Genomic DNA, 1,153,433 nt, shown 5'->3' with positions numbered 1-1,153,433 from the left:
TCTCCTTGAGGGAAGTACCATATCGGGGCATAGGTTTTGGTCTCTGCTGTAGGCAGTTTTGATATTCAGCTACAACAATAATAGAGTTGAGTAGGGCCCAAATCATAGGGCCTTTGGGTAGTCTATGTCCCTATTAACCTTGGTTACTCCAATCCTGCTGTCATTATGCCAGTACTGAAGACTGATAAGAAAAGCTGGCTGGTAAAGTCCTTCTGTTTTCATGGTAGTTTTGTGCCTCTTCCGTATATATAACATACAATATAAAGATCATCAAAGTTTGTGAAGCCTATCCATGTGCCTTTTCTCCAGATTTCTTTGTCTCTAGCATTACAGGCTGCTTCCAACAGTCCAATAAACCAACCAAATATTCATGAGTTTGGAAGTATGTATCCTTAGATCTGGGCCACCTCTTTTTAAACAAAAAATTGATGACAAGGAAAATGACCTAAAGATCTGACCACTGGGAGGATTATGTCTAGCCATTTCCCTTCAGTGCCGCACATATATGGACTATAGTGTTTGTTTGCAATCACTGAGTCAAACCATCTCCTAACCAAGGGTAACATATATCCTCCTCAATCCATTGGTCATAAAAGATACCTACCTCCTTATCTGGCCATAAGTGTGAGCTAGGGGAAAGTCAGAACATTCTCACTTTCGTTCCTGGGCTTGTATCTTAAGATGGGTTGCTGCTGGGTAGTAGATTTGGTGGGTTTAATAGAATTCAAGCCATGAAAGATTTCCAGTTGCATATTCACCTAATGTCACATAGGTGTTTTTCCTCTCCCCAAATTCAGTAGCACTCCAGTAACTGTTTGTGACTAGGTATAATGCAAATAATTTAGGTCTGCTGCATGGACCCTTTCTTGCTCCTAGAGTCGCTCAAAGCTGGCAGCCTCTATATCACTTAAAAAAAAAATGTGTTGAATCTATATTCCCAAGTGTGGAATTGCCATTGTAATCTTGCTGCTATAATTTGGCACTCATTACATTAATTACACTCCAACTCCATTGCTTTTAATAATTAAGCATTAGCATGAGCCCTGTGATATTTTGGGAACCTTTCATTCCCATTGCTATCTGGAACCCCAGATAGCATCATCTACTCTCAGCTCTGACTTGCTGAGAAAACCCAACACCGAGTTTCTCTGCGATGCTTTGCTTCTTTCTCCAGTACAGTGCCTACTGCTTTGATAAAGTCAAACCACTCTCAGAATCCAGGGAACATGGTCAGTTGGTGAGTGTTCAGACCTTAGTTAAAATATCCACCCTTTTCTCTGAATCTTTTGATCTTTTCTTTCATGTTTACCAAGGTACTTCTCTCATTTCTACATAGTGGCAGTCACCACATTTTCCAGGCTTCCAAAAATCATTCTAGTAATGTGTAAGCAGTTTCTTGGGGGGTCTTAACATGGTAGTAATGCCTCTATCTAGGATAGTAATCCCAGATCAATAAACTCTTCTTGCTATAACTTTATATTCTGCTGCCTCATGATCCAGCACCTCAGAATCCAGTCCACTGCATACTCTCCAGGCTGCTGTTGGTACATATTGATTAGTTCCTAAAATTCTTTTGAAATATAGTTTCTTTTATATCTTTAAAAAAACTAAGTTTATTTACTTTGAGAGAGATAGAGAGAGTGTGAGCAGAGAGGGAGAGAGAATCCCAAGCAGGATTCACACTGTCAGTGCAGAGCCTGATGCAGGGCTCTATCCCATGAACCTTGAGATTATAACCAGAGATGAAATGAAGATTCAGGCTCTTAACCTACTGATCCACCCAGGCACCCTTTGTTTCTTTTCTCTCTCAACAGGTCCAGCATTTCTCTAGGAAGATGGGAAGTGTTGTCATCTGCCAACACTCTCAGCAGTTGGGGGATGTATGCCTGGGTAGAGGATCTATGTGGTACATCATGGCCAATTAACTCTAGTTATTCTGATGTCCTGGAGGTGAAATAGGAGCAGATTGTGAATGGAGTGCTCATCTCTTGCAAGTTAGGGGCTATGGTAACATTTCCTTCAAGAAGGGGAGTACAAGGCTTTAAGAGAAAATGGTGTGCACTCTTTCCCACCTGGAGAGCTCACAAGGATACAGGAATTTAAGGTTTTCCAGTGTCCCCACACCATTTCTGAGGGTGTCATTCTTTCTCAATCAGGGTCTTAATCTCTGTGTAACCAACTTGCTGTAGTTGAGAATTCCCCCTCCTCTGGAGCTCTGTTATCCTTATAATTAAGTTCCTAGCCTTCAATTTTTTCTGCCCTCTGGCCACAGAAGACGAGACTCTTACATGTTGCCAAAAGAGACGTCTTGTTTTCAGATTTAGCTTTAATTTCACACCCTAAGCCTTTCATTTTCTTTCTCCTTTGACCCAGCAACAGCCAACCAATTCCATAGTCCTACAATAAAGACTTCCTCCTAACTTCTCAAATGACTGTGGTATTGCTCCCACCAATGCATTATCTTTGACTAGTTTCCTATCAGGATCACCACAGGGATAATAACCACCTACCAACAATTTTGATCTTTTTATTGCCAGTCAGACATTAGATGATTAACTTCAAAAATCTAATTTTAGAGTCTACTTCTTTGGACTACTTCTGACATCAATTATCTTGGGTCAAGTTTCCAGGGATTAAACTCTGAGATACAGATTAGTATGCAGGAAATTATTAGGGGCACCCTAGTAATCATCACCCATGGGAAAATGAAGGAACTATGATTAGGCAGAAAGAGGAATTAAACTGTGAAACAGTCATAGCACAAAAATCTTAGTTGACCTTCAGGGAAATCTGGAGCTGTGCCCGCCCTTTGGAATTGTCCAACACTGAAGAAATGTAGCTGGGCCTCTATATTCTTCCACATGGACTGGCCTCTATATTTCTGCCAAAGAATACAGGCTGAACATGGGGTACAGGGTGATATTGGCTGCTACATTGGGATACAGCTTCATTTGGCTGAGGCAAATTTTGGAAGCTCATTTGATAGTGGTCATCTGCCAACACTCTTGGCAGTTGGGGGACGTATGCTTGGGTAGAGGATCTATGTGGTACATCATAGCTTCCATCCTAATATTCTAGCATTCTTATTTAGATTATTCATCATGTGCAATATATTGTCTTTTTCTTATGCACGCACATGCACACACACACACACACACACACAAAGACATGTACATGCATACACACTCACACACATTGGCCTTGACTATGCCCTAAAAACACCATATAACAGAATATCTCAGACTACCTATTTCTTCATCTCTATGCTCCTAATTTCAGGACTTATTTTACTCTGTTAGGTTCCTGATACTTCCTGCTAACACAATCTCCATTTCTGGCACAATTAAAAAGGCCTAGCTCAATATGATCTTAGATTGTAAGGATATTTAAGTAAACCCATGAACTGTTTTATTCACAATTTTATAATGACATTTTTATAAATACTCTTTTATCCCTTAATGATTTCTCATTCCAAAATTAGAAAAATGGAATGTTTATATAGAATTTAAGAAAATATTAAAGCTGAAAACAAGAATATTTAGTACATAAAAGATTTTCTTGGGCTTATCAGGATTTCAGAGCCTCAGAATGTATGTGCCTTCAAAGAGTTACAACAAATCCTTCCTGTTTTATTAAAGACATTTGCATGAACAGAAGACATTGTTTTTAACAGTTCACAAGCTTCTGCTGTTTTTATAGTATCTGAAGGCTGTATCATCTTTTAATGTCAATGCAGTTGGTTGCCATAGAAATTATAATGATGTCACTCACTATTTAAGTCTAGAAATAAACAGCAGGAACAGATGGGCATTTAAGAATGAAGGGCAGAGTTTTAATGCAAATGATCTCGAAAACAAACAAAAAAAAGGCATGTTAAAAATCACATGCAAAAATAAAGCTACCTTGTGCAACATTAAACATTAGGATGTTTCTCCATAATTAGCTATCTGGGTTGCTGGACTGAGATCAGGGTGTAAGAGCAGAAGGAGCAGGAAAGACATCAGAGCAAAGACTGAAACAGAATCCTGTGTAAACAGGGTTAAGACTGGATCATAGTCACAATACACGGATACAAATGCCCAGTAATCCCCACCAGGATGGGACTGAGACAGACTGAAGAGAAATGTGAATTTAGTGTCACAGACGTTAGGGCGGGTGTGATGACAGCTAAAAAACAAAACTAAACTAAAACAAAAGCAAAAACAACAAAATAGTAATATGTATGAGAACACATAGAAACATGTTTGCCATTCAAATCCAGGAAATCAAAGAAGTACATGTATCTAGGTCTAAAAAGCAACTAGAATTGTTTTAAATAGGCATTATTCTACAATTGTCGCACCATTTACTTAGAGAAGATGTACAGCTAGGTCTATTATTATTATTTTTTTTTTATTTTTAATGTGTATTTATTTTTGAGAGACAGAGAGACAGAGCATAGGCGGGAGGAACAGAGAGAGAGGGAGACACAGAATCTGAAGCAGGCTCCAGGCTCTGAGATGTGAGCACAGAGTCCAATGCGGGACTCGAAGTCACAAACCATGAGATCATGACCTGAGCCAAAGTCAGACACTTAACTCCCTGAGCCACCCAGGTGCCCCTAAATCTATTATTATATTCTTTGTCAAAAAATTCTCACCCTGACGTATAATATTGACAAATTACTCAAAATATAACTGTGGGCACCAGTATATAGGAGGTCACACTAAAATCAAACTGGGTAAGTCAGCCAAAAAAAAAAAAAAAAAAGAAAAAGAAAAAGAATACCTTTTCGATACATTGTTTTTAAAATATAGATTAAGGATTGTAAAAAGTCTAAAGATGTTTTCATCTTCAAGTCTTTGTTCTGTTTAGTTCTGTTTATCCGGCTAGAAAATTTTATTCAATGGTCACTAATTATACAATTAGAAAATAAGAACTGAGGGAAAAAGAAAAAACAACTACCTGCTTAAGAGACACATTGAGTTAATTCAAAGTGGAAATCTCCATGAAAATGCAATACAAAAGTTATTTGGAAGACTATTTAAAAACAATTTTACCCTGCACTGATTTTCATTACCTGATCTTTTAAAGTTTGTACTCATGTTTTTTCAGCAGAGGCCATCTGAGTCCTAAGCCTATGGCAACAAGCATCTCTGACAGGTAATCACAGAATGGGGGTGGTTAAGTGTCCTCGGAGTAAACTTGGTCACCATTGTAGCTTTGTTTCTGGTGGTGAATATTACCCCTTCCATTTATTCTTAACAGATGATACGTTTGTGTAAGGAGTGACACACACATACAGCCTGACTGCCATATTGAGGTGTGGGTTTCTAAGAAAAGCTCAGGAATATGAACTCTCAAAATGAGTTGGGTATTTTGAGTTCACCTCTCCTTAATGATTTCAAAGTGTTTTTGTATTACAAAATTAAAAACATGTTAAAGATTTTCTTAGAGACTGAATATTTGTGTTTGCCCAAAATTCATATGTTGAAACCCTATTCACCAATGTGATGGTATTAAGAAATAAGCCTTTATTAGGAGATAATCGGGATTAGATGAGATGAGGGCTGAGTCCTCATGAATGGTCTTAGTGTCCTGAGAAAACAAAAATTGGAATAAAAGTACAGTATTTACTTCCTGATACATAAAATGTCTCCTAATATCTCTTATGTGAAACTAAAGGGCTATGTTTAGATTAATAATTTTTATTTTTTCCTTGATTATGATCTGATGAGGTGAATTCGAGGGTAATTTTCACATTATTGAAAGATGCAAGTTAATTTATAGGTGGCTAGTGTACATACTAAAAGCTATTAAAACGTAGGCACTGAGCATCTGGCACCTAATTTTGCTGATAATACAGTAAGACTGAATATAGGTAAATCATTAGACAATGATATTCAAAATACTGGAATGAGATTTTGAATATTATAATTCTTTAGTTTTCTCTTTTGAACATTTGTCAAAAAGAGATATCCATCTGTCTGAAAAGGTGTAACATCCATTCTTACCCTTTTCCAAATAAAAGGTCAGGTCTAATCTCTTGCTGACTTTCTTTCTTTTTTTTTTTTTTTTTTTCCACGTTTATTTATTTTTGGGACAGAGACAGACAGAGCATGAACGGGGGAGGGGCAGAGAGAGAGGGAAACACAGAATCGGAAACAGGCTCCAGGCTCTGAGCCATCAGCCCAGAGCCGACGTGGGGCTCGAACTCACGGACCGCGAGATCGTGACCTGGCTGAAGTCGGACGCTTAACCGACTGAGCCACCCAGGCGCCCTCTCTTGCTGACTTTCAATGCCATCCATAAATTGCCCTCACCCTACCAAAATACACAATTTTTATTTTTAAATTCACAAATACATTGGTTGATTGATTCATAAACTATTAAAAAATCAGCTTAGGTTGTTTTGCATAGTTTTTGTCCTTATTTTACATTTCATTAGATATTGTGTGATACACTTACTTCTTCGTTTTTGAAATAAGAATTTTCTTCCTTCACTTAAAATCTCTCTTCCTGCCTTGCCTCTCCTTGGCTTCCAATCTACTCTTAGTAGAAAAGGTAGATTACAATTACACTTTCCAGTTCCTAATATCTCATTCACTCTTCCTCCATTTACATTTTTGATAATGACCTGCCACAGACACTACACTTCCCTAGATCTCCAATGGTTCTTCTAAGGATAAATTGATGAGATACCTCAGAGACTGTGATGTACTTTATATTTGTTTCTGTGACATTATTCTGCACTTCTGACATTTTAAAATTCTCTTCCCTTGGATTCTAAGCAAAAAGTTTAGTTTTCTTCCAACTCCTCTTCTCACTATTTCTCAGTTTCTCTTCTCTGTTTTTCAGGCTCTTTCTCCTGACCTTCCCACAAAATGAGAGTCTTTTTCAGGTTCCATCTTTAAAGATGGCTCTACAGACCCACACACTTGTTACCCTCCTAAACTTTCCTTGGCTTTGTCACTCATATCATCATGTTCAGCTAACACAGAGAGGCTAATGACACCAAGTCATTCCCTTGTTCACTCATGTCAGGGAGTTTCCCTTAGGTGCCTCATACATATCTGTTATTATATAGGCTTACATTCAACTCTCACTCCCCTATTAGCCCCCTCCCCCATACCATCTTCTGTTCTCCTAGCTCTTGCATCAGTTGTCTAGCCAGTCATACCTGAATCATGGAAATCACCTGAGACCGCCATTCTCTAGTGGATGAGACATCATTCCCTTTCCCTCATTGCTCTTTATCTGATTGGTCAAAAAAGCACTGCTACTGTATTTTCTAAAATTTTCTTCATGCTGTTTCTTCTTTTCCATCCCATCATTGCCTATTTCTCCCTTTCCATGTCCATATATTTTATATTTCTAAAAAGCAGTCTGATCTCATTTTAGTCTAATTACTAAAGCTTTAAAGTGTCATAAAAGACCCTTTCCAGTTTCACATCATGTACTTAAGTTTGTTTCACTATATCATGCTCATTCACATCTTCTTGTCTCTGCATATTTTTTCCCTCAGAATATGTCAGTTGCTGACATATCTTTGATCTTAGCTAGTATGTGTCCCTATGAAATTTACTTATTCTGTAAGATTCACATAAACAGATTTTTTGAAAGAAAAATACTCCATTTTCCCCACTATCCAGTGTGACTAGATCATATGTTCCCCTCTTTGCCCAGTTAAATCCATACTATTATTTGATAGGTTTGTCATATTCATATCTATTCATTTATTTTTCTGTGAACTTCATGGAGGCAGGCATTGTGCACCTTACAGCTGTGTCCTAACTTGAAGGACTTGCAAACAGGTTGAATAATGAATGAATGAGTAAAGCTCAGAAATTATGGATAATGAAAGAATACAAGTATTTTATTGTATGATTTGGATCTGTTCATCTTACTCATAGGTCTTTTAAATGGGCTAGAAATACATGTGTAAACACATGGTAGATATACTTTTAATCTAAGCACTGCATTCAACCTACTACCAAGATAATTATACTTATTTCTTGCCTCCTATACCCATCTGCCATGCACACATCCTTTCACTTATCTCTCAAACTTGAATGTATCTCTTTTCTACTTCCTTTTGTTCATCTCATATCCTCTGTACTATCCACCTGTACACATTTTTAGCTGCATGTAAAAAAAAAATTCTGCCTTTGAAGAGTTTATGAACTCATGACACAAAGGACTGTATGTAATGACTTAGATTTATTAATCTATAAAAATATATCTGAAATGAGATGCCATGTGGGGTTGAGTGATTTAGCCAAGAATCCTCAGTGTGCTACAATGTTTGGGGGATATAAAAGTCCCATTAATTATTTAGGAAAATTATATAATAGATGTAAGATTTATAGTATGCCAACAGATGTTAGATCATGGAAATTTGGAATCTTGAGAAAGGAATGGTCAAAAGATTTATTGAGCATTCGTTATCATCCATGATATTTTTCTATGAGTAGCCTTACCTCAAACACTGAATAGAATTCATATACTTGGGAGTAACAGACATCTAAGACCAAGTCTCTGTGCCAATTCAAGTATGGTAATTGTTCCCAGGAGAGTAAGTATAGCCTTTGATACAGGAGCCAATTTTACCTATCCTATAATGTGTACTGAGGCATTTGGGGATGGTAATAACTATAAATCAGAGGATAGAAAACTTGTAGACAACACTAGTCATTGTGAATTTTCTTTCAGAGAATAATCAACTCTTTGGGATTATCTGTTCATTCCTACAGTCCCACTCTCATCCCATATATATTATAAAAATCATCATTTTAAGAATCTTTGTAGTTGGGAAAGTGGATTGGATGGATTCCAAAATGTGTTGATGGAAAAGAGATATTAGCATTCTCAGAATTGAATAGCTGAGAAACAAAAAGATGTGTAAATTAGTTTACTGGCAAATTAAATAACTTTTAATTAAGTTTTTTTTCCAGGTTAAAAAGTTGTAACAGCAGACTTGAATATCAAATGTAATGTACCAGTATTAATAAACGCTAACACACACGTGCATGTGTGCACATACAGTAAGCATGAAATAAAACAGGTAATAAAAAACAGGAAGAGCAAAAACCAGCTACATATATAGATATCTATTAGATGGGTCAACCAAGCCATGAGTTAGTTCTTTCAAAAGAGAAACACACTGCTAACAGTCTGGTGGTGTTGGCCAAGAAAAAAAAAAATGATGTAGCACAAACAATGAACAGACTGATTTGAAAAGTGGAAATCACTTCGTAACTAATAAAATTAACAAGATAATTAAAATAAATTATGAATAATAGGAAAATAAATAGGCAAATTACTAGAAACAATATACTGTGCTAATGACTATTAGCTAATCTTCCTAATCAGTCCTTCTTTTTGGACAAACAGCTAAATCAGATATGCAGTGTGGAAGGGCTATGTGACTGAATCCCAGTAAATCAACCATGATGAAAGTATTTCATTTCCAGGTTGATCTCATAGTTTCAGTCCTCAACCATTTATGGTTTCACAGAATCTCGCTCCATACACTATTGGTAGCAAAGCCATAGGAAAAGAGGCCTGGGTCCATGAAATCAATTATTGGAAGAGAACCACCTGAAAACTAATGACTTCCATTCACAATTTTACACAAACATGAAATTTACTTGTATTTTATTAAGATGTTGAGATTCTGATATTTAATTCTTAAACAGCTATTATACATCAACGATGCACTTTAATATATTTTAATTATATTATTACCAAAAACTTTTTGTGAAGTAAATAGCATGCCTGAACAGAACAGTAGGAAATTATTGCATGCAGAAGACAAAAAATTGAGAAAAAAAACTCCAAAATCACTTTTCTTTACTAGTAAATTCCACCGAACACTCAAGAAAAAATTTATAATAGTACATAAAAAACTAGAGAGAATAAAATACATATTATACTCTCCAATTTGTTCTATGAGGCCAGGAAAACTTTGATAAAATAATATCCAATATGAATACTACCCGCTAAGAAAATTATAGTCTAATATCATTTGTGAACATAAATATAACACCTTTAAAAAACAAATATACCTTACTGGTAAACTAAAAATGAAAGTCAATTTAGATAAAATTATAAAGATATCTACTAGAAATTTGCAGTGACCATCATATTTAATGGTGAGCTATTAAATGAGTTGAGGGCGTGTTAATTAACTTAATTGTGGTAATCTTTTCACAATGTGGACATATATTAAATCATCATTTTGTACTCAATCAATCAGTGAATCAATACTTCCCCTCCGAAATTGAGAAGAAGGTAAAGAGATTCACTAAAATTACATTTTCTTCAGAACTAAGTCAGAAGTTTTAGTACAAAAGAAAAAGAAAAGGTATATATCTATAATGATCGTAAAGGAAGGTAATATGATGTTGCTTATAGAAAACTCAGAGGACCAAAAGATGAATTTTGAAGAATTACTAACAGTTTATCAAATTTATCAACATAAATAAATATACCCAATGTTTCATTTCCACATATCAACTAAAACAGAAAAAGAGTCATTGAATAAATAAAATAGCACCTGACAAGGAATGTTTAGGAATAAATATAAAAAATGTACTCAAGGCATATATGAAAAATTTATAACACTGATTCAGTTTATTTTATTGAAAGAAATTACAAAAGACCTAAATATTTCATTGAAAGGCATTAAAGAGCCTTAAATAAATGAAGTTTATATCATAGTCATAGATGATTATGTCTCAGTGTTGTAAAAATTGTCAACTATCCCTATATTGTTCTACACATGTAATATTCAAAGTCCCAATAAGATTTTTGAAATCTCTAAAAATTGACTTTAAGAGTTAAAAGAAAAATATAATGGCTTTATATAGTCAAGATAAGAACAATAAGAAGGAAAGATTTTCATTATCAACATTTATAATAGAGCTATAGTAAATAAGTCACTTTAGTATTGGTGCATGTCTAAAAATAGAGAAATGGAACTAAAATATAAATATAATCATTATAAATGTTACTTGGTAAGTTATTTATAACAAGATGGATATTCAATAAAGTGGAAAACAATGCTTTTTTTCCATGAGTGGTGTTGGAAACAGGATATCGGTGTATAAAATATGAAACATGGATCCCTACCTCTACTATATTAAAATATTAAGTGTAGATAGATTATAAAACTAAGTGAAAAAGCAAATTAAATAAATAAGTAAATTACTATAAAGTGAGACTGTGAAAATATAATCCTTGAGAATATTTTCATAACCACAAAGTATAAAGATATTTTTATAATGTATAAATTTTATTGATCATTAAGGAAAATAGAACAGTGAAAATTAATTTAAGAAATTGTGTCTATTGAAAGGTACCTTTAAGAACATGAGAAAATAAGGCAGAAAATATAAGCTAATATTTATAATTCTTCTAGGCATCAAGGGACTTATATATAGAAAATACAAAAAGGAGGAGATAGACATTGCAAAAATAAAATAAGAAGAAGAAATGAGACAGTTTGTTAAAATATTTATTCAAATTGCCAATAAGTATACTAAAACATGCTTAAATTCATAGATAATAAAAAAAAATGATTAGAAACTATGCCTACTAGAATGTCTAAAATTACTTCTGACTGTATCAATTGTGGGCAAAATGTGGAGCTACAAGAACTCTAATGATATCATAACTGATAAAAATATTTTCGGAAATAAATTATTTCTTAGTAATATACCTTATAATAAAGATGTAATATACACAGCAGTGAGTTATGTGAACATATTCATGAAAACTATATATAAGAATATTTAAAGCTACTTTGTAATAGCTCATAACTAGAAACAATCCAAATATCCTTGAACACTAGAATGAAAGAGTAAACGGCAGTGCAGTCAAATAATGGAATATTATACAAAAGAGAAAAGGAATGTGCTAGTGCTATAGTCAACAAACATGAATCTATAAAACATAATGATATGAAATATAAATAAGGCATAAAAGAATACTTGTTATATGGTTTCATTTATAGAAGCGTTCACATTCAGGCAACAGAAAATAATTTACATTTTAAGATGGAATGCATTTTCAGTTGAAAAACTAAGAAGACAAACAAGGAAGCAAGCATTTATTTTTGGGTAAGTGCAAAAGAACAACTTGATGAATCTAGATAATCCATAAATAATCCATAATATAAATCTCAGAAATGTAGAAGCTGTGAAAAGAGTTGGTGTGGTCAATCACATCATTTTAGTGTAGAACTAGTCTGGATGATGGTGGAAATTCAGTTTTTTTTTGTTTTATAAACAGAATATAAGAGCATGAATCTTAAAAATATAAAATAATAACATACCTAAGAGAAGTGGCATAAAATAGAAGTAGTAAGTATTTGGTGATACTTTTCTCATTTCTTAAAAATAGATAACTCTATTTTTAATTTTTGAGGAAGTGGCAACCTATTTTTCAGAGAGGCTGCTCCAATTAAAAACAGAATTACTATATGATCCAGTAATTCCACTATTGGGTCTTTCTTTACTCAAAGTAAATGAAAACACTAATTCAAAAAGATATAGACATCCCTATGCATATCTCAGCATTATTTATAATAGCCAAATTAAGAAGCAACCCAAGTGTCCATAAGAGATGAATGGATAAAGAATGTGACATATATCAGCTATAATACTGCTCAGTATTATAATAATTATACGTAATGTTATATATAATATACTAATATATAATCTATATAATGAAATAATAATATATTATAACTAATATATAATTATATATTATAAATGACAATAATTATAATTATGATTAAATATAATAATTACATATAATGAAATATTGTTGAGCCGTAAAAAAAATTAATCTTGCCATTTACAACAATATGGACAGATATAGAGAGTATAATGGTAAGTGAAATAAGTCAGTCAGAGAAAGACAAATACCGTATAATTTCACTCGTATGTGTAATTTTAGAAACGAAACAAGTGAGCAATTGAAGGAAAAAAAACCAAAATAATAGTAAACTCTTAAATACAGAGAACAAACTTGTGGTTAGTAGATAGGATGTGGGGAGGAGGGGGGGAAAGATAAAGGGGATTAAGACTACATTTATCTTGCTGAACACTGAGAAATGTATAGAATTGTTGAATCATATTATACACTTCACATTAATATAATACTGTTAATTATACTTGAATTAAAAACCAGTAGACATAAATGCTAATAAATATTGTAATTGGTATACAAAAAATCTATTAAACTTCGAAATACATAATACCATGAAGATAAACATAGAAGATAAAAAAGAAAAAATAAACGGCAAAGCAAAAAAAAAAAAAAAAGTGAAAGAGCAAGTAAAAACAAATGTGGTCATTCCTATAAAATATACAAATAAATATACATAGGATGAATATATCCAGTTAAATTTTAAAAATAGATTTAAAATATTTGTAATATTACAGACATATATAACACAGAGTAACTCAAAATGATGGAAATTAAATGTTCAGCCAAATATATGACAAATGCATGGGGAAAAAAACCAAAGTTTGATTTCAAAGCAAAAGCAATAGATAAAAAAAAGAAAGGGGATACTAAAATATTATGATCATGAATATACAGTAACCATAAAATTGAACATGAAAGCCTTTTAAGAAATAAATGGAGAAATAGAGTAAAATATAAGAGAGATAACAGATCAACTGGATAAATTTTTAAAGTGTATAGAGAACCTCATCATCAAAATAAGTCTGATCTAATAGATTAATTTAAACTCCGTATGAATTGAAAACAGAGGCTATTATTCTCTTTAAGAGTGCATGGAAATATTGTAAAAATTACCCATATGTTAGGACAAATAGAAAATGTCAATATTTACAGAAAATAACATCACATTCCCTTATGAAAATTAAAAAAAAATGTGTTTAATAGTAAAAAGAAAAAAAAAAAACAACCAATAAAATTCAAGAGAAATTTAAACACAAATTGCAGAATACAGATAATAACTGTAAAGAACAGGCTATTTCCCCCAACTATGGCAAAGGATGGCTAAAGATAGCTGTTTGGCTAATAATAGCTAAAGATATGTTTAAAGAGTTAAAAAGTCTTATATTCCTAAACCAGAAAAGGAAAATGCTGTGTATTGAATAAAAGTGACAGTAAATAATAATAAAATTAATGTAAGAAAAACAGAAAAATAATGTAATAAAAACTAATAAACTAGAAAAATAATAAAATGGTAAACTGTTTATTTTACAAAGAAATACCTAAATTGTTAAAAATGTAACACAGATACGCCACCAACTAACCTAATCAAGAAAAAAATACCCTCCATGTACCAAATTGAAAAAATTACAAATGAAAAAGAAAAAGTAAACACAAAGAGAAATTGGGTGAGTGAAGAGATGATAATTTGAAAGAAAACTGACATGTGAAAAGGCCAGTACATTTTCAATGCAATGCGTGATCTCTCTCTCACACACCCATCCCCACCCCCGCCACACACACACAACACAAGGCACAAGATATTTCAAGAGTAAATTAAAATATAATTTCTCAAAATAGATAATGCCAATTATCCATTTAAAATGTGCTACGGAACCTTCTATTAAAGCTGTAGTCTTAGACTAGCAGCTTTGGCCTCAGTAGGCAGCTTGCTTGATAGACCTGCTTAGACTCTTCAGTTTCAATACGACATCCTGGTAATTTGTATGCACGTGACTGTCTGAGAAGTCCTGTGTTAAAGCAGTGGTTCTCTGCGCTGTTTACACATGAGAATCCCCGGAAAAGTTGTATAACAAACAAACAAGCAAACAAGCAAGCAAAAAACAGGGTAATAGGTTCTCAAACCTAAGATTATGAAATCTCTATGGTGTAGCTCCCAGGCAACAATTTAAAAAAAAATATTGTTCTAGTTTGGAGAACCAGATTTTGGCATACATGTCAGGTATGAGTTGTGTATAAACATAAAATATTTTTGTTTTTGTTAATAAATGATATCAACATCATGTGCTACGACCATATGGCCTGATAGTTGTGGGGAAATTTTTAAGTTACCAATTAACATATCTCATCCTTTGTGATATGTGAATTTAGTATTATCTGGTGATTTTCTAATGTAATTCAATTACAAAAAATTTAGTCACTAGATCATTTTTGATTTCAATAGTAGAGTTTCCTTGTACCATGGGGTTATTTCCCTGCCTCTTTTTCCAGGCACAAAGTTCCCCTGAGTCTAACATTCAATTGTGGGAGGAAGGAGAAAAGAGGAAAGTTGGTGATAAGTTTATGAAGGTTACTAACTACCAACAGTTTTTGAAGAGTTTGGATCTTCCTTCTGAGACTGCCTGCTGGTGGCATCACCATGTTCCTGCATCCATAGCTCCCAGACACCCTTCTTGAGCTCTGTCCACCTTCCTGGTAGCCATTGCCTTTTTCTCTCCTCACCCCATAGCAGCAAGGCTGTTCCTTGGGCAGCTGTGAAGGGTGCTGGCAAGCAGGCTGGAGCCATGCCTACTTCAGCTATACTTTCCATAGCCCAGATACATGCCAGAACCCTGTCCATGCAAGCAGAGAGTGCAAGCTGTCCCCTGGCATCTCTTGCCCTGGCCTCCTTCACTTTGAGTTATGAAATTCTGGCAGTTCTCTAGACCAGGAAGTTTTGAATGGATACTAAAACAATCTATTTTAATGGGTCTCTATGGGAACATGAAACTCTGTGATAGAAACCATACCTTGCCGATGAATGTAGAAGGACATTATTAAAATCCGGAACTCTTGTCTCCCATGGAGAACCTATTTCCCTCATCTAATCACTTCTTTATATGGCAATGAGGCAGGGGACAGAGGTATTGCCACTCAGACTGTGCACTGCAATTCCTGCAGTGTGGTTTCTACTGTTTGAGTGGGCTTTGCTGGAATTTAGAAACTAAATTTTGTCAGTTAGCACCAGAGCAAGTAATCTCAGTCAAAAACAGGATTAATCATAAAACAAATAAAATACTAAGTTGTGATGTTGGAAGTTTTTCACAAGCATATATAATTTATATTACCCCATTGCCCATGAATCTTAATCTTTTAACAAGGTTATTCTAAGATCATGTTTAATATTTCTCCACCAAAAATATGCTAAACATACTTATGAGCAACACAAGCACATACCACTCCTGTTAAGTTTGTCTAAGCAAATTTGACCAAAGGAAAAGAAATAAACCTATATTTTGAAAACAAACAAACAACAATGTTAATATCAATAGGTGATACACCTGTAGAAAATTTAAAGATAATTTAAAACTGAAATATTATGGGCACAATATTAAAATTCAGTTAAGGGCACCTGGGTAGCTTTGTCAGTTAAGTATCAACCTCTTGATCTTGCCTCAGGTCCTAATCTCACTGTTCAGGGGTTCCAGCCCGACATGGGGACTCTGGGCTGACGGGCTCCCGAGAGCCTGCTTGGGATTCTCTCTCCTTGTCTCTCTGCCCCTCTCACATTCACTCTCTACCTCTCAAAATAAATAAATAAACTTAAAAATAAAATAAAATAAAATTCACTTAAATGGCTGGTTACAAAACTGTAAGTATGAGTACTATAGCCGCATAAAAGCAGCAAGTAGCTAGATAATAGAAGGTAAGAGTAGATAGCAATTTCGGTAGCCAAATAAATGAAAATAACATCAGCAAATTCATCAATAGAAATTATAAAAAGCTAATAGGAAGAAAAGGTTGTTTCTAAGGAGTGATCCAAAGAAGGACTTCATGAATGAAACCCAAACTTGTCTTGGATAGGAAAACACAAGTATATGAAGATGTCAAGTTAAAATATCATATAGATACTTTTGAAACTTGACTAAATTTTCCTAAATTTCATATTAGAGAACAAACATTCCGAGTGACCAAAAAATTTTGAACAAACAGCATACTTCCATATATTAACCATTTCAAATGTATAATAGTAAAATATATTTATATCTAACTATATATCATGACAGGAATACACATATCAATAGAAAATAGTAGAGCCTTTTGTTAAATGGCAAATGTGGTTCTTCATATTAGTAAGGAAATTATTAATTATAAAATGATTTTTTTAACAATTAGGTAGTCATGTAAAATAAAAAAGTTTACATTTTCCATTACACCAAGATAAAATACAGGTGAAATTCATATTTATATGTTTTTTAAAAAGTGGATACCATAAAAGTACTACAAAGGAATATGAGAATTTTAAAATACAATATATTGGAGTAGAGAAGGCTTTTATAAGCAAGATTTGAATTTTGGCAATCAAAATTTAAATAACAGATGACTACATTAATGTAAATTTTTATCTCTTAGCAAGAGTAAATTTTTCTGTAAACAAATTGAATTCTGGGACACCTGGGTGGCTCAGTCAGTTAGGCATAATACTCTTGATTTTGGCTCAGGTTATGATCTCGTAAGTCCTGAGACTGAGCCCTTCTTCTGGCTCTGTGCTGATACCACAAGGCCTGCTTGAGAGTTTCTCTCTCTCTCCCTCTCTTTCTGCCCCTTCCCGCTCATGTGTGCATGCAGGTACTCTCTCAAAATAAATAAATAAAATTAAAAAAATAAAATAAAATAAAAATTAGAGAAACCACATTTATAATAATGATCAAGGAATCAGTCCTACAATATACATATTGCTTTAATACGATGAGAAAATTTTAACAGAAGAAAAACAGTGAAAGTTATGAATAGGTACAGCAGAAGAAACAAATGAAAATATTTAAAATATGTGACCTCTAGCTTAAAAAAATACATTTACGTAGCAATCAATACTATGTCATTTTCAGAACTTAGCTTGTCAAAGACTTAGAACAAATTAATTAATATAAATTTTTGATAATGTGTGTGAAACTTTAATGTTACACATTATTATTAGGAACACAAACTATCAGGAAACTTTGTATCAATTATTTATCAATATAAAAATTCACATCTTTATTTTATCAATTCCATTTTATGAGGTATATGGTACCTACATGAAGATATACTCACAGACATGCAGAAATACTGATACATAAAATATTTTTAGAACTGGTTTAATAGAAAAAATTTAGAGCAAGAAAATATCTACACTTATACACCTGGAAAACCTGTTTCTGCAAAGAGAAAATAGTATGAATTTAATAGGAGATAGATAATGTAATTATTTCATGTTAGGATTAAATTGATCACTAATTCTGCCTTTATAACAGAAATGTTCTCATGTCTGTTTTATTTAATTACATTTCACTACTAGTTTTAAAGATATATTTTTCTTGGTCCTATCAGAATATTTTTATTTCAAAAACATCACCCAGGAATAGTCATAATAATTGTTCATAAAGAATCTCTTGGTCTTCACTCTGCCTTATTTACCCCAGTACCTAGATGGCCAATGAGGAAAATAGGCCTTAGACACGATGGGTAGAGAATATGTAGAAACTCTGACTAGTTTCATATTGTCCCAGGACTAGTTAGAGAATGAGTGAGAAGTCCATTTCTTTGTAATTTGTTAATACCACACATTATATAGGACCTTAGTAAACTAATATAAGCTTTTATTAAGTAAAAAGATTTTCGATAATGCATTTCTCATATATAGACATAGACAGTAATATAAAACTACACCCTACTTCAGATGTCTGAACACTCTAGGATGCTGAAGATGAGATGAGTTACTTTAAATATTGAATTTCTCCAATGATTCAAAGTTCACAGATTATCGCAATTCTTATAAAATGAACATTTGAAAGGTTGAGAAAATTACTGATGGCTCCTGGAAGACATTGTGGCATCCTAAAGGCCACTATCTATCTGACAACTGTGATCACCAGGCCACTTCTTGGCTGCACAGAATATACCACTGGGCCCTCTTGCCTGTTCTGCCAGCGATGAGAGTTAACACATTTTCAACAAATGCTGAACTCTAATTGGGTAGAACAAAGTCAGAGTCAGAGTGCAAGGGTTTTAATAAATTTGAAGGGCACATCAATTTACTGTTCTGCATATGGAGGGAAATTGCTAATCAAGGGATTTCCTGAATATTCACTAAAGAAAACTGCTGTTTATGTGTGGGCAGTGACATTATGTCACACCTACTGAGACACATGTCCCTAAAATGCCTCATGACCACCTCAAATTTTACAATTTTGAAGACAAAATGGTCCGAAAAGATCCTCATACCTTAAATGTGTAATAACTTTGGCCCACAGACCTGGAGCTGGATGTGGATTGCGGCTGAGACATATAAACTTTCTGCAACATTCGTTCTATCATAAGTCATAATAACTTCAAAATTCAGGTAGATAATGTATCTGATACTCTGGCTTCACAATTCCTTCACTTCCTCTCCTCCAGTGACCATCACCTCATCCCTTGCTTATTACCTACCCTTGTCAATATCAACAGCTGGCTACTATAATTTCAATGTCAACACTATTCTTTGGACACCACCTCCATCTTTCCAGCTGACTCATTTTAGTATCCCATCTCTAATAACTCTTAGACACCACTGGAATGTTTTATTCATTGATTCAGCTACATTTGTAATGTCTAGAGCCTCTGATGTCTTTACTCCTCCCTTAACACAGGCTAAATTCTATCTTCCATCATTGACCTACTCCCTTGTATACCATCTCAATTTCTCTACAACTCTCTCCTTTCATCATATGCACTTGATGCAACTACAATATTTAGTTTAACCTAAACCCTACCTATACCCCACTTGCAAACCCAATCCTGAACATGGCTGCCTGAAGGTTTTAATTTAAATTCATGACCATTCAACTCAGCAACTATTTCATGTACTCTCTCTTCTTAAATTACCAAGACCCACTCTCTAATTGCCAGTTAACTGGTAATCCTACTTTTAGTTTCCCACTGAGAAAATTGAAGGCATGAGAAGGGAAATTCTTGATCTCCTGAGTATATGAATCTCCTTGCGTGGGAAACACATACTCTGCCTTCTGGATGAATAGTTATTGGCATTACCTAAGGCCTTCTCTTTCACCTCTGTTTCAATTTTTTTTTTTTCAACGTTTATTTATTTTTGGGACAGAGAGAGACAGAGCATGAACGGGGGAGGGGCAGAGAGAGAGGGAGACACAGAATCGGAAACAGGCTCCAGGCTCCGAGCCATCAGCCCAGACCCTGACGCGGGGCTCAAACTCACCCAGACCCTGACGCGGGGCTCGAACTCACGGACCGCGAGATCGTGACCTGGCTGAAGTCGGACGCTTAACCGACTGCGCCACCCAGGCGCCCCTCTTTCACCTCTGTTTTAAATCTTTTCCCCTCCCCTCTAATGAAATCCCCTCAGTGACTGACATCAACTTTATGTTATTCATCAATTTAAAACAGTGGTTATAAACATAGGAAAATGCTATATAATTCTAATCTTTAAAAAAAAAAAAAAACACTTTTAATACCACCTTCACTTCCTGCCTCATTTTTCCTCACTATCCATCACAAAAATCCATAAGGGGGCTTCCATTAGGCCTTGGTTTAGGTGTAGGTCCAAGGATCCCTCTCCTCCACTCTCTTATGAATATCCTTCAATCTGCATTTTGACCACTGTGCCCAGACTCTAAGTACCTCCTATCATATCCCCTTTGCCCAATCCTGTGACCAATTGTTAGAACTGGAAATATTCCCATTGTCAGTATCATTTAGTATCTTTGATCACTTTATCTTTAACCAAAATAATACTTTCTATCCCGTGAGAGTTTTAGTATCTTATTTTGTGAGGCCTTCTCTGATCTCCAAGGCAAGAGGAGTCCCTGCCACTACATGCTTCCATAAAACGTCTTTTTTCATATTCTCTTGGTGTATCATTTGCATGCTGCATGAATTTCCTACCACCATCTTAAGAATAAAATCATGTCTGTTTATAGTACGGTAATTCCAATGCTTAACACACTGCTTACATACAGCAGTTTCTCAATAAATACGTTGAAATGAAGAAATGAATGCATATATATTTTATAAGATATATCCTGTTTATTTTCTCTTGTACTTCTGACACCCTATCAGTTTTATTCTGATAAAAGAGAATAAAGATCTCCAGAAATGTTTCATATATTGTGTCATCCCATGTCTAACCATGGCATTAAATAACAGAGGGATCCAAAATAATACCTAGTTACTTTGCTTATGGAGTAGGGATAAAAAGAGTAATACTAAAATAACATTTCAGGGTAGTATATGCTCTTGTATAGGTTAGGGGTTATAAATGTGTCAGACAGAAAATTTGAAATATTACTCAATAATTCTGTTTATAAAATAAATCTATATTGATTAGTTCAGCTAGTACTCACTTTGGTGATATTTCCATCAAGAGAAGATTGACATTAAGACACTATTATAATCTGTGATTCCAGATCTTCTTGTTCTTTCTTGAACAGCCAGGTCAAATTGAGAATCTGGGTTTTTACACATTCCTATGTCTGGTACTCTTTTTTTTTTTTTTTTTCCTATGTCTGGGACTATTTACACAGGTCTCTGTCTGATTTGTACTTTCATTTCCTTTGGTCTTTGCTCAAATAAAAATTATGTCCTCTCCCTAATAATTCCTTGCCAGCTTTATTTACTTCATAGTATTTATTATCAACTAACATACTGTGTATCTGACTCGTTTATTTTTTTCTTTGCCTCTTCTCTCCATTAGAGTGTAATCATAACATGCGCAAGGATTTCTGTTTCCTTTATTCACTGTGATATATATAGTGACTTAAAATCATCTGGCACAGAAAAGCACTCAATATATTCTGAATATATTCTGACTGGAATTAACGAGCTTATCTTCAAGTATCATTCCTCAAAAAGCAACACAACAGAGAAACCTGTTTAGGCCACTTTTTCCTCATAAATTAAGCTTATGCCAATTATAGTAACATTATATTAAGTTCACTTTCAGTTAGTTAAGGTTCATCTGCCTGGGGATGGTTGCATCCTCATCTCAAGGTAACTGTGAACTTAAAGGGGGTAACAGGTTTGCATGATTATCTTTATCCTTCTAGAAGTTTTTCACCTAAGTTTGTTCAGTTTAGGTTTGACTCCATCACTCAATGATTTTCCCTTTGATTCTTACCTGAACACAACTATCAATACGGCACTGTCTTTGATCTTTACCAAGCAAAAACATAATATTTGTGACAATTTTTTTTATTTATGACAATTCTTGCATGTGACTAGTATACTTTACTAAACTTGTAATAGAATACATTATTCCATTATTATCCATGTATTCCATTTTAATGGAATACTTTTCTGGAATACATCACAGAAATGCTAATAACCAATTATATAGTGATCATTCTTGCTCTTAAAAGTACCCCAACTGGAGTTCTCCTCAGGTGGGCATAGTGGACACCCAGGACTCCACAATGATGTCATCTGTACCAGTGAATGAGAAGAAGCTCCTGGATTTCAAACTAGGAGAGCTGTCAAGCTGGATACTGATGTGGAATTTTTCCCCGAAAGCCATTGCTGGAACATTTCAAAGAGGTTACTAGAGGTATTATGACAAGTATGTCAATGTGAAGAAAGGGGGCCTTGCTGGGATTTCTGTGGTGCTGGCATCTTATGGGCTTTTCAACTACTGTCATTCTTAAAAAGAACTCAAACATGAGCAGCTACACAAATACCACTGAAGAGGGCCAGTGCGGAGGCACATTCTGCATTTGTGACCTTGACCTTTGCTTGGCATCCTTGAATCCTTTCATATCCTAATTGAGAATTAACACTCACAAAAAGATGACTGGTACACAGGGAAAAAAATAGGACCCCAACTCATTTCTCTAACACAATTTCCAGGTCCTTGCCATATTGTCTCATCCTTCTCTAGCCCCTCTCTCGATGCTCTCTACCCTCTCCTTAATCCCAGACCCACATTTCTATTTATATATATTAAACAAAGCATTTTAAGGGTTTTAATTTTTTTTTGTCTTTAGTCAGTACAAACCCTCACATTTAGTTTCAGTAAAGTAGTTTATCAAGACACACTGTTAACAAAGTCACTTCTTACCCCAAGAGGAAATCTGGTAAACATCGTATTTACTCAGTATAAATTAAAAAAAAAATAGCACATAGTCGTGTAACACCAAGTCAATCAATGTGGGCTGTTTTGCTTTTTTCAATTGTGCTTCCCCTTAAAATACATACACTCACTTTGCTGAAACCACCAAGAGGCAGCTGTGTGGACAGATGGCCTGTGTTGACTACAGTGTAATAAACTATATTAAATGCAATTAACACATTTTCTTACTTCTAACAGGAAGTAGTTGAGTGTCATCTATTTCAGACCAAACTACCTTTTGGGTGTACACATGTACTCATAAATCCTCAGAAGCCATGCGTTTTTTAAGTGAGCACTTCTGTCAGCATTTATAAAAATGTCTAAACTTCTTGATGATAATTATTGCTAGTTATAAAAAATTAGAGAAAAAATATCCACACTGGCCATAATGATTTGATCAGGATGCTGGTTCAATGATGGTTTTACTTTAATAATTCATAGCTATTTAGAGTTTTTGTTAAATGGTCTTTGAGTAAAAAGATGTTTACTAAAGAAGCAACTAAATTTAATTTATGAGACAATTATGACAAAGGAAAAATAAATTTTCTTTTTTCCAGAAAATTTCTATCAATAAGGTCAAGTAAAATTTACAAAAATATAAAATGATAGGTTAATGTAAATCTCAGTGTGATAAAATACTATATGTTCTAAAATAATTAATGAGTTTTCTCACTAAATACTAGTTCATGAGAATGTGCTCTGAAAGTTTCAGTTTTGAATGACAAGTTATTGATAATATATTAGAAATTATTGAAAATTAAAAAATCCAAATAAATACGATAACAATAAAAACTTGTTGAATATTCGCTACATCATTAAAAAAGATAAGCATATCACCAGTGTATCTACTATTACTGTCCTTACTCTGTAAAGGAGAAACCTAGATACAGAGAGAGTGAATAAATTGCCCAGGATTATAGTTTGAGTGTTTTGGGCTTCAGTTCTCAGCAATCTGAATCCAAATCACAAGCTCTTAACACCATGCTACAAAGCCTGCCAATATGAGTTCCAACTGTCTTTTGGATGTAAGACTGAAACCAGCCACTAAAGAGTTTGAAAAGCATTTGTTGATTACCTGAATTGTAACCTTTTCCTTTGTATGAAATGAATATTTTTCATAGTAACCCAGATGAACATTCAAATATTGCTTATAATATTACCTAAAATAAAAAGCAAATAAAATCTATACATGTTGAACCTAAAGCCTCCAGTTTGAAAATTAATGTGCAATATAAATACTTATAATCTATGTTTTATGTGGCATTTAGAGGGGAATAATACAATTTCTAAATCATTTTTAGTAAAGATTTAAAATTATAATAAAAAGTATAACAATTTAAAATAATATAATTGAATCCTTAATAATTTACATGATGAAATTGTTCCAAATTAATGGACATTATTATGTATACAATTCCATTTTCCACAAGATCCATAATTTTCATACTTTTCTGTTTAGTATTATGTATATTTGAAAGCTGGACATCATTAAACCGTCTAACTATACATGGAAATCTGTATTACTGAAGTGACTTATTGTATATTTGTATAAATAAATACAAACCGTTTCAAGACATAGAATTCTCTGGAAGAGCTATCACTAGCTTTTACTTTTTAATATGTCCCTATTGAAGTTGTAATCTATAGCTTTGATATAAATTTGGTAACAACAGAAACTTTAAAGTTAAACAATTATCTATAATATATCATGGAAGAGGACTAAAGCATTCTGGATTATAACACATGAAGAGCATATTTTACAGATTTAAATGCAGCACCTTTATAAAGACTACCTCTTTAATACAAAAGTCAAAAATATCTATATCAATTTTCCATTCTCACTTATATTTATAAAATGTCAAAGGGAATCTATTTTGGATTTAAAATTCCTTTGATGTAGGGTGCCTAGGTGGCTCAGTTGGCTAAGTGTCTGATTCTTGGTTTCGCCTCAGGTCATGATCTCACAGTTCATGAGTTCAAGCCCCATATCAGGCTTTGCTCTGACAGAGCTATCTCTCTCCTCTCTCTGCTTCTCTCTGTTTCAAAAAAAAAATAAAATAAATAAAAAAATAAAAAAATAAAAAACCTTAAAGAAATAAAATAAATAAATGGAATTAAAAATAAATATATAAATAAAATTACTTTGAAGTTTCTTCATGTGAAGAAATGGTATGGAATATGTGTTCTGAGATCAATCATGAAGCATCAAGGTTACTGAGCATTTGATGCCATCATTTTCAGTACTACTTTTTGAATATAAATGAACCATAAAGTAAATTACTGCAATCTCATATCCGAAGGTTGGAATTCATCTAATGCATCCTCAGCATTGTGGTAATAACAATAGAGGTACTAGAAAAAGCAGGCTGCAGTGAAAAAGACTGACACACATGGACAAATAGCAAAAAAATACGAGAAAAAAATAGCGGTGCCTGAGTGGCTCGGTTAGTTAAATGGCCCACTCTTGATTTCCTGTCAGGTCATTATCTCATAGTTTGTGGGATTGAGCCCTGCATCAGGCTCTGCAATGACAGCACAGAGCCTGCTTGGGATTCTCTCTCTCCCTTTCTCTCTGCCCCTCCTTGCCTCTCTCAAAATAAATAAATAACTCTTTTAAAAACTTTGAGAAAAGATATACATGAAAGGTTAACAGTCAGTTACAAATTACGGTTGCTATAGGGATTGTAAGGAAATGTCCTTGGTAACAATTTATGGTGATAGATGTTAATTAGACTTATTGTGGTGACCATTTTGCAAAATATACCAATATTAAATTATTATGTTGTATACCCGAAACTAGTATTATATATTAATTATATCTAAATTGAAAAAAAATTTGGGGGCGCTTGGGTGGCTGAGTCGATTAAGTGTCCAGCTTTGGCTCAGGTCATGATCTCAAGGTTTGTGAGTTTGAACCCTGCATCTGGCTTTGTGTTGACAGCTCAGAGCCTACAACCTGCTTTGGATCCTGTGTCGCCCCCTCTCTCTCTACCCCACCACCGCTCACACTCTTTCTCTCTCTCTGTCTCTCTCTCTCTCAAAAATAAATAAAGATTAAAAAAGAATAAAAAAAATATTTTTCTAGACTTTGTTCATGATGGTGTTTGTACACTTATTCTTCTTTTTGCTCCTGGTGGATAATTTTTCCACCTTCATTCAGTTTATCACTTAAAATCATATGGATCCATTTTCAAACATCTCAGCTTCTGTCTTGACCTTCAAAAAAACAAGGTAAATGATGTAATCTTCCTTCTACTATTTGCAATGTATTTCTGTATAGCCACATTAAATTCTGTGTTCTTGTTTCTGTTATGTTACTATATATCTATTATCTTCAATGTTCCTTAATTTCATAAACGATAAACATACATCTTTGTCCATGGCCCTTTCTTGGCATAAAATGCAGATAATTCTATGAAGAATGCTCATACATATTTTAATTGGTCTTTAAAAAGTAATATTTTCCCTTAAAACATAGGGGGATTTAATTTAATAAAATGACCATTTTAATTTTACAAAACATCTCTTTCTTTATTCAGTGCTGTCTTTTCTAAAATATAGATTTAAGGTTTCATTTAACTTTCAGAGACTTTCTACAATATTTGGATTGAGTTTAAGAGATACTTTCCTAGAAACAACAACAAACAAAAATAGTCCAGGTCAAGGGAGATTAAAAGAGAAAGAGTCTTACCATTTGTATTTCCTACAAAGATCAAGCTGGAATAAAGATCTTAAATCCTCAAGGAATCTTTAATTGCATCACTATGAATCATCATCATCGTCATTTACTACTCATCGAGAATGAAATAAAGTTCATTATTTTTCATGAATTTCTTTGAAAAATATAATTGGAAAAATAACTTTAAATTTTATTTTATTTCTACCAATCTTTGGATGATTGCTACTGTTCATGATTACATTTCTTAAATATCATTAGTTATAAACTTAATTCAGACTCCCTAATTTATGCTATATACTGAGAAGATAGTATTATATGGAATAAAAACTCATAAAAAATGTCATTTTGAAGTTTTAGGATAATGATTAAAAGGTCTAGATAGTAGGGGGGCCTGGATGGCTCAGTCGGTTAAGCGTCTGACTTCGGCTCTGGTCCTGATCTTGCAGCCCGTGAGCTCGAGCCCTGCATCGGGCCCTGTGCTGACAGCTAAGAGCCTGGAGCCTACTTTGGATTCTGTGTCTCCCCCTATCCTCTGTCCCTGCCCTGCTCATGCTCTGTCTTTCTCTCTCTCTCTCAAAAATAAACATTAAAAAAATAAATAATAAAAAATAAAAATAAATAAAAAAGGTCTAGATAGTATTGTTTAGATTAACAAAGCAATATAAATTAAAATAATGTTTCAATGACCTCAATTTAACAAAATGTAAACATTGGCAATACTCAGTAATATTTTTGTAGGTTAGGAAGGAAAATTTAAACACTTTCCAAGGTGGTGTGGTCATATCTAACACAATTAAACTCGTCAATATCTGTTGATTCAGCAATTCCACACTAGGTATTAACCTTGTTGAAATACTCCCAAATCATTTCCCCATTTCAATTATTGTCAAAAAGATAATTTGTATCGGAATTATTTGGAATGTTAAAAATTCAGGAAATTAGTAAAGGAAAATATTTAAAGAAATTATGATTCACCAGCACAATTATATGTTATATAATTTATATTAAGCATATTCCAAATAATCTGTTAAAATAAAAATATAAAATTTAAGGGGCACCTGGATGGCTCAGTCGGTTGAACGTCCGACTTTGGCTCAGGTCATGATCTCGCGGTCTGTGAGTTCAAGCCCCTGTCGGGCTCTGTGCTGACAGCTCTGAGCCTGGAGCCTGCCTTGGATTCTGTGTCTCCCTCTCTCTCTGCCCCTCCCCCACTAATGCTCTGTCTCTCTCTGTCAAAAATAAACATTAAAAAAATTTTTTAATATAAAATTAAAAATTTTATTTTCATAAAAAGTCCAATTTAGTATATATGTATATGTAACAACATTGAAGTCCATGGATAAAAAAATTCTGGAAAGATAAATATAAAAAGTACAGAGGACATGACTAAAGAATGAGATATAGATAGGTATACATATAGGATTAGGAAAAGGTGTAGGTATACATATATATATTTCTATTTCTACATATTGTAATTTCAGATGGTATTTCAGTATTGGTGACTGCTAGAATCTACTCTGTTATTTGCTTGAGACAGCTAGCCAGAAATGAGAATCATATTCAACACAGTGATAGAGCATTTAAATGACTGAATTAGGCATTATTATGATGATCAGGATCAAAAATAGTTTTACTCTTTTAAAATCTAATTAAACATGGAAAATGAGATAGATATGTAAAATATGTAATTGAAATTTTAGGGGTCATTCATAACTCCTGATATTCAAATAAATACAGCTGATTTTTTTTTTAAATTAACGTTTATTTATTATTGAGAGACAGAGAGAGACAGAGCATGAGCATGGGAGGGGTAGAGAGAGGGGAGACACAGAATCTGAAGCAGATTCCAGGCTCTGAGCTGTCTGCACAGACCCTGACATGGGGCTCGAACTCACAAACCACGAGATCATGACCTGAGCCAAAGTCTGATACTTAACCGACTTAACCACCCAGGCACCCCTATAGCTGATTTTTAATAAGTTTTTAAATCCATTCAAGAAAGGACTTTAGTTAAAAAGGTAATGTGTACTTGATTTTAATTTTTTGTATAAAAATTAATGCACAAAAAAGATGTTTTAATTAAAATGAGAAATATACATGTAGGTGTTAATACAGTTTCAGGAAATAGTAGGTACTCAACATTTAGAAATCATTCATCTGATTTCTTCACATTTTTTGTATATCTTTTCTGCTAATTTTCTGACAGTTACTACTGAAAGCTTTTTGTCAAACTCCCAGTTTAGTCTTTCCATATGTTATATCCACAACTGTCATTACTCTCCACCCATCATTTATGAGAATGACTACTACTTAATTTTAAGGTCTTATTTTTAAACAACACTTATTCAGAGAAGTAGTTCCTAAACAGTAAAAGTAATAAGAAATTCCTGGTCAGTTTTCTTATTACATAGTTATGCGAAACATATTCAGATCAATTTGCAAGTTTGTGTTATCAAAGAATTGTATTTAATTATTTGTTTTCAATTGGTATTGATAGGGTCACTGACCCTATCTACTTCATTCAGCACAATGTGCCCAGTGTGAAACCCCATGACTCACAGAATAAGTACTCAATAAATTTCACCAAATGAATGAGATGGTTTTAATTATACTGTTTTGAGTTGCACCACATTCAGGCAAAATCCTGTATTCTTGATCAATTACTACATTTAAAATAATATTTTGAAACAGAAGTTATTATAAATTTAAATGCTTTTCATGAGGTCATAAGCCTATACAAAACCATCTTTGTGCCTACTAAGTATTCTGGTAAAACACCTGGAACTTAACAGCATTGACAAAGAAGCATCTGTCCCCTTGCTTGTGCACCTAGATTATGGGTTTCAAAGTGCAACTGGGAAAATACAAAGTTGTAAAGGACTTTTTGCCACCAAAAATTAAAAAAAAAATCATGTCTGCATCAGCATCATTGTTTTGTTCTTTGGAGCTTTTATAATTGCCTGACTCAGGCTTGCTACGCTTTGGCTTTCTCCTCATTACTGAAACTTCATGAACTGCCAAAAGTCTGAGAAAAAATAGGATTCGAAGAGGGAGACAGACAACTAAATATAATAGTCCTTAAAAACAGGTAGTTATTGGAGGCAGTCAAAATAGGAATCTGATAGAAGGAAAAGAAAACCTCACAAATACATTTCATCCAACTCACCCTCTTCAAGAGTATTCTTTGAATGTTGGTAACAAGAGAACACTACTGAGAAATTAGTCCCTCTATTCTACTCATCCTATAGCATCTCTGAAAGAAGACAGAAAACCTCTTGAGCTTTTAAGCTCTAATTAGAAGGGAAAACCAACCCTTTGGCCCTTTCACAAGGCCAAAAAGTGCTCATATGGCTATTACGAAGTGTAAACATTTGCTATCTTGAGTAAGAACATGTGTTTTATGGCAAAAAATGTGTAACAATGTTTCCAACTGCTTTATCAATTTCAAGCATATTTTAACCACCTTTTCCAAACCTTCAGCATATATGTCAATCGCTCAGGAATGCTGTTAAAAAACAGATTCTGAGTCAGTGTTCCTGAGGTTTTGTATTTTAAGAACCTCGAAGGTGATGTTAATGCAGTTAGCTTATAGGCCTCCATTTTGAATAACAAAGATGTTAGACTATAATAATTATTTTTTAATGGATTTAATTTTCACCAATAATATAATTTCATTGTCAACTATATTAGAGATTGTAAAAACTTTAAGATTCTTCTATCATCTACTCCTCCCAGAAATGTGGATATTTTAAATCTGTTATTACAATTCTTGTTTTACAGCTCATTTAGTCCTCCTTCTGCAGCGCATGGTTGAGAGGAAAAAGTGCATGCGTCTTTCCTTCATTCCTCCTTACTCACCCTTTCCCTTTGCATATAGGTATTTGGTTTGCTTCCTTCTTTTAGACAGCGCCTGGCTTATTTAGCCAAGTAATATCTCTTTTGTTGAGGAGCTATTGAAAGCTGCAGTAGCTTGTTTTTAGTTTTGTTGTTGAATTTGAGTAGAGACAGACCTTTTTTCTGTAGGTTCTATGAGGAGTGCAATTGTAAAACAAGAGCAAAGGCACTTCCTCCCACAACCTTACAGTAACCATACAGAATGAAAGCCCAGGGACATGCCATCGTTGCAATAGCTCAGATTTTTGTTCCTGTTTTGTTTTTTTGTTTTTTTTTTTTTTTTTGTTTTTTTTTAATTTGCACACCAGCTCTATTCTTTAGTAAAATTGTAAAAGGCAGCCATTATGGACATTAGGTATCCCAACATAACCATCTGGAGTGTGTCTAGTTTGTTCTTAATAGGACCAATTTTTATTTGTAGTTTCAGATTTTATATGAAGTTGCATTATTGTAGACTTGGCTGTTTTGTGATGAATTTTTTTTTTCATATGCATATAAAATGAACTGTTGCTATTGTGAGATGGGTTTTAACTGACCTATTAAAGGTTTCTTTCAAATGGCACTACTTTAGGGACATTCTAGTGTTTGCTTCTATTGTTTGGGCCTTATGGATAATGTATACATTCAAAAACAAATCTTGTTGCTGATTTTTCCATTTCCTTCCCTGCACTTTGTTACATCTAGGATATAGTCTAACTCATCTGATTTAATCCACATTTTAAAAAATGCCAAAACTATTAAGGACCTTGTTTACAGACAGATGAAATTAATTTGTGCCAACCAAAAAAAAAAAAAAAATCACAATCTAAGAGGTATGCCTTGTTAGTCATTTTATTATTTTATTCTATGCCATTTTAGAAGGTAAAAGTTCAAACAAGTTAAAACTGTACCATTATTCAGAATTCATTTATCCATATTATCTTTGATGTAGTCAAACTCAGGGCTGATTCCCTCCACAGCATAGACTTGGACAACTTTCTCTTATGTTTAAAAATAGAAAAGCATTTTACACTTTAGCACTGTAAAGTATAATATAATATAGTATAATATACATAATTATATTATGTATACACTAATATATATGATATAATATACATGATACTATATAATATACATGTGAAACATGTATATAATAATTTTAAATGCTGATACATATTTTACAATCTTGAATACTTACTGATTCTTCCTCACTTACAAAGGTAAGTCATTCAGCCAATATGTATTAAACAGAAAAAATAGAAAATAGTTACTTGGTACAGATCACTAAAATTAATTAAGACACATTCAAAGTATCTGTCTTGTTTTTATAGAAAATACTCTATGTTGTGGCAATATTAGGCAAACAGAAAAACGGGGTGTTCTATGAAAAACAGAGGCTATGGCTCTCCTGGCATTCCTTCTGCATCATTGCATATCAATTCTGGATAAGAAGAGCCTGTCAAATCATCAGGAGCTATGTATTTATGTGGAAAGCTATGTAGAAACAAGGAGGGAAGGACATGTGTGCTGTGTAGTCAGGTCTGAAAATCTGAACATTCCTAGAGTAGCTGTAGCCAATAGGAATAAGGTTGTCAGCAAAACTACTTGTCAGGGTAAAACCCTTATTCTTTTTTCTTAATAGAAAACAGTGCAATGAAAATAAAGAGTTTTAGTGTGAAGTTGGACTTTCAAAAAATTATATGACTTGATTTAGAAAGTTGTGCTCCTGGAAAAAATAAAAGCCTCTTGGACAAAGTCATTTTCATTTTGAAAATTTTTATTCTAGGTAGTTTATTTTTAAAATTCACTGTTTATCATCCTGACCCATGCAGTACTTGAGCTTTATAGATAAGTTTTAGGTACTGGCTCAGTTAAATTTTAAGAACTTTAAATTAGTATATTTCTTTAAAGAAAACATTGAATAGACTTGAGAAGATAGACTATTATTTTCATACATAATTATTTAAGAAATAAGCAGATAAAAGAGACTTCCTTTAAATTTTCATGGTTTATCTCAGATTATTAACAGGCACACACACAGAATAAAGTTTGTTTACATACGGTTGTTTTCAGCATAAGTTAATTTCACTCATAATTCGAGGAATGTAAGTTCAAGGAAGCAAAACTTTAAGTTTTATATTAAAATGCAATCTGCAGGGCATGTGAGTGGCTCAGTTGGTTAAGTGACCGACCTTGGCTCAGGTCATGATCTCACAGTTCTTGGGTTGAGCCCAGTGTCAAGCTCTGTGCTGACAGCTCAGAGCCTGGAGCCTGCTTCAGACTGTTTGTCTCCCTCTCTCTCTCTCTCTGCTCCTCCCCCACTCGAACTCTGTCTCTCTCTGTCTCTCAAAAATAAACAAACATTTAAAAAGCTTAAAAACATGCAAAAAAGTTAAAAAATGCAATCTGCAATATGAAAATGTTAAAATATAAATATGTGATATCAGAATATGAGTTCATACAAGATGGTAACAAGGAAAGTATGGGTTTCAAATCAATTCTTAAATCTTGAAGTAAGAATTTTTCTCTGATACCCAGGACCTCAACCTATAGATTAGAATTCAGTGTAGGAAGAATACTTATTGATACAATGTATAAAATGAATCCTAGTGCTGCCAGTGTTGCTATTGATCTAGACTTTCCTGATTGAATATTTAGTTTTGCTTTTTTCTAAGAATATAGATGATACAGTTGCATTATATCATTTTGGAATAATTTATTTTCTAATTTTTTAAAAAAAAATTTAATGTTTACTTATTTTTGAAAGAGAGAGGGGCAGACTGTGAGCAGGGGAGGGGCAGAGAGAGGGAGAGACAGAATCGGAAGCAGTCTCCAGGCTCTGAGCTGTCAGTACAGGGCCCTGATGTGGGACTCAAACCCACAAACCATGAGAACATGACCTGAGCTAAAGTTGGATGCTTAACCAACTAAGCTATCCAGGGTGCCCCAGGGTGATTTATTTTCTGACAAGAAGCTCTAACCATTCTTTCAAAATTTTTTCTAGTTCTTTGCAATTTTCTTCCCCAGGAGTTCTTCCAAATATTTAACTTCTTACATATTTAAATATGCTGGTCCTCTTCTTTTAAGCATATAATTAAAAATGTATCATTAAATTCTGTACATTTGGTGTTTCCTATGAATTTCACCCATCTTTATTTTAGGTAATATTTTCTTCTTAACCTTCTCTAGTTCCATCAATATTCTTCTTCCATTTCTGTTTGACATTAAAAATTTTCATCTGTAAGTGGTTTCCTCCTTTCATATAAGGCTATAGTCTCTTTATACACAAGTGCACTTCAAATGACCAATTAAATTAAGAACTCATTCCGGGAAATTGGGTGGAACTATTTTATTGAGTGGGAGGTTAATATCATGTCCTTGTTGAGAAAATGTCGGAGTTAAGCACATCCTTTTACCACCCTTATTTTGGTCAGCAACTCAGCATGCAATCCAAGTTCTGTTGATAAATATCTGCAGGTGACAGTAAAGAAACTGTCATTGGCACTGGCATAGAAAAGAGGCAAAATTGATCTTCCCTGCTCTTACCAGGATACTACCTTCTATGAAACAGGGATGGAAGTGATGAATACAACAATGTATTTACTCATTCAAAAATATTTATTTAACACTTTGGCCTGGGTTTCCATATTGTACACAGTTTATATGAATATTACATAGTTATGATATATAATATATTTAAAATATGACATAAATGTAATGTTCATATCATTTCAAGGTTTTTTTGGATTTTAAAGACATGCTAGTTCAACCCTTGTTTAAGGAATTGAATAAGACATACCTGACCATCTCAAATAATACTTGTTTCAAAGGCAGAAACAGTGGTAAAACTTGTTTTGTCATTTAGTTACAGCCGATCTTAATATTCTCAAGCTTACTTTCCAAGTCTTTGCATGTATTTTCATCATTTTCTATTAAGATGTTTTAAGTCTATTTTTAGTTTGTTTTTCTCTTTGATTGTATTTGCTTAACTACTCACTTTTACTCCATTTCTCTCTATATCATAAGCTCTTTTGTCTTTTGCATTTGTCACTAAAACAACATTCTTTTTAAGGGCTTAGACATTTTGGACAAGTCATTAGTTCAATATTTTGTGTTATGCCTTCTAATATTAGCGAAATTGTGACACCCTATTGTAAAAAAAAAAAGTTTTCAAAATCACTATTGATTATTCATATTCCATGGAGGCTTTACTAAGAGCTGACATCGTTTTAAATAAAGAGCTTTAATCTGGACAGAGGACTCTACAGTTACCTACCTTAAATAACCTCAGATTTTATCGTGTAGTTATCGAATGATCAGTGCCTATTCTTAATAATCATATATTTCATCCACCCATATGAATTTTTAAAAATACCATTATTTGAGTGAAGTCCTTATTAAAAAGTATAAGAAGAGATGCAATTTTAAATGAAATGATAGCCAGTAAAGAAAGATGGTACTGCCATTATGTCTATCAGACAAAATTAAGTAATACTGTCAACACTTAAAAGTAATGGCCACAGCATTTTGTGAAAGGGGACTGTCAATGTAAGCTTAATCAAATCATTGAAGTAGAAAACTCTGTGCAATTAATTTGACCGTGTTGGTTATTCAAACAATGAAAACGCTTCTTTGTGAAAGAACTTCACTACCTAGAGTTAACCCAATCCACCTTGTTTCGCATTTCCAGTTGATCAGTTAGCATTAACATTATATGACTTTTATCCTTATGCTTCGGTAAAATATAGACTTCTCTGAATCCTTAATCACGTGTCAAATTAATTCTGAGAAGCTTCTACAAATGATAAAAGTAACCTCATTTGTTCTCCTTATTGGCCCATTTGGTCTTTGGCAAAATAATCTCTTCTATTAATCATTAGAAAATTTTAACTTTCCTGGCAGAGTTGGCTTTAGAATATATAAACTATAAATATACAAGGGCATTTTGTGGAGAAGTGGGGAATGCAGAAGGAGGAAGTGTCATAAAGGAAGCAAAAGAATTCCTAGAAAAATGGAAAACAAGAGAATTGAGAACCATGCATCATTCAGCATGTATGAAGTAGCCCCGACATGAGAGGAGCTCATCAACCAAGGACCCATCATTCCAGGGCACACCAGTGAGATTTTGTCAAAATAATGTGTCAGAAAATACAAGAAAGGTAGCCCTAGTATAGAATATCTCCCAGCATTAGTCTGTCTAATTTGCATTTCTGGAAGTTCAACTACTTAGGACATTTACTGATAAACCTTTGAGACTAATATTTTTAATATGAGTTAAATAAATTAGTTAAAAGTGGTGTGCATATATGAACTATATAATTCATAAAATATTCATTTAAATTTAATGAAATTCGAAATAGCTTTTGTTAGGGTGCCTAGGTAGCTCAGTTGGTTAAGTGTCCAACTCTTGATTTTGGCTCAGGTCATGATCTCACAGTTTGTGGGTTCGAGCCCCATGTTGGGCTCTGTGCTGATAGCACATAACCTGCTTGAGATTCTCCCTCTCCCTCTCTCTCTACTCCTTCCCAGTGCTCTCTCTTTTTCTGTAAATAAATAAATAAATAAAATTTAAAAAATGTTTTTGTTAATTACTCTATCTTACATGATTGACTTCCTCAAGAATATGTATTAAATGAAAAAAAAAGAAAATGTATTACACTTAACATGTATCAAACATATACTGATTATCTAATAAATTTTTACTCTATGTAGAGTAGGAACAACAGCAATAAAATATAATGATGATGATAATAATAAAATAGTTAATATTGATTATTCCAACTGCCAGATATTCTTCTTAAGAACACAAATATATTAACACATTTAATCTTTTTTTTAACACATTTAATCTTGACAATGACTTTATAAAGGCACATGCTATCATGTTCTTTCTTTTACAGAAAGGGAGATACATAAAGGTTAAGTAGCATTTATATAACTAGCATATGTCTCTCACTCTTTCTCTCTCTTCCTCCCTCTCTTTCTCCTTCCCTCCCTTTCTCTCTCCCTCTCTCTCTCTCACACACACATACCCCTAAACATTGTCTTTTGAAAGTGAAGAGCAATTCAAGACACAACTTACTCTTAGAATTTTTAGAGCTTTTTTAAAGGTAAAAATGAATTAAAGAAAATAAATAATATTTCCCATGAACGAACATTAAGGAAAATTTTCATTATTAATTTTTTTTTAATTTTTTTTTCAACGTTTATTTATTTTTGGGACAGAGAGAGACAGAGTATGAACGGGGGAGGGGCAGAGAGAGAGGGAGACACAGAATCGGAAACAGGCTCCAGGCTCTGAGCCATCAGCCCAGAGCCTGACGCGGGGCTCGAACTCACGGACCGCGAGATCGTGACCTGGCTGAAGTCGGACGCTTAACCGACTGCACCACCCAGGCGCCCCCATTATTAATTTTTTTAAGAGAGGGCACAAATGACTGTGGGGCAGAGAGAAAGAGAGGGAGAGAGAAAGAGAAGCGGGGCTCACTGGGGCTCGTGTTTTACCAAAGCGGGGCTCAAGTTCACCCAAAGCGGGGCATGAGCTCACCTGAAGCAGGCTTGAAATCATGAACTGTAAGATTATGACCTGAGCTGAAGTCAAATGCTTAACAACTGAGCCACCCAGGTGCCCCACATTTTAATTGTTATTAATTCAATCAGTAACTATAATTAAATTCATTCAATTCTACTCTTAAGGTCATGAGAGAATGATAGGAAAGAGAGGGAGAGAAGAGGAGGGGAGAGGGAATGAGAGAGACTCAGAAAGAATGATTAATTCAGATTTCCTTCAGTCTAGAAATGTTTCTCTTTCATATAATTATCATAATACCATTTAATAAGTTATAGGTGCATTGATGCAATATAGTCTAAGGATCTGAAATATGCTAAATAATCTTTTCAAAAGTATCCTCCTTCTCAGATCCATTGCTGGACCTTCTTTCTCTAAAGGACATTCTGGGTCTCAATCGTCAGCTCTTCTTTTTTTTCCTCTTCTATAGCTTCCCTCAACATTCTATTTTCAGTTTCTCTTCAAGTGAACTTATTCAGGTCTCTGAGACAATTCCATCTACATACTGCATTTTATATCCTCACTTCTTACCTGTGCTAGAGCTCTAGATTAATGCAGATATATTACTTAGTATAGCAAATTTAATCTTCACTTAGATTTCATATAAAACATCTCAAACTTAACATCTCCAGTTTGAAAATATTGATGCCTTCCTGCCTCCCTACAATAATTTTCTTCAGCCTTCCTAATATCATATTTATAAAGATGTATAAATATTTTTATCTCCAAAACCTAGCAGTCATCCTTAATAATTGCATTTCCCTGATTTCTCCTCATCTAAATTAATCGCAATACTATTGATCATGTCTCCAAAGGATGATCCTTTCCCCCAACACTTGTGCGACTCCTTTAGTCCACTATTCTCTTTCTTCTTCCCTAAACTTCTATAATTAGAAGAACCTAACAAGTTTCCCTGCTGCACCTCTGGCCCATAAAGGACTGTCAGGATGCATTTCAAAGGGATTCAATGAGTATCCAATTCCTTGCCCAGAGTCTTTACTTTACACTTGACCAGCCTTCTACCTCAGACCTCCGTCAAAGCTGTGAATGTGCCTAGTTGCCAATGCTCCAGGCTCTTTCCTTTTTCTCTTCCATAATTTCCCCAAATTCTCTTCATCTTAGTTCTTAAACTGTATTTTCCTGTGCAAAATGTAATCTGTATAAGGAAGTTTATATGTCTAGCTGCTTTTTCCATTCAGATCTAATTAAAATATATCTTTTTCCAAGACTCCTTCACTACCCTGCCATTTAAGGAAACCCTCCCTTCCCCAAGTCACTCTCCTATAATCCTTTTTTGCTTCATTCAGAACACTGTTATTACTCTTGAAAATCACTTACTTCTGTTCATTGGTAAGAATTAACTGACCACTTTACCCTACTAACATCAGATCTAACTTATTCATCACATTTTCAGGGCTTGGAACAGTAGGTGGTGAATTTCTAGTGCTCTATATGTATGTATTCAATAAATGAACAAAATAATATATTAACCTCTGAACAAAAGGAATACAATAATATTAACTGTTGTACTGGATTACTTTATACAGTTTTGAATTGTTTAGCTATATATAAGGAGGAAAATATTTACTCAGAGAAAGATGATGGCAGAATCTGAGAAAATGGCCACAAGGCAGCTTTGCAGGTCACAGTATATTACCAAGTAATCATGCTGCTTTTCCAATGTTTGAAAATAAATTCAGAAAAATCCACAGAGAGCTTATTTTTGTTTTTCAAAAATGTGCAGAGCAGCTAAAAAAAGATGTTTGAATTGATAATAGAACTACGATAAGGAGCAGGGCACCCAGTGGCTCAGTAAGTTGAGCAATCCAATCTTGATTTCTCCTCAGATCATGAGCTCACAGTTGGTGGGTTTGAGCACTGTGAACCTTGGGATTCTCTTTCTCCTTCTCTCTTTCTTCCCCTCTCCTGTTTGTGCTCTTTCGCAAAATACATAAATAATTAGTTAATTAATTAATTAAATAAATAAGTGTACATTAAAAACAAAACTACTGTAAGGGGCAAGAATTTTAAATAGGAATATAATCTTACATGGACTTTTCTCAATAAATCCAAACTTTCCATCTACTTACCTATTGTGTTTTCCTGGAGGACTCTTCCTTGAGTCTACAGGCTTCAGTTGGAGGCAGCAAAAGAGCATGCTATGTACAAGTCTCTGTTACATGAAAATTACTTCCCTTCATCTCTGTAGTATACAAACTGGTATCTCTTTTCCAAATCAGAAAAACTTGTTTTCAGACAAGACCCCTTTGTATACTACAACTAGATCTATATTTAAAAATTAAAACTACGGTCTTTTATTTCACCTCTAACTTGTTGGAAAAATAAGCATATTTAATTCCCATTAGGAATTTTCAGTCTTTGTTTTTTTTGTAAGGGAGGGGAGACATCAATATTCTAAAGTAAGCATTCTAAAGTAAGATACATTATATATAACGTAATTAGTATTGAGATTATTATCTCCCTGCAGTTGAAATCTCATTTAACTGTGCCACTTCTAAGCTAAATTATTTATTTATACCAACTATTTGATTATTTCAAATACTTATTTACTTACCAGAGACACTTTTCCCAAAACACATGTATGACAGAAACTTTTTATTTTAGTTCAAAAGTCTTTTTTTAAGCACTTTTTTTTTTTCATTTCAGAGAGATACGGGCATGAGCAGGGGAGAAGAGCAGAGGGAGGGAGGAAGGGAGACAGAGAGAGAGAGAGAGAGAGAGAGAATCTTAAGCAGGCTCCAGGCTCAATGTGGAGCCCAACGCCTGGGATCATGACCTCAGCTGAAATCAAGAGTTGGATGCTCAACCAACTGAACCACCCAGGTACCCCTAGTTCAAAAGTCTTAATAGGCATTCACTTAGTCAAGTTTTCAAATGTTCATTTGCATCTTTTCAGATGTTGAGTCCCAAAACCAAGCATAAGATGCAGTTTTCCAATGTAGTTTAAAAAATATATGTGTTGTTCAAATTATAGCCTTAAACTATGAGGACTTTTCCTTCCCTGGGAGTTATTCTGGATATTAAACCACAGTGTTACAATGTCAAGAGGTTGTCCTACAGGGGATCTCTTTGAAGAAAAGAGAAAACGAAAAGAAAAAAAAAAAGTATCCAAGGGACTAAAGCCATGAAATCAAAGATATATAATATATGATAGCAAAACACAATCATAAATGTTAATATATTTGTTCAAGTTTCTCATCCATACAGTAAATATCTTCCTGTGATTTACTATAAATCAAATCTGTAGAAGGAAATTGAAACAGCTATTTATGAAGAGTGACTGCATCTTTTATATTTGGAACCAGCATTTGAGCACTCTTGGTATTGACAGGGCTAGAAAATTTACAAATGTTTTTTCCATCTGCAAAACACTTCCCAAAAGAAGATACCACAATTAACAATTAAAAGATGCTTATCCTTAAGTTTAAATAACTAATGATCATAAATAGTAGTCGGTAGGGTTGAAATACATATCAAGTTTAGTTTTACAGCCCATGCCTATTAAATAACTCATCCATTTTCATTTATCTTTTATCTTTATCCAGACAACTGTTTATCAGAAAGTAGTTACTCCTAAAAGTGTGATCTACTATAGGATATCTTTGCATTAGTTAGTGTAATTACAAGCTGCTGTTAAAGATTAAAAATCCACATCTCAGTGGAGTAGCACACTTTGTATCAGGAAGTAGTTCTTTTCCAAGTGCTTGTTTAGAATTAAGGCTTGTTCCACTTTGTGGCATGGCTCATTTCAATACGTAGCTCCCAGGTTTTTATTTTTGTTTTTCCTAGATTTTATTGACTTAAATCATGGAAGTGTTCTGAAAGTGAACCTTCTATCTTTTCACATTCCATTGGCTACAAATCAAACAGGTGACATTAAACTAAAAAAGCAGAGTGGGACAAGAGGTCTGGTTTTATGCCCAGGAAGCAAATAAAACACTTGAAGAGGTAGTTAGTCTCTTTCCAATAATCAAGAATCCATTTTACTCTTCCTCCTCTATCCTTTACTCTTCCTTTCTTTCTTCCTCTATTCTATACAGATAGAATATATTCAGCCTCTTCTAAAAGGAGGGCAAACCAAGTTATAGCTAATCACTTAATCCACCTAAATTGCCACATCCTTGCCATCTAAAAAAAAAAATTGTCTTATTTTAGGAGATAAATAAACCTTCATTTAAAATAAACTCTTATTGATCATGGTAGGAAAAGAAGCATAAAATGATCTTTTTTTTTTTTTTTTTTTACTATGATGCTCCAATTGATGATGGAGGTATGGTTGGTATCTGCTGGTTGGTGATGAAGAAATGGAATTCAAATGCATTTAACATCTAGCCTTGCTAAGTTCTATCATAATTAAGATGAAGAATATTATTTTTAATCGAAGAGCCAGATTCTATTCACAGTGAATGGGGAATCTAATTCACTGAAATGTTTACTCATGTAGCCGTTGTAACTTGTTCTTTAACTTTAAAAACACATGGAAACCACAGACTGTTCACTTTTCTTTTTCTATTTTGTTCTGTAGAAAATTTAAGTTTTGTTGAGAAATTTATCTTAGGCAGGAAAAACTTATGTTGCTTTTACATTTAACATTTCCTCAAGCATATAATTTCCTATTCTTTGTTCTCTGGAAACATTATGACAGGAAAAATGTGACTGCAAAAGAAATACAACAGGAAATAGAGGAACAGTTCAAGCAAATATTACTGAATCAATATATATGTGTATGTGTGCATGCTTTTTTTTTTTTTTTCCATACAATTCTCTGGAGGGAAGAAAAAAAATCCTTAAGTATGTTTGGGTTACTTTTTTTTTCTTTCTTTCTTTCTTTCTTTCTTTCTTTCTTTCTTTCTTTCTTTCTTCTTTCTCGGCTTGGCTTAATGTAGCTCTTGGGACAGTCATGTTTTTCAAACATTATGGTTTTTCACTATTTCCTTGAAATGTCCAAAGGTTTGTTTTTGTTTTTGTTTTAAGTGTCTCATGATAACTTTGCTCATTTTTCTGTAGTACTTACAAGAATTTAAATAAATACATTATTGTAATTTTCACCCCAAAACCTATTTCCAACAGATTCAGTCCTTACTGAAATGTGATTCAAATCTGCCAAATGATACTTCTGCCTATCCCCTTTATAACTTATATAAAATGATATTTTTTTGAACAAAGTATGCTTTATTCACTTATGCTATTATTTGCAGGAAGAGAAAGCAATAGGAAATGAAATTAAACTCATTGGGATATGGAATCATTTCTATAATCATTGTTATCTCAATTGCTCACTTTTTCTTAAAAATAATATTTTTGACCTATTTAGGGTTCTAGGTATTTATTATGGTTATTAAGGACTCATTTATTTTTCTTTCAGCTTAAAAAACAAGATCATTTAGCTTTGATCTTAAGTAGCAGAAAATAATTTGAGTGACAGAAAACAATCCAAATTTTATTAAAAAAATTTTTTAATGTTTATTTATTTTTGAGACAGAATGCGAGTGGGCTGGGGCAGAGAGAGAGGGAGGCACAGAATGTGAAGCAGGCTCCAGGCTCCCCTGTTAGCATAGAGCCTAATTCGGGGCTCGAAGCCACGAGCTGTGAGATCATGACCTGAGCCGAAGTGGGACACTCAACCGACTGAGCCACCCAGGCGCGCCTAATTCAAATTTTATTTCAGAGACTTGTTCTATCTTTTATGAATACATGACAAAAGATTTACCTGATCAAAATAAGAGAAAAAATTTAGTAAGCTATTGCCTGTCTTTGAAGTTTGAACATATTCCTTGAGATTTATAAATTTTTGAAAATTTGATATGTTGGTATTAAAAAAATCACATGCTTACTTCACTCCCTACTTGTTTGTAATGCCTGCTATCAGCTACATACTACTCCTCTGAAATGCAAAGAATGGTTGCCTAGAAATCATTCTGTGGGGAACCCCACTGAGGAACCTATACTGGGAGAAGAAGGGTATGTTAAGAAAGTAAACAAACTGTTTTGAGCCCTATGACAAAAAGGCAAAACGGTCATACAAGAGAGAGGTACATGTAAAAAGTATCATTGAGCTGCATTTGGAAAGAATTTATAACCTAACTTGAAAAGAGCTGAAAAGGTATGGCATGCAGAGTGGGAAAGTGTTAAGCAAAACCATAGGATCTGGGAAGAAAAAAAAAATGGGAGTGGGGGACAGGGAATAAGAAAGATGGAGGTCATCTAGGTATAGACTGTGGGAAGGTATGTGTAAGAGAGATTCTTAAATTGGTAGGCTGTGGCTCCTTTCCCTCTGGGTCTCCCCTGTACAGGTGCTCCTTCTGGCTTAGAGATGGTTATTGCTGTCCCACTCTCATATGTACATCCAGACTCTTCCAGGTTAGAGTTTACCACTCTATCTTCTCTCATTGCTTTGGGCCATATTTGACTCTACGTTAACAGCTGTGTGCTTTAATATTTTAATACATACATGTTCTCTTTCCTCCAATCCTTTAAACAGATTTTAACTGACTATACTTAATTTGTATTGCCACTGCAAAATGTTAAATACATAGCCGTGCTTTAATATGGTTTGATTGACTTTAATGACTTAGGTCTTGTTAAACCTTTCCTTCTTTTTATTTAAAAAAAAATTAAATTGTATTTATTTTTGAGAGAGGAAGAGAGACAGAGCATGAGCAGGGGAGGGGCAGAGAGAGACACACACACAAAATTCAAAGCAGGCTCCGGGCTGAGCTGTCAACACAGAGCCTGATGCAGTGCTCAAACTCACAGACTGGAAGATCATGACCTGAGCCAAAGTCAGACACTTAAATGACTGAGCCACCCAGGCGCCCCTAAACCTTTCTGATGCTAGAGTACAAGTAATAGTTATAGAACATCTGATTTTTTTTTTAGGAACTGTATTCACTTTATTACTATTGTAACAAGTTACCAACATAGCAGCTTAAAGCAACACAACTGTGTTATTTTACTGTTTTGGAGGTCAGAAGTCTGAATTTCACTGGGTTAAAATCAAGGTATTGGTAGGGATGCATATTTTTCTAGCAGTTCCCAGGGAGAATCTGTTTCCTTGCTTTTTCCAGATTCTAATGGGTGCTTGAAATCTTTGGTTAAAATCACCCTTCCTCTATTATCAGAGTTAGCAAGGGTGGGTCAAATTCTTTGCAAATGCATCACTGTAAACCTGCTTCCTTTGTTACATTTGCTTATCTGACTCCTCTGCTTCCCTCTTTCACTTTTAAAGACACTTGTAATTATATTAAGCCCATTCAAGTATTCCAGGATAAACTTCCTATCTTAAATTAAGCTGATTAGCAAACTTAATTCAAAATGCAACCTTAATTCTACTTTGTCCTGTAACCTAACATATTCACAGGCTCTGGGTATTAAGATATGGACATCTTTGACTAGCTGTTATTCTCCCTATAGTATATATCTATGTCATACATTTCTGTTAGTTTATATCTGATAGCAAAAACTTTCAAAGCAGATTCTCTTTGCTCCATCAGACTAATTCCCAGATATTTTAAATGATTACTCCCCTGTCTGCCCCTATAAAGCAATTCACTTAAGTGAGCCAGCCTTGTTTTTCATCTTGTCTGGACACTATAGATACACATACAGAGAAAATATGACTTTATTCTTAATAGATGATTTTTTTTTATATAGCCAGAGCTTATTTTCCTAATTCTTCCCCAAATTACCCAAGAAAGATAATATAATTCTTAGCACATGATACATTTCCAATATATTCCTAATGCATGACTGATTTGCCAAATCTAGTGATTTACATAAGCTATCTGTTTAAGGATGTTTTTTTTTTTTTCTCTTGGAGGAAGTTTATCAAAATCAAATTACAAGCTACTTAGCCAAACATTCAATGTTCTTATATTTTAGGTGTGCCTGCAGTACATAACATATAACTTCATTTTATGAGCTTTTAGAGAAATAGTCTGACAATCTTTGTCTTTTGATTGGGTAGTTTAACTTCCACTTATTAAATGTGGATATGCGTGGATTGATTGTAGTCATTTTATGTAAACGGTTTCTTCATTACATTTTTCCCATTTTTTTTATACTTTTGCATTCTTTGAAATGTTTGAATTATTTTCTTTCTCATATTCTCCCTGTTGCTGAGAGGTGAAGTGATAGTCAAAAAACAGTCTATTCATAAGATTTTGTTTTGTTTTTGCCTTTGTTTTGTTTTATTTAAAAAAAAAAGAAGGAAAACTCTCAGTTTTGAAATGCTTAGGTTGTATTTGGTATATACTACACTGTGAGTAAGACTGGTCTCATTACATCTTTTTAAATTTAATTTTCTTTGGATTGCATTTACTGAATTTGAGTAGCTTCCATTGAGTTTGGCAAATTTTTAGCTATCATCTCTCATTATTTTCATTACTGTCATAAGGTATATGTCAGAACTGCCACTTTTTTTCCTGTCTCTTATGCTTGCCTCCCCCTCCTCCCCATTTCTTTTCAGGGACCACTACACTCACTGTATGTGATGAGTACCCTTGCTGCATGTCCGTATCCAGCACTGCCTGCCTCTTTACAGCACTTTAGATAATCATTACACATGCCTCCAACTCATTAAAAACACCTTCCACTGTTTAAATATTCTCTTTTATATTTTTTCAATTATTACTTTTTTTTTAAAATTCTGGGTGACCCCTTCAATATATTTTTGGACCGGCTTGCTTATTTTTACACCTTTTATTTCTTCACATATTTTAATACCTACCTTTTGCTTTTTAATACATATTTCATATATTTACTTTATAATCAGTATTTGGTATTTCCAGCATGTGAATCTTTGCTGATCTCATTCATTTGGTCATTCTGGATTGTGAATTCTTATTCTTTTATTTTTGGGACAAAGGTCTGATTCGGATTGATGGTGATTTTCATTTTTTATAGCCCATGCCATGGTTTGATGGGCTCCCCCAACATAGCACACATTTACCATACTTTCAGAAAGTTTTCTCAGACCAGATTGTGAGAATTTCACCTGAAAAACAGCATGAGATCTAGTTTGTGGTTGTAATTTCTCAAGGGATAATACATTTGTCTTTCCACAGAGCCAAATTCAAGTCAGGTAATTTTCTTAATTTCACCTTCTCAGGAGTAGGTTTATTTCTAGTCCACCCATTCACTAAGAGTAGAAACAGTTTTACACAGACTCCTACTGGACTCCCACTTGGGGAGAAAACCCTAGGTTTTTCTATTGTTCACTATATGGGTGGTGGTTGAAACAGAAACTGAAGGCTCCAGGATTTGGAACCTGCTCAAAAGCAAAATCAGCTTGACTGCTTTCTTCTCAGGATTAGGAATTTCACTTTACATTTAGTTTCTGAGGATCCCATAAGTTTTTGCCAGCTCAGCTATGCATATATGATTTTATCTAGCATATTTGGTTTTTTGGTCACAAGATTAGTAGTGCAAGAAATCTAAATTCTCATAATGCTAGAAGTAGAAATCACCCTATAGCTTATATTGGTTGTATCAGAATTTGTATCATTATAAATTCTTCATAGCACCATCCTTTTTTTCTCTTTATCTTCACCAGTATACATATTCATTTTTAACAATCCATTCCAAAGGAGACTATAAGTATTAGAAGTCTGTGTAGAATTTCAGCTCTTATAACAAGAACACAGGGACCATTGTGTGTACTAACAACAAATATTTGAAATTTATACTACTTAAGGAGGCAGAATAAAAACTAAGAGTCACTAAACTCATAACTGGTATCCTAAGATCCTTTATTTTAATTTTTTTGCTTTAATTGACCTAAACAGCACTAATCTCTCCCCCTTTGGTTAGTCTAATCATCTACAACTAGGCCAAAATGGCATCCATGACTACAGGCTGCTAAAAATAGTGTATCTAGTTATGTTGTGTATCTTATCAACAGAACTAATTTGTCACATTATAATTTGCTTAATGATTGACCTAAAAATATCAATACTGGTGGATATTTATATTTTCTGACACACTAGTGGGGATATAATGGAAGTGCAGGTCTGTAACCTTATTATTTCTTGACTGAGAAAAGCAAGTAGCAAACAAAGAGCCAGAAATGTTAAATAGGTGAAGCAAGAAATCATTTATTTTGTATAAGTTTTATTTGTCTGTTGGTCTTAATACGGATTAGCTATTGACAACCATAATGCTTAACACTACTTATGTTAATTTTTTAAACATTCAACTTTGCTTAAATATTCAATCTTAAACAAACCAGTTCATTTTAATTGTTACTATAGAGTGGTCTATGTTGAAGCCAGTATCCTGGCAAATGCCCAAGGATTGAGAAATGTCATTCTCTAATGTGAGGGATATGTGTGCCAGGAATCTTCATCTTGCCCCTCCAATTTTGCTCTTCACTTTTCTTCATTTTGCTCTCTGCCCCAGGAGCTTGACCTTTATGCACTAGATCAACAAACCTCCCTACTTTCTAGATTCCAGGTGGATTCCATCAGTGAGAGCCCTAGAAAAAGCATGTAGTATAAAGGAGGTTGAGATCAAGGTGTGTATCTCCCTGGATCACTCCCTGAATGGTGTCCTTTGGCTGGAAGCATTACTCTGCGCAAAGTGGTCTTCTGCACAGGGCCATGTTTCCTGGTTCCATTAACTGTTCTGTAACACCTTTATAGAAGGAATCATACTAGTCTGTGCACTATTCTATGTGGTTTCTCTTTACCCCAGCCACACTGTGAATTTGCCTCTTTGTTAAACTGTTCTTTTTGAGGCCTGTGCATAAGGATGTATGGCTAGAACTACACTGATACCCATGGAGATAAAGAAACGATAATAAAAAAGATTTTCTTTTCTTTTTTTAAATTTTTTTTTAAGGTTTATTCATCTTTCAGAGACAGACAGAGCGTGAGCAGGGGAGGGGCAGAGAGAGGGAGACAGAATCTGAAACAGGCTCCAGGGTCTGAGCTGTCAGCACAGAGCCCGACGTGGGGTCCGAACCCACGGACAGAGAGATCATGACCTGAGCTGAAGTTGGATGCCCAAATGACTGAACCACCCAGTCGCCCCAAAGTTTTCTTTTCTTTTCTTTCTTTCCTTCTTTTTTTTTTTAAGTTAAAGATGTGTGCACTTGATATCTTGTTAACTGAGGGAAGGCAAAGGAAAAAGGAATCAGAGAAACATTTGAAATTTAAAGTCTCAAAGAATTCCTGCTTGAGTTCATTTTTAACATGAGAAAAAAATATATACAGAGAAACACACACACACACACACACACACACACACACTCCAAAGAGAAAGTATAGAATACTTGAAGACACCACTATAAAAGGAAATATGAATCATCTAGTAGGAAAAAAAAAAGCTCTATAATTATGATTTTCCAGTATGGTTAATTTCTTCATGAAACAGAAATAACAGAGACAGGAGGAAGGATGATCAAATGCCAATATTCTAGACCCAGAGAATCTGGATTCAAATGCAGTTTGGGCTGCTTAGTAGCTGTGACTATGGCCAAGTGACTTCACTGCTCTCTTCCTCAGCTTCCTCAGCTGTTAAATGGAAATGAGGGTAATACCTACTTATATAGCAGTTTTTTGTAAAGCATTTAGAACAGTACCTGATACACAGTAAGCACTCTAAAAATGTTTATTGTGTGAATATATGAAAAGGAATGAAACAAGAGAGAGTATTGGGGAAAAGCATAGATGACATTAATATGAAAGTGGATTTTATTCAAAAGAATATGGAGAAGCCCTTCAAATGGTTTTTTTAGGAAAGAGGTATTATCAGATCTGAAAATGTTGCAACAATCACTTGTGACTGATTGGTTTGATGAATCTGAAGAAGTTTGAAAATGTTCTCTATTTTGGAAATTACTACAGAAAGAGTGTGGTGACGAGGGATAGATTTTAAGTATGTTTAGAGAACAGAGCATATGACCTGGTAATTGACTAGCCACAGGAGATATAGAAAGAGAGGAGTAGTCTAAGAGGTCTCTAGGATGTTGGTGGGTGAACCTAAGTAGATGTTGGCATGACATTTATATACAGAATATCAGATTAAGGGCAAATCTAGCCTATCTATGAAGTTATGACAGGATATTGGGCCTCCAAATAATAAGGCAAGTCTTGTTATGACAGGATATTGGGCCTCCAAATAATAAGGCAAGTCTTCAACTGCATTAATTTATTCAAATTTACAGAATTAAAGCTTTATTAAAACATAAGTAAATTGTTGTTCTTTTTTTAAATTTAAGTTATTTTTTCAATGTATATCCAAGTTAGTTACCATATAGCGCAACAATGATTTCAGGAGTAGATTCCTTAGTGTCCCTTACCCATTTAGCCCATCCCCCCTCCCACAACCCCTCCAGTAACCTTCTGTTTGTTCTCCATATTTAAGAGTCTCTTATGTTTTGTCCCCCTCCCTGTTTTTATATTATTTTTGTTTCTCTTCCCTTAAGTTCATCTGTTTTGTATCATAAAGTCCTCATATGAGTGAAGTCATATGATATTTGTCTTTCTCTAACTAATTTCACTCAGCATAATACCCTCTAGTTCCATCCACATATTTTCAAATGGCAAGATTTCATTCTTTTTGATTGCAGAGTAATACTCCATTATATATAAAAGCTTTTACCACATCTTCTTCATCCATTCATCCATCAATGGTCATTTGGGCTGTTTCCATACTTTGGCTATTGTTGATAGTGCTGCTATAAACATGGGGGGGTGCATGTGTCCCTTCGAAACAACACACTTGTATCCGTTGGATAAATACCTAGTAGTGCTATTGCTGGGTGGTAGGGTGGTTCTATTTTAAATTTTTTAAGGAAGCTCCATACTGTTTTCCAGAGTGGCTGCATCAGTTTGCATTCCCACCAGCAGTGCAAAAGAGATCCTCTTTCTCCACATCCTCACCAACATCTGTTGTTGCCTGAGTTAATGTTAACCATTCTGAGGTGTGAGGTGGTATCTCATTGTGGTTTTGATTTGTATGTCCTTGATGATGAGCAATGTTAAGCATTTCAAAATATTGACCATTTCATAGAAAATAATCATTATTAAGTAGCTAAAGATTAACAAACTATAGGTGCAAAACATTAAGCTCTAGATATTTAGGAAATACACTCATGAATAAAAAGAGAGTATGTTAATTGGTCCTTGTTTTAAGCTATGGTAGATTTTTATTTTTAAGGTAATTTTTATTTTGTTGTACTCTCAAATTTTCATGGTCTTTGCTCATAATAATGGCAAATAAGAAAGTTATCATTTTGAAATCACAATTTTTGACAAGCCAAGTCAAAAATGAAAAGAGCTATTAATTTTAATAAGGCATTACTTTAAAAAAACAAATTAAAGTTCCAGATGTAAAGGTAAGCAAGAGAATTAATATTTAGCTTTGATTAATATTCCAACCTCTAGGTAGCAGCATTATAAAGATATTCTTTTAGACCCCATTCAGATATTCTCTTTGCCTTCAAGCACTCTACTTATTATTTTTCTTCTTTTGGTTACAGTTCTCCTTTCTTATTCTTCAGATTGACAGTTCTCCAAAAGAATGTGTTTACAATCAGATTGTTATATTTAACAATTATTAACAAAGATTCGAATTATTATATAATTATTTCTGGAAATTTATGTTAAAACGGGCATAGAAGGTGCAGAATTCTTGTAAGAGAAAGTTTATGATGTATATATAATATATATTAATATATAATGTACACAACTAATGTATATTTACACTATATATATATATATATATGTAAACTGATATTAACCACTAACTTATCTAAAATATAAAAACAGTGGTGATTGATGTAGACACATGCAACATATTCAAGAACGCATATGGCGGTCTAAAAGATTGGTTAATTTTTTTAAAAAAGATAATACATTTTCAAGTAGCAACAGATACACTTCACTGTTAAGGATATTTAATCATATTAGAATAGCTCTTGTTGGAAACCAAGTAGCTGGTGAGTCTACAGATCAGATGACACATTATATTGAGATATAGCCAGTTCTCACATTATTGCATATGACCCAAATATTGAGGAAATGTTTAATAATTCTGTGCTTATAGTGAAAACAGACATATTAGAAAAGTATTTCCTAAATGGAGCCATATTTTACAAATTAAGTCTTATAACTAGAATAAATTTGGAACTTTGACAGTCTTGCAAAAAGGGTATCTCGCAGCATCACACTTCTTGGAAACAGTCACAGAATAGTCTTTATATCATTCTATGACAAGCATAACACTGAAGTAAAGGTATAGAAAAGGTATTAAAGAAGTTAATCTTTTTCCTCATATTATACCTATATCCTGTATTCTAATTCAAAAGAGAAAATCATGATCTTAAAAAAAAGACATATACACATACACGCACATATGTGTGTGTGTATGTGTATATATATATATATATGTGTGTATATATATATACACATACACACATATATATGCACACACATATATATATATACACATACACACATATATATGCACACACATATATATTAATGTATATGTATATGTGTGTGTATTTATATTATATGTTTATATATATATATTTATATATATATTTATATGTATTTGTAATTCTGGTCAAGATAATAAAATTAATATACAGAAAAATCCAAACATAACAATACTTGTAAAATAAAAAGAAAATCTCTCTTGTTGACCTTATATGAAACAGATAAAGCGGATTGTGGAGGTAGAAACTAGAAGAGGAAATAGAAAATGGTGGCTTAAGACTTGGCCCAGATTCACTGTGTGAACCAAAGATTTAGAAAATGTGCCTACATTTTGTAGGCTGTTGCTCATAAAAGTAGCAGCTTTCTTAAAGTGACAGTATAGATCATACCCACCTCCCTATGAAATGGATAACAGGACATTGGCTTAAGGAATAAATTTGCAACATCCCTACAAGATATTACAATTAAATTACCAATATATGAATGTTTCTCTCCATAAGACTTTACTGGAAGGGCAGAGAGAAGGGAAGGATGAGAATAAAGTCACCAAATACAGAGAAGTAGTCAAGGAAAGAAAATGAAAAAAAAGGAAACTACCAGAAGAAACAAAATTGCAAGCTAAAAAAAAAAATTATTTTGAGAGAGAGAGGGCACAAGTGAGTGAGGGAAAGAGAGAGAATCCCATCAGGAGCAGAAAGGGGGAGAGAGACAAGTGGGAGTCTAGCTCACCCAAAGTGGGACGTGATCTCATAAATCCTGAGATCGTGACCTGAGCTGAAGTCCAATGCTTAACCAATTGAGCTACCCAGGCACCCCTACAAGCTAAACTGTTAAACCCAGGAAAAGAAATCTATACCATTTCCAACAAAGTCAATAAATTAAAGACTGTATTGCCGAGGAAATTACAATTATAATGCAATGGGAAAAGGGCACTTTATAAGTGTGTGTAAGTTTGTCAAATCTAAAGGAAGTTATTATCTCCATTACCAAAGACAAGAACTTGTGTGTGTGTGTGTGGGGGGGGGGGGGGGTCGTGGGGAGGAACTAATGATGTGAATAGAAAACATGTGAGTATGGAAGATATATAAATAATTATAAAACTTAGTTATTGAAACAAAAACAATGCATCAATAAATGAGATAAACTGTAGAATGAGCTCAGTAAGGAAAGCTTCAAGTACACATTTCATAGATAGTCTATAAGAAAAGTATATAGGAAATATTTATAGGACAATATTCAGTTACATATTATCTGGAATGTTTCTTAAATTCAGAAAGATATGAATCCTTAAATCAAAAAGACACATGAAGGAAAATAAGTATGGATGAATAGAAATAAACACTGAGAAGTAAAAAATATGAAGTAAATGACAAAATACTAATGACACCTAGAGAGAAAATTTAGAATTGTTTATGAACAATTACAATAGATTACTAAAGGCTTCCTATATTTAAAATCAGTTTCTGAAATACGTTAAAATACTACTTCATTTATTAGGGAAAATAAAATATATATCTTCTAAGACTTAAAGAAATATATAGAAATATTTTTAGGCATACCAATACAAATATATATCTCCTCTGAAACTGTTGGTGAAAGTATGTATCAGCTGAAACATAAGTGATCAAAGAGAGAATGGTTAGAAAATAATAAAATATGATCTTACATCTAATTAATTTTAAGCGGTAATGATCATTTTGCATGTGAGTGAAGAAAAGCAAATCTAAAATAGTACACAATAATAACAAATAAGATCCAGGAACACATTTCTGAGAAAATCTAAGACATGCCAAGTTCCTTATCTTGATCTGGGAAAGGATAAGTACATTAAACATCTTTGGGTGTAAAAAATATTTAAGGTAAATTATCAAAGAAGAAAACCATCATGGGAAAAAGCATATATTAATATCTATCTTTCAGTTAAAGATGAAAGGAAAAGAATATACATAGAGAAAGAATCGTAGGCAAAATACAAAGTGACATTTGGAAATGATTCAAATATTATATTATCAGAGTAATTTTTCATAAATTCATAATACCTATTACAAGACACAAACTGAGATTTTAAATAAGGCTATGACTGATCTATATGACTCTTAAAAGATAATTATCAGAAACAGACTATAACAGAAAGTTTTTGTAAATGATAAATGAAAATAGCTGGTACAGTAATATTGGTATACTTCAAATGATTTTTAAAAAAAATTAAAAAAAGGTTAAAGATAAATGGGAATGATAGTTACTGAAAGAAAGAAAACAATATCCTCCAAAACATTTTTTTATTCTTTTTGTTTAAAGGTTCAATTTTTTTTTCCTTCCAAGATTATATTTAAATTTAAGGTAGCTAACATAGTGTAGTATTGGAGTATACTCCATACTTAAATACTAAATTTAGTTAACATAGTATAGTATTGGAGTATTGGAGTATCAGGAGTATAATTCAGTGATTCATCACTTACCACACCCAGTGCTCCTCCCAACCATTGCCCTCCTTAAGGCCCATCTCCCATTTAGCCCATCCCTTTAACCACCTCGCACAACCCTGTTCTTTATAGTTAACAGTCTCTTATGGCTTGCCTCCCTCTGTTTTTCTTATTTTAGTTCTCCTCCCCTTCTCCTATGTCCAAAACATTATTAAAAAAAAAAAAAAAACTTGTTTGTGGGGAATCTTGATGCCTCAGTTGGTTGGGCTTCAGACTTCTTGATTTCAGCTTAAGTCATGACTCCAGGGTCCTGGGATTAGGCCTCATGTTGGGCTGCAAACTTTGTGTGGAGCTTGCCCCTCTCTCCAGCTCACACGTGTGTGCTCTCTTTCTCTCTCTCTAAAACAAAAACAAAAACAAAAAACAAGAAACAAACAAAAAAAAAACTTGCATGCACGTAACCTCATAGTATAAAAAAAAAAGCAGAAACTGATGTAAAATAAACAAGAACAATAATTTTAAGGATATAGAATGTGAAAAAAAACAGTAAAAGAGCTTGAAGTATTAGAGATAAAAATGAGACACACACACATATATAAATAGAGGGGGAGAGCCACAAGCAGAACCTGTCTGTACTCCCTTTTATATCCTATCCCTTGATGTCCCATAGTGTCCATTCTCTGTATTCTATTGGATAAGAGCTCAAAGTTCAGTCTCTGTCCAGACAGAAAGAACATAGATAGGTTTCGATGGAGGCAAAGTCATAGATGAGCTTCTTACAAAAAAGCTTCTGAAATAAAATATATATATAAAATATACAAAAAACATAAAATATATATATAATATATATATATATATATATATATATATATATATATAGTCTTGCCCATTGTGTGGCTTTCAAAATGTTTGACATATTTTCCTTAAACATGAGTCTGATCCTTCAATTCATATGGATGTGCTCCACGGATGTGCATAGTGTGTGTTTGTAAGCATGTGTATGAGTGTGTTTGTATTTGTACATGGTGCTATACACATAATGAGCTTAATTTATCTAAATCCATCCCAGTTTATGTTGGACCAGAAGTGCTAATATTAACTAAATTAATAAGGATCATAAAAATCACAATTAGAAATTTCCAATGTAAATTTAAATTTCTTGTTCTCTCTGAAGTTAAAAAAACTACTTAGATCATATTGTTCTCTTGGCTCATCTTATCTTTAACACAATATTGTTTAGAGGAAAATAAGAAAGCCAAGATAGTAACTTAAAAAAAAAGTATGAATATCCAGTGTGTAAAAAAGAAAGAGAAAAAGTAAAGTTTGAGCAATCACTTGTACAGAAATTTTCAGGTTTACTTTGTAACAGAATTTAGCACCTTGTGACTTTATTCTTTGCGGAAATTGGCTTGGAAGTATTAACTACAGCTTCATTTAAAGCCATGGTCACAACATTAATATCTCCACAGGAAGAATATGAGGCCAACCATATTGCTTTTTATCTTGCACCATAGCTCACCATTGTATGTATGTTCCATTTGTTTTTTAAGTTAAATTAATTGCCCTATTTATCGTGTAAAAATGTTGCTTTTATGAAGTACTCTAGTGACCTAAGAGTCCATATAGTTTTTCTGATAAGGCTATGTAGCCACGAATGACAGTGTAATATGTTGCAATTTTTCAATAAGGCAAGTGTATATGGGTATATAAGTTACCTTAAACAATACACTCTCTTGGCAGTTGTTTATATGTCTTAAAATGATGGAAATTTTGTAAAATTACATGACAGTTTCACGTAAATTGGGAATAATACTCAAATTATTGATTTATAGTATGTCCCATGGTCATTTTCCTGAAAGTACAGTGTTGTGTTCAGTTTAAACAATTTATATCATATAACATATATTAATAATAGTAGAAATGTCATATAATATACAAATACATAAAGCTATAGGAATCAAGGCTAACTAGATCTAAATTGTTAGTATCTTCTTTAATATGCATATGCTAGCAATATTTATACTACGCCTTATGGAACTAATCCTCAAAAGGTGGTCTCCAGGGAAGAAACATCAGCACCACTTGAGACATTATCACAGATGTGAATTATCAGGCTCCACTCCAGAGGTACTGATTCAGACACTCTGAAAGTAAATTAAAAATCCGTTTTTTATAAGTCTTCCAGGTAATTCTGGTATATGCTAAAATTTGAGAACCCTGAATTTATCCACTTGCTGGGCTTATTTATGTTAATACCAGTTAAACATTGGTCTTAACCAGAAAGCTCAGAGAGATCTCAGAAATGCATGCTACTGGAAGGCCTTATTCCCTGGCTTGAACAAATGCAACAAAACTTCAGCCTGTACATTTCAAGGTAGTATTGCCCAAAGATTATTTCCTACAAGGTAATTTATTTTTCCTAGGAAATGTTTTCCAATCACAATCATTACAGTTAAATAAATGAATAAATATCCTATGACTATTTTCTCAAATAACCTTGGGAGATAGTTCTCTTGAAATCAATGTTCTTTTTAAACCTTGAGTGGCTTCTGAAAATACCAATGCCAAAATGAGCTAAGATGGAAGTAGGGACATAGCGTATTATTGATAGATCCTCATAAATGTGGATGTTCTTTTTGTTGACAGATTTTTATTATCCCTTTGCTTCCATGTTTTCTCAGTACCCTTTACCTCTAAATGGACCTCTGTTTTACCTATGTACAGTTTTCTCTGAAAGATAAACACATATGTAACACCAAATTTAAACCTCTCCAAATGAGCAGAAAACTTTTTCTTGTGATCAGTCTAGCTCCAAGGTCTATATTTGAACTTGAAATTATAAAGACCTCGGGGCGCCTGGGTGGCTCAGTCGGTTAAGAGTCCGACTTCAGCTCAGGTCATTATCGACTTCAGCTCAGGTCATTATCTCACGGCTGGTGAGTTTGAGCCCTGCGTAGGGCTCTGTGCTGACGGCTCGGAGCTTGGAGCTGGCTTCTGATTCTGTGTCTCCCTCTCTCTCTGCCCCTTCCTCGCTCATGCTCTCTCTCTCTCTCTCTCTCGCTTGCTCTCTCTCTCACTTCTCTCAAGAATAAATAAAACATTAAAAAATTTAAAAAAATAAATTATAAAGACCCGATTACTACATTTTATGCCATTGGCTTAGTCTTTAGCATTTATGATAATTTATGACATCAATTCTTTTTCCTTAAATTTAATTTCCTAATTGTTTAATAATCATTCTCTATTATATCTTGGCCTATCAATGGTAGAGATGGATATAGTAAACTCATAAATGTCTGATTACTTAGACCTTTTTGATTTGCTGATTTAGTCTCTACCTTCCTCTTATTTATTGAGTTTTGTTAAAATTCATTTTTAACTTCCAGAGTCTTTCTATTTCCTTTACTGCAGTTACAATATGAAAGTAAATTAGATAAATATGTTAAGCACTACATAGCATCTCTACATGACCAGAATAAAGGAAAAGACTCTTCTGGAGCTTTACTCTCTATGATACAAAGTTCATTATCCTTATTTCAAAGATATTTGTATTAGACCCTAAAAATTTCTGTCTCGTGACTCCTGTGACTTCAAACAAGGTAAGGCAATAGACTGGCATGTTTACATTTTAATCTGAAAGTTGTCTTGCACTAATAGGGTTTTCTTTTAAGATATTAAAATGAGTTGAGAAGCATGTCTGCAGAGACCACACTGTGCACAGAATGAGACAAATCATCCTATTCCATTCAATTAGATATGGTAAGAAAGATAAACATAACAAATGAGCCTGTGGAATATGCAAATAGCTTTTTTTTAAGTTTTTTTTAATGTTTATTTTATTTTTGACAGAGAGAGACAGAGCATGAGCAGGGGAGGGGCAGAGAGAGAGGGGGACACAGAATCTGAAGCAGGCTCCAGGCTCTGAGCTGTCAGCACAGAGCCCAACGCGGGGCTCAAACTCATGGACCGCAAGATCATGACCTGAGCCGAAGTCGGACACTCAACGGACTGAGCCACCCAGGCGCCCCGGCAAATAGCTTTAAGGAAAAAAAAAAAAAATAGGAATGAGAAAACTGCTAAATGGTAAGCAAGCACTGGTACTTTGGCAAAAGATTTAAGTGACTTTTCCTTCAGACATTAAGAAAGTTATTATGTAAAGAGTACTATTTAATAGAGTCAAGCCATCAACTTACTCCAAGTGACATGAATAACTTTTTCCTTCCTAGGTGTTTAAAAAATCACTTTTGTATCCTGAAGTGTCACTTTGCTTAATGATTTATCTCTTATGTATCTCCTTTTGACCCACTCATGCTTAGGTTTTATTCATTTTAGTAGAAATAAAGTAGTATATATGTTTAGTGTAAAAGAAATAGGAAATAATAGAAAGATAGTGTTTTATTCAGAATTTCACCAAAAGTTTGGCTAAAAAGCATACGGTGATTGGAATAAGACAAGGATGCCCACTCTCCTAACTTCTACTCAACATTGTACTGAAAGTCCTACTCATAGAAATTAGTCCAGAATAAAAAACAAACAAACAAATAAACAAAAAAAATGCAAATTGGAAAGGAAGAAGTAAACTTGTTTTTGTTTGCAGATGGCATGATCTTATACTAGAAAATCCTAAAGACTCCACAGGAAAAACTGTTAGAACTAATAAATTTGGTAAAGTTGCAGGATGCAGAATCAATATAAAAACCAGTAATATTTTATATACTAATAATGAAATACCTGAAAGAGAAATTAAAAAAGCAATCCCATTTAAAATAGCATCGAAAACAATAAGGTACTTAGGAAAAAATTTAAGAAAGCAAAAGACTTAGTGATAACTGTAAGAAGACACAAATAAATGGAAAGAGATCCCATTCCTGGATAGCAAAAACTATATTATAAAAATTTCCATTGTACACAAAGCTATTGACAGAATCAATGCAATCTTTATCAAATTTCCAATGGCAGGTTTTTTTACAGAAAAAGAAAAAAAACTATCCTAAAATTTGTATGGAACCAGAAGGTTCTGAATAGCCAAGTCTATCTTGAGAAAGACGAACAAAGGCATCACATTTCCTGATTTCAAACTATATTATGAAGCTATAGTAATTAAAACAGTATGGTACTGGCATAAAAACAGACACATAGATCAATGGAACAGACTCGACAGCCCAGAAATAAATTCATGCATATGTGGTCAATTAATTACAGCAAAGAAGCCAAGAATGTGCAATTGGAAAAGGGTAGTCTTCAATAAATGATATTGGGAAAACCAGACAGCCAAATGCAAAAGAATGAAACTTGATCCATATTTTATGCCATATACAAAATTCAACTCAAAATAGATTAGAGACTTAAATGTAAGACCTGAAATCATGAAGCTCCTAGAAGAAAACATAGGGGAAAAAAAAGAAAACCTCCTTGACATTGGTTTTGGTAATGATTGTTTGGATATATCACCAAAAACACAAGCAACAAAACCTAAAATAAACAAGTGGGACTACATCTAACTTTGTACACAGAAAAGAAACAATCAATACATGAAAAGGTAACCTATGGAATTGGAGAAAATATTTTCAAACTATATACTGGATAAAGGGTTAATATCCAAAACATGTTTAAAAAAAAACCTTATACAACTGAATAGCAAAAATCAAGTTATTTAATTTAAAAAATTCATTAAAGAACCTAAATAGACATTTTTCAAGGAACATATACAAATGGCTAACAGATTCCTGAAGAGTGTTCAACCTCAGTAATTACTATGGAAGTGCAAATAAGGGCCACAATGAGATACCTGCTTCATACCTGCTAGGATGGTTATCATCAAAAAGATAAGAGATAACAAATGGTCATGAGGATGTAGAGAAAAAGGAAGGACATATACATTGTTGGTGACAATGTAAACTGGTATAGCCATTATGGAAACAGTATGGCTGTTCCTCAAAAAATTATATATAGAGCTGCCATATTATCCAGCAATGCCTATATATATATATATGCACTACATATATATATACATATATATATATGAAAGAAATAAATATATATGCACCACATATATATATATACATACATACATACATACATACATACATATATATATGAAGGAAATATAATCAGGAAATTGAGGAGATATTTGCACTCTCATGTTCATTGCAACATTATTCACAATAGGCAAGAGATGGAAATATCCTAAATGTCCTTCTATAGATGAATGGCTAAGAAAATGTGATGTTTTATATATATTGGAATCTTATTCATCCATAAAAAGAAGGAAATTCTGCCATTTATGACAAATGAGTAAACCCTGGGAGTATTATGATGAGGGAAATAACCAGAAAGAGAAAGACAAATACTGTATTATTTTATGGCATATCTTATATGTGGATGTAAAAAAAAAAATAGTTGTGGGGCAACTGTGTGGCTCAGTTGGTTAAGTGACCAACTTTGGCTCAGGTAGTGATCTCACGGTTCATGGGTTTGAACCTAGTGTTGGGCTCTGTCCTGACAGCTCAGAGCCTGGAACCTGCTTCGGATTCTCTGTCTCCCTCTATCTCTGCCCCTCCCACGCTCAAGCTCTTTCTCTATCTCTCTCAAAAATAAATAAACATTAAAAAAAATTTAAAAGTTTTCAAATACCTGTTATAATATGTTCAATAAAGGCAAGACTTTTTGTCTGTTTGTGTGTGTGTGTGTGTATGTGTGTGTGTGTGTGTGCATATATGTATGTGTATATATGGCTATGTGTGTGTATAAAGGGAAATGTATATGTGTATATCTATATGGATATATAATATCATATAAATTAATAAATATTTGTTGAGCTTATTTATTTATGGTGTGGTACCCTTAAAATAATTTTATTTTGACAACAGCATTTTTTCTGTTCTATCTTAATCATTTATAACCCTACCCAGAATAGAGAGCTTTGCGCATAGTACACATAATTAGTGAAGAAACGTTTATTAAGTAAATAAAGATATGCTGAGAAAAGGCTAACATTTTGGCTGATATAGTCTTCATTCAATTACAGATTTAAATATTTATAGTGGTGGTGAGTTAAGAAGAGAAGAGACAGCTGAGGAAGAGAGGGAGAGGGGAGAAGGGACAGAAGGAGCAGAGGGAGAAAACAAGGGTAAATAAGGTATATTGATTGAGTTTTGGTAACTCTTTTTCAAAGTTGATCCCACAGTTTCAAATGTTGGAAGTTAAAACAAACAGGCCTTTCAAAAATTAATAAAACTGATAGTACAAATCAAACAGCAACGGTTAAGTTTTATAGGTCTCAAATATGCACATCTAGTATGAATAATAACTTCTAAAACTATCCAAATATTATGTGTCATAAAATGTCAATTGAAATAAAATTTATAGTGACCCCATCCCTAATGAATTCAAGAAGAGCATTGTCACCATCAGTTTATGGGAATGAAAGGTAACTTGTTCTGGAAAACTAAGTTAAACAACTCAAAAATGGCTATAATGATAAAAAAGACAATCTTGTTTTTCAGTGCTTTTAATAGTATAAAAAACAAACAGAAAACCCTTTTGTTTGTGAATTTTGGTATTAAAATAGCAATACTTCTAAACATTTATATATATATATATATATATATATATATATATATATACACACATATATACATACATATATAACAGTAACTAATATGCTTAAATGTTTGCTGTGAAATGTTAAATTACTAAAAACTTCTATTATCAAACTGGACAAAAAGCTACTTGACAGAGTCTTCTCATTGGGGAAAGTGGAATTTTTCTTATACTTGAGGTATATTATATTTAGGCATTTATGGTACTCCAACTTTAGAAAACCTCTATTCCTATAGGTTTTCTGTAATGTTGCATTTTATTAGTGGGATGACATCCACTAAGATTAAATACCATTTAGGAAATTTTGATGATAAAAGAGTGATAGCCCCTATTCATGCCTTGTATTCATCATTTTGGTCTTTCTAGAATAAAGTTTTAAATTTTTAAAAGTGACTATATGTATTTACTTATCACAAGAATATTCCATCTGTGTGTGTTTCTAACAATGGTGGGAAACAATATTTGAATGTATCAGAACATATCTGATTAGGTTACTGAATGTACAGGATTCATATTAATTTCCTTTTGCTGTTTAAACTTGAGATCATGAAAATCATTGCACTATAAAAAAAGATAAAAACAGGAGAACTCTCAGATACCTTTGTCTTCTACACCTAGTCACTGCAAATACTACAGCTTTTTGGCCACAGCTATGTCTTAAGTAATATGTATAATATCAATATAATCTTAGACATTTAGGTTTAAGTTAGGTGTCAGTTAGGTTTATACTCTGATAATTTTGGTCCATAAGTATAAATATTTTAAAGGTGAATCTCTGATGTTTTTATATTTTTATTTTATTAATTTTTTTATATTTTATAGTTTCACGTTTTTATTTAAATTCCTATTAGTTAACATACCATGTAATATTGGTTTCAGATATGTACTTTAGTGATTTATCACTTACATGTAACATTCAGGGCTCATCACAATTAAGGAATATTAAATACAAAACCACCCGAGGGCCACCTGGGTGGCTCAGTTAATCCTCTGACTTCACAATCTCATGGTTCCTGAATTTGAGCCCTGCATGGGGCTCTCTGCTGTCAGTACAGACCCTGCTTTAGATCCTCTGTCCCTTTCTCTTTCTTCCCCTTCCCTGCTCGTGTGCTCTCTCCCTCTCTCTCTCTAAAATAAAAATAAAAATTAAAAATAAAAACACCTGAGAAATGTTGTTTTCGGTCTGACTTCAGTCACAAAGCCTGGACAATCTGATGGAGAAATTCTTATAGTTTTTCATAACTGCTCCATTTAAAAAAATAACAGGTCTATTCAAGAAAACACAAACCACTCTAATTTCTTCTGAACTATGTGTCATATTTACATTCTCATTTTATTTTTATTTTCTGAGGCATGGGATTAAAGGTGTTACTTCATGAAACCACACAGAATGAAATTGTCAGTGAGATATCTGATCTTCTAAATCTTTAAAGTCTCCGCACTCCCTTTTAAACCAATAGTCATGAGTTTCATTTCTACACAATTGGTCAGAATCTGTATTGTTTCTAGTTTGTCTCCACTCCTTCATCATTAAATTACTTGAAGACAGGACTTTTTCTGGTTATCAGTCCATTCGTTGAATTTTGTCATTGTGCATAACACATACTTAGAGCTTAATAAATACTTAATAAAGGACTCAGCAGATGAATGAAGGTGAAATTTATTAAGGTCTGTACATCAAACTTTTGTATATAATTTTTGATTATATATAAATAAAATTATGGTTCTTACCCACCGTGTTTACCCAGATCAGGTTTTCTTCACTATGTGGTTAACAGGGGAGGGGGAATAAGATGATCCAAATATTTTAATTTAGAAGCTGACAAAGTGTTTCTTGTTATATGGGTCACCAAAGTGAAAAAAACAAAAACAAAACAAAAACGATTTTGCAATATGAAAAATATTAGAAAAATTATACGATGGATTCTATATTAGGCTAGATTCAACATATATCACAGACAGTGCCCTAACCAGACCAAGAATAATTTACAAGTGCTATTGAAAATACCTAAGTTTTAAAGATCACTTGTAACATGAGGAAGTTTACTACTTAAATCTTACTAAACAAAATATCAGTTAGTTTGTGACTTTTCTTTTGCAAGAACCATAAATGTTATTCTCTGTGTATGGAAGAATTTTGACACGTAATATTAATAGCTTATGTTGCTTTCCCTACAAAATATTTTTATTGAAGTATAATTAACATACAGTGTTAATTTTAGTTCAGGGTACAATATAATGGATATCATCCCAGAACTATTTCTTTGTTATCCTGGGCTTGGTCTAAGGGACGGCAGGGGTTGAAATCTATTAAAGGTCATTCAGATTAACTTATAGGATTGATGTCTGAGGAAGAAATATTCAAACTTTGTCTTTCTTCTAATGTTTCTAAGCTTAGAGAACATAGGTTGCTAATATACAACAAGTTCACAGTACTGAAAAACTTTGCATTTAGACAAACAGCTTATAGATGGATTAAGAAGCTTGCTAGGATTCTTTGAGGTCCGGGATCCAATATTTCTTAAAACTAGAACCACATCTAATCTTCCCACGACAGTGAGCCAAAAATGATTTTTTTCTCAAATATCTTTAAGTTAGAAGTATGTCAGTTTAAAGAATCCAAGGGTTTTTTGTTTTGTTTCTTTGTTGTTTTGTTTTTAGTTTGTTTGTTTGTTTGTTTTTGATGACTCATGTTCTGTTTTGATTTCTATTGCCATTTCTCTTTCTATTAATTAGTGTTTTTTTTTTTTTAATGCAGTGATACAGGTAATTAGTTTATAGTCAAAGTTGGTACTATCTTGAGTAATATTTTGTCCCATTAATACAAATTACCATATCTGCGATGATCCCACATGTGTTAGCTTTATATTTGGTCTAGTAAAAAAGAATCCTATTTACTTCACTTTCAAATCTTTGCAGGCTATCCACTGTTGCTGCCAGGCATTCTTATGCACTCTTTCTTATGGTGTCCTAATTTTCAGTTCTAAATACGTACTTTACCAAAGCATAGAACAGATATTCTCCTCACTCTTTATAGGAATTTTCAAATTGATCATGTTCTTCTATGTATCCTTTACTGAGAGTGAAATCTGTATTTGTTCTACATTTAGTATGATATCATAGACCTTGGCCATGTGCTTTGCTTTCTTGGAGTTTTTTTTTTTTTTTTTTTTTTTTGCATATTGTCAGTTTCTCTTTTTAAATATTGTATAAAAATTTACTAAAATCCATAATTTAGATGGAGGATGGAAAGTGACAATGGCATCTATCAGTTGTACTTATTCAGTTTATACAAATTCTGTCAAACTCAAGACATTATCTCAGGAGAAGAGAAGTTCTCATCTGGGGCATACATTTAGACATCTATATAGTTAGGTTTAAAGTATCTCTTTATATCCTTATCTATGGGTTGGATAATTTGGAGTCAGTAAACATTGATACAACTAAAGAGAACAGTATAAATACTTCACAATTAAATTCAGAAAATATGTTTTACATAACTCATATGGATCTTAGTAAATTATGGTCACATTATCTACAATAAAACCTCAAATAGGTCAGATGAGTCCTTTATAAACAAAACGAGAAAGCGTATAATTGTGGTAGAACAAAAGTTTAAGTATGTGGCAGTAGGTGAATCTGAGGGCTGCTTTCTTCACATATGAAATGAACTTGAGTCCCATCCTTGTCTCTCTTCTTTTCTAGCTTGGCTGGTTTCTTATCTCAACCAAGCTTAATATGGTCCATCCTCAGCAGTAGAGGCACCTTTTCAGAACAGAATTGCAGTGCTTATCTAAACTGCTATGACTCCAGTAACAACTTGAAGTTTTTACCTTCAAATGTATGGCTTTTATTTCTACAGATAAAATTTTCAACAATGGTCTTGATTTGGTTCTAAATCAATGAAATGATAGTGGAAGCATGATAGAGTGTATTTGGATGAGGTTTTAGAAAGGGATCATTTTCTTCCAACTGTACATCTAGTAAAACCATGTAATAAATTCTTTTTTGCCTTGCTGACAGGGTCATCTTCCAGAAGATGGGGAACACAACCAAGGAACTTCAATTTTTACTTAATTTTAGCAGAAAGAAATTCTGCCTACTGACGAGTAGTGATGAGAAATTTGGAGAGAAAAGTATCAACTTTCTGGGTACAGTCATAAACACTATTCTACTACTATAGTAGGAGCATTATTCTACTATTTTGACCTGCTTAAAAGGAGATTTTAAAAAGTTTTAAGCTAATGGAACAATTCTGTGGTAATAAAATATAATAATACAGAGGATCCACATAGATCGGAGGTGATGTGGCAGAGTGATGAAGAGCACCTAATTCTACCCATAACACTTACTAATGATATAACCTTCTGCATTATTTGTAACATAAATATAATAATAGGACATAGTCTAAGGGTTTGTTGGGAAGCTCAAATGAATTGAAATATGTGACATGCTTTGAACAGTACCTGGCAGAGGATCTTATTGAGAGATTTTGATAATGAAATTTTATCATTTCAATAAATGAAGGATGAATAAAAAAAGCTAACAACAAGCAGTGTATCAGCTCTGTTATTTCCCTAATAAGGATACATGTATTTTTTTAATATGCAAAGAAAGGATATTTATCTATGGAAAAGTACATCACTAAAAGAAAATATAATAGTCCCATTGTGTCTATTATCAAAAATAAGCTGGCACTTGCAAAATATATAAAAAAGAACATGAACATTTATGAATATGGATATACTCACCATTTTAGGCAGATCTTAAAGAAACAAAAAGGACTACTAAATATAATACGTTTGCTTTTTCTCTGTCAAAGAGAACAATTTGCAAACTGGAAAGCGTTAGTGATTTATTGTTAAGGGACCTCTTGCCTAACACAAGTGAAGGAAACATTAAATGAATTAATATCTCTGACACTGAGGATTATAAATATGACTTGATAAATAATTTAGAGTGTGATTGTGCAATCATTGTTGGCCATCTATGAAGTATTACGAATAATAGGATTAGGGCCAGAATTTAAAAACAGGCAAATGTACTACACTTTTTGTAAATGAGAAAATGATGTATTCTGGAATCTACAGGGAAAATGCACTACATGCTGTCCTTGGCAAAGTTTGAGTATTAAATATAAACCAGGTGGTTTGTAAGCAAATTCGTAGTTGACAAAAGGCCACAATGTCAAGATTCTAACCCTTATCTTTCAAATCTCTTATTCTGTAACCCTAGTCAAGATACTTCATTTTCTTGATTTATGTTTTGTTACCTGAAAAATGAAAGATTATATTAGACAGTGCTTGAGATCTCTTTTAACTAGAACATTTTATAAACCTATGACTACGTGATTCTGTCATTGGCAAGGGCATTTGAAACAAATCATATTTTATTGTGTGTGCAAATCAAAAGTGATTAACATTAAAAGAAGCTGTGAACATTAGCATTGCCAAATAAAAACAAATCTGGACTTAGGAAAGGAGAGTGTCTCAAGTGTCAAGCAGAAAAAGGACTTTTATTTTATAAAGACAAATAAATGATGCTAGAAAAAAAAAAAGAGATATGAGAAAATTAGAAGAGTGCAGATGATGTGATATGAGAGTGGATCAGAGAATGTTTTACCCAGAGGTCAGCCTATTCTCTCTCTTAGGTTGTTAAAGAGGGTTTGCATGCTGGCTCAAAGTGAGGTGGGTCAAAGATCAGGAGCATGAAGGAAGAAGAGAAGTTGAAAGTTTGATCAAGTCAGATTGATGGGCACTTTGTTCTAACTGATCACTGGGGACAAATAGTTTAGCTAATTATTTATGAGACACATTACGGTGTGTTGGAAGGTCTATACCTGGCCCTGTCATAGGTAAACAAGGAGGAAATTTGTGAGACATATAGGAAAGAAGCCTTTTCCTAAAACTCAAAAGGGATTTTTTTTTTATTTTATTTTTTTAACGTTTATTTATTTTTGAGACAGAGAGAGACAGAGCATGAACGGAAGAGGGTCAGAGAAAGAGGGAGACACAGAATCCGAAACAGGCTCCAAGCTCTGAGCAGTCAGCACAGAGCCTGATGCGGGGCTTGAACTCACGGACCACGAGATCATGACCTGAGCCGAAGTCGGACGCTTAACCGACTGAGCCACCCAGGCGCCCCTCAAAAGGGATTTTTTAAGCACACCTATTTTCTTGCATCACAGGTCTCGGTAAAAAATTAACGTTTTCAATGTACATATCTTAGTGTAGAGGTGTTTTTCTTTTTCATTGATAATTAACTAGGAATGGAATCTCTGACCATATGGTATCAAAGAAAAACTGCACCAGACAAAATAAATGGGCAAAGGAAGACTTTATCTGAGGCTATTGCAATAGGGAAGAGAGATTAAACCCAATGCCACTGGATCAAAATGCAAGAGGGTTTTTGAACAATGATGTGAGCTAGTGGGAGAATGCTGGGGAAGTTAGTGGATGAGGTTGGTGGATGCCACTAGGCTATCTGTATTTGCTAATGGGTGTTTATTAAAGTTGGATTCCTACTGTCCCACAAAACCTGGGAGAGAGGGGCTCTATCTTTCATGATGATTACATTCCAAAGGGCTGCCTCCCAGGTCCTAGGGAAAGACATTCATTGGGTTCTAAAACTTCAAAGTCCAGAGAAGGCTTAAATCTCAAAAGATTTATTTACTCACTGTGTTTTAATATGATTGTTGGGAAGGAACAAAAAATTTCCTAGGATATTCATAAGTGATAACAAAATGTTCTCAAAGCTATTTAGTACATGGTGCTTTTTTAAAGTCTTGTAAACAAACTTCAACTTCAAAGCGTGTAAAACACCACAATGTTCAAATGATCTAAAGCAGATTTGTTGTAGGGAAAGGATTTTTTTCTACTTATGTAGTAAATGAACTTGAATAGCCTTGTTTTTACCTATACGATTATTATATAAATTGTCTAGTTTCTTTTGCTATTCTGACAAAAATCTCAGAAACCAAGTGTCTACTATTTCTCCCAGTGAGCTTGCAAAATAAATGTGACTATTGAAATTTAAACAGAAAAACAAGTGAAGCTTGATATCTTCCATAACAATCACTGGCCTACTTGATGAATAAATGGCTACGGAGAACATGTCTTAATTTCTATTGCAAGTTTTTAATTTATACCATGAGATCTTGTGGGCAAGATGAAGAAATATGTTATGGAAGAATGGTTAGGATTAATTGTTTAATCACACTGACATAAGGCTGATAATAGTGATAGGAATGGCAGCATACCATGGGAGTTGGTCTTTGTCTCTGTAATTAAAAATCTTTGTCACTGACTTCACTAGACATCTTGGTGATGCATCTGTCGTTAATCTGTTTCAAGACCTTTCCCTTTCCCCTTCCTCTAGTTCTGTCCAGTCCTCCAGAGGGCTGGTCCATCCCACTACATTTGCCAGATTTCCTCATCAATAGATGGCACTGGTAGAAAAGTACAAAGAAAGAGGAAAGGAGGAAAGGACGAAGGGAAAATAAAAGAAGCCAGCATATGTGTGCCTGTTCCTCTATGTTTTTGGAAGTATTTTCTTGATGTTTCAGTCCCTTCTTAGTCCCTCTTTCTGTGTTCACAGCTCTTGTTGGACAACACTTTTCATGTTTCCAGCTGCCTCCATACAGCCTCGCATTGGAGCTCAAGAATACCAGTAATCTTTAAGGATGCTTCCTAAATTTACTAATCTCTGAGTCTTCTCACTCCCACTTGTTTGGCTTTGTCTCTTTCAGGCCTTCGCAGTTATTTTCCCATATTAATTTCATGGCAAAGAACTACTTGTCACCAGCTTCTCTTTTGCCTTGCCCCTGATCCTCACTGATATAGTTGCCGTGTTCATTATAATTGTAGGTAGCATGAAAGCAGGAGAGTCAAAGAGGATGGAATAAAAGAACATCTTGACAAATGTATTTTTCATTTTATCAAGCTGTAATCTAATATCCCACAGTTTTTTAAGATTTAACTCTTACATTTGTGCCTGAGAATCTTTATATTTGTAGAAGAAGGCTTATAACTATAAGCTATAGGAAATGTTCAAAATAGAAGTTTATGAACTCATGCTGAGGATAAGATGGCCTGTGTTATAGGTTGGGTATTCTGGAAGAAGATACTAAGATGAAGTCTGTGATGCCCAGGAATTAACTGCTGTGAAAGAAAGAGAGAAGTAGATTTGGGCAGAGAAAGAGGCAAAAGTCAAAGGTAGTGTTAAGAAATCCACAGCAATTTGCAAGGGAATTCTGGAATGATTCTTGCCGTTTGGAGTGTTCTACATGGAGCCTAAATGGCCCAGCCCTTATATCCATGCTTTACTCACTAGATAAAAACTTCCCCAGGAAGAGTGGGTTTTCTGTAGTTGAGGCAGACCCAAAAGAAATTGGAAACTGAAGGCTATCTGTTTACGGACTGAATTCTCCCCACCTACCCACCTACACATATACTTCATGTCCCCTCTCCAACACAATAGCTGGATCACAGGTCTTTCCTTGAAGAGGGAAGTAAATGACATATTTTGAGATATTTCACAGTCTGGCTTTGAATCTTGGATCACACTTTTACATATTTTGTGATCTCAGACAAATTTAAAATTTCTCGTTGCCTCAGTTTATTCCTCTGTAAAATGGAATAATAGTAGTACCTATCCATGATCGTTAACTTAATGTATCAACCTAGCTAAGCGATTGTGCCCAGTTTTATGGTCAAACACTAGTTTATATGTTGGTGGGAAGCTATTTTTTAGATGTGATTAACATTTAAATCGGTAGACTTTGAGTAAAACAGATTGCCTTCCATACTGTGGGAGGTTATCATACAATCGACTGAAGGTCTTAAGAGAAAATACCTGAAAAGAAAAGAATTTTGTACTTAGGCTGCCTTCAGACTCAAATCTGCAACATCAATTCTTGATGGAATTTCTAGCCTGTAGTCCTACCTTTCAGATATCAGAATTGCCAGCCCTTACAATCATGTGAGCCAGTTCCTTAAAATAAATCTCTCTCTCATCATAAGTATACGTCCTATTGATTCCATTTCTCTGAACAATACTGACTAATATAATTCTGGAGAATGCTGACTAATATAACAAGGCTGTTATATGACTGAAATATATTGGGCTGTATACCATAGTGCCTGGTAAATAGGACACAATAAATATTGGCTCCTATTGTTTACCTAAATATTTTTATTCATTAGCAAATCAAGAAATTATGAATGGATTATCTTAATCATAAAAATAATGAATTCTAAATATATGAACCAACTAGATTTAGATTTGAATTATTCTTGAATATAGTAAAGTTCACCTAAAATTAAATGTACTCTCTTACATGAAAGAATATGTTCAATTTTACTATTTTTTATAGTAGTCCCTAGATACTTTGTTTTTCCCAGCAAGTCTCTGAAAATTTATCATGCAGATTACAGTATAATATTAACCACCTTTGAGTACTAGAAGACTGTAAAATGCACTCCATGGTGTTTCAGTGCATGAAGGTACTTTCAGAGTGTTTTATGTAGCATAATCCATTTACTAAAACTTGCGGTGCCCCTTGTTTTATGAGGTTCTACAAAGATGACAGATGTTCCTTAATGTTTCACCATGGGAATTCTCCCTCAAATAAAACTGTCTACATAGGAGACTATGAATATAGATTCAATTGTTTAGAGGATGGAAATTCTCCAATTATAATACTATTTATTATGAGTTTCACAAAAATATTTGCACTAAAACAAAATGTACTGGAGTAAGATGAGTAACTCAAATTGTTTCTTAATTGTCAGGCAAAAGGTTATTGCAAAACAGTTTTTCAACATATGGGTGTCAATGTCTGACCACCTGTGTACAGACGATTTGGAGCGATTGTTCAAACATAGATTTCTTCATTTTATCCATACCTACTGGATCAGAATCCACAGGGAAAAAGCTCCCCATATATCTATTGTAATAACAGATTCTATTTCTTATATGCACTATAGTTCAAAATCCACTAAGTATATACTCATAAAATGAACTTAAAATTAGAAAAAATTTCAGAATCAACTACATATTTAAAAATATAATTGAGTAAATAGCTTTTTAAAACCTTTTTAAAAAAACTTTAAACTCATAATTACCTGCTTTGTTTTTGTTGAGAACATAGTGGTTGGGTATGTTGCATGTATTTATACATATACACAATGTCAGAAATCAAATAATTTATCTTCAGCAAGAAGTTTATGTCACCTTACTATACTTAATCAATAGATTTTGACCTAAGGGAAACTGAGATCAACAACATACAGATGCTTTATTTTGGAAATTATTGAAAGATGTTGTAATATTTCAGACTCAATAACAAGTACTTAAATTAGAAATTTGATCATTTTGATGTCATCATATGAATTGCCAAAAACATTTTCATTGAATAATATTAATTACATGTATACAATTAGCTATTGTACACCTGCAGAACTACAAATCAACAGAAAAATATGATTCAATGTCACATTCCATTATGGATGAGAAAATAACTGATTTTTTTTTTCAAAATCCCTCTTAACACATACAATGATAAAAGAGCTGATTCATTTTTAGTTTGTCAATGTTTATTCAATACCTACTATCTACCAGGTACTATTTATTAATATTAGCCACATAGATTAATAAAATCCCCCATCTCATTAGGGGGTTAAAACATTAAGCTAAAATAATTTATCCTTATATCTTAACAATATCATTGTGCATTGCATTATTTAAGAATTATGCTCATTTACAAATAACAAGAATTCTGTTCCTTATTGCTGCTATAACACACTATCACAAACTTGGGACTTAAATCAATACAAATTAACTTTCTTATAGTTCTGGAGGACAGAAGTCCAAAATCAGTTTCCCTGGACTCAAGTTCAGGTGTCAGCAGAGATGAACTACTTTTGAAGATTCTAGGGGCGAATCTGTTTCCTCCTTCCTCCCCATCTCCCTGCTTCTAGAGGTGCATTTCTTGGCTCATGTCTCCTTCCTCATCTTCAAACCATAAACTCCAGTGTAGCATGTCTCTGTAATCAAATCTCTGTTTGCAAATCTCTTTCTTTTAAGGATCCTTTTGATTTAATTGACCTCGCCTCTGATAATCTAAGATTATCTTCCCTTTTCAAAAGTTTTAATTTGATCACATCTGCAAAATCGGTTTTGCTATACAGGGTATATTCACAGATTCCAGGCATTAGGACCTCCATATTCAGCCTACCACTCACCCCCAAAGAGTAACTCAAACACAAAGAAGAGTATTTTAGCATCCTAAAAATCAAAGTCCAAAATAGGAGACAAAAGGTAGAATGGCAGCACTACAGTGTTGCCAGAGAATCAGTTATCTTGTATACCACCCCTGAGATTATGACCCTTGTCCAAATGCCTGTATGATGCCTGTATTTCATGCATTAGGAAGAAGGGACAGAAGAACATAGAAATATAAATTAGTCATCTCCTCCTCTTTGGAGAACTTTTCCAGATCCCATCCAAGGACTTCAGGTCACTGCTCATTGGTTAGAACTCAGTCACATGGTCCCATTTAGCTGTAGAGAAGGCTTGGATGAAATCGTTTAGCTGCTCATATAAAATTGGATTTGGAAAAGGGATAATAGTAATTGAATGCTAGGGTCTGCTGTTATATGTCAATATTTATTATAAACCTATATTTTTGGCTTATCTATTATGAAAATACACGTGTGATTAAGCCAGTAATTATATTATCTCTTAGTAAGACCATTGCTTACATAGCAATATGTGAAATACATCATCTTTAAAATGGAGTTCTTTCCTTGGGTGTGTCTGGGGGAAAAAGGACTCAAATATGCTGCAGTTATGCTGTATCAAAAATATATAGTAGTTGTCACTGTGTCATGTGATGCAGTGTACAAACACTGAAATTGGAAAGAAAGTGCTGGCAAGGAAATGTTGGAGGAACTGTACATGAAGATGACTCATTTTGCTTGTCCTTTTGAAAGATGAGAGAATTATTCTGCCTGGATTTCTGGCTGAAATTTGAAGTTCTATCCTACTCAGCTCTGTCTCTTAATAAGGTAACGAAGACCTGAGTAATAAATTCCACATAGGCCTAGACAGAGGCATTTCCAATATATTTAATTTTTTTCCTAATAAAATATACTATTAAGATTAAAAGCATATTAAAACATTATGCTATAAGAAATACTATAGGAACTAAGAAAAATTTTGGCAAATTAAAAAAGATGTTGTTAGCTGTTAGTGTTTTAGATTTTTCTTAAAATATCCTGAAACCACTTTGTTCTCTTTCCCATATTGTCAGTGCTATTTATCCTGAGTCAGACATAAGTATACTCTTGTTTTTATATTTTATCCTTCTGGAGCTGTTTACACTAAAAATTGCATCCACACAGAATTGCTTCCCTGTGGCACAAACCACACTGTTTTGTTTTGAGATTTCAAACATCAGAAGTAACTTTGAAGTGTTCTGCTAAGTGCCTTGCACTCAATAATGTGGCACCACTCTCTCCTACCTCTCTACTATTTCACTTGCTCCTTCTCAGGTGACTTTGTGACATCCTCCCCTCTGACTCAGCTTAGATATTGGCATTTATCACAGCTATTTTCCTATCCCTTTAGTTGCTCTCCCTGGGAGATTTTATTGTCTTTATCTTGTTTATGACTTCTAAATCTGTATCCCCACACCAAATCTCTCCTGTAAGCTCCAGCCCTATAAGCTTAAATGTCCACTGAAGTTTTCCACTTAAATGCCCTACAAGCACCTACAACAAAGACTGTTCAAAGCTGAGTTATCCCCACCTTGATACAAATCTACCTTGCTCCTTCTATCAATGAAAGGGGACATCATCCACATAATAGCCGAGGTAGGAAACTGGGGATTACTACATGTCTTCTTCATGTCACTTGTGTTCCTCCTTCTTCAACCACAGCCATATTTAATCACTTTGCTCTGTAAACATCATTCCAAAATATCTCTAATATCTATACTCTATTCATCCAAATCCACTATAATCGCTTACACTAAGACCTGAACAGTTGCTATTCTGCATGAAGTGACAATTTTACAACTGGACTCAAGACCAATTATGTTTGGGTGCCTAGGTGGCTCAGTCAGTTGAGCATCTGACTCCTGCTCTGGGCTCAAGTCATGATCTCATGGTTCATGAGATCTAGCCCCATGTCAGGCTCCATGCTGACAGCACAGAGCCCACTTGAGATTCTCTCTCCCTCTCTTTCTACCTCTTCTCCTTTAAATAAATACAAATAAATAAATAAATAAACTTAAAAAAAGTAGACCAATTTTATTGATACACCCTCTTCCCAATCCCACCCCCGCATTGCCAACAGAACGCTATTCTGAAAGCTTATATCTCACTGTGTTTATGTCCACCTTAAAACCCTTGGGTTAAAGAGCAGTTTCCTCCAGATGACTACAAAAGTCTTTCTAACTCAGGTTCTGTTTTTCTCTCCAAGAACATGCCTTTTTCTAACTCTAAGCTCCATCTTTACTAAACATTTTCTTTAAATTCCTAAATATGCCATGTGCTGTCTTAATTCTATGTATTTAGTATAAACATAAGATACGTTCTTCTTAACTGAACATGCCTTTAATTAAAAATTTTTACTAGTGCTCTGGGTCTCATTTAAATTGTTTCATCCCTTCCTAATTTCTGCAATCAGTTAAAAAATACACACACACACGCACACACACACAGGCACACACATGCACCCACACACACACACACACACACACACACACACACATACATCCAACCTACTCCAATAATATTCCTTAATCTTTTCTGCTCTTCCTTTACACATAAAATTTCAAACTCGGTATCTGCATGCTTGTATAAATGAATGCTGTAAGCTTATGCTTACCTCTCATACTTTTAAGACATGATTAGTTTCTGAATTAATCTGTATAAAAATTATTTTAAGAAAATGAACTTCTCATACCTGAGAGCTGAGGTGCGTAGTGGGGAGCAATGATCATAAAGCGAAAAGATGTAAAGGTTCCCAAACTCCTCAACCTCAGAAAAGAGAAAGGCAGTATGTGTGTGAAATTCCTCAGACTGTGGTGGTTTGTTTGATGCAGGAAACACTCAGAGTGACCTTGAATGTGTGGTTTCATTTTGCGCTATTCCATGAAGTAGAAAACTCCCCCATACTTATTAGTTTACCTATCCTACATATATTTGGAATCATAATTGGTATTCATGATTGTCCCCAGGGATTTTTGAACTCTTCTTGATCTTGATTTAGTCTTCATAACATTCATTATTTTTGTCTAATGTCTTACATGGGGAATATCTCTCCTTTTTATATCTATTTTGTCATATAGCTTTTAAAGTATATGGATGCATTTTGATACATTAACCTCTATTAGGACAAAAATAATGACTCTTACAAAAGAAATTTATAGATTAAAAGAGACTAAAAGTACTAAATATAAGACAGGAAACCATCAAAATCCTAGAGTAGAAAACAGGCAGAAATATCTTTGACCTTGGCCACAGAACTTCTTACTAGACATGTGTCTGGAGGCAAGGAAAGCAAAAGCAAAAATGGGGACACCTGGGTGACTCAGTCGGTTAAGTGTACAACTTCAGCCTAGGTCATGATCTCATGGTTAATGAGTTTGAGCCCCACATCAAGCTGTCTGCTGTCAGCACAAAGCATGCTTTGGAACCTCTGCTCCCTCTTTCTCTGCCCCTCCCCCACTCTCTTGCGCTCTGTCTCAAAAATAAATAAACATTTAAAAAAAAAAAGGAAAAGTGAACTATTGGGAACTCATCAAGATAAAAAGCTTCCACACAGTGAAGGAAACAATCAATGAAACTAAAAGGCAACCGATGGAATGGGAGAAAATATTTACAAGTGACATATTGGAAAAAGGGTTAGGATCCAAAATTTATAAACAACTTATCAAACTCAACATCCAAAAAACAAATAATCCAGTGATTATTGGGAAGAAGACATGAATAGACACTTTCCCAAAGAAGACATCCAAATGGCTATCAGGCACATGAAAAAATGCTCAATATCACTAATCATCAGAGAATTACAAATCAAAACCACAATGAGATATGATCTTATACCTGTCAGAATGGCTAAAATGAATAACTCAGAAACAACAGATATTGGCAAGGATGTAAGAAAGGGGAACCAGCTTGCACTGTTGGTGGGAATGCAAACTGGTGCAGCCACTCTGGAAATCACTATGAAGTTTCCTCAAAAAAATAAAAATAGAACTACCCTACAACCCAGCAACTGCACTACTAGGTATTTATTTACACACTGTATGTTAGCCAATATGACAATACATTATATTTTTTTTAAAAAAAGAATAAAAAGTAGCAGATTCGAAGGGGCACATCCATGCCAAAGGTTATAGCAGTGTTATCAACAGTAGCCAAATTATGGAAAGACCCCAAATGTTCATCTAATGAATGGATAAAGAATATGTGGTATATCTATATAATACTGCTTGGCGATCAAAAAGAATGAAATCTTGTCATTTGCAACAATGTGGATGGAACTAGAGTGTATTATGCTAAGCGAAATAAGTCAGAGAAAGACAAATATCATATGATTTTTCCCATTAGGGAATTTAAGAAACACAACAGATGAACAAAGGGGAAGGGAAGAAAAATAAGACAAAACCAGAATGAGAGGCAAACCATAAGATACTCTTAAATACAGAAGATAAACTGAGGGTTGTAGGAGAGGTGTTGGGTAGGGAGATGGGCTAAATGGGTGATAGTATTATGTCACTTGTTCCGATGAGCATTGGGTGTCAGTGATGAATGACCAAATTCTACTCCTGAAATCAATACTAGGCTATATGTTAACTAACCTGGATTTAAAGAAAGAAAAAGAAAGAAAGAAAGAAAGAAAGAAAGAAAGAAAGAAAGAAAGAAAGAGAAAGAAAAAAAAACCACATTCTAAGGATCAGACTGGAATGAATCCACTTTAGTGAACCTAAATCGAGGAAATCATGGACAAAAAATTAATTAAGGCAATAATTTTAATAATAATAACTATAACAATACTAGAGATCACATTCTTTATCTTTTATCTTGCTATTTACAATTTACTCAGAAGGTCCAGAGCATGCTGAAACGTGAAAATATCCTACGAGAATTGTCTCTTAGCACATACCAGAAATGTGGACAGATTGGAGAAGGGAAGATACATGGATCATTATGAATTGATCAATGCATCACAGATGCATTTCAAGGTGGCACAATTATAATGGGTGAAATTGCAGTTCCAGCAGTGACCTGAGCACACATTCCTTAGAAACTCACATTCTTAACTTCTAAATTTAGCAACAGAAAAGATTGAATATACTAAAACAGAGTCAAGCAGTACAGTAATAGATTGAGTTCAAGTTGGAGAGAAGAGAAAATGCCTTCTAAGTGGGAGTATTCAATCAACTAAGAGAGTTTAACATGAATTTATTTTACAAATATTCCAAACTCCATGATTTAATATCTCTGCTAAAGGATATCACAAAGAGCAAAAACATTATTTTAATAATTAATTCAGCCAAGAAAACAAATCAGAAGATACTAAATCTAATGGACAAAGGCTTGACAAATAACAAAATATTTATATAATCTCCACACAAAGTACTTATTGATTACAAAAGGAAAAAATAGTAACTGCACAGTGGAGTCATAAGACACCTCCTTAGTCAAGAGGTCAATGTTAACATCATAAGTAATGAGGGAATTTAAATTGTGTGCCTGCCATGTAATGGATGCAATGAGAATACATCATTACTTCTCATTTTTATGATATTTTGCCAAAGATGCATTACCAGAATTGAGTCATAAGGAAACATCAAACAAACCCAAATAGAGGCCCATTCTTCAAAATAGCTGCTGGTAATCTTCAGAAGTTTCAACGTCATGAATGTCAATGCAAGACTGTGGAGTTGTTCCAGATTGAAGGGAATGAGAGATTAATAACTGAATGTTGCACATTATCATGAACTGAATCATTTTGCTATAAAGGACATTTTTGAAATAATTGGTGAATTATAAATGGTGAGGATGAATTAGATGATCCTAATATATCAGTTTTAATGTCCTGATTTTTTTGTGTATATATTTGTTTACCCAAGAGACTTTTGTTTTCTTGGTTTTTTTTGGTCTTGTTTTGTTTTTGTTTTTGTTTTGTTGTCTTTTTTTTTGTAAGCAATAAAGAAATATTCACTGAAGATTTTAGGATGATGGGGCATCCTGTCAGCAACTTATTCTCAAAAGTCTTGGGAAAAAAAAATGACTCTCTTATTATATTTACCACTTCACTATAAACTTGAAATTACCTCAAAATAAAAATAAAAGATAATATGTTAATTTATATTTATATTAAAAGTATCATGTTTCTATTTTATTATGAACTGTCTATTAGTTAATGTTTAATACTATTTTTTATTTTTATTACTTGTGAACATTTTTATGATGCACAAATAAATTGTCATCTATAATGTTTAAAATATCTTTTCCACAGTGTCTCAAGTTATTTGTGGCTGCTACTCAAAAAACCAGAATCCCAGAAACTTAAGTTATTAAGCATGCTCTTGAGTTCTAGTTTTTTGCTTGTTTGTTTTTTTTAATTAGAGTTAGAAGGGTGCCTCTTAAACTTGACTCCACATTAGACGCACTTGATGAAGTTTTTAAGTATTCGCAAGGTCACTACCAGAATTGAGAAATATCAGTCTAGAAAGGTTTGTAATGATGATCAGTGTTTTGCTTTCTGTTTTAGAATCTATTGTGAAAAGCATCTTTTTTTATACAAGGGAATTAGTAATAACACAACAATCAAATATAATAATTGTTTTATCTAACACATTGTTTCAGACATTGTTGATTTTTGAATTTTAGACAAGAAGTACTTACCTACTAAGTTTTATATAAAATCTGTGCAACATGGACACATTCATTCTGTGAAATGCTTTGTAATTCTTCATTTTCTTTTTTTTTTAATTTTTAGGTTTATTTATTTTGAGAGAGACAGACAGAGAGAGAGAGAGAGAGAGAGAGAGCGGGGGGAGGGGCAGAGAGAGGCAGAGAGAGATCCCAAGCAGGTTCTGCACTATCAACATGGAGCCCAATGCGGAACTCGAACTCATGAACCGTGAGATCATGACCTGAGCCGAAACCAAGAATCAGACACAATAGACTAAGCCATCCAGGGGCTCCTATAATTCTTCACTTTCAATAGGACCTAGCACAAACCAAAAAGGTTTATAATATTCCGAATAATTTAGAGCTTATTTACCAAAACAATTGCTTAGTAATGCATTCTGATTTATTAAAAACCAAATGACCACTTTGTTTCATCATATTTCAGTCTCTACTGATACAAATATTACCAATAATTTTCTTGTGTCTGCCTACACATCACTTTATAGTACATTCAAATGATGTAAATATAGGCCTTAAGGTCAGAGTTTAGGTTATATTCATGTCTATACACTTAGCTCCAAATAGAATGCCCAATCAAGTCAAGTGAATAAATGAATGAGAAATTCGGATGAAAATAGACATTTTTCTTTTTTTTCATTTGATCCTTCAAATTATAGTGTGGCTGTTCTTTATCCTTCCTCCTCATATATAAAGTTATTCCAACTGTTATATGTTATATTTTACATTTTTTTCTACAAAAAATGTTTTTAAATAAATTCTCAGTTTTTTCATATAGAAGGATAGCAAAGCAAGAGTAATTAGAATATTGCTTATAGGTTGTAGCTGGATGCTTCTATAATGAAAAGTATCAAAACATGACCACTCTCAGTAGAGGGGCTTTATGTATGCAATGACACTTAAATAAACTTGTCTGTATCAAGGTATACTGAACTTTTTAGTAGAAGAAATTACTCTACTTAATAGGGACCATTTGTATTTATGTAAATAAAAATGGGTAAGTGCAACTTATAAATTAAAGCTCTATTTTATAAACACTTTGTCTTTTTAGAGTATCAGCTTTCCTCTGATGCTAGTATCTTGCCCACCTTACTCTTTTCTACTGCTAAGTTGGTGAATTACAGTACACTGCAGTCTGGTTTTATGCCTTTACTTGCCCTTGGCATTCTCTTTGCCTCTTTATGGTAACGAGGCTAATCCTCTTTTCAGTGGGCTCCTGTGGGGCTGTAGCGTCAAGACTCTCAATAAAAAGCTGAACAGTTCAACAATTTTTATTGACTCTTTATTGAACAGCCCTTAGGGAGCTAAGCATAGAAAAGAAGAGATGGAGAAAAGTAGTGAAGAGTAGCGTCAGTCTAAGGACACATAGCACCAGTCCAAGATACCTGGCAATGTCAAAAATTTAACAGCTTTGCATCAGTGCACATCTCCTGATGCCAAATAATGAGGCACAGAGAATAGAAACAAAAGTGGCATTGAAGTTACGTTTTTCTTTTCTTTTCATCATGAAACACCTGAAATTATAGCAGAATTGTGAATGGTGAAAGTCATCTTTCTGTTTCTTTTTTTTTTTTTTTTAATTTTTTTTTTCAACGTTTATTTATTTTTGGGACAGAGAGAGACAGAGCATGAACGGGGGAGGGGCAGAGAGAGAGGGAGACACAGAATCGGAAACAGGCTCCAGGCTCTGAGCCATCAGCCCAGAGCCCGACGCGGGGCTCGAACTCCCGGACCGCGAGATCATGACCTGGCTGAAGTCGGACGCTTAACCGACTGCGCCACCCAGGCGCCCCTCTTTCTGTTTCTTTTAATTGAAATCCTAACTTTCAAAATATAAGAACTCATGTTACATAATAAAGATTGTAAAATCTGCTAACATTGAAGAAATTCCTTCACAACCACCTGGCCTTCTTCAGACCCTTCCAGTCCTGCTTTCACAGTGCTCATATCTCCTCTGTCAAGCTGACCGAAGAAGTCATAGGGCAATGAAAAAGAGCAGTTCCGTCCACAGAGGAGGAAAGAAGGCTATAAAGATGAACATGATTCTTAAAGGAGAATGTTTCTGGTAGTTTACAGACAGCAGGGACTGGGCACCACTGATATTTATTATTCCTTGAGGAGTCAAAAGAAGCCTTACTGAAGGCTCTTGAAGGTTTTTTGTTGTTCACTAAGATATGCATGTTGTGTAAAGCTGTTAAGGAAAACAACTTTCTATGGTCAAATAACTTGACCAAGTAGAAAAAAAAATAGTATTGAACTTTGTGGAATTCTCTGAATTATACAGTGTGGTAAATTTTCAAGCAAGGGAAAAATATGCAACATTTCCCAAATTAAATATTTACTCTTCAAAGCCTTTTGCACATAGAATATGAAAAAGGTAGAGAATAGAAAGGTAAGCTTATTTTATTTTTTTAAATTTTTTTAACATTCATTTTTGAGACTGAGAGACACAGAGCATGAGCAGGGACAGGCAGAGAGAGAGAGGGAGACACAGAATCCGAAGCAGGCTCCAGGCTCTGAGCTGTCAGCACAGAGCCCCATGCAGGGCTCAAACTCATGGACTGCGAGATCATGACCTGAGCTGAAGTCAGATGCCCAACTGACTGAGCCACCCGGGTGCCCCAAAAGGTAAGCTTATTTTAAATAACTCATTGGCATAAAACATCAAAGAGCACAAAACGTTTCCATCATATTGTAAATTAGTTTTGATAACGGTCCTGTGAATGAAATCAGACAATTATTATGCATAAACGTCTAAGAAATAAGGAAACTGAAGCTAAGGAAAGTGACACAATTAATGATATTATTGTATCAAAGACAAAAGTATGCATATATTTAGATTTCTTTCTTCCACTTAAAGTTTCCAAGAGAAACAACTCTAAATAGATTGGCCTGCAGAATAAGGATCCTTCAGGACTTACTCTTTTGACAATTTCAGCTATAGGGCTGTTTTTCCTCACTATAGATGTCATGGCATCAGTCAACTCTGCTGCCCAGTAAGGGATACTACAGGTTCTACATCTGGGAATTTATACCTAATTAAATCAGAATTACTGAAGAGTTTACCAAACATACACACACACACACACACACACACACACACACACACACACACACAAAGAGAGAGAGAGAGAGAGAGAGAGAGAGAGCAGTAGCTAATCAACTAGAAGAAACACGAGAGGCACCTTGCTCAGAGATCAGAACCAAAACACCAGACAAAGTAACTTGGTGGGTTTTGTCCCTCATGATAACACCCCACAGATGATGTAATGAGAGCCAGATGTCATAAACCTACATGTTTGGAAAGATCATCCTCTAGGAAAGGGACCTAAAAATACAAACATCTCCGCTTATATACAATCGTGAATATCTACTCTCCTAAGAGTAGAGGAGAGTCCTTGGGTCCTTACCTGTTAGAATGTAAACAGATTTCTCCAGGGAGAAGATAAGACTGTCTCTGAGTTTACCATCCAGGATGTTTTACCTTTTGAAATTGTAAATACATAGAAAGAAAATGTTCTACATCATTGGAGATCTGTGAGCGAGTCAGCCATCGTTTCCATTAACTCAATTAATATTTTAATATTTAATATTTTAAAAATATATAGGCATGTGAAATACATAGAACCCCAAGTCAAATTAGATCTTTTGTATAATCATATATTGAGTCATGGCCGCCCTTTTATCTAAGAGGAAATTGCATGGGAACAAATATAAACTGTTGGTTGGGAAGTACAAGATGTTCCATGTGAGAAACATGGATATACAGAAAATATCATGGCATTAACAATCTAATTGAAATAATTCTTGATGAATCATACATAAGATGGCCATGTTGTTTTCAATCAGTTTTGTATCCAACAGAGAATAAATACTATGCATGTTGATGGCAATTTGAGGGACTCAAAAAGACATTCAATACTTTCTTCTGCCACACAGGAAGCAGAGCTGTCAATTGATTTAAAACAATAAAACAGAATGAACATCCTGTTGTGACTCCCTGGGTTTTGGTGTGTTAGGCTGACCTCTCAAGTCCTCTCACACGATTTATGCCATAAGAGAGGCTACATCTTGTTCTAAAGACAAGAAGGACATATGGGGTGCCTGGGTGGCTTAGTTGATTGGGCATCTGACTTCAGCTCAGGTCATGATCTCACAGTCTGTGAGTTGAAGCCCCGCATCGGGTTCTGTGCTGACAGCTCAGAGCCTGGAGCCTGCTTTGGATTCTGTGTCTCCCTCTCTCTCTGCCCTTCCCCTACTTGTGTTCTGTCTGTCTGTCTGTCTCTCTCTCTCTCTCAAGAATAAATAAACATTAAAAAAACATTTTTTTAAGACAAGAAGGACATTGAATCATTCTGGATGACCATGAATGGTGTCATAGAATGCCTTTAATACACATTGATGTATAAAACTGATCAGTATATTATAAGATCAGGAAATTAGTATGATCTTTTAGTTAATAAAGGACAGGTTCATAAGTTAAGGAGTAGAATAATGCAGTTTTTTTTGCATAGTTTATTGATTTGATTTTTAAAATTATCATTTGAAAATAAATTTCACTATATCTACTTTATTCCATCCTATGTAAAATGAGAGAAAGACAAGTTACTAACAATATTATTTAGAAATTGAATTAAAAGAATAACAGGGGACAATTATTTTATTTTCTTTCACCATTTCAATTTTTTTCACATTTAGAAATCGAAAAAATGTGAATTGTACTTATCTAATCTCTTAAAAAGTATGTAGATCTTCTGTCAAATCTTTACAGAATAAGATAGGGAGACTCCAGGTCCAGAAAAGGCACCTGAGAGGGGAACTGAGTTTGAATATGTGGTTTTACTAAAGAAATATTGGGATCAATGTTATCCAAACAGCCAGGGTGTCAAATGGCCATTTGTCTTTATTTCCTACTAATGCCACAATGACACAGAATCTGACATTTTTTTCTTCTTTTTTCCTTTGTTGATTTTTTTTTTTTTTTTTTTTTTTTTTTTTTTTTGCTTTTTAGGAAAGTACAAATCCAAGTACAAATCTGAGGTCTAGTTAACACCACATGAGATGAAAAAGAATATGTTAAATTACATTTCTGTTTAAATTAGAGCAATATGATTCCAAAGAATTCATCTTAATCCAAGTCTTTATTTATGAGAAATATATTGGCCTATATTGACTCTAAAAACTTTGTAACTAAATTCACACAGTTTTGAATTTATGGAGATTTATAAGAGATCAAAATCTAATTCACTTTTCGGATGGAAAGCCAAGCAAACTGAAACAAATGAAAATATGTTACAAGCAGATCACACTTTGCATACTTTTTTTCCATTTCAACTTATTTTACAGATGTTTAACTTTCATCCTCTCATCTCCTAGCAAATTACATTCATGAATCCTGTCGAAGATACAAATTATAGTTTCCATATAAACAGTTCCCAAAGTCGTGTACCAAAGATGTGAAAGTTTTGATAGTAATATTCCATTTCTCAGTTGAATTTCAATACAGAAGAAAAATAAAATTAAGGTGAAAGCTGAGGCAAAAGTTGATATATTTATGTGGCTCTGTCTCTTCTACTTGGATATATTTAGGGATGTACATTACATTTGTTGGGGAAACTATTCCTGTCAAACAGAATGCATATAAATCTGCCCTTCAAGCAATAATAATTGGACATGCTGTCTGGGAAAAAAATAAGGTTTCCTGAGATGCTACAGGGTAGAATGGAAGCTGGAAAGATAGCATGGACAAATTCTCTGATACCTGCGTGTAGAGTATAGACTGGTGCTTACTGGAAAAAGCCTGAGAGTGGCTTCAGAGACAACAGCCAGAACTTTGAACTAGAGATTTTCCATTTGAGAGTCAATTACTAGCTTTCTATCAGACACTAATTGAAACTCACCCTATGGCCAGGACATCAAACAATCTTGAAACCTGAAACACGTATGATGTCTTGGATGATACTAGAAAAAAAAAAATTCCATCAGGGAAGGTAAGGCCCAGAATAGTTCTATAATAAAATGAAAATGGTTTATAGAGGATCATGCTACCAAGGTAATGTAAAGAGGAGACACTTAACAAGTATGGAGCCACTTTTCCCTTTGGACTGATTTTGGAACTATGTAAGGAGCTGCCAGATTCTATCATAGCTTGAACTGCACCCTGCAAACAACACTCAACTGACCAACAAAGAGCTGCTTGGTTTGTGGATGGCAGTTCCAAGGTAAATAGACAACAGCCTGTTTGGAAGTCCACCATTCTAATCAAAGAAGGTGGGCTAACTTGCATGCTTCTTGAAATGATGTCTTGATTTTTATAGCTCCAGGCAGGTGGCCAATGGCTCGGCCATATGGTCAGGCAGAAGGGCAATGGAAACAGCCCTGTAGAAATCACTACAGGAAATTGAAAGGTGTGTTCAAGTAGAACATGTCAATGTCCACCAGAAAAAAACCCCTACCAGTGCTGGAATGTGATTGGAATAATACAAATTATAGTTATCACATAAATACTTACCAACATTATGTACCAAAGACGTGAAAGCTTTCATAGTAATATTCAATTTTGAATTTAATTTTAATGTTCACGAAAAATAAAAGGATCCCATTTAAACATTAATTTTGTTTCAAATTTATGTTCTACTTCTACATTAGTTTTATTTACTTTAATTATACCATAATAGAACTTGAATCATTATTAAAGTTTCCTTTATTTAAAAAATATGTTTTTGGAATAGAGATGCATTTTATTTCAGAAATGTCATAATCATAACAATCCAGTTGTACCCATAGCCGAGGTTTTATTTATTTATTGGACAAGTCTTTTTGAGGGAAATAAATCAGGAAAATTCCCTGTTCTAGTGCAATCTTTCTTCTAGTAAAAATGAAAAAGAAAGAGACAACATGAATTCAGATGTTTATTAGGGCTGTGAAGGAAAATAACTATTAGGAGAAAATAAAGATAGAAAACAATTGGAAGAAGCCACGATTGAAAATTTTGTAGGTTCCCTGTGTGGCTCAGTCAGTTAAGTATTTGACTCTTGATTTTGGCTCAGGTCATGATCTCATGGTTGTGGAATGGAGCTCCACATTGAGAGCATGGATCCTGCTTGAGATTCTCTCTCTCTTTCTCTCTCCATTTCTCTGCCTCTCCTTCACTTGAGCTCGAGTGCACTCTGTCTTCAAAATAAATAAGTAAACATTAAAAAAAAGAAAAAGATGTATTTGTAGGCAATTCACTAGAGACACAAAAATGGAAACAGGGAGATCTGTTATAATATGATCCACATATGACTCTCAGGGAAACCTTGAGCAAAAAAGTGAGGTTTAGGGAAAACAGCAGTTTCCTGCTATGTATGGGGCACCACTCTTGGCACTGATGATTTATCATTAAATAAAACAAACTATCCTAATCTCATGGAGCTTACATTCTAGTGGGAAAGAGAGACAATAAATAAATACACAAATTAAAAGAGATGTTCAAATGAGTGAAGTAACAAAGAAAAATATAAAGCAAGGAAGTTGTGTCAGAGATTGGAGAGAGGTTGTCATTTGAATAACATGATGAAGGAAGTCCTCATTCATAATATTTGAGTAAGACATAAGGTAATGAAAGGATACATCCTGCAGATATCTAAAGGGAAAGCATTCCAGACACAGCAAGCAATCAGTGCAAAGGCTCAGAAGCAGAAGTATACCTGAAGTTTGAGAAACAGTGAGGAATACATGAGTCTGGATAAAAGAAAACCAAGAGTAACAGATAAACTCAGAAAGGTTATAAAGAGACAGATTGGTTACTTTAAATATTTAAGTTTTACTGTTAGTGATATGGTGTACAAATGGAGAGGTTTGAATAGAAATATTAGTATGTATTTTTTAATCAGTTTTAACTGGTTGTACCAATTTTTGAATACACTATAGAGGAAAAGAAAAGAAACAATAGGCTATAGCAATGATCTTGCCACAGGATAATGTTAACTTGGACCAGAGTGGTATCCATAAGGATAATAATGAGCACTTCAATTTTGTCTTTTAAAAAATAAATAAATCTGTCCTTATATCCTGACTAATTAGATGTAAACTTTAAGGTAAATCTTCATTTCAATTCAACATTTTTTGAGTAACTACAATACATTAAGCTTTTTTCTAAGTCATGGAGATACATCAGTGAACAAAAGAAACACAATTGCTTACCTCATGGAGCTTATTTTCTAGAATACTAGGATCAATTTTGACTTAGAGATATTTTTCCTGAATAACAGGATTGGTGGCAGGTCCACCAAGGAAGGTCCACTGAGATTGGGAGGGTTGTAGGTAGAGATCATTTGGAGAGGGAGCTTGGAATTTTGTTTTCAAACATATTAATTCTGAAATTCTGTGAAATGGGGAGGAGGCAGTTTAATATAAAATCTAGAAGCCTGAGTTGAAGAGAGAAGACTAAATTGAAGATTTACATTTATTTATTTTTGAGAAACAGAGAGAGACAGAGCACCGGTCGGGGAGGGATAGAGAGAGAGGGAGACGCAGAATCTGAAGCAGGCTTCAAGCTTCAGGCTCCGAGCTCCGAGCTGTCAGCACAGAGCCTGAGGCAGGGCTTGAACTCACAAACTGTGAGATTATGACCTGAGCTAAAGTCAGACCCTTAAGTGACTGAGCCACCCAGGCACCCCTAAATTGAAGATTTACATTCATGGGTCATTAGCTATAAATGACAAAGCCCTGAGACAGCATAAAAATACTAAAGAAGTGGGTGCAGGTAGAGAAAAGAAATTAGTTAACTGAGTCATAAGAAACTCTAACATTAGAGGTTTGGGAAATGAAGATACATCAGTAAACAAGGAAAAGAAGGAAACAGCAATGCAGCAGAAAGAACAAGACAGTGTTGGTTCCCAGTAGCCAAGTGAAGAAAGATTTAAAGAAAATGAAAGCAATCAAATCTATCAAATGCATCTGTAAAGTTAGACGAAAATTGAATATTGAGTGAATGGTTTCAGAAAAAAATAAGAAGAGAGAAATTATAGATTGTGAGAATAGACAAGTCCTTCAGTTTGGTGGTAAAATATACGAAGTAGATTGAAGGAGAAGTAGAGGCAGGAGAGTCCTTGGCTTATCTTTTATAACTATCTAGAATGTATCATCTGCAATGCTGCACTGCACTTTGCCAAATGTATATCTCTTCAGGGTTCTTCTTGGTTTAACCTCTCTTCATTGCCTCCCTGAGCAATCATCGCCTTCCAAAGAATGTTTGTAGCTCATTAGCAGAGGCTCTTCACAATATGTTCACTGTACGTTTCTCCAGTTTCATGTCTTAGTACTCACCCCACCCCACCCCACCACGATCATCAACACTTCATGTATTACAGCCAACAAATTATTAGCAATTGGCTCTGCTTTTTTTTCATTCCTCAGTGTGTTTTCTCATGCTATTTCTTTCAACCAAAATATTATTTTTCTTTCTTTTTTGGTTAAGCTAATTCTGTTTCAGTTTTTCAGGATAGCTGAAGAACAGGTAGCCTTCTCCATATCTTAGTATCAGTTTTTCTTTTCTGTGAGGTCATAGCACCAAGTGCAAATTTCTGTTATAATAAATATTGCATTATAAGGAAAATTCCCCTTCAAGTCTAATAAATCCCTTAATAAATTAAGCATCCCTTGATAAAAATGACTACATCTTCCGTATAGTTAATATAAGCATCTGGAGCACATAAGAGTTTAATAATGAAGAAAGGATGAATGAGAAGAGCTAAAAACTACTAAAGAAATCATTCTAGAAAGAATGTTAATTTATGACTACCCCAAAACCTTAATGATATATCCCAGAGCAGGAGAGCTGGGACTCTGAAACAGAATTCAAGGTTAGTTGGAATAGAATATTTTTCATTAAATCTGTGCATAATATATCAGAATATGATGGGTGGCACATGTAGATTAGTGAAAAAGGTATACAATTTTATCAAATTACAGGTATTTTAATGTTAGCATTAACATATATGAAGTGTAAAATAACATATATATGTATATATTTATATAGATAGATATATAATTTTCAGCATTCTATATGTATCTATTTCACTAACATATGTATCTATTTCATAACAACAGTTATGCTCAGTAAAAGACAATAGAAATATCAGAGTTGTAATATGTACCTTAAAATTGTAACTACATGGAAGAGAGAAAAGAACATACCTTGGATTACAAATATTGTGACAGTAAAGTAGGATAAAATACAATTTTATTTGCACTGATACAAAGTTTTCTAGATGGACTAATAATTTGGTGTCCTTCAGAACATATCTTATTTTTAAATAAAATGCTGATTTCTGTTTATGTAATTCATTTCCTCTCCATTTCATTTTTGGTTTTCCCAAATAATAAATTGTTAGGTTGCAGATTAAAATGTTTAAAATTTATAAAAGAAAATAAATCACCCATTCACTGTAAGAATCATTAAACCATGAAATATTTACTCTTAGAATTTTGTTGACTGGGAGCTACCAGCCCTCAAGATTCATAGATCTTCTTATAATTACATCAAGGTTTAGCATAGGTGATTATAGATTATTGGGTTTTTGCAAGTTTTATTATTGTTTTTAACTTTGGAAGACATTGTTTACTTCACTGGCATCAAGCTCACATAGAAATTTCTGGTCATGTAAGGAGCTACTTGTTGTAACTCGAGAGGACCGTCAACTTCCTTTTTGTTTCTATAGTTGTTGAAGGTTGTCTCATATCTTAACACCTCATGTGACTACCTGTCTCATCTAGAATGAATGGGCTTAAAAAGGAATCATAATTTAATTTTAGACAATAAATAAGAGAGAGCAAGATTTTTACAATCCTTCTGGAGGAAAGAAGGCTGAAACATTCATGAGAAAAAGAAAAAAAATGGGTAAAATCAGAAAAGAATGAATTTAGAAAAACAGAGAGAGATTGAAGATAGATTTCTTTTAAAATGGCCTAGATAGAACAAATCAGGAGACTATAGATGCTGGAGAGGATGTGGAGAAACAGGAACCCTCTTGCACTGTTGGTGGGAATGCAAACTGGTGCAGCCACTCTGGAAAACAGTGTGGAGGTTCCTCAAAAAATTAAAAATAGACCTACCCTATGACCCAGAAGTAGCACTGTTAGGAATTTACCCAAGGGATACAGGAGTACTAATACATGGGGGCACCCAAGGGATACAGGAGTACTGACACAATGTTTATAGCAGCACTCTCAACAATGGCCAAATTATGGAAAGAGCCTAAATGTCCACCAACTGATGAATGGATAAAGAAATTGTGGTTTATATACACAATGGAGTACCACGTGGCAATGAGAAAGAATGAAATATGGCCCTTTGTAGCAACGTGGATGGAACTGGAGAGTGTGATGCTAAGTGAAATAAGTCATACAGAGAAAGACAGATACCATATGTGTTCACTCTTATGTGGATCCTGAGAAACTTCACAGAAACCCATGGGGGAGGGGAAGAAAAAAAAAGAGGTTAGAGTGGGAGAGAGCCAAAGCATAAGACACCCTTAAAAACTGAGAACAAACTGAGGGTTGATGGGGGGTGGGAGGGAAGGGAGGGTGGGTGATGGATATTGAGGAGGGCACCTGTTGGGATGAGCACTGGGTGTTGTATGGAAACCAATTTGACAATAAATTTCATATATTTTAAAAAATAAAGTAGAATAAAATAAAATGGCCTAGATAGCATAACACTTTCCAGTTCCATCCACGTTGCTATAAAAGGCCATATTTCATTCTTTCTCATTGCCACATAGTATTCCATTGTGTAGATAAATAAGTCATACAGAGAAAGACAGATACCATATGTTTTCACTCTTATGTGTATCCTGAGAAACTTAACAGAAGACCATGGGGGAAGGGAAGGAACAAAAAAAGGTTAGAGAGGGAGGGAGCCAAAACATAAGAGACTCTTAAAAACTGAGAACAAACTGAGGGTTGATGGGGGGTGGGAGGGCGGGGTGGGTGGGTGATGGGCATTGAGGAGGACACCTGTTGGGATGAGCACTGGGTGTTGTATGGAAACCAATTTGACAATAAATTTTATATTAAAATAAATAAATAAAAATAAAATGGCGTAAATATTTTAAAAGTTTGGTGGTGGCAGGGGTGGGGGGAGTTCCTTGGTGGTCTAATCGGTTAAGCATCTGACTCTTGATTCTGGCTCAGGTCATGATCTCACAGTCTTGAGATACCGCCCAATGTTGAGCCTGGACAATGTTGAGCCTGGAGCCTGCTTGGGATTCTCTCTCTCTCTCTCTCTCTCTCTCTCTCTCTCTCTCTCTGCCCCTCCCCCACTTGCGTGCATACAGGCTCTCTCTGTCAAAATAAATTTAAAAAGCATTTAGAAAGATAAAATAAAATAAAATAAAATAAAATAAAATAAAATAAAAATACTCTAGGCACAGGTGTTCTGTGACTTCATCTATTGCATAATGGATTGTATTTCAGGTACAAGATCCATAGCAGGACTTGAAACAGCTTGGTGAGATTAGGACTATCAACAATTTAAGAGGAAATGTTTAATAGAAAAAACCTTGGTTTAAAAGAATTATTCAAACAAAATATTTTGTTGTAAACTACACAAAGTTTTAGAGGGATATAGAGAGAGTTATATATTAGCATTTTGATATATTATGTAGTCTAAAGCTTGTTGACTCAGATGAGAAGGGAATGGAAAAGTATTCAAGTGAATTTTTAAAAGAAAATAAATAAATTAAAAGATTATAGTCAATATAATCTGATGTTAGATAAAAGTTATGTTTTTTTTCCATCTAATTCTATAATTTTAGAAGAATATACCAGAAAAAAAATCTATCTTCTGGCATATGGACTTAGACAAGCCACTGCTGATCGGGTGTCATAACCCTATCTTTGATCTGAAACAACTGAGAGAATATTAGTATGTGGAAACACATAAATATGCACAAGATTAAACAATACCTGTGCTAGCAGTGCTCTGCTTCTCTTCCCTGGTTAAAGGATATGTCAAGTCTTGTCCCTCAGTCCATAGCTCACGATGCACAGAAACAGGGAAAGAAGTATGCCCGGGATCCTTGAACGGCCCCTTGTTCTCTGGATGATGAATGCAGCCCTAGACCAAATATCCCTTGTCCTCAATAGCATCGGTAAGCATCATTATCAGTTAATTCTGCACATCCGTGAGAGCTACTCAGAAGTAATATACCACATATTTATCTTTCTCCTTCAGGAGGATTAATCTCCTTGAAATAAAATCTGCAGTGACCCATGGCAAAAGATGCTTTCTATAGTAAAATAACCCAAAGCCATGACTCTTTTATGTAGTTGCAATCATTCAGAAAGAGGCCAGTGCCCTCTGCTCATCCATCAGAGGAAAATAAAGATGTTAAAATTACTTGTATCAACAATGAGGACATTTGATTTACCACCTGTGATATGTGTGGCCGAGAGACTGGGCGCTGCCTCACGGATGCTGTACTTGAGATGTTTCCTGAGTGTTTCTGAATAGACAGGCAGGAAGGCTGCTGAAGAGGGGTAGGAACAGCCACCACCATTCTCATGTAGATTAACGGTGCCAGTCTGTGTCAGCCCAAGAGAGCAATCAGAGAGGAAAGGAGTTTGTAAACCTCCCTACCATTTGTCTTTTTACTCTCTCTCTCTCTCATCTATCATCTATTTATAAATCATCTATCATTACCTGTATCCTGTTCTCTCTTTTCTCCCATCCCAGTTCTCTCTCTGTTTCTACTATTCCCTTCATATCTCTTTTGTATGACATCATTGTTAAGAGAGCAGACTCTGACTAGATGGCCCAGGATTAAGTCTAATAAGCTCCTACCTTAATAAATGTGTTTCCTTGTGCACATTATGGAACTTCACCGCCCTCAGTTTTCTCTTCTTTAAATTAGGATTAGTTAAGAGGCTTAAGTAAACATATTAGGTGCTTAGAGTTTTGTGAGTGTTGTGGAAATGTTTGCTATTCTTACCAGACTCCATTACTCATTGATACATAATGAATCACTACTTCTCTCATTCTTTTGTAGCATTACTACAATAAAGTTCAACCTTTATTCATTTATTTTTTTAAATGTTCATTTATGTATTTTGAGAGAGAGAGAGAGAGAGAGGGAGTGAGAGAGGCAGAGAGATAGGGAGAGAGAATACCAAGCAGGTTTCTCACGGTCAGCACAGAGCCCAGCATGGGGCTTGATCTCCCAAACCTTGAGATAATGACCTGAGGCAAAATCAAGATCCAGACCTTTAACTGCTTAACTGACTGAGTCACCCAGGCAACCCTATAATTCAACCTTTATAGATGGAGTAAATAATATCAGACTTATCATTAAATTTTGAAGACTGTAATTTGCAAGTAAAATGTGTATCATTAATGACTTTTTTAATATGAGTTCTAGATGTGCATGATTTTATTTCCATAAATGACTTTAAACATTCTTTACAAAATTCCTAAAAGGTACTTTTTAAAAAAATGTTTATTTTTGAAAGAGAGAGAGAGAACACGAACAGAGGAGGGGCAGAGAGAGAAAGAGACACAAGAGCTGAAGCAAACTCCAGGCTTTGAGCTGTCAGCACAGACCCTGATGCAGGGCTCAAACTTGGGAACCATGAGATTATGACCTCAGCTGAAGTTGGACACTTAAGTGACTGAGTTACCCGGGTGCCCTGATACAGTTAGCTTTTGACATCTATGTCATTCATATTTTTGCTCCTTAAAAATACAATTTTGGCAAAGAGTGGTGTAATTAAGATAAGCTCTAGGTGCTTGTCAACATTTTAAAAAATTTATTTACTGAATATACTTTCTTCTCGAGAGCACATGGAACATTCTCCAAGATAGATCATATACTGGGTCACAAAACAGCCCTTCATAAGTTTACAAGAATTGAAATCATACCATGCATACTTTCAGACCACAATGCTATGAAGCTTGAAATCAACCACAGAAAAAAGTCTGGAAAACCTCCAAAGGCATGGAGGTTAAAGAACACCCTACTAACGAATGAGTGGGTCAACCAGGCAATTAGAGAAGAAATTAAAAAAATATATGGAAACAAACGAAAATGAAAATACAACAATCCAAACGCTTTGGGACACAGCAAAGGCAGTCCTGAGAGGAAAATACATTGCAATCCAGGCCTATCTCAAGAAACAAGAAAAATCCCAAATACAAAATCTAACAGCACACCTAAAGGAAATAGAAGCAGAGCAGCAAAGGCAGCCTAAACCCAGCAGAAGAAGAGAAATCATAAAGATCAGAGCAGAAATAAATAATATAGAATCTAAAAAAACTGTAGAGCAGATCAACGAAACCAAGAGTTGGTTTTTTGAAAAAATAAACAAAATTGACAAACCTCTAGCCAGGCTTCTCAAAAAGAAAAGGGAGATGACCCAAATAGATAAAATCATGAATGAAAATGGAATTATTACAACCAATCCCTCAGAGATACAAACAATTATCAGGGAATACTATGAAAAATTATATGCCAACAACTTGGACAACCTGGAAGAAATGGACAAATTACTGAACACCCACACTCTTCCAAAACTCAATCAGGAGGAAATAGAAAGCTTGAACAGACCCATTACCAGTGAAGAAATTGAATCAGTCATCAAAAATCTCCCAACAAATAAGAGTCCAGGACCAGATGGCTTCCCAGGGGAGTTCTACCAGACGTTTAAAGCAGAGATAATACCTATCCTTCTCAAGCTACTCCAAAAAATAGAAATGGAAGGAAAACTTCAGACTCATTCTATGAAGCCAGTATTACTTTGATTCCTAAACCAGACAGAGACCCAGTAAAAAAAGAGAACTACAGGCCAATATCCCTGATGAATATGGATGCAAAAATTCTCAATAAGATACTAGCAAATCGAATTCAACGGCATATAAAAAGAATTATTCACCATGATCAAGTGGGATTCATTCCTGGGATGCAGGGCTGGTTCAACATTCGCAAATCAATCAACGTGATACATCACATTAACAAAAAAAAAAGAGAAGAACCATATGATCCTGTCAATCGATGCAGAAAAGGCCTTTGACAAAATCCAGCACCCTTTCTTAATAAAAACCCTTGAGAAAGTCGGGATAGAAGGAACATACTTAAAGATCATAAAAGCCATTTATGAAAAGCCCACAGCTAACATCATCCTCAACGGGGAAAAACTGAGAGCTATTTCCCTGAGATCAGGAACACGACAGGGATGCCCACTCTCACCGCTGTTGTTTAACATAGTGCTGGAAGTTCTAGCATCAGCAATCAGACAACAAAAGGAAATCAAAGGCATCAAAATTGGCAAAGATGAAGTCAAGCTTTCGCCTTTTGCAGATGACATGATATTATACATGGAAAATCCGATAGACTCCACCAAAAGTCTGCTAGAACTGATCCATGAATTCAGCAAAGTTGCAGGATACAAAATCAATGTACAGAAATCAGTTGCATTCTTATACACTAACAATGAAGCAACAGAAAGACAAATAAAGAAACTGATCCCATTCACAATTGCACCAAGAAGCATAAAATACCTAGGAATAAATCTAACCAAAGATGTAAAGGATCTGTATGCTGAAAACTATAGAAAGCTTATGAAGGTAATTGAAGAAGATTAAAAGAAATGGAAAGACATTCCCTGCTCATGGATTGGAAGAATAAATATTGTCAAAATGTCAATGCTACCCAAAGCTATCTACACATTCAATGCAATCCCAATCAAAATTGCACCAGCATTCTTCTCGAAACTAGAACAAGCAATCCTAAAATTCATATGGAACCACAAAAGGCCCCGAATAGCCAAAGTAATTTTGAAGAAGAAGACCAAAGCAGGAGGCATCACAATCCCAGACTTTAGCCTCTACTACAAAGCTGTCATCATCAAGACAGCATGGTATTGGCACAAAAACAGACACATAGACCAATGGAATAGAATAGAAACCCCAGAACTAGACCCACAAACGTATGGCCAACTCATCTTTGACAAAGCAGGAAAGAACATCCAATGGAAAAAAGACAGTCTCTTTAACAAATGGTGCTGGGAGAACTGGACAGCAACATGCAGAAGGTTGAAACTAGACCACTTTCTCACACCATTCACCAAAATAAACTCAAAATGGATAAAGGACCTGAATGTGAGACAGGAAACCATCCAAACCTTAGAGGAGAAAGCAGGAGAAGACCTCTCTGACCTCAGCCGTAGCAATCTTTTACTCGACACATCCCCAAAGGCAAGGGAATTAAAAGCAAAAGTGAATTACTGGGACCTTATGAAGATAAAACGCTTCTGCACAGCAAAGGAAACAACCAACAAAACTAAAAGGCAACCAACGGAATGGGAAAAGATATTTGCAAATGACATATCGGACAAAAGGCTAGTATCCAAAATCTATAAAGAGCTCACCAAACTCCACACCCGAAAAGCAAATAACCCAGTGAAGAAATGGGCAGAAAACATGAATAGACACTTCTCTAAAGAAGACATCCGGATGGCCAACAGGCACATGAAAAGATGTTCAGCGTCGCTCCTTATCAGGGAAATACAAATCAAAACCACACTCAGGTATCACCTCACGCCAGTCAGAGTGGCCAAAATGAACAAATCAGGAGACTATAGATGCTGGAGAGGATGTGGAGAAACGGGAACCCTCTTGCACTGTTGGTGGGAATGCAAATTGGTGCAGCCGCTCTGGAAAGCAGTGTGGAGGTTCCTCAGAAAATTAAAAATAGACCTACCCTATGACCCAGCAATAGCACTGCTAGGAATTTATCCAAGGGACACAGGAGTACTGATGCATAGGGGCACTTGTACCCCAATGTTCATAGCAGCACTCTCAACAATAGCCAAATTATGGAAAGAGCCTAAATGTCCATCAACTGATGAATGGATAAAGAAATTGTGGTTTATATACACAATGGAATACTATGTGGCAATGAGAAAAAATGAAATATGGCCTTTTGTAGCAACGTGGATGGAACTGGAGAGTGTGATGCTAAGTGAAATAAGCCATACAGAGAAAGACAGATACCATATGGTTTCACTCTTATGTGGATCCTGAGAAACTTAACAGGAACCCATGGGGGAGGGGAAGGAAAAAAAAAAAAAAAGAGGTTAGAGTGGGAGAGAACCAAAGCATAAGAGACTGTTGAGAACTGAGAACAAACTGAGGGTTGATGGGGGGTGGGAGGGAGGGGAGGGTGGGTGATGGGTATTGAGGAGGGCACCTTTTGGGATGAGCACTGGGTGTTGTATGGAAACCAATTTGACAATAAATTTCATATATAAAAAAAAAAATTTATTTACTATTCATCTCTTAACACTTTAATTCTATTGCAAACACATTTATAATATCTATTTTAAAATGGTACTGAATATAAACTGATATTATATCAATTTAGCATATCTGATTTATTAGCATATCTGCATTTAGTATTTACTTAATAAATTTGACTTTATTATATATATTATCTGTTAATTAAATTATCATAACAATTTTTGAACAAAATTTGTTTTATTTAAAAATCCAACATAATAACTGATACATTATAGGCTCACAAATATTTGTTTTCTTCTGAACAATATTACTCAAGGTATGTGATGCCCACATCTATTTTATTTTATTTATGTTTAAAACTTTTTTAATGTTTACTTATCTTTTAGAGAGAGACAGAGCGTGAGCTGGGGAGGGGCTCAGGGACACAGTCCAAAACAGGCTCAAGGCTCTGAGCTGTCAGCACAGAGTCCGATGCAGGGCTTGAACCCACAACTGTGAGATCATGACCTGAGCCAAAGTCTGGTGCTCAATCAACTGAGCCACCCAGGCACCCCCTGCCCACATCTATTTTAAATAGCATTTGAAACTATTTAAATGGTAGCATTAATCTGTAGCCCCATTCAGTAAAAAAAATAAGAAATTGAAAAAAAAGACCTGAAAATATTCTCCATGAAATCTTAGTTTATGTATTATTATACACATGGACAGGAAAACACACACACACACACACACACATAGACCAAAAAAGCCTCTAGCTAAACCTTTATTAAGTTATTACAACCTGAGAACAACTTTAAAACAACTGGTTTGCAGAAAGCAAAGAACTTAAAGATTTTCTAGCACAGATGGGAGAAATTTGGTCAGAGTATACCTGGTTCTGAAAATTGTTTGCTGGTGAATTTCTCAGAAGATATGGGGAAACTGAGGTTGTATTTGTCATGAGCCAAGATAAAAGACAGCAAGACTAGGGTCTTAGTTTAGTAGAAGTAGCTCAGGCAATATGAGGTTAACAAAAGTATTATAAATGAACAATTACGGGTTACCATGGAGTGGATATTTGTGTCTCCCCCCAAATTCCTATGTTGAAACCTTAAACCCCAATATGGTGGTAATTGGAGAGTGGGGCTTTGGGGAAGTAATGAGGTCATGAGGTCGAGCCCTCATTATGGAATTACTGCCCTTATGAAAAAGATACCAGAGAGCTTGCTTCTCCCTCTGCTCTCCTCCATGTGAAAAAAAAACAACAAAAAAAGAACCATCTGCGAAGCAGGAGGTGAGCTATTATCAGACACCAGATCTGTCAGCACCTTAATCTTGGACTTCTCAACCTCCAGAACTGTGAGAAATCAATTTCTATTATTTAACCCACACAATCCATGGTAGTTTTGTGATAGCAGACAGAACTAAGACAGTTCTTAAGGTTTAAGAACTGGGTTCTTAAGGGTTTAAGTCCTCCAAGGCTCAATGGGAAATTTTTGGTCCTTCAGGGTCTCAGTCTTTATTTTCATCCAGCATTGAGTTCAGGGACAACATACTTAAACAAAAGTCAGAATCCAAATTTTCACTGCTATTTAGTATTTATAAGTTTGAAAAACTTATAAGATCTACAAGCTTAGGAACAGTTGAGTTTTGAATGAGATCATTTTTGTGTGTGATTTCAAGTGCATGTGTGTGTGTGTGTGTGTGTGTGTGTGTGTGTGTATGTGTTGACTTCAATCACATTTTGGGTTAGTTGTTGTGTAGAAGCAGAACAAAATGCAACATAAGACTAAGATGCCAAGGATAGTTAGAAGTTGGTTTTCTAAAAGGCTCTAAAACACTTCCCTTAGCCACCCACCTATATTATGTGTTCCTAACAAAGAATACCAACTCCATCCTTCATTTGAGTTTGTTAACCAGATGACCCAGAAGTTGACATAGTCATCAGTTTTCCACGCTTAATTATATTTTGCTTTAATCTTTATCCTATTTGTCAGATGTTGACAAAATACCAAGGATTAGACTTTGAAAATCAAATCACAGAATTAAAGGTAAAACAAACTGAAAGTTCTATCATTGAACTTTCAATCTAAACTAGATAGAACTAGAAATCTAAACTATAAAAAATTAAAAAGATGCCTATAAAAAGGAGGAGATAGACACAGAGAAATTGTGTGATAGATAGTGGCTCCTGGCATTGTGGTGTCTTTGTCTGGGAATCTTAGGTGGAAGCTGTCTATATATGGAAGTCTGCTGCTTAATTTGAAGTTTTGGGGAAAGTTGTCTCCTTCATAATGCCATCTGTTCCCAAAGAATCTTGAGAGATCTTCAGTACAGTCATACCTCATTTTATTGCTCTTCACAGATATTGCATTTTTTTACAAATGAAGTTTCAGGACATCAGTGGAGGAAGTAAGTGCAGATGTGGTGGAAACAGCAAGAGAACTAGAATTAGAAGCAGCGCCTGAAGACGTGACTGAATTGCATGATAAATCCTTAATGGATGACGGAATTGCTTTTTATGGATGATCAAAGAAAGTGATTTCTTGAGATGGGATCTATTATTGGTGAAGATGCTGGGAAAGTCATTGGAAAGACAACGAAGGATTAAGAATATTACATAAACTCAGTTGATAAAGCAGAGTTTAAAGATGGTTTGAGAATGACATGGTGTGAGAGGATTGACTTCAATTTTAAAAGAAGTTCTACTATGCGTAAAATATTATCAAACAGCATCTTATGCTACAAAGAAATTATTCATGAAAGGAGGAATCAATCAATGTGGTCAACTTCATTATTTTATTTTACGAAATTGCCATAGCTACTCCAACCTTCAGCAACCATCGCCCTAATCAGTCAGCATCCATCAACATCAAGGCAGGACCCTCCATCAGGAAAAAAAGATTACAACCTTCTGAAAGTTCAGGTGATGGTTAACATTTTTTAGCAATAAAGTAGTTTTAAATTAAGGTATGCACATTGGATCTTTTTAGACATAATGCTACGACACACCAAATAGACTACAATATCATGAAGCATAATTTTTATATCCACTGGGAAACCAAAAAAATTCATTTGACTCTCTTACTGTGGTGGTCCGGAATCAAACCAGAAATACCTTTGAGTTATTCTTGTATTAAGCTGGTAAGCAATGAAGACATCATGTCATTGTATCATGTTTTTATAATTATGAAATGTGAATCCAAAGATCTTTGTTTTTAACTTACTTACTGGTTAACAGATGAGAGTTCCTGATATGGGTCATTGCAATAAAGTTCAACAGCAGACTAAGAGCTGGTGGCATGCAGGAGTGTTTGTACTTAAACATGAAACAAGCTGTCTACATCCCTAATAAAAAGTTTACATATATTGTTTCAATAACTTATAATAACTTGAAATAAACTTGCAAATTTGATTTTATGAAATCATTTGCTGTTTTAATTTTCACTGATGACCTACAATGATAAGGGCAATTCATTTCTGTATGGTGAGCAGTGTCTTAAAAAGCTTATTTGTCTTGGTGGCTATCAATGGGCAATTCTCTGGCTTAATAAGTTAGTTAGCATAATAGACATTGGGAACACAAATGTAGAAATTTTTTGTAAGTTTGTTTGCTTTTTTTGATTTCTAATTTATTTTTCTACTATTTATGCAGTTTTCTTTTGATGAGAAAATCTTCTAGCCATGCAAAATATGGACAGTCAATAGCAAGAACATATTCATATCCATTCAAGAGATCATTGTAAAAAATCCATCTGCAAATGTTTAAATAGATTTTAAGGCTTTAGTTCTTACCCATATCTCACTTTTATAGTTTGGCCAGGGTTGCAGGTTTGGCATCTGGGACCTGAGCCAGAGAGCCAGAACATCCTCAGCAATTTTGAGTAAAATAGCCCTAGCAATGTGAGTTTAAATTTGATGTCAATTAATCTCTACTATGAAGGTAAAACTAACAGCCTTGGGCGATAAATTAGGTTAGCCAAAATTATTAGAATGCAGGTGGAACACCCTCTCGGGACCTAACACAGTCAGTGTGTCGAGATTGAGTTCATGATGACCCAGTGAGGATATTAGCAATTTTTCAGTGACATTTAATTTATGCTGTAAAACATAAGACAATTGTCTCTTATCAAGTGACAGGTGCATTAAAATCCAGAAGTAAAAGAAATTTGGAGACAATTATTGTATTTTTAGATACCTATGTTAGTTTAAGTATATATCTTTAATTTAGAAAGAGAAAATTATATATATGCGTTATACACACATATAAACATATATAAATTATATATACACATATATGTATATATATGTGTATATATGTATATATGTGTACATATGCATGTATATATACATATATATGTGTATATATATGTATGTGTGTATATATATATATGTATGTGTGTATATATATATATGTATGTGTGTATATATATATGTGTGTGTGTGTGTGTGTGTGTATAGTGAAACTATGACGACTGGACTTTTAATATGTCCTTTTTATCATTTTTATTTTATTTTGTTAAACAAAGGATATTCACAATAGCTTTTAATTATTTATAACTTGGTGACTGCCTCAAACCTAATTAATTTTAATGTTCTTTCTTCTATAAAATAAAGAAGCAAATTATTGTGTTAACTAGTAGCCATTCCAAGCAACACAGAGATGGCTAAATGAGACTCTAACTTCCAGAAAAATTAAAATAGGAAATTTGGAAAATAAATAAATAAATAAATCTTATTTGTTTGTTTATTTATAAGTGTTCAGTTATTTTGAGATAGAGAGAGAGACAAAGAGAGAGAGAACAAGTGAGCAGAGGAGCAGCAGAGAGAAAAGGAGAGAGAGAATCCCAAGCAGGCTCTATGCTATGAGCGCTGAATACATTATGGGCCTCCACCCCTTGATACTTGAGATCATAACCTAAGCTGAAATCCAGAGTCTGATGTTCAAACGACTGAACCATCCAGGCGCCCTAGAAATTTGAAAAATTCAAACCACTAAATTTCCCCTAACACAGAACGGGCAAAACACAAAGAGTGGTAAGATTTTTCAGCAGGGGCAGCAATGGATGTCAGGGAGTCCCAACAAAACTCTCTTCCAGCATGTTTTTGCAACAGTGTGGGAGGGAACTAGCCAAAGAAGTTATCCTTGACCCAGTGGCTTACATAATCAGAGTAGGGAGGGCTACAAGAAGAATTGCCCAAAAGCTACAAATTTGTACAAAAGAGCTACAAATTTGTACCCAGGGCACCTGGGTAGCTCAGTTGGTTAAGCCTCCGACTTGGGCTCAGCTCTTAATCTCATGGTTAGTGAGTTTAAGCCACACATCTGGCTCTCCTCTGTAAGCACAAACCCTGCTTCAGATCTCTCTCTCTCCCTCTCCCTTTTTCTCTCAAAAATAAAGAAAAAGAGAAAACACATTTTAAAAAAAGAAAGAAAAGAGCCAATCTACACGATAAGAGAAAATAAATGAGGTCTTTGTTACTGTTCTAAACCTGCAAAAACCCAACAGTGCTTTATTTGTTGAGAGGTAAGGGAAATATTATCAAGATCATTCTAAAATTCATATGGAATAGTAAAAAAGTAGAAACAGGAACATGCTATAAAGGAAAAGTAAAGGAGGATGGCAGAATCTAAATTGGCCTGATAATAATATATTAGACCTTTTAGACATTTAGAAATGGACACTGATAGATCAGGCAGTATACAATATGATAAATTAGCATATCAAATTGCCAAGACAAAATGGGGTATTCAATAAATTGAGGTAGGATATCTTGGTAGCCACAGAGAAAAAAAAAATTCTATCTGCATCTCACACCTAGCATCAGGAATAATTTCAAATGGATTACATATTCAAATTTTTCCCCATTTTTGAAATTGAAATATTTTCCTACATATTACAAGTTCTGTCATAAAAATTAATGTCAGGTAAAAGCTCTTGTATTATGGAACTTACCCATCAAGGTAAACTGTACCATGAAAAAGGCAAAGTACATTTATAGAATGTACACAATAAATAGTAAGGAATTCTAACAGGCACTGTATGATTGTTAGATCTATAAAGTCTCTAAATTATAAAAGCAAAAATTTGAATGTTTTGTAAGTGAATAATAAGCCCAAAATATAAGAAAATAGGAAGTAATAAAAGCGGAAAAAGTTTAAAAAGGAAGAAAACACATTTTAGAAGAAATTTATGTATATGACGAATATAACTATTATATAACTAGTTTTGCATAATTTAGCATTAGGAAATTTTCAAGAGACCTAAATTTATGATCAGATTCCACATTTTACATATATATGTGAATATATACACATATACACTCCAGACACACATATATATATGCTTGCTGCTGTTATATTTAAAAAGATGATTATCACATATTGGGAGCTGATGTTTCCAAGTTTAATTTTACATGTTTTCCTCTGAAGGGGATGAGAGGGCATGAGCACACATGCTAGAGTGAGGAAATCAATGGGCCATAGAAGCTGAGTTAAGTAATTAAGAAAAGAAATGAGAACACGAGGAGAAGAATAATAGTAATAAGATAATAAAGTCAATGGATTAGAGAACCTGGTGGGATTTCTTTGTAGTAGAGAATGTAAAGTAAGTGAACTGGAATGAGAGGAGATAATGATCAAAGAAATGGAATGTTGAAATGGGTATACTTATCGCCAATGGCAAGGTCCATGGCATGATCTTGACATGTATGGCTGAGGTGAGGTAGGGGACAAAATTACTGAATGTGAATCATTATGAGCACAGGAAGTAAGAAATTAGGAACAGACTATGAAATTGGCACTTTTATAATTAAAAGGAGTTAGATAATTTGAAAAAAAATGTAAAGAATATATAATGGATTAATAAATTTTGAAAATACTAAAGCATTTCTATATGCTGAAATAATAAACAGAGGAAAACAGATAGCTGGAGAAAGAAAATCGGCAGAACACAGAAGCAGCAAAATATTTGAGAAGATGTGAGTGAATTGTACTTATAACACTTGGGGAGAGATTAAAGTTGCTTAAGAGTAGGCAAGGCTTTGAAGAGTAAAAAGGGGACAGTGGATAGAAGCAAGTAGCTTACATACATTTTGTGAAGGTAAGGAGTTGAGGAGGGTTCTGTTGATAAGAGAAGTATATAATCTAAAAGTGGACAATGAATTGGGGCTCCTGGGCAGCTCAGTCGGTTGAGAGCTGGACTCTTGATTTCAGCTCAGGTCATGGTCTTAGGGTCATGGGAGCTAGCCCATTGCTGGGCTCCATGCTGGGCTTGGGGCCTGCTTAAGATTCTCTCTTTCCCTCTTCCTCTGCCCCCCCCCCGCCCCCCCCCCCCCCCCGCTGTGTGTGTGCTCTCTCTGTCTCTCAAAAAAAAAGAAAAGTAAAGAAGAAGTGATTAAGAGAAACAATGTTATGTTTTCCTTAGAAGTGACCTTAAGTAATATTTGTAAAATATTGTTAGACAATTCTGAATTGTCATTTGAAAATTGTGAGTAACGTTATTAAAACCCTTTTGTACCATTGTCTTATCTTCTGTTTGCTGCAGACACTGAGATAGCAAATGTTTAGGTTCATTCAATGTTTAAGTAGGGCAGATGAAAAGGAAACAAAAGAGAGGTAAGGGAGTGAATATGTTACTAATATGTTGTATTTGAAATTATGTTGGATAATGAGTAAGTAGAGATGGGAGGGCTACAAATAGGATGAAAGAGGTAAAATCTGTCAATTAGTTGCAGTGGTTTAAACAGCATCTCCCCTCACCCCCAAATTTCTGTTCACCTAATCCTCAGAATATGACCTTATTTGGAAATATGGGTTTTTAGATGTCATTAGTTAAGATACGGTCTTCCATGATTACAGTGGGCCTTATATCTAATAACTAGGGTCCTTATAAGAAGAATAAAGTACACAGAGACACACATACAGGGAAGGACATGAGCTCACACAGGCAGACATTAGTGTGATGCTGTCACAAGTCAAGGAAACACAAGGAGCCATCCGAATCTGGAAGAGGCAAGTAAGGATTCTCTCCTAGGGCCTTTTAGAGAATGTGGCCATGCCAACACTGTGGTTTCAGACCTGTGTGGCTCCAAGAATGGGACAGAATCAATTTCTGTTATTTTAACCCATCCACATTGTGATAATTTTTTACAGCAGCCCTAGGAAATTAATAGAGTTGTTGTTATGGGGATGGCAATTTTGGCATTGGCGGCATGTTAGCAAGTATATGAATCAGAAGCTTGTAAACTTACAGTGATTTTTTTTAATGTAATTTCAGATTGGTGCAGTTTCTGATACTGTCCAGGTCCATGGTGAGGTGATGTTGAGGATATTACTGCAGAGCAGGAAAAAAAAAAAAAAAAAAAAGAAAAGAAAAACAGATGGTGACAGGTAGATGAAGAAACTGGTTGGAAAATCCAATAAGGATGAGTTTTCCAAGAATGGGTGGAAGAGTTAGTCTAGAGAGTTTGATAATGAAATAGGAAGGAAACACTTCCAAGAATGAAGAACAATTTTAAGCTCAATAAATGGAAACAAGAATAAGGAGCCATTTTATTCTTAGAAGAAGGAGAAATTGTTTAAAGATGCTTTTTTTAAATTTAAATTCCAGTTAGATCACATACAGTTTAATATTAGTTTCAGTGATTCAACACTTCCATATAACACCCAGTGCTCATTACAACAAGTACCTCCTTAGTCCCCATCATCAATTTCACCCATCCCCCCACCTTCCTGCCCTCTGGTAACCATCAGTTTGTTCTCTATAGTTAAGAGTCTGTTTCTTGGTTTGTAAAGATGGCATTTTCTACTTTCATCTTTCTTCAATAAATAAACACAGTGAAACAGTATCTCACCCAGTCAGAAAAACAGCTTCTTTCTTTTTCTTTTTCTTTTTTTTTTACTTTTCCTTGTTTCTAAAAAAATCTACAGGCTAAGTGTGGTTGATACATTTTTCCAAACACAGTGTTCTAGAGGCCTTAAAAAAATTTTTTTTCAACCTCCTTTGTTGGACACACTCTTCTTTTTGGCTGGGAATTTTGTTAACCCTTTCCAGCCTAGGACACAATTAGGTAAATTCAGTTAGGCGGTTTATTTTTCACTATTCTGTAAATTCATTTATGCTGCATTAAATTTGAAATATAATTAATGACAACACCAATAAAAAGACACTGAGTTCCACTCAACAGTATCATTTTCCCTTTTGAAAAATTTTGTTTTTTAGAAAACATTTATATACGTGACAACTCAATTATTAAGTATTGTTTGAGTATTCTTCACCTGGGATCATATATTTAGTGACGGTTATATAATGTGGCCATCCTAAGAATTATCAATTAAAAGATAACTAGGAAATAGTCCTTGTCTTGAGGTTGCTAACAGAAATAATACATGAAAACATATAAATAAGATTTGAAGTGCCAATGTTAATGACAATATGTACGAGAGATGTGAGAGCAGAGGAAAGATATGAGTCAAGCAATCTTCATGCTACTTGAGAAAAATGGCACAATCCTGAAAAAGGAGGGCTCCCTCAAAAAACTTTAGATTAGTTTTTCCTTAAGCTGGATAAACGGGAACTCAGAAAAGGAAAGAAATTAAATTGATTTGAAGGGAAACAAAACCCTGATATTTCTTATACACTTGAGATTTTGGACTAAAATACATATCCCCTTCTCAGTATTAGAGATCATGATTTTTCAGAGCATGTCTTTTTTTTTTTTGTCTATCTTCTGATTCTCTGAATTACTTCTCATACATTTCACTATATATCTGAAACAGTATTCTACTAATCTAGTTTTCTTTTTTCTTTTTTTTCTTCAGACATTGAATCAAAAGTAATCATTGAAATATTTTCCCTGTACCTGTTGTTTGTTAAGGTTCAGGTCCTGAGCAAAAACTACGTGGAAACGTTTTTAAAACCTCATTTGAAAACCAGTATTGACTTTAGTGGACTTGGTGATATTTGCAATCTTTGAATGTAAATCGCTCTAGTCACTAATCCTACACCTTTCTTATGCCCTATAGTAGGAAGGAAAACTGAGACTACAAGCACCGGCATCCTGAGCTCATTCCAACCCTGTGCATAGTTTGTTATTAGGCATTGGTGGCACAAAAGAAATACAGCCATTCCTTATCCCAGAAATCCTTAGTTGTTACCAAGATAAGCTGAGAATCCCAAATACTTAAGATTCAAATAGCAAAAGAACAAATGGGAAAATCTGACTTATACTGCAGTGTCCCAAAGTTTGCAATTCAAACGTAACTACTTCAGCTGGACATCTTCTAGATGGTGTTTAGCAAAATTTTCCATAAATATTGAAAGAAATCTTCAATCAAATGTGTTTTGAAATGCCAGTTTAGACAAAACTAAATAAGTTTGTTAATTAAATTACTTAGTTATATAGTTACAGAGAAATATACATATACATATATATATGCATATGTATTTAACATTTTTTAATTCATTTTGAGAGGGAGGAGGGGCAGAGAGAGAGGAAGAGAGAGAATCTCAAGCAGGCTCTGCTCTGTCAGTGCAGAGCCAGATGGAGTGCTTGATCCCATGAACCGTGAGATCATGACCTGAGTCACAATCGAGTCAGACACTTAATTGAGCCATGCAGCCACTCCATTGTACAAAGAAATACATTTATATGATACTAAATGCCAGGGTTGCTTCCACATTGTTTGTATTTTATTAACTTTTTATCCTGAGGTAATTCTAAATTCACATTCACTATAATAAATAATACAGATAACATCCATATAAACTTTATGGAGTCATCCCCAATAGTAACACCATACATAAACTTTACATAATATCACAAACAGGAATTTGAAGTAATAAGTTTATTTTCAAAGATGGCTCAGAGTCTGACAATCCAATGATTCTTGTGATGCTCTGGTAAGAGGGGCAGTAGTATGCAAAATGCCTAATTTTCCTTGCATGTATAACCTTTCATTGTTTTATATTTTTTTCCTTTAGTAAGCCATGCCATGACATCTGTATTTTATGGACTATGCTCTAGCAAGAGCTCCTCAAGCAATACTATAATGAGCTCACATCTTAAACTCATGTCCCATAGTTGATCCAATATGGTTAACAAGTTGAGTTTTCTGGATGAGAATGTAAGAGGTTGTCTAGATGTAAAAAGAGGTTGGTTAGGCACAAAAGAAATTGACAAAATGTAAAAGAAGTAAGTGATACATTAGTTTATGGTATTCAAAAAAGTGAGAATGTTCTGATTCTAAGGATGATAAAGTACACTAAAAGACAAAAAGAAATTTTGAACATAATATAACTCCAATATAATGTTATTTGATGAGCAGAATTCAAAATTATCTGTATTCTTATATTTTAGTATATATTTGACATTTTTAAAATACCCAAAATGTGTCAGACTTTTTGCTAGGGGCTAATGATACAACAATGAATAAGACTAGATTTAATCTCTGCCCTCAAAACACTCAAAGGCTAAATCAAAGTCATGTTCAAAAAGATAGTTTTAACAATTGCAGAGATACATGTAAAATTATTTTTTTCTATAGAAAATGTTCTTTTTGTTTTATCCACAAGCATGGAGTAATCATTTGACAGTTTTCCAGAATAGATTGTATTTAGTAGTCTCAATGATATCACTATGTTATCTACTCTAAGGAACTATTTTATAAAAAGAAATAAAAGGAGTTTGAGGCAAACAAATATTCAGACAGTGAAGCATAGGTCATTTCTACACGGAAAAATCCAGTGGCAAATTTACTGATATACAGCCGGCTATATAAATAAATAAATAAATAGCCCTGTTGAGATATTTATATAGCACAGAAGAGATCATGGGAGGTCTTCTGTAGGAAAAAGAAAAAATCTATATGACTCTTTAGCTAATTTTATTTTTTTTTATTTATTTTTTTTTTTCTTATTTATTTTTGGGACAGAGAGAGACAGAGCATGAACGGGGGAGGGGCAGAGAGAGAGGGAGACACAGAATCGGAAACAGGCTCCAGGCTCTGAGCCATCAGCCCAGAGCCCGACGCGGGGCTCGAACTCCCGGACCGCGAGATCGTGACCTGGCTGAAGTCGGACGCTTAACCGACTGCGCCACCCAGGCGCCCCCTTTAGCTAATTTTAAAATAACCGTACTCTATTAGGGTCCTGCTTCACAAGCATTTCTTTTTCTTTCTTTTTTTTTCATAACACCTTTATTGATATATAGTTCGCATACTATCAAATTCAGCGTTTTAAAGTATACACCAGTGGCTTTTTGCAACTGTCACCATTATCTAATTTTAGGTTATTTTGGTACCCCCCCAAAAATCCCAGTGTCCATTTAGCAGTCTCCCTATTTTCTCCTTCCCTAAATCCTGACAACTAATCTAATTATCTCCATGGATTTCTATTCTGCAGATTTCATTTAATGAAATCATTTTTTTTTAATTTAATGTTTATTTATTTTTGAGAGAGAGAGTCAGAGCATGAACAAGGTGGGGGCAAAGAGAGAAGGCACAGCCTGAAGCAGGCTCCAGGCTCTGAGCTGTCAGCACAGAACCTGACAAGGGGCTCTAACTCACAAACTGTGTGATCATGACCTGAGCCAAACCTACAGAGCCACTGAGGTGCCCCTCATTTAATGCAGTCATAAATATTGTATAATTTTGTGACTGGCTTCTTTACTTAACATATATCAGTACTTTATTCCTTTTATGTTGAATAATATTCCATTGTCTGTATATACCACATTGAATTTGCCCATTCATCAGTTAATGGACTTTTGTACTTCTTCCACTTTTTGGCTGTTATGATTCTTCCCAAACTTTTTAATGTATCTCTGCGTAGGCATTTTTATCCTAATATTTCAAATTTGAAACACTAGATTCTTCTCCCCCCGCCCTCTCAAATTCCTATAAAATATATTGTAGGAGAAGACCCTGGTGTGGTATGGTGCTTAGCTGGTAGCAGTATGTTGTGTTGCTCCAATACTTATGATTTCAAATTTACGTGGTATCTCCCAGCCTGATTTAGTTGTCACACCACTGTGTGTTTCAGACCAACTTGTTTATTTAATTGCATGCATGCCTCTAGAGGTCAACAAATTTTCAAGAAAAATAAAGTCTGACCCACATTGGAGAAGAAAATGCCATCTGAAATATGGAAGTGACTTCCTCTTTCATATATACTCTAAGTGCTGTTATTTGCACGGAATACTTTGGTGGCTTTTTGGTACAATTTGAGGACATCAGAAATAGTGCAGGAGGACCATTTCACTTGAATGCTATTTCCCTTGTTAGCCTAGGTTAGTTCAGGTTTACCATGCAAAAAAAGGCAGAAGGAAGGAACTTAGATACAGTCTTAAATTTTTCCAGTTACATTTGAATAAAGCTTGCAAGTCTAATTACACAAGGGTTTTTTGAGATAAAATGATAATAGAGTTCATTGTATTCAATCACTATCCGATAATTCAACCTATACCATTATGTCTCTAATGATATATTTATTTACTTATTTAGTCTTTTTTTTCCTTTTGTCAGGTAAATAAATATACACCGAGCTGATCTAGGCAATGAGATCATAACACAAATATGATTCTTACCTACAACAAATGTACATTTATGTGGGGAAAACTGATTAAGTAAATAAACAAATTGCTGGTTTTGATAGATACTTTTAAGAAATAAAGAATGACAGCATGGCTACGAAAGGCACATCAATGAGATCTTTTAGCTGATATGTGATGGATGAGAAATAACCAGCATTAGGAAGATCAGGGGAAAAGAATATCCGGCAGAGAGTAATTCCAATGAGGCTTCGTGGGAATGCGATAGGCATGCTGATAGTATAGAAAAAGTTGAATGTGGTTCAAGTGTAGTAGGAAAACAGCACAGAAATAAGATGAAGAAATGGTAGAGGATCATGCAAGGGCTTGTAGGGAGTTTGGGTTTTCTTCAAAGTGCACTTGAAACTATTGAAGTATGTTTATAAAGGGCTAAAATGAATCAACAACTTTGTAAAAGACCATTCTTGCTGCCATATGATAGATAGTTTAAATAATGGGATGTTTTTAGTGGCTTTTAGAGTCTTCCAAGCAGAAGTGATAATGGTTAACTCTAGGGATATAGTAGTGGAGATGAAAAGTAATAACTTCCAGCCTTTAGCTGACTACTCCTGGAAACAGTACCTCCAAAGTTTTCTTATTTATTTCAGAGATATTGGATTGTTAAAAGGCTTTCTTGGGGGAATAAGTTGGTTTTTTGCTTCATTATAAGTACTATCAAATCACAATAGCAACAGCAAACTTTATCTTTCTTCTTACTGATATGCAGGTCAGCTGTGACCTTGCTAGATTTGGATGGACTTGGCCCAAGAGTTTTTGCTGGGCCCAGGTTTGCTGTGTGCATTCCCAGTCTCTTTGGAACAGTGGCTACTCAGTATTCTCATGGTAGTTGCAAATATTACTAGAGGCCAAGGAAAACTCGTTAGTGTGTTTGAATCTTACCTCGGAACTGGAACCCTTGTCCCTTTAAGTCACTTATTTTCCAAAGCATGTCAAATGAACTTGATTAACATCAATGTGACAGGGAAATATACCATCTACTTTAAGTGTAAGGGTTGCATGGACACATGACTAAGGGTATGGATGTATAATTCTGATATAGAAAGTAAAGAATTAGAAGCAATATCCCAATCTACTATATCTAGTAGCTATAATTTTTGCCTCCTAGTTCCTAAATTTCTCTCTGCAGTCACACAAAAAGACCTATTTCTTTAACATAATAGATGTTCAATAATTAAAAATGAGCTTGACATACACAAAAAGACCTACATATTTTCCAAGAAAAAGTATTTAATGTCTTTAACTATATCTCTGGTGCTAAAGTAGTATTACAATACTTGACTTTCAGGCTCCAAATGTCCTTTCAAGTCTTATCTCCTGTCATGCTGAAGCTTTTGTCCATTTTTTCAATCACACAAGCTGATTCATGACTCCCTAAATGCATCATGAACTTTCAACTTGCCATGCATTTATTCTAGCTATTTCCTTTATCTAAAATATTCCACCTCCACCTTGTCATCCTGATAAAATTCTTTTTCTTTTTTTAATACCATATTCAAATATCAAATCTACTGTAAAGTCTCCCCTGATCCTGCAGGCAGGATTAATAGGTTCTTTATCTATGTATTATTGTATTCTTTTAATGCCATTCGTAATGTCCTTATTGGAGGTAGAATGTCTTTACTTCTCTCACCCTCTCAGCTGCCCAAAATATAGAAATTTCTTCTCACTTATGGCATTAGGAAGGATACATCTCTCAACATACTATCATTTTGCATTCACTGAAGAAAACAGACACTATTCTAGTATTTCAGTGAGAAAATGACATAATGGAAAGAAATAGATGCTTAGAAAGTGTTGGACATGCTGGAGGAGCCCAACTGATTAGGTATCCAGACACAATTCCAAAAACATCACAGAACTGATCTGCCAGAGGTTCCTTCTGCCCTATGAGGAAAGAAGGGAAGCATGAAGTTGCCACTGGATCCATTAGCTTAAGAATGCCCTGTTCTAGCTGGGTTTTGGGAAGGGTTGAGGGCAAGATGTTATCAGCTGTTCCCTCAACACCCACATACCGGAGCTTGGGTCTAGCAGTGTTGCTGCAGAAACTTCTACATCTCTGCAACCTGGCTTGCCAGCAAAAAAAACTGCAAAAAGCAGCAGGAATATTGCTTTCATCTATGTTCCACTTTTCAAAACCTGCATCAGTACATTTACTTGCGGAAGCTAATTTACATTCGTATACCTAATCAGGAGGGAGTCACAAAAATTGACTTTTTAGTTGTGGGAAGTAATGTTAAGTGTGAAATACACCATATATCTGATAGTTTATTCCATTCTTAGTCTTTCTGCACTTTAAGAGGAATAGCAAGTAGCTGATGGATGAGCTAGATCAAGTCTGACAAACATTGGTCCACATTTATCTGTCTGTGTAGACTCAAGGTATTAAAACAGTGAGAAAATAAGCCATCCTTCTTTTGTGCTTTTGAGTCTTCACTTAACAGGGTGTGAGGCAGCAGCTTCCCAGCTAAACACTCTTTCTGTATACAAGCCTCTTCCCTTGATCCAACTCCAAGTTCTGGTTCAGCAGAGAGTGTTCCAGAAACCCAATTCTGTTTTGCCTCAAATCTAAGCAGTTTTTTTTTCAATCCTGACTTATGGAGGGGACAAAAGGAAAAGAAAAAAACAAAGCAAAAGAAAACAACAAACAAAACAACAAAATCAAAGGGGAACAGATTAGGATTATATTATCATTCCTTAATTCCAGGATTTCTATGTTTGGAAGTCAGTCACCAGGGCAAGATCATAAACTATTCACTGTAAACAGTATTTTCAGGGCTTAGATTCTGGTAGGCTTTCAAATATTTTAATTAAATTTAAGAGAATATGAATCTCATTTAATAGTTTTTAATTTCATGTGTTAAAGAGACAACATAATAATGTCAGTAACCGTCATCGACAATCAGATAGGTGTAGGTTCAATCTCGGCTTTAGCTCTTAACAAATCTGTGACCATGACCCATTATCTCAGCTTCCTATATCTCTGTTTTTTTCACCTATAAATAATATACAGTATTACAGTATAAATAAATACAGTATTTTTCACTTATAAATAAGGTATAGTATCACCTATAAATAAGATTACAGTATTACCTACGCTATTGTAGGGCATATGCAAATATAAGTGGATAATGCTTATGAGAAAATGTGGTAATGACTAGATAACTAGTGAGAATCAGGTTTTTTAATTTTTGTTTTGTTTTGTTTTCCTTCAATTCCTTGTCTCTGCTGTCCTTAAAATTCTTGTCACTAGCCTCAGACAAGATCAGTGCATTATATTTCCTCTCAAGTGTGATGCCCAGAATTGAATGCAATACTCTAGGTGTGGTTCATCTAACACATCTATAGTGGGGAGATTACCACACTAATTTTAATTAGATGTACCTGACACATCATTAGATTATTTGAAAAACAATTTATGCTATTGATTTATATTGCATTTAATCAATCCTTTAGGTTTTCATACCTGCTGTTTTAGGAGCATGCTTACATTCTTATTGTACTCAAAGTAAAGAATATGCATAGTTTTGTATTATGTTTCATGTATTAAATGTAACCTATTGCCTCTTATTAACTTAGTGTCCAGATTCTTTTATGTTATTTGCTGCTTCTATGTACTTGTGATATTTTAAAACTTTGTCATTTGTTTATAATCCTTTTGCACACCATGACTAATCTCACCAAAGTATATATAAAAATTATTGGTTAGGAAAAGCCTGGTGCAGAAACTTGGATTGTTCACTAGAGATGTCAACTTTCCAGGTTGCCAACAACTTTATGAGTACCGATTACCTAGTTCATCAAATTATCAGCTTCCTTAATTATGCTCATTCTCCTCACATCCCTCAACTTATTGCACAAGGATGTCATGATATATTTTGTTAGATAATTTGAAGAAATAAAGATGCACTTTACATTATAAAATATAGCTATCATATTGTTTGGACGAAAGAAAAAATCCTATAACATCTTGATCAACAGAATATTTATTTGAATTTATTATCCACATGTCTTACATTTTTGATGCAGTACAGCATGGATCTTTATGAGGCAGCTATTGTGCTATGGTAATCAGAGTTATCCCTTTGATACATATCGTGCTTCTAGAGTTGAATTATTTAGCTGTTATTTTTTGAGCAAAGTACAATTCTTAGACTTTTTGATGTAACTCAGGCTATTAATAATTAAATAGAGCCACTTTGGTCATAATTATCATTATATGAAAATTGTTCAGCCATACAGGCAGTCCTGACTTACAGTAGCTCAACTTACTATTTTTTGACGTTACAGTGGCACAAAAGTGATACATATTTAGTAGAAAGTACTTTGAGTTTTGAATTTTGATTTTTTTCCAGGATAGATTGCTAGTCTGCAGTATGATGCTGTGAGCCACAACTCCCATTCAGCCACACAAACCAGAAGGTGAACAACCAATACACTTACGGCCATTTGCTGGCATACAACATCCTGTCTTTCAGTTTCAGTACACTATGCAAAAATGACATGAGATTTTCAATACTTCATTATAAAATGGGATTTGTGTTAGATGATTTTGCCAAACTGTAGACCAATGTACATGTTTTGGGCACACTTGAGGGAGACTAGGCTGGGATGCCTCAGTGGCTCAGTTGTTTAAGCATATGACTCCTGATTTTGGCTCACTTCATAATCTCAAGATTATGAGATCAAGCCCCTTGTGAGGCTCCAATGGAGCCTTCCTCCATCTCTGCCCCTGCCTTGCTCATGTGCACCCGTGCATGCACTCTGTCTCAAAAAAAAAAAAAAAAAAAAAAAAGGAAGGCTAGACTAATCTATGATATTCAGTAGGTTAGGTATATTAAATGCATTTTCAACTTAATGATAATTTCAATTTACTATGGGTTTATTGGGACGTAATCCATCGTAAGTCAAAGAAGATCTATGTTAAACCTTGAAAGACTAGAACTCTATGCTTGGATTTTAAAGTTGAACGAAACAAAATACTTACCCAAAGTAGCTTGCTATCAGTACTTAATCCTATAAAACAGTATGAAGAAAATCAGTAATAATTTCAAGAAAAATACAAACTTTCTAATAATTTTTTTTGAGTAGGCTTCATGCCCAGCACAGAGCCCAACATGGGGCTTGAACTCACGACCCTGAACTTAAGACCTGAGATTAAGACCTGAGCTGAGATCAAGTGTTGGATATGACTTAACTCAACTGAGCCACTCAGGAACCCTCCTAATAATTTTTAAATTAACCTAATTTTCTACTATAAACCCAAGTTTGGTTCACTGATCAAAGTCACATATCGCAATGTGTTTCTGATGAAATTAGGGGACAGGTTGACACTGAAGCATCTATTTCAGTAAATCAATTGTAAGAGTTTAAAGGTCTGTGTGCTAGAAGAAGGAAAGAGAAAGAGATTATTTTTCACTTGTGTCACCTCCCAGGCTCAGCCCTCCGACTCTTAACTGAACCCCATGGAGATCGAGCTAATGCAGAATCTGAAGTACTTTTCTCACACTGAACCCTTTTGTTTGCTGCTGCTTGGCTGCCATATTCTGTAATACAATGGTTGGTCTAATTTTGAACAGGCCCAGAAGTTTTAACATATTGAGTATGCCAAAAATGTAGTGACAATCTGCTACTTTTAGAGGTATGAGCATGGAGAAGCGCCACCTTTTATGGCCATCAGTGTTTATAACATTGACAAAAGTTGCAGCTAAAGGGTTGAGGACTTTACAGAATGAAACAGATTGAAATGAAAGACTGGAGCAAGAGATTAAGACCATGTTATATACTCTTGCTGTAGCTATAACCGTAAGTGTTCTTTGTGTGTACACATGAGACAACATTTGGGAATGTTCAGAAATAACTAAGATTTTTGAGGGTATCTGGAGATAATATATAAGTAGCTACAGCCAGAGATTAGCAACATTTTGAATAGTATTGTTAACATGATCTATTATTTATTCACAGGCTGTCAAGAGTAAAAGAAACTAGATTTTAATTGTGAATTATTATTTACTCTAAAATAAAGTTGCTATATAATTTTTGCTTTTACATTACACCCCCTGGTCCATTCCCTATTGCCCTTTAAATATTTAATGCATTTTGAATAGATGGAAAACAGTCTGACACATATTTTTTATCTTTTTCAGGACAGAGGGAATGTTTTATTCACTTTTTTTCAATCCTTACAATATTGTGGAATATAGTGTACATTCAGTAACACTTTTTTGTTATAAATATTGAATTTATGACAACATTTTGAATTGTTAAGCCATTGTGCTTTGGTTAAATTTCAATAAGTAACTCTATTTAAAATAAGCTAGTGAATTTTTCCTCTGAGTCTACTTTGAGATAAGCTATTTTGGATATATGAGATAATCCAAGCTTTCACACATCACAGAATCATCATATTTTAGAGACAATAAACATGTATAGTCAAAACTCTTTTAAAAACAAGCCAGTGGAAGCTGGTTTGCCAATAATACACAGCTCAAGTTTGAACTTTGAGATTTAAATTTCATAAAATAGTTTGCACCCTATGGAAAAAAAAATGTGAGTCTACAATGCTAAAGATACAGACAAAAATTATAAGAGGCAAGTAAAAGTAGAAGGCTCAGCTTTTATTAATAGTGTTTTTTTTTTGGTTGTTTGGTTGTTGTTTTTGTTTTGTTTTGTTTTGTTTTTTGTTTTGTTTTTTGTTTGTTTGTTTGTTTTTGTATGGATGGATCTTTCAGTAGTAAAACCCATATTGCCTCCTATCTGCGAATGTTGGTATGCTGGGTCAGTTCCTATGATCCTTTTCCTAGATATCTTGGAATAAAGAATTCCTCAAGTGCACACCAGTATTTCTCCATTGATTTCCTAATTGCCTTTCTCTTTTTATTAACAAAACAAAACAATTCTTTCAATTCCACTTTTTTTTTTCTTTTCCTTCAGTTGTTTTATGAAGTCACCTAGGAGGTCATTTTGCTAGAACAGTATTTTCCCAACTGGGCAAAATATTGTAAGGCTATATTATGTGACGAAAAGTAATAAATCCTCTACTTCCCTATCAGAATCTTAAGTTTTCTTCTTGGCCTTAGATCTCTCTCAGTTTTTCAGGACAAGTGACTCACCAAAAAAATAAATGTAAACAAACAAACACATACATACATACATGTACACATACATAAAATCCCAGAGAGGGGATTGTTTCTCAAAGTAACTTCTGTTCAGAATAACACTTTTAAATAAATAAAACATATGTTTACATAATATCAAACCATTTAAAATACATCTTGATCATAACAATAGGTTTTAAATAATATCTCAACAAATTCAATTTCATTTCTTGATACAAAAAATACATTAAAAAGTTTTCTAGAAGCTACTTACTCAAGGCAGATTAGTTTTTGAAGAACTTGTAGGTCTAATGGAAAGTCTAGTTAATGAAATATACCATCAGTGTGGCAATACTGGAAGTAAGAACAATTGAGAATCTGTCTGGGGTCCAATTTTAGATCTGCAAACACTTTATATGTGTGTGGATGATGTATTCAAACAACCAATCCATCTTTTCATATATAATTTCATTCTTTGATGAAAAATATGCAACTTTAATTAGCCCAAATTTACCTGATTGAATTTTAATATTATAGAAAATATTTGAGACGTAGTTTTTAAGGGTACAAGGAAATATCTTTTAAAATACTATAAATAATGCAATTTTAAAGTCAAGATTATAACACTAAAAGAAAAATTTGTTGCTAATAAATTCATGGAGATGTCATTATCAATGTTGTATGCAACAGTAAAGAAACATATTAACAGCTAAGCTATTTCATAAACAGGAAAACACTAGTTAACAGTGAAAATAATAAAATAGTCTGATTCTTCTTTGATTTAAAAATTATACATTGTATTTCATATACATTTTCAAGTAAAAAAAGATTTTATTTTTAAATTTTTTTTTTTTTTCAACGTTTATTTATTTTTGGGACAGAGAGAGACAGAGCATGAACGGGGGAGGGGCAGAGAGAGAGGGAGACACAGAATTGGAAACAGGCTCCAGGCTCTGAGCCATCAGCCCAGAACCTGACGCGGGGCTCGAACTCACGGACAGCGAGATCGTGACCTGGCTGAAGTCGGACGCTTAACCGACTGCGCCACCCAGGCGCCCCAAAAAGATTTTATTTTTAAAACATGCATGCTTTATGAAATATTCTTAAAATGTTGCTCATAAGTAATTTTGATTTAAATAGGATCTGATTTGGGGCATCTGAGTGGCTCAGTCTGTTAAGCGTCTGACTTTGATTCAGATCATGATCTCGTGGCTTGTGGGTTCAAGCCCTGTGCTGGGCTCTGTGCTGACAGCTCAGAGCTTGGAGCCTGCTTCAGATTCTGTGCCTCCCTCTCTCTGCCCACTCCCTGCCCCCTTCCTCATGCTCTCTCTCTCGAAAATAAACATTAAAAAAAATTAAAAAATAAATAAATAGGATCTGATTAATTCAAACTGATCCAATATAATTGTTTAATGTAAATATTAAAAGATCACCACTTTTTAATTTATTGAAGTTATAGTCAGGGTATTTGGGGCAGGATTAAAATATGAAAAAAAGTACTCTTTATATGACATTGAAAGCTGATGCCAGAAATTGTAAAGTTCAACTTCTAAAAAATATATCAAGAGATGTAGAAAAAAATCATATAAATATGTGAATCAGGTACAAGCTGTAAAGACAAATGGTCTTTGATGTTTTAATCCCATTACACTTTACCAATATTGTCTCACAAATGTACTATTCTTCAAATGTGACACAGATGAATTTGGAAATGAATTTGAAGAAAGGCAAAAAGACTTTGCTGCCAGGAACTCTAATAAGTAAAATGCTTTCCTAACTTGTCATAATTGCCAATAATTGTAATTCATGACTTACAGAGTTTACTCACTGAAAAACTAACAATAATGAATATTTTTAAGAAATAGTAATTAAGAAGCTAACAGAAAAGATGTACAAAAGCAGTAATTTCCATCTAATTTTAAAGTATTTCTTTCAAAAACTAGTCTTTCAGGCTAACAGATCCTGACCCAGGCTCCCCAGATTCACTGGGCCATGGTTTTCTACTCCATTCAACTGATGACACTTGTCAAAGATAAACAAAGATCAATACTAGTTAGAGTGGTAAGTACAGGTTTTAATCACCAATATTCTATTGCAATAGAAAATAGAATTCAGGGTAAACTGAACTCAACTTCAATTTTTACAAATTTGACAGAGAGTTTTGAAGGGAAGATGAAGGAATGAGAAGGGGGTTGATCAGGGGCTCAGTAAAGTCAGGGAAATGAAAAGCTACAAAAAGGGGGAAGGGGGTGGTGGCCCAGGTAAAAGCCACCTCGTTTTATTAATGGTGTTTATGGAAGTTAATCTCCTCTCCTCCCACAGAGACTGGGAGATAGGAGCCCACTATTTACCACAAACAGTAAATTCTTTTGGTAGCCTTGAGTTTTCTGAGGCAGGCACTTTGAGAAGGCCTGTGGTCATCTGAGTGATGTGGCTGCTAGAAACTATGTTAGTGTTTTGTTCAAGTCTTTATAGATCAAGGTTAAGGCTTAGTTGAGAATGCAGTTTAGAGGAGCCTGGCTAGACTTTGGTGAAGAATAGAATCTTTGTAACCCTCCAGGAAGATCACCTGGCAACCAATAACATTTGAGAAGGTTATGGCAGAGATGGCTTCATGCATGTCTGACCTGTGAAATCATACAGGGCTCTGCGCTCAGAAGGACCCTGTGCTGGGTCAATGTTCTACTGTGCTGTTATGAAAATCTTAATTTTTGAACAAGAGGTCCATGTTTTCATTTCACACTGGTCTGAACAAATTATATAGTCATTCTTGGGCCATGAAGTGGAAGTTTGGATTTCCACTAGAGAGGTGTATTGCGTTCCGTTACTGCCTTTAGCCATCATGTGTTATAGCTCTTCTGCCACCCTCAGAGCTTCTCTATTTTCATGAAGGTGAACTTTAAGGGAATCAGAGAGTGCAATGGTGGATATATTCTTCTCCCTTCTTGGATGCTGAGGGAATGATTTCAGACATAGTGTTTCTAAATGACTCTTAGAACAGCTTCCTTTGACAACCAACAGATGTGTTTTCTGATGTAGCTAAGGTTTGGTAACACACTTGCATTTGTTATTTTCCTTCCTTCCCTGCCTAAGTCCCCTTTTCCCTCACTCTAGGATTAGTCTGTGTTTCTGCCTGTTGCAATAAAGCAATTGCACACATATTTGGCTTCAAGCTAGTTTTCGAAGGTACCCAAATGAAGATATTCAGGCACAGTGAAAATGTCCACATATTTTTTCTTCTTTCTAAATGAAATATTTAGGCATTAATAAGAATTATTAAAAAATAATAAAAGAATGATTTCTAATCACCACTACCAGTTGGTTATGGAAACAAATGAAATATTTTTCTGGGAGTTAATTGAGACCAGTTTCTGAAACATTAGCTCTTTTCTAAGTTGTTCCCTTGGACATATCCCTAATACTTTTTTTTAAAGTTGATTTATTTATTTTGAGAGAGAGAGAGGAAGGCAGGGGCAGAAAGAGAGGGAGAGAGAGAATCCCAAGCAGGCTCCATACTGTCAGCACAGAATCTGATTTAGGGCTCAATCCCATGCCCCTGGGATCATGACCTGAACTGAAATCAAGGTTGGATGGTTAACCAGCTTAGCCACCTAGGCACTCCAGACATATCCCTGATACTTCTAACCATTCAAACATATTTAACAAAAGACAAACATTAATTATATGCCATAATTTAAAATATTTTCCATAAGTTACATGGCATTTAATTAATATTTTAAAAATACTAAGTAATTGAACAATTTAGATATGTAAAGTACTGAGTTAATGCGGCAAAGTCTATTTATGTTAACTTTGAACATATGGTCTTTCTGAAAAAAAATTCCGAGAAATGTCCATTTTATTTATTTATTTTTAAATTTTTTAAAAGTTTACTTATTATTGATAAACAGAGAGACACAGAGCATGAGCAGGGAACGGGTAGAGAGAGAGGGAAGACACAATCTGAAGCAGGCTCTAGGTTCTGAGCTGTTAGCACAGAGCCCGACCCGGGCTCGAACTCACGAACCGTGAGCCAAACTCGGTTGCCTAACCAACTGAGCCACCCAGGTGCCCCAAGAAATGTTGATTTTAAACAAGTATGTAAAAGAGTAAAAATCAGTTTAAAATTGGAACTTAATGTCTTAAGAATATGCATATATATTGTGGTTAATATTGACTATGCTTACGTTTATCATTTCATCTATGCTAATTGGCATTATTCCCTAAAGAAGAGTATTCTCTACTCTGTCTCATAACTTTATTTTAAGTAGTACCATGGTGTTTTTTTTTTAACTCAATATGTCAAAATTTTCACCACTGTTAGTCCTTTTGGTTTCAAAGTTGCACCAAAATTGAGAATAAAGTCCAGCTCTTAATGTACATTTGAATTGTTCCTATTTGTCTCTGAGCATTACTTTGATTTTTAAACAATAGGATGTTCCAGGCTCATTTTGAAGTTTCCCTGCCTCAGATCTAGGACCATTTCATAGAGAATGGTATTTAAAAGTCAAATCCTAACTATTGAGGCAACTATAGTTTCATTATTTTTAATTTCTTTTGGTGGGTAGAGTTGAAATATATGTACATTTCATCAGGAAATAAATCGTATAATTTCATTAAAACTAATATCACAAGGATCTTCCTCATATTTTCTATTTCATTACTTCATATTTCATTTTCTCTATTTCATATTTCTGTCTCTTCATCATAGTTTGCCCTTTAAGGTGATAAAATGGAAATGTAATGTATATTTTAGTATTTCTACCTATAACTTGAATCTAGTAATTAGGACACAATCCAGATAGTTGCCTGAACTCTTGTCCATAGCAAGAATTTTACTAAAAGAAATGTTAAACAACTTTATTAATCATGTCAACCAGTAATTAATTGATCAATTGCCAAAATTTCAGAAGAAAAGTCAAAATCTGAGGATTATATACACAACAATGAAAAAACCCTACATGACATAAACAAACTATAGGATGTCAACCTTAAATGTTTATTTATAATTTATGACAGTTGCTGATTGTTTACTCAAAATCTATCCTCTCTCTCTTTTTGTGTACAAGTTCACCTATGTAGAGACCACACCTATGAGTCTTTCTTACATTTAAATGTACTCACATTAACACATTTTTACCTATGCTCTGTAAACCCAGGAGCACCCAGCTAGTTCTTTGAAATCAGGACAAAAGTTTCCCTGGAATGAAGTTGAATCTGTACTTTAAACAGTCTGTAATATTCTTCCTTACATAAGCCATGAAAACAGCTGCTATGATTACACATTTCTTGTGTATTTTACGGAATCATGGCAAATGCAACCTCAAATCGATTCCATTGGTGCACTGGGAGAAACTTCAATGGATTGTGTTTTGAATAAATATTAGAAAGCTTATGAGATACTCTGAAGCTATGAATATCAGTTAAAAAAGCCAACAGAAAAATCTTACCAGAGGTCATATAAAATATACAGCAATTGACTTAAGATCATCCAAAGAAATAAGGAAAAAATATATTTAAGAGGCCATGAAATAAATATGTGAAAATGTGAAAAAGAACAAATCCAAAATTTCAGGAATGAAAATACAGACATGTTATTTTTGTAAAATGAATAGTTTGCCTTAATAAAACTATAGACTGGAGGAAGGAGAAAAGAGAGTATCTAACTGTAAGAACTGTGGAAAATTTTCTGAACTTGGTAGAGAGAAAAAGAGGTAAAACATTTGAATGTTACTCCAAATAAATCACAGATAATCTCCAAAATATATTTTATTGTCTTCCAATAAGAGAAGAGAGAGAATTTGCCTATGAAAACTCTGAGATGAATAGCATTTATGAGTCTCTTTTATTTCCCAAAGTCTAATTTGTTTTATTAACTTCACAATGTGTGTTCAATGACAGATACCTCATTAGGTCCTAAAAGTATTTTACCTTGACCAGATAATTTCATCACCAACCTCTCCACTCCTGATACCAGAGAAGTTTTACTGAATTAACCAAATTATCTGTATCTACAATTAACCTATGTAAAATAGGAATTTTTAAGTTGAATTATTTTTGTGTAGTTACAAACATGTGTATGGGTCATTGTTAAATATGTAAGTCAAGATGTTTGACTAATAGGTTATAACTCTTATGCTATTGTTTTTTTTATCTGCAAAATATTGAAGTACAACATTCCTTTTTTAACCCCAGGAATGCAGACTTGTATAAGGGTACACGCAAAGAATGTGAATTTTACGACTTAAATGTGGTCCTAACTACTCAGAAGACGCTGGCAATTTTTATTTACATTGTGGGTGTATGTGGACTGGGCAAAGTCCATTCAAGTTATCTCAGAAAACTCAAAATCACAGTCATCCTTAGATGTGTCCACAGTGGATTGTGTCTGGCTCTTCTGAATGAAATAGGTGGTTTACAATCTATTGTTCTTGTTTGGGAATTTAAAAGTGACTATACTTTATCTACAAAATTTAACTGAGAGAATAGTTTTAAAAATTAAAATACAGTCTTCACTAGATTCTTATTACATCACCTACTGCAAAATAATTAATTTGTAAACTACATTTGGTCTTTACTCTCAAGATTTAAATAGATATCTTTCTTGAAGTTCTAAGATATGCATTAATCAATTGCCTAATAGATTTTGAGATAATGTTAAAAATACCTAATAGATTTGGCCCAGTGGGCCACATCCCGTACATATGGGCCAGAGCATGTTATAAAATGGTATTGTCTCTGGAAATTCACCAGGCCCCTTGGTCTCCCTGTCACACTGTTCCCATCTACTGTTCTTTCCCTGCAATCTTGCCATCTTCTGTGCGCCATCATTAGGAACCCCTGTCCATCTGCTGCAAAGTCCACCCTGTTTCCTCTACTTGGCCAGCAGAGAGACTATGCAATGTCAGATATCAAGCATTTCCTCACAAGCAGGCACAGATTCCACCATACCTGGAGTGTCTATTTTCACTTTTTCTTATTCTGGAGTGATTGTGATATTCTCAAGGTGAAATCTTCACCATGTGGCCAATGCTCTGTGACTTCATGAAAGACATTTGAGTTTCTAACAAGAAGCATGTTAGATACTGCTGGCTTCACTTCACTGGCTTTGCTTTTTATGCCTTGCTTGTTTGATGCTCTGTTTCTTTGGCTTGACATTCTTTTTCAACTTAATCTTAATTAAATAGGAGGATTGAATAGATAATACTCTAGACTGCATTTTTGGCTCATTTAGCAAAAGTGTACCTAAGTAATATATCCTTGGATGGGAGTAAAAACAGAATTTTTTTTCCATTATTTTCATGATACCTTTCCAATTAATGAGTCTAATTAAGCAATTCATAAATCTTCCAAACTGAATGCTACGCCTATTGTCTGTGAATGTGAAATATCATGTGGTCTGCCTTTGGAAGGCAAAACTCAGAAACATGTCAAGAGCAAGAACATTATAGGAAAAAAACAGACTGAAAAAATTCATGTGTCAAATTTGTTGACATTTGTCAAATTTGTTGTTCTTATAAAAAGGGGTGACATGATACAGATTATTGAGGTCAACAAGAGAGATTCTTGACAGATAAAGAACTCTGATTGACTTAACTCTAGACTTTCTAATACAAGTATATTTCATAATCTTTGCTAGATATGCCAGAAGACTTATGGTTTAAATATTCTTCTATTTAACTTACTTTGTATTTTCAAAGTTATTTCTCAGAAAACACAGAACGTATCTAGTTGTATGTATTTAACAATTTTTTTATATTAGAACCAACATTTTTCTTCTATTGGAACCATCTCAAAATTTACCATCCACCAATACCAACTTTCTTTCTCTCTTTTTCTTTTGGAATACATAAATTGAAATACTAATGAAATCTGTATTCCTGAAATCGACTCATGAGATTATATAAAATGAAACTATTTTTCCTTCCTAGCCTACTACCACTACCAAATGTTTCCAGTTTAAAGAAGTAAGACACACTCTGAATTTCCTTGACTATTAGGTGTCATGTAGAGCTTTGCGTTTAGCAGGTGTTCTAGTAATCATATGCAAAACTTGACAGCACATTGAAAAAAATGTTAATCAAATGTTTTTACAGGTTTTATTGGCTAATTACGCAATCAGAAAATTCACGCCTTGTTTTCAGTGTTAGACTTAAAAGAATGAAACAAGCTGGGATGAATAGAAAGGGTAGGATAGTGAGTAAGGACAATGCTCTCAGCCTTGTTTGTGGCAAGTAACCTTTCACTAATGAGGAGAATTTGCCCCAAGAATTGATTCATTTTTAAAAGCATGCACACTTTCTTAGAAAAAATGTCATACTTCATTAAAAACATACACAGTTAATATATCTGGCAATAAAGAACAATGAATATTGCACTTGGCAGAGTTCACAATTAACAAAAATTTTAATTCTCCTCCTTGGTAATTGTGTTGATACTTAGAACTTTATACTGATATTGGAGTAGTTTTTCAGTACCTAAGATTTTTGAAAAGCAGGGGAAAATCTACCTCTAAAAAGAAAATAACAAACCAAAAATCAGAATATATTTCTTATTAACTTTAACTGTGGAAGGAAAACAGATGGTTGGAAAATTAAAGCCTTATTCATATCTGTTCACTGGAAAAGCTCAAAGCAAATTCTAAGTAAATGTACCAGCATCCACGTCCTTCAATGTAATAACAGCTTTAGGAGAGTGATTCAGAGCACCTGAGGGAAGTGAACCAAAGATCCTCTTGACTTTTATTTATTACACAGTGGAGAATGACCACAGATGTAAAAAGAGAAACAAGTCTTTCCGGCAGGATAAAGAATGAAAAAGGCAGATAATTTATTAATCTTCCACAAGACCAATAGTTAGCATTAAAATTTGGCCAACATGAATCTCATAATATAAGAGAACAGAATTTGACCACTTAACAAAAGTGCACACACACACACACGCACACACACACTCCCAAAACTGAGCAAGACAATGTTTCTTTTCAATTCTTAAAGCTTTATGTTTTGGTAAAGTTTATTTTTGTTGATTTAATAAATGTTGAATAAATGAATACATTCACAAAGACTAAAGAGAAATGCTTATGGTACAAAAGATCCAATTTTTATTTTTAAAGATATCACAGTTCCCAAATATAGGCATGATCTGTAATTTCTTACACATTTTTATTTAAATTAACTTATGTCTTACCCTGTGTTCCCAATGCACCGAGTTTATGAGATTTTAAACTCAGACATTTTTAGACATTGCCACCTAGTATGACAGGATTTCAATCTTAACTAAGTCATAAAGCAGCTAGGAAGAACCACTGACTACATTCCATTGCTCCACTCCAGTATAACTTGAGATAGCCACTCTTCTGCCTTCTGGTTCCTTCAGATCAGGTAACCCAGTGTTGATGTGTGGTCATTATAGGGACCTCAGACTCTTTTGTAAGTCTGAGTCATTCACTGCCTAGAATACTTTTCCTTGGGTGTTAAATTTAGTCAATACTCTCTGAGGACTCTGGTGCTTCTGTCTTCCCAGTTTGAGAGTTCTCTAAAAAACATAAACACTTCAGAACATCTTTTAAATCAAAGTTCCTAGAAATTTGTGCACCAAAGACACTTTTGATATTCTGATTATGCATATGGATCCATCCTCAGAAAAATGTATTTAAAGAAAACAAATGAAAAGACAACCGATTATATTGGAATACATTATCAAAATATTCTAAAAATATTGTGATATGATAATACCTGAGTACCTTCATTAACATATTAACAAGTGTTATCAATATATAGATGATTCTTATTATTATAATGATTTTGAAGCAGCAATAACCATCAAAATTATTTTGACATATATGTAACAAGTATGACACGATATAAAATATATATAATTTGTATTGGTAACAAGGTCCCAGGTAACTGTTAGTATTGTTGAGATTTGTTTTCACATTAATAATTGAAAAAAAATGCTAAATTGTAGTTGGGGCTAATCGGGAAAAAAATGAAAAAGGTTTTAATGTTTTACATTTACAGAACCCCTAAGTTCTCATCTATGGGTCCCCAATTAAGAATTCCCTCTTTTGGGGCGCCTGGGTGGCGCAGTCGGTTAAGCGTCCAACTTCAGCCAGGTCACGATCTCGCGGTCCGGGAGTTCGAGCCCCACGTCAGGCTCTGGGCTGATGGCTCAGAGCCTGGAACCTGTTTCCGATTCTGTGTCTCCCTCTCTCTCTGCCCCTCCCCCGTTCATGCTCTGTCTTTCTCTGTCCCAAAAATAAATAAACGTTGAAAAAAATTAAAAAAAAAGAATTCCCTCTTTATATAATTTAGGTTTTACAAAATTCAGCAAGTATCAGAAACTTCCTGTTGTTTTATCTTGCCACTCTTGATGCTATTACCTGAGACAAGGTATCACAAAGCCTGGCTTTCTGATTAATCAGTAAAAAGAGAATTTCAATGAAGACAAAATCAATTTAATAGTTTGCTATATAATTTTGCCATATATATTTTTTCATAGGATTAAGATCCAATCTGCTTACCCCTCTCAAAAAGTAATCCTTCTGTTGTATGGCTCTAAATTCTGAAATATGCCAGACTCAATACAGAGGAAAATACAGCTTTAGAAATAGTCAAGGAAACAAGCAATGTTCAACAATCCTCACCCAGCACAGCACTGCTGCATAAATCCACAAAAATCCCATGGCTCTTCAATTTCTCCAAGTGCCTATTTCTCACATGCTTCACACCTGGTTTTTATAAACTATACTTTGCCTCTACTGCCAGAATCCTTGTCACCTGCTCCATGTTATTTTCTCTGCACGTATATGTCTCTCTGACCAGAGGGGTTACCACAGAGGAAGACTTTAATTCCATTAGGGGTTTGGCACTAGCAGGGTCCAGGTTTAGCCTCAGGGAAGCTTTCCTTTTTAGTCTTACCATTCTAATTACACCTCAACTGCCTTCAAATTTGGGCAGGTTTCTAAAATTTACTGTGAGGTCCTGAAATAACAGTGGCTCTTGGAATTAAATTTGCGGCTTGCACTATAAGCATGGTAATAGCTTTGAATGTTCAGAACCTTCATTCTCATCATGGTGTTCTATTTTCTCCATAATAATCACTTAGGCTCTGTTTCTTCATAGAACCAATCCCTAGTTAGCTATATGGATGGGCTGAGAGTTGTCACTATCCAGCTTTAAATTTGTAGAGTTCCCAGTGAGAGGTCTCCACATCCATTCTTCTATCCTAGATGAAATGTTGGTTTAATTTACTATTTTAATTAGCATTTCGTGAGAGCTGTATAATTTTATCTGAAATGTAATTAGGAGTTGGGTTTGATGTGAAGTAGAGTGAAGTGGGTACTATGGATTGGGCAAGAAAGACAGAATGAAGATGTCAGAGCTAAGAATATTCAAGCCAAGTTTACGTTGCTCTACCAAATATAACTGTAAAGAAATAGAGAATTGATGTTAGGGATATTTTTTTAGTGAGTCAGATGTTGACTCATTTCTTGTTATATCTACTGGCTTGAAACTATCACAAAATCAACAGTGGAGAAAAATTTTAAAAACATTTTAAGTGCTTTTTCTGTTAGAAAATGGAACGTTTTTCCAAAAATAATAGTAGAACCAAGGAATGTGCATGATAATTAACTGCCACTGAATGAGGAAAATGACTTCAATGTAGAAGTACTAGATGTGAAAAAATAAAATACATGAAGACATGGAATTACTGATTGTTCTACACAGAGTAAGCAAAACTGAATATCTTCATCTTTAGAGACTTCTTTCCTATTTTCTATAGAATAATTTTCTTTCTTACCCTTTACACTCACACTAGTTTTGACTTACTCAGGTGTAAAGGAACTTAGTTCTACATATAAGCTTTATTAACTGCAGTCCAAGCAGACAAGAGGAGATATAGGGTCTCTCACAGATGTATTTGATGGTTTGTTTAAGTCGTGTCTCCATGATACACAGTAGTCCTCCTTATCTGTAGTTTTGCTTTACATGGTTTCAGTTACCCATGGTCAATTGCAGTCCAGAAGCATAATATCATCCTTCTAACATATCATCAAGTGGTCAATAGTAGCCTAACACATTGTCCCAATGCCTCTGTCATTCACCTCACTTCATCTCATCACGTAGGCATTTTATCATCTCATTTTATCCCAAGAAGAAAGGTGAGTACAGCAAAATAAGATATTTTGAGAGAGACCACATTCACATAATTTTTATTACAGTATATTGTTTTGATTGTTCTATTTTATTATTGGTTATTGCTGTTAATCCCTTGCTGTGCCTAACTTATAATTAAACTCTATCATATATGTATAGGAAAAAACATGTAGGTTTATGTATATGTATATGTATATGTATATGTATATGTATATGTATATGTAGGTTTCAATACTATCTTCAATTTCAGGTATCCACTGAGGGTCTTGAAATGTATCCCCTGTGGATGAGGGGAAATACTGTCTGTGCAGTGCTATCCCCAAACCTGCCAGTGAGGCATAAAACAGTCTGCACTTTCTATTTCATAAAACAGACATGATAGATGTGGACAATCTCATTCACAAATTTTGCCTTTGATTTTTTTAATAACAAAACAATGTCGGAAATAGAATAAAAGGAAGTGAAAGAGAGCAGTATTTGTAGGCAAATTTGGATGTTCTGAGGTGATTATGATTCATCAGTCAGAAAGCAGAGTGTCCAAGAAACTGTCACAAATAGCAGCATCCTATGGAAAAAGATCCCTAGAGGTCAAAGACATGTCTTCTGCCTCCAAGTTGTTTACTCCACTCAGCCTGTAATGGTTCCACCAATCTGTATATAACTGAACAAATCTAAAAAATGAAACTTGATAATGGCTACAATTTATAGCTATTTAAATTGCTAGAAATAATGACATTTTAAGTGATGACAATGATACTGTAACAATTTTTTGTTTTAGAATTTTTTTTTAAATTATACTTAGGTAAAATGCCCAGAGCTAATACAAGGATATAAAGAACAATTTCATTATCAGTCAATGCAATCAAAATAAAGAAAACTAAAAAGAGTTATCAGTGTGAGGGGAAAATGAAATACTTCATGAGTCCTACACAGGCTCCATTGGTTTAAATGAAAAGGAAAAAATACAATGGATTAAAATGTCCGTCTTTAGTTTTTAATAAGTTCTGGAAATCACATGCTTAATATTTGCTAATAAATAGTGGTTTTAGTACCTCTAAAATGGACATTTGTAATAGCAGAGTAATCTTAAAAGTATTTTACATATATGGAAGTAAATAGTGTTCATTTGTGATATTCATCAGTAAAATTGTATCAAATGTTATAATTTTCAAAATATAGGCATGATATTTTGCAAATAAATGTGTGAGATATGCTATGTAGGAACTAAGCACATACTAAGATAAGATGGTAAAGAATCTGTGGTATATCTGACTTTTTTTTATTTCTTTCCACCTTCTTTTTTCCTTCCTACATCCATTTTTCTTTCCTTCCATGTTCCCCATTTCTTCTATCTTTCTTTTTATTTTTAATTCAGAATTCATTGATCACTTTTATCAGTCCAGACTCTGGACTAGTGATTCAGAGCAACATAAAATATAGTGCTCAATTCGGAATAACTCAATATTTTGGTGGAGAAAGGCTTACAGAAGAGTATATTTTATGAAATGCTGTGTGCTATATCATAGCTCTCTGCAGGAAGCTGTTGGACACAGAAAATGAAAGAATGATGAAGTCTGAAAATTTCAGAAAATTGGTAAGTTTGAAGTAAGATTGCATTATTTAGATAATTACAAAGAGTTCAGCATGTTGAAGTTATTGTGTGATCAACAAAGATGTGAAGGGAGAGATAGGCTGCATAACATCTGGAGGAGAACTGAGTAAGTTTAAAGAGTTTTAGAGAGAGAAATTCATCCATTGACTAAATTAAGTCAATGAATCCATTAGAAACTCAATTTAGTAAAAATTATTTTGGGTCCCTCTTAGGTCATTTTCCCATTTTTTTTCCTTATTTCACAAAATGTGATTATGTGTTCAATATTCATCTGCTTATTAAATGATAGACTATAATTGAGTTTATTCTTTTAGTAAAAATGGGAATATATTTATATTATGATTGCTATAGTACCAATACCAATCACAGTGCCTATCACAGGATAGGTGATCAATATTATTTACTAAATGAATAAACAGATGATTTTAGTCTAGTCTATGAGGAATTTATAGTTACATACTTTGTAGGTATTATTGTTAGAATAATGTGGAAGGAGGAATTATAATGATACCTCCAAGATTTCTGTTCTCTGGTTATTCAGTCAAATGCTAATCTTAAGTCTGTGAATGGACTTTATAGGTATAATTAAGGCAACTAACTAGATAAACTTAAGATTTGGGAGATTGTTCTGGGTTATCCAGGGAAGCTAAAGGTAATCACGTGAATCCTTAAAAGCAAAAGAAGACAGAAAAGTCAAATGGAGAGATGTAGTGGAGGAGAAATCTTAGAGATTCAAAGCATGAATGGGAATCAACATACAGGTATCAAAGGGAGGCCGCATGGAAAATATGAGAAATAATATGAGCCCTCTCTAGGTTCAAAGTCTGCCCTGGCTGATAGCCTAGAAGGAAACAGAGACCTCAGTCCTACAATTGCCAAGAAACTGAATCGGGTCATTAACCTGAATGAGCTTAGGAGGAGATTCATCTCCAGAGTCTACAGGAAGGAATGCCCTGTTAACATCTTGGTTTTAGTCTTGTGAAATCCAGAATAAAGGACCCAGCTAAGTCATACCATGTCCAGAACTGTGACTCATGGAACTGTGAGATAATAAATGGATGTTAATTTAAACTTCTAAATTTGTGGTAATTTGTTATAACTCCTAAAACAAGCAGTAATAATATTCTTTCCTTAAAATAAATATTATGAGAAAGAAAACTTTGAATAATGTCTCAAATATTCAAACTTTGCTTCATTTTAAGGCACACTAAATAAAGATCTATTATGTTTCCAACATGATACTTTTCAAAGCGAGAGAGAAGAAAATATTTGAGTGAGAATTATACTGTCAGAACTCAGGGGTCATTACTATCATCCCTCTCAAGCATCCTGAGTACTGTATCCTATTACAGGCTTACAAGTGCAATGACTATGGAAAAGAAAGGGATGGGGTATCTATTTAATGTGAAAGGAGAGTGAAGAGAGAGGATTTGTCTGTTGGTCTCAGTAGTCTCAGCGAAGTACAAGATTTCGTGCAAGTATGAAGCAGTCAGGATTAAGTGTGGAATTTAAGCAGAATCTGAGAAAATAATTGAACCATGACACATTATAAAGGTTGCTGGGAGTTCCAAAGAATAAGATGGTGACAAAGTATTTACCGTTTTACTTGTTGCACCTCACTCATCCCAGAAAACTCAGGCCAGGTCATTCGAAGAATTTTCTGCAAATCATGAGTTGTTGGGTTTTGTTTGTTTGTTTTTTAATTTCTGCTTCTGTTTTGTTTTGTTTTGTTTTGGCAAAAAGATGGATATGCTCTTTTAGAAAGAGAAGATAACTTAGATTTTCTATGTTGATTTAAATTGGTTAGATCAATAAATAGCCCGAACAAGCATGAAACTGGGATTCAACTCCTAATGCTTAACATATGAAAAAGTATTGAACCAAATCAAATTTACTAAAATCTATAAATATTATGTAAAACAAAATCAGTGTAAATTAATGGCAAACTTGATGTGACCGATCATGTTGTTTTGCGGAATGAAACAATTTACCATGAGATGAAGTTGGCACCCATGGCTTTGGAGTTTTGGCGTTCATCCTGACATGCATTTCCATGTGTTCAGTCATTCTCTGCAGATTTGCAAAAGCTACATGGGCCTTTCCCTGCCTTAAATACAAGTAATTTATTTACAAGTAATCTTGTCATTTTATTATTCTCTTATTATCCTATCATAATTAAATACAGACTGCTTTATACCAACATATTTCTAAAGGTATAGGCATTATATTATCCACATATTCTAAATATGCTTATATTAATTTTAAAATCAAATACTATGTATTTTATTTCAGGATAAATTAATAATGAATATATGTATATGATTAAATAAATGATTAAACAAATAAGCAACATAATGATTATAGACTGACAGATAAATCTTCCTCCTGCTGATCCCCCAGTCCTTCATCCCCCACATTGAGTCAAATATTGTAATTCTTATCATTCTAGAAATCACTTGTTTATGTATATGTATGTTGCAAGTGTGTGCATGTACAATTAATATACACACATCCCTTTATTATACAAGTGAAAGCGGCTCTGGATCTTGTTATCTCCACATAATAAGAAGTCTTTAACATTTTCTCTTATCAGTTCCTGAAGATTTACTTGATTGTTCTAGCAGCTATAGAGTATTCTGTTTGTTTTACAACAGTGTTTATTTTTTTTTAATTTATTTATTTATTTTGAGAGGGGGCTTGCAGAAAGAGAGAAGGAAAGAGAGAGAGAATCCCAAGCAGGCTCCACACTAACAGCATGGAGCCTGAAGCAGGCTGGATCTCACAAACCACGTTGAAGAATTTTATGAGGGCATTTATCCACTGACATAGTATCATACAGAATATTTTCACTGCTCTAAAAATCCTCTTGCTCCACCTATTCATCCTATATTAATTTGCAGGCCATCTACAGAATGAAAAGGTACGGAACACTGAAGTAGTGCCCTGGAAAGGAGTTTGTGAAATACTTTTCTAGAGGTTCTATAGTGGGTGAAGTGAAATTTCACTTTAAATTTATGAGACTTATATTGTTCCAGAGCAAACTGACAATCACTGTGCTTCCTTACATAGCAGAGAATGGGGAGAGAAGTGAGTATGCAGAACTGCCAAAAACAAAAACCTTGGGTTTCCCCATAGACTGGTGGACCCCGTTGAGATCTCATGGTCTACAATAATCAGGGAGAAAAATAAAGCATGTACAACTGCTCTTTCATGGAAAACACCAATGAAGACAGAAACGTTATTTATTTAGAGGATTTCGTTTAACATAAATGATTGAGGAAAGGAGTTGGAAGAAGATTGAATTAAAAAAAAGAGGATGAAGAAAGGTAATTTTTTTTTTTTTTAAGTAAGAAATGGCAGGAGAAGGGAGAAAGCTAAATAAAGAAATGTAGAGGAAAGACACAAAAACTGGGTAAGAAAATTAAATTCAGGGTCAGAGTCTTGGAATTTAATAGTAATAAAAAAAAAGAAGCAATAGCAGAACATTGGCCAGATTTTAATATTCAGACAGCATCAAAATAGTTTTCACTTACACTTTTCATAAAAGTTATGGTTTGAATTCAATATCTTCTATAATTTGGCTGCAACAGTGTGGAGTTTTTAAATTTCCATTTCATTTACAGGTTTTAAAGTTGGCTGCAAAAATCTGTTCCCAAACAAAACTCAGACCTACCAAAAGAATTAAACATATTTTATGTACTTTCAAGACAGTCGTATCTCTCCCCCCCAAAAAAATTAAAAAATAAAAGTGTAATATTACCAGTCTCCTACTCTTACACATGGCTAAGATAGGAAAAGATTTTGATGTCAAGCATTATATATGCCATTTACCCTTCAGTAAAATAAAATAAACATTTAACCACATTGAGATAGTGATGTTTATAAAGAGCCTCATATATGCTGGTATTTTTAGATGTGTTTTATGATGTATTCATAAATAATGGATCTATAACATGCAAATATATTGCTGAAATGTATTTCTAACATGCTTGGAAAGAGATGCTGTGCTTTGAAAGCACATGTTTTGAATTTTATTAACAATAACACAACATGTGGTTAGCCTTTTATTATCTGCTTTATAGAGGGCACTTACTAGAGATATTTTATTCATACTTTATTGTCACATAAAAAATTAAGTTTGTGCACAAGAAATAGTCTAGCAGGTTATCTTATATCATTATGTCAGGTTAAAACAAAAATCTATATCTTTATTCCTTAAGAAACACTAATGGAAGATATTGATAGGTAAATGATAGGCAGATAAAGATACATAGATACATTTAAGAATTGATTAATATATACAACATATGGTTCAGATTACACAAAATTGATCATATTTAGCAATGTTCATTCAGTTATTATGATTCTTTATTAAAACAGTTATAATTATTACATCACAATTTTATTTACAATAGGGACCTTATTTATATCCTTGTAAAATTTCTGAAGTCTAGTAGGAACTATATTAATAAATCCTTAAAAATTAAAATAATAAAATATATGCTAATATTAAGTCTTCCAAATTATGCTATTCTTGTTAATTCATAAACCATTTATTATTGAAGAATACAGTAGAGTCTAAACACCTGGTAAATGAATTTTCATTGAATAAATAGATAATTATAAAATAACATAATATAAAGTCAAGGTGTCCTTAATTCATACCGGTTCAATATAATTAACATTCTGTATTATTTTTCATTATAAAACATATTTTATTTTTTTTTTTCAACGTTTTTTTATTTTTTTTTTATTTTTGGGACAGAGAGAGACAGAGCATGAACGGGGGAGGGGCAGAGAGAGAGGGAGACACAGAGTCGGAAACAGGCTCCAGGCTCCGAGCCATCAGCCCAGAGCCTGACGCGGGGCTCGAACTCACGGACCGCGAGATCGTGACCTGGCTGAAGTCGGACGCTTAACCGACTGCGCCACCCAGGCGCCCCATAAAACATATTTTAAATGCAAAATATATATTAATTAATTAAGTTTCATCTTGTAATTAATGTTTTATACTGTACTTCAATAAAGGGACAATATTTTATGAGTACCTTTTGATCATTGACTTAGCTGACCATAGCTATTATGTGTTATGGCTTGTATATAATTAAATGTATGGATTCATACAAGGCAGTAAAATGCCAGAAAATTAAGAATATTTTTCAGATGATTTTCATTGTATTAAAAGTATTCTCATCTCTTCTCTCTTTTGTTTATTTAGGCAAGGGAGTATGCCTTCCTCCAAACAGATAAGGAGTTTGAATTACCTCAAACATGGTGGAACTCCTCCATACCTGTGGGCCTATGTGCACTGATCCAGTATTTCCCATGTAGTTTTGTATCCTCTTTGGTGAATGAAATAACTTTTTGTGTTATATCATATATGTGTGTGTATATATATATATATATATATATACATATATATATGTGTATATATATATCATATGCTTTAAAAATATAACCAAATTGACCACATTTTGATAACCTCTGCTTTAATAATTCAAAACAAAATAATGATCTATGTAATGTTTGAATGAGGGATTTTTCTTTATTTTTTGTTTTTTGTAATTATTCACAAATCAAGTATTGTCAAAATATAACCAGTAATATATTTCAAAGATTACTTTTTATTTTTATTACAAATATATACATGAGTAGCACATAATCCATGTAAAATCTAAAGATAAAAAAAATGGAAGAAGGAAAAAAAGTGATAACCCACAAAAACCCCAAATATAATTAACATTGTGGTTATATGCCATTCTTAATTATATGTTTTTTTTCATGCTTTTAAGTAAGGTTGAAGTCCCACTACCTTTGACAATAATGTATAATTCTTTTGAATCATATAATGGAATCATAAAGGGTTTTATCTCAAAGATATCAAAGTTAATGAAATATTCTTATTTTAAATATGAATACACATACCTAAAAGTAGAATATCTCATACAGTAATTATTATAAAATAAAGTTTAATGTGTGGTCATCTCCAGAATTAAGCAGGCCTACATATTTTAAATTTTTCTGATTTGATCATTGAAACCTTTATTTTATTGCAATTACAAAATGATTTTTTTATAGTGATGTGAATAATTTCCTGTGAGTTTTAACCAATGGCATTTAACTTATGTGACTTGCTCACATGGTTTTGCCAAAATACTTTTTGAAAGAAAATGGATGAAGGAACCAAATCAACATAAAAAAAGTGCTCAAGATCACTAATCATCAGGGATATCACGTCACACCTGTTAGGATGGCTATTATCAAAAAAAAAAAAAAAAGATAAAAATTGCTGGTGAGAATGTGAAGGGAAAGAAACCTGTACACTGTTGGTGGGAATGTAAACTGGTGCATTCACCATGGAAAACAGTATGGAGACTCCTCAAAAAAATGAAAAATAGTAGATCATATAATCCAGCAATCCCACCTCTAGGTATGTTTTTTGATTAATTTTGTTTATAATATCTTCTTTAATTCTCCTCAGAACACACATTAATTGAAAAAAATACCATATCATGCAGAAGTAAAATGAATAATTGAAAAATAACCCATCTATAACAGCATCCTAAAGAACAAAGCTATTTTTTTTTTTTAATTTTTTTTTTCAATGTTTATTTATTTTTGGGACAGAGAGAGACAGAGCATGAACGGGGGAGGGGCAGAGAGAGAGGGAGACACAGAATCGGAAACAGGCTCCAGGCTCTGAGCCATCAGCCCAGAGCCTGACGCGGGGCTCGAACTCACGGACCGCGAGATCGTGACCTGGCTGAAGTCGGACGCCCAACCGACTGCGCCACCCAGGTGCCCCCAAAGCTATTATTTTTTAGTAAAGCCTGAGACTAGGTTCAGTCAGTGGTGGGATATGCCCATATCAGTATGCCTCTTTTAAAAAATTTAATTAGACATACTTGCTCCACAGAATGTTATTTGATGTTTTCTCATCAACCTTAATTACAAAGATAGTGTTCTAAAGTACCTCAACAATATTGTTTTCTTAATTCTTTCATATATAATAATTTTGTTGTTTTGTGATCCTTTTTTCATTATAAATTCTAGCTGATTATTATTACCATATAGAAATACAATTAATTATAATTGATTAATTAATTATAACTTCTTTATTTTGTAACCAACCACTATACTGAGCTTTCTTATTAGCGTCAATATGTCATGTCATTACCAAAAATGATAAAACTGCCTCTTCCTTTCCATTATTTTATAATGCACAAGTATATTTCTTAACTTCTTGCATTATTCAGAACTTCTATATAATTGTGAAATAACATTAAGAGAAAAGATATTTGTATTGTCACTATGTCTAATGCTGATTCCCTTGGGTATTCAACACTAAATTTGACCATGCAGATTGATTTTAAATAATATTTACCATGCTAAATACATATCTTCAATTACTAATTTTCTTTAAAAACTATCATTTTTCAAATCAGGAGAAAATTCAAAGTTTTTATTTAACACATTTTGTAATATATTACAAATGACCAATTGGTTTTGTTCATTTAACCGGTAGATTTAAGGTATTAGATTATTAGACTCCCCAGTGCTTATATGTCCTTTTTGTTATATTGTCTCTGATAACTTACATTTGCTGTTATTTCTCATATATTTTATGTTGTTATTTTTCACACTAATTTTATAATATGTTATCGGAATTTTTTCCATCTGTATTCACAGATTTTTACTTATAAGTGTACTTTCTGACACTCTTCATATGCTATGATATATAGATGTGTTAAATTTTTAAATATATAGCATTTAAATTACTAATATCATTGAGATTTCTAAATACTTTAGTATATATTTTATCTAGTACTTTATACTACCATTTTATATTCATATTTATACAATATCTATATCATTCCTAATATAGGTCTTTATGTTTTCCCTATATTTCTCTATATTGTTATCATATTATTCTCTGTATTGTTATACACTTTTACTATTTATGATTGTGGTGTATGTTTATTACTATTATCTAAGAATGATAATGCTCTATGATTCATATCCACATATCTTCTATCCACCATTTAAGCAGATATTTATATTTTTGTGAAGTTATAATACCTATTAGAAAAACTAATTGCAGTAAATTTGTTCTTAAAGTATAGCATACTTGTGTATATATAAAACCATTTATGTTTGAATTTTTAGAGGATTTATAATTTATTAAGACAGAAATAATTCTTAAATGAACAGTAGTATATATAAGTCTTCTGTAAATTTATGATTTTTCTTTTGGATATATTAATGGAAGTAATAGATGGCTCAATTATAATAATGAACACTTAAGGGTCTTCATACACATTACAAACTGACTTCCAAAATAAGTTAAATAAAGCAAAGCCTAAGAGTTTCCCTTAAATCATTTCATTACATTTTATTACTGTTACAAAAATGTCTGCAAATTGAAAATATCAATGAGAATTTTTTCCCACTTAGTATTACATCAATTATCAATGAGATTAAAAATGGCTTCTTAAGATTTTCCATTTATCCCCTTTTGAAAATGTATTCTTCACCTTAATTGACCTTTTGTTAGTTATGCATATGTAGTGTACTATCTTTAGGAACTAGTCCGTTCTTTTTAGCATGACATTCATAGAAGCTTGAAAGTAGATTCATGCCCCATTTCTGGAAAGCACACCTGCAGTACTCTGCAGAATACATTGCTCTGTGTAGTGGAGAGTGGGAACCTGTTATGAAACAGGGCCAGTCAAAACTGATCCCTGTAATCAACATAATGTTGATAATATAAGGACTTCTTAGGGGTTACTAAGCCCAAAGGGGTAAAATTTGGTACTTTTTATACTCAAGTTTCAAGATCAAGTGGAGAAGGCTAAATGTACTATGAGAAAGTGAGGGCGACACAGAGAAGGAAGCAAAGCTAAGAGAGGGAAAAGGAGAAGAGTTAGCAGAAAAGGTAGGGGAACAGAGAAGAATGAGAGACAGAGTCTTGATTCCATTATGTAAGCTTTGCGTTCTTCTGCACATGAGGTTGCATCTGTTGTTGGAGTAGTTAATATAGATCAATAAAGTTCCTTCTGTCTTGAACTGGTTTGACCTCAATATCTTATCTGTGTACAGAAACATACAGACATTGATAGCATAAGCCGAATATTTTAACAGCAAACTATTGTAGAATCAACAAATTCAAGTTCTGAGAAGTAGCAGAAAGTATTTCCAGTTTGATTGGAATTTGATAATACTTTTTATATAGCCACAAATAAGCTGCTTAAATTGCTTCCTTTCTCATCTTTAAGTTTTTGTTGCTGTTGTTGGTTTGTTTTTACTTTAGAGAGAGAAAGCACAAGTGGGGAATAGGGAGAGAGAGAATCTTAAGGAGGCTCCACCCTCAGTGTGGAGCCCAGAGAGGGGCTCAATCTCAAGACCCTGGGATCATGACCTGGGCCAAAGTCAAGAGTCAGACACTCAACCAACGGAGCCACACAGGCATCCTCTTTTACAGCCTTAAATTTTGATGATACTAAAGGTCTTCTTTCTCCCATTCTTCCCCCTCCTCCTCTTCCTTCTTCTGGATTATAGTTGACACACAATGTCACATTAATTTCAGGCGTGTGCTTGGTGATCCTATTTTCATTCAACCATCTAAAATGGGTAGGTTAATTCTAGTTAAGAGTAGTAACACCATGGGGTGCCTACGGCGCTCAGTGTATTAAGTGTCTGAATTCGGTTCAGGTCATGACCTTACAGCTCGTGAGTTCAAGCCCCGTGTAGGCCTCTGTGCTGAAACCTCAGAGTCTGGAGCCTGCCTTGGATTCTGTCTTCCTCTGTCTCTCTCTGCCCCTCCCCCGTCTGTGCATGCACTCACACACGCTCGCTCGCTCTCAAAAATAAATAAACATTAAAAAAAAAATTTAAGAGTGATAACACCTTGATACTTAAGAGCATTACCAGAAAATGGGAGTTTGATGCAAGAACTGAGGTGCATATTTTTGAAGGGGGGTAAATTTTCATCTCTTTTTTTTTTCTTTTTTAACAATGGGCAGTAGCATTACAATAGACATAGCTATTTTTGAAATTATATTTAAGGGAAAAAGAGCCCATTGCCAAAGGAAGGATTTTCTTTGAGACCAGGATTTCCTCAAATCTATGTGACCCTACTAGAATTTTCAGCCATATAAGAGCATGCTCTGTACACAGAAATCAGGGGTGGACATATAATTGAAGTTTTCCCCACTTTATAATACTCCCTGCCCCTGCAAGAATGATAGTTTCTAGCAGTGATCACAGTACATAATAATATCTTTCATTAGAATATACAAAAATTGAAGGTCAAAAGAAATTGCTCTGCTGAGGATGTAAAAATTGGATCTTATACCTTATGCATTATCCTCATATTTTATTGGAGCATTCCTATTATTATTACTCATTTCATGTGAACATTATATTTTAAACAGAAAACTTTATTTTGTTTCATTTTTTTATTAGTTCCAACATCTAAGAGTTAGTTTCAAAAATTTTATAAAATATCAACATTTTTAAAATTTTCTTGGTACTTTGAAATTTTATAACTGTGTGATCATATAATTCATATAATGTGAAATCATAATCATGTAATCATACAAATTATGATTCACATGTTACATATACATTTCTCTTTTGAAAGATGAATTTTTTTGAAATAGAATAAAATCTATAAGCGCTCTTGAAATAATTACAAAGCTTATACTTAAAGCTTATACAGATAAATAAACTGTAGTATATCAAGTCAATGGAACTTTATCCAGTACTAAAAAAATGACCTATCAAGCTATGAAAATACATGGAAGAATCTTAGATGCCTATTACTAAGAAACAAGCCAATCTGTAAAGGGTACATACTGTATATGATTCCAACTACATGATATTTTGGAAAAGGCAAAATATAGAAAGAGCACAGAGATCAGTAGTTTCCAGGGGTTGAGTTGGAAAAGAATGAATAAGTGGAGCACAGAGGATTGTGGACAGGAAAATACTCTATATGATACCATAATGATGGATACATGGCATTATACATTTGCTAAACCCATAGAAGGTACAACTATAAGATAAACTATGGACATTGTTTTCATGGTTAAAAGCATTTTTTAAAAGATAACTCATTGACAGTAAAAAGAATATAGTGAAACAAATCAATTGGTAGTATGTTTACAGCTGTTCATAAGACTGATTTCCTAAATTCCTATATCTGACAAGATAGCAAAGTAATGCTATCTGGAGTAACTTGGGGATGTGTCAGCTGTCTATTCTTGAAGACTATGCTTCAATGAAGTGTTGAAGAGCACTCTGCCACCCAAGCACTTAGAATTAGGAATGCAAATATTCTTTTCTCAAGACGTAGATAGCTTCCATTTTACATACTAAAACTACGTTTAGTTCTATGTGTGATTCCTGAAGAGTTTGGCTAATATCATTTTATTACCAAGTCGAGAGAGCAATATACTGAAGTGTTTAAACACGTATATTTTGGTGGGATAAACCTTGGTTTTGAATCTCAGATACATATGTCATTAATTCTATTGTCATTCTATATTTGTTCATCTTTAAATGATGACAGTAATTGTATCTACCTTCTAGGAATACTTTTTAAAATGAAAGTCTCATGTTTTCAGCAAAATGGCTGGCTCACAATAGCATCTCAATAATGAATATTGGTTTCCATTACTTCTCAATTTTTTGGCATAGTTAATATGAGGGTCTCTGGATGTACTGAGGTACCTAAAAACAAGGTCTGTCAAGCTAAGGGTTCAACCCTAAATTGTAATAAATGCTCTAAATAAGTGACTGGAAGATCTTTTGAAAGACACTCTGATCACTGAGCCTGCAAGTATGTGTTTGAGGAATTTAAACACTAATGCTATATTCAAAATTCTGAGTAACATCAAGTTTCTGTGAAGATAAAGCAGATCATTGATTTAGTGTTTTGGCAGTTAATATGGTAACTTGTACTGACTTTACTCTTGTATAAAGAGGTAGCTTCTGGGTGCTAGTTCAGTTTTACAACCTTAGAAACAAAACTGCTATTTCAATAACAATACCCAGGGAACTGAAGCGTGGAGAGTTTAGCTAACTTGCCTTAGTTTACAATGCTAATAAGACTATTAGCCACATATTTTTGCTGCCACAACAAGAAAATAGGGGTGCCTGGGTGACTCGGTCGGTTAAGCATACAACTCTTGATTTCAGCTCGGTCATGATCTCACTGTTTATGAGATTGAGCCCTGCTTTGAGCATGGAGCCTGTTTGGGATGCTCCCTCTCCCTCTCTCTGCCTATACCCTGCTTGTGTTCTTTCTCTCTCTCTCCCAAAATAAATAAATAAAATAAATTAAAAAAAATAGACAGCCATATATATTTTGTTTATTTTTCAAATAAAATCTACTAGAGCTAAATGTTATATTTGTTGTTTTGTTTTATTTCACTAAGAGGCATGCTAAGGTCTTTATCATAGATTAAACTCTTTGTTGTTTGGGATTTTACAAAGAGGTACCAATAGGATTTGCTAAATTGTGAAAAACAACATGCTTTATCATTTGTGTCTATTGAGTCTATACAGGAAAATTCTTATTCTATACAATTAATGGCATTTTAGAATACATAACATAGTGTTCTCTACTGTACTTGTCTACTGTACCAACAGATAAAATGTTTCTACCTATAGGAAGCCTATTTTTAGTTGCATTACCAAAAAATGTTAAGCTACATACTTAAGCTACAAACACTGTATCTGAAAATGGTATTATCATCTTTTTTGGTCCTGCAGCAACATTACCACTATATAACTTTTTAATTTGGACCTTATTCCTCATGAATGGTTGTGACCTCACTGAAGAATGCCAAGCAGCACAGTTCAAATAAAAATAATCAGTAGGATTGACATGAGTCAAAGGTTTGTCTATTAAACTAAAGTTTGCTCTCAGGTATACCACAGACACACGATTTCTGTATGAAGTATATATATGAAATACATATATTTATAAATATAAATATCTAATATAAATATATAAGTATATAATTTATAAATAATTGTATACTTATTTTAAATATTTATAAATAAATTTATATATAATATATAAAATAAATAAATATATAACTATATAAATATAATATAAATATAGATATTTATAAATACAAATGTTTTGTTATATTTGTATAAATATATATTCAGATTTAACCATAGAAATATTTATCAAAACAAAACATTTAATTAGGAAAATTAAATATTAGAAAATTAGTTATTAGATAAAAATTATTAAAGACTGAACTTTCTTTAGCAATTATGTGGAAGAATTATTTTTAAAAGAATAATGTCTTGATGAAAATTGGAAAACTGGGATCTAGATCAGGATTCAGCCTAAATCATACACTTTTGTTTACTAACTGGTATAACTTCTGAAATACAAGGAATGGAAAAGGGGAGAGAAGTGGTTCTTGCTTTCACGAATTTTGATATATAAGAGAAATGAGTCGGCAAATGATTATAACTTAACCAGAGCCAGAAGATAATTTCAACTAAAGTTCTATTCACATTGAAATTCTATTAAATTGGCAGTCCCTGGGGAAGATTTTTATGAATGATGTGATATTTGGTTTTTTTTTTTTTTTTTTTTTCAACGTTTTTATTTATTTTTGGGACAGAGAGAGACAGAGCATGAACGGGGGAGGGGCAGAGAGAGAGGGAGACACAGAATCGGAAACAGGCTCCAGGCTCTGAGCCATCAGCCCAGAGCCTGACGCGGGGCTCGAACTCACGGACCGAGAGATCGTGACCTGGCTGAAGCCGGACGCTTAACCTACTGCGCCACCCAGGCGCCCCATGAATGATGTGATATTTGAAAAGCAGCCTGTGAGCAAGATTAAGAAAGGAAGAGACAAAGGTAGAAGGAAGAGACAGAGCAAGAGAATTAGTTCTATAGGAAGAGATCTCACATAGCAAGAGTGATTGAAATGAAAAAGGAAGAAATTAAAAGAATCAAATGCTTGACAGGCCTAAGCTACTGGGAAGGCCTTGCTAAGTGTGCAGAGCATGGCCTTTACATAACTCATTTATTTCTTTCACATTTTCTAAAATATCTTGCTAACTAATCCCACAAGAGATTTTCTGATAAACCAAAATGTCCATCCATTAAATCTGTTAAATAGATCTAAATATCTAACCTGCTTGAAAAATACATTTTCATCATCACTTAATTTTTTTTAGGAAATCAAATTAACTTACAAATATTATTGATGACTTAAAATTAAATTAAATACTGTGTCTTAGACATTTGAAAACACTATTATGTAACATCCAAACCAGATACATGGGCCTCATTGCAAGATAAACCTCTGGACTGAAATGCTCTTACTGATATGTCACTAACTAGTATCCTGTCTCTTGGTAATTTCAAGAATTGTTTTTAATGATTCTAATTTTGGGGGATTAAAAATGTCTTTCCTAAGTATCCATTTCATATATTATTGCTCCAGAAAAGTGATTTTCAATTTTTTTTCAATTCTAATATTTATTTATTTTGAAAGAGAGAGAGCGCGCATGTTCACGCATGGAAGTGGGGGAGAGGCAGAGAGAGAGAGAGAGATAGAAGGAGAATCCCAAATAGGCCTCACACTGTCAGCCCAGTGTGAGCTGGGCTCACACAGAGCTCAGTGCAAGGATCAATGCAAGAACCTTGAGATCATAACCTATGCTGAAATCAAGAGTCTGACGCTCAACTGACTGGTGCCCCAGAAAAGTGATTTTTATATACCAACTTACCTCACTTTTCAAAATTCCAATTTTTCTATAACATATTTTATATACAAAAATATAATCAATTAATAAAATACTAAGCAATGCAGGAGAAGATGTTTATATAGTACAACACTGAAATTAAAATAGGAATACTATTGAAGCTACTGGGTCTACACTCCAATGGAAACACTCTCAGTCCTAATGCCAAAAGTATTTACCACTCTGTATTTTGTACTCATTTCCCCCTTCTTGGCAGTACAGTTTTACGTGTCTTTATATACATGTTTCTTTAAACAATGCATTATGAAGTTTTTAGTACTTTGGAAATTTGTACACGATATTATAATGCATATGTTCTTCTGAACTTCTTTGCTTACTTAATGTCATGTTTGTGAACTTTGCTATATTGATGTGTGCAACTTTATTTCATTCACTTCCATCTCTGACAAATGTCTCCTTAAAATATACTACAGTTTATTCATACTTTCTTCTATCAAGGTACATAGAGTTAATTTTAACCTGTTATATTTTTCTATTAGAAAGTAAGCTGCTATAAACATTCTTATATGCATGTCTAGAATATCTAAGCTTACTTGGAAAATAATTTTCCTAGGACATTTGTCCAGGAATGGAATTTTGGAGATTGTATCTTTATGAATTTAATATTTTTTTTTTATTTTATGCATCAGAAAAAGCTTTTCAAAGTGTATGGCTTATTGTTAATTTTTTCATAGTCTCTTTTGATGGTAAGCACAAGTTTTACATTTTAACATAGTAGAATTTAGTGGGGTTTTTTGCTTTTTGTTTTGTTTTGTTTTTTAGTTTGAGATTTTTTTTTTAAAGAAATGTTTCCTTTGTATAAGGTCATAAAAATAATCTACTATAATCTCTTCTAACCATTTAAAGTTTTATTCTCACTAATTTTGCAATAGTCATCAAATTGTTTTTACAAATGAGGAAGATATAAAATTTATTTTTTAACTGGTGGTGGCCAATGAAATCACATGCAATTTATGTCCTCATGATTTTCCCATAGATTTCAGTGACCATTCAGCTGTGTACCCATTTCTAAATACAACTGTTTCATTATGTGTAGATGATGTAGTTACACATCTGCCTACTCACACAAAAAAGCACATATTCTTGGTGCTATCATGAGAATTCATGTACATATGCAGGGCAGCAAAAAATTTGAGATACCCTATATGAAAACTCCCAGCTGAAGTTGAGGAAGGTGATGCATTGCCTTTTTACAACTCTTATACTGTAAAAGAGAGTCATTTTTAGGCTTTTTAGAGAGATTTATTTTGAATTTAGGTGGGGTGGGGGTTAATGGTAAATTTGCTGTTTAATATAGCCCCCAAGCATAGGGTTGAAATGCTGCCCAGTATGACAAAGTGTAAGATAAGAAGTCTGGGATGTGCCTTATGGAGAAAAAAATATGTGTTCGATAAGCTTTGTTCAGGAATGAGTTCTGGTTGTTCTGGCCATGAGTTAAATGTTAATGAATCAACAATTATATTAAATGAAGTGCCTTTAAGCAGAAACACACATAAAACAAGGTTATGTATTGATTGACTGATGAAATGTGATCAGGGGTCCTCAGGAACCTAATCCTCTAATACCCCTAGGAGCTGTGGTTTAGCATTTACTAATTGAGTGTTTGCAGATTATTTATTGTAACATTACTGTGCAGAATGTGAATCAATTTAAGGTCTTGTTCTTTTCCCATACTCTCTATTGTACTATCTTGGTCTGTTTTCATATTCCTGTACCAATTTTATACTTAGCCTATAATTGCTTTGAAATAGATATAGAAACTTCATGGGTCACATTCCTCTCTGTGTTCCTCTTCTTCTTCAGTAATATGTTATCTGTAGTCCTTTGTATTTCAGCATATATTTTATGTTCTGCTTGTCAAGTCCAAGGTATCCATCCAATTGATGGCATGACATTGGATATATAGACTTAATTGGGGAAATATTTTTTGTATCTTAAGGATAGTGATCCTTTCAGTTGATGCTTTTGATTTATCTCTTTAGTTTTGTCTTTTTTAATGTATCCTCAATAAAATTTTCTATGTATACATACTTCACATTTTTCATAGACTTAATCTAACATAACATAGTTTTGTTTTCAATTTGGTCATTTTACAAACACATGATTTTAGCTTTGCTTATGTTTAGGATTACGATTGATTTTTGTATGTTGATTTTACAGTTTTTCTAAACTCTACTCTTTTTTTCCAATATTTGGGCCCTAGATTCTTTTGGTTTATCAATGGATACAATATATTATCTCTGAAAGATGAGAGAGTTTTCTTCCTTTTACTTTTTTTTTAATCACTCAATCCTTATATTTTTTTCTTACTGTATTAGCTCATATTACAGTGATACAGTGATATTTACCATGCTTATTTACGTTTTGATATTTATAAAATTATAATATTCAACTTAATTATGAAGCAAGTTATAGATTACTTTTGTATATACGTTTAATCAACTTTAGAAAGTTATCGTTAATACATAATTTAGAACTTTTGTCATGAATGGCTGTTGAATTTTATCAAAGGTTTTTATTTTTGCAGTTAAGTAAATCCCATGGTTTGCTCCTTCCTTATCAAAACATTATAAATTCCATTTTTGCTTCACTACACTTCTACACATTTAGCTTTATGAGTGCCTTTTATTATGGCTGTTTTTTGATTTATTGTTTTTGTTTTGAGCATTTAAAAAAACATTTTGCATAAATATGGACATATGAGGATAATATTTCTACCATGTCTGCTATTGATATTTAACATTAATTCTGGAAAATTATCATCAATTTCCTTTTAAGTATTGGTTTTTTAGCCAGTCTCTTAATTCTCTCCCTCTCTGTCTCTTTTTTTTTAAAAATTTTATTAGATATATGTTGAGCTTTAGTAGTCTATCTTCCATATCCCTTATCCTCCCTCATATTTTCTATTTCTTTCTGTAATATATTCCAGATAATAATTTCCTCAGTGATATCCCTTATTTTGTTTTATTTGTATTCAACTGGGTAATAATATAATAATAATATAACCAATATAACCAATATAACCAATCTTTTAAGTTTTGCTGCTAGCTAGTCTTTTAATTATCAGGTTTTTTCTCCCCATTTCTAGAAGTTCTATTTGGTTCTTTCATATCTGCTTTATAATTTTTATTTTTTGTTTTCTATGTTTAAGCATTGAATGTACAATCATTTTATATTTCCTATATGTTCATTTCGACATACTTGAGATTTAGGATCTTTTGCTTATTTCAGCTAATTCATGGTCATGGTGTCTTGATTTTTTTCGTATATGGTAATCTTTACTGGGACCTTATATTTGACTGAGCTTACATTTGAGAGCCCTTTAAGTGCTGTATTTCAGATGCTTATCTCCAGACATGATTTTAGAATGTAGACGCTTATAATTTCCAAAATTATCAAGTATTAGTTTCATTATAATTACCACTTATTCTCTTAACTTTCCCTCTATCTTTCCCTTAACATTTCACAATAAGTAGTAAAAAGAAACGAGGTTACACCTTCAACAGGTTCCTTGGAAACTACATTAACTAAATATTGCCTAGAAATTTTCTTTTCCTTGCAATTGTAGGAAACAAATCCATGGTAGATAAAGCCAGTGTTTTCTTCAATAATAGATATAGTCATTGAATAGAAACATTAAAGGTACTTCCAGTGAGGCCTGAAAAGTAAACAAGAAACATATTCTTGGAAACTGAAGGAAAGATGATCCTTATTATTATATGAGACTAATTGATTTTTTAAATTTTTTAAAAAAAAGTTTGTTTATTTCTGAGACAGAGAGAGAGAGAGAGAGAGAGAGAGAGCATTTGAGCAGGGGAGAGGCAGAGAGAGAGGGTAACAGAGGATCCAGAGCAGGCTCTGCACTGACAGCAGAGAGTCTGATGCAGGATGAGATCATTACCTGAGCAGAAGTTGGATGCTTAACCACTGAGCCACCCAGGTGCACCAAGACTAATTTAAAATGATTCTTGTTGGGGGCACTTGTGTCGCTCAGTCAGTTGAGGCTTCAACTTTGGCTCAGGTCATGATCTCCGGTTTGTGAGGTCGAGCCCCCTTCGAGCCCCGTGCGGGCTCTGTGCTGACACCTCAGAGCTTGGAGCCTGGAGCCTGCTTCGGATTCTGTGTCTCCTTCTCTCTCTGCCCCTCCCCGACTTGTGCTCTGTCTCTATCAAAAATATATAAATGTAAAAAAGAAAAAAAAATTAAATGATTCCTGTTGAGGTGCCTGGATGGCTCAGTGGATTGAGCAACCAACACTTGATTTTGGCTTAGGTCTTGATCTCAGGGTCATGGAATCAAGCCTTGGGTCAGGCTCTGCTCTGAGTGTGGAGCCTGCTTATGATTCTCTCTCTCTCCCTCTTCCCCTCTCCAATGCTCATGCTCTCTTCTCTCTAAATAAATAAATTAATAAAATTAAATATAAAATTAAATAATATAAATAAAATAAAAAGCTTCTTGTTTAATCATTCCCTTTAATGGTACCAAACAAAACTATTTTAAAATTAAAGTGCTGGATTATGCTATGCCAGAAAATGAACTTTTGTTACATACAAGTGAGCTAATACAGGGATTACTTTTTAAAATGTCTCTGTAATGAATCTATCTGGTCATTCACTAGTTACGCAAACAGAAAATAAGCGTAATGTACCATGCTATGTCATGTAAATTTGAGGGATACACCTGAAAATAAGATCATTATCTTAGTCAAGGAGTTTACAGTTAAATTTAGCTGTCTCAAATTTTCTTCTCATTCTTTACATAAGTGGGCGGGAACTCATGTCTCTGAATATACAGGCTTGGCACAGTATTTGTAATTCCACACCTTTCTGTCTCACTCAAAAGACCATTGGAATACAACAGGAGAATGAAGTTATATTTGAGATAAAATTGAATGCCTCTTATAATGACAAAATTACAAAATAACAATAACATAGATACCCAATTATTAGTATTAGCAAATTAATTGGGAATGCCTTATGGTAATCACAACCTACTGGTGAGTTATAACCCTATGAGAATTTCTGGTATATGCATTAATTTTTGTTTGTTTGTTTTAATTTTAGGGAGAGAGAGAGATCAGAAGAGAGAGGGAGAGGGGCTGTGAGACAGTAAGAGGATCTTAAGCAGACTGCACCCTCAGCATGGAGCCCAACATGAGGCTTGATCTCACAATGCTGGAATGTGAGCCAAAATCAAGAGTCAGGTGCTCAACTGATCTAGCCACCCAGGCACGAATAGTAATTAGTGGTAAAATTATTAAAGAACTAGAGACTTTGAATATTTTAACCATCTTACATATATATATGATATATATTTATTTATATATATAGATTCTGAAGAATATTTATTTAACACAATATGGCTCTGATTTGCTTATCACAGAATTTTAGAGCTGCTAGATAAACTCTATCACTTTAGAAATAAAGAAACGAAGGCTCAGAGATGTGCATCTGAAATTCACAGCTTTGTCCTCTGCAACTTTTATCCAAAAGATTTTTATTAAAATAAAGAAGTCATATTTATCAATTTCATAGATGACAAAAAAAAGAGGAAGATATAACATGATAGATGGCAAAATTAAGTTCAGGCAGTTCTTGACAGAGTGGATTGATGTACAGAATTCAAGGGTATTGTACTAACAAGAATAAATATAAATTAATGCATGTATGTTAAAAGTACAAGAAATGATGAGAATTGGATCCACTACAGTACTCGTTAACAACCTTTAAAAAAATCTTTTGCTGGGGCACCTGGATGGCTCAGTTAAGTGTCTGACTTTGGCTCAGGTCATGATCTCGTGGTTTGTGATTTTGGTTTGAGAGTTTGAGCCCTGCACGGGGCTCTGTGCTGATAGCTCAGAGCCTGGAGCCTGCTGTAATTCTGTGTCTCCCTCTCTCTCTGCCTCTCTACCGCTTGCACTGTGTGTCTATCTCTCAAAAATAAATAAACATTAAAAATTTTTTTTTTAATCTTTTGCTGAGAGGCACCAGGGTGGTTCAGTTGGTTAAGCATGTGACTCTTGGTTTTGGCTCAAGTATCTCATGGTTTCATGAGATGGAGCCCCACTGTGCTGACAGCAAAGAGCCTGCTTAGGATTTTCTCTCTCCCTCTCTCTCTGTCCCTCCCCTGCTCATGCTGTCTTTGTCTCTCTCAAATTAAATAAATAAACTTTAAAAAATAAAATAAATATTTTGCTGAATATGAACCAGTAAAGTTATGTGGCTTTTAAATGAGTGTATGGATTGACACAGTGCCCAACAGAAGAAAGATAAGTACTGAGATCGATCCTATATAAACCATGTAAGAATAGTGTGCATTTCTTGACCCATACCAGAAGCTCTGATATATTGGTTTCTTTTCTGAGAAGAGTATCAAGAATCTTTAGAGGGGCACTTGGGTGGCTCAGTCGGTTAAGCCTCCGGCTTCAGCTCAGGTCATGATCTCACGGTTCGTGAGTTTGAGCCCCGCATAGGGCTCTGTGCTAACAGCTCAGAGCCTGCAGCCTGTTTGAATTCTCCCTCTCTATCCCTCTCCCACTCACGCTGTGTCTCTCTCTGTCTCTCAAAAATAAATAAATGTTAAAAAAATTTAAAAAAGAATCTTGAGAAATTAGGTGATTTAAGGATATTCAGATAATTGAAGGAGGAATGTACACTGGGTCTTCATTGTAGAGTTGTCATGAGGGATGTGTCAATCAAGAAGATTCATGTGCTAAGGAACTTTAATATAGTCTTTTATTATTTAAGAAAAAAAAAGGCTGAAAAGGTTAATAGGGAATTTTGCTGCAGAGTGTAGGGTAAAATGAATCCTGATTAAAAACCAGAAAGCCTGAGGGTATGTCTCAGCTAAAAATTATTAGATATAACATCCTGAAAATGCTACAACCACTTTCTCAACCACAGTTTTGTCTATAAGCTGGTGATAGTAAGACCACCTTGTCTATTTCATAGGTCATGATTAAAGCAAAAGAAAATTATGGATGGAAGTGTTTTGCAAGTAATGACTATACATATACCAAGTTTGTAGTAACTTTGGTTCAACAAAGGTGAAATGAGAATTGCTGTCTTCAATAAAACACCATGGTACCCTCTAGATGCTTTAAAACAGAAGCCAAAACTCACATGTCCAGGATCTTTTAAAAGGGAAGTCTTCTTCAGAAAATACAATGTATTAGAGGGATGTGAGATCACTGATAACTCTAAGAATCTAATTTCTGAAAGGAAGAATTACACCTTATACAAAATAATTAAAATATTTTATTCTTGATGAATTATTTTTTGGTAAGTAATCCTAGGTATCCACCCAGAATTCTCATTTCAAATAAATTTGATTGTTCTCCACTTGTTTTGGAAGGATGGTAGTTCTTGTGACATAATTTTCTGTTTATATGTGAAGACCAGTATTCATATAAATCCAATTGCTGATATTGGTAGTAAAATGAAAATGGAGAGAGAAGTCACTTCTTTGAAATGGGTGGCTCTTAGCTATCAAAAACATCTGGATTGAGAGTAGATTATCAAGTTTGGAAGTTGGCAATTACTTACCATGTAAATAGATGAATCATATTCTCTATTCAGAAACAATCACACATAGTAGTTTCTAAAAAAAATTTTGTATGTCTTTAAACACCTCAAGGACGGTCGGTCTGTGTTATTGTTTATAATTTGTATATTTTGAAGCCATGAGACCTATTTCCTAAGAAATGTCAAAGTCTATTGTATTCAGAACTAAAGCCAGAAAGTCCAACAATATTTCTTTGAGTATTTCCACAGTGGGTCTGTCACTGCTGTTCTCTTATAGCAGATGTGTATCTATCACTGAGATGTTTAAGAATTTGTTCACCATTCCTTGAAAGGACTGTCTCAGCTGAAATACTGTACATTTGTACCTTATAAGTTACCAGTCATAATACACTAAATTTTAAAAGAAATTGAATATTCAACTCTGCAGAAAAATATAATGTATAAAGTAAAACAAAAAAACAAAAAAACAAAAACAAGCAAACTGTGAAGTAGCCTTTGTTATCCATTCAATAAGCCATACTAATGAATTGCACTGATTCTTTTACTGAAATGTATTGAGCTTCTTCAATTATTGAAAGCAACAATGCATACTCTGTGAATAGAAAAAAAATACCTTCATATCAACAAAATTCAATGTAAAGCCATTTGACCTCCTATAGCCAGATTATTAGTGCAATTTAAAATGTGGCTTACTCTAAGTCTCAGTAGGGACATTTCCATATTTTTTGGTCTTTTTAATGATGAAATTTACATTTTTATAAGAAAAATACAGTATTATATTAAAATTACCTATTCTGACTCTACTTTCCCTGCCACTATATGCTGTATTTTTTCTTTCTTTCCTTCCCTATGTTTCCTACCTTCCATCCTCCCTTCCTTCTTGCTTCCCTCACTTCTTTCTTTCTTTTGTAAGAGTTTTGATTATTGAAACACTGAATTATGTAAGAATATTGATCCTGTAGGTACCCAATTACAATGAAAAACTGTGGTTACCTTTCCCAAACCAGCTTAGACTAGCTCAATGAATAAGAAGACGATTTATTTCCTTTCTCTTTTTTTTTCCTTTGAAAAGATTCACATTTGATCTTATATATAAAAAAGTGATTCTAAAATAACCTCTCAGAAATAGGTTTTGGTGGCTAACATTATTTTGATATAAAAAGATAATATTTACAAAGCAATATCCTACAACTAAATTGCTTATGTAAAAGCCACTGCTTTGCTTGTATATTTTCAGCAATTTTTATGATTATTATTATTATGTTTCACCTAGTGGTTTTACTTGCTGATTTGGCTTTCTCTAGATATAGCTAGAGATGTTTGTTCCATATATGATTTCTTAAGTTTTGGTCATTGTATACTTCCAACCATTATGAAAAAAAAAAAAAAAAAAAAAAAAAAAGGGAGAGTATCCTAGCATAATCAGCAAAAAAAACACTATGACCATAGAAAATTTAACATTTTGGAGAAATGAGCTTTAAAATAAAACAAATTAGGGGTGCCTGGGTGGCTCAGTTGTTAAGCATTTGACTCTTGATTTTGGCTCAGGTCATGATCTCACAGTTGGTGAGTTCAAGTCCCGCATCAGGCTCTGCATTGACAGCGTGGAGCCTATTTTGAATTCTCTCTCTCTCTCTCTCTCTCTCTCCTCCTCCTCCTCCTCCTCCCCCATTCACACACACTCTCTCTCTCTTTCTCAAAATAAATAAATAAACATAAAAATAAAACAAATTATATATGTAAATATATAATATATATATATTATATATATTTGTCTAGAAGAGTGTTATCACCTACTTTACATTCTTTTAAATGCTTATTTATTTTAAGAGAGAGAGAGAGAGACCATGAAAGCAGGGAAGGACAGAGAGAGGTTCCCATTCAGGCTCCGCAATGTCAGTGCAGAGCCTGATGCAGGGCTCGAATTCAGGAACTGTGAGATCATGACCTGAGCCATAATCAAAAGTCAGACGCTTAACCAACTGAGCCACCCATGGGCCCCAACTACTTCACATTTTGAAACATATAAGTAAACTCATAAAGAAAATAGATTATGTATTCTTAATTATTTGAGTAAAATTTATATTTATTCAAAATGTTAATTCATTTATGTGTTCTTTACAGAATTACTTTTATTATTTGCACCTTTTTATTTATTAATAATATTATATGTTAATATTGGCAAAAAAGTTAAATTTTTGAAAATATTGTAAACTAATTTCATTGTTGCTGTGACACACATAGGTGGAAACATGAAGAAAAGACTACAAAAGTCATTTGTGGACTAAATGAATCCCATGTGCAAAATGGATTCCACTCAGGATCAAAGTTTGGGGACACTGAGATTCTAAACCATTTAGAGAAAGTTGCAAGAGTTGACTAATATGGGTAATAGGGAGAGAATGTTGAGACATGAAAGAAAGAAAAAAAAGAAAATAGGAAAAAATTAAGAAGAAATAATACTCTATACTCTGAGACACTTAATTATGTAACGACACTGCTGCCCTTAGGTAAACTGCCAAGTCCCTGATCTTCTCTGCTGACAACTGCACTTACCTGAAATAACAAAGCTCCCTCCCACCCCATTTCTTATAGGTTTATTTGGCTTGATGTACTTCACAGATTAGTAGGAGTGTGTTTAAGAAAAAGTAAAAGGGAATAAGAACTTCGAAAATTATCTACCGTCTGATTATCTACCCTTCTTATGATAAGGCTAATATTGAATACTTAGCACTGTGCTAAATATTTCAGATATCCTCAATCTAATTTTACACAAATCTATTTGGCAAATTCTGTTATTATCCTCACTCTATGAATCTAAAAATGGACCTTTAATAGAATGTTACACAAGTTCACAAACTAGTTAGTTTTACGGATCTGTGACATGAAGCCATGTTTTTTGGCTTGCAAACCTGTGCTGTACTGTGCTTTGCATTCTCTGAATGGTCAAATGTCATTTCAGTCTGTGAAAGATATTGCAGGTGAACAGGTGAAATCTTCTATCATTTAACAATAGTATATAGATTGCTTCTCCAGTTGCTGATTATTGCAACAGGCCCAGCCAAGTAGTATTAAATGTGGGGTTTGAAAGGATAACTTGCAAAGCAAGACTATCTTGGTCCCAATCTTCACTCCCTCACTTACTAGCAATTGATTTATTTTTCTGTGTTCCATCTCTTCCTATGCACAATGAAGTAAAAATAGTACATGCAGCTGAAAATACTTTGGAGAATATGAAGAATTAATGTACGTAAAGCAGTATCTAAGCCTAATCATACCATAATATTTTAAATGTTTATTTAACACTTGTTAAATAACCTATAGTTTTTAAACTTACAAATTGGGCCCCAGAAAAATACTAGTATCGATAAACTTTGGTGGTGGTGCGGAACCCTATTCTTAATAAAAGTTACAATGCAGTAACTTAAAGATCTGTAAGTATTACAGATTGACCTCACCCTAAAGGAGGTAATCATCTGAGGTTGTCTAAATGTTAATGGTTCCAAGAAGTAGCTAATTCAATTCAGTACTTGCAAGTTATTTTGACTGAGGAGTGCAATCAGAGCCTGGCTGACATCTGGCTTCATTCCCTATAATCAATAACATCCCTAGGGATACAGAACACATTGCAAGGTTTAAATAATTGCACACAATTGTTTATTAAGTTTTGTAAGTTCGTATATGTAAATGATGACACATTCTGTCATTACTGAAGGCCTTGTTTGATCATAATGTGTCACTGTAATAACCATTTAAAGTATAAAATAATGGTTGAAGTACATAAAACATTATGTTCAAGTTTAGAATAGGATTTAGATCCTAAGTCTATATACTAAAGCCTACCAGATTTAATGGTCCAATTGCTAGCTGTCATTCTTACTCCAGTAGGTAATTATTAACTGCACCTTTTTTGCATGATTCTAAAATACACACTTAAAAATAGCAAATAAATCTTGAGATTTAACAGTGTCCAAAATTCCCTTTTGAGTTTCATAAAAATATTTATCAGTACTTACTTAAAATATAGAAATTAAATGATGATATGAGATATGAATAAGGCATAAACATGATAGTAAAAATCAAATAAGCTATATATTTTTTAAAAGTTTGAGTCAAATGAAATATTAAAAAGTGAGGCCAGTGTGCTAAAACAAAAAAGAAATACCAAAGGTCTAAGATAAGACTTCTACCTATGACAGTGAAAGTACTTTAGCCTCCAAAATGCAAAATAAAATGCATAATTGAGGAAGTTTTAATTTTTATTATGAACTCACTCTAGTCTCAGGTTCTGGACATTTATGCTGAATATAAGTTTCTTAAAAGAGTGAATTATTACTTTCTCATATTTTATATCTTATAATACTTAGAAAATAAGTGTGCATAGCCATTGCTTAGCAATTATTAAATTGAATTCAAGGATTTTTGACTGGCTATGATAATATATCTTCTCATTTATCAAATCTGTTTCTTGAAAATCATAAATTTTCTAGCTTCTGGTAACTTCAGTGTTGTTATAGTGAATGGAAACATGAACTAGTATACCTACTCCTGGATCTCACACATTTCTTGTTAATATAGGATGAGTTCAGTAACCTGGTTAGCCTGTGAAAAAACACTGAAGAGAAATCCTTGATTTTCCATTTCCAAATGTAATTTCTTCCAACTCTTGTGATTTTGAGATTGCTGAAAACACATAGGAAGGCAACGTAAAAACTAAAGTCTAAATTGTTTTTATTTTCATAATATTTCTCAGGTATTCAGGCTAATTACTGTGTGCTTGGACTATATTAATTATTCAGCAACTATTAATATTGTAGTATAAATTGATATAAATTTTATAATGTAATGGCTGCATTATTGTCATTGCCACAATAATAAATATTAAGGAAAATGATTGATTATAACAATTTTTCTCAGAAAAATTATAGATAATATTTGCTAATGAGATATTCCTTCCAGAAATCTGAAAATAATGAAATGGCATGAATGTTCCAAATTTTTTTCACTCACATCTCTCCGAAACAAGGAAGCAACATAAACTAATATTTTTCTTTTGAGAAGTAAGTACCTGGGATTCCTTTACTTGTAAGGTTTGTGTTTGTTAGATTAAAATTCTATATTGTCTCCATTGTCAATGTCAAACAGAATCTTCTTGTTTTCTTACTGGGGTTGTTCAATTTAAAGATTAGCATGATTAAAGGAATTATTAACTTTCTAATTTTATCAAATAACATTTTGGTGTGATATCAATACCAACTAGATACACATTTTTTTTAATGCATTGGATAATCTTTGAACTTGAGCACTACATACTAATTTACAAAGGATTCTCTTTTTGAAATATGTGCTAAATAACAAGGTATCAAAAACAATGGGTCCATTCCTAATTGAGACATACATTTTGCAATGATCATAATACCTGCATGAAGGGTGTTTAAAATTCACAAAATGTTTCTGCATGTACTGCTTTGTTCATTCCTTAAGACAGATTTATCAGATAGGCCTTATTACATTTTGCAAAAGTAGAATCTTAGGGAGACTGCAGGTTTAGCCAGCCTTTTACAACGAAGAAATAACAAGTCTTGTGGGTTCTATATCCTATCATGAAACTTATGCTTCAAAACTTGGACACTTCATAATACAAAGCATGTCTTAGAGAAACAAATGTGATGAGAAAGCAAAATGGATTGTAGATGTTAGATGGATCATGAGTATTAGAAATATTGTCATAAGCATATTAAACAAATGATTACTATTTTTATAGTCTTTGAAAGCTATTGTAACAAAGAAGGAAAACGTACCCTTAAAATTTTATATTAAATATAATTCACATAAAGGAAATACTGAAGATATAACTTTCTGAATTATATGTTTTAAGTTTGCATGTGAAAATAAATTGCCATACTACTAGTAAGACATAATAGACATATTAAAGAGAATTCAGAAATCCCATTTACTTTGTTCATATATAAATTTCCATAGTCTTATTATAATAGAAAACTATGACAACACCCCTATAGCTCTGTATCTTCAATTTTTTTCCTTTTTGGGCAGGAGGGGAAAGAATATTATGCTTGTTCCTGGCAAAAAAAAAAAAATTAAAATTTTACTTTTAGCAAAGGCTGTTTGCATTATTTTTTCCATTATGTTAGTGTCTAAGAAAGTTGATTAATGATCAAGACAAAAAACTAGCTGGGGAAAATGAATTTGAGTTAACACTGAAGGGTAAGACTGCAAATGCAATTCACTTTTTTTTCCCCTCACTTATTAAATGCCATTGCTTCTCAAGGGGCATTTTAAAGTGCTCTACACTAAAACTAAAACAAACAAACAGAAAAAGTCAACCAAATGTACCTAATAGTCTCTGAGTGGTTATTCAAAATAAGAAATAAAAAATCACACATTTTGAGTATATAAAAATACTATATATGTTGTATACCTGAAGCTAATATAACATTGTATGTTAATTATACTTCAATCAGAAAAATATTATAACCCATTTGATGTATTACATGTACACATAGAACTTTATTTTCCTATCATTGAGTCTGGAATTGTAATTGCCCTCATTCCATTGAGCTCTGTAGTGAGCTTTTTTCTCTTATTTCTCCCAAATCACCATGTCTGTGCTAGAGATACCCCCATGGAAATCACCATTTGGTATTAGAGATACTCACAGAGGTAGGGTAATGGAAGGCATTCTCACACTAAAGTAGATTTGAGAAAAATGAGAAAGCTTTGTTTAGATTCTCCATGTCTGAATATCCATTCTCAGATCCTTCCGTACCCATTTAATGGGCCAGCAGTTCATGCCATATGTCTTCAACTCCCTGTCTTTCTATCATCATTTTACTCAAATAAGTGCTTTGTTTACATTTAACAGTTTTTCAAACAATACCTTTCTGAATAGGAGATTCAAAATAGGAGATTTTGAAGAGTAAGCCACTGCATAAGTAATCATAATGAACTGCTGTAACTATAATTCTTTTAACTTTGCAAATGGCATAGATAGATAGAAATTTAATTCACTATATTAATTTTTATACTCCAAATTTTGAAGTTTCAATTATATACCTCTAACAAATTTAAGAACATATTGAAGGGTCAAAATTTCTTTTAAATATTGAAACTGTTATATAAAAATCTACATTTAATATTTTAAAGCAAGGCCAGCAGCCTCCTCCCCACTTTTGTAAAGAACCAATAGTAAGTACTTTAAGCTTAGCTGTCTATAAGGTTTTGGTCACAAGTACTGTACTTTGCTGTTGTAAGGCAAAGCAGCCACAGTCTGAAAATAAACGAATGGGAGGGGACAGTTCAGGCTCATAGGTTAAACAGTTTGCCAACTTCTGCTTTAAATCATAAGTGCAGATGAGAGAGATATACAAATTTTAAACCAACATTCCTGACAAACTATTTTCTTTGCATGAAAATACTCTCTCATGTAATCTTAGGCAAGTATTATTAATCATAGCTGTTTATTTTCTTATTTTTTTTTTAATTTTTTTTTCAACGTTTATTTATTTTTGGGACAGAGAGAGACAGAGCATGAATGGGGGAGGGGCAGAGAGAGAGGGAGACACAGAATCGGAAACAGGCTCCAGGCTCTGAGCCATCAGCCCAGGGCCTGACGCGGGGCTCGAACTCACGGACGGCGAGATCGTGACCTGGTTGAAGTCGGACGGTTAACCGACTGCGCCACCCAGGCTCCCCTAATCATAGCTGTTTAAAGTACTCTTTTGTTGCAATTGTGTATGAAATAGAATTGCATTTATTTTTTAAGTAAGAACTTTGTTTCAATGTAAGTGGTTTATTGTTCCATATTAGAAGTCTTATTTCTCTTTTCTTTTCTATAATAGTGAGAAATTGTTCCATTAAAATATTTATATTTAGAGTTAACAGTTGCATGCTTACAAAACAAGCACCATCAATAATTTTCACTTTGATGCTTTTTATGATAATACACAGTAATTGGATTCAGCAGTAAATCCAAACACAGCTCTCAGGCATTGATTTTCCAAACAGTTCTGTCAAAATTATGCAGGAAGAAATGAAGCAGTGGCTTGATGAGGCATACCATGAAATGATTTTAAAACATGCTTATTGAGCAAAAGATACAAAGATGTAGATAGTTTGCTTCTTTCAACAATCTTGGCAATAGCACCCAGGTTGTTAACAAGAGTAGCTGTCATTTCTTTATTGATCATGATCCTGATTTACCTTACCTAAGTTTAAGCAAAAAAGTGATCAAACCATGTTACCAGAAAATTACAAAATGTCGTGAGTCTTAAATAATATTTTTTCTGTGACTATCTATCCATGCTATACACTATTTCATGCAGAGTAGAAAAATATAATTAATTTCTTGAATTTTGTTTAGTTTGTCAGGATTGTGGATGCTTCTTCAATTGGTTCACTCTTTGCTGTATTTAATACAAGAACTTGGCTATTTAACATCCCAAATATCCTTAAAATTTTTTTTTTCATTTTTTGTTTATCTATTTTTGAAAGGGAGAAAGAGCATGAGCAAGGGAGGGGCAGACAGGGAGGAAGACAGAGGACCAGAAGTGGGCTCTGTGCTGACAACAGAATCTGACATGGGGCTCAAACTCACGAACTGTGAGATCATGACCAGACCCAAAGTTGGTTGCTTAACCGACTGAGCCACACAGGTGCCCCTCCTTAATGGATGTTTAAAAATCTCCTGGTCAATTCAATTAATAACTAATATCAAATATGTACAACTTAAATTTGAGTGAAAACAAGCAGTCATTTTTTAAGATGACCTATGTTGACTAACTTCATTGACACCCCTATCCACTATAAAATTAAAAAAAAATTAAGCATGAAAATTTTCTTTGATTATCCTAAGATAACAATTACATTATTTATGAATAAAATATGTAAGTTAATAATCACATTTCCATAAAATTTAGCCTCCAATAGGCTCATTACAATTTTGCTTATAACATTGAAAAGTTGAAAGCAATCACATTATTTGAAATAAACAATTGATTAAATAAGTTATGATCCCATTGTGTTCTACTATGTAATAGTACTAAAGAAGAAAAATCATTGGCCTGAAAAATGTGAAAGATTCAATACAAAACAAAAAATTGTATACATAAAAAAGTATGGTAGGATAGAGAACAATATTTTCTATACTACATTGTTAGAAGAAAAAAATTCCAAGTTACTTAAATTTATGTGACTGGCACCTAATAAGTGCTAAACCACATATTTAGTATCAAGGTCTTAAAAGTTGGAAAAAGAGAGCCATTAAAAATCCCCAATCTTTTATGTATCCAAACCCCTATGAAGAACTCGGAGGTTAAGATATTATATAAATAATAAAAGATATTTGCAAAATGTTTGCAAAGTGTTACTATCCATGTAATCATTTCACCAACCATATGAAAAGTACTATTCTCTTTATTGCATAAATAAGGGAACTAAATCTTAGAGATGTTACTAAACTTACCAAAAGTCTCCTGGTTGTAAACTCAGAGCCTAGACTTAAACTTAAATTCAAAATTCCTATTTTTTTCAGCTGTTGAAACATACCTCACCTCTTTATCACCTCTTTTCAATGTCATTAGAAATCCCATTCTAGTAACTTTTGATAATTTGCAATAGTAAGGAAGAAATGGGATTTCTTTTAGTCTAGTTTAACTTATAAACTGTATTATTCAATATTCACTTGTGAAAAGGGAAGTTACTCTAGATATTTTAAGCAGACAGGCATTTAACAGAGCCCATTGCTCATAGTTATTAATTTATTAAAATTTCTGTACAATATTAATATTTTTATAATCTCAGTATAATAATTATTAATATATGCATTTTTTAACTCAATTCACAATTTTACTTAAAAATATTTCAGAAGGGCGACACCTGTGTGGTTCAGTCAGTTGAACATCCTACTCTTGATTTCAGTTCATGTCATGATCCCAGGGTCATAGGATGAAGCCGTGTTAGGCTGTTGCTGAGCATGGAGCCTGCTTAAGATTCTTCCCCTGTTTCTCCCTCTGCCCCTCTCACCACCCCCGACTTGTGTTCACTCTCTAAAATAAAATTTTTTAAAAAGTGCTGCTAACAGTACATAGATTTTTTTTTTTTCTTTTTACTGTTGTCTTTCTGTCTGTCTCTGTCTCTTTTCCCTCTCCTGATTTGTCATGGTGGTTTTATTTTCTACATAATCCCATTCTAAGTAAAGAAAAAATAAAATGTTTAATTACTAGCATCAGTTCTATTTCATGGCTCATCTCTGGAGGCTGCCTCAAATTGGTGAAAGAGAGGGATGTAAACCACACTCATTTGTAAGAAGGAAAGAAGGATCTATCCAAGCAAGTAACCCAGCTGGCCTAGGGACCACTCATGTGCACAGGAATACTTACAGGAGGGCATTACTCAAGAATGGTTAAGCCTCTGCACTGGCATGTGCTCCATACCTGAACTGGGTGGGTAAGAGCTTCCATCCCACAGAGAAGTTGCCTTCAGCCTTTTGCTCACCAAATGTCCTATGAAGCTGCCAGCCTGGGGCCACCACCTCTGCTATACCACTTCTCAAGACAGTTGGTTTGCAACCTTGGGAGCTTCTGGAGTGAAATCTAGGAACTGTACCCATACATGGAGGACAAGTGAAGACTAAAAAAAGGGGCACAGCATTCCAGAACGGTAGGGGGCAATTTTAATAAGCAAGAAAATTGACACGTAAAGCTTGTCTTGGGTGGCTGCAAGATAAAAAATCTCACTCACTCATCAAATGTTAAAAGTTATATAGAGGCCTTAACTGGGTTCATTCATGTGTACTATCCAGAGGCTTTTAACAACACATTACTCTTTCAAGGCTGTGTGCTTGAAAATAGCTCTTGCTGTAGGAACAGTGGGTAGAAAATATGTTCTAAGGACAGGGGAGGAGGTGAGGAACCTCCAATTGTCCAGGTTCAACTCACAAGTCACCCAATGGTCATGTCTTCTCAATGACCTACTCCAACAAAGACCTCAAGTGGTGTGCTAATCTAACCCTGCTTCTGCTTACATATATACATAGGGACACTCCTACACCCAGGAAGGCCAGGATAGATCCCATGGTGGTCACTGGTACATGTCCATGGTGTCATCAGACTCCACTTAAAAAACATAAGTGCAGTGATAAAATTTTTAAGAATCAAAACAGCAACTACAGAGCATTCAGCCTCAAGGGCAGTACCCCTTTGAGCTCAGGATCTTGTACAATTGCACTGGTTGGACGCCCAGGAAGAAGAGTTGACAGCAAGTCACCAGGGACATATATGGGATAGCCAGACATGAAATACCTGGATCTACAAGATGAAATTGTGAGAAGATATAGAAACCTAAAGATGGAAAATCTGGAATGGATATTGGGAATCTAAGGCAAAGAATTTCAGGTAATGGGTGGTAGTAACTGAAGAACCGGTAGGGCCTAAGGAAAGATGATAGAAAAGGGGACTGAAATATAATAACAGGGCATTGACCTACAGATAAGCTAAGTGTTAGGGAAAAAGACCTGGCAGGGGAAACAGCAGGAGAGAGGAAATGAGGGCTATTGGAGGGAAGGTCAAGGGAATACAGACATGATACTGAAGGATGGGTGGAACCAAAGAAGTATAACGAAATAGTTACACATTGCAAGGGATTCTGAGGTATGAAATGAGTTGGACCTTCAGTGGGGAAAGAGACATAAAAGTAGAATGAAATGGTCAAAGAGAACTTGGCTCCACCACTAATTATTAATATTGTAGCACTATGGGCTCAAACATTCAGGAAACAACTAGGAGGTAAAATCAATGTCTTTTGAATACCAGAAGTATATATACCCAAAAGGATAAAGAGAGCCCTTGTTCAATTCTGAACCATCTTCTATTCTCAGATGAAGACAACAGTTCCTACATAAGATACGTTTTTTAAAAAAATCACACAAATAATAGCTGTTTTTTCTGCTTGCTTAGCATTCTTTCAGTCTACTAGGCATCCTATGCCCTATCTTTGAGTCCAGTAGGCATCCTGTCCTAAAATGCCTAGTGAAGCTTGTGAACCAAAGTAGTCACCCTGATGAGCTCTGAATTGTCTTCACATAAGTTTTCCCTTTTAAAATTTTTTTTCAAGTTTATTTATTTATGAGAGAGAGAGACCGACAGAGTATGAGTGGGGGAGGGCAGCGAGAGAGGGAGACACAGAATCCAAGGCAGACTCCAGGCTCTGAGCTGTCAGCACAGAGCCTGACACAGGGCTTGAACCCGCTAACTGTGAGATCATGGCCTGAGCCACCTAGCTTAGCAGACTGAGCCACCTAGGTGCCCCTAACGTTTCCTTGTTCTTCAAGAATAGATTTCCAGATAAAAGTCTCAATCATCCAGTCCTGTCAAATCCAAGACACCTTGCAGTCATTCTTCATTTTGTCTCATCTCTACCCCTTCAGTTAAATATAAGCCCACAAACTTTTTATCAAATGGTTGTTCAGCCACACCCTTCATGATCTCTTCAGAACAAGCTTTATTACTTCTTGCAATATGGACAGGCTGAGCAATTCCCAAACCCTCAACTTCTGGTTCATTTTGCTTAACAATTCCTCCTTCAACTCATTTCTTGACTTTTTCAGGAAGAACCAAACCACTCCTTCAATACTTTACTTAGAAATATCTTCAACTAGGGGCACCTGGGTGGCTCAGTTGGTTAAGTGGCTGACTTTTGATTTTGACTCAGGTCACCATCTCCCAGTAGTGACATCAAGTTCCATGTCAGGCTCTGCACCGGGTGTGGAGTCTGTTTTAGATTCTCTCTCTCCTTCTCCCTCTGCCCCTTCCCTGCTGGCGTGCACATGCGCGCTCTCTCTCTCTGTCTCTCTCCCTTAAAAAAACAAAACAAACAAACAAACAAACAAAAATAAGACAGGTAAAAAAGGGGGATCCCTGGGTGGCTCAGTCAGTTAAGCGTCTGACTTCAGCTTAGGTCATGATCTCTCAGTTCGTGGGTTTGAGCCCTGCATCAGGCTCTGTGCTGACAGCTCAGAGCAGGGAGCCTGTTTCAGATTCTGTGTCTCCCTCTCTCTCTGACCCTCCCCCACTCATGCTTTGTCTCTCTCTCTCCTTCAAAAATAAAAACCATTAAAAAATTAAACATATCCCCTCAACTAAAATATCCATTTGCATTACTCACAGGTTCTAACTTCCACAAGCACTAGAATACACCTCAGCCAAGTTCTTTGCCACTTTGTAACAAGGACATTTTTCCTCTAGTTTCTAGTAACGTGCTTCTCATTTCCATCTGAAACTTCACCAGAATCACTCTTAATGTCCATATTTCTAGCACGTATCTCAATACTCACCAGCCTTCACCCATTACCCTGTTCCAAAGCTACTTTCACATGTTTGGTATTTGATATAGCAGCACCCCACTTTTTAATACCACATCTTGGGCTGCTATTAACAAAACACCATAGACCAAGTGGGTGAAACAAAGGAAATTTTTTTTTCACATTCAGGAGGTTGAAAATATGAGGTCAGGGTGCTAGTATGGCCAGGTTCTGATGAGAGCTCTCTTCTTGGCTTCCAGATGGCCACCTTCTTACTGTATCCTCACATGACAGAGAGAGCTGTTCTCTGCTCTCCATTCATATAAATCTCACCATAAGGGTCCCACCAACTTTATATCATCTTCTAAGTATCTCTCCAAAATCTTACCTGCAATTTCCATCATATTGGGGATTAGGACTTCAACATATGAAAATTTGGGGAGACATAAAACAGTCTATAGCAAGCACTGTGCCGATATTTTTTGTGTCTACAACTACAAAGTGAGATTTCAAAAAAGTGTATCTCTAGAGAACTCTTTTATATTGTCACCCAGCATCTAAACCAAACTCAAGGTGGTTAAAAGCAAATAATATTTTTTTTAGAAAAAGTCCCTAACAAAAAAAAAAAAGGAAGAAAGAAATAAGACTCTAGCACAAGTAACTGACAAACATGCTTCTTTTTCACCTATTTGTCATTACAATGTTCATGAACAGTGAGCATATTTGATCACTTTCTGATTCCTCTTGAACAAACAGCTCATCAGTCTCTTTCTAGTGAAGCAGAAGGCAGCTTTCAGATTGTGTCTTTAGAAATCCATTTTCATGCCTTTACATCTAGGACAATAAATTTACTTGAGCCTCTTGGGGCACTTGGGAGGCTCAGTCGGTTGGGCGTCCGACTTCAGCTCAGGTCATGATCTCTCAGTTTGAGGGTTCAAGCCCTATGTCGGGCTCTGTGTTAACAGCTCAGAACCTGGAGCCTGCTTTGGATTCTGTGCCTCCCTCTCTCTCTGCCCCTCCCCTGCTCACGCTCTCTCTCTCAAAAATAAATGAACATTAAAAAAAATTACATGAGCTTCTTGTCTGACTCAGCTAGCTTGATTTTGATTATTCATTTAATTTAGCAATACCTAGCATACTGTAAAGCTATACTGGGGCTTTGGGATTTCCTTTTTTGTGGACCACACATAAATGAATGAGAGTCTCTGACTGCTTATATTTTCCACATGTGTTCTTTCCTCAACTGGAGGAAAATCTTCCAAACAGCATCTTTATAAACCTTTAAGTTTTCCCTTCCATTTTTCCCTTGATTGAATCATTAGTTCAGTTTTTAAATTTTACAATTGCTATAATACTGTCATTCTGAAACAAAAGCAGTATAGCAAAGTGTTTAAGGGTTCACACTATATAGACTGTTTAAATTTTGAATCTGGCTCCTTGATTTATTTCTTGTGGTTCTGTGATCTTGACAAAGTTACTTAAACACTCTCTCCCTCCATTTTATCACTTGTAAAATAGGGATAATTCTTCTGTGTAACTGATAAGATCGTGGTAAGTATGAAAATGACTTATATGTAAAACCTTAGAAAAATCCTGGCACAAAAAAAAAAAAAAAAGTCATATGAAGTGTGCTGTAATAATTGTGAAAGTAGATTCATTATTTTAATGATAATATCTTGTTTTGTCATTAAAATTCATAGTCAAAATTTGGTCAAATGGTTCACAAATGGTACTAACTTATCCTATCAGTGATCATTTAAAAATATTATAAATTGTCACATAGTTTGAAGTATTATTTCTTTCAGAATTATATGTATTTTAGCTGCTAATCAAAAAAACAGTCAATCAAAGTACATGAACTTGTCATGGAGTAAATGTGTCACCAGATTTTGACTCATTAGCTTGATGTTAAGAAAGCTTGTTAAAAATGAGGAATCTCAGGGGTCCTTGGGTGGGTCAGTCAGTAAGTCTCATGGCCCTCAGTTTTGGCCCACCCTCTTTGGATCTTCTGTCTCTCTCTCTCTCTCTCTCTCTCTCTGCCCTTCCCCAATCTTGCTCTCTCTCAAAAATAAATAAGCATTTTCAAAAAATCATAAAAAATGCAGAGTCTCAGGTTCCACCAAGATGCTCAAGTGTTTCATTGGCATGCTAAAATTTGGGAACCACTGCTTTAAGTCACCTTGCAGAAATAATTCCCTTCCTCATTTGTAACTAAGAAGGGAACAAATGAATCTGTTTAACTAGTGAGCACACATATGGAACTGAGCATATAATTAAAGTTGACTTGTTTTATGATGGTTATCTTGTCTTCAACAAACTGGTTTTTTGTAATGTATATTCAAATTATTGCCAAATGAATAGCTGAAAATACATTGTTATATTTTATGTACTTGTGTTTAAGAAGATATAATGACTTGGAGTTCACACTGGGTTTAATAAAGCTTTAAAAGAGATTACACTATTCAAATGACTTGTAATTTCATTTAAAAATATCATCTAGGAATTTTTGTTCACCCAAAATGATTGATCATCTCAATGGTATATCTCAAAAAGATGGTTAGCTATAATTGGAAAGAAAATTTTAAATATTCCATCTCGACCATCAGACTATCTCTTCCAGCTTTTCATTATTCAGACCAAGCATTGTCATGAAAATGAATTCATCAATGTAACAGAGATAAATGAGCCAACACAGAACAGACAGAACTATCTTCCGGTTCTTAGGAGGGAAATTGTCTCATTGCCCTATTATATCAGTGACAAAGATGTCTGGACTTTATGAGCATCTCTTTCCATTTAGTCTTTTTTAAATATTAATGACACAATGATTTAACCTCAAAAGTAGGTTCAAGAAAGTGCTTAGAAAGTACTTCCAAGGTTGAAGCCTGAAGATAAAACTAATCAAATTATCTGAAAGATTTGGACAGTTGATGCATGCTGAAGAATATTATTAATGTTAACTTGAAAAATGTAATTTAAATAAAGCAACCTAATGAGTCACAATATTCATATTTTACACATAAAATACCTTCTAGGGAAACATCTAGCAATATAATCAAACATGTACTGTCTTATATACATAATTCATTATAGAGGGTATTTTAGCTTGAGGCCAAACTCTATTAGCCATTCAGATTCAGGCATCCATAGGCAGAACTGAGAAATAGTGCATTGAAACCATATAGATTCTACTTTCATAAAGGATTGATGTGCTTTCTGGAAGAAAACTTAAATTTAAAGGAAGTTGAATACGTATTCAAGGAGTTTGTTTTATTATCAAAGTCTTGATTGTCAGAAGGGAGGAATGATTCTTAGTGTAGCAAGGCTTCTGTCACTAACATACATCACCTGTCTGGTATATGGAAGTATGTTTAAATCATATAGAAAGGTCTTTTTAAAGAGAACATTTACACAAAGGTTAGTAAAACACTTAAGGAAAACCAGCAATGTATTGCAACACATATAACAGTACAATTCAGAAGTAAGGGAACCATAGAACATGTTGGCAGTGTAGTAGTCTGAAGTTTCCAGATCAGTAGGATATTCATAGTGGAGAATGGTCAGAGACAGTGGTGAAAAGTTAAAAAAAAAAAAACACTGTTCCTTGTGACAAGGAGATAGTAATACTTCTGAAAAAAGCATTGTGGTAGCTGCTTGGACTTGTACATCAGAATCAGTAAGGGAAAGATTTGGACTGTGTTCAGTATGAGGAAGTAGAATCAACAGGGAATAAATACCATAGTTATCAGTAACGTGATCAAATTTTGCCCTCAGGTTAGTTAGACCACTGGGAATAATTAAAATAACACCATACTATTAAAGAAATAAGCTGGGGCCTAGGCCATTAATGAAAAAGCATATTTATTTCTGAGTGGGTGACACTATTATTATTATGGTGATATCTGACTAAAAGGAAACAGAGAGAGACATAATAACTTGTGCTTGCTTACTTTTCATAATCACATCTCTAACACACACAATAATACACACTCACAGAGGTATAAACACAGAGTGAGCGAATTAACAATCAACAGCACAATTCTCAGGGCACCTGGGTGGCTCAGTTAGTTAAGAGTCCAACTCTTGGTTTCAGCTCAGGTCATGACCTCATGGTTCGTGGGCTTGACCCCCACATCAGCCTCTGCACTGACGGTATGGAGCCTGCTTGGGACTCTCTCTCCCCCTCTCTCTCTGCCCCTCCCCTGCTCACTCGTTCACTCTCTCTCTCTCTCTCTCTCTCTCTGTTTCTCAAAATAAATAAACTTAAAAAAGAGAGAGAGCACAATTCTCAAGATAAATGTGAGCTGCCTATTACTGTCCTCCCTCTCTAACTACAACACATTGAATAAACTGACAGGGTAGAGATATTCCTAATAACAAATGGACATTGCTGAAAACACATGCAAAATATGAGAACAATGTAAATTCAGTAGTTTGGGCATGAACACAGAGAAGATATAAAAACTGGCCCACTGAATTCCACACCCAGAATGCTAAAAGAGAAATGTTTAAAAGGAAATAACATTCTATTTTCTTTTTCCCTTTTTGGTCTGCCTTCCGAAACTAGAAAAGTCTATTGTTATTGGCCTGATGCAACCAAGTAGAGACATGTAAATTTTAAAAAAAGTCCTATATTTATATTTATCCTTTCAATGAGTTATGAAAACCTCTTGCTCAACCCTAAAAGGTGGGATGCTGGAAACTGAGGGGCAATGAATAACCAGATTAGCAAATAAAGCTAATATATCACACACAAAAAATTTTTTTAATATGATTAAAGCCTCCAGATGCTTTTGTTCATTTCTCCAACTATTGACACCATGTTTTTCAGCATATGGAAAGACCAGGATTTAACTGTTCCCATTGAATAAACATACAATAAATATCATATAATTTATGCATACTGACTATCTACAAAACAGAAAATGAACATACAAAAATCCAAGAAGGATTTTATATATCAGAATAAAAGATTCCATGTTCTCAGGAAATTAAAGAGTAAAAAAAGACCCCGAAAAAATATTCTAAATTGAGATACAAGAAAGCAAAAGATAGATGAAATTTAGCTCATGAGATCAGCTAAAGCTAATCATATTTCTCATATGTGTTATGCTTCAGAAAATGAATAGAAGAAAGGACAAAATTGAAAGCCATATAGAAATAACAAATTTGAACATTGTGTACTGAGAACACAATCTTCCATATGAGCAAATCAGAGAAAATTAACTAGAAAATAATAAAGATTATGGAGATTAGAGAGAAGAGCAAATCATCACCATCTGCTTCATTTGTGTTGGCTGAGGCTCTACAGGCAGGAAAGGCAACCTAAGAAGGAAGGGTCTCAATGTAGTTGACTTGCCATCAAGTGGCTTTTAATTCCCCATGGAATAACACTGTTCTGGAGGTTCAGTATAGGGGTCCTTTGCTTTCAGGTTGGTTATTCAGAGGTCGCAGTAAAATAGCTGATATTGCTAAGGGACAGTCCATGCTGTTTGGCCCATATATAGCTTCAGTCTGCCACCATGACTATTCTGTTCTTGGGTCCATTCAGAGGTGGATGTTTAAGTGGCTACATTGTTTAGCCAATTTGTTTGGTGCCTCTTTCATGAGGGAAGCTTTCTGGTGAGAATTAACATGTGATGAAAGACATCACACTTCATGCTCCTTCTGATCTGTTTATTGAAATACCTCCACCCAGACCCTTGTGTCTTCAATTTCTCAGATCATTTTCTTCTGGAAACCTTATCACATAATTAGACCATTGGCATTGCCTAGGAATCAGTATGTACTTTTTCTCCAGGCCACTTTTTCTGCACAGTGTAGATAACAAAGTGTCCAACCTGCAGGTGGGAAGATTTTCTCTCTCCATTGACCTCTAAAGTCACCCCTGAACATGGCTAAAATATGGCTACTGTCCATTTTCACCTTGGAACTATATCCAGGCACTAATCTAATTTTTTCCTCCATATTAAACTTGTTATACAGGACCTTTTGTAGGGCACTAGGTGTAAACTGGGGGAGGAATGCATGCTAGTTTCATGTGGCTGATGAAACAAATTATCATAATCTTGGTTGCTTAAAACAAAAGAAATTGATTCCCTCACAGTTTTGGAGGCCAAAAATCCAAAATCAATTTCACTAGGATGAAATCCAGCTGTTAGCAGGACCATACTTCCACTGGAAGCTCTAGAGGATAATCCATTCTCTGCTTCTTCTAGCTTCTGATGGCTATTTTACTCCTTGGCTCATGTCCACATCACTCCAATATCTGCCTCCTGGGTTGATTTGCCTCCTATTCTTCGTCAAGCTTTTCTCTGTCTCTCTCTTAAAAGGACATGTTATATAAAATATAACAATGTGTCTTTTTCTCTCCATTTGCTAATAATTAGAATATACATTACAAAAACATTCTATTGTGAGAAAGGTTACCTATAATTTATAAAACAAAATTTTATTACCTGCTTATTTCCACATATTCTCACTAGTTAACAAGTTCTTCAGTCTCATTTTTAGAAGTGAGGTAGATAATTGTAGATAAAGGCACAGAGATTACAAGATGAAAAACAAGTACAGAAATTGGGCTCATTTTATAGGAGCAAAATTATGTGTGTTTTGTTCAGTAATTGCCACTTAAACAATGTACAGCTCTAAATGCAAGGACACACAATAGTGAACAAAGTATATCACGTACCTTTAAAGAATATATTGTAATTGATTATATATCAGGGAGTAATGAGTAATAAATAATGGTTCCTGACTTTTTAAATTTTTTAATGTTTTTTTTTAATTTTTATTATTATTATTTTTTATTTTGAGAGTGAGAGAGAACAAGATAGGGTCAGAAAGAGAAGAAGAGAGAGAGAATCCCAAGCAAGTTCCACGCTCAGTGCAGAGGCCAACAAGGGGCCTGATCTCACCAACCATGAGATCATGACCTGAGCTGAAACCAAGAGTCAGATGCTTAACTCACTGAGCCATCCAGGTACCCCAGTTCCTGATTGTTTTTGTGATTAAATATTTTACTTTATTTTTTGGGAAAAATTATCTTTAAACTTTATTTTAATTCCAGTGTACTTAACATATGGTGTCATATTAATTTCAGATATAAATGATTTCAGAATATAGTGATTCTGCAATCCCATATATTCCTCAGTGCTCATCAAGATAAGTGTACTCTTAATCCCCTTCACCGTTTTACTCATCCTCCTCACTACCTCACCTCTGGCAACCATCTGTTTTTCTCTCTAGTTAAGAGTCTGTTTTATTTTATTTTTATTTTTTTGGTTTCTCTCTCTTTTTTTCTTCCTTTGTTTTGCTTCTTAAATTCCACATATGAGTGAAATCATATGGCATTTGTCGTTCTCCAACTGGCTTATTTTGCTTAGCACTATACTCCCTAGATGACAAATAGCAAGACTTCATTTTTTATGGCTAATTAATATTACATGATATAAATATACTCCACATCTTCTTCATCTATTCATCTATTGATGGATACTTGGACTGCTTCCATAATCTGGCTACTGTATATATTGCTGCAGTAAACATAGGGGTATATATGTCCCTACAAATTTGTGTTTTCATATTCTTTGGGACAATACCCAGAAGTGCAATTACTGGATCATATGGTAATTCTATTTTTAATTTTTTAAGGAACTTCCATATTGTCCTCTACAATGGCTGCACCAGTTTGCATTCCCACCAACAGTCCATAGGGTTCCTTTTTCTCCACATCCTCACCAAAACTTGTGGTTTCTTGTGTTGTTGACTTTAGCCATTCTGACTCATGTGAGGTGATATTTCATTGCAGTTTTGATTTACATTTCCCTGATGGTGAGTGATGCTGAGCATATTTTCATGTGTCTGTTGGCCATCTATATGTCTTCTTTGGACAAATGTCTGTTCACATCTTCTCACTTTTAAATTGGATTATTTGGTTTTTCTGTGTTTTGAGTTGTGTAAGTTCTTTATACATTTGGATACTAACCCTTCATCAGATATGTAACTTGCAAATATCCTCTCTGATTCAGTATGTTGTCTTTTAGTTTTTCTGGTTGTTTCCTTCCCTGTGAAAGTTTTATTTTGATTTAGTCCCAATAATTTATTTTTGCTTTTGTTCCCCATGCCTCTGGAGAAAATATCTAGAAAGATGTTACGGCTAATATCAGAGAAATTACTGCCTGGGTTCTCTTCTAGGATTTTTATGGTTTCAGGTCTCACACTTAGGTCTCTCATCCATTTCTGTTTATTTTTGTGTCTGGTTTAAGAAAGTGTTCCAGTTTCATTCTCTTGTGTGTAGCTGTCCAGTTTTCCCAACATTTGTTGAAGGGATTGTCTTTTTCCCATTGCATATTTGTTGAGGATTATTTCTGTGCACTCTATTCTGTTTCACTGATCTGATATTTTGAATTATCCTGGGCTCCATCATTTTTAAGCAGACACCCAAGCCACAAGTATAGAATAGAAATTAAGCAGTAAAGTTCTTTCTAAGCACAAGTTATATACACAGTTTTGTATCAGCCATGTTAGAATCTGACTCATACATATGCTCAAACCTTCATATTACCAGACATCACTGCATACCTTAGAGAACATAGCCTGTCCGTAGTAGTTCCGGACACAGTGACCAAAATATGTGTGTGTGTGGTGGGGGGGGGGGGGGGGAATGTGCACGCATGTATGTACATGTGCATGGGGCATGGGTAAAGACAATAAAAAATGAATTATACATGTGTCAGAAGGTCTCAAAGAATTTTAAACAATTTTCAAAGCTATTTATTTTAAAGAGTAACTGGCAAACTGTTAGTTTGATTTCTAAATTATGTCTTTTAAGTCCTGTCTAGTTTGTCTATCTTAGTTAGTAAATTAGTTGGTAAGTCCTTATTTAGTTTGTCATCACTTTAAAATATATTAAATGTAAAAATAACAATTTTAATAATATATAAGAAAGAATATTAGAAGTATGTTATATATATTCGATTCACTATTAATAATACCGTATTATGGTCTGCAACTTGACAATAACTCAGGAAAAATTCTTTATATTTTTATTTCAAAAACATAATGATAGTTTTGTGTTTTTTTTGGCCTGGGTGTATTTAAAACCAGATACGTGAAATGATTTAAAACAATAAAAATAGGGCTATAAGTTTAATGTATTCTTTATATTGCTAGTCACATCCTGCCAAGTAGAATGAAAAAAAAAGACAATAAATTATTTTAATTTTTAGTTGACAGTGAAGCATGCTGCATAAGTTAAGCATTTAATGTTGCCTCAGAAATATTTGACATATACTTCAGCTGCAATTACCAAGATTTCTTTACCATTATTTGAATTCATTTGTTCACATATCATTTATTGAATAATATCTGACACCACAGTGCTAAAGAAGCTACTCATGCATGGAGTTAAAGAAAATGTTGTTTTTCTTATCCTTTAATAATGGGTGATAATGAAAAAATCATCTAAATTTTCTTTAATACATCTGACAAAAACATAAGAAAGTTATTTTCATAATATTCACAGATGCTAGAGTTGCTGTAAAGGATTTTGTTTACATGCTTTGTATTTGTATACCTTAAAGCTATACATATAACTTATTTCCTATAGCATAAAAAGTAGAAGACTAATATAATAATAATTAATCTTTTTAAATATTTATTTATTTATTTATTTATTTATTTATTTATTTAGAGGGAGAGAGAGTGAGAGAGGACGAGGAAGAGAAAGGAGACAGACCAAGCAGGCTGCACGCTCACAGCAGATTCACCACTGTGAGATCATGACCTGAGCCAAAACCAAAAGTCACTGCTTAACTGACTGAGCCACCTCATGTGCCTCAATAATAATTAATCTTAATTGAAAAGGTATTGTGTACCTAATATATGCTTAATACTTCACATGTGTTATCATTAATACTTCCATCAATTTTATGCAGCAGATATTATTTAATATTCTCATTTTTCAAATAAGGTTCAAATTAATTAAATTCCCAGAATATGTATATATTTCATTACCAGAGACAGGATTTAACACAGGCCCAACAACAAAGCCTAGGTTCTTTCCATTATCCCATACTGCTTCTCACATGATTAAGACTGTGTGTTTGTGTTTATGTGTGTGTGCATATAAACAAATAATGCTTTTAGTTAATTTCTTTCAGACTGAATGTTTGAAAGAATATTTCAAAGAAAGGAAGATGTTGATCTGTGTTATATCCTGTTTATTTCAAATGTACATTAGAAATCCAATGTAGTCCTATTACAGATTAATTAAAATAGCAAGTAGAATTATTGAAATTATTTTGTTTATTGGTTGATTTTTTAATTTATTATAAATAAAACTTTTCCTGGTTAATTAGTCAGAATTGTTCATGACTGTAGACAATGGCTCTTTGTAACTGATTATATAATATATAAAATTCTGCATTTCACTAAGCATTTATGCTATTCTCTATCAATGATATGCATTGAGTCTATATTCATATTTCTTCTCTCAGCATAAAGTTATCTATATATGCTTTCTCCCCTTTTTATCCTTTTAAATTAGTTTTTAAACCATATTTTCTTGCAGTTGGATTTACTTATTAAAATTTTACTAAATTTTAGAAATTGCCTTTAAAACAAAATAAGAAACTCAAAAATAATGCTTTGATATTTCAGGATCAATGTATAGCAATTTGATGATACCTATTCCCAATGAAAGAAAACATCCTGAACAATATGAACATGAAAAACAAAAATTAACACAGACTCAGTGTATTGACCACCATCTTGTTCATAGGTGTTAAGGCCGGATCACGGTGACTAATGTTCAACACACCATCTTCCTTCTCAATTATTCTGATAGCCTCGTTCTGGCTTCTTGCTGTTCACTGCAATCCCCAAGTATTCTCCAATCTCAGGACTTTGTAATATGCTACCTTCTTTAACTGGGTCATTCTTATCTTGGATATACAGTTTTTGTTTTGTTTTTTTTTTCATTTACCTCAGCTTCCTGCTCATGACACCTTTGGAGAGAGACTTTCTCTACTATAAAACAGCAAGTTCTTAACTGTCTCCAGGATTCTCTACTTATTTCAGTCTGTTTTATTTTATTCATAACACATGTAACTACAGGACATATTACATATTTATATTTTATTGTTTTATTGTCTGGTTCCCTCCATATTACAGCAGGCTGCAAAGCAGATATTCTACTACTTTTCACTAATATATAGCCATTGTCTATAATAGTGTCTAGTTTATACGTGCAGAGCCATTATGCATTTTTAATTAATTAGTTAATTAATTAACTATACCTTAATTTTTAAATTTTACCACTTGTACTTATTAACTTTTAGATTTTTCAATTCCCCCCAAATGAGGTGTTTTTGTAAATAATATCTAATTGTGATACATGCAAAATATATCACAATTTAATATACACACTTGCACATAATGTGTTATTTTCTGAGCACTTGTGGTTTTCAAACTAATCTTATTTTCTGCATTTTTGAAAACTTGAATTAAATCTAGAGAAAAAGACGTAGTATTTTCTGTAGAATAAAAACAAGTTTTATCCCAAGTACATTTTTCTTTCAGATCACCTTAAAACAAATTACTTTTTAAATTCTCTTTAAAATTACAAAGAACATCTTCCTAATTACATCATTATTTTATTTTGGCACACTAATGAAATATTTATTTTAGTGGCTCTTGAGTAATTTTAACTTAATAGTGATTTATGTTAAATTAATTGTCTTAAAATACCTATTAATTTTTATACTTTAGGCATAAATTAGCAATGGATATACTAATGATTTACATAAGTGACACTGTTGATTTAGAGGAGATCATTTAGCTTTAAAGATAAAAATCTCCATTTTCCTCATAATTGTTATAGAATTACTTTTATATTTGAGAAAGAAAAACATTTGTCTCAAATCAATAATAATTTAGCCTGTTGTTTTAACTTTAAATTTTTAGATTTATATTGACAATGTATCCCATTTAATCTGGCTTACTTTTCTATTGACTGATATCAGAATGTTTGGACAAAAACAGGAGTGCCATGGAAATACAATCCAGATGACAGAATCCATGACATGAAAGAGGCATAGTACCCAATACAGTTCTTAATGATACTGACCACTGCCAAAGTTTGCAAATCTCATAGCTGGGCTTTCCATCCTCTGCTGAAACGTGGCAGTAAAGATACTAGGTTCTGATTTGATGATACTATAGTCCCAACACTTAAATAGAATTTATTGAGAATTATAATTGAAGCCCGGAGGCTGCAATTACTGTGAGGAAACTGTGAGACTAGGGACTCTGCTAAGAGCCGGTTCCATGCGGGTAGATTCAGTGTCAGAGAAGCTGCCGCACACATAGAGAAACACACAACCTTCCACTGGTTCTCTTCAGAGGTGAAATCTAGCTAGAGGTCAACTGACAGGGAAGCCTGGGAAATAGCCCTACTGCATCAGCCCCTACGCATTAAAGACTAGAGCAGAGGAATGGCAAAGAAAAAAAAAAAATGTCTTTGGGACTGCAGGTCCAGGAAGGTACAATCGATCTTTGTTTTCACTCTGTGCACATTGTTTCTTTCTTTTTTGAATATTTACTTGTCTCAAAAAACCTTCTTACTTCCGCCTAATATAAAACAGTGATCCCTCACATAAACAAAGGATCTTTCACTTTCTAACCAGTGATGTGGGGAAGACCCATGAACTAAATGTCAAGTCAAACCCAATCAATACTCTTCATACAAAGTAACAAAGGAAAGATAAGAGAAAAAAAGAATGTACACATAGTTGCTACAGTACTAATATTTAAACCTGAATACAGAGTTTCAGCCAATTTATTTCCTTTTTTCAATACCCGTATCATTTAGCCCTTATCATCAGTTAATATCGCAGTTCATTGTTTTGTCTTACTTTTTTATCTGGTAGTAAAACATTATTCATTAAACATCTGAATTTGTAGTGATTCTGCTTTTAGTATTTTGCTCTAACATTCCAGCCACCTAAATTGTCTGAGGTCTAGATATTGACTTCCTTGAAAAGAACAGCCAACTGCACGGTAGTCTTCCCATCATTGAGAGGTGGTCCGCCATCACTTTATCCTTACTTCACTGAGTATATAATTTCAGAGTAATAAAGATTTTTTAAAAAACTGTTTGAAATGTATTTTTTAAAATTAAAGAGATTAGGGGTGCCTGGGTTGCTCAGTCAGTTGAGCATCTGACTTCAGCTCAAGTCATGATGTCTTGGTTTGTGAATTCGAGCCCTGCAACCGGGATTGCTGCTGTCAGCACAGAGCCCACTTTGGGTCTTCTGTCCCCCTCTGTCTCTGCCCTTCCCCTGCTTGTGTTTCTCTCTCTCTCTCTCCCTCTCTCAAAAATATACGTTTAGAAAAAAATATAAATAAATAAAAGTCAGAGAAATTATATTAATTAATTAATTAATTAATTAATTAATTATATTAATTACAACAAATAAAGCTAAATTGTTTCATTATAAAATTTGCCAGAATGGAAGAATTCTACCTACTTTTTTTCCAAAGGCTTTTTGAAAAGTTAGCTTTTGATAGAACACAATGTTAAACCACAACAAAGAGTAGCACTTGTAAGTGTGCTCAATCTCTCTCATCCAGAGATAATATTTATCTTAGTTTCTATATACTTGATATTTTCTTTGCATATTTTCCTTAAAAAAACCTTATCAATCATGAATTCATTTTAAAAATATAATACCCACACATATAATTCTCATTGGGTACAGACTCTTATTCTTCTAATTTGTTTAAGTCAAAAATTGAATTGAAATGACAGGAATTTCAAGCAGCCCATCAATTAGAGATTGGCTTAGCCCAATCTCTAAGCCCATCTTAGAGATTTAACAAAATCTCTAAGAAATAGATAATGATATTTGAAGCAAATGAAGTGCTGTTTTACCTCCCTACCATGAACTATAATTAAAATAACAGTAACAGGGTGATATCAATATTTGGCCCAGATGATGACTTTAATCTAACAGTCAACTTAATTTTCAAATATTATGTTCTGCTAAAGATTTTCAGAGAAACTTCCTCTATATTTTCATTACTTCTAATGAAAATACTTTTTTCCTGCCCAATATTTTACATTATTCTAGTGAATTAAGTTCCTGTCATGTTTGCTGCACTTCCTATAATTTTTTACATAGAATATAATTTATCACATTAAAAAGTATCAGTACCTATTACACATAGCCTTCAACTAATTTTTTATGTTATAACTAAAATTAAGTGTAAGCATTTATAAATCTAGTTTTATGTCTAAAGAAAGAGCTAATGTCTTTCAAATAGTCATGCTTAAATATAAACTTACAAACAGGATGTGAGAATTAGCATTCTCTAGAGGAACAGAACTAATAGAGGGTGTGTGTGTGTGTTTGTGTGTACATATCACATGTGTATGTACATCTATATGTAGTGTAGCTATCTATTTACTTATCTATCTATCTATCTATCTATCTACCTATATATCTATCATCTATCTAGAATGAGAGAGTTAGGGTGAAAGAGTAAGAGAGAGAATGCTTGTATGTGAGAGAAATTGATTAGTTGATTGAGTGATTATAAGGAAGTTTCATCCGATTGTGGAGGCTAGCAAGTCCAAAATGTGCAAGGTAGGCCAGCAGGCTAGAGACCCAGGAAAGAGTTGATGTTGCAGCTCAAACCCAAAATCATTCTGTTAGAATTCCTTCCTCTTTGGGAGAGTTCATTATTCCTCTCTTTTTTTTTTTTTTTTTTTTTCAACGTTTTATTTTTTATTTTTGGGATAGAGAGAGACAGAGCATGAACAGGGGAGGGGCAGAGAGAGAGGGAGACACAGAATCGGAAACAGGCTCCAGGCTCCGAGCCATCAGCCCAGAGCCCGACGCGGGGCTCGAACCCACGGACCGCGAGATCGTGACCTGGCTGAAGTCGGACGCCCAACCGACTGCGCCACCCAGGCGCCCCTATTCCTCTCTTTCTTAAGGGCTTCAACTTATTGGATAAGGCTCACCCATATTATGGAAGATTATCTGCTTTTCTCAAAATTTATGGAATTAAATGTGAACCTCATTTTTTAAAAAAAACTTTACAGAAATATAAAGGTATGTTTTATTAAATATATGGGTTCCATTGCCTAGCAAGGTTGACACATAAAATTAACCATCATAAAGTGACAAAAAGAAATGGTTGTTTTTGAAACTATAAGGTACTTGTATTTCTCTTGATTAATTTATGTACTCTTCTTTTTTAAATTAAGTTTATTTATTTTTGAGAGAGAGAGAGAGAGAGAGCAGCGGAGAGAAAGAGAAAGAGGGAGAGAGAGAATCCCAAATGAGTTCCGTGCTATTTGCACACAGCCAGAAGTGGGGCTCAAACTCACAAACCATTAGATCATAAACTTAGCCAAAAACAAGTTGGATGCTTAACCCACTGGACCACCCTGGTGCCCCTATATACTCTTTCTTCTAAGTGGTATCTATCTATCTATCTACCTATCTTTCTTTCTTTCTGGTCACCTCTTAAGAACCAGGAAAAAAAAAATGTGATCCCTACAAGAAAACTTCTATAGAACACAAATCATTGTTTGTCATGTTCCCATTATCTGCTATTAGAAATCACATACACTAATATGTATTATTGTTCAGATTCTTTATATAATTTCATCATTAATTCATTAAGAACACTTTTACTGGGAAAGCTCTTTTCTTTCCTTAAGGTGCTGACAATCAAATGAAGGATACTGAAAAATACGAATATTATAATATGCTATTGCAATGTGACAGTAATTGGAGAGTATAGAAAAGAAGCATATAAGCCAGTATTAATGGGTTCATAATGGAATTACTTCTACAAAAGGAGACTTAACATGATTAAAGATACCCAAAGAGTGAGGCATAACGCAGTCTTAGAGAATCAATTTTCAAAAGGAAATACCCATCAACTGTGATTCCTACAGAAAGTGGTCTATTGAAAGGAAGGCATAGAAATTGGCCTTTAAATGTGGCAAATAGTAGAGCCTTTTTTTTTTTTTTTTTTTGAGAATTGCAAGGGACTGATGTCATAATGAACTTCACAGAGAAATACTAAATGAAAGATGAAGTAAATATCATTCATGAATAAAATTCTTTGAATATATCGGGTAAGAATCATGATGGTAAAAAGCATATATTTGACTAGAGTAGTTTTTCATTTAAATAGTGCTTAGATAGACCTTAGATAATTTATGACATTTTGTCAAAAAAAGTAAAGGAGATTTGTCAGCTTCAGAAGAAAAATATGGCTAAAAATATTACTGTCATATGTTTCCAAAGTTTGGAACATTTTTTTTTTTAATTTGTATATCTTTGCAGACATTTCATTGTGATCTTATTGATATTTGAAGTTTTGGGGGTTTGTTTATGTGACACAAGAAATGCATACACTTTCTAGTCTAAATTTAGTTAACATTTAGTTAGGTGGGTTTAGATTATTTTGACAAAAGTATTTTCCCAGTTTTTTTATGTTAACAAGTTAACAATTGACAGTTTTGTAATTTTTACAGCATCATTGTAATATGTTATATACCTAATTGACACAATGGATCTGGCATGAAAGAGGGTTAATTGAAAGCATACAATTATCAAAATTATAGACATACATATTGCATGAATATATACTTCCATTTATTTAATATTTATTAAAAATACTTATTAAGTTCTTATCTGTTTCTCTTTCTAGAAATATTAAGGAGAAAACTAATAAAATGATATTCTAGTTGCACTGAAAGATTTAATCTTCTGTGGTAAGGATTCATACACGCAACCAACATTTAAAAGCTTAAATGAAGTCTGGACTTCGATTTTATTACATTGGTGACTGTTTTGACCTAATTCTCATCACATTTCATTTTTTTAATTGGGTTTAAATTCACATACAGTGAAATGAGTAAATCTTTTTTTTTTTATTTTTTTTTAATTTTTTTTTTTCAACGTTTATTTATTTTTGGGACAGAGAGAGACAGAGCATGAACGGGGGAGGGGCAGAGAGAGAGGGAGACACAGAATCGGAAACAGGCTCCAGGCTCTGAGCCATCAGCCCAGAGCCTGACGCTGGGCTCGAACTCACGGACCGTGAGATCGTGACCTGGCTAAGTCGGACGCTTAACCGACTGCGCCACCCAGGCGCCCCTGAAATGAGTAAATCTTAAGAATATCATTTGCTTAGTTTTTATGTTTGTACATACCCAAATAACCAACAATCTGATCAACATACCAAAATTTTTCATCTCCTCAGAGTATTTTCTTCTCACCCTTCCTTGTCATTCTTTATCTCAATAGGAAACCAATCTTCTATTTCTATCACTATAAATTAGTTTCATGCTTTCTTGATCTTCATATAAATGGAATAATTCAATATGTTTTTGAGATTCATCTACATTGTTGTGAATGTCAGTAGTTAATTCTTTGTATCTTGTTCAGTAGTTATTCATTAGTTGAAATACCACATTTGTTCTTCAATTATCCAGTTAATGAACAAATTTGTCAGTTATCCGGGTGGGTTGTTTAAGTTTTGATCTCCTAAGAAGCTGATATAAATATTATTTTTTAAATCTTTTTTTGTCTGAAAATAATTTTTCATATCTCCTGTATGAGTACTTAAGACTAGACTTGAATAAAAATGTACATGCATGTTTAATTTTATAAATAAGTGTTTAAGAGTTTTCCAAGGTGTAAAATTTTATATCCCTCCAGCAAAGAATAAAAGTTCCAGTCATTCTACATCCTCACCAACATTTGATTTTGCCAATGATGTTACTATTAGTTATTTAAGTAATTGTCAAATTTAATGTGACATCTAATTTTCCAGACAATAATACTGTTGGCCAATGTTCTTATTCCAAATGATGACTATGGAGTTACTCAAAGTTTAAATTTGATGAATTCTAAAAAACATTCTCCCCTCCCCCTTGCCTAGAAATCTTTGCTTACCTCAATGTTGTGACTATATTATTTTATGTTTCCTTAATATTTCAGGTTAATTTTTGCATTTTATATGTGTTGATACATTTATCAAGTTATTTCTGCACTGTTTGCTGAACAGATTTTCCCTTTTGTATCGAACTGTCTTGGTACCTTTTTAAAAAATGAATTCAGATTCTTTTACCTAAGGTATAAATCCCAGAATTTTTAATATTAATAATGATATTTCAGTATTTCTTGGAAGGCCAAACTGATACAGATGACATAATCATTGAGAATTTGGCACTTCTTGAATTCTTGAGATTTCATATGATTTGGAAAGCAAATCATAAATGTCATTGGTAAATTTAATAAGTATATCCATAAGATAAAAAATATTTTTCAGAGCTTTATCTAACCAAATGTAGTCATTGAATTGCCACTACCCAAACATATTCACTATTCTACATTTGAAAATAACTACACACTTCCCAGAGCACTGAAATACTCTGTGTAAGGGTAGAAATTAAAAATACTAAATAGTTTGGCTCAGCTTTTCAAAATTATAGCTGACGCTAAAAGGCAAATGTTTCAGTGTCTCTGAATAAGACAGCTTGATCGTATAAAAGTATAAGTATTTTGAGTATATAATCATATTTTATAGAAAACAAAAAATAGAAATCTGACAGATATTTACAAGTTAGATATATGGAAAAACAAAAATGTTTATTAAATCCAGATTAGAGTTAGTATTATTTAAGTAGTATTTGTATTTGTGATATCATTTCATCATCAAAGTACATTTGCTTAAGTTTATTTGTAAGAAGCCCTCTTTTGACATTGCTGCATTTAACTCTAACATATTTAGTATTTATTACTCTATTTTCAAATGTCTGTTTATTTAAATATTGGTCATGGAAATTTTTATTTACTTATTACAAATTTTTGTAGAAAATAGTGTTTGCTAACATATAACTCACTATATAGGACCATATTAATTTCATTTGTTTACCTCACATGTATGTAAATGACTTGACTTCATAGACAGAAAAAAATGTTTTTATTGTGTGTTATAAAGTTATCCTTACATGCCTTTTTGGAAACACAAATTTTGTGACTCTAACAGATTCATTTCCAAGAAGCAATGCAAAGTGAGTTTTCCCTGACAAGTGAGAAATCTCTTCATAATTTTTGGATCCATTTTCAATCTAAATATCTTAAATTGCCTGACAAAATCATCGAACGCTTCCTGCCATTCCAAATGAATGATAATTATAAGTTAGAATATTCTAATTTATTGTATGTAATGAGTAAGCAAATAAACCTAATACAGGTCAAGCCAGATGAATGTTTTAAGCCATTCATTAACAATGTAGACATAAAGAGCCTGGAGAAGATTACCAACAACATTAACTCCCTCATCCATTGAAACTATTGATAGTTCTTTTCATTTTTGATTGTTATATTTTATTTTCATAATTTAAACACTGTGATATTTTTAATTTACATGAGATTTGTTGTCTGCCTCTGTGTCAAATCCCTAATAGACTTTGAAAGTTGCAGACATTTTGGAAAATACCAGCGAATAATATCCAGTAAAACTAATTATAAAATGACGATGAAGTAGACATAAACATATTTACAAATTGAGAGAAATGGTCATTAAAAGTAGACGATGGGAGGTTGCTGAACAGAGAGATAAGAGGGATATGTTTTGAACTCTGAAATTAGAGTTCACTACAGAAGAAGATGGAATGCATTTGTTTTTGAGGGATTTTCCTGTTGATTTAATATTCTATGGTTTTTGTTGTTGCTGTTGTGTTTTGTTTTGGTTTTTGGTTTTTGTTTATTTTATTTTAGAGAGAGAGAGAGTGAGAGTGGGGAAGAGAGGCAGAAGGAGAGGAAAAATCTCAAGCAGGCTCCACGCTCAGTTCAGAGCCTGACATGGGGCTCAATCCCATGATCCTGGGCTCACAACCTGAGCCAAAATCAAGAATCAGATGCTCAACTGACTGTGATTAAAAGTGGCTGAACAAAGGAGTAACAAGCAGAGCTATAGACCCAGGGAAATTAGAGATTATTGTGATTTTTTTTGCCAGTTATCAAAATACAGTCATGCGGTTGATAATGTTTACCTCTACAACACCAATTAATAGCATCAAATGAATAAAACAGGAGTTGGGTGTAATAATTTTTTTTGGAACCACTATATGCAAATGAGTTGTGAAGGAGTCAGAAATTTAATCATACAGCTGATTTTGTCATTAAGATAATGAAAATTAGATTTTGAAATGACAATTTACCATTAAACACAGTTCATGCAGGTTACCAAAATATCTACTGACATTCTGATCTCATAATGTATACACGTTTTTATATTTCATGACCAAAAAGAATCCTACCAGAATTTTAATTCCTTCAGAGAAAGAAATATGTTCTTATATCCTCATACTTATTACAAACATACAGTACAATGCCCAGCACACGGAAACTACTAAAAAATAAAAGTATGATGGGGCTCTTGGGTGGCTCAGTCTATTAAGTGTCCAACTCTTGATTTAGGCTCAGGTCATGATCTCACAGTTCGGGGGTTTGGGCGCTGGGTAGGCTCTGCATTGACAGTGCAGAGACTGCTTGGAATTCTCTCTCTGCTCCTCCCCCCCCCCCTTTCAAAGTACATAAACAAACTTAATTTTTTTTTTAAATATAAAATAATAAAAGAATGAGAATTCACAGTATGGTCCTTTCTTGTCACTCTTGATACACATTCACACCATTAAAATGAACAATAATAATAGAAACAACTATTTTCCAAAGTCTAAGTTATTTTAGTAAATTGAAAATCTCCTTTTAAGTTATTTTATCCCTAAAATATTAGATGTGGGAAAGATTCCAAAGAGAAGACTTATATGTGTATGTATTTTCCTATACCTGTTACTGAACCTAGTTTAATTATCTTTTCCAAGTACCCTTTGACTCTTACTCAGACAATCAAGCCACCTTTGATAAATTAATATCACTTAGGGTCTCCTCATTTCTACAAAGCATGATTTCACTCCTCCAATTAAACTTTTAGAGCTGCTGTTCTCTGCTGGAAACCAACCAAGTTGGTAATATTTTGGAGGAAAAAAAAAAAAGAAGCATGTATTTTCTCTCCAAAACTAAAAGAGCAAAAGAATTAGGATGAACATGTATCATGGGAGAAAATATGCAATAAGACAGGGCAGATCCAAAAATCCGCTGTGCTAGTGTAACAAAAGTTCCACTGTGATGATAATTCAGAAAAGCAGAGATTAGAAAAAGGATTAGAAAACGACTATAAGTTTTTATTAAAATCTTGAAAAATTCTCGGTAATGTTGTAAACTATGATGGTGCACTGGAGAACAGGAAATCTGACTCTAGGTTACCCTTGCCTCCTATGGTTGCACTAATTTTACATCTCGGCATAACTGATGACTATGTCCAATGTCTAGTGGACTTTGGTGCATACAGCGGGGATATATGATGTCATTAATGTCAATGCCAGTGCCTAGTATGGGCCAGCATTGTTCATGATGAAAGAGTCATAAATATCAATAAGACATATTACTTACTTTAAAAAGGACACAGACTGAACAGTTTTCTAAGTGTCTGACCTGATGAACAAATACACACGGCTGATATGGAATCTCTAGAATCATAGAAATATCAGACCATCTAACTTATCTCTGCATTTCAAATTTCTAGACAATTTAAGGGAAGAACATTCAAATAACTTATTATGTATTCATTATGTTATGTGTTAGCTATCTTCAAACATCCAAATGGATCCTCATTAAAAGAGAACACAACCAGAAAAATGATTAAAAAGGAGAAGGGTTTCTATTGCTGAAGATAAGGAAAAAATTCTTCAAATTTTGCATTTAATATCTACCTCTAAACATATAGAAAACGAGTTAATTTACACCTTGAAAAGTTAACAATATAAGTTTTAATGTAAAACTGAACTTAACGGTATCTAGATGATAAGATCTGCTAATGAGGGGTTTGACAGTGAAATAAAATATAAAACATTAGAAAATGTCCAAAATGAAAACACCAGAATAATTAATAAAAGTAAGTAACTTAAAAATATATGTGTTTTTTAAATGTAAAATATACAGAGACATTTATGGTGTTAATAGCATCATTATGGCAAGAAGAGATTTAGTAAAATGTAACTCTTTTGTGGAGTGGCATTACTGCAGGCCATGGCTACTACAGATCGTTTCTACAGGTGCTATGGGAGTGCTATTGGGTAGCTTCACGTCTTTTATGTTAAAAACATTCAACTGTGGGTGTTTATTTTCTTGTTCTCCGCAGTAGAGAAGACTTTTCTGGTATCATTATTGCCCAAAGACTTTGTTTCTATCTTTGTAATTTCAAGCTGATTTGTAACTAGAGGATTGCCCATTCTTAATATCACCTATGACCTTTATGTAGATGATTCTCCAGTCAATATTTCCAGCCTTTTCCTGTCTCCCAAGAAACAGCCACAAGAATCTAGCTTTTTTTTTTTTTTTTAATCAAAACCATGGAGGCTGTAAACATTTTTATCTAGCCTAAGTACTTAACTACTATCTATATGTGGATGACTCCCAAATTCTCTCTCTAGCTTTTTCCACATTCTGATCACCAGATATGAATATCTAACAACCAGAAAGAAACATCTCAACTAACATCTTGAAAATCAAACTCCTGATTTTCTCCACAAACTTTCTACTCTCTGATCTAGGTCATTTAGCTGAAGGGCAGTTCCACCTTTTCAGTGACTCAAGCTATAAATCCTAGAATCACCACTGCATTTCTGTTACTTTACAACCCACATCCAATTATTTAGTGAATTCTGTAGTCTTTACCCTCAGAATACACTCAAAATAAAACCAGTTTTTCACCTCAACCAGTGCTAACACCATGACCCAAGCTCCTTCTTCACTCTTACATAGTTTATTATAATAATTTCCTGAAGTATCTCTTTATTTACCTTTATTTCTTTTAGTCTATTCTTACAACACCAGTCCTTTTAAAATGTGAGTTAGGGGGCGCCTGGGTGGCGCAGTCGGTTAAGCGTCCGACTTCAGCCAGGTCACGATCTCGAGGTCCGTGAGTTCGAGCCCCGCGTCAGGCTCTGGGCTGATGGCTCAGAGCCTGGAGCCTGTTTCCGATTCTGTGTCTCCCTCTCTCTCTGCCCCTCCCCCGTTCATGCTCTGTCTCTCTCTGTCCCAAAAATAAATAAACGTTGAAAAAAAAAAAAAAAAAAAAAAAAAAACGTGAGTTAGATCATGTCCTTTTTTGCTACAAATCCTCCAATTTAGGTTAAATTCCTGTTCTCTGTTACCTTTCTGACTTTCCTTCACACCCCTCATGTCCAATCCCCAGTTAAACTGGTTTTCTTGATATCCCTCAAAATCTGTAATCATTTTCTCCATAAAAGCTTTGCACCTGCTCTTTTCTTTAACTTTAACATTCTTTCCTGACTTCTTTCAGGTCTTGGCCTGAATCATCTTATCAGAGATATCTTTCCTAATCACTTTATTTAAAATATCAGTGTATTTAAAATGCCACCATCTCTCAGAAGCTTCTTACTCTATTTGGATTTACTTTATAGCCCATATAGCCACTTGACATATATGGAGTTCTTTCTCCCGTTTCCTCCTATGAGAATGTAATCTCCAGTAGGACAAAGTCTTCGTTTTGTTCACTAATGTATCATTACCAGCTAGCACAGAGCCTTGTATATTGCAGAAATGTAACAAATAACTGTCTAATGAACAGATTATGAATAACAATTTAACAACAAATTACCAGTGAGCACATATAAGAATGGCTGCTTAAGGGTGCCTGGTGGCTCATTCGGTTAAGTGTCAGACTTTTGATTTCAGCTCAGGTCATGATCTCATGGTTCGTGAAATCCAGCCCCATGTCAGGCTCTGTGCTGACAGTAAGGAGCCTGCTTGGGATTCTCTCTTTCTCCCTCTTTCTGCTTCTGCCCCGCTCATGCTCTATCTCTCTCAAAATAAATTAATACACTTAAAAAAAAGATGGTTGCTGATTTTAGGTATTTCTAATAATATGTTTTAATTTCAATCTCACATTCAATTTATTCTATAAAAAATGTATCATTTTCTTTGATTCTCTGCTTCACTAACATTATCAAAGATATCCTGATTATCTTTGTTATGTATAATCAAGTAATTTTTGGTTTACTCCTGAGCTTAAACCTCTCTATCCAGTCAGTTTCCCAGTATTCGCAGGATCTAAGGCACACAATAATTTTGGTGGAAACTTCCGTGCTAACATTCTTTAAATGCTTGTATTAACACAATTTCAATAATCATTTGTTCTTATTCATTCTCTCCTCTAGATAGTCAAGGTGAATGAAGTAAGACTCTTTATGTATTACCCATAATGAAGGAAATTATGAACTAAACTCTCTTATTAAATTCATTTGTTTAGGGAGCCTGGGTGGCTCAGTCAGTTAAGTGTCATGACTTTGGCTCAAGTCATGATCTCATGGTTCCTGGGTTCAAGCCCCATGTCTGGCTCTGCATATCTGGCTATGCAGTGCATAGCCTGCTCAGGATTCTCTCTGCCCCGACCACTCTCTCTCTCTCTCTCAAAATCAATAAAATAAAATATATTAAAAAAAAAAAAACCACATTAGTTTATCCTTGAAAATAAAGATTACTTTTATGTTTAAAAATATATTTATAAAACTATAAAATAAATACAAATAAATATATTTATGTAAAATATCATAAAACGAAGTAAAATTTATGAAAATACATATAAATACAAATATAATAAATAGAAAAATTAAATATATTTCTGAGTGGATTTTTAGGAGTTAAAACATCATGTGGACAGTTTTATCCATGTATTATTTTACAGTCTAGAACCCTCAATATTTAATCTAGGAGGTAGGAAATACAGCAATAGCTTGGGCATTCACTGTGAGTCCAATTTAGAAGCAAAGGATCAATTACAGAAGAAACAGAAGGTATTGTTTCTTCACAGTGTGTATTTTAAATAGGTGCTTGAAGCCAGCACCTATTTGGTATTAACCTCCCTTTTGGAGCAAGAAAATATTTCAAAATACCTCAAAACGAAAGTCACTCAGACTTTGTCTAGCATTTTCAGTTACAGATGAATCACTATTGCAGAGCATTAATCATTAACAAGCATTTTTTTTTTTTGGTCTTCTATCAGGTACCAGAATTTGTTCTAAGTTGTATGGTTTCATCTTTAAATGAGACCAAGGAAGGAACTGTATTTTGAAACTCACATAATACTAAGAAAAGACAAACATTAAGCACAAAACAAGAAATAAGATAATTTTAGATTGTTGTTGTGAGATGACAGGGAGAAACCAGGAGTTAACTTTAGAACAGTTGTTAAAAACAGGGCTCTCTGAGAGGTGACTTACAAGCTGAGAACAAAGAAGATGAAATGAGCCAGGAGAAATTTGGAAGAAAAGTGTTCCAGTAAATGTGAAATGAAGGTGCAAATTTTCAATATGTTCGAAGAACAACAAAAATGTTCAGTGTGCCTTGAGAAAAGTGGGAGTGAAAAGAGAGTTTTCTAAGTGGTGAGTTGAGTTGGAGAGAGAACATAGCTGGATCCAGTGCTGTGCAGGGTCCCTACTGGAGATAGAGGCAAAAATCAAAACACCAGTGATATTGATTTTGTCCTTATGTAACATTTTGCTACTTTGTTCATCCTGGCTTTTTAAATGATTTGATTTATTTATTTATTTTTATTTTTTTTTTAAGGAAGACAATGAGGACAGGATGAGGATGAGTAAGAAGAGGACAGGAGGAGGAGGAGGAGGAGGAAGAGGAAGACACTGCCATGGGCCAGGCCCAGGAGGAGCCCTAGGGATTACACCAGAACATCCAGGACTGCACTGAGGCCCAAGAGCTCCTGCCACAGAGGCAGCCATGACAAATAAGGTCTCTAGGAGACTGGAGAACTTTCATTTTTTCTAGGCAGGTTCTAATTTGGGATGGATTTTGGTTTTGCCCTCTCCCCTCTTTTTATCTTTAAACTAGTTTTTTATCTCATTCGCCTTTAGCCCTCAGCCCTCATTTTTCTTGATTGACACCTTTGCCTTCTTTCTCTTCCCTCTCCAGATCGCTTAGTTCCTCTCCAACCTGTGAGCACAGGGGTGTGAAGGAGAAGCCCCGGACTTGAGATTCCATTTGCTTTCCTTCTTGGATCCCAGAAGAAGGCAGGAGAAGAGTATGGCCTTCCTCTGAGGCCATCATTGGCTACATTATTATTTATCTTGATTAACAAATTTCTGCCTGAGGCAAGTACCTCATTGGCCTTAAACTAGTCATGGCCCTGCTACATCCTTGTCAATATTCAAAACTATGTTTGGGGGCTCCTGGCTGGTTCAGTCAGTAGAACAAGTGGCTCTTGATCTTGGGGTTGTGAGTGCAAGCCTCATGCTGGGTGTGGAGACTACCTTAATTTTTTTTTTTTTTTTTTTTTTTTTTAGCATTTTAGTTTTGAAGGAGAGAGAGACAGAGCTTGAGTGGGGGAGGGACAGAAAGAGAGGGAGACACAGAATCCAAAGCAGGCTCCAGGCTCTGAGCCATCAGCACAGAGCCCAATGCAGGGCTCAAACCCATGAACTGTGAGATCATGACCTGGTCCGAAGTCAGACGCTTAACCAACTAAGCCACCCAGGGCTCCCTGAGACTACTTTAAAAATAAAATCTTAACGACAACAACAACATCAACAACAACACAAAACTATGTTCAAATATCACCTTCTTAATGTGCTCTTTCCCAACAAGCCATGTAGGTGGTGCATAATCATCTTTCCTCTGCTTTCTGAATCAGTTCAGGTAGATCTACTAATTAGCATTTGAATTACATCCCCAGCAAACAACACTTTATTTACATTATCTAATTTAGGATTTTCCATGTTGCTGTTGTTGTTATTCAGAATGGAGATCTCAGAAAATTATAATCATGATATCTCTATTTAGTCAAATGCAACTTCAAAATTTTCTGAGATATATTATGGGTCAGTAGGGCTAAATTTAGACTTTGGGGAAATGGAAGCTTTTATAATTTAGGGGCCTTCTTTAATGAAAAAAAAATAAAATTATAAATATATAATCTGCTGTGAAAGTAACTATTTAATTATGACAAAAAAAAAAAAAAAAAAAAAAACTAACTCAATTACCTGAGCATTAGAGATATAGATCTCTTTCTTCTGAAATTTCTCTAGGCTGTTTTTCAGAAATTTTACCAAGTAATGCTTCCTGATTACCACCTGTATTTACCTCTCCACCTAGAATAGTCTACAATATCTAGTAATTTCAGGGCCACCAGGGGCTTGTAGAAGTGTAGGCTCTGAAGCTTAAAGATCATTAATTAGTTTAATGGCAAATCCATTTCAGCATCTCAAACAGAGTTCCAGCAGGAAACCAATGGAGACAATTCAATATTACACGCCAGAGGTGAGAGCAGTACTAAAAGCCCACAAAGTGATGTAAGGCACTCAGGTATCAGAAACAAGAAATTCTCACCATCACCACACTTAGGTGAGGGAAGGACAAAGTTCAACAGATGCTCAAAAGTACGGGAACCCATTGAGGCCAAGTGGAGAGGGAAACTGTTCCCTGATCCCAGGCCACTGTCTCTTCTGTGATGAACCCAAAAGAAAGTAAGGCAAAGGAACCTAGATGATGCAGTGCATAGAGATTGGTGTCTTGCCTAAACAAGAGTAGAGTGAAAAATGGAACTGGAGGGACAAACTGAGAACATCCAGCCCATGTGTTATTTGACTGTTTTCACATCTACTAAGATTGATTACTCTTGGGGCACCTGGGCTGCTCATTTGGTTAAGCATCCAACCCTTGATTTCTACTCAGGTCATGATCTCACAGTTTGTGAGTTTGAGCTGGCATCGGGCTCTGTGCTGACAGTGCAGAGACTGCCTGAGATTCTCTCCCTCTTTCTCTCTCTCCCCCTCCAGCTTCAAAAAAAAAAGATATATATATATATATATATATATATATATATATATATATATATGACTGATTATTCTTTGTATTTGTGTGTGTGTGTGTGTATATATATATATATATATATATATATATATATGACTGATTATTCTTTGTATTACATGAATCATTGCCTGGGGCATTTTACCTCTTATCTGGCAATAGTTTGACAATACAAAGTGACTTAAAAGTAAATTTTGTGAAAGAACCCAAAAACATTGAGTCAAATTTCCTAGCTTGGAGAAGAAAAAAGTTGTGCGGGCTTCTCTAAAGACAACATAGAATAGATATAATTAGAAGATAATAAAATTTAAAAGAATGAAAGTACCTTTTATATAAACCACACTATTTCTATGGGCAACCAATATAACAACTCATTTCTTCTGTGGCTTATTAAGAATTTTAGTCTTAATCTCTTTTTTTCAAAAATGTTCATTTTTGAGAGGAAGCATGAGTGAGGGAGGGACAGAGCAGGGGTGGAGAGAGAGACTCCCAAGCAGGCTCCATGCTATCAGCACAGAGCTCAATGCAGGGATCCGTCTCCCCAACCATGAGATCATGATCTGAGCTGAAATCAAGAGTTGGGTGCTCAACCAACTGAGTTACCCATACACCCCTAGTTCTTCATTTCCTATTTTCTCCATGATTCAGTATAGAAATCCTCAGCTTCATGAAAGTTTATTGTTTTGTGAAGTTTATCACTAATGTGTAATGGTGGATTGTGGCTATCGGAGACATTTAGGGGTGGGTACTTAGTAGTTTCAATTATTTTAATTTACTTATGAAACAACTAAACTGATCACTAGTTTAAACACTGTATTTATTTTGATAGAGGTGTAAACCTATTACATAAAAGAATGCAAGTTTTAGTAATCACTTAAAAATATCCTCATAAAAATAAACCATCAAGTCCATACCTTCATCAAAGTTTGTTACAAATAACACTCTTATTTTAAAAAATAAGATTTCTGAAAGATGAGATTAAATTTTCTACATTATGAATTGAACAGAATTCATCGGATGTATAGGAAGGCCAATTAATAACTAGGGCAAGTATTTATAAGTAGAAATACATAATATGGTAGCTCCTGCCCCTTTGTCCGCTTCAAATGACCAAAGGATATTTTGGTATCTACTCTCAGTTTTAAGGTTGACAAAGGATAAAGTACTCAATTAATGGGCCTTGATTGCACCAAAATGATCAATTAGAGGGACGTGACTCATTTTTGGAGAGAGCCAGGTCCAAATCTGAAGAAGGGTATGAAATGTTCATAAAGAAATACACTTGGGAAAATCTGAGATTTGATACAATTCTTTAAATCACACACACACACACACACACACACACACACACACACACACCCTTTACATCCCCTTAGTAAATAAGTTAGTAAGCATCAAGAAAAATTTGAATTTAAGAATTTAGTAGTAGAATATGTGTTGACCCTTTTGGCCGACTGATGGGCAGATGGGGAGGGAGGAGTGCTGGTTCCGCCCATTATATATCTTAGAATCTCAACCCATGAGAATAATAACAGAGAGCCAGCTAGCTGTTCACCAAATTTTGTTTCTACCTGGGTAAATAACTTTATGCTATTTCCAGTTCTATCATGTGACTTCACCTATGAGTTAGAATAGAAGTGAAGCATGACACGTTTGGACAAAGCTTCTAAGAAAGAGTGTTACCTCAGCTAAGACCACATTCTTCTTCAGCTGAAAAACTGTGGAAGACAAGGTGGCCAAAGGAATGGCAAAGATACAGGATAGAATAATAAATAGATTTGGACCTTGACTCACTACACATAAGAGAACCACCGACCAACAATGTCCACCATCATCTATTGCCTGAGTGTGAAATAAAATTGAATCATATGCAAACCATTTTATACTGTATATTTCTTTAATTTATCCTAATACAGATATACACCTAAATCATTCAAAACCAATTTGAATTATTTATCAATGGTCAAAAAAATTTGTAGGTGAGATAATCCAATGAAGTCTTTTGGATATTGCTTTCTCCCTAACTCTGATTCAATTAGAAATACAGAAATTTAGATGATTATTTTTCCTCTAAAGATGAAATCTTTAAAAAGTATATTTTTACAAAATACCTTAAGACATTTGGGAAACCAGGGGGAAAATGTAGTTAATAACTCCAGGAAAACACTTTCATCACATTCACCCCTATGAGAAATTGTTCTTCACATTCTACATATAAATTTATGATTTGTAAATAATGAAGCTAAGAGCCCTTGTGAAATAACATGAAAACAAACTCATTCATTTAAGTGAAGGATTTTGTTTACAAGAAGTACATTATCAAGGATGCATTATCATTGCTCATGTTGGTTAGCTAAGGTTCAGTTAACTGAAATAAATAATCTTTGTTATCAAAAGAAAAGTGAAAGATATCAGTTGTAGCTGACAGGGAAGAAATTGATTTAGCAGTGTTTGGAACTTTTTGTGAATACTCATAATAGTTATAATGCAGCATTGCAAAATATAGCTCAAAGATAATTGTCTCTATTTTATTCAAGCTCCTAGTAGGGTAAGACAAGCAAAATAACTGAAGATAAAGAAAAATGTGAAAAAAATTCTATAGTAAAATATTAATTTCAAATCACAGTTTTAATAAGAAAGGATCTAGACTAAATACAAAATTAACTTGACCTAGAAATTGATATAAAAATTGTTTTAAATCAATTAAAAGCACCTTATAGGCAAGAAGTCTTTTAAAATTAGCCCTATAATGACAAGAAAACTATAAATTACAAGTATAGTTAATCCAAAATTTCTACTGAACATTTACATATATTTCTGTATTTTCATAAAGTAAATCTGGTAGTTGAGATTTTATAATACTCAAATAATAAAAAATACCTATTAAGCAGTCATTTCTTTTTTAAACAAAATATGACAGTCAATTGGATTTATTTATGCTGACTGAATTAACTGGATTGATTTTGTGTGCATGTGGGCTGTAGATTTAACCTTGGAGTCAAGGTAGAGTCACACACACTGTAACTAACAAATGTGTGTGCTTTCAAACCTCTTATGTGACTTTGTTTCTGATACACAATAATGCAATCAGATGAAGATAGATAAGTATGATTTTATTCAATGAAGTGAAATGAAAAGATTTTCGGTGAAAACCTGCAAGTCAGTATAAAGGTAGCAACTCTCCTAATTTTAGTTATTCTCCAGAGAATTTTCTTTCCCGCATTCTATGCTTAGCACAAAATCCAAGCAAATTATTTCAAGACTGGAGGCATGTATATGTGCAAGGAGAATAGCATGAAATATTCTCTTTCATCTTCATGTAATTTAAAAGATCAGATATGGCATCACCTTCGTGATGTGGATACTCCTCGATATGGAAACCAGTGGGACAGAATAAATCAGAAAAGAAAAGGGAAAACAAACAAACAAACAAAAAAACATGATGAGTAAGACAACATAGTATAATTAAAACTTGGGGATTTAGTGGTTAATTTTGGCCAATGTACATGAATATGGTTTAGTGGTAACACTGGAAGTCCAGTTCAAAGTAATGATATGCTATACATAATTTACATTTTTTCAAAACTTATTCTCATGTTATTCAATTTCCATAGTAGTTTCTAAAGTTAGACAAAAATTACTCACTTTGCAATTGAACCCAGAAGAGATGTTATAAAGTGGTAGGGAAAATTAAAGATATAATAAAGACAAAAATCCTACATTTTCACATTCTTACACCCCAACCTTTAACTTGTAATATTAAAAATATTATAGATCCATGTTAGATACATTTGCCTTCCAATTTCAACTTAGAAAGGAGTCTCAGATATTTGCAATGGTCATCAATAGAAGAGAACAGAAAACAGCATTTTCCTTGTGTTTTTCCTACCCAAGCCAGTCTAATGAAAGTATGTGTATGGACATGTGGGTATATGTATATGCAAATATGCACACGTATGCCACTAGCCTATAGAGTATCTTCAAGCAAATTTGAAAAGGGTGATCTCTTTTAGTGGATACAGTCCTACAGGAGCATATCTTAATGAATAGACGAAGCCATTTTTCAAAGAAGAAAATGTCCCTGCATTTACATAAACAGTAGCACATTATGCCGGACCTCAGTCATCCCCTCAGCTAGGTACCTTTATGGAGTGCACAAATTGCACTATCATAGGCAGACACACAGATACAATAGTATGAAGATCAGTCAGATGTTTATTTCAGGGCCAAAACTATGATACTAACTGTCAAGAAAGGACAGAGTGGGGTGGGGAACTATAAAGTCAGGGTGTTTTCCCAGTACAGCTAACTGGTATTTGCACAAGAGCAAGTTACTATTTGGCAGTAGCAATATTCCTGTGTATATGTTCCTGCAGTTAGCAGTTTGGCCTTGGCTGTGTTAGCAATTCCACTCACCTTTCTCCTTGACTTGACAGCTAGACTCTTTGCTAATTGTTCTTATCTCGCTTTCCCCTCATTATCCCCACCCTATGTCTTTCTCAATTTTAACTATTTAGGGTTGAGTACAAGGAGGGGCCTTTTGATCATTACGTTGGAAAAGAGAAAGGCCATGAAAGTGACTTCTGTTCAAGCTGACCGTTTGCTTATTTGAGGGGAAAGTCACTCTAAGACATAGAGCTATAGCTAGTGAAATAGCTCTGTTTATACCTCTAGACATATTTTCCTCAGATAATTTGAACTGATAAAAATTTACTTTTCCAGTGGTTGCCTTATTGTGGTAAAAATGTCTCCTTTCTGAACTAGTGTTTCACAATAAAGGTCTGCTTTTTAATAGCTTTTAGAGGAGCCATACAGAATGTTTCCTTTCTAATACTTACTTGTTTATTGTTTGCTTCCGAGGCAAAGCATTCCCTTCACTTCTCTATTGGATCCTATGATGACCTTCAGAGAGACACAACTATTTCAGCCAGTTCTACTGTGTGCTGCATTCACTAACTGGCCACTAACTAGCCACCTGGGAGATGGCCTACATAGAATACTGGCCAGTCTTAAGATAAAGAAGATAATAATGGGTCACACTTCTAGTGTTCTCTACATGGATCTACTAGGCTTTTCAACTTCAGAAACTGAGTGCTAAGACTGACTTAAAAAAAAAAAAAAACAAACAAACAGAGAGAAGATGCAAAGAACTGAAGTCAGAAATTATAGCACGGACATCACTATCAACCTACAGAAATCACAATGAATACTAGAAATTCTAGTATTAGAAATACTATGAATAATTTTACATCAACAAATTAAATAACCTAGATTAAATGAACACATTTCTTGGAAACACACAAATTACCGAACTGACTCAAGAAGAAATGGAAAATCTCAACAAATCGAAAACAGACAAATTGAATCAGTAATCAAAAACCTCCCAAAAAAAGAATAGCCCAGGGCCAGATAGCTTCACTAGTGAATTCTACCAAATATTTAAAAATAAAATAAAATAAACACCAACCCTGAGTGATACTCATTACTCTGATATCAAAGCTAGACACATCATAAGAAGGGAAAACTGGGCCGCCTGGGTGGCTCAGTTGGTTAAGCATCTGACTTTGGCTTAAGTCATGATCTCATGGTTTGTGGGTTTGGGCCCTGCGTCGGGCTCTGTGCTGACAGCTCAAAGCTTGGAGTTTGCTTCGGATTCTGTGTCTCCCTCTCTCTGCCCCTCCCCTGCACATGCTCTTTCTCTCTCTGTCTCTTGAAAATAAATAAAAACATTACAAACAATTTTATAAAATAGAAGGGAAAACTATACATCAACACTTCTTATGAAAATAAATGCAAATATCTTCTAAACAATACTAGCAAACTGAATCAAACAGCATATTAAAAGGGTTATATACCATGACAAAGTTGAATATATCCCAGCACTGAGATTTAGAATCCCTGTGTTTCTAAATAAGATAATCAATCACTATACCACACGTTAGTATAATGAAATAAAGAAGTCACGTGGTCATCTCAATTGATGCATAGAAATCATTTGACAAAATATATCACCTTTTCATAACAAAAAATTTCAGAAACCTAGAAAGAGAGGGAAACATTCCCAAAGAGAAAAAGAACATTTATGAAAAACCCACAGCCAACATCATACTCAATGCTGAAAGACAGAAGGCTTTTTCCCTAGTATCAGGAACCAGACAAGGATATTTTACCACTGCTATCCAATATTGTATTTGAAGTTCCAGCCATAGCAAGACACATAAGAGGAAATGAAAAGTATCCAGAGAATATCTACGTGACATTGAATTAGGTAAAAGTTTCTTAAATGTGACATCAAAGTCATGACTCATAAAAGAACAACTTGGAAGAGTTGACTCCATAAAAATAAAACAAGCAACAAATCTAGTCTTCAAAAGACACTGTTAAGGGAATTTATGGACAACATATAAACTGGGAAAATATTTTTCAAATTATATATCCGGTGAAGAAAGCAAATATACATACAAAAATGTGTACACAAATGTTTACAGCCTCTTTATTTGTAATAGTCCTAAACTAGAACTATTTAAATATCCATCAAAAGGTGAATGGTGTCAAGAACTGTAAAGAGTATGAATTTTTAATGTACTTTCTATTTTTAATGTTTAGTTCTTTATTTTGAGAGAGCATGAGCATGAGGAGGAGATGGGCAGAGAGGAAGAGATAGAATCCCAAGCAGGCTCCACTCTGTCATCACAGAGCCTTACGATGGGACTTGATCTCACAATCCAATCTGTGAGATCATGACTAACAGAAAACAAGAATCAGTCGCTTAACCAACTGAGCCACCCAGGCGCACCAACATTTAACCTACTTTCAACCTAAAAATGAACTTGCCACAATTTCATGGCAAAAGACGTGAAACTTCTGGGTCAGAGAAAATGGACATTATAACCCAGAGCACAGCAATCAACACAAGTGTCATGTTCATACTTGTTTTCAAGATGCAAATTTAACTTACTTTTTTTTTTTTTTTTTAAGTGAGCTAGATGTTATCACTGGCAACAAAGAGTCTAATACAGCACTAGGAAAGGCATGTTGAAGTCAGGTTTCCTGATGTAAATTGAGTGGGCTTATTTAGGGAATATTAGGATCAATGAAATTCCTTCATCATGATTAGGAATTTGTAGTCATTGATTTTTGTTTTGCTAGCTTTTTTTTTTTTTTGAAATCAGAGCACTTTAGTACTGTTATTACTTACAAATGGGAAACCTATGCAAAGAAAGTGTAAAGTTTTACTGTCTTCTTATAGTATGTCTTACAAGATTATGTTGCAATAATTTAGAACAGAAATAGCAAAGAAAGCAAAAACACACTGCTAAATGATATATTAGCCACTAGACAACTGAAACCTAAGACATGAACTTAATATTACCAACAAAAAACTTCTGTCATTGGTCAAAGTGGAATATGGAAGTGTAAAATGAAGGTCTCCAATGGAGATCTAACACTGAGGAGCATAAGAGAATGTCATTGGCTGTGTATCATGTAAAGATCCTGTAGGCATATATGTAGTGAGAAATAGGGGAAAATAAGCAGACTAATAGAATATGGTGTACTACAGGTCTCTGACAACTTCTGAAATGTCCACCTATTCACTAACGGATAGTTCAAATATTTCATAATCTTGCTATAATCTTGCTTCAGGGTAGATTTATATGCTTATAGAATAAGATAATTTTAGATAGTTATCCCTTTCAGCCAGTCCCACCTCTTCAATATTCTATTCCAGTGCTTGCAATCATAAATATATGAACATCATAAACTTTCCATCTAACTGGGGAAATGAAAATATTTTGTAGCTTTAAAGATGATATTAAAAATAAAGAATCAAAAAGGAGGATAAAAGTAATATTCAGAAATGATAGCATCTCTAAAGCACTGAGGAAAGCATATTGGATATAACCCTCAGTATTTCAGTAGAAAGAAGCCATAGTTATATTCTTTAATTTTATTATCTGTATTTCAAAGAATAATTGTCTTACCAGTCAACTCCTACTCAGGATTATTCAATAATTAACTTACATTCATTTAAAACACATGAACTGATACTTAGGAGATGTTCCTCAGAAGTATACTGGATGAGATCGAAAGAATCCATTGTGAGATTGAATACTTACTGTGGAAGAATATGTATGCTTGTTGGTATACCTTGATTTATAAAACATAGAATGATGATTTCGTATAGGTCTCCCTTAGTGCAATTAAAAAAAAACACTTGAAATTATTTTCATAAGATTAATTCATAAGGTTCTCCCTGAAGCTGATATATTTATGGAGATTTGGCATAGGTAGAAGATGAAAGAACAGGATAAGAAGAAAAGAGGATTACATTCAAGGTGCATGTAAGCCAGACATTTTATTTTGAAAATCCAGTCTCATAAGTAATATTTCTTGACATCACCATCATTCCATCCTCCTGAGCTTTATACATACAAATCAACATTGTTTCTTCTCCATTTTTTACTTGCTCTTTTTCTACTTGCTCTTTCCTATTTCCTGTTTCCCTCCACGTCCCAGTTTTCACCAGTTCAATTATATTCCCACACAGCTGCTACCCTGGTTTGTGCTCTCATTACTATACAGCTAGACAATTATTTTAACTCTAACTGATTCCCATGTTGCTAGATTCTCCTCTCTTCCCAATCTGGCTGACAGATTACCTTTTTGGACTTCTCCCCTACTGCTTTTTTCTTAAAACATTTGTAAAATCTAGCTGCATGAAGTTAAAAATAAGCTTTGTTTATTTTTTAAAAATGGTAATAAATAAGATCTATGTACCTGTAATAGATAAAGTGATAATGAAAAATGCTTCTCCAAGGCAGTCTAGGAATTTATGACAAAAATTATATCAAATTTCTTATAAATGATACACATTTTTGTACTTATCTTTACACTTGTCTCACACTATCTTCATACAATTTTTAATAAACTCATAAATCTTCATACTATCTTTACATTCATTTATGAAAACTGAGATCTAAATATATTTCTAGAAAAAATAAGAAACAATAAGGATTGTATATTTTCAAATTGTTGATTGAAATGTCATTTGTATAATTAAAAAATACATGACAGGGGCGCCTGGGTGGCTCAGTTGGTTGAGAGTCCTACTTCAGCTCAGGCCAACATCTCACAGTCCATGAGTTCGAGCCCCGTGTCGGGCCCTGTGCTGACAGCTCAGAGCCTGGAGCCTGCTTCCGATTCTGTGTCTCCCTCTCTCTCTCTGTCCCTACCCTGCTTGTGCTCTGTCTCTCTCTGTCTCAAAGATAAGTAAACATTAAAAGTATTTTTTAAAAACACATGACGTATTTTCTATAACAGAGTATTAAATAATATCAAGGTGCATCCAACAGAAGGAATATTTACTGCCACCACAAAAATGTATTTCCCAGATTTTAATTGATATTAATATATTTTGAGTAAAAAATGTAAACATTCAAAAGTGAGTCTACATTGTGTATGCTGTATTTAATTTACATTTAGCAATTATATTTAATGTACTGAAGAGGATAAGAACCTCTAGTTCCTAGAGCCTGGTTGCCCATGTGCAAATATGGGCTAAACTGCCTATGAGTCCTGAACAACCTACTTAACCTTTCAATATTTCCATTTCCTTGTAAAATATATATAAAACACATAATAAGAGCATCAATATCATGGATGTGCTATGAAGGTTTAGTGAGTTAATACTACTAACTCTTTATAATACAGATCCTAACACCAATGGCTTATATATTTCTTCATGGATTTCTGCATTCCCAACTTTTCTGAAGTGATCAGAGATATTTTTGTTATAATTGGCATAAATATACTATGTATTTGTTATGTCTTACAAATATTGGGATTATTAGCATACTATTATTTTATTCATCCATTTTACAGATGAAAAACAGCAGATAAGTATTTTCAAAATATAACTCCAAAGTTTATGTTTAGGAAGTCACTCAGTGAGGATTGGCATCTTATCATAAATCTTATCTTAAATCATATCTCTAAATCTTATGTTTTTCTTATTGTGTCATTCTGCTTTTCCAAACCTGGGCAGGAAGAGGAAAACGATATAATAATTGAATGCTTAAAATTAAAGATAAAAAAAGTAAATGGCACCACCTCTGAAATGTGTAATTTTTATACTTCACTCTCAATTTTCAAAAGGGAAATCTTTTGAGCTCACTTGTTGCAATTTCTTCATCATTCTTTTCTATGTCTTATAAGGTCATGATACCATTTTCTTCTCAAGATCTCTCAGCAGTACCACTCTCCTTTTCTACTTTTTCATCTTAGATTACTTAGGACACCATTATAATTAGTCTACTGAAGATACTATAAAATATCTCCACCCTCTTATGATCCATGGCCAAACCCTAGCCCCTCATAGGATCATGCTTTTATTCTCTGGGCCTACAAAAGAGGAGTTCATGATTGTGGGTAAAAATTACACACTTGGCTAAAGTAGTTTTATTATACTTTTTTTTTTTTTTTTGAAGAGAGAGAGAGAGAGGGGGAGTGGGGAAGGGGCAGAGGGAGAGGGACAGAGAGAATTTTGAACAGTGCAGCATGGAGCCCAATGTGGGGCTCAATCTCACAATTGTGAGATCATGACCTGAACCAAAATTAAGAGTCAGATGCTTAACAACTGAGCAAACCAGACACCCCTAAAATAGTCTATTTTAAAATTTGAGATATGAAACTTAAAACTCCACTTTGCCACAAATACCACTGCATTTTTCTTATAGGCCACATCAGCCAGCATCTGCAAATTCCAAACTCTGTGTTCTTCCAGGTATTTTCACTATTCTGCTTCAGGTTGTAGAAGTTGTTGAGGCTTTACTTCTCAATATCATGATGCCTTTTTACATATCTCTCATCCTCCTTGGGCTATCTAGGGTTAGTTCTTGTTAAGATGTTGACGAAGGAACAAAAGGTCAAATGTAAAATTGCAGGACATCTTGTGGCTTAGGATCAGAACTGACATACTATATCCACCTAAATTCGATTGGCCAAAGCAAGTTACACGATTGGAGCCAAAGAAAAGGAGAAGGGCACATACTCATTCCACCACTGAGACACGCAAAGTGTGAACGCACACAGGAGTGACAACATGGAGGCAATAAGGAAACCTACTTAAATGTGTGGTATTTAGCAGTATTTCCTTTTGTGTCTGTAGGGGATGGGGGGGGTGGCAGTTTGTTTCAGAGGCTATAGGAAGCTAACCGATCCAGAAGGTTTAGTATTTTATAGTACATTTTCCAGAGACTGAATTATTTCATTTTAATCACCAATTAAATGCTATGTCCCCAAATGAATTCATGATACTTTCTTTTTTTTCTTTCTTTCTTTCTTTCTTCCTTCTTTCTTTCTTTCTTTCCTTTTTTTTTTTTTTTTTTAATTTTATCTTTTGTTGTCCTTTGTTGTTTTCTCATAAGATCAACAAATTAGGCTTCAGGCTATTTTCCAGACTTTACTCCATTTTTCATTATGAAGAAACATTGGTCAAACAAACAAACAAAAAACCTCTGCAATTTTCAGAATTGTATAAAACCAGCTTCATTGCATTATTCTGTTTTCACAAATATTTAATGTAGTAAGCACAAGCCACCGAGCATTTCAGTTTGAGGCAGTAAATGATAAAAACGATTTCAACACAAATCCCCTACCAAAACAATTACCTCGGCCTCACTCTTTGTCTTTGGTTATTCTAGGTGAAACTGTCTTCCTCTCTACTAATTTCTGTTTTGGAGTAGTTTTTTTTCCTGCTGAGATGTCAGGGCTGAAAGGCTAACTGGGCTAAGGTTTACATGTTACTTCTCCTTCCCAACATGATTCTCAGGAATAATGTCCCAAAACCATCTCTGTTGAATGTATGACAAATAACACAGAAATAAATGGAATACTTGAATTTTTTAATGTTTATTTATTTTTGAGAGAAAGAGACAGTATGAGCAGGGGAGGGTCAGAGAGAGCAGGAGACACAGAATCCGAAGCAGGCTCCAGGCTCTGAGCTGTCAGCACACAGCCCAACGCGGGGCTCGAACTCAGGAACTTTGAGATCATGACCTGAGCCGAAGTCAGACGCTTAATGGACTGAGCCACCCAGGCACCCCTAAAGGTTTATTTTTGAGAGAGAGAGACAGAAAGACCGTGAGCAGGGGAAGCACAGAGAGAGGGAGACAGAGGATCTGAAACAGGCTCTGAGTTTGTCAGCCCCGATGCAGGGCTCAAACTCATAAACTGTGAGATCATGACCTAAGCCAAAATTGGATGCTCAACCAACTGAGCCACCCAGGTGCCCCAGAAATAAATGAAATACTTTAAAAATTCTTAGCTGTGGGGCGCGTGGGTGGCTCAGTCATTTAAGTCTCCTGCTCTTGGTTTTAGCTCAGGTTATGATCGCATGCTTTGTGAGTTCTATGCCTGTGTAGGGCTCTGAAGAGCCTGCTTGAATTCTCTCTCTCTGCCCCTCCCCCACTTGCATGCAGCTCTCTCTCTCAAAAAAAAAAAAACACAAAAAAAAACAAAAACAAAAAACAAAACAAAAAACCCATAAACTTAAAAAGAAATAAAAAATAAATAGAAAAATAAAAAGTCATAGCTGTGGGGCACCTGGGTGGCTCAGTCGGTTGAGCATCTGACTTCGGCTCAGGTCATGATCTCACGATCTGTGAGTTCGAGCCCCGCGTCAGGCTCTGTGCTGACAGCTCGAAGCCTGGAGCCTGCTTTGGATTCTGTGTCTCCCTCTCTCTCTGCCCCTCTCCTGCTCATGCTCTGTCTCCCTCTGTCTCAAAAATAAATAAAAACATTAAAAAAAAAAGTCATAGCTGCTCCTTTTATTTCTGTAATGTTTTCAATTTGTCAGTTTATTTAAAAATAGTTGAAAAGATGAGCCACTTACATTGAAGTTTCTTCCACTGATCTATTTTTAAAATAATTGTTGTTCATTAAAATACCCATACTGAGAAAATGCTTTTAAATTTGAAGTTATAAAGAGCATATTCATTATTCCCAGTTAATTTTCATACACTATAAAATGAGTGTAGAGTAAAAATTCACATTTATCTAATTTTCATATGCTGTGAGTTAAAATCAGCTAAATATTTGAGACTCTCATGGAAGAAGACAAAGAGAAAAAAATAGAAATATTATGGTCAAGGATGATACCTGAGAAGCAGGCTGAAGGAAGGATTTGAGAAAAAGCCTATTTTTAGATGATAAAATGACATCATACTTTGCAAAAATAGAGTACAGATTGGAAAATAAGGAGTAAACATTGCAATTATTTCATATATTTTGAATTTCTCTAACATACCATTGATATACTTTGGCAAAATGCCAAAAAAGTTAGCATTCAGGCAGATCGTCTTTATATCCATCCCTCAAATATATGCTGGACCATTTGCACCATCTGCTGTGTAAGCTTCTGCAGAGAGAAGGACAATAGAGATTTCTGGACATTCGTGTTAAAATGCAATTCAAGGGGATATACTATATCAAAGTGAAAGAAACCAAAATAAATAGAGTGGAAAAAAGGTTTTAGTTCAGAACAGGACAGAAGAGGAATGAAAGCTAAATCTTTTCATCATACCTTGTTTTTGGTGTGTTTGGAAATATTTATATAAAAAGTTAATATTCCATATTAATATCAAGTAAAATAAATTTTTATCAAGCTATTCTTGAGAATAACGAATAGATTGAGAAATATATTCTTGGGGCCACACTCATTAATTGAATGCACTGTGGACATCCCCACATTGCAGGGAATGAAAATTGATTTTTAAAAAAGTATTTTTGTGTTAATTTATTTAAATATTTGTGGAAAAAGTGTACAAGTATCAAACTGTTATAAAATATGTACTACCTTCTCTCAATACAGACATTTTGTTATCGAGTTATTTATGGCCTGAATCCAAGGTTGGATTTAGATAACTGTACATTAATAATATTCTGGTTTGAGGGCACCTGGCTGGCTCAGTCGGTTGAGCATCTGACTTCAGCACAGGTTATGATCTCTAGTCAGTTCGAGCCGCACATGGAGATCTGTGCTGACAGCTCAGAGCCCAGAGCCTGCTTTGGATTCTGTGTCTCCCTCTCTTTCTGCCCCGCTCCCCCTGCTCACACTCTGTCTCACTCTCAAAAATAAATAAACATTAAATAATAATAACAATAACAATAATATTCTGGTTTCAGGGGCACCTGGATGGCTCAGTCAGTTATGTGTGAGACTTCAGCTCAGGCCATGATCTCACAGTTCTTGGTTTGGAGCCCTGCATTGGGCTCTGTGCTGACAGCTCAGAGCCTGGAACCTGCTTTGGATTCTGTGTTTCCCGCTCTCTCTGCCCCTCCCCCATTCATGCTCTTTCTTTCTCTCAAAAGTGAATAAAAACATAAAAAAATAAAAAAAAGTAGTATTCTGGTTTCAGATAGTGGTCTCTTTCTTAATAAACTCAACTTTCTTTCTTAGGCAAATGTCAATTCCTAGGTCAGTAACACACACACACACACACACACACACACACACACACACATACACACCTCCTTCTGAAGGAAAATACCAATTTCTCCTTTTCTTTTCCAGGAAGGTACTTTCTCTTCAGCTACTTCTCAGCTGACTTTAGTACATGACTGTGAAACTCATCATCAGGAAGAGTTACAAGATCTCTAGCTGAGCTCATTAACTCTTATCCTGGACTCATTAATTCCAATGTTCTCTCATGGAAACTAAAATCCATTTCTTCAATTTCTTATTTAGATTTTTTAAGATTATTTTTATTTAAGAAAGCCAACAAATTGGGGCGCCCGGGTGGCGCAGTCGGTTAAGCGCCGGACTTCAGCCAGGTCACGATCTCGCGGTCCGTGAGTTCGAGCCCCGCGTCGGGCTCTGGGCTGATGGCTCAGAGCCTGACTCCTGTTTCCGATTCTGTGTCTCCCTCTCTCTCTGCCCCTCCCCCGTTCATGCTCTGTCTCTCCCTGTCCCCCAAAAAATAAAATAAACGTTGAAAAAAAAATTAAAAAAAAAAAAGAAAGCCAACAAAATATGGATTTCTCTGACCATATGAAAATAAAAAGTATCAAACTATTATAATAATTTGGGTTAAAATATTCATGCTTTCACCATCCAAAATATTTGTATTTGTGCTTTAAATATACTATAAAGGACTCTAGGCCTTTGTTTTTAACTATGAATATTCAGACACACAGGCATATATATACCTTTAATGAGCTTACTGGTAGCCCTCCACAAGATATTTCTGCATCCTGATCCCAAGAATCTGTGACTATTACCTTGGATGGCAAAAACTATGATTAAGTTAAGAATTTTGATAGGAGGAAGTTATCCTGGCATTTTACAAATGGGCCCTATCCAATGACCCTCCTCATATTAGTAAGACAGAGGGTAATTTCATAGAGACACAGATGGAAGCAATATGACCACAATGTTAGAAATTGGAATGATATGGCTGTATGTCAAGGAAAGACTATAGCCAATGGAAGCTGGAGAAGGTAAAGAACATATTCTTCCCTATAGCACCCCCCCCCCCCCAGAGAGAGGGTACCCTTGTCAGATCACAAAATTTTAGCTTCCAGAATTGTGATAGAATAAATTTCTGTTGGTTAAAGCCACCATTTTTGTGGTAATTTGTTACAGCAGCCTCAGGAAAGTACTACAGTGCACTTGGAAAATGAAAATGAAAAAAAGACTGTGGAATTTTCACACATCTGGAAATAATAGTGTAGAATTAAAGAATAGAAGGATACTCGGGGCGCCTGGGTGGCGCAGTCGGTTAAGCGTCCGACTTCAGCCAGGTCACGATCTCGCGGTCCGTGAGTTCGAGCCCCGCGTCAGGCTCTGGGCTGATGGCTCGGAGCCTGGAGCCTGTTTCCGATTCTGTGTCTCCCTCTCTCTCTGCCCCTCCCCCGTTCGTGCTCTGTCTCTCTCTGTCCCAAAAATAAATAAACGTTGAAAAAAAAAAAATTAAAAAAAAAAAAAAAAAAAAAAAAAAAAGAATAGAAGGATACTAAAAAGTTCAACAATTAGTATTTACAACTCACATTTATTGAATTGATGTCATCTACCAAGCTCTATGATAGCTATCACAAAGATAAATAAACATGATCTCTTCTCTTCAGGATCTTATGATGTAGTGGCATGACCCATCTATACCTTATGTAAAAATTAGCTAGAAGGCCAAACATCAAGATTTAATGGCATAAAAGGCAAACAATAATATATGCAAATCCATTGCAACAGGTTTCTAGGCGGTGCGGTGTGATGGAAAAAAATATGAAGCTTAAACCCAAGCTCTTTGTGTCTATAATTGGCTGACCATAGACTAGAAAACTGTTGTTGTTTGTTTTTGTTTTAGCTCATGTATTCTCATCTTTAAAAATGATTAAGACAGTACTTAGGTCTAAAGTTGGTGTAAGAAAAAATGGGTTAATCTATATATAGCAAATATCATTTGTCTTACTATCCCTTATTCATGTGCCACCAGATTACTATACCTCCCATCTGAAAACTCTCCAGTGGTTTATTTTGGGGTGGGCAACTCATTTTACTTTTCATAGAACTTACTTCGTTTTGGGGCACCTGGCTGGGTCAGTCAGTAGACCATGCAACTCTTGATCTCAGGGTCGTGAGTTCAACCCCCATGTTGGATGTAGAGATTACTTAAAAAAAAATCTTAAAAAAAAAAGAGAAATTACCAAGTTATAGCACTAAATGTCCCATTTAAAACTAAATGTTTTTATAATCCTAGAAAAACTGGAACAGTTGGTTCATTCTTTTTTTTTTTTTTTTTTTTTTTTTTTTTTTTTATGGTCACCCAAAACATGGCCTATGGTGAATGATGTTCCTGGTATTCATGCCCTAGTGTATCCTAGTGAATCTGAACTGGCTATTGACTTGACTCACCAATAGAAGGCAGTCAAATAAATGGTCTGTGACTTCTAAACTTAAGCATTTAGAGCCTGTAAGCATTTGCATTTGTGTTTTCTGGAAACCCAGAACTGCAAGAAACCTGGCCACTGCTGGAGAAACTATAAGGAGAGGGGGCATAGATAGATGTATAGTCAGTGAGGCCTTGAGACTACATGAAGAATGAGAAAATTCCAACCAATACAGTGTTTCTGTTGAGCTTTCAAATGACGCCATGCTGAGCAACCAGTTAACTGCAAGTAGCAAAGAAATCCCAAGTGAGATCAGTAGGACTACTCAGCTGAATCCAGTTCAGCTCATGAAAGGGGTAAGAGATAATGCAAGGGGTATTTGTTTTTTTACCACTAAATTATGTGATTATTTGTTTGGGGGTGAAGTCACAGATAAGTGAAGAAGTCACAAATCGTTTGCTTTTCACTTGTACACAAACCAATTACCTATGACAATCCTCTTGTAGCATTTGCTCTTTTTTTCCTTTCTTATGCTAGCCCCCAGACTGACTTAAAACTAATTGCCCATAATAGAGTTAAAAAATATTTGCTGCTGTTTGTTGATGTTTTTTGCAGAGATATTCCATTGATTCTGAACATATTAAAAATAACATCTGGCCTATGCTTTAGGCACCAAAACAAACCTGAATTCTAAGCAGAGCCAGAATTCCTTCTTCTTTCCTATTCCATAAAGTATCGAAATAGCTGAGAACTCAAAGATTTGTGGTTTGCCTTGAGCCATATGTTTTAATCATGTTGCCAACCTATTCACTTCCCTTCTAATAGGAGCTCAGTCTACCAGATCACACAGGAAACACATACCACACCATACATTCTCTTTGTCATCTTTTACTCCCAAATCTGTCATCCATCAAAAATCCTCTATCATTTCTGGTGTGCCTGGGTGGCTCAGTTGGTTAATTGTCTGACTCTTGATCTTGGCTTAGGTCATGATCTCACAGCTTGTGAGACTGAGCCCCAGGTCAGGCTGTGCACTGACAGCATGGAGCCTGCTTGGGATTCTCTCTCTTTACTTCTCTTGGCCCTTCCCTATTCATGCTTGCTCTCTCTCTCTCTCTCTCTCTTTTTTTCTCTCTCCCTCTCTCTCTCAAAATAAATAAATAAAACTTAAAAAAAAAAAAAGTCCTCTATGGAGCGCCTGGGTGGCTCAGTCCATTGAGCGTCCAACTTCGGCTCAGGTCATGATCTCATGGTTCATGAGTTCGAGCCCCCCATCAGGCTCTGTGCTGACAGCTCAGAGCCTGGAGCCTGCTTCAGATTCTGTGCCCCCCTCTCTCTCCTCCCCACCCCTGCTTGTGCTCTGTCTCTCTCTGTCTTTCAAAAATGAATAAACATAAAAAATAAATTAAAATAAATTAAAAAATTCCTCTACCATTTCACAAGTCACAAAAGGAAAGCTCCTAGGCACAACAGTGAAAAGAAACAATATGAGTATGTTATTATAGCTAATGGTTCCTTAAATAGGTCCATTTCCTAATCCCTGAAGCTACGAATGTAACCTCATAGTTTTTTTACATGTGGTTACCTCAAGGACTTTGAGATGGGGAGATTATCCTGTTGGGCCTGATCCATAACAATCACCATAGTCCCGGTCCTCATAAAAGGGATGAAAGATAAATCAGAGTCAGAAGGGAAGATGATGTGATAATAAATTAGAGTGATAACCTTTGAAGATTGAAGAAGGGGCCCCAAGCCAATAGACATCAGAAGCTGAAAAAGGCAAGGGAATGAATTCTCCCTGCCAGAGACTCCAGAAAGATTCAGCCCTACAGATACATTGACTTTTACCTAATAACCTGATTTTAGACTTCTGATGTCCAGAACAAGATAACAAATTTGTGTTGTTTCGAGTTTGTAATCATTTACTACAGAAGGAATGGGAAACCAATATAGTAATAGTTGGAATGATTACAGGTTGAAGACTATACTACAAATAGCAAATCTAAAAGTGTTGTGCTCTACCTACATAAAAGCACCTGACCCATGACACAGAGTAGCGAGTCAATACCTTTTAATATTAAATTTTATACTCTTGGCAGCTACTAAAAGAAATCTGATTGTCTGTGTGAATATCTTTGCTTCCTTGAGTCAGCCTATGGCCAGGTGTTTGTTTCTCATTTTCAAAGGCAAGCCAAATATTAACATTTTTATTTTTTGCCTCACTTTCTTAGTGTAAGAAATTGGCTTTGTTACCCAGTAAGCAGTCAGACTATGTAAATTCCAGCTCGTATAATCAGGAGCTCAAATATGTGTTTTGCTCAGACTTTGCCCACCCTTTGTACAGCCTTTGCAGGAGGTATTGCTTGGGTTCTTTATATTCAGTTTTGGCTGCCCCGCACAATAGGCAAGTAGCCAGGAGCTCAGAAACATGGTGCTCAGTGTCCTGGCAGAGGCATTGCTTCACCTCTTTAAAGAAGCCTATGAAGGCTTATGTTTTTGGTAAATAAGGCTGATTGTACAAAAACACAATATTTTGATACAAAGAAAGCTGCCTCTTGCCAGAGAGACCAGCTTATCTCATGAAAAGGAGAGAATTAGTTCATTCCTCTTAATATGTTAATTGAAATTAATTTAAAATTACATTTTAAAGGGTAATTATATCCAGCTACAGTAAACATTATCACACTGTTTACCAAGTTCTGTATTCTATTAGACCATGAGCTAAGGTTTAACATGTATTATGCAATGCCATGCAGATTTTCAAAATCTATATATCCTCTAAAGTACTTCCAAGAAGAAATGGAGGGAGGAGAGGGTACTGGTTATATCCCAGGAGGCAGATGCCTTGGGTTCAGTCTTCACTGCCGTGTATTCATTGTGTGATCTTTAGCAATCTACTTAGCCAGTGCCTTATGTCTTCACTTGTAACATCAGGCCAATAACACTATCTGTTTCATAAGATTGTTACAAAATTATTTTAATTCATAACTGTAAAGGGATTAGACCAGCGCCTGACCCCTGGGAAATGCTCAAATCTGCATTAAAAATAAATAAAGCCCGAAAAAAGTAAAAACATAACAAGGTGGAAATTACAAAAAAAGAGATCAGAATTATAGAGGTTAGTTGGAATAAAAAAGTTGAGTTGGTTATTTATTAGAGGCCATTTGGTTGCAAGAAATAGAAACCGTTAGTTAACTACTTCAATCCACAATGGGATATCCCACAAAATCAAATGGCAAAAAATATATAGTCAAGAGAGGCGTACATAAGAATTGGAAGATTGGGAGTCAAAATATTTTTGCTGAAATTTTATGAATTTTTGTCTTTGGCTCTTTTAAGCTTGTTTTCTCTCTCTCTTTTTCTTTTTCCCCCCCTCCTCAGCAGACTAACTTTGCTTTGGCGTATCCTTACAGAAAATTACTACTCAGTTTCCAGCTCCGCATGGCTCTGCAGCACCCAAAACAGAATAAACATGACTATTTTGCAAGAAAGAACTTATACTGCTGTAGCTTTGGTCATATTTTCACTTCAGTTTCATTAAAGTCTGTGTGCAATGGGAAGACAGGCAGGAAAGCCATACCTGCAATATCTACAATAATTTATTATTTACTGTCATAAAGAGTTGGTTTTTTTTTTTTCATTTTTTAATGTTCATTTATTTTTTTAGAGACAGAGCACCAGTCTGGGAGGAGCACAGAGAGAAGAAGACAGAATCCAAAGGAAGTTCAATGTTCTGAGCTGTCAACACAGAGCCCGACGCGGGGCTTGAACCCACTAACCATGAGATCATGACATGAGCCAAAGTTGGACACTCAACCGACTGACCCACCCAGGCGCCCCAGAGGTTGGCTTTTGAATGTAACTTCTGTTTGTTCTAAGGAAACTTCCAACTTGATTCTCTAATCTGGAGGAGAATTTAAAACTATGAAGCTTTCCATGTATTTAATATATTTAATCATTTTCAATTCATATAAAATATGTAGGTGTTTGAAATGATGATGTACAAGCATGGGCTTAGCCTATGGTATATTTAAATAAGAATAAGACATTTATATTTTTCAAAAAAGATCTTCCTTCATGAAATCAAAATATCAATTATGTGAATTAATAAAAAAGGAACAGACAAATTGAGAAAAATGGCTAATGTAAATATGGATTTGGAGTCTATAAAAGAATGTTTGATATTCTTGGAGTGTTCACTGTTTGCTAACATAGAAGGTCTTATGAACTTGACTTCTGCTGTCACTAAATTTCCCCTTCTCCTGTAATCTGAATTGTTTGAAAGAATTATCATCTGTTGGTGTTAGTGTAAATCTCAGCATGTGACTCATATTTTATCTGTATTTAAGGGAAGGAATAAGTTGTTATTATTATTATTATTATTATATTTTAAAAATACTTCTATAAATAGTATGATTAATATATCTGTTCATCAGCAAAAGTTTATATAATGTTACTGTGTGCAGTCTGCTGGTCCATAAAACTATCTGTGATTTTTGCCCTCAAAGATTCACAGATGACTAAGACAGATGGAAAGTCATAGCATTCTCAGATGGAGGTAAATAATAGCTGCTAGAGGTTGAATATCTAGGAGATCACCACACTCAGAGTTGCTGATGCCAGAATTATCCTAAGGAGAGCAATGTGAGATATATTGTTGTAGGGGAGAAAAAGTTAAAGCTAGAGAATATGCAATAGATAGTTTAGCGTGGTCGAAATATTGAAGTCAAGGGTAGGATGTGACCAAAATACACCCAGGAAACAAGCAGGAGTAGGTCATGGAGTGTCTTACTCCACCTAATAAGGGTTTTAGGTTTTAGGCCATAGACAATAAAACTTTGGAAAAATTTGAAGCAGAAAATTAGCAAAATTAGATTCCATTTTATAAACGAATCCCTGGTTCGTTTTTCTGGTTCAGTAACGTCAACAGGGTATCTTTCATTTGGGTAAGAATTAGAATTTGAGTGTCAGACGCAGAGGAGAGAGTAGCAATAGAAAACATGTTTCTGAACCAGATGATGGAGTTAGAGGTGGGTATTATGCAGTCATTTACTAAAGTGAGTTATACAGAATGTGAAGCAATTTTAAGGGGAAATATGATCTTTTTCTTCAGTTTGGACACATTGAGCTTGACACAATTATATATCCTGCTTGATAAGTGCATAAACACACTGGAATTCAAGAGCAATATCTTCTCACAGAAGCTTGATCTCATTCTGCCTCCCTCCTGTTAGGCCGCTTAGATTTCCTTACATGGGAACGCATCAGAGAGAAAAGTGTCAACAACTTTGCATGCATAGCATTTCCATATTTCCATTGTCTTTCTTCAAAAATTACTGATAAATATACACATTATCGTCTTGTAGAAAAAACTTGTTGTAGTTATACCTTTATATTTCCTATTGAAGTCTTGCAATACCTTTATATATTGCCCCACTGTTCTTTCCATGTAGCATACATAAGGTACATGTGTATCTTCTATAATTCATTTATCAGTGAAGGTACATCACTTGATTTCACAAGCTTTCTTTTTTTTAAGTTTATTTATTTATTTTGAGAGACAGAGGCAGGGAGAATGGGGAAGGGGCAGAGGGGGAGGTAGGGAGACAGAGAGAGAAAGAGAAAGAAAGAGAGAGAGAGAGAGAGAGAGAGAGAGAGAGAGAGAGAGAGAGAATCCTGAGCAGGCTCCAGGCTGTTGGGGCTCCAAAGCACAAAACACGAGATCATGATCTGACCTGAAATCAAGAGTTGGACACTTAACCTACTGAGCCCCTCACATATTTTCTGTATATCCCTTCACATGTGGAAACAGGCTCCTTTGAATTTCACTTGTAGGCAGTGGTGTGGAAGGAAATGTTTAACCACCAGTTCTCCAGAGAGAATGAATTCTGTTTTGCAGCATTTGCCAGTCTCTGTGAGGGAAGTGCCCCACCATTGTTAATTTCAAGTTTCCAATGAGATATCAATGACATAGCACAGACTTGGGAAGAGATGTGTACGATCAGCTCCCGCAATCCGGTGTAAGCCTGCTCCAATGTTCCATAGGTTTTAGGCCAGTAACATTCTCTTGGACAGAAAACCAAGTTATAGTACAAAAAAGCATAAAGGGAAGACTTCTCCTATCTTGCAGACAAGCAGTATGAATTCCTCAGGTGGAAGTGAAAAATGAACAAAAGTGTTACAACAGAAATTTGAACAAAAATTGAAGAACAACAGAAATTTGAAAAAAAATGAACATCTATGTATTAAAGGTAAAATTTAATGTTCTAGTATATTTTTCTAGTATATACATATCTACACATTAATTTTTAAAAGTTTATACTTGAATATAAATCAAGCTTATACTTTTCTCCCAGGAATATAGTTTAAAAATGTACAATAAATAAATCACTTTAGACTCTTGATAAAATATAATTGACATAAGATATCAAGTCTGTAAGCCTCCTTCAACTATTTTTAGCTAAAAGAAAAATAAAGCTACTGTCATATTGAAAGGATATATATATTGTTAATAATTCTAATGTTACTTTCACTTGAATGAAACTTTACAGTCTACAAAGCCCTTGCATTTGTGACATTGTGTTATGATGTAACCAAGACTTCTCAAGGCAGTCAGGCTATGTAATTAATATTAAACTTGCCTTACACTTCTGCCAAGGAGCACTTTCAATGCTCTCAAAACTAAAATTAATAGTTTGTACTGAGTGGTTTTTCTAAGGATTTTAGAATGTTTTATGCATTTGTATCATTAATTCTCTTAAAATGTTTGGAGGTTGGAAGAAAATTGTACCATCTCTGCATGTTGGAATAATAAGTTCAAAGAAGAGTTGTGACTAGCCGTGGGTTTTACATTGTGATACTCAAAAGACGATTCTCATTACTTTTGCCAAAATCTAGGGGCCTTAGGTAGGCCAAAAACAGATGGATCTAATAGCAAACACTACGAATAATCTATTAAGCTATCTAGCTAATGTCCTTTCTATCCATCTCACATCTATCCACCTAACATCTATTTGTTTCTATAATCTGATGAAAAACTATTCTAGAATAAGTTTTCCTTTAATTAGCTGAATAGACAAGAAAACAAGCAGGCAAGGAAGCAAATGAAGAAACAGACAAAAATGACTCTGGCAGCTTTTAAATATACAAATTCCCCAGGCCACCCCTCACAATCATCCCACAATGTACTTGAACCAGCATCCAGAAATTTTCTATAGAGAAAAAGAAGACAGTGGTTACCCAACCGCATTCATTTTAACTCTCAAAGTATGCCACACATATGCAGATATTCATTAATGTTATGCATTTGAAAATTGCCTCACTAAGTACTGATCTGTATTTTTGAGCCTGAATTCTAGAAGTATTAACTTGAAGACATGTAAGAGCACTTATTCCAAATTGTATGTTCCTTCTTTCAAAAGTGAGATATTAAGTGCATCCTGCCTGGTACTGTTGAATATCTGTTCATATTTCTTAAAAGAAAGGTATTTACATTAATATATTCATTTGAAGCTGTCATTACTGAAGAGCATTTTCCATCTTATATTTAACCTCTTACAAAAGAAGACTAAGATTTAGTTCCATATAGACGAACTTCCCTTTGATACAATGAGGGGAAATAATGAATGGCAGATATTTATGCATAAAAGCAGGTAGCTGTGCTTGTGAATTAACAGTTTTTGGTGACAATTGCAGCAATGAACACAGTAAATCCTCAGGAGCTGTCATGCTCCACTAGGTGAATAATCTGCTTTTGATGCCTCCCTAAATATGTATTTACATGAATGATTGTAATGGCTATGAAGAGGCAATTATATCAAGCAAGTCAATAATATTCTTTTTTAAGAGTCTTAATCTGGTAGAATGTATTTTGTCAGTTTCCAAATGACAAGTTTCAATGATGCTTTCAAATAGGAAATGTTCTAAATTTGAACAAATGAACTTAAGAGTCCATTAGTTGTTTAGTTATATCAGATATATTAGTAACAGTATCCATTATCTGGAAAAAACACTATTTGGTGCTCTATTAATGCTCCATTGTTAGTTTAGAATATTATACCAGTTATCTATTTTACTTTGTCTTTGTAGTTATAGTTTAAGTATTATTTTTATAAGAACTAATAATAGTAAGCAAATTTATAAAAATAGTGTCGATCAATTCCTATTTTAAAACCATGAAAAGAGCTTCAGAATTGATATCTCGAGTGGATGAATGGATTTATAGACCCATAATTGGAAACATGTATATTTTGGGTCTACTTTCAGACTTCTTAAAAATAACACCCTTGTGCCCATCCTGCTTCTATATATTGTATGAAGCCCTAAATGTGAGCCTTATATTTGGAAAGAAAATAAGCAGGCTATGCACTTAGCTTTGCCTATTATGAACATATTTGCATATATATATTTGGCAACAGGCGCTAACCCTCAGAACCTTAGCTGAACTTTTTTACAAACACAACTTTTGATAGCTTTTATATCTGTGTTCATAGTTATTTTTTTCATAATTGCTGTTAATACTTAAAACATGATGAAGTAATGTTCAGTGCCTATTGTACCAAATGGTACATAGTAGATAATCTATATTCATATTTCCATTTCTATTCCTATTTTTATATCTGTTATAGATCCCAGAATAGTTGCATTGATTTAGCCAAAAGTATTATAGAATTATAAATACAGAAAACTAAAACTGTCTTCAAAATAAAAAAAAAAATATTGACCCTAACTACTATTACTACTAATAATGAAAGTCTAAAAGTAATCCATTATATCATATAATTCTCATAGGCTTGTGATGACATCATTATCCCCATGTCATACATGAGATATTTAGAGCTCAGGAAGTTAAGGTAGATTGTGTACATCAAGTAGTCAGTAAGTTATCACTTCAGCTAAGGTCTCTGACTTCCAAATGGTTGCTTCTTCAAATATGGCCAATAGGATCTTTATAACCTTTATAACCAAAAACTTTTTAATTGAGTAATTTGTTAATAAATGAATTAAATTGTCCCATCCAAGTAAAGTGATTAGGTTTATCTCTGACAAACTCCAATCATCTTCATCAGATCAACCTTGTAAAACACCAGTTAACAGTATAACTAATTACTCAGTGCTAAGATTTTTGTAGAGTATAATTTTCATCTTCAAGGAATATATCTATTTCTATAACCTACTCATCATAGATCTTTCCCTAAGTGATTTTTACCACTTGTAAACTTTTAAGTTTAAACATATTTTTCATTTATGTATCACCATTTTCTCATGATAGTTGGCCTGAATCAACAAATTTAAAAGAAGAAAGTAGTAGCCATCTCAAGGTAAGTAAGTCCATCATGAGGCTTTCCTGTAAAGCAGCTGAGAGCATTTGTAAAACTTGAATATAATTTTAATAATTGAGAGATGAGCAAACCACACAATAGACCTTGAAGTTGAGTAATTGATTATATTTACCTAAAATTACTATTTTCTTACTATAAATGCCTACCGTACACCACATATGCAGTTTATGTCAAAATAATATTTCCAATTAACACTTGAAAGAAAACTTGAAAGAAAATATTTGTGTGAGGAATATTCCTTTAGGATTTTGTTTGTTTGTCTGTTTGTTTGTTTATAAAGAAGTACTGAAGCAATTACCATCCTTTGGTCTGGAACACTATCTGAATTGGGTGGAGTCATGTTATCACAGAATATAGTCTTGGAACTGGAAATCATTTCTGGTTTGTGCTTTCCCACATAAGTTGCCATTTGTAATCATTTTCACACTTGGCAGTTTTGTATCCTGCCTTGCCTGAAAGTCTTCATTCAGAATTTTCTTGGCTTTTTTCCAGAGAGGAAATAAAATCTAATTTCTGTTCTACTTTAAATGCTTCCCCTCATATACATGCATATCTGTGATAGTAGGACTGATTTTTCACTTTCTAGGCCAATGATCTGGGCCTCTCTGTCAGTCAGATCCGTTTGAATGTGGGGAACACTGATTCACACAGCAGACGCACTCATCTGAAGTTTTCCCATTCTGCTAATACTCAGCTTTTAACTGACATCAGCATCATGTGGCAAAATTGCTTCCAACCTCATTTAAACAGCTGCACATTGCAATGGATTTTAGTAAGTTGGTGAAGCGTAACTGTGGGGATGTATAAATCAACCTGGACAAAGTCAGCTTTCAGAAATCTGGTTCCTGTTTATCTATCTATCTGTCTATCATCTATCCCTCTACATTAAAATATAGATATTATTTAAAATATAAGATAGGGGTGCCTGTGTGGCTCAATTAAGTGACTCTTGGTTTCAGCTCAGGTCAAAATCTCACGGCTTGTGGGTTCCAACCCCACATTGGTATCTGCGCTGACAGCATGGAGACTGTGTGGAATTCTCTACCTCTCTCTCTCTCTGCCCCTCCTTTGCTCTGTCTCTCAAAATGATTAAACTTAAAAAAATTAAAATATAAGATAAAGCATAGATATCTATAGATACATGAAGACAATGCATTAAAAATGGAGACTGATAAATGGTGCATAACATGCTGTTCTTCAATTCTGTGGCTTGAACCTGTAGACCCTGACTCTCTGCCTTTTCCATTGTGACTGACCCTCTCAGGTCTAGGCAAGTGAAATAACTCTTTGCTACACTATTCTTATTTTCTGAGCCATGCAGTAACAGCGAAGCATTTATTGCTGCTTCCTTTTCATCAATGTACAATCGTTTCTCTTTCTCTTCTTTTTTTCCTGTCACCAGTGCCAACTCATACAGGCTCCATTATTTTTTTTTTTTAATTGCCATTATATAATGTTAATAGTAGTGGTATTTCTTTGCTCTCAATGCCTCACAATAACACAATTGTATTAGAATATATGTCAAGTCAGACAAAATTACAAATACGACTGAAAAGTCCATTTAGAACATCACTGCAATTTTTATTTTTATAAAGTCTGATCATTCAGCTTGTGTATCATTTTGGGTAGCCTAAAATTAATTCTTGACTATAAAATAATCACATAGTGTTTAGGTGACTTTGAGATAACTCAATAAAACTTCAGAAAAGTGTTCTTCCCCTCACACTTTTTATGTCTTTTCCCTTTACACTGTATTTAACACACAACAACAACGCGGAGTTTTCTTCAAGAGTTCTCTGCAGTGCTAAATGCTCCATCTAGTGGCATAATTGAGCCCTGGCAAAACTTAAAATATAGTAAGTTTGCATATGTTATGTATTCAGTGAGCTTTGTTGGTGAGACAATTGCTGAGAAATACAGTTACAAAATATATAAAATTGATATATATATTTTTTAATATTTTGGTTGAAAATTCAACATTTTACATTACAGAATTATACTATAAATTTATTTAATGCTTTAAAGGAGAGTTATCATGTATTTCTACTAGTAACTTAAAAGAACTCACACAATGGAAGTAGTAGATATTGTATAACATTTATATTTATTTAAAATCTGAGAATGAGTTAATCCAAACCTTTTAGAAACTTCAGGTAATTTAAATATAATATATGCCATATATCTTTAGTCTTTTTTAAACTGAACTGTTTTATAAAACATAAATATAATTAAAGATAGTCACTAGTTTAATCTTGTTCCTAAATTTGATATATACTTATCTAAATCAGGAGTCAGCAATTTTTTTGTCACAAAAAGACAGTAAATATTTTTGACTATGTGTTAAAGTATATCCTCTCCCCAACCTCCAAATCCTTCCAGTGGTTGTTGTTTTACACCTTTAAAAATGTAATTAAGTTAAAACAAAAACAAAAACAAACAAAAAACAACAAACAAAAAGCAGTCTTAGCTCTTGGACTGTAAACACAGACAGTGGATCAGATTTGGCCCACAGGACACACAGTGTGCCAACTCTTAATCTAGATATTACATTTACAGAATACAAACATTTTTCTGAATCTTCAAACAGATAATGACAAAGTGATATAACCTTTGTCTTTTGTTTAGTTACTGTTTGGAAAATCACTGTTTGATGAATATGTAGTCAGTGATCTTATAATAGAAAATTTTAAAATTACATTCAACAGGGTATCTAATTATTATTATTATTATTATTATTATTATTATTTTTAATTTAGTATACCACAATGTTATGTTGGGTAGCATAAAAGAAAACTGCCAAATCTGAAAGAAAACTAAAGCAGATCCCAGTAGAGCTTAAGATAATACCACCATATTACAGGGATTAGAAGTCTTGTGACCAAAAACCAAATAGACGTTTTTTTGTTTTTTGTTTTTTTAAGAAATGATGGTTTTGTGAGAATCATGAGAAGAGGGTTTTTCATCTCTTTATAAATAGAACATGTTCATGTATTTTGTTGTGAATTCTGTAAAGGAAATAATAATAATTCCTAGTTTTTCTGAGCCATTGGGGATAGCATTTTCATGACCTTGAAGTCAAGCATGGCTACATGCATTGCTTTCTGTAATGAAAAATGAGAATTGAAATAGGCCAATTCTAAATATAAACAAAAACAGTAGAATAACAAACAAATCCAGCTACAGTAAGGAGTAAATAAGACAATTCACAAAAGTTATTGCAAGGGTCTCCATAGTGAAGGGTAATTATTGAGATAGGGAAAACATTTAGAACGTAAGATACGGAAATGCCTATAGTGTTAGGCAAAAAGGATCATTTTTCTTTTACAGGAAGGAGTAAACAAGGCAAAAAGTAACTGACTGTGGGGCAATAGGATGAATAGAAGTGGTATGATTAGATAGAAGATCAGAGAATGTTTTATCTGGAGGCCAGTTTATTCTCTTGAGTGGCATTTAAGGAAAGGCAATATCCTAACTTAGGCCAAGGGTGGCCAAAGTTCAGGAGCCTGATGGAAGGAAAAGATCTTAAATAAAATTTGGTTAACAAGCATTTTGTTCCAATTGATCACTGGGGGCAAGCAGTTCAGCTAATCACTTATGAGGTGAAAAAGGGGAATCTGGAGGGTTCATGTCTAGCCTGGTCATAGCTAAACAAGAGGGCATCTGTGAGTCTCATCTAAATCATGTGGGAAAGATGTTTATTTATAGTGGAAGTGGACTGTTTCCTGGAACAAAATGGAGATTTCTTCAACTGTGGATGTTTTCTAGGATCACAGATCTGGATAAAATTCAACATTGTTAAAGCATCTAATTACCAGTGCCATAATAATTGTTAAAAGAAAATTTTCCACAGACAATTTACTGATCTAGTAGGCTCTTATTCAATGATTCATGAATCAGGTAGCATCCAGTCCAGCAATTAGAAAGGAACACTGAAGAGCTGAACCAGATGAGAGATTTTTACAAATCTCACAGTGAACAGGAATAAGGAAGTTATACTTGGCATTTCCTGATTCGTTAAAGCAGGGTTACTTTCCCTACATAGAGCAAAGGGAAGTCTTGGAATTAGGTTGCTTACTCCTGCTGAGTAGGAAAGTGCTGAGTGGTTGACCTAGGCCTTTCTTTTCTGGGAGAGCCAGGGATAGAAACTCAGTTGAGTTTGGGTTTGCTGATGTGGGGCTTAGCATGAGTGACTCCATCTGGGACCTACTCTGGTTAGTTTAACATAAAGCTTTGTTACATTGGTTCTAAAAGATTGGAAATGTCAGACATGCTGAGGCAACACCTGAAGCAGCATGCCTTAGTTTTCTAGGCAAGTTATAGACTCTAGGTGAGAGTGTAGTAAACCTTTATTGTTCCAAGACATTGAAACTTTGGGTTTTTCTTCTTATCTCCAGGTTTATGTATGCCAGATTAATGGAATTTAACATAATCTAGCTGATACACTCTGTTCCAATACTTAAAAGTCAGTTAGGGGTAGGGGCACTGGGTGGCGCAGTCGGTTAAGCGTCCGACTTCAGCCAGGTCACGATCTCGCGCTCCGTGAGTTAGATCCCCGCGTGGGCTCTGGGCTGATGGCTCAGAGCCTGGAGACTGTTTCCTATTCTGTGTCTCCCTCTCTCTCTGCCTCTCCCCTGTTCATGCTCTGTCTCTCTCTGTCCCAAAAATAAATAAACGTTGAAAAAAAAAATTAAAAAACAAAAAAGGCAGGGGGCAATCAAGGGACAAATGAGTTGCTAACTATTTGCTATTATAATTACAAAAATTTTGATATTTACTAGTTGGTTGGCCATTTACCTGATTTCCTTCTGATTCTTGGATAAGGGAAGATTTGTTTATAAAAATAAATAAATAGGGGCCCCTGGGTGGCTCCATCAGTTACACGTCTGACTCTTGGTTTCCACTCAAGATTCAGTTACACGTCTGACTCTTGGATTCGACTCAGGTCATGATCTCACGGTTTCGTAGTTTCGAGCCCCATATCAAGCTCTACACCAACAGTGCAAAGCCTGCTTGGGATTCTCTCTCCCTCTCTCTCTGCCCCTCCTCCACTTGTGCTGTGTTTGTTTCTCTCAAAATATATAAATAAACTTAAAAAATATGAATAAGTAAATAGGTAAGCAAATAAATACATAAATAAAACTTAGATCCCAAAATGTATTGGGTAGGTTTGAGAATAAAATCTGAAAATGAATAGAAAGTGCTCAAGAATTTCTTCTTTTCCCCTTTTTCCTTTTAAAGCAAAAGCAGTAAATAAGTGCATTTGACAGAAGTTGCGATTATCCAAAGAAACTATGGCTCAAAATTAAACAATGATTCACTGAATTAATGTGTGGGAATTATAGCTTATCTAAAATTTTAAAAATAGCAAGGGATGGAGGTTTCCATCCTATTTAATTTTGCGTCACTGGCACAGTCTAATGGCCTCCTTTTGTTTTTAATGTAGCATTTACAAACATGGTTATATATGTGTGCTGATGAGGAACTTATAATAATTTTAAGAATGAGAAATAATTAAAATGTAAGCACCTTGGCCTTCTTTTAGATGGAGGATTTAATAGCCAAAACACACATCTACACATACTTTCCTTTTATGGGAGAATATCAGTATAAAATTATGTTTAATGTTCATGAAATAGCAGTATTTACCCAAATGATTTTTGGAGTGTATACATTATATTAAAAAGTTGAACAAAGAGGACACAATTTAGGCATAATCCTAATATTGACATTCTTTGCATTGTTCTTTTTGAACTCAAAGCTATACATAATATCTCTATATATTGAAAATGAAGCAATTAATTTTACGTATGATAGTAAAAGATATCTGAATATGTTACAAATCATTTCTTGTGTTTTTATACAGGTTATGTAATTCAAAACTCTAGTACATGCTTATCTGAGAAGTTCATAAAATGAAGAAAACTATTTTAAATAACATATAAATTACAAATAATATGCTAAGATAAATATTAATAAATGTGTAATTTAAGTATGCAGTTATTGTTATATAAGATAATCTGAAAAATCACTACAATAAGATAAAAATAAAATACTTATTCTAGAAAACACTTGAAAAATGCACTTTCAAAATTATATTGATGGCCTCGCCTAGATAAGAAACTGTACCACATACTGTCTTCTCCATAAGTGGGGTAGTTTAAACTTCACCTAATTTCCATTATGGTTGAGTACAATTTATTGCATTAGGAGAACACTTTCTGTGTGAAGCTAACTGGCTTCCTGTAGAGATTGAAATCAAAATTTTGACTTCATTAACTATGCACACAAATCAACAAAATTAAGTGGTTCAGATTTGCCAAAGAAGAACAACTGTCACAGTAGTTTTTTAAACTTAGTATTTATGTTGGGAAACTTAGTCTATCAAAACCAAAGTGGTAGGGAGTCTCCCCAGTGTCACCTACATGTAACAGAGTGAAGATAGAATCTTGGACTTGGTATTTTTCCCATGATTGCTTACATTTTCTGGTGACTAAATTGGCCATAAATTAATGTATTGAAATTCAATTCTATTTTCTGTATGTCTAACAGAGCTGTTAAAGAGCATCATAATCCTTTCTTCCAGGATTTAGTAGCAAGTATGTGCTATAATTTACTGCTCATGAGTGATGTCTGTTTTCTGCCATGTATTCTGGCTCGTTTTGACTAGGCAGCAATCTCATTCACCTTGTGCCAGGACATAGCTTTGTCTTCTGGAGTGTGAATTGTCACAAAAGAATAATGATTGTGTAATTCCATGTAGATATGAATTAGTTTCCAGACACATAAAATGAATCAATACTGTGAATCCACTAGAGATTCTATGCTTTGAGGTTGAAGTTTTGCAAATGATTGCTCTGATAGAAGTATGGTTTAAAAAGATTTTCCCTTTAATTAGTCTTTTCTCAATATTTGACATATTATAAGGCAGATGTCAGGCCGTCTCACAGATGTACTGAAAAAATCTAAAATTTTCCCAGTTGTGAAAACCAGACTTCTTTGCACATAAAAGATTTTAAAGTGGCCGATGTTTTGCATTGAGGAATTAATTACATGCATGTCTTTAGGATTTATCCAATATAAAATGATTAGAACCTGAGGACAAGCGTTGACTGATCATAATCTTTAAAAGATACATCAGATGACTTCTTACAGTAGAATATTTAAAGGTAAGGTCAACATTTTACTTTATTGTTTTATTAAATGTCTTCTGAACCATGCTAGATGTTACAGTAACATGTTAGGAGTAAGACCTTACCTTCAAGAAACCTTAGTTTCCAGCTAATGAAGGAAATAATATAGATTCCCACCAGAAGACAATATAGGGCACCATCACTAATGTGCTTAAAACTCATCAATGGATCACTATACCAGATAAATTCAAGTTTTGGAACAAGTTATTCAAGGGTCAGTGTGACTTGACATATACCTATTTCTGCAGTGTCCTATCTAGATTTATACTTTAAAATGCTTAATGGATTGTGGTTCCTTCACACACCTATTACTATTTTACACATATGTTTCTTTTCATCACAATCTTACCTCTGCCTAAAATGCTCTTCCCACAAACCTTGGACAAATTTTTCCATATATCCTTAGGCCTTATCTCTGTCTTCATCACTTCAGGGAAAACCTTTGAAACAGCCTGTTTTTATTCTGTGTTGCAATGGGGTTCTCTACATAGTCTGAGCAGGTTGTTGTAATGGAATACCATAGACTGGATGGCTCATAAACCACAAAAATTATTCCTTACAGTTCTCGAAAGTTGGAAGTCCAAGATCAGGTGCTGGTAGATTTAATGTCTGGTGAGAGCCCACTTCCTGGTTCATAGAGAGCTGCCTTCTGGCTGTGTTTATATGACAGAAGGAGTGAGGGCGCTCTGCTTTATAAAGAGCATTAATTCCATTCTTAAGGGCTACCATCATGGCCTAACTACCTCCCAAAGGCTCTACTTCCAAATACCAGCATGTTGAGAATTGGGTTTCAACATATGAATGCAGCAAGAGCACAAACATTCAGTTTATAGAACTACATAATAACATAAGCTATTACATTGAAATTTCTGTGTATACATTTGCTTTTCTTCCTAGATTATCAATGCTAGTTTATGCATCTTCATTCCTCTGTCTTTTCGCAAAGTGGTTGGCACAATATTGAGGGTCAAATATTGGTTAAAATGATTTTGAAAATTAGATAAATTTAGGGAGCGATAAAAGTCACTTTGCTTTATAGTAAAATGTAATTATATGACTATAAAATACGCTATGTCTTGATTATTCTTTAGGCATGTTTGTTTCCTATTTCAACTTTAGGAAAGAATGAGCGACTAGAGAAGAGAAAGAGGCTTTAAGAAACCAGACTCATGTGTGCAACTAAAAATTGGTGGCGTTAGAATGATTTACTGGATTTAGGAGTGATGATGTTATCCAATGAGATCCCCCGCGTTGTTTTGTTTGTTTGTTTTTTATGGCCAAACCTGTTTTAGAAGTCCTGCGACTACTATCTATATATGATTATAAAGACAATATTTCTAAAGCAATCAAGGCTATGGAATGATGGAAAAGATGCATACTCTCTAATTTTTGATCTAGACCAAACTGGAGTACCTCTCTTACAAAAATATATCAGAATGGAAACAGTATTCATAGTTAGCTGTATATAAATAGCTGCTGAGAGTTGTATTATTTAATCTGATAACTAGAGGATTCAATTCAAATATAAATTGGCTTTAATTATTTTAACAGCAGTGATTTGGAAGAAGTTTCAAGCTTATAACTACAAAAGGAAGAAAAATGAGTCAAAGATAAAGAGAGATTGTTTTAGAAGAGTGTACTAATATTTAGAATTTATTTACTCTCAAGGAATTTCCCCACAGAAGTGGTTAATTTACTGTCCCTGGAGATATTCAATGTTAGCTGGACAACAGCTGTCAAAGTCTCCATAGATAGGACCCAAGAATATGCTGATGGTTGAAGTACCTGACATTTAAAGAAAATATCTATGAACCCTGATAATATAGGGTGTTTTTCATGCTTTTCTCACCCATTTTGTGATCCAAGGAATAGCATAAGGATGACAGGTTGTTTGTTGAAGCATAATAATCCTGTGGTCCTTTCAAAGAATTCTAATGGAAAATGTCTCCCCGAATGTTACTATCCTTTTTTTTAAGCACATCTAGTTCAACACTTAATAGACTACACATTATGGAAAATATGAGAGTTGTCATGACAACTAGATGAAAAATTTAGTTGATGTAATTCATTCCATATAATGTAGCATTCTCTTCCTTCCTGTTTATTTAAAAAATAATTCCATGCAAAGTCCATAGTCTGCACTGAAATAGCCTGCAGTATGTCTGAAAATATATACTGCAGAGTTAAATAAGACCTTAAAGAAAATTTATTTCATCCTGTCAGATTCTGCCAGTATTGTCCTGGTTCCACCTCTTTCTCCCTCAAGTCAATTTAGTGCCCTGAACACTGAATGTAGTATGCATACCCCCAGGCTTAAATTGAGCTCAGGAGGAATTTTTTCTTGACTTAGAGTTTGGTGAGCATAAAAAGTAGGTTAATTTTATAGAAAAGATTCAGAAGCAAATTTGAGATATCAAAGTGAAGCATATAATTCCATTTACAATGTACACAGAGGGCAGACTGAGTCACCAGGCAATTGAATGAAAGCCTGGAGAATTAGACCACAGCCAGGGTCATAGAGAGTGAATGTTATGAAAATATTTAATGAGATAAATCATTTGGATTTCAGTTTAAAATAATCTTATTCTACTTGTTTCCTAGGAAAATAATGTACCAAGTAGAATCTCATCACATTCACATCATATCACCTCATGTAAATATAGTGACTATATTAATGGAACCAATATTGTTTTGTACATTTTCCTAGCACTATTGAATATTTCTAATAGTAGAAATAAGAGGAAATGTAGATAATGACCAAATATAACTTCTAGTATATAGGCATTCCTTTTACTTCTTCCTCTAGTGAGTGGAATACAAAAACTCAGTGCACCAGGAATGTAGACATACTCACATATACCTCAGCTATTCCTTAAAGGAAAAATTAAAATTTTAGTTATACAATTAGGTGGCTCTTGTAATAAATTTATATTTAATTATTTATGAAAAACTGAGAAGTACAAGACTCTCCACAATCTGTTCCAAACTTTTCACTTACTCTATCATAGTTTTCTTCTTCCTGCCTTTTTTGGATTAGAGAAATAAATAAATAAATTTAATGAAGTATACTGGCATCTGACAAGAAAGAAAATATATATATATATATATATATATATATATATATATATATAGGTTTTTATTAAAAATTTTGAGACATTTAAATTTCAGTGGTATATTATTAAATAGTACAGAGTCATTTAAAAATTGGACATTGTATTTTATAGTGTTCATAGTAAATTTGTTAGGTTTTATTAGAAGTGAAAAGTTAAGAAGAAATATCATTAGTCTTCATGGAGTGTTTTGCTTTTGTTTTTGTTTTCCTAAAGAAATCATTTAATTTAGTGTGAAATCCCAGACTCCCAAGCTAACTGGCTGGGTTTAAATGCTGGTTCAATTATCAGCTATATATTATCTCTGTCAAATTATATATCTTTGTATATCAATTTCTTCTTTGGCCAATATATTAATATCTATCTCAGAATGTTTTGAAGATTAAATGAGCTGATATATTTAAAGCACTTGGGAAAGATCTCAAGGCAGTAAAATAAGAGTGGATTTTCATATTTATCTTTATTATGTGCTTTACATCAATACTATATGCCTTGAAGACAGGAATTAGAAAGGCTTTCATTTACAAATCCTGATCATGTTTTAAATCTTAAGGGTATTTATATTTTTCTTAACTAAATTTCTAAAACAGACTATCCAGGGGTGCCTGAGTTGCTCAGTCGGTTAAGCGTCTGACTTCAGCTCAGGTCATGATCCCACAGTTTGTGTGTTCGAGCCCCATGTCAGGCTCTATGCTGACAGCTCAGAGCCTGGAGCCTGCTTCTGATTCTGTGTCTCCCTTTCTCTTTGCTCCTCCCCTGCTCACTTGAAAATAAATAAATGTTAAAAAAATAAATACATAAAACAGACTATCCAAAGTTTCATTTAGTGCCTTATAAATTTCATTAAGAACGGAGGTGATTTCCACAAGTCTATTTCACATCTACAGAGTAATGGTTGTAAAAAGGCATCAGAAGCCACACCAGTATCCAAAAAGTAAGTGGTATCACAGAAACAAAGCCTTCTTCTGCCACTCTTTTTTAATAGGTATGATAATCTTTCCAGAAGCTAAAGAAGAAATCTTCTATCACATTGCCCAATGGAATAGAATAACCCATACATATTTAGACCAATGATGAGTTGGGGGTTAAGTGATTTAACTTCCTTAACATCAATATATCACCACTTGATTCCTAAACAAAAGAAAGGTCATTTTCGCAGGAAAGAAGACAAGAAAATGATCTTTGTGTCAGCAAATAGCTTCACAATAATCTTCCTCACTGAAATGAGTAGATTGGTCAACAGGTTCTTGCCTCCACCACTGCAGCTCCCTCTCCCACCAATGCTTTTGTATGGGTCCATCATGTTTTTAAAGCACATATATATTGAACTATTTGTACTTACTGTGGCAACATTTAAAAGAATAATTTAAAGAGGGCAATGTTTAGTAGAGAAATAGTGCATAACATTTTAAATTTAAATGGATTTCATGAATTGAATGTGAAAACAATGCCTCAGAAAAGTCTAGGAAGGAAGGAAGGAAAGAAGGAAGGAAAGGCAAGGGAGGGAGGGAGAGAGAGAAAGAAGCAGAGAGGAAAGAAAAAGAAACAAACAAAGAAACAAAGAAACAAAGAAAGAAGCAGAGAGAGAGAAAGAGAGAGAGGAAGAGGGAGGAGGAGGGAAGGAGGGAGGGAGGAAGGAAATAAACTAGGTTAAAGATTTTCACTCATTTTACCTATTTCTCTCAATCAATTATATACAGTGTTGGGTTTGTTTAGATATTCTGGTCAAGTTCATTTTTTACTCTAAAAATAGCCTCTCAATCATACATTTTATAATTGCATAAAAATAATGAGGCACTCGGGAGTCAAGTGGTTGGCAGAAAGTTAGAGTCTATGCCAGTAGTCCTTGACTTGCATGCTGCAAAACACTGTGGACATTGCCAAAGGCAGATTTGTGTGTAAAATTAATTTTTGTTACAGCTGAATACATATACACTTAAGGTACTGTTGGTCAAATTGTATATTTAGATGAATGGTTTTAGGATGCAGTATAACGCATGACTCACCCTGCTACATGCAAACCCTTCACGACATATTATGATTTGTGCTGTGTGAATGTGTGTGCATGCATGTTATACTTTGGATGCTCTTCGAATCTGGCAAGCTGAAGAAAAAAGGCAAATCTTTCATTCACTCAAATAAGAGCTGGTCACAAGTCCACACCTAGATACCAGTTTAGCTAGGAAACAGAATCATTAGCTAGGAAGTCACATTCCAGGACAACTTTGAATTAAGGATTAAAGGGATGTACGAATTTTGTAAGTACAATAGCTATTTTGCCACAGTGCACGTTCAAGTCTTTTCCTGCAACGTGCTGGTAATTGCTACTTGGGACCTTTTCAGATAGCTATACCATTAGGTCCAGACTTGATATGACTCCCCAATATTAGTGAACACCAAGTACTTTTTCATAAAATCAACAAATCTGTTATGTGTCACCAAGCATGTATTAGGCTAAGTACATAAAAGTGAATAGCATATCTATCATGATGTCCAAGAACTTACAGTCTAGTATAAGCGATGGTAAACTTGCTTGGAATAGCTAGGTTGTAAGTATTTTAGGTTTTGTGGGGTGACCTATGGACTTTGTTGCATCTTCTTCTTTGTTTTAGGTTTGTTTTATTTGTGCTTTCTTACCACCTTTAAAAATGTAAAACACATTCTTAGCTTGAGGTTCATGCTAAAAAATGTGTTACAAGTATTTAGCTCTAGTTTTCTAGTTTGCTGAATCCTGCCTTAATTAAATTTAAAAAAAGAAAGACTAGACAAAATGCACAGAAATTTGGAGACAATGATTTACTAAATGCTCTTCACTGATTAAGAACAAGCAATGACAAGCTTTTTGTTTATATTTGATAAGTTTTTAAAATAGTTCACTAGGTCGGTCAAAGCTTACATCATTAATAAATTTAATTAATAAATTAATATTCAAGTTTGGTTTGATTTCTTTATTATTCGAAGACTATAGTAATTTGGTGGAATTTTCTAGCACTTTACTATTCCAAGGGAGAAAATATATAACTTCTGCTCAATTTTGTTTCAGTGTTAATGAAACCCCAAATCTGAATAATATGTTATCATTACATTGGTTTGAAAAGCATCATAGAATTTTAGTACCGAATCAATTTAACTTTACCCTTCATAATCTTTAATGGGCACTAAATTGGTGTGAAAAAAGTAAGATAAGCTTAGTATTCTTGTTTCTTGCACTTGGGTTTCACAAAATATTCTCATACCACATTCGGTATGTCATTTTTCTTAAACTTGGGATCGTTATTTCTGTTATAGAACAATATCACTTTTCTTTGGACAAATAGGCATTTTTTGACCCCTCCAGACAGTTTATGATTAATCTACTAACCATATTTTAACAATATTATGGTTTAAATATGACTGTCCTGAAGTTGCTATGTAAGGACAAGAAGAAATCAGGAGGGAAAAAAAAAAAAAAAAAAAAAAAAACCTCCAGATATTAAAAAAATCAAATTGGCAAGGAGTGTTCAAATCCTAATAGTATTCAGAAATCCATTCACTAGCATGTTTCTTTTTCCTGAAATATAATTTATTAATGCATTAATATATATTTTGTAACTATAATTCATCAAATTAGTACACTAATATAGTTATTTCTCAGGATGTTCCATTGTTCTTTTCAGAGCAAAGATAGGCCTTTACAATAACTTTTTAAAACTCCCATAGACTCATATACATTCTCTTACTCATTGCTGTGGATTTGTATTGGGTCAACTGACTTAATTAAGCTGGTACTATTTTCCAACTCCGTATTTCTAGATCATCAGGGGCCACGGGAGACATTCTGCATGGGATTTGGAAGACAAAAGTGAACCAGCGGCCAAGTTCTTTTTAGGCTTAGAAGGGCAGTGCCGAATGAGGCGCAGTCGTAGTGCACACATACTGTAGCAGATTTGCTGGCTCACCTTGTTGGCCTGGGATAGCAGCCAGGCCCAGAGCTTCTTCACTGCCCGCCAGATCTTCCTCATTTTCTGCAGTCCCTGGGCATTAGTGTCTCTTGCATTTCCCCTTCATCATCAAAACTGGAGACTGTGAGAGACCAGTGCAGATTCCTGCTGGTCTTCATGGGCTCCAGTTTACTCTCCTCCCTTTCACACCTGTCTTCCCTTACTGACAGACCGCCCTGTTCTTCAGGACCAACACCAAAAACAGAGCCAACAGTGTACATAAAATGGAACCAGTACCTATAATCGTACAAATTTAAACCTTTTGTGTAAATTCTATACTCTCTATCATTTCTAGTGGTTCTACTTTCATGACTGAATCTTGCATGGTACACTATCTCGAATATTAATTGCTGTTGTTCTCAGTTATTCGGCAACATTTAAATTTGCCACGTAATGTTGTGAAACATATTTTTCCTTTAAAATGTTTTACTTAGCTTTACATTTTATGCTGAAGAGCAAAGTAATGAATAGTTCATTAGTCAGTGGGTGAACTTTTCACAATATAAACAATTTTTAAAATAAAATGCAATGGACTTTGCATTTCAAAATGTAAAATGTATAATGGAAAGCCTAAGATGTTACTCTTAACATTTTATTATATTGTGTGCAATAAAAGAGTCAGAAGAGTACCTTTCCAAAAGCAATGTGAATAAAGTGGCTGCTGGGAAGGTGCAGCCTAAAAACATATCCCTGATTCCTTCCCATAGTGTTACCTCCTTTCAAATAACACAGCAAAACATATAGTGCTTGTTTAGCTTACGTAATATGCAAAAGGTTCTTTTATTCAGGTACATTTCAGGGAATGGCTCTCGTTCTCTACTGTATAATGAGAGAACTGGAAAGCCACGAACAAAAGGTTTGCCTCTCTTCTACATCATGGAGATCTGTGTATTTCATGGCAAAATACGGAGATCCATCTGTAGTATCCACATGAATGACCTCTGGAGGCTATCCTCAGTCCTGCTGAGATTAGAATTCCAAGGTACTCAGTACTGAGACAGAATTACTCAGTCTATAAGCAAAGAAGCTGATGGCCTCTTACATCCAGAGAGGGCTGTTACCAAGACTTTTCCTGTGCATTATAGCTCAGAGGAAACCATTTCCTAGCCCTTGTAATGTTGCACTCAACAAACATATGCCTCCCCCTATTGGCGTATTTACTAGTGTCTTAAGGACTCTAATGGACTGATCTGGAACTATGGAAAAACAAACAAACAAGTAGCTAATGAAGTAAATTAGTTATAACTTCTTTGAAACAAATTAGTAATATGAAAGAACAAGACGATGCTGAACAACATTGAAAGAATACCAAATCTAGAGACATGAGAATATTAATTGAAAATAATGACAATCCTCTGAAGAGTTTCTGAAGAATGAAAAAACTTTCTATAATTAAGCCTTGACTTCTAAATTTAAAAAAGAATTCATAATACTTAATAGGTTGCTACTACTGAGATATATGATCAAATTGAATATTTCACAAAACAGAGCAGAGATGCAAAGAGAAATAATCATGAGACAAGCCATATGAACAGAACCCACACAAAAATAATAATCTCAAAAAAAAGCAAAGTGAAATATCGAAGAAAATAAACACGTAATCCAGGTAAGTTAAAAACATTAAAACCAAAGACTGGGGATCCAGACTGTCTGGCTGTATTACTTATCAGATATGACTTGGGTTTATGCCTCAGTTACTTCCACTCTAAAATTGGGAGAATCATACCAATAGCACTTATTTTATGGAATATTACTCTCTCCTTTTTTTTTGTTATGAAACCCACAATAATTTTTATTGACTCTCTAATCATGAAGGTTAGTGTGCCATTATTTGGGAAATATGTAGAACAGAAGTGAGCACTGCATTTGTGGGATCTAAGAGTAGGCGTTTCTTCTTATTATTAAGCCAGGCTTAAAAAGCTAATGAGCTATTTTGAATGGATAACATTAAACTTGACAATTTATACGAAACCAACAATTTCCTATAAAATAAAAAAGAAATTACCAAACCTTCTTTAAGAAGGACCAGAAAGCTTGAACAATTCTACTAAAAGAGAAATTACAGTAAGATACTCTTTACCATGATATTGTGATAATCAATTATTCATTAGGAAAGTCACAAAAACTGAATGATAGAACAGGAAAATGAAAAGATTTATGACTCACCAAGTGACATAAAGAGGAAGAAATAGACATTTATCTACCCAAAATTTAACAAGAAACAAGGAAAACACATCAGAAGTTAAGTAATCTGACTGACAGTTTATTAGCTAGCTGTGGAATGACTTAGAATACTGTGAAAAACTTGTGTATAATGGTTACCAATTAGATGAATAATATGGCCAATGGAATGCATATATCATGGACTTTCACATCATGAATCTTTTAGAACATAAAAGTTACTATTACCAGAAAAAAAACTGGAGGCCTAAATCATTTATTTACTCGTGGTTGGGGTAAAATAAAATAAATGCACTCTACTCTTTCTTTCCTACTGAAGGTAATTATAAAATCTAGACAGAATGCATGGATCATGTGTGAGGACTTTGAAAAAAAATAGCAGGAATTTTGGAGAAAAAGACCAGAATTCTGAATGCCACAGAGCCAGCAGTAACTTTGCCATTTTTCTCGTATTAGAAAAAAAAAAAAAAAATCCCTAGCTAGAATGCAAAAACAGTCTGAAATCCCAAAGTGGACATGAGCATGGATAGAGAACATTCCAGGACAACCCGACTAGTTCTGGCTATATACTAGAGACAGTGCATAACTACCTCTGCCCTCTTTTTTCTCCTTTCTTCATTTGCATGCCCTAGCCACCAAACAATCTCTTGGCAATGTTGCCTTAAATTTCTGTGTAATGGAAATCTATAGGAGCCAAAACCTCAAGGGAGAGAAAACTGAAAAAAATGGTGTTCTGATCTCATGAGTATGGGGCAAAACCTTGGTTTTGCTTTCTCTCTCTCTCTCCTTCTCTCTCTCCTTCTCTCTCTATCTCACTGCTTCATCTTGAATGCTGGGGATGCTGTAGAAATGTGCATCAGAGTGGGATAATTAAAGCCTCAGCTTTCTGGCTTTCTGGAGAAACAAAGGGGAGATATGTCTGCAAGAATCTGGCACTAACTGGCAAGCCAAAGATTTTGAGATCTTAGCTCATAGAGACTACCGCTCAGGTCTCAGAGTCAGTGGGAACCACACACCAGGGACAGCTTCAAATGGCACTGCAAAGTCTTTGAAAACTAAACTTACATTGGACCTATAGTGTACAGAAATTGGGTTGAAATTTGCAGCATGAAGCTAATCAGGTCAATTGCACAATTAAAGAAAAGGTATTAACAATTCCCATATGATTTAAACAAGATCAGAAATTTTATAACACAATATCCAAAATGTATAGCATACTATCCAAAACTATTTAGTGGATAAAGAACCAGGAAACTCAACTGGCATGGAGCAAGACAATCAAGAGAGAAAAGGGCCAAAATAAAAAATTGTTGAAATTAACCGGCAAAGATTTTTTTTTTTTTTTTTTTTTAAATTTTTTTTTCAACGTTTATTTTTATTTTTGGGACAGAGAGAGACAGAGCATGAACGGGGGAGGGGCAGAGAGAGAGGGAGACACAGAATCGGAAACAGGCTCCAGGCTCTGAGCCATCAGCCCAGAGCCCGACGCGGGGCTCGAACTCCCGGACCGCGAGATCGTGACCTGGCTGAAGTCGGACGCTTAACCGACTGCGCCACCCAGGCGTAACCGGCAAAGATTTTTAAGCTGCTCTCTTACAGAAAGGTTTCAATAAGCAATTGTGAACACTCTTGAAACAAATATAAAATATAGATTTAGCCAGAGAATAGAATATATAAAGAAACAAAGAAATATAACAATAATAACAAACAATCACACAGGATGGTTTCAATAGTCCTTTGGAGATGACATAGAAAATAACATAGATAGAACAATAGAAATTATCTAATCTTGGAAAAGGAAAAAATTTTTAAAGATTAGAAAAAAATAGAGACTCAGGGATTCTGGAAATATAATAAAAGAATTAACATGCATGTCAATATATTCCAAGGAGAAGAGAAAGTCTTTAATAATATTTAAAGAAATAATGCCTAAATATTTCCTGAGTTTTGTGAAAATATACAACAGATTCAAGGAACACAAAAAAAAATTTGAAAAATGATAAACTAAAAAAAAAAAAAAAAAGGGTCAGTCATATCACAAACAGTTTGAATAGAAATAATCTTCAAAACAGCCAGAGGTAATCAAAGCATTATTTATAGGAGAATAATGATTAAAATGACTAGATATTTCATCAGAATCCATGCAGGCCACAAGGAGGTGGAAAAATACATTGTTAATGTACAGAAAGAATCATGTATGCAGAATTTTATACCAATGGAAACAACATTTGGAGAGGAAGGTAAAATAAAGACATTCTCAGATAAAAGTAACCTAAAAGAATTTGTTGCCATTAGACTTACTCTAAAAAAAATTGCCACATTGTATTTGTTGGTTGCAATAAAATTTTATAACTGACATGGCTTTTATGTAAGACAACTATAATATTAAAAAGAGATTAAAGGGATGTGTACAGTAGTAAGATTTCTAAATTCCACTTTCAGTGGTAGAACATTGACTCTAGGTAGATTGTGAAGCAAGCAATAAAATTACATTAAAAGATGTAATGAAAAATGAAAAAATTAAAATGGAATACTAAAATATGGCTAGTATCTCAAAAGAAAGCAGGAGAGAGTAAATATAGGAACAAAAAAAAGAGGAAAGAAAACAAAAGACAAATAAAAATATAGTAGATCAAATTCCAAACATGTTAATGAATAAGTGTATGGTCATAAACACATTAATTAAAAGACAAGGATTGCCAGATGTATAAAAAGAAGCAAACAAACAAAAGCCCATTGCCTTATAATAATGTTTCCTAGAAATTCACTTTAAATGGAATTCTATCAATGTGTTTAATGTAAAAAATTTTAAAAAATATCCCATTCAAGCATTAATCAAAAACAGCTGCAGTGGTTATAAATCAGACAAAATAGATGTAGGAACAAAGAAAATTGCCAGATACAAAAATAGACATTTCATATTGATAAAATAATCAATTCTTGTAGAAGGACTAATGATCTTAAACGGATATGGCCCCTAATAGTAGAAATTCCAAACATATATAGCAAAAATTGACAGAAGTGAATGAAAAATAGTAGCTGGCTTCTTTCACTTACCATGTTTTAAGGTTCATCTATGCTGTATAGTATGTATCAGTATTTCATCCCTTTTTGGTTTACTGCATTGCATATGGATTTTTTTCCAAAATGTATCCAAAATGTGTTTACTCATTTATCTGCTGATGTATATGTGGGCGGTTTCCACTTATTAGCTACTGTGAATAGTGCTGCTATGAACTTGTAAGTACATATACTTATTTAAATAACTGTCCTCAATCCTTTTGGGTATATTCCTAGGAGTGTAAGTGTAGAGTAATGATTCCATATTTAGCTTTTTGAGGAACTGCCAAACTATTTTCCACATCTGAACCATTTACATTCTCACAAGCAATGTATGTGGGTTTAGATTTCTCCATTATTCTTTTTGGCCAACACTTGTTTTTGTTTTTGTTTTTTTTAAATAAATAATTTTTATTATAGTTGTCCTATTTGGTGGGAAGTGGTACTTCATTATGGCTTTTATTTGTATTTCCTTAATTACTAAGTTTAATGATGTTAATTACTGATGTCAAATTGTCTGCACATGTTTTTTGGTCATTTGAATATATCATTTGAGGAAATTATTTACTCAAGTGCTTTGCGCATGATTTAATTGGAGTGCTTCTCTTTTTTGTTGTTGAGTTTTAAAAGTTCTTTATGACAAAATGAGAAATGATTGCGAATCAATGTAAAATACTGAATTTACAAAACTCCATGAGTGCAGTGTAATGCACAAATAGAAAATGAGAAAATAAAATTTGAAAGAAAAAAAAGTGAAAAAGAAGAAAAGAACAAGTGAAGAGGGGAGGGAGGGAAGAAGAAAGCAAGCTCATCAGTCATTACTAGAATTGATTGCTATCCTAACCCTTTACCCTAAAAAAAAAAAGAAAGAAAGAAAGAAAGAAAGAAAGAAAGAAAGAAAGAAAGAAAGAAAGAAAGAAAAAAGGATAATTAAAAGGAAGACATTTAATAGTTACATTTTTTAAAGGGTGAACTCTTCTTTGTCTCCAATTCTTGAAAGAACCATTTTCTTCACGAGATAATAAATGAACAATTAGTGAGTAATATAATTAGAAAATAGTTCTGTCTTCCCTCAATATATAAATGCTCTATTATTAAGAATTGTGAGGGGAAAAGCAATATGACAAAGTTAATGTAACAGCTACAACAAATAAACCTGGAACTATCTCCTCTCTACAAATCATTGCATACCTACTACCTATAATATAGAATACCATACTATAGCTGCAATGTGGCAATGTTTCTGTATATGTGATTTGGTGGGGGGGTGGGGTGGGGTTACTTGCAAGGTACTTCTAAAAACATTATATTTACATAAAACTTGGAACTAAGTGCAGATACAAAACAGCCTCAAACTATTGCTACTCTGTCCTTTCATCCAAATCTAGTACAATTAAAATGTGTAATATCAAGGTAGATTGAGCTTTCATTTAGTTACTATCCCCTGCTTAATTTTTACTCAGTAAAGCTCTTTGAAACTCTTAGCATTTTAAAATGTACAAATGTGTATGCAGGACAGTAAAGATTAGAGTCCCCTGTTGCTCTCCAAACAATTGAAAGGAAAGATTTTGTTCCCTCAAAAATGTATTTAGTATGAGTGTGTAGGGCATTTTGAATTCCTTTGGAGGACATAGTAAATACTGAAACACATACACACATATCATTTTATTCATTTCTATTTATAATAAAGCTTTGAATGTGGCATACTTCTGTTTACTCCTATTTTACATTCTCATTTTACACATCTGTTTAAAAAAGTCAAAGAATGTGACAAATTAACAAATGTAATAAGGATTTTTAAAATGAATTACTTCATTTCCTTTCAGAAGCTTAGACTATTATTTTTGTTTCCATCACCTGTGCCATTCATGTTCCACCACTTGATTCTCTCCTCATCCATCTTCATGGACCCTTCAGTTCCCAGGTGCTAACATAGCCATGTGCATGCTGCCTAGTGCACAGCAGTGAACAGAGCCATCATGTTGGAGAGCATCATCTTTGAATATTGCATTGGCACATGTTTCAGAAAAGAAGAAATATTTTCCAGATGCCTCCCACTGTTATTAATGTGTGACTTTCTTCTCAATCTTTTCCTCAAGACACCAAAGTTCTGAGTTTAGTTTGCTCATAATAAGACATTCATTTCCTTAATGCTTATCTCTATATCCATCATTATTTGGACCACAAAATTTTGCTACTTTAATTGAAATTTTCCCAAATATAAATTATATGAATGTGAACAGAATTTGGGGAGTGAGGGGAACACAATTACTTACAAATAGTTATTCATGGCATTGCAAAATGTTTCAAATTGTAGAAAACAAGGGAATTTTCATTGTTTTCATAGAAAACAATAGGGAATTTTCATACCTTATATTATGAAGGTACAAGATACATTTTACTTATTCCAGTGAATTATCTTCATTTCCTATGAGTAAAATATTAAATCTGTTTATAAAAAATATACAGATATTAGGAATTTAGATTTAGATCACAAGCTTATGAAAAATCTGGTTTTATAATCAAACAGAATTAAAAGGAAAAACTGAAATAACTATTTGGATTATTCAGCTAGTTGGATTTTGTACTACTTGTAGGTAATTTCAGATTTAATTATATGCATTGTAAACAGGGAGTTTGACACTTATCATCACCTGTATGATACATCTGTTCATATACAGACACATATATATTTATAACAAAGAGCCAAGTTAGATAACCTATGTGAGGCAGGGTACATTTATTGTAAAATTTATTTCATATCATCACCATCAATTCTATGTTTTTAGAGCTGTTCATAATTTCTCTGGATCATAGTTTATTTCTCCTTAAAGGGATATATTTCACCAATTTAAAAGATTCATTTTTAATGGTTTCACAAAAATTCATCCAATGAGTTGAAGTCATAAACAAATAATCCTTGACCCTTTACAAAGAAAGCTTTATAATACCTAAAACTAAAAAATGATGGTCTAGCATATTTTGTTGGCAGGGAAAGTCTCTTGACCAGAATTATCCAAGTAGTATGAATAATAGTGATTAGCAATTATATCTCTTTACTGTGTACACAATGGCCAGTTGGTATGTTATTTCATTTTATAAATGATAATTACTAAATCCAGGCAGACAGATAGATAGATCACTTGGTTGGTAAGTCGTCTGAACTCACATTGCTTGGTGATTCAATAAATCCAAGATTTATTTGGTTGTTGCATTTGTCTGCCATGACCCTGATTCAGGAATCACACAAAGTCAGTGACTGCACTAAGCCTCTAAGTTTTATTTCTTAACTTCTATAGAAACTCTTATCCAATGCCTGAATATCTATTACCACTATTTTAGAAAAAGATAAAGACTTTATCTTCAAAAGAAAAGTTTAAGCAAAAAAAAAAAATTGATAAGACATCCAAAGGAAAAGTTTTTCAGAAGCCATTTAAGTTAATATTTTTTGATAGGTCCTAAGAACTGTAAATCACATAAAAAATGTCATGGTTTGGGAGGAATATATATGGAGAGATGATAATTGGTGATGTAGAAGTGGGTAAGGAAGCAGGAAATGAGAATAGGTAATTTAGGCTTTTATAATAAAGAACCCTCATAGATTGAGAATTTTACTTTTATTTTGCAGGAAACTGGAAAAGCATAATCACACTTAAAGAAAAAGAAGTGAGGCATTTTTCAATGGACAGAGACAGCAATTTTCTTTATCCAAAACCATTGAAGATATAATTCAGAAATAATTCAGACAGCAGAGAACCACAGTGTAAGGCTTTAACTATTGATGCATACATTAAAAAAATACCTTGACTTCCAGATGGTGTGTTCATTCTGCAAAATCACTTTTACTGCCTTCTGTCATATTAAACACGTATTTGGTAAAGAAAGTCAAGGATAATTGTTTGAAGCCAATAAGGACAATATTGTAACCTGAAGTCAAAGTTGACTCATTTTGACCACACCTATAAGTCCCCATTAAGAATTTTGATTATTTACAGGAGTGAATGGAGTATTAGCATTGTTGGGAAAGGTATGGGTTGTAGGTATGTGTCCTTTTCTTATTGATATAGTATTTGATTGCCTGGGTTTATATTTTTTACCCCAAAATTGATTCTATGAATTATTATTTCTAATCATGATTTTATGAATTGTTTTTAAACTATATCACTTTCTATAATTGTAATGATACTTACTATTTAAAAAATATTACTAGAGGGGCGCCTGGGTGGCGCAGTCGGTTAAGCGTCCGACTTCAGCCAGGTCACGATCTCGCACCCCGTGAGTTCGAGCCCCGCGTCGAGCCCCGCGTCGGGCTCTGGGCTGATGGCTCGGAGCCTGGAGCCTGTTTCAGATGCTGTGTCTCCCTCTCTCTCTGCCCCTCCCCCGTTCATGCTCTGTCTCTCTCTGTCCCAAAAATAAATAAACGTTGAAAAAAAAAATAAAAATAAAAATAAAAAATATTACTAGATGTCTTCAATGAAAAGCTATATATGCATTTTTTAATGTTTTTTTATTATTTTTGAGAAAGACAGAAAGAGACAGAGTGCAAGTGGGGGAGGGGCAGAGAGCAAGGGAGACAGAATCCGAAGCAGGCTCCATCCAAGCTCTGAGTTGTAAGCATAGAGCCTGATGTAGGGCTTGAACCCATGAACTGTGAGACCATGACCTGAGCTGAAGTGGGACACTTAACTGACTGAGCCACCCAGGAGCCTGTATATATGCATTTTTTAGAGCTTACCATTTCAGGTTACCTGATCTTAGCATTTTGATGCCTTTAAACTAATTTATACTTCTCCAAATTATAAATAATAGCAATGCATAAGTATTTTCTATCGATGTGAAAATGAAACCGGTTTGGTGAAATTTCAGTAACTATACCCCCTGTAAAAAAAAAAGTCAGTTTGGTGTTCATGTTATAAATTATTTCAGCAGTTTTTACTACATATTAGTTTTTGTTTCTTTGACTTCTCCTTTGCACTTGTTGAAACATCTCACTTGTTTCCTCACTGATAATGAGTTGAACTCTTAAAACATGGTCATTTTATCTTTGTATAAGTGACCATTTCACCTTTCAAAAAATCTTTTAACACATGAAGAAGAAAATTTAGTTATACAATGAAAAGGAATTGTTCAATACTTTAATACACATACAGCTACACATACACATACACATAAAACCACATACAGCTCTGGTACAAAGCGGCAACACTGGCTCAGACCCATGTCACACATACATCACTTTAGCCCCATTTCCCTTCAGAAACCGAACTTACGATAATCACTGGAATCTAGACCCATTTGGCCCAGGGATTCCAGAACAATCACTTCTTTTTTAGACTAACCAAGCAGGTCTAAATGATTCTCTCAGAGTAAACTTTAGACAGATTTCTTCCTGCCTCTAGGTCTCTGACTTCAGTCTTACCCGGGCCCTTACAGAATCCAGATGATCAAACTATAAAAGTCCTTACTCTCTTTTCTTATGGCAATTACTTTCAAAATCTTGTCATTGAAATTCTTTATAGGTCCTCTTTGAAATGTAAATATTTTTAAAAGCCTCTTGCCAGTTTTACAATCCTGGACTACCTTTCTCAAGGAATGGAGAGCCAGCCCTATGAAATGTAAGCATCAACGATGATAGCGCCCTCTATCTCCCAGTCCCTGTTGGGAGAGTACCAGTTTACATCCAGGGACTCCTAGCTCTAAATTGTAAAACTATCTCCACTCCCTGGAGATACAAGAGTTTACTTTTCCATTGTGAGGTCAATTAGCAAATACTCAAGGCTCTGAATGTACTCATCTCTATTTCAGTTAGCTTTTAAAGACTCTCTAGGTCTTTGTTTTATTAGAATTGAAGTCAGAGGACATTCTGATTTCTCTTCCCTATTGCCTTGAATAGTCTTCATTGCCTGTTTAACTTTGTCTGTTGCCATTTTTACCTTCACAAAGCCTAAGGATGTTTGATTTTATTTTTGAACCCGGATAAGTTTTTTGTTTTTGTTTTGTTTTTACATATTTCGAGGCGATTCATGGATGAATATACTACACTGTCTTGACCAAAAGTTCTTAATTTTTCTTTAAAAAGAAAAAAAGATTCAAGGCATATGCTTAAAATTCAGATAAGTTATACAAACTATTTTGTATTTATGAAGAATAAACTACAAATTCAACTTCTTTAGGAGATATTTCTTCAAGAGTGCAACACAAATCATCAAATGAAGACAGCTCTGAATAAAATGAATTGTCATTAATAGATCTTTGCAATGGAAATTAGGTTTGATAGTTGGCTAAGGGTTTATCATGAGATCTATGAGTCATCCAAAGCTCTCAATTCGTTTCCAAGGAATGAAAACCAGTGCTAAAATAAAGATCATTACTCATCTACCCTCACTGAAGAAAATAGTCCTTGGACTCATTTTCCTCTGGGATAAGAAAAGAGACTAATCAATCAATCAGAGGCTCTTTTAGTCCATGGTAGGAAATTCGTTAGCTATCTTTTCCAAAAGACAATGCATTTGTTTTTCAAACATTTTACTAAGAGTATGATGATTTTTTTTTAAATTAATGGTCGGATTGAAACAGCTTTATCTTGACACAGCTCATAGAGCAGTGGGAGGAAATGTTAGCTCTTTGTTTCCATATATTTGTGGGAGTCTCTTGTTTCAAATACTGTAATCTGAAGACAGAGAAAAGAAATTAAGGGGATGTTTACCTTGAGATGTGTGTCAACTCTGTTCAATTCATCCTAATTTTCAAAATCAATAGACTAAGTGCAACAGAGTTTTGTTTTTTGAAATAGTTTTAAACATTTTGCATTGAAACTATCATGGATAAAAATTCAAAATTCATATGAAGTTTAAAGCTTGTACCCCAGATTTTGCCATATCTTTGAGTTTAGGATGGGTATCTTTAGGCAAAGTCCCTAATTTGCTCTAGGGAAAAGGTGAGTTTTCTCTGCTGATAGGTATATTACCCAGGAAGAATTTGAGCAAATATGTGCTACATGGGTCTCTTCTATCTACCTGTTTACATTTGAAGAAGGGAATGTTGGCATTTGGAAATCTTGTCTTAAAATTTACTTGTCAGTTTTTAGATATAGAACCACACTTTAATATACAAATATCTAAAAACCTGGTTAAGTAATGCAAAAGGCAAAAAAATATAATCATCAGTGAATGATGTCTTGTTTCTCAGAAGGCATCGAGGGAATACTGACTGTTGACTGAAACTATGCCATGGATTTTAGTAAATTTCTAACTATCATTTAATTATATAAATGAAACAATATTCATTTGCCAAATGGGACTAAGCACTCAATATTTACATAATCTCTTCATTAACAGCTCTGCTTACAAACAAAATAACATGCACTCTTACATGTCCTTAGATATGGAATTACACAGTAAGAAGATATAAAATAAGGATCCAGGACCAGTTGGGTTTGAGTCCAAGTCTTGAACTTGGTAGATGTGGACCTTATGCAAGCTTCTCATTCCCATTGATCTTCCATATCTAAAGATGGTAAAATGTGAATATTATCTCCTTACTATTTTGTGCTAAAGAAGAAATGACCTAATGAGTGCAAAAGCCTAGCACAGTGCCTGATATATAATACAATTTCAATGAAAGTTAGTCTGATTTTTCTCATTCATGGATGACTTACAGTTGCTCTGTGGGAGAATAAATACCATTTCATATTTCTCATCATTCATGACTTGTGCTAATATAACGGCCAACATAAAGTCTGGGCCTGTAGTTCCGAAACTGTTCTAAGCAGCACAGTTTCCCAAGAACTATTCATAGGTGTTTTGAGGGACTTACTTGATCAGAAAACTTCACGGTATACTGAATATTATGCACCTTCCATTTGGAGAACCCTATGCATATGAGCATATATTATATTATTTAAAATTTCCTAATGTTAAAAAATCATAAAATTGCTCAATTTTATAGGATTATACATGCTATTTTAAGAAAACCTATTGCAGTAGTACTGGCAGTCGTTTCTCCCACCTTGGGGCAAAGTATGAAATGATGTTTCATGTGAATTGTGCTGGCGGAGGACTTGCAAGTGTGTGACCAAATCTGGCACATGAAGGAGAATAAATAAGGAGAAAATTGAAACAGGCCAACAACTTTCTACTGGGAAACAAATACTATGAAATATTTATTGTACTAGTTTTCTGTGTTACATAACAGATGACCACAGTCTTGGCAGCTTAATACCAAACACATTTACTATCTCACAGGTTCTATTAGTCAGGAGTCTGGATGAGGCTTAGTTGGGTCCTCTGACTAGAGTATCACAAGGCCAAAGTTCTGGGTTTTCATCTGAAGTTTGCCCAGTGAAGGATCTGCTACTAATATCTCCAAAGTTGTTAGCAGAATTTGTTTCCGTGTAGCTGTAGGATTATAACACAAGTCTTCCGCATTCAATCTGTAGTGTATCCTTTCTAATATGACTTCCAGTCAATTTCTTGATCTTTTCTGTGTCATTATCTTATGAATTACCTTCATGTCTTTTTTTTTTATGGTAGTATCCCAATTTCTTTGGTTCCTCTTTTATTACATAGTTGTCATTTTTGAGGAGCACATAAATCTTCAGCTACCAGAGACCTTGTGGATCTGAAAAGGACTTTACTCTACCCTTCAATTATATTTTACTTATTTGTTAATATTCATTTGTTTGTTACTCTCTGGAAGCTTTTAGGTCTGTAAACTGGTGCACGAAGGCTTACTTCTGCTTGTTCTACTGGACATTTAATGACTCATATGTCTTGTCATTCAGTTCCAGGAAATTTCTAATATTATTACTTTAATCATTTCTTTTCTTTCAATGTTTATTGTATATTTGGCTGGAATTTGTATTATTTGAATATTGAGCTTCTTAGTCTAATCACTTACTACAATAGACACACATATATACACACACATGTTCCATCTTTTTACCTTTTGATTTTTTGTTTTCTAGAGAATTTCCTCCACTTTATCTTCCAGTGCCTGTATTGATTTTGTTTCTGTTTACATTATTTTATCTCTCAAAGGATATTAATTATACTTGTAAGCAAAGAAAATTCTTCTACTCCTTCATTGGTTCTTTTTATGCTGTGTTTTCATTCTTAGTTTTGATGTATTGTTTTCTCAACCCATTTCATTTAAGAATCTACCTTCAAATGTCTGATAATATTCTTGTATAAATACATGTATGAGTATATTTAGAAATATCATATATGTGTACAGATTCATATATGTGTACATATCTGTGAACATGTATGTGTATATGTATGTATATAGAGAAATCAAATTTTAACTGAGGAATAACATAAAAATAGGCAAATATACAAATCAAATGGTACAGTTCACAATATTTTCACAAATTCAGCAAATTTATTGTAGCCACTACTCAGACTGAGAAATAGAACTTTACCAGCACCCTTGAAACTATCCTCATCTTTATATAATCAGAATCATACAATATGTAATTTTTCTGTGTCTGTCTTCTTTTGTTGAACACTTTATTTATTAGTTCCATTTGTACCCATACATATAATTCTAGTATGTTTGTTCTCATTGCTATAGTAATGTATAAATAAACTACCATTATTTTATCTATTTAGTTGATGACTGGAATATAGACAGATTCCATTTAGGGACTAATACAAATAGTTCTGTTATCAAAATATGTCTTTTTTGTGTGTACATATGCACATGTTTTTATTGGTTTCCTAGGAGTAGTTTTGCTGGGTCATATGACATACATACTGCTAGTTATTTAAAGTAGTTGCAACAATTTAGACTCAGCATTAATGTACGAGAGTCATTTTTATTCCGTATCCTTGCCAATACTTCCCAATTCTAGCCTGGCTTACTGCAAACTCCATAAGGCACAAGTCTATGATGCAAATGGAAGCTGGGCTAAGCATTAACCTTGTGTTCTGAGAACTAAGAATTGGATAGCAAGTGGAAATCTTACAGTTTATTATAATAGAACTTCTTTCATTGATTGGTTTTAGGAAAGCACTCCTACTTCTCTGTGCGCTTGGTGTCTCCAAAGGCAAAGTCCCTCTACTACAACAACTTCAAAAATATGAATTGATATCGATATTCTCTTATGGGAGACAAGTGTTCTAATAGCAACGTGCATTTGAAGGAAAAAGATCTGGGCTTCTAAATGCTATCTACGCAGGACTTTCAACAAGTAATTATAATCCCAAACCCTTACTGCTCCATTCCAACTTTTAATGTTCCTGATTGTGCTAATTTTCTAAACCTAGAGTTTCACAGGTAAATACTTGTTTCTGGTTTTCTTCTTGCAGCAATGAATTTCAGCCTTTTCCATGAGATAAGGAAATGAATTCACTTTTTTCTTTTTTGTCTTTAAAATTATGTTGTTCTCACTCCATGCTTGTGTCTTTCTTCTTTTATTTGTTGTCCTTGCAGTTTCGTGCCTTCCTTTAAGTTTGTTCCCTGTTGTTCTGGTAGTGGTGGTGATGGTTCACCTTTTTTTGTTTGTTTGGTTTTTGTAATTGGCTAAGGCTTAAAGGGAAAAGGAGGGATCTCCTTTATGTTTTGTGATATTTCCATAAACAGGAAGGTTGCCATTTTTAAATTGTGTCTCATCCATACCTAGGTACCTAAACCATTATGTTAATTAATAGCAGGCATTTCTTATTATCTCCACATGTACATATTTATTAGTTAGATGCTGATTAAATATCACACTCTAAATTACAGTTTTCATTTCCATCCAGAAATAACTTTAATATAATAATATTATGTTAATATGTCAACATACTAATAATTCAAATTGCATTATAATGTATAAATTGCAAATATATATAATTAATATATAATACAATATAATATAATATAATATAATATAATATAATATAATATAATATATAAATTATAATTTTTGATACAAGTTGCAGAATACACCCATGGAGGTATAAGGAAACCTCTGCCTATTCTTTTCACATTAAGATATCCAGAGCATCTTTAGTTACCATTTTTCTGCATGAAAGCATAGAAATCTTTCTACTTTAAAGTTAATTCTTCAAATATTCTGTAAGAATAAATGTCAATATGCAAAAGAATTTTCAAAACATGAAAAAATCCAATTGACAATTATTTTAATGACTGTGATATTACAGAAAGATACTTGATATAATACAATAAATAAATTATTTTAAGAAATAACTCCAATGATGTCTCTAAAAATGTTAAATATTTCATATCAAAAAGATTTATTTGGGACCTCTTTTCTTATCTGTATAATTAACATCAAGTTTTATTTATAAATGCAATGAGAGTGAAAGGCATATTAGAGATTCTTATTTACATTTATTCCAGTATTTACTTTGAAGCCATTTCAAACTACTGCATACCTCACATGAAGTATAAAACCTCTTTTTTTTTATACTTGTTTTTTTTAAACTTGTTTTATTTTTTATTTTTTTAAATTTACATCCAAATTAGTTAGCATATAGTGCAACAATGATTTCAGGAGTAGATTCCTTAGTGTCCCTTACCCATTTAGCCCATCCCCCATCCCACAACCCCACCTGTAACCCTCAGTGTGTTCTCCATATTTATGAGTCTCTTCTGTAAAACCTCTTTTTTAATGACCACTTAAAATCTGTTTGAAGACACTAAATATGCTCTTGAGTAACCAATGGAAGAGGCAGCATCATACCTTTATATGTAACAGTTTTTCTTCATTCACACTAATTGCTTGTACATATCCATATTAATTATTATGGATATTCATTATGTTTATTTATTGTATGAATTGTATATATTTATTATGGTCATTTCCCTTGCCCTTCCAGAACTCTTATAATGTAATTAATGACAAGGTAGGATAGATAAATCCTAAAGTTGGAATAAGCATAGCATAAAAGAAAGATCACACGACTGAGTGAGGTGCCCTTGAACCTGGTACTGGATCCTCCATGTTTTCATGTGTCATAGACTGTTAGTTAAAATCATCTTCCCCCCTCTCCCACCACAAAGAGTCATGTTAACATGAGCCCTGAGGTTCCATAGGTCTAAATAGTGTGACCATTCTGAACATAGCTACAATAGAAGGTAACTACTCAAGACACAGTCTTTGTAAAATTTTAATCTTTAAGAAGTGTGCAGAGAAATGGAGACAAGAAAGATTGTAAATGGGATATATATCCTTGTCAATTAAAACAAAGGTTGCAACTATGATGCTTGCAAGGAAAATGGAAAATAGAAATAATAGACATCGTGAAGGAAGTATCAACATATTTGCTTAATTAATTAAGACAATAATAGTTTTATGTCAGGTCATCTTTTGCCAATGTGATTTACACTTTAAACATGAGTAAATGATGTTTGTCATATTTACTGGTGCAATAATTTGACTATCCTTAACAGTTTATCGTCCTAAATTATTCCAAATACAGTTTTGAGCTTTTCTATCCTAGTTGACAATATTTGTTGTAACACTTCCAAATCAATTTTTAGAATCATTTTTCTTGTTTTTGGAAGGAGCACTAAACTAGAATGTCTCATTGTTGGTGGTTTTTGAATAATGTGTCAGGTTTAGCATACTCTAATGGTTTCTAATCAATGTAAAGTATTAGTCAAATAAAACATTTATTTGTAAATGTAAACAATGTAAAGTATTAGTCAAATAAAACATCTATTATAAAGAAATCTAAAGAAATTTCCCTTTCAAGTTTAGCATTTGGAGACATTACATGCTCACCTTCTCAGACAACTGTGTGCTTTTGGGCTTGTCATTTGAATTCCCATAGGCTTAGTTTCTTCCCCTGAAAAATGGGAATAGCAATAAATTCCTTCCTAGGATTGTTGTGTTCATTGTATCAGAGAATCTATTCAAAGTACTGAACACATAGAGGTGCCTGTGTGCTTCAGTCAGTTAAGTGTCCAATTCTTGATTTCAGCTCAGGGCATGATCTCATGGTTGGTAAGTTCAAGCTCCACATCAGGCTTTGTGCTAACAGCACGTAGCCTGCTTGGGATTCTCTCTCTCCCTCTCTCTCAGCTCCTTCCCCACTTGTGCACTTGCTCCCTTTCTCAAAATAAATAAATAAGCATTAAAAAAAAGAAAAGAAAAAAAATTCAACACATCCTCATAGCACATAAGTTTGTTAATTACCTAAATGGCGTATTACTACTGATCATCTATATATATATTCCATAACAACATTTCAAAGAGTTTTCACACAGAATATTGATACAAATATAAGAACATGATTTTTAAAAAAAATTCCATAGGGTACCTGACAAGCTCAGTCCATAGAGCATGTGATTCTTGATCTCAGGGTCATAAGTTCAAGCCCCACATTGGCTATGGAGTCTATTTAAAATTTAAAAAAATAATAATAACATTTATTTCATTTTTGAGAGGCAGATAGACAGAAAACAAGGTGGGGAGGGGCAGAGAGAGAGGGAGACACAGAATCTGAAGCAGGCTTCAGGCTCTGAGTTGTCAGCACAGAGCCTGATGCAGGGCTCGAACCCACAAACCGTGAGATCATGACCTGAGCCTAAGTCAGACGTTTAATCAACAGAGCCACCCAAGCTCCCAAACCTACTTAAAATTAAAAAAACAACAACTTTTGGTGGCCTGGGTGGCTGAGTCAGTTGAACATCTGATTCTTGGTTTCTGCCCAAGTCATGATCTCATGGTTTGTGAGTTCAAGCCCCACATCAGCCTCCGCTCTGTGTGTGGGATTCTTGGGATTCTCTCTCTCTCCCTGTCTCTGCCCCCATCCTCTCTCTCTCTTAAAATAAATAAATAAACATAAAAAGAAAGAAAATTGACATCCTTGTTTACTACTTTCTTGATAAATCTAGTTCACAGATAATTTTCATCATTTTAAAAATGTATTATTTTAAGACAGTTGAAATAGAGACAATATAATATTATATAATATATATAAACTAATTCTGATTCCCAATTAGAATTATATATTGAATAGTTTTATTAGGAAAAACCTTAAAATGATCTCATTGTTCACTTTAAATGTGTTCATTTGATCATGTGAACACTTTTAACGTTTCAACCTTATTTCAAACCTCAAAACCATTTCCTTTTTATATGAGCACTGAAAGAGTTGCAATGAAATCACACTGTTAAAACCAAGACCCAATAATAAATTCTAAAGTGCTTAATTTGTCAAATAAAAGCAGCCATTTAACCTATAAAAACATAACTAAACAAAGATGAATTAACTTAGTTGTGAAGAAGTTTCTTGGGGGCAGGAAAGTGATTATGATGTTAAGTCAGCATTTCAAATATAAATAATTTATGGGAATCTTCCACAAAACAATAAAAATAACTCATTCTCAAGAAAAATGTGCAATTTTTAAAATGCTGATATAGTGCCTTGTACTTAGCCCAAAAATTGTTCCTTAAGGCAAGTTTTTTTTCTTTTGTAATGCAAAGTTCTTGCTTGAAAAAAGAAGAAGAAAAGGGGGGGGGGCGTGCCTTGGTGGCTCAGGTGGTTAAGCATCTGACTTTGGTTCAGGTCATGATCTCAGGGTTTGGGAGTATGAGCCTTGAATCAGGCCTCTGCTGGCTTTCAGTGTGGAGCCCACTTTGGATCCTGTCTCCCTCTCTCTCTGCCCCTCTCCTGCTCACACATGTGCATGCTCCTTCTCTCTCTCTGAAATTGAAAAAAAAAAAGTTAAAAACTAACCAGTTTTAATTCTATATTCTCCACCATTTACAAATCCATGTGTCCTTCCCATTTTATCTAATCTCTAAATATTTTAGTTCCTGATTTTTAAATCTGGGAAGACTAATAGCATGTATCCCATAGAGTGTTTAGGAGGTTTAAATGAGGTAATTTAAGAATATGCCTTACAAATTCCTGTTATATTTCTGAAAAAATGTTCTTCAGGGAAAGAATGGACATATACATATCGTTTTTAAATTAAATTAAAGTGTTTAGACCTTTGACTTAAAAATTGTGTTTATGAAGAGGAGTGCCTTGGTGGCTCAGTCTGTTTAGGCTCTGACTTTGATGTCTGCTCAGGTCATGATCTTATGTTTGTGGGATCAAGACCCACATCAGGCAATGTGCTGACATCATGGAGCCTGCTTGGGATTCTCTCTCTCTCTCTGTCTCTCTCTGTCTCTCTCTCTGCCCCTCCCCCACTCACACACTCTCTCTCAAAATAAATAAATATATATATTTTTAAAGTGTGTTTATGAAGAGAGGTCAATTTTTTTAAAAAGTAATTGAATAACTGTCTATGTTAGTGAAAAAGAAGTATAGATTTTTTGTTTTGTTGGTCAGATATCAACATTTTGGTTGAAAGCGGAAAGTTGTAAACCAAAAAGAAAGTCTTATTTATGTTAACTGTATAAAATTTTTTGGAAGAATATATTTAAGTATTTTTACTAAGCTAATTTTGTTCATGTTTAGATTTGTCTTTGAACTATTTAACTGTTTTGTTTTTAAAGTTTACTTATTTATTTTGAGAGAGAGAGAATGCAAAGGAGGGGGATAGAGAGATGGAGAGAGAATCCCAAGCAAATTTTGCACTGTCAGGACAGAGCCCAATGTGGGGCTCAATCTCACAAACCAAGAGATCATGACCTGAGCTGAAATCAACAGTTGGACACTTAACAAACTGAGCCACCCAAGCACCCCTGAATTGTTTAACTGTTAAAGAGTGAATAGTTGAGTGATTCACCATTCAAGTCAAAGAGAATACTTGATTAAGTAGAAGTCTGGGAGATTAGATTAAAAAACAATCATTCTCATCTTATATTTTCCATTTTTGGTTTAATATATTACATACCTATTCTGCTTATTTTGTGTTTATTATATTTTTATTGTAAAAATATATGAGCAATGTCACTATGTGAAACAAAAACTGTTTCAATAAAAATTAACTATAAATATTTAACTAAATATATATATATATCAATAATTAGTATTTTTAAAAGAGAAAATTATGTAAATTCTCCATGCTAACAATACCATGTTTATGTTAACTGCATGTTTATTTAAAGTGAATTTAGTTAGATAAAAAATACTGTTAATTTGAATTTTGTAATACCTTTCTATTTCAGTTATCCAGCAGGTTGGTCAAGGAGGAGCTTAGTAATTATTTTTGTTATTGTTTTTTCCAATACAAAGGATTATTTTGAAAGCCCATTTTTAAAAAATGTCAGTGTAAGGGCACATAGGTGGCTCAGTTGGTTAAGCAACCTCTTGATTTCAGTTCAGGTCAGGATCTCACTTTCATGAGACCAAGCCCCAAGTTGGGCTCTGTGCTGAGCATGCAGCCTGCTTAAGATTCTCTCTCTCCCTCTCCCTCTGCCCTTCTCCTGCTTGTGTGCTCTCTCTCTCTCTCAAAAATAAATAAATAAATAAATAAATAAATAAATAAATAAATAAATGTTTTTAAGTATATTTGAAATTTTCTATGAGAAGAGGAATATATTTTAATATGTTGATAGAATGCATCATCAATTTTTTACTTGTGTTATTCCTCTTCTTTAGGTAACTGGATGCAACTATAATTTTAATGCAATTTTTTCCTAAAATGTTGGTATTTTCATAATTGGTGTTTTTCAAATTGTACTCCGAATGCTTGCTACTATAGCCTTTCACACCTGTGTCCTTTAGTGGAGGGTGACAGATGTCATGCATATTAGGTTTTTATGTGCATGTCCAAAATTCAAAAGCTAATCTAGGCTCTTTTAGATCTCTATTTAGTGAAGCAGGCACATTTTTTAATCAGAAACAATCATGCTTTTACAAACAGGTATCTTTGAAGCCACAAAATATCCCAAAGAGAAACAACTTACATAATTAATTATAATCTCACATCTTTTATTCAGTCATAATCTAACGTGGTTGAAAACTTTTTTTAGTATCAGATCCATGGTTTCCACTTAGATATGTTTGAGAACTGGAAGACATTTACTAATTTAAATAGACTTAAAACGTTAAAAGTTCTCAGTGCCTGCAAATTTTTAAATCTGAATTTTTAAAATTTTCAGTATAATATTACCTATGCTGAATCTCTGATTCAGAAGCAAAAACAAATAAAAGGTCAATACCACCATTTTCACTTAATGGCCAGTTCCTCAATATGCAATGGATAAATAAACCAAGTGTTCCCACAACAGTGTAGTTCAGCAGCTGACATCGTTACGGATGTGAGGAAATGTATGGAAATACAAAATTTAATTCACTGAAATTCCTTTCTTTGAGGCTATCACCATGAACACTCTGGTTCCAATTCTCTCCACATTTGGAAATCTCTTAGAAATTAAGATCTGAGCCCTCAAACAGGTCTACATGTTCAGTACTCCTGACACTCCTTTAAAAAATCAATTCAGGGGCGCCTGGGTGGCTCAGTCAGTTGGGCGTCCGACTTCGGCTCAGGCCACGGATCTCGCGATCCGTGAGTTTGAGCCCCGCGACGGGCTCTGTGCTGACTGCTCAGAGCCTGGAGCCTGTTTCACATTCTGTGTCTCCCTCTCTCTCTGACCCTCCCCCGTTCATGCTCTGTCTCTCTCTGTCTCAAAAATAAATAAACCTTAAAAAAAAATAAAAAAATAAAAAATCAATTAAAAAAAAAAAAAAAAAAAGGTTAGAGAGGGAGGGAACCAAAACATAACAGACTCTTAAAAACTGAGAACAAACTGAGGGTTGTTGGGGGGGTGGGAGGGAGGGAGGGGTGGGTGGGTGATGGGTGTTGAGGAGGGCACCTATTGGGATGACCACTGGGTGTTGTATGGAAACCAATTTGACAATAAATTTCATATTTAAAAAAAAAATCAATTCATGTCTGTGTGTGTGTGTGTGTGTGTGTGTGTGTGTGCGCGCGCGCGCACGTGTGTGAGAGACAGAGAGAGAGAAAGAGAGAGACAAAGAAAGAGGGGGGGAAGAGAGGAAAAATCTCTCTTCTCTCGTCTTGGAACTATCTTTTTTCCTTCAGTACTCTCTATTTGAGAAACTCTTACTTATCTTTCACAGCTCATTTCTAACATTATTTCCCTCTGGAGCTCCTTTCTCACCTTCCCCATGGATATTTAGTCTCCTGCAGTAGTTTCCTTTGCATTTTGTTTGTAACTACTGTATTACTTAGCATGCTGAATATTAATGATCTGTTTTACAGGCAGATTTCCCACCCACACCCCTAAAGGATGCTTGCATTGAAAATATGGATTGTACTTTGCTCTTTATTTTCATTTCTATATCATTTTAGTACAGTGCCTGATACACAGTTAACACACAAACTTTATTTGCTGCAGAAGAAATCAAGCATTCATATATTCTGTGATGTTTGGTTTATACTAGCTTTATTTGAAGTGGATTCCTTCAAAGAGAATTTTTTTTCAACCAGTTTGATGATATTCTCCATATCTTTTTCATTTTGTTTTGTTTTGTTTTATTGGAGAGCTGCAAAAAAAGTCAACTGCAGTGTAAATTGAGTCTTGTTCCCAACAGCATCAGAAATCAAACTCCACTTTTTCATAGTTAGTGTGGGGGGAATTCTTTTTTTTTTTTTTTTTCAACGTTTATTTATTTTTGGGACAGAGAGAGACAGAGCATGAATGGGGGAGGGGCAGAGAGGGAGGGAGACACAGAATCGGAAACAGGCTCCAGGCTCTGAGCCATCAGCCCAGAGCCCGACGCGGGGCTCGAACTCACGAACCGCGAGATCGTGACCTGGCTGAAGTCGGACGCTTAACCGACTGCGCCACCCAGGGGCCCCTATGTGGGGGGAATTCTTAATGATCATTTAATTAATATACAACTCAAAGAAGAAAATGAAGTATAAATATTCTAGATGTTTATAGATCATAAAATTTTAACAGAATAGTATAAAGACAATGGATGTAATCAGATTAATTCATAAATATGAATATTTTGGAGGAATAGTGTTATTTAGTGTTAATGAAATGGCAATGAACACTTAAAAAATGCCTCATGAGCAGTTATACTGCTTTTCTTCTTATGGTCCTTTACACTTAGGACCTTTCATCCAAATATACTAACATGAAGCATCAGACTTGATCACTGTTAATGGCCCATTACTTTCTGTAATCTCATTGATCAATAAGCTATTTATGTCATTACTAAAGAATTCCAACCTGGATATTGTCAAGGAGCAAGAATTCCTGTCCCCTTCAAGTCCTTCTAGCCAGACTAAGAATCAAATTAACATGAGACAGATTAATAGGAAAAAATCAAATCTAATTGCATATGTACAGGAAACCCACAATGACATGGAAATTCCAATGGTAGTAAAGCAAAATGAGGTATATTTGTCATCCTGAACTAAGGAAAAGGGAGTAGGGGTCGGGTACTTAAAAGGAAGGAATGCATTCCTCAGAAAGAATGAGAAAACAAATGTAGTAAACAAATGTTTGGCCACACATAAACAATGGGACAAAGAGAGAATTTTGATCACACAGGACTTGCTGGATTCCTCCCTACCAAACATAGTTGAAATCATAAAGTAGTTATCTGTGGCGATAGCTCTGTTCCTGGAGCAGATCCTCTATCTAGATTAGTTTTAGGCAGTTGAAAGGGAGACAAAGAGCTCTTCTTGAATCTGCTGGGTTTTGATTATTTTTTAAGTCAAAATAATCTTCATGCCAGAATCTTGGAACAGCCTGCCATTTACCCCCACAATATCAATTCTAAAGATAGTAGTATGGATAGAGAGTAGAAGAATCTTATAATAGTTGCACAATTTGGTATCAGCTTTAAGTTTTTGTTTCTCTTTTACTATGTTGTTGTTATACTGCTAGATAAATAACATTTGTATTATTTAAACATATTTATTTATTTTGAGAGGGAGAGCATGAACAGGGGAGGGGCAGAGGGAGGGAGTGAGAGAGAATCCCAGGCAGGCTCTAACCTTAGCACAGAGTCTGACAAGGGGCTTGATCGCTGGGTCACAAGATCACCACCTGAGCTGATATAAAGAGTTGTATTCTCAACAAACTGAGCCACCCAGGCACTCCTGTGCTATTTTTAAATACATGACTTCTCAGTCAAGTCAGTCATCTCTGTGACTCTAATCAGAAGAAAAATTAGATTTCTGTCATTGATGTATACAAAAGGTCCCTCAATGTCTCTCCTTCTCTTCATCCCCTGAAAATCTGAAAGCCCCAAATTTTTTGGATGTGCTAACAATTTTATAATCACAGTTCTACAGCATGTGTAGTATCTTGTGTCACAGTTATACAGCTGATAATATCCGTTCTTTTTAATTTTACTAGCTGCTTGTTTCTTGGTCCAGTGTTTCCTTCAAATTTGTATCATTAGCAAACTAACAGTATTTATAATTGGTTCATTCTAATAGTAATTGAATTAGGGAGAGCAGATCATTTAGCATAGGAAACATAACATTATTTACTGTTTCTTTAGCCCAAGATAATGTCTATGGATTCAGTTTAATATTTACTTTATTGGAAAATTTCATTCACTCCAAGAGACTTACTAGTGATAGTGCAATGTGGAATTTTAATCTAAAATATATGATACATTTTTAAAATTAATCTCTAATATCAATCTGATGATATTTTATATAAAAATCCAATATTATGAGAAATATAGTATATCACTATTAAAGTGTCAGTGATTTACTGTTCATCTATATTATGCTTTGAGATTTTGGAGCAATTTTTGCTCTAGAACTTTCATGGGATTTATTTTAGTAAGTAAGCTATTGAATTATATTTATCAAGGGCCAATTCTATTGAACACTGAACTGGTTGAAAAAACAGTGCTCAATAAAGTAGAAGATACAAAAATGAATGAGTAGATTCAGGCAAGAATAGAAAAAAAAATCACAGAATAGTTTACTTTGCTGAATTATAACCTGTGGAACAATGAAAAGTACTTTAAGGGTAAATTAAAATTATTTTCTCCATTTATAAAAGGCAAATAAATTGTCTTCATCTCTTGTTTTAAAGAATGTTTCTTTAGAGATAGTAAGAAACTGAGCTTTTATTTTAATTTTTTATTAGAGATAAATCTATCTAGGGATATGCTTTGCCTCCAGTTTTTACAATGAAGAGATCTCTCCAAGGGATATCTAGATATTCTAGAGGTTATCTCTAATAACCTTTAGACTTGCAAAAACCTACCTTTGGAATTAACTCAGGGGTCTTTTAGATTTACAGATTATGGTCACAAAGGGAAGCCGCTTTTGTTTGTCAAAAATAAGGAAATCACTGTTCTTTCTCCTGTTTTTCCCTACATTTTGCCCTAACTTTGTAGTCATTTTTATGCCAATTTATATGCATACACATTTGTTAAGACTAACCCAGTAATTATGTTTTTTCTGTCTTCCATATCGGTCTAGAATGGTTTTCTGTTAGCAGTATTGTTTTATTTATGCAGCATACATACTTACACACATACACACACATATGCACACATGCATGCAGATTAGGACATAAAGAGAGATTCAGAGTAAATTTTAAATCTAAATATTTAAAATTGCATGTGTATTCGTTAAAAGAACACAGATTATGTGTACATAGATTTAAATCAGCAGTTCTCAAATTGTGAGCCCTGAGATGAGGAAAGCTAAAGAACTCCCACAGTCAAATTATTTGCGGGGGGGAGGGGGGAACTACTTGTTTGCTTCCTTTTCTTCTATTTTAATTTTTTATGATACATATTAATATATTATGCTTTTGCAATAAAAATACTTATGCATTTGTTATATTTATGAATATGTTCCTTGCTGATATTTTTTTTTATAAGGTACACAATCTACAGACACTAAGACTACTACACTAAGGTGCACAATCTACAGACAACTTCCTTTGGAATAATTTTTTTTGTGAAAAGTTAATCTTAATATATTAAATGAAGGAAGACAGATGACCATAGGGAAACTTAGAGAGTTTGATTACTGGAAAATGTATGAGGATAGCAAATAGATGTGATAGAGAATTGTAGAAAGACATAAAGCTAATATCGTAGTTGGGAGGATGCAACAAAAAAAAATGTATGAGCCAATATGTATAGTGGATATTATGTTATATATATTTATATTATATTGTTCTGTTCTATTCTATTCTATTCTATTCTATCATATTGTATATCATAATAGAAGTATCTGAGAAAATCAAATTATAATAAGTGAGGAAAAAGTAGAAAGAAGAAAATTCATGATGAATTCATGAAGAAAATTGATGAAAGAAAATGTAATAAAGGGATATTCCAAATTTATTTGCAATGCTGGTGACAATGTCACCAGACACTCAAAAAGAAAATTCTAGGGGCTCCTGGGGGGCTGAGTTGGCTGAGAATCCAACTTTTGATTTTACTTTAGGTCATGATCTCATGATTTGTGAGATCGAACCCTGTGTCTGTCTCCATGCTGACAGTGTGGAGTCTGCTCTCTCCCTCTCTCCTCCTCTCTCTCTTTTCCCCTGCCATGCTCACACTCTTTCTCTCAAAATAAATAAATAAACATTAAAAAAGAGAATTCTATAAATTTAGATAACAGTCTATGTTAACATGGTATTATTTTTTTCAATCATAGTCTAATTTAATATAATAAGCAAAAATGGATACCGTAGAGAACTGTGGACTCATGCATTTACTCTACAAAGAAGTAAAGCATTTATTAAGAGATCTCTTTTTAAATTTTGTTTAATTTTTATTTATTTTTGAAAGAGGGAGAAAGAGAAAGAGAGAGAGGGGCAGAAAGGGGCAGAGAGAGATGGAGACATAGAATCCAAAGCAGGCTCCAAGCTCTGATCTGTCAGCACAGAGCCTGACATGGGCTCAAACTCATGAACTGTGAGATCATGACCTGAACTGAAGTCAGATGCTTAACCGACTGAGCCACCCAGGCTTCCCTAGAGATCTCTTTTTTTGATTGTAGCAAGAACACTTAATTGGAAAACTGTCCCCTTAACAATTTTTTAAGTGAACAATCTAGTACATTCAAATACTGAACAATAGAGGCACAATGTGTATAGCAGGTCTTAGAAATTAGTATTCTTAGAAATCTGAAACTTTATACCCATTTAACAGTGACCTCTTATTTTCTGTCCCCTGACAACCATTATTCTACTTTCTGTTTGCAGGGCTTTGACTATCTTAAATATGTCATTTAAATGAGATTATGAAGTATTTGTCCTGTGACTGATTTATCTCACTTAATGTAATGTCCTTTAGTTTCATTCATGTTTTATGTGTGTGCAGCAGGATTTTCTTCTTTTTTTTAAGGCTGACATATTACCCATTTTATGTATATACCATATTTTTTATTTGTTTGTCTGTCAGTGAACATTTCAATATCTTAGCAGTTGCAAATAAAACTTCAATGACTATGAGAAGTTAGATATATCCTTGAGATTTTAATTTCAGTTATTTTGGATATATACCTGAAAGTGGGATTGCATTCAGCAGGATCTGAGGATCTGAAGCAGACTCCATGTTGACAGCAGAAAGCCCCAATGTGGGACTCCAACTCACAAACCATGAGATCATGACCTGAGCTGAAATTGATTGAACCACCCAAGCACCCTCTGGGCTTTGTATTCTATTCCATTGGTCTATGTTTGTTTGTTTGTTTGTTTTGCCAGTATCATCCTGTTATGGTTACTGTACCTTTGTATTACATTTGAAATCAGAAAGCATAGTGCTTTTTCTTTCCCAAGTTTCTGGGGTCTTTTGTGATTTCATATAAACTTTAGGATGTTTTCTCTGTGAAAAGTGTCATGGGATTTTAATAGGGATTACATTGATTTTTTTTTTTTAATTTTGGTACATAAGATATTTTAACACTATTAAATCCTTCAATCCATGAACATGGGCTGTCTATTTATTTGTGTCCACTTTAATTTCTGTCATTAATGTTTTATAGTTTTCAATGTACAAGTATTTTGCCTTTTTTGTTAAGTTTAATCATATTTATTGTTTTTGATGGCTATTATAAGTGATTGTTTTTCGTTAATTCTTTTTTCAAAAACTTTGTTAAATTTGTAGAAATGCCATTGATTTTTATACATTGACTTTATATCCTGCAACTTTACCAGGTGTAGAATGAATTTATCTCAACATAATAATGTCCATATATGAGAAGCCCACAGCTAACATCATATTCAATAGTAAAAATCTGATAATCTCTGTCGGCAGGTGATATTATATATAAAAAACTCCAAGACTACACACCCAAACACACACAAACATACACACACACACACACACACACACACACACTATTAGAATAAGAAACTTCTTATTCTGAATACTTTGCTTCTTTGCATGCCTTATTTAAGACAAACAGGGAGGTGATCATTTGTGTGTGATTAGAAATTGGTATCATAAACCCCATTACAAATAGGGATGTGGATCAGTCAGTCCAAAGAGCAGATAAGTTAGTTATTAGACTTACTGTTATAATAAAAATCTCCCATTGTAAAAATCTCTAAGGTTTCTGTTAGTTGCTCCCAAAACAAATGAAATTGAAATTAGGTCAATATATGGTTAAAAAAAAATTAAAGAACTCATCAATATATTTAATTAGGTCCTTTTTACCTTTTATTTATTATCTTTTTTAAGTGTTTATTTATTTTTGAGAGAGAGAGCATGAGCAGGGGAGAAGCAGAGAGGGAGTGGGAAGAGAATCCAAAGTAGGTTCCATGTTGTCAATAGCCTGATATGGAGCTCGAACTCACAACTGTGAGATCATGACTTGAGCCAAAGTTGGACATTTAACGCACTGAGCCACTTGGGCACTCCCCTTTTATTTTTCTATAAGCGTTTCATTATTTAAGGGCACCTGGATGGCCCAGTTACACGTCCTGACTCTTGATTTTGGCTCAGGTTATGATCTCACCCTCATGACATCAAGCCTCACCTTACGGTCCATGCTGATTGTAGAGTCTGCTTCAGATTCTCTTTCTCCCTCTCTTCCCCTTCCCCTGTCTCTCTCTTTATATATACATACAAATGTATATCTCAGAACAATTTGCAATTTAGATTGACTTAATTTGTAGTCACTAATTTTGGAAAAGTACATTTTATGTAAATTTGACTACTATATTTAAAGTAATTGAAATTCATATACTCATGTATTACTAAATATTAATATATATCTTTATTTTATTTTTTATTTTTTTTATTTTTTATTTTTTTTTATTTATATATGAAATTTATTGTCAAATTGGTTTCCATACAACACCCAGTGCTCATCCCAAAAGGTGCCCTCCTCAATACCCATCACCCACCCTCTCCTCCCTCCCACCCCCCATCAACCCTCAGTTTGCTCTCAGTTCTCAACAGTCTCTTATGCTTTGGCTCTCTCCCACTCTAACCTCTTTTTTTTCCTTCCCCTCCCCATGGGTTCCTGTTAAGTTTCTCAGGATCCACATAAGAGTGAAACCATATGGTATCTGTCTTTCTCTGTATGGCTTATTTCACTTAGCATCACACTCTCCAGTTCCATCCACGTTGCTACAAAAGGCCATATTTCATTTTTTCTCATTGCCACGTAGTATTCCATTGTGTATATAAACCACAATTTCTTTATCCATTCATCAGTTGATGGACATTTAGGCTCTTTCCATAATTTGGCTATTGTTGAGAGTGCTGCTATGAACATTGGGGTACAAGTGCCCCTATGCATCAGTACTCCTGTGTCCCTTGGATAAATTCCTAACAGTGCTATTGCTGGGTCATAGGGTAGGTCTATTTTTAATTTTCTGAGGAACCTCCACACTGCTTTCCAGAGCGGCTGCACCAATTTGCATTCCCACCAACTGTGCAAGAGGGTTCCCGTTTCTCCACATCCTCGCCAGCATCTATAGTCTCCTGATTTGTTCATTTTGGCCACTCTGACTGGCGTGAGGTGATACCTGAGTGTGGTTTTGATTTGTATTTCCCTGATAAGGAGCGACGCTGAACATCTTTTCATGTGCCTGTTGGCCATCCGGATGTCTTCTTTAGAGAAGTGTCTATTCATGTTTTCTGCCCATTTCTTCACTGGGTTATTTGCTTTTCGGGTGTGGAGTTTGGTGAGCTCTTTATAGATTTTGGATACTAGCCCTTTGTCCGATATGTCATTTGCAAATCTCTTTTCCCATTCCGTTGGTTGCCTTTTAGTTTTGTTGGTTGTTTCCTTTGCTGTGCAGAAGCTTTTGATCTTCATAAGGTCCCAGTAATTCACTTTTGCTTTTAATTCCCTTGCCTTTGGGGATGTGTCGAGTAAGAGATTGCTACGGCTGAGGTCAGAGAGGTCTTTTCCTGCTTTCTCCTCTAAGGTTTGGATGGTTTCCTGTCTCACATTCAGGTCCTTTATCCATTTTGAGTTTATTTTGGTGAATGGTGTGAGAAAGTGGTCTAGTTTCAACCTTCTGCATGTTGCTGTCCAGTTCTCCCAGCACCATTGGTTAAAGAGACTGTCTTTTTTCCATTGGATGTTCTTTCCTGCTTTGTCAAAGATGAGTTGGCCATACGTTTGTGGGTCTAGTTCTGGGGTTTCTATTCTATTCCATTGGTCTATGTGTCTGTTTTTGTGCCAATACCATGCTGTCTTGATGATGACAGCTTTGGAGTAGAGGCTAAAGTCTGGGATTGTGATGCCTCCTGCTTTGGTCTTCTTCTTCAAAATTACTTTGGCTATTCGGGGCCTTTTGTGGTTCCATAGGAATTTTAGGATTGCTTGTTCTAGTTTCGAGAAGAATGCTGGTGCAATTTTGATTGGGATTGCATTGAATGTGTAGATAGCTTTGGGTAGCATTGACATTTTGACAATATTTATTCTTCCAATCCATGAGCAGGGAATGTCTTTCCATTTCTTTAAATCTTCTTCAATTACCTTCATAAGCTTTCTATAGTTTTCAGCATACAGATCCTTTACATCTTTGGTTAGATTTATTCCTAGGTATTTTATGCTTCTTGGTGCAATTGTGAATGGGATCAGTTTCTTTACTTGTCTTTCTGTTGCTTCATTGTTAGTGTATAAGAATGCAACTGATTTCTGTACATTGATTTTGTATCCTGCAACTTTGCTGAATTCATGTATCAGTTCTAGCAGACTTTTGGTGGAGTCTATCGGATTTTCCACGTATAATATCATGTCATCTGCAAAAAGCGAAAGCTTGACTTCATCTTTGCCAATTTTGATGCCTTTGATTTCCTTTTGTTGTCTGATTGCTGATGCTAGAACTTCCAGCACTATGTTAAACAACAGCGGTGAGAGTGGGCATCCCTGTCGTGTTCCTGATCTCAGGGAAAAAGCTCTCAGTTTTTCCCCATTGAGGATGATGTTAGCTGTGGGCTTTTCATAAATGGCTTTTATGATCTTTAAGTATGTTCCTTCTATCCCGACTTTCTCAAGGGTTTTTATTAAGAAAGTGTGCTGGATTTTGTCAAAGGCCTTTTCTGCATCGATTGACAGGATCATATGGTTCTTCTCTTTTTTTTTTGTTAATGTGATGTATCACGTTGATTGATTTGCGAATGTTGAACCAGCCCTGCATCCCAGGAATGAATCCCACTTGATCATGGTGAATAATTCCTTTTATATGCCGTTGAATTCGATTTGCTAGTATCTTATTGAGAATTTTTGCATCCATATTCATCAGGGATATTGGCCTGTAGTTCTCTTTTTTTACTGGGTCTCTGTCTGGTTTAGGAATCAAAGTAATACTGGCTTCATAGAATGAGTCTGGAAGTTTTCCTTCCCTTTCTATTTCTTGGAATAGCTTGAGAAGGATAGGTATTATCTCTGCTTTAAACGTCTGGTAGAACTCCCTGGGAAGCCATCTGGTCCTGGACTCTTATTTGTTGGGAGATTTTTGATAACCGATTCAATTTCTTCGCTGGTGATGGGTCTGTTCAAGCTTTCTATTTCCTCCTGATTGAGTTTTGGAAGAGTGTGGGTGTTCAGGAATTTGTCCATTTCTTCCAGGTTGTCCAATTTGTTGGCATATAATTTTTCATAGTATTCCCTGATAATTGTTTGTATCTCTGAGGGATTGGTTGTAATAATTCCATTTTCATTCATGATTTTATCTATTTGGGTCATCTCCCTTTTCTTTTTGAGAAGCCTGGCTAGAGGTTTGTCAATTTTGTTTATTTTTTCAAAAAACCAACTCTTGGTTTCGTTGATCTGCTCTACAGTTTTTTTAGATTCTATATTGTTTATTTCTGCTCTGATCTTTATTATTTCTCTTCTTCTGCTGGGTTTAGGCTGCCTTTGCTGTTCTGCTTCTAATTCCTTTAGGTGTGCTGTTAGATTTTGTATTTGGGATTTTTCTTGTTTCTTGAGATAGGCCTGGATTGCGATGTATTTTCCTCTCAGGACTGCCTTCGCTGCGTCCCAAAGCGTTTGGATTGTTGTATTTTCATTTTCGTTTGTTTCCATATATTTTTTAATTTCTTCTCTAATTGCCTGGTTGACCCACTTATCTTTATTTTATCATATGGTTTTTTTAGTTTTTTAATGTCTATTTATTTATTTATTTATTTATTTATTTATTTATTAATGTCTATTTATTTTTGACAGAAAGAGATACAGGTGTGAGCTGGTGAAGGGCAGAGAGAGGGAGACCAGAATCTGAAGGAGGATCCAGGATGTGAGTTGTCAGCACACAGCCCCACGAGAGGCTCTAACTCAAGAACTGTGAGACCACAACCTTAGCCAAAGTCGGATGCTTAACCAACTGAGCCACCCAGGCACCCCTATTTCATCATATATTCTTAATAAATTTTTATAAATATGAAATTAGATATTCCTCAAAATTATTTGTTATTTCAATTTATCAAAGTAGGAGTATTATGACACTTTTAATGCTTTCAATCAACCAACCAGCATTCAATAAAGATTGAATGTTTTCTAGTACATAAAAGCAAGGTAAATGCTATTAGATTTAAAAGCTTATTGGTTAATGGTAAAATGCATTTTACAATCTGTTTTTAAAATAATTGCTCACTAATGGGTGTCATTATTCATTTGTGATGAGTGCTTGGAACAATGTTTTAAAATAGGTGCAGTTTTAATTCAGTTTCCATATCTACTTATTCTGTAATTTACTCCTTTGCCCCCTTTTTTGTACCCAGCTCACTAAGTACTCTCTCATGCTGCCCTTAATGCTTCCTGTCGGCAAACCAATTGATTCCACATTGACTTGCTATTTATTCTTCTATTCTTCTCAAGATTATTTCTACTTTAAAACTTGCCCAGCAAAGGGGTCACACAGGACATTTCAGGGAGCAGGAAGAAGAAATATCTAAATGTAAAATTGAAGATACCAATAATAAGTTATTGAAAAAGAATTTTGGAGATATTTCAGGAGTTTTAGTTCCTTTTAGATTACTGGCTGCATGCAGAGTGCCACCATATCTACCAAAAGTTATGTGTCTGTTTCAGATCTGGGGGAAAAGAATAAAGGAAACTATAGTCAAAGCAACCACATTTTAAGTGGCCTAATCCTCATGTTGAAGTGTTTAGTAAGTTCCCACCTGCTTGAAATTTTCTTTCACAGTAGATACGCACCATTGCCCTTGATTATCTCTCCTGAAATTCTTTGATTAGAATTACTCCTCAGGGCTAAAGCATGAATGCATACACCCACTTAGTTGTTAAAAGCCTCCAAAAACAAACAAACAAACAAAGCAGAAATCTGCTTGCTCATAGTACAGGAATTATGCCAGAACTTTGCTAAATAAATAATTGCCTGACTAGTGAGGATATGGACACAAATATTCCTCAAACAACATCTCTTTATAAATGCCCTTAAGACTAATTCACATCTGGAAGATAGCCTTGTTGTGGACTGGTTAATTAGAAACCTAATTTCTTCTTCATATGCATGTTTCTACATACAAGTCATAGTAGTGGTCTAAAGCAATTAATGTAAAACTGTACTGCAGAGACACTCATTAAATACTTGAATAATATGTGCAATTTTTTTTATACAGAGGTCAGAATGATTAAAAGAACAACTAGAAATTCATTGACTGAGCTAATATCATTATTTTTAGGATAAAAGTTTAAAGTGCTATATAAGAAAGTGGTCATTTGAGTGTGATACTAACTGCAGAAGACATTCCCCTCAGAGTTCTGGCAGAATGCCTAGTATTTTAGAAGACATTTAGCTTTGACTCAAACTTTTGAAGAAAAAAATGGAATAGTTCTTTATTTTTTCAAATATGCTTCATAACTATGGTTATTATCTTAAGAATGATTTACTCGTATAACAGAACACATTTTAGTAGCAAACTGATTGATCTGAAGAGATGTTCTTTCAATCTTAATGCAACATGGTTTATTCATTGCTTGTGGAATATTTCAATAACAAATTGAGGAGAATATTTAGACATTATGTCTAAAACCTAGCTTAGAATCATAGCATATTAAAAACAGAAGGAGAGATAAAGATTTAAGCATTTCAATTTTATAATTGGACTGTAATACTTAATATTGTAAAGGTAATAAGTAAAATTAATGGCAATCTACCAAAATACACATAAATGAAATTCTCAATCTAAGATCTGTGTAGTAATAGTAAAATGCTCTGAAACTGAAAGCATCTTATTCACAACCCCACAGTAGTGAATGGACTCTCTCTTTAAAGTGTAGATAGGAGAAAGACTATATAGTAGTATTCATATTTTTGTCTCCAAATGAATTATACTCTGAAAATGGAGGATACATTTAAAATGTTGAAGAATTTTGGAGATTACAAAATTATAGCATTTGAGGGGGTGGGGCAAGCTTTAAAGATCGAAGATACATGTGAATTCAGGATTGCTGCTATTGTTTTATAAAAATATCAGAATGCAAGTGTTGGAGGTATATAATAAATTTTAAATTCTCTCTCTCTCTTTTTCCTTAGAAGAGTTTTTTTCTATATACAAAAAGTGGAAGATATCATGCTTTGCCACTACACACAGTCACACACACATATTCATACACACTCACCTACAGGCATAACTTCTTCAAAATGTTAGTTTTGTTTTCCTTATAAAATGATTTGCAAGTTGTTTTTAACTAGTCTCAGTGTAAGCTTAAAATAACATATATTGACTTTATATTCCTAACCATATCACCTGGAGAAAGGTGATCAAATTTGAAGGAATACTAATATTGTATATTATTGTATATACAGCTAGTAGCAATCATGCTAACTAAAATAGTTAACCTAAATAAGGTTAAATGTGCACATGATGCATTGTACACTTATATTTACAATGCGAAAAACATGTGCCTCCCTCTGCCTGCCCCATATAAGTTGTCCTCCATTTGAAACTACAAAGGCAGACTTGCAACATTTCTCCAAAATGGAAATTTAGGAGTCCCAGCAAATGAAAATAAAACAATATCAGGCCTGGCTTTAACCAGGACCCTGTTAGAGTCTATATGACAAAATAAGTTCTATATGTCCAAATCCACATAAACAAATCAAAACACCAACTGGTTACAGAGCAGGGAGTTTTCTTGACAGCCTTCCCTTGTTTAAAAGACATAATACCAAAGCAATCATATTGCTTATTAGTATCACAAAGTTTATTACAAGTTTGTAAGTCAGTTTTCAATCATGGGCTGACTTTTACTTTGGGGTATTTGAGAGTTTCCATAAATTTTAACTAATATTCATTTAATAACATTTTTTCTCACATTATAGTGTACTTTATTCTCTGGTTTCCAGTCTGCAATGGTGCTACACAGGCTAAGCATGAAAGAAGTCTATGTCCTTGACTAAGTTAAACTTTGGCATGTTTTAAAATGTAGAATTTTCCTAGGGTAGAGTGAGTCAGAACCTGGTATCTTACTATTGCTAGGACTGAGAGCTACAGGTGAGCATTTGTTTGTTTGTTTGTTTGTTTGTTTGTTTTTTTCATTAAAGCAGTAAGAAATAGAATAAAAGGGGTCTTCCAGTTTACCTCAGAATAAATCTAGAGACCACACACATTTATGCATATCTAACTTCTTTACCTCTGGGTCATCCATACTCACCATCAGTCTCAAGTCATCAAGACAAAGTAAAGTAAACATACTACTTGTGACTTTAAACCCTCTTTGCAGCTGCAAAGACGTTAATTAATGATGTTAATTCTAATCAAATAACTCAAATTTCATATGTATGGATATGTGTGTGTGTGGGGGGGTGTGTGTGTGTGTGTGTGTACAATCTATCTACACTCTGTATCTGTCTATTTCCATTTATGATTCACCAGGTTTGATGATGAATATATGGGAGGAACAGTTAGGGAAGCACAGATTGAGTGATTAATCTTACATCTTGCATCTTTAAGCCAGTTAGGAATAATCCTGTCTAGCTGTGTTTGTAAAGGAAGGTAATTGGTTTACATTTTATTTAGTCTCCACTTCAAAAACCTCTTTCACCTTCTAGTAATGCTTTTTAAAAGATATTTTTCTTTCTTTTGCTCATGTTCTTTCCTAGCTGGAGCTAAGATAAATCCCACATCTTCTTAAGAGCCAACTAATTCTTCCAGAATTATATTACGTGATTAATGATCTGATCTTCTCCTAGTCTATATGAAAATATTAACCTCAAAATCAGACATTTTGAAATGACTGCATCACAGAAAGTGGCTTTGCAATTTAGATATCACTTAAATTTTTTATGCATATTTTCTGGGCAACTACTTAGCCCATTTTGTGTTAAAGTAAAATATGTTAATGTTAATGGTGGCACAATGTCTCAATTTTATCCATTTTACTTCCCCTAAAATAAGGCAACGGATTATGGTTGTTAGAGTATGTAAAATCCATAAAAGATACAAAAAGTCAGTATCACAGTAAAGTGGAAAGACAACTGGAAAGGGGCATTAGATATAACAGTTCCACCATCTCATTTTTTTTCCCTCATAGATACTAAATTTCAAAAAAAATTTGAGAAAAGAAGAACTATTAAATATTTATTGACAATTCATCTGTCTCAAATGGTTTAAGGGCATATCTGGTTGAATTTTAAATTTAACAAAATTACTCTTCAATATATCTTCAACATTATGAGTTTCCAGAATAGGAACAAATGCAAATGTGTCAAATTCTCAAGTTACAGAACCTAAACTTCCTCAAGAAAGTTATTAAAATGATTACTATTAAAATTACAAACACATATGGAACTATTAATGAAGGAACAGAATTAAACTTCGTCTTCATATTGAACTTTCATTTGTTTCTAATTCTTAGTTTGCTTAATCATTTTCTTTATTTTTATAAGAACCTAGCTCCCTTGTATAATCAGTATAGGCTAACTCACACAGATTGAAATCACATTACTGAAGAAATATTTTTATTTCCTCTTAAAAATAAGCAGGTTGGGATGTATTCATTTTACATTGAAGCATTTTTCAATTTAACATATTTTCAACTTCATTGCAAAGCAGGGAATGAAGAATAACTTTACAGAAAATAAAGAACATCCAGTATAGTAATTATATTACTCAATGACAGAGAAATAGAGGAGTGGTGGAAAATGTATGATACTAGGAAGGCTAGTAATTGCTAGGGTATGTTGATTTCTGTATATTTATTTGCTCAGATACACCGAGTAAAATATAATCTAGTTATCAAAGGACGGGTCTACATTTTAAAGTGCTTTAAGTCAACATAACACATTTTATGCATTCAGCCCTCACTTATTTTTCTCTCATTGTAACAGAGCTTCAAATTGACATATCCACGGGGCATATCCAGCAAAGAAGAAAAGATATTTTACTAACTTTGTCAACTAAAATGATTTTGCTCCTCAATCTCCAATCTGATATATTATAAATCTAACATGTTTGGGCATCTTTTTTTTTCTTTACTTCATTATGATTCTTTTGAGGGTGGATGTATTTTCAATGTCCAAGAAAATTCATTAAGTATATTTGATTTGTTTATTGTGTACTTTTGAGTAATTCATGATAATTTTGCAGAAGTGGAAATTATAGAATCTTAAGGGAAAATAGGTAACCATAAAAACTTGAAACTGTATATTCACATGCAAAATAATTAGTGTGTGTGTGTGTGTGTGTGTGTGTGTGTGTGTGTGTGGTATTCTCTAAAAACCAAATTTGATTTTATAGAACTTTCTCTTGTTTTTTTTTTTTTCAGTATATTGTCCTCTCTGACATTTTTTATTTCATTTATTCTCCTTGCCATTAGTTTTATTTCTTCTTTTTTAGTTTTTTTTAAGATGTTAGTTGAGGTGAAATACCTTTCTTCTTTCAAGATGATTTTGTTTCTTTGGAGTATTTTAAGTGCCTATAGCAATATGTGCATTTATGTGTGGTGTGTGTGTGTGTGTGTGAGAGAGAGAGAGAGAGAGAGAGAGATCCAGAATTATAGAACATTACTGGTGAACTCTACCAAATATTTCATGAAGAAATAGTATAAACCCAGCACAATTTCTTCTAAAAAATTGAACAAAGAGGATGCACTTCCCAACACACTCACTGTACGAAGGTACTATTTATTCTGATGCCAAAACTAGATAAAGACATTATAAGGAAAGAAAACACAGACCATTATTTTTCACGAAAAAAACGTAAATATTCTAAACAAAATTTAAGCTATCAAATCCAAAAATGTGTAAAAAAGACAATTCATCATGACCAAGTGGGCTTTACATTAAGAATGAAAGGGTGGTTTACACAGAAAGAGACACAGAGAGTAAGATAAAATGAAGAGACAGAAGAATATGTCTCAACTAAAAGAACAGGACAAAATCACAGCAAGAGACCTAAGGGAAATGGTGCTAAGTAATATGCTGGATAGAGAATTTAAAGTAATGATCACAAAATACTCACTGGATTTGAGAAAATAGTGGAGGACAGCAGTGAGGTTTTTTACCTTAACACAGGTAAAAAAAAGGACCAGTAAGAGGTGAAGAACACAATAAATAAAATAAACAATACACTGGATGGAATGAATAGTAGACTAGACTATTAAGAGACAACATGATCATTTATAACAGGAAAAATGATATAATCTACTAAAATGTTACTAGAACCTCATCTACTTTACCAAAATTGCTGTATATAAAATTGATATACCAAAAAAATAAATCATTTGAATGTTTTCAACTTGAAATAAACAGTTAGAAATTGAATTTAAAAAGTATTTCCATCTTAAGATCGCATCCAAAATGTAAAATACTTAGGGATAAATCAGAACGAAGATATATAAGACCTTTACATTGAGTAATGCAGGGTATTAATGAAAGAGAATTATAAGAGAATTAAATAAACTGAGAGAAAAACCATGTTCATAGTTCGGAAGACTTAATATAGTTAAGATGTCAATTTTCCTAAAATAATCTAAAGATTCAGTGCATTCCCAATTAAAACACAAGCAGGTATTTTTGGCAGAAATTGACAGCCTGACTATAATAGTCATATGAATATACAAGGAATCTAGAATAGACAAAGTAACTTTGAAGGAGAACAAAGTTGAATGACTAACACTATCTAATTTCGTGAATTATTATAAAGCTACAGCTACCCAAAAAGTGGGGTACTCATATCTTTTTATTTTTTTATTTTTTTTAACGTTTACTTACTTTTGAGACAGAGAGACAGAGCATGAGCAGGGGAGGGGCAGAGAGAGAGGGAGACACAGAATCGTAAACAGGCTCCAGGCTCTGAGCCGTCAGCACAGAGCCCGACGCGGGGCTCGAACTCACAGAGTGCGAGATCGTGACCTGAGTCGAAGTCAGACGCTTAACTGACCGAGCCACCCAGGCACCCCTGGGGAACATATCAAAACAGATGTGTAGATCAATGGAGCAGGATACAGATTCCAGAAATAGACCCACATATATTTCCACAATGGATTTCTTAAAAAAATTTTTTTTTCAACGTTTATTTATTTTTGGGACAGAGAGAGACAGAGCATGAACGGGGGAGGGGCAGAGAGAGAGGGAGACACAGAATCGGAAACAGGCTCCAGGCTCTGAGCCATCAGCCCAGAGCCCGACGCGGGGCTCGAACTCACGGACCGCGAGATCGTGACCTGGCTGAAGTCGGACGCTTAACCGACTGCACCACCCAGGCGCCCCTCACAATGGATTTCTAATGAAGGTGGAAAGACAAGTACTACAGTCTAACCTCTTCAGCAAATGATGCTGGAGCAATTGGATATAAAACAAAACAAAACAGGGGCGCCTGGGTGGCGCAGTCGGTTAAGCGTCCGACTTCAGCCAGGTCACGATCTCGCGGTCCGTGAGTTCGAGCCCCGCGTCGGGCTCTGGGCTGATGGCTCAGAGCCTGGAGCCTGTTTCCGATTCTGTGTCTCCCTCTCTCTCTGCCGCTCCCCCGTTCATGCTCTGTCTCTTTCTGTCCCAAAAATAAATAAACGTTGAAAACAAAAAACAAAAAAACAAAACGAAACAAAACTTGGACTGTAATTTTCCATTATGTATAGAAATTATCTTAGAATGAACCTGAGTCCTAAATTTAAGAACTAAAGCTATAAAACTTCTAGAAAAAGGCATAAGAGAAACTGTTTGTGACCAGAATTAGGAGGCTATAGCTTAGATACACCAATAAAACCATGATACATAATAGAAAAGCATGATAAAAGTCACTGTTAAAAGAATGACAGTATAAAAGAATGTGAGAAAATATTTATGAATCATATAGGTGATAAAGTAGTTTTATCCAGAATATTTGTTTCAAAACCCAATAAAATAAAACAAAGAGCCAAATAAAAATGGGCAAAAGTCTTTGACAGTTATCTCACCAAATGTGACTTGCAGATGCAAATTAGCAGAAGATGATATACTCTAGAACACTACTTATCAGAAAAAAGCAAATGAAAATCACAATGAAATAACACAAATACCTATTAGAAAGTGGAACAGGAAAGACTGATCGTTCCCTATGCTAACAAGAATGTAGAGTTACTGGAACAATAACATAATGGTGGGAATGTAAAATAGTACAAGTATAATTTGAGAGTTCTTAGTACATGTGCTGCTGAAGTGAGCACTTGAGAGTTCTTAATAAGTTAAACATATAGCAATCATATGGTTGGAGCATTGCATTCCTAGGTGTTTGTGAAAGAGAAAATAAGGCATATGTCCACACAGAGACTTGTATATAAATATTAACACCAACATTATTTATAATAGCTCCAAAATTGGAAACAAACCAAAGTTTATCAGCAGGGAAATTGATAAACTGTAATATGTCCATGTAATAGGATGCTACATGGGATAGAACAGAAAGAAAGAAAAGAAAAGAAAAGAAAAAAAAAGAAAAGAAAAGAAAAGAAAAGAAAAGGAAAGAAAAAAGAAAAGAATGGAAATAAAAAAAAATTTACTAATGATATATGTAACAATGTTGATGAATCACAAAATAATTGCTGAATAAATAAAGCCAGGCAAAAGAGACTGAACAATGTATGATTCCATTTCTTACAGTTCTAGAAAATGAAAAGTAATCTACTGTGACAGAAAGCACAGTAGTGATTGCCTACAAATGCGGCAGGAAAGGCAAACAGAAAAATGGAGTGATTAAAAGGAACAAAGGAAACTTTTGGGATTGATGGATATATTCAGTATCTTCACTGTGGTGATGATTTTATTGTTGTACACATGTGTCAAAATTTACCAAATTGCACAATTTATATATGTGCTGTTTATTATATGTTAGTTATCAAATAGCTGTTAAAATTTAATGTACATACTAAATGCATAGAAATTTGTTAAAATACAGATTTGGACTAGTAGGTCAGGATTGGGCCCGGAAATTCTGTGTTTCTAACATGCTCCCAGGGGTTGCTAAAAATGCTAGTTTGAATACTGTACTTTGAGTAGCAAAATCATATTTTAGTGCCTCACAAACTATCTGTGTGAAAGACCAGGTGTTGTGTTTTTTTTTTTTTTTTTTTTAGTCCTTTTCGAACTCTTGTACATGGTTATATTTTTTAAAAAATATATCATTATAAAAGTAAAAATACAAACAAAGATAAAAATGAGTCCATTTTATTACATTCAACAGACTTAATTTGTCAAACTGCCATTAAAGTTTCTAATTGCTTGCTCTAAATGTATGTAGTAAAGTTATGTAGAAAGCTAACAGTTTGTGGTTGGATGCTAGCCCAGAGATCACACTGTGAACGTTGCTGCTTTATTGAGTACTCAGAATAATGGCAGTTATAGCACTTTTTTTTTTTTTTTTTCTGAAATGAATCTCTATTCACTGTAAGGTTAGAAAGCTTGTGATGGTGCTATATGTTTTATGTTTCATGTTTTAGGTTTTATCAGTAGGACATTCATATCTGGCTGGTTCACAAAACTAGCACTTGTCTTGCTGATCATTCATTAAATAAAACACTGTTGAAATATTAACATTACACAGTGCTAGGGTCTGATATTTAATGACTTTTGTCAATAACTATGTTTCCAAGGTTGAATGGGACCAGAAAACTAATGGAAATATATGACTATTCAAATGCATATTTGAAGGCAGCTGGATGCTACTTAGAATAATATATAGTAGGTTTGCCTTGCCTAAGTAAGTTGGATCCTAGGGTGACAGCGCAAGAGGGCATGGATGGTCCAGTGTGGACCCAGCACTATTACTACAACAAGAAAATGTATGACATATTCTAATTCTTATTGTGGCTCTTGAAATATACTCATTTCATTTTGGTTTTTCTGATTATTCACAAAGCATTGAAAGGAGCACTGGTGGTATATGTGTATGTAACTGATTTGCTGCCCCAGGTAGGAATGGTTTTCGTTAGCAGAGATGCGTTGATAGATGCAGGGAATAATTATTTGCAAAAGTAAATAATCACATTCGGCATAGGCATTTCACATTTTTAGAACCTATCTGTTCCTTTTTTTCTGTGAATATGAATGTTTCTATTTCACTTGTCTTTCTTTTCTTATGATTCCCATTTTCAATTTCCATGGTGATATTTTCCATCTTCCAGTTATTTTCAGTCTTTCTTTTAATAATAATAACTACCATCACTTTTTTGAGAATTACTATATTTCAGAAACTGCTAAGTGCTTTAAATATATCATCTCTGTGACCTGGTATTTTTTTTTAATAATTTTCAGAGGCATTGCACAAACTGCCCTAGATGTCACTACAAGTAAAGGAAAGAACTGGGTTTCAAACTAAAATCTATTTGACTTCAAAACTCAACTCTTAGCTACAATACTGCCTTAATAATAATGCAGGGCATATCATGAAAACACAATAGATTTTGCAAAGGACAACCTTACTATGATACTTTTCTCCTGCCCTAACTGCTCAAAATATTTCCAACTCAATATAGAGAAAACAGATGTCTATTCTATAAAACATTAAATAGCAGGTACATATTTATAAAAGTGACAATGGAAAAGGATCCTTGTATCTGGCAACACATAGTCATTAGTCAAGATTTTAAAATATGAAAGGAAAAGAAATGTACAGTTTCCCTTTGGTGAATATGTTCTGTAGAAATATATCAAAGAATATGAGGTAGTACTTTTATTTCACAGACATCATGGACTGGATACTGAAACTGACAAGCACCCTAGGCTTTATAGAAATCTGATGAGTTAGTGTCAGTTGGGGAAAGCAAAGTGAGAAGAGGTTCAGATTTTCTTTGTCCACACACCATTTACACTTTCCAGATAAGAGGATTTAATTGGGTAGGTTTGCCTCCATTCAATCTGCAGTGACCTTATTGTGTAGAATTAAATCCATAATCTCTGTTCTTTTACATGGTGGCCATTGACCCTAGCAAATTAATTCTTGGTTGCAGTCAGTTACAGGTAGAGTAATAGGACGGGTTTTATTTTTTTAAGTGGCATAAGCAATGATTTCTAGGGATCAATGAACCATTTCAAGGCCAGTTTTGGTACATTTGTTTGTTGTTTTTCAAAGAGTGATGTCATGTGACAGACATGGACTCTGAAAGTTCATGAACTTCTGCAACATATACAGGTACACAATGATATACCTCAACTCTAAATTTAATAGTAACAATGAAAACAAAAGACATTTGTTTTACCCCAGCCCCATGAAAATCAGTTACCAGAAAAATACATATAAAAATTGCATGTGTCTGATTTGTTACCTTTTCTACCATGTAATGAATACATGATACTAAATGTCAAAAATGGCCAAAGAGAAAGCAAAATGAGAAGAGAGAATGATGAATACAGATATTTCATTTTTAACATTTGAGCAATTAAGGATATGTTCAATAAAATATTGTGGGGTTGTTTCAGTTTGACACAAACATCTAAATGTGAAAAATATGAAAGTAAATTTCTATTATTTTCCTTCTAGACAAAATGTGGGTATATTTTTTAAAAATTTATTTATTTTGAGAGGCAGTGAGAGACTGCTAGAGCAAGTGGGGGGAGGGGCAGAGAGAGAAAAAGAGAGAGAGAGGGAGAGAGTCCCAAGCAGGCTCCTTGGTGTCAGCACAGAGCCTCATGTAGGGCTCAAATTCATGAACCGTGAGATCATGACCTGAGCCTGAATCAAGAGTCAGACACTTAAGTGACTGAGCCACGCAGGCACCCCAAAATGTGAGTATCTTAATTCATCATCATATCTATTTTACAAACATAAGAGGTATATTTTCCGGTTTCCTTAAATAGTGAAGTTGATCTTCAGCAAGTGAATTTAGGAAATGTGTGTGTTCAAAGGAATGTGAGGTGGAAAAAGATAAACTGACACAAATAAAAATGGTTTAAATTTATGATTTCCCACATGTCCTATTAATCATCCCTGATATGGATTGTATCTCACAATATTTTTGAATTCCACCTTTTTTTGGTACATACCCTGAAATATGTATTTACCCCTAACTACGACTTTGATTTTCTGTAACACTGTTCTTTCTGCATTTCCTTACCTATGGAATTGCTCTGTTGTAAGCTGACCAACAGTGTAACAAAATGCCATTTTGTTGCTGGAATTTATTTTTCCTTTTGTCACTTTATAAAGACAATAGGTGACTTTATTATTTTTTAAATGTTTTATTTATTTTTGAGAGAGAAAGAGACAGAGTGCAAGCAGGGGAGGGGCAGAGAGAGGGAGACCCAGAATCCAAAGCAGGCTCCAGGCTCTGAGCAATCAGCACAGAGCCCAATGTGGGGCTCAAACGCACCAACTGTGAGATGACCTGAGCTAAAGTCGGATGCTTAACTGACTGAGCCACCCAGACGCCCCAAACAATAGGTGACGTTAAAAAGTCAAGATGATGGAGAGAAGAGTCAATGATGTTCTTCAGCTGTTATTCCTCAAAGAATTATACGTCATAAATATATTAATTTAATTGATTTACTATCTTGTGGCAAGAAGGGAACTGTAGAAAATCTTGCATTTTTATATAAAGACAAATAAAATGTAGTTAATCAATCTTTGTCTTACTTCACGATACCGAACCTTGGAAATTGTGGGTAAATATATCATGAAACTGGCATTACACACTTTATATTGAAAGTGATATTATTAAATAACTCAAAAGCATACCTGTTGTTTCAGACAATTTCAAATTCTTCCTCGGGTTGAAATAATTAACAAAATCCTATTTCAGAAATTGAATAGGATAGTTTGATTGATTAAATATCAGCGATAGCTACTTCTTACTCACATATATATTATTTTTTAAAATATCTTTAATCTTCTTTTAAAGTTTATTTATTTACTCTGAGAGAGAGGGGAAGAGAGAAAAATCTCAAGCAGGCTCCGTGCTGTCAGTGCAGAGCCTGACGTGGGGCTAGATCCCGCAGACATGAGATCATGAGGTAAGCTGAAATCAAGAGTCAGACGCTTAATAGACTCAGACACCCAGCTGCCTCACTCACTGGGATTCTTACTGGGATCATTTTGTATCATTAATGTTTAAAATCAATGCACAATTTGATGAAAACGTTTTACTAGTAACTTTGTAACTATTTCCATATTGAAGATTTGAAACGTGTAGTTATGGTTAAATAGTATTTCTAATAATTAGCAGCTAAAAACACATGAAAGCTGTTGTGTTCATGAGTGGACTGTGAAGATGAATTGTGAAATGATGTACAACATTAGGAAATTCAAAATGCCTATTGCACATGCAATAGTTTTGGAGGGTCACATTATTTTTCTACAATACAGTAGACATTTCTGTGTGCACCAAATTTCCCTTCCTTTGAAAACCTTCCTTTGTGAATCTGCATAACTGAAAATGTCTTCTCTTTCACTATATATTCTTCAGATTTTCATCATTTCTTAACAAGTTACACCATTTAATTTACATATGATATAATAATTTTAAATATTTTAATTTTGAAATAAATGAAGCTATAAAGAATATAATCCACTAATCATGTAAATAGCCACAATTATTGAACGTAAATATGCATTGTATTAGCGTCAGATTTTTTAACAAATAGGAAAAAAATAGAAATTCCCTCCATTACTCTTTTTGGACAATTTTCATCTCCCCTCCTTTCAAATTTATTGCCAATATATCTAATTATATGGAAAATTTGAAATAGTTGTCTATAAGCTTACATAAATTATTATTACATAGTTGTACTGTCTCATTTGTCTTTAGATATTTATATACACATTGATACAGACATTTCATTTACTCATTTCAATGGCTAGATTATGATTCATTTTATTAATATACCTCCCTTTATATATCTACATACCATTAGAAGGGATTTTGGTTTTTTTCCAGTTTCCTTCTTTACAAAGAGGAATACAATAAACAACCATATAAAAGTTTTCTACTGAGTATTTGTAAACATTCATGTAGGTGATATATCTAGTGCGGTAAGCTAATTGATATATTAAAACATTTTTAAAAATTTTTAAATTTGTATCCTTCATTTTCTAATTTTTAAATTATTTTTAAAACATTTAAAATGTTTAGATATTCTCTAACACACTACATAGTAGTCATACTAATTTATCCTCTTTCCAATAAAGTTTGAGGGTTTCTGTTTCTCCAAAACCTTCCCAATATGTACTCTGTTGTCTGTCTTTTTTTACCATATTTTTGTCTTTAATGGGTATAAATTTGTATAACATATCTCTCCCCCCATTTTTCTGATTACCAATATGATTGAACACCTTTTAATATATTCATTTTCTGTTCCTTTTTATTTCATATCATGTGACATTTGTCTATTGGATGGCTTATTGTTAATGATGTATTGGAGTGCTTTATGCAGTTCTTTTTAGGGATTTTCTTGGATATTAGTTCAATATATCTCATGTGACATGACTATGTTAAGAGTCAGCTGCTTACCTTTTAACAAAGATTAAAATGGAGTCTTCATTAAACATACTTCCAAGGTCTAGCTACTGCTTTTCCTAATTGGATTTTAAAGAAATCCAGAAATATTACTTTGCTGTCCTTCACAAAGCTTTCGTCAAAATTTCACCAACATTTCCTGGATGTGCAGGAATGGATTAGTTCTTTGTGTGCTAAATCTTTGCTCTACATCCTGTCTGTGCTCAGCTCTGCAGTTGTAGTAGGAGGAATCTGAGTTAAGAGTTGTGGGAAGAAAATAGTTTAGAGGTTACCTAGAAAAAAGTCTCCCCCACTGGGCAGAAGTAATTGATTGTATGTCAGTTGTTTAATGACACTCTAAGGCATGCACCCTACCAACAACCCAGCTGTAATAACCTGGAACTTTGCTACCCAACTTTTTCATGTCCACTATGTATGGACCACATAATTTTCTTCAGTGATGTTTCCTAGTTATTTTAAATGCTTTTGTGAATGCTTGAATTTTACTGAAGCAGAATTACTAATACTTTCAATATAGAATTCTTCATGATCCATTTGCCACGTTGTTATAGCCTTAAACTTACAGAACAAAAATGAAGAAAACATACCTAGTAATTGAAACTTGACTCATCTACAGAAGTGTGTAAAGTTCTGTGTGTTTCTCATTTACCACTCACAGAGCACTGCTGACATCTCTAGGGTTAAAGAAGGAATTATTCAACTCTTGTTAAAGATGGTAAGGCAGACTTTATTCAGGACTGTCGTGATAAAAATAAGAACGACTGCAATGAGATTTTACAGCGGGAGAGAGATTAGGTTCAAATGCAAAAACAGCATGAGCAAGTGGGAATTTATAGTTGAGGCACAGGGTGGGGGTCATTGAATGGAAAATTACTAAGAGGAAACATAAGGAGTAAGAGGGATTCTGCTAAACCAGCCTACCAGGATTCTTGCTGAAGCCAGGCCTGAGGGATGGTGGAGGATGAACAGTCTTACCAAATATCAAGGGTGATCAGATATAAGGAGTGTGTGTGTGTCTGGGGTGGGAGGGGTTGTTTCTGGTTAAACTGACTTATCAGGGTTCTTGCTAAAACTGGAATCTGCACAGTGCACAGATTGGCCTAACAGGAGGTTGAAGAGCCTGACTAAAGTTTGGCCAAACAAAGAATTTTTGTCACTGGTAACCAATGGGTTTTTTCCTATACCAAGCAATTCTCCATGATACCAGTTGGGTGTCCTATAATCCAACTATATATTTTTTTAATTTTCTTAATGTTTATTTATTTTTGAGAAAGAGACAGAGCACGAATGGGGGAGGGAGAGGGAGACACAGAATCTGAAACAGGCTCCAGGCTCCGAGTTGTCAGCACAGAGCCCGACGCAGGGCTCGAACTCACAGACTGTGAGATCATGACCTGAGCCGAAGTCAGAGGCTCAACCAACTGAGCCACCCAGGTGCCCCTAATTCAACTATATTTTGACATTATCTACATGGAGTTAATGTCAGATCTCACAAGTTAAGGGCTCAGTCCCACATAGTGCCCCCAATTTTATCAATTTAACATTTAATCTATTTCCCTTTTCTTTCAAAGAATTTTCTTTGCTAAACAATATATTATAAATGTTAAAACAATTTCACAAAAATTACTTTTACACATTGTGAAATAATAAGAAATATTATATTTCCTATTAAACTGAAGTCCCGGGTTGTCACCTGTACTTCTGACCTACTGGCTATAAATCAGTATTCTCATGAGCCTCTCCTTGGGTTCAATAGTTTGTTAAAATGACTCACAGAACTGAGGGGGAAACACTAACTTACTTCTACCAGTTTATGATATAATAAAGGATACAGATGAAAAGCCAGATGAAGAGATACATAGAGCGGGGCTGAAAGTCCCAAGATTCTGATCATGGCTTGATCTTTCTGGTGACCAGACCCAATCTAGAAGCCACCTGAGTCACCTTATTAAAACAAAAGTGTTCCTACACCCAAGAGATTCCAAGAGATTTAGGAGTTCAGATTTAGATGCTCCTATTACAAAGTCTTTGCAGTTCTGTGTCAAGAACTGGGGTCAAAGACTAAATGTTAGAACAGAAGAGTTTCCTACTATCCCTTATTTTCAAGGGTTTTTGGAGATTTGTATCAGGACCGGGGGACATACACACACATATATATATCCAAGGCATGCATATATATATATATATATATATATATATATATATATATATATGTATATATATATATATATATATATATATATGTATATATATATATATATATATATATATGTATATATATATACATACATATATATGTAAATATATATATGTGTGTGTGTGTATAAAACTCACAATGTGTGAAAGCAATTTTTGTAAATTCCCCTAATATCTGTAATACAATATATTGTTTGGCAAATAAAATTCTTTATATAATATAAGGGAAATAGATCAAATGCTGAATTGACATAACATAGTTTCTCAATTTTATCTGTTTTCTGACACATATGTAATAATTTGAAAAAAGTATTATGAAGTATTCTTTTAGAACATTTACTAAAGAAATTATCTACTTTGTGAAAAGAAAACGTGATGTGAATGTAGAGGTTACTATTTTATTTCTTGTGTGAAGATTTTCCTTGATAAGTTATGTACAGAGACTTTCATCCTCAGGGGTATGCTAGCCTTTCACCCTTCCAGGAGCCTCATCATCACCATCTTCTTCCTTGTCCCAGATTTCCTACAAAAGTCGTGCTCAAACTGAATTACAACTTGAGAATCAGTCAACCAGAACGTGACAATGTGGCTGCACTGATTTCAGACAAAAGAGTTAAGATATTCTGCAGTGTGTTTTGTGCTGTCAAACCAGAGCCAAATGTTCCAGGGAGTTAAAAAATCCATAGCTAAGTTGAAAGGGATTTGTCCTCTAACTTCTCCTTAACAATCTCAAACTACTTGGTCATTTCACTATATATAGAGTTATAGTATGGTTAATAGTGTATTCATTCCAGAGCTGTTCAGATGACTTCCCCATCATGCTTTGGGGCATAAAATAGCTGAATGAAAAGAGCATATACTATTTCTTCTTTATTATAGAACAATTATATGTATAAGCTTTCCAATAAAGGAGGAGGTGGAAGAGAATGTCACAGCCAGCATCCTGTTGGCAACAAGTATGTATTAAAAACTACAAATATCCAAATTTGCTTTTGACTTTATTATACAAAGTTAGTGTTTCCAACTCATTATTATAACAATTATTCATTTATTTCTGAACCTTGAAATAGACTACTGAATCTTAAAACAGGCATTTGTTCTGCTCTTTTGTTGTGTTTTTCACTTGCTGCATCACTGACTACATATTTTTCAGTGACTTTTTAGTAAGCATTATTTCTCTATGCTTAGATCTAGATAATCATACACCCATCTAAAATTATCTTACACATACTGAAAAATATAAGCAGATATGATATAATGAGAATTTGTCATCTGCTTATTTAATAATTTCCATAGTTTAAACATTAAGTCTAACCATTTTCATGCTTTTTACAATTGATCTTCAGTGCTTTTAGTTTAATAAAGAAAGTCAATGTTCTTTTAAAAAGACATTTTCCTCAGCATAGACTGGGATAGCTTCCTATTTTATATCTATATTACTGTATACAAAAAAAATACATAAAACTAAATGATAACAGCAGGAAAATCCTAAGAGATCAAATTGCACAAGCTTTAGCATATTAAGTATCTTGAGATTTACCTACTTTTCATGACTAGTTCAAGTGAATAATTTGTCTGTAAATTTACAAGTGTACTATGCAGGAAAACATGAAAATTAACATAAGAATACATGACATTTTTGTTTAGATCTAAAATATATAAGTTGACATTCATAACTAACATAATTGTGGGAGGCTATATGTTAGAATATACAGTTTGCATAAGAAGGATTCTAGGGGCACCTGAGTGGCTCAGTCAGTTAAGCGTCCAACTCTTGATTTCAGCTCAGGTCATGATCTCATGATTTCATGAGATGCAGCCCTGCATTAGGTAGTGCAGAGCCTGCTTGGGATTCTCTCTCTCCTTCTCTCTCTGTTCCTCCCCCACTCACATTATCTCTGTCTCTCTCAAAAAATAAATAAACTTTAAAAAAGAAGGATTCTATTATGATATTATTCTATTCTATTATCTGTTATCAGAGGTTTGGTTGGTTAAGTGTCTAACTCTAGATTTCAGCTCAGGTCATGAATTCTCAATTCATGAGACTGAGCCCAGGTTTGGGATTCTCTCTCTCTGCCCTTCCTCTGCTTGCATTCTCATGCTCTATCAAAATAAATAAATAAACATTAACTTCAACAACAACAAAAGGATTCTATTATATTTATTTCAAAACTTCAATAAATTAAATTTATTGGTGATTTCAAATTTCATGTCTAAAAAGTGGATTAATACTTAAATTACAAAACAAATTAAATGCAGAATTTCTTCTTGTATTTTAAAACACATGGTTATGCTCATTCATTTGATTTTTTTAGTAACTGATGTTATCACATCTTTTATCACATTCAAAATATTTTTATATAAAAAACTCAAATTTTCTTCCTTATAAGTCTTTGGTTTGTATGACCCAATTAAAACCTGTAACAAGTTCAACTGGTAGAAACAGTTTTGGCTATTAGTACAGCTGAATCTTGATAATATTAAATATAGGTCTTGAGGTCTTGTAAGTACATTTAAAAAGCACACAAACGACAACAACAAAAACAAAAACAAACTTGCTACAAGTGTGCAACTTCCTGTAGGCACTGGCAATATGCAACACAGAGACTTTAAGATGTGTGATAATTTGTAGGGAAGTTAATAATAATTCCTTGAGTATAATACTCAGATAAAAATGTATTACTAGTCTCATGAGTGGTATTTTTCTCCCAGTCATCAACAATTAATGGAATTAGAATTTCTTGTTGGAACAATTTAAATATTTCAAATAGTGACTGGATTTAGTAAATATTTTCTACTAGGTCAGCAGTCCCAGAATGTTGCTCACAAATGTTCTACCTTGTTTTAGAAAAATTAGAAGTCCCTGTTCTACTCTCAGCAATTGACACTGACTGAAATCCTTGGTCCCTGGGTGAGCACTTTCAAGAAGGCCAAAAGACTCTGGGGAATTTCAAGAAGGCCAAAAGAGTTGCCTACTCTTAAAGCCCAGAGTAACCACAATGTCACATTTGAACCATTGCTCTATATCTTATATAAACCTTTACACTGTCATGCTGTCATGAACTGCTTGCTCAACAATAGCTTTCTCCAGGGTTAGGACAAATGGGAGATGCTTCAGAACATATTTTCACATAAGTCTAGGAATAGTAAAATGTCACATCAGTCAAGCGCTTGGTAAAGGAAGATGTAAAGTTTACCTTTGAAAATTAAATTCTTTGGAAATCAATTTTCCTAGTCTTTAACAGCCAGTGGATAAAATGATGCTATATTACTAATAACCTACATTTTATAGGCTGTCGCCCCAAGTTGTTCGTGTTTATCCTCAACACAACAGTCTCAAAGTACTTCTGGGCATACCAAGGGATTTCTTAGACCTACTCGTGAAGAATTCTAGTCAATCATTGCTGAAAGTAAGTCAGGCTTGACTATGATATCCTCCTGGCTACCACATCTTCCACGGCTTCAGCACAGCCTCTTGCCAGGCATCTGTATCCATTATATGTCCCTGACAGTCCTAAAACCCTCACTTCCCAACAGAACTGGTTTAGGGGGGAAATTAGGGGAAATTTCTCATCCCCACTATTATATTCTCCTACTCTATTATCAAACAGTGCAGTTTTTGCTCCAATGTCTTACAAAAAGGGTTTAAGAAAATCTTTCAATTTTTACATACAGCTCTCTATCTCCATAGGATTAAAACATTAATCAATTCAGAGGCTGAACACAGAGACAATCCAAATAACATACAGCATATCTTGCTGAGAACTGGCCCTTTATGAATGGATTAGGCTTAAAAGCAAAATGAGTGTCACGTAGGCAAAAAATTGGCACATCACTTTAAGACATCAGGCCATAGATATTCCAGCCACATTAATAATGATGTCCCCAGTGTGAAGATAGATACATCAGGCTCCTTTATCTTGATGCTATTAAAATTTCACTTTATTTCTTATGACTTTTGTATAATATTATTTCAAAATAAAATGCTAAAAATTTAGAAGTATTTATCGACACAGACTTAGTCATGGCTATCTGCTCATATAGCCAATTTTAAATTATATTTGGCTTCATGTTGATTTATTAAAGAAGGAAGAGATTTTTTGTCTAAGTGTTCTAATTAAGCACATGCCAAATTTTCTGATTACAAACTCTTAGAGGCTTGGGGACAAACCCTAAATTGTGCTAAATTGGCCAAAGACCGACATGAAAAGATTCTTGGGAATTAATCAGTGTTTGTCAAATCTAACGTAATGGTTCTATTAATGTAACTCTTCTAATAACAGGCTTCTTTCTCTCTGTTTAAATTATGAACTTTACCTGGACCTACCCTGTTGGAAATGTAGAAGTCCTACTTCCCATTTACCTGCTTCCTTAATAGACTCACCCCTTATGCTTCCATTAAGTAGTCTTATACCTTTGTGGGCCTGGGGAGGGCAAAGGCTCTGTCAATTGTCATTTGCCTTTGTGAAGTTTATTAGTGAGTATGCTGCTCTCTACTTAAAAATTCCTGAGAGTGGGGCGCCTGGGTGGCGCAGTCGGTTAAGCGTCCGACTTCAGCCAGGTCACGATCTCGCGGTCCGGGAGTTCGAGCCCCGCGTCGGGCTCTGGGCTGATGGCTCAGAGCCTGGAGCCTGTTTCCGATTCTGTGTCTCCCTCTCTCTCTGCCCCTCCCCCGTTCATGCTCTGTCTCTCTCTGTCCCAAAAATAAAATAAAACGTTGAAAAAAAAAAATTAAAAAAAAAAAAAATTCCTGAGAGCATTCTTTTGGAAGGTTGGGCAGGTAATTATACGGAGACTCTTTTCTCTGGTGATCCTGGGTCCAGATGCTACACTGAGCATGTGGGTTCAGATAGATAGCAACATCTGGACCTGCCATATAGTGGTTCCCCCACATCTGTCCAGTGAAGGCTCCTAAACTATTATATCTGTTTCTAATAGCTGAAAACCCTGTTTTCTATTTTCTCACTTGATTAATTATATCTCCTGAGAAAGAATCTGATTTCCATAAAAATTATATGAGTTCTAACTTCCTGAATAAACTCAAGATTTTGAATATACAAAAAAGCCACATTAAAAATAATTGGTCTTGATTTTAGCCTAAACAAAGCCTAAAAGATAAATGTCTAAAGGCTAAAAGATACTTGCTACATTTGGAGTCAGGAGACCTAGGTTCCAACTCTGCTATTAACAAACTATTTGATTCTAGAAAGTCACTTTGACTCTCTAGAACTCAGTGAATTCATCTGAAATAGGGTTGGGTTGGATCAGTATTTTTCAAGTCAAATTGTATTTCAGAGTGGTAAATGTTTTAAATTATATAACAGAGTCCCTACGAGACAAGTAGAAAAGAAATGGAGAGAAAAGGGAAAAACAATTTGCTTTGGTTAGTCCACAGACAATAGTTTGGACCATATGGTTTGCTCAGTCTTTTATATGTGTAAATTTGAATTCTGTGTCAGTACTGACCCATTATCAGCCTATCATTCTTGATAAATGACATGAAGGGTTATATTGATTTATCTGCATTTTCTCAGAATGTCTTTTTTTAGACAAAGAAAGCCTTTGAAAAAGAGCTTTTGAAAATGCCAGTAATAAAGTTTGTAACTACATAACAGAATAAAGTTCACATTGGTTTCATATTCATGACCTTGTTCTCCTAAACAACGTGCCTTAGATAAATTGGTTAATAGAAAGGCAGCAAAACTCTATTATTTATATCATATTTCAGAGGTATTATTAAAAAGTACATTGTCATTCATCATTTTGTTCTCATATTGTTCAAGGCACCACAAATTGAAAACACTTATTAAAATTTAACTACAGTATATCAATATTTCCACAAGATACCATGGTGCAGACATACTAGTGATTTTGGGATAAGACTGAAACAAAGGCTTAGAAGCACACAGCCAAAGAAATATTTATGACAATTACAGTGTCACCTATATATCTATATCTATTATATCTATATCTATATCTATCTGTATATATAGTGCGTATTGTGTATATATATATAGTGATATATATCTATATATATATGCACATACATACAATTGTATATATAACATTTTTTATACATAAACATTTTTCTCTCTCTCTCAACTGATGTTTATTAGGTTGGCCTATTAAAATCTAAGTATATTTATGCATGCTACTTTACCTCACAGAAACATTCTTAATGTCATGGGTGCTGATTTATAATCTCCTTAATTCACTGATCTTTTTCTAACTTTTCTATCTGTATCATAAAGATACAGTTGAAGAAGCAATATAAGCTGTAATTTTGCTCTCAAGAGAGTATACCTTGTCCAATTGTTTGAAATTCTAATTGATTATTTCACTGTGTATGCAATTCATTCTTAGTCAAATAGACATTCATGGAGACATCCCCAAGGAATTATTGGTATGACAGTGTCACCAGGGTAGTTCATTGATTGGGCCCTTTGCTAATTGGCACTTGTAGGGATTTTGGTTCTTGAACGAATTACTTTGAGTCCCTCTGTCACAGACTGTACCTGTAAACATTGCCAGTCAAGGTCACTGGAGCATAGCATTACTCACAAAAGATCAGAAAAATGCACATGGATAGGTCAGCAAAAATCTATCTGTGCTGCTAGAAAAGAGAATGCAATGTATATAGACTTTGAGCACTGGAAAGGGCTTTGTTGACCAACAACCGCTTCATTATACAGATGAGAAAACTCAAATTCAGAGACACCGTGATGCTCTTGGTCAGACAGCTAATTAGTGGCAACACTAAGATGAAAACCTTAGTTTCCTGATTGTTAGTTCATTTCTTTTCCATTTCACCTGCTATACATTCTCCTGATAGCAGGTCAAAAGTTAAGTCTTGCTGTGTGAAGTAGCACCTTACAATTACCCATGACCATTTCATTTTCTTCTATTCCTTATAAACATCATTAAAGAAAACAAAGCTTTGATGTTGTTTACAAACTAAATCACATGGAAAGATTGGGGATAGCCTTTTCTAAGTATGTAGGCTGTCAGTTGTAAATAAAATCCGATTGTCCATTCAAGAATACGTAATTACCTATGAACTTAGTCAAATAGTTTCAGTGAACCTAACATAACAGCTTACTGCAGGGTGCATCTCTCTCTCCCTCCTATTACATTCTGCTCTTTGCTAAATCTCACAGACATGTTGAAATAAAAAAAAAATAGTGCAGCGTTTCCCCTTTTGTCATACTGTTTCTTCCCTGTTGTTGCTGCCTCCCTAGCATTAAGCTTTTAACCTACTTCCTATCCTCATATTCATGAGCAAGCCCTGCAAGAGAATCACAGCTGGTGAACTTCCCAAAACTCTTCCCATTGACATTGCTGCAAACTTTGAAATGCGTGCAGGTAGAGTATATGTTCTTTCCTGGCCTCCTAATTCTAAGGAAAATTATTCTCAGAAAGTCCATAATGACTCTTTGACATGTTATGCCCTTCATTCACCCATTTAAGGATGAGCATAAAGAGCCCTTGCTTGAAGTCTCATTTATGTTCTACCTTAGTACAAAATAATTTTTTGACTGAAAATTTGAAACAAATTGATTTGAAAATGCTTTTCCTTAGAAAATAATTACTCCTGGTTACCTAATAGAAAGGTCTACAAATTGAAAAATGACAGGTGACAAAGTTGTAATAATTTTCTGAACCCAAGGCACTGCAAAATAAGAAAGAAGCTTACCTTTTAAGGCACTTTTAATCTGAGTAAACTAGATTAAACTATTAAATCGTCATTAAGTCTGTGGGAAAATTTCAGATATGTAAACTTTTAAAATTTTGTTTCCTATTGTGGCGTCTGGGTGGCTCAGTTGGTAAGTGGCAAATTTGAGTTAAAGTCATGATCTCACAGCTGGTGAGTTCAAGCCCCACATCAGGCTCTGTGCTGACAGCTCAGCTTCCTCTCTCTCTGCTCCTCTCCCACTCATACCCTGTCTCTCTCAAAAATAAACATTTTTAAAAAATTAAAAATAAAATAAACTTTTGTTTCCTTTTAATTATTTTCCTGTATTCCTTTTTTTTTTTTTTTCAACGTTTATTTATTTTTGGGACAGAGAGAGACAGAGCACGAACGGGGGAGGGGCAGAGAGAGAGGGAGACACAGAATCGGAAACAGGCTCCAGGCTCTGAGCCATCAGCCCAGAGCCCGACGCGGGGCTCGAACTCACGGACCGCGAGATCGTGACCTGGCTGAAGTTTGACGCCCAACCGACTGCGCCACCCAGGCGCCCCCCTGTATTCCTTTTTTTAATGTCTGTTTCAGTTTCTTAGGCAACAAATATACAGAATATTAAATTCTGTATTAAATATAAAATTATCCAGAATATTAAATACCAGTAATCCTATATTTGATAGACAATTTATTGTGATATTTTTCCTTATATTTCTTCTAATTTATTGCCCTCCTCTCTTTGCCACTTTATGTCCTTCTCCTGGTTTCTTCTGTCCTTTTTCACCTTATTTCCTGTCTGCTCTCTCTCTTTAATCACTTCCATTCGTTTTTTTTTCCTTTGAACTTACAAGATTTTGATTAATGTAGATGGAGGGAAAAAACTATACCAGTTGTGAAAAAAAATGTACTGGCCCACCCTGGATAGTCTTTATGGAAACATTTCATAGGATGGATTTAGCAAAAATGATGAGAGGAATTATATACATATTTTTTATTTTTTTAATGTTTATTTTTGAGACAGAGACAGAGCATGAGTGGGGGAGGGACAGAGAGAGAGGGAGATACAGAATCCAAAGCAGGTTCCAGGCTCTGAGCTGTCAGCACAGAAACCGATGTGTGGCTGGAACTCACAGGCAGTGAGATCATGACCTGAGCCGAAGTCAGAAGCTCAACTGACTGAGCCACCCAGGGGCCCAGGAATTATATTTTTAATAAACCTGAAAATGAACTCTAAAATTATTAAGAAAAGGTTTTAAATAATATTCAAGTTGTTTATAAAATTGCAATTGGTGTTTTCAGCTCTCTGAAACGTGTTCTCCATAGCCTCTTCAAAGATGGCTAGGTTTTCTTGCAGCAAGGTGTACTGAAACCCTAGCAATGTATGCATAATATACCAAATTAAAATAAAAAATAGAGTATGAATATCCATACGATCATATACAGCTATCTAATTTGCTTTCTGAAAGATGGTATGATACAGTCCAAGCAGTGTAAAATATCTGTAATAATAAAAGAGATATGCATGCATAAGTATACAAAGTCAAACAGAAGTAAGTCTCAGGAGTTTATCCTTAGGAAGTTAAAAGAATTCTATTTTCTATTCATTCATTGCACGATTTATTATAACCGTTCTATAGAGCAGAACCCAGCAGAGAAGCTATAGTTAAACCTGGCTTGCTGTTTCCATCATAAATCCCCCTTCTTCAATGATTTATAACTTGGCTGTTTTTATTTGCTTTTCTCTGAAACTTGGCATATAAGTACTTAAACTTTGAAGCATCATTTCCCGAAATTTAATTTAAATCAGTTTAGCTCTTTCCCTTTCCTTCATCAAGAGGAGAAGCACAAAATATGTCACATGGGACATCACAACCTCTGTTTCTGAAATAGGGCAGCTGCCAACAGGAAGCAGATAATAATTATCATCTTAGCATCCTTTTTAAAATCCCTGCTGGACAAAATAAGTATGTAGAATGTGCAGGGTAATTCAGCCCTTTTTCAAAAAACAGCTTCTTATTTAAGTGAATGGAGTAGAGTTCCAAATAAAATATGCCGTGCTGCAACCATAATTTAAGACATCAAGAACTATAAAAAAATCAAATGTAATATTAGTTATGTGTCTTGAAGAAACCTGAGTGAATTGTGACTTGCTCAAAGATGGGTTTAATTAGTATTATTTACTTTGTTTTGAAAATCTTTCTTATTTTTCCCTTTGGAAAAAATACATCTTACATTTAGGATCATGAAGAAAACAAATATGATGATACAACTTTCTTTAAATGACATATTATCTTACTTTCTACTAAAGCTTAATATTTCTGTAAATAATTGTCAAGTGTATAAACATATCCATGGAAGGTAGTTTTTATATAAATACAAATACATAAGCTAAAATGTTTAATTATATTTTTTTAACTTTATGGAAAATGTATGTAGCATACTTTTACATACAAACAATTGGTAGCTATATAGTGTGCTGGAAGACATGCATTCCCTTCCTACTCTCGAATCACCCCTACTTACTCTCTCTACCTACTATGTTCCATATGTATGTTTCTTTTTTGGAGTTTTTTTTTTTTTTTTTTTATTCAGTTGTCTTTAATGTAAGTCTTTTATTTGTTTGTTTTAAATGTTTAGTTATTTTTGTAGAAAGAGATAGCAAGGGAGAGAGGGGGGGGGGGGGGGGAGAAAGAGAGAGGAGGACAGAAGATCCAAAGTAGGCTCCACGCTGACAGCACAGAGCCCAATGCAGGATTCGAACTCACAAATCGTGAGATCATGACCTGAGCCCAAGTCTGACACTCAACTAACTAGCCACCCAGACACCCCTCTCAGGGTTGTTTTTTACATTTTTATTTCATTTTAATTCCAGTGTAGTTAATATAGTGTGTTATGTTAGCTTCAACTGTACAGTTTAGTGATTCAACAATTCCATTCATCCCCCAGTGCTCATCACAACACACACACTCCTTAATCCTTATCGTATATTTTGCCAATTCCCCCACCAAACTCCTCTCTGGTAACCAACAGTTTGTTCTCTGTATTTAAGAGTCTGTTTCTTGGCTTGTCTCTCTCTATTTTTCTTTCGCTCATTTGTTTTGTTTAATGTGTTCTTCTTCATCTAACGGATCTTACTGAACAAACTCATACTGTCTCCTGATTTTGCTTACCATATGTGTTGATGACTCTTGACTTTATGACTCCTTTTCACTCCATACTACTGTACCATGTGGCTTAATATGCACACATATCTGAGGTCTGAAACCAACTGGGCCAGACTTACCTAATTCTTTACCTTTGTTTTAAGTTTCCCTCACCTTTTTTGGTTCTGCCTATTCTCAGTGAATGTCATAATCCTGTATCCTTTCCCTCAAGTCATTAACCTGAGTGCTTTTCTTTTTGGGTACATATTCAATCACTACAACATAAAACAAAACATTTCTAGAAAAAAAATGTATGTGATCCTCTAGCACACTGCATAAACCTCAGTATATTATCTCATAACTGAATCTTTAGTTGTCTATATTCTTATATTCCTAAAAATATTCTGATACCTCTAAAGTACTCAGCAAATAGGTAGGATAGAATAGAATAGAATAGAATAGAATAGAATAGAATAGAATAGAATAGAATAGAATAGAATAGAAAGAATAGAATATGTTCAAGATGTTTCTTGGATGAAATCATTTATTTATTTATTTTTTTTTTTAAATTTTTTTTCAACGTTTATGTATTTTTGGGACAGAGAGAGACAGAGCATGAACGGGGGAGGGGCAGAGAGAGAGGGAGACACAGAATCAGAAACAGGCTCCAGGCTCTGAGCCATCAGCCCAGAGCCCGACGCGGGGCTCGAACTCACGGACCGCGAGATCGTGACCTGGCTGAAGCCGGACGCCTAACCGACTGCGCCACCCAGGCGCCCCGGATGAAAGCATTTAATATAAACACATCCTAATAGATTTAAAATTTTTATATTTATTTATTTTTGAGAAAGACACAGACAGCGTGAGTGGGGTAGGGGCAGAGAGACAGAGACAGAGACAGAGAGAGAGAATATCCCACGCAGGCTCTGTGCTGTTAGCATATAGCCTGATGTGGGGCTCAAACTCATGAAACCATGAGATCATGACCTGAACCAAAACCAAGAGTCATACACTTAACTGAGTGAGTTACCCAGCCACCCCAAACACATCCAAAGAGATTTACTGTATGTTGAGTCCTTGCCTTTGTTTCAACCATTTTTTACCAGATTCAATGTTTATCTATATGATTTATTAGAACTACTTTTAATACTTTACTAAATGTCAGTGATATTTATGTTCTATTGCATAACAGAAAGGAAGTCATGTAAGTTGTGACTTAACTCAAATCTATAAATTATTTCTTTAGTTCCCAAAAAGAGCAATGGCATTTTACTCCACTTTCCCCATTGGTTTATTCAAACTCTGCAAATGTTCTAAACTGTGTTCATTCCTCTTCCAGACTAGAAATCTATTCCTGATCATTGCAACCAAAAATAATCTCCTCTTCATTTGATGTATATTTTTACAAATATATTTTATTTTACTCAGCTGAAATATCTATTCTGTAAATGACTATTTCATAAATAGATCGTATGTTCATTGAGAATAGGATTCAAGAAGTCTTAATTTCTTTGTGTACTCTAAACTTTTTCTGTGTATACCAACTTGCATGATATACAGATTAAGGACCAAGTAGGGTAAATGATTTAATTAATTATTAAAAATACTACATTCATGTGGTTACTATTATAAATATTTTTCTAAAAATGTCTTTTTTTTTTTGTTTTGGATGTGATCAGGTGGTGCCAAATTACTAAAATAAGGTAATAAATTTAATTTAGTCAAATCAAACATTTGGTTTTGGGTAAAAATTAACCAATTAAACATTTAATTGTTCACATTCTGATGCTTAAAAATTTAGTAAGTTTAAAAATATTAAACTGTGAATGCTAACATTGAACTTATTTGTTGCTTTTGGTATAATAACTATATATCACTGTATCATATCTATTTTAATTAATTTCCAGAAAAATGCTTATTTTTTCCTGGGTAGCATATTGCTTCAATGACACCAACATGTTAAAATATTGAAAGATTTTATAGATTTAGTAAGGTATAAAATGAGATAGAATATAAATTTTACATAGAATAAATTATACTTAATACAGTGTGTAATTTGATGAGATTTGACACATGCATAGACCCATGAAACAATCATCCAAATAAAGATAATGAACACATCCATTACCCTCCAAAGTATTATTAAGATCCTTAATAATCTTTCTCTGTCTGTCCACTCTGTCCCATACAACTCCCAGATAAACAGAGCCAGGCTTTTTGCAATTATTGGTTAGTTTACAATTTATTAAATTTTATGTAAAAGAAAATCATTTGTATGTTTTCTATACTGTTTGGCTTCTTTTATTCAGCATAACTGTTTTGATATTTATCTGTGTGGTTGTGTATATCAGTGTTTCGTTCTGTTTTAGAAATGAACAGTATTTCATTGTATGGATATCCTGGATTTGTTTATTCAATTGAACTATTACCAGTCTTAACTATCAAAAATAGTGACGAAGATTCATGTTCATAGCATTTCACATTCCTGTGAGAAGCGTATGAAAGTGCCAACTGCTCCATGTGCTTACTACACTTGGCATGGGAAATAATTTTATTACAAACATTCTAATGGTTGTGGAATAATGTTTCCTCGTGCTTTTAAAGTGCATTATTCTAACTGTGTGCTGTTGCCTTTTCTTTCATCTTCTACTTCATCATCTGAATATTATTCCTGGTGAATTTTCTCTTCAGATACTTTGTCAATTTTTAGAATCAGCTTCTTTACTTATCTTTGAATTTTGATAGGTATTTTCTATGTTCTAGACAGAAGTCCTTTAATGGATATGTGGTTCGCAAATATTTTCTCCTAGTTTGCTGATTGTCTTCTAATTTTCTTAACAGTGTCTTCTAAAGAGCACAAACTTTAAGTTCATTTTATCAATGTGATTTTTTTTTTTATGGATAATGCTTGGGAATTGTATCTAAAAGACCTTTGTCTAATCTAAGGTCACAAAATGTTTCTCCTGTATTTTATTTTAAAAGTTTTATAGGTTAAGGTTTTACACTTATTTCTATGATCACTGAAAGTTAATTTTTATATTTTACATTTCCACATGTTCTTTATTTTATTTTTTAAATGTTTATTTTGAGAGGAGAGAGTGTGAGTTGTGAAGGGACAGAGAGAGAGGGAGACATAGGCTCCAAAGTGGGCTCTGTGCTGACAGCAGAGAGCCCAATGCGGGGCTCAAACTCATGATCCATGAGATCACAACCTGAGCTGAAGTCAGATGCTTAACGCACCGAGCCATCCAAATGCCCCATTTATTTTATTTTTTTAAGTTTATTTATTTTGAGAGAGAAATAGAGCATGAGCAGGAGAGGGGCAGAGACAGAGTGAGAGAGAGAGAGAATCCCAAGTAGGTTCTATGCCCAGCACTGAGCCCAACGCAGGGGTCAGTCTTATGACCAGGATATCATGACCTGAGCCAAAATCAAGAGTTAGATGCTTAATATACTGAGCCACCCAGGCACCCCTCCATATGCTTTTTTAGTATCAGCTTATCAATTTCTATAAAATTATCTGTTGCAATATTAACTGAACCCCTCTCAGGCGCCAGAACTCCTTTGCCAGTGTGGATTCCTCAAGTTGGGACTGTGATTAGATTGCATAATAAAGCAATTGCAGTTATTTATTTTTATTTTTATTTTTTACTGCTTTTTGTCCCCAAAATAATTTGTGGTGTGCATTTGTAGTTGAACACACATAGTAGGGCAAAGTGTTGTGCACACAACTATTTTAGGAAAATTGACATATAGCAATATTACATCTTCTGACTCATGACATGGTATATCTCTACATTTATTTAGTTTTTCTCTAATTTTTCTCAGTACCATGCTGTAGTTTTCACTGCACAGATCTTTTATGTCTATCAGGTTTTTGATTTCATATTATTTTATGTTACTATAAATGTTATTGTTTTAATAATTTCATTTTCTAATTATTTCCTTATAGTCATCTTGAATCCTCCAACCTTGTTCAATTCACTTAGTTCTAGTAGCTGTTTTGTAGATATCTACAGATTTTCCAGAAGACTATGCTGTAAAGATTGTATTGTCTGCAAAGACTGATCCTTCTAATCTTGAATATGAGTAACTCTTAATTCTTCTTTGTCATGACATTGTATTATATAGTTTCCCTAGTGTAATATTGAATATAAGTAGAGAGAGTGGACATCCTTGTCTTTTCTTTTTAAATTAAGGAGGTATATATTCAGGTTTTTACAAGTAAGAATGATATTAACTGTAGGATTTTTATCAGGTCAAGGAAATCCACTTCTATTCCTAATTAACTGAAAGTTCATATCACGGATAGAAGTTAGATTTTCAAAATGTTTTCTCTTTATCTATACAGATAATCATTAGGTTATAGTTTTTTGTTTTGTAGTATGTTCAATTACATTGAACAAAACTTGCATTCTTAGGATAAAACACCTTTGGTTTTTATTCTTTTATTATTAATAAAAAGATTTGTATTATCTTTTATTATTGTTGGATACAATTACTTTATGTTGTGTTTAGAATTTTTACATTTATGTTTAGGAGGTATGTTGATGTAATCTGATTCTCTTGCACGGTCTTTGTCTGCTGTTAGTATCAAGATAAAGATGATGTCTTAAAATGAACTGGGAGATATTCCATCATCTTTACATTAATGGAAAAGTTTACATATAATTTATAATATTTCTTCTGTAAATATTTGATAGTATTTACCAATGAAGTCATTTGGAGTTTTCTTTCCAGGAAAGCTTTAAAGAGCAAAGTACTTTTCTTTAATATGAGGCTATTTCAGGTTATCCCCACTTTTTTGTGTGCGCTTTGGATGTCTTTGTACCTTTGTACCTTTCCATTTATTCTAAGTTTTATAATTAAATGCTTATCATAAAATTGTTCAAAGCATTCCTTTATTATTCATTTAATACCTAAAGAATCTAGAATTATTTTGCCTCTCTCATTCTTGAAATCAGGAATATGTTCTCTCTCTCTCTTGTTCTCCTCTAATCAGTCTCCCTAGAAGTGCATCAATTTTATATATCTTCTCCAAGTATCACTCTTGACTTTCATTGAATTTCCTCAACTATTTTTGTTTCCAATTTAAAAATTTCTGTTCTAGTCATTATTATTCCTTTTCTTCTGTTTACCTTGATTTTATTTGCTCTCATTTTTCTAGTTCCCTTAGGTTGAAATTTAGGTCACTAATTTGGTTACCTTTCATTTCTTATTTTCTAACAGAGTTATTAAATGCTATAAAATTTTCCATAAGTACTGCTTTAGCAGAATCCCACAAATTTTGATATATCGTTCCTTCATTTTCATTCAATATGAATGAAACATACTTTCTAATTATCTTTTGCATCTATTTTTCTCCCCCATAGGTTATTTAGAAGAATTTTTTGTTTCCAGCTATACATATACATTTATTTTCCAGAGATCTTAACTCAATTTAATTTAATTCCATTTTGATCAGAGGAGAGAATTTGTATTATTTATTTAAGCTTTTATTTAAACTCCACCTAGTTAACATACAGTTGTAGTTTTGGTTTCAAGTGTACAATTTAGTGATTCAACACTTACATACGACGTAAGTGCCCTCCTTAATCTCCATCACCTATTTAACCGGTTTCCCCACCTAGTTCCCCTCTGCTAACCATCAGTTTGCTCTCTATAGTTAAGAGTCTGTTTCTTAGTTTGCCTCTTCTCTTTTTTTCTCTGTGCAAGTTTGTTTTTCTTAATTTCCACATATGAATTAAATCATATGGTATTTGTCTTTGACTGACTTATTTTGCTTAGCATAAAACTCACTAGCTCAATGTTGCACATGGCAAGATTTAATTCTTTTTTGTCTTTTCATGCATTGAGAATTGTATAATTTAAATCATTTAAAATTTATTGAGATTTGGTTTATGGTCCAAAATATATCCATTTATGGTAAATGTTCCATATGCAATTGAAAGGAATATGTTTTATACTGTATTTGACTGGCATGTTTTACACATGACTAGTCAAACTGGTCCATAGTGTTCTCAAAGTCATCTATATCATGCTGATTTTATGCCTATTTGTTCTGTTGATTATTGAAGGAAAGGTATTAATTGTAATCGCACAATGTTTTGTTTTTTATTTTTTTTTGATTTGTCTATTTCTCCTTGCTGTTCTCTGTTGTTGCTTCATATCATTTGAAGCTATGTTATTAGATCATAAACATTTAGTATTGCTGTATCCTCTTACTGAATTACCCCCTTTATCATCATGAAATGCTTTTTTCTTTATTACAGGTAATATTCTTACCTTTACTTCTGAAAGTAGTACCTGAAGCTTATTTTGATTGATATTAACACAAGCATTCTAGCTTTACTTTATTTGGTATTAAAATGTATCATTTTCCAACCTTCAATTTAAACCTATTTGTGTCTTTACATTTAAACCATATGTAGGCAACATATAATTTTTGCTTTATTAATCATTTTGACAATATTTGCCTTTATTGTGTAGTGTTTAGGCCATTTGCATTTAATGTGATTATTGATATAGTAGCTTAAGTTTATCATCTTGCTGAGTTTTTTTAACTTTTTTAATTTTAATTTTAGAGAGAGCAAGATTGTGCATGCATGGGGGAGGGCAGAGGGAGAGCAAGTGAGCAAGAGAGAAAGAGAGAGAGAGAGAGAGAGAATCCCAAGCAGGCTCCATGCTCAGAACATGTCACACTCTTTGAGTCTGGAGTTCTCTCTTGTCCAGCAAGACTGTGGACACAGAATTAAATGTGAGAGAGCGTAATGGCTGGGATGAGACAAGAGCCCCGAGTAAGGGTCCTTGCTCCATTTTTATTAGGATCAGAAGGCTTACAAACATGATAGATGTGCAGAAAGAGACAATGAAACAGTGAACACTAATTCATGTGTGAGAGATAAAGGGGGGTTTGAAGATATCCAATGTGAGGGGCTTGGGTCAATACAAAACAAAATCCCGGGCCTGAGCAGATGGTTGTTTAGGAGCAGATGGTTGTTTATGGCAGGCATGAGGTGCCATGTCTGTTTATCTTAACTTGCCTAGGGAATAAGATAGATAGAGCCTGTTACCTCAGGGTCAACAAGAAACCTTTCTTTTGTTAATTAGTTCCACTCTAGGCAATTTCACCCTGCTATGGTTGTCTGTTTACCTGTTTACCTATTCTGGAGCTGCTTTTGTACTATGCTAGGGGTTATTTAACCCTGTTTACCTACCTTGGATGTTTTCATCCTGTGGCTTCCTATTCCTATGCTTTTGTTCTATGCTGGGGGTACTTTTGCTCTGTTTACTTAATCTTGGATGCTTTAATCCTAAACCTTGTTAACTCATTAGTGCAGGCTCAGGGAATTCCTAAATTTATTCCCCATAAGCACTGAGACTGATGACTTGAGATCCCATGACCCTGGGATAATGACCTGAGCTGAAATCAAGAGTCATTCACTCAACTGACTGAGCCACCCATGCACCCCTAATCTTGCTATTTTTAATTTGGCTGTGCTTTGGAAAATGAGAAAGCCCATAGGAAGAATGTCTCTCATAATTCTACCATCCAGTGAAAACTACGTTTAGTGCTATCATTTCATTCCTTGAGTGTATGCATATAGGAAAAAACATATTTTATTTCTGGTATATTATAGCATCATTCTATTTTTATGCAATATCTTTTTAAGAATTGTATATTATACTAAAACACTTTGAAAATATCAAATTTTAAAATATTGATATTGAAAATATTAAATGAAATCATAAGTTCACACTTTATATTATATCTGGCACAAACATGCATAAAACTATATATCTTTGTATTACTTTTTATTCATTTAAATTACATCCAAACTTCATAAGTATTACAAAGAAACTTCTTCCACAAAATTCACCCCTTTCATATCTTTTTTTTTTTTAATTTTTTGTTTTTTCAACGTTTATTTATTTTTGGGACAGAGAGAGACAGAGCATGAACGGGGGAGGGGCAGAGAGAGAGGGAGACACAGAATCGGAAACAGGCTCCAGGCTCTGAGCCATCAGCCCAGAGCCTGACGCGGGGCTCAAACTCACAGACCGCGAGATCGTGACCTGGCTGAAGTCCGACGCTTAACCGACTGCGCCACCCAGGCGCCCCAGATATCTTTGTATTTCTGTAGGATAAATTCCTAAGTGCTAAGTTACTAGTCAAATCTTTGAACTTTCTATACTGCCCAGGGTTTTATTTATTAAACATAAAGAAAAAAAAAAATCTTAGGACCTTTGAGAGATGAAAATATTGAATTTTATTGTAAAGTCAGAAAAAAGAATTAGGAGAGCAGGTCACTGCTTTGAATACAAAGCAGAAAAAAGAAACAAAAAATTGAACTCTCACTTCCTGAGTCTCTCTCTACAGTGAAGACCAATGACTAGCCAATCCCTGATCTATGTCAGAGTCAAAAGCTGGCATCAGGACAGTTGTTACACTCCATGGACACTTTCTAAACATTGTTTGACTTATTTTTAAGTTTACTGTTACTTTGCAATGTATATTTTCTCACATTCTTTTTTTCCCAACGTTTATTTATTTTTGGGACAGAGAGAGACAGAGCATGAACGGGGGAGGGGCAGAGAGAGAGGGAGACACAGAATCGGAAACAGGCTCCAGGCTCCGAGCCATCAGCCCAGAGCCTGACGCGGGGCTCGAACTCACGGACCGCGAGATCGTGACCTGGCTGAAGTCGGACGCTTAACCGACTGCGCCACCCAGGCGCCCCTATTTTCTCACATTCTTGAATCCATAATTTAATAGTAGTAGCCTGCTTACACCACAACATTCACCTAGAAACTGACTGAACTCTGTTCTTGCCTTTCATCACGATTTAGTTCAACTTCTAGGGCTTGAGTCATTTTATTGTTCATAGTGATTACCTATTTAAAGCCCTTTCATCACATTTTCTTTATTCCTTCAACTCCAGTGCCCAACTATAGGGCTACGTTTTGCATATTGTTAAAGATCTAGAACCAATGTAAGTCTAGATCTATGAAAGTACTTCCATATCCTCAGCTCCAAACAGTTATCTCTTAATATTTTTCTCTCTAGACTTATTTTTCAAAGTGACTTAAATCTCCTTTATTTTCTTTCATGGTAACTGCTTCTATTACATTTTCTTCCCTTTCTATTCATTCTTCTCTATCTTCTGACATGAGTCTTAGCCATACCAGCATCCTGGAATCACTTTTTCTTCCACTGTCTATCTCAGAAACACAGCAGAATTCCTGCCCTGAAACCATGTTAAAACACCACTCTTTGTCTCCTCTGTTCGTATATGATGTGGAAATGCAGCCAAATGGATAGATTGATTCTTCCATAAAGGCACAGTCTCAAACCTCAGCAGAACCTTCAAGGCCAATCAGCAACCTATTTACTTTTCCATGATCAGCTCTAATGTGCTTTCCTCTTGAGGATTATTCTAAATCATAATGAATCTTCATAAGTGCCATACTCAATCTCCACTCTATCATTCACAGCAGACAATTGTGCTTCTTATTATATGGAGAAAATTAAGACTATTGATGTGTTTTTCTTTAATGTCCCTCCTCCTACCTACAGAAAAGTATTAATTCTACAGGCCTGTTGCTAACCCACTCCTGAGTAGGCCTTTTCTCTGCTTTATTGGTAATCTATGAGGAAATGGAAATCATATTTCTGTGGATGATGTGAAATAGCCTATAGTTTATGTATTAGAATTGAAATATGGAAAATAAAGTATAATGAATATACTGCTAACAGTATTCTGACTGTGCCCTTACCTATAGTTGAATACACATTTTATGGTTTCATAACCACTGCCAATCTCATTTCTTCTAAATAATTGTGAAAAAGATGTAATTTTAGTTACAGAGCAGTCAGGAGCAATAAATTTAGCTTGGCCACCTTATAGAGCTACTGCAGATGACAGATAATGGCTCATGCCCAACCCTCTGGCATGGTAACATTCAGCAGGAACAATGAACCATTCCCTTTCCTGTGTCTATGGATAGGCGCTTCCAAAAAACTTTTTTCCCCTCAAATCTGGATTTTACTAATTATACTGGGAGCTGGATTCTGAAGAAAATGATGAATACTTAACTACTGTTACCAATTTACATCATTTTTCTTCATTCTTAGAATTTTTCTGTAATGGTGAATGAGAGCTAACCAAAATCCAAACTCACAGAGGTCAGTGGTCTTATGTTTTAACTTATAGTAAATAAAATTAGGTTCTGAACGAAAATGCAGTTTCAGGTTTACATTAATTTTTCATGCAGGTATTTGGATAATTCTACTGATTCACTAGGTATTTTATATAGTTATACCTTATTCATAAATAAAAGAAAATGAAAGCCTCAGGGACTAGCATTATCTTAACTACAGCACATGCAAATAGATGTTTATTTTTTGTGTGGCTTTATTTTTAATCTGATTCATTTATCAAACACAAAACAACAGATTTCTTATCCTATTTTCAAAGTAAACTGAAACCAATGATAACTCTTATTGAAAGAGAAAGTTGGGTAGTGCCTTTTTCAGAAATTTTGCCTGTGTATTCTGGTCTCTGCTATATCACCAACCAGCCATTACCTTGAGTAAGTCAACTAATCTCTAAAGTACTTGGGTTCTTTATGAACAAATGGGAAAGTTGGCCTGGATAATCTCTGAGGTCCTATTCAGTTCTAATATTTCATGACTATATTTACTTTAATGTTTCCTGTGTGACAGTACCATCAATACACAAAAGGCACTGACATGATTACCTATTTTTATATGGAAAAAGCAAGCATATTTTTACTGGAATTCCAACCAAATCCGTGGTGTAACCAGGAACACTGCAGAAGTTTCAACTATACACAAACACTTCTGTTTCAGTGTTAAAGTTTCTCATTTTCTTTGATCTTTGATGCTGCGATAGTGACATAAACTCCCATAAATTATTTATTATGTTATGCATTATTTAAAGGAGCAATTTTCTTTTTTTTCTGTTTAAGAACATAAAATCTGAAAAATACTACCCATAATACTTAAGCACCAGTAGGAAATACCTAAAGTCAAGTCACAGATACTATGTTTTTATTAAAGTAAACTTAACAAATTCTAAGATCTAATTCCTCAGCATATTAATAATTTCCCAATATTCAATGAATAACTCTCTTAATGTATGTAATAAAAATTCAATATTTAGAATATTTGTATAACTTTTCCAAACGATCATGTCATGATGTTATAATGTACATGGCTAAAAGATGCATTCAAACTGCATAGATAGATAGATAGATAGATAGATAAATGGATTTTAATATAAGAGAGTATGAAAAGGTTATGGGTGGGGTTTCAGAATGCACACTGCAACCAACTATCACTTGTCAGTGTTGGTTTAGTAACAAAGATAAATATTCCCAATTATGTGAAAATGTGAAAATATAACTCCGTTTTCCTTCTTATCTGGATAAAAATGAATATTCTTCATATTATTCAGCCAAATATCATATTGAAACATATTTGAATGCAGAAGCAGATATGTGAACCTAGCTGTTTTTGTCAAGCCACACATTTAAGAGATTTACAAAAACTGAGACAATGCCATGAAAAATATGACTTATTTATATTAACATGAAAAAAGGTTATTATTATCTTAAAATGAATTTGCTAAGATGTATTTTGTATTTTCTCAGGTTTTTTATAACATGTTATCAATATATATGATACAAAAGCTTTTTTACATTCTAAAAAAATTAATATAAAGAAATCTTGAAACCAAGAATTTCAGAACCACTAACTTTCAGTCTAAAAGAATATTTTGTATAATTTGATATAGTATTTAATATGCAGAGGGTATAACAAAGAGCCTGACATTTACATAAATATGGCATGCATACTAGCTATAATTATGTGCCATATATGATAGGTGTGTGACTAGAAATGCAGTAAAACATTGATATTTGCAAGAAGAACTGCCACAAACAGAAATCTCACACTACTTGGTGAGCCATGCCTAATGAAGTCATCTCTGACCAGGCGTTCCAGATCTCTTGCAGAAGCCATATGACTAACTTTTCACAGTCAGGCTAACTTTTCACTCACAGGTATAGTAAATTCTCTCATACCTTTCAATGGTCTCAATAGTGGTTTCCATCTTTTCATTTAAATACTTAGATATATTTAGAATAGCTACTTTAAAGGCTATATCTGCTACTTCCAATGTCTCTGTCAAACTCTGACTCTGTTTTTGCTGACTTCTTCCAGTGGTATGGTTACAATTTCCTACTTCTCTTGTCTATAGTTTGTAGATGTTATATTATTAAGAGTTTTATTTTATTGTTCCGTTGTCTTTTTTGAATGTATATGGAGGTTTTTGTGGGAGTTTTTGTTTTATTTTGTTTTGTTTTGTTTTGTTTTTTGTTTTCCTCCAGAGGAAAACTAATTTACTATGGATTACCTCAATCCTGTCATATTTTGTTTATGCCCATCCTCTGAAAACAGTGGCCTTCTGGAGTCTCTTGTATGCTGGGGAGATCAGTTAGGTCTTTACTCTGACTTGTTAGAACTCAAATGTTGGTGAGCACCATGCAGCTTTTAGAATCTCTACTCAGCTCAGAAGCCTGCATTGCCCTTTTCTGCTAGGCTTATCGCAGGATCTAGTGCTAAGCATGCATAATTTAATAGTCTGTCAAACAGTCACAGACATCATCGTATTGATGCTTGGTTCCCCTTTTGTGCAGTATTCTCCTCACTGGTGCCCAGTTCTACAAATTAGTCTTTTGAACTGCTCCAAACTCCTACTTCAGTTTCCTATATTTAATAAGTCTGTTGCTCACTGTTTGGGCACCACTCACCTGTTTTGTCATTTGGAAACTGACCTTTAGGCAGGAAAGTATGACTTTGGAGTTCACTCCATGTGCTATTCATCTCCTGATTATGGCAATCCTGCACTGTCTATTGTCTAATTCCTGAAAATAATTAACATCTATTTTTTTCCATTTCTAAAAATTTGATCTGAAGATGGTTATTTCCAATTGTTATCCAGTCATTGCTGGAGTGGATTCAATTTTTCATTGTAAAATTGTATATTGTTTTCAATTAAAAATAGTTTTCAGGATTCTAGTTTCTAGATTACTATGATTGACTTATTTTTAAACATCTATATCAAATGTAATAAACTTCCCAAAGATAAATCAACTGGGATTAAATAGAACCTTTATTTTTTCTATGACCTAATGGTATAAAAATATATCTATTAATTCATACATATATACATATACATATATACATGTGTATATATATACACATATATAATATACATGTGTATATATATACACATATATAATATACATATGTGTATATATATATATATATATATATATATATATATATATTCTCTTCCAAGTTTTTATTTAAATTCCAGTTCGTTAACATACAATGCATTATCAGTTTCAGGAGTAGAATTTAGTGATCTAGTGATTCATCTCTTACATACAACACCCAGTGCTCATCACTACAAGTGCCCTCCTTAATACTTATCACCCTAATGTCATACTTAATAGATGTTAAAGGCCTTTTAGCTGAGGCATGAAAATATGTTTCCAAAAACCCACATATAAACATTTTGAAGCTCACATTTTTGCAATATACTATTATAAGAACAATTTTGAAACAATCATAAAATAGAATAAACTTATCAAACATATTGGGCCAATTACAACAGCTTTAGATGAATAATTTTATATTTAGCTACTAGAGACGACACTTACTAGCATTCACAAATATCCCGTTTTCAACACAGAAAGATATTAATCAACCAACTTCAACCATAGAAATAAGAACATTCCATGAAAAATTACTGGGAAAAAAAGGAAGAAAAAAACCACCACAAACACTTAGCTATTCTCTGATGGCCAGGTCAAGATCCATTCTGGGAAGAAGAGACTACTGTTCTCATTGCTTAGCTATGCACAGAATGGAGAGGTAATTTTCAAGATACATGATATATATAAGGTCATGTGGATGGGGGAATGATGCCAGGAATAGAAACCATTTTAACTCTGATACCAACACTGTGGCTTAATCCACTACAGACAAACATCCAATGTTGCTTCCTCTCTGAGACTAGGATCAACAATGCAAAATGAAATTGCAAATTATTTGAAATTAACAATTTTCTAAAGAAGATATTTTCTTGCTGTCCTTAAGGTGTAAAGACAGTTAAATTGTAAATATTTGGGGGGTCCCGAAATATTGCAAAAATATATACTATTTATTTACAACTCCATTAGCTGATGTTGCTGTGTAATAAAATGGCACAATTCATTGTGAATAGAGATAAAAAAGAGTATTAATGGTTTTAAAATGTACAAAAGATTTTGTTTCATTTAAAAAACAAATAGGAGTATCTAAATATACATTTACTTGAGTGTTATTACAAAATTAGATTTAAAATCTATCAAGCATTTCTCTTTCTTTCTTTCTTTTTTTAAATTTTTTTAGCAGCAGAACTCAAAATGGAAGAATAAGTGCCATGGAAAGAATCAGCAAAATGGCTAAGTTGTATAAATCTGGACAGTGGTGGGGCGCCTGGGTGGTGCAGTCGGTTAAGCGTCCGACTTCAGCCAGGTCACGATCTCGCGGTCCGTGAGTTCGAGCCCCGCGTCGGGCTCTAGGCTGATGGCGCAGAGCCTGGAGCCTGTTTCCGATTCTGTGTCTCCCTCTCTCTCTGCCCCTCCCCCGTTCATGCTCTGTCTCTCTCTGTCCCAAAAATAAATAAACGTGGAAAAAAAAAAAAATCTGGACAGTGGTTGAAATGTCCACAAGTAGGATGTAGGTTACACAGCAAAGTGGTCATTCCAGACTCAGGTATTGAAAAATTTGGGGTCTGGGTGGTTTACTTGGTTAAGCATCTGATTTGGGCTCAGGTTATCATCTCGTAGTTCATGAGTTCAAGCTTGGCATTGGACTCTGTGCTGTCAGCTCAGAGCCTAGAGCCTGCTTCAGATTCTGTCTCCCTCTCTCTCTGCTCCTCTCTCACTCACACGCTGTCTCTGTCTCTGTCTCTGTCTCTCTCTCAAAAATAAATAAACATTAAAAAACCTCTAAGAGTAGCTGTGTCTTCATCTCCAGAGGCAAGGGAAACAGAAGCAAAAATGAACTATTGGGACCTCATCAAAATAAAAATCTTCTGCAGAGCAAAGGAAACAATCAACAAAACTAAAAGGCAACCGACAGAATGGGAGAAGATATTTGCAAATGACATATCAGATAAAGGGTTAGTATCCGGAATCTATAAAGAGCTTATCAAACTCAACACCCAAAAACCAAATAATCTTTTGCCATGGGCCAAAAAAATAATCTTTTGCCATGGGCAAAAGACATGAAGAGACACTTCTCCAAAGAAGACATCCAGATGGCCAACCGACACATGAAAAAATGCTCAATTTCACTCATCATCAGGGAAATACAAATCAAAACCACAATGAGATACCACCTTACACCTGCCAGAATGGCTAACATTAACAACTCAGGCAACAACAGATGTTGGTGAGGATGTGGAGAAAGAGGATCTCTTTTACAGTGCTGGTGGGAATGCAAATTAGTGCAGCCACTCTGGAAAACAGTATGGAGGGCTTGTATAGCTTGAAAACCAACACAACCTGTTCTGCAGCTCCTGGAAAGAGCTTAGAGCCACAGGACCCCCGGGCCAGGAGGAAGATGGCGGCGTAGGAGGACGCTGGGCTCACCGCGCGTCCTGCTGATCACTTAGATTCCACCTACACCTGCCTAAATAACCCAGAAAACCACCAGAGGATTAGCAGAACGGAGTCGCCGGAGCCAAGCGCAGACGAGAGGCCCACGGAAGAGGGGCCCCTCCTGAAGTGGATCACCTAAGGAGAAGCAAGCTAAGCCTGCCCCTCCTGCCCCTGTGCACCTTGCCTACCCACCCCAGCTAAGACGCCAGATCCCCAGCATCACAAGCCTGGCAGTGTGCAAGTAGCCCAGACAGACCACCCCACCCCACAGTGAATCCCGCCCCTAGGAGAGGGGAAGAGAAGGCACGCACCAGTCTGACTGTGGCCCCAGCGGTGGGCTGGGAGCAGACATCAGGTCTGACTGCGGCTCCGCCCACCAACTCCAGTTATACACCACAGCACAGGGGAAGTGCCCTGCAGGTCCTCACCAAGCCAGGGACTATCCAAAATGACCAAGCGGAAGAATTCCCCTCAGAAGAATCTCCAGGAAATAACAACAGCTAATGAGCTGATCAAAAAGGATTTAAATAATATAACAGAAAGTGAATTTAGAATAATAGTCATAAAATTAATCGCTGGGCTTGAAAACAGTATAGCTGACAGCAGAGAATCTCTTGCTACAGAGATCAAGGGACTAAGGAACAGTCACGAGGAGCTGAAAAACGCTTTAAACGAAATGCATAACAAAATGGAAACCACCACGGCTCGGATTGAAGAGGCAGAGGAGAGAATAGGTGAACTAGAAGATAAAGTTATGGAAAAAGAGGAAGCTGAGAAAAAGAGGGATAAAAAAATCCAGGAATATGAGGGGAAAATTAGAGAACTAAGTGATACACTAAAAAGAAATAATATACGCATCATTGGTATCCCAGAGGAGGAAGAGAGAGGGAAAGGTGCTGAAGGGGTACTTGAAGAAATCATAGCTGAGAACTTCCCTGAACTGGGGAAGGAAAAAGGCATTGAAATCCAAGAGGCACAGAGAACTCCCTTCAGACGTAACTTGAATCGATCTTCTGCACGACATATCATAGTGAAACTGGCAAAATACAAGGATAAAGAGAAAATTCTGAAAGCAGCAAGGGGTAAACGTGCCCTCACATATAAAGGGAGACCTATAAGACTCGTGACTGATCTCTCTTTTGAAACTTGGCAGGCCAGAAAGAATTGGCACGAGATTTTCAGTGTGCTAGACAGAAAAAATATGCAGCCGAGAATCCTTTATCCAGCAAGTCTGTCATTTAGAATAGAAGGAGAGATAAAGGTCTTCCCAAACAAACAAAAACTGAAGGAATTTGTCACCACTAAACCAGCCCTACAAGAGATCCTAAGGGGGACCCTGTGAGACAAAGTACCAGAGACATCACTACAAGCATAAAACATACAGACATCACAATGACTCTAAACCCATATCTTTCTATAATAACACTGAATGTAAATGGACTAAATGCGCCAACCAAAAAACATAGGGTATCAGAATGGATAAAAAAACAAGACCCAACTATTTGCTGTCTACAAGAGACTCATTTTAGACCTGAGGACACCTTTAGATTGAGAGTGAGGGGATGGAGAACTATTTATCATGCTACTGGAAGCCAAAAGAAAGCTGGAGTAGCCATACTTATATCAGACAAACTAGACTTTAAATTAAAGGCTGTAACAAGAGATGAAGAAGGACATTATATAATAGTGACAGGGTCTATCCATCAGGAAGAGCTAACAATTATAAATGTCTATGCGCCGAATACCGGAGCGCCCAAATATATAAAACAATTACTCATAAACATAAGCAACCTTATTGAGAAGAATGTGGTAATTGCAGGGGACTTTAACACCCCACTTACAGAAATGGATAGATCATCTAGACACACGATCAATAAAGAAACAAGGGCCCTGAATGAGACATTGGATCAGATGGACTTGACAGATATATTTAGAACTCTGCATCCCAAAGCAACAGAATATACTTTCTTCTCGAGTGCACATGGAACATTCTCCAAGATAGATCATATACTGGGTCACAAAACAGCCCTTCATAAGTTTACAAGAATTGAAATCATACCATGCATACTTTCAGACCACAACGCTATGAAGCTTGAAATCAACCACAGAAAAAAGTCTGGAAAACCTCCAAAAGCATGGAGGTTAAAGAACACCCTACTAACGAATGAGTGGGTCAACCAGGCAATTAGAGAAGAAATTAAAAAATATATGGAAACAAACGAAAATGAAAATACAACAATCCAAACGCTTTGGGACGCAGCGAAGGCAGTCCTGAGAGGAAAATACATTGCAATCCAGGCCTATCTCAAGAAACAAGAAAAATCCCAAATACAAAATCTAACAGCACACCTAAAGGAAATAGAAGCAGAACAGCAAAGGCAGCCTAAACCCAGCAGAAGAAGAGAAATAATAAAGATCAGAGCAGAAATAAACAATATAGAATCTAAAAAAACTGTAGAGCAGATCAACGAAACCAAGAGTTGGTTTTTTGAAAAAATAAACAAAATTGACAAACCTCTAGCCAGCCTTCTCAAAAAGAAAAGGGAGATGACCCAAATAGATAAAATCATGAATGAAAATGGAATTATTACAACCAATCCCTCAGAGATACAAACAATTATCAGGGAATACTATGAAAAATTATATGCCAACAAATTGGACAACCTAGAAGAAATGGACAAATTCCTGAACACCCACACTCTTCCAAAACTCAATCAGGAGGAAATAGAAAGCTTGAACAGACCCATCACCAGCGAAGAAATTGAATCGGTTATCAAAAATCTCCCAACAAATAAGAGTCCAGGACCAGATGGCTTCCCAGGGGAGTTCTACCAGACGTTTAAAGCAGAGATAATACCTATCCTTCTCAAGCTATTCCAAGAAATAGAAAGGGAAGGAAAACTTCCAGACTCATTCTATGAAGCCAGTATTACTTTGATTCCTAAACCAGACAGAGACCCAGTAAAAAAAGAGAACTACCGGCCAATATCCCTGATGAATATGGATGCAAAAATTCTCAATAAGATACTAGCAAATCGAATTCAACGGCATATAAAAAGAATTATTCACCATGATCAAGTGGGATTCATTCCTGGGATGCAGGGCTGGTTCAACATTCGCAAATCAATCAACGTGATACATCACATTAACAAAAAAAAAGAGAAGAACCATATGATCCTGTCAATCGATGCAGAAAAGGCCTTTGACAAAATCCAGCACCCTTTCTTAATAAAAACTCTTGAGAAAGTCGGGATAAAAGGAACATACTTAAAGATCATAAAAGCCATTTATGAAAAGCCCACAGCTAACATCATCCTCAACGGGGAAAAACTGAGAGCTTTTTCCCTGAGATCAGGAACACGACAGGGATGCCCACTCTCACCGCTGTTGTTTAACATAGTGCTGGAAGTTCTAGCATCAGCAATCAGACAACAAAAGGAAATCAAAGGCGTCAAAATTGGCAAAGATGAAGTCAAGCTTTCGCTCTTTGCAGATGACATGATATTATACATGGAAAATCCGATAGACTCCACCAAAAGTCTGCTAGAACTGATACATGAATTCAGCAAAGTTGCAGGATACAAAATCAATGTACAGAAATCACTTGCATTCTTATACACTAACAATGAAGCAACAGAAAGACAAATAAAGAAACTGATCCCATTCACAATTGCACCAAGAAGCATAAAATACCTAGGAATCAATCTAACCAAAGATGTAAAGGATCTGTATGCTGAAAACTATAGAAAGCTTATGAAGGTAATTGAAGAAGATTTAAAGAAATGGAAAGACATTCCCTGCTCATGGATTGGAAGAATAAATATTGTCAAAATGTCAATACTACCCAAAGCTATCTACACATTCAATGCAATCCCAATCAAAATTGCACCAGCATTCTTCTCGAAACTAGAACAAGCAATCCTAAAATTCATATGGAACCACAAAAGGCCCCGAATAGCCAAAGTAATTTTGAAGAAGAAGACCAAAGCAGGAGGCATCACAATCCCAGACTTTAGCCTCTACTACAAAGCTGTCATCATCAAGACAGCATGGTATTGGCACCAAAACAGACACATAGACCAATGGAATAGAATAGAAACCCCGGAACTAGACCCACAAACGTACGGCCAACTCATCTTTGACAAAGCAGGAAAGAACATCCAATGGAAAAAAGACAGTCTCTTCAACAAATGGTGCTGGGAGAACTGGACAGCAACATGCAGAAGGTTGAAACTAGACCACTTTCTCACACCATTCACAAAAATAAACTCAAAATGGATAAAGGACCTGAATGTGAGACAGGAAACCATCCAAACCTTAGAGGAGAAAGCAGGAAAAGACCTCTCTGACCTCAGCCGTAGCAATCTCTTACTCGACACATCCCCAAAGGCAAGGGAATTAAAAGCAAAAGTGAATTACTGGGACCTTATGAAGATAAAAAGCTTCTGCACAGCAAAGGAAACAACCAACAAAACTAAAAGGCAACCAACGGAATGGGAAAAGATATTTGCAAATGACATATCGGACAAAGGGCTAGTATCCAAAATCTATAAAGAGCTCACCAAACTCCACACCCGAAAAGCAAATAACCCAGTGAAGAAATGGGCAGAAAACATGAATAGACACTTCTCTAAAGAAGACATCCGGATGGCCAACAGGCACATGAAAAGATGTTCAGCGTCGCTCCTTATCAGGGAAATACAAATCAAAACCACACTCAGATATCACCTCACGCCGGTCAGAGTGGCCAAAATGAACAAATCAGGAGGCTATAGATGCTGGAGAGGATGTGGAGAAACGGGAACCCTCTTGCACTGTTGGTGGGAATGCAAATTGGTGCAGCCGCTCTGGAAAGCAGTGTGGAGGTTCCTCAGAAAATTAAAAATAGACCTACCCTATGACCCAGCAATAGCACTGCTAGGAATTTATCCAAGGGACACAGCAGTACTGATGCATAGGGGCACTTGTACCCCAATGTTCATAGCAGCACTCTCAACAATAGCCAAATTATGGAAAGAGCCTAAATGTCCATCAACTGATGAATGGATAAAGAAATTGTGGTTTATATACACAATGGAGTACTACGTGGCAATGAGAAAAAATGAAATATGGCCTTTTGTAGCAACGTGGATGGAACTGGAGAGTGTGATGCTAAGTGAAATAAGCCATACAGAGAAAGACAGATATCATATGGTTTCACTCTTATGTGGATCCTGAGAAACTTAAGAGAAACCCATGGGGGAGGGGAACAAAAAAAAAAAAAAAAAAGAGGTTAGAGTGGGAGAGAGCCAAAGCATAAGAGACTGTTGAGAACTGAGAACAAACTAAGGGTTGATGGGGGGTGGGAGGGAGGAGAGGGTGGGTGATGGGTACTGAGGAGGGCACCTTTTGGGATGAGCACTGGGTGTTGTATGGAAACCAATTTGACAATAAATTTCATATATAAATAAAAAAAAAAAAAAAAAAAAAAAGAAAACAGTATGGAGGTTTCTCAAAAAATTAAAAATAGAACTATCCTATGAACCAGCAATTGCACTACTAGGAATTTATCCAAGGGACACAGGTGTGCTGTTTCGAAGGGACACATGCACCCTGATGTTTATAGCAGTACTATCAACAATAGCCAAAGTATGGAAGGAGCCCAAATGTCCATCAATAGATGAATGGATAAAGAAGATGTGGTATATATATATACAATGAAGTATTACTTGGCAATCAAAAAGAATGAAATCTTGCCATTTGCAACTACGTGGATGGAACTGGAGGGTATTATGCTAAGTGAAATTAGTCAGAGAAAGACAAATATCATGACTTCACTCATATGAGGACTTTAAGACACAGAACAGATGAACATAAGGGAAGGGAAGCAAAACTAATGTGAAAACAGGGAGGGGAACAAAACATAAGAGACTCTTATATATGGAGAACAAACAGAGGGTTGTGGGAGGGGGGATGGGCTAAATGGGTAAGGGGCATCAAGGAATCTACCCCTGAAATTATTGTTGCACTATATGCTGACTAACTTGGATGTAAATTTAAAACAAACAGACAAACAAACAAACAAACAGAATAGCTGTGTCTTTAAAAAAAAAAGAAAGAAAATTTATTGAATAATTTAGAGTACAAAATAAAAAAGTGTGATTATTAGATTTTACAGGTACTCAAAACAATGAAAATTGAGGTATTTGGTGATGTCGATGATGATGATGATAGTAACTACTGTTTATTACATGCTTCTGTGGCAGGCATTATACCAAGTGCTTTATGTGAATGTTCTATTTTAATACTCACGATGACTCTGTGGCATAGTTGCTAACATCAAAAACATTGTATAGTTGTGGAAATTTAAAAACTTTCCCCAGCAAGTGGTGAAACAAGGACCGCAATCCAGAAACTCTCTCTTTTAAGATCCCAGACTCCAAAGGGCACTGCCTGCTGTGGCATATGCTTTTGGAAAGCTAAGACTGGAAAATAGGGGAAATAACAACCGTTAAAAAGAAGAACACGGACCCAAAATAGAGTTACTTATGTTAAGGCCCCAAGTCAACAAACAAAACTTAATACCTAACTTAACTGTAATTTCAACCCCAACCTCACACCCCAAGTATGCAATCTCTAACCAGTCAATATGTAATTTCCTAGTCTTCACTAGGATATGTATTGATAGCCCCTTTCCATTCCCATTAGGAGGGTAACCTTGCCTAAAAATACGCATTTTGTTTTGCTAATAATTTCCTTTTTTTTCCTTTCAATCTCAGCTTTAATAACTTTCTTTTTTCTGCAGCTCCATAGAGTTCCTTTCTATTGGCTAGAAGATATGCTGCGGGATTCATGAATGGTTCAATAAAGCCAATTTTATCTGTTAACCTACTCAGCTGGATTTTTTTGTTGTTTAATAATAACCAATCATCAAAAAAAATTTAAAAGTGGATAGTAAAAACAAATCCAGCTTAATAAACCAGGGAGAGAACCTACAAAAAATTAAGAGGACAAATTTTGCAGAAGTACAGCATACAAAACTCAAAAGATATAATAGACCACAAACATCAAAAATCAAATTATTTAGGCTTAAGTTTCCTAAACTGAGTAAATGGATATAGATCAGAGTGTTCATGTATCTCTTGAAATTTTTTGTAAAACACAATGTAGGTGGGTAATACTTAAAAATTTTCAGAAGTAAAAATTTTGTAGCTCTCATCAGTTTCTGAAAAAAATACTATAGCATAAAATAGATAAGTAATCTAACAATTTTTATTTTTCTTTAAAAATGGCTAATGTAAAGAATGGAATATGGGAAACAGAATAAAATAAAATTTTAAGAGAATGTAACAAAAAAAACACAATAAATGTTGATCTTTAAGCTATTATTATACCCATGTGCCTGGAAATAATTATTTGAATGTCATAAGTCAGCTACTTAGACATAAAAACATCAAGAATATCTGACTCATTTTTTTGTGTGTCGTTTTATTTCAAAGGATGGAGATTTTTTTTCTTTAAAATAATTATATAATGGAATGGTGATTGGCCAAAGTGCTTTTAATTTTTTTTTTTTTTTCCTCAGGTTTGTAGACTAATGGGAGAAATATCTATCTTGGGCTCTTTTTAGTAGTTTTTGCTTGGTTTTCTGGTTTATGTTATATGATGCAGTAACGATTATCACTCTAAAATTGTGATATTTGTGCCTACATGTGACATGAATGCATTTCTCCAAAGGCTAACACAAAATATATTTATAAACTATGTAATTTCTAGTTCTCTAACATTTTTCTATGAAAAAAATTATATATACATACAAAAAGAAATTAGTCATGCAATAAATGTATTAAGATACACACAGTTTCCAAAATTTCTTCCAAAGATGAACATGTGCATTTTAAAGTTTTTAACTGGTCTCTATTCTCATTAATTCGATAGTTTTATTTAATACTATATTTTTAATTTTTTTTAACGCTTATTTATTATTGAGAGACAGAGAGAGACAGAGCGTGAGCAGGGGAGGGGCAGAGAGAGAGGGAGACACAGTATCTGAAGCAGGTTCCAGGCTCTGAGCTGTCAGCACAGAGCCCTACGCAGGGCTCAAACTTACAAACTGCGAGATCATGACCTGAGCTGAAGTCGGTCGCTTAACCGACTAAGCCACCCAGGCGCCCCTACTTAATACTATATTTAAATTGGCAAATATGTATATACTTCCTAGGTCCTTAAGTTTCACTGAATAAAATTTAAATTCAAAAATAAACCAGGGGTAAAATATGGGAATAACTAATACCCATAATTTATTTTTCTATATTATTCCCTTTTCAAGAGTTTTCAAATAGGTCTTTCTGTGTTATTTACTTTGTTCTGCGTTAATTCTGCACCTGTGCTTTTCATTATCAATTTGCTAGCTTTAATTTATGTTTTGAAAATTGTGTAATTGAATTTAAACTTCATGACTATATAAAATAAGTTATTCAGATTGACTGCGAATATAGCTATATATTCATGAAAATAAATGTAAAGAAACATTTGATTGTTCAAACCTTAATTCTTTGAAATGTGGTGATTTGATTTCCCAAAGTAATATTTCCTGAATATTTTATGATATACAATTTTTAGATCTGTAAAGCTTAAGTAAATTATCTATGAAAGTGCCTTAAAAACTGGACTGGCAATGGAGAAGTTCATACACTAAATAACTCATTTTCTCGTTGATCATATTAGCCAGATATCTGTCAAGTTTCTGCTTTACTTTGAACTCTTTAGACACAGCAATGCTGATTCATCATGCAAGGAATAAATATTAAATGCATTTCTTCTCTGCCGCAAGGCATTAGGAATAGCCAATTACATGCCATACAGATTAATGCAAATCAAAATTACAGGATGGATGTAACACTCAACTGATTTTATTTCAGTGCATATATGGAAATAAAGCATTTCAGTGATTTCAGATGCCTTACCTACAAATATTCTAAATGCTTAACAGAATAGGGTGGGTGGAAAACGCTCACTATGAATATTAGATGAAAAGGGTTGTCTCTATTGTGGCTGTGATCATATTAGGTCCTGGAGGATATGCAAACACAACTTTCAGGGGAATTAAAAGGCCATTGATAACTAAACAAGGATTGTATTACTACTGCTACATTCCTTCTGCATTCCCTTGATCTTTCTAGATCTTTTAGCAATAATCGAAAGTGGGGGAAAAAAACTTGTTGTTAATTAAGAAATGATGGCAGGAGAAAAGAAGACTTTTTGATGTTTAACTAAAAAGACTGTACTAAGTGGGAAGGCCAGATGCTATAGATTAAGCATACAGCTACACTAAATCAACAATTCTCTTTGTTAAAATACCTTTTCTTTTCTGAGCCCATTTGGTAATGCTTGTCAAAACCCCCTGATGTTAACATTTTTGAATAGATAATTATTTTACAGATTTCATGCTTGTAATTTATTTAGGTGACTCTGTCACAGATGGAAGGGTTCTGATTTTGTACAAAGATATCTTTTTGTTGATTGATAGTAACACAGAAACTTGATTAGTTCTTTTTTTGTTTTTTGTTTTGTTTTGTTTGGGTTTGTTTTTTGTCCTTTTTCATCGAAAGTAATGTCAAGACATCTAATCTTTCTCTAAGAAAATGCAGAGGGTGGACAGTAGTAATTATGATTCAGATCACACTTCCTTCTTGGCTTATTTAAAATCTTCAATTTCTGACGTATTTACTAAAATTTCTCCTCTCTTTTAGTTCGCTAATTACTAAGGACTGCTAGGTTGGCAGAGCTTTACTGTGATCGAAAGATTGTATTCAGTGGCAAGAAACAAACCAGGCAAGAAAAAGCTAGGTTTTGCTGCAGCAGGCATTATTTAATTTAGCTCTCTGGGGCTTCCAGAAAATCCTCCTCATTCTGGGCTGTTGTAAAGATTACCCTTCTGGAAACAAGAGAGAGAAGGGAGGAAATTTCAGATGTGGTTGTTTAGCTTTTCACACAAAAAAGTTACCTGCACTTTGCTCTTGTCTTCCTTTGCTTGATTATGTGGCTCTTAGGTTAGTGGTTTGATCTAAGCCTCTTTGATCTGATGGCTTTTTATTATTGATTATATTCAAAACACACCTGTAATGTCATTGAATTAATTCATATAAGGAGGGATAGAAGACAGAAATAATTTCAGTGTTGTAAAATATCATATAAAAAGAAATAAAAATATGAGGTGAATTCTTATAATTTTTTAAAATTTTAAAAAAATTTTTTCAATATATGAAATTTATTGTCAAATTGGTTTCCATACAACACCCAGTGCTCATCCCAAAAGGTGCCCTCCTCAATACCCATCACCCACCCACCCCTCCCTCCCACCCCCCATCAACCCTCAGTTTGTTCTCAGTTTTTAAGACTCTCTTATGCTTTGGCTCTCTCCCACTGTAACCTCTTTTTTATTTTTTCCTTCCCCTCCCCCATGGGTTTCTGTGAAGTTTCTCAGGATCCACATAAGAGTGAAAACATATGGTTTTCTTTCTCTGTACGACTTATTTCACTTAGCATCACACTCTCCAGTTCCATCCACGTTGCTACAAAGGGCCATATTTCATTCTTTCTCATTGCCACATAGTACTCCATGGTGTATATAAACCACGATTTCTTTATCCATTCATCAGTTGATGGACATTTAGGCTCTTTCCATAATTTGGCTATTGTTGAGAGTGCTGCTATGAACATTGGGGTACAAGTGCCCCTATGCATCAGCACTTCTGTATCCCTTGGGTAAATTCCTAGCAGTGCTATTGCTGGGTCATAGGGTAGATCTATTTTTAATTTTTTGAGGATCCTCCACACTGTTTTCCAGAACAGCTGTACCAGTTTGCATCCCCACCAACAGTGCAAGAGGGTTCCCGTTTCTCCACATCCTCTCCAGCATCTATAGTCTCCTGATTTGTTCATTTTGGCCACTCTGACCGGCGTGAGGTGATATCTGAGTGTGGTTTTGATTTGTATTTCCCTGATGAGGAGCGACGTTGAGCATCTTTTCATGTGCCTGTTGGCCATCCGGATGTCTTCTTTAGAGAAGTATCTATTTATGTTTTCTGCCTATTTCTTCACTGGGTTATTTGTTTTTCGGGTGAGGAGTTTAGTAAGCTCTTTATAGATTTTGGATACTAGCCCTTTGTCTGATATGTCATTTGCAAATATTTTTTCCCATTCTGTTGGTTGCCTTTTAGTTTTGCTGGTTGTTTCCTTTGCTGTGCAGAAGCTTTTTATCTTCATAAGGTCCCAGTAGTTCATTTTTGCTTTTAATTCCCTTGCCTTTGGGGATGTGTCAAGTAAGAAATTGCTACGGCTGAGGTCAGAGAGGTCTTTTCCTGCTTTCTCCTCTAGGGTTTTGATGGTTTCCTGTCTCACATTCAGGTCCTTTATGCATTTTGAGTTTATTTTTGTGAGTGGTGTGAGAAAGTGGTCTAGTTTCAATCTCCTGCATGTTGCTGTCCAATTCTCCCAGCACCATTTGTTAAAGAGACTGTCTTTTTTCCATTGGATGTTCTTTCCTGCTTTGTCAAAGATGAGTTGGCCATACGTTTGTGGGTCTAGTTCTGGGGTTTCTATTCTATTCCATTGGTCTATGTGTCTGTTTTTGTGCCAATACCATGCTGTCTTGATGATGACAGCTTTGTAGTAGAAGCTAAAGTCTGGGATTGTGATGCCTCCTGCTTTGAGGTGAATCCTTATGTAACCTAAGAAGCAGAATGACAATTGCTTCCTATAAAGGGAAGGGAGTGCAGACAAGAGTTGTATTTCTAGAGTTATAGTATTATTTAGACTAGAGTTATAGTATTATATATACTATATATAGAGTTATATATATCTATATAGAGAGAGAGAGTTTCTAGAGTTATAGTATTATTTAGAGTTATAGTATTATATAGACTTCTTTGTGTGGAAAACTGAGCCACTAACAGATATCTGAAGTCAAAAAAATGGGGCACTTGGGTAGCTCAGATGGTTAAGTGTCTGACTTCGGCTCCTGTCATGATCTCACATTTCATGAGTTTGAGCCCAGCATCAGGCTTTTCTGCTGTCTGCACAGAGCCCACTTTGGATCCTCTTTTCCCCTCTCTCACTGTCCCTACCCTCCTCCTGTGTGCTCTCTCTCTCTCTCAAAAATAAAATAAACATTAAAAAAAATCAAGAGAGAGGAGAATAAACATGTTAGCTAGAATTGTAGGCATAATGGCCAAAGTAGACAAAAACACAACTATTCAAAAGAAATAAAGAGTAAAGAAGGACAGATTTGTATGCTATAACATTTTCCTTAATCTGTTTATTCTTTTACAAATACCACACCATCTGAATTACTGTAGTTTTATAAAAAGGCTTGAAATCAACTAGTGTAAGTCCCTCTATTTTTTTTAGTATTTTATTGATTATTCAAAGTCATTTACCTTTCCATAAAAACATTTGAATCATTTCACTGATATTTACAAAATAGTTTACTGAAATTTTGATTGGAGTTGCATTGAATCCATAGATTAAGTTTGGAGAAACTGAGATCTTGACAATATTGAATCTTCCAATCCACAAATGTGTATTTCTCCATTTGTTGAGATCTTGATTTTTTTCCCCCACCGGAGTTTTGTAGCTTTCTGCATATAGATCCTATACATATTTGGTAGATTTGTACCCATTATTTCATTTTTCTTGGTGTTATAATTTGGAAAGTCAAATCCCAGATGTTCCTTGCTGGCATATAAAAAAGCAATTGACTTCTGTATACTAGCCTGCATTCTGACACTATTCTCTGGAGATTTTTATCAATTCTTTGAGATTTCTTATATAGACAGTTATGTCATCTGTGAACAAAAATAGCTTGATTTCTCCTGCCCAATCTGTGTACTTTCTGTTTCATATTGCACGAGATGAGATTTCTTCTATGATGTTGAAGAACAGTAGTAAGAGGACACACCCTTGCCTTGTTCCTGATCTAAGAGGGAAGCATCCGATTTCTCACTACTAAGTATGGTTACCAGGTCACTCGGTTTTGGTTCTTGTCCTAGATGCACCAAATGATTGAAGATCCCAGACCAGAATGGGGGAATAGAGTTTACTGAGTAGATAAGTGTAGTATGCTTTCAAGAGTGGGAAGTGAGCCACTGCTGGAGCAAGAGTGGCAATAGCCCCAAGAAGCTCTAGCTGCATCCTCTTAAACCTGCTTTCTGCATATGTAAATTTGGTTTTGATTGACATTTTTGATCAACAGCAGGTGGTTATATAACATTTTGGCTTATGCACATGTGCTTACCCATGATGCATTCTGTTATAATTGCATTTGTTTATGTATTGTATATTTATGTGTTTTTAATGAGCTTTTGCTGTGACCTTAAGGGTAAGTTGCACATTTTGTGTCTATGCTCAGCTCTCGAAAGTCCTCATGTAGCTTTTGAGCAAGTTCTGCGGCTAGACCTTTCTTGTTCTGTTAGCCCTTAGAGGTGTCTCTGAAGGTTGTGACTATTAACCCTGGGTGGGGTGGGGCCGGGGGGGGGTGGCTCTGGTGTGTGGCCAGCATCTGCTTTATCCCTCCTTCCTCATACCTAACTAACAGTATATGATGTTACCTGTGGGCTTTTCATAGATGCCCTTTATCAGGTTAAGGAAGTTCCCCCTACTCCTAGTTTGCTGAGGGTTTTTATTTAGAATGTACAAATGTATGTTGGATCTTGCCAAGTGTAAGATGTATTAGAGCATTCTCATTTAAAATGATTACTGATAGTTGTATTATCATCTATTCTGTTAGTTGCATTTGTTCTTTGTTTTCTTTTTCTCACTCTTTCCACATTCTCATTTTAATTATTTATATGATGACATTTTATCTCTCATTTTTTTCTTACTCAAATATAATTAACATGAAGTGTTATATTAGTTTCGGGTGTATAATATAATTATTCAACATTTCTATGCATTACTCAGTGTTCTTCACAATAAGTGTACTCTAAATTCCCTTCATTTCACCCATTCCTCCCACCTCCCTCTGGTAACCACCAGTTTATTCTCTCTTTTATTTTGTTTCTGTTTTTAAAAAATATATTTGTCCTAAAGTTTTCAATACATATTTATAGCTAATATAAGTTCTCCTTCAAGTAATATTATATCACTTTACACATAGTAAAGGTACCTTACAACAGTATTCCCACACCCTCCATTCCATCTCTTATGACATTGTTTTGTATTTATTTTAGTTATTTATATAATTACCCAATGCATTGTCATTATTATTAATTTAAACAAACTGTTAACAATCAATTAAGAATAAGAAAATACCGCCTCATACCCACAAGAATGGTTACTATCAAGTATAAAACAAAAACCAGAACAAACACTGACAAGGATGTGGAAAATTTGGAATCCTTGTGCGTGGCTGGTGAGAATATAAAATGGTGCAGCTGCTATGGAAAACAGTATTGCAGTTACTCAAAAACTTAAAAATAGAATTACCATATGTTCCAGCATTTTTACTTCTGATATGTACCCAAAGGAATGGAAAGCAAGGAAATAAACAGATATTTGTACACTCATTTTCATAGCAGTATTATTCACAATAGCCAAAAAAGTGAAAGCAACCCAGGTACTCATTGATAGATGAATGAATAAACAATGTGTGGTATATGCATACATACAATGAAATATTAGCCTTAAAAAGAAAAGAAATGCTGACATGTACTACAACATAGAAGAATCTTGTGGATATTATACTAAGTGAAATAATCCAGGCACAAAAAGACAAGTACTATATGATTCTACTTATTTAGGGAACCACCTAGAGTAGTTCAAATTTATACAGATGAAAAGTAGAGTTGTGGTTGTCTACTTGTGAGGCCAATGAGACTGAGAAGTTATTGTTTAATGGATGGATATAGAGTTTCAATTTTACAAAATGAAGTGAGTTCTAAAGATTGGTTATACAACAATGTGAATGTACTTACTACTACTGAATTGTACACTTAAAAATTTTTAGAAAATTTTATGTTATTATATTTTGCTACCATTTAAGCTTTTTAAAAAAGAATAAGAAAATAAAATATTTTATTTAATTGTTATTTATTCCTTCTCTGATGCTCTTCTTTTATAATAATAGGCCTGAATCTTTTACCTATATCATTTTTCTTTCGTACCTGAAGAATTTTCTCCCATACCTGAAGAACTTGTAGTGTCTTTTGCAGGGTAGCTCTGCTGGTAATAAATTGTAATAGTTTTGATTCACGAAGAGATTATTTATTTCTCCATCATTTCGAAGGATAATTTCACTGTAATTACAATTATAGATTGCAGTCCTTTTTTTAATCTTCTTTCAACTCTTTAAGTATCTTATTCCATTCTGTTCTTATTTGCATGGCTTCTGATGACAGTCATCTGCAATTCTTATCCTTGTTCCCCTACAAGTTAATTTTTTTGACTCCTTTGGTTTCCTCCAAGACTTTTTCTTTGCATTTGATTTTCTGCAGTTTGCATATTATATGCATGGGTACAGATTTATTTGTTTAGTATTTATCCTGCATGCTCTTCTCTAAAATTCCTGGTTTTGAGATATTGTTTCTGTCATTAATTTTGAAAACATTTTTGGTCATTAATATTTCACGGATTTCTTCTCTTCCCTCTTCTTCTGGTATTTCAATTATATATATGTTAAACATTTTGAAATTGCCCAAGAGTCCTTGGATATTCTGTTCTTTTTCTTGTGCACTCTTGTTTCTCCTTGCATTTTGGTTTGCATACTTTCCAGTGATGTACCTTTAAGCTTACTGATTCTTTCCTTGACTGTGCCCAGTCTATAGATGAGCCCACCAAAGACATTCTTCATATATGTTACAGTTTTTTTTTCTAGTATTATATTTGGATTGGTTTTGAGTTTTCATCTTTGCTTACATTTGCCCATGTATTCTGGCATGTTGTCTGCAGTTATCATTATAAGCCTTAACATATTAATCATAGTTGTTTTATTTTTTAATTATTTTGAAATCATAGTTGTTTTAAATTTCTGATATAATATTCCCCCAGGTTTCATAGTTGAGTCTTATTCTCCAGTCTGTGCTTTTTTCATGTCTTTTGGTATGCCGTGTGTGTGTGTGTGTGTGTGTGTGTGTGTGTGTGTGTGTGTAAATATTTCTGTTGTGAAAAGTCAGATATGATGTAATAGATAACAGGAACTGAGGTAAACAGAACTTTAATGTAAGATTTTATGTTAATCTGACCAGGAATTAGGCTGTGTTTAATATTTGCTGTAGCTCCAGGTACCAAATAATTCAAATCCTTCCAGTGTTTTTATTTTTGTCTCCATGATTTTCTTGGGCATCCCCTAAGAACTCCTCTTTAGATAAGGTCTGTCTTACAGGTCTTTTAGCTGTAACCCACTGTTATTATATAGAAGCCCTTTGAGGTGGTGGTATGGTGCAGGGGAGGGAAAATGATCCCTTATGTTATGATTATATCTCAGTTTTTAGTAGACCTGTGCCCTTGGGCTGTGTCTCTCAGTAGCCCCCTATCTGCCCCCACCCTTAGGTGAGATAGGAAGGCTAGAGGAGGCTGGATTCTTGCAACTGCCTTTCATTTAGATAGGTTAAATCTTTGGCAAGATTTTACCAAGGAGAGTAAGCTACTGTTATTGGTGTATTTCAAAATCCTTATTTTTTTCTCCTTCCTTTTGCTAGAGCCATAAGGGAATATTTCTTGGCTCTTCAACATGACAACTGGTAGGGTCTCTGGATGTAAAAGCCATGAATGTGTGGGGACCCCTAAGACTACAGTCTCTATGAGTTTCATATTTTCTTGCTAGTTCACACTCAGTTTCCAGCAATTTGTCAAAATTTCCATATAAATCTTCCTGCCAATTAATGGCACCAGTGGTCTCTGGTCCAGGTTCAGGAATGTTGATTGTGACTCTCTGTATTCACCTGTCTTTTCAGATATTGGAGTGGTGGTTTGCCTTGTGATATCAGTTCTCTGGTGCATCCAAGTCAGTGGTTTCCATTTTGTTCAGCTTGTGGTGTATGAATGGTAGTGATTTCTTTCAAGATCTTTACTGAGCTGAAACAAGAAGTCTTGATATAACTTTAGATCCTTTTAGACTACCTGATTTGTTATGATAATCCTTTGTCAAAAAAGTTGAGAGAGAATAAAGGTACCTAGTGGAGTAACAGATGATATAACAGAGTGAAACAGATGGTGTGACAGAGAGAAAATCATATGAAGAACTATTGATCATTTATTTTTTTTCCCCTCAGCTTTTCTGTGTTATGGGAAATATACATTCCAGTGTTAATTCTTCTACTGGCTCTCTGTATGAATTTCAGCAAGTTACATAATCTATCCTGAACTCAGTTTTCTCATGTATAAAATGAGTCACTTTTATTAAAGGACTCTAAGATGTATCCTAGCTATAATACTCTAGGTTCTTTAATATATAAGAGTCATCACCTGCAAAGTGGATTTATTTCTTTATTCAATCATTCATTCAACAAGTATTTATTGATTTTCAATTCTGTGCCAAGATAAACATCACAGTTAAGGTTCCTGTTTAGTACAATGTATATTCTATTGTGGAAAGATTGCACATAAAGTAAAAATTAAAAAAAAAAAAAAACAACACATGAGAATGTAAGAGAGTTACATCATTACCAAAATAGTAAAGAATTAACATGAAGCAATTGGGCTTATAGGAATGAGGATGTGGACAGTAGTTGGTAGGTGGAGCAGTCAAAAAGCTATTCCAGGTCACATGTGAGCTGAAGCCTGCCATGGCAAGAAAGGACTAGCCAAGCAAAGTTAGAAACAGAGCATCTGTGACAGAAAGATCAAGAAGGGTAAGACTATGTATTAGAAGTAAGTTTAATACATTTTTTGTAAAAGAGTAAAAACAACAAACAAATGAACAAAAAACAAAAACTCATGTGGCTAAGAGTGGCAGGAAATGTGTGAAGAGAAAAAGCAGGAGCCAGTTTATATATAGAGAAGACAAATTTGGATTTAAATTCACATACAGTGGGAATTTTTTGGAACAACAACAACAAAAAAAGCAGCTATGCTATTGCAATTTGGGCCCGAGAGATAGTGGAATGAACTGGAGAGTAGAAACAAAGGCAGCTCAAGGTGAATGGTGCTGACATTTATTTTAGAATTAAAGGACATGGAAGTTTTGCATGTAAGTGATGAGAAAAGAAGTGATAAATGGCTTCTAAGTTTTGTCTTGAGCAGTTAGGTGGATTGAGGTGCCATTTAGTGAGATGTCAAGGCAGAATGAGGAGTAAGTTCAGGAGGAAATAGACTTTTATTTGAGCTATGTTAGGTTTGTGATTCCTTTCAACACTAAGAAAAAAAAAGTGAGAGATGTGAGGAAAATTGCAAAGACATCAGCAGCCCCTTTGCTAGGTGAGAATGCGTAGGGTGAAAACATCAGTGAGCAACAAAGGGGAGAAGATTGTGATCGAAATGTGAGGATGCCTACTGCAAAAACATTTTAAATAAAGTAAATGTGGGGAAAATTTAAAAGAATAAAAACCTATTTCGAGCGTTCCCTTCTAGAGAAGTGAACTATAGGGCAGAAATGGTAATTATGAATGAGCGCAGCTTAGATATCTGTGAAAATTATATGAAAATCAGAACTGAAGGACCTAAAACAAACTTAGAGACTAAACAGGAAGTGGTAAAGGTTCTGTGTATCTCCTCTGGGACAAATATGTTAAAGTTTAATGCAATTGGCATATAACCAACTCCAAAAAATGAAAGAAAACAAGGGACCAAATAGGAAAAATTTACAAAAGCAGGCATGAAGCCATTGCTTTCACGGCATCCCAGCTGTCCTTTTTGCTTCTTCAGATGACTAAAGAGGCAGAAGCTGCAGCAGCCCTGGATCTTAACGGAAAGAACCATGCGAGCCATTTATGGGGAATTAGTCAGCCTTTGTGGGAAGGACACCTGCACCAAGACCTCTGTGTTAACATTTGTTAAGCCAAATCAATACTTTCCATTCCTAAAAATAACACTTGAGGCCCAATATTGTTTCTTGCTAATTGTCATTCATTTAGATGAATGTAATTTTTCTTCTTAATTATAAATAAACAAATTTGGAATGTACATTTAAGACAATTCACTGAAACACCCTAATTTTTTTTTTAAACTAGCTGAGGTGCAACAAAAGAGCTGTACTAAAGCCACAGAGCTACTTACCAGGTAACTTTAATTCAGAATATAGGATTTCTAAACACCATGTTGGGATTTTTGAAAATGTGTGGCCTTTCATTACAGGGAAATTCAGAAAGATTAAGAATATATATCTGTCCTTTATAGCCAACATTTTTATATGACTCATTCATCAAATTTGTTTTATAAATGATTTTTTTATTAAACCATAGAAAATTAATATATATATTTTTTCTTTGATTAAATGTGAATATTTAAACAATGCGACTTGAGAAAATGAGTGGCTTAATATTGTTGTCAGTTACTGGCAATGTACTTTACAGGGCTTTATTTTCAAAACTATTTTTTTATGTATACTGCTATTTTAGAGAGAAACATATATTTTCCAAGTCATCTTCTTTGGAGGGTGGCTAGTGTAATAAATCAATTAAATGAGGTCACTCTTGATCTCTGCTTTGGGAAATACTTGTTTAAGGCTGCTATTTCTTCTAGATTTAATATTCATCAATAGTTTGTAAAAAGATGTATATATCCAAGGCTTTCAAGATGTGATCAATGCAAAGCTTTTCCTGAAGCAAACACCAATCTTATAAAAAAAAAAAAAATGATGTGAGACAGATTTTTATCCTAACCCTGTGAAGCCGAGAAGATAGGTTTTTCTCAAACATTTCACCACACAGAGCCTGCATCATATAATTTTCATGGTTAGTAATGTAGGAAATGGTTCATGCTGCCAAATCTAATGAGTTATTTTCTAGAAATGGCATGCCTATGTCAGGTTTTCAACTACAGCATACCTAAGAGTTGGAAATGTTTAATCCATGCAGCCTTTATAATACAAGGAGAATTGTGAGCATGCCTTGTAAATTCTGCTTCTCAATACTCAGCATAGCAGAGATGGAGTAATTAACTCTGCCTTTTACGTATATTTTCTTTCGCATCTGAGTCAGTATCACGTTAATGTTTCTGTCTTAATGAGTTATAGCCTTTCTCCTGATAAATATGACTCTGGTTGCTCAGAGTATTTGAGATTGGTTAAGCTGAAGCTCATCCAGTGCTCCCGTATTTTTTTAGAAAATCAGTTATTAGTATGGTGGTCCAAAATACTTAAGGTGAATACATTCCATATAATTCACATAGTTTCTGGGGAATAAGAGATCCCCGGCATTGGTGATATTATTTAAAATATGAAGGCCTTTCTTTTACTGTGGAATTTATAAACCTGAGCCTATATTTATGTTGGCAAATAAGTTTCTTTAACATGACAATAACAACAAGTTACGCTTTTATTATAACTGTATGTTAATTCTATAATATTAATGTGATATTAACTTATTGCAAAAGGAGTTATTGAAGACACTCCATTTAAAGTCACACAGAGATTGCATAGGAAAGCAAAATAGCAGAGGTAAGGTAAATAAAAAAGTAACATATATCAATAATTTAGGGTATTTGTAGGTGTGTTGCCGTTTTGAGCACATACATTAGAGTATGTTGTGGTCTCCAAAGATTTCTGGGAGGTAGATTAAGCAACTAAGAAAGTGATGTTTAAGTGTCAGGAGACCAGATTCTAGCACTACCCTACCATTAATTTATATTGCACTGAGAACATATTTATGTTCATCTGAAAAATGAAAAATAAATAAAAATGGTCTAGCACATGTCTAAGTTCCATTTTTTAATCTGAAATTTTGTAAATTAAAAAAAATCTGCATCTTTAAATCTCAACAAAAAGTGAATTACTTCCAGGAACCAATCATTTCTTTGAAAAAAACATCTATTGACCACTTTGGTTAGATACTGTATACATAGTGGTTCCAAACAAGGGTGAAATTTCAACTCTCAGGCAGCTTATAATCCTTACTGGAAACATCACCACATAGGTAATAATCCAATTATAATTGTGGGCAGTGCTTTTCACTTTTTCTCATTTCCCAGATATATAGTGAGTGTATATTATGTGCCAGAATCTGTGGTAGATGCTGGAAATAAAATGGTAAGCAAAAGAAAAATAGACAAGCAAGAAGACAAAGACATAAACATGGCTCTTATTTTCATTGACAAAAAGGATTTCTGGATGAGAAACACATTAACCAGATCATTACACAAATAAGTACAAAAGGACAAAGTGAGACAGGTGTTCTGAGTAAAAGGAACCCACTTATTTATGGTGGCATATTAAGAACAATAAAAATGAAGCTGTGGTCCTAAGAAAGTTTTCTTAAAGGAAGTGAGATAGGCTATGAGTAGACATTAAGACAAAAAATGGGGCAGTTATCAGAATTTGATAGAGCATGAGCGAAGGTCTTGTGATGAACAGTAACACAGCACATTGGAGAAACAGATAAAATGACACTGGAATTGACAGCAAGCAATTTTTTAAAAATGGCTCAAAAAGATATCAGAGAGCAAAACTAACCTAGTGTACTGCATTGGGAGGGAGTCACTTTAAATCGGTTATAAAATAAGTAAGAGTACAGAAAGAACATACCAGGAAGAATACAACAATTTTAGAAGATTTGGGGGAGAGAAGAAAGAAGAGCATTGTTATTAATATATAAAAGGATAAGGATATACCTAGAGTAGTCGTTTTCAACTATAGTGATTTGACCCTGATGGGACATTTGACAATATCTGGGGATATTTTTTCACAACTAGGGCAATGCCACTAGAATCTAGTGAGTAGGAGACAGAGATGCCACTAAATATAATGCCAAGACAATTTATCACAACAAGAAAAATATGGTACAAAATGCCAATACAAGAGCTAGAATGCTGACAGCTATGAGGATAAAGATATGAATTATGGTTTGAAATTTAGGAAGTAACCATGTTATTTTAGAATTTATAAGAAAGTCAATGTGTAACTATTGAATTTTCTGTAAAAGAGTGACAGTGAGAATTACACTTTTAAAATATTATTTTGACTAATATGATGAACAGATTATAGCAGGAGAAGATGAATTCAGAAATCATTACAGAAAGTTTCAATAATCCTAGTGAAAGGTAATGTTAAATCCATCAAAATTAGCCAAGTAATGTGGAGGAAAGTGGACAGATTTGAGAGATATTTTTGAAAGGTCTCTGTGATGGACCAGACATGTGTTTCAAAGTAGGGAGTGTCTTCCATATTTCGGATTTGAGCAGCATGACACCTGGTGGTGACATTTCTTGAAGAGTTCTTAGAAGCTTGTATAAATGTTTTAGGGTAATTCTGCCTGTTTATGTTCTCTTCCAGAAAACCAGGATGGAAGAAATAAAGTAAAATTCTATAGAAACAGATGCAGACATAGGGCACAACTAAGAATTCTGACAAAAATATCCCAATTTAAGTTGTCACTCTTGATTTCAAAGATATAGAAAACCACTAGTTTTCAGAAAAGAGGGGAATTAATTCAAATAACATGAAATGAATTTAAGAACTCGTAACCTTGCTTTTCCTGTTTCTATCCACACAAAATATCAGATTGCTGCTCCCCTAACTCCCAAGTTTGTATGTCTACAGGTTAAGTAATTAATAGGAAAAGTTTAATATCTGTGAACCTGAAATACAAATTCGCAAAATACAATCTTACTGGTTAATTGTAAATAACTTATTCAGTCTTCACCTGGTCAACTATGGCTAGAATGGTTGGGTCATGCAGATGACATGTGGTTTCTGTAACACATGTCGTATAACACAACACATACATAGAGTAACATCCATTGATGCCACTATAGGTCTCATAAGGAAAAATTGTAGGTTGAGTAGATTGCACAAGTTGTCCAGAAGAGTTGATCCATTGTTTTTACAGTCAACACTTTTTGACTTCTAGAGATGATTTGAACCTAATATAACCAAACTATTTCCTGTATAATTAAAAAATCTCCCTTCTCTAGTGTGACCTCTAGATACTGTATGTGGATTCAATGCTAGGAGATAGTATATGCAGATTACACCACTAAATAATGCCCATTTCTTCCCTTGTTGATAGATTTCAAGACAAATGTGACTATTCATAATTTCACAAACTTTGTGTATAGGATTCCTCTTTTGTAACATTTCAGATTATCATGGTCTCACCTCTTTATTCCTATTCCCACTCATGCTGAAATGACTACTGTGAAGGCACAGACTAGCTACATGGAGTTTTGATATGACAGCACATTAACTCACATGCACTCTCAGAATTTGTAATCAGAGTGATCAACATCGCTAACACTCAATTCCACATTTCTAGCAGAAAATATCTATTTGCAATACAATATGGACTGGATTTTATAGCATACCAGGATTTCTGAGGCTTCTACATTTGGAAGCAGTGGGTAGGGGTGATAGGGACAATAAATTTCTCAATACGTTAAAGAAGGAATCGTTAGCTGAGAAAGGCACCCAAGAATAAACCTTTAATACCCCAGAATGTGAGAACTATTATAAAATTTTATTCTCTTAAACAGGAAATATATTCATGATATCAAATATTAAAACATGCTTTGTTCCCAAATAAGTGAATACTGATTAGAAGATATAGTTTCCTACTTGTTTAAAGAAAAAAAAAAATGTAAAACCTGATTTAGGACATTTAGACACATATAAGATTCTACTTATTTTTTAATTTTTTTTTAATTTTAATTTCAGGATAGTTAACATATAGTGCTATATTAGTTTCAGGTGGACAATATAGTGATTCAACAGTTCCATATATTACTCAGGGTTCATAATGATAAGTGTAATCCTAATCCTCTTCACCTATTTCACCCAGCGCCCCACCCACTTCAGCTCTGATAACCATCTGTTTCTTCTCTATAGTTAAGAATCTGTTTTTTGGTTTCTGTCTCTTTCCCCCTTGTTCATTTTATTTTTATTTCCACAGATGAGTGCAATCATATGGTATTTGCCTTTCTGACTGACTCATTTTGCCTAGTGTTATACTGTCTAGATCCATGCATGGCATTCCAAATGGCAACATTTTGTTCATTTTTATGGCTGTAACATTCCATTGTATATATATACCACTTCTTCTTTATCCATTTATCTATCAGTGGACACTTGGGCTGTTTCCATAGTTTGACTATTGTAAATAATGCTGCAATAAGCGTAGGGGTGGATATATCCCTTCAAATTAGTGTTTCTGCGTTCTTTGGGTAAATACCCAGTACTGTGATTCCTGGATTATAGGGTAGTTTTATCTTTAATTTTTTAAGGAACCTCCATACTCTTTTCCAGAGTGGCTGCCCCAGTTTGCATTTACACCAAGATGAGGTTCCATCTTCTCCATGTCCTTTGCAACACTTGTTGTTTCTGGTTTGTTTTATTTTAGCCACTCTGACAGGTGTGAGGTGATATCTCATTGTGGTTTTGATTTACATTTCCTGATTGTGAGTGATGTTGAGAATCTTTCATGTGTCTGTTGGCCATCTTTGGAGAGATGTCTGTTCATGTCTTCTACTCATTTTTAATTGTATTATTTGTGTTTTGTTGCCTGTTGTGCTGTTTTGTTGTGTTGTATTGTGTGTTTGTTCCGTATAGATTTTGAATAGTAACCCTCTATCAGATATGTCATTTGCGAATTTCTAATCCCATAGGTTGTCTTTTAGTTTTGATGGTTGTTTCCTTTGCTCTACAGAAGCTTTATATTTTAATGTAGTCCTAATGGTTTTTTGGTTATTTATTTTCCCTTGCCTCAAAAGACATATCTAGAAGGAAGTTGGTATGACCAATGTTAGAGAAATTGTTGCCTGTGCTCTCTTATAGGACTCTTATGGTTTGAGTTCTCACATTTAGTTCCTTAATCCATATTGAGTTTACTTTTTTTTTTTTTTAGGACATTTAGGCACTTATGTATATTTCTACTTACTTTGGAAAATTTTCCATACCTACAAATGAAAAAATCAATTATGTATGCATTATCAAAATACCGTAATATAGGTAATTGTATATTTTTTAACCTAAAAAAGATTTCTGAGCACCATATTTTCACTTGTTATAAGAAAAAACTAATGAGGAATGTCAGTAATTTTCAAAAGAAAGGGACTAATGCAAAAACTAAATAATGTTTTACAAGCTGGATATTTGGAACTCCTTTTCTCTCATCATTTTTATTTGTATTATATTATTCTCATGCATAAGTCAATAATTCATAAGTAGTTCTGGCATCATAAAAATTTCAGTTTTCATACAAACTACCTGCTTAGTGCATGTTGATAACAGAATTCTATAATCATCTCCCATAAATTTGCTTTCTGACATCTGAGTTAAAGTAACAAGTTGATGAAAGTTTTAGTTTCACTATGTACACCAAATTTGATGAAATATTTAACTGATAGAACTAATTGTTTTGTCTAGATTATGTCAAATTTTAGACTAATCTTACTATATAGACTTGATTTAATTGGCTTCATTCAGTCCATCAACTTTAAACTCCAGAAAATCAAATTACACCTTCTATATTATAAGAGTACAGCAAAAGCAATTATAAATTGCTTCTAGCTTGGAAGAGTTAACACAATTTTCACACTGTATTACTTCAACCAAATTTTTTTTAATGGTAATACTGTTTTTGTTTTGTTTCTGTAGTCTCATTACTGTTTTCTTAGCTGAATTTGTTTTAAGCATAACACCAGTTAATTTTAACTTAATAAATGTTACTATAGAAAGAAAGACAAAAATAGGAAGAAAGATCAAGCAAGGATGAATTGCCTTTTCTGCTGAACTCAGAGAAAAAGCACAAGAGAAAAGATCTTTGGAGTCAAGAGAAGCAATTTGAAAATGCCTTTGTATTTTATAAACCAGTACAAACAGCAAGATTCTCTGTGATTTTACTGAGATTATGATTCAAAACACAAATACCTAAAGAGGTCAGGTGTGCATAAAATTGTCAAATCTGGGAAATACACATGTGAGACAGAAATAGCTAACAGCTTCTATGGAGTCATGAAAAGTGCTGGCCAGTGCCAAGGATCAGCTGGCAGCTTCTTTGTTTCTTCCATTTGTTGACCTTGGAATGGCCAGCTGTTTCAATGTTATCAAGATAAGACAGGAATTTAAATTTTTCTATAATATTTCTATATTCTAAATGTTGGCAAATGATTCTCTTCTCTTCCTCTCCCTTCTGTTTCCTTCTTTCCCTTCACTGCTTCTTTCTTTTCCTTTCCTTCTTTTCATTTCTTTTCTTTTCCCTTTCCCTTCATCTTCCCTTTCCCTTTCCCTTCCTTCCTTCTTCCCACATCCCTCATACCCTCCCTCCCTTTTTTCCTCCCTCCCTCCTTCCCAACATTCCCTTCTTTCCTCCTTCCCTCCTTCCTCTCTTTCTCTTTCTTTCTTTTTTCTCTCTATTATTAATATTACTAATATTTTCCAGACCAAATACAAAAAAATGCAGACTACAAAGTAGATGGAATAATATTCCATACAATTTCATGTAACCATTGAGAAAATTCAATGTTGGATCATTAAAATAATGAGACATTTACTTAACTAATTACTCATACAATTGAGTTAAAGGCTGTGATAATGACAGTAAACACCAATAAGTATATTATATGGCTTGAAAGTTTAGACATCATGCTGGCCTTCAGTAATGACACTAACAAACAATCACTATGTATTACGCTAGTCTTGATCACTACTTTGTTCTCAAATTATTTCTTTTTCATTCCATCATCTATTCTTCCCTTCTACCCAAATAGGAACAAGATTGAATAAACAGTGTTTAATTATATATATCCCAATTAGTTATTTGCAAATACCTCTGCTTAGAATAAGCTTAAGGACAGACACAGAAATCAAATTTCCCAGTCTCACCATAGACTTACTGGAGTAGAATTCCCAGGGTTGGGGTCAACCCTGGAAATTCGAAAGGGCTGGATAGGCACCCTTTCTAAAGGTCATAAGGAGAATTATATGTGTAAACGGTTGTGGCATCCCTTGTTAGAACAATGTATTATTTTAGTTTTCTATTGATGAGTCATGTTTTAAAATGAAAATAAACAGTAACAAAATATTTATATTTTGGTACTAATATGTCTAAAAATTTTAATTAAAATAAATACTTTTTATTTTTTTAACTGTTTTAAATGTTCATTTATTTTGAAAGAGAGAGACAGACAGACAGACAGACAGCAGAGGAGGGGCAGAGAGAGAGGGAGACACAGAACCCAAAACACAATCTAGGCTCTGAGCTGTCACCACAGAGCCCAATGTGGGATTCAAATTCACAAACTGTGAGATCATACCCGAGTCAAAGTCAGACTTAATTTACTGAGCCACTCAGGTGGCCCCAAATAAATACTTTTTAAAGAAAACAACAATAAAAAATGAAATTGCAAAAGTAAATCAAAATGCAAAATAATGTTTATTTTATATATGTGTGTGTGTGTGTGTGTGTGTGTGTATATTTCTAAGGTTTATAAAGTTTTGAAATTATAAGAATTCAAACTTTAAATGCAGAGATCCTAAATAGCCAAAGCAACCTTTAAAAAGAAAAACTAAGTGGAGGACTCACACTTCCTGATTTCAACAATTATTACAAAGCTACAGTAATCAGAACAATATGGTATTGGCATAAAGTCAGACCTACAGACCAAAGTAACAGAATAGAAAGCTTAGGTTTAAACCCTCACATACAGGTGTGCCTGGGTGGTGCAGTCGGTTAAGCGTCCGACTTCAGCCAGGTCACGATCTTGCGGTCCGTGAGTTCGAGCCCCGCGTCAGGCTCTGGGCTGATGGCTCAGAGCCTGGAGCCTGTTTCCGATTCTGTGTCTCCCTCTCTCTCTGCCCCTCCCCCGTTCATGCTCTGTCTCTCTCTGTCCCAAAAGTAAATAAACGTTGGAAAAAAATTAAAAAAAAAAAAACCCTCACATACATAGTCAAAGAATTTTTGATAAAAAAAGCATTATTAAATGACAAATGGACAGCTTTTCAACAATTAAGTTGGGAAAACTAGATACATATAAAAGAATGAAGTTGGACCTTGTCATATGCCATATACAAAAATTGAAATAGATCAAAGAAATAAACATAAGAGCTAAAACTGTAAAACTCTTATAAGAAAATATAGGGGAAAGGTCCAATCCATGTCCAGTCCATGACATTGGATTCAACAATGATTTCTTGGATATGACACCAAAAGCATAGGAAAAAAGAAAGAAAAAAAATTAATGAAGCTACATCAGAATTGAAAACTTTAGACACCAAAGGACACAACAGAGTAAAAAGACAACCCATGGAATGGAATAAAATACTTATAAATCATATGTTTGCTAAGAGTTTAATATCCAAAATAAATAAAAACTCCTATAAATCAACAACAACAACAACAACAACAACAACAAAATATTAAAAAAATAGATTAAGGTCTGAATAAAATTTCTCCAAATGATCAATAAGCACATGAAAGATATTTAACACTATTAATTATTAGGGCAATTCAAATCAAAATCACATTGAGATATCACTTGATATCCAACAGGATGGCTGTTATTTAAAAAAAAATTAGAAAATAACAAGTGTTGGTAAGGAATTAGAACACTTGTGACCTATTGGTGGGATGCCAATTGGTGCAGGTGCTGTGGAAAATAGTATGATAGCTACTCAAAACGTTAAAAATAGAATTATCAAATGATCCCGCAATTTACTTCTGGTGTGTGCCCCAAATAATATAATATGGGGAATTTAACAGACATTTGTATAGTCATGTTCATAGCAGCATGATTCACAACAGCTAAAAGATGGAAGCAATCCATGTAATCATCAACAGATGAATGGATAAACCAAGTCTGGAATACACATACAATGGAATATTATTCAGCTTTTAAAAGGAAGGAGATTCTGACACATGCTACATGAATGAAATTTGAAGACATATAAGGGAAATAAGCCAATCATCAAAGGACAAATATTGTATGATTCCACCTGCATGAATGAGGTAACTAGAGTTGTCACATGCATAGAGACAAAGTAGAACAGTGGTTGTCAGGAAATGGGGAGAAAGAAAAATAAAAAGTAGATGTTTAATGAATACAGAGTTTCAGTTTTGCAATAGTAAAAGAATTCTGGAGATGGATGATGTTGATGGTTGTAGAACAATATGAGTGTACTCAATGTTACTGAACACTACATAAATAAATGGTTAAAATCAAATTTTATGTGATGTGAATTTTACAAAAATTTAAATATACAAAAATTAAATTAAAAATGCATATTTAAGTAGAACAGTGAAAATGAAGCATTGCAAATAAAAATATATGCTAAATATCCCTGATGAACACAGATGCAAAAATCCTCAATGAGATATTAGCAAATAAAATTTAACAGTACATTAAAAGAATTATTCACCATGTTCAAGTGGGATTTATTCTTGGGCTACAAGGGAATGGTTCAATATTTGCAAGTCAATGTGTTACACCACATTAATAAAAGAAAATATAAGAACAATACAATCCTTGGGCATGCAAGCTGGTGCAACCACTCTGGAAAACAGTATGGAGGTTCCTTAAAAAACTAAAAATAGAACTACCCTACAACTCAGCAATTGCACTACTAGCCATTTTTCCAAGGGATACAGGAGTGCTGCTTCAAAGGGACACATGCACCCCCATGTTTATAGCAACACTATCAACAATAGCCAAAGTATGGAAAGAGCCCAAATGTCCATCGATTGATGAATGGATAAAGAAAATGTGGTATATATATACAATGGAGTATTACTCAGCAATCAAAAAGAATCAAATCTTGCCATTTGCAAAAATGTGGATGGAACTGAAGGATATTATGCTAAGTGAAATTAGTCAGAGAAAGACAAAAATCATATGACTTCACTCATATGAGGACTTTAAAAGACAAAGCAGATGAACATAAGGGAAGGGAAGCAAAAATAATATAAAAACAGGGAGGGGGACAAAACAGAAGAGACTCATAAATATGGAGAACAAACTGAGGGTTACAGGAGGGGTTATGGGAGGGGAGATGTGCTAAATGGGTAAGGGGCACTAAGGAATCTACTCCTGAAATCATTGTTGCACTATATGCTAACTAATTTGAATGTAAATTTTAAAAAAAAAAAAAAAAAAAAAGAACCAAAGGATCCTCTCAATACATGCAGGAAAACATTTGAAAAAAATACAGCACCCATTATTGATAAAAACCATCAACAAAGTACGGTTAGAGGGAACATATTTCAGCATGATAAAGGCCATATATGAAAGACCCACAGCCAATATTATCCTCAATGGGGAAAAATTAAGAGCTTTTCCTCTACAGTCAGGAACAAAACAGGGATATTCACTCTCCCCATTTTTATTTAACATAGTACTGGAAGTTTTAGCCTCAGCAATCAAACAACAACAACAACAAAGTAAAAGAAACCAAATCAGCAAGGAAGAAGTCAAATTTTCAATATTTGTAGAGGACAGGATACACTGTGTAGAAAACCTGAAAACTCCACCAGAATATTACTGGAACTGATACACAAATTCAGGAAAGTCTCAGGATATAAAAATCAACGTACAGAAGTTTGTTGCATTTATACACACCAATGATGAACAGCAGAAAAAGAAATCAAGGAATCACTCCCAGTTGCAAGTGCACCAAAAACCATAATGTACCTAGGAATGAACCTAACTAAAGAAGTAAAATATCTGAAATATTTTGAATATTTGAAAACTATAGAACTCTTCTGAAAGAAATTGAAGAAGACACAAAGAAATGGAAAAACATTCCATGCACATAGATTAGAAGAACAAATATTGCTCTCCAAATATTACTTTCCGAAGCAAACTACACATTTAATGCAATCCCTATCAAAATGCTACCAGCATTGTTCAGAGAGTTAGGACAATCCTAAAATTTGTATGGAACCACAGAAGACCTGAAATAGCCAAAGCAATCTTGGAAAAGCAAAGCAAATCTGGAGGTATCATTATTATGGACTGTAAGCTATATTACAAAGCTATATTCATCAAGACAGTATGATACTGGAACAAAAACAGATACATGGATCAATGGAACAGAAGATAAAACCCAGAAATAGACCTACAACTATATGGTCAACTAATCTTTGACAGAACAAGAAAGACTATCCAATACAAAAAAAAAAAAAAAAAAACTGTCTTCAACAAATGGTGTTGGGAAACTGGACAGCAACATGCAAAAGAACGAAATTGGACCACTTTATTAAACCATACACAAAAATAAATTCAAAATGGATGAAAGACCTAAATGTGAGACAGGAAACCATCAAAATCCTATTGGGGAACACAGGCAGAAATATCTCTGATCTTGGCCAGAGCAACTTCTTACTAGACATGTCTCTGGAGGCAAGGGACATAAAAGCAAGCAAAAGTGAACTATTGGGACTTCATCAAGATAAAAATCTTCTGCAGCAAAGGAAACAATCAACAAAATTAAAAAGCAGACTATGGAATGGGAGAAGATATTTGCACATGGCCTATCTGATAAAAGGTTATTATCCAAAATCTATAAATAACTTATCAAACTGAACACCCAAAAAACATGTAATCCAGTTAACAAATGGGCAGAAAGGATACCTGGGTGGCTCAGTTGGTTAGAAGTCCGACTCTTGGTTTCAGCTCAGGTCATGATCTTACTGTGTGCTGACAGTGCAGAGCCTGCTTAGGATTTTCTCTCTCACCCTCTCCTTTCCCCTCCCCTGCTCACTCTCTTTCTCTCTCTCTCTCTCAAAATAAATAAGCATTAAAAACAAACAAACAAAAAATAAATGACATGAACAGACACTTTTCCAAGGAAGACATACAGATGGCTAACAGACACATGAAAAGATGTTCAACGTCACTCATCATCAGGGAAATACAAATCAAAACCACAATGAGATACCATCTGACACCTGTTAGAAAGGTTAAAATTAACAACACAGGAAACAACAGATGTTGGTGAGAATGCAGAGAAAGGGGAACACTTTTACACTGTTGGTGGGAATACAAACTGGTGCAGCCACTCTGGAAAACATTATGAAGTTTCCTCAAAAGGTTAAAAATAGAACTACCTTATGACCCTCAATTGCACTACTAGGTATTTACCCAAAGGTCACAAAAATACTGACTCAGAGGCATATTCATCCCAATGTTTAACAGCATTATCAACGATAGCCAAACTATGGAAAGAGCCAAAATATCCGCTGACTGATGAATGGATAAAGAAAAATTGGTGTGTGTGTGTGTGTGTGTCTGTGTGTGTATAAAATGAGAGGGGCATATGTATATATGCTCCTCTCTCCTATTCCCACTCTCTCTTTAAAATAAACAAAATAAAAGAAATTAAAAAATAATTATTTTAGAAAATATAATTAGAAATATCATTTCCAAACAACTATACCTAATCATATGAAAATTATAGTAATGAAGGTATCATAACTTTATGACCATGTTGATTTGGATAATTACAATAGTTTTCAGTTACGATTGAATGTTATTTTGTAAAAGACAAAAAATTTCAACCTCAGTTGACTCGAGTTGTTTTGTTAAGAATTGTGGATAAACTTTTTGTTGTCTGAATATACATGTAATGGAATATTAATGGCATCAAAGTGGTTAACCTCTTTTAAGCAGTTAGGTTAAACTCTTTTAAACTGTTCCTTTAACACTTCACCTTAAATTCTGAATTTCTTAAGCATCATAATAAAATAGAACTAATGAGCATGGGTTTTGTAGATGAATGTGATTTTGAATCCTGGATATGCACTTTTTTAGTTTATTTATTTTAAGAGAGAGGAAGAGAGCATGTGCACATGCAGCACACAAGCGGGGGAGGGGCAGGAGAGAAAGAGAACCCAGAGGCTCTGCACTGTCAGCATCAATGTGTGGCTCCATCTCACCAACCATGAGATTATAACCTGAGCCAAAATCAAGAGTCAGATGCTTAACCAACTGAGCCATGTAGGCGCCTCCTGGATATGCTTATTAGTGATCTTCAGCCAGTCGTTCACAGGTTCTGAAACTCATATTCTCATTCTTTCTCTCTCTCAATATACCTACCTTGAAGATTTACAAGAAATAAAGTGATTGTGTTAAAAATGTCTAACATAGCACTTGGCTAATGGCCAGTGCTAAATAAATGGAAGCTGGTGGTAGTGAGGACAAAGAAGATGTTAGTGATGGTAATAATAATGACAGTGGTGATTGTTAATTGACTTGCTTACAGTGTTTTTCAAATCTATTAATACAAATTTAAAGTTGCAAAATCATTGATAGCTACATAATTACCAAGGGCTTGTTACACATATACTAAATATTAGCCCCATCTCCTCAGAATTCAAGAGACAACAGGGTAGGGAATAATAGGGTGAAAAATCAGAACTTTTATTAGCTAAAGAAAGATTCTTAAAATACACCAAAATTAAGTCAGGTCATTTTTAAGAAAAAAGTCACTTAAAGTCAGGGTAGAGATCATGGTGGGGTCAAGTTGATATTCTTGAGATAAGCAGATTTTAAAAAAGAAAGTTGAAAATAGGATCCAGGATTCAGAAAGCCAGAAGAAAGGAGTAGGAGGTAATTAATTTAATGTGTATTTATCCTGTATCTGCCATTCAAAATAGTTTAATAGTAGTCTATGAGAAATATAGTGGGGAAAAATAAGTAACACTTGATTATAAGGAGCTAACACCACAATATAGAAGAAAGGCCAGATCAAGTTCTTTAGCCTACAGTTTGAGAGATATAGAAGCAGAAACTTGGACAGATGGTTTAAATGACAAGCAAAAGATCAGACTTGGGAAAATGAGTGAAGGGCAGGGAGCATCAGTGAGCCAGTGGAGCACAGCATTTAATACATTGCTCTTCTTTCCATGCACATAAAGAGTTATAGTTTAGAGTACCTTAGGCTATGTGAAATTTGAGTAGGTTAAATAAAAGACAGTATCTTTTACCCAAGAAAACAATTGTTCACAGTATTTTTAATCTTGTTTCTGATACATACATTCACATGGAGAGAGAGAGAGAGAGAGAGAGAGAGAGAGAGAGAGAGAATATCTTCAAATAAATTGGATCATTCATTCTAACTTAGATACCAAGAATGTTTTTCCTCTGAGATTTTATTGAAAACCTTAGAAGACTAAAGTATCTTCAGTTAACTTGTTAATCTTGTTTCTGTATACCTTTTAAAAAATTAGATTACCAAATGGAATGAAATATATATCTATTAAATCAGGTCCCTATAGCCATCCTTGTAAATTTCCCTCTATGACCTAAATTTCTATATGTATTCTGTTCTCCAATGTGAATTTCTACTCTGAAAATGATAGCTGTACAGTCCAAATGAATCTATGATTCGGTTGAAATAAAATAAAACAAAAAATGAAATAAAATTTAAGTTAATAAGCATATATTTTTTTCAAGGAAATAAACTTTCTTCTTCCATTTAGTTTATTATTTTTTAAGAAAAGATTTCTAAAATATTAGTATATTCTATATATTATGTACATTTGAAGACTTTTCTTCTGCTGATCACTTTGTTTATGAATGTCATTTAAAAATTTTATGTATACATGTATATATTTACATGTTTGTATGTATTTTTGCCTTGTTTCAGAGTGCCATGTGTAAAATAATTGGCAGCTGCTTCTGCCAACTCTGAATTTTTTGCCCTGTCCCTGTCTCAAGCACTAGGAGGATACTCTCCTACTTTTATTCTATTAATCACAGTCTGAAGGTATTATCTTATGCACCTTTCAAGTAAAGATATCATCCCAGTTATTAGTCTAATGATTCTCCAGAGAGAGTTCAAAAATAATTTGAAATCTTATTTAAAACTTACTATTCAGCTATAACATAGTGACTTTTTTATTGAAACATAAATATAAAATTGTACTATAAAGCATTGATAAGCTCTGTTAACTTCAAGATTGCAGTGAACTATGTATAACTGTAAATCATGACTTCTGCTATAATATCTGCGAACATGGAGGTATTCTTTGATTTGGTTTCACAGAGCTTTCCATATCATCTTTAATATTCAAAAAATATAACAAATTCCCAATCCTAGCCATACAAATTTGATGCATGTTTATTTTTTATATTTTTTCCCAATCACACTGATATATGTTTAATACATAGAGTCTAATTAGTTTTTTTAAAGAAAAAACAACATATGACATAAATGGCTTCAACCATATTCAACTTCATTTTATTCTTTTTAATACAGTTTTAAAAGCATTTGTAGTTAAACACATATAAATAGACATATACCTACTTACCAAGGTAAATGTACATTTATTAATTTTATTGATCTCGAATGTAGCTACATTTCTGCTAGAGTAACATTTAATAATCTGCATATTCAATGGATATGTCAAAATTTTATATTCAAATTTATCTTGGTCACCACCAATTTTTATAACATATGTTTGTAACAAAAATGCTAATCAACTGTGCTCATTTTTTCACTGAAGAAAGCACAAGAGAAAATCAACATATGTTAGAAAAGAAAAACATCAGAGAACACATGAGGAACATTTTGTGAGGAAGATTAGAATTGGATTCTTAAATGCTTGTGGAAACTATACTCTGGAATTCTTTAAAATAAAATTAAAATTCTTATTTATTTTAATAAATAACATACTTTCCTAAGAAAGGCAACCATGTATAATTTTATACTTGGCATAGACATTTTCTTCTGCCTTTCGAAAGTTTACCTTATGCATTTCACTTTTACAAAAGACCGACATTTGTATCTGCTTTTGCTAACCGTAAGAAATCTGGAGTATTTTTGTGTTCATGATAAAAGGTGAAAAGCAAAAATATCATTTAGCATTTGCTTTTCCTTCGGCCATTGTAGTAGCAGCACACACTCTGAGCAGTGAGAGTGGTACCACCAAGCTCCTTCCCTATGAACTCCACTAATCAACTCAGCACCAAGCCTCTGCAGCTTTGAATGGTTTCTGTGAGCATCTGTGCTTTATTTCCATTTTTTGTGTGTGTGCATCTGTAAGCAGGATGTGTCCTGAGGTAACAAAAAAGTCTAAAAGAAATTTTTGGGGAGTCTGGAACCATTCAAAAAATATTGGTAATTATTTCTTTACTTAACACCATTTTGTCTCATGAAAGCCTTCACAGAAATGCTTTCCTTTCAGATAGTGAGGGAAACCTGTATATAGTTCACAGACACCATTTCATTGGGCCTGTCCACGGCGATGTGGGGCAGGAAGCTCAGAGTATTTGGGGATTTTTAAGGCTGTGCACTGACCTATGTAAGGTTGTGACCTATGAACGTAGGCTAATACTAAAGCAGGACCTAGAAATAATTTTTGTGTAAGTGCTGAGTGATGTTTCCATTTCTTAGACACTTCAAGGAGAGAGAAAAAATGTAAATAAATAATTCATCTCTTGGATTGTTCCCAGTAAGAGGAGCTAACTAAAATAACTTGACTTTCTATCTACTGCAAATTCTCATTTAATTTGGCCTCCTAAATGGCTCTTGGATCTGCACACTTCTCCCACAGTTTCACTCATCTTGTTGCATTACCATATTTGGATTACTATGAAGTCCTCCTAACCTGACCTTGGTGGTGGTTTTCTCCCCTTTTGTTAATATATTCTTCACATTCTAGACACAGCTATTTCAACATCTATTGAAATGTCAATTCAATAGATGTTCCTCATTGTTGTTGTGAAAAAATGCAATCACTGCCTAAATTTCTGAAAATGAAATTTCCTTTTAGACACATTGAACGTTGACAGTGTGTGTACTGTCTCCTTTGAAAGCAGTGGTGCTATGATTCTTTGGTATGAGATTTTTTTTCAGCAAGTTATAAAGGACAAGCCATAAAACTGAAGTTAATTCAAACTATTTATTTCCTCTGAATAGGAAAAAATAATTTAGAAAGGACAGAGCACTATAATTTCATATAAAATGTTAAATTTGTCAACACTGAAGAAAAACACCTCATAGTTTTTAATTTTAATTTCTAGTTATATCACATCACTTAGATTTATAGAACACATTTATATTTACTGTATTATGCTAAATATAAACAGCAATTAAAAATCATTTAAATGGTAATTGTAAATATTTGATTGACTATGCAAAATCTTTTGTGACACATACAAGTACTGTAGCAATGATACACTGGTAAATCTTTGCAGCAGTTGAATTCACTATGCATGAAATAACACAATCTTATTTTTGAAAATTTGGAGCAAACTACAATGATCAATAAATTATTTCCAGCCACAAAAGAACACAATAAATCTCTGTTGAATGATGTAGTGCATGATATTTTGCATTGTTTTCCTTCAGGGACTCAAGTGTGAGTTGCACAAATGAAAAATGAACTGTTCTGTAGCATCTTTCTGCTACAGAAATACTACTATAGTTATTAATTTGTAAATCAACACAGTCCACCAAGAAAGGGGAAATAAGCTGAAAATAAAGACTGAGCTATTTGTCCCTCATAAACTTTTATGGAATAAAAGAAATAACGTGAAAATAAACACCTAAGCAAATGAATAATTACAGAAGTAAAATTGACTTTTCAACAGAAGAATATTTCTTATTGTATCTAGCCAAAATAAATCTAATTTCATGTTGGTCTACGGAATAAATGGAGAAACAATTTTAAGTTTTAGGCAAAGCCATTTGGGCCCTTTCCTTACCCCTTTTCCCTAGGAAGATCTGTCACATAAACTTGTGTAGTGAACAATATGATGTGTCAACCAGATCACAATTCAGGAACCACACACCCAGCTGTTGTAAGGGCAGCCTCAGCTGTCAGCCCCTTCCAATATAAATGAAGACAATGACCTTGCCCAAGGTGGTGTCCCCTTCCTGGGATAGTTTGCATTCAATGAGAGATTAATGTTGGGATATGAAGCCCCAGCATCAGAGCTCCCAATGACAGCTGAGGACTTTGTGTGCCTGTGCTGTAGCAATACTTCTCCCCATTTTCAATCCTGTTTTCTTCCTGTCCCTTTCAGAGGTGTTTACACCAGTAGTCCCTAATACATTGCCTGCATATTAACCTCCAACTCACAGGCTGCTTTGTAGGAGTTCAACCAAGAAAATGTCCATTTTGTACATTCCAATACATTATAGTCTTGGTATATATAATTTAAAGAATATATGTTTTGAAATGAGCTAGTCCTCTGTGGTCTGATCTTTGGAGAGCACTATAGTTATAGATAGTTGCTAGCCTCAGGGATGCCAAAAGTAACAAAGTATGTTTTTTCTATCAGACAAAACATAATGCAGATTGCCTAAGGAATTATTATTACTATTATTATTATTATTCTCCAATGCATTATAGATCTGCTTTTAAGTACTTGAAAACCAATCCATTAAGCCAATTAATGCTTTGCTAAAATTATCAGGATGAATAAGGTACTAAGGAAATCAGACAAAAATGGTTCTAATTATGGGTTTGTTACTAACTGAATGTGTGACCTTAGGCAAGTCACTTAATTGCTCTGGGTTTCAATGTTCTCTTCAATAAAATGAGCATTCTAACCAAGACAGTATACATCCTGTTTCAAGAAGGATTAACAAGGAAAGGATAATCCAGAAGAAAGAGGTAAATACGTAAAATATATCTGCATATTCAGTCAAATAATAGAATGTTTATCCAAATGCCATGAAAAAGGACTTTGAGGTGGTTACTGAGGGGGCAAAAGGCTTTGAGGGTGGTGGGGAACAAATTCTTACATGTGCACTGTAATGGATATCCTATAATGTAACGCCATCACTGGAAAGCATTGCCTAGTTTCAGAACCAAATTCTCCAGTCTTTGGGTACCCAGGTTAGCTATGGAAGTGAATTTTCTCTGAGGGAAAATAACCAGATTTTAAGAAGTTGTTGCACTTTCTCCAAATGTTGTCTTCCTTTCTCCTGGCTTGATAAAGAGAATAGGAAGGTGTTAGGGGATTGTGGAAGCACAAAATGAAAAGAGTTGGGATATCTGAATCACTGTGTGGATAAAGGCAGACTGCCAACCAGAGACACTGCCATTGTACCACTATTCCACTAATAATCATTACTCAAAGTCTAAAATTATTTTTTTCAAAATTCGTTCCTCAACTCCTACTCTTCTTGTTCTACCATGAGGGACAATTATATAAAAGAAAATAACTCATTAATTATGTGTAAGCCTTCAAATAAGGCTTTATTCTTTTATCTTCTTTTATTTTCTGTTATTGACTTTTTTCTTTTCTACTCATGACAAAAATTGGAGCCATCTTGATTTGATTGTATCACATGTAACATGTTTAGTTCTATATACAATTTTGTAACAGTACTTTTATTTCATTACTTCCTAAATAATGTTCTTTGTCAAAATATAAACTACGTAAAAATGAAATATTTGTATATTTTTCTATTCTGTAGATTTATCATAATTTATTAAATAAATCTTTGAGAATGAATTTTCAGGTCATTTTTAATTATTAGTTATGTATATTATCTTGAGATTAAGTTTCTTGAACAACTTTAAAGCAAAATCTGATCACAGCTTATCAGTAGGTTGAATAGCAATTTGAATATTACATAAGTCTGACAAAATTGATTTTTATTTTGCTTTGGAATCAGAACATTCAACAACATAAATACAATTTCCTTTAGATAAATTGTCTAACCTTAAGTATCTCTTGTTTTCTCTGTTTTTGAACAACTACTCATAGCTTACCCAAATAATACACAAAGTGTTCAACTCTTAAATACAATTGATATATAGTCACAGGAAAAAATGTAGCCATTGTATTTTATTCAGTAAACTTTCACTGTTAATTAATAGATGTATTTATAATGTATGGGATGCCATTAACGATTAAGGATTTTTAGGCAACTTACTATACTGAAATATCTAAATACAGAAAAGAACAAAAATCTAGGAGAGAAAACAATTTGTGAGTCTAAAAAAATAGAAACAAATTAATAATGTTACAAGGAACAAAGGGTGCTAACATGACTGAATTTAATATTTAAAATGTGCCTATGTTTCCACGTAGCCAGGGTAAAAAAAAAAAAGCTAAATCATAAATCTCACTACTTTTCATGAAGAACGTAGGCAAGATTATCTAGATAGGCAATTTTCACTGTAAATTTTAGTGAAAATTTTTATTTATAATTTTATTCTTATATAGGAATCATTGAGAAACAATAGAAAAACCTCGGCTACTCTGATATTCTCTGGAGGTATATATTCCTATTATGACGCCTGTGGATAATCAACACCGAAGTATATTTACATTTCAACCAAATACTTTTAAAATTCAAAGACAGTAATTTATACTCAGAGTCATTTTTTAGCAATTAATATAAACTGATCTTTTGGGAAGATCATTTGAGCAAAGGGACTAAGACATGGCTATCTCCTTACTAACATATTCTTTTGTCTACAGGAGTACATACTTTATGCAAAGATCACTCCCATGGTTAATGAATAATGGAAGTAAGCTACCTCAGAAGAGATAAAGATAATTAGTAGATTATGGAGTCTTGGTATTTCATTATTTTGAATATATCTAAGGTCAGCTACATGAATCTATGTGGAAATCCAAATGGAATAAATGAGAAGGGGGTAGAGATTTTTGTTTGTTTAGAAAATAATTTTGGACCTTTAAAATTAACCAGAAACTTTTAAAATAGTACTATAATATATAGTACAATTAAAATTTATGCCATTTATTAGTTTGCCACTTAAAAATAAGTCATTAATAATACTCTACTTTCTAAGCATTATATCCAGTGAAAAGGTAAGATTATAAATATAAATTAAATATAAGTGGATATAAATATAAATATATAATAAAGGTATAAAACTCAAGGTGATAAATTATTAATCATTTAATTTAACATCAACAATGTAGAGCTATTATGAAAAGAAAGAATATAGTCAAGATTCTCAGATGCAAGTATAAAGTATAAATATAGAGGCACCATGCAATGCAATTGTCCTTATCTCCTGTCAAATATTTTTTAGACTGTTGATTTTCATCTGAGATGTACATATTAAAGTGGATGTAATGAATTAGCAGAGATATCACTAAAAATATATACCAAGATTATCAAATAGCTGAGAAATAAAACCAGTAGAACATGCTTGAGGAATTAGATTTTGTTCAAACCAATTGGGAGAAAAGACTGACAGGAGATTAAATATACTATCTAATGATACAACAGATCTGGTAAACATGAATGGACAGTGAAGTTTGATTTGCTGAGCCCTCTGCCTTTACAAATAAAAACAGTTGGAGTTGGTGTTAACTAACTCTTAGGTTTTAGAAATTATTCATTCCTTCTTTTAACAAAGAATATCTACTATATCAAACACAGTAATTATCACTTGGAGAATAAAAATTATTAAACTTGGCCCCTAAACATATATGGCTCCCATTCTAAAAAGAGATACAGAAATAAGCTTACAATTGGAACCAAGGGCTATAGGTTGTTGAGAAAACAAATATGGGGCATCCAGCCTCTCCTTTCTTTACTCCTTATCTATATGTCCCAATCCATTCTTCAGATTTACATTATTAAGAGTTAGTCACCTCCTATGGTACCCTTGTATTGCATCCTCTAATTATTAGTATCGAATTTTTCTCATTGCATTTAGAATAAATTCAATACCGCTTTTCCTTTCCTGACAGCCTCATGGGATTTCCTTCTGCATAAGTCTCCCTCCTCACCTGACACTATTCTTCCCTTTGCCTTCTAGACACATTGGGTTTCTTTTGCTGTTTCCAGATACATCAGACATCTCTTAGGCCCTCTGGAATTGTTCTCTCTGCCTGCACCTTCATTGCTCAGATTGTCCCATGGCCACCTCCCACTAACAATTCAGGTGGAGCACCTGGCTGGCTCAGTCAGTTAAGAGGCCGACTCTTGATTTCAGCTCAGGTCATTTTCTCATGGTTAGTGAGATGGAGCCCTATGTCAGGCTCTGCACTGGCAGTGCAAATCCTGCTTGGGATTCTCTCTACCTCTCTCTCGGCTCATCCCTGCCCCTCTCAAAATAAAAAAAAAAAAAAATAAATAAAAATGGTTTAAAAAAATTCAGGTGCAATTCAGGTGATGCTGCACAGAAGGATTTATACAGATCATCCCCTCCAAAGTTGTCCAGTTTTCTAATGACTAATGTATTTTTATGACTTTGTTTTCTTTGTAGCACTTATTAGTATATGAAATGATATTTGTATGCATTCATTTACTTCTTTGTGATTTGACTCTCTCCATTAAAATTTAATTTTCTTGATAGCTTAGACCTGGTATGTCTGTTTCACTATCTTGTCCTCAGCTATTAAAACAATTTTGGGCATATATATAAAGCACTTAATAAAAATAATGTTGAAGTATTCAGTGAATGAGTGAGGACAAATACAAAGCCCACATGAGGCATGAGCTGAGTTTCAAAGAATGAGTAGAATTTAACCAAAAATACAATTAACTAAATCCTTAGTTAATTATAATATTATATCAATATCAGTTCATTGAATGTTACAAATGCATAATACTAACATAAAATGTTAATGACAGGAAATTGGGTGTGGGACATATGCGAACTCTCTGTACTGTCTTTTCAATTTTTCTGTATATCTAAAAGTGTCTAAACAATAAAGTCTACATAAAACAAAGCCATATACACATGCAAAAAAGTGGTGGAAATACCGTGTCTTGGCAAAAGGTCAAATGATGTTGAGAGTGTCTCCAACCATTTCAATATAAAATCTTGTGGTTTTACTCAGAAAGATAAGGATATAATCAGTTTCAGTTTGGATTACCCAGAAGAAAATCCTGAGGTAAGCTTTCATGTGATAAGTAGTAGGAATTAGTCCTACTGGAATAACTGGTGGGGAGGAGAGAAGTCAAACTAGGAAGAAAAAAATGAGCACATGGGCCTCCTGAGCAAAATCTCATGGAAAGTACCTTGGTGCCACAGGAGAGACCCAGAGACAGTGTGAGTCATCTTTTAGAATATCTTTAGGAAAACCAAGATAGATGGAGCATTTACACACCACTGTTATTGGTTATACCTGCTCAAGGTAAAATCAGGTTCTCCAAATTTCCATAAATGTGACACTATGATGAGGCAGACAAGTTTGGGCAGCTTGAATGCTACCTTCAGACAAAAACACAGGTGCTGGCTATTGAGAGTGCAAAAAGGCCTAAGGAGGCTTATGGAACACTGACACTGATTTGATTGTAAAGATTAACATCTTTGAACTACCTACTTAAATCCTACTAGTCTACATACCTAGATTATTTCAGAAGAAAGATTCCTAGTGAAAGCAATCTTATAGGTCCAATTGGCTTTACCATCTGAATTACCTTACGTGGCTAATTGCAGTAGTACATTTTTCTTCTTCTATGTTAATCACTGTCAAACGTTAGAATACATCACATTGCTGTGCTTGCCCCTGGAGTTTCTGATTCAGTAGGTTCGAAGTGGGGCTTAGAGTTTGTATTTATGAAATTCTCAGGTGACACTGACACTGCTAATCTGAAGAATCACCATTCTCTTGTTATGGATTCCAAAACTATTATTAATGGTTATTTTGAGTACTAATGAGTATTATAAGCTATGAATGCGCTTGTTTTGTATTAAAGAACAATATTGGTTTTAGTAATTTAATTTTAATTTAATTTTAAATTTAATTTAATGATTGGAATATATTTTATAATTTTGTAATATATCCTATTAAGATAAATGATTGCATGGCTTTTTTGTTTGTTTCATTTTTACAAATACCTTGCTAGTATGTAAGAAATATAAGAGATTGCAAATGCAGTAGCTAAATGTGTATTGAAATAAATCATATGTTTACTGATAAAAGCTACTAACTCTTGGATTATAATAGGTTAAATAGTACACATGCAAAAAAAATATGAAACCAACCAGAGATACATTGTAAGAAAATGCAAGACCAAACAATTACATATTTTATTCCTTAGTGGAATCTCAATAGATTGTCAATTTTTGGTGGCTCTAGTAGGGAATACATTTTCTATAAATTCTTAAATTAGGAGAATTAGTAGGTTAATGTAGCATTTTACTTTCACTTGAAATACTGGGTAAACTTCTATTTCAGGTCAAAAATAAATTAATTCAGTAAACGGTATTTTGAGTATTAGAAAAATATGTGCATTAACCAAACTGCCTAAAAATAAGTTTCTACTTTTACAAACCCTAGGCTTCAAAGATAAGACCCCAGAGTTACTTATAAATAATTACTCTGAAAAATTATAGTTTCTTTTAGACAAAAACTAGCTATAGTGAAATCATCCATAAATATTATTACAACAAAGCTGCCATAGAGCAAAATCTTACATAGTGCTTTGCATGAATAAAGGATTTTTTAAGTATTGGGCTTCTTTATTACTCATTTAAGAATGTGTTTTAGGGGCGCCTGGGTGGCTCAGTTGGTCAAGCATCTGAGTTAGTTTTGGCTCAGGTCATGATCTCACAGTTTCTGAGTTTGACCTCCATCCACATCAGGCTCCATGCTGACAGTGTGGAGCCTGCTTGGGATTCTCTCTCCCTCTCTCTCTCTGCCCCTCCCCTGCTTGCTCTGTCTCTCTCTTGCTCAAAAATAAATAAGCAAACTTTTAAAAAATTGTGTTTTATAGTAGTCTCCTTGTTCTTTTAATTATCTGACTCTTTGTACCATTTGAATCTTCAGCTGCAGACTTGACCGTGCGGTGTAACCTCAGTTTGGCAGTAGGCCTTTGTTACCTTTTTTTTTTTTCTCGTCCACGAGCAAGTGAATACAAATATTTGTTCAATATTTCAAGAAGTTTTATTAATGCTTATTATACAATAATACATATTATTAACTCTACTATATACCATTTGAATATATTAGAATTGAGGTAAGGTTGCATTTTTAACAATAATTCCAAGTTTAATGGCAACTTTAAGGGATTCCCTCTTAACTCATGAATTAATATTGATTCATGGGGGGCGTGACAGCTATTCAACATTCTCCATAGGCAGAAATAAATACAATTTGAGCAAAATTCTGTGAACTACAAGGAATATTAGAAATATATAATTAAGATCAGAATCCTAATCACTCTATAGAATAAACTATTTAAAATCTCCACTACTTACATGCCATTTCTCCCATATACTTCAGCTTTTTTTTTTTAAGAAAAATGAAGGTAGGAAAAAATAAAAACATAGATCTCCGAAGACCCAGGTCCACCGTACCAGAAGTAATACAATGAACCTCAGCTACTTTAAGCTCATCTCTTGTTAAGAGCATCAGCTCACTTTCCTTAAGTGTGCCCAGGCAGGCACAAGGATTGAGGGATTGAAAACATGCATAAATCAGCAGAGCATCTCAGGGACTCTACAGAGCTCGCTTAGCTGCCGACAGTTTGCAGACTTTACTTGACTAATGTTTATTACCAGCACAGTGACTTAATCAGAACCTACTGTCCCCACTGGGAAGTTTCCAATCACATAATACTCTTTGTTTCCCTGAAAGATGGGAATTACCTTTAACATAAAAATATACATCGTGAATCCTGCATAGGGATGTATAGAGAAAATCATCCCCTATCCACTTTGGCAGTCACACATTTGGGCACCTTGAATTGCAATATTCTCTGATACATTCCCACCTCAACACTTTGAACTTCAGATTTCATTTTTTTCCAGGAATAACCAATAGAAATACATTTTTAACATCCCACATCCTCATTCTTTCTGAATCTCTTCTTTACACTTAGTGTCAGTTTAAACCCACTTGTTTTCAATTTACTCTTCTAATTCCTGACCCTTCTTCTATTGTCAATATGTATGCCTAGGTCAACCTTGCTCTGACACCTGGGATTGCTCTCCCCATTCAATTTCATCACTCATTAGCCAATTGCTACCTGTTCCTCATTAGCATTTTTGACATGATGCAAACTGGATTATAGAGAAATAAAAAATATATATATTAGCTTTGACTGGGTTAGAGAGAAGTATGTGAGGATAGGAGGCTTCCTAAGGCCAATTGGAGACTGGTCTATGTGAATATGGGTTTAAAATGAAAACAAATGGATGAAAAGAAACAAACTATACAGAAAAAAAAATAGTGCTAATATTGAGGTGCCTACATTATACGGTTTTGATAGTTATTTCTTATTTAAATTAATCCTTTTGGAATTACAATAAAATTATAATAGAAAAACATGGCCTTTTTTTCTCATGAATAATCACAGTTAATAGTTCCTTTTCTTCCCTTGAGAAATATTACAGGAGTAAACAATCTTTATTCTTAATAGAAATATACATGGGATTATAAACACATAATGTTAAGTATATTTTTTCATACCTAAAGAATATTTCCATAGTAACACATAAAGTTGTATCCCATCATATTGAATGACTACCATGTATTCCACAATACTACTATGTGATTCATAATTATTGATCCAGTTCCAAATTAATAAAAATTGAGCATTTCAAGTATTTCACCCTCTCAAGAATGTAAATTCTCCATTGAAGATTATTGTACTTGAGAATACCCATAGAATAAATTCCTAAAAGTTGATTTGCTGGGGCCAATGATTATATGTCTTGGGTCTATCCCCCTTAAATTTTCTCATGGGTGGTTTCTTGACATGCAGGTCTCAGTCAAATGTCATCCTCTAAGGCCTGCATGGACAACATGATAACTGTCTCTCCTATCTGTTTTATTTCCATCACTGCACTTATTGCTAGGTGACATAACATCTTATTAGTCATTGTTGGGTGACTTCTTTGCTCTCTACCCCTAGAATGCAAGTGTTCTGAGAACAGAGACTGTTTATGACTCATTCATCATTGTATATTGAGCCCAGAGTAAACAGGTCAACAAATAGTTGTTAAATAAATAAAATGATTACTACTAATGCCATGTTAACATATCACAATATTTTATTTGCTACTAAGAGATAATAAACAGAAATAAGCATGTTGAGTGTTTTGAGTTTCAGTCCTTGTGTCTCTTCCCATTATTCACTGTGTAGGTGACCTCAAGTAATTTTATGGCTTTAAATATGATTTATACACAAATGACTCCTAAATGCACATTACTGGCTCAAATACAAACTTCAAAGTCATATAATGCACTCTGTAAAACAACTACTCCACCTGGACACTGAGTAGGCACCTCAAAATTAACATATCTAAAAGCAAACTACTACTTATTATGTTGCCATCTGTTCCTCCCACAAGCTTTCCCGTGTCAGTAAATGACAACCTCATTCTTCTTGTTGCTCAGGATAAAATCCTTGGTAATGTCCTTGTCTCCTCATATATAAGCCATCAGCAAATCCTGCTGGTATTCCTTCAAGAATCCATGAAAAATTCATTCTGGAATCTGTGCCACCACTTATCACCTCCATTAACCAGCATCCCTGTACAAACCACAATCATCTTCCATATGAATTAACACAAAAGCCTCTTAACTGGTCTCTCTGCTATGCCCTTGTTCCCCTACAAGTTCTCAAACAAGTAGTCAGCAGATAGTTTTTAAACCTAGGTCAGGTCATATCAATCCTCTGCTAAATATGAAGATTAACATCACACCAATAATAACTCCAGCCAATATCTGTTTCCCTGAATAGGATACTACGAGAAGGACACATCACCTTTCTAGTATTTTCTCCAAAATTCATAACCTCAGTCTAATCATGAGAAAACATCAAACAGAAATTGAGTGACATTCTACAAATTACCTGTATGGTATTTTTCAAACATGTCAAGGTCATGAAAGAAAATGAAGAACAGTCACTTACCACAGATTGGATGAGACATCACCAGCACATGGTATACTGGATTGCATCCTGAAACAGAAAAAGTGCATTAGTAAAGCAAATGGGGAAATCTGAATGAAGTCTGTAGTTTAAAGTGTATAGCTGACAGCATTGTCCCAATGATAATTTTTTAACTTTGATAAAAGTATCATGCTTATTTAAGTTGTTAACATTAGAGGAAACTGGGGAAATGTATATGGAAATAATTTTATCTTTACAATTTTTCTGAAAATCTAAATTTATTTTAAAATTAAAAGTTAAGAAAATCTTTTGGGAACTTCACATCCCACTTAAAAAACAAACAGGAAAGATATTTTAGGGTACCTACACATTTGGCCTCTCTTCACTTGCCTTTTCCCAGCACCTCTTACCACAGCTTTTGCTTATTTCTCTTCATACATCCAATTACTCTGCTCAAGGAATAGCCTTGATTTTTTTAAAATTTTTTTTTTTCAACGTTTATTTATTTTTGGGACAGAGAGAGACAGAGCATGAACGGGCGAGGGGCAGAGAGAGAGGGAGACACAGAATCGGAAACAGGCTCCAGGCTCTGAGCCATCAGCCCAGAGCCCGACGCGGGGCTTGAACTCCCGGACCGCGAGATCGTGACCTGGCTGAAGTCGGACGCTTAACCGACTGCGCCACCCAGGCGCCCCTAGCCTTGATTTTTTTAAACCATCAAGAAATTCAGGCTTCAGGTCATTTACAGTTTTGGAATTTCTTCCCTTAATTATTCACAAACCTCTCTTCCTCATACCTCTCAGGGAGGTCTCTGCTCAAATGTAACCTTAAGACTGAAACCTTTCCTGACCATTGTTCAAAACCTCCCTATTCCTCAAAAACCTCACTAGCAGTCACTATTCTATTTACTCCACTTTATTCTTCTTCATGGCACCAGTCAATATCTAAGTAGGAATTTATTTATGTGTGTCTTCATTATTCTCTCCTGCTACTCTGGGAGACCAAGAGCTTGTTTTATTCACTCTTATATATTTTCAGTTTTTACAATTCTCTCTGTCATGTAATAGACAATCAATAAAGATTTGTTGTTACTGTAAGTCTCACTTATACATGGGAAGTCAAACGCATAGAAACAGAGAATAGAATGGTGGTTACCAGAAAGTAGGAGGTAGGGAGAAATGAGGAGATGTTGGTCAAAGCGTACATACACACTTTCAGTTACAAGATGAATAAGTTCTGGGGATCTGATGTGCTGCACAGTGACTACAGTTAAACTGTATTGTATGCTTGGAAGTTGCTAAAAGAGTAGATCTTAAAAGTTCCTTACCATCCCCACCGTCCCATCACACACAAGATAACTGTGAGGTGAGGGATGTGTTAACAAACCTTGTTGTGGTAATAAGGTAATAATCTTATTTTGATAATCTTATGTAGTAATTTTGCAATACATACATACATTAAATCACCACACCGTATACCTTAAACTTATATAATGTCATATGTCAATAATAGTTCAATAAAGCCAAAAGATAAATATTTGTTGAATGTATAAGTGAAAGAAACAAATGAGTTGATTTGGCTGGAAAATTACAAAAAAAAAAAAAACAAAAAAACAAAAAAAAACAGAATGATTTCAAACCTAAAAATTATAATTATACTAATTTATTTTCCATTTGTATATATTAATATATGTACCATGTTATATATATGTGTGTGTGTATACACATATATATATATATATATGTTCTTTAAGACATTTATATATAACATGTTCTCTAAGACAACTACAATTGAAGAGTCCAAACTAGCATCTGTATTATCATACACCTTTAATAATTTGTAGGAAAAATGAGTACATGGACACATGAATGAAAAATATGGGTCCAATTTCTCTTCTTGTACTCACAAGAGTTTAATTATGTGCAATTATTCATTTTATGTAGAGTTCCAAGTGACAGGCACATTTCAAAATGAGGTAATTAAATTCAATAGCAATATAAGAAAAAAATCATCCCTCATCAATAGCTGTTTTATTTCAGTTACTCATAGAATGCTTTCAAAAGAATGCTTTTCAGAACATTAGTAACTTTTAAGAATAATAATTGCATGTGTAAATGAACCAAATAATGAATTGTTTTACTAAATTCCCTAGTTTTTGCTCTATGATTCTGCAGGGAAGTTCTACGGCATGCTGAAAAACAGTCGTTGAAGAGGATTTCAGTAATGTAAAATTACACTGTGAAGTAAAAGCGTATCATATCGGTATGAAGTTTTAGTGTACTCTGGAGTTACCTCAGAATCACAAAGCAATTAGCCAAAAATGTTAAAAAGTTATGCCTAATTTAACTAATGGTTAATGGAGCCTAGTAAAACTGTCAGAGTTGATGAGCCCAGGGAGATTTTGTTCAGGAACACACATTAAAGTCAGGGCCCTTTATCTCCTTTCAGAGTTTAATCAGTATCTGGAATGATAGGCTTTTGTAGAGATATGCCAAAAATATGGGTTTTGTTTTTAATCTTTATGAAATTTATGTGTGAATAGGAACTAAAAAGAAGGCAGAGATTTGCCACTAAGTACATTGTATAGGTCACAAAACCATGCTTAGGCAGTCTCTAAGAAAACATAGTTTTCTATGACTACTAGAAGCTTTAATAGATATAAATAAGATCCTTATCTCCTTTACAGTTTGAAAATACAGCAATAACTATACTTGTGATTTATTGAATGACAATGAAATGCAATTAAATAAAAGAGTGTTTGAAGTGATATGAAAGGGAATATAGAGGAGATAGATTTGCAGAACTAAGTCTTTCAAACAGGCTAGAAAAAAATGGCAGTGTCTTCTAGACAATAGTTTTGAAGTCCCTGGCTAAAGGGCAATGCACCGTTCTTTACGAGCTTCATGTTTTATTCATTAAATGGTTTGAGCTTGTAGAAGAAGTTATGTGTTTTCACAAAGTTTATGTTATAGATCCTTTACTCCAGGAAAACTCCGCTCCCTACTGTGAGAAATTCACTTGTTTCCAAAGTACCAAATTTAAGTAATGCATGAGAATGTGGACTTATGTACCAAAGAGAGAGGAAAAAATTCTACACAAGGAACTGAAAAAGACAGTCTTTAAAGAAATGCACCAATTAGCTAAAATATATCAGCAAAGTTTTGGAACATTCTAGTTCACTGCTAAAAGAAAATTCCACTTGTTCCTTGTCTTCTATCAAGAACTTTTTATAGGTTCTGATAAAACTTCTGTGACAAATTGATTGCATGTGAAGATATTGAGAGCAATTGTGATAACCAGCACATTTGAAATAACAAAAGGATTAACTTGGTTCCCAGTTTCTACCATAAAAACACACTGCACCAAAAGTTCAATTTAATATAGAAATAGAGACAATATTATCAATGACGTGGCAGGAATCAAATTATTAATAGTAAAGAAATCAGAATTTCTTTAATTTCATAATAAAGACTTCTAAAATCTAATAGCATTAGCCAAAATAATTTTATGAATAATTCAAAATACAAATACATTATTAATTTCCACATGAAAAATTATGTATCTATGTATATTGAACTTCAGTGAGTATGTACAATCTGCAAAGGTCTATGTGTATCACTGTGGCGAGGTGAACAAAAATGTTTGTGGTTTGTATTCTGAATGAGTAAAAAAATTTACATATATATTTTTAAAAGTCAGACTGTAAGAAGTCTTAGTACAGTCAGACTGTAATAATTGCTAGTGTGGATTCTAAATTTATTGTGATTATAGTTAAAGAGAGGTTGATTCTAACAAAGAAATCTATGGTCTCAATGTATTTATGTCCCTCCAAAATTCATATGTTGAAATCCTACCCCCAAAAGGTGATAGTATTAGTATATGGGGGCTTTAAGAGATGATTAGTTCATGAAGGTGGGGCCCTCATGCATGGAATTAGTCTCTTTATAAAAGAGCCCCTGAGATGGGGCGCCTGGGTGGCGCAGTCGGTTAAGCGTCCGACTTCAGCCAGGTCACGATCTCACGGTCCGTGAGTTCGAGCCCTGCGTCAGGCTCTGGGCTGATGGCTCAGAGCCTGGAGCCAGCTTCCGATTCTGTCTCCCTCTCTCTCTGCCCCTCCCCCGTTCATGCTCTGTCTCTCTCTGTCCCAAAAATAAATAAACGTTGAAAAAAAAAATTTAAAAAAAATAAAAAATAAAATAAAAGAGCCCCTGAGGGAGTTTGCTCACTCCTTCTAATGTATAAGTAAGTACCCAGTGAGAAATCTTTGACTGGGAGAGGGCCCTCACCTGACCATACCAGCACCCTAATCTCGACTTCTAGTCCGCGGTACTGTGAGTGACAAATTCTTGCGGTTGTAAGATACGTAGTCTGTGGTATTTTATTCGGCAGTGGAATGGACTGCAATATGGAGAAACTGCAAAGCCTTAAGGAACTTAAAGAAGGTAGAGTCTGGGTAGAATTTCAGAAGGTGAATGTGATGAGAAAAAATATATTAAGCCATTTTGTTAACAGCAACTCATCTATTCATTCATTTAATAAGACAAATAAGAAATAACCTGTTTCACAGGCAGCACATTGTGCACTGGAGATGCAAAAACAAGTAAATTAGACAAGGTATTTGCACTTAAGATGATCACAGTTTAGAGAGAATAGCAGACAAATTGAAAATAAGCAATATAACATTTTCACTTCAGCCATAAAAGTACAAATGATTTATTATTAATGGATAGGGGTGAAGCTCATAGCCAAGCTTGAGGTTGTCAAATTAGCTTTTCAGAGGATTAATAAGAGTTATAAAAGTTAAATAAATTTAGTCACACAACAGACAGAGGGAAGTTATAGGTAAAGACACAGTATACTAGGGTATACTGTGGTATATGGTAAGCAACAACATAAGAAGCCTAAGATATTAATGGAGCAGAGATTACAAGTCATGTTGCTTTGAGAGAAGATGAGAGGGGAAGGTGTGGAAAACACAATCCTACAGCCGCTGGTAGGTCAGAAAGTGAAATGCATAGGCATACAAGGCTCACTTAACTTGAGAAGGGACACAAGTTAGCTATTTAAGGGAAATGCTCCACTTGGAGGTAGAGCACATAGAACCTTCCCAGGACCTTCTTTTTCCATCTAGATGACACTGTTAGGATTGTTGAGCTTGTGTCGCCTTATGGATAGGAAAGGGGCTACCCAGGAGGCCTTCTGAGCCTACTCAAATTTGGGCTTTTACTCTAGCCATGTCGCTAACATCCTGATCTCAAATTCTGCCCTTACACAACAATGCTACTGGCATCCCTCCAGTTTCCCACACTTGGAATGGAATTATTTACTCATCTCCTCCAACTTTCCCAATGTGTCCCCAGATATAAAGTTACCAAGTCTTATCAATCTTGTTTCTTAAACATTTCTCTAAACGCTCCACTTACTTACCAGCATCTCTATAGTTTTTGCCATCCTCACCTTTCCTGTGACTTTCATTCCCTGCTGACTCATTTCTGTGTCTTAAATCTTAATTCTTTAAATTTATTTTGCACCATATAGCCAGAGTAATTTTTCTAAAACACAAAATTGAATATGATAATCCCACACACAAATCTTTTGATTAAATGTGCCTTAATCTTAGCTGGGTCACCTCGAAGAAGGTGCTTTTGAAGGCTTGGATCTTCTGAACAAGTAAGAAGAAAATACGTACAAGCCATAATTTTTCATATAAAAATTCAGGAAATTCACAGAACTGATGCTCATACATTGATGTATTATGATGGGTATATGACCTCCATACTAAAAAAACACTTTTTCAGTGACTTGCCATGGCTCAGGATAAAATCAGGACCATACAGTTTGCCTTAAGAAGTCCCCAATTCTATCCTGATTCATCTCTCACTACTTTCCTTTGCATTTATATGAGCCTTACGCTAAGTTCACAAAATACTCATAATTTTCCCAAACTCTGTAATTTTATTCCAACATCAGAACCTACCTACACTTTGGTAAGGCCTTTGTTTAAAAGTTCTCCCTAGACTATTTCTGTTCTAATTTTCCTGTCTGATCCACATAGCAGCTGTCATTATATTTAATTGATTATTACATGTCTTCTAAGCCTTAAGCTCTACTTTTGTATCCACTGTCATGCATAGTGTCTCGTGCTCTATAGGTTATCAATACTATTTGTAAAATAAATGAATATTGGTATAATAAAGGGTAATGCATTAGTTAGTGTTACCTTCCAAACTGCAATATAACAAATAGTTCCAAATTGCAATGGCCTACAATAAAATATTATTTCACAATCTTGGGGCTATTTGTCAGCTAGGATTTAACAAGTCTTATCTGTCTTGGATAGGCAAGCCTGGACTCCTGGCTTAAGGTTGGGTTTAAAGTATGCATTTCCAGTGGAAGTGATGTCCACTCACTGGGGTAAAAATTGGCTCTTGATATGTGTATGGGATTTTAGATATTATGATGATCTGTGTTCGTCCAAATGGCTACAATATAGAAACAAAAATAGTATACTTGTGGTATTAGGATTTGTGATATTATGATTTCATGAGTGGGAGGAGGCATTTAGGGAAAAAATATCTAAAGAGTTTCCTTAATAATATAATAAAGGTGGACATATACTAGTTTAGGTTTTTCTGTGTGTTTTCATTATACAATCCATGGTGAATGGGAAACAGTAGCATATTTCTCTTTAAGACAGAGACCAGAAGCTCCAAAAAGTCAAGCCAAATCACTCATACACATTCAAAGTCTCCGTGTGCATTATTTTTGCTCAAATTCTATTGAAGAGAGCAAATCACAAACCCAATATTTAAAGGGGCAATAAAGTTTACTCTGAGTATTCTAGAAGGAAGGTCTGTAAATTCACTAAGCAAAGGGCATGGACTTACAATTACCTTATAAACATGAATGGAGAATTAGATACAATAATCCAATCTACCACATATGAATTCTGGAATTCTAGAATGAATATAAACAATTTTAAAAGCTGTCAGTCTTGGGCACAAGTATTTGAGATGGGAACATATAAAAAAAAATAGGGCTGAAATTTGCAAAACAAAAAATTTCCTTCTGTCACCTTTGTTTTCTTCTTGGACTAGCATTCTGACAGTCTGACTGTACAAAATCTTGTCAGTTGACAGTTTACAGTGTTTTGAATTTATTGAGCTTTCATATGAAATCTGAAGCATTTGCAAAATGTCTCCATTTTAAGCTACACTAAATAATTCAATAGTTAAATTATATAAATGAAAAATAATGGATCATGGAGCTTAATTTCATTTTCAGTTTTATCATTTAAAAACATTAACAGAAAACTTTTTAAAATGTTTTATTACTTTTTTAATTAAAAAAATTTATTTTGAGAGACAGTGTGTGTGAGCAGGTTAGGGGCAGAGAGAGAGGGAGAGAGAGAATCCCAAGCAGGCTTCACATTGTCAGAGCAGAGCCTGATGCAGGGCTCAAACTTACAAACCGTGAGATAATGACCTGAGCCAAAACCAAGAGTTGGAGACTTAAATGACTGAGCTACCCAGGCATTTTCCTGGGTAAAAAAGACTTCTATATAGCATGTCTTTATGACTGAAATAATCATGTCGGTATGCATAAATTACTATGACATGATATCATAGGTAAAGTTACTAGATGGTCTAGGTTATCCATCAATAGGGTGGAAATAGATACATCATAGACAATAAACTCAGACCAATCAAGACTTACACACTGAAAAAAACCAGCTTCTTAACTTCACATATACCATAAGAAGAGTACCAAAGTATTTTTTTAGGGACTTGGAAAAAGTCATTGATTATAAAAGTGAACACTTAAGCAATTCTAAATCAATGAATGATGATGATGATGATGATACATCCACAATACTAAAGTATCTTTGGGATTAAAATGAAGCCAAAAACTGGAACAAAAACTTTTGATTATTCCAGACAGATAACTATGTAAAGGAAATTTACAAAGTAAAACACATTTTGGAATCAAACACTGACTACAAGTTACAATGTGGCTAATGATGCAAACTCTAAAGTCAGTTGCCTGGGTTGTGTTCTAATTCTACTTAACTATTCATGGAAAGATTCCCTTTCCTCATCTAAAACTCAAGAGTAAGTATCCAACAAGTAGTATTTATTCTTATTTAATTACTAGATTTCATCCTCTAACCTCCTGGAGCAGTATGCACAAATTTTCTCTGTAAAGGGACACATGGCAAATATTTTCAACTTTGTGCAACATACTGTCTCTGTCACAACTACTCAGCTCTATCACTGTCCTGTGAAAACAGTCACAAAAAGTACATAATGAATCAGTGTAGCTGTGTTCAAAAGAACAATGGGAACAAAGTAGCAAATAAACAATCATACCTAAGAATTGTGTCTGGGAAAGAAAGACATGGACAAGGTAGAAATGTACCCTGCTTTAATGTTAAAACAATTAAGATTTAAAGATTTTTTCTTACCATAGTTTAACCAATTTATCCTTTCTACATACTCTATCTTAATAACTGGAAAGAAAAAAAAAATGACATGGAGACAGTTCGTGCTGTTTGTAAGAAAATAAGAAAGTCCTATTTTCACTTAGGAGGTGAAGTTATTTTTTAAGAATAAAGATTGAAGTTTTTGCTTGGAACATTTGAGGAGGGTAGAAAATATGAACATCTTTTTTTTTTTTTTTTGAAAATATGAACATTCTTACTGTTTAAGAGAAGAGACAGTTAAATGGAAATAATGAGACTCATGGCCAATTATTACTGAGTTAGTAGCTAGGCTATAATGCTACAGATTTGTGGAGATACTTTTATTTTTTAAGTTTATTTATTTATTTTGATAGAGGGAGAGACAGAGCGCAGGAGAGGCAGAGAGAGAGGGAGAGAGAGAGAATCCCAAGCAGGCTCTGCACTGTCCGTGTGGAGCCCAATGTGGGACTTGAACTCATGAACTGTGAGATCATGACCTCGGCTGAAATCAAGAGTCACACATGTAACCTACTGGGCCAGACAGGCACCCCAGAGATACCTTTATTTTAATGTGTGCATGTCAGTGTGTGTGTATAGCATGTGGGGTGTGTGTGTGTGTGTGTGTGTGTGTGTGTGTGTGTGTGTGTTTGTACTGAGTATTACTTATTAGCCCCAGTGTGAGCACACAAAATTCAAACATCTATTTGATTTAGTGTTGATGTCTCTCCAGGTCAACATGAGGAAATGACATGAGGTCATGGACAGGAGAGCAAGAAAGATTCCAAAACTGGCAAGAGAATGGTTTAAAATTTAATAATCCTAAAATTGAAACTAATAAGGATGGACAGGAAGCTCTGTAGGAATTTATAAATTAGTAAAATAAAAGTGGTCAATAATGTAAAAGGTAAATAGTGTATCTGATATAACAGAGGAATGGAAGGATGAAAGCTTGTAATCAGAAAGTGTTGGATGATTTCAGGTAAAGAACATCTCTTGAATGTTACTCAAGGGTATAAGTTTACGGATCTGAAAGTGGTTTTGAGCAGGGAGGAAGGCACCATTTCTTTCCTCTTTCAGACATGTGGGGCAAGGAAGGTTAAGCACCACTCGAAAGACTGAGGACTTTATTATTCTCCATCCAAGAACCCACTGGGTAGATAGCATAGAATTAAGAAAATTTCTCCTAGAAGAGAAATAAACAAGAGGCATTACACCAGATGAGTTATTTCCACAAATTCATGAAGTTCAGAGACATGTGAGAGCGTGTTGATTGATAGAAGATGGCATGAAAGATCATCTGCTCAAGAAAGTACTGCAGGGGCACCTGGGTGGCTTAGTTGGTTAAGCATTTGACTCTTCATTTCGGCTCAGCCCACGATCTCACAGTTTGTAGGTTCAAGCCCTGCATCAGGTTGTGTACTGACAGCTAGAAGCCTGCTCCAGATTCTCTCTCTCCCTCTCTCTCCACCCCTCCCCCACTCATGTTTTTTTTTTTTCTCTCTCTCTCTCAAAATAAATAAATAACTTCAAAATAAAAAAAGAAGGTACTGCAGTGGAGGTGAGCCAATCTTACTGAGAACTCAGGTGGACTCTGTTTTCAGAGTTCCTGGGTACATAAGATTGAGAGAAAAAAGCAGCTATAAATAGGGGTTTAAAAATGGGCATATCTGTCAGCTGTGAAATAGCCACATGATTGAACCAAAAACTGTTTTGAGAATAGTTACACTAGTCTGTCCCCTTCTCTGCCTACTTCCCTCCTCAACACTTGAGGACAGCAGCCAGGCGTTTGCATTTAACTATAAAAAACTTGAGGGTAATTTAAAGGAACTGTCAAGAGAGAACTCGGCTTTTTGGCAAAAAGTGATCACTCCCACACAAAGACATTCAAAGGGACCCAACAGCCATCTCTCCTTCAACACACCCAAAAGAAGAACGAAAGCCCTGCCAACCTTCTCTTTAGTCACAGATCCACTGCAGGAAAAGACATAAATATCAATGAAGTAAATCTATTAAGAATTAGTTATAGTAATTAGCATAGTATCTTGTTGTTTCAGATTGAAAAAAGTAACATTTAAGAGAAAAATGAGGATTATTTATTGACAAGTTTAAAAATCTAAATAGTCCAGAAGATATTGCCTCCAAAAAGCCAGTAAAATGTTAACAAGAAAAAAGTATATAGTTTAATCAGAGGGCAAGAAAAAGTTTTTAGACAGTAAAAATGTAAATGCAAAAAAAAAAAAAAGATGTGTTTTAAATGACTTATTTTAAAAAATGTATAGCTAATGAAGATGAGAATCTTCACCATGAAAGTACTCATGAAGTCCAATACAGGGCATCTGGGTGGCTCGGAGAGTTAAGCATCTGACTTGGGCTCAGGTCACGATCTCAGTTTGTGATTTGGAGGCCTGCCTGAGGCTCTGTGCTGACAGCTCAGAGCCTGGAGTCCGCTTTAAATCTGTGTCTCCATCTCTCTCTGCCCCTCCCCAGCTCAAAAATAAGTAAACATTCTCTCTCTCTCAAAAATAAATAAACATTAAAAAAAATACCAACATAGTATGAGAAACCAGACCAAACCAATGAATCACATCTAGCAACTTCCTTTGGATACTTCAGTCTTCATTTGGAGACTTCAAAAAGTTACAAAAGATTCTTTCATCTTTCAGAAAGAAAAAAAAAAAAAAGCAGGCCTCTTAGAAAGAAAGCACATGAGAATTCATTTATCTGAAAAATGTATGTTAGAGGAAAATGGAACATGAATTCCAGTGGAAAATTATTTTGATTGCAGAATTCAATACTCGGTAAATCAATGATAAAAACAGATATATTCCATTAATTATCAATAAAGATATTTGACGGATATACAGACTATCAGGAATGTTACTTTTTTTCTACCTTTTCTGGAATACATTAATTGAGGTAGTGTTCAGGAAAAGGAAGAGGAGAATAGGAGAGAAGTTATAGCTTCTATGATGCTCTTGCTCTAACTGGTGAGAATAGTGAACTGAGGCCTTAGTGTGATAGATCTTCAGTAGGGCTGAGAGAAAATCCTGAACAGATTATAGCTGAAAATTGTAAACTCCCTTGGGAAACTACCACCAGGAAGAAAACAATTCTGAATACTAAAGAGAATGCTAGAAATACTGATTACTGTTGAGACTGTGATGAAAGCTATAGCTTGTGCATCAAGAGAAGAGAAAGTCAAATGAAAACCTCAAGAGAAACAAGAGTTGCAAAAGCATACCATAGTCCAAGTAGAAAGCAAATTGAAATGTTGCATGATTTTGAACAAATATTATAGTGCTTAACGACTCAGGTTAGGCTAAACCAGGCTACACAGTTCATACACATCTGACATCTCAGGGGCTTAACAAATAGATTTATGTGCTATTATTCAGGGTTTGCCCTTGGGCTCATTGGTTCTATAGTGTGGTTGCTTTCCAAATGGTGGGTGACTCAGGGATTCACATTGCTTCACCTCACTATCATATCATCTAGAACACATGGGATGCAGATCACTGAAATGAGAGGAATGTGCTGGAGGGCTACAATAATGTTGTCCTATTCACTGGGAGTATCTGGTTTCATATTCCTAACTAAAAAATCTGGGACATGAAGGGAGCATATACACACTCAGTGAAGAGTAAATGCTTCTACCACAGAGTGTAGACTCTGAGTATCAATTTGACCTTGACACCAGAAAATTTCTTGTCTAAGTGCTACAGAGAATCTTGCTTTGGACCTGCAGAGAAGAAAATTAATCTCAGCATATTTATTGGATCTGTCACAGCCAGTATTATTGTAGCCATAATAAGATAAGCATTCTTTATTGCTTACACTGTAGCCCATAGAAAAATGGCTTATTTATAATTTTTAAGCAAAATGTAACATAAAAGTAGTTTTATGTTATAAAAGTAAAATCATAGTTGTCAAGATGGGAGTTAGCAGGGCGAGGTCAATAGAAGGAAAAATATTAATATCTACATTTCACAGTTTAGGGGATTAAAAATACTCCTGAAATTTAATGGAGCCAGAGATAAAAGATGTAAGTCAGGGGTAGAGATAACCAACTGAAAAACTACTGTAGAATGTGTGAACAATTTTAAGAACAAAGTAGGAATAAAGATGACAAGATATATGTTAAAAAAAACCTGAGTCCTTTCATTGTGGGGGACAATGGATGTTTTTTTAATGTGATTAAGAAAGATAAAAGATATTAAGTTACAGAAGAAAGCAAAAAAATTAAAAATGAAAATGTTTAAAAATCTTTTCTATAGCAAGTGAAACTGAAGGGCAAAAGGGTGAGTTTGAAGACTGTACTGTTTATTATGAATGTTTCTACAGCATTTAATTAAAACGGGGTGACTTGGGGCTTCTGTTATGCAGATGGATTTCTGAGGTCCTAAAGCGGAGGACAGTGAGTGGTAAGCACACATTCCTTTTCATGAGAATTATTACTCACCCACAAGGCCCACAGGATAGTTCTCTGATTTTTAGGTCATCACCCACTTTCTGGTTCTAAGAAAAACAGAATAAGTTCAAAAGTGAGGACCTGATACAGATATTTCGGTTCCCTGATATAAAGAGCTAGCATATTCTCTCCTTTCTTCAAGGGTAATGATGTTACCCTTCTGTCTGAAGTGAGACTTCAAGAGTATGACTCAAAAATTGTTGGTTTTGTGTTCTTTGGATGACTTGAAAAAATCCAGCTTTAGTAAAGGGCTGCAGCTGTAGTGAGGCAACTCCAGAAGAGAATGTTTTGTGAGTCGTGCCATCAAAGGAGGAATCAAGGGAAAGTCACAATAGAATAGTTTGCCCACTTCAGGGAATGGTGGAATTATTCTTTTACCCCATCTGGCAAGTCTCCCAGGAGCCAAAATCACCCTGTACAAGAAAAAGGCAGCATTTGAGTGTGTGTTGCTCAAGAGAGCACCCCTCCAGCATCATGTGTCAAATAAGACCTTGTTCTTTTCTTTTTATCTTTCTCCCTATTGTGTCCCTGGAGGAAATAGAAGCAGCTTGAATAACCAGGGGAGAGGAGTGAAAGAACAAGACAAAAGGACAGGTCTTGTGATATTCATTTTCATCATAAGTTAAGGAGTCAGGGTCAGTCCAGAGCAGAGAGATGGATGTGAAGATGTAACTGAGATATGAGATAAAAGTTTGATTTAGATTGGACTGGGTTTCTTCACACTTAAACAAGACCTAGAATTCTTTGATGGGGTACAGCTTCCTTGTCATCTTTAATTGGTGTTGGCAAAGAGGGAAACTGATATTAACAGTGGATGAGATAGGGTGTCATTCCCATTTCATATCAAGTAACCCTCCTTAGAATTTTATTTTTCCTTTGAAGATGAAGCAGCTTCTATATTTATAACCTTGACAATCTTAAGACTTGCATTTTGAATCCATATTTAGTTGTTTTGTTTCTTTTAAATGCTTTTTTAGAGGCTTTTGATGCCAAAAATATTATGCATTCTCTAGATGTTTTGAGGTAGGCTTTGTATTTTACCTTATTCATAGCATACCGATTGGTTGTTCATTTTTAAAAATTTTTACTATTTTTTTAATTAGCCAACTTCCCAGCTTTATCACTTATCAGAATAGAAATAAGTACACTGTCAATGCTGTATGTATATAAATATGTGTGTGTTTGTGCCTAATTGTAAAAATAATTCATATTTGGAAGAGTTTAGAGGACAAGAACACTGTACTAATCATTATTTCAACATAAATGTTTAGTTTTAACAATTGTATTTTTGATTTCTACAATACCAGAGTAGGAATGTTTTAAGATCTATTTTTATCCATTTGTTCAACAAACACTTAGTGAACTCATTGTTAGGCACACAGAATACCAGGCAAACCACAGACACATTTATTGCCCTCAGATAAATAACAGTCTAGGGTAAATAGGAATACTAAAATAAATACACAAATACTAATAATTGCAAACATATGTTTTAAAAAACACAAAGGAAAAGCACTGGGTGTCTTAAAGAGTAGTTATCAGCACTGTGACCTCATGCATGAATAAGATTAATGAGACAAGGGGTAAAAGTAGCAGAGGTATTTCATGAATGCATTCATTCTTTGTGCAGATATTCTGAGGTCAAAACATACATTTCACATGAGAGGAGCAGTAAGATTAGATTTCATAACTCTCTACCAAAATTAATACTTTCAAATGTGTTTCCCGACATTTCTATCATACATGAGCCCCATGTGTTTCTAGTTGTAATAAACAATACCCAGAGAGATTAATTCTGCTTCAAAAATAATATTTTTGTGATTTCATCTGAGCTTGATGGTTTTGGAAAATAAAACCCAGAGGCTGCTGGGTGGCTCGGTCAGTTACGTGTCCAACTCTTGGTTTTGGCTCAGGTCATGATCTCATGGTTCAGGGGGTAGAGTCCTACATCAGGTTCCACACTGACAATGCAGAGCCTGCTTGGGATTTTTCCTCTCTCTCTCTCTCTCTCTCCCTCTCTCTCTCTCTCTCTTTTTCTCTCTCTCCCCCTCTCTTTGCCGTTCCTCAGCTCACATTGTCTCTCTCACTCTCTTTCTGTCTCTCTCTTTCAAAATAAATAAATAAACTAAAAAAAAAAAAAAAGAAAAAGAAAAAGAAAAGAAAATCCAGAGAAATGAATATATCATGTTGAAGGTAGGACACATGTTTACATCAGAAATTTTGTGGCTAGGGTAATCTTTGGTCCTGACAATATAGACATGTTCATTTTCAACACACATTGATGCCTCAAAATAAGCTAGATGAAACTAGAAAAAATGTGACTGTGACTTTTTTCTCCTTTCTCTATTTATTCTCTATTTGGTTTAATGTGCTGGCAAAAGAGTGATTGCAAATATGCATTATTTACAACACTATGATAATCCTTGCTAAAGAGCATTACTAAAACCAGCTGAAAACAAATAAATTGAAAGAGCAAAAAGTAATCACATATATGATTTTTTAAATAAAATACTTGAACTAAGTACAATAAAGAGTATTTACATTTAACAGTATTAAAATTAAGAACTTTGAATTCAATCACCTTATTCTTGCAGGTAATATCAATGATCCAATTACTTATGGTAATAGTAAACCTTCTCCACTCTTTAGAGTTGTTTATATTTATAAGACTTGATCAAGTGGGTGTTAGTAAAGACCTTTGCATTCTATGTTGCACTTGAAGTTTCATTTGAACACATTTATAAGAAGCCTTTTAATGTACTTGCTATTAAGTTTATATATTCAAAGTCCAGATGAGGAATAAAAGGATGTCCTACATGCTTGAAGAAAACAGATTCTGTTTCTCTTAATCTTTTGGAAAGTTGAAAGAAAAAAAAGTAACACATGCCCGAATTTCCCAGATAGTGACTTGTACTGTTCATTTTACCTTTTTTTTTTCTTTTTCAAAATCATTGTTCAGTGGCCCCTGCTGTTTTTTTTTCTGTTTCTGAATGAATTTTTAATAATTTGTCATATATCTGCAGTAACAATTATCACGAAGGATATATTAGTGAGTAGAGCCAAACTTAGGTCTAGATTTATTATAATTTCAGCCCTAGTATTTTGTATGTTTCATCTGCATCACAGTAAAGGATACATAACTATCTGAAAGTCATAAGCAGAAAACCACACAAGTCTACCAAACTGTAGTCATTTCAATCACAGCTTATGAAACATTCAGAAAGCAGAGTTGCCAAATATTATCTTTTGAATTATAGAAACAAATACTACAGACATTTCCAAAATCTCTACTCTGGTTTGAATTGATTTAAAATTTATAGTGAGAAAAACTCCTCCAGTAATATACAGACTCTATGTAAAAAAATGTAAAAAGAAAGAAAAAAACAGCATCAAGTCTTATGTTTTGCTCTTTTTTTCTGTCTTTGAGCATAGTCTGCCAAATTGTTCTAATAATGTTCAATGATGATCATAAGTACTAAAATAGCATCTGTGGTCTTGACCATAGCTGGGACACAAGAAGGATATTTCTGGTTACCCCTATAAAATAAATACATATGGAAATTCTATGGTCAGCACACATGGTATTGCAAATACAGGCTAGATTAAGATTGAAAATTTCAAACCCAAAAGCGTCCTTGGAATGGATTGAACCTCCTGATTCTCCACATTCTATTTTTAGTATCAGTCTAATTATGTCTTTGATATCAATCTTTGTTTTCCCCTAAAAGAGTGAAGGAATCAGATCTTATTAACCATATAGAAAAAACACAAGAGGAAGAGGGCAGCAGAAGAGGAGGAGAGAAGGGGAAGGAGAGATCCCAGAAACAATGGCCTGATATCAGAGGAGTAATATCAGATATTCCTTAATGTTATTTGAACAGAATATAATTGTGCAGAGTAACTAACAAATACAAAAACTCAAAACGAAACAAAACAAAAACAAAAACAAAAACCTTTGACTCTAGGTGTCTTGGTACTAGAAATTTCTGCCTCTGTTCAAGCATAGAGTTAGCCCCGAGTTTGGTAAAAACTGAAAATCACCATGATGGCATAAGTAAGTAGAAATACTCAAGTTCTATACTTTCATATATGTATTTTTCTTTATGTATATTATGCTTCATTAAGTAGTAAAGAAAGGATACTGCTGTGCAGCATATTCTGTATAACAATATATTAATATTATTTTCTAATAGTGTATTTACAAATTCTCTCAATAATGCTAAATTTACATTGATTCTATAAGTGAATTTCTTTAAATTGACCAACAAAATGTATCCATATCTCTTTTTACTATTTAAACCCTATCTACTTGTCAGTGACTTGATTATCTTTATCTACTGGTCTGATGGCTGCAAAGCTTAAGTTCTCAAATGTGATTCATGTTAATAGGTATCCAGCATATTTTGCTAACTGCATTCTACACCTTAAAAGTTTGCTAATTTTAAATGATCATATGCATGCCTTTATCTCATTCATTTTTGCATATTTAATCATTGTTTAGACTACATTTTATCATTAGCCGTCTCCATGATTTGAGATGTCAGTGAGTTTCAAGTGTTCAAATACTATTACAAGAAAAAAATGAACTGCCGTTTTGTTACGGTAAGATGATAAATGATACAATGGAGATGTGCTCTAAAAATACAAGTGGTAAACAAAATATAGCAGAATTTGTTCTCACAGGTAAACTTTTAACATATGTATATATCAAATTTTATATATTTTAGTCATAGAGTACAGTTTCAAAATTTGGCAAAATAAGGCTAGGTTTTCAAACAATAGGTATAAATACGATTTTTTTTAAATCCAGACAAAAGGATTTATAATTTTTAATGACTATAGAAGAAAAATTTGACAAGCTAAAAAATATGTATATTAAACTGCTTCATTGCAAATTAAAAAACTATTGCACAATATTTGAATATTGTGCTAAAAATAGTATGCTCTAAGTTTTTAGAGAAAGTGTTAAACTGGTACAATAATTTTGAAAGAAATTTTAAATTTGGTGATATGTAATCATTTTTATATTTTCAACTAAAGACTCACAACAACTTGCTATTGTTTGTAACAAGTTGTGGCAGTATATTTTATGAGCTATGGAGTGGCTCTATGTTTTGACCCAATAATTTCATTGTGTCAAAATTTACTATTAGGAAGTTATATAATAAGCAGAAAAAGCTAAATAATTGAACATATTCATGGCAGTATGATTTATAATAACTAAAATTTAGAACACAAAGATATATGATAAAATGTATTTTTACATGAATTCAATATATATGTGTTTAGAAACTATGGGTTTCTAACTATATAGATAGAAATACGTGGTTAGAAACTGAATGTTGCAAAATAAGGACAATATTTAGGATATATTAAGTATAATCCTTAGACTACAATGACGCTATTATTATTGCAACAGCTAAGGACATACGCATAAACCCAGGTAAGGATAGGAAAAGAAGGTGAAAATATTATTTTGTGAGGTTCTTGATTTCCTTTTCTTCTATAATATTATATTGCAAATATCAGAGATAAAATTTATTGAGTGCTTGTATTTTACCAAGAGCTATATTTATGTTATTTTCTTGATGCTCAACTGAGGATTCATATTAAAATTATAATACAACCACTTTTTCCCTTCCTTTCTTAATGGTATACACAATAATGGTACATTTTCAATTGATGGGGATTTAGGCGTTATTAAATATTGCCTGTGGTATGGCTTTAAAAAAATTTTTTTTAATGTTTATTTATTTTTCAGAGAGAGAGAGAGTGCAAGCAGGGGAAGGGGCAGAGAGAAAGGGCGACATAGAATCCAAGGCAGGCTCCAGCTTCTGAGCTGTCAGCACAGAGCCCGATGCAGGGCTTGAACTCACAAACTGTGAAATCATGACCTGAGCTGATGTTGGTCACTTAACCAATTGAGCCACCCAGGCCCCCAGCCTGTGGTTTTATTTTTATTTTCTAGTAAGGCTCAGAGAGATTTACTATTTTGCTAAAGATCACATTGTCAATTATGTGGTTATGTAATTATGTAGCATGGTTACGTGAATCAAGTCATACTTAATTTCAAAGCCTTCTCTTTTTTCACCAAGAGGAAATGAGAAATAAATAAGTCCTACATACTATAGACTTTTCTATAAAGAAGACATGCAGGACCTGCCAACATATATCTGTGTCTATGATCTTTTACTTATAAGTCAAACAAGTATTTTTGTTCTCAACACACACACACACACATACACACACAACACATATACACACACATTTCATTCACTTTTGTGAATATTTTATATACGTATTTTAAAGGCAAATCAGGAGAAAGTACACCAGAAAGTGCTAGGCACATTCTTTTTTAAATTGTGTGATCCTAATTTATTTTATTCACTTCAAATCACATTTGCCCAAACTTCCATATTTTGATTTATAAATATTTTAATAAATTATGATATCTTTTTAAAAGATCGTCACTTCTTAACTAATGTATTATACTCTTGAACATTGATTTTCCTTTTTGTATTTGCTCCAAGAGCAAGCTTGGCTTATCTCTTCTAAGACACTTAACCAATATGAGCTGTAATGAGTAAACTGTCTACTTTTTTGGGGGGTGTGGGGTGTGGAGGGGTTGTTTCTTTGTGGGGAAAAGGAGCAGTGTGAACTCATCACCAAAGGTTATGGCAAAATAATGCTGCTCAATAAATGCATACAAGATGAAATAATAAATAGATGTTAAGCTCCCTAAAACTGTATGGTCTTATGCTTAGTTTCAGTATGATGTTATAGCCTGAACCAAATCTAAAACTAAATACAAAAAAAAAAAAAAAAATACTGAAACTTATGTCTTTGATGAAATCTCTTGAAGACAAGAAGGAAGATAATACAGCACAGCACACAGTAAGCCTTCTAAAAACACTGTTTTATATTTTCCCCTAAATTCTTTTTTTAATGTTTATTTATTTTTTAAGAGAGAGAGAAAGTGAATGGGGGAGGGGCAGAGAGAGAGGCAGACAGAGGATCTGAAGCAGGCTCTGTGCTGTCAGCAGAAAACCCAAGACAGGGCTTGAACCCATGAAATGTGAGATCTTGACCTGTGCTTAAGTCAGAGGCAAAACCGACTGAGCCACCCAGATGCCCCTCCTCTAAATTCTTATACAGCATGAGTACTCATACAAACCTCTCTTCTCTTAAACTCTTAACACTTGCTGAACTTTTCTCTCAAGCTAACTTAGTCTTCCTTACTCTATACCATTTTGTGTACTTTAAATATCCTATGTTTTTAAAGTGTAAATTAATCTAGTCTTTGTACCTGGACAATTTTATTCTTCATCCACTACCATGAACTGCACATCAAAAGTTCAGATATAAGTAGGTAGATAAGAAACAAAAACACTTAGTATGTATGGGAAAAATATATGCTAACAAGTTTTCATTTTGTCCAAGTCACAGAACACATGCAGAATGAACCAAGTTTGCTATATACCTTTTACTTTTTTCAATTCCCAGTCCCAATTTTAGGGATCCTTATGAGCTCAGGGAGAACTCTGGATATTTTTCTTTCCTCTAGTTGGGTGCCCAGTGAAGAAGAATAGTTTTATTCCTTTTATCAATGGAGTTGTTTATGAAGGAAAAAACTTGGGTAGTTTTGGGACTTACTCTGTTTTGGTAAAATTATACTTTAGAAACACAAAAACAAAGCAATCTGTTCTTGAAAAAAGTGTAATGTCATCTTAACCTGCAAGGTGAAAACGGAACTATCCATTGTTGTTTTTTTAGTAAAACAAACTGGGTTTGCATACAATTTCCCATATTAAAACATTAGAGGCAAGTTTCTCCCCAAAGCAGATTTAGATTGGAGGACTGGTTTCCCCAACATAAATTTAACTTCATTTGAAAAATTCAAACGTGTGGAAATTCACTCAAATTTTATGGTTGCTTTATTTGGAAAACTAAGTTTAGATCACATGATTGGATATAAGAATTTTCACACATGTATTTCGAATATAATTCTCTTTGTCTCCTGGTTGTTAGTACTGCCATTCTCTACTGCTATTTCTGCAAGATCTCAGATTGGAGGACAAGAGGACCCCTTAAACTTCTGAAGGTGGGTGCCACACAAATGAAATGATAAAAAGCCCTGGAGATTTTTTATGCTGGGGACTGAGCTAGTTCTCACATATGGGAATTCAATAGAAAATACTAAAATACATGACCCTAGGATTTTAGGGCCTTTTGGTGTGTTGGACCCTGGCAACTTAATGGGACTACATTCCCCCAATTTCACTTATCTGAATGCTTCTGGTTCAGAGTTGACTACAAAAGAAATTTGTGTGAGGTTTAGAAGGAAGGAGGTGACAGCCGTATGCTGTGAAGTTCATGGGCACAGGATGCCTCTGAAGTTTGCAGACACTGTCTCTGATATGCCAGCTTGCCTCGTTGGCACGGATGGGGCAGGCCCAGAAAATGCAACTATACCAGGTTGGACCAGCTCAATTATTTCATCTTCTCTGAGTCCTACTGATATGCATGTTCAGCCACATGACCAAGGACAGGAGTCTTGTGGCACTGAGAAGCAAATGTGAGTTTCAGTTTGTACTTGTGGGTTCCAGGGTCTCCTGGCTCTCCTCAATTCACATCTACCTTTTCTTTCCAAAGGCAGCCATGATAATTTTCAGCAAATTCAGGAGCAATAGCCTTTCGTGCACTTCTTTACATCCTCCTCTCTATTGTGGAAGGCTGAATCTCTCTACACTGTGTGCCTTATTCATCGTAAATGGTGTTTCGACAGTCCCTGAAACTGACTGGATATGTCTGTGGGCTAATAGAACAGGGAGCTGTGCTCATCACTCTTTATCTTTTATTCTCTCAGAAATCTTTACAGAGTTTTAAAACCCTTAATATGACCTTGATAAGAGAGGAAGTTAAGGGAAACAACTGGATTCATACAGGAAGTAAATAGGTACAAAGAGAGCTAATGGCCTGGAGTTAAAGCGTCAGAAGCTCTGTTAAGTGACTTGGTAGCTTCACCTGGAGAAGCAAGAGCAAATATGAAGATGGCTTTGCAGAGCTGGTAGTTGCTTATGTTAGTTTTATATCTATGCCATAACAAATCACCACAAATTTAGGGCTGTGTTCCTTCTGAAGACTTTAGGGGGAAATCAGCGCCCTTGCCTTTTTAAGCTTCTAAAGACTACCCACATTCCTTGGCAACATAACCCCCTTCCTTCATCTTCAAAGCCAGAAATGTTGCATCTTTCTCTGAGCTCAGCCTGAAAAAGCTCTTTCCTTTGAAGGATTCCTGCAATAAGACTGACCCATCTGGAGTCATCTTCCCATCATAAGGTCTTTACAAACCTAGTCACATCTGCAGTCTTTTTGTCACATAAGTTAATATACTGTCAGGTTGCAAGGACTGGGATGTGAACATCTTTGGGGGGGGGGCATTTTTCTGCGTCGTATAGTATTCAAAGATTTCACAGAAATTACTTCTAGAAAACTTTAGAGAAAAGCTATAGTTCCTATCAATTCAGTTCCTATATGTAGTTCCTATTTATCATTTGGATATATTTATTTGAATCCTAACAAAAATATGATCTTAGACATGAAACTGAAAAATGAAAATGAGTAAAACTTGTCTTGTTTGTTTTATTTTATTTATACTTTTGTTTTCAGAATAGTGGAGCAATTCATTGTCTTGTATTGTTCTGGTTTTTATTTTTAAGTACATAATACAGGATGGGGGATGGATTAAATCGGCGATGGGCATTAAGGAGGGCACATGTGATGAGCACTGGGTGTTATATGTAAGTGATAAATCATTCTACTCCTGAAACCAATACTACACTATATGTTAACTAATTTGAATTTAAATAAAATCATGGGTGAATAAAAAAGTACACAGTATAAGATATGCTCCAGTTCTCAAATGAGAGCATAAAATCAGGGAAGTAGAGGACTTGAGAAAAAGAGGTAAAAAATAATGTACCTATTTTCTTGTCAAACCCTGCATATGTATGCCAAAGAACAGAAGTTAGTGTACCTTTAACATTAATCTTTTTATATATCTCAATTACTTTCTTTTTTATAAACCTAGTCAGGGAAGCCTTTCATTAGTTATTCCAAATTCAAGAAAATCTATAGTTTTTTTTTTTTTTTTTTTTTTTTAATTTCTGGAGGGTTAGTCCTAACAAGGCTAATGCATTAATAATTAGCAGTTATTTTTCATAATCTTTTGAAAATCATAGTTTATCACCCTAAGGGGACATAAACATTGTTCTACCATGGAAATTTTAACAAATGTATCATTTCAAACTCAATAGTCTTTAGATAATAACTCTTGAAACTAATGTATTTCCCTCTTTAGTAAACAGAGACCAAAATGTAATTTCACAGTGAAGAAATGTGATTTTAATTCATTATTTAAAACATGATTTTAATTCAAATTTTAAAGTGAGTGACATGCCAATATCTTCTCATTTTTGTAGTAATCCAGGGGCACCTGAGTGGCTCGGTTGGTTAAGCATTCAACTCTTGATTTTGGCTCAGATCATGATCTCATGATTTGTGAGTTGGAGCCTCATGTTGGGAGGAACCTGTTTGGGATTCATTCTTTCTCCCTCTCTCTCTGCCTCTCTCGTGTTCTCTTTCTCTCAAAAATGAATAAACTTAAAAAAAAAAAAAGACTTAAAAAATAGTAGTCCTGTAGTCCGTTTCTGCAATCTCAAAAAATATTGAGGGGCATCTGGGTGGCCCAGTTAAGCATCTGACTTCAGCTCAAGTCATGATCTCACAGTTCGTGAGTTCAAGCAAGCCCCGAGTCAGGCCCTGTGCTGACTGCTGAGAGCCTGGAGCCTGTTTCAGATTCTGTGTCTCCCTCTCTGTCGGCCCTCCTCTGCTCACACTCTGTCTCTCTCTCTCTCTCTCTCAAAATAAATAAACATACAAAAAATTTTTTAATACATTGGGCCAAATTCTTCACTCAAAATTTCACTTTAAGGCCTATGATTTAAACTAACATTTTACATATGTCTAAAACAATGTGTTTGATACCTGTAATGTTTTTCCAAATACAAATTATCTTACTTATTTTTCCTAATGTAGGTATTAAATGCAACATTGTACAGATGATTGCTCTGAGACTCTTGAGTTGAATAACCCTGTTCAGATCCTGGACCCTAGTGACCCTGAATTTACACCATATGCCTTTCCTATCACACCAAGTCTCTTAATTTTTCTAAGCAGAAAGTTGTTGTGAGCTGTTGGTCTCTGTGTCCTGTGCCTGTACTGCTTCCCTTGTGGCAGCTTTTCTCATCCACTACCTAAAAGGCAAATATTTGCTTTCTATTTATAACATGTTACTCCTTTTATCCTAATATATTTCCTCATATCCAATTCACTAGTTGTCTGACTCCGGTCCTGTGGCCATCCATCAAAGCATGCTTTGTATTAGATTTTTTTCTTTTAATATTAATAGTCAATAAAATACTTTAAATATTTATATTTAACTAAAAATGTCTGCCAGGTGAATTTGTAATATGCTCCTGGCACTTGAATGAAAATCTTGCTATTCATCAAGGTGACTTCATTATTTCCTTTCTAGGAGATGCACAATGGCTTTATATTACATTGTTAAAAAAAGAGATGCAGCTACATTTTACAATTTTCAAAATCCATTAGTTTTTTTTTAAGTGTATTTATTATGAGAGAGAGGAAGAGAGGGGCAGAGAGAGAGGGAGAGAAAGAATCCCAAGCAGACTCTGTGCTGTAAGCACAGAGGCCCAGACAGGGATCGATCCTGCAATCATGAGATCATGACCAGAGCCAAAATCAGAAGTCAGACACTTAAATGACTGAACCAACCAGGCATCACTCTATTAGGTTTATAAGATAATATTTGATCTAAATTACTTTGAAGAAGTTGTCAAGCATTAAGATTATTTAAATTTTAAGGAATGTAAAATGTGGAAATAAACACATCAACAAGATACATCACAATAATCTATTTCAATTAACATGGTCACATTGAAGTTGTCTTGATTATTGTGCAAACTGGTCCTTCTTGAAATGCCCCAAATTTATTCATTGTGCAAGACTGTGATACTATAGTTAGGTTTTCCTTGATTAATATAAGAAGGAGAATACATTTTTTTGGTGGCCTTCTCCCTCGTTATTTTACTATATGCTATTGTCAAATTATTATTTTCCAAAGGTAAAACTATAACTCACATATAAATATAAGATAAACATGAATATGTTCATGAAAAATGAGCAAACCAATAAGATGCCACCTTGTTTCTCCACAGGCCGATTATTCTCCATGGGCCAAATCCAACCGCTTACAAATTTTTTTTAAATAAAGTTTTATTGGAACACAGCAACATTCTTCGATTATGTATTGTTTATAGCCACCTTTACACTACAATGATAAAGTAGTTGAGGCAGAGACATATCCTGCAAAACAGAAAATACTGATTATGCGAACCTATACAAGCAAAGCTTGCTGACCCTTCAGAAAGTCATTTAAGAGATAAAAAAGCAAAAGAATATGATGATACATGACAAACAAAACTGTTTTGCATCCTATGAGACAATAAAAGCACAACCTTTGTGGTTATCTTATCTATTAGGCTGCAGTCTGCAATTTAACATTGAACTTCATACCACCTGAGCTAAGAGTAAAATGCAATGTGGAATACTCCTATCTACTCCCAGATCATGAAATAGTCCTTCAGCATGCTTGTTAAACATCTCAATATGCCACTGAAAGGATATACTATACTCTCTTTTGATTTTTATGTTTGGGATAATTTTTCTTAATACCAGTAAAGAAAAAGAAAAGTCAATCCAATTCAATCTTCTGGTTTTCACTCTGTTATCTAATCATCTCAGCCCTGATTTCATTATACTTGGTTATGAAGGAGTTGCTAAGGCACATATAGAATGTACAAAATGTCATGCTTTTAAAATGTCCATAGAAATGATCTCTATTTATGATTTTATTTCTCTACCCCTTCAGCTATGACATTACTTTTATATCTTTGGCATTTATTATATTCTAGATAATAGTAAGTAGTTATTTGGTACACATGGGGCTCTCTTATTAGACTACAATTTCATAGCAGAGTCCATTGCTGTTACTAATTACTGTTTATTAAATTTGGTAGTTCTTTAATACAAATTGACTTAACTTTTATAGGATATTTTTAATTTTTTTTATAAGTATTCACATATCATATGAAACAGTATGAGGTTTTGTAATCAAGTAATATAGAGTTCTCTAGTATGTACCTTAGAATATGTTTAAAGTCAGGGTTACATTTATTTGGAAACTTTCAATATACTCCCAAGATATTGTTCTCCTATATCAACTGTAAGAAAATTTCATTGTTTTCTTGCTTCCCACTGAGCTATAGACATTCTAAAAGTGTCTATTTTTATTTTATCTCCTAAAGCAATAGAAATAATATTTGACCACATTTGTATCACTGAAGCAAATGCTACATTGGCGATTTGCTATTTTTAACTTATTTGGCGCTTGCTATGACATAAATTTACATATTAAATCATCTGTTGCTGCAAATAATATTATTCTGCTGATATATCTGGTCATTATTTCTATAAGCCATGCTAACTTCAGCAACACATTTAGGTAAGAAGACATTTGTTTTTGTCAAAATTTTTTTTTTCATATATCTTCATGATGTACTCAAATTGTGAACCATCAAAATATGATCTTAAATATCATAAAATAAATAGAGTGTAAATATTATATTTAGAATCTTAACCACCTGTATAAATACATAACATTGAACCTCAAATCTTAGTGTGCATAATTATATGGAAAGTTTGTCATCACACAGGTAACAGGAATCCTCCTTTAGAGATTTTAACATTAGAAGATTTTCAGATTCCAGTGTGTCCAGGAATCTGAATTGTACTCAGTACTTGAGAAGAATATGCCAGAGGTTGTCCGACCTAAAACTGATAAAAATGCTCTAAAGTATGCATTTTTACTGCTAGTCTCTTTAAAGAAATTTAGAATAGTATATAAACTACATTTGTTTCCTTATATTTAGCAGAGTGGTAAACATCTCTGGTTTTAGTCAATTTAAAATACTGAATCTCATCACATGTAGAACTGGTAAATCTTTAAGATGAATCTTCACAGGAATTTTATTTATTTGGGGGAGGGTAATTTAATATTTGAGTATAGTTGACACACAAAGTTGCATTAGTTTCAAGTAAACAACATAGTGACTCAACTTCTCTATACCTTAGGCTATGCTCACCACAAGCGTAGCTACCTTCTGGCACCATGACAATATCACTGACTGTACTACCTATGCTGTGCCTCTTATTCCCATGACTTATTGATTCTATAGCAATTTAAATAATTGGCCCAATGTATCTTCTTTAAGAGGGAGCCCATAAAGTGGAGTCACCTGTTCAGCTCTGTGGGTCAAAGAGGGAGAATCAGGAGATCTCATCTATCTTTCACGTGTGTCCCTGCTCACTGTCAATGGAGGATGAATATAAATATTAGATTCTTTCAGAGGTGTAATGTTAGGTCAAACTGTGTAGAAAGACTGGATGTGTTTGCCAAATAAGGACATATGTGAAATAAGAATTGGAAGTAAAATCAAGGCAATAAAGCAATAAAAACAGGTCCCAAGGCCCCACTGCCAGTGACTGTCAATGAATATGTCCAAAATAAGGGCCCAGCAACTTTAAAAACAATCCTAATTGATTATGACATAATCTGTTACCCCTCGTAAGAAAACAGTGCACTTCTAATCGTTCAAGGACCGTGTCTATTTTCTATCACATTTCCCCTAATTCCTACAGAACAAGCACTCAAAATTATTTATTAATTTTCAAAACTTCTCTTTAAATATTAACAGTAATGGAGACATAAAGAGAGGAGAGGGATTGAGGGAGAAAAAAGAGAGAGAGTGAGACAGACACTAAGATAGAGAGATACATGTACAAACAAGATTAAGTCTGTGGAGAAAAAAATCAATATCATAACTTCAACACACATTCGCCAACACCCCACTACCACCACCAATAAAAAAAAAAATAAAGAACAAGTGTTGACATGAAAAATGAAATTTCTGAGTTCCAGTATCACACACTAGGGAGCATAGAATCAAGACCTAAATGACCCTAAATTAACTGGCATTACTTATAAAAACAGTGTGCTATACCTGTCAGTAACAGTTAAAATAAAACTCAGAATGTTTCATGGAAATACTATAGTACATATATTTCTTCTGTAATTTAACCAGGAGTTATTTTTTTTCCTTATTTTTTTTGATTTGCTAATAACTATGTAGGGGAAATACAGAAGGAAAAGCTGTATATGAAAGCAGTAATATTTTAGCGAGGCTGAGATTTAACCAATAAGCACAATATTTAAATTATTATAATTTTAACCAAACTGAATTACCATGTATCTACAGAAATGTATCTCCCAGGCCATGCTAGATCCTCCCCTTTCAAAGTTCATCAGCACCTTGACCTTCCTTTCAGAACATTGTGTTCCCTTTAAAAAAAAAATTTTAATAGATGTGTTCTCTGACAAACTGCTAGTGAAATGTTTATAGAACACATAAATATTTCATTCACAACAGTATCTCCAGTTCCAACAGAGTTCTGGTACATAGTAAATCCTCAACAAATATTTGCTAAATGATTGACGAAGAAATGAATGAATGGTGTTCGTGATCAGAATTTTTAGTTTGTAAAAAGGAAGCCATAGAGCCTGCATGTGTACTAGATTGATTTCAATGAAAGTGACTTTCAGAATAATCCTAGAAGTGTTTGGCTATATTGGCTTCAGACTAGGCTTTAAAGGAAACCTTCAATGAGGCTCAGAAACTTAATTTAAATTTAGAAGTAACTTGTAGCCATTGGAACTTTTTAGAAGGTTTTGATGTGTCTATAAATACACATGGGAAATAATTTTGGCAGCATTATTAACTGACGACAAGAGGAATGAGGCAGAGAGATCGTCTGCCTGTTCATCTCAGGCTTCTGTGAATAAATTCATTTCCTCAGGCATGAGACAGAATAAAAGCCTAGCTATGGGAATCCTTTAGAGAGACCTGGAAATTTAGGTAATTTGGCAAACAATTGAGGGAAACTGGCTCAACCCTCTGTGGAAAGTAAAACAAATCTATCAAAAAGCTGTTGATAAATGGCCAAGGAGATCTGTGTGACAAAAGGGAAAAACCTTTATTACCATGCAGGAATGAAGCAGTAACTACCAGTTACAGACATGGTCATGGTTTAAGAATAACAGGGTCAGATATGTATTAAGTGACTAGTTTTCAGATCCATTTATTTGGAAAAACAAAAATAAAAACCAGTCAGCTCAGTATGGGTAAGAAACTGAATTAGATATGAAAAAAGAATTGAGTTGTATACTAATCAGTGGCATTAATTTTTTGTTCATAAAAATATATATATTTAAAAAACACAACTCAAGGTAAAGATACATATACCACAAAAAATTATAGGGTGCTTGGATAGCATTAAGTGTCTGATTCTTGATTTCAGCTCAGGTCATGATCTCATGGTTTCTGAGATGGGAATCTATGCTGACAGCATGGAGCCTGCTTTGATTCTCTCTCTCTCTCCCTCTCTCTCTGCCCCTCCCCTACATGCATGCTCTCTCTCTCTCTCTCTCTCTCTCTCTCTCTCTCTCTGTCTCAAAATAAATAAATAAACTTAAAAAAAAAAAGACAAGTATACATGGCCCTAAGGAGATCAAAACGAAAAGAATTATTGGTGCAGGTCAATCCATGTGTTCCTGAGTCAGCCACTCAGACACATCTTTCTGCTTCCTTTTCTGTTGTTACAGGGAACTGTGACAATATCATTCAAGCACCAATTTATAGATTCATAAAGGGTTATGGCAGGAATGCAACTTAGAAGTTACTTGCTTCAGCTTTCGGTTACAGATTTATCTGATATTAACAGCACACAAAAAAAGTATCCATTGAAAATGCCTTGGTCACTCAGCAGCTCTCATGCAGTGGGGGTATGATCGTTAAGAAACACATACATTCTACTACATACCTTTATGGGAAAGAGAATTTCAGCTAGGCAGTATAACTGGTATTGGGCAAAGAAAATTTGAGAGACTAAAATAATTTTGTATTAGCAATCTTATTTTTCCTTCCAACATTCAAAAGAAAGAGCAACAGGCATTCCCCACCTCTAAATACATGTCTCTGTGTTGGATATATTTTTAAATTGAAATTTAGAAATTACTATGTCATAGACAAGAGTGTTCTGGGACTTTTCCCTAAATCAGCCCAAGTTCCATGGTAGCAAATACTAATTGGCTTGAAATAGTTTGTGTAAGTGAATCTACACTATGTAATTTTTACTTTCTACTGCTAATGGGGGAAGGTATTTTGCTATTTTGAATACTGTGTATGATCAGTTTATTTTCTTTTAACTGAATTAAATTCTGAGAAACATGACTTATTTTCTTTCAAAATCATAATGGATATTTTGGATTTAAGAATGGGTGATTATTTTAAGCATTACTTCTTCATCTCATCACCAGGAAATGAATCATCTTATTACGTACAGAATAACTTTATGTTCTTGGACACAGTCATATTTTCAGGGAATCACTCTGTTGGTTCTTGTGTACGTAAATAGAGCACTTGAATTCCCGTGTCTGTAATACCTACCTCCTAAGATACCAGAGCAAAATCTGAGAAAGATGAGAACAAGTAAGTTCTTGAAATTACTTTCTGGGATTCACAATCTGCTTTCTTTGGGCGTGCATCAGGGAAAATAACAATTCTTTATTTGCTTTTTGTTCAACTCAGTACCATCTAGGAGTATCGGGAATTAAGAGTTTAAAATGTTCCCTTTTCTTCTTCAAGAACTCTGTTCTATGATAGCTTCTACAAGGATGTAACAGAGAGCAGTGTATCTATGAACACCATAGTCTATGGAGCAGGCATCTCAGTTTGGATCCTTCTCCTCCTTTGCATCCCCGCAAATACACCACAATTGAATTATTTTCAGCTTCTGCCTAAACCCCTTTGCAATATTATTCAAACTTTTTTTTCCCTGTGTACTTTCTAACTTTTATCTTTGTACATCTCCTAGAGACCATGAATTCCTTGGAATTAGGATTTGTGACTTATTTATAATTATACCCCTGGGTGTCTATCATAGCGACTGACATATAGCTCAAGAAAAATTTGTGCTGGTGAAAAAAAAAATACATGAATTTGTACGGCATGTTGCAGGCAGATTAATCTATCAATACTGCCAAATAGTTTATCATCTATTCCCGATCAGGTTCTTTTCTCTGCCTCTCCACACCTTTTCCTACTCCTCAAATATACAAATCCCTTCTTCCTGCTCACCTTCAGTGGTTATGATGCTACCCACTTCAAAGCTGAAATAGCATAAATAAAAGTAAAATTTCTTCCATTTTCTCCCACCCTGTGTATCTACAGAGATAAATTTGTTAAAACACAATTAAAACAGTGCCTTTCTTTCTGTCCGAGTTTACTCTGTCCCTATGTACTTTTTAATAAATTTTAATTGAGATAAAGTTGCCATGTAATGGTGTGAAGTTTGAGGTATTTTGGTCAGTAAGCATCTTTGTTTTATACTCCAGAAGTTTAGCTTTTGTGGTATTTTCCAGGTAGTAATATACCTTAAAACCACAGATTTAAGTAAATCCTGCTAAAAGCATACCATGTAGAGGGACTCTCCAGAAATAAATACCAATAAGTTTTTAAATTTTGTGTTTGCCAGGTTTGTCATTGACTTATTTTAAAAAAGATTTTACATTACTTGCCTTTCCCTTGGTCTTCTCCATATAAAGGAGATAATAAATTGCAGGCCTGCTGATAACCCTTCATCTACAACATTATAAGCTATGTCCATAAAAATAAGAGTACAATTATTGGCTATACAAATCCACACTTGGAAATGAGGCTGATCCTAGCAATAAGCCTTGAGAGTGAAGTGCACTATGATGATTTTCTCAGTGCTGTTTCAAGCCCAAATAAGTGTAAATATACACAACAATAATTTTTTTCTAGCAAATTTTAACCAGTATTTGTTTACTCAAAACAAGCATCTTCCCAGCAATCTGGAGAACGGTTCAGTACAAATTGGACCTAAAACCTCTAATAAGCAATTGAATAAAGACCAAAGAATTTCAAACAGCCCTAAACTAAAATGAGAAGCACTGATCATTTGTGCATGTCTGGTGTCCAATTTAAAATGAGAGATTGTTTTGGATCTTGTAGATATAGACTCAACCATGAATATAGCAGTTTTGCTCAATTGCCCTGAGAAAATGAAGAAATCCCTTGAAAAAATAAAAGATTAAGCCAGAGTGCTAGGAGCAAATTGTTAATAATTGTTATGGGACTTGATTGGCCCATAAATGCTTCACTCTATAATATTAACCACTTCCTTCTGAGGAAGGTACAAGTCCCACAAAATTGTTTTCATTCCTTTACTAGAGCTAGTAAGGAACAAGTGTGGGAAGACCAGATATCCTTGGGAAGAGAAGGGAAGCTTGTTTTATGTATATTCTCTAGAAAGAAGCAGCAGCAATAGAAGAAGAAAGAGGGATAGGTTTACAAGAAGAGAGGCATTTAGCACTACACTGTCTCTTGAATGGTAGGTGAGAGATAATAACTAGTAACAAACCTAGACTTTGGAGAATTTTTATGGTTACATTTTATTTTATTTTTTATTTTTTGTAATGTTTTTACTTATTTTTGAAGAAGAGAGAGAGAGACAGAGCATGAGTGGGGGAGGGGCAGAGAGCGAGGGAGACAGAATCTTAAGCAGGCTCCAGGCTCTCAGCACAGAGCCTGAGCGGGGTTGTAACCCAGCAACCGTGAGATCATGACCTGAGCCAAAGTCCGACTAAAGGACTGAGCCACCCAGGTGCCCCAGAGAGCAACATTACCTAAAATAGGAATCAAGATTATGAAGGTACCACCTTCTGCTGTCTTCTATTACATTATGAAATAAAAATTAAAGGCATTTCAGAACTACAGTGTCACTGGTTCTGGCTTGCTGGGGTCTTAGTAATGAGTACAGCACGTTGCCATAGTGTAAGATATTCAGTGTCCCAGCATATTACCTGCTCTATCACTTACCTGATGGGTAATGCCGAGCTAATTCCCTAACTGCTCTAATCCTCAGTTTCCTCAACTCCATAGAGGGACAATAATAATTCTTATAGCCTAAAGTTGTTATTAAATGAAATATTTATAAAAATTCCTGACATAAAGCACAAAATAAATGGTACTTAATATCATTGCTACTCAATTTCATTATCTAAGACATCATTAATTATAAGATTCATTTCAATATCTTAAATGGTAAAGTGAGAAAAATTGCTTTTAGATGAATATGAAAAGAATCAAAAGCAAGTTGGAAATAAAAATATGGTTCTAGATTAAGCAAACTGGCCTAAAATATTATGAAATTTGTAGGTATTAGTAAGCATGAAATATATACTTCTGTAACTGCACAATTATATATTTTAATGTTTTTCATTTTATAGTTAATATATTTCCCAAGTTGTTGGGTCACATTTTACAAAATACTTCTTACAGTCTAAAACAACTTTAGGGTGGAAAATATTGTTTATGCTACTAATATGGAAGAACAAATGGTTTATATTTGTTTGAAATGTACAGAAATATGCATGTTAAGCATAATAGAAACAAAATAAAAAATAGTTCTCATTAAAGACCTTAAGTACTTATATCACTTATCAAAGCATAGAGCTAGAAAAGAAGAAAAGGAACATAATTAGCATTATCTATTTGTTAGAATTTATAACTGCTTGTAAGATATTCCAAATTACAAACACCTTTTTAGAAAATGAATGAGATAGAGTGCTGTGTAGAGATTTTGAGAGTACTATTATATATGTAACTGACTTGTCTCACTGTGTCATTTTGGGATACTATTTCAGTTACAATGAGTGTAAAATCCCTGAGCCTAGATCAGCACAAGGTGCCAGACATTCTCACTCATTCCATTCTTCTTTCCCGACAGAAGAAGCCACATACTGTCCCTTGGTCAAAAACTGATATCTGAAAAGCCAGTCAAAATTATGTCACATAGCAGTTTGATGAAAGGCTCTTTGTTATGTCACTGGAGTCATTGTAATAGCTGTGTCATGGTAGAATATGGAAACCAGGAAGTCTTGTGATCCAGTATTTACTACAATGTTTCTGTACTTCACCTTTAAGAATTTATTTATTTATTTATTTATTTATTTATTTATTTATTATTTTTTTGAGAAAGACAGAGTGTTAGCAGGGGAGGGGCAGAGGAAAAGGGAGAATCTCAAGCAGGCTCTGTGCTATTAGCACAGAGCCTGACGTGGGGCTCAAATTCACTAAAGTGTGAGATCATGACCTGAGCTGAAATCAAGAGTCAGACACTTAACCAGATGAGCCGCCCAGGTGTCCCCCATGTTTCTGTACTTTTTTTTTTTTTTTTTAACAGAGGAAAGGTGCTATTTCCCTCAGAGTTATATACAATTAGCCTATTTCAGAGCAAACAGTACCATAGGGCTCCATGTGTGTAAAGTTTTACTGACCGTCTCTTCAAGGTCATAAACCTGTATCCATGTTCTTCAAGTCACACAAGTTGCCAAGCTGTGTCACAAGTTAGGAGGTATTTGAACATCAACTACATGCTTGACCTAGAAGCAGCTAGTCCTTACACAACCCACAGCCTAATGGTAACTCATTTAATATGCTTTTATATACTTGTATTTATAAGAATATAAATTTATATTCTTTTAATTATGCTGAACCCTTTGCTTTCTTGTTTTACTGATCTCAGTGAGGCTGAGGTCATAAGAATCCTCCTACAGTGTGGTGTTTCAGTCCTCTCCAAGGCTCCAATCATAGGTCTGAATATTCATTATAATCTTATTTTCAGAATGTTCCATGTTCAGAGAAACAGAAGATTGTAAGCAAAGAATGCCGTGGTGGATGCGATTGGTTTCCTCAGACAGAACTGCTTTGTAGCACCACTGCCACCCAAGAATTCTCTCTGCTTTGGGAGCTGCAACATTTTGTTATCTGAAATAGCCTATGTTATAAACCAAATTCCAGGATCCAAAGTTTAAAAAGAAACCTCAACAAACACTCTTCCCCTTATGTAGTTTCTTTTTACATGTACCCTCAACCTATAAACTGTACAGACTGCTCAGGTATAGGAATCCCTTATGGAAATACCCTCATTTTATCACCACACGTATTCAAAATTCTTTGCTTTTGTAATCTAAAGACTAACAATACAAGCTAATATGTATTTTGTCCTGTTATGAAAAATGATACTTATGGTTAATGTCCAAGAAGACAGAAGAAAAAATAAAAACCTTAAGTTAAACCAAGGAATGGTTATTTCATATAGCCTCTACATGTGGATGTGTGCCAAAAACGAAGAGCTAAGACTCCTCAAAGCACCGTTTTTTGAAAAGTCTGTTATGGTTGAAATGCATTTTCTGACATGAGGCAAATAGCACAGATTTTGGTGTTATTCTAGTATTCTGTTTACATCAGTTTCACCCATGTCCATTCTCAAAAGACTGGTATTTAGTGGTCTCTCTAATGATTCTTTTCTTGTCACACTGTTTTCACTTGTATATAGTTGGAACTATAAAATTCATAGCCCAAGCTAAACTTATTTTCTTTAATAAATTACATAACTACCTTTGAGGATTTTGAAGAAAGTGTGAAGTACAAAAGAGTATTTCCTCTTACCGTTTACATGCACACAGAGCTGACAAACATATTCTTTCATTAGTACGCTGTTAACCTGTTCTTTTTATTCTTTCTCCCACACTCATGCATATCGGCAATACGTTATGATTGCATCCTCAAAACTCATGGGTATAAAATTTTCTGCCTGGGGGCACCTGGGTGGCTCAGGCTTTGAACACCAGACTCTTGATTTTAACTTAGGTAATGATCCCATGTCATGGGATTGAGCCCCAAGTCAGGCTCCTCACTGAGCGTGGAGCCTACTTAAGATTCTCCCTCTCTTCCTCTGCCCCTCTCCCCAACTTGGGCTCTATCTCAAAACAAGGTGGGGGGGCACATGGGTGGCTCAGTCAACTGGGTGTCCAACTTTTGATTTCAGCTCAGGTCATGATCTCACAGTTAGTGGGATAGAGCCCCTTGTCTGGCTCTGTGCTAAGCTCATGGAAACCTGCTTGGGATTCTCTCTCTCCCTCCTTTTCTGACTCTCTCTCTCTCAAAATAATTAAACTTAAAAAAAAAAAACTTTAAAATATTTGTCTGTTTTTCAGCAACAATGTTGTTTTGTTTTTTTGTTTTTTATTTTGTTATATGCCCGCATCTCTAGTCTTTATTTTTTGATTAGTAGTGACTAGCTGTGCTGGCATTATTTCACTGATAAATATTTTTCCTTTATTCCACTGACTTCTTCCAGTTTTTTCCCCCCGTCTTTCATCCATAACTACTTTATCCTGTTTTGTTTTGTTTTGTTTTACTTTTCACCACAAAGGGTTAACTCGTGTGCATACCAAATCATAATATTTATTTTTACCTATGAAGGATTTTCATTATCATTATACCTTATCATATGTGATATTTGGGCTTCAGGCTTATTGGTTCCTTTTAATTGTTTAATTCTTTGCTCAAAAATTTCATTTTTAATTAAAAAGATCTTTTTTTTTTGGTTTGATTATTTTATTTTAAATTTTGAAGCTGGCACCAAAGAAATCTGAGTTTCCCAAAAGACTAGTCTCTGAATTAGAGATGCTTCACAAAAGAGCCTCAAGTATAACAAAAAATAAATGCATTTTCAGCATGATATAATCCATATTCATTTTCTGACTTGAGTATTCCTTTTCCTTTGATTAAATTGAAACAGGTGGTAACTTTAATCACTACTCATTATCTGATATTCATCACTTACTATTTTACTGAAATTCTTGTAAAATGTCATGATTAGAACTATTTCAGGTTTTTTTTGTTCACACTTCAATGTGTGATATCCATTATTGCTCAAGGAAATATTTAATCTAAGAACTGTATTACTCAATGAATAGATGAATGAGTCACAATTTTGTTCATCATAATTCATTTGTGCATACTTAGAAGTAGGAAAATAGACATATGCAGAGCAAAAGAATTACTTTGACATTGGAATACACAATCTAAACATGAAAAAATACAAATTATTTGGCTTTTATGTAGCATTTGAGTAGTTATATAAAGCATGGACATTAGGGTATATCACTTAAATAAAATTAGGAATCCAAAGTAACTAACAAACTCCTTATATGTATTTCCAAATGTAATTTCAGAAAAAGAAAGATTATTAGTTTGCATAAAACATTAGTTTTCCAAATAATAAGAAATTAAGAATTAACATTACAAGCATCATTTAAATAAACCTAATTCAATAAGTGAGCAGAAGAGCTTAACTATGATAATTATTTGTGAGGTGAGAGTAAAACAATGGAGATCTTTATTATGTGATAACTGAGTAACTTTCCTCAATATAAAAAATACAGGTGACTTCATTCTCCCACTTGTGTTTGGAAATAGGTTAAGATAATCTGACTTGATGATGTAGACAAGAAAGTGTAAGGGGACACCTAAAGAGGAAGAGAAAAAATGACCTCAATAATCCAACTGATTCCAAATTTAGGTCCCATTCCCAGATGATGGCTTAGGGGAAAAAAATCAATAGGAAAATGGGCAAACAGACATTTGATAGCAAACTCTTGATTATTAAATGCATTTTGTCCACTCAAAATATGAGAAAGTTTCATTTAATACAAAGAGGATTTTAAAGAGATATAATATAAATTCACCTTTTGCCAAGAAATGAAGTTTCATTGATCAGTCTGAGAACAAAGATTTTTTTGTTGAGTAGAATTTTAGTAAAACCTCATAAAGAAGTCAAATGGATTAAAAACATATCTGATTCATTAAGTAACAACTATGTCTACCAAGCCAGAGATACAAGAAAGAAAAGGCTTTTTCAGGAAAGCATCTTATGTGTTGGCTAATTAAAAACATCAGGGAAAAGGGATGCAATTTCCTTAAACAAGTGACTCTTGTAATGAATGGCTGACTTGATTATTTAGTGTAGGAACTAGAAATGGAAGCCAGGCAGAAAACAAATGAAGTGACAAATACATAATTTTACAGCAGGGTGAGATATCTATGGACTAGTGGCTGCAGGACATGTTATGTAAGAAATGCATTTTCATGTTGCCAGTGGAATGACAAGGTGAATGGTTCAATTAGATATATATATGAACAATAATCTCAAAATACCAAAGAATATTTTGTTGTAATTATTGGTGCAAGTTCATCAACTGGCTAGCCATTGGAGTATTAGGAAGATAGATGGTGAACATGCCGATCTACCCTAAAGAACAGATATGTCTAGCATTCGTGGGCTTCTGACACCATATTTGTGCTGTTAAGGACTTACAGATATGGTAATTTATGGAAGGTTGAGGTTTCCTTGCAACATTACTCTGCATATCTTAACATTTAATTTAAACTGATAGCCAAATGTCACAACGTGAAGGTAGCCCATGTGGAGAGGATAGCAGACAATGTGATTGCTCTAAGCTACAATAGCACTATGTGATATGCGAACTCTAATAGAGGAAGAAACAGTCAAATTCTCTGCTTCTCAGGGAAAACTAAATGCCAGATAACATTTATCTTGCAAAACCTCTTGTTGATGTGTGGCACAGAATTTAAGTTGCTCATTAGTCCTTTATTAGGGTAATCCAGTTCTTTTGCTACGGGGTACATAACAGGCTGCAGAAGTTTAAAAGACATTATTTTTCTAGCACTAATAGACAAACACTTAATACATAATGCACTTAACATTCTATGATTTACACAAATTACCCCCTGGTTTTGTTCCCAGGAGACATATCTTGGCATCTCATGGAAACAAAGATTGGAACATCTGTGCTATTATTGAACAAATCTCTTCCTAGAAGTTGTTCTGTAGCAATACCATATGGAGGAAATGCTTTCACATTTCTTTCATTCATTAGACATTGCAAGAGAAGATTTGTACAATTACTCAGAAAGAAACAGGATGGAATTAAACCACTAGTAACAGATTTATTATTAAAATATATTTTTATTTTCTTAGTGATAATATAATTTACACATGTATTGTTTATGAAGGAACACTTATTCTTTGTATTCATAAAAGATTGCAAAGTATAAAGATGAAAAGCTATGATGATGATGATGATGATATTATTATTATTATTATTATTATTATTGGCACTGATATCACATCTACTATGGGCAAGGCACTGTTCCAACCACTTTAAATATAGTAATCCATTCAACCAATACCTGAGGCAGGTACTACCCTTTCCTCAATTGTAAAGTTGTAGAAACTGAGAAATGGAGAGGCTAGGTAAGCTAACAAGTGGCAGGAATAGTCAGTGGAGTCTAAGTTCTTAACCTCAAAGCATTTGTTTCTGACAGAAAATAATTAAGCAATAAAATGGAACTCATGTTTTGATGAAAATAAAATTAATCACTTTGTTATTAACACTATAGATATATGGATTTGTGTTCAAATACATCATTCAATGAGTAAACTTTGCAAACCAATCCTTCATTCCAAATTGTCTCCCTATCATTAGCTCAAATTCGGATTTATTTTAAAATAGATGTATACACACATTGTTCCCAATGTTTGCAAGATATGTGAATATTTATTGATGGATTCTACCAAAAAACCTCTCATGATAACTTAAACAATAACCTCATAAAAGGTCTAAATATAGTATAGAATTTGTGCTTAATTTGGCTTCTTTAAAATAATGTACTTTCCCCCCATTTGAGATGAATGAATTTCAGGTACTAGAAACATCAAAATGAAGCTGTAAATTAGAATTCTGCCAACAATTTCTACCGTCTTTCTTTTGGTTTGTGAATTATATTTTCCTTTGTTCCATTCTCCACAAGTGAAAAGAGTAATTCAGGGCCGACTCCTGAACTTCCTATTCCATCTATAGAATTGGTTAGCCATCACCTATATCTGTGTATAGTTACATATGGGAAAGGAAGATGTGGCCTAAATCTGGATTTGACCTAATAATTAGAAGACAACTTGGAGAAAAATATTGCGCTCTCAAGTTTACTATTGAATGATATAATTTTTAACACAAATCCACAATCTCTTCTGATACATTTCCACACTGAACTTTTCCCAAGCAAGAAAGTATTTCTCTAAATAGTGTGAAGACCATGTTTCTTTTCTTTTTAACATTTAAAATGCTAAAAAAATAATTCATATACATCTGAAGTACTTAACACAAGACACAACTTATAAACTCTCATTCGATCCTAAACTAGCCGTTTTTTACAACCTGCCCAATTTCCTAAGATGTATTTTATAGACTGATACCTAAATAATATGGAGGTTTATATTTCAGACTTATTTACACAAACACTATAATAAAATAAAGAATTATTTCAGAGGGGTCCGAACCGAAGATTAAAAACAATTAACAAAAAAAAAAAAAATGCATTTGGAAACCAGGGTTTCTCATAATTCAGGAAAAACAACAATTAAGTGAGCATAATAATTATCTTTTAAAAATGCATAATACTGGGGCGCCTGGATGGCTCAGTCGGTTAAGCGGCCGACATCGGCTCAGGTCACGATCTCGCAGTCCGTGAGTTCGAGCCCCGCGTCGGGCTCTGTGCTGACAGCTCAGAGCCTGGAGCCTGTTTCGGATTCTGTGTCTCCCTCTCTCTGATCCTCCCCCGTTCATGCTCTGTCTCTCTCTGTCTCAAAAATAAATAAACTTTAAAAAAAATGCGTAATACTATGCTTACCATAGATCCTTAAAGTCATTGGATCAAAGAATTTGAAAATGTAACAAGCTTGCCAGGAGATTCTGATACATGTGGATCATGGACCACATTTTGTTAATACTTTCCTTAATCTGCTACCTCTCAATTTGTGTGACTCCTACTTCTCATTGTAATTATGCCCATATGCATTGCAAAGCCTGCAGTAGACTCTAGTTATTCCTTGACACTTGAAATTAAGCCCATAAAGGATTTCATTACTCCTTCACTCTTGATAGAATTTAGTAGAATATTACAGCATATGTTTAGTCTAAGAAGAAAGTGGCTAAGTGCTTTGCAGTTCTGCAAAAATTGTGTGCCAAACAACAATCAAGTCTATTGCATGATCAAGTTCAATGATCATAAACCTTCATGACCTTTTATTATGAAATATTTGATTTCTAACTTCCTTTCCTTCCTTTCCTGGGTTATACTCTGGTGGTCAATGGTGGGATTGAACTCTTGCCACTGTAAACCCAAACTAACTCTCTTGAGGTAGTGTGATACTCTCATTTTCACAAATATCTATTTTAAGTACATGAATCTCCTAAATGATATGTGTTTGACATTATTATTGTTGTTGTCATTATCATCACTGTTGATATTTAGGTATTGATAGGACTCAAAAACAAATTGACCTTGTTTCTGGAAGAGATGGGAGTAAATAAAATTCTGAGACGTATCCAGAGTCCAACTTGCCATCATGTTTGCCCATTTGTGAGAAATATAGTACAGGTTTGCTAGAGATGAACTAAAAAAAATCTTTAAAAAAAAAAAAAGAAGAAGAAAAAGAAAAGGGGCACCTTGGTGACTAAGTCCTTTAAACATCTGACTTCAGCTCAGGTTATGATCTCGCAGTTTGTGAGTTCGAGCCCCATGTTGGCCTCTGTGCTGACAGCTCAGAGCCTGGACCTGGCTTCTATGTCTCCCTCTCTCTGCCCCTCCCCTGTGCACTCTCTCTCTCTCTCTCAAAAATAAACATTAAAAAATAATAAAAATTTAAAAAAGAAAAAAAACACATATATATTTTTTAATTTTCAGAACTTGCATTTTGTAAGTGGCCTTTATTTAAAACAGAACTTTTCGGGGCGCCTGGGTGGCGCAGTCGGTTAAGCGTCCGACTTCAGCCAGGTCATGATCTCGCGGTCCGTGAGTTCGAGCCCCGCGTCAGGCTCTGGGCTGATGGCTCAGAGCCTGGAGCCTGCTTCCGATTCTGTGACTCCCTCTCTCTTTGCCCCTCCCCCCTTCATGCTCTGTCTCTCTCTGTCCCAAAAATAAATAAACGTTGAAAAAAAAATTAAAAAAAAAAATAAAACAACTTTTCTAGATAAGAGAACTACAATAGATACGTGTCAATTTTGAGAAAGAACATTTAAAATCCTATAAAAAATCCACAAAAAAATTAGAATTAGTAATATTAAAATGTAACCAAAGAAGTTCTTCATAATTTTCATCCTTATCAAAGTTAAGCCTAAATAGCTCTAAGTTTTAAGAAATCAATTAAGTATGTATGTATGTATGTATGTATGCATGTATGTATGTATACCTGAAGGTACATGTGCATCTGTCTATCATCTATCATCTATCTATTTATCTTTCTAACTTTCTACTCATGTTTGCCTTTTCCAGTTAATGTCATGAAAAGACAAGTTGTTCCTGGATGTCATAGAATATTTTCTTATTTTGGAAGGAAGTTGGGTTTCCTTAAGTCCATTCTAACATCAACATTCTTTGAGTTAATGACCCTTCCTGATTCATGAACATTCATCATTTTGGGTCTGCAAGAGTATCAGTTAAACAGAGTGGATCAGTTAAGCACAATTAAGCATAGTGGAGCTTTTACAACTTTCTAATTTTCTGCTCACCATCCAGGAATAAACATGATCAGAAAAAATAATTTCGCTCAGTCTCCCTGTCACTCTGTCTCTCCTTTCTTTCACTCTCTCTCCTTACATTTTTGCTTTAAAGGTGACCTGTATTAAAAGTCTTTTATTATATGTAAATATAGTATTAATTTCACCTAACAAAATCTTTAAAAATTCGGATAAAGAAAGTTAAACTTATACTCAAGATACCTTCTAGCACCTGCCCACCCTCACCTTCCCTTCAGGATTTTTTAATAGAGTTAAGAAAAGTCCTCAGCCCTTTTCACCCCATGGCTAGAGACTGTCTTGAAATAAAGTTATCTTTTGCAAAGCATGTAGCCTGTAGCCAAATGTTAACCTGGTTTTTCCCAGCACACAGGTATCTTTCAGTGAGATGAAACACTAAAGTTGAGTTATGTCTGTCACATAGAACTGCTACAGAAAACGTATATTCCCTGAAGTATGTTTTATTTATGCTGTATCACCATAATCAAACCCTAGATTCACTTTGTTACAGTCATGTGTGAATTTGTGTAGACACTGGGAAAAATGCCATACACTCACCCACAGTGAAATATATTAGTTTTTGGTGAAAGTGACATTAAAAATAGCAATACATGGGGCGCCTGGGTGGCGCACTCGGTTAAGCGTCCGACTTCAGCCAGGTCACGATCTCGCGGTCCGTGAGTTCGAGCCCCGCGTCGGGCTCTGGGCTGATGGCTCAGAGCCTGGAGCCTGTTTCCGATTCTGTGTCTCCCTCCCTCTCTGCCCCTCCCCCGTTCATGCTCTGTCTCTCTCTGTCCCAAAAATAAATAAACGTTGAAAAAAAAATTAAAAAAAATAGCAATACATTTCTGAATTATTATTATTATTATTATTATTATTATTATTATTATTTGCTATCTTGCTATTTTGCTGAGAGTAGGGGGTGAGGGGGTAAAGTAGTGAGTTCTGGCTTATACTTAAATGGTCCACCTGACTCAAATGGTCCACCTGACTCAAATCTGACTCCACCTGTCCCCAAAACAAGGATAGATCTGAACTACCCTTGAACTATAAATCTGAACTACTACGATATTTAGGAAGCTACAAACACTGTAAAATAATGAATCATGCCCTACAAATATTTGCTTTTCAACGGTAAAATAATTATATTATTTTTACCATGATTTCAGTGAATATTTCATTATTGAAATAGCCTAACATTCACTTCAGATTTGAAAAAGATAAACAGGAAGTTACAAAAAAGCCACCAGCTCTGCTTTAGGTCAAGCTTTATCTTTTCCCTGGATTATAGAAACATGACCCCCAACCTCAGACTTACATCCTTTCAATATACCCTCCATACAGTCTTCAGATCATCTTTTAGACATTGCCAGCATGATGATGATATTGCTGGGCTTAAAACTCAATCCTGAGTCTGTACGGTTTACAAGGTAAAGTGGAATTTTCAGATAATATACAATCCTTGCTCCATATGACCCTGCTGACTTTTCCAACCTCATTTCTCGGGTCCTTTCCTATCCCTTTGGTTCTAAGGAAAACCAGTTGTTGCCGTTCCATGAACACATTCCCTCTCACACTTGTTTCTTTGCACTTTATCCTCTCTTATGTTGGCTTCAAGAAAACTTTTCATCTTTTATATTTAGCTAGCTTACTGATAACCTCTTCTAAGCTGCAGCCTTTACTGTATTCTCGAGTGGAATGAATCACTCTCTCACTCACACCCCATTCTTTCTTGTACCTATTTTTGTAGGACCTCACTTCTTTATTACAAGGGGCTATATGCCTATCTTCCCCTCCTAGAAAGCTCTAAGATCTCTGATGACAGGAAACATGTGATGTTTCTCTGTATGTCCTCTGCACTGAACGCACTGCAGAGAAAATCAATATTCATCAAAGGAAAGAAGAAAGGAAGGAGGGGAAAGAGACAGAGGAAAGAATTGTTGAGTCACACTGGGAAAATTTGATAAGGCCCATTTCAAGAGGGGAGAAGATATATACCAACTGTAGTTGGTGTATATTGACTCAGGCTATGTAAAACATAGACATCATGTAAAACATACATAATTTTTAATTTTCTTTTAGGTTATTTTTGAGACAGAGAGAGACAGAACATGAATGGGGGAGGGTCAGAGAGAGGGAGACACATAATCTGAAACAGGCTCCAGGCTCTGAGCTGTCAGCACAGAGTCTGAAACGGGGCTTGAACTCATGGACCGCTAGATCATGACCTGAGCTAAAGTCAGCCGCTTAACAGACTGAGCCTCCCAGGTGCCCCCTTTTTTAAAATTTTTTTAACATTTATTTATTTTTGAGACAAAACATATATAATTTTTAAAAGACTATAAAGGCTCATTTCATTCATCCATTCATCCACAAAACACTAAGATTTCAAAATATCACTTTATTAGCTAGAACAATAGAAGGAAAACTGCAGATTCAAGTTAACATTACTTAATGTTTTGTCCTGTAAGATTCTGAAATCTTAAGAAAATCTTCTAACTTAATCCATATTTATTTTTTTGCAGTTGTACCCTTAGTCTCTATCACAGAAATTGGCACCTTAAAGTTAATAAGTAATGAATAATTGAATGAACACATAAATTTCAATTTTCTCTGAGTTTTAAATGGAGTGATTAAAAATGAAGCTAGATTGTTCTAGATGGAGAGATGTCTTCAATTCAGACATTAAATATTTCATAATGACCTGTGGTGATCACTCCTTTTTCACATATTAGGTAATTGGATTTTCTTTCTTTGTTTCTTTTTAAAAAATGTAATCTTGAGTTGTTTTTATTTTTTCTATATCAAAGGTAAGTTTTCTTTTTTTGTTACTTTTGCTTACACAAGAAGAAAAATATTGGATTTTCACTTTATTATCTCTTCTCAGAAAATATATTGAAATTCAGAGGTACTTATCACAATATAATCAAAGAATGAGTGGTTTGTACAGAGAAAATATAGTAATAAAGGAGTTAGATATGTTGACACCATATCCCTTACTTTTCAGACTCAGATTATTTCCCATCCAGTACTATCCCTTATAACTCCCAATGCTTACTCATTCTCTGTCAAACTTAATTCTTCTCCCTAAACATGACCTACTCTAGTTCAATTCCCAGTCTTCTTGTTGTTGAACTTATTGTGATAACCATCACACTTGTCTCAGATCTGACTTTCTGCCTTGTTATAAACACTTTCCTTCTGTAGTCTTTTAGACCTACCACTCTTAACATTTTCCCTGCTTTCTAATGTTTTACCTATGAGAGGCTTTCTTCTTTGTCTCTCCTGTCAATATCTATTTATGTTTTTGCTCGTTCATATCTGCCTTCAATTCCTATAGCTCATTCTCTTATTGAACACTGATAATCTGGCTATTGCCTGGTCCAAATCCCCTCTTGGTATTTAACTTATTTATCTGTGTTGAGCCATGATTCTTTGTAACATGAATCTGAGGTAACATGTCACTGACCTTTTATTCCTAAAAACAAAAATCATGAAGCTCTTGTAAGAATGAATTAGTTGGCCACTCAGACACACTGATTAGGGGGTGAAAATTTTAGTTTGAGTCATTCAAAAGAGACATTCAAATTTGTAAACTCAATGGATCAGAGTTAAAGAGGTTTAGGGGGAGAGGTCGGAGAAAAGATGGCGGCGTAGGAGGACGCTGGGCTCACCGCGCATCCTGCTGATCACTTAGATTCCACCTACACCTGCCTAAATAACCCAGAAAACCGCCAGAGGATTAGCAGAGATTGGCACCTTAAAGTTATGGAGCCAAGCGCAGGCGAGAGGCCCACGGAAGAGGGTAGGAAGGGCGGCGAGGCGGTGCGCGCTCCACGGACTGGCGGGAGGGAGCCGGGGCGGAGGGGCGGCTCGCCGGCCAAGCAGAGCCCCGAGTCTGGCTTGCAAAAAGCGGAGGGGCCTGACGGACTGTGTTCTGACAGCAAGCGGGACTTAGCGTCTGGGAGGTCATAAGTTAACAGCTCTGCTCAGAAAGCGGGAAGGCTGGAGGACAAAGGGAAGGAGAGCTGCTGAGCCCCCTGACGACAGAGCTCAGTTTGGTGGGGAACAAAGGCGCTCGCCAGCGCCATCTCCCCCACCCATCCCCCAGCCAAAATCCCAAAGAGAACCAGTTCCTGCCAGGGAAACTGCTCGCTCCACACAAACACCCAACTCTGCACTTCTGCGGAGCCAAACCTCCGGCAGCGGATCTGACTCCCTCCTGCTGCCACAGGGCCCCTCCTGAAGTGGATCACCTAAGGAGAAGCAAGCTAAGCCTGCCCCTCCTGCCCCTGTGCACCTTGCCTACCCACCCCAGCTAAGATGCCAGATCCCCAGCATCACAAGCCTGGCAGTGTGCAAGTAGCCCAGACAAGCCACCCCACCCCACAGTGAATCCCGCCCCTAGGAGAGGGGAAGAGAAGGCACGCACCAGTCTGACTGTGGCCCCAGCGGTGGGCTGGGGGCAGACATCAGGTCTGACTGCGGCTCCGCCCACCAACTCCAGTTATACACCACAGCACAGGGGAAGTGCCCTGCAGGTCCTCACCAGCCAGGGACTATCCAAAATGACCAAGCGGAAGAATTCCCCTCAGAAGAATCTCCAGGAAATAACAACAGCTAATGAGCTGATCAAAAAGGATTTAAATAATATAACAGAAAGTGAATTTAGAATAATAGTCATAAAACTAATCGCTGGGCTTGAAAACAGTATAGCTGACAGCAGAGAATCTCTTGCTACGGAGATCAAGGGACTAAGGAACAGTCACGAGGAGCTGAAAAATGCTTTAAACGAAATGCATAACAAAATGGAAACCACCACGGCTCGGATTGAAGAGGCAGAGGAGAGAATAGGTGAACTAGAAGATAAAGTTATGGAAAAAGAGGAAGCTGAGAAAAAGATAAAAAAATCCAGGAGTATGAGGGGAAAATTAGAGAACTAAGTGATACACTAAAAAGAAATAATCTATGCATAATTGGTATCCCAGAGGAGGAAGAGAGAGGGAAAGGTGCTGAAGGGGTACTTGAAGAAATAATAGCTGAGAACTTCCCTGAAGTGGGGAAGGAAAAAGGCATTGAAATCCAAGAGGCACAGAGAACTCCCTTCAGACGTAACTTGAATCGATCTTCTGCACGACATATCATAGTGAAACTGGCAAAATACAAGGATAAAGAGAAAATTCTGAAAGCACCAGGGGTAAACGTGCCCTCACATATAAAGGGAGACCTATAAGACTCGTGACTGACTCTCTTTTGAAACTTGGCAGGCCAGAAAGAATTGGCACGAGATTTTCAGTGTGCTAGACAGAAAAAATATGCAGCCGAGAATCCTTTATCCAGCAAGTCTGTCATTTAGAATAGAAGGAGAGATAAAGGTCTTCCCAAACAAACAAAAACTGAAGGAATTTGTCACCACTAAACCAGCCCTACAAGAGATCCTAACGGGGACCCTGTGAGACAAAGTACCAGAGACATCACTACAAGCATAAAACATACAGACATCACAATGACTCTAAACCCATATCTTTCTATAATAACACTGAATGTAAATGGATTAAATGCGCCAACCAAAAGACATAGGGTATCAGAATGGATAAAAAAAACAAGACCCATCTATTTGCTGTCTACAAGAGACTCATTTTAGACCTGAGGACACCTTTAGATTGAGAGTGAGGGGATGGAGAACTATTTATCATGCTACTGGAAGCCAAAAGAAAGCTGGAGTAGCCATACTTATATCAGACAAACTAGACTTTAAATTAAAGGCTGTAACAAGAGATGAAGAAGGACATTATATAATAGTGACAGGGTCTATCCATCAGGAAGAGCTAACAATTATAAATGTCTATGTGCCGAATACCGGAGCGCCCAAATATATAAAACAATTACTCATAAACATAAGCAACCTTATTGATAGGAATGTGGTAATTGCAGGGGACTTTAACACCCCACTTACAGAAATGGATAGATCATCTAGACACACGGTCAATAAAGAAACAAGGGCCCTGAATGACACATTGGATCAGATGGACTTGACAGATATATTTAGAACTCTGCATCCCAAAGCAACAGAATATACTTTCTTCTCGAGTGCACATGGAACATTCTCCAAGATAGATCATATACTGGGTCACAAAACAGCCCTTCATAAGTTTACAAGAATTGAAATCATACCATGCATACTTTCAGACCACAATGCTATGAAGCTTGAAATCAACCACAGAAAAAAGTCTGGAAAACCTCCAAAAGCATGGAGGTTAAAGAACACCCTACTAACGAATGAGTGGGTCAACCAGGCAATTAGAGAAGAAATTAAAAAATATATGGAAACAAACGAAAATGAAAATACAACAATCCAAACGCTTTGGGACGCAGCGAAGGCAGTCCTGAGAGGAAAATACATTGCAATCCAGGCCTATCTCAAGAAACAAGATAAATCCCAAATACAAAATCTAACAGCACACCTAAAGGAAATAGAAGCAGAACAGCAAAGGCAGCCTAAACCCAGCAGAAGAAGAGAAATAATAAAGATCAGAGCAGAAATAAACAATATAGAATCTAAAAAAACTGTAGAGCAGATCAATGAAACCAAGAGTTGGTTTTTTGAAAAAATAAACAAAATTGACAAACCTCTAGCCAGGCTTCTCAAAAAGAAAAGGGAGATGACCCAAATAGATAAAATCATGAATGAAAATGGAATTATTACAACCAATCCCTCAGAGATACAAACAATTATCAGAGAATACTATGAAAAATTATATGCCAACAAATTGGACAACCTGGAAGAAATGGACAAATTCCTGAACACCCACACTCTTCCAAAACTCAATCAGGAGGAAATAGAAAGCTTGAACAGACCCATCACCAGCGAAGAAATTGAATCGGTTATCAAAAATCTCCCAACAAATAAGAGTCCAGGACCAGATGGCTTCCCAGGGGAGTTCTACCAGACGTTTAAAGCAGAGATAATACCTATCCTTCTCAAGCTATTCCAAGAAATAGAAAGGGAAGGAAAACTTCCAGACTCATTCTATGAAGCCAGTATTACTTTGATTCCTAAACCAGACAGAGACCCAGTAAAAAAAGAGAACTACAGGCCAATATCCCTGATGAATATGGATGCCAAAATTCTCAATAAGATACTAGCAAATCGAATTCAACGGCATATAAAAAGAATTATTCACCATGATCAAGTGGGATTCATTCCTGGGATGCAGGGCTGGTTCAACATTCGCAAATCAATCAACGTGATACATCACATTAACAAAAAAAAAGAGAAAAACCATATGATCCTGTCAATCGATGCAGAAAAGGCCTTTGACAAAATCCAACACCCTTTCTTAATAAAAACCCTTGAGAAAGTCGGGATAGAAGGAACATACTTAAAGATCATAAAAGCCATTTATGAAAAGCCCACAGCTAACATCATCCTCAACGGGGAAAAACTGAGAGCTTTTTCCCTGAGATCAGGAACACGACAGGGATGCCCACTCTCACCGCTGTTGTTTAACATAGTGCTGGAAGTTCTAGCATCAGCAATCAGACAACAAAAGGAAATCAAAGGCATCAAAATTGGCAAAGATGAAGTCAAGCTTTCGCTTTTTGCAGATGACATGATGTTATACATGGAAAATCCGATAGACTCCACCAAAAGTCTGCTAGAACTGATACATGAATTCAGCAAAGTTGCAGGATACAAAATCAATGTATAGAAATCAGTTGCATTCTTATACACTAACAATGAAGCAACAGAAAGACAAATAAAGAAACTGATCCCATTCACAATTGCACCAAGAAGCATAAAATACCTAGGAATAAATCTAACCAAAGATGTAAAGGATCTGTATGCTGAAAACTATAGAAAGCTTATGAAGGTAATTGAAGAAGATTTAAAGAAATGGAAAGACATTCCCTGCTCATGGATTGGAAGAATAAATATTGTCAAAATGTCAATACTACCCAAAGCTATCTACACATTCAATGCAATCCCAATCAAAATTGCACCAGCATTCTTCTCGAAACTAGAACAAGCAATCCTAAAATTCATATGGAACCACAAAAGGCCCCGAATAGCCAAAGTAATTTTGAAGAAGAAGACCAAAGCAGGAGGCATCACAATCCCAGACTTTAGCCTCTACTCCAAAGCTGTCATCATCAAGACAGCATGGTATTGGCACAAAAACAGACACATAGACCAATGGAATAGAATAGAAACCCCAGAACTAGACCCACAAACGTATGGCCAACTCATCTTTGACAAAGCAGGAAAGAACATCCAATGGAAAAAAGACAGTCTCTTTAACAAATGGTGCTGGGAGAACTGGACAGCAACATGCAGAAGGTTGAAACTAGACCACTTTCTCACACCATTCACAAAAATAAACTCAAAATGGATAAAGGACCTGAATGTGAGACAGGAAACCATCCAAACCTTAGAGGAGAAAGCAGGAAAAGACCTCTCTGACCTCAGCCGTAGTAATCTCTTACTCGACACATCCCCAAAGGCAAGGGAATTAAAAGCAAAAGTGAATTACTGGGACCTTATGAAGATCAAAAGCTTCTGCACAGCAAAGGAAACAACCAACAAAACTAAAAGGCAACCAACGGAATGGGAAAAGATATTTGCAAATGACATATCGGACAAAGGGCTAGTATCCAAAATCTATAAAGAGCTCACCAAACTCCACACCCGAAAAGCAAATAACCCAGTGAAGAAATGGGCAGAAAACATGAATAGACACTTCTCTAAAGAAGACATCCGGATGGCCAACAGGCACATGAAAAGATGTTCAGCGTCGCTCCTTATCAGGGAAATACAAATCAAAACCACACTCAGGTATCACCTCACGCCAGTCAGAGTGGCCAAAATGAACAAATTAGGAGACTATAGATGCTGGAGAGGATGTGGAGAAACGGGAACCCTCTTGCACTGTTGGTGGGAATGCAAATTGGTGCAGCCGCTCTGGAAAACAGTGTGGAGGTTCCTCAGAAAATTAAAAATAGACCTACCCTATGACCCAGCAATAGCACTGCTAGGAATTTATCCAAGGGACACAGGAGTACTGATGCATAGGGGCACTTGTACCCCAATGTTCATAGCAGCACTCTCAACAATAGCCAAATTATGGAAAGAGCCTAAATGTCTATCAACTGATGAATGGATAAAGAAATTGTGGTTTATATACACTATGGAATACTACGTGGCAATGAGAAAAAATGAAATATGGCCTTTTGTAGCAACGTGGATGGAACTGGAGAGTGTGATGCTAAGTGAAATAAGCCAAACAGAGAAAGACAGATACCATATGGTTTCACTCTTATGTGGATCCTGAGAACCTTAACAGGAACCCATGGGGGAGGGGAAGGAAAAAAAAAAAAAAAGAGGTTAGAGTGGGAGAGAGCCAAAGCATAAGAGACTGTTGAGAACTGAGAACAAACTAAGGGTTGATGGGGGGTGGGAGGGAGGAGAGGGTGGGTGATGGGTATTGAGGAGGGCACCTTTTGGGATGAGCACTGGGTGTTGTATGGAAACCAATTTGACAATAAATTTCATATATAAATAAAAAAAAAATAAAAAAAAAAAAATAAAGAGGTTTAGGGGAACTGACTCATCAACCAGAAATACAATAGATGAATGTGTAAACCAGAAAGCCAAATTTATTAAGTTACAATGAGAAATATAACAGAGCAATAAACTAGACAATTTGTGTCTCTGTTTAGCTCATTGTCCTGACGGGAAAGTAAAAAGTTATTCAGAATATTTGATAACTGTAGAACCAGAGCAAGGTAAATGAACTGGAAAATCTTGATAAAAATTTCTCTCTTGCCAGCATAGTTTGATGTATGTACTTTTCTAATCGCATATACAGAACAAATTCTTGTCAACTTAGCAAAATCTCACTCTCTGATTGAAACAGAGATACATCAAGACCCTCTAGATTAAACATATACCCGGTATATTAACAAACTTGTCTCAAGTCATTGCAATAACATTGATTATGATAAATGGTGAAACAGTTGTCTGTTTATATATATGTAAAAAAAAGATGAAGACGTTATTATGAAAACAAGAGAGAGTGTTTCTGTCAGTAATTTGCATTTGGCTATCAATCAGTAAATGTTCCTGATTGCCATAAAAGAAAAGATGTAAGGAATGACCTAATATGATGAAAATTTAAAAAATGGAGGGAAGCATTTGGCTCCTTTTCCCTGAATACGTATTAAGATTTCACAGAGCTGTTTAGTCTCTGCCTACCAATTACACCCCACCTCAGTAGGTAAGAGGAATAAGTGAACAGAACAAAATACGCTCTCAGTAATATTACTGAGAACTTCAGGATTTTGAAGCTTTTGAGTTTGGGGGATTCATGCCTAAAGTATATAATTGCTTTAAGCAAATAAATTTATTCTTATTTTAGTGTATGCTCTGACTAATGTTTTATTTCTGTTATATGTCAGAGATCATGTGTTTGAGGTATATAATATTTCTGTTCATACCATTTTTTAGAAAAATACGTCACCTCATTTCTGTTATTAATTGAAAGATCAGAATGCAGATCAGGAATTAAAAGAAGTTGAAAAAAGCCTCATGTCCTAGTCATATTTTCAAACTACAGACATATGAGTGTCAGTAAAGCATGTACATATTGCTTTGAGATTGTATACTCATTTCACATGTATATTCCTTAATTTTATTCCCAGATCATCTTGTAAGTAAAATGATTTTTTCATTATTCTAGATTCAAGGATGAATAAACTGAGTTCCAAAACTTGAAATGGTTACCCACATTAACAAAACCAATTAGTGAAAATTCAAGAACTGGATGTCATTTTACTAATCATGGAACTATAATCTCTGGTTTCCCCAAATAAATTTAGAAAAGGTAATACCACTTTTTGTTAACAGCAATATTTAGGTCTCTTAATTTTTTTTTCAACGTTTATTTATTTTTGGGACAGAGAGAGACAGAGCATGAACAGGGGAGGGGCAGAGAGAGAGGGAGACACAGAATCGGAAACAGGCTCCAGGCTCTGAGCCATCAGCCCAGAGCCCCACGCGGGGCTCAAACTCACGGACCGCGAGATCGTGACCTGGCTGAAGTCGGACGCTTAACCGGCTGCGCCACCCAGGCGCCCCATAGATCTCTTAATTTTTAAGCCTCCCCCCTTCAAAATAAATCTTCTGGCAATGAAGAAACTACTTGATATGTATTCACAGTGTACTTCTGTTTACAGTAATGGTTTCCTACCACCATTGCAAATTAGAAATATCTTAAAATTTTCTTAAAAATACCAACACACATATCTCATCTTTAGATATTCTGATGTGTTTGGATTGGGTTCTGACCATTGGCATTTTTAAAGTTACATAGGTTCTTGAGGGGCGCCTGGGTGGCGCAGTCGGTTAAGCGTCCGACTTCAGCCAGGTCACGATCTCGCGGTCCGTGAGTTCGAGCCCCGCGTCGGGCTCTGGGCTGATGGCTCAGAGCCTGGAGCCTGTTTCCGATTCTGTGTCTCCCTCTCTGTCTGCCCCTCCCCCGTTCATGCTCTGTCTCTCTCTGTCCCAAAAATAAATAAACGTTGAAAAAGAAAATTTTTTAAAAAAAATAAAGTTACATAGGTTCTTAACTTTAATATGTAGAGAGAGATGAGAACTACTGGTTTAGGAATCAGAAGTTAAGATCAAACTCATTTCTAGAGAACACAGAAATGGACCCACAAACATATGGCCAACTAATCTTCGACAAGGCAGGAAAGAATATCCAATGGAATGAAGATAGTCTTTTCAGCAAGTAGTGCTGGGAAAACTGGACAGCCACATGTAGAAGAATGAACCTGGACCACTTTCTTACACCACACACAAAAATAAACACAAGATGGATGAAAGACCTAAATGTAAGACAGGAAGCCATCAAAATCCTTGAGGAGAAAGCAGGCAAAGCCTCTTTGATCTTGGCCATAGCAACTTCTTACTCAACACGTCTCTGGAGGCAAGGAAACAAAAGTAAAAATGAACTACTGGGACCTCATCAAAATAAAAAGCTTCTGCACAGCCAAGGAAACAATCAGCAAAACTAAAAGGCAACCAACAGAATGGGAGAAGATATTTGTGAATGACATATCAGATAAAGGTTCGCATCCAAAATCTATAAAGAGCATATCAAACTCAACACCCACAAAACAAATAATCCAGTGAAGAAATGGGCAAAAGACATGAATAGACACTTCTCCAATGAAGACATCCAGATGGCCAACGGACACATGAAAAAATGCTCAACATCCCTCATCATCAGGGAAATACAAATCAAAACCACAATGAGATACCATCTCACACCTGTCAGAATGGCTAACATTAACAACTCAGGCAACAACAGATATTGGTGAGGATGCAGAGAAAGAGGATCTCTTTTGCATTGCTGGTGGCATTGCTGGTGGTACAGCCACTCTGGAAAACAGTATGGAGGTTCCTCAAAAAACTAAAAATAGAACTACCCTATGACCCAGCATTTTCACTACTAGGCATTTATCCACAGGATACAGGAGTGTTGTTTCGAAAGGACACATGCACCCCATGTTTATAGCAGCACTATCAACAATAGCCAAAGTATGGAAGAACCCAAATGTCCATCGATGGATGAATGGATAAAGAAAATATGGTATATATATATACAATGGAGTATTACATGGCAATCAAAAAGAATAAAATCATGCCATTTGCAACTACATGGATGGAACTGGAGGGTATTATGCTAAGTGAAATTAGTCAGAGAAAGACAAAAATCATATGAATTCACTCATATGAGGACTTTAAGAGGAAAACAGATGAACATAAAGGAAGGGAAACAAAAATAATACAAAAACAGGGAGGGGGACAAAACAGAAGAGACTCATAAACATGGAGAACAACCTGTGGGTTATGGGAGGGGTTGTGGGAGGGGGGATAGGCTAAATGGGTAAGGGACACTAAGGAATCTACTCCTGAAATCATTGTTGCACTATATGCTAACTAATTTGGATGTGAATTAAAAAAAATCAAACTCATTTCTTCTTTTTTGACTCTCCCTACCTAGACACACCAATGGCCTCCACTCATGGCCAGTCCTGCCTCAATAAGCACTTATTTCCATGTGGGTGACAGAACACTAACTTTCATATTGTTTGATATAAATATATTTATTTTTTTCAACACAGGATGTATATGTATATGCCATTCTTATATAGTCTCATTCTCTTGCAAGGATTTGAAGATCAATTATTTGCCTCTAAGAGAGGGGAATTTCTTTTTTAGTTGTTTTTTTCTATTGATATCTATGTGCTTCATAATTTTGGCTTCAGTTTTGATAGTTTAAGTATATAAAGGCAAAAGAAATGAGAAAAACATATACCTGGGGGAAATTATGGAAGTATGGATATTAAATTATGGAGCAGGAGTAGTGGAGCACGTGACAAGGAAGCCCTAAAGACATAGATTACATTGGGGAGATTTGCTAAAGAGATAAGGCACGTTATTGGAAAAATTTGGTTACACTGGAGGCTATGGAGAAATCACAGCAGGGATCAGAGAATAATTACCTCACAATTGCTGAGCCTTTCTTAGAGAGACAATCCTATCTCTTGCCCAAGACCTATATTAGTGGACTCCCTTGTCTGTCTCATATAGAAAATTCACTTCCAACATCTAGTCCTTCAACATTGATTGCCAAATATGAGGCATATTTTCTCATTAAATATCACTGACATCCTGAAATGAACATATTATATACTCATTTTTTTGGATGAGAACCTGAAATTCTTAGGAGGGTTAAATTGCTGCAAAAGGTTACATCAGAGCTATGTTCTGATTATAAATTTATTTGGCTCTAAAGCCCACTGTCATTCAACTATATTAACATTTCTGAAAGTGTATTCATGGAACATCATTTTTGTGGGATGTTAATATATGGTTTTGGGGATTCTACAGTCAAAGAGTATGAAAAATTGTGCCTGTCATTTCACTGTTTTAGAGATTCACAAAATCCATAGCATAGCTATGACAAGTTCTGCAGTAAAAGGCTTCCTTAACTTTGCGTACACTTCAGTTTTTCAACTTACTTGACTGGATACTTTTTCACAGAGAAATGTTATGCTTTTAAGAAAGAGTTTGGGAAATGTTGCCTTTTGCAAGTGTCTTTGAGGAAAAGTGTTGCCCCAGTCTTCTTACTCCTAAAACAAGATGCTGTTCAAGTCAACTGCCTCAGAGAACCTGCCTAGTTTCTTTTACCTGGTATTGCATTCCATCCGTCTTTCTCCCCTGTGATTAAATCTATGCAGTAACCCCATAGTACATTTATGAGTGTTCTTGATATCCATTTAACCCCTGCTATCTCTTTTCACAGTGATTCCTGCCCACCCATGGAGAGCCTTGAGATAACTCCATTTACTGATTTTCAGCTGCTCATTGCTATGCTTTACGTGATAGGTGGCTCTTTACTCATTCCTTTACTTACCCATCCCAGGTGCTTGGAAAGACATTTGAAATAAAACAAACAAACACCCCAACATAATATCTAATCAATATAAAATGAAGAAAATTGAGTGGTAGAAACAGATCCACCAAAAACAATAAGAATGTAGGGCATCAATTCTGATTGAGGGTTAGAAAGCTCAGATGAAGGGGAACTCAAACAGAAGTTTAGGGGAGGGTTCCCTGAAGAAGTAATGATTGAAACTGAGTTTTGAAATATAAGGTGGAGCTCTAAGTTATGAGTATGGAGGATCTGGATAGAGAAAAGAGAATAGGAGAGAGGAAATGAGAGAGAAAAAGAAAAAAAAAAACAAGAAGGGGGATGGTAGGTAGATTTCATTATCATTTAAACAGAACATGGGGATATATTCTATGTCAATATCAGTATAGAGGTAATAGGAGGCATGAGGTTAAATTACAAGGGATCTTGTTGTCTTTTAAAGTGGAACTCTGAAATTTGTTTTTCTTGCACCCATTCTGTTTTTTTTTTTGATATCTACACCCATTTTTCTTTTAGATTCTCTGTCTCTCCATATACCAGGGTTATTCATTATAGAGTCTCACTCCTGCCCAGAGGACTCACATCATGCCAAACCGTTTTATAAGTAAAAGAGCCTTTCTACTTCTTCATAGATTGCAAAATATAAAGACGCTACCTCAGAGTGAACTATGGACATTATTCTTAAGACAGAACAAAACTCTGAAATAATGGCATCCAAAAATTTAGTATATTTTTCCATCATCATTTTTACAAAAGATAACTATAAAACCTATATTACCTGCATTACCTTAAATTTCTATTAGATTTATATTACTGGGAATTGATTGAATCCAGGAAAGTCCACTACATAAAAGAGTCCCACCTCCATTATGGAGACCATAGCAAGCTATGGATAGATTTGAAATGGGCAAAAACAAACAAGGTGAGAGTCACATTTTACAAAGAGTAATTTGCTGGCAGTGCACAGAATGGCTTAGAGGAGAGTAATCTATTGGCACAAAATCCATCTTGAGATTTGGAGTGGTAATACAGGTGATCTTTGGCAGACTAAACTAACATATTATGGAGCATTTTTTTAAAGGTAGATTTAGATAAAATCATGAGTAACTTCCATACAAAACCCCTCAGTGACCCCTCAGTATAAACCTGACACTTCTAAAATTCTTAACACTGCTTGCCAGGCTTGCATAATAGGTCTCCTGAATATTATCTTGCTTAATAGCAACTACTTTCTTTACACACTATTATTTAGCCCCATTTGACTGTTTGGTGGAAGGAAACATAAACCTTGGAATTTAACCTGGAAAACAAAGAAAAGCAGCTCCAGGTGACTAACAGGTCTCAGCTGTTTAGAATGGCTAAAAAGATTTTGTAATTGAAAGAAATAAGGAAACTATCAGGACTCTGTGTTGTGTCCTCATCCCCACAGACATCAGGGTGACTGCAGGTTATAGTAGATCATGGATTAGACAGTAAATTTGTAAACCAGGTGCCCAAATCCATCTGAAGCAGAAGATGGCTTCACACACTATATGGTGAGTACACTGAGTAAACTGAACTGTCTTGTGACACAGGATTGTCCCCAAAACCTTAACCACATCAATTCTATTGCCTTACTGTAAAAACCTTGAGGATTTGATTTCCAGTTACAATTTCTGTCCCTCAATCTGTCAGATTCCAGCTTAAGAATTCCATTCTCCTTAAGCAAAACCTGATTAAAGTAAGCAAATTTTGGTTTCCAGATTTCAAGGCAGAAACCCTCCATACCCAAATAATAGAAGTTTTCAAATAGCCAGGTATTTCTTCATTTAACATAATAAAATTGTGGAAGACAATGCATGAAAGATTATGGGAGAAACTTTGAAATAAAATGATTTAGTAGGTCTCAATGTTCATTTTCACTCTTCAATCCCCATTAACTAGCTCTGTTGCTGCTTCTACCAAGCCTGCATGGTCACTAAAGAGTAATATTCCCCTTACCCACTATACTACAATCTTTTTGATTAAAATAGCTAACAGAAGAATTTTAAAAGGGAGTTCACTTAGTTGTGGAGTTAGCTTCTTGACTTTTTGCTATTCTTTTAAAAAAACGTTAAAAGAAGCAGAAAGATTTGGATATATTATTCTTGACAACAATCAATTTATAATGATTATTTTTCCAGCAAAAGGAAGGATCAAGAGAGAATCAGATTAGTTTTTCCCCTTTTGCATGACGTACAATGGCTCATCTATATATGATAAGAAATTGAGATCATTGTCTTGTTTAATGTTAAAAACTCCATTGAAAGTTAGGAAGAATTCTGATTGTATTTCTCAGGTTAGATGACATATAACTACAAAGAAAACTGAGGGTAAAGAGAGCATTTTATTTATTTCTGAATCCCTACTTCTTAGTCAATGCATGGACCACACTGTTCAATATAAATTTATTGAATGACTTTTATATCAATATTAGGGAACAGTCTTATACATTATTTGTATTGTTCAAGCCTCCATGATGTGAATATAATTTCTGCACCATTTATTTCTGTGGGACTGTGCTTATTAACAATGATATTCAATTCAGTTTCCTATTAAATTGGTGCCTCAAAATTTGGTTTGCTCCTAGCTGTTCAGTTATTACATTAGAACTTTAAAACTCAGAATCCAGTTATGTTTGAATTCAATTTTTTCTATACAATATCATAAAACAGCATAGAGAAATTACATTTAAAAATTAAAAAGCATCAAAAGGCACCAAGAGACATGAAATTCTAGAAATAAGCAATAAAAATCCTTACTGAAGTGCAAATAATAGTAAATAATCTGTTTATATTATCATTTACAAAATGAAAAAAAATGAATTAAGTTGATGAATGAATTAAGTAGATGGCCAGAGGAAAACTTAAAGAGAACAAATACATTAACAAGACATAAAAGAACTTAATATTTCATATGGATATCTCTAGATTAAATGTTAACTCAGAACTGAAGAATTATGATTGGATAAACTGTACCATTCAAATAGATAATTATGATTAATTTCAAATCATGCTTGCATTCATGAAAATATTTTCTATGTTCTATAATATTTCAATTTTGATATTACTCCAATTCATATTGAAAAATACACACACACACACACACACACACACACACACATACACAAATCAGACTGGGTCTACCAAATTCAGAAAATTAATACTATTCAAAAGGTAGCCTTAAGTTTACTTCTCTTAAATTATAAACTCTAAAATAAAAGATTAAGTTCCTATATTCAGTCTTAATTATACATGGGTTCTGTATGTATGGCACCCAAACTATCTGGACTTTCACCTTATTCTGTCAATTTTAGGAACTTCTTATACTGATATATCTATATCACACAAAACAAGCTTAGTTACACTTATTCATAGCCTATTCAAATAATGGTGAAAAGAACTGGAGTGTTAGAATAAAATGCTGAATATGCTAGAGCAGGTCACCATCTCAGAAGTTTGTTCTCCTTACATAGGCTGGGTAATTATAATTATATATGCAGCAGTGACATCAAAAGAAGGACTTAATCTTACAGAATTTCACCAGCTATCAGAATGATAGCAGACAGTAGCTCTATGTATAAAGTGTTCAGAAATCATGAAGACCAAGAGGAAATCTGGGGTGGGGTTCCAATATTTGTGATGCCTAGATCAGGCTTAGATATATTGTCTTAGATGAGTGGTTTTCAACTATTTCATTCTCAAGATTCTTTTATACTCTTGAAAATTATTGAGGATTAGAGTGACTGGGTAGCTCAGTCTGTTAAGCATCTGACTCTTGATTTTGGCTCAGGTCATGATCTCATGGTTCTGGGATTGAGCCCTATGTTGGGATCTGTGTGCATCTGTGTGTTGGGATCAGTGCAGAGCCTGCTTGGGACTGGGACTCTCTCTCTCTCTCTCTCTCTCTCTCTTCCCCCCCCTCTATCCCTCCCCTACTCTCTCTCTTTCTCTCAAAATAAATAAATAAACATTTTTAAAAAAATTAAAAAGACATACATGGCCAGCCGACATCACTCATCATCAGGGAAATACAAATCAAAACCACAATGAGATACCACCTCACATCTGTCAGAATGGCTAACATAAACAACTCAGGCAACAACAGATGTTGGTGAGGATGTAGAGAAAGAGGATCTCTTTTGCACTGCTGGTGGGAATACAAACTGATGCAGCCCTCTGGAAAACAGTATGGAGGTTCCTCAAAAAATTAAAAACAGAACTACCCTACGACCCAGCAATTACACTACTAGGTATTTATCCAAGGGATACAGGTATGCAGTTTCCAAGGGGCACATAGACCCCAATGTTTATAGCAGCACTATCAACTATAGCCAAAGTATGGAAAGAGCCCAAATGCCCATTGATGGATGAATGGATAAAGAAAATGTGGTGTACATACATACATACAATGCATGTGTGTATACACACACACACACACATATATATATATACACACACATACATACAATGGAATATTACTCAGCAATCAAAAAAATGAAATCTTGCCATTTGCAACTATGTGGATGGAACTAGAGGGTATTATGCTAAGCGAAATTAGTCAGAAAAAGACAAATATCACATAACTTCACTCATAAGAGGACTTTAAGATACAAAACAGATGAACATAAGGGAAGGGAAGCAAAAATAATATAAAAACAGGGACGGGTAAAACATAAGAGACTCAAATATGGAGAACAAACAGGGTTACTGGGGGGGGGTTATGGGAGGGGATGGGCTAAATGGGTAAGGGGCATTAATAAATCTACTCCTGAAATTGTTGCACTATATGCTAACTAACTTTGATGTATATTAGGACAAAAATAAACAATAAAACATAAAATTTTAAAAAATTTTGAGGATCTTACAGAGAACAAACCAATGGCTACCAGAGAGTGGCAGTACGGGTTGGTATTGTAATAACGTTGTATGATGACAGATGGTAGCTACACTTGTGTTGAGCACAGCATAACATATAGACTTACCTAATCATACTATGTTGTCACCTGAAACTAATTTAATATTATGTGTCACCTATAGTTCAATTAAAAGAAATAAAAATATAAATTATTGAGGACCCTAAAGAACTTTTAAAAATATAGTTATATCAATAGTTTTTAAAATTAAAATTAAGAAATTTTAGCATTTATATACATTAATTCCTTTAAAAATAGAAGCAATAAGTCCATTGTATGTTTTATATTGCAATTTATGATTTACTAAATGTATTATATCATTTATCATAAATTTTCCAATAAAAATATCAAATTTTTCAAAACTAAAAATTAGTAAGGAAAGTGCCATTATTTTACATTTTTATAAATCTATTGTCCGTCTTAGTAAAAGACAGTGAGATAATTGTACCTGTTTCTGTATTCAATTTCTTGAGACACGGTACATGACTTAGCCTCTGGAAAACTCCATCTTACACTTGCAACATAATGAGAATAAAAATGGAAAATAAAATCTCAACATTAGCATAAAAATAGTTTTAAACTAGGTACTACTGCAAGCATCTAAGGAACCCTCCAGGAGTCTCTGGGCCGCAGTGAGATTTTGGATAATTGGTTCCCAACACTGACTGCCATGATAATCAATGGAAAGCCTTGAAGAGATATAGATGCCCCAAACCATCCGTCAGAAAGTCTGATTTAATTAGTCCGCAAAAAGATTTTGATATCAATAATTGTAAGTTTCTCATGTGTTTCTAATATGATTCTAGGGTTAAGAACTACTAGTTTTGATAAATTGTGCAATGAGACATATCTTCATCTTAATGTTTTCACATTTTATTAAATTTAGATAATCTTTAATTTCATTTTGTTGATTTTTTTTTGGTGGGATTGTAGATATTTAAAATATACGTGCCATTAACATAAAATTAGGTATTATCACAAATGCATATAAAATATTACTCCTATGACACAATTTTTCTCAGTAAATAAATAAGAGAAACCATGTTAGACTTTTTTACAGGGATATGAATGGATGATTTACCTAACAGTCAAATAAAATCTACAGTTTTGTTCCTTATGACCAGAAAAATAAGTTACACAAAGGTATCATTCTTTTTTTTATTATTTAAATTATAAGATTGTTTTCATGACAGGGAAATGACATGTAGCTGATAAAGATAATCATGTGCTAGCAGAATAAATCACAACAGAGGGGAGGGAAGAATAATATTAAATCCATGAGTTTCTGCTGTCCATCAGGGCTCATATTTTCATAGATATATTCTGACTTTGGAAAGACTAAGTCTTCTGAATAATCAGATATAAGCAAAATACAGTACACCCATGATTTCTCATTTTCTAAATATACAATAACTAAGTTACTCACAAGGTTTTAAAATGTATGCATAAAAACTGGAGCATCAGTATTGATGCTGAATGATTTCTGAATCTGAATATTCTATAATTTCTAAAATAGCATTGGTGACAATAATTTTCTGTTCTTAATTCAGACCCTGCTCCCTTGTAAAAGTGATTTCATTGCCTCAGGACTCTTACACTTCTCAAGTACATTAGATCAGTGAATCTCAATTGGGGTTGATTTTTTTTCCCCCAGGGATATTTGAGGATATTTTTGCTTGTCATAACTGGGGAAGGAGGCTGATACTGGTATTAAGAGGTTGTAGATATAGGTCAAGCTACTGCTGAACATCCCACAATGCACAGACCTGTCCCCCTCCAACAAATATGGCCCCAAATGTCAATAGTGGTAAGGTTGAGAAACTTGCATTAGATGACACACTAATAATTCATGTCTCACCAGTTCATTATGGACATATAAAACCACTATGGAAGTTTCACTAAGACACATAAAATTCAGTTCTAGTCATTTGTAACTGAGTGGAATAAATAAAATATACTATTTATTAGCAAATACTACTCATAGATTAACCAATAACTGTGAGCCTGAAGGAAACTGACCTATCTATAAATGATCATTCAAAGAAACCTTTTCTCACCATATGATTTTAACACTTGAGTTCTATTTAATAAATTTCTCCCTTTTTTTCCAAATAGCTGAATACTCTTATGTTATTAACTATTTTATAATAGTATTAAAATATTAAATAATGCATAATAGAGTCCTAGTGATATTTGATTTTTGATTGAACTCATTAACTCTCAAGATGAATTTGATGACAGCTAACTTCTACTAGAAGGACTGACTGAAAAGTACCTTTTGTACTATGATTGGAGGGACACTGCCAGAAGCATGTTTACAAGAAAACTATTTTCCCTGCAGTACTGTTCTAACTGTGACTATTCCACTATCTTTTAGGAAGTATTTAAAGGATCAAGCCTCTAGAAATGGCATATAACAGGTCAAGTACTCCTGAGAGAGGAAGCATGATTTGATTATCATTTTATGGCTGCCTAGTCATCCAGAAATGTCTTGAGGTAATGCGAAATAAGAGTTTTCCTAAATAAAAGCACAAGAACTCTAGTAAACTGAGCTAGGAAATATAGAAGTAGAGATGCATTGAAACTTTATTTCAAACCTTATCTCATAGCTTACTTTTTTCTATTTCAAAAGTTGGACTACTTTTCTCTTAAGAAAAAAAGAGGTTAGAGAGGGAGGGAGCCAAAACATAAGAGACCCTTAAAAACTAGAACAAACTGAGGGTTGATGGGGGGTGTGAGGGGGGTAGGTGGGTGATGGGTATTGAGGAGGGCACCTGTTGGGATGAGCACTGGGTGTTGTATGGAAACCAATTTGACAATAAATTTCACATTAAAAAAAAGAAAGAAAATAAATTGCTGCTTTTAATCAAATGATATATTTTTAAAAAAGAGTATACAAACTATGACTATTTGTTTTAGGAAAAAATCATGAAAATATAAACTAATTTGAAATGAAAACTAATTTGAAATGAAACCACTTAAAAATGCTCAAATATATCACAGTACCTTAGAAACCCTCTTATAGTATATGTATAGTACCAGCAGTTAGTACAAATAGTCAAAGTAGGAAATTATTAAAATTTGATAAATATTTATGCATTTTAAAAGAATCAATTAAAGTAAGAAAACATAAAAAATTGGTACATAATATAAATATTTCTTTAAATATTCAAATATGATCATTCCCTAATCTCTAATGTAGGACCAAATCTTTCTACTTGAATATGATTCAATCCTTAGGCCTTATTTCTTGTATAAGGCATATCTACATTTATTATATACAATTGCTATTTTGTTTCTTGCTTGTTTGTTTGTTTATATGGAATGAGAACTTAAAAACAAATGAGAGGCAACTTGAATGCAGTATTTTTCTATCTTTCCTCCAGGGTTATTTCTAATCATTTGTAATTGTCCAACAAAGCCTTCTGTTAACCAGTTATTTATTTTACTTTAGCTACCATTAGTGAACTTCTCACAATCTTCAACTCAGCTGTTATAGAAAAATGCTTTAATCCTCACTTCATTTTAAAAGTTTATCTAATAATTATTTTTAATTAAAATGAGTGGGAAAGTATAAATACCTTGGAGACCTACTAATTGATTCCCAGGAGGTAAGAGCTCAACTTATCTTCACAAAATTAGTGTATCTAATAGAATGAGGAGTTTGTATTACCTTTCAAATGAGTTAAACTGGAGGTGAGTTATATCATTTATGCACTAATTCTTAGAATATACAATATATTGAGTTATTTGTTATTATTTACTGTTTATAAATAATTATAAGTGTATACCATTTTCAGAGACTTCTTTTTCAAATACATCAATGGCCTTACACATGATTTGATCAATTCCCTAATGTCAATTCCAAAACGTTATAACTTTATTTAACTTTGATACTGATAAGCAATGTATGTTAGAGGTTTACAGCACATGTAAATAAACTAGAGATTGAAATTCTGACAGGATGTATAGAGGCAGATCTATGGCTGATTGTCGAGTGGAATTCTGTGGACCTGCAAAGAGAATTACACTCATGAGAGAAAAGAAGTGATACTTCCTCTCTCTTTTTTTTTTTTTTTTTATGTTTATTTATTCTTAAGACAGAGGGAGACAGGGCGTGAGTGGGGGAGGGGCAGAGAGAGTGGGAGCCACAGAATCCGAAACAGGCTCCAGGCTCCGAGCTGTCAGTGCAGAGCCCGATGCAGGGCTTGAACCTATGAACCGTGAGATCATGACCTGAGCCAAAGTCGAATGCTTAACCTACTGAGCCACCCAGGCGCCCCATTTCTCCTTCTTATACAGGAAGCCAACAGGGTGGAGGCTGAATACATTTTTCAAGATTACCACTCAGCAGAAATGTATGTTTCCATATTTCCATCTATAATTTCAGTTCTCATCCCTTCTACCCAGTCTTTAAAAAAAGACTAGGGCAGGGGCGCATGGGTGGCTCAGTTGGTTAGGCGTCCGACTTCGGCTCAGGTCATTGTCTCATGGTTCGTGGGTTCAAGTCCTGCAGCAGGCTCTGTGATGACAGCTCAGAGCCTGGAGCCTGCTCCAGATCTGTGTCTTCCTCTCTCTCTGCCCCTCCCCTGCTCATGTTCTGTCTCTCTCTGTCTCTCAAAGATAAATAAATGTTAAAAAATTTTTTTAAAAATTTTTAAAAAGCTAAGGGCATAACAGATTGGGTGAAACAAAATCTCTGGGGCTGTAATGTTTGAGATGAGAGAGAACATTATTCTCTTTTGAAGTTGAATTGGAATGGTTTAAGACTCACATGCAGAGACTAGAGATGCCTGTTGTGATGAATAACTGACATTAGTTTACTCTTTTAGATGGTCATTAAGTGGCCTATTCTGGTCTGCCTAGGTGTTATCATTGGAATGAAGCTAATTCTAAGAACAGAGTTGTTGAAGAAATTGACAAGTTCTCTGGAGGTGGAAACCTAAACATACAGATACTTGCTCCTATTACATAAGTTTTTGAAGCGAGAAGTCTTTTTAAAAAAATGTTTATTCATTTTGAGAAACAGAAAAAGAGCATGCCTACAAGTGGGGAAGGAGCATAGAGAGAGGGGTAGAGAGAGAATCTGAAGCAGGTTCAGTGGTGTCAGTACAGAGCCCAACATGAGGCTCTACCTCAGGAACCATGAGATCATGAGGTGAGCCAAGATCAAGTCAGACGCTTAAGTGACTGAGCCACCCAAGTACCCCTGCAGTGAGAAGGCTTTTAAAAGCAGCTGCCAGCAGAGGGAAAAGAAGGCCTGGTAATAAGTGTGTGAGGGAAGACTGGGCAGCCCTATGCCTCAAAACCTTTAGGAAGTTCAGAAGATGACCTCAGTATTTCCCTGTGCCTTCATATAAAGCATCACAGTGATTAAATAAGACAGGAAAACTATAAATGTCCATATAGTTTCCAATTGAAGAATTGCTTCTTCCAGAGAAAGGTTTGAGGTTATGCATCCTGCCTGAGATTAAATGCTCATTTGCCTGGCTCTCTTGAGAGTGTCTTTATCAAGGGCAAAAAAAAAAACAAAAAAAAAAAACAGAAAACAAAAAACTGAATACCAGTCCCTTACAAAACTGCCTAGCCCCTCTAAATAGGATCATGGTTTTAGTAGAGAATATCCATAAAAAGATTCAAGAAAGAGAGTAAAATCAGGAATGCACTCCCACCACAGTTAGCAAGAGACTTCACACTTCCAGTATCTTCTCCCCCTTTCCCTGAAGAAACCCCAAAACAGCTGGTGCCAGGGGAAGGCATGGGAACATAGGATAAGACATTTCAACTGGATTGTACAGCACTGGACTTCTCATACCCAAAATAACTGAGAAACTATGTGAACTCTTTAGCTTGCTGTGTGGGGATTGGAAAGAGTAATTTACTAGATGACAGGGAAAAGCAATAATTGTTAGAAAACAAAATAATTTTTATTTCCCCCCACTGAATTGAGAGTGCTCAGTTACTGATGCTAGGGTTAAGAGTTGCAGAAATTTTGAGTGTGTACATATTTGCAAATTCTCAGTTTATTAGTGAATATTTTTGTGTTATGGTAGCTTTAATTTCCCTCGGTAGTCTCATAACTCTGGGCACCTCATTAATATACACTTGAATAATATGAATCTCTTAGATACTTTGGGTTACTGTGTTTTATTCCTGTTGAACCAAATTGGAGTCAACATAATTATTCATATTTCCACTAAGCTGTTAAATTAACTTAAAATTTGAAGAAAACAACAGCCTTGAGAACCTTGATATATTATAGGGGGGGAAAAACTCTACTCTTTTGAGGTGAGTGGTGTTGAGCTGATTAAAGTTTTAAAAAATGTTCTTCAATCAGTGAACCTTAGGGTAGTCCCAAGTATGAGTGTTTATGTTCTCTAAATCAATATTGTTCTATAGGGCACTAATTCACAATTGTTTCTCAAGTGACACTTAAACTAGTGAAGTTTCTTTATAATTTTAAAAGTTCTTTGTGGTACATATCTTCCTATCACAAGCATGAAATTGTCATTAATCATCAACTATTTATTGAAAACCTACTATGTACCAGAAAGACACTGTTTCAACTAAAGGTAACATTTTTGCAAACATGGTGTTTATAAGTTTGAGGAGTCAGCAAAGTAATGAATCAAAAGATCATAGTTAACTAAGGGCTATGAGAAAAACATACTTTAAAAAAGCAAGGAGGAGATAGCTTGGAATTTTAGGCTCAGCCTTGAAAATTTAGGCTTTGAAGAAGAAATGATAATATTGCTCGGTTTTGAAAGAGGAAAAAAGTTTGAGAGACAAATCAGTCTGGAAAAGCATTTTCCAAGAAGCATGTATGAAGCTGATATCAGAAAGAGTTGTAAGTGTTTGCACCAGATATGCTTTTTGGTTGCTTGTGGATTGTGGTGAGCATTGAGGCCTGAAGTAAGGAAGGGGACAGCTCAGAAGGGGTATTGCCAGGTAGACTAAGTCTGTTCTGGTATGCGAAAGGAGATCCTAGATAGATCTTGAGAGAAATTTTAAAAAGCTTTATACACTTCTGAGAGTGCAGTAGAAAGAGACATTATTGACCCATACTCTCCTCAGCAATCAGTGGAACTGTTTTCAGTATGTGAGAATCTTGAGAATCTTTATGCAGTAAATTCCTGTTACCAGGCTTGGGAGGTTAGACACAATACTTTTTCTTTTTTAAGTAATAACCTGCATAGACATGCAATAGTCACCACTCTGTCTTTTATACCATGTGTTTTGTCTCTGAACAAACACTATTACATGGTAATAGCACCATGGACCAAATTCATCATGAACTACAGCCTGACCACCCATTGTTTCACATCAAAGTAGTAGTACAATAGAAAAGTACTTGTTCTAATATGATTTACACATTCAATAGAATATCAAATGTTAATATTATATACCTGGAAAACAGTAACAAATGTTGGAGATCTGAGCAATATAATTAATTGTGTGTATTTTTTTTTAATTCCAGTTAACACACTGTATTATATTAGTTTCAAGCATACAATATAGTGATTCAACATTTCCATAGAACATCTGGTGCTCATCATAAATGTGCTCCTTAATCCCCTAAGTATGTGTATTAATGAATAAAACACATATTATGATGTATAGTTTGCCAAACACAAAATTAAAACAAAAAAATAGAAAAGGGAAGAAAGACTGTCTTGTTATTTTTATGTAAAATAAACTCTAACTTATTTAGATAAAGTAAAAAGTTCTGTCCTTCATGACAAAGATAGCATTAATATATGTTTGCCAGATTTAGCAATTAAAAATACAGTACAAATATGACCCAGGTAATAAACACACTTTTCCTTTCCTTGTCAAGAGTACACCTTTTTTTTTTTTAATCTTTGTAAGCTGCATTACTTACAAACCATTTACAGCTTGAGATATTAAAAATAGAGTCATTCTTGGGAGGAGCCAAGATGACGGAACAGTATGGAAGTTTTTTGTGTCTCTCACATCCAGGAAATACAGCCAGACCAATACTAAACAATCCTACACAGCTAGAAAACTGATTGGAGGAGGATTAACACAATAATCTGCACAACCTGAACCACAGAATTCAGCAGGTATGTGGCACGGAGAGGTGAATTTGGGGAGCTAGAAGCCACTGAGGGTAGGGAACCATTTTTGCAGGCAGAGAGAGGACGGAGACTGGGGGAGGGGGAGAATATGGGAAAAGCACCCCTCCCCAAAAGCAGCTGGAAAGAAAGTGGAAAATCGGAAACAGTCGATTAAGTTTAGGGACTAAACTAAAAAGAGAGAAAGGAGAAAGGAGAAAGGAGAAAGGAGAAAGGAGAAAGGAGAAAGGAGAAAGGAGAGGGTTTAAATCACATTAAGACTGTAAACAAGGGGAGCACAAAGGCTGCAACTCCGCAGCTCGATACCTGGCGGTGCTCTGATGGGAAGAGCGAATCCTCAGGAGCAGAGTGGGGTGCGGGAGGTTCTCAGGCCACACGGGGAAGAGTGGCTCCACTGCTGGAAGGACATTTGGTAGAGACTGTTGAAGCCACCTGGTCCCAGCAGACCCAGGAAGGCAGCCACATTCACTGGTGCTGCGGCAATGTTGTTGAGGGTGAAGCCTGGCGCCAGGTGTGTGTTGCGATTTGCCATGGTCCCTGAAAAACTGCTGCTACACTATCTTGTGAACTTTTTCAGGGGCGGGCTGGCACCTGGCCATAGTCTCGGGGCACCGGAGGCAGCAGGGTCCAGCAAGCATTCCTGGGTGCAGCCGACATTCGGCCATTGCTCATTCGGCCATTGCTCGGTGAGACCCTCCTGCAGAGGGGTGGAACGGGTCAAAGCCGCAGTCCTTCAGAAGTAAGGGACCGGTGAAAACAGCAGCATCTGATTCAAAAATCTGGAAAGAGATACTGCCTGGGGCCTGGTCACGGAGAGTGAAAAAGCTGGGAGTAGACGAAAGCTGAAGAAAGAGGATGGGTGCCCGATTGCTGATCAGGGAGAACAGACTGGGTAGCTGGGTGTAGCAATTTTCATTGCTCCGGCGCATGAGCATAGGCACCTACCAGCACCGCAACAATCCACCCCAGTAGGATAGCAGCGCCATCTAGTGGAGAAGGGAGCCATTACACTGAGCCCTGCCCAACTGGGCCAACTTCACTCTTCAAAAACACAAGTCTCACTCCTGGCTTAGTTTATGGACTATAAAGCGCTACACAGACTGACTTCTAGGGGAAAACAAAGTAATTTCAGTCCTACATCAATCTGTCAGAAGGTTCATCTATCCAATTTTCTTTTTTTTTTCTTTTTCTCTTTTACACTTTTTTCTTGAATACAGAAAGAGAAGAAATTCATTTTTATTTTCAATTTTTATTAAAAATATTTTTCTTTCATTTTTATTACTATATTTTTTATTTTGAGTAATTTTTTTCAAATTCTATTTTACTTCCATCATTTTATTTTAGTCTACTTCAGTGTATTCACCTTTTCAAATTTTTAAACAATTTCCTTTTTATTTCTTTTTTTCTCTTTTTTTTCTCCTTTTCATTTCTTTTCTTTATGTTGAACATAGAAAGAGAAAAACTTCATTTTTACTTTCAATATCTATTAAAATATTTTTATTTATTTTTTTTGCTTTTATGTAAATTTTTAAAAATTCTATTTTACTTCCATCATTTTATTTTAGTCTACTACAGTGTATTCACCTTTTAAATTTTTCAAATGATTTCCTTTTTTCTTTTTTTTAATCTTTTTTCTCTTTTTAGTTTCTTTTCTTTTTTCCTGAATACAGAAAAAGAAAAAAAATCATATTTATTTTTAATTTTTATTAAAAATATTTTTCTTTATTTTTTTCTACTATTTTCTTTACTTTTGTGTATATTTTTTCAAATTTGTTTTACCCACATCATCTCATTTTAGTCTACTTCAGTGTATTCATTTTTTCAAATTCTCAAATGATTTCCTTTCCCTCCCCCCCTTTTTTTCTCTATTCTGTCAAACCACTTTAGACACGCAGAGCAAAACACACCTAGGATCTACCTCATCTATTTGATTTGTGTGCTTGTGTGTATTTTTACTTTTTAATTTTAATATTTTTTTAATTTTATTTTTTTTACTTGCAAGTTTTCTACCTCATTAATTCCTTTTCTCCCTTCAAAATGACAAAATGAAGGAATTCATCCCAAAAGAAAGAGCACGAAGAAACGACAGCCAGGGATTTAACCAACACAGATACAAGGAAGATGTCTGAACCAGAATTTAGAATCATGATGATAAGAATACTAGCTGGAGGCAAAATTAGATTAGAATCCCTTTCTGCAGAGATAAAAGAAGTAAAAAATAGAATGAAATCAAAAATGCTATAACTGAGCTGTAATCATGGATGGATGCAGTGGCAGCAAGGATGGATGAGGCAGAACAGAGAATCAGCAATATAAAGGACAAATTTATAGAGAATAATGAAGCAGAAAAGAAGAGGGAGAATTAGAGAAATCAGTGACTCAAAAACAGGAACAACATCAGAATCACAGGGGTCCCAGAAGAGGAAGAGAGAGAAATAGGGGTAGAAGGGTTATGTGAGGAAATCATACCAGAAAACTTTCCTAACCAGAGGAAAGACACAGGCATCAAAATCCAGGAAGCACAGAGGACCCCCATTAGATTCAACAAAAACTGACCATCAACAAGGCCTATCATAGTCAAATTTACAAAATACTCAGGCAAGGAGAGAATCATGAAAGCAGAGAGGGAAAAAAGTCCATAACCTACAAGGGAAGACAGATCAGGTTTGAAGCAGACCTATCCACAGAAACTTGAGAGGCCAGAAAGGAGTGGCAGGATATATTCAGTGTGCTGAATCAGAAAAATATGCAGCCAAGAATTCTTTATCCAGCAAGGCTGTCATTCAAAATAGAAGGAGAGATAAAAAGTTTCCCAGACAAACAAAAATTAAAGGAGTTTGTGACCATTAAACCAGCCCAGCAAAAAATTTTAAGGGGGACTCTCTGAGGGGAGAAAAGATGAAAAAATAAATACATAAATAAATAAAGACCAAAGCAACAAAATTAGAAAGGACCAGAGAATACCACCAAAAACTTTAACTCTATAAGCATCATAATGGCAATAAATTCTTATCTTTCAGTACTCACTCCAAACGTCAATGGACTCAATGCTCCAATCAAAAGACATAGGGTAACAGAATGGATAAGAAAACAAGATCCATCTACATGCTTTTTAAAGAGACCCACTTTACAACTAAATACACCTTCAGATTGAACATAAGGGGATGGAGAACCACCTATCATGCAAACGGTCAAAGAAAGCTGGAGTAGCCATACTTGTATCAGACAATCTAGACTTTTAAATAAAGACTGTATCAAGAGATGCATAAGGACATCACATCATAATCAAGGGGTCCATCCACCAAGAAGACCTAACAATTGTAAACATTTATGCACCAAATGTGGAGGCACACAAATATTTAAATCAGTTAATCACAAAAATAAAGAAACTCATTGATATTAATACCATAATAGTAGGAGACTTCAACACCCCACTCACAGCAATGGATAGATCACCTAATCAAAAAATCAATCAGGAAACAATGGCTTTGAATGACACACTGGACCAGATGGACTTAACAGATATATTCTGAACATTTCATCCTAAAGCAGCAGAATATACATTCTTCTCCAGTGCACATGGAACATTCTCCAGAATAGACCATATACTGGGACACAAATCAGCCCTAAGTAAGTACAAAAAGATCGAGATCATACTGTGCACATTTTTAGACCACAACGCTATGAAACTTGAAATCAACCACAAGAAAAAATTTGGAAAGGTAACAAATACTTGGAGACTGAAGAACATCCTACTAAAGAATGAGCGGACTAACCAAGAAGTTAAAGAGGAAATTGAAAAGTATATGAAGTCAATGAAAATGATAACTCCACAACCCAAAAACTCAGAGACGCAGCAAAGGTGGTCATAAGAGGAAAGTATATAGCAATCCAGGCCTTCCTAAAGAAGAAAGAAATATCTAAGATACACAACCTTATGCCTTAAGGAGCTGGAAAAAGAACAGCAAATAAAACCCCAAAACAGCAGAAGACAAGAAATAATAAAGATGAGAGCAGAAATTAATGTCATCAAAACCAAAAAATAAAACCAGTAGAACAGATCAATGAAACCAGAAGCTGGTTCTTTGAAAGAATTAAGAAAATTGATAAACCACTAGCAAGTTTGATCAAAAAGAAAAAGGAAAGGACCTAAGTAAATAAAATCAAGAATGAAAGAGGAGGGGCGCCTGGGTGGCGCAGTCGGTTAAGCGTCCGACTTCAGCCAGGTCACGATCTCGCGGTCCGTGGGTTCGAGCCCCGCGTCAGGCTCTGGGCTGATGGCTCAGAGCCTGGAGCCTGTTTCTGATTCTGTGTCTCCCTCTCTCTCTGCCCCTCCCCCGTTCATGCTCTGTCTCTCTCTGTCCCAAAAATAAATAAACGTTGAAAAAAAAATTTAAAAAAAAAAAAGAATGAAAGAGGAGAGATCACAACCAACACAACAGAAATAAAAACAATAAGAGAATATTATGAGCAATTATATGCCAATAAAATGGGTAATCTGGAAGAAATGGACAAATTCCTAGAAACATATACACTACCAAAACTGAAACAGGAAGAAATAGAAAATTGGAACAGCCCCATAACCAGTAAGGAAATCGAGTTCGTAATGAAAAATCTGCCAAAAACAAGAGTCCAGGGCCAGATGGCTTTCCAGGGGAATTCTACCAAACATTGAAGGAAGAGTTAACACCAAATCTCTTGAAAGTATTCCAAAAAAATAGAAATGGAAGGAAAACTTCCAAACTCTTTCTATGAAGCTAGCATTACCTTGATTCAAAACCAGACAGAGACCTCACTAAAAAGGAGAACTATACACCAATTTCCCTGATGAACATAGATGCAAAACTCCGCAACAAGATATTAGCCAACTGGATCCAACAATACATTAAAAAAATTATTCACCACGACCAAGTGGGATTTATACCTGGGATGCAGGGCTCGTTCAATATCCACAAAAGAATTATCATGATTCATCACATCAATAAAAGAAAGGACAAGAACCATATGATCCTCTCAATAGATACAGAGAAAACTTGACAAAATACAGCATCCTTTCTTGATAAAAACCCTCAAGAAAGTAGGGATAGAAGGAGCATACCTCAAGATCATAAAAGCCATAAATGAACGACCCAATGCTAATATCATCCACAGTGGGGAGAAACTGAGAGCTTTCCCCCTGAGGTCAGAAACAAGACAGGAATGTCCACTCTCACCACTGTTATTCAACATAGTATTGGAAGTCTTAGCCTCTGCAATCAGACAACACAAAGAAATAAAAGGCATCCAAATCAGCCAGGAGGAGGTCAAACTTTCACTCTTCACTGATGTTATGACACTCTATATGGAAAACCCAAAAGATTCCTCTAAAAAACTGCTAGAATTGATTCATGAATTCAGCAAAGTTGCAGGATATAAAATCAATGCACAGAAATCGGTTGCATTCCTATACACCAACAATGAAGCGACAGAGAAATCAAGGAATCGATCCCATTTACAGTAGCACAAAAAAAACATAAAATACCTAGGAATAAATCTAACCAAAGAGGTGAAAAATCTATACACTGAAAACTATAGCAAGCTTATGAAAGAAATTGAAGAAGACACAAAAAAATGGAAAAAGATTCCATGCCTCTGGATGGGAAGAACAAATATTGTTAAAATGTCAATACTACCCAAAGCAATCTACATATTCAATGCAATCCCTATCAAAATAACACCAGCATTCTTCATAGAGCTAGAACAAATAATCCTAAAATTTGTATAGAACCAGAAAAGACCCCGAATAGCCAAAGCGATCTTCAAAAAAAAAAAAAAAAACGAAAGCAGGAGTCATCACAATCCCAGACTTCAAGCTCTACTACAAAGCTGTAATCATTAAGACAGAATGGTAATGGCACAAGAACAGACACTCAGATCAATGGAACAGAATAGAGAACCCATAAATGGACCCACAAACTTATGGCCAACTAATCTTTGACAAAGCAGGAAAGAATATCTAATGGAATAAAGACAGTGTCTTCAGTAAGTGTTGCTGGGAAAACTGGACAGCCACATGCAGAAAAATGAACCTGGATCACTTTCTTACATCATACACAAAAATAAACACTAGATGGATGAAAGACCTCAATGTAAGACAGGAAGCCATCAAAATCCTCGAGGAGAAAGCAGGCAAAAACCTCTTTGATCTTGGCTGCAGCAACTTTTTACCCAACCCGTCTCTCGAGGCAAGGGAAACAAAAGCAAAAATGAACTACTGGGACCTCATCAAAATAAAAAGTTTCTGCACAGCAAAGGAAACAATCAGCAAAACTAAAAGGCAACCGACAGAATGGGAGAAGATATTTGCGAATGACATATCCAATAAAGGGTTAGTATCCAAGATCTATAAAGAACTTATCAAACTCAACACCCAAAAACAAATAATCCAGTGAAGAAATGGGCAAAAGACATGAATAGACACTTCTCCAAGGTAGACATCCAGATGGCCAACGGACACATGAAGAAATGCTCAACATCACTCATCATCAGGCAAATACAAATCAAAACCCCAATGAGATATCACCTCACACCTGTCAGAATGGCTAACATTAACAACTCAGGCAATAACAGATGTTGGTGAGGATGCAGAGAAAGAGGATCTCTTTTACATTGCTGGTGGCAATGCAAGCTGGTACAGCCACTCTGGAAAACAGTATGGAGGTTCCTCAAAAAACTAAAAATAGAACTACCCTATGACCCAGCAATTGCACCACTAGGCATTTATCCACGGGATAGAGGTGTGTGATTTTGAAGGGACACATGCATCCCCATGTTTATAGCAGCACTATCAACAATAGCCTAAGTATGGAAAGAGCCCAAATGTCCATTGATGGATGATTGGATAAAGAAGATGTGGTATATATATACAATGGAGTAGTACTTGGAAATCAAAAGGAGTGAAATCTTGCCATTTGCAACTTCGTGGATGGAACTGGAGGGCATTATGCTAAGTGAAATAGGTCAGTCAGAGAAAGACAAAAATAATATGACGTCACTCATATGAGGACTTTAAGAGACAAAACAGATGGACACAAGGGAAGGGAAACAAAAATAATATAAAAACAGGGAGCAGGACAAAACAGAAGAGACTCATAAATATGGAGAACAAACTGAGGGTTACTGGAGGGGTTGTGGGAGGGGGGATGGGCTAAATGGGTAAGTAGCACTAAGGAATCTACTCCTGAAATCATTGTTGCCCTATATGCTAACTAATTTGGATGTAAATTTTAAAAAATAAACAAAAATTAAAAATTAAAAAAAACAAAATAAATTAAGTAACTATTTTTTTGTAAATTTCTTTTAATGTTTATTTATTTTTGAGACAGACAGAGACAGAGCATGAACAGGGGAGGGTCAGAGAGAGAAACACAGAATCCAAAGCAGGCTCCAGGCTCTGAGCTGTCATCACAGAGCCCGACTGGGGCTCGAACTCACAGACCGTGAGATCATGACCTGAGCCGAAGTTGGAGGTTCAACCGATTGAGCCACCCAGGCGCCCCAACATTCAGTAACTTAAAAAAAAATAGCCATTCTTAATCCCAATAAATAAATATTCAAATTGAAACATTTTCCAAAATAAATATACATTTTCATATTTTCTATTTAGGAGTTCTTAGAGGTTTGAAAGACAAATACTTTAAAACAAACACCATAGGGTTATCTGGGTGGTTCAGTTGGTTAAGCATCCAATTCTTGATATGGACTCAGATCATGATCTCATGGTTCATGAGATTAAGCCCAGCATCGGGTTCTCCACTGACAGTGGGAAGGCCACTTGAGACTCTCGCTCTCTCTCTCTCTCTCTCTCTCTCTCCCTCTGCCCCTCCTCCCACTCATTCTTTCTCTCTCCTCTCAAAATAAATAAATAAACTTTATACAAACAAACAACAGTACAAAAATAATAGGTGGTTTTTAAATATCACATTTCACTGTTTTGGAGATACTTCTTTGCAAATACATCAATGTTGGATCCAGCAAGGATCCTTTGAGCAATCCAAGCTGTTAGAATCCTACATCTAGTGACTGTAAGACTATAGAATATCTACTACCATTGTTGATGACCCCCCCCACAAAGAAGAAATTAATTTTCTTTGCAACTCTATTTCTATCTTTTTTTTAAAAAGTAAACTCCATGCCCAACATGGGGCTCAACTCACTGACCCTAAGATCAAGAGTCACGTGTTCTACCCACTGAGTTAGCTAGGCACCCCTCTCCTATTATTCTTAAAATAATCTGCTTTGCCTGTATTTTCCACAATTCTGTTTATATTTAAATTTTTAATGTGTAAATTAGGAAAGATTAATTCAGAGGATTTTTGATACTAAATCAATAGGTCAAAATTAAAATTCATATGATACCCTCCCAAAAGTAAAATGAAATCTACTGGACCTATCCTATATTATTATTATTACATTTTCTATATCAAGCATTTTGTGTAGAGTCCATCACATTTGTGATTCAAAAAATAATGAAATCCCTCTGTTAGAAAGTGATGTTATGTGCATAAAGAAGTAAGGTTTCCAGGATGCCTGGGTGGCTCAGTTGGCTAAGCGTCTGACTTCAGCTCAACTCATGATCTCACAGTTCATGAGTCTGAGATCTGTATTGGGTTCTGCACTAACAGTGCAGAGTCTGCTTGGGATTCTCTCTCTCTCCCTCTCTCTCTCTCTACCCCTCCCCAGCTGTGAGCCCGCTCTCTCTCTCTGTCTCTCAAAATAAGTCAACATAAAAAAAATTAAAAGGTAGAGTTTTCAATATATATACATATAAATGAAAAAATATTTTTAAAACTACTTATTTTTAAAGCTGCTGCCTTCTATGCCAAAACAAACACACAAAACTAAATACAAAGATTTCATTCAGAGGTTAGAAATCTGAAATCCAAAAAAAAATGCAAAAGCAGAAAAAAATTTCATTTAGAAACTGTGATTCAGTATGTTAAGTTCAGTCATTTACGAAATAATATGTATGCTATAGAATTGGCCTTAGCATCTATCCCATCATGTTTTTCTTAAATCACCTAAAGCATATATTTTACTACAAGCTGAACTTATTTTCCCCAAATATCTTTTCTTTCTTCAAAATTTTTGACAAACACATGTTCAATGTCTCCATTGTAGTAACCATTATTTTAAACTTACATTTTTATGGTATTGTCTGTTTTAAACTTAAAGAACACCTGTCATTGCTGCTAAGAATAATCAAACAAAGCATTTTGGGGCTTCCAATCTCTTTCTCAAGAGTCAAACACTTAAGTTTCATTGAAGCCATGGAGGCTGTCCATCATTTAAGCCCTTCAGCAATATCTATGGAAGAATGATTTTCCCAAGCACAAGTTTTAGTGCAGCATAGAGATTAAAAGATTGAGATTAGAGACTAAAGATTGAGATTGAGATTAAAAGATTAAAGAGTTAGGAGATATTCATATCTATCTGCAACATAAAAAATAAATATAAATTAACCTTTAGGCCTCAAGTTATATCAAATGAGTAAAATCATTAAATAATTCTTGCAATAAAATAACCCAAATCTCTATGATATATGATATAGAAAAAAACAATTGAAAAAATATTATCTCTCAAAGATAGAAGATCCTATGTTATTAGAAGCAAATCAATGGATTTTAGTGTTTTAATTATTAAATAAAATGGTATGGATTTAAGTAGTACAAGGAGTTAGAAAAAGAAATCTGTCGAAATTAATAAAGCTAAGAGAAGGAATTTATAAGTCATAAACAGAAATAAAGTTGAGTTTATAACTGTAGTGAAGAGGTTTGTAAAAATCAGGTGCACCTGGGTGGTTGTCAGTTAAGCATCTGACTTTAGCTCAGGTCATGATCTCATAGTTCATGGGTTCAAGACATATATCAGGCTCCGACAGCTTGAAGCCTGGTGCCTGCTTCAGATTCTGTGTCTCCCCTCTCTTTCTCTGCCTCTCCCCAGCTTGCACTCTCTCTCTCTCTAAAAAATAAATAAAAATTAAAAAAAAATAAATAGAAGTTTGTAAAAATCAATAATAGTCAAATTTAGTTGCTAACCAAATGGAAATTTAATAAATATAGGGAGATTTAAAAATAACATTAAATAGAGAGCTCTATTCTAATGTATTTTAATTAAATAGATGTTTTTAAAAATATTTTGGCTCAGGGAGTGAGAAACTTACACAGAAATAAAACCACAGAAGGACTTAAAAAAAAAAAAACAAAAACACCATCTCAGTGAGTGCCTCTGAAGCAATGACCAGGCCTAGATTATTTAACATGAAAATGTTCTCTTTCCAATTAGAATAGTTGATTCTCATATCATAAAATAGATTTTAAGCTGAGAAAATGATGCATGGATAACAAATGTATTTTATTTTTTAAAATTGTTTATTTATTTATTCTGAGAAAGAGAAAAAGAGTGGCAAATGGTCAGAGAGAGAGGAACAGAGGGAATCCCAAACAGGCTCTGTACTGCCAGCTCAGAGACCTACATGGGCTCGAACTCACAAATCATGAGATCATGACCTGAGCTGAAATCAGGAATTGGACACTTACCCAATTGAGCCACCCAGGTGTCCCAAAAAACTTATTTTATAAAGCTGGCATAACACTAATCTCAGAAAACATGCATACATAATAGAAAATCACAAAATATGTTCCTTTACTAATAAAAGGGAAAACTCTTAAATAATGTCCTAGTATATTTAATATGCAGTATTTTAAAATTAAAATATATAAATATTAAGTATTTTTTATTCTAAAAAGATAAATTTTTTTGCTATCTTAAAATCTATTAATTTAACATAGCAATGGGTCACATTAAAAAAATAGACCTCTACTTTGCATGTGTGGAAATATTAAGGAATGCATTTATACTTCTTTAAACATGATAAATAAAATCTATTTCAACCCAAGAGCTTAAATACATCTACAGGTAAGTCCCAAGCAACTTACTTTATGAGAATTATGAGAATTAGCCATGTCTTAACTCACCCACATTTATAACAGGTTTATGAAAGTTCTAAACGTGATATATGAGCCTCTAAAAAAAAAAAAATATATATATATATATATATATATATAAGAAACAATCTCAACCCACTGAAAAGTGAAAAAAAAATATTAACAAATAATCCATAGAATTGGTCAATTAGTAGGCCACCTGGGTGGCTCACTTGATTAAGTGTCCAACTCTTGATTTCAGCTCAGGTCATGATCTCACAGTTTGTGAGTTCAAGCCCCATGCTAGGCTTTAGGCTGACAGTGAAGGGCCTGCTTGGGATACCCTCTCTCTTTCCCTCTCTGCCCCTGCCCCACACATGTGCATATTCTCTTGCTCTCTCTCAAAAAAAAAAAAAAAAAAAAAGTCAGTGAGTAGCAGCTTAAAGTATCTCAGTATCACCAATAATCATTAGATATAAATTAAAATAACAACATCCCACACACATAATTTTGTTAAAAATTTCAAATCTGACAATGAACTTCCAATATGACAAGAGGTTCAACGGGCAGTCTAAAATTCTCACGGAAATGTAGTTTATACATATCATCCTTAGGGAGGTGCATTATGCTCATGATCCAATTTGGATGAAACATACAAAGTAACTCTTAGAAGACCTTTGAGAGCAGCCAATTCATTACAGCATTTTAGAAGGAAGCATAATATTTTAATTAAAATTTAATATATTACCTTAAAGTCAATACTGACCCATCCTAGAGTTTAACTTTAGTACATGGAAGTGATCACCCTTGTCTTATGAAATAAAATAGAAAAAATAATTCAATATAATATAATATGGAGATTTATTTATGAATTAAAATTATTTACATTCCACTTCTGTATTTTTCAATATAATATGTACATATTCTTAATCATGAATGTTAATTCATTCTCTACTTCTCCATTTACATTTTGCTTTAATATCTAATAATGTAGTGCTTTCCATTTTAAATTTCCCTTAAGTAATACAATAATGGAAATATTAAAAATGCTGAATCATGAAGTTGAAGTTGTATTAACTTTTAATTAAAGAAATTAATCTCATATTTTCAATATAGTTATACTTAAATTTCTTGAGTTCTTTCATTTTAATATTATAGACCCTGTTTCAGATGTTATTATAGTTCCAATATTGCTATGCTTTGTGTAAGTAGTTTTGTTATAGAAATCATTGATTGCATTCTTTACATATTTCCATTTGAACTATTTTAATATAATTGCTCAAAACAGCTAATTTCTATCTTTAGATCAATAAGTTATATAAAAATACACAATTCATACCCAACAGGTATTATATATCCAATAGATGTTTTTTTTTTACATTTAATTAATTTGTACTTCCCCTTATTAACTAAATAATATAAAATATAGATTAACATTCACATCATTGAAGTGTTCTTGCTTATATAATATGAAACTGAGTGTATCATATAAGCATTTTATATTTTTCTTCATTAAATTAATACCAAATGAACACTGAAAAATCTATAACTCAATGAAATATATAAAGAAAAACAAAGATATTTTCTGCATAGGCTAAGGATTAACTTTTTTTTTGAAAAACACATTTTTAGAAAAAATCCTTTTCTTTCACTAAATGACTCAAGACCAAAATATGTTGTATATAGAATAACTAAATATACTTTTTAACGTAAATAAAAATTTAAATTTCTAGATTAATATTATATAAATAATTAAATCATAGAATTTGAAAGAGAAGTGTATGTGTACCCAATCTAACTTAAGATCTACTTAGTATTGTGATTCACAGTTATCTGGCTTTGCCCAGCAGACTGTTTAGGCTAACACAATTGGAGCTTACTGGATACTTCCAATTATAAAGAATATGTTAGACTCAGTATTTTAATGTCTAAATTGTTGCTGGGATGAGGAAAGTCTAAAAAAATCTAGCAACTGGGGCAAAGCAGAGCTCCTTATATAGACTCTTCTAAACTCATGTGTAAGGGTAGTAACATAATGTTAAACATGTTCATGAGACTAACATAATTGGGAAGCACTGTGACACAAGAAAGCCAGTACTGCTTCAGTATTCAGGTCTAAAGTGAAATAAAAACAGGAATGGATATCTATTTTGCCACAAAGGATCATACACGCATACACACACACATTTGTATGTCTTATATGTATGTGTATGTATATGTGTGTGCACAAACACCACCCCCCCCCACCCACACACACGATTAGAGGAAGTTTTGGCTTACATAACCTATAGCCAGTGTGCTTACAACAGTGTTGCTTCCATTTTACTGGTATTAATGAGATTTCAGATGCAGGGGTCCAAATCCTGTTGCCAGTGATGGCTTGTTGGGGCATGTGTTTCCTGTGAAATATGGGCATAAATGACCCTAAAGGCAGATATAAACAAAAGTAATTAGAGCAAAATATAAAGAGAACAAAATATACCATATGGTAGTTGGGAATACTTGCTCATGTAAAAATATCTGTGAACTCCTAAAAATAAGTTTAAGATTTTGGTATTCCCACAATAAAGAATAGAGAAGAAATTATAAAAACCATAGCTTTAAACATGAGTGTATGATTTGAAGTGATTGCTCTGTGATTAGGGAGTGTGTATCGATATTAATTAGTTCTATTTTTTTAATCTCTATTTTTAAGAGAGAGAGAGAGAGAGAGACAGAGTGTGAGTGGGGGAGGGTCAGAGAGAGAGGGAGACACAGAATCCAAAGCAGGCTCCAGGCTCTGAGCTGTCAGCACAGAGCCCAACGCAGGGCTCAAACTCACAAACTGTGAGACCATGACCTGAGCCGAAGTTGGCTGCTTAACCAATCGAGCCACCAAGGTGCCCCTTTATTAATTAATTCTAATTAATGAAGTAATTATAAAATTTATGTAATTGATTTCATAATTACATATGTGATTACATAATGAATATTATTTGTTTGCTTTGCTCATTAGTCTGTCATATATTCTATTTTTAAATATACAAACAGATAAATAATATGAATTATTTATAGTTGGAAATATGGACTTTGCAATATCTAAATGCCTTGAAATGTTGCACATTTAGTTAAGTTTGGAGAAACAATTCTCCTCACCTATACATGTAGAAGAGAAAAGCTTTATATCTCTACCAGAGATCTAGGAGAAAAAATAAATCCTCTCACAATTTGTAACTAAGAAACTATTTCAAATATAGATTTGGGTTTGAATTTACAATGCCCTTGTGACATAGGGACTATAAAGAAAATAAACTGAAAGTTATCTCTAGGGAAGTGATAACCCTGAATATGCAAAACAGAGAGAAAAATCATTGTGGTAGAAAACACATTCTAACCAAGCTGCACAAGATTTCCAGGAAAAACACTACTATAAATTAGATTCAGTTAAACATTAAAAAAATATACTGAGAAAATGTAAATTATGAGCAAGGTTTGAAAAAAGACAGGCTGATAGACTCTATGGATTAAGTAGACATACATAAGATATTTAAAAATTAAGTCCATAACAGAAATAAGACATTATGAAAAATAAATAGAAAAAAATGGAACAATTACCAATTAACACCAATGTGAAACTTCCTGAAGTTCACAAAAATAGAAGTATACAAATGGAAAGTCATGCCATTCTTGTATGGAGAATCTGATAACCTAATGATGCTCATTTTCCCTAAATTTATAAATATAATGTATTCCCAATGAAAATATTAAAACTCTTTTCTAGACAGGTTGATTCTCATGTTCATATAAAAATAAGTAAATAAAAATAAGGATAAAATTCTTAATGAGAAGTATAAGCTTTTGCACTGTTTGTGAGAATGCAAACTGGTGCAGCCACTCTAGAAAACAGTATGGAGCCTCCTCAAAAAGTTAAAAATAGAACTACCCTAAGATCCAGCAATTGCACTACAAGGTATTTACCCGAAGGATACAAACATACTAATTCAAAAGAATACATGCACACTTATGTTTACAGCAGTATTATTTACAATAGCCAAATTAAGGCAACAGCCCAAGTATCCTTCGACTGATGAATGGATAAAGAAGATGTGGTATGGGGCGCCTGGGTGGCGCAGTCGGTTAAGCGTCCGACTTCAGCCAGGTCACGATCTCGCGGTCCGTGAGTTCGAGCCCCGCGTCAGGCTCTGGGCTGATGGCTCAGAGCCTGGAGCCTGTTTCCGATTCTGTGTCTCCCTCTCTCTCTGCCCCTCCCCCGTTCATGCTCTGTCTCTCTCTGTCCCAAAAAATAAATAAACGTTGAAAAAAAAATTAAAAAAAAGAAGATGTGGTATATATAAACAATGGAATATTACTCAGCCATAAAAAGAATGAAATCTTGTCATTTGCAACGACATGGATGCAGCTAAAAAGTATTATTCTAACTGAAATAATTCCATCATAAAAAGACAAATACCATATGATTTCACTCATATGTTGTATTTAAGAAACAAAACAAACAAATAAGAAAAAATAAAGATACAGAGAGGCAAAACAAGAAACAGATGTTTAACTATAGAGAACACACTGATGGTTACCAGAGGGGACACAGGTGGAAGGATGGGTTAAATAGGAGGATGGGTTAAATAGGTGATGGGGAAGAAAGAGGGCACTTATGATGAGCACCAGGTATTGTATGGAAGTATTTAATCACTATATTATACATCAGACTTTACTATTACACTCTTTGTTAATGCACTGGAATTTAAATAAACAGTTAAAAAAGAAGTATGAGCAAACATAAGCTATACCTCATATAGAAATATAAAGCCTCAATACACAACAGTATAGTATTGGTTTATGTATAGGTAGGCCAATACTAAAGAAAAACAAAGTTCAGAAAGAGACCCCAAAATGTCTGACGATTCATTATTTTAATGAATCAGCACCTAAATACTGTAGAATAAAAGTGGAACATTTAATAGAGAAAGCTGGAGAACAACAGATATGAAAGAATTTTGTCAATTATGAAGCTTTATAAAATTGTTAATTCTGGTTGTACACAAATGATCTCATGAGTGTATCTATTATAATTTGATTAAAACAGAAATTATTTAAATGTTTCTTTTCTTTTTTTTTAATTAAAAAAAATTTTTTTAACGTTTATTTACTTTCAAGACAGAGTTAGACAGAGGATGAATGGGGGAGGGTCAGAGAGGGAGACACAGAATCTGAAGCAGGCTCCAGGCTCTGAGCTGTCAGCACAGAGCCCGACGCAGCTCGAACTCACGAGCCGTGAGATCATGACCTGGTTGAAGTCGGACGCTTAACCGACTGAGCCACCCAGGCGCCGCAAATGTTTTCTTTTCTATTGCCGTGTTAGTCACACCTCAGCAGTCACTAGAGCCAAATTTAAAACAAAAAAAAATAAACTTTTTTGAAAAAAAGTTAGCAATATCTACATTATTCTTTATGCTTCCATTTACTTACTGGGAAAGTGCAATATTTTATAAATATGATTTTGACACTAATTTCCTTAAACCACAGAAACTCTATCATCAGTTCACAGTATAGACGGAATATAGAACTTGCTAATCACCAACTGCTGAAAGCATTCAACTATTCTAGGGGTGCCTGGTTGGCTCAGTCAGTGGAGCATGCAACTCTTGATATGAGTTAGAACCCCACATTAGGTGTAGAGTTTACTTAAAAAAAAAAAACAACATTCAATTGTTCTAGATTTATGAGGTCAGTAATTTAATAAGCAATTGCTTATTTATGCATGCAGTGTAACATTTCAAGTGGCTAATATTTATACTGGTTTGGTGTAGTTTTAACTATCTTTTTTTCTTTTTTTGTTACAAGTTTTTACTTAAATTCTAGTTAGTTAGCATTACTGTAATATTGATTTCAAGAGTAAAATTTAGTGATTCATCACTTACATATAACACTCAGTGCTCATCTCAACAAGTGCCCCCTTAATACCCATCACCCATTTAGTCCATCTCCCCAACTACCTCCCCTCTAGCAACCCTCAGTTTATTCTCTATGGTTAAGAGTCTCCTAAGATTTGTCTCCCTTGTTTTTCTTTCCCCTATTATGTTCATCTGTTTTGTTTCTTAAAATCCACATGTGAGTGAAATCATATGGTATTTATAATTCTTTGACTGACTTATTTTGCTTAGTATTATATTCTCTAACTCCAGCCACATCATCGCAAATGGCAAGATTTCATTCTTTTTGATGGCTGAATAATATTCCACTGTGTGTGTGTGTGTGTGTGTGTGTGTGTGTGTGTGTGCGCGCGTTTATCATGTCTTCTCTACTCATTCATCACTTGATGTGTATTTTCATTCTTCTATTCTGAGTTTTTGTCTATTTAACTTGTAAATATCAAGTTGTGTTCGTTGAAAAAAATATTTTGAGGACTATGACATAAATATTATTTTTAAAGAATTCAATGTATTATCAACTGAATTGCATTAAAATTCCAGTAATTAGAAAAAAATCAATGATTTGAATGATTTATTTTGCCAAAACATCAGGAAGGAAATTTGAACAATGACAAAACAGCCATGATTGTAAAAAACAAACACTTTAACATATTTGATTAACTCTAATTTCACAAAGTTTAGAAATTAAAAATTAAATACTGAACTCTCTCAGAAAATATAAATGCTGTTTTCTATAGTCAAATGAGTAGTTATGTTGGCATGTCTAATTGACAAACATCTGCAGCTCTGAGCCTTCCAAATTAGGAATAAGTTCCTTAAAAGCAGTACATGTTTTGAGAAAAGATATCTTCCAATTTCTGATACCACAGCTTTGGGTCCTATATAAAAGAGATGGCATCCATTGAAGGCAGGCAGTCAGCCATTTAAAGGTTAGTTCTAGGGGCACCTGGTGACTCAGTTAGTTAAGCATATGGCCCTTGATTTCCTCTCAGGGCATGACATCATGGTTCCTGAGATCGAGCCCCCTGTCAGGCTCCAAGATGATGGCGCAGAGCCTGCTTGGGATTCTCTTTCTCCCTCTCTCCCTGCCCCTCCCCTGCTTGCATGTGTGTGCTCTCTCTCATTCTCTCAAAATAAGTAAATAAACTTAAAAAAATAAAAGTTAGTTCTAGCTTCCCAGTTTATTTCAATATGCTTATTAAGTTTAACTTAATACATTTTTATTATATTAATATTAATACAAGTACATTTGTACCTGTAATAGTCTCTACTCACAAGTCCTGTTAGAGTATGTGTACATGAAGTAATACCAAGTATTTTAATGATAAAAACAGGAAAAAAAATCATACAATATTATTGTGTGAGGATTATTCAAAATCACCTTGAAATTAAAACATTATTCAAAGTCCATTTTGAACTTAATCCTTTGAAGTTTCTTTCTGTATACAAATGATATTAGTGCCTGAAGGAAGATAAATAGGCTCTTTGAAACCCCTTTGCATCTGGTTTACTGTACTGTCAGCATTGGTGTTAAGTTGTACTTCAGGTTTGTTTTGATCACTGAAATAATTAGATGCAATCCAAATGTTCTTCTTATATTTCCCAACTTCTCCCATCCTTCAGTACCTAACACTAGTCACTTTACCTAAATAAGGCCATCATACGTGAAGTCCTTTATCAGCTGCCAGAAGGTACTTACCAAGCAGCGTCACTTAAGCAAGGAGTATACTCTCGAAAAGTATATTGATTATCAAAACCTAGATGGTTGAGATTCTGTCCTCATAGAAATATGATGACTTTGAAAAAAGCAATAAAAAATATAATTGCTATTTCAAATTATAGAAAGGGTTACATCTTAATGAAACCAAGTTGTCTGATTATGCTTCTGAATTCTCTTAAATCATAAGTAATATTGCTTTGATATATTTTTATGGCTAAATCAGATCATTTTACATAAGATGGACTTCTTGAAATGTTCCCTAGCTGGTCCTAACTTGTTTGATTTTTAATGTCTTTTGCAATTATGTTTTCTCATGTTTCAATTTCCATAGGCTCTGGAAAACAATTGTAAAACCACCTATTCAGTGCTTTAAGAAGTACTCTTTCTGGTTTAGTCTTCTACATATTCATGGAGAATGTGAAACATACACATGTATTGATTTTTGCGTGTATATGTATATACGTATATATATATGAATATATGTGCATATACATACAGAGAAAATAGTACATTATGATTTCTCTCTTGCCTGAACAAAGATTTACTAAGTATCGTCTATGCAATAGCTCCTACTCCAGATTCTACTCACAAAGCTTTGAATACAACAAACCAAATGCCCATCCTCATGGATCTTAGTCTAATGGAAGAAACAGAACTTACACAAAAAAATTTATAATTCATTGTCATGTAAAGTTTTATGAGGGAAAAGAGGAAAGAGAGTATAATAAATACAGATGACAGATTTAGCCAATAAGGATACACACACCTGGTTAAATGTGAATTTCAGATAAAAGGTTTTTTTTTTTTTTTTTTTTTTAGTATATGTAGACCCCATGCCATACAAAACCTTCAGAAAGTATTTTAGACTACTCATATTTAGAAAAGCTTATTATTTACCTAAACTTCACATTAAACTAGATGTCGTCTTTTATCTTGTAATCTTAATTCAATAACAGAACTAGAAGGTGCTATTTAAGAGGAAGGGTCTTAGAAGACTCTCTGAAGAGGTGACATCTGAACAGAAACCAAAATAAATTGAGGAAATGTGTGTGAATATTTCTGGGATAATAATACAAGTAGAGGGATCAGTATGTGTAAAAGTACCTGATATGGAACATCACTATTGTATTTTAGAATAAACAAAAAAGTCAGCATAGCTAAAATAGGGAACAAGTAGAAGGGTGGCATTAGATAGGGCCCATTACTCTCTGGTCTCTATTCCAGGTTTTATAGAAAACTATTGGGGTGTTGAGAAACAAGGAAATAGTATTATTACTGTGTTATATAAAATATAGACTTCAGAATTGCAAAAGTGGGGACATAAAGATGATGTAGAAATCTACTGGTAAGAATAGTTAAATCGCTATGTTGTATGCCTTAAACTAATGGAATCTTATGTGTCAACCAAGACAAAAAAAAAAAAAAAATTAAGGAGGCTATTGCAATAATCCAAGTAAGAGTTTTGTGTTGTGTTAATGTAATACTAATAGAAGAAGTGAGATATTGTACCCAGAATATGAATTCATGGAGGATCTTATAGGAAAAGATGATTTGGGTATGAAATAAGAAGAACCAGGGGCGCCTGGGTGGCGCAGTCGGTTAAGCGTCCGACTTCAGCCAGGTCACGATCTCGCGGTCCGTGAGTTCGAGCCCCGCGTCAGGCTCTGGGCTGATGGCTCGGAGCCTGGAGCCTGTTTCCGATTCTGTGTCTCCCTCTCTCTCTGCCCCTCCCCCGTTCATGCTCTGTCTCTCTCTGTCCCAAAAATAAATAAAAAAAAAAAAAAAAAAAAAAAGAAATAAGAAGAACCAAAGATGACCCCACATTTGGCATGAGTAAGGCAGTATGAAAGTGGTTCTATTTACTAAGATAGGGAAAAATGGTGAAGGACACATCTCTTTTTGAACTACCCATAGCCAATACAACATCATCTTTTAAAGGAGGTAGTATTAATTGACATGCTTCCTCATATATTATTGAAGTATAATTATGGAAGAGTGGATTTTTAAATCTGATATTTAAATAAAAAGCTCATTATCTCCAAGTTCTGTTTGATCTTTCCAACTTTAATAGTAATAAAGCAGTTGCTGGTAGTTACTAACATTTATTTACGTTTCTATCTCCACTCCAAATTATGAGTTTTAGGAGGAAAGGGTAATGATTGTCTGGCTTCATGCCCCCATTACTTAGGAGAGTGCCTAGCACATTCCATGTGTTCAAACAGGAGGAAACTGAAATTTCTATCTGTCAAAAATATGAAAAGAACATCAGGAATTTTCTGAGGTTAACCTAAAATGAACTGAATCCATGTTTGCCCAATAAATTGTTGTGTGACAAGAATACTTTGAAAGCAGTCAAATGTTTACAGTAATCTTTGAATTCACATACAGAAATTGCTTTGCAATTTAATCACTGTTTTTTGTTTTTCCAAATGTGTTGTGACATGTTATAATTGAATTAAGTTAATGCATATCATAAGAGACTAATTTATGAGGTAATGGGATCTGGGGAATGTTTGTATGGGGTAATAGCACTGGGAAATATTTACTTTAGCTTATAAATGGGGAAAAAAAACCAAGAAGGCTTATATACAGTCTTTGATAGCGGCTCTTTACTAGAATCTTTCTTCTACAGAAGGTTACTAAGTGTGGACCTAGACTAATATAAGTGAAAGAAAAGCTCTAGCACAAACTCAACATAGCTTTATTCATGACATGAAACTAATAAACTATTCTAAAGGTAGAAGACTGTACATGATTTGGGAAGGCTATGCTCAGGACAAAGCTGATAAATCATGTGAACACAAAATTCAGATTTATATTAGCACATTTTCCTTTGTGACAGAATTTCCAATCTTCCATTTGTCCTTATCTCTAATGTTGTGACTTAACTTCCTTGGATACTTACCTTACGTTATGAGTTTTTTGAACATTCTGATCTGTAACAACTGAAATATAAACTCTAGCTCTACTTTTAGCCTCTGTCATATGCTGCCAGCTTTGCTATGTCCAAGAGACACACAGACTCTTCACCATCCTTCTCACATCAATCTAGGCTATACTGCAAAGCACTGAGATGAAGCATTTGTGACCTCAACGTTCTAGACATTTCTTCCATAGAGTTTTTCTTCAAGGTAATGTCTATGTACATTTACTCTTTTTTCTGTCCTGAGCTTTAAATCTTAAGACCACTAGAAATCCTTAGAGTAATCAAATCCTTGTTTCTTTGGACTAGTCAGTAATTTCTACCTGTTCTATATTTATAAACACTGAAACGAAAGAAAGTCCACTTTGTATTATACTGTTAAACATGGGTAGTTAATATACTATATTCTTTTTCATTTAAAATTTGAATTTTAGATCATTATAGACTTACATTCATTTGTAAGAAATAATCCATAATGTTGCCAATTTTCTCCAATGTCTACATCTTATAAAAGTATAGATCATTAACACAACCAGGATGTTGATTGATACAACTAATATTGATATGATCCTCCAATCTTATTACTGATTTCTGCATGTTACTACTGTGCTGAATTTCTTGGTCCGTTCCAACAGTTTTTTAGTGGAGTCTTTATATTATTATCCATATATAAGTTCACATATTCTTTAAATAAAGAAAAATTTCCTTCTTTTTTGATTTGGATGCATTGTTTGGTTAGGACTTCCAATACTATGTTAAATAGGAGTGGTCAGAGTGGGCAGCACCCTGTCCTTTTCTGATCTTACAGGAAAGCTTTCAAAGTTTCACCAATGAGTATGATATTACCTGTGGTTTGTAATATATGGCCTTTATTTTGTTGAGGTATGTTCCTTCTATACCTAATCTATTGAGAGTCTGTATGATGAAAGGTATATTATTTAAATGCTTTTTCTGCATTTATTGAGATGATAATATAATTTTTATCTTTCATTCTACTAATGTGATGTATAATATTGATTGGTGAATGTTGAACCACCCTTGCACCACAGGGATAAATCCCACTCATTTGATCTTTTTAATGTGCTGTTGAATTTTCTTTGCTAATATTTTCTTGAGAATTTTTACATCTATATTCAATTTTTACATGTATATTCAATATTAGCCTCTAATTTTCTTTTCTTGCAGTGTCCTTATATGGCTTTGGTATCAAGGTAATTATGTGAGTTTTCCCACCTTTTTAATATTTTGGAAGAATTTGAGAAGGATTGGTTTTTAATTTTTTAAATATGTGGTAAAATTCACAAGGGAAACCATCTGGACCTGGGTGGTGGTGGTGGTGGTTGTTGATGTTGGGTGCTTTTGATTACTGATTTCATCTTTAGTTGTTATTAGTCTGTTAAGATTTTCTATTTCTTCGATTCAGTCTTGGCAGGCTATATATCTCTAGGAATTTATCTATTTATTCTTGGTCATCCAATTTGTTGGTGTATAATTTTCCATAGCTATCTTTTCCCCTTCTCCTCCTACCCATCCTCTCCGCCTCCCCCCCTTATCCTTCAGTTTTTATTTAAATTGCAGTTAGTTAACATACAGTGCGATATAGTTTCAAGTGTAAAATTTAGTAATTCAACACTTACATACAACCCCTGGTGCTCATTACAAGTGTACTCCTTAATCCCCATCAATAATTTAACCCCATCCCCCTCCCCACCTCCCCTATGGTAACCATCAGTTTGATCTCTATAGTTAAGAGTATGTTTTTTGGTTTTCCTCTCTTTTATTCCCATGTTCATTAGTTTTGTTTCTTAAATTCTACATGTTTTGTTTCTTAAATTCTACATGAGTGAAATCATATGGTGTTTGTCTTTCTCAGACTTATTTCATTTAACATACTCTAGCTCCATCCATGCTGTTGCAATCCATAGCAGCCTTTTATGATCCCCTGTATATCTGTAGTATCAGTGGTAATGTCTCTTCTTTCATTTCTAATTTTATTTATTGGGGTACTCTCTTTTTTCTTGGTGAAACTCACTCAAATTTGTCACAAATTTCTCTTTTCTTTTAAAAAAAATAACAGCTCTTAGTTTCACTGATCATTTCTACTGTCTTTTTAGTCTCTACTTCATATATTGTCAGTTCCTCCTGTGTACTAACTTTGAGCTTGTTTTGCTCTTCTTTTACTAGTTCCCTGATGTATAAGTTAGGTTTGTTTGAGATGTGTCTTTTTCCTTAATATGGGTGTTTATCACTATGAACTTCCCTCTTAGAAGTGATTTGCTTCATCCCATAACTTTTGGTATCTTGTATTTTCACTTTTATTTGTCTCAAGATTTTTTTTTTAATTTTACTTTTGATTTCTTTTTTGACCTATTGGTTGTTCAGGCACATATTGTGTAATTTCCACACATTTGTGTATTTTCCAGTTTCTTCCTGTTATTTCTAGTTTTATACCATTATGGTCAGAAAAGTAAATGATATGATTTCAGTACATTTTCTAAGGTTTATTTTGTGACCTAACATATGATCTCTTCTGGATAATGTTCCATGCGTGCTTGAGAAGGTTATATATCCTGCTGATATTGGATGGAAAGTTCTGTATAAATCTGTTAGTTCCATTTGGTCTGAAGTACAATCATTGTTGAAATTGGGATACCAAGTCCTCTACTATTATTATATTCTCCTCTATTTCTTCCTTCAGATCTATTAAAGTTTGCTTAATATATTTAGGTGCTCCAAGGTTGGATGCATATATACTTATGATTGTTATATCTTCTTGATGATCCCTTTATCATTATATAATAACCTTAGTTGCCCCTTTACAACTTTTGACTCAAAGACTATTTTACCTGATCTCTGGTTATCTCTTGGTTTCCACTTTCATAGAATACATTTTTCTATACCCTTTATATACTTTCTAGGGTATACTTTCTATACCCTTTATATTATTTAAACTTTTGTGTGTCCTTATATCTAAAGTGCATTTCTTGTAAGCAGTATTTAGTTGTGTGCATGCATGTGTGTGTGTGTGTGTGTGTGTGTGTGTGTGTGTGTATTCATCCAGCTACTATATGCCTCTTGATTTGAGAATTTAATCTGTTTACAATTAGATTAATTATTGATAGGACTTACCAATGCCATCTTATTGTTTTTAGACATTTTGCACTTAACCTTATTCCTTTCTACCCTCTTTCTGTCTTCCTTTATATATTGATGATTTTTTTTTGTAGTAGTATGCATTGATTCCTTTCTCTTTATCTGTTGTGTACCCACTATAGGTTTTGCTTTATGGTTTCCATGGGGCTTACATAAAATTCCCTACAGAAATAATAGCCTGTTTTATACTGGAACAATTTAACTTGTATTGCATACAAAAAAATTATCCTTTTATTCCTCCTCTTTTTATATTTGGATGTCACAATTTATTTTTTTATATTGTGTATTCATTAACAAGTTATTGTAGCTTTAGTTATTTTTAATACTTTGTCCTTTAACCTTTATACTAAAGTGGCTAATCATCACCATATTACAATATTAGAGTATTCTGAATCTGACTATATATTTACCTTTGCCAGGTTTTATAAACTTTCATATTACTAATTAGCATCCCTTCATTTCATCTTGAAGAACTCTTTTCATCATTTATTTTAAGGCAGGTCTAGTGATGAAATTCCTTAATTTTTGTTTATCTGGGGATGATTTTCTCTCTCTCCTTCATGTCTGAAGAACAATTTTAGCAGACAGAGTATTCGTGGTTGGTAGTTTTTGTTTGTTTCTTTTGGCTCTTTGAATATATCAGCCTACTCTCCTCCTGCCTGTAAGGTTTCTGTTGAGAAATATGCTGATAGACTTCTGAGGGGTTCCTTTGAAAGTTACGTACTTTTCTCTCTTGCTACTTTTAATATTCTCTCTTTTTCTTTTTGACACTGTTACTATAATGTATCTTGGAGAGGGTATCTTTAAGTTCAGTTTGTTGAGGGACAAATAAACTTCATGAACTTGGATATCTAAATCTCTCTCCAGATTTAGGAAGTTTTCTCAGCCATTATTTCTTTGAACAAGCTTTTTGACCCTCTCTTTTTTTCCTTTCAATACTCCAATAATTCACAGAGTGTTCTGCTTTTTGTTTTGTTTTGTTTGGTAGTATTGTATAGATCGTGTAGGCTTTCTTCACTCTTTTTTATTTTTTCTTCTTTGTTCTAATCTGAATAATTTCAAAGCCCCTGTCTTCTAATTCATAGATATTTCTTCTACTTGATCTATTCTGCTATTGATGCTTCTACTGAATTTATCATTCCAGTCACTGAATTATTCAGCTCTGAAATGTCTGGTTCTTTTTTTATGATTTCTCTTTGTTAAAGTTTTCTCTTTTTTTTTCTGCCTTGTTTTCCTGATTTTATTGAATTGTCTTCCTGTGTTTTCTTGTAGCTAAGCTTTTCAAAATAGCTATTTTCAATTCTTTATCAGCATATGGCAGATCTCCATAAGGTTGGTTTCTTAAAGATTATTGTGATTCTTTGGCAGTGTCATGTTTCCTTGATTTTTTTCATATTCCTTGATGCATTGTTGTCTTTGCATTTGAAGTAGGAGCCTCTTCCTACATTCTTTTCTGACTTTGGAAATAAAATACCTTCTATAAGCCTTGTTTGGGTTTCTGAAGGTTTCTCAGACTTTCTATGAATACACCTGTTCCATACTTCTTGCTCCCACTTGTGGAGGAATTCTTAAGCTTGTATGTCTTCTCTTGATCCTGAAATACACCAACCTGAATGTTGATAGTCTCTTTACCAAATATGGTCTCTTTACCAAACTCAAGTTTGGAGTCTGTCCTTGTCCACAGATTCTAGCCAGCTATCTGCACACACCCTCTATCTGTCTGCCAAAGCTCACTTTCACTGCCATCAGGGGTGCACACAGAAAGCATGCCACATGATGGAGGGGAGCAGAGGTAGAGGTAGAGGTAGAGTGAGGGTAAAATGCAGGAGTTCTAGAGCTGCCTATATACCAGTTGGGGGGATCTGTAGGCAAGGTGTCCCTAGTGGCTTATGGGCATCATTCTTGCTCTACCCTTGACATGAGTCTGAATGCCTTCAATGCCCTTTGAAAGTCCTATATGCTCTCTCCCAGGCTTTTATGCATCTACTACTTGTGCAGCTCATAACTCAGAACTCTGGATAGGGTGAGAGAAAAATAGGCCTCTGTGGCAGTATCCAATGGCAATCCAGGTGCTCACTCACATACTCTAACTTTCCCCTATGGGAGAAATCATAGGTGTTACTTGGCATTGATCTGTACCACCTTGGGAGAATGGTGACTTGGGTAAATTCAAAAAAAAGTTGGGCATTTTTTATGGGTCTATGTCTGGGTTTTTATTTTTTATTTTTTTGTTGATCTATGTATATGTCCTTTTGCCATTACCACATTGTCTTAATTACTGTAATTTAAGCTTAATATTTGATACAGTGATTTATTCCACTTTATTCTTATTCTTCAAGATAATTTCACCTATTTTAGGTTTTTTATTTTCTGATAAATTTTAGAATATGCTTACCTAATTCTACAAAAACAAACAAACAAACAAACAAACAAAAAACCTCTTGATAGAATTTTGTTAAGAATTGCATTATATCCATAGATAAATTTGGGGAGAACTGACATCTTTACTACATTTATCTTCCAATCCATGAAAAGGGCATGTTGCTTGATCAACTTAGGTCTTCCTTGATCCCTTTGATAGCATTTTATAGTTTTCATGACACAGATCCTTTACATATTGTGTTAGAATTGTAACAAATTTATAATTTTTAAATTGCTCATTAGAACAATTATAAATGATGATTTCTTTAATTTGGTTTCCATGTGTTTTTTGTTAGTATATACAAATTTAATTGAAATTTGTATGTTGATCATGTTTACCATGGCCTTGATGAATTTAAGTAATAGGCCTAAAAGATTGTTTTTGTAGATTTCTTGAGATTTTCTATGTAGACAATGTCATCTGTAAATGTAAATAGAGACAGTTTTTATTTCTTCCATTCTGATCAGTGTGTTCTTTCTTTCTTTTCTATTTATTTATTTATTTATTTAGTTAGTTAGTTAGTTAGTTATTTAAATAATATTTATTTATTTAAATAATTTAAATTTATTTATTTATTTATTTATTTATTTATTTATTTATTTATTTCTAAATTTATTTTTTGGTTTATTGAACTGTTTAGAAATTCCAGAACTACCTTGAAGAAGAGTGGTGAGAGCAGATACTTTTGTCTTCTTCCTGATCTTAGGAAGAACAGATATAGTTTTTCACTATTAAGTATAAACTGAGCCATAGGTTTTTATTACATGCTCTTTGTCCGAGTTAGTTCTCCTTTAATGCTAAATTACTTCAAGCTTTTATCATGTATGGGTATCGAGTTTTATTAAATATTTATTGTATATCAATTGATATGGTTATAGATTTATCTTCATTAGCCTGTTAATATAATCAATTACAAAGATTGATTTTCAAATGTTGAGCCAGACTTAAATATACTGAATAAATCACACTTGTGCAAAGTGTATAATTATTTTCACACATTGCAAAATTTGATTTGCTAATTAAAAATATATATATGCCATTTTGTAGTCAAGTTTTATTCTCTTCAAAAACAATTTACATCTGCATTCTGTTGTGAATATTTTTCATTCAATAAAAAATAGATTGGAGGGTGCCTGTGTGGTTCATTCAGTGAACTGTCTGACTCTTAATTTTGGCTCAGGTCATGATCTCATGGTTCATGGAATCAAGTCCCACATCAGACTCTGCACTGACAGCATGGAGCCTGCTTGGGTTTGTTTCTCCCAACCTCTCTTTCTGTCCCTTCCCTACTTATGCTCTCTCTCTCTATCAAAAAAGTAAATAAATAAATAAACATTTTAAAAATTAAAAAAATAGATTGATATTCTGGGTTTTATAATTTAGTGTACTTTTCTAGCTTTAATGTACATTTTTTAATGTTTATTTTTGAAGGAGACAGACACAGAGTATGAGTAAGGGAGGAGCAGAGATAAAGGGAGACACAGAATCCAAAGTGGGCTCCAGGCTCTGAGCTGTCAGCACAGAGCCCAACGTGGGACTTGAACTCACAAACCGTGAGATGATGACCTGAGCTGAAGTTGCACACTTAACCGACTGAGCCACCCAGGCACCCTAGCTTTAATGTACATTTTAGACTAAATCTTTGGTTTGTACTAGTATGGTATTATTTCTGGATATATAAAATGCTATGTTTTATGTTACATCTGAAATAACTAATTAAAGACACTCTTTCCACTTCCCTGCCTCCACTGGCTCTTGATAATCTCTCTCTTTGTCTCTCTCGCTTTTTTAGTTAAGTCACTTCTTTAATTCAAATTATTTATAAGGCTCACTGCATATGTAAGATCATCGCATGAGTAAATAGGAAGAAAACATGAATAAAACTATGGCAATTTAAAGTGAATCTAGAGATAAATCTATTTGTCTTGAAAAAAAAATTTACTCTCATTTGAAAATATTTGTATCCATTATGAGATTTCTGTCAGCAGGATGGCCCACAGAGAGCAAATGAATATATGATAAAATTTATAAGAAGAGACAGAAAGGCATAAGGATATTAATAGGCCAAAAATAAAATATCTTTTCCTTTCAGTCTCACATGGGCTACAGTCAGTCTGCTATAACTTAGGAATCAGACAAAAGGTACAGAGATTTTCAGTCTTGCTCCTAACGTGCCTCCATTTGCCCCAAGAAGTTCTGGCGTCAATTCTTCAGTGAAGACTAAATATGTGCCAAGTGTGAACTTTAAAAACAAAACTACTTTTCAGCTCTTCAAGTGTATTAAAACTGTCTGAACAATTTCTTAAAGTTCACCCTTAGATAACTCAAAATGACTTAATGGAATTTTACTAACCTTTCCAAATATTATACCTTGAAGCTGAGTGTAAGAATGAGAAATTTTGGCTTAAAGGGTAATATTTCAAAAAAAAGTATAAATGCTTGAAAGTAAGGGCTTTAAAATGTGTGTACGAGTGTTTTCTTTTTCAAACATAGCTGCAAATTTCTTTTCAGTAATATAATTATTGATTGACTGAATCCACAATTATATCATTAAACCTTTTTTTTAAATTTTTACATAAACAATTTATATGTTGTTCATATCATCAAACTTTTATAAATCATTTATTAGATGATATTGCCCAATAAAATATTAACAATGGTTCAGTGCAGTGATTTCTATTGCAATTATATATGAGAGTTCGCTATAACAGAGTATTTGTTAAAAATACTACTAATCGGGGTGCCTGAGGGGCTCATTTGGTTAAGCGTCTGACTCTAGATGTCAGCTCAGGTCAAGATCTCACAGTTTGTGGGTTCAAGTCCCACATTAGGCCCTGTGCTGATGGCCTGGAGCCTGCCTGGGATTCTGTCTCTCCATCTTTCCCTCATTTGTGCTCTCTCTCTCTCTCTCTCTCTCAAATCAACAAATAAAAAAAAAAAAAAAGACTACTACTCAATTAGGACATATAACTGACACAAATATGATGAAACTTCTCATATTATGCGATTAACTAAAAATAATATACAGTCATATTATACAATCTTAATTAATAACTCAATAAACATCATGTTAAAAATTTTAATATTCTTGTTATATTCACATATACTTGGAAATACACATTATGCAATTGAATCTCTTCATTATAAGGCATAATTATTTCCCATCCTCTATTTGTTAAAAACTGGGGCACAAAAATGGAAGATATTTATATTAGCATAGATATTTCCTTTTGTTCATTACAGTTGTCAAGAAATTTCTGCAAGTTTGAAGTTTATATTGTAAGAATTTTTTCTCCCAATGTATTTGAGAAAGACATAAATAGAACATGAAAGAAAAAGTATGGAATACTTTATAAAGTATATTTTGGGCTGGCAGCAGAAATTAAGAAGATCCTAGAAATATGATAAACAATAACAATAGGGAATTAAGACATGTATGATTTTTGTTTTCACTGGAATGATTATTTTAAAAGTATAGTCTTATCTTCAAAGCCCTTTTTAGTGAAGATAATTAAGTAAATGCCAGTTGTACCTGATTTAAAATAAATCTAATATTGATCAAACATTGCAATTCCATTAGTAAATCAAACTATTTTGCTGTATATGTGAATGTTTATGTTAAACTAACATTTTAAGCAACTTCTGATAAATTTTAATATTGTAATCAAGTTTCAATAGGATAAGGATATAGAATGAGAATAAAAGAATAGAGAAAGAGCCTATACATATGGGTGTATACATGTACACACACACAACATCACGTGCATTATCAAATACTTGAAAGAGCTGAAGTTTGGTGATTTACATGACTTGAGTTTAAATCATCACTCTATCACACACTAACATAAGCATGGAAGATACTCAGCTCTCCCTTTTGTGAAAGAGCAATATTATTATATGTGAATAGGATGGTTGGGAAGAATAAATAGGAGAATATATTCAAAGCCCTTGTGTGCCAAAATGCCAGCTGGTTTCAAAATTATTGTTTTCTCAATTCTTCTAACAACCAACAATATAGTATATCAACCTCCCAACTAACATAAAATATGCAACTAGAAAAATATAAGTCTTTTTAACATTTTTTTAATTGATACAAACATTTTCCACCCTATGGCACTTATCTTCTTCATCATTAGCTTTTGGTTATGTTAATAATAATCCTGCTGGTTTTTATTCTCTCTCCTGCAAAAAACATGAAAGGTATTGCTTTCAGTAAACCAAATCAAAAGAGGAAATAAATGGAAACAGCCTGTCATTATAATGAACATAGGAATCTGGAGGTGGTAATTAACAAATATGGTGGTCAGATATACATATATATTCCCAAACACACGTACTAACAAGAAATCTTGTACAGAATGCACTGGATTCAACCTCATGCTATGATCAATTCTTTAAAGCTATTACTGTACTGTAGATCTAGATTAACATTGCCATCAACTCAATAATTCAGAGCATTTTCACATATAAAAATCTCAATTTCTTACAACCTCTTTCTGAATAACATAATCATTTTTCTTATAAGGGAAAAAAATGTTTCCCTTATCAGAGCTTCAGGAGTGGAACTAGATAAGAACTGAAGTATCTCCTCTCTTTTAGCCTTAATATTTATTTTAAGAATTCATGTTCCAAGTGTATAATTGATCTCTATTGCCTTCCACATACCCAATTTTGATGTGTATAAAGAGCCCATTCAAACTCTACATAAACATACTGACATCAATTGCTAATGGATATTTTCTGTATACCCTTGGCACAATGACAATTTAATTTTCGCACAGGCAAGCAAATACCTAAGCTTGTCATACAAACATCCAGGCTTCTAATCAGCTGGTTCTTTGGGGTTGGGACATATTAGAGAAACAACATTTTATCTTGCATACCAGATGCTGTCTCCTACAAAAATATGACAGCATCATTCCTTAAACTCAGAAAACAGGTCAAGTTTCCAAAAATATCATCCTGGCTCTATATTACCTTTAGTAAATGTTTCTTTTTAACTGTACAACCTTAAATGATTAATCAATCTCCAGGTGATTACACTGGAATGTTGACACCTAATATAGATGATAGGTCATAGCTAAATGAAGGAAAGGGGAGATTGCATGTAGAATATTTCTCCTTGGAACGTAAATATTTATCTGAGATGTATTCTCTAGTCCCAAGAGTGAGTTTGTCTCTGTTTTTTCCTTATGTTGATTTTGATAACAACACAATAACTTTAAGTGACACAATTAAATGGTAGAGTCTTTGGGAGGGGTATTAGTTTAAATGTGATAATCGTGTGTCTGAAAAAGATTTAATTTAATTTTAATTTAATTTTATTTTAAATATTTTTCATTTATTTTTGAGGGAAGTAGTGAGGGGCAGAGAGAGAGGGAGAGAGAATCCCAAGCAGGTTCTGTACTAATTAGTGCACTAATAGTGCAGAGCCTGATGTGGGGTTTGAGCTCATGAACTGTGAGACCATGACCTGAACCTAAATCAAGAGTTGGACACTTAAACGACAGAATTATCCAGGTGTCTCAATGTCTGAATGAGATTTTAAAGCCTGAACATCCAGAGTCCCCTGATGCAAATCTAGATCTGCCTGAAAGTTCAGTTTAATTCTGCCTTTAATTCAGGTAAAAGGGTTCCTACTGGTGGAAGACATTAATTGTTCCAAGAGGTCTTCATCTTGGAAAACTGTTTTGGAAGTGAGAAATCAACATCTCCTCCCTCTTTTTTTTTTTGGCCAAGAATTTTATATATTTTATTCTTCTTTATTGAGATAATTAAAAAGGAAGGTGACAGAAGTAAACTCAGTGAGATCTCCTGTTGATTTCCCACAAAAGAAGCATGAATGTTTAAGGCTATACAATGTTCCAAAATATAATGGACAATTTTGTTTTTGATGAAATATTTTGTGAGAAAAAAAATTTAGTTATTTTCCAAACAGAACACTGTTTAAAGTTTGTTTAAACCCCTTTATTTTCAAGATGTAAATTTAGAAAATATTCGGATTACAAATGGTATTTCTATCAATAAAACTAAGGGAGATAATGTATATGTATACATATTAGAATATTTAGTAATGCAAAATTTAAGTTCATTTGATATTTGTTCATTTGATGTTTTGTGACCCAAATATTAGAATATTTAGTAATGCAAAATTTAAGTTCATTTGATATTGTAGAAATACAAATGGTATTTCTATCAATAAAACTAAGGGAGATAATGTATATGTATACATATTAGAATATTTAGTAATGCAAAATTTAAGTTCATTTGATATTTGTAGAGGCCCCTTTTAAACAACTCACTAGAACAATGGAAATTTGAATAAGGTAGAAAGGCCCTACTCTCTGGCTAAATACAAACAGGCCCATTGGGCGACTTACCTCAAAATATCCATAATCTCTAGCTGACCAATGGGTTACTTACACCCAGACACAGGTACCAAAGAAGGAAAATCCCATATGTTCCCATACCTCCTCACCTTCCCCCTTAACTACTGCCCCTACAATTTCCTATTAGCAGACAGTATCTCCCATGTGATCCTGCCCACTCCCTTGAGATCTATTCAGTAAACTTGTATCTCCTTTGTTCTGCCTTGGGTGAGTTCTTTCACCACCTGCGCCACCTGTCTCCATCCAATCAGATAACACCACATTTGTTGTCCCCCTTCATCTGATTGGGAGACCCCACAATATTGACTTGTCAAGATTTTAGGGATTTCAAGTATAATTTCCATTTGATAAATTGGTGTTTGAGGTAACAGATGAAACTAATAAAAAGAGGTGAATATACAATCTCTGTGGGGCTGTATATCTGGACAATTTTCACACCTATAAGAAACACAGAACATAGAAAATATGCTTGAGACATGTCTCAAGATGGCCATTTTTTCATTTTTATTGAGTTCCTACAATATGTCAGTCACCACACTGCACAAGTGCCAAGACTATGTAGTTGTGAAAATACAATGTCTCTAATGGTAGCTTGCACTCTGTTGAGGAAGGAGTGGATAATTAAGAAATAAAACAAATATATATTATATGTGTAGTGATAAGTGCTATTGAGTAAAATAAGATATGTTAACAAAACATGAAGTGCTATGGCAGACTTCTAACTAACGTAGGGTGATCCAGAAATTTAATAGTGATTAGCGTGGCATTTAATATGGAGAATGAAATAAAGAAGAAAGGATTATGAATTTCTGGTGAGAACACACACCAGACAAAGAAACACCACATAGGTCATTATATGGAAGAGAATGGTTGAGGTTGAGTTCAGAGAAATAGTCAGGGGATAGTATTGTGCTTTGTTCTATTGTAAGGCTGTGGGTCAGGGGTGATGGAGATGATACTGGGTAATATTGGGTGTCAATAGTGTGGAATTTATTTCACGTTCAAAATGATAACAATAAAAAGATTGTAAGTAAAGATCCAGGTTCCCTTCTGGAAAATGTTACTAAACACCTATAATCCCTGATTCAAGAACTGCCCCTTATTTTGCTGAATATGAAACAGGCAACACTAACACATAGGCCTGCCATGTAGTGAAGTCGCAGGAGTAGTGTCAGTGTAAGCAGTTAGTGGCAAGTATTGCTAAAGACCAGGATGTTTGCATGTAGTATTTTCATTTTCGTTTGTTTCCATATATTTTTTAATTTCTTCTCTAATTGCCTGGTTGACCCACTCATTAGTTAGTAGGGTGTTCTTTAACCTCCATGCTTTTGGGGGTTTTCCAGACTTTTTTCTGTGGTTGATTTCAAGCTTCATAGCATTGTGGTCTGAAAGGATGCATGGTATGATTTCAATTCTTGTAAACTTATGAAGGGCTGTTTTGTGACCCAGATTATGATCTATCTTGGAGAATGTTCCATGTGCACTCGAGAAGAAAGTATATTCTGTTGCTTTGGGATGCAGAGTTCTAAATATATCTGTCAAGTCCATCTGATCCAATGTCTCATTCAGGGCCCTTGTTTCTTTATTGACCATGTGTCTAGATGATCTATCCATTTCTGTAAGTGGGGTGTTAAAGTCCCCTGCAATTACCACATTCTTCTCAATAAGGTTGCTTATGTTTATGAGTAATTGTTTTATATATTTGGGCGCTCCGGTATTCGGCGCATAGACATTTATAATTGTTAGCTCTTCCTGATAGATAGACCCTGTCACTATTATATAATGTCCTTCTTCATCTCTTGTTACAGCCTTTAATTTAAAGTATAGTTTGTCTGATATAAGTATAGCTACTCCAGCTTTCTTTTGGCTTCCAGTAGCATGATAAATAGTTCTCCATCCCCTCACTCTCAATCTAAAGGTGTCCTCAGGTCTAAAATGAGTCTCTTGTAGACAGCAAATAGATGGGTCTTGTTTTTTTATCCATTCTGATACCCTATGTCTTTTGGTTGGCGCATTTAATCCATTTACATTCAGTGTTATTATAGAAAGATATGGGTTTAGAGTCATTGTGATGTCTGTATGTTTTATGCTTGTAGTGATGTCTCTGGTACTTTGTCTCACAGGGTCCCCCTTAGGATCTCTTGTAGGGCTGGTTTAGTGGTGACAAATTCCTTCAGTTTTTGTTTGTTTGGGGAGACCTTTATCTCTCCTTCTATTCTAAATGACAGACTTGCTGGATAAAGGATTCTCGGCTGCATATTTTTTCTGTCTAGCACACTGAAAATCTCGTGCCAATTCTTTCTGGCCTGCCAAGTTTCAAAAGAGAGATCAGTCACGAGTCTTATAGGTCTCCCTTTATATGTGAGGGCACGTTTACCCCTTGCTGCTTTCAGAATTTTCTCTTTATCCTTGTATTTTGCCAGTTTCACCATGATATGTCGTGCAGAAGATCGATTCAAGTTACGTCTGAAGGGAGTTCTCTGTGCCTCTTGGATTTCAATGCCTTTTTCCTTCCCCACTTCAGGGAAGTTCTCAGCTATTATTTCTTCAAGTACCCCTTCAGCACCTTTCCCTCCCTCTTCCTCCTCTGGGATACCAATTATGCGTAGATTATTTCTTTTTAGTGTATCACTTAGTTCTCTAATTTTCCCCTCATACTCCTGGATTTTTTTATCTCTCTTTTTCTCAGCTTCCTCTTTTTCCATAACTTTATCTTCTAGTTCACCTATTCTCTCCTCTGCCTCTTCAATCCGAGCCGTGGTGGTTTCCATTTTGTTATTCATTTCGTTTAAAGCGTTTTTCAGCTCCTCGTGACTGTTCCTTAGTCCCTTGATCTCTGTAGCAAGAGATTCTCTGCTGTCAGCTATACTGTTTTCAAGCCCAGCGATTAATTCTATGACTATTATTCTAAATTCACTTTCTGTTATATTAGTTAAATCCTTTTTGATCAGGTCATTAGCTGTTGTTATTTCCTGGAGATTCTTCTGAGGGGAATTCTTCCGCTTGGTCATTTTGGATAGTCCCTGGCGTGGTGAGGACCTGCAGGGCACTTCCCCTGTGCTGTGGTGTATAACTGGAGTTGGTGGGTGGGGCCGCAGTCCGACCTGATGTCTGCCCCCAGCCCACCGCTGGGGCCACAGTCAGACTGGTGCGTGCCTTCTCTTCCCCTCTCCTAGGGGCGGGATTCACTGTGGGGTGGGGTGGCCTGTCTGGGCTACTTGCACACTGCCAGGCTTGTGATGCTGGGGATCTGGCGTCTTAGCTGGGGTGGGTAGGCAAGGTGCACAGGGGCAGGAGGGGCAGGCTTAGCTTGCTTCTCCTTAGGTGATCCACTTCAGGAGGGGCCCTGTGGCAGCAGGAGGGAGTCAGATCCGCTGCTGGAGGTTTGGCTCCGCAGAAGCGCAGAGTTGGGTGTTTGCGCGCGGAGCCAGCAAATTCCCTGGCAGGAACTGGTTCTCTTTGGGATTTTGGCTGGGGGATGGGCGGGGGAGATGGCGCTGGCGAGCGCCTTTGTTCCCCACCAAACTGAGCTCTGTCGTCAGGGGGCTCAGCAGCTCTCCTTCCCTTTGTCCTCCAGCCTTCCCGCTTTCTGAGCAGAGCTGTTAGCTTATGACCTCCCAGCCGCTAAGTCGCGCTTGCTGTCGGAACACAGTCCGTCAGGCCCCTCCGCTTTTTGCAAGCCAGACTCGGGGGCTCTGCTTGGCCAGCGAGCCGCCCCTCGGCCCCAGCTCCCTCCTGCCAGTCCGTGGAGCGCGCACCGCCTCGCCGCCCTTCTTACCCTCTTCCGTGGGCCTCTCGTCTGCGCTTGGCTCCGGCGACTCCGTTCTGCTAATCCTCTGGCGGTTTTCTGGGTTATTTAGGCAGGTGTAGGTGGAATCTAAGTGATCAGCAGGACGCGTGATGAGCCCAGCGTCCTCCTACGCCGCCATCTTCCTCCTATCTCTCAGGATGTTCGCATGTAAAAGGTACGGTAAGTCTGTCAGGGTTGGGAAGAATAAAGGATCTCAGTGACTTCTTGAACTGGGCTCTAAAGACAAAGAACATGTTTTAGGCTGTTTCCTACTCTTAGGCTATCTCTTTATAAGTAGTGTTACAGGGAACAACAGGGGTTATTCATTTCATCACTATTGCAGATGTCATTCAACTTCACCTTTTTATTAATTGGGGCCTGGACTGAGAAGTCATTTCATTCCTAATGGTAATTTTTCATGAATAGCTCACTGTTATATGAAAACTCATACCAGCTATGGGCTAGGGAAAAAGGCAAGAGAGATAGCCATGCTAATATAAAGTTATAAGTCCCAATCCTAACAACACAGGAAGAAAATACTAATATAGATCGCAACTACAATGTCAACAGGCTCCCTATTACCCAGTCTATTTGCAAAGAATATTCCTCTCAGTTTCTATGATACTGTCCTTCCCTATTTCTCTCTTTATCTTAAAGCTGTATCTTTCTGGTATCCTATTTACTTATGATTTTGATAGTAATTCTGTTTGAGTATGATTCCTGCTGCTAGACACTTTTGGAATAGGCTGCCTATTCTGCCCATGAATGTGCCAGTTTTTTTCTAGTAAAGCTCATTAATGTTAGAAGTGGTAGTTTGGTAGTTTTCAAACATGAATTAAGAATATTTGTACACTCAATCTCTCTTCTACAACTAATTCCAATTAGTTGAAACCCAATAACAAGCATGGATCTAAAAATATACCAATATGAGTTTACAAATACAGAACATTGTGGTTAACATTATGATAAATATCTTTTATAAATGACTCATTCAAAATCATGCACAGTTTCTGCTCTAACATTTTCATGTCACCAAGTCATTATAACTGCCTCTTTAAGTATATGAAGTTCAAAATCATAACTAGTTTATTTTTAGAAAATAATATCAGATATAATTTTTTACTTCAATGAGATATTCTTGAAAACATTTGCATTCTTCTCCTTCACATTTCTTTCTCATCATTTCCTAAAGTCAGTGCAGACGTAGTAAAAAAAATAAGTCTTAGCTGCTAAAACTTTTCAAACATTTATTTCATTCAATTTGTTTATATAAAAGAATAAGGACTGACATCTTTTGAGGTGATGGCAAAAGCATGAGTGTAAAAGTTATGCTTCCACATTAAGTTGAACCTTGTGGTCCAACTATCTTTGACCTACAAAAACTATAATTTCATACAATTTAACTAAAATAGAACAAGATGTGGTGTCAATATTAATCTTATGCTTTTTAGTCTGGAATCCTATTTAAAATAAGACTTTAATTAAGTACTAATGTGGGTATTTTTAGATATATTTTATAGTTAGAGTATCTTTCAAAAGAATCGTACCTCCAAGACCAGTATCTATACAACAGTAAATGACACCTATCATTCCCACAAAAGGATCACCCTACAGCCTTGACCACCAAGATTTCTTTCTTCTCTTTACCCAGTAATAGTTGAGATGGTTCAGAGAAGACAGTGTGAAACAACTGCTCAAGTAAATTATCCCTATTATGTAATTAGTAAGTCTGAGGCCCTGAGGAATAAAATGAGTAGATCATATTAGTAAGACATATCACTGGCAGATTACGGAGTAAACTGCAAGTCTATGATTTGCGCACCAAACAGATGAATATAGCATACATAAAATTTAAATTCATCAAAAGAAGTTACCTCAGAGGAATCCAGAATTTTTGGTTTGTTACATACTTATATATCAGGGTTCCAGGACACAAAAATATTCTTGAAAGACCATGCATCTAGTTATGATTTGCATCATTGTATTCTCATGTTGCCTTTTGTCTGAGTGTTTGAGTCCATGTGCTCATTTTTATTATTTTTTTAAAAACCTGGAAGTGATTGAACAAGTGATGGTTTTGGAAGATGTATGGTGATTACACAGAATGTCATTTCAGGGAGAAGTGTAGTTAATCATTGCAGGAGTGGTTTACCAAAACATTTTTGGAAAGAATTGGCTTATACCACTAGGAATCACTGACAAAGACAATGGTATCTTGAGAACAGGTAGTTTAGAGCAAGGCATCAACACATTTTCCAATGAATTCCCTTAGGAATGAACAGCTTAAAAGAGGGCATGGGTATCATCCAAACCCAATCTGTGCATTGCATCAATTAACTTGGAAGACAAAATTCTAACATAGCTCTAAGGAAGTTAAAAGAAGAAACTGGCTTGGCTTCTAATCAAATGAGTTATCCTCTCATTAGAGGATAACTTAGAGGATAACACTTAGAGACCCACAATTGAAAATATTAATATTCTTTTCTAATTACATGAAAATAGCAAAAATTTTTAAAGCGTTTGTAAAACTAACAAACCTGTAACCAATTAAGACATCCTCATTATTTTCTCTTCTTCACTTCAAATTTCTCTCCCTCTTCAGATAGTTTGTAAGATCTACACTTTGGGTAAAGAAACTGAATATATGTCCAAACCACATTCTCAAATTCATTTTTATTGCAATAAATCTGATTCCTATACAGCTTCTGTATTGAGTTAAAAATTTTGTAAAGGTGTTGGAGTGAATGTGAGTGACTACACTATAGAATTCTCAGAATAGCAAGTGATCTGTCCTGTATTCTGATGTTTAACATCTCTTTCTCCCTCTGGAATGTCAATTCTATGTGGAAAGACTATGTAAAATTCCCTAACAATATTTTCCCTGAACAAGTAGATTCTAAAACACTTGGTTAATGAATGACTATTTACTGAGAAATGTGCTACAAATATGTTAAGTACCCAGGCTCTTTGCTGCCTTTCCTCTGTACTAGTAATTTTTTTTTAACTTAAACATAGAAAATAAAATTATCACAAACACAAAAAGAAGTTTTTGTGATCATCCAGGAAAATATCTTTTATTAACAGACTTCAAATTGAAGTGCCTTTAGTTTGAAATTCTTAGCTATGCATTACACCGTCCCCTGAAGACAGAGATGCCCATTGTAGTTGGAGCTTTGTGACCAACCCCTGCCAAACTCCTGTCCTAGTAGTCCCCACAGCCTTTGTTTTGAAGTCCTTGCACCCGACAGGCCATCATCCTGTTTGTTAGGACACTTTTAAATTGCTTTACAGGGTTCAACCTTGGCTATTTCTGCTTAGTTCAGGAGAAACACTAAGGCTACCTCTCTGCTTTCTTCTTTATTCTACCTTATGCTCCAGCCATCCTCCAGACTTTCATAAATGTGGGTACCAGCTACTCTCTGTACACTAGGAGGCTGTTTCTAAAATTCTATGTGGAGGAATAAATCAGATATTTTCTTTGTTTTGTTTTCAATTATAACAGACCATACTATGTAAAATGCAATAAATATAAATTAGAAAAATGAAAAATATTAAGACAAAATATATGTATTAATAGAAATCTAATTCTGTATTATTATTAGATATGATACACATCGGTAACTCTTAAATTACCAATGTTTATGATCACTTTCTCCACTTAAACTAGGGCCATACTAGGGACAGGTTGCTCTAGAAGACAAAGGTCAGGTCCTCCACTGAACTTTCTGAAGGCACAACACTCCAGTATTATATGCTAAAATAGGATTATAGAACTCTGCAGAGTAGAAATAAACCTGGAGGTAAGATAACAGTGTCCCTCTATTGTCCTCATTCTCAATGAATGCTTCTCACCCATTCTCCCCACTCCATCACAGCATATCCTACCAAATTGAAAACTTAATATTTTGCTGACTCTCAATTCCCTGTTTGAAATTCTGATCTTTTCTGATCACCCACCTTTGTAAGTGGGTGACAGGTGGGTAGTATAGCTATCCTTTAGAGAGTTTGGCGTACATCGTCCTAGTGACATTTTGTAAAGCAGTACTCCTCACCAATTTTCTTGAATTTGAGATGCAACTATTAATAATCACAAAATTGCAATCATGAATTCACTATTCTATTAAGACTAGCAAAACTGAAAACAATTTAAAAGTCTTCTCATCTGTCCCATCAGAACCTTTGCTTAACCTACATATTTGGCAAGTTAAAAAAAATCAAAGAAGGAAATCACAAAAAAAATGACAAATACATTTTCTAAAACCTTTACTTTAAATTTGAAATGTATGTGTGCATGCATTCGTTCACCACTCTTTTAACATATGACCATGGTCTAATCTTGGATTACACGGTCTACTGAGTGCCATTTTTTATCTTGTTTTCCATAAACCACAACCCTATTGCATTAGACATTTTCAAAATTTACTTTTTCTTTAAAGCAGAATAATAATCCAAAACATGTGAAAACAATGTGTCCAAATATTCCATAGTTTTATAAACTTTCTCATCTTTTCACTTTTTATAATTTTGCAACAGCTTAGTCCAAATGTTGCAACAGCTTTACGTAGCTTGATAATTTTGATTATTTCCAAAGCATTCAACCTAACTTTAAGTGAAAGAACTATTTTTCATCTTTCATTGGTTATTTAATATATTTATTTATAATGTGAAGATTGCTATAATCACAAGATTGAGAAACTAAATTTATTCTCAGATTAATATTCCACCCTAGGGGCAGTGCTATCCTGTATCCTATGTACAGAAAGGTTCACTTCAGTGTTCTATGGGTATTGCTTTTTTAAGATTGATTACTGAGAGAATAGAACAGTTGTTACTCTGCCTAATGATTTAATTAGAGATCAGTAACAGTATATTACTGGCTAAATATTGACAAAAATATTTATATAGTCTATGATATATCTGTCTCTATATATACATAAATATCCAAATTCCATTTGATAAAACTTGTATTACTAGGGAAGTTTTAACCTCATTATACTCTGTAAGATTTAATTGTATAATGTGAGTAAGGTATACATAACATAATGCACGGTATGTTGTAAGTAATTAGTAAAGGCTAAAATAAGGGTTGTTTATCCATGTCATGCTTTAGAACATTCTCTGGAAATAGACAAGGAAAAGGATATCTGTGTGCAGGAAAGCTGTTGTGTGCTCTGAGGAACAACACGTGACATGGATGAAGGATGGAGAATGAAGCACAATGAGAACTGAACTGGGAAGCAGTTGCAACAGAGGTCTCAGAGGATCTTCCGAGGAGCACTGGAGCTGGGATGGCCATTCTGTGTTGCCCCATTGAGGCACAGAAGCCAAGCTTGTGTAACTGCACTTTGACCCACCATTGATCACAGGTTACTGCATGGAGGAGGCATGGTCTTGTGTGAGGAAGCACCCTTCAGTAAAGGAAAATTCCCTTTCATTAGGCTGTGACCTCACAGCAGCCAAAATTCTTGGTAGTGGATGGCCTTTTCCTTGCTTTCTGGATTCTAGGATCAATGAGACTAAATTGATCTGGAGCAGCTATAGTTTAGTTTACTAGGAGTCTTACTGTGTCCCTTGGCAGAAATGTACTCTCTTCTGGGGAACTCTAGATGCAAAGAGCCTAAGGTTGCAAATTGAGAAAGTAGAAAGTGTGTCACTAGGTATAACAGAAATCAGAGTCATTCCTATCTCTCTTTTGTACCATCCTGTGTAGTATAGCTATTAGAAACCCATAACAATAAATTGGTCATTAATTAATGGTATGTAACATACCCTGGGGGATGGCACCCCATACTAACTGGGGATCTTTTCAAAGTTGTCTCCTTAGCTATTGCCTTCAAACACTATCTCATTTTTCTATCAGTAACTTCTGGATAGTACTTTATATAATAGCACCAGTGGATGCCACTGTTATGAGCCAGTCCATTGCTATATCTCCTTTACTAGAGATAGTTCCTTATTCTGAAATATTATATGGTATTATGTATTAAGAAACCAAATACTGAATTTTCTATAATAGTAATGTTGGATGAATCCCTTTAAGCAGAAAAAAACAAGTCCATACTCAAAATATATGCAATTTCCAATCAAAATGAATCACTACCTGTTCCAAGTTTTTCTGTAATGAACTTTACCAAGTGGATAGTTGTCTTCTTTAAGAATATGCCTAATTAAGGGTTCAGTGTTGATCTCTATTACTGGATAATTGGACATTCAGCAGCTACAGTACTTAGGCTACCCATGGTGAATGGATCATTGGTAGTTTGCCCTTGCCTAGGCTCCATCCCTGCCACCATATTTTAGAATGAAGATGGCTGATAAAAGAGGTTAATGTCAACAACAACAACAACAACACGTTTTAACACCTACTTGATTATTTAGCACCTCATCTAGGGTACATGATCTTTGATGTACATTTATATGCAATGTAAGAACTTCACACTTCATGCACACTCCCATAGGTCTATCTACAGGCCTTTTCCCCAGACCTCAAATCTTTCTCCTTAAATGCCTCTGACCAACCATCCAGGCCATTTGCTACTACAAATGAATCTATGTATATTCTTAACTAAGCCATTTTGCATTGTACACATAGTCGATACCATATTCCACTCTTAGCCCAAGAAAAGGAGGATTCCCTTACCCTGCAAATCCATCCTCCAGTACAATTATAGTATAATCAGTTAATTATTATCTTTTACATGCATACTTATCCAAATTATCTGAAAATTAAGCTCAACCTTTATTTCCTTTGTCATCTTGTCAAAAGGACACTTCTAATGTGGTCATAGTTTAAAAAGAGAGCCGTTTCTGCAAAAGTGATGATAATGTGGTGGTTAGAACCCTACTCCTGCAGCTTACATGTGCCCTCTTGTCTTTCTTGTGCCTGATCCCAGATATTATTTCAACCTCCAATCAAGTTCTGAAGGCCTATTCAACCTTCTAAACTGGTAGGTCTGTTCACTCAGTCCTGGCTCAGGATGAACAGGACTGCTCATATGGTCATATGATACCTTATGGTCAAATGCTCCATTGTACTAGGATCTGTAGCTGGCCAAGAACTCTTTCATGAAACTGTACAGTTCTCTAATGTAGAAACTTAGGACTTCTGCTATGATTCTCTCATGGGGACTTGCCACAAATACAACCTTGCATATTTACTATTTACCACAGTTACCTTAATACAGCAATTTTCAAACTCATTAATCCAGGACCTATTCACATTATGAAATTATAGACATATATAGATATAGATGTATTTACTATATTAGAAGTTAAAATTGAGGATTTTAAAAAAATCTTAAATAGTTAAAAATGATAATAAACATGTTAACATAAATAACATGTTTATTAAAAATAACTATAATTTCCAAAAGTATTTAGTGATATCATTGGCATTGTTTTATGGCTTTGCAAATATTTTAAATGTCTGCGTTAATAGATGATAGTTAGATTCTTGTATCAGCTTCTGATTCAATCTGTTGCTATGTGTTGATTTAGTTGGAGTATACAAAAAAATATTTAGTCTCACAAATACGTAGTTGGAAAGAGGAAGGATATTTTCATGACATTTTAATATAATTTTGGATATTTTCCTTTAATACTACACCAAAATCTAACAAGTGGTATCTTAGTAAAGTTCAGTTGCAATATGGAATATGATGCTTCATTAATGAGAGCTACAATAAAATCCTAACAGCCTTCTTGCAACTTTAAGCAGATTCTTCATTCATGCATGTTTCTATAAGGCCATCTATTGATCTCTCAGGAAATTAGATTCAGTGAGTTATTCAAAGAGATCTTCTAAATATTGAGACATTTTTTATTAATATCAAAAACTCACATTCACTAAGACCACCATCTATCTTATCAGAAAGTTTTTGAAGTGCTGGAAAACTGACAGGCTTATCGTTTCAGATACAATTTTTCCAAAATTCTGATTTGAGTTTGGAATCTTGAATGTTCAGTATTGATAATAAATAACATCAAGATGTTCTTTCAACTATGAAATTACCTCATGATAAAAGCAGATCATTCAAATGATTAAAAAGCAGTTCTAATACTGTATACATAAAACTAGTTATAAGGAATTATTACAGTATAAGCAACTACCAAATGTCTAATATTCTTGTTACATAATATTAAGAAGTCATCAAGCAGTTGATATAAAGTATATTTATTAGCAGTTGATATAAAGTATATTTACATGTATGAAAATAAAAATGCCCAATAAACATATATAATAGTTATGCCCACTAGTGAATTAAAAGATGTAAATTCAAAAATATTATGCATTTTTTAACTGTCCAAATTGTGATGTATTTTTTTTTTTAAGGAAAACAAACATGCTGGTTAGAATTTTGTAAAAATTTGCCTTACACATTTTTAGGAGATTAAAAATGGTTAAATTCTTCCAAAGGTATATTCAAAATTTGTGTCAAACTTTTAAACTATTTAATTTGACCCATTAATTATTTGACATAAAACTATATGCTAAAAATAAGACATTGACATAAAAGTTCAATATTAACAAGATAGAATACTACACAGACTTTAGAAATCTTATTTTTCAATAGGCAAATTTTTTATTACATTTGTATAAATGTATGGAAAATAAAGCACAGTATCAAACATCACCTCCTCTGAGAACCATTAGATATATATGTACTAGTTCACATTTTATATATATATATATATATATATATATATATATATACACACACACACACACATATATATACATATATGTATATATAAAAGTTACCCATAACCAGCCTTGTCATCTATTTTAACTTTCTTTTTGACAAAAAGTGCATGTTTCATTGCTTTGCTTTTTAAAAATATTTTGTCTCTTGATAAATTTTATCTATTTTTAATTTTGTTTTTTTAAGTATTTATTATTTATTTTGAGAGAAAGAAAGAGTGAGATAGAGGATCCTAAGCAGGCTCTGTGCTGTCAGCACAGAGCCTGATGCAGGGCTCAAACTCACAAACCATGAAATCATGATGAGCCGAAACCAAGGGCTGGATGCTTAACCAGCTGAGCCACCCAGGCACCCCTTGATAAATCTGAAGTTCCATGAGAAAAGATACTTTGTATTGTTCACCTCAGTATTAGCATATATGCAGAACCTGGTATGAGATAGGCTTTCATGAAACAATTGTCATATTAATGAAAAAATAAAATTAAATATATATAAATTTGGGAGTGAGAGACACTATATAGTTTTCTGAAGTGCTTTTTCTTTCAGCAAATTATTCTTAGGACAATCTTTCATATTGTAATCACAAAATTATATGTTTGGAAAAGGATAATCTTTTGAGAAGACATCTAGTATCTAAGGTTTTTGTTTGCTTTTTTTTTTTTATCAAATTGGAAATCCTTTTCTTATTCAATATAATGGATGTCTAATTCCTAATGCAGCTATTCCGTAATCACAGCATGAACTTTGTCTCTGTGTTTACTCAATATCTACCATGTTTTTGTTTTTGCTTTTATTTTTGTTTTACTTTTTACAGGAAACAATTCCTGTGCCATGGGGATAAGATTTTCTATACCTCTGGAATTGCCCTCCTGAGTATGCTTTCTGGAATGTCAATTTATTATTGATTGCTAAGACTGTGTTAGTGAATTTTGATGACCTAAAGCACCATTCCTTTTTACTGTACTGTGCTCTATGATGCTTCTACTTTGCTTAGCTGCAAATCCCAGATGGCACAGAAGCCTACTGTTAAATCTCTAACATGCTGTTACATAACAAATGAAATTTTATACAAAATAGCAAAGAATTTTTACTTTAATTGTGTGGTCAAAAAGAAAAAAAAATCAGCTTCACTTATTCTCTGCCATTACAGTTTCTTATTATTTTATAATTCTCATAAAAGTAAGATTCTACCTTGGATATCCAGAGCATAAAAAAAAAATATTTAAAGTTTATGCAATTGTGCCATTTTGACATTCAGATTTTATGATGTTACCTTCTTTAGTGTACTGTTTCCCCTCTCCCTAGAAACTCTAATTCTCCAGGTGCCTGGGTGGCTTGGTCGGTAAAGCGTCCGACTTCGGCTCAGGTCATGATCTCATGGTCCCTGAGTTCGAGCCCCGCGTCAGGCTCTGTGCTGACTGTTCAGAGCCTGGAGCCTGTTTCAGATTCTGTCTCCCTCTCTCTCTGCCCCTCCCCTGTTCATGCTCTGTCTCTCTCTGTCTCAAAAATAAACGTTAAAAAAATTAAAAAAAAAAAAAAAGAAACTCTAATTCTCTTGTGTGTTAAGCTGAGTGTGTGCGGATGCAGAAGATCAAAATACGCTAGTGGTCTGCCTCTTTCCTTGTAGAATTTCCATAGTTACAAGTAGATTTGTCTGGCTATTAAAAAAAAAAAAATGCCCTTGAGCTATGGGTTGTGTGGACAAAGATGCATGATGTAATTGTTAACAATTCTAGGCAATTGCTTTAGGGCAAGTTTTTTCAGCTCCCATTATATTAACATTTTTATCCAGATGGTTCTTTTTCTGTGGGGGCCTGTATGATGCATTGTAGGATACTAAGAAGCATCCCTGACTCCCATCCACTAGACACAGCTGCACTCCCAAACCCTCTGAATCACAGCCCAAAGTGACTCTAGATATTGTCAGATTTCCCATGGGTGGCAAAAATCTTATCCCACTCCAGTTGAGAATAGCTTTAGGTATTAAAACAAAACTTACAATGATAATAGCAACAACAATATTTCATAATCACCATGGTCTTAAAATTAAGGGCAAAATCAGTTGAAGGAGATGCTAACATTATTTCTTGACCAACAATCAATATTCCTCAAATCTAGGGCCAATTAGAGGCTCTAGGGTCCTGGTTTTTAAACCTTCATGTGTGTACAACTTTACATGGGTGGTGTTTTCATTTCTTTTTTAATGTTTATTTATTTTGAGGGAGAGAGAGAGAGAGAGAGAGAGAGGGAGGAAGGAAGCAGGGGAGGAGCAGAGAGAGGGAGAAAGAGAATTCCAAACAGGCTTTTCACTGTTGGTGCAGAACCCAACATGGGCTTAATCTCAGAAAACGTGAGATCTGACCTGAGCCCATATCAGGAGTAGGACGCTTAACTGACTGAACCACCCAGGGACCCCTATCTGGGTGTTGTTTTAGAATGAAGATCCCCAGACTCCCACTTCCAAGAAATTCTAAATCAATAGCTTTTCAATGGAGTCTATCAAATAAGGTACTTATTACTTAACCATGGGATCTACAGAATCACAGGCAAAATGAATTAATAAATGGAATGTTTAAGAAATTGGATGAGAGTTGATAAAAATCAAGATGAAAATTTGTGTGGTGAAAAAAAAAGGGGAGGCCAGAATGGAAGGTTCAGAGAAGAAATATCCTACTTTAGAGAGTACGAAGGTCTTTTTGTTTGTTTGCTTTTTCCTGTACATAAATAAGTCTCAACAAATAGGTTTTGCCTATTTTCCTTTCAATTAAATGCTTATCTAGGTCCTTGAGGTGATTTAGAAATAGAAGTCATGCACAAACAATGAAAAATATCTTTGTGGGGAAAATTGTGGTTATTACCTTGAGTGGTAAAATGTTCTATTGACCACATTTAAAGTAACAGATGGTGAATTGTCTTTTATACAAAACATTAGTTACAAGGCTATCTAGTCACTGAAATAGATTTTGATGTTGAAAAGATGTAACTGATTGCAGCACTTGCCAAGTTAGTTATTTTTCCATGGGACATGAAAAGAAACCTATGGAGGCTTTATATTGATTTTGTCTGGCCAGTCTCAGGAAAGAACTTATGCACTAGATCTGGAAGTATTCAGTGTTCCTTCTCAAACCTCTGCTGACACAATCTCATCAGTTCTTTGTAAACAGTGATTACCAGACACAATCATTTCTGTCAGCTGAATAAGGAGTTCTTTTAAAAGAAACATTACCCAAGCTGTTTCTTTCATGCTTCTTTTCCCAGCAAATAGTTACACTGAAATTTCAACAAAGACAACTAAGGCTACACTGAAGTGATTTTCTAAAAAAGATATTGGACAAAAACTGTAACAGATTATCTTATTCTTCAATTTGTTTTCAAATTCAAAAGGTTCCTTAAAAGGCAAACAGCATGAAGGTAGGGCTGCCATTAATGTGTTTTGTTCACTGCTGTGTCCCCAGCAGTTCAGAAATACCTAAGGCCTAGAAGGTGTTGAATAAAAATTTAATTAATGAATAAACAGAAACTCGGTGTGTTGAATCTGAAAGGAGAGAAGTAATCAAGCTTTCTCTCAAACTTCTGAGTGGACATGAATACAGATAAACACACTGTGCTTCTATCGAAGGCCAACCCTTTATTTTATGCTTATCTCCTCATCCATCCAAAACCTTAGATTTCCCCCTTCCTCTTGCATCACCATCAGTTTCCTTCTCTTGAGGACCATCCAGCTAATATACATGCAGACTGCATTACAAGCTTCTGGGGAAAGAAAAGGGGAGGGAGATATGATAAAAGGAGGAAAAAAACAAACAAACAACTCTGTCTTGGGCTTACTTCATTCTCCAATAATACTATTATTTATCTTTCTCTTTACAAAAAGTGTCATCTGCTCCCTCAGTTTTCATTCCTCCTACCTATTATCTCTTGTACCCTCTCTAATCATGTGTTTGCTCTTATGAATTTACTGAAAGTTCTGCTGTTAAGATCAGCAAATACCCATATGTTGCTAAATCCAATATTCAATTCCCATTCCTCATCCTCTTTGATCTAACAGAAGCATTTGATAAACTTCATTACTCGCTCCTTAAAACACTTCACTTGGTTCCTAGGATGGAGAATTCTTGCACCTCACCACTGACAATTTCTTCTCAGGATCTTTTCATGGTTCTCTTTATCTCCTCAACCCTTTACATTCAGAATGCCCAAGGCCTCACTCTTTTGATGTCTTTTCTTTATTTGCATTTACTACTTTAAAGCCTGGTTTTCAATATCACCTTTACATTGATGCCATTTACACATTCATTCTCAACAAAGACCTTCTCTATGAATTCCAGCCTGCCTCACTGGAATGCCCACAGACTCTGCCTAATTTCAGCTAAACTTTCAGACTTACAAAGCTGTCTCAGCCCTCAGACTAAGTCCTCCTTCACAGAAGGATATATGACAGCTACTGCAGCTTGCCTTGGGGAGTGGCTTTTCTGGGAACTCTTCAGATCCAAGTACCATTTCTTACAGCAGCTCAGGGGCAGGGAAACAGAATCCCTTCCAGGAGCTACATGATCCACTTAGTTTTTATAACCTCAGGTACCATGGGAGCTGTATTTCTGTAACAATTGAACAGGCATGGCTTCCACGGTCTCCATAAGGGTCATACCCAATTACCACACTCACTGCATTTAGGGAAGTACAAAGCTATGCCTTCCTTTAAAGTATGGTTCTCCCAGTCCAGATGCAGTTTACCAATCATGATTATTTTTGCCATAAGTAAAATCACTTTGTGTTAAAGTTTATATGCTAAAGCCCACCCACTGACACACCAATAGCTTAAAAAAAAAGTTTATGTTTTTGAGTTTGTTGCAACAAAGGGCACACTTTTGGGGAGGATTAGCAGGGTGTCTCAAAAAGGGGAAGTTAAAGAGAGGTACTTATAGGATTGTGAGATCTGGAATTAGTCATAGAATGTATTGGTAGGGATGTGTCAGTCTTTGCAAACTAGAATGGTTCTGGAGTAGTTAGTGGTCTTGACTTTAGAATATATGGTTCACTCAGGGCTCCTGGGTGACTCAGTCAGTTAAGCATCCAGCTCTTGATTTTGGCTCATGTCCTGATCTCACGGTTTGTGAGATTGAGCCCCACGTGGGGCTTTGCCCTGAGAGTGCAGAGCCTGCTTGGGATTCTCCCTCTCTCCCTCTCTCTCTCTGCCCCTCCACTGCTCACGCTCTCTCTAAATAAATAAAGAAATAAACTTACAAAAATATATCTATATGGTTCACAGAGAGTGACTGTTTATTCAATTTGTTCATGTTCTTATCTTGGAACATGGGTTTCTGAACGAGCCAGTGTTAAAGAGTTTGAGAATAGAGTTTGTGATGATCTTCATGATTTTGGTTTGGCGTATTTTCCTGTTTTGCGTGTCATACTGCAGTCTGTTTGGAACTAAATTAATTTTGGTTTCAACTCTCAGTTCCACCTACTGTCAGTATAGTAACTCTTTATCGTCAGTAACACCGTTAACATATTATTCATATCAGGTTTCGGGGAACACAAAAGTAGAAGGTGAAACAAAACTTAAATTCTAATACCCCGCTGGAAAAGGTCTGTTAGTCCTTTCTCACAATGTCAAACTGCCTACTTTACATTCCTTCATGGAGCTTGACCATATATAATAGCTTAAATTTAACGTTTCTGAATTGACCATTCCATCCTTCACCAAAGAAGAAAAGTATTAACAGCCAAACCAAACCAAAGATAAACAATTCACACCCTACTTCTTCTAAAGTCTTTCACACTGCATTCATGGAAAGTCTCACAAGTTAAAAACTTGAAGCCCATTTGTCTCACAACTCATATTCAGTTGACTATCATATTCTATTAGCTTTACTTTGTAAACAGAACAAGAATTCAGTGACTTCTCATAATTTCTATCTTGAATGGATAAGATTCTACCTGACCTCTCGATCCAATCCTTCCCCGTTAGTCTGTTGTGAATGACAGCAGCAGCGATTCTTTTAAAGTATAGTTGGAATACTGCTCTCCTCAGAAGTCTTCAGTTGCTTCCCACGTCACTCACAGTAAAAGCCAAAGTCCTTAAAATGACTTTCAAAACCCTAGAGAAAGTCACCTCCTAACTTCTTTACCTTGATCCGCCCTTTTCTGCCCTCTGCATTCCCCCTTCAGCCACACTGGCTTCCTGGCTTGTCTGGAATTTGCCAGGTACTCTTCTCCCTCATTCTCTTGCTCTACTTAGTACTTGGGGAATTCTTCCAGCTTTACATATGGCCTGTTACTTCACCTCCTTCAAGTCATTGATCACTGTTTTCCCACAGTCTCTCCCCATCTCTTCTCACAGCTGCTTTCTCCTACTTAGCACTTACATAATTTATTATTCATGCTGTTTATACTGTTTTTCTGCACTAAACTGTATCTCTATGAAGGCAGAAATTTTACTTTGGGTGTATTCATCCTATGCACACAGGACTTACCACACTGTCTGGAGCCCATTAAACAATAAATATCTGCTGAATGAATTGTTGAAACTAAAAGTGTGTGCACAGATGTTTATGGTATAAGGAAAATATAATAGCTTAAGCAGATTCATAGCTTTAAATGCCAGGTAATTTGAAGGGCTATTTATTATTATTATTATTATTATTATTATTATTACTATTATTATTATTTCAGATACATAACACAATCTTTATCACTGTCTTTATATATATGAACATGCACATAACATTAGTTATTATAATTATGTGTTGCATAACATTAGAACCACAATGGCCTATCCCTATCATATGTTACTGTCAGAGGAAAAGACAACGTCTTGATACAAAGGAAGACTATTTCTTAGCTCCCATTGAAGTTTCAATTTTTCTGGTTTCCAACGTAGATAGTAGACCCATGTTATGATAAAGTGTGTGGGCTTATGTGTGTGACTGTAGATGCATGTGTGAGCACAAATATGTGACAAAATTGTTGATGTAAGCATTCAAAGGGCAAAGGAAAAAGAAAGGGATCTACATAGGCAAGCAAGTTCTATTTCTGGCAATATGGCAGTATTTTTGGCAACTCATAACAGGGTTGTCTACAGCTATCTGAAACAGAAGAGCAACTAAGTACTCTGATCTGAAGCTTGATACCTTCATAATACATTTAATGATTTGTCTCTTCATCTGAACTTGGAATGTTTATGAGCATATTGAATATGCATTGTTGAGGGCCAAATTTGATCAAGAAGGGTCAGCAATGAAGCCTACATACCCGTATGGTCTATGAAAGCAATTTTTTTCTGGGCAAGCAGAGTGCTCTGCCTTCCAATCCAAAACTAGGTTTCCTTCTCACAACAGATTAATAGTGGTGTATCTATGGGCTTCCATAGAAACCATGACATATTATAAGCATGGGCTCCATTATTCTCTGGATATAGATCTTAATGAGCTATTGCTGCCAGAGAACATGATGCATCTGACAATCCAGCTAAGACCTGGATACACTGTGTATACTATATCATGGGCATTTTTTTTTGTGATACATAAACCTGGCCTTAGGCCATGCCTGTACAATAGAATTGTACCTCACTGAACAATTCACTTGGTATGATTTGTTGTGACCTGTCTACACAATTCTTGAGCAGTGGATATCTTAATGAGCCACAGCAAATTGGATGGGCCAATTCATAGCTGCTGTCACATACTGTAGCCACGACCTCAATTAAAGTTATAGATTGCTTCTAAGCATTGTTCATCGGTACTGACTCAAACAATAGCATAGAATGCTCTCATTAATCCCTTGATCAAATTGAGAACATACATATCAGACATTTCTGCACTAAAGGTATTACTATACCTACTGGGATATTGCATAATTTGATTGACAGTAATTGCTGCCATATGCTTCCAATTATCTAATTAGTAATTGCTGCCACATATGCTACCAATTATATAAAACTAGCACTGCTTTAGAGCCTCCATTCAAACTGTCACTGAATCTTAGAATGCCGTACTGTGTTTGCTTTGAAAAATGTTTCTTGAATATCTATGTATATGTGGCCTAGGATAAGTTTTATATTTGGTAATAAAAATATTTCTTAAGTTAATGTGTTTTTAGTTAACATAAAATTATTAAAAACAAAAACAGAAAAGCAAAAGGTGAAATAAAACATTAAAAATAAACTTTCAACCAATCTTAACATCAAATTAACAATCTGTAAAACTGAGGTTTCTGCCTCAGTTCTTTTAATTATGGAAAAGGATTAAGGAATTAGTAGAATGTCAACCTTTTAAAAATTCATTTATTTATTGAACAAATCTAATTAAGGATCATTGTATGTAAAGTATTAGATGTAAAAACCATGACAGAAAGATAAAAGGCAACTTTGACTACACTATAGAGGACATCAATGTATACAATCATAATGTTTCAAATCATGATGTAGTATTTTAAAAAGAAAGAAGCACTAAGCTCTATGCTCATTAGAGTGGAGATCAGCTTTAGCTCTATGAAGAAAAATACAATTAAACTGATGGTGCAAAATTGCAATTAATGCTTGAAGAATAGATAGGGTTTCATCTGGTAGAAACAGAGGCAGATGAAGGTTGCTCTACAAAGTGAGAATAGTATAAGCAAAGGTAATTTATTTATATATAATAAAGTGACAGTGAACTATACGTCCAGCCTAACATCTCAACATGTCATTCAAACAATGAAATTTCAACAGCCTGCAAATATAATGCTGATTGTTCGAAGGCTTTCTCTGTTCTGTTTCTATTGTGTCTTGGAAAAGTATCAAAAATATGTAGTTGACATTTCAAAGCAATATCCAGTACAATATATAATAAAAAACCTAAAGATTGTCAGAAATCTTTCAGAATAATGACACAGATTTTTTTCTAAGTTTTTTTGCTTGTTTTTCTTTATTATCGATACCATCAATATAATTCCAGTATATCATAGCTGTCCACTACATTTCTATCACTTCTCCATTATAATTCATATTTTATTTAACTTCTAGATTAACCTTTAAAAATAATTTATGCAGTTTCATTTATAGAACAGTTATGTACTGGTCACTTACTGTGTAGCAACTGGGAGAATCATGGCCCTTGAAGACCAAACATTTTGCAACTTACCATACCATTGTCCTACACATAAGACTAAAATGGCTTGTTCTTGCCTACTACAGCATTTCCCAATATTGATTCCATACTGAATCATAATATCCTGCAAATGTATATTTTAATAAATGCATTCGGTATTTTATTATAAGCATGCTGGTGAAAAATGCCTATTGGATCAAGTTCACTTACAGTTCTAAGTCAATATCACTTACTTGTAATATACATTTTCAAAATAATTTCCTCAAATCATTTTCAAGGAGTGAAACATACATATGTAAACCTAAATCAATCCAACCACCATAGACCTTATTCTTTCCTTCTCATATAAAATTACTACCTCGTTTTCAAAAGGCATCTCAGGTATAATCTCTTGCTAGTACTCTTCCTCATCTAAGGACAAGCTAGGCCTATGCAACTTTAGCCTCTTCTACAGAGTTGGATATGCCATTATATTGTACATATGAAATATATTAGTACAGTGCCAACTCTAATAGATAAAGTAAAAATAAGAAAAACTATTAGGGTATAAACTCCAGCTAAAGCTAAAAGTTGAGGCTAATAATGTTGAAGGTCTTCTGTAGATGGAATGACAGTGTTGAATAATTATTTGGACTTGCAACAAGTGAGTGTCTTATGACTCATAATGAATATGAAATGGCAACCTCAATTCCTATACGGGCCGATTGCTTCATCCACTGCAAGGCCAGGAGGGTGAAGCGGTACATAAGCACAAGTATACTGAATATAAGACAGGAGAAAAATAAACCCTTGCACACTGTTGATGGGAATACAAATGGGTGCAGCCACTGTGGAAGACAGTATGGAGGTTCCTCAAAAAAATAAAATAAAATAGAAATAGAGCTACCATTTGATCCAGTAATCACACTACTGTTTACCCAAAGAATATGAAAACGTTAATTCAAAGGGATATATGCACCTTTGTGTTTATTGCAGCATTATTTACAGTAGCCAAAATATGGAAGCAGCCCAAGTATCCATCAATAAATGAACGGATAAAGAAGATTTGACCATATAGAGTATTATTCCATATAGTATACTTTGATATATAATGGAATACTATTCAGCTATGAATAATAGTTGGACACTGGAATATGTCTGTGTGTGTGTGTGTGTGTGTGTGTGTGTGTGTGTGTGTGTGTCTACAACATCTCTATCCATTCATCAGGTGATGGACATTTGGGTTCTTTCTATAATTATCCATACTTTGTTGAGGGTTTTTTCAAGAATGGATGCTGTATTTTGACAAATGCTTTGTCTGCAACTATTGAGAGCATCATATGATTCTTATCCTTTATTAATGTGGTGTATCCTGTAGATTGATTCGCAAATATTGAACCAACCCTGCAGCCCAGAAATAAATCCTACCTAATCGTGAATAATTCTTTTAATGTACTGTTGGATTTGACTTGCTAGTATCTTGTTGGAATTTTTGCATCCATGTTCATCAGGGATATTTGCCTGTAATTCTCCTTTATGGTGGGGTCTTTGGTTTTGGAATCAAGGTAATGTTGGCCTCAGAATGAGTTTGGAAGCTTTCTTTCCATTTTTAGCTTGGGGAAGAATTTGAGAAAAATAGGTATTAACTCTTCTTTTTTAAAATTAATTTAATTAATTAATTTGAGACAGAGAAACAAAGAGAGAGGAGCAGAAATCGAGGGAGAGAGAATCCCAAGCAGACTCCGTCTGTCAGTGCAGAGCTGGACACAAAGCTTGAATTCATGAACTGTGAGATCACGACATGATCTTAAATCAAGAATTGGAGGCTTAAATGACTCAGCCACCCAGGCACCCCAAGTATTAATTCTTCTTTAAATGTCTGGTGTAAGTCCCCTGAGAAGCCATCTGGCCCTGGACTTTTGTTTGTTAGGAGATTTTTGATTATATATTCTATTTATTTTCTAGTTATGGAAGAGAGAGACACACTTTTAGATAAAAGCAAATGAGCCACAGAAAATCATGTTGTAAAGATACATCTTTAACACAAACCAAAACTAAACAAACAAAAAACAAAACAAAACAAAACAAAACCAAAAATTAGTGTATACATTAGTAACAGCAAGTAACATTTGCTGACTTAAGCTCATGAATGTACTGGAGGAAATTGCTAGAATCAAACATATTTGAATTTCCAGTGTTTTCATTTTTATTCCAAGGTGCCAACTACATATTACCACATTTGATCAAGTTGTAGTGCATTCAAATTGTAATTTATAGTTTGTTACTGAAGCATTTTAAGAAAGCACACAAATACTATTTCAAATACTTCAACAGTATTAGATTGCATTAGATTTTTAGTTTTACCTCTAAAAGAAAACAGATGTTTATTAAATTGTACCTAAAACTTAAGACTTCAAACATTGTGATTGTTGTTTTAGTTATTATAAAACTATTTTCAAAGGTTGTCACTGGGGATAAGTATTCTACATAATGACACCTACTAACTCACTACTTTTTTTTAAAATACAAAAGTGTAGCCTATGCTGAAAATCTTATGAAAATCCCCTGAAACTAAAGCACAAAATAATAAATTAGGCCCTAAAAATGCTATATCCTGATTATGACTTCTGATATTTTGTTTAAGTATGAAAGAAGCTGAAATATGCACAACCTTGTCATCAGCATTATTCTTTGCAGAAGAAATAAGTCCTTTCTAGTTGGAAAAGTGTATAAATAAGCACGGTAGCTACAAATCATGGATTCTGTTATGAAAACCAATTCTAGAAAGCTTGGAAATGCACTCTTTATTTGGAGAAAAACAAATCAAGTGCATAGGTTAAAGAAATTAACAATGTCTGTTGTTTGTATGGGTTTCTTTTTCATGTGAAAATTTAAAGAAAATAGAATTCCTTATGGTCTATTTTTATGTAGCATCTTTTATTTGTTGTGATCATGTATATTATAGTTTTCCCCTTTTATGCATCATGTCCCAGGTTATGAGAGAATATTGACTGGGTAGCATCGGAATTAAAAAAGCATATGTTTATGAATTAGATGATATTTTTAGGCCAAACTATATCTGTGGAAAAATTTCTCATTCCCAGATGAATAATGGGAAGGAAATGTGAGGCTGCAAAAGAAATTAAAGGGGGCTGTATATTGTAATCCAATAGGTTCTTCATTTTTAAACATGCCAAAGTTCAATCCTGAGCTTGCTGAATCTGAAAAGAAAGTTAGAACAAGTGGCATGAGGAAAAAAATTATTGAACCTGATTTTATAAAGGATATGGAAGAGGAAAATGATTAATATTATATATCTATAAATGTAGCTTTTATATTGCTGCTTGTGTTTCTGTGCTGTTTCTAGATTACCTTTTATTTGATATGTTCCTTCTTTTTAACAGGGGAAAATTTTAACTAGTAACACATAAACATGAGAAGTCTATGATTCCTTTAGACCAAGGATACACAAGACAGATTATCAGCATTTTGCCCTCACTCTGAAGTCTTCATTTCTTTTTGCTTTCACTGTGATAATTTGCTTTTACTGCGATTATTGATTTGAAAAATTCAAGGGCCATGTAAACAAAGAGCTTTGAGGAAGATTTTCACATTTTGTTAAGAGTTACTGTTTCTTGAAATTACTTATTTGATCAAATCTAATACGTGGCTGATAAACATTTTTTAAATCAAATTGATGAGGCTATATTAGTAGTATACTTTTTATCATAAATAATAAAATTGCCAATTATTTTTTGATGAATGTATTTTTGCCAATATTTTATGTAATTTTCTTCATCAATTAGTTCTATAAGCTGAAAAAGTATTAGGTAAATATTTGAATAAAATTATTTAAAAACATCATAAAATATGTCTCTGACACCTAGTTTGACAGTGTTGGTGTGTATGCATATATGTATATGTTTGTGTGTATGTATTTTAAAGGGAAATGGAAGGAAAGAGGAGAAACTCACAGAATCATATACTACTGAATGATATCCTGAATGCATATTTTAACTCACTAAACATTGTCCATAGTAGAAATACTCAAATAGATTCAGTTACCGATTTAATATCACAAAAGCAGTTCACAAAATGCTTATACTCAATTTGCTGATAACTAATGGTTTGCAGAAATTACTGAAATTTGCCAAATCAAATACTGTAAAAAGCCCTCACTGAAAGTACTGTCTTAAAGAAAAGAAGGCAGTTTAGCTAATGTCCCACTTCCTGATATAAAATGTTGGACTACAGAAGCCATTTACTAAGCACACCAGGATGCCAGAGAAGAGAAGGGAAGGGAAAGGATGTGGCTCTGTTGTGCTTTTCACATTAGTTTATCTTTGTAATAAAGAGCTCTTACCATTTAGACTCTGAATTAATATAAAATACTTTTATTTAACATAACTAAATCCACAAGATACCCTAAGGAATCACAATAAGCCACATTCCCATGTGTCAGGGAATCACACGTTGCTGAAGAATAAGAGTAGTCCTCATAAATTGGCTCTGCCCAAGGCTCTTCCCTTGACCACCTTTCTTTGCTGGGGGTTTCTGTTGGTTTTAATTCAATCACAGTGAAATTATCAATTTTGTCACATTAAATGATTACAAAATGCTTAATGTCTTGGAATGAAAGTGTTTTGGTAAATTAGAAAACTCTAAAATAAAAAAAAAATCATGTGAGACACTTGCTAGTAATGTTTTATGTATCTGTTTGAGTCTGAACTGGAGAGTTTTTCTTCTCCTATTACTTCTTTTTTTGGTCATTTATTTTTATTATTATTAATTTACATACATTACAATTTGCTCTTTATGGTATACAGTTCTATAGGCTTGACAAATGCATAGAATTGTGATCCATCACCATAAGCATGGCATAGAACAGATCCAACAAAATTAAAATTTCCCCTGAGCATCCCATTTTAATCAACCACTGTCTGTACTCCCTAACATTGGCAAGCAACAATGATCTGGTTTTAGTCCCACAATATTGCCATTTCTAGAATGCTGAACAAATAGAATCATACAGTATTCAGTCTTTTGGTTTTGGTTCCTTGCACTTAGCAACATGTATGTTGTTGTATGCATCAATAGCCAATTCCTTTTTATGGCTAAGAAAGAGCTATTCCAATATATAGTGGTATCAGAGTTTATCCATTCAGTGGTTAAAGGATATCTGTGTTGTTTCCAGATTTTATTATGTATAAAGCTGTTATAAGCATTTAAATACAGGTTTTTGTGTGAACATAAGTTTTGTTTTGTTTTGTTTTGTTTTTTCCAATTAAATACCTGTAATGAGATAACTGGGTCATGTTGTGTGTGTTTAATTTTTACAAAACCATTTTCCAAAGTCACCATACAAGTTTCCATTCCCACCAGCAGAGCAGAAGAGTTCCACTTACTCCATGTCCTTATAAGTATTTGGTATGGTCAGTTTTCTTTTGGTCTTAGTCATTTTAACAGGTATGTATTGGTTTCTCATTATGGTTATTTGTATTATTTTCATTTCCCATAAAAGATATAATGTTCAGCATTGTTGTTAAGTTGGGATAGATACTGTTCCCACTTTCTATATTCTGAATACATGCCAGAAGTCTCCAACTATTGCTTTTGACTTCTTTCTTACTGAAAAAAACATTGTATTAAATTCTAAGGGGATATCAGTGTTTCAAATATCACCAGATCCTTAAATTAATATTGATAAAATTTAAACAGATAATGTAGTTAATAGGCAACATGATATATTTTCTCATAGTTTCTTATGTGAATATACTTTTGGGATATTCAGCCTTAAGTTACAGTGCTTAAAAGAATTAATTTCCCAGCTATGGCAAGATACATGTGGGAATTTGACTTTGAAAAGGAAGTAGAAAGTTACAAGACAGAACACTGTTCTCACCCAAACAATGAGAACAAGCCAAAAACTACAAAATCAGAGTTTTTGCTGTTGTTTTTAAAACACCGATGAAAAAAAAAAGCAGAAAACAAAGATATACAAGTGAACTAAATTCCAGAAAATTCCTTCCCAGGGGAAAAGAGACTCATGGTGTAATGATCAGAAAGGAAATAGTGAGATATCTTTAGAGATGACATGACTGTGTACATGAAATATTATTTCAGATCTACAAAGAATTATTAAGGCTAATAGATTTTTGTGGCCACGTAGCAGGAAACAATGTTAGTATACAAAATCATAAGTATTATTGCATTCTAGAAACAAACAATTGGAATGTAGAATAAATATACCGCTTGTAATAGTTTTTGATACATAATGCAACATAACATAAAAAATACTGTGAATAATAATAACAAAATACATTCAAGATTTTTTCATTAATATCAGAACATATGCTCAGATATTGGAGAAGACATAAATAATGATATAACTATATACATGGTTTGAAAACCTCAATAATATTAAGATATCTATTCTTTCCAGTTATGTCAATGCAATCTCAGCAAATATACTAGTAGAATTTTTGAAAAAAAATTAAGTTGATATTAACATTTAGATGGAACTGCAATAATTTAGCATATTCTAAATAATATTTAAAAAAGATGAAGACACAAATAGCAAAATATCTGGTGCTTATAGAATATTTTTAAAATGTCTATACTGCCCATAGTAATCTAGAGATTCAATATTGGCCTTATCAAAATTCCAATAGCAGGTATCACAGAAGTAGAAAAGCAACCCTAAATTTTGTAAAGAATAGCAAAAATCCCAAAAACCCAAAGCCATCCTGATAAAGAAAAGCAAAGACAGAGGCATCACACTTTCTGGTTTAAAAAAAAAAAAAAAAGTTCCACAAAGCTGCAATAATCAAAACAGTAATGTATAGATTTTGGAGGAAGATGGGGGCGTAGGAGGATGCTGGGCTCACCACGTCCTGCTGACCACTTAGATTCCACCCACATCTGCCTAAATAAACCAGAAAACCACCAGAAGACTAGCAGAACAACCCTCCGGAGCCAAGCATAGACGAGAGGCCCACGGAAGAGGGTAGGAAGGGCGGAGAGGCGGTGCACACTACACGGACTGGTGGGAGGAAGCTGGGGCAGTGTAGGGGCAGCCCCCACGGCAAGGCAGAGCCCCCAAGTCTGACTTGCAAAAGCAGAGGGGCCGGAAGGAATGTGTTCTGACAGCCAGCGGGAGTTAACATCTGGAATATTATAAGTCAACAGCTCTGCTCCCAGAACAGGAAGGCTCGAGGACAATGGGAGGAAGAGTTGTTGAGTCCAGGAGGACAGAGCTCAGCTTGGCGGGTAACAAAGGCTCTGGGAAATGCCATCTCCCTCGCCCATCCCACAGCTGAAACCCCCAAGGGAACCAGTTCCCATCTCGGAACTTGCTTGCACTGTGCAAACACCCAACACTGCGCTTCTGTGGATCCATCCCTCCGACAGGTCGGCCTCCCTCCCGGTGGCAGAGGGCCCCTTCTGAAGTGGACCACCAAAAGCAAAGCAAGCTGAGTCTGCCCTTCCCACCCCTGTGCACCTTGCAGATCCACCCCGGCTAATACACCAGATCCCATCGAAGCAGCACCACAAGCCTGGTAGTGTGCAAGTAGCCCAGACAGGGGCCACACCACTACACAGTGAGTCCTGTCCCTGGGAGAGGGGAAGATAAGGTACACACCAGTCTGACTGTGACCCCAGTGGTGGGCTGGGGGCAGACATCAGGTCTGACTGAGGCCCCGCCCACCAACACAAGTTATTCCAGACAGCACAGAGGAAGAGCCCTGCAGTTCCCGCCACTCCAGGGACTACCCAAAATGATGAAATGGAAGAATTCTCCTCAAAAGAAACTCTAGGAAGTGGAGACAGCTAATGAACTCATCAAAAACGATTTAAGCAATGTAACAGAAAATGAATTTAAAATAATAGTCATAAAATTAATCACTGGGCTTGAAAAAAAGTATAGAGGACAGCAGAGAATCTATTACTACAGAGATGAAGGGACAAAGAAACAGCCAGGAGGAGCTAAAAAATGCTATAAATGAGCTGCAAAATAAAGTGGAGGCAACCACAGCTTGAATTGAAGAGGCAGAGGAGAGAATAGGTGAATTAGAAGTTAAAATTATGGAAAAAGAGGAAGCTGAGAAAAAGAGAGATAAAAAAAATCCAGGAGTATGAGGGGAGAATTAGAGAACTAAGTGACACAATTAAACGCAATAATATACACATAATTGGGATTACAGAGGAGGAAGAGAGAGAGAAAGGTGCTAAAGGTGTACTTGAAGAAATCACAGCTGAGAACTTCCCTGATCTGTGGAAGGAAAAAAGACATTGAAATCCAACAGGCACAGAGAACTCCCCTCAGACGTAACTTGAATCGATCTTCTGCACGACATATCAGTCAAACTAACAAAATACAAGGATAAAGAGAAAATTCTGAAAGCAGCTAGGGAGAAACGTGCTCTAACATATAAAGGGAGACTGATAATACTAGTGACAGATTTATCTACTGAAACTTGGCAGGCAGAAAGGAATGGCAGGAAATCTTCAATGTGATGAACAGAAAAAATATGCAGCTGAGAATCCTTTATCCAGCAAGTCTGTCATTTAGAATAGAAGGAGAGATAAAGGTCTTCCCAAACAAACAAAAAATGAAGGAATTCATCACCACTAAACCAGCCCTACAAGAGATCCTAAGGGGGATTCTGTGAGACAAGGTACCAGAGACATTACTACAAGCATGAAACCTACAGACATCACAATGACTCTAAACCCATATCTTTCTATAATAACACTAAATGTAAATGGACTAAATGCTCCAACCAAAAGATATAGGGTATCAGAATGGATAAAAAAACAAGACCCATCTATTTGCTGTCTACAAGAGACTCACTTTAGACCTGAGGACACCTTCAGATTGAAAGTGAGGGGATGGAGAACTATCTACATGCTACTGGAAGTCAAAAAAAGCTGGAGTAGCCATACTTATATCAGACAAACTAGACTTCAAATTAAAGGCTGTAACAAGAGATAAAGAAAGGCATTATATAATAATTACAGAGTCTATCCATCAAGAAGAACTAACAATTATAAATGTCTATGTGCCGAATACAGGAGCCCCCAAATATATAAAACAATTACAAATATAAGCAACCTTATTGACAAGAATGTGGTAATTGCAGGGGACATTAATATCCCACTTACAACAATGGATAGATCATCTAGACACATGGTCAATAAAGAAACAAGGGCCCTGAATGATACATTGGATCAGATGGACTTGACAGATATATTTAGAACTCTGCATCCGAAAGCAACAGAATATACTTTCTTCTCGAGTGCACATGGAACATTTTCCAAGATAGATCACATACTGGGTCACAAAACAGCCCTTCATAAGTATACAAGAATTGAGATCATACCATGCATACTTTCATATCACAATGCTATGAAGCTTGAAATCAACCACGGGAAAAGTCTGGAAAACCTCCAAAAGCATGGAGGTTAAAGAACACCCTACTAACGAATGAGTGGGTCAACCAGGCAATTAGAGAAGAAATTAAAAAACACATGGAAACAAACGAAAATGAAAATACAACAATCCAAATGCTTTGGGATGCAGCGAAGGCAGTTCTGAGAGGAAAATACATTGCAATCCAGGCCTATCTCAAGAAACAAGAAAAATATCAAATACAAAATCTAACAGCACACCTAAAGGAAACAGAAGCAGAGAACCAAAGACACCCCAAACCCAGCAGAAGAAGAGAAATAATAAAGATCAGAGCAGAAATAAACAATATAGAATCTAAAAAAAACTGTAGAGCAGATCAATGAAACCAAGAGTTGGTTTTTTGATAAGTAAACAAAAAAGATAAACCTCTAGCCAGGCTTCTCAAAAAGAAAAGGGAGATGACCCAAATAGATAAAGTCATAAATAAAAATGGAATTATTACAACCAATTCCTCAGAGATACAAGCAATTATCAGGGAATACTATGAAAAATTATATGTCAACAAACTCGACAACCTGGAAGAAATGGACAAATTCCTGAACACCCACACGCTTCCAAAACTCAATCAGGAGTAAATAGAAAGCTTGAACAGACCCATTACCAGTGAAGAAATTGAATCAGTCATCAAAAATCTCCCAACAAATAAGAGTCCAGGACCAGATGGCTTCCCAGGGGAGTTCTACCAGACGTTTAAAGCAGAGATAATACCTATCCTTCTCAAGCTACTCCAAAAAATAGAAATGGAAGGAAAACTTCAGACTCATTCTATGAAGCCAGTATTACTTTGATTCCTAAACCAGACAGAGACCCAGTAAAAAAAGAGAACTACAGGCCAATATCCCTGATGAATATGGATGCAAAAATTCTCAATAAGATACTAGCAAATTGAATTCCACAGCTCATAAAAAGAATAATTTACCATGATCAAGTGGGATTCATTCCTGGGATGCAGGGCTGGCTCAACATTTGTAACTCAATCAGTGATACCTCACATTAATAAAAGAAACGATAAGAACTATATGATCTTGTCAATCAATGCAGAAAAAGAATTTGACAAAATTCAGCATCCTTTCTCAATAAAAACCCTTCAGAAAGTCGGGATAGAAGGAACATACTTAAACATCATAAAAGACATTTATGAAAACCCACAGGTAATATCATCCTCAATGGGGAAAAACTGAGAGCTTTCCCCCTGAGATCAGGAACATGACAGGGATGTCCACTCTCACCACTGTTGTTTAACATAATGTTGGAAGTTCTAGCATCAGCATTCAGACAAGAAAAGGAAATCAAAGGCATCAAAATTGGCAAATATGAAGTCAAGCTTTCACTTTTTGCAGATGACATGATATTATACATGGAAAATCCGATAGACTCCACCAGAAGTCTGCTAGAACTGATACATGAATTTAGCAAAGTTGCAGGATACAATATCAATGTACAGAAATCAGTTGCATTCTATACACTAGTAATGAAGCAACAGAAAGACAAATAAAGAAACTGATCCCATTCACAACTGCACCAAGCAGCATAAAATTCCTAGGAATAAATCTAACCAAAGATGTACAAGATCAGTATGCTGAAAACTATAGAAAGCTTATGAAGGAAATTGAAGAAAATATAAAGAAATGGAAAAACATTCCGTGCTCATGGGTTGGAAGAATAAATATCGTAAAAATGTCAATACCACCCAAAGCTATCTACGCATGCAGTGCAATCTCAATGAAAATTGCACCAGCATTCTTCTCGAAGGTAGAACAAGCAATCCTAAAATTCATATGGAACCACAAAAGGCCCCCAATAGCCAAAGTAATTTTGAAGAAGAAGACCAAAGCAGGAGGCATCACAATCCCAAACTTTAGCCTCTACTACAAAGCTGTCATCATCAAGACAGCATGGTATTGGCACAAAAACAGACACATAGACCAATGGAATAGAATAGAAACCCCAGAACTAGACCCACAAACATATGACCAACTAATCTTTGACAAAACAGGAAAGAATATCCAATGGAAAAAAGACAGTCTCTTTAACAAATGGTGCTGAGAGAACTGGACAGCAACATGCAGAAGGTTGAAACTAGACCACTTTCTCACACCATTCACAAAAATAAACTCAAAATGGATAAAGGACCTGAATGTGAGACAGGAAACCATCCAAACCCTAGAGGATAAAGCAGGAAAAGACCTCTCTGACCTCAGCCATAGCAATTTCTTACTTGACACATCCCCAAAGGCAAGGGAATTAAAAGCAAAAATGAACTATTGGGACCTCATGAAGATAAAAAGCTTCTGCACAGCAAAGGAAACAACCAACAAAACTAAAAGGCAATGGAATGGGAAAAGATATTTGCAAATGACATATCAGACAAAGGGCTAGTATCCAAAATCTATAAAGAGCTCACCAAACTCTATACCCAAAAAACAAATAACCCAGTGAAGAAATGGGCAGAAAACATGAATAGACACTTCTCTAAAGAAGACATCCGGATGGCCAACAGGCACATGAAAAGATGCTCAACGTCTCTCCTCATCAGGGAAATACAAATCAAAACCACACTCAGATATCACCTGATGCCAGTTAGAGGGGCCAAAATGAACAAATCAGGAGACTATAGATGCCAGAGAGGATGTGGAGAAAAAGAACCCTCTTGCACTGTTGGTGGGAATGCAAACTGGTACAGCCACTCTGGAAAACAGTGTGGAGGTTCCTGAAAAAATTAAAAATAGATCTACCCTATGACACAGCAATACCACTGCTAGGAATTTACCCAAGGGATACAGGAGTACTGATGCATAGGGGCACTTGTACCCCAATGTTTATAGCAGCACTCTCAACAATAGTCAAATTATGGAAAGAACCTAAATGTCCATCAACTGATGAATGGATAAAGAAATTGTGGTTTATATACATAATGGAGTACTACGTGGCAATGAGAAAGAATGAAATATGGCCCTTTGTAGCAATGTGGATGGAACTGGAGAGTGTAATGCTAAGTGAAATAAGCCATACAGAGAAAGACAGATACCATATGTGTTCACTCTTATGAGGATCCTGAGAAACTTAACAGGAACCCATGGGGGAGGGGAAGGAAAAACAAAAACAAAAACAAAAAGGTTAGAGTGGGAGAGAGCCAAAACATAAGAGAGTCTTAAAAACTGAGAACAGGGGCACCTGGGTGGCGCAGTCGGTTGAGCGGCCGACTTCAGCCAGGTCACGATCTCGCGGTCCGTGAGTTCGAGCCCCGTGTCAGGCTCTGGGCTGATGGCTCAGAGCCTGGAGCCTGTTTCCGATTCTGTGTCTCCCTCTCTCTCTGCCCCTCCCCTGTTCATGCTCTGTCTCTCTCTGTCCCCCCCAAAAAATAAATAAACGTTGAAAAAAAATAAAAATTTTAAATCCGTAAATATGTGCAATGAAATAAATAAAATTAAAAATTCAGTAAATAAAACAATGAAATAAACATTAGTAAAAAAAACAAGTAACAGGTCTTATTAATTCATTTTTTTTCTTTTTTTTTGGAAATGTTTTCTTGTCATTATGATTGTTACCTTTACCTTTCATTTGTAGAGTACTCCTGTATATGTAACATAGTTTGTTATCTGCAATGGACCATCTTTATGAAGTCTAATTTTAAGCATCTTTAAGAATGAGTCTGCAATTGTATTTTCAAATTGACTTCCATGCAATTCTTTATACAATTCCCTGTACTAGCAGCTCCACAACTACCAAAAGAAAGTGTAAAAAGCACAATGTTTTTCTGTTTCAGCCATTGGGGTCAACCTGTTTCCTAAATCTTACTTAAATACTCCAAACTTTCCTTTTTTATTCATGTTCCTCACTAAACACAGATTTTCTCCTCCCTTGATACTTTTGCATATTTAATCCGCGCTGCAAATTTCTTTTAAACTTGTGTTTCCTCCATAATCCTAACATCTGACTACCATTGTCACTTTCTGATGCTTTTATAAATACATTTTATTTGACAAAAGTATAAGATATTTAATGTGTATGTGATGTTGTGATACACATATACTTTGTGAAAGGACTCTTTTCATCAAGTAAATACATCCATCACCTCACATATTTACCTTCTCGTTTCTTCTTATTTTCTCAACTACATTCTACTCTCACTGATGATAGAAATCATAAAAATTTCCATCTCCCTTATTACCTGATAAAAAGAGATAAATGATACAGAGCCTATGAACTAATGCCTTCCTATTTAAGCAGTATAGGACTTAGATGGAATAAAATAATGTAAATAATATAATATTTCTCTATCTGCAGTATTTTTTTAATTATTATTATTCCAATATTTTCCTCTTATACAGATTTCTGAGAAAGGCAGTTCATGAATTTCTGTTTTAACCCTTTTGGGGTAGACTTGTCAGAAAGTTGGGGTTGGAGGATTTGATGCTGTGTTTGACTTGTAACAACACTGTTTTTCCTAAACTGCTGCATATATTTTTACATCGGATTAGTGTGTATTGGGGGGCATCTTATGGAGATTTGAGTGCTGAAACTCTCAGTTTCTCACTGTGACTTCCTGGCTAGAGACCCAGCAGTCTGAAGTTCTGTAGTTTTGTTTTTACAACTCATGATCTAGTGAAACAGAAAAACAACTTTGAAGTTTTATACAGGAATATATGAGAAGAAATTATGATTTCGCCAGACCACATGATGTGCCATTGTATCACGGGTCAAGGATATTTGATTACTATGATTGATGTCCCACTAAACTTCCATAGATTTGGCAGGGAAAATTGGTTCTCATACACAAAAAAAGACATCAAGAAAATATAAAAAATGTAGAGGGATTGATGAGCAGATTAACAATGAATGGACATTATTAGTGATGCCTTCTTTTACATACAAGAAAGAACCTACTATTTTCCCATATCCTTTAATTTTGATCAAAATTCCTTTTTTAAATATACCCTGGCCCCTCCCCTGCATTAACCCTCTCTCCTCCAGGCTTCTGAGTCAGCTGGTTTCCAGATGAGCTTAGTCAACGAAGGCACAGGCAGGGAATAGGAGAAGAGGAGAAAGGAAGAAGTCAGATAAATACTCTCCTTCCCTCTTTGCTTCTCCCAAAGCTACTCTACTACCTCTGAGACTCTAGCTCCAATGAGCAAGGATCACTGCTCTTCTCACTTCTGTTGGGTGACGTTGGTACACCTTGGCTCTAGAAAACCCCTGCCTCCTTTGTTAGGTGTAAAGATGACAGTGACTTCTTGTTACTGCTAATTTCAAGGTTGGTTCCCTATCCAGTTGGGCTAATAGCTCTTTCATCAAGGATAATCATTTCTTTATTTTTTTTTAATGTTTATTTATTTTTGAGACAGAGAGAGACAGAGCATGAACAGGGGAGGGGCAGAGAGAGAGGGAGACACAGAACCTGAAATGGGCTCCAGGCTCTGAGACGTCAGCACAGAGCCCGACGCGGGGCTCGAACTCACAGACGTGAGATCATGACCTGAGCCGAAGTCGGACGCCTAACCGACTGAGCCACCCAGGCACCACAAGGATAATCATTTCAATAAATTTCCTGTTTCCTCATTAGAGTGTGATTGACATTATGTATACTCCAATCCATCAAAATCTTACCCATTCTTCAAAATTCAACTTAAATACTTTTCTTGTAAAAAAATTTCTCTTTCCTTAATACTAGTTTGTCTATTTATACTCAACATAATTTTATATAGGTGTTAGTTATATATAAGCTTGTCTACTTTAAATGTCTCCTTTTGGAAAGCTACATTTAATTTTTCCTTGTATCTCCAAATCCATAACAATGATGTTGAAGATGCAATGTTTCCCACAGTGCATTCTCATATGTAATATAGAGTTTACAAATATTTATTGTAGCAAAGTAAAATAAATATCTAGTATGTGTTTATGTTGTAGACCAGAAAAAATAGGAAATGGTGGTAAATTTGGGATTTCTTGACTACAGAGATAATCATGAATTATATTATATCAAATTGTTCATTAATATATTAACATGATTTGAATTATAATTTTACCTGGGATACTGCTTGTTTATGGCTGTTTTCTCTGCCTAATTATCACAAGTACCTCATTTAATTCTTGAAAGTATCTCATTTTGGATAATAAAATTATATATTATCCTAGTTAAAACTCAGAATGCTAAATCCAAGAAAAATACAATTCATATACCATAAAATATTAAAAAATCATAAGACAAGTTCAGGAATAGACATTGAGAAAATAAGTGAATAATGATGTCTATTTTTAATGGTTTTAATAGCCTTGAGGCTATTAAAATTTTTTTCTTAAGATTCTAAACGTCCATCAACTGATGAATAGATAAAGAAATTGTGGTTTATATACACAATGGAATACTACTTGGTAATAAGAAAGAATGGAATATGGCCTTTTGTAGCAACATGGATGGAACTAGAGAGTGTTATGCTAAGTGAAATTAAGTCATACAGAGAAAGACAGATACCATATATTTTCACTCTTGTGTGGATCCTGAGAAACTTAAGACCATGGGGGAGGGGAAGGAAAAAAAATTAGAGAGGGAGGGAGCCAAACCATAAGAGACTCTTAAAAACTGAGAATAAACTGAGGGTTGATGGGGGTGGGAGGGAGGGGAAAGTGGGTGATGGTCATTGAGGAGGGCACCTGTTGGGTGAGCACTGGGTGTTGTATGGAAACCAATTTGGCAATAAATTTCATATTAAAAATTTTTATGAGTAAACTGAACTGAGAGAGGTAAATTACCATGAAATTCATTCTTATAAAGAATATCTTCCATCTACAGTAATCTGGATTTGTGCACTTGACTAACCAGTGTATGCTAGTTGGCCTGGGCCAAAATAATAATTTTGGGAAAAAAATAAGTAATAGGAAATGGGCAGCCAGTACATAGACAATGAATATATTCATTTACCACATGAGGCAGTATTTATGAGTGTCCCATGAATGTTCAGGCAGACATAAGGCAAATAATGGAAAGTGCAGGTACCAGCTGCTATAAATATAATTATTGTATTCAGGTAGTTACCATAAAACTTAATATTCTAATAAACTCAACTGCACTACTGGCATGTCCTTTTACTTTTTTCATTTTTTATACTGGAAAGCAAATCGAGGCTCTAGTTATTTCTTGAGAATTATTCTTTAATTATTATTGTTGGGAATAAGCCTTATTTCTATCATGCAACAAAGACTGAGTGCCTGCAAAAAATGTTGGTATAATGCCAGATAACATATACCATATTTGGCATATAATGCCAAGATTAAATCTTGGCTGTATTAAAAATTCAGTAAGGAATTAAAGTCAATGAAAAATATTGGCAAAAAGAATGTAGCAAAAATATTTCTTAGGCTTCTACATACAATAAGGATAAACATCAACAACAGCAGCAACAGTAAACATCTGCCATGGCAATCCCAGGCTGTATGATGTCCCCAAAAAAGCAGGAGCCTATTTTAAGATACAATCTGATGGAAATAAGATGTCCTTTGCCCAGAGTCAAAAATAATTTATCTAGATTTAGACAATGACAAGAATATGGTTGTTTAAGAAAGGAAAACTAAGGAGAGAAGATAATGAATTTTGATGCTGGTTACTAAGAAAGTTAATTTCACCTGGCCCTGCCTTCATATCTCCCCCTATTCCATTCTAACACTGGTCTCACAACTTCTAACTTTACCAGCAAATTTCAGAATAACTGCAGGGCAAAACCTCTGATTTGATTTACTCATGGCTATTCAAAGACAAACTCCAGAAGTTGGATCTCAAATCTCCTCCCCATTACCTGCGGATGATGAGGTTTATTCACAACTCCAAAAACAGAATACCATGAAATTAGATCCTGTACTCTGGAAACTCTGAAATTTTTATTGCCAGGTTAAAATTGGAAAGAGTTAGCTCTTGAGTACCAGATAAAAAGTGAATCTCCATGGATCCTAACTCAATTTGTATAGTCAATTTCTCCACTCTGACTGTCCCACCCCTGTAAGTCCATTCAACTTCATAAAGTTGGCTCTAGCCATGCCATTCCACAGAGACTGTACTCTCTCAAGAAATCTAATAGCATTTACCATATATATGGCATTTGGAATATACTCTTAATCTTGCCTCTATCATTCTGTACTCACTATTGTTTCATATATAACAAATTAATTTCAAGTAAGGTAGAATTCAGCGTTTACATATTTGGACTTATTTTTACCAATTAAACAGGTAGATTGATTTTTCATCCTATTTTTGAAATATAAATAGAAGTCTATTTTCTTTTTTTTTTTTTTTTTTAATTTTTTTTTTCAACGTTTATTTATTTTTGGGACAGAGAGAGACAGAGCATGAACGGGCGAGGGGCAGAGAGAGAGGGAGACACAGAACCGGAAGCAGGCTCCAGGCTCTGAGCCATCAGCCCAGAGCCTGACGTGGGGCTCGAACTCACGGACCGCGAGATCGTGACCTGGCTGAAGTCGGACGCTTAACCGACCGCGCCACCCAGGCGCCCCCTATTTTCTATAACAAAGCTAATAATTGACTTCATTTCTTAACTTAAATCTCTTAAAATAGTATTAATTTTCACTTTTTTGTTCATATGACTTATGAAGTAAAATACTTGAATTCAGACCTATTTTAATGTAATATAAGCATGGTAAATTATCACAGCCACTGACACATCAAATTTGTATTCATAAATAAAGACATATTTATGTTTTAATGATATCTGTTGAGTATTTAAATACCTGTTCTCATAACTTCTCCAATATATCTAACATCATGATAACTTGTTAAGTTTTATTGATGCAAAAGGATCTCAAGTGATAAGTTTATTCAAAAGTATATATGGGGGCTCCTGGGTGGCTCAGTCGGTTAAGAGTCCGCCTTCAGCTCAGGTCATGATCTCATAGTCGGTGAGTTCGCTTTCTGCTGACAGCTCAGAGCCTGGAGACTGCTTCCGATTCTGTGTCTCCCTCTTTCTCTGCCCCTCCCCTATTCATGCCCTGTCTCTTAATAATAAATAAACATTAAAAAAAGAGTATAGATGGACAGCTGTAGAGAAATATTAGCAAAAAACATGGAGTCACAATTTCTTCAACTAATGCAGAAATTTATGAATTCTGAATAATTATTCTTCTTGAAGTAGGGCAAGAAGCAAAAAAAAAAAAAAAATCCTTTAGCAATTATAGTAGCCTTAGTTAGCAACTAACCTGGTGAATGCGGTTTAATCCAGATGTCCATGCATGACTGATTTATAGTGGCATTCTAGCAAAAAGGATTCATAGCTCTTTTGGTTTAAATCTATTTTCTTAATAAGTTTTTGTTTTAATTGTGGGGGGGAAAGTGTTTACTTAGTTAGAAGAAATTATAAAATATAATTTGTTTTTTTCACTTTATTACTTTGCAGAAGTTATTCAATCTGTAAAAAGTTTTTTCCTATAGAGAAAGGATTTTGTTGTTGCTAGGGTTGCAATGTAAAGGTTAAATTATTTATAAACATGTTTGTCATAATAGTGAAGCATATTTCAATGTGATTATGACTGTGTATATTAAAGTATATTTTGCTTATTTTAGGCTAACTGCAACTTTCAAATAGATAATAAAAATGCAATTAGATTTTTCTTCAGCACTTCTTCTGGAAAGAATGGCACATATTGAAATATGACAACCAAACAAATCTGAGATCTTGTTCAATGGACAGAGCTCTCAAGGCAGCCCTTTGTAATTTAGCATGATCCTTGTAGGAATTGTATTACAAAATGCTCATAGTGTTATTTGAACAAATTTTGTTCTTCAAAGTTGTTCAAGTTGAGGGGCGCCTGGGTGGCGCAGTCGGTTAAGCGTCCGACTTCAGCCGGTCACGATCTCACCGTCTGTGAGTTTGAGCCCCGCGTCGGGCTCTGGGCTGATGGCTCAGAGCCTGGAGCCTGTTTCTGATTCTGTGTCTCCCTCTCTCTCTGCCCCTCCCCTGTTCATGCTCTGTCTCTCTCTGTCCCAAAAATAAATAAACGTTGAAAAAAAAAAAAAAAAAGTTGTTCAAGTTGATTTTTAATATCTCCCATCCAGTTAGGGATAACTTAAAAAGAGAAGTCAACCAACAAAACAAGGCTTCAGCTCCCCTAGTATGATCCACCCAGGAAAGAACAGAAATTGTATTGCACACAAGTCCTGCCATATGTATATATGTATGATATAGTTGCAGGCTCCTGGATTACAGTCTATCCTAGAACACTTTTGCACAAGGACTGTGTTATCACAAGGACTGTGTTATCAAAGTGTTGATGAAATTGAAGCAACCTGCCCAGATATATTTACTAACATCCAAACTTCATGAGAATGGCCAGAGGGGATTCTTGTATTAATATAGATTATAGTCTTTGAGAATGATGGACTGTATTTTATAGAATAATAAGTGTTTTGAAACTGATGTTTGGATGTGCTCTATGTTTATGGGAAATAATATTAGATATATATTAGTAAATTTGTGCAGATATCAGCAAAGATGGAAAAATTTATTTCTGAAGTCAATAATTTAAAATCTCAATTAGTCATGTTACTGCAGTTAATTATATGTGTATCAGTATGGTATTGTGAAAAGCCCATGGATCTTGTCGATAATCAGACTTTCGTTCTACTTCTTTTTTTTTTTAATTTTTTTTTAACGTTTATTTATTTTTCAGACAAAGAGAGACAGAGCATGAATGGGGGAGGGTCAGAGAGAGAGGGAGACACAATCTGAAACAGGCTCCAGGCTCTGAGAGGTCAGCACAGAGCCCGACGCAGGGCTCGAACTCATGGACCACGAGATCATGACCTAAGCCGAAGTCGGATGCTTAACCGACTGAGCCACCCAGGCGCCCCTCGTTCTATTTCTTAATCTGCCACTTTTAAAATGACTGCCCCAGTTCAAACTGTCTTCCTCAATTGCTGAATTTCCCTATGGTGAAAGTGCAATAATGTTACCTTCTTTAAACATCTTTATGAAGATTAAAGTATAGGGGTGCCTGAGTGTCTTAGTCGGTGATGCGTCCAACTTGAGCTCAGGTACTGATCTCACAGTTCATGGATTCCAACCCTGTGTTGGGCTCTGTGTGGACAGCTCAGAGCCTGGAGTCTGCTTCGGATTCTGTGTTTTCCCCCTGCTCTCTGCCCCACCCCTCACCACCGGCTCGTTCTCTGTCCCTCTTTCTCTCTCTCAAAAATAAACATTAAAAAAAAAAAGAAGAAATGGTTAAAGATTAAAGTATATAATGTATTTAAAATACCAGGCCCAAATTAGACTCTTAGCAAATAACAGTGTCTACTCTCTTTATTTCTGAATATCTGTGTATATTTAAAAATTGAGTTATTAATTACTTTCTAGATTCTGGTAAGGGTTACATTTTCCAATTAGTTTGTTTACAGGACTAGTATCTCCATTTAATGCAGGCATTGATTTCTCAAGTTAATTATAAGAAATCCAAGAGAATCAATGTATTAAGAATTTTATGCAAATTTTATTTTTATATGATACTTCTGTCCCTGGATTAAGTCATTCCACTTATGAAAAAGATGGGGCATCAGATTGTCTTTATTTACACATAGGTATCAATATTATTATTATTATTATTATTATTATTATTATTTTAATGTTTGTTCATTTTTGAGAGAAAGAGAGACAGAGTATGAGAGGGGGAGGGGCAGAGAGAGGGAGACACAGAATCTGAAGCAGGCTCCAGGCTCTGAGCTGTCAGCACAGAACCTATTTTGGGGCTCAAACCCACAGACGGTGAGATCATGACCTGAGACGAAGCCAGACACTTAACCAACTCAGTCACCCAGGCACCCCGAGGTATCAATATTATTAAGAAAAAAAAGTAAATACATTTTGACAATCTGGTAATTTTCCATTAATATGTAAAACAATCGATACTCACAGAAAAACTAAAATTGAGCCAGTTAGGGTTTTTTTTTTTTCCCCAACCTTAACTTTGGTTTCTTTTTTGTAGCCCTTTCTTATCCTGAGTGCATAAATGGTGTACGTGGAAGCATGCAAATGTCGTCCTTCGAGACCAGTAATTCACTGTAGTATATAATTGCAGTGTCCATCTGGCACAGTCACACAAAAGCACATGTAGCAGTTTAGTTATAAAAATATTCAGGTGACAGGATGCCAGATGTTTTGCATGGTTGTCATCTTTGAATTTCCTCTTATTTTATAACCTAACAGAACCTCAGAATAATGACCTTCATGTTCATGCATTTTCTACATTTTCTTTTGACCTCCACAAAATCAGAAAAACAAGCACTGTAAAGAAATAGGGTATAAAGTACATACCTCCAGGCACATATTCCTACATAGTGGAAAAATAATATAGCTGATATAGCACAGCCTACTTTACTATTACATATTTCTGTATGAACTGTGATCTTTCTTAGATGGGAATGTAAAAAGGCACTAAATGTAATAAATACTCTCTTATGTATCAGTCTGCCCTTGTGCATTCATGTGACTCTGGATAATTCTAGCAGCAGTGTGTAGAGTAAGTCTTGAATATTAATCCTACTTCCATTTTCCAAAGTCCCCTTCTTTTTCTTTTCCAATTTGTATCTATGACCAATAAGGAGGAATTCTGGATATCCATTGCAACCCTAAAAGCCAGATCTACTCAATTCTCCTTAGTCTGAATCATTATGTCTCCCTTGCACAAAGGGGGTCACCTGTAAAATACCATCTGCATTGGTTTGGCAAGAACATAATTAACTGTTTCAAGGAAAAGGGAAAACTTACCAATAATAGTCCTAACTTATGGTTCTATATGTTTTGATCATCAGGAACATATCTAGGATATGCTTAACTGTAGAAGTTTCCATAGCTTAAAGTGATGAAACATCTTTGAATAAATTGTGTTATATTGAGACTGTTGCTTCCAAAGTTCATTCTTCATTTCTGACACAAAATTCCACATGAAATACTTCTGGGTTATATAAAATTTCTGAACGCTTTTAGGGCTTTCATTTTCTATACTTAAAATGGTGACTTCGGAATTCACTGAAATGTGAATTTAAAAATGGTACAGCAGTCAAAGAAAATGATGCTGATAAATTTACTCTTTCTCAAGAGTCTATCTCCCTGATTATCATATACTGCTCCAAAGAAGGAACAGCAACCCTACCAGTCAGGGGCACGGGGGCAGGGGAGGCTTCCATTCCAACAGTCAAGGGCTAGCTGTGGGCAGTGATCTTGCTTTTACAGGGAATATTATAAATGAAGAGTTAGGCCTTTCCTTTCTCTAATGTTCATTATTCAAATTCCTAGGATATAGAACCACTATCCTCCTAGTAAATGGTTGTTCCTCTTACATTTCTCATAAGTTAGCAAATAGAACAGAATAGCTTGAAGGACTTGGAGAGATCAATATGTCTAAATATTGTGCTTCTCAATTTGACTGCTTACAATTGCCATAAAAATTTGAGGAAAAAAATATCTCCTGGTATCAAATACTAAGCTCTATTAAGTATGTTTTTAATCAACAATATTTTATAAAGAAAAATGCACTTATTTGCATATAAATAATGTACCCAAATACTCATTAGTAGTTTTATAAAAATATTATAATAGCTCCCTGTGCTGTAAAACTGTACTTTATACTTTCATTATAATGTAGGAGTTAATGTATAAAAAAACCTCAAGTTGGGGAAAATGAGCACACTTACAGAGAAATTTCAATGTGGGCCAAATGAGTATCCACTGTGGATTAAAATCATTTATAGGGGCGCCTGGGTGGCGCAGTCGGTTGAGCGTCCGACTTCAGCCAGGTCACGATCTCGCGGTCCGTGAGTTCGAGCCCCGCGTCGGGCTCTGGGCTGATGGCTCGGAGCCTGGAGCCTGTTTCCGATTCTGTGTCTCCCTCTCTCTCTGCCCCTCCCCCGTTCATGCTCTGTCTCTCTCTGTCCCAAAAATAAATAAACGTTGAAAAAAAAAAAAAATAAAATCATTTATATACCTGTGGCAAATATGAGGCTAACATACATTTGATCATTGTGAAGCTGGAGATTAACAATTTTTATTCCAATCAATGAAAATTGACCTTGCAAGAGAGGGTGACTAATCATAAGTACATGTATAGTCTACTTTTAAAATTCATCTTGAGAACAAAACTAATTTATTCAATTAAAATGGAAAAGGCAGGTTCCAGAAATTTGTGACATGGGATAAAAATTAAAACCAAGGGAAGCTAAGACTTCAAGCTTGATACTGGGTTCTGTAAAGGGTCAATCTTTACAAGTTAAAAATAGAAAATTGCTACAAGACAACAGTGTTAATCTATTTGGAGCTAAAACATAGAGTTCAAAGACTAAAAATGTCATTTTAGAACACTATAAATTTTACAAAATAAAAATTTTCCAAGTCACACAGTTATTAGTAACAGATTTGAAAGTACAGCTTAAAATCCAACCAATTCAAATTTTAGTACAGTCTGTACCACAGGATATACCATACCAAGTACAGAAAAAGAAATAAAACTCAAAATGACCTACCCCAAGCCTGTTACACGCAAGGGATCCTAAGTGGTGATTAGTTTAACCAAGGCAGAGAAGGCTGAAATCAGGCAGCAAAGAAAAGACAAATAAGAACTTGATATAATAGGTATTAGAGCAACTCTTCAGGCGCACCTGGGTACTCAGCTGGTTAAGCGTCAGACTCTTGACTTCAGCTCAGGTCATGATCTCAGGGTTCCATGAGATCTATGCTGTCAGTGCAGAGCCTGCTGGGGATTCTCTCTTTCCCTCTCTCTCTGCTCCTTCCCAGATCACATGCCCTCTCTCTCAAAATAAATACATAAATAACCATTTAAAATAAGTTAGGGTTGCCCAGGTGGCTCAGTCGGTTAAGCATTAGACTTTAGATCAGGTAATGATCTCGAGGTTCGTGGGTTCAAGCTGACAGCTCAGAGCCTGAAGTCTGCCTGAGATTCTGTGTCTCCCTCTCTTTCTGCCACTCACTCACTCATACTCTGTCTCTCACTCTCTCAAAAAATAAACATAAAAAATTTTTTTAAGTTAAAGTAACTTTTCAAATACATCGAAAGTTTTACTAGGATTGCCCTGTTCACTTATTATTACTCACAAAATAAAATATATTGTTTTATGATTTCATGTTCTTTTAATCATGACAGCTATAAGGACAATTCCATCCCCTTTTCTCCAAATAATCTAAATTAAAGGTCCCAGTACCAATGGTATCAACACAAACACCAAAAAATTATTCTCTCACTTTCTACAACATTTTTTGTACTGTATGGAATGATGTTTTTGGTCTGCTTCATGGTAAATTCATAGTTGAAATTCCTTTTATTTTAAAACAGTTTTCTATCTCATGGCTCTGTAGAAAGAATACATTTTCTTATATCAATACAGGTAATACAGTGGCAAATGTGTTTGTGTGTGTGTGTGTGTGTGTGTGTGTGTGTGTGTGTGTGAGTTGATGTCTTAAAATTGTTTATCTGGTATACACTAGGATGTATTTCTTCTGGTTATCTTCCATATTCTATTTCTGGGCGGGGGCATGTACTTTTAAATATTGATATGGTAAAAATATAACTGAGATTTTATCTTGTTATTATCTCGTTACATGTTAAATGTGGTGGAGAAAAATGTTATTTAGGAAGATAATTGCACGAATGTTAACATCCTGGGATTCTTCTCTTCCCTTCTTTTCCCTTTCCATTTCTTTTCTTCCTTCCTTTTGAGAGATATCATGAGCACAGGAGGGGCAGAGAAAGAGTGTGAGAGAGAATCTTAAGCAGGCTCCACACTCAGTGTGGAGCCCACTGCCAAGCTTGATCTCAAGAACTAGGAGATCATGTCCCAAGTAGAAATCAAGAGTCAGATGCTTAACTGACTGAACCACTCAGGTGCCCCAACATATTGGGATTCTTAACTTGCTTCATTACCAGGTGAAAAAAAAACACTAACAAAGTAATTTTTACTAGAGAAATCAAACAATGATACAAGAATCAAAATTTGTGACTCCAAACAAAAAAAAAAACATTTTTATGTAGAAAAAAAATTGAGAAATTTAAATCATATTGGCTATTTTAATTTGTTCAGAGATTCCCTAAAACATACATTCCAAAATAAAATTTTACACATTTAAAGCCAGATATAATCCTAAAAACACAACTAAAATTATACTAAACCATAAAGAAAGAACTGCCATAATGAAATTGTGAGATATGCCTGGAAAAAACTCTCTTAATTCTTCATCTTTTAAGTAGAGTATGGGCATTGGGGAAATAGTTATGTATTCTTTTAATCTGTCACCTAAACCATTGATTCAAAGGCATAGTATGGCAAGTAAGGACACCTTAAGGATTTGTAAACTTCTTTGTGAAGTTTCAGGTTCCATGAAGCTTTTTAGCTCATATAAAAGCATGGTAGTCCTGATTATAATTGTGCATTGTTTTAAACAAAATATTATCTTTAAGCTTTACCAAAGCATGGCAATTAGATTTTTAGAACTAGCACCCTAATAAAAAGTCTTTTCAGAATGAAATTAACATTATGTAAATCTAGTATTTCTTGAAGAAATCTTATGCTTTCATTCAACTTTCTTATCCTAATGAATTGAAAGTGAATCAAGGGAGAAAGGAAGAAAAGAAGGAAAGATGAGGTAGGATGGGTGTTTTTAATAGCTATTTTTAAGAAAATATTGAAATCAACAACAGCTTATAGTTTAAGGAGATAACATCGAAAGGATACATTCAAAGGTAAAAAAAGATACAAATAAGGGAACACCTGGAAGCCAAAGTTTCTGGTGTATTGAAATGTCCATTCATCTATTGACATACATTCTCAACAAGAAGAGTTTGAATTTTAAAAAATTCTATTGTCATTACAAAATTATTGAAAATGTAAAAAAACTGAAAGACTAAAAATTAGGCAGATTGAATGGGCAAAGAGCAAATAAAAAGGTTTAACCATCATCAGAATACAGAAGGTAACTGTCAACAGAGATTCTCTGTGCCACATTTAAATGTATTTTTGTCTTGGGGCGCCTGGATGGTTCAACTGGTTAAGCATCTGACTTCGGCTCAGGTCATGATCTCACAGTTCGTGAGTTCGAGCCCCACATCGGGCTCTGTGCTGACGGAGCCTGGAGGCTGCTTCAGATTCTGTCTCCCCCCTCTCTCTGTCCCTCCACTCCCCATGCTCATGCTCTGTCTCTCTCTGTCTCTCAATAATAAATAAACGTAAAAAAATAATAAATCTATTTTTGTCTCACAGGAGATACTGATGTATTTTCCTTCACCACAAGAAGCCTAGTTCTAATATTTACTTTATCATTTTTGTTTGATAAATTATTCATATAAATGTTGGAATCTGTTGATTGTCCTTTTCATTGTGGTCAGGTTAAATTTTCCATCTTCTTTGTTAAGTAACTTTGAATTGCAATTTTGAATAACATGGTACATAGTCTCTACTTTTAATTTATTTTTATTATATTTACTTAATACATAATTTATGTATAATTTATATTTATTTTTATTATAAATCTCTGAAAACAACTCATTTATTTATTGTTGTTATTGTTGATATTTTACAAGCAGTCAACATGGTTAGTATTAGATCATAATGTATACATCTTTTATGTATGCTGGTTTGAATCTTAGTTCAATTTTCAAAGCCTTACTATATAACACTTTGAGTTTCTTGTGGATGTTATTTTCATGAGTTAATCTGAGATGTGGTTTATGGCATAAATTAAGCCTATATCTCAAAATTTCTTCTATGCAGCTCTATGCCTTCCTACCACATGCACAGCTCAGGGGTGTACCCTGGTCTTATGAGGATTTGTACACATAATTATAAGATCCCTTTCCTCAGCATTCTCTTCTCTCTGTACTTCCCACACTCTTTTGTCTGCAGAGTTCAGTTTTCAAAGTTCTCCTGGCTGACCATAAAGATGAGATTTCTATTATAGACTTAGTCATCTACATCACTGTTTTTCTGTGCAGCTCTTAGACTGAGGACTGTTTCCCATGCAAAGCCACAAGACAAAGCACAAAAAACACATACAACAATAATGAAGCTCACGCCTTTGTGGGAATCTTCTTTAAGTTTTGACTTCCTTTTCCATTCTATTTGCTTATCTTTTCAAAGGCCTTTTATTTGTTCAAAGTTAAGTGGTTACTTTCTGGGATTAGTTGTAATCAGTGGGAGAGATAGGCAGTAGTGATTTTACTTCACCATAATGAAGCTACCACAGTTATTAATTTTTATATAGTCAAATATATCTGTTGTTTTATTAATGCCTTTTGGCTTCCTGTTGATTAAAAAGTCCTCAAAACACCCATAATCCAGCTTCCTATTTTCTAAAAAATGTATGTTAAATTAGCTACTAGATTGGATGAACATATGTGAAATTTCATCCAGTTCAAAAAAAATACTTACGCATTGTATATACATTGCCTTTCAGTTATGGGTTGTCTAGAAATGCATTTATATGAATAACTGGATATATAACCATTTTAAATTATTTTAATGATATGAAAAACTATCGTCTTCCAGAAATACACTTCAATGTTTTTATCATAAAGTATGTGTGCATATGAAATGAATATTTCAGAATATTTTAAAAGTAAATTACTTGTCACAAATTTTTCTTTATTTTGTGTCATGTTTATAATTGCAGATGTTGTAACAAGCCCCTGTTTTTTTGTATGAATGTTACATAATTCAATTAGAATAATACTACTAGGAAAGAGTTAATAATCATCCTTAAATATTTTTGACATCTTTAGGTGTCATAATTCTAAGTCCACATGGTAATTACATAATTATAAGCTGTCAGTATATGACTGCTGATACTTGTAATATTTTGTAATTACATAATTTGGCATGATTACAATTATAAAGAGAGTACATGGTAATTGACTTAAATTACTTTTTTAGTTTTTCAGAAACACAAAACTCTCTTCTAAGTTAAGACAAGAAACAAAATGTGCAATTCCATCTGCACAGATATTAGAAGAAAATTCATATTGATGATACATTATTGCTCAAAATGTGGAAAATCAGATTTTTGCCTTGGTATGATATTTGTCAGTTAACATTATGTTATGATTACCTGAGCCTAAGTGTAGTGAAATATGTAGACTATGATTATTCAACCTTTTGTTTTATGGAGGCAACATTGTTAATCGCTTTGGCTCTTTTTCACTAATTTGATATTACTTGGCATCTTAGAAATACAATTGATCCAATAAAGAAAAAAAAAGATAAAGGTAACAGTACCATTAATATGCTACCATCATACCAACATGTACCATTCAACGCATGTTTTCTATTTATCCCCTGAAATATGAAGACTAATAATAAAAGAAATGAGCTTTTCTTTAAATCCTACTCAACCTTGGCCTTATATGTTTGATAAAACAGTTGGTATGCTTTTTAAACAATAAAAATTCATTTGAAAAAGTATATTGTATGCAAAGGTGACTGCATGATTCTGGCATGCGTATTTATACAGAACAAGCATAAGAAAGATTATTGGTTTCTCTAAATATTATTCACTTGTCTTTAAACAAACAAAAAACTATAGCATATAAATTTCATAGAAGTCTTTAGTGTTTAAGTCAAATCACAATTTATCATGATTATTGGTCTCTTTTTTTATGATTTATTGCAGCCAGTTGGACTAAACCTTTCCCCAAACCTCTCCCGATCATCACCTCTGTGGATTCCTTATAAAAAGACATAAAACTGACATTTGTTGAGATCTTACCAGTATCATACGCTGCATTGAGTACTCTGCATGTCTTACCTCAATGTCCATAACTTCTTATCATCCCCCTGCCATTCTCTGACACATCACCTGAAGTACTCGTCAAGATTCTACATGCATTTTTCATCTCCCTCTATACATATAGACATTTTGTATGAGATATCTACTAAATCTCTTTAATTAACATCACTATTTATTTTTGTTGCTTAAGTTTAATTTTATAAATGTTATTCACTTTCCCAGAATATATCTGCTATGATTTGAATGTTTGTATCTTCCCCATAATTCATATTGAAATCCTAAGTACGAAGATGAAGGTAGGTGATTAGGTCATGAGGGTGGAGCCCTTATGGACAGGATTAGTGCTGTCATAGAAGAGACTGCTCAAAGTTCCCTTGCTCCTTTTGCTATGTGAGGATACAGTGAAAAGTCTGCAACCTGGAGAGGGCCATTACCCAGTCATGCAGGTACCCTTAGACCTCCAATTTCTAGAATGTGGGAAGTTCTCATTGATTACAAACTACAGAGTCTATGGTATTTCATTATAGCAGCCCAAATGGACTAAGTTGATATACTTGTTTTAATTTTTTTTTAATTCTTTTTTCAACGTTTATTTATTTTGGGGACAGAGAGAGACAGAGCATGAACGGGGGAGGGGCAGAGAGAGAGGGAGACACAGAATCGGAAACAGGCTTCAGGCTCTGAGCCATCAGCCCAGAGCCTGACGCGGGGCTCGAACTCATGGAGTGCGAGATCGTGACCTGGCTGAAGTCGGGCGCTTAACCGACTGCGCCACCCAGGCGCCCCTGTTTAATTTTTTAAAAAATAGTGTAATATCTACAAGATGACTACAATGAACGGAACTAGAATGTCTTTGTTTTTAATAAATAATAGATACACACAGCACAATTACCTAAACATAGCACTTTTTTTTTCTATTTTAGAAATATTTTTTTAATGTCTATGAAAGTCACAAAGAAGTAGTTTTGTTTTGCTTTATTTTGTTCTGTTTGCATGTTATGATAGGTCTAAGCCTAGACTCACTTACTGATCTGAACAATGGACTTAATTGCAAGGTCTACAAGCAGGTTATCATTTTACAGAGAGACTAGAAAATTGGTCAGAGAAAGTAGTCATGTTCTTATAATCGTTTAAAATTGTTCACCAATTTTTGAATACTCATTGTGACTATGGAAAGCATCTTTTGAATACCCTACTTCTGAAGCAAATTATCAAATGTGGTTGCTAGAAAATAATTATACTTAAGTTATGAGTTGAAAATCAAAATTTCGGCTCATGAACACATGAAAAAAAAAGGATGCTATGAAGTGACATATTAATTCTTAAGTTGAAAGGTAGCCAAGAATAAAATCTGATATAAGGGAGACGGGTGGGGGGGATGGCCTAGATGGGTGATGGCTATTAAAGAAGGCACTTGTGATGAGCATTGGATATTTTATGTAAGTGACAAATCACTGAATTATACACCTGAAACCAATATTGCAGTGTATGTTAACTAGAATTTAAATTAAAAAAAAATTAAATCTAATATGATATACTTTTCTTGGGGCATCTGGGTGGTTCAGTCCGTTAAGCATCCAGGTCAAGATTTCCTGGTTCATAATTTTGAGCCCTACATCAGGCTCTGTGCTGACAGCTCAGAGCCTGGAGCCTGCTTCAGATTCTGTGTCTTCCTCCCTCTTTGCCCCTCCCCTGCTTGTGTTCTGTGTCTCTCTCTCAAAAATAAACATTAAAAAAATAAAATAAATTTTCCTTTTTTCAAATTTAATTTTTATAATGTTAAACGCACAGTCTTTTGACCTTCAAATAGTTTTACATTATGGCTAGTCTAGTTATTTCTAAAGTTTTCAGGGTTGATTTCAAATGTATCAATTAAGTTAATAAGGATTTACAATATTAACAAATGAAGAAAATGGAACTGTGGAAATCATTCGTGTTTTCCCTCAAATTATTATTCAATTGAAAATACCAAAAAAAAAAAAAATACTTTGGTGAATTAATTGAAAAATAGTACCTTAAATTAGTATGCTAAGTTACTCCTCTGACCTGAGCACATTATATTTGAAATATTTTGGATATGAGATTTCAAATGTTCCAGGAACCCTAAAGAATTGTGGAGAATAGGAATGGTGAATAAAGAGTGAAGATATACTCATGTGGCTTGGATTTTCCAAAAAGATTTTTAATATTTAAAAATAAGATTAAGCTTTTGTTTTAGGAACACACAATGGATATACTTTTTACTATTCCTTTGCTAAGTACAATTAAAACTCTGGACATTACATATAAAACGAACATAAGAAGGCAGAAATTTAAGTGAAAAAAAGCAGACCTCCTAAGAATATCAGGAACTGAGGAATAACAAGGTGATAAGTTCTGTGTGTGTGTGTGTGTGTGTGTGTGTGTGTGTGTGTGTGTGTGTCTGTTTCTTCATATATCCCAGACTTGGAGCTGAAGAAACGATCAACCTGAAAATACCTACAAGCACAGACAAAATAAGCACCAACAAAAGGACTCTCTCTCTAGCAAAAGGACCAGGAAAGGGAAATATTAGCAAGACAGAGAACTTGTAGAAAATAATTGCTTTAAATATGGTAAATACCACAGAAAAAATGTGACCCCCTACCCAACCACATCTGCAAAGGCTAAGTGGGAAGCCTAGACACCCACTTTTATGAGACTGTGATGAAATGCCTGACCACCTCACTGGGGTAGTGTTAGATGAGACCAAGTAGGAAGCCAGGACTTTCATCTCCACCAGCTGGCAACAAGGACCCATCTGTGGTGTCTCTGGAGACCACAAAGAAAGCCTGATTTCCAGAGTATGGACTTTCATCATTTCCTACTGTATTCCCAGTGGTGAGAATAACTGCATTATAGTGTCTTGGGAGACTATATGTGGAATCAGAACTCCAATCTCTACCTAGCAGTAATCAGGAGCCCCATACTTAGGAATCATGTCGGCCAAGTGAAGAACCTAAAATCCTGTGTCTATCTCACCGTGATGATGTGGCATTCCACTTCTATTGGAATGATATCAGTAAAAGTCAGTTAGAACAGAAGGTTTAATTAAGATCCAGAGTCCCATAACATAATATACAAATGTCTCTGTTTCAATAAAAAATCACTGTTGTAGCAGGAGGCCTCAAAATCAATTCAAAACGTCAAACAATAGATGACAGAGATGTTAGAATTATCTGACAAATATTTTAAAAGTGTTATAGTAAAAATGTTTCAACAAACAATTATGAGCACATTAGAAACAACAAAAATTTGGTAATAAATCAAAAAGTCTCAGAAAGGAAATAGAAAATATAAAGTAGAATCAGATGGAAATTTTGGAACTGAAAATTATGAATGAAATAAAAGGTTTGTTGAACAGATTCAACAGCAGAATACAGGCAATAGAGGAAGAATAAGTAAACTGATAGATTAAAAAAATTGAAATTACATAGTTTAAATGACAAAGAAGAAATAGGCCAGAAACAAAATAAACAAGACCTATGAGGCTATAACAAATGATACAATATTTGCTTCACTGAAATCACAGAAGCAGGGAGAAATAGAAGGCTGAGTTGAAAAAGTACTCAAAGAAATGATGAGGGAATTTCCCATATTTAGCAAGAGACAAAACCACATTTTACCTTCCCAGGTAATACATGGTGGGTAATATGTAATATTGTAAGGGTAATTCAAGAAGTGATTAAATCTCAAATCCATAATCCATATCAAGACATCACATAAATGACTATCTGGAAATTAAAAACAAATAATAGTACAGAAGAAACCAGAGAAAAATGACACGTATAAAGGAGAAAAACAATTTGAATGTCAGCAACTTTTCTTGTAAGAATCAGTGGGGACCAGAAAGAAGGGTATGATATTATCCAAGTACATAATGAAAAGAAATGCCAATTCAGAACCTATAGCTTGTAAAAATATCCTTCTGGAATGAAGGGGAAAAACAGATATTTTCAGAAAGAGAAAATAAAGAGAATTTTTCACCAATTGAATTACCCCAAAACAGTGACTAAAGGAAATTCTCCCAAAGAGAAAATAAATAATAAAGGAAAGAATTTTAGAACATCTGAAGGAAGGAAGAAATAATGTGATAGGGAAACCATATTTAGGCAAGCCTTTTGAAGTTTATAAATTATATTTTATATTTTTATATTTTATACTCTAGCACTGTCAAAAATGGTTCTAAGTGTATGTAGGGGAGATATTTGACAATTGTATTTAAACTGTAGAAGATAAATGTATGCAAAAAGCATTTTTATACTGGGCTTAAAAAAATAATAACAGGACACTGTGATAAATACTGCATATATAACACAATATCTAGAGCAACCGACAACAAAGCTATACAAAAAAAATGCACTAAATTGCTATAGATAAATGAAGATAAAATTCCAAAATATGTTCAAGTAATCAACATAAAAGTAGGGAAAAGATAACAGATAATTAACAAAAAACAGAACAAAAAATAAATTAGAATATTTTAGTCTTAATATACCAATGATTATAATAGATACAAATGGTATAAATATACTACTCAAAATGCAGCATATATTAAAAATATGACCCAACTCTATACTGTCTATAAAAAACAAAAACAAACAAAAAAAAAACACCTCACTCCTGGGGTGCCTGGGTGGTCCAGTGAGTTAAGCATCTTGGTTTCAGCTCATGTCATGATCTCACAGCTTGTGAGTTCGAGCCCCGCATCAGGCCCTGTGCTGACAGTAGGACAATGCTTGGAATTATCTCTCTCCCCACACACTCTCTGTTCCTCCTCTGCTTGTATTCTCTCTCTCTCAAAGCAAATAAACAAATTTCAAGAAACTCAACCTGCTTTGAATATAACAATATAGGCAGTTTGAAAGTAAAAAGATGGAAAAAGGTATCAAGTAAACATTAATCAAGTGAAAGTAGATCTATATTAATATAATATGAAGCAGAATTCAGAGTAAAGAATATTACCAGAGGGGTATATTACATATGAAAAAAAATGGTTTATCAGGAAAACCTAAATAGATATTTTCAAAGAAGACATACAAATGTCCCACAGGTTACATAAAAAGGTGCTGAAAATTACTGATCATCAGGGTACAAATGCAAAGCCAAGCCACTAGGAGATATCATCTCGCACTTGTTAGGATGACTATTATTAAAAACACAAGAAATAATGAATGTTGGTGAGGGTGTGCTGGTAAGGGAATCATTACAACCTGTTGGTGGGAATGTAAATTGGTATAGCCATTATCAGAACAATGTGTGGTTTCAAGAGATTAAAAGTGGACCTACCATATGATCCAGAAATCCCACAACTGGGTAAATATCTAAAGAAAATAAAATCACTATCTCAAAGGGATACCTGCACTAACATGTTCACTGCATTTTTTATAATAGCTTAGATATGGAAAAAACCTGGTTTCCATCAACATTAAATGAATAAAGAAAATGTGACATAAACATATAAATAATACTCCACCGTGTGTGTATATATATGTATATAAATATATATGTATGTATTTATATGTATATATATGTGTGTGTGTGTGTGTGTGTGTGTGTGTATATATATACACACACACACACATATATATATATATATATATATATATATATATATATATAAATAAATGAAAATCCTGCCATTGTGATAATATGAGTGAACTTGAAGGATATCATATCAAATAAAATTAGCCTGACAGAAAAAGACAAGTACTGTATGATCTCATCTATTTACAGAATTTTAAAAAATGGAACTCATAAAAGCAGGCAGTAGAGTGGTGGTTACCATGGTGGGGGAAATGGGGAGATGGATACAAACTTGCATTTCTAAAATGAGTAAGTTCTAAGGATCTAAAGTACTACAGGATGACTATAGTTAGTAATAGTGTATTATGTACTTGAAATTTATTTAAAAAAATAGTTCTTAAATTTTCTAGCCAATTCAGGGGATGGGGGCAATAATTATGTGAGTAGACCAATGTGTTAATTAGCTTGTGATAATCATTTCACAAGGTATATATATATATCAATATCACATGTACATTTAAAATGTATGCAATTTTTGTCAATTAAACCTCATTAAGAATAGAGGAGGGGCGCCTGGGTGGCGCAGTCGGTTAAGCGTCCGACTTCAGCCAGGTCACGATCTCGCGGTCCGGGAGTTCGAGCCCCGCGTCGGGCTCTGGGCTGATGGCTCAGAGCCTGGAGCCTGTTTCCGATTCTGTGTCTCCCTCTCTGTCTGCCCCTCCCCCGTTCATGCTCTGTCTCTCTCTGTCCCAAAAATAAATAATAAAAAAAAAAGTTGGAAAAAAAAAAAAGGATAGAGGAAAAAAGAAAACAACAATTCTAATATGAATGCACTAAAATATAGGGCTGCAAAATATGTAAAACAAAAAATTAATAGAACTAGGAGGAAAAATAGACAAATTCGCAATTAGAGTTGAGAGAATCTGGTACTCCTCTTACTCACCAACCCCCCCCCCCAAAAAAAAATAATTGATAGAACAACTTGACAGAAAATGTATCAATATAGAAGAGCTCAATAATACCATCAAGCAAAAAGATCTAATCAAGATCTAATCAACATTCACAGGAAAATCTACAGCAAGCCTTGGAAAATAAACAGCAAAATTCTAAATAATCTATGAGTGAAAAATAGTCTGTGAAATACATATTTAAACACACACACACATTTGAATGGAAATAAAAAATACACCAAATTTGTGGGACACAACTAAAGCAGAGCTGAGAGACTGGTTGTTAGTACTAAATGTGGATATTAGAAAACACACAAAGTGTCAAATTAATAATCCAAACTTTCACCATAAGAATATAAAAAAGAAAGAAGCACTAAATGCAAAGCAAATAGACAAAGGAAATAATAAAGATAAAAGCAGAAATCAATGACATTGTAAACAGGAAAACAATAGAGAATACCAAGTAAACAAATAATTAATTATTGACAAAGTAAATGCAATGGACAAACTTCTAGCTAGGCTGACAAAGTAAAAGAGAGAATGCACAGTTACCAATTATGAAGAACGACACAGAGCTTAGCACTTCCTTCAACACACTAAAAGAATAATTTGGGAATATCAAAACAACTGAATACATAAATTAATAACTCTGATGAAGTAGACAAATTACTAGGAAAATAAAACACCTACCACACCTCACCTAATATGAAATAGATCATTTGAATAGCTCTATAACTAATAAGAAAATCCAATTCATGATTTTAAAATACCCAAAAGAGAAATACTCAGAACCGTATGATTTTACTGGAATTCCACCAAATGTTTAAAGAATTAATACCAGTTTTATACCATCTCTTCCAGAAAATAGAAGAGAAGAGATAACTTCTCAGTTCATTTTCTAAAGCTGTTATTACACCAAAACCAGATAAAATCAAGTAAAATGAAAGAAAGAAAGAAAGAAAGAAAGAAAGAAAGAAAGAAAGAAAGAAAGAAAGAAAACAAAACCACTGATCAATATCCCTAAGGAACATAAACAAAAACCCTTAACAAAATATTAGCAGATAGAATTCAATAATATATAAAAATAATTATACAATAGGAGAAAATGCAGTTTATTCCAGAAATTCAAGAAGAATGGCTATACATTCAAAAATCAATCAGTATAAGCCACATCCACCATATTAATAGGCTAAAGAAAAAAAAAAAAAAACAATCACATTATCTAATCAATTGATGTAGAAAAAGAATTTGACAAAATTCATTGTCCATTTATGATAAAGTATCTCAGAAAAACAGTAATAGAGGAAACTTTGAAAATATACAACATTACACCTAATTATTAAACACTGAATGCTTTCCCTCTAAGATGAAAAATGAAGCAAAATTGTTCTCCCACGCTTCTTATTTAATATAGTTCTAAAGAAAGAGAAAATAAAAAAAAATACAGGTCAGAAAAAAAAACTGTCTCTATTTGCAGATAGCAACATGACTGTGTAGAAAATCCCAGGGAACATATGAAAACAAATAGCAACAAAAAATTCTCTAAGAACTAATAAATAATTTTAGTAAGTCCGAATGATGCAACAACATAGATGGATCTAGACAGTATAATGCTAAGAGGAATAAGCCAGTCAGAGAAGGACAAATACCATATTATTTTCTCATATGTGGAATTTAAGAAACAAAACCAACAACAACAACAACAATAAAAAAAAGGGGGGGAGTGGGGGAAGGAAAACATAAAGAGAGTCTTAACTGTGGAGAACAAACGGACGGTTACCAGAGGGGAGGTGAGTGGTGGGATGGGTGAAATAGGTGAAGGGGATTAAGAGTAAATTTATCTTGATGTGCACTGAGTATTATATGGAATTATTGACTCACACATTGTACACATGAAACTAATATAACAACTGTATATTAACTACACTGGAATTAAAAAAAGAATGATATAAAATAAATATGCAAAAGACAATTGTATTCTTGTATATTAATAATAAACATGTGGATGCCACAATTAAAAATTCAGTGCTGTTCACAATCTCTCTAAAAAATGAAACAATTAAATACAAATTTAATAAAGCATGTACAAGACTAATATTTTGAAAAATATGTAACACTGATGAAAGAATTCAAATAACATCTAAATACATGGAGAGATATACTGTATTCATCAATTGGAAGATTATTTTGAAATAGTAAAGATACAGTTCTTCATAAATTGAAATACAGGATTAATGCAATAGCTATCAAAATCTCAGCAGGATTGAGATTAGAGATAGAATTATTCTAAAATGTGTATGGAAAGTCAAAGGAACTTGAATAGCTAAAAAAAATTTGGAAAACAAAAACCTATAAAGTAGGAAGAAAGAATGTTCCCAATTTCAAGGCTTATTATAAAGCTACAGTAATTAATACTGTGTGGTATTGATGAAGGAATGGATGCATAGATCAGTGGAACAATAAAGAAATCAGAAACAGACTTATGCACATATGCCCCATTGATTTTTTGCAAAGATGTAAAATCAGTTCAGTTGAGTAAAGGTGGCCTTTTCAACAAATGATTCTGAAACAATTAGCCATCCATAAGCAAACAAACAAACAAAACAAATCTTTGATAGACGTGTCAGATTTTTAAACCAAATATCTTTTTTTTTTTTTAATTTTTTTTTCAACGTTTTTATTTATTTTTGGGACAGAGAGAGACAGAGCATGAACGGGGGAGGGGCAGAGAGAGAGTGAGACACAGAATCAGAAACAGGCTCCAGGCTCCGAGCCATCAGCCCAGAGCCTGATGCGGGGCTCGAACTCACAGACCGTAAGATCGTGACCTGGCTGAAGTCGGATGCCCAACCGACTGCGCCACCCAGGCGTCCCTAAACCAAATATCTTATATCTCATCTTTAAGATCTATAATTAGTCAATTAGAAAATTAGACACTAAAAGCATGATCTGACAAAGAAAAAATTAATAAATTGAGATTCATAAAAATGAAAAACTTTTGCTCTGTTAAAGACTGTTAAGAATATAAAAAAAAAGACAAGACAATGTACAGAGTGGGTGAAAATATTTACAAGCCATATATCCAAAAAATGACTAGTTTATATCATATATAAAGGACTCTCAGAACTGAAGAATAAAACAAAATCAATTAGAAAATGGGAAATTACATAAACAGACATTTAAGTGAAAAGAGGATACAGATGGCAAATAAGCACTTGAAAATATGTTAAATATCACTATCCGTCAGCAAAATGCAAATTCAAACCACAATAAAGATGTCGGTATACACCTATAAGAATGGATGGCTAAAATAAAAAATAGTGACAAAACAAAACACTCACAAGGATGTGGATGAACAGGATCACTTATATATTAGTGATTGGAATTTAAAATGCTATAGTCCGTCTGGAAAACCATTCAATATTTTTTAAAAAATAAAATTACACATGCATTTACCATACAAACCTACAAAAATACTCCTGTGCATATACCCCAGAGAAATGAAGACTTATGTTCACATAAAAACACATTTGTGAATGTTTATAGCAACTTTACGCATAATAGCCACAAACTGGAAGTGATCCAGATGTCCTTCAATGGATGAATGGTTAAACAAACTAGTGTATCCATACTATGGACTAATATGCAGCAAAAAAATGGAGGGAATGATTGATATTCACAACTTGTACTGATCTCAAGAGAATTATATTAGTGATAAAAGTCAATCCCAAAAGGTTACATATTTTACAGCTTCATTTATATAATGTAGAAATGACAAAATTATAGGAATGGAGATCACATTAGTGCTTGCCAGGGCTTACTGAAGAGATGGGAACAGGAGGTAAGAGGGCATGGTTGTAAAAAGGCAATATGAGGAATTCTTGTGGTGATGAAAATGTTATGTATCATCACTGTGTAAATATTCATATCTCCATATTTTATCACATATGATAAAGAAGTGTAATTTAAAAAAAAAAAAGGGATGTCGGAGTGCCTGGGTGGCTCAGTCAGTTGAGCAACCAACTTCAGCTCAGGTCATGGTCTCACGGTTTGTGGGTTCAAGCCCCACATCAGGCACTGTGCTGACAGCTTGCTCAGAGCCTGCAGCCTGCTTCAGATTCTGTGTCTCCTTCTGTCTCTCTGCCCCTCCCATGCTCATGCTCTGTCTCTCTCTGTCTCTCAAAAATAATAAATGTTAAAAAAATTAAAAATAAATAAAAATAAATAAAAATTTAAAAAGGGACATCAGGGAGCCTTGGTGGCTCAGTCGATTAAGTGTCCGACTTTGGCTCAGGTCATGATCTCGCAGTTCAAGAGTTTGAGCCCTACATCGGGCTCTGTGCTGACAGCTCAGAGCCTGGAGCCTGCTTTGGATTCTGTGTCTCCTTCTCTCTGCCCCTCTCCCACTCACACTCTGTCTCTCTCTCTCTCTCTAATATAAATAAACATTAAATGTTTTAAAGTAAATAAAGGGATATCAGTTAATATGCTTCTAAACTTGATTTTTATCCTATGCAAGATTATAGATTTACTTATTAAAAAGTCTGGCTATGATAATTTAGAAGGAAAATAGGATATATATAATTGAGAGGGAGAGAATGAATCAATGAAATAAAATATAAGGAGAACTATAGATGAAAAATAGGTTAGTCCCTATGTTAACTTAAAATTATATTAATATTTCTGAAATATTTATGTGTAAATCCTATTCCTATGTGACTTTTTGTTCAACACTTTATTTTGGGATATATTTCTTATTCATGTTTACTTAATATAATACATATTTATACCCCATCAGTGAATATTTAATTTTTAACTTATACATTGCATTCTTCTTATAAACATTTTTATACATACCTCCTCGTCTGTCTGTTAATTTTCTTTGATATAATTTGTTTTTGAAACATTTCTATATTTCAAGTCTACATTCCCAACTAGCATTCTTGCCAACACGTTTATATATTGAGAAATCTCTGATTCATATTAAATACTGTGTTTTTCCAACAACATTAATCTGAATGCTTTATACTTCTCAGATAAATAAATTCTTCTTAGTGATATTCTGTTTACTATTACTATTACTGTTCTGTTGACTGGTTTCTTCTTTTCCTTTTCATGAGTCATGACCAAATCCTATTGTTGATGAGTTAAATGGTCTGACATTTTAATTTGTCAGTCACTCAGGCTATTATGTCTTCAATATTAATTCAATGAGCTATTAAATACATATTTTAAATTGTATTATGTAAATATGTGCATATGAAACTACAAATTCAAATATACTTGAGTATTTTTTTAATTTTTATTTAAATTCCAGTTAATATACAGTGTAATACTAGTTTCAGGTGTACAATTCAACAATTCCATACAACACTCAGTGCTCATAACAGCAAGTGCACTCCTTAATCCCCATTACTTATTTCACGCATCCTCCCTCCCACCTCTTGAGTATTTGAAATATAAGGTAAAATTTACTTTCCTTACCTTATTTCTCAGCTCCACAAGGAACTTACGAAGAAGAAATAGAAAGTGAAAGAACTGGTCTTACTCAATGCCAGCATTTCTTTTAAAGTGGCAGTAGTTAAGAGGGTATGACACGTAAAGACAGACCAGTCAACAAACAAAATAAAATAGAATGGAGGATCTCAAATGTTATTATCTCAATCTGTTTATAACCTTAGAAAATTTATTGAGGAGGTCAAAGAGCTTTTGTTTATTTCTATATGTACAATATTTGAAATTAAAACAAAAAATTAAAAATTTAGTCAAAGACTACAATATTAAATCTATATTTAAGTTTATTTATTTATTTTGAGAGAGAGACAGAGAGTGAATAGGTAAGGGGCAGAGACAGTGAGAGAGAGAGAGAGAGAGAGAGAGACAGAGAGAGAGAGAGAGAAAGATTGACAGAGAAGGAATCCCAATCAGGCTCTGAGCTGTTAGTGCAGAGCCTGACATGGGGCTCGAGATCATGACCTGAGTGGAAACCAAGAGTCAGATGCTTAATGAACTGAGCCACCCAGGTGCCCCAATATATTAGAGAACATTCTTATGAAAAACTGCATTCCAAAAACTAAAAGTATTTGAAAATTACAAAGCTATTAAATGATATTTCATTGTATTTATAAATCTGGTGTAAACAGAAGGTGGCTTATTCCTCATATCTGTATTTGCATTCAGTAAGTTGCTATGAATTGTGTTGGGTACATATGAAGAAAATATGGACCCACAAAGATATGCAGCTAGAAAAAGAAAGAATATTTTAAGTTTTTTTCAATTAATTGTGAAAAAATCTCCTTTGTCACCACAGCAATCTATGGCCAGTGTTAGTTTCTCAATGGTAAATTAAGTATGGAATCTTAAACTCCTACTAACATCTATCATAGTAGTGGGTGAATTCAGCTTGTGAAAAGTGTTAGCCCTGAAGTAAATTACATATAATTACCTCCTGCTAATGTTGCTTCATATCTACTCTAAAGATCATCTTAAGAGTTCTAATTTCCATAGTACATGTGAGGACTAAGAAGACAAATAGTATTCAGAAGGATGTTTTTCAGAGACTATGAAGTTCAGCTAAGGTACCAGCATGGCCCTGCCTATCAGAGGACTAATGCTGAGTTAAGTAGAAGGATAGAGATGATGAAAGAAGAACCCACAAATGCCAAGTAAGGAGGGTTTGACAGTAGAGAAAGTGCAGTATGTATAATGCTCTTTTATGGATGATAAAATTGAAGCTTGAAAAGAACACATAATTTGTCCAAAGTAACAGAAATTATAATTGATGAAGCTAGCATTCAAATGTATTTACACATCTAAAATTTCCTCATGATCACTCTCATTTTCTGCCTCCTGTGATCAACTTGTTTCTAAACATTGCTTTTCTGTTTAGGTTGATAAAGAATATATTTTTTAAAAAGTGTGCTTCTCTAAATTTCACAAAACCAAGGGAAGTCTGTCTAAATCATTTTTTACTGGAGCTACGAAATATACCTACAAACAGGAGAGGACTTTTGACTCAGAAAGAAAATGTGGGAAAATAAAAAGACTGGAAGTAGAAATTTATAATACTACAGTAGCCTATTCTGTCTGGCTTGCAACTATTTGCTAGTTGTGAAACATAGCTCGATTTCTCTCACAACAATAGGAATGTAATTTTCTGGTATTTATGTAACAGGTGTATTCTATAAAATACAATGATGAGTGTTAATAAATTTCCCATTTTGTTGCATGGAGAATACTAAATTTAGGATGTTAGTTAAGGGAAAACATTGGCTGGGCCACCTAATATGCCTCAAGTTGATTTTATTCCATGACTTAATAGGATGCATTTATTTTAAATAAATATAACAGGTCCTAGGGAATTGTTATTTTCCCCCTCCATTGAGTATAGTTTTATCTGCCTACTTCTTCAACCATTTAGAAGGAAAATTCCATCAATGCTTACAAACTTTTTACATGTTTCCATATAATACAATTGTAAATTTAAATATATTGATCTAATTTATCACAATATCTATATACACACACTGAGCTGGTTACGTGGTATATGTGAGTCTGTGGCATCTCTCCCTGGCACAGGAAACTAAAATCCTCAAGACAAGCAATCACGAAGAGAAGTGGACACAAAACAAGGCAAGCAATTATAACTTTGGACTTGTTTAGATGAGCTGTAAACCAAGAGGATAGATAGGAACCTTGTGGGTGTCTCTGTGCATCCAGGCCTCTAATTTTGATAATGAGGGTGTCATGCAGAAGTTTGTGATACTTGTCAAGGAAATAAAGGTATATCTGACCCAGGAGTAGAAGACTCTGAAGGTGGATTTGGCAGGGTCTGAGGAAGCCATGGGACAAGATGCAATCCCATACCATAAGGGGAAGCAACACATAAGTTATTACGTGTGTGGGCAGTAACAACACCCCATGCCTTGTGCTGGCCTTCTGAGCTCTTCCTATGTATTTATATAATATATCTATCTACCTATATACCTGCCTATCATCTATCTATACCTGTTTAATTTTCATTCTGCCTTTCAAAATGTCTATGTAAGTCAAAAGATGTATATGTGAATAAGATGTTGTTCCTGTTAACATGAAATTCCTCAGAGAAAGGCATTTTGGGGAAAGTAGTCCTTACATAGCTAAACTGACAAAATACAAAGGTTTCACATCATCTGTATTTTGTTTTGTTACCTGATACCATGGTAGCTTTTCATTAGAGGTGGGAAATATAATACAATGACATGTCAGTTCTGTATGGTACATGTGGCTTCTAAACTTAGCTTGGTCCCCATCACCTATATATCACTGGTCTCATTTCTTCTTCTAGAGACCCACAGAAGCTATTCTGTCTTTAGAGCTCATCAAATTCTACCTACATTTTTCCTCAACCCAATCGACCACAAAACAAATAACCTTCACTGTTACTTCCTAGAGGACACATGGCAATCAGAAATACACTCAGTTTCCTCCTCAGCACCTACAAAATCATCACTTTCTGTACATGTCACTATATCACACTGTTTACGAAAATACCCTTCTCCAGTTCAAAGTTAATTCCTTAAGTTTTTCTCTACACAAATTTCATTCTTCTGCTCTTTGGAGTCTGCAATATGCAGTTAAACACTATTAATTCTGAATTATATCAACTATAATAGTTGCCTGAATATACCTTGCATTAAAGAAACTTCATTTTTCGTTCACTGCCTATAAACTGCTTTTATGAGAACACAATCCTTTGTTGGGATTCAAGAATGCCACCTTCTGGCTAAAATACCTCTAAAGACTATCTGGCGCCGACCAAGTTTAGTATAAACTACACCAATTAGCATTTAGGGCTCTCTTCAATATTGCTATAGCCTTGATTCTGGTTTTTGTTCAAGTGTGTATTTCACTTTTGCTAGTCAAATTTAACTTACTGTTCACCAAATATAGACCATGAGTTTTTTTTCCCCATAAGTCTGGCTATTTCTATTGCTCCAGTGTTCATTCTTATAGCCAACATTTATTGAATTTAAACAGTTATCATATTATGTTGGGCATGCAAAATGAACAAGACAGAATCTTGCCATGAAGGAGACAGTTCTTGCCATGAACTATCCAATGGCAAGATATTCCTGTATGCAGTTATCATTTATAGTGATAATTGCCATCATATGGGAACACATGATGGAATGAAAACAGAGAAAAGAAAGACCCAATTCTCCTGAAGGGAAAGGAATGGCTGAGGAAAGTTTTTGTATTAGTTACCACTTGACAGAGTATTGAGTGATCATTCTGGTTCAGCAAGTAAGCAGAGTGGTAACAGACTGTATGTGTTTTCATCTATGGTATATCTGTTTACCTGATAATTTATATATCAAGTACTACCTATTTCAGATGCTTTTCCTATGTCATCACTCTAATAAACATCCTCCCTATGTCGATCCCTGGTGTAGAATTTTGTATAATCTTCTGACATATGTTAGCACTTGCCTATTCTCCTACCTATGGGTTGGAAACACAGCAAAGCTCTTGATCTATTACTGCCTGAAAAAAAAATACTTAACAACTTAGTTCCTTTGTGAGTTTTCCTACATACTTTTTCACTATCACTTTCTGTTTAAAAAGAAATCATGCAATGTGTGAAATGCAATCTATATATTACCCATCCCAAAGGTGATTTGAATTGATACACTGCTTTTCCAGAAGTCACTGTTTAGCCTGAGAAAGACAACTCTGTATGAATAGGAAACTATGTAAAGTATTTTTGGAAGTGGAACAGGGATTCCTCCTGTAGTCTTGGAACACGTGATATTAGGAACAGCCTTGTGCACTTTCATTATCCTTCAGGTGCTTTAATGTAGTGTTTCTGTTGCACTGCTTCACTGTAAATTTCAGTAACAGAGTCATGAAAAACTGCTATATGTGTTCTATTTACTTATCTGTTTAGTTATTTAGTTATTTGGATTTATAAGAAGTTACTGAAGGGAAGATTCAGGAATTCTCATTTATGTGCCCCCACTCCCCAGGTATGGGAAGGCTCTTGAGGGGATTTACAGGACTTTATGGTTTAAAATTCTAGTTGGTCTGGGGCGCTTGGGTGGCTTAGTTGATTGAGCATCCAACTTCAGCTCAGTTCATAATCTCAGCATCCATGAGTTTGAGCCCCACATTGGGCTCTGCGCTGACAGCTCAGAGCCTGGAGCCTGCTTCATATTCTGTCTTCCTCTCTCTCTGCCCCTCCCCCACTTACACACTGTCTCTCAAAAATGAATAAACATTAAAAAAAATTCTATTTGATCAAGATTGTTATCTCTTTCTACTGCAATGTCCTATTTAATTCTTCCTTAGAAGTGAAATAGATCAAGACTTTTTGTGATATGGCAAAGGAATAATTTATGTTGGTGTACATTATTTTGGTTTTAGTGTGATATCCTTAGGTACTTCATACTCACTTTTTTTTATGTTTATTTTGGAGAGAGAGAGAGAGACAGAGAGCAAGCAGGGGAGGGCAGATAGAGAGGAAGACATGGAATCTGAATCAGGCTCCAGGTTCTGAGCTGTCAGCACAGAGCCCAACTTGGGGTTTGAACTCAGAACCATGAGATCATGACTTGAGCTGAATTCAGACACTTAACTGACTGAGCCATCCAGGCGCCCCAGTTCATACTCACTTTTGAGGGCAATTATTGTAGGTGTCCAGGTAGACAGATGGCTTTGAGGATGCCCTCACCACTCACTGAGCCAACTAATCCAGCATCATAACACAAAGGTAGAAAACAAGAGATGGAACAGTGATATCAACATGTCCTAATTCTCATTGCTACTATTTGTGAACTGGAGAAGAAATAAGATAAAGATAGGGAGTCTGTAACTATCCTGTGGAAACTTTTCTAATCTTAAGACATATAAAATTGTAATCAGAGTGGACAATTATGTTCTCAGCAAGACCTACTCAAATAGAAAGTACTCTCCTGTCAGAAAAATACTCAGCAATGTAACATAAACAAACATAGACACACCACATAGTTTTCTTTTTTATGTGAATCTCCTGAAATAAAATGGATAGATTTCCTATGACAGCAGGGCACATATAGAGCAATACTGCATACAGCAAATATATTGGTATATAAAGTTATCTATTTTATGCAATCCAAGGTATCGGGATTATTTTACAGTAATAAATAGGGGCACCTGGGCGGCTCAGTTCTTTAGGTATCTGACTTCTGCTCAGGTCATCATCTCATAGTTCGTGAGTTCCAGCCACATGTAGGACTCTATGCTGACAGTTCAGACCCTGCAGCCTGCTTCAGACTCTGCGTCTCCCTCTCTCTCTCTGCCCCTCCCTTGCTCGCATTCTGTCTCTCTTCTCTCTTCTCAAATAAACATTTTTAAAAAAGAAAACTTTAAGAATAGTGGTTAAAGAAGAAACAATCATGCATATGGTCTCTGACGTGTGAAAGTGACCCAAAGAAACAAGTGCTCCACTAATAAAACTTCTACACATATCCATCAGGAATTCAACATGAGTATTTTAATTACCCTTTATGGCCTAATGCAACATAGTGTTAATTTTTAAATTCATTACACATATTTTGTGTAATTAATTTAAGATTAATTTTTTATTATTTTACAGAATAATTGGGATTCAGAATTATTTTCAGATTCAGTTGTGATGGAAAGGAAGAATCCTAGTGGATGTAAAAAATATAAATGTAAAGAAAATACTTGTGAGGGGCGCCTGGGTGGCTCAGTCGGTTAAGCGGCCGACTTCGGCTCAGGTCACGATCTCACACTCCGTGAGTTCGAGCCCCGCGTCGGGCTCTGTGCTGACCACTCAGAGCCTGGAGCCTGTTTCAGATTCTGTGTCTCCCTCTCTCTGACCCTCCCCCATTCATGCTCTGTCTCAAAAATAAATAAACGTTAAAAAAAAAATTTAAAAAAAAAAAATAAAAAAAAAAAAAAGAAAAAGAAAATACTTGTGATATTTTTCACTTTTTAAATATTCTTATAATTTTTTGTGAATTATCATCACAGTGTAAAAGTAAGCATTCACATGTGTACTAATTTCATATTTATAAGGTTGAATCATTTTACTCTGAAAGAGCTCCCACAAATTATATAAGCAGTAGCTCCACAAAACCTGGATTCAACTATGCCAACTGTATATGTTTGTCTTGTATTAATAATAAAATTAATTTTTAAAATTTGACTGACACATTTTTTTTAGGATAGTGGATAAGAAACCATAGGAATCCTACTGACTTAAGAAAAATGGTGGGGTTTTTTTGCATATTAAATAAGTGTTAATTAAACTTGTTTGACATATCTCATTGTAATTTTCCTAAAATACTCATTAAAATACAAGAGAAAATCAATCATAAAATATAAAATAAAAATAAAACAGAGAAATATACAATTACTTTCTGTTTAATTCATCTGAATTACTTATGAATCTTTAACTTGACCTTAATTTGGGAAAATTATGTTACAGTATTGGTTATTTATTAAAGGTCTTAAGGAAAATTCTAAATTTAAAAGTTAAAAATATGTTGTGTAACTTACGCAGGTAAGGTACAAGTAAGTGAAAGTGATTGAATTCTGAAATGTTGAATAATTGATAAATTTATCTTGACACACTGTATTTTTATTTTATAATCAAGTATAAATTATCAAAATCAAACTTGAAATAAAATATTTTTATAGATCCTTCATTTATTGTGTAAAGTATTTTCTAATTATTTAATTTATTTTTATCTTCTGTAAAATCTGGAAAAGCTCTATTTGACAGTAAAAGTAGTTTGAACTGTAAATAATGCTGCCTAATATTTTTCAGAACTAAAAAGACTTACAAGAGCCCACAACTCAAAACTAAATCTGCAACTTTTTAAAAATCGCTTATTTTCATTGCTCCATATATATTTCATTATGCTGACCTACTTATGACACCAACTTGAAGGAAGAGCTATAAAAATCACCTACCTAGCTAAAGAGGAGCATTGCATTTAAAAGTACTATTAAGTTAAAGAAGTTATATTGGAAGAATTGTAAGGAATAATTGAAATATGAAAATAGGTCAAGGATAGGATATTAAAAAATGATAACTTAATTTCTTTTTCTTTTACTTTTTTTTTTTTTTAATGTGCTTTCACTGACAGGTTTTAAAACATGACTGACTGACCAGACCAACTTAAAGGCTCTTCCAAGAACTGAATACATTGAAGGAGCATTCTTTTAAGATATGCTAATATCTAAAGAAAATAATCCAGACCGCCACCAATTTTATACTCAGCAGTATTGCACCTATGAGTTCTCATTTTCATCCTGTTTATTTAATTATAATTAATTTTCCACTTCTTTGTGTCCATTATGCTCCTAATCCTGAACCTTTATATACCTCTAAATTTTATTGGCTAAAATCTCTAAATTTTCAAGTTTTTCTTTTTTTTTTAATTTTAGAGAGAAAGCATGGTCTGGGGAGAGGGGCAGAGAGACAGAGAAAGAGAGACAGACAGAGGGAATCTTAAGCAAGCTTACACACTCAGTACAGAGCCTGATGTAGGACTAGATCCCAGAACCCTGAAATCATGACCTAAGCTGAAATCAAGAGTCAGACACTCAACCAACTCAGCCACTTAGGCACTCCAAGGTTTTCATTTTAAAGCAGTCATTAAATTGTGTGATTATAAATATTATTGTGTAAAATCATTATTTTTCTAAAATTCATGCTTAAATATGGAGTTCAGAAATCTTGGATCCCAGAAATTATACTGGAACTTGGCATGGCATGAAAGATGTCACTTAATCCCTCCAGGTTTCAGATTTTCTCAAATGCAAAAGGAAGGTATTGGTCTAGAGCTGAACTAAAACTAAAAACTGTCGGGTTTTTACAAGTCATATCCAGAACAGTTTTACATAGTATTAAAACAGCAGTAAATAAATTAAGTGCTACTTAACAACCTTGGTTAGTCATAAATTTTGGCAGTCTACAGTCTGGCTGGGTGTTATGTTTCATTACATTCTAGTTAACAGATCAAGATCTCTTGTCTTTCACACAAAGCTGACATTATCAGTGCTCTGTTCAGATCCCATCTGTCATTTCCTCAGACCCAGCCCCTAGTTTCTGTGTTCTGTTGTTTCTAATATACATGTACCTGTAACTCTGTACAGAGAATTATGCCTGGGCTGCTGCAGCCACTTGGCCAGCAAAGGCAAGAGCATTGGGCTGGAAAGTTCCTTCCCCCTACAGAGCTCCAGACAGCATTTAGCCACTCACTGGCCAGTCAATAATTGGGTGGTGCTCTATGCAAATCCTCTGCCCAGTCTGGACAGGGACAAATCCTGAGGATGAATTCACTCTCTAGGAATCTCCTGTAGGGACATCCTGTTGGTGGCATTCTGCCTAAAATGGAGCTTTTGGATTGCTTCCTCCTCTCCCTATTCTGCTTTTTCCCCCCAATCCCTAAGAATTTCTCCTGGAGAAATGTCTTTAACTGATCTTTTGTACAAGACATTCACCTCAGGGGTTGTTTCTTGGGGATTCGAGCTAAATCACCTCACTCTACTACCTTTGTTTTATCTCTCACTTATTTTTAACACATACTTTAGTCCCATCATACCTCTTTACTACAAAATTTCAGAAGGCCTTGGAGGCTCATATTTTCTTATTTAATTGTTGAATTTCCTTAAATCAGTTTACTTAACAGTTGATTATTGTCAATATAGTTTATTATAATCATTATTGTTATTATGTTTTATTTGTACTTGTAATTTGTGTTTGTTTTTTTGAATGTCAGGGATCTTTTTAAGGGTTAATTCTCAGTAAAGGTGCAACTGCGGGTATGTGAATAGATGTATATATCAGGTAACTCAAAGATGACATCAATAATTGTTGTCAAAATTCAAAAGCCATGTGTTGGATGCATACCATGGAATGTTTAGAGTGGTTGGAAACACAAATTAGAGCCACACATAGAAACAAGGGAAGATCTTAAATACCTGGTTTTCAGTAAAAAAATAAAAATAAATAAAAAATAAAATAAAACAAAATACATAGCATAACATTTACATAAATTGAGTAATATAAAACAATACCAATTTTTCAAGAGAGCATATAAAAAGGTATCCATTAAAACACTGGAGTAATTGCTTTTGGGATATGAAAGTGGGGAGGGGAATACAAGGAATTCAACCCATCACTCAATCAGTCAAGAAAATAACATAGAAAACTTGCACAGACCAGTGAAGAAAATATTCCAGTAACTGAGTAGTCTAATTAACTTAACTTTTTTCACCTGAGTTTCAAGTGGACAAGTCATTTGAAGCTTTGCTAGAGTTGTAGGAGAAGAAATAAAGACACAATAAGGAAATATATGAAGAGAACAGGAACAAGCATGAAATACTTGGAAATATATTTTCTTCATTCTGATTGTTATGGACTGAATTGTGTTCACCAAATTTCTTACACTGAAACTCTAATTCCCGATGTGACTATATTTGGAAATGAGGACTCTTAAGGAGGTAATTAAAGTTAAATAAAGTCATAAGAGTGGGTCCCTATCTAAAAGGACTAGTGTCCTTATCAAAAGGAGAGACACACAAGCACAGATGTACAATCATGCAAGGACATAGCAGGAAGAAGGTGGCTATTTTCAAGCTAAGAGGGAGGCCTCAGTGGAAACCAACCCTGCCATCACCTTGATCTTGGGATTCTAGACTCCAGAACTGTGAGAAAATAAATCTCTGCTGTTTCAGCCACACAGTCTCTAACACACCAATTAATTTGAAATTAATGTTACCTCTTTTTCTTTTTTTTTTAATTTTTTAACATTAATTCATTTTTGAGAGACAGAGCACGAGCAGAGGAGGAGCAGACAGAGAGAGGGAGACACAGAATCAGAAGCAGGCTCTAGGCTCTGAGCTATCAACACAGAGCCCAACGTGGGGCTGGAACTCACGGACCAGACCGCGAGATCATGACCTGAGCCGAAGAAGTAGTTTCAACCGACTGAGCCACCCAGGCGCCCCATGTTACCTCTTTTTCTGAATGCTCATACTTTCTAATGGATTTGGAGTAATACTTTCTGAAATCAGTTAGTTGGCTTTTCTCTTTTGCATTTTTCCATATAACATATTCTTCCTTCTCAGTCAAAATATCTATCTTAAGGCTTGGTAAGGAGAAAATACTGGTGACAGATGTGAAATTGGGAATGTCACTGATTAGTTCTGATATACCTGGAATGCTAACACAAATAAAGGAGTCAATGTTCAACTTTTGTTTGCTAGAAGAGAATATTAGTATAAAAATAATCTCTTTGAAAGTGAAGCCTTGTTGTCAGAAAAGGATTTTCCTAAATTACTGTAGTTTCAATTTGGCTCATTCTAAGCTAGGTTTGCCTAATTAGACATAGCATTTTATTAACACAGGTTAAAACTTAGGATATTACATATATGTAAGTGATGAATCACTAAATTCTACTCCTGAAACCAGTATTACACTATATGTTAACTAACTAGAATTTAAATAAAAATTTTGAAAAAAAAATAAAGAATTAACCCATGAAAAAGAATTATGAGTAGGGCACCTGAGTGGCTTAGTTGGTTAAGGGTCTGACTGCTGATTTCAGCTCAGGTCATGATCTCATGGTTCATGAGTTCGAGCCCTGCATCAGGCTCTATGATGACAGCTCAGAGCATGCTTGGGGTTCTCTGTCTCCCTCTCTCTCTGTCCCTCCCCTGCTCACTCTCTCTCTCAAAATAAATAAATAAAACATTAAAAAAAGAATTAGGATATTACATAGAAGAAATAACCTCCCACACCTAGTTCTGGGGCAGTGGAAAGAAATTAGAAATCAGAAGTGAGGCAATGATCCAGGAGACACATATGCCTACATAACCAGAAAGGATATTCCCAAGAAACAAGTGAGAAAAACAGCAAGATTTTTCCTGGATTCTCATTTGATTATCTGATATGCAACTTTACTGAAGTCTGCTCTTTCTTCAGTTTGGACCAGCTGCATCCAAGTACGATGTGTTCTGTGTGTGTGTGTGTGTGTGTGTGTGTGTGTGTGTGTGTGTGTGTTTGAGAGAGAGAGAGAGAGAGAAAGAGAGAGAGAGAGAGAGGCAGGCAGAGAGAGAGAGATTATTCAGAAGAAGAGGAGGTAGGATATCTTGAATTTTATTTTCTTTCATTATGAAATGGAATAAAAAATGTCCAGATTTCCTACATGCCCTTAGGGATTATGTTGAGAAGGTTTTAGGAAAATAAGTTGACATGGTGGTAGCTGAGTGATCCTGAAGTCTATACCTCTTGAGTTGACCATTCAAACCCCAAAACCAAAGAGAAGTTATAGTCCATAATATGTCAGTATCAGTAAGAGCTGAAGAAGGTCCAACATGCCCAAGAGAAACATCAAAAGAACATAGAAAAGCTGAAAGATAAGACAAATAACAAAATATCACATTTACAGAATTCAGCATCCGCTACCAGAATCCATTTACAGAAATTAGAATTAAATACCAGAAGAAAGCCCATGGATGGAATCCAAGCAAATAACACTTGAGTCACCAACCCAGTAACCAGAGCACTAAGGTTTATGGATCCATTGAATATTCCCCTCTATTAGGTCATTACACACTGAGTAGTTTAAATAAAAAATATTGAGCTATCCAAGAGACTGCTTATATTACTCACAGGGAAGTTTTCAGTTAGACTAAGATTATTTTTTGTTTGTTTTCCTCCACTATCTATATGGGACAGGAACTCTATAGAAAGATATCATCAGTTATTGGAAATAAAAAGATTCATTTACTTCATTAAACTGGCTAAAGTATAGGTAATTTTCTAACTTCAGTATTACGATGTGTTTTCTTTCATTAAATGGAAAACTATGAAAAAATTTCCCTAACAGATAGGGAACTAGAAGCTTTGTTGAAAAAAAAACATTTAATTGCCTAGACTTGTTTCACTATTATCATGATCATTGAATTATTATAATTATTTGGTCCTGTGGCTGAACATGAATGTACATAGAGCTTTAAAAAGGTTTCTGTTAAGTATGTAACTCCTATACAAATACACTCAGCTCTAAAATGGCAAATTAATTTTACAATAGAAAAATAATTGAATGGTTCTTTAAAAATATATCAACAGTGTGTAATTACTGGTAAAAGAGAGATTTTTTTAGATGAGTGTAAATAGGGCCCTAAGTAATACAGATATAGCCTGTTTTCCGAGCTAAAAAAGTTTTAAAAAATCCATTTCATCCAAATAAAACAAAAATATTTTTAAAAAACCTATTGTAACTAATCCTAAAGAGAAATTTCAACTTTGAAAATAACTTCTGAATAATCTCCCAATTAACCATCAAAGAAGGGAAAATGGATGTTTACTTACTCATTTGTTATTATATGGCTATTTTTAAATATTCTTAATTCAAAAGAGGAAGCACATAATGTATTATAAAAAATGTCACTTAAATTGAGTACCCCCTGGGGAAGGTAGAGAGCATTATTATTCTAATAAGGGATTAATCAGACTAGAACCAATTGCTATTTTAAATGATATATATATCAACTCATTATTTATTAGAAAATTGAAGGAGTTTTGAAGGATACATTGATATTTTAAGTGTTTCTCAATATATACAACTTCATAGAATTTTCGGTCTTAAAGGCAGATAGAGGACATTTAGTCTAAATAATACACCTTTGAGAATTCCTTCTTCAATACTGCAGATGGTCATTTAGTTCCTCCTGAATAATTCCGAATGAGGGGGAATGCACTGCCTCATTCATTCATTTGCCTTTTTTTCTTTCCTTCATCCTTCTTTATTTTTTATAATTTTTTTTAAATGTTCATTTATTTTTGAGGAGACAGAGACAGAGCATGAGCAGAGGAGGGGCAAAGAGAGAGGGAGACAGAATCTGAAGCGGGCTCCAGGCTCTGAGCTGTCAGCATAGAGCCCAATGCGGGGCTCGACCTCATGAACTGAACCCATGAGATCATGACCTGAGCCAAAGTCTGGAAGCTCAACTTACTGAGCCACCCAGGCACCCCTGTTCATCCTTCTGTCCATACTCCCTCCCCTTCCCCTCTCTTCTAATTCCTTCCTTCCTTCCTTCCTTCCTTCCTTCCTTCCTTCCTTCCTCCCTCCCTCCCTCCCTCCCTCCCTCCCTCCCTCCCTTCCTTCCTTCCTTCTTTCCAGAAGATGATTATTGCCTGCCCCCTCTTTCAGTGTGGCTAAATACTGAATATGAAGATAAAAACAGACTTGCTGTATACCCCCTTGTATTTTAGGGTGGAAGATAGGAAACAAAGCAAGCACATAACCACCACATTGAAGACAATGTAATGAAAGCTACATGCTGTCTGATTAGCAAAGTATTTCCTGGAGCATTATCTAACTTGTTACCTAAAGATAAGAGTTATATAGCCAAAAGGGAGACACAGGGTGTTCTTTTTTTTCCCCCTTCCTTTCTTCTTCCTCCCTCCTTTTTTTTTTTTTTTTTTTTTTTTTTGTTCTTTTTGCTATTTAAAGCAACATACAGGGAACAACTATTCAGTCTTTAAAAAAAATCTAATTTATTTTAGAAAGTCAACTTATAGGTTTGGTATAATTTGTTTCTGGAAATTTTTACCTCTCATTTTGCTTTCTTGTGGGATACTTCAGAACAAGTATGTGTACACTTTAAGACAATAATATTTCAAAGTCAATGGTTTTATCCACCTCTTCTCTATTAGTTTACTATGGCTGTCATAACACAATACCACAGACTGTGTTGCTTAAATAACAGAAAGTTATCCTCTCATAGTTATTGAGGCTGAAAGTTTGAGATCAAGGTGTCAGTATAGTTGGTTTCCTCTGAGGCCTCTCTCCTTGTCTTGCATGGCCACCCTCTTGATACTTTGTCCTCATGTGGTCTTCCTAACTTCTCTTGTGCATCCGTGTATCCAAATGTCCTCCTTTTATAAGGATACCAGTCATATAGGATTAGGGCTCAGCTTGAGGGCCTTATTTTAATTCAGTAACCTCTTTAAAGACTTTTTCCCTAAATATAGTTATCTTCTGAGGAACTGGGTGTTAGGATTTCAACAAGTGAATATTAGAGAGACATATAATTCAGCAAAATCACCCCTGCTTAATTTTCTCTCCTACAGATTATAGTCCTCAGCTCTTTCAACAATTTATGTCAGCATTTCTTTTCCCCTGATGAAACTACTTCTAGACACCTTTTCATTCACTAGTGTCTCTCACAAAGGTATAACTATACACAGAAATCTAGACAACACTAATGATTGATGGAGGAACAGGACAACTGTGACTCTTGTACCCAAACTATGTTTTATAGAGGTAAGTATACAGATATGATTTTAGCCAACCTTGATTTTGAATCCTTTTTCAGTAATGAAAGACAAAAGATCAGCAAGTAATTTGGCTTTCTCTGGAAAACAGAAAGTATGTGGACACCATGTGGAGTGTGTAATGATTTAATACCCTGCTTTGTGCTTGGCACATCATGAATATATAAAAAGTAGTTATTTTCTCCCCTTTCTCCTGGCCTAGTATTGCTGTACGTGTACCATTTCTTTCATAATAATTGTGACCAACTCCTCTCATCCCTCATCTTGTTTACATTACTGTAGCCAAGTCAAAGCTTCCCAGTCATAAATGTATTGTTTTATTTTTTAAACTTACAGGCCGATTTTTTTTGCCTCTGTGATTTATTGGTGCTTAATCCTATGATTTACTTTGTATATCTATATTGTCACACTGATATTTGCACATTTAGTAATTAATGTATATAAATAGAACTATAAACATATATATAGTGTTTATATATGAGATCTTAACTATAGGTTTTTATAGATTTTTTTTGTTTTGTTTTCAGGTTGAGCAAATTCTACTGTATTTTTAGTCTGCTATGAATGTTAGGACAAATGGGTGTGGTATCTCACCATATGTTTTCTATATGTTGAACCAGCCTTGCATACCTAGAGTAAAACCTCATTAGTCATAATATATAATTCCTTTTATACACTGTTACATATGTGTTGCTGGTAGTTAAATTTTTAAAAAATTAAAATAATCCCAAATACCTTTTCTGACCATACTGGAATAAAAATAGAAATCAACAATACCTGGGAAATGGGAACACTCACAAATACATGGAGTTATGCAACACACTCTTGAACAACCATTGGATAGAAGAAGAAATGAAAGGTAAATAAAAATATATCTTAAGACAAACACAAATGAAAACGCAACATGCCAAAACTTATAGGATACAGTTTATATTGTATACAGTTTATAGAAATAAAGTCCTACATTAAAAGAGGAAGGATCTTAAATAAACAACATCACATCTCAATAAACTAGAAGAACAAACTAAACCCAAAGTTATCAAAAAGGAAAAAAAAGGAAACAAAGTTTAGAGCAGAAATAAATGAAATAGAGACTAGAAAGACAATAGACAAGATCAACAAAATTTAGAGGTTTTTTTTTTTTTTTAAACATCAACAAATCAACAAATCCTTAGAAAGACCAAACAAGAAAAAGGAGAGGAAACACAAATAAATAAAATCAGAAAATAAAGAGGAGTTACACTGATACCACAGAAATTGGGGGGGGGGGGAGCTTATATAGGACTATAAAAAATAAGTACATGCCAACCAGTTAGACAATCTAGAAGAAATGGATGAATTTTTAGAAACATACACTGTACCAAGACTAAATCATGAAGTAGAAAACCTGAGCAGACCAGTAACAAACCTCCCAACAACAAAAAGCCCAGGAGCAGATGACTTCATAGATGAATTTTACCAAACTTTTACAGAATTAATACTAATACTTCTTAAGCCTTTCCCAAAGAGGCAGTGAGAGAGAACACTTCCAAACTAATTCTATGAAGTCAACATACCTAAAAACAAGCCATACAGACAGCACAGAAAACAAAACTACCATTCAATACTGCTGGTAACATGAATGAAAAATTCCATAACAAAATAGTAGCAACTGAATTCAACAGGACATTAAAAGAATCATAAAGTATGATCAACTGGGATTTATCCCTGGGATGCAAAGATGGGTTAATATAAATAAATAAATAAGTAAATGTGAGGGGCACCTGTGTCACTCAGGGGCTTAAATCTCCAACTTCAGCTCGGGTCATGATCTCATGGCTCATGAGTTCAAGCCTGTGTCAGGCTCTATGCTGACAGCTCAGAGCCTGAAGCCTGCTTCAGATTCTGTTCCTGTTCTCTATCTCTCTCCCCCACCCCCAACCCCGAGCTCATGCTCTGTCTTTGTCTCTCAAAAATGAATACATGTTTTAAAAAGCTCAATCAATAAATGTGATATACCACATCAACAGAAGGAAGTATAAAAAGTCACATGATAATTTTAATAGATGCAGAATAAGCATTTGACAAAGTTTAACAATGTTTGATGACAAAAATTCTCAAATTAGGTATACAGAAGAAACTTAACACAAAAAGGGAGATATGTGGAAACCCATACCAAGCATTATATTGAATAATGAAAAACTGAAAGCTTTTATTCCAAAATCTGTAGCAAGATACTAATGCTCTCTCTCACCTCTTTTTTAAATTTTTTTAATGTTTATTTATTTTGAGAGAGACAGAGTGCAAGAGGGGGAGAGGCAGAAAGAGGAGACAGAGAATCTGAAGCAGGCTTCCAGGCTCTGAGCTGTCAGCACAGAGCCCAATGTGGGGCTCAAACTCACGAGCTGTGAGATCATAATCTGAGCCAAAGTTGGATGCTCAACCAACTGAGCCACCCAGGTGCCCCTCTTCTTTTATTTTTTAAGTTTAATTTAAACTTCAGCAAGTTAACATACAGTGTAATATTAGTTTCAGGTATACAATACAGTGATTCAATATTTTCATACAACACCTGCTGCTCATCACAAGTGCACTCCTTAATCCTCATCACCTGTTTAATCAGTCCCTCCACCCACCTCCCCTCTGGTAACCACAGTTTGTTCTTTATAGTTAAGCATCTGTTTCTTCATTTGCTTCTCTCTTTTTTCTTTTTTCCTCTTTGATCATTTATTTTTTTCTTAAATTCCACATATGAGTGAAATGATATGCTATTTTGACTTTGACTTAGTTCATTTAGCATAATACTCTAGCTCCATGCTGTTGCAAATGACAAGATTTCATTCTTTTTCATGGCTGAGTAATATTCCATTATACATAAACATACGAACTCTTCTTTTTTTTAAATTTTTTTTTTCCAACGTTTATTTATTTTTTGGGACAGAGAGAGACAGAGCATGAACGGGGGAGGGGCAGAGAGAGAGGGAGACACAGAATCGGAAACAGGCTCCAGGCTCTGAGCCGTCAGCCCAGAGCCCGACGCGGGGCTCGAACTCACGGACCGCGAGATCGTGACCTGTCTGAAGTCGGACGCTTAACCGACTGCGCCACCCAGGCGCCCCCATACCACCTCTTCTATATCCACTCATCAGTTGATGGACACTTAAGCTATTTCTTTTTTTTTTTTTTTTTATGAAATTTATTGTCAAATTGGTTTCCATACAACACCCAGTGCTCATCCCAAAAGGTGCCCTCCTCAATACCCATCACCCACCCTGCCCTCCCTCCCACCCCCCATCAACCCTTAGTTTGTTCTCAGTTCTCAACAGTCTCTTATGCTTTGGTTCTCTCCCACTCTAACCTCTTTTTTTTTTTTTTTTCCTTCCCCTCCCCCATGGGTTCCTGTTAAGTTTCTCAGGATCCACACAAGAGTGAAACCATATGGTATCTGTCTTTCTCTGTATGGCTTATTTCACTTAGCATCACACTCTCCAGTTCCATCCACGTTGCTACAAAAGGCCATATTTCATTTTTTCTCATTGCCACGTAGTATTCCATAGTGTATATAAACCACAATTTCTTTATCCATTCATCAGTTGATGGACATTTAGGCTCTTTCCATAATTTGGCTATTGTTGAGAGTGCTGCTATGAACATTGGGGTACAAGTGCCCCTATGAATCAGTACTCCTGTGTCCCTTGGATAAATTCCTAGCAGTGCTATTGCTGGGTCATAGGGTAGGTCTATTTTTAATTTTCTGAGGAACCTCCACACTGCTTTCCAGAGCGGCTGCACCAATTTGCATTCCCACCAACAGTGCAAGAGGGTTCCCGTTTCTCCACATCCTCTCCAGCATCTATAGTCTCCTGATTTGTTCATTTTGGCCACTCTGACTGGCGTAAGGTGATATCTGAGTGTGGTTTTGATTTGTATTTCCCTGATAAGGAGCGACGCTGAACATCTTTTCATGTGCCTGTTGGCCATCCGGATGTCTTCTTTAGAGAAGTGTCTATTCATGTTTTCTGCCCATTTCTTCACTGGGTTATTTGCTTTTCGGGTGTGGAGTTTGGTGAGCTCTTTATAGATTTTGGATACTAGCCCTTTGTCCGATATGTCATTTGCAAATATCTTTTCCCATTCCGTTGGTTGCCTTTTAGTTTTGTTGGTTGTTTCCTTTGCTGTGCAGAAGCTTTTGATCTTCATAAGGTCCCAGGAATTCACTTTTGCTTTTAATTCCCTTGCCTTTGGGGATGTGTCGAGGAAGAGATTGCTACGGCTGAGGTCAGAGAGGTCTTTTCCTGCTTTCTCCTCTAAGGTTTTGATGGTTTCCTGTCTCACATTCAGGTCCTTTATCCATTTTGAGTTTATTTTGGTGAATGGTGTGAGAAAGTGGTCTAGTTTCAACCTTCTGCATGTTGCTGTCCAGTTCTCCCAGCACCATTTGTTAAAGAGACTGTCTTTTTTCCATTGGATGTTCTTTCCTGCTTTGTCAAAGATGAGTTGGCCATACGTTTGTGGGTCTAGTTCTGGGGTTTCTATTCTATTCCATTGGTCTATGTGTCTGTTTTTGTGCCAATACCATGCTGTCTTGATGATGACAGCTTTGGAGTAGAGGCTAAAGTCTGGGATTGTGATGCCTCCTGCTTTGGTCTTCTTCTTCAAAATTACTTTGGCTATTGGGGGCCTTTTGTGGTTCCATAGGAATTTTAGGATTGCTTGTTCTAGTTTCGAGAAGAATGCTGGTGCAATTTTGATTGGGATTGCATTGAATGTGTAGATAGCTTTGGGTAGGATTGACATTTTGACAATATTTATTCTTCCAATCCATGAGCAGGGAATGTCTTTCCATTTCTTTAAATCTTCTTCAATTACCTTCATAAGCTTTCTATAGTTTTCAGCATACAGATCCTTTACATCTTTGGTTACATTTATTCCTAGGTATTTTATGCTTCTTGGTGCAATTGTGAATGGGATCAGTTTCTTTATTTGTCTTTCTGTTGCTTCATTGTTAGTGTATAGGAATGCAACTGATTTCTGTACATTGATTTTGTATCCTGCAACTTTGCTGAATTCATGTATCAGTTCTAGCAGACTTTTGGTGGAGTCTATCGGATTTTCCATGTATAATATCATGTCATCTGCAAAAAGCGAAAGCTTGACTTCATCTTTGCCAATTTTGATGCCTTTGATTTCCTTTTGTTGTCTGATTGCTGATGCTAGAACTTCCAGCACTATGTTAAACAACAGCGGTGAGAGTGGGCATCCCTGTCGTGTTCCTGATCTCAGGGAAAAAGCTCTCAGTTTTTCCCCGTTGAGGATGATGTTAGCTGTGGGCTTTTCATAAATGGCTTTTATGATCTTTAAGTATGTTCCTTCTATCCCGACTTTCTCAAGGGTTTTTATTAAGAAAGGGTGCTGGATTTTGTCAAAAGCCTTTTCTGCATCGATTGACAGGATCATATGGTTCTTCTCTTTTTTTTTGTTAATGTGATGTATCACGTTGATTGATTTGCGAATGTTGAACCAGCCCTGCATCCCAGGAATGAATCCCACTTGATCATGGTGAATAATTCTTTTTGTATGCCGTTGAATTCGATTTGCTAGTATCTTATTGAGAATTTTTGCATCCATATTCATCAGGGATATTGGCCTGTAGTTCTCTTTTTTTACTAGGTCTCTGTCTGGTTTAGGAATCAAAGTAATACTGGCATCATAGAATGAGTCTGGAAGTTTTCCTTCCCTTTCTATTTCTTGGAATAGCTTGAGAAGGATGGGGATTATCTCTGCTTTAAACGTCTGGTAGAACTCCCCTGGGAAGCCATCTGGTCCTGGACTCTTATTTGTTGGGAGATTTTTGATAACCGATTCAATTTCTTCGCTGGTTATGGGTCTGTTCAAGCTTTCTATTTCCTCCTGATTGAGTTTTGGAAGAGTGTGGGTGTTCAGGAATTTGTCCATTTCTTCCAGGTTGTCCAATTTGTTGGCATATAATTTTTCATAGTATTCCCTGATAATTGTTTGTATCTCTGAGGGATTGGTTGTAATAATTCCATTTTCATTCATGATTTTATCTATTTGGGTCATCTCCCTTTTCTTTTTGAGAAGCCTGGCTAGAGGTTTGTCAATTTTGTTTATTTTTTCAAAAAAACAACTCTTGGTTTCGTTGATCTGCTCTACAGTTTTTTTAGATTCTATATTGTTTATTTCTGCTCTGATCTTTATGATTTCTCTTCTTCTGCTGGGTTTAGGCTGCCTTTGCTGTTCTGCTTCTATTTCCTTTAGGTGTGCTGTTAGATTTTGTATTTGGGATTTTTCTTGTTTCTTGAGATAGGCCTGGATTGCAATGTATTTTCCTCTCAGGACTGCCTTCGCTGCGTCCCAAAGCATTTGGATTGTTGTATTTTCATTTTCATTTGTTTCCATATATTTTTTAATTTCTTCTCTAATTGCCTGGTTGACCCACTCATTCGTTAGTAGGGTGTTCTTTAACCTCCATGCTTTTGGAGGTTTTCCAGACTTCTTTCTGTGGTTGATTTCAAGCTTCATAGCATTGTGGTCTGAAAGTATGCATGGTATGATTTCAATTCTTGTAAACTTATGAAGGGCTGTTTTGTGACCCAGTATATGATCTATCTTGGAGAATGTTCCATGTGCACTCGAGAAGAAAGTATATTCTGTTGCTTTGAGATGCAGAGTTCTAAATATATCTGTCAAGTCCATTTGATCCAATGTGTCATTCAGGGCCCTTGTTTCTTTATTGACCGTGTGTCTAGATGATCTATCCATTTCTGTAAGTGGGGTGTTAAAGTCCCCTGCAATTACCACATTCTTCTCAATAAGGTTGCTTATGTTTATGAGTAATTGTTTTATATATTTGGGTGCTCCGGTATTCGGCGCATAGACATTTATAATTGTTAGCTCTTCCTGATGGATAGACCCTGTCACTATTATATAATGTCCTTCTTCATCTCTTGTTACAGCCTTTAATTTAAAGTCTAGTTTGTCTGATATAAGTATGGCTACTCCAGCTTTCTTTTGGCTTCCAGTAGCATGATAAATAGTTCTCCATCCCCTCACTCTCAATCTAAAGGTGTCCTCAGGTCTAAAATGAGTCTCTTGTAGACAGCAAATAGATGGGTCTTGTTTTTTTATCCATTCTGATACCCTATGTCTTTTGGTTGGCGCATTTAATCCATTTACATTCAGTGTTATTATAGAAAGATGTGGGTTTAGAGTCATTGTGATGTCTGTATGTTTTATGCTTGTAGTGATGTCTCTGGTACTTTGTCTCACAGGGTCCCCCTTAGGATCTCTTGGAGGGCTGGTTTAGTGGTGACAAATTCCTTCAGTTTTTGTTTGTTTGGGAAGACCTTTATCTCACCTTCTATTCTAAATGACAGACTTGCTGGATAAAGGATTCTCGGCTGCATATTTTTTCTGTCTAGCACACTGAAAATCTCGTGCCAATTCTTTCTGGCCTGCCAAGTTTCAAAAGAGAGATCAGTCACGAGTCTTATAGGTCTCCCTTTATATGTGAGGGCACGTTTACCCCTTGCTGCTTTCAGAATTTTCTCTTTATCCTTGTATTTTGCCAGTTTCACTATGATATGTCGTGCAGAAGATCGATTCAAGTTACGTCTGAAGGGAGTTCTCTGTGCCTCTTGGATTTCAATGCCTTTTTCCTTCCCCACTTCAGGGAAGTTCTCAGCTATTATTTCTTCCAGTACCCCTTCAGCACCTTTCCCTCTCTCTTCCTCCTCTGGGATACCAATGATGCGTAGATTATTTCTTTTTAGTGTATCACTTAGTTCTCTAATTTTCCCCTCATACTCCTGGATTTTTTTATCTCTCTTTTTCTCAGCTTCCTCTTTTTCCATAACTTTACCTTCTAGTTCACCTATTCTCTCCTCTGCCTCTTCAATCCGAGCCATGGTGGTTTCCATTTTGTTATGCATTTCGTTTAAAGCGTTTTTCAGCTCCTCGTGACTGTTCCTTAGTCCCTTGATCTCTGCAGCAAGAGATTCTCTGCTGTCAGCTATACTGTTTTCAAGCCCAGCGATTAATTTTATGACTATTATTCTAAATTCACTTTCTGTTATATTATTTAAATCCTTTTTGATCAGCTCATTAGCTGTTGTTATTCCCTGGAGATTCTTCTGAGGGGAATTCTTCCGCTTGGTCATTTTGGATAGTCCCTGGCGTGGTGAGGACCTGCAGGGCACATCCCCTGTGCTGTGGTGTGTAACTGGAGTTGGTGGGCGGAGCCGCAGTCAGGCCTGATGTCTGCCCCCAGCCCACCGCTGGGGCCACAGTCAGACTGGTGCGTGCCTTCTCTTCCCCTCTCCTAGGGGCGGGATTCACTGTGGGGTGGGGTGGCCTGTCTGGGCTACTTGCACACTGCCAGGCTTGTGATGCTGGGGATCTGGCGTCTTAGCTGGGGTGGGTAGGCAAGGTGCACAGGGGCAGGAGGGGCAGGCTTAGCTTGCTTCTCCTTAGGTGATCCACTTCAGGAGGGGCCCTGTGGCAGCAGGAGGGAGTCAGATCCGCTGCCGGAGGTTTGGCTCCACAGAAGCGCAGAGTTGGGTGTTTGCGCAGAGCGAGCAAGTTCCCTGGCAGGAACTGGTTCTCTTTGGGATTTTGGCTGGGGGATGGGCGGGGGAGATGGCGCTGGCGAGCGCCTTTGTTCCCCACCAAACTGAGCTCTGTTGTCCGGGGGCTCAGCAGCTCTCCTTCCCTTTGTCCTCCAGCCTTCCCGCTTTCTGAGCAGAGCTGTTAACTTATGACCTCCCAGCCGCTAAGTCGCGCTTGCTGTCGGAACACAGTCCGTCAGGCCCCTCCGCTTTTTGCAAGCCAGACTCGGGGGCTCTGCTTGGCCGGCAGAGCTATAATTTGGCTATTGTAGGTAAAGCTGTAGGTAAAGCTGCTGTAAACATCAGGATGCATATAACCATTTGAATTAGTATGTTTGTATGCTTTGGGTAAATACCCAGTAGTGCATTTATGATTCTATTTTTAACTTAAAAATTAATTAACTAATTAATTAATTTTAGGGAAAGAGATAGCACAAATGGGGGAGATAGGCAAGGGGAGAGTGAGAGAGAATCTCAAGAAGGCTTACATACTCATTGTGGGGCTTGATGCAGGGCTTTACCCCATGACTCTGGGATCATGACCTGAGCCTAAATCGAGTCCAACACTTAATCAACTGAGCCACCCAAGCGTCCTTTTTAAAAATATTTATTTATTTATTTATTTGTTTGTTTGTTTTTCTTTAAGAGAGAGAAAGAGCATGAGCTAGATAGAGGGACAGGGGGTGGGGAGGGAGGGAGGGAGGGAGGGAGACACAGAGAGAGAAAGACAGGGAGAATCTAAAGCAGGCTCCACATTCAATGCAGAGCCCAATTTATCTACCTATCCATCATCTAATCTAATCTAATGTAATCTAATCTAATCTATCTATCTATCTATCTATCTATCTATCTATCTATCATGTCTATATTATTCCATTTTTAACTTTTTGAGAAATATCCAAACTGTTCTCCAGAGTGGATGCACCAGTCTGTATTCCCACTAAGTGTGCATGAGATTCCCTTTCTCCACATCCTTGCAAATACCTGTTGTTTCTTGTGTTGTTGATTTTAGTCATTCTGACAGGTTTGAGATGATAACTCACTGTAATTTTGACTTGCATTTCCCTGATGATCAGCAATGTTGAGCATCCTTTCATGAGTCTGTAGGCCATCTGTATGTCTTCTTTGGAAAAATGTCTTTTAATGTCTTCTGTATATTTTTAATTGGATTATTTGTTTTGGAGGTGTTCAGTTTATATATTTTGGATACCAATCGTTTATAAGATATGTCATTTGCAAATATCTTCTCCCATTCCATAGGTCCCCTTTTAGTTTTGTTGTTTGTTTCCTTTGTTAGGAAGAAGCTTTTCATTCTGATGAAGTCCCAAAAGTTTATTTCTGTTTTTTTTTTCCCCAGCCTCAGGAGACACCTAGAAAGTAGTTGCTGCGGCTGACGTCAAAGAGGTTATTATTGTCTGTGTTCTCCTCCAGGATGTCTACAGTTTCATGTCTCACATTTAGGTCTTTAATCCATTTTGAATTTATCTTTGTTTATGGTGTAAGAAAGTTGTCGAGTCATTCTTTTGCATGTTGCTATCGAGTTTACCCAACACCATTTGTTGAAGAGACTGTCATTTTCCTATAAGATATTCTTTCTTGCAAGAGACTGTCTTTTTCACATTGGATATTCTTTCTTGCTTTGTCAAAGATTAATTGACCATATATTTATGGGTACATTTCTGGGTTTTCAATTCTGTTCTATTGATATGTGTCTATTTTTGTATTTACCATACTGTTTTGATTGCTACCATTTTGTAATATAACATGAAGTCTGAAATTATGATGCCTCCAGGATTGCTTTTCTTTCTCCACATTGCTTTGGCTGTTTGGGGTCTTTTGTGATTCCATGAAAATTTTATGATAGTTTGTCCTAGCTCAATTGAAAAAAAAAAATTGTTGTTCATATTTTGAGAGGAATTGCATTAAATGTATAGATTGGTTTGGGTAGTAGACATTTTAACAACATTTGTTCTTCCAATCCACAGGCATGGAATGTCTTTCCATTTCTTTGTGTCCTCTTTAATTTCTTTCATCATGTTTGTAGCTTCCAGAGTGCAGATTCTTTTACCTCTTTGGTTAGGTTTAGCCCTAGGTATCTTAATGCTTTTGGTGCAATTGAAAATGGGATTGATTCCTCAATTTCTCTTTCTGCTGCTTCATTATTGATGTATAGAAATCCAATAGATTTCTGTACCTTGATTTTTTGTCCTGTGACTTTACTGAATTAATGTATCAGTTCCAGTAGTTTTTTTGGGGAATCCTTGGGGTTTTCCATAGATGTATCATGTCATCTGCAAATAGTGAAAGTTTTTCTTTCTTGATGATTTGGATACCCTTTATTTCTTTTTATTGTCTAACTGGTGTGGCTTGAACTTCCAGTACTATGTTAAATATTAGTGGTGATGGTGTACATCCCTATCTTGTTCCTTACTATAAAGAAAAGATGTGAGTTTTTCCCCATTGAGGATGATATTAGCTTGGGTTTTTCATATATGGCCCGTATTATGTTGAGGAATGTTCTCTCCAAACGTACTTCATTGTGGGCTTTTATCATAAATAGATGCACTTTGTCAAATGCCTTTTCTGCATCTACTGGAATGATCATAAGGTTCTTATCCTTTCTTTTATTAATGTTCTGTATCACATCGATTGGTTTGTGAATATTAAACTGCCCTTACAACCCAGGTATAAGTCCCACTTGATCATGGTGCATGGTGAATTATTTTTTAATTTTCTTTTTTTTTTTTTTTTTTTGGATTTGATGTGCTAGTATTTTATTGAACAGTTTTACATCTAAGTTAATCAGGGATATTGGCCTATAGTTCTCTTTTTTTAGTGGAGTATTTATCTGGTTTTTGTATCATGGTAATGCTGGAATTGTTGAATGAGTTTGTAAGGTTTCTTCCTCTTCTACTTTTTGGAACAGTTTGAGAAGAATAGGTATTAAATCCATTTTTAAATGTTTGGTAAAATTTTATGAAGCCATTTGGCCATGGGATGTTGTTTGTTGGGAGTTTTTCTGATTACTAATTCAATTTCTTTGCTGGTTATCAGTCTGTTCAAGTTTACCATGTCTTCCTGTTTCAATCTTAGCAGTTTATATGTTTCTAGGAAATTACTCATTTCTTCCAGGTTGTCCAATTTGTTGGCATACATTTTTTCATAATATTCTCTTATACTTGTTTATATTTCTGTGGTGTTAGTTATTATTTCTCTTCTCCCCTTTGTGATTTTGTCTGAGTCCTTTCTCTTTTCTTTTTGATAAATCTGGCAAGAAGTTTATCAATTTTATTATTTTTTTCAAAGAACACGCTCCTGGTTTCATTGATCTGTTTTTTGTTTTTGTTTTAGTTTCTATATAATTTATTACTGCTTAGTTTTTATTGTCTCCTTCCTTTTACTGGCTTTAGGCTTCATTTGTTGTTCTTCTTTTAGCTCCTTTAGGTATAAGGTTAGGTTGTTTGAAATTTTTCTTGCTTCTTCATGTAGGCCTGTATTGCTAGATACACTTCTCTCTTGGGACTGTTTTTCCTGCATCTCAAAAGTTTTGGACTGTTGTGTTTTCATTTTCTTTTGTTTATTTGTAATGACCTATTCACTGATTGATAGCATGTTGTTTAGCCTCTGTGTATTTGTGGCCTTTCCAAATTTTTCTTATGGTTGACTTCTACTTTCATAGTGTCATGGTCAGAAAAGATGCATGGTATAATTTCAATCATTTTGTATTTGTTGAAGTCTATTTTGTGACCTAATATGTGATCCATTCTGGAGAATGTTCCATGTGCACTTGAAAAGAATGTGTATTCTATAGTTTTTAGGTTGAAATGTTTTGGATATATCTGTTAAGTCCATCTGGTCCAGTGTGTCATTCACAGCCATTGTTTCCTTGTTGATTTTCTTTTTAGATGATCTGTCTATTGGTATAAGTGGTATGTTAAAGTCCCCTACTATTATTGTATTATTATCAATTAGTTCCTTTATGTTAATTATTATTTGTTTTACATATCTGGGTGCTTCCATTTGGGTGCATAAATATTTACAGTTGTTATGCCTTCTTATTCAAGTGTCCACTTTATTATGAAATAGTGCCCTTCTTTATGTCTTCTTACAGTCTTTATTTTCAAGTCTATTTTGTTTGATATAAGTATTGCTACTCTGGCTTTCTTTCTTTATTTTTATTTATTTACTTTTAAGAGAGAGAGAGAGAATTGGAAAGGGGCAAAAGGAGAGAGAGAGAGAGGGAGAAAATCACAAGCAGGCTCCGTGCTTCCACGTCATCAGCATGGAGTGTGACACAGGGCTCAAACCCATGAACCATGAGATCATAACCTGAGCCAAAATCAAGAGTCAAATGCTTAACCAACTGAGCCACCCAGGTGCCCCTCTGGCTTTCTTTTGACATCCATTTGCATGATAAATGTTTCTCATCTCCTCACTTTCAATCTGAAGTTGTCTTTAGGTCTAAAATTGTAGGTAGCATAAATGTGAATAAATAAAAAAATAAAGAAATGCGGTGGACTATTATTCAGCCATTAAAAAGTAGGACATTCTGCCTTTTGTTACAACTTAGGACTTGGAGAACATTAAGCTAAGTGAAATAAGCCAAACATATAAGGACAAATACAGCATGATTACACTTATATTAGGGGCCTAAAATAGCCATACTCATGGAAACAGAAAGTAAAATGGTGGCTTACAAGGGAGGGGAGAGAAGGAAATGGGGCATTAGTCAAAGGATACAAAGTTTCAGTTGTGTAATATGAATATGTAGATCCTAGAGGTATACTATATAGTATTTTACCTATAGTTAACAATATTTTAAACTTCAAAATTTTCTAACACAGTGCATCTTATGTTGTATTCTCATCAATAATAAGGGTAGTGATAATTAAAAGGAATGAGAGGAAACTTTTGAAGGTGATGGATATATTTATGGCATACATTGTGGTGATGGGTTTAGAGATATATACTTACCCTCAAACTAATTAAGTTGTAGATATTAAGTTTGTACAGCTTTTTGTATGTTAATCATACCTAAATAAAAGTGTTAAAAAATAAAGTCTGGGGAACTGTCACAGACAAAAAGTACCTAAGGAGACATGGCAACTAAACATAACATGGTATCTCCTATAGATTCTGGAACACACAAAGGACATTACATAAAAACTAAGTAAATTTAAATGAAGAACTTTAATAAAAATGTATCAATATTGTTTCATTAATTATCACAAACATACTATACTAATATAAGGTGTTAACAATATTAGAAACTAGTCATGGGTATATTAAAACACTACTACATACAAATTTTCTGTAAAACTAATATATATATATATATATATATATTTTTTTTTTTTTTTTTCTCTTTTCTGTATACACACACACACACACACACAGACACACGGAAAGAGAGATTAAAAATGTGCAGGGTTTATGGTGGTCTTTGTGCTAACACCCTTCAATTGTTTCAGGAAATTTTTCAGGCAGTTGTAAGAGCCAGAGATACTTTTTTATTTATTATTTTTTTAATGTTTAGTTTTGAGAGACAGAGCATCAGCGTGGGAGGGGCAAGGGCAGAGAGAGGAGGAGGCACAGAATCCGAAGCAGGCTTCAGGCTTCGAGCTGTCAGCACAGAGCCTGATGTGGGGCTTGAACCCACGAACTGTGAGATCATGGCCTGAGCCAAAAATCAGACTCTCAACTGACTGGGCCACCCAGGTGCCCCTGAAGTTTGAATGTTTTATTCTTTTTATTTTTTTTTTCAACTTTTTTTTTTATTTATTTTTGGGACAGAGAGAGACAGAGCATGAATGGGGGAGGGGCAGAGAGAGAGGGAGATACAGAATCGGAAACAGGCTCCAGGTTCGGAGCCATCAGCCCAGAGCCTGACACGGGGCTCGAACTCACGGACTGCGAGATCGTGACCTGGCTGAAGTCGGACGCTTAACCGACTGCGCCACCCAGGCGCCCCAAAGTTTGAATGTTTTAAACGTGAAGTGCTTGGAATAATGCCTAACACATAGGAAGAAGTAGCCATGTGTTTACTATTATCTTACTGCCTTAATATTATTATTCCCTTCTGCTGCTACTTCTTTCACTATTTATTACTTGTTTAATGTGTATTGGTTAAATGGTTGTAATGTGTGATGTCTTGCACTTTACATATGTTAGATCAGTTATCTTTACTTGAAACTTGAAAGACTGTAAAGAAATCAAGGCAAAGAAAAACTTGTGAGCTTGTAAACCTTCTTGCTGTGCTTATGTGTGAATTTGACAGGGACTACAATAAAGGAAATATTCTTCTAATCTTTAAAGAATATGTAGTATTTCAAAGTGGATTTAGGATGGAACAATAAATACCCAGGGTATGGTATCTGGAACCAGACGTCCTTGTTTGAAAATTTATTCTACTAATAATTAAACTTATGGTTTAGGCAAATCAAGTGACCTCTCTGTGCCTCTGATTTCTTGTTTGAGAACTAAACAAGGTAGGGCTGTGGACATCTAGATAGATCATAGATCAACATCTTCAAAATGATAGCATCTGGCACAATGTGGGCTACCGTTAGCTTTATAATTTTTCATTATTGTTTTTTAAACATCAACTTAATAATCAATGTACTTATTAGAAAACTGTGAAAAGAAAAATACTTTCTACAGGCTGTCCCACCTTAAGCATATTTTGTCCTTTTCCATTTGTCTGAATTGCTGCCTATAATGCTGACTTTCTCTCTGCCTTTCCACTACTTTCCCAATTGTCAAGTTCTCCCATTGTGCTGTTTTTCACACTGTCCTGAATCTATTAAACTTCTACACTGTAGATGTTCTAAACCATTTCTCATAGGATGATTTTGATCTGTCATTTGCATTGTTTACTAGGGTTAAACCTTTTTCATACTTGTTTTCCACTTACCTTTAAAGTAAGCCCCCTTAAGTCAGAACTCTAGTCCTCTACATAAACAATATTTCAGTATTTCACATGTGAAAATGCACTATGACTTGATGATTAAAGTCTTATAATCATATGGCTTAGATTTTTATATATAGTCTCATTTACTGCAACATTTATCACTGATACACCTCTGAAATAATACTGTACTGAATGTAGAATATTTTTTGTCTAATGATAGTAACAAGTAGAAATTATTACAGAATAATTTTCTTGATGGCCCATCTAGAAAGCTTTTAGAAATTTGTTTACTCTCTTCAAGATGTCAGAAAACAAAGGCTCTCCAATGTTCTACCATATTCTCTCTCATATCCACTAATATCAAACTCAGTGCCTAGTATATTGTAGGTCAAGATATAGATCAATACATAGTTTGAGAATGATTAATAATTTATAGATGTATATATATTTATGTATATATACAATATATATGTATAATATGTAGGAGTGTGGTAGAATAAAAGTAGAATTTTGTATATTAAAAATTATGCCTTTGTATGGCTAGAAGTCTATACTAATCAACCAGTAAATCCTTGAATCTTTCAAATTCACTGCATTGTTTCCACATGAACATGTTTCCCTGTCTATACAATGCCTTCTGAAAAATGGTCATGCTTCTCTTAAGAAACTTTAATGCATTCTATCAAATCAGCATCTTTAATTTTATAAACTTATTTATTGAATTTGGTGATAACCTTGTCTCTATCATTGATGAAATAAAAATGCTGTGGTTAAGAAATTTTAGCACTCTATAAAAGGTTCGTATAAAAACAATACATTCCGTTGAAATTTCCAATTCAAATGAATAATATCTTATTATGAAGAGAAAATTGCTTATGATTGAAATAAAAATCACCCATCATCACTATGGGTAATTTTCTCTTTGTTATGACCACATCCCCACCATCCCAACCTGGTACTTTGCCCAGTATCAAGTCCTATTGAATAAAACCCTTCAAAAAAATCCCACATTAAAGAAAGAAAGAAAGAAAGAAAGAAAGAAAGAAAGAAAGAAAGAAAGAAAGAAAAAGAAAGAAAGAAAGAAAGAAAGCAAGCTCACATAATGAGCCCATTTTTATATTGATCTAAAAATACACAAACAAAAACAAAACCACATTCTGTAATTGTTACTAATATGCATAATAATTGATTGATGATAGATCATTAGCGTAACAAAGTCAAATCATACATTAACTTGATTGAATATATCATAATAACCTATCATGAAGCCTGAAGTATAACTGATGATAGTTCTACCTTCACACTACTTAGAGATAAGTTACCCAAAACTGGAACATACTCCTCCAGTCATTATGTCAAGGTTCTTAGATCATGGACTCCCACATGAAAATATACAGAACCCCTGCCAAATATACCAACCTAAAAATCTATATTTGTATATTTAAAAATAGCAATCATTATTTAAAGTATACACTTCAAAATGCATAAAGAAGACTTTTTTTCTTGACTCTAGTACTAATTATAAATGCATCAGATGTAAAGCACACCATACCTCTTTTGAGAACATGAAGGCTTAGAGTTATTTTATTCATGTTGTCCTTTCACTCAGCTGATATTAAATAAAGTGAGATTATCTTTAGTGTGCAAATTTTTAAGCTTATTCAGGGAATCCTCATCAATCTTATCCTTACAATATTAGGTAGCCCCTAAGGAATGTGACTTAAAAAAAAAAAAAGCCAGCAGCCAAGAGTGGGGCAGATCAGTGATGGTAGCAAGGAAATGAACTAAGACAGCATATTTTCATGCCATGTGGTACCTGATGAAATGTAAAATGAATAATAAAGGCACTAATGTTCGCACATTTTCTACCTTCATTGCATCCTTATACCAATGCCCCATAATTTAACTATCATTTTCACCCCAATCGCTATTTAAAAATTCCGTGTTGCTAAATTTTAGTTTGAAGTCATTGGATTTCAGTAACATAAAGTGAGGATAATTTGTAACCAAAGCAGCTGTCACAGCAAGAACTGAGTTAAAACATACTGTTTTCTGATAAGATCTATTATTTTATATGTCTAAACTAAGGGTCTACATGCTGGTGTCTTTATTAAGATTAGGTATTTGTTGTATTACAAGGTCAAGGTAAGTTTCAGTGTATATCAAATGCTCAGTTTAACAGAACAGTTGGCAAAATATCAGAATTTCTTTTGGTGCAGGCTGATCATCTTGAGTAGACAACATTTTTCAAGTACATCCTAGAAAATCTATATTACACAGCACATTTAGAAGGAGCTTAGTTATAAATTTTTAAATAGTGAAAAATTAAAATACGTGACATAATTTATTCATTCGGGTCATTTGTTCCACCTCTTTTTCCTTCTTGTTTATAAGCATAAACAGGAAAACAGCCCAGATTAGTAACACAGGATGCTTCCTTTCATGAAGAGCTTATGAACACCACCCTACATTGAGGAATAATATAGGCTCACTTTCCTAGTGGCTCTTGCTCCTGTTGAAACAGCTATTATCTTCTGGGTTTAAGCAGGAGCCTCATAGCTGTCCCCAGATACTACCTAAGGAGTTGATTATTCCACTGGAGGACTGGACTTGCCAGCCTTCACAACGCCTGAGCCTGCTAGCAAAATATCTACAACTGCTGGGCTTTAAACCCAGATGCTGCGCCACCCTATGGATCTAATTAGGCAAACTTGATATAAATTTACATATTCAATTCAACTATAATTCTAGCTAATTGGCTTTAGCTATCTAAAAGATGCATGAAGCAAGGCATTTCCCAAAAGGGATACATCATTTCACTTGGTTCTCAAATTCTGAAATCTTTTCTTTACACAACTTATAGCTTTATGCTTTTGATATGACACAGGGCTAAAAGTTAGATCACTGGGGTCTAAGTTAGAGTAGGCCCTTTTAAGCACTTAGATGAATAACGCAAATCACCTATAATAAAACAGCAATCCAGTATTTCCTGGCCTTGGTGGCTCAAATGATGTTAAAGTGCATTAATTGATTGATGATAGGTTGTTAGGGTGACAAAGTCAAATAGTACATAAAAAGTGATATTTGAGTTAACTCTGACATAAGTCTACCAAGAAGATGGCCTACAAAAGCAAACAGGCAATAATTTCTATCTTTTCAGAACAAAAAGGAATCATAAACTAAGATATAATATATCCAGATATCAATGTGTTATACTCCAAGTTCCAGGAGAGCTTATTGAGCAGAGTCATGCATTAAACTATGATATAAATAAGGATTGAGAAGTTTGATACAGGAAAATAAGCTTTGTTTATAAATCTGTTACATTGTGAACATTAGGCATCAATTTAACTTCAGTCCTATCCTCTGACTTTTTTTTCCAATAAAATTAAATGGTAGATATCATTTAAGGAATACATGGAGGGTTATCAATTGGTGTTTAAAATACCACTCTAAAATACAGTGGCTTAAAAATAATAACCATTTGGTGCACAGATCTGAATTTGAGGCAGGGTTCATTGGGAATGGATGGTTTGTCTCTGTTCCACATGGTGTTAAAAGTAGAAGCTTACTTGGGGCTAGAGGATCCACTCTCAAGAAGGCTTATATATAAGCCTCGCAAAGTGGTGCTGGCTGTCAGCTGAGAGTTCGGTACAGCTGCTGGTCTGGAGGCCTCAGTTCCTCTCCTCACAGCATGATGCCTGGGTGCTAAATGCTAGTGTTCCATGAGCTAGAAGGTGGAAGCTTCTAGTTTGCTAAGGTCTGGGTCTAAAACAAGTAGGGCCTCACTTGTGCCTTATTTATTATTTTTAAATTTATTTATTTATTTTATTTTATTTTTTTTAATTTATTTAAATTCAAGTTAGTTAATATATAGTGTAGTCTTGGCTTCAGGAGTAGAACCCAGTGATTCATCTCTTACATATGACACCCATTGCTCATCCCAACAAGTTTCCTCCTTAATGCCCTTCACCCATTTAGCCCATTCCCCTACCCACCTCTCCTCTAGCAACCGTCAGTTTGTTCTCTGTATTTAAGAGTCTCTTAGAGTTTCCCACTCTATTTTTATCTTATTTTCTCTTCCCTTCCTCTATGTTCATCTGTTTTGTTTCTTAGATCCTACATATGAGTGAAGTCATATGATATATCTCCAATTTCGCTTAGCATAATACATTCTAGTTCAATCCACGTGTTGCAAATGGCAAGATCTCATTCTTTTTGATTGCTGAGTTATATTCCATTATATATCTATATCTATCTATTATCTATCTATCTATCACATCTTTTTTATTCATTAATTAGTCAGTGGACATCTGCCATACATAATTGATCCAAAGAGATCCACAACCTGATGAAATACAAGGCAAAATAACCTAGTCCCACCTTCAGGTGGGAGGAGTGGGTCAATCTTTTATCTACTTTATCTTTTTTCTATCTCAAACACTGAGCTGCTACTACAGTCCATTTGATAGACATGTAAACTGAAGGTTACAGATTATAAATGGTCCTATGGAAGGCTCACAGTGGTTGAACATGGAGAAATACAAATAAATCATATTTATTTAGGATTTACCATTGAACAGATATCTTGAGGTTATTTTGTATATTATCTCAGTTCATACTCACAGCAACTCAATGGGATATATATACTTTACAAAAAAGAAACAAAAAACAAAACAAAACAAAAAAAACCTGAGGCACAAAGAGATTAAATAATTTTCCCAAGATCAAGTATCTTATAAATGGAAAAGCCAGAACTTAAACCAAGACTTTCATGCTAACAACTGTGACATTCTGCTGCATCTTGACAGGTGCTTTGAACACCTGATTCTAATTCCATTGCTAACCCTGTACATCAATGTACGTCATTGTCTGTCATTGTCTCTTCTACTGTTATATCCATTTGAATAAGTCAACATAATGTTAACAGAAGATTTCAACTAGTTCAATACAAGTTAACTTTTTTTTTGTGAAAAACCACCTTCTCTGAAGATATTAATTGTGCTTGTAATTTTCAAAAATTTTATGACTATTCTCATTGCAACTTTTACAAACATTCAGGGTCACATAGGATTTATTTACAGATCTTATACTTTCATATCAGAAAAAATGCTAGGCACTCATAACATTATTGTGGTACACGTTTCAGCTTCATTTTATTGTGAGGAAACTGAGATGAAACTAGGAGGGAACTGAGGGCTTCTAATTTCGAGTTCAGTGCTATTTCTATTACTCTGCACTGCTTCAAGGTGTCAACAACTTAAAAGTATATGCCAAAATGAATGCAAGCTTTGTCTTATACATTGAGAATAACATTATTTAAAATTGTGCTGACTTATAAATTGTTAATACCTCTGCTATATAGTATGCGACATATACTTATACATATGTATATACAAATATAATTTTTATATAAAATAATTTAATGGATGAGACCAAGGTATGACCTATCCTAAGGCAAAATTTCTTTCCATCTGTGGAGCTGTATATGATGAAACAAGTTATCTGTTTCCAAAATACAATAGAGGGGACAGGCATGGAATAGACATTGTATTCCAAAATGAATAGTTGGGAGCAAAAAGGGAATAATGGGTCCCAGGCAAGTCCAAAACACAGCAGGGGAAATTCATTAGATTTTAGGACCTAAGAATAATTCTCTATGGCTTAATGGTCTCTCTTCTGAGCCCATGAGATAATGATCCCACCCTCTTGTCCCAAGGAGGTACCATCAGCTCAGTCCTCTGGTTCTATGGCTCTTCCTTCATTTTGTTTTTGTTTTTGTTTTCGTTTTGTTTTTTGTTTAGTTTTTTTAATGTTTATTTTTGAGAGCAAGACAGAGACAGAGCATGAGTGGGAGAGGGGCTGAAAGAGAGGGAGACAGAATCAGAAGCAGGCTCCAGGCTGTGAGCTGTCAGCACAGAGCCTGATGCAGGGCTCAGACCCATGAACCCCAAGATCATGACCTGAGCCAAAGTTGGATGCTTAATTGACTGATCCACCCAGACACCTCTCTCTGCCTCATTTTTTAGTCAATCTTCCTTTATTTCATCCTATCTCTGTTCCTTTTAGTCCAAGCTGGCAGTGCTTGAAACTCTCAAAAATCACTTTCATGCAATTCATGGGAATTATGCTATTAGACAAAAGGGTCCTCCACAAATCTTTCCTGGATAACTGCTTCTCTGTTCCTGGCTTCTGCTGAGATGGCCGATCCTAATCATGAGTCACTCACCTGGTAGCTTTAACAAAAGATTTTCCAGCTATGCACTTGACTGTTTCCAGACCCTGGTCTCCAGATAAGCTGATGATTTTCCAAATCATCAGGTACTGGTTTATTTTTGTTTAGCAATCAATTCCTTAATTTATCATTCCTCTTGCGTTGTACTCTAATAGCAAAATCAGGTTGTACCTCCACATTTTGCTTGGAAATTTTCTCAGCCATAATTCTATTCATAATCATACATATGAACAATAAGATCCCTCTCTACTGCTCTTCCCTATTCTTCCCAACTCCTCACTAGAATTGCTTTTAACAACCATATATCTATTGAAAGTCTCTTGAAGGGATGTTTTATTGTTTTAACATTTGTTAGGTTCTGATAATAGTTGACATAACACAGTAACTTATGGATAGAGGAAAAAAGAATTCCTTATTACTTCCAGCTCCAGGCAAGAGAAGGCTACAGGACTACACAGAAAGTTGCAGCAAGGGAAAGTGTAATAAAAATTTGAAGCTATAGGCTGTTTATGTATGTCAATGAGGTGCAGTTAGGTTAGGTTTTACAGGCTTCCTTTGGATTGGGTATTGTGAACAATTCCATGGGCCCAAGAAAGAAGAGGCTGTCTCTGGATGTTTGGCTTCAGGGCATCTGGAAGTTGAGTTGTGTGTTGCAACCCAGGAGTTTTAAAGCCTGATAAGAAAAACAGTTAAGGTGTGGATTTCGCAAACTTCCCTTGAAGGGAATTGGGAATTTTTTTAGCAATGATGTCAAAACAGGGTCAAGAGAGCATATGTCAAATATTATAGGATGATCTAATCTTTTTATATCAAGGGCCTCAAAATTCTTCTAGCCTCTATCCATTACCCAATTCCAAAGCCACTTTCACATTTTTAGGTATTTGTTACAACAGCACACTATTTGCCAGCATCAAAATCTTCATTAGTTTCTGAGGGCTGCCATAATAAAAGGACCACAAACTGGGTAGCTTAACCAATGGAAATCATTTTCTCATATTTCTGAAGGCTAGAAGTCCAAATCAAGTTGTATGTAGGCCATGTTCTCTGTGAAGGAAAAAAAATCATTTCATGACATTCTCTTGTCTACTGGTGTTTACTAGCAATCTTTGGCTTTATGTTGTATTATTCTGCCTCAATGTTCACATGGCATTCTTTATGGGTCTCTGTGTTATTTTCTTGTATCAACAACAGTCATTTAATTAGAACCCAGTGTAATGACCTCATCTTAGTTTGATTATCTCTACAAAGACACTACCGACTTCCAAATAAGGTCACATTCTAAAGTTTGGGGAAGGGCATGAATATTGGGGGGACATCAACCAATTCAATATATCTATAAATAAATATTTCTCAATGATAATATTTTGTCATGTAGAAATTGTCAAGAATGCAATTTGACTAAAATATCTTAATGGCTCTGTGTATCTATAGAATAGCTGAAGTCTAGTCACATGCGTTCTTTTATTAAAACATAGAGAAATTCACTTTTACTGATTTAAGGAAAATGTCCTCTCATGTAACTAATAACCATAATAGAAATGAAATATGTGGGTAATTTTAAAGAAAATATTATAGCTTAGAGTTTAAAAATTCAAACTGTAAACTCCAAGATCTGGTTTTAAGTCCTATATCTTTCATTATTACTAGTGATGTGATCTGATTATTATTACTAGTGATGTGATTACTAGTGATGCAACTTGGTTGCATCCACTGTTGAAAGGAAAAATTATATGTTTTCTGACAAATATGTATTTAGTGCTTAACAAAGACTATTCACTCAATACATTTTATCTGTTATTTGTCACTAATTGAATACTTTTAGCTGGTATTTGGAAAAAAGTATTTATGATTACCCTTAATTCATTTGATGTCTTATTATTTCTTACACATGTGCCTATCTCAGATAATATTTACATGCTCCTTTATCACAATAGAATGATCAATAATTACAATTTTAACATCACTAAAAATTCTAAGGGTAATTTACAGGCTCCTGTAATGAACAGACATATATTCAAGCTTGAAAATATATAAAAATAAGGAAAAATAACTACTGAAAGACTCATTTCTGGATAGGGAGAGGCACATAATGACAAGCTGATACTCTCACTATAATAACTAGAAAAATATGTAAATTATAATAATCATATTTTATAAAACATCAAACTAGTGCAGAAGTAATAAGAACCATATAAGCTAAAACTGAATAAAGAGATAACTTTTCTTAGGTGAGTTAATGGTCTCTAACCATTTCTTCCCTGGGATTATTTGTCCATTCCAGATACAGATTTAGGACTGGGCTTGGAATACCCAAGATGACTCTATTGGAGGAAAAGAGAAACCAACAGAGCTTTTGATGTCTGTTCAGGAAGGCATGGGACCTATTAAGGCCCATGTCCAGAAGAGCACAGGTGCACAACCAGGTATCTCCATGGGCCACCTACTATGCTTATGGCCTGGAGGCTGGAGACCTGGGATAAAATTTCTAAAGATCAGAGTAAAGTCTTTTATAGTGTCCTGTTATTTGTGAGACAAAATTCTGCTAAAGAATAGACCTTGGAACAAACATTGGTTTGGTCACAAGATTGGTCACAAGAGCCAAGGATTTTGGATGAGAGATTGTAGCACCTGGTTGAAGCACAGAAATAAGAAAGAATACATTGAAGAAGGTAGGAAAAAAAGATGGATACTCCTATCACACTCTCCCCCACCCCGCACCCCATTCCTGGGCAGCCTAGCACAGACAGACACTGTCCTGTGGGAGGAGAATGAAGAGAGTGAATTACCTCACTGCAGACTCCAGGGCTGGCCAGACTCAGATTCTAGCTGAATCTCATGGCCTTAAGTGGCTCCTGAAAACTTTGGCTCCAATTGGTCAGAGGCAGCATCCCAGCTGCTTTCTTAGCTACAAGCTCCCAGCATACTCCTCCAGTTCAAGCCCCTAGGACCCACTAACTGGCTACCCTGGGCCTTAGATTACACCCATAGCACTAAGCTCCCAGTTAGTGTTTCTATACACTAACAACAAATTATCCAAAAGAAACCTAAAGAAAACAATCCAACTTACAATAGCAATAAAAAGAATCATTAGGAATAAATTTATCTAAGAAGGTAAAAAAATCTATACATTGAAAATTATAAGACATTGATGACAACAATTTAAGATGACACAAATAAATGGAAAAAAATACCCTGTGTCCATAGGTCAGAAGATTTCATGTTGTTAAAATCTCCATAACCTGGGGCACCTGGGTGGCTCAGTAGGTTAAGCATCTGACCCTCTTGAGTTGGGCTCAGGTCATTATCTCACAGTTTCTGACTTTGAGCCCTTTGTTGGGCTCCGCACTGACAGCTTAGAGCCTGCTTAGGATTCTCTCTCCCTCTCTCCTCCCCTCCCCCTACTTGCTCTCTCTTTCTCTTTCAAAATAAAATTAATTTTTTAAATATTATTTATCTTGAGAGAGAGAAAGACAGAGTGAGAGTGAGGGAGGGGCAGAGAGAGAGGGAGACAGAATCTGAAGCAGGCTCCAGGCTCTGAGCAGTCAGCACAGAGCTCAAAGTGGGGCTCAAACTCACAAGTGCGAGATCATGACCTGAGCCAAAGTCATATGCTCAACCAATTGAGCCAACCAGGAGCCCCTCAAAATAAATAAAATTAAAAACAAACAAACAAACAAACAAACAGTATGATTCTGGAATAAAATCAGACACATGGACCAAAGGAACAAAACTGATATACCAGAAATAAAATTACATATATACAGCCAACTAATATTTGACAAGGGGCAAAGATACTCAGTGGGCAAAGGACAGTCTTCTCAATGAATGGTATTGAAGAAACTGGATAATCATATGCAGAACAATGAAACTGGATCCCTATCTCTACCACTCACAGAAAACAATTTAAATGAGTTAAAAATTTAAATGTAAGACCCCAAACTGTAAAGCTACTAGAAAAAAACAGGGGAAATTATTGATCTTGGAAATGACTTTTGGATATGACAACAAAAGTTCAAGCTATAATAATAAAAATAAACAAATGGGACTATGTCAAACTAAAAACTTACGTACAACAAAGAAACAATCAATAATATGAAAAGACAACCTATGGAAAGGGACAAATTATTTGCAAACCATTTATTTGATAAAGGGTTAATATCCAAAATATATAAGGAATTCATGTAACTCAATAGCAAAAATACAACCTGATTTAAAAAATGGGCAAAGAGGGGCGCCTGGGTGGCGCAGTCAGTTGAGCGTCCGACTTCAGCCAGGTCACGATCTCGCGGTCCGTGAGTTCGAGCCCCGCGTCAGGCTCTGGGCTGATGGCTCAGAGCCTGGAGCCTGTTTCCGATTCTGTGTCTCCCTCTCTCTCTGCCCCTCCCCTGTTCATGCTCTGTCTCTCTCTGTCCCAAAAATAAATAAACATTGAAAAAAAAATTAAAAAAAAAATAAATAAAAAATGGGCAAAGAACTTTAAGACATTTTTTTCAAAGAATGTATACAAATAGCCAACAAGTACATGAAAAGATGCTCAACATCAGTAATTGCCAAAGAAATGAAAATCAAAACCACAGGGGGATATCACACCTGTTGGAATAACTCTAATCCAAAAGACAAGACACAATAAGTGATGGTAAGAATGTGGAAAAATTGTACATTTCCATAGTACAGCCACTATGGAAAATAGTTTCCTCAAAAAATTAAAAGTAGAATTACCATATGATCCAGCAATCCTGTTTTGAAGGAAATGACTATATGTTCATAGGATATATTCAAAGGAAATGAAATCACTATCGGGAAAATATATTTGCACCCGCTATGTTTATGACTATTGCAGCATTAGTCACAATAGCCAAAACATGAAAGCAGCCTAAGTGTCCATGGATGGATGGAAGGGTAAAGAAATGTGGGAGAATAAAGATTATATATGGAATTCCACACAATGCATGATTATTCAGCCATAAAAAAGAAAGAAATTCAGCCCTTGGTGCCAACGTGGGTGGGTTTTGAGAGCATTATGCTAAATGAAATAAGTCAGACAAAGACAAATACTGTATGTTCTCATTTATATGTGGAATGAAAAAAAAACAAAATTTCACAGAATAGGGAATATAGTCATGACATTGTAATGTACTCGTGGTAGCTACACTTGTGATGAGCATAGCATAAAATATAGACAAGTTGAATCACTATGTTGTACACTTCAAACTAATATAATATTGCATGTCAACTATACTCAAAATTAAAAATTAAAAAAATAATGTTAGCTGCTATAACAACAATAACAAAAGGCTGAATTCATACAAATATAGAGTAGAATGGTGTTTGCAGGGCCTTTTATTTACTATGCTATATTATGGGCATTTTTTTTTCAAAGAATGAATTTTGATTTTTCAAAAGAAAACATTTTCTTTTTTATGAATTTTTAAAGAACTCACTGAGGGCAAATACTACCTGATAAAAAGCAAAGGCAAATAAGGTTTATCATATATAAATAGGAACAATGGTACGTAACACAAAGATTATATAATTCGTATTTTAGATGAAACAAGTATATTTAAATTGTGCATTTGCTGCAGTTAAATGCAAATACCTGTAATTTAATAGTTAGCAGGATTGCCTATGCTCTCAAGCTATCATTCCAATCCCACCACTAATGTGTAAAGTATAATTAATAACCCAGAAGTCCTACACATGACCTTTATTTTGTTTGTGAAGAAAAATAAATTATAAAGTGAAATGGTTTTATTTTTGCTATGATTGTTGTTTGGCATCTTGAAATGATATTAAGAGTACAGTAATATTAATTTGCAAATGAAAATATATTTTGTTCCACATAACGTAAATTTTGGGTGTAGCAAATAGGCACTTTTTATGCAATAGTAAACCATTACCTTCCTATAAATTGCATCATAAAAGAAATGTAAACATATATTTAGAATATATATATATATATATATATATATATATATATATATATATATTACTTTTCTTCTTTTGGTGCCAATGTATACACTGAATAACTTGAGTTTGCTAGTCTTGTCAACAATATATTTTTTTTTAAATGCTGGCTCAAGCTTCATGTTGTATGTGTGCATATATATATTTTGTTTGAATGACTAAATGGACAAACTGACTCTCTAGGCTTACTCATTAAACTACATTTCAATACATTTCCGGTTTATTAGAGTGATTATTTAAAAAATAAGCACATAATCAAATAATATTTTCCCCCTAAACTAAAAATTTTGCTTTTTTCCAAGGAAATTTCCTACAAGCAAACATCCATATTCTATCACATTAATTCTTCTGGGATGATTTTTGAGGCTAGAATAAAGGTTATATTGTTGTAAAGAGTAAACAAAAAATGAAAAATGAAAATGTTAGAAACCCTAAAATAAAATACTGAAACTTCAGGATGGAAAAGACAACAGTTGATCCACTAAGTCTGCCTTTAGGCCCTTTTCCTATTTTCTATTGATAAATGGGTATATAAACTGAAAAGACCAGACGTTCTTGTAGAAAGTCCAACAGAGTATATGGAAGACTGGCATTTGGTGAAGGGTGTGTCTTCAACTTTAGTCTCTGCTTACCAAAGAAAAAGACATTCTAATGTTGTGCTTAAAAACCTCTGTGCTTAATTTTGTCAAGCTCTGTTACCAGAGAAGAGAAAATCAAAGACTTAGGATGGTACTAGGTCCCCTTTCTGCAGTTATATTTCTTCCCACATAAAATATCTCCATGATTCACAAAAAACTAAATAATTCTTGTGGGAAGAATCTCACTTTGTCTTTATATGAAAATACTTTCAAGTAGATATTGAGAGAAAATATTGAATGAGATAGATTTTCTTATCCAGATTAAGTTACATGTCTATATTTTACATTAGAAGTTTTCTACTAAAGGTTTGCTCTTCCTACTGTTACACTTTTCGTGGCTATCATCTTGGAAATCATCATAAATGAATAACCATTGCATAGTGAGTAATGGAAAAAACAGAAAATATCTCTGAAAATATCTGATAGTGATGTTTACAGTGTTCACCAGGAAAATGGTCTCAGGATTCCTGGGAGAATTTTATTTGTTTCATGTACAATTTCCTCCCCTAGTACCTTGAGAGCTGAGATGTGTAGCATGTGTGTGTTTGTGCATGTGTGTACATATGTACAAATGATGATAGTCCAGACATAACCCAAAGATAGTTGAAAGTCATTATCACATCAACAGGATCATGAGCAGAAAGAGAAGCCTGGGCCAAAGAAAATAAGCATAGCTTGAGAAACTCCAAGCATTTGTTCTTGTCAGTGTTTTGGATTTTGGCCGTTGGAATAGATGTGTAGTGGTGTCTCATTGTTACTTGAATTTGCATTTCTCTGATGACATATGATGTGGAGCATCTTATCATATGCTTATTTGCTATCTGTATAGCTTCTTTGGTGAGAGGTTTGTTAGGATTTTTGGCCCATTAAAAAGAAAATCACATTGTTTTCTTATTGTTGAGTTTTAAAAGTTCTTAATGTATTTTGAGTAAGTCTTTCATCAGATGTGTCTTTTGAAAATGTTTTCTCCTAGTTGGTGGCTTGCCTTCTCATTCTCTTAACACTGTCTTTTGCAGAGTGGAAATTTTTAATCTTAATGAAGTCTAGCTTATCCATTATTTCCTTAATGGGTTGTACCTTTTTCTATTGTTTGCCCTTGTTCTTTGTTCTTATTTTGGTCTTCCATTCTTTTTCTGCCCTTTATAGCTTTAATTGTGTGTTTAATATAAATCCATTTTTCCCTCCCTTTCTTAGCATATCAGTTATACTTCTTTTCTTACTTTATTTTAGTGGTTGCCCTTGACTTTGCAAAAACATCTACAACCAATCCAAGTCTGCTTTCAAACAATAATATATCACTTCATGGATAGTGTGATAAACTTATAATAACAAAATAATCTTAATTCCTACCTCCGGTCCCTTGTATGTTGCAGGTTGGCATTCATCCCACTTATGCATTAGCTTGTGTAAGTATATATATGATAAATAAAAGTTTTTATTTTATCTGTACTTATTTCTTCTTGATGTTCTTCTTTATGCAGATCCAAGTTTCTGACCTATATTATTTTCTAAGAAACTTATGTTAACTTTTTTGTGTAAATTTGGTCTATAAAAATTTATTTAATTTTTGTTTGTCTGAGAAAGTTTATTTCTCCTTCACTTTTGAAAGATAATTTCACAGGGTATAGATTTCAGGTTAGTGTTTTTTTTTTTTTCTCCCAACACTTTAAATATTTCACTCTATTGTTCTCTTGCTTGCATGATTTCTGAAAAGTCTGATTTAATTATCTTTGTTCCTCTACAGATGAGGAGATATATATATATATACATATATATATATATATATATATATATATATATATACATATATATATATTCTTTTGCCTTATTTCAGGATTTGTTTCTTTATCAGTGATTTTCTTAAGCTTCCAAATGAAATGCCTAGGTGTAGTTTTTTGTTTTTGTTTGCTTGTTTGTTTTATCTGGTTGGTGTTCTCTGAGTTTCCTGGATCAGTGGTTTAAAGTCTAACATTAATTTGGCATCATTCTTAATCATTATCATTTCAACTATTTCTTTTGTTCCTTTTTCTCTTTTGTCTTCTTCTAGCATTCCAATGATGTGTATGTTACACCTGTTGTAGTTTTTCCGCCATCCCTAGATATTGTTTTTTCCTTTGTTCCCTTTGCTTTTTGGTGTGTGTGTGTGTGTGTGTGTGTGTGTGTGTGTGTGTGTGTTTCTTTTTGGTTTTTAATGTCCAATGCCTCTGGACTGTGAATTTTATTAGTGTTTCCCAACCTTTGAGTCAGTTATGATTTGATAATATTGTAGTAGTTTAGGATCTGGTTAACTGGTTTCCACTGAGGATAGGCCTTCTTAAGAACACAATGCTCTGGAATATTTAGAAATGGATCTTCTTCCCTTCTCCTTACATGAATCAATTATTCTTTGATATTTACTGTGGGAATCTTGTTGAGCTAATGTGGGAATCTGGTTGAGCTATATCACAATATTATGGAGGCCGTTAATGAATTGGTCACTCTGGACTTTTTAACTTTTAGGCTTGTCCATATCTAGCCCCCAACAATCTGTCAATTACAATTTATGTTTTCTTACCCTTGCATTGGAGTCTTTGGAGATATTTACTCTAGTATTTTTTTTCTCTACGTTTTTCTCTCTGTCTTTCCAATTTTGGTGGCAGTTCTTTGCCCTGCAACATCACTTGTATACTCCCTTTGAATCTTTTTTTTTAATCAAGATTTAACCTTTATAACATGCTTGCAATATAAATTGAATACAGGAAATACACTATTGTAATAATTTTAATATTCATTATCTCTACTTAATTAACTAAGAATAATTCATCAGACAAATACAGAAAAGTGTATACTCCTCAATGAAAAACTTGACTACAAAATTTAGCAAATGGGATAATGTATTAGTTTTTTTTGTTATTTCCATAACAAATTACTACAAGTTTAGCAGCTAAGTCATCCTTTTATTACCCCACATTCCTATACATCAAAACCTCAAGCACAGAATGGCTCAAGTTGTACTCTGCTCTGCTTTTCACAGGGTGAAAATCAGATGTCAGCAGGGTTGTGCTTCTTTTTGGAGGCTCTGGGGATAAATCTACCACCAGGTACATTCAGGATGTTGGCAGTATTTGCTGCTATTGCAGTTTTGGACCAGAGTTCACATTTGCTTAGTGACTACTGCTCAGGTATTTCTCAGTGTCAATTGGCCACCTGCATTTTATAACTCATGGCCCCTCTATTACAGTTTCAATGACAGCAATCACTAGTCAACTCCATCCTATGCTTTGACCATGTCTGATCTCCTTTTCTACTTTATGTCTCTTCCACATCTCTCTTGTTAGCTCCCTGATGGTTCTGCATTTCTCTTCTGCTTATAAGTGATTCTGTGATTACATTAAGCACACCTGGATAATGTAGCATCATCTCCCTTTTTTTAAGGTCAGCTAACTAGTAAATATAATATATATGCAAAGGTCCTTCACAGAAGAACCTATATTAGTGCTTGATTGAATAACTAGGGGGTAGAAATTTTATGAGAGGAGAAGTCATCTTAATAATTCTCCCTATCACAAATGACAAATAATTTTATTCTTTACATTAAACTATCAATGAATGATGTAATAAACCATTCTGACATGAATGCAAAGAAACTTGATAGGTTGATTATGCCAGGTTGTCAAAGGACTTATGCAAATGAACACAATAAATAGTGGTGGCTGCAACTAGACATATTTTGACATTATAATTAATGTGACATTGCATGTCACATTAAAGAAGAAGTTGCATTTTTACAAAATTCAGCTTCATTTACTTTCTGGAAGTAATTGAGAAATTTTCAGAATTCAAATTCACATTTTCCATTTTGCAAAACTATTTCCCATATTCTAGTACACTTCTATAAGAAAAATGCCTTTATCTAGGTGTTAATCTTACAAAATATGAAGCTATTTTTAAGTGTTCTAAAGACTTTAATATTTAATTAGTACTATCAACTTAATATGAAAAACATCCCCCATATCTCACTTTTGTAAATAAATCTGGGCACTTAAAGAATTAATGGACTCCTCCAAATTCACACATTGAGTCAATGACAAAAGAGAGATGATGTTTCTGTCCCCCTTCTTTAAATCCCACCTGGTAGACTACATTACTTTAAGACAATAAGTTCTTACATTCTTTCATTATCTGGGCTTTCAAGTACTATATAGACTTCTTTATAGAGGAAACAATTTTCAAAATTTGTGTTTCCTTAAAACAACATCTTCAGAAAATTAAACAAACAAGAAAACAAAAAAAAGTGTTCTACTTCTTGTTTTCATTAATCTTTGCTTAGAAAAGGAAAAAGTGATGTACAGAAAGCTTTAAAGGCCTCAGAGGACTTCTGAGATATTAGGACATTTTACACATCAAAGAGCTATTAAAGGCATCAATTTTACCATATAAAGCAGAAAAGAATAAAGACATGATTAATTTGTCATGAAAATCTAATTGGTTTTAGAAATGGAGAAAATGTCCTAGGAAACATTTTTAAATAGCCATTTCAAAAATAATTCAAGCTATTAATAAGCTAAAAGTGCTGGAAGCTTTATATTATGACTATAATATACTTTTAAATAACCCAATAATCACAACCAATAAAAAAAGCAATTATTTACTACTTACATAATTTGTGTACTGTATTCTCTACCATCCTAATGATAAGAGATATTTACAATTTTCACCCTGCAATTACTGCACTGAGGTAGAGATATGGAACACATGAATAAGATAATTTTAAAAAATGTGTTAAAGTAGCTTGGGACCAAAGGAGTGATTATGGCAATTTAGAGGAGAAAGTGGCTGTGACTCACAGTTTGTTTAGAGCAGTGGTTCTCAAAGTATGGTCCTCAGACCATCAGTATCACCTAGGAACCTGTTGGAAATGTGAATTATCAGACTGTATCCTAGACCTACTGAATCAGAACTTCTGGATGGCGTCTCAGCCATTTGTGCTTTTACAAGCCCTTTAGATGATTCTAAGGTAGCATATGTTTGAGAGAACCACTCTTCTGATGGATAGGAAGAAAATTAAAAAAAAAAAAAATTGGAAAGCTATGAATGCATTTGGATAGATTTTGGATTTGATTCTTAAGACCTAGAAAAATTTAATTTAGAAGATTTGAACTGAAATTTTTTGAAGGTTACTTTGTATGATGGATTTTTAGGGGAGAGGGTATGGACAGATAAAGCACACAGATATTTAGATTGATTTTCCTTAAAGTCACAACCAAAAAAGGAACTACAGGTCAATATCTCTGATGAACACAGCTACAAAAATCCTCAACATAATATTAACAAACTGAATCCAACAACATGTTAAAAAACTCATTCGCCAAACTGAATACAACAATATATCAACAAAATCATTCACCACAATCAAGTAGGATTTATTCCTGGATAGCAAGGGTGGTTCAATACTCACAAGTCAATCAGTGTGATACAGCACACCAATAAGAGAAAGGATAAAAATCATATGACCATTTCAATGGATTCAGAAAAAGCATTTGACAGAGTACAACATCCATTCATGATAAAACTCTCAACAAAGTAGGTTTGGAGGGACCATATCCCAACATAATAAAGAACTCACATGAAAAACCCACAACTAACATCCTACTCAAAGGGGAAAACTGTCAGCTTCTCCTCTAAGGTTAGGAATAAGACCGGTCACTCTCACCACTTTTATTCAACATAGTACAGGAAGTCCTAGTCACAGCAATCAGATAAGGAAAAGGAATAAAAGGCATCCAAACTGGTAAAGAAGAAGTAAAATTCTCACTATTTGCAGATGACGTGATACTATATATAGAAAATCCTAAAGATTCCACCAAAAAAACTACTATAACAGATAAATTCAGTAAGGTTGCAGGATACAAAACCAGTGTTGCATTTCTATACACTAATACTGAAGACACAGAAAGAGAAATTAAGAAAACAATTCCATTTACAGTAGCACCAAAAATTAAAGAAAAAAAAAAAGAAAATACCTAGGAATGAACTTAACCAAAGAGGTGAAAGACCTGTACTCTGAAAAACTATAAAATCAATAATTAAATAAATTGAAAATGATGCAAAGAAATGGAAAGACACTCCATGCTGATGGGTTGGAAAACCATTCTATGCTACTGGAAAAAAAAATCTATAGATTTAATGAAATCCCTGTCAAAATACCAATGGTATTTTTCACAAAACTAGAATAAATGATCCTAAACTTTGTATGGAACCACTAAAGAACCTGAATAGCCAAAGCAGTCTTGAAAACAAAACAAAACAAAATAAAATAAATTGAAGGTATCACAATTTCAGACTTCAAGTTATATCATAACACTGTAGTAATCAAAATAATACAGTACTGGCACAATAATAGACACACAGAGCAATAGAACAGAATAGAAATCCCAGAAATATACCCACAGTTATATAGTCAATTAATCTATGACAAAGAAGGCAAGAATATACAATGGGAAAAAGACACTCTTTTCAACAAATGCCATTGGGAAAACTGGACAGCAACATACAAAAGAATGCAACTAGACCACTTTCTTACATCATGCACAGAAGAACCTAAATATGAGACATGAAACCATAAAAAATTATAGAAGAGAGCATAGGCAATAATTCCTCTGACACTGGCCATAATAACATATATCTAGATGTGTCTACTGAGACAAGGGAAATAAAAGCAAAGATAAACTATTGGGACTACATCAAAATTGAAAGCTTCTGCACAGAGAAGGAAACAACAAAACTAAAAGACAAGCTATGGAATAGGAGAAGATATTTACAAATGACATATCTGATAAAGAGTTAGTATTCAAAATATATAAAGAACTTATAAAACTCAATACACATAAAACAAATTATCCAATTAAATACCGGACAGAAGATATGGACAGACATTTCTCCAAAGAAGACATAGAGATGGCCAACAGACCCAAGAAAAGATGCTCAACATCACTCATTATCAGGGAAATGTAAATCAAAACTACAATGAGATATCACCTCACACCTGTCAGAATTGCTAACGTCAAAAAAAGGAAACAACAAATTTTTCAAGGATGTAGAGGAAAATGAACCCTCATGCACTGACAGTGGGAATGCAAACAAGTGTAGCCATTGTGGAAAACAGTATGGAGAGTTCTCAAGAAATTAAAAATAGAAGTAGCATATGAACCATTAATCACACTACTAGGTATTTACCAAAAGAATACAAAAACACTAAATCAAAGGGATATATGTACCCTGTATTTATGCGGCATTATTTATAATAGCCAAATCATGGAAGCAACTGAAGTGTCCATCAACTGCTGAATGGATGAAGATGTGGTATATATGCACACTAAAATATTACTTGGTCATAAAAAAAGAATGAGATCTTGCCATTTTCAATATAGGTGGATCTAGAGAGTATAATGGTAAACAAAGTAGGCTAATCAGAGAAAGACAAATACTATATGATTTCACTCCTATGTGGAACTTAAGAAACAAAATAAGCAAACAAAAGAGTAAAAAGAGACAAACAACAAAACAGAGTCTTAACTATAGAGAACAAACAGATCGCTACCAGATGGGAGATGTGGACATGGGGAGGGAATGGCTGAAAAAGGAGATGGGGATTAAGGAATGCATTTGTTCTTTTTTGTTTTGTTTTGTTTTTTTTAAGTTTTTTAATGTTTGTTTATTTTTGAGAGTGAGAGAGACAGAGCATGAGTGGGGGAGGAGAAGAGAGAGAGGGAGACACAGAATCCAAAGCAGGCTCCAGTCTTTGAGCTGTTGGCACAGAGCCTGACCCAGGACTCGAATTCACGAACTGCAAGATTATGACTTGAGCTGAAGTCAGACATTCAACCCACTGAATGACCCAGGCAACCCAAGGAATGCCCTTGTGATAAGCACTGGGTGAGGTTTGGAATTGTTGAATCACTATAATGTACACCTGAAATGAATATAACATTGTATGTTATCTACTCTGAGATTAAAAATTTAAAATATATTAAAAAAGAAAGAAATAGGGGTGCCTGGATATCTCCTTTGGTTAAGCATCTGATTCTTGATTTTGGCTCAGGTCATGATCTCACAGTTGGGATCCTGCCCCACGTTGGGCTCTTCACTGACAATGTGGAGCCTGCTTGGCATTCTCTTTCTCTCTCCCTCTCTCTGACTCTTCCCTGCTCTCTCTCTCTCTCTCAAAATAAATGAATAAACTTAAAATATATATATATATATATATATATATATATATACACATATATATGTATATATGTGTGTGTGTGTATATATATATATATAAATTGGTTTTAGTTTTTAGTTCTAAGAGAGAAAAATAATGCAGATTACTTGTACAAAAGACAGGCAATACTTTGAGTACTCTGAGAATGAAGAGTTTATTCTAAGTATGTAATGTATACTGAAAGGCAGAAACTAGTCAAAGCGTTATGTTGAGATGGCAAGAAAATGTAAGCTATGCATTCCACCTCAATATACATGAACTTATTACCCACAAAACCTTATGCTTTTTATGCCAATGTATAAGAAAACTATATATTTACATAGGATTGTTCCATTATGTAAAGTTTGTTAGTTTGTTTGTTTGTTTGTTTTATTATTGAGAGAGAGAAAGTGGGGCAAGGGTAAATAGAGGAGAGAGAGAATCCCAAGCAAGCTTTGTACTGACAGCATAGAGCCAGACATAGGGCTTAACCTCATGAATCGTAAGATCATGACCTGAGCTAAAACCAAGATTCTGATGCTTAACCAAGAGTCACCTAGGCAACCCAAACATTCTGTAGAGTAAAAGTAATAAATTTGTCTTTTCCCCAGCTCTTAAAGCTCTACTTTAGCTCATCAAAAGATACTTCTTCCTATTTTCCTTAGAGAAATAACCATTTATATAATGATTTACAGAAAGCATCTCATTAGAAATAGTGCAGGTTATTATAACTCATTAATATACTTCTGGAAGAAGTTCCTAAATAATTATTTTTTAAACATTTATTTTCTTATGAATATTTTTTCTCTTTTATTATTGGTATAATTTTTAAAATATTTAAATCCTGGGCCATATACGAGGCATAAATGAAATGTCTAAATCATTACAGTAATTACAAAGATGATAGAAATTATTTTTTCAAATTTATTTTGAGAGAGAGAGAGCACATGCGTGCCACGTGCAATCAGGAGAGGGGCAGAGAAAAGGAGAGACCATCCCAGGCAGACTCCGTGCTGTCAGCTCAGAAGGACTGATTTCAGGAACCCTGAGATCATGATCTGAGACAAAAATCGAGTCAGCCAACTAAGGTACCTCGGTGTCTCTAGAAATTCTTATGTATGGTCAGTGTAATATCAAAGTACTCAATATTATTAACCTAGCATCAGAAAGATTATTTTGTGTGAGTTATTAGTTGTAGAGCTGACATGCCATTTGTGTGTTGACAATTTTTTTTTTCTGAAGTGTAGCACACACAAGCTAACTGGTCATACCATAACCCAAACAATTTAGTATACAATCAATATAAAACAGACTTGGGGAACTTGTACATAATTTCAAAGCAGAATTTCCTCCAGGAACATTTTAAAAGTGAACTTTCTGAAGCATTTTCAGAAAGTTGAGAGCATATTCTTTAAGATTTCACTTTAATATTGTGTTTTACTTTGGAATAATCTTAAAAGATATAAACATAGATTATACGGATAGCTAAATCTCTAACATGTAACTGTCACGAGATTCCAGTGCCAGTATTCGCTTTTGTAGTTATAATAAAACTGGCATAAACAAGCTGGTAAGAAATTAGTTGAGGTGGATTTAATATATAAATGGTAACATCCACAGCCAAGTGAAGCAGAATGAACTCAAAGGACACTGCCAAAAAAGATCTTCCAATTTGTCCAAATACAAATGGCATTGAAATATGGAACATAAAAGAACATGCAAAAAGGCACTAATACCGATCATTAAATGTTAAGTAGTAATTTAGTCAAAATACGTAAATGGCCTATGACATAGGGGCATAATAATAGCTAATATTTACTGAGTGATTATAACATGACAGGTGCCAAGAATTGTTCTAAATACTTAAAATAGATTAGCTCACTTAACTTTTACAATAATTCTATAAGGCTCATTTAATATCCCGATTTTACTAATAAGGAATCAAAGACACAGAAAGGAAGGGCAGTATGTCTAGGGTCACACATCTAAACAGTGAAATAAAAATTGGAAACTGAGAAATGTTTTTCCAGCATTTATAATCTTAACCACGTTCCAGTGTGTGTGTGTGTGTGTGTGTGTGTGTGTGTGTGTGTGTGTGTAAATAATGTATGTATGTATGCACCTATTTATTTATTTATAGAAAAATAAATCATGGGATTATTGATATTCAAGAGTTATTTACAGGAAGTTTATTCAACCATAGGAGCAGTTGAAATCAAGTATTTTTGCACTTATTTTCAAAAACAAAAATTAAGTTTTATTTTGGAGTGAAATGGGGAGATCACAAAGGAGGGCAGAAATATTTTTCATATTCATACCTTTAGCCAACATATAGCCATTCACCAAATGGTATTGAAAAATCCAGTGACTATTTACTTTTTTGTATTGAAAAAGCTGGAAATAATGAAAGTCAAATTTCAAAGGGGATATTTTCTGTGAACTTAAAGACAATATAGGATCCTGATTTACTTCAATTTTTCTTTTTTGACTAGGTAGGTAAACATCAAGTTTTATTCCACAATATGATTTCTTTAAAAGACCTGTCATAACTATAATAGTTCCTTTTATGACTATAAAATCTTCAAAACAATAGCATCAGTAAATTCTGTGTGAGCATATACATAAGTGTGTGTGCTCTGGGTATATCCAAATCATTCTTATATTAATGCTAAATATTATTTGTATATATTTAAATTAAATATATGTAATTTAAAATATATTTAATGTATAATTATTTATGATATATATTCTGATACTTTTTTTCTAATATTAAAGGAACATCAAAATATAAATTAAAAAATCTACATAACTGGTATTATATTTGTGAAGTATTTTCTGCAATCACAAAAGGAATAATTAAATATCTATTTCAGGAAAGACATATCCTCTTAGAAAATCATTTGCAACAGAAAATTTTTGAGGTAGTCTTGGTTTAAAATATTCTATTTACAGATAAATACTACTTAAGTATAATTCAGCATATTATATCTAAAAAAATAAAGTATAATGAAACCATTCTCATAAGTAAATTAAAAAATAAGTAATACAAAATGAAAATTATTTCGTAAAAAATAGCAAATACCATGTTGGCACTCACTAGAAAAAAAGCACATTAAAAAATTTAGAAATCAGGAGCTCCTGGGTGGTTGAGTCGGTTGATTTTGGCTCAGGCCATGATCTGACAGTTTTGTGAGTTTGAGCCCCATGTTGGGCTCTGGGCTGACCCTGTGGAGCTTGCTTGGGATTCATATTCTCTCTCCCTCCCTCCCTCCCAGCCTCTCTCTCTCCCTCCCTCCCTCTCTCTTTCTCCCTCTCTCTCTCACCCCCCCATCCCCCCACTGGCACTCTTGCTCTTTCAATAAATAAATAAAACTATTTAAGGGGCGCCTGGGTGGCGCAGTCGGTTAAGCTTCTGACTTCAGCCAGGTCACGATCTCGCGGTCCGTGAGTTCGAGCCCCGCGTCAGGCTCTGGGCTGATGGCTCGGAGCCTGGAGCCTGTTTCCGATTCTGTGTCTCCCTCTCTCTCTGCCCCGCCCCCATTCATGCTCTGTCTCTCTCTGTCCCAAAAATAAATAAAAACGTTGAAAAAAAAAATTAAAAAAAAAAAAAACTATTTAAAAAATAGAAATCATAGTACAATCAGATAATAATTTTATTTAAGAGAAACTTTTTCTAACTTCTCAAGATTGGCATAAATAGGCAGCCATAGAAACATAGACTGTAAGTATGGTGTAAAAATGAACCACCAATATTCAGCATTAAGTTTTTAATGCATGATTTGTTTTTCTTTCCAGAAATCTGCATGTTTTAGACATCATAACTGCTCTAAATATATGATAATATAAATTTAACACAAGGGGCTTAAATCATTTTTCTTAAACCAATTATTTTCTACAGTTTCTCTCAAGCTACTTAAAATGAACAACATAGGCACTTGGTAGTCAATAGTTGTCATAACTATTGTATTCATTATACATTTCAGTGATATAAGAGGCCAAATTCCTTTCTGTGCTGACTATTATATGAAAATGTTTTACATTTAAAGAAAATAAAGAGATCAAATGCCAGTTTATTCCCATCTAAAGGACACTGTAAGAGAGGTAATAGCTTTATTTTACATAGCTGCCTTTTATTGCTTAACTTTATAGTACATTTATATCATTTATAGGAATGCACATGTCCTATTAAAAACATTCAGTCTGAGGAAGAGGGAGATGAAACACGTGATATTGAGAAGCATTTCTGAACAAGTGATCCATGTCAGCCAATTGAAATATTTGATTTAATCTCTCTTCAAGCTATTGTTTCTTTGGAAGGAAGAAATTGGAGATGTTAAAATGGAGAATTGATGCTTGCTACTACAGTTAAAATGGCCTGCCCTTCAAGAGTCTTAGGGAAAATAGATGAAGGATATAGAAGTGTTTAAGCTGGTTCTTATTGTTTCCATTGGAGTTTCAACATTTACGTGTTTTTATTGATCTGAGTCTTATTAAATAAGGCTAGTAACTTAGGATCATACAGTCTAGTGATTTATGCCTGTAATCTTCAAATAGTTTGAGAGTCTTTGGAGAATGTTTCTAGATTATACAAATAACATTCTTAATAATTTGCTTTGTTTCAATATTTCATGTATTCTAATTTTAAAAGATAATGAATAATTAAAATCTATATCTTTATGCTGAAATGCATGATTAAACACGAATATTAGTTTATCTCACCAAGACATTACAGAAAATGTGTAAATCAATTTGTTTTTGTGACACATACTGTCAAGTAGGTATCTTATGTATATTCTTGATTGTCTCCTTGATAACATGATTTTAATGTAGGAGCAATGTACTCCCTTCCTTCATCTCCTTGCATCCCGGGTAGCTATTCCCTATTGCTTCCCCTGGAAATCTCCTAGAGTTCTGCTTAAACTTGTTTTCCTGATAGAATAAAATAAAAAAAAAACTTCCCTCATCCTCTTCTTCCTAACTTAAAGGTACACCTAACTCCTGGAGCTGAAGCAGCTTCCAGAAAGCAAGCATGAGGATAAGAATCAAAGAAATGTCAGGATTAATATCATGGAGTCACTCAATCATTTCTGCTTCCCTGGGATAGCACTTCCAAATAAAGTCATAGCATGTATATTTTGACTATGGATCTGTTTTGTTTCTTCTTTAAGGCTTTATTGAGGTATAACTGACAAATTAAATCATAAGACAAGTGTACATAATTTGATATGCATATACATTGTGAAAGGATTCCTCTCATCTAGTTAATTAACATATCCATCATCTCACGTATTTATCTCTGTGTCTAAGAACCTTAAATTCTTTCTTAGTATACTGAATTATACAATATAGTGTTGTTAGCTATAGTCACCATGTTTTACATGACACCCTCAGACATATCTTCTAGCTGAAAGTTTCTACACTTTGACCAACATCTCCCTATTTCCCCCATGCCCCCAGCCCCTGGCAGCCACCTTTCTTCTCTCTCTCTAGTTTAACTTTATTTTAGATTTCGGATGTAAGACGTAATATGTAGTACTTTCTCTCTACACTTAATTTACTTAGCATAATGCCCCAAAGTCCATTCATGTTGTAGCAAAAGACAGGATTTCCTTCTTTCTAATGAGTGAATGATATTCAGCTGTGTATGTGTGTGTATACATATATACACATACTTACCTATAACATTCTTTATTCATCTCTTGACAGATTTTTAGTTTATTTCCATATGTTGGCTATTGTGAATAATTCTGCAATGACCACAAGAAGCACAGAGATGTCTGTGATATCCTATTTTTCATTTCCTTTGCACATGTACCCAGAAGTGGGATTACTGGGATTATTGGACAGCTATATTTTTAATCTTTTAAGAAACCTCTATGCTACTCTCCATGATGACCGCACCAATTTTCATTCCTATCAAGAGTACACAAGTATTTCCTTTTCTCCCCAACTTCACCACCACTTGTTATGTCTTGTTTTTTTGAATATAGCCATCTTAACAGGTATGAGGTGATGTCTCATTCTGGTTTTGACTAGCATTTCCCTAATGAAAAGTGATGTTGAGTACCTTTTCGGTTATCTATTGACCACTTGTATGCCTTCTTTGGGAAAAAAAAATCTATTCAGGCCTTCTATTTTTTTTTTTTTTTACCAGATTGTTTTTTGTCTGTTTGTTTGTTTGTTTATTTGGATGGTTGGTTGGTTGGTTTTTATTTTTATCTATTGAGCTGTATAGGTTCAATATATTTTAGATATTAAATCCTATCAGATACATGACTTGTAAATATTTTGTCCCATTCCTTGTGTTGCCTTTTCACTTTTATGATGGTTCCCTTGACTTTGCAGAAGTTTTTTAGTTTGCTATAGTCCCACTTATTTATTTTTGCTTTTGTTTCCTTTGCCTTTGGTGTCAAATAAAAAAAATTCATTGCCAAGACTGATGACAAAGAGCTTACCCCATATACTTTCTTCTAGGAGTTTTATAGTTTGAGGTATAACATTCAAGTCTTTAATCCATGTTTGGTTGATTTTTGTAAGTTGGTATAAGATAGTGGTCCAATTTCATTATTTTCCATGTGTATATGCAGTTTTCCTACCAGCATTTATGAAAGAAACTATCCTTTCCCCATTCTATATTCTTAGCTCCTTTGTTGGAAATTAATTGATCATATATGCATGGGTTTATTTCTGGGCTTTCAATTTTGTTCTTTTGATCTATTTATCTGTTTCTATGCAAATATCATACTGTTTTGATCACTGTAGATTTGTAAAATAGTTTGGACACAGGAAATGTGATGTCTCAACTGTGTTCTTCTTTTGCAAGGTTCCTTTAGCTATTTGGAGTCTTTTGTTCTTCCATACAATTTTAGGATTGTGTTTTCTATTTCTGCCATTGAAATTTTGATAGGAATTGCATTGAATCTATAGATCGCTTTGGGAAGTATAGACATTTTAACAATATTAATTATTCCAACTCATGAGCATGCAGTATCCATTTATTTGTCTTCTGAAATTTATTTATTAATCTCATAAACTTTTCAGTGTAGAGAGGATTCACTTGGTTAAATTCATTCCTAATTATTGTATTCTTTTGATGCTACTGTAAGTGGGATTGTTTTCTTAATTTCTCATTCTGATAGTTTATTATTTTTATATAAAGACACAACTGGTGTGTCAAAGATTAGTTGGCCATACATTTGTGGTCCATTTCTGGGTTCTCTAGTCTGTTCCACTCATCTAAGTGTCTGTTTTGTGCCAATACTATACTGTCTTGATGATTACAGCTTACGGTACATTTTGAAGTCCAGAATTGTGATGCTTCCAGCTTTGGTTTTCTTTTTCAGGATTGCTTTGGCTATTCAGGGTCTCTTGTGATTCCATGCAAATGTTAGGATTGTTTGTTCTAGCTCTGTGAAGAATCCTGGTATTATTTTGATAAGGATTGCATTGAATATGTAGATTTCTTTGAGTAGTATAAACATTTTAACAATATTTGTTCTTCCAATCCATGAGCATGGCATCTTTTTTCCATTTTTTTTGTGTCTTCTTCAATTTCTTTCATAACCTTTCTATACTCTTCAGTGTATAGGTTTTCACCTCTTTGGTTAGGTTTATTCCTAGGTATTTTATGGTTTTGGATGCAATTGTAAATGGGATCAATACCTTGAGTTCTCTTTGTGCTGCTTCGTTATTGGTGTATAGAAATGAACTGATTTCTGTGCACTGATTTTGTTACCTGGGACTTTGTTGAATTTATGGATCAGTTCTAGCAGTTTTTTGGACCTGCAAATGTATGGCCAACTAATCTTTGACAAAGCAGGAAAGAATATCCGATGGAGTAAAAACAGTCTCTTCCGCAAGTGGTGCTGGGAAAACTGTACAGCAACATGCAGAAGAATGGACCTGTACCACTTTCTTACACCATACACAAAAATAAACTCAAAATGGATGAAAGACCTAAACATAAGACAGGAAGCCATCAAAATCCTAGAGGATAAAGCAGGCAAAAACCTCTTTGACCTCACCTATAAACAACTTTCTTATGCAATATGTCTCTGAGGAAGGGAAACAAAAGCAAAAATTAACTAGTGTGACCTCATCAAGATAAAAAGCTTCTGCATGACAAAGGAAACAATCAGCAAAACTAAAAGTCAACCAATGGAATGGGAGAAGATATTTGAAAATGACATATCAGATAAAGGGTTAGTATCCAAAATCTATACAGAAGTTATCAAACTCAACACTCAAAAAACAAATAATCCAGTGAAGAAATGGGCAAAAGATAAAAGTAGATACTTTTATAAGACATCCAGATGGCTAACAGACACATGAGAAAATGCTCACCATCACTCATCATCAGGGAAATACAAATAAAAACCACAATGAGATACCATCTCACAGCAGTCAGAATGGCTAAAAGTAACAACTCAGTCAATGACAGACACTGGTGAGGATGCAGAGAAAGAGGAAATCTATTGCACTGGTGGTGGGAATCAAACTGGTGAAGCCACTCTGAAAATCAGTATGAAGTTTCCTCAAAAAATTAGAAATAGAATTGCCTTACAACCCAGAAATTGTACTACTGAATATTTATCCAAAGGGCACATGCACCCCAATATTTATAGCAGCATTATGGACAATAGCCAAAGTATGGAAAGAACCCAAATGTCATTGAAAGATGAATGGATAAAGAAGATGTGGTATATATATATATACAATGGAGTATCACTCGGCAATCAAATGAATGAAATCTTGCCATTTGCAGCAACATTGATGTAACCAGAGTGTGAAGTTAGTCAGAGAAAGACACATATGACTTCACTCATATGAGGAATTTAAGATACAAAACAAATAAATGTAAGGGAAGGGAAGCAAAAATAATATAAAAACAGGGAGGGTGACAAAACATAAGAGACAAATATACAGAACAAACTGAGGGTTGCTGGAGGAGTTGTGGGTGGGGGGATGGGTTAAATCGGCAAGGTAATTAAGGAAGACACTCGTTGGGATGAGTACTGGGTGTTATATGTAGGTGATGAATCACTGGATTCTACTCCTGAAATTATTATTGTACTATATGCTAACTAACTTGGGTGCACATTTAAAAAATAAGTAAGTATATTATAAAAAATGACACGACTGATTTTTGTAAACACTAGGAATAAAGGGCGACTTTCTCAACTTGATAAAGACTTTATTCAAACTATCTACAGCTAACATCATAGTTAATGGTGAGAAATTCAAAGTTTTCCCACTGAGATCTGGTATAAGGCAAGGATGTCCCTCCTCAACTTGATCTACAGATTCAATGTAATCTCAGTCAAATTCCCAGCAAGTTATCTCATGAATAACAACAAACTGATTCTACAGTTTATAAGGAAAGGCAAAACTCCCATAACAAGTGAATATAATATTGAAGGAAAAGAACAAATTTAGAGGACTGACGCTTTCTGACTTCAAGGCCTATTAAAAAGCTATAGTGATCAAGACTGTGTGGTGCGTGTTAGAAAAACAGACAAATAGATCAATGGAACAGGACAGAGAGCCTAGAAATAGAGCCCTAAAACCATACTCAACTTCTCTGTGACACACTAGTACAGACAATAAAATGGAGCAAAGATAATCTCTTGAACAAATGGGCTTGAACAACAAAATCCATGTGCAAAAAAAAAAAAAAAAATCTAGAAACAAGACCTTACAGATTTCACAAAAATTAACACAAAATGGATCGTAGGTCTAAATGTAAAGTGCAAAATTATAAAACTCCTAGAAGATAATATAGGAGAAATTCTAAATGACATGGCTATTGTAGTGACATTTTTAGATATAATACCAAGGCTACAATCCATAAAAGAAATAATTGATAAGCTAGAATTCATCAAAATAAAAAAAAAAAACTTGCTCTGCAAAGTACAATATCAAGAGAATAAAAAGATAAGCCACAGACTAGGAGAAAATATTTGTAAATGTCACATCAAATAAAGGACTGTTATCCAAATATATATTTATTTTTAGGATATATAAATGTATATATCTTAAAATTCAATAAATAGAAAACAAAAAAAAAACTAATTAAAAAAAAATGGGCCAAAGATCTGAATAGACAGCTCACTAAAGGAGATATTCAGGTGAATATTCAGGTGAATATTCAGGAGATATTCAGGTGCAGCATATGGAACATGCTCCATATCACATATCATCATGGCAATGCAAATTTAAATGAGATACCCCTGCACACCTATATGAATGGCCAAAATCATGACACTAAGACCACCAAGTGCTGATGAGAATGTGGGGCATTGAAAATTCTAATATCTCTCTGGTGGAAATTTAAAATGGTGTGTTTACGTTACAGCGCCTGGGTGGCTCAGTCTGTTAAGCATCTGACCTCAGCTCAGGTCATGATCTCACCATTCGTGAGTTCGAGCCCCATATCGGGCTGTGTGCTGACAGCTTAGAGCATGGAGCCTACTTTGAATTCTGTGTGTGTGTGTGTGTGTGTGTGTGTGTGTGTGTGTGTCTCTCTCTCTCTGCTCCTCCCCCGCTGATGCTCTCTCTCTCTCCTTCAAAAATAAATAAAAACATTAAAAATAATAAAATAAAATGGTATAGCTACATTGGAAGACAGTTTGGCAATGTCTTCTAAAACTAAACATACTCTTACTATGTGATTCAGCAATAGTACTCCTTGGTATTTACTCAAAGGAGTTGAAAACGTATGTCCATACAAAAATCTACACACAGATGTTTAGGGCCGCTTTATTGTTAATTGGCAAAGTTTAGAGGCAACAAACACGTTCTTCAGATAGTGAATGTATAAATAAACTGTTATATCCATCTTTTAGCCTTAAAAGAAATAAGCTATCAGGCCATGAAAAGACATGGAGGAATACTGAATGCATATTACTAAGTGAAAGAGGCTAATCTGAGAAGGTCGCATACCATGTAATTCCAGCTATATGATATTATGGAAAATGTAAACCTTGGGTAACAATAAAAATGATTAGTGGTTGTCAGGGGTAAAATGGGTGGGGGAGAGATGAATAGGCAGAACACAGAGAATTTTAAGGTGGTGAAAATGCTCTAATATTATCATGGTGAATAAAAGGATATGTTTGTTCAAATCTATAGAATATACAATACCAAGAGTGAACCCCAAAAATCTATGGACTTTTATATATCAATGCAGGTTCTTCATTGTTTAAAAATGTGCAATTCTTGGGGCACCTGGGTGGCTTAGTCAGTTAAGCCTCTGACTTTGGCTCAGGTCATGATCTCGGGGTTTGTGGGGTAAAGCCCTGCATCAGGCTCTGTGCTGACAGCTCAGAGGCTGGAGCCTGCTTCAGATTCTTGTCTCCTCTCTCTGCTCCTCCTCCACTTACACTCTGTCTCTCTCTCTCTCCCCCTCAAAAATAAATAAACATTAATTTTTTTTAATGTGCAATTCTGGTGAGTGATGTTCATAATGGGAGAGGCTGTACATACGTGGGGCAGAGCATATATAAACACTATTTTGTACCTGTCTCTCAATTTTATTGTAAACCTGAAAGTTGCTCTAAAAAATAGTCTTAAAAATTAATATTTAAAGTATGCTTAGGATCCTAACTCAATATTCTGAAAATTGTCCCAAGCAAAATAGCATCTTATCAGCCTTTCCTGCAGAAACTATAACTTAAGATAATTAAATATTTGATGATAGAAATTCTTTTTAATGCTAAAATTCTAGTTAATAAATACTGAAGCAATGATGGATTACAGTATCACCAATTGCAGCACCTAAAGAAATAATGAATCTAAGCCACATTGTTACTGGCTGCTAACACCAATAAACAAAAGGTTTGGGGGAAACATTATAATAGATGATCTATGCTGGACACACCTGAACCCACAGAAAAATCCTGCAAACAAAAAAGAAATATACCAGTATTATGTTTCCTGATATAACAGAATATAAAATACAGAGCACCACTTATAAATTATTCTTGCCCAAAGTCAGTATTAATCTGATCAAGTCTCAAGATCTAACCGCCAGTTTAGAACAAATATAGGAGAGGAAGGAACATGCAAATAACACCAATAAGAAGGCATCAGCAAAATCCAGAAAGTGAAAAATTCTACAGGACAGAAGTCTCAATTTAGTCAATAAAGAAAGATTAGAGTTTAAAAGGGACCTGAAAGATATACCCATTAGTTATAGCCTTTATATGGATCCTGAATCAAACAATACCCTAAAATAAATAGGCGGACAACAAATTATTTAATTAATTTCTCTGAGACAATCTAAGAAATCTTACCAATGGATATTTCATATTAGGGAATAAGTTAATTTTAAAATTATCAATAATGGTTTTCTTGCACATCTCTTGTGACCCTTGCAAATCCATCTACTGATGTACATCCATGCAGACATCAAAAACTTTTGTACAAAACAGATGAACATAGGGGAAAGAAGAAGAAACAAGAAAAAGTAAAAAAAAAAAAAGAAAAAGAAAAAGAAACAGAAAGGGAGGCAAACCATAAGATAAACTCCTTACTATAGAGTTATTGGAGGGAAGGTGGGTGGGGGGATGGGCTAAATGGGTGATGGGTATTAAGGAGGACACTTGTTGGGATGAGCACTGAGTGTCATATGTAAGTGAAGAACAACTGAATTCTATTCCTGAAACTAATATTATGCTACATGTTAACTAACTAGAATTTAAATTAAAAAAAAACATGAAACATAAAACAAAACAAAACACAACTTTGTGCAAAGATAATCTGACAGTAACTTGACCCTGGATGTAACACTACCTATTTCTTTTCTAGGGCTTTTCTGATATCATACTGCATGAAAATACAGAACTCAGCAGTGGTGGAGTTGGTGGTGTAGTGTTAAGGCCCATGTGTTCAATCTTTACAATAGTTAAGGGAAATTAAATGATAAATATTTCTTTTGGGCTCCCTGGATGATCAGGCCTTAAATTCATTGTACATGGCTCTTCAGAAGGTACCATTGGATTGACCACCATGCAACCCTGTATTGATTTTTTTCATATATTAATATTTTCTGCTATTAACTCTTGAACTTCAGAATAGCTTCCCAAATAAAGGACCTACTCATAAGAGTTTATATTAGGCTTTAATTTTAAGAAAATCCAGTTAAAGATATGACATGGTGATTATGTTTGAAAAGACATAATGAATTCCTATACTGTAGGATCCCGTGAGGTCTTTGTGGATGACATTATATGTTGTTTAGGACTTGCCAGTACAGTAAGTTCACAAGGGAAATTAAACACACCAATGAGGGACTAGATGAAACAAGACTGGCATAAGTTAATAAATGTTGAAATTGGGTAGTGGATGCATGAGGCTGATACTACTCTTCTCACTTTTTTTCATGAATATTTTGAAAAAGATTTTTAAAAAGTCATATAGTAACTCTGTTGTTTATCTTTGTTCTGATCTTTTCCCTAGTATAAAATAGTGATTCTCAAATGGGGGTGACTTTGCCCCACATAGGAAACATCTGGCATTGCATGGAGACATTTTTGAATGTCACAAGTAGGAGGAGTGTGTGCTATTGACATCATTGGGGTAGATGCCATGGATGCTCCTTGTCACCTACAGGGACACAGGACAAACCCCAGCCCCAAATATCAATAGTACCAATGTTGAGATACTCTGGCAGCATTACCATGCAAACTGAGGGCTGGTAGTGTCTTAGCCCTGTTTCTTCTATTTTTAATGATCTTCTCTATTAATTGCCCCAGTTTACTGTTCACCTGATTTATAGAATCCCTTTGTAGTTATTAACCCTTTGCATGGCAGAGAAAATAAAATCAATAATTTCAAATCAAATATTTGATCAAATATCAAAAATTTAAAAAGCAAAATATTTTTAGTAAGGGTAAAGCTCAATGTCCTTACTTTAAAAAAAACATTTAATTTTAGTATATATGAGTGTATCATAGTTTCCTCTAACTCTATAATGTGTACTATTTAAAATATTTGTGAAATTAAAATGTATGACCAAGATAACACAAAAGGCAGGGAGACTGTAAGGTGTTCTAAAATTCCAGTATCAAATATTTGATCAAATATCAAAAATTTAAAAAGCAAAATATTTTTAGTGAGGGTAAAGCTCAATGTCCTTACTTTAAAAAAAACATTTAATGTTAATATATATGAGTGTATCATAGTTTCCTCTAACTCTATAATGTGTACTATTTAAAATATTTGTGAAACTAAAATGTATGACCAAGATAACACAAAAGGCAGGGAGACTGTAAGGTGTTCTAAAATTCCAGTATCATAAAAGTAGTAAAATGTTTTATTAGAAATTAATACATCTACAAAAGTATGTTTTATCTCTAAGGTAACCAAAGAAAGATAAAAGAGTACATTATCATATATCGATAAAAGGGAAAGGAAATAATTATAGGAAACCAACCTTGAATTATTGGAGAGCAAACTTTTTTTTTTCTATCCCTGTATACTTACAGTGGCAAGTGTATGTGTGTGGGAGGGTATGTGTGCTTGTGTGCACACACATACCTATACATGCTCTCAGTCTTAGGATCCAGATAATGAAATAAGTAGCCACCATCATTTTCTATGATGCCTAGACTGTGTAGATGTAATCAGAAGGTAATCAGAAATTTAAAAAAAAAAAAAATATCCTGAAACAGGTATCAAGTAGTGGAGGAATAATTCAAAAAAGGTTAAGCCTTGTCACATCTTGTAGGAGGTTTTGAATAAAAATCTTTCCAGAGAGCACAGTTAATTTAATTTAAAATTAAAATCTTGACTCTTTATTGACCCCCTTATTCTAAAACAGATGAACTAAGACTTAACGGATTTTTAAAGTTAATTAGAACCTAGTTTAAACTGCACACCTAGTCCCAGAAGGAACATTTTACAGGTGTAACAGATGAATTACTATTAAATATTTCATAGCATAGTAGAAATTTCTAACAATTTATGAATATGTATAATAGGTCAAGTTTCTTGCTCTTACTCCATCCATTTGTCAAACTAGGAGATATAAATCACTTAAATCAATCAGTTTGGAATGAAAAAGTTGATAGCCAAACATCTATTGAACATAAGGCAATACACTGATGAATGAAATCTATAAAAATAATCCAAAATTCATAGAGAATCTTTAAATCTGTCAAGCTTAAATATCACCTGACATACAAATTTGTTATAGTAATCCCTGAGAAGTGTTAATATTTTTACATTAAAATATAAGGCAGCAAAATTCTAATTTGGAGCTGTTCTAAATCGTTATATATTAATAATATTGTATAGTTCTAACATTTTTTTATACTATTCTTTTTCTAGTCCAAATAGAACATCCTTCCTCTTCTACATGATAGCCGCATCACATGTTAGTTTATACTGAATACTTAGTAAAAGTCAGGCATACCTCTGACAGGTTTATCTCATCTATTAAAGTATTTCTATGTTATAAATTAAGCCCTGCTTTTAGGAGAGAAAAAGGAGGCGCAGAGAAGCTTAATTCCCCATGGTGTTAATCATTTAATCACTTAATCACTAGTTAGTTCTGGAGTCCTATTCATATCTACACTCTGGTTCCAGGGTCTGAGATTTTAAGTATTCTGCTCTATTGTGCCTGTTTCCAATAAATCATTTCCCAAATCAAATCCTAGGGATTTTTTTCTACTTTTCTAGTCTAAAGGAAATCATATACTTTTTTCTGCCCTAGTTAGCCATTTATTTGTTTTCGACAAGAACTTTTTACTTATTTATAATACATACAAACAAATTAAGCTTTATTTGAATTTTCCCAATATGTCTCCCAATTTTATTGAGATGTAATTGACATGCATCACTGTATAAGTTTAAGGCATACAGTATAATGGTTTGATTTACATATGTTATGAAATGATTACCACAATAAGTTTAGTTAGCCTCTATAATCTCATATAGATACAGTAAAAAAAAATAAAGGATTTTTTTATCAGAAATAAATACAGGGGCGCCTGGGTGGCGCAGTCGGTTAAGCGTCCGACTTCAGCCAGGTCACGATCTCGCGGTCCGTGAGTTCGAGCCCCGCGTCGGGCTCTGGGCTGATGGCTCAGAGCCTGGAGCCTGTTTCCGATTCTGTGTCTCCCTCTCTCTCTGCCCCTCCCCCGTTCATGCTCTGTCTCTCTCTGTCCCAAAAATAAATAAATGTTGAAAAAAAAAATTAAAAAAAAAAAAAAGAAATAAATACAATATCCTGAATGAAATATCCTGTTCTATTCTGAACTGTAAACAACGCACATCACCAATTTATGTTCTACATCCATGCCATCTCTTAAAAACTCATCTCTCCCCTGCCAAATAGAGCTCATTCCAAAAACACTTGTGAACAAAAACTGCAGAATACACTAAGATGATGTGGGAAACTATGTCATAAAAATATTGGATCCTATTCAAAGTCCTATTTTCTGGCATATTTCCATTATAAGTCCCTTCTCTCTCCTCTTCTTCAAAGCACCAACTTTCCTCATTAAACTTCTATCCACATATGCAGGAGGATATCATCCACCTTCCTCCCAGCAACTGAATTCACTCATGGGCCTTGGTGATGGAGAATATGGAGTCATTATTTGTTTCATGGTGAAATTAAAGGTTTATTTTACAGAATTATTAATATATAATTCAAACATCATGAAATTCACCCCTATAAAGTACACAATATAATGATTTTTAGTATATTTACAAGCATGTGCAACTATCACCTTAGCCAAGTTTTCACTATCTTAAAAAAACAAAACCCATAACTATTAGCTGTCATCCACCTATCTTTCTACCCCCACTCCACAGCCCTAAGAAACCATGGATCTACTGGATGTATAGATTTCCATATTCTGGACATTTCATATGAATGGAATTATATAGTATGCTGTCTTACATAACTAGCTTCTTTCAGTTAGCATCATGTTCTCAAGGTTCACGTATCATGTTGTAGCATGTGTCAGTACCTCACTCCTTTTATGACCAAAAAATATGCCACTGTATTGATATGTTACATTTGGTTATCCGTTCACTAGTTGATGGACATTTAGGTTATTTCCACCTTTTGGCTATTATGAATAATGTATCTATAAATATTTGTGTACATGTTTTTATGTAGACATGTTTTCATTTCTCTTGGGTAAATATCTAGTAGTGTGTTTTATGAGTCATATGGTAACTCTTGTTTAGTAGTTTGAGAATATCAGACTGTTCCCCAAACTGCCTATAAATCCCCACCAACAGTGCATGAGAGTTCCAATTTTCCCATGTCTTCACCAACACCTGTAATTATATGACTTTTTGATTCCAAATATGTGGAGTAAATCTTCAAGACCTTGGATTTAGCATAGAATTCTTAGATATACATGAAAAGCATAAACAACAAAAGAAAAAAAAAGACTGTACTTCATCAAAAGTAAAAACTTCTGGGGGCACCTGGGTGGCTCAGTTGGTTAAGCATTCAACTTTGGCTCAGATCATGATCTTGTGATTGGTGGGTCTGAGCCCTGTGTCAGGTTCTGTGCTGACAGCTCAGAGCCTGGGGCCTGCGTCCGATTCTGTGTCTCCCTGTCTCTCTCCCCCTCCCCCCCACCTCTAAAATAAATAAGCATTAATTTTTTTTTAAAGTAAAAACTTCTTCAAAGGATACCATCAAGAAAGACAAAGACAACCCACGGAACGGGAAAAAATATATGTAAATCATATATCTGATAAGGGACTTGCATCTAGAATATATAAAGAGGCCTTGCAACTCAATAGTGAAGTAACAATTTAATTTTTAAAATGAGCATAGTATCAGAATAGATATTTCTCCAATGAAGACATACAAATCACCAGTAAGAGCATGAAAAGATGTTTGACATCACTACTTATCAGAAAAATACATATCAAATCCACAATGAGATACTAGTTCACACCATTAGGATAGGCAGAATCTAACAACCTGTGCCTTTGGGTTGAATTACCATTTTCCTTTTTGTTTTCCATATGTCTGTCTTTTCTGTTCCTCTACTCTTCCTTTACTGCTTTTTTTTCTTTTTTTAAATTAAGTAGATATTTTCTCTCTTTTTTAAAATTTTTATTTATTGATTTTGAGATAAAGAGAGAGAGAGCATGTGCACACACAAGCAGGGGAAAGGCAGAGAGAGAGGGAGAGACAGATTCCCAAGCAGGCTCCATCCGCTCCATCAGTGCAGAGCCTGATGCGGGGCTCAAACTCACGAACCCCAAAATCATGACCTGAGCCGAGATCAGGAATTGGACACTTAACTGTCTGAGCCACCCAAGCACCCCTTAAGTGGATATTTTCTAATGTAGCATTTAAATTAATGATTTTCACTATATTTTTAGGTTATTTTACTGGTTGCTATAGCGTTTACCATAAACATACTAATTTACCATAATTAACTTCAAATTTATGCTAGCTTAATTCCAGTAATATATAGAAATATTACTCCTAAATAGTTCTATATGTTTTCCCTTTGTGATGTTATGCATATTACAAATATTAATATTAAAAACTAAACAATACATTATTATTATTTTTCAATCTATAGTCTTTTCCTTAGACTAATACAGCTTAGCTCATTACAGCTTTGCTCCCATCCACTACCGTTGTGCTAGAATTGACAATTATACTACACACCTATTACATTTCTAGATGTATAAGCCATATATATATATATATATATATATATATATATATATATATATATTTATAAGTCATATATACATATATATATGTGTGTGTGTGTATGTGTGTGTGTTTGTGTATTATACAATTTTGTTGTTTCGTATGTATAGTTTTATATGTATAGTTATGTATGTTTTATACAATTAATTTTTAAATCATTTAAGAGAAGAGAAAATATGCATTTATATTGTCTTTCATAATTATATATTTAACTTTACTGGTGCTCTTTTGTGTGTTTGTGTGTAGAATCTAATTATAATCAGAGTTTACTTGCTTTCATCCTAAAGATCTCCCCTTAGTATGTCTCGCAAGATGAGTATGCAAGCAGCACATTCTTTCAGTTTTGATTGTTTTGAAAGTTTATTTGACTTCCATTTTGAATGATAACACCCCTGAATTTAAGATTTTCAACTGTTTTTGTTGTTGTTGCTATATTTTGTTGTTTTTTTTTTCCATGAACACATTGAACATGTCATGCCACTATTTCTGGCTTCTATTATTTCTCCTGAGAAGTCCACTGTAAATCATATTGAGATTCCATCTGAAGTTAAAAGTCATTTTCCCATCACTTATTTCAAATTTTCTCCTTGTTTGGGACATTCAGCACTTTTACTCTGATGTGACTATGGATCTATTTGCATTTATGTCACTTGGATTTCATTAAGTTTATGTATGTAAAGGTTATTGTTTTTCAGTATATTTGGAGAAATTTTAGTACTTATTTCTGAGATATTTTTTTTCTGCTTCTTTCTTCTCCTGCTAGTACTCGTATTAAGAATATGCTTCTTTGCTTTAATGGTATCTTGCATTTCTCTGAAGCTATGTTTATTTTTCTTCATTACTTTTAAAAAATTTTCTTGAGCTTGCAAACTATTGCTGTATCTTCAAGTTCACTAATTTTTTGTTATTTTAATGTTTGTTTAATTTTGAGAGAAAGACCGAGCGTGAGTGGGGGAGGGGCAGAGAGAGAGGGAGACAGAGAATCCGAAGCAGGCTCCAGGCTCTGAGCTGTCAGCATAGAGCCTGACGCAGGGCTCGAACCCATGAACCACAAGATCATGATGTGAGCCGAGTTCCAACCCTTAACCGACTGAACCACCCAGGTGACCCAAAAAGTTCACTAATTCTTTACACTACCAGTTAAAATCTGTTAAGCCTCTAGTGAATTTTAAAATTTCAGCTGTACTTTTAAAATCCTGAATTTCCATTTGCTTTTTCTTAAACTATCTTTTTGTTGATGTGTTCTCTTTGATGTGACAATATTCTCATACCTTCCTTTACTTTTAAGATCATGCCTTCATTCTGTGAACATAATATCTATGTTGAACTTTTTATTTGTTAAATCTAGCATTTGAAGCCTCTCACAGCAGTTTGTGTTTTGCTACATGGTCATATTTTCCTGTTGTTTTACATGCTTTATAATTCTTTGGGTAGAAACTGGACATTTTAGGTAATATATTTTATCGAATTGGTTATATATTAATATAAATGAATTAATATATATAAAATATAAATGTATACTTCTTCCCAGGGGCTTGTTATTGTTATTTGCTTGTTTATGTGTTTAGTGACTGGCTGGATTATTTTAGTGTAGTCTACTTAATTCCACAATATTAAGCCTTTGATGCTGCTCCTCAGGGAGGTACAATTTTGGGTATGCTCATGCTATCCTTGAGACAGTATTATTTTTAGTAGGGTTCCCTTCTTCTCTTTCCCTGACTGCACCCAGCTGCTAAACTTCACATGGCCAACTGACTGCTCTATTATTTTCAACATTCCCTGAGGCATAAATTGCTACACAAACTAACCCAATCAAATTATGCATTCTCAAAAGGAATAGTTTCTGGGATCAGTGTTTGATGTTTATTTTAAACCCAAGAGCATTTCTCACAAATTTCGTATTCCCTATTATCGTCTACAAACTAGCCGGGCTTCAGTCTAAGCTGTATGCTCATTGAATACATGAATCTCCTCTTGATTGCCTTTGTCCACTACCTCCACAATTCTAGCAAGCACCCTTAGACTTGAATTTCTCCATGCTCTACTGAAAATTAAATCCATTTCATTTGGTAGAGATGAATGGCTCTTTTAGGGCCTGTTTCTCCGTACAGGTAAAATATCTGAGCCAGGACTCTGGAGTTAGAGGCAAGGACACTGTCAAGCTTTTCTCTGAGTGACAGCCCCGACTTGAATTGTTGAGCACTTGGTAGAGAGTCAGACAGAGACTTGCCTTTCTTTGCATAGGACCACCACCTCAAAATCTGAAGCAATCACAACTGGGGCCACAGTATTCTCAGCATGCTATACGCATGGTAGAGCCTCCAATCCATGAGAGAGGGCTGGGAAGAAAAGAGGTTCCATCTCTGGGTCACAGATGCCCAAGACAGCCTCAGCAACAGGAAGCTGACAACCTGATGAGAAAGGCTGATGCCTTGCTCCTCCCAGGAAGAAAGCTGAGTGGGAGCTCAATAGACAGGGAGACTTATTTTCTTAGCTACATCAGTTTGGAGTGGTATCTCTGCCTCACTGAGGTGACAGCAGGGAAGGGAGCAATCTTTGATCACACACCACATTTTTGCCTTTCTTACTAAATTTTCACAGACTTTCTGGAGTTGGTATTTCTTCATTTATTATTTACCTTTAGGCCCATTTGAAAAGGGTTTAAATGATTTTGTTTTTATAATTTTCACTAGTTTCACTGGAGAGCATGTAAGTGGAAACTCATACACTGTCATGCCAGAAGCTGATGTCTTTAAATTAGATGTCTTAAGTGACATAAAATGACAACAATTGTCCCATTTCACCTGAATCAAACTTTTTTTACTCTGGGAACCCAGAACAAATTCTAGTCTTTGACCCATATATACTGGGACGGACTACAGTTAGGCACATTTCTCTATCTTCCCCAGGAACTTGGTGAACTACAAGGTGTGATTACCTTTTTCTTTTCCCTTAGAAGGTCCTATGATTCCTTTCTTTAGCTTCTCAAGATAGGTATCACTTTTATGTGAAGTTGGCACAGAATGCCAGTTTCCACCCCCATCAATACAATGTAAATAATGAATAAAGTATTGAAAAAATAGGTTTTTATGCCAGAAATGTTAAAATCAATCATCTATTTATCCAATTTAATTTTACAATAATTTTAAATATATTGTTTAATTTATACTCAAACTATATGATGAGATACTGGCATCTACTTTTTTTTTCTTTCACTTTATACATTTCTTTATTGTTTGAATCATTTGCAGTAATTATCTGTTCATATTTACTATCTATTCTTACATAATACTTTTTTTAATTTCTAAAAACTATGTATGGGCAGGAAGGAAACCACAGACATTAAGAAGATGGGTAAGAAATAATTAAGCTAAGGCAGGTTTTCTCAGCCACAGAGCTACTGGCATTTTGGAACAAATAATTCCTTGGTTTGGGGGGGGGGGTTTCCTATACATTGTAGAGTGTTTAGCAGCATCCCTGGCCCCTACCCGCTCGATACTGGTAGCACATCCTCCCTATTCCCCATTAAATCATAACAATCAAAAATGTCCACAAACATTGCCATATTTTCCTACAAGGCAAAAATGTCCCCACATTCTACCCACCTTCACACTGGGAGTCACTGAATTAAGGAATCAAATATTCTGAGAGGCCTTCCCTAGTTCCTCAATCAGAATTAGAATTTCCTGAAATTGGCCCCACATAGTCTTGATTAGTAGTCATTTCATTGTTTGTCTCCAGTAGACTATGAACCTGTTCAAGGCAGGTGTTTAGGTTGATTAAATAGTTGTCTCTTGGACTGTTCCTCAAACTGTAGACTGAGACCACCGTCATCAACAGCACCTGATCAGGTGCTTAACAATTATTGAATGAATGAATAAATTTTATCATTCTATTTTAAAATTTTTTTTAAAGAATTATTTTGATAGAGACAGAGACAGTGTGAGTGGGAAGAGGCAAAAGAGAGGAGACAGAAAATCCCAAGCAGGCTCTGTGCTGCCAGCGCAGAGCCAGATGTGGGACTTGAACTTACAAAACCACGAGATCATGACCTGAGCTGAAACCAAGAGTCGGATGCTTAACTGACTGATAATTTTATCATTTTTCTATGACAAATGTCCACTCTTCATCTTCACATTCCTCTGCATGATATCCTTAAAAAGTGTCACGGTGATTTCACTGTTTTCAGGAACAGGCCAGACTACAACCACACTATGAATTTTTTATTCCAGGTTGACAGCTATGAGTTTTAGAAGACTTCCTTAGGCTTCTTCTTGTCCAAATTACTGCCAGTTTATCTGGTTGCCATTTCTTGGTACACTCAACAATCAACTCCTGGTAGGAAGCCACAAACTGGAATTTGGATGCATGTTTTACCACATGCTGTCATCTCTTCCAAACTGAAGCCATGATGATCAGTCATGGAGGCAGTTCTGGGTTAGCAGTACAGCATCTTTAACTAAGTAGAGGGCCCAAAGCAGAGAAGCTTTGTGTCAATGTCTGTACTTTAAAAACCTCCACTACAACTTGAAATGATGTTTGGGGTCTATAAGCCTTCTCCCTGTTTCACAGGTAAATCGCATCTTAGATGAATGGTCCAGTCAAGAACAGTAGGATACACATGTCAGGATGAGTGAGAGGAGGTTCCCTCACTCATAATGGAGGTGGAGGTTCCATGAGGGAAGCCCACCTCAGGGGCTATATGATGTGTATTCTGGAGGATTCTAATTCCACTCTTGGGTGGAGTCTGGACATGTTCTCTCAGCGCCACTCCTCTGCCACCAGTAGCAAGCCCTCCATGCCCACCAGAGCCACATGGAACAGCCCCCTGTACTCTCTCTTGAAGTGATTTTTAGATTCAGAGAGTTGATATTTGCAAAGCTAAATAAATAATTTTGCTCAAAGTCAAAAATAGAGCCAAATTTTCCAAATTCTTACTAAAAGAAGTAACATGTATAAGTTGCATAGTCTTGGTTAAGTTATTAAGCTCACTCTGAAGTGCTTTCCTCATCTGAAAATTCCTCAGTTTTCATCTTTACTGAGTTAAGAGAATTGGAAGCTATGACATAAGCAGAAATATATGAAGGATTTTAAAAGACTGGTTGTTTGTATTTTACTACCTTTTTCCATTGTACACAGGTGGTAGCAACTTAAAATCCAGCATTTTTTTTTTTTATAATTTTTTTTTCAACGTTTATTTATTTTTGGGACAGAGAGAGACAGAGCATGAGCGGGGGAGGGGCAGAGAGAGGGAGACACAGAATCGGAAACAGGCTCCAGGCTCTGAGCCATCAGCCCAGAGCCCGACGCGGGGCTCGAACTCACGGACCGCGAGATCGTGACCTGGCTGAAGTCGGAAGCTTAACCGACTGCGCCACCCAGGCGCCCCTAAAATCCAGCATTTTTAATGAATATAAATTCAAAATTAGTTTTACACTATATATGACAAATAGTCTTAGAATGTCAAATACCAATATAAGTATTTTTATAAGTATATATGCTTACATTTTCTAAAAAGGGAAAACCTTTAGCTTAAAAAAAAAGCTTGACCTTATTCAACATGCACATACTCAATGAACTTATTACAGAATTGTTTTATTAAAGAAGAACCACCTAGATTCCTAGGTTTCAACACTAGATCATACTGATGTCAAGTTTAACGTTTATTTATTTTTGAGACAGAGAGAGACAGAGCATGCACAGGGAGGGTCAGAGAGAGGGAGACACAGAATCTGAAACAGGCTCCAGGCTCTGAGCTGTCAGCACAGAGCCTGACGCGGGGCTTGAACTCACGGACCGTGAGATCATGACCTGAGCCGAAGTCGGCCGCTCAACCGACTGAGCCACCCAGGCGCCCCTGATGTCAAGTTTAAAGATGTTTAGTATACTGTCAAAAAATTTTGTTTAATTTTGAAAGGCATTTATATGTAAAAACTTGATTTAATGATGTTTTTATACTACAGTATAAAAGAGCTACCTAATAATTGAAAAGGGACAAAAATACAACACTATTTATCTACTAGCATCAGTATATTGCAAACTGTTACTGTAAATTCAATCTCTAGTAATTTTAAAACACTGCAAATTATTAATCCTAAATAAAGCATTTTGGCTAATGAACTTAGTTGAGTTGAATATAAAGGATCAAAGGATTAATTGCTGATTAGTTGAATGGTATTCTTACTTTAAGAAAATAATTTAAATTATCTAAGGTATCAGTGCATGTTACAGATGCAAAATGACCTTTAAAGCACAACTATCAGTAAGTTTTACTCATTTTCATCCATCATAAAGCCAACTGTTTTTATGACAACACAGTTGGCATTAGCTCAAAGGTATTAGTCTCTCTGTTGGGACACTGTGTTGACAACATTCTCCCGTGGCTTGTCCATTTGCTTTATTTGGCAAGTCCCCAGATTAATTAAAAAGAAATACTTACAATAAGAATGAAATAGTATGATTATTCTCATAAAGTGATCTGAGAATAAATTAACACGAGCCTAAAAAGAATAGCAGAATAAACATTTCAGTATAAATACTTAAGGAATATTACTATGTGAAAATGAAGACTACTTTCAACTATGGCATCTGGTATATTTGGAAAGTGTTCCTTCCAATATTTCCTTCCATGTAATATCACAGTCTTATGACTAAAAGTCATATGACTACTGCATTGGGTGATACACAAGAAATACCAAACAGTTTCTATTAAGAAATTATATTTCACACTCTCTTCCAGAAATTATGAGTCTAAAATCTCAAATAATACTTTATACTTCTGGAGTATGATGAGTCTGACTTCCAAGAAGAAGGCTTTAAAGTTGAGAAATTCAGTCATTCATTCATCAGTGCAGTGAGGCTTCCAAAGTCTGGAGCTATTAATACAATGATGCTAAAGGATTTCTATATCACACCGCACTAACATAAGCAAATATACCTTTTGTGACAATGAATTCTGTGTCATAATAGTGGTTTCACTTACTCATAAATTTTTTCAGCTTCTATCTTGAAATTATAAACTTATGATATTAAACCAGTAAAAGGTTATAAATTTGTGCAAAGATATTAAATAGCTCTATTTTATAAATAATCTAATATTAAAAAATAATATTAAGAAAATATTCACCTTTCAATCTGTAAAAATGTATTATTCTCCTTAGAGAAATTTAGATTAATAACGTAATATATTTCATTTTCTTAAATGTTTACTTATTTATTTTGAAAGCGAGAGAGAGATAGAGAAGAAGGAATGGAGAGAGAGAGAGAGAAAGAGAATCCCAAGCAGGCTCTGCTCTGTCAGCACAGAGCTTGATGCAGGGCTTGAACTCATGAACTATGAGACCTAGACCTGACCCCAAATCAAGAGTCAGATGCTTAACCTACTGAGCCACTCAAGTACCCCTAAAGTTATATATTTTAAAACAATTTGCAATGCAATTGGATGTCATGTCCATTCATTTGTATATCTATTTTTCTTCCTCAGTTATCTTTTACTACATATAGATATTTTAAAACATTATCACTGTCTGAATCATAGGACTATGCAAGAGAATGTTTCTAAAATTTCAGAAAAGGCAATCATCGATGGAAAAGTCTACAACAAAGATTACTCTCTCCTCCTATAAAAGAATATGCTAGCATATCAAGGCGAATGGTATATTAAATATTAAAGTGTATATTAAAATGCTATAATGTGGTCCTCATTTCTTATAAATGTTTTATAAAATATTCTATATATTTTTAAGAAATAAAATGTTTTTATAGTTATACAATATGAGACTCCATGGTATTAAAAAGCATTATATAGCCTCATGTCTGTGATTAATTGACTGATCTAAAGCTTCTGAAACTCAGCTTAACATGTACAGATTCATATGGAAGATTTAATAGTTTACAAGCAAGTTATGAAAGTGCCTTAATATTGAAACTAATAATAATGATAGTTATAATCATATTAGATGACTAACATTTATAAGAACTTAAAATATGCTAGGTATTTTAAAGAAATATTTGAAGACACTAGATATATTCTATGATAGCTTAAATCAGTAATTCGTGGGATATAAGCATTCTAGCTTTTTAAGGGATAAAGCACGAAAATAAAATACAGACAATATTAAATACAGCAAAGAGGAAGGAAGCAGTAAAAATGCAGGATTAAACAATAAAATTGGACATCTATTTTAGATGATTATATATATTATAGATTCACCTACTAAAATAAAGAGTAGTTTAGAATTAAAATAAGAAATTAGGGGGCACCTGGGTGACTCATCTGGCTAAGCGTACAACTTCTGCTCAGGTCATGATCTCTCAGCTTGTGAGCTCGAGCCCTACATTGGGCCCTGTGCTGACAGCTCAGAGCCCGGAGCCTGCTTCAGAATCCGTGTCTTCCTCTCTGTCTGCCCCTCCTCCATTCATGCTCTATCTCAAAAATAAATAAACGCTAAAAAATAACAAAATATATATAAATATAAAAAATATATAAAATAAGTGAATTAGTGGTGGAGGCGACAATGCATATAAAAATGCATTTGTTTGACAAATGTGAAATACTATGACTTGCAGAAACTGAAAGCACAAATATGTTATGGCAAACCATTTAAATTTATACAAACATAATGCAGAGTTTAGGAGATTTACAAGTTTAAGTATAAAGGGAAAATTATACAACTGCAAATTCTGCTTGTGTTTTGTTTTTAACGTTATGTATTTCCTGAGTATAATTGAACTAGATCTTAAAATAAACTAACAATCAAAACAAAACAAAACAAAATGCTCCCAACCGAAACAAACAAACAAAAAATCCAATTCCCCAATACAACAACTACAAAGTTTCAAAGATACTACTTGAGTTAAGAAAAAATAAGGTAAATATATATCCAAGATCCAATAACACAAGAAAAATCAACTGAAACTTGAGCAAGGCCAGGTGAAATATGCAATGTTAAAGAAAGACTTGTTCTGTAGGCAAACTGCTATCTGGGAACTGAACTTAGTGCTTCCAAAACAAAATGGTATTGTTTACCAGAAATGATACCTAAAGTGTAAATATAAAGACTTTTTGGCTTATTGTTTGAATTTCTTTAAATAAAAGTTTACATTTAAACAATAATAAAATCAATGTTTTATGTGTTTAAAATATATTTAGCACTAAAATGTGTGTCACTCATAGCACAAAACCAGGAGGGGAGAACATTAAATGTAATGTTGTAAGAATCCTAACTCATATAATATGGTTTACAGGCAGACTGATAAATTACAGAGGTATATGAGAAATTCTAAAACCACTTAAATAAAACAAAATTATAGTTAATTAGTCATCAAAGGAGAAAATATGGAATAATAAAAATATGCAACTAATCCAAAAGTAGGCAATAAAAAGGAGAAAAAGGACATAAAAAGGAAAGGACAAATAAAAAGAAGTAGCAACATGCAAGATATAAACCTAACCATATTAAAAAGAACAATAAACTCAATGGTGTAAGTAACTCATTGAAAGGGCAGAGATTGTCAGACTAAATTAGTATTAGATACACACCATGTTCATAACATGGTTAATGTCAGTTCCCAAATCAATCTACAGAGTTTACAAAATGTCAAAATGTCAGCCTTTTTTCTGGCAGAAATTAACAACATAATTTTAAAATTCATACGAAAATGCAAAGACCTAGGATATCTAAAACAACTTTTATAAAAAACAAAGTTGAAGGACTTCTACTTCTTACTTGAAACATTACTATAATGCTACAGTTATCAATAGAGTGTCCTATTGGGATCAGGATCATATGAATAAATCGATAGAACATCCTAGAGAGTCTAGAAATATACCCATGAATATATACGCAGTTGATTTTTCATAAAGGTATAACAGGCAAAAATTCAGTGGATAAAAATAATCTTTTCAACAAATGGTGTCAGAATAGATATCTATATGCTTTAAAAAATCTTTAACCCATATGTCAAGCTTAACAAAAATTATACGAAAATGGGTTAGAGATCAAATGTAAAGCCTAAACCCCCCAAAAAAATTTTTTTACAAGGAAACATAGGGGAAAAAATATTTGGATGCTGGCAAAAATAGGTACAATTCCAAAAGCATGATCCATAAAAGAAAATTTTTAAAAAGTAGTTAATCAAAATTAAGATTTAAGAATCTTCATTCAAAAGGCATTATTAAAAGAATGAAAATAAAAGTCCCAGACTGGGAGATCTATAGTATATCTAAAAACAAAACTTCTATCCAGAATATATAATGAACTCTCAAAACTTAAACAAACAGGGGCACCTGGGTGGCTCAGTCAGTTAAGCATCTGATTTCAGCTCAGGTTATGATCTCATGGTGAGTTCGAGTCCCATGTCAGGCTCTGTGCTGACAGCTCAGAGCCTGGAGCCTGCTTCAGATTCTGTGTCTACCTCTCTCTCTCTCTCTCTCTCTCTCTCTCTCTCTCTCTCTCTCTGTCTCTCTGCCTCTCCCCCACTAGTGCTCTCTGTCAAAAATAAATGTTAAAAATTAAAAAATAAATAAAACTTAAAACAAGATTATAGACAGAAGTTCTGAGCCAATACTTTTGTACAAAAATACACAGATGGTAAATACATGAAACATCCTCAGTATCATTAGTCAATAGGGAAATGTAAATTAAAACCACAACGAATGTAAATAGTTCCACCTCCTTGGAAATTGTCAGTTTCTTAAAATGTTAAACATACACCTACCATATGACACAGCTATTCTGTCCTACATCAGCTTATACCTAGTCTTGGGGGCAAGCAAGTGTTCTTGAAGTAAGCCTCTTTCTTTCTGTCCCTTAGTGGATACGGTGAGGCAGATCTGCTTTACTCATTTAGGTAGCTGTTTGGATAACTGGACTCTCATGTGATCCATGGTTTTCATTTTTTCAATATTTTCTTCATTCACATTCATCCTTTCCTCTCCGTTTTCCTTCTCTATTTTCCATGTATGTGTCTCTCTATTCTCTCTTCCTCTCTCACTTCTACCCCTCCCATTTCTGTAATCTACCTGACTAGACAGGTTCTAAGATACATATGTAAGTTACAAATTAGCATTAAGTTTTTATTGGGTTGTAGGTGCTTGTTGACTGTGTGTTCTCTTTCATTCAGAATCCTGGGAGCTCAGAGAAGTTGACTGAATTGCCCAAGTTATCTCAATATGTAAGTGATCGGATTATAAATCAGATTAAATTTTCTTTTCTTCATGCTTATGAGTATACAGATCAACTTAATCGATCATAAATATGCATATTAGCAGAATTATTTAGTTGATATTGACACAAATGAACAAATTTTACATTATGAAGGTTATATATTATGGAAAATGAAAATATTTCATGTCTTTCCATGTTTTTTTAAACATTTTTTTCGCTGTTCTACTTTTAAATTGCCATGCCTGTGTTGTGTTTGAAGTAATGAATTATTTGAAGCATTTAACAGCAAAAGGATTATTTTATTAGTACATACGACAAATAATTTAGGTATATTTATAAATCTATTGCAAATACGATTATCACCAGCGGTCAAAAATACTAATACATAAGAGTAAATAAATAAATACTTCTGACATTAAATCTAAAATTTTATATTTGCCTTTTGAATAAATCTGAAAATATATATTCAACTGTGAGAAACCTGGATACTTGGAAAATATAATGTCAAAAAGAACAATGGGGCCCAACTATTTGCCTAATAAGGCATTCAATATTCTCCAGATTTCACATCTTACTCTTAGCCTAAATTTTCCTGTATTCCTTTTTCATGTTGCATTAATGGTTCAATTTTGGATAGATAATGCAGTTACCTTCTCTCAAACTTGCCTCAAGCTGAAGAGGAGAACAAATCGATATAAAATCTACCTAAAAAGGAATATATGCGATACAGAAATAGCACTTGGAAAGTACTATAGAATAATTGTCTCATAATTGTTTTCACAGTTATTACTAAAAACACTGAATACCAAGTAAAACGTTGAGTTTTACAGATGAATGCAATTTTAAAATGGCATTTGTAGTACACAAACTTCATAGTTTTTACCTGTTTTAAAAAGTGCAGGAGTGCAACGTATCCTAAGATTTGCTTTCTGCCAGAAACAGTAATTAAGAGAAAATGATCTTTGCCAATGTGTAAGTTAATAAATAGTTCTCAGTGTTCACCCTAGAAGCATGTGTAGTCCATTATCCACAGAATTGTATGGGATTAAAAAATTCCATCAAAGAGAAAAAAATGTACTTTAAACATAAATTTATGATTCATAAAAGCACTTCAAAATGAAAACAGAGACAGAAATTGATTTTTAAAATATGTTCATGTTACCTCTAAATTTATAATAGTATATTGCTCTGAACAACTCTTTAACACATCTCAGTACTAATTTGCTGAATTTGTCATCATATGCTCATCTCTAGATTAGTAGCAATGTGATAGTTGCTTTTTTAGTATTTAAATTTAGAAACACTACCCACACTACAAATTGTTTTTAAAAGATGAAAATAAAATAAAATAAAATAATTATTAAATATTCTGTGTGCATGGATGAGTGTATGTGTGTGCATGTAATTTTTAAGTATTTCCTGCTAGCTATGTTTTCATAAGCCTATAAAATGAGAATTACCATCACAATATTTACTAAGTGCAATTACCATCATATTTCTTTACTAGTCATAGTTCCTCATCCCCACATTGTGAGATTAGTAATAGCTCCATAAAACTAAGACACAGTAAAGTTCAAACGAAACAGAAAGAATATATTTTATATTTACAAACTATATATTTATATTTAATATATACACTTCTATTATTATTTAGGTTTTTGAAATAACATTTGAATCTGCTTATGAATCTGCCTTCTATCTAAATGCCAATGCCTGAACCACAAGGATAAGTTTTATCTTTAGGCATACATTTTCCTGACAACACATATGATTAAAGATGAGCATATTAACAAGAAAAAGACAATATCAAAAGACAAATAATATTATGAGTGAGAAATTAGCAGAAAAGGAAAACCCCAGGAATTATAGAGATGGGAAAATTTCTCTGACTCATTAATTAATTTTTAAGTGTTTATTTATTTATGAGAGAAGTGGGAAGAGAGGCAGAGAGAGAGGAAGAAAGAGAATCCCAAGCAGATTCCACACTGTCAGTGCAGAGCCTAAGGCAGGGCTTGATTCCATGAATCAAAAGATCATGATCTGAGCTGCAATCAAGAGTCAGATGCTTAACTGACTGAGCTACCCAGGGACCCCATCTCTAATTAATTAACTTAAAAATATAAATTGAAGCAATAATAAAATAGCACTCAACATATTTTGCCCTTGCAAATATTTGAAAACCTGATTATGCCGTTTTTTTTGTTTTGTTTTGTTTTTTTAAGATATAGGGATATAGAAAGAGTCATGCACTGTTGGTGGCAGTGCTGCCTGATGTAACATTCGGGAAAGCAACCTGGCAATAATTTAATTCTGGTTGTACAATTTTAAAAAGATGTCCACAAGGAGACCATGGTATGAATATTCAATGGAACAATATGTATAGTCATTACTAGATGAAGACAGTCATAGGGAGATTGTATAAGACAGTTTCAGTATATATATAAAACATACCATAGAATATTATGAAGCAGCTGAAAGAAACATTTTAGTTGTACCACACATATAAGTAATAGAAAACAAAGTGCCCAGTGAAAAAAATTAAGTCTCTATAATGCCATTTCTATAAACAAAAATGTCATACACATAAAGAATCTATGTAATTGTGGCAAAACATGTACAAAAATATCACACATATTAAAAGTTTTTTTGTTTGTTTTTGTTTTAGAGAGAGGAAAATGTGAGTAGAAAATATAGATAAAAAGGGATAAATAAAACAAGATAAAACCAGAAAGAAGCCTTACATAACCAAAGAGAATAATAAATGTTCAGCTGAGCTGTATGATTATTTCAGTTCTCTGCCCTTTGCTGTGAGTAGAGATTGTGAATAAATAAGTGAGTGAATGTGACTGATGGGACTTTATGTAATTAATTACATGAATGTTTAGATTCAGAAAACATACTTCTCACAATTAGGATTAGGAGGAACTCACTTATAAATATTGTAGGAAACTACAGAAACTAAAGAAAACCAAATATCTCAAAAGTAAGACATGGCAAAATGTCAGTAAGATTAACAGTAGACCTCTTAGTAATAGGGGAAAGGAATGATATATTCACAATGATGAGAAACAATAACTTCAAACAAGAATGGTATAGCCTCTAAACAATTATTCACTGCCAACTCCAGCCACCTTTTGCCTTGCATTCAGCCAATATCTCCTCCAGAAGCAAACTGTTTCAAAATAATTCTGAGCGTATTTTTCCAAAGTGTATAAAATACCTGTTTTCAAAACAGAATACACTGAAGGGATTGCACTTAAAACAAATGAAATATGAAGAAACAGTTATTTAGATAATAAAAGAGCTGAGAGCCACGTGGGACAGTAAAGCAAACCAAAATAGTGCAAGAACATGTGTCCTGTTTCTATCAAAAGGATGGAGGAATGTAGATAATGCTGCTATAAACGTTAGGGTCCATGTATTCATTTGAATTAATGTTTTTGTATTCTTTGGATAAATACCTACTAATGCAATCTCTAGGTCATAGGGTAGTTCTATGTTTAATTTTTTGAGGAAACTCCTTACTGCTCTCCAAAGTAGCTGCACTAGTTTACATTCCCACCACGGGGCAAGAAGATTCCCCTTTCTCCACATCCTTGCCAGCAACTATTGTTTCCTGTGTTGTTGATTTTAGTTTAGTTTGCTTTTATTCTGACAGGTGTGAGGTGATAGCTATTGTAGTTTTGATTTTCATTTCCCTGATGATGAGTGATGCTAAGCACCTTTTCATGTGTCTATTGGCCATCTATATGTCTTCTTTGGAAAAAAAGAAAAAAGGTCTATTCATGTCTTTAGCCAATTTTTTTAATTGAATTATCATTTTTGTGGGGGTTTATATTTTATGTTCTTTATGTATTTTGGATACTAACCCTTTATCCATAAATAACTTCTCTCATCCTGTAGATGTCTTTTAGTTTTGTTGGTTGTTTCCTTTACTGTGCAGAAGATTTTTATTTTGATGAAGTCCCAATAGTTTGGTTTTGCTTTTGTTTCGCTTACCTCAGGAGACCTATCTAGAAAGAAATTGTTATGTCTGATGTCAAGAGGTTACTGCCTGTGTTCTTCTCTAGGATTTTTAATACTCAGCCATAAAAAAAGAAAAAAAGAATGAAATCTTGCCATTTGCAATGACATGGATGAAGCTAGACGATATTATGCTAAGTGAAATGAAATCAGTCAGAGAAAGACAAATAACATATGATTTCACTCATGTGTGGAATTTAAGAAACAAAACAAAGGTGCACAGGGAAAATAGAGACAGAGTCAAGCCAAGAAACAGACTCTCAACTCTAGACAACAAACTGATGGTTACCAGATGGGAGGTGGGTGGGGGTGGGGGAAAAATAGGTGATGGGGATGAAAGAGGGCACTTGTGATAAGCCCCGGTGTTGTATGTAAAATAAATATTAAATGTAATTATTAAATATTAATATTAAATATTAAAAAATGGATATAGATAGTTGTAGGTCTTAAACCACAGTCAGTCCATGTTTACTATTTTTCAAGATTGGTTTAAATAAAGTGTGTAAATCTCTCTTCTTTTACAAAATTACATACACAGTAGAGTCGTGGGGGTTTCTTTTAGACTGTATGGGTTAGCAAACTATTACTGTAAAGGCACAGAAAGTATTTTTGGCTTGTAGGGGAAACAGAGTCTGTTGCTACTACTCAACCATGCTGTTATAGGATGAAAAGAGTCATAGACAACATGTAAATAAATAGCATAGCTGGATTCACTCTTCCAGAAGGGACACTTGGCCTGTGACCCACTGTTTGCCAATCACTGCCTTAGACTAAAACTTCACACTAGTGATGGCTTCAAAGTTAACTAATAATTTTAAAATAAATGTCGTCTGCTTTAGAAAGCTGTGGAATTTTAAAGACAGCCATTTATTTCCTTGCAAGTAGTAAAATGATTACAAGCATTGTTGAATTTGCCTCATGCCTGTAAATTTATCAGATAACCTGGAAATTACTTGAACTAGAAAAGGAAAATAGGAAGAAAGAAAGAAGGAAAGAAGGAAGGAAGGAGGTGGAAGAAAAGAAAATTATAATAATTCTCTTATGTGATGACTTAATTCAGAGCTTTCAGAAATTCCAAGTATCTTGTGTTAACTTTTGATCTGTCATCCTCATTATCTTCTCCATGCTAAAGAGAATGACTCTTACCTACGTTGATGAAAACATTGTCCTAACTCAAAACTTTTCAGGAGCAAAGGAGAAAAATTGGATGCAATTTATGTTATTTTACTATCCAAAGTGTATGTGTATAAATAGTTTCATATATACATTCTACTCTTAGATACAGATATAATCTCATATATACATTTATATGTATATTTGTGAACTAAAGAAATAAGTGAAGACAGATCAGGTTTATGTAAAACAATAAAGGAGAGAATTCTACGTTATTGAGTGACTACAGGAGGCTTAACTAAATTGACAGCTATAACATGTTTATTAGGAAGAATAAATGTCATTAAGATATCAGCACTTCTACATTAATCTTTAAATTTGATTCAGTTTCAATGAAAATGTCAATAGCGTTCTTCACAAAATTTTGCATTTCGATTCCAAATTCTATACAGAAGAATAAGTGTCCAAGATATTAGGACACTTTTAAGGAGGGGCAAAGTGAAAGATTGCTCTACCAGATATCAATCTTTTTATAAATTATAATAAATACACATAGGATTACAAACAAATAGTCAACAAATTACAGTCAACAAGAGAATTAAGTGCTCCATAGAAGATACACATGTCTACTTAGAGATATATTTTATGAAAATCACTAACGCATGATGAATAAATGCCAAAAGAGCTGTAGAAGTTGGTCAGCTGTATGGATAAAAAAAAAAAAAAAAGAAAAGAAAAAAGAAAAGCTATAACACTTAACCAGTAGCTATCCATCAGAAAAGTATTTTGAGATTTGAAAAGAGCTAAAAAATAAGATGTGAAAAGCAAAACTTTAACTATTGCAGAAACAAATATGAAGGAATACATATATGCCAGTGGGTTAGGGATGTATTTCTGAAATAAAACACAAGGGTATGACTTTGGTTTCTGTGTTCCATACATAAAGAACCTGGAATGACTGCTCTTTCCTATCACTAAGTACAAAGGTAAAAAAAATGAAAGATCAACTCTTTTTAGATCCATGTAAGAACTGAAATCACAGGGTAAACTGTTGCCCCAAAAACTGGAAGGAAAAAATAGAATGATACAGAGAATCACAATATACTAGAGTAGAACTGCTGGAACCAGTGCTGGAACAGGAAAACCTGAACCAGAACTGATGACTTGCTGGAGGCTCAGTGTGGACAAGTCTGAGAGCTAAAAACTACAGGGAATGGGGCACCTGGGTGGCTCAGTCTGTTAAGCATCAGCCTCTTGACTTCAGCTCAGCTCACTATCTCAGGGTTTGTGGGATAGAGCCCTGTGTCTGGCTCTGCACTGACAGACAGAACCTGCTTGGGATTCTCTCTCTTCCTCTCTCTCTCTCTGCCCCTCCCTGCTCCTGTTCTCGCTCTCTCTCAAAATAAATGAATAAACTTAAACAAAGAAAAAAGCAAAAACAAAAACAAAAACTACAGGGGGAACCCAGTCATAGGTAAGCTTCACACTTTTATAGGTTTTGCTTCCAGGAACTTGACCAATAAGTAACAAGAAAAAAATCTCCAAATGCTTCTGTCAGAGGAGGGGAAAAGGAGCCATTTTGAAATACATCAAAGCACTCTGTTCTTAAAAAGGCCCACCCTCAGGGGAAAAAAAAAAAAACAAAAAAACAACTACTTAACCAGATCCTAACCTGCTGGGGATTTATCAAAGCCTCACTGACCTGAAGGAAGAGAAATACATAACGCCAGCTAGCTTTAGCCATCTAAATGGGAAAAGTAAATGCCTCCCCTAGCCAACCTCTCCCAAAATAAAGGGGAGAAAATCTGAGAAACATTTGCAAATTGCACAGTTCAGAGGCATAGGCTTACTAAAAGACTGAAAGGTAGTTATATACTATGGAATGCTTTCCTCCCGGCACATCTCACCACCACATTACTAAAGGTCTATTCACAGCAGTTCCATTTTCCCAGCACATTGTATTTGGCTATAATAAGGCTATAACCTCAGTTACAAGGCACACTGACAGGCAAAAACACACAGTTTGAAGAGACAGAGTAAACATCAGAACTAGACATGGTAGGGGGGCACCTGGGTGGCTCAGTAGGTTGAGCCTCCAACTCAGGCTCACGTCATGTTCTCACGGTTCATGGTTGGAGCCCCGCGAGGGGCTCTGTGCTGACGGCTCAGAGCCTGAAGTCTGCTTCCGATTCTGTGCCTCCCTCTCTCTGGCTCTCACGCTCTGTCTCACTCTTTCTCTCAAAAATAAATAAACATTAAAAAAAATTAGAACTAGACATGGTAGGGATGATGGAATTATCAGACCAAAAATTTAAAGAAACTTAAAAAAATTTAAAAAGGGGCCTCTGGCTGGCTCAGTTGGTAAAACATGTGACACTTGATCTCAGGGTAGTGAGTTCAAGCCCCATGTTGGACATAGAGCTTACTTAAAAAAAAAAAAAAAAAAAAAAAAGAGAGAGAGAGAGAGAATTTAAAATGATTACAATTACTGGGGCGCCTGGGTGGCTCAGTTGGTTAAGCGTCTCACTTGGGCTCAGTACATGATCTCACGGTTTGTGAGTTCAAGCCCCACATTGGGCTCTGTGCTGACAGCTCAGAGCCTGGAGTCTGCTTTGGATTCTGTGTTTCTCTCTCTCTCTCTCTCTCTCTCTCTCTGTTTCTCCCCAGAGAGTTCCTCACACTCTGTCTTTCTCTTTCTCAAAAATAAAGATTAAACATTTGTTTTTAATTTAAATAAATAAATAAAATGAATACAATTTCTATAATAAGGGCTGTAACTGGTAAAGTAGGCAGCATACAAGAGTAGATAGGCAATGTATTGGAGAGATAAAAATCCTAGGAACCAAAAAGAAATACCAGAGATCAAAAACACTGCATCAGAAATGGTAAATGGCCTTTGATAGACATATTAGTAAACTGGATAAAGCTGAGAATAAAATGTCTGAGCTTGAGGATATTTCAACAGAAATCTTCAAAACCAAAAAGCAAAGTAAACAAGGGTGAGAAGAAAAGAAAAGAGAGGGCCACCTGGTGGCTCAGTTGGTTAAGTGTCCCACTCTTAATTTTGGCTCAGGTCATGATCTCACAGTTTCACGAGTTCGAGCCCCACGTTGGGCTCTTTGTGCGACCACACAGAGTCTGCTTGGGATTCTCCATCTCTTTCTCTCTCTGCTTCTCCCCTGATCACACTCTCTCTCAAAAAAAAAAAAAAAAGAGAGAAAAAAAATAATACCCAAGAATTTTGGACAACTACAAAGGTATACCACATGCATAATGGAAATATCTGAACCAGAAGAAAGGAATTGAAGAAATATTTGAAACAGTAAAATAGTGTCAGATACCAGTCTTCAAAACCAGCAAGCTCTTAGAATACCTATCAAGGTAAATACCTAACAAACTCCATGTAAGCATAATTTTCAACTGCAGAAAATCAAAGATAAAGTAAAGATCCTGAAAGAAGCTGGAATGGTGGGGGGAAATCTACCAATAGAGAAGCAAAAATAAGAATTACATATGATTTCTCCTCAGAACCTTCAAGCAAGAAGAGTGCAGTAAAATATGTAAACTGTGAGGGAATGGAGGGAACAGACTAAAATTCTGTACCTTGCAAAATTGTCCATTAAAAATGAAGGAGAAATAAGACTTCCTAGGAGAGAAAATAATAGTTGAGGTATTTATTGCCAGTAACTTGTCATGCAAGAAATACTAAAAGAAATTCTCTAGAAAGAAGTAAAATAACACAGGTCAGACACATGGATAAATAAAAGGGAAAAAAAAGAGCATCAAAAGAGGAATAAATGAAGGTAAAAGAAAAACTCTTATTTTTCTTAATTGACCTAAGAGATAAAACTTTGTTCGAAATAATAATAGCTACAGTTTATTCCATTATGTATGCTCATGTATATTCACATAACTATGTACACATATCTATGTATTATATACATATCTACATATGTCCATGTATATTTATATAAAGTGAAATAAATGACAGTAATGATTCAAAGCACAGGAGGGAGCAATTCGATTATTTTGTTATTATAAGGCCCTCACACTATCCATCAAATGGTACAGTGTTTTTTGAAAGTAGAGATGGATTAGCATTAAATGCATATTACAAAGCCAAAAGAAGAAAAGAAGTATAATTGGAATGCCAAAAAATGAGTGAAAATGAATCGTAAAATGCTCAGTTAACAAACCACAAAATGCAGAAAATGAGTGGATAATAAATAGAAACAAAGAATGAGGGTAACAAATAGACAACATTAATAAACATGATAGATATTAATCCAACTACAACAATAATTACTTTGAATGTCAATGGTCTAAAGGCATCAAATAAAAGAGATTTTCAGAGTGGATCAGTAACCAAGGCCCAAGTATTTGTTCTCTACAAGAAGCCCACATTACATAAAAAGAAACCTGTAGATTAAAAGTAAGTGAGTGGAGAGAACTATACCATGATATCATGCTAACACTAATGAAAACAAAGCAAACATAGCTATATTAATTTCAGACAAAGCAGACTTAAAAGTAAGAAAATTTTCAGGGATACAGAAGAGCATTGCATGATGATAAAATGATCAATTCTCCCAGAAGATACAACAATTCTGAACGTGTATTTGCTTAGAAGAGCATCAAACTTGGAAGCAAAAACTCATTAAACTGAAAAGAGAGATAGATAAATCCACTATCATAGTTGGACCCTTCAATACCTCTCTATCAGAAACAGACAGATCCGGCAGACATAAAACCAGGAAGAACAGAGTTGAACTCAACACCATCGGTCAACTGCATACAATCAACATCTACAAGGTACTTTAACTAACAGCAGAATACTCATTCTTCTCAAGTTCACTGAAATAGTCACCAAAAAAGACCACACATTGTGGGAGATAAATAAATCTTAAGAAATTTAAAAAACAATAGAAATTTAGTGTCCATCTCAGACTACCGCAGAATTAAACAATCGATAACAGAAAGTTAACCAGAAAATCCCAAAATATGTGGAGATTAAACAATGCACTTCTAAATTTTTTTTTTCAACGTTTTATTTATTTTTGGGACAGAGAGAGACAGAGCATGAACGGGGGAGGGGCAGAGAGAGAGGGAGACACAGAATCGGAAACAGGCTCCAGGCTCTGAGCCATCAGCCCAGAGCCTGACGCGGGGCTCGAACTCCCGGACCGCGAGATCGTGACCTGGCTGAAGTCGGATGCCTAGCCGACTGCGCCACCCAGGCGCCCCTAAACAATGCACTTCTAAATAACACATGGGTTGAATAAATCTTAAGAGAAATTATAAAAAAAATATTTTGAACTAAATGAAACTGAAAACACAATTTATCAAAACTTATTGTATGAAGCAAAAGCAGTACTTAGAGGGAAATTGACAAAATTGAATGCATGCAACAGAAAAGAATATATAAAATCAATCATCTTAGCTTCCATTTTAGGAAACTAGAAAAAGTAGAATAAATTAAATCTAAAGGAAGCAGAAAAAAATTAATAAGAGAAAGTATCGATAAAAATGAAAACAGGGAGTCTATATGGAAAATGAAACCAAAAGCTGGTTCTTTGAAGAGATCAATAAAATCAGTGAACCTCTGGTTAGACTGAAAAAAAAGAAAGGACAAAAAATTACTAATATCAGAAATCAAACAGGGAGATCACCACACATCTAGTGTGAACTGAAAGGACACAAGAGTACTATGAACAACTCTATGCCACAATATTTGATAATCTACATTAAATGAACCAGATCCTTGAAAGACATACTTTTCCAAATGCACACAAGAAGAAACACACAATCTGAACAGGCCTATATTTATTAAATAAATTGAATAAATAATTAATAACCTTCAAAAACATAAAGTGCCAAGCAAAGACTGAATTACTGGTGAATTATATTAAACATTATAGCATAAATTATTACCAATTCTCCATAGTCTCTTTTAGAAGATAGAAGTGGAGGGAATACTTCCTAACTCATTCTATGAGGCAAGATCATAACAAAGACAAGATACGGTCAAAACAAGACAAGAGCATAACGAAAAAACAAAACAAAACAAAACCTCATAGATCTAAATCTCTCATGAACACAGATGTAAAAATCTTCAAGAGAATAGTAAATTTATTTCTATATATAAAAATAAGTGTATACCATGACCAAATGGGACTTATTCCAGGTATGCAAGGCTTTTCAGCATTTAAAAATTAATGTCATCATCTCAAAAAGCTAAAGAATTAAAACCTCATCAATAGATGCAGAAAAAGCATTTGAAAAAATCCAAAACCTATTTATAATAAAAACTCTCAGTAAACTAAAAACGGAGGATAAGGTCTTTAACTTGATAAAGAATATCTACAAAAAAACTGTAGCTAACATCATACTTAATGGTGAGAAACTAAAAGCTTTCCCACTAACATAAGGAACAAGGCAAGTATGTCTTTTTTCATGACTCTGGTTCAACATCATACTTTAAATCCTTCCTAATACAATGAGACAAAAAAAAGAAATGAAAATTTTACAGTTTGGGAAGGAAGAAAAACTGTCTTTGTTTGCAGATGGCATGATCATCTGTGTAAGAAATCTTAAAAACAAAACAAACCAGGGGAATCTGGGTGGCTCAGTCAGTTAAGCATCCAACCTTGGCTCAGGTCATTATCTCCTGGCTTGTGCGTTTGAGCCCTGCATGGGGCTCTGTGCTGATAGCTCACATCCCAGAACCTGCTTCAGATTCTGTGTCTCCCTCTCTCTGCCCCACCCCTGCTTGTGCTTGCTCTAAATACATACATACATACATACATACATACATACATACATACATACATACTGGCAAAGAAACTCCTGGAACCAGTAAGGGCTATAGCAAGGCTGCAGAAAGAAAGCTAATATACAAAAGTCAGTCACATTCCTCTATATCAGCAATGAACAAGTAGAATTTGAAATTAAAAACAAACACAATATCATTTACATTAGCACTTCCCAAAATGAATACTTCAGTGTAAATCTAACAAACTATGTATAAAACCTATCTGAGGAGAACTATAAAACTTGGTTAAAAGAAAAACAAATCTAAATAGATGGAGAGATATTCCGTCTGTGGACAGAAACACTCAATATTGTTAAGATGTCAGTTCTTCCCACTTGATATATAGATTCAAGGCAATCTCAATAAACATTCCATTGAGATATTTTGTAGATATCAACAAACTGATTTTTAAGTATATATGGAGAGGGAAAAGATCCAGAATAGCCAACACAAAGTCAAAAAAAAAAAAAAAAACAAAGTTGGAAGACTGACACTATGCCATTATTTAAGATTTTATTTTTAAGTAATCCCTATACCTAATGAAGGGCTCAAACTCAACAACCCCAAGTTCAAGAGTTACACATACTTCCAACTGAGCCAGCCAGGAGCCCTTGACACTTTCCCATTTAAAAAGTTACTATAAATCTCAGTATCCAGACAATGTGGTAATGTTGAAAGAACAGACTAATAGAGCAGTGGGAAAGATTGTAGAGACCACAAACAGACCCACATAAATATGGTCAACTTATCTTTGCCAAAGGAGCAAAGGAATTACAATGGAACAAAGATCGTCTCTTCAACAAATTGCACTGGAACAACTAGGTATCTGTGTATGCAAAAAACACAAACAATATATCCTTCACACAAATTACCTCAAAAAGGATCACAGACATAAATGTAAAGCAAATACATACATATATATATATATATATATATATATATATATATATATATATATACAGCTTTTACAAAATGACATAGGAGAAAAACTAGATGACTGTCAATAATCTGACTATCCATTAATAACTTTTTAGATACAACACAAAAGATATTATTCAAGAAAAAATAATTGATAAATAGGACCTGTTACAGTTAAAAATGTCTGCTCTGCAAGAGACTCTGGCAAGAAAATAAAAAGACAAGCCACAGACGTGGAGAAAATATTTGCAAAACATGCGTGATAGGACTGCTTTCCAAAACATAAAAAATATATATAAAAGCAAAACAAAACAAAACAAAAACCTCCTAAAACAACAAGAAAACAAGCAACCTTATTTAAAAACGAGACACAAATCTTAAAAGATATCTCAACAAAGATGATATAAAGATGACAAGTAAGCATATGAAAAGATGTTTCACATCATACGTCATCAGGGAAATGCAAACTCAAACAAAAATGAGCTATCCCTACAAACCTATTAAAATGGCCAAAATCCAGAACACTGACAAAACCAAATACCGATAAGGATGTGGAGCAACAGAAACTTTCATTCACTGCCAGTGGGAATAACAAAATGGTACAGCCACTTTGGAAGACAGTTTCTTATAAAAGTAAACATACTCTTAAAATATGATCCAGAAATCATTCTGTTTGGTATTTGTCAAGGGGCATAGAAAATGTATGTAAAGGGGCGCCTGGGTGGCGCAGTCGGTTAAGCGTCCGACTTCAACCAGGTCACGATCTCGCGGTCCGTGAGTTCGAGCCCCGCGTCAGGCTCTGGGCTGATGGTTCGGAGCCTGGAGCCTGTTTCTGATTCTGTGTCTCCCTCTCTCTCTGTCCCTCCCCCGTTCATGCTCTGTCTCTCTCTGTCCCAAAAATAAATAAACGTTGAAAAAAAAAAAAAAAAGAAAATGTATGTAAATAAAACTTGCACATGAATGTGTATAGCAGATTTATTTATAATTAACTAAATTTGAAAGTAGCCATGATGTCCTTCAGTAGGTGAATATATAAATAAGCTGGTACATACAGATAATGTAATATTATTTGGTATATTATTGGTATATTATTTGGTATATTTGGTATATTACTTGGTATGTTATTTGGTATATTATTTGGCTAAAAAGAAATGAGCCATCAAATCATGAAAAGTCAAGGAGAAGTCTTAGATGTCATAACCAATCTGAAAAACTACATACTGTATGATTTCAGCCATATAACTTTCTGGGAAAAAGCAAAACTATGAAGACAGTAAAAAGATAAGTGGTTTCCAGGATTTAAGTGGGAGGAAGGGACGAGTAGGGCAATGCTCAGAATTTTTAGGGCAATTAAAGTACTCAGTATGAGGGGCGCCTGGGTGGCTCAGTCGGTTAAGCGTCCGACTTTGGCTCAGGTCACGATCTTGCGGTCAGTGAGTTCGAGCCCCGCGTCGGGCTCTGGGCTGATGGCTCAGAGCCTGGAGCCTGCTTCTGATTCTGTGTCTCCCTCTCTCTCTGCCCCTTCCCCGTTCATGCTCTGTCTCTCTCTGTCTCAAAAATAAATAAAACGTTAAAAAAATTAAAAAAAAAAAAGTACTCAGTATGATATAATAATGATGGATAGATGTCACTGTATATTTGTCTAAACCTACAGAAGGTACAATATCAGAATGAGCCCTACTGTAAACTATGAGTTTTGGGTGCCATTTGTGTGTGAACATAGGTTCATAAATTGTAACAACTGTATTACTCTTGTGCAGATATTGATAATGGAGATGGCTATTCATGTAGGAGATTCTCTTTACTTTCCTCTCAATTTTACTGTGAACTTAAAATTGCTCTAATAAAATAATGTCTGAAAAATACGCAGGGATTCAAGTGTGAATACATAAAAATACTTACATCTTTGATTCCATTAAAATTCGGATAATCCCTTTGGCTGCATTCTAATTAATTAAAAGTCTATTAGGTAGACTAAGTACATAAAGTTCTTTCAAATGTATATATAAAGAAACAGACTAAAATAAACAGAATATCATTCATTGAAGAATAAAAATAAATGCTAATAAATGTTTTTAAAATTACAATCATCAGAGAAAATTAAAATCCCATCCATCAAATTAGTAAATATGTATAATTTCTGGCAACACTGTCAGGGAAGATAATGAGTAACAGGAACCCTTAAACACTGCTAGGTGAGATAAATATTGCATAATCACAGTGGGGAGCTATGTGACACTTTGATGTGAAGTTGAAGATGAAGATGCACATACAATGTGAATACCATAGTTTCTATTTATATCTTTTGAGAAACACCTGCAAAAGAACGTTCATGAAATACAGTCTATGCTAGGAAAAACACAGGAAGGAATCCAAAGTCCACTGATAAAATGATAATGATTTATTTTAGACAATAGAATACTTCCTAGCTTGGAAAATAAACGTTATCTATATATATCAACCTAGGTGAATCCCAGAATAGACTAAATATTTTTAAAAAGAAAAAATAAAAAACAGAAAATACGGAAAGTAGAATCTCATTTTTACAAATCGAGTTTGTGCAAAATATTCCTTCTTAGTTTTACCTATATTAATATGTAAATGCTGTGAAATATACATATGAAATATAAATAAGCTAGATGGTATGACTGCTAGTGTTGGCTATATATTGTTTTTGATATTCTATGTGGATTTCTAAGTCTTTTAAGTTTAAAAAAATTACAACTTATTTCAGTCATTTCCTCTACTTACTATCTACAGTACAAACCTTCTTATTCTCATGCTTCAGAAAGTGTAAGCATTTCCCATTTCTTTTTGCCAAGCTCTTCTCTTTTATACTCTGTGGCAAAAACATCTGCTCCCAGTGTGTTAGCTTTCAGCTTTATGAAAATATCTTTCAAATCTACATCTCCTGTCTAAACCACTCCCTCACGAATTCTGCATTTCCAATTTCCTTTTGGGCACTACCAGCTGGGTATCCTACTGGCAACTTGAAGAGGAGTACTTGGTTTCATGAGCATCAAGCAAAGTTTAGTTAAAGCTCACTGAGCATTGCTATAATTAGCAAACAAGTTAAGTCTTTTTTTTTTTTTTTGTTTAACGTTTATTTATTTTTGAGACAGGGAGAGACAGAGCATGAACAGGGGAGGGTCAGAGAGAGGGAGACACAGAATCCGAAACAGGCTCCAGGCTCTGAGCTGTCAGCACAGAGCCCCCACGCTGGGCTCAAACTCACGGACCGCGAGATCATGACCTGAGCCGAAGTCGGACCCTTAACCGACTGAGCCACCCAGGCGCCCCTAAGTCTTTTTTATATACACTAATCTTTCCTATAGGTGTATTGATTTATGAACTTTCTTGTGATACATATATCACATACACATTTTGCATGTACGTGACATACATATCACACATGTATCATATATATTATATAATATATTATACATATATTTCTCATATACTAATTACTATATTTACGAAGCCTTTATCAGAATCCAAGAGGAAGGGTCTCTTAAGGGGTAAAACTCTAATTGAAATGGGATAAAACAGAATCATGTTCCAAATGACCTGAAACCATTTTAAAGTTTGTTAAATAAATATGTTTACTTCTTTGAAAGAATACAATGAGTAACCTATTCTTTTAATTTATGGTATCCTGAGTCGACTATCACTAATCAAGAGAAGCTGAGCACATTTGCATTTTTCTGGTCTCCCCTGAGACTCTGTCCTTTTTGATCTTCAGTCTTTCATAGTTAAACCCCAACCATATGAAAATAAAAACAAAAGCAAAATGCCTCATTTAATCTTGCTTCTTCAGCATATTAATGCCCATCACTCTTTATCCTGTACTTTTCTTCTTCAATTAAAGCTTCTACCTCCTCTGAAAATATTTAATCCTTTACCCATTGAATTCTCACTTCAACTATATACTTAATCTGGTCTTTTAAGTCTTTAATAGACTTTGAATTAAAAATTCAACTGTTTCTGCTTAATGTGCATCTTATTCAATCTCTCTGTCAGATATAATGTCAATATCTATACTTTTTTTTTTAACTATCTCATTTTGTCCTTTCTATTTAGTTTTCTGTTCTTCAATAAATGCTACTACTCCATGTATTTTTCAGGATCTTTTATTCTGCCAGTTTCTAAAATATTATCTTTCAGAAGGCATTAAGATTTAAGGGGATTTTTAATTGTTCTTTCCTGGGAACTAATATAATGAATAACAATACCTTACATTTTTATGGTTTGAGGAACCAAGTATAAAAACAGAATAATAAATTGAAGATGGTTTTAGACAGTTTCAGGTTTTGCATACAAATCAACCCAAAACTGAACCCAAGACAGAGGAATGAAATGTGTGTCACAGAAAAGGAAGAGTCCTGGGGGTGTTTCATGTTGAACTGCACATTTATTTTGAAAATCTTCCCATCCCCACTCTCTTCCTCTCCTCATTTCTCTGTAATAACGTTGTTGCCTGGAAGTTGCACCAAACACTCCCTCCCTAGAAAGCGGCTATACCCATTAAAAGGAATTGGAATCTCAAACTCTTGGCATATTTTGCATAACAAAATGGCTGAAAGTCTAAGCTTTCTCTTCCACCTGATTCACTGTGACTCTACAGAGAAAGAATTAAGATTTTAGTTTGTTTTACAATCAAAGAAAGGGGGAACAGAACTGGGTACTATGATTGAGGTGCTGCCATAGCAAAACCTAAACCATGTGATACTGATTTTGGGACCACACAGTAGGTAGAAGCCTGACAGTTCTCAACAACAGGAAATTTTGAAGGAAAATGAGACAAAAAAATATTCCTGGAAGCTGGGGTTAGAATGACCCTTGTTATTTGGTGGCAGAAAGCTTAGCAACATTGTCATTGTAAAACAGAAAATGTATTCAATAAACAGTGGCCTATTATGAGGATTTCCTGGTTTCTGCTCACTGACAGTGATGAAATTTGGGAGGAGACTGATCACTTAAAGAACAAAGTTTTCAGGTTCAGTGAGAATTTTGAAGAAATGTATAGGGGTAGGGCAGTCTTCCTAGATAGGGAAACATTTTCAAAGTAATAAATGTCCTTGGGACTAATGTCAAATAAATCCAGAGTACTGCCAGTAAAACATGACCTCTGGGAATCCAGAGTATGGCTAGAAGGCCCTTTGTTAAGACCCAAGAAACCAAATCTCAGAAGCCTTCCCAGTTCAACAAAAAAGCTACTAAGAATTAAAAGGCCTGTCCCCATTGACCCACTTGGCTAGATAACAGTGCTTCTAAACTCCTAAAAGCGTTGTCCCACCGCTTCCTTACAGAAGGGGTCTAATGTAGGGAAGGCTTATCTTCAGGACATTTGTGAGTGTGGATTCTGTCTAATGGAGTTAAGTATAAGGTGACAAAACATGCACAACATTTTATAAGGAATAATGGCAGCTTTAATGGAAAAGGGGAGACAGAAGTAAAATTGAAAAAAAAAAGGTTTTTGAATCTCTAAATTCTGTGCATAGAAAAGTCTAAAAATTTATCTGATTCCAAACAGGAGCTACTTTTGGTGCAAACACATGTATGAATCGTTGGTGGGTGGGGAGAGAGAACAAGGAAGGCAGAATTGAGAGCCAGGAGAATCACTGCCAGGAATTGGGCCCTAATCAAAACATGGACAGCACAGGCACAACTGCATTTCAGAATTGCTAAGAACTACTTACTGAATGCTGCTTCCCTGCCCCACCTCTACCTTTCTGGATGGGGGATGTTTTATTACAGTTGTCCTATCCAGACCATCACTGTATGTTGAATGCGTGTTGGGCTGATTGCCTTTTTTATTCAAAGGAATGAAAGTAACCATATCCAAGTAACAGAACCAATGACAAACATCTCTACCATGCCCTCTCTTAAATACAGAAAACAAACTAAGGGTTGCTGGAGGAGATGTGTGGGGTGGGGGGTGGTGATTGATTAAATGGGTGATGGGCATTAAGGAGGGCACTTGTGGAATGAGCACTGGGTATCATATGTAAGAGATGAATCACTGGGTTCTACACCTGAAGCTAAGGCTACACTGTATTCCAACTAACTTGAATTTAAATAAAAAATCAATCAATCAATCAAATAAAAGGCAATAGGGTGAAAGGACTTGTAGTAGAATTCATTCAACATTTTAAAACTGGTAAACTAGACTAGAAACAAAGGACCAGAGTGGGAAAAGTAAACATTTTCTAGTACATATCAAATGGTGATGCTTTGTATAAATTTTATAAACCTGTCATTAATCAGTATAGCAGTTTTAAGAGAGACACAATAAGGTTCCTCATTATAGATATGGTAGTGGAAGTTTATAGAAGTGGCAAAGGCAGGTTTCTAGTCCAGGTATGTTTGACTATAGCATTTTGACTATTTCACTTCACCAAAATATTAACATTCAAGCAGCAGCTTGCCTAAACATCACTGAGTCAATGGGGATTCTGTGTCAGTAAAAAGACTGAACCTCCTAGAAAAAAACAAAACAAAACAAAAAACTGTGAAAAACCTCTCCTACCTGTCAACATGAAGAGGTAGCCTTAGGGAGAAGAAACTTAAAGATGACAAACCTGGAACCTTCTGCACTTTCAGAAATAGGATTCCCAGAGGACATCATACACAGGGGGTAGGAGCAAGTGGTAAAATTATATATGCAAAATTGCATAAGTGAACTGAAAAATTGTACATAGGCAAAGCCCTTGATTTTGTTTTTGAGGTAATAAATGGATTGCTTCTAGTTGATTGCTTGTCTATCCCTCACAATTTAACTCAGTATTTATTAATGCCATACCTTAGAGTTATATCGGGTTATTCTTCACTAGGGATCACTTCTTGGAGCCATTATTATTTTTCTTTTAATTATGAAATAATGATTACTTTATATTTTCTTGTAAATACAAAATATGAAACTTTTTCAAGAGTGTATGTAGTGTTGTTTGTGGTGGTATGTATGTGGCATGAAGAAAAATGATAACAGTATTATTAACAGCCATGAATCCACCCTCTCAACTTAATAATGAAATAAATCACCTTCTCTACTAATAAATAGGGTTATGTTATTTTGAAATAGAAAAATATATTTCAAAACAACATTGGAAAATTAAATAAAATTTCCTCCAAAATACTATGGACCTCAAAATTTTACAAATACCTTTAAGATTATATGAAGAAGTTTAAAATGATTCCTTTATGTGTACCCAGGCAAAGACAAATGACCATATTAAAAGATGATTTATCAGAATCTCTCTTACTTTTCCATTGTGCTTATTTTATCAAAGCTCAAAACCAGGTTATCTTATGTGATCTTATGTTGTAGGTTGGGTTCACTGGGAAGAAGTATTTGATGAAAGACTGGGGTACAGATGTTTATTAGTGAGTACTCTTGGCATCAGCCCTGATTTGGGGCATGGGAAAGAGGGACTGGATTTATTGAGAGATCCAACTATTGTGCAAGCCCCAGTGACAGCCTCAGTTGACCCCACGGAAAACTCAAGAGTGAAACTAGTCCATCAGGAGTGTTCCACATGGAATGTAACTGGAAAGATGGAAGTCTTTATCTTCCCTCTGTCTGATGGTAGATGTGAGCCACCTCCAGGAGGTTAACTCTAAGAATCTCTCTGCATTTGAGGAAGTCCCTGAGGGCAAATGAAGTTTGTTTGCAAACTGCCAGCCCAAAAGTTAGGAAAATGTGTTCTTCTTGAAGGATAAACAGCATAATGTATCTCTGTGTGAGAAGAGCTTTTTCCAGGGCCATTGATGAAGAACTGGAAAGAACAATTTGAATAATGTAACAATAGATATCAAGCTGTAGAATCATGGATATGAACTTTCTCAGTCTCTCCCACTGCCTTACCCCAGAACTTATTCGTAATAGAGACTGGTCCAGGCCCAAAAGATTATTTGTAAATTATGAAGCAAATGTTGCTTTGCTTAGAAAAATTTCATGTGTCTTAGTTTCTGTTTTAAATTGAAAATATATCTGTCATTTTCTTTCTCTTTTCTGGGGTTTCCAAATATCCAATTAAGTTTTGTTAAAGTAGACAATAAATTTCTGTGATTCCAGGCCTTTTAAAAAATCCCTAGGCTTAAAAGAGGTTTTATCACAATGGGGTTATCTACATTGAAACAATCATAGAAAAGAAGGCTGTATCAGCTCTTAAACAAGAGTCTTTTAAAACAGCCAGAATAGAAGAGCCTTTGAAGTTGATTTAAGGATATCCAAGCTGCCAATGGAGACATGGCCTTTTGTGCAGAGTAAATGACAGGTAATAATTAACTCAAATTGTAATTGTATAATCACCCATGGTAATCAAAGTCCTTGTTGCATAGTATCTAAAATGGTACATAGGATATTAGAAAAAATGTAATAGCCTGCAGAATTTGATCTCAACATCATCCAAGGGCACATAATGATAATTTTTGGAAAAATATAATGACCTGTAGCTGTTAAATGATTTCTAAGTGAATAACTACCCTTAATATTGTTATGGTTACTTACTTTCTTATGAAATTATTTTATTTTATATGATGCTAGCTAACGCTAATGAAAAATTAATGCATCATATAAAATTGAAAAAAGATAATATTACCTTTTGTTCACAATGAGATTTCATAAGATACTCTTAGTTGAGGAGACAATTCTCAGAGAATGCAAAAGCAATGTAAATACTGACATGTGTAATATGGTCCACAATGAAAGAGTCTATATATATATAGGTATATGTATACATATTTGTATGTGTTGTGCAGCTATGAGTGTGGCCATTGTAAATGATTGTTACCAATAGTCAGATTCTCTCAGGGTATTTGATAGGATTGTACTTCCTGACTAGTTCTGTCCAATGACATATAATGTGTCACTTCTAGCCCAAGGATTTAGTGGCCAGTGTAAGTCCCTCTAAGACAAGACCTCTCTGGGGGGCACATGGGTGTCTCAGTTGTTTAAGTGTCTGACTTCAGCTCAGGTCATGATCTCACGGTTCTTGAGTTTGAGCCCCATGTCAGGCTCTGTGCTGACAGCTCAGAGCCTGGAAGCTGCTTCAGATTCTCTGCTTCAGATTCTATGTCTCCCTCTCTCTCCGCCCCTTCCCCACTTGTGCTGTCTCTCTCTCTCTCTCAAAAATAAATGAACATTAAAAAAAAAAGATAAGTCCTCTCTTTTCTCTCTGTGATGGTGACAGTAAGTGTTGGAGATGATGGCTGCTCCATGAGCCTTGTGTCCCTCAGTCACCGCAATGAGTACTCTCTTGTCAGCCTGTGACTAGTATGTGGATGGATCAGAGACTAGCTGGGCCTCTGCTGTATTAAGCCACTGAGATTCTGAGGTTATTTACCATACCTGGTCTGTTCTAGTTCAAAAGTTAGGAAAAGGCCTTGGAAGTTAGGTGAAACTTAAAAGTAAAGGCAAAGTGACTTGCCAGCAAAAACAAAAACAGAAACACTAGGATGCAGGTATGTTATACAAACAATGAAAATAATCTTTCGTGAGAGGGAGCTTGGAGTGTTGTGTGTCACAGACTGTAAATGAAGTCATAAATGTGCATTACTGAACATATGTATAAATTAGGTGCTCTGATCCTCACTGATTCTATGGCCATATATTTCCATTATGTCATATTCACTGTTTGGAAGGAACTCTATAAACTGTCAAATGAGGACAAGGAAAGGTCCCAACCCTCTCCAGGTGTACTGTGCAGGTTGATCAGCCACTTGATGACAAACTCTAGAGGGTTGGTTCATTCTGGCTGGGAAGGTTACAGCTAGGTCTATGGAAAAAGAATCCACATACAGGAATTCATAGAACTAAGTCATCCATTGGACTCATTTAATTTGTTGGAAAAAAAAAATCCAGTAGAGCCAGTCTTTTTCTTACATATCATAGTCAGAACTATCAAAAATATGATAAAACTGTTATTGAGGCATCTTCATATGCATTTCAACATTTTCAATTATCTTTATTTTGTGGTTCTGGGGAATGTTCCCTTATAATTGTTCTCAACCAATTGTAAATTAATTTCGTTTCTGACTTTTTTTTGAAATGTTTTTAAAGTACTAACATAGTACTATTTTTAATGGAAATTTTCAAATATACACAGAATAGAGAAGACAGTATAATGAATTCTCAGGTACACTTCAGCAAGCCTCAGTAGTTCTTATTTTCCTAATCTTATCTCACCTATCTCACATATTGTCTTGCCCTGTCTCTTTCTCCAGCTCTCTTTGTCTCTTTACGCCACCACCATTCCCCCATCCTGTCTTTTGCCTTTTTTTGGCTAGAATATTTTAAAGTAAATGCAGCCCTAATGAAGGAATTTAATTTTTCAAAAGCAATATACAATTATTGCGACAACAGTAACAATACTTCTGAAATATCAGCCATGGTTTCTAAATTTCCTTGATAGTCCTAAAAATGTGTTTCTAGAATTTATTAAGAATCATCATTCCAATGGTATTCACACATAACATTTGGTTGGTATGTTTCTTAAGTCTCTTTAGTCTATAATTACCTCTCTGTCCACTTGTTTTTTTTAATCTGATAAGATATCCAATCATTTGTCCTCTAGAATTTTCCACATTATGGTTTGAATTAATTCTTGTGCTATTTAATTGTTACTCTGCTTTAAGCATATTAAACTGGCCACTAGATCCAGAGACTTATATTTAATTCAGATTCAGTTAGATGTCATGTTGTACTTCCTAAAGCATCTTGATCAGTGGCTTTCTGAGATTACTGATCCAATTAATCCATTACAAAATTCCATATCAATTTTCCATCTAATGATTTTTTGAGACTGTAATGATTATTTCTGAGATAATTTATTTTGGGGAAATAAAATGGGGATATTTGAATTTTACCACTTTTTTACATCTCTTCTGGGTAATTATTGTATAAAGTGGAAATTTCCTTCATCAACACTTTTGGACCTTAAAAGACATTACATTTAGGAAATCTAGAATAATTTGTGCTCCCCTCCTTTTAAAATTTTCAGAGCAATGATTTGGTACTCTAGCAAATCCACTGGTATGACCAGTGATATTTTTTAAATATTATTTTGAATTTAATATTATTTGTGCACTTTATCAGTGATCTCCACTTCTCCCTCATTGCTAAGATAACTCCAACACAGTTATTCCCATACTCTTCCTTCTTCCTCGTGATTAAAACACGCTTACGTTCACGGGGCGCCTGGGTGGCGCAGTCGGTTAAGCGTCCGACTTCAGCCAGGTCACGATCTCGCGCTCCGTGAGTTCGAGCCCCGCGTCGGGCTCTGGGCTGATGGCTCAGAGCCTGGAGCCTGTTTCCGATTCTGTGTCTCCCTCTCTCTCTGCCCCTCCCCCGTTCATGCTCTGTCTCTCTCTGTCCCAAAAATAAATAAAAAACGTTGAAAAAAAAAAATTAAAAAAAAAAAAAAAAAACACGCTTACGTTCACCATTGGAAATGGTGAACCACCAAATGGAAATTTCATCTGCTTGGAAGAATTTTGAGTGGTCAGAAGCCATTCAGGAGCTCAGGAATATTTATAATGAGTTGTCTCCTCATTAACCAGAAAGCATCCTGAATGACTAATGCACTACAGTCATTTCTCTTGGAGGTCATAACCCAAATTAACAGAGAGAACATCTTATCCAAAAATAACAAATGTTAGGAAAATTTATTAGCAGCTAAAATTTGCAGAGATAGTGAATACTATTTGAAATAGTTTATGCAGTTAAAGAACAATAATATGAACGCTGGTAGACAACTTTTAAAATATGAAAACCTTTAATCTGACAATAATTTGTACACCAAATAAGCTTGACGCAACTGATGTAGAATAACATCTAAGCTCAACTCAAATACTCTTTCTTTAAATACATCTCATGAAATAAATGCTGAACATTCATGTCAACTAATTATTCTATCATTTTTAAATATGTATATAACTTGTGATTGAATATCTTTAAGGTTTGTTCATAGAGCTTAAATACATTTATTATCTTATAATTTAGAAAACAGAAATAACTAGCATTTGGAATAACTAAAGTTAATTCACTAAGTTATAATTTCTAGTATCCCTCTACCAAGACCGTTAAAATTTACTTCCCTATGTTGTTAAGTGCAGGATTTATTATATCACTGTCTAACATAAATAACAAACTATTGATAGACTTTACTCAGCATTTTCTTTCCCATATCACATTTTTACGTTTATTTTTAAGTGCAGTTTTATTCTTTTTCCTTCATCTCAGTGGTCAGCACTTTGTACCGTCTTTTACTTCAGAAAAACATTCACCAGCACTTCTTGCTTCCTCAGGGACCAAGTACAATGAGAAAGAGGACATTGTTATCAACTGAAAACTACTCAAAATATAAACATTTAGTTGGTGTTTTTACTTCATTTCATATTTTGGCATCGGGAGGAGTTTTGGCAAAAAATAGCAAGATGCCAAATTACATCTGGATAATGTGAAAAAATTTTCCTGACTATACATTTGTATGATTCCTATGGCTCAAGAAAACAGAGAAAGGTTAAAAGTAAATGAAATTCCAAAAATCTTAACTTCTACTGTCAGAGTATTTCAAAAAGATTAAAAACTTTGTCTTTGATTGGATATCAGACATGCAAAGAAACATTGCTATTGCTAAAAAGTATTTTAAAAATGATTTAATTATTCTATTCTTACCATAAAAAAGGGGAAAAAACTATTTTTGACACTGCAACTTCCTTTTCCTATTTATATTTATATGGTGTGAAGAAATCCGGCTCCCTCTTCCACCTGAAATTTCATCACATTGGGAGATTTTATTAGTTGGTAAGTCTACGTCTATATTGTTCTGTAAAACTTGTTCAGGAAACGTATGTTACTAGATAATAGACAGCATTGCTTTTCTTCAGATATACACAGATTGGGGGAATTTAATCCCTGAACCCATTTAAAAATGTATTACAGTATTTTCTGTTAATCGGGATAATAAAATGTATTCATAGCATTTTCTTTTTCTCCTTCAGCTTTGAAAATAAATGCAGGGAGCAGAAAGTGGGTTCATGTGACATATGGCTATTCATACATTAAACTTCTAAGTGTAAATTTCACAGGTAGCTAGCTAAATTTGATCCACTATCAAATTCACCACGAAAGGGTCTACTTTCATTCCGTGGTCATCCTAAAGCATCCTGGTTGGCCTTGAAAGATGGGATTTAGTAACACTTTGAAAAGTTAACTCTAGCATATACTTTTGTATAAATTAGTGAGTGACCTGCTCTCCCATGATAACAAATTGGGTTTTATATTTTTGAAGCATTATAAGAGATAATAAATTATTCTGTAAATTTGGCTAATAAATGTGATACTACTTTCGGGGTACACACGCAAACACAGAGACTCATAAGTAGCAGCTGCTCTATTTTTAATATATATACCCCAAATTGGTCTATTTTTGCTTTTGATCCCCTGCACAATATACTTACTACATTGTGTATTGACCCTAGGCTTTTGTTTATACTAAAATGTTTTCCTCATCTTTGAAGAATTTCAAAATCACCTCCTAAGAGTTTCATTTAATATTGCAACAAATACAGTGCCAAGAATGCTAATGAGTTGGCCATTTTTTTAATAATTAAAAAATGATAAATGATCATCTTTAAGGGTTGATCATGTAATCTATAATCAATCTACTTCACTGTTAAAGAATGACAAACAATAGACTTCACTTTACTACCAAGTCCATTTTATTAACATACCTTGAAATTAATATTGAGTTATATTTTTATAATGTTGTTAAATGCTAAGATTTATTATTTCCTTATTTTTGTGGGTAATTTAATGTATTGCACTATGTATTATTTATGGGTAAATTAATCAGCAATGTTTATATTCCTTAGCAGTGTATCCATTAATCAACAGTGAAATCAATCATTTATATTATTGTAATTTTCTAATAAAAATATTCAGAAGAAAATTCTTATATAACTTAGTTGTCCCATAACTAGAAATTACAGCAAATAAAATGATTTGTGCTGAATGTTCCTTTACTAAATCTTTGAAGAGGAAAAAAATCACTTACTATAGGATTATTTAATGGCAAATAATCCACTACAAAGTGCTAATTTGAGACATCAATTGGGAATCTTTAAATCATCTATTAATAAGATAGATCTATGAGAATGGGTTGTCTGAGAACTAGTGTTGGCAAATCCTCAAGCCTTTCTGGAGTCAGTGAAACAAAAACTTAGCAGAGGGTTACAACAATTCCAAAGTACAATTCAGAATCAAACTTACAATTCTGCAAATGATATCAAAGTGTACCAATCTAACAATTATGATGACTTAAAAAGAAAACAAAACTAACCACTGGGCAATAAATACCTTGATGGCATCAATTTTTACTCCCAAAGCAACTGTCATTAGCTTACCTTAGCAAAGAAACACATCTTCATTTTGAAATTCTTATATCTCATTATACTGAAGTGTCAATTGTATTATGCTGTTTTATTACTGAGTTAATTTTTGTTACATATTTCTATTTTATGTCATTCTGAAAACAACTTGTTGAAAGACAATACAAATCAGCATTACTGAAATATGAATATCTAAAAATACATTTTAAGTATATTTTACCTTAATTGGTAAGGAAACAAGATATATCATCTAGACTACAAGCTTAGTATAATTAACTTAAAAATTATCATATAAAATATCTCCAAAGTGAAAAATCTGTAAAATAAATTATTGGATTTAGCTATTCATATATATGCATACAAATGTATTCAAGTATATAAAGGTTATTAAGCATTTAATGTGAATAAGCTAAGAGCAAATGGTTATACTTATTAGTATTTATTGTTTTACTACAAATATTCACACTACTTTTATCAAAATAATTTCACCAGTTGTAAATGCAAATTGAGGCAGTCACTATGAAAGACAGTGTGGAGGCTCCTCAAAAAATTAAAAACAGGGTTACCATGTGATCTGGTAATTCAACTATTGGATATTTACCCAAAGAATATGAAAACACTAATTAAAAAGATATATGCCCCCCTATGTTTATTGTAACATTATTTACAATAGCCAAATTATGAAAGCAGCCCATGTATCCATTAATAGATGAAGAGATAAAGAAGTGGCATAGACACACAATGGAACATGATTTGGCCATAAAAAAGAAAGAATACTTGTCCTTTGCAACAATACGGATGGAGCTAGAGGATACAATGCTAAGAGAAATAAGTCAGAGAAAGACAAATACCATATGATTTCACTTATATGTGGAATTTAAAAAGCAAAACACATGAAAAAATAAAAACCAGAAAACAGACTCTAAACTACAGAGAACTGATTGTTACCAGATGGGAGGTGGGTGGAGGGTTGGGTGAAACAGGTGAAGGGAATTTGGATTACACTTTTTTTGATGAGCACTGAGTAATGTACAGAATTATTGAATCACTGTATTGCAGACCTGAAATGAATATAACACTTTATGTTAACTATACTGGAATTAAAATTTTAAAAATAATAATAATTTCACCAGAGACTAAACAATGTATTAATAACAAAAAAACCCACATTTATTACTGTGTAATAAAGTTACCATAAACAGTAGACTTAAAATATAAAATATCTTTTATTTCAATTTTTTCTAGTGAATTAAAATTAAATATGACGAAATGCAAATATATTGAGAGTAAAAGTGGATGAGTTTTGATACACTGATGATAAGCCTTGAAAATGTCAACTCAAATAATAGACTTTTCTATCATCCCAAAAAGTTGTCTTGTGTTTCTTTCTAGTTAATCCCTCCCGACCTCTGTCAATATGCAACCACTGATATGATTTCAGTCATCAACTTATTTGTCCATTATTTTTTGATGGACAGTTGGATGCTTTCCAGTCAGGAGTAACTATGAATAAATCTACCATAAACATTTGTTTCACACAAATTTTTACTGTTCTTGGAAGATAGGTAGAAATGTCATTTCTAGAACAAAGATTAAATATATATTGTACTTTAAAATACTGTTCCAAATTGCATTCCCAATTTATATAATTTTATAGTCCCACCAGTAATGAGTATAAATTCCAGTTGCTCTGCCTCCTAGTCAATATTGTGTGTTGTCAGACTAATTGTGATCACTCTAGTGGGTGTGAAATGGCATCTCTTTGTAGTTTCAATTTGACTTTATCAAATGAACAATGATTCTGAGCACCTTTTCAAATTAGTTTTGTATATCTTCCTTTGTGAAATATCTCCTCAAATCTTGTGCCTATATTTTATATAATTTCTCTCATTTTATTGGTTTTATGTATTCCTTATGTAATCTGTATCCAAGAAATGCCATGAATGTACTGCAAATATTTTCTCTCAGTCTGTTTGCTTTACATTTTCTTTATACACACACACACACACACACACACACACACACACACACACACACACACTTTGGTTGCGAATATAATGTAAATATGATAAGGAAGCCTAATCTAAATACGATAAACTACACAGTCTCATGTCCTCAGTTCAATGACCTCTGAGAATTGTATGCATTTTATAACTCACACACAGAACAAGATAGTGTGCCATTATCCAAAACACATCCATTCTGCATTTTTCTCCTCCATTCAAATGTCTACAGAAACAACCATTTTTTAATTCCTGTGCCCACAAATAAGCTTCTATTGTTCTAGAATTTCATATAAAAATATATAATATATTGATTTTGGTTTATCTTGTTTCACTTAACATAATACTAATAAAATTGTGATGGAACTCTTGTCTATATTTTTTGGCATTATGGTTATAATGTGTCCACAATCATCAAAATTTAAGTAGTTAAAAATTGATAAGTGATAACGGTTTTGACCTAGGGTAATAATTTTTCCCTTTTCTTAAAAAAAGTGTATTTGAGTATAAAAATCAAGCAGTCATGGGGGCACAATTTACTAAGTAGAAATTACAGTAAAATGAAAACTTCCCAAGAGTAGGGAGAAAACAGTTTTATCTTCAAAGTATTATGAAAATAAATAACTGTCAAACCACACTTTTGTGCTCAGGTAAATTATGATTTAACCATATGAGCAATTTTAATACTCTTTTTAGATAAATAAAAACATAATGTTTATCACTGAATAAAAAAGATGTTTACTTTAGGAAAAGAGGAAAGCCATTTCAGGAGAAATGTTGACAGAAATAAGTGGAAAAATTATGAGTTAATCTATAAAATTACATATTGCTTAATTTATAGCTAATTTGAATTTTTAAAATAAACTGATTTTAAAAACTGGATCACAATTACTATAAACTCCTATGAAATGACCAGATTTCATGCTTTCTAAGATTTCTCTATTGTTAGGGAGAGAGAAAGAGATGTTTTTTAATATTAAGGTTTTATTTTTTAAGTTAGTCCTTTTAACAACAGTTTAAGAATATTAACTAAAAAATTAGGGCCACCTAGCTGGCTCAGCCAGCAGAGCATGTGATTCTTAATCTCAGGGTTGTAAGTTCAAGCCCCATGTTGGCTGTATGGATTACTTAAAAATAAAATATTTTTAAAAAGGGTCTTCATGGGGCGCCTGGGTGGCGCAGTCGGTTAAGCGTCCGACTTCAGCCAGGTCACGATCTCGCGGTCCGGGAGTTCGAGCCCCGCGTCAGGCTCTGGGCTGATGGCTCAGAGCCTGGAGCCTGTTTCCCATTCTGTGTCTCCCTCTCTCTCTGCCCCTCCCCCGTTCATGCTCTGTCTCTCTCTGTCCCAAAAATAAATAAACGTTGAAAAAAAAAAAATTTAAAAAGGGTATTCACTAGAAATTTTTAATAATAATAATTTCTCAACTACTAAAAGGAAAAAATAGAAAAAACACCCCTGATCAAGATAAGACAATAAAGTAGAATAAATTAAGGATAGAAAATCAAGGAATATAGAAGCACATATAATGATAGAGATAAATTGAAATATGTTAGTGGTTACAAGGAATGCATATGTACTGCTTTCTGTAGTTGAATGGCAGAGATTGTGATATCATTTTGAAAATGTGAATGTATAATTTGGCTAAGCAAGGCAGGGCATGGAAATGTTAATAGTAAATATATAGGAAAATACACTCATCAGATACTAATGAAAAGAAAGCCAATGAAATTAAAACAGAATGTCCATTTTCTTTGTAACTAATTACTTAGTCATAAGCAAAAACAAAACAATTACCAGAAAATTTAAACACCTATACAATCAGAACAAAAATAATGTAAAACAAAATAAATACCAACCAAATCAGTTATAACAATACATGTCAATGACCCCTTGATTAAGTACAAAGAAAAATATAGTATCAATTGATTAATAAATATAAAATAATATCAACTATCTGCTGCAGCATATAAGCATTTTTAAAACAAATTAAAGTTTGACAGTAGAAGAATAAGCAAAGATGTAAAAAGAAAATAGATAAATTAGAGGTTGGGATACTAATTTCAGGCAAGGTGTAATTAAGGCAGAAAAGCACTCAATGGGACAGAGAATGTTATAGTATATTGATACAAAATACTGTCTACAATGAAAATATCATAGTCATAAAATTTTATGAGCCAAATAACAGAGCATTAAAGTATATTAAGCAGAAAGTGTTTGAAATCCAGAGATATATACAAAGTACACAATGCATTTGAAGATTTTAACAGGCCATTATCTGCACATGAAACATAAAATAGAAAATAAACCATATAGAATTCTTACTATATATCTGAGTATTCTATGGTGTTAGATGGAGAAAACTAAAGAACAGGGATGTAAGTTTCTCTCTTCCGTTTCCAAAGTGGATATATACATTTACTTTTGAAGCATAAATTTGGGGATATGTAGGATAGGATATTGTAAATCAAGAGAATGACTCCTTACTTAACTGATTTTTTCCTTTAATTGTGGATAAAACAGTGGAAACACCATTAATCTAAATGTAGATGTTTTAATATGATATGCTAATAGCTATATACAGTAAAGAAGATTAGGCGTAACTTTATTTCTCTCCAAAGTTAGAAATCTTTTAGCTTCTATAATACATAAAGTTAGATGGCAAGGTCTTAGAATTATTGTTATTAGTTGAAAGATGTAAATGTGCATTTTTTTTCTCTCCCAAACTTTCTTACATTGGGACAATACCATGACAAAAAGGTGAGCCTTATCATATCTTAATCTGACATTGAATAATATACCATAACAAGTCTTAGTTTGCCTAGTATGTTAATGTTTGTTTATATATTTTTTTGTTTTTACGTATTGAAGCTAAGTGCGTAGAGTACTTATCAATGAATAAAGTTTCAACACAAGAGCAGCTTTCAAGAAGAGAGCGTCTTGCCACAGTTTTGCACTTTTTTTACATGTTATTTTAACCTTTTTTTATTGTGTAGCAATAAATTCTGGTACCTCTAACATAAAACAAAAACAAAGACAAAAAGAAAACAATAATGGCTTAAGATGCAAGCTTCATTATTTCTATATATGAAAGACAGGAAGTTTATTATGGGAGAGAGCTCTGAATCTATATGGATTCTGAGTCTTTTTTATTTTATTTTACTATTTTATTTTATTTAATTAATTTATTTATTTTATTCTGCTATCCTTGGTAAAGGTTGGTCCAAGAAGGCTGCTGACCTCAACCTTTCTATGACCTCTTTTTTTCTTGTACCCTTCTTTTTCTGGGCAAAAATCAGAGAAACTCTCCTACTATTTACTTGCCTGAGCTCCAGAAAGAAATACAGCAGAAAACCATCTTGCCTTTCTTAAATTCCTGTGTCCTTGATGTGGCCAAAAATGAACTGATCTTAAACTGGAAAGGCCATGTGGCTAATGGGCAATTCAGCATACTGAAAATGGAATGGATGCATGATCAATATTGCCTAAATGATTTGCACAGCATAAGTCCCAAAGCCCTTTCTCGACCAAAAGAAACAGCTCTAAAATTGATATTGAATTATTCACGAATTTGGTGACCTAATTCAAGTTACACTCAATGTGTATATACATGTAAGTATGTTATTATGGACTGAGTTGTGTTCTCTCAAAATTCATATGCTAAAGTCCTGTCAATGTGACTGTATTTGGAGATAGGGCCTTTATGGAGGCAATTTGAGTTCAATGTGGTCATCAATTCCTAACCAATGGGATTGATGTCCTTATAAAAAGAGAGACATCAGAAAGCTGGAGTTCTCTTATTGCATGCACACAAAGGGAAGGCCAGGTGTTGACTGTGAGAAGGTGGCTGTCTACAAGTCAGGAAAAGAGCCCTTACCAGAAATCAAATTTGCTGGCACCTTGATCATGGAATTCTAGCCTCCAGAACTGTGAGGAAAATGTCTGCTGGTTAAGGTACCTTGTCTCTAGTAGTGTAGCACTTTGTAATGGCAGCCTGATCAAACAAATATGTATGTATGTCATATATGTGTATATACAAACTGTTCTGTGGTATTTCTCAAATATTAGAGAGAGTTGTCTGGCAAATACTTATTAGTATGCTAAGAATTTTAATCTCAGATGTTTTTATTAAAAAAAATCTTCATCTATCATTAGATTTATAGAATAGCTGCAAAAATAGCTTAGGCGGTTTCCATAATCCTTCAATCTCTCCCCAGTTGTTTATTACTTATATAACTGTAGCTCTATTATCATCATAAAACATCTATGAAAATTTGTCATGAACAATGTACATTTATTGAATGTGTGAAAGGTAATTTGATTGTTTTTTATTTATAAATACAACTATTATAAAATATTTGTGCTTACTAACTTCTTTCTTTCTGCTTATTCTGAAAAAGTCCTGCATATAATCTTTCTTTTGACACTGTAGACACTTCAGTTGACAGACTGTGAGATCATAAACAAAGAATAATGATCTCTTAATGTGATCAAACAGCAGGAGGGAAAGAAAACTCTTCAAATATGACATATTTAACAATTAGCAATTTAGGGAAGAACATAAACATCAAAAAACACACAATTTAATGTATTTTCTGAATGCATATATATCAGTTCAAACTAGTGTGAAGTCTCAGCTGTCCCCACCTTGCATTTCTAAGCATTATCAGAGAGGCTACACCAGTATTCTTACAAGCTGTGGTCCTATAATCAGCCACAAAATTCTTAGTCTTACAGTTGAGTTTAGCTTTTAATAGCACCAAGAGCTTCAGTAAAGCTGTACCCTCTGGATTGTATCAATTTCAAAAAAGAACTACCTTTCTCTATTTATATCATCACGTGAAAAACACATGACTGTTCAATCAAGGCATTTGATCCTGTAAAAATTATAGAAGAAAATATTCCACAGTTTCCTCTATTCACAATGAAACTTCATTTAAGCACAAAACCAACATTAAAGGAACAATTGGTAGCAGAGGAGAACATGAATGTTCAGGACAGAACGAAATTTGAAATTCATCTTTTCATGTGGTAAATTGCTTACAATATTTTATGCTAATTCAAAGCACATAATTCATGTAAAGATCCAATCAGAAAAAATGGGCAAATCCATCAATTTACTGACTAATATTTTATTATCCATATGTTGCTTTAACACTTAAATGAAGTCATGGCTCCAAAAATGTCTCAATTATATAGACAATTAAATATCACTATTAAATATACAAAAAATATTTTCTGGGGTGCCTGGGTGGCTTAGTCGGTTGAGCGTCTAAATTCAGCTCAGGTCATGATATCATGGTCTGTGAGTTCAAACCCCATGTCAGGCTCTGTGCTGACAGCTCAGAGCCTGGAGCCTGCTTCGGATTCTGTGTCTCCGTCTCTCTCTGCCCCTCCCCTCCTCGTGCTCTGTTTCTGTCTCTGAAAAATGAATAAACCATGAAAACATAAAAATAAAATCTTTTCTAATATAAGCTTAGTTCTATCTTTTTTAGTTTTAAGTCTACTTATATGGGAAAAGATTGTGGAATATTAGTATGAGCTGCTTAAGATATTTTAGTATTTACCTAATAATTTTTTATTAATGATTTAAATAATTTTAAAATAATGTAAATTTCTTTTAATATTATCTCCAGATTATTTCACTGAATTTATATGTTATAGGCATTATTTGGCAGTCAGAAAATTGTCCTTTCCTTGTTAGCAGAAGCTAAATATGCCATTTTTCCACTTTCAAAGAACTACAGGTAATAGACACATTTGATATATTCACAGCTTTAAGTGAAACAAATTATTAAAGAATGTAAATCAATAAAAAATGTAGTATTTAGACTGAAAACTGTCAGTCCATAGAACTGCTATATATCACCTTATGGAAATGATATTTCCTTAGGAAGTGATAAATAATAATTAACACATTAATAAGTTGATGTGTTTTCACATCAGAGTTTGACTGTCTATAAATATAAAACTGAATGAGTAGCGAGCCAAGCAGAATAGGCAACATTTATGTCTCTTTGCTTAAATTATGTGGGGGAAAAACAAACAGTGTCTTGCTCAGGTTTATACTTTTGAGTCCTATTTAGGGGGAAGAATAATATCTAATGTAAATATGTCAGTTTTAACCCTAGAATAGAGCTTAAACAGCACCTGTTCTATCCTGCTCTATTATAAAACAAGAATCTGAATTTTCCATCTGTACTCACAGGATTCCAGCTATGCTACAATTACCATGGATAAACTAGAAAAGTAAAAGTAAGTTTACCAAATTTCATGGAATGCATATTACATATTAGGAAAAAAAAAAAACTAAGTAAACTGACATACATTTAAACCAAAATCCATCCTGTATTGTTCAACTAAGAGAGTGGTCTTAATCAATATGAATCATTAAAGCCTTACTGAGTCTTCAAACTTCGCTGTGAATATGGCCAAATCACTGACTAGCATTGCCTTCCTATAGTACATATTTTAGTCACTTACAGAGTCACAGTCTCTGGGCAATTATTGAAATTAGCAAATCTATAAAGCATTTGGAATAAAGTTTTTGAAGGTAGTCTAATGAAACATGTCGTGTACAATCAATACAAAACAGCAGGAGTAAAGTTACACAGTGATTCTCAATCATATATTGAAATGCAAATAGTAGAGCTTGCTGTGTAATGCCTTCCATAAATCTTTACATTTCAAAACTGTAAAAAATGGTAGGATTTCTTTCCAGAGAAAAAGAGACACCAAAATTGTACATACTAACTACTTGCAAAGGAAAGAAGAAAAATAAAAATAAATACATTTGATTCTTGGACAAAATGGGTTTCAACTGTATGGGTCCACTTATATGTGGATTTTTTTCAATAAGTTCAGTATAGTACTGTAAATGTATTCTATTATCCTCTGAATAACATTTCCTTTTCTCTAGCTTACTTTATTGTAAGAATACAGTATATAATACATATAACATATAAAATAGGTGTTAATTCATTATTTTATCAGTAAGGCTTCCAGATAATAATAGGTTATTAATTAAATTTTGGAGGAGACAAAAGTTCCAGAGGTTTTTTACTGTATTGGGGGCTCAGCACAGGGGGCTAACCCCTGTGTTGTTTGAGGGTCAACTGTTTTTCTCTAAAGTTGGGGGAGGCATACTATATTACTATATATAGTTTACAGTTGATCTAATTTTTTCTATTAGCCATGCATTCACTATACTTCATTAAAACCTTTATTTTTTTTGCATTGTTTTCACCTTGTTATTTTCCTAGATGCCAATAAATGGCATATCTTTCTCCCAAGTCCCATGGCTTATGCCTCCTAAGTATCACGGACACCCAATGGCAGGCTAAGGCTAAAGAGATTGGAACTTTACTGTTCTTAAGAAGTGCAAAATCCTTTATTGCCTTTGTTTAAGTCAATGGGTCTCAACCATGGTGATTTGGCCTCCCAGAGGATATTGTGAAATGTCTAGAGACATTTTTGTTTGTCACAACTACTGGAAAAGGTTGTTACTGGCACTAGTGGGTAGAGGTCAGGGATGCTGCTAAGTATCCTATAATACACAGGTCAGATCCTACAGCAAAGAGTTACCCATCCCAATATTAACAACTGCCTGGAAGTTAAGAAAGCATAGTTTAGATGGACCTTGGTTTGCTTCTTTTTTTCTGGTATACAAATATACTTGTGATATTTGACATACTTGCTTTTCCCCTACGGTTTTAGCTATGAAAATTACATATTTTCATATTTTTCTGCTCTTCTCTTTCTTTTCAGTCTCTCCAGTCAGCAATATTTGATTGTTTGCTATCAACATCATTTCCAGTAAGGCTTCTTCTGCTTAAAATAATTATATATTCACTAAATGCCTTCCTTATTCTTACAATGCTTTTAATGTTGCATTTCAAAACCTAAGTAAGACTTCAGTATTTATTATTTTAAAATTAGGGGTTTTATTGAGCATATGCAGTGCATAGAATTCGTTGCGGATATAAGGAAACATAAAACATCCCTCCTGCTATTTGGATATTAAAAATTTAGTGAAAAGAATAAATTGAGTAAATAGCTAATATTCCTCTTTTTTCAATGGAGAAAAATATCCACAAATTAATGAAAAATCTCATGTGTTTCTGTGTATGTGGGCATATAAAATGTACACATATAAATGTATACATATAAAATGTATATATGTATATACATATACTCATACATGCATACACATAAAATTATGACCTATAAAATTTTTCAGGATCACAGAATTTTTTGAAAATTACATTGAACTCATACATGAAAAATATAACTTAATTTTGTATGGAAAATTATTTTCTTGAGATAAACTATTTTATATTATACTTTATAATGAAAAAATGTATTACTTACAATACTTGATTTTTACATTTAATGGAACAAAATTGAATTGTATATGTTCCAAGTGTTAGACAATTAGAAATTTGGAGGTATAGAATGGTCAGAAATTAGTATACATGAATTGTGATTCAAAGTTAGAAGAGTTTGGACTAGGGGTGCCTGGGAGGGTCAGTCAGTTAAGCATCTGACTTGATTTCATTTCACATCATGATCCCATGGTTGTGGTGTTGAGCCCCATGTTGGGCCCCATGCTGAGCATAGAGCTTACGTGGGATTCTCTCTCTCCCTCTCTGTCCCGCCCCCCCCCCCAAATAAATAAGCTAAAACAAACAAACAAAAAAAAGAGCTTGCATTAATTATAAACCCCATTGTATGGCCACTTTAAAAAAGGAGAGGGGGCTGGATAAACAGAGGGGGCTGGATAAACAATGAAACCTCTTTTCATTGGAAAGAGGTCAAGAAAGCAGGAGGGCAGGATTTCAGATGGATCATTCACAAATACAAAAAGTTGCTCAAACTCTAGGCTGTGAAGCAAAAGTCATTAAGAATGAGGGAAAATAATGAATAACTTATTGAGAAAATGAATAAGGGTACACGATTATAAACAACTTGTATAAGCCTTAAAGATCAAAGATTTGTTTGTTTTTATTGTTTATTATTATTATTAATAGAGGACAGTGGTCTCAAAAAGACACTGGTTAGGGAGGGGAAGAGGAAAGTGATATTTCAAACTTATATAACTACATATGGATTTTGATAAAATGACCAAATTCCACTTGGAAGATTTAAGAAAGCAGAATCTTGTGAAGTACCAATTTTTGTTAAGGCTAGGTGTTATAGGGAACATTCAGGAAAGAGCTTAAAAATACTGAGGCATCCATTAATTACCTTCTACTTCCAAGAAAAAGAAATTGTGAACATAAATCAAAAGTCAAATTTATTTCTGTTTATATAGTTCAATTAAAATCTGTTTTTAAATAGCTTGAAAATGTTTTAAATTATTGGGTGACCTAAAGCAAAATATTATATTTGATCTCCAATTTTTCACTTTTCATTTTTATGCAATAAGTGCTGAAACCTTGAATTAAAAGAACATATAGGAAAAGAATCAAAACTCCCATAGCTCACTTTGACAAATGAGGATAAGTCTGTGTCAAGGAACAACAAAATTCTCTAAGACTTGAGTGAAATTCATGAAGCATCGTTCCCTTTGTCCTTAAGTCAGTGAGGTCATTTTTGGCAAGGCCTGCATCATTGATTTGCTGTCCATGTCAGCAAAGAAAGGATTACAAATCCATGTTTCAATTTTAAGGTCATCTGAGCAAAAGTAACCTTTGACAATTTTCTTTAGGGTTTCCAGGTTTCTGCAGATTCCTGCCTGCAGATAAATTAAATGGGAGAATTTGCATAGTTGTCTTTCTCAAGTAACTTTAATGTAAACTACCAGCTTGACCCAAGCAGTATTTTTAATTGTGACCTGCAGGACTTTGAATTTTGAAGGCTTTAAGTCACTCGTACAAACATCTATAGAATTCCACCCAATGCACCACAATATGGTTTTACCTTTTATTTTTATATTGTTCTGAAAGTGGGCCACTGTCTTAATCTTTAAACAAGTGAAACTTTTGCTGGATTTGAATAAATTCTTCCATGACATGGTCAATGAAACCAGTGAATACTATGTACTTTGAAAACCATTTCTCTCCCTAATTTTCACAAGTTCACTTGAAAAGGTGATGATGGTTCAAGGTTTAGCTCATAGAGATCCACTCTCATGGCAGTAGAGAAAAAAAAGCAAAACAAAAAAAAATCACTTAAGAATCCCATAATAATGTTGAACTATGCATGCGTTGCAGAAACAAACGGGACATCATGATGTGCAGTATTTTTGTCCTCACAAAATCCATAAAAACCCATCAGTTGTGAAAATTCAAAATGGTTTCTAAAGCAAATAGAATGCCAAGAATTTTCTTCCAATTTAGCTTTTCTTTAACCAAAAAGCCACCAACTATTTCAAAGTTATCAACTTTTCTAGTTCCTTAAATAGGATGAAACAAATGTTAGCTATCTTTATAGACATTGGTAGTTTTATTTATGTTCATGGTTAAGAGCTATGGCAAGGTCATTTCTTTAATAACTACTACCCAAACATGAGAAAATAGGGTATTAGAAAACAGGACTTTGCTTGATTTCCTTGCATTTCAAATACATAAACCAGCTGAATATCTAGCTTCACAAGATTCCCCATAATGTATGGTTTACTTTTTAACAATATCATGAGCATGTATTTTGTGATCATGTAAATCTAGATTTAGATAAAGTTCCAGATATATTAGCCTAATATTTAATTTGAAAGAAAAATTTCAGATTTTGCCACTTAGTGTCCTCTTCCATTTTGCTAGATGTGCTAAAAGTATAATTTTATATATTTATTTACTTTGGATGTTTGTTTTCATTCTCTCATGATCAATTTAAATAAAACTAAAGGATATTTGTTTTTCAGTTTATTTGCTCATATTTACAAAGAGAGCCTGTACATGTAAGAAAAGACCCATGTTCTTAACCATATGTTCAGTCTTTTTAGTTCCAACTTATTAGAAACTATTCAAGACATTGTAAAATAGTATAATTGAAGACCACGTTATGTAACCAAGTACTATTCTATCTTCTATCTCTCTAAATACTGGAAAGAGAAAGAATACTTTTAAAATTTAGGTTAGGGTTCCAGGTTAAGAAGGCAGATTAAAGACATATTTAATTTTGTGTCATCGTGAAATCTCGTTTTGTGAAAAAAAATTACTTTTAAGGTATAAAACTACAGTGATAGAGAATTTAGAGATATGACAACAGCAACAAGATTCTGTCAGCTAGAAAGCAGATAAACAAAGGGTAATCAGAAGCAGTTATGAGATAGCTGAAATCTAAACAAAGTGGGCAGAAGCTGGTTTCCATGGAAGAACCCTCAAAAGGATTAAGAAGTGTTATCAAGGGTCCCTTTGAAATTAGAGACAAAGGGTTGGTGGCTAACACAAGCAGGGTTAGTTGAAGGCTGCTCAGTTAGAAAGCAGTTTGATCCCAGTATCACCCACAGCAATCTGCTACAAAACTCCACTTCCCTCAATGCAGATGAACTCTGAGTCATATTTTTTGTGACTAAGGACAGTGAAAGTATCCATATTGTATCTTCCAGAACACTCACAAATTATAAAAATAAATTCTAAAATTATACATAATAGTGATATAGTATGGCTAGGAATGATTAATGAGACCAAAATGAAGTATTTTATAAACATCCATGGCTACAGGAAAATTAACAATTCTTTTTTTTTTTCTTTAATGAGTATTTACTTTTCAGAGAGAGAATGCAAGTAGGGGAAGGACAGAGAGAGAGAGGGAGAGAGGATAATAAGTGGGCTCTGCACTGACAGCAGACAGCCCAAAGCGGGGCTTGAATCCACAAACTGGGAGATCATAACCTAAGCCGAAGTCAAATGTTTAATCAACTGAGCCACACAGGTGCCCCAACAATTCTTTTTTTAAACAATAACTTGACACATATTTTCTAATATTTATAAATGGTAATGCAAATGAAAATATGAACTTGCCAAAGTAAAGGAAATTATATATTTGTAATAAGCACGTGCTTATATATTCATAGAGTCTTGTAAATAATATATAAGAAGTCGATATGATTCTTTCCCCTTGGGAAAAAGAACTAGGTGGCTCGGGTCAAAGGACATAATGGAAATTCAGTATGCGTTTTTAGTCAATCTGTTTCCGACTTTGAATAACATCAATATGTCACTTATTCAAAAATAATGTTAAAAATATTTTTTTCCTCTAGCAATAAATAGGTAGCAATATGTATCAACCATTGGGGATAATGGGTTTTAAAAAGTCACCATATATAAAGAGTTTCTCACAAAGAAAAATTTTAAAAGAGGAAATATTTAAAGAAAAAAGTATGTTTTATATTTGTCATGAATTTATTCAAGTTTATTAATTAAACGTCCAAGTTAATAATAATAGAATTTAGAAAATACAATAAAAAACCTTGAAATTCATAGGCATGGAAGTTTTACACTTTTTATATTTCATAGCAAGCACATATTTTATTAACATATAACAATACATTTATTTTATGCATCACTTTTTCTTTATTAAATTTGAACACATAATATATGTAGAACACTAACTGCCAAAATAATAACCTAAGAAAAACAACAAAAAAGCACCTAACTCGTAAGATCCCAGATGGCAGATGCATCTCTTAAGAATATTTTTGTTGCAAGTTATAAAATACCTGACAGGACTGTCTTAAGGCAATCAGACTCCATTTATTGACAGAAGTCTAGAGGTAGGTATTTACTTCTTTAATAATGCAATGCTATAAGCACAACAAATATGTGATTCTTTTGACCTTATCTTCAGAGGCATCAGATGGCTAGGACAGACTAAGCCACCATATAAACGTTTACGATAAAAAGGAGGAAAGAAGCAGATAAGAATAGTTCCACAAGTCTTGAGGGCACCTGGGTAGCTCAGTTGGTTAAGCATCTGACTCTTGGTTTTGGCTCAGCTCATGAGCTCATGATTTTTGAGATCAAGTCCCACATTGGGCTCTGTGCTGACAACACTGAGCCTGCTCTTGGGATTCTCTCTCTCCCTCTCTCTCTCTGCCCCCTTTCCCTCTTCTGCACGTTCGTTCTCTCTCTCTGTCTCTCTCTCCCCCAAAATAAATAAATAAAACGAAGAACAATTCCACAAGTCTTTGATTATGACTCACCAATGATAATTGAACCAAATGGACGTGAATGATGGGAGAGCAGATATTTAGCTATTATAGCCTCTATCATAGTGGCAAACATGAGAGATGAATTGGGTGTACTATTATTCAGTGTCTGCTACAGCATGAACAAAATATACTACTTGATTACCAAATCTTAATCTTTGGTAGTCACATAGCTAGACTTCATCTTGCAGAATTTCTGAAGTTTTCTGAGACTTAAAAAAATTGAAGTGATACAATTCTATTTTTAGAAGTGGCCATCACACCATTCTCCATTATCTTCTTTAGTTGGTCACTGGATGTTGATATCCAGAGTAAGTTGGATATCATGTGGTGAAGATAGCAGAATCCCCCGGATCTTTGAGTCACATGTGCTTTCTAGGGGTGCCTGGGTCACTCAGTCGGTTAAGCATCTGACACGGTTAGGCATCAGGTCATGATCTCGTGGAGAGCTCAAGACCTGCATCAGGTGAGGTCAACCGCTATTTTGGGTGAGGTCAAACCCGACTTCAGCCTCCGTACTCTCTCTTCCTCTCTCCCTTCCCTTCCTCACTCAAATACTCATTCTCACTCTCTCTCTCTCTCTCTCTCTCTCTCTCAAACATAAATAAAATGTGCTTTCTATTGCCTATCAGAAAAACTCATTATGGAATTAATACTTGGGAGGAAGTAAAGTTTTATGTTTAAATGACTGAAATTTTGAGTCATCTCCTACAGCAACTAGGTTAGTTAATATAGTGTCTTAATTTGTCTTTATCCCAAAATTTCTTTAAAAATATCTAAGGTCTGTGAACATCTGAGTTGTTTCCATAATTTGGCTAGTGTAGATAATGCTGCTATAAATATCCATGTGCACATATCACTTTGAATTAGTATTTTTGTATTCTTTGGGCAAATACCTAGTAGTTCAACTGCTGGATGATAGGGTAGTTCTATTTTTAACTTTTTGAGGAACCTGCATATTGCTTTCCAAAGTGGCTGCACCAGTTTGACTTTAGTAGCTTAGGATAGGTATAGAAAAGACTAGCAGGACTGATCTAAAGTTAAAGTTTTGCAAAACTGTGAAACAGAGGGCAGTGGGAATTAGCAATTTCAGTATCAGGAAAGTTCTTGTGATTTATTTTGAAGTTTATATTAGATAAAGAAAGACAATTACAGGTAACTGAGTTAATAGCAAGTTACATGTAAAGAGTTGGAATCTAAAATGATTTGTTTTTTTTAATGCTTATTATTTTTGAGAGACCAAAAAAGATAGAGTGTGAGTCGGGGTGGGGCAGAGAGATGGGGAGACACAGAATCCTTAGCAGGCACCAGGCTCTGAGGTGTCAGCATAGAGCCCAATGTGGGGCTTGAATTCAAGAACCGTGAGATCATGACCTGAGCCGAAGTTGAATGCCTAACGGACTGAGCCACACAGGCACCCTTAATTTTTTTTTAATGTTAATTTATTTTGAGAGAGACAGAGACAGGACATGACCAGGGGAGGGGCAGAAAGAGGGAGACACAGAATCCAAAGCAGGCACCAGGCTCTGAGGTGTCAGCATAGAGCCCAACATGGGCTTGAATTCAAGAACTGTGAGATCATGACCTGAGCTGAAGTCGGATGCCTAACTGACTGAGCCACCCAGGAGCCTCAGGAATATGAAATTTTTAAAGTAAATCAGCTTGGGGCTATCAGCCGTGATGTGCTGGAGTAGATTATGTGCAACTTTTCCCAACTTATGTTCAGTGGGAGAATTTACCAATATAAAACTTTAAGTGACCCAAATTAGGCTTTTTGTCTATTGTTAAAACAATTATGACATCCTATTGACAATAAATTCAATTCAATTTGAAATTGGATGTTGGCTGACATAAGCAGGGGTAGATAAGTAGGGATACTGAGTTATTAGTTCATCCACAGGACAATTTGAAATTCTTGATCATGATGGCAAGACTTTGAGTGAAGAATCCAGGTTTCAATATTTCTAATCATCTATTTATTACTTATAGATTCCACTAAAGTACTAAAGTTGAATAGAGAGTGATTTTAAGTGGATAAGAATATATATACATTAAGCATAAGACAGGTTTATATAAACAAAAAAAAATCAATGATTATAAAGTGATATTTTGAAGTGAGGATGAATAAACTCACATCCTAATACTGAGGTATGTGGAGTGTGAATGAGTCAGTAGTCCTGAGAAGCCAAAGAGTAAATGACAACCTCAAAGGTAAAGAGTTCCATTTGATACAATGTAGACAGTATATTGAGATCAAGTAAGTGTAAGTGCATTTGTCTATTAGAGAACAAGTTTTCCAGATGGCTCAGGAGTTTGGTCTGTATGTTTATTTTCCTAAGGATATAGTGGGAGGATGTGGGACCAGAGAGAAAAAGACAAGTCCCTGTGGTAATGAGAGCATAAAAGACCATGAACGATCAAGGGAATCTTACATTTTAGGTGGTAACCAAGACCTCAGTGATGTAAAACACAGATGTTGTCAAGTTTTCAGAGAAATTAATCCCTAAGCCCATATTAGATGGAGATCTTGAGCATCTCCTTAACTTTATTTAATTGAGCTTCTGAAGCAAAGTACAATGAATCAAATGGTTTGTGAACACTACATGTGAATTGAAAAGAAAAGACAGTGGTCCCTCATAATTGCAAGAGATACTGAGTTTTAGAAGTAGCCACCCTTGGCTTTGATTCTCTTCCCAGCAGAAGCAGCTCTGGGAGGAGCACCATCACGAATACTTGAAGCCCCTTGCAGAGAAAGAGGAGGCAGACAAACTAGAAAGGCTAGTGACAGCAAACACGGAGTTGGTGCAGCATTGATCACCCCAACCACACAGTCACTGTGACCACCATCAGGGACCTGGACCTCTAGGGGACCTGGCTGCTTAGACTGCCCCTACCTGAGCAAGGGTTTGGGAATGGGTCTGAGGAAGAGGCTGTCATCCATGGAGAAGCTGAGCAGAGCCTTACCCAGGAAGTCCAGAGATCCCCTGCTATCCCAGCAGATCTCCACTCTCACAGCACTGAGCCTTCACTGGATTTGTGAAACTAAGAAAACAACAACAACAAGAAACAAAACAAAACCAAAAAACAAAACAAAACAAACAAACAAAAACAAGACAAAAGGCAACTGATTCTCATTTATTAAAAAAAAAATGTGGGGTGCCTGGATGGTTCAGTCGGTTAGGCATCTGACTTCAGCTCTGGTCATTATCTCATGGTCCCTGAGTTCGAGCCCCACATGGGGCTCTGTGCTAACAGCTCAGAGCCAGGAACCTGCTTCAGATTCTGTGTCTCCTTCTCTCTCTGCCCCTCCCCTGCTTGCTTGCTCTCTCTCTCTCCCAAAAATAAATAAAATGTTTAAAAAAATAATTTAAAAAAAAGGGGGCGTCTGAGTGGCTCAGTCAGTTAAGCATCCAACTTCGGCTCAGGTCATGATCTCATGGTTTGTGAGTTTGAGCTCCGTGTTGGGCTCTGTGCTGACAGCCTGGGGACTAAAGCCTGCTTCGGATTCTGTGTCTCCGACTGTCTCTGCCCCTCCCCACTTGTGCTCTGTCTCTCTCTATCAAAAATAAATAAAATGTAAAAAAAAAATTTTTTTTTAATAAAATAATTTAAAAAATGTTATGATAAAATATTTATAGTCTCTAATTTGCTTTAAGAAATGTGGACAAGTCCATTGGGAAAGTAAGATAAGCAATTGAAAGAGATCTATCTCAAAAGTAAAACAGGCTCCTAGGATACCAAATTCCCAAAATGGTATTTAATTATTATTTTATATTCCTGTAAATATATAATATCCACATATGTACACATATATAATTTTCTAATAATTAAATCTTTAATATTATCATTATAAAATAATATTATTTTTATAGGAATTAAGGGTATAAGAGATGGCTTTATCGGTCAAATTTATGACCTATGTAGTTAAAAATATTTATTTATTCCACGTTTCAAGTAGTGCTCTTAGAGCAAAAGACTGCTGAACCTCCATAGCAAAATAGAGATATGATCTAATTATCCCTAATTTCACTTAAAAAATCCAATTAGTTATGATGTACATACCTATAGTTTATACCAGTGTATTTTTATATCATAAAGGCAGCTGGATTACAATCAGGTAGGTTTGCAGATGGATGGAAATGTAGAGATTTATGTAATGTATCCTCCTAAGTGTTAGCAAAGAGGAAGACCAAGGAGAATTACACATACATATCCTAAAAAAACAACCTGAGTCCAAAACCCAGTTCTCTTGAAAATAAATCCACTGCTCTTTCTATCATCGCATTGCTTATTGTAATAGCAAGGAAATTATGTTCCAACTTATACTAACCATTATGTATCTGTGGAGCTGAGCTTTTCCAACCTAACTGAATTGGAACAATGTAAATGTAAACAAGTGGAATCCAAAAATGAACATAAATTTACCCACGTTGGCTGATTTTCCTTAGTGGTGGGATTTAATGAGTATCTTCTCCAGTGACAGATTTTGAACAGTCATATTAGAATAAATGTTGACAGTGGATAGTAACAAAAATGCAGTTGAAGTCAACAGCAAACCAAATAAATAGAAGGGAAGATAAATTACAGCAATGATCCAAGCATGCATACCGAAAATCAGTATGATATGATAGTTACTAATAACTGAAATATTTTATAAAAGAGAGCCATAGGACAGCAATACACTAGTAACCATTAAAAGATAAGGGACAAATTATAGTCTTGGTGGTGGTACCAATAAGTTAATAGGTAATGTAATTTCTTCCCAAATTAAAACCAATACCATTGTGTCTTCAAAACAGAAAGGGCAAAACCAGAAATTTTATCAACACACACACACACACACACACGACAAAAGAAAAACAAAAAACGAAACACTAGGTCATAGTTGTTTGTCTTACTTAAATAGGTCACATTGGTTTCTGGTTCAGAAACATCATTGCCGAGGTAAACAGTAAGTTGATACTGAGGGTAAAGGACATCTGAGTCATGAAGCTTTGACAAAAGTTATCCATTTCAGGGCACATGGGTTGCTGTCAGTTAAGCATCTGACTCTTGATTTAGGCTTAGGTCATGATCTCAGGGTCATGAAATTGAGTCCCGTTGTCAGCATGGCTCCTGCTTGGGATTCTCTCTCCACTCTCTGTACCCCTCCCCCATTCTCACCTGCTCTCTCTCTCTCTCTCAAAATAAACATTAAAAAAAAATCATCCATCTCAATCAGACTAACTTCACATAGAATACCTGAAATATACAACCATCTAGACCATGGCATGAAACCAACAGAGGCTATTTCTAGTAAATTCTCATGCATCTGTTAAGCCAGAGTGAAACCAGAAGTCTGACTCTGTCTCATGTCATAGCAGACCTTGAATGAAAGGAGACTAGCAAGTAAAGAAATGGATAGCTTTGCAATAGGAAACTGTAATGTGAGAGAAAACATCGAAATTTATATTAAAAATATTAAGTAGTGTTTAACATTTTTTAAGATTTATATTTCTAGTTTAAACATATTGGGACTTTTTCATGCCAGTCTCTTTAACATTATTTTCTTTTCATTATTTTTTGTTGAGGTATAATTTTGTGGTATGCAGATCAGTGGCCACATAGGCCACATAATAATCCCCAGAACCTGTGAAGGTGTTACCTAACATGGCAAAGGAAAAATCAAGGTTGCAGATGGAATTAAGTTTGCTAGTCAGCTGGTTTAACATAGGGAGGTTATCCAAGATTAACCAGTTGGGCCAATGTAATTACAAGGATCCTTAAATGTGGAAGAGGGAGGCAGAAGAGTCTATATCAGACTCAAGATGTGAGAAAAACACGACCAGCCATTGCTACCTTTGAAGATGGAAAGGGGCCAAAAGAAAGAAAAGCAGGAAGCCTCTAGAAGCTGAAAAGGCACGAAAAAAAACAGACTCTCTCTTAGAGCCTGAAAAAGACAAACATTTAATTAATATCTTGATTTCAGCCCAGTGAGACCTACTTGGAGTTCTGACCTCCAAAACTATATTTGTGTTGTTTTAGGCCATTAAATTTGTGATTTGTTATAGCAGCAATAGCACATTGACAACTTTCTACATAGTGAAAAGTGTATTTCTTTCAATCACCAAGAGAATAGTGCTTCCAATATTGTGAATTTTTCTATCTCTCCCTTTCATACTGTAAGGGTTCCTTTTGCATCATTTGAAACTCTATTATTACATGCACACTATATTAGACTTCCTACTTCTTCCTAGTGAATTACTCCTTTTATTATGGAATGCCCTTCTTTATATATTATAATACTCCTTGCCTTGAGGTTTACTTTGTCTGACATTTGATAGACTCACATCATCTTCCTTCAGCTGTTTGTGAGGTATGCTTATTTTTTCATCCTTTTATTTTCAACCTATGTGTTTCTGTAGACAACATAAATTTGGATTTTTTTAAGTTTATTTTGAGAGAGAGAGAGAGAGAGAGAGAGAGAGAGAGAGAGAGAATGAGAAGGGGAGGGACAGAGAGAGAGAGAGGGAGAAAGTGAATCCCAATCAGGGGTTCTTGGGGTTCTTGATGCGGGGTTCAATCTCATCAACTATGAGATCATGACCTGAGCCGCGATCAAGAGTTGGATACTTCACTGAATGAGCCACCCAGGTGCCCCTGCATCTTGCTTTCTTATCCAGTTTAAAAATCTATGTCTGTTAAGTAGAATGTTTATTCCTTTTAGATTTAATATAATTATTGATATGGTTTAAGTGTATCATCTTGTTATTTTCTATTGCCCAAGCTTTTAATAAGCTCTTACTCTTTTTCCTATATTTTCATTTAATAAAATATTTTTATTTTTCAGGGCACCTGGGTGGTTCAGTTGATTAAGCATCCAACTTCTGCTCAGGTCATGATCTCATGATTTAGGAGCTCGAGCCCTGCATCGCGTTCTTTGCCATCAGCACAGAACCTACTTCGGATCCTTTGTTTCCCTCTCCGTCTGTCCCTCCCATGCACTCCTTCTGTCTGTCTCAAAAATAAACATTTTTAAAATAAAATATTTTTAGTTTTCTAATTTCTTCTTCTATTGGCTAGTCTCACCTCTTTCAATACAGATATCCCTAACTTACTAAAATATGTGTCGCATTAACTGTCTGCCATTGTAAACTTCACACTTGACACTTCACACTTCCCAATTCTTACTCCCCTACATCTGACTATATGAAAATGCACACTTTCTACTTCACATTTCATGATTCCCACTCTTCCTACCCTCAACCTTCTCCCATTTTCTACATTAAGAATGTAATAAACATAGCATAATTTTGTTCAGCTGTTCCAACTGTTTATGCTATTGTTGACAGATCTTTTCTATATCAGAGAACATTTCTGCTTATTTTGTTTTATAATTTCCAATGTCTGCTTTTATATTTTTATGCTAAAATACCTACATTTTTACTCATGAAGGTGATCTCTTTGCCTTTGAATATATTTATAACAGCTGTTTAAAGTTTTTGTGGATTAAATCCTATTTCTTGAGTCTTTTGAGATCAACTTATATTGACTGCTTTCTCTTTTGACTCTGGATAATGTTTTACTGTGGTTTTGTATGTCTAGCGATGTTTTTAATTGCATTCTGGACATGTTGGGTGATATATTTTAGAAGCTATGCATTCTGTTATCTTGTACTGAAAATGTTAATGTTTGTTCTAGTAGGTAGTTCATTATTGCCTAATAACCTACGTAGACTTGGTTTAGTGTTTAATTAGGGAAGATAAGTGAAAACTTAAAGGTGTTTCCTAAGGTGATCCAGCTTGGTGGTTCTTAATCTACAAATGCTGTCTCCCCTGTAGGTCTTGTTGAAGCTTGGTGTTAAACTTAGTAAGAGTGCTCAGAGTAGTCCTTTTTTTAGAGTAGTCATCATTCCTAAATTTGGTATTTCTGGTATCTCAGGTAAATGTCCTGGGCATTAAAATGTTTTCTGTATTCTGGCTAGGACACTGTAAGTGATTTCTCAGGATGTTTGTCTTTTACACTTGTTTTTCTTCTTACAACCTCACAGCAGCTGCTCTTCTGTAAACATCATATTATCTTGCCCTGATGCACTTAGATGAGCCTAACTCTCAATCAAAAACCCATGGGGAACCCCAGTCAGGCTCCTGTTTTTTTTCATTATACTTCTTTCCTAAGGGCCCCACCTCCTAGATTCCAAATTTAGGGGCTTCAGCAGCCCCAAATTCTCATCTCAGCCTTTCTAACTCAACAAAATTACAATCTTCTGCTTTGGAGAATTGTTCATAGGCTGGGTTGATCATAAGTTCCATCTTATGAGTTTAATTTCTGTTAGCAATTGCCATCTTATGATGTCCAGTCCAGGGCTAAAGACTTTGCCACATGTATTTTGCTAATTTTTATAGTTTCTTCTAGTAATAAGCCTATTATAATAATTTTTCTGTCATGTCAGGAAACATGTTGCTTCCTTACTTTTTGTCTACCTTTTCTCTATTCATTGCTCTATTTAAAACATAATGCTAAATCTCCAACAATTTTAATAAATTTTGTCTATTCATTCTTGTATTTGTCTTTTTATTTCATGGTTTTGATGTCCTATCATGTGCATCTACTTTTAGGATTATGTTTTTTTGAAGATTTGACACTTTTATAACTCTGAAATATCCCTCTATCCTTAGTGATTAAGTATATTTTTGTCCTATACAAAAGTGTATAGGACACTTAAGTATATATTTTTGTCCTGTAAATACTGTTTTCTTAATATTAAGGTTTATATTAAATCTTTTTCCTATATTTATACTTATAAATTATCAGTCTTCATATTTAAAGTACCACCAGTGAAGACATCATTGAATTGGGTCCTGTGTTTTTAAACACATTCTGACAATCTAACTTTGAATACTTTGTCAATTTACATTAATGTAACTATATGATTACACCTATTTTTCATCTTTTCCTCTATTCTTTGTCTCTTCTCTCCTACTTTTGCATTACTTCATTTTTTATCATATTTTATTTCTTCAATTGGTATATAGTTATAGGATTTTATTTCACTTTTTAATGGCTGCTTTTCAGGTTACAATCAAAGTAGGAAGGAAAATATAGGAATATGAATAATTTGTTACCTAGATGAAGTTTATTTCAAAATTTTATCTACAAGTATCTTTTCAGCAGAACTATTTATACTCTAATACTCCAATCTAACACTGTAGTCAAAACTGTCATCCTTCAGTAATGATTGTAATTAAGACGCTTACTCAGTACCATTTAGGAACTGAGCGTAATAAGAATCAATCAGGCAGGTCTGTGTTTGAATCATGGAACTTCCTTTAAATGCTATCTAATCTTGGGCAAGTTTCTTAACTTTTCTCAGTATTGGACCTAACCTGTAAAATGAGGATAATCCTGTGTCTTCGTTTGTTTTCAATCCCCCCTTATTTTTTTTTCCTCCACTGTTTATTTTAGAATAATGTTTTAGGTTATTTTATTTTTAAGTTTTTATTTAAATTCCAGTTAACATAAATGTGATATTAGTTTCAGGTATACAGTATAGTGATTCCATATAACACCCAGTGCTCATAACAGTAGGTGTACCCCATCACCTATTTTGCCCATCCCCCACCCACCTCCCCTCTGGTAACAATCAGTTCTCTATAAAGAGTCTGTTCCTTGGTTTGCCTATTTTCCCCTTTGTTTTGTTTTTTAAATTCCACATATGAAATAATATGGTATTTGTCTTTCTTTGACTGACTTTCACTTAGCATAATACTCTCTAGCTCCATCCATATAATTGCAAATGTCAAGATTCATTCTTTTTTTCAATGTTTATTTACCTACTTTGAGAGAGAGAGAGAACTAGCAGGGGAGGGGCACAGAGAGAGGTAGACTGAGAATCCCAAACAAGCTCCACAGCTGTCAGTGAAGAGCCCAATCAATGTGGTGCTAGAACTTATGAACCATGAGATCATGACCTGAGCTGAAACCAAGAGTAAGATGTTTAACCAACTGAGCCATGCAGGCACCCACTCATTCTTTTTTTATGGCTGAGTAATATTCCATTATATATACATATATATATATTGTGTGTATTGTGTATTTATATATATATATATAAATATATATATTTATATTTATATATTTATATATATATTTATATATTTATATATTTTTATATATATATTTATATATATTTATATATATTTATATATATATTTATTTATATATATATATTTATATATATATAAATACACAATATACACACACACATATATATTCAAATCTATATTTTTGTATTCTTTGGGTAAATATTTAGTAGTACAATTGCTGGATCATAGGCTACATAGTCAATTGACCTTTTTTAAAATTTTTTTTAATGTTTATTTATTTTTGACAGAGAGAGACAGAGAGACACAGCATGAGCGGGGGAGGGTCAGAGAGAGAGGGAGACACAGAATCTGAAGCAGGCTCCAGGCTCTGAGCTGTCAGCACAGAGCCTGATGTGGGGCTCGAACTCACGGACTGCAAGATTATGACCTGAGCCGAAGTCAGATGCTCAACTGACTGAGCCATCCAAGCACCTCTTTTTTTTAAATTTTTTAACATTTTTTATTTTTTGAGAGACAGAGAGAGCACAAGCAGGAGAGGGACAGAGAGAGGGGGAGACACAGAATCCAAAGCAGGCTCCAGGCTCTGAGCTGTCAGCACAGAGCCTGATGCAGGGCTCAAACCCACGAACTGTGAGATCATGACCTGAGCCAAAGTTGGACGCTTAACTGACTGAGCCACCCAGACGTCCCCATAGTCAACTGATCTTTGACAAAACAAGAAAAATATATAAAATATATATAAATATATATATAATATATAAATATTTATATATATAAATGTATAATATATAAATATTTATATATATATATAAAATATATAAAAATATTATAAAAATATATAATGGGAAAGACGGTCTCTTCAACAAATGGTGCTGGGAAAACTGGACAGCAACATGCGAAAGAATAAAACTGGATGACTTTCTTACACCATACACACAAAAAAATTCAAAATGGACTAAAGACCTAAATGTGAGACCTGAAACCGTAAAAATCCTAGAGAAGGACACTGGCAATAACCCCTTTGATATCAGCTGTAGCAACTTCTATTTATATAGGTCTCTGGAGGCAAGGGAAACAAAGAAAAATAAACTACTGGGACTACATCAATATAAAAATCTTCTGCACAGTGAAAGGAAACAATCAACAAAACTAAAAGGCAACATACGGAGTAAGAGAAGTTACCTGTAAATGACATATCTGATAAAGGAGTAGTGTCCAAAATATATAAAGAAGTTCTAAAACTCAACACTCAAAAAATGAATAATCCAATTGAAAATAGAAGACATGAATAGACATTTTTACAAGACATACTGATGGCCAATAGACACATGAAAAGATGCTCAACGTTACTGATTATAAGGAAATACAAATCCAAACTACAATAAGGTATCATCTCATACCTGTCAGAATGGGTAAAATCAACAATACAAAAAAACAGGTGCTAGTGAGGATATGAAGAAAGGGGAATCCTTCTTACAGTATTGGTGGGAATGCAAACTGGTGCGTTCACTGTGAAAACAGTACGGAGGTTCCAAAAGAAGGTTTTTTTTAATCAATTAATTTCAGTATTTATTCTTATCCTTTCTGTATACATGCAACTATACCTGTTTTCCCTCCAATGGCTTCTCTAAGAGTTACAGTATATATTAACATCACAGCCTGAGTTATACCATTTTATCATATGTCTATCATTTCACTGAGAATCTTAAAACAAACTGCTGATATCCATCCATCATTATATCACTGTTCTGTACTTCTACATAAGCCTAAAAGTACATTTTATTATCTCTTCAGTAAATAACTCATGTTTTTTATTTAAAAATCAGGAAAAATTATTTGCCCATGTATTTATTTTTGCCATTCTTCAGCTATTCTTGTAGATCTGAATTTTTGTCTAGAATCATATCCTTTCAGTCTGAAGACCTTCCTTTGGAAGTTCCTTTAATATATCTTCTCATGCAAATCTGGTGACAACTGATTGTTTTTATAATATTTAATGATATAACATTTGTAAAGAATTTGGCACATATAAATGAAAAATATATGCTCATGGTTATGCCAGGGTTATCATATTTAGTACAAAATAGTGTTTTGATACTTTCAATCCTTACAAATAGACTATGGAAAATTGGACAGTATAAGACATTTCTAACTTGCTTAGAAGGAGTTTGTGCCAACTTGATATATTGAACACATACATATTTATGAAATCAGCCATTTCTTTGGGACTGTAAGAATTAGCTTTCTATTGATTGTGCCTAGTTATCTGTTATGTGTGTGACAATATGAAAATGGGCACAAGTTGCTCCTATTGATTTACTGTCCAATAAATAAGTATTTTTCATTACTTATTGATTATATACTTCCATAACTATTTCACTTCTCTCTTTGTGGCATCAATGTCAGTTTTAGAACCTGAACAATTTACAGAAAAAAAAGTCAGTTTTACAGACAATGTGCACTGACAGATAAAGGGTCTCTTGGCTTGCCTATTTGCATATAACAAAAGGATATATTATTCTGATTACTAGCATCAGTTTTTCTAAATATATTGAGCAAATATCAGTAAATAGGCAATAGAGGCTGTTTTGATTGATTAAAGAAGGTTTCAAAAATTGTCTGTCAGAAACTTTCCATTCCAAGAGCCAAGACAAGGTATCTTAGAGGAAGAATACTCAGGGTCCAGTTTTCCAGATGGGAAAGGGGCCAGGGAGCACTTTAGGAAATTATCCACAATTTCATTTATCTTGGTGTCCCTAATTGCTATTGGTGGAAATTATTGGCACCTGTTTTACTGAGAAGACAAGAAGACAATTAAAAATAGACAAAAAGAAAATAGATGGTCAAATTCTATCACCTTAACGACTGAAACTGCGTCTTTCTCTCATTGTTACCACGGCTATTAACACACTACCAGGAATTCTTGAAGGCATTCAGTTTCTCCCTAATGCGTTCCCAGAATGAACTTAAAAAAATCATTTGTGTGTGAATACAATCTTTCATCTAAAGCATGAAGAAATTCTGTGTTCTATGTGTAAAGACCACATGGCATCAAGTCCTAAATTAAGAGAAATATAACCATCCCAAAAAAGAGTTTCGGATAAGTTCTTCTTGGATTCCTTTAGGCATAACAAACAAACATGAAAATAGCTTGGAAAACTTAAAATTTGCCACGGGTGGATTTCTTTGAGCAAAGAGAGCAAATAATTTTCCATTCTGTGCTTAGCAATGTCCCCAAGATTAAGAAGTGCATGCCAACATAGTAAGTCTTAATTGGTGATTTAATTTCATTTTTATTAGTTTTTATACAGTTGTAATAAAAATACACCATGTCTATTTAGCTACTGTCAACAGAATACATAAAAATATGGCATTTGACACTTTCAAATTTATGTTTATGCTGAATATTTAAAATTAAAGGTAAAATTGGAAACTATCAAATTTTTTAAATTATTGCATATTTTTACTATTGTCACTATTTTCTTCATATTAGCTAATCACATAAAAGAAAGTCCTATAATCACAGTTGACTTCAGTATCAAAAACCATTCCTATCACAACCCTCGATCATATTCAGTGGGTCTGACAAGGAATCAGAATGTCTCCTTTCATTTAATCCCACTATAAAAATTACTTTATTTGATAAATCTGTATCAAGTATATTATACCCTTAACCAAAATTATTTATGCTGCTTAGTGTCCACTGAGTTGCCTCGATCAGTGATTTTCCATGTCATTAGTTCTGAAAAATTCTTATCTAGTATTCATTCAAATATTTCTTCTACTCCAATCTCTTTCTTCTCCTTTTGGCATTCCAGTTACATGTCTATAATACCTTTTGAAGTTGTCCAAGAGTTTATAAATATTCTGTTATATTCATTCTTTGTTTTCTCTTTGCATTTCAGTTTATATTGGCATGTTTTCAAGTATACTGATTTTCCTCAGTCACATCCTTTCCACTGACAAGTCCATCAAAGACATTCTTCATTTCTGTTGCATTTTATTTATAATAATACTTCCTTTTGATTTTTCCTTAGAATTTCTTTCTCTCTGGGGCAACTGGGTGGCTCAGTCGGTTGAGCCCCCGACTTTGGCTCGGATCACGATCTCGCGGTCTGTGAGTTAGAGCCCCATGTTGGGCTCTGGGCTGACAGCTCAGAGCCTGGAGCCTGCTTTGGATTCTGTGTCTCCCTCTCTCTCTGCCCCTCCCCCACTTATGCTCTGTCTCTCTCACTCTCAAAAATAAATAAACATAAAAAGTTAAAAAAATTTTCTTTCTCTCTGTTTACATTATCCATCTGCTCTTAAACATTCTCCATTTCTTTTTCCCATTAGCACAATGTTAAATTTCCTGCCAGATAATTCTAAAATCTGTTTCTTATCTGAGTCTGGTTCTGATGCTTAATTTGTCTCTTTAGATGGTTTTCCTTTCCTTTTAGCTTGCTTGAAAATGTTATTTAAAGTCAGACATAATGTATTAGGTAATAGTAACTGACATAAATAGGAACTTAGTATGTTATATGTTAATCTGGCAAGTAGCTTCTCTGTGTTCAACATTTGCTGTAGCTGAAGTTATCCGAGGCTCAAACTCTTTTAGTGCCATTTTATTCTCCCATGGAATCCTTGGGCTTCCCTAAGAATTTCTCCTCAGACAGAGCTGGCACTTTGGAGTTCTTTCAGGAGTAATCCACTATAATTAAGAATCCTGCTGTCATGGGGGTAGTTCTGGTAATATGGGTGGAATCTTTCCATTCCTCTGTATCCTTATAATTAATTCTCAGCTTTTTAGTAGGCTTGCATCTGCAGGTTGTGACCTTCATTAGTATTTCTCCTCTTAGTGAGATGGGAAAGCTAGAGGGGCCTGGAGTCAGGGAAATGCCCTTCTCCCATGAAAGATAAGGCTCTGATAAAGTCTTTTACCCTAGAGAGTAGTCTCTTATGGAGAGTGCTCTGGATATATTTAGAATGGTTTCTACTTTCTTCCCCTTGCCAGACCCTAGAGTTTATCCCTCTTGGCTCTTCACCATGAAAACCTGGTGGGATTCTTAAAGGTTAGACCCACCACAGTTTAAGACTCCCCTTCAAACTGTGGCCCTAACAGTTTCCCACTTTCAAAGCTAATCATTTACTGTCAAGAAATTCATCAAAATTTTTATTTACAAGTTCATACCAGTTTATGGTTCAGTGACTTCTGCTCCTAAGAAGTAGACCTGATCTCTGACTACCTGGGTTCCTCTCCTCAAATTTCAGAGTAGCAGTTTGTCCTGCACCTCATTTCTCTGAGGAGTCCAAGAAAAGTCCTTCATTTTTCAGTTCGCTAAGCTTTATCTTATTAGGATGGGAGTGATGACTTCCAAGCTCTTTACATGTCACGACTAAAATTGAAAGTTTCCCAAAATAGCTCTTCAATGAAATGAAAATTTCTCTGAGTAAAAGTCTATATTAGAATGTATACTAAATAAAAAGGAACTATACAGAGAAAGACAAAAAGAAGAAAGTAAAATTGTTTAATTATAGTCTAGATAGACCAAAAATATTTGGTGCAGAAATATATTGATAATTAGTTATAGGACAATAGGGTAACAAATGTATATTGAAAAATTAAGTATGTAGGCACCGTTTGCTTTTCTCACATTAGAGGTGCCTGAATGGCTCAGTTGGTTAAGCAACTGACTTCAGCTCAGGTTATGATCTCATGATCTCATGGTTTCTGGGTTCAAGCCCCACATCAGGCTCTATGCTGACAGCTCAGAGCCTGGAGCCTGCTTCAGATTTTGTGTCTCCCTCTCTCTCTCTGCCCCTCCCCACTTGTGTACTCTCCCTCTTTCTCAAAAATTAAATAAATGCAACTTAAAAAAAAAAAAGAAAATTTCATATTAAACTGAATTTTCTGAGACATGAGAAGGAGAAATTAATGGCACACAGAATCCAAATAGAATATACAATATTGACAATATTTAAATATATATATGTGTGTGTGTATATACATATATATATATATACACACACACACACACACACACATATATATATATATACATTAGAGAAATACATAGTGCAATGCAAATGCAAAGTAGATAAAATTAAACATGTCCTGGGCTTGAAATCACATAGGAGCTGAATCCAATGCCACTACTTAACTGGCTATATAACCTTTCATGTTTCTGAGTCACAGTTTTCTCATGTATAAAGCCAGAGTAATACAGCCACACAATGAGAGAGAAAGTAAGAGGAAAAAAATGGCTAAGTAGTTTAAGTGATGCAGGCAAAGTTTCTGGTATATTTGAGATATTCAATAAATTTCTTTCCTCTATCATTCATTGTTTGTTGGAGGTATTCTTATTTTTCAAATAATGGTATCCACACCCAATACCTAACTGCAGTAATCTTGTCAACAAATGAATTTTTGACCTCAGAAAGGAAATTTTCAATTTATGTTTGTGGGTTCTGTTCTTGGGCTCCTAGAGAAGCTATACTTTAACATTTACCAAAGTCAAAATGACTCCACAAAACCTCACAACATGGGCTTTATTTCTACCCCAAGCACACATAGTAGGTCTGCCTCATTAAAAATAACCACCACCACCACCAAAAAGGAGCCTTCCAAAGAAAAAAAAATCTTCTGGGTTCCCAGATCAAACTCATACAGGCTTGCGCCCACTAAAATCATAAAGTCTAACTTTCTGGAATGTAAAAACAAAAACAAAACATTTAAACCTACACCAAATATTCATTTCCTAGAGTACTCTCTTCTTTGTCAAGACCATGTATCCCAAGCAGCTATCCTAACTTAGAATTGAATAAAATTCCTTTCTTTTACATTTTTATTTTAAAGGTTTATTCATTTTGAGTGGACAGGTCCCAGAATAAACAGTAGATTAAAATCTAGTTCCTTGGGAATTTGGGAATGGTTGCCATTAACATAGGAACAAATAGAAGATAAAGTTTAAAATAGAGTATATTCAATAAAATTTAACCTTTCTTAACAAAACAGGATTATCAGTACTATTTATTTAACTGCATTGTGATGTGTTAATCAGGTTTAATATTAATTCCTTCAATAATTTTTATCATTTGTAATTTTCTAGGCACTTGTTACAAAGGTTAAGATTATGAACAAAACCACAAGTTCTGTATTTTGGTTGTAGAGTACAGTGGTAAATCTAAGTGGCTACAAAAATTTACAGTGTTCCAAAACAGTTTTTCCTCAGTAGTCTGTACATCTGAGATGGTAAAAAAAAAAAAAAAAAAAAAAAAAAAAAAAAAAAAAGGTATTAAAAAATTGCATAGAACATAATGTTCAACCATGTTCATTCTTTCCTTTAAAAACTTCTGACTCATTTTTACCAACTACTAAGAGGTAATTGACTTTAAAAAGTTTTGTTTTTGTTTTTGTTTATGTCTTTTTTAAAACTATGGAGAAACTTGTGAAAGCTTTTTGATACCTCTGTACCCAGAGGGCATTTTCACTTGTTTTCACATCACCACCTAAACCAAAGTTTTAAAAATCTTCCCTCTGGAGAGTCATAGCACAACTCTATTTCAGAGTGCAATATCCTATCTGAAAAATGTACCCTTACCCGCACTTACAAACAAGTAACTATAATAAACAAGAGATTATACTCTGTGTTGACAATATTAGTAGCCTAAAGTTTTATTATATTTCATGAATTTAAAGCAAAGTTATTTGTTGGTTTAGAACCATTAGAAGTTAAGGAAAGTAGTTTCTACTCTTTGATGCTTTATATTACTTTCTCAGATGTGGTACATTACTTTTGCTGATATCATCCATCAAAAATTATAATATGCAGCTTTGTGTATATTACAGGCATAGTATACACTAAATTTTATAAAAATATATTTTAAATAGGCCTTCAAAATAGATCAAAAGCAATAAGAATGAGAAGTATATACAGAATGTTGATTTTCATACAGGACAAAAGGAGTTACCTGAAATAATAATGTCAGAGATTGCAACTAATACAGTGATTAGTGTAAACGAATGCAAGTTGATCAAAGAATGTTTAAGTCTCCACACCTTTATTTTATTGATCTTTTCACATTGGTTCCCAGGGAAAATTAGTCATATGGGGGAAAGAAAAAAAAAAAAAAAGAGTAGCCGTTGCTATTCTTATAGCAAATGAAAGAACTATATCCATTCAGTATTTACATAATTGAATGTTTATCTATTATTTTCCTTAATGGAAAAGAAATTTCAATCAAGAAATCACAATCTGTTTCAGAAAACCTAAATGGCTATACTTTTAAGTATTTAAACTGAATGAAATAAATGAAAGGAAGCTAGAAAATGAAAAGTTTACATTAATGGGGAGACATCAAAAGGAGGCAGATGGAAGGAAGCCAGCACGTGCAATGGGTAATAGAGGAGATGGTTTTTTCCAAAATTCTATTCTGAAAGGATTGCCACACTATCAAAGCCAGCTCAGAAATTACACTCCATTAGCACCCTTCTCATTTCCACCATCACTGAAACCAAAGCCATGCAGAGCTTTGCAGAGGCATGAGCAACAAGGAAGGCAAGACACTACCCTTCTTCACCAATATATATTGAGAATTTGAAAGCAAGCTGTTTTCTCCCCTCTGGTCCTTGTGTAATACTAAAATGTGTCCTTCAAACGATGTTAGATTTCTTTTGAAACACAATGTACAATATAATTCCAGTGATCAAAGGATTTCATTGCATTTTTAATATCACTTTTCTCAGTTAAGATGTAGAGATACTTATGATATACCTACTGCAAGAATAGGCAAGATCCCAGTTAATTTAGTGAGGCCCAGGGACATATCATCTGTATTTCCGCATTACCTTGGACAAATGGAAGATACCCTTATTTCAATGGTTCCAGCTGTTTATAACAAACTCAAAATAATTGTCATGATGGGTGATCAACATAAAAACACCTGTAATTCTAATAGACATGTAGGTACTGAAACAATGTTGAAGAAAAATATATAGGATTGTAATTGACAAGTAGATGTAAAGGAGGCTAAATTTTGCTTTTACCCACTTTGGGGTTTCAGTTTGGACTTTTTTACAAAAAGATTAATAAGAAAAAAATAGTTTGCTAATATGTACAGCAGACAACATTCGGGAGAAATTCAACAAAAAAGTAACTCAAAGTAGCAGCTTGTATAGCATCTTCAGCTAAGAACAAATCTGTAGAGAAAGGACAGGACAAAGAAAAGCAGTTCAAGGATTCCAAGGGTGGCAAAGTGTGGGAACAAAAACTGATGGAATGAGGTGTGTTTGTGGATTCATCTCGTGCCATCTCTGGCCTGAAAAGAATTTGTCTCCAGTAAAAGGAAACTTTACACCTGCTAAGCAGAAAAGGGAAAGCTTTTTCTGGATTTGCTTCTTAATTGCTTTCAGTTCAAACTAATTTTTATGTCAAAGAGACACTTTGGGGTGACATTCTGGCTTCTTTCATAGGCTACAAAATAATGTTTAAGAAAAATTAGCTGATTATTCCACTTAATGTGGAAAAGGCATCCATGCATAATCCATTACTTTCACTTATAAACCTCTCAGGAATTAATAAATGGAAGTCACTCTGTAGGCTATTGTATTGTTTGATGAAGACCTGTGTGTCTTGTATGTAAGTTCATGAAAAAGTTTGAAATAATAATCAGCACTCATTAATAGTGTATTAAAATTCTATCAGGAAAACAGAGTTTAAGCCCTAAATTTGACTCTTTCAGAAATATGACTCCATAGAAGGTTTTAGATTCAACTTTGAGATATAGCTCATTTATAAAATGTTCATTCTTACAAGGAAGAAAAATGACTTACCTTAGTCACATAGGCAGTTAATGAGAGTTAGACACAATGCTTCAGCTCTAATTTAGAGCCCACATGAGGTTGATGAGGACACTGAGGGTCAAAAAGATAAAAATCCCCTCATAGGGATGAGACTAGAATCCTGGTAATACATATGTACCAGTATCTTCAATGAATTAAATCTTAATTATATCACTTACTTTTATAAACTGAAAATATTCTCATGAATAATTTCTAACAGTCCAATGATTATTTTGGACTTTTTTGCATGTAAAATAATATTGATGAGAACATGAAGTTACTATTGATACAAATTAGACTTTTTTTTCTATTTATAGCTTAATGCTAATTAAATGAAAGCATTAAAATTAACTCTTGACTGTATGTGTATAATTTTAAATTCAATAGTTAAAATACCAATATGTCCTTATTTTAAATGGTAGATTTTTTTTTTTTACACAAATAGTTTCACTCCTCTCTTAAATACCAATAAGAAAAAAAAAAAATAATACCAATAGGGTTAGTGAAATTTATAACACAGAATATATAAGAAACATTTTGGTTTAAATTTAGATTCTTATAAAATTAAAAAAATGGGAAAATCAGTTTAGAATTTTTTCCACATAAAAAGCCACATATGTGCCTTCCTGTTGACAGAGTAGGAGTTCTAAATGATGATTTGTAATCTTAATTTGTGTATTACTTTGTATTTTATTTTTATTTATTTATTTTTTATTTGAAAGAGCATGCATGCACACAGGCACAAATGGGTAAGGGGCAAACAGAGAGGAAGAGATAATCTCAAGCAGGCTCCACACCCAGCACAGAGTCTGAGGTGGGGTGGGATCTCACAACTGCAAGATTATGACCTGAGCCAAAAATCAAGAGTCAGAAGCTTAACCAACCACCCAGGCACCCCTACTTTGTATTTTAAACTTTCTATCATCACTTACATAAATTGTATAAGATTTAACAGCTTTAAAGTGAAACTCAACCTATGATTTTGATAAGATTTCCTGAAAGGACCAATTAGAACACCATCACATACAACAGAACGAATATCTAAATGTGGAAGCCTCATAAAATATTTCTAGCCTGTACACTAAAACTTTGTTGTGCAATGAAGCATTGCTACCTTCTAAAATGATATTTTTTTAATCATTATTGGAGTTGTAAGATGATTGTAATAATATTTATTGAAACTGAGCTGGATATTATTCTATATATCATTTCACCTTGCTTAAAAAGGAGTATCAATAGGAAAGAGGAAGCAAATGTCTACTGCTACTGATCATGTACAATGTGTGTATTAATAAGAAAAACAATTTTTGCAGAAAACTTAAAAAATTTTTAACACACTAATTTTTTTAAGTTTGTTTTGATAAAGAAACCAGGTTCCTTCTCTGGTGAATGTAGCCATAAGATATTTTCAACAGAAAAAATATATAAATGTGAATTAGCAAAACAAACAAACCAAAAAAAAACCACCAAGAGTTAGGTTTATAAAATAAATGCATTTTAAAAATGTACCATTTCCAAATTTATTTTATCATTGTCTCTTGTGTTTTATAACCAGGACATATATACAAATTAATGTAAAGCTATATTCAAAATGAATTAGCCATTAAATGACTTAACCCTCCTCTACCTACTGTTCTTGGGAGAACATTAATGTTATTATAAAGGGTGGACAAAACCAGAGCTAAACTATAGGGGAACTGTTTCCACTTAGACTCAAATGGGAAATAAATTTTTCCTCAAGAAATAAATTAAGATATCCCTTGCTCCTTCAGTTAAAAAAAATGCTTAATGCAGACTGGACCAGGAAAATATGTTCTGGGAAAATCATAGAGTAACAGGTCTGTGTCCTGAGTTTAATTTAGTAATTAGAGGAGGGATATTGTAGTGGACCCTTCCCCTTGGGCATTCCCAAGAGCACATATCATGAGCCACCAAGACCAGGAGCTCAAAAGCTACAAGACCAGATCACAACATCTATTCATCAGAATCTTAACAGTGATAATACAACTAGAGGTACACATACCATATGTCTAATACCCAAAAGCTATAAACCAGACAATGAAATATGTTTTAGCCTCCTAACTTGATAAACATACCTTCATAATGACCTAGAAAGTAAGACTCAATTACAACATTCTTATACTCCTGAATGTGGTAGTTAAGAAAGAGCCAGCTCCTGGCCCTTGACCAACTTCCCCTTGATCACATGGCAGGTTCAATCTCATACCATGAGGCAACTTTTGCACATGGGGATGGAGCCATCACCTGTCTATTCAAGCACTGTCCACAGTGTCTGACAAGAACTATGTCTTGGTCACTTCTTCTCCTCTACCCCCACCCCAACTTAGACTTGAATACACTTGAATACACTTAGACCACCCTGTAGGAAACACACTGGGAAAGAGACTCATGCCCATGCAAGTCCTAGAACCAGGTTCTGGACAATTTACCCTATGGTTTTCAGGTTCTGAGTATCAGGAGATTGATCTGGATCGAGCTAGCTGATATTTAATATTTTACAAATAACTTGTTTTTGGTTTTGGTTTTCTTATCAAATTTGTTCCTAACATGATTACACACACACACACACACACACACACACACACACACACACACACACACACATCCATCTGGAGAGGCACATGGGATCTAGGTGACTACAATACCTTAGGCTTAAATACTTTCCTCCCTGTTGAGAGGATCAGGATGGAGCACTTTCAAGCCTGGTCAGAAAAGTGGTCACATCTAGTTGGGTTTAAGGATGGTCCTGTTCTTCTCAAAGCCAACGCTCTTCATGTCACCACACCCATTAACTACACTAGTAAAGGTTAACATGGAATTTCAGGGAGGATAAACTAGAATTCAGATTCCCTTTTTATAATTTCTAATGTAACAACTCAGGTACATATAGAGTTAGAGAAAAAATACAAATATTCCTCATGCAGTGCATTCCATTCTCAAATTTTAATGCAATTATAATGTTTTCATCTGAAGAATCTTTAATTGAAGGATTAGAAATAAACATTTCATTTGACAGAGAAAAAAAACTCAAGCAAAGAACCAATCCCTAAATACATGTTAAAAAGGATTATCCTTTCTATATATTACAAGGAGCGAAATCTAGATAGCATAGGTGATATGTATGTACAGTTAAAAGAAATTTGATTCTATAAAAATACACTTTTAGGTAACTCATTCAATATGAGATTGTTTTAATTGGGGAGTATTTGCTTTCCAGGGTCCAAGAATCTTTCAGATGAGCCCAGGTTACAAAGGTAGCTAATTGAGAACATACAAAACACTTTCCAGATACCCAATTTTAGGAAGTACAGTTAGCTACCATAAAACTGGAAAAAAAATCTTTAGATAGCTGATCTTAATGTCTGGGGCTGCATGGTCTCTATTTCCTATTTCTTGTTGTAGAAATATTTCATTCTCTCTTGAGCATATCAGTTCTGCTCAGTGTTTTGTTTCTGCTTACCCAAATGTAAATTTCTTAAGGTTGACCCAGTGGGGCCAACTCCAGCCTGGTTCTACTTAACTTTGCTGCTCCAATGTTCAACTTGAGTTAAATCACTTGTTTCTGTATTTCTTTCTTCAAATAAAAATAAAATAATTGAATAGGATCAATCTGGGTCAAGTTACAACACACATCTCTTTTCACTGTCTTTGGCAAATAGTCCCTCAGTTTTAAAAAGAGGCAAAATTCCATTCATATTTCATTAATATATAATTTCCATTACATCTATTGAAAGCTTTGAAAAAAATATCTAATTTTTTTAAAGTTAATCATTAAATCAAACTTGTTTTCTTTTAAGAGAGAAAGAGAACATGAGGCCACTTGTTTGAATTTATATGGAAATCATAATGTCAACAGCTACATTAAATATTTTACAAATAACTTGTTTTTCTTGTTTTTGGTTTTCTTATCTAATTCGTTCCTAACATGATAAAAAATACCATTTATTGACTAACATTTTTAAACTTGCAAAATAGAAGTAATTTTGCTAATATAGTAATTCTTGTACTTTTTCACATTTGAGAAAATCAGATATGGTTGATACCATTTCCTTTAGTGATTAACAAAACAGAACTACTAACAAAAGATATAAATTATTAGTCAAATTATTACTACAAGCAGAAACATATTGCATTTCATGAAAAATGTTAACATGTATACTGATGACTAATGTGCAAATCAGTTACCTGAGTAAGCTGCTAAGGATGGCATTGCAACACGGAAAGTGTATAGAATCAGAAGGGAAGACGATTATCATAAGGTATTCAGTTATTGATAACTATATTGGCTAGCACTGGGAACCTGTCTCCAGGACATATCTAAAAGCATACCTACTAAAGATCTGTCCAGACCCAAGATGGGTCTCCCACTCTTAAGTGCATTAATACTAGTGTATCATGAATACACAGATTACTAGCTACTCAGGCAATCTTAAACCATAAAAACACATGTTCTTTGAATACTACTTACAGAAGAGACCCCACTGACTGGCTTTCTGGGTTCAATTCCACCCCTAACATTTGCTACATGAAAAAGTCACTGTAGATACTAAGGTTACTCATGTTTTTAATGAGGATAGTATCTGTAGTTATCTCAGAATTGTTGTGAAGATTATATCTGATGCTATGTAAGCACTCTGTCCATGTATGCAATATAGAGAATATGATGATAATAATGAGAAGGATGGGACACCTGGGTGGCTCGGTGGGTTAAGCGTCTGACTCTTGGTTTCACCTCAGGTCATGATCTCACAGTTTGGGATTTGAGCCCCACATCGGGCTCTGTGTTGACAGTGCAGAGCTTGCTTGGGATTCTCCCTCTCTCCCTCCTTCTCTCTGCCCCTCCCCTGCTCACTCTGTCTCTCAAAAATAAATAAATAAACTTTAAAAAATTTTAAAAATAATGAAAAGGAAAATTTCAATACTAAATTTTGTGAGGTATAGAAAACATTGGAGATTTTCCATGAACTTAAGGAGTTAAAGAATCAATTAAGAAAAAAAAGAAAGAAAAAGATGGGAAAAAAATGTATTGTGATACCTAATAAATTGCAATGTCAATATTTATGTATCTGAAGAGATTTACTGACTGGTCTGTCTGCCACTTATAAATGGGGTAAGATACTGAAGTCAATATTTACAAAAATACCAATATAAAAAAATCATCTGAAAGAGGCCAGGTAATTTTTAGAACAGGGCTTATACCTGATATCATTTCATCCAGATTTTTTAAAATGCATTATTCTAAAATGAGCTTAGACTTGAATAAAGGCATAGAAAAATAAATTATTTGTTCATTTTTTATTAAAAATGTATTAAGTGTCAGTCATTATAGGTACCAAAAAAACTCTAACAAAGACTAAGCACTATATTTTAATATAGAATATTACATGAAACGACCTGTCTCTGAGTTTAGCTCTACTGGAGAAATAATAAAGTGTGCACTAAAAGATGAATATGATTTAGCTAGAAAACTAAGTGGAAATAGAAGAGGGTAGTGTGTTCAAAGGCCAGAAGCAGGAAAGATATAAAAACTTCCAAGGAACTGTAAATAGCCTTTTATGGTGGGAGTGGTTGAACATGAGCCCAGAGAAACTTAAAATATGGTTATATTATTCAAGGCTTTGCAGACTAGGATAGGAATTGATTTTATTCTATGAAGAATGGAAGCAGTTAAAAGATTTTAAAGAGCTAGGTGAAATAAAGTTTGAGATAATCAATACATATTAATGTTAATCAATATTTATATCAATATAGTAATATTTAAGGTCAAGAAACTCTTTGTCTATGAAAGGAATACAGAGTAAATAGTAAGGTCTTTTCTAAAGAACAGAAAAGAATGTGTATTATCTAATTTATTTCCCAGGAAATTGATTTGCAGACATCCAATATTAAGAATATCCATGCCCCCAAAATATTTGTTTTGTGTATGGATGCCAGAAATTATAAAAAGTATTTTTCTTTTCTTTGGCGATATCAAATTTCCTAACTTCAACCTTAAAATATTCTTTTGAAATTTGTTTTCATAGTCATTTACATATCTGCAGTATCAGAGAAGACTGGGGAGCTTTCCTCTGTGGCTTGCATTACCAAAATTTCATGCACTTGCTCTCTCTCTCCAGACATATAGTACATATGTCTATAGATCTAATATAGATATATACACACAAATATTTAATATAAATGCAATCCTTCCAACATATTTCTGAGGGTAATTAAAGGGAATTGTGATGCTATGTTTGAGACATAATCAGTGATAGTGTTACTATAGGACATTAGCTTGAAGTGGTCAAATATTTAAATCATTAAACTCCCTCACTCTCATTCCATCCTTAAAACCTTTGGATGCAATTCGGTTGTCCATATGCTTTGACTACAAGCAGGAAAGGCAATTTATTATGGACACACATGAGTGTTGAGGTCTACATGACAGTTATCAGTATCTTTCCCAAGATTGTACACCTAGTAAGCTGCAAGGAGGAGTTCTGATGCAGATCTTTACAAAACTCTGAACAGAGTCAAATGCCACCTGAGAGTTACTAACTCTATGACCTTGTATAAAGTTAAACTTATACCTAAAATGGAGAAATCAATAAAAACCTCAAAGTGTTGCAGCAAGAATTAAACTGGGTGTGTTTAATTCTTTGCCTGGTATAGTATACATTTAATAAACTATATTTGAGTGCAGTAGATTTGTGTTTGCTTTAGTCATGTGTGCATTTTCTGTTCATTCATGGCCCTGATGCGGATAAAAATCTAAGCCTACATCAAAGCCCGGATCACAGAGCCTGACATCCCTTTTGACTTTTTTGCAATAAACCTTCCATAGCCTCAGTGCACATTTTCTTAGAGAATTCTTTCCTTCCATGACTTATGTCCAGAAACATATAAAGGAACAAGTATATATAGTAAAGGTTCTATATGTTGACAAGATTCTAAATAGTTAATGAGTGTTTAGAACATGAAATTTTGGGGTATAAAGATATGACCTATCCGTAATTATAGTGAACAAATAGTTCAAGTTAGCCTTACATTTTTTTTTCAAATTCAAGAGTGGGGATACACTAAAGCCATAATTAAAACTGATTGTGGTGCCTGGGTGGCTCAGTTGAGTGTCCAACTATTAGTTTTGGCTCAGATCATGATCCTAGGGTCTTGGGATTGAACCCCACACCAGGCTCTGCACTAATCACATGGAGCCTGCTTGGGATTCTCTCTCTCTCCCCCTCTGCCCCTCTCCAACATTTGCATGTGCACTCTCTAAAATTAAAAAAAAAAAGAAATTTTAAATGTAGATTTTTTTTTATGTATGGTTGATATTCTTTTAGGAAGGTTAGAAAAATACTGTCTACATAGTTGCATATACTCTCAAAAGGTGTTAGATCAATCTAATGTTATTCAACTGGGTTAGGAAGAGACTGTATCACAAGATACTTGTGAACTTTGCAAAATACACATGGCCATCAACTCCTTCTCCAATTTTGCTCCCCACAAATCTCCTCCATACAAGAGAATTTCCAGGAGTTATAAGTGTGGAAAAGGGCAGGGAGCATGTGCCTTTGGGAATTGGAGAAACATTCCCTAATATTATTATAGAGGCATTTTTCTAGTCTATTGACCTACTAATCTCAGTAATATAATTATAAGAACAGTAAACATTAAATAACTTATTTTTTATACAATGAATTTACTTGAAGTACATTAACTGGGGGAAAAAATCCACTGCTCTTCTGTTTTATAGGTAACATGCTTGGTAACAGGTTAGAAACAAAATTCCAAAGTTGCAAGAATGGCCTTCTGACTACGCTACTTTGTTCTACATATTATGTATCAGAAACACAGAAAGCTTAAAAATCTTCCCCAAACACAGACAACTAATTTGTGAAACATTCAGGTTACTTAGTGTTATTTTCCAATTTTTGAATTCAAGTGGGGTCATAAATTTTGATCAAATTAATGACTTTATGTGCGAGGAGAATCATAACTCCTGAATTTCTCCCATTCTCAGAGAAAATATCGATGATTTTGAGTTATTTAAAAAGAGGAACTCATTGGCAAATATGCTAATTTGGGTATATTAAATTTTGTTTTCTTACAAGATAAGTTATTTTATTCAGAAGCAACATTCCTCAAGTTCCTAAGTTTTTATTTTTTTTCCTAGTAAGATCCTTAGTAATGATATCCTTAATTAGGTGCATTTTAGTCAGATGCATAAAGTTGATGCCTTTAATTTATTAAGCAGAGCAGTCTAGAAGTCAGATCAAAGGATTTTTCAGTCTGGTTTCCAATGCTTTTACTTCTTTCTCCACTTGACTATGCTATTTAAAAGAACATTTTTAGTAATATATTTACATGGTTGCTCATAAAAATATAATTATATTCTTTGTCTTCTAGCTCTACATTTTCCTGTCCCATTAGAGTAAGTCATGAGCTTTTTGCTTTCTTCTTCTGAAAACTACCATATTGCCATAAGCCAAATATGATAAGTGGGAAATTTATCTGACAAATGCATGGTGAAATTTCTGCCCACCAAATGATTTTAAAATCCCAGAATAAAAAGGACCCGTGGGAGATGAATCTACAGAATTTGGAACAGCTCTTTTAAAATAGCCAGAATAATCTTCTGCATGGCCCAAAGCAAGACGTAAATTAAGAAGCAATACACTCTGAGTGTAATGGAGCATGTACTTATAAATTCATGGTTCCATTCATCTCATGTAAACAGCTCACACAATGCACCTCCCAGGAATAATTACACAACACTAAGGAGTTTGAAATTATAAATATTAGGACAGAAAATTTTCTTTGCATTTCTTCAGGAATAAGTTTGGAGAGATTAAGAAGGGGTATAATTCTTAATTGTTATATTACTTTCTAATTATATAGTTTGTATGTTGAGTGTCAAAAGAATTGAAAAAGCTTTGGGCAAAATAAGCAGGAGATATGTGCCTGTTGTCAGTTGAAAATAGATGTTTGCTAGCCTGTTGGCATGGCAGCAGTGTGTTGTACGACCAGACAGGCCTTTAGCATTCAGGAAAGAACATGAAGGTTTCAGTGTTCAAAGGGCGAAAAGCTGGATTCATTAAATAGATAACAATTGACCTCCTCAGGAAAGGAAACTATTAGCAGGGGACTGATGGAACAAAAGGTGTCTTGTACAAGAGGAGTCTTTAAATTTTTCCAAATAGGCTATTAGATTCAAGTCATCCAAATCAGGTTGTTGGTGGTATATGTGGATACATACATGTGTATATTTGGGAAAAGAATTAGAAAATTTTATTTATGTATATAAATGTCAATGTCAATATATGTATGTGTACTGTATATGTATACTAATTTATATATATATATATACATATATGTGTGTATATGTGTGTATATATATATATATATATATATATATATATATATATAATGATGTATATTAGCAGAAGTTCAGATACTTTAACCTGGAAAATAAATTATAGCTTCAAAGATTAGTTTTCAAAATTAAAAGGGACATCTAGGATATAAATCTAATAGTAATACTGAATACACTTGAAAGAGTAAATATAGAAATAAATATTTCTATGCTGATTATTATAACAAAATATTTTATAAAAACCATTAACTCAAAAGACCAAAAACAAAAATTTTGGGGGCACCTGGGTGACTCAGTTGGTTGGGTGTCCGACTTCAGCTCAGGTCTTGATCTCATGTCTGTGAGTTCAAGTCCCACATTGGGCTCTGTGCTGTCAGGTCGGAGCCTGTAGCCTGCTTTGGATTCTATTTCTCCCTCTCTCTCTGCCCCTTCTCCACTCACACTCTGTCTCTCTCTTTCTCAAATATATATATACTAAAAATTAAAAAAAAAAAAAAACTTTTTGATGTGATCACCAAAACTCTGAAATATTGGAGATTGGAAGGACCAGAGATAAAGGTCAGAAAAATAAAGATGGCTCATATATATTTTTTAATGAAATATATACAATTTTAGAAAGCTGCAAGCTTGTAAGCCCAGAAGTAATCATAAAAAGAAAAAAAAAAAAGAAAATTCTAGAACAGCAGATTGAGCTGCCATTTGGGTTAACCTTAGAAAATAAATAGAAATAAGATGGCATCATATTTAAGCTCTTAGCTTCAAGATGCATCAAGATCTTAGTAGCAGGCATGAAAAGAACAAGCAGCAAAGGGGAGAAACAAGATAAAACAATGAATTTGTTTGTCTTGAATAATGACAAAATATTATAAAATAGCAGCTTGTCTCATATTCTAAAAGTTAGAATATTGGTATAATTTCTAAGGAGTCAAAGATGGTAAGTTGATAGTGCCTCAAAATTCCAAGTTTTCTGCCCAGTTTACAAGAGGACTCCTGTTAGAAAACAAAGTTTTAGAAAATGGGGCTCAGGCTCAGCCCTGGGCCAAGTTGTCTGACAATGTGGTGGCATGAAGGTAGAATCATAGCCAAATTAGCTCACAAAAGATTCACATTTTCATGGAGGAAAGATTTCACATTTTTATGGAAGAAATGAAATACTCTGATAAAACTTAGGCAGATACAAGGAAAGGGTTTTAAAACACTGAAACAAGTTAATAAAAATTTTATACCCTCTTGGATTCAATTTGCTAATATTTTCTTGAGTATTCTTCCTCATGAGAGATATTGGTCTATAATTTTCCTTTCTTGCAATGTCTTTACCTAGTTTTGCTGTTAGGATAATAGGGTAATAATGGCTTCATAGAAGGAGTTAGAAAGTATTATATTTCTACTCTCTGAAAGAGATTGAGAACTGCTATAATTTTATTTTTAAATATTTGGGAGAATACACGAGTAAAATCATCTGGACTTGCTGCTTTCCTTTTTGGAAGGTCATTAGTGATCCAATATCTTTAATAGACAGAAGTATTCAGTTTATTTCTCCTTTTGTGAGTATTGGTAGCATGTGTCCTTCAAGGGATTTGTCCATCATATACAAGATATTAGATTTATGGAAAGAGTTGTTCACAGTTTCCTTTATTACATTTTTATGGCTGTGAGATCAATGTTAATGACCTATCATTTTTGGTAATATGTACTTTTTCTTGGTTAGACTGACTAGAGATTAATCAATTTTTACTGATATTTTAAAAAAAAACCCAACTCTTAGTTTCATTGATTTTGCTTTTCCATTTTCAATTTCACAATTTCGACTGCAATTTATTGTGTATTTTCTTTAGCTTGCTGTACACTTAAGCTTCTCTCTTTTCTATGTTTCCTAAGATAGAAACTTAGATAATTGAATTTAGATTGGAAAAGAGAAAATAAAAGTCAATGTCACCACTTATGTAATAAATTTCATTCCAAGCACTACCTTCATTTCATCCCAACAAATTTGAAAATTTCAATTTGGCCCAAAAATTATATATACATATACATGCATATGTATACATGTACATATATATATAGAGAGAAAAAGAGACACTGAGAGCATGCAAGCCCAAGCGAGGGGGAGAGAGGGAGAGGAGGAGCTCAGTGTGGAGCCTGATGCAGGGCTTGATCCCAAGACCCTGGGATCATGACCTGAACTAAAATCAAGAGTTGGATGCTCAACGAACAGAGCTACCCAGGAGCTCTAGTCCAAAATTATTTTAAATTTCTTTTGAGACTTATACTAATGTGTTATTTAGAAGTGTGATGTGGGTGCCTGGGTGGCTCAGTTCAGTTAAGCATCTGAGTCTTGATTTCAGCTCAGGTTATGATCTCACAGTTGGTGAGTCCAACCTCGCATCTGGCTCTACACTAACAGTAAGAGCATGCTTGGAATTCTCTCTCCCCCTCTCTCTCTGCCCCTCTTTCTCTCTCTTTGTCAAAAATAAAAACATACATAGAAAAAATATTTGGAAAAAAAGTGTGATGTGTAGTCACCAAATATTGGGGGATTTTCCAGCTATCTTCAATTTAAAACATTAAATGTATATTAGTTATACATTTATAACATTTATAACATTTATACATTTATATATTTATAAATGTATATACATATACATTATATATGTATATACATATAACATTTATAACATTATAAATGTTAAATCTTTAACAAAATATTAACAAATCAAATATAATATGTGAACAGAACTATAGCCCATAACAAGTGGAATTCATTAGAGTCTTGGAAGTCTGTTCCAACATCAAAATTCAATCAGTATAATGTACCATTTCAACAGATACGCAAAGAAACTGGATCACTAATTGTGTGTGGGGGGAAAGTAGTTCAATTTTGGAAGATAGTTTGGCAGTTTTCAAAATTATAAGCACACTCCAGTAATTACATACATAGGTATTTAGGATTTAAAAATGCCTAATCTATAAGCAACTGATATGCCTTTCAATTGGTGAATGGATAAACTGTGGTATACTCATAAAAATATTATTCAGTGATAAATAAATGAGCTATCAATTCATAAAGAGACACAATAAATCTTAAGCACATATTTTAAATGAAAGAAACCAATCTGAAAAGTATACTGTGTAGTTCCCATTGTATAATGCTCTAGAAACACAAAACCATTAAGACAGTAAATATATTCGTGGTTCCTAAGCATCCAGGGTTGGAGAGAGAAGTTTGAGTAGATGAAGTACATAGATCTCTCCAGGGCTGTGAAACCATTTTATATAAAATTGTGTAGATACATGCCATGATTTATTTGTTGAAACGCTTAGAAGTTTACAGCACAAATAATAACTTTAACGCATAAAAATCTTAGAAAATCATTTAGGTGTCTGAGATTTTAGGACATTGCAAGTATATGAAACCACTTTACTGAAAATGAGGGGGTGGAAAGTTGCAGACCTAGGTTATTTTGGAAATGAGTGAAATCTAGAGGATTAAAGGACACAAATTAAATGACTCAAAAGAAATGGTAAGTAAGCACTATACTCTAGTTGATAGAGCCCTTTCTGTGGAGATAGGGTTAACAAGTCTGAGGCCACAATATACGTATATAGAAACAGAACAGTTAAGTAAATGGACAGCAGATGATAGAAGCCAGTTTTTCTGATCTGTGAGTAGGTTACTGGTAAGTAAGGGGAAACGTGTATGATGATCCATTTGTTTATCAAGGGATTAGATTTGGAGACATGAGTGTGAATTCAAGTTTAGCTTTAGATAGAAGTAACTACATACAGGAATATCAATAAATATGTATAATAAACACAGATCAGTATACAAATATTTCCCTATTCTCTCCAATAGTAGTGAGAACACCTAGAGCCTGTATAGTAGTTTCTCACACAATTCTCTAATTAAAGGAACCAGAGTTCTTTGGAGAAATGGCTGATTCTAGGACTGGGGCAAATAATATACAAATTAGCCTAGATCGTTTTGCGCTGTCAGAAAGTAAAGAAGTGCTCAAGTAAAAGCAGTGATCCACATGACAGAAACATGTTGAAGTAACATGGGAGTAGGCTTTCCAATAGCCAAGACTGGACTAATTGAGTATCTAAATAAGTATATCATTATTGGATTATAATTCAACATTTTAAATTAATATCTGTGAATTCTTACTTATATAAGTTACCAAATAAAGAGAAGAGACAAATACCCTATGCAAAATAATTAAGGAACATTCTATGAAGTACTTGGCTAATACTCTCAAAGAGTTAAATTAATAAAATTATACACGCATGTACAAAATCTGAGAACTTCTCATAGTTAAGGGGAGATTAAAGAGAAATGATGACAAAATGTAATGAAGTATCCTGGTTAGGATCCTGGACAATATCAGGGTAGTAGATGTGAGCTAAAAGAATTTGAACAATGGAGACTGGCTCATAACAACAACAAATTTAGTGGTTCATTAATTGTACAAAGGAGTCATTTTAATGTAAGATATCCCAATAAACTGGCTGCAGTCTATGCAGGCGCTTTGCAATATCTTCACAATTTATCTTTATAAATCTGATCAGATTTATAAAATATATGTAATGTTACATTCTAAGTAAAAACTATGATAAATGAGGCAACTTTTTTAAAAAAATTTTAAAAATATATAATATAAACTTTAAGGTGATTAATGACCATCTTTTCTTTTGGAAAAAAAAAATTGTCAAATAATGCCTCTGCACAGAGAAGAAAACCAAAAAAATGAAAAAAAAACAACCTATGGAATAATAAAAAAATTTGCAAATCATATATCTGATAAGGGGTCAATACCCAAGGTATTTAATGAACTCCTTTAACTCAATAATAAAACAGCAAGCAACTGAAAAAAGGAAATGAATAGGCATTTTTCCAAAGAAGACCTCCAATGTCCAATAGGTACATGAAAAGATGCTCAGTATCACTAATTATTAGGGCAACGCAAATCAAAACCACAATGAGCCATTCATACCTGTTAGAATGGCTGTCATCAAAAACATAGGAGGTAGGTGTTGGTGAGAGTGTGGAGAAAAGAGACCCTTTGTTGTAAATTGGTGCAACTACTGTGGAAAACAGTATTGAGGGTCCTCAAAAAATTAAAAATAGAACTAGCATATGATCCAGTAATCACACTTCTGGGTACATATCCAAAGAAAATGTAAATTGGATCTCAAAGAGATATCTGCATTCCTAATGTCCTCACAGCATTATTCATGACAGCCAAGATATGGAAACAAACTAAATTCCCAATGAATGATTCAAGATGTGGTACACACAGAAGGATATTATTTAGCGATGAGAAAGAAGGAAGTCCTGTCATTTTCTACAACATGGATGGAACTTGAGGAATATACTGAGGAAAGTCAGACAGAAAGATGTCTGTATGATGTCACCCAGATCTGAATCTAAAAACACCAAACACATAGAAACAAACTAAAATGATGGTTACCAGGGGCTGAGGGAGGGAGGAAAATCAAAGATGTTGGTCAAGGAGCATAAACTTCCAGCTATAAGATTAACACATTCTGGGGATCTTATGTATAGTACAGTGACTATAGTTAGTAATACTGTATTATAGGCTTGAAAATCCCTAAGAGTAGATCTTAAATATTCTCACCACATGCCAGGTTTGACCAGCAAACCTCGGGGTGGCGGATGACAGATAACTCCAGACTCCTGAGTAAGATAAAGGAGGAGGTCAAAGGAGCCAAGCATTCTATTGGTGATGGCTCCAGCCAAGCAGCCATTGGTGATGGCCCCAAGCAAAGTTCTTCTCCAGTTTTCATTGAGAATCTTATTAGTACATTTCAAGGTGTGCAGGGGAAAGCAATGTGTAGTTTCAAAAGAGGAAACAAAGCATACTCATAGATTATTGGTGGAACAGTACAATCAGGGTAGTGACGTGTAAGTGTACATCAAAAGGGCAGTGTACACACCATAGGAAGGGGGTTGTTTTACTACTTTAGATTTGGAATTTACAGAGTGAGAAAACATGTTGATCTATAGGCAAGGTCTGGCTGTTTTCAGCCTTGACATTCCAAAGGAGACAGGTTTTCCTGGTCTGCTTTGCTGCTTCTCAGCCTGCCATTCCCCAGGCTGCAAATATTTCTTTCTTAATCTTAACCAGCCAGGCTCTATGAGCTCCTACAACCAACCCCCCTATCGCCCCCGACACACAGACACACTAGTAATTATGGGACGTGATGTGATGAAGGTGCTTACTAGGTGTTACTGTGATGGTGGTATTCATTTAATATAGAAGTATCAAATCAACACATTGTACACATTAAATTATACAGTGTTACATGCCACTTATTTCTTAACAAAGCTGGAGAAAAAAACAAGCAAACCAACCAACAAACAAAAACCCTACACATCTTTATGCTTCTCACTTATCTGGGTTTCAGATATTCTATATTTCCACAAAACATATACCCTGCTTTCCCAAAATTACCACCACATATTTGAAATTTTTTAAGCTAGTTTTGGAAAAACTTCAACAGTCAGAACTGAGTGAAGATGCCTATATTATACGAGCTAACTCTATCAAAAGTACATTAAACTAATATGAGGATGCCATGCTTAATATCTTTCTCTGACCTCTCTTTGCTCCAGAAAGGATCATGGAGTTAGGGAGATAACTTCTACAAATCAAATTACAAAATTATTCCTTTTTAATGAGTATTATCTTTCTAAAATATAAATCAAAGATGTTTATTATAGTTCACAAAAATGCATAAAAGGAAAAAAAATTAAATGGCTGATAATTTCAAACCTGAAATTGTGTTCCCTCATTCCACCTTGAAGTTCTACTTAGCAAATGAACATGCTGATGATAAAAATTCTAAGATTTTTAGGACTAAAAGTTGTTATAATATGTACTTGTGTGTATATGACATGATTAAAATGGACATACAAGCAGATTAGTAATTTCCCAGAAGTGTGCAAGGTACCAGCTACTCTATAGAAGACTTAATTATATTTACTTTGTCCTGAAGTCCTCACAATTTATATATAAATATGTATTTTCATTTAGTGACATGATACCTCAAAATGGACATGCAGTCTTTGCTTCCCACATTGATGAATTTTTCACTGAGGCCTTCCAACTCTGAGTAATATAATGTGGTGTCTTCTCCAGCAAACTGGTTCACTTTTCTTACTCTACTCATTCAACCCCCGAGGCTGCCATTCTGGTTATAATAAAGCATCAGTACACTACATGCCAGAAAAGACAGATACACATTTCTTATCTTGCATATTGAGCCTTAAAGGGACACAGTTTTCACTTGAAAGAATTCTAGCTAATGTTTTGTCTAACTGGTGTAATCTTTGAGGTTCAGAAACTGATAAAAATCAAATAAATTTTTCTTAGAGAAGGATCTCCTCTCCTAGCTGGAAAGCCATATCTTCTGTTTATTGAAAGAAAGCAAGACAAGTGTGTTGGGGGGGGGGGTGGCAAGGGGAGCACATAGAGGAACGTACAATGAGAAGGTATCCCCCCAGGTATTGGTTTGGAATATAAAATGGGCTGAATTTCATGACTTCTTGCAACCAACAGGGCTTAAACCCTGGAGTTCTAAAGGTCAGCAGCAGGCGTGGCTGGGATAGAGCCCAGAGGACACTGCCCTGCTCCTGGAGAGAAGGCAGGCAAACAATGCAGGGAAGACAGCATGGGAGTAGCTATTTGAAGAATGCCCGGGGCACACAGTAGGGAGAATTTTCGTACTCTTCAGAGTGGATCCCAGAGAGGCAGCATTCACACAGATGTCTCTCTAGGACAAAGAAGTTGGCCAGCACAATTTACCTCTCCCAGCCCTCAGCATAAACTCAAAGACACCCCTGGAACACTGCATAAGTTGCTTACACCAAGTTCCATCTCCCTGCACACTGGTGGGACTGCCTTTCTTAATCACACTTGTTAAAGTACCAGCATGGTGGGTACCCCTCCCACAAGACCAGCACAAACCCCTGCCCCTACCATATCTTCTGAGCAGAGAATTCTGCAGGGACTCAGATCTGGTGGAGGTAGTGACAGTCTCATTTCACTTTCAGACAAGAGCACACCAAGTTAAAATTCACCACATCTGGGCAAAGGACCACACACCACCCACAGCAGGCAAGGAGAACATCCACAGATGACTGACCTGAAGGACAGAGGAGTCAAAACACATCAGAAGACTATACACAGCACACATCAGAAAGACTCCCTGAAACGCTAGGCCTTGGGAACTGCATGACCTCTTCTCTATAAGGCCATTATTTCAGGAACAGGAGATATAACTGGCTTTTCTAACACAGAGAAGAAGGCAGAGATTTAGACAAAATACCAAGATGGAAGAATTTACGCAAAATGAAAGAATAAGACAAGGCCACAGCCAGAGATCTAAGTAAAACAAATATAAATAATATGCCTGATGGAGAATTTAAAACCATAATCATAACAATACTTACTGGGCTGGAGAAAAAGAATAGAAGGTATCAGTAAGACCCTTACCACAGAGATAAGAGAGGTAAAAAATAATCAGGGATGAAGAATGAAATAAATGAGGTTAGAAACAGACTTAAAGAAATGAATAGGAGACTAGAAGAAGCAGAGGACCAAGGACATCTGTATTAAGGACCAAGAAGACAAAATAACAGAAATTAACAGAGATGAACAAAAGAGAGAAGAATTATGCAACATGAGAGTAGATTTAGGGAAACTCACCAACTCCATCAAACATAATATTTGTATAAGAGTCCCAGAAGAAGAGAGAGAAAAGGAGGCAGAAAATGTATTTGAAGAAATAATAGCAGACAACTTCCCTAATCAGGGAAGGAAGCAGACATCCAGATCCAGGAGGCACAGAGAACTCCCATCAAATCAACAAAAGCAGACCAGGGGTGCCTGAGTGGCTCAGTTGGTTAAGTGTTCAAATTCAGTTCAGGTCATGATCTCATGGCCTGTGAGTTCACGTCCTGCATGGGGCTCTGTGGTGACAGCTCAGAGCCTGGAACCTGCCTTGGATTCTGTGTCTCCCTCTCTCTGTGGCCAACCCCACTCATGCTCTGTGTGTCTCTCTCCCTCAAAAATAAACAAACATTAAAAAAAAGTTTAAAAAATTCAGGCCAAAACCAAGATATATTATAATTAAACTTGAAAAGTGTAATGATAAAGAAAAACATCTTAAAAGGAGCCAGAGAAAAGAAGTCCTGAACTTATAAGGGAGAAACCAAAAGGTTAGCTGAAGATTTCTTAACAGAAACTTGGCAAGCCAGAGGGAGTGGCATAGTATATTCAAAGTGCTGTATGGAAAACAAATCTGCAGCCAAGAACACTCTATCCAGCAAGACTATCATTCAGAATAGAAGGAGGGAAAAAGTTTCCCAAACAAACAACAACTAATGGAGTTTGTGCCCACCAAACCAGCCCTGCAAGAAATATTAAGAGGGACTTTTTGAGGGTGAAGGAGATGCCAAAAATGACAAAGACCAGAAAGGATCAGGGAAAATCTCCAGAAACAATGACAATGAAAAAATGACAATAAATACATAGCAATAATTACTTTGAATGTAAATGGAGTAAACACTCTAATCAAAAGACATAAGGTGTCAGAATGTATTTAAAAACAAAACAAAACAAGGCCCATATCTATGCTGCCTACAAGAGATTCATTTTAGACCTAAAGACAACTGCAGATTGGAAGTGAGGGGAAGGAGGAACATTTATCATACAAATGGATGTCAAAAGAAAGCCAGAGTACCAATAATTATACCAAACAAACTAGACTTTAAAATAATGACTGTAAGAAGAGACAAAAGGGCCCTATATCATAATAAAGGAGATAATCTAACAAGATTAAACAACTGTAAATACTATGTACCCAACACAAAAGCACCAAATATGTAAAACAATAACAAGCCTAAAGGAACTCATCGATAATATAATAATAGGGGATTTTAACACACACATCAATGGACAGATCATCTAAAGAGAAAATAGACAAGGAAACAAGGACTTTGAATGGCACACTGGATCAGAAGAACTTGACAGATATATTCAGAACATTCCAAACTAAAGCAGAATACACATTTTCAAGTGAACAGGGGACACTCTCCATAACAGGTCATATATTAGGTTACAAAACACACCTCAACAAAAACAAAAAGATTGAAGTAATACCCTGCACCTTTATGACCACAATGCTATGAAACTTGAAGTCAAATACAAGAAAATATCTGGAAACACACATACATGGAAGTTAAACAACATGCTATTAAATAATGAGTGGATCGATCAAAAAGTAAATAAATGAAAATAAGCAAGTAATTGCCCAAAACCTTTGGGATGCAATAAAAGTCGTTCTAAGAGGGAAGTATACAGCAATACAGGCCCACCTCAAGAAGTAAGAAAAATCTCAGACAACCAACTAAAAGAGCTAGAAAAAAGAAGAAAGCCTAAAGCTAGGAGAAGGAAGGATATAATACATGTTAGAGAAAAAATGATTTAGAAACAAACAAACAAACAAAAAAACAATAGCTCAATGAAACCAGGAGCAGGTTCTCTGAAAAAATTAAATTGATAAAATTCTAGCCAGTCTTGCCAAAAATAGAAGAGAAAGGAAGCAAATAAATTCAAAAATGAGAGAAGAGAAGTAACAACCAAAAGCACAGAAATATAAACAAGTAAAAGAAAATATTATAAAAAACAATATGCCAAAAAATTGGACAACCTGGAAGAAATGAATAAATTCCTAGAAACATATAAACTACCAAAACTGAAACAGGAAGAAATGTTTAATTGAAAAGACTGATAACCTGCAAAGAAATTGAATCAGTAACCAAAAATTCCCAACAAACAAAAGTCCAGTGCCAGATGGCTTCACTGGTGAATTCTAGCAAACTTTTAAAGAAGAGTTAATACCTATTCCTCTCAAACTATTCAAAAAAATAGAAAAGGAAGCAAAACTTATTCTTTGAGGCCAGCATTACTCTCATATCAATATGGGCTAAAGACACCACTAAAAAAGAACTACATATCCCTGATCAATATAGATGCAAAAGTCCTCAATAAAATGTTAACAAACTGAATCCAACATACATTAAAAAAAATCATTCACCATGATCGAATGGGATTTATTCCTGGTTGCAAGCATGGTTCAATATTCACAAATCAACATGCTACATCACTTTAATAAACGAACTATATGATCATGTCAATAAATACAGAAAAAGCATTTGACAAAGTACAAGATCCATTCACGATAAAAACCCTCAACAAATAAGGTTAGCCCTCAACATAATAAGGGCCATATATGAAAGCCCACAGCTAGTATCATCTCCATGGGGAAAAACTGACAGCTATTCCTCTACCATCAGGAATGAAGGGGGTGTCCACTCTCACAACTGTTATTTAACATAGTACTGGAAATTCTAACCACACTAAGCAGACAACAGCAGCAACAACAAAAGTATTCAAATCATCAAGGAAGGAGTCAAACTTTCACTATTTGCAGATGACATACTTTATATGGAAAACCCTAAAGATTCCACCAAAAAGCTTCTAGAACTGATACATGAATTCAGTAAAGTCACAGGATACAAAAATCAATGTATAGAAATCTCTTGCATTTCTATACACCAATAGTTAAGCGACAGAAAATTAAGGAATCAATCCCAAACATGCATGTATGATACACCTAGGAATAAACCTAACCAAAGAGATAAAGACCTGTACTCTGAAAACTATAAAACACTGATTACAGAAATTGAACAGGACACAAAGAAATAAAAAAACATTCCATGCTCATGGATTAGAGGTCCAAATATTATTAAAATATCTATACTACACAAAGCAATCTACATACTTAATGTAGTACCTATTAAAATACCAACAGCATTTTTTCACAAAACTAGACCAAAGGATCCTAAAATTTGTATGGAACCACAAAAGACCCCTAATAGCCAAAGCAACCTTGAAAAAGAAAAGTATAGGTGGAGGCATGACAATTCCAGACTTCAAGTTATATTACAAAGTGGTAGTAATCAAAAACAGAATGGTACATGGACTAATAGAACAGAATAGAAAACCCAGAAATAAGCCCACAACCATATGTTCAGTTGATCATAGACAAACTAGGAAAGAATATCCAATGAGAAAAAGACTGTCTCTTCAACAAATAATGCTGGGAAAACTAGACAGCAACATGAAAAAGCATGAAACTAGACCACTTACTTACACCATACACAAAAATAAATTCAAAATGGATTAAAGATTCTCAATAAGATACTAGCAAATCTAATTCAACACCATATAAAAAGAATTATCCACCAGATCAAGTGGGATTCATTCCTGGGCTGTAGGGCTGGTTCAACATTTGCAAATCAAGCAATGTGATACATCACATTAATAAAAGAAGAGAACCATATGATACTGTCAATCGATGCAGAAAAAGCATTTGACAAAATTCAGCATCCTTTCTTAATAAAAACCCTCGAGAAAGTTGGGATAGAAGGAACATACTTAAAGATCATAAAAGCCATTTATGAAAAGCCTACAGCTAATATCATCCTCAATGGGGAAAAACTGAGAGCTTTCTCTCTGAGATCAGGAACACGACAGGGATGTCCACTCTCACTGCTGTTGTTTAACATAGTGTTGGAAGTTCTAGCATCAGCAATCAGACAACAAAAGGAAACCAAAGGCATCAAAATTGGCAAAGATGAAGTCAATCTTTCACTTTTTGCAGATGACATATTATACCTGGAAAATCTGATAGACTCCATCAAAAGTCTGCTAGAATTGATACATGAATTCAGCAAAGTTGCAGGATACAAAAATCAATGTACAGAAATCAGTTGCATTCTTACACACTAATAATGAAGCAACAGAAAGACAAATAAAGAAACTGATCCCATTCATAATTGCACCAAGAAACATAAAATACCTAGGAATAAGCCTAACCAAAGATGTAAAAGATCTGTATGCTGAAAACTATAGAAAGCTTATGAAGGAAATTGAAGAAGATAAAAAGAAATGGAAAACCATTCCGTGCTTATGGATTGGAAGAATAAATATTGTTAAAATATCAATACTACCCAAAGCTATCTACACATTTGATGCAATTCCAGTCAAAATTGCACCAGCATTCTTCTCAAAGCTAGAACAAGCAATCCTAAAATTTGTATGGAACCACAAAAGGCCCCGAATAGCCAAAGTAATTTTGAAGAAGACCGAAGCGGGAAGCATCACAATCCCAGACTTTAACCTCTACTACAAAGCTGTAATCATCAAGACAGCATGGTATTGGCACAAAAACAGACACATAGACCAATGGAATAGAGTAGAGACCCCAGAATTGGATCCACAAAAGTATGGCCAACTTTGACAAAGCAGGAAAGAATATCCAATGGAAAAATCCAGCCTCTTTAACAGCCTCTCTCCAGTGCTGGGAGAACTGGACAGCAACATGCAGAAGGTTGAAACTAGACCACTTTCTCACACCATTCACAAAAATAAACTCAAAATGGATAAAGGACCAGAATGTGAGACAGGAAACCATCAAAACCCTAGAGGAGAAAGCAGGACAAAACCTCTCTGAGCTCAGCCGTAGCAATTTCTTACTTGACATATCCCCAAAGGCAAGGGAATTAAAAGCAAAAATGAACTATTGGGACCTCATGAAGATAAAAAGCTCTGCACTGCAAAGGAAACAATCCACAAAACTAAAAGGCAACCAACGGAGTGGGAAAAGATATTTGCAAATGACATATCAGACAAAGGGTTAGTATCCAAAATCTATAAAGAGCTCACCAAACTCTACACTCGAAAAACAAATAATCCAGTGAAGAAATGGGCAGAAAACATGAATAGACACTTCTCTAAAGAAGACATCCAAATGGCCAACAGGCACATGGAAAGATGCTCCACGTCTCTCCTCATCAGGAAAATACAAATCAAAACCACACTCAGATATCACCTCACACCATCAGAGTGGCCAAAATGAACAAATCAGGACACTATAGATGCTGGAGAGGATGTGGAGAAACGGGAACTCTCTTGCACTGTTGGTGGGAATGCAAACTGGTGCAGCCGCTCTGGGAAACAGTGTGGAGGTTCCTCAAAAAATTAAAAATAGACCTACCGTATGACCCAGCAATAGCACTACTAGGAATTTAGCCAAGGGATACAGGAGTACTGATGCATAGGGGCACTCATACCCCAATGTTTATAGCAGCACTCTCAACAATAGCCAAATTATGGGAAGAGCCTAAATGTCCATCAACTGATGAATGGATAAAGAAATTGTGGTTTATATGCACAATGGACTACTACGTGGCAATAAGAAAGAATGAAATATGGCCCTTTGTAGCAACGTGGATGGAACTGGAGAGTGTTATGCTAAGTAAAATAAGTCAGACAGAGAAAGACAGATACCATATATTTTCACTCTTATGTGGATCCTGAGAAACTTAACAGAAACCCATGGGGGAGGAGAAGAAAAAAAAAGACGTTAGAGAGGGAGAGACCCAAAGCATAAGAAACTCTTAAAAACTGAGAACAAACTGAGGGTAGATGGGGGGTAGGAGGGAGGGGGAGGGTGGGTTACGGGTTTTGAGGAGGGCACCTTTTGGGATGAGCACTGGGTGTTGTATGGAAACCAATTTGACAATAAATTTGCTATTAAAAAATGGATTAAAGACCTAAATGTGACACCTGAAACCATAAAAATCCTAAAAGAGAACACAGGCAGTAACTTCTTTCACATTGGCCATACCAACTTCTTTCTAAATAGGTGTCCTGATGCTAGGGAAGGAGAAGCAAAAATAAATCAAATACATTAAAATAAAAATTTTGTGCACAGGAAGGAAACAATCAACAAAACTAAAAGGTAACCTATGAATGGGAGGAGTCATTTGCAAATGACCTATCTGATAAAGGGTTAGTATCCAAAATATATAAAGAACTTAAAGAACTCAACCTCCCAAAAATGAATAATCCAGTTAAAAAATGGACCAAAGACCTGAAGAGATATTTTTTCAAGGAAGACCTACAGAACGCTAACAGACATATGAAAAGACGAGCAACATTACTGATCATCGGGAAATACAAATCTAAACTACAATGAGATATCACCTCACACCTGTCAGAATGTCTAAAATTAACAACACAGGAAACAATAGGTGGTAGCAAAGATATGGAGAAAGGGGAACACTCTTGTACTATTAGTGGGAATGCAAATTGGTGCAGCCATTCTGGAAAACAGTATGGAGGTTCCTCAAAAAGTTAAAAAATAGAACTACCCTATAGTCCAGCAATTACCCTACTAAGTATTTATCCAAAGAATACAATAATACTAATTCAAAGGGATACATGTACCCTGATGTTTATAGCAGTATTATCTACAGTAGTCAAAAAATAGAAATATACACACACACACACACACACACAATGAAATATTACTCAGTCATCCAAAAATAATGAAATCAGGGGCACCTGGGTGTCTCAGTCAGTTAAGCCTCTGACTTCAGCTCAGGTCATGATATCATGGTTCGTGAATTCGTGTCAGGCTCTGTGCTGACAGCTCAGAGCCTGGAGCCTGCTTCAGATTCTGTGTCTTCCTATCTGTCTGCTCCTCCCCGACTCATATTCTGTCTTTCTCTCTCAAAATAAACATTAAAAAAAAAAAAGAAATCTTGCAAAGACATGGATGGAGCCAGAGAATATTATGCTATGTGAAATAAGCCAGAAAAAAATACCATATGATTTCACTCATATGTGGAATTTAAGAAACAAAAAGGAGAAAAGGGGGAAAAAACCAAAAGAGGTAAACCAAGAAACAGACTGTTAACTACAGAGAACAAACTAATGGTTACTAGAGGGGAGGTGGTTGGGGGGATGGGTTAAATAGGGATGGGGATTAAGGTGGGCATTTGTGGTGCACACAGGATGTTGTATGGAAGTGCCAATCATTATACTGTACATCCAAAACTAATCTTAACTGTATGTTAACTGGAATTTAAATAAATGTTAATTTTTTTCTGGTTTAAAAAATAAAGTGTCTTTACATTTATTATTTCAGAACAATACCTATTTCTTCACACTTTCACAACCCTGGTCATTTCCTTCTTTTAAATAGATGATACTACAAATGGTGGAGTTTCTTAGTGCTTTTATTTTTGGGGGGGGGTTATAATCTTGAAAAGTTTCCAAATTTGCCTTAGCCATATTTTTAAATTTTTTTTAATATTTATTTTTCAGAGAGACAGAGCAGGAGCTGGGGAAGGGCAGAGAGAGAGGGAGACACAGAACCAGAAGCAGGCCCCCAGGCTCTGAGCTGTCAGCACAGAGCCCGATGCGGGGCTCGAACCCACCAACCAGGGCTCAGGGGCTCGAACCCGCCAATCGTGAGATCATGACCTGAGCCGAAGTCAGACTCTTAAACTACTGAGCCACTTAGGCGCCCCTCTTAGTCATATTTTGAAGGATACTATCTACATGTTTGATGGCATTTTCTCTTTTGAGATTCTTTCATTCACTTGCTTGTAAAACTTCATTTTTATAGAATAGGAAACATGTGCTTATGATAAGAAGATAACTCAATTCTTTTTTTTAATGCTCATTTATTTTGAGAGAGAGAAAGTGCACATGAGCATGCAAGTGGGGAGGGGCACAGAGAAGGAAACAGTGAATCCCAAGCACACTCTGCACTGTCAGTTCAGAGCCGGGAGGCAGGGCTCAATCTCACAATATGTGAGAACGTGACCTGAGCTGAAATCAAGAGTCAGAGGCTTAACGGACTGAGACACCCAGGCACTCTGAATATAATTCAATTCTAATAATTATATTCCAATTTGTGTCCATAGTTAAGATCAGGATTTTACAGAAACAAAGAATATGCAGTTTTGGCCAGCATGGTCTTAGTTTTTCTTCTGTTTTAAAGAGGCCACCTAAACTATTAACTCAGAAAATAAACACTCAACAGAAAGCAAACAATAGATCCAAGAAATAATTGCTTGTTATCACGAAAATTTTAATAATTGGAGAAAACTCTAAGGATAGAAAACTTTGTTGATTATACCAAACCTGAAGTTGCAAAAACAAAACAAAACAAAAGGCAGTGTTTGTGATGGGTTTGCAATAGTAGTTTCAACTAATGCATAATGAAATCAATACAGTGAAGAAATTGATATACTAGAGGCCTTTAAAGGTCATTTTGAAAGAACGTTTAACTAGGATAATTTGCCGAATCCCAATAAAGAAAATGGAATGCATTTAAAAACTGTTCAATGAAGAGTAACCAAGCAGTAAACACAATGCTGCAAAGTAAGTCTAGTTAATTACCTGATATGGTGAAAAAACATTGGCAGTGATCACAAAAAAAAAAGTTTGTAAAAGCATAGAATGTTAGCTTCACCAACAGAAAACATTTTTATAGCCCCATTTTGAATATTTGGATTTATTTGTAACTATTATTTAATGCGGTAAAATTATCACGTTTAACATTTTATTTTACTAACTCATGGTTTTCTCATGTTAGACTGAATTAACAATTTTGCACCATCATATATATTAGGCTTTAAGACATATTTCACATTTTTTCAATCCTATATAGTAGAATGAGATTCACACCTTCCTCAACATATCTGCAAACTGTTTTTAGCCTATAGACTGACACACACAAATTTAAAAGGAAAACAAGAGAGCCACTTTATAATGACTGAAACACATTTCCTTCCACGATAGTAAAACACAAAGAGCTACTGTGGCTTAATAGGAAGGTAAAAGTAGATTAAAATAAACAACCTACTTACTTTTCTGAACTTTGATTCAGGAGACAAGACCCACTCCACCTCCGTTCTTCAGGCAATTCAGAATGAGATCCCACCACCCTTCCCTCCTCTATTATAGTCAAAAAGCACTAGCTGGGAGAGGAAAGCATACCAGGTGTTTTGATTCTCCAGTGATGGAGTCATGGCAGCATCTCATGAAAAACAGCTGAGGTCAATTGTGTTCTGGGAAGGAGGATCCTCTTCAGGAGCCTTCCTTGTAAAGACTATGTTTTGGGGGTGCCTGGGTGTCTCAGTTGGTTAAATGTCTGACTCTGGATTTCAATTTAGGTCATGATCTCACAGTTCATGAGTTCGAGTCCCACATCAAGCTTGTGATTCTCTCTCTCTGTCCCTCCTCTGCTTGTGCTTTCTCTCTCTTCCAAAATAAATAAACTTAAAAAATATGATTTGAATGATGGGAAAAGATCAGGAAATAAGTTCCTGGGGGTATATATTATTCTGAATTGCCTGTCTTTGACCAGGTAAGTAATAGTAATGATATTTAACAAAGAACCAAAGTACTTTCCTACTTATATAAGAGGTTATACTCAAGGACCCTGAAAAGCAAATATTAGCAGGGAGATTGGTGAAAGAAGCTAAAATTGGAAGGGCAACAAAAACAGTGGCAATGAGTTTCTGGCTTGTGTTTCCCTCATTATCTCCCAGCTTTGACACAAGAGCAGGCTAAATCAGGGAAAGGCATGTCAGGTGTAGTTAGTAAAGCCTTGGAAAGGAGCCCATTTTTCTGAACAGGGAAAAGGGGAAATGGAAGACAAAAAAAAAAAAGGAAAGAAAAAGCCTCAAGCAGCACCCGTGCATGAGGAGAACCCTCATTTGTGTGTGCATGTGAGGCACGGTGAGGGATATTTTCCTACTTTTTCTTCTCTGTCCTTACCTTAAGGCAAACCTGTGTTATGGAGCTACACTAATGCTATGTGGTGGGAGAACTCACATCTAAAATACTTAGAGTGAACTTGCCTTTCTCAATAAAGGAAATGGGAAAAGGGTCCCTATTGTTAAAATTACATACACAGTGGCAACTGGACTTGAGGATTCTCTCCGCAGACAAAACCATGTAAGGAATGTAAGCAAAACTAAATCTAGCTTATTTCATGAAGAGAAGCAAAATTTAGGTTACTTCTTGTAAATGCCTCTGATAATCATAAAATAAACTTAAGTCATCCTCTTAAATCTGGTATGATATAACCACTCTTTTTAAAAATTTTTTTAATGTTTATTTATTTTTGAGAGAAATAGAGAGAGAGAGAGAGACAGACAGACAGACAGAGTGTGAGTTCAGGAAGAGCAGAGAGAGGGAGACACAGAATCAGAAGCAGGCTCAAGGCTCTGAGTTGTCAGCACAGAGCCCTAAGTGGAGCTCGAACTCACGAACTACATGATCATGACCTGTCCTGAAGTAGGACTGAGCCACCCAGGCACCCCATGATATAACCACTCCTAACCAATCCCTTGCCATCTGGAAACCTTCACTGTAATAACCTATCATTGTAGAGGGTAACCAACTTCCACTTTCACTTTATAAGCCATCCTGTAACTTCATGCTCCTGAATTTCTTATCAGCCTTTGATTTTGAAAGCTTCCACTTTGTGAACTCTTTTTGGATGCACAATAAACCCTTACTAAATACTGTTCATTGATTTGGTGGTTTTAATTTTGCTATTTCTGGCTTGACAGTTTCTGGGGTCAGAAATTGTACCCAAAGAAGACCCTGAGGACTCGGGCCAATAGAACAACCAGGTGCTTGTCCCCACAAAGCCCATTGAGTTCACTGTTTTCTTGCTGAGCCTGAAGTTTGAGAATAAGTCTCAGTTTGCATTTTGAACTCTGACTTGATTGTGCTTACCCATATTTTGTTTGTTGAAGCTTCTTAGTAAGCCATCCTATTCTGTTCTTAAGGAGGGATTCCCTGATTGAAAACAGCCCTTTAAAAACAGGGTCCCTTGGGGCATCTGGGTGGCCCACTTGATTAAGTATCTGACTTCAGCTCAGGTCATGATCTCATGGTTTGTGAGTTTGAGCCTCGCATGGGGCTCTGTGCTGACAGCTCAGAGCCTGGAGCCTACTTCTGATTCTGTGTCTCCCTCTCTCTGCCCTCCCTCCCTTGCTAGCACTCTCTCTTTTTCAAAAATAAATAAACATTAAAAAATTAAAAAAAAAAAACAGGGCCCCTCATAGTTAAGACATCTTAAAGAACATAAAGGCAAAAACAGGTTCCATGTGGTCAAAACTCTTTTCTCCTCTCTCTCAAAAACTCCTGCTTTCTAAATGTATACCCTCTATAGGCCAGGATCTTCTGCCATTTTGGAAAATGGATGAATTTTTACATAATTTGGAATTTCAATAGTCACTTTGAGGAAACTTTAACTCAGATAAGATAGTCCACCGTAAGGGGAATCCTTGAAAAGAGAGGATCTCAAACCTCTTGGACACAACGGAGTACATTTTTTAAAACTATATGAAATATACTTGATATATAATGTGATATTAGTTTCAGGTGCACAACATAGTGATTCCACAATTCTCATCCCCCAGTTCTCATCACAAAAAGTGTGGTCACCATACAACATTGTTGCAATATTACTGACTATATTCCTAAAGCTGTAGTTTTCATCTCTGTGACTTATTTATAACTGGAAGTGTGTACCTCTTAATCCCCTCAACTTTTTGCCCATTCTCCCATCCTCCTTCCCTCTGGCAACCACCAGAACGTTCTCTCTATTTATGAGTTTATTTCTGTTCCTTATTTGTTTGCTTATTTGTTTGTTTTAGATTCCACACATAAGTGAAATCATATGGTATTTGCCTTTCTTTGACTGACTTATTTCACTTAACATAATACCTTCTAGGTCTATCCATGTTGTCACAATGATTTATTTGATAAGGGGATAATATCCAAAATATATAAAAAGCTTACAATTCAACACCAAAACCCTCCAAATAATCCAATTAAAAAATATCCAGAGGACCTGAAGTAGACAATTGTCCAAAAATAAACAGATGGATAACAGCCACATGAAATGATGCTCAACATCACTAACCACCAGGGAAATGCAAATCAAAACCACAATGAGATAATCACCTCACAAAAATAAGAATGGCTACTATCAAAAAGACCAGAAGCAACAAGTGTTGGTGAGGATGGGGACAAAAGAGAACCTCTGGCACTGTTGGTACAACTACTGTGGAAAACAGTATAGAGGATCTTGAAAAAATTAAAAAATACAAGCAGCATGGGGCACCTGGTTGACTCAGTTGGTTAAGCATCCAACTCTTGCTATCAGCTCAGGTCATGACCTCATGGTTTGTGGGATTGAACCCTGCATCGTGTTCTGTACTGACAGCACTGAGCCTGCTAGGGATTCTCTCTCTGTACCCCCACCCCCGCCTCTATTTCTCTCTCTCTCTCTGTCTCTCTCTCTCTCTTTCTCTCTCAAAAAAAATAAACATTAAAAAAATAGAAATACCATACGACCTGGTAATTTCACTACTGGGTATTTATACCCCCCAAATGAAAACACTAATTTGAAAAGATATATGCACACCTATATTCATTACAGCATTATTTACAGAAGCAGGATAAGAAAGCAACCTCAATATTCATTGACAGATGAATGGATAAAGACATGGTACACGTACAATGGAATATTACTCATCCATAAAAAAGAATGAGATCTTACCATCTGCAACACAAAGGAATGCATTCTTTGATCGTACTACCAAAAACATTGTCTCTAATAAATTATAAGCTTTTATAATTATGTACTTATGAATTTGTTAATCTACAGGATGCTCATGTACGATAGAGACTTCACAGTTGCCTGCTTCCCAGTTTTCACTAGAAAGTAAAGTTACTAATAGCTAAAATTTATAATCATATGTAAAAATAAAAGTACTAGAAATAATAAGAACCAAGGGAAAGAACTTTGTATACAAAGTATAGGAAGAAAATGGTATGTGGTTTTATACGAAAAGCATGCAAGTAATATAGAATGTGTTTTTGTTAAAGAAAAATAGCAATTTTGTTCTAAAATTAAATAACTGGTTGTTCCAGAATAGCAAAGGAAAAAAAAGACAGACAAAACCTAAATGAATATATAAAGCCATAGGTTTGTGGAAAATAAAATTTATGTTGTGAGGTCAAAGCAGGCTAAAATTAATATATAAGGTTTTTAAATGAACTAAAAGATGTATTGATACAATCTCTGTTAAAATTACAAAATGTCTTAGCTTATTGGCCTGCTCTTAGTAAAATATTATAAAAGGTTTTTCTTCCTCTCAGGACTGCCTTTGCTGCATCCCAAAGCATTTGGATTGTTGTATTTTCATTTTCATTTGTTTCCATATATTTTTTAATTTCTTCTCTAATTGCCTGGTTGACCCATTCATTCTTTAGTAGGGTGTTCTTTAACCTCCATTCTTTTGGAGGTTTTCCAGACTTTTTCCTGTGGATCCTGAGAAACTTAACAGAAACCCATGGGGGAGAAGGAGAAAAAAAAAAAAGAGGTTAGAGTGGAAGAGAGCCAAAGCATAAGAGACTCTTAAAAACTGAGAACAAATTGAGGGTTGATGAGGGGTGGGAGGGAGGGGAGGGTGGGTGATGGGTATTGAGGAGGGCACCTTTTGGGATGAGCACTGGGTGTTGTATGGAAACCAATTTGACAATAAACATATATTAGGAAAAAAAAAGGTTTTTCTTTACCTTTAACGTAATCTGCCTAGGAAACAAAGATTCTGTGTCTTGTGAAATATTTCTATAATTCACTTTGTCTTTATCAAGGCTTGGGTTCCTTAGAAAAACTAGGTCTTTTCCATATTAAAAGAGCTATAGTTTTACAACTATATATATAACTTTATTTGCTTTTTAAATCTTTAAGTCACTTTGGCTGAGGAAATATCTAAAATTATTACACAGTGACCTCTGTTCCTGTTTGATATATGGTTTTAAATCTTTTGACATTTTTAACAAACTTCTCCCATATTAAATTTTGATTGAAGTCTATTTGATCTCTAACTTTGGAATTGTTCAGAGATTCCCTGGAAGATCTCAAAAGAAGTGCTTTCACTTCTTATAAAAAGAGAAATAATATTTTTTAGGCTTATTTGATAATGTTAAATTGCATGGGAAAATTATCAAATAAAAACTAATGTTTAACCCCTTAGACAATATGTAGATGGGTATGTATTATTAATATAAGTGTCCCAGAAATTATGCAAAATACCTAAAATTCTTACCATCTCGTAGTATATCAGTCACAATTCATTATTATTTTACAATATTGGATGTCACAAAAATAACAATTTGCTTCTCAATTGCAGCATTTTTTGATAAACTCTCATCAGATCTTTAACCATGGCTATTTTAAAATCTTTTGTCATTCACAGGCAGTTATTTTTTTACTCTTAAGTCTTCTCTGAAAACATTTACAATCGATTGCTGGCAAAAATGCTTTCTCATTAAAGAAATTCACAAAAAAAGACCTCTACAAAAATTAAACTCTAGGGTAGAGGTTTCTGAAAAGTTTAAGTAGTAACACTGAACTGGGTAAGAATTTCTAAAACTCTAATGGGAAACAAATTGATTCATAAAACTCTAAACCCAAGATGAAGCAAATAAGTATTAATTACAGGAGACAGAATGAAGATGATTATAATTGTTATGACTTGTTCTATTGTTAATCCTTGACTGATCCCACCCCTTATATTCCATTTTTAGAGTATTTGTTTTCATTTAATCTGTTTTTAACTTTTCCCATACATATTCTTGATATTTTATTTAAGATACAGTCAACTTCAAAACAATTTGTTCATTTATGCTTTGTTTGGTAAAATCAGGACACACTTTAAGTCCAAGCCTAATTTTGCCTCACTGAGAAGGCAATATCATTTGGAGTGTTCTACCAAATACCCTATTGAATTAAGAAATTTTCCATCCTGGCTGATAGGGAAGTGAAGAGTTCATGGCCTTCTTAGAGATCTAGGTATTATTTCCAATGGTATCCCCCCTTCCCCTCCCAACTCTCTCTCTCTCCCATTAGTTCTTCCTGTAGCCTCAAGTAGTTTCTTGAAACATATGCTTATCAGTGGTCAGCTGAAGATTTGAAGGGAGCCCTCTGCTCTAGGGTTCTCTCTGCAGCTCTCTCCTTACAGATACACTGCCCTGTGAACTTAAGATACCCTGAAATGGCTTGTCTTTCATCTCTGTCTCTCAAAACAGAGAGTCCATCACCCTCCCTCTTCGGTGTTCTGGTCACTCTCTCAAGGCAGTGAACCAGGGCCATTTTAGGCCTCACTTCCCCTCTTTCAGGAATTGTTTTACTGCCTGATGTATAATTAGCTGAAACCGTGTTTCATACAACATGTCCATTTTGTTTATTTGTTTATTTCTGCTCCAAGGGAGAGTAAATCTTATCCTTGCCACTCCATCATGGCTGGACACTTAGATCATTTGTTTTTATAGGTGTGTATCAGGAGCCTGGCAGTAAAGAAGGTAATTAAGGACACTTAGATATAAACATATCAGTGAAAAATGATTTCATATTTGGGATGAGACCCATTTATAAGCCCTTAGAAAAAGAGAGAGATGTTTTGAAACACAGGATCAGTTTCAGCTGAGGCTTGGTAACAATTGACACTATCTTCCAATTAAGACCACTCTGCTGGAATTGCAAAAAGTTAATGACAGAAAACCTGTCAACCAACTTCCGCACTTGAAGTTTGTGAAAAGAAGCGGTCCTCCAGCAGCAACCAACCACAATTCAAAAGAACTTGAAAAGTCTGAGAAAAGCAGCATGGAGAGAAGCACATTATTTTTTTGTTGTTGAGCTGTAAGCCTTACCATTTTAAAGAAGTTAAATGGCTTGTTGTTCCTGCTCTTTATCATAAGTCTAGTAAAAGGTACTGGAATACAATCACTTACGGAGCTTGAATTTTGTCCCTGAAAGGAGACTTCTGTCTATCCCTCACCTTTCAGATCTAAACTGAAGAGTGTTGCATGTCTAGCTGCTGAGGGGGAAGCCAAATCTGGACAGCTGGATTCACCATCTTGCATTTTCAGATTTTATTAAGGCGGACAGTGTGTTTCTGTTGCCTATGAATCTGATATGAGTCACAAGTGGTATCAGCATCGGGCTATCTAGGATTTTCTAAGAGCAAAATCTAAGAGCAGCCAGAGGTATTATTTGATAAACAGGGACTAATACATTAGAAAGCAATGTTTTTTTTTTATTTTTTTAATGTTCATTCATTTTTGAGAGAGAAGGAGAGACAGAGTGCAATAGGGGGAGGAACAGAGAGAGAGGGAGATACAGAATCCAAAGCAGGCTCCAGGCTCTGAGCTGTCAGCACAGAGCCCAATGTGGGGCTCAAACTCAGGAACTACGAGATTATGACCTGAGCTGAAGTTGGATGCTTAACTGACTGAGCCACCCAGGTGCCCCTGAAAGCAATGGGTTTATACAGTTCCCCAGGTCATAGAGTATTGTATCTGCTCACAATACTTGTTAACTGTGCACTTTCTGCCTACTTGTCTCTTCACTGTCTCTGTGCTCCAACTCCAAAGGTTCAGAATCAAATTGAGAGGAAGATAGATCTATAGGCATGAGGAGAAACATGTAACACTCCTTCCCTGAATGTGAGCTTCATAGTTTGCTCACATGGAAGTGAGGGATGGGGTGGTTTAGGGAAGGTAGAGAAGAAACCATGACATGAAACCATTCAGAATATTTACTAGTATATTGGGCTAGCCATTTTAATTCCTGACTAGAAGGGCTTGTATTATTTTAAAACCGTAAAAAAAATTGGGGGGACCTGAAAATGTTCTCTTCCTAGTACAGAGGAAAAATATGAATCCAGCTGAATTTCAAAGCAAAACAAACAGGGGTGGGGTGTCTGGGTGACTCAGTCAGTTGAGTGTACATCTCTTGATTTTGGCTCAGGTCATGATCCCAGAGTCTTGGGATGAAGCCCTGCATCAGGCTCTGCACTGAGCATTCAGCCTGCTTAAGATTCTCGCTCTCTCTTTCCCTCTGACACTCTCCCCCTCCCCTCTCAAATAAATAAGTAAATAAGTAAATAAAAAAATAACGAAATAATAAATAAAAATCAAAACAAGTAAAAACTCTTTAGGATTACATTTTGCCAATCATCCCTTTTCAGTGAAATGGTTTTTTACAGTCATACCAACACATACACACACACACAAAGACAAGGACACATAGTGTTTCTTTTCATGAATTTGGGGCTATATTGCACATACCATTGTCTGCTTAACTCACTAAATATTACACTATTTATTAATAGTAATGCCAACTGATAAAATATGATTATTCCTATTGTTTTATATCTGGTCTTCTTTTTACTCCCTGAAGACAATCGCTTATCTGTGTTCCAATTATGTCTGTGAGTGTGAGCAGTGTTTTCCTTATTGTGAAACAGAGAAGAGGCCAGTGGCAAACAGTGAAAATGATACTGATGATGGACAAGGTTGTGTCAGTGTCTCAGGACTTGTTCTTAATAGGAAGCCAAACTTACCACCAGGTACTCTCTGGTCTATAGCAACTACAGCAAATTCAAGAAGAGTTAATTATTCAACAATGTCATTAGAGGCTACTTTGCAACAAGGTTTAATGTGGATGATTAATGACCCTTAGTATCCCAAAGCTGTAGGGATAAATATGTAGATCAGAAGATCACATTATTGTCTCACACTTCATCAATCTCCTTGCCTTTGTCTTGACCTGTCCTGTGACTACATCTACTAATGAGTTCTATATGTCACAGGCAGATCTACAGCTTCCAAGCCAATCATCAAAGGGGATAGCATCTCAGAAGGTCTTGTGGAGCCTTTACTGTACCCTCAGTGATACTGAAACTCCACATTTTATGTGAGCCTCTAATACTCTGGCAAATTCTTGCCAGATCCACCCTGTAAATAACCATTTGTTGTGTTACCATGTTCTAAGTATTGTGTAACTTACTGGAAATATAAAAGCAAATATGGTAAAGGAGTAACCCTCAATTATTTTGAAGTCTAACCCCAATGTCAAACCTTGGCTGTGCAAGCAGATAAACTCTTTTGTTGTATTAGGGAAGATGTTTACTAACACAAGTATTAGCAACCCAATCTTAAAGATGTCTAGCAAGTAATGTTCTCATTATTTCCAGTTAGAAATTTCAGAAGTAGGGCAAACTTTAGTGAATGTTTATTGATTCAATTGTTTTAGATGGCATCAAGATCTCAAGCTCTTCCTACTCCACCATTTTTTTATTATGAAAATCTCAGTCAACTTGTATTGAAGTCACAGGTAGAAAAGTCCTCTTGCCCAAACTGTCATTTACGTACTCTTATTTTTTAGATAGACATCTTTAGACGAAACTAGCCTCATTCATTTACAAACTTCCCAAAAGCCTCATGCCAACTTCTATGATTTTCCTACCATTTACAGAAGTATTGTAGTGTTGGTTGGCTCTTGGCCTGGAAATAATGAATATGCAGCAGCCTAATCAACTTCACAACTAACTTCTCAGACAGGAATTGTGAAATCCGTATTGCTGATAGTTCTAACCCCAATGTTAATTTCATATTTTAGAATCTGTTGCTTAGAGGTCGCTAACCATGATAGCTTATTTTGAATCAGTTGAGATATAGTTTGCTTCAATTAAGAAAAACAAACAAACAAACAAAAACTCAGATTGGGGCACCTGGGTGGCTCAGTTAAGTGTCCGATTTTGGCTCAGGTCATGATCTCACAGTTCGTGGCTTTGAGCCACATGCCAGGTTCTGTGCTGACAACTCAGCCTGGAGGCTGCTTCAGATTCTGTGTCTCCCTCTCTCTCTCTGCCCCTCTGCTCATGTTGTCTCTCTCTCTCTCTCTCTCTCTCTCTCAAAAATCAATAAACATTAAAAAAACAAAGAAAAAAGCCCCCTCAGATTAAAGATCTTAAATAATGAAGGACTAAATTACGTACACAATGGGAGGTTCAGATGTAGGGCAAATGTCAAGGTTTGTTAATTCAGAGGATCAATTATGTCTTCAGAGACTTAAGTTCCTAACATCTCCTTGCATTTCTATGTACACTCTTAGTTTGACCTTAAGTTTGGTTCTCTTTATGGCCCTTAAGTATTTGCTAACAGGAACTGAGACAATATGCCCACAATAATTGTTTATTTATAATATAATGTGAAATTTTTTATAAGGGAGTACAAGTATTTATGTATTGAATTAGTGTTTGGATTTCAAAAATACCCACCCTCTCCTCCTAATTTACAAAATAATTTGTAACATAAATGCATGGTTTTTTCCTCCAAGTGATGTAAAGAAAAAAAAAGTGGTTTGGCCAGTACAGTTGCTCTGCATTGCTAATACCTTGGTTCCTCTAATTTAGATCTTGGGACAATGCACATAAAAGAGAGTTTGTGTCTCAAGAAGATTCAACTATAGCTAGGAGTATGTGCCCTGTAGCTTTTGGACTTTCAACAATGTGTAGCATTAGAAATTTTCCCACAGATTTGCCTCCAGTAAGTAGAATCCAGTATATGACTCCAGTGTGCTTACACTACGGAAGACAGGAGTATTAGATGAGTGTGCCAACAACAGGGGAGTATAGCTAGAAATGAGAAAATGTATGTACAGAACCTTTTTCCAGTATCACCATCTTTAGTGTTCATCCTTAGGGGATAGTGAATAAGAGGCTGAGAGAAAAACAAAAATCACACTTTCCAGTATTTCCAAATATTCCAGGGAAAGAATGTTCTCATAGACAGACAAAATGTCTTCTCGACAGACAAAAATAAGAGATAGGGGACTGGTGGTTTTCTGTACTCTTTTTCTTTCTAGATTCTACCCAACATTATCCTTCTCCTTCTCATAATTCTAAGTTGCTGAAGTTCATATGTTCCTTAAGTGATAGAAGGTATATGTATGGTCATTAACTATAACTATTGTGAAGCATTGGAAATGTTTTCTCTTCTTGGAATAGAGATAATTAATCCTCAATGGGTTGCTCTTATCTTTACTTGCTTTTCTGTGGTACAAATCCCCAAAATGCAATCATAGAAATACACAAACTGGAAGGATTAATATGCAGTGTAGTTTTTATGGATCTTATTCTGACCCAAGAGATATTTGATGGCCAGATTCAAGAAAAAAGAATTTAAGGATTTCTGTATTTAGTAATTTGTAAGCCATCCATCGGTGAACCAACAGGTTATCACAGGGATATGGAGTAGTTATTATTGACAAGGATTGAAATTCCCACATAACATTTGCCTTTATAAAATAATGCATTGAGTAGCAGCTGTTTTTTAATCCATATGCTGAAAATATTAACGCTGCACAGCAAAATGATCCCTGAGGTGTCTTTTCTTTATAGTTATTTTTAAAAAATGGGATATGGAGATGTAACTAAAATATCAAGAATTTTGCCCTTCAACATGTACAATTCAGCACTTTTCAGAATGTTCACAGATTGTGCAACTATGACCACTGTCTAATTTTAGCATATTTTCATCACCCTCCCCAAAAAACACCCAATATGCATTAACAGTCACTCCTTATTGCTACCTCCCCGGAACACGTGAAAATCACTAACCTACTTTCTGTCTCTATGGATTTGCCTATTCTGGGTAATTCATTTAAATGGAATTATAAAATATGTGGCCGTTAGGGACTGGCTTTTTATAGTGTGCACAGTGTGTTCAAGTTTTTCCGTGTTATGGCACGCATCAGTACTACTTTTCATTTCATTGCCAAATAATCCCTTGTACAGGTATATCCTACTTTGCTTATTTATTCATCTATTAGTAGACACCCATGTCTTTTTTGGGGGGAGGGATATAACAAACCATATCTCTTTGGTAAATTATGTACAGATTTCCATGTGGATATTTGTTTTCAATTCTCTTTGGTGTGTACCTAGGAGTGGAACTGCTGGGTCATATGGCAAATCTATGCTAACATTTTGAAGAACTATTAAACTGTTTTCCAAAAGTGTCCCATCACTTACAATCTTACAAAAAATGTAGGAGGGTTCAAAGTTCTACACATTCTCATTACCACTTGTTTTGTCTAACTTTTTAATTTTAGCTATTTTACTGGGGTTGAAGAAATATTTCACTGCATTTTTCATATGGATTTCCATACTGACTAATGATGTTGAACATCTTTTCATGCGTTTATTCACCACTTTTATACATTCTTAGGAGAATTATTCATTCAATCCTTTCCCTACTTTTAAATATGTTTGTCTTCTATCATGATTTTAAGAGCACTGTATATGTTCCTGATACCACTCTCTTATCAGATATATGATTCACCAATAGTTTCTCCCATTCCATGAGTTGTAATTTCACCTTTTTGATAGTATCTGTTGAAGCAAAATATTTTTAAAATTGCGATGGCATTCAATTTATTTTATCTTTTTTTTTTGTCAATTCAAGGTCACATGGTTTACCCCTATATTTTTTTCTTAAAAAATTAGTTTTTTCTCTTAAATTTACATCTATAATCCATTTGTATATGATTTAAGATATTGTTCTAATTTCATTCTTTTGCTGATGTCCAGTTATTTAATTATTTTTAAAAAAAGTCTTGACATCCTTGTCAACTATCAATTGGCCAGGGATGTGTAGAGTTATTTCTGAACTCTCAAATCTATTCCATTGTTTTACATATCATTATGACAAAACCACATTGTCATGATTATTGTAGCTTCAAAGTTTTAAAGAAATGTGAGTCTTCATTTTTCAACTTCAAATTTTCAAATTCATTTTTCTTCTGTAATATTGTTTTGACTCTTCTGAATCTCTTGAATTTCTATATAAATATTAGGATCAGTTTATCAATTTCTACAAAGAGCCATTTGGAATTTCAAAGAGTTTATATTGAATATTAAATCACCTTGGAGAGAATGACCATCTTAACAACATTAAGTCTTCCAGTCTGTGAACATGGGATACATTTACTTAGGACTTCTTTGATTTGCTTCAGTGGTGTTTTGTAATTCTCAATGTAATCTTGCACTTTGTTTTCAGCCTTCTGTTCTTTTTGATGCTATTTTAAACAAAATTATTTTCCTAATTTCACTTTTGGATTTCTTTTTTCTAGTGCATAGAAATACAATTGATTTTTGTGTATTGATCTTATATACTACAACCCTGCTGAACTTTTTGATAAATTAACACAAGAAATAACAGGTATTGGCAAGGATGTGGAGAAAAGGGAATACTCTTGCACTGTTGGTGGGGATGCAAACTGTTGCAGCTGCTCTGGAGAACAATATGAAGGTTCCTTAAAAAACGAAAAATAGAACTACCCTATGATCCGACAACTGCACTATTAGATGTTTACCCAAAGAATACAAAAATACAGATTCAAAGGGGTATACGCACCCCATTGTTTATAGCAGCATTATCAACAATAGCCAAACAATGGAGAGAGTCCAAAGGCTTATCAACTGTTGAATGATAGGGAAGATGTGTTATATATATATATACACATATATACATGTATATATATATGTGTGTGTGTATATATATATATATATATATATATATATATATATATAATGCAATATTACTCAGCCATCAAGAAGAATGAAATCTTGCCATTGACCTGGGTAGAACTAGAATGTGTAATGCTAAGTGAAATAAGTCAATCATAAAAATACAAATACCATATGATTTCACTCATATGTGGATTTCAAGAAACAAAACAGATGGATATATGGGAAGTAGGGGGTAGAGAAGAGAGGGAAACAAATCACAAGAGACTCTTAATGATAGAGAACAAACAATGGGGTGACAGGGGGAGGTGGGGAGGAGATGAGATAGATGAGTGCATTTAAGGAGGGCACTTGTGATGAACATTGTAAGTAAGTGAGGGATTACAGAATTCTACTCATGAAACCAATATTGCACTGCATGTTAACTAACTAAAGCTTAAATTTAAAAAGGAAAGATAGAAATGCAACAACAACAAAAAAGCTTTTTGTGAATCCTTAGAAATTTCCATATAAAAGACCATATCATCTGCAAATATAGGTTTATTTCTTCCTTTCCAGTCAGGGTGCCTTTTATTTCTTTTTATTTAGTAGTCTCTGAATAGAACATCAAGAACAATGTGTTATTAAGGTGATGAGAACAGACTCAAAAGTATTTTTACTGATCTTAGGGGTAGAGTGCTAATTTTCTCACTATTATGTATGATAATTGTGTTTTTCTTTTTTTCTTATTTCACTTCTTTATTACAAAAAAGACGGAATACAATAAACACTAGTGATCCTTGCCTTTTTTACATTATATGTTGGAGATCTTTCAGTATTAGTTCACAGAATGATTTATTGTTCTTTTCCAGCTGCTTTGTTTATGTACCATCCATAATTTATGTAACCAGTCACTTTTTGAAGGACATGAGTTGTTTCCTTTATGTATTTATGTATGTATGTATGTATGTATTCATTTATTTTTATTTTCATTTATTTATTTTGAGTATAATTGACACACAATGTTACATTAGTTTCAGGTGTACAACCATAGTGATTCAACTTCTCTATACACTTAGGCTATGTTCACCACAAGTGTAGCAATCATCTGTCACCATACAACACTATCACAATATCATTGAGTATATTTCCTATGTTGTGTCTTTTATTCCTGTGACTTATTAATTCCATAATTGGAAGGCTACTTGTTTTTCATAGATTTTATTTATCAGGTTGAGGAAGTTCTATCTGTGGTTTCTTTATTTTTTCTTTTATTGTTGTTTTATGATTAGTTTATTTTTATGTTATGTTTATTTTTATGTTTAGTTGATTTTTGTCAAGTATAGTTTCTACATTGGAGATGAATGATCATATGGTTTTGTTCTTTAGTCTATTGACACTGCAAAATATGTTGATTGTTTTCATATGCTGAACCCACTTTGCAAGATAAATCCACATTGTTGTGGTGTTCAATCCTCTTTATATTTTGCTGGGTTCAGTTTTCTGGTATTTTGTTTAGAATTTTTGCATCTAGATTCATAGGTATATTGGTCTGTAGTTTTCCTAGGATGTATTTGTATTTGATGATTTGATGATTTTTGTACCAGAGTAATAGAATGTGTTGGGAAGCTTTCTCTCCTCTTACATTTTCAAACATTTGTGAAGGTGTTACTATTTTCTTTTAAATGTTTGGTAGAACACACTATTAAATTTATCTGGTATTAGCTTTTGTCTTGGGGAAGTTCTTGGTTATTAATTCAAAATCTTATTATAGTTCTAGTCAGATTTTCTGTTTCTTCTTGAGTCAATACTGGTAATTTTTGCCTTCAAAGAAAATTTTCAAATTCAGCTACATTATCTAATTTACTACACACAATTGTTCATATTCTGTCATGATCCTTTTTATTTCCTGGAGTTGAAAGTGATTTTCCTGTTTTATTTATTTATAATTTTAGTGATTTGAATCTATTCTTTAAACAAAATTGTTAAAGTTTTATTAATTTTGTTTCTATTTTCAATGAACTATTTTTTTTAAACATTTACTTATTTTTGAGAAAGATAGACAGAGCATGAGTGCTGGAATGGCCGAGAGAGAGGGAGACACAGAATAGAAGTAGGACTCAAACCCACAAACTGCGAGATCATGACCTGAGCTGAAGTCAGATGCTCAAACGACTGAGCCACCCAGGTGCTCCACTAATTTTTATTTTAATGTGTTTTTCTAGTAAGCCCAATGTCTGGGCATCTCACCAACAGTTTTTATTGACTTTTTTCTCTGTATGAACCATGTTTTTTCTGTCTTTTGCATGACTTTAATGTTTTTGTTGAGACCTAGACATTTTAAATAATAAAATCTAGGACCTCTTGAAATCGTATTTTTCACCTCCTTCTCCAAGATTTCTTCTTGTTGTTATTTGTTGTTTGCATGCTTCTGTTGTTGACAACTTTCCTACATTCTGTAAAGACTGTACATGCCATTGAAATCTCTGCTCATTTAGTTTGTCAGCTAATGATTGGACAGTTTTCCATAAATTCCTTAAACCACTGTCATATATATTTTTTTCTTTTTTTTTTTTTTTTTCCTGAGGGGCTCTATGTAAGTTTTGGATCCTATCTTCAAGATTATATCAGGTAGTTTCCATCTTTGCCTGTTGTTCACTTCCTGTTTATGCAAACCTTCAAGGTCAGTAAGAGACAAAAGACAAGTGCCTTCTCAGGCCATTCTTGGGTATGTACACAACACTGCACCTGCATAAGGCCTTCTAGATTTCCTGGAATATAACTCTGATTTTCAAAGTCCCATACTACATCTTTTTCCAGGTTTAAGATTTTTGGGAGGCCTCTTATTTGTCCTGTTATTTCCTCCTCAGTCACCTGTGATGTTAGGCAATTGCCAATGATTATTTTCAAGGCATATCCAGGGAAAAGACTGTTCACACTGAATAAAGTCTGAGTCAGGTCAATTAAGACAAGCCCAGTAAATGGGATTTCTAAAGAACAGCCATACAGTTCAAATACTGACAATTTGGGGGGATTGCTGTTTTTGGCAGAGCTCCAAACCTGTTCTGTTTCCTCCAATGGTGCTTAGCTGGTGGTTTTCATAGCTGCTGTTAATTATCAGGTTCTTTTATTGTGTCTATATATGTATATACACCATATATATATATATATATATATATATATATATATAGAGAGAGAGAGAGAGAGAGAGAGAGAGAGAGACTGCCATGATGTTGAGAGAGAGACGATAGAAATAGGACAATTTAAAATGCTGTACCACTCACTTTTTTTTTCCTTTGGAGCTAGTTTTAATAAAAGCTTCTCATATTGTTATAAACCTTTGGTTAATTTCTAGAGTACTGAAAGTAGATTTTGGCACTTTTGTCAGTATTACTATTGCTTTATTTTTATTTTTTAAAGTTTATTTATTTATTTTGAGAGAGAGCATGTACCGGTAGGGAGGGGCAGAGAGAGAGAGACAGAAAAAGAGAAAATCCCAAACAGCCTCCACACCCAGTGAGGATCTCACAAACTGTGACATCATGACCCGAGTGGAAATCAAGAGTCACCTCTTAAATAACTGTGACACCCAGCCACCCAAGATTTACCATTGCTTTTAAAGAGAAGTAGAATTTCGGAGGTACTTACCATGCCATTCTGGAAGTGCTTCCCAGTAACTAACTTTTACTTATTCATTTATTTTTAATTGTTTTTAATTAAAAAAAATTTATTAATTTATTTTAAAAAAATTAATGTATATTCATTTTTGAGAAGGGGGAGGGACAGAGAGAGAAAGACACAGAATCTGAAGCAGGCTCCAGGCTCTGAGCTGTCAGCCCATGGCCTGACACAGGGCTTGAACCCACAAACATGAGATCATGACCTGAGTGGAAATCGGATGCTTAACCTACTGAGCCACCCAGGCACCCCATCCTCCCAGTGGCTAACTTTTAAAACAGTCAAGAAATAAAAATTTAATACCACGAGGGTGTTTTTTTGCTATTAAAAAAGAATTCTGTTACTGGTGACTGCTACGTATATAGACACTCAATAAATATTTGTTGAATGAATCAATATGTCATTTTTTGTTGTTGATACATTGAAAGTCAATATATTTGAATCACAAGAAAAAATGTATTGAGTGTGCATGTATATTGAAAAGAATATTTCCAACATTTTTAGGCCGTGACTCTGTGCCAACAATATACTTATTGCTTGTTCCGCACTACTTCGTATAATCTTCCCAACAACCATTTGTAGTTTCACTGAAGTTAGAGATAGACAGTAACCTTCTCAAGGCAATACAAATAGTAAGTGGTTGAATGGAGACTGTAACCAGGAAACTGAATCTGGAATCAAATTCTTAAACATAATATTGTCTCTTCCCCAGGATCTTTGGATTTAAGAACTTTAATTTAAAATGTTGCAGAAAGGGGTGCCTTGGTGGCGCCGTGGGTTGAGCGTCCAACCTCAGCTCAGGTCATGATCTCACAGTCCGTGAGCCCGAGCCCTGTGTCCGCCTCTGTGCTGAAAGCTCAGGGCCTGGAGCCTGCTTCGGATTCTGTGTCTCGCTCTCTCTCTGCCCCTCCCACACTCATGCTCTGTCTCTCTCTCTCTGTCAAAATTGAACATTAAAAAAAATTTTTAAGTAATAAAAAAATAATAAAACATCACAGAAAATATGTTACATGATAGTTTTATTATATGGATATAGATAGATGATAGATATAGATATAGATATACATAGATATAGATATGATATAGATATAGACATAGATAGAGATAGATAGAGATAGATAGATAGAGATAGATAGATACTGGCCAATGAACTCACAAGTACAGGTAGCGTGCTACATGAGGGGCAAGACTTTTGCTAACACCATAATGGTGCCTGGCCCAATGAGTAGAGTTTTATAGTAATTCTTGCTACAAGTATAAAAGTATATATCCAGACAAATTCAAGAGGCATTTTTTCCCTTTTTTCTCCTGATCTAAAAAGCCTGTCAATTTTGAAGTTAGGAATAGTAATTTACTATACCCTAGTATGTCAGAATAAACCAGCTTTTTCAGTCATCATTGAGAAGAGTCTCATAATACATCAGCGGTTTACCTTAAAGAGAAACAAAGTTTCCTTCTGGATAGCAGGCATCCTCTCCTTCTTTTGCCAGGACTCTGGGTTCCATATTTCAATTCTCTACCTCCATTGTCACTATCAACACTCTTGTCTGTCCTTTCTTTCACTTATATGATTTATACCACTAATACCTCTGACATATGATAAAATATGGCATTATATAATCCTTATTTAATTAAAATGTTTGATTATGTCTGCTCCTAGTTATAAAGATTCCAATGACTTCTCTTTGCGTGAACAAGTTCCAAATTACCTATTCCATTAGAGAAGACTGCAATGCACATTCCTAATCTTAATTATTTCTTCTTTGTTGCTACTCTCATCAAATGTAGATTTGCTATTATTTGAAGCTGTAGTTCACTGAATTTGAAAGTAAAGGTTGAGCCTCATTTTTCTATCTATAAGATGAGATACATCATACCACTTTCACCAGGTTATTGATGATTCAGTAAGGTAATGCATTACACTTAGAGTGTCAGTTATAGAAGTTCAGAGTATTTGGTAAATCTTTTAATTAGCAAATACTATTATTGGTGTCTCAGACCTTTTCTGTGAGTGTACCGGCTCTCCTCCTCTTATATTGTCTTGGGGAGGAAGTCTTGAGATCATGTGCTCCTCTCTCAGTCTCACAAAGTCAGGCCGACCTAGTGCTGAGGAGCCTCTATTTTTCCTCAGGGAGTGTCCTGAAGTGTTCAAGGTTATGCATTTTCTCCCAATCCAGCAAAGTCAAGCTGACTGCTTATACCTGTGTGCGTCTGAACGACCTCACACATGCTATCTGTGAAGGCTCCTATGCATGTAGCTTGTGGCAGGCAATGGGGTATCTGCCACAGGGGAACTATGCAGAGTGCTGGGGAGTGCTTATCAGTTGTCTGTGGGGATCTTCAGGCGAGGAAATCTTATAAATTCCATGCATGAGTTCTGGGTGGGGTCCGTAAGTCAGCTGTAGGATGTTCAGGAGATGTTGATATCTGCACACTGTTTGCTGTGAACCTTGGCCACGTTTCTCTCCTCCTAGCTGTCCCCAGACTATTCAACTGTGCTGATCTTTTTAGTGTTCTGGGTGGGGTAAGACAGAAGTGGACCTTTTGGGCAAAATCCCACAGGGCTTGAGAAGCTGGGTGGTCACTTCATGCTCACTTTCCCTCATGGGAGAAATCACAGACCAAGAGATAAAGTGAAACAACTTCTTATTCATTCAGTGTATTATTCTCACAAGTTTTACTCCACTGAGGTATTGGTACGTCTGAATTTCCATTAAGGGATTCTTGTCCATAGGATGTTGTTATAACTGGTGTTTTATGAAGGGGTATGAGGGTTGGAACCTCCTATTTCACCATCTAGTGGATGTCACAGCTCATTGTTCCTTTTTTCTCACTAAGCCAGATATTTAATCTCCATATTTTTAGCTTGGCATAGCTTTACCATAGATGTACCTATGTTTCTTGTGGCTATACCTTGTCTAAGCTCCTAGAGCTTATCGAAGTCCTAAACAGTAAGCCCCATGAAGGCTGACATTTAACCTGTCTTCCTCACTTGGTCTTACAATGTCTAGTCATTTAATAAATTTTAGTTAAATGTTGGAAAACAGACCAGGAGATAGATAGATAGATAGATAGATAGATAGATGATAGATTTGGTTTCTACTTTCTACAGCAACTCTTTGCAGATATCCACTTTGCCTTGGCTTCTTTAGTCTTTTCTCAAATTTTTGTGTTTCAGGATTTTTCAGGAGCTGTTTGCTTGTATTGAGCAATATGAAAAGATTATAGACGGTGTAAATAATATCACACAATGTAAATTTGGACTACTGCTGACATGGTTAATCTTAAGTGTTTCAACTTGACTGGGCTAAGAGATGTTTAGATAGCTGATAAAACATTAACTCTGGGTCTGTCTGATCTGTGAGGGCATATCCAGATGAGATTAGAATTTGAGTCCATAGACTAATGAAAGATCATCCTCACCAATACAAGTGGGCATCATCCAATCTATTAAGGGTCTTAATAGCTCAGAAAGGCAGAAGAAGAGCAAATGCATGAGTTAGGATATCCATCTTCTCCTGCTTTCAGATACTGGTGTTCCTGGACTCAGGCCTTGACAGACTGGAACATACACCATTGGCTGCTCTGATTCTCGAACCTTCAGGTTTGGAGTAGAACTACACCACTGGCTTTCCTGGGCTTATCTGGCTTGCAGATAGCAGATCATGGGACTTCTCAGCCTCCAGAATCACTTACACCATCCCCTCGTAAAAAGTTCTAGATCTCTATATATCTCTCATTCTCTTTTGCTGTATATGTATGCATGGATCTATCTCTATGTACAGCATCTATCTTCTTGGTTCTGTTTCTCTGGAGAATCCTAATACAACTGCTAATTTGTATTTTCTTGACAGTGTTTGTTTGTGTGTATACTATAGGTACTACAGAAATTTAATGGGAAATCAAGCAAGATGACTATATACAGGGGTACATAAAGGGATATTTAATCACATAACTCTATTACATTTATTGATATCCTTCAGCCTTCTCTTTTTCTAGCCATCCTGTACATATACTCTCCTCTTTCTTATCCTCATGTCTCTTCCCCCCATTAATCTAGTTCTTCATTCCAATGGTAACACCAAATTATGAATATTCTTTAAAAATGTCACTAATTTGAAACCAGAATCTCATGGTATTAAACTAAATGTCTGAAAATGATTACTTCACAAAACAATAGCACAATTAAATTAAAATGGTTTGGGAGGAAAAGCTTAGCTATACCTATAACATGGCTGTTTCAAGAGTAGAGTATTTAGAAAAAATTACGTAACATGGTAATAAACTTCTGGATTATAAAATACTGATTATTCTTAGAAACTAAAGGAATTTAGTGTACTTAAGACTAGTTGTATATTATTTTATAATGTTCAAGTTTCCAAAGATAAATGTAAGTGATAAATTAGAGCATAACCTTTTGTTGTTTAAGTGGGTCCTCAGTCAGTTTCATATAGGAAAACACACATTAATATATCTAAGACAAATATATACCTAAGACAAGTATATATGATATTGGACCCTGACATAGAACTTTTATGTGAAATACATGTGTGCTTCCACAAGATACCAAACCTAATGCATTTGCTCTCAATGGTACAATAGAAACATTAACATTTTCAAAAAGCAAATTAGAAAAAAATAAGACATGGTAATTTTGTTTTTGTGTAAAACTCCACTTTATTTACATTGAGAATTCTCTATCATAACTTAGAGGCATAAAAAAATGAAAAAGAACCCAAAATAGAATAAATATAATAATGGCTTGTTTTTAAGCTGATTTCTATTTGAAAATAATCTAATATTGACATATATGTGGCATGTAGAACACATGGCATTATATAACTAACTGTATTTTTTCTTACAAACTTGTTCAGCATTGGTAGTTTAAGCATTCACTTAGGTATGTGAATATACATAGGCATTAATGTCATTGCTGTACTATTATCCACAAAAAGAACAGTCACCCAACAGGTTAAGCAAAGTACTGAAAGTTCAAAAATGGGCTTGATTATTAGCTAGAAAATGATAATAAACTTGTTTCTAGAAAGGGGGTGTTTTAAGGCTTTGCTAATTATAAAGATAATATGTAAACAGATTAATGACACCTTAACATTAAGCTATGTTTCAATTCAAGGAGGTGGGACACTTTTATGTACTCTCTACAATTTTAAAAATATTCCCTGAAGGACACTTCTAAGACCCTCTTACGATATTCATTTTGTACCATCAAGGGAGACATAATATTGGTTAAACAGACAATAATATTTGTTCCACTCTCTTACCATTAAGTCTTTAGGGTTTACTCCAACCTAACTTGAAGGCAAAAGCATCTCTGAGTAGTACTAATGATATTATAATGAATGTGAGAGTTAAAGAAGTTAACAAAGAACTTTATAAACCTTAGGATCAGTTTATACAAATTAGGGGAAAAATCACATTTCACAATAGATCTTTGGGTTATAACTACGTAGGCAATGTGAAAGTACAAATTGAACAACTTATCCTAGGATGGGGGGACTTAGAGATTTAAGTAGTCAAATACGACATTCAGAAGCTCAACATAAATTTTTTTAATAAATCCAATATGACTCCCAAATTGTTTGCATAATTCAATTTTCTTCTATGTTTACATACGTGTTAAAACGGGTATCTTAAAGTGATGATAACAAAAACAATGAAGTGGGAGGTTTGACTGCAAAAATAGAATTAGAACACATTTGTGTGAAACTCAGTGTCCCAAAATATGCACTATATGGAAGAAATGTAAATTTGGGGAGAACCAAAATAACACTTTATGACTGTTAATCATGTAAAAGCATCTGGAAGGAGAGAAGGCAACCTATTAAATCATTAACACTGAAAAACTTCTACTAAACACCTGGTATATGCAGAGAGCAGAAGGAGGACATTATAGATAGGGGAAAATCTCTCATGGAAACAAGTAATTGATTTCCATTTACTATTTAATCTTGTTTTTGTACACTGGGCAAAACAATCTTTAGTGATTTGATTGTATTTGATGTTGTGGTAGCATTTTGAATAACAGAATAATTAATTTAATGTATCCTGTGTATATTTTACTAGATTTGCTTTTATAGTTTTTGTAGGGTTGCATGCTACAAATTTATTAGCATAAAAATCAAGACTTGAAAGTAGCTCATTTCACTTATGCAGAAATATTCATAGCAATCTGCCATAAATATTTCTTCTCACTCCTCACTTATCAGAAACACCATTTTTCATAATTGTCCCAAGTGTACTTAAATACAGGATAAGTCTAAGAGATAGGTAGTTACACTTTAAGACATTCAGTAACCTCAGTCAGTCATAGGCGTTAGCCAAATACAGTGAGAAAAAGAAACAAAACAAAAAGTTAGACTAGCAGAAGGTAACTTAAAAAAATCAATAGTTAATTCAAATAATTTTTAAATGTGTCCATATTTACCTTTCCTGCCTCCCTCGCTTCTTCCCTCCCTATCTTCCTTTCCTAGTGCAGTCTTTTAATTGTAACCATTTATCTGTGATTAGAAAATATGTCCCCATTTGAATGTAAAAGAAACCTTAATATTTTCAGTTCTTTTCTGAGTTAGGAAAGGTGTTCAGAATACTCTACCTTGAAACAGAAAAGAACCAAACTGACCAATATATCACCAGTGATGTTGAAGTGTTTAAGGAAAAAAAATCTACTTTTGGCAAATCTATATTTTCCATCATTTTCATTGTAATATTACAAGCTATCTTCTATGCACAGACAGATAAAGCAATGTAATGAACAATTTCTAATACTGCTATTTAGATAGTTTCACCTCTCTCAATGATCATTGAGAATCATTTCCTTCATTCTTCCTCAATAAAAGTAATTGAAGAGGCGAAATGGGTTCAGAATAATTTTAAACTTGCACATATTTGATCCTAGTATATAATCATTTTTTGGTGTCCCTACAGGTATACCTTGTCACTTAAAATTGGATATTTGATCAAACTCTTTATGAGTTCAGATATTCACCTCTATTATGACCATGTGAATTTTCCTTACCATCCACCATCCACCATCCATCCATCCTTCTTTATTTTCAGGATAAAGTTTAATAATCCTTAGCATTCACTACAAGATGCTTTATCATCAAGCTTCGGTTGACCTCTACATACACACATACACCCTTAATTCCTCAGTGTAATCTTCAGCTCATAATAGCCTTCTAAGTCTAATACAAAGTTACCACTCTTAATTTTTCTTTATGTTATGACATTTTGTATAATTTGTTAATACTAAACTATAAAATCTGCAGAAGCTGGGGTCATATTTGTTTTGCTCACCAATATATCTCTAGTCTACTGTAAAATACAGCAGTTTCCAAAATAAGTGTTTTTAAATTAACAACTGGTTTGGTATATATTTCAATTTTTCTTTCAAAATGAGGTCATTTCTGGGGTGTCTAGGTGGCTCAGGCAGATAAGGGCCAACTCCTGATTCTTGATTTCAACTCAGGTCATGATTTTGCAGTTTGTGGGATTGGATGCTGCATCGGGCTCTGTGCTAACAGCACAGGGGCTACTTGGGATTCTCTCTCTTGCTCTATCTGCCCCTCCCTGGCTCTCGCATGTGGTGGCATGCACCCTCTCCCTCTCCCCCTCTCTCAAAATAAATAAATTAACATAAAAAATGAAATGAGGTCATTTCTTTCATATTTTTTATTTTTTTTTTAATTTTTTTTTTCCAACGTTTTTATTTTATTTTTGGGACAGAGAGAGACAGAGCATGAACGGGGGAGGGGCAGAGAGAGAGGGAGACACAGAATCGGAAACAGGCTCCAGGCTCTGAGCCATCAGCCCAGAGCCTGATGCGGGGCTCGAACTCACGGACCGCGAGATCGTGACCTGGCTGAAGTCGGACGCTTAACTGACTGCGCCACCCAGGCGCCCCATGCCTTCATATTTTTAAAAAAAAAAAAATTAACGTTTATTCATTTTTGAGAGACAGAGTGACAGAGCATGAGCAGGGGAGGGGCAGATAGAGGGAGACACAGAATCTGAAACAGGCCAGTCTCTGAGCTGTCAGCACAGAGCCCAACGGGGAGCTCGAACTCACAAACTACGAGATCCTGACCTGAACCAAAGTCCGAAGCTCAACCGACTGAGCCCCCAGGCGCCCCTCTTTCATATTTTTAAACTTCTGACATTCCCAGTATGGATTATATCTTCATACTCAGATATGAACCACTATGTGAATAAAATTAAATTATTAAATTTAGTCCAGGCACTGTCAATTGATCCCTTTCTTCAAAAATCTACACTTTTTTTTTTTTTTTCCTACTAGGCTTTTGCAATTAAATCTAATGATTGTGCTTATCTACTTTTACTTGGGATTATAATTGGCTATTATCCTGAGATTGGTTTGGGGCTGAGATTGTCATGATTTGGCGTTACTTTACTTCTGCTGATCATGCTGCTTTCTTAGGCTCCAATGACTTTGCTCACCTGCTTTACCTGCCTGAGCTCTGACATTTCATTTCAAGGTAGTAAGTCAGTTTTATCACTGTATCCTTTGGAATCTGTGGGCGATTTGGCAATTTACTTCCTGCTCAAATATTTGATCTCATTTGCTTAGCCGATAATATGGATCCTGTTTGACTTGAATTCTGATATTAATTGCAGTGTTGGCTTTACCCTATCTAATTTTGCCTAAATCTCTGGTATTTTGTGTTTCTCTAAATTATATTATATAGCTGGTTCCTAGTAATATACTTTAGGTTTTCTGGTAAAAAAAAAAAAAAAAGACCTCCAATACTATTAAATAGGTTGCTTTTAATATATGACACCTCAATTCATTTACAAATGACAATATATAAATAATAAACAAAAAATAATGAAATATGATTCTTGGCCATTAGTGATGCATTGACTATATACTCAAATATAACTCACTGCTGTGCAACCTGACTCCTATATAGGGATTCTGGAAATAGCAAATAGAAATGCAGTACACCCAGTTACCATGCCCCAAATAATATATTTATATTTACTTATACCAAAATATTCATTGTTTGTCTGAAATTCACATTTAACGGAAAACCCTGTATTTTATATGGTAACTCTACCACTATACATTGTCTAATGTTAAAAAAATGATAATTTTTATAATAATGAAAACAGAATTGTCAAGAATCAGAAGCTTTAGATAGGATTCCTAGAAGGCATCATTATTAACTATTGAATGTTACTCCTAGTGAAGTATGCATTTTACTTATCTATCTTATTTTATTTTTAGTGTTTTTTTTTTGGTGTTTTTATTTATTTTTGAGACAGAGAGAAAGTACGAGATGGGGAGGGGCAGAGAGAGAGGAATACGGGAACTGAAGCTGGCTCCACACTGACAGCAGAGAGCCTGATGCAGGACTCGAACTCACAAGCCTTGAGATCATGACCTGAGCCGAAGTCAGAAATCAGACACTTAGCTGACTGAGCCACCCAGGCACCCCTACATATTTATGCTAAAAATTATTGTTTTTTCTGGGGGTATTTGCCTTTAATTTACCTAAACCTGTTGTCTCTAAATCACCTCTGGAAGCAATTACATATTTTCTTTTCTTGACTGATTTTTACTGTCATAACTTTTTTTTTGCCTGTTTTGTTATTACCACTGTCATTTTAATCACTTTTACCTTCTTGTTATAGGTGTTTTTATTTCTTAATCAGCTTTATTTTAATGTAATTTTCTTAATTCAGTTTGAATTTTCTTTTTTTTTTTAATTTTTTTTTTTCAACATTTATTTATTTTTTGGGACAGAGAGAGACAGAGCATGAACGGGTGAGGGGCAGAGAGAGAGGGAGACACAGAATCGGAAACAGGCTCCAGGCTCTGAGCCAGCAGCCCAGAGCCTGACTCGGGGCTCGAACTCACGGACCGCGAGATCGTGACCTGGCTGAAGTCGGACGCTTAACCGACTGCGCCACCCAGGCGCCCCTTCAGTTTGAATTTTCAATTGCTTGCTCCTTATATATTCCTCCTGAAGAGACCCCATAAATCAACTATACACATTAGTTAGATTAATGTTTTATTGTTTGATGACCATAAGGAATAATTTAATGATATCACTATAGTGCATGAACTTGAATGCCCAACTGTATAGGACAACTACAAATTTCAATGTAAAAATACTGTGGTGGATATTTTAGAGACATTTCATTTCTTAAATCAAATTGATATGTATAAATAACAGAACTTTAGTTGTTTGTTTTATTTTTTTAAACATTTTTTTTCAACGTTTTTTATTTATTTTTGGGAAAGAGAGAGACAGAGCATGAACGGGGGAGGGGCAGAGAGAGAGGGAGACACAGAATCGGAAACAGGCTCCAGGCTCTGAGCCATCAGCCCAGAGCCCGACGCTGGGCTCGAACTCCCGGACCGCGAGATCGTGACCTGGCTGAAGTGGGACGCCTAACCGACTGCACCACCCAGGCGCCCCTAGTTGTTTGTTTTAAAAGGACAAGGAATACCGGGGTGCCTGAGTGGCTCAGTTGGTTAAGTGTCTGACTTTGGCTCATGTCATGATCTCGTGGTTCACGAGTTTAAGCCCCGCATCCACCTCTGTGCTGAAAGCTCAGAGCCTGGAGCCTGCTTCGGATTCTGCCTCCCTCTCTCTCTGCCCCTCCCTGGCTCATGCTCTGTCTCTCTCCATCAGAAATAAACATTAAAAAAAATTAAATTGTGCTTAAAACACAGTTACCCCTTCTCTAAAAACAATAAAAGGACAAGGAATAACTTTAAAAACACCTTTATATTCAGGCAATGATTTAGGAAAATATGTAATATTGGGATAGATATCCAAAAAACTGAAATATAACAATCTATTGTTGTGAAATATTTGAAGAAACTTAGGGGTATTTGTTCATAAAAAGAATCAGGCTTTCAAGACCTTAAACATTTAAGGCAAACTTGGATAAAATTCAAACAGTAAGTCATTGATGTATCAAAGCCAGTGTAACTGTACCAATATCATTACATTGATTATTTTGTCAGTAGTTACTCTGGACCAGACATTGCACCTAGCACTGTACCTCCAATTTCATGTCTTATTTTTACTATAATCTAATCCTATAAGATAAGCAATAGCCCACCTGGTTTTCAGAAGATGAAATATTTATGTTTTCAATATTTTTTCAATTTAGGGAAGCAGTTAAACTATATTTTAAACAAAACTATATTTAAGTGTGTTTTTGGATAATAATACCCTGGCTAACATTTTTTTCCCATTATCACTCCTTGTCTTTTCCTGGGATGCCACATCTCATTGTTCCTTTGAGGGGAAATAGAATATTGCCTTTAAGCGACCTGCCTACTCACACAGTCGGACCTAGATTTCAGCCCTAAGCCTGCTAAATGCTAACAGTGATCCTGGACAAATAACCTACAGGCTTCATTTCTTCATATAAATTTGGATTAGCAGTGCCTATATCATAGAGTTGTTGTAGAAACTAAATTAGGTAATATGAGACGTGCTCACTACGTGGCTTATAATAATTATTCAATAACTAGTGTTAATTATAATTATTTACTTAATCTGTTGTGGGTCAAATTTTTGGAGGTCATGTTTTATCTCCCTTGCCACAATTTTTTTCTTTAGTTCATACTGAGTTGAAATTGTCTCTTGGTAGCTTTCCTCAGTGTTTATATATACACCTCAGATATGAAGTCCTTTTTGCCTTTCTACATTCTTAGTTTGTCTGTTTTTCATCCTTCTAATCAGCTAAATACATAGACCATTCAATTACCAAGGGATTTCTTGAATCCAACACTCATTTTTCTTTGTCACATTGCAGAGGCAGGTAAACAAAATGATCAGCTATGAAGCATATGTTTGACAAGTATAAAAAACCCAGGGTGATTATATATTTCTAATCTGAAAAGAGAATTTTCTGTGCTTATCCCTTTAGAGAATGGTGGATTGGGACTGGGGTGGGGGGTGGGGGGGATAGTATGGAAAGTTACTAAATTTCTCTTCCATATAATAAACTGTCTGGATTAATTAACACATGATGTATCATTGTCTAGAAACCTTAAACAATTATTTGGTTTTTAAATTAGAGTTAAGAAAATGTTAAATAAAGAAATGGTCCTTATACTAAGTCAAGAAAATCAGTGTTCTGCCAAGACATGCTAAAAAAGCAATTTTGTGCCCTTTGACTCCCCCACGTTGACACGAACAGCCTCAATATAGGATTCCTAATTAGGGGAGTGTGGCACTGTTTTACCTTCATTCTGGCTACCTGCTTCTCAATCTGAAACTCAAAGAAGAGAAATGAGAACACATCTAAACATCTGATTCACCAACATCTCTCTCCTTTCTACTATAATTTTCCTCAGGAAAGGGAAATTTCCTCTCCTTCCAATCTGAATATTTTTTGAAATATAACTCCCCAGCCCAATTTGCTAAGTTCAAGTAGGAAGACAGTATAGTTTCAACACTGTTTCTCAAGAATATAGTCTTGTGATTTTCTCATAAGGGCAAATTGGTTGAACGAGGGTAAAATTCATGTATTCAAAAAAGGCAGTAGAAAAGTGCACATTAGTTTTTGAATTATTTCCCGTTATATATGTCATTATAGGAATGCTAAAAGAATCCATTCAATGGCCATATGCTATCCCACAGGGGGTTGTACCATAATTTATTTAAAAGTTGCCATAATTTTCCAAATTTAATTTATTTTCAGGTTTTTCTATATCATGGATAAACAAACAATTTTTAGGGGTGCCTGGGTGGCTAAGTGTCCGACTTCAGCTCAGGTCAAGATCTCATGGATTGCGTGTTTGAGCCCTGCTTCAGGCTCTGTGCTGACAGCTCAGAGCCTGGAGCCTGCTTCGGATTCTGTCTCCCTCTCTCTTTGCCCCTCCCCCACTCACACTCTGTGTCTGTCTCTCAAAACTAAAAATTTAAAAATTAAAAAAAAATTTTTACTAAATTACATGCTTTTCCCAGAAGTTGCTGCATTAATAACCATTGTTAGAGAAGCATATATTTTAAGTTGATACCATTAATGCCTTTACTTTATAGAATCAGTGCTTGTATATTTAAAGAAATGTGAATACTCAGTTCAGTGAGATCACCTATGAGAAAAATGATAGAAGACATATCAGTATTACTCTGCCTTTTAACTTACAGATTTTTTTTCTCCAAAATAACATCCTGTTCTTTTTTAATTCTTTGTTTTTTCTACATAAATTATCTTCAGTATCCTTAATGTCTTATCTTATTTTTACCAAATGATTATATTTAATTCATATGACAATTTAGCATAATCTCTTATTTTTAGAAAACTAATATGTCATTTTCTATGTGGGATCAAATAATATTTCATTCAACATGAATAAACATGCCAGTACTTTATGTTCTTTTGATATAAATTCACTCTGAAAATGCATTATTTTCTGGGATTTGTCATAGCTGTTAAATATTTTAAGGTCTTTAGTTTCCAATGTAAAAATCTTAATTAGTACCATCATTTTCCCTTAAGTATAATCTCAGTTTAAAAAAATGTTTTGGGAATCAGTTGTTTCTATGGTAACTAGAAATTCAAATGGAATTATAACCTGCTGAAGCAAGATGCACTTGATCAATCCCATGAAAGAGATTAAGGAAAATACAATCTGAAAAGCAGTAAAGGCATCAGTATTCTTCAAGTAAATTTTTTAGAAAAAAAATATATATCACTTTCAGTGTTTACTGTGTTGTTTTCACTGTTACAATGAAATTCTCGTATAATATATAGTTTAACTACAGGAATAGAATTTAGGAGCTCTTTAATGATAAAGAAAAGCATGTAAAAACAATATATTTATGGTACAGAGTGGAGGTTTGGAGCCCATATTATATCATTACCCCAACTTGCCTCGGGGTTCCAAACTCTTGCCACTGTCCACAAAAGGACTGTTTACAGAATCAGGAACTTAGTATATATAATTTTAACAGTTTAAACAGGTGTAGAGGCTATTCAAATGCATAGCATTCTAAATATTTAGAGGATAAAACTTTAATAATAAGTTTAAGTGAGGCTTTCTCTTCCTTCTTGAATATAGATGGTTGATCTCCAGAAATAATCTCAGATTTCTTAACCCTTGAGATTTAGGTTTGGCGAATAATAAGCCTATAAGAAGTGAGAGATGCTGACCCAGGTCTAAGAGGAGCAAAGGGAAGGCCCATCATGTGTCTTGGGTCTTGGTGTCCTATATGCTGAACAATTGGAAGAGCTTTTTGTTCTGTTTTGTTTTTTAAATGAGGATGAATGGACAGTAAGCAGAGAGAAAGAAGTGTGGGAAGAACACTGATATTTCTCTCTCCACTGTGTTTTTTTTTCAAATTATTTAAATATCTATTCATATGCCTTCACATATAATAAAGAACCCTCTTCGATTCAGAAATTTTTTATGAGAACTAAATTGATTCCTCACATCTTATTGAAAATATTCATTCTAATTGAGAGTATTAGTTCTTGCTGATAATATTATTGACATTGATATTGATTCTTATGATATTATTAATAATATTAGTTCTCTATTATGAAACTGTATCTTCAGTGTATTTTCTATTTTATTGTAATATTGGGAAAATCGCTGTTCACTACCCAATTTCCTTCCACATGAAAAGAGATTTACATCTAATTTATTCATTAATAAGTTAAACACAGTAATGTTACTAGTCTTAGAAAGATATTATGAAAATTAGATAATGTTTATGAGAGGGTGTTATAAACTCAAAAGGGCATAGAAATCTTAACTGACATTATTATCCTTGATAGCGTGATAAAATGTTTGTTTTGGACAAATACAAATAGAAATCAAATGTACTATATATTTTATAGATAAATATAGCATTAATGAATCTCAGTCTCAACACTCAGATTCAGGTATTCAAGAACCAAAACCTTATTTTATTTTATTTATTTTTTTTTAATTTTTTTTTTCAACGTTTATTTATTTTTGGGACAGAGAGAGACAGAGCATGAACGGGGGAGGGGCAGAGAGAGAGGGAGACACAGAATCGGAAACAGGCTCCAGGCTCTGAGCCATCAGCCCAGAGCCCGACGCGGGGCTCGAACTCCCGGACCGCGAGATCGTGACCTGGCTGAAGTCGGACGCTTAACCGACTGCGCCACCCAGGCGCCCCACCAAAACCTTATTTTAAATAGCTCATACTCTAATGCTCTCTTCCACTGAATTCACAGATAAACTTGGCCCCACACATACGACCCCATCTGTAAAAGGGATTGTGCCACAGTTCTGTTTGCTACAAAAGACGAAAGGATTGAAGGGAGTAGGGCTGATATTCAGGCACCAAATGTTTCTGCAAACCCATCTCTGATCAGTGCTTGAAGGTAACCAGGAGTACGGTCTATTTGCACAACTTCCTAGGATACATTTTTTAAAGAACGTTTGATCATCTTATTTACCTAAAGCTACTATGCCACCAGCCTCCCTCACCTTGCTGACTCCCTCTCATGCTGTCAATGTAGTGAACACTTTGTTCCAGTCACCCACAGAATTTTTTACTTTTTTTTTTTTTGTCTTGGAAGAAAAGCTACATTCATATAAATGCTTCTCCAAGGTAGTATTTTTAAGACTCCAAATTTCCTCCTCCACTTTTGACCTGTTTCACTAATTCTACTCTTTCCCAAGAGCTGAGGCATGTAGAATACAAAAAGCATAATGGCTTGACCCTACTTCTCATTTCATCCCTATCACATATTTTTATACAGCAATAAAGAATATAATTTTCTAACCACATTTAATGGAAGAAACATATACTGGAAGAAAGAGTATGTACCATTAATTCAAATTTTCATCTAGGCAAAGTAGTTTAAATATGTAAGCACTTTGGGCAAATTTCCTTTGTGTTTGTATCAATCAGAACAGGTTAGGTTGTGGCGAGGTGGCAAATATTCCCCAAACTTTGTGGCTTCAAACAATAAACATTTTTGTGTTGTTTTGTTGTTATTATTTATTTCATTGCAGGTCATCTAAAGAGTCTTTTCTATATCTTCTTGCCTCACTCTGGGACCTAGGCTGCTGGGGCAGCTGCTGTCTGGAAAGTTTTGGTTATTGTAATGAGGGTAAAGAAAAGGTTTTGAATTGTTAATTACATATACTGCCTTGGAAATAAAGCATCACTCAATATTCTTTGGCCAGTACATATCAAATGCGTGGTTTCATCCAAATAAAAGAGCTTGCCTAGCAGGAAAATAAATATTTGCAAATAGCCCCAAAAAGATTAGTGCAATTCTGTTAGTGTTAAATGCATTTTCATGTCTGTCCTTGTTAAAAAGCACAATGATTTAATGAGAATATTTAAAAATAAAGCAAATAACTTAGCATGTTCTACTTCTACAAAACTTTTGGCCAAACTTAAAATAGGCAACTTAGTATATCAAAGCTGGAAATTGAGAGCTGCTCTTCCTTTTTGATATCCCTCAATACATTTTGCCCAAGCATTCATTAAGTGTTTATTTGGAAACCACCATGCAATTTGCCTTAGATAACATCATGACAAAAAACATTAACCTTGACACCAAGAAACTTACATTTTAATGAGGTAGAAAATGTATATAATAACTTTACTGTATAATTCCAATAAAACAACCCTTATGAAAGTCACAAAACCACTTCATGCCACATCCGATGGTCAGCTCCTAGTTCTCTTTGTAATAGATCTCTCTGCATCTTATAATATAGCATTGTGATTCCTTCCCTCTGGAAGAACATCTCACACTCCATCACCTATCACTTCTCTTCTGCTACATTTTTTTTTGAGGATGTACAAGCTTTTTTTTTTTTTTTTTTACCTGCACTCTTTCTCCTGATCTGTAGACTTGTATATTCAACCATCTTATTTACATCAACATTTCTAAAAGAAAACTTAAAAGTACACACCCAAAATTTTACTCGAGGTTTTCCCTCCCCAAGTATATCTTTCTCTTGCATTGCCCTTCCCATTAACAAATACCATTTAATTGTTAAGATCAACTTTCTTAAAGTTATCTTTGACAGCTCGGTAGTTGTCATGCACTCCAAATTCCTCATTCAAGACTTCAGCAATTTTTTTCAGCCATATAGTCAACTAATTTCGACTACTTCTCATTGTCTTCATCATTAAAAACAGACAATAGTCCAACATACTATCATTTCTTATGTCAACTTGTACAATAACTGTTTTGCTACTATTTTGCAGTTTTGTAACAACTTCACAACGAATGTCTTTAGATAGGAAAACCAAATATTGAAAGGTGATTGTACACACCAAGCTTAGAGTCAATCATTTAGCTTTTTATTAGTTCTTTATTAAATGCCTGCTATATGAAAGGAAGTGGACTAGAAATGAAGGTGAGGCATCTATGCCCTTAAAGACTGAACACAAGCTCAATTATTTTTCATGTAAGAATGCTTTCATCATACTCTTGAGTTTAAAAATTATTTCTATTCTGTTTGAGAGACTCTCATAATTACTTTTATTTTATTTTATTTTAAATGTTTATTTATTTATTTTGAGAGAGACAGCACAAACATGAGCGAGGAAGAGAGAATTCCAAGCAGGTTCTACGCTGTCAGCCCAGAGCCCGATGTGGGGCTCAATCCCATGAACCATGAGATCATGACCTGAGCTGAAATCAAGAGTCAGATGCTTAAATGACTGAGCGACCCAGGCACTCCTCTCATCATTCTTTTAATTATTATATACCACCTCCAATGAAAATTTGCCAAAAATCTTTCAAAAACTCTGGTTGCAAGCTTATTTCCTATCTGACCCTCTCTAATTTCATAAAAGAAAAACTAGTACTACACTGAATAAAAGAAAGCCCCCATCAGTAAATCTTTCCAAATGTAGGTTCAAACATTTCTTTCAATTTCTTTCAATGTATGCTTTCTAAAATTTTGATAGAATTAATTGTATCATATAATTGGTAATGTTTTTAAATAGAGAACCATAATTTCACTTTTGCATATGGTTTCTCTAGATACACTCTGAAATTTGTTTGCTCTTCTTTGTAATTTAGTATTATGCTAATGGGCATAACATCATACATTTGAAATAAACTAAAAAAAGGATACTCAATATCATTTAAATGAATAATTTTCCTACATATTGGTGAACTGAAGCCAGACAGATATCCCCATGCTTTTTTGAAATAAGATTTAAAGAAATGATTTAAAGTTCCATCATTTTGAGAATCATCTTTCTTTATATGTGTGTATTTTTTGCAGTCCCAAGTGACAAGGCACACCTGGTATTTTGGAGATGGTTCACCTCAAGAAAATCATGTCAACACTAAATTGTTTAAACTCTTAAAAGTTTTATCTATTTTACACTCCAAGTGATCAGTCTCAGTATTGATCCTTTGTTGAGTTACTTCATTTAAGTTACTTGTGCATTTTCCAATTGATTTATTTGGAGATAAATGTGCCCTCCAGGCATGGGCTTTCTGATGACTTCCATAAGGTTTCGTTGCTGAGGGTTTTCTCTTGATATACAGCTTGTCTGTTCTCGAGCTCAGGAGAGCTATGATATTGTCATGGCACCTCTATTAATTTACATTTCTTCATAATACTAAGGAAAAGCCCAAGACTCATTTCCAGTATTGATGACTCAAGCACACCTTTCTCTTCCTGTTTTTGACCGCATGAGTTGTAACATGTACTCAAAATAATAGCCCATGGAGAGATACTTAAGTTTCTCATAATTTTTTAGCACTTTAATGAAGTTGAAATGTATGAACAATAAGGAGAATAGACAGAGTTAGCAAAATAAGCATATTTATTATATAATTAAGTTAATTAAAGATAATTACACATATATGTAATTATTATTATTTTTTTACTTGCTAGGTGCCTGAAATGAAACGAAAAACCTTTTTGTGTCCAAAGTCTCATAAGTATTCACCAAGTAGAATTTTTTTCTGATATTTATCTAAATATATTGTCTTGCTTGATTGAAGAAATGTGTGCCTTTGTTAACTGAAGAATCACTGTATATTTCAAAAGTGAGAGGTAAATATTAATATTTCATTGTTATAGTTCAAAGTGGAAGACTTTTATCTTAATTTTTAACAAGACTTTCACCATGGACTGGACATAAGTTTCATATTTGATATTTCAACTTCAGATTTTTTGGATAATTTCAGCAACGCTTTTAGTTTATCTTTAAAATCTAATGAAACATACTGGCAAATATTATGGAGAAATATGTCCTCTTTTGACCAAATAAAACCATTCTGAAGAGCAAATTATTATTATTATTCTTACAATGTGATTTAAAATTTTGTGTGCCAGTTTCTACTAGTACAAAGAATAATACTAGGTAGATTAAACTCATGAGCTTTCCAGTTGAAAAATAAAAAGTCTCTGCCAAGAAGAAAATTCTACTCATGGCTGAGAAATGTGTCTTATGGGAGAAAAGTACAATGTAGTTTGCTTCCGTTTCTAAAACATGCATTTCTAATATGCTGCTGAAGGGTAAAATGTATATCCCAGTGGAACATGACAGGATTCTCCTAGGTCTGTTTTATGCTTCCAATCCTTTGCTCCATAGATTTTTCAGAATGGAACCACCTTTACATTTATTATGTCAGTCACCTATAACTTGAATAAACTAGAAATGTGCTAAGACACACCAGAGGATGAATAAATATAAATATAGGAAAATTGCCACATGCAAGTAAGAAATAAACATGAAGTGATAACATAGCAATATTACAGAAGCTATCAACAATTAAGACTTTCATATTCCAATAACAGAAAATCAATGTCATGATATTGTTATTGGGACAGTATAGTTGAATTTCTTTAAATGAAAGGCACACCCTCCAATAGACACAGTCCACTAGAGTGTGTGTGTGTGTGTGTGTGTGTGTGCGCGCGTGTATGCGCTTGTGTGTGTGGAGACAGAGAGAGACAGACAGACAGAGGGAGAAAAAGGGGGAATTTTTAGAGAGAAGGCATTAAAAAGTAGTATGGTGACTTTCAGATCAACATGAAAAGTTTTTTAATGTCACTTCCATCGTTATGATAATAAAACCTAAGTGAACTAAACATCCATTACTTTTCATGGACTCCATAAAACAGATCAAAAGGCAAACTTCTATTATAAAATGTGAAAGGACAGATGACTCCAGAGTCAAAGACAGGATCTGTCCACCTGGAGCAGAAGGTGCTGGATCCATAAAATGAGAACTTCAATAGTAAAAGAAAAAATAAAGACTTTCAGGTCCTGAAGGAATAAAACAAGTTTGTTAGGGTGAAAAAAATAACATAAGAAATCAAATATATATTTAAAAAAAGAAAGAAAGAAAGAACACAGAAGAAGGAATAAATGAAGATAACATAATTTATTTTTCTTTTCTTAAGATAAAAGATAACTGTTTAATAATAGTAACAAATGTATTGGATGATTATAACACATAACAGTGAAATGAATGACAGCAATATCATAAATGACTTGGAAGAATGAATTGGAATACTCTGAGACAAATGTGCTATATGTGAGGGAGCACAGTGTCATGTGAAGTTGAAATTAGATATGATAAGTGCATATCAGAAAATGTAAAAATATTCCAAAGTATAATTAGTATGCTAAGAAAGGAGATATAACAATCAGAAAATGTTCAATTAACAGCAAAGAATGCAGAAAATGAGAATGCAAAAATAAAAAAAGAAATGGCTAAAAACAAGACAGTTATTAATTCAAATGTACCAATAATTTTTCCATGAATCGTCTAAATTTATACAGGACAGAGATTGTAAAAACACATTGAAAGAATAAACACAACTATATGCCAATTTAAAATATAAAGGAACAGTTTAAAAGTAAAATGATGGAGAAAGATACACCATGCTAATAGTAATCAAAAGAAAGCTGGACAAGGCATATTAATCTCAAACAAAGCAGACTTTGCAAAGGCAATTTTATCAGAGATAAGTCTGGGCATTATATAGTGATAAAGGAGTCAGTTCTCCAAGAAGACATAACAACCTTAAATTTGTATACAGCAAGAGAATTAAAAACTGATATAATTAACATAATAGATATATCCACTACTACATTTGGAGGCTTCCAAACTCCTCTGTCAGTAATTGATAAATGAAGCATACAGAAAATTAGATGGAGATTAAGCTACTAAACTATTAATCAACTTGTTCTAACTTATTTGTAAGGAATATTCCATTCAACAACAGGAAAATACGCCTTTCTTAAGCTCGCATGAAACATTCACCAAGATAGACCATATTTGAGGCCATAAAAAATACCTTAATTGATTAAAAAAAATGCAAAATTTGTCCTGAGATTACAATGTAATTAAACTAAAAATCAATAACAGAAAGATATCTGGAAAACATCCAAATATTTGCAAATTTTAAGATACTTTCCAAAATAATTGATGGATCAAAGAAATCTCAGGAAAAATATCGTTTAAAATATTTTAAACTAAATAAAATTTAAAATACTTCTCAAGAAGCACTGGGGAGATGCAGTGAAAGTAGCATGAAGAGGAAAATTTATAGCATTAAATACATGTATTAGAAGAGAAGTCCAAAATCAATAACATACAATTCCACCTTACAACAATTTAAGCATAAACTAAGCAAGAGAAAAGAAAAATGGAGCAGAAATAAATGAATTTTGAAACAGAAAAACAATGGGTAGAATCAACAAATTTTAATTATTTAAAAAGTTAAATAAAATTGATAATGTCTGGCCAGGCTAAATATGAAAAAAAAAAAGTGAAGACACAAATTATCAGTATCAGATATGAAAAAGGGCATCACTACTGATTACAGGGACATTAAAAGGATATGGGATATTACACACATCTGCCAACAATTTTGAGAACTTACATGAAATGGCCCAAATTCTTATAAGAAAAAACTGCCCAAACTCGCACAAGGAGAAAGGACAATCTGAACAGGCCAATACCAATTAACAATATTAAATCAGTAATTTTTTAGGGCTAGATGAGTTCAGTAGTAGATGAGTTCAGTGGCGAATTCTATCAAACATATAAGAAAGTAACAATGCCAATTCTCCAAAATCTTTCCAAAAAATAGAAGCAGAAGAACATTTTATAACTCCTTCTATGGAGGCCATCATTACCCTAATACCAAATCCAGATAAAACCATTTCAACAAAAGGAAAACTACAGACATGAAATTAGATGAAAATTCCTCAACAAAATGTTAATAAATTCAATCCAACAATGTACAAACAGAATTAAAGAATTATAAACCAAATAAAATTAATTCCAGGTATGCAAGTTTGTTCTAACGTTTAAAAATCAGTGTAATTGTCCACATCAACAAGCTAATGTGTCACAGACCATGAGTCTGGAGTTCTCTCTTGTCCAGCAAGACAGAGACACAGAAATGAATACGAGAGAGGCTAATGTCTGGGAAGAGACAAGAGCCCCAAGCAGGGGTGCCATCTCTATATTTATTGAGCTCTCAAGATCTTACTTACACATGTGGTGAGCGTGAAGAAAACAAGATCTTACACACGTGATGAACATGAAGAAAACAACCAGATAGTAACCATTAATTTGTGTCCATAGGAAGCAAAGGGTCTGGGGGCACAAGTGGAGTTTGTGATCAAAGCACAATAGTATATTGCACCAGATGGAAAGAAATCTCCTACAGGTGATATAACAAGTTACTCGTGATCCCATTATAATATCTCACTAGCTAACCTTGGACACTTTTGACCCATGGTGGTGGCTTTCTGCCCTAAGCTTTTTTCTAACCCATTTATGTAAGGATAAGGAATTCTTGGTTCATATTTCCCCACACTAATGAAGACATATTGGATGATCGTATAGGAAAACCATTTTAAATAACCCAACACCATTCATGCCTACAAATTCTCATCAAAGGAATAGAGAAGAACTTCTTCAATTTATTAAAGGATATCTAGAAAAAAACCCTACAATGATACATTTAATGAAGAGTATCTGGATGATCCTTTCTTAGATTAGGAACAAAGCAAGCATATTTTTCTCATTACTCTATTCAACACCACACTGGAAATCTTAGCTACTATAATAGAAAAAAATGAAATGAATAGTATAGACATTGGAAAGGAAGGAATAAAATTGTCTCTTTCATAGATTACATATTTGCTATGTAAAATATCTTTTTAAAATTCAGAAACAACAGCAACAAAAACAAAACAAAACAAATCTCAAGGAACTAACAACCAAAGATAATAGCAAGGTCTAAGATTTAATATATAAAAGTCAAACAACTTACTATATACCTGCAATGAATATTGGGAATTTGAAAGAAAAAAATACCATTTATAATAACATCAAACATTAAATATTCAAATATAAATATAATGAAATATATGGTATATTTATACAGAAAAACTACAAAACTTTGATAAGAGAAATAAAATATGGTACAAATAATTGAAAAGATATTCTGCATTCATAACTTGAAATACAAAAATTTGGTAGAATCACAATTCTTCCCAATTTGGTCTATGTATACAATGCAATTCCAATTAAAATCCCAGCAAGTTATCCAATATATAAAGACAAATCAATTTTAAGGTATACAGGAAAGGCAAAAGATCTAAAACACTCAATATGATACTGGAGAAAAAAAAAAAAAAAAAACAACGAGTCTAATGCCACCAAATGTTAAGACTTATAAAAAAGCTAGGATAATCAGAACAGTATAATAATAATGTAAGTATAGAGATATAGTTCAAAATAACAAAATACAGAGCCTAGAAATAACCCAAACAAATATCAGTAACTAATCCTCAACAATGGCCCAAAGACAATTCAATACAGGAAGTGTAGTCTTTCAACAAAGAAGAAGACTTGGATGTCTAAATGCAAGAAAATGAAAGTAGTCAGAGACCTTCCACATTCCACAAATAGTAACTCAAAATGGGTTCTAGAGTGAAATGTAAAATGTGAAACTATAAACCACGTAGAAGAAACTATGAGAGAAAATCTCTGTGACAAGTAGTTTGGTGATGAGTTTTTAGATTCAACACCAAAAACATGGTCCATAAAACAAACAAATAAAAATTGATAACTTGGATGTATTAAAATTTATAACTCCTGCTGTGTGGAAGACACTACTAAGAGAATCAGAAGATCAGCCATAAACTTGGAGAAAGTATTTGAAAAACATGTATGTGATAAAGTTCTTATAATCAAAACATACTAAAAAATGTTTAAAACTCTACAATAAGAAAATAAACAACCCAAATAAAAAATGTTTATAAAATCTGACTTTTCGCTAAAGAAGATGCACAGATGGCAAATGAGCATCAGAAAAGTACATCATCGTATGGTTTTTTTGTGTGTGAATTGCAAATTAAAACAAGATACTTCTTTCTATACACCTGTTAGAATGGTTAAAATGCAAAAAACACTGACAACGCTAAATTCTGGTGAGGTTATCGAGCTACAGAAATTCTCAGTCACTGCTGGTGGGAATGCCATATGGTACAGTAACTTTGGAATATAGTGTGATAGTTTCTCACAAAGGTAAAAATGTCGTAAAACCCAGTGATCACGCTCCTAGGTATTTTCACGAATGAATTGTGAACGTTTATAGCATTTTAATCATAATCACAAAAACCTGGAAACAATCAGGTGTACTTGAATAAGTGAATCGATTAACAAACTGTTGTACATCTATACAATGAACTATTATTCAGTGACAGAATGCAATAAGCTATCAAGACACACTCATATTGATGAACCTTAAATGCATATTGCTAAGTAAAATAAACCAGTCAGAAAATATTGCTTGCTGGATGATTCAAATTATATGACTTTCTAGAAAGGTAAAACCATGCAGACAGAAAAAAGATAAGTGGTTTTCAGGTGTTTATATATAAAAGTTGAAGGCTTAAATAGGTGAAGCACAGGGGATTTTATTTTTTAGGGCAGTAAAATTATTCTGCACCATACTGCATTGCTGGATACATAATGCTCTGCAATTGTCAAAATCCACAGAATTTTACAGCACAAAGATTGAACTGAAATGTATGAAAATGTTTTAAAAATCATTTAGGAGGTCAGGGAATCCCTGGATAGAATGAGAAATATAACAAAAACATCTGACTGTATTACAAATGTGTAAAACAAACTCACTGAACAGGGTAGGGGAAAGGTGCCAGTTTAAGCAACTTTGGCAATCAGTAGATTATTTAAGACTGAAGGCTAAAAAAAACGTACACAAACACTGTACTCTTATTGATAAATTTGTTTGCCATGAAGTACCGGTTAACAATTCTGTTACTTTTATATTTGTGTATTAGAATTGAAAAACTGAGTAAATGGGCAGCATATGTGGAAGTCAGGCTTCTCAATGTTGGAATAAGAGGTTATTGATAGGCAGGGGAAGTGACTAGAATTCTAGAATACCCATGCAATAATGGAGTAGAATAGGGGACATCAACATGATCATGTGTTTAGAATAAAACAGACACATAGAAATGTATATAGAGATGCATGTATTTGCATGGGCTAGTATACACATATTTATTTCATTGCTCTGTCAGCTGAAAGGGCCCCGAAGCAACAACTCCCCAGCAACCCCCCAAGCAAGAACAAGCATATCTGTTACTCAGATCTTAGTTTCTAAAACCATTCTTCAATAAGAAGGAACCAATACTCCCTCAGAGGAATGACCAATACTCAATATACTCAAGCAGAGAATATACGAGATAAGCCTGAAGCATTTTGTAGTGCCAGGAAATAACAAAAAGCTCACAAGAAACACACACACACACATACACAATTATTGGGATGTGCCAAATAGACACAGAAACTGACTGAAATGACCCAAAGCAGAATAATCTAAGCAATAAAACAAATAGAGTAGAATTGGATTATAACCCAAAGTATAAAATAAGTATTTATGAGTCCATAATGGTATAAATAAAATAATAAATAAATAAGGAAGAAGAAGTCAATCTTCCATGCAAAAGAATGCCAATAATTTATGTAGATACTACTCCCCTAAGAGCAGAAGCATACATAACTCCCCACTCCTTAAATGTGGTTTGAGCCTAGTGATTTCTTTCCAAAGAATACAATATGGAAAGTGGAAGAAATTAAGGGCAACTATTTAGTAAACCAACCTTACAGAAACTATCTCAGTCAGGTGATAAAGATTAACATTCATGGTGATAAATCATGTTGATAGTATATACCAGTTGGTGATGTGATAAGAATGGTGTTATTCCTCTGATGGCTTCCTCCTAAGAACGTTACCCTAGTTTAGTCATGAGAAAAACAACAGACAAACCCAATGAAAAATGATTCTAACAAAGACCTGACCAATATTACTCAAAACTGTCCAGTTCATCAAAAACAAAGTCTGAGAATCTGTCACAGCCAAGAGAAGCCTAGGAGACATAACAATTAAGTGTAATGTGCAATCTTAAATGGGGTCCTGAAACAAAAATGGCATGAGGTAAGAACTAAGGAAATCCAAATAAACTATGGACTTTAATTAACAATGATTTATCAATATTAGTTCATTTACTGTGACAAATTGTGGTTAAAATAGGAGAATGTTAATAATAGGAGAAACTGGGTTTGAGGTATATGGCAGTTTTGTCTATCTTCATAGTTTTTCTAACTCTAAACTGCTCTAAAATCAAAAAGTATATTTAAACATTTTTATTGACCTTACCCCTGAAATTATTTGTGCAAAAATCAAAAATAATGCTAGGAATAACATAAAAGCCTACTCAATTCAACCTATAGTATGCCTCATTATATTAATGGATTATTTATAGAATGTTATTAAACCTTATTAGAATATTTTTTTAATTTTTCTTTTTTAGTGTTTATTTACTTTTGAGACAGAGAGAGACAGAGCGTGAGCCGGGGGGTTGGGGGGGGGGGTGCAAAGAGAGAGGGAGACACAGAATCCAAGGCAGGCTCCAGTCTCTGAGCTGTCAGCCAGCACAGAACCCCAAGTAGGCTTCGAACTCACAGACCTGAGCCGAAGTCCTACGCTTAACTGACTGAACCACCCAGGCGCCCCTAGTGAGTTAATATTTTTATGTTTTATTGCAGAAAGCTACAAATACAGAAATAGCGGAAATAAGGTTATTTTGTTTGTTCAACACCTTACCATATTAAAAAGAAATGTCAATACCAAATGGCATTCCTTAGTTCTGTCATTAAGTTGATTTGGAACTAATATTTATATTGAATTTTGAGGACAGGACAAAATTTAAGGCTATCTTCTTTATAATGGGAGTTTTTTTTATATTTGTGGTTGAAGGTTATAACTCATCTCATTCTAATGACCTGAAAACATAACAAAACAAAACAAAAAAATGAAGCCTACTCTTCATAGGCAGTTTTGATGGCTTAGAAGCAAGATGGTAATTTAGTCATTACTTATATCCCTAAGTTTACTGAAATAGTACTATCCATCATAAACAGAAACATCCTCCTTTTGTACTTACATTCAGATGGGCAAATCATATAGGAGAAATGCTTTCAAATGTAACTAAAAATAATGGAATGCAATCTAGTTTTCCATTTAGGATCTTACATAAGCCTCTCTGTTCTGAAGAAAAACTTACCCTCTTTTTATATTTCTTCCTAATAAGACACCTTTATGTGAAATATGAAATATTTACCTTCCTCTCAAATTCTTAAATACTCCCTTAATTTATGGCATACACTAAATATTAAAAAAATCAATGGACTCCTTTATACCGGTCAAATATCAATAATGCTGATTTTTAAGACTAAATCCATTCTGAAGTTGAACATTTCATATATTTCTTCATTTTAAAAAAATGATTAGATTGTGGGTGCCTGGGTGGCTCAGTAGGTTAAATATTTGACTCTTGATTTTGGCTCAGGTCATAATCTCACAGTTTGAAGTTTCAAGCCCTGCAAAGGGCTTGGAGCTGAGAGCATGGGACCTGCTTGGGATTCTCTCTCTCCCTTTCTCTCTGCTCCTCTCCCACTTGTGTGCTCTCTCTCTCTCTCTCTCTCAAAATAAATAAATAAACTTAAAAGAAAACAATTAGATTGGACAATGTAAATTAAAATATCAACAGCATTAAATATAAAGAAATAGGAGAATGCCAATATGTAACAAATGGGTCCAGATATTAACATATTATGTGTAAAGTATCAGTGACCTTAAAAAAAAAAAATAGACTAAATTTGAGAATGAGATGCTGCAGAGCGATTAGGTATCCTCTGTTCTTCCCAACTCAATGACTGTGGGTTTTTTCTAAAATAAAAATATTTCTAAGTTATTCTTCTGTATGTAAAAGGTGATGGTATTTGCCTCTTGAGAACAACATTAACCAACTAATTGAATTGCGATACTTATATAAAAAAAGAACGTGAGAAAAGTTTGCACCATACCAATTCATAACAAAAGGAATTCCAACTCCTTATTTTCTTCCCCACAGAAGTTCATTTCTGTTCCAAGATGTTAATAACAGAGTTTAGAATACATATTGTGCACATTAAATTTTGGGGAAATAACTTCATAGAGCTTAGAAAGTTACTAATAGATAAAATCAGATCATATAAACAATTTTTGAAGATTCTCCATGTATACATTATAAATTATTGATTTTATTGAATGTATAAGCAAACTAGTTTATATATATCAGAATGTTTCTACTAAAGATTTTCAGATATGGGAGGAAACTGCTTTATTTATCTGATCTAAATAGCTGGGGATGAGAAACTGTTGTTTTAGACTATAATGAAATAACTGATTCAGGGTTTTGTCATTTTATAAAGCTTATTAATCAAACTATGAGTTAGTCACTGTTTTCTCAATGGCTGTTAGCAATTGTGGCATCAGCAGTGTTTTACAAAGCAAATAATTAATTATTGTTACATATGTCGATTGACTGATTGATTGATTTAAGAGTAGAAAGTAGGGGCGCCTGGGTGGCGCAGTCGGTTAAGCGTCCGACTTCAGCCAGGTCACGATCTCCTGGTCCGGGAGTTCGAGCCCCGCGTCAGGCTCTGGGCTGATGGCTCGGAGCCTGGAGCCTGTTTCTGATTCTGTGTCTCCCTCTCTCTCTGCCCCTCCCCCGTTCATGCTCTGTCTCTCTCTGTCCCAAAAATAAATAAACGTTGAAAAAAAAATTTAAAAAAAAAAGAGTAGAAAGTAAAGCAGGAGAAGAAATAAGAGAATATGCCATCCTTGAACCTAAGTGAACAAAAGTGTTTTCAGGTACAAAAAAAAATGCCTTTTCTGGGTAAAGTTAATCCATCAAGAAAGATAAAAGTAATATAAACAGTTCAGATTTGACCACTGGACTTTGGAGGGCATATCTCTGGAACCCTCTACAGAGCTGTCGTGGCAAAAGCCTACTTGGAGTGCACTGAAGAGAGAATGACATTGACTAGTAGGAGACAAAAGTATATTCCACCCAACCAGTTGAGGAGTGTTACTGGAAGCTGAAGAGAAGAGAAATGGATGCACAGCAAAAAGTAGACTAGGGTTAATGAGTGTAATCAGATGAGAATAATACAACGCTTTTATATGTTCGTAAGAATGATCTTAAAAAGAAGGAACATGTGATAATGTGAGTAGGAGATGATAAAATTACTGGAGTGATAGCTCTGAGAGGGTTAACAAGGCTGAGATTTAGTGCAGTTTAAAGATACAAACAGGAGAGAAGTTAAAACTATGATCAGGGAGGTTTTTGGGTATTAGATATGGTGATGGTAATTTGTGGAAGTTCTTTCCTGGTTGCTTCAGTTTCTCAGTGGGTAGTAAGATTGCACTTGGAGTGAATATTGGAGTGGAAATACCAGAAATTTGAGGAGAAAGAGAAGGCACTTGAAGTCATGCTTTAGAAGAGTTAGAGAATGGAGGGCAAGGGAAATACAGTGTGATTGCCAGGCAGCGTTAACTTTCGTGGTCATCACTTAACTACTTTATGTGACCTTTTAAAACGTTTTGATGGTATTTATAGGGGCGCACATGCTTCTAGTTTTTCACAAGTGAATTACTTCTGCACTAGCACAGCAGTAAAAAAAAAAACAAAAACAAAAAACAAAAACAATTTTATTTTTTATAAAGTGCATTTTAAGATGTTTTCAGTAATATTGTATGTTTAATTTTAAGAAAGAAAGAAAGCTTGTCTGAATTAAAATCTAAGTCACTGATGTGGATTCTAAATACTTTAATACAACAAAGTAAGATCTCATTGGAATTTTATAGTTATATCTGGATGGAGCCTATCCAGAAAATTCAAGCAGTAGAACTTATTTATATAGTAGGGCTGGTATATAAACAATGCTTTTTAGAGATGTCTGCATAAACTTTATAGATAATTTGAAAATGTTTTACCAGTTGTTTTTCCTCTGACAAACTTAATAGGGAATGCATACAAAAAGATTCTTATAAAAGAAAAGCCATAAAGTTTATATATATAATAAATATATATTAATATTAATATATATAGGGTATATATATATATATATATATATATATACACACACACGACTTGTTGCACAGATCAATTATGTGACACTAGAAAGAGTGTGTTGCATTTACATTCCCCTTAATATATTCTTGAAGGCTCTTTACATTTTATATAATGACAGTGCTGACCATGATTGGGGGTCTATTCTTTTCCCAATTACTTTATGTTTTAAATAGTATATTTTATTAGGCTCCTGGGGAGAAGAATAATTTGAATATTTTTCTTATAGCATGTTTGTGTATTGAAAAATTTAAGTAGTTTATTTTCTTCTCTTTACCTATTTACATTTTGGCCATTTTGTGATATTCAATTGCTTTTGGTAATAAGGATTCACAGCAGTATTTTTTGGATAATGGAAAATCAAGTTGAAATTATAGGCAGTAATGAATTAGAACTGAGAAAATCAGTAGCCCTCCTATGGAGATGAGTATTAAACTTAGTTTTTGTATTTCAAGATGTAATCATGCAATCTACCCTAAATTCATTCTTTTTGAATAATTGAATCATAAAATTTCATACTGAAAAAATGTAAATAATTTACCTATTTATCTTTATTTAGCAATGAGATAACAATTTTATATTTGTCAAAAAACAAATTCACATGTTTTTAAAACCATATCTTATGAATGTTGACTCCTGCTTTCACTACAAATCAAAGTAGAGTGATAGAGACAGCTAAGTGGAATAAATCACACAGACATACAGAAGGGGAAGTTGACTGTTGAGATGAACAGCTTGCTTGATGGGCCTCCTTGGCTCACACACTTTCCATCCACAGAGACAACCACCACAAAGACAGTCAGAAAACATTCAGTTAAGCACGGTTGGTAAACAAACTATGTAACAACGCAATTTGCCCAATGTCTCTGACAGGTTTTATTAAGTTGTATTGTCTGATTTAACTAAGCATCATTTATTATTATAAGTAATCTCCTTTTTCCACAATTTTCTTGGCCATATGGTTCTGGTTAAAAGCTGATGATGAGAGTTCTCTCAAGATATTTGGAAGGTGAAAAAGAAGTGACAGCTGACTATTCTCCAGAAGCAGCTGCAAGCTGATATGTGAACAAATGTGCAGTTTACTAGAGCTTCGAGGTGAGTCTTTTGGAACCAATGGCTTCATTTCAATCATTGAAATCAATAAAAAAGAGAAAGGTGGAGAAGCAGCCACCAGTGTTTTAATTTGCAGAAATAAAATAGGCTTAGCAATAATCTCAAGAAGCCCTATAGATTTACCAGGAAATTTTTAGCTTACCTAGTCCATGCAGGGCTCTCTGAGCCAGAATTGCACACACACACACTTAAAAAAAAAAGTATAATGACAATTTGACTCACTTCCATTAATTGCTTCCATCTCGGGGGGGGGGGTGGAGTTACAAAAATACCAGAAAAGTACCTCATTTTTCCTTAATTTGGCATGTGAGGCAGAGTCATTGCCCTGTCCTGATCAGTAATAACTCTTTCCTTGCAAACAAACATTGAGAGATAGAGACGCTCCAGACCACTCAGCCAGAAATGAAAGGGGGCTGACTGTCAGTAACTCTCTGTCTTCTCACATTGGGTTTTCATAAAAAGAATGTCCTTTAGAGCAGTTGTATGCAGCGGTGTGAATCTTGGATGAAAGTAAAGACAGACCTACTAGAACTTCTTTTCAATTATATCTTAAGCTTTCTAAATTTGAACTTTTGTCTATGTTATATAATTAACACAATATCTTAGTGCTAATATTATGTAAGATGTAATACAATATAAAGTGTATATATTGTAAGTGTAAACCAAGGAAATGTTGGTATTAGTCCAAATCAACAGATTGGGAACAATTGGCTTAAACCATGTTATATATTATGAACTGGTAAAAAAAAAAGCTCGTGGTATTAGAGTGATTTTTAAACCTTTCTCAATTTTACCTTTTGTGATTTGTAAATATTATCATATAATATTCTTTTATAATCTGAAAAAAATGTGTGGAAAACTCACTCACTACCCAGCACCTATATTTTCAACTCCTTTTATAGGTGGTACAACCTTGAAAGCTAAAGGATTTCAGAGCTAGTACACACTTCTCCAGCTCTTTGTGCATGAATAAGACTTTGCAAAGATTTGGAACCCAAAGCTAAATGTACAGAAAATGAGATGTAAGGCCTTGTTTAGTAAGGAAATCATATTTCAAAAAATTATTTGATGCCACAACATCGCCATGCCCAAACTAACACAAAATGAAATTAATTATTAAAATCACGGAAAACCATGAAAAATTATGAGTCAATGTATGTATGATCTTTATGTCAGGAAAGACTTTTTAAGCATAATTGTTTTGGAATGAATTGTGTCCCTACGAAAATTTGTCTGTTTTAAGTTCTAACTCCCATTGTGATTGTATTTAAAGACAGAGTCTCTAAGGAAATAATTAAGATTAAATGAAGCCATAAGGGTGGGGTCCTCATTCGATAAAACTGTTATCCTTATAAAAAGAAAGGAGGGGCACCTGGATCCCTCAGTCAGTTAAACATCAGACTTTGGCTTAGGTCATATCTCACAGCCCAGCTCAGTGAGTTTGAGCCCTGCATTGGGCTCTCTGCTGTGCACACAGAGCCCACATTGGATCCTCTAGTGCCCTCCTTTCTCTCTCACTTTGCCCCTCCTCCACATTTTCTCTTTCTCTCAAAAATAAATAAAATAAAATAAAATGAAATAAAATAAAATAAAATAAAATAAAATAAAATAAAATAAAATAAAATAAAATAGAAAGGAGACACCAGTTTGCAAAAAAAGTCTACATGAGGACACAGCAAGAAATCACACTGTCTGCAAGTTGAGGAGAAAGGTCTCTCTTCAGAGAGAAATTAACTCGAATGGCACCTTGATCTTGAACTTGTAGCCTCCAGAACTTTGAAAAAATAAATTTCTGTTGTTTAAGCTACACAGCCTGTGGGATTTTGTTATAACAACCTAAGCAAACTAATATAGATTTTGGTGCCAAGAGTTGGGTACTGCTGTAGCAACTATTTAAAAATGTGGAAGTCACTTTAGAATTGGGTAAACAACGGCAGAAGCTAGAAGAATTCTGAGGACATGCTAGAAAAGGCTTAAGTTGCCTTGAGGGGACTGCTGGTAGAAATATGAATGTTAAAAGCAGTTCTGGTGAAGACTCAGGAAGAGGAAAGCTGTAGGGAAAGCTTCTATCATTTTAGAGAATATTTATATAATAAAGAACAGAATGTTGGTAAAAATATGAACATTAAACATTTTGGTAAGATCTCAAAATGAAGAATATGGTGTTGGAAACTGGAGAAAACAGGATCCTTGTTATACAGTGGCAAATAATTTGGTTGAATTTTGTTCTAGTGTTTTAGGGAAAGTAGAATGTAACAAACTTGGATGTTTAGTTAAGGAGATTTCTATCCAAAAGAAACCCAAACCACAAGATCTGGAAAACTCGCATTCTATCCATATTGAAAAAAAAAATGACAATGCATGTGGTTAAACAATCACTCCATAAAAGGTTATCCATAATGTTAATCAGTCATCTCAACAGATGCAGGAAAAGAAATGGGATTATACCAGTAGAGATACTGACTGCCAGTTTGGACCAAAGGGCATAGAGAAAACATGAAATAAAGGGAGGCTTTCAAGATCTGCTGAAATTCTACAGAATAGGCCATAGGCTGGATAGGCCATAGGCCAGAATAGGCTGGATAGTGATATCCAGCTGTTGGCATCCATTTTCCTTCGAGAAAAGGGAGGAACAAACCTGAAGGTGATTCAGATCATTAGGGCTGCCACTCTTGTGAACCCTGAGCCTACTGACTGGGAAAGAAAGGCTCTGCTCTTTCGTTTCTGAGCGTAGGGCCACCCACTTGGTTTCAGTGGGCTGACTTCCTTTGCCCTGTGCCGTGGGATCAGGGGAAAGGGGGAACACTACAAAAAGCCCAGTGATGAGAGGGCTTTGCCCAAAGCAACAGGGCAGGGCTACCATCTAGAATCTTGGGGTGATGCTGCCACTTCAGTGCACCTAGTGAGTACAGCACGGAATCAAGGAAGATGATTCTCAAGCCTGAAAATCAAATAGCATTTACCTTACTCTCTTTTAGATTTCCCTGGGGCCCATCATTTTTTCTTCTTTCTGATTCCTCCTTTTTGGAATGGAAATCCTGATCATATGCCTCTCCCACCATTGTATTTTGGAATCACATAACTTGTCTGGTTTCACAGGTTCGTAGCTGTAGACAATTTTGCCTCAAGATGAATCATACCTTTAGTTTCACACATACCTGATTTTGATGATATTTAATTTTTTTAATGTTTATTTATTTTTGAGAGACAGAGAGAGACAATAGTGTGCGCAGGGGAGAGGCAGAGAGAGAGGGAGACACAGAATCCAAAACAAGCTCCATGAGAGTGGGGGAGGGGCAGACAGAGAGGTGGACAGAGGATCTGAAGTGGGCTCTGCACTGACAGTAGAGAGCCCCATGCAGGTCTCGAACTCATTAACTATGAGATCATGACCTGAGCTGAAGTCTGACGCTTAACCAACTGAGCCACCTACGTGCCCCTGATTTCGACGATATTTAGATGAGACTTTGGAACTAATGCTGGAATGGGTTAAGACTTTTGAGGTTGTAGGTATGGGGTCAATGTAGGACATGGTCTTGGGGAGACACAGAGCAAAATGTTATGGGCTGCATTACGTGTACCCAAAATTCATTAAGTTGAAGCCTTAACCCCAGTGTAACTGTATTTGAAGATAAGGATTTAGGGGAGGCAATTAAGGGTAAGTGAGATCCTCAGGATGGGTCCCTAATTCAATGGGTTGGGCATCCTTATAAGAAGAGATATCACAGTTCTCTCTCTCCATGCACACACAGAGAAAAGGCTATTTGAAGACACAGAAAGAAAACACTGTCTGTAAGCTGAGGGAAAAGTTTTCACAAGAAACCAACACTGAAAACATCTTGATCTTGGACTTTGAGCCTCCAGAACTATGAGAAAATAAATTTCTGTTGGTGAAGCCAACCAGTTTACAGTATTTTGTTAGGGCAGCCTAAGCAGATTGATACAATGACTAATGAAAAATAAAACAAAAACAATAATCTTTTAACTACATAAATATAAAGCCACTTTTACATTAAATGCTTGCAATAAATAAAATTGAGTCAGATGACAAGTTGGGAAAAAGTTTTTAATATAAATGACATGCAACTGATTTAGTATGCAGAAAAATTTTAGAATTCATGCATGTAAAAATAACTAAAAAAGGGTAAAATCATGAATGGGAATTTGTAATTGAAAAGAAAGATTTCTTATATTTATTTTATATTATAATATATATTATTGAATTATAATAAATATAAGTAGAAAATATTAAAATCTTTCACTTTTTCCAATATTAATGGAATGTCATTTTAAATTATACTTTTATTATAAATTGGCCAAGATCATCTATCATCTATATTTCTATTTTCATAACTCCCTCTAATTAAAATTGACAGTGATACAGCATGGTGATTAGGCATGGTGGCCAGGTTATGGTGAGTTAATGAACAACTCTGAAACTGTGATTTAAAAGTTTACTTCTTGGGTATGTCCAATGCAGAACAGTGCTTTTTCCTTCTCAGAGAAGAAGTAAAGAGGGGAAGGAAAAAAAATCACAGGAAATTAAATGCTATGGCTTGGAAGTAATACAAGTACTTTGTAGAATAACGTACTAACTCGGAATAATCATACAGACTTGCTCAGGAGCAAAAAAAGCAAGAAAGTGCCAGGTGCCAGGAAAACTAAATAGAGCTGAAGCTTGGAAGCCTCCATTATTGTCCTCAGATAATATACTGACACAAGAACAAATTTAAACTATTCTGGGGTGTTTGGGTGGCTCAGTTGGTTAAGTGTCTGACTCCTGATTTTGGTTCAATTCATGATCTCATGGTTCATGAGACTAAGTCCTACATCAGGTTCTGTGGTAACAGCACAGAGACTGCTTTGGATTCTCTCTCTCACTCTGCTCTCTCTCTGCCTCTCACCCCACTTGCACTCTGAATAAATAAATAGAGAGAGGGAGAGAGAGACAGAGAGACAGAGAGAGAGACAGAGAGAGAGAGAGAGAGAGAGAGAGAGAGAGAGAACCTTAAGCAGGCTCCATGTTCAGCATAGAGATCAATCCCTCTACCCTGGGATGATGACCTGAGCCGAAACCAAGAGTCAGGCACTCAAGTGACTGAGCCACCCAGATGCCCCTGAAGCATTGTTTAAAATATCCATTGAGGGGCGCCTGGGTGGCTCAGTCGGTTGAGCGTCCGACTTGGGCTCAGGTCACGGTCTCGAGGTTCGTGAGTTGGAGCCCCGCGTCAGGCTCTGGGCTGATGGCTTAGAGCCTGGAGCCTGCTTCCGATTCTGTGTCTCCCTCTCTCTCTGCCCCTCCCCCGTTCATGCTCTGTTTCTCTCTGTCCCAAAAATAAATAAACGTTAAAAAAATTTTTAAAAATAAAATAAAATAAAATAAAATATTCATTGATGTCCTTCCTTAAAATGTCTGTTTGCTTTGAACAAATATATTTGTTTCTCTTAATTATGCAAATAAGGTATAAGAAATGACATTTTTAAAAATTTATTATTAAATGTTAATAATAAGAATTTTGTTAATTTTATATAAAATTTCATTTAATACTTACAAAAAAGTGTAAACTAGTTAGTATCATCTTTATTAAAGTTGATAAAGAAATAAGACATAGAGAAGCTTTAGTAATTTGTCTAATATCACTCAACTAATAAATTTCACAGCTAGGGATTTAATCCAGGTAATATTAGGCTAAAGCCAATGGTCTTAATCCCTACATAAAACCAAATGATACCTCAATACTTTGCTCAAGGATGTCTATCAAAGTTTTTCCAATATTCAGTGATATTTTGAAAATAAAGTAAGTTTAGCAGTAGCACAATGGTTAACTAAACTGAGATGTAGTCATATGATGAAACAAAGTAGCAATAGATAAAAATGTGTTTAAAGTGCATTTAAGGATTTTGAAAGTACTTAGAAATAGAAAAAATACAAATGCAGTATACAAAAACCTATACTGGTTTTATAGGTTTTTCTCATTGAGTCATTTTAATCATTCATTTTAGTCATTCTCATTTTAGTCATTCATTTAGTTATTTCCATTTTAGTTATTCATTCAGTTTATTCATTGAACAAATATTGATTGTGTAAAGGTTGTTTGCTAGACAGTTTACCCTGGTATCAAGGATTGCAGCAGTGAAGAAAAAGAGGAAAGGGGTTGAAGAGAGAAAGAAAGGGAGGGCAGTACAGGGAAGGGAAAGGAAGGGAGAGGAAGGGAAGGGAACATAATTTTGTCAGAAGTTCAGCTGAGCTGGAGGGAACTGAGCTGCCAGGTATCAGAGTAGCTGATGACGGCAGCAAATCAAAATGAAAGTAAGAAGACTTAATCACTTACTGTGATGGTATAAATAAGAGGTAGAAAGTATGGTGTATCAGCACAGATGCGGTAGTGTCTTACTGCTGAGGGGCCTCTAACAAAAGTCTTCTACTATTTGGGGGATGTCAAGATGGAGAGGGTGATGGGCCAGAATGGAAAAATATTGAGTGGTAAGAGTACAACAAGATGTCTTCAAAGTTCTCCCCACTCTACCAAATAAGAAGTTTAGGCAGAGGCACCTTAAGAACGTCTCAACTGAAGGACTTTGATAAAGTGGACTCTAAATGGAGGTCTCTGAGCTAAGAATACATAGCCTACTGGTAGCCCTGAGTCCTGGACTGCAACTCCCTTATTCACAGACTGTAATGCAGTTGCTGTTTACCAAGTCAAGTGTGGGAAATGCAGTTGTTTTCTGCCAGATAAAACAACCATAATTGCCTATAGTTGGGTCTGAAAAGTCACAGAGGCTTTGAACTTGAGCAGGTGTCCAGGAACTGGTCTCCTCAGATTTATGTTATTAAAACTTGTATATATGAGAAAGAGTATGTGTGCTGTGTGTGTGTGTGTATTATAAATAAATAGATAAATAAATAACATTTTCACAGAAAAATAAGTATATACATTATGAACAGTGGTCATCTTTAATCAATGAGATTATGATTTGTTGTTATTAATACATTCATATTAAAATGAGACTGTAGGGCATGTGGGTGGTTCAGTGGAGTAAGCATCCGACTTTGGTTCATGTCATGATTGCGTGATTGGTGAGTTTGAGCCCCACACTGGACTCTGTGATGACAGCTCAGAGCCTGGAGCCTGCTTCGGATTCTGTGTCTCCTTCTGTCTCTGTCCCTCCCCAGCTCATGTTCTGTCTCTCAAAAATGAATAAATGTTAAAAAAATTTTTTTAAATAAAATGAGACTGTAAACTTTTATATCTAGAAAAAAATGTTTCCCCCAAAGTTGTGTTATATATATAAAGAACACAGCCTGGAGGCATGAAATGAAGGTAGTGGGAAGAAGTAAGATTTGATTTTGGCCTTGGACCATAAATGAAGTCCTGAGTGTTACAGAAGTGAGAAATTTCTGAAGAAACAGAATAATAAACTAAAGCTATAATACTGAAAAGTATGGAATATGCTTGAGGAAAATCTACCAGGCTTATTTGATTCAAAAAGGAAAAAATACACACACACACACACACACACACACACACCAATGTTGAAGGGTATAAATGAAAGGTTTCATTGTTTATATGCAATGTTATAACTAATAGTTATTAAAATTATTCAAAAGGAAGTGACTTCAATAAACCTATTTGAACTGGAAAGGTTTATATCGTGGGAACAACTCTAAACTCATCACATAAATTCAAAATTCTGGTATCAAAGTGATTCCAGAAATAATCAACAATAGAGTTCATTAACATGCATTTCCTTATGTCTTCAATCAAGAGCACCAGCACTTTTTTGGTCTTTGATGTTTTAACCTTCTCCTAGTTTGTATATGTAATTTCTGTATACTTCTGAGTACTTGTCTGATCTCTTTATGTTTCAAATGAGGAAATGATGATTCATAGTTGAAGATGTGAGTTCAGATGAAGTTACAAAGAGTTCAGAAGGTAAAGACTGGTTGTTGCTTCTTCACGAAAAAGCCACTGTGCGTTAGTATGACTTAACAGTGACAGGTTACTTCCGATTACAGATAATATCCGTTCTTACCTCTGTTATGCTGTTTGAGTTTTTACTGTATTGGAAGGGGCTAAAGTTGTGAGAGTATCATGACTCATAGCTATGCATGAAAGCAGCGTTTGTTTTCCTCTATGTTAATAATCCTTCTTCAGAAAATAAAATTAGGAGCCATGTGGAGACATACATATCCAGTTTCCCAAAGAGGAAACATCAAGAGTAACTACTATAATTAAGCAAGTCAAATTGACCTTAGTTGTCTAAAAATATATTATCCCAAATGCATAAGGGCTATGCCAAATAATAAGAAGCAATGACATTATTGATAATCTGTATAATAACTTGGAATTACAAAAATTCTGCAGACAATCAATAAGCTAGGCTGGGAAAGAGTTAATGTGGATCAGCACTAGGTTGATAGAATTGGAAATCAAAGAGAAGGAACAGATGGGAAAGAGTTTACAAAATGAAAATCTGTGGGATTTAGGAATTAATTGGTTGTGGAGAAAAGGGAGTGGTAAACAATTACTCTGTGGTTTCAAATCTAGTTGACTTAGCAAATTGTGGTGTTATCTCTTTATATAAAGTGCTTAGCCATGTTTCTCTGAGACTCAGCTGATCATGGTTTTTATTATGTTTCCCCAGATTCAGCTGAGTTGGGTTTTCACTCAATCAATCCAATCAATAAACATATAGCAACCAGTGATGCCATGGAAACAATATAAATCTCAACCTTGGAAAGATATATCTGAATATTCTATACATGAGTAACTCTGTGCATCTGTGAGTGTGTGACAGTGTGTGTGTGTGTGTGTGTGTGCATGTGTGTGATGAGACAGACTGCCAGAGCAAGTGTGCAATAATAACTAGCATGTGTCCAGACATAAATCTGTGCTAAGCACTGTTCTAAATGTGGCTTTTGATGCATGAACTCATTGTAACCTCAAAGAAAAATGATGATTAGGTACTATTATGATCTTGATTTTACAAATGAGGAAACTGAGGCTTAGAGAGACCTCTCTCTAAGAGCCAGAAAGCCAGTATGTAGATGCACAAAGACTCATTTCAAGTCATTCTGATTCCAAGGCCTAGGATAATTCCTAATAATGTCCTTCACTATCCCAACCCTGAGCAGATGGAGAGAATGGCTGTGCACACCATCACACCTGGGGTCCTTTGGCAACAAAGTCAATGTGGAGAGTTACAGGAAGGAGAAGGTCACTTGTGGGAGAAGCCCTGCCACTCAGATTGCCTGAAGCATAGGATGAGACATGCTAGTGCTGGGAGAGGCAGAACAGGTTTAATCCAGGATCGATGACTGGAACAACTCAACACTCCATGAAAGCCTGGATACAGAACTGGACTGGGTGGGGTTAGGAGATTTGACCAATAAAAGGACTGAGTTCCCCAAACAGAAGGACAATGCTAGGTTATGGAGCTTGTGTTCTAAAATGATTCTAAGATATTTCTCTTCCCTTTAAATCTCCCTTAGTATAAACACATAAGGAATTCATCCGTGTTCAAGAATATATGAGAGCAGTATATAATAAGTTATAGGAGTGTAATGTATAGCATGGTGACTATAGCTAATAATACTATATTTCATATTTATATATTGCTAAAAGAGTAGGTCTTAAAAGTTTTCATAACAAGAAAAAAATGTGTAACTATGTATGGTGATAGATGCTAAGTAGACTTACAATGGTAATTATTATGCAATATATATACAGATACCAAACCATTACGTTTGTTAATATAATGTTATATGTCAATTATACCTCAGTAAATAAATATATAATGAGAGAAATCCTGGCCCAGAGAGACTAAGCAATCTAGACATAATGATGAACTCTATAGACTATTCATTTTACACAGATTGACATGCTTCAAATACAGATCACTGTAGCCCTTTTGAAAACCAGAACAAAATAGATGAACATGAATGTTATTTTACTGCCTACTATTCTTTATCCTCCTCTTCCTCAGGAATATGTCTACACATTCTGTTCAGACAAGCCATGTAATTCAAGGGAAAAGGACTCCATCTAAACTCCAGGGGTTAATTCTGATAAGGTACAAGTCAGAGCAATTCCATCCATGTTGGTGGTGACAAGAATAGGAATGGATTCACATCCAATAGGCTGAATGAGACAAAAGGTTTTCTGGAGCATTTTGGAAAGATTCATAATAGTTTTTTTTTTTTTGGGGGGGGGTTATTGTTTGTTTTCCAATAGGTAATTCATTAGCACTTTCTGTAAATGAGGAGGTTTTAGCCCCAATTGTTTTTGGCAGTCATTCTATGATCAAGAGGCAATCAGCCATAGAAAGAAGGTAACACACAGATGGTAGTGTCTCTTTGGAGAGACAAAGAACAAAGACTTTTAGAATATTTTTTCAGTGGCTGGATCCACTGATCCTGATATTTGTCCTAACTTTGGGTACATATTTATGTGAAGTAATTGTCATTATTTAAGCCATATGAAGCAAAATTTTTGTTTCTTGCAGCGAAATACAGTCTATTGATATACTGAGAGTCTGGTTAAACAGAGCAATTCAGATATATGCCTGTTTGGTTTTATAGGTCATTTGAGGCCTGGATCCATCTAGAAAGAATAATACTCTGTATATACTGACTGTTGTATCTGGACCCACAAACACAGACACACTGATTATCTTAGTTACATTGACAAGTCATGTTAGTCACACAGGTCCAATACCTAAAAGTCCCTGTTCATCTGTCCACCTCATGTCTCAGGAAATCTTTCAGTCATGTGCAAACAGGAAAGTGGTTTACCTTCCCTAGGCTCTCTCATGCCGCTGAATTTAGCTGGTGGGTAGGCTGGAGACCTGGCTCAGCTAGAATAGCTGGGCCCTCTCTTTGAGTCATCCCTTTTTTCATATCGCTGTGGCCACCACCGGTGTATCACCTAAGAGTGTTAACATAGCAGCTGCAAGATCGCTTAAGGCTCACCTTTCCGAATCTCATGATATCACTTCTCCTACATTCTACTGGTCAAGCAAAACACAGGCCTGTCCAAGTTCAAGGAGACTAGAAATACATCTATATTTAATTTTTCCCTCTGAAAATTAAATTATAAATTGTATAGCAGAGGCTCTGCTGACTACTTGAATAAAATGAATCCGTCTCCTGAGTTAACTCATGAAGTTATCACATACCTGGTAGACAAGTTTAGAGATGCTATTTAAGAGCACAATTTATGCTGAGTACTTTAGATGGGTTTTTCTAATGACTTTTAAAATTGTTTTTCAGAAGTCTCTTGATTTAAAGATGGGAGAGGGCCACTAGGGACAAGCAGATGAAGGAAGCTAACCCTCAGTTCCCAGACAACACTCTCAAATCCTACTTCAACCAGAGTAGCCCAACTTTATCTATTTTACATATTGAGAATCTGGATAATATTTTATTAGGAAAATAATTCTTTTCCTAAAAAAATATTTTAATGACTTTGCACATTTTTATATTACTTTATAGGTTGTCACATTTTAGCAACTTAAGATTTATAAACCTTACATTTAAAAAAAAGCAAAATTGTTGTTTAAATTTCTCATATTCAAGTTTAGCTCATGATTTCAGGATGGCATTTTTACAAAGATATAAGTCTACCTAACTCTATACAGAAAAATTTAGAATTTTGAAGTTGCCTACCATAATAAAGTCAGGTTATATGCCCATTGCACAGTTAGTACCAGTATCACAAGTTAACATTGTTCTTGAGTTTGAATAAGAGTAATGATATTTTCAATAACAAGGAAATGTTAAATTGGCTGTTTTAAAATACCGAGTTTCCCCATTTATAAGTTGAATCTAAAATTATTTTGTTCACCATATTCTTTGATAAGATTCTATTCTTTTTAAAATTATTTAGCACCTATTTTAGGGAATAATATGATCTCTATATGTTCTTCCAGGATGACCAAAACAAAGCACAATTTGCTTTATTAAGAGCAGAATTAATGTGTTAATAAGACAGTGATTTTTTTTATTTAACCTCAGCTGTAAAACATAAAGCAAAGCAAAAACAGACATATCTGGAAGTTTCATATATGACAAGACTGAAGGAATTATACTCCTGCACTAGATCCATCCTCTTCTTTCTTAAGAGTTAGACTTGGGATAATGCACTTGTCTGTTCCATAAAAGAAATTCCCACTGAAAGTAGAAAAAGAATAACCCCTGCCTTTCATTATGACCCATCATATCACACCCTGTACATTTTGAGTAGACAGATGAGGTGAAATTTCTACTTTTCTTTCATATCGTAATAAGTCAACTTTAAGATCACCTATATTCTTAGGCAAAGGTTTAGTAATTTCCAGTGCTGAAACCTTTAATCATTCATCGTGCCTGTAACAAAAAGATAGAACTTATTTCAAAAATAGCCATGTTGTCACTTGGACTGAGGAAAGAAATCCACAATGTTAATAGATCACAGTGACAGTTTTCGTGGTCAGAAATAGGACAGAGGCAAAAAAATAAAGTACTGTTTCCATTTATCTTTCTTAGTATTATGGACAGGTAGAGGGAGAGAGTCTGAACATGCAGATATTTCACTCTGGGTAAGAACAAAACAAAACAAAAAGAGTGTTCGATTTTATCCAGTGGTTTAAACTTTATGTTGACAGATAATAGAACTATTTTTTTTTTGTCAGCTCTAAAGAAGATTTATCCACCCATCTAATCTTTTTATCATTTGCTTATTCTCCAATAAGTACTTATTGAACACTTGTATTATTTCAAATACTGTGCTAGTCAATGTTTTTCTAAGAACGAAAAAGATTATGCTAGCTATCAAAAGAAAGTACCCAAACTATATCAGCAAACAAAATATTAAAGATAAAATTTAGGAATGAATTTTAGTCAAAACAAATTTATCTAAATATATGGTGATGATTGCTTACAGAGTCCATACATATATTCTGCAAAATTGACAGATTTTTACATATTTTACTGAATTAAATATTAGGCTATTGAAATCATCTAGAGGGAAATTATATAATAACAGATTCACTAAGAATAAAAAAGGAAAATACTGAAACAAAACAATGTTTTATTAAAGATCCTTAAATATCATACAATATTTCATAACTTGTTATTACTGCCTTGATGTCTTACAAGGGATAAAATATATGGTATTATATTTTTAGAAACTTTAGTCTTCAGTGAGTTTCCCTAATGCCATTAAATGTTGAAGGCATTTTACATTTTAGAAAATTTTATGCAATCACAATTTACGATTGTCTATTTTTAGTGAGCCTATTAAACCAACACTTACTATGAACTTTACATAAAAATATACCAGATCTTAATCAAATATGCATTGATCTTCCATACTACAATCAGTCCATATGAAAGGGTTGTGGTTATCTCAAATCTCATTTTAGAAATGACAAAAAAAAAGTTAAAACTTTTCCACTTGAGATTTAAAGATGTGGTTTTTTCTTTAGGAATGGTGCTTCTCTAAGGAATCATTAATAAATTTTCTGTAAATTCTCCAAAATTCTTGAAGAATGAAAATAGAAAAACAAAAAATCAAGCTTAAGATTTATTGAACATTCACTATATATGACGTGCATTACACTAATGAGGGAAGTGAGTTTTGTTGTTTTCACTGTTAGAGATGAAAAACTGAATTTTTGAGGATTAAGACTTTAATACTGTCCTGTATCCTGACTCCAAAGACATGCTTTTGTCCTCAAAGCCTATGTAGTTTTTAATGCACTACTCCCTCTTTACATTGCAGAGATGCTAATATGAAGCCTTCAACACAGATTTCCACAAAGCACACTAATATAAATGGCAGAAGGAGAATTAAAGCCCAGGCCCTCCACCTTCAAGCCCAATGCACTTTCACTATAACTAAAACTTTATTAATAGGACAAATATTAAAAACATTATACCAAATAATCATTAAGAAAAGTTGTTAATTTTCTTATAAGTACTATCTTGAATAAAAACATATTTCTATGTATTGTAATCAATCATATATAAATATATATATACAATTTTATTAGTTTGGCAAATTTAAGATATTTACATAAGAAACTTGTAAAGAATGGGGCCCCTGGGTGGCTCAGTTGGTCAAGTGTCAGACTTTGGCTCAGGACATAATATCATGGTTCATGGGCTGGAGCCCCACATTGGGCTCTGTGCTGACAGCTCGGAGCCTGGAGTCTGCTTTGGATTCTGTGTCTCCCTCTGTCTCTGCCCCTCCCCTTCTCGTGCTCTGTCTCTGTCTCTCTCTCTCAAAAATAAATAATAAACATTAAAAAATTAAAAAAAAAAAACTTGTGAAGAACTTAATTCCGTTTTACTGAATTAGTCTTAAAATACCTCTCTGGTCATTGAGAGAAGATTCACATGTACATTAACCATTAAGCAGATTCTTACAGAATCTATTTCAGGCTGAGTGGGTCATATAGCATTTACTCTTCTTTATATCTATTGATAATTAAAATGGTGGATGAAGAGAGAAGAGGAGAGAAGGAAGGAAAACACTCCATAGAATAAAACATTACAGAGATTAAACCACCACACTTTTCTCTGTGGCACCTTAGGATATGTGAATATTATTTTATTTTTCATCAAAAAGATGTACACAACATTCTCAAAGGTCTATAGAGCATTTTTATAGGAATATTTTATATATATTACATGTGGGAGTAGCATGGTAAATGTGAAGTGAAAATATCAGTTGTATGAAACAACTTAGGTAAAAACAAAATTAAACATTTATTCACACGCATTTGTTTATTAAAGATGATTTAGAAATAATTAATGGAAGGCCTAACTCACTTATCTTCCTAAAATTGAATCTCATTTATTGAGGAACATAATTTTCTTTGAACATGATGATTCTTACTGAGAGATTTCTAAAACAGTAAGGTTCTGTTATAAAAATATATTCCCTATGGCAGAATGATCAATATGGGGAATTCACTATAATATCAACTTCACCATTGTCAGTGCTTTCAAAGGATGCCTTTTGTTGGTTAATCTGCAAAATGAAAGTAATGTTTTGGGGCACCTGGGTGGCTCAGTCAGTTAAGCATCCTACTTTGGCTCAGGTCATGATCCCATGATCCATGGGTTCGAGCCCTGCACAAGGCTCTGGGCTGACAGCTCAGAGCCTGAAGCCTGCTTTGGATTCTATCTCCTTCTCTCTCTCTGTCCCTCCCCTGCTCATGCTCTGTCTCTGTCTCTCAAAAATGAATAAATGTTTTAAAAAAATTTTTTTAAGTAAGTAAGGTTTTAATTTTAATGTCCACATGGATTCAGAATTCTCTCTGATAGAAAATATATTTTCATTAAACTGGGTTCTGTCTAATTTTAATTCTTCTTCTATATTGTGTTGAAAGATATATTTTCAAATAACATGTGGATCTTCATTGACGTTTGCATGAACCACATGTAGAGATATAATGGCTATCATGGCACAAATTCTATAGGTAAGCAATGTCAAAGCATTATACGCTATTGAAAAAAAAAAGTACCTATCAATTATCATACCACCTATAGATAGTAGTTATTAACCCTTCTCATATTTTAAATTTATTTAAGAATCTGAAGAAAGACACCCACACATAACTCCAAATTTTGTATATGAAATCTTTTATTCAAAGAATCCATAAACATTTTAGAGTCCACTTTGGCATAGATCAACATAACTTATAGCCTAAATATTAAAAACTAATATCCACGATAAATTGATTATTCAATGAAATTGAATAAAAAAATTGAACTATTTGGAAAAAATGAGGAATGATATCTTAATTCCAAACCTTCAATTAAATAAAATTCCATGGATTAAATAGTAAAATGACATTTTAAAAACAGAATGCATGCTATATTTCTAGGACTACTATCTGTTGAAGGATTATTTTTCACCTTTTAAAAGTTAACTTTATTGAGGCACAATTGACATGCAACAAAATACTTGTAAGTGGATCAGATTTGCCAAATCTACACATCTGTGTAAATAGCACCATAACCTATTTCTATCACCCCACAAACATCCCTCATGACATTTATAGGCAATCTCCTCTGCTCTTATTCCCAGATTCAGTAGCCACTACTCTACTTTTGGTCACTATAGATCAGTTTTGTCTTTTCTAGAATTTCACATAAATGGATGCCTTGTATTCTTTCGTGCCTGGCTTCTTTCAGTCATCATGTTTTTGATGTTTGTTCATATTATTTTACTATTAGTATTTATACTCTTCCTAAACATAAAAGTATCTTTTTTTCTTATTTCGAGTTTTTATTTAAATTATAGTTAATTAACATATATGGTAAAATTGATTTCAGGTATGGAATTTAGTGATTCCTCATTTGCATACAATACCCACTGTTCATCAAATAAGTGCCCTCCTTAGTACCCATCATCCATTTAGCCCACCCCCTGCCCACAGTTTGTTCTCTATAGTTAAGAATCTCTTATGGTTTGCTTCCCTCTCTTTTTTTCCCCTTCCCCTGTGTTCATCTGTTTTGTTTCTTAAATTCCACATATGAGTGAAATCATATGGTATTTATCTTTCTCTGACTGACTTATTTCATGTAGTTGCAAATGGCAAGATTTCATTCTTTTTTGAGGGCTGATTACATACCATGATCAAGTTTACTTCCAGGAAAGCAAGTATGATTCATCATTTATAGGTCAATAAATGTAGTGCATGCTATTAACACACTCAAGAAAAGTCACATAATTGTATCAACTGATTTATGAAAAACATCTGACAAAATTCAACACCTATATAAAAACTAACACAAAATGGATCATAATATAAGTGTTAAGTGTAAAATTATAAAACTTTTTTTAAAAGCACTGGAGTGAATCTTTGGCATTCTAAATCTAGCCAAATAGTTTTTAGCATTGCCACCAAAAGCAGGGTCCATAAAAGTGAAAATTGATCAATTAGATGTCATCAAAGTTTTTAAAAAACAACACATCTTTTTTCTGGGAAGTAACCAGTTAACAGGATGAAAAGACAAGCTACAGACTGGGAGATAATATTTGCAAATCACATATTAGGCAAAAGGGTAATAAAAAATAACAGTAAATGATGAAAGAATGCAATTAGAAAATGAACAGAAACATGAACAGACATTTCACCAAAAACGGGTGGACAGAAGGCAAATAGCACATACAAAGATGCTGAACATCATCAGTCAGTAGGAAAATACAAATGAAAATAATGTGAGATATTACTCCATGTCTATTAGAATGGCTTAAATAAAAAACTGAACACACCAAAAAACTGGAGAAAATGCAGAATAATTGGATCACTGTAACATTGCTGTGTATGTGTATTGCCCCTATGAAAAACAGTTTTAAATTTCTTAAAATACTAAGTATGCAACCAAGCAATTGTACTCCTGTTGAATTTATCTCAGAAATGAAACACACACACACACACGTGCACACGCATACACACACATGTGTGCACGCGTGCGCGCGCACGCACACACACACACACACACGACTGTAACACAAATGTTTATAGCAGCTTTATTTGTAACAGCCCAAACTGGCAAACAATCTAAATGTCCTTCAGTACGTATCCCTGCAGTGGGTGAATGGTTTAATATACAGTGATATATCCATACCATGGAATATTACTCAGCAATAAAAAAGAATGCACTACTGATATACACAACAACCTGGATTAATCTCCATACATTTAGATTGAGTAAAAGAAAAAGCTAATCACAAAAGGCCACCTATCATAAGATTCCATTTATACACATTTCTTGAAATGATACAATTGTAGAAAGGCAGAATGGATTAGTGTCTGACAGGGGGTAAGAAGGAGGTAGGGAGGAAACAGGGTTGTGGCTATTAAAGCACAACATGAGGAATTCTTGTGATGGGAATTTTCTTCTGACTATGTTAATATCAATATTCTGGGAGTGATATTGCACTTACTGAAGGAAGGCATTAGCATTGGTGGAAACTGGTTAAAGCGTGCTTGGGATATCTCTATTATTTCTTAAAACTGCATATGAATCTACAATTATATCAAGACAGAAAATTTAATTTAAAATGAAAAGGCAATGTGGAAGTTAAAAAAATAAGAAATAGAAGCAAGAATAATCTAGAGAATATGTATGTTTTCAATTTAAAGTGCATAGGAGACATTTTATAAAAATTTAAAATGTTGCTTAAGGTTACCTAGTGAGATTATAGATTCTTCCCAGTGAATAAAGACTTTACATTGCTTTTCCAGATCTGAAATAAGTAAAGTTTCCTTAAATAATTTTCTATGTAAAACCATACACAAAGATAGCCCATGAAGCATATGCATAAAATATTTTCCAGAAAATTAATGAGAAAGATGTGTATATTTATACCTTTTGCATGAATAACCCCCATTTATAAATAGCAAAAATGTAGACTCATCCATTTATTCATTTGTGTTACAATTTAAATTTATTTTGTGCCTTCTTTCAAGGAGATTTTCAATTTAGGTAAACTTACATTTAGTTACTCATTTAATGAATAGTTCGTTCCTTTGCATTTTTAGGGCGCTGTATTTAAGACACATAATATAAGTTCACAATGTATTTTATTACTTACCAAATTAGGAAATTAAGCAAGGCCTCACTTTCAGAGATAGTTCTTGGACCTCTTGTGGCATGGTTAAATATACTAACAGTTATGTCTAGGCCTCCAAAAAAAAATTCCAAAGTCCTAACTTCCATATTCTAATGCTTCCAACCTGAACTGTTCAAGAAAAATAATTTTGTTAGAGAAACTTCATAACTGCTACTGCTATTAATGAACTATTATTTGCTAACCCGTATGCAGATGACAAAAGCAAAACAATCACAGGATGTGGCCTATTGCATGAAGTTGCTTACAGTAATTTTTTAGTTTGGGTTGTATTTTGATATTGTGAGTCAGCAATTTTAAAATATCACTGCACGTAAGAAATCCTCTAGGAATCTTGTTTAAAACACAGTTAGGGGGCTCTTATTGAAGTGAGCACTGGGTGTTATAGGTAAGTGATGAATCTGCTCCTGAAACCATTATTTCACTATGTTTTAACTAACTTAGATTTAAACAAAACAAAACAAAACAAAACAAAACAAAACAAAACAAAACACAGGTAGTTAAAATGAGAAACAGTTTATAGAAATGTAATTTATTGTGATTCTTTTAATCATTCTAAACGGATATTTATTTAATACATAATTTTATATTAAGGATTCTACAATCTTTCCAAAATTATGTTTAAGCCCCAAGCCCCCAAAAGATGGGGTCCATACCTAACTGCGTGCAACCAGGTACATGGTGTGGGGTCTTCTCCACTGCCGGTGCATAACTCTGGCTGTTTCATGGTTTCTTTTGCAGAGTATTCAGGTCCTCCAGCAGAATCTCTGAGGAGATTTCTTTCATGTGAGCAACATGTCTACCATCTGGCTAATTGAGATGTTACCCTCAGCCTCTCCGTTTCTAGTCCCCCCCCCCCTTCATTTGGGATTACCGTTCCTTGGGAGTCTTCATTTTAAGATTACCGTTCCTTGGGAGTCTTCTCTAAATCTCAGAATTACATGTCTTTGCCCCACCATCAGTGGACATGCAGCTTTATCCATAAGCAATCCTGTCTATCCCTGCTGTACCATGCCAATGCACACCTAGCCACACCGTTAGACATTTCAGATGTGTACGATTCATTCATGTATCCACATTTGGAGGATAAACTTGTAAGTAGTCCCATGATAGCATCCTCACTTATTTTCAGGCTAGGAAAATATTGTTTGCCTTTTCCTGAGTGAGACTGGCTATGCTTTCTGAGGAAGTCATCTTCATAGTTTGGGGCAACTCTATTCTTACAGAGCCTAGCTATATAGAATGAGGTGGTCCCTGCTAACCTATTTCCTCATTGCACTGTGCCTGTGTGTTACATGATGCACTTCTAGTAGTTGGAGTGTTTACAAAGTATTAAGTCAGCATTTGGGGACTCTGACAATATCCAGACAAAAACACTCCAATTTTAATCACCTATTACATGTGATTTTAACAAGATATTTCCGGGGTATTTTCATATACATTGCAATTTAAAAATTACTCAGAAATGCAAAATATATCTTAAACTGAAAATTACTTCTCTTTAAACTCTTACTAAAGATCACATCCTTTTAGATTTTTGCTTTCCTCATCAGTCATAGGGCCTAGCAAAAACTACGGATGTAATAAATACTATTTCTTATTATTAAGTTTTTCATAATCATTTCTCTTTTTACACAGTTGTTCAAGTTGCAAACATTTGAGTCTGGAATTTAGAACTTCGGTGTATCTTAGTGAGTGATTTTGCCTTAATTGCTGATTTTTGTTTTGTTTTATCAACGGCCCAAAGGTATCAGCAGAGAGATCAGAACCACCTGCTACTTCATACTTTGGCAAAAGAGATAACTTGTACAGAATAAGTTCAGAGGTAATGAAGAAAAATAATGTTATTTTGAGCTGACCACTAAACACCTCCACTCTGTCCCATTGAAATGATTACATTAGCAATTCTGTCAGGAGTTTTGGTGTGCAGGAACATTGCTAGATCATCTTTGCAATCTTGTCCTAGATCTGAAAATGCTTTAAGTTTTAAAATAAAATATACATGGATCCCAGCTTTTGTAAAGTGCTATTGATCTGCTTGAAAGTAACACTTATGACTCATATCCTTCACAGTTTTCAAGAAAATATGAATCTTCTATAAATGCACTTAGTGTAAAAATAGTTCAATAAGAGAAAAAAATAAGTAGTTTTTCAGAAGCCTGAGATAGATTTATGCTATTTTTGTTATGAAACTAAGGATTACATGTTTGTAATTCACAATTAGTTTGACATAGCAAGTTAAGTAAAGTCAATAAATGAAAATGACTGATTTCTTAATATGACAATTAATGAAGCAGTTGGATTGCAATATTCATTATTGAAGCAGCTTTTCCCAAGATCACACATTACAACTTCTACCAATTATTTTACTTTCTCTGGGACATTAACTTGAAGCTTCAAAATCCTCCCCTGCAAAACAGAATAGCAATAGGGCTGCTTCCTTTTATTTATTGTTTAGTTAAGATAATGCATGTCAAGACTAGGAAAGTTACCACTACAAGCGTCCAATGAAGTAGGGATGGTAACAATAACAATGATGATTATTGATGAAGATAATTGCTTCAGGGTTTCACATCAGTCCTGAATTTATACTAAAAGTGAAATGATGAGTTACCATCAATAAGTAGAAGAAATGTGATTCCTTTGCCTGAAAGAAATGCTATACTGAGCAAACAAACTTCATTCCATACAATAAAACATTAGTTTTGTATGTTCCATTTCAATATACGCGCTGTGAAGTAAAACCAGATGCTGCTACTATCATTGCTGACTCATCACATTTGGACCTTTCAAGACAGTTAAATGGACAACTGGATTGAACAGAGACTATGAAATAAAGGAGCAGTTCCTCACTAAAGGCCATATTCTACACTTTCCCAAAGATTGTTTTAACAAAAAAATCAAACAAATACATCCAGTAATTGGAGGACTGAATATTTCAAATTGAAGAAAGTTCTGAATCTACTCTTATGTTTGGCTCCAGAAAGTATTCCTTCATGTTCTGTTCAAGCGTTTGAATTTGTTTTAAAATATGCAGGATAATGTAGCTTTTTTTTGGAAATTAAAGAAAATTACCAATTTTATAAAACAAATCTTGCCAATCAGACCATTTTAAGGACCACCTTAAATATTAGAAGTCTGGAATTTACTGCTCTGGAACAATGTTTTTGACTATTCAAGGAGCAAGATTCCCCAGAAAGATTATTTGAAACCACAAAATTATGATTTATTGGTTTTGTGACATGATAAAGACAAAAAGTGTATTCTGCAATTTAATTCCTCAGCTCAGACACTCACAAGTCCACTTTTACTCCTTCCTGAAAGCATTCAGCAATGAGAGAAGGCATGCTCTTTTCAATGTTTATTCATTTATTTGGAGAGAGAGAGAACATGAGTGGAGGAGGGACAGAGAAAGAGACATAGTATCCGAAGCAGGCTCCAGACTCCTTAGCTGTCAGCACAGAGCCCGAAGCGGGGCTCCTGCTCATGAACCATGATATCATGACCTAAGCCAAAGTCAGACACTTTACCAACTGAGCCACCCAGGAATCCCAGGAAGGCATAATTTTATTCACTACAGTTTTCCTTCGAGTCTGTGGATAAGATAAACTGAGTGACAAGGAATGGATGATAGGTAGCTTTCTGTATCACCTAATCAAGAGTCAGAATTGCCTCTCAGCTCTTTTCTGTGAAATAATATTTTATGGTTTAGCATGGGAAATAATTTATTTCAGTCAAATAGCAACACCCTTTATTTCATGTGTGTAACTGGTGCTTCCTTGATATTTCACAATGTAATTTCTCAGTCTATGTTACAAAACTCAATGTAATGATAGTCTAAAATAAAACTAAGTCATTTTTAATGTGAATTTTTGTGCTACAGAGAACAAAAAAGTACGAATTTAGCCCTCATATATTTGACACATATTCTGTGAGGTCATTCATAATTTATAGATCCGTGGTTCCATTGATATAATTAGCACTGACAATAATACTACTGGATTAAGTGATTTCCTGTTGCATATGTCTCATCTGATTTCTCCAAGCACAATAATTCTCCTTGATATTTCAAGTGGTTTTATAAATTCTTTGTAATAGAGTCACTTAATTTGCCTGTATTTGCTAATAGAGTGCTAGGATTGGGGTAAACAACTTGTCATTTCAAATTAAATCTCATTTTCAGATATACATAATTATATATATACACATATATGTATATATACATAATTATATATATACATTTCTTTTTTATCTACTCATGCAAAATCATCATGCTTGTAAATCCATTTTTCTAGGTAGATACAAGCTCACAATTCTTTAGTCAAACACACAATTGTTTTTACTGTTTGTTGATATTTTATTTGGAATTGAAATATTATTTGTTATTTTTTAGTTATAGATACAACTGTGAAACACTATTCTATTTTTTTTAATTTTTTTAATTGTTTATTCATTTTTGAGAGACAGCGAGAGTCAGTGCCTAAGTGGTGGAGAGAGAGAGAGAGAGAGGGAGACACAGAATCTGAAGCAGACTGCAGGCTCTGAGCTTTCAGCACAGAGCTTGATGCAAGGCTCAAACCCATGAACCGTGAGATCATGACCTGAGCCAAAGTCAGATGGTTAACCGACTGAGCCACCCAGGTGCCCCCACACTATTCTAATCTTTTAAGTGAAAATGTAACCAGGAGCCAAAATAACAACACAAAGAACTCATTAAAAAAACAAAAAAACACATGATCTAGGAATATGATGTTAATTACATATTGATAGACAATGTTGAGATTAGTTGATAAACATACTATTTCTTTCTTTATTTGAGAGAGAAAGAGAGCTACTAGCGGGAAGGGGAAGAGAGAGGGGAGAGAGAGAATACCAAGCAGGCTCTGCATTGTCCGCACTGTCAGCACGGAGCCTGATGCAGGGCTTGAACTCACAAACCAAGAGATCATGACCTGAGCCAAAGTCAAGAGCTGGACACTTAATTGACTGAGCCACCCGGGCACCCCTATAACGATGTTATTCTAATAGTTACTAAGTTTGAGAAGAAGCCACAAATATCCCCAGTAATTTCACAAAAATTAAAATACGAGAAAGCAAATATGCAAATATGTGTAGCATTACTAATAAAAAATTAACTGCAAATTAAAATAGAAAACCAAATATTTATCAGTATACCATTCTGTAAATTATATATGTATATATATGTATACAGGTATATAAACATATATATACACACATACAGACAGACACACACACACACACACACACATATATATTCATCACAAATTATCACTATAGCATTATTGTTGAATGTGTGAAGTAGAGCTATCATTTTAAAGGGCTATTTGGTTATGTTATCAAAAGCCACATATCCGTTCTTGCCATTTCACTGAGAAATACTCTTCTACAAATTTAATCCAAAAAAAATAAAAATCAGAGATGGGAACAAAGATTTAGGTAGAATAAGCCTGGTAACATATGCAATGGCAAAGAGCAATGTCCAAATTAGGGTGTTTAAAATAATCTATCACACAAACAATAGATATTACCAGACAAATAAAAAAATCTTAATAATAAAAATATATTTAAATTATGTTAATAATGCCAGATACAATGTGCAAAAAAATTATTATATAGAGGTATAAATGACCAAAATTTACAGCTAAAGAAATATATTTCTATGTTTTTATATCCGCATCAATGCTTTATTTAACATATTTATGCTAAATACATAGTAACAAAATGTTTACATTAGTCATTTTTGGATGGAATATCATCAACAGAGTTTACATATGTGTGGTGTTTTCTAACATGCCTTTGCTGAATTGCTACATTTACAGATAAAATAAATAGTAAGAAACATATTTCTGTTTTTCACTAACATGTATGTTTAATTTCTTTATATTAATTTTTTTATTTTCATGCATTGGACAGAAGGAAATTCACACATTCTCATTCTAATAATATTTTAAAGAGAAATGTTTACTCAACCTTTACCTGGATAAAAAGCAAAAAACATAAAAATCAACCAAGGAAATTAGTAATTTCAGAGGCAGTGTAAAATTAGGAAACAAAGTACATTATCAAGTGTGTTTGTACCCTTTCTATTTTGCTCATAATTTATATTTATGTTAAGTTGTTTAAACTTCTAAAACATTTGAAAATATATAATAATATATGTTATATTATACAAATTTGTGTTATATATATGTGTATATACACACACATACACACTGTATTACTATCCTTTTTCTTTTCATAAATAGCAAGGGAAATATGTCAGTATGGTGGATGAAAGAAAAAAAAAAGAGAACGTTGATTCAACTGATTTCAGAAGCCTCCACAGTATCTTACAGAAAAATTGTAGTTTTCACTCTGGGTGACTAAACATTTGACCCTTTCTCCTAGCAATTATCAACATATTTCACACTTAGAAGAGCAAATGAACTTGACTATTGCAAATAGCATCACATTAAAAACCTGTACTTCAATCTGTCCAACTAAAATTAAATCAGCAATTACCTTAGTAATAGAAATTACATGCACTTTTTATGTTAAATATTTGAGTGTGGAACCTCTTTTAGATATTCATGATTATACTCATTACTCTTGAAACATTTTTGATGATGAGTCTTTTGCTTAATCAGAACTTAACTAAGCTGAAGGTGAATAATTGGAGCTAGTATAAGCAGGTAGCATAGAGTCAGGAGAAAGTACTTGGACCAATGTTGACTCCGTGATGTTATTTTGTGCACCATCTTCATTAATAGCATCCTCTTTACATAACAGTAATGAAATGTGTTAACTGTCTCATTCTCTGTGTAACTGAAACCAGTGGGGAAACTTGTCAAAAGGGAGTAAGTGTATACCATATGGGCATACTGCCTTAGAAAACTTCTATCTGGAACTGAAAATGTTTATCTCAAAGTTGATTGAAGAACATTGGTTTAGAATAAGAAAATCTTAACATTCTGGGTTAAGTAGGTAAGCTAATTAGACTTCAATGATCTTCAATGTCCTTATATATGAAAGCATAAACTTTGACCAACAAACAGCAATAATTTTAACAATCTATTCTTTTCAGGTCATCATCTGTAAAGGCTGCAATCCTCCATAATAAATCTCATCTGGAAAGATGGTTTCTCAGGTAAAATACATAAACTTGACAGATTGCTTAGATAAGCAAAATGAAGTTTCATTTTACTAATAGTACAGTCAATTTGTAAAAATGCAGTCAGGCAAGAGTGCTTATGATATAATATTTTGGAAAGTAATTCATTGAAGAGAAAATGAATGACTTCCCCTGGGAAGGAAGAAACTCTCAACTGTAGGCTTGCTCACAAAAAGTACTAAAGAGGAGGGCACCTGTTGGGATGAGCACTGGGTGTTGTATGAAACCAAATTGACAATAAATTACATTTAATATAAAAAAAGTTACTAGACGGGCACCTGGGTGGCTCAGTCAGTTAAGTGTCACAGTTAGGCCCAGGTCATGATCTCACAGTTTGAGCCCCACATCAGGGTCTCTGCTATCAGTGCAGAGCCCTCCTTTGATCCTCTGTCCCCTTCTCTCTCTGCCCTTCCCTCGCTCTCTGTCTCTTTCACTCTCTCTCAAAAATAAATAAACATTTTTTTAAAAGGTACTAGGAAAACCTGAACACCTAAAAATAACTTCATTAAAATTAACTATAATAAGGCAAAAAAAAAAAAAAAAAGTCTTGCCAGTCTTAATAGTGTCTGCAAAGCAGGAAGTTAAGACTGGGTATTTATAGAAAGTTTGATCTGGGTTCAGAAACATGATGAGTCTTTGAAGGTAGAAAGTAGGTGAGACTAGGAAGAATCTCTGAAATAATAGTTTGACTGGCAGTCAAACTGGCAGTTTGGTGAGACTGGCAGTGAGGTGAGAGAACTGATGAGATAGTGGATCACCCTTGAAGAAGCTTCTGTCCTGATGGAGGACTGTTTGCCAAAGTAAGCAAACTATTTGCCCAGTTTAATTGGTTTAACAGAATTCTTAGAAACAAGTAGGATAACATGCTATTTATTGGCTAATAATCTTATTTACCTGGGCAAGAACTTCATGGAACAGGTAAATCTTATTGCAACAGTTGTTCATAGGTCTCAGCCCCAATAGTGAGTTATATTGACATGGGTCATCTCAATTTTCAGGACATAAGTTTCAATTATGGGTAAAACTTTCTCCTCCAAATGACGCCAACATTTATTTTAGTGCATATTTTTCAATAGGATAGAAAAACTAGTCTTTAATATGGGATTCTAGAAGAGACCTAGAGGCTATATAATATTTGTAAACTATATGTATCCACTGGTCTTCCACTACTAGGCAAGGGGGAAACCTCCCTTCTCATTGCTTTCAGGTTTCAATTTGGAAGATCCAAAATGGGGATAACACCCCTGATTGATGACTACTTCACTTATTCCTCCTACACATGGAAAAGTAGAAATAACTGTGGTCAATTTTCTTTAAAAATCTTGTTTTTTCCTGAATTAAAAACGAAAGCTTTTTTGGAAAATACCAAGTATATTTGGTTTAACTGGATCAAAGTTTGATGTGTAAAAACAGATAAGAATGTTAAAAATAAAAGTTTTCAAAACTTAATCCAACTTTAAGTGATGGTTCATTGATTAGAAGTTTTTACTCTTCATTACTGTCCATTTCCTTTCCTTTTTCTCCTTTAAAAGCCTGGTATGAATTCTCCAACTGTCAAAGAGTATTATTGATTCATATACTTTCAAACTTTTATGATTTAACTTTATTCACTATTTTCAATTTCCCATGATGAAATATTTTAGGTTACATTTTGTACATGCATGGCCAAAGATGATGTTGAGTCAAGCTGAATGTCTCTCTCTATATATACACTCTGGTATTAAAACACACAGACAAAAACTGCCTAATGACTTAATTTGTCTTAAAACTTTGAATATAGTTATTAGAACTTTCTCTTCAAGAATAGTCATAAAAATGCTCTGGCTATAATATAGAAAAGATATTATCAGCTATTATGCAGCTTAAAATATAGTATGCCTCCTTTAGAAAGCCATTTGAATTACAAACTTTGAAAGGATGGGTTGGATGTAATTATAATGAAAATGTTGACCATTTGAGAAATTGTTCATTGTTGTACACATGGATTCACGTCTGGAAGACACATTTTAAATTATTTACTTATTTGCAATTTAAAATTAACTGTATATATACATATATACATATAGCTATATTATTAACATAATTGCTTTCTGGCTTATTTGGAATAATATTTAGAAAATGTTTTATTTCTAAAGAGGATGCAATCTATATGTTAAAAGATTTTGCCACTTTCAAAAAATTTTTTCCATTGCTCATGTCATATTCCTGGATGCTAAAATAGGCTGGGTGGATACCATGGTTCCTATTTTACATGAAGAAATAGAATCTCGGCAGGATTGAATAATATGCAACGGAAAATTAACACAGCTCACACATTCCAGACATGAGACTCAAACTAGAGCTTTTGTGTGAATCCAGTGGTTTTCATTGTTTTCAATACACCTCCCTGCCTGTTACATATTAAATTTATTAAGTAAATATATTTTTTTTCTTCCCTTAACTTACTAGGCATCCAGGCTTTCGTCCCACACAGAAACACTTTTCCTCAGAATTTAGAAGCATATATGAAAGCAAAGAGAACTGAAGGCTGAATATGTGCTGATGTGTGGATAAACTGAAAATAGGATCTATTCATTTATTTTATTTTTATTTCATTCATTTAAACCTATTAAAAGGTGTATAAAAAAGTTGTTCATTGCTGCCCTTGTTTCTCTCTAATTCTTAATTTACTTCTATCAGTAGATCTATCACATATCAATGGGTGCTTACTAGAGTTTATAAAGTTATCAAAGTAAATGTTTAAAATATTAGTTACAGTATACAAATAATTCTCTTGCAATGATTTCTATTCCTTTCTCTACAAAGAGAGAATTATTCTAATAGCTGCAGGATAGTACTTCTTTAATTTCAGTTGTTAAAATATACTTTATATGATTGTCCAAGAAAGTCATAATGTGAAAATAATACTCTTTTCATTCAACCAGCATGAAGGCACTGAGATCATTCTTTTTAAGTACAATACCTCTACACTGGAAACTTTTCCTTTTAAGAATTTCACAATCCCAACTCCCCCCAAGAACTCCAAAATTATGAAAGTATGTGTAAGATTCTCACATCACATTTTCCTAAAATGTGTGATTATTATGCATAGGTTAATAGTAAAAAAAAAATTAATCTTCACCGGAGTATTATCTTTTACTTGAGGACTACATTTGCGGATGCTGGAGCACTTGCTGATATCAATTCATGTATTTTTAAATTTTTGTTTCTAGATGGGTTGTATGGTATCATTTTCATCCCATAAATCAGAGCACCCTTTTTGCTAACATATCCTTCTTTTTCAAATTAAAAAAGAAACCTTTCTTACAACTAATTGTTGGTTTACATTACAGAATAATTTTTAATGAAAAGAGAAAGACAAAGAGAGTCAACCTAATATTATGTCAAGTAGATTTAAAAATACCTATTAAGAGTCTAAACTTATACTCAGTTTACTCCTCAGCTAATTGCAAAGCTCAGTTTCAATTGCCTTGATGTTTATTACTCCTCTTTTTAAATAGCCAACATAGGGGCTCCTGGGTGGCTCAGTTGGTGGAGTGTCAGACTCTTGGTTTCTGTTCATTTCATGATCTCAGACTGGTGGGATAAAACTCCTCATCAGGCTCCACACTCAGTGGAGCTCCACTAACTGTGGAGCCTGCTTAAGATTCTCTTTCTATCTCTCTCTCTCTTTCTCTCTCTTCCTCTGCCCCTTTCCCCTGATCAAGCTCTCTCTCTCAAAAAAATATTAAAATTAAAAAAATTTAAAAAAGATAGCCGACATTATTTATTAAAAACTCCCCCATTTTCTTGTAAATAGTAGAAATAGCAGATGTCTAAATCTAAATCTGCAGATGTCAGAGTCTACTATTCAGTATCTATACCAGGTGGGCTTAGAGTCTAAAGAATCACAGGTGTACATCCTGAGTTAACCATTTACTAGCTGTGTGACTTTGGGGCAAAACATTTAGTGAATGCATTTCCCCATCTGAAAGAATTCTTGACTTTTACAATAATTATGAAACATGGAAATTGTATTTATAATATTCAATATAATTTGTATTGAATGCTGCCAAATCACACAATAGGAGCTCAATAAATAGTAGTTATAGTGAATGATGTCTGAAGTCCATTTTTTTAATGTTCACTGATTTATTTTAAGAGAGAGAGAAAGAGCATGAGCAGGGTAAGGGCAGAGAGAGGATCCTAGGCAAGCTCCATGCTGTCAGCACTGAGCCCAACATGGGGCTCAATCTCATGAATTGTGAGATCATGACCTGAACTGAAATCAAGTCAGATCCTTAATCAACTGAGCCACTCAGGCTCCCCTCTTCAAGTCCATTTTTTAAATGGCAGTGATTTCATTTTATTTTGAAACCTAGGAGTTATAGCTGTTATTTTTCCTAAATACTACCTCAGGAATATCCTATGAACAATCTTACATTGTTTTACAAACTATGGTGTCATTTGACTGATTTTCCCTATAGGTCAGTCCAATGTTAACACAAAAGCTTATTAACGTTGTGGTGAATAGGGGCTGGGCATTTTGTCTTACAGATCTGTCTAAATCCAAATGAAAATTGCAAAATATAGCCTTTATATAGCAACATTTTTCCTGCTTTAATTTTCTTAATCATTTAAATTATTTCTCATATTTCTATATTTTATGCATATTTTTAAAAGAGTTTAAATCTTTGTTTAGGAGTGCCTGAGCAGCTCAGTCAGTTGAGCATCCAACTGTTGATTTTGTCTTACGTCATGATCTCATGGTTTGTGGTGAGTTCAAGCCCTGTGTGGGGCTCTGTTCTGATAGCTCTCTGCCTTCCCCCACTTATGCATACTCTCTCTTTCTCTCTCTGTCTCTCTCTCTCTCTGTCTCAAAAATAAATACACATTTGGGGCGCCTGGGTGGCGCAGTCGGTTAAGCGTCCGACTTCAGCCAGGTCACGATCTCGCGGTCCGTGAGTTCGAACCCCGCGTCGGGCTCTGGGCTGATGGCTCAGAGCCTGGAGCCTGTTTCCGATTCTGTGTCTCCCTCTCTCTCTGCCCCTCCCCCGTTCATGCTCTGTCTCTCTCTGTCCCAAAAATAAATAAACGTTGAAAAAAAAAATTAAAAAAAAAATAAATACACATTAAAAAATCTTTGTTGAAATGTTCATTGTCACTTTTTTGACTAAAAGCAACATGTTCATCAGCAGTAATTTAAGTCAGAAGAAGATATCCTAGTTAGTGTTAGCTTTAAAATCCCCCTAATGAATTTTCCCTAATACTTAAATTATGTAGTAGGCAGAACTCTAATTATTATAAAATGATGACCCTGAAGACTCCTGCTCCTGGTGTACACACCTTGTAAAATCCCCTTATTTGAGTGTGAGCCAAATCCGTGAATGGGTTAGGCATTTACTTGATTAGTTCAACTTTGACAAAAGTGTTGGGTTAACTTCCGTAATTATGTTACAGCAGACTAGCAGAATAGAGAGATTTTCCTCTGGCCTTGAAGAAGTAAGCTGACGTGCTGAGTGAGGCTGTGAAGGAGGTCCCATGGCAATGGACTAAAGGCAAGATGATAGCGGTCTCTGACCAACAGCTAGAGAGAAAATGGAAACTTCAATCATATGACTGCAAGGAAGTCAACTCTGCCAGTGTGAAAGTGGAAGAGGACCTGAGCTTTATATGGGATTACAGCTTCAAAATTTCTTGATTTCAACCTAGTTAGACTCTGAAAAAAGGACCCGGTTAACTCATATCTGGCTCCTGATCCAGGGAAATTACGAGATAATAAATGTTATTGTTTTAGGCAACAAAATGTGTGGTACTTTACAGCAATAATAAACTAATACACATTAAGTAAATCATAATGTTGACAGGATTGCCACCAGTGTGTAAATAAATATCATTCAGATTTGTCATGGGTGCTTGGGCTAAAGGGAACATAAACCCTTGAGACTTACTTGGCAAAACTTTTCCATCAGATGTGGAAACAGACTACAAAGATCTTGACCTAACAAAAAAAGTATTAATCTTAAGATGGAAGGGGAAAATCTATATTAAGTATGATATGCTATCTACAAGTTGAATGTTTCTTTCAACTTATTTGTCTTTATGCTTACAGTTGAGTCTTATACAGAAAACATGGATTAGTATAATAGGCAGCCATAGATGCAAAAAATGGTTTTAGAAAAAATACATGCATATTTATCTAAATTCTGAAACTTTGAGAATAAGCCATGATGAATTGATTTTTTTTTTTATATTTAACATAAAGAGGGGGTTGTGAGGAAGTGTTTGCCCCAACAGTTGCCCCTCCAAGTGGGAGATTTATTACACAGACTTTGGGGCATACATTATAGGTGCTTTATAGTTTTATACGAAGAGACCAAAGCCAAGGTATTCCTCCACAGTTGTTGCTGTTGTTGTTGTTGTTGTTGTTGTTGTTGTTGTTGTTGTTGTTTATGCCATTTAAGCAAACAGAAAATAATTTAGAATAGCTGAAATTATCATTCTGCTTTTGGGAAATTTTCAGGAATGGTAGGAAAAGTTCTGGATGCTTGTCACATAATCTATAAAATATATATAATATCATCCTAATAGGATATAATTTAGAGAGCTAACAGAAATGTCACAGACTTATATTGCTGCTGGAGATTACTAAATGTCATCTGACTCATATTCTCCTTCCTTTAGGAAAACTTATATCTAAATCTTCCCAGATGACTCGATGACTCTTATTTCTAAAAACACCCTGAGGTTCAGTGGTCTCACTATATATATATATATATATATATATATATATATATATATATATGTTTATAGGTTCCCCTCTGTGAGAAATGTCTCCTTCATATAAACTGTAAATCACCACACATATATTTAAACTTATTAAAACCTTGTCATGAATCAGAAATAAATTAATCAAATGTTTATGTTGATGAATAATGCTATGTTCTGATTCATATTTAAATCACATATAGATAGAATTCTATTTGCAGTAAATCACTTCATATTTTTAGTGTCAGTATAGTGGTAAGGGTAGTGCTATAAGCATGATAAAGACTAGCTACAATTGGTTACAATTCTCAGCCTCTTTGGTACTTGGATTAGGACTATGTAACAAGATCTCAGCTAAAGAAATGGTTGCAGAAATGGTGATAAAAGTAACTTCACAGGCTGACATCCTCCCCCACCAAAAAATAATCCCGGATAACTTCCATACTCTCTTTTTCCCTTTTCATACAGAATGAGAGTAAGTGTCTTAGCTATTTATCCTTGTGATTGGTGGCAGCTGCTGGTAGCCACTCCCCAACACCATGAGAGAGTAGCCTATCATATATTGCTAGCCTGGGAAAAGATAAAAAAAATCAAAACTCAAAGTGTGGTTTCTACTGAATATGGATTGCTTTCCCATCATTGTAAAGTCAGAAAATCATAAATTGAACCATCGTAAGTCAGGAACTGCTTGTATTATTAAATATGGATTCTCACTTGGGACCTTGGCAGTGTGCTTTGTTTTTTAGAAGAGAAGTGTCAGTCAGTCTTAATCCCACAGTCAATAGTAGAGGACACGACTAATATAGGTGGTATAAGATAGCATGGGAATTTAGGTGATAGTGCAGTAATTCAGAGCTGATGAGCTTGTGGCTGTCTTCACAAGGAATTTAAGCGTTACTGACAGGCACGTAGCCTTAAAGGGGTTAAAAGTGTTAAGACTCAGTCCCTAGACAAAAATGTTTGCTGGCTTCAACAAGATTGCCCCCAAATTCATGTCCACCCAGAACCTAACAATGTGCCCTTATTATGAAATAGGGTCTTTGTGATACAATTAAGTTAAGGATCAAGATGAGATCATACTGTATTAGAGTGGACCCTAAATCCAATGAGGGCACCCTTACAAGAGAAAGAAATTGACCCTTAGAGGTATAGGGAAAGAGCTCATCTGAAGACAAAGGCAGAGATTTCTATTATTCTGCCACAAGGCAAAAAAATCTAGGGCCACCAGAGGCTGGAAGAAACAAGGAAAGGTCTTCCCTAAGCCCTTGAGGGAGCATGGCCCTGTTGACACTTCGATTTTGTCCTTCTGTCATCTAAAACTCTATTGTGAGAAAATATATTTCTGTTCTTTTAATCTACCATGTTTGGGTCACTTTTATGACATTCTGGAAATCAAACACAGAGGGTTTCCACGAGCCCGGTATATTGGCAAGATCACTGCCTAACACCGTAGCTATTCAAGGTCCCTTCCACTCTGTAGAGGGAGAGAAAATTTACCATCAACCAAGAAGCAGCTGAGTGCCTTAAGAGAAGTACAGACCTTGCAGGAGTCAGGTTTGTTTACTGTCATCCTGGCCTCACCAATTGCTTACTTCTCTGAACCTCAGATACCTAACTTTGAAAGTGAGTAAAATAAACGTCTCTATCTCATAGGTTGTAAAAAGGTTAAGTAAAATAATGCACTTTATGCACTTGACACAACTGTGCCTGGTACATTTTAAAGCACTACTTTTACAACTGTTATTAATACTGGCCTAATACTACTTCTACTACTTCTACGGCTGCTGCTACTGCTATATTCCTTCTCAGCCAATCTGTATTTATTTATTTATTTACTCATTTACTCATTTATTCATTTATTTACTCATTCATTCATTCATTCATTCATTCATTTATGGGCGGAATAGCATGTGAGCTGTGGAGGGGCAGAGGAAGATGGGGAGAGAGAGAATGTCAAGCAGTCTCCTCACTGTGAACATGGAACCTGATGTAGGGCTTGAGGGCTCATGACCATGAGATCCTGACCTCAGCCAAAATCAAGAGTCCGAGCTTAACCAACTGTGCCACCCAGGAACCCCTGTATTTTATTGAGTACTTACTATATAACTCACAATTGGACTAATCTCAGGGATAGAAAAGTAGACAAAGAAGAAAGTTAATTACTATTCTCCCTGATTTGATTAGATTTTTTTCTGGGAGACTGATGTTATTACATAGTAAGTAAAAGAATTCAATCTATTAGTGGAGAAGTGCTGCTGAAGTGTTTCCCTGCACTTTGCCCAAACCTTAGCAATTAGTCACATTTTAGAGAAGGCTTTCTCACTTTATCTTCATTTGAGTATGCCTTCAGTTTTCTGTTGAGCCCCTGACTTGCATATGTATATATTTAACAGAGTGTTCTAAACAGAAAGAATAGCAAGAATAGGGGCTGAAAGCGTGAAGTGTACTTTGTATTGTCAACCAATGGCAAAAAGGTACATAGTCAAAGTGAATGGAGTGAGGAAAGGAATAGTAAGCATTAAAGTAGAACAGGTAAGAGGGGGCACATCAGGGAAGACTTTGCAGGGACAGGGGTGGGCAAAGTAAGTAAAGAATTTGGATTTTGTTCTGCATGGTAAAAGGAAGGCATGGAGAGATTTTGAGCATAAAAGCAACATGATATGAATTAATAATAGGATTATTATACCTTAGCCTTCGACAATAAATTAAATGAGGGCAAATATGGAAATATTAAAACTAGTCTGAGAAGCCACTGAAATAATACCATAAAGAAATGATTGTGGGGGTACCTGGGTGGTTCCGTCAGTTAAGCATCCAACTCTTGATCTCAGCTCAAATCACAATCTCACAATTTGTGCGTTTGAGCCTCACATGGGGCTCTGTGCTGGCAGTGTAGAGCCTGCTTGGGATTCTGTCTCTGCCCGTCTCCTGCTTGTGCGTGCGTGCCTGCGCACACTCTTTCTCTCAAAATAAAATAAAACAAACAAAGGAATGAAAATAAATGATTGCAATTGAACCAGGAGCTGGTTAAGAAGTATCAAATTTGAGCTACATTTTGAAGCCAGAGGCAAGAAGGTATTTCTGACGCACTGAATATGAGATATGATAGAGGTGTCAGGAATTACATAAAGCCATTTAATCTGAGGACGTGAAAAATGTAAATTATCATTTTTTCTGAGATGAAATTGAGCATGAGGAGGAATAACAGAAGTTTATTTTTTATACAATGAATCTGAGATGCCTAGAGACCTCCAAATGGTTACATTGAGAAAGTACTTCTTCATTTGAGTTTGGAGATCTCTAGGTTTAAGCATACATTTGAAAGTTTTTTGGTGAAGAGATAGCATGAAAATCCATGACATTGATTAAAAATAACAGAGGAAAAAGTAAATTAAAAGAGAAGCTATTCAAAAGCTTAGCTTTAGAGCAAACCATATTTTTAGAAAGTCAGAGTCCCCTATTTCAGAATATTTATGTTGTCTTTTGGACATGCCTAGGCAGTCTATAGATATAAGTAGTTTCCAATGCATCTCATGCACTCAGATATTTAGGAAAATGCTATTTTCCCTCATTTTTTGTAAACTCATTTTCAGATTTGGTTTCTATAATGAGACTGCATTACCTTGATGTTTATTTTCCACTCAGCATGTTAGACTATGGATATCTTCAAAGGTACCTCATGCCATAAGGAAACTGTATCTACTGTGCTTTCATTGATTTCCTATATAAACAGGTTTATATAAGCAGGTTTATGATTTATTCAGCATATAAACAGGGTACTTTCAGAGACAATCCATAAATATTTCTTGTTTTGAGATTTCCTTTAGGTTTGAAGTCATTGAAAAATCTCTGCTTATTCGAGTATTTAAAATTAAGGTTTTTGCTCATATTGAACACTTGCCAGGTTATGATGGACCCAATCTGTTTGAATATATAACTTTTTTTTGTAAAGAATTTATTTGTTTCACAGTTTTTATTTTTCCCAAAGGTTCTATTCCTTCATCCTTCTCTTTTATTGATGTTCTTTTGTGTTCAGAGTTGTTTTTGCAATACTGTCCCTGAAACTTGTTTTTAAGCTTAATCTAAAATGTAGCTGATAACACACATAAAAACATTATGGAATGCTGGTAAACATACAGCATTATCAGAAAACCTAAGATCTAGTCCAGCTGCTTGCCTTGCCATTTAAAAAAATGTGTGGTTAAAATTACACACCTGAACTCTCTGATCCTGCTTCCTCATTTACAAAAACATTGAATTCAATAATACTGCCAAATCTGTTTTATTGCTTTCCTGCTTTTTTAAAACTTTTACTAAAGTGAAATGTCTAGTTACATAGTCCCAATCCAAATCTAAAAGAGGCTTAGAATTGTAACCAAAGCAAGAGGAATTACAATTAATGAACATCTAGCTGGTCTTCACCACGCCTACTACAGTTCCCAACCACCATACTGACACCAAAAATGGGAAGTGATTCACTGCAGATATAATTCTATCTAGATGTGATTTAAATATGAATCAGGGAGCACCTGGGTGGCTCAGTCAGTTAAGTGTCCAACTCTGGATTTTGGCTCAGATCATGATCCCAAGGTCCTGGGACCCTGCATCAGGCTCCATGCTGAGTACTGAGCTTGCTTGGGATTCTTTCTCTCCCTCTCTCTGCCCCTCCTCCGCTCACATACTCTGTCTCCCTCTCAAAATAAATAAACATTTAGAAATAAATAAATATGAATCAGAGCACAGCATATTTCTTCAACATAAAGAAATGATTAATTTATTTCTGGTTCATGTCAAGGTCTTAGTAAGTTTAAATAGATGTGTGGTGATTTATAGTAAATATGAAGGAGACATTTCTCACAGAGGAGGAAACTGTATATGTATTAATAGTGAGACCACTGAACCTCAGGATGTTTTGAGAAATAAGAGTCATCTGGGAAGATTTAGGTATAAGTTTTCCTAAAGGAAGGAGAATATAAGCCAATTGACATTTAGTAACCTCCACCAGTCATATAAGTCTGTGACATTTGTTAGCTCTCTAAATTATATCCTATTAGGATATCACAATCAAAGAATACTAATTTTAGCTATTGTAAATACTTTTTCCAAATGCTTAAATGACATAACAACAACAACAACAACAACAGTGGAATGTTACCCCTGCTTTGGCCTCTTTATGTAAACTCTAAAGCACTCATACTGAATGTCTTGAAGAGCATGGTAATAAATATGCCACTGGGTCGGTGCATGTAGTTAGGTAGAAACTAGACTTGCACTTATTAAACTGAGTAAAAGTACAATGTACTTTGACTTAGTCTCGAAGTTTCAGAATTAAATAAGCCATAATAATTTGGGGGGTGTGCATTTATTTCATTATTATTATTTTTTGCTTGCTGCTTGCTATAGTGATTCCAGTTTTTTTTGTATAAAACTCATCTCATCTCTAGTAAAATAAGTCAAAATAATAATAAAAATCCACCTGGTAGGCATTTTCTACTCAGAATTACCCATTCCTTCTTACATTTTATTTTTACATTAAGATCTTAGAATTGTTTCTATATCTTATGGAAAACTTGAACTCCTTCAAGCAATATATGAGAATATTCGTTATTCCACATCCTTGTGATCATTTGGATTTTCCATTTTTTCATTTTATCCATTCTGTTGGATTTGGAGTAATTTATTGAATGTGTTTTGAATTTGCATTTTCCTAGATGAATGAAAATTGCACTTTTTTACATATTTATTGGATATTTAGTTACCCTTTTTAATGATTTCATATGTGTTCAAATATTTTGTTCAATTCCAAAGTGTGTGTTCTTTTCATTTAATTAATTTTAAGGAAGCCATTCATTTTTAAGCACAATTACTTAGCAGTATTGTAAGTCATTACTTGATAGATGTCAAGTCAAGATTAGTAGAAAAATCTAAAATAAAGATAGAAGATGGGTGTTGTAAGCATAGAGGTCGCAAATGAGGCCATGGAAATAGATATGATATCATAAAGATAATATAGGGAATAAGACCAAAAAACAGCCCTGTGGGACAACTGGGACCAGAGAAAAGAAAATAAGGAAACAATCCACAAAGCCAAATAAGAATTGGCAAGTAAGGGAGGCAAAGAGAGTCTGAGCCAGCTGCTTCACTAGTCAACATTGCTATTAGAGTAACTGAGCTGAAGATCCTCATGTTCAAATCAAGCTGATCCACCAGCTCTCTACATAGCTTTCAGCAAAGTCTCAGAGAAGTGCATCCAACTCTGTGTACCCTTTGCAAAACTCTGCCCTTTGTTGCTACTACCTTACTGCTACTCACAAACTCAAAACCACAATTTGCATTAGGCACCAATGACATTAACCCATCCACTCTACCTTCTGTTTACAAGGTGACTATAGAAACAGCAAGAGCACAAGATTATTTTTCAATATGTGAACCCTAACTCCCCAAGTGGTTCAATCTTTGGATTTCTGTTCATTCTCTTTGGAGATCTGAAGCCTTATGACTTCAATTAGCATATTCTGGATATAATTTTAACTACACTCAGGCATATCTCTAGCCATTCTCCTCTGAACAACTTCACACATAAAAGAGTTAGTAAGATACTTCTTAGGACTTCACCGTGTATGCTTTCTTTTCCCACCAAAAACATTGTAGATTCAGAGAAAGAATCAAAGATTTCTCCTAATTGCCTCTTTCATGTACATCCTTCTTTAATACACATAACATAACATCCATAGTGAATGCATTAATATGTAATTTATTTCACATCATATAATGCCGAAATCCCTATAACGGCTTACCATCTCACCCAAAGTAAAAGCACAAGCTCTTTACTACCACCTCCTATATTTTGATGATTTGCTCCTTCTCTGTCCTGTCTTCTCTGACTCCATTTCCTACTACCCTTTTTGCTCATCCTGTTTTAGCCACAGTGGCCTCCTTGATTTTCTTCTAAACGTTTTATCCCAAGCTGGCTTGTCATGACCAGGAAACTAACAAGCTGAAAACACAAAAACAATTTAGCCACATAGAGTCCTTGAATTTCCATACATCACTTGAGTTCTTAGCTTCCACTCATCAGGCAGGAGGTTCCCAGACAGGAATTGTAGCCTGAGAGGCAAAAGGTTGTTACAAATCATATTTTATTATCTACTTTCCCCTTCTCAGGTAAATCTCATGGGTAGTACTAAATAATTTTGCATCCCTACATTTCTTTTCTAATCAGTTGGAGCAATATTGAGGATATTTTGTGCAGACAATGGAGGTTTAGTCTTTTCTTTTTCTAAAGTACTTAAAAGTAAATACTGGTTCTCATAAGTGGCATATCTGATCTCACACTGTGGCTTGCTCACATAAATGCACTGAGAAATATTCAGCTAGAGAATTTTTTATTCCAAAATTAAAACTCAGGTGTTCTACACTTTTTAATGAAAATAGTTGATCCTAGAACATAGTATTTTGAGGTAAATTTTCTTAGTTAAATATGCTATTATTTCATATGTTCTTTCAGAAGTAAAACATGGAAAAAGTGTTTATTTTGCTTTGAAAGGTTTCCTTTATCAATTATGTAATATTGAATCTGGAAATCATTCCTTAGGTTCCACTCAAAATGACATCAGGAAAAACACTTCAACAGTACTCTCAGGGGTGGGAAAAAAAAGATTCAAGTTCTCGGACATATGGGAAATAATAAATCTCTTTATAACAGAGCAAAAACTCAAAATATATTAATAAAAAATAAAATAGACTATTTAAAAATAAAAATTAAATTAAAAAAAGACTATTATTGGCCTAATCTCAAATTTTGAGAGAATATTTTTTTATTTGCTAAAATTTCCTTATTAACTTTATTGGGATCACTGTCTCCTCTAGAATATTTTAAAGTCCTGATAATCATATACTAGGGTGCCAATACAGAAATTAACTTTACTTAACTTGGATCAGCTGCCATACTATGTATGCTATGTCTACTGTAAACTTAAAGCCCAACTAAAAGTTTACATAATCTTATCACCTAAACCATCAATTAACAACAGTTGGATCATAAACCGAGATTGTTACCAATATATTGAAATAGGCATTGTTATTCATACATCTTATAAAAATCATAGGAAATCTGAGTTTACAACAAAGTAGCTTTACATTACATAAAGAGTAATCTTATAAAAGTTAGCAAAAGGGCTAACAGCTATGGGTACACAAAAAGTGAATACAGTATAATGCTACAGGTACCTGAATACATTTTAGCATTCTTTAGTCTTCTGTACAACAACTTTACTTGTTGTCACTTTAGCCTTTTATAAACTCAGCTTTACTTAGTAATCCTTTTAATCCTCTTATTTTCTGCTTTCATACTTGTCATATGTCTTCTTTCCTTCAGTGATAACTTTTCTAAAATCATTTTCTAACTCAGTCATGTTATTCTTATTTCTGTTACTAAATTTACTTTGGAGTAGACTCAGTGTCTGACTACAGAAGAGTCTCCTTAGTGTGTAGTAGACTAAGATATGGATTAAAAATCATGGGTCAACACCAAGGATAATGAAGTCTTTGGCTACAATGGCAGTGCTTTGACAGGAAGACCATGCTTTCTTTCAAAAATATCCTCCTTCTAATATCTAGTAATTAAACCTCTACAAAAAAGAAATGAGATAAATTTAGAAAGTAGTGATATTAATTACAAAATTCTCTGAAAGGTTGCCAGGAAATTAGTTGCTACAGCTCTGAAAGTATGAATGAGTGTATAAATTCAACCATGATGAAGAGTTCAGGTAGACAAACATTAAAGTTTGTTATAGTCCTGATACTCTGCCACATTTTATCTACCTTCACTTGGTAACTTTTAAAAATAAAATATTTGAAAATCATATTTTTACTTTATTTTATATAAATCTTGCCATTATTTAAACTGTATTATATACTTTCTTTGTAAATTTTTGAATATGTGATCAAAACTGAAACTCTGTAATATCTGTACATTAGATATATTTCTTAATCTTATCAAAACTCACTGTAGCTTTAGAATGCATGATATTTAACATAACTGTTATTTACTATGAATTATATCAGACAAAATTCCATTCAAAGGCTTGATGTTATATGTGAAAATCATAGCAATCAGCATAGTGAATCTTGAAGTTAATGACAATGACGATCAATCAATAAACTGTTAAAAATCATGCTCCTTAAGTCAGAACATGGATTCTCTGCACCTCATCTTTGTCAAGTAGAAATGAAAAGAGTAGCTATCTCACATGTTGTGAAGGTTAAATGAATTATAGCAGGTAATATTTAAAACAGTATATGACGCATAATAAATAAACTACTATTAGCTAATTTCAGAATGTTTTATTTATTTTTTTTTTAAATTTTTTTTTTTTTCAACGTTTATTTATTTTTGGGACAGAGAGAGACAGAGCATGAACGGGGGAGGGGCAGAGAGAGAGGGAGACACAGAATCGGAAACAGGCTCCAGGCTCCGAGCCATCAGCCCAGAGCCTGACGCGGGGCTCGAACTCACGGACCGGGAGATCGTGACCTGGCTGAAGTCGGACGCTTAACCGACTGCGCCACCCAGGCGCCCCAATGAAACAGAATGTTTTAAATTATGCTCCACAAAAGGCAAGGAGAGTCTCTCTCTCTCTCTCTCTCTCTCTCTCTCTCTCTCTCACACACACACACACACACGCACACACACACACACACATGACATGAGTGAGGAGGGTAAGATAAGAAGATGTGAAAGGAAATCTTCCAGTGGAGAAACTTTTAAGGCTCTTGCAAAATCTACTAACCCTGGTCATTTCTTATCCACTTCAAGTCTACCAACAGCAGCAATGTGATTGTTCTAGAACATGGACCTAAGCTCTACACACATATATCTAAACATTTTGTATGACACCATATCCTCCACAAAATTATAAACATTTTTTTTTAATCTTTGCATTAATACTTTGCAGTCTGGATGACTGAAGCATAATTTATCACATTATCACTTGTAACCAAATGGTTCTTCTTTTCCTTTCTGCCTCTACATTTGCACATGAAAAACAATGCCATTAGTATAGTCTTTCATAATAAATAATCTAAATTAGAGTCCTATTGCTAGGATATAAACTGCAGTTATAGTGAGAAGCTTGTGTAATTTTAATAAATTACCAGAAGATTTTAAGAAATAATATTTTTATTTATAAAATTATTTATAATATTTATAATATTTATATAATAGTTATAGTATATATAAATGATATAATAATTAGAAATGTTTATAACATTTATATTTTATTTATGTTTACATAAATACTTATTATATTTAATATTTAACACAAATATATTTATAAATATTAATAATACAATATTTATATATTATTATATGTTATTTCTATATTATATATAACTATATATAATATAATATTTATAATATTATTTTTCTTAAGAAATAGCATTTCCATTAAATTTGAGAATATTATGGCATCATTGAAAAACTAATGCAAACATATACAGTTTAATTTGATAGTTTTGCTTTTTATCTAGTTGATAAATCTGGAGTGATTTCCGTTTACTCTACTTAGTGGTTCTTGGACAAGCACAAAAATCACCTTTGCCTTGAAAATCTGAAAATCCTGTAGAAATCAGTCAATGGATATTTTAGTTCATTTCACTTGTAGCAGTTAGTTCATTCTACTGTACGTCACTTATTAGATGGTACACTAATTATCTGTTTATGTTTCTAGCTACCAAGTAAAATACAAGATCCTCAAAGTAGGGTTAATCTTTGTCTCTTGGGAATTGCCTAGTGCCTGATACATAGTACACATTCAAATGTAGAAGTAAAATTTTACAATCTTTATTGCATTGGTTTCAATTCTAGCCTCCATTTCACATATGCTTTTCCACAACAGTAGCTAAAAATGCTTTTCCACAACAGTAGCTAGAATTTCTGTGTAGACCCCCTTTTAATAGTGGTTCTTCTGAATGAAATTATGTATGAATAGGACAGAGTAATACATTATTAATGTTAATGCAAAGTAAAGTTAAATTCTAAATAATTATAATCTTAGGAGAATGTAAGATTATAAAATAAAAACATTTACAAGAATTTCTTTCCTAAATTCTTGTCCTGTATGGTGAATCCAGTGTACATTTATAACCTGTAGTCATTCTTTTATGTTTTCTGTTACCATTACATATGAAATTTTAGTTTATTTATTGTAAAGAAATCTCTCAAGCAATGATGCTTGTTGCCTGTGTAATAAAAAACTTTAACCACTGAACCCCTTATTTACTAAATATTTAAACTGGTTATCCTAAATAATAAATGATAATGAAATTGTCATCTTTTTATTTTGAAGGTATACACTGTGCTTTTACTTTAATTTGTTTTGCTCTATTTTGGGGCGTTTTTTTTTTTGTTACCCAGAAGTGTTTTGGAATTTGTGTAAAATGAGCTGATAACTTCAGAATCATTTTTTCCTTAAAAAATGTGCATGAGTGATTTTTAAAAACATAATTTCACAATTGATATATTAATGTAGAAAATGTTTATATGCACAACAGTTTTATTTAAAATTTAAAACACTGTAAAAATAAAACATATTGACCTATGTAATTTAGTGTAAAGATTAAAGAGTGTAGTGATAGAATATTCTGGTTATTTTCTCCTGTGACTATATATCATTTTTCCCATATAATTAATGCTGTTTTAATTTCCAACTATTTAGCCACCCTCTGTCCTCTACCTACCTAAACATCTAGTCATCTATTGCTTTTCCCACATGTTACAGTTTTAACTGTAGTCTGGAGAGTTTGAATTGTAAGTCATTTACATACTTAATTATTTACCTAGTTATTTCTTTAAATTTATTTTTAAACTTGCACTATGGATTAAAGGAATTTTGCTATTTAAACTAAGATTATCCATTCCATGCAGTGATAGTAATCATTAAATAGAAAGATCTTTTAGTTTAAATTCCTTTTAAATTAGAATTGAGAGTAGACTGCTTAATATTTACATAAGAATAGGGGCTCCTGGGTGGCTCAGTCTATTGAGTCAGACTTCAGCTCAGGTCCTGATCTCTCAGTTAGTGAGTTCCAGCCCCCAGTCCAGCTCTGTGTTGACAGCTTGGAGCCTGAAGCCTGCTTCAAGTTCTGTGTCTCCCTCTCTCTCTGTCCCTCCCCTGCTGCACTCTGTCTCTGTCTCTCTCTCTGTGTCTCTCAAAACTAAATAAACATTAAAAAAATTAAAATATTTACATAAGAATATAGAGAAAACAATTTGATATTTATTTTTCATGAAAATAAGTGATGTTATATATAGAGAGAGATATAGATATAAAACACCAACAGGGTTTTCTGAATCTGCATATAAGGACCTTGAAAATCACCATACCATTATAAGGAGCTGAACAGGGTAAATAATTAACAACTGTTCTTGGATTCATAAGACGGGAGGACACAATGCAAACTTCTTCCCCCAAGACTGGAGAGACAGATGAGCAAATACAGAGAGTTGCTGCTTAAGGGAAGAGAAACATCTGAGTAGAAACCTCCTGGAAACCAGTGCCAGGGTAGGAAAATCTGGAACTATAATTGATGAATTGTGGGAGGTTCAGTAGGGACACATCTGAGAGTTACAAACTCCAGGCAGATGCAGCCATAGTTGGGGGGAAAATATTGTTAAAAATTTCCCACTGAGTTCTTTACCAGTTTCTCACAGTAAATATCAGAAAAAAATCCCCTGCTGCTTAGAGGGGTGAGAAGGGTAGAAACCATTTTAAACTCATTCAGAGTACTCTGTTTTTTGTAAGAAGGCCTATTCTGAGGGGAAACTAGTTAGTTCATCAGCTTAACCTCCTGGGGTATAGTCAGAGCTAAGGGTGGGAAAATAAAAATACCCAACTCCAGCACCTTCTAGCCATTTTGTCCAACTTAAAAGGGAGAAAATAATTAAGAATCTCTGTGAAGTTCATAGTCCAAAGGCCTAGGCTCACTAAAGGACCCCACATCTCACTACTGCATAAAAAAAGCCCTACTTATAGCAATTCCTTTTACCCAGTATGTCATGTCTGGCTATCAAGAAAAAAATTATAAGACATACCAAATAACAATACAAAATAAAACAAAGCAAAACAAACAAAAACCCACATAATTTGAAGAGATAGAGCAAGAATCAGAACCACACATGGCAGGAATGTTGGAATTATCAGACTAGGGAGATACATATCTATCTATCTATCTATCTATCTATCATTTATTATCTATCTATCTATCTATCTATCTATCTATCATCTATCTATTTATCTGATATGCTAAGGGCTATAACAGATAAACTAAACAGCATATAAGAAGAGAAGGACAGGGGCGCCTGGGTGGCGCAGTCGGTTAAGCGTCCGACTTCAGCCAGGTCACGATCTCGCGGTCCGTGAGTTCCAGCCCCGCATCAGACTCTGGGCTGATGGCTCAGAGCCTGGAGCCTGTTTCCGATTCTGTGTCTCCCTCTCTCTCTGCCCCTCGCCCGTTCATGCTCTGTCTCTCTCTGTCCCAAAAATAAATAAACGTTGAAAAAAAAATTTAAAAAAAAAGAGAAGAGAAGGACAGTGTAAGCAGAAAGATGGAAATCCTAAGAGGGAAACAAAACACTAAAGATCAGAAATCTGTAATAGAAACATAAAAATACCTTTGATGGACTTAGTAAACCATACATGGCTGAGGGAGGAATCTCTGAGCCAGAAGATGTATCAAGAGAACACTCAAAAATCAAAAAAAAAAAAAAAAAAAAAAAAAAGAGCAAAGAGAGCAAAAACTTCATCAACAATAACAACATCAACTGAATACCCAAAGACAGTGAGACAACCACAAAAGGTATGACAAATGTTTAATGGGAATACTGGAAGGATAAGAAAGAGAAAAAGAAAAAGAAACCAAAGAAATATTTGAAACAATAATGACTGATAATTTTCCCAAATTAATATCAGATAACAAACCACAGATATGGCAAGCTCAGAGAACATCATCAAGGATATATGCCAAGCAAACAAATAAACAAAACAAACAAAAACAAGTATTCCTAGGCATGTAATTTCCAAACTATGGAATATAAATGATAAAGACAAAAAGCTGGGGTGGGGGGGAGGGTGTGGAGAACACCTCACCTATAGAGAAATAAAGATAAGAATTAATTACCTCTAATTATTCAGAAACCAAGCAAGAAGAACAGTGAAATATTTAAAGTGAGAGAAACAAAACAAAACAAAACAAAACAAAACCACACCAGTTTAAAATTATGTGCTCTGTCAAATTATCCTTCAAAAATGAAGGAGACACAGATTTTCTTAGGCAAACAAAAATTGAGAGAATTTGTTTGCAGGAAATGATAAAAACTTTAGAAAGAAGGAAAATAATATAGGTTAGAAACTTGTCTATTTTTTTAAGTTTATTTATTTTGAGAGAGAGAAAGAAAGCACAAGTTGGGGGTGGGGGGCAGAGAGACAGAAAGGGAGAGAGAGAATCCCAAGCAGGCTACCCACTGTCAGCGCAGAGCCCAACACAGGACCCAAACCCACAAACCACAAGATCATGACCTGAGCCCAAGTCAGACAATTAACCAGTGGAGCCACCCATAAACTCAAAGCTGTACAAATTTAAGCAGAGCATCAAAGAAGTAGTAACTAAAGATAAAATAAAAACTTTTATTTAATTATTAATTGACATAACAGGTAAGTTTTTGCTTAAAATATGAATACCGACAGTGTATCCAATTAAGTATTCTTATATATGCATATAAAGTACATAACCATGTCTATGCTTATGTATAAGTAGAATTATGACAGCAATGATACAAGGAATAGGAAGGATAAATTAGAATTATTTCTTATTATAAGGTACATTACTTATGAAGTGGAGCAAATTATTTGAAAGTAGATTTGAATTAGTTACAAATGTATACTGCAAACTCTAGAACAACCACTGAAAATTTTTTTAAAAAGTATAATAGATATGCATTTTTTAAAAATGGAGAAAAACAGAATCATATACAATGCTCAGTTAAAATCACAAATGACAGAAAGTGAGTGAAAATCTAAAATAATAAAGAAGAGCAACCAATAGAAAACAATAACAAATATGGTAGATTTTAATCCAAATATATCAATAATAACCTTGTCAATGGTTTAAATGCACCCAATAAAAACAGATTTTCATAGTGGATCACAAAGCAAAACCCAACTATGAGTTGTCTACAAGAAATCCACTTTAAATGTAAGGACAAATACAGATTAAACATAAGTGAAAGGAGGGAAATACACTATGCTAGCAGTAGTCAAAAAAAAACAGGAATAGCTATATTAATTTCAGACCATGCAGACTTCAGATTAAGGAAAGTTAGCAGGGATAAAGATGATCATTACATGAGGATAATGGAGTCAATTCTCCAAATAGACCTAATAACCCTAATGTGTGTATATGTAACAAAAGAGCATCAAAATATATGAGACAAACAAATAGAAATGCAAAAAGGAATAGATTAATCAAGTATTGTAGTTGGAGACTTTAACACCTCTCAGAAATGGACAGATCTATTAAGCAGAAAATGAGAAAAAAACATAGTTGAACTCAAAAACATTATCAATCAACTGAATGTATATATATATATATATATATATATATATATATATATATATATATAGCTAAACACAGACTGTGTCATCTGACAACAGCAGAATACAGATTTTTCTCAAATTCACCAGAGCTTTACTCAAAATAACCACATGCTGGGACATAAAACAAACCTTAACATATTGAAAAGAATAGAAATAACATATTCTCATACAACAATGGAATAATTAGAAATCAATAATAGAAAGTTAACTGGAAAAACCCAAAGAATGTAACAACTAAAAAACATACAAAGTAACACACAGGTCAAATAAATCTTACAAGAATTTTTTAAAAAAATGTATTGAACTAAGTGAAAATGAAAACATAATTTATCAAATTTGTGAAAAAAAAATGAAAGCTGGCTTAGAGCGAAATTTATAGCATTGAATGATATATTAGAAACTAAGATCTAAAATCAATCATCTAAGCTTCTATCATGAGAAATAAGAGAGAAGTAGAACAAATTAAATCCAAATTAGTTGGCTTAGATCAGAAATCAATGAAATTGAAAATAGGAAACCAAATAGAATATTAACAAAACCAAAACCAGTTCCTTGAAAAGATCAATAAATTTGATGTGCCTCTGGACAGATTAACAAAGAAAAAAAAAACAGAAAGGACAAAATTTCTAATATCAGAAATGAAAGAAGCGAACATCATTATAGAATATGTGGAATTAAAAAGATAATAAAGGAAAAGTATGAACAATTAATCCTGTGATCACAATTTGAAAATCTAGATTAAATGGGGAGATTCTCTGGAAGATATAATTTGCTAAAATTCACACCAGAAGAAATAGACAATCTGAAAAGGCATTTATCTATTAAAGAAATTTAATAAATAATTAATACCATTCCAAAACAGAAAGCAAGGGGCAAAGATATGTTCACTGGTGAATTCTATAAAATATTTAAGAAAAATATTATACCAATTCTTTATAATTTCATTCAATGTAAAGAGGCAGAGGGGACATTTCTAACTCATTGTATGAGACCAGAATCACCCTAATACCAAGATCAGACAAAATGTTACTAGAGAAGAAAAGTACAAATTAATATCTCTCATGAACATAGATACAAAACTCCTCAACAAAATATTGACAAATAGTCTTAATAATCTATAAAATGAATTATATACCGTGATCAAGTAGATTTTATTGCAGATATGCAAGTCTAGATTAGCATTTGAAAATCAATTAATGTAAAAAAAGGAAATCAATTAATGTAATCCATAATATCAACAGTCTAAAAAATAAAAATCATATGATCATATCAATAAATGCCAAAAGAACATTTGTCAAAATCCAACACATTTCACCATAAAAACTCTCAGTAAAGTAAGAATAGAGGGGAACTTCCTCATCTTGGTAAAGAATATCTATAAAAAACCTATAGCTAATGTCATCCTTAAAATGAGAAACTTGAAGCTTTCTCATTAAGATCAGGAAAAAAGCAGGGATATTCCCTCTTTAAACTGTTTAAACATCATATTTGGAACTTATTGCTAATGCCAAAAAGTGAGAAAAGGAAATAAAAGACATACAGATTGGGAAAGATGACCAAAAGTGTCTTTGGTCACAGATGACATGATCATCTACGTTGAACATCAAAAATAATCAACTAAAATCTCCTGGAACTAATAAGCAATTATAACAAGTTTCCATACTACAAGACTGATATACATAAATGTTCTGCTTTTCTATATACCAATAAAGAACAAAGAACAACGAAGTGGAATTTGAAATTAAAAACAAACAATTCCATTTAAATTACCATTCCTCCAAATAAAATGCTTATGTATGTATCTAACAAAATATGTGCAAGATCTATATGAAGAATACTACAAAAATCTGATGAATTAATCGCTTCTAGGCCTTTTGGCTAAGATCAAGTGCAAAAATCTGATGAATTAAATAAAAAATAATAATAACCACATAAGTGCAGAGATATTTCATATCCATGGATAAGAAGACTCAATATTGTCAAGATGTCTGTTCTTCCCAACTTTATCTGTAGATTCAATGCAATCCCAATCAAAATCCCAGAAAGTTATCTTGTGGTTACAACAAACTGATTCTAAACTTTATATAGAGAGGCAAAATACCCAGGATAGCCAAAGTGGTATTGAAGGAGAAGAATAATGTTGGACGACTTCATTACTCAATGTCAAGCCTTACCATAAAACTATAGTAAACAAGAGAGTGTGGCAATATAAATCAAATGAATACAACTGAGGTCCCAGAAATAGACTCACATAAATATGGTCAATTGATATTTGACAAAGGATCAAAGGCAATAAAATAGAGCAAATAATTGTTTTTTCAACAAATGGTGCTGGAACAACTGGACATCCACATGCAAAAAATGAATCTAGACACAGACCTAATACCCTCCACAAAAACTAACTCAAAATGCATCATTTTATTTAGACCTAAGTCTAAAACATAAAACTCTAAAACTCCTAGAAGATAACAGAAAAATAAAACCTAGATGAGCTTAGGTATGGGAATGTCTTTTTAGATATAACACCAAAAAAATCCATAAAAAATAATAAAACAAAATACAGCAAAACCTTGGTTTGTGAGCCTAATTTGTTCTGGAAATATGCTTGTAATCCAAAGCATTTGTATATCAAAGTGAATTTCAAGAACAATTGGCTCAGTTGTGACCATGTGATGTTTGGCACCATGTACTACCAGCATCGCACTCACTTATCAAGTTAAAATTTATTGTAAAGGTTTGCTCATCTTGTAGAAAACTCACAGGACAAGCTATTTGCAATCCAAGGTTTTACACTAATGGATAAGCTGGAATTCATTAAAAAAAAATACATCTGCTCTGTGGAAGACAATGTGAAGAGAATGAGAAGACAGGCTGTGAGAAAATATTTGCAAAAGATATATTTGATAATGAACTCTCATCTAAAATGTGCAACGAACTATTAAACCTCAACAACAGAAAAGCAACCTAATTGAAATGGATCAAAGACCTGAAGGTACACTTCACAAAAGATATGCAAGAGGCAAATGAGCATATAAAAACAGTTTTGTATCCTACGTCATCAGAGAAATTCAAATTAAAGCAACAATAAGATACTAATACACACTTATTAGAATGGCCAGAACCTGAAGCACTGACAACACCAAATGGGGTGAGAATGTGGAGGTGGAAATGGAAAATTTCCATACATTCATTGCTGGTAGAAATGGAAAATGGCATAGCCAATTCAGAAGACAATTCAGAAGATTCTTGCAAAACTAAACATGCCATAAAATCCAGTAAAATATCTCCCAGGTATTTATCCAAAGGAATTTAACACTTATATCCACACAAAAACCTGCACACAAATATGGCTTTATACATAATTGCCTAAATTTCAGAGTATAAGATATCTTCAGTAGGGAAATGGATAAACTGTGGTATATCCAGAAAACAGATTATTATTCAGTGCTAAAAGGAAATGAATGATCAATCCATGACAAAAACAAAACAAAACAAAACAAAACCGAAAGAACCCAAAGAATGCCTTTGACTAAATGAAATAAGCCAATCCAAAATGGCTTCATATGGTATAATTCCAATTACAATAAAACATTGGTTTGTGAGAATAATTCATTCCAGAAACATGCTTATAATCCAAAGAATTGTATATCAAAGTGAATTTCAAAAACCATTGGCTCAATTGTGATTATGTGACGTACAGGGTCACAAACTACTCATGTTGCAAGATATAGTTCATTTATCAGGTTAAAGTTTATTAAAAATGTTTGTTCTTCTTGCAGAATACTTGCAGAACAAGTTACTCACAATCCAAGGTTTTACTATATATGGTATTCTGGGAAAAGCAAATTTTGGAGACATTAAAAAATAATGGTTTCTAGGGGTAATTATGATATGTTAATGTAAGTGTGTCAATTGTAGCAAATATACCACTCTGGTGGAGGATGTTGATAGTAGGGGAGGCTATGCATGTGCACGGGCAGGCAGGGAGTATATGGGAACTCTATCTTACCTACAGTTTTGCTGTGAACCTTTAACTGCTCTTATAGGATATACTAAAGTTTTAATTTTAAAACACCCGATACTTATGAAAATAGAATCTCTCACATTTTATTTGCAGAGGTAATACTTTCAATTATGAAACCCTGCAAAACTGATAGTGTATGAAATATTGCAAAGGAATGTTTATCTGAATCCCCTGGATTACATATCTGAAACTATACATTTTATCTAACTGTTTTCTTAATGGGGTAGTATATATTTTTAAGACCAGAAATCAGAATAACTAATATTTAACAGTCATAATTTTTGTCACCCTCCAAAATGGCAGGAGAGAATACTAAATTTGCTTAAGTTTATAAATCTACTAAAGAAATAAAGAATATTCATCTGATCTCGGGAATTGAGTAGTGATTAGCCTGGCAAGCCTGACTTGTATTATAGAGAAGAAAAAAAAAAATGTATGTCTTAACTAAATGAACACACTACCTGCTTCAAACCCTAGGTTTGGTGGTTGCCTCCCAGTCTTAAAGCATCCTTTTATAAAAATAGTTATATGAAAATAACAAACTTGGTTATATCTAAGCAATTATTTAAAAATTACCTGAAAAGCAAATGAGTATTTTTTTAAAACAGGAAACTAAACCCAATGGAAGATTTTGGATAGCCATTCCAAGATTTCTCAATCCATTAATACTTTACAGGTGATTAAAAAAAGGGGACGTGTTAGATATTTTATCATTTAGTACAAATTATATTAATGAGACATACTAATCAGAATGCTAGGAGATATACCAAACATAATTTGTGTACACGCGCAACTTAAACAGATCATGTTTCAACATCTACTTTTGTTTTTTCATGGAGAGCTACATATTTTTTAATATAAATTAGGTAATAGTTTCTTTTTCACATTTCTAGCTATAAATTTCAGTTGTGTTTTTGATTCATTAATTATACTTTCGTTTTTTTTTTTTTTAATTTTTTTTCAACGTTTTTATTTATTTTTGGGACAGAGAGAGACAGAACATGAATGGGGGAGGGGCAGAGAGAGAGGGAGACACAGAATCGGAAACAGGCTCCAGGCTCCGAGCCATCAGCCCAGAGCCTGACGCGGGGCTCGAACTCATGGACCGCGAGATCGTGACCTGGCTGAAGTCGGACGCTTAACCGACTGCGCCACCCAGGCGCCCCTATACTTTTGTTTTTTAATCTTTTTGAGATACAGTTGGCATATAACATTGCGTAAGTGTAAGGCAAACACACATTGATTTGACACATTTATACATTGCAATATGATTACCACTCTAGTGGTAACTAATAACTTTCATCACTTCACACAATTATTATTTCTTTCTGTTTTGAGAACATTTAAGATCGTTATCTTCTCAACTTTAATTATATATAATACAGTAGTGATAACGATAATCACAGTGCTGTACACTAGATACACACAACTTATTCATCCTCTACTTGCAGGTATGTGCCCTTTGAACAACATCTTCCCAATTTCCCTACAGCTCCTAATAACTCTTAACAACTAATAACTCCTAATAAACTACCTAATTTGACCCTGTTTCTACAAGTTTGGCTTTTTAAATTTTTTTTTAATTTTTTAGATTCCACATATGTGATATAATATAGTTTTATCTTTCTCTGACTTACCTCTCTTAGCGTAATGCCTTCAAGGCCTATCCATGTTGTAACAAATGTCAGGATTTCCTTCTTTCTCTTGTCTGAATAATATTTCAGTGTGTGTGGGGGGGTGGATGTGGGTGTGTGTGCATGTATGCGTGTATCTCACATCTTCATCCATTCACCCTGATGGACATTTCCATCAGGTTGTTTCCATATCTTCACTATTGTGGAGAATGCTGAAATGAACATGGACTGCAGCTATCTCTTAGATGTCCTGGTTTTACTTCCTTTGGATATAAATCCAGAAGTAGAATTGCAGGATTATATATTTTTATTTTTGATGTTTGAGAAACCCCCATACTATTTTCCATAATGTCTGTACCAAGAGTGCACAAGCGTTCTCTTTTCTCCACATCCTTGCCACCACTTATCATCTCTTGGTGTGTTTTCTATTTGTTTGTTTTGTGTGTGTGTGTGTGTGTGTGTGTGTGTGTGTGTGTGTGTGTCTGTGTGTGTCTGTGTGTGTGTGTTTGATGATAGTCATTCTAACAGGTGTATGAGGTGGTATCTCCTTATTGGATTTGCATTCCCTTGGTGACAAGTTTTGTTGAGTATCTTTTCTTGTATATGTTATCCATTCATATCTCTTCTTTGGAAGAATGCCTTATTTAATGCCTCCACCTGCTTTTTAATCAAATTATTTCCTTTTTTTGTGATTGATTCTTTTTGTGATTGATGGATTCTTTATTTATTTTGCATATTAATACCTTATAAGATGTATTCCTTGCAAATATTTTCTTCCATTCTGTATATTGCCTATTCATTTTGTTATTTTTGTTTGTTTGTTTAATGTACTTGCACTTGTCTATTTTTGCCTTTGTGCTGTGCTTTTAGTGTCATATGCAAAAAAAAAAAAAAATCTTTGCTAAGACCAATGTTAAGGAGCATTTTCCCTCTCTTTTCCTCTAGTTTTCCAGTTTGATGTCCTTAATACATTTCAAGTTAACTTATATGAATGGTGAAACATAGGGATCCAATTTCATTTTTCTGCCTGTAGTTATTCAGTTTTCCTAACATTTACTTAAGAGACTATCTTTTCTCTGTTGAGTATTTTTGGCTCCCTTGTCAAATATTACTTGAACATATATGTAGGAGTTTATTTCTGGACTCTATTCTGTTCTACTGGTCTATGTACCTATTGTTATGTGAGAATCATACTGTTTTAATTATTATAGCTTTGTAGTATACTTTGAAATCAAGAAGTATGATGCTTTCAACTTCTTTCTTCTTCCACAGGATTACTTTGGCTATTGGGGTCTTTTGTGGTTCTACATTGTGGGACCCAAGGAATTTTAAAAAAATCCCCTAACCCTGGACAAGCACAGCAAGACTAACTCCATTTTCTGCTACACCCACCATCTCATGTATAACCCCCACATGACCTAATTATTGCTTAAGACACTCCCCAACCCTAGTCAAGCCGCTGAGCACACCCTTACCGGAAACTGGCTCATATAGGAATGCGGAACCCCTAACCGCCAAAGAATGTAAACCCCGTCTTTTGCCCGCCAAACTTGTGCGCCAATTCTGACCAGAGTGATAGGCTAGTTCAAACAGTTACTATAGGGTAAATTGTAATTCAGTTGGCCACCTGTGTGTGGACTGACATGACTATGCAACTTTCTGTGTGTGTTACAATCTCATTGGCCACTGGCCCCTGGCCCCTATAAAACTGCTACCCCTCTTAACCTAGGGGTCCAAGTCCCTGCTCTGCTGTGTCAGGTATACTTGGGCCCAAGCTCGAGCTTGCAAATAAACCCTCGTGCGTTTGCATCGGTATCGGCTCCTTGGTGGTCCCTCAGATTTGAAATCGGGGGCATTACATATATAAGTTTTAAGATTTTTTTCTATACCTGTAAATAATGCCATTGAAACTTTGATAGCAAGTATATTGAACTACAGATGTCTTTGGGTATATGAACATTTTAACAATATTAACTTTTATGATTATAAACATAGGATATCCTTCCATTTATTTGTATACCTTTAAATTTCTGTCACAAAAATCTTATAGTTTTCTGATTACAGATCCTGTAATTACTTGCTTAAATTTATTCGTAAGTAATTTATTGTATTAACGCTATTGTAAATAAAATTATTTTATTTCTTTTTCAGCTATCTTTATTAGTGTATAAAAAAGCAACTGATTTCTGTATATTGATTGTATATCCTGCAACTTTACTGAATTTGTTGATTACTTCCAACATTTTTTTGGTTGAGTCTTTAGTATTGTCTAAATAAAAGATCATATCATCTGCATATAAAAACAATTTTACTTTTCCTGTCTGATTGGATGCCTTTTATTTCTTTTCTTGCCTTATTAGTCCATCTAGGACTTCTAGTATTACGTATAGATACCTGGCTCTCCTTTGGCTTCCACTTGGATGGAGTATATTTTTCCATCCCTTCATTTTGAGCCAAAGTGTGCTCTTAAATCTGAAGTCTTCTGTAGGCGGCATATAATTTTCCTTTTTTTTTAAGTTTACTTATTTATTTTGAGAGAGAGAGAGCATGAACACACCAGTGGGGGATGGGCAGAGAGAGGGAGACACAGAATAACAAACAGGCTTCGCGCTGTCAGTGCAGAGCCCAATGTGGGGTTCCAACTCACCAACAGTGAGATCATGACCTGAGCAAAGACCAAGAGTTCTACAATTAACCAATTGAGGCACCCAGGCACCCCCTGTAGCTATTTTTTTTATATACCCAGCCACTCTTTGCCTTTTGATTAGAGAATTCAATCCGTCTGCATTTAGAGTAATTATTGATATGTAATGACTTACTAATATCATTTCATTGTTTTCTGTTTTGTAGTTCCATTGTTCTTTTTTTTTCTTCCCTTGCTGAGTGAGTACCTTTGTGGGATAGTAATTTTTCACAGTATTATGCTCTGATTCCCTTCTCTTTATCTGTCTTGAATTTGCTGTAAGTTTCTGCTTTGTCTTTACCATGAGGCTTACATATCTTTTTTTAAAATTTTTAATGTTTATTTTTGAGAGAGAGAGAGAGACAGACACGAGTGGGAGAAGGGCAGAGAGAGAGGGAGACACAAAGTCCAAAGCAGGCTTCAGGCTCTGAGCTGCCAGCACAGATCCCGACCTGGAACTCAAACCCACGAGCCATGAGATTATGACCTGAGCCGAAGACAGATGTTCAACCAACTAAGCAACCAAGGCGCCCCACATATAATATCATATGTGAAACAATCTATTGAAAGTTGATAGCAATTTAAATTCCATGACATATAAAACTTCTACCCCTTTCTCCTCCTTTTTGTGTTTTTAATATCACAATCTACCTCTTTATATTGTATATTAATTAAAAATTATTGTAGTTATAGTTATTTTTAATACTCTTCTTTTAATCTTTATGCTATATTTAAGAGGTTAACACCACAGCGTATTACAGAATTAGCATTTTCTGAATCAGACTATACATTTACTTTTACCAGTGTGTTATATATCTTGTATATTTTCATGTTACTAATTAGCATCTTTTCAGTTTGAAGAACTTTCAGCATTTCTTGTAAGGCAGTTCTAGTTATGATGAACTCCATAAGCTTTTGTCTGGGTGTCTTTATTTCTCTCACATTTCTTAAAGATAATTTTTTTCTGAATAGTGTATTATTGGCTGGCAATTTGGCTTCTTTTAGTACTTTCAGTGTATCATCCCACTCTCTCCCAGCCTTTAGCCTCTCAGGTTTCTGCTGAGAAATCTAATGATTATCTAATGGAGGTTCCTTTGTAGGTTAAAATCTTTATTTCTCTTGATGCCTTTAGGATTCTTGTCTTTGATTTTGAGAGTTTCATTACAGTGTGCATTGGTGAACATAACTTTGAATTGAAATAATGAGGTGATATGTTATCTTAATGAAGTTGGATGTCCAATTTTTCCCAGGTTTTGGAAGTTCTCAATCCTTTTTAAATGATTTTTTGTCCATTTCTCCTTTTCTTCTGAAACTCAAATCATTCTGATACTGGTTCCTTTGATGGTGTTCCATAGATTGTGTAGGCTTTCCTCACTCTTTTTCATTCTATTTCTTTGTTTTCCTCTGAGTAGTTTACTTCAAAATTCCTACTCTCTAATTCACTGATTTTTTTTTCTTCTGGTTGTCTATTCTGATGTTCATTCATCGATTATTTCAGCTGCAGGCTTTTTGTTTGGTGTTTTTACATGATTTCTATCTTTTTGTTAAATTTGTCTTTTTTTTCACATACTGATTTTCTGATTTCATTGAATTGTGTTTTGGTGCTTTATTGTAGCTTATTGAGTTTCCTCAAAATATCTATTTTAAATTCTTTATTGCTTAAATCATCATTCTCCGCCTCACTGAGTTTAGTTACTGAAGGATTATTGAGATCTTTAGTGATGTCATGTTTTCTTGATTCTTTATGTCCTTCAGAGGTTTTCATTGCTGCTTTACATTTGAAGTAGCTATCAACTCTTTCAATCTTTACTACCTGCCTTCAGGTGAGAGATATTTTCATTGGTTCTGCTATATATTCTGACAATTTCTTCCACCTTATATGGGTACACCTGCTCCACAATTCGTGCTCCCTCATGTGAAAGAATTCTTAAGCTTGTATGTCTTTTTTCTATCTTACAGCATGCCAGGCCATCTGCTGGAAACCTCTTTTTTGTTTTCCCAAAGATGGCACTACAACTAATGACTATAATTTCTCCCTTGCTCACAGGTCTTGGACTGCTTTCTGTGCATACTCCTTGTCTGCCTAAGCTCATTCTCACAGCCACCTCCAAAAGTGCACATAAGGAGCTAGCCACAGAGTGGAGAGGAGGCATGGGTTTGGCATTCAGGCTTTGGGGGTCCCTGTAGGCCAGTCAAGGGAATTTTCGGGCGAAGTTCTCTCAGTACTTCATGGGCAGGCTTATGACTGGAGCCAGAAAAGTGTCAGCAGGAACCCATCCCTTTAATGCCCTCTGATATTATTTTCCTCTTTCGTGATCTTCTCCCTCCTCCCGGTTATGGAACTCGCACTTGAACATTCTAGGTGCCTAGGGGAGAATCAGGCTTATTCAGCAGTGTCCTCACAGTTAGGGAAGCTGGACTTACGCACTGCTCTCTATTTCCCCCATGGGGGAGATTCCCAGGCTTCTCTTTCTCTAAGTTATGCCACCTCTGGGGGAAGAGTGATGCTGGCAAAGTTCCTCATCCATGCTCTCATGCACCTAAAGTCTTTTTTTCCCTTAAAAATATAGACTTCTACAAAGGCTCTCTCACCCATGGGTTTCTGTCCAAGTCAGCACTCTTCCCGGTGCTGCCAGACTATGGCCAAGAATGGCTGAAGCTGGTCCATCGGCTTCTGGCAGTTCCACAGCCCATACCACATTCTATCTTCTTATTACCTGATGCACAGTGGGTGAGACTCATCTTAGATCCCTCAGCATATGGGTCTACATCCATGACTCCCAAAGAGATGCCAGATGCCAGATTTTAGTTGTTAAAGGGACCAAAACAAGAGACATGTTATGCTGCCATGATGTTTAAATCTTGCTTTTTAATGTTTTGGGTTTTTTTTTTTAATGTTTATGTATTTATTCTGAGGGAAGAAGTGAGAGAGAGGGAGAGAGAGAGAGAGAGAGAGAGAGGGCATGGGAGGGGCAGAAAGAGAGGGAGAAAGAGAGGATCCCAAGCAGGCTTCATGTTGTCAGTGCAAAACCCAATTCAGGGCTCAATCTCATGAATCATGAGATCATGACCTGAGCCAAAATCAAAAGTCAGACGCTTAACCACCTAGGTGCCCCAGGCTTTGCTCCTAACTGACATTTATACTGGCCAGATCCAAAAGGAAAAGAGAAACCGTCTTTCTCATATCAGAGAAAACTATTTGGATAGCTAAAATTTCATTCAGTTATTTATGTGTTTGCTATTCAAATACTTTATCATGTCGTAAGCCTAGCTGGTAATTCTTTTTTATTAAATATTTTCCCCGTTTTGTCTTTGAAATTTCCATTGTATTAAAAAAAATGCAGCCTGACATTATTCATCGAGACATATTCACAAATGTTTATTCATTACTGCCAAATACAAGCATTTCACTCTACTCACTTAACAATGCAAAATTACATATGACATTATTCATTTCCAGAATGTTAGAATCAATTAGAGGTCATAGGTCAAATATACTGCTTGAAAATCTAATCACCTTAGGATGTGAACTGAATGGGCAAAAGGAATAACATTTTGATGAGCAGACATGAGTGGGACAGAAAGTCCTAAGTTAGAAGGAAGCATTTTAAAAGATATAGAGTGGGCAAATATAAACTGAGTGTGAGGTATGGGGACATACCAATTTGGCTTAAGCCAGATGCATATATAAAGGTATAGTGGGAAAAGGTGGAAATGTAAGTTTGCATCAGAAAGCCATGACAAAGAGTTTGATATTATTTAGCACACCTGAAGATTTTAGAGCAGGAGAATTTCCTTGAAATGTGCTGACTGTCCCTAGAAAATTTTTAAAAAGCTTGTTTTAATGAAATGTTTTCAGCTTTTACAAAGGTATAATGAAGAGAAGCGATATGAAGAGAAGTGAAAATAACACCATAGCTAACAAAACAATGCCTGTTAGCATAACCAAAGGGTACAATACTAAAAACTTTCCAGTAGGCTTCTTGATTTCATAATAACTCAGACAATGAGGAAATGCCTGTCATATTCTTCTGTTGAAAACATGCAAAATCAAAAATAGGAACTCAATAGGTCTGAGACAATATTTCTCAGAAGGGGTGAATATCCAGAACTTAATACTTTTAGGAAGAAACTATAATAAGCATCAACACATATCACAATTAAAAAGTAGCAATTTAATTTAGATAAGTGTAAAATAAAAACACAAAAGAGATGCCATCAGAGCAATTCAAAGCTACATATACTGAAAAAAATCTGTTAAAGATCATTTTGGCTTGAATATTATAAATACAAAACACAGGGAAAAAGATAAGAAGTCTGGGTATTTATCAACTATCCCTACATTTCAGCCATAATATTAGGTTTTCATTTGTCCTATACAACATTCAATGTAGATATCGTAATCTCCACCATCAGGCTCATGAATTTAATTGCGTAGGATGTCACAGCTTGGATCGGATGTACGAGAAAAGGGTGAGAATATCCATTTTATCTTGCTCTGAAGTCAATTCCACTATATCATGATAATGTGTTATATTATAGTTTTAACCTGATATAAACTGCTAACTTTATCAGACAACTATAACAGCTATTTTATCTCCAGCACTTAGAATTTATATTTTTAAAAATCATATTTGATCCTGACAACAATGAGCAAATTTTGAGGAAACTGACATAATCAGAGGTTAAATAACTTATCCAAAGTCACGTTTGAATGATATTTATTAAAATAAAATATATTATGTCCAAGTAGTAATTACCAACACTTTTGGAGGACACTGATCCTTTAAGGTTCATTTAATGCGTAAGGATCATAGTAAATTAAACTATTCTTCCAAAGCCATACATACTTAATAATCCTTTTTGTCTACTAAAACATGTCTGTAACTATTATTTAATTGCTTAAGCATGCTTTAAAACCAAAGTATTCTAGCAACTAAATTTAAATATTTGCCTTCATAATTATTTTATAAAGACTCATTTCTAATTTCAGTTTCTAATTAGACAATAGAATTAAAACAAAGGGGTAGGGGGCAGGGAAGAGAGGATGGGCTCTATACCTATTGCTTGATCTCCTTGGCAGATTTTCTTCATGATACTTTGAAATCTCAGGATATACTTATATACACGGAATTCTTTGTCTCAGAATATGAGTTCCTTCAACATTTTAAACCCTGAAATCAATTCAGACCCCTACTTGTATTTATTTCATCCTTGATCATCATCTTTACCTTTTCCAGTTATCTGAGGCCATGTCTGACTTGTGAATTATTGAATCCCTGGTGCCTAGCAGAGTATCTCATACATAGCAATAACTCAACGACTATGTATTGCATAAAGGGATGAATAACTAACTGACATATTCAAGAAATGAACCATTCTATTTTATATTCACATACCAGCCAGTCTTTATCAAGTGCATTTATATATAACGTATGCAAACTTTTACACAGACACGTAGGATATTACTTAATATAGTAATATTGAAATGTAAATATTACCATTCCAACTTTTTCAGAGAATGTTGATGCTGAGAGGAATTAGAGGGGTTGTTCAGTGTCATACAGCCAATAAGTAGCAAAGCTTGGAATAGATGGTGTGTGCTCTAATGTTCATATTTGCAGATTAATAATGTCCAGATATGTTCCCATAAAATTAATGAATAATGCTATGCTGCTTTTGTTAATTATAGTGAACATATCACATATTGGGTTAACAAAGTCTTATAATAAAATTAAGTATGCATCAAAAGTAAGCCTCAACATCATCATCTTTTTCAATCATAGTTTAGATTCTATCTTGTATTATAAAACATAAATATAGACTCATAGTACATTGGCAAATAATTGCTGAATAAAAATTCAAAAGAATTCTAGGGCGCCTAAGTGGCTCAGTCAGTTGAGTGGCCAACTTCAGCTCAGGTCATGATCTCACGCTTCATGGGTTCAAGTCCTGTGTCAGGCTCTGTGCTGACAGCTCAGAGCCTGGAGCCTGCTTTGAATTCTGTCTCACTCTCTATCTGCACCCACCCCCCACTTGCTCTCTGTTTCTCTCTCTCTCAGTCTCTCTCTCTCTCTCTCTCTGTCTCTCTCTCTCTCTCTCAAAAATAAATAAACATTAAAAAAAATTAAATCAAAAGAGTTCACAAGCATAATTTTAATACAAATTTTCTATTTAAAAGAGATTAGAGGAGTGCCAGGGTGGCTCAGTCGGGTAAGTGTCTGACTTGGGCTCAGGTCATGATCGCACGGTTCGTGGGTTCAATCCCCCCATCCGGCTGTCTGCTGACAGCTCAGAGCCTGGAGCCCACTTCTGATTCTGTGTCTCCCTCTCTCTCTGCCCCTCCCCTGCTTGTGTTCTGTCTCTGTCTCAAAATAAATAAAGGTTAAAAAAATGTAAAAAAAGAGATTAGAAATATTTTAGAGCTGATGAATCACATCACAGAATATTATTTATTAATAAAATAAGTTAATAGGAATACTTCAAGAAAATATGGTAAAGAAATTTATATTTTCAATGATACTTTTTTAAACTAGATCAAAGATTCAATAGATTAAATTTTACATATTACTGTTTATGTTGAAAAGCTTTTACTTTAAGGAACATACTAAGAAAATTACAGGTAACAAAATAGAACCTAGATCATTTGCCAATCACTCAAAAGCATAATGAGCACAATGGGAAACTGGGGGAGGGGTATTTTGTTACTGTCTACATAAGATATAAAAATGACTTTCAACTTAGTTTTAAACAGACAGCAATACTCATTTAGAGTATCATCATGTCTTAAGGGCATGCAGTAATAGAATGCATGAACTGAAAAAAAAAACCTCTATACTATTTTTATTTGGGAATATAAATGAAGAAAGAAATATATCCTGTCAGATAGGTAATAAATGTCACCCAGAGGCCACAGAATTTAATTAAGTAATCCAATTTTTAAACTGACCACTATTCTCTAAATCTTTGATCAACTAATTAGCTTGAGATATTTTGAGAGATAATGGAAAAAAATTAACACATATTTCTGTTACAGATCCTGTGCTTATTTCTACTGAAATAAAAATAAATTATAGATTTTTTTACTTTCATATAATCCATTTGAAAACGTTTCTAGGCAGTAAGGCAACCCATAGCAATAAATATTTCTTCTATGACTTCTTCAACCAGCAACAATATAGTTTCAGCCATTTCAACAGGATTCTGAATCACAACATAAGTTTGAAAATACTGCATAAATGCACTGTAAAGAAATGAAGAACTGCATAGAATTTATAATATGACAGATTATTGATATCTTTCACATTTAAGCACATATTACCTTAAATAAGACTGGTGTCTTTGATAAGGACTTTTAACCTTGGTGGAATTTTCAATATCAAAAGTATAATTCTCTTCTCCCTTTGCTCACTTGTTTCATTTCTTAAAATATACATATGAGGGGTGCATGGGTTGTTCAGTCATTTGAGCATCAGACTTCAGCTCAGATCATGATTTCTTGGTTCCTGAGTTCAAGACCTATGTCAGGCTCTGCACTGATAGTACAGAACCTGCTTGGGATTTTCTCTCTCTCTTTCTTTCACCATTCACACTTTCTCTCTCTCTCTCAAAATAAATAAATAAACAAAAAACATTGCACATATGAGTAAAATCATATGGTATATCTTTCTCTGACTTATTTTGCTTAGTGTATTACCCTCTAGTACCATCCATGTCATTGCAAATGGCCAGATTTTGTTCTTTTTTATGGCTGAGTAATATTCCACTGTATATGCATATACATATATATGTATATGCATATATATATATATATATATATATATATATATATATATATATACACACACACACACACACACAAAATCTTTATCCATTCATCAAAGTCAATGAACATTTGGACTCTTTCCATAATTTGGCTATTGTTGATAATGCTGCTATAAATCTCAGGATTTATGTATCCCTTCAAATCAGTATTTTTGTATTTTGGGGGTAAATACTTAGTAGTGCAATTGCTGCATCATAAGGTAGTTCTATTTTTAACTTTTTAAGGAACCACCATACTGTTTTCCAGAGGACTGCAACAGTTTTCATTCCCACCAGCAGTGTAAGAGGGTTTCCCTTTCTCCACATCCTCACCAGCATCTGCTATTTCTTGTGTTGTTGATTTTGCCATTCTGAAAGGTGTGAGGTGATATATTATGATAGTTTTCATTTGCATTTCCCTTATGATGAGTGATGTTGAGCATCTTTTCCTGTGTCTGTTGCCATCTGGATATCTTCTTTGGTTTTCTGCCTATTTTTTAATTGGATTATTTGTTTTTTGGTGTTTATACAAGTTCCTTAAATATTTTGGATACTAAACCTTTATCAGATATGTCATTTGCAAAAAGGAGAAAGACACGCAAACGAAAAACAACCATAGAAAACAAACTGATGGTTCTGAGAAGGGAAGTGGGTGGGAGGATGTGTTAAATAGGTGATGGGGATTAAGAAGGGCACTTGTGATGAACACTGGGTGTTGAATGGAAGTGTTGAATCACTACCTGTACACATGAAACTAATATGACACTGTATGGTAACTAACTGGAATTAAAAAATAATAAAAAACTATGATTAGCTTATCTAACAAGTCAAAATGCAAACCAGTCACATTGAGACTGAAGAAAGCACAGTGTTAATGGAATACTACGTGGCAATGAGAAAAAATGAAATATGGCCTTTTGTAGCAACGTGGATGGAACTGGAGAGTGTGATGCTAAGTGAAATAAGCCATACAGAGAAAGACAGATACCATATGGTTTCACTCTTATGTGGATCCTGAGAAACTTAACAGAAACCCATGGGGGAGGGGAAGGAAAAAAAAAAAAAAAAGAGGTTAGAGTGGGAGAGAGCCAAAGCATAAGAGACTGTTAAAAACTGAGAACAAACTGAGGGTTGATGAGGGGTGGGAGGGAGGGGAGGGTGGGTGATGGGTATTGAGGAGGGCACCTTTTGGGATGAGCACTGGGTGTTGTATGGAAACCAATTTGACAATAAATTTCATATATTGAAAAAAAAATTTAAAAAAAAGCACAGTGTTTACTATGCAGATATGGTGGACATACTGATAAAGTTTAAATATTTGTGATTAAAATCCATTTTTTATTTTTGTATAAAAGTTATAGAAGGAATCCTAAGTAGACCTGAAAGCACAATGAATTATTGTATGGGATGGTGGAAGCATACTATTGTCAATTAACATTAATATAAAGACTTGTCAAGAAGAGTTTGCATTTCTGTAACAATGCATTGACCTACATAACTAATCCTACCTTTTCAATAGTTTTCCAATTAAATCTCTAAGTCCTAGGAGTATTATTCCATACAATGACAACAAAAACAACAAAACAACTCCCCCCTTTTTTCATAAATATGCACCAGATTAAGAGATCTAATAGATACATATTCCTCTAAAGAAATCATCCTGCTGACAGTAAAAGAGGAAATAGGTGGCTCCCATTTTTATAACTACAAGCAAAAATAAGACACAAAAACAATATGTAATAAATAGCTAAATTCACAAGCACTAAGAATTTGAGATGTGGAAAGATATTTAAATTAGAAAGTAAGCATATAGTCATTCAAAGGAACAGACAAGAAAGATCAGAGTGAGAATAAGATCACAGTAAAGAACAGGGGAATCAGCTTTAGATGTTAATTAGCTGCAAAATTCTTATATGAAAATTTTCTTCTACCATAGATCTATCTTTTGAAATTTAAGAAAGTTCTTAATAATTTCCAGTCTGTTTCTAGTAGTAAATGACAAAAGAAGAGATTTAGTGGAGTGTAAAAAAAAATGTTGCTAATATGTATTTTTTAAATTCAACATGCATAGAATTTGACTCAAATGCTACACAGGTAGCAAGAAAAGGAACTATTCAATATATTTGGGTTAGAATCCAATGAGAAAGAGATTTCCAGATAAAAAAGGAGAGAAGAATTAAAAAGAAAAAGAAAACAAAAAGAAAGAAAAAGAAAGGGAAGACTTTATGGGTTGAACTGTTTTCCCCTCAAAATCTATATTTTGATGTCTTACTGTTGTCCACTACCTCAGAATGTGATTCTTATTTAGAGATAGGTCATGAAGTTAAAGTGAGGTCATTAGGGTGGGCCTTAATCCAATGTGATTAGTGTCTTCATAAAAAAGGGAAATTTGGAGATTGATACACACAGGTTATCATGCTACCTGAAGATAAAACAGAGATGAGGGTAATTTTACAAGGTAAAGAATGCCAAAAAGTGTCGGAAGCTAGGGGAGACCATGGACTAGATTCTTCCCAGCAGCTTTCAAAAGGAACCAAACTTGCTAACACCTTGATCGTGCACTTCTAGTTTCCAGAACTGTGAGACCACACATTTCTGTTTTTAAGCCACTCATTTTGTGTACTTTGTTGTGGCAGTCCTAGAAAACGAATGTAGGGCTGTATGCAGTTCAGCAAAGTCTACAGACTCTAATTAGTGAATAAGTCTTCAGAACAATACAGCTTTTCAAATCTTCATTTAAAAGCAAGTCCGTATAATGTGATGTTATAAAGGTAAGAATGTATTTTTTTTGCATTTTCCTCAGAAAGTGTTAAACTATCCTATCCTTATTTATTTCTTTAAATCTTTTTGTAACATTGCTTACAGTGCAAGGCAAGCCTTTACTTTTGTTTACCTAATAAATTTTTCTCTTTTTGAATAGCCTTTACTTTTGTTTCTAATACCACATTTTGTGGTAAATTTTAGTTTTTCAATTTCAGCCTACTTATTAAATGAGCACATTTTAAATTTACATTTTTCCTTTATTGTGTCATAAAACACACATGCAGAAAAAAGTGCAAAAAATGTCAAAGTGCTGTTTAATAATTAATTATAAGGCAAATAGATATATAACTACCCAAGCTATGACAGAGAAAATTCCCTGTAGTGTCTTTACCTAGTCATAGCTTCCCTTCATCTGGCCATTATCTCATTTTATGGAAATAATTTATTTATTTTTTGGATTATTGTACTTCATGTATACATTCCTAAGCAATATCATTAAGTACTGTTTGCTTTTGAATATAGACACAGATATATTATATAACTTCATTATTTCATGTCTTACTTCAACTCTTGGCTTTGTTTATAGCTGCTGTCCATTAATTCTAATTGTCATATACCAATAATTATTTATTCATTTTACTTTTGATGGCTATTTGGTGTTATTAGTTTGGGGCCATTAAAAGTAATAATGTCATGATTATTTTTTACCCACCTCCTGGTACACATGTGCATAAGATTTTCCAGGGAATACACCTATGAATGGAATTTCTGTGTCATATAATATTATTTTCTGTCTCTATACCCAGAAGCACTGGAAATGCCCTTTCTTTCTGTAACAATGTATCTCAAGACTCATCTTGATTTTTGCATGGACCAAGGAATGAAATCAGACACGCTACCAAGGATCCTTTTTTAGGTTATAAAAGTATAAGAATACAAATTTGAATAGTAAAGCCTACACATCACTTTGCCCCATATGATGACTAGAGACTAACAGGGTGATGAAAGAGATGAGGAGTTTTTAATTATTGCAGGGACAGAATAGAGAAATTATTTTCTAAAAATAATGATCATGGTTTTATGTTGACATTTCCAGTATATCTCAAGTCTCTTTTGCCCTGCTCTAATAGCAGAATTTCTAGTCTGCCATCTAAGAGCATGAATTGTAGAACCTGACTCCCTTGGTTCAAATCCAGGCTTCACTATGGAAATATATGAGGGTTTTTTTTTTTTAAATAGATTAACATGTTTTTAAGTGTCTTCATTACAAAATAGGAATAAAAATAATCCCTCAAATCTTCTAATAAATGAGTGCAAATAAATAAAGTGCAAATAAATTTCAACTTCAGTGATAACGTTTTAATTGACAAGTAATTTAAGTAAAGGGGGAAATGATACTGAATTCAGCAATTATTGATAACTCTAGGACTCTCTTGAAACAAAGTTCTAAAAGGCAAGATTATAAAATGAATAACAATAAATCCAGGGCACAATCAAAGGAAAGTAGGAAAAGAATCTATTTTTATACTTAATACATTTCTGAACTCTAAATCACACAGAATTCAATTATTAAGTACTATATGGGTTAATGTTTTGAAATGAAGGATTTGCCTCTTAATGTGAAATCTGCAGTTTGTCATAAAGTGAACAAAGTAATGTCCTTAGCTTAGTTACTCTCCAGAGAAGCCATTCTCTCTTTGCGTTATCTGAAGCACATACTAAAGAGAGATCGGGGTGGGGGGTTTCCTGTATGAAAACATAGCAGAATTTCAATGGGTTGAATTAATACAGCTTTTCGTAAAGCATGAATGTTCTACACTTTTCATTTTGCTAGAAATTCAAATACTTTATGTGGCATCTCTTAACTTTACAAATTTTCACTGTAAAACTATAAATGTATTATTCAAATAAAAGTCACCTGAACATAATTGAAATAACCAACAACAAAATATTCAAAAATAATCATAAACATGTTAGAAAAATAAAGCACTAAATCTAAAAAATATAAGAAACTTTAATATTCTACCATGAGGTAGTAACACTTAACCTTAAGTATGGAAAGATGAAAGCAAAATATTTTCTTAATTTTAACTAGAAATTTTGCATTCTTTAAACTATTAAGATTTATTACTATTTTTTAAAAGAAGCTATTTTTTTGCATATCTAATGTTATGCTACATCCTTTTAAAAATAACTTTATTGACTATATTTATTAAATTAAATACAAGGAGAAATATTTTATTAGTTTTAGTATTTCCAGGTGTCTTAAAAGTTATTTCATTTTTTTTTCCTATTTTTGTCTATGTAGCCTTTATGTTCATTTATTTCTACCATGTTTTTGAGAACCAAGAAACAAAAAAATTTCATCACTCTCTCTGGAGCTAAGATTCTGTGCCTAAACTTATAGTTGTAACATGTTTTTCTTGACTTTTTGGCTCAACTAATACCTAGAAAACCTAAATCCAAGGTGGCAAAGTGGTTAATTAAAAAAACAAAAAAGAAAAGAGAAATCTAGCTAAAAATATAATAACAGCTACTTGGATTAGCTAGATAGTAAGACCTAGTCAAATTAGTTGAAGGATACCAATAGGTGCATCTCTAGATCATTGAAATAATTGTCTCATGGATTTGCAGCTTATAATTCATATGGGCTGCTTTAATAGAGATGTTATCCCTTTCAATTAAGAAGAAAAAATGATCAATTATTACTTATAGGATGTCAATCCCAAGCATATTAGGTAAAGCTATGCATAACATCACCTATGTTTCCTGGTCAATTAGATCACATAAGGCAGTGGCTTATACATACTCTTGCTTCCCATGATAATAGTGTTACGTTGGTGGAAAAGTAGGTATGCATGCAAATCCTTAGGCCTATAAAAAAGCCCTCCAGTTACGTTCATTGGAAGCATAAATTGACTTTTTTTTGAGAAGTACTAAAGTTGAAGGAGGTTTCTTTTGAAGTCTAGAGTAAAAAAGAAAAAGGCCCTCAACTGATGATATGAAGAATTCCCTTAAATATGAGACAGACACGGAAATTTGGGGGAAACCTGAGGCTTCCAAAGGAAAGTGAGCACATAATCAGCAATCAAATTAGGGTTGTGAGGTTGTGCTAGGAGCTGAGTAAGGTGAACTGTAGTTTCTTGGGTCCATGTAGGCATGCAGGAACTATTAATGAGTAAACAGCCTATGTGAGGGGAAGGAAGAAATAGTACAATGAAAGGTGCATTATGTAAAGCTCATTGAGGTGGGGTAGATAGAAACGCATTTGGAGGAACAGAAGAGAAAGAGGAAGTATGAAGGGTATTGACATCTTAGGTTTGAGAGAAAAAGGAGTAGCATTGAGGAAGGTGGTCTTTGAGTGACTGAATAGCTTCAGATAAGATATTTCGAGGTTGTTGAAAGGCCTGCTTGAAATCTGATTGGGAGAACGGTTTTTTGGCCTCCTCATATCAAGTAAAGAAAGCAGACCATTATCTAAGGGATTCTGGGCCCCTAAATTCAAGAGCTCCTCCTAAGTGGACAACTTGGTAAGGTAACAAGAGCCCAAAAATTGTCATTGCACTTCTAAATTACCTAGTAAATTTTTTTTTGTCATTTTGAGCATAATAGAAAATAATTAGTGCCACAGAGGTGTAACATACAGTCTACTGGAAAATGGACGGAGGGTTCCCAGTAATGGAGAGTGCCCAAAGGAGAATCAAATGGAAAAAGGAGTCAGATAGGAAAAAGCAGTGCCAAGAACAATCTCCATCTGAGTCTCTAATGCAGTCCTCACTGAGAAGCTGAAAGACTTGTTCTGAACAATCCCTGGAGGAGAAATGAGGGGAAAAAAAAGACCTCACAAAAGAGCTGGGGGTTCCTGCTTCAGAGTCAAGGAGCAAATCTTCACTTGGAAGAATAAGAACATTTCATCCAGGAAGTTCTCTTGACCAAAAGAGAGCCAGGGAGATTCCTACTCAACAGAAAAGGTCAGGAATTACATCTTCCTTCAAAAGAACCTAGAATAATGTTATCCAGGAAGATTCTCAGTCAACATAAAAGAAATCAGGAAAGGTTCTACACAACTAGAAAAGAACCAGAAAAAGTCCTGATCCATCAGAAGAAAACAAGGAAGAGCTTCATGTAGTAGAATTAAAGTAATCCTCTGTTATGCTAATACAGACAAATATCCAGAGCACTGGATTTTTACACACTCTGTGGATCTCAATTTTTGCAACCAGGCCAGGAAGGACAAAAAGGGCCCAAGAAGCTGGCATGAATACTTGACTGAAAACATCAGAGTCTGAAGCATGTACCACTCTGCCCGCCTCACAGCACCAGACAGTGTCCAAAAAATAAAAAAGAGAAAAGAAAAAGAAAAAGAAAAAAAAAAGAAAGAAAAAGAAAAAGAAATGTGTACTTAGATTAAGAGAAGATTTATGAGTGCCTAGGTGGCTTAGTCGGTTAAGCATCAGGCTCTGAGCTGACAGTGTGGAGTTTGCTTGGGATTCTGTGTCTCTCTTGCTCTCTGCCCTCTGCTGTCCATTCTATTTCTCTCCCTTTCTTTCAAATAAATAAATAGAACTTCTTTTTTTAATTTTTTGAATGTTTATTTATTTTTGAGAGAGAGAAACAGAGCATGAGTCAGGGAGGAGCAGAGAGAGAGGGAGAGACAGAATCCAAAGCAGGGTCCAGGCTCTGAGCTGTCAGCACAGAGCCTGACACCGGGCTCGAATCCACAGACCGTGAGATCATGACCTGAGCTGAAGTCGGATGCTTAACTGACTAAGCCACCTAGGTACCCCTAAATAAATAGAACTTTAAAAAAAATTAAAAAAGAGAGAGTTTATTCAGGAGTGGAAATGCTCCAATCTCAGAAATCCACAAAACATCTCAAAATCAGAGTAAGTTTGTTTGTTTGTTTGTTTGTTTAATGGGGTAAAGGAAGGACAAGTACAGATAAGCAAAATCTTCTCGGGGAAGCTTGACAAGCAAGAGAAAACGATCACTGGGTGAGACAGAAAAAAGGTCTCACTTTGTTTAGCTGATTTCCAGAGGAAGCTAAAAGACGGGTCACGTTCTACATTTTTTTTTTAGAGCCGCTCAGGGTTGAGAGAACACCAGAGTCCAGGGAATGCAGGAAAGAGAAGCCAGACTAAAGTTCATTCAAGACAAAACAGAATGTAACAAAGAAGCAGCTATGAACCTTCAATTAGTCTCTATTCTTGTTCTTTCTCTCCAAGTCAGGCAAAAGAGCCACTCCTCCCATAATTTGTGTAACTGGCATGGCAGCCAGAGCCATTAAGTTGTAGCCAGTTGATCTCCCTTTAATTTGCCATACACCAGTCCCTCAGCACAGTATATCAAGGGTGATGAGTGTGTAAATTGTCAGTGTCCTATTTACCACAGTCAAGGAGGTCATTTATGGGTCATCAAATATGTGACAGGCTAATCTCAAAATCCCATCTGCAGGGTGTGTTTCCTGGAGCACACTCTGGTACCTATGACTTTCTCAAACAGGGTATTGGAGGGAAATAGGAAACACACAACTAGAATTTGTTATTCTAATAAAGGGTTACTTTTAAAAGTGTGAGGAAGTTTCAGGGTAAAACTTAACAATGTAGCACAGTGTCTTACAACATTTAAAAACATTACTACCTCTAAACACTAGGTCCAGAGAGAGTGAGAACATAGCTATGAAAGGGTAGGCCACAGACAGAAGGTTAATAGTGATCATCAGATTATTTTAGCATTTTCTGCATTTCAAAGTATATTGCAAGTAGCAGTCCATTTCAACATTGAGCCACTGAGCAACATGTTTAACCTTTTAACACTAAACAGTGCCATTAACAACAGTTAAGTAATTTAGGGAAACAAAATTCAACACAAACAGTTCTGTTGTCATTTAAAACCCATTCCATTAATGTGCCAATGATTAATTAGAAAACCCAATTTCTGCAGCTGCACATTTTTTTTAACGTTTATTCATTTGTGAGAGACAGAGAAAGACAGAGCATGAGTGGGGAAGGGGCAGAGAGAGAGGGAGACAGAGAATCTGAAGTAGGCTCCAAGCTCTAAGCTGTCAGCACAGAGCCCATCGCAGGGCTCAAACTCACGAACTGCGAGATCCTGACCTGAGCCGAAGTTGGACGCTCAACTGACTGAGCCACCCAGGCGCCCCATCTGTAGCTACACATTTTCTAATGTCACCCACTATTTCCCTAATCTTTCCAATGTATGCATGTGTGTGCACACAAAAAGATATTTCATGCCATTGTCAAATTATTCTTTCTCAGTCTTTTTAAGATTTTTTACTACATGTGATAAAATAGTATTGTTTCAACTTGAGTATAACATGAGTGTGGTGTTATTAATTAAATAATAACAGGTAAATGATTAGCATAAATAATTGGAAAATGTGGCCTCTAATTCAGATAATTCATGTCATAAAATCTCGTTTTCATGTGTATGTTCATAAAATTGGAAAAAAATCCACAATGTTTTCATTACGTAAAGAATTGTTTAGTTATTCACCATAATTTGAATGTACAGTTTATGAGTTAAGCATCACAATAATGTGAACAAAGAAAATCTCTACCTTTTGAGATATTAAATACAAAACATATATTTCATATATTTCCCCTTTTTACTCTTTTGAGTTGAAGGGAAAAAAAAAACTAATTAGAATGTTTCAGTTCTCCAGAGAATAAAACTATGTTCTCAAAGGCATATGGTTGGAGTAATTTTTATGCTGAGTTTGGAAGCAATACAAATCTCTAAAAACACTGGACCAAGAAAATTGGATATGGCCTAATAAGCAGAGAGGACCCAAAGGTATTATTTACAGCATTTTTTAATATATGAAAATTTCAAGCATTGGCAATGAACAAATATATTTGAAATGTATTTTTCCTACTTAAAAGAGTAAACAAGTATCTGGGAAAATCTGGTCTCAAAGATTGTTTCAGCACAAAAATAAGCATCCACACAGAATTTTAAAGAAAATCTTCAACTCTTTTGAAACATATTTGTAATTTCACACAACAGTGTTTATGTATGGTTTTATCAACCTTTGGAAGGTAACAACATTATATAAGTTGAATTTCCTGTCTTACACCAAAATTGTGTTTCTTAGAGATTTTCCCAAAATGATTCTTTCTTTCTCAATGCCACCCAGTATTTTTCTCAATTAGTTATAAGCCAAGAATCTATAGAGCACACACAACCTTCGCTATCTATACCTAGCCATCCATATAGCATTTAAGTCCCTATTGTCTAAAATAAAAAAGCAAATAATTCCATTATCTCTGTCTCCCTCTCCCCCTCCCTCTGTGTGTGTGTGTGCATATGTGTGTGTGTGTGTGTGTGTGTGTGTGAATGCTCACTATATTTGATATCAAGTCTTTAGTGTAAAACCAACAGATGCTTTAAATCTTTATATATTCTATTTCTAATACAATATTTTAGCCAAGAGAAAACATTTCAATACACTTTTGTTGAATACCTAATGGAATTTTTATAATATTTATCTTTTCTTGAAATAGATTAAATGATTAAAGCTTTTACTTTGAATTATAAAATGTTAATTAGAATGTCAAAAATACATGGTAAATTTATTATCAGTAAGTATTATAATCAAGTTCTATTTTCATCAGTTTGTTGTTATTATTGAATGTTGGAGTAGACAAGCTATGACAATGATTCAAAGGCTTAGGTTCCTAAAATGGTGATCTTTAGCTTATCTATCAGTGTATTTGTTCTCTATCTTGGACAGACATGGTTCAAGCATATGGAAAATTTTACCAACAGTTTAGGGGGAAAATATTATTGAGAAAAAAACAAGTTAAAAGCCACCTGACAGGGGCGCCTGGGTGGCGCAGTCGGTTAAGCGTCCGACTTCAGCCAGGTCACGATCTCGCGGTCCGTGAGTTCGAGCCCCGCGTCAGGCTCTGGGCTGATGGCTCAGAGCCTGGAGCCTGTTTCCGATTCTGTGTCTCCCTCTCTCTCTGCCCCTCCCCCCTTCATGCTCTGTCTCTCTCTGTCCCAAAAATAAATAAAAACTTTGAAAAAAAATTAAAAAAAAAAGAAAGCCACCTGACATACATATACAGTCAAACACAAGTTCCAATATATGCCTCTGTTTTCATGACACCATTCCTATGACAGGGTGTTCAAGGCAAAGAGATGGAACCTTCCTTCCCACTGTCTATTCTTATGAAACATTATTTCTTCTTCAAAGTGGCCAGCAATGTTTATTTTATCTACATTCCTCTGGGTAGAGATAATGTGGACAAGGATAGTTAAGGGTAAAAACAGAGTAATTACTCTCTGACACTGGAGATGTCTCTATTCTTAACATGCCTTGCATTTCATGGGCAACTTTGACACTTAGTGGACTTATGTATAAACTGGAAATTCCACAGGCAGATTGCAGAAGTAATTTCTATTCTGTGGATAAAAGGTCCCTGAAGTACATTGTTGGGTATTGAACATGTTTTATATTTTAATTCTTCAAAATATACTGATAACTCACTTCCTTGTTTTGTTGTGCTATATAACATGCATCATCTAATATACTAAATGATTTATATTTATTTTGAATATTATTGTTCACCATCTAGAATTCAAGCTTCTTGGGGTAAAGTATTTATGCCCCTTTTGTTAATTGTTATATTGCCAGAGTATAGAATAGCATCTGATACAAGGTATGTACTTAATATGTATCAAATGAAGGAGGGAGTGCATATGGAAATGCAGAAAAGAAAACCCTTTTCAAAATTCTTTTACCTATCATCTCAATAGTGTGTAAAAGTTTATGATTACAAATAATTTTTTGGAGACGGAGGGGATGCAGGTCAAAAATGAAGTCTGATTTGGGTTAATTTTGACAATTCCTAATGTCTGAGGTTAATTTTGACAATTCCTAATGTCTCCTGAACTTGTTCTGGACCAGTGGCTAGTTACACATATAATCTCTTAAAGAGTCTTGTTACCTGCAAATTAACCATAATGCCTTGGACTGTGCTGTGAGTTTTTAAAGAGCTGTGGTCATTTTCTGTGAAAGCATTTAATAACATGACACAGTTACAGACACTAACAAAGTTACCCCGAGACAGATTTGTATCTAAGCTGGATCTATGGACCATTCAATAAAGCTCATTCTTTATTCATTGTAGACACTGCTCTTTGTGGCTAGGAAGTTTTGGACAAGACTATGTGCATATCCCTTTCACTGCTTCTAGCTATCAAATGGGTTTATGCCTCAGGTAGTTCTCAAAATCTTCAATCAAGGAGTTCATTTAATGAAGGGTAAGTAGGATTGTCAATTTATGCTACAAGACTATTTTCAGGCTGTTTTAAGATTTTATTTTTCCTAAGCTGTGTCTTCTGTATATTTTCACAGAGCACCTACTCAATTGTAGATAAAATATCTCTAAGATACCCTTGAAAGCTCTTATCTCTGCTTACCTGGTATAATTTTACATAAGTCAGACTGATTTCCTTGGGGAATAGGTTGAGGAAGAGCATTACAAGATCCTGGATCCCCTTGAGACTGGAGTGATCAGATAGACATTTGGAAAGCTTCAGCTTCATCTCTGTGTGCCCAGTCAAGTTTATACTGGGCCAGGATCACAGAGGAGATGGGTATGTTTGACTACTAGAAGATTTCTGTCAAAGCAAAGGAGCAAAAAATGGCTCCCATTCTAGATGTCAGTAATTATGGGGGATAGGAAGAGAGGGAGGCCAATAAAGTATCCCATGAACTATCAGAAGTCATCCCTGATTTTCTTCAAGGCCTCCAGTCTACTACTCAGTTAATTGTGCGTGTGTATATATGAAGTTGTATAAAACCATGTTCTCTCTCAGAACCTTGTCAAGTCTCCTCAGGCCTTCCACCAGATGAACTCAGTCCTATTTTGAAGGAGGAAGGAAATACGGCAAAGCCATTTTTCACCCCAACTCGTTTGCTAGGCTCATTTGCAATAACCTCAAGAATGTGTCCAGATTTCTGCCTCTTGTCTAAATCGGTCTGTTTGATTGTTTCCTTCTTGTTATCACTGGCCTTGCTTTTCCCACCATTATTCTCTGTATCAGTAGCCTCAACTGAGGTGTACGTATACCTAAAGGTAACTCTAAGGGACATACTGGAAAAGTTTTAAGAAAATAAATTTTTAGCTCCTTAGTTTTTATTTGTAGTCTCTCCTGAACTTGATCTGCATTAGAATTCTCCTGTTATCGGGGGGCATCATGCAGATTCTTTTTTCACATTCCCTTTTACAGTCACACTTCTCATACTCTACAAAAGAAAGCGTGCCTTTCACTCATCTGAAGTCCTATTGTGCATTGCCCTGAGTTATTAATAAAACCTCAGGGTGCTAAAAAAAAGCAGAGTTCGAAATGGGAATATTCTATTGGTGAGCATTCATTAATCAAGGCATCTGAACCTATTTTAGGTCTTCTTATCTTTTCCTGTTCCATACATTCTTGTGGTAAGGGCAAAATATGACATTAGAAACTAGCTACTTTTACTTGTTTCTGGATATTTGGATTTCAGATACTGTAATGTGGTGCAGCAGGAGTGAACACAAACTTTCCTCTTCTACCCAACCGTTATTAAAGAAAACAACCCTTGTAAGGGAGAGTCTCATGAGAGCAGTGCACACAACACTGCAAATAAATATTAAAGAGGGTGACAGTCTCTTTGCCCTATCTATATTAGAATAGGCATATTTGAGGTTTGTTTTTTTTTTAAAAAGCTGAAAATAATACTTGCCTAGTAATAAGTGCACCCTTATTCATTCTTCATTTTTACCATTCTATATAATAAATCAGAACTTTGTGTAGGTTTTCATTTGCCCATGTCATTTTTCTGTGTCTCATTTGCATATTTTCTTGATTTGAAGGTACAGAAAGTAAAACTTTTCACATATACTTTCAGCAGACCAACATGACAATTTCATACACACTATATATAGATTCATTTGAGTTCTAGGAGGAAATATTTATCATTTGTATTTCCAGCATCCCTAAACTCTGGAACTTCATCCATCCATAATATGCTCTTTGTGCTTACTCCTGTTCTGTGTGTTGGTCAGCTTAATGTATCAACTGGGCTTGGCTCAGTACATGCTTATTCAAACAAAAACTAATCTAGGAGTCACTGTAAAGATACGTTGTAAATGTGATTAGCAGCTACAATTACAATCAGCTGACTTTAAGTAAAGGAGACTACCCTCTATCATCTGCAGACCTGTTTGAATCAGTTGAAAAGCCTTAAGAGCAGAGCTGAGGTGTCCCCGACAAAGGTTTTCTGTCTGGGTGGTATTCAGTTGATGCACTAGAATTATCAGCCTGTGCTTATGACAGCCTGCCCTATGAAGTTCAGACTTTTCTAGCCGTTCTCCAAATCACGCAAGCCAACAAAATCTGTATCAGCTTTTTAGAATGTCTTAATAATTTTTTACAAAAGAATGGCTTACCATAGAATTTTTTTTCTTTCACAGTTTTGAAGTCCAGAAAACCAAAATCAAGATTTCCACAGGGACACAGTCCCTCCAGAGCTTCAGGGAGAATTTGTTCCTGTTTCTTTCCACTGTCTGGTGACTTCAAGTATTCCTCAGCTTGCTGCCATATTACTCAGTATCTGCCTCCATCATCCCATTACCTCCTCATCTTCCTTGTCCTCTCCTCTCTGTGTGAGTCTTAAAACTCCCTCTGCTTCTTTATTAGAAGAATACATTTCACTGAATACAGGGTACCTGGAGAAAACTCAGGCTAAGCTCCTCCTCTTAAATATCCTTTAAAAAATCACATATTTTGCCATATAAGTTAATATTCACTATTTTGCCATATACGGTAGTATTTGAAATTTCTGGAAATAAGAATGTGAACTATCTTTTAGAAGGCTTTTTTTTTTTTTTTTTTTTTTTTTGCCTACCATAGGCTACCTTCTACTCTTCAAGAGTCATGTCTACCCCACAAAGTACATTTACCTGATCCCAACATACCCCAAAGTCTCAAATCATTAGAGCATCAATTCAAATCTCAAATCTCATCTAAATCATCAGTCTAAAGGTCCCAGATTTCATCATCTAAAGCATCTAAATTAGGTATAAGTGAGACTCTGCATATTTTCCATCTTGGGGCAAAATTTCTCTCCTTTTTTTGACCTGTGAAGCTGGAAAATAAATTATATGTTCCTAAAACAAAATGGTGGACAGGCCTAGTATAACAATTATATACTTTTCTATTCTCAAAAAGATGGTGGAAGGCAGACAGGAATTACCACGTCCAACCAATTTTGAAACCCAGAGGAGCAAAACCTGTTAGGTTTCAAGGCCTGACTATAATCTGTGATCTGAAGTTCTTCCATGTAGTCCTACAGCTCAGTTCTCTTGGTCTGCAGTTCATTCCTCTAGATGTAATGTTCTGCCCTTGGAGTCTTACTTTCTTACTTTTTTTCTTCAATGGTAGCACATATTTGCATGTGAGTAGTTGTTTTATTTTATTAATTAATTTATTGTTTATTTCTCTGCTATACTTTTGCAGCTGTTGTTTTGTTTCAGGTTTTCGTTTAAATTCTAGTTAGTTAACGTAAGTGTAATACTGCTTTCAGGAGTAGAATTTAGTGATTCATCACTTACATATAGCAGCCAGTGCTTTGTATGTGAGTAGTTTTATGTGTATGTTCCATCCCTGAAGAACTTAAGGAGTCTAGCAAATTTTTGCTTAACAGTTCCTTTCTCAATTCATCCTTATCCTCTCACATGTTACTATAAGCAGCAATAACAAACCAGCCTGCACCTTGAACACTGCCTGGAAGTCTCTTCAGTTAAATATCCAAGTCCTCCACTTACAAGTTCTGCTTTCCATACAACTGTAGGACACAACTTAGCTACGTTTCCTGCCCGTATAGGAGACGGATCACCTTCCCTCTGGTTTCCAGCAATATGCTCCTCATTTCTTTCTGAGCCCCAATCTATTATGTCATTCCAAAGATACTTCCACATTTATAGCTATTTGCTTTACAGCAGCAGTTTGCTTCTGATACCAAAATCAGTTTCCCAAGGCCACCATAAAAACCTACCACAATTAAATGACTTAACAGAACAGAAATGTTATGTCTCATGGTTCTGGAGGCAAGAAGTACAAAATCAAGGTGTCAATATGCTACACGTCCTCCAAAGGCTCTACGGGAAATTCCATTTCTTACTTCTTTCAGCTACTGGGGACTGTAGATGTTCTCTGGCTTGTGGCCACATCATTGCAATCTGTGTTTCCATGGTCAGTTTGCAGCCTCCTCCTCTGTGTGTCTTCTCTTCTGTGTACCTGTTCCTCTTCCTTATAAGGATATATGTGAATGCACTGAGAGGGCCACCCAGACAATCCATGATTCCTCTAAAGATCCCTGACCTTATTTCTGACCTTATCACATCTTTTGCACATGTAAGGTAATATCATTTCAAAAAGTTAACTTTTGGGGCGCCTGGGTGGCGCAGTCGGTTAAGCGTCCGACTTCAGCCAGGTCACGATCTCGCGGTCCGTGAGTTCGAGCCCCGCGTCGGGCTCTGGGCTGATGGCTCAGAGCCTGGAGCCTGCTTCCGATTCTGTGTCTCCCTCTCTCTCTCTGCCCCTCCCCCGTTCATGCTCTGTCTCTCTCTGTCCCAAAAATAAATAAACGTCAAAAAAAAAAAAAAAGTTAACTTTTACTTAAGTGAATTAATTTATCAGAAACATTTTCCCAATTAATTTTCCTGTTTCAAAGGCACATTTATGTTTTCACTAATTCTCTTGAACCATCCTTTCAACCATAGAAACAACCAATTTCTCAAAGGAAAAACAAACAAATAAACAAACTTGGCAATGACTTTAAAATTTTTTATGTCTCAAATCCTATTTTCACTTGGAAGAAAAAAAATTAAAGAATATTTGGGGCATGTTACATGTTCATTTATTTTTTCCCAGGATTGGCCCTTATCATCCCACAACTCACTCATGTATCATGTTTAGTGTTTAGATCACTTAAGTCTTGGATTCGACCACATATGTGCGGTGTAAAACATATTTTATAAACCATTTTTAATGGGGATTAGAAAAATTACTTCCTCATAGCAAGGAATGAGCACATATTTATTGTTTTTATTGAAAAGATATTTGCTTTTTATTCTTCCTGGGGATAATTCAAAACACAATTGAATATCAAAGTCATTTTTCGCAGAAGAATACAATGGGATCTTCACAGTGTATTGCAAAATAATTAAGTGAAATGTTGAAAGTAAAGTGAGACGAGAATTGAAATGCCATACCAATTATATGTCCAAAAATAATTCTAACTAGTTTATCTGCAAGTTACAAAATCTTAGAAATCTTGTTTTTAAGTTATAAAATGCTATTGTACGCCAAAATTGCTTTTCTTAGGCAAGTGCTCATATATAGGGAAATAATGCAATGAAACCAAAGATATCTGATTTTTGTTATACTTCTTTCCTGTTTCTCATGGAGTCTCAATAAATAATCTGAAGAATTTTTCCTTCTACTGTCTGAGTGATTTAAGTAATTTAGTTAACACAATATTCTTTCTCCAGTCTCACATCAATAACTTCATTTGCTTAGATACCATCTAAAGTGACCTGGACAATATAAAATGCCTAAAAGATACATATTATTTTTATGTAAAATGTAAAACATGCGGTATAAGATTCTAGATTAGCTTTATATGTTTTCAGTGATCTTCAAAGTATGATTTGAATCAAGACCTTACATTTGTATGCTTGATAATAACCTGAAATCATACTCATTTCTGACACAGCAGGTTTTTGATAGCTCTGTAAAAAACAGAACATCATTACTTCAGGCAAGGTGACAAGGATAATCACTTTCTATAATTCATGTTTAATACCTGAATGCCAGGGAAGAATCATTATGTCCTTGGTCCAAAATTTTTAGCCACGCTACATCATCTGCCCTCCAAAAAAATATTTGTGAGAATTACTACAGTGACTCCAGTTCCAAAAGCCTGCATTAGATTTTTGTCAGCTTTTGAAAATGTTGTAATTCAAAGTAATACTTGAACTACTAACATGCAATACAGACTTTATAGCTTCCTCAGAGTAGTAACTCTCTTTGGAAGTCTGGAAGTCTGATGAAATCTTTTTATCTGCACCTTTTGTCAAATAAAGTGGCATCTCATGAAAAAGAAGTTGGAAGCATTTAGAATATAAAATACAGTTATGTTTTTGCTTAACAACTAGATTTGAAAATATGTGTGTTTGTTTTCCCCAAAGTTCAAGTGTTCCTTTCATGATGTGATATTTTGTCTCAAATGAAGTAAGTTAAATCAGTGTGCTTTATTAATAAAGTTAAAAATGAGAACGTTTCCATGCACAATATAATCTTGGGTTTGCTTCTTTAGTGTATAAATACAACAGATGTATGTCTGGAATTACCGATATAACTTGCTGCATGTATAAATACTGCTCTCACCATATTCTTCATGCTGCATTTATTATGTAAGTGTGTTCAAGCATGCGGAATATGTGCTTTATAAGTCACCTTTTCATTCTTGTTTTCCTGATATTTTCCAAGAAAGAGAATCATCCTTTTATGCAATTACTGAGAATTTCTTTTCATTTAAAACATGGCTGCAGTTTTAGTTGAACAATGATATTGCTGATAATGATTTTTAGAAATATCAGATTTCTTTAAAACTATATCGTTATTATTCTTTTTTCAGCTTATCAATGTCTATATCTAGGAATTTCTCCTATTGTATACTCTTTCAAACTTCTAGCATTTGAGTTCCATTTAGACCATAAGTGATTCAGAAAACCATTGGTCTTGCTCTGGCCCGTGGTTATTGGCTGGACTCTCACCCTTCTCAAGGAAAAACCTACCCAGTGAGATCTACTATGCAAAGTGACTGAGAAACAAAATAAAATGACTAGCAATTGTATCTTCAAAGAGATTAATTTATATATTAGACCTTTCTATGTAATGGAATATATAGTATATGTGTGATATTCATCTCTGCCTCCTTGTGACTTATATTCTTCTGGAAGGATACAGATTCACAACAAATAAAGAAGAAACCTAATAGAGCCGGAAAGTGCAGGGGAAAACAAGACAAAACAAAACAAAACAAAAATAGGAGAGCCAAATTCTTGGTGGAAACAGGTTGTATTATAATTGGTGTGGTCAGGCCAACATCCACATGAAAAGATGCTCAACATCACTCATCATCAGGAAAATACAAATCAAAACCACAATGAGATACCATCTGACACCTGTCAGAAAGGTTAATTTAAACCTAAAAGGTTGATTTTAACACAGGAAAGAACAGATGTTGCTGAGGATGCAGAGAAAGGGGAAACCTCTCACACTGTAAGTGGGAATGCAAACTCATGCAGCCACTCTGGAAAACAATATGGAATTCCCTCAAAAAGTTAGAAATGGAATGACCCTACAAACCAGCAATTGCACTACTAGGTATCTACCCAAAGGATACATGTATCCCATAACTTATAGCAGCATTATCAACAATATCAAATTATGGAAAAGATGTATGTCCATTGATTGATGAATGGATAAAGAAGATGTGGTATGTGGTACACACACACACACACACACACACACACACACACACACAGGAATATTACTCAACCATCAAAAAGAATGAAATCTTGGCATTGTAATGATGTGGATGGAGCTAGACTGTATTATGCTAAGCAAAATAAGTCAGTCAGAGAAAGACAAATGCCATATGATTTCACTCATATGTGGAATTTAAGAAACAAAACAGATTAACATTGGAGAAGGGGGAAAAGGAGAGGGAAGAAAACCATAAGACATTCTTAACTATGGAGAACAAACTGAGGGTTGCTGGAGGGGAGGTTGATGGAGGGATGGGCTAGATGGGTGATGGGTATTAAAGGATTGTGTTGAGCAGTGGCTATTATACGTAAGTGATGAATCACTAAATTCTACTCCTGAAACTAATATTAGACTATATGTTAACTAACTGGAACTCAGATACAAATTTGAAAAAAAAAATTAAAACTTAAAAAATAAAATATAATTTATGTGTTCAGGATAAGCCTTACTGAGAAACCAAGGAGTGACATTTGAGCCAAGACTATTGTAATTGGAAGATAAAACTTGCAGATATGTGGATAAGCAGTTTTCCAGGCAGAGGAAAGAGCCAATTCAGTCTTGAAGCAGTAGTGAGCCTGAGGTCTTCAAAGCAACCAGGGAGCCAGTGTGATTGTCACAGAATGAGCAGTGTGAGGCAGTAGAGTGATCAGTAGTAGATGGTGTCAAAGAAGAAACTGTGAGCCAGTTCATGTAAGACCTTGTAGGATACTATAAGGAGACAGAACATCATGGAGCTATGTTTCCTATAGGTTTTGAGACCTTGAATTTAGGGTGGCTGATTGAAAATATACATTCACCTCATTTCTTTACACTACAATAAAACAAGGAACATACAAGTTAGAAAACGCCTAAAGAAGAACTAGAAAAGAACCCAAAAAGGACACCTTTAGTCATACATAAATTTTGGAAGATATGTCATAAATGAGATCAACTTGACTGTGAAAAGCATCAGTCATAAAAAAAACTCAAGAGCCCCCTGGAAGCAAAAGAGAAGATCTCAGAAAAGACAAGGGTATTTTTGCTGTTTTTCTTGTTTTGGTTAAAATAGAGAAGGAGGAATGTTCTGGGAAATTATCAACATTTATAAATAATGGCCAATCAATGCCTACCTTTTTTTTTTTAGAAGAGCTGATAGGTGTGTACATCTCCAAAGTAAGGCCAGAAGTCTGACTCACAGGAGTGAAGGACAGTGTGGCTCAGACTATACATCATCTAGGTGCCCAGTATCCAGTTTAAATATTCAGGGGGCAGGAGAAGTTAGGCAGAATAATGATAGTAGTGATTTAAAATTTTGTGGGTCTTATTTAAGTCTATTAAACAAAATTAATAGATAGTGGACCACTTATAAGTTATATAAATAACTTAATAAATATGTATATATAAATGGACCATTTATAAGTTATATAAATATTTTATATATTCTTATACTTCATGAAAATATAATATGTAATGAAATAAATACTAAATGCTACTCAATCTAAAATCTCCTATCATGGAAATTTTAGAAATTCAATTCAGAAATAAATAATAAGAGTGTTAGATTAGATAAAAATCTATGGAATACATATATATATGTTTAAATTTGTATGTTTATTCTAATAGTATACAATATAGGAAAATTTTAAATAAATAATATAATCTTCCAGCACTAGAAGATAAAAAAGTACAAAGTATAGTAGTTAAATAAAATATTTAACAAATCTAAGAGTAATTATTATTTAAGACAAAAATTAGAAATGGAGATAGAAGTTGAAAATAGATGACAGAAGGAATGGTGGTGATTTTAGAGATGTTTTAGTGTTCCAGTGGAACAGATGTAGAGTAGAAATTTTTATAGCACTCTGTTATTACTATAATTTTTGCACTAAGCCTCATTAACACTAACTCTATTTTAATTTTTTAATGTTTATTTATTTTTGAGACAGAGAGACAGAGCATGAACAGGGGAGGGTCAGAGAGAGAGGGAGACACAGAATCCAAAGCAGGATCCAGGCTTTGAGCTGTCAGCACAGAGGCCAATTCAGGGCTGCAATTCACAGACAGTGAGATCATGACCTGAGCTGAAGTTGGACACTTAACTGAGTCACCCAGGCGCCCCTACACTAATTCTATTTTAAAATACAATTTTTCCCACAGATTTGTTAAATGTGATCCTGCATAATCATATACACATACTCTAATATAAATAAACTGATGAAATATAAATATGAAAAATCAACTCCAAAGAAAATGGAGTAGCCTGCCCTCAACACGGAGAAATTTTGTTTTCTTACCAAGTTTTTATTTATCATGTATAAACTTATTCATTAAAAAAATTAATTTCCAAATTAAAGCTAATTTGCAAAGTAAAGCAACTTTTTTTTTGTAAAAAGTCTTAAACTATGGCCATCTTTATTTTAAATCCACTTTGGAATTTTCAGACAAATATCATTTATGTTTGAAATCATATAAACCATACCTAGATATATTCTATCTACCAGCTCTAAAATTCATGTTCAGGGTCTATATATTCATGGAGCACATCACATAGAACCACATAGCACATGTGTTAGTCACTCACTGTCCTATGTGTTTGGCATGTACAATGGTGAAAAAGACTTAAAAAAAAAAAAGGTTTCTTGTTTTCAAAGTCGTACATTCTTTTAGAGGCTGACAAAAACGGCCAAGATAATCTAGGACTAACAATGACCCAGTTGATTGTAAAGAAAAGTGGAATGTAGGATTTCTAGTTAAGACAGGGTAGTCCATCAGACCTTTCTGAGGAGGCAATATTCCAAGTGATGTGATATGAATATAGAGTAGAGTGAGAATGTTCCAAAGCAATAGGAACAACTGGTCCAAGTTTTCAGAGACAGAAGTCTGTGTGGCTAGATAAAAAAGGAAAATAAAGAATAAAGTGGCTTCAATGTGTGAATGGTGGTGGGGGAGTAATACAGAGAAGGGGAAGAAGAGGGAGAAGCAGAGGGAGTCATATGGGTCTTTATGACAAAGTGGAGAATTTAGATCTTATTCTGAATGTGAGTGCTCAAAATGCCTGGGTGGATCATTCAGCTAAGCGTCCAATTTCGGCTCAGGTCATGATCTCACAGTTTGTGGGTTCAAGCCCCACATCAGGCTCTGTGCTGACAGCTTGGAGCCTGGAGTCTGCATCAGATTCTGTGTCTCCCTTGCTCTCTCTCTTCCCCTCCCCCACTAACACTCTGTCTCTCTGTATCTCCCTCTCTCTCTCTCAAAACTAAACATCAATCAATCAATCAATCAATAAGACTGCTTAGAGAGCTATTGAAGGGGTTGGGATTTTACAATCTCTCTGAAGCAGAGAGATTTTACAATTTCATGTATATACATTTTATTTTATTTTTATTTATTTTTTTTTTACATTTATTCATTTTTCAGAGTAAGAGAGACAGAGCATGAGCGGGGGGAGGGTCAGAGAGAGAGGGAGACATAGAATCTGAAGCAGGCTCCAGGCTCTGAGCTGTCAGCACAGAGCCCAATGTGGGGCTTGAACTCATGGACTGCAAGATCATGACCTGAGCTGAAAGTCGGACACCCAACCAACTGAGCCACCCAGGTGCCCCTGTATATACATTTTAAAATATCATCCTGAGGGGCACCTGGATGGCTCAGTCAATTAAGCACCTGACTCTTGATTTAGGCTCAGGTCATGATCTCATGGTCTTGGGGTGGAGCCCTGAAAGGTATGAAGCCTGCTTAAGATTCTTTCCTGCTTTCTCCACCACTCCCCTGCTCACATGCCTGTGCATGCTCCTGCCTCCTCTGTCTCTCTCTCTCTCTCTCTCTCTCTCTCTCTCTCTCTCTCAAAAAAAAAAAAATCATCCTGGTGACAAATTATAAAGAAAGAAAAACAGAAGCAGAAGGACCTCAAAGGCATTATACTAAGGGAAATAAGTCAGACAAATACAAATACTGCATGATCTCTTTTTATATGTGGAATCTAGATAGAGACAGAGAGATAGATAGATAGATAGATAGATAGATAGATAGATAGACAGATGGAAAGACAGACATACCAAGCTCATAAATTAGATTGGCAGTTGCCAGAGACAGGGGTTATGGGGTAAGAAAAATGTGTCAACTGTTTCTGTTTTTTTTTTAAATAAATTGAACTTTGAAAAAAAAAAAGAAGAAACACAGAAGCAGGGAAAGCAGGCAGGGGACTATTTCAGATTCTGCAAGATGGCACAGGGGGTTTAGTGACTTGCATTAGGGTGGTGACAGTAGAAAGAGAAGTAGACAGTCAAGATATATTTTGGTGTTAAAAATCAGCAGCATCTGCTGATGATTTTATTATATGGGGGATGGAGGAAAAAAGTTACTAAGGATGATTCCTAGTGTTTGACTTGAGCAACTTGGTTGGTTGCAGTGAATTGGTGCCTGGGCAAGGACAGAAGAGTTTCATTTAAATTAAATTTGGGATACTAACCTGATATCCAAATCCTCATGATATTAACATACAAGTTATATAATCCAATAAACATTACTTTGTGGTTTTAATTAAGAAAGAAAGTATCATCTCTTTTATCTAGTTATATTATTAATTAGATTACTTTTTTGGAATCCTATTAAAATATGTTTAAATTTCTTGTCAAGTGGTGCTGTCTTATTCCCTTTTTGAAGAGGTTAATTATTGAAAACCACAAAGACCTATTTCTGGAACTGAACATAAAACAGTCTTAGAAAACAGTCCCCTCGGACAGTATTAGACTGAGATACAAGTTAATTCTCTTGGTAATTCTTACAAAAATCTATTCAGAGGAAAATATTTCAAAGTAATTCTGTAGCCATGCTGTGTTATTGCACTCATTTCAGGTAAGAATACAATGTCACGATTATTGTATTTTATGATCTTGCACCCCTTTTATATGTGTTTAAATGTCTCTTAGGGGATGACTATGGAGACTACGAAACACTGCAGGATTAAAGTCATACACTTTGTATTTTATGATCCAGAATAGATCCAACAGAACATGCTTACACCCCAAGATTAAAATATTGCCCTGAATTATTCTGCACAATCTGAGTTGGTATTTGTGAGAGTTTCTTGAAGTCCTATAAGGAAAACCATTATCATTTAAAAAAAAAAAAAGATATTTAGTAATAAAGAAAATTTAGTTGTGGATTGAAATTCATCACCAGTTGTATATATTTGGGGAAGGCATACATCACTGGAATGTATATGAAATAGAAAATTAAATTAGAGATCACGATACTTAAAAGTAGAATAGGTTACTCCAAATGTGAATTATATTATAAAGCTGCCAATAAGTTTATGAAAGCTTATATTTTTACTTTATATATTTTTAAGGCAAACCCAACATATCCTTTTAAAAAGACTCTTAAACATACAGGTGCAGCCTATATTACCATATTTGATGCAAAATGCAAATTTGGTATTTAAATAACTTTATTCCTATTTGACTGAAATCTTAATTATGACAGGATGATTTCTTTCTTCACATGCATCTAGAAAAAATTAAATGAATAAGGTCATATGAAACTTTTTTATAGCTCAGAAGTAATCATATTTTTTATAATAAAACAAAACTTTTTAATAATAGCTTTATTGTTTTCTGATTACCTGTAACACAGACTAAAATATTATGTCAATAAAAACAGGCTTAAAAACAAAACAAAACAAAACGAGAAACCCTTTTACCAGATAATACCACTGCTGTATATCCATATGCATATGATATATATAAATACATAAATTTTGTTTACACATACAGATTTTTTATTGCTATAAAATCAAATCACAAAATATTTGTTGTTTTGTAGCATGCTCTTTATTTTCTATATCTACTCTTTGTGGGTTAATACATATCTGCATCATTCTTTTGATAGCTCACAAATGATTTATGTATAAATTATGTGCCATAATTTATTAGTGCTTTTTAAAAAATGTTTATTATTTTTGAGAGAGAAAGAGAGAGAAAAGGAGGAGCAGAGAAAGAGAAAAAGAGAGAGAACTCCAAGCAGGGCCCACCCTGTCAGGGCAGAGCCCTATGGAGGGCTAGAATTCACAAAAAGTGAGATCATGACCTGAGCTGAAATCAAGAGTCAGACACAACTGACTCTGCCACTCAGGTGCCCCTATTAGTGTTTTCATTTTTGTATTTTACCATTTACTACCTCTCTTTTTAAGAAAAGAGCAAGTTAGCTAGTGCAGCCACTCTGGAACGCAGTATGGAGGTTCCTCAAAAACCTAAAAATAGAACTACCCTAAGACCCAGCAATTGCACTACTAGGCATTTATCCACAGGATACAGGTGTACTGTTTCGAAGGGACACATGCACCCCCATGTTTACAGCAGCACTATCAACAATAGCCAAATATGGAAAAAGCCCAAATATACTTTGGTGGATGAATGGATAAAGAAGATGTGGTATATATATACAGTGGAGTATTACTTGGCATTCAAAAAAGAATGAAATCTTGCCATTTTCAACTACATGGATGGAACTGGAGAGTATTATGCTAAGTGAAATTAGTCAGAGAAAGACAAAAATCATATGACTTCACTCATATGAGGACTTTAAGAGACAAAACAGATGAACATAAGGGAAGGGAAACAAAAATAATACAAAAACAGGGAGGGGGACAAAACAGAAGAGACTCATAATTATGGAGAGCAAACTGAGGGTTACTGGAGGGGTTGTGGGAGGGGCGATGGGCTAAATGGGTAAGGGGCACTAAAGAATCTACTGAAATCATTGTTGCGCTATATGCTAACTAATTTGGATGTACATTTTAAAAAATAAAAAATAAAATTAAAAAAAAAAAGAATGCAAGGCAAGCTGGGCACCTTGGTGGCTCAGCTGGTTGAGCATCTGACTTCAGCTCAAAAAAAAAAAAAAAAAAAAAAAAAGAGCAAGTTAAAATTACAAATGGCTTTGGGGCACGTGGGTAGCTCATTCAGTTAAGCTTGTGACTCTTGATCTTGACTCACGTCATGATCTCATGATTCTTGAGATGGAGCCCAAATCAGACTCTGCACTGTCAGTGCTTGAGATTCTCTTTCTCTCTGCTCCTTCCTCAATTGCTCTCTCTCTCTCACTCTCTAAATAAATGAATAAACATTTAAAAAATTATGAAAACAATCACAAACTGCTTTAAAGTATATGCCAGTTTTCGGAGGAATGAAATTTGTTAAAGATGTAACTAATGTGATTTTTAATCACCTTTTTTTATAAGTATTGTTTATTGAGTATTTACTTTGTGCTTTTAGAAAAACATCTATGATTTATGTTTCTATTAATCCCATTTCAAAGAAAAAGAAACTAACATGCAGAAAGTTTAAGTAACTTCCCCATGGTCAATCAGCTAGGATTCAAATGAAACGACTGACCTAAAAGCTCTGAAGTACTGTATTATTAATTACAGCATGTTTGGGTGACGGGTGGATTACCTACTACTGCATTCAATGTCATGTATAATGGTAAACTATTTTTCCAATATCAAAATGATACTTTTTTACTGCATCTCAACCCAAATAGCAATATACTAATAGAAATAATGCTCAGCTTTAGTCAAAACCTTGTTTTTGGCTAGAATTCAAAAATAGCTATTCCAGTAAGGTACTCTGGTGGGAATTTCTTAAAGCTAGTTAATTTGAATAATGCTTTTGCGTAAGGCAGTTAAACGGTCATGTCTTCCAAAGAGAATTGAGAACACTGGAATTGTCTATATGACAGATCTCTGACGCACCCCCAGCAACTTGTGTCCAAGCCCTAAGGGGAAAGAGGTCATTATAAAGATTAACTGAACACTCTATTTACACTAAAATATTATATTCTTGGGAGTACAGACAGCATTGCTTTGAGGTCCAGGCAAAAAAGTAGAACCAAAATGGTGGCACAGAGGCCTGTTGCCGATCATTTTAACAATACTACATGACTGCCATTCAGAATCTCAAAACTATAAAGCCATTTTGATTGATCAAGAACCTCAGCAGGCACTCAAGTCCTGAAAGCAATATGTGTTAAAATGGAATAGCCCAGATGGTGCCCTTTGGTAGAATGAGCTTGTTTCCAGGAATGATCTTGCACCTATATCCTGGGTCCCCAAGAACTTTAGAAAACAGTTGAGAGGAGAACATCACTAGAGTTTGAGGAACTGAATCGATCAACAAAACATTTGTGATTAATATTAGCATGAGTCAACATTAAAACATTAGCAAATGTGGATTTTTGAAACCTGAGGTAGATTGGAATAATTAGCAGAGCATCCCTAAACAATCATTTAGTAGAGTTGATTTTTGGTGGAAGGGATTAGGCCATACAAGAAATCTGTTATCTTTTAAAATGTCAGCAAACTTTTTCTCCAAAAAATTCCCTGCCTACTTGCAGACATAACATGGTCTATTTTCTGTCAGGAGAATATGTTGCTAGGCCTGCTTCAACTTTTTAAGTTAAATGTTGCTACACTAGTACCCCTATCTGATGGATATGTTCTAAGACCCCCGGTGGATGCCTGAAACTGTAGACAGTATATAATAAAAATTATGTGAATGTCGTCTCTTTCTCAAAATATCTCATTGTACTGTATTCACCCTTCTTGTGATAATGTAAGATGATAAAAGGCCTACATGATGAGGTGAAGTGAGGTGAATGATGTAGGCATTGTGATTAGGCTATTAATGACCTTCTGATGATTCCTTAGAAGGAGGATCATCTAATTCCAGATTGCAGTTGACCAGGGGTAACCGAAACAAAAGAAAGCAAAACTGAGGCCAAGGGGACACTACTGCAATTTGAGGATTGTCCTAGGAGTCTGAAAAAAGCTCTCATAGAAACACTGGTGAAAATTGAAACTGACTTTGACATTACATGAATAACTACCACTCGTCTTATACCTAACACACACTGTGATGATAATAATATCTACATAATTCATCTATTTGTTTTTTTTTAACATTTATTTATTTTTGAGACAGAGAGAGACAGAGCATGAATGGGGGAGGGTCAGAGAGAGAGGGAGACACAGAATCCGAAACAGGCTCCAGGCTCTGAGGGGTCAGCACAGAGCCCGATGCAGGACTTGAACTCACGGACTGTGAGATCATGACCTGAGCTGAAGTCGGACACTTAACCGACAGCCAACCAGGCGCCCCATGATTCATCTGTTTTGAAGATTAAACAGTGCATGTAAATCGCACTAACGTTCATGGAACACTTAAAACATACAGGACACTCTTTTAAGCACTGTATGTATAAATTCATTTAATCTTCATTAAAAATTTGTATGATATGAAAAATAATTATACCTATAGTACTAGTAATGATAATAGCAGATCTCATGAAACACTTACATAGACGTCACTATTCTAGGTAATTAGCTACACTTTAATAAACTGTATAAAGAAGCACATGAAAGTGAAGCAGATTTCGGGATCTCCCCAGGTATTCATGGAAGATCCAGGCTATTCAGCAAGGCAATCAGGCTGCTGCTGCCCATTTAATCATCATTCCATAGCACTTTAGGAAAAGTGCTCCACAAATGTTTTTGATGATGATGATTACTATATGCCAAAAACATTTCCCACAGTGTTGATAATCTTCCTATGCACACAAAAAAGCCCTGATAGGTTATTCATATCTGGCCCACACAGCACAAAAGTATCAGAGCTGATAACCATTTTACTAGCATGGAAGTCCATTTACTTCTCTATATGTGGGGCTGCCTTCCCACTAAAGAACACTGTTACAATAGGAGTCTGTTATAGGAAATGTTGAATGGTGGGAAATGGAGAGAGACGGAAATGATGCAGCATCTGATTCTTCTTCCTGCTTCAACCAGAACTAACTGGATTTATGTGTTCGATATATTTATATATTGTTATTCTTCATCAGATTGCATGTGGAAAAAGAAAAATTTCTCAAAAAAAAAAGATTGACAGCCTCTCTTCTTTAGGGGGAGGACACATCACTTCCCACCACATTCATAGAATCTATTTGAACATCTTACCTAATTTTCCTCATCAAAACATAATGCCTGTCCAAGTTTAACCTAGACCTTCACATTTAGCTCCAATTTCCATTCAGAAGGTTAAAATTTGCTCAGATCCATTTAGCAAGGCTCTCCTGATTCAGTTAATCCTCTCCTTCTGGACTCATTGTAGCAGTTATGAATACTATGGTCAGTGCTTTACATAAGGCCAAATATCGGACAAATGCTAGGTAGGTAGGTAGGTAGGTAGGTAGGTAGGTAGGTAGATAGAGATGAATAAAGCTGTCTTGCATACATCCATTTTGGAAATTCAAAATATAATAATATCTTACATAAAGGCATAATAATAACATTACATTAATAACATTAATTGGTTGATAAATATAAATTCTCCTTCATACCAATAATGACTCTCAGTGCTTAACTCTGAAAAAAAAGAAAGAGATAATATATTTATAATAAAAAAATCAGCTAGAACTGTCTATTTGAAATGCTTCAATGTTTCTATTAGCCATTGAGTTGCCTAAAAATACTTATCTCTCAGAAAATGTTTCTTTTTTAATGTGGATTAAATCCACATTCAAACACCGAGTTCTGGTAAATCACCTCAAAGGAAAGCACAGAATCTGGCTTAACCAAGTAGGGCACATTTCTATTTGCAAAACTCATGTGGTATCCTAGAATCTTCTCATTCATCTTCAATAAATGGTCATCACTGAGATCTTCACTAATTTCCAAAGAATGAGCCTCTTCAAAGAGGATTCCATAAGCTTATTTGAATAGACAGTTGGCTGATTAAATACAGTTGGCTGATTAAGTAAGGGGAAGAAATAATTTTTCAGTATGTGAGACACCTTACCTACACCTGGTTTATATAGTATATAGTTAATACTGGCTTTATGTTTATTTACTTTTACTATGCTTCCTTCTGTTTTTCCTAACTCTTTTCAGGGCCAATATATCAAGTTATGTTAAGATGATGATCCAACTACACAAAGTTATACACATTTAATCAAATAATAGTGATCTACCTCTTCTGTAAGGCCTCAGCATATTACTGGGTATATGTGTCAAGATTAGAAGACTCCTTGAGTATGATTTATGTAAATGGATTCAATATTAAGTTTCAGGTGTTTCTATGTTTGGATCACTTCTCAGAACATTCTGAATAACTTACAATGTAGCATTCTGAGTCATAGAGTTGGCACTGTTTCATTAGCTAGAGTTAGATTCCCTGGCAAACTGCTCACTACCTTTCCTATCACCCATCTATTAAATTAAAAAGCATTATCCTTCAAAGACCTTTCTATAACTGTATTTGCACATTTATTATGCAGAACACCTCCCTAAAGCCCTTGATATTGTCAATAAGAAACTCTCAGAACTACTAGATAAAGGCTACTTGAAATATTTATCAACCTAGTTCTGTCTGTGTGTTACTCTAGGGACTCGTATCTGAAGGAGCAGTATGAATCTAAGTCCCTTAGTGGTACTGTCCTTGTTAAATCAATTGTATTTGACACATTTCACTCATTGAGTCATTTGTCCTCAGGATCCCATGTAAAGAATAATGACAATAATCATTGTTTGTGATAGAATCATTGCTTTCTCATGTGACATAATCAATAGCTCTAGGCAATATCTTCATACCTCTTAAACTGCAATGTACTCATCATATAACTAAAATCCCTTTTCCTAGGAAATAGAGTAGTTTTTCCCATGGCTATCATTATTTTTATGTTTCAGGCTAATATTTATATATCTAACTGGCACAGGAACAGACCATGAAATAAATTATCTGGACAAAAGAGTAGAAATGTACTTTAGTACATTTTGCTTCTTAGTAACTAAAATTTTTAAGTTATGGTTCAAAATTCTGTGTAAATTATTAATTTTTCAGAGTTGGAAGTATGTCTTGTGTCTGATACAAGATTTTAAATGAGAGCTATATTGCCAAAAATGATTATCCCCTACCAAATATGTTTAAATATTCCTGGAGATTAGACACTTGTAACAATGTTAGCGTTTTGACAGCCTGGTGTCTCCACTTAGTGCTAAACTATTTTGATTTATACAATTCCTATAACTGTAAACAATGCTTTAGTAGCTAGGAATTTCTTCATGTTAAAAAACATATATATGTAACTCTATCCCAGAAAACTAAAGGCTGCTTTATCATCAAAACACTATAAATGTTAAATCATATAAATATAATTTAATGATATTTATATTAATAGTACATATTTATCTTTCCAACCACACATTCTTGTTGCTTTTTAATTTTTTAAACATTTTTATTTATTTTTGAGAGACAGAGAGAGACAGAGCATAAGCAAAGGAAGGGGCAGAGAGAGAGGGAGACACAGAATCTGAAGCAGGCTCCAGGCTCTGAGCCTGATGTGGGGCTTGAAACCCACAATCCATGAAATCATGACCTGAGCCAAAGTCATACACTTAAGCAACTGAGCCACCCAGGCGCTCCTCTTGATGCTTTTCAGAGAGAGAGAGAGAGAGCATGCATTCAAGTAGGGGAGAGGCACCAAGTGAGAGAGAGACAGAGACAGAGACAGAGAATCCCAAGCAGGCTCGATGCTCAGCGCGGAGCCCAATGGGGGACTCAATCCCACAATCCTGGGATTATGACCTGAACCAAAATCAAGAGTCAGATGCTCAACCAACTGAGCCACACAGGCTCTCCTCAATTACACATTTTATCTCTTTTATCTTACTCCATGGAATATAATAAAAACAAAGCAAAAAAGATGAAAAACAATAAACAAGTTTTCAGAGAACAATCTAGATTTGAGCATCTTCTATGGAAATGTATAAATACTTAAAATTAATTTGCTTTGGTATTATATGCTTTATGAAAAGATATCTCAAAAGCAAGTAAGCACTTCCCAAGAAAGAGATTAAAATATATCTCTGCAATCATATATGGTAAATTTACTTTATCCAGTTACAAGGCTTCTGGGAAAACTGGTCATTAGAAGCAGCAATTCAGGACCAATTCTTAAGCTCATTCCAAAATTATACATTAGAACTAGATAGTGCCATATTTATATATATATATAATATAAATATATTCATAAATATATACAATTTATTATTATTATTATTATTATTATTATTATTATATTTTTGTCTTTACTTCACAGGTCTTTTTTTTTCACTTTTATGTATTTATTTATCAAAATTTGCATAAGCCTGACCTCATTCACCAACACAAAACATAACCAGAATACACACACACACACACAAGGCAGTCTTCTCCAAATACTTTGGAGGACAGGAAGGAATGGACACATATGGGTGGACTTTTGGCTTCATTTTCAGAGGTTTGGGAGGGTTTGGGTCCCACACATCCGGGAAGGTAGAAGGATGAGAAAGACAATAAATAGAACCCTGGGCCTAGCTTGCTGTGGTACATTACAGGTATACCCCTGTGCATGGCCCCTGCAGCACCTGGCCCTGGCCATTCATTAGCCAACAGCAGGAGCTGGGCATCAGAGCCCTGACTTACTATAAAAACTCAATTTGACATCTCTAATAGGGTCCTTGACTCAACAGAATGGTTCCTTCAATTTCTACCTTGTTCTTCCACCAGAAAATAGTATCAAACTCATTATTCCTACAACAAACATGTCAGACTGCTAGTAGGGTACAAAACAGGCAGTCTCTTTGCCCTTTATTCTGTATAACCTTCACTAAGGCATCCATGTGCCTGATCTGATGTAGAGCCAGGGTAGCATTCCAAAGTCCTTTCTGATGGGTTATTATGACAACGTATGGTAGAAATTTACTACTTCAGATATTAGTTTTCTAGAATTGGATTTATTTAAATAATGAGAAAACAAAAACTACATATCTTAACTGAAGCAATCTAGGTCATATATAAATAGTATTGATTACTGTACTTCTATCTTCCAGTTTCGCTTTTTTTAAAAAATCATCCATTGTAAAAACATTCTATTTTTTTCAGTAAATAATCAATGTCAAATATAATCCCTGCCACACATTGTACAGAAAATATATACATATACTCTAAAAAAAGTTTACTCATTTGTATTAATCATCATGTTGGTTATTTAAAAGAGTTGCCGTATATCAGTTGGTTACATGTATTTATCAGTTTTGCCACATTTTAAGACGGGTAAATTTTGAAGTAATCCTCTTTTTTAAAAAAATATATACTTCTGATCATAAAGCTCGTGGCCTCGCACTGTTCAACCTTACAAGTTCAAATGTGTATACGCATGAAACCAAATCCATTATCTCTTCAAATTTTCATAGCTATACCTCCCTCACTGTTTATTATATGATTATTTTAAGACAACAAAAAAACATTTACCACAATGTATATAAATAGGGAATTGGTCTTAAAAATACTTCTAATCAATTTTGAAGTCTTCCTGTGGCAACCAATTGTTGTTTGTTAAATTGGATTTAATGTTTTGGGTATATTTGATATTTGTCTGTTAAAAGGTGAAGTTTCAAGAATGAAAACGGAGATGCACCATATTTAGCTATAAATGGTTTACCAAATTATTGGCCAGTGTCGATGATATTCATTTTGGATCTCTGTCTGCCGTAAGTTCTTTTAAGACCCAAGCCCTTGGGCAAATGTGTATGTTAATTGCTTAGGGTAATTTTATAAAAATCCATGTGAATCATGTGTATGCATATATGCATATGTATAAATGCACAAATCCGCACATACAAAGTGCAGTGTGTTGAAGAAATGTATTTTAATGAGGGAAAATGTCCAAGGAAGCACAACTTAAAGTAACAGCCTATGACTAGAAAAACTTTTCATTTACAAACAAAAAAGGAACATTATAAATTGACTTTAAGAAACTCCTTACCATGGGCATTAACTGAATCTTAACGAAAAATAGATGATTTTTAGTAAAAGAACAAAATTCAGTCCTTCACATCACTATTACCAATTAAGCAGTATAAACATTAGAATGAATTTCTAAAGCTAACATTTTTCAATTGAAAAATCTAAGGTTCAGTGAAGCATTATTAACTTGATGTGCTTTCCTAGAAATGCAAGATCATGCCCTTAAATTTTAGCTTATTTTGCCTTTTTAACAAGTTGTTCTTTGATTAAAATTTAGAGAGTCTCAGTTCAAACTCAAGGAAAAACAAACTAGCTTAGCTAAAAAAGTAGCTTAGTTTTCTTCAATAAACATACAAAATCCTACCTCTAAGAAATAAGTCAGACAAAAATAGTAATACATGAGCCGCTTACCAACAACACTTATTCTAAACGGAATATTTGAGAAACAAATATCTCATTGTCAGGTTTTTTTTTTTTTTTTACTTGTCATCGTTTGCTTATGGAGGGACTGGACTTTTTTAAGGAGCAGGGCCATTTTGTATATGATAACAGATAGAAATAGATGTATTGAAATGGATATAGATCTAGGTAATTTAGAAGCTCTTTTCATGGGAAGAGTGATGATTTCCAGGCAAGTGCTTTTGTTTTCCCAATGAAAAAAATAAAGTTTTCAATGAGAGTAAGGGAAAGAACAGTCTGGAAGATTTTAAAGCAAAATGTAACTCACAATATTGAGTAAAGAGGCAACTTTATGGATGATAGTACCAGGATTTCTAGCAATTTTGTTTGTGCAATTTAGTTTTATGGATTTCAAATGGCAAATTTTCAATTTAGTTTTCATACTTTTTCTAGCAATTTCTGCTTGTTTAGTTCATATTGGACAAAGTGGACAGCTCAGTTCAAGTAGAAAATAAGTGTTTATTCAATCCTATATAAGGGAGGGAAGGGAAAAAAAACAGGTGGTTGAAGGTATTTACTAGAAAATGACTAATAATGATAGACATTTGATTTTAACCTATAGAAGAATGGAATTGAAATTGGAGAAAAGTTGATAGTTTAAAAAAATGGTGAGGTCAATGGATTAGAGTTCTTTAATTCCAGGTTTAGTGCAAATGTTTGGCACACAGTGAATTAATTAATGATTTTGTGTACATCTCAGTTTATAGTTATTGTTGATGTTGTCCCACCCCCACTGCCCTGGGAAACTCATTGACCAAACAACAATAACTTTTAATGAGCAAGGGAGAACATCAACTTGACTGTCTTATTAGTATCTCTAAGGTGGATGATTAGGCAAGGGTTCTTATAAAATTTTGGAGGCTGCTTTTAGTCCTGGTTTCATGTAGATGTTAATATGTTTGATATGGTCAGTGCTTAGTCTGAAATTGTAAATAAGAAAGATGTGGAAGAGTTAATATTCTTGTCTGTGAAAGACATGAGTCTATGTGAGACTATACCACTATAGTCTTATCTCAGGATACAGGTATCTGAAAAAGTTAGTGTTAAAATAGTTTCACTTTAGATAATTTGTGTCATATTCACATCATTATGTGGCAAAAAATAAGTCAATGACTCTTACAAGTAAGTACTCACACAACTTATCAAACTGTGCTTGCTCTCATATTTCTAATATGCATAATCATCACTTGCATTCTATGTTGGTGTCAAATGGTTAAAGAAGATAATGTTTTGCTGGGAAGATTGTGTAAGCTTTCAGGATCATTACAGAAATCAGAAATAACTAAATGAAGAGTAGAAAAACTATTCTTAGAAGTTACCTTAATTTTATGGCGACCTCAGGAGTTGTTCAAACTTTATCTTAAGTAATACTTAGGCATAGTTATGGCAATTCACTGATAGTGAAAATAATTACATTGACCACAAAATCCTATGCACATTTAAAAAATATTTATTTATTTAAGTAATCTCTACACCCAATGTGGAGCTTGGACTCATGACCTCAAGACCAAGAGTCATATGCTCCTCTGAGGCAGCCAGTCGTCCCTCTTCTCAGATCTTAAATAGTTTAGATTGATTTTAAGCAACAGAGCCTTACAATATAATACAATATGGCATAATTTTAGAGGATTTGTGTAAAATTGTTCTGTTTTGTTATGTAATAGTTATGTAAACATATAAGTAGATATATACATAATGTCAAGAAATTTAAGCAGATCATTGAGGTGATATGACAACTGGAATTTCAAAGTCAATTTTACTAACAATAAATTAATGGGGATAATCAATCTAGATATATATTTAGACTTGAACCCTATTCTAATTCTGACAAGATAGAATTTAATTCACACTGTTTATTAAAATATAGACTGAGGTGTCTGAGTGGCTCAGTCAGTTAAGGTTTGCTCTTGATCTCAGCTTAAGTCTTGATTTCAGGGTCCTGAATTCAAGCCCTGCACTGGGCTCCACACTGGACACGGAGCCTACTTAAATAAACAAACAAAAGTAAAATTGGTTTGTATCACTTTAGTTGTACTTCGTGTAGCAATTATAAGACTAGCAATTTAGCCTGATGATATAAAAATAAGCTATTTTAAAGTATGGGTAAAAATAATTTACATGTTAATAAACATTGTGACCTTTCCGGTACTATTAACAACGTATATGAGCAAATGTTATTAAAAAGCCTTTTAGTATATTTATCTGAGTGTTTTTATTAGTAACATAGGATATCTATGTAGCTAGTAGTTTTCAACTATGTGGTTCTCAACTTCTCTTTTGTGTGACTTTGGAAGTTAAGTTATATGAACTGTGAAGATAGGCCCTGAGTTTTTCTTGCTCATATCTGTATTCTCAGTGCTAAGGGAAATACCTAGAATATAATACAGCCTCAATAAATAACCATTGAAGGAATGAATAAATAAACAAAGTAATTTATCAATCAATGAGAAGACTTGAAAAGTTATGGTCTGGACACAATATCAATTTATAACCCCTGCCTACTTTAACAACCTCATTTCCTACTAAACTGTGATACACATCCTGTGTCCCAGACACACAACTTTACTTAACATTACTTAACATTGAACTCCTGCATCAATTGTGTCAGTGTTTACCCTGTAAATCTGACAACCTAAGAAAATAATTTTTAACAACCCTCTCCTCTATATAACAAAAAATAACTTTAATAAAATTAATGTAGTAATTTATGAACAATTACTATTCTCTTGCTGTGTTCCTTTGCTTTAAAACAATTAGCATTCTTAAAAATTACTATGTGTAGATTTTGTTCAAATGCAACAGAATGTTTCTTGCATGAATTAAGTGTGCATTTCAAATCACACTTTGTGTTCTTTTTTGGTATTCTAGTTTATCAACATATTTAAAATCTTCAAATGCTCACATAGAATGAAAGAATGGAAGTAACGAGTTCAGTCTCTTCATTTGGACATAATGAACCATCATGAGTTTTTCTGAATCAATTATTTAATGAAAGTATATGTAGCATACAGGGTTGCCACACCGGAAACTGGCTAAAACAATAGTGATGCATAATGAACTAATACTTTAAAATCTAAGTGAGCAAATGTAGGAAAATGCATGTGTTAGAAGCCAACTGGCTTCTGAGAATTATCCAAATTAACCTCCATGTAAGATGAAAACACCAATGAAAGTACAACTAACAAAATATGCTAATTTGAAGTTACTATACATATTAGAAATCTTCAAAAGTAACTCCAACAACTGTCGGGAATTAGACCAATAAACTATTTTTGTAGGGAGCAATATTTTATAATGGACAGCATTTAGAATTGCCTGCACATTGTGTTAACTAAAATAAATCTGACTTTTAATTGTTTTATCATTGTTTTTAAAGCGTCCACACAAAAAAATGAACTCTTGGTAACCTGTATCCAGGGTAAACCAATGCTGTTTCCTTCTGGTTCACTGGTGATCTGCTATCTTTAAAATTCCCCTAAAAGCTAATTCCCTTATGAAGGCTTTCTTCACCATTATCGGGCAAAACTAAGTTCTGTTTTCTCACTGCTTCTACAGTATAAATGTTTGTACATTGAATTTTTCATTTCACTTTTGTACTATTCTTTCTTGCTATTAACCACCCCACCACACCCCAGATTGTACCATGGTAGACACTATGTATGCGTTTGGAGAAAAGATGACGACAGCAGGATTAAGTCATTCAGGGACTATATTCTAAACAATTGAAATAATCAGTTACCAATGTAAGAACATTTATCATATCATCATTATACCTCAAAAATTTGGAAAGGGACTACCTCAAATTATTTAGTCATTCTATAACTATTGTAAAATATATAACTCCATGTCACACATGGTCCCTTTGAATTCCTCTCAATTATGTGTTATTTCTACCACAGACAGCTAATGGAACAAGTAAATGTGCAAAGAAAAAAAATTGGAAAACTATTCTCTCATTCATTCATTCCAAGTTCTTAAGATAGTATAAAAGAAGACAAGGGGAATTTACTAGCAAAAGTAAAGTGTACTAAGCTTCATTGACCTAGTGGGAAGCAATGGTGCTTTTCCAATCTTCAACTTTCAAGATTCTAAGAAATCATGTCCAATTTAATTGTGGGAAAGAGAGAAAAGCCATTAAGTTGGAAGTTGCATGGAAGGGAAGCTCCATTAAAAAAAAATACAGATTAATGTCAAAATAATTCACCAATTCAATTACCTGAGAAAATGAAGATGGGAGTTTCTAGTGTTATTGATGACAATAAAGGAAAGGAGAAAGGCAACAAAGAGTTTAATTGAGTGTATGTGAGGAGACAAAGCTAACTTAAATGAAAGCAAAGGTCAGGCCAGGTCTTCTCCAGAGACACAGAGAATTTTGAAAGTATGTATTGAAAGAGAAATGCAACCTAGAAGGGTAAAGTAACATCTTTCAAGAAAAAGGAGCAACTATTAATCCAAGGTTATGCAACTCCATACAATACATTACAAAAGTCCATAAAGCAGTACATTTTTTTTTGTGATTTGTGAGTTAATAAACTGTAACCCGTTTCTCTTCAGTAGATTTTGTTGTCATTTATCATGTTATTATTTTACTCATGGGACTAACTATAGTTACCCTTTTAAAGTAGGTTTACTCCTGAAGCCAGAATTAACTGCAGCAACAAGTGAAAACAAAAAATTTCATGACCATTTCTATTTAACAGGAAGCAAACATTTATAGCTTAGATTTCCAAAAGCCCATTTCTGTGAGAATAAATTCACCAGACTTTAAAATTATAACCCATTTTGTTCAAGAATACAGTATTTTTTTGGAAAAATTTTTAAATGTGCAATAGGAAAATCACCCTTAATCCAACCACAGAGACAAAATCACTACACATATTTTAATTCTTATTCATCTGGTCAATCTTCTAAAGATATATAAGTACTTACAGGTGTTATTACATGCTACATACTATTTTACAACATATACTCTAATATGTACACACAGTATTATGTACATACAATTTTATAACATATACTTTTTTTATAACATACACTTTTCATTCATATATGCCACAAATATATTTTATGTTATAATCAAATATGCCATTAGGGTAACTTAGTAGCTTCATGTAAGACTAATCTATTTGATCATAATTTAATAAAGCAGCCTTCCATATGGATTCAGCTTTTAAAATCATGTGCATATACAAGTACAGACACTCAGATCAATGGAACAGAATAGAGAACCCAGAAATGGACCCACAAACATATGGCCAACTAATCTTTGACAAAATAGGGAAGAATATTCAATGTAATAAAGACAGTCTCTTCAGCAAGTGATGCTGGGAAAACTGGATAGCAACATGCAGAAAAAATGAACCTGACCATTTTCTTACACCACACACAAAAATAAACTCAAAAATGGATGAAATACCTAAATGTAAGACAGGAAGCCATCAAAATCTTTGAGGAGAAAGCAGGCAAAAACCTCTTTGATCTTGCTCACAGCAACAAACTATTACTCAACATGTCTCCAGAGGCAAGGGAAACAAAAGCAAAAATGAACTGTTGGGGCCTCATCAAAATCAAAAGCTTCTGCACAGAGAAGGAAACAATCAGCAAAACTAAAAGGCAACCAACAGAATGGGAGAAGATATTTGCAAATGACATATCAGATAAAGGGTTAGTATCCAAAATCTATAAAGACACACCCCAAAAAATAATCCAGTGAAGAAATGGCAAAAGACATGAATAGACACTTCTCTAAGGAAGACATCCAGATGGCCAATGGACACATGAAAAAATGCTCAACATCACTCATCATCAGGGAAATACAAATCAAAACCACAATGAGATACTACCTCACACCTGTCAGAATGGCTAACATTAACAATTCAGGCAACAACAGATGTTGGCAAGGATGTGGAGAAAGAGGATCTCTTTTGCACTGCTGGTGGGAATGCAAACTGGTGCAGCACTCTAGAAAACAGTATGGAGGTTCCTCAAAAAATTAAAAATAGAACTACCCTACGACCCAGCAATTGCTCTACTAGGTTTTTATCCAAGGGATATAGGTATGCCTTTTCGAAGGGACACATGCACCCTAATTTTTATAGCAGCACTATCAATAATAGCCAAAGTATGGAAAGAGTCCAAACATCCATCAATGGATGAATGGATGAAGAAGATGTGGTATATATATATGTGTATACACACACACACACACACACACACACACACACACACACACACACTGGAGTATTACTTGGCAATCAAAAAGAATGAAATCTTGTCATTTGCAACTACATGGATGGAACTAGCAGGTATTATGCTAAGTGAAATTAGTCAATCAGAGAAAGACAAATATCATATGACTTCACTCATATGAGGACTTAAAGATACAAAACAGATGAACATAAGGGAAGGGAAAACAAAAATAATATAAAAACAGGGAGGGAGACAAAACATAAGACTCTTAAATATGGAGAACAAACAGAGGATTTTTGGAGGAGCTGTGGGAGGGGGGACGGACTAAATGGGTGAGGGTCATTAAGGAATATACTCCTGAAATCACTGTTGCACTATATGCTAACTAACCTGTGTGTAAATTTAAAAAAATAAATTAAACAAAAATGAAAAGAAAAACATGTGCATATATTGCAAAAGGATAAATATTTAAAACATATTTCAGTGCATAATTCAAAGTATTTCTTCATCATTAATTTCTACACAATTAAAATGTAAAAACATTTTTATTATAAATAAAATAATAAAATGTCCTCTAACATTGGAAATAACACTTTTAAAAAATTATCTGCCAGTTATAAATAGTATTTCCTATAGAAGTTTCTCAAAAGAAAAAAAATGGGGGCGCCTGGGAGGCTCGGTCGGTTGAGCATCCGACTCTTGATTTCGGCTCAGGTCATGATCTCACAGTCCATGAGTTTGAGCCCAGAGTCTAGCTCTTCACTGACAGTGAAGAACCTGCTTGGGATTCCCTCTCTCCCTTTCTCTCTGCCCCTCTCCCCTCTCAAAAATAAATAAATAAACATTCAAATAAATACATATAACTAGTAAAAATATAAAAATGTTCTAGATTTTCTCTGCCCAGTATATGACCACACATGGCTGCTGAACACTTGAAATATGGTAGTATGACAGAGAAATTGAATTTTTAATTTTAGTTAACAATAATTAACTTTAATTTTAATAGCTACATGTAACTAGTGGTGACTATATTACACAGCACAGATATAGATTTAATAGGAATTCGTTTTATAATTTGTATATTTGAATACTGTGGAGCTAGATTTTCTAAAATAATTAACCAAATGTATTTTTGGTATGAATTGCTGATTTATGACTTTAATCCAATCTCCTTCTGGAGTGCTCTAGAACAAAATTTTGTAAAAAAAAAAAAAAAATTAAAGAAAGAAAAGAAGGAAGGAAGAAAGGAGGAAAGGAGGAAGAAGGAAGACATCTGAATTGCACAGCATAGCAATGCAATCAGGAGATAGAAACCATACAAGTTAAACAGGAAAAATGTAATATAAAGAATTATGAACTATAATGCAAGAGTAACCATAATGTATAAGGAAATTCTAAATGGTATCCTAGGGCTGAGGGAGAGTACCCAAGGAAGCACAAACTAGGAAGAGGTGCAGGTCTTGTTACAGATTTGGTTTGACACATGGAATAGCAGAATAGTTGGTTGATTTGGTCAGGCTCGAGTTTTGCTGTTGCTGGGAGCAGTAGGCCACAGTTTAGAATAAAGGTTGCGGTGCAGGCCCTTAGCAACCAGTTATGTTTATGCAGTGGGAGTTCAGGTGCCAGTGGGGCAAAAGGACTCTGCAGCATGCATGTTGGTGACATCTTGCTGAGGGAGCACAGGTGGGCAGCTAGGTGCAGGCCATGCAATGTTCCAGTCTTCTAGAGACTGCAGAAAAGTTATCACCAATCCAAGTCTGCAAGGTTAACACAGGGACCACAGTATGTAGCCTTTGAACATCCTTGCTATTTGCATAATTTCCATGCTTATGAAATCCTGTTCCCCAAAGGGGAAGCCACAGGGGCATGGAGATTTTTCTAGCTGCAGCTGCAGCTAATTTGCAATCATGGAATCTAGGCAACTTCAATCACAATCATTTGCTCAAGTCTTAAATTCAGAAGAATGCAACTTATGAAAGAGATTCCTTGTAGATTCCACTTTGCTGGTGCTTCTGGCAGAAGATATCCAAATTTGAGGATATTAATGGTTACAAAATAATAATGATAATGGTAATGATTAATAATAATAATAAATAACAACAAATAGTTGAGCTGTTTAATGTTAAAGTAAGGAAACCTCCTGGAAAAAAAAAAATAAAAAAAAAAATAAATTGTAACTGCATCTTCCCTGGGGTGGTCAATAAAACAAACTTCTTAGCCCTATATATCTAATTGTAAAGAAAGGACCATTAAGTGCCTGATACCAATATTTAAAGGGGTATAATTTTATCCACCAAAATGCTTACTGAGTTTCTGAGGAACAAACTGAGTTAGATGGACACAGTAATTTAGAAGCTACCTAGGGATGATATGGGATAACTTAAATTATAGCTTCAGGATGGATATATATCACTTACTATTCCTATCTATATCCATATCTATCTATATCATATAACACTATTGGCAATTTGATAATAGTTGAAATATTTATAAATCATATTTGAAGAACTGAGTATATGTAACCCACTTTTAGATCTTTCTTGTAAGTCAATGGGGGTGAACACAGAAAATGGTCATTTTATGCCTCTTATTTTCAATATCCTATAATAATCATGTATTTAATGTTGTAATATAATATGGCATTCGTTTTTTTCAGTTTATAACTGGAGTCTTTAAAGTTATTAAATAATGCTTTCCCCTCAGGTGTGTCTTAATATATAGCAGAGCTAATACAGTAAAACACTGCATTTAAAATAGTGTTTTGAGGGGCGCCTGGGTGGCTCAGTCGGTTAAGCCTCCGACTTCAGCTCAGGTCATGATCTCGCAGTTAGTGAGCCCCAGCCCTCCGGCGGGCCCTGTGCTGACAATTCAGAGCCTGGAGCCTGCTTCCAATTCTGTGTCTCCCTCTCTGTCTGTTCCTCCCCTGCTCGTGCTCTGTCTCTCTCTCTAAAAAATAAAGATTTAAAAAAATAATAAAATAAAACAGCGTTTTGACCAGCTAACTAATCAAGTTTTATAATATAATTTAGAAGCTACCATGATGATTTCTAAGTCACCCAGGATTGTTATAAAATTCCAACCAGGATCAGTTTTGTCAGTCCTTTCATTTCTAATTGTTCTGATGAGGAAATTTAAAGAAGGAATGTGTGTTTATGTAGATGAAACCACATGAATAGATCTACTATCTATAGGTTGCAAATCTGCTCTAGCAAGTACCTAAATATTGTCCATGTAGGCCATATCAGACATAGAACTTGGTTAATTTCTTCCTTACAGATGATGGGGGGGCGGTGAATAAAAAATGATAGGGTTTCCTCACAGACCTGCTTGGATTTATATTATTTGTACATTGATTATGATTTGAACACTGGGCTTAACTCAAGTTCTTCCACTTTTCTAAAATAAAGTGCCAAATATACCTGCTTTCTCTACTATCAGTTTTTAATGGAATGATTACAACGCAGGCAAATTGCCAAAGAAATATAAAATGTATAAAAATTATCCCGGCTATCCTGCAATACGCATATTCTTTTTGACGGTAGAGTTATTATTCTTCAAAAAATTAGAATCGAAAATAGAGGTAATATTACTTCAAGGTAAGGACTAAGCACCACAAGGGAAAAGTTGCCACATTTTATACCCTTCATAATTTATTAGCATCTTTAAAAAGCTAACTCTTTTTTTTAAGTTCTGCTTATTTATTTTGAGAGAGACAGAGAGAGAGAGAGAGAGAGTGAGGGAGAAAGAAGGAGCACAAGCAGGGGAAGGGCAGAGAGACAGGGAGAGAATCCTGAACAGGCTCCACATTGTCAGCATGGAGCCTGATGCAGGGCTTGGACCCACGAACCTTGAGATCATAACCTGATCCGAAACCAAGAGTCAGATGCTTAACGGACTGACCACCCAGGCACCCCTAAAAATCTAATTCTTTTTGTCTCTTTGCTAAAACTACCTGTCAGAAATAACCTCACATTTGCTTTATCATTCAAACTTATTATTATCAGCAGTTCATAGTGTGAAGAAATATAAGACATACCATTTTCCTTTTAAGAAATTAAAATTCACACAAAAATTCCAATAATCATTTAATTTAATAATTATCTAAGTATTTTCTTTATTTGGTCAAAATACAGTTACAGAGAATAACAACTAAGTGTTCTCTTAAGAAATGTGCTTAAACAATTTTTTTTCTGAAACAGAGAGAATAGGAAGCATTTTTGCTATATGTTACATTTAAATTTACATAAGGGGCAAATAAGAACCTTAGTCACTGCTCTATGTTCTAGAAAGAACATAGAGAATTCAAACAAGAGATGTCTATGTTGCTATTTTGTTTCAGGTTCTCTAAGATTAGGCATAATTATGGCAAGTGTTTGTAGCTGGACACAGTCAATTTACATTTTTTAGGGTGAATATAATTTTTTAATCTGGTAAACTAGGAATATGAAGAGTAAAAATTGCTTCATCAGCAATTGTTCAACATGAGCAATTAAATCTACATAGATGTGTAGAACAGAAAAGTCTATCAACTACTGTTGATAAGAAACAGTCCCAGCTTAACTTCATTCTTTTCATTACATTACGGGAAGACCACCAACCTTAATGAGAAGCTTGAAAGAAGCTTGAAATAAAAAGTACACCCAGTAGGATGACTTCTACATAAGTAACGATACCTGTGCATCAGAGCATATTCAATCAAGTCACTTATTGCAAAAAATCAAGAAAACATTAGAGTTTTAAAAGAAGATAGCATAGCCTTTGAGTAGATGAATCAGTGTGTGTTGCAGAAGAGAAAGAAATCTATTAAGTTTTAAATTTAGAAGAGTGTAAAAATCTAGATTGATGAGTAGGTATAAAAATAGGCTGTCAAAATTTTCTTGGGTTTTCATTATGATACTAAACCTAATACATAATTTAATAAATTATTTATTTTACCTGGGAATGTGGAGAGAATATGCCTAGACCAGAACTAAGGCAGGTAGTTGAGAACTCGTGGGAAAATTTCTCAGAAGAAGAATCTGACCTTACTCCTGCGAGGACATGCATCCATCGACCAACCCACCATGCCCTGCTCACATAATGTAACTTATATCAAGAATGTCTGGACATCTTCACCAAGAGTCCACTCTTTTAGGGGGTTTCACAAAGTCCACTTTCTGTTTCAGGAATGGATAATTTCCATGCCAAGTAGTTCCAAACTGGTATCCCAGACTAAGGAAACTCTTGCTACCTTTCCCGAGGTAACTTGATCCCTGCCTCTGTAGCATTTTTCAATTATATGTGTTTCTTTTAGAGAATCATTCATGTGGTAACCAAATGAGCCTGTAACAATAATAATGACTCTTTTATTTGCTGATCTCATTCTCATGATTAGAACCTGTGAAAACTGAATTATTATCTCAACCTCTGCATCTTCCATCCAGAATTCTATTTTTTTCCATAAACGTAGAATGTACTTTCTTATCATTTGACATTGTGTTCATCCATGAGACATATGCACAGAAACTAAGATTGTACCAATTCTAAATCCAGGAATTAGAAGAACGCATGTTTCTTCTTGGTTTCTTATGCCCTGCCATTGTCATGAAAAGAATATGCTCACTGAATAAATGAACATAAAGGTCTTATGGTGTGGATTTTCACACCAGCTAAATCTTGTAGCAAGGACCAGTTCAGTCCAGCCAAGGCAACCTGGATCCACTAACATGCACTGATCTACAGATCTTTGAATAAGATGATTGCTATTTTAAACCACTGACTTTAGGAAGTAACTTCTTAAGTAGCAATAGCTAATTTGTTCTCTCTCTTCTTTCTCATTCACACTGTCTTTTCATTCAAAATCAATTTTTAAATAATTTTATATTGTTCCAATTCTCTTGACATTATGATGCTTTGGATTCTGATAATCAAGTTCTACCAGCAGATGTGGGGAACAGAATCTTATAGGTAAAAGAAAAACCTTCCCTTTTTCTACAAATGATGTGATGACTTTCACAGATCTTTTAGCAGTTTTACTAGCTGATGTTGACAATTTCCAAACAAAGTTGCTAAAACTTCAATGTATGACAAAGGGAGTAGTTTAAGGTATATTAAAAGAAAAATCACTTTGCAGTCCGTACATTGAGAATATTATTGATTTTGAATAGTTTCATCTTATTAATTTTTCAAATATTTTTCACTATGGAAAGAAAGCAAATCCTTGGATTTCCTAAAGCACAAATCATCTTCAATATTTTACATGGCACTTTTATGAGACAGTCAAGAAGCTATGGATAACATTGTTCTATTCTTATTTTATTGATCAGGAAAGCTAAGCATAAAAATGTTAAACAATTTTCCCCAAACAAAGGAAGCACCCAGGACTTATGATGCCTTCAAAATTTGTTTCAATTCAATGTCCACTATGTACAATTTCTGGTGAAGTTGAATAGTAATACTCTCTGTGAGAACAGTCAAAACATTTTATAGTCCTTTATAAATCCTTTTACTTCCCTATGAGATTGGAAAATCAAAATGTTTTATAGATAGCACAATGAATCACAGTGGTTTGTACTATATTTACAAAATGCTTACACATCAAAACCATCCCCATGAATTTCTATTACCCTCAGCATTTGCAAAACATCATTTCTAGCTAAAAAGATTCCAGTATTGTAGAAGTCAACATTCAAATTCAACAACTTATGTATAGATTTATTTTTCTTATGAGACTGCTATACATTTTTTAAAGTTAAACTATTATATATTTCTTTAAAGTCTTATTAAGTTACATGATTTTACAATCAAGCCAATGCAAATTTTTGAATAGCCAACATTTTTTTTAAAGTTAATTTATTTATTTTGAGAGAGAGAGACAGAGAGAGAGCAGAAGTAAGTGAGAGGCAGAGAGAAGAGAGACAGAATCCCAAGCAGGCTCCACGCCAACAGTGCAGAGCCTGATGCAGGGCTCCAACTCACAAAACAATGAGATCATGACCTGAGCCAAGATTAAGAGTCAGGCACTTAACCGAGCCACCCAGGAACCCTGAATAGCCAACATCTTTAAACTCTTTTGTTTTAAATATTCTACAGATATAAAATATTCATATTCAATTTCTCAAAGGAAGACTGAGGTAACTTTAGAGTAAGCATAACAAAGATAAATAAGAAATAAATATTTTGAGTAAAATCAGTTCAACACAAAATTCTTAATCATAAAAATACCATAGTTTATTTCTAGTGGCTAGTTCACTTAAAATACTGAAAAGTATTAAATTCTGGTCTTACAAAGTATCGTCTTCATCATAATAGCCTGAATTTACTATTGTTTCTTCATCAAAATTTAGTAAAATGTTAAATTTAGCAAGTATTGAGGATAGTTATGACTAATGTTCAAAAGGGACCTAAGGGATTTTTATTTTTTTTTCTATTTTTACTCCTTTAATATTTTCCTTGAATGTTGATGATCTTACAGTATATCCTATTCGAAGATCTTCACAGACTGAGAGGCAACAAATGCCAGAGATTTGAGGAAAGTGGCAAATCTCGAATTATTCCACCATGGAGAATGGGCAAAGAAGCAAACTTAGGTCACATAGGAAGATAGGCCACATACGAAGCACCTACAAAATGTAGGAGAAAATTAATTACATTGGTACAAATCATGAGTAATCAAGTGATTTTATACTTCCAAGTGAAAAACATGGGTGTAGTACTTGATTAATACAGGGTTTGCCGTCACTTGATGGGTTATCTGGAAAGCAAGAAGGTTGAAAGTTATGTAAAGAGAGTTGAGGTGATGAATTGTGAGATTTTGTTGGAAAAACACAGTAGAATGGAGCAAACAGAGTTATGGAAAATATTGTGTGAAAATAATCTGAGACTACCGTGAAGTCAAGAAATGGTGAGAAAGGAGTAAGAGAGACAGAAAATAAGTTTTACTTGGAAGATTGGAGTTAGTATTTTGTAGTGGAGATGTTTGATAAGCCTAAGTGAATGCTATTAAATAAAGCTAAGTGAAAAAATGGTGTGCATATTCACTTAAGCAATCAAAAACCACACACTGGCTTTTTTTTTCTTGCAGTAGTAATATTTTGGCATCTTGCTCATAATATACCTACCATTGAGGGCAGGATACAAATTAAATAGTTCATAGCATATTAAATATTGTTCTTAGATTTTATTTATTATTTAGGTGAAATATACACTCTAAAAATGTGATTAAACAAGTTTAATTTTTTAAATTACAGATATTTATGACCTGAATATATCACTGCAACTTGGTTTCTTTTACTCTATTCTATTCTTCCTCTTCCCTTTCTGTTACAGTCATTATTCATAGTTCTATTCTATATCACCACCAAACTTTTTGCAGGCTTTTCCACATTTGGAGAGGTACTGTTGGCGTCCTAGGATCTTCTATGGATTAGTAATTACTGCAGTAAAATTCACACCGGAGCATACTTCCCTTGTAAAATTATATTAAGCCAAAAAGAATTCATGATTATTTATTAAGGTAGTATTATGTGTTTTGAATGGGTGAGAGAAAATTAAAAAGTAGAAAAAACTGGCCATAAATACGAGAATAAGAAACAAGATGTGTAATGGAACAAATAGACAGGAAACACAGTGATCCGTTACTTACAGCTACTATACACAAAAAGTATTGTATTGATCAGTTAATAAAACTTTTTAAAATGTTTATTTATCCATTTTGAGAGAGAGAGAAAGAGCATGAGTGGGGAAGGGGCAGAGAGAGTGAGACAGAGAATCCCAGCAGGCTCCATGCTTTCAGCACGGAGCCTGATGTGGGGCTCGAACCCACAAATGGTGAGATCATGATCTGAGCTGAAACCAAGGGTCGGGTGCTCAAGGGACTGAGCTACCTAGGTGCCCCTGTACTTTTAAATTTTTATTATTTATATTATGTTTATTATGTATTATATTATGTGGCCTATAGTAATTGTATAAAATGTGTATAACATACATTTTACGTGTTATATTTTTCACTCATGGCACATCCAAAATTATATTTTTAAGTTAGTATAGATCATATAAATTTAAAATACTATGAGATATAAATGGAAAAGAAATTTCATGAATTTAACATATATGATTGCACATGACTATATATATGAACCACATATAAAATATATGGTCAATGCAACACCAAACACACAATTCATGAAAGAAGTAATGGATAACCAAGATTTCATTACAATTAAAAATTTCTGCTCTGTGAAAGACAATGTCCAGGGAACGAGAAGGTAAGCCACAGACTGGAGAAAATGTTTGCAAAAAACTTATCTGATAAAGGCCTGTTATCCAAAGTATACAAAGAAAGCTTAAAACTCAACAATAAGAAAACAAACAACCTCATTAAATGGACCAAAAATTTGAACACACATCTATCAAAGAAGATATACACATGGTAGATAAGCATATGGAAAGGTGCTCTACATCCTATGCCATCAGGAAATGCAAGTTAAAGCAACATGAGATACCACTGCACATCTATTAGAATGGTCAAATCCTAGGATACAGTCAACACCAAATGCTGGTGAGGATGAGGAACAACAGGAACTCATATAATTCTGGCGGAATACAAAATGACATAGTCTCTTTGAAAGACAAAACTAAACATACAATCCAGTAATTGTGTTCCTTGGTATTTACCCAAAGGAGTAGAAAATGTATGTCCACATAAAAACCCCACACAGATATTTACAACAGATTTATACATAATTGTCAAAACTTGAAAGCAACCAATATGTCCTTCGGTAGGTAAATGGATAAATAAACGATGGTACATCCAGACAACAGAATATTATTTAGTGCAAAAAAGAACAGAGCCGTCATGCCATGAAAAGACTTGGAAGAAGGTTAAATGCCAATTACTAAGCCAATCTCAAAGCTGACATACTGTGTGATTCAAAATAAATGACTTTCTGGAAAAAGCAAAACTAGAGAGAAAGTAAAATGATCAGGTCAGAGCCGTGGAGTAGGGAGAAAATAGGATTTTTAGGGTAGTGATTCTACTCTGTACAATACTATAATGGTGTATGTACATGTCATTATACACTTATCAAAACCCACAGAATGGACAACTCCAAGAGCAAAGCCTAAGATAAACCAGACTTTGGATGATAATAATCTATCAATATAGGTTTATTAGTTATAAAAAATGTACCACTCTGGTGCAGTATTTTGATAGTGGGGAGGCTGTGCATATGTGTGGAGAGGAGATATATGGGAAATTTCTATATTATATTGTCCCCTCAATTTTGCTGTGAATTTAAAATTGCTCCAAAAGATAAATTTTATTTAAAAATATAGATTTTCAAATTATATCAAATTTCTTCTATTGTATTAAAATATATTTTAATATATCACCAAAACTTAATCTGGTACAACCATAATTTGAAATTCATGTCACTTTAACTTCAAATATATATATGACTTATATTACATTTATTCCATCGACATATAAACTACTTGCAAGAGGAAAATACTCTTTCCACACTCTTATGGAACTAATTAGATATTACAAAATTAGAGGCTTTGCAATTGAAACTAAGGATTTGTTTCTGTTGAAATCAAATGGTTACTAAATATAAACCTTATCTGATATTTTTTCATGTTTCTTTTTAATGATTTTTTTTCTATTTTCTGCATTATTTCTGAATTTGATTTAAAAATATAAAAAATAGGGGCACCTGGGTGACTCAGTTGGTTAGGCATCTGACTAGCTCAGGTCATGATCTCACAGTTTGTGGGTTCAAGCCCCACATCAGGCTGTGTGCTGACAGCTCAGAGCTTGGAGCCTGTTTCAGTTTCTGTGCCTCCCTCTCTCTGTGCCCCTCCCCTGCTCGTGTTCGGTCTCTCTCACTCAAACATAAATAAACATTAAAAAAATTAAAATATATAGTATACTTAATATATTAAATATATAATATGTTTAATACATTTAATATATTTAATATATTAATAAATATATTATATATTCTAATATATATTATTTATATATTAAATATATTATATATAATATATTTACATAAATATATTATAAATAATATAAATATATATTTATATTATATAAATATAATATAAATATATATATTTATATATATTTATTTAATATATATAAATATATTTATATATGTAATATATATTATAATATATATTATATATAAAATATATTACATATTTATATATATTATATATTTATATAAATATATTATTAAATATATTATAGATTTATATATTATATATAAATATAATATATATTTATATAAATATTTGTATAAATATATAATATATTTACATAAATATATAATATAATATAATATATTAATATATAATATATATTTATAAATACATTTACTATGTATTTTAATTTTTACATATATATAAAATATGTATATAAATAAACTATAGAATGACTGTTAGGCTTTCCTGAATCTAGTTATTATGTTCAGATTCTAAATTTGAGGGTCAGGTCAATCTAAAGGGTCAGGTTTTGTTGGTAGCATACTACAAAATAAGATTTGAACATATTTATTTTTTAACATATTTAGATATATATAAAAATGATTTTTGATTCGATGTCCATGTTATAGATAAAAACAAAATGGCAACTTTTGTTCATTAGTCATTAAATTGTGGAACAACTTTCAGTGATGTAAAATTTTTTAAAAAAGCATATTTAAGGTTTAATTAAAAGGTTATTGACAATAGAAAGTTATCTACTGGGTCACCTGGGTGGCTCAGCCGGCTGAGTGTCCGAATTTGGCTCAGGTCATGATCTCACGGTTTGTGAGTTCAAGTCCCCCATCAGACAGCTAGAGCCTGGAGCCTACTTCGGATTCTGTGTCTCCCTCTCTCTCTGCCACTCCCCTGCTCATTCTCTGTCTCTCCCTCTCCCTCAAAAATAAATAAAAATTAAAAAATTTTTTTAGAAAGTTATCTCCTCAAAGCTACGTGTTCTATCCTTATTTATATCTTCCACAATTATGATAGCACATTATTTTTATTTAAATTGCCATAAACAAGCAATGGATCAAGTCAGAATATGAATGAAAGATTAAACAGATAATCTTGTTCAGTCCTCAGATTTTACTCATTTCAGTTTTGTAATAACACTGTAAGGTTGTCTATTAATCATAACAATTTAATAATAGAATGACTATATTTTAAGAGATTATTCCTAATATTTCTTTACTCTCAGTTAAAGATAATTTTAAAGACTACTATTGAAACCCAAGTCTTTGCCAGTCACTTTGAGAAGCACTGGGAGACAAAAATGAACTATGGGACACCTGGGCAGCTCATTTGGGTAAGCATCTAACTCTTGACTTAGGCTCAGGTCATAATCTCCCAGTTTATGAGAAGGAACCCCGTGTGCCGAGGTCTGTTCTGACAGTACAGAACCTGCTCGGGATTCTCTCTCTCCACTCTCTCTGCCCCTCCCCTGGTCTCTATCCCTTGTGTGCTCACTCTCTTTCTCTTAAAATAAATAAACATTAAAAAAAATGAGTGATAGATATTGAATCTAGATTATGCTACTGAATGTAACAATACTCCTCATTTTTTGTTCTGTGTAAAATTACTTTGGTAGTACTTACAACTAAAAAAAAATGGTTTTCTTTTTAAATTATATTTATTATTCCCCACTTTCCTGCAATTAAGAAAAAAAAAAGCAACCCCTCAGAGAAGCAGGTGCTGGAAACAGGATATTACATATAGTTTTTATTGATTTGCTTTCTCAGACAGAACTTCTAATTACTTTCACAAGACACTGATTGAAAATGCAATTTTTTCCTTCAACATCAGATGTGCTCTTGCTGTTTTAATATTTTTATAAGGGTAACAGATGATCACGTTCTTCTAAATCTCCCCACAACCATCCGGCCAAGGACATTTAAAGAAGAAACAATTTTCATTTATGTCAATTACCAATGCCAATCATGTTGGAATAAATCAGACATTCTGTTCTTAATAAGAAAAGTACTGTTGGTATTTTAAGCTACAGTATATGTGAATTATAAGAATGTCAAGAAATCATTTCTCATCAAAATGGGTATAATTTTATAGGACAGAAACATTAATATAAATAATTGTCAAGACATGTTGCCTGTAGCTATTTTCATGCCATTTTAGAGTGCATTGTTGTTGAGGGTAATAAAACATTATAAAAATATTAAAATTCGTAACAGATTTTTTATTTTTAATGCCTAATATTTAGTATTTATGTAATTGTCCTTTCAATATTATTGTATAGTCTTTATAGTATACAAGGATAAAGACTGTCCTTTCTGCCCTCACAGGAGTTCACATCGACAGAGAAAAGTGGTTTAAAGAAGAGTGTACTGGGGCGCCTGGGTGGCTCAGTCAGTTGAGCGTCCGACTTCGGCTCAGGTTATGATCTCACAGTTTGTGGGTTCGAGCCCCGCATCAGGCTCTGTGCTGCCGCTTGCTCAGAGCCTGGAGCCTGCTTCAGGTTCTGTATCTCCTTGTCTCTCTGCCCCTCCCGTGCTCACGCTTTGTCTCACTCTGTTTCTCAAAAATAAATAAATGTTTAAAAAAAAAAAGAGGGGCGCCTGGGTGGCGCAGTCGGTTAAGCGTCCGACTTCAGCCAGGTCACGAGCTGGAATGTAATTATCCAGTCTGGGAGTTCGAGCCCCGCGTCAGGCTCTGGGCTGATGGCTCAGAGCCTGGAGCCTGTTTCCGATTCTGTGTCTCCCTCTCTCTCTGCCCCTCCCCCGTTCATGCTCTGTCTCTCTCTGTTCCAAAAATAAATAAACGTTCAAAAAAAAAAAAAAATTTAAAAAAATAAAAAAAAAAGAGTGTACTAAATAACTCAAAGGTGTTACAAAAAGAGCACCTACTCTACACCCATTCTTTGAGTTAAGCAGGTATTTCATGGACCTTACTGAGGTGAAGTCTCTCCTCATGGTTGTGTCCTTTCTTCTTTGAAATGTAACATAATTTCTAGTCTGTATCCCCCAACCCTAGTACAAAAGCATTTAATCTATTTAGAGTTTGGTTTTAAACACCAATAGCTTTATATAAGTTTTTTTTCTCATTAATTTTGTAATACATTGAAGGATATAATCTACGAGTTTTACCTCTCTCAATATGAACAGTGTTTTTGTGCACTATGGGAACAACTTACTAAGTGCAAAATAGATCCTCATTTGATTGTGAATGGGTGCAGGATGAGACACTCCAAAATGTGCCACTTTGGCATAAATATTATTTCAAATTAAAAGTAATAAAAACCCAGAAGATGTAGGGAAAAGCTCTCTGGCTTACTCATAAGGGTCTAAATTTACATTGGAAAGAGTCAGCAACAGAAAGAGAGCTGTTAATAGACCTCCTCTTTACCAATTAACTTATCTGCCTAATAGAGCCAACTTGTCTTGCTCCAAATATCCCTTTTTACCTTTTTGTTAATGAGTTTTCTCCCCTTTGTGCCCTAGACCCTACCCTTTGCCTTAGCTTTTATAAACATCCTGGTGTCTCCTTGGTTTTAGAATTTCATGTCTGTGTAGACTCCCTGTACATATGCCTATTAAATTTGATTTTCCTCCTGTTAATCTATCTTATGTTAATTTGATTCTAAGTTCAACTAGAAGAACCATAGGGCAGGGGCACATGGGTGGCTCAGGTGGTTAAGCATCTTACTCTTGATCATGATCTCATGGCTCCTGAGCTCAGGTCATATCTCATGGTTCAATAGTTCAAGTCCCACATGGGGCTCCATTCTGACAATATGGAGCCTGCTTGGGATTCTCCCTCTCCCTGTCTCTCAGCCCCTCCCCAGCTTGTGCATGCTCTCTCTCTCTCTCAAAATAAATAAAAAAAAATAAAAATAAAAAAAGTAAAGTTATTTCCTCAATGGAGTTACATCCTCCACATGGCAGAGGAAGGTCTTCCTCCCTGAAAATTGGTAATTACATTCAGCCATGGAATGAGTATTACTGTCATGAAAAATACTCATGTCCCTTAGTTGCCCACCAGAATATTATAAGAGATATTTTACATGTAAATAAAATTAAAAGAGGTATTAAATATTTTACAGTTAATGAGCTAGCTATAATCTAAGTTAAAATGTAAAAATAGTGTGTCTTTAGGTAATTTACAAATATTCAAATAATAGTCACTGAACTATTACATTGAAAATAGTCACATTTTCCTCAAGGTGCCTGCACATCTTCTAATCTAGACTATATTATATGTATTTTTTTTTTAAGCAACTTCATGAACAGTATGGAGCCCAATGTGGGGCTTGAAATCATGGCCCTGAGGTCAAGACCTGAACTGAGATTAAGAGTAGGGTGCTTAAATGACTGAACCACCCTGGTGTCCCTATATGTATTTTTTAAGATAAATTACACATGATTTTGGTGATTGTAAGATATGAAACCAAGGAAAACAACAATGAAACATTAATAGAGGAAAAGTAATGAAACAAAATGTCCATATACAAGATTTATAGACTGGGTAAATAATAATAATAAAATAAATCAACTACACTTTGTCTACCAAAGAGTAAAACAGCAACATACAAAAATAAGTAGAAATGATGATCAATTATATATCAGCAAAAAGAAAAAAGCATCATGGCATTATCATCAAAAATGGAGAAATAAAGATAGAAAAACAAAACAGCAATAAATTATTTTATATTGCTAAATACAAACTAAATATAATAAAACAGTAATAAAACTACAGCAGGTTTCTCACAGAGAGTCATGACACCAAGGCTTTTCTTTCCAGGAAGCAACTTCATTCGTGCCAGCACGGGCTCAGTTGGATTCATACCTGAAAAAACTGAGCCCCAAATGCCGCATGGTGTAGTCTTTTATACATTTTCTACTTCTTTCTCTCCCGCATAAGGGTAACCTATAGACATACAGTCTGATTGTGTGGTCTCATGTTACAGGGTCGTGAGGGATGTCACATGCACACAGCCAGGTTTCCTTCCCTTATCTTGAGGTCTTTTCTTACCACATTCGTTAGGGAGAAGACTCTACCACAAAACTATGTGTTAACAGTCTAGCATTAAATACCTTTTAAAAAAAGAACCAGAGGTATATTTATTTTACCCTCCAACAAAATGAAACAAAACAAAAAAACAACAAATAAACCAAGAAATAAAAAGTATGGTACCGTATCATATCAGGGTACAATAAGTAAATAGACAAATAACTGTTTTGCTGTAAAATTCCAAATTTTAGGTAAAAAAAAATAGGATACAGCTATAACTGCAAAAACTACTTATTGATAACATTTCCAAAAATAGAACCAATTAGAGAGAACACTAAATATTTGCTTGGCAATACTCCTTTAACTTACCCACGTGTGTAAATTTTCATACCATATGAAAGCATTGTAATCTATAAAAAATAATTGTGGTGGGGCACCTGGGTGGCTCAGTCGGTTAAGCGTCCGACTTCGGCTCAGGGCATGATCTCACGGTCCGTGAGTTCGAGCCCCGCGTCGGGCTCTGTGCTGACAGCTCAGAGCCTGGAGCCTGTTTCAGATTCTGTGTCTCCCTCTCTCTCTGACCCTACCCCGTTCGTGCTGTGTCTCTCTCTGTCTCAAAAATAAATAAACATTAAAAAAAATTAAAAAAAGATTAAAAAAAAATAATTGTGGAAAAACAAAGCTCAACTCTTTTCTCATGCCAAATTTCAATTGGTATTCCAGTGGATTAAAAAAGTAAATATAAAAAGAAACCAGAATCACACTTTAAAATGCAAACATTAATCTTTCTCTGGAGTGGGGAAAGGGTTTCTAAGAAAGCAAGCAAAGATAATAGCCATACACTAAAAAAATAAAAAAAAATAAAAAATTAAAAAAAAAATTGGAGAAAGTACTGTATTAAAATTTTTAAAGTATATAATTAACAAAATACACAATTTTATCTACAATAAATTTAAAGTTTAAGTAGATGTCACAGGAAACTGCCATTTTTATCAATTTTACAAATTTTGTGAAGACATTTTTTTCAATTTAAGCTCAGTATCAAGTTTTTATTTTTTTTAATGTTTATTTATTTTTGAGAGACAGAGAGACAGAAGCTGAAGCAGGCTCCAGGCTCTGAACTTTCAGCACAGAGCCCGATGTGGGGCTTGAACCCATGAACCACGAGATCATGACCTGAGCTGAGGTTGGAACCTTAACTGACTGAGCCACCCAGGCACCTCTTAGTATCAAGTTTTTAAACAGACAATTTTCTTTGCTGTCTCTTTGAGGAATGAATTTATTTCTAGTTGACTCGTAAGAACTATAGTTCTTTGCAGTTCAGCATTATTTGAGGGTATTCTTTGGAACTTCCACTAGAACAAGTCCTGAGCTTTGTCTGTGAAACATAGGTATTGAAAACCAAGCCCAAATCACCAGGATTATAGATGTCTGCAAGGCATTTCTCTCTATTCAAATACCTATTTTTTCTTTGCTTTTGTCATCTAATTAATTTGAATATAACTGAAAGCTCATCTCTACATTTAAACAAATTTTAAGCGGGATCGTTAACAGGATACTTATGTTGCCAAACTTCAAGTGAAAACTCCACATTTTTTTTTTCCTTTAAAAAGATTCATTATCCGGGGCGCCTGGGTGGCACAGTCGGTTAAGCGTCCGACTTCAACCAGGTCACGATCTCGCGGTCCGTGAGTTCGAGCCCTGCGTCAGGCTCTGGGCTGATGGCTCAGAGCCTGGAGCCTGTTTCCGATTCTGTGTCTCCCTCTCTCTCTGCCCCTCCCCCGTTCGTGCTCTGTCTCTCTCTGTCCCAAAAATAAATAAACTTTGAAAAAAAAAATAAATAAATAAAAAAATAAAAAGATTCATTATCCATAAATATTAAAAAAATACAAAATTAGAAAAAAAATCCTATTTGCAACATATGCCAAAAGCAAAAAGTTAAAATTCTTAATACTTAGGAGATCTTGCAAATATCTAAAACATTTTCATTCATTCAACATGAAGACCAACATATGAAATTACTTATTTTCATGAATCGTGAATATGTGCCAATATCATATTATGATTTTAAATTGGTATAAATCATATTGAGGGTTTGGAAAATTATATTAGTCTGTCTTTTCTATCTGAAGACTAAGTGAACTGATAAATATGGACTTATTTGCAAGCTATTATAATTATGTATATATCTGACCAATTTGTAATCAACAATTTTAAATAATATTGATAAGCACATATGACCTGTTTTGTATTATGCATGTTTTTGCACCATATTCCTAATTTTAATTAGCTCACCGTTTTTATATAACATTTTTTTCAATGTTTCTAAAATATTCCTCTAGTGCAGCACACTTTGGCTTTCCATGCTATATAAATATACTTCTTAATTTGCATCATGTTGTTCACATTTATTCCAACCTGGAAATGTAAAGCTTGACTAGTTCTTGCTAAGTTTTAATACAATCTTCATCAATAGATGGGCCACTGCTATGTAATTGGTTTTTATGTAGAACTCCAGCATTATTATGAGATTGTACTTTATCTTGCATGACAGTGAGTGAAAGATTGCATAACTCCCATTTGCTTTAAGAAGAACTCTGGCTAGCTGACACAGCTGTTATGATAATGGTAATTTGGTGCTGAATGAGAAAGGAGCTATCCAGGGAGGAAATTTCCATAACTATTGCATCTAATATCAGATGTAAGAACTAATTTTCTCCCATAAACTGCATCCAAAATATTTCATTGAGTTCAGGGGCAAGAATAATATGGCAATATATATTTTTAAATCTATATACTTATCATTAGCTTCTACAATTCTTTTGTTCACCTAGTACATTTTCCTGACATATTTTATTTATAATAAATTGGAGAAAATTCATAGAAATGTAAATCCAGACCTTTCTAATCCCATCCAATGTAAACCGCTTACACACACACACACACACACACACACACACACACACACACAATTACAGATAATCCAAAAGTCCATTTAAGAATAGAATTAACTTTCCATAGACATAAATAATATATATTTATGAAGACTGCTTTAAGATACTTCAAAAAAATAAATGGTCATCTCCTTTCCAGTCTTCTTTGAGAGGATATAAATATATGCACGTAAATAATTATTATCTAGTTATCATTTTAAAAAGAACATATCAAAAGAGTATAAATCACATATTGAATTGACTGTTTGGAGAGTGTAAGCTTCTTAGAATCTGGGACTGTATGGTTATATTATTTTTTTCTCTCTTTTCAATAAGTTATGCAGCAAAAAATTTAGATAAGATTACCATAAATGTAAGGAAATAAGGTTATGTATTCTAAAGTATGCATTCTGTAGCAAAAAGAAACATGTAAATATAGCACAGAAACTTGTATAATTTTTTAGTTGGTTTTAGCAGTAAAAATACATTTTTTTTTAATTTGTTCAATATATAAGAATGTATTGAGTCTGTCCCCTCTGGCTGTACTCCATATGCAGTACTCTGTATATAGAACTCCATCACTGGTTTCAGACTCATCTCCCCACAGGAACATCTATAAAGTTGGAAAAAAAATTTTAAAAATTAAATTAAATTAAATTTTAAAAAGTTTTGAAAATTATCAAATTTTCTAAGACTTAAGGGGCAGTCGGGACTTAAGGGGCAAAGATCTTGGTGATAAGGGAAATACACTCATCCAAGCGAAACTTCTCTACAGCATTTTGTCCTCAGAGTATTTACTAATTCACAACTAGGGACAGAGAGACCTAACAGAAAAAAAAATCTACTTAATATTTTCTGTAGTTTCATTAAACTTGGGAGGAAAAAGAAATGGAGTTTGAGTCTTTAAAGGCAGCAAATATTCCAGAGACAAGAATTCAAGAGAAAAAAATGGTCACTGAGAAGTGAACTCAATGTTCTGCAGTAGATTTCTGTTTGAAATATATGGTAGATAATATGCTGCACATAAATGGCCAAATCTCCAAGAAAATTAACATATTTGTGATATGTCTCCTGATCGGATGGGGACACCTAAATATGGGGCAACCCAGTTGGATGGAAGCCAGTGGTGTGGGTGATGAAATAAATCACCAGAGTCAGAACAAAGGAGAATGAAGTTTATTGAATACACTGGACAGAGGTGGCAGACAGGACAACGAAGCAGAGACTTCCTGCAATGAGGTGGTGGTGAGGGGTTACAGTTATAGGGCAGAGTGAAGGAGTATGGGAACTTATGTAATATTCCCTTTTTTTTTTTTTTTTTTTTTTTGGTAATCTTATGAACTGTTCTTCCTTGTAATTGGTCAGTTAGAGTATGAATATATCTAGGTGGGTCACATTAAGTGAACCTGTTTGCATTCAGCCTGAGTGGTCACTGTGGGCCATTTTACCTTACTCAGGTTTCCATTGCTCAAGCTTATTTCCTAAAAGTGGCTTCAATAGTATTTGCTAACCAGATATAACATCAAGTATAGATTCCAGCATTCATACAGTACTAAGAGGACAACAAGTCCTGCAAATTGAATCCTGTGAGTCCAAAGGCCCCAGTAACACTTCAGTCTTTCAACTGAGATGTCTGAGGTAATTGAAAATGCCGTAAAAGTAAAGAAAAATTAGTAATACCCTCAAGGGAATCTTCCCTTACTTTTGCACCCATCTGTCAAAGGAATTAAATCTTCTCTGAAGGAAGATGACTTGACACAAAGTCTTACATTAAATAAAAAACAAATTACTAGATTTACCAGAACATTGAACCAAATGGTTAGACATAAAGAAAAAATGATAGAAACAGATCTACATATAAGTAATCCAATTTATTGGACAAAAAATAAAACCACTATGGCTAATATGTTAAGAAAATATATTTTTATAAAATAATGAATTTTGCTAGAAAATCAGAATTTTAAAAAATGTAATGAAATGCTAGAATTAACCAAAAATACAAAAACAAAAATTAACGGAAGAATGAATATAGTAAAACAAATATTAGTAAACCAGAAAACATAAGAATAAATTTCCAGATTGAATCAAAAAGTAATAGATAAAAATGAATTAATAAATTGTAGACATGTGTGAAATAATGCAAAATTTGGATGTTATTATAACTAGAGTTCCAATAGGACAGGAGAAAAAGACTGACACATTAATATTTGATATATTACTAGCAAACAAACTTTCCAAAACTGATTTTTAACAACTAAAAAAGGGAAAACATGAGGAAAACTACATATCACAGTAAATGTATATGAAAAGAAATATATATTCTATATATTATCTTCATATCTATATATATCCATTTCAAAGACCCAACAATAAGCCTGAGAACTAACCTCTGAATACAAAGGATATTAATAATAAGAGCATAAAGCAATCCTTTAAAGGATGAAAGAAAACTACTGTCAATGTGGAATTCTATACCCAGTAAAAATAACATCCAGTAAAAAAAGGTTAAAAAAATAAATGTACATTTCTTTACAATAATGAGAGAATTTAACATCAGCATATATGCACTATAAGAAAGTAGACAAGAGTCTATTCAGTCAGAATGATAATTATGCTATATGAAAGCATGGGAGTTCAGAAAGAAATAAAGAGCATGCTTGTAACCTGAAATGATTATTGGTTTTGTCAGGCAATAATGATAATATGGTGAGATAAAAAGTATATGTAGATTTGAAAAACATGACAATTATTTTACAGAAGGTGAGAGGGAAAAGGAGATGAAGTAGAATCCATTTTTGCATTGCCTAGGAAGTGGCAAAAATAACAAAAAAGCAATGACATGTATTTTTCACTGGATATAAATAAAAAATTTCTAGAGTAACCATAAAACAAATAATAAAAGCATGAATAGCAATGAACTAGTGAAAGGAAAAAAATTAAAACACAGGTTAATAAGAGAAGAAGAAAAAAGGAGTTCAATGAAGAAATAAACATAAAAACATTAGTAAGCTGAAATTATTAAACCCACATATCAGTAGTTTTATTCAACGTACAGAAAATAATATTCCAGTTATAATTGAGAGAATGTCAGAATTGATTTGATTGTTTTCCTTAATGTTTATCAAATAAAACATTTTTAAACATTTATTTGAGAGACAGAGACAGACAAAACGTGAGCAGGGGAGGGGCAGAGAGAGAGGGAGACATAGAATCTGAAACAGGCTCCAGGCTCTGAGCTGTCAGCACAGAGCCTGACGTGGGGCTTGAACTCACGAACTGTGAGATCATAACCTGAGCTGAAGTCATATACTTAACTGACTGAGCCACCCAGGTGCCCCCTTAATGTTTATTTTTTGAGAGAGAGAGAGAGAGAGACAGACAGAGTGCAAGTGGGGGAGGGGCAGAGAGAGAGGGAGACACAATCTGAAGTCGGTTCCATGCTCTGAGCTGTCAGCAAAGAGCCCGACGTGGGGCTTGAACTCACAAGCCGTGAGATCATGATCTGAACCAAAGTTGCTTAACTCACTGACCACACAAATACCCCAATATTGATTCTTTTTTTTTTTCAACATTTATTTATTTTTGGGAGAGAGAGAGACAGAGCATGAACGGGGAAGGGGCAGAGAGAGAGGGAGACACAGAATCGGAAACAGGCTCCAGGCTTTGAGCCATCAGCCCAGAGCCTGACACGGGGCTCGAACTCACGGACCGCGAGATCGTGACCTGGCTGAAGTCGGACGCTTAACCAACTGCGCCACCCAGGCGTCCCGCCCCAATGTTGATTATATAAAACTATGCTACTCACAAGAAAAGTGGACAAATGTTAACAAAAAGGAAGGAAATAGGATTCTAGTTAAATTCTCACTAAAAAGAATCTAAAAATGTAAACTAAAAGAATCATTGATGTTATGCAAAGTCTATATTTCAGACAAGAAATACTAGTAAAGATGAGTAGGGGCATTTACTAACTATAAAACAACCAGTTTAACACTAAATATACTTCATAAAACTAATTACCTAGTAACACAGTCTACATATTTCTGGAGCAAAATTTTGAGGAAACTAACATAAAATATAGATAGAACTTCAACTATAATTAGAGATTTTAAAGTAATTTGAAAATGTCTTTTTAAGTGAAAGTTACCTTGTTAAGTAATTGCTGGAATACATGCAGACACACACACACACACACACACACACACACAACTTAAATGTGAAATTAATGAGTGTGTAAACATTTTGAACAACACAATTAAAACTTGACCACATTTCATCCCAAACTGCAACATATATTCACTTCAAAAAAACAGGAAATTTTGCCAAAATACACTAAATACCTGCAAGCAGGAATCAGGCTGATAAATCTTCCCAGCTGCAAACATGAAACATAGTTCATGGAAAGGAAGGACAGATGACTCGGATGATGATCCAAGAGCAAAGAAGATGGACAATCCCACGTTGCCAAATTGGGTACTAGTAAGGCCTCTTCTTTATTCTCTGAGCTCTGGAGAAAGATGTCTGGCCAAATTTCAAATTTGCTGAGAAATAATGACTACTAGGTGCTCTCATTCTTGTCTCTATTAAATGATAGTGGCTCTTGCTATTATCTTGTCCCTCCTTACTCTTGTGATTTTAGAGTGTGGTGGTCTTTTTATTTCATAGGCTCTAAGTTATGAGGCTTACTGAGAAACTACAAATCTTGAACAAGATGTGAGTTGCCTCATCCACTTTTGGAAGTGTTTTATATAACAAGATACTGAACCCTAATCATGCTTCATGTAGTATTATGATAAAACTTTTGTAGAAGACAGTGAGCACACTTGTGCATAGGACTACTATAAAAATTGTATCCAGGGTGTAGACTGTTTTAGATTGGAAATCATGGCCACACTATTTTAAAGTATTTCCTACTAAGAGGAGTCTATTTTCCTACCTCATGAATGTGATATTGCCCTGTGACTTGTTTTGCATGCAATAATAAACAAATATTAAGAATAATGTTAGCCAGAAGATAACAGAAGTCAGAGGATAATAAAATTAAATGTTTAAGTTTAAATACTGAAAGGAAAACGACAATAACCTATTAGCCTATTGCTAATAAAACATCCTACAGTAGTAAATAAAATAAATGAATCATAAATTAAAAGTGAATTTGTCACCAGCAGATTCATAATGCAAAAATAGCTTTAATTTTTTTCTTTATGCTAAGGAAATAATACCACACGTTAACTTTATCTAGGAAGGAATGAAAAGCATTATAAATGGGGACTATATGGAAAATTACAAAAAATATTTCCAACTTTTTTCCAATTTCTTTAAGGAACAATGAGCATGCAAAGCAAGAATAACACTATCTTATGGAACACAGAACTCATATAGATTGAAACAAACAACATTACATAAAGAACAAAAGAGTAAATGGGAGCATACTGTTGCAATATTCTTATGTTATACACAAATTGGTATTAAGTAACAGGTATCTGTGATAATATGAAAATGTATATTATAATCCTATCACAATATTTAAGAGTTTAAACACAGATCTATAGTTAAAAATATTAGTGGAGATAAAATGAAATTTAAAAAGGAAAAAATAAACAACAAAGAAAGTACACTTTAATACTAAAAACTGCAGAGAAAGAGAAAAACACAATAGATGGGACAATTATAAAACAAATATTGAGAACATTAGTTAAATCCACTATTTTCAATAATTGATTAAATATGGATTGCTTAAATTTTTTAGAAAAAAGAAAAAAGGAAGAGACCATCAGATTGGATAAAAGAGCAAGGCCCCCAAATCTGCTGTTTAAAACATTTACATGTTAAACTCATATTTATGTTAAAAGTTAAAAAGAAAAAAAAAAACAGGAAAACATATTTTAAGAAAACATTAACACAAAGAAATATGAAGTGGTATATTCAAACCAAAAAAGGAGACTTCAAGAAAAGAGGCATTCTCTGAATACCCGAATTCTAGGGACATTTTAGAATTTTTTTAAAAAAAGTTTCAATTCATCAAGATGATGTGAAAATCCTAATATATATGCAATATGTAATATAGCTTCAAATTTGACAGAAATGTGGAAATATATCATAAATCTGTATTTATAGTCCAAAATTTTACCATTCCTCTTTCTATAATTGATAGAGAAATTAAACAGACCCTTGGTAAGGTTTTGGAAGATTGAAGGAACACTTTCAATCTACCTAATTGACATTTACAAAATATTTTAACAATAGAATAAAAATTCTTTACAATTAAACATGAAACAAAAGACTTAGATACTGCACAGAAGATACTGGGATAACTGTGATCATATGAAAACATGACCAAAATACTTTTAGTCTTCAGAAAAATGGAAATTAAACACTATCACACATCCACTACAATTGTTAAAATTAAAATTATTACAGGCAAATATTTGTGCAGTTGTGGAGCAACTGGAATTCTGTTGCCTTGCTGGCAAGAGTGTATAATGTTATGGTTGTTTAGATAATTGTTTGGCAGTTTCTTACAAAATTAAACATACACTTATACTATGATGAACAATTCCACTCTGAAGCATTTACCAAGATATCAACAACAACAAGAAAACAGTCATGTCTACAAAATACTAGTTCAAAAATGTTCATAGAAACTTTATTCTTAAGAGACTAAATTGGAAACAACTCAAATGCCTATGAATTTCAACCCTAGGTATTCCCCTTGTCCTACTTTTCTCCCCACAGAATACTGTTAAGTTCCAACAGCCCTATGCAAAAGAACCAGTATCTATCAAGAGGAGAATGGATAAACAGACTGCTTCACATTCATACAACTGAATACTACTCAGCAACAAAAAAGGAGACAAAATACTGACACAAGCATACATCAGGCTTTGATCTCACAGACATTATGTTGACAGCAAGAAAAAAGTTTCCAAGTGAGAATGTTCACCACGGTTCTACATAAGAAGAAGCAATAATAATCTTATCTAGGATGTTAAAATTAAAAAAAAAAAGTTCCCTAGTAATGGTTGGGGCAGGAGATGGGGTACATTGCCTAGAAAGAGACATGATGCAAGTTTCTGGGAAATGGGGATGAATATATCCTGATTTATATGATAATATTATGGATGCCTACACTAATCAGAATTATTCATTGAAGTGGATACTTTAAATCCTGGAGATTGACATTATATAATTTCTACCTCAAAGTATTAATTTAATAAAAACCAATAACCATCCACCTGCTTTAATTCTTCCCATTTAATATGATGTATTGTTGAACTGCATTGATTTTGAACACTAAGAATAAATGATATAACAAAGTATATCATTGATATAATATAATGATATAAAGATATAATATATATCATACATATAATGATATAATAAAGTATATGATACTTTATTGTTTATACCAAATAAAAGAAAAAATAAACACAATCTGCATAAGTATAGTAGAATACAATCTCCATATATATATATATATATATATATAATGATATAATAAAGTATATGATACTTTATTGCTTATACCAAATAAAAGAAAAAATAAACACAATCTGCATAAGTATAGTAGAATACAATCTCCATCTTCTCTCAGGAATGGTACCTAAGAAGCTATAATATCATAATAAATATATTGTCAATTAGTTTTTCTGGGGAAAAAAACAGTTAAGAAACTCACACCAATGACCTTAGGCAATAAATAAAATCATGGAAATTCCCATTATTAAGGTCAAATTGGTCTATTTGCATGAATATTTCTGTAATAGGACAGCTAGTGATAATTTCTTTTCACATAAAGTGATTTACGAAGCTCATAAATATTGCCCATAAACTCAATTGAATATTTGCCTAGCTCAACTTCCTTTAGGTAGATCACGGTTTCCGTGTATACTACAATGAGAATTTGCAAATTTTTACCATTTCACAGGGAATGGGGTAGGTGAGAATAAAAGTTGATCCAAAAATACCCTGAGGAGAGTACTTGTGTTGTGATGATAAAGTAATGAATTCACAGATTAAAGGCCTAAACTTAGTTTAAAAATGTTTCACATAGGCATTTATGTTATATATTCAAATGATTCCTCATCAATTATCCTGACAGAGGAACAGTTTAAATAAAAGAGGACTGTACTAGCAGAGGGATCCGTGTGGTAGTTTGGTGACATTTCCCTCCATGTAAATATTAGTACAAATTTAGAGGAACTTTCGTGCCTTTGTCCTAACCACAAACTCTCATTCATACAGACATGTCAAGCTACGTAAATTAAAGTGGAAAATTGTTGTGGAAAGTTTGAAATTATTTCATTAAACATTTTAAGCATTGTTTTAAGTCTTCAGAGAAAACATTTAAAAATCATCATTGACCTTTTGCTGTAATGAAGCTAGTATATGATGAATATAAATGTGTTTCCTCTTTCAATTTTTATATAGGGAACTATGTGTTACATAGTATTGATGGGATGTGTACCTGTCATGTTTGGAATCATCATGCATATTAAAAAACAATATAACAAGATATTTGAAAGTTAGGAAAAAAAGAAGGGGCGTGGGAGAGAAGGAAGAAGGAAGGAAGGAAGGAAGGACAAAAAGTAATGATCAATCTACAATCCTATAAACCTTATGTTAGTGAGCCTTCTTGCTCAACTATAGACTGCAACAGTTAAAACCAAAAAATAGACAAGACTATTTAACTCAGGCTGTAACTAAAACACATTGTGCTTATTTCTTACTATGCCTTCTTGAGGCATTGATAAAGGTATTTTGCAATGACTACTATCCCAAACTGGATCAGAAAAATCCTGAGAGCAATGAAATGCCTGGAAGACCACATCCCATACCTCCTCCCTGCTCATGATCACCAGCTGACCACATACCAACCTCCATCCATCATCACGTGCTCTCTGCTTGCTCTCTTGCATGTACTCTCCTCCCCAATCTCTGCTCAAAAAATCCCTAGGTGCTGTTGGTGTCAGTGGAAAGGTAAGTCCTGAGCTTGCCACCTCCCCCAGCTGCTGGTACCCGAAATGAATTTTTCCCTTTCTCTTTTCCAAACGCTTATGTCTTGAATTACTGGTTTCTCTTGTTGTGAGTTTATCGGAATTTGTTTGGCAATAGCATTGGCAACTCCAGCCAGGAGCTCTCTGCTTTTGATTTGTCCAGCCCCTCAGGATTCCCCCGGATGGAGAAATTGGCTGCAGCAACATGCCAGGGCTTACCCGTTCATTTCCCAAGTTAGCAGCTATGACAGATTGAACATAATACTTCCACAAAAAATTCCAAAATTACATGTTTGTGTATGCATGTGTATATTTCACTTTCAGTTCTTTTCAGTGAATACCAAGTGCTTACTCAAAATTAACAAAAAATGGACATCCATATTACCATTTAGCTTTATAATATTTTCTAATGCATTTAAGACACCCTCTTGTTTGAAATACAATAATTTAATTGGTGATCATGAGCTTTTCTTGACTTCCTTATTGGGATCTTAATTGGTATATTGACTAGAAAGGGGCCCAAAGGAAGTTTCTGGGTAAAGGATATGTTGTACATCTTGATTTATATAATGACTTTTTGCAGTGTTGAAGTATTTGATATATTAAATACATTGCAAATACATGTCTCTGTCTTTTAAAAATATTTCATACAATTTTAAAATTTTAATAAAATATTAATATTTTGACACTTTTTTCTTTCCACCACAACCTTGATATTTTAGTACTATCTTCACCCCTCCTAAATGACTCATGGAAGTTGATGCACCACACATTTCCAGGTTAAATTCTTTACATACCTAGATTTTCCCTTTCACTCCCATTCCTCCTGCTGTTTCCTGGCTTATATTTTAACATATGTTCAAATATCTGATATTTGGACATATTGAACATATGTTCAAATATCTGATAATATCAACCTCTATTTTCTTCTAAGTACTTCTTCAACTTTTTAAAACAACGAACTCTAGTCTATCTAGATTTTAGCTTCTTGTATATGAGGGGGCATAGTTCTGAACTAATTTTTTCTTAACTATCTACCAAAGATTTTAATCCTATATTATGGAAAACTATTTCCTCATTGATAAATAGTACCCTTCTTTTGCTTTAAATCATACCTTTAATTTTGAGATCAATTGTACAGACTAATTTTGATTTATCATATGAAATTTCTTCTATATCAATTTTGACAGAATCATCCTATGCTATTTTTCTATAATTTTATAAATTATTTTAGTATTTGCTTTTGTTTTCCATCAGAATTCTATATTTCAAAAACAATTAGTTTATCTGAAAGTTTATACTTGCAGAGGAACTTTCTATTTCCAGAGGAATTAGTGCTATTTAATAAAATAAAATTTGATGGTATTTTTTATTGGAATCTGTATCATTCTGCACGCTTCTGGAAGAAAATATTGTAAAACCTCAACCGAACTGGCATAAACACTGCCATAAAGAAAAAAAATATTATTTCTCATAGAAAGAAACCTTGATTCCAGACTATATTTGAATTGATAAATGTAGCTGCTCAATAGCATTCTTAGTACCCCTGATTCTTTTCATTGTCACCATCTTCTCTCAATGTGCTAATTTTGCCCTCAGCTCTCTCCCCAGAAAGTCGCCCACTTTTGTCTCACGCAAATATAACGTGCACAAACATAAAAAAGGCATTATCCTATGTGTGTATCATTTTATAAGCAAAAACACAAGCAAACCAGTAAACAAAAATATTTTCCCAAAGCTCTGAGTAAACTTGTAAACTTCTGTGATCACCCCCACCATGAGAAAATTATGTCAGGAGGCTATGTCATTCACTGACAAGAAAAATAGAATTAAAAGTACTATACTCATTAGAGTAGACTTATAGGGACTTGACCTTCAGATTGGGATAATGTCAATATTTAGAGACTCCTGTGGTTAGGGTGAATACCTTGCCCAAATTCAGAGATTGGCTGAAAGGAAAGAAAATGTGGATTGGCAGGGGAATGAGAATCCAAAAGTACCAGTTATTGAGGTTATCAAAACAATACATTATAGTATTTCATTTTTGTCATGGAATTTTTTTTTTTAATTTTTAAAAATGTCACATGCATACATGCATGCATGTGTTTATGGAAAGTAGGTTCTTTATAGAAAAAAGATTCAGTTTCTTTTAGTCATCACATCCCTCAATTTCCTAGCACAGTGTTGGCATACAGAAGATACTCAATAAACAGTTATTGAGCATAAAGCATAATAAAGTTATAATATAATAAAGCATAATAAAGTTATTGAGCATAATAAGCATAAATAATGTTATGATTCACACATTGGCAAAGAAGAGCTCCAAAACAAAGTTAAAGAAACTGAACAGAAGATTTCAAGGAAATAAAGATTCTTGGATTCAGGTAAGGTCCAGCTCCTTTTAATTTCTACTAATAATGAACAATTTTCTAATTGATGTGATATATGGTTTGTTCATCATTCAGGTTGAATTAAGTTCTGTGAATATTTGGACTACATTTACTTATTTCTTTTCTCCATGTACTCCCATAGGGTCTGGCTGATACAGGCATTTACTAAGAATCATTTATGTATTCAGGATATAATGCTTTTGTCAGTTTTTGTTACAAATAATCTTTATGCATACCATGGTTTTCCTTCTTACTTTCTTAATAGTGTCTTTGAAGAGCTACTTTGAAGAGAGTACTCCAGGGGTATCAGAGTACAATTTTCTTTTTAAGATGTTATTTTTAAGCAACCACTACACCAATGCGGGACTCGTACCCACAACCCTGAGGTCGAGAGTCTCTCCTGCCTGAGCCAGTCAGGAGCCCCAGAGTATAACGTATTAACTAGTAATGCTAATAACTATGATAGTAATTTTTGGTCCTGTTGACCATTCTTCTAATGCAAATTTGTGATGATATTTCCCTATCTAGCCATCATACTTTTCACATTTAGATCTTTAACTCCTTGGAACTGATTTTTGTGTTTGATGTGAACTATAGATTTCATTATTTTTCATATGGATAATTGATATAGCATCTCATTTTACAAAGTGATGTTTTGAGGATTTTTTTGCATCTATATTCAAAAAAGATAGTTTTATATAAACTTTATTTATATATTTACCTACTTATTTTCTTATAATGTTCATCTAGTTTTGGTGTCAGGATAAGTCTATCTCCATAGTATGAGTGAAGAAATGTTCCCTCATCTTCTATTTTCTGAAAGAGTTTGTGAAGGACTGCTCTTAATTTTTCTCTGTATACTTGGTAGGGGCTCCTGGGTGGCTCAGTTGGCTAAGCGTTCAACTTCAGCTCAGGTCGTGATCTCACGGTTCGTGGGTTCAAGCCCCGGTTTGGCCTCTGTGCTGACAGCTCAGACCCTGGAGCCTGCTTCGGATTCTGTGTCTCCCTTTCTTTGCCCTCCCCTGCTCAGGCACTCACGTGTGCATATTCTCTCTCTTTCAAAAATAAACATTGAAATAAATAAGTAAATACTTGTTAATAGTCACCAGTGAAGCCATCTATTGTTGGTTTTCATTCGTTTTTTTTAAATTATTATTATTAATTAAATCACTTTACTTCCTATGAGACTATTCAGCTATATTATATATTCTTGAATCGTGAGTCTTGGAAACGTATGACTTTTTAGAAATCTAACAATTTTGTCTAATTTTTAGCATATCATTGTTTATAGTATCCCCTTACATTCCTTCTTTTTACCTGTAATTTCAGAATTGGTTCCAAATATTTAATTCCTTATTTATGTAAAGTGGGTGTTATGTTGGGCTTAGCTTATTCATAGTGATGTTATCAGCTAAAACTGCCTGAGGCACTCACCTGGACCCATAATACTTATGGTGAGCCCCCACAGACATTTCCCTCACCACAGCCAATATTGTGTTTGGGCCGGCCCTTGTGGTTCTTTTTGACTGCAAGATACACTTCAGCAAAAACCATCAGGGGACTCTGAAAGAAAAGGGTTTATTTCTCACAACTCCTGGAGGTTACAGGGCAAGCCTGAGGGCCACACAGAGAGGTCTGTGTAAAGAGAGGCTGGCAGTGCCCCCATGGGTAGAAAGTAGAGGGTGGGGTGCCTAGGGTTTCCCCGATACACTCCTATTGGTGAATTTAAAACATAAAATAAAATGCAGGAATTAAGACAGGAAGGAAAAAGCAAGGTTACTCAAAGGGTCACTTACTAAGCTTATCCAGGGCATTCTAAAAGGGGACCTCGTAGGTGAGGCAGGCTGGTTTCTTATCTAGTTGTTTTACTAGTAGCTCTGTCATACAACTGGCAATATGTTTATATGAGAAATGTCATGGAAATGTCATGGAAATTTTTGAGATGATATGAGATGGATGTCTTTGAAATGGATATCTTGGCAATCAAAACTTAATGTCAGGCACTTACATTGCACTGAGTCATTTCTTTTTTCTTGATCTGTCTAAATAAGGGTTTGCCATTTTATTGATCTTTCAAAGAACCAGCTCTTGGTGTGACTGATTTCTCCATTATTTTGCTATCATCTATTTCGTTTATTTCCACATTAGGCTCTAAAATGTCCTTTCTTCTGCTGATTATGGGCTTAATTTGCTCTCTTCTTTTTTTCAGTTTCTTAAGGTGTAAGGTAATATTATTGATTAGACATCTTTTATTTTTTAGTGTAAGACTTTACAGTTAGACATTTTTTCTCTAAGCGCTGCTTTTGCAGTATCCTTACATTTAAGTATGTTGTATCCTGTTTTCACTCACCTCAAAGTATTTTCTAGGGGCGCCTGGGTGGCTCAGTCAGTTAAGCGTCCGACTTTGCCTCAGGCCGTGATCTCTAGATCCGTGAGTTCGAGCCCCATGTTAGGCTCTGTGCTGACCGCTAAGAGCCTGGAGCCTGTTTCGGATTCTTTGTCTCCCTCTCTCTGACCCTCCCCCGTTCATGCTCTGTCTCTCTCTGTCTCAAAAATAAATAAACGTTAAAAAAAAATTAAAAAAAAAAAAGTATTTTCTAGCTTCTCTTCTGACTTCCTCAGGTAAGCACATTGGTTATTTGGCAGTACGTTGTTTAATTACAGCATGCATTTTGGTGCTCTACTTTTTTTCCTTTTCTTAATGTTTATTTTAATGTTTATTTTTAAGAGAGAGAAAGAGACACAGACAGAGAGAGAGCAGGTGGAGGAGGGGCAGAAAGAGAGGGAGACACAAAATCTGAAGCAGGCTCTAGGCTCTGGGCTTTCAGCACAGAGCCCAACGCTGGGATTGAACCCATGAACCACAAGACCATGACCTGAAGGTGGATGCTTAACCAACTGAGCCACCCAGGCACCCCTGGTGCTCTACTTCTAATATACTACTTCTGTCTCTAATATACTATTATTTAAGATTTGATATTTGAAATAAGGTTCTATTTATCTTTTTTAAATTTAATTTTTTTAATATTTATTTTTGAGAGAGAGAGAGAGACAGAGAGAGAGAGAGAATGAGCGGGGGAGGCGCAGAGAGTGAGGGAGACACAGAATCTGAACCAGGCTCCAGGCTATGAGCTGTCAGCACAGAGCCCGACGTGGGGCTTGAACTCACGAACTGTGAGATCATGACCTGAGCTGAAGTTGGACACAACTGACTGAGCCACCCAGGTGCCCAGAGTTCTATTTATCTTTATCACTTCTTTCTCACTTCCTCAGATAAAACAATTTTTATTTATATAATCTCAATATTTATTTTATATATCTAAGTTCATTGATGCTTCTGTCATTTCCATTCAGCTATCCAGTGATTTCTTTAACTGAATTTTTAAATTTTCTAATACTCATTTAGTTCTATTTCATACTTTCTATTTCTCTGCTAACAACTTCTATCTTTGTTTTAGTGTTTTACTTTACCTCACAGATCATTCCTTTATCAGTGTGATTAATTATCTTTTCTCTTGTGAACTGGTCATATTTTTCTTATTCTTTGTATATTGAGTAATTTTTAATTGCATCCTGGACATTTGAATATTATGTTATTTAGATCCTGAGTTTCCTTTAAAATCCTCTGAAGAATGTTTTTGTTTTAGCAGTCAAACAACCCAGCCAGGTTCAGACCATAAGTTCTATCTTGTTATCTTTTGGGGTTTCCAAAAGCAACATTCTCTTCATGTCTTTGTTTTGTTGCTTTGGATATGTTCAGTCCCTATGCCACTTAAATGTGAGTCTGACCCTTGTGTAGTGACTTGTATCTTATTTTCTTCTGAAAGCTTCTCCTGTGCCATTCCTGGATTGGTTCTCAAGTTTTGTTTTCCCTCCAAATCTTCCAGCTTTGATTTACTCTTCAGAGTCTTCTTGTAGTTTTTTTTTGTTTGTTTGTTTTTTTTTTTTTTTGTTTTTTTTTTTGTATTTTGTTCAGAGTAGTAGTTGTAAGCTGGTTTATACTGATCTTACATGATCTTGACTGACATCAGAAGTCAGTGTTCATTTTAAATTGAATCTAGAATGGATATTATTACCAAATTCTCCCTAAGGAAGAATGTCCATCAGTTCTTCTTACCTCACTTCAAAGATACATAATTTTAAATCAGAAATCTTATGTTTAGAAGATTTTTTTAATTTAAAAAAATACATGTTAGAATATCACATTTTCTAATAGTATAAAGTGTATGAGTGCTTTATTACCATTGGATTTAGACTCATCAATTTTTCTTAGTAGGGAGCTTATAACCTATCATTCTTCTGAGATTTTAGAAACTATGGTTTTAAGCAGACCATAAAAGCAACTTAATTTAAGGTGTCAGTTTAAGACTTGTATCTGAGAACAATTTAAGGATAAAAAAAAAAAGCTCTATATGGTGGGTGTTTTGAATTGGCACCCATTGATCGTCACTTTTTTCAAAAAAAATCAGAACTTCCAAAAGAATGGATAGTATGAAATAGCATACAGTATAAAATGTACTGATGTTACAACTCCAATTACTTGTAACAAGGGAACAAACATCTGGTCCCCATGGTTCCTCTAAACTGCTGAATTCTATTATGCTCCCTTTTTCCACTTTAGGCAATGTTTCATACAGATTAAAAATGGCAGAGGCTAAGAAACTGTAGACCAAAGTGAAAATACTTATTTATCAAAGCCATTGAACACATTCTAGCCAGGTCGGGGACATAGGAACAATGTTGTGGTCTGGTCAATATCAACAAGTAGTGTAACTGAGCAATAGATTTATATTTTATAACACACTCAAATACAAAGATTGAGATGTTATACCACCGAACAGAAAGGAAAGTAAAAGGGCAAACCACAGACTAGGAAGGAGAAACTATTTGCAACAAACACATTTAACAATGTCATGATATCCAAAATAGAAACAAACAAAAAGGTCTTAAAATCATTAACAAAAAGACAAACAGCCCAAGTAAAAATGGGGAAATGACTTGAATAGGCAAATTCAGAAAGAAGGTATCGAAAGGCTTAATAAGCAATGGAAATCTCAACATCTTTAGTTATTTCTGAAATGCAACCTAAAGTGAAAATCAGATAGTAATACACATACACCAAAAACGCTAAAATTAAAAACAAACAAATAATGGGGGCGCTTGGGTGTCTCAGTCAGTTAAGCAGCTGACTTTGGCTCAGGTCATGATCTTGAGGTTCATGGGTTCATGCCCCACATTGGCTGTGCTGACAGCTCATAGCCTGGAGTCTGCTTCGGATTCAGAGTCTCCCTCCCTCACTGCCATCCCCTGCTCCTGTCTGTCTGTCTGTCTCTCTCAGAAATAATAAAGAAACATTAAAAAACAAACAAACAAAATCTAACAACAGTAAGGTTTGACAAGAATGTGAGACAACTGGAGGGGAGCCTGGTTGGCTCAATTGGTCCAACCATCTGACATCAGCTCAGGTCATGATCTCATGGTCCATGAGTTTGAGTTTTGCACAGGCTCTGTGCTGACAGCTTGGAGCCTGCTTCATCAGCTTCTGTCTCCATCTCTCCCTGCCCCTCCCCTGCTTGTTCTCATTCTCTCTCCCTCTTTTTCAAAAATAAATAAACATTAAAATTATTTTAATTAAAAAAATAATGTGAAACAATTGGAAATATCAAATATTGCTGGATGTAATAAAAATGATGCATTTAATTTAGGAATCTCTTTGGCAGTTTCAAATAAATTTAAACATAAAAGTATGATCTAGCAATTCCTGTCCTAGGTATTTACCCAAGAAAAATGAAAATATGTGCCTACAAAAAGACACATAAAAGATGTTCAGGGCAGCTTTATTAGTATTATTATTTATTTTCGAGAGAGAGGGAAAGAGAGAGTGTGTGCATGAGCAGGGGAGAGGGGCAGAGAAGAGGGAGGGAATCCCAAGCAGACTCCATGCTCCTATGCAGGGCTCCTATGCAGGGCTCTATCCCATGACCCTGGGATCATAACCTGAACCATAATCAAGAGTCAGCCGTTCAACTGACTGAGCCACCCAGGCACCCATGGACATCTTTATCTTTAATATCCTCAAACTAGAATACACATATATACAGTCATGAAAGACTGGGAGGAAATGTGAAACATTCATACAGTAGGATACTAAGTGGCAACCCAATGAAACAAACTGATCACCACAAGAAGAAGGATGGGTTTCTCATATGTTCAGGAATTAAAGCAGAAATAAAAGAGTACATGTTATTGTACCTGGGGCCTGGGGATGCAAGAGCACCTGGCTACTGGTGTTCCAATCAGATGGGGTTTGGCTACTTGGCACTGACAGATTCCAAAGGCAGAGAGACCAGTGGTGGTGAAATAAGAAAGGAATTTATTTCAGTGAGATGAACACCAGGAAGACAGTCGACTAAAGTCTGTCTCCAAAGTGCTAAAAATATTTCTAGGTTTATATAAAGAAAACGTGGAAAAAAGGTCAGTGGGTACATGCAAGGGGGCAGTAAAGGTCAGGTTGATCGTTGTCTTTGGGTCAATGACGCTCAGGTCTTATGCTTGTCAGATCAGTCCTTATAACTTGAGGGGCTAGTTTCAGTTCCCCTCAGGGAATGCTGTGCCCACAGGGTCTTGTGCCTGAATTAAGAAATAACCTGGAAAGAAGACCTTAGTCAATTAGAAAGGAGGTCAAATGGAGGTAGCTGAAGTTCTCTTCCACTATGATTCCACTTATATGATGCTCAATTAATGGAAATTTTAACCTAAAGTGATAGAATCCGGGAAAAACTATCTGAACTAATTTAGTTCATCATATTAACATATTAAAAGGAAAAGAACAATCTTATTGTTGAGCGGCACTCCGGGATCCTGGATGGCAGGAGGTTTATTTCACAATAAACTTTATTTTTTATTTCAGAGATCACTCTCCAGAATCTGAGCCCCAAGCGTAAACATGGGGGACAATTTATAGTCTGCTACTTCTGCATTAGTGATAATTTGGCCTGCACAGCAAGCAGGGCAGGAAGAAGAACCCACAAGGGAAGTCTCTCCAAGTGGGGACTGGAATTCTCCTATCAGTCCTGTGGGCCATCTTATTACAATTTTTCCCTATCGTTATGACTAGCTCAATAGAGGTAAACACATCACACACATTCACATACCCCAACAACAACAACAACAATTTTAAAATAAACATCAAGACAAAAAAAAATAGCAATCAAGACACAAAAGGGAACTTCCTGAATCTCATAAAGACTTTCTAAAACATCTTTTTTTTTTAATTTTTTTTTCAACATTTATTTATTTTTGGGACAGAGAGAGACAGAGCATGAACGGGGGAGGGGCAGAGAGAGAGGGAGACACAGAATCGGAAACAGCCCAGAGCCCGACGCGGGGCTCGAACTCACGGACCGCGAGATCGTGACCTGGCTGAAGTCGGACGCTTAACCGACTGCGCCACCCAGGAGCCCCTAAAACATCTTATAACTAACATTGTTCTAAAAAATAAAATATTAAAATTTCCCTCAAAGTTTAGTAGCACCAAAGTGATTTTCTGCTCTCATCATTTCTATTTACCATTTTACTATAGGTCCTAAGCACTGCAGTAAGGTAATAAAAATAAATAAAAGACATACAGAATGGGGAAAAACAGAAGCAAAACTTTAATGTATGTAGGTGATATGTACGTACAAACACTTTTAAAAATCTATAAACATAATCTTCAAATGAGGAAATAAATCATGAAATTTTGTGGATACAAAATTTGGATACAAGATCAATATACACAAATTAATTGTTTGTGTATATATAGGAGCCAACACTTAGAAAATGAGATATAATACCTTTGAAAACATAAAATTCTTAGAATACATTTATCAAAGACTATGCTAGACCTATAAAATGAAAAGTATAAAATATTTCTAAGAGCAATTTTAAATATTTAAAATGCTATTTTAATGGGGGCACCTGGGTGACTCAGCTGGTTAAGCGTCTGACTTTGGCTCAGGTCATGATCTCATGGTTCGTGGATTCTGTGCTGACAGCTCAGAGTCTGGAGCTTACTTCAGATTCTGTGTCTCCCTTTCTCTTTGTCCCTCCCCTACTTGTGCTCTCTCTCTCTCTCAAAAATAAATAAACATTAAAAAATATATAAAATTGCTAGTACATGTTTTGTATGTTAATAATTAAAAAAAATGCTATTTTATTAATTCAAAAGCTCAGTATTGTCAACATGTCAATTTTCCCCAGAGTAATCAATACATACAATATAATACTAATCAAAGAACCAAAAGCCCTATCGTATAAATTGACAAGTTGTTTTAAAAAATCTAAATATAAATGCAAAATAACTAAAATAAAGAATTTTTAAAAAGAAAAAAAACCAGAAGATTTGCACTGCCTGATTTCAAGGACTGGTCTCAAACTGTAATCATCAAACAATATGTCATCCACAGCTTCTGAATCACCAGGACTATTTATTAAAAACATTCCTCATTATAGGCTAGAATTACTACCAGAATACAATTCACTAAATAAAATTTCACTCTGATTGTGAATATGGTTTTTGTTTAAGGGTGAAGCTATCTAATTATTGGGTTTTACTCATTGATAACATTTAGTGTGGTTAGGTCAAATTATTTTTGAAGGATCCCAGCTTTGAATGTGCAATTCAGAAAGGCCTTCTAAAAGGGACTGGTGAGCACACAGCAAAATTACTCAATCACAAGTGATATTTTTGCCCCTAAAATCTAAAGTTTATCTTAGAATATCAGCTTAGAAAATACTGCACATGAAAGTCAACTGTGCAAGGTATCTGAATACACCTGATACGCAAAATGTTGAGTAACCTTCTAAGATAAGGTTTTTTTCTCCTTATAGACTTTTTGTCCAGTATTATATTTCATAGAAAAGTGGTTAAGAGCATAGATTGTGGGGCCAGCCTATAGATGTTGAAAGTATGCCTCTAGACTGGTTACAGTTTCAATTGACTGGTTACAGTTTGAATTGCTAACACACTACAATCTAACAGCTTAAAACATTTTACTTATATATTTACTCATATTTATTTATTTATTTATTTATTTATTTATTTATTTATTTATTAATTAAGATCATGGGTGAGATGGGTCAGTAATTTGGAAAGGACACAGCAAAAAACCAGGAATCTGGGGGCCTACTCAAGGACTGGCAGGAGGCATCTGAAAGCGCATTTACTTATCTCTCTGGCACCTGGAATGGCAGAGGTCAGCAGAGGACTAATGCAAATCTGCAAATCTAAATTTGCATGTGGCCTTTTCCAGCCTGTTAGCTAAAGCATGGGGACTTCAGGGTACTAAGAGTATCACTTCGCTGCTTAAGCTCCAAGTATGTTTCAACAAATAAGGTGGGGATGGCATCACTGTCTATAACCAAGCCTCAGTAGTCACAGAAAGTAACCTTTTATTGTTACAAATGAGTTACAGCCCTAACTGTCCTTGGAAGAGGTGTTAAAGAATTTCCAGTCACTTCTGTAAAAATCAGCACAACCTCTCAGACTTTCATGATTTTAAGCAAATTACTTAACTCTTTGACCTGACTTTCTTCACTATAGAAGATGACTAATACTAAAATCTACCTCATAGAGTTTTTGTATTCCATATGTTAATACAAGTAAACTGAGCAGTGTCTAGTATATTGTAAATGTTCAGCAAGAGTTCCGCAATTATTTATATTATCATTATTATTTTAACAAAGCAAGCAAAGGCAGCAGATATGGGGAGCTTTGATTTCCTTAATATTGTTAATTCATTTAATAAAACTATTACTATACTATTAATAAACTATCAATATAGCAAGAGAAGTGGAGAAAAAGGTATATAAATTGTGAATGAACGCATTAAAATGTCTGTATCTGACTTGATGACATGATTGTCTATGTAGAAAATGTGAATAAGTCGACAAAAAAACTCCTGAACTAATAAACAATTACAGTAAGGTTGAAGGATATAAAGTGAATATATAAAAATTAATCACTTTCCTAAGACACAATGCCATTTGTATTCACATCTCCTAGAAATGAAGTATTTAAATTTAAACATATATATATATGTATATATACACATGCATACATGCATACACTCACATATACATACACATACAGAATGGATATATATATATATATATATATATATATATATACACACATACACACACATATACACATACACACACACACACACACACACACACACACACACACACACACAAGATCTATATGAGGAAGACCAAAAACTAAAGAATAACATTAAAGGAAAACTAAATAAATGGAGAGACATTCAATGGTCATGGATAGAAGGACTCAATATTATTAGGATGTCAATTTTTCCAAACTTGTTCTATAGATTCAATGCAATACCAATCAAAATACTTCCACCTTATTCCATGGATTTCAACAAACTGATTCTAAACTACTAGAACTGGTTAATGAATTGAGTAAAGTCACTGAGTATAAAATCAATGTACAGAAATCCTTTGCATGTCTATACACCAATAGCAAAACAGCAGAAATTGAAATTAAGAAAGCAATTCGATTTACAATTGCACTAAAAATATTAAAGTATCTAGGAATAACCTTGATTAAAAAGGTGAAAGATCTGTACTCTGAAAACTATAAAACATTAATAAAAGAAATTCAAGACAATGCAAAAAAATGAAAAGACACTGCAGGCTCATAGGTTGGAAAAAATATCATTAAAATGGCTGTACTACCCAAAGCAATCTATACATTTAACTCAATTCCTATCTAATAGCAACAGCATTTTTCACAGAACTAGAACAGACAGTCCTAAAATTTGTATGGATCCACAAAAGACCTTGGATAGCCAGAAGAATCTTGAAAAAGAAAAACAAATCTGGAGGTATCATAATTCCAGATTTCCAGTTACATTACAAAGAGGTAGTAATTAAAACATTATGGTACTGGCATAAAAATTGACACATAGATCAATGGAATGGAACAGAAAACCTGAAATAAACTCACAATTATATGGTCAATTAATCTTTGACAAAGGAGGATAAATTTGCAATGGGAAAAAGTCTCTTCAACAAATGGTGTTGGGAAAACTGGACAGCTACATGCAAAAAAATGAACCTGGGTCCCTTTTTTTTTTTTTTTACCATTCACAAAAGTAAACTCAAAATAGATTAAAGATCTATGTGTTGTAGAGAATGAATTTAAAATTTTGTATGTCTTGCCTATTGTTCGATGTGAGCACCGTTAAATTTTTCTAGACTTAGTTTGCTATACCCTAAGATTATAAAAATACTTACTAACCAGCATTTTCTCGCTTCTGTAATCTTGCTTGCTTAACACATTCCTCCCCTTCCCCCTTCCCCCTTCCCCCTTCCCCCTTTTTCTTCCACCACAAGTAACGGACAAAGCCTTCCCGCCAAAGGACAAAGGATGCCCAATCAGAGAACAACAAATGTCCTTACTTTAAAATCAACTAATCAGGCCCCTCATAATCTGAAACCTCCCCTATGCTATTTGTCTCTGTCTATAAAAACGCTGTACCAATCCTGATCGGGGCCTCTTAGCGTCACCGGCAACAAGTGCGCGGAGGTCCAGGTTCGAACCTGCAATAAAGGACCCTTGCCGCTTGGCTCTGACTTACGACTCTGGTGGTCTCTTGTGGGGGGTTTCGCGACCTCGGGCATTACAGTGTGAGACCTGAAACCATAAAAATCCTTAAAGAGAGCACAGGCAGTAATCTCTCTCACATTGGCCATAACACATTTTTTGACATATGTTTCCTGAAGCAAGGAAAATAAAAGCAAATGTAAACTTATTGGAACTACATCAAAGTAAAAAGTATCTGAACAGCAAAGGAAACTAAACTAAAAAGGAAACTACTGAATTAGAGAATTTTACAAATGACATATCTGATACAGGCTGGTATCCAAAGTATATAATGAACTGTTACAACTCAATGCCCAAAAAACAAATAATCCTATTTAAAAAAGGACAGAAGACATGAATAGACATTTCTCCAAAAAGGACATCCAGATGGCCAAGAGACACATGATAGGATGCTCAACATCCCTCATCATCAGGGAAATGCTATTCAAAACCACAATGATATATCATCTCCTATCTGTCAGAATGGCTAAAATAAAAAAAAAATTAAAAAAAAAAAACATGAGAAACAACAAATGTTGGAAAGGATGTTGAGAAAAATGAACCATCTTGTGTTGCTGGTGAGAATGCAAACTGGTGAAGCCACTGTGGAAAACAGTATGCAGATTCCTCGAAAAATAGAAATATCCTATGGTCCAGAAATCACACTGCTGTGTATCTACCCAAAGAGTATAAAAATACCATTCAACTGGATCCAGGCACTCCTTTTTTTATTGCAGTATTATTTAGAAGAGTCAAACTATGGAAGCAGCCCAAGTGTCTCTTGATAGATGAGTGGATAAAGAAGAGGTGGTAAACATTGGAATATTATTCAGGTATATATAAAAAAAAGATTGAAACCTTGTCACTTGCAACAACATGGATGGAGCTAGCAGTATAATGCTAAACAAAATGAGTCAGTCAAAGAAAGGCGGACACCATATGATCTCACTCATGTGGAATTTAAGAAACAAAACAAATGAGCAAAGGAAAAGGAGGGAGAGAGGGAGAAAGGGTGGGAGAGAAACCAAGAAACAGACTCAAGTATAGTGAACAAACTGATGGTTACCAGAGGGGAGGTGGGTAGGGGTTGGGGAAATAGAGGATGGGCATTAAAGAATACACTTATCATTTTAATTTTTTTTTTTCAACATTTATTTATTTTTGGGACAGAGAGAGACAGAGCATGAAAGGGGGAGGGGCAGAGAGAGAGGGAGACAGAATTGGAAACAGGCTCCAGGCTCTGAGCCATCAGCCCAGAGCCCGACGCGCGGCTCGAACTCACAGAGAGCGAGATCGTGACCTGGCTGAAGTCGGACGCTTAACCGACTGCGCCACCCAGGCGCCCCAAAGAATACACTTATCATAATGAAAAGAAAAAACGAACATAAAAAGATAAAGGCTTTAGTTGGTTAAAATGAAAAAAAATCTTCACTTAGCTTGTCACTAAGGTTTTAAGTTACATGTCTTCCAAGGGCCAATAATACTGTTTGTATTATTGACAATAACTGTAGCATCTATTGCATGGTAATTGTGTATGTGTGTGTGCACACATGTGCATGAAAAAAATTAATTTTATTACAAATCTAAAACAGCTCTTAAAAATAAATTATTTTTTCCAAATCTATTAATGGGATTAAGTGATCAAATGATGAGGAAAAAATGTCAACAGTATTTATTTGTATGTGGGAAAATCCTTAAGGATAAAAATATTAATGCTTCAGGAAATATGTAAGATCTATGTTTACAATACTACTATTTTAGACTCTTTTAATTGAAAAGTTTTTTTATAAATATGCTAATTTAACACATCATTTACAAATAATGAGGAGCAATCATGAATGAGCTTAAATCTTTTGCCCTAGGTAAATGGGAGAGTCAGAACCTGATCCCAGGTCCCTGAACATGCCTATTCTTTACACTGAAAAGACGCATTTTTAATAAAAAGTTGAGTTTGTTTTCTTCCCAAATTTCTGTGAATTAAATTAAGAAGAAGGAACAAGAAATCACTAGGGTTAAAAGTTGCTCTTAGCACCCTAGTTTACCCATTCTTAACACAAGGAACTGATTTTTAATAAACAAAAAGATCTTACTTACAGGGGACTTAAAAATATCTATTTTTACATATTGCTTTAGGATGAGTTAAACATTTCTAGAATATCTTAGATGTAAATTTTATGCTACTAAAATAGTTAAAGATACACTCTGAAAATTGAATTTCCTATGGGTGAATTATCTTTTTATTTCTAAAAAATGGTATAATAACACACAAAAAATTAAGCATTCTTTCAAAGCAATACTGTGATCTAAAATCAGAAATGTCTCACCATTGGCATGAAATTTCTTTGACAGAAAATAGTGGTTTAAATAAAATGAAAGTCATTGAACCAAAGATTTATAGTAATGAAATTTCATATTTGACTGAAAAACAGCTGTGCAAGACTTAATCAAATGCTGAAGAAAAGCTTAAGCTAACTTTATTTAATAGCAACTACTCACTTGAATAAATTGCCAAGGTTATGAAGCTACAATCATTTCACGTACTTTACAGAGGTAGCCACCAATTACTCCAGATCATTATATTTAAAGAGGCAAAGATACAGTGCTACAACCATAAGAATATGAATGCTTAGTTTAAAAACTTAATTTACTTTGGCAAATAATTATTAAATACTCTTATTTATAAATTACCTTGATATGCTAAATTTTATTCTTATAAGGTATGTTTCTTGCTTTAACCATATGAATCACTATATCAAAATCTTGACTGAGCTTTTTCCTGGTAAATGTAAGAAGAAACAAAATGTAAGTAGAACATAAAATTTCAATATGCTTAGGAAATGAGAAAATACCTTTGTTTAATAACGGTCAGTTATAGCTAATAGTTCTTAGGTAAGCAAAAAATATGATTATTTTAAAGTGTAAAATGCAGAATACTTTATGATTCTCTTACTTGACTTCAATTTTATGGATATTAGATCATAATTTAATATACATAATTATATCTATTCTGCTTATGATTTATCATATTAAATAAAAGTATTCTAGTGATTTCTTTGATATGCTAAAGTAATCATAAATGTATGTTAGAATAACCAGAAAAGTTTAAACATTTTCTTTTTCTTCCTTCCTTCCTTCCTTCCTTCCTTCCTTCCTTCCTTCCTTCCTTCCTTCCTTCCTTCTTTCTTTCTTTCTTTCTTTCTTTCTTTCTTTCTTTCTTTCTTTCTTTCTTTCTTTCTTTCTTTCTTTCTTTTTCTTTCTTTCTTCCAGAGATAACTTAGAAACATCAAGTTACTGCTCAGTTAACTGATAATGTGAAATAACCTAAAGTGATGTCTTTTTTGTGTAGAAATTTTGTATATACTCATAATTATAATTTCTCTTTTCTAAACTAGCCTCCCTTCTTGGTGTGCTATCTTGAAGTTCAGACATTATCTCTCCCATACCATAATCATAAACTTCACGATTTCCCATTAATAACTTTCACTATTTATCTGGGATTAAGTTTCTAAAACAACAACATAATTTATGTGAAGGTCTTCCTCTATATTCATAACACTAACATTCAATATAATAAGCACACTATATGATATGTACAACTATATTATTTGTGTTCAAACTCTCCTGTCTTAAAACCCGTCCTGCCTTCTGCTCAAATTCTATGGATTTATGGATTTATTTCCTTTAATCCTATTTTATCATTTTTTTTTATTCCTAATGAGGGAAACTTTCATTTAAAATTTATAAGCTGTTCTCTCCAGAGAGTCACATGCTTTGGAGGTGACCAAATACTTTCCTTTTGAGATTAGACTGTTGATGTGATAGATTACATTAATTGATTTTTGAATGTTGACTTAAATTTAGTGAGATGAATCTCTGTGTAAAGTGAATAAATATTTATAAAAACTAATCTATATAAAGAAAATATAGGATTAATTGAAAGAAATGTCCACTTAAAAAATATTCTAAAAGTTGAATACTGATACATCATCTCCCAGCTCATTAAGATTAAAATGCATAGTCTTTTTCATAACTACATGTATACATTTATGTATTCATATTAACTTAGATTGAAAATCTTATTAATTCATTTTATTGTTTATCTCTCAGCTTTTCTCACTCTTATTTTTCACTTCCATTGAAATGTTTTCTTGAAATTGACATTTCAACTGTTTTTTTGTTTTTCAGGAATAAAACAGTCTTATCTCCATCAGACTCTTCCAAAATCTGTTTTATAAGGAACATTGATATTCTTCAGATTTTGTAAAATATCTCTTTTAATATATAATTTCATTGCTCAAAAACTTTCAGTGGCTTTCTGGGATACCAAAAACTACTTAAATCTTAGGTTTCAATATGTCTGAGGTGTTTTTACACTTTAACTCCAAGAAGTATTCCTAATATAATGACCACCTTCTCTTGTTAAACTTTATTCTAATTGAACTACTGTACCTTTAATTCATGGGTCCTTAATTACTCACCAATTAACACATATTTTGCAATTTATTCATGCTGTCACAAAGGACACTCAGTGTTTACACTACTACTTCCCAATAATGTGATCTTGGTCAAGATATTTAACAAACATTCAATCTTATTATGCAGTTAATTTTTAATAGAGATAATGAAGATACATTCTTCCTAGGGTTTTGTAACAATCAAATATAGTAATAATACCTAATATCTAATATAAATTTTCAAATTAACAAAGCAACACAATGAGGTATCTGCATTTCACACTTGGCAAAACTGAGATATGAAGTTGTCGTTTTTTCCTTTGGTTTTTTGTTTTGTTTTGTTTTTTGTTTTGTTTTGTTTTGTTTTTGTTTTTTTAATTTTTCCCAGGCTATTTAATTAGTAACTAGTCAAACAAATCTAGTTTCAGGATCTGAATCTTAACTATTATGTGTACTGGCTCTCATTCTTCTATCTTTGCTTTCAGTTATGGGCCTACTACCCTGTAGCTGCTCACAATGTATCTGTTATTTATGATGAGATGAAGATGATGATGACAATGATGATGGTGACAACAAAGATGATGATGATGTGTGGAAGAACTGAGTCAATAAATCAGATAACATGAATAGATTTCTAATATTTCAAGTGATTGTACAAGTTAGAAAACATTGAAGTGAATCAAACAATTTTTTAAATACTTTATCATTTTTTTACGGAATTCATCTGTTTTTTTTTTCTTTTTCTTAAATTTTTTTTAACGTTTATTTATTTTTGAGACCGAGAGAGACAGAGCATGAACAGGGGAGGAGCAGAGAGAGAGGGAGACACAGAATCTGAAACAGGCTCCAGGCTCTGAGCTGTCAGCACAGAGTCCGACGCGGGGCTTGAACTCACGGACCATGAGATCATGACCTGAGCTGAAGTCGGACTCTTAACCAACCAAGCCACCCAGGCACCCCTGTTTTTTCTCTTAATGTTATTTATTTTGAGAGAGAGAGAGAGAGAGAGAGAGAGGAGTGAGAGACTGTGAGAGAGAATGTGTGTGGCTGAGTAGGGAAGAGGCAGAGAGGGAAGGAGAAAGAGAATCACAGGCAGGCTCCACACTCAGCACAGAGCCCAACATGGGGCTTGATCTCATGAACCATGAGATCATTACCTGAGCCAAACTGAGTCAGAGACTTAACCAACTGAATCACTGAGGCACCACCTTAACTGTTTCTTAAATTATTAATAAGAATGGAGACACTGTTCAACTCTCAAAGCCTGAATAAGCTTTGTCGAAATTAAACTTATACTTAGGTTTTTTGAGTTATAGTTATTGACAAAAATATATACTATTTGGAATAGTTTGGAAACATATGGAAAGTATTATATGTTTATGATTAAAAGAAATGTTTTAGAATTATATTAATTTTGCATAGTCTAATGGTTTTACTCTTCCTATAGAAAAATATATTGTAATAAAAAAATCAGGGTTTCAGATAAATATCTGAGATTTGACAGAATATACAAATGGACAATTACAAGATGATACATAAAAATAGAATACAACCTGTAGCAACCAGCCCAAGCTAACATCTTATCTAAATAAACATCTTAGGAAGCAAACCTACTGTCTATAGTAACCAATCTAGGAAGTCAGACTATTATCCCAAGGAACCAATCCAGAAAGACAAACAATAACTACTGCTTCCATTAGCTCAAAGTGGCCAGGATTTATGCCTCCACATCAAACTTAGGACCAACTAGAAAAAGCCAATCACATATAATGCCCCACTTTCAATTAGTCTAAAACTTGTCCATGTCAACATCCTCCAATCAAGGCACAGCTGAAAGCTTCCCTTTGTTCTACTACAAAGTTTTCCCACTTCTCTGCCCTACTTTTGAGTCTTACCAAACTCAAGTGATGGTGGCTAATTCCTTTGCTATAGCAAGCTCTGAATAAATAGTTTTTGTTTGTTTACATTTTACTGGTCTTTGCTTATTTTCATACATCTTTAAAGTCTAACTATTAAAAAGTTCTCAGATAACCTATTTTATAAGGTAGTCTTTCATTGTTATAATTGATATAAATCGAGAATAAAATGTGTTATTTAGATGTTCTTTAAGTATACTAATGGCGCTAGTCGCATAGATACTAAAGAGAAAACCTAAACTTATCTGATTTTTGGAAAGAAATCTAAATTTTATAGCATTAACAAAACTTCTTTGTATTTATTTCCTGTGGTTGATAACATAAATGAGTTGATGATGACTGAAGACTTAATGCTCAAAAGCTTATTTAAACTCAAATTAGAGGCAGCTCAGTTGAGATAGAACACAAATTTATTCCTCATTTTATTCTCTAAATCTTTGTGAATGACTTTGAATAGGCTTTAGTTTACATAATATTTTGCCTGTTATTCCTTTCTTCTTTGCATTGTTCCTACTAACTGTTAAAAAAATACCCCTTGCATTTTCCGTATTTTTAAGATAAGGATGAAACTGATAGGTTAAAACGAAAACAAGAATCAAATATCAATGATGGACTCTTTAGAGCCCTTGTAAGAACAAAAACTGTTTGTACTACCATTGTGCCATGTGTGGTGCTATATTAATAATGTAGCAGGAGTGTCACAGAGAGAGACAGGACACTGAGGCTCTTCTTTCCAGCAAGTGGCTTTATTCATGCTGGCACAGGCTCAGCGGGCTAAGACCCCAAAAACGCAGAGCCCCAACCACAGCAGGGTGTAGCATTCTATGTAATTTCTACTTCTTTGTCTCCAATATATGGTGACAAATATAGTCTGATTGGACACAGTCCAAGTTACAGAGCTGTGTCAGAGTTACGCACACATGTACAAGAGTTAATTGGGCCACGTTGTCTTCCTTTGTTCTGAGGAGGCCTCCACCACATTCCTTAGGGAGGGGCTCTACCACACTAATTGGGACCATCTCTAGTACTAGGTCAACAATGTAATATCGGAGCTTAAAAGATATGGACACATGTTTGTACACAGAGTCAGTTTTTGTGCTATTGCTTATTCCATGGGGTAAACAATAGCCTACAGTTAACTAAATCTAAAGTTTTTTTCAGCTAACAGGGTTTTGATTTGCTCTAAGTTCCCAGGATACTAAGAGCCAGAGATGCTCCAGGGATAGGTCCTGGCAATTCAGGTAAAAATGCAAATTATCAGTAGCACATTTTTACCCCAAATGACCTCAATGATTTTTAAACTTCTCTCTAGATTTAGCTTTCAGAACACTATGTGAAGTCTCTGCCTTTTCAATTATGGATTACCAGTTTCTAATTAATCTCTTTACTACATTAGTCTTTTCCCCCTCATATTCCCAATTCTACATCTTACCAAATTTACCTCTCTATCTTAACAAAGTAGCTAATGCATAAATCAGGAATTTGATAGCTCATTATTGAGTAACTAATAATGAAAGCGAAAATTATTTAGATGATATATAAACACATTACTAAGGGGAGCAGAATTGATGAACTGATTCAAGAATCAATTCAGAACACACTGAATTTTCATTTAATAGTTCTAACACTGTTCTTTACTATTGAGATGAAGGAAATATCATTTCAATCTCCTTTAGATTTTCATTTCTAACTTTCACTTTCTCTCTTTTTCTCTTCACTTATATCATTATTTTTATAACCTTATTTCTTCTATCCATACAGCAAAATATGTAAGATTCTTGGGTATTATGGTCAGAATGTGTTAGGAGATATAGACATTGTATAGAGCTCTAAGTTCCTTTACAAGCAAGAATTGATTATTTGGAACAAATGGAGTAAATTAATTCATTGCAAACTCCATAAACTTCATATTTCTGACCGTGAATATGTGAAAAGGGAGCTAATAATTTACTGAGAATCATTTCAGTGAATTCAAGTCCATACTATCATATTTTCATATCATTGCTTAGGCAGAAGTGAAGTCATACTCAGGCAAACTGAAAAAGAACCTAGGGCTGACTTGCAATACACCTGTTCCTGGAGACTGATTTAGTCTACCATCTGGGATAGTAGAGGATGTGGTGTAACCACAAATTTCTCATAAGGTTCCACACAATGTTAAAATAACAGAAAATCTTTATTTCCAATCTATTAAAAATATTGCATTTTTCTCATTTATGGAAAGAGCAAACATGCAACTCAGTGTTGTTTCCTGATAGTCCCAGTGTCCACATTATGGTTTCAGTTAAGCTTACTTGTTCAGATTTGAGTGCTTTTAAATCGGTTAGCATGGTCAGTGATAGTTTTCATCTTCAAAAATAATTGAATTTTTATTCTCTGTGGAAACCTTCAGCTTGCAGGCTACTTTACTTATTTCAGGTGGGCAAAAAACAAAAAAAAAACAACAACACCTGGTGACTGGAAAAAATAACAGTACCTGAAAATATGTTTAATTTCTTTCAAAATATCCCAATTTGAAGTCAAATACAGTTGCTGTTGCTATGTGTATCTTGATATATGTGTAACAGTGAACACAGAGAAAGCTTTGTTAACATTTGGTTTCTAAGCACTTTCAATATGTCTGCAGGTAAACAGAGTAACATGTATCAAATCAAAGCGTGCCTATAATGTAAAATGTAAAGGATTGATGTCAGTAGTATTATCACAATGGGTCAAAAAATAGAGACTGCAGTCCATGGTGACAATCAATTATGTAGGACAAAAAATGATTGAATGTGACATCATTATCTAATATTATTTTAGATTCAAGGTATTATTATGGCCTAAAATTTATGGATGATTGTAACCTCTCATTTATTTTATTTTATTTTTTCCTTTTTTCTTTTATTTTTATTTTTTAAAATTTATATCCAAATTAGTTAGTATATAGAGAAACAATGATTTCAGGAGTAGATTCCTTAGTACCCCTTGCCCATTTAGCCCATCCCCCCTCCCACAACCCCTCCAGCAACCCTCAGTTTGTTCTCCATATTTATGAGTCTCTTCTGTTTTGTCACCTTCCCTATTTTTATATTATTTTTGTTTCCTTCCCTTATGTTCCTCTGCTTTGTCTCTTAAAGTCCTCATCTGGGTTAAGTCATGTGATTTTTGTCTTTCTCTAATTTCACTTAGCATAATACCCTCCAGTTCCATCCACATAGTTGCAAATGGCAAGATTTAATTCTTTTTGATTGCCGAGTAATACTCCATTGTGTGTATATACCACATTTTCTTTATCCATTCATCCATCAAGGGACATTCAGGCTCTTTCCATACTTTGGCTATTGTTGATAGTACTGCTATAAACATGGGATGTATGTGTCCCTTCAAAACAGCACTCATGTATCCCGTGGATAAATGCCTAGTAGTGCAATTGCTAGGTCTAGGGTAGTTCTATTTTTAGTTTTTTGAGGAACCTCCATACTGTTTTCCAGAGTGGCTGCACCAGCTTGCATTCCCACCAACAATGCAAAATAGATCCTCTTTCTCCTCATCCTTGCCAACATCTTTTGTTGTCTGTGTTGTTAATGCTAGCCATTCTGACAGGTGTAAGGTGATATCTCATTGTGGTTTTGATTTGTATTCCCCTGATGATGAGTGATGAGCATTTTTTCACGTGTCTATTGGCCATCTGGATGTTTTCCTTGGAGAAGTGTCTATTCATGTCTTTTGCCCATTTCTTCACTGGATTCTTTGTTTTTGGGGTGTTGAGTTTGATAAGTTCTTTATAGATTTTGGATACTAACCCTTTATCTGATATATCATTTGCAAATGTCTTCTCCCATTCCGTCAGTTGCCTTTTAGTTTTGGTGATTGTTTCCTTGGCTGTGCTTTATATATATATAAATATATATTTATATATTTGAAGCTTTATATTTTGATGAGGTCCCAGCAGTTCATTTTTGCTTTTGTTCCCCTTGCCTCCAGAGAAGTGTTGAGTAAGAAATTGCTGCGAGGAAGATCAAAGAGGTTTTTGCCCGCTTTCTCCTCGAGGATTTTGATGGCTTCCTATCTTACACTGAGGTCTTTCATCCATTTTGAGTTTATTTTTGTGTATGGTGTAAGAAAGTGGTCCAGGTTCATTCTTCTGCACATCACTGTCCAGTTTTTCCAGCACCACTTGCTGAAGAGACTGTCTTTATTCCATTGGATATTCTTTCCTGCTTTGTCAAAGATTAGTTGGCCATACGTTTGTGGGTCCGTTTCTAGGTTCTCTATTCTGTTCCATTGATCTGAGTGTCTGTTCTTGTGCCAGTACCATACTGTCTTGATGATTACAGCTTTGTAGTATAGCTTGAAGTCTGGGATTGTGATGCCTCCTGCTTCAGTCTTCTTTTTCAAGAATGCTTTGGCTATTCAGGGTCTTTTTTGGTTTCGTGCAAATTTTAGGATTATTTGTTCTAACTCTGTGAAGAATGCTGGTGTTACTTTGATAGGGATTGCATTGAATATGTAGATTGCTTTGGGTAGTATCGACATCTTAGCAATATTTGTTCTTCCTATCCAGGAGCATGGAATCTTTTTCCATTTTTTTGTGTCTTCTTCAATTTCTTTCATAAGCTTTCTATAGTTTTCAGTGTATAGATTTTTCACCTCTTTGGTTAGATTCATTCCTAGGTATTTTATGGTTTTTTGTGCAACTGTAAATGGGATCGATTCCTTGATTTCTCTTTCTGTTGCTTCATTGTTGGTGTATAGGAATGCAACTGATTTCTGTGCGTTGATTTTATATCCTACAACTTTGGTGAATTCATTAATCAATTCTAACAGCTTTTTGGTGGAATCTTTTGGGTTTTCCATATAGAGTATCATGTCATCTGTGAAGAGTGAAAGTTTGACCTCCTCCTTGCTGATTTGGATGCCTTTTATTTCTTTGTGTTGTCTGACTGCAGAGGCTAAGACTTCCAATACTATGTTGAATAACAGGGGTGAGAGCATACATCCCTGTCTTGTTCCTGACCTTAGGGGGAAAGCTCTAAGTTTTTTCCCCATTGATGATGATATTAGCATTGGTTCATTCATATATAGCTTTTATAATCTTGAGGTATGCTCCTTGTATCCCTACTTTCTTGAGGGTTTTTATCAAGAAATGATGCTATATTTTGTCAAATGCTTTCTCTGCATCTATTGAGAGGATCATATGGTTCTTGTCCTTTCTTTTATTGATGTGATGGATCACATTAATTGTTTTGCAGATATTGAACCAGCCCTGCATCCCAGGTATAATTCCGCTTGGTCGTGGTGAATAATATTTTTAATGTATTGGTGGATCCGGTTGACTAATATCTTGTTGAGGATTTTTGCATCCATGTTCATCAGGGAAATCGGTGTATAGTTTGCTTTTTTAGTGGGGTCTCTGTCTGGTTTTGGAATCAAGGTAATGCTGGCTTCATAGAAAGAGTTTGGAAGTTTTCCTTCCATTTCTATTTTTTGGAACAGTTTCAAGAGAATAGGTGCTAACTCTTCCTCAAATGTTTGATAGAATTCCCCTGGGCCTCTCATTTTTTTAATTTATGCATTAAATGAAGTAGAATATGAACACTTACTCAACAAACCAAATTTCAGAAAATTTAACAGCCAAAAATCTATGTTTTCAAAATCATAAATAGGCTTGCCTGTCCATGCACACAACTCCATTTAATTATTCTTATTAAGAATCTATAATAAGGGGCGCCTGGGTGGCGCAGTCGGTTAAGCGTCCGACTTCAGCCAGGTCACAATCTCACGGTCCGTGAGTTCGAGCCCCGCGTCGGGCTCTGGGATGATGGCTCAGAGCCTGGATCCTGTTTCCAATTCTGTGTCTCCCTCTCTCTCTGCCCCTCCCCGTTCATGCTCTGTCTCTCTCTGTCCCAAAAATAAATAAACGTTGAAAAAAAAAAAGAATCTACAATAAAATACTTTCTTAATGACATGCTGAAACTTTATTATTATTCTTTTTTATTTATTATTTATTTATTTATTAATTATTATTATTATTATTATTATTATTATTATTACATGATTCAGAAATTTATATAAAAATATAATTTAGCTTCACATTTATTAGGGAGGGAATCCAGCCACATATAAAATCAACATGAAGCAGTGACAAGGTGTGATTAGGCTCATTTTTCTCAGTTCTTAATAAACAGTGACGAACTTAAAAGTGCACATATACTTAAATTTTCACCTAATTTTACATACACTTTAAAATATTTAATTATAACTTTTGTAGTTTTAATTTTAATATAAAATAATTGTTCTTTTCTTAGTAGCAGTAAAGTCATAGGGAGAATATACCTTTTAGACTGAGTTATAGCTATACGTTGAGGCAGGTTGCTTCCCAGATATAGATTTTTTTTTAAATGTTTGCTTCAAGCTAGTCATCTACTGAATGATGAGTTATGTGCTTATAGGATGAGATTAAATTGATATCATGTCAACATGTTATGCTTCATCTTACATTTGCTGAAGAAGTCAGAACCTATTGGTCCTTGAAAAATATGTGACACATTTACTGGGAGGCATTTATATTGGCCAAAAATATCAATTCAGTTATAAAACATGAGCTTTCTGACCATCATATGGCATATGGAGAGATTAGTAACCTATCTCAGACTGGTTTCCTTTATTTTGATACACTGAATACAGTAATTCCCTGTATTTATACTTTTATCAGGTAAGATCCATATCAATGTTCCCAACTTTCAAAATTTAATTAAAACAATATGAATAATTCTGTGCATAAGTAAAGCATGAGCTATCCATGCTCTTTAGATTTGTAAAAGTCATCCAGGCACTTCTCCATTGTCTGGTAAAAAAAAAACAAAACAAAAACCCTTAAATCAGAACTTAAAGAGAAAAATAGTAGTGTAGGTTGGCTCTTTCAGATATTCAAATCCAGGTGTTTCAATCTGTGTCCCTTGACAAATTTGGAGAATCCAACAAGCAAAGCAGACATTGGTACCCACCAATGTTCCAACTTAAAAGACCTCCATCTTATGTTTTGGAGATGGTCACTGATATGGTTTGGGAAGAAAGAAAGGCGTGAATGCTTAAAAGCAAACTTGAGAAATAACTCATGAAATCATATAGCCCTGCCTACAGGTAAAAGAAAAAAACAAAAAAAACAAAAAAGTCTAACATAAAAAATGAGGTCACCAATATTACCAGTTTTGTTTAGGTTAGAGCTATGAGAAAAATCAAATTTCCTTTATTCCTGATGTTAAATCCAGCTGTCTTATATATATTCTCATCAGGTACATTTGCCTTTTTAAAAAGTCAAAAAGAGGTCTCCATAAAGAAACAACATTATGTATTTTAATTTAGATTTATTTTCTCCAAAAATTGTAATAAGAAGGCCAGAACAAAAATATTCTTACAAAGAGTTTGACTATGTTATCAAGTTAATAGAGACTAATTTTTCTTATTCATTCAGTAGTTAATTACTCCATATTTATTGGTAACTTAGCCAAGTAACTCCCTAAGTCGTAAAATAGAATGGTGAACAGAACTATCTAGATTTTTGCACCTCTGAAAGTGGAGGCAGGTTAACAACATATGCAGAAACATAGCCAAAAATCAGTATGAGAAAAATAAAATTAAAAATGTTATAGTAAATGATGAGCAACAAATGTTAAAGAGTAGATTTGGGCAGGTACCAAAGAGAAGAGAAAGAGACAACTGGTATGTTCTTGAGGAAGCACCTCATTTCCAGAGGGAAATACAAAAGTAATGAAGCAGATATGAATGTGGTAGGTTTGAATAGCAGCGTAGTTAGAGAACTGGAAAGAAGAAAAGAGTACACAGAAGATGTGGCTAAGGAGGCAGGCAGGGGTACTAATATGCAGAACATGGTGGTGAGATTTTATTCTAAATTTCATGAAAATCTATCAAGTGACTGCTTGCGAAGTGGTTGCCATGATCTGTTTTAGATTAAAAAAAAAAAAATTTACTATAAGCTGAAAGGTGGTTCCAGCAACCACTGAGTAAGAATTGATGATGGCTTGAAATAAAAGCCTTAAGAAATGTGAACATAATTCAGGTGCTTTTTGAGGTAACATCAATAGGAACTTTGAATGAATTTTGAGGCATGTATGGTACTCTAGACACATCTGTTGCATATGTTAATCTGTCTCATCTTACTTACTAGGATATACTATTAGGATATACTTACTAATTAGGATATACCATTATGTACTAGGATACAGTCCAAGGCTTGACAATATTTGAGGATATTGAGCTAAACTTATCTCTTCAGTTTTCAATTTGATTAAATTATTTCAGTTTATGGATCATCTCATTTGTTTTAAAACTGAGGCATTGACGGGACACGCCTGTTACTTAAGGATCTGACTTCAGCTCAGGTCATGATCTCATGGTTTGTGGGTTGGAGCCCTGACCCATAACAGGCTCTGTGCTGACAGCTCAGAGCCTGGAGCCTGCTTCAGATTCTGTGTGTGTGTGTGTGTGTGTGTGTGTGTGTGTGTGTGTGTGTCTGCCCTTTTCCGCTCGTGCTCTGCCTCTCTCTCTCAAAAGTAAATAAATATTTTAAAAAATTAAAAAAAACTGAGACCACTGAATAGGTTTGAATGTCTGACAAAATTTATTAGATTGGAGAAATAGAGATAGTTTACATTAAGCCAATCTAAACAGCTTAAAATCTAATTACAGCTACAAATTATTTTGACCACTAGATGTCAGATAGTTTGTAGACCAAATCACATATTTTAGTATCTTTGTCCATCTCTAAATATTTTCTTTTTTGTTTTAATTTTTTTAATGATTATTTTTTAGAGAGAAAGAGAGAGAGAGAGAGGTGGCAGGGGGGTAGGGGGCTGGGGAGAAGAGAGAGAGGAAGACATAGAATCCGAAAGCAGGCTCCAGGCTCTGAGCTGTCAGCACAGAGCCCAATGCGGGGCTTGAACTCACGGACCACGAGATCATGACCTGAGCTGAAGTTGGACACTTAACTGACTGAGCCCCTGAGGCACCCCTAAATCTTTTCTTTTTCAAGTTTGCTTCACACCCCAACATGGGGCTTGAACTCATGACCCTGAGATTTAGAGTCACACGTGCTACCCACTGAGCCAGCCAGATGCCCCTATCTCTAAATCTTATTGAGACTTTTTCTTCCCCTTTCTTATTCCCACCCATTGTCTAAACGCAATTACCAAGAGAACTATTAATTTTTATAATTTTATTGTTTGTATCAGTTTACTTCCTTCAAATTTCTCCTTCTGAATTCAGTTTCTGGACCACTTTATCTATTCAAAACTTAAGGGAGAATTTATTTATTTAGCACCAAATGGCCATCGAGTCCATGCCCACGCTGAAGAACAGGCAGATAACAGGTTTACTTGGGTTAGACTTTTAATTCATAGAATTAAGCAGTAAAATATAATATCTTCAGAAATGTAAGTCTAAGACATAAAATTAATTTTGAAAAAAAAAAACCTGGTTTGTGTGGTCTTTTTAAATTTAATATATAAAACTAAGGAGTAAACTATACAATGTCCATAAATATAAAGCCTGTATGTATGTGGGGTATCTGTGGCTGTCCTTTATTCCAGAGACAAATCTGTATGGGATACTGGAAAGTGTAAAATGGACTGCCCCACCATTTCATTTAAAAGATATATTCATTGTGCAAGAAACAAATGGCTTAGGACTTTCTGTTTTAGATGTTTCACAATTTAAGCTGTAAGAAGTCTGGCAGAGGCCCTGAGTCCTCTCCATGGTTCCTATCATTACATTCTCAGTTTTCATGCAAAAAATAAAATGAAAAAAAAGCTCTGTCCTGCCTGTCACTTTTCATAACACTGCGGGACATCTTTGCATTTTACTGTAATACAGAATATTTAGCTATACACCAATAATTTATTAGCACAATATTGAAAATATTGTTAATATATTTCAAAAGGCAGCTTAGAAGAATATGGAGGGTTGTTTTTTTTTTTTTTACATATTCTAAAATATCCTTCTAGAATAAATTGGAGAAATGTGTACATGGAAAATCGGTGTTTTATTGGTCAGCTGTTGGATGGTCTTAACCAAATTTTGTTTTGGAAATTTGTCCCTAGGTGTGGTAGAAGAGAGGACCTTCACCTCCTTAATTTTAGACTATGTAGATCTGGGAATGGAGCTAATATAGTATAAAAATTATAGTAGTAGGAATCATTAATTTTGGCAAGAGGAAAATTTTATTTCTCTAATATGTGATTTTTCAATGGAAGTGAAAGGGTGAAAATTCATTCTAGGGGAAGAGAGGCAAAAACAAAATCTTACTATTTTATGTATAAATCAGAGATATGCATTTTAGTACATAAAGAGATATACAGCACATCTTTGTCATTAAAAATTTCAGTGGGGGGCATTAGGCAAACAAGAGGAAGATGTGTAATTCTCTCCTTACGGAGTGTAATAATGCAAGTGAAGGGGGAAACTCTATTCTAATGAACGCTTAACTCAGAACATTCTAAACAACTAAACTCTTGAGGAGTATAGGGAATCATAACTTGAAGAATTCACTTGTTCTCACCACTGAGTATGGTTCTAATTGTTAACTATTTACTCACCCCAGATATTACAGGGCAAACCATTTATATTATAACAAGAAATAGCCTTATAAATCCCCTTGCTATTTTTACTGGATGGGTTATTTTCAGGGAAACCATTCATTATATAACATAGTATTTTCATGTTTAGGAACTTTGAATGAAACACTGTCCTGACCTCAATACTGGGAATAATTATTTTCTTGAATCTCCTTTGTTGTCTTACGAATCTTATGGAATCTATAACTGACTTGATTTCCCTCTTCACATTGGCTAATGCAAACAATCAAAATTGGGTCCCAAAGACAGAAAGTATGAAAGGCTCAAAAACACGTATGTGTATTAACGTAATTTTGGTAGGTATACATTAGTTTGTGGCATGTTTTTCTTTTTCTCATTATTTTTAACCTATTTTTGCTTATTTGATCTTAAATGAATCTTTTTATGGTTTGAGCTATCTGCTAATACTTTTGTAATATGGAAGAGATAAATATAAAAGTAGCTTTGCTCTTCCTTTATTTTTTTTTTTAGTTTCAGAGTTTCCAAATTTACTGGGTACCTTCAAGAACTAAAACCTCGAGTGAGTAAAATCAGAATTAAAATTTGTCATTTAGTAATAATGCTCTTATTCAAATGTAAGCATCTTTTATGATTTTGAGAATGTACTGAGTATTGTATGTGTAATGAATGTGTTTGTGTGCATACTCTAAGCTACAGCCTAATCAATTTTTAAGAGAAAGAAACTTAATGAATAAGTTGTATATTCCTCACTCTTTTTTTGTTACTGAAAACAGACTGACAACAACAACAAAAAATTAAGAAGTAGTCCCCATATAATACATACTCACAATGTTATGGAGAACTATAATTTCAACTATATTAGCAGAAACTCACTGAAGGACTGATGGACTATGACTGAGAGTACAAATACGCTTATTAAGAGAAAGACTTCTGTGTAAAGAAATTTCTATTTCTCAGGTGTTTAAAGTTAAAATGACCTAGATGTGAAATATCATCTTAAAGTAAACCTTGGGGGCTCCAGTACATTGTTACTCATGCTTGTGAAATAAAGTGCCTATCTTTGGACCAAATATTGTAACTTAAAGAATTATTATTGTCACAAGACCCTAACTCTTTAAATACATTGTTTTAAGAAATGGAGGGCTATGAGTGGTATGAAAAAGGGGGCAAGGATTGTGTGGAAATTGAAAGTATTAAAGGAAATATTAGGGTCTTTGGTGTCCTCATCACTAAATTAAACTACAGCTTAGGAAAGGTACAAGAGTGGTGCTATAGGGGCTAAGTTGCCCCTATAAAACTAATGTTTAGCTTTATGTTTTCATGAACTGTAAGTCCAGTTGATTTTGTGTTAGGATTTTATGTAGTTTTCTTGAGTGGCTGTTTTGTAACTAAAAAAAAAAAAAAGGTTCTTCTAAAATTCTTTAAAATTCTCCTTTAAACTCCATTATTTAACAAAATAAAAATTCTCAAAAGAACCCAAATTTCCCAGAATCAAGAGTTGCTAAAATATATAGCTATTTTTGAAACTATAAACTCATTAATCAACAATAGCGGGCTGTTTTGTTTCGTTTTTTTTGTTGTTGGTGGTGGTGTTGTTTTGTTTTTTTTGTAGTAATGCATCAAGTGTTCAAACTTAAGAAACATGATTCTTACATTCTAGGAGGGATTCTAAAGAACCATGTTTTGTAATTTAAACTGTTATTATGTGCTTAAACACAAGACTCTATAAAAATCCTCTATTAAAGTGGAAAATAATAGCAATGTATAAGGAAAAGGTATACCATAGTTTAGTTCAAATTGTAGAATATGTATAACATACGGGAGCTGTTTTTGTAAATCTAATTTTAAACATCAGAGTAACATTTTAGCTGTAGTTCTGCAATTCTATGTAGCAATCATGTTGATGTCACCTTTGAATAGATTTTTAATGTAAACTGCTATTTCAAGCTCCTCAACTTACTAATGCAATTTTCCCTAACTTGATAGAGTGAAAAAAAAGAAAAAAAAAAAAACTTTGTGTTCCTTTTTCTCATGTAGTAATTGATGATAACTTTCACCTCTGTTTTTCTAGTAAAATGTCATGCTTCCTTAAACCTTGAAAATAGCATTCTAAAAATTCTCCACTATTTTTATTCATAGTATAGAGCTTTTATGTCATGCAAAGATATAAAATGTTTTGATAGCACCTGTTCTTCTTATTTTATAACTGAAATAAACTCTACTTTGTTATAAAGCCACCTAAAATGTTACCTGGATAATAACTGTACTTCTAAATATCACAACCATGAAAAAAGTAGTGATTCTGCATTTATAATTTATAGCATATAAAAAAGAAGTAATTAAAATATTTGATGTCTAAGGATAATTTCTTTGAAGGAAGACATTTTAGGCATTACTGTTTGAGGAACTTGTAAATGTAATGTATGAGAAACAGCCTCATATAAAATCAGAAGGGTTTGATGCTATGTTTCTACAAATTTTCATATACATATAATTTTTCTATAATTTTAAAAAATATGTGTTTACATATATAGGTATATCTTTAGATAACTAGAATCTGAACTTTATAAATATATAGTAAAATATGCTAAGCATGTTTTCATTTTAATTTCAGTTTCTGTAGAACAGAGTATCACAGAATAAGGATAAAGTATCAAGACAGATAGCCTGAGATCTGACTCTGTATCCATTGCTAAGCTTCAGTGTCCACCTATATCTTATTATAGAGCTGCTGTAAATATTAAATAGGATAACAGTGTCTCTGACAATGTCTGCTCATTAACTGCCAGTTTTCCTTCCCTTCCTGTGTTAACATTCATTTACTCAAGAAGCATCTGCTGGAATTCTAGTCTGTAACTTGTACTGTAATACAACCAATGCGTAGAATTTTTCTTCAGTTCTGAAACTTAAAAAAAAAAAAGTGCCTTAATATATAATTAAATTATTTTAGTTATTCTTCAATCTAAAATTTTATTTAGAAGAGACAAACATGCAATTTTATATGGTAGTGAACCAAATTCACACACAAAAAAAATGTTTTGTTACATATTCCATCTGGTAGGTAATCTGAGGGCAAACAGAAGTTATTCATATTGATAAACATTTTAAATGCATTTTGTTAGTTTGGGCACCTTCAGAACCAGACTCAAAATCAAAGATTCAGTTCAAGCAATTTAGAAGAGGTGCCAGAATAGGTTAAGGAACCAAAATGCAGGGAAGGAAAGGCAGTGATAATGGTTGGCTACATAGTGGAATATGAAGAATACTCCCATAAATACAATCCTCAGTATTACTCAGCAAGAGTTAAGGACACTAGTGTATTTATGTCTATTTACTGGTTGGTCACTGAGTAAGACTTCCCAACACTGGGAACACCATCTCCAAACACATTTAGCATCCTGGGGACAGACCAATGGAAAAGGTGTAGATGCTGGCTCTTGGAGGACAGTCTGACATACATAGAAGTATTTAGATGCTACTGTTGCAACACTGATTGCACCTGCTATAAATGCTACTTTCCAAAAAATCATCCAATTATTTTAAAATATAAGACTAGGCAATAGCCACCCATGCTAATTTTAATTTAGTAATACTTGGTTTAAAAATTGAATTGCATGAAAAGTTTCATTACCCAAAAAACTTTAAGAACATATGCATTTTATTAAAATAACAGAATGATTGCTTTTTTTTTTTCATAAAACTAGAAAACATAGATAAGGAAAGTCAGAAAATTCTGGACATAATACTGTGAATAGATAGCCACTGTTAACTTTTTGAATACATCAGCTTTTCTTTTTAATGCATATCTATATTGCTGACTATAATAGGTTTTTAAAATTTATTTTTATCCAATTATAATTAATACACGGTGTTATATTAGTTTCAGGTACACAATATAATGATTCAATATCTAATAGGTTTTTATTTTTATTTAATATCTATCCTACATAAAAATGTTTAATTTTTTAAAAATATTAATCACATAAAATATTATAGCTCAAAAAATTATCAATGCTTATTTTCTATTTAACCAAATTAAAATTAGTAGGTATCTATTAGATACAAAATCCTATGCCAATAGTTATGAATGTAAAGTTAGGTTTTTTTTAATTAAAAAAAATTAATGCTTATTTATTTTTGAGAGAGGGAGACAGAGCATAAGCGGGGGAGGAACACAGAGAGAGGGAGACACAGAATCCGAAGCAGGCTCCAGGCTCTGAGCTGTCAGCACAGAGCCCAATGTGGGCCTCAAACCCACAAACTGTGAGATCATGACCTGAGCCAAAGTCAGACGCTTAACCGATTGAGCCACCCAGGCTCCCCTATGAACATACAGTTAATACCAGACAGATGAAGTATAATAGGACTAAAATATTTGCAAAATTAAAGTACAGCAGAAAATTGAATAAATTAAGTGTTCTGATTGAGATTTCAGAAAATAATGGGGTAAGGCAAAAAAGATGTAATTTGAACTGAGAACTTGACAAAAAGGGAAAATGCATTCAAGGTTGAGTATGTTCATAATAAAAGTGAGTGAATCATACATCATTAATTAAAAACCATTAGTGTATGTGTGTGCACACATACATGGTATACAGTCTTAACTTAGGTATACCTGGTTTTGTTGGTTCTTTAATTGTTTGTGTTCTCTCAGATTAGATAAAAGTAGATTAATCCATACGGGTACATTGAAGGGAGACTGAACAGCTTTCTGTATAGCCTAATAAAAGGAAAATCCTGATGCTTTACCTTATTTATCTTCTTTAAGGTCAAGCTGACAATGGAGCACACACATACCTCTATAATTCTGTTTGGGTAAACACAAAATGTATTTTTAAAATGATGCCTAATTTTGTCAAATTTAACCCTACCAGAAATGTAGATGAGGATAACATATATTCGTACGAGTGCTTAACGTGACCTTGACTCTATGTTAAGTGCTTTATATGAATTACATTTTTTTACTACATAGCTTAATTCTTATCATTCAGTTTTCAGCTACTATTTGTTCTACCAAATTTATATTACTAATTTACTTGTTTATTCTGCAAAGTAATTAGATACTTACTATAAGTATTATGATAGTGGTCAGAGAGTTACCAATTAGCCTTTGGTGCTTAACACTCCAACACTGAATGATGTATAGTAATAAATATTTATTATTTCTTTCAAAACTGGGGTAGAATCATTCTTTTTTGTGGGCAAAACTATCAAAAGTCTGTCTTCTCCTGGTGGCTCAGTTAAGACTGAATGATCTAGGATGGTCTCACTTACATATCTGACATTTAGCAGACTATTTTATCTAGGAGATCCTAAATTAGGACACTTTGTTTTTGTCCCATATAGGTTACTGTTCTACCAATAAGCTAATCCATGCTCTCTACTTGGTAGCATTAAAGTTCCAAAAACCAGCAGGAGAGAAAGTCCCAATGCATAAAGACTTTCCAAAGCTCAGCTTATGTCATTATTGCTAATGTTCCATTGAACGGACTAAGTCACAGTGTCTGCGCAATATCAGTGTGAGATGGTATAACTAAACAGCATGAATAGCAAGAAGGGAATAAAATACTATAAAATACCATACTACAGAATTCAATAAAACACCTGTTCTCAAGAAGCTCACCGTTTATTGGAAGGGAAAGAGACATGAACATAACTTTTCAAAAGTTATGTCATAGTAAAATTATTGAAACTGACCAAGTTGTCCTTATCGTTCTCCTAAGATCGACTAAAATTTAGACAGGTTTCTTTCTGACTGTAGGCTACTGACCTCCCTTTCCTCAGAACATTTACTTTAGAAGAGTTGCAGTTGTAAATTCTTTCTCTGATCCTTTCAGGTATCAATCTTCTCTCAGTCTCTTGCGAGTTTTACAACACAGGAATGTCTTTCTCAAGGACACCCCTTTGAAATGTAATCATACAAAAAAAAAAGTGCCCCATCTTCAGGTCTCTGTGTAAGAATAGGAGCCCAAATTCCATAAGCATCAATTAGCATAACACAGAATGACCTAATGACTTCCTCTTAACTTCCTCCAGTACTTTTACACTGCTCTCCTCAGTACTAAAAAAATTCATCTTTTGTTTCAGTAGAGTTCAGTCTCTCTCCCTGATGGAAATTGCAATAGTCTTCCTTGCCTGCTTAACTTGTCCAGTGCAATTTTTCTTTGACAGAACCAAGAAGGGCAAGAAGGGAGCTTTAATTGTTCACAGACTGAGGAGTAGACTAGGAATCAGGAAAGATTTCTGTTGTCTCTACTGTCTAAGTTTATTGTTTACACTTTGGACTACTTTGGAAATAAGACATGATCTTTCCCTTGAGACAATCTCTTGAATAATATCAGGGTTTCTTAATTTTCCATAAAAAAGATGCTGGAGTTTAAAGAAGACCTGATGTTTAAAGAAAATATTGTCTAATTCTATCCCAATACCTTTGCTCAAACCTTGTGAATTATTTTGCGTTTTCAGAGTTACCTTGATACTAGTAATGGTATATCTTTACAAGGGAACATATACTTATTTTTCTTCAATATTTATTATAAAATTAGAAATTAATACTCTAGCATTCTTATACTCCTGTGAATTTTGATAATAAGAGGTTAGAATGATGCTTCAAAAATCTGAAGAGAGCAGATTTTCTAACAGTGCTATAACCTTTATTGAAACTAAGAATCCATTCTTTAATATGAAGTTGAAGGTTTATTTTCCCTGATAGATATTGATTTTGATGTTGAGAAAATATCCCATATTCAAGTTGTTAAGACGTGGCTATGGTCTGCATGTTTATATCACTGCAAAAGTCATATGTTGAAATCCTGATACCCAAAATGATAGTGTAACAGGATTCTCTCATAGAGGGATGGGACACCAAGGCCTTTCTATCCAGGAAGGAGCTAAGTTTGTCCCTGCATGGGCTCAGTGGGTTTGTACCCAAAAAACTGATCCCCCAGCATAGTGAGGTGTAGCCTTTTATAAACTTTCTACTTCTTTGTGCCTGATACATGGTAACATACAGACATATGGTCTGATTTTGTGGTCTCATGTTACAGGGTCATGAGGGACATCATGTACACATACAGAGTAGTGAGGAATGTCACATATGTGCACATAGCCAGGTTGCCTTCTCTTATCTTGAGTTGTTGTTGTTTTTTTTTAATGTTTATTTATTTTTGAGACAGAGACAGACAGAGCACAAACGGGGGAGGGTCAGAGAGAGAGGGAGACACAGAATCCGAAGGAGGCTCCAGGCTCTGAGCTGTCAGCACAGAGCCTGACGCGGGGCTCAAACTCACCAACTGTGAGATCATGACCTGAGCCGAAGTCAGAGGCTCAACTGACTGAGCCACCCAGGTGCCCCTTGAGGTTTTTTGTTTGTTTGTTTGTTTGTTTGTTGTTTTTGTCCCCTCACATTTCTTAGGGAGGGGACTCTATCACATTCCCCTCTTTGATGCTTAGACCCCTCTATTTTGGGTCAAAGAGCATCAACTTGGTTTAGAGGTTTATATTTCCATAACATCATCACATGTGTAACCGTTTTTTCTTTCAACCATTACCTCAGTGAGGCTGGAGACACACTGTATAATCAGCGGAGCTAGGCAAGGTAGGATTAAGCAAGCTCCCAAAATAAGAGTATAATACCTATGAGGGTTTTCAATACTCCAAGAGTTGAAAACCATCCTCCAAATAACTTCCCATGGTTCCAAGCTTTCCCTGTCTGGAATGGGACATGAGCAACCTTTCTCATTCGATCTGTGATCTCCTATATGACTTTTCCTTCATCATCTGTCTGTAGGCAGCAGTTGCTCAGGTTAAACTTTCCACAAATTCCTCCCTCAGAAGCAAGCAAGCAATCTAAGGCCAAGCGAATTTCATAAGACCCTGGCAGTTTAATTGTTTATAATCTCTACCACTGCTTGCAGCCTGATTATGCGGTTTAGCATGTAAATGGGAGTGCAGGTAGCCCTAGGAACCATCCTCTGCCCAGGTAGCAGGGCTATAATATGGGATTATTGGCTCCAGAGCCCATTCATTATCTTTCCAATTGGCAATTTGTAGGGCATGTCACTTCTTTTGAGTCTCTCTGTCCCTATATACTTGGATCCCAAATGTTCCCCTGTGGCAAGTGGGAGCAGGGAGAAAGATGGACGAATAGCTCCCAGCATACATGACTGAGACCAGTCAGAGGGAAGTACTGTGTAGGCTGTCCTTCCACATATCCAGTATAGTCTACCTGGGGCCTGCATTCGAAGGCTGCATCTACATTGTCCCAGGCCTCTCAGAGATGAGAGAGGTTAGACAAAAGGTGGGGATCTGGCTCAAGTTGTTCCGGGGACCCCCACCATTGGTTTCCTGGACAGTTGAGTTATAAAATTTTTGGCCTAGGCATGTTAAGCTTCCAACAGAGATGGTGAACTTTCTCCCCTACCGGGCAAGACAGATTTTCCCAATAATTGAGGTTTTGAGAAGCCAAATCCTGGTAGTAGGAGTGGGGTATTCTGTTCCACTATAAGTTTCCCAGGCATCTAATTTTCTAGCCTTTAATGGCCATTGATCCCCATGTTGCAACCAATGAAGCATCCTATCCACGAAAGGAAGGTGAATGTTAGCAGAAACATCTCATCAGACTCTCAGCTCGCCTGGGTGGGCTCTGTCAATCCTATGGTGAAAAGTAGAGCAGGAATCACAAAAACAGCAGGTGACAAGGGGTGGCCGTGCATCACAGTAAGGAAGCAGATATAGAAAATAAGGACAGTCTTTTTGTTCCACCAGCCGTCAATTCCTTAAGCTTCTGCCGTACGTAGATTAGTCAGCTTCCAGAGTGACTAAGGCAGGCTTGCTGTCTCCCAGAACTTCTGGAGTTGTATATTGCTTTTTCCATATGGTCAGCCTGCACAGCCTTAATGGATCAGAAATGTATTCCCAGTTTCCAGGTGCCGGCTTCATTCTGCTGTGGTGAATCCAGGGATTCATCTTGGCTACTTTTACTGCAGTAGGGGTGGACAATATGACAGTGAACGGGCACCTCCGGAGGGGTTTTAGGGGTTGGACATTCTACTCCTTTACCCATACAGCATCTCCTGATTTAAAGGGGTGAGTGCTTGTGGTCTTTGTGGACCTTTATGAAGGTCCCTTATTTGTCCCTGCCTAATGTTAACCCTTTCCCTATTCATACCTCCCCTGGAGTAGGGCCCCTGTCATTAAGGAAAGGGACAATGACTGTTCTGGGTTCTTCAAGCTGATAAGAGACAGCATGGGGGTGCAGCAGTTAGAGTCTACGCAAGAGTTGGTTCAGTGGCCCACGGTATGGTTCTACAGGAAGGCTGGCAGGCATGAGGTGGCATAAACATTGGCAGACACAAAGAGAAAAACACCAAGTAAAGAAATTACTGACCAAACAAGATGGCATCTTAAGAGAACGTCCCCAGTTCCCAAACCAGTCAGACAATCCAGGAGAGACCCTGACTTTGTCCAATTATGCCCAAATGTCATCTATCAGTTCTAAGACTCTATGAAAATTATTGGTCATGTTGAAATAACATGTCAGGGAATCTCTCATGACCAAAGTGACGGAGTAAGCAAATCAATGGTGAGTCTATTCTCCAAGAGTCTGGCCCTAACTTTATTTAATTTTTTTATTTAAAGCATCTAATGCTTGTGAGGTGTTAGAGTTTTGCTGAGTATAAGCAGACAGTTTGCTTTATTTTGAGGTAGAAAACTTTTTCAAGAGCTGGGAGTCCTACCAGAGTAAGAGTCAAAGCACCCATTTACCATTATTAATTTGCAAAGTTTTAGGTAAGCTGACCCTGGATATTATTTTATAAAGCAGAGATTTTATTACTTCTTCTGCCTTTTCTTTTTTTTTTTTTTTTTTTTGCAGGGGAGGAAGGTCTCTACCCAATTAGTAAAAATATCAACCCATACCAACAGATGTTGGAATTTCTTTGACCTTGGCATATGAGTGAAACCTAATTATTGGTCTTCCTGGATAGCCTCCAGTTCCTTGATTGCCTGGGAGGGCAAGTTTGTGTTTGAGAAGATTATTTCCAAGACAGATATCATAGGCTGATACTACCTGCTGAACTATCCTTGACAAATTTTTCCCAGTAAACACCCTTTGGGCTATTTGATAACTTTTAGCCCTCCCTAAATGAAAGGCCTGAAGCAGTGTATTAATGATCTTTTAGCTCTCTGAGCTCAGTAAAAGTAATTGCCCCTGCTCTGTTTGTAACCATCCCGAGGACTAAAGTCAGTGTCCTTGAGTCAGACCCCAGCTTATTTCCTTGGAGAGTAGGTGGAATTGAGTCTCCTCTAATAATTGATATAGCAGGTAAGCTATTTTCCTGAACCCTAATATCTACAGCCTACCATACCCAGTTATTCCCAAAAATTCACACAATTTTTTTTATCTGTCCTGGAGTTAGTAGCACTGTAGTCTCTAATTCAGTTATAATGTCCCTTCGTAGCAAGGGAGTAAGGCTCTCTTGGTATTATCAAGAAAGAATGAGAAAAAAAAATTAGTTTTCCCCTTATGCATCCAGGGTCTAAGAGAAAAATTTAGTTATAAGTTTTCCGGAGACGCTTTTACTCGTTATGCTGTGTTTGGATAGTTGGCCTTGAGTGGAAAGGAGGACAGAAAAGGTGGCTCTGGTATCAAGAAGGAAATGAATCAGCCTTTTAGTTACCTGAGTTTTCCAGAGTTATCTAAGGTTCAGGGCTTCCAATAGACTTTGGGTTCAGGAGCCAGCCCGAAGAGCCCCAGGCCCCATTCATTCCTTTTAGGGACATGGGTTATCTGAGCCCTTGCAGATAGAGGTCCTGAGGGCATTCAGACTTCCAATGATTGTCTCCACACAAGGAGCATGGCTTGTGGGGCTTTGACTTCTGTTGTCCCTTCTGAGGGCAGCCTCATTTCCAGTGCCCTGACGGGCCACATAAGTGGCATTTGGTGCCAGGACCCTGGGACTTCTGGTATGATACAGTACATAAGGTCATGACTAAGGCCTCAAATTCTGGTATGATATAGTATATAAGGTCACGGCTAAGGCCTCAGATTTTTCTTAAGCCTCCTTTCCGTTTGTTTTGTTTTGTTTTGTTTTTTGTTTTTGTTTTTGTTTTTAATCTCTGTTGTAGTATAACCGATTGGCAGCTCCTAAGAGCTCCTCCAGGGTAAGTTCCAGGCCAACAGCCAAGTTTTGCATTTCCTCTGAATACCTAGGGCTGATTGAGTGAACAAATTTGTCCTTTAAAATCATCTCAGCCTTAGGGGTGTCAGAGAAGATAGCCACATATTTAATGAGAGCCTCCCTCAACCTCTCCAGGAAGGCCATCGGGCTCTCATTCTGTGTTTGTAAAATAGTGACTAATTTAGCATAATTTAAAGGCTTAACCTTAGGCCTCCTTAATTCCTCTAAAGCACCAGCTTGGAAGTGGTGGCAATACCAATTCTCAATGGATGGTCATAGTCCCGATTAGGATCTTGGGTTGGAACTACCTGGGCCCCAGTAGGAAACTGGAGGTTCTCTATAGGACCTCCAGCCCCATGATAATTAATGAGTTGTTTTTTCTTCAGCGTTTATAGATCAAAATCATCCCCATTTTTCAGAATGCATCCCCAAAGGAGTATTGGCTTTGGTTTGGGAATCGCCCACCTTTAGGAAAAGTCCCGTATCTCAATTTTCTATAGCTGGCCAGGAGAATCCTCATCTCCTGACCCTGATAGTTGTCCAGGAGAAGCTTCATCTCCTGGCCCCGCATTTTGGCTGGCTATTCAACTGGCAGCCAAAAGCTTTGTCACTCTCACGAGGTGCGAGGAGCAGTCGCTCTTATCCAGGCTTGACCCTGAGAGCTGACCTTGTCTGCCTTGATTTCTCCTATGCCTTTGTTTTCCACCTGCAGGACTTTGGGGGTATTGACTGTGACCAAGCAGACTTCCCTGGTGGTAGAAGGATGCACTAATTTTATTTTGGCCCAACAGTAATCCTCTTTACAAATATATTTTAAAAGGCTGGTGAAAACCATTTTTTGTAAGGATAAAATTGGCTGTCAAGGGGGCAAAAGGGCCAAAGTCAAGGTCTATCCCCTTGCCTTTTTCAGCAGTGCCCACATAAATATGTTCCAGCCATGTGGACATCTATTTTAGAGTATCTAGATTGTTACAAATTGGCATACACTGGGATAAGTGTAGCAAAATGGCTCCTATGTATTCCAGTAAAACCCCTTTATATATTGGAATCATCTATCTCCTATGTGGGATAGGCATCCATTCCTTTGCTAAACAGAAACAACACAAATGTGGAGCATTTGAAGGCTGGTAGTGAGGACATTGTCACCATCTCCTCAGCCTTTGGATTAAAGGAAGGGCAATTTCAACCAAGTCTTGAGTAAAACAACTCAAAAGGGTGTGCTGTCCTGCCCCTTTGGTTAAAATCATATTTTTTTCTCCATCTTTTTGGGCAGACAAAAGGGTAAAAAAAAACAAAAGAAAACAAAAAAACAAAACTTTGTTTACCTTTTTTTTTTTTTAATCAAAAGTATACCAGCAATCCAAGAAAACTATGCCCTTTTAACAGAGAGTAAAGTAGAATTTTAATCTTACACCAGTGTACTTTTAAATCCATTTATTTTAACCTTAGGTCGTTCTGACCACATATAAAATTGTGTTCTAAAGATTTCACTTCACAAACCTTCTACAACTTTCTTTTGCTTTTAGATTTTGACCTAAGCTCTTTTTCTCCAAACAACCAGTCTCATTTAGGACAAAATTACTTTCTTTTACCTTCAACAAAAAATGTATTTTCATTTCTTATTTCTTACACATCTCCTACTTTTTTCATATACAGAGTTACTTTCCTTATTTTTATCAGTCTTAATTACAGTTAGCAGAATTTTTAACTCTTAGAAACCTTAGTCTCCAGTGAAAACTAAGTAGTAACCAATTATGAACTGTCACATCAGAATTTTTTTTAGATGGTAAATTTATCAATTAAGAACAAAGTAAGTTTTCCATTGTAAATCTTAATAAAGCACAAAGCATGTTTGTAAGACCCAAATAGTCCTTTTTGCAATAAGTCAAAAGCACAAACCTACACCTAATAATTAGTGGGTTAGTCTTTTATCTCATTAGATATCCAATAAATTAAATCCCAATTTATTATGCAAGCAAAACTTTAACATTTTAGGTTACCAAAGACTTTGAAAGCTATTTTAACAATTACCCATGAAAACTATGGGACAAACTTAATCATTACTTTAAGTCATCCTTTTGCTAACAAATTGGAACAGAGATAACATGAGCTTATTTGACCTTCAGCAAATCTAGGTAGAATAAATGTTTTTGTTTGTTTTTTTTTTTTTTTAATTTAATAAACAGGTCTTAAGCTAACAAACTTAAATTAGCTTAAATACTGAATACTTTCTAGTTGGGTTCACTTAAGACAATTTGTTCCCCATGGCTAATTTTTACCTGGAACACTGGTGGGGAAATCTGAAGTCAGTGGTCTTTGCTCTTTGACATCTAGGGTGGGAGGAGGAGCTGATTGTGACTAAGGCATTGAGGACCCATTTATGTGCAGAAATACAGGTGGTGCAGAAACAGGAGGAGGGGGAAGGAAAGACAGAAGAGGCAAGGTGCTAGCAGAAGGCAGAGTAAGAGTAGTACCAGTTTTAAATCTTCTCAGCTCAGACAGAGGAGCAGACTCTAGGTTTTCTGTTTTGTTTTGTTTTCCACTAGTGGAATTAGGCAGTCCATGTCAGTCTGGAGAAGACAGGGAATTTCCTGGAAACAAAGGGAGTTTCAGCAGCTGCATAGGAATATTCCTTTCAGTCCCCATTCTGAGGTAGACTAACCAGAGACAGTTAGCTCTAATTATCATCATTGACCCAGGAAATGAATGAGAGAAGTCCCCACACATAGTCACACAGCAATTCCAACCTACTGCCCAGTGCCTTAGAGTTTCAGTTTCTTTCCTTATTTCTTATGGAACTACTAGGGAAATTCTGGGAGGTGAACAGGCTCCCCATTTGCCTCCTAGGGGCAGGTCTACCAAAATGAACTTGGGTTCTTACCAGTCTGATGGGCAGCACTCCCTAAGCTGTTCCCTGGGCCTCATGTGTTCCTTTGCCCATCCAGGGCCCTCGCCCTGGCGTGCTGGGAGGGACCAGTCTCCTACAGATCAAATGGTCTGCTGGCACCAGGTGAGGTCGCCTCTCTCAGTGCTCTTAGGTTTGTATCTTGGTGACAAGGGAGGTAAAAACACTGTCTCCGTCTCCCAGGCGAGTCCCCATGAGAAATACATCAGGATTCTTGCATAGAGGGACAGGGCACTAAGGCCTTTCTATCCAGGAAGCAGCTTTATTCATGCCAGTGGACTTGTACCTGAAAAACTGAGCCCACAGTGCAGTGAGGTGTAGCCTTTTTATAAATTTTCTACTTCTTTGTCTCCCATTCATGGTAACATACAGACATACGGTCTGATTGGGTGGTATCATGTTACAGAGTCATGAGGGATGTCATGTACAGACGTGCAGAGTCGTGAGGAATGTCACATATGTGCACATAGCCAGTTGTCTTCCCTTATCTTCAGGTTTTTTTTTTCCCCCCTCACCACATTCCTTAGGAAGGGGACTCTACCACAATGGTATTAGGAAGTAGGGATTTTAAAATGTGCTTTAGGTTATGATGGTAGAGCCCTCATGAATGGGATTGGTACCCTTATAAAAGAGACCCTACAGAGTTTCCTAGTTCCTTCCACTATGTGAGTACTCAGTGAATATGTGCTACCTAGGAAGTGGGCCATATCAAACACTGAATATGGTGGCACCATGATCTTGGACTTCCCAGTTTCTAGAATTGTGGAGAAATAAATTTCTGTTGTTTATAAACAACTCAGTATATGTTATTTTGTTATCACAGTCCTAATGGACTGAGACAGAACTTTACAAATATTAATGTTCTTAAAGACAGATGCAGATGTGTTTTATCTACCACTTATTATTTTTATTTTCATTTTTTTTAGTTGCAGGAGTAGAATTTAGTGATTCATCATTTACATACAACTTGTAGTATTCATCACAACAAGAGCCCTAAAGAGGGCTCTTAAAGGGTATTAAAGAATACCCATCACCCATTTAGGCCATCTCCCACCCACCTCCCCTCCAGCAACTCTTTAGCAACTGTATAGTGACAGTCTGTTTTATGGTTTGCCTCTCTTTTTTCCTTCTCTTATGTTCATCTGTTTTGTTTCTTAAATTCCACATGTAAGTACCAACTTTTAAACACATACTGAAGTTTTTATATTTATTTCTGCTTGACACACATTTCATTTCTTAGTCTTGTCATACTCCTGTATTCTGGAATTATATCTTAACTTTTCTATGATTTATTACAACACAACATTTCTAAGTATATTTCCTAGTATTACTCTTAAGAAAATTTGATATTCATATGACTAATGTCATTGGTTCATATTTTATAAACTTTTATTTATCTATTTTATTTTATATTTTTATTTTATTTTATTTTATTTTATTTTATTTTATTTTATTTTATTTTATTTTTTAAGGTTTATATTTTGAGAGAGAGAGAGAGAGACAGGAGCAGAGAGAGAGAATCTCAAGCAGGCACTGTGCTGTCAGAACAGAGCCTGATTTGGGGCTCAAACTCACAAACTGTGAGATCATAACCTGAGCCAAAATCAAGAGCCAGGCACTTAACTGGCTGAGGCAACTGGCACACCGGCGCCTCTATTTTTTTACTAGAGAGAGAGAGAGAGAGGGGGGCAGAGGGGGGAGAGAGAGAGAGAGAGAGAGAGAGAGAGAGAGAGAGAGAATCCTAAGCAGGTTCATGCTCAGTGCGGAGCCCAACGTGGGGCTCGATCCCACGCCAGAGGCAAAATCAAGAGTTGGACGCTAAACCGACTAAGTTTCCCATACTCCCGATGGTTCATGAAATTATTATATTAAATTTTTTAATCTTTGAGTTTCAGAGTTTAGCCAACATTATAAAATGCATAGAGAAATTTTCCATTACTATCTGTGATGGAGAATAATTTTCAATAACAGTTTAGAATTTCAGAATATCAAAAATTCATCTAAATATGGACACAATTTTTTTATTTTTAATATAATTTATTGTCAAATTGGCTTACATACAACAGCCAGTACTCATCCCAAGAAGTGCCCTCCTCAATGCCCATCACCCACTTTGCCCTCTCCCTCACCCCCATCAACCCTCAGTTTGTTCTCTGTATTTAAGCATCTCTTATGGTTTGCCTCCTTCCCTCTCTGTTTATAACTATTTTTTTTCCTCTTCCCTTCACCAGTGGTCTTCTATTAAGTTTCTCAAGATCCACATATGAGTGAAAACATGATATCTGTCTTTCTCTGACTGACTTATTCCACTTAGCATAATACCCTCCAGTTCCATCCACATTGCTGCAAATGGCATTGTTTTATTCTTTCTCATTGCCAAGTAGTATTCCATTGTATATATAAACCACATCTTCTTTATCCATTCATCAGTTGATAGACATTTAGGCTCTTTCTATAATTTGGCTATTGTTGAAAATGTTGCTATAAACATTGGGGTACGTGTGCCCCTATGCATGGGCACTCCTGTATGACTTGGGTAAATTCCTAGCAGTGCTATTGTTGGGTCATAGGGTAGTTCTACTTTTAGTTTTTTGAGGAATCTCCACACTGTTTCCCAGAGTGGCTGCACCAGTTTGCATTTCCACCAAAATGTACAAGAGGGTTCCTATTTCTCCACATCCTCACCAGCATCTATAGTTTCCTGATTTGTTCATTTTAGCCACTCTGACTGGTGTGAGGTGGTATCTCGTGTGGCTTTGATTTGTATTTCCCTGATGATTAGTGACATTGAGCATCGTTTCATGTGTCTGTGGGCCATCTGGATGTTTTCCTTGGAAAAGTGTCTATTCATGTCTTCTGTCCATTTCTTCACTGGATTATTTGTTTTCTGGGTGTGGAGTTTGGTGAGTTCTTTATAGATCTCGGGTACTAGCCCTTTATCTGATATGTCATTTGCAAATATCTTTTCCCATTCTGTCAGTTGCCTTTTAGTTTTGTTGATTGTTTCCTTTGCAGTATAGAAGCTTTTTATCTGGATGAGGTCTCAATAGTTCATTTTTGCTTTTAATTCTCTTGCCTTTGGAGATGTGTCGAGTAAGAAATTGCTGCAGCTGAGGTCAAAAAGGTTGTTGCCTGCTTTCTCCTCTAGGGTTTTGATGGCTTCCTGTCTCACATTTAGGTCTTTCATCCATTTTGAGTTTATTTTTGTGTATGGTGTAAGAAAGTGGTCCAGGTTCATTCTTCTGCATGTCGCTTGGACACAACAATTTTAGCTTTTTAGAACATTTTCTTTCACTTCTCTCATAATTCTTGTCCTGTTAGGTTGTTTTCTTTAAATTCATTAAATCAATTCTATTAATATATTTTTTAGAAAATAGTACAGAATGATATATTGAATTATTTTTGTCTAAATCTCAGTTACTGCACACATCCTAAAAAATATCACACATATTATAAAGGAGAGTAAATAAACCACCATTGCCCATATCTACAAATTAAAGAGAAGATAGAAATCACTATTACATATAACCAATGTTATACATAATATAACATTGGAAACAAGGTAGAGCCATCCAAAGAGTATTACTGGTACAGAGAGCCTGGCATAGATTTCACAAGAAAGGGGAGAGGGCAGTGGGATCAACAATGCTGAACACACATGAAAATAACCCCCAAATTTTCCTAAGTGGAAAAATGTTAAAAACAGGTCTGAGATATGGTGCTTAAAACACCAAATAGTAATTTAAGAAAGGCACTACTTATGCACAGGAGGGAGATGACTGGGGAAGAGACGGCATCCTCTGGAGGTTTGCTGGTAAATGATTAAAAGGAAGAAACAAGTGAAAATTAAAGATCTCAAAGTAATCAAAGAGAATCATAAAATCAGAAAATATTAATCCCTTCTTCTCCAAAAATCATTAATTTATTAGTGAAATACTCATCACTTATATGCCAATACCCACTATTGTTGATCAAGGAAGCAGAAGAACTTCACCTAAATAAAATATGATTGGAGAGACTTTTACAGAAGGTCTCATAGTGGGCATTACATATCTTTAATTATACAGCTAAAACTAAGGCAAAAGTAAAAACAGGTGCAAGAATGGCATGTCAACATTTTATGTTCTACCAAAGTAGAAATAACACAATTGAATAAACTGGAGAAGGGAAAATGGACAAAACAAAAGAAACTTGATAAAAATGTAAGAAAATAAGTGGGACAAGGAATAAATTGTTAGCACTTAAATCTAATGAATAGAAACCTAAGTAAAGAAATAAATTACTATAACAACTATGAAAAGTATAATTATTAAGAAAATTACTGGAAAAGTGGAGTGAAAAGTAATGAAAAAAGCAATATAAAAGTAATTTAAAAAGTCAACAAACACTTGTCAGACTGATATTCACAATATCAGTGTGTCTCTCAAAAAATAAAAAAATGTTAAAAAAGCTTTCAAATAATATCGCAGAGCTGAGCCCAAACACAGCAATTACATCAGTCAATGTAAATAGATATAATCACCTATTAAAATAATTTTAAAACACAAAGCAAAATTCAGCTCAAGACTATATATAAGATATACAAACAAATCAAAACAAAGTTATTTAGAAAGGCTAAAAACAAAGGGATGGTCAAAAGTATATCTGCAAATACAAATTGAAAAAACAAAAAACAAAGTTGTCAAAAAATATGAAGAATTTGATTTTACTCTACTTGAAAGTTTACCAATTATTTTGCCAGTCTTATGCAGGCTGGAAGAAAAGAGACTTCTGGGTCACAGACCAAAGAACCTTATTTAAGAGTCAGCAGGTAGCACAAACTTAACTTTACACTGATTCTCCTGGCCTTTCAAGCCCCACAGATGTTTGCTAAAGCAAATTAGGTGAGTGCTACATATACAATGGCTGTGTATCATAGCCAAGGAACCCTGAATTTAGGAAACTGAGACTTTTATAATGAGCTGCAAGCAATCCTGTCTGTCCTTTCCTTGTAAAGAGATATTAATTATACTGGATAGTAAACTGCCTTTTGTTTCAGAAACAGACATATTCAAAGCTGTGTAGTATACAAACACATTGTTTTAATCACCCCTTTGATGAAGGAGAAATTCCTGATCTAGGGATATGGGGATAGCCAAACACAAAACCCAATAGTGAACAAATGAGACCAACAGCAGTTTATTTATCACATTTACTCCCAGGCTATAGAGGAAGAACAAAGCCTGACATTCAGGGCCCTATGAGGTTGCAACTGGGAACAGAGAGGACAGGCAGAGGCTTCTTCGACACCTCACCAAAGAAGATAGATAGGTCACAAGTAAGTATCTGAAAACATACTCCACATCCTATGTCATCAGGGATGAGCAAATTATGAGTTATCACTACACACCTATTAGTATGGCTAATGTCTGGATCAGTGACAACATCAAACACTATCAAAGATGTGGGGCAACAGGGAAACTCATGAATTGCTGGTGAGAATGCAAATGGTACCATCACTTTAGAAGACAGTTTGGTGGTTTCTTCTGAAACCAAAAATACTCCTACTATATAATCCAGCAATTTTGCTCCTTAGTATTTGCCCAAAGAAGCTGAAAACATGTCCGTATAATTACTGACACATGGATGTTATAGCAGCTTTATTCATGATTACCAGAAGTTGGAAGCAACACATGTTCTTCAGTAGGTGACTGGCTAAATAAATGGTGGTACATCCAGACAAAGGAATATTACTCAGCATTACAAAGAAATGAGCTATCAAGTTATAAAAAGACATAAAGGATCCTTAAATGCATATTACTAAACGAAAGAAGCCAATTTGAAAAGGCTATGTACTGTATATATCACATTGAGAAAAGCAAAAACTATGGACACAATAAAAATATCCGTGGTTACCTGAGATGTATTCAAGATGGTGGGAAGTAGGAAAAGAGATAAATTGGCAAAGCACAAAGGAATTTTAGGGCAGTGAAAAATAATCTGTATGACATTATAATAATGGATATATGTCATTATACATCTGTCCAACCACATACAATGTACAATATCAAGAATGAACGCTAACATAAACTATGGACTTTGGGTGATTATGATGTGTCAATGCAGGTCCATTCTTGGTAAGAAGTTTCATTGTGATGACTGATGTTGATAATGGAGGAAGCTGTGGGTGTATATGGAAAATTTCTGCACTTTTCTCTCAATTTTGTTGTAAACCTAAAACTGATTTAACAAAAGGTCTTTATTTAAAAATATGTTTCTGAAGATCAGAATTCATATGGGAACTATAACAGTTATGGTACTTTCACAGTTAATTACACAGCCAAATTTTCATATAGATGTAAGGTGAAATAGAAGGAAATAATGACATTAAACACACCACTCTGGCTTAGAAAGATTAATTGAAAAAAGAAAAATTAAGGGTAATGGATATCAAAATTAGTAACCTACACCTATTGTCACACATATCAAATTTTTAAAACTGTAATCATGAGCAATATACCTACTTTAATGTTCATAGAACATTTAAGAAAATTTACCACATAGAGGTCACACAGACACGTTTCATAAAAAATAGTAGAAAGTTGTCCTGTAATAAAGCAGTAATAGTAGAAATTGTTAACAAAAGCAAGGAAATGAACAAATAAAACATGAGAAAGCTTTCCCACCTAGATATAGAAAACCCTTTAATTTAAAAAACTATTGGGTGACAGAAAAAATGCAAAAAAAATGATGCATTACATCAAAATTTTAAGTCCTTTTGGAATACTGAGTTGTATAATATTCTCTTAAAATGTTTAATTTCTGATATGAAAATTTAACAGATTTTTTTGTAGTTCAAATTTAGGATTTAGGATTTTGATTTTGTAATCCTGTTGGGACTGATAGCAAGAAATTAATTTCTTTTCTAAAGAATGAGTGTGCTAACTTTATCAAGTCTAGTATCTCTATATGTTCTAACTCAGTATGATTTAGCTATATATATATTTTTTCTTTCAATTCTATCAAAGAGGATATAAAAACTGCAATTACAAAATATTTGGAATGCTGTAATCAAAGGAAATGTATGCAATAAATTTTTCTATTATTAAACAGTTACATGTAATTTATAAGAAAAATATTTCAAACACAAGGAAACAAAGGGGAGAATAAAAATAATAGGTTGTGGTATATAAATAATAAACATAAGAACCTGATATGTAAATACCAGACATATTAAGGCAAAACAATGATTAAAGATAAAAATTTCACTACATAATGTAAGCAAAAAGATACAGAAATTAAAATTTACAGATATACAAGAAGAAATCATAAAGCCAAAATCATAGAATATGACATATATTTCTAAGTATATGCTAGATTAATCAGACAAAAAAATCTTGAAACTCTAAAATGGTAATATCCATCAAGGCCTGAACATAGTGCATTTGGTGCCTCAAAATTGATACATCAGAATGTTTAAGTTCCTCTTCCATTGTTTTCTGGACTGAGGCCAACTTCATTTTTTCACCATTATTTACACATTTGTGAGAGGTTATTTTTCCCTCCTATTTTCATATAAGGAAATATTCAAATGTTTCAAATACTATGAGGATATATTTTGAATATTTTGAAATATTTAAAAGGACTTTTCTAAGAATGATTCTCTTTGTATTAATTTTGCCTGGAACACATACATGCAAATATGAATTTAATAAATTAGTAAAGTTTTCCCTACTAAAATTTGTTGAATATAACACATTTTTCCAACTGAAACCTCTTTTATTTTAACTTTTATTTATTTTTGAGAGAGAGAGTGTGGGAGAAAGGCAGGGGGGAGACAGAGGATCTGAAGTGGCCTCTGAGCTGACAGCAGTAAGCCTGATGTAGAGCTCAAACTCACAGTGAGATCCTGACTTGAGCCCAAGTCTGATGCTCAACTGACTGCAACATGCAAGGGCCCCAACTGAAACCTCTTTATGAAAATAGGTTTTCACTCTTTGTTTAGTATCACTTTTTCAGACTCATCTTCATTTATTGTCTTTATAATTTCATTTTTAGAAATGGGAATACTTTTGTTTCAACTTAACCAGCTTAATTTACTTCAATTCAAATTTTTGCTTTTAATTTTAGTGGCTTTGCATCTTTTTTCCTTATCTCAAGAATCTTCTACTTTACAATTTTCATCTTGACCAATCACCATTTTTTCAAAATAAAAAGTCATTTCATCCTTAGTTTTCTGGCATAAAAACTATCTTTTCTTTTCTTTTCTAAATTAATCTTAGGAGTGTGTTTGTTCTAACATGTTAAGTGAAAGAAGCCAGTCAGTCACAATAGTCAACGTACCGTATGATTCTATTTACATAGAATGTCCAGAATAGGCAAGTATACAGAAACAAAGTAGATTAGTGATTGCCATGGAATGAGGGAGGGAAGGGAGGAAAAGAAAGTGCTAATGGATATAGAGGAAACCTTTTGGGGGTGATAAAAATGTTATGAAATTAGATAGTGGTAATGATCATCACCTTTGTGACTATAATAAAAACAAGTGAATTTTATACATTATATATATATAACATATAATATATGTTTTATATATAATTATATATGTATTATAAATATAAATATATATTTTAGCGTTTATTTTTGAGCTAGAAACAGAGTGCAAGTGGGGGAGGGGCAGAGAGAGAGGGAGACATAGAAATTGAAGCAGGTTCCAGGCTCTGAGCTGTCAGCACAGAGCCCGATGCTGGGCTCAAACTCAACAAACCACGAGATCATGACCTGAGCCAAATGACTGAGCCACCCAGGCGCCCCAGCTATGAGAAGTATACCTTAATAATTTTGCATGCCTGTGTACATGTGCATATATATTTTATAGAAGTCTATGATCAATGGAACATCCTAATAGGAATAAAAGTCTGATTGATGCCTGTTTTTGCAATCTGAAAAGACATTTCCCCAAAGTTTCCATATCTGAGGATTCTGAGACCCAGAGTCCACCCACTTGACATGGAGGTTGGATCTATTTGTAGGATACTGCAAAACCATTTCAAATAAATACAATAGATATTCACCTAGTTATATTCAAAACACTTGCTGTCACTTACTAAAGCAACTGTAAACTGGAGAAAAGGGCTAACCAAGACAATTTGAGGGCTGTTACATACAGTATCTTTGTTTACCCAATATTCTCACGTGTCTGCCTTTGTTAGAGTATAAGCTTAGAAAGGCCAAATTCTGACCCCACAGTCTACTGCAAAGTACATCCACTAGGTCTATGGTCATGCCTCTCGTTATTTCCCTGAACTTCAATTGGAAGGAGACACTTAGCAGCTTGGACAGAGCCCACAAAATGGCTTTTTGATTGAAGGATAACTTATGCAGTGGAGGCCAAGTAGAAGTCCCTGTAACTGCCTCCTTTTCCCTAGACCAGATTTTAAATTAGAAACAGTATTATATTCCTACTGGAGTTCATAGATCAGCACTTTTTCTAAGACAAAGGACACAGGAGAGATAATTCCAACATTTCCAAAATTGATTCACGTGTGTAGTCCCTGCACAAATATATGAATCATGGTGAATGAGGTACATTCCTTGAACTTGTGTCCACATACTGTCTTTAGTGAAACAGATCAATAAGTCTTCTGGCACTTAGTAAGTAGCTACTGAATCAGAAAACATTTTTTTTCAATCTCCATCATTAAAAATGATTAAAAATTATTCACCCCTGTGTGGGAAAACTGCAATACATTTTTACCAGTTTTGCTTCAGAACCTTGGTGACTCCTTTGTTCTCATATATAATATAATCCCAGGGGTCTTTGATCATGTTACGTACTATTCCTTAGACTTTCACGTTGGTCTTACATTATGTATATAATGTTATCCAGTACTGGAGAATAGAAATTAAATTAGTATACTCAACATTCTCTGAAGTATGTACCTCTACAGCATTGAAGATAAACCTTAGTTCCAAACCATTGAAGATAAACCTCTTCAACTAACAACCCTGCCACCTGGTTACTTTTCCTGTAAGAAGACCAGCAGTCCAGTGCACTAGTGGATTTAGATTTGATCCTGGATACCATGGAGAAATAGGCATTCTGCAACAGAATAGAGGAAAAGAATAGTGTATGTCTTAAACTCAGAGGTTTCATTGTGGCATCTCTTGCTTCAATGCCAATGCCAATTCTAGATAGATATCTGCAGCAACAACAACAAGCAACAGAGACAATGCAACAAAAGACTCAGATCTCTCAGGGATGAAAGTCTGGGTCACCCCATCTGGCCAGCATCCTAGATCAGATGAAGAATTGGCTGAGGGTGAAGGGAAGCTATGAAGGTAATAAAGGAGTGAAATAAGGTAACTTCATCAGAGGAGACTGTAATTTCTTCCAATAACCCTCCTGAGTTTTTTATACAAACTATGCCTGACTACTGTTTCAAAATTTCCTACAGAGTAGATTTAATTTGGGCCTCAAGAAAATTGAGTGAGGGGGTGCCTGAGTGGCTCAGTTGGTTGAGCATCTGACTTGGACTCAAGTCATGATCTCATGGTTCGTGAGTTCGAGCCCTGCATTGGGCTCTGTTCTGACCGCTCTGAGACTGGAGCCTGCTTCAAATTCTGTGTCTCCCTCTCTCTCTGCTCCTTCCCCAAGCCCACTCTGTCTCTCTTTCTCCTTCAAAAATAAATGAACATTAAAAAAAATTTTTAAAGAAAATTGAGTGATAAATGATATGGATGGTGGTTGATGTTTTTGGCTACCCAATATTGCATCCTTTTGACCACCAATAATTTAGGCCTTTAATACATTAGACAGTTTCATGGGAGCATGAACCAAGTTACTGTCTTAGCTCAATTGTTCTTCACACTTCAGATTTATGCCACAGGACTTTCTCTGCAGCAGTGCAGCTCCACTAAGCTTGGAGGCAAGAGCAATCTGCAACTGTGAAGAAGTTGATTAGTTGATTCCATCCGGGGTAATATTCAAATAATGTGGATAAAGCCTGATAGATAAATGCCCCACTTCTATCCTTTCAAAAGACAACCACAAGAACCATTCTTTATGTTTCCTTAAGGTGCTAATGTAGTGTTTTTTACAGGGGCAACCTGTAAAAAAACCTTTGGCTTTTTTTCTAAACTCACTCTTAACTGCCCCCCTGCCCTGCTCCCTACGATCTCCTTCCAAACATACTACTTGAATCTAAGTGCCATTTTAAGCTTTCCCTAACTCTTGGTTAACCCCCAAATTAAGAGCTGGTAATATTGTATGATTATTAATTTCAACACATATTTATATTATATACGTTTATATTTTATACATTTATACAGTGAGTTTTATTTCATAATTAAAAAAAATTCATGTTTATTGTATTATAATAGGGATTCCCTTCCAAACTTAATAAATGTAATGTCATGATTGATTTGTATGTTAAAATGTAATAGTTGGCTGCTGTGTGGAAAAATAAATGAAGAAAGAGTAACACACAGCAGACCAGTGAGTATTATTGAAAGAATCAAGATGAGAGATGAAGATGATGTGCATACACACGTAAGAGTAGTATCATGGAGATGGAGAGAGAAGGTGGATTTCTGATACATTTCAAAGTTAGAATTTTTAATATGTAGTCATGGATTAAATGTCACTTATAAGTAAAATATGCTGCTTTTAAAAATTATCCTAAACACCAACATTTCATCCAAAACATTCCCTAATATTCAGAGTAGAGATGAATCAATTCTGTAATAAAAACAGATAAGCTTTTTTTTTTTTTTTTGGCAGGGGTGGGGAGGTTGAGAATTGAGATAGAAGTGAAGAAATGGTAAACTAATAACCTTTGTTTTTTTAAAGGAAGGGAAAAATGTTGTCCAGAAGCAAGATCTCATTTTTCCAAGCACAAAACAAAAGTTTAAAAAAAATGAGTATATGAATATAAGGAGAAAAATGTGTTTCTATTAAAAAAAATATTTTGAGAGAGAGAATGACAGAGAGAGAATGAGTGGGGGAGGTGCAGAGAGAGAGAGAGGGAGAGAGAGAATCTCAAGCAGGCTCCATGCTGTCAGCACAGAGCCTGACATGGGGCTTGATCCCACCAACCAGGAGATCATGACCTGAGTCAAAAATCCAGAGTCATGGGGCACCTGGGTGGCTCAGTCGGTTAAGCGGCCGACTTCGGCTCAGGTCATGATCTCGTGGTCCGTGAGTTCAAGCCCCGCGTCGGGCTCTGTGCTGACTGTTCAGAGCCTGGAGCCTGTTTCCGATTCTGTGCCTCCCTCTCTCTCTGACCCTCCCCCGTTCATGCTCTGTCTCTCTCTGTCTCAAAAATAAATAAACGTTAAAAAAAAATTAAAAAAAAAAATCCAGAGTCAGATGCTTAACAGACTGAGCCACTCAGGTGCCCCAGAAAAACAAGTTTCTTAAGTATTAAAATTCAGTTCAAAGATGTCAAGTCTGACAAAAATCTCTATTTGAGAATATCAACACATAAGATATTTTCTTAAAGAGAATAAAATTTTCATTAAATTTAGAATATTGAATTAACTTAAGAAACTCTGCCTACCATTAATTTTAGTTAATATATTGATTTCTATATCCCAAGTAACTGAACAATAATTTACACAAAATAATAATAAAGATAATAATAATGGAAGCTAATTAACACTAATTGGATACTTACTATGTGCTAAGTATTTCCTCATAATTCAGTATATATTAACTCAGTTTTCCCCTAAACTATCCTAGTGAGATAGACATTATTAAGACTTCCACCTTACACAAAAGGAAACAAAGAGAGGAGTTAAGTAACTTCTTTTTTTTTTTTTCTGCTCCCCCTCCCTGGAGTTAAGTAACTTCTAAGGGCTGTAGAGGAAAAGGTGGTAGAAATAAATATCAAGGACAAAAAAAGCATATCCCCAGAGTTCAAATTCTTACAGTCAAAAAAAACAAAACTATGCCTCACTGGTAATTTGAATTTTAAAAAATGATATCAGAATTGTTGAAGAAAATTATTTTATTTCTTCAAGTATCAGATTCTCATTTGCTCACATTTTGATATTTCTAAAATTGTATTATATATTAAAACGGATGTGTGCATTTAAGTCAGCCTTTATTTTCTTGAAGAGCTATAATTAAATTTATGGTACTTTTTACAGGAGATGACATTTTACAGTCAGTCAAGGACATATGAAATTTATATTTGCTTATTTTAATAACAAATGGAACTTGTCATGACCGCACAGAAAATATATTCCAGATTATTTTAATACCAACCTTAAAACCAAAAATGAATTCCTGCATATAAAAACTAGATACATTGAAAATATTTTTATATAGATTTTCTTTTCTTTTGGTGACTTGTTTGTGCACCTATTCCTGACATTAAAAGACATATCATCTTAAATTAAAATTCTGATCATAACTGCAGATCCTTTTGTTGACCAGTATCTCCATCTTCTTTCTTGTCTAATTTATTTCATTAGACTGGCAGAAGATCCAGGTTGAATTCAGTGACTAAAATAACGCACCTCATGCTTTACCAATCTATTTCAAACCTTTTCTCTGTCTGTAAACTCTTCCAAAGGAGAATTGGGTAGATGCCCATGAATTGTCTACTTCTGACTCAGCTCCTGGTCAAATCGCTAACAAAATTTATTTGAAACATTAACATAATCAAAATTATACTGAGATTCTTTTTTATTTTTTTTAATATTTATTTATTTTTTGAGAGACAGAGAGAGAGACAGAGAGAGACAGAGAGAGAGACAGAGTGCGAGCCCAGGAGGGGCAGAGAGAGAGGGAGACACAGAACCTGAAGCAGGCTCCATCCAGACATCAGCACAGAGCCCGATGTGGGGTTTGAATTCACGAGCCGTGAGATCATGACCTGAGCCAAAGTAGGCCACCTAACCAACTAAGCCACCCAGGCACCCCACTACTGAGGTTCCTAAATTTAAGAAATGTAAAAATAGTTGCATGGGATATGTGAGAATGGCTTTTAAAAGATAATCTAACTGTAGATTATGAGTATACTATCAACATAGGAATCTCGAGTGTCAATGCTAATGTTCTGCTCCCTGAATTTCATCTGAATAATAGCAATGAGAGTAATTCTTTGGTTTACTTTATATACTTGTGAGAACAAATATATAGCATAAATAATTTTAATAAAACTTAGAAATTTGTAAACACTGTAAATTTGGTGTACACTATGAAAATCTAAGGTAGCATCATTCTTAATCTCATCCTTTGATATAATCATTATTTTAAGCTATATTTTCTAAGTTTAACGTAAATGACTAATTACTGATATGCTTTAACTGTGTGGATTTTATTTTAGAACTGATCTTCATGTAACATTTCTCTACCCAGGGGAAGAAAAAACAAAGCAGAAAAACAAGGACATTGATAATTGCTTCTTTGATTACATGTCCTCATCCACATCATTATTTTAAATTGTTGCATGCATTCAATATTTAGTTATTATGTTACATTACTAGAATTATCCTTATCCTGATTATAAATCCTTATAAGGTCACTCTTGGTTTTATATATTGTCTTATACCCATGCATTTCTCTTCAGCAGTATTATGTTATGTACTTTTCACTCCATTGCTTCTATTCCTGATCACATTGAACTCACACTACTATATCACCCTTATTTTTTTATTTTACTGTCTTTCCCTTCTTTGGGTCCTGCTTGAGTCCTAAAACTATATAGACTATGTTAATTTCTGCTAGAAGGCTCTGAATTTCTTGGCATCTGTACCCAGGCTATAATAACATGGGTTCCTAACTTCAGGGTCATAACTGTTAATCTATGATATCTGCATAACCAAACCTCTTTGCATGGGGAGGGATTAGGAAATTATGCATCTGAAACTTCACAAATGCACACACATACCCCTGGTTTCCTGGCAAAATGCTACTGGAAAAATTATTCCCCTTTTCACCTTCCTTACCCTGAGAACTCACACCAAACAAATTGTTGCTTTTACTATACTTATTTTCCTCACTTTAAATTTCTTCTTGCCATAGCACAACTGAGAGAGATATGTTTCCTTACACCCAGGGAATTTGATAGCTTCTGGCTCAGCCACAGGGACCCTGGAGTAAACAAACTAAAAAGTAGAACTAGGAAGGGTTAGCACTGAAGGGAGAAGTTAAAAAAAAAAAAAAAAAACTGCAAAGGAAAAAGCATATCTAAGAATTCGAATAATCTACCATTTGTGCACTTATGATAAAAAAATAGAAAAAATCTTTAAAGTCTTTTGTTATTGCTACAAAAAAGTATCTATGGAACCACACATTGTTTTCAATGGAATGATGTCACATTATTTTACCAATGCTATATATATAATTACTTTTCATCTCACGCTTCTGTCAAATGAATTGTTTTCTATGTCCTTACCCTACACTACACTGTTTGTCTTTGCTCATCTCTTCTTATTGGGGAAAATTCCCATGTCTTCCTAGGATCTCTGCATATCCAAAACCTATCTACTTCTCAAGGCATCTGCAATGTTCTGTCCTTCACAGAGCCTTTCCTAATCCTAGGGATGGAATGGAGTTCTCTCTCCTCTGATTCCCCAATGTATTTTATGTTTCAGTTTTTAGCTTATATTTTTGCATGGTATCATGAGTAAACTTAGAGAGCAGCTGGCCTTGTGTGTTTACTCCTACTTTGTCCTTGTTTCCAATAGCACTTAGCCTGGTATTTTACAGAGGGTATTTGTGGGAAAAATGACTATCGAAAGAAGGACATATCAAACAGTAATTCAATTTAAGCCACTGTACAATGCCATATGTTGAATGGTAACATCTACTAAATATGAGTTGATGGTTATGGCCAAAATGTATAAGGACAGCTACTCTTGTGAAATTTCCATTCCTAAACTATAAGTACTATCTTAATAGTTGGCTTCTCACAACAAGAATAAAATCCTTTGCACCACAGAATGTAGCATGACTTTCTTAAAATACTATAGTTCTCACAGAAAATGCTGCTCTTTTTGCCTGATTTTTTCAAGTATTGACTATTAAAGACTGTACACTACATTATGTCTAAATACGTTCAATAAATATCAAAATAATATTCAGTCACATTAAAATTTTGTTGATTCCTTCGATATGCTATTTTAAACATTTCTATACTATGAAAATGAATATAATATGAAAGTTAAGTATAAGAAAGAATTATTTTGTCCATATTGAATGTGGCTGTTCAGACTCAAATACAAAGAAAATTGGGGTGCAGCAACATTTGGATAAGGAAAGAAAACCATGGTGAGTGGACTCAGGTTTTAAAACTACTGAAATTTAGGTATGTGCATTGGAGGAGGGGTAACCAGCAGATTCAATGTCAATGTTCAAATACAACCTTCATGTTCAATAGATAGGATATTCAAAAAGCAATTTCCAGACAATGGCAGGTCTTCACTTCAGACAGATCACCATGTATTGTTTGTACAATGCTTATCCATGTAGAACAGGACTGAAGTCAGTGAAGTGGGGATTGTAAAGATTTAGTCTGTGTATTAGCATTGTAATAAAAAGAGCTCTGATTTAGAACTAACTCAGCTATGATTCAAATCTGAAATTCAATTAGATTACTGAGGTGGAAGCCTTGTTGTATTAATCAGTCAAACACAACTGGCTACAGAAAATGATGCAATTTAGAAAACACAGAAGTGTCTTATCCTTTTTTAAGAAAATCAATTCTGGAAAAATATAATTGGACAAAATATAAAACCCATTCCATCTTGGATATTTCATCAATGTAACATTAACCTAGACACATGGAAAAAAAAAAAACTATTAAACCTAATAAATACAGTGCAGTTTTAGGATACAATATCAACATACAAAAATCAGTTATGTTTTTTTACACTAATGTTGAAATCTCTGAGAAGGAAATTAAGAAAAAACTCCATTAGCAAGAGCATCACAAAGTATAAAATACTTAGCAATAAATTTAACCAAGGAGATGAAAGACTTGCCCACTGATAACAATAAATACACTGATTAAAGAAATTAAAAACAAAAATACATGAAACGACATTCCATATTCATGGACTCAAAGACTTAATTTTGTTAAAATGTCTATACTCCCCAAAACCATCTACAGAGTCAACGCAATCTCTATCAAGACACTAATGACATTTTTTTTTTACAAAAATAGAACAAAAAGAATCCCAAAATTCACATGGAATCACAAAAGACTCCAATAGCCAAGGCAATCTTGAGAAAGAATAACAAGGCTGAAGGCATCACATTTCCTGATTTCAAAACATAATACAAAGCCATTGTAATTAAAACAGTATAGTACTGGCACAAAAACAGATATATAAACCAACAGGACAGAATAGAGAACCTATAAATAAGCCCATACACATATAGTCAAATGATTTTTGAAAAAGGAACCAAGAAGACACAACAGGAAAAGGACAGTCTCTTTAATAAATGGTGTTGGGAAAACTAGATATCCACATGCAAAAGAATGAATTGAGAACCTTTTCATCCCCCATACAAAAAAGTCAACTTAAAAATGAATTAAATATTTACATGCAATACCTGGAACTGTAAAACTCTTACAGAAAAATATAGGTGAAAAGATTCATAACATTGGACTTGGCAATTATTTCTTGAGTAGGACACCAAAAACACAGGCAACAAAAGAAAAATTAGACAAGTTAGACTGCATTAAACTAAAAAGTTTCTGCACAGCAAAGGAAATAATTAACAGAGTGAAAAAGTGACCTACAGAATAGGAGAATGTATTTGAAAACCATATATCTGGTAAGGGATTTGTTATAAACTGAATGTATGCCCACGAAATTTACATGTTGAAACCTTCCCCCGATGTGATGGTATTAGGAAGTGGTGCCTTTGAGAGGTCATTAGAATTAGATGAGTTCATGAGGGGAATCCCTTATGAATGGAATTAATGCTTTTAAGTGTCCAGAGAGAGCTTGCTTCTCTCTGCAAACTGCCAAGTGAAGATACAGTGAGAAGTGGGCAGTAGGTACACCATAGTCCACCAGAACCAGGCCATCCTATCACTCTGCTACTGAATGTTTAGCTTCCACAACTGTGAGAAATAAATTTCTGTTGTTTTTGAGCCACTCAATCTATGCTATCCTGTTACAGTAGCCCAAACTAAGACCAAATTAATACCCAAAATATACAAAGAACAACTACAACCTAATAGCAGAGAAACACATGACTGAATTTAACAATGCAAAAAGAACTTGAATGGGTATTTCTCCAAATAAGACATACAAATGGCAAAGATGCTCAATATCACTAATCATCAGGGTAATGCAAACCAAAACCACAATGAAACATCACTTCACGCATATTAGGATAGCTATTATAAAAAGATTTTTCTAAAAAAATAACGTGTTGGAAAGGAAGTGGAGAAATTAGACGACTTGTACACCGTTGGTGGCAATGTAAAAATAGTGCTAGCACTATGAAAAGCAGTATATATTTGGGGCCCCTGAGTGGCTCAGTCAATTAAGCATCCACTCTTGATTTCAGCTCAGGGCATGATTTTAAGGTTTGGGTCAGGCCCTGCATAGGGCTCAGTGTTGACAGTGTGGAGTCTATTTGGGATTCCCTCTCTCTCCCCCTCTCTCTGTCCCTCCCCTGCACTCTCTCTCTCTCAAAATAAATAAACTGGAAAAAAAAAAAAGATAGACATGGAATACAAATAATAGCATTAACTACATTTTGTGCCTGAGCTCCTTACTGATAAAATTGAAACCTATACCACACTTTAACTTGAATTTTCCAGAGTTCTCTAAATATCTGAATATTTGATTTCATTCACTACGCAGTCATTAGTACAACAAAGAAGCAATCACAGTTGCATTTCCCATAAGGCACCTAGTCAATAATGAATTTATATTGCTTTAGAATATTAATTATTTTTTCCTGATTAAAAACCACAAAGGGTTGAAATAGAGGGTTGAATGGATAAGGGGAAAGCTAAAATTTTTGAAAAGGTATGAGGGTGAAACTGAAGGCAGAGTTACCCTCACAGTTCCTTCAAATTCATCCTATCAATCCAGTCTCTCCAATGGAAGCAAGAGCAAGGAATTGTGGTCACTATGAGTGGTACAGAGCAGATAGCATTTTAGTGATTAGGAAACCTATGCTTAACAGTATTAAAATAATTGGAGTGCCTGGGTGGCTCAGTAGGTCGAGTGTCCAACTTCAGCTCAGGTCATGATCTCACGGCTTGTGGGTTCGACCCCCATGTCGGGCTCTGTGCTGACAGCTCAGGGTCTGGAGCCTGCTTCAGATTGTGTCTCCCTCTCTCTCTGTAGCCCCTCACCCCCGTTTGTGCTTTGTCTCTCTCTCTCAAAAATAAACATTAAAAAAAACAATATTAAAATAATTTGCACAAGATTACTCAACAGCTAGAGAAGTAAAGAAAGTCTAAAAACTAGACCTTAAAGCTTTTTTTATGGGCAATTTAGTCAGACAAGATGTGTGGTCAAAATTTTACAAAGTATACTGTGGCATGCAATAGGGGAAGTCAAAGGAAATAAGGAGAATGGTTATGGCATTGACAGAGATAAAAATCTCATAATGAAACAAAAACACTATATTTAATTTTGACATTACATATCTTTAGAACTCTGAGTAGTATTAATTACCAATATCCTTTACCTACAGCATGATGCAGTAAAAAGTAATCTGATACTGGATTAAGAAAAACAGTTTAAATCCAAGGTCTTCCTTGAATTAGCAAACATTTTTATGATTATTATTTTCCTTTTCCCTACTTGTAAATAATACACACTTGAAGGTGGTTGGGACATTTAATGACTTACTATACATAAAGTACCTGTCTCTGTGCTAATTTCACAAAAAAAGCACAATAAAATATTTGATGGTGACTATGGTGATGAAGATGGTAATGATTAAAACGATGTCAATAAAAACAGTAATAATAGTAATCAGTACAAAATAGATAACAATTTGAAACAGGATAGAAGATTTATCTAAGTTCAGGTGTTTAGGTAATTAGTTGCTATTTAAAATTAAACTTGAACCTCATTTCAAATTTTTTATATTATTACACTTTATTATATTACTAAAATGGCCCTTTGTTTCTGGTTCAGTCTTACTGATTATATTTGAAAATGAAGTCTTCAGCTGGCTTAAATCAACTGTCATTTACAACTTGATGCTAATAGACATTTTAAAAATCCAATGGCATTATGTCTAAAGGGGTAATATAAGTAGGTCAATGTGTGGGATAGCTTATTAGGCTTTGTAAGGAAACAATTACATCCTTGGATGTGGTAGAGACAGAGCCATGATAATTTCCTTTTCAATTAGATAGTGAAATCATGGAACAAAAGTTAGATTTAAGAACCAGAATTCATATCATTAACAAAAAATTATCATGTTTTATTCATATTTATTAAAGTATCCAATTTTTGTCATATGCCTGTTGATATACCATAGATTGAGCCTTAATATTAAATATAATAGATATTTATAGGTTGTAGGATATTCTATAGAATAGGAATAACCATTTTTACACTTACTGTATGTATTCTTCTCTCTCTTTTTTAAAGACCAGAAGATAGTAACATACATCCTAGATAAAACTGCCAAAGTAGGCATCTAAAAATGGAGTTTATGTTTTCAACCACATAGTTAACAAATGCTGACACCTCAATACCCCTGAAGACATAATTAACAGGCACAAATACTGTTATGTGGATCCTGATTTACTAATAGCTCTCTAAAAATCCATAAGACTCTATATCACTATCCATAACAATCAGGACAGCTACCAACAAAAGTTGCTAAACCTCTCAATGATCAGGTAATAAAACTTACTCAAATGCTCACACACAGCCATCATCTTATCTCAAAAGCTCATATGGTTACTGTAATAAAGAACAAGCTCTCATTTTTAATCTAAAATCACCTAAAAGTAGACAGAAATCCATTCTAGTTAAAAGCAACACGCTCCCATCTATTTCCCCAGGCAACTAATTTGGCATCAGGAAATATCCATGAAAATATAAAACTTCGATCTTTTTTTTTCTTTTTTGCCCCTACCATCAAATGAAATAAAGAGTTGAAGTCACTGTTCAGATAATTCATGGGAAAAGATTTGTTATTGATCAAAGCTTTGGTTTTAGTGACTAAATGATTCTAAATAAAATAGGCATTAATTCACAAAGAAATTAATTTAAATTTTCTTCACTTGGATTTTAATTCACACTGGAAAGCTAAATAAATTCACCTCTATAATATATTTCTGTTAATTGTTTATAGTGAATATAGTGAATGTTTATTGTGAATTAGTTTAACTAATTAATATTTTACACTATTTTTTATTTTATCTATAAGAGGCTTCTTTTACTGTGGAGTTTACGAATTACATAAGAAAGTTAATTTTATACAAGTTGCAGGTATTAGTTTTACTTCTATAAAGAACTACAAAGTGTCACTTTGAGGGGAAGGGGGACTACAGGTGAGAAAAAAGGAAAAACCCTTACTCCAACTTTTCAATGCTGAGAAACAAAAGGTGAATATCTGTAGTGGTCATGGTGTATCAGACTGTTCTGAGAAATTACTCCTTGGACAATAACATGTAAATATGTTCTGCCCCTTTTATTAGCTCTGCCACTAACCTGTTTGGAGAGACACATATCCTATTGCTTGCAGATAAAGATGCTGGCCAATTCACTGACACCATACTCCAAACTATCAGAAGCTTAATTAGAGATTGAATATTAAGCTGAAGTATTTCAAGAAAGATACTTCTCATCTTTATATACACCTTTTTATTTAAGTACTTCTCTGATGAATTAGTTATTTTAATTTTAATATTGGTTGGATATGGTACTGTGGTACAAAGAATGATGCCCTTAACCAGTATTTTAAGAGCCGGTAGAGCATCAGAGATCATGTATTCAAAACCTTAATTTTAAAATGAGAAAATACAGGTTTTGGAAGATTAAGTAATGTATGGTGACCATGGTATTAGAAGCAACAGTATAATATTTGCCTTTCTTTTCAAAGCCTTTATTTTTCCAAAAGGAAAATAAATAAATAAATAAATAAATAAATAAATAAATGTGTATTTTAAGGGAAATGTGAAAATAAAGCAACGATCTTTCCTTTTTCACTGGATATAGTGTGTTGGTAATTCTAGAGAAATGTACAAGTGATTTATACAATTTTAAATATAGAAAATTATTAGGATGTAATGAAAATATTACAAAAGTTAAGGTGCAATAAAGGTATTAAAAAAGATAATGTGCTTTGTTTATTTTAAAACAACCAGGAATTCATACTATGCATGATATATAAAATGGTAGCCATTAAATTCCTTTTTAAAAATTTTTTTAATGTTTATTTATTTTTGAGAGAGAGAGAGAAAAAGAGCGCGCACACACAAGAGCGAGCCTGAGTTGGGGAGGGGCAGAGAGAGAGAGAGGGAAACACAGAACGGAAAGCAGGCTCCAGACTCTGAGGGCTCAGCATAGAACCTGATACAGGGCTCAGGACTGCAAGATCATGATCTGAGCCAAAGTTGGAAGCTAAACCAACAGAGCCGCCCCGGCACTCCCCATTAAAATTCCTTTTAAGGAAAATAATATCCTAAGTATTTACGAAAGTCATTTTACATGAATTCAGGATTGTTATAGACTAAATGTTTATTTCTCCCCAAAATTCATGTGTTGAAGCTTTATTTCCCAGTGTGGCTGCATTTGGTATATGGAGGTAATTAAGGTTAAATTAGGTAAGGGTGGGGCGCCAATACAATAGGACTAGTGTCTTTATAAGAAGAAACACCAGAGTTCCCTCTGCTCTCTCTGTCTCCTCTCTTACCCCTCTCTCTGTACATAGGAAAGAACACATAAGGATCTAGCAAGAAAGCAGCCATTAAAAGCCAGCAAGGGACCTCTCAACAGAAACTGAATTGGACAGAAACTTGGTCATAGACGTCTATCCTCCAGAACTGTGACAAAATAAATCTCTGTTGTATAAACACTGGTCAGTGGCATTTTGATACACCAGTTCAAGTAGACTAATACAAGAAGTTTTTAAGTTTTGTGAAAATTCAAGGCCATATACATTGTTTCAGTAGAAAATGTTATGTAAAAAATATACATTTTAAGATGATTAAAAATATATTTTACAAGTTTGCGAAAACTGAGAAGTTCATGGAGTGAAAAAAATTATGTAAGTTTGTAGTTAAAATGGCAGAGCACATCAATTCTGATATTATAAATTAAATTAAGACTTATTGGATAAGAAAAGCTAGAATTTTCAAAGTTCTTCTTGTAGATTTAACTAGTAAGAATCAAATTTTATAATAAGTTACAGAAAAATAAATCTGTTTTAAATAGGAAATTCTAAAAATATGAAGAAAAGACAGCTAACTGGCAGACAAATCCACTTTTTACTTATGCATAAATGTAGATATTTTCCACTCACCTGAAGTTACATATGGTAAGATTATTTATTTCTAGCCAGAGAAATTTTATTTCTAGCCAGAGAAGATTGACCTAGAGACATTCCCAAACGCATTTCTCCATTTTTTCTGCTTCTTTCTGATTTAGTGGATTACCCTTCCCAGAATAATATTTGGCAATTCGTGTTGACAATTGTAGAACTTCAAATGGCAGCAATCTGGGTTCCCATATCACCACTTGAAGGAAAACTATCCCACCAGAAATACCCACATTGGACTCTTGCATGGACAACACATAAACTGTATTTTTTTAATCTATTGAGATTACAAAGCTTAGCATCTAGCATTGTTTTTATTATTTCATATTGTAATAAAATTGTGTTTGTTTGTTTATTTTTAGATATACCCTATCTGGGATCTAGAAAACACCTGAAATATTTTCTCCACAAACTATATAGCATTAGATAGAAAACATGACATGTTTTGTTTGATCTTGACCTTGTTTGATAGATACTGATTTTTTTTATCAAAATAGATTTCTATAAAACAGTAATGAATTTGACCACCAAAGGAAGTTAATCTGTATTTTTATATAAACAAGGGACAGTTTTATTTAATTTATATTTTTACTACTAATTCGAAAATATTTCTAAGAAGCTATTGGCAACTTTTCCTTACTTCAGGTTAAATTAAAACTATAACACACATTACAGATTTCTTATTTAAATTGAGTTTAAAAGGCAAAAACTGAAGCTATGTGATTTTTAATATTTCCCTACTCAGTGAGACTCCATTAAAGGCCAGACCTTGCCTACATGCCTTTCATTTGCTCTCCATGTTAATACTTTCAGTTTGGTTCCTTCTTAGAACATATAAACCATTCTTTTCCCGGTTGTTAAATGCCAGCTGGTACTGTCAGCTACCATTGTTTCCCAGCTGTCTGCCCTGATATCCCATTGCTTCAGGCTGCCTGACACAGTGTCCTTGAAGAATTTTATTTGACCTCCTATTCCATTGCCTTAATTAGTTTATCATAGGTACTTAGGATATTTAGTTGTCAAAAATATCCCGATTTTTTCACTGTATAGGCGTTAATACACAACTTACCTGGATTTGACTCCTAAAAAAACTTGGGATACCTATTAGTCCTTTAATCACCAAATATTTTAGTTACTTACCCATTACAATAAATTAATTTTCTAGCATGAAACCAAATATATGTGTATATAATCCTATAATATATATATATTCACGTACACAACCATAATACACATTGTACAACATGCCTAAAAACTAAATGAAGAGGATATTATAAATAATGAGTGTATTTTCAAAATGTTCTTATTTTATAATTCAAGATTCTTGTTTTTGCTTATGTTTTGCTTATGTTTAAATGATAGTTGTAGTCAGAGAAATAATATTTATTCAGTTGGTTTAAATACATGATTTCAATACATGCCATGGTTGAGGAGGATATATAGGCCATATGAAAGAAATACCTTGTTAGCTATGAATATCGTAACAGACATTTATAATTCTATTAATAATATCTCCTAATAATGGAAAAGTTATGTTTTAATTTAGTTGGTAAATTTCCATCCATTTAAAAACCAGTTATTGAGGGAAGATGGCGGCATAGGAGGACGCTGGGCTCACCGCGCGTCCTGCTGATCACTTAGATTCCACCTACACCTGCCTAAATAACCCAGAAAACCATCAGAGGATTAGCAGAACGGAGTCCCCGGAGCCAAGCACAGACGAGAGGCCCACGGAAGAGGGTAGGAAGGGCGGCGAGGCGGTGCGCGCGCCACGGACTGGCGGGAGGGAGCCGGGGCGGAGGGGCGGCTTGCCGGCCAAGCAGAGCCCCCCAGTCTGGCTTGCAAAAAGCGGAGGGGCCTGATGGACTGTGTTCTGACAGCAAGCGCGACTTAGCGTCTGGGAGGTCATAAGTTAACAGCTCTGCTCAGAAAGCGGGAAGGCTGGAGGACAAAGGGAAGGAGAGCTGCTGAGCCCCCTGAGGACAGAGCTCAGTTTGGTGGGGAACAAAGGCGCTCACCAGCACCATCTCCCCCGCCCATCCCCCAGCCAAAATCCCAAAGAGAACCAGTTCCTGCCAGGGAACTTGCTGGCTCCGCGCGCAAACACCCAACTCTGCGCTTCTGCAGAGCCAAACCTCCGGCAGCGGATCTGACTCCCTCCTGCTGCCACAGGGCCCCTCCTGAAGTGGATCACCTAAGGAGAAGCAAGCTAAGCCTGCCCCTCCTGCCCCTGTGCACCTTGCCTACCCACCCCAGCTAAGACGCCAGATCCCCAGCATCACAAGCCTGGCAGTGTGCAAGTAGCCCAGACAGGCCACCCCAACCCACAGTGAATCCCGCCCCTAGGAGAGGGGAACAGAAGGCACGCACCAGTCTGACTGTGGCCCCAGCAGTGGGCTGGGGGCAGACATCAGGTCTGACTGCGGCTCCGCCCACCAACTCCAGTTATACACCACAGCACAGGGGAAGTGCCCTGCAGGTCCTCACCACACCAGGGACTATCCAAAATGACCAAGCGGAAGAATTCCCCTCAGAAGAATCTCCAGGAAATAACAACAGCTAATGAGCTGATCAAAAAGGATTTAAATAATAGAACAGAAAGTGAATTTAGAATAATAGTCATAAAATTAATCGCTGGGCTTGAAAACAGTATAGCGGACAGCAGAGAATCTCTTGCTACAGAGATCAAGGGACTAAGGAACAGTCACGAGGAGCTGAAAAACGCTTTAAACGAAATGCATAACAAAATGGAAACCACCACGGCTCGGATTGAAGAGGCAGAGGAGAGAATAGGTGAACTAGAAGATAAAGTTATGGAAAAAGAGGAAGCTGAGAAAAAGAGAGATAAAAAAATCCAGGAGTATGAGGGGAAAATTAGAGAACTAAGTGATACACTAAAAAGAAATAATATACGTGTAATTGGTATCCCAGAGGAGGAAGAGAGAGGGAAAGGTGCTGAAGGGGTACTTGAAGAAATAATAGCTGAGAACTTCCCTGAACTGGGGAAGGAAAAAGGCATTGAAATCCAAGAGGCACAGAGAACTCCCTTCAGACGTAACTTGAATCGATCTTCTGCACGACATATCATAGTGAAACTGGCAAAATACAAGGATAAAGAGAAAATTCTGAAAGCAGCAAGGGGTAAACGTGCCCTCACATATAAAGGGAGACCTATAAGACTCGTGACTGATCTCTCTTTTGAAACTTGGCAGGCCAGAAAGAATTGGCACGAGATTTTCAGTGTGCTAGACAGAAAAAATACGCAGCCGAGAATCCTTTATCCAGCAAGTCTGTCATTTAGAATAGAAGGAGAGATAAAGGTCTTCCCAAACAAACAAAAACTGAAGGAATTTGTCACCACTAAACCAGCCCTACAAGAGATCCTAAAGGGGACCCTGTGAGACAAAGTACCAGAGACATCACTACAAGCATAAAACATACAGACATCACAATGACTCTAAACCCATATCTTTCTATAATAACACTGAATGTAAATGGATTAAATGCGCCAACCAAAAGACATAGGGTATCAGAATGGATAAAAAACAAGACCCATCCATTTGCTGTCTACAAGAGACTCATTTTAGACCTGAGGACACCTTTAGATTGAGAGTGAGGGGATGGAGATCTATTTATCATGCTACTGGAAGCCAAAAGAAAGCTGGAGTAGCCATCCTTATATCAGACAAACTAGACTTTAAATTAAAGGCTGTAACAAGAGATGAAGAAGGACATTATATAATAGTGACAGGGTCTATCCATCAGGAAGAGCTAACAATTATAAATGTCTATGCGCCGAATACAGGAGCCCCCAAATATATAAAACAATTACTCATAAACATAAGCAACCTTATTGAGAAGAATGTGGTAATTGCAGGGGATTTTAACACCCCACTTACAGAAATGGATAGATCATCTAGACACACGGTCAATAAAGAAACAAGGGCCCTGAATGAGACATTGGATCAGATGGACTTGACAGATATATTTAGAACTCTGCATCCCAAAGCAACAGAATATACTTTCTTCCCGAGTGCACATGGAACATTCTCCAAGATAGATCATATACTGGGTCACAAAACAGCCCTTCATAAGTTTACAAGAATTGAAATCATACCATGCATACTTTCAGACCACAATGCTATGAAGCTTGAAATCAACCACAGAAAAAAGTCTGGAAAACCTCCAAAAGCATGGAGGTTAAAGAACACCCTACTAACGAATGAGTGGGTCAACCAGGCAATTAGAGAAGAAATTAAAAAATATATGGAAACAAACGAAAATGAAAATACAACAATCCAAACGCTTTGGGACGCAGCGAAGGCAGTCCTGAGAGGAAAATACATTGCAATCCAGGCCTATCTCAAGAAACAAGAAAAATCCCAAATACAAAATCTACCAGCACACCTAAAGGAAATAGAAGCAGAACAGCAAAGGCAGCCTAAACCCAGCAGAAGAAGAGAAATCATAAAGATCAGAGCAGAAATAAACAATATAGAATCTAAAAAAACTGTAGAGCAGATCAAAATAAACCATTGTTTATTTTGAAAAAATAAACAAAATTGACAAACCTCTAGCCAGGCTTCTCAAAAAGAAAAGGGAGATGACCCAAATAGATAAAATCATGAATGAAAATGGAATTATTACAACCAATCCCTCAGAGATACAAACAATTATCAGGGAATACTATGAAAAATTATATGCCAACAAATTGGACAACCTGGAAGAAATGGACAAATTCCTGAACACCCACACTCTTCCAAAACTCAATCAGGAGGAAATAGAAAGCTTGAACAGACCCATCACCAGCGAAGAAATTGAATTGGTTATCAAAAATCTCCCAACAAATAAGAGTCCAGGACCAGATGGCTTCCCAGGGGAGTTCTACCAGACGTTTAAAGCAGAGATAATACCTATCCTTCTCAAGCTATTCCAAGAAATAGAAAGGGAAGGAAAACTTCCAGGCTCATTCTATGAAGCCAGTATTACTTTGATTCCTAAACCAGACAGAGACCCAGTAAAAAAAGAGAACTACAGGCCAATATCCCTGATGAATATGGATGCAAAAATTCTCAATAAGATACTAGCAAATCGAATTCAACGGCATATAAAAAGAATTATTCACCATGATCAAGTGGGATTCATTCCTGGGATGCAGGGCTGGTTCAACATTCGCAAATCAATCAACGTGATACATCACATTAACAAAAAAAAAGAGAAAAACCATATGATCCTGTCAATCGATGCAGAAAAGGCCTTTGACAAAATCCAGCACCCTTTCTTAATAAAAACCCTTGAGAAAGTCGGGATAGAAGGAACATACTTAAAGATCATAAAAGCCATTTATGAAAAGCCCACAGCTAACATCATCCTCAACGGGGAAAAACTGAGAGCTTTTTCCCTGAGATCAGGAACACGACAGGGATGCCCACTCTCACCGCTGTTGTTTAACATAGTGCTGGAAGTTCTAGCATCAGCAATCAGACAGCAAAAGGAAATCAAAGGCGTCAAAATTGGCAAAGATGAAGTCAAGCTTTCGCTCTTTGCAGATGACATGATATTATACATGGAAAATCCGATAGACTCCACCAAAAGTCTGCTAGAACTGATCCATGAATTCAGCAAAGTTGCAGGATACAAAATCAATGTACAGAAATCAGTTGCATTCTTATACACTAACAATGAAGCAACAGAAAGACAAATAAAGAAACTGATCCCATTCACAATTGCACCAAGAAGCATAAAATACCTAGGAATAAATCTAACCAAAGATATAAAGGATCTGTATGCTGAAAACTATAGAAAGCTTATGAAGGTAATTGAAGAAGATTTAAAGAAATGGAAAGACATTCCCTGCTCATGGATTGGAAGAATAAATATTATCAAAATGTCAATCCTACCCAAAGCTATCTACACATTCAATGCAATCCCAATCAAAATTGCACCAGCATTCTTCTCGAAACTAGAACAAGCAATCCTAAAATTCATATGGAACCACAAAAGGCCCCGAATAGCCAAAGTGATTTTGAAGAAGAAGACCAAAGCAGGAGGCATCACAATCCCAGACTTTAGCCTCTACTACAAAGCTGTCATCATCAAGACAGCATGGTATTGGCACCAAAACAGACACATAGACCAATGGAATAGAATAGAAACCCCAGAACTAGACCCACAAACGTATGGCCAACTCATCTTTGACAAAGCAGGAAAGAACATCCAATGGAAAAAAGACAGTCTCTTTAACAATTGGTGCTGGGAGAACTGGACAGCAACATGCAGAAGGTTGAAACTAGACCACTTTCTCACACCATTCACAAAAATAAACTCAAAATGGATAAAGGACCTGAATGTGAGACAGGAAACCATCCAAACCTTAGAGGAGAAAGCAGGAAAAGACCTCTCTGACCTAAGCCATAACAATCTCTACTCGACACATCCCCAAAGGCAAGGGAATTAAAAGCAAAAGTGAATTACTGGGACCTTATGAAGATCAAAAGCTTCTGCACAGCAAAGGAAACAACCAACAAAACTAAAAGGCAACCAACGGAATGGGAAAAGATATTTGCAAATGACATATCGGACAAAGGGCTAGTATCCAAAATCTATAAAGAGCTCACCAAACTCCACACCCGAAAAGCAAATAACCCAGTGAAGAAATGGGCAGAAAACATGAATAGACACTTCTCTAAAGAAGACATCCGGATGGCCAACAGGCACATGAAAAGATGTTCAGCGTCGCTCCTTATCAGGGAAATACAAATCAAAACCACACTCAGGTATCACCTCACGCCAGTCAGAGTGGCCAAAATGAACAAATCAGGAGACTATAGATGCTGGAGAGGATGTGGAGAAACGGGAACCCTCTTGCACTGTTGGTGGGAATGCAAATTGGTGCAGCCGCTCTGGAAAGCAGTGTGGAGGTTCCTCAGAAAATTAAAAATAGACCTACCCTATGACCCAGCAATAGCACTGCTAGGAATTTATCCAAGGGACACAGGAGTACTGATGCATAGGGGCACTTGTACCCCAATGTTCATAGCAGCACTCTCAACAATAGCCAAATTATGGAAAGAGCCTAAATGTCCATCAACTGATGAATGGATAAAGAAATTGTGGTTTATATACACAATGGAGTACTACGTGGCAATGAGAAAGAATGAAATATGGCCTTTTGTAGCAACGTGGATGGAACTGGAGAGTGTGATGCTAAGTGAAATAAGCCATACAGAGAAAGACAGATACCATATGGTTTCACTCTTATGTGGATCCTGAGAAACTTAAGAGAAACCCATGGGGGAGGGGAACAAAAAAAAAAAAAAAGAGGTTAGAGTGGGAGAGAACCAAAGCATAAGAGACTGTTGAGAACTGAGAACAAACTAAGGGTTGATGGGGGGTGGGAGGGAGGAGAGGGTGGGTGACGGGTACTGAGGAGGGCACCTTTTGGGATGAGCACTGGGTGTTGTATGGAAACCAATTTGACAATAAATTTCATATATAAATAAAAAAAATAATAAAAAAAAAACAGTTATTGTTTCAAAATAATCAGAAAATATAGCATGCTTGTCTTTTTAACAAATGGTTCAAATATATACAAAAAAATCATCAATCCGTATATTTAAAAGAGGTAGAAACTTCTGTCTCCAATTCTATTTTTTTTTTTTGAGGGAGAGGGGGCGCAAGTGAGCAAAAGGCAGAGAGAAGGAGAATTTCACAAGGGGCAGAGGAGAGAGAGAGAGAGAGAGAGAGAGAGAGAGAGAGAAAGAGAGAGAAAGAAGCAGGTCTCACCCAAAGTGGGGCTTGAGCTCACCCGAAGTGGGAACTCACGAACCCATGATATCACCACCTGAGCCAAAGTCAGGTGCTTAACAGACTGAGCCACCCAGATGCCCCTCAACGGTATTTTTTATATATGGAAAAATATGTTTTTCTACAAAATCATGAACAATACAGAAGTGGCCCATGTAACTCATTTTAACAGCTTTTTTTAAAAGCCAGTTTCTTCTGAACAATTATGACTTTTATATTCATTATTAAAATGTACACTTCACCTTGAAGAGAAATACTGATTTTTTTTAAGTATATAATTAGGAACCCAACAACTGTTTGTGAAATAATCAATTAAATCAATGCAGTGATTTTTCTATTATTCCAAATTATGTTTTGTCTTTTTATTTCATTCATTCAATCTTTGACTCATTACACACATTTTTTCAGTCTACTGGATCCAGTGGTTTCTGCTATGTCTTTTATTGAAGTATACATTAGTATACTCAGATAGTAATAATTCTTGTAAACATCTTATGAAATGCCCTTTTAGGTTGGCTCAGAATCATATTTGAATTAAATTAGGTACATTTATTTTTCCAAGTGGAATGTAAATATAAAATGTTGTTATTAAAGTTTTAATTGAAAATACATAAAATCGTCCCTTTGTATATGGAGCATATACATGTGTATGTATACGAAACCATAAATAATATAAGAATCATTCAGCTGTTTTCTTCCAGATTTTACAAGACAATTGCAGATAACCTTGCCTAAGGAATTTTTAAGAGGAAATTTAGTGATTCTAAACTGATTCTTACCTCATTATGTTTCGTTGATGTTCTCCATATTTTTCCAAGTTTCATGCAGCCTGCAATAGAATGGATTCATTGGATTACTTTTTGAATCTGTGAATTCGTATCTATCGAAAATTTTTAGTCTATGCAACACTTAATTTATGAATACAGAGATCTATCTAAATCTGAAGCACAAGCATTTTCATCCCCTTATTGTTTTTGCAGATATTTCCGACATAAGTTCACTCTATCCATAATGGCTTCTATTCTTTGGTGCTTTGCCCAGGTGACTCAGATTCCATCTTTCTGCCTGTGACCTGTGTGTGCTATTCTGTTGTGGAGAAGGGGTTTTACATGCCTCTCAGCCATTTTGTTAGAGAGAGAAGTACCCATCTATTCAGAAGTCATTGAATTTAGTTTATACTCTCTTTTGTGTTAGCAAATGTCACTCCTTGTGCCATTGGCTATAACAACCAGAGTTTCCTATACATTCTTAGTTCAGAATACCTAGATTTAGGACACATACATCCATATATTAAATGCCACAGAGGATTACAAAGGAAGTTGGATATTCTCTAAATCTGATGTTAAACAACATCATTTAGTAAAGCTAGAAAATTAATAATTAAAAACAATTATAAAAAAAAAACCCAGCAAATACAGTAGGTAACAAAAATGGCCCAATACAATAAATATGCATGTATTTCCCTACATTCCCACTTGCAAAGAGGAAGATCTAAAATATTCCTTGCCAGATCTTATGTGGTATTGTGTAGTGAAAGGTTGATGAATATATGTATATTAAACATTGATTTATTTTCATTTTATGTATCTATGGTGAGTTTCTTTTTCTTTATTTTTAGATACATGCCAATGCTGTTATGTATGAGGTGTTAGATAATTTAAAATATTAGTCAATTCATGGAAGATTGCCTTTCCATTAAGTGCTTTCAATCAAATGGTATAAAAATTAATATGTGTGGTTGGCAAAAAAAGAAGCCGTGTTACAGGTTTCCATATTCAAATGTAGTGAGAAGAATGTCATGTGGCAAGTTGAGACTGGGTAACATTGAGTTTTCCTCTCAGGGCTCAAGCCATGTCCTTTAAAAGGAAGAAGTGTTTTCTCGGGGCACCTGGGTGGCTCAGTTGGTTAAGTGGCCGACTTCGGCTCAGGTCATGATCTCATGGTCACGGAGTTTGAGCCCTGCATCGGGCTCTGTGCTGTTGGCTCAGAGCCTGGGGCCTGCTTCTGTTTCTGTGTCTCCCTCTCTCTCTGCCCCTCCCCCATTTGCACCCTGCCTCCCTCTGCCTTTCAAAAGTGAATGTGTTAAAAAAAAAAAAAATTAAAGGAAGGAATGTTTTTGCAGTTGCTGTTGTTTCACCAAGTTCCTAAGGGATTGAAAAAAAAAAAGAGGGACAGTGAAGAGTATTAGAAAAAAAAAAAGAAATCAGTATTGACTTTTTTTTGTTTGTTTCAAATAAAGAAATAACAAACATTCTAAAAAAATTATTTCAACCAAGTCAGATTATTTTAGTAACAGGATAATTTCAAGTATCTGAAGAAAAAAAAAAAGTAGAAAAGCATTTTACCACTATATTATATACTGATAGTCTGATAAGAGAGAAATATAAACAGATACGTGCCCAAAGAAAAAAATAAAGCTAGGACAGACACCATACATTTCCCTTTAAAATAACATTTATACTTGTTTGTTTTATCATTTTCAAAATATTTGTGCCCATACTCTATATAACCCATTTAAATCTGCTAGTGTTCAAATAGTATGTCAAATACTAGTTTCTGTTCTAAATCATAAATATCTTTTGAAAGGTACTGTTTTCTTCTCATGACTGAAGTCCCAAAAGTCCCCTCTGTGGTATCAAAAATGTATTTCTTTGCCTGTTTCATTTCTCTTTCTAATCCTCGGTTCCTTAAAGTTGAGTTAAAAAATCCTCCTTGATACATAGCACATTATCACATAATTTTGTTCCCTTTTTTTCTTTTTCTCACTTCACCACCAATCCACTTTCATTCCTTTCCCTGTCCATTAGGGACTGCCTTTCCCATTTGTTAAGATAAGTCAATGGGGCTTAGCAGATGAATGATACAGCTGATGGGAGAAAGAGTAGAATGAATACAGAGGATGGCAGTATTCTCTATATACTATATACATGTTGGGGGGGTGTCAAACTTTAATATTTACATATTCATTACCTAATTCCATGTATTAATTTGGAAATATTTTTATAGATTTTATGTAATTGTGGTGATGCAAAACTAAGTCATTGGCTAAATATATACAAGCCTCTGAGAATTTGAGGTATCACACAAACATTTCCTAAGACTAAATTTTAAAAATTGAACTACCACTAGCAAAAATTAAGGAAAAAAAAAACAACCAAACATCTTCTTTGTTGAGGGCTTTTATCATAAATGGATGTTGTACTTTGTTAAATGCTTTTTCTGTGTCTATTGAAATGATGACATGGTTTTTACCCCTTCTCATTGATATGATTTATCATGTAGATTGATTTGCAAATACTGAACCACGCGTGCATCCAAGAAATAAATCCCACTTGATTACAGTGAATGATTTTTTAAATGTACTGTTAAATTCATCTTGCCAGTATTTTGTTGAGGATTTTTAAATCTATGTTCATCTGAGATATTAGCCTGTAGTTCTTTTTTGTGGTGTCTTTATCTGGTTTTGGTGTCAGGTGATACTTGCCTCATAGAATGAATTTGGAAGTTTTCCTTCCTCTTCTATATTTTGTAAAAGTTCAAGAAGAATAGGTATTAACTCCTTGAAGTATTTTGTAAATTAGTCTGTGAAACACTTTGGTTACAGACTTTTGTTTGTTGAGTCTTTTGATTTCTGATTCAATCTCCTTGCTGGTCATTGGTCTGTTCAAATTTTCTCTTACATCATCCACAAAAATAAACTCCAAATAGATTAAAGGACCTAAATGTGAGACCTGAAAATCCTAGAAAAGAGTACACTAGGCAGTAATGTCTTTGACATCTGCCATAGTAACATTTTTCTATGTATAGCTCCTGAGGCAAGGGAAATACAAGCAAAGATAAACTATTGGGAATACATCAAAATAAAAAGATTTTGTACAGCAAAGAAAACAACAAAACTAAAGGCAACTTACAAAATGGGAGAAGATATTTGCAAATGGCATATCTGATAAAGGCTTAGTATCCAAAATATATAAAGAATTGATACAACTCAACATCCCAAAACAAATAATCCAATTAAAAATGGGCAAAGATATGAATAGACATTTTTCAAAGAAGACATACAAATGGCCAATAGACACATGAAAAGATGCTCAACATCACTGATCATTAGAGAAACACAAATCAAAGCCACAATGAGATTATAACCTCACACCTACCAGAATGTCTAAAATCAACAACACAAGAACCAACAACAGGTATTGGTGAGGATGTGTAGAAAAAGGAACCCTCTTACACTATTGGTGGGAATGCAAACTGGTTTAGCCATGGTGGAAAACCATATGGAAGTTCCTCAAAAAGTTAACAATTGAATTACTCTATGATCCAGTCATCACACTACTGGATACCTATCACCAAAATACAAAAACACTAATTCAAGGAGATATATGCACCTCTATGTTTATTGCAGCATTATTTAGAATAGTTAAATACCCTTTTTTTCTCTAAGAAAGAATTTAATTTTAATTAGTTCTCTGCCTATAACTACTAATTTAAAAGAAATACAGATGAGAAAAGAACAAGAGAACTGCACAATGTGGATACAATTTCCAAATCCATACTTTGGCAAACTCTATAGAAAAAAATAACTAAGCTTCATCAATAAATTCATTACAAAGAGACAAAAAGAGATAAAGGAGACATGTAATTTAGATAAATTAAGAACAAATACTTAACCAATTAAAATATACAGTCCTTGTTTAGACCATGATGGAAAAAAAAAAAAAAAAACTCATCAATGTAACCCTGACCAATATTTAGAATGTTTACTAGATATTTAATACTATTAAGAAATTAGTATTTTTACCAGTGATAATGGTATTACACTTATGTTGCAATAAATGAGTCCTTTTCAGATATATGCTGAAATGGAATAAAAATATATCTAAGATTTGCTCCAAGATACAGAGAAAAGAAGGAGATGCCGTAAGATTCAAAAGACTGGTTCTTAGTTGATAAGTGGGTGAGACTGGGCAATAAGTACATGGGGGTTAATTAATCTCTGCTTTTTCTTTTTAATTTTGGTAATAAGTAGTTGAAAGATGTGTGTCAGAATTCACAAAAAAATGCACATCTCTTTATAAGTTTCAGCCAGCACTGTGGCCAACATCACTGATTGCTCAGAGTAAGGCTGTTGCTGTTGACTGAACTCTACTTCATCTGTCTCCAACCTAGGCTTCTCATGGCCTCTGTGAATTCACTCAAGTTACCTTGGAAAATGAAGTACAATGTGCATCCCTGTTCAATTAACTTCTTGTTTTAGATCAACAAGATAAAAACATAGTAATACAACTTGGTTTTCAGTTACCATTTGGGAACACTGTTACTAGGAAACAGAATTTCAATCAGGAAACTCTACTATGAAAATTATTGATATTTTGGGACATTATTAGAGGCCAACCTATGTTACACCAAATGCTAGTTAATTTTTATCATGGATTTCTTCAAACTAAAATGTAAAATTAATAAACACTTGTTTTCAAATGCAAGAGATGATGCACTGGGGACAAATAGAGTGAAGATCTAAAGCAGAGAGTGAGAAATGGGGCACCTCATCTCTGAAAAAGTCCAGACTAGAAGGGTTGGAGTTATTTAGGCCTTCTGATAAGAAAGAAAAGCCAGAAGTGCCTGAGTGGCTCAGGTGGTTAAGCTTGTGACTTTTGATTTTGGCTTAGGTCATGATCTCAAGGTTCTTGAGATAGAGCCCTGCATCAGGCTCTATGCTGACTGCGCAGAGCCTACTTGGAATTCTCTCTCTCTCTCCCCCTCTCTCTGCCTGACCTCCATTCACTCTCTCTCAAAGTAAATAAATAAAATAAACTTAAAAAAAGATTAGACATGTTAATTTGATTTGTATTTTTATCTAATTTAGAAAAAAACGGTATACATTTTCTCCAGATGCTTTATGAAATAACTTTTAAAATCACTTAATAAGCGCTAAAGGCATTATACTTTATTAATGGACAAAAAAATTTTGGGTTGTTTTCATTATATTTATAATGAAAATACTTAACAGATTATTTTGAACTTGAAATTTGCCAACCTGGATAGTAAAAGCTTTAATATACTAAATCACTTAAATATAGTGAAAGAAGTGTTGCTATTGAGTCCAATTGTTAGAAACGGAGCCTGTAGTTTATAGAGGTTAAGTTGTCCAAAATCCTACTCTTAGAAATTGAAGGAGTCTAGATATGAACCTACACTATATTAAAAAAATCCATTAAGGAGTGTACTTTTTTATTAAACACTTGAAAAATACTGAAACATAAACTCAAATGTAGAATTATGGGCAATTTGTGCAATCAGATTAACTTGTGTTAGGAAAAATTAGATAAATTGATGATCAATACTTTTTCACAAATTTGTTTATGTCCTTTTAGTCAGCAGCAAGATTAGCAAGTACAAAAAGTAATACTGTGATGTGTAATCTATAATGGATACAGATCATTAGTGTGCACTCCACAAAATAGCAACTGGACAGGAGGGTGAGAAAGAGATGAATGGGTTGAGTAGACTAATTAGTAAACTGAAGTGTAGGAGTAACTGACAGCAGTAATGTGGCAGGACAGAGGCTGCAATCAATGTAGTATAAATAATGATGACTGTAAAACAGTAATAAAAATAACAAGTATGTTGGGAGAGAGGTGTTGCTGCAATATGATTCAAGTAAATGTTTTGGCTATTACAAGATTTACTTCCAAAAGTGCAAATCAATTAATAGAATGAAGATGAAAATTTGACTCACATAAAATGTAAACCATTTATGACAAATAAAGTGTTGTGGTTCACTTGTATTATTCTCATCAGTGATTTTCTAACGTAAAAAAATCAATTTAAATACCACTAATAAAAGTTAATAATGTTATAAAATTACCATAAAGCCTAGATTCAGGAATCTAGTTGTTATTGAAAATTTGTAGTAAAAGCAAGTAAACAAATAAGTCATTTTTATTTTTATTTTTTTTTTAATTTTTTTTTCAACGTTTATTTATTTTTGGAACAGAGAGAGACAGAGCATGAACGGGGGAGGGGCAGAGAGAGAGGGAGACACAGAATCAGAAACAGGCTCCAGTCTCCGAGCCATCAGCCCAGAGCCTGATGCGGGGCTCGAACTCACGGACCGCAAGATCGTGACCTGGCTGAAGTCGGACGCTTAACAGACTGCGCCACCCAGGCGCCCCAAATAAGTCATTTTTAAATAATTTTAATATAAATTTGTATTTAAATAATTTTAATATAAATTTGTACTTAATACTTATTCATATATGTGTATGAATATATATTTTGTATATATAACTATGTTAGATTGAAATTGTTTCCAAAGAATTGTTTTATTTTATTTTTTTATTTGAGAGAGAGAGATCTTAGGCAGACTCCACTTCTAGCACGAAGTCTGAAGTGGGAATAGATCCCATAACCCTGAGATCATGACCTGAGCTGAAATCAAGAGTAGGACACTCAACTCACTGGGCCACCAGGGCACCCCTCTAAAGAATTATTTTGACTTACAAAGGTGGAAATTCCATATTATTCAAATTCCAAAACATTTTATATTAAATTAGTTCTCATAGAAAAATAGAGGCAAACATAAAGACTAGAGTACAAAAGTTATCAATATATATTTTGTCAAAATGTGATATGTTTATTAAATAATTAAAGATAATTTGTATATCTGATGCTCAATAAGAAATATTTGGAACTATAATTTTGGTGACATTTTAATAATTTGTCCAAGTATTTATCACCAACTAAAAAATCAACTGAATGAGCTACAACACAAACTTTGATGAAAAATAAAGTTAAGCAATATTTAAGTGGGTCACAATTAAATAAAATCCCTTCATAAAGGATACATATTCATTGATACAAATTGCTAAATCCCATAAGTCTTAATGAAGTTATTTATAAAGAGAATCACATTAAATACATGAATAAGTTTACCTCTTAGAAGTTTGCTCAGCTATAAAATGAGCAGCAGATTTCAATTTCCTCCCCTGTCATCCCATGAAAAATGAGGTTTATTATGGAAAATGTTGTAAACCTTAGCTTACTAATTCAAAATGCATGTTTATTTGGCATCCTAAAAACATAAAGTTTCCATACTTCAAAATATTCATTTTAAAATTGATAATACATTAGTATAAACAGATCCATTCGAGTTCAACAAACATTAACTGAATCTATAATTTCCCAGTTTACCAATTTCCCACTGTGCTAGTTTCTGATAATAAAATTGAATTAGTTTCAAAGAATATTGCAAACTTTATATCTGTATGTCCATTTAAACATAAAATATTTTTTAAATGTTTATTAAAATGTACAATAGGACAATTTGATTGCAATTTTATCTTAAGTCTTTTAGGCTACTTTTGTAATGAAAAGATATTGTATAATAAGTTTATAAATATGTAAATCGCATATAAAATATGTAAATGTATGTCCATAATTTTTTTGTATTAATACCTGTAGACATAGAGGGCTATATAATCACTTGCATTTTAGTATTTTAGAAAGTATTCAGAATTTTATATTTTATTTGCAAAGGAAAAAGAGGTGCTTCATGCTGAATATACTGTTAATTTTATAGTAATAAAAGGTGATTTTCATGTATTAATAAACAGCTATGAATAATATTGCTTTCATAGATCCTTAAAGGTATATTTATATAATTTCTATTTTTCCATTATGTTTCTATAATAACATTATACATATGGTTTTATTTTATGCTATATTGACTGAAAACTGTTCTAGATAGAGAGCATCTTAATATTAGTTTTCTCACTTGATATTTACAATAGCTCTGTGATTTAGATAGTAATGATACAATTATCCCAAATTTCAACTAGTAATGATAACTTAGACATGGTCATTTAACTATTAAAAGTCAATCAGTTCAAATTTCTAGTAGGTAGTGGGACCACAACTAAGCCTCATAGTTCTCTAATTTCTAGCGGACAGTTATTTTCTTTAAAGCACTCTGCCATACTAATATAATGCATGCACTGAGTGCATACCATTGTATTAGAACAAACAAAACATAATCTCTACATTCTCTGAAAAGGTTAAACAAAGTAGGTTTCCTTTTTTTAACAAAGTGATATGTAATTGTTTTTTTTTTGTTGTTGTTGTTCTATCAAGAATTAAACATCTAAAACTTTTATTCAAAAAGCCACAGTTTTAGTGGTTGAATGTTCCCAGTATCTGATCAATCCAGTATAGAGAGATTTGAGGCAAAATTAGGAAAAATAATTGCTTATTATACTCTGTATGTTTCTACAACATTGCTAAAGAGGTTGGGAAATTGGAAATCAGAAGATTTTTTACTGAAACATCTTTTATTTTCCAAACTGATTTTAGGTAGCAATGCATTGAAGGATTCAATGAAGCCCTGGTTCTCAAACTTTTTGGTCTTAAGAACCCAAAAATCTTTTGCTCATGTGGGCTTTTTACGTGATATGATAAGTAATTAATAACAGTCTTTCAGGGATGGGGAGCGGATAGTATAAGCAAACCCGGATTTGCAGCATTTACTGATTTCTGTGGTGTTAATACTTCTATCATGTTCAATTCACAATCAATTCACAATGTGCACAATCAACCCTTACCAGGCTGTCCAAGCTAGTTCCAACATACCACTGGTTATATATCTAGATCTAAATTTAGATTTAGGTCTAGAGATAGATATATATTTACCATAGTAGAAATTAAAACAGAATTTTTAAAAATATGTATAAATTCATTTTAAAAGAATAATCAATCATTATCAATCCATTATACATAAATAACATAATCTTGATGAAAAATAACTCTATTTTCTAAACAAATAAAATATTACAGGGATAGTAGGATTATTTTTACATTTTCTCACTGTTTTACATTTTCTCAAAATTCTTTAGTGTGTGACTTAATAGAAGAAAACCGGATTCTCATGTCTGATAAAGCATACAATGTGCTGCAACATCACACATTATATAGTAGCAAAAGACTGTGGCAAAAAAGATAAATACAGTTGATCCTTAAACAACACAGGTCTGAACTTCCCTGACCCACCAAATTTTTCTTCAATAAAGACAATACATTACTGTAAACGTATTTTTCTCCTTTATAATTTTTTAAATATTTTTGTCTGCTTTATTGTAAGAATACAATATATAATAACATACACAATATATGTTAATCGGCTGTTTATGTTATCAGTAAGGCTTCTGGTCAACAGTAGGCTATTAGTAGTTAAGTTTTTGAAAAGTCAAGAGTTATACATGGATTTTCAGTTGCAAGAAGATCAGTGCACTTAACTCTTGAGTTGTTAAAGAGCCAACTGTGAACACGAAAATAATTTGATCCGGGAGACTTACACAAAAAGTTTTGAGGACTACTGGAACCTTTGGAACACATTTTAAACTGTTGCTAGAGAGAAACAGGTTGAACCAAAAGAAACCAAAAAAAAAAAAAAAAAGGGGGGGGGTGGTGATATGTGGAAATTATCTAAATAAAAGGAAAGCAGAATAGCTTGAGTATTATATTTCCCCCTGGAAAATAGAGAAGGAGTCATGAGACATTCTATTAAAGGAGTACAAACCTTCCTCAACTTACATTGGGGTTGCATTCTGATAAACCAATTGTAAGCTGGAAATATGAGTCAAAAATACATTTAATACACCTAACCTACCAAACATCATAGTTTACCACAGCCTACCTTAAATGTGCTCAAAACACTCACATTAGCCTAGAAATGGGCAAAAATCCTCTAACACAAAGCATATTTTATAATAAAAGGTTGAATATCTCATGTAATTTATTGAGTAGTGTATTGAAAGTGAAACACAGAATGGCTGTATGGGTATAGAACAGTTGTAAGTATATCAGTTGTTTACTCTTATTATCACATAGTTGACTGAGAGCTATGGCACACTGACAATGCCCAGCATCACAAGAGTATCTTCCCACATATCGTTTTCCCAGGAAAAGATCAAAATTCAAAATGTGAATGAAGTGCAGTTTCTACTGAATATCACTTATGCACCATGTTAAGTATGTATAAATAAATAAATAAATAAATAAATAAATAAAGCCTAAGTCAAACCATCTTAAATTGGGGACTGTTTATGATTAAAAGGTCCTAACACTGACCATGTAATATGTGATCTTCTGAGCGAGAGCCAGAGCATATGAAAAAGAAAAAGCGTCACAATTTAAATCGTATATAGGAATTTAACTGTAGGAACAGTATCCCATTCTTCTATTCATCTCAGGATGTTAGGGAATATAGTGATATTACAGCATGAAGTCACAAAATTTTTAGTACAGGCAACTTTAATAAAATGATGATGACAAAAATTATCTTTAAAATATATTCTTAGTAAATGTAAAGTTTTCCAAGGAAAGAAAAATATAGCCATAGACAAGGGAATTAGGTAGTTCATCTGTTAGATGATGGAAAGTAAAACAAGCAAACAAACAAAAAGAATACGAAAGAATATGACACCACAGATAATTATTTCTTCTAAAGAAGTTAAACTAATCTACATAAAGCATTTCAGCATAGAACCAATATGTGGGTTAATAATAGGTCTATACAAAATTTAAATACATGTGGGGACTCCTGGGTGACTCAGTCGGTTAAGCAGCTGACTATTGATTTCAGCTCAGGTCATGATCTCATGGTTGTGAGATCCACACTGCGTGTGGAGCTTGCTAAAGATTCTCTCTCTTCCTCTGCCTATGCTTCTCCCCTACTAGCGTTCCTGCTCTCTCTCTCTCTCAAAAATATATACATACAAACATACATTGTGATGCTCAGATTCTTGAATGCTATCCATGAAAATAGTCAGAATCTACTGAAGACCGATCTAGTCAATCTGATCATTAATGATTGAAGTGACAACTATGAGTATATGGCTAACAAAAAAGCACATTAACATAAGTCTTTACTATTTCTTATTGATTTTGGAGATATAAATCAAATTTTCAGTCAGGAAATTGGCTTTTTCTTTATAATTTCTTATTATATGACCCCCAATTTTATTATAAAGACAGAACATTCTACTTGGAGCACTGTAATTATTTTTAGAATTAAATATAATTTTCTATCAATAATTTATCAACATAATAAAGCACTACAAATAAGTACAGTTAATAACAATATATAGTGCAAATAATAATCAATATATTTTAATTAGATTAAATCTGTTCTTATCAAAGGAAATTGAATATACAATTTTGCTACAGAGGAGAAAATCCGCAGAAGTCACTGCTATAGAAAAATATACTTTGATAGAATGCTATGTTTGATTTTTGGAAAATGAAATTATAATAAAAATCATTTAAGGGTTTCTGAGCACTGAGTAAGTTAATAAAACCCATAATGAGAAGATAAAAAAATACAACCCTGAAATGAAAATATTTAAAAATATTTTTAAAATATTACAACTATTCCATATAGTTTAAAAAGCTAGAAGATTGAACCTGAGTATAAAATATTTTAAATATAGAACCAGACTAAAATTGAAATTCTAGACACAAAACTATAATATATAAGATTTATTTTTTTTTTAATTTTTTTTTTCAACGTTTTTATTTATTTTTTTTGGGACAGAGAGAGACAGAGCATGAACGGGGGAGGGGCAGAGAGAGAGGGAGACACAGAATCGGAAACAGGCTCCAGGCTCCGAGCCATCAGCCCAGAGCCTGACGCGGGGCTCGAACTCACGGACCGCGAGATCGTGACCTGGCTGAAGTCAGACGCTTAACCGACTGCGCCACCCAGGCGCCCCTATAATATATAAGATTTAAAAATTGTACCAGATGTGATTAGCAGATTAGACAAGAGGAAATAGTAGTGATCGAAAATATACAAAATAAAATATAGAAAAAAAAGACTGGGGGAAAATGAAAGAAAGTGTCAGTGATATAAGGAAACTTCAAGAAGTGTTGTATATATGCAAGTGGAGTCAGCAAAGCAGAAGAGAAATGAGGAGGGTAGGAAAATATTTGAAGAAATATCTGCAGTTTTCAAACTCTGATGAAAAGTAATATTCCACAAATCCAAGAGCTCACTGAATTCCAAACACAACAAACATAATAAAAATACATCATGGAATGAAACTGTCAAATTGCTTAAAACTGGTGATAAAAATTTTTCAAAGAAGCCAGAATGAATAAAATACATTAGATACGGCAAAACAAACACAAAAAATGACATCAGATATCTCATTAGAAACAACTGGAGTCAGAACATAATGAAATATTTTTAAATATTAAACTAAGCAGAAGAAAAAATAAAGTGGAAAACAAATAGAAAAGAAAAAACAAAAAAAATCAATTAAAAATGAGCAGATCTGAATAGACACTTTCCCAAAGAAGACACACAGATGACCAAAAGGTACATGAAAAGATATTCTATATCATTAATCATCAGAAATGTGAATCAAAACCATAAGATATCATCTCACACCTGTTAGAATTGCTGTTATCAATGAAACAAAAACACAGTTTTTAGAAAAGAACAATAAAACTGACAAACTTCTAGCTACATCAAGAAAAGATGGAGAACACACAGATTACCAAGTGTAGGAATAAGAGAAGTGGTGGCATTAAATATTCTAATAGTATATGATCCTAAAAGAATCGTATATCATATATACGGATATCATATATAGTTTTATGCCAATATAACAATAAATATAGTTTTATGCCAGTACATTCAGCAACTTAGATGAAATAAACCAATCCCTTAAAAGATAAAAACTACCAAAGCTAAGTAACAGACTTCCAGGGCTAGATAGCTTCACAGGTAAATGTAATCAATGTATAAAGATAAAATAATGCTAATTCTGCGCAAACACTTCAAGATATTTAAAGAAAAAATGCTTCCCCACTCATTCTGTAAGACCAAAACGACCCGTATTAATACCAAAATAAGACAATGGCATTACAAAAAAAGCAAACTGCAGGGTAATATCCATTATAAACATAGATGTCAATTTTTCAACAAATTCTAACAAGTTGTATCTAACCATATATAAAAGGCATAATAAGTTGCAGTCAAGTGGAGCTCATTCCTAAAATGAAATGAGTATATTTCACAGTATAAACAGACTGAAAGCAAAAACAAAACGAAAAAAATACTATCAAAATGTGTGAAAATACTTGACAAAAATCCAATAACTGTTTCTTTTTTTATATATTTTTTAATGTTTATTTATTTTTGACAGAGAGAGAGAGACAGAGCATGAGTGGGGGAGGGGCTGAGAGAGAGGGAGACACAGAATCTGAAGCAGGCTCCAGGCTCCGAGCTGTCACCACAGAGCCCAGTGCTGGGCTCCAACTCACAAATGGTGAGATCATGACCTGAGCCAAAGTCAGAAGCTTAACAGACTCAGCCACGCAGGGGCCCCACCAATAGCTGTTTGTATTAACAATCAAAGCAATTTAGAAATAGACTATAATTTCCTTATTTTCATAAGTATACATTTATGTAAAATGAATAACTAACAAGATATATAATGGTGAAAGACTTATGATGTTTCCAATACTTTCAAGTAAAGAACATCCCCTTTCACTGCTTCTATTCAACTTTGTACTAGAGGTTATAGCTAATGCAACTGGTCAAGGCCAAAAATAAAAACATCTAGATTAGAAGGAAGCAGTAAAACTGTCTCTGTGGAGATAACATATACTAAAATCTCCTACAGAATCTACAAAACAGTCATTAAAACTAATAAATTCACATTTAGCAATTTAGCAAAGTTGTAGTCAACGAGGTCAATATAATAATTCAGTTGTATTTCTACGTGCTAGCATTAGATAATCATAAATTACAACATTTAGAAAGCATTAAAAATATGCAATACTACCTGATATATCTGACAAAATAATACACTATCTATGCATTGAACCATATGGACTAATGCTAAGACAAATTTTAAGATCTAAATAAATGGAGAGATACTGTATTCATTGTTTTAGAAGATTCAATATTGTTAAAAATTCAGTTCTCTGAAAGTTGATCAACACAGTTTCAATCAAAATGGAAGCAGGATTGTGGTGCCTGGGTAGCTCAGCCTGTTAAGCTTCTGACTTTGGTTCAGGTCATGATCTCATGGTTCACAAGTTTGAGCCCCCACAACGGGCTCTGTGCTGACAGCTCAGAGCCTGGAGCCTGCTTCCCAGATTCTGTGTCTTCCTCTCTGCCCCTTCCCCACTCATATTCTCTCTCTCTCTCTCTCTCTCTCTCTCTCTCTCTCTCTCTCTCTTTCTCTCTCTCTCAAAAATAAATAAAACATTAATTTTTTTTAATGGAAGCAGACTTTTTCAGAAAATGACAAGCTGATTCAAATATCCATACAGAAAGGCAAAAGGTTTAGTATACCAAAACAACGATTAAAAAAAAATAAAAATAATAGGGGCACTTGGGTGGCCCAGTCAGTTAAGCATGCAGCTTCTGCTCAGGTCATGATCTTACAGTTTACAAGTTCCAGCCCGGCGTGGGGTTTTGTGCAGACATCTCAGAGCCTGGAGCCTGCTTCATATTCTGTGTCTCCCTCTCTCTTTGCCTCTCCCCTGCTCTCACTCCGTCTTTGTCTCTCTCAAAACTAAATAAAACATTAAACAAAATTAAAAACAATAGCAAAGTTAGATGCCTTGCATTTTCTGATTTTAAGAAAAATTAGTTTTAATGAGACTATATTAAATGAGGTAGTGTGATATTTGTGTAAAGATTAGATTAATGCTCACCAGGGCATATTAGAGTCCCAGAATAGACCTCCAACATATATGGTCAATTGCATCCATGGGATACACAAAAATAATATCCCTAATCCAGATTTTTTTTTAACCTGATCATGATTGGCAGCAAGCCATACCACAAAAACTCACATTGTGATGGCTGAAGTAACTTATACTGAGAATAGGCCATAAAATGTCATTTGTCTTCTCCCTACTTCCTTTGGAACACTCATTTGAAATACTAATTCTCGGGGCGCCTGGGTGGCGCAGTCGGTTAAGCGTCCGACTTCAGCCAGGTCACGATCTCGTGGTCCGTGAGTTCGAGCCCCGCATCAGGCTCTGGGCTGATGGCTCAGAGCCTGGAGCCTGTTTCCGATTCTGTGTCTCCCTCTCTCTCTGCCCCTCCCCCGTTCATGCTCTGTCTCTCTCTGTCCTAAAAAAAACGTTGAAAAAAAAAAATTAAAAAAAAAAAAAAAAAAAGAAATACTAATTCTCTGTGTAACATGCCTGATGATCCTGAGATTGCCAGGCTGAACAAGCCATATGTAGGTGCTTCAATAGACGGTTCCAGCTGAATTTATAGCTGAAAGCCATGGGAAATAGCACATGTGAGAGCATCTTTAATGTCCAAACCTGCCGAGCTTTTATCATAGCCAACATCTGGCTTTAATTGCATGAGAGGCTCTAAGTGAGAACTTCCAGTTAAACCTTCCCTAAATCCATATCCCACACAATGGTGAACCAACTGAAATGATTACCTTAAACTTTTAAGCTTTAGGGTAATTTTTTATGTTTTAAAAGATAACTGGATTATAGCCTGCATTTAACTTGCTCTAGAATTATCCTAGGATTTAGTGATCATCTTTTTTTTACATTTTACTTTTCTCCCTTTTAAAGTAAGAATTTTTATAGTTCTATTGTCTAACTTTCTATCATAGCTCTTCTCTATCATCATTCTTTTTTCCTTGTTTCCTCCAAATGATATGTATACCTGTATATATACACACACATACATATTAGTATATGTATCCACCCATATAACATGTTGCTATGAGATGACCCTTAATTAACATTCTTGAAAAGCTCTTTTGTGTATCTTAGAAGGTCTACAACTTACCCCTTTAAATCTTTCAGAGATACTTTAAAAAGGGTCTAAAGCCACTCTCTTGATTTGATCTCTATCTTATGAGTCCTTACTTTAAGAATATTTTGCTTTCAAAAGAATGAAGACGTAACAGGGTTTTACTCTCCAAGTAGGCAAATTCTGGATCTTCTACATTTTCTCTAAAGGTAGCTTGGAAACTGTATTCTTTAGTTGATCTCTCTCTTCTTCTACCTTATCACGAGTATCAAACATAAGACAATTAAGAATTTCAGTTTTACTCCTAGAAATAGCCATAGTCAGATTCATAAATCCATTAGATATAATTTTCCATCTTCCATATTATAAAGAGGGATGACTATCTAATTGTTTTACCATTACTCAATATGAGACACGGTATTTTTAGCCTGCTATAGGAGTTTCCTCACTAATTTTCCACCATCTACTGACAGATATTATTTTACCATTTTCCAGCTTTTTATTGTTTCCTTATTGCTTTCAAGCATCCACAAATTACCTTTTCCAAAATTTTTTAGAATTGTTTTATTATGCAGCACCCCACTTCCAATTTCTGTATCAGTCAACATATGCTACATAAAAAAATACCCTAACACCAAGAAAGTTAAAACACAAACATTTATTATTTTGTCATGACTTTAGATTGTGGTGGTTCTTTAACCCTGATCCAAGTCAGCTGAAGCTGAATGGCTAGGGCACCTCAATCATGTCTCTGGGAGTTGGGGCCTGGGATATCTGAGAAGACTAAGACCTCTCTTTCCTTCCTTGTTCAGACTTTAGAAAAGATTCCATCATTAAGGGAAGGCACATACCAGTGAAAAACAATGTTCAAATCCTGGTGTGTATAATATTTGCTATTTTCCATTGGAAAAATCAAATCAAAAGCCAATTCCTATTCAAGTAGTGGAGAATCAGACCCCATCTTTTAATGAAAAGAGAGTCGAAGTCATGTTGTAATGGGGATATGGATACAAAGAGGTGGGGACAAATCGGTAGTCACTACTGAAATAATCTAACAGAGTTAAAATAGTCAGAACATGTTAAATTGGGTCTTATTTGAACTTTACACACATGATAAGAGACCTTGCTGAGCAGCTAGTAAGTCAAATGTAGTGGGGTTCTTTTAGAGAATTTGAATGGACTAGGTACTTTGTAAAAGAACCCCTTTTGCAGGCCAGTGCAGTCCACTATCTCCATCACCTTCCAGAAACAGTGCAGTATATCTAGAACTTGAAGATGCTAACTTTTCCCTTCTCTCTCCTTTTCCTTGTCTTTCAGGTTTGTCTGTTTTATGACTCTCCAGAGCATTTTCTGTATTCACTTGTCAACAAAACACTAATATGCTTTACAAAAAAGAAAACAAACAAAAAAAGAAGTCCCCCTTGTTATGACAATAGAAACCACTTCTGCATGACACACATCTAACTACACAAATAATAGAAAAGTATAAATATAAGTAGAATCAATTATGTTCTCTCATTCAACAATTTGAGAGACACCTAAAGAAGAAGTAAGACCTAAGTTAGATCAATGTCAGGTGGATAAACAAAGATTCACAAATTCCATCTACCTCACTTCTTGAATCTTTACTGATCAATATTTTCTATTTCTTTGATGTATACTCCAGTGATCTTTCCATAAATTTGTTCTCAATGTATGTATGCATGTTTGCATGATGAGACTGATTTGCAATGCCATTCTGAAGCTTATAATTAAGAATTTTGTCTAAGGAAGTGACTTGAGTTAGGATCCAGAGACAGGTATATCTAATTCCAATGCTTGTGCTCTTCCCATTGAATCATGCTGCCACACTAATCAGATAAAGGGTTATTAAACTTACTCTCCTCTCCTCTGTATTTCTCCTAGGCTTTTCTCCTGAGAAGGAGAGATGAAAACAGAATTATAGAAGACTGTTGTGGCAGAAAAATTGATCATAATATATGATAAGGAAATGATGGATCAGAATTTATGATCTTGCTCTTACAAGATTTTTACTACCTACTCTTTTTTTTTTTTTTTTTTAATTCTTTGATTTCTAGCAAACAGCCTGTCATAATATTTACTTTGGCTCTCTTTATACAGAGATTCTTCACATTTATTAAAGTTTCTTTTATTAGTATTTTTATGGTTTAAAGTTAAATACACACACACACACACACATACACACACACACACACACACACACACACACACACACACATTCTTTTTTAAGTGGCTACATTCTGTGAAAGCCTAAGCAGCAAATGCACTAGGGAAGTTTGCTAAGGGAATTAAGTGTTAAATTCCATGATCATAGTATCTGGAAAGTTTCTTGGATATACTTTGTAAGGATATATGATCAAGAACCTGTTTCTAAAGTTACAAAAAAGTCTTGATATTTTTAGAAAATATAACCCAGGATGGGGCATAATGTTTAACATATAGCTTTACTAGGCCATGAGTATTTCAATAAGATAAAATATCTTTCCCAACCTATTGACAAAATGTGCAAAATTTCTTATGTAGTTCCTCATACAAAATAGGCATTTAACATTTTCTTTCATTAATAAGAAGGTAGAGTCCTAAACATAGTAAGATAGTAACTGGCTCTGTCAATGAAAAAGCTTAAGTTCATGACACTCTCCTGTTATAATCTTTAGGGTCTTTGTCATACAGATAATTCTCTTCAGCATGAAGATATCATTGAATGAATATCCCTGTCATAGGATGATAGAAGTCAGTTCTTAACCCAGCCTCAACAACAAATTCCAGCATTCAGATTTCTATCCCTCATCCCAAACCACTTTTTAAGAGTATTACCTTACATTGCTTATTTATAAATACACAATTAGCATAATCAAAAATGTCATTAAGGCAAATAATAATTCAAAAAGCCAATCAGATTTTTCTCTGACCAACCCATGGTTCCATAGTAAACACTGAATACATACTGTGTAGACAGAGAGTATCAGGATTATCTAGGGTAAAAATTATTATCCAAAATGGGGTATTGAACAAAGTGCACATGTTACTATTATGTTCTTTTTTTGTTTCCTCTTTTTTTTTATTTATATATGAAATTTATTGTCAAATTGGTTTCCATACAACACCCAGTGCTCATCCCAAAAGGTGCCCTCCTCAATACCCATCACCCACCCTCTCCTCCCTCCCACCCCCCATCAACCCTCAGTTTGCTCTCAGTTCTCAACAGTCTCTTATCCTTTGGCTCTCTCCCACTCTAACCTCTTTTTTTTTTTTTTTCTTCCCCTCCCCCATGGGTTCCTGTTAAGTTTCTCAGGATCCACATAAGAGTGAAACCATATGGTATCTGTCTTTCTCTGTATGGCTTATTTCACTTAGCATCACACTCTCCAGTTCCATCCACGTTGCTACAAAAGGCCATATTTCATTTTTTCTCATTGCCACGTAGTACTCCATTGTGTATATAAACCACAATTTCTTTATCCATTCATCAGTTGATGGACATTTAGGCTCTTTCCATAATTTGGCTATTGTTGAGAGTGCTGCTATGAACATTGGGGTACAAGTGCCCCTATGCATCAGTACTCCTGTGTCCCTTGGATAAATTCCTAGCAGTGCTATTGCTGGGTCATAGGGTAGATCTATTTTTAATTTTCTGAGGAACCTCCACACTGCTTTCCAGAGCGGCTGCACCAATTTGCATTCCCACCAACAGTGCAAGAGGGTTACCGTTTCTCCACATCCTCTCCAGCATCTATAGTCTCCTGATTTGTTCATTTTGGCCACTCTGACTGGCGTGAGGTGATACCTGAGTGTGGTTTTGATTTGTATTTCCCTGATAAGGAGCGACGCTGAACATCTTTTCACGTGCCTGTTGTCCATCCGGATGTCTTCTTTAGAGAAGTGTCTATTCATGTTTTCTGCCCATTTCTTCACTGGGTTATTTGCTTTTCGGGTGTGGAGTTTGGTGAGCTCTTTATAGATTTTGGATACTAGCCCTTTGTCCGATATGTCATTTGCAAATATCTTTTCCCATTCCGTTGGTTGCCTTTTAGTTTTGTTGGTTGTTTCCTTTGCTGTGCAGAAGCTTTTGATCTTCATAAGTTCCCAGTAATTCACTTTTGCTTTTAATTCCCTTGCCTTTGGGGATGTGTCGAGTAAGAGATTGCTACGGCTGAGGTCAGAGAGGTCTTTTCCTGCTTTCTCCTCTAAGGTTTGGATGGTTTCCTGTCTCACATTCAGGTCCTTTATCCATTTTGAGTTTATTTTTGTGAATGGTGTGAGAAAGTGGTCTAGTTTCAACCTTCTGCATGTTGCTGTCCAGTTCTCCCAGCACCATTTGTTAAAGAGACTGTCTTTTTTCCATTGCATGTTCTTTCCTGCTTTGTCAAAGATGAGTTGGCCATACGTTTGTGGGTCTAGTTCTGGGGTTTCTATTCTATTCCATTGGTCTATGTGTCTGTTTTTGTGCCAATACCATGCTGTCTTGATGATGACTGCTTTGTAGTAGAGGCTAAAGTCTGGGATTGTGATGCCTCCTGCTTTGGTCTTCTACTTCAAAATCACTTTGGCTATTCGGGGCCTTTTGTGGTTCCATAGGAATTTTAGGATTGCTTGTTCTAGTTTCGAGAAGAATGCTGGTGCAATTTTGATTGGGATTGCATTGAATGTGTAGATAGCTTTGGGTAGGATTGACATTTTGACAATATTTATTCTTCCAATCCATGAGCAGGGAATGTCTTTCCATTTCTTTAAATCTTCTTCAATTACCTTCATAAGCTTTCTATAGTTTTCAGCATACAGATCCTTTACATCTTTGGTTAGATTTATTCCTAGGTATTTTATGCTTCTTGGTGCAATTGTGAATGGGATCAGTTTCTTTATTTGTCTTTCTGTTGCTTCATTGTTAGTGTATAAGAATGCAACTCATTTCTGTACATTGATTTTGTATCCTGCAACTTTGCTGAATTCATGTATCACTTCTAGCAGACTTTTGGTGGAGTCTATCGGATTTTCCATGTATAACATCATGTCATCCGCAAAAAGCGAAAGCTTGACTTCATCTTTGCCAATTTTGATGCCTTTGATTTCCTTTTGTTGTCTGATTGCTGATGCTAGAACTTCCAGCACTATGTTAAACAACAGTGGTGAGAGTGGGCATCCCTGTCGTGTTCCTGATCTCAGGGAAAAAGCTCTCAGTTTTTCCCCGTTGAGCATGATGTTAGCTGTGGGCTTTTCATAAATGGCTTTTATGATCTTTAAGTATGTTCCTTCTATCCCGACTTTCTCAAGGGTTTTTATTAAGAAAGGGTGCTGTATTTTGTCAAAGGCCTTTTCTGCATCGATGGACAGGATCATATGGTTCTTCTCTTTTTTTTTGTTAATGTGATGTATCACGTTGATTGATTTGCGAATGTTGACCAGCCCTGCATCCCAGGAATGAATCCCACATGATCATGGTGAATAATTCTTTTTATATGCCGTTGAATTCGATTTGCTAGTATCTTATTGAGAATTTTTGCATCCATATTCATCAGGGAGATTGGCCTGTAGTTCTCTTTTTTTACTGGGTCTCTGTCTGGTTTAGGAATCAAAGTAATACTGGCTTCATAGAATGAGTCTGGAAGTTTTCATTCCCTTTCTATTTCTTGGAATAGCTTGAGAAGGATAGGTATTATCTCTGCTTTAAACGTCTGGTAGAACTCCCCTGGGAAGCCATCTGTCCTGGACTCTTATTTGTTGGGAGGTTTTTGATAACCGATTCAATTTCTTCGCTGGTATGGGTCTGTTCAAGCTTTCTATTTCCTCCTGATTGAGTTTTGGAAGAGTGTGGGTGTTCAGGAATTTGTCCATTTCTTCCAGGTTGTCCAATTTGTTGGCATATAATTTTTCATAGTATTCCCTGATAATTGTTTGTATCTCTGAGGGATTGGTTGTAATAATTCCATTTTCATTCATGATTTTATCTATTTGGGTCATCTCCCTTTTCTTTTTGAGAAGCCTGGCTAGAGGTTTGTCAATTTGTTTATTTTTTCAAAAAACCAACTCTTGGTTTTGTTGATCTGCTCTACAGTTTTTTTAGATTCTATATTGTTTATTTCTGCTCTGATCTTTATGATTTCTCTTCTTCTGCTGGGTTTAGGCTGCCTTTGCTGTTCTGCTTCTATTTCCTTTAGGTGTGCTGGTAGATTTTGTATTTGGGATTTTTCTTGTTTCTTGAGATAGGCCTGGATTGCAATGTATTTTCCTCTCAGGACTGCCTTCGCTGCGTCCCAAAGCGTTTGGATTGTTGTATTTTCATTTTCGTTTGTTTCCATATATTTTTTAATTTCTTCTCTAATTGCCTGGTTGACCCACTCATTCGTTAGTAGGGTGTTCTTTAACCTCCATGCTTTTGGAGGTTTTCCAGACTTTTTTCTGTGGTTGATTTCAAGCTTCATAGCATTGTGGTCTGAAAGGATGCATGGTATGATTTCAATTCTTGTAAACTTATGAAGGGCTGTTTTGTGACCCAGTATATGATCTATCTTGGAGAATGTTCCATGTGCACTCGAGAAGAAAGTATATTCTGTTGCTTTGGGATGCAGAGTTCTAAATATATCTGTCAAGTCCATCTGATCCAATGTCTCATTCAGGGCCCTTGTTTCTTTATTGACCGTGTGTCTAGATGATCTATCCATTTCTGTAAGTGGGGTGTTAAAGTCCCCTGCAATTACCACATTCTTCTCAATAAGGTTGCTTATGTTTATGAGTAATTGTTTTATATATTTGGGCGCTCCGGTATTCGGCGCATAGACATTTATAATTGTTAGCTCTTCCTGATGGATAGACCCTGTCACTATTATATAATGTCCTTCTTCATCTCTTGTTACAGCCTTTAATTTAAAGTCTAGTTTGTCTGATATAAGTATGGCTACTCCAGCTTTCTTTTGGCTTCCAGTAGCATGATAAATAGTTCTCCATCCCCTCACTCTCAATCTAAAGGTGTCCTCAGGTCTAAAATGAGTCTCTTGTAGACAGCAAATAGATGGGTCTTGTTTTTTTATCCATTCTGATACCCTATGTCTTTTGGTTGGCGCATTTAATCCATTTACATTCAGTGTTATTATAGAAAGATATGGGTGTAGAGTCATTGTGATGTCTGTATGTTTTATGCTTGTAGTGATGTCTCTGGTACTTTGTCTCACACAGTCCCCCTTAGGATCTCTTGTAGGGCTGGTTTAGTGGTGACAAATTCCTTCAGTTTTTGTTTGTTTGGGGAGACCTTTATCTCTCCTTCTATTCTAAATGACAGGTTTGCTGGATAAAGGATTCTCGGCTGCATATTTTTTCTGTCTAGCACACTGAAAATCTCGTGCCAATTCTTTCTGGCCTGCCAAGTTTCAAAAGAGAGATCAGTCACGAGTCTTATAGGTCTCCATTTATATGTGAGGGCACGTTTACCCCTTGCTGCTTTCAGAATTTTCTCTTTATCCTTGTATTTTGCCAGTTTCACTATGATATGTCGTGCAGAAGATCGATTCAAGTTACGTCTGAAGGGAGTTCTCTGTGCCTCTTGGATTTCAATGCCTTTTTCCTTCCCCACTTCAGGGAAGTTCTCAGCTATTATTTCTTCAAGTACCCCTTCAGCACCTTTCCCTCTCTCTTCCTCCTCTGGGATACCAATGATGCGTATATTATTTCTTTTTAGTGTATCACTTAGTTCTCTAATTTTCCCCTCATACTCCTGGATTTTTTTATCTCTCTTTTTCTCAGCTTCCTCTTTTTCCATAACTTTATCTTCTAGTTCACCTATTCTCTCCTCTGCCTCTTCAATCCGAGCCGTGGTGGTTTCCATTTTGTTATGCATTTCGTTCAAAGCATTTTTCAGCTCCTCGTGACTGTTCCTTAGTCCCTTGATCTCTGTAGCAAGAGATTCTCTGCTGTCAGCTATACTGTTTTCAAGCCCAGCGATTAATTTTATGACTATTATTCTAAATTCACTTTCTGTTCTATTATTTAAATCCTTTTTGATCAGCTCATTAGCTGTTGTTATTTCCTGGAGATTCTTCTGAGGGGAATTCTTCCGCTTGGTCATTTTGGATAGTCCCTGGCGTGGTGAGGACCTGCAGGGCACTTCCCCTGTGCTGTGGTGTATAACTGGAGTTGGTGGGCGGGGCCACAGTCAGACCTGATGTCTGCCCCCAGCCCACCGCTGGGGCCACAGTCAGACTGGTGTGTGCCTTCTCTTCCCCTCTCCTAGGGGCGGGATTCACTGTGGGGAGGGGTGGCCTGTCTGGGCTACTTGCACACTGCCAGGCTTGTGATGGTGGGGATCTGGCGTCTTAGCTGGGGTGGGTAGGCAAGGTGCACAGGGGCAGGAGGGGCAGGCTTAGCTTGCTTCTCCTTAGGTGATCCACTTCAGGAGGGGCCCTGTGGCAGCAGGAGGGAGTCAGATCCGCTGCCGGAGGTTTGGCTCCGCAGAAGCACAGAGTTGGGTGTTTGCGTGGAGCGAGCAAACTGGTTCGCTCCTGGCAGGAACTGGTTCTCTTTGGGATTTTGGATGGGCGGGGAGAGATGGCGCTGGCGAGCGCCTTTGTTCCCCACCAAACTGAGCTCTGTCGTCCGGGGGCTCAGTGGCTCTCCTTCCCTTTGTCCTCCAGCCTTCCCGCTTTCTGAGCAGAGCTGTTAACTTATGACCTCCCAGATGCTAAGTCGCGCTTGCTGTCGGAACACAGTCCGTCAGGCCCCTCCGCTTTTTGCAAGCCAGACTCGGGGGCTCTGCTTGGCCGGCGAGCCGCCCCTCCGCCCCGGCTCCCTCCCGCCAGTCCGTGGAGCGCGCACCGCCTCTCGCCCTTCCTACCCTCTTCCGTGGGCCTCTTGTCTGCGCTTGGCTCCGGCGACTCCGTTCTGCTAATCCTCTGGTGGTTTTCTGGGTTATTTAGGCAGGTGTAGGTGGAATCTAAGTGATCAGCAGGACGCGCGGTGAGCCCAGCGTCCTCCTACGCCGCCATCTTCCCTCTCTCTATTATGTTCTTAAAGAACAACAGCGTCACTATCAGTGTCATCACCAATCTTATGTTTCAGAAGTACTGGAAAATTAGTATCACCTTCCTTCTAATAAATCATTTTCTCTATATTTCCTACAAATTAAAATATTTCCTTTTCATAAACTTGATTCTTTATGTAGAAGTTCACTTCTATTATAAATAAACAAGATATACAGCATAAATAATGCATTTAAGTAACACAACTTAATACATGATGAAAGTATAGTTCCCAAACAGAAAAAATCTGAAAGAAATGAGGAAACAATTATTTGAAAATACTTGCACTTAAAAACATAAGTCAAGAGTCCAGAGAGTATAGATAAATATGAAGTTTATAATTTAATATTTGTATAACCAAACTTCAATATTTTGTATGATAATATATATTTTTTATGAATACTACTAGATTCTATTAGTAATTTCTATATTGACTTCCTGAGATTCCCTGTGAGGCAGGAATGAGTCCATTGTTAAACAACTTCATTCACTCAAATTAATGAACCTGCATTTCTCAGGACAATTGGTACACTGTCATGTGGCTTATTTAAAAATAATTGTAATAGTACTCAGTAGGTTTAGAAATAATTAAAATGGCTGTATTATTTCCATGTTACAATATAATGAGTTGTTAGGAGTGCCTAGAGGATTAGGAATTTATATTGAAAGACTTTGATTAGTTTTCCTGAAATTGAGAAAAAAAGGTACATGTATAAAAATTTAATATGCAGTTGAAACAAAAACAAGTTTAAGATGAGAAATTTTTAATATAGAACATATTATGCATCTTCAATAAAATTATTGGATACTGTGAAAATCAAAGATCTTATTCTAATAAATTACAAAGAAAAACTTTCCCAAATTGTTTTGTATATGAAATAAGTGTATGAAAAATGAATTTGAGTCAGTTGATAATCTAATAAAGTCATTTTGATTTTGATATAGTTCTTTCATACACTCGAGCAAAATAAAAGCTTTTATAGAGTATTCCATAAAGTGTGATAACCCTAATATGATCTCTTTTTAAATAGTTAATGATAGATTTCAGAAATGCAGATATATAAATCCATTATATACTGAGCTTCTCCAGGATTCAGAAATTGCCCAATATATTGTATAGCACATTGAAGAAGACATGTAACAGATAATTATTGCAAGCACTATGATGAGGGAAAGCATACAGGATACAGAAACATTTTGCAAGGGTATGTTTCTGAGGTATGAGGTGAGATAAGGGTATCAGTGAAGCCACTGATTTAATTTCAGATTTAATTTAGCACTAATTCTGACAATATTTATTTTGAAATAATGTCAAACTTCTAGAAGACCAGCAAAGGTAGCACAGATTCAAATATCCTTCACTCAGATTCCCCTAGTGCTAAAATTGTACATGACCATGGTATAATAAGCAAAATGAAGAAATTAATATTGGCACAATCCTATCAACTAAACTACTTACTTTATTAAGATTGTCCCATTTTTCAACAGACCACTTTATTGAGGTATTACTGATACGTAAAAGGTTGTACATAATTATTATACAATTTAATGAGTTTGGGATTATATACACCCATGAAACCATCACCACCATCAAGGCCATAGACATATCTACCATCTCCCAAAGTTACCTGCCAAACAACCCTTTATTACTTTTATTGTTTTTATTGCATGTATGTATTTTTTGATGTGTGGTAGAACACAACATAAGATCTAGCCTCTTAGCAAATTTTCAGTATATAATACTGTACTAAACACTGTACTATCAGATTTTCAGAACTTACTTATTTTACATAACTAATTTCTTCTTGAGTATTCAATCTAGGGTCCCATAATGCATTTAGTCATCATGTCTCCTTAATTTTCTTAAATCTGTGAAAGTTACTCAGTCTTTTCCTGCATTTCATGACCAGGACACTTTTTTTTTTAATGTTTATTTATTAAATAGAGAGAGAGAGAGAGCAGGGTAGGGGCAGACAGAGGGAGACAGAGGATCCAAAGCAGGCTCCACGCTGTGAGTGCAAAGCCTGATGCTGAGCTTGAACTCATGACCCTGAAAACATAACCTGCCCTGAAATCATGAGTTAGCCGCTTAACCGACTGAGCCACCCAGGTGCCCCAACACCAGGACACTTTTGAAGAATACTGATCAGTTATATTTTAGAATGGCTCTCAAATTTAGTTTCTTTGATACTTTTTTGTGATTATACTGAAATTATGGATTTTGGGGAAAATACCAGTGATGTGATATACCTTTCTCACGACACGTATCTAGGCATACATGATACTAATATGTCTTATTACAAGTGATGTTCATCTTGATCACCTAATTAAGACAGTCTACCAAGCTACTGAAGTGGAAATTTACCATTTACCCCTTTCTATACCCTTTTCATCAGAGGCAACCCACTACATCAAAACCACACTCAAAAAGAAGAGACTTGAGCTCAATCTCATGTCAAGGAAAATCAAATTTGGGTGTCTGTTATAAGACCACCATAGTAATTCATAAAATTTGGGAGGGGATACTTTAGGTTATGCACATATCATCTTTAAGCTTTCACCCACTAATTTTAACAATCATCAGTGGATCTTCCCTATAGTAACTATTACATTAGTTTTATAATGTTTATCTTTCGATTTCTCTCCTTAGTTGGACATTCCTTTATTGGAAAGGTTCTGTAAGGAAAACTAGTCCTTTACTCACAATTTACCTATACATTTAATCATTCTTAATCAGTATCAGTATAGGATCATGGATATTTATTTTATTTGGGGGGTTACAATGACTAGTATTCTTTGAAAATCTTCTAAAATATGTTTCTATCATATCATTTCTATTATTCATTTGGCAATAAGAATTGGTTATAATCCATTAGTATTTTTGAAGATACTTTTTATATACGCCTTATATTAACTTATTTCTGCTATTATCCAGTTAGTAACAGATATTAAAACAAAATTATAATTATTTTCTTTTAAAATCTACCATATATATATAATTTCCACTGCCCATTGCATTATAGTTTATATGTATAATAAAAATACTTAAAAAACAGCATTAACTCAATAATCAAGTATCAGTCATGCTATTTCCTTAAAAAATTTCAAATAGTGGGTCACCTGGGTGGCTCAGTCGGTTAAGCATCTGACTTTGGCTCAGGTCATGATCTCACGGTTTGTGAGTTCGAGCCCCACATCAAGCTCTGTGCTGTCAGTTCAGAGCCTGCAGTTTGCTTCAGATTCTGTGTCTCCCTCTCTCTCTGCCCCTCCCCCACTCTTGCTCTGTCTCTCAAAAAATGAATAAATGTTAAAAAATTAAATAAATAAATAAAATATTAAAAATATTTTTCAGGGGCACCTGGGTGGCGCAGTCGGTTAAGCGTCCGACTTCAACCAGGTCACGATCTCGCGGTCCGTGAGTTCGAGCCCCGCGTCAGGCTCTGGGCTGATGGCTCAGAGCCTGGAGCCTGTTTCCGATTCTGTGTCTCCCTCTCTCTCTGCCCCTCCCCCGTTCATGCTCTGTCTCTCTCTGTCCCAAAAATAAATAAACGTTGAAAAAAAAATTAAAAAAAAATATATATTTTTCAAATAATTTTTTTTTTCAAAATTTCAATAACAGAAATTTAAATGAAATAATATAACAGTCTTGATCACTTATTGATCCAATTAAATGGGAAATTCTTCTACCTAAAATAAATTTTGATATTTTGTTATTTACATTATATTTCTATTTTTAACTTGCTGTTTTGTCTAGCATATTAAATTAACACAATCCTGAGACAACATGGATTGTTAAATGAATGCTAGTTGGCAAAAGCTACATAATCATCCAAAAATAAGGAGAATGTGAATTGAAATGCAGAATGACATCCACTTTCAGAGCTTTCTCTCCTCCAGTTCCTCCTAGAACTTTTTAGCTTCAATTCCCAGAATCATAGTGGAGACAGACAAGCCCAAAGGGAACCAATGATTATTCCCCTTTTCCATAATTCTACGAAATGTCATGTCTAACAATTAAAAATATAAGATTTGGAACATATTATAAAAAGTAGAAGATGTTTGCATTTCAAAATAACCTATCAAATATGTATTTCCCTAATAAGCAAGATAATTTCTTTATATTTACGGACTAAACTAACTTCTGACAGAGAAGCTCACAGAAGATATCATTTTATAGAGTTCATACTATCAACCACAATGAGAATTTGAACTGAATTGTGCATTGTTTATATATAATTGTTCTAGCCTATAATAGTGCATTTGAATTGCTGTCAAAAATTACAAACAATGAACATGCATTTTCTTCCTGTTTCTGACAAATTATCTGTTGAAAAGCCTTTTTAAAGTTTGGAATATGTGTGACCTGAATATTATACTTTTTTGTCTTAGATTTTTTGGTCTGTTGTCATTCTATATGAAACATAAACATCTACTCTGAATCCAGTGTGCATAGAAAAGCCCTCTCATCTCTATAGCTGGAGAGGCCAAGCCAAGTGGGTGCTTAAAGTTTATCAGTTTAAATGTCAGTTAAGTTAAGGGGGAAACATAAATGCCTTTGGTAAGATGTACTTGATTTGAAAGTGATCTGTTCTCACATAAACATACATAAATTGCTCTCCTTTGTCTATAATTTGGCCAAAATACTGACCATTATATTTTTTGTAATATTTTTATTACAACTTTACATGAATAATCTAGTAACACATCTATCAAATACAAAATTCAAAAAAATAAATAAAAATATGAAACAAATACTTTACTTGAAAGATCAACCATTTTAAGATTTATTTGAAATTTAATTGGAAATTTAGCTATGGATCATATTTTATCAATAAAAATGTATATGCCTTAAGAAGTAGAAATGTATTTTCTTAAGAATATTTGTATTACTATGACAAAAAAGGCAAAAGAAAGAAAGAAAGAAAGAAAGAAAGAAAGAAAGAGTGAGCAAGTCCCTCAAAAATGGGAAAACATGAAAAGCCCACTTTTCCGCCATTTTAGATGGCATAGCTTGTATGCCAAGTGGTAAATAATTTAAATCCTTCTGAAATAACTTAAATCTATAGCTTTTTAAACTGTGTTCCAATCATATACTCCTAGAGAACTAGTGAAATCTATGGGATCCCTCTCCAAGGAAAAGAAAATGTTCTTACCCATGTATGCATGCACAAAATATGTGTACCATATTACAGACTAGTTCACCCTTTTAAGTCCACACATGGATCCACGGATTTTGTCTTCTACATTATGGCATTTTATTGTAAAGGAAAAAACAGAACAAAACAAAACAAAGTGAAGAAGATATGGAAATAGAAAAAAAAGAATGTTTTGACACTGGTGTATGTAATACCATATCCACCATACCTGATTATATGAGCTAAGGTTTTGAACCAATAAAATCAATCCTCCTTTTAACAAAGTTTATACTAAATATTATTCTTTGGAAAAAAAAAAAAAAACAATGTGGAAGGAAATCAACAGCACACTATTTTAGGAAGAGTCTCACATTCCCTGGATACTTCATTGAGACAATGATGTGAAAACAAACTACAGTCTTAAAATCATATGGAAACAACTTATATAAAATGAAATGATACAGAGAAAGGTGAACCCTCTCACACTGTTGATGGAAATGAAAACTGGTGTAGCCACTCTGGAAAACAGTATGGAGTTTCCTCAAAAAGTTAAAAACAGAACTACCCTATGATCCAGCATGCACTAACAGGTATTTACCCAAAGAATACAAAAGTATTGATTCAAAGTGGCACATGCACCCCAATGTTTATAGCAGCATTATCAATAATAGCCAAATTATAGAAAAATCACAAATATCCATTGACTAGCTGAATGGATATGTAATATTATTCATCCATAAACAAAAGAAGAAAATCTTGCCATTTTGCAATGATTTGGATGGAACTAGAGGGTATTATGCTAAGTGAAATAAGTCAGAGAAAGACAAATACCATACGTGGAATTTAAGAAATAAAACAGATGAACATGGGGGCAGGGAAGAGAGAGAGGCAAACCATAAAACAGACATTTAACTATAGAGAACAAATTAAGGGTTGCTGGATGGGAGGTGAATGGGGGTAAAAGGGTGATGGCTTTAAGGAAGGTACTTGTGATAAGGACTGGGTATTGTATGTAAGTGATGACTGACTGAATTCTACACCTGAAACTATTACACTGCACATTAAAACTTGAAAAAAAAAGGAAAGATTCTGTTTACTGAAAAATTCTCACCGAAACTAAAAGAAAATAGTGAACACTACAGTCACGAACACTAGCACAGCAAAATCTTAATTATTCTCGAATTGATTATTTGTCAGTGTTATTTATCCTATATATATCTTTTGATGATCTCAGTGTTTTGTGTCAGTAAAGGTGTGTGACCTATGTACAGTATGTTTGATATTTTCACATTAAAAAAACAAATATAACAAAATACACAAATGACACCATAATAAGACTTTCTCATTCATCACAAGCAAAATTTGAATTTTATCAATCCTGTACTAAATCATACTGTTCAGTGGGGCACCTGGGTGTCTCAGTTGGTTGAGCATCCACTCTTGATTTCAGCTCAAGTCATGATCCCAGGGTCATGAGATTGAGCCCCACATTAGACTCCATTCATATTCTCTCTCTCTCTCTCTCTCTCTCGCTCTCGCTCTCGCTCTCTCTCCCTCTACCCCTCTCCCCTTCTCATGCTCTTTCTCTCAAAACAAATGTATATAAAGGAACATATTAATATAGAAACAAAATTAAGTATGGCTAAAAATAATATTACCGTGTATCCACAGAAATAAGGAAAAGGTAAAGAAACACAAAATATCACCAGCATTAAAACATTAAAAAAATAGTATGTTAAGAAAATTCTCATGCATAAGAGTTCAACTTCAGATGCTTCCAGTATGTATTTTAGTTTGATTCTCAGAATTATAGTGATGTGTAAAGATAAATATGAAAATAATTTACTGTTGTCTCATTCAGAGAAATATACAAACAAAACCTTTAGCTCTATAATTTAAACAATTCTAGCTATGCATTTCTTATTTTAATCTTCCTACAGATTTAAAAATATTTTTTTCTGTTTAGACACACTATTTACTGGTCTCTCCAGGCCTATTCCTAGCTACTCTGCTGAAACTTAAACTGACATTTAAAAAGTAATAGCATTTTGGAAAACTGTTTTAATATTTATTTCTGTTTTATTCCCTCTTCATACAGGTAGTAACCATTACTTTGTATATTCTTTCTCTACAAACAGAACAAACCTATCACTGTTGAGAGGCCACCAAAGCTAAACCCTGATGAAACAACACCCTGATTTTGTTCTAGTACTGGTCAATTAGCAAAAATCACCAAATGACCATTTTATTCAAAAAAAAATTTGTCAAATGAAAATTTCTTAAATGATTCTCCAAATGAACTTTCACCAAATTACTGTATTTTTTCTCCAAAGTCAGATTTACCATAGCTGTAGCTGTTCTGCGAGGACTGTTAGCCCAGCTGGTTTAATTCTCAGTTTTGTGTGTTTTCCATATTGGAACACTTCAAGTTGAAATGTGAGTAGTGGACTGCTCTCTCTCTTCCTCTCTATTTATTTTGCATATTTTTTCTTTCATTTTACTGAGATATAATTGATGTACAGTATTGTGTAAGTTTAAGGGTACAATGTGATGGTTAGATACATTAATATAGATTATTATAATAGTTAACATACTCTTCATGTAACATGGTTACCATTTTGTTGTTATTATGATGAGAACACTTAAAATCTACTCTTAAGCAACTTTAAGGTACACAACAATATCGGTTTTATTAATTAGAGTTACTATGCTGCAGATGAGATCCCTGGAACTTATTCCTCAAATAACAGGATGTTTGTACCCTTTGGGCAACATGTTCTTACTTTTGTCTTCATTTCCACACTGCTGGTGACCACTGTTCCATTCTGTGCTTCTATGAGTTCAGCTTTTTAGCTTCAACATATAAGTGAGATCCTACAGTATTTGTCTTCTATATCTGACTTACTTCACTTAGTATGATGCCACAAGGTTCAAACATGTTATCAAAAATGGCAGGAATTTCTTCCTTTTATTAGCTGAATAATATCTGTATCTATATATACATATAGATATAGATACATACATATATACATATATATAATTTCTGGGTAGGTATGTATGTATGTGAGATATATATATATATATATATATATATATATATATATATATATATACATACACACACATTTGTCAATGGACACTTGATTGTTTCCATGTCTTAATGTGAAAAATGCTGTAGTGGCCGTGGAAATGCAGATATCACTTCCAGATCCTGATTTAATTTCCTTTGGCTACATATCCAGAAGTAGAATTACTAGATCATATGGTAGTTCCATTTTGAATTTTTGAGGAGCTTCTACACTGTTTTCCTTAGTGGTAGTACCAACTTACACTCCTACCAACAATGTACAAGTGTTCCCTTTTCACCACATCCTCACCAGCATTTGTTATTTCTCACCTTTTGATAATTCCATTCTAACAGATGTAAGGTGATATATCATGGTTTTGATTTGCATTTTCCTGATGATTAGTGATGTTGAGAACATTTTCATGTACTTGTTGGTCATTTGTTCATCTTTATTGGAAAAAAAATCAATCAGGTATTTTGCCCATTTTTAACCATATATACATGATTATTAAAGAGACTACCTTTTTCCTATTAAGTGTTCTTGGCTCCTTTGTCAAATATTAGGTGACATGTGTGGGTTTATTTCTGGGCTCTCTATTCTGTCCCATTGATCTATCTGTTTGTTTTCATGAGAGTACCATACTGATCTGATTACCATAGCTTTGTAGTATAGTTTGAAATCAGGAGGGGTAATGCTTCCTGTACTTTGTTCTTTCTCATTGCTTTGGCTATTTAGAGTCTTTTGTGGTTTCATATAAGTAGTAGAATTGTTTTTGTTTTTTTTTTTTTCTATTTCCATGCAAAATGTCATTGAGATATTGATAGGGATTGCATTTAATCTATAAGTAACTTTGGGTAGTATGGACATTTTAACAAAGTAACTCTTACGATCTATGAACATTAGATATTTATTTGCATCTTATTCCATTTTTTAAAATCAACACTGTCTTATAGTTTTTGGTGCATAAAGCTTTCCCTTACTTCATTAAATTTATTCCTAAGTATTTTATTGTTTTTGATGTTCTTGTTTTGATGTGTTTTGATGTGCATAAAGGAGATTGTCTTCTTGTTAGTGTGTGGAAACACAACTGATTTTTGTATATTGATTTTGTGTAATGCAACTTCACTGAATTTGTTGATTAGTTCTAACAGTTTTTGGTTGTCTTTAGGATTTTCTATGTACAAAATCATGTCATCAGAAAACAGACAATTTTATTTCTTTATTTCCAAGGTGGACGCATTTTTTTCTTTGTCTTGCCTAGTTGCTCTGGTTAGGACTTATAGTACTATATTGAATAATAGGGGTGATAGTGAGCACATTTGTCTTTTTCCTGATCTTAGAAGGAAAACTTTCAATCTTTCACCATTGAGTATTATATTAGTTATGGGCTTAGCATATATGCCCTTTATTATGTTGAGGTCTATTCCTTCTATATTGACTTTGTTGAGCATTTTTATCACCAAAGGATGTTGAATTTTATACAATGTCTTTTCTGCATCTATTTATATGATTATATTTTATTCTATTACTATGATATGTCACACTTATTGATTTAAAAGACATACTTTGGGGGGCACCTGGGTGGCTAAGTTGGTTAAGCGTCCAACTTCAGCTCAGGTCATGATCTCACAGTTTGTGAGTTTGAGCCCCACGTTGTGCTCTGTGTGACAGCTCAGAGCCTGGAGCCTGCTTCAGATTGTGTCTCCCTCTCTCTCTGCCCCTCCTCCACTCACGTTTTGTCTGTCTCAAAAATAAAATAAAACCATTAAAAAATTAAAAAAAAAAAAAAAGATACACTTGATCATGGTGTAATGTGCTGCTGAATTTAGTTTGCTAGTATTTTGTTAAGAATTTTTTAACTGTATTCATCAGCGATATTGGCCTATAATTTTATTTTCTTGTAATTTCCTTATATGCTTTTGGTATTAGAGTAATGCTACACTCATGAAATTAAGTTGGGAGTGTTCTCTCTCTTGAATTTTTTGGAAGAATTGAGAAATATTGGCATTAATTTTTCTTTAAATGTTTGCTAGAATTCATTTGTGAAGCTACCTGGTCCTGGGATTGCTTTTTGTTGGGAGGTCTTCGATTACTGCTTCAATCTTATTTGTTTTTAAACTATTCATATTTTCTAATTCTTCATGATTCAGCCTTAGTAAACCGTATGTTTCTAGGAATATATCCACTTCTAGGTTGTCCAATTTGTTTGTGTCTATTTATTCACAGTTGTCTCTTATAATCCTTTACATTTTTGTAGTATCAGTTGTAAAACATTGAACTTGAACTATAGTTTAAATCAAATGGGCCTAATAAATTTAACAGACATATATAGAATATTCCATCCAATAGTAGCAGAATATACATTCTTCTCAAACACACAAGAAATATTTTCCAGAATTGAACACTTTTTAAGGTCACAAAACATATCTTAGAATATTTGAAAACCGTGGGGCGCCTGGGTGGCTCCGTCAGTTAAGCGTCTGACTTCAGCTCAGGTCATGATCTCACGGGTTCATGAGTTTGAGCCCCATATCGGGCTCTGTGCTGACAGCTCAGAGCCTGGACCCTGCTTTGAAATCTGTGCCTCTCTCTCTCTGCCCCTCCCCTGCTCACGCTCTGTCGCTCTCTGTCTCTCAAAAAATAAATATTTTTTTTAAAAAGAATATTTGAAAAGACTGAAATCATGTCAAATATCTTTTCTGACCACTATGATATGAAACTAGAAATCAGTAATGGGAGGAAATCTGGAAAATTCACAAATGTGTACAAATTGAACAACACATCCATGAGCCACCAGTGAGTCAAGGAAGAAATAAAAGTGGACATCAAAATTAATTTGAGGGGCACCAGGGTGGCCCTGGATTTCAGCTCAGGTCACAATGCCAGGGTTGTGGCACTGACCCCCACTTAAGATTCTCTCTCTCCCCCTCTGCCCCTCTCCCCTGTTCACATGAGCTCTCTCTCTAAAATAAAAAATTAGAAAAATATATCTTGAAACAAGTGAAAATAGAAATGTAACCTATCAAAACTTATGGGATGCAGCAAAGCAGTTTTAAAAGGAAAGATTATAGCACTAAATGCCTAGATTAAAAAAAAAAAAAAAGCTCAAATAATAACTCTAATTTTACATTTTTACATCTTAAGAAACTAGAAAAAGATAAACTAAGACTAATGTTAGCAGAAAGGAGAAAATAAAGGCAAAGGCACAAATAAATAAAATAGACAACAGAAAAAACAATGAAAGAGATCAATGAAACAAAGACTTCCTAAGAAAAAAAGAGAGTACTCAAATAAAATTATAAATGAAATAAGGACGTTACAATTGTTTCTGCTCTCTTATGCTCTGCTTATACTTGCCTTTGTACTTATCCCTTCTATTCTCCAGCATCTCCCCATCCCCACTGTTTCTCCTGCTCCATCCTTCTGCTCCTGCCTCCAAGCTTTAATGGATTGACCAAGAACTGGATTAGATTAAAAAAAACTCATTTAAAACGTGAGTAGCCTTTCAAAGCAGAAAACATTTGGCATGAACCTTTCTCAAAGACTCTTTCATTTCCTTTCCTCATAGAATCAGAGGCTGTATAAATATGACATTAATTCTCCAAATGTAGGCATCAATTGTTATTAGAAAGAAATGTTACCCTACATCTTGGGGAGTGAGATTCACTTGTTACACTTTGGAAGCAGTGGGAATATTATACCTCTTGAATACTTAAGAAAACTTTCTAAGGTATTGTCTTAATAAAGGCATAGAATGAAACATCCAATAAATCCTGAGTACTAGCATGATCATATTTCCTGCTAGATAGCTTTTCTAAGCCACCTGGCTGCTTTCTGCAGAAACTTTTCAATCAGCAAGAGAATATCCTTAGCTATTCTTGTGTAGAAAAACAAATTTAATGTGTATGCCAACATAAGGTTCATTGAAAATTTACTATTAGTAAAAATTTAAACACATTAAGTATTCTCAAATACATGTTTTACTTCACGGGTCTTCCATAATACCTAATTATGAAGATTACTATGTATACCCAAGCTTAGGATAAAATGGATAAATATTGTTCTTCAAACACCTCCCCTATCAGAATCCAAATAAATAATTGTAAGTCTCAACTAAAATATGTTAGTGTTCTTTGACATTTGATAGAATAGTGCCAACAAGAATCCAGTATGAACAAAATATCAAAATTTTAGTAAAAGACACGATCCAGCCTATACTTGCTGACCCTGCCTTACTCATATCATCCTAATTCCAACCATAAGTGACACTACTAAACCCATCACAAATAATATATAGATAATAACAGTGTATTCATCACTAAACTATTGTTTATGAAAGGCATAATCTAGTAAAGTCCATTTGGAATACAAAAAAGTATCAAAAGCATTATGTATTGTTATTCTTGTTATTCTTTTTATTACTTTCTAAATCCTGCCTATCTTTGCCCATCCTCAATCTGACATATTTGGAATTCTCAATATTCTGTGGATATCATCTATGAAAGCAATGTATACTTCGAGTAGTTACACTTGTATTAACCACCAAACCCTGTACTTATTAAAATGAAAATGTCTCAATAAATAATTGTTGAATAAGTAAATGAGAATGTGAAATATTGTTTTGATGGCAATACATAGTCTACCAATCCCTTAAATCATTCTGACTCCATAAGTCAGAATCAATTGCTGGCAGACAAATTTATATGGCTCTCTTGTGTTTTTGTATGTCTTCCAAGCAGAGACATTTTGATAACTCTTATTCCAAGCTATATTTTCAAAGATGCTTGCATATCATGCATGTTTAGAAGACAAATACAGTGTCTTCTTCTAAAGCAAAAGAGATTTGTTTGTTGACCAGAGCAACCAAAATCCAAGCAGATTTTCTTGCAGCCATTTTAAAGGGTTACGTTATTCTTAGCTCTAAGTAATGCAAATTCACTGTTTGCACAGCATCCACTGAGTCACTCTGTATCACTCTGTGGGAATTAGAGGTAAGTAGAACCAAAGCAAACATGAAACACATGCTGATTGCTGTTGTGAATAACAAGTCATTCGTCTCTGACCCAGAAATCTCATATCTTCTGCCAGCATTCATGAAACCACAGCAGCATAAGTTAATAGTTTTTCAGCAGGGTAACATCTCAGATCTTTCAAGGTTCTTGACCTCTAGTAAGCACCTTGTGTAATAAATCATGAAGAATATGAATGAAAAAGATGGTTACTTTGACCCATGGGACCACTGAAACATGAATATATATTTTTAAACTTAGTGACGTTTGGAATTTCAGCTTAGGGGGATATATATGTTCATTTATTCATGCAATCTATTTTTTAACATATTGTAAGCCACATATCTTTCTAGGCTCTCAGGGAAACTATATTACTCAGGATAGGTACAAATGAGCTGTGGTAAACAAATTAACACCAAAATACCAGTGACTAACAAACAAAAGTAATGTATACCTTATTTTACGTGTTTACTTAGGAACCTAGATTACTGAATGCTCTGTTATCTCAACACATGTCTCCCATGGTGGTTGTTTCAGAGAAGGTGGGGGAGGGGTGGTGGTATTTGCTGGTCTGGCCCATAAGTGAAAAATGTCACTTAGCTATCTTTGTCCAGAAATAATCACATGGCTGCATTTTAAAACATGAGAGCTATAATCTTTTGTGTGTCCAGGAAGGAAAATATAGAATAAACTTTGGTGTACCCATAGCATTGTGCCATATCTAGACGAGAAAGAAGATATGTTTCTTTCCTTCAATATTATAATAGTCTTAATGAGGAAGAAAGAGTAAGAAATAAGACAGGTCATTATAGTACACAATAGTAAGTTCTGTAATACCTGTACTCGCTAAAGTGTGTAACTTTTAGTGTGTGTGTGTGTGTGTGTGTGTGTGTGTGTGCATGTGTGTGTTTAGAGATATCTTCTTAAAATAAGAGACATCTAAGGTAAGACACAAGATTACCAGGTATTAGCCAAGAGTAGCAGAGAGTAGAAGATTAGCCTATATAAATAATACATTCAATTGTTCTAGTATCTCATGAAGGTGGCCAGAAATACTTGGCCTTAATATCTACTATTTCCATCCTCTAATAGAAACAGACATACATATCATACAATACAAATCCCAAATTAAAAGTAGTTTTCATTTGTCACACGCACACACACACACACGCACACACACACACACACCCACAACCACTCTCTCTCTCTCTCTCTCTCTCTCTCTCTTAGAAACACATGAAAATCACAGAACAATTTGAGTATTTTCAAGTTGGCTGGCATAATTTTGATCTACAACAGCTCATTTGCCATTATTCCTAAGATATACTTTTTCCAAGTTTGAAGAACAATTTCCTTTCAGAATTTATGTCAATATTTATTAATAACAAGCTCAACTGTAAAGCTAAATCCAGCATTTATAAAAGGAGACCAGGGGCGCCTGGGTGGCTCAGTCAGTGATTTCAGCTCAGGTCATGATCTCAGGGTTCCTGAGATGGAGCTCTGTGTCAGGCTCTGCCCTGACAGTGTGAAGCCTGCTTGAAATTCTCTCTCTCCCTCCCTCTCTATCTCTCTCTCTCATTCTCTCAAAATAGATGATAGATAGATAGATAGATAGATAGATAGATAGATAGATAAAGTTTAAAATAACTAAATAAAAGGAGATCATATCTCTGTATAGATAGTGGTGGGGTTCTAACCATAGATGCCATGGGTAAACGGGATTGCCTCTGAACATGAAACTTCCAACTCAGTCCTGAGACAGCCCATTTCTGGAGGTTTGAGAAATTAAAACTCTAACAATAAAGTTCTGAAGTTTAGCTCAGGACTCAGTGACACTGGAGCTTCTCGATCTTTTCCTTATTTGAGTGGTTTTTAGCACAGAGTATCTGAGGATAAAGAAGTATGATAATAAGTTAAAGTTTTTATCATTTAAAAAGTTAAACATAAGTCAAAACTTGATCTGAAGCTAGAACCAATTTAAATATTAATGTTAAATCATTACCACAAATTTTTGATGTGACCTTATTTAAGTGTTAAAGTCATTTGAAATGAAAATGCCATTTTTACAAAATAATTTAGAAAACAGTCAGTAGTTTTGTGTCAGTTTAAAGGAGAAATATATATATGTATATATATATATATATTTATATATATACACTTTTATAAAAGAGAATTCTGTTTAGAGGTAATTTTAAAATAATCTTCTTTTAGCCTGCCTATCCCAGTTTCCATGGTATCTACTGGGGCAAAGTGACATGCCAATTCAAAATTGACTTCTAAAAGGCTAAATAAAGAAATGTTCCAAATGAACAATGAGAATTGCTTAGTAAATTATAATTGCTAATGACATTGAACAAACAGGTTAATTGACGTTGGGAATTTGAGACATTTTGTGTGTCATTTTCTGATAAAGGTGATAATATTCCTCATTTTTTCCTTAACAGTATTCACTACCCTGCCATATGGGAGGCAATTTTCCTAGTCTGAATCTCTCCTTCTGTGCAATGAGCTCATTTTCATATCAGATAATTCTAAATGAAATAAGAGGTCCGTGCCAGACAGTAATGAAACGAAGATCTACTGCTCCTGCAGGAGAGAAAAAGAGAGTAGGAACATTCTTTGCTTTTGGATTTATTCCTAGTGTTAAGCATAGGCTGCTTTTTTGATACCAAAACACCCAAATTGATGACAACAGTCTCCAAAGTTAGTTATAATTTGGGGTCTCCTCTTGCCCCAATCTGTTTCTCTTCTACTCTTCCCTGTTTCTAATAACAGCCTAATTCTTTCGGGTAGGCTTCCTTTAGGCGATTGGGTAATTGCCCACGCCACAAAACAGTCACTGCCAAAGCCAACTCCATTTTTTTTTTTATAACACTGTGTCAATCATCGCTAGATCCTACTGGTTTTACCTACAAATATATTTCAAATATAGTTCTCTTCACCCCCTGCACTCTAATATATCACTTAGATTATTGCCTTAATACATCTTAAACAGGGCTGGACTTCCGTCTTACCACTTGGGAGCGTAGTTTTAATGTGTATCTGTCAATATCAGTTGGCGTCCAAAACTCTTTAGGAATTTCTTCTGCATTTAAGAAAACATAGATAATCTACAGCCTGATTTACAAGGTCCAGCATCATTTGCTTTTAATCTGCCATGCTAAGTTTGCCCCTTTGATTAGTTATTGAACACTCTTTTCCTTTCTCTTTGCCTAATTTTTATGAAACCAAATGTAAGTTTCTCAGATCTTCACTAGCCCTCTTCCTTTATTATAATTTTCTCTTAGAATACCATTTTAATGTAGTATTAATAATTGATAATTATGAATTTGGTTTTATGTTTATTAAATATATTATCCCTACTAGTTTATGAGGCATATGTGGTCAGAGACAACAATTAATACCCTATATCAGTAATATATTCTAGAAACAAACAAAAAAAAACTAGTGAATAAATTTGCAAGCATTTTGTTTTTGTATTTGCATTATACAACTGCTTAAGATAAAGAAGGCTGTCTGCCCAAAAAATGACTTTATACCTAAGTTTTCTATTTAAGTTCAATATCTCTATTACCTTAAGGAACAGACTTTTCTGAGCACTTCAAAGAATTTCCTACACTGTTTTATCAGAAACTATTCATCTTCAATGTTTTTTGAATAGGCAACACATTTACATGGTTCCTAATATTTTATTTGGCACAGTAAATAGTCCCTCACTCATGCCAGGTCCCTAGTCACTCAGTTCTCCTCTCAGGAGAGAACTTATCTTACTGGTTTCTGGTAGTTGTATCACAGATATCTGATGAATTTACATGCGAATACTTTTGTAATACACCATTCTTCCTTTTTATTAATGTTAGCACATACATCTTTATTCTGTAACTTGATAATTTATATAGGTGGTTCTAACATATACATGTATATTTAATTTTAACTTTCTATTTTGCTAAAGTTCAAACATATACATAGTAGGGAGAAAGTATAATGGACTTCCAAGTAATCATTTCCCAGTTCAACATGTATTCACACAGCACCTTTTGCCCTTTTGTTGTTGTTTTACCTGACCCCCCTTCACTTGTGCTATTTTGCTGGATATGTAAAGTAAATCCAGGCATCATAATATTTTACTTATCTTTATGTTTATAAATATTTTTGTATTCACAAAATTTTGTATGTACAAAAATTGGGGCATTCTTCGTAACTTTTTATTTTTATAGAATGCCAAAATTAAAGAGAAGTTTCAAAAAGAGTACAGTCTTTTTTATATTTTAAAATATGGAAAGTAATGATAATTGCTGATAGTAAATGAACACTTGCCATTTTCCAGTCAGGGTACTAAATGTTATCTATTTATTGTGTTACTTATCAATTAATGTAAATAATTCAGGAATCTGAATGTAAAAACTAGAGTTGTATTACTGACTCTTTAATTAGCTGTTACAACTGAATTTCTCTACAGTATAATGTCATCATATGTAAAATTGTAATAAACCCTTATCTACAGACTGGCCAAACTCATGTAACCCTTGAGTGAACAGCTTTGTGTGGGAATGCAAGGGAAACTTATAGAGATTAGTAAAAATTCCTATAAATCAATGTAATGGCTGATGAAAATCGCTAAACCCTTGTGTATAAATTTAAATTACACTACCTATATCAGTCACCTCATTGTAGTGTTCTGAGGTCTAAATCAGGTAATATACAGGAATGCACTTTGTAATTTCAAAATGATTAATATATTTAATTATGTCACCTTATACATACCCCTATGCATGCTGAGCACAAGTCACTTTTGAGCCTAAAAAATTTTTTTACAACTGAATTATTTTATTTTTAATAGTTTTCCAAAGTTTGCACAGGGGATGTATAGCACACTTACAAGAAAAAAAAATATTAAAAAATGCAACATTTCAAAAATAATGAAAGAAAATGATAAGAATAAATGGCAAAATAAACCAGCAGAGTAATGGTGGGGGGGCGAGGAGAAAAAAAGATCTAAGGCTCTTGCTTATTCTTAGTTCTGTAAGAAATATGCTATGAAATCACATATTATTGACACTTAACCAGTTTAAAACTATTTAGGAATAAATCAAGAGAATGGGGGAGAATAAAGAAAATTTATTACAGCTGTAGGAAGAACAAATGAGAGTGCTAAAATTAGGACCATAAGCTGGGCCTTGGGAAAGGAAGATGGTTGCTTTTGTACTGCATACCCTGAGGTGCCTAAGATTATTCCCTATAGCTACATTAAGTACTTTGTTCTGCAATTTTAAATTACGTCTTCCTGTTGTATTATCAGTGTTTTGATAAATGGTTTTAGCACACCCCCCAGGAAAATGATAAAACAAAGAAAAAGAAATCAGCTTCTACTTTTAGGTTAGGGTTCAAGACCGGTGAAGGTAATTGTAGGTGCAAAAAGAAGAAGATGAAGAAAAGTTGGATGTGTAAAAGATTTGATGTAAGCTGAATAGGGCAAAAAAGATCAGGAAATTTTAAAGGTAAGCTGAACTTGAGGCTTCTACAGATGAGCCTGTGCGTGTGAGTGAGTGAGTGAGTGAGTGTGTGTGTGTGTGTGTGTGTGCGCATGTGCATATTAAGAAGGCAGACTACCCTATATATAAAGATATAAAGTATGGGTGTGCCTGTGAGGCTCAGTCGGTTAAACTCTGGATTTCAGCTCTGGTCATGATCTCATGGTTTGTGGGTAGAGCTCTATGCTGACAGCTCAGAGCCTAGAGACTGCTTGGGATTCTGTATCTCCTGCTCTCTGCCCCTCCCCCACTCATGCTCTGCTTTTCTCTCTCTCTCTCTCTCTCTCTCTCTCTCTCTCTCTCTGTGTGTGTGTCTCTCTCAAAAATAAATAAACATTATTTAAAAAAAAAAAGATATAAAGTATGTAGGTTAAGATCCAGCTAATAGAGGAATATTTCTTTTAATTAAAAATGAATGTTAAAGTATATTTTTAGTAGAAGTCCAAAGGTATATTTCATTCCATGTGACTTCTTAAATTAGCTAAATTATTTTTTATAAATATATTTTTACTAATACATAAGTGACTGGTTTGGGGCAAAATGTGAAACTTTAGACATGAATTTAACCTTGGAATAAGAACAGTTAGACAAAACTAGAATGTTTTCTGGTGCAGTGACTTAGCTGGTACAGTGATTTAACTTGATTGAACAAATTCATCTCTTACAGATGGCAGAACTGAAACTGCTTGAAGTCATTTGGGCTGACAGTATTGAGATAGAAAAATCCTTGAATTTCTATTGTGGAAAATGTGCTATACACAGAAGTAGCTTTCAAAGTAGTTCAATGAAAAGAAGTTGCTCAGTCAAATTCAGGGAGAGTCCATTCTTTTAAAAGTGCCTATACAAAATTAGGGTCATGATCTACAGAATCAGTCTGTGTCCGAACTGATTTGAGCTAGCTAGACCTGCTCTAGAGAAGTGTCTCGATTTGCTGATTTGAAAGATAGGAATGGGGGATAGCAGTTCAGGGATCTTTGTTTCCATTGGTGACTTTCAGTCTCAGGAGAGGCTCCTTTCAGAAAAATTTGTAGTTGGAAGTAGCATAACATGGACCTTAATCAGTTTTCCAAAAGAAGGTGAATTTCCTTAGGTAGTTGTAGCTCACTTCCAAGCTGAAATAGCACTCCTAAGACAAATCATCAAACTGCTATAGCATTAAATCTTCAGTCTTGAATTCATAATCAGGATGTGTTTCAAGTATAGTTGAAATTACCTTTTTATTATATGCTTCCATGAGTTTTTAATTTGTATATTTTTCATTGCACTAATATAGGTTTGAGTCCCCGTAGCCTAATAGTGTTATCTGTTGACATCCTACTACACAATCTAAAAGGAGTTCTAATGAAATTTTATACATTATATTCAGCGATTTAAAACCAAATTTGATATGAGTACTATGTAAGTTATGCTACTAAACAACATTAATCATTATTATTATACTGAGATATACTAAATCAGGACCCAATTACCATTTAAATTCTCATAATTTTTAATTATCTCCAGCACATTCATATCATACTCTGTAACCCCAATCCTAAATATCACATAGGTACAACTGCCTACTGGGCATCACACAGGTAGTTCAATTGAATATATTCAATTCAGAAAAAAATTCAGTTCATGAAACTGCATCCTACTGGTTAAAAAGAGCTACAAAGCTGGGGCGCCTGGGTGGCTCAGTCGGTTAAGCGTCCAACTTCAGCTCAGGTCATAATCTTATGGTTCATGGGTTTGAGCCCCACGTCAGGTTCTGTGCTGACAGCTCAGAGCCCGGAGCCTGCTTCAGATTCTGTGTCTCCCTCTCTCTCTGCCCCTCCCTGTCACCTGCCTCGCTCATGCTCTGTCTCTGTCTCAAATATATCTAAACATTAAATGATTTTTTCAAAAACAGAGAGAGCTACAAAGCTAGCCTAGATTTGATGATTGAACGTCATAAGACTGAATATACTGAGAGATCTGGTTCATTGGGTGGGTGGGAAAACCAGGGTAACAGACCAGAACACTGAGTTACTTATTCTCCATTCATCACTATTTGACGGTTGTTTCTGAGGGCATTGACCTTAGGAACTATGATTTGTGTGGAGAATGTGATGACTTTACTCCAAAACCAAAAAGGAAAAATTAATGTCTGAGGCTGAGTCACAAGTTCTTACAGTATGTACTCTTTCGTGTGTAGAGGAAAGACTGCCAATAGTGTCTACAAGAAAACAAAACAAACAAAAATTAACATACCTTACAAACTTATTGACCATTCTCTTTTACATAAACTGTTTCTGTTTATTATCATTTTATTAGTTTCCTTAGAAGACAACCTTAGTTTTTCAGCTTTTTAAATTTTTTTTTCAACGTTTTTATTTATTTTTGGGACAGAGAGAGACAGAGCATGAACGGGGGAGGGGCAGAGAGAGAGGGAGACACAGAATCGGAAACAGGCTCCAGGCTCTGAGCCATCAGCCCAGAGCCTGACGCGGGGCTCGAACTCACGGACCGCGAGATCGTGACCTGGCTGAAGTCGGACGCTTAACCGACTGCGCCACCCAGGCGCCCCTTCAGCTTTTTAAAAGTATAACTGACAAATAAAATTTTAAGACATTTAAAGTGTGTATCGTGATGATTTGATATGTGTACACACTGTGATAAAAGGATTTCTCCAGTGTAGTTAATCAACATATCCATCACCTCATCACTTCATGCATTTATCTTTTTGGGGGGGCGGGGCTTGTTTTATGTTCATTAAAGTTATAAATGCACCATGCTTATAAATAAGCACAAACCTGGCTTATTATGGAAAATAGTGGTCTCCTGCCTCACTTCTCTCCATTCAAATTTCTATCCACCACAATAATTTTCAGGTCATTTGGCTATCTAAAAAATATTTTTTATTACATTTCTAAACAATTTAATTATAGTATCATTGTAAATTTTTAAGTTTTAGACATTATTCATTAACTTCTTATAAAAGATGAGGTACTTTTCCTCTCCTCCCCTAATAATTTTTGGGTTGAAAAATTATTCAGTACCTACAAGTATTATGGTTATGTAAATAATACTCATGGCGTATCACATGTTATGGTTATATTTCCCTTTTCTATAAAAACTAATTTTTTTGCATTAGTGAGCAAATGTTGTTACTTTGCATATTTTTCATTGTGCCTATGAATTAATTCACCCCTAGAAGCATGTATCTACTTGAAATATACCCAAGCCTGTAAGATAATCTCTGTCTTCTTCACAATGTCTCATCTGAAGTTCTATCTTCTTGCTCCATCTTAATCCAATTTTTCTTTAAATTTTTTTAAAAATATTTATTTATTTTTCAGAAAGAGAGACAGAGCATGAGTGGGGGAAAGACAGAGAGAGAGGGAGGCATAGAATCTGAAGCAGGATCCAGGCTCAGAGCTGTCAGCACAGAGCCCTACATGGGGCTCAAACTCAAGAACCATGAGATCATGACCTGAGCCGAAGTCTGATGCTTGACTAACTGAGCCATCCAGGTGCCCCAATCCATCTTTTCTTTAGTGTAGTACCCATACTTTCTTCAGCTAAGCCTAGTTTTCCTGAGTCTCAATTTTACCTTGTTCTTTTGGTTTGGAGAAGGGGAACTTTCCTAAATTTTGAGGCTGAGGAGAAATAAGGAAGTCTAATTGGCTTTATGTATAGACCTTTAACTGGGTCTCCTATTTTCCACTTTAACTGTGATACTACTTTCACAGATAATTTCTGTATTTCAGGGTTTCTATTGTTCAAGTTAGCCTGATTGAGAATTCTCCTAACTTCTGGATTAATTTTTAGCTTTATCTGGCCTGCTTAGTCTATTACTCCTTTCCTAGCTTTACAGGTTTCCAACAGTTTTTTCACTGTATTCTAATATATATATATATATATATATATATATAGTCTACAAGAAATATATATATATATATATATATATACAGTCTACAAGAAAATATATATATGTGTGTGTGTGTATATATATATATATATATATATATATATATATATATACACACACACACATATATATATAAATCTGTGCTTAACTAAGGCCATGCTTAACTAAAGCCATACTATTCATTCTTAAATTGTGTGGCAAGTTGTATAATGTGTTTCAGTAATAATATTCCTCTTATCCCCATGACTGAGTTAGGTGTCATCCTACACAATACCTTATCAGACTCTATTCACCACCTGGTCACCTGGTATCCCCGGTTGACTGTAAGTCCTTGGAGAAAAGAGATAGTGTCTTTCTTCCCATTATATCCTCAAATCCTGCCTGACACAATGTATAGCATGAAACAGGCACTCAGTAAGCATCTGTTAATTGTTGAATGATTATACTATGATGCAAACACTGACCCACAACAATCTTAATGTGCTCTTCAATCTATTTATTAGGACCAGAACTATTCTCATCTGAACATTTTAAAATACAATTGAACCATTTCTTCTTTCATGCTGTTTCTTTTTTTTTTTTTTGAATTACACCATTTTCTATTAGCAATTTAACATATATTAGTCAGTCACTGCTTATTCAGTTATTACCTGTTAACTAACTACAGAAAGAACTTCCCTGTCCAGAGTTAAATTTTAATACAGAAATGGGGCAAGTACATACACAGTGAAAATACTATTCATCCATGCTTCCAATTTTTCATTCATTTAACAGATAAATATTGAGGTCATACACTGTGTCCAGCATTGTTTTAAGTGTTAGGGATACAAAGATAGATTAGATAGATAGATAGAAGTTAAAAAAAAAAAAAACATACAAAATGTGTGCATTCATGCAACTTATAAAAGAAAGAAACAGAAAATAACTAAATACATAACTCAAATAATTATAAGCTCTATAGAGAAATGTATAGCAGGTCAAAATATAGAACAAGTAGAGGTGATGTCTTCCTGTTCTATATAGGCTGATCTGCAAAGGTCTTACTGATGGGGAACAGTGATTAGGAGCTTAAAGAAGAAAGGAAATGAGCTATATGGATTTGAGAAGGAAAAACATTCTAGGTATTGAGAAAGCATGTGCAAAGTTGACCTGGGAACATATCTGGCTTGCTTTAGTATCAATGAGAAGACCTCTGGCTAGAGAGCAGGGGCTGGGGTGACTACTAAATGAGTTCAGAAATGTAACGGGACCAGACTAAAGATATAGGTCTTTAGAGACAATTTAAAAATTTGACCTTTTCATTGATTGAAATGAGAAAACTTTGAATGATTTTTGAGTAGAATCCAATGAGACCTAATTCATGCTTTGAAAGGATAACTCTTTCTTTAATGGTGCAGACTTGGAGCAGGGGAGTGGCACAGCTATGGAGAAGGCTTTGCCCAACCCAAAGGGAGCAAAGCTTCAGGCCGCTCAGGGAAAACAGCAAATGCTATCATGCCCAAGATACAGACACAATTAGACTTAAAATATGGGCAAATTAGTTAATGCAGGTTCACCCTCTTTAAAATCTTGTGATTATTCCTCCGTGGCAGTCATTTGTCTAAAATTTCTAGCTGTTTTGAATCCAGCATCTTACACTCATGGAATCCATGAGACAAGGTTTGCTGATTCCCAAGATACAGAAAACTTGAAATTTTGAGGATGGTGCCACAATACTGGTGATAACATTGCCTATCTTGCACATATGTGGTATCAGAAGATTTCTACATACTGGTTACAGGTTGGGGGGGAGGTAATTACCCAAAACAGTAGTTAACTTAATATCTTGAAATTCTCACAGTCCATTAAGTATAGAAAATATGTGTGGAAAATAATAGTTTCCATAGGTGAAATCTATTTAAGCCTTCTTTCTCTTCCCCTGGCTAAGAAGCAGAAATTCTTCATATCCTTCTCCCTTCTTCATATTCTTCATATTGAATTCTTACTCAAACTTTGAAACTTTTGATAATTCTTACAATAGTTCTCTTTAATCCATGTTATTACATAGATTGCAAAGTCCAGAAGTTAATTCTAGAGGTGTTTAATGGCATTTATAAATGTGTGAGAATGATTCAGTCAGTATTAAATTTTGGGACTTCGAAGACTTGAAGGAGAGGGAATGTGTGCGTATGTGTGTGTAACTTAATTATATTAACTAACTTATATTTTGCTATTTTTTATAGACACCCACTGTTCTTATTTTTTACAGTGAACTTAGAGAGTGAGTACACACTTAACAGTAGCATGAACCAAAAAATATTATTCTAGTTCTTGTGATTTTTTTTTTTTTTTTTTTTTTTTTTTTTAGAGAATGGGTATTGTTTTAATTTCTTGTTTGCTTATATTCATCAGGCCACCTATTGTTACAAATAGGCACGTACAAAGTGAGCAATTAATTCTCTTTCACTTAATATGTAATTTGTGTAATTGACTGTGGCTTAAAACACATAATGATCGTCTCGTCATTTTCTTAGTACTATTGTCTCTGTGTGCACCTACTGATCTTAACAAGCCACAAGAATCGCTGCATTATGCCCTTAGTACAGATCTACATTACCTTTCCCATTATAGGCCTATTATCTTTGCAACATAAATAAATCTGTTCTTACACAGAAAAGGCCTCCCTAGAATACTAATAATTCCACATAGATATATCTGATGTAAAAAAGTGACCCAGAGTAGTACGCATGTGTTTACTCTGAGTTCGGGATGAGATTGCAGTTTTAAATCAATTGCCTTATTTGATGACTTACCCACTGCAGCCAACTCAGTATCCAGGCTGATTTGCTCATCTGGTTTTAGCTTGGTTCAAATAAAGTGAATGACATGTTTGATTTCCATATGGACTACTTAGCTGTGCCCAGAGAAAGCCTTCAACACCCGTAAGTTGTATTATAACTGCAGCCAACCATCTTATAGATACATGCATATGGTTACAAGGAAATGAGATAAAATATGAGAATTATAACTAAAACACTGCATTACTGCTATGTGCCAAGCAGTATTCTGATATACAGAAAGAAAAAAAAAAAGTCACATATTCCTTACATTAGCCATTGGAAGCAGATAATATAACTATCCCTTTTATATATACACAGGAATGGAGAAAAAGAGGAGATAAATAAACTGTCTCAGGCCATAAGGCTAGTAAGTTGCACAACTGAGATTTTAAACCAGGTAGTTTGGCTAAGGTGGTGCAATATATGTATTTAGCATATCCCCCAATAATGATGTCCATGAACCTTCTATATGAAGACCAGTATTTAAATGACCTGAAAAACCTCTCCACGAATTTGACATTTTAAATATTCATTAATGTCTTCAAGTGTGTAAAACAAATAAAATATATTTTTCAATGCTGATATTTGTGAGAAATATGAGAAATATGATTCATTAAAATTACATTATCAATTTCAACTTCATGTATCTAAAAAGTTGATTATAATCTGAAGTTATCAGCTCTGTAGGATCTGAGCCACTTAAAATGTGATAAAAGCAATAAGTAAAGCTGACATTGTACAGTTCTCAAGATTTTCCTAAAAAGCCTAATGTTAGGATGTATAATACAAAATATGGATCAGGGACGTTTTAATAAACACTAGTAACAATTCATATAATAATCCAATTGGACAGTTTTAGAATGAAAGAAAGATGTCCAATGATACTTCATAGGAAATAATGGAACATCACAAGGCTACATTAAAAAAGAACCTAAATACACACGCTCAAAAAACACATGTAAATATATACATGCATATGTAAATTTATATATATGTACATGCATATATAGAGATATAAGATATATAAACACATGTATGTATTAGAGCTAATTCATTTGGAATTTTAAGGCAAAATGCTTCAGCTAGCTTAATTAAAGGAGGAAACTTTATTGTTTCATACCTTAAAATCATGTGAAGTCAGGTATGAACCTGGCCTTTTGTTTCTGTATGTTTTGCAAAGTGACGGACTAACTACTCTTTATTTGGACAATTTTTTTCAAGGACATTTGTATAGTGAACAGCCTTGGAAGACAGAAATAATATCTCCCTCCAGAACAAAGGTCAGGTAATGTTATCACCATCATAAAATGATTGATTTCCCTAAACTCTGGGTTCCTCTCATGTAACACAACCTACTTGTATTCACATGTAATCTGGTCCTCTTCTGTCACCATATGGGGACTGGGAATTTGAACAAGAGTGCAAAAATGATGATTCTCTGTCTACTGCTAGTGCTATGAGTAATAAACTGTCCTTCATCTCTGACTCAAGGGTCCAGTATCTTCTACCAGTGTTCATAAAATCATGGGAGGCTACTGCATGAGCTTACAAATAGGATAAAATCTCAGACCTATCACAGTTCTTGACATTGAACACTAAGGGAGAGTGATTCACTTCACCCAGATTCAAATATCCAAAAAGTTTCTTTCCTTTCCTTCTCTTCAAGGTTTTGTTCATATTTCACCTTCTCAATATGACAGACACTCTTTTTTAATTTGTAACTTTCAATTCCTCTTCAAAATCTTTATTCTTATTTTCTGATTTTTTTCCATAACACATACATTTTATTCTTACTGTAGCAAAACACTATCATATAGTTGATACTCAAAAATATTTATTGAATAAATGAGCATATTCTGTAGATAAAATCCCACAGTATCATCATTATTCTTAGTCCAATCCTCATGCCCAAAGAGTTAGAAAAATATAATTATCCCAGGCTAGGTTATTTATCTTTCTTTATGATCAGGGTGAAGGGAAGTGCTGTTACTGAAAGAAAAGGTGAAAGTGAGGCTAACGAATAAAACCCATAAAAACAAGGATGTAAGCAAACAACAAAGAAACAACATCCTCCCGCCCCCCCCAAAAAAAAACATACACAAAAAATAGTAACTCTCTAGTTGTCTCTTTGGAATTGAATTTCGTAAATATAATTCTTATGCATTCCGCCCCGCAAAAAATCCCAACATCTCACATAAAATAACAGCCCCACATAAAACTTCAAATAATGTCCTATTCTCCCCAAATGATATACCCATGCCTAACTAATATGTATAGCTCTGAGTACAGAACCTCTAGATGAAGAGCCTCTTATTCAATAAAATTTAGATGTGAGTTGCTTTGTTATATATCCAATGAATCTATAGATAACAGTACAAACCTGATTTCTACTAAAATGGCAAGCATAGTTCCATAAACCTGGATTGGTTATTTCATATAAGCAGCAAAGCCCATTTTCTGGAAAAATCACAATCAAGTAAGAGCTTATCCAATGCTCAGCATTTGGTCTAGATATTATGAACCAGTCAGCATCACTCAGACACTGTTCTAAATATGGAACAGAGATTGTTATTTTCTACTTTAAAAAACCCCAAAACAACAACAAAAAACAAACAACAAAACAAAACTCCTTTTCCATTCTTCACTCTTAGCTTACATACCCTAACCTGGACTTTCTGCTTAACAGTAAAACTTTTTCTCAGCATTCTATTTTTGGACCCACAATTTTTGTTTTCTTTACATAACAAATTATCCAATAAATAACAAAACTACCCTCACAACCAAATGCAATCATAATCACAACAAAAATCCTGCATATGAAATGGAGAAATAGGAAGCAATGCACAGTGGTCACCAACAAGAACTATATTCCATACACTGACAGTCAGTGATGTGACCAGTGTATCCATTTTTTCAGTCATGTTCGTGGAGATGGAGAAAACACCTATGCTGATGATACCAGTTTTCTCTGCTTTTACTAGCTACAGTATTCTTTTATGCACTGTCCAAATGACAGTAAATAGAACACCAGATTCTTATTTTGAAAGTAGTATCATTTAGATGCCTATTTCCTGTTAGACTAGTTACAAGCACATAGGGGATGCTTTAAATCTTGAGAAATATTGTACTCTTTTTGCCGGAATTAGGTTTTCTCAATACAGTCCCTAAACACCCTTGGTGGCCATCTATCTATTTTCAATTTGAAGGACTCCTATTGGTTTACAACCTCCTTAAGAGCTTCTGGGTGTAACCTGAAACCAGTCTTCCCCATCCACACACCTTTCCCATATACTGAAGGCTGGGAGACACCAAAGGAAGAGGCAGACCACTCCAGATTGGTAGGTAGCAGGTTTAATAAAGCAAGAGAATTTACTTATTAGGTTTGTCTTGGTCAGCCACAAGATGAGTAGATCTTCATACTTGACCATCAGATCGTAAAAGTTTATATAGAGGCCTTCAATGGGTTCAGTCACCTATACTGTCCAAATAGACTCAATACCACCTTGCTATCTCAAAGCTGTATCCCTGAGGCAGCTTCTGAGAGCAGGGAAAAGAAGAGGAATGCACATTCCAAGGAAAGGAAGGGGATACGGAGCCTGTGCCTGGGTCCTGCTCAAGGGGTCAACCAGCGGTCATGTCCTCTCTACTTCCTCTAATACTCCACCCGTACTGCTTTAATGGCCAGTATTAGACTTCTTAAGGCAGTGATATTTGAGTCTGCAAATTGAACTTGTGATTTCCTTCTTACCAACCAACCATCCAGCCCTCAGATCAAAGGCCTCTGCCTTGGTCTTTCTACCTTCGACCAAAGTGAAAAATACACTCCTTTGAGAAGCAGTGCTAATTGGCTTTCTGACCCCCAAAACATGTCTAAGTGGATTTTCTTTACTGGGAGATAAATTCACAACAGGAAGGTTTAAAAATAAGTCTATAAGAATAGTTTCCCTCCATCCCTCTGGCTTTCTCAAATATCACTTTCTGGTCTGCCCACTTGTCAGCTGTCTAGAAGCATTAAGCAGAGACATAAAGACTCTTTATTAGAAAAACTATATAACTCTCTTATTTTTTCTTTCAGATGGCCTCCTTCAGTTGAAGTCTGTTGTGCTCCTGTAGTACATTACTTCAGTTCAAAAAGAGTAGCAAACAAGATTCAATGATCAGACACTTTTCTACTAAATCTTCTGAACTTACATTCTTTAAAAAATGATGTGTACTAATGAGATAAATAAATTTGTAAAGCTCTACTAAAGTAAATAAAAGAGGAACTGAAGAAATAAAGAGAAAAACCATATTCCCGTATGAGAAGATTCAATGTTATAAGGCATCTATTTTCCACATATTAATTTATAAATTCAACCCAAAATGCATTTTAAATAAATAGTCAAGCTGAATCTAAAGTTCAGTTGGAAGATAAAATGTTAAGGACATTTAAAAATCATGAAAAAGAGGGACACCTGGGTGGCTCAGTGGGTTAAGCCCTGGACTTCGGCTCAGGTCATGATCTCACAGTTTGTGGGTTTGAGCCCTGCATCAGGCTCTGTGCTGACAACTCAGAGCTTGGAGCCTGCTTTGGTTTCTGTGTCTCCCTGTCTCTTTGCCCCTCTCCCACTTGCACCCTCTCAAAAATAAATAAACATTAGAAAAATTTCAAAAATCATGAAAAAATGGTGGAGGAATAGTCATACTGGGTATAAATATTTATATTAAATGTATAAACATACATATCAATTTAAAATATATAGTTATTAAAACAGTTGGTATCAATTGAAGGGAAAGCAAAGAGATACATAAATCCGAAGACTGAAAAACAAAACAGACCCAAGCATATATGACATATATAATATATAACAAAGTTGACATTTCAAAGAGAACAGACTAACACATGATGTTAGGATAATTGTCTATCTACCATTAAAAGTAAAATTCTATCTTATATGCAAAAATATAATGTACATATAAATAAAACATAAGTATAATTCTTCTTGATCTAAAGAGCTAGAAATAATATGTCATTAAAATAGTATAAAGGAAGGGGGCAAAGGTTAAGACTATGCAGTCCCTGCTTTGAGGCACTTAGGAAAAACCACCACCACCATCACCACCACCAACAAAACAGAATGCTTGCTAGTGCATAGCGAGGAGTCCATCTTCCTACCTCAGAATCTTGCCCCTCTCAGTGCCTCAACCAAATCTCACATTTTAAAGTCTGTCTCTAGCAACATTACTCAAGCTTTTACACCACAGAAATGAAAGAGTGGAGATGATGATGTTAACAATAATGGACTCCAGGGACTAAAGCACTGTTAGTGCTCTCTTTTTTCCTATCTCTAATATCTGCTTATCCCTTTGTGTTGACATCATTTTCTCCTACAGTACATCCCTTTCTCTTTTTGCCAGCAAACAAACAAACAAAACAAGTGCAGTTCTGGATTTTATCCATACACTGTGGAGATCCTACATGACAAAGGATTTTTCTTCCATGTTTTTGTATATCAAATGCCTGGGAAGAACTCAGGTTTGCCTAGTTCAGATGTGCTGTTTACACCTTAATTTATCATTGAGACCTGGTATATAGGATATGTTTATATCCTGTAGTGTGTGTGTGTGTGTGTGTGTGTGTGTGTGTGTGTGTGTAATTTATATACATAATTTAACTGTATATATTTGTACTGTATACTCTGCTATCACCATAAAAAGATCCCACTTAGGCTAAGAGGATGACAGATATATGGAACACAGTTGATCTGACAGATCCCACAGCATTATTTGGGCTACAGTATATATACACATATAATTTATAATTATATATATATATATATATATATATATATATATATATATATATATATATCGGGGCACCTGGGTGGCTCAGTCAGTTGAGGATCTGACTTTGGTTCAGATCATGATCTTGTAGTTTGCAAGTTCGAGCCCCACATCAGGCTCTGTGCTGACAGCTCAGAGCCTGGAGCCTGCTTCACATTCTGTGTCTCCCTCTCTCTCTGTTCCTCCCCCACTCACACTCTGTCTCTGTCTCTCTCTCTCTCTCTCAAAAATAAACATTAAAAATTTAAATATATATACATATATATTATATATAGTAGTTATATATATATTTAATATCATAACTAAGCTCACACTGCTAATTAATTTTAAATATAAAATTATTTTGTTATATTGTTTGATATCTAAAGTAAAGGAACTCCTCCATTTATTGTTATTTATATATTTTTATCCCAGTTAGAAACAAAATATTAGTTAACAGTATAGACTCTGAGCCAGGCAGCATGGTTTTATTATTCTCCTACTTACTACCTGTGTTGAATCAGGTAAGTTACTTAAGTTTTCTGTGATTTAGTTTTTCATTTGTATAATGTATAGATAATGAAAGTATCTATCTATAGGAATCCTGTGAGAGCAAAACAATTAAGATTGATCTTAGAAGGTACCTAATGAATTATAAGAATTAAATGATAGTCAAAATTAATAGCATCATTATTACCAATAATACAGATTTTGACATTGAGAGTGTGAATAAAGGAAGAGAGGATAAAAGAAAGAATGTTCATTCACTTCCTGTAGAAATAAGGTCTTATAGAGCTTATTCTCAGAGAGATATGTAATAAATTGAAAAACTCTTAGTTATAATTTCCTACCACATATATATGAATCCGTATCTGCAGTGAATAGTCAAACTGACATACTCTGGACTCTTTCTCTTTTCCCAGGATCTCATATCATTTTAGCTATGCAAGTAACTTGATATTTAATGCTTTAAATTTTTTTTAATGGCAAAAATGGCCCCAATTCTTTATGTAGTGCTTGCCTTAAAAAGGAAATACAGCAAGCTCTCACAGAATGTTTGATACATTATCCTTCTTCCTTGAGTTTTGTATAAGATATAGAACACTTAACACATACTGTGTATATATCCATGACTTTTATATATGATGAACTATCATTACAAGGCTCTATATGATCTGCCCCACTTACTTTTATAATATCTTCAAAACTCTGTTCCCCTCAATCAATAAACCGCATCCACATTAGGATTCTTTCTGTTGTGCTCTAACATTTTGGATTTATTTCTTTCGTATATTTTTGCACTACTCCTATTACTTGGAATGTTCCTTCTCCTGATGTTTACGTGGTTGTCCCCTCTCTGAATTTACTATTCAAATTAAATATATCTTCCTCAGAGAGGATGTCCCTCTATTAGTTAGTATGCTAGGTGTATTACTTAGTATCAATATGTGTTAGATGCAAGTAACAGTCACTTAAAATCAGACTGGTCTAAATAATAAATGTATTTACATAAAAGCAAATCTTCAGATACAGATAGGTTTCAGAATTGGTTGACTGAGTGGCTTAATGATGTCAGCAGAAATCTATATTCAGTCTTTTTCTTCACTTCACCATTAACCAACCAACTTTGTCCTGATTTGTTTCCTTTGTGGCTATAGAGTGGCTTCAAGGAAATGTTTTACTGTTCACATCACTACCTGTAAGACAAGAAGTCTTTCAACCTTTCAGTCATCCATGAAATAAAGTCCTTCTTGTCCACCTGACTGGACAAATTCTCATCATGTGGCCACCATGGGACTTCAACAGTTAGCAAAGATATGGATGCTCTCATTGACTATGATTAACTTAAATTCATGCTAGAGCTCTAAATGGACCATCTTCCCCTGCAATCAGTTTTGGTATGGTGTTAGGAGATAATGACTATAGTTATGGTGAGACAGAGTAAGAGAAGAATGGATGTTGCCTGGGCAACCAAAAAAAAAAGTATCATTCAATTTATGTTAGACACTCCTAACCTGTTCCTTTCTATCAAATTCCTTCATTTTAGGTTCTTCATACCACTTAAAATACTTTTATTCACTTCCTTATTTTATTTATCATTTATAGCTCTCACTAATCGTAAGCCTCATGATAAGAAGGAAAATATATGCTATGTTCCCTGCTATGTCCATTGATATTAATATTGGCTCATAGTATACAATCAGTGAATATTTGTTAAATCAATTTATCTACTTTTCAACAAGCTAATGAGAAAGGAATTTGTTCAGAAAAAGGAACAGGGTAAATTAGAAGGCTGTTATCTTATATTCTGATTAAATCTCTCTGTGTGTATGTGTGCATTTATACATGTTTATGTGTCCGCATAAATTAAATGTCCACAATTTCCTTCTCAACATTGCTTTTGTAGCTGTTATCTAAACTTGGCCTACGTCGGTAACTAATCGTGATCTGCAAACATTAGTGTTGACTCAAAAATGATTCACTTCTCACAGAAAGTAATTTATACATTAAGAGGATTGACTACATTAAGAGATCATTTCTAGGATTAATGTGAAAATGTCCCTGATCACACAGATGAATGAAGCCAATTTGCCTACATTTGTATGAGTATGCCAATATATTATTGTCTTCAATGCATTGAATGAAGGCGAAAGAGTTAATGTAGCTCCAAAAATGCACTATACATTCTGGCCCAGGATATTAAGGATGCTTTAGATTCCACCAGGGAAAAATAATAAAACATAAATAGAAATAAATTATAGCATTATTTAATTAACTGGGAAGTTCAATGTGCTCTAGAGACAATTTATTACAATAAATAGAGCATCTTATCCTTGCAGTGCATTGTAATGAATATAAATCAAGGATTTTTTTTTCCAGAAAAACATTCACCAATTCTTTATAAACTGTACCTAAGGACCTCATTAGGTTAATACTTTACTAGAATGCTTCATTATCTTGGCAAACTTTATGTTATGGGACATCTCTGCCACTTTTGACATCATTGATCACTCACTGCATTTTGAAATACTCCTCCTTTGGCTTGCATGAGATCTTTGCTCTTTTGTGTCCCCTCAAAACTTTCTAAACTCTTCCCCTCAGTCTTCCTTAAGGCTTTTTCCTCAACCACTTCTGGCTCCCATAGGAGCTGAAGGCTCCTATAACTTTATCCTCACTATAAATCTCTCCCAACATGGCATATTCAGAAAGTATTCATCATCATTTCTCCTAAAACTAAGTATCTTTTAATGACTAACCTCTCATTTGGTGGCAAGACATTCAATCTGTCACTCAAGCTTGAATACTTCAGTTCACCTTTAACTCATCCTGCTTCCTTTCTTGCCACATATATTGAATACAAAATCCTGCCCTCTTTGTCCCCACAATGTATTTCAGTTCTGTGCTCTCCACCCCAATCATACCACTGATCTAATGAACACTCTCACTTATCTTCCCTATCTCTTTTGAGTTGCCTCCCCAGTCTTCTAACCAATATTACTCTGTTCCCTACCTAGTCAATGGACTAAAAATCTCATTTAAAATTCATGTTTCTTTATCATGCCATTCACCTACTAAAATATTTTTAATTAATGCTTTTGCTTCTAATGGGATGTATAAATGAGTTAGTTATTCAAAACACTGTAATTTGCCCCAACTTATATTTTAAGCCATATCATCTACTACTGTCACATAAAATGTGTGATTTAAGCAATGCCCTTTTTTGAACCCCCCAAATATCTTGCACATTTTTGACTTTGCACTTCTGCTCTTTAAATCACCTTTGCATGTCATGTTGCCACCAATCAATTTCATCCTTCAAATGCTGTCCACCTTTTCAAGGCTTAATTAACACCCTGCCACTTTCCATGAAGTCATTCCATAACTGTTTAGTGACTTGAGCCATCTGTAATCTATATCCATTGAACTCAGGGAATTATTACTTGAAATCTTCATTTGTTAACTAACTGCATAATGACTCAGATAGTCTTTTATTTTTTTGCTATTATATTTCACATTTTTTTGACTCTGTCACTAAATAGCTGACATTTGAATAAAGTGGTGGGTTAGTTGTGCCAAACCCCAATGCAATTGAAAATCTGTGTATAATTTTTGACTCCCCTAAAACTTAACTACTAATTGCTTCCTGTTGACCAGAAGCCTTACTGATAACATAGTCAACTGTAACATATTTTTCATGTTATATGTACATATAGGGTTCTTATAATGAAGTAAACTAGAAGAAATAAAATATTATGAATAAAACCATAAGGAAGGGAAAATACATTACATTATGGTATTTATTGAAAAAAATTCATATGTAAGTGGACCCACACAGTTCAAACCTGAGTTGCTCAAAGGCCAATGTACTTCATTTCTGAGGGAAGATACTACGTCTCCTAACTAAGTATAACTTAGTCATAGCCGTGCATGATCTTTAGCAGCCTCAAATTTGATTTTGAAGATAAAGATTTAACTCAATCATTGCGTTACTGAAGCCTTATCTTTCCATGTTTTATTTCTACTCCAACACAAAAGGCCAATTTTAAATATCTGTAAATTGTTTTCAAAAAGGCACATCTCAATAGATATTATGAACAAAAACGTGCGGCATCTCCACATATAATTTATTTAACATAAACTTTGTGTGGAAGTAAAGTATGATAAAATTCAAATGATTTTGCATAACCAGGCTGAAGTGTCATTTTATTTTATCTTAGTAAATAATTTTAAAATATTTATGAAAGCCTATTAAAGTTATCTACCAACACTCTTGAAATAATGCAGTGTTCTTTGAGACAATGAAGTAAAATACACCAATTTTCTGCATTAAAAACTACTTTAAAACTTTTATTCTAGAGCCAAGCAAGATGAATTGATCTGTATATGATAATATGGCCAGTAACTGAAGTAGAAACAGTAGAGTATCACAAATTCATCTTCTAACTATGCCAAAATATCAGTCAAAATGGCCTCCTCATAATATAATGAAGCACTGTGAGTTGTCTTGACACACAGTTTAGGAACCCAGGACTTCAAGTGTTGATAGGATTAACTTACTTTATACATGCATATGTAGCATATGCTATAAGAGTAATAAAAGTGAGCTACTTAAAAATTATCATTATGAATATATATTGTGAGTAAGATACCAGAATCTTTGTAAATCCCTTACTTTTTCCTTTTTTCTCCTCTCCATGCAAATCAATAATTTCAAATAATAGGATTTGGATATATTTTTGGTGAGGATAGTGTCTTAAATCACATTTCATGGGAAACAGACACTGAGATGGATATTGCTTTGTAGGACATGTATTAGAAATGGCTCTTGGAATCAATACTTACAAAGAAAAGTAAAATCTGGAAGAAGCATAGGGTGAGCTTTGATATGGTGGCAACAAATGGCTCAGCTAATCTCAGTGGAATGCTAAGGTTTGAATGGTCCTTCAGTGGTGTCAGTTTTTGATACAAGGGAACAAAGCTTTTAGACTTTACTGGATATGGCCTGACCTTAGGGAGAGCTTAAGAGTTTGGGTATAGCATCTCTCTTTGTCTACGAGCACTTCCAAAAACAGGCTTGGCTTTGAGCCATCAGCTGCCAATGATCTCAGCAGATGTGGAATGGGTACCCTCAGGCATGACAAGGGGTCTGAGTGGTTCACTACAGCAGCCATGACATACAAGATAAACTGAGTAGTTTTACCCTGGTCTGTAGCCTGCCTTGATGGTAGCAGAACCTCAAGGAATCATGTGAATAATGTCATCTATCCAAGGAGGAAAGAACCTGCAGCAAAGGGGGGAAAGAGAGAGAGAGAGAGAGAGAGAGAGAGAGAGAGAGAGAGAGAGAGAAGCCACTCTTGGCCTGACAAGTAAATTTTTGCTCACCATGAAAAAGACATTTTGGGGAGCTGTGCAATACCTCAGATCCTGCAGCATTATGATTCCCTCCAACTCTTACCAGGAACTTTGAAGTCCAGATATCTGGTACACTCTAACCCAGCCCCCATTCTCAGATCCATATAGCCATTTGGCGATAATGGATCTACACAAACTGAAAAACAGGCGAACAAAGATGAGACACAGGAAACTTCTTGTAATGTTTTCAAAAGTTGACCATGGCAAAGTTTATCCTATAACAATATAGATATGATAAAACTTTCTGATCTTAGCAGCCCTTGGAACTATCTTGAAAAACAGACTTCTTGGTCTTATGCCCACTGTGTCTTATGAACTCCTCTTATAGGTCAAAACAAACAAACAAAAAAAGATAAGAACAGAAAGAAAAAAAATGTATATATTATAGCATATACCTATCCATCTATATATTATTATCAATGTATTATATATATTATCAATTTATGAGCATGTAATTAAATGATTTGTAAAAGAGGGATCCCAATTCTCAGAAGATAAAATTAATTCAGCATTTAGAATGCAGACAATATATCAATAAATTTCTTCTCTAAAAAAGTAGATAGCAAATATTTTCAGCTATAGGTACCATAATTGCCTCAGTCCCAACCATCCAGTTCTGCTGTTGCAGAAGATGTTGTCCCAACCATCTTCATCCAGGGAAGAAGCCATAGACATAAATGAACAAGTATGGCTTGCAGGCCATACTTTGAAAATGCTTGACCTATACAAACAGAATTAGAACTCACCAAATTCAGGCTTAATTTACTACTGTGGTCACAGCGATCCTTGGATGGGATATAAAGCCTTAGAGGAAGGCACTATTTATAAGTAAAGGGTAATAAACCATGCCAGAAAGAAAATGTTAGGAGGCCCTTGGTGTGATCTTCAGAATTGACAATTATACTCTCCCCAACAGACCACCAAAACCCTGTTGACTAAGCTGTAGTCATCACAACAATTGGCTACTGGCACAAAAACAGACACATAGATCGGTGGAACAGAATGGAAAACCCAGAAATGAAACCAAAACTATATGGTCAACTAATCTTTGACACAGCAGGAAAGAATATGCAATGGAAGAAAGTCTCTTCAATAAATGGTGTTGGGAAAATTGGACAGCTACATGCAGAAGAATGAAACTGGATCACTTTCTTATACCATACACAAAAATAAATTCAAAATGGATGAAGGACCTAAATGTGAGACAGGAGACAATCAAATTCCTAGAGGAAAACACAGGCAACAACTTCTTTGACCTCAGCCAGAGCAACTTCTTACTAGACACATCACTGAAGGCAAGGGAAACAAAAGCAAAAATGAATTACTGAGGCTTCATCAAGATAAAAAAAAAAAAAAATCTTCTGCACAGTGAAGGAAACAATCAACAAAACCAAAAGGCAGTGTATGGAATGAGAGAAGATATTTGCAAACAACATATCTGATAAAGGGTTAGTATCTAAAATATATAAAGAACTTATGAAACTCATCACCCAAAAAACAAATAATCCAGTTAAGAAATGGACAGAAGACATGAATAAACAGTTTTCCAAAGAAGACATCCCGAGGGCTAACAGACACATGAAAAGATGCTCCACATCACTCATCATCAAGGAAATACAAATCAAAACCACAGTGAGATGTCACCTCACACCAGTCAGGATGGCTAAAATTAACAACACAAGAAACAACAGGTGTTGGCAAGGATGCTTAGAAAGGGGAACCCTGTTGCACCCTTGGTGGCAATGCAAACTGGTGCAGCCACTCAGGAGAACAGTATGGAGGTTCCTCAAAAAAACTGAAAATAGAGCACCTGGGTGGTTCAGTCGGTTAAGTGTTCAACTCTTGATTTTGGCTCAGGTCATGCTCTCACGATTCGTGAGATAAATCCCAGAGTTGGGCTCTGAGCTGACAGCTCAGATCCTGCTTGGAATTCTCTGTCTCTGCCCATCTTCCCACTCACACATGCTCTCTCAAAATAAATAAATAATCATTGGGGGAAAAAACTGAAAATAGAACTACCCTACAAACCAGCAATTGCACTACTAGGTATTTACCCAAAGGATACAAAAATACAGATTCAAAGGGGTAGATGCACCCCAATGTTTATAGCACCATTATCAGCAATAGCCAAACTATGGAGAAAGCCCAAATGTCCATCAACTGATGAATGCGATGAAGAAGATGTGGTGTGTGTGTGTGTGTGTGTGTGTGTGTGTGTGTGTGTGTGTGTATTAGTCAGCCATCAAAAAGAATGAAATCTTGTCATTTGGGATGATGTGGATGGAGCTAGTATGTATAATGCTAAGCAAAATAAATCAATCAGAAAAAGACAAATAGCATATGATTTCACTAATGTGTGGAATTTAAGAAACAAAACAGATGAAAAAAACAGAAGAGGAGATGAGGAATGAGGGAAACATACCAGAAGAGACTCTTAATGATACAGAACAAATTCAGGGATGATGGAGAGAAGTAGGTGGGGAATATGCTAAATAGGTGATAGGTATTAAGGAGGCACTTGTGATGAGCACTGGGTGTTGTAAATAAAATTAAAACAAGACTACTGACTAAATCAATCTAAACTTATTAAATTTGCTGTAACAACAGAGAACAGTACCTTGACACAGTCTTAATAATGTTTCAGAGGAAGTTAGTGAAGGATATTTATAAAATTATAAGTGTCACTTCAAGTGGTTTTAAACTGGGTCTTCTGAGGTGGAAAACTTTTTTAGAATTAAAGGCGTTTTGTTGTTCATTAGTTTACACAGTAGTATAGTATCAATAGACAAAGTAGGATAAGGATTTTGAGGTAAGTTTTGATGGAACTATTGTCATGATAAATGAGCTGTTTCTCCACATATGAAAAATATTGTCTGACAGCTCTTTGCACAGATGAGCAAACTGTTTTCTCAGATACTTTTGTTGCAACAGTTCTCCTAAAGCAAATAGTTGGTGTTATTTATTGGTTTGCAATCTTAACTTCCTGGGTGAGTATTTCTTGGAACAAATATTTAAGTTATATTGACACAGGCACTCCTATTTCTAAGAGAAGGCAGTAACATTTTTCAGAATAGAAATGTGCCAACCAAATGGTATTATAGATGCTCATCCAGTAATAAGCAATTACTGCCTGCATACTTCTTTCTCCCCACTAGTCAGTAGATTTTGTGGAACCAGAAATGTGAATATTTTAATTCCTAGATCTATAATAATTATGGCTATTAATTTTAAGATATTTTTATTTGATAGAAAAAAAAGTAAGAATAAACATGGTATACACTAAGGTACGCCAACCAAACTCTATTTTTGAATAAAGATGTTATCCCCCCCCCCCCACCTACTGACAGTGTTGCCAATTGGCAAGTCTTGCCTATGAGCCTCAATCTAAGGAAACTACTTTTCTCAATGTCATGTTTCTTCTGTGAAAAGTTCCCTCTAGTGAACTATCACACAGAAGGATAAAACCCCTTATCTCAACTCAGGGCACTCTTTCATGCCATCCTAAATCCCTGTGGGAATCAACTGAAGCCTTTATTGGACCTACATTGGCTAAAATTCTCCATATGTCCAGTCTTCCTTCCTTTACTTACCTTCCAAAGATATTGATTCCAAGAGCACTCCCAACATGTTCTTCACAATTAGCTATGACTTGTATTCTTCTTCCTGTAGAACTGAACTTGAATGAGTAGGGGACAGGAATAGTCAAAAAATAAATTTAAGATGAAAATTTGGAGTAGTAACACTTGCTGCCTTGAAAACAAGAATCCTACTGGAGATGGATGAAGCATACACATTACCTGATATTAACTAAAAGGTAGGTATGTAATTTATAAAACTTTCATTGGTGGTAAATCAATATAACATTATGAAATGAACACATTCACTCACACACATGATGCAATGTTCAGATGAGAAGTATAATAAAGGAGAAATAGTGGCTATTAAGACATCGAACTGGGTGGCTATTGCTATGTTTTATTGTTAATACAATCTGGAAAAAAATTAAAAGCTGAGAATAATTACCTAAAATTCAAGTGTAATTTAAATATAATTACTTAAAAATAAAGTATACTTATACTTCTGGATATAAATAACTGAAAATAACATTTTTTTTTCAAACTAATTGCATAGCTGAGGTTGCAGGACAATGAACTTGCCAACCATAAGGATAGATGATTTCTGTTGTGAGAGAGTAGATGTGAGTTCTTGCTCAACTGGGGTATACACAAGTGGGCCTCAGGAAGAAGAATTCCAATAGCATAGTCGATAAATTGGTAAAGGTTGAAAGTAACCTTTAAATATTTATAGACTGGAGGGAGAGGGAAGATGAAGGCGTAGGAGGATGCTGGGCTCACCGCGCGTCCTGCTGATCACTTAGATTCCACCTACACCTGCCTAAATAACCCAGAATACCACCAGAGGATTAGCAGAACGGAGTCGCCGGAGCCAAGCGCAGACAAGAGGCCCACGGAAGAGGGTAGGAAGGGCGGCGAGGCGGTGCGCGCTCCGCGGACTGGCGGGAGGGAGCCGGGGCGGAGGGGCGGCTCGCCGGCCAAGCAGAGCCCCCGAGTCTGGCTTGCAAAAAGCGGAGGGGCCTGACGGACTGTGTTCCGACAGCAAGCGCGACTTAGCGTCTGGGAGGTCATAAGTTAACAGCTCTGCTCAGAAAGCGGGAAGGCTGGAGGACAAAGGGAAGGAGAGCTGCTGAGCCCCCGGAGGACAGAGCTCAGTTTGGTGGGGAACAAAGGCGCTCGCCAGCGCCATCTCCCCCGCCCATCCCCCAGCCAAAATCCCAAAGAGAACCAGTTCCTGCCAGGGAACTTGCTCGCTCCGCGCAAACACCCAACTCTGCGCTTCTGCAGAGCCAAACCTCCGGCAGCGGATCTGACTCCCTCCTGCTGCCACAGGGCCCCTCCTGAAGTGGATCACCTAAGGAGAAGCAAGCTAAGCCTGCCCCTCCTGCCCCTGTGCACCTTGCCTACCCACCCCAGCTAAGACGCCAGATCCCCAGCATCACAAGCCTGGCAGTGTGCAAGTAGCCCAGACAGGCCACCCCACCCCACAGTGAATCCCGCCCCTAGGAGAGGGGAAGAGAAGGCACACACCAGTCTGACTGTGGACACAGCGGTGGGCTGGGGGCAGACATCAGGTCTGACTGCGGCTCCGCCCACCAACTCCAGTTATACACCACAGCACAGGGGAAGTGCCCTGCAGGTCCTCACCACGCCAGGGACTATCCAAAATGACCAAGTGGAAGAATTCCCCTCAGAAGAATCTCCAGGAAATAACAACAGCTAATGAGCTGATCAAAAAGGATTTAAATAATAGAACAGAAAGTGAATTTAGAATAATAGTCATAAAATTAATCGCTGGGCTTGAAAACAGTATAGCTGACAGCAGAGAATCTCTTGCTACAGAGATCAAGGGGCTAAGGAACAGTCACGAGGAGCTGAAAAACGCTTTAAACGAAATGCATAACAAAATGGAAACCACCACGGCTCGGATTGAAGAGGCAGAGGAGAGAATAGGTGAACTAGAAGATAAAGTTATGGAAAAAGAGGAAGCTGAGAAAAAGAGAGATAAAAAAATCCAGGAGTATGAGGGGGATTTAGAGAACTAAGTGGTACACTAAAAAGAAATAATATACGCATAATTGGTATCCCAGAGGAGGAAGAGAGAGGGAAAGGTGCTGAAGGGGTACTTGAAGAAATAATAGCTGAGAACTTCCCTGAAGTGGGGAAGGAAGAAGGCATTGAAATCCAAGAGGCACAGAGAACTCCCTTCAGACGTAACTTGAATCGATCTTCTGCACGACATATCATAGTGAAACTGGCAAAATACAAGGATAAAGAGAAAATTCTGAAAGCAGCAAGGGGTAAACGTGCCCTCACATATAAAGGGAGACCTATAAGACTCGTGACTGATCTCTCTTTTGAAACTTGGCAGGCCAGAAAGAATTGGCACGAGATTTTCAGTGTGCTAGACAGAAAAAATATGCAGCCGAGAATCCTTTATCCAGAAAACCTGTCATTTAGAATAGAAGGAGAGATAAAGGTCTCCCCAAACAAACAAAAACTGAAGGAATTTGTCACCACTAAACCAGCCCTACAAGAGATCCTAAGGGGGACTGTGTGAGACAAAGTACCAGAGACATCACTACAAGCATAAAACATACAGACATCACAATGACTCTACACCCATATCTTTCTATAATAACACTGAATGTAAATGGATTAAATGCGCCAACCAAAAGACATAGGGTATCAGAATGGATAAAAAAACAAGACCCATCTATTTGCTGTCTACAAGAGACTCATTTTAGACCTGAGGACACCTTTAGATTGAGAGTGAGGGGATGGAAAACTATTTATCATGCTACTGGAAGCCAAAAGAAAGCTGGAGTAGCCATACTTATATCAGACAAACTAGACTTTAAATTAAAGGCTGTAACAAGAGATGAAGAAGGACATTATATAATAGTGACAGGATCTATCCATCAGGAAGAGCTAACAATTATAAATGTCTATGCACCAAATACCGGAGCGCCCAAATATATAAAACAATTACTCATAAACATAAGCAACCTTATTGAGAAGAATGTGGTAATTGCAGGGGACTTTAACACCCCACTTACGAAATGGATAGATCATCTAGACACACGGTCAATAAAGAAACAAGGGCCCTGAATGAGACATTGGATCAGATGGACTTGACAGATATATTTAGAACTCTGCATCCCAAAGCAACAGAATATACTTTCTTCTCGAGTGCACATGGAACATTCTCCAAGATAGATCATATACTGGGTCACAAAACAGCCCTTCATAAGTTTACAAGAATTGAAATCATACCATGCATCCTTTCAGACCACAATGCTATGAAGCTTGAAATCAACCACAGAAAAAAGTCTGGAAAACCTCCCAAAGCATGGAGGTTAAAGAACACCCTACTAACGAATGAGTGGGTCAACCAGGCAATTAGAGAAGAAATTAAAAAATATATGGAAACAAACGAAAATGAAAATACAACAATCCAAACGCTTTGGGACGCAGCGAAGGCAGTCCTGAGAGGAAAATACATTGCAATCCAGGCCTATCTCAAGAAACAAGAAAAATCCCAAATACAAAATCTAACAGCACACCTAAAGGAACTAGAAGCAGAACAGCAAAGGCAGCCTAAACCCAGCAGAAGAAGAGAAATCATAAAGATCAGAGCAGAAATAAACAATATAGAATCTAAAAAAACTGTAGAGCAGATCAACGAAACCAAGAGTTGGTTTTTTGAAAAAATAAACAAAATTGACAAACCTCTAGCCAGGCTTCTCAAAAAGAAAAGGGAGATGACCCAAACAGATAAAATCATGAATGAAAATGGAATTATTACAAACAATCCCTCAGAGATACAAACAATTATCAGGGAATACTATGAAAAATTATATGCCAACAAATTGGACAACCTGGAAGAAATGGACAAATTCCTGAACACCCACACTCTTCCAAAACTCAATCAGGAGGAAATAGAAAGCTTGAACAGACCCATAACCAGCGACGAAATTGAATCGGTTATCAAAAATCTCCCAACAAATAAGAGTCCAGGACCAGATGGCTTCCCAGGGGAGTTCTACCAGACGTTTAAAGCAGAGATAATACCTATCCTTCTCAAGCTATTCCAAGAAATAGAAAGGGAAGGAAAACTTCCAGACTCATTCTATGAAGCCAGTATACTTTGATTCCTAAACCAGACAGAGACCCAGTAAAAAAAGAGAACTACAGGCCAATATCCCTGATGAATATGGATGCAAAAATTCTCAATAAGATACTAGCAAATCGAATTCAATGGCATATAAAAAGAATTATTCACCATGATCAAGTGGGATTCATTCCTGGGATGCAGGGCTGGTTCAACATTCGCAAATCAATCAACGTGATACATCACATTAACAAAAAAAAAGAGAAAAACCATATGATCCTGTCAATCGATGCAGAAAAGGCCTTTGACAAAATCCAGCACCCTTTCTTAATAAAAACCCTTGAGAAAGTCGGGATAGAAGGAACATACTTAAAGATCATAAAAGCCATTTATGAAAAGCCCACAGCTAACATCATCCTCAACGGGGAAAAACTGAGAGCTTTTTCCCTGAGATCAGGAACACGACAGGGATGCCCACTCTCACCGCTGTTGTTTAACATAGTGCTGGAAGTTCTAGCATCAGCAATCAGACAGCAAAAGGAAATCAAAGCCGTCAAAATTGGCAAAGATGAAGTCAAGGTTTTGCTTTTTGCAGATGACATGATATTATACATGGAAAATCCGATAGACTCCACCAAAAGTCTGCTAGAACTGATACATGAATTCAGCAAAGTTGCAGGATACAAAATCAATGTACAGAAATGAGTTGCATTCTTATACACTAACAATGAAGCAACAGAAAGACAAATAAAGAAACTGATCCCATTCACAATTGCACCAAGAAGCATAAAATACCTAGGAATAAATCTAACCAAAGATGTAAAGGATCTGTATGCTGAAAACTATAGAAAGCTTATGAAGGTAATTGAAGAAGATTTAAAAAAATGGAAAGACATTCCCTGCTCATGGATTGGAAGAATAAATATTGTCAAAATGTCAATCCTACCCAAAGCTATCTACACATTCAATGCAATCCCAATCAAAATGGCACCAGCATTCTTCTCGAAACTAGAACAAGCAATCCTAAAATTCATATGGAACCACAAAAGGCCCCGAATAGCCAAAGTAATTTTGAAGAAGAAGACCAAAGCAGGAGGTATCACAATCCCAGACTTTAGCCTCTACTACAAAGCTGTCATCATCAAGACAGCATGGTATTGGCACAAAAACAGACACATGGACCAATGGAATAGAATAGAAACCCCAGAACTAGACCCACAAACGTATGGCCAACTCATCTTTGACAAAGCAGGAAAGAACATCCAATGGAAAAAAGACAGTCTCTTTAACAAATGGTGCTGGGAGAACTGGACAGCAACATGCAGAAGGTTGAAACTAGACCACTTTCTCACACCATTCACAAAAATAAACTCAAAATGGATCAAGGACCTGAATGTGAGACAGGAAACCATCAAAACCTTAGAGGAGAAAGCAGGAAAAGACCTCTCTGACCTCAGCCGTAGCAATCTCTTCCTCGACACATCCCCAAAGGCAAGGGAATTAAAAGCAAAAGTGAATTCCTGGGACCTTATGAAGATCAAAAGCTTCTGCACAGCAAAGGAAACAACCAACAAAACTAAAAGGCAACCAACGGAATGGGAAAAGATATTTGCAAATGACATCTCGGACAAAGGGCTAGTATCCAAAATCTATAAAGAGCTCACCAAACTCCACACCCGAAAAGCAAATAACCCAGTGAAGAAATGGGCAGAAAACATGAATAGACACTTCTCTAAAGAAGACATCCGGATGGCCAACAGGCACGTGAAAAGATGTTCAGCGTCGCTCCTTATCAGGGAAATACAAATCAAAACCACACTCAGGTATCACCTCACGCCAGTCAGAGTGGCCAAAATGAACAAATCAGGAGACTATAGATGCTGGAGAGGATGTGGAGAAACGGGAACCCTCTTGCACTGTTGGTGGGAATGCAAATTGGTGCAGCCGCTCTGGAAAGCAGTGTGGAGGTTCCTCAGAAAATTAAAAATAGACCTACCCTATGACCCAGCAATAGCACTGCTAGGAATTTATCCAAGGGACACAGGAGTACTGATGCATAGGGGCACTTGTACCCCAATGTTCATAGCAGCACTCTCAACAATAGCCAAATTATGGAAAGAGCCTAAATGTCCATCAACTGATGAATGGATAAAGAAATTGTGGTTTAGGCGAGAGAGGGAAGATGGCGGCGTAGGAGGACGCTGGGCTCACCGCGCGTCCTGCTGATCACTTAGATTCCACCTACACCTGCCTAAATAACCCAGAAAACCACCAGAGGATTAGCAGAACGGAGTCGCCGGAGCCAAGCGCAGACGAGAGGCCCACGGAAGAGGGTAGGAAGGGCGGCGAGGCGGTGCGCGCTCCACGGACTGGCGGGAGGGAGCCGGGGCGGAGGGGCGGCTCGCCGGCCAAGCAGAGCCCCCGAGTCTGGCTTGCAAAAAGCGGAGGGGCCTGACGGACTGTGTTCCGACAGCAAGCACGACTTAGCGTCTGGGAGGTCATAAGTTAACAGCTCTGCTCAGAAAGCGGGAAGGCTGGAGGACAAAGGGAAGGAGAGCTGCTGAGCCCCCGGACCACAGAGCTCAGTTTGGTGGGGAACAAAGGCGCTCGCCAGCGCCATCTCCCCCGCCCATCCCCCAGCCAAAATCCCAAAGAGAACCAGTTCCTGCCAGGGAACTTGCTCGCTCCGCGCGCAAACACCCAACTCTGCGCTTCTGCGGAGCCAAACCTCCGGCAGCGGATCTGACTCCCTCCTGCTGCCACAGGGCCCCTCCTGAAGAGGATCACCTAAGGAGAAGCAAGCTAAGCCTGCCCCTCCTGCCCCTGTGCACCTTGCCTACCCACCCCAGCTAAGACGCCAGATCCCCAGCATCACAAGCCTGGCAGTCTGCAAGTAGCCCAGACAGGCCACCCCACCCCACAGTGAATCCCGCCCATAGGAGAGGGGAAGAGAAGGCACGCACCAGTCTGACTGTGGACACAGCGGTGGGCTGGGGGCAGACATCAGGTCTGACTGCGGCTCCGCCCACCAACTCCAGTTATACACCACAGCACAGGGGAAGTGCCCTGCAGGTCCTCACCACGCCAGGGACTATCCAAAATGACCAAGCGGAAGAATTCCCCTCAGAAGAATCTCCAGGAAATAACAACAGCTAATGAGCTGATCAAAAAGGATTTAAATAATATAACAGAAAGTGAATTTAGAATAATAGTCATAAAATTAATCGCTGGGCTTGAAAACAGTATAGCGGACAGCAGAGAATCTCTTGCTACAGAGATCAAGGGGCTAAGGAACAGTCACGAGGAGCTGAAAAACGCTTTAAACGAAATGCATAACAAAATGGAAACCACCACAGCTCGGATTGAAGAGGCAGAGGAGAGAATAGGTGAACTAGAAGATAAAGTTATGGAAAAAGAGGAAGCTGAGAAAAAGAGAGATAAAAAAATCCAGGAGTACGAGGGGAAAATTAGAGAACTAAGTGATACACTAAAAAGAAATAATATACGCATTATTGGTATCCCAGAGGAGGAAGAGAGAGGGAAAGGTGCTGAAGGGGTACTTGAAGAAATCATAGCTGAGAACTTCCCTGAAGTGGGGAAGGAAAAAGGCATTGAAATCCAAGAGGCACAGAGAACTCCCTTCAGACGTAACTTGAATCGATCTTCTGCACGACATATCATAGTGAAACTGGCAAAATACAAGGATAAAGAGAAAATTCTGAAAGCAGCAAGGGGTAAACGTGCCCTCACATATAAAGGGAGACCTATAAGACTCGTGACTGATCTCTCTTTTGAAACTTGGCAGGCCAGAAAGAATTGGCACGAGATTTTCAGTGTGCTAGACAGAAAAAATATGCAGCCGAGAATCCTTTATCCAGCAAGTCTGTCATTTAGAATCGAAGGAGAGATAAAGGTCTTCCCAAACAAACAAAAACTGAAGGAATTTGTCACCACTAAACCGGCCCTACAAGAGATCCTAAGGGGGACCCTGTGAGACAAAGTACCAGAGACATCACTACAAGCATAAAACATACAGACATCACAATGACTCTAAACCCACATCTTTCTATAATAACACTGAATGTAAATGGATTAAATGCGCCAACCAAAAGACATAGGGTATCAGAATGGATAAAAAAACAAGACCCATCTATTTGCTGTCTACAAGAGACTCATTTTAGACCTGAGGACACCTTTAGATTGAGAGTGAGGGGATGGAGATCTATTTATCATGCTACTGGAAGCCAAAAGAAAGCTGGAGTAGCCATCCTTATATCAGACAAACTAGACTTTAAATTAAAGGCTGTAACAAGAGATGAAGAAGGACATTATATAATAGTGACAGGGTCTATCCATCAGGAAGAGCTAACAATTATAAATGTCTATGCACCGAATACCGGAGCGCCCAAATATATAAAACAATTACTCATAAACATAAGCAACCTTATTGATAAGAATGTGGTCATTGCAGGGGACTTTAACACCCCACTTACAGAAATGGATAGATCAACTAGACACACGGTCAATAAAGAAACAAGGGCCCTGAATGAGACATTGGATCAGATGGACTTGACAGATATATTTAGAACTCTGCATCCCAAAGCAACAGAATATACTTTCTTCTCGAGTGCACATGGAACATTCTCCAAGATAGATCATATACTGGGTCACAAAACAGCCCTTCATAAGTTTACAAGAATTGAAATCATACCATGCATACTTTCAGACCACAATGCTATGAAGCTTGAAATCAACCACAGAAAAAAGTCTGGAAAACCTCCAAAAGCATGGAGGTTAAAGAACACCCTACTAACGAATGAGTGGGTCAACCAGGCAATTAGAGAAGAAATTAAAAAATATATGGAAACAAATGAAAATGAAAATACAACAATCCAAACGCTTTGGGATGCAGCGAAGGCAGTCCTGAGAGGAAAATACATTGCAATCCAGGCCTATCTCAAGAAACAAGAAAAATCCCAAATACAAAATCTAACAGCACACCTAAAGGAAATAGAAGCAGAACAGCAAAGGCAGCCTAAACCCAGCAGAAGAAGAGAAATCATAAAGATCAGAGCAGAAATAAACAATATAGAATCTAAAAAAACTGTAGAGCAGATCAACGAAACCAAGAGTTGGTTTTTTGAAAAAATAAACAAAATTGACAAACCTCTAGCCAGGCTTCTCAAAAAGAAAAGGGAGATGACCCAAATAGATAAAATCATGAATGAAAATGGAATTATTACAACCAATCCCTCAGAGATACAAACAATTATCAGGGAATACTATGAAAAATTATATGCCAACAAATTGGACAACCTGGAAGAAATGGACAAATTCCTGAACACCCACACTCTTCCAAAACTCAATCAGGAGGAAATAGAAAGCTTGAACAGACCCATCACCAGCGAAGAAATTGAATCGGTTATCAAAAATCTCCCAACAAATAAGAGTCCAGGACCAGATGGCTTCCCAGGGGAGTTCTACCAGACGTTTAAAGCAGAGATAATACCTATCCTTCTCAAGCTATTCCAAGAAATAGAAAGGGAAGGAAAACTTCCAGACTCATTCTATGAAGCCAGTATTACTTTGATTCCTAAACCAGACAGAGACCCAGTAAAAAAAGAGAACTACAGGCCAATATCCCTGATGAATATGGATGCAAAAATTCTCAATAAGATACTAGCAAATCGAATTCAACGGCATATAAAAAGAATTATTCACCATGATCAAGTGGGATTCATTCCTGGGATGCAGGGCTGGTTCAACATTCGCAAATCAATCAACGTGATACATCACATTAACAAAAAAAAGGAGAAAAACCATATGATCCTGTCAATCGATGCAGAAAAGGCCTTCGACAAAATCCAGCACCCTTTCTTAATAAAAACTCTTGAGAAAGTCGGGATAGAAGGAACATACTTAAAGATCATAAAAGCCATTTATGAAAAGCCCACAGCTAACATCATCCTCAACGGGGAAAAACTGAGAGCTTTTTCCCTGAGATCAGGAACACGACAGGGATGCCCACTCTCACCGCTGTTATTTAACATAGTGCTGGAAGTTCTAGCAACAGCAATCAGACAACAAAAGGAAATCAAAGGCATCAAAATTGGCAAAGATGAAGTCAAGCTTTCGCTCTTTGCAGATGACATGATATTATACATGGAAAATCCGATAGACTCCACCAAAAGTCTGCTAGAACTGATACATGAATTCAGCAAAGTTGCAGGATACAAAATCAATGTACAGAAATCAGTCGCATTCTTATACACTAACAATGAAGCAACAGAAAGACAAATAAAGAAACTGATCCCATTCACAATTGCACCAAGAAGCATAAAATACCTAGGAATAAATCTAACCAAAGATGTAAAGGATCTGTATGCTGAAAACTATAGAAAGCTTATGAAGGTAATTGAAGAAGATTTAAAGAAATGGAAAGACATTCCCTGCTCATGGATTGGAAGAATAAATATTATCAAAATGTCAATACTACCCAAAGCTATCTACACATTCAATGCAATCCCAATCAAAATTGCACCAGCATTCTTCTCGAAACTAGAACAAGCAATCCTAAAATTCATATGGAACCACAAAAGGCCCCGAATAGCCAAAGTAATTTTGAAGAAGAAGACCAAAGCAGGAGGCATCACAATCCCAGACTTTAGCCTCTACTACAAAGCTGTCATCATCAAGACAGCATGGTATTGGCAGAAAAACAGACACATAGACCAATGGAATAGAATAGAAACCCCAGAACTAGACCCACAAACGTATGGCCAACTCATCTTTGACAAAGCAGGAAAGAACATCCAATGGAAAAAAGACAGTCTCTTTAACAAATGGTGCTGGGAGAACTGGACAGCAACATGCAGAAGGTTGAAACTAGACCACTTTCTCACACCATTCACAAAAATAAACTCAAAATGGATAAAGGACCTGAATGTGAGACAGGAAACCATCAAAACCTTAGAGGAGAAAGCAGGAAAAGACCTCTCTGACCTCAGCCGTAGCAATCTCTTACTCGACACATCCCCAAAGGCAAGGGAATTAAAAGCAAAAGTGAATTGCTGGGACCTTATGAAGATAAAAAGCTTCTGTACAGCAAAGGAAACAACCAACAAAACTAAAAGGCAACCAACGGAATGGGAAAAGATATTTGCAAATGACATATCGGACAAAGGGCTAGTATCCAAAATCTATAAAGAGCTCACCAAACTCCACACCCGAAAAGCAAATAACCCAGTGAAGAAATGGGCAGAAAACATGAATAGACACTTCTCTAAAGAAGACATCCGGATGGCCAACAGGCACATGAAAAGATGTTCAGCGTCGCTCCTTATCAGGGAAATACAAATCAAAACCACACTCAGGTATCACCTCACGCCAGTCAGAGTGGCCAAAATGAACAAATCAGGAGACTATAGATGCTGGAGAGGATGTGGAGAAATGGGAACCCTCTTGCACTGTTGGTGGGAATGCAAATTGGTGCAGCCGCTCTGGAAAGCAGTGTGGAGGTTCCTCAGAAAATTAAAAATAGACCTACCCTATGACCCAGCAATAGCACTGCTAGGAATTTATCCAAGGGACACAGGAGTACTGATGCATAGGGGCACTTGTACCCCAATGTTCATAGCAGCACTCTCAACAATAGCCAAATTATGGAAAGAGCCTAAATGTCCATCAACTGATGAATGGATAAAGAAATTGTGGTTTATATACACAATGGAGTACTACGTGGCAATGAGAAAAAATGAAATATGGCCTTTTGTAGCAACGTGGATGGAACTGGAGAGTGTGATGCTAAGTGAAATAAGCCATACAGAGAAAGACAGATACCATATGGTTTCACTCTTATGTGGATCCTGAGAAACTTAAGAGAAACCCATGGGGGAGGGGAACAAAAAAAAAAAAAAAAAAAGAGGTTAGAGTGGGAGAGAGCCAAAGCATAAGAGACTGTTGAGAACTGAGAACAAACTAAGGGTTGATGGGGGGTGGGAGGGAGGAGAGGGTGGGTGATGGGTACTGAGGAGGGCACCTTTTGGGATGAGCACTGGGTGTTGTATGGAAACCAATTTGACAATAAATTTCATATATAAAAAATAAAAAAAAAAAACAAAAAAAAAAAAAAAAAAACAAAAAAAAAAAAAAAAAAAAAAAAGAAATTGTGGTTTATATACACTATGGAATACTACGTGGCAATGAGAAAGAATGAAATACGGCCTTTTGTAGCAACGTGGATGGAACTGGAGAGTGTGATGCTAAGTGAAATAAGCCATACAGAGAAAGACAGATACCATATGGTTTCACTCTTATGTGGATCCTGAGAAACTTAACAGAAACCCATGGGGGAGGGGAAGGAAAAAAAAAAAAAAAGAGGTTAGAGTGGGAGAGAGCCAAAGCATAAGAGACTGTTGAGAACTGAGAACAAACTAAGGGTTGATGGGGGGTGGGAGGGAGGGGAGGGTGGGTGATGGGTATTGAGGAGGGCACCTTTTGGGATGAGCACTGGGTGTTGTATGGATACCAATTTGACAATAAATTTCATATATAAATAAAAAATAAATAAATAAATAAATAAATAAATAAATAAATAAATAAATATTTATAGACTGTATAAATCTGAAACCTGGGACTATAAAAATTGAGGAAATTCACAATCTCCTGAAGGTTATTTTTCCACAAACTCAGTTGAACACTCACAAAAAAAGTTCAGAAAGAGCTCTAAGAAGTTATTCACTGAGGTACAAACTTGGGGTAGGGAAATAGTTGCTGTGCGGAAAGTGTAAGAAGTTTCACTAGGATATTTCTTTCCTACCACCACTGTGAAACAAAGCTGTAGTGTATGGGTTTAAGGACACAAAGTATTGCTGCCTTTAAGGCATCAGTAAAAACTCATTGCATCTCAGGGAGGGAGAAAGGTGAAAAGAAAACTTTATAAGGGAAGGTCAAGAATATACATTTGCCCACAAGTACAGTCATCAAAGGGTGAGGAAAAATAAGGGCACATTTTTGAGACCCAGGAACATAGTACATCCCTCAGGGTGAAGTTTAATTAGAACAACAGAGAATTAACTCCTCCAACTCCCCTTGTAACTGTTAAGCCAACTAATTTTGAATAATAAGCAGTAATAGATTACTCCTGGATGAAGCACAGGAAATGAATAAGAGAATGAAAACAACTTTCCATGAGGCACAGCACAAAGAAAAACTTAAATTTCACACTTCAATAGGATTACTGTGAAAAATCAACCTGAAACTTAACACAAGATATATCTACATGAATTTGAAACAAGTGGCTGAGAATAGTCATAGCAAACAAACAAAAAACAAAAAAAAGAATAAATCTATCCTTACTCTCATTAAACTAACTAAATACCCTGCATTAAAGGATCAGTAGAAGGAAAGGAGTGCCCATTTCTAGGCATAAAACTATCTCAGTCTGTACTACCCTACACAAGATGTCTGGCTTTTGATAACAACAACAAACAGACATAATAAAAGACAAGAAACCGGTCACTCAAAAGATAACAGAGCAATCATCAGAACCACACACAGGCATGACAGACATTTAACTGATAGAATTTAAATATCTATAATTAATATGTTAATGGTGCTAATGAAATAGGTGTAAAATCAGATGGGAAATTTCAAAAAGGAGATGAAAGCTAAAAGGAAAATTGAAATGGAAATGACGTAACTTTTTTTTAAGCTATGAAAAAATGAAAGTCTTTGACAGGCACTTCAGTAGATTCAACATATCCAAGGAAAGATTCAATGAACTTACTGAGGAGTCATTAAAAAGTATCCATACTGAAACACAATGAAGAAAAATAAGGCAGAGGTAAAACTAGAAAAGGATCACCAAGAGCTGTGGATCAACATCAAATATAATATACATACAACTGAATCCCAAAAAGAGAAGGAAGAAATATGTCAAGACATAATGGATGATAAATTTCCAAATTAATAGCAAAGAGCAAGCCACAGATCCAAGAATCTCAGAGAAAACTAAACAGGATAAACACTTCCCCAGCAAAATCACCTAGATAGGTGATATTCAAAACCTTCAAACAAAGGTAAAGAAAAACTTTTGAAGGAAATCACAAAAAAAAAAAAGAGACATACTTAAAGGGGAAAAATAAGAAATCCAGAAAATTTATAGTCTAAAATTATAAAAGTTAGAAGACAATAGAATGATATCAATAAAATGATGAGGGAGAAAGGGCTGTCAACCGCAACTGAAAATTCTACCCCAGTAGAGACACAAGTAGGCTGATAATGAATGATAAAATATAATATAGTGCACAAGAACAAAGTATGACAGAGCTTAAAAGTCTGTCAAAATGACTTTTAAAATAAAATATGCTACTAGAGACAAGGAAATATTTCATAATGATAAAAGTATTCTTTATTATGAAGACACAGTATGTGTAAATATATACACATGTAAAAGCAAAGCTCATATAGGAATACAAGAAGCAAACACTGAGAGAACTGAAGGAAGAAGTAGGCAAATGAACAGTAATAGTTGGAAAGTTTAATACCCTACTTTCAATGATGGATACATTTACTGGACCAAAAATCAGGAAAGGTATAGAAGACATGATAAATAAGAATAAATGTTAGAGTGAAGCAACCTCAGGCTGAGAAGGGTGTGGTAACCAAAGTTTCAGAACCCTCAGGGATTAGATCTCATGATACAAAATAAAGCATCAGAATGTCAGGGGAATTAACAATGTATACCAGAGGTTGGAGATAATGGCTGTCTTGTTACGGTCTTAATATTAGATACAGATGCAATGGTTCATACTTATTCAACTAACATCTTCTAAATACCTTAAAGAGGTTCTTCTGGGATCCATGAAGAACTACTCCCAGAACCTATCCAAATAAGTGGATGTAGTTTACATTATAATGCGCTGACCAGATCTCCTTTTAAGAATGAAACTCCCCCCGCCCCAACCGCCACCCACTGCACCTTGGCCTTCACTGACAGAACTGTGAGTGGTGCCCGAAGACATTTTTCAATTTTAAACCCTATTTGCAGATTGCTATGCTGAAGAAAACAACCTTGACCAATACTAGTATTTCTTTTAGTGGCAGCCTCACTCAATGACTGATCAACATAAGGATACAAAGATCTGGTTATCTCTTCACAGGTTGGAGCAATTCTGATGGGCCATCACATCTCCAGAGCACCCCAAGGTGAACTTTTTGTTGGGATTATAACTCCTCTTCTCCCTTTGCCAAGTTTTTTTTTTCATTTTGTTCCCTTCCACACGTGCTAACCTCAGGAGGACCCTCCAATAAACATCCCGCAGGCTACTCTCTGTCTCAGAATCTCTTTCCTAGCACCTGGGAACCTAACCTGTCATAGTAAGGTGAGTGATTATTTTTTTCTCATTTTCAATGTTGAGCTGTACACCATTTTCCCCCATCAGTAGGCACAATTATTTTCAATTTCATCTTTTGGCTCTTAGAAAGGGGAACATGGATTTCTGGGTCTTCATCACTTTTTAAGTCTCAGCTCCTCTCAGGTTTGCCTGACTGAAAACGTTTGACATTTTTATGTATATAAGCTTTTAGCATAACCAGTACTTTGAGCAATTACTCAGATTTCTTAGTGTTTTATTATTTTCTTCCTTACTGATAGTGCCTCATACTATTTTATCAGAATCCTCTTAACACATTTTCTATTCATTTTAAGTTATGGTCACACCTAAAGGCTGTTGGAATTGTATGTTATATTTTCCATGACCTTTTTTGAAATCTACTTTCCTAATATCTTTTGTTCAAGTCTGACAATTCTTCACATTACTTTCCTTGTCTATTATGAAAACTAAAATGAAGCAGCCTCTTCTTTTTAGATTCTTTCCACATCATAAATTCATTTTTCATTTCTGGCCACATTAAAAGCAAAGTAGCAATATCTATTGTCAATTCTACTTTCAAAGAGATGAAAGAACTTTGATTTTTCTCTCTGTCTGTGGTTTATGTCCATTTGATATAAAAATTAGAATATATGACATATTTATAATATAAAAAAAGCCAGGTTATAAATCATTTGATAGTTTACTATTTTATTTTTATCGTGGTCAATTTGACACAACTTATAATGTTTGTTGTAAATAATCTTATATACTGCTTTATTTCTATCTTTTAAGTTTATATATGACTGCAATTTTTTAAGAAATAAAAAACTGATGTAAAAAATATTAAAGGATTACTAAGTGAAAATAGAAAATCATGGAAAAAGTGATCAACATTTCATTCCTTTATTTTTTATTTACCCTTTATACATCAATATTTATTAATTACCTACCACATGCCAGGTATTATTATAGGCTCTGGGAATAGTGAACTGATAAAGAGAAAGAAAAAAAAAGGAACAGAGAAAATCTCTGCTTCCATGGAATTTATAATCTAGTGAAGTAAAATGACAAGCAACATATAAGCAAATTGTTTAGGGCATAGACAGGCAGGTTTTGTTTTTATTTTTGTTCCCCCATGCCCCCCAAAGAGCCAAATAGTAAATACTTTAGTTTTTGTTTTCCATATTGTCTCTCTCATAACTACACAAATCTGTCACTGTAGGGGCAAAACAACCACAGAGAATACATCAATAATTAGACATGGTTGTGTACCAAAAAAATATATTTATAAAAAAAGTAGCATGGAAAAAAAACTAAGCAGGATAAGGGTGATAGGGTGTGTGTGCAGTTTTAGATAAGGTAGTAAAATAATCTTCACTTTGAAGGTAATATTTGAGCAAATTTTTAAAAGGTAAGAGAGTAAGTTACGTGGATATCCAAAAGAATGGCCCAGAGGGCAAAGAATATGTACAAATAAATCTGTTCATTAATGAACTGCAATGTGATATACCAGAGCTGACATTTTGTTTGTGCAATATGGTTGTCCTTTTTTTTTAAAGCTAGTATTGTTTCTTCTGTGCCTATACCATACAAGTTATTAAATATTCAGACATTACCAAAACAAAGTACCACATGAAAAGCATAGAACTACAGGATATGAGTTCATTATTCTGGAAATTATAAATTCAGTAACATACTTATTTCCATTTACATATCACCTAATTCACAAACATAAAATTGTAACTATTTATTGGCTTTTTAAAAAAATATTTACCAAATATGGCAGTTTGAAAAGAAACTATATCCCTATTGACAACAGAATTTCCTCAGAAAGTAAACTAAGATGATTATAAGAACAATTTCCTTGTATTTAATATGCAACAGAAAAGCTAGTTAATTTCCTTTTCTGACATCATATTTCATCATATTCATTAATAATTCATAATCATGAAAATATCTGACATCATGAAAAATAAGTAAGTTAAATATATTTTAGGATTTTTGCCAGTTCTTTTTACTAGGAAATAATTTGAAATATTATTATATAACACATGTAAGTATATTTTTATTTCCATTCTGTGAATGAGGGAGGGATTTTAAGTCATTTTTGAGACTTAATTTTCATGTTCAAATAATTATTTTTGGCTTTAAACATTTATGTAAAATTATCCAAATATCTCTCTCATCATTCTTGTTATCAGATGTATGTCAGGTACCATATCAACAACGAAGAAAATGATTCAATTGTTTACAAAAGAAAATGGTTTATTAGACACTTTTATAAACTTCATGTTAGCAGAAATAGCATCCATAACTGGATGGGTTTCCATTTTACACATTGATTTTAATAAAAAAATATTTATTTATATATTTTTTCAAAAAGAGAGAGAGAGAGAGCAAGTGAGGGAGGGGCAGAGAGAGAGAGAGAGAGAGAGAGAGAGAGAGAGAGAGACAGAATCTGAAGCAGGCTCCAGGCTCCGAGCTGTCAGCTCAGAGCCTGATGCAGGGCTCGAACCCAGAGACCAAACCATGAAATCATGACCTGAGCCAAAGTCAGATGCTCAACTGATTGTGCTACCCAGGTGCCCCAATTTTTAAAATTATCAAAAGAAGACTCACTAAAATGATATACTGCTTCAAAATTTAATTCTAGAAATTATAAGATATTTATGCTGGCATAATGATAGTGAGAAAATGATTCCATATAACATAAAATGCTAATTTTAACACTAAATATTTTAGCTGGCTTTAAACAAAGAAAATGGATTCCATGCTTTGACTTATACTCTGAAACTAAATTCTAAGAAAATGAAAAAAAAAATAGCTGCTGGTAGCATCACATAGTCTTTATTTAAATATTAAAGCTATCAAATTTATTAATGACTCTTCTTTATGAGACTGGTTTTTATATAAAATTTCATTCAAATGTGTGATATATAAAAATATGGAATAATGCATTATGTAAAATGTTAGCAGAATATTTTTACAATTTAATATTATCTTTTACTTCCCCATTTTTGTGTCATGAGTCATTAGAAAAAGATTAAGAATATCTACAGCCTTTTATACAGTTTCTACTTAAAAGCATACTGGTGACTCATAGTTGATTAATATTTTCCATCTTTTATTTCTGCTATACCCTCTCCTACCACAATGCTTCTTAGTATATATAAAGAAAAACCCCATTTCCATTACTGAAAAAAGAGCAAGAGGAAAACAAATATAGGTCACCCTTGAACAACATGAATTTGAACAATGTGGGTCCACTAATATGCAGATTTTTTCAATAAATACAGTACATTACTATAAATGTATTTCTCTTCCTTATGATTTTCTTTCTTTTCTCCTTTTTTAAACATTTTTTAAATGTTAACTTTGAGAGAGAGAGAGAGAGACAGAGAGAGAGAGACAGAGAGACAGAGAGCAGGGGAGGGTAGAGAGAGAGACACACACAGAATCTGAAGCCGGCTCCAGGCTCTGAGCTGTCAGCACATAGCCCAAGGATGGGCTGGAACTCATGAACAGCAGATCATGACCTGAGCCAAAGTCAGAAGCTCAAACGACTGAATCAACCAGGTGCCCCGTTATGATTTTCTTAATAACATTTTATTTTCTCTAGATTATTGTATTAGAATATTGTAGTGTGTGTGTATGTGTGTGTGTATAAATATATATATATATATATATATATATATATATATATATATATGACATATAACATACAAAATATGTGTTAACCATTTATGTTATCAGTAAGGCTTTGGGTTAACAGTAAGCTATTAAGTAAAGTTTTGGGGGAGCCAAAAGTGACATGGGGATTTTTGACTAAGTGAGGGTCAGTGCCCCACCCCTTGCATTGTTCAAGGGTTAACTGAAAAGCATTCACAAATTGTAGCCTCCATTAAGAATTTTTAAAATATGTGTATTTATTTATTTTGAGAGAGAGAGAGAGAGAGGATGAGCAGGGGAAGGGCAGAGAGAGAGAGAGGAGAGAGAATCCCAAGCAGGCTCTGTGCTGTCAGCTTGGAGCCTGACGAAGGGCTCAATCTCAGGAACTGTGAGATCATGACCTGAGCCAAAATCAAGAGTTGGACACTTAACCGACTAAGGCACCCAGATGCCCCTCCATTAGACATTTTTAATTCTGATATTTATTTTTGAAATAAAGAATATGATTTTGAATAAGCATCTACTGGGTGGCAAAACTGAATACTTAATTCTTAAAGCTTAAAATGCCTTTTAAGAATTTAAAATGGAATGATTATTTTATCAAAATATTTTTTTTACACAAAATGCATAAATTCTTTGTATTGTCAATGGTTAAGAATAAGAACTCCTTACTCAGACTACCTAAATTATAGTGTGGATACCTAGAGTAACAGCTATATGACCTTTTAAAAGTTCCTTAGACTCTCTGTGCCCTACTTTTGTCATTTTTAAAATAAAGTAGTAATGGTATCTGACTAAATATCACTATCCCAGTGTTTCATGTAAAATGATTATACACACATTATTCTATATGATTTTGATAATAGTAACAGGTAGTTGAAATTGAAGATATTGTTAACCATACTTCACTGATGAATAAAAACTCTACAAGATTTGTAGCAAATTAAGAGTGGGTCTAGACTAAAACTCCTTATTGTTTCCATTATAGACCCCTAACTATTTCATTAATATGCACTTCTTTAAATTTATGTTAATTACCATCATCAGCATTTTGCATGGGAATCAAGAGAGGAGGGAGGGAGGGATCGACAGAATTTCATTAGGGAAAAATAAACATTACCTGAATTCAATATTTTAAATCAATAAAGATAGTTGATTGTGGAGCAAGTGAAGTGAAGTAAAGGAATAAATGAAATAGGTTCTCAAGGCAAAACTGCTTCAGATTCCACCTGAAACAGTGATTTTCAACAAGACGGGGAGGGTGGAGGGAAGAAGAGGTGAGGGACAAAGAATTAATGACTCCTCAGAACTCGGTTTTTGACCCTTATATTGAATGGGGGTAGAATATTTTAGTGAGTGGAATCCAGAAATGTTAAGCTTTCTGCAATATATAGGGCAACTCTTAACTACAACTTATTGTCACACCCAAAGTTCCAATAATTCCTCCAAACTAACAAGTTGTTTTTTTTTTCCTGACATATTTTAAGGAATGTGAATATTTTGTGGATTAGGAATTTTATAGAAAGTATTTTACTACATATGCTTATTTATTGTGTTTTTTCAAATCTTTATAGTTCTTCATTATTCAATAATACTTTTCACAAGCAAGTTGGAAATGTTTGGCTTAGAATTTAACTTCTTCTAAATTTTTGACAACTCAAACAACTGGCAACCCCTTCCGTCCTAATAATTCCCCTGCACTCGAAATAAATAAATATGTTTGCAAACCAGAATTGTCCCTTTGGAAAACTTCAGGATTCTATGTAACCATTACCAGAATCACTTCTATCTGAGTTACCTCTCTCAGAGTGATGTATCAATGTGTTAGTCTCTGAGCAACAGAAACTAGAAAATAATGCTTAAAATAAGAGAGGAACTCATATTTCTCCCAAATAATTAAATGTAGAGTTGGGCTTTTCAGGACAACTCAAAGATATTATTGATTTCCTACTTGCTTCCGTATATGTGCTCTGCCATCCTTAGGCTTCACCCTCAAAGTAACCTCATGCTTACAAGATGATCACTAGGATTCTCACTACCCCATTTGCTTTTCAGGCAGTAGGAAAGAAGAAAGACAAAATGACATATGCCAGTTGACTTAAACTCTCTCCTCTTTTGAGTTCCCAATTTTGTGAACAAAAACTACTGTTAAGGCTCATTGACCAGGTCTCAGTTGTGAGCTAGCCTTAGTTGTACAGGGGACAAGAAAACACAGTTTTCTTTGCCAAGCACATTCCACTCCCAGCAACATCAGCTTTCTGTTGAGAAGAAAGATGAGAATCGATAAAAAGTAAGAAAAGAGTAGTTTCTGTCTCAAGGATTAAGGACACTGATTAGATACTTCTGAGTATATGATTAAGAAAAAGACAAATAAATAAATAAAAGGAGCTATGGGATGAGGTAAGGTAGATTGGGTCACCTGGCATGGAGCTCAGGTCTCTGAATGCCAGGAGGCATGCAGGCAGGCAATCGCCATGACTGGGCAGGTCTGCCAGTTTGTTGTTATGATCCAAGCAAACAAGACATCTTGGCAAAGGGAATATTGGCTCTAGTAAAGATCATGTCTGCAGTGCTAATTGGGTGTAGTTCAATTTGGAATAAGAATTTGGTCATATAATCAAATTCTCTGTACAGCTACTATCTTACCAAATAGTCACAATTATATTTCTATTTTTTTCATCATATTTTTCCCTCCAGTGAAAATTACTTTAAAACTGAGTTTTTCATCAGAGTCAAATCAACAAATTTCCTATTATTTTTTTCAGCATTATGAAAAGAAAATTAATTAAATACATCTCCTCCAAAGTTCTTTACCATCCATCCATATGTAACAATCTGATATGATTTCAGACATCTAAGTAAAGAGAGCCAGAATTCAAAACCCATTTCTGTCTCAGGCCAACTTTCAAGTATTTAGCCACTATATTATATTGTAATCTCTCTAGGATTTTGCTGAACTGCTACTTTAATGGATATAAAGTGCCTGGATGATGAACAGGATCAAACTGCACTATTCATGCATCAAAGCACATGGAAAACTATGTTTAAACTTGGGCAAAAATCACATGACTGTCACTAGCAAACTTCTAGGAAACTCATATGGAAAAGAGACTTAAGCCACAAATACAGAGAAATATTAAAGAAAGGAGGTTTCTTAGAAAAGAGATTATAAGAGGACTGCTTGTGGGAAAAGTGATTAGAATCACTTGAGCTCATTCCAAAAGTCAGAATGGGGTCTAGCTGCTGGAATCTACAGATAAATTGACTTGACCCATAAAATCATTGTTAATACTCTAGGACATCAAAGATACCCCATACTTACGTTTGTATAAGTAATCTGAATGAAATCGATTTTATTTGTCTGTTTATAGCAAGAATTCATGTAAAAGTTTGGATATTTGGACTAGTCCCTAACATTTTCACTAGTTCAGGCATTTTATCATTTTCAACGTTTATTTATTTATTTATTTATTTTGGGACAGAGAGAGACAGAGCATGAACGGGGGAGGGGCAGAGAGAGAGGGAGACACAGAATCGGAAACAGGCTCCAGGCTCTGAGCCATCAATCAGCCCAGCGCCTGATGCGGGGCTCAAACTCACGGACCGCGAGATCGTGACCTGGCTGAAGTCGGACGCTTAACTGACTGTGCCACCCAGGCGCCCCCAGGCATTTTATCATTTTAATGAACAATCTAGTTGGCATTTTGGGGGACAAAAGTTTGTTAAACAGAACATTGCTTTCAAAGTATGAATATCATTCCACTGTTATCAGATTCATGTTGGTGCTTGAAAGAAATGCTGATTAAGGAAACCTATCTCAAACCTACCAAATAATAATCCCCAGAGTGGACACCTGCAATCTACTTTTTTTATGGGCTCACAAGATGATTCTTAGTACACTAACAATTGAAAAATGCTGCTATTAGGGACTAACATTCTTCTATTTTTTGTTCAGTGTTTTTATAAGATGGCAAATGTGTGGCATTCTAGTCTCTTTCTCATTGTCCCATGCCAATTGACTATATCACTAATTAACATGGCACCCTTGACTACTGAACCCAGATTAAGCCTTGGGATTCTTCTCAACACTATACTCAGCAAGATTTATCAATTGACATGACACTTCAACTTGATGCTAATTTTCAATAAATATTGACAGAATTTGGTTTAATAGAATTACTACAGTACTTGCATACCCTTGGTCAAAGATGCAAGTCTGAAACTCCTTAATAGCCTCCAAACTGAAGAAAATGGATAAAGTTCTAATTTGTGTTTTCTTTCTCAGTAATGAAGGAACATTTACCCCTAGCCTAAATGTTGAGCTTTAGATAATTGAAACAGCCTTAATCAGTTATCAATTAAATTCTCTTTACTCTTGGGGCGCCTGGGTGGCGCAGTCGGTTAAGCGTCCGACTTCAGCCAGGTCACGATCTCGCGGTCCGTGAGTTCGAGCCCCGCGTCAGGCTCTGGGCTGATGGCTCAGGGCCTGGAGCCTGTTTCCGATGCTGTGTCTCCCTCTCTCTCTGCCCCTCCCCCGTTCATGCTCTGTCTCTCTCTGTCCCAAAAATAAATAATAAAACGTTGGAAAAAAAATTAAAAAAAAAAAATTCTCTTTACTCTTAATAGAAGATAAGCCTCTGAGTCTGTGAAGAATAGACAGTGTTGGACATTGAGGATCCAGATTTACACAAAATCAAGGACAGGATAAGGACATTTAAAATCCAGGATCATGTACAAACCAGTTACAGACACCAGATACAAGTGTAATGTAAGCAGAATCAAGTCTCTATAGGGAAGTAGAAATACCAAGAAAGATGTAAATGTGAGTGACAAGCCACCAGTTCCAGTCATTCTATGACTTGATTATATTTCACATTATAGTTCATTTCTTGTTTGTGCATGCCATTTCTTGCATACGGGTGTTTTATTAAATGTTAAAATCATTTTTCTATCAGCTAATTTGAGTAGGTTTTCTTTTCCTTGCTATCAAAACATGGTATGAAAAAGAAAAAACAATTCATATTTATCGAACTAAACCCATACAGAAGTAAAAGGCACTTATAATTCAATAGAAGTATGTAATTTCTTTGCCACTGAAATGTAAAATATATATATATTCGGTAGGATATATTAGTTTTTCACACTTGGGGAAGATGTGACTGAAAGGTAAATCATGTGATTTTAAAATCTAGATATCAGTTATAGAACTTCAAAGCACTTTAAGAGCTTGGGACAGAAAAATATAATTCTTCTTAACAGATTTTTAAGCATGAAAGCTTCACTTAACTTTTTTAAGGCAAGTCAAGGTCAACCACTCATGTGAATTATGTGAATAACACTTAAGAGTAGAAAGAAAAATCATACTGGTCAATTTCTCTTTATACTAACTGAATTTTGATATAAAAATATTTAATATGTAAAATTTAGGAAACTTCTAAGACTCACATGTGCTTTAATAAAAATAAAATTTCAGCCTACAAGTATTACAAGTACTAATATATATTTGCTTTCATATTTAATGTTAATAACCTTGCAAAGAAAAAAATAACAGTATTTAATTCTGAAATCAGTTGATATACGACTATAACAATTATTTGGTTATAGTTTATTTTTCCACCTAGTCGGCATATTTTGGAACACTTTCTTTATTTAATACATTATAACTACCATTGCTTTAAGTTTTAAAGTAATATATATATATACTCTGTGAAATATTTTAAAGTACAGGATGGAAAAAATACACATCCCAACTCCCCAAAAGTAATCTTTACTTCTTCCCTACCTCTTATCCATTCTATAAATATTACCACATATACACAATACTTAAGGAGATATCAGCATTGCCATAATGGAATAGTACTGTATTCTAGCAATTAGAAGAAGGTTAAAGTTTCAAAAAAAACAGTACACCTCTAATATTCTACTGGAAAAATACTGTTATGCTGCTAGCATACCTCTCAAATAGTCTTCTTAAAATTAAATTTATGGTAGTGTCTACCTTCTCCCATCTCCTGCTCACTCTTGACTCTAACCTTTCCTTCATGGCTAATAACAGAATAATTTTTGGAGGGTTAGCACGCCCTTGCTGAAATAGCAAACACACCCTTTTTTCTTTTTTTATCCTTCTACTTCTTATCACAGTATTACTCAATACAAAACTCTAAGTCAGTCTCAATTTTTCCCTTTTCCTCACTCTGCATATCCAGGTCACCATAACATTCTACCTGCAAAGCTTTTTCAATCTGTCTCTTTTTCTACATTTCTAGTGTAAGACCTCAGTGCAGGGAACCATGATATATTACCTGGATTTCGAAAATAAATACTTCATGAAAGTCCACACCTTCTTTTCCCCTCCAATTCAACTTTTACTTCCCTGTGTACAATTCAATTACTTCCCATTTTGTTTAAATAAATAAATAAATAAATAAATAAATAAATAAATAAATAAATAATAAATAACAATCCAGACATATTTTCACTGTCTTTTGGTCCTGCATGTCTGACTATTCCCTGTCTCTCTACACTTTACAAATACTAAGTTCAAATCACTTAGCTGGGTTTTTTTTTGTTTTTTTTGTTTTTCCAATTTTCCAGGACACCACAGCTTTAGCTGTTTGAAGACTGCGATACATATTTGCTGCATTTTTTTGTCTTACTGGATTTTTTTTTATCTCTTTTCTCCTCAGGGCCTGCTTTTCCTCATTTTCCAGGACTCACCTTACATGATGTGCTCCCTGAACCATTCCTGATCATTCTTTCTACAGTAGGTCTGTCCGTAACCATTACTCTCCATCTTGCCCACTTGTTTGTTGCCTTTATAGTATTTATTTTAGTTACTGAATACTTATTTTGTTATATGATTATTTTAATCTATTCTAAAAATAGAATGTAAGTTCCCTAAAGGCAAAGATTGTTTCTGTCTTGTTCACGCATGCTTCTCTAGAGTCTATCACAGTACCTACAGCATAGGAAATTCTCACTAAATCATTTTTGAATATATAGTTGAACAAATGACTACTGCTCATACTTTGGTGTATTCATTCAGTTTTTCCTTGCTTATATTTTAAATAGTTTTGTGGCCATAAATACTATAATATATGTGCACCTCAAATTTTTGAGATGTAGAAATTTAAATAAATATAAAATATAGTCTAAAATATTGGTTATACTGCAGGATTTGAACAACACATTTTATTTTCTAATAATGTGTTTTCTAGGCCATAATTTTTTCATTTCATTTTTAAATAATTTTAGAATTATAGAAGATTTGCAAAAATTGTATTCCATACATCCTTATCCAGATTCTCCTAATGTTAACATCTTACACAACCATCGTACAATTAACATTCATACAATAATGTCAATTAAACTATAACTTTATTCTAATTTCACCAGTTTTTCCACAAATATCCTGTTTTCTATTTCTGGATTTATTAAGTTTACAACATCGCATTTGATTGCTTTGTCTCTTGGACTCCTCCAATTTTTGACAGTCAGTCTTTGTCTTTCAAATCCTTAATATTTTTGCAAAACTTCAGTCATATATTGATTCCGTAAAATGTTCCTTAATTTGTGCCTGTCTGATGTTTCCACAAAATTAGATTGAAGTTTTAAATTGGGGGCATGAATACCACAGAGATGAAGTGATCTAATGGAGGTGCAAGATATCAGAGTATTTCTCCTTCTCCTTCTCCTGGTGATGAGAACACTGAAAATTTACTCTTTTGGCAACTTTCAAAAATGAACTACAATATTGACTACAGTCACTATTCTGTATATTACATCGCCTTGGCTTATTTATTTTATAACTGGAAAATTATACCTCTTGACCCCCTTCACCTACCCCTAAGCCCTCTCCTGGCAACTGTCATTCTGGCAAGAACTGTCTAATTCTTACAGTCTCATGGGATCTAGGAACATAAGTGTCCCTGGGTCTCAAAGCCCGGTAATCAAGGAGGTCCCTCTCTGTGCATGTCTGTTGGATTTAGACAGGAAGAAGGAAAGCAGAGAGCCAGAGTATATCCTCCAGCTTGAGGAAGACACTGGGAGTAAGACACCAAGTTTTAGTGGGGCAGTGAGACAGTGCAGGGCCTGCATGGACCTACAGAAAATAATAATATAGAAGGAAAATGAAAAATGGTGCCCATCAGTACCTTTGTTCCTGAAGAGAGTCTCAACAAACAACTGCCCTTCTGGCAGATGCTATAAATTAGCAAAACTATCCTCTTCACATATAGTCTAGGAGCTTTTCAAACTGCTGCTTTTGGGTTGAGCCCCCTGGGGTGAGTCTGTGTGCAAGCCTTTAAAGAGCAATATCTCAGTTCTCTACATCTTTTTGGGTCTCCTAGACATAAACCCCACCGGTTTTCGAAGCCAGATGTTTTGGGGTTTGTCTCTGGTGTTAAGTCTCAAGGGTTGGGGTGCTTGATGTGGGGCACAAACCTCTCATTCCCCAGGGAGAAGCTTCTGATTTGTGAGATCTTTCCTGACTGTGGGTTACCCTGCCAGGGATGGGGTTTTTGGTAAAATCACATTCTTGTCTGTCCTACCCAACTTGATGTGGTCTTTTTATCATTTGTTATAAGGAAGGTTTCACCTAGTTTTCATGTCTTTTGCAGAAGGAATTGTTCCACATGTAGCTGCAGATTTGGTGTGTTGTGGGAAGAGGTGTGTTCAGGATTTTCCTATGCCGCTATATTGGATCATAACTCTTATTGCTGGAGATCTTAATCTTGATCACTTGGATAAAGTTATAACGAATTAATAACACCATCATCATCATCATCCCTTTTCTTCCTCTTCCAATGAGTATAGCTTTGACCTTTGGAAGCTCTTCGAATTTAGTTCCTGTGTTCTTTAACCTGCCCATCTTTTTTTTTTTTTTTTCAAGAAACTTCTCACTTTCTGGTACCACAGATGTTCCAGATTCCTATGTTAAAGGGTCTTATATGTACAAACATATGTAATTGTTGAGATGTATATGCTTTTCTTAATATCAAGAGGTACCAATAACAGACCAAGAAAAGAAAAGAAAAAAAAAAAAAAAAAAGAAAAAGAACATGATTCCCCTTACAGCACAATCAACAGCCAGAATAATATTACAGCATCAGTCTCTTCAAAAGCAACCCAAAAAGAGCCAGGTAGAAAACCATCCTATGCAAGTAGCAGTCTCACTTTTTTTTTTTTTTTTTTCCAACGTTTATTTATTTTTGGGACAGAGAGAGACAGAGCATGAACGGGGGAGGGGGCAGAGAGAGAGGGAGACACAGAATCGGAAACAGGCTCCAGGCTCTGAGCCATCAGCCCAGAGCCTGACGCGGGCTCGAACTCACGGACTGTGAGATCGTGACCTGGCTGAAGTCGGACGCTTAACCGACTGCGCCACCCAGGCGCCCCAATAGCAGTCTCACTTTGTAAGCAAGGGATAAAGAGGAAGTTCTTCCACTTAAGAAGGGGAAAGAGACCATTCATTGCTCTTTTTCACTTCTACTTCTTCTTTTCTAGGTTGCCTTAGAAACAGGTTGGAAAGGGGCACCTGGGTGGCTCAGTCAGTTAAGCATCTGCCTCTTGATTTCCCCTCAGGACATGATCTCACAATTTGTGGACTCAAGCCCCACTTCAGGCTCTGTGCTGACAGCATGTAGCCTGCTTGGGATTCTGTCTCTTCCTATCTCTATCTCTCTCTCTCTCTCTCTCTCTCTCTCTCTCTCTCTCAAAAATAAACATTAAAAAAAAGAAAAAAGAAAGGAAAGAAATCAGGATTCCCTTAAAAAAAAAAAAAAAAAGAACAGGTAGGAAAGGATCCTTAGGTTAATACTTTGGCGTATAAATTTATCTCTCCAAGGGAAAGATAAGCCTTTTCACAGTCTAAAGATGCCACCACTCTAAAGGATTCCATCCCTTTTGAAATGTAAATACCTAGGAAGATAATACTCTAACCCAAATGTCTGTCACAGAATGCAAGTTTCTGGGTCTTTGGGAGATAAGAGAGGTTATTAAGTGGAATCAATTAGTTCCATCATTAAAACAAAACAAACAAACCCCCCAAAACAAATGGTTGCTTATCTATTCCTTGTTGCATGTGAAATATGAACTATTTTAAGGGACATGAAAGCAAACATTCAGTCTCTATGGTATATTTTCCAAGGCCTTCTCAGGAAGCCTTCTCAGGAAGCCAAGATTTCTATGATAACACCAAGAAATTCAGGAAAGATTTATTTTGTCACATTTATCTTGAATTTTTTCCAATACCAGGGCTGGAATCAAAGAGTTCTCCAAGGAGTGCTAGGAACTTTTATTGAAGCATGGTAGTTAGAAACCAAGATTGGGCATCAAGTATGCTCCTTTCTACCTGAATGCCACTTCTTCTAGTCTTCCTACTTAGTAGACAGAGGTATATACATACAAATATATACATGTATACTAACCCATGTAGACACATTCATCTATATTTTATTTGCATGTATAATTCCCTCCCTCCTTCCCTATCTATATGCATTATTTTTTGTTTATTTCTAATGTTTATTTATTTTGAGAGAGAAAGAGAGAGTGCAAGCAGGGAAGGGGCAGAGAGAAAGAAAGGGAATCCTAAGTAGGTTCCCTGCTGTTAGCACAGAGCCGGACTCTGCACATGATTTCATGAACCATGAGATCATGAACTGAGCCAAAATCAAGAATGGGACATTAACAGACTGAGCCAAGGCACCCCTGTTTTTTGTTTTTGTTTTTTTTTAAATTTACTTTAGAGACAGAGCATGAATGGGGAGAGGGGCGGGGGGGGGGCGGAATCTTAAGCAGTCTCCAGGCTTAGCATCATGGAGCCTGATGCAGGGCTTGACCCCATGGCCCTGGGATCATGACCTAAGCCGAAATCAAGACTCAGAGGCTCATCCGACTGAGCCACCCAGGTGTCAGGTGCCCCTTTCGTTGTTGTTGTTTTTTGTTTTGTTTTGTTTGTTTTAATCTACAAGTACACATTTATCCCTCCTACCTTGATTCAAGACCACAGGGTTCCTTTCATTGTTTCTCGTTTGCTTATTTTCAATTTCATTCTCTGACAGTGAGTAACCTGGGTTATGTTTTTTTTTGTTGTTGTTTTGTTTTGTTAATTTAATTTTATTTAAATCCAAGCTAGTTAACATATAGTGTAATGATGATTTCAGGAATAGAACTTAGTGATTCATCACTTACATATAACTCCCAGTGCTCATCCCAACAAGTGCCCTCCTTAATACTCATCACCTATTTAGCCCATCTCCCCACCCAACACTCCTCCAGCAACCCTCAGTTTGTTCCCTGTATTTAAGAGTCTCTTATGGTTTGCCTCCCTCTCTTTTATCATATTTTTCCCTCCTTCCCCTATGATAACATTAACACTGTTTTGGGTATAATAATTTTTAGTATGGTTACAAAACATTTATTATTCCTAGATTAAAGAAATTTTAAAAAAGATAATAAGAACCTATATAGTTTTACCAGTTAAAGACTATTCTAGACTAATCTATTTATGATATTCAGTTTGACTTTTAAATCATTAATAATTAATTGTGGTTAGCAATTTTCTTGGTTCAAGCAAAACATGTATGTATATACATATATACGTGAATGTGTGTGTGTTTGTGTGTGTGTGTGCGTGTGTGTGTATAAATAGATAGATAGTTTTAGAACATGTCTACACTGCATTAAGTACCAAAACAGATATGACCAAGAAATTCATGATCCTGTCCTAGCAGGTAATGGGTCCAGTGTAAGATCAACCGGATTTGAAAACACAAAGGCACACTGTTTAAAATAACATCCACATATTACTGCCAAAAATGGGAGGTACAGGCAGTGCTTTCTGACTGAGAGTTTACTTTTTCCTATTTTATAAACTTGTACAAGTTTAGAGGATGTCAGAATTGTACCACCATAATCACAACAAAACATCTCAGGACAAAACTTTTTTTTTTTTTTTTTTTTTTTTTTACAGAAGAGAATTCAACAGATCAATAGGAAGAAATAAACTAAGCTGGATAGTGCCAATACAGAATGGCAGCTTTGGAGCCTTTATTTTGATCTTTCAATTATGACCCTACAGAAATATGTGGAATATCATGAAGACTGGGAATATTTTTTATTTTTAAGTCAAGCCTTTAAATCCAGCTGCATCTTTAAAATTAGAGTTTTGCAAGATTATTTTTGCTTCCCACGTGTGTCCTCTGGAGCAGAAGTAAATGTTAGGAAACTGAAAGGTTCTATTTCTCATGCTAAAGGCATTCACAGAGTTTCTTTCTGTTTGGGAACCATCATGGTTCTTACTTTCTAGAACACTTTCTAAGCCCCTATCAACATTGGGTGTCCAGCTTCATCAGAATACAGAACAGAGATCTCCATATTCCAGAACAAAGTAGCCAATCTGAAGGACTTATTCCACAGAAAAGAAAGAAGTCTGCCTCATTAGCTCTGCCTTCCCTTCATCGAAAAGAAGTGCAGGTGGCAGGTAGGGGCAAACTTTCAGTCATCAGTCATTACTGGAGAAGGCAGTAAAGCAAACCTGCAGGCTGCCTGATGTCCTTGTTGTGAGAAACATATGTCTTCTCCAAAGTATAAACTTCCCATTTATGATCTAAAATAGATACCTTTATGATTTATCTAAATGAGTGGTAGACAGTTGCTCATTACATATAATTCTAGTTTTTTTCTTTACTTGAACATTCACCCCAAATCAAGTTTTAAAAGTAGAAGAGGGACACCTGCATGGTTGAATATAGACTCTTTATTTCAGCTAAGGTCATGTTCCCAGGGTCATGGGGGTCCAGCCCCATGTCAGGCTGTATGCTGAGCATGAAGTCTGCTTAAGAGTCTCTCTCTCCCCTTCTGCCCCTCTTCCTGACTTGAGCTCACTCTCTCTCTCTCTAAAAAAGAGAGAGAGAGAGAGATCAGAGATTGCCAAATGTTTGTTCTACTTACTGGCATAGCACTAGCCCCAAGGACTCCATTGGTATAAATATATTCTTTGCATTTTAAAAAGAACAGAATGGTTAGAACAAGGACATCATCATAGTTTCTAATATTGATTGAATTATATTGTCTACATTTGTTACAAATCAGCTTGGTTTTGCTCCATATTTCTATGCATTTTGTCTTCTAAATCATATTTGACAAAATACGTATTTAAAAACAGAAGACAAATGTTTAGAGAAGCAAGTTTTATGAATTAGTTTTCCTTTGGTTACTATTGGCAAGTGGAGGGATTATCATGGACTTTGAGTGAAGTGGCCAAGCATGTCCATGGGTCATCTTTTGCCACATGCTCAGGGATGGGAAAAACTGGAAACTCATTCTCTCTCACTCTCTTTTAATGTTTGTTTGTTCGTTTATTTATTTTTTTTTAATTTTTTTTCAACGTTTATTTATTTTTGGGACAGAGAGAGACAGAGCATGAATGGGCGAGGGGCAGAGAGAGAGGGAGACACAGAATCGGAAACAGGCTCCAGGCTCTGAGCCATCAGCCCAGAGTCCGACGCGGGGCTCGAACTTACGGACGGCAAGATCGTGACCTGGCTGAAGTCGGATGCTTAACCGACTGTGCCACCCAGGCGCCCCTCGTTTATTTATTTAGAGACAGAGTGTGACTGGTGAAGGGGCAGAGAGAGAGGGAGACACAGAATCTGAAGTAGGCTCCAGGTTTTGAGCTGCCAGCACAGAGCCCAATGTAGGGTTTGAACTCATGAACTGTGAGACTGTGACCTGAGTCCAAGTCAGAAACAACTAACTGAGCTACCCAGGCGACCCTGGAAAATCTCTTTTTTTAAACATGTTGGCAGAATATCACAATTCTTTAGCTCTTCAGGATATCCTTCTGACATTTTTCACCCAACTTCGATAATGATCCCACTAATGAATGCACTGGCTAATAAGACCCTCAACTATGATTCCAACCAAGGTCACTGTCACCAAGCCATCTTTCTCACTGTTGTCCATATCTCTCCATCCACTTTCTCCATGGAGTGACTAGCTGCCACATTTGGGGTTGTGGTACTCTTTCTCCTTGGGCATGGATGCTTTCTGGAGTTGGCAGATCTTCTATGTGAATGTCATACTCTCTGTACTTGTTGGCACCAGAGCTATTAAGCCCACAGACTCCTAAGGCTTTTCACAGGCACTTAGGGTCACCATGCCATCTTCCATACCTGAAATCATAATGTGATTTTCTGGCCAGACCATGCTGATTCCTACTAGGATCCGGAGTGATGTGTTTTCTAAAATTAAGAACAGAAATGGCAACTTCTACATATTCTTGGTTTACTTGTTCTCTTTGGGACCAAGCATCTAGCTTCTGTGCTAAGTTAGATTAAAAAGCTCTGCAGCCACAGGCCCTTGCCTAGCAGAGCACTGGAGTGGGAGATGGAATGCAGAAGGCAAAAGCACCAGTGCAGGAGGGATCCTCAAGCACCTTTTAACCACAACAGCTAAAGAAGTAAACTTTGCAGTTGGGAGCTTTGGGAGCTCTTCTCTCCCAAAGAGGGTAGGGAACCATCACTGTAAGGCAGTCTCAGTCCAGGGCTCATTGGTCCCACCTCTGGCTATTTGGCTGGCACAAAAAGATGATGACCTTTAGATAAGAGCCTCGCCTGGCTCACTCATTTTGACCCTGTGAGATGCTACACAGTCAAGCCTGACTGACTTCTGACCTACAGAACAGTGAATAAATGGCTTTTCTTTAAGTCACTAAGTTGGCTTCAATTCATTAGGCAACAGTTAAAAACTAATACAAACATCATATCACTGGCTCTTGGTACCAGAGCTGTGGCTTTGTCTAAGAAACTCTCAACAGTCTAGGATTTTGGCTCAACCAGATCAATGATATAGTTGGAGAGGGAGTAGAGATGAGGTGGGGGTGGGGGGTGGGGAACAGACTCAGATTACCTGGTGTGAAATGATGTATGTTTCTGTGTGTGCATGTGTCTTTTCCTGGTTCCTGATGCAGAGCTCCCCAAACCCTTTATAATAGAGGTGCTAGGAGAATTTTTTTTCCTTAACATTTCATTTTTGATTCCAGTTGGTGACACAGAGCTCCTAAGAACTGCAATTTCCTACATAATAGGAGCATCTAACACTAAACTCCTAAATCCCCTAGAATATCCTGGAGTGTCTTTTGTTCTAACAAAATGACTCTTGGTACGTTATTGGATGGTGGCTAGCCATCAGAAAGACCAGACCAAGCCATGACTAGAATCTTAAGTCTTTTAGCCCTTTCATTCCACCAAGAGAGGAAAGGGACTACAAATGGAATTAATTATCAATAATGATAATTAATTATAATGGAGCCTCCATTAAAAAATCTCAATTAGTATGAGGTTCAGAGAGTTTCTGGGTTGGTGAACATATTCACATGCCAGGAGGGTGGCACACCCCAACTCCATGGGGACAGAAGCTCCTGTGCTTAGGACACTTTGGGACATCACTCTATGTACTGCTTCATCTGGCTATTCGTCTGTATCCTATATAATATACTTTATTATATAATAAACTAGTAAATGTAAAAAACAAAATGTGCCCTGTCCCATGAATACAAAGTTCATCTCCTCAGCTGAATACTAAAAGACTTTAGCATGTCTGTCCTTCACAGTTTTTTAGGATACTTCTGTGCAGCCATAAATGCTTTGTCTATAGACTTCATCTGGATAAAGACACCTTTACCCATGGGTAGCCCTGATGATTCAATATCATGTGAACCCTGTGAGTTTGAATATTTGGACAAAACTCCCCAAGAAATTACAGGAGGTCCTCAAGAAAGATCAAGAAATATCTCAAAGGTGTATATGCTCTTCAACATCTGTAGGTGTACAAACTGCCTAGGTAGTACTGGAATAATGGTGGGAAGAGGAATGAGAGGGGCTGAGAAATGATTCATCATCTGCTGAATTTCAGCTCCTATTCTCTTAAAGGGTTCAATGTATCCTTTCCTAACAAGTCCTTATGCTCCTTCGTCATGTTCTGTATATATTCCTCATGAGCAAAGAGGACAAAAGCATTTCCTGTTGGCCTACTGATCCAGGAGTTAACAAAGAAGATGGCTTCCTTCCCCCCATTGGTGAGGCAATGCTGTCCAGAAAAGGTCACCACTTCATCAGATGTGAGCACTCACATACAGTCGATCACTTCTTTCTCCTAGGAGAGAAACTGGGCTACTTCTTTGGATGTACCACCAGCAAATTTAAGAAAATCATCACCTGTTGCTTTGTAAACCTCAGTGTACTGGGTCTCCATGTGATGTTTGTGCTTCTGTAGTACTAGGCCTCTATACTCCTCATGTACGAACCTAACCGGTACTTCTCTATTCTTTCCACCCTGGACATTCAGACAAAGTTGCTGTATCTCTCACAGCAATATTGAGTCATTTAAAGAATCCTGCAATGTCCTGATCTAAACACTGCCATAGTAAACCTTGAGTCCTGACTACAGTATTATCATCAATAAGTTCCATCTTGCTGCAAGTGCCACTTCCAAATTTGGAACTTACTATCTCTGGATTTGAAAATCTGTGATGATAGGGTTCTGAAATCATTGCTAAAATTATATTCCCCACATCTAACTTGAGAGGTTCCATACTGGGAGACTGACCTATTCTCAAAATTTAAACACCGTATCATTGCTGCAATATCCAGTTTATCAATATCAGATGAATCAGGGTAACATTTCTTGAATTCTCCTCAAAGATTAAAAAAAAATACTCAGGCAACAATACATTCTCTCGTATGTGGAATTTAAGAAACAAAACATGAATATAGGGGGTGGGAAGAAAAAGTAAGTTAAAAACAGAGAGGGAGGCAAACCATAAGAGACTCTTAAATACAGAGAACAAACTAAGGGTTGCTGGAGTGGTGTTGAGTGGGGGGATGAGCTAAATAGGCAATGGGCATTAAGGAGGGCACTTGTTGGGATGAGCACTGGGTGTTATATGTAAGTAATGAATCACTAAATTCTACTCCTGAAATCATTATTATACTATATGTTAACTAACTTGGATTTAAATAAAATTTAAAAAATAGAAAAAAATGATTCAGGCAATAATACATTCTTCTTGGAAGCCTTCAGATTTGCCTGATATGAGGTTGCCTATCAGTACAGAGACAGAAGGAGGTCCCCACCCCAGTGTTGAGTGCATTGTTCACTGACTGGTTAAATTGTCTCAGAGCTGGGTCCACCTACTCCTGAGAGGACAGGCTTTTCACATGGATCTTAGTTTCTTTTCCATCAGTTCCAACGAATCCAGTCTAACTAGTATTTTGTGATAGTTATTTTGTGTACTCGTTCTTGGCCAGATCCACAATTTTCCATAATAGCACTATCAGCACATAATAGCACTAATAGCACTCCTCAGTGGAGCCCAGCTTGACCCCATAAGTGGCCCCAACAGTGATCTCAAAAAAGCATGATCAAGTAATGGGCAGACTCTATCATGACAATATGTGAGGAGAGAAGGGGATCTGGAGATAATGAGGTGGGGTGGAAGTGAGAAGAAAACTTGTGCTAAAACCTCTTCTATGAGAATAAGAGAGTGCCCCCCCCCCCCAACATACACACACACATACACTCCTTGCTACCCCTGGTGCAAAAAGCCGTAGCTAACCACCCAAATACACAACGGACCCATACCCTACACTGTGGGCAGGAAGCGTGCAGCTGCTGGCCTCCAAGGGCCTGGGAGATCTCTTAGAGTGAGTGGCCCAGCTGCTGGTGCCTGCAGCCTCAATGGGCTTTCCCAGGCTCAACAGGCCCTGCTGCTGCTACATCTTCCCCCGAGTCCTTGGTGATACCACCTTCTTCACTGTCAATGGCTTCACAGTTGGTCAAAGGCAGCACTAACCCCACTGAGCTTCTGGAAGCTGATGAGGCACCCGGACTGGGTAGGAGCTGTGCTGGTGACCTACCTGAGCAATGACAGCCTCCCTGGCCTCAACAATCTATTAAGAAAGCTGGGCTAGCAGGATAAAGTGGCCAATGGTGAGGCTTTACATACTCATCTCACCCAACATGGGTGTCCTGGGTCTCAATGCCTGCATGCCTCACAGCTGGTGTGCTATGAGTACTAGGCAAAGCTGGCCGCAGGCCTCCTGGACTGGCTGATCATCATGCCCCTGACCAGCCCCTGGCTGCCACCATCCAAGCCTACCAAATTCTTCCAGAAGATAGTCATGGATGGGCCAGCTGCCCCCACCTTGGCCTGCATCGACCACATGCTGGCTTCTTGCATGCCTGGCTGGTGTGACACCCCATGGCCCCATCAACAAAGGTGCTGTCCCCTGGTTGCACTACACCCACCCTTCTCGTGGAAGGTCTGGCCCCCTGCGGAACTCAGGGTTCTTGCAGAACATGTGGTCACCCCTAGGACATAGCAAGGACCTCAGCAAGCTGAGAGTAAGGAAAGCATGGTCTCCCTGGGCAGCTCGAAGAAGAAAGGGCCCAACGACAGCACCCTCCAGGCCTGCCCAGGGGCACTCCAATGGGGCCCTGAATGACGCAATGCAGCCAAGGCCCCACACAGGGCCGAAAAAAGCAGCCATTCCCCTCGGAGGTAAACCTGAGACCCTCTCAGACTCATCCCCAGAAGGTACACAGCACAGCCTCCGCTGTGGTCGATGTCAAGAAGGCGAGTCCCCAGGCAGCCCTCAAGCCCAGCAGAGTGCCCAGCACACCCCACCTAGGCGTCCCAACCACAAGGAAGCACCCAGTAGCTCCCACCAGGTTCCTGCTTCTGGTGTGGAGAGAACAGCTCGGCGGCTCCCCAGCCCTCTAGATAGTGGCCCGCCCAGCCTGGAGAGAACACTGGAGCTGGGCATGAGGCCTGGGGGCAGACAGCAATAGTCCGGAAGAGAAAACGCTGGAGGTGCTGTAGGCCACCAGCGGCTCCCGCTCTGGAGCCCTCTCACGCCCTCTCCCAACTAGCCCACAGGCCAAAGACTGTAGGCGGCTGTCGCTGAGCCCACAGTGGGGCCAGGAAGCCAGGCCCGACGTCACTCCCATGGCTGCCTGCAAGGGTCGGCTCTCCGCGCCCCGCAGAGGCGTAGTCCCTCTCTGCCTCTTTCGCGCCTGCACTGCGCGGCAGAGCAGTGCACCATGCCGCCGCACCGCACCACCACCGCTAAGGGGCAGGGCTGAGGCTGGCGCAGCGCGCCGGGGGCGGGGTGCTCCGCCTCCTCGAAACACGAGGGCTTACCCCGAGTGGTCAGGAAAGTTTGATCACCGCACGGCTGTACTGACTCCCCTAAACCCTGGCAGCTCCGACGGGAGTAGGGGAGTGCTCCGGAGGTCCCCTAGCACCACGAACTTAGACGAAGAACTTCGGGGTTCCTTGCCGAGACTCGCTGCCAGACCCCCTCAGGTTTCTCCCACTGTTGTCCACTCCGCCCAGCGCGTGCATGGTGGACCCCGATTTGCTGCCCCCAGCGCCCAGCCCCCAGCAGGCCGGGCGGTCGAAGGGCCCTGGCAGTTCGCGGAATTCCGGGGTTCGCCCCAACGCCGGTACTGCCGCCCGCAAATCCACTCTGCGGACCGCTCCCAATACCAAGGAAGCTAGCTATTGAGGGCCAGGTCAGTCCGCAACTCAGCGCCCGGAGCGAGGCCAGAGACAAGGGTGCCCCTGTACAGAGTCTTCAATCCCCAGACGGCAACTCGAAGCCCATCTGAGTAGGCCAGCAGCCGGCTCCCTCCCTCTAACCCTGCCCTCGGTCTACCTCCACCTGGCCTATCTGCACATTTGGGGCAGCGCCTACCTGGAGATTGACTTTTTCCCCTGGTACTCCGTACTAAGTCACCAGCGGCCAAGACCGGCGCCAGGAAGAGGGCGAGAGGGGCCCTGTGGAGCGGGCTACTGAACACGCAAGTAGCAGTGGGACTATGACCTCCAGGTGACCCTGATACTCACCTTGTATTGCGTGGCCACGCACAAGTAATAAGAGGCGAAGAGACGCACAAGTGGTAGGAGCAGGCGTTGCAAGCCCGGCACCAGGTGTTGGGCTTCAAGGTGCTGGAAGCAGCACAGCAGCTTCCACACAGGTCGAGGACTTCCCGCCTTACACGGTGAAATGCTAGCCCAGACCCAGACACCCAGAAATCCACACCTTCGTTTCACAATCTACCGCTGTGCTGGGATTCACCTGCGTCAGAATAAACCAGGTACTCCACTAAAAAAAAAAAAAAAAAAAAAAAAAAAAAAAAAAAAAAAAAAAAAAAAGAGTAATACCACCACTGTGCACAGATCCTGTGAATATGTTACCTTACATGGCAAGAGGGATTTTGGAGGTTTAATTAAGGGTTAAGGTCCTTGATTTGGGGAGATTGTCTTGGATTGTTAAAATGGGCTCAGTATAATCAAAATGGGAGAAACTCCTGGTGTAGTCAGCCAGACAGAAATGTGACACCACAGAAAAAAAAGTCACAGCTACTGGCTGTGACTAGAGCCTCCAGCAAGGAATGCATCAGTGCCAACACCTTGACTTATGCTCGGTGAGACCCGTGGCATACATGTGACATACAGAACTGGAAGATTATACATTTCGGTTTTTTTAAACCGCTAAATTTGTGGTAATTTATTACAGAAGTAGTGGATACAATTTAGCCATGATCATGAAGGTCTGGAACACAATTGAATTTGACTTCTAATGCAATGATATACTTGAGAAACCCTGAACTGTACTTTATGTATGTTGGTAAGTGAAAACGTATGACTAGCATTACACAGAAAAGTGGAAGAAATAACATGTATGTTTGGGTTTTTTTTTTTTTTTCTTTTTTCTTCTGTTTCTGTTGTTCTTTTGCCATGCACCACCTGAATATTTCAGGTAAATCCAGGAAAAGTTGGATATGGGGCCTGGCTTTCAAATATGGAATTCTAAACGAGAACAATATGCCTCTTCTCAGAATCAGCATTTTGGAATGAATAGGAACCTAGGAAGCCATAGGTAAGCAATGCAATGGTGAGTGTTCTGGAATGTCTAGATCATGTGGCATGGCAGGAAATTTCTAGTGGGTAGAGTCATCCTAAAGAGATTGGATTTGTGGTATGTTTTAAATTCATACCCCATTCCATTTCTACAGATGGTTAGCTAGATAGTATATATACTGGGCCCTCTGATAGCTCTTCAATATTTTTTAGCATTAATTACAGAAATCATTTTATATTGTTTGGTATTAAGAATACTAACTAGTATATCCCCTCCCCATTCCTAACAGAACCTCAAAATTCTTAGTGATCATCCTACCCACCAACACAGGAGTGGACCTTACCTGGCTTATATTAATTACTACATCCTAGATGTACTGTGGTGGTTGGTCTGTATGTGGTTCTGTGTTCCAATCTGGACCATTGAGAAGTAGGGCAGCTTTTTCAGAAGGCATCTGTTTTGCTTTGGGTGTGACTGCTTTTACCACCTGGTTCTATAATACTCAGAAATGGTGAAATTTAGAAAAAAAATTATCCATTATTCAAACTAAGAAATACCATATTTACAACTTTATTTTGGAGTCAGAAAGTCCTGGATTCTATAGTGATTAGTAGATAAGTATTATAACAAACTGAGGGAAGCATTTGTGTGTGTGTGTGTGTGTGTGTGTGTGTGTGTGTGTGTGTATGTTCTAAATAGTGACAGATGCAATGATAAAACTTTGTTGGAAATAGGTATAGTGAGTGAAGGGGGTATTTGCCTTTAAACAGAATGGGAACAGAACGGATTGTGTCTTAGCAGGCCCAGAATCCCTCTGTGGTAACTAGAAAATAAAAGAATAAACTGCAAACAAACAAACGAATAAATAAATGTGTTTTTAAATATATCAGAGACCAAATGACAAAGACCAGATGCACTAGAATTCCAGAGAAGAAAGCCTTTTTAAATGATTTAATGATTGCCAGCTACTTTATTCGCTCTGGGAATTTGCCAGATCTTGGCACAAGTTGTGTTTCTATTGGCCCTGGTAGGCAAATTTTATAGGGGAATAAAGAAACAGCAGATATTTTGACCATCTTACTGTGTTGGCATCACAGACTGGAAACTAGATATTCCAGTTATGCATTTCCCTGGAACAGATCACTTCAAAATTTAGGCTTAAACTTTGACTTAAAACAACATTTATTTTACCTTATAGTTTCTTTGGCACAAGAATGCCAGGAAATATCAGCTGGGTGATTCTGGCCTAGAGCCTCTGCAGTGGTTGCATTCAGATGTGACTGGAGCTGGAATAGTGGAGGGATGGAATACTGAGGGCTATCTGTTCTCTGTCTCTCTGTCCATGTGGTCCCAGGGCTTATCCATGTAATCCCTATGGAATAGTTTGGGCTTCTTCACAGTTTGGTGGCCTCAGGGAAGTTGAATTGTTAACAGCTGAAGGCTGTAAGAGTGAAAGAATCTGGCAAAAAAGGCAGAAACTGAATCACATTTTATGAGCTCATGGTGTGTTGCTTCCATCATGCCCTATTGGTTGAAATAAAATGCTGCCCAATTTAGGAAGGAACATAGATCCCACCCCTCAATGGAAAGTGTATCAAAGTCACATTGCATGAAGACCATGTAGCATGAGAGTTATTAATGTGACCATCTTTGGCAAGTACAATCTACCACACTACAGTATGCACCCAACCCGGTCACAAGTCACAAGATGACTTTCCAATATGAGGCATTTTCTGCATTCTGGGTCAATGGAGAAGGTCAGAGAATAGGCCAGAAAAGTGGAGTGAATTCCCTCATAGTCTCACAGTGCTTTGGATACAAGGTCTAGCTAGAATGAAGGGGCCTGCAACAAAGCCAAGGTTCATCTCCCCTCAACTCATTCAGCAAATTGTTAATATGCTTGGAGTGAGGTTAAAAATCCAGCTCAAAACTTGTGGAGGACAGAACTGTTAGGGGTTGAGGAAAGGGACCTTAGGGTCAATTACAAGTTTGGAAGGAGCCTATTTTAGTACGTTTGAGCTACTATGACAAAATACCAAAGAGTGGGTGGCTTATAAACAACAAAAATTTATTTTCATGGTTCTGGAATCTGGCATTCCAAGATAAGAGTACCAGCATGGTCAGGTTCTGGTGAAAATGTTCATGGAGGGCCCACCCTTGTGACCTAATCACCTCCCAAAGACCCCCACCTCTTAATGCCATTACCATGGGTATTAGGTTTTTAACATATGAATGTGAGGGAGTCACAAACATTCAGCCCCTACCAGAACCTACCTGTGGAACTGGGGTGAAGCAGAAGTGCCCTATGAACCATTCCCAACCCAGATCAATCCCCTATTTTATTGAGATGATTGGCCCTTCACCCTATCTGCTCAAAAGAAGAAACTATATACCCTTGCTCATGGAAAATATAACTGTTACCTCTATAGTCAGTGCTGTGCAACTGTTATCATTGCTTTCATTTATTTTTTTAAGTTTATTTACATATTTTGAGAGAGAGAGAGAAAGTATGTTATGGGCAGAGAGAGAGGGAGAGAGAGACAAAATCCCAAGCAGGTTCTACACTGTTGGCGCAGAGCCCAATGCAGGGCACAAACTGCAAGATCCTGACCTGAGCCGAAACCAAGGGTCAGATGCTTAACCCCCTGAGCCATCCAGGTGCCCCATGTTGTCATTGTTTTCAGCCCTGAATATGTAGTTGGAATCGATGTGTTAAATGCTTCCACTTTCTCTTCCCATAAGTACCAGAAGGGATTCCCCTGATGGAAAAAAAACAAAACAGACAAACAAACAACAAAAAAAGCAGAAGTGCTAAGAACACTGGGTCCCACTATTCTAATAATCCTTTGAAGTTTGAGTCTTTGTGACTGATGATTTTTAACACTGTAACCTCTGTCAGTGGGAAGTGGTCTTCTCCTTCGGGATTTGTACTCATTTTCTCCTGAGACTGACTACCAGGCACATTTATTTTCAAAAGCAGCTATTTGCTTATTATTAAACTCTTGTATAAAGTGAACACATGAACTATGAAGGTCTTGTGACTTCCAAACCAAATATTCCTATTTTGGGTGTGGATCAACTCAGATTCAATGATTAACAAAGAAGATAGGGCCTAGAAACCTAGCTAGTGAACCGGAAAAGTTATATTCAAGAACACAGCTGATTTGGCCCCAGTAGCTCTTTATTTTATATGAAAAAGTGGCAACTATCTCATTAGGGAAAACTCCATTTTCTACTCCATTGACTGAAGCAAAGCTGCTGGCTCAGTGGGGTCCACAATTCACAGAGCTTCCCCCAAATACCTGGCCTGGTTCACTGATGCTTTGGCTGAGGTGAAACCTGATGGTACCCACTGGGCTGTGGCAGCTGTTCTATCTCAGTATCAGCTATGCAGAACTGCCAATGACATGCTCTCTCTGTTTAGTGGGTTGAACCCAAGGCTGTTGTCATGTTATCTGGCCAATATTCCCCTTGATTAAATTTGTTATATTTTCACAGACTCTTGAGCTATTACTCAAGAGATGGGGTTCTTGTTTAGTCTCCCGGTTGCAAAACTACAAAATTAAAGACACCACTCTTGGGAAATGTACGTGGTGGAAACAAATCATGGCTACTAATCAGACTCTAGATTATTCACAAAAGATGTACACACTAAGGGCCTTTTATCTGAACAGACCCAATGAAGTCAAGGTCTGAATAAAATATTTCAACATTCAGATTATAAACACTATTGCCTATATTCATAATTGTACCAGATGTGGCAACTGAACCACTATTCTTGACTGAGCACAAAGTAAACAAATCAGTGTTTTGATGCAGAGGCCAGCACCATGTGCCAGATTTGACTCCTGCCAAAAGTTGGTCCATTTGTCTCATGACAATGTGGGGCAGATTATGGCTCCTGCTCACTCTTGACATACTGACTACACCAGAAGTTCGACCACTGTCAAAACTATTTGGTAGGAACACAACAAAATTGGCACTTTTTCAAGTTATGGTGCTGCTGTCCCAGTGTGATCAGCTGATTTTGGCCATGTAATTATGGCCGTTGGAACTAAACTGTGTTATGTTTTCAGCTTTCTGGACAATTTTCCATATGGTAATGATGCACCTTTTTTTCAAAAAAGACAACAATGGCTGATAATGTTTTCAGTAGACTTTCCCCACACCCTAATAGCCACAGGCTTTTGGTATAACTTAGTATTGAAATATACTCCTCAAAATCCATTCAAATAATTTATAACACTCTTCCCCTTCCCCTCCTCCTAGTCCACACACCTTGGTAAGGCAGCTAAAGAATGGCAAACAATTCTGTTTCAGCTACATGTATTCTCTTGATGGCTTGATGTAATAATAAATCATAAGGAAAATGAATACTTACACAAGTACAGTGATTGCCAAGAACCCCCTACACTGGCCTACAAAGAAAGAGACAACTACACATCTGTACCTTTTGTAACAATTCCACTTTCCCTCGTACACTCTTGTTTTCAGATGGAAGAACTGGTTTCCAGTAAGTGCTGATTGAAAATAGGGAAAACTATGGCTATTGGAATGGGACGTGTAGATTAGGGGACAGTAGAAGAGCAACAGTTCTGTGACCTGGAAAGGGAACATATCCTGGAGATGTAGAAGAGTGAGGGGCAATTAATGATCTTTGTCTTTGACAATTATCCCTGGAATCTTACCCACGAAGGAAAGCATCCTATTGCGGTTCTCCCAAACCAATGATGGATCCTATTGGGTCTGCCATGTCCAAACATATTAACTCTGATAAGAATTGATAATTATTTCCTTTTGTCATTGGAAACAATAAGAGATGACCACAGATCCTGTACATTCCATGCAAAATACTTGTCAAAACCTCTAGTTGTATTTCTCACCCTTATTCCTGTTGTCATCCCACTGACATTCTATAGAGAGGAAGAGAGCCATATTTCTGACAATGGGGACAAACAGGACAGGTTGAAATGAAGGCTCTCAGGCAGTCATTCTATAAACAAAGAGTAAACTCAGTCATCTTGTCTGAAATGGTTTACCATCTGATTGAAGAGACATATTGGAGACACTATCAGCTGCCCCTGATTGATATAGACCTTGCTTGGATGTATCCAACAATTATCAATATTTTCTTCCCAGTGGAATTGTGTGCACTTTTATTAATGTATTTTCTATGTAGAACCAGGTATTAACTTGCTTTCTTCCCCAAAACATAATGCACCCTGGGGTGTCATAAGAGACTTCCATGTGTTTAAGGAAACATCACCAATAGGTCATGCGTTCCTCAGATGATTGTGGAGATCTCTCTGAAATGAAATGAAATGAAGCTACCCTTGGTTTCTCAGGGAAAACCCTAGAAGAATGTGTGTGTGTGTGTGTAAACATAAATCTCTCCTTCTCACATCCTTGAAAATAGAATTCTTTTTTTTTTTATTCTTATTTTTTTGAGAGAGAGAGAGGGAGATAGAGAATCCCAAGCAGGCTCCATGCTGTCAGTGCAGAGCGCAATGTGGGGCTCAAACTCACAAACCATAAGATCATGATCTTAGCTTAAAATACGAGCTGGTCACTAAACCAGCTTAGGCACCCAAGCACTCTGAAAATAAAATTCTTTTCTTTTCTTTTCTTTTATTTATTTTTTTTTAACATTTATTTATTTCTTTGAGACAGAGAGAGACAGAGCATGAATGGGGGAGGGTCAGAGAGAGAGGGAGAAACAGAATCCGAAGCAGGCTCCAGGCTCCGAGCTGTCAGCACAGAGCCCGATGCAGGGCTCAAACTCACAGATTGTGAGATCATGACCTGAGCCAAAGTCGGACGCTCAACCGACTGAGCTACCCAGGCGCCCCATGAAAATAAAATTCCTAAAAATAGTTAACTGGAGTTTAAAATGCTTTTCCCATTGTGATTAAAATTAATTGCAAAATGCAAGACATGTATCTTGATTTAACTGTACATAACTAATAGCTGACAACTCATCTTTGGCATTCAGAACTTGGGCATAAAATGTAAGAAGATATTTTTAAAAAAACTCAGGAAATAAATATGTAATTCAATTCAACATTTTTATTAAAAATACATTAGATTGACAATTTAAGGCCAATGGCCTGGATACTAGTTTCATAAATAAAGTTTATTGGGTTACCCTCCCACTACATGCATTTCTTTCTCATCTCTAGGCAATCAAATTCTCTAAATTTCAGCCTCTTACATTGTTCTAATATTCGTACTGGGCACAACTATTTGAGTGAAGTTTGCCTGAGTAAGGAGCGTTTTAAAGATGTGTGCATCCACCTTAATATCTTGTTCTTTAGATATGGCAGTATATCAAAAGTGCACATTTTAAGGCATTGCCAAAGAAAGATGGATGCCCATTGGGCACCCAGAGTTGGATAGGAGTACTTACTTGGATTTAAATAGGAAAGTCAGCTCTACCTTTGAATCTGTACCTGGTTTAATATTCCAAATTAATTTTTCAGTTTTTTTAACACTTTCTGGCTATTTCAGAACTCACATATTTTCAAAAAACTGGAGTTCATATGTGAGTCATTGCTATGTTTTCACATTTATCATGACAAAGGCAGCAGCAATATCTGTGACATGAAGATTGAGGAAGAGGGCGTGATATGAATCATGGTTGGAGATGACTATTTGTAACTTAGGAGTTTATTTGGGTAAAGCATATATACAACACCTATTCCCACTGTGGTCCAATGGAACCGAAGGAGTGTGAATTATTGGATGGAAATCCACATTGGTGTTACTTATGTAGACAATCTGATGATTACAGGTTTGCTGTATAGCATTTCCATTATGAAAGTAATGTTTCCTCCATGGATAATGGCACAGGCAGGAAATCTCATGAAATGCTGCTTGGTAAACAAAAATGAAAGGCCTAATATTTTTCTACTACTAAAGACTTGTTACCTTCAATACTAAAAGAGTTACTGCATTAATATTAGTGAAATAATATCCTTATGAGTCCTTGTTTCTAAAACTGTGAGAGGCCCACACATTCTTATTCCGATTATTGCATTTATATTGGATTGTAAAATAACCATCCTGGAGACAAGTGGTAAAACAATTTTTAAAGTGCAGAGACTTATACTGCATGTCAAGTGATTATTTTCAGAGAGTAAAAATCAAATTCTCTCTGCTATGCAGCAGGATGGTATTTTATGATAATAGAAGACACTTGCAAACAAGTCTTACTGTAGTTTTAAAAATTAGTTCTCTACTTCTTAATATCACCTTTACAAATGATTCATCAATGGCTGCTGCCAACATCCTCTTTTCTCACTTATCTCATTTTGCCCTTCTCATTTTTTTTTATTTTGGCAGTTTATCATGCTTAGAAGAAGTAGAGATGCGGCAACTCTTTCTTAGAAGCTGACATATTTAGAGCACCAACTAGATTATTGCACATCTTCGAATTGCGTCATTTTGTCCACCCTACTGCAGTGGTCAAAAGAGTAATTCTCCATACATCTTTGTAACTTGGAACCATAGTTTGAAAAAAAAGTCCCTAATTCTAGAAAGCACAGAGTGATTCTAGAATAGGGAGAAGAGCCTCAGTTGGGGAAGTAGAAGTTCTGCACATTCCCAGAAAATAGAAACTTGTACTAGACTAAATATGACAGTATTAAATAAGTATTTGTTGTTAGAAAACATGAAAGAGAAATACCATGTATTGCATGAAACATCAAGATAAGGTGAGGTACTGGCTGGGAAATTTATCCAGGTCTACCTGACTTCCTGTGGGAATAGTTCACAGAAAAGTGAATGTGTGGCTAATTGATTCAACCAACTGATCTCCTTCTAAAGAGAAGGAATGAGAGTGAGAAACCATGAGGTAGCCTCATGAAGCAAGACCAGACAGCCAGGTTGGAACCAGCAGCATTAGCCTCATTTAAGGAGCTGAAGTTGATATAAATGTGACTCAATCTGTCATATACCCTGCCCTCCTGGGAATAATGTTTTCTCCTATTATCAGAATGCCCCTTAAACTTATACCAGAGCTCTACTCTGTATGTGTAAGTACATATGGACTCATAATTATTTGGGCAGGTGAGAAGACCAGGAATCTCTCCTAGCTCATCTGGTTACAGTAAAGATGACTATCACAAGGTAGCCTATACCAGTGTGAATTCTTCCCTCTCCTACAGAGGAAATTTAAGGCAAGGTTAGTAATACATGTGATTCTGACCCCATAGAAGAAAAGAACTCAGTAGACAAAATATCTCACTTTTTCATTCAATCAGCAATTAATTGTTGAGGATCTGTGATCCAGGAATTTTTTTCTAGGCCTTTAGGATTTGACAAAGAGCAACAAAAACAAACAAGCAAAAATCCATGCCTGATGGGAACCTACATCTAATGTGGGGAAAAAAGCATCTTTAGGTGATTTTTCATAGATGCAATTATTTGCATTTGAAATATAAATTTCTTGACAATTCTTTTAGAGTAGAGGATCTATTACAGATATATCCAAATACTGTGAATTGAAGGGAGATGAAGGAAAGTAAGATAGATTTTCCTGAAAGTTGTCTATTTTGTTATCCTTATTAAGACCTCTTCAATATTTAATGAAGTACAAAACTCATGAAATGTTTCTATGTGTAAAGGCTCACTGACATGAAAAACAATGACAAGGCTAGGCTTTGGATCTGGGTTTCTCTCTCTCTCTCTCTCTCTCTCTCTCACACACACACACACACACACACACGCACAAAATACACACACACAAAATACACACACAAATACAGATTCTGAGACAACCTAAGGACACAGGAATACACATGAAAAGGTAGCACAACAAAAGAAGGGGGAAAGCTCTATCTGCCCACATAGCAGTGCCAAGCACAGTGCCTTTCTGATGAGTGGTGCTGATTCGGCAATAAATCACCCAATGGCCAGATTAGGTCAACTCTCCTTCAGCCATCCTACCCCAAGCCCTCTTGCCCCTACCCCACCATGTTCTTTATTCAGTAATTCCTCAGATTAAAACATTAAGAACAGGGGCACCTGGTGGCTCAGTTGGTTGAGCATCCCAATTCAGCTCAGGTCATGATCTCACGGCTGGTGAGCCCAGCTCATGAGTTTGAGCCCCACGTCGGGTTCTGTGCTGACAGCTCAGAGCCTGGAGCCTGCTTCAGATTCTGTGGCTCCCACTCTCTCTGACCCTCCTCTGCTCACACACTCTCTCTCTCTCCCTCTCTCTAAAAAATAAATAAACATTAAAAATTTTTTTTTAACATTAAGAATAAAGCATTTTTTTCCTCTCATTAGGAATAGACACTGAGGAACTTTTTATCTAAATCTCTACCACTTTTCAATTTGTGAAAATTTTATTCCCAAATATTAAGTCTTTCATATGTTCCAGACTGCTTTTCTTTATACAAATGATATAATTTTTAAAGTAGTTTCTGTTGACTAAATAGTACAGATAAGAATTTAGTACTAAATAGTACAGATGAGAATCTGAAAGTAAGTATATATTATACATATATATATATTTGTATATTTTTATATTTGTATATTTTTATATATAAATTTATATATATTTCTTTTTTGGAAATAAGGAAAAGTTTTTGGTTTTATAAACAAGTTCACAGACCTTCAAAACAATTTAAAATGGTTTTCTGACTTCATAAGGAGTTTAATTTTTTTTATTTTACTATTTTATTTTACTTTTATCATCCCTGTTATGATACTTGAATGTGTCTTTATTTTACATGGAAATTCTCTGGCTCTATTCTCAGAAATCTGATTGTGAAAGCCTAGGATTGGTTCTACCGACAATTCTGATATAGGTAGTTTAAGTAATACACTTTAAAGTATATAGAAATCAGAATGATTCACTTATAGTGATAAGTATATCATAGTGAACTTTTGACCAACTATATAATAGTAGGATCCCAAACTATTGAAGTTAATAATCTTTCTGCAGACATTATAAAATGACTATTATTAAGCGAACATTTTCCTTTTTTTCAATTTTTTAATGTTTATTTTTATGTTTGAGAGAGAGAGAGACAGAAGACAAGTGAGGGAGGGGCAGAGAGAGAAGGAGACAGAAACAGAAGCAGGCTCCAGGCTCTGAGCTATCAGCACAGAGCCGGATCCAAGACCTGATCTCAGGAGAGGTGACATCATGACCTGAGCAGAAGTCGAATGCTTAACTGACTGAGCCACCCACGTGACCCAAGCCAACATTTTCTTACAAACGTTTGTAAATTAAAAATCACAAAAAAGCAAATCTCCAATGTTTTTATTTTTTTAGGGCCAGTATCTAAAAAAGAGTAACAAAATGAACTCATTTTGCTGGCAAAGCTATAAATGTTTTTCCCCATATGAAAATTTGAAATCAGAAAACATTTCAGTAGAACTGGATCTACATCTTCTTAATGAATTTGAATTTAAATTTAAATAAATTTAAAGCAAATGCTATGATTGATTCTAAGTAGTGGAGGGCATACTTAGCATACTTTAAGTATAAGCATACTTTAGTGAAGGGAGTATTTGATAGAGGTGGAAATAAATCTCAAATTTAATTCTTATTCTTTTGGAAAATACAATGTGGTTAAATTAGATCTATCTATTTTTAAAATGTTTAAGTCTTCACATAAAAATGGTAAGTTACAGGGGTGCCTGGCTGGCTCAGTTGGTTGAGCATCTGACTCTTGATTTTTGTTCGGGTCATGATCCTGGGGTCATGGGATTAAGCCCTGCATTATATACCCTCTGACCCTCTCCTCAATGTGTGCTCTGTCTTTCTCTCTCTCTTAAAAAAAATTACTTGGAGAACAAAGACATCATTATACTGGTAATCCTGGTCCTGGAATAAACCACTGTTTACTTTTTTTTTTTTTTTTTTTTTTTTTTTTTACATTTAATATGTGTCCATAGTTCTGTAAATGATTTTAAAATATTTCTTTTTCTGTTGCTGTTTATGAGTACTTGAAAGATCTCTTCAGCCCAATGTATAAACCCTACTTTCTCTCTTGGAGAAATGTCAAAGCTTAGGTTTTATAATCTCAGGGTTGGAAAAGTCATTAGAGGACATTTGACCTAAAGTTCCTTTAGATGTTTAAGTCCTCTTTCAATACTTTTGCAAAAAGATTGCCCAGTTACTTATGTATTCCAACCATAAGAGTTATTCCATTTATGAGTAACTCAAATTTTACTGAAGCAAACTACTTTAACATTCCTAAATTTAATTTTCTTAATTAATTTTTACTGATATTGTGCCAAGATCTGTTTCTCTTCCAGCTTTTTTTCCCCCTTACATCTTGGCATTATTCTTTGGAAAATGTAGAAAACACCTTATCTCTCTTCCTCCTGAAATGAAATTAAAGATTTTTGAAGAGAGAAATGATTGTCTACCTCTCCTCTCCAATTTCTCATTTTAAATCTATTTTCCTTTAGTTTTTGTAATATTTTATAAGATGGTTCCAGGTTCTCTGAGTAATAAATTTCAAATTGTCTATATCCTTCTTGAGATTCCATTTCTTTAATTTTAACATCATCACTTGTTAAGACACAGTCAGCTATAAAAAATGTTAGCATCTTTCAGTGAATGTGAATTAGTAAATCATCCTTTAAAATATTACAATTACTGGAAGTGGATTTCAATAGAGAAAAGATTTCTAGAAAACTCACCATTGAACTGTGAAAATTATCTTATATAGATTCTGGTTCTATTTTGCAGGGCCACCACATTGCAGAACTCTAGGGAACACTAATTTCATTGAATTAAGGGACAAGAGTGAGTGAGAGATTAAAAATTCAAATGATAGGGCCATCTGGGTAGCTCAGTTGGTTAAGTGTCTGACTCTTGATTTCGGCTCAGGTCATGATCTCACTGTTTGTGGGGCTCAAATTTATGGGGTTGAGCCCCGTGTCACACTCTGAGATGAGAGCACAGAGCGTACTTGGGATTTTCTCTCTGCCCCTCCCCCACTTTCTCTCTCTCAAAATAAATAAACATTTTAAGAGAAAATTCAAATTATAGAATAAATAAGGCATAGATTGAGGCCCAGAGATAGAATGAATAGTGACACGAAAAGAGGGACATACTTTTTTCTGAAATGGAACAGAAAGGAGAAATGGATGTTTGAGTAAAGAGCAAGACTATGCAGGAATTTTGGGTCAAATGACTTGGGGTTTTTCTTAGTGTTTATTTATTTATTTTGAAAGAAAGAGAGAGCATGTGAGTGGGGGAGAGGCAGAGAGAGAGGGAGAGAGAGAGAATCCCAAGCAGATTCTGCATTGTCAGTGTGCAGTCTGACACAGGGTCCAAACTCACAAACTGTGACATCATGACCTGTGCAACCCAGGTGCCCCAGATGACTTGAATTTTTACAAATAAAGTAGGAGATGCATTCTACAGATAAGGATGACAACTGAAGTAGCATACTTAGATGTTTGAGAGAAGAAAGTAATTCTTAGATAACAGCTATGGTAAATGCAACAGAGTCTATATCAGATGACTAAAAATGACTGTCAAACAGCAGTGGGACCTAAGAGAGGATAAATTTATATTGGACATGTTGGTACTGTGACAAGTTACCTCCAGCAAATTACAATTTCCTAAGAAGAAAAAGGAAGAAATATAGATGTCCTAGAGATAGTATATAGTTTTACAGGAATTGTATAAAATATTTTTTCTTATGATCACAAGTTTTACTACAATATACTTTTAGGACTTCTGGTCTAGACAGGATATTGTAAACCTGTTTCTCTGGTTTTCTTCCCATCAAGCACATCAATAAACTCTGGAAATATCAAAAGAGACAAGCACAAGAGAACTCTGGAAGTCTAAGTGTTATTCAGGGTTCCCTAAAGAAACAAATCCAATAGGATACAGAGAGAGGGACAGAGATAGACAAAGAGATCTCACACACAGCAGAGACAAAATTTCCAACTAACAAGGTCTAATTGACATACATTGAACATTCTTCCTAACAAAAGTAGGATAGACATTTTTTCCCCAAGAACCCATGGAATAGTCACCAAAGTAAACCAAATGTGGAACCATAAAACAAACCTCAATAAATTAAAATCATTTAAATTACACAGAGTATGTTCTCTACATATACTGGATGATAACTAGAAATCAATAACAGAAAGACAATAGGCATTTTCCAAATATGTGGAAATCAAATTATAAACATTTAGATAATTCAGGTTTCAAAGAGTAAGTTTCAAAGTCTTTTTTTTAAATCATATAAACTACAATGAAAATGAAAATTTAGCATATTCAAAATATATGGGATACAACAAAATTATTGCTGAGAGGGAAATGTATAATACTAAATGCTTACATGAGAGATGAGGAAAGGTTTCAAATAAAGTTTGCCCAGAAAACTAAAGAAAAAAAAGGAAAGCAAAATAAACCCAAAGCAAGAAGGAAGAGAATAAAAGAGCAGAAATCATTGAAATTGAAAATAGGAAAACATCAGGGAAAGTGAGTAAAACAAACAACTGGTTCTTTAGAAATTGATAAAATTGATAAACCTGTAGCAAGACTTAAAACAGTATATTCTTACATTTATAGAAGCAATGGACTTCCAAAATATTTTGCATTGTATTAACCAAATTCAGATCTAGAACTGCAACTGACTCAGAGCATGAGCATACACACCTTCTTGGGTTCTGTAGAAGAGGAATTGGATAATGTTCTAAAACATCTCTAGAGCAAAGTCACCCAACGTATTTTCTGTGATTTAAATTGTATGCTATCCACTTTTGAAATTGAAAGTATGGGTAAAATTTGTAGAAACTTACACTTGTTTCTGGAAGACATGAATGCAATCTGTGGCCCCAAATGTCAAACTACAGGGGTGCCTGGATGGCTCAGTTGGTTAAGCATCCACTCTTGATCTTGTCTCACTCAGGTCACGATCTCACAGAGTGAGTTTGAGCCCATCATCAGGCTCTCTGCTAATGGCACAGAGTGGGCACAAGATTCTGTCTCTCCTTGTCTCCGCCCCTCGCCTACTTGTAAGCACACATAGGTGCGCTCTCTCTCTCTCTCTCTTTTGCTCGCTCTCTCTCGTAATAAATAAACTTAAAAAAAGTCAAACTACAAAAAATCAAATGTATATGTGCTGAAATGTTCAAAAAATTTATGACAAATTTTTCTTTTGGAAATGTTTACTTGGTTAGTTTATCTCATTTATCAGCAATATCAAGTATACTTCAGTCTTTTAGAAAGGGATTCTTACAACATGCATGTCCTATTTGATTTTAAAATACTCAAATCCATTTATTATGGCAATTATTATACACAAATCATTTTGAAACAGTAAATTATTTTCCCTAGACCTTCCTTTAATTATTTTAATTCAATAAAAAGGTAAAATTTATTTTATAATCTTAATTTACCTAATTCATATAAATACCATACATATCATATCTCCAGTAGAGTTTGTGCGTATGTATGTGTATATATATATACATATATATATGTGTATATATGTATATTTATGTGTGTGTGTATATATATGTACACATATATGTATATATACATACACATACATATATATGTATATTTATGTGTATATATACATATATATACACATAAATATACATATATAAAATTTTCAAGTATATATATATTGTACATAATCTAAAACAAGTTAGACAAAATAAAAACCATCAGAAAAAATGTTGGTACAAAAGTTCAAATTTTGAAACATTTGGTGTTGAGAAAAAGTGATATTTGATTCTTCTGGGTAAATAAAAGTTATAGGCAACTACAAACCAAAGTAATATAATCATACAAGGTAAAGAAGACTGCGATCTGAAATCTGAACAAGTTGCCCTCTAGACACAAAGCTTCACTTTTCTGAGCTGAAAAGAAAGAACGGCTTTTCAAGTTTTGCAATTAGGAGACTCCAGTTGAAATGCTACATGGTCACATATCCTGGAGCTCTATTTTTCTCCTTCACTTAACACACTATGAGGAAATAGCTGACAGATTTTTGAAGCCAAACTTGTAGTGTGTTATTTGTGCTTTCTCTCCTCTATGAATTGTATCATTTTCTGTTTCATATATTTTCTGTACATGTTCTGCTGACTGATTTATAATTTATGGAAGTAACCACATCTCCACTAGTGTTCCATGCCATGCAACACTGTTTTACTATAAGAAGTAACGTTACAGGATATTTCTGCTATTCCCATAATACTTTTAAAATGCAGAGTTAGAAATGGATGTTCTTTAATCTGCTTTTAATAATAGTTTATTCTATTGAAAAATTGCTGCTTCTGCACTTTTTATTTGAAGTTGGAATATGACCTTTTCATTGCTCTGTGTAACAGAAAATGCAAACCTATTAGCTTTAATTGAAAGTGAAAACCCAGATACATCCTTAATATGATCAATAATTTTTGCATCACAGGTTAAAAATGAAGAGAAAATCATGAAGATAGTTGTGCTATGACCTCCAAGTAGGTGATTATTTATCTGTTTACATATCATTTTACTTTCCTGACTGTTGGAGTCAATATAGAATACCTGCTTATTATTAGTATTAAGATCCTAATAATAATAATATATGTAATACCAGGCTCAGGACAAGGATCATGATTTGTGTTTTATATTTCAAATATTCCTTGTATTTTTTTCCACAAATTTAGTCAACAAATTAATGATGTGAAAAAATTTAGCAATTTTCTGTTAAGTGTTTTCAAATATCAGATCACCTAAGATAAGTTTTAGAAAAATGATGTCAGTGTAGGAAGAGGGAACTGGAGCAGGGGATAGCATATATCAAAATATTCCTGCATTTGAATGTTCACAATGCACTCCTGGTTAGGTAAGGGTGTTCTGCTCCCACTGTAACATTTTTCCCTAAGTGGTATGTCCATCAATATCCCAAAATGTGTTTGAGATCAATCTGAAAGAGTCAACAACTTATTAAATGTTTACATCTCAGAAGTTCCTTTTTATCCTGTGAGACCCCAGGATGTATATGAATTGTAAGAAAGAGTAGCCTTTTCCATGATATAGAGTTGTACTGGTAAGTTTGCCAAATAAGGACTACATTTGCAAATTTTGCATGTAGATGGGACCATTTGACTAAGGTTTGGCCAAAAATGACTGAGAAAAAAATATATGTACCACTTCTAGTCTTGGACTCTTAGACATCTCTCAATCTACCTTCTGTTGTCCCCCATCCAATACCTCCCTCAGTCCACCCACTCTTCTTTTCTAGTTAGACCCAACACCACTTGAATGCCCTGCCTTACATAGCCGATATTTCCTTGTGTGATCAAGTCATTATAACACTGTGAGAGTTTTGGTGTCCTCATTTAATTTACTTAGATCTTATTCAGTCCCTCTTGACAAATCAACATAAAACCAAGGGTATACAAACATTATCAAGTTTCTGTGATAAAAACTATATACTAAGGACCAAATAGTTACTTACCTTTTTAATACAGAGATATAATTAGTTAAAACATCTTTTTTAATGTCCTTGTACTTGTGACTCTGGGTATGTATATGTGTGTGTCTGTGTGTGTACATACATATGAACAGGCAGTTTTGCCAGTGTCTGTCTGGCCTATATACATACATATATATGTATATATGAATATGTGTACACACATACACGTGTATACATATAGACACCAACACTGACCGTGTCAAATGAGACTATTTACTTGAGGACTGTTGGGAAAGGTGGACATGTGCATGTGGTCTTTAAATACCCTCTCGGCCATATAAGAATGGTCCTTGGGCTTAGAGCACTTGCTTACCAAGAGGTAGGAAACCCACACAACCTATACTGGGCTTATCGTTTTGTGTGGCAATGTTTTTACCTTTTCCTAGTCAACATGCTCTCTTTATCCTGCTTATGCATGTGCATAATATGACACCTGACCAACCCTCACAGGGGAGAAAATGGGGCTCGTTACCTATTGCACGAGAGGCATTTGTGCAGAGCATCACGTTGCATGGGCTAGAGGGAACCTGTGGGTCATGGGGGACCAGTGCCCACTATTGAAGCTGATCTTGCTCTACCTCTTTTCTACATGAGTAAATAATTTCATCTAGTGCCTGTGTGGGTCATATCTTTCTTGGTGACCCTGAGCCATGTAGTTGGTTAAGTACTGTTTGTGGTGCACTGAGACTCTTCCCCTTAAGGTGACAACATTTGTAACTTGCCTGGAAAATATTCACTTCCCTGTTCTTAAGGACAGACATTTCCATTCTAATTTACTTGTCAATATCAATAGAAATTTCACTTTTCCAAGAAAGCCAGATATTCTCAATTATTAGGACAAAGTGAATTATAATGGATTACATTTGCAGTATCCATTTTCTTCAGCTCTATTTTATTTATATTTCATTAGCAGTTAATAATATCATTATAATCTCTAGGATAAAACTCAAACAAAACCCCCCTGAACAATAAAGAACAGCAGTATTACCAATGAAATAAATATGGTACCCCTACACACACATACATACACAAGGTTTCTTCAAGAAAATGTTGTCTCTAAATATAATTTTTAAAATGGTACCAGACAACAACAACAAAAAATACTGCTTAACTTCTTTGACACTAAATAACAGTCCCCCCCAAAAAAACACAAACATAAAAACAAGTGAAGCAAGTGATACTTCCAGTCTTCAGTTTATATGTATGCTAACTGATGCATGCAAGTGTTTTTTGCCAAATAAGGAAGGTTTCTTTGTTTTGTTTTGTTTTGTTTTGTTTTGCTTTGTTTTGTTTGGGGGGGGGGTAGGGAGAGGGGCAGAAGGAGAGAAAGAGAGAATCTTAAGTAGGCTCCGTGCTCTGTGTGGAGCCAGGTGCGGGACTGGATCCCATGACCCTGGGATCATGACCTGAGCTGAAATAAAGAGTCAGACACTCAACCAACTGAGCCACCCAGGCATCCAGGAAAGTTTGTGTGTGTGTTTCTCTTTTTTGTTTTGTTTTGTTTATAAACAAAACATTCAAACATATTTTATATATCAGAAAACGTGCTAGCCATACCGATAACCAAATAAGAACCAAAGGTTGTTTTGATTTTACCATTCCCATGAAGGCTTCAGAATTTCTATACATACTTGCTTTGGGGTAGGGGTTTATATTTCTGTGAAATCAAACTCACTATAATACATAATCTTTCTCTGAACAATTTCTATCATATTTAGTCATCTCCTATATTAAAGCCCAGAAACTTTTGAGGGAGTCTTTATCCATGAAGGTTTGAAGCAACGTCATTTATCCTTCATTTTCCTCTTTTATATAATGTTAGAAATAACCTAGGGGAGCCCAGGTGGCTCAGTTGGTTAAGCGTCCAACTTGGACTCAGGTCATGATCTCGTGGTTGTTGAATCCAAGCCTCACGTTGGGCTCCATGCTGGCAGTTCAGAGCCTGGAGCCTGCTTCAGGTTCTGTGTCCCCCTCTTTCTCTGCCCCTCCCCCACTCATACTCTGTCTCTCTCTCTCTCTCTCTCTCTCTCAAAAATAAACATTGCAAAAAAATTAAGAAATAACCTAACCTTTTCTTGTTTCATTCGGATGTATGTTATAGACTGAATATTTGTGTTCCCCCAGAATTCATATGTTGCAATCTTATCCTTTGATGTGATACTATTAGGAGTTGGGGATCTTAGGAGGTGATTAGCATTAGATCAGGCCATAAGGATGGAATCCTTATGAATGGGATTAGTACTCTTATAAAAGACATAAGAGAGATTGCTTCCTCAATCTATTCTCTACCATGTGAGGATACAATTGGACCTCTGCAGCTTGGAAGAAGACTCTTAACAGAACTCAACCATGCTGGCACCCTATTCTTAGATTTCCATCATCCAGAACTGTGAGAAATAAATTTCTGTTGTTTATAAGCCACCCAGTCTATGATACTTTGTTATAGCAGTCTAAACAGGCTAAGACAGTGGATACCTGTTTTAAACTTGGGCCTAGCCCATTGTGAACAGATATTTATCTGCTTTTGGGTTTCAGGTACTTCTCTCACTCTTCAAGAACTTATCCTCAAGTTATTTTAGATCAAATTTTATAGGTATTTCCTAGAGCAAACTGAGGCACTGCTTTGCTCTCATACTATTCCCCTTTCACAAAGCCTATTTGCTTTTCTTCGGTCATCTTATTTGCCTCTACAGAACAGAGCTTTTATTGGAGTATATTCATAAAGCCAAGTCCATACAACTACATTTCCCATATGTATGTGTTCATTATAATTATTTTTTCTTCGAAGACCTGCTCTTTTGGCTCTTTGGAACAAACTTTATGCTTTTCAATGGATTATTATAGCATTAAACTCGCAGGGAGAATAAGCCCTTAGGAATAGGATTCTCTAGTTCTCCTTCTCAGGGTTACTCCTTACCAAATTGTAACTCCCCAACTACAATTCTATTATGTGTAGTTTAATTTATTAAAATGGTAAAAAATTATAGAAGGAAAAGTTGGATTATTTTGAGTCTTTTCTGGATTCATGAGTTTCTCATTGCTGCTATAACAAATTACAAATTTAGTGGCTTAAAACAATGAAAATGTGTTATATTGCAGTTCTGGAGGACATAAGTTCTGAGACGAATGTTTCAGAAGGGCTGAATTCCTTCTGCAGTTTAGAGGAGAATCTGTTCTTTCCTTTTTCTAACGTTTAGAGGTCACGTGTCTTCTGTGTTTCAGTGGTACCCTTTCGCTTTGACCTCTGCTTCATCGTGTCTCCATTTCTGACTGATCCATCTGGTTCCCTTTTATAAAGAGCCTTGTGCTTACATTGGGTCCACCTGGATAACCCAGGATAATCTCTCCCTATCAAGATCCTTATCTTAACCACATCTGCAGACTCCCTTTTGCCACATAAGTTGGTATTTTTAGGTTCTGTGGGTTATAATGTAGATATCTTTGGAAGCTGCTATAGTCTGGATGTATGTATCTCTCCAAAACCTATATGCTGAAATCCTAATGCCCATGATGATGGTATTAGGAGGTTGCCTTGGATCAGTGCTTAGGTCACTAGGATGGGACCCTCATGAATGGGACATCTTTATGAAAGAGGCCCTAGAGAGCTTATTTGCCCTTTCTAACATATCAAGCTACAGTGAGGGAAGTAGGCAGTCTGCAGCCTGGAAGAAAACCCAACCATGTTGGCACACTGATCTTGGATTTTCAGCTTCCAGAACTGTGAGAAAGAAATTTTTGTTGTTTATAGGTACCTCGTCTGTGGTATTTTGTTATAACAGCCTGAATGGACAGAGAATGAGACCATTATTCTGTCTACAACACTGGGAAAAACTGATTTTGTACTATTAGTTGTCAGGGTAGACATGTTGAAAGGTAGTTGGTAAAAATAAACAAAAAGCTGGAGTTTATTAGTGAGATAAAGATTGTAGTTATTAATATGGAAAGTGTAAGTACATAGGTGATATTTACAGTTGCAGTGTTGAGACATGATTACCTGATAAATGCTGGATAGCAAACTGGCTAAGAGTATCTTTGCTTAATCTGATGGTCCTGAGGTTCAAATCCCAGTGTGGGCACTTATTACCTGTATAATTTTCTTATGATTCATTTTCTGTATCTATAAAAGTAAATGAATATCACCCATCTTACAGTGTTCTGATTTGAATTAAAACAAAATACAAGTGCTAAGTAAGAGATTTTATTACAAGAAGAAATTGTAGCTAAATTTGGGATTTCTAAAATTTAATCAGAGAGGGTAAGAACATGTAGAAACAGCAAAGAATGAAATTAGAGGAAAAGTAGAAGAGTAGTGTCCTGGCACAGTAGACCAGAAAATGTTTCAATACGGAAAGACGGAAAACTGGTGTCAAATGTTGCTTTGAGAGTTCCTCTTACTTTGTTACATGGAGACCCCTTTTAGGACAGGTTTCAGTATCAAGTTGGAAGCAAAAAATGATTGAAATGGGCTATAGGGAAAATAGGAGGAAAAGAATTGGAGGAGAATATAGAACACTTTCATGAAGAGTTTTTCTTTAGTCAGAGCAAAGAAATGGAGAAGTAGCTACCAGAGATTTCTAACTCTTAAATAGATTAAGTTTGTTTGCTTTTTAGTATGGGATACATTAGAAAACATATGTATGCTGCTTGGAATAGTCTAGTAAAGATAATTGATGATGCAGGAAGGAAAGTGGATGACTCAAAGGCAAAGTCTATGAGGAGGCAAGTGAGTTCTGTGACCAAATGGAAGCACTGGCCATAGGAACACATATATATGGTTTTCATTGTCACTGGAGGGAAGACAAAGTATAGATATCTCGATTCATGTGGTTTGGTAGAAACAATAGTGGGGGTATGTAGAAGATCTTGTTTTATAGTTTCATTCCAAAATTATACAAGAAGTGAAAAGTATGTCTGTGGATATATAGTCCAATAATGAAGCATAGCTGAAAACTCACTTGAAGTACTTTATCATCATAAATGTAGTTAAGCTATTTTGCAATGTTGGCTTTTTGTTAGACAAATTCAGATTCAGAGTTCAGGTATAGAGTGGGCAGAAAATGGAGGTTTGCCATGGTTGGTATATTTAATGTAATAAATATGGAAAGAGAAGACAAAGGGATTAAAAATGGCTGCAAGAGTGCAAGAGAACAATTATAATGATGTGCATTAGACTGTAAGATGAGTACAGAGGGAAATGATACAAGATGAACAGTGGGTGGTAAAAAAAAAAAAAGTGGTAAGGTCAAGGGTTTAAAAGTTCTTCTTTGACCTTTCTGGTCATCCATTATCATCATCCTTTCTGGATATCAAGTCTTTTTTTTTTTTTTTTTTTAGCTTTATAATCCTCCATGTTTGATCCTTATCCACTGCTTCTTTCTCTTCAAACTCATCTTGGTAGTCCTTTGCACTGAACTTATTTTAACTCCCAAAGATATATCTCCAGTGTTCCTCCTTGATAGTGAGACATATATACACAAATGTTTCTGCACAGACCAGTTTGAAAAGCCCAGAATCCGGGGTGCCTGGGTGGCTCAGTCGGTTGGGCATCTGACTTCAGCTCAGGTCATGATCTCATGGCTTGTGAGTTTGAGCCCCGGATCGGGCTCAGTGCTGGCAGCTTGGAGGCTGGAGCCTGCTTTGGATTCTGTGTCTCCCTCTCTCTCTCTGCCCCTCCCTCACTCTCTCTTTCTCTCAAAAAATAAATAAACAGGGGCGCCTGGGTGGCGCAGTCGGTTAAGCGTCCGACTTCAGCCAGGTCACGATCTCGCGGTCCGGGAGTTTGAGCCCCGCGTCAGGCTCTGGGCTGATGGCTCAGAGCCTGGAGCCTGTTTCTGATTCTGTGTCTCCCTCTCTCTCTGCCCCTCCCCCGTTCATGCTCTGTCTCTCTCTGTCCCAAAAATAAATAAACGTTGAAAAAAAAATTAAAAAAAAATAAATAAATAAACATTAAAAAAAAAAGTCCAGAATCCATAATTTTCTTAACTTGTCATTATATATTATGTAACTCTGTTGGTAGTATGGCTATATAGTAACATAAACCAGAAATTTTAAGGATACCCATGAGATTTTGTATCCTTTTCCCAAGTATCTAATGCCTAATATATTCTGGAAGAAGTGTTTTCTGAATATTTATTTTAATGTTTAATTTTTTCACTCTATTCCTATTTTCACAGTTCTTGTTCATATCTTATAAAATCCCTTCCAGAACATTTAAATTACTATTTTACTACACTATAAAAAGTTCAACAAAGTTGCCATAAAGACAGTAAAGCTAAGTTCTTTAACAGGGAAGTCAGTGCTTCTATAACCTGGCCCCTATTTCTCTCTCACTGCACATTTCTTACAATTTCTGCTCCAATGATACTGAACTATATGCAGTTCATTCACACACCATTTTTCATCACTGCATATCTTTAGTCGTGTCTCCTAGTTCCTTTCAGAAGGGTCACCCAGAATTCTTTTACTTGGCTAACTTTCATTCTTCATTACTCAACTCAAGTAACACTCCCTTAGAAAGCCTTTCCTGAATGCCCAGATAATGATAAAGGCTCTACCTCACGTAGAAATTTCTGTTTATGTAATCCCACCCCTTCTAGTAGTGATCATACGTTTCTAGCAAAACTGTCATTTCTATTGTCATTATCAGTGGATAGCATAGAACCTGATATGTATGAACTAAAAATCACGCTGTCAGCTCTGACTATTCTTCTTGAATATTTCTATAAATAGACCTATACACTATCAGCAAGCAATTATGTTATTTCTGGTTGTGGTAATAGTTAATATTTCCTGAATATCTATTATATGCCAGACACTTAGTTCTAAGTTTTTCACTTGAGTCATCCTTTAAAAGTGTTTATTATTATTATTATTATTATTATTATTATTATTATCCTTATTATCCCTATTCTCTCAGCTGAAAGAATTAGGGCACAGAGAAGTTAAAATACTTAATTATGATCACAAAGTTACTTATTCACAGAGATTGATTTTATAACCTAAGAATCACAATATAATAGGTGTTTTGAATTTGTATCCTATTCTCATATGTCAGATTTTCACCTTCAATTTTTTGGAAAGAGATTAAAAGAATATATATTATTTTTACTTACTCAGAGGTCAAAGTCTGGTGAGCGATAGGTCTAGATATAGCTATATATATATATCTATGCCTATAATGATATTGAAAAAAAATAGACCTCTAGCTCCACACACAGATAGAAGAATAGTAATCTTTAACCATCTAAATTTGAAATATGTCATACCAAATAACGAGTGTCCAGGAAGGAGCACTGTGGCTGCAAATGGTTATTCAGGGGCCATATGCCAGCAGAGTCAGCAATCCAATAATGTTCTTACATTTTATTGTTAAATGCAATGTGTTATCTCGCATAAGCTGTTTTAAGATCTGCATGAGGAGAAATCAGTACAATAGAATCTGAGAGTGAAAGGGTCAGTGACAAAAAAAGAGGAAGGATTAGCTGGTCCAAGGGAATTTAAAAGGGGGCCTGAAAAGACCCTTCCATAGAAGGCCAGGCCTACATTATACATTGGCACATGTGGGAATGCTCATTGCAATACCCCCAAATCCAGTATAATCTTTTCATTATGAAAGTTATTATGGTTTTAAATCAATTTTATATGGGGATTCCTTGTGAGCTTCCAGGAAAATTGGCCCATTCGAACTCAATTTCCTTTAAGGGGAAAAAAAAATGACTTTCCCTTCTTTGAACAGACATCTCCTACTACCTGATATACATACTTCAAATTCCTGGGGGCCAAAAGCAAGATATAGAGGTCAAATAATTCGTATTCAGTTTAGAGTTTAAAAATTTTTTTAAAAGGTCAGACTCTAATATGTGTCAAGGAAACCTTATGTTCATTCAAAGAGCATTTTATTGTAGTTACAGAATCTAATACTGTCCATGAGTCCTGTCCCTAAGCATAAGCCTGCAAAATTACCTGCTGATAGAGCCATAGAGCTCTAAAATCAGGGAGACTAAGCATGCTTTGGAGAGAGTTGAAAAGCCATTATCACTTCATGTGTCAGCTTTCAAGCTAAAAATCCCCAATGTAGTAGACTTGGGGAAGTGATATTGGCATCATAACATGAAGTGTCACAGCCCATTCCATTCAACTTCTGAGGCTGTTTCTTTCATCTACCCTACATAGTATAATGAAGATCAAAGAATCAGAGAAATCCTTCCCAGAGATTTTTGGAACTTGGAGTTTGAGGGAAGTCTCCTTTAGTTCATTCAGGCTGACTCAGGGAAATATGAAGCCCATGAGGTCTGAATACTCATTTTTTTTTCATGTAAAAAATGTGTATTCTCAATTTGTTCCTTAATTCAAAGTTTTCTTTAATAAAATACTGGATAGAGTGAGATAATTGTGTGTGTGTGTGTGTGTGTGTGTGTGAGAGAGAGAGAGATATTTGGCTTCTTAAGGCAGTGCTTTTTTGAATTACAAATTCTGTCACTATGCTTAGAATCATTGACTTCCTTCTTCTTTTTGTTTTTCCCTCTCTTGAATCTTATCTCTTCCAAGAAGCTTTAAATTTTTCAAGTTCTGATTATTCTCAAATCTCCAAACACTTACCTTATGATTGTATAGCAAGAGAGTTAAAGAAAGGGGGGAAAACCCTATAAATTTGCCTTAAGAAGCCAAATATCACTCTAGTGAGTGTGGGAACAGTAGAAGTCTGCAGTAGCAGAAGCCTGCAGTGGCCCTCTTCCGCCATATCAAGTCCTAGTCCTTCACTTCTCCACGGCAAGGGATAAGATAGAAAGTAATTATGAATGTCTGTTTAACTCCACTGTTTTGTTGCTTAGCACAACATCCTTTGCATGTTTTTTTTAATATTATATATCACATGACAGATGTGTTCTTAAAACTTTCCCTACATAGTGTATATGCTTCAACTTTTATTTATTTACTCATTAAATACTTATTGAATATCACCTATATCATAAATTGTAATACTGGGGGCTTTATCATGAGTGCTCCTCCTATGTAGCCAAATGTAGTTGTTCCCAGGCACCTTTTGGATCAAATGACAACACTGATAATGACAGCAATGGTGAAGAGCATACAGAAGCACCAAATAACACAGTAAGTTCTTTGGCATGTAATTGTATGTACTTCTATCGATCAGAGTTATATATAATAGTATTACTAATACAAGCACACTGAGCCTTGCAGTGGTTAAGTATCCTGCCAAAGTCATAAAGCTCATTAGCCACAGAGTTAAAATCCAAATTCAATCCAAATTCAAGCTTTTTGACTTCAAAGCTAAACCTTTAACTCCTGTGAAACCACCTCTGTAAATTCAAACCCCTTACATATCCTGTAAATGTATCTGTTTCACTTGATGCCATTATGTTTATCTCACTTTTCTCCCACCCCTGTGCTAGTGACATTCACTCACTTTTTTGAATTACAAATTCTGTCACTATCTATGCTTAGAATCATTGACTTCCTTCTTCTTTTTGTTTTTCCCTCTCTTGAATCTTATCTCTTCCAAGAGCTTTAAATTTTTCAAGTTCTGATTATTCTCAAATCTCCAAACACTTACCTTATGATGGTATAGCAAGAGAGTTAAAGAAAGGGGGGAAAACCCTATAAATTTGCCAATCAAACTCAGAGCTAAGGAGCCAATCAGGAGATAGTGGTAAGAAGATGGGCTTCTATCAGGGGGTGTACTAACCCTGTCCGGATCCTCCCTTCTCAAAGCTCACTCAGCTTTATATCACTGGGAAACAAAGGCAAGATAATATATTGGCTTTCTGTCCATTTCTCAGGGCTAAAAGAAGAAGGAAAACAGAAGAATCTACCAAACAGCTGTTGTGCTGTATTAGGAAACTATGTGCTTTGAATTACTTAATTTTCAGGAAGGTTTTGGTCAAAAAGGATTTCTGTAAGGTCAAGGGTACAAAAGGGATGAAAGCAGTGGCTCTTTCAACTGTCAAAGGATGGGGAGGGAATGGAATGTTAAGGCAGAGAAATTGGATATAAGTCGTGCTCCTTCAGAACAGCTGTGCAGGTGCACAGTGCAGACAGCAATAGTGAATCAGTAGTCCTAGTGAAAACAACAGCCCTGGAGAAGCATTTGCTTGGTAGCAGTGGTGCCTCTGAAATGTGGCATTCATCCTTGGTAATGGCAATGTCAGAGGTAGAAAGCCTTCTGCTACTTTGGAGCTGCTGCATTGCACTTAAACTCTCTAGAAACTAAGAGACCAGGGGCCTGTGAAGGATTCTGAATTTACTTCCTTTACCCCCTTTATTGGAAGTAGAGTTTGAACTAGACTAGGTCTAGCTGATACTATAGTAGAGTAGAAAAGTGTTGCCATCTGCTACCTTAACTTTACCTTCAGCCTATTGTAACCTGATAGAAAAAAGAACAAAGCCTATTACTGCTGTTGATTACATTTGTATGTATTTTGAATTTATTTTTGTATTAAGTTATGTATATTTCATAAATTTTGTTGGAAGCATAACTGTACTTCATTTATTTACTCAAGTCCTACTATGCTAAGAAACAGGTACATATTGGTGTTATGTTCCCTTTCTTTATTGAGCTTAAAGTCTAGAGAAGAATCAGAAAGTAAATAAACAAACAAACAAATGTAGAATTACAAATTGTGAGAAGATGAATGTAGGAAATAAATACGAGAAGGGGGAGCAGTGGTGATGGAGGAAGGTAAGGAGGTACTTGAATAAGAAGTAGGTAGGGGCGCCTGAGTGGCTCAGTCGGTTAAGCCGCCAACTTCAGCTCAGGTCATGATCTCATGGTCTGGGAGTTCGAGCCCCACGTCAGGCTCTGTGCTGACAGCTCAGAGCCTGGAGCCCGTGTCAGATTCTGTGTCTCCCTCTCTCTCTGCCCCTCCCCTGTTCATGCTCCATCTCTCTCTGTCTCAAAAATAAATAAACGTTAAAAAATTTTTTTTAAAAATAAAAATAAAAAAAAGAAGTAGGGAAGTGATATTTAGGCTAAGATCTGAAGGAGAAGGGCCCACAAGCCATGTAAGGGAAGAATGGTGGTTTCAGGGCTTCTAGGCAGAAGAACTAGATTAAGTAAAGGACCTAAGGCAGGAAAGGACTTAGTTTATTTGAGTACAGTAGGCTTCTGGTAAGACTAAAGCATACTAGACAGAAAGGGGAGCCAAAAGAGTTGAAGAGGGAAATGTAGGCAGGGTCTAGATCATGTGGAGCCTTGTAGGCCAAGATGAAGTTGTTAGATTCACTTGGGGTAGTAGTTAAGCACACAGACTGAAACCAGAATTTGTGAATAGGATCTAGCTCTTAGCAGTTAGTAGCTGTGTAGCTTTGGTGAAGTTACTTTTCTGTACTTCAGATTTTTTGCCTATAAATATGGGGATGGTAATAGAACCTACTTCATAGAGTTGTTGTGAGGAATATTAGAGTTAAAAAATGCAAAGTGCTTAGACTAGTGTCTAGCTGTGTGTGTGTGTGTGTGTGTGTGTGTGTGTGTGTGTGTGTGTGTGTATAGTATGAGAGAGAGAGAGAGAGAGAGAGAGAGAGAGAAGAGAAAGAGACTTTTAATCAGAGGGGTGGTATAATCAGAATTGTGTTTAAAAGATACAACCCTGCCTGTTGCATGGAGGATAGGTAAGAAAATGAAGAATTGAAATGGAGACAATAAGAAAAAAAATGTGATTGTATGGTCTCAATAAGAGGTTTTGACATTAGATATTATTCACTGAGTCTGCAATATATTCTACTTTGTACTCTCCCTTTTTCTCTTAGTCTTCTCTCTTTGAATATTTTTAACTTGCTTGAATATTTAGTGTGAAGGTTGTATGTCATAGTAATAATATAATCACAAAAAGTATTTTGAATAGCTTTATCTCTAGAAGAATAACTGTAAAGACTAGTATTTATGCCACTAAACTGAAAAATTGAGAATAAAATTGTTCCTAATTATTTCATTTATTTAGCAACATTTATTGAACACTAGTTATATGTCAGACATTCTTCTAGATGTTTAGAATATAGAACAAAAGTCTGCCTTATGAAATTTACATTATTTTTGGTAAGGCAAAATAATGACCTGACACAGTTGAAAATTCTATATCAGAGAGATAGTTGCTCAAAATGAAAAATAAATATTTTAAATATTAGATATTTTATTTAGTGTATTAACATTTCCCTCGGCTTGACTAAACTTTAGATGGGCTTCTTCCTGACTCTAGGCCCTGACCTCTCTTTTCTTACAACATTTTCTTTAGAAAATTTGCCATCTTAAATTCTTTACCTGCCCGTTTTAGATGTAAATATTTATAGGATTCTTTTGCCAGTGATTTGACCCAGGAGCCACGGATCTAGGAACCATTCCTTTGAAATGTAATCATCAAGGAAGATTAAGTCCCCATCTCCCATTCAGAATAGGAGGGTAGTAGCCTAATTTGTGATGGGTATCAATTAGCAAACACATATGGCCTCATCACAGAGAAAATATTTGCAAACTTATTAATAACTCAATATGCTCCATATACCCACTGACCAACCTCCCCACTAACATCCTCCAGTACTCTACCACTAGCTCTTGGCACTTAAAACCTTCCTGTTTTGTTGTTTGTTTGTTTGTTTCAGCACAGTTGAGTTTAGATAGTGTTCTGGTCTCTCTTTTATATTGCTACAGTCTTAGTAAAGTTTTCCTAACCAGTTGAAATTGGTGTGATGCAATTTTTGCTTTGATATAACTATATAAAACTGTAGCACAATTTACAAATGATTAAGGAAATGCAATTTTATTGAAGACTTTAATATACTTACCTAAAGAAGGGGGCAAAGTAAATGTATGAGTGTGAATAGGTCTGTGAGTGTGTAAAACATGTTAAAAACAATATAAATAGGATCAATATCTGAAATTTATGGAGAAAAAGTAAGAATTCAGGAATCTGTATTGTCTAAAATAAGATGAGAAAATTTCCAAGAATGATTAAAAACTAGAGAATATCTGACAAAAAATAAAAACGAAGAAAAATTGTTCTAAAAAGAGAAGGATCTTGACAGTTGACTGTATATATGCTGCTTATGAAGAAAAAATTAAAAAAAAAAACCTCGCTCTAGATGTCAAAGTACACCAAAGAATACTGGAAGTGTGCTATATAAATTATGCTAGTCTGTGAATCAAGTATCTCTAAGTGACGGGAGTAATTTTTAATCAATGCATTTGTCCAACAAGTGGACAGTAGGGAAATTTAATTGTGAAATTCATGCTTATTATCTTCACTTAAAATGAATTCTATCAACTAGTTTGAGCCAAATTACCATATATATTAGACCCTATTCACACAGTAGACAAAAAGTACATTAATTTGTGCTTTGAAAGAGACTTTCTGGATCTAACTTTTTAAGCCCACAAAAGAAAAAAATGCACATCCATAACTCATAGCCTGAGTGATAATGAGGAAGTAAATTTCAATGTTTCACAAAAAAGAATACAAACCTTGGAATAGTACCCATCATCTTGCACACCCAGGCAGTTGAGATTCAGTTGACATTAGCTAAAAAAACAAAAATCAGAGTCAGGAGCCAAGGTTTCCTCCTTCTGAGTTAACTGAGATGATTTGGCAGCTGACATCAGTGATTTAATATCTAACAGATATTTCTGCAGTTCCAATGATTTATCTCACATATCACTGAAGAGTGAAAAATAAATATACACTTTATCTGCATGACAGTGATAACCATAATTCAATCTCTGCATCTATGATGAGAGTAGAAAGAACTGGTGAAAACTAAAATTAGCCATTTATGTAGGCTATTGTGCCTCCAAATATGGTATGTTCATTTAACTGGCTCTTTTCTGAGAACTTCTTTAAGTTGTAATGGAAAATTTTTGTTCAAATGTTTGCACCTTAAATAGTTTGTGCCACGGTGTTTAAATAAAATTTAAACATGCACTAAAATCAGATTGGGTACCTATTAAAGGAAAGAAAGTATCCATGAAATAATAAATAAATCATGGAAGTACATTAAAAAATAAGTTTTAACAGATCTTCTCTTGATCAGGTAAAACTAAACACAAAAGATATTTATGGATGGGAAAAGTAGAAGAACTTAGTGCTCTTGTGACTGTTCAATCTCTAAAGGTTGGTTATCTTGCTAGATTTTGTCAATTTATAGCATATTTAGTTTAAAATAAAATGTACTACTAAGAAACCCAATCATAAAGATCCCCCTTATACATTGTCTATAGTACTTTTTTAAACTTTCAAAACTTCTTCTTGAAATATTAAGCTATAACCACAAAATTGGCTCTATATTACATTATGTTAAACGAACTGATTTCCTAGGTTGAATTAGTTGTATACAAACTAAGCACTGATAATCTGAAGCTAATAATGAAAGTTTTAATTCAGAGAGGGAAGGGTAGATTTAGAGTATGGAGAATTGCTGTGGATACATGTGCCTCAGGAGGGGACTGGACATCAAGGAGTAACCTAAAGGTAGGTGGCACTAGGATAGCAAGGGGGCAGTGGTTTCGGAAGAGTGAAATGACTCTCGAAGGGAAATGAAGGTGGGGTTCACAAAGAAACTTGAGTAACTAAAAAAGCTTAACCATTTTCCTAAGATTATTATCTAGTTAATGATTTTTTATTTTTTTTTTTCAGTTTTTTAAAAATTTACATCCAAGTTACTTAGCATATGGTACAATAATGATTTCAGGAGTAGAATCCAGTGATTCATCCCCTTCATGTAACACCCAGTGCTATTCCCAATAAGTGTCCTCCTTAATGCCTCTTACCCATTTAGCCCATCCCCACCCACAGTCCCTGCAGCATTCCTGTTTGTTGTCTATATTTAAGATTCTCTTATGTTTTGTCCCCGTCCATGTTTTTATATTATTTTTGCTTCCCTTCCCTTATGTTCATCTGTTTTGTATCTTAAATTCCACATATGAGTGAAGTCATAGGATATTTGTCTTTCTCTGACTAATTTTGCTTAGCATAATACACTCTACTTCAATCCATGTTGTTGCAGATGACAAGATTTCATTTTTTTTGATTGCCAAGTAATACTCCATTGTGTGTGTGTGTATGTGTGTGTGTATATATATATATATATATATATATATATATATATAATATATATATGTGTGTGTGTATATATATATATACATATATATATATATATATATATATATGTAGGTATATATGTATACATACACACACACATATAGAAGTACCCATACATATATCTATATATACACACATGTATATGTATGTATATCTATATATATATATATATATATAGATATATAGATATATAGATATATAGATATATATAGATATAGTTAGATAGATAGATATAGATAGATATAGATATACACATACATACAACATCTTCTTTATCTGTTCATCTGTCAATGGACATTTGGGCTCTCTCCATACTTTGGCTATTGTCAATAGCACTGCTATAAACATTAAGGTGCATGTGCCACTTCTAAACAACACACCTGTATTTTTTGGATAAATACTAGTACAATTACTGGGTTGTAGGGTAGTTCTATTTTTAATTTTTTGAGGAACCTCCATACTGATTTCCAGAATGGCTGCACCAGCTTGAATTCCCACCAGCAGTGCAAAAGAGATCCTCTTTTTCCACATCTTTGCCAACATCTGTCATTGCCTGAGTTATTCATTTTAGCCATTCTAACAGGAGTGAGGTGGTATCTCATTGTGGCTTTGATTTGTATTTCCCTATGATGGGTGATGTTAAGCTTTTTTTCATGTGTCTATTAATCATCTGGATGTCTTCTTTGGAAAAGTATCTATGCAAGTCTTTTGCCTATTTGGTCACTGGATTATTTGTTTTTTGGGTGTTTGGTAAGTTTTTTATAGATTTTGAATACTAACCTTTTATCTGATATGCCATTTGTAAATATTTTCTCTCATTCTGTCATTTGCCTTTTAGTTTTTCTGATTATTTCCCTTGATGTGCAGCTTTTTATCTTGACGAGGTCCCAGTAGTACATTTTTGCTTTTGTTTCCCGTGCCTCTGGTGACATGTTGAGTAAGTTGCTGCGGCTGAGGTCAAAGAAGTTTTTGCCTGCTTTCTCCTCTAGGATTTTGTTGTTTTTTTTTGGTCTCACAGTTCTTTCATCCATTTTGAGTTTATTTTTGTGTATGGTGTAAGAAAGTGGTCCAGGTTCATTCTTCTGCATGTCACTGTCCAATTTTCCCAACACCATTTGCTGAAGAGACTCCCTTTATGCCATTGGATATTCTCTCCTATTGTCAAGTATTAGTTGGCCATATGTTCATGAGGTTCATGAGTTCATTTATGGGTTCTCTATTCTGTTCCATTAATCTATATGTCTGTTTTTGTGCCAATACCATACTGTCTTGATGATTACAGCTTTGTAATACATCTTGAAGTCTGGAATTGTGATGCCTCTAGCTTTGGCTTTCTTTTTCAGGATTGCTTTGGCTATTCAGGGTCTTTTCTGGTTCCATACAAAATTTAGGATTGTTTGTTCTAGCTCTAGGAAAAATGCAGGTGTCATTTTGATAGGGATTGCATTGAATATGTAGATTGATTTGGGGAATATTGGCATTTTAACAATATTCTTTCTTCCAATCCATGAGCATGGAATGTTTTTTTTTTTTTTTCCTTTTGTGTGTGTGTGTGCCTTCTTCAATTTCTTTCAACAACTTTCTGTAGTTTTTAGTGTATAGATTTTTCACCTCTTTGGTTAGGTTTATTCCTAGGTATTTTATGTTTTTTTGGTGCAATTGTAAATGGGATCGATTCCTTGATTTCTCTTTTTGCTGCTTTATTATTGGTGTATATAAATACAGCTGATTTCTGTGCATTAATTTTATATCCTGAGGCTTTGCTGAATTCATGGATCAGTTCTAGGAGTTTTTTGGTGGAATCTTTTGGGTTTTCCATATAGAGTATCATGTCGTCTGTGAAGAGTAAAAGTTTGACTTCTCCTTGCCAGTTTAGATGCCTTTTATTTCTTTTTGTTGTATGATTGCTGAGGCTGGCAATACTATATTGAATAACAGTGGTGAAAGTGGACATCCCTGTGATGTTCCTGACATTAGGAGGGAAGCTCAAATTTTTCCCAATTGAGGATGATACTAGCAGTGGGTCTTTCATATAGCTTTTATGATCTTGAGGTATGATCCTTCTATCCCTATGTTCTTGAGGGTGTTTATCAAGAAAGGATGCTGTATTTTATCAAATGCTTCCTCTGCATCAATTGAGAGGATCATGTGGTTCTTATTCTTTTATTAATGTAATGTATCACATAGATTGATTTATGGATATTGAGCTAGCCCCGCATCCCAGGTATAAATCCTCCTTAATTGTAGTGAATACTTCTTTTATTGTTGGATTTTATTTGCTAGTATCTTGTTGAGCATTTTTGCATCATGTTCATCAGAGAAATTGGTCTATACTTCTCCTTTTTAGTGGGATCTTCATCTGGTTTTGGATTCAAGGTAATGTTGGCCTCATAAAATGAGTTTGGAAATTTTCCTTCCATTTCTATTTTTTTGGAACAGCTTCAAAAGAATAGGTGTTAACTCTTCTTTAATGTTTGGTAAATTCCCCTGGAAAGCCATCTGGCCCTGGAATCTTCTTTTTCTGGGAGTTTTTTGATTACTAATTCAATTTGTCACTGGTTATGGGTCTGTTCAAATTTTCTATTTCTTCCTGTTTCTGTTTGGTAGTTTATATGTTTCTAGGAATTTGTCCATTTCTTCCAGATTGCACAATTTATTGGCATATAATTGCTCCTAATATTCTCTTTTTTTTTTTGTTTATATTTCTACAGTGTTGGTTGTGATCTCTCCTCTTTCATTCTCTTAATTTTTTTAATGCTTATTTATTTTTGAGAGAGAGACTGAGTGTGAGTGGAAGAGGGGCAGAGAAAGAGGGAGACACAGAATGTGAAGCAGCCTCAGGCTCTGAGCTGTCATCACAGAGCTGAACATGGGCTCGAACTCATTAACTGTAAGATCATGACCTGAGCTCAAGTCAGATGCTCAACTGACTGAACCACCCAGGTGCCCCTCTCCTCTTTCATTCCTGATTTTATTTATTCTGGTCCTTTCCTTTTTTTTTTCTTGATCAGATTGGCTAGGGGTTATCAACTTTGTTAATTCTTTCAAAGAACCAGTGCTCCTGGTTTCATGGATCTGTTTTTTTTTTTTTGTTTGGTTGGTTGGTTTTATTTTTTGTTTGTTTTTATTTCGATAGCATTGATTTTGGTCTGATCTCTATTATTCCTTTCTTCTCCTGGTTTGGGACTTTACTTACTTTCTTTTTCCAGCCCTTTAATGTTAAGGTTAGGTTGTGTATCAGAGATCTTTCTTCCTTCTCTAGGAAGGCCTGGATTGCTGTATACTTCCCTCCTATGACCTCCTTTGCTGCATCCCAAATGTTTTCGCCTGTCGTGTTTTCATTTTCATTGGCTTCCATGTGCTTTTTATTTTCCTCTTTGACTTCTTGGTTAGCCCATTCATTCTTTAGTAGGATGTTCTTTAATCTCCAAGTGTTTGATGTCTTTTCAAATTTTTTTCTTGCAGTTGATTTAGAGTTTCATAGCATTGTGGTCTGAAAATATGCACAGTATGATCTCAAACCTTTTGTATTTGTTGAGGGGTGATTTGTGTACCAGTATGCGATCTATTCTGGAGAATGTTCCATGTGCAATTGAAAAGAAAGTGTACTCTGCTACTTTAGGAGGAAATGTTCTGAATATATCTGTTAAGTCCATCTGGTCCAGTGTGTCATTCAAAGGCATTGTTTCCTTGTTGATTTTCTGCTTAGATGATCTGTCAATTGCTGTGAGTGGGGTGTTGAAGTCTCCTTCTATTATGGTATTATTATTAATGAGTTTATGTTTGTGATTAATTTATATATTTGCATGTTCCACATTGAGGTCATAAATGTTTATAATTGTTAGATCTTCTTGGTGGATTGACCCCTTAATTATGATATAATGCCCTTCCTCGTCTCTTGTTACAGTCTTTATTTTAAAATTTAGATTGTCTGATATAAGTATGGCTACTCTGGCTTTCTTTTAGAGACCATTAGCATGATAGATGGTTCTCCCTCCCTTTACTTTCAATCTGCAGATGTCTTTAGGTCTAAAATGGGTCTCTTGTAAACAGCATATAGATGGATCTTGTTTTTTTAATCCATTCTGATACCCTATGACTTTTGATTGGAGGGTTTATTCCATTGACATTTAGAGTGAGTACTGAAAGATAAGAATTTATTGCCACGGTGTTGCCTGTAGTTTCTGGGTGTGTTGTCTACTCCTTTCTAGTCTTAGTTGCTTTTGGTCCTTTTTTGTTTAGTTTCATCTTTTCTCCCCTCAGAAAGTCACCCTTAAAATTACTTGCAGGGCTGGTTTAATGGTCATGAACTTCTTTAGTTTTTGTTTGTATGGGAAACTCTTTATCTCTCTTTCTATTTAAAAAATAATAATGTTTATTTATTTTTGAGAGAAAGAGTGTGAGCAGAGGGAGGGGCAGAGAGAGGGGCAGACACAGAATCCGAAGCAGGCTCCAGGTTCTGAGCTGTCAGCACAGAGTCCAACATGGATCTCGAAATCACAAACTGTGAGATCATGACCTAAGGCAAAGTTGGATGCTTTAACCTACTGAGCCACACAGGTGCCTCTCTCTCCTTCTATTGTTTGTGAAGACAGCCTTGCTAGATAAAGAATTCTTGGCTGCATATTTTTTTTTTCATTCAGCATGTTGAATATATCCTGCCACTCCTTTTGATATGCCTGGTTGATGGTCAGTTTTTGTTGAATTTACTGGGAGTTCATTGTGCTTTTTGGATTTTGATGCCTGTGTCTTTCCATAGGTTAGGAAAGTTTTCTGCTATGATTTTCTCACATAAACCTCTACCCCTATTTCTCTCTCTTCATCTTCTGGGATTCCTATGATTTGGATGTTATTCCTTTTTTATAAGTCACTGAGTTCTCAAATTCTTGTATCATGATCCTTTGCCTTAGTTTTCCTCTTTTTTTCTCCTCCATGATTCTCCATAATTTTGCCCTCTCTTTTGCTTATTTGCTGCTCTGCTTCATCCATCCTTGCTGCCAGGGCATTCGTTCAAGATTGCATCTCAGTTGTAGTATTTTTAATTTCATCCTGACTAGATTTTACTTCTTTTGTCTCCACAGAAAGGGATTCTATGCTTTTTTAAACCACAGCTAGTATTTTTATCATGGTTAATTTAAATTCTAGTTCAGACCTCTTGCTTATATCTATGTTGATTAAGTCCCTGGCTGTCATTTCTTCCTGTTCTTTCTTTTGGTGTGAATTCCTTTGTTTTGTCATTTTTCAAGAAGAAAAAAGAAATATAATATAACTAAAATTAAAAAATTAAAAACAGTACAAAAAATCAAATAAAGGAAGCTAGATCTTAGGTGTGTTTTGGTCTGCTTGTTGAAAGAAGCTTGTTAGAAAAGGGGAAATAAAATTAAAAAAAGTAAGAAAACGTTTAAAAATTTTCAAAATGTATGCAATAAAGCAGAATAAAGTGAAATGAAGACAGTAAAATAGAATAAAAAAGTTTACAAAAATAAAAAATATAGTAAAAAGGATTATAAAAAATTTTGAAAATGGAAAATAAAAATAAGTTTTTCTGTATTCAAGATAAGAAAAGCAAAAGGAAAAAATAAGGAAAAAAAAACCTTAATAATAGACCAGTGAACAGAATGAAATCTGAATGAAATTACATCCAGTTTCCTTTCGAAGTCAAACTATGAAGCAGTTTGTAGTCCATACTCTAAGCAAGTGGAGAAAGACTTGTGGTGGTCCTCTAGGGCCTGAGTTTGGTTGATGCAGTTGGATGGGGCTTGGTGTAATGACTGCATTCTCTGCTAGTTCGTTTCTTAGCTTACTGGGGTGGATCACTGTTGTGTGTGTGCGTATTTATGTGCATGTGTGGGAGAGGTGAAAATGGTGTCGCCCAGCTTCCCAGTCTCTGGCAGGTGACCTCTGCACTCTTACCAAATGGCAATCAAGCAACCTTCCTTTGTCTCTGTCTTCTGTCCACTCCCTGCTTCTACACTTTCCGTGTCCGAGCCATCAGCCTACCAGGCGGCACCTCCCTCCCAAATTATATCTCACAGGGGGCTGTGTTTCCAAACCCCTCACTTCTGAGAAACCTGTGACTTGGATCTGCTCTGACACTCTGGGGGAGGGTCTCGCTTGGCAATGGCCAGGTGCCAGCCTCAGGAACATTCACGTGATCATGCTGTTGCAGGGGGTCAGAGATTGTGGCTGGATGCCTGCTTGCCCCAGAAAAAGTTCATGTGATAGCAAGGCAGCAGAGGTTCAAAAATTATGGCAAAACACAACACACAGCTTGGGCCAGATTTCACTGTACCCTTGGCATCTTTGTTCTAATACCAGGAAACATGGCTGTTCTACAGGGTTCCTTGGGACCTTTGCCTATGGGAAGGACATATGGCCTCTACCAAATGCCTTCCTAGCAGGGGAACCACTTTTCTCTGCATGGCCCAAGACCCCCTTGGAACTCACTGCCTACTCCTGGGAATTTGTTCTCCCTTCCCACCAGAGTACCACCAGGTATCATGCTGCAGAATTTCCGAATCTCCTCTCCCCTGTTTTTAGAGTCCTAATGGTATTGAGACCCTCTCCTTTCTCCCTTTCTTGTTCAATTCCTTGTGGGCATTTCCACTCTTCCTCTTTCTCTCCAGCTACTTTCGGGGAGAGTGCTTTTCCTGTACTCTCCCTCCTTTCTCTGTCCTTTCTCCACAAAAACAGCTCCGTATCCTCTGTATCTTCTCTCTTCCCCAGTCACCTCTCCATGCCACGTACCTGCCAAGTTCTGTGGCTCAAGTTATGCAGATTGTTGGGTTAATTCTCAGATCAATTTTCTAGGTGTGCAAAATGGTTTGGTGCTGATGTAGCTGCATTTCAGGGAGGAAAGAAACTAAGAACTTCCATGCTGCTTTGCTATCTTGTCCCCTTGGAGAGTCTGCTCCCTAGTTAATCATTTTTAACTTTTCTGTTTTTGTTTGTGTATTTTTCTTGGGAAAGAATATGTAATTTGTCAAGTAGATTAAGAACAATGGTGTGTGTAAATTATGCCTTCTTGGCATAATGGGAAAATGTAAGTTCCATAATCATTAATACAAGGAATAGAAGTTGCTTCTGTTTTTGATAGAAGGAAGTGTAAAGAGAAAAAGGATCTCTCTAGGAGCTTGTAAATACTGTGATTGTTATTTGCATGACTGAGAAATCCCAGATGTATGCATTCAGGATAGATTTCAAATGGGAATAAAATAACATATTATAAACTGTTTCATTAAAAATATATAACCTGTCTAATGAAAATAATTAGACAATTAATTCTGATTATTTTCCTCCATTTCATTAATAAGCAAAAATACAATTGGAGACTTGAACACTCTTTCATAGACCATTTGTTTGTTTATATTTTTAAGGTGTGCAACATGATGATTTAATATACATATATGCATTGTGAAATGATTACCACAATCAAGTTAATTAACATATCCATCAACTCACATAGTATTCCTTTTTTTAATGTATGGCAAGGGAAGTTAAGATCTCTCTTAGCAAATTTCAAGTATAGGATACATTAGCTATATTTGCCATGCTAGTACGTTAAATCCTGTGAACTTACTCAAAACTGAAAGTGTGTACCCTTTGACCAATATCTTCCCCTTCACTGTGGCCGCATTATCCCAACCTCCCCATTCCTTGGAAGCTACTGTTCTACTCTCTATTACTGTGAATTCAACTTTTTTTTTCTTTCCGATTCCACATATAAGTGAGATAATGCAGGATCTGTCCTTCTCTGTCTAGTTTATTTCAGTTAGTATAGTGTCCATATTCATCCATGTTGCAACTGGGAAGATTTTCTTCTTTTATGAATGAATAATATTCCTTTATATGTATGACATCTTCTTTATCCACTATCCATTCATGGACACCTAGATTGTTTCCATATTCTCAGCTATTATGAATAGCACTGCAGTGAATTTGGAGTTTAGATACCGCTTCCAGACAGTGATTTCATTTCTTTCCAATATATACCTAGAATGGGATTGCTGAATCCTGTGGTAGTTCTATTTTTAATTGTTCTTGAGGCATCTTCATAATGTTTTCAATAGTGACTGTACCAATTTATATTCCCAGTGAATATCTTCAAAAGTATTTGTTATCTCTTGTCTTTTTGAAAATAACCATGTTACCAGATGTGAAGTGATATCTCATTGTGGTTTTGATTTGCATTTCTATGATTATTGGTGATGTTGAGCACCTTTTCATGTCCCTGTTGACCATTTGTATGTCTTTTAATTTTTTAATTAATTTATTTTATTTTTGAGAGAGAGACAGACAGAGTGTGAGGGGAGAGGGGCAGAGAGAGAGAAGACACAGAATCCGAAGCAGGCTCCAGGCTCTGAGCTGTCAGCACAAAGCTTGACACAGGGCTCAAACCCACAGACTGCGAGATCATGACCTGAGCCAAAGTTGGAAGCTTAACCAACTGAGCCACCCAGGTGCCCCTGGATGTCTTTTTTTTTTAAAGCCCTTGCCCATTTTTTAATTGGGTTCTTTTTTCTTGTTTGCTATTAAGTTATAGGAGTTCTTTATGTACATTTTATATTAATCCCTTATCAGATACATGGGTTGCCATTATTTTCTCCCATTCCATAGATTGCCTTTTTATTTTGTTCATGCTTCCTTTGATGTACAGAAGCTTTTTATTTATTTTTTTTTTAATTTTTTTTTTTAACGTTTTATTTTATTTTTGGGACAGAGAGAGATAGAGCATGAACGGGGGAGGGGCAGAGAGAGAGGGAGACACAGAATCGGAAACAGGCTCCAGGCTCTGAGCCATCAGCCCAGAGCCTGACGTGGGGCTCGAACTCATGGACCGCGGGATCGTGACCTGGCTGAAGTCGGACACTTAACCGACTGCGCCACCCAGGTGCCCCCAGAAGCTTTTTATTTTAATGTGGTCTCACTGTGTTTTGATTTTGCTGCCTATGCTTTTTATGTTATATCCAAAAAACTCATTGCTAAGACTGATAACAAGAAACTTTTTCTCTGTTTTCCTCGAGAAGTTTTATGGTTGCAGGTCTTATATTTATATCTTTAATCAATTTTGAGTTGATTTTTGCATATAAGATAATGGTCCAGTTTCACTCTTTTGCATGTGAATATTTAATTTATCCAATACCATTTATTGAAAAGACTATCCTTTCCTCATTGTGTATTCTTGGCACATTTTTCAAAGATTAGTTGACTGTATATGTGATAGTTTGTTTCTGGGCTCTCTGTTCTGTTCCAGTGGTCTGCATATCTTTCTGTCAATACTATACTGTTTTGATTACTAAAGGTTTGTAATGTAGTTTGAAATAAGGAAGTGTAACAACTCCCCTTTGTTCTTCTTTCCCAAGATTTCATAGTCTATTTGAGATCTTTTGTGGATTCATAGAAATTTGTGGATTTTTTTTTTCAATTTCTGTGAAAAAATGCCGTTGGAATTTTGAAAGAGATTGCTTTGAATCTGTAGATCATTTTGTGTAGTATGGATATTTTAAGGGTAGTAATTCTCCAGTCCATGAACACAGATTATCTTTCCACTTATTTGCATCTTCTTCAGTTTCTTTCACCACTGTCTTATAGTTTTGACCATAAAGATGTTTCACCTCCTTAGTTCAATGTATTCCTAAGTATTTCATTCTTTTTGTGCTATTATAAGTGGGATTATTTTCTTAATTTTTTTGCTAGTGTATAGAAATACAGCTGATTTTTATGTATTGATTTATGTCCTGCAACTTTTACTGAATTGCTTTATTAGTTCTAACAACTTTTAGGTAAAGTCTAGGATTTTCTATATGTAAGATCATATTGTCTATACACAATTTAATTTCTTCCTTTCTGATTTTGGTGCCATTTATTTATTTTTCTTAACTAATTCCTCTGGCTGCAATTGCCAGTACTATGTTGAATAGAAATGATGAGAGTGGGCATCCTTATCTTGCTCCTGAGCTTAGTGAGAAAGATGCCTGCTTTTCACCATTGAGTATAATGTCAGCTGTGGGCTTGTCATATATAGCCTTTTTTATGTAGAGTACATTTTTTCTATACCTCATTTGCTGACATTTTTTTAATCATAAAAAGTCATTGGACAATTTATTTTATTTTTCTGCATCTGTTGACCTGATCATGTGATCTTTATTGATCATTATGTGAATATGATATAGCACATTTATTTAATGCATATGTTGAAGCATTCTTGCATCACAAGGATAAATATATCATGGCATGTATTCTCTTAATGTGCTCCTCAATTCAGTTTGGTAGTGTTCTGTTGAGAACTGTTGCATGTATGTTTATTGGGTCTATAGTTTTCTTATCTTGATGTCTTTGCCTTTGGTGTCAGGGTAATCCTGGCTTCATAAAATAACTTTGGGAGTATTCCCACTTCTTTCTTTTTTTGGAAGATCATTACATTTTACTAAAATGTTTGGTAGAACTCATTTATGAAGCCATATATGAACGCTTAATTGTTGATGATTGTGAATATCATGCCATCTATGATTCCATTCCTTACAGTATAGTGTGACCCAATAAATCTTCATGCTGTTCAATTATTTTTAAAAGCATATTTTTTTCATGGAAGAATACAATATTCAATTTACTTTTTCTTACCATTTTTGTAGGAATTTACTGTTTATTTGATTACAGAGTATTCAATTTATTTTATACATGTTATCTTAGTACACTCTATAGAATGTCATTTGGTATATTTAAATCATTACATCAATCAAGTTCATTTTATTAACTTTATTTTTCTCTTATTCTCCATTACCTGAATGAGAAAGTGTATAATCTATTCAGTTAAGTAATCTGTGAACTTTTGAGAATCTACATTAATTAAGATTAAATATTTAGTATCATTACCTTGAAAGCTAACTTCAAAATGTATACTAGAGAAATAACTTCACCTATAGTAAAATATATTTCCTAAAGCTCATAAAAATTTCATCATATAAATATATGAAGAAACACTACTCACTTATATTATCTAGGAAAGTGGGATAATTAGGCTATGGAGTAAATGATTTTTTTTAAATTAATTAACAAAAAACCTGCTTGTCTATGAATTTAGAAAATACTAAGGGACTTATGCTAGGTGAAAAATGAAGTAAAAGGTAATTATTTTTTATAGTATTACAAGAAAATTTTGGCAAATCTGGGGAACTGGAGAAAGGTGGTAAAAGTACAGAGCAGGAAACATGGACAGTTACGTCAGTTCTAGGCTGTAAAAGAAGGAGTCAGCAAGAAATATTCCAATGTAACAAATAGTCAGTAAACTGCAATTTAAGAATGGCTTAGATTCAGCTTTAGTTGCTGTTTACATAATACTATGCCATTAATTTTCATCATTTTCTCAAATCATCAGTAAAATGTTGGTCCACAGCTTTGTCTTAATGATATTTTGAAAAGTTAGGCATTGAAGTAACAACTACTTGTAATCATTGTAGTCTGAAAGCCTAACACCAAAAGGAATCAGAAGAGAGATAGGAAATTTAGTAGAAGTAAAAAACTGGAGCTGGGAGTAACAAGGAAAAGCCATAAGGAACCACAGCCATTCCCATTCCCAACAATCCCAGACAAAATTATGGAATGTGCTTGTTTTACTAGAATATGAAGGTTCAAGCAGTAGTAATGTGCTATTAAAGATGTTTAAAGAAATAAGTTGAAGAAATTTAGTACCTACAAGCAGTTGACATCTTCATTCCAATAAATAAGTAAATAAATACATAAATAAATAAATAAATAAATAAATAAATTCCTATTACACTAGGAATAATGAGTGAATGTTCAATATTTGGTTCTGAGAATAATAAAATTTTATGTTAATTGAAGTTTAATTATTAACTTATGGCAACTAGCTGTAGTGCTTCCAATGAATAGGTAGAGAGTGATAGAAAAACAAATATTCTTACAGAAACTATTTTCCAAATTAAAAAAAAAAATTCTAAAGTTATCTTAATTAAAAAGTACTGAAAGAATTAAACTTGGAAATTATTTCATGTATTTACCCAGTGAAATTTCAAAAGAATCTCCCAATTATCAATTGTTTATTAAAAAAAAAAAAACTTTGGGCGCCTGGGTGGCGCAGTCGGTTAAGCGTCCGACTTCAGCCAGGTCACGATCTCGCGGTCCGTGAGTTCGAGCCCCGCGTCAGGCTCTGGGCTGATGGCTCAGAGCCTGGAGCCTGTTTCCGATTCTGTGTCTCCCTCTCTCTCTGCCCCTCCCCCGTTCATGCTCTGTCTCTCTCTGTCCCAAAAATAAATAAACGTTGAAAAAAAAAAAAAAAACTTCATCAAATGATTTCATTTGAAATACTCAGTTGTTTGTCTACCTAGTAACCTTATGAATATCTATATTAAATGCTGTGAGGAAATTTTCTAAACCTCTTTTTACTATTTCCATAAGTAAGAAATTGATTCAAACTTTCTAATAAAAAATGCAAATAATCTTAGTTTTGGCATTAAGAACTGATGAATTTAATTTTATAAAAAATATTTATTTATAATTTTTATTATTCATATGTACAGATGGTTAAAATAATACAGATTATTAAAAATAATACAGATTATTAAAAATTAGTTTTTGATATTCCAAGTGCATAATGCTTGTTTATTATGTATAAAGCAATAAATTCAACAATATTTAAATGAATAATACCCATTTTCTATGTCAGAGTCACCTTAAGCATAGACCATCATCTTTTGTTTTCAAAAATATGGATACAATGTATACTTTCCCTATACTTTCCCTAGCCATAATAAAAAACATATTCGTGGGACGCCTGGGTGGCTCAGTCGGTTGAGTGACCAACTTTGGCGCAGGTCATGATCTCATGGTTTGTGAGTTCAAGCCCCGTGTCGGGCTCAGTGCTGACAGTTCAGAGCCTGGAACCCGCTTCTGATTCTGTCTCCCTCTCTCTGCCCCTCCCCCACTCATGCTCTGTCTCTCTGTCTCAGAAATAAATAAACATAATTTTTTTTTTAAATATATGTATATTCTTAACATTTTGTAGGACATAAATATAATCAACTATCAGCTTCTTTAGAGATATGATGTTGGGAATTGGGTGTAGAATTCTGCAATGGGATACAGTAATAATATAAAATTAGGGTGGCAATTTATAATTACATCTTGATCAACTAATTCTGTTAGAGTAGGTTTGCTAATCCTTCAACTCTGGCTCAATTCCCAATTTAAATAATTATATATATCTAATATGTTTTTTATATATATATAATATGTAATATATATTGTATGTATTTATTTGTATATATAATATGTATATTATTTTACGATTTCTTTCCAATGAATTGGTCTTTAAAATCTCCCTTAAATCATGAATGGCATTTTCTTATTAGTATTTTGTAAATCTCTTTGAAATAAAACAGGTGCTTTACTTGGCAGCAGTGAAGCCACAAGTTATATGTTTTTCATGTATTTTGCCCTGGCTTTCACTTTCCATGGAGGGACACTCAGGTTATCAAGGTTATCATAATCTTTCTACTGAAAATGCAAAAAACACATAATTACTATTACAGACCCCAATTTCCCATATAAAAGTACTTTTTAAAAACTGTTCTCTAAAGATTACCCACTTATTTCAGAGACAATTTCTGGCTAAATTATATTTACCTACAAACCACAATGCAGAGGCTTCAGTGTTATTGATGCTACTAATAGCCCCTAAAAACAACTTGAATAGTGTATAAATGAATCTGACAAATACAGATCATAATAATCAGTGACTATTAGTAAATATATGTTAAAATATGGGAGACAATATCTGAGTGAATCTTAAATTTTTTTTTAAATTTTTTTTTTTCAACGTTTATTTATTTTTGGAACAGAGAGAGACAGAGCATGAATGGGGGAGGGGCAGAGAGAGAGGGAGACACAGAATCGGAAACAGGCTCCAGGCTCTGAGCCATCAGCCCAGAGCCTGACGCGGGGCTCGAACTCACGGACCGCGAGATCGTGACCTGGCTGAAGTCGGACGCTTAACCGACTGCGCCACCCAGGCGCCCCTCTCAGTGAATCTTAAATGTAACTTTAAACCTTTCTCGAGTAACACTGCTGTCACCAACAGAGAATATGATATAACCCATATTATACAGCTAGGTTAGGGGCGCCTGGGTGGCTCAGTCGGTTAAGCGTCCGACTTGAACTCAGGTCATGATCTCACGGTCTGTGAGTTCAAGCCCCGCGTCCGGCTCTGGGCTGATGGCTCAGAGCCTGGAGCCTGCTTCAGATTCTGTGTCTCCCTCTCTCTCTGCCCCTCCCGCGTTCATGCTCTGTCTCTCTCTCTCTCTCTCAAAAATAAATAAACATTTGAAAAAAAAAAAAAAAGCTACGTTATGATTATCCAATCAGTATTTATATTTTTAACTATAGCAAATTATTTAGGGTCTTTGTGCCTGATTATTTGTGTAAATTTTGTTAATAATTCTTACCATGTAACATTTTGTAAGGATAAATTGGTATATCTTGTGAAAGTGCTGACATCAAACATGACTAAAACATGCATTCAAACTTACTTTGTGTTTCTTCTTTTTATTTTTCCTGATCATTTGATTCTTTTATTTTTAAATTGACAATTCATCAAATTTTTCCAGCTCTTTCTTCAATGAAGAAATCAAGAAATTATTATTTTTATTGAGATATCCTCCTAAATGTCACAATTATTATACAGATAAGTAGTGTATTTTATTTTCGTAAAGTCAGCAATTCTGAAACTGAGTCTTAAAAATTTAGAATTTGACTCAGTACCAAGGAAGGTGGCTTTCCAAGTAATGAAAATTTTGAATGAAAAAGTGGAAATATGACCCAGTAAGCAGTGTACCTACAGGAAAAATAAAGACATTAGATGGACTGAAATAAATATAGTTAGTTTGAGTATGATAAGAAGCAAAGTCTGACAGGCACAATGACACCAATAATAGGGTTTAAGATGTTTAATATTAAGGGCTATGAATATGAATGGTTGTGATGGTTATTTTGTGTCAACTTGATTGTGCCACAAATCTCAGATATTTAGTCAAACATTATTCTGAGTGTTTTGGGATGAGATTAACATTTAAATTGGTAGACTGAGTAAAGCATATTGCCCTCCTTAATGTGGGTGGGACTAATCCAATAAATTCCTGACCTAAATAGAACAAAAAGGTTTACCCTTCCCTAAGCCATAGAGAAAATTCCTTCTGCCTGACTTCCTTGGAACTGGGACATTGGCTTCTTCCTGCTGAATCTCAGACTGTAATTTTGGCTCTTCCTGGGTTTCTAGCCTGCCAGAGACCTATACCATCTCTATACCATCAGCTCTCCTGATTATTTAGGTATATATAGGCATATATATATACAGGCATATATCTCAGGCATATATTTTATATATGTAATTATATACATATATATAATTTTATAAATAAGTAAATACATAAATAAATAAATTTCTGTTTCTTTGGAGGACCTTGACTAGTAAAATGGTGTTTTAGGCAGTTTAAATTCTTATTTAGCAAAGTATAGTTTACATCCAGTAAAATTAATCCTCTTTAGTGTACTGTTGTATAACTACCACCCCAATCTACATATGGTACATTTCCAAGACTGAAAAAGTTTTCCCATACTCATTTGTTGTCAACCCTTCTGTCGTCTGTTCTTTAAACTTTTCCTTTTCCAGAATGTCATATACATAGGCCAGTTTTACTCAAGAATAATTTAGTATTTGAGGACAAGTAGACAATAAAGCCGAAACAAGACTGAAGGACAGAGGACTAGGTAGCACCACCTTAGGGGCTCTGGAAGTAGATCCCTCTCTGTTTTAAAAGTGATATGGTAGTGTAGGAAGAGCAGATTTTCAAAATTTTCTTAATGTGAATCAAAAAACTTGTGGTTTTACAGTTTGCTTCATCTTCCTGACATTCATTAGAGAAATAGAGGGAAAATATCCACTTCGTTAGGTTCTCTTGATCTATAAATATGATGTCCTCTGTATATTATTTAATATAAAAAAATGCATGAAGCAGGTAATTAAGTAATACCACAACTAGTATTAGGTTAAACAAGCCAATGAGAGATTTCAATGTATGAAGTGATCTTATTAAAGTGATTTGTTCTATTAAAGCGAAATTGATTCAATATTAAACTATTAGAAAAATAATCAGTTTTAAAAAACCACAATATTGGGTCGCCTGGGTGGCGCAGTCGGTTAAGCGTCCGACTTCAGCCAGGTCACGATCTCGCGCTCCGTGAGTTCGAGCCCCGCGTCGGGCTCTGGGCTGATGGCTCAGAGCCTGGAGCCTGTTTCCGATTCTGTGTCTCCCTCTCTCTCTGCCCCTCCCCCGTTCATGCTCTGTCTCTCTCTGTCCCAAAAATAAATAAACGTTGAAAAAAAAAAATTTAAAAAACCACAATATTTATCATTAAGTAATGATGTAATTAGTCATGGTTTTGCCTGGAATCATGGCAAGAAAGGGGCTGAAAGACATATACATGATGAAGCCTTGTGTGAAAGTAGCAAAAGGAAGAATTAAAGGTAAAAATTTCAATTTTCATTATCATGAAATAAGTCAGTGGGAGAGATAGGAGGAAGATTTGAGGGCTAAGTCATACAGTGTCATTAAATATGAATCCACTTCACTTCAGAGCCAGAAAAACAGGGCTACATCAGTGGAAGAAGGGTATGGAAGCGTATAGTGTCATAGAAGCCAAGGGAATGGAGATTCTCAAGATGGGGGGCCAAGGTCTAAAGATTTAAAAGGAGGAAGGAGAGCAGAATGGGCAAGGCCAGATAGTAAAATCGTATTTATTGGCATTTTATTGCATTAGGTGTTTTCAGATATGTTTTAGAGTGTTCTCTCTTTTTTTTTAAATGAAATTTATTGTCAAATTGGTTTCCATACAACACCCAGTGTTCATCCCAACAGGTGCCCTCCTCAATGCCCATCACCCGCTTTCCCCTCCCTCCCACCCCCCATCAGCTCTCAGTTTATTCTCAGTTTTTAAGAGTCTTAGAGTTTTATCTTGATAACAAATCTGAGAATTAAAAATCTGAAATTCATAGCATTTTAATTGGTTGACTCTAAAACTGAAATTTAATCCTAAATTCTAAAGACAGAATTAGGAGGCCTTTTTAAATGATCATAAGGCAGTTAGTAGTCTTCATCAAGAAAGTTGTATCACTAGCATTGTGGAAGGGTAGGGAGATTGAAAGAGATTAAAAAGTGAGCAGACAGTAAGAAATGGGGCACTAATCTTTCAAGTTTTAAGAAAGAGAAGACAAAGGTAAGTAACTCAAGGTATTAACTTGAGTCACAGAGGGATATCTCCAGAGATGGAAGGACTTAAAATTGCTAGGAGGAAAATTGCAGAGAATGAAGTTTCAAGAACAATCAAAATTAAAACTCTGCAGTGCATTTCCGTAGCTGAGAATTGAACCATACATTATTTAAATGTTTTGGAGAGCTTTAAATGAGGGAGGGGGGTATTGTTTTAGTTCCTAGAATTGTTGTATTTATGTTTATTTCTTTTGAGAATGTGAATTCTTTTGTGAGATCAAAAGTATTCTTTATTTTAAAGAATCTTGTGGGGTGCCTGAGTGGCTCAGTTGGTTAAGCATGTGACTTTGGCTCAGGTTGTGATCTCACGGTCTGTGAGTTCGAGCCTTGTGTTGGGCTCTGTACTGACAGCTCAGAGCCTGGAGCTTGCTTCAAATTCTATGTCTTCCTCTCTCTCTGCCCCTCCCCTGCTTGTGCTCTGCCTCTCTCTCTCTCTCTCTCTCTCTCTCTCTCTCTCTCTCTCTCTCTCAAAAATAATAAACAAACATTAAAAAAAATAAAGAAACAATTTGCTTGAATATTTAGGCAGTGGTCCATTTTAGAATGATGAAGTTTGGGACACCTAAGTTTGAGATCCCTAAGTGGGATCCCTAATGTTTCAAAAGACTAATTTTGTTGTAGGTGTATTCACATTCCTGAATTTCCCCTGTGTAACTGTTTGCAAATGTTTGTCCATATTGTGTGTGTGTGTGTGTGTGTGTGTGCATGTTTGTGCATGTCCAGGCCCATGCCTTTGTTTTTGTTTAAGAAATAACTGCAGAAATACAGGAGCAAAGAGTAGATGAAGACAAACAAAACAGAAAAAAACAAAGAGACTTATCTTCATCTTATGCTGTCAAGGAACCATAAAAGCAACTGACTTGGTTATATGTAAGTTCTAGACATGAATTTTGAATAGTAATAATTAAAATATATTGAATACTAGTTATGTATCAAATGCTGTGGATTTTTTTTTTTTTTTTTTTGCTATTTTTGTGTTTGTATGTCACATAGATTGAATCATTTATTTCTCTTAACACTCTTCAAATCTAGGTATTACTATGGTATCAGTTTTATAGAAATGAAAATCTTTAATTTGCCTAAAGTCCCAAAACTGATAATTGGATGGGCCAGGCTTGACTGTAGATCTTACAACCGCAGAGCCCAAGTTCTTAACTGTTCTCCTCTATAGGCCTTTATTTATTTACTTATTTAATGTGAAATTTATTGTCAAATTGGTTTCTATACAACACCCAGTGCTCATCCCAACAGGTGCCCTCCTCAATACCCATAACCCACCATTCCCTCCCTCCCACCCCCCATCAACCCTCAGTTTGTTCTCAGTTTTTAAGAGTCTCTTATGTTTTGGCTCCCTCCCTCTCTAACCTTTTTTTTTCTCTATAGGCTATTATAAAACATGCGTGAGATAAAAAACTCATGATCTGATTATTATTGTCCTAGGGCAGCCATGGAATAACATAATTCCTTAGAGTAAAGGTTTTCTATATGTGAGTGGCTATTCTGAATGATTAGGAAGGAGAGTAATATTGGGGTGAAAAATTAGATTTTAGGTCTGCCTTCCAAATGATAGATCTGTGGACCACATGTTTATGGCAGTATAGTCTAATTTCCCCAGATATTATATTAACAAAATTTAATACTGTGGCTTTCCCTATTCCTAATCTTTCTTACAAGTTATCTAGGAGAGCAATCACAGGAGAAGCTAAATACTAAATGGCACTTTTTTTCTTTCTTTCTTTCTTTCTTTCTTTCTTTCTTTCTTTCTCTTTCTTTCTTTCTTTCTTTTTATTATTATTATTATTATTTTTTTTTTTTTTTGCTTTTAAGTTCAAAGTCTCAATCTGTAAATAGGGCAGTATTTAGAGAGGAATAATTGAAAAAGAATATTTTCCCCTTCCATTTGCTTTAAATTTAGGAAATAGAGAATAGAAAAGATGTGTGGCCTTAGTCTCATCAAGAATTTTCAGGGGCGCCTGGGTGGCTCAGTGGGTTAGGTGTCCGATTTCGGCTCAGGTCATGATCTCACAGTCCGTGGGTTCCAGCCCCGCGTCGGGCTCTGTGCTGACAGCTCAGAGCCTGGAGCCTGCTTCAGATTCTGTGTCTCCCTCTCTCTCTGACCTTCCCCCATTCATGCTCTGTCTCTCTCTGTCTCAAAAATAAATAAACATAAAAAAAAAAACTTAAAAGAATTTTGAAAGTTGTCTTCCTTACCACCTTGGCTCAGGGGCCTGAAGTAGAAAGCTCCATTGTATGCCAGAAAGAGAGCAGCCCTGAGGCATCCTGCTGGATTGTGCATCCTTGGACTGTTGTGGCAGGATGTAATTATCTCCCATTTCCTCCATTGTGTATGAAAGTTAGGATAATGGGGTGGGGGCAGTATTCCAGTGTCCTCAATATCTGTCTGTAGTATATGTCACAAATTCTCGCTTCCTCTTTCTTAAAATACTTCTTTCACCTGCCTTCTGGGATTTCACTCTCTTGTTTTTACTCCTGCCTCACTTATAGTCCTTTTGCATTTTCATTTTCTGATTCTTCTTCGATTTCCAACATCTCAAAATGTTTTAGCGACCCATAAATGGAAATATTTTCTAGTCCCATAGTTTTATGGACCACCTGTATGGTAATGATTCCTAAATTTATATCTATAGGTTGATTCCATTCTCTGACCTCCAAACACAGATATTTAACTGTTTCTGTAGCTTCTTCACTATGTGTTTAATAGTCCTCTCAAACTTAGTATTATAGGAACTAATGTTGATCCCCTTCCCAAACATGTTTTTTTTTTCTAGATTCTTTCACCATCAATAAATAAAACCCAATGTCTCCAGTATTTCAGGTCATAAAACTTGTAGTTATCAATGTTTCATTTACTTATCTGCAATAATTGAGTGAGCATCTACTATCTGCAACTCATTATGCTATGAAATTGTACAACACTGGAGAACACAGACATTTCTATTCTCTTAATGATTACAATCCAGAAGGAGGACATAGACAATAAACAATAAGCCATATACATACTAACAAGCAGGTAATATAGTATCATAAAAGGTGACAAGTACTGGGGAAAAAAGGAAAATGAAGCAGGGTGAAGCAGATTGGGAAGAGGAGGAGAGTGAGATGTAATATTAATGTTAAGATAGGCCTAACTGAGAATGTGAGAGGTAACTCAAATATCTGGCAGTAAGATAATTCACCTGAGGAAATTAATATAACTGGGAGAAAAGTATTCTGAGAAAAGGTCAACATGAGAAGGGACCTAAGGAGATAATATGCTTGGCATCTTTGAAAAATACCAAAGAAACCAATGTGTTTGGAAAAGGATCAGTGAGAAAAGAAAACCAAGGAAGTAACAGAAAAACAGATTCTGAAAGCCCTTTAAGGGCCATTGTAATAACCATGGACTTTTACTCTAGAGGAGATGGGAAGGAATGTGGGATTTCATTGAATATTTGACATTGTATGTCTTAAGTTTTAAAAGGACCACTCTGGCTACTCTGCTGAAAATATAGATGGGACAGAGATGGTAGGCAAGGCAGATAAAAGAAGGTCTGTTAGAGGGCTTTCACATTAACCCTTGTGCTCAGTGGTGATGGTTCTGACAAGGGTGATAGTAGTAGAAGTTATGTGACGTGATTAGATTTGGAATATATTTCTTTCATGGCTCACAATGAATCCATCACACGTCTGTCAATTCCAAATTAAGATTATATCCAGAATTTGACTTTTTTAAATCTATTATCTTGATCTAAGTTTGTGCCTAAATGAATACAGTAGCCTCCTATCTGTCTTCACTTCTTCCTCTCCCACCTGCACCCCCACTCCAGTCGCAATACAACAATTACAGTGATTCCTTAACATAAGTCATGTTTTTTTCCTCCCCAAAATTTCCAGGAGCTTTGAATCATATTTAGAGTAAAAGCTAAGGTCCATGAAATGTCCAACAGAAGACATATATGGTCTGACTCATCATTAACCTCATTAGCCTCTCCTGCCTCTCTCCCAGTTTTCTACGCTACTCTTCTGTAGTCTACTCTAGGGTATTTGTACTTATTATTTTTTCTAACTAGACATCTCCTCCACACATGTCTGAAAATTTTAATTACTCTTCTATTTCCCTTTCTTTTTTGATTAAATTTTACCATATCAGAGAATTCCCCAATCATTTGGAAGGAAGGAAAGAAGGAAGGAAGGAAGGAAGGAAGGAAGGAAGGAAGGAAGGAAGGCAGGAAGAAGGAAGGAAGGAAGAAGGAAGGAAGGAAAGAAGGAAGGAAGGAAGGAAGGAAGGAAGGAAGGAAGGAAGGAAGGAAGGAAGAAGGAAAATAGTTGAGTCAAAAGCATACTTCTTTACCAAAAGAATTTGAAATAATTTTCTACTAGTCTTATGAAAAGCAAGATGTGAGGTGCCTGGGTGGCTCAGTCAGTTAAGCATCTGACTTAATTTCAGCTCACGTCATGATCTCGTGGTTCATGAGTTTGAGCCCTGTGTTGGGCTCTGCACTGACAGTCCAAAGCCTGATTGAGATTCTGTCTCTCTCTCCCTCTTTCTCTGCCCTTCTTGCTCTCTCTCTCTCTCCCTCAAAATAAATAAATTTAAAAAAAAAGCAAAATGTAGGGTGTCTGGGTGGCTCAGTCGGTTAAGCGTCTGACCTCAGCTCAGGTCATGATTTCACAGTTCGTGAATTCAAGCCCCTCATTGGGCTCTGTGCTGACAGCTAGGTGCCCGCAGCCTACTTCAGATTCTGTGTCTTGCTCTGTCTCTGCCACTCCCTGCTTTTGCTCTATCTCTCTCAAAAGATAAATAAACATTAAAAATTATTTTTTAAAAGATTCTCTTTTATCTTTAAAAAAGCAAAATATAATAAATACATTTTTTCCCTGGTATTTATAGATTATGTGTCTGATAACATGATGTCTTATTTGTAAATGTCTCAGTGTCTAGGGAGACCTCTGTATAGTCATGAGTGACTGATTTCCTTAAGGCAACACCCAAAATTTCCTTTGTATTGCAAATTTTAATAGTATTTTCATGCATTAAAATATGTAAATACAATGCTATATATAATAAATACAAATTATATACAGTATACATATATCTATACTTTTGTTTATTGCTACAAATGAAAGTGAACTTTTTTGTTTACAGTGTAGTTTTACTATTTTAAATTAGTATTACTTTCTTTCATTAAAAGATTAATGGAATATATTTTCCACATACTAACTGCAGGATCAAGTATAATGCTATGTTTTATGCTTAATTCAGTAATTTTAAAATATGAAGATAAAACTAAGTCAAATATTCTAATGGAACGGCAGGATCAGGATATACTAATAGAATCTTATTTTGACAAAATTCTAGAGTGTCCAGTAATTCCTGTTCTCTCTAAAAACTCACAGATGGAGGTGAGATTTCACTTATTCTACCTTCAGTGATATAAATTCCTTGAGGTCTTCTTTATTATAGTTCCAAAATTCTTCTTTAGAAAAAGACAGAGTCTGCATTACTTCTTTTATAAAGATCATCATAGAATCAATAAGTAACATTCTAAATTGATTTTTCACATCAGCAGGCTCTCTCTCTGTTCTCTTATCCAGACAGCCTTTGCTGTACAATAGCATCTGAGGTTGTCACTAAACCTTTAGCATCAGGTTTCCCTAGCAACACAAGGCTTTTTTCTTTCTCCCACTGTCTGTATCTGAATGAAAAAAAAAAAAAAATCAATTTGTAATAATCCCTGAAAACACAAGAAAACATTCAGTCTGAGACATATGAAGTTAGCAAGGAAAATGGTGAGTTACAAATGAAATTGGAAATAATTAAATTATAGGGAAGTATTTTGCCTATGGATTTATACAAAGCTCCAGATGGCTTTCTGTATTCATCTCCAGATTAGCTAAATAAAGGCCAAGCCTTATGTCAGCCTGCACATGGCTTTAATGAGTTTACCTTTATACTACAACAGGTTAGGGCTTTTAGCGCCTTGTTTCAGGAGCCACATATAAAAGAAGCCTTATTTGATTAGGGTTCTGAGAAAGAGTGATACATGCTAGGCATGTACAGACATTAACAGTAATCACAAGCCTCCCAGGGTTGCAAGCTACCTTGGCTAATGGTTGAAAATCAGGGGTAAGTTGTACTTGATTCCTTCTAGAAATTACTTTTCTATTACAAGATTGCAAAACTGCCTGACTGAATTGAATACCACCACAAAGATCTCGATTAGTCATAAGTGTTTCTTTAACCATATTTTTTGCCTGTTCTCTACAAAATCTTTTTGCAAAATCTTCTCTGTCATATGCTCGAGGATATTCATTCTATTTGAATCAATAAAAAAATGTTTTGTATTCTTTGAATCTGCAAACAAAGAATATAATGTTTGTCTCCTCTGCAGAATAGGATCTAGGGGAATACCAGAGTCTTTATTTAATCATAATGTACCCATGATTGCTTGAGATTTTTAAAGTTTTCCCCCATTGTCCACTAGCATCGTGGTGCTATGAAATGTCAATTGCAAAAGAAATTGCGTAATTTTCACACTTTGTTTACAAATGATTAACTAGAAATCTGGAAATACTTAACCAAATTTTTAGAAGTGCCCTTTATTTTCATGTTAATACTCACTAAAATGTTCCTCCTCAATGACACTATAAAGGCAATATTTCCTTTTGATATTGTTGTTAATGTGACTTTATCTATATCTTACTGGATATGATGATTTCTTTTTAAAAAGAAAAAGATGCTTTAAATTTCAAACAGCCTTACCTTATTAATATCCTATCTTATTTTATTATTTAGATGATTTATGCCTCAATAGGATTCATCAGTACTATTTAAATATAAGATTTTTATTATCTTAAAAATATTTGCTTAATTATTAAAATATTTCAGATTATGTGTTTTGAACCACTTGTATTTATTTGGTATATGGTAACAAATGACAGACTATTTCTAAAACTAAGGGTTAACTTTATTTTAAAAATTAATCAGATAGTATTATTAAATATTGTTAGGGCTAATATGACTATATATCTTTCTCTCATTCTGTCTACAAAAGACTAAATGTTGAATTTCATAAAATATATATTATCATCTGAATGCCTATAACTTTTTTAATACATTATTATGCCATTTTGATATTACCATCTCTAATGGATTTTTTATTTAAAAATTAGTATTCAGTTAATAAGGATGTCAATTTATATTATTGAGAGGATTCAGGAAACACAGTAATACTAGTAGATTAAGTGTGTTTATATTCTCAACCAAAATTGCAGTTGTTCATAATTCAGATTTTTAAATAATTATTAAGAAATTCTTTTAGTCTTTACCTTTCTGGAATGCTAAGTTATAAGTACAATTTTAACTGGCTTAAAATTGCTTTAAAAACCTGAAAAGAAATTTTGGCCACTTTATCCAGATATGAAAAAGCTGTGATCTTGATTTTATCTTGAGTAAAATAGTTTTATAATTATTAATAATAAATTTTAGTCAGTATTCAGCAACTCTCAAACACCTAAATGTGAAGAAACTTCCATGTTGTAGCAGCCAAGAAAACACACAAACACACACATGCACACACACACACACACACACACACACAGATAAAAGAGCAAATTTTAAAGATTTCGGCATTATAAACAGGAGAATAAGTTTCGTGAGGGTAAGGAACAGTCACAATTTCTCTTTGTCCAACTAAAGCCTCAAAGTTAACACCCAAACTGTCATTTAGAGGCATTTAATAAATACTGTTAGTGTTCCAAACAAAACAAAACAAACAACAACAACATACCTGCAACGTAACTTGTCTCACTTTCTACTTCTACAGTTTTCATAAAGCATTAGTAAGTTGCTTAGGGAAAAAGGAAAAACAAAAGGAAAGAAAGAAAGGAAGTAAAATATTTCTGGTGGAGAATTGCCAACAAGCCCTTAGCAATTCCAGCATAAATTATCATCTTATATGACCCAGGTTCATTGACTTCTGCCAGGTTCTTGCCTAAAAGGCAACATCCAAAATATTCAGTGTTCCCCATGAGCGCCTCAAGTTGTCAGGAGGGTAATCACTTAATAATTTGAATACAAATGTTGTATGCTTATTGAGGCTTACAGAAACTTCAGTGGTGTCCACACATCTTTGGAAGGGGCAGTCGAAATAAATTTAAATTTTTTTGCTATTTTATATCTCAACTGATACAAGTAAATGCTTTATTTCACTTCTGTCTCTGTGTAATGGGATCCAAAAAGTGAAAAATTATAGTATACCACTTCACAACAACTGTGTGTTCCAGAGGATATTCTATTTTAAAAGATAATAAAGCTAACATTTCTGAAGGTCTTTCCAGAAAATAATGCTGAAGAAACAATCTTCATCTTTGAATAAACTAGAAGAAATGCAAATTATTAAATTATGCCTCAGGCTGCCTATTGCATTTTGCTCAAAGAGAACTTATGGTGTATCATTGTCTTAGAAGTTTTAGCCAACTCCTGAGGTCCTCAGAAACTGATTTGAGAGCATTGCATGATGGATTCTGCTTTCCAGGTCATACTCATTTTAACCAAGTGAATTTTATTATGTAGATAATCAAAACAGTAGTTATTAAATTTATGGTGCTAACATTCTTGAAGAAATATAAGCTGTCCATCCTTTGGTTTTATACTCTATTTTGGAAAGCTACTCAGAAATCAAATATAATTTAAGGTTAAATTGTTAATTTATGCCAATTTGTCATTTTACAAGAAATAGAGCAGCATCAGAGTCTGGAGAAGTATGTTCTCCATCAAACACATGTTTTTTCCTTGAAAAAGAATATGTAAACCTGAATTATAATAATAACTGTACTTGTTGAATTTAGAATCTGAATAGGGAAATATTAGATTAGCATGGTAGTTGAGTATGGGCTCTGAAGTCAGACACATGTGGCTGAAAACTCTTTGTCACTCATTAGCTTTGTAAATTTGAACACATTAATTTGCTCATTCATGAAATTGTTGTGAAAGTACATATCTCATCTGGTTTAGTTAGGTATTAAATATAATATTGCATGTAATATGCTCAGTGCAGTACCTCTGACTTAAGAACTCAATTCATGTTAGGGATTATGCATTATTAGGTGATTTGCATGCTTTATAACACACACACACACACACACACACACACACACACACACACACACACAAATGCCCAAAGCTTCCATATGCACACTGGTGATATATTTAACATGGATTTTACTAGTGGAGTTTATGTGAGAATTTGTTTCACCTTAGAATTTGATTGCCTCTATGGCTTCTTTTCATCTTCCTTCTCAAGGACCCTCACTTCTAATTCACTCAGTCATTCTCCAGACATACTAATAGTGCTGTTATGAGATTACAGCCAGATCTGACAGCCTTAGAAGACGTCTTTAAAGTGACTTTGTAGCTCCATGGCAATCTATTACATGATAGATTTACACTTAATGCTCAGAAGGCAATTTCTTTCTTTCTTCTCAAACCTTGGGGAGAACCTTATTAGGCTTTCCAAATATCAATAGCATACTTTATTCATGATGATGTCAGCATCTCACAATTTTAGATAAACATATTTATTGGAACTCAGCTTTCTTCCAGGACTTTAAAAGTAATAGTTTGACATCCATAGAATTATAAGAAAAATGTAAACAGAGATAGTGAATGGCCCATTTTTAACATATTTTTAAATATGAATATAAAATCAATTTTTATTTGGAGAAAGTAAATGCACATACAACCAATACATTTTGCTTATTCAAATTTTTGAATAGAATATATTCTTCATTCTTTACTGTTTGATTTATTTTTGAGAGAGAGAGAGAGAGAGCAAGAGAGAGCATGAGCAGGGGAGGGTCAGAGAAAAGAAGACACAGAATCCAAAGCAGGCTCCAGGCTCTGAGCTGGAAGCACAGAACCTGATGCAGGGCTCAAACCCATGGACTGCAAGGTCATGACCTGAACTGAAGTCAGACACTCAACTGACTGAGCCACCCAGGCATCCCTGAATAGAATATATTCTCAATAAAATTTTAATATTTCATCTATTTGTTGTTAATATACAATTATTTAAATGGTTTCTTAAATGTATCATTAAAATTTTAGGATATAAATTTGAAAGTCATCAACTAACATAATTGGATTTATTTAAAAAAATCCCTCAAACAAGCTAAGTAATTTCTTATTATATTTGTGTGTTTGTGTGTGTGTGTGTGTGTGTGTGTGTGTGTGTACATATGTATATAAGTACATCTCTGTATAAATCTGTAAGGCAGTCTGGTAGTCTGGAGATGCATGGAATAGTTAATGTGGCAGCTTTGTGTCTTAAAGAGGACAGAATTATTTCTTCTTCCTTGGAGAATCTCAGTCTTTTAAGGTCTTTAAATGATTGGATGAAGCCCACCCACATTATGGATGGTAAATTGCTATAGTCAAAGTCTGTTGATTTAAGTGTATTTATTTTGAGAAAGAGAGAGCACAAGCAGGGTAGGGGCAGAGAAAAGGGGGAGAGAGAGAATCCCAAGCAGTCTCCACACTGTCAATGCAGATCATGATCTCATGGTTCATGGGATTGAGTCCCAAGTCAGGCTTTGCCTTGACAGCATAGAGTCTCTTTAGGATTATCCCTCTCTTTCTCTCTCAGTCTCTCTCTGCCCCTGTCCCACTCATGCTTACTCTGTCACTCAAAATAAATAAACGTTTAAAAAAATAAAAGAAAAAGAAAACTGTATTAAAAATAAAAAAATAAAAAAACTTTATTGCTATTGCTTAAAAATGTTAGTTATCATCTGAGCTTTCAGCAAGTCGTAATATTTTTGCTGGTGAAGGGTCTCACTTCCATGCCGATGGTGGTTGACTCATAGGGGTGGTGGCTGCTGAAAGTTGGGGTGGCTGTGGCAATTTCTTAAAATAATAATGAAGTTTGGTGCATCAATTGATTCTTCCTTTCATGAGTGATTTTTTGTAACATGCTATGCTATGCTATTTGATAACATTTTACCCATAGAACTTCTTTTAAAATTGGAGTCAGTCTTCTCAACCCGTTCTGCTTATTTATCAACTAAGTTTATGTAATATTCTAAATGCTTTGTCGTCATTTCAACAATCTTCAAAGCATCTTCACCAGAAGTAGATTTCATCCTAAGAAATCACTTAAATTGCTCACTTATAAGTAATAACTCCTCATTTATTTAAGTTGTGTCATGAGATTGCAGCAATTCAGTCACATCTTCACTCTGTATTTCTAATTCTAGTTCTCTTGCTATTTTAATTGTAGTTATTTCCTCCATTTAACTCTTGAACCCCTAAAGATCATCCATGAGGAATGGAATCAACTCTTCCAAACTCCTGTTAATGTTGATATTTTGACCTTTTTCCATGAATCATGAATGTTTTTAATGGTATCTAGAATGATGCATCCTTTCCAGAAGGTTTTGAGTTTACTTTGCCTGGATCTATCACAGGAATCACTATGGCAGCTATAGACTTACAAAATGTAATTCTTAAATAATAAGACTTGAAAGTCAAAATTATTCCTTGATCAATGGGATTCAGAATGGATCTTGTGTTAGCAGGCATGAAAACAACATTCATCTTGTACATATCCATCAGAACTCTTCATTGGTCAAGTGCATTGTCAATGAGCAGTAATATTTTGAAAGGAGTCTTTTTCTCTGAGTAGTGGTTCTCCACAGTGGGCTTAAAACACTCACTAAACCATATTGTAAACAGATATGTTGTAATCTAGTCTTTGTTGTTTCATTAATAGAGTGCAGGCAAAGTATACTTGGCACATTCTTAAGGGTGCTAGGATTTTCAGAATGGTAAATGAGTGCTGGCTTCATTAGCCCCTAATGAGAGAGTCAGCCTGTCCTTTGAAGCTATGAAGCCAGGCAATGACTTCTCTTTTTAAGCTATGAAAGGCCTAGATGGCATCTTCTTCCAGTGGAAGGTTCTTTTGTCTACATTGAAAATCTGTTGTTTAGTGTAGCTCTTTTATTTTATTTTATTTTATTTTATTTTATTTTATTTTATTTTATTTTTTTTTAATTTTTTTTTCAACGTTTATTTATTTTTGGGACAGAGAGAGACAGAGCATGAACGGGGGAGGGGCAGAGAGAGAGGGAGACACAGAATCGGAAACAGGCTCCAGGCTCTGAGCCATCAGCCCAGAGCCCGACGCGGGGCTCGAACTCACGGACCGCGAGATCGTGACCTGGCTGAAGTCGGACACTCAACCGACTGCGCCACCCAGGCGCCCCTAGTGTAGCTCTTTTAGCTCATATCTGTTTCCTTGGTTCTTATAGATGACAATACAAGTCAATCACGTCAAATCAGCATAAATGTTCTCTCAGTAAGCTCAAATTAATGACAGTTTGTTTATAAATTATACCATATTTTGAAACTGGTTGAAATGTAATATAAAATTAATTAGCTCCAATAAATACAAATAAATGTAATGAGGGAAAATAAGAACCTTTGCCTTTTGCAGAAAAAAAAAATAATGAAAGTGACAGGTTAGAGAAAGACTCCCTCCAAAACACAGAGTGAACAACTCAAAGCCAATGAGGACATAGTAGGGGAGAAAATTGTTTCTAATCTTCTCACTAACCTGTGGCGATGATGATCTCTTAAACACATGTCAGTCATTAGCCTATAGAACACAGCATGTTGAGATTAGCTTGTTAAATCTGAATTTGGTCTCAGCTTGATGTTTAGATGTTCAATATTGCCTTTGTGGATTAACACTGGAGCCAGAGAAATGTTTACTTATCAAAAGAATACAACCAATACATTATAAAATTTTCTAAACTGTGATGAAATTGCAAAGTTTTCTGTTTAAAAATAATCTAGATATGTATGTTTCCTTTGAGTCATTTATTTACTTAGCCAGCAAATAGTTGTAAGCATCTGTCCTGTTTCTTGCACTGCTCTGGGTTTTGAGACAACAACAATAAATTTGACAGCAAAGGTTCCTGATCTTGTTAAGCTTTTATTTCCAAGCAGGAGCAGAAAAATCAATATACAAATAAGAAAGAAAATAATCAATAATAAATGCCAGGCAGAGAATTCAGATTGAGTGAAGAGCCATTTCCTGGGTAGGTACTTTAGATTGGACAGTCAGGAAGGGCCTCAAAAGTTGACATTTAAACTGACATCTTAATAGCAAGGAGACATATCACCCATCCAAATAGAAAGAAGAGCACCCCAGGCAAATGGGATGAACAGTGCAAATACCCTGAAGCAGGAAAGAGTTTGGCATAATCAAAGGGGAATGCTGTGTAGCTGTAGCACAGTCTGCAAAAGAACAAGCAGTACTGGATGCATTTAAAGAAAGGCAGGAGTCAGAGCCTATGCTAAAATGCATAGAAGATGTACAATGTATTATATGGCAAAGGAAACTTTTAGAGAGAGAGAGAGAGAGAGAGAGTGTGTTTAACTGAGGGTGTGTATTATTCATCAGTCTCTTAAAAATCATTCTGGGATTTGTAAGGAAAATGGATTGCAGAGAGATGGACAAATATGAAAGAGGATGTTAGAGGAGCTAGAAAAGCGGGCAGACCTTGAACTTCTGTGTTTTCTCCTGCTGTTGCCATGACTTCATTTCTCCTTAATGTTTGAATTTCTATCCATGTGGAATTTATTTGGGTATAAGGAGTAAAGTAAAAACCCATCTTATTTTTTTGCACATAGGTATCCTGTTGCCTCAGTGCCATTTGTTGATTAATAGAAGGATGGTTTTAAATATTTGTATATCCATATTGAAGAAATTATTCAGTACCCTGAGGGAAAAATAAATTAAAAATATAGGCAGAGATTCCTTTCTTGGATACATACCCCAGGGTAAATCTTACAAAGATCCAAACAAGGATGGTGTATATGGAAACAGGGAGTTGGAAGCAACTTGTGTATCTATCTCTAGAATAATGGATAAATAGAATGTAGTAAATCACAGTATGAAATGTCATACACTAATAAGAAGCAATAAACCATATATGTGTCATGGATTTGTCCTAAACAGGGCAGGAGGAGAAAACTATGACAGAGGTGGGATTTACAAAACCCTTAATGGAACTGAAGCACACAAAAACACAATATATTTTACAAGGATACATCTATGCTTAAGAACATATATCAAGCACATTATAAATGGTTTCTTATGAGACGAAGATGATGGGATGGGGATTTAGAAAGAAGGGACAAAGTAAAACTTGAAAAGAGCCTTGTATTCACTAGCAATGGTGATGTGTTAACAGTAAAGAGAAACATAAGATGCACTCAATGTCAGGCATGACAAATGTGGAAAAGTGTGCCCTAGATTTGATGAAATATGGTAAATATTATAGCTCAACATTATACACAGGATGTTTAATTTTAAAAATGTGAAAGAAACAGGGTAAGAAAGAGCACTTCAATTAATACTACCATACAAAATTGAATACATGTTTTAAAAGTTAAGATAATTACTATCTGACATGGAATATGTAGCATATATGTAGCCATGGTCTCCCCATTTAACCTCAGGATATGTCTGTTTTAACCTGGACCTCATTTTCCAGTTGTAAGCGTTTGCAGACTCTGTCTCTTAATATAGATCACTAAAATGTCTTCCCTCCTTTATCCATATCACTGGTACAACCTTACTACAAATCCTTATTGTCTCTTCTTTGGATCATTGCCATGATTTTCCTAATTGGGCTCATAGGCTCTGGTCTTGTCAGCAGCTATAATGCTCTGTGATCTTTCCAAAAATGCAAATGCGATGATAACTCCCTTTCTTAAATTCTTTTGATGTTTATACATTGCCTCAAGTGTAAAATCCAAACTCAGGTTGGTTAGTACATGACCTTCATTATCTGGTCTTTGATTACCATCCTTTCTGGTATCTAACCATTTATCTCCCCCAGGCTTCCTTTCTCCAGCCATTCCAGCTGTCTTAATATTTTTTTTGTCATTTTATTAAAGAATGCCAATATTGCTCTAACCCTTCACTGACTGTCATGTAATCAGTTTACAAATCTCAATGCCTTAGGATGAATGGATATCCCAGATCAGGTTGTTTAGCACATTCACACTACTCATTCATGCCAGACATTCTATGTCTGAAATTGGATATCCTACTACTGCTCACATCTGTATGCTCATTTGTTTCTCTAACTCACTGAGAACTCCCTCAAGGCAAGGTCTGCATCTATTTTTTTTTTTTTTTTTTTGCAATAACCAGTGTAATGTAAAATATAAAGTAGAATTCAGTAAATATTGGGGCACCTGGGTGGCTCAGTTGATTGTGCGTCCGACTTCAGCTCAGGTCATGATCTCATGGTTCGTGAGTTCAAGCCCCACATCATACTCTGTGCTCACAGCTCAGAGCCTGGAGCATGCTTCGGAATCTTTGTGTGTCTCTCTCTCTGCCCCTCTCCCCTCACACTCTCTCTCTCCCTCTCTCTCTCTCTCTCAAAAATAAGTAAATATTTTTAAAAAAGAATTTGGTAAATATTCAGTAAAGGAAATTCATAATTATTTTCAATTAAAAATACAATTTTTTTTCAAAGTATAAAACAAAATGACTTGTAAAATACCACTACAAACTTTGGAAAAATTTGAAAACACAGAAATTACTAGAAGGATCAAATTTTGAAAGTTCAACTTCATAATAAGTACAAATAAACATCCAAAAAACCATACCAAACCACTTTTATACAGTAACAACAAAAATATAAACATGATGTCAAATGAGTAAGTATGCAAGTGAAAGATAATCAAATTATTTTTACCTGACACAAATCAAGTGTCACTGTTAATATTAAAGAAAAGCTAAGAAAAATTGGAAGAAATATTTATGTAAATTTAATCCATGAATAAAATATAAGACCCAGGACTGATCAAAGATGAGAGCTCCAGATGATTTTGTTTTACATACTTGACTAGTTTGAAAAGCCATATGTTATGTTGGTGTCTCAGTTTAAGAAATTACTTATAAGAAGTAATTGCTTTGAACACTATCAAGAAGACTTATTACTTAGTATGCTTTATGATAAAACAATCCATATTTAATGCTGTCTGTGGAAGATTTAAACACACACACACACAAATTCTAGAATCAACTAGTAAAAACAGTGCTGATGCAAAAGTTATAGAATTTCACTAAGGAAATGTGTATGAGTGAATCAAAGAATAACATATAAATACCTGCAGCTTGGTAAATTCTTTAACACTGCAGATAATAGGAACCTGTAGGTGCAATGCAATAGGTATACCACAGTGGTTGTGGGAACACCCTCAGAGGATGATATTAGACCAACGTCATGTGACCTAATATTGTTTAGAGAGAATACAAATGATAGTAGGTGCTTTCTCAATTACTTTTGGAATATTAAAGATCATTATGGATAGTTTCCATGAGTTTGTATCTCCTTTTGGTTTATAATCTGAGAAAAATTATCTGTTCTTTTAAAACAGAATTTTAATTTATATTTGATTTTATTTATTTTTAAAAATAATTTTTTTTCAACATTTATTTATTTTTGGGACAGAGAGAGACAGAGCATGAACGGGGGAGGGGCAGAGAGAGAGGGAGACACAGAATCGGAAACAGGCTCCAGGCTCTGAGCCATCGGCCCAGAGCCTGACGCGGGGCTCAAACTCACGGACCGCGAGATCGTGACCTGGCTGAAGTCGGACGCTTAACCGACTGCGCCACCCAGGCGCCCCTGATTTTATTTATTTTTAAAGCAAGTATTAATTATATAAACCCATAGGTATTTATGACTTAACTGCAAATCCTTTCATTAGATGTTGGAGCTATTTACTCTACTATGACAAATACTTCCTTAAACCTACATGCTCACTGTTTATATTCAGAGATTGTACCTTCTTGTTGAAGCAATAAAAGAACTTAGAAATTCGAATGCAAGTCACCTAACTATATATAAAAGATGAATATTTCTTTTCCTACTGCTTAGGAAGGTAGCCATTTTTTAATGTATAAATAAGGATGTCTTGTATCCTGGTCATACAAATAGGTATTATCCAGATATAGCATTTGAAACGCTAGAGTCATTCCTACAGATGACTTTTACATCATCTTCCTTCTCTGACACACACAAATACACACTACTGTGTTGGTATAAGAAGCTCATGTGATAAGTCTTTAAGCAGCCCTTTGTAAATGTAAATCATATGTGTTCCTTGTCTTGTGCATTAGTTGTGTTAGTGCAGTATCTTTGAAATATCACCTACTGGTTTGATTTGTAGGTTCTGAAAATGTGTTATTTTGGCTTACAAAATGTAGCTAGGGATACGATTTATTAGTCATCAGGCATACTGACAGGTTGTGACTAAGATAGATGAAATGACATGATGATTTCAGGTCTACATTGATACATGCTTGTTATTGGCTCCAAAGCCTAATTATATTACTTTGCAAGCCAGGCTTTTCCACCATTTAGATTAGTTGTTTCTAAATTCAAATGCCTAAGGCCTAATCATCTGGTTACAACTCAAAAAGAGGGAAAAAAAATATTGTTGTTCTTTATTTCTGTTTTCAAACTTGGAACAGAATGATTATGTCAAACAGAAATAAAATGCATAGCTGTAGTGTTTTCTCTGTGGGCTTACAAACATTTACTTACTTTGTTTACAATGAGTCTCATAAGATTAACAAATCAAATTGACAGATGATCAATGTCAGGTCTATTGAGAAACTGCCTGTGCAAACAGAATACCAGATCAGACCCCAGTGGCTCACTCAAGCCCTGACGATCATATGTACATTGTAAAGCATGCCTGTGGTAAAAACTTACTGTAAAAGTCACCTTGGTATGAAATGAACTTAACATGAATTTCACATTAGCTTGTGAAAGATAGCTTTAAAAAAATGTCTAAAGTACATGATGAAGCAGCTATTTATAATGACAAATATACTTAAAATGTTGAATTTTTATGTATCATTTTAATTGTTAGCAACTGTTAATTTTAATCATTTTAAAATGAAGAGATAACATATATATTTTTATCCAAGCTGAATTCACTGATGTAGATGTGTATACATTTCTAGCTACTGTTAACATTTTTTAGCCATCTAGTAATTTCATGCTTTTGTGATCCTAATTCAAGCCATGCCAAGATTAACAAATTCAATTTGGTCTATTTTTTTTTTTAATTTTTTTTTTCAACGTTTATTTATTTTTGGGACAGAGAGAGACAGAGCATGAACGCGTAAGGGGCAGAGAGAGAGGGAGACACAGAATCGGAAACAGGCTCCAGGCTCTGAGCCATCAGCCCAGAGCCTGACGCGGGGCTCGAACTCACGGACCGTGAGATCGTGACCTGGCTGAAGTCAGACGCTTAACCGACTGCGCCACCCAGGCGCCCCTAATTTGGTCTATTTTAAAAGTAAAGACATGCACCCTTTATTAGATGTTAATTTTATAAGGGGAAAGAATATAGAATCAATAGAAATTCTGTATTTTAAGCATTCTGAGAAATTCTTCATTTTCTTTTTTTTTTCTTTTTTGTGTTTTATTTTAATTTCTCAAATCATTTTTTATTATAAGCAATATACATTAAAATAAATTGTAAATTTTATTTACAAATTCTTTAAAATGATCCCAGAATTATTTTTATTTTGAAAATTACTCTTCTACTTTTATGGTGTGCAAGATTCATATACTACTTTACATTTACCAGTGAGGTAAATTATACCATATTTCTATATGTTTTCTAAATAATTAAAAATTATTTAAAATTCAAAAAAAGTTATTTAAAAGACTTATCCTTAGTTGTCCACATGCTTTTTTATTAATTTTTATTATTTAATTATTCAATTTATCAAAAACCAGAGGAAGTTGACTTGCAATAGTGACAACAGATAAGAAAACCAAGACTACTATTAAAATGCATTATGCAAAATGTGGCATAAGATCCGTCTCATTTTTTTATCCATTCTGACACCTGGTGTCTTTCGAGTGGAGCATTTAGTCCATTTACATTCAAAGTACTGTGATAGATATGTATTTATTTCCATTTTATTGCTTGTTTTATAATTTCTGGAGATTTTCTCTGATCTTTTCTTGTTTTTGTCATTTGTCACGGTTTCTCTTTTGCACTCAGAGTCCCCTTTAATATTTCTTGCAGGGCTGATTTAGTGGTCACAAAACCCTTTAGCTTTTGTTGTTCTGGAAAACTCTATCTCTCCTTTTATTCTGACTGATAGCATTGCTGGATAGAGTATTCTTGGCTGCACACTTTTCCTGTTCAGCACTTTGGATACATGATGTCCCTTCCTTCTGCCTTGCCAAATTTCTGTTGAGAAATCTCCAGCTAGCCTTGTGTTTTCTCTTGTAAGTTAAGGACTTCTTTTATCTTGTTGCTTTTAAGATTTTTATTTTATCACTATGTTTTACAAATTCCATTATAATGCCTTAGTGTTGGTCTACTTTTGTTGTTTTTGATGGGAGTTTGTGCCTCCTGACTCTGGATGTCTGTTTCCTTCCCCAGATTGGGAAGTTTTCCACTATTATTTCTTTAAAAAAAATTTTTAATATTTATTTATTCTTGAGAGAGAGAGAGAGAGAGAGAGCATGATCAAGGGAGGGGCAGAGCAAGAAAGGGATGCAGAATCCAAAGCAGGCTCCGGGCTCTAAGCTGTCAGCACAGAGCCTGACACGGGGCTCATACTCACAAGTGGTGAGATCCTGACCTGAGCTGAAGTCAGATGTTTAACCGACTGAGCCACCCAGGTGCCCCTTCACTGTTTTTTCTTGAAATAAATTTTCTGCCCTCTTTGCTCTGTCTTCTTCTTCTGGGACTCCTATAATATGAATGTTATTACATTTGATGGAGTCAGTGAGTTCCCTAAATCCATTCTCATACTGCATAATTCTTCTCTCTCTCTCTTTTGTTCTGCTTTATTATTTTCCATTATTTTGTCTTCTAGATCACTAATGCATTCCTCTGCTTCTTCCACCCTGCTGTTCATTGCATCAGGCCTGTTTCCAATCTCTTTTATTGCATTAATCATCTCTGATTGATTCTTTTTTACCCCTTTTATCTCTGTGGTGAGGATCTCACTGATGTCTTCTATTCTTTTCTCAAACCTAGTGAGTATCCTTATTATTGTTGCTTTAAATTCTCCATTAGGTATATTTGCTTAGATCTCTGGCCATAGCTTTATCTCATACTTTCATTCGGGATAATTTCCTATGTCTTGCATTTTGTCTAGGTTTCTGTCTTCTTCTCTGTGTTAGAAAGGTTAGTTATGTCTCCCGTCCCTGAAAGTAATGGCCTTGTGTAGAAGAGGTCAGGTAGTGCCCAGGGCCTGGTACTTCAGGTAGTGTCTCCGGTATGTGCTGCTTGTGCTTTTGCTATGTTTTGGCTCCTCTACCCTTTAGGCCAGCTGTCCACAGAGGCTCTCCTTGCCTGGTGTAGGCAGTGTTTGGCCCCTGGCCTGAATGTGGTGAGTTTAAACTAGGTATGTTCTGGTCTGCTTTTAAAATGAGACTTGACACCAACTCCACCAGAACTGAGAGAAGGAGAGAGAGAATCCCAAGTAGGCTCTGTACTATTAGTATGGAGCCTGATGCAGGGCTCAAACTCACAAACTGTGAGATCATGACCTGAGCCAAAATCAAGAGTTGGATGCTTAACTGACTGAGCCATCTAGGCACCCCTAAATTACCAACTTTAATTGAAATTTTTCTAATAATTATATAGCATTCATGTAATATTCAGTAAACAATGAATTATACTTTAGTATCAGTTTGCATTCTAAGCCAATATGGTAACAACTAAAGTTTTTCATAATACAGTTTTTCTTCCCTTTTAACAGTAGCATGGCATATTTTAATACATCCCTGAGAATTTGTCTGAGAGTTTAATGAGATCAGGGATGTTGGCCAGGCAACCAAGGTCAGAAGTTTTGAATAATACAGAGGAATCTTTAACTTTCATCTCAATATTCACTAGTGCAGGCAGAAATAGCCTTTGTTTTATAGGATCTGAGTTGGAAAGAGACCTATTGGGTCATCTTTTAAAAATGTTCCTACCTAAATAGGATAGATAATTCCCTTCCAGTATAATCACCATGCATTGTAAAATAGACCCTTTATGTGACTAATCCCAGTGGAAATCTAGGATTTTATGCATCTTAGAATAACTATTTTAGACCAAATTTAAGAGTGAAATGCCAAAATTGTAGTTAACTTGATACTTCTAAATATTTTGTATTAATACAGAACTGGGGTGTGTGTGTGTGTGTGTGTGTGTGTGTGTGTGTGTGTGTGTGTGTTGTATGTGTGTGTGTGTGTTTGAATATACACAGAAAATAGACTAGCCATAATACCACTTCATAATTATATAGTTATGTTTATATAGCTCCATTCTTAATTACAAAGTAGAAATAGTTTTCCATAAAAATTAATAGAAAATCAATTTTTTTGTTAGAGCCTTGTCACGTGTGCAAATGTGTCATTATAAAATGACATTGTAGACATAGTCACCTTTAAAGATAACATTGCTAAAATAGGAAGGCAAGACATGAAGAATAAAAATTCTTAAACCTTCCATTTCTTTAATAGTTATAAATTTGATAACGTATATCACCCAACTTCCTCTCCCTTTCTCCCTTACTTGCATTATATGATCAAATGGAAAAAGAAAAAAATATATTACATTGGATCTGAGGCATATGTTAAATCAGAATCGAACAAATGAAGTCGAGTTTCTTATTGAGGCTGACTATATGGAATGACAAATTAAAGACCATGAGATCTTTTAAACATGCATTTGGAAAACACAGAATTGTGTTCTAAACCCTTTTGAGATTTTTCAGTAATTAATATAACTTTAAGATTATTTGACATATTCTTGCCACATAAAATAGTACCATGAGTTGTCTCTTTTCTTCTAATTTTGCAATCTATACTTAATGTTACCGTGAAGGTATTTTTAAAAATTTCCACTTAATTCCCTTGTTGAAATTTCTATTTCATGGCACCCAATCCTCTAAGGACCAAAATACACACTTATTTCTAATCACCTGGTCAGCCTCTTTGCCCTTGCATATTTTATTCCAGCATTACTGAAAAATACATAGCTTCCATGTAAAACCTAGATTTTGTGAAAGTTATTGCCTCTGCTCTCTCTCAATTCATTCTAAGCTTTTAGATCTCACCTCTAATTCTCTCTAAACTTGAAATCTTTTCTAACTTTACCCAGGAGATTTCATCATTTTGCAAAATTTTAATCATTATGGCAAATTTTATACTTTATTGTCATTTTTTTCCCATGCAACTCTGCTACTTCCTGAGATTTTAAACACGTTTAGAGTAAGGAATGTACATTTTCTCCTTTGTATTCTCAACCTGACATAATAGTAAAAATATTGATAAATATTGAATGTCTAATGGCTATGCAAAGTGTATTTTTAGAAAAAATTCACAACCCAGTGATTTACCGAGTTGGTAGTTAACAGATTTCTGTACAAGTTCATCAATTTACAGAAGACCAAATAGCCAGTCAGTATTAGAACTGGGATTCCAAGTCAGGCTGACTCCAGATTATGAATTCTTAATCATATTTAAAGCTCTGGCTACCTGAACTATACAGCCTCAGTACTTCTGATTACCCAAGGGCTATCTCTGCCTAGAAACTAAGACCAAGAAGGAATGCATTAGTTTGTCTAAGTGTGACATTTTTCTCTCTTTTTAAAACTACTTTATTGGAATATGATTAACATACAAAAAGCTGCACATATCTACTGTATACAATTTGAGGATTCTGTAGATAAGTATACATAGGTGAAATTGTCACCTCCATCACTGTCATAAACATAAAATCACCTCCAAAAATTTCCTTCTTCCCTCCTAGCAATACAGTATCATTAACTATAGCTACTATGGTGTATAGTAGGTATCTAGGACTTATTTATTTTGCGTGACTGAGACTTTGTAGCTTTAATTCTCACCACCACTACCGCTAGCCCCTGGCAACCATTTTGGTCCCTGCTTTTTTTTTTTTTTAATATTTCTCTTTTTAAAAATGCCTGAAGAGGGGCGCCTGGGTGGCGCAGTCGGTTAAGCGTCCGACTTCAGCCAGGTCACGATCTCGCGGTCTGGGAGTTCGAGCCCCGCGTCGGGCTCTGAGCTGATGGCTCAGAGCCTGGAGCCTGTTTCCGATTCTGTGTCTCCCTCTCTCTCTGCCCCTCCCCCGTTCATGCTCTGTCTCTCTCTGTCCCAAAAATAAATAAACGTTGAAAAAAAAAAAATTTTAAAATGCCTGAAGAGGCCTCTTTTAATAATAACGAAAGAGATTTAATTTACATCCTAACTTCAAAAAACAAATTAAATTGTGAAGAATCAAATAGCAATGTAGTTAAACTCCATAAAGATTTACTACATTTAACAATTTTCAAATACCATTGTATGAAAAGTGCATATGTTTTATTGTACATGCTTTTAAAACAATCCTTTTTAACTATAGAACTAAAGCTTCGATCTTTGTAATCTTAGATTGTGTCTTCCTTCTTCAACCCTCCTGTACAGTTTCATGTTGATCGGGTAACCATAGCATCCACATAGGGACATTCTTGAAAGTAATAAATATTAAAGCAGTTAAAACAAAGACACACACATCCTATGCTATAGGACACACAGCATAATCCAGGATTACACGGGGCAAACTGGGAGGAGTGATCACCTTATGTATTGGCCATTTTCTTAGTGTCCTGTGAGACATTATTATATAAGAAACACAGAGTCTCCTATATCTCTGCATTTTTTAGTCCCCTTTTCTTTAAGCATAAATAGGCTTCCAAACCTCAGAGGTATAAAAGCAAATCTTTATGGCCCCTATTAGTCCTTTCTAATTTTATCTCTCATCATCTTTGAACTTAAAATTCCACAATTTTCCAAATCCTAATACTCTTCTAAAAGTAAAACTCTAAAGCTCAAGAGTTAAGGGAAAAGAAAAAAGGATAAGGAGAAAGAGGAAGAAGAAGTAGAAAGAAAGGAGGAAAGGAAAGGGAAGGAAAGAAAAGGAAAAGGAAGGAAAATGAAAGGGAAGGGGAAGGAAAGGAAAAGGGAAATGAAATAAAGAAAAAAAAACAAACAGTAGGGTGCATACTTTTGTAGCCTGTGTCTCAACCAGAGTTCTCAATTCCAACATATGTTTCTTACTTTCATAAGGTTACACGGTTATATAGAAAGTCAAAATTATGCAAACAACATATATTCATTGTAGAATGTATAAAGAATAAAAAAGGAAAGAAGAATTAAAGGAAGTAGAGAGGGAGAAATATAGAAAGGAAGACAGGAGGTGTAAGAAAGAAGACAGGAGGGAGAAAAGAAAAGAGAAAGGAAGGAGATGGAAAGTAAGGGAAGAGAAGGGAAGAAGAAAGTGTTACCTGGTGAGCTGGGGAGACCCTGGGCCTTTAGGCCTCAACTGAGCCTGTCCCCAGGATGTCACCAGAGTCTCTTGGTCTCCTCACAAGAAAGAATTCAAGGACAGAAATAACACAGCAGATGAGTGACACAAGTGAGAAAATTTATTAAAGCAAAAATAGATACTTGAATGTAAGAACAGGAGCTCAAGAAAGAATTGCGAACCATGGGGTTTGGGTTTCTTTTATTGACAGCTGTTAACAAGGGGGTAGAATATTTGTTACTTGGGATGGGAATTTGTCAGAAGCAATGTTTCATGCCTTTTCTTTCTTATTTGGTCAGGGGTTTCCTGCCATGGCACCTGCCATTTCGGCCTGTCTGGTTTGATCTAGCTTCTTCTGGCTGTGTGTTGGAGTATTGCCAGGACAGATTTCTGACTTTCTGAATAGTTGGCCTTGACTTCCTCTTCGCAGGCTTCCAGGAATCTTGCTAGGACCTAACACACTGTCTCTAATGGAAGGAAGTGTTAAAAACAATATTCAACCAAGTGAAATTTAAAGATTTTAATACTTTTATTGAGCTATTCCTGAAACAGGTAGCATCCCTTCTAGCAAATAGGAAGAGCTCCGGGGATCTATAGAAAATGGAAGACTTTTATCAGCAGAAAGTGGGGAGAAACAAGGAAGTCATAAACAAAAGAAAGGATTATTTCAGGCAAGGTCACTTTCTTTTGGGTGTCTATCACGTGGATTACCTCTTGTGTGCTGCCCAGGCAATTCTAAGCAGGTTGGTTGAGATTATAATCATAGGAGAGGCTGAAACTGCACTTAGTCCAAGTCTTAAGTCTTGGTTTGCTGACTTGGAACTTAGCACAAATGACTCTTTTTTAACAAAAGAAAGGGACATAGGAAGTGAGGGTTGGGAGAGAATAGAAACTTGACTTCTTGTTATTATTTGACTTTTGTTATTATCTATTTGACTTCTTGTTATTATTGGAAAGTGAGGTCAGTTTATATTCTATCTTCTATGAGGATCATTTGGCTTGCTATGTAGTCTGCTTATATTTGCCATCTCACTTGGTGTCTGTTACACATCTTTAATAGATGTCTAAGAATCTATGAAAGGAGGGAAGAAAAACTTACACTGTATCAACATGATTATTGTGCCTAAAATCTAGGGGTGCCTGGGTAGCTCAGTTGGTTTAAGCGTCCGACTTCGGCTCAGGTCATGATCTCACCGTCTGTGAGTTCAAGTCCCGAGTCGGGCTCTGTGCTGACAGCTCAGAGCCTGGAGCCTGCTTACCCCCGCCCCCCGCTCATGCTCTGTCTCTGTCTCTGTCTCTCTCTCTCTGTCAAAAATAAATAAAAAATTAAAACAAAATTTTTTTAAAAATAAAATAAAATCTAAAAAGTAAAACATAAAGCTTTCCTATAGTTGAAATTTAGCCTAGATTATATTCTTTTCTACTCCTATCATTATGCAAACCATTGAAAATAGCCCTTCTGCTTATTTTTTTTAAAGTCTGTAGCAGTTTGTAGACACATTTCAAAGCATGGCTTTATGTATCCCCAGTACCAGATACTTCTACATGATTATAAATATTATAGGTTTTGTGAGCACTGAATAATCATATTCAGTTCCTTTGTAGTTCTTTAGGGGAAAAAGAACTTATACATAATTCATTGGAAATTCATACTTTTGTTTGCATATTTATCATTACATCGTCATCTCACAAATATAATATGATAAAGAATATGTATCCACTTTCACTTGATAGGACACAAGTTTGATAGGATCTTATTTAACAAAGTATCTCTAATTTATATTTAATATTTTATGATTTTTTTCAATTTTTACATATTTGATTTTTTTATATATCAATTTTATAAAGGAAGATCACTAAGAGCTCATATGAAATTTGAAACAGGATGAAATAATAAAAATACTGATGTGATTACCAAAGATTTATATACATATATATCATAGCAAGCCAAAGTAAAATAGAGTAAGTTTTCCTATTTTTAAATTCAACTTCATTTTTTAAATCAAATTTTATATTTATTTTTCCCAGAAACAGATTTATTTTGTGCTGGGTAAATAAGTAAAGTTGTAGGGTCTTGACCTTGATATTTACCTAAATATTTCACATATTTCCATTGTGATTCATATCAGCATATATAATACTTAAAGTTGGACATTTTCAGCTGGACTATTATGTTTATAGATCCTAAAGTATCATCTTCAGTTTACTTTTTACCTTGTATACATAACCTTGCAATTTTTTTAGTAAGTTATTTCTTTCAAATTGTACTGTATTCTTTTTAAGTAATCTCAGTGCTACTGCTTATAAATTATTCAGTTGTAATTTTTATGCTTTAAAGATGTGTAAATTTAAATCTGAATATTCCTTAGTTTCAACAGCACAAGAACAACAATAATATAGTTAATGCATCATTTATCATTCATCTCTGGTATCAGCCTAGATATAAATGCATGACTAAATAATAAATTAGCCCTTTTTTATATAGAATTATTGTATTTCTAATATTTCAAATTAAAAATAATTTATCCTTGGGCTCTATTAAAATATATTTAAATTTGTGACATTAATGGCAGTTCTCTTTCAATTTTTTAATGTTGTCACCAAGTCCTATCAATTCTAGTTTCAAAATCGTTGCGGTGAGTCCCATGTATCATTTGCCAGTGTTAACATCCACTTCAGATATTTGTCATCTTTTACTTCAGTTGCTGTAATAACCTCTAAATTTGTCCTATTGATGCATATACCGCATTGCCACACTGCTTTCTTAATAAAAAAACAAAATCATATGTTATATCTTCCTGCTTTAAAAGTGCCACATCACCTAAGGAATAAGTCAAAATTCCTTAGAATGACACTTAAAAAGTTTATAATGTGGATCCATCCTTTATTTTCTTAAATTTCTTCTTAAGTTCCTTTAACAAACCTATGAATTCTACTGTTCTCCCCATTTGTGTATGTGTATGTGTACAATCACAATCACAAAGAATTTACTACATAGACTTCCTTACTGAATGATCAAGGAGCCATGAGAAAACCACAGAGAAGAAAAAATTATCCAATAAATAGTTTTGTAATAAATAGTTTCTTATCGCGGAGGAGGATTCAATTTAAGTAGGTTGGGTACAAGAGGCAGAGATGGATATTAGTATTGATCGAGGTCTCTTGAGATCAACACCTATGGATGTCAGGGAAAGCAGAAGAATTGGGTAGCCAGAGAAGATGGGCTCTGATATACTCTAAATATTGACCTCTAAATATGCACCAATCCTTAGATTATTTCAAGTAGAGAAGAAGGGACCAGGTTTTTTCTCAGTCTGCATCCATTTATCATTAGATACAGGCTGTTGCCAAGAAAGTCAACACTCTGTCAAGGCAGCACTCTTCACCAGAAATAATTCCTGGAGTTGAATGATCCTTGAAGGCTATTGAAGCACTTCCAGGTACTGGGGATTTACGTTCTTTAGTCCTGAAGGGGGATTGAGGAAGCACATCACAGGGTCCACTATACTTATCTCACAGCAGCAACAAAAAGTATTCACTGTGAATTGAAGATTAAAATATTAAACACTGAAATATTAAAGAAAATGTTCTGCAAACTTTGTTTTACCTTCTACAATGTGAATGCCTCAGTATATAAAAGACATAGAAGAGATTACAAAGAAAATATAAATATTTGAACATGTTATTTGCCACCTCTCACATACATATGGAAAGGCATAGTCTGCTGATATAACCAAAATAAAAAGGTTATAAAAAGGGCAAGAAGAAAATATTGAAGCAAATATGTAAGATGATTAATACTCTTGCAACTAGATTATTGAAATGGTGAAGGGGGTTGAACTCTATGGGATATGAATAGGAAACCACCTTTACTTTTTTTCCAGAATCTACCTTCAATCATACTTTATTAAATTCCTTTTGCTTAAGTCTAAGTATATCCAATAGCTTTCCAATCAATTTCAGTTGTAAGAAAAATCTTATTAAAGCAACTGTGACATTTAGTTATTAAAATGTTTAGTTCAACTAAACAAAACTTCAATCTGATATCATATTCATCAGCTTCTGTCTCCCCTAGCACAGGCTTTACCCTTGTTTCTAGGCTTATGGACCTGCAGAGAAGAGGAACAAAGGGATTAGAGAAGGCAGCTTTGAGAGTTTATGTAATGAATGCTGTTGAAATGTGACCATTGAAGCCTCTATGTGGCCACCACCAAATGGAGACTTGGTATCATCACGGATGACACTTGCTCGTCTTTGGAGGTGTTAGAGGAACTTTGACTTTACACTGTTGCCTGATACAGGCTATGCCCTCATCCAGTGACTTGTGCAAAAGCCCCACCTCCATGTCTCATTATCCTCACTCTGGCCCTTTCATGAGGGGACTGCGTGAAAGAACACTAGCCAAGCTGTCATCTGCACTTCCCCATGGTCCTTCTGAATCTTATGCATACTTATCTTACCAAATGAGATAGAAGCTCTTGTTTAATTGTTGAACCTCTCTCCTCACCTTGTCATGGAAAGCTTCTTCAGACTCATGACTTTTGACTTCTCTAGCAGAGAACAGTCTAGAGGTTCATATACATTCCCAAACTCCCTAGAGCATGTACCAAACTCTCTCAGGAACCTTCATATCGTACTCCATTCTGATGAAATCTAGAGCCTGTAAGATCCTGCAGTTATGCAAGCATTTGAATGAGGAAGAGAGTGCCCTGCTTGCAGGTATCTTCATTCTCTACAAGTGTTTCTTCTTTGAAGAGGAGGAGAAGGCCCCTCCCATCTCCCAGGAAAAATGCCACAGCTTTCTCTAACTCTATAAACTCCCTTCAAATATCCAGTATTCCAATATTATCTTTGGGGAGATGAGAGTCACTGAAGAGAAACACATTTTTTAGAGAGAAAGAGAGTGTGTGGGTATGGGAAAGAGGAGCAGAGGGGGGGCAGAGGGACAGAGAGCAAGAATCTTAAGCAGGCTCCATGCTGAGCATGGACATGACCCTGGGATCATGACCTGGGCAAATTTCATGAGTAAGATGCTAAACTTACTGAGCCACCCAGGCATCTTTACTATTGTTGAATAAATTGTGCATGAATATGTCTTTTACTATATCTTAGAGTTAGGATGCTTGTTTCCTTCAGTGTCCCATTACATCTCCACCAAACAAATTGCTTGTATAAAATTCGATTTGCCAATGTCATGACTCTAATAAATCCAACGGCAATGAATATTAATAAATAATTCATCAGTAAAGAATAAATACAACTCAAAAGCTTAACAACCCTTTTCTCCCTTTTAATGATAATGATACCCTTTGCTAAAAATTACAGACTAAAATTGGCATTATTGGAAAGAAAATGAATTGAAAACTTTTTATAGTTGATTTTCACTACTTCATTTAACTTAACTGGTTTCAAATATACATGATTGAGAGAGAGTGGACCAATTTAAATAATATTGGGGATATTACCATTCTGCTAAATAAATTTCCCAGACCCATTGGGTTGGAAGAAAATATGAATATGTCGTTCCTTCAACACTTCTCAGTTTCAGCTTACATCCCTCATAGTGTGACCTTTCGTCAGCACTGAATGTGCTGCTAGCTTTTAAAAGCACAGTACTTGTTTTAATAAAATATAGACTATAATATAAACCACTACTTCATCTAGTATTTCCCTGAGGAATTAGTAATCTATTTCAAGATTAAGAAAACGTGGTGTGTACATTTTGAAAAACAGAATGTAGATTTTCAAAATGATACTTTTTCACAAACTGTGATAAGGGTGATTTTGATGTTAGGTTATTTTTCATTAAATGCGTTGACTTTGAAACTAAACTCTAATTAAGATATGCTGCTATACAATCTTTTTGGGAAACAATTTGGCACCATATATCAAGAGTCACAAAAATATACCAAATATATTTTTGGAATGAATGTACTATGAGTTTAAGGAAGTTTGAAAGTTTACATCCCATAGTTATTTCAAGATTAAAATGGTTTTAATTTATAATCTGTATTTAGAATATTGCCTCTCTGTAATCCAATTAATTTTGCAGTGAAATAACCTTTTGAAATCCAAATCTTATTATGGTACTCCCCTGTTTAAAATGCTTAAATGTAACCCATCATCTACAAAACAAGCTCCAAATTCCTTATGGTGGCCTACATTTTCTTTCTTGATATGACCTCATTTACTTTTCCACGTAACTCTATCAACGGCCACACAGTACTTGCCCTTCCCCTATGTTAATCTACTCCACACTAAAGCCATTCTACCATCTTTTCCCCTTATTCTTCCCTATCAATATGCCATTCCTCCCTCTTTGCCTGACAAACTTAACCTCATTCTTTGAAATTCTGGGTCTATCTTTGTCATTCTGTCTGTAACTTCTTTAATGTGGTACATGATTAGCAAGTTAACTAGTTACTATATTGGAGCTTCTGGAGAACATGAACTTACTGTACTTTACTGTAACTCTTATTCAGTGTATATAGCAGATTTTTGGCAATCAAAAATTAGGTGAATTCATAATTGAATAAACAAATGAATAATAAATGAAAAAAATGATTTTTATTTAAAAAATTGTATGGTTTAGGGGCTATTGGGTGGCTCAGTTGGATAAGCCTCCAACTCTTGATTTCAGCTCACCTCATGATCTCACCATTCATGGGTTCGAGCCCTGTATTGGATTCTGTGCTGTCAGCATGGAGGCTGCTTGGGATTCTGTCTCTCTGCCTCTCTCTCTCTCCTTCTCTCTCAAAATAAATAAATAAACTTTTAAAAAGTGGTACAGTGTAATACTTTTAAATTATTATACACCAAATGAATTAACGGTGATTATATATATATATACATATATGTGTGTGTGTGTATATATATATATATATATATATATATATATATATATAGTGATTATTACTGCTCCAGATATAAAGTCATACATCAGATACATGTTGGGATGGCAAAAGCCTTAGAGATATCATCTCCTTGTAGGTTAGAGAACAGATTTGTCCATTCACCAGGATAATAAAGATCATGTTTCCCTTTCACTTGGGGGAGGAAGTTAGACAGATTTGCTAGTAGTCCCTTTATGAAATTAGGGTTTGCTAAATTTGTATTTCTTAAGAAATGGCATAATCCTACTATTAGTGAAGCATCCACCTGGACCTGTCTTCATTGCTTTCCAAGGACCTAGGGGGTGTTAAAAAAAATTGCACTGGATAGAATTAAAAAGGCAAGGGAGACTTTATTCAAGATGACTGTGCTGGAGTGAGGACTATTATATCAAGGGAAGAGATTGATTTCAACTCTACCAAAACAAAAGACAGGAGGATTTTGTATTGTTTTGTTGGGTTCTTTGCATATCATTTTTTAATTTAATCTAAGTTAGTTAACATATAGTGTAATAATACTTTCAGGAGAAGAATTTAGTGATTCATCACTTACATATGACACCCAGGGCTCATCCCAACAAGTGCCCTTCTTGATGCCCATCACCTATTTAGCCCAGTCCCCCCACCCAACACCCCACCAGCAACCCTCATTTTGTTCTAAGTCTCTTATGGTTTACCTCCCTCTGTTTTCACTTACTTTCCTTCCCTTCCCCTATATTAATCTGTTTTGTTTCTTAAATTCCACATGTAAGTGAAATTATATGATAGTTTTCTTTCTCTGACTTATTTCACTTAGCATAATACCCACTAGTTCCATCCACGTTATTGCAAATGGCAAGATTTCATTCTTTTTCATCACTGAGTAGTATTCCATTGTGTATGTATGCCACCTCTTTTTTATCCATTCAACAGTTGAAAGACATTTTAGCTCTTTCCATAATTTGGCTATTGTTGATAGTGCTGCTATAAACATTGGAGTGCATGTGCCCCTTCAAATCAGCATTTTTGTGTCCTGTGGATCAATACATACTAGTGCAATTGCTAGGTCATAGGGTATCTCTGTTTTTAATTTTTTGAGGAACTTCCATACCATTCTCCAGATGGCTGCACCAGTTTGCATTCCCAACAACAATGCAAAAAATTCCACTTTCTCTGTATACTCACCAACATTTGTTGTTTCCTGAGTTGTTAATTTTAGACATTCTGACAGGTGTGAGGTGGTATCTCATTGTGGTTTTGATTTGGATCCCTGATGGTGAGTAATGTTTAACATCTTTTCATGTGTCTGTTAGTCATCTGGATGTCTTCTTTGGAAAAGTGTCTGTTCATGTCTTTTGCCCATTTCTTCACTGGATTATTTGTTTCTTGGGTGTAGAGTTTGATAAATGCTTTATAGACTTTGGATACTAAGCTTTTATCTGACGTGTCATTTGCAAATATCTTCTCCCATTCTGTCAGTTGTCTTTTAGTTTTGTAGATTGTTTGCTTCATTGTGCAGAAACTTTTTGTCTTGATGAGGTCCCAGTAGTTCATTTTTACTTTTGTTTCCCTTGCCTCTAGAGACATGTGTAGTAGGAAGTTGCTGCAGCTGAGGTCAGAGAGGTTGTTGCCTGTTTTTTCCTGTAGGATTTTGATGGTTCTGTCTTATCTTTAGGTCTTTCATCCATTTTGAGTTTACTTTTGTGTATGGTTTAAGAAAGTTGTCCAGGTTCATTCTTCTGCATGTCGCTGTCCAGTTTCCCAATACCATTTGCTAAAGAGACTGTCTTTTTAACATTGGAGATTCTTTCCTGCTTTCCCAATTTGGCCTTAAAATTGTAAGTCCATTTCTGAGTTTTTGATTCTGTCCCGTTGATCTATGTATCCATTTTTGTGCCAAGACTGTACTGTCTTGATGATTACAGTTTTGTAATACAGCTTAAAGTGGGGAATTATGATGCCTCCAGCTTTGATTTTCTTTTCCAACATTATGTTGGCTATATTTTAGAATTATTTGTTCTAGCTCTGTGAAGAATGCTGGTGTTATTTTGTTAGGGATTGCACTGAATGTGTAGATTGCTTTGGGTAGTATTGACATTTTTAACAATATTTGTTCTTTCATTCCGTGAACATGGAATGTTTTTTCCATTTCTTTGTGTCTTCTTCAATTTCTATCATAAGCTTTCTATAGTTTTCAGAATACATATCTTTTGTCTCTTTGGTTAGGTTTATTCCTAGGTATTTTATCAGTTTTGGTGCAGTTGTAAATGAGGTCGATTCCTTGATTTCTCTCTCTCCACTGCTTTATTTTTGGCATATAGAAATGGAAGAGATTTCTGTACATAGATTTTATACCCTGTAACTTTTCTGAATTCATGCATCAGTTCTAGCACCTTTTGGGTGAAGTCTTTTGAGTTTTCCACATACAGTATCATGTCATCTGCGAAGAGTGAAAGTTTGACTTCTTCCTTGCTGATTTGAATGCCTTTTATTTCTTTTTGTTGTATAATTACTGAGGATTGAACAGTCATGAGAATGGACATCTCTGTTGTGTTCCTGATCTTAAGATTAAAGCTCTCAATTTTCCCTCATTGAGAATGATATTAGCAGTGGTTCTTTCATATTTGGCCTTCATGATGTGGCAGTATATGTTCCTTCTATCCCTACTTTCTTGAGGCTTTTAAAAAAAAAGAATGCTGTATTTTTTCAAATGCTTTTTCTGTATCTATTGAAGGGATCACTAATTAATGTGATGTATCACACTGATTGATTTGTGGATAGTGAACCAGACTGACAGCCCAGTTATAAATTCCACTTGATCATGGTGAATAATTCTTTTAATGTATTGTTATATTCTATTTGCTAGTATCTTGTTGAGAAATTTTGCATCCATGTTCATCAGTGAAACTGGCTTGTAATTTTTTTAGTGTGGTCATTTTCTGGTTTGGAGTCAAGGTAATGCTGGCCTCATAGAATTAGTTTCGAAGTTTTCCTTCCATTTCTGTTTTTTTGGAACAGCTTTAAAAGAATAGGTTAACTCTTCTTTAAATGTTTGGAAGAACTGCCCTGGGAGGGCATTTAGCCCTGGACTCTTCTTTGTTGGGAGATTTTTGATTACTGATTAAATTTCTTTACTTGTTATGGGTCTGTTTAAATTTTCTATTTATTCCTTTTTCGGTTTTGGTAGTTTATATATTTCTAGGAATTTATCCATTTCTTCCAGATTACCCAATTTGTTGGTATATAATTGCTCATAATATTCTCTTATTATCATTTTTATTTCTGTAGTGGTGATTGTGATCTCTCCTCTTTCAGTCATGATTTTATTTAGTTGGGTCCTTTTTCTTTTTGATCAATCAGGCTAGGGGTTTATCAATTTTGTTAATTCTTTCAAAGAACCAGGTCCTAGTTTCATTGATCTGTTCTACTGGGTTTTATAAACATATATATATATATATATATATATATATATATATATATATATAATTGATTTCTGCTCTAATATTTATTATTTCCCCTCTTTTGTTGGTTTTTGGCTTGATTTGCTTTTTTCTTTCCACATTCCTTATGTGTAAGGTTAGGTTGTATATTTTGAGGCATTTCTTCCTTCTTTAGGAAGGCCCGGATTGCTACATACTTCCCTCTTAGGATAGCATTTGCTACATCTCAAAGGTTTTGGACTGTTGTGTTTTCATTTTAAATTGCTTCCAAATACTTTTTTATTTCCTCTTTAATTCTTGGTTAACCCATTCATTTTGTAGTAGGATGTTCTTTAACCTCCAAGTATTTGTGGTCTTTCCAATTTTTTTTTCTTCTGGTTGATTTCAAGTTTCATAGTGCTGCAGTTGAAAATATGCATGGTATTTTATTCACCTTTTTGTAATTGTTGAGGGCTGATTTGTGAGCCAGGATGTGATATGTTCTGGAGAATGTTCAATGTGCACTCGAGAAGAAGGTGTATTATGCTGCTTTAGGATGCAATGTTCTGAATATCTGTCAAGTCCATCCTGTCCAGTTTGTCATTCAAAGCCATTGTTTCCTTATTTATTTTCTCCTTAGATGATCTGTCAATTGCTGTGATTGGGGTACTGAAGTCCCCTGCTATTATGGTATTATTATCAATGAGCTTATGCTAGTGATTAATTGGTTTATACATTTGGGTGTTTCAAGATGGGGGCATATTTACAACTGTTAGATCTTCTTCGTGTTTAGACCCCTAAATTGTGATATAATGCCTTTCTCCATCTCTTGTGACAGTAATTTGTTTTAAAATCTAGTTTTTCTGATGTAAGTATAGCTACTCTGTCTTTCTTTTGGTGACCATTAGCATGACAGATGGTTCTTCATCCCCTTACGTTCAATCTGCAGGTGTCTTTAGGTCTAAAATGAGTCTCTTATAAGCAGCATATAGATGAGTCTTGATTTTTTTATACATTCTGATACCCTATGTCTTTCGATTGGAGCATTTACTCTGTTTACATTTAGAGTGATTATTTAAAGATATGAATTTAGTGCCATTGTGTTGCCTGTAGAGTTGGTGTTTCTGGTGATGTTCTCTGTTCCTTTTTAGTTTTTGTTGGTTTTGTTTTGTTTTCTCCACTCAAAGAGTCCCCCTTCAAATTTCTTGTAGGGTTGGTTTAGTGGTCACAAACTCCTTTAGTTTTTGTTTTCATGAGAAACTGTCTCTCTCTTTCTATTTTGAATGTCAACCTTGCTTGATAAAAAATTCTTGACTGCATATTTTTCCCATTCAGCACATTAAATATATCCTGCCATTCCTTTCTGGCCTGCTAAGTTTCTGTGGACAAATCTGCTAAAAACCTGACCTGTCTTCTCTCATAGGGTAAGGACTGCTTTTCCCTTGCTGCTTTCATGATTCTTTCTTTGTGTATTTTGTCAATTTGACTATGAAATGCCTTGGTGATGGTCGGTTTTTGTTGAATATAATGGGAGTTCTCTTTGCTTCTTGGATTTTGATGTCTGTGTCCTTCCCCAGATTAGAAAGCTTTTCAGCTATAATTTACTCACATAAACCTCCTGCCCCTTTTCCCTCTCTTCGTCTTCTGGGACTCTTATGATATGAATTTTATTCCTCTTTAATAAGTCACTGCATTCTCTAAGTCTTATATCATGATTATTTGCCTTTGTTTCTCTCTTTTTTCTGCTTAATTATTTTCCATAATATTATCTTCTATGTCATTGATACACTGCTCTGTTTCATCCATCCTTGTTGTCACAGCATCCATCCAAGATTTCATCTAATTTATAGCATTTTTAATTTCAGCCTGACCAGATTTTAGTTCTTTTATCTCTGCAGAAAGGGATTCCCTGGTGTCTTCTATATTTTGTTTAACCCCAGTTAGTATTCGTATCATTGTGGTTTTAAATTCTAGTTCAGACATCTTACTTATATCTGTGTTGATTAAATCCCTGGCTGTCATTTCTTCTAGTTCTTTCTCTTGGGGTGGATTTCCTCTGTCTTGTCATTTTTGAGGAAAAATATTAAGACAAAAATAAATAAAAATTAATAAATTGAAAACAAAACAAAACATAACAAATTAAATAAAGGAAGCTAGATTTGAGGTTTGTTTCAGTTCTCTTGTTGAGAGAATCTTGATAGAAAAAAAAAGAGAGAAAGGAAAAACAAGGGTTAAAAAATTGGAGTTAAAAATGGTAAAATAGAATAAATAATAAAGTAAATAATAATATATTTTCTCTTTCTGCCAAGTTATCTGGCTCAAATTATGCAGATTGTTGCATTAATCTTCAGATGAATTTTCTAGGTATTCAAAATGTTTTGATGCTGATCTTGCTGTCTTTCAGGGACAAGACAAGCTCAGGGTCCCCATACTACTCTGTCATCTTAACTCTGTCTCCCTGTCAAGGCAGAGAGATTTTAAGCACTGGTGTGAACTAGTGGAAAAGTACTGGAGAAAGTTAGTGGAGAAGTTTGGTCAAGGGGATTAGGTCATCTTTGTTTGCTAATTGGTGCCCATGAATGTTTGGCTTCTACTGTATTCACAGAGACAGGGAGAAAAGAGCACTATCTTTCATGGTGACTGCATTCCAAAGGGAAGGCTCCCAAATCACTGAGAAGACATTCCTGGGATGTACAACTGGCTAGAGGCTTAGAGAAGAGTTACATCTGAAAGGGGCAAGGGGTGCCTGGCTGGCTTAGTCAGCAGAGCATGTGACTCTTCATCTCAGAGTTATGAGTTCAAGTCCCATGTTGGGCATGGAGCCTACTTAAAAAGGGTGCGGCAGAGAAATAATTTATAATTGCAAGTTTTCTTAAGTAAATGCTCTAAGAAAAGGGAGGTCAGGGGTCTCTAGTCAGGAAGAAATCTATCTAAAGTTTAGTCAAGCTGAGGGTAATGTCAAGGCCATCTTGATCAGAGGACAGGGAGAATTGTTGCTCTTGTGGTCTGTTATGCTATGAAATGTAAAGTGTTTGTCTCTGACCCAGAAATCTCATATCATATACCAGTACATTGTATATGTCTAATTTAGACAAAGGTTTGAAGTCTGCCATTGAAATTCAGCTATGCTACAGGATGAAGGTCATAACATAAATTTAAAAAATATGGTCCACTTATTAAATTCCCTTTCTCATTCATGTTTTTCTGGAAATTTTCGTGTTGATTTAATTTGAGTAATTTTTTCTTTCAAAAACTATTCTCTTATGTAGAGAGAGTAAATTAATGCATTGGCATTCAAATAGTATATTGTTAGATTAAACTAATAATGAAATTCTTATAATCATCAGTAATGTTAAACTTTTGAATAACAACTGTGCTATAAAGAATAAAATATGAATTTGCATTTTTAATTTGAAAGTATTAATTATTATGTCATGTATAATAGAAGACTGAAATTGAGCTTATCTTATGAACTTGAGTCTATCATAGAACTGTCCTAAAAAATATTATATTTTTCTTAGGATATGGCCTCTACACCATATTTACTCCTTTTAAGTCTGTAATAAAGGGACTTCACAATATTTGTTTAGCTATAGACACAATCCATTTTTCTTATATATTAAAAAAGCAGAGTGAGACAGTTTATTATACTTTTCAGTTTTTAGATTATTTTCTATACCACAGATGAATAAAATGATGATGCTTTTATTAATGTTCAAAACCAACATTTTTTTTCTTGATTTTTTTCTGAGATGTAAAGGAAACAAGAGTATAATCATCAGGATCATACTTAATGGTGGACTTGGTTGGAACTATCAAATATACTTTATGTGCCTGCTCTGTAAGTAACTGTACTTCATTGCCTAGAGCTGAAGGTAGTATTGATTATCGAGTATGATCAGCAAGACTAGAAGAATTCAGTGAAGATATATGACCACTTTTTATTTTTTATTTTTTTTATTTTTCATTCTTTTATTAAAGAAAATATGTCTAAATATAACTCCTTCTTATGAAAATGCCCTGTTCCGTTTGTGCAAAAACATTTACAAAAAAAGAAATTTTCATGTTTCTAGTGTGTATGAAACTATTCTGCTAGACAGTATGACCACTTTTTAAAATCAAAATCTAGGCCTAAAATATGTCATTAACTTCAATATGTTTAGTTTTAATTAATATTTGCCTTTTTGTGTATGGAAATTGGGTAGTTCAAACAATAAATATAAATACAAATTTCATATAAAGCAATGACTTTCAAGGTTTTGTTTGTGTCAATTTTAACTAGGGAGAGTATGTATGTATATTTGTATTTATTAAAGTTTATTTATTTATTTTAAGAGAGAGAAACAGGGAGAAAGTGAGCAGGGGAGGGGCAAAGAGAAAGAAAGAAAGAAAGAAAGAGAGAATCCCAAGCAGGCTCTGCACTGTCAGCACAGAGCCCAGTGCAGGGCTTGGTCTCACAAACCATGAGATGATGACTTGATCTGAAATCAAGAGGTGGGCGCTTAAAAGTCTTAGCCACCCAGATACTTCTGGGGAAGGTATTTAAAATACAGATTCCTAGGATCTATTTACTGGGACTCTGATTCAGCAGATCTGGAGTGTTCCTAGAAATTATTGTTATGATAGAAGGGTACTATAAAGCACACTCTGAGAGAAGTGTAGAAGAGGCAAACCACTACAGTAATACTTGGGATGAAATACAAGATTTAAACATACACAAATGTTTGGATCCAGCTTCCCTTACTGCACTCAGTTCTTTTCAAATTGGAAAGGGACCTGTATCAATATCTACTAGAGATTTTTCAAACCAAGACTGTTTTCATCCCTACCCTTCTCCCCTTCCCTCCAAATCAGTCAAGAGATTGTCTTACTAAGTGGGAGTGGATTGGGGCACCTGGGTGGCTCAGTCCGTTAAGCATCCGACTTCAGCTCAGGTCATGATCTCGCGGTCCGTGAGTTCGAGCCCCACGTCGGGCTCTGTGCTGACAGCTCAGACCCTGGAGCCTGCTTCAGATTTTGTGTCTCCCTCTCTCTCTGCCCCTCTCCTGCTCATGCTCTGTCTCTCTCTGTCTTTCAATAATAAAGGTTAAAATTTTTTTTAATTAAAAAAATAAAATAAAAATGAAATAAAATTTAAAAGACTGGGAGTGGATTTGGACTAGGAAACTTATGTATATTTTGAAAACAAAAAAACAAAAAAAACAAAAAAAAACAAAAAACAAAACAAACTACACTTTGGCTTTTTATAATGACTTCTGACCCTTACCCTCTACTGCATAAAAATCTGGTGCAGCCATTAGGTCAGTTTTGGAAAACATTTAGATTTATGACATCAAAACAATTACATTATAATAAAACATAATGTAGAGTGAGCACAAAATTATTATGAGATACTTTTTGTGTTTTTTTACTGCATCAGCTAACCCCAGGTAGTTAAAATGAAACTAATCTTGCATTATCCTCTCTACCTATCTCCTGTCAACAGTGAAATTTGAAATGTGGTTGTGACTGATACAGAGTCACTTAGGTAGTGGAAGGTGTCAGTTTTCAAACTAAGGTAAAAGTTGGCCCTCTAGTGATGCCCTGCTATAAAACAAAGAAGTAAATGACTTGCTCAAGGCAGCCAGTGGCATAGCTAAGAAAAGAATACTTATGTATTCTTTACTCGTTCAATTGTACTGACTACTTGAAAACTATTGCTCTGGGGCACCTGGGTGGCTCAGCTGATTAAGCATCCAACTTTGGCTCATGTCACGATCTCCAGGTTCATGAGTTTGAGCCATTCATTGGGCTCTATGCTGACAGCTCAGAGCCTGCAGCCTGCTTCAGATTTTGTGACTCCCTCTCTCTCTGCCCCTTCCCCACTTGCACTCTGTCACTCTCTCTCTCAAAAAAAAATAAATATTAAAAACAAAAAAGAAAACCGTTGCTCAAATACTATTATTCATTT

General features: G+C 34.8%; 3 pseudogenes; 2 read left to right on the top strand and 1 right to left on the bottom strand.

The window, feature by feature from the left end:
* Positions 1 to 22,355: 22,355 nt before the first annotated feature.
* Positions 22,356 to 22,622, top strand: LOC112862463 (ATP synthase F(0) complex subunit f, mitochondrial pseudogene; annotated as a pseudogene).
* A 775,178-nt stretch (positions 22,623 to 797,800) lies between these two features.
* On the top strand, positions 797,801 to 797,961 carry LOC147581011 (U2 spliceosomal RNA; annotated as a pseudogene).
* A 259,107-nt stretch (positions 797,962 to 1,057,068) lies between these two features.
* On the bottom strand, positions 1,057,069 to 1,060,404 carry LOC112862748 (epithelial splicing regulatory protein 1 pseudogene; annotated as a pseudogene).
* Positions 1,060,405 to 1,153,433: the final 93,029 nt, after the last annotated feature.

Source organism: Puma concolor, chromosome B2, assembly GCF_028749965.1.
Source record: "Puma concolor isolate L17-30 chromosome B2, mPumCon1.1.hap2, whole genome shotgun sequence".
Taxonomy (NCBI): domain Eukaryota; kingdom Metazoa; phylum Chordata; class Mammalia; order Carnivora; family Felidae; genus Puma; species Puma concolor.
The sequence above is the reverse complement of the archived record's forward strand: the minus strand, read 5'-3'. Positions and strand labels throughout refer to the sequence as shown.